Source organism: Penicillium daleae (genome assembly GCF_028827525.1).
Source record: "Penicillium daleae strain IBT 16125 chromosome Unknown utg000002l_segment0_segment0, whole genome shotgun sequence".
Taxonomy (NCBI): Eukaryota; Fungi; Ascomycota; class Eurotiomycetes; order Eurotiales; family Aspergillaceae; genus Penicillium; species Penicillium daleae.
The window spans coordinates 4,996,610-5,874,760 of record NW_026623150.1 but is presented as its reverse complement, the minus strand read 5'-3'; the positions used below and the strand labels follow the sequence as shown (position 1 = coordinate 5,874,760).

General features: G+C 48.9%; 280 protein-coding genes across 280 annotated transcripts, besides 4 other annotated features; 140 read left to right on the top strand and 140 right to left on the bottom strand.

Annotated features, from left to right (window-relative positions):
• Nucleotides 1–893: 893 nt before the first annotated feature.
• Nucleotides 894–1,208, top strand: N7458_002998 (uncharacterized protein; the record flags this gene model as incomplete). Its single annotated transcript, XM_056906381.1, has 1 exon — nt 894–1,208. The coding sequence occupies one exon, from the start codon at nt 894–896 to the stop codon at nt 1,206–1,208; it is 315 nt and encodes a 104-aa protein (XP_056770488.1).
• Nucleotides 1,209–5,639: 4,431 nt separating this feature from the next.
• On the bottom strand, nt 5,640–7,152 carry N7458_002997 (60S ribosomal protein uL4). The gene is made up of 3 exons (XM_056906380.1): nt 6,992–7,152; nt 6,827–6,921; nt 5,640–6,683 (listed from the first exon to the last, which is right to left on the bottom strand). Exons 1-3 carry the CDS (start codon nt 7,099–7,101, stop codon nt 5,770–5,772), a joined length of 1,119 nt encoding a protein of 372 aa, XP_056770487.1. The 5' UTR covers nt 7,102–7,152; the 3' UTR covers nt 5,640–5,769.
• Nucleotides 7,153–8,108: 956 nt separating this feature from the next.
• On the top strand, nt 8,109–11,636 carry N7458_002996 (DUF3433 domain-containing protein; the record flags this gene model as incomplete). The annotated part of the gene is made up of 1 exon (XM_056906379.1): nt 8,109–11,636. The coding sequence occupies one exon, from the start codon at nt 8,109–8,111 to the stop codon at nt 11,634–11,636; it is 3,528 nt and encodes a 1,175-aa protein (XP_056770486.1).
• An 840-nt stretch (nt 11,637–12,476) lies between these two features.
• N7458_002995 (lytic polysaccharide monooxygenase AA11 family protein) lies at nt 12,477–13,682 on the bottom strand (the record flags this gene model as incomplete). The annotated part of the gene is made up of 1 exon (XM_056906378.1): nt 12,477–13,682. The coding sequence occupies one exon, from the start codon at nt 13,680–13,682 to the stop codon at nt 12,477–12,479; it is 1,206 nt and encodes a 401-aa protein (XP_056770485.1).
• A 4,476-nt stretch (nt 13,683–18,158) lies between these two features.
• Nucleotides 18,159–19,352, bottom strand: N7458_002994 (uncharacterized protein; the record flags this gene model as incomplete). The annotated part of the gene is made up of 1 exon (XM_056906377.1): nt 18,159–19,352. The coding sequence occupies one exon, from the start codon at nt 19,350–19,352 to the stop codon at nt 18,159–18,161; it is 1,194 nt and encodes a 397-aa protein (XP_056770484.1).
• A 1,436-nt stretch (nt 19,353–20,788) lies between these two features.
• Nucleotides 20,789–21,823, bottom strand: N7458_002993 (IMPACT family protein; the record flags this gene model as incomplete). The annotated part of the gene is made up of 1 exon (XM_056906376.1): nt 20,789–21,823. The coding sequence occupies one exon, from the start codon at nt 21,821–21,823 to the stop codon at nt 20,789–20,791; it is 1,035 nt and encodes a 344-aa protein (XP_056770483.1).
• A 366-nt stretch (nt 21,824–22,189) lies between these two features.
• On the bottom strand, nt 22,190–24,095 carry N7458_002992 (putative aromatic amino acid aminotransferase; the record flags this gene model as incomplete). The annotated part of the gene is made up of 3 exons (XM_056906375.1): nt 22,190–23,255; nt 23,327–23,885; nt 23,960–24,095. 3 exons carry the CDS (start codon nt 24,093–24,095, stop codon nt 22,190–22,192), a joined length of 1,761 nt encoding a protein of 586 aa, XP_056770482.1.
• A 2,320-nt stretch (nt 24,096–26,415) lies between these two features.
• Nucleotides 26,416–28,560, top strand: N7458_002991 (LCCL domain-containing protein; the record flags this gene model as incomplete). Its single annotated transcript, XM_056906374.1, has 2 exons — nt 26,416–26,879; nt 26,943–28,560. 2 exons carry the CDS (start codon nt 26,416–26,418, stop codon nt 28,558–28,560), a joined length of 2,082 nt encoding a protein of 693 aa, XP_056770481.1.
• Nucleotides 28,561–29,035: 475 nt separating this feature from the next.
• Nucleotides 29,036–31,792, top strand: N7458_002990 (uncharacterized protein; the record flags this gene model as incomplete). Its single annotated transcript, XM_056906373.1, has 7 exons — nt 29,036–29,098; nt 29,311–29,432; nt 29,499–30,046; nt 30,098–30,396; nt 30,455–30,886; nt 30,947–31,188; nt 31,249–31,792. The coding sequence occupies 7 exons, from the start codon at nt 29,036–29,038 to the stop codon at nt 31,790–31,792; spliced, it is 2,250 nt and encodes a 749-aa protein (XP_056770480.1).
• A 1,015-nt stretch (nt 31,793–32,807) lies between these two features.
• N7458_002989 (putative lysophospholipase) lies at nt 32,808–34,650 on the top strand (the record flags this gene model as incomplete). The annotated part of the gene is made up of 3 exons (XM_056906372.1): nt 32,808–33,792; nt 33,864–34,228; nt 34,324–34,650. The coding sequence occupies 3 exons, from the start codon at nt 32,808–32,810 to the stop codon at nt 34,648–34,650; spliced, it is 1,677 nt and encodes a 558-aa protein (XP_056770479.1).
• A 3,406-nt stretch (nt 34,651–38,056) lies between these two features.
• N7458_002988 (NmrA family NAD(P)-binding protein) lies at nt 38,057–39,209 on the top strand (the record flags this gene model as incomplete). The annotated part of the gene is made up of 2 exons (XM_056906371.1): nt 38,057–38,700; nt 38,795–39,209. The coding sequence occupies 2 exons, from the start codon at nt 38,057–38,059 to the stop codon at nt 39,207–39,209; spliced, it is 1,059 nt and encodes a 352-aa protein (XP_056770478.1).
• A 2,063-nt stretch (nt 39,210–41,272) lies between these two features.
• On the top strand, nt 41,273–42,716 carry N7458_002987 (histone chaperone napB; the record flags this gene model as incomplete). Its single annotated transcript, XM_056906370.1, has 3 exons — nt 41,273–41,390; nt 41,666–42,541; nt 42,595–42,716. 3 exons carry the CDS (start codon nt 41,273–41,275, stop codon nt 42,714–42,716), a joined length of 1,116 nt encoding a protein of 371 aa, XP_056770477.1.
• A 106-nt stretch (nt 42,717–42,822) lies between these two features.
• Nucleotides 42,823–43,774, bottom strand: N7458_002986 (SNARE domain protein; the record flags this gene model as incomplete). The annotated part of the gene is made up of 3 exons (XM_056906369.1): nt 42,823–42,899; nt 43,057–43,664; nt 43,740–43,774. The coding sequence occupies 3 exons, from the start codon at nt 43,772–43,774 to the stop codon at nt 42,823–42,825; spliced, it is 720 nt and encodes a 239-aa protein (XP_056770476.1).
• A 431-nt stretch (nt 43,775–44,205) lies between these two features.
• On the top strand, nt 44,206–46,155 carry N7458_002985 (uncharacterized protein; the record flags this gene model as incomplete). Its single annotated transcript, XM_056906368.1, has 1 exon — nt 44,206–46,155. The coding sequence occupies one exon, from the start codon at nt 44,206–44,208 to the stop codon at nt 46,153–46,155; it is 1,950 nt and encodes a 649-aa protein (XP_056770475.1).
• A 402-nt stretch (nt 46,156–46,557) lies between these two features.
• On the top strand, nt 46,558–47,988 carry N7458_002984 (uncharacterized protein; the record flags this gene model as incomplete). Its single annotated transcript, XM_056906367.1, has 4 exons — nt 46,558–46,740; nt 46,796–47,109; nt 47,173–47,621; nt 47,675–47,988. The coding sequence occupies 4 exons, from the start codon at nt 46,558–46,560 to the stop codon at nt 47,986–47,988; spliced, it is 1,260 nt and encodes a 419-aa protein (XP_056770474.1).
• Nucleotides 47,989–48,656: 668 nt separating this feature from the next.
• On the top strand, nt 48,657–49,256 carry N7458_002983 (uncharacterized protein; the record flags this gene model as incomplete). Its single annotated transcript, XM_056906366.1, has 1 exon — nt 48,657–49,256. The coding sequence occupies one exon, from the start codon at nt 48,657–48,659 to the stop codon at nt 49,254–49,256; it is 600 nt and encodes a 199-aa protein (XP_056770473.1).
• A 1,316-nt stretch (nt 49,257–50,572) lies between these two features.
• On the bottom strand, nt 50,573–51,340 carry N7458_002982 (alpha/beta hydrolase; the record flags this gene model as incomplete). Its single annotated transcript, XM_056906365.1, has 1 exon — nt 50,573–51,340. The coding sequence occupies one exon, from the start codon at nt 51,338–51,340 to the stop codon at nt 50,573–50,575; it is 768 nt and encodes a 255-aa protein (XP_056770472.1).
• A 764-nt stretch (nt 51,341–52,104) lies between these two features.
• On the bottom strand, nt 52,105–54,140 carry N7458_002981 (Glucoamylase; the record flags this gene model as incomplete). The annotated part of the gene is made up of 4 exons (XM_056906364.1): nt 52,105–53,372; nt 53,428–53,524; nt 53,572–53,858; nt 53,915–54,140. The coding sequence occupies 4 exons, from the start codon at nt 54,138–54,140 to the stop codon at nt 52,105–52,107; spliced, it is 1,878 nt and encodes a 625-aa protein (XP_056770471.1).
• Nucleotides 54,141–58,572: 4,432 nt separating this feature from the next.
• N7458_002980 (DUF3759 domain-containing protein) lies at nt 58,573–59,205 on the top strand (the record flags this gene model as incomplete). Its single annotated transcript, XM_056906363.1, has 3 exons — nt 58,573–58,588; nt 58,758–58,889; nt 58,964–59,205. The coding sequence occupies 3 exons, from the start codon at nt 58,573–58,575 to the stop codon at nt 59,203–59,205; spliced, it is 390 nt and encodes a 129-aa protein (XP_056770470.1).
• A 1,319-nt stretch (nt 59,206–60,524) lies between these two features.
• On the top strand, nt 60,525–63,832 carry N7458_002979 (SPX and EXS domain-containing protein; the record flags this gene model as incomplete). The annotated part of the gene is made up of 7 exons (XM_056906362.1): nt 60,525–60,538; nt 60,613–60,667; nt 60,732–62,189; nt 62,255–62,398; nt 62,451–62,624; nt 62,679–62,771; nt 62,819–63,832. The coding sequence occupies 7 exons, from the start codon at nt 60,525–60,527 to the stop codon at nt 63,830–63,832; spliced, it is 2,952 nt and encodes a 983-aa protein (XP_056770469.1).
• An 835-nt stretch (nt 63,833–64,667) lies between these two features.
• On the top strand, nt 64,668–65,653 carry N7458_002978 (peroxidase family protein; the record flags this gene model as incomplete). The annotated part of the gene is made up of 3 exons (XM_056906361.1): nt 64,668–64,776; nt 64,827–65,067; nt 65,122–65,653. The coding sequence occupies 3 exons, from the start codon at nt 64,668–64,670 to the stop codon at nt 65,651–65,653; spliced, it is 882 nt and encodes a 293-aa protein (XP_056770468.1).
• Nucleotides 65,654–66,663: 1,010 nt separating this feature from the next.
• On the bottom strand, nt 66,664–67,626 carry N7458_002977 (Bax inhibitor-1 family protein; the record flags this gene model as incomplete). The annotated part of the gene is made up of 3 exons (XM_056906360.1): nt 66,664–67,258; nt 67,351–67,421; nt 67,480–67,626. 3 exons carry the CDS (start codon nt 67,624–67,626, stop codon nt 66,664–66,666), a joined length of 813 nt encoding a protein of 270 aa, XP_056770467.1.
• A 436-nt stretch (nt 67,627–68,062) lies between these two features.
• On the top strand, nt 68,063–69,172 carry N7458_002976 (intradiol ring-cleavage dioxygenase; the record flags this gene model as incomplete). Its single annotated transcript, XM_056906359.1, has 1 exon — nt 68,063–69,172. One exon carries the CDS (start codon nt 68,063–68,065, stop codon nt 69,170–69,172), a length of 1,110 nt encoding a protein of 369 aa, XP_056770466.1.
• Nucleotides 69,173–70,002: 830 nt separating this feature from the next.
• Nucleotides 70,003–70,713, top strand: N7458_002975 (uncharacterized protein; the record flags this gene model as incomplete). The annotated part of the gene is made up of 1 exon (XM_056906358.1): nt 70,003–70,713. The coding sequence occupies one exon, from the start codon at nt 70,003–70,005 to the stop codon at nt 70,711–70,713; it is 711 nt and encodes a 236-aa protein (XP_056770465.1).
• Nucleotides 70,714–71,295: 582 nt separating this feature from the next.
• Nucleotides 71,296–73,075, bottom strand: N7458_002974 (uncharacterized protein; the record flags this gene model as incomplete). Its single annotated transcript, XM_056906357.1, has 5 exons — nt 71,296–72,087; nt 72,152–72,380; nt 72,440–72,794; nt 72,860–72,942; nt 73,014–73,075. 5 exons carry the CDS (start codon nt 73,073–73,075, stop codon nt 71,296–71,298), a joined length of 1,521 nt encoding a protein of 506 aa, XP_056770464.1.
• Nucleotides 73,076–73,429: 354 nt separating this feature from the next.
• Nucleotides 73,430–74,534, bottom strand: N7458_002973 (uncharacterized protein; the record flags this gene model as incomplete). Its single annotated transcript, XM_056906356.1, has 2 exons — nt 73,430–74,421; nt 74,483–74,534. 2 exons carry the CDS (start codon nt 74,532–74,534, stop codon nt 73,430–73,432), a joined length of 1,044 nt encoding a protein of 347 aa, XP_056770463.1.
• A 1,367-nt stretch (nt 74,535–75,901) lies between these two features.
• Nucleotides 75,902–77,443, top strand: N7458_002972 (DUF1479 domain-containing protein; the record flags this gene model as incomplete). Its single annotated transcript, XM_056906355.1, has 2 exons — nt 75,902–76,168; nt 76,244–77,443. The coding sequence occupies 2 exons, from the start codon at nt 75,902–75,904 to the stop codon at nt 77,441–77,443; spliced, it is 1,467 nt and encodes a 488-aa protein (XP_056770462.1).
• A 170-nt stretch (nt 77,444–77,613) lies between these two features.
• Nucleotides 77,614–78,795, bottom strand: N7458_002971 (cytochrome P450; the record flags this gene model as incomplete). Its single annotated transcript, XM_056906354.1, has 1 exon — nt 77,614–78,795. One exon carries the CDS (start codon nt 78,793–78,795, stop codon nt 77,614–77,616), a length of 1,182 nt encoding a protein of 393 aa, XP_056770461.1.
• Nucleotides 78,796–81,680: 2,885 nt separating this feature from the next.
• Nucleotides 81,681–84,243, top strand: N7458_002970 (Chitin synthase C; the record flags this gene model as incomplete). Its single annotated transcript, XM_056906353.1, has 7 exons — nt 81,681–81,687; nt 81,749–81,921; nt 82,032–82,220; nt 82,287–83,133; nt 83,182–83,365; nt 83,423–84,059; nt 84,106–84,243. The coding sequence occupies 7 exons, from the start codon at nt 81,681–81,683 to the stop codon at nt 84,241–84,243; spliced, it is 2,175 nt and encodes a 724-aa protein (XP_056770460.1).
• A 605-nt stretch (nt 84,244–84,848) lies between these two features.
• Nucleotides 84,849–85,298, top strand: N7458_002969 (YjgH family protein; the record flags this gene model as incomplete). The annotated part of the gene is made up of 1 exon (XM_056906352.1): nt 84,849–85,298. One exon carries the CDS (start codon nt 84,849–84,851, stop codon nt 85,296–85,298), a length of 450 nt encoding a protein of 149 aa, XP_056770459.1.
• Nucleotides 85,299–85,655: 357 nt separating this feature from the next.
• N7458_002968 (uncharacterized protein) lies at nt 85,656–88,652 on the top strand (the record flags this gene model as incomplete). The annotated part of the gene is made up of 3 exons (XM_056906351.1): nt 85,656–86,200; nt 86,251–88,537; nt 88,611–88,652. 3 exons carry the CDS (start codon nt 85,656–85,658, stop codon nt 88,650–88,652), a joined length of 2,874 nt encoding a protein of 957 aa, XP_056770458.1.
• A 783-nt stretch (nt 88,653–89,435) lies between these two features.
• On the top strand, nt 89,436–92,748 carry N7458_002967 (uncharacterized protein; the record flags this gene model as incomplete). Its single annotated transcript, XM_056906350.1, has 13 exons — nt 89,436–89,664; nt 89,724–89,776; nt 89,831–90,426; nt 90,478–90,533; nt 90,590–90,768; nt 90,822–90,994; nt 91,052–91,078; nt 91,142–91,508; nt 91,555–91,779; nt 91,838–92,054; nt 92,106–92,223; nt 92,305–92,402; nt 92,471–92,748. Coding segments are annotated over 13 exons (2,616 nt in total), but the record flags the coding sequence as incomplete, so codon positions are not given.
• A 2,086-nt stretch (nt 92,749–94,834) lies between these two features.
• On the bottom strand, nt 94,835–95,881 carry N7458_002966 (sterol desaturase family protein; the record flags this gene model as incomplete). Its single annotated transcript, XM_056906349.1, has 1 exon — nt 94,835–95,881. One exon carries the CDS (start codon nt 95,879–95,881, stop codon nt 94,835–94,837), a length of 1,047 nt encoding a protein of 348 aa, XP_056770456.1.
• A 1,796-nt stretch (nt 95,882–97,677) lies between these two features.
• N7458_002965 (SEC14 family lipid-binding protein) lies at nt 97,678–99,262 on the bottom strand (the record flags this gene model as incomplete). Its single annotated transcript, XM_056906348.1, has 4 exons — nt 97,678–98,262; nt 98,325–98,699; nt 98,774–98,915; nt 98,988–99,262. The coding sequence occupies 4 exons, from the start codon at nt 99,260–99,262 to the stop codon at nt 97,678–97,680; spliced, it is 1,377 nt and encodes a 458-aa protein (XP_056770455.1).
• Nucleotides 99,263–100,491: 1,229 nt separating this feature from the next.
• On the bottom strand, nt 100,492–103,320 carry N7458_002964 (putative transcription factor (Snd1/p100); the record flags this gene model as incomplete). The annotated part of the gene is made up of 2 exons (XM_056906347.1): nt 100,492–103,014; nt 103,183–103,320. 2 exons carry the CDS (start codon nt 103,318–103,320, stop codon nt 100,492–100,494), a joined length of 2,661 nt encoding a protein of 886 aa, XP_056770454.1.
• A 442-nt stretch (nt 103,321–103,762) lies between these two features.
• On the bottom strand, nt 103,763–104,899 carry sod1 (superoxide dismutase SOD1; the record flags this gene model as incomplete). The annotated part of the gene is made up of 5 exons (XM_056906346.1): nt 103,763–103,785; nt 103,869–103,965; nt 104,026–104,177; nt 104,247–104,426; nt 104,887–104,899. 5 exons carry the CDS (start codon nt 104,897–104,899, stop codon nt 103,763–103,765), a joined length of 465 nt encoding a protein of 154 aa, XP_056770453.1.
• Nucleotides 104,900–106,016: 1,117 nt separating this feature from the next.
• On the bottom strand, nt 106,017–107,236 carry N7458_002962 (sedoheptulose-7-phosphate:D-glyceraldehyde-3-phosphate transaldolase TAL1; the record flags this gene model as incomplete). The annotated part of the gene is made up of 4 exons (XM_056906345.1): nt 106,017–106,637; nt 106,713–106,996; nt 107,102–107,113; nt 107,179–107,236. The coding sequence occupies 4 exons, from the start codon at nt 107,234–107,236 to the stop codon at nt 106,017–106,019; spliced, it is 975 nt and encodes a 324-aa protein (XP_056770452.1).
• Nucleotides 107,237–108,274: 1,038 nt separating this feature from the next.
• N7458_002961 (Beige/BEACH domain protein) lies at nt 108,275–116,229 on the bottom strand (the record flags this gene model as incomplete). Its single annotated transcript, XM_056906344.1, has 9 exons — nt 108,275–108,304; nt 108,376–108,753; nt 108,813–109,118; nt 109,175–109,329; nt 109,396–109,771; nt 109,833–112,762; nt 112,830–113,271; nt 113,323–113,687; nt 113,745–116,229. 9 exons carry the CDS (start codon nt 116,227–116,229, stop codon nt 108,275–108,277), a joined length of 7,467 nt encoding a protein of 2,488 aa, XP_056770451.1.
• Nucleotides 116,230–117,706: 1,477 nt separating this feature from the next.
• N7458_002960 (S8 family peptidase) lies at nt 117,707–119,358 on the top strand (the record flags this gene model as incomplete). The annotated part of the gene is made up of 3 exons (XM_056906343.1): nt 117,707–118,072; nt 118,155–119,093; nt 119,152–119,358. 3 exons carry the CDS (start codon nt 117,707–117,709, stop codon nt 119,356–119,358), a joined length of 1,512 nt encoding a protein of 503 aa, XP_056770450.1.
• A 3,209-nt stretch (nt 119,359–122,567) lies between these two features.
• Nucleotides 122,568–124,399, top strand: N7458_002959 (uncharacterized protein; the record flags this gene model as incomplete). The annotated part of the gene is made up of 5 exons (XM_056906342.1): nt 122,568–123,107; nt 123,169–123,298; nt 123,357–123,551; nt 123,606–123,988; nt 124,187–124,399. The coding sequence occupies 5 exons, from the start codon at nt 122,568–122,570 to the stop codon at nt 124,397–124,399; spliced, it is 1,461 nt and encodes a 486-aa protein (XP_056770449.1).
• Nucleotides 124,400–124,946: 547 nt separating this feature from the next.
• N7458_002958 (Lactose permease) lies at nt 124,947–126,810 on the bottom strand (the record flags this gene model as incomplete). Its single annotated transcript, XM_056906341.1, has 5 exons — nt 124,947–125,563; nt 125,622–125,816; nt 125,876–126,388; nt 126,461–126,582; nt 126,638–126,810. 5 exons carry the CDS (start codon nt 126,808–126,810, stop codon nt 124,947–124,949), a joined length of 1,620 nt encoding a protein of 539 aa, XP_056770448.1.
• A 2,541-nt stretch (nt 126,811–129,351) lies between these two features.
• Nucleotides 129,352–130,704, bottom strand: N7458_002957 (high-affinity glucose transporter; the record flags this gene model as incomplete). The annotated part of the gene is made up of 3 exons (XM_056906340.1): nt 129,352–130,324; nt 130,378–130,480; nt 130,530–130,704. 3 exons carry the CDS (start codon nt 130,702–130,704, stop codon nt 129,352–129,354), a joined length of 1,251 nt encoding a protein of 416 aa, XP_056770447.1.
• Nucleotides 130,705–131,478: 774 nt separating this feature from the next.
• Nucleotides 131,479–132,081, bottom strand: N7458_002956 (Mpv17/PMP22 family protein; the record flags this gene model as incomplete). The annotated part of the gene is made up of 1 exon (XM_056906339.1): nt 131,479–132,081. One exon carries the CDS (start codon nt 132,079–132,081, stop codon nt 131,479–131,481), a length of 603 nt encoding a protein of 200 aa, XP_056770446.1.
• Nucleotides 132,082–132,400: 319 nt separating this feature from the next.
• N7458_002955 (DUF1593 domain-containing protein) lies at nt 132,401–133,963 on the top strand (the record flags this gene model as incomplete). Its single annotated transcript, XM_056906338.1, has 2 exons — nt 132,401–133,220; nt 133,278–133,963. The coding sequence occupies 2 exons, from the start codon at nt 132,401–132,403 to the stop codon at nt 133,961–133,963; spliced, it is 1,506 nt and encodes a 501-aa protein (XP_056770445.1).
• A 682-nt stretch (nt 133,964–134,645) lies between these two features.
• N7458_002954 (uncharacterized protein) lies at nt 134,646–135,382 on the bottom strand (the record flags this gene model as incomplete). Its single annotated transcript, XM_056906337.1, has 2 exons — nt 134,646–134,919; nt 135,030–135,382. Coding segments are annotated over 2 exons (627 nt in total), but the record flags the coding sequence as incomplete, so codon positions are not given.
• A 633-nt stretch (nt 135,383–136,015) lies between these two features.
• Nucleotides 136,016–136,910, bottom strand: N7458_002953 (uncharacterized protein; the record flags this gene model as incomplete). Its single annotated transcript, XM_056906336.1, has 3 exons — nt 136,016–136,506; nt 136,656–136,782; nt 136,845–136,910. 3 exons carry the CDS (start codon nt 136,908–136,910, stop codon nt 136,016–136,018), a joined length of 684 nt encoding a protein of 227 aa, XP_056770443.1.
• Nucleotides 136,911–138,675: 1,765 nt separating this feature from the next.
• Nucleotides 138,676–143,781, top strand: N7458_002952 (uncharacterized protein; the record flags this gene model as incomplete). The annotated part of the gene is made up of 2 exons (XM_056906335.1): nt 138,676–138,740; nt 138,846–143,781. The coding sequence occupies 2 exons, from the start codon at nt 138,676–138,678 to the stop codon at nt 143,779–143,781; spliced, it is 5,001 nt and encodes a 1,666-aa protein (XP_056770442.1).
• A 7,310-nt stretch (nt 143,782–151,091) lies between these two features.
• On the bottom strand, nt 151,092–151,604 carry N7458_002951 (uncharacterized protein; the record flags this gene model as incomplete). Its single annotated transcript, XM_056906334.1, has 1 exon — nt 151,092–151,604. One exon carries the CDS (start codon nt 151,602–151,604, stop codon nt 151,092–151,094), a length of 513 nt encoding a protein of 170 aa, XP_056770441.1.
• A 1,148-nt stretch (nt 151,605–152,752) lies between these two features.
• N7458_002950 (uncharacterized protein) lies at nt 152,753–153,130 on the top strand (the record flags this gene model as incomplete). The annotated part of the gene is made up of 2 exons (XM_056906333.1): nt 152,753–152,942; nt 153,006–153,130. 2 exons carry the CDS (start codon nt 152,753–152,755, stop codon nt 153,128–153,130), a joined length of 315 nt encoding a protein of 104 aa, XP_056770440.1.
• Nucleotides 153,131–153,455: 325 nt separating this feature from the next.
• On the bottom strand, nt 153,456–154,979 carry N7458_002949 (putative neutral amino acid permease; the record flags this gene model as incomplete). Its single annotated transcript, XM_056906332.1, has 3 exons — nt 153,456–154,251; nt 154,306–154,735; nt 154,805–154,979. The coding sequence occupies 3 exons, from the start codon at nt 154,977–154,979 to the stop codon at nt 153,456–153,458; spliced, it is 1,401 nt and encodes a 466-aa protein (XP_056770439.1).
• A 725-nt stretch (nt 154,980–155,704) lies between these two features.
• On the bottom strand, nt 155,705–156,732 carry N7458_002948 (polysaccharide deacetylase family protein; the record flags this gene model as incomplete). Its single annotated transcript, XM_056906331.1, has 3 exons — nt 155,705–155,843; nt 155,897–156,578; nt 156,627–156,732. The coding sequence occupies 3 exons, from the start codon at nt 156,730–156,732 to the stop codon at nt 155,705–155,707; spliced, it is 927 nt and encodes a 308-aa protein (XP_056770438.1).
• A 523-nt stretch (nt 156,733–157,255) lies between these two features.
• N7458_002947 (putative amidase) lies at nt 157,256–158,982 on the top strand (the record flags this gene model as incomplete). Its single annotated transcript, XM_056906330.1, has 3 exons — nt 157,256–157,284; nt 157,355–157,977; nt 158,033–158,982. The coding sequence occupies 3 exons, from the start codon at nt 157,256–157,258 to the stop codon at nt 158,980–158,982; spliced, it is 1,602 nt and encodes a 533-aa protein (XP_056770437.1).
• Nucleotides 158,983–159,161: 179 nt separating this feature from the next.
• N7458_002946 (SDR family NAD(P)-dependent oxidoreductase) lies at nt 159,162–160,111 on the bottom strand (the record flags this gene model as incomplete). Its single annotated transcript, XM_056906329.1, has 3 exons — nt 159,162–159,457; nt 159,524–159,979; nt 160,045–160,111. 3 exons carry the CDS (start codon nt 160,109–160,111, stop codon nt 159,162–159,164), a joined length of 819 nt encoding a protein of 272 aa, XP_056770436.1.
• A 264-nt stretch (nt 160,112–160,375) lies between these two features.
• Nucleotides 160,376–163,124, top strand: N7458_002945 (uncharacterized protein; the record flags this gene model as incomplete). Its single annotated transcript, XM_056906328.1, has 6 exons — nt 160,376–160,487; nt 160,551–160,973; nt 161,026–161,307; nt 161,378–162,374; nt 162,432–162,847; nt 162,904–163,124. The coding sequence occupies 6 exons, from the start codon at nt 160,376–160,378 to the stop codon at nt 163,122–163,124; spliced, it is 2,451 nt and encodes an 816-aa protein (XP_056770435.1).
• A 308-nt stretch (nt 163,125–163,432) lies between these two features.
• N7458_002944 (uncharacterized protein) lies at nt 163,433–167,048 on the bottom strand (the record flags this gene model as incomplete). Its single annotated transcript, XM_056906327.1, has 5 exons — nt 163,433–163,982; nt 164,039–164,132; nt 164,248–166,280; nt 166,329–166,687; nt 166,752–167,048. The coding sequence occupies 5 exons, from the start codon at nt 167,046–167,048 to the stop codon at nt 163,433–163,435; spliced, it is 3,333 nt and encodes a 1,110-aa protein (XP_056770434.1).
• A 1,016-nt stretch (nt 167,049–168,064) lies between these two features.
• N7458_002943 (WD40 repeat domain-containing protein) lies at nt 168,065–170,024 on the top strand (the record flags this gene model as incomplete). Its single annotated transcript, XM_056906326.1, has 2 exons — nt 168,065–169,755; nt 169,805–170,024. The coding sequence occupies 2 exons, from the start codon at nt 168,065–168,067 to the stop codon at nt 170,022–170,024; spliced, it is 1,911 nt and encodes a 636-aa protein (XP_056770433.1).
• Nucleotides 170,025–170,317: 293 nt separating this feature from the next.
• N7458_002942 (uncharacterized protein) lies at nt 170,318–171,370 on the bottom strand (the record flags this gene model as incomplete). Its single annotated transcript, XM_056906325.1, has 1 exon — nt 170,318–171,370. One exon carries the CDS (start codon nt 171,368–171,370, stop codon nt 170,318–170,320), a length of 1,053 nt encoding a protein of 350 aa, XP_056770432.1.
• Nucleotides 171,371–171,664: 294 nt separating this feature from the next.
• N7458_002941 (PRP38 family protein) lies at nt 171,665–172,414 on the top strand (the record flags this gene model as incomplete). The annotated part of the gene is made up of 1 exon (XM_056906324.1): nt 171,665–172,414. One exon carries the CDS (start codon nt 171,665–171,667, stop codon nt 172,412–172,414), a length of 750 nt encoding a protein of 249 aa, XP_056770431.1.
• Nucleotides 172,415–172,836: 422 nt separating this feature from the next.
• Nucleotides 172,837–174,435, bottom strand: N7458_002940 (heme-dependent oxidative N-demethylase family protein; the record flags this gene model as incomplete). The annotated part of the gene is made up of 3 exons (XM_056906323.1): nt 172,837–173,317; nt 173,383–173,848; nt 173,907–174,435. The coding sequence occupies 3 exons, from the start codon at nt 174,433–174,435 to the stop codon at nt 172,837–172,839; spliced, it is 1,476 nt and encodes a 491-aa protein (XP_056770430.1).
• Nucleotides 174,436–175,291: 856 nt separating this feature from the next.
• On the bottom strand, nt 175,292–176,097 carry N7458_002939 (uncharacterized protein; the record flags this gene model as incomplete). Its single annotated transcript, XM_056906322.1, has 2 exons — nt 175,292–175,680; nt 176,043–176,097. 2 exons carry the CDS (start codon nt 176,095–176,097, stop codon nt 175,292–175,294), a joined length of 444 nt encoding a protein of 147 aa, XP_056770429.1.
• A 680-nt stretch (nt 176,098–176,777) lies between these two features.
• On the bottom strand, nt 176,778–177,970 carry N7458_002938 (Zn(II)2Cys6 transcription factor domain-containing protein; the record flags this gene model as incomplete). Its single annotated transcript, XM_056906321.1, has 2 exons — nt 176,778–177,854; nt 177,905–177,970. The coding sequence occupies 2 exons, from the start codon at nt 177,968–177,970 to the stop codon at nt 176,778–176,780; spliced, it is 1,143 nt and encodes a 380-aa protein (XP_056770428.1).
• Nucleotides 177,971–178,873: 903 nt separating this feature from the next.
• Nucleotides 178,874–179,780, top strand: N7458_002937 (RTA1 domain-containing protein; the record flags this gene model as incomplete). The annotated part of the gene is made up of 2 exons (XM_056906320.1): nt 178,874–179,045; nt 179,104–179,780. 2 exons carry the CDS (start codon nt 178,874–178,876, stop codon nt 179,778–179,780), a joined length of 849 nt encoding a protein of 282 aa, XP_056770427.1.
• Nucleotides 179,781–179,882: 102 nt separating this feature from the next.
• N7458_002936 (LysM peptidoglycan-binding domain-containing protein) lies at nt 179,883–180,575 on the bottom strand (the record flags this gene model as incomplete). Its single annotated transcript, XM_056906319.1, has 1 exon — nt 179,883–180,575. The coding sequence occupies one exon, from the start codon at nt 180,573–180,575 to the stop codon at nt 179,883–179,885; it is 693 nt and encodes a 230-aa protein (XP_056770426.1).
• A 1,366-nt stretch (nt 180,576–181,941) lies between these two features.
• N7458_002935 (sugar porter family MFS transporter) lies at nt 181,942–183,737 on the bottom strand (the record flags this gene model as incomplete). Its single annotated transcript, XM_056906318.1, has 2 exons — nt 181,942–182,342; nt 182,414–183,737. The coding sequence occupies 2 exons, from the start codon at nt 183,735–183,737 to the stop codon at nt 181,942–181,944; spliced, it is 1,725 nt and encodes a 574-aa protein (XP_056770425.1).
• Nucleotides 183,738–188,377: 4,640 nt separating this feature from the next.
• N7458_002934 (uncharacterized protein) lies at nt 188,378–188,991 on the bottom strand (the record flags this gene model as incomplete). The annotated part of the gene is made up of 3 exons (XM_056906317.1): nt 188,378–188,512; nt 188,565–188,926; nt 188,988–188,991. 3 exons carry the CDS (start codon nt 188,989–188,991, stop codon nt 188,378–188,380), a joined length of 501 nt encoding a protein of 166 aa, XP_056770424.1.
• A 2,455-nt stretch (nt 188,992–191,446) lies between these two features.
• On the bottom strand, nt 191,447–192,401 carry N7458_002933 (glycosyl hydrolase family 79 C-terminal domain-containing protein; the record flags this gene model as incomplete). The annotated part of the gene is made up of 3 exons (XM_056906316.1): nt 191,447–191,641; nt 191,677–192,220; nt 192,271–192,401. 3 exons carry the CDS (start codon nt 192,399–192,401, stop codon nt 191,447–191,449), a joined length of 870 nt encoding a protein of 289 aa, XP_056770423.1.
• Nucleotides 192,402–200,796: 8,395 nt separating this feature from the next.
• On the top strand, nt 200,797–201,108 carry N7458_002932 (uncharacterized protein; the record flags this gene model as incomplete). The annotated part of the gene is made up of 1 exon (XM_056906315.1): nt 200,797–201,108. One exon carries the CDS (start codon nt 200,797–200,799, stop codon nt 201,106–201,108), a length of 312 nt encoding a protein of 103 aa, XP_056770422.1.
• Nucleotides 201,109–203,182: 2,074 nt separating this feature from the next.
• N7458_002931 (uncharacterized protein) lies at nt 203,183–204,217 on the top strand (the record flags this gene model as incomplete). Its single annotated transcript, XM_056906314.1, has 1 exon — nt 203,183–204,217. The coding sequence occupies one exon, from the start codon at nt 203,183–203,185 to the stop codon at nt 204,215–204,217; it is 1,035 nt and encodes a 344-aa protein (XP_056770421.1).
• A 2,439-nt stretch (nt 204,218–206,656) lies between these two features.
• On the top strand, nt 206,657–206,893 carry N7458_002930 (ankyrin; the record flags this gene model as incomplete). Its single annotated transcript, XM_056906313.1, has 1 exon — nt 206,657–206,893. The coding sequence occupies one exon, from the start codon at nt 206,657–206,659 to the stop codon at nt 206,891–206,893; it is 237 nt and encodes a 78-aa protein (XP_056770420.1).
• A 323-nt stretch (nt 206,894–207,216) lies between these two features.
• Nucleotides 207,217–207,233: a sequence feature (Protein overlapping with rRNA (N7458_002929, KAJ5461377.1) was converted to a misc_feature.).
• Nucleotides 207,234–207,287: 54 nt separating this feature from the next.
• Nucleotides 207,288–207,537: a sequence feature (Protein overlapping with rRNA (N7458_002929, KAJ5461377.1) was converted to a misc_feature.).
• Nucleotides 207,538–214,270: 6,733 nt separating this feature from the next.
• On the top strand, nt 214,271–214,540 carry N7458_002928 (uncharacterized protein; the record flags this gene model as incomplete). Its single annotated transcript, XM_056906311.1, has 1 exon — nt 214,271–214,540. The coding sequence occupies one exon, from the start codon at nt 214,271–214,273 to the stop codon at nt 214,538–214,540; it is 270 nt and encodes an 89-aa protein (XP_056770418.1).
• A 3,292-nt stretch (nt 214,541–217,832) lies between these two features.
• On the top strand, nt 217,833–219,098 carry N7458_002927 (uncharacterized protein; the record flags this gene model as incomplete). Its single annotated transcript, XM_056906310.1, has 1 exon — nt 217,833–219,098. One exon carries the CDS (start codon nt 217,833–217,835, stop codon nt 219,096–219,098), a length of 1,266 nt encoding a protein of 421 aa, XP_056770417.1.
• An 856-nt stretch (nt 219,099–219,954) lies between these two features.
• N7458_002926 (uncharacterized protein) lies at nt 219,955–221,127 on the top strand (the record flags this gene model as incomplete). Its single annotated transcript, XM_056906309.1, has 1 exon — nt 219,955–221,127. The coding sequence occupies one exon, from the start codon at nt 219,955–219,957 to the stop codon at nt 221,125–221,127; it is 1,173 nt and encodes a 390-aa protein (XP_056770416.1).
• A 1,387-nt stretch (nt 221,128–222,514) lies between these two features.
• On the bottom strand, nt 222,515–223,810 carry N7458_002925 (uncharacterized protein; the record flags this gene model as incomplete). Its single annotated transcript, XM_056906308.1, is given in 5 exon segments — nt 222,515–222,532; nt 222,593–223,135; nt 223,147–223,203; nt 223,355–223,626; nt 223,696–223,810. 5 exon segments carry the CDS (start codon nt 223,808–223,810, stop codon nt 222,515–222,517), a joined length of 1,005 nt encoding a protein of 334 aa, XP_056770415.1.
• A 4,181-nt stretch (nt 223,811–227,991) lies between these two features.
• Nucleotides 227,992–230,178, bottom strand: N7458_002924 (uncharacterized protein; the record flags this gene model as incomplete). The annotated part of the gene is made up of 4 exons (XM_056906307.1): nt 227,992–228,192; nt 228,281–228,887; nt 228,939–229,026; nt 229,080–230,178. 4 exons carry the CDS (start codon nt 230,176–230,178, stop codon nt 227,992–227,994), a joined length of 1,995 nt encoding a protein of 664 aa, XP_056770414.1.
• A 1,294-nt stretch (nt 230,179–231,472) lies between these two features.
• N7458_002923 (DNA-directed DNA polymerase eta) lies at nt 231,473–233,458 on the bottom strand (the record flags this gene model as incomplete). Its single annotated transcript, XM_056906306.1, has 1 exon — nt 231,473–233,458. The coding sequence occupies one exon, from the start codon at nt 233,456–233,458 to the stop codon at nt 231,473–231,475; it is 1,986 nt and encodes a 661-aa protein (XP_056770413.1).
• A 2,332-nt stretch (nt 233,459–235,790) lies between these two features.
• Nucleotides 235,791–236,796, top strand: N7458_002922 (putative transcription factor RfeG; the record flags this gene model as incomplete). The annotated part of the gene is made up of 3 exons (XM_056906305.1): nt 235,791–235,910; nt 236,000–236,044; nt 236,140–236,796. The coding sequence occupies 3 exons, from the start codon at nt 235,791–235,793 to the stop codon at nt 236,794–236,796; spliced, it is 822 nt and encodes a 273-aa protein (XP_056770412.1).
• Nucleotides 236,797–238,654: 1,858 nt separating this feature from the next.
• N7458_002921 (NADH:ubiquinone oxidoreductase subunit NDUFA3) lies at nt 238,655–238,983 on the bottom strand (the record flags this gene model as incomplete). Its single annotated transcript, XM_056906304.1, has 2 exons — nt 238,655–238,698; nt 238,800–238,983. 2 exons carry the CDS (start codon nt 238,981–238,983, stop codon nt 238,655–238,657), a joined length of 228 nt encoding a protein of 75 aa, XP_056770411.1.
• Nucleotides 238,984–239,380: 397 nt separating this feature from the next.
• N7458_002920 (dolichyl-diphosphooligosaccharide-protein glycotransferase) lies at nt 239,381–240,927 on the top strand (the record flags this gene model as incomplete). Its single annotated transcript, XM_056906303.1, has 4 exons — nt 239,381–239,522; nt 239,574–239,684; nt 239,738–240,444; nt 240,508–240,927. 4 exons carry the CDS (start codon nt 239,381–239,383, stop codon nt 240,925–240,927), a joined length of 1,380 nt encoding a protein of 459 aa, XP_056770410.1.
• A 387-nt stretch (nt 240,928–241,314) lies between these two features.
• On the bottom strand, nt 241,315–241,877 carry N7458_002919 (PET191 family protein; the record flags this gene model as incomplete). Its single annotated transcript, XM_056906302.1, has 3 exons — nt 241,315–241,501; nt 241,601–241,742; nt 241,853–241,877. 3 exons carry the CDS (start codon nt 241,875–241,877, stop codon nt 241,315–241,317), a joined length of 354 nt encoding a protein of 117 aa, XP_056770409.1.
• A 284-nt stretch (nt 241,878–242,161) lies between these two features.
• Nucleotides 242,162–243,766, top strand: N7458_002918 (sterol esterase; the record flags this gene model as incomplete). The annotated part of the gene is made up of 3 exons (XM_056906301.1): nt 242,162–242,196; nt 242,264–242,343; nt 242,400–243,766. The coding sequence occupies 3 exons, from the start codon at nt 242,162–242,164 to the stop codon at nt 243,764–243,766; spliced, it is 1,482 nt and encodes a 493-aa protein (XP_056770408.1).
• A 3,146-nt stretch (nt 243,767–246,912) lies between these two features.
• N7458_002917 (uncharacterized protein) lies at nt 246,913–247,474 on the bottom strand (the record flags this gene model as incomplete). Its single annotated transcript, XM_056906300.1, has 2 exons — nt 246,913–247,350; nt 247,421–247,474. 2 exons carry the CDS (start codon nt 247,472–247,474, stop codon nt 246,913–246,915), a joined length of 492 nt encoding a protein of 163 aa, XP_056770407.1.
• Nucleotides 247,475–247,880: 406 nt separating this feature from the next.
• On the bottom strand, nt 247,881–248,814 carry N7458_002916 (uncharacterized protein; the record flags this gene model as incomplete). The annotated part of the gene is made up of 3 exons (XM_056906299.1): nt 247,881–248,222; nt 248,298–248,704; nt 248,775–248,814. 3 exons carry the CDS (start codon nt 248,812–248,814, stop codon nt 247,881–247,883), a joined length of 789 nt encoding a protein of 262 aa, XP_056770406.1.
• A 1,050-nt stretch (nt 248,815–249,864) lies between these two features.
• N7458_002915 (putative RSC complex subunit (Sth1)) lies at nt 249,865–254,373 on the bottom strand (the record flags this gene model as incomplete). Its single annotated transcript, XM_056906298.1, has 4 exons — nt 249,865–250,113; nt 250,174–253,895; nt 253,962–254,172; nt 254,281–254,373. The coding sequence occupies 4 exons, from the start codon at nt 254,371–254,373 to the stop codon at nt 249,865–249,867; spliced, it is 4,275 nt and encodes a 1,424-aa protein (XP_056770405.1).
• Nucleotides 254,374–255,534: 1,161 nt separating this feature from the next.
• On the bottom strand, nt 255,535–256,963 carry N7458_002914 (uncharacterized protein; the record flags this gene model as incomplete). The annotated part of the gene is made up of 3 exons (XM_056906297.1): nt 255,535–256,541; nt 256,606–256,773; nt 256,837–256,963. 3 exons carry the CDS (start codon nt 256,961–256,963, stop codon nt 255,535–255,537), a joined length of 1,302 nt encoding a protein of 433 aa, XP_056770404.1.
• A 1,508-nt stretch (nt 256,964–258,471) lies between these two features.
• On the bottom strand, nt 258,472–259,254 carry mpt (putative DNA repair and transcription factor Ada; the record flags this gene model as incomplete). Its single annotated transcript, XM_056906296.1, has 1 exon — nt 258,472–259,254. One exon carries the CDS (start codon nt 259,252–259,254, stop codon nt 258,472–258,474), a length of 783 nt encoding a protein of 260 aa, XP_056770403.1.
• Nucleotides 259,255–260,492: 1,238 nt separating this feature from the next.
• On the bottom strand, nt 260,493–261,489 carry N7458_002912 (60S ribosomal protein uL2; the record flags this gene model as incomplete). Its single annotated transcript, XM_056906295.1, has 3 exons — nt 260,493–260,630; nt 260,700–261,277; nt 261,441–261,489. 3 exons carry the CDS (start codon nt 261,487–261,489, stop codon nt 260,493–260,495), a joined length of 765 nt encoding a protein of 254 aa, XP_056770402.1.
• A 1,113-nt stretch (nt 261,490–262,602) lies between these two features.
• N7458_002911 (uncharacterized protein) lies at nt 262,603–264,808 on the top strand (the record flags this gene model as incomplete). Its single annotated transcript, XM_056906294.1, has 5 exons — nt 262,603–262,791; nt 262,904–263,106; nt 263,192–263,321; nt 263,388–263,756; nt 263,822–264,808. 5 exons carry the CDS (start codon nt 262,603–262,605, stop codon nt 264,806–264,808), a joined length of 1,878 nt encoding a protein of 625 aa, XP_056770401.1.
• A 458-nt stretch (nt 264,809–265,266) lies between these two features.
• On the bottom strand, nt 265,267–265,964 carry N7458_002910 (DUF1770 domain-containing protein; the record flags this gene model as incomplete). Its single annotated transcript, XM_056906293.1, has 2 exons — nt 265,267–265,317; nt 265,380–265,964. The coding sequence occupies 2 exons, from the start codon at nt 265,962–265,964 to the stop codon at nt 265,267–265,269; spliced, it is 636 nt and encodes a 211-aa protein (XP_056770400.1).
• Nucleotides 265,965–266,207: 243 nt separating this feature from the next.
• On the top strand, nt 266,208–267,614 carry N7458_002909 (adenosine kinase; the record flags this gene model as incomplete). The annotated part of the gene is made up of 7 exons (XM_056906292.1): nt 266,208–266,259; nt 266,322–266,337; nt 266,396–266,546; nt 266,606–266,947; nt 267,009–267,346; nt 267,405–267,518; nt 267,578–267,614. The coding sequence occupies 7 exons, from the start codon at nt 266,208–266,210 to the stop codon at nt 267,612–267,614; spliced, it is 1,050 nt and encodes a 349-aa protein (XP_056770399.1).
• A 1,298-nt stretch (nt 267,615–268,912) lies between these two features.
• Nucleotides 268,913–271,879, bottom strand: N7458_002908 (uncharacterized protein; the record flags this gene model as incomplete). Its single annotated transcript, XM_056906291.1, has 6 exons — nt 268,913–269,923; nt 269,977–271,124; nt 271,172–271,373; nt 271,438–271,564; nt 271,659–271,745; nt 271,851–271,879. The coding sequence occupies 6 exons, from the start codon at nt 271,877–271,879 to the stop codon at nt 268,913–268,915; spliced, it is 2,604 nt and encodes an 867-aa protein (XP_056770398.1).
• Nucleotides 271,880–272,532: 653 nt separating this feature from the next.
• N7458_002907 (uncharacterized protein) lies at nt 272,533–273,480 on the top strand (the record flags this gene model as incomplete). The annotated part of the gene is made up of 3 exons (XM_056906290.1): nt 272,533–272,910; nt 273,003–273,092; nt 273,169–273,480. 3 exons carry the CDS (start codon nt 272,533–272,535, stop codon nt 273,478–273,480), a joined length of 780 nt encoding a protein of 259 aa, XP_056770397.1.
• A 566-nt stretch (nt 273,481–274,046) lies between these two features.
• Nucleotides 274,047–276,860, bottom strand: N7458_002906 (C2H2-type zinc finger protein; the record flags this gene model as incomplete). Its single annotated transcript, XM_056906289.1, has 6 exons — nt 274,047–274,994; nt 275,102–275,815; nt 275,899–276,303; nt 276,342–276,516; nt 276,617–276,671; nt 276,737–276,860. 6 exons carry the CDS (start codon nt 276,858–276,860, stop codon nt 274,047–274,049), a joined length of 2,421 nt encoding a protein of 806 aa, XP_056770396.1.
• Nucleotides 276,861–277,909: 1,049 nt separating this feature from the next.
• Nucleotides 277,910–279,216, bottom strand: N7458_002905 (uncharacterized protein; the record flags this gene model as incomplete). The annotated part of the gene is made up of 2 exons (XM_056906288.1): nt 277,910–279,065; nt 279,110–279,216. 2 exons carry the CDS (start codon nt 279,214–279,216, stop codon nt 277,910–277,912), a joined length of 1,263 nt encoding a protein of 420 aa, XP_056770395.1.
• Nucleotides 279,217–279,671: 455 nt separating this feature from the next.
• Nucleotides 279,672–280,352, bottom strand: N7458_002904 (cysteine hydrolase family protein; the record flags this gene model as incomplete). The annotated part of the gene is made up of 2 exons (XM_056906287.1): nt 279,672–279,884; nt 279,942–280,352. The coding sequence occupies 2 exons, from the start codon at nt 280,350–280,352 to the stop codon at nt 279,672–279,674; spliced, it is 624 nt and encodes a 207-aa protein (XP_056770394.1).
• A 1,703-nt stretch (nt 280,353–282,055) lies between these two features.
• Nucleotides 282,056–282,531, bottom strand: N7458_002903 (uncharacterized protein; the record flags this gene model as incomplete). The annotated part of the gene is made up of 3 exons (XM_056906286.1): nt 282,056–282,075; nt 282,146–282,228; nt 282,296–282,531. The coding sequence occupies 3 exons, from the start codon at nt 282,529–282,531 to the stop codon at nt 282,056–282,058; spliced, it is 339 nt and encodes a 112-aa protein (XP_056770393.1).
• Nucleotides 282,532–283,789: 1,258 nt separating this feature from the next.
• On the bottom strand, nt 283,790–284,112 carry N7458_002902 (phospholipase C; the record flags this gene model as incomplete). Its single annotated transcript, XM_056906285.1, has 2 exons — nt 283,790–283,974; nt 284,088–284,112. 2 exons carry the CDS (start codon nt 284,110–284,112, stop codon nt 283,790–283,792), a joined length of 210 nt encoding a protein of 69 aa, XP_056770392.1.
• Nucleotides 284,113–285,455: 1,343 nt separating this feature from the next.
• N7458_002901 (uncharacterized protein) lies at nt 285,456–286,668 on the bottom strand (the record flags this gene model as incomplete). The annotated part of the gene is made up of 2 exons (XM_056906284.1): nt 285,456–285,769; nt 285,885–286,668. 2 exons carry the CDS (start codon nt 286,666–286,668, stop codon nt 285,456–285,458), a joined length of 1,098 nt encoding a protein of 365 aa, XP_056770391.1.
• A 3,293-nt stretch (nt 286,669–289,961) lies between these two features.
• Nucleotides 289,962–290,283, top strand: N7458_002900 (uncharacterized protein; the record flags this gene model as incomplete). Its single annotated transcript, XM_056906283.1, has 2 exons — nt 289,962–289,968; nt 290,021–290,283. 2 exons carry the CDS (start codon nt 289,962–289,964, stop codon nt 290,281–290,283), a joined length of 270 nt encoding a protein of 89 aa, XP_056770390.1.
• Nucleotides 290,284–291,053: 770 nt separating this feature from the next.
• N7458_002899 (uncharacterized protein) lies at nt 291,054–292,328 on the top strand (the record flags this gene model as incomplete). Its single annotated transcript, XM_056906282.1, has 1 exon — nt 291,054–292,328. One exon carries the CDS (start codon nt 291,054–291,056, stop codon nt 292,326–292,328), a length of 1,275 nt encoding a protein of 424 aa, XP_056770389.1.
• A 1,132-nt stretch (nt 292,329–293,460) lies between these two features.
• Nucleotides 293,461–295,092, bottom strand: N7458_002898 (putative MFS multidrug transporter; the record flags this gene model as incomplete). The annotated part of the gene is made up of 2 exons (XM_056906281.1): nt 293,461–294,842; nt 294,897–295,092. The coding sequence occupies 2 exons, from the start codon at nt 295,090–295,092 to the stop codon at nt 293,461–293,463; spliced, it is 1,578 nt and encodes a 525-aa protein (XP_056770388.1).
• Nucleotides 295,093–295,660: 568 nt separating this feature from the next.
• N7458_002897 (uncharacterized protein) lies at nt 295,661–296,394 on the bottom strand (the record flags this gene model as incomplete). Its single annotated transcript, XM_056906280.1, has 4 exons — nt 295,661–295,912; nt 295,965–296,038; nt 296,095–296,214; nt 296,274–296,394. The coding sequence occupies 4 exons, from the start codon at nt 296,392–296,394 to the stop codon at nt 295,661–295,663; spliced, it is 567 nt and encodes a 188-aa protein (XP_056770387.1).
• A 137-nt stretch (nt 296,395–296,531) lies between these two features.
• N7458_002896 (uncharacterized protein) lies at nt 296,532–296,894 on the top strand (the record flags this gene model as incomplete). The annotated part of the gene is made up of 1 exon (XM_056906279.1): nt 296,532–296,894. One exon carries the CDS (start codon nt 296,532–296,534, stop codon nt 296,892–296,894), a length of 363 nt encoding a protein of 120 aa, XP_056770386.1.
• Nucleotides 296,895–299,222: 2,328 nt separating this feature from the next.
• On the top strand, nt 299,223–300,137 carry N7458_002895 (uncharacterized protein; the record flags this gene model as incomplete). Its single annotated transcript, XM_056906278.1, has 2 exons — nt 299,223–299,728; nt 299,780–300,137. The coding sequence occupies 2 exons, from the start codon at nt 299,223–299,225 to the stop codon at nt 300,135–300,137; spliced, it is 864 nt and encodes a 287-aa protein (XP_056770385.1).
• Nucleotides 300,138–300,593: 456 nt separating this feature from the next.
• Nucleotides 300,594–300,869, bottom strand: N7458_002894 (uncharacterized protein; the record flags this gene model as incomplete). The annotated part of the gene is made up of 1 exon (XM_056906277.1): nt 300,594–300,869. The coding sequence occupies one exon, from the start codon at nt 300,867–300,869 to the stop codon at nt 300,594–300,596; it is 276 nt and encodes a 91-aa protein (XP_056770384.1).
• A 529-nt stretch (nt 300,870–301,398) lies between these two features.
• N7458_002893 (uncharacterized protein) lies at nt 301,399–304,883 on the top strand (the record flags this gene model as incomplete). The annotated part of the gene is made up of 8 exons (XM_056906276.1): nt 301,399–301,490; nt 301,552–301,768; nt 301,818–301,877; nt 301,930–302,244; nt 302,294–302,477; nt 302,525–302,614; nt 302,666–304,100; nt 304,151–304,883. The coding sequence occupies 8 exons, from the start codon at nt 301,399–301,401 to the stop codon at nt 304,881–304,883; spliced, it is 3,126 nt and encodes a 1,041-aa protein (XP_056770383.1).
• Nucleotides 304,884–305,193: 310 nt separating this feature from the next.
• On the bottom strand, nt 305,194–306,893 carry N7458_002892 (uncharacterized protein; the record flags this gene model as incomplete). Its single annotated transcript, XM_056906275.1, has 3 exons — nt 305,194–306,068; nt 306,154–306,816; nt 306,869–306,893. 3 exons carry the CDS (start codon nt 306,891–306,893, stop codon nt 305,194–305,196), a joined length of 1,563 nt encoding a protein of 520 aa, XP_056770382.1.
• A 3,706-nt stretch (nt 306,894–310,599) lies between these two features.
• Nucleotides 310,600–313,472, top strand: N7458_002891 (STE11 family mitogen-activated protein kinase kinase kinase; the record flags this gene model as incomplete). Its single annotated transcript, XM_056906274.1, has 4 exons — nt 310,600–310,784; nt 310,852–310,925; nt 310,984–311,135; nt 311,196–313,472. 4 exons carry the CDS (start codon nt 310,600–310,602, stop codon nt 313,470–313,472), a joined length of 2,688 nt encoding a protein of 895 aa, XP_056770381.1.
• A 514-nt stretch (nt 313,473–313,986) lies between these two features.
• On the bottom strand, nt 313,987–315,240 carry N7458_002890 (mitochondrial 54S ribosomal protein uL5m; the record flags this gene model as incomplete). Its single annotated transcript, XM_056906273.1, has 3 exons — nt 313,987–314,110; nt 314,189–314,881; nt 314,990–315,240. The coding sequence occupies 3 exons, from the start codon at nt 315,238–315,240 to the stop codon at nt 313,987–313,989; spliced, it is 1,068 nt and encodes a 355-aa protein (XP_056770380.1).
• An 891-nt stretch (nt 315,241–316,131) lies between these two features.
• N7458_002889 (ubiquitin C-terminal hydrolase family protein) lies at nt 316,132–318,735 on the top strand (the record flags this gene model as incomplete). The annotated part of the gene is made up of 5 exons (XM_056906272.1): nt 316,132–316,203; nt 316,287–316,373; nt 316,440–316,808; nt 316,886–317,540; nt 317,606–318,735. 5 exons carry the CDS (start codon nt 316,132–316,134, stop codon nt 318,733–318,735), a joined length of 2,313 nt encoding a protein of 770 aa, XP_056770379.1.
• A 1,466-nt stretch (nt 318,736–320,201) lies between these two features.
• Nucleotides 320,202–323,225, top strand: N7458_002888 (vacuolar protein sorting protein DigA; the record flags this gene model as incomplete). Its single annotated transcript, XM_056906271.1, has 3 exons — nt 320,202–320,415; nt 320,488–323,077; nt 323,141–323,225. The coding sequence occupies 3 exons, from the start codon at nt 320,202–320,204 to the stop codon at nt 323,223–323,225; spliced, it is 2,889 nt and encodes a 962-aa protein (XP_056770378.1).
• Nucleotides 323,226–330,708: 7,483 nt separating this feature from the next.
• Nucleotides 330,709–331,020, bottom strand: N7458_002887 (uncharacterized protein; the record flags this gene model as incomplete). Its single annotated transcript, XM_056906270.1, has 1 exon — nt 330,709–331,020. The coding sequence occupies one exon, from the start codon at nt 331,018–331,020 to the stop codon at nt 330,709–330,711; it is 312 nt and encodes a 103-aa protein (XP_056770377.1).
• A 2,220-nt stretch (nt 331,021–333,240) lies between these two features.
• N7458_002886 (putative serine/threonine protein kinase) lies at nt 333,241–335,200 on the top strand (the record flags this gene model as incomplete). The annotated part of the gene is made up of 2 exons (XM_056906269.1): nt 333,241–334,203; nt 334,262–335,200. 2 exons carry the CDS (start codon nt 333,241–333,243, stop codon nt 335,198–335,200), a joined length of 1,902 nt encoding a protein of 633 aa, XP_056770376.1.
• A 2,306-nt stretch (nt 335,201–337,506) lies between these two features.
• Nucleotides 337,507–338,541, top strand: N7458_002885 (uncharacterized protein; the record flags this gene model as incomplete). Its single annotated transcript, XM_056906268.1, has 1 exon — nt 337,507–338,541. One exon carries the CDS (start codon nt 337,507–337,509, stop codon nt 338,539–338,541), a length of 1,035 nt encoding a protein of 344 aa, XP_056770375.1.
• A 1,148-nt stretch (nt 338,542–339,689) lies between these two features.
• N7458_002884 (Sad1/UNC domain protein) lies at nt 339,690–342,293 on the top strand (the record flags this gene model as incomplete). Its single annotated transcript, XM_056906267.1, has 1 exon — nt 339,690–342,293. The coding sequence occupies one exon, from the start codon at nt 339,690–339,692 to the stop codon at nt 342,291–342,293; it is 2,604 nt and encodes an 867-aa protein (XP_056770374.1).
• Nucleotides 342,294–342,969: 676 nt separating this feature from the next.
• N7458_002883 (Spo12 family protein) lies at nt 342,970–343,512 on the top strand (the record flags this gene model as incomplete). Its single annotated transcript, XM_056906266.1, has 3 exons — nt 342,970–343,127; nt 343,257–343,346; nt 343,422–343,512. 3 exons carry the CDS (start codon nt 342,970–342,972, stop codon nt 343,510–343,512), a joined length of 339 nt encoding a protein of 112 aa, XP_056770373.1.
• An 872-nt stretch (nt 343,513–344,384) lies between these two features.
• Nucleotides 344,385–345,986, top strand: N7458_002882 (uncharacterized protein; the record flags this gene model as incomplete). The annotated part of the gene is made up of 4 exons (XM_056906265.1): nt 344,385–344,469; nt 344,575–344,820; nt 344,898–345,110; nt 345,180–345,986. The coding sequence occupies exons 1-4, from the start codon at nt 344,395–344,397 to the stop codon at nt 345,984–345,986; spliced, it is 1,341 nt and encodes a 446-aa protein (XP_056770372.1). The 5' UTR covers nt 344,385–344,394.
• A 397-nt stretch (nt 345,987–346,383) lies between these two features.
• Nucleotides 346,384–348,402, bottom strand: N7458_002881 (ribosome biogenesis GTPase LSG1; the record flags this gene model as incomplete). Its single annotated transcript, XM_056906264.1, has 1 exon — nt 346,384–348,402. The coding sequence occupies one exon, from the start codon at nt 348,400–348,402 to the stop codon at nt 346,384–346,386; it is 2,019 nt and encodes a 672-aa protein (XP_056770371.1).
• A 398-nt stretch (nt 348,403–348,800) lies between these two features.
• N7458_002880 (ribosome biogenesis protein LTV1) lies at nt 348,801–350,337 on the top strand (the record flags this gene model as incomplete). Its single annotated transcript, XM_056906263.1, has 2 exons — nt 348,801–348,820; nt 348,876–350,337. The coding sequence occupies 2 exons, from the start codon at nt 348,801–348,803 to the stop codon at nt 350,335–350,337; spliced, it is 1,482 nt and encodes a 493-aa protein (XP_056770370.1).
• A 172-nt stretch (nt 350,338–350,509) lies between these two features.
• Nucleotides 350,510–351,253, bottom strand: N7458_002879 (HAD family hydrolase; the record flags this gene model as incomplete). Its single annotated transcript, XM_056906262.1, has 1 exon — nt 350,510–351,253. One exon carries the CDS (start codon nt 351,251–351,253, stop codon nt 350,510–350,512), a length of 744 nt encoding a protein of 247 aa, XP_056770369.1.
• A 791-nt stretch (nt 351,254–352,044) lies between these two features.
• N7458_002878 (uncharacterized protein) lies at nt 352,045–352,888 on the top strand (the record flags this gene model as incomplete). The annotated part of the gene is made up of 2 exons (XM_056906261.1): nt 352,045–352,535; nt 352,867–352,888. 2 exons carry the CDS (start codon nt 352,045–352,047, stop codon nt 352,886–352,888), a joined length of 513 nt encoding a protein of 170 aa, XP_056770368.1.
• A 400-nt stretch (nt 352,889–353,288) lies between these two features.
• Nucleotides 353,289–355,004, bottom strand: N7458_002877 (CDP-diacylglycerol--glycerol-3-phosphate 3-phosphatidyltransferase; the record flags this gene model as incomplete). Its single annotated transcript, XM_056906260.1, has 3 exons — nt 353,289–354,291; nt 354,346–354,698; nt 354,765–355,004. 3 exons carry the CDS (start codon nt 355,002–355,004, stop codon nt 353,289–353,291), a joined length of 1,596 nt encoding a protein of 531 aa, XP_056770367.1.
• Nucleotides 355,005–355,149: 145 nt separating this feature from the next.
• N7458_002876 (complex I NDUFA12 subunit family protein) lies at nt 355,150–355,969 on the top strand (the record flags this gene model as incomplete). The annotated part of the gene is made up of 7 exons (XM_056906259.1): nt 355,150–355,200; nt 355,259–355,279; nt 355,368–355,374; nt 355,434–355,514; nt 355,584–355,653; nt 355,725–355,862; nt 355,921–355,969. The coding sequence occupies 7 exons, from the start codon at nt 355,150–355,152 to the stop codon at nt 355,967–355,969; spliced, it is 417 nt and encodes a 138-aa protein (XP_056770366.1).
• Nucleotides 355,970–356,323: 354 nt separating this feature from the next.
• On the bottom strand, nt 356,324–360,076 carry N7458_002875 (uncharacterized protein; the record flags this gene model as incomplete). The annotated part of the gene is made up of 5 exons (XM_056906258.1): nt 356,324–358,732; nt 358,792–359,405; nt 359,462–359,785; nt 359,851–359,974; nt 360,071–360,076. 5 exons carry the CDS (start codon nt 360,074–360,076, stop codon nt 356,324–356,326), a joined length of 3,477 nt encoding a protein of 1,158 aa, XP_056770365.1.
• A 327-nt stretch (nt 360,077–360,403) lies between these two features.
• On the top strand, nt 360,404–362,816 carry N7458_002874 (RIX1/PELP1 family protein; the record flags this gene model as incomplete). Its single annotated transcript, XM_056906257.1, has 2 exons — nt 360,404–360,736; nt 360,819–362,816. 2 exons carry the CDS (start codon nt 360,404–360,406, stop codon nt 362,814–362,816), a joined length of 2,331 nt encoding a protein of 776 aa, XP_056770364.1.
• A 129-nt stretch (nt 362,817–362,945) lies between these two features.
• Nucleotides 362,946–364,580, bottom strand: N7458_002873 (wax synthase family protein; the record flags this gene model as incomplete). Its single annotated transcript, XM_056906256.1, has 1 exon — nt 362,946–364,580. The coding sequence occupies one exon, from the start codon at nt 364,578–364,580 to the stop codon at nt 362,946–362,948; it is 1,635 nt and encodes a 544-aa protein (XP_056770363.1).
• An 896-nt stretch (nt 364,581–365,476) lies between these two features.
• On the top strand, nt 365,477–368,471 carry N7458_002872 (uncharacterized protein; the record flags this gene model as incomplete). Its single annotated transcript, XM_056906255.1, has 4 exons — nt 365,477–365,771; nt 365,854–366,041; nt 366,097–367,451; nt 367,508–368,471. 4 exons carry the CDS (start codon nt 365,477–365,479, stop codon nt 368,469–368,471), a joined length of 2,802 nt encoding a protein of 933 aa, XP_056770362.1.
• Nucleotides 368,472–368,714: 243 nt separating this feature from the next.
• Nucleotides 368,715–369,494, bottom strand: N7458_002871 (uncharacterized protein; the record flags this gene model as incomplete). The annotated part of the gene is made up of 1 exon (XM_056906254.1): nt 368,715–369,494. The coding sequence occupies one exon, from the start codon at nt 369,492–369,494 to the stop codon at nt 368,715–368,717; it is 780 nt and encodes a 259-aa protein (XP_056770361.1).
• A 326-nt stretch (nt 369,495–369,820) lies between these two features.
• Nucleotides 369,821–371,120, bottom strand: N7458_002870 (sialidase family protein; the record flags this gene model as incomplete). The annotated part of the gene is made up of 4 exons (XM_056906253.1): nt 369,821–370,252; nt 370,314–370,362; nt 370,416–370,532; nt 370,585–371,120. The coding sequence occupies 4 exons, from the start codon at nt 371,118–371,120 to the stop codon at nt 369,821–369,823; spliced, it is 1,134 nt and encodes a 377-aa protein (XP_056770360.1).
• A 634-nt stretch (nt 371,121–371,754) lies between these two features.
• On the bottom strand, nt 371,755–376,202 carry N7458_002869 (uncharacterized protein; the record flags this gene model as incomplete). The annotated part of the gene is made up of 7 exons (XM_056906252.1): nt 371,755–371,890; nt 371,954–373,160; nt 373,216–373,401; nt 373,457–374,886; nt 374,941–375,039; nt 375,101–375,956; nt 376,157–376,202. 7 exons carry the CDS (start codon nt 376,200–376,202, stop codon nt 371,755–371,757), a joined length of 3,960 nt encoding a protein of 1,319 aa, XP_056770359.1.
• Nucleotides 376,203–376,610: 408 nt separating this feature from the next.
• N7458_002868 (Major facilitator superfamily domaingeneral substrate transporter) lies at nt 376,611–378,158 on the top strand (the record flags this gene model as incomplete). The annotated part of the gene is made up of 1 exon (XM_056906251.1): nt 376,611–378,158. One exon carries the CDS (start codon nt 376,611–376,613, stop codon nt 378,156–378,158), a length of 1,548 nt encoding a protein of 515 aa, XP_056770358.1.
• Nucleotides 378,159–378,730: 572 nt separating this feature from the next.
• Nucleotides 378,731–380,029, top strand: N7458_002867 (NAD(P)/FAD-dependent oxidoreductase; the record flags this gene model as incomplete). The annotated part of the gene is made up of 1 exon (XM_056906250.1): nt 378,731–380,029. The coding sequence occupies one exon, from the start codon at nt 378,731–378,733 to the stop codon at nt 380,027–380,029; it is 1,299 nt and encodes a 432-aa protein (XP_056770357.1).
• Nucleotides 380,030–380,249: 220 nt separating this feature from the next.
• Nucleotides 380,250–381,738, bottom strand: N7458_002866 (fungal specific transcription factor domain-containing protein; the record flags this gene model as incomplete). Its single annotated transcript, XM_056906249.1, has 3 exons — nt 380,250–380,432; nt 380,491–381,201; nt 381,253–381,738. Coding segments are annotated over 3 exons (1,380 nt in total), but the record flags the coding sequence as incomplete, so codon positions are not given.
• Nucleotides 381,739–382,568: 830 nt separating this feature from the next.
• Nucleotides 382,569–388,597, bottom strand: N7458_002865 (putative SNF2 family helicase/ATPase; the record flags this gene model as incomplete). The annotated part of the gene is made up of 2 exons (XM_056906248.1): nt 382,569–385,581; nt 385,650–388,597. The coding sequence occupies 2 exons, from the start codon at nt 388,595–388,597 to the stop codon at nt 382,569–382,571; spliced, it is 5,961 nt and encodes a 1,986-aa protein (XP_056770355.1).
• Nucleotides 388,598–389,113: 516 nt separating this feature from the next.
• N7458_002864 (glutathione synthase) lies at nt 389,114–390,721 on the top strand (the record flags this gene model as incomplete). Its single annotated transcript, XM_056906247.1, has 2 exons — nt 389,114–389,415; nt 389,479–390,721. 2 exons carry the CDS (start codon nt 389,114–389,116, stop codon nt 390,719–390,721), a joined length of 1,545 nt encoding a protein of 514 aa, XP_056770354.1.
• A 1,660-nt stretch (nt 390,722–392,381) lies between these two features.
• On the top strand, nt 392,382–394,555 carry N7458_002863 (sugar porter family MFS transporter; the record flags this gene model as incomplete). Its single annotated transcript, XM_056906246.1, has 5 exons — nt 392,382–392,394; nt 392,494–392,811; nt 392,866–393,010; nt 393,081–393,730; nt 393,798–394,555. 5 exons carry the CDS (start codon nt 392,382–392,384, stop codon nt 394,553–394,555), a joined length of 1,884 nt encoding a protein of 627 aa, XP_056770353.1.
• Nucleotides 394,556–394,863: 308 nt separating this feature from the next.
• On the top strand, nt 394,864–395,344 carry N7458_002862 (DUF167 domain-containing protein; the record flags this gene model as incomplete). Its single annotated transcript, XM_056906245.1, has 2 exons — nt 394,864–395,082; nt 395,174–395,344. 2 exons carry the CDS (start codon nt 394,864–394,866, stop codon nt 395,342–395,344), a joined length of 390 nt encoding a protein of 129 aa, XP_056770352.1.
• A 174-nt stretch (nt 395,345–395,518) lies between these two features.
• On the top strand, nt 395,519–396,068 carry N7458_002861 (uncharacterized protein; the record flags this gene model as incomplete). Its single annotated transcript, XM_056906244.1, has 2 exons — nt 395,519–395,658; nt 395,726–396,068. The coding sequence occupies 2 exons, from the start codon at nt 395,519–395,521 to the stop codon at nt 396,066–396,068; spliced, it is 483 nt and encodes a 160-aa protein (XP_056770351.1).
• A 722-nt stretch (nt 396,069–396,790) lies between these two features.
• N7458_002860 (bestrophin family protein) lies at nt 396,791–398,684 on the bottom strand (the record flags this gene model as incomplete). Its single annotated transcript, XM_056906243.1, has 6 exons — nt 396,791–397,326; nt 397,382–397,731; nt 397,811–397,936; nt 398,009–398,093; nt 398,183–398,330; nt 398,424–398,684. 6 exons carry the CDS (start codon nt 398,682–398,684, stop codon nt 396,791–396,793), a joined length of 1,506 nt encoding a protein of 501 aa, XP_056770350.1.
• A 900-nt stretch (nt 398,685–399,584) lies between these two features.
• On the bottom strand, nt 399,585–401,317 carry N7458_002859 (MFS transporter; the record flags this gene model as incomplete). Its single annotated transcript, XM_056906242.1, has 2 exons — nt 399,585–400,766; nt 400,853–401,317. The coding sequence occupies 2 exons, from the start codon at nt 401,315–401,317 to the stop codon at nt 399,585–399,587; spliced, it is 1,647 nt and encodes a 548-aa protein (XP_056770349.1).
• Nucleotides 401,318–402,543: 1,226 nt separating this feature from the next.
• On the top strand, nt 402,544–403,195 carry N7458_002858 (guanylate kinase; the record flags this gene model as incomplete). Its single annotated transcript, XM_056906241.1, has 2 exons — nt 402,544–402,553; nt 402,588–403,195. 2 exons carry the CDS (start codon nt 402,544–402,546, stop codon nt 403,193–403,195), a joined length of 618 nt encoding a protein of 205 aa, XP_056770348.1.
• A 4,837-nt stretch (nt 403,196–408,032) lies between these two features.
• N7458_002857 (uncharacterized protein) lies at nt 408,033–409,414 on the top strand (the record flags this gene model as incomplete). Its single annotated transcript, XM_056906240.1, has 3 exons — nt 408,033–408,535; nt 408,596–408,920; nt 408,998–409,414. The coding sequence occupies 3 exons, from the start codon at nt 408,033–408,035 to the stop codon at nt 409,412–409,414; spliced, it is 1,245 nt and encodes a 414-aa protein (XP_056770347.1).
• Nucleotides 409,415–411,697: 2,283 nt separating this feature from the next.
• Nucleotides 411,698–413,326, top strand: gatA (4-aminobutyrate transaminase gatA; the record flags this gene model as incomplete). The annotated part of the gene is made up of 3 exons (XM_056906239.1): nt 411,698–411,948; nt 412,013–412,048; nt 412,117–413,326. The coding sequence occupies 3 exons, from the start codon at nt 411,698–411,700 to the stop codon at nt 413,324–413,326; spliced, it is 1,497 nt and encodes a 498-aa protein (XP_056770346.1).
• A 571-nt stretch (nt 413,327–413,897) lies between these two features.
• On the bottom strand, nt 413,898–414,471 carry spt4 (transcription elongation factor SPT4; the record flags this gene model as incomplete). The annotated part of the gene is made up of 4 exons (XM_056906238.1): nt 413,898–413,931; nt 414,009–414,061; nt 414,126–414,323; nt 414,394–414,471. 4 exons carry the CDS (start codon nt 414,469–414,471, stop codon nt 413,898–413,900), a joined length of 363 nt encoding a protein of 120 aa, XP_056770345.1.
• A 371-nt stretch (nt 414,472–414,842) lies between these two features.
• On the top strand, nt 414,843–416,634 carry ppt1 (protein serine/threonine phosphatase PPT1; the record flags this gene model as incomplete). The annotated part of the gene is made up of 5 exons (XM_056906237.1): nt 414,843–414,992; nt 415,105–415,185; nt 415,305–415,740; nt 415,802–416,532; nt 416,599–416,634. 5 exons carry the CDS (start codon nt 414,843–414,845, stop codon nt 416,632–416,634), a joined length of 1,434 nt encoding a protein of 477 aa, XP_056770344.1.
• A 427-nt stretch (nt 416,635–417,061) lies between these two features.
• On the top strand, nt 417,062–418,801 carry N7458_002853 (damage-control phosphatase ARMT1 family protein; the record flags this gene model as incomplete). Its single annotated transcript, XM_056906236.1, has 6 exons — nt 417,062–417,083; nt 417,133–417,203; nt 417,253–417,383; nt 417,461–417,573; nt 417,644–418,503; nt 418,571–418,801. The coding sequence occupies 6 exons, from the start codon at nt 417,062–417,064 to the stop codon at nt 418,799–418,801; spliced, it is 1,428 nt and encodes a 475-aa protein (XP_056770343.1).
• Nucleotides 418,802–419,260: 459 nt separating this feature from the next.
• On the bottom strand, nt 419,261–421,519 carry N7458_002852 (uncharacterized protein; the record flags this gene model as incomplete). The annotated part of the gene is made up of 2 exons (XM_056906235.1): nt 419,261–421,419; nt 421,480–421,519. 2 exons carry the CDS (start codon nt 421,517–421,519, stop codon nt 419,261–419,263), a joined length of 2,199 nt encoding a protein of 732 aa, XP_056770342.1.
• Nucleotides 421,520–421,905: 386 nt separating this feature from the next.
• On the top strand, nt 421,906–422,319 carry N7458_002851 (DUF4267 domain-containing protein; the record flags this gene model as incomplete). Its single annotated transcript, XM_056906234.1, has 1 exon — nt 421,906–422,319. One exon carries the CDS (start codon nt 421,906–421,908, stop codon nt 422,317–422,319), a length of 414 nt encoding a protein of 137 aa, XP_056770341.1.
• A 528-nt stretch (nt 422,320–422,847) lies between these two features.
• Nucleotides 422,848–427,902, top strand: cpcC (putative protein kinase (Gcn2); the record flags this gene model as incomplete). The annotated part of the gene is made up of 6 exons (XM_056906233.1): nt 422,848–423,042; nt 423,104–425,152; nt 425,205–425,534; nt 425,592–427,019; nt 427,085–427,523; nt 427,595–427,902. The coding sequence occupies 6 exons, from the start codon at nt 422,848–422,850 to the stop codon at nt 427,900–427,902; spliced, it is 4,749 nt and encodes a 1,582-aa protein (XP_056770340.1).
• Nucleotides 427,903–428,408: 506 nt separating this feature from the next.
• On the bottom strand, nt 428,409–429,928 carry cwc2 (active spliceosome conformation promoter CWC2; the record flags this gene model as incomplete). Its single annotated transcript, XM_056906232.1, has 6 exons — nt 428,409–428,924; nt 428,986–429,039; nt 429,099–429,158; nt 429,215–429,315; nt 429,363–429,397; nt 429,465–429,928. The coding sequence occupies 6 exons, from the start codon at nt 429,926–429,928 to the stop codon at nt 428,409–428,411; spliced, it is 1,230 nt and encodes a 409-aa protein (XP_056770339.1).
• A 338-nt stretch (nt 429,929–430,266) lies between these two features.
• Nucleotides 430,267–431,922, top strand: N7458_002848 (uncharacterized protein; the record flags this gene model as incomplete). The annotated part of the gene is made up of 9 exons (XM_056906231.1): nt 430,267–430,295; nt 430,355–430,387; nt 430,443–430,457; nt 430,511–430,919; nt 430,992–431,101; nt 431,158–431,303; nt 431,365–431,422; nt 431,486–431,650; nt 431,715–431,922. The coding sequence occupies 9 exons, from the start codon at nt 430,267–430,269 to the stop codon at nt 431,920–431,922; spliced, it is 1,173 nt and encodes a 390-aa protein (XP_056770338.1).
• A 227-nt stretch (nt 431,923–432,149) lies between these two features.
• Nucleotides 432,150–433,499, bottom strand: cpa1 (carbamoyl-phosphate synthase (glutamine-hydrolyzing) CPA1; the record flags this gene model as incomplete). The annotated part of the gene is made up of 1 exon (XM_056906230.1): nt 432,150–433,499. The coding sequence occupies one exon, from the start codon at nt 433,497–433,499 to the stop codon at nt 432,150–432,152; it is 1,350 nt and encodes a 449-aa protein (XP_056770337.1).
• Nucleotides 433,500–434,486: 987 nt separating this feature from the next.
• On the top strand, nt 434,487–435,356 carry N7458_002846 (uncharacterized protein; the record flags this gene model as incomplete). The annotated part of the gene is made up of 2 exons (XM_056906229.1): nt 434,487–435,009; nt 435,109–435,356. The coding sequence occupies 2 exons, from the start codon at nt 434,487–434,489 to the stop codon at nt 435,354–435,356; spliced, it is 771 nt and encodes a 256-aa protein (XP_056770336.1).
• Nucleotides 435,357–435,631: 275 nt separating this feature from the next.
• On the top strand, nt 435,632–436,807 carry N7458_002845 (uncharacterized protein; the record flags this gene model as incomplete). Its single annotated transcript, XM_056906228.1, has 1 exon — nt 435,632–436,807. The coding sequence occupies one exon, from the start codon at nt 435,632–435,634 to the stop codon at nt 436,805–436,807; it is 1,176 nt and encodes a 391-aa protein (XP_056770335.1).
• Nucleotides 436,808–436,917: 110 nt separating this feature from the next.
• On the top strand, nt 436,918–437,584 carry N7458_002844 (uncharacterized protein; the record flags this gene model as incomplete). Its single annotated transcript, XM_056906227.1, has 2 exons — nt 436,918–437,272; nt 437,310–437,584. 2 exons carry the CDS (start codon nt 436,918–436,920, stop codon nt 437,582–437,584), a joined length of 630 nt encoding a protein of 209 aa, XP_056770334.1.
• Nucleotides 437,585–437,824: 240 nt separating this feature from the next.
• Nucleotides 437,825–439,696, bottom strand: N7458_002843 (uncharacterized protein; the record flags this gene model as incomplete). The annotated part of the gene is made up of 5 exons (XM_056906226.1): nt 437,825–438,618; nt 438,689–439,088; nt 439,187–439,268; nt 439,332–439,474; nt 439,547–439,696. The coding sequence occupies 5 exons, from the start codon at nt 439,694–439,696 to the stop codon at nt 437,825–437,827; spliced, it is 1,569 nt and encodes a 522-aa protein (XP_056770333.1).
• Nucleotides 439,697–440,059: 363 nt separating this feature from the next.
• Nucleotides 440,060–441,322, bottom strand: N7458_002842 (putative DnaJ domain protein Psi; the record flags this gene model as incomplete). Its single annotated transcript, XM_056906225.1, has 3 exons — nt 440,060–440,356; nt 440,418–441,085; nt 441,175–441,322. The coding sequence occupies 3 exons, from the start codon at nt 441,320–441,322 to the stop codon at nt 440,060–440,062; spliced, it is 1,113 nt and encodes a 370-aa protein (XP_056770332.1).
• A 1,725-nt stretch (nt 441,323–443,047) lies between these two features.
• cp1 (putative carboxypeptidase S1) lies at nt 443,048–444,953 on the bottom strand (the record flags this gene model as incomplete). Its single annotated transcript, XM_056906224.1, has 2 exons — nt 443,048–444,736; nt 444,819–444,953. The coding sequence occupies 2 exons, from the start codon at nt 444,951–444,953 to the stop codon at nt 443,048–443,050; spliced, it is 1,824 nt and encodes a 607-aa protein (XP_056770331.1).
• Nucleotides 444,954–446,217: 1,264 nt separating this feature from the next.
• On the top strand, nt 446,218–447,198 carry N7458_002840 (alpha/beta hydrolase; the record flags this gene model as incomplete). Its single annotated transcript, XM_056906223.1, has 1 exon — nt 446,218–447,198. One exon carries the CDS (start codon nt 446,218–446,220, stop codon nt 447,196–447,198), a length of 981 nt encoding a protein of 326 aa, XP_056770330.1.
• Nucleotides 447,199–448,911: 1,713 nt separating this feature from the next.
• N7458_002839 (glycosyl hydrolase family 79 C-terminal domain-containing protein) lies at nt 448,912–450,643 on the top strand (the record flags this gene model as incomplete). Its single annotated transcript, XM_056906222.1, has 3 exons — nt 448,912–449,624; nt 449,678–449,811; nt 449,868–450,643. 3 exons carry the CDS (start codon nt 448,912–448,914, stop codon nt 450,641–450,643), a joined length of 1,623 nt encoding a protein of 540 aa, XP_056770329.1.
• A 185-nt stretch (nt 450,644–450,828) lies between these two features.
• On the bottom strand, nt 450,829–453,075 carry N7458_002838 (uncharacterized protein; the record flags this gene model as incomplete). The annotated part of the gene is made up of 15 exons (XM_056906221.1): nt 450,829–451,004; nt 451,064–451,183; nt 451,246–451,320; nt 451,379–451,518; nt 451,575–451,662; nt 451,729–451,782; nt 451,838–451,892; nt 451,951–452,120; nt 452,173–452,210; nt 452,259–452,324; nt 452,393–452,470; nt 452,522–452,568; nt 452,618–452,645; nt 452,699–452,792; nt 452,859–453,075. The coding sequence occupies 15 exons, from the start codon at nt 453,073–453,075 to the stop codon at nt 450,829–450,831; spliced, it is 1,446 nt and encodes a 481-aa protein (XP_056770328.1).
• A 557-nt stretch (nt 453,076–453,632) lies between these two features.
• Nucleotides 453,633–455,789, bottom strand: N7458_002837 (MonooxygenaseFAD-binding; the record flags this gene model as incomplete). Its single annotated transcript, XM_056906220.1, has 6 exons — nt 453,633–454,142; nt 454,214–454,547; nt 454,632–455,089; nt 455,164–455,274; nt 455,334–455,575; nt 455,663–455,789. 6 exons carry the CDS (start codon nt 455,787–455,789, stop codon nt 453,633–453,635), a joined length of 1,782 nt encoding a protein of 593 aa, XP_056770327.1.
• A 1,560-nt stretch (nt 455,790–457,349) lies between these two features.
• N7458_002836 (uncharacterized protein) lies at nt 457,350–457,979 on the bottom strand (the record flags this gene model as incomplete). The annotated part of the gene is made up of 1 exon (XM_056906219.1): nt 457,350–457,979. The coding sequence occupies one exon, from the start codon at nt 457,977–457,979 to the stop codon at nt 457,350–457,352; it is 630 nt and encodes a 209-aa protein (XP_056770326.1).
• A 1,364-nt stretch (nt 457,980–459,343) lies between these two features.
• On the bottom strand, nt 459,344–460,267 carry N7458_002835 (carbon-nitrogen hydrolase family protein; the record flags this gene model as incomplete). The annotated part of the gene is made up of 2 exons (XM_056906218.1): nt 459,344–460,159; nt 460,226–460,267. 2 exons carry the CDS (start codon nt 460,265–460,267, stop codon nt 459,344–459,346), a joined length of 858 nt encoding a protein of 285 aa, XP_056770325.1.
• A 543-nt stretch (nt 460,268–460,810) lies between these two features.
• On the bottom strand, nt 460,811–462,683 carry N7458_002834 (Major facilitator superfamily domaingeneral substrate transporter; the record flags this gene model as incomplete). Its single annotated transcript, XM_056906217.1, has 5 exons — nt 460,811–461,038; nt 461,092–462,277; nt 462,345–462,415; nt 462,474–462,547; nt 462,623–462,683. 5 exons carry the CDS (start codon nt 462,681–462,683, stop codon nt 460,811–460,813), a joined length of 1,620 nt encoding a protein of 539 aa, XP_056770324.1.
• Nucleotides 462,684–463,815: 1,132 nt separating this feature from the next.
• On the top strand, nt 463,816–465,429 carry N7458_002833 (amidohydrolase; the record flags this gene model as incomplete). The annotated part of the gene is made up of 1 exon (XM_056906216.1): nt 463,816–465,429. The coding sequence occupies one exon, from the start codon at nt 463,816–463,818 to the stop codon at nt 465,427–465,429; it is 1,614 nt and encodes a 537-aa protein (XP_056770323.1).
• Nucleotides 465,430–465,874: 445 nt separating this feature from the next.
• Nucleotides 465,875–466,305, bottom strand: N7458_002832 (uncharacterized protein; the record flags this gene model as incomplete). The annotated part of the gene is made up of 3 exons (XM_056906215.1): nt 465,875–465,927; nt 466,004–466,104; nt 466,166–466,305. 3 exons carry the CDS (start codon nt 466,303–466,305, stop codon nt 465,875–465,877), a joined length of 294 nt encoding a protein of 97 aa, XP_056770322.1.
• Nucleotides 466,306–466,721: 416 nt separating this feature from the next.
• N7458_002831 (alpha/beta hydrolase) lies at nt 466,722–467,805 on the bottom strand (the record flags this gene model as incomplete). The annotated part of the gene is made up of 2 exons (XM_056906214.1): nt 466,722–467,690; nt 467,746–467,805. The coding sequence occupies 2 exons, from the start codon at nt 467,803–467,805 to the stop codon at nt 466,722–466,724; spliced, it is 1,029 nt and encodes a 342-aa protein (XP_056770321.1).
• Nucleotides 467,806–468,278: 473 nt separating this feature from the next.
• On the bottom strand, nt 468,279–468,986 carry N7458_002830 (uncharacterized protein; the record flags this gene model as incomplete). Its single annotated transcript, XM_056906213.1, has 1 exon — nt 468,279–468,986. The coding sequence occupies one exon, from the start codon at nt 468,984–468,986 to the stop codon at nt 468,279–468,281; it is 708 nt and encodes a 235-aa protein (XP_056770320.1).
• Nucleotides 468,987–471,157: 2,171 nt separating this feature from the next.
• On the top strand, nt 471,158–472,755 carry N7458_002829 (uncharacterized protein; the record flags this gene model as incomplete). The annotated part of the gene is made up of 2 exons (XM_056906212.1): nt 471,158–471,206; nt 471,275–472,755. The coding sequence occupies 2 exons, from the start codon at nt 471,158–471,160 to the stop codon at nt 472,753–472,755; spliced, it is 1,530 nt and encodes a 509-aa protein (XP_056770319.1).
• Nucleotides 472,756–477,200: 4,445 nt separating this feature from the next.
• Nucleotides 477,201–479,590, top strand: steA (sexual development transcription factor SteA; the record flags this gene model as incomplete). The annotated part of the gene is made up of 5 exons (XM_056906211.1): nt 477,201–477,324; nt 477,384–477,483; nt 477,554–479,083; nt 479,194–479,277; nt 479,332–479,590. The coding sequence occupies 5 exons, from the start codon at nt 477,201–477,203 to the stop codon at nt 479,588–479,590; spliced, it is 2,097 nt and encodes a 698-aa protein (XP_056770318.1).
• Nucleotides 479,591–480,819: 1,229 nt separating this feature from the next.
• Nucleotides 480,820–482,939, top strand: N7458_002827 (putative sucrose transporter; the record flags this gene model as incomplete). The annotated part of the gene is made up of 4 exons (XM_056906210.1): nt 480,820–480,995; nt 481,087–481,126; nt 481,217–481,538; nt 481,594–482,939. 4 exons carry the CDS (start codon nt 480,820–480,822, stop codon nt 482,937–482,939), a joined length of 1,884 nt encoding a protein of 627 aa, XP_056770317.1.
• A 726-nt stretch (nt 482,940–483,665) lies between these two features.
• On the top strand, nt 483,666–486,113 carry N7458_002826 (bifunctional K:H/Na:H antiporter NHX1; the record flags this gene model as incomplete). The annotated part of the gene is made up of 5 exons (XM_056906209.1): nt 483,666–483,708; nt 483,791–483,820; nt 483,919–484,068; nt 484,164–484,823; nt 484,897–486,113. 5 exons carry the CDS (start codon nt 483,666–483,668, stop codon nt 486,111–486,113), a joined length of 2,100 nt encoding a protein of 699 aa, XP_056770316.1.
• Nucleotides 486,114–486,686: 573 nt separating this feature from the next.
• On the bottom strand, nt 486,687–487,781 carry N7458_002825 (Fic family protein; the record flags this gene model as incomplete). Its single annotated transcript, XM_056906208.1, has 1 exon — nt 486,687–487,781. One exon carries the CDS (start codon nt 487,779–487,781, stop codon nt 486,687–486,689), a length of 1,095 nt encoding a protein of 364 aa, XP_056770315.1.
• A 1,800-nt stretch (nt 487,782–489,581) lies between these two features.
• N7458_002824 (putative GABA permease) lies at nt 489,582–491,734 on the top strand (the record flags this gene model as incomplete). The annotated part of the gene is made up of 7 exons (XM_056906207.1): nt 489,582–489,681; nt 489,764–489,841; nt 490,026–490,292; nt 490,358–490,890; nt 490,953–491,039; nt 491,104–491,488; nt 491,559–491,734. 7 exons carry the CDS (start codon nt 489,582–489,584, stop codon nt 491,732–491,734), a joined length of 1,626 nt encoding a protein of 541 aa, XP_056770314.1.
• Nucleotides 491,735–491,970: 236 nt separating this feature from the next.
• Nucleotides 491,971–493,189, bottom strand: N7458_002823 (zinc-dependent alcohol dehydrogenase; the record flags this gene model as incomplete). Its single annotated transcript, XM_056906206.1, has 3 exons — nt 491,971–492,017; nt 492,120–492,474; nt 492,533–493,189. 3 exons carry the CDS (start codon nt 493,187–493,189, stop codon nt 491,971–491,973), a joined length of 1,059 nt encoding a protein of 352 aa, XP_056770313.1.
• Nucleotides 493,190–494,973: 1,784 nt separating this feature from the next.
• On the top strand, nt 494,974–496,011 carry N7458_002822 (uncharacterized protein; the record flags this gene model as incomplete). Its single annotated transcript, XM_056906205.1, has 1 exon — nt 494,974–496,011. The coding sequence occupies one exon, from the start codon at nt 494,974–494,976 to the stop codon at nt 496,009–496,011; it is 1,038 nt and encodes a 345-aa protein (XP_056770312.1).
• Nucleotides 496,012–497,993: 1,982 nt separating this feature from the next.
• Nucleotides 497,994–500,164, top strand: N7458_002821 (Tetratricopeptide-like helical; the record flags this gene model as incomplete). The annotated part of the gene is made up of 4 exons (XM_056906204.1): nt 497,994–498,308; nt 498,361–498,576; nt 498,635–499,237; nt 499,316–500,164. The coding sequence occupies 4 exons, from the start codon at nt 497,994–497,996 to the stop codon at nt 500,162–500,164; spliced, it is 1,983 nt and encodes a 660-aa protein (XP_056770311.1).
• A 1,914-nt stretch (nt 500,165–502,078) lies between these two features.
• ino80 (chromatin-remodeling ATPase INO80) lies at nt 502,079–507,311 on the top strand (the record flags this gene model as incomplete). The annotated part of the gene is made up of 4 exons (XM_056906203.1): nt 502,079–502,624; nt 502,704–503,177; nt 503,236–507,037; nt 507,103–507,311. 4 exons carry the CDS (start codon nt 502,079–502,081, stop codon nt 507,309–507,311), a joined length of 5,031 nt encoding a protein of 1,676 aa, XP_056770310.1.
• A 1,628-nt stretch (nt 507,312–508,939) lies between these two features.
• On the top strand, nt 508,940–511,020 carry hemA (5-aminolevulinic acid synthase HemA; the record flags this gene model as incomplete). Its single annotated transcript, XM_056906202.1, has 2 exons — nt 508,940–509,273; nt 509,339–511,020. The coding sequence occupies 2 exons, from the start codon at nt 508,940–508,942 to the stop codon at nt 511,018–511,020; spliced, it is 2,016 nt and encodes a 671-aa protein (XP_056770309.1).
• Nucleotides 511,021–511,608: 588 nt separating this feature from the next.
• On the top strand, nt 511,609–512,875 carry N7458_002818 (uncharacterized protein; the record flags this gene model as incomplete). The annotated part of the gene is made up of 2 exons (XM_056906201.1): nt 511,609–511,641; nt 511,700–512,875. 2 exons carry the CDS (start codon nt 511,609–511,611, stop codon nt 512,873–512,875), a joined length of 1,209 nt encoding a protein of 402 aa, XP_056770308.1.
• Nucleotides 512,876–513,535: 660 nt separating this feature from the next.
• Nucleotides 513,536–515,143, bottom strand: N7458_002817 (DNA-directed RNA polymerase I subunit RPA49; the record flags this gene model as incomplete). The annotated part of the gene is made up of 4 exons (XM_056906200.1): nt 513,536–513,738; nt 513,794–514,553; nt 514,614–514,939; nt 515,002–515,143. The coding sequence occupies 4 exons, from the start codon at nt 515,141–515,143 to the stop codon at nt 513,536–513,538; spliced, it is 1,431 nt and encodes a 476-aa protein (XP_056770307.1).
• Nucleotides 515,144–516,673: 1,530 nt separating this feature from the next.
• N7458_002816 (putative MFS transporter) lies at nt 516,674–518,646 on the bottom strand (the record flags this gene model as incomplete). The annotated part of the gene is made up of 8 exons (XM_056906199.1): nt 516,674–517,230; nt 517,293–517,340; nt 517,403–517,456; nt 517,513–517,869; nt 517,934–518,056; nt 518,126–518,286; nt 518,358–518,514; nt 518,634–518,646. 8 exons carry the CDS (start codon nt 518,644–518,646, stop codon nt 516,674–516,676), a joined length of 1,470 nt encoding a protein of 489 aa, XP_056770306.1.
• Nucleotides 518,647–520,588: 1,942 nt separating this feature from the next.
• Nucleotides 520,589–521,926, top strand: N7458_002815 (Rieske [2Fe-2S] domain protein; the record flags this gene model as incomplete). The annotated part of the gene is made up of 1 exon (XM_056906198.1): nt 520,589–521,926. One exon carries the CDS (start codon nt 520,589–520,591, stop codon nt 521,924–521,926), a length of 1,338 nt encoding a protein of 445 aa, XP_056770305.1.
• Nucleotides 521,927–522,070: 144 nt separating this feature from the next.
• On the bottom strand, nt 522,071–522,723 carry N7458_002814 (uncharacterized protein; the record flags this gene model as incomplete). Its single annotated transcript, XM_056906197.1, has 3 exons — nt 522,071–522,183; nt 522,258–522,362; nt 522,438–522,723. The coding sequence occupies 3 exons, from the start codon at nt 522,721–522,723 to the stop codon at nt 522,071–522,073; spliced, it is 504 nt and encodes a 167-aa protein (XP_056770304.1).
• A 799-nt stretch (nt 522,724–523,522) lies between these two features.
• On the bottom strand, nt 523,523–525,161 carry N7458_002813 (MFS transporter; the record flags this gene model as incomplete). Its single annotated transcript, XM_056906196.1, has 2 exons — nt 523,523–523,928; nt 523,987–525,161. The coding sequence occupies 2 exons, from the start codon at nt 525,159–525,161 to the stop codon at nt 523,523–523,525; spliced, it is 1,581 nt and encodes a 526-aa protein (XP_056770303.1).
• Nucleotides 525,162–527,202: 2,041 nt separating this feature from the next.
• Nucleotides 527,203–528,570, top strand: N7458_002812 (fatty acid desaturase; the record flags this gene model as incomplete). Its single annotated transcript, XM_056906195.1, has 3 exons — nt 527,203–527,290; nt 527,345–528,210; nt 528,262–528,570. 3 exons carry the CDS (start codon nt 527,203–527,205, stop codon nt 528,568–528,570), a joined length of 1,263 nt encoding a protein of 420 aa, XP_056770302.1.
• A 1,461-nt stretch (nt 528,571–530,031) lies between these two features.
• On the top strand, nt 530,032–531,426 carry N7458_002811 (uncharacterized protein; the record flags this gene model as incomplete). Its single annotated transcript, XM_056906194.1, has 1 exon — nt 530,032–531,426. One exon carries the CDS (start codon nt 530,032–530,034, stop codon nt 531,424–531,426), a length of 1,395 nt encoding a protein of 464 aa, XP_056770301.1.
• Nucleotides 531,427–531,600: 174 nt separating this feature from the next.
• N7458_002810 (DUF3632 domain-containing protein) lies at nt 531,601–532,574 on the bottom strand (the record flags this gene model as incomplete). Its single annotated transcript, XM_056906193.1, has 3 exons — nt 531,601–532,055; nt 532,114–532,171; nt 532,236–532,574. 3 exons carry the CDS (start codon nt 532,572–532,574, stop codon nt 531,601–531,603), a joined length of 852 nt encoding a protein of 283 aa, XP_056770300.1.
• A 902-nt stretch (nt 532,575–533,476) lies between these two features.
• On the top strand, nt 533,477–534,175 carry N7458_002809 (cysteine hydrolase family protein; the record flags this gene model as incomplete). Its single annotated transcript, XM_056906192.1, has 1 exon — nt 533,477–534,175. One exon carries the CDS (start codon nt 533,477–533,479, stop codon nt 534,173–534,175), a length of 699 nt encoding a protein of 232 aa, XP_056770299.1.
• Nucleotides 534,176–534,830: 655 nt separating this feature from the next.
• N7458_002808 (succinate--CoA ligase (GDP-forming) subunit alpha) lies at nt 534,831–536,220 on the bottom strand (the record flags this gene model as incomplete). Its single annotated transcript, XM_056906191.1, has 7 exons — nt 534,831–535,331; nt 535,392–535,474; nt 535,531–535,556; nt 535,650–535,712; nt 535,774–535,900; nt 535,956–535,984; nt 536,054–536,220. 7 exons carry the CDS (start codon nt 536,218–536,220, stop codon nt 534,831–534,833), a joined length of 996 nt encoding a protein of 331 aa, XP_056770298.1.
• Nucleotides 536,221–536,559: 339 nt separating this feature from the next.
• Nucleotides 536,560–538,342, top strand: N7458_002807 (Elongator subunit ELP3; the record flags this gene model as incomplete). The annotated part of the gene is made up of 2 exons (XM_056906190.1): nt 536,560–536,863; nt 536,919–538,342. The coding sequence occupies 2 exons, from the start codon at nt 536,560–536,562 to the stop codon at nt 538,340–538,342; spliced, it is 1,728 nt and encodes a 575-aa protein (XP_056770297.1).
• A 585-nt stretch (nt 538,343–538,927) lies between these two features.
• On the bottom strand, nt 538,928–539,477 carry N7458_002806 (uncharacterized protein; the record flags this gene model as incomplete). Its single annotated transcript, XM_056906189.1, has 4 exons — nt 538,928–539,005; nt 539,096–539,188; nt 539,296–539,353; nt 539,440–539,477. 4 exons carry the CDS (start codon nt 539,475–539,477, stop codon nt 538,928–538,930), a joined length of 267 nt encoding a protein of 88 aa, XP_056770296.1.
• A 425-nt stretch (nt 539,478–539,902) lies between these two features.
• On the bottom strand, nt 539,903–541,879 carry N7458_002805 (glycosyl hydrolase family 43 protein; the record flags this gene model as incomplete). The annotated part of the gene is made up of 9 exons (XM_056906188.1): nt 539,903–539,940; nt 540,017–540,431; nt 540,509–540,599; nt 540,674–540,809; nt 540,874–540,879; nt 540,942–541,086; nt 541,165–541,252; nt 541,318–541,748; nt 541,808–541,879. 9 exons carry the CDS (start codon nt 541,877–541,879, stop codon nt 539,903–539,905), a joined length of 1,422 nt encoding a protein of 473 aa, XP_056770295.1.
• A 926-nt stretch (nt 541,880–542,805) lies between these two features.
• N7458_002804 (uncharacterized protein) lies at nt 542,806–544,632 on the bottom strand (the record flags this gene model as incomplete). Its single annotated transcript, XM_056906187.1, has 1 exon — nt 542,806–544,632. The coding sequence occupies one exon, from the start codon at nt 544,630–544,632 to the stop codon at nt 542,806–542,808; it is 1,827 nt and encodes a 608-aa protein (XP_056770294.1).
• Nucleotides 544,633–547,215: 2,583 nt separating this feature from the next.
• axeA (putative acetyl xylan esterase) lies at nt 547,216–548,473 on the top strand (the record flags this gene model as incomplete). The annotated part of the gene is made up of 3 exons (XM_056906186.1): nt 547,216–547,432; nt 547,501–547,757; nt 547,823–548,473. The coding sequence occupies 3 exons, from the start codon at nt 547,216–547,218 to the stop codon at nt 548,471–548,473; spliced, it is 1,125 nt and encodes a 374-aa protein (XP_056770293.1).
• Nucleotides 548,474–549,391: 918 nt separating this feature from the next.
• N7458_002802 (1-(5-phosphoribosyl)-5- ((5-phosphoribosylamino)methylideneamino)imidazole-4-carboxamide isomerase HIS6) lies at nt 549,392–550,365 on the bottom strand (the record flags this gene model as incomplete). The annotated part of the gene is made up of 2 exons (XM_056906185.1): nt 549,392–549,675; nt 549,726–550,365. The coding sequence occupies 2 exons, from the start codon at nt 550,363–550,365 to the stop codon at nt 549,392–549,394; spliced, it is 924 nt and encodes a 307-aa protein (XP_056770292.1).
• A 188-nt stretch (nt 550,366–550,553) lies between these two features.
• Nucleotides 550,554–551,536, top strand: N7458_002801 (uncharacterized protein; the record flags this gene model as incomplete). The annotated part of the gene is made up of 2 exons (XM_056906184.1): nt 550,554–550,901; nt 550,958–551,536. 2 exons carry the CDS (start codon nt 550,554–550,556, stop codon nt 551,534–551,536), a joined length of 927 nt encoding a protein of 308 aa, XP_056770291.1.
• A 152-nt stretch (nt 551,537–551,688) lies between these two features.
• N7458_002800 (RidA family protein) lies at nt 551,689–552,158 on the bottom strand (the record flags this gene model as incomplete). The annotated part of the gene is made up of 2 exons (XM_056906183.1): nt 551,689–551,981; nt 552,047–552,158. The coding sequence occupies 2 exons, from the start codon at nt 552,156–552,158 to the stop codon at nt 551,689–551,691; spliced, it is 405 nt and encodes a 134-aa protein (XP_056770290.1).
• Nucleotides 552,159–557,176: 5,018 nt separating this feature from the next.
• On the top strand, nt 557,177–558,993 carry N7458_002799 (uncharacterized protein; the record flags this gene model as incomplete). The annotated part of the gene is made up of 5 exons (XM_056906182.1): nt 557,177–557,452; nt 557,521–557,761; nt 557,811–557,879; nt 557,937–558,383; nt 558,437–558,993. 5 exons carry the CDS (start codon nt 557,177–557,179, stop codon nt 558,991–558,993), a joined length of 1,590 nt encoding a protein of 529 aa, XP_056770289.1.
• A 1,253-nt stretch (nt 558,994–560,246) lies between these two features.
• Nucleotides 560,247–561,036, top strand: N7458_002798 (LITAF-like zinc ribbon domain-containing protein; the record flags this gene model as incomplete). Its single annotated transcript, XM_056906181.1, has 3 exons — nt 560,247–560,431; nt 560,482–560,730; nt 560,796–561,036. The coding sequence occupies 3 exons, from the start codon at nt 560,247–560,249 to the stop codon at nt 561,034–561,036; spliced, it is 675 nt and encodes a 224-aa protein (XP_056770288.1).
• Nucleotides 561,037–562,404: 1,368 nt separating this feature from the next.
• On the top strand, nt 562,405–563,346 carry N7458_002797 (ketoacyl-synt-domain-containing protein; the record flags this gene model as incomplete). The annotated part of the gene is made up of 1 exon (XM_056906180.1): nt 562,405–563,346. The coding sequence occupies one exon, from the start codon at nt 562,405–562,407 to the stop codon at nt 563,344–563,346; it is 942 nt and encodes a 313-aa protein (XP_056770287.1).
• A 1,625-nt stretch (nt 563,347–564,971) lies between these two features.
• Nucleotides 564,972–566,958, bottom strand: N7458_002796 (Dyp-type peroxidase; the record flags this gene model as incomplete). The annotated part of the gene is made up of 8 exons (XM_056906179.1): nt 564,972–565,264; nt 565,317–565,703; nt 565,768–565,874; nt 565,929–566,039; nt 566,108–566,206; nt 566,265–566,572; nt 566,628–566,850; nt 566,918–566,958. 8 exons carry the CDS (start codon nt 566,956–566,958, stop codon nt 564,972–564,974), a joined length of 1,569 nt encoding a protein of 522 aa, XP_056770286.1.
• A 2,104-nt stretch (nt 566,959–569,062) lies between these two features.
• On the bottom strand, nt 569,063–570,586 carry N7458_002795 (uncharacterized protein; the record flags this gene model as incomplete). Its single annotated transcript, XM_056906178.1, has 1 exon — nt 569,063–570,586. One exon carries the CDS (start codon nt 570,584–570,586, stop codon nt 569,063–569,065), a length of 1,524 nt encoding a protein of 507 aa, XP_056770285.1.
• Nucleotides 570,587–571,835: 1,249 nt separating this feature from the next.
• N7458_002794 (Dyp-type peroxidase) lies at nt 571,836–573,733 on the bottom strand (the record flags this gene model as incomplete). The annotated part of the gene is made up of 7 exons (XM_056906177.1): nt 571,836–572,416; nt 572,472–572,569; nt 572,628–572,738; nt 572,804–572,896; nt 572,948–573,330; nt 573,389–573,629; nt 573,690–573,733. The coding sequence occupies 7 exons, from the start codon at nt 573,731–573,733 to the stop codon at nt 571,836–571,838; spliced, it is 1,551 nt and encodes a 516-aa protein (XP_056770284.1).
• Nucleotides 573,734–575,254: 1,521 nt separating this feature from the next.
• N7458_002793 (putative galactose oxidase) lies at nt 575,255–577,408 on the top strand (the record flags this gene model as incomplete). The annotated part of the gene is made up of 1 exon (XM_056906176.1): nt 575,255–577,408. One exon carries the CDS (start codon nt 575,255–575,257, stop codon nt 577,406–577,408), a length of 2,154 nt encoding a protein of 717 aa, XP_056770283.1.
• Nucleotides 577,409–578,233: 825 nt separating this feature from the next.
• Nucleotides 578,234–578,740, top strand: N7458_002792 (uncharacterized protein; the record flags this gene model as incomplete). The annotated part of the gene is made up of 1 exon (XM_056906175.1): nt 578,234–578,740. The coding sequence occupies one exon, from the start codon at nt 578,234–578,236 to the stop codon at nt 578,738–578,740; it is 507 nt and encodes a 168-aa protein (XP_056770282.1).
• A 9,006-nt stretch (nt 578,741–587,746) lies between these two features.
• On the bottom strand, nt 587,747–589,193 carry N7458_002791 (uncharacterized protein; the record flags this gene model as incomplete). Its single annotated transcript, XM_056906174.1, has 3 exons — nt 587,747–588,453; nt 588,595–588,926; nt 589,120–589,193. The coding sequence occupies 3 exons, from the start codon at nt 589,191–589,193 to the stop codon at nt 587,747–587,749; spliced, it is 1,113 nt and encodes a 370-aa protein (XP_056770281.1).
• A 9,762-nt stretch (nt 589,194–598,955) lies between these two features.
• N7458_002790 (uncharacterized protein) lies at nt 598,956–600,548 on the bottom strand (the record flags this gene model as incomplete). Its single annotated transcript, XM_056906173.1, has 1 exon — nt 598,956–600,548. One exon carries the CDS (start codon nt 600,546–600,548, stop codon nt 598,956–598,958), a length of 1,593 nt encoding a protein of 530 aa, XP_056770280.1.
• A 1,532-nt stretch (nt 600,549–602,080) lies between these two features.
• N7458_002789 (uncharacterized protein) lies at nt 602,081–603,694 on the top strand (the record flags this gene model as incomplete). The annotated part of the gene is made up of 1 exon (XM_056906172.1): nt 602,081–603,694. The coding sequence occupies one exon, from the start codon at nt 602,081–602,083 to the stop codon at nt 603,692–603,694; it is 1,614 nt and encodes a 537-aa protein (XP_056770279.1).
• A 1,248-nt stretch (nt 603,695–604,942) lies between these two features.
• On the bottom strand, nt 604,943–606,576 carry N7458_002788 (fungal specific transcription factor domain-containing protein; the record flags this gene model as incomplete). The annotated part of the gene is made up of 2 exons (XM_056906171.1): nt 604,943–606,079; nt 606,133–606,576. The coding sequence occupies 2 exons, from the start codon at nt 606,574–606,576 to the stop codon at nt 604,943–604,945; spliced, it is 1,581 nt and encodes a 526-aa protein (XP_056770278.1).
• Nucleotides 606,577–607,804: 1,228 nt separating this feature from the next.
• On the bottom strand, nt 607,805–609,485 carry N7458_002787 (MFS transporter; the record flags this gene model as incomplete). Its single annotated transcript, XM_056906170.1, has 4 exons — nt 607,805–608,992; nt 609,058–609,172; nt 609,231–609,248; nt 609,367–609,485. 4 exons carry the CDS (start codon nt 609,483–609,485, stop codon nt 607,805–607,807), a joined length of 1,440 nt encoding a protein of 479 aa, XP_056770277.1.
• Nucleotides 609,486–611,357: 1,872 nt separating this feature from the next.
• On the top strand, nt 611,358–613,091 carry N7458_002786 (DUF890 domain protein; the record flags this gene model as incomplete). Its single annotated transcript, XM_056906169.1, has 7 exons — nt 611,358–611,437; nt 611,494–611,541; nt 611,597–611,896; nt 611,950–612,023; nt 612,070–612,199; nt 612,253–612,607; nt 612,663–613,091. The coding sequence occupies 7 exons, from the start codon at nt 611,358–611,360 to the stop codon at nt 613,089–613,091; spliced, it is 1,416 nt and encodes a 471-aa protein (XP_056770276.1).
• A 1,080-nt stretch (nt 613,092–614,171) lies between these two features.
• On the top strand, nt 614,172–615,182 carry N7458_002785 (uncharacterized protein; the record flags this gene model as incomplete). The annotated part of the gene is made up of 1 exon (XM_056906168.1): nt 614,172–615,182. One exon carries the CDS (start codon nt 614,172–614,174, stop codon nt 615,180–615,182), a length of 1,011 nt encoding a protein of 336 aa, XP_056770275.1.
• A 128-nt stretch (nt 615,183–615,310) lies between these two features.
• Nucleotides 615,311–618,109, bottom strand: N7458_002784 (tetratricopeptide repeat protein; the record flags this gene model as incomplete). The annotated part of the gene is made up of 1 exon (XM_056906167.1): nt 615,311–618,109. The coding sequence occupies one exon, from the start codon at nt 618,107–618,109 to the stop codon at nt 615,311–615,313; it is 2,799 nt and encodes a 932-aa protein (XP_056770274.1).
• Nucleotides 618,110–619,216: 1,107 nt separating this feature from the next.
• N7458_002783 (uncharacterized protein) lies at nt 619,217–619,483 on the top strand (the record flags this gene model as incomplete). The annotated part of the gene is made up of 1 exon (XM_056906166.1): nt 619,217–619,483. The coding sequence occupies one exon, from the start codon at nt 619,217–619,219 to the stop codon at nt 619,481–619,483; it is 267 nt and encodes an 88-aa protein (XP_056770273.1).
• A 944-nt stretch (nt 619,484–620,427) lies between these two features.
• On the bottom strand, nt 620,428–621,538 carry N7458_002782 (lipase family protein; the record flags this gene model as incomplete). Its single annotated transcript, XM_056906165.1, has 4 exons — nt 620,428–620,685; nt 620,715–620,795; nt 620,857–621,190; nt 621,252–621,538. 4 exons carry the CDS (start codon nt 621,536–621,538, stop codon nt 620,428–620,430), a joined length of 960 nt encoding a protein of 319 aa, XP_056770272.1.
• A 7,940-nt stretch (nt 621,539–629,478) lies between these two features.
• Nucleotides 629,479–630,054, bottom strand: N7458_002781 (uncharacterized protein; the record flags this gene model as incomplete). Its single annotated transcript, XM_056906164.1, has 1 exon — nt 629,479–630,054. One exon carries the CDS (start codon nt 630,052–630,054, stop codon nt 629,479–629,481), a length of 576 nt encoding a protein of 191 aa, XP_056770271.1.
• A 2,388-nt stretch (nt 630,055–632,442) lies between these two features.
• On the bottom strand, nt 632,443–634,031 carry N7458_002780 (glycoside hydrolase family 5 protein; the record flags this gene model as incomplete). The annotated part of the gene is made up of 5 exons (XM_056906163.1): nt 632,443–632,555; nt 632,615–633,107; nt 633,170–633,550; nt 633,614–633,878; nt 633,934–634,031. 5 exons carry the CDS (start codon nt 634,029–634,031, stop codon nt 632,443–632,445), a joined length of 1,350 nt encoding a protein of 449 aa, XP_056770270.1.
• Nucleotides 634,032–634,494: 463 nt separating this feature from the next.
• Nucleotides 634,495–637,194, bottom strand: N7458_002779 (putative APSES transcription factor (MbpA); the record flags this gene model as incomplete). Its single annotated transcript, XM_056906162.1, has 4 exons — nt 634,495–635,174; nt 635,233–635,533; nt 635,623–636,888; nt 636,952–637,194. 4 exons carry the CDS (start codon nt 637,192–637,194, stop codon nt 634,495–634,497), a joined length of 2,490 nt encoding a protein of 829 aa, XP_056770269.1.
• Nucleotides 637,195–637,591: 397 nt separating this feature from the next.
• N7458_002778 (uncharacterized protein) lies at nt 637,592–638,653 on the top strand (the record flags this gene model as incomplete). The annotated part of the gene is made up of 1 exon (XM_056906161.1): nt 637,592–638,653. The coding sequence occupies one exon, from the start codon at nt 637,592–637,594 to the stop codon at nt 638,651–638,653; it is 1,062 nt and encodes a 353-aa protein (XP_056770268.1).
• A 138-nt stretch (nt 638,654–638,791) lies between these two features.
• Nucleotides 638,792–638,847: a sequence feature (Protein overlapping with rRNA (N7458_002777, KAJ5461225.1) was converted to a misc_feature.).
• A 23-nt stretch (nt 638,848–638,870) lies between these two features.
• Nucleotides 638,871–639,099: a sequence feature (Protein overlapping with rRNA (N7458_002777, KAJ5461225.1) was converted to a misc_feature.).
• A 409-nt stretch (nt 639,100–639,508) lies between these two features.
• N7458_002776 (putative glutamine-serine rich protein MS8) lies at nt 639,509–640,399 on the bottom strand (the record flags this gene model as incomplete). The annotated part of the gene is made up of 3 exons (XM_056906159.1): nt 639,509–639,623; nt 639,704–640,131; nt 640,256–640,399. 3 exons carry the CDS (start codon nt 640,397–640,399, stop codon nt 639,509–639,511), a joined length of 687 nt encoding a protein of 228 aa, XP_056770266.1.
• Nucleotides 640,400–641,505: 1,106 nt separating this feature from the next.
• N7458_002775 (YbjQ family protein) lies at nt 641,506–641,895 on the top strand (the record flags this gene model as incomplete). Its single annotated transcript, XM_056906158.1, has 1 exon — nt 641,506–641,895. The coding sequence occupies one exon, from the start codon at nt 641,506–641,508 to the stop codon at nt 641,893–641,895; it is 390 nt and encodes a 129-aa protein (XP_056770265.1).
• A 3,879-nt stretch (nt 641,896–645,774) lies between these two features.
• N7458_002774 (uncharacterized protein) lies at nt 645,775–647,115 on the bottom strand (the record flags this gene model as incomplete). Its single annotated transcript, XM_056906157.1, has 1 exon — nt 645,775–647,115. The coding sequence occupies one exon, from the start codon at nt 647,113–647,115 to the stop codon at nt 645,775–645,777; it is 1,341 nt and encodes a 446-aa protein (XP_056770264.1).
• Nucleotides 647,116–652,694: 5,579 nt separating this feature from the next.
• N7458_002773 (sugar transporter family protein) lies at nt 652,695–654,355 on the top strand (the record flags this gene model as incomplete). The annotated part of the gene is made up of 3 exons (XM_056906156.1): nt 652,695–652,874; nt 652,963–653,637; nt 653,723–654,355. 3 exons carry the CDS (start codon nt 652,695–652,697, stop codon nt 654,353–654,355), a joined length of 1,488 nt encoding a protein of 495 aa, XP_056770263.1.
• Nucleotides 654,356–655,922: 1,567 nt separating this feature from the next.
• Nucleotides 655,923–657,742, top strand: N7458_002772 (general substrate transporter; the record flags this gene model as incomplete). Its single annotated transcript, XM_056906155.1, has 4 exons — nt 655,923–656,452; nt 656,540–656,588; nt 656,657–657,464; nt 657,546–657,742. 4 exons carry the CDS (start codon nt 655,923–655,925, stop codon nt 657,740–657,742), a joined length of 1,584 nt encoding a protein of 527 aa, XP_056770262.1.
• Nucleotides 657,743–658,293: 551 nt separating this feature from the next.
• On the bottom strand, nt 658,294–660,429 carry N7458_002771 (uncharacterized protein; the record flags this gene model as incomplete). Its single annotated transcript, XM_056906154.1, has 1 exon — nt 658,294–660,429. One exon carries the CDS (start codon nt 660,427–660,429, stop codon nt 658,294–658,296), a length of 2,136 nt encoding a protein of 711 aa, XP_056770261.1.
• Nucleotides 660,430–666,055: 5,626 nt separating this feature from the next.
• Nucleotides 666,056–666,362, top strand: N7458_002770 (glycoside hydrolase; the record flags this gene model as incomplete). Its single annotated transcript, XM_056906153.1, is given in 2 exon segments — nt 666,056–666,233; nt 666,250–666,362. The coding sequence occupies 2 exon segments, from the start codon at nt 666,056–666,058 to the stop codon at nt 666,360–666,362; spliced, it is 291 nt and encodes a 96-aa protein (XP_056770260.1).
• Nucleotides 666,363–667,300: 938 nt separating this feature from the next.
• N7458_002769 (Zn(II)2Cys6 transcription factor) lies at nt 667,301–670,582 on the top strand (the record flags this gene model as incomplete). The annotated part of the gene is made up of 4 exons (XM_056906152.1): nt 667,301–667,415; nt 667,496–669,081; nt 669,203–669,437; nt 669,486–670,582. The coding sequence occupies 4 exons, from the start codon at nt 667,301–667,303 to the stop codon at nt 670,580–670,582; spliced, it is 3,033 nt and encodes a 1,010-aa protein (XP_056770259.1).
• Nucleotides 670,583–672,108: 1,526 nt separating this feature from the next.
• On the bottom strand, nt 672,109–672,598 carry N7458_002768 (uncharacterized protein; the record flags this gene model as incomplete). Its single annotated transcript, XM_056906151.1, has 2 exons — nt 672,109–672,329; nt 672,436–672,598. 2 exons carry the CDS (start codon nt 672,596–672,598, stop codon nt 672,109–672,111), a joined length of 384 nt encoding a protein of 127 aa, XP_056770258.1.
• Nucleotides 672,599–672,719: 121 nt separating this feature from the next.
• N7458_002767 (uncharacterized protein) lies at nt 672,720–673,106 on the top strand (the record flags this gene model as incomplete). The annotated part of the gene is made up of 1 exon (XM_056906150.1): nt 672,720–673,106. One exon carries the CDS (start codon nt 672,720–672,722, stop codon nt 673,104–673,106), a length of 387 nt encoding a protein of 128 aa, XP_056770257.1.
• A 702-nt stretch (nt 673,107–673,808) lies between these two features.
• N7458_002766 (uncharacterized protein) lies at nt 673,809–674,260 on the bottom strand (the record flags this gene model as incomplete). The annotated part of the gene is made up of 2 exons (XM_056906149.1): nt 673,809–674,120; nt 674,213–674,260. The coding sequence occupies 2 exons, from the start codon at nt 674,258–674,260 to the stop codon at nt 673,809–673,811; spliced, it is 360 nt and encodes a 119-aa protein (XP_056770256.1).
• Nucleotides 674,261–674,695: 435 nt separating this feature from the next.
• Nucleotides 674,696–675,907, top strand: N7458_002765 (uncharacterized protein; the record flags this gene model as incomplete). Its single annotated transcript, XM_056906148.1, has 1 exon — nt 674,696–675,907. One exon carries the CDS (start codon nt 674,696–674,698, stop codon nt 675,905–675,907), a length of 1,212 nt encoding a protein of 403 aa, XP_056770255.1.
• Nucleotides 675,908–676,072: 165 nt separating this feature from the next.
• On the bottom strand, nt 676,073–677,278 carry N7458_002764 (uncharacterized protein; the record flags this gene model as incomplete). The annotated part of the gene is made up of 1 exon (XM_056906147.1): nt 676,073–677,278. One exon carries the CDS (start codon nt 677,276–677,278, stop codon nt 676,073–676,075), a length of 1,206 nt encoding a protein of 401 aa, XP_056770254.1.
• Nucleotides 677,279–678,121: 843 nt separating this feature from the next.
• N7458_002763 (glycoside hydrolase family 55 protein) lies at nt 678,122–683,097 on the top strand (the record flags this gene model as incomplete). The annotated part of the gene is made up of 13 exons (XM_056906146.1): nt 678,122–678,250; nt 678,307–678,367; nt 678,423–678,550; nt 678,602–678,793; nt 678,863–678,897; nt 678,953–680,045; nt 680,105–680,160; nt 680,220–680,341; nt 680,400–680,669; nt 680,727–680,872; nt 680,898–681,175; nt 681,235–681,506; nt 681,566–683,097. 13 exons carry the CDS (start codon nt 678,122–678,124, stop codon nt 683,095–683,097), a joined length of 4,314 nt encoding a protein of 1,437 aa, XP_056770253.1.
• A 14,967-nt stretch (nt 683,098–698,064) lies between these two features.
• On the bottom strand, nt 698,065–698,820 carry N7458_002762 (glycosyl hydrolase family 61-domain-containing protein; the record flags this gene model as incomplete). The annotated part of the gene is made up of 1 exon (XM_056906145.1): nt 698,065–698,820. The coding sequence occupies one exon, from the start codon at nt 698,818–698,820 to the stop codon at nt 698,065–698,067; it is 756 nt and encodes a 251-aa protein (XP_056770252.1).
• Nucleotides 698,821–701,656: 2,836 nt separating this feature from the next.
• On the top strand, nt 701,657–705,198 carry N7458_002761 (uncharacterized protein; the record flags this gene model as incomplete). Its single annotated transcript, XM_056906144.1, has 3 exons — nt 701,657–702,235; nt 702,319–704,682; nt 704,746–705,198. 3 exons carry the CDS (start codon nt 701,657–701,659, stop codon nt 705,196–705,198), a joined length of 3,396 nt encoding a protein of 1,131 aa, XP_056770251.1.
• A 979-nt stretch (nt 705,199–706,177) lies between these two features.
• Nucleotides 706,178–706,435, top strand: N7458_002760 (uncharacterized protein; the record flags this gene model as incomplete). The annotated part of the gene is made up of 1 exon (XM_056906143.1): nt 706,178–706,435. The coding sequence occupies one exon, from the start codon at nt 706,178–706,180 to the stop codon at nt 706,433–706,435; it is 258 nt and encodes an 85-aa protein (XP_056770250.1).
• Nucleotides 706,436–708,364: 1,929 nt separating this feature from the next.
• N7458_002759 (uncharacterized protein) lies at nt 708,365–709,166 on the top strand (the record flags this gene model as incomplete). Its single annotated transcript, XM_056906142.1, has 4 exons — nt 708,365–708,469; nt 708,527–708,604; nt 708,660–708,929; nt 708,981–709,166. The coding sequence occupies 4 exons, from the start codon at nt 708,365–708,367 to the stop codon at nt 709,164–709,166; spliced, it is 639 nt and encodes a 212-aa protein (XP_056770249.1).
• Nucleotides 709,167–722,145: 12,979 nt separating this feature from the next.
• N7458_002758 (putative translation elongation factor eEF-3) lies at nt 722,146–725,449 on the top strand (the record flags this gene model as incomplete). Its single annotated transcript, XM_056906141.1, has 4 exons — nt 722,146–722,262; nt 722,336–724,219; nt 724,264–725,266; nt 725,364–725,449. The coding sequence occupies 4 exons, from the start codon at nt 722,146–722,148 to the stop codon at nt 725,447–725,449; spliced, it is 3,090 nt and encodes a 1,029-aa protein (XP_056770248.1).
• Nucleotides 725,450–726,458: 1,009 nt separating this feature from the next.
• On the top strand, nt 726,459–727,871 carry N7458_002757 (uncharacterized protein; the record flags this gene model as incomplete). Its single annotated transcript, XM_056906140.1, is given in 3 exon segments — nt 726,459–726,646; nt 726,717–727,514; nt 727,526–727,871. 3 exon segments carry the CDS (start codon nt 726,459–726,461, stop codon nt 727,869–727,871), a joined length of 1,332 nt encoding a protein of 443 aa, XP_056770247.1.
• Nucleotides 727,872–728,941: 1,070 nt separating this feature from the next.
• On the top strand, nt 728,942–730,517 carry N7458_002756 (class I SAM-dependent methyltransferase; the record flags this gene model as incomplete). Its single annotated transcript, XM_056906139.1, has 6 exons — nt 728,942–729,178; nt 729,231–729,342; nt 729,453–729,693; nt 729,751–729,906; nt 729,969–730,430; nt 730,484–730,517. The coding sequence occupies 6 exons, from the start codon at nt 728,942–728,944 to the stop codon at nt 730,515–730,517; spliced, it is 1,242 nt and encodes a 413-aa protein (XP_056770246.1).
• A 311-nt stretch (nt 730,518–730,828) lies between these two features.
• On the bottom strand, nt 730,829–732,881 carry N7458_002755 (DEAD/DEAH box helicase; the record flags this gene model as incomplete). The annotated part of the gene is made up of 3 exons (XM_056906138.1): nt 730,829–732,529; nt 732,578–732,686; nt 732,736–732,881. 3 exons carry the CDS (start codon nt 732,879–732,881, stop codon nt 730,829–730,831), a joined length of 1,956 nt encoding a protein of 651 aa, XP_056770245.1.
• A 160-nt stretch (nt 732,882–733,041) lies between these two features.
• On the top strand, nt 733,042–734,922 carry N7458_002754 (uncharacterized protein; the record flags this gene model as incomplete). Its single annotated transcript, XM_056906137.1, has 1 exon — nt 733,042–734,922. One exon carries the CDS (start codon nt 733,042–733,044, stop codon nt 734,920–734,922), a length of 1,881 nt encoding a protein of 626 aa, XP_056770244.1.
• A 485-nt stretch (nt 734,923–735,407) lies between these two features.
• On the bottom strand, nt 735,408–737,566 carry rscE (uncharacterized protein; the record flags this gene model as incomplete). The annotated part of the gene is made up of 3 exons (XM_056906136.1): nt 735,408–736,784; nt 736,836–737,416; nt 737,476–737,566. 3 exons carry the CDS (start codon nt 737,564–737,566, stop codon nt 735,408–735,410), a joined length of 2,049 nt encoding a protein of 682 aa, XP_056770243.1.
• Nucleotides 737,567–738,185: 619 nt separating this feature from the next.
• N7458_002752 (glutathione S-transferase family protein) lies at nt 738,186–738,836 on the bottom strand (the record flags this gene model as incomplete). Its single annotated transcript, XM_056906135.1, has 1 exon — nt 738,186–738,836. The coding sequence occupies one exon, from the start codon at nt 738,834–738,836 to the stop codon at nt 738,186–738,188; it is 651 nt and encodes a 216-aa protein (XP_056770242.1).
• A 3,337-nt stretch (nt 738,837–742,173) lies between these two features.
• On the top strand, nt 742,174–742,410 carry N7458_002751 (uncharacterized protein; the record flags this gene model as incomplete). The annotated part of the gene is made up of 1 exon (XM_056906134.1): nt 742,174–742,410. The coding sequence occupies one exon, from the start codon at nt 742,174–742,176 to the stop codon at nt 742,408–742,410; it is 237 nt and encodes a 78-aa protein (XP_056770241.1).
• A 552-nt stretch (nt 742,411–742,962) lies between these two features.
• Nucleotides 742,963–746,241, bottom strand: N7458_002750 (putative sister chromatid cohesion factor (Chl12); the record flags this gene model as incomplete). The annotated part of the gene is made up of 3 exons (XM_056906133.1): nt 742,963–743,377; nt 743,435–745,961; nt 746,019–746,241. The coding sequence occupies 3 exons, from the start codon at nt 746,239–746,241 to the stop codon at nt 742,963–742,965; spliced, it is 3,165 nt and encodes a 1,054-aa protein (XP_056770240.1).
• Nucleotides 746,242–747,509: 1,268 nt separating this feature from the next.
• On the top strand, nt 747,510–749,847 carry N7458_002749 (uncharacterized protein; the record flags this gene model as incomplete). The annotated part of the gene is made up of 2 exons (XM_056906132.1): nt 747,510–748,637; nt 748,693–749,847. The coding sequence occupies 2 exons, from the start codon at nt 747,510–747,512 to the stop codon at nt 749,845–749,847; spliced, it is 2,283 nt and encodes a 760-aa protein (XP_056770239.1).
• Nucleotides 749,848–752,685: 2,838 nt separating this feature from the next.
• N7458_002748 (uncharacterized protein) lies at nt 752,686–753,105 on the top strand (the record flags this gene model as incomplete). The annotated part of the gene is made up of 1 exon (XM_056906131.1): nt 752,686–753,105. The coding sequence occupies one exon, from the start codon at nt 752,686–752,688 to the stop codon at nt 753,103–753,105; it is 420 nt and encodes a 139-aa protein (XP_056770238.1).
• Nucleotides 753,106–755,737: 2,632 nt separating this feature from the next.
• Nucleotides 755,738–757,013, top strand: N7458_002747 (uncharacterized protein; the record flags this gene model as incomplete). Its single annotated transcript, XM_056906130.1, has 6 exons — nt 755,738–755,896; nt 755,956–756,034; nt 756,092–756,235; nt 756,287–756,400; nt 756,454–756,648; nt 756,718–757,013. The coding sequence occupies 6 exons, from the start codon at nt 755,738–755,740 to the stop codon at nt 757,011–757,013; spliced, it is 987 nt and encodes a 328-aa protein (XP_056770237.1).
• Nucleotides 757,014–757,336: 323 nt separating this feature from the next.
• Nucleotides 757,337–758,538, bottom strand: N7458_002746 (electron transfer flavoprotein subunit alpha/FixB family protein; the record flags this gene model as incomplete). The annotated part of the gene is made up of 3 exons (XM_056906129.1): nt 757,337–757,914; nt 757,991–758,159; nt 758,233–758,538. The coding sequence occupies 3 exons, from the start codon at nt 758,536–758,538 to the stop codon at nt 757,337–757,339; spliced, it is 1,053 nt and encodes a 350-aa protein (XP_056770236.1).
• Nucleotides 758,539–758,946: 408 nt separating this feature from the next.
• Nucleotides 758,947–760,201, bottom strand: N7458_002745 (uncharacterized protein; the record flags this gene model as incomplete). Its single annotated transcript, XM_056906128.1, has 2 exons — nt 758,947–760,068; nt 760,133–760,201. 2 exons carry the CDS (start codon nt 760,199–760,201, stop codon nt 758,947–758,949), a joined length of 1,191 nt encoding a protein of 396 aa, XP_056770235.1.
• Nucleotides 760,202–762,819: 2,618 nt separating this feature from the next.
• N7458_002744 (uncharacterized protein) lies at nt 762,820–763,672 on the bottom strand (the record flags this gene model as incomplete). The annotated part of the gene is made up of 2 exons (XM_056906127.1): nt 762,820–763,002; nt 763,526–763,672. The coding sequence occupies 2 exons, from the start codon at nt 763,670–763,672 to the stop codon at nt 762,820–762,822; spliced, it is 330 nt and encodes a 109-aa protein (XP_056770234.1).
• Nucleotides 763,673–772,281: 8,609 nt separating this feature from the next.
• On the top strand, nt 772,282–773,667 carry sun1 (SUN family protein UTH1; the record flags this gene model as incomplete). Its single annotated transcript, XM_056906126.1, has 3 exons — nt 772,282–773,156; nt 773,197–773,536; nt 773,623–773,667. The coding sequence occupies 3 exons, from the start codon at nt 772,282–772,284 to the stop codon at nt 773,665–773,667; spliced, it is 1,260 nt and encodes a 419-aa protein (XP_056770233.1).
• Nucleotides 773,668–777,141: 3,474 nt separating this feature from the next.
• fhdA (putative transcription factor Tos4) lies at nt 777,142–778,711 on the top strand (the record flags this gene model as incomplete). Its single annotated transcript, XM_056906125.1, has 2 exons — nt 777,142–778,620; nt 778,685–778,711. 2 exons carry the CDS (start codon nt 777,142–777,144, stop codon nt 778,709–778,711), a joined length of 1,506 nt encoding a protein of 501 aa, XP_056770232.1.
• Nucleotides 778,712–780,194: 1,483 nt separating this feature from the next.
• On the top strand, nt 780,195–780,464 carry N7458_002741 (uncharacterized protein; the record flags this gene model as incomplete). The annotated part of the gene is made up of 1 exon (XM_056906124.1): nt 780,195–780,464. One exon carries the CDS (start codon nt 780,195–780,197, stop codon nt 780,462–780,464), a length of 270 nt encoding a protein of 89 aa, XP_056770231.1.
• A 573-nt stretch (nt 780,465–781,037) lies between these two features.
• N7458_002740 (regulator of nonsense transcripts 2) lies at nt 781,038–784,797 on the top strand (the record flags this gene model as incomplete). The annotated part of the gene is made up of 5 exons (XM_056906123.1): nt 781,038–781,056; nt 781,123–781,167; nt 781,252–784,067; nt 784,121–784,482; nt 784,542–784,797. 5 exons carry the CDS (start codon nt 781,038–781,040, stop codon nt 784,795–784,797), a joined length of 3,498 nt encoding a protein of 1,165 aa, XP_056770230.1.
• Nucleotides 784,798–787,113: 2,316 nt separating this feature from the next.
• N7458_002739 (uncharacterized protein) lies at nt 787,114–787,728 on the bottom strand (the record flags this gene model as incomplete). The annotated part of the gene is made up of 1 exon (XM_056906122.1): nt 787,114–787,728. The coding sequence occupies one exon, from the start codon at nt 787,726–787,728 to the stop codon at nt 787,114–787,116; it is 615 nt and encodes a 204-aa protein (XP_056770229.1).
• A 3,004-nt stretch (nt 787,729–790,732) lies between these two features.
• On the bottom strand, nt 790,733–791,160 carry N7458_002738 (uncharacterized protein; the record flags this gene model as incomplete). The annotated part of the gene is made up of 2 exons (XM_056906121.1): nt 790,733–791,101; nt 791,149–791,160. The coding sequence occupies 2 exons, from the start codon at nt 791,158–791,160 to the stop codon at nt 790,733–790,735; spliced, it is 381 nt and encodes a 126-aa protein (XP_056770228.1).
• Nucleotides 791,161–792,502: 1,342 nt separating this feature from the next.
• N7458_002737 (uncharacterized protein) lies at nt 792,503–793,339 on the bottom strand (the record flags this gene model as incomplete). The annotated part of the gene is made up of 1 exon (XM_056906120.1): nt 792,503–793,339. One exon carries the CDS (start codon nt 793,337–793,339, stop codon nt 792,503–792,505), a length of 837 nt encoding a protein of 278 aa, XP_056770227.1.
• A 954-nt stretch (nt 793,340–794,293) lies between these two features.
• Nucleotides 794,294–799,050, top strand: N7458_002736 (uncharacterized protein; the record flags this gene model as incomplete). The annotated part of the gene is made up of 6 exons (XM_056906119.1): nt 794,294–796,151; nt 796,241–796,515; nt 796,573–796,784; nt 796,839–797,078; nt 797,147–798,195; nt 798,263–799,050. The coding sequence occupies 6 exons, from the start codon at nt 794,294–794,296 to the stop codon at nt 799,048–799,050; spliced, it is 4,422 nt and encodes a 1,473-aa protein (XP_056770226.1).
• Nucleotides 799,051–804,300: 5,250 nt separating this feature from the next.
• Nucleotides 804,301–805,847, top strand: N7458_002735 (acyl transferase/acyl hydrolase/lysophospholipase; the record flags this gene model as incomplete). Its single annotated transcript, XM_056906118.1, has 5 exons — nt 804,301–804,494; nt 804,548–804,787; nt 804,842–804,922; nt 804,993–805,468; nt 805,567–805,847. 5 exons carry the CDS (start codon nt 804,301–804,303, stop codon nt 805,845–805,847), a joined length of 1,272 nt encoding a protein of 423 aa, XP_056770225.1.
• Nucleotides 805,848–810,632: 4,785 nt separating this feature from the next.
• On the top strand, nt 810,633–814,444 carry N7458_002734 (peroxidase/cytochrome P450 family protein; the record flags this gene model as incomplete). The annotated part of the gene is made up of 12 exons (XM_056906117.1): nt 810,633–810,799; nt 810,865–810,871; nt 810,927–811,091; nt 811,156–811,264; nt 811,323–811,761; nt 811,826–811,894; nt 811,960–812,344; nt 812,401–812,714; nt 812,764–813,083; nt 813,139–813,176; nt 813,231–813,821; nt 813,893–814,444. 12 exons carry the CDS (start codon nt 810,633–810,635, stop codon nt 814,442–814,444), a joined length of 3,156 nt encoding a protein of 1,051 aa, XP_056770224.1.
• A 1,472-nt stretch (nt 814,445–815,916) lies between these two features.
• N7458_002733 (uncharacterized protein) lies at nt 815,917–817,318 on the top strand (the record flags this gene model as incomplete). The annotated part of the gene is made up of 3 exons (XM_056906116.1): nt 815,917–816,359; nt 816,444–816,521; nt 816,583–817,318. 3 exons carry the CDS (start codon nt 815,917–815,919, stop codon nt 817,316–817,318), a joined length of 1,257 nt encoding a protein of 418 aa, XP_056770223.1.
• Nucleotides 817,319–817,956: 638 nt separating this feature from the next.
• Nucleotides 817,957–818,796, top strand: N7458_002732 (uncharacterized protein; the record flags this gene model as incomplete). The annotated part of the gene is made up of 1 exon (XM_056906115.1): nt 817,957–818,796. The coding sequence occupies one exon, from the start codon at nt 817,957–817,959 to the stop codon at nt 818,794–818,796; it is 840 nt and encodes a 279-aa protein (XP_056770222.1).
• Nucleotides 818,797–819,281: 485 nt separating this feature from the next.
• Nucleotides 819,282–820,175, bottom strand: N7458_002731 (uncharacterized protein; the record flags this gene model as incomplete). The annotated part of the gene is made up of 5 exons (XM_056906114.1): nt 819,282–819,393; nt 819,449–819,519; nt 819,578–819,672; nt 819,734–819,877; nt 819,941–820,175. The coding sequence occupies 5 exons, from the start codon at nt 820,173–820,175 to the stop codon at nt 819,282–819,284; spliced, it is 657 nt and encodes a 218-aa protein (XP_056770221.1).
• Nucleotides 820,176–820,762: 587 nt separating this feature from the next.
• N7458_002730 (uncharacterized protein) lies at nt 820,763–821,731 on the bottom strand (the record flags this gene model as incomplete). Its single annotated transcript, XM_056906113.1, has 1 exon — nt 820,763–821,731. One exon carries the CDS (start codon nt 821,729–821,731, stop codon nt 820,763–820,765), a length of 969 nt encoding a protein of 322 aa, XP_056770220.1.
• A 1,551-nt stretch (nt 821,732–823,282) lies between these two features.
• On the bottom strand, nt 823,283–823,918 carry N7458_002729 (uncharacterized protein; the record flags this gene model as incomplete). The annotated part of the gene is made up of 1 exon (XM_056906112.1): nt 823,283–823,918. The coding sequence occupies one exon, from the start codon at nt 823,916–823,918 to the stop codon at nt 823,283–823,285; it is 636 nt and encodes a 211-aa protein (XP_056770219.1).
• A 17,380-nt stretch (nt 823,919–841,298) lies between these two features.
• On the top strand, nt 841,299–842,832 carry N7458_002728 (protein kinase; the record flags this gene model as incomplete). The annotated part of the gene is made up of 5 exons (XM_056906111.1): nt 841,299–841,428; nt 841,502–841,638; nt 842,442–842,525; nt 842,561–842,597; nt 842,672–842,832. 5 exons carry the CDS (start codon nt 841,299–841,301, stop codon nt 842,830–842,832), a joined length of 549 nt encoding a protein of 182 aa, XP_056770218.1.
• Nucleotides 842,833–845,080: 2,248 nt separating this feature from the next.
• N7458_002727 (uncharacterized protein) lies at nt 845,081–846,109 on the bottom strand (the record flags this gene model as incomplete). The annotated part of the gene is made up of 1 exon (XM_056906110.1): nt 845,081–846,109. The coding sequence occupies one exon, from the start codon at nt 846,107–846,109 to the stop codon at nt 845,081–845,083; it is 1,029 nt and encodes a 342-aa protein (XP_056770217.1).
• A 1,525-nt stretch (nt 846,110–847,634) lies between these two features.
• N7458_002726 (sugar porter family MFS transporter) lies at nt 847,635–849,543 on the top strand (the record flags this gene model as incomplete). The annotated part of the gene is made up of 5 exons (XM_056906109.1): nt 847,635–847,733; nt 847,786–847,854; nt 847,904–849,129; nt 849,180–849,274; nt 849,329–849,543. 5 exons carry the CDS (start codon nt 847,635–847,637, stop codon nt 849,541–849,543), a joined length of 1,704 nt encoding a protein of 567 aa, XP_056770216.1.
• A 492-nt stretch (nt 849,544–850,035) lies between these two features.
• N7458_002725 (sugar phosphate isomerase/epimerase family protein) lies at nt 850,036–851,025 on the bottom strand (the record flags this gene model as incomplete). Its single annotated transcript, XM_056906108.1, has 1 exon — nt 850,036–851,025. One exon carries the CDS (start codon nt 851,023–851,025, stop codon nt 850,036–850,038), a length of 990 nt encoding a protein of 329 aa, XP_056770215.1.
• Nucleotides 851,026–852,459: 1,434 nt separating this feature from the next.
• On the bottom strand, nt 852,460–853,430 carry N7458_002724 (inositol oxygenase; the record flags this gene model as incomplete). The annotated part of the gene is made up of 2 exons (XM_056906107.1): nt 852,460–852,516; nt 852,579–853,430. The coding sequence occupies 2 exons, from the start codon at nt 853,428–853,430 to the stop codon at nt 852,460–852,462; spliced, it is 909 nt and encodes a 302-aa protein (XP_056770214.1).
• A 567-nt stretch (nt 853,431–853,997) lies between these two features.
• Nucleotides 853,998–855,171, bottom strand: N7458_002723 (NAD(P)-binding protein; the record flags this gene model as incomplete). Its single annotated transcript, XM_056906106.1, has 3 exons — nt 853,998–854,735; nt 854,796–855,064; nt 855,123–855,171. The coding sequence occupies 3 exons, from the start codon at nt 855,169–855,171 to the stop codon at nt 853,998–854,000; spliced, it is 1,056 nt and encodes a 351-aa protein (XP_056770213.1).
• Nucleotides 855,172–855,755: 584 nt separating this feature from the next.
• Nucleotides 855,756–856,328, bottom strand: N7458_002722 (uncharacterized protein; the record flags this gene model as incomplete). Its single annotated transcript, XM_056906105.1, has 1 exon — nt 855,756–856,328. The coding sequence occupies one exon, from the start codon at nt 856,326–856,328 to the stop codon at nt 855,756–855,758; it is 573 nt and encodes a 190-aa protein (XP_056770212.1).
• A 359-nt stretch (nt 856,329–856,687) lies between these two features.
• Nucleotides 856,688–859,610, top strand: N7458_002721 (uncharacterized protein; the record flags this gene model as incomplete). The annotated part of the gene is made up of 8 exons (XM_056906104.1): nt 856,688–856,765; nt 856,826–856,905; nt 856,968–857,942; nt 858,000–858,208; nt 858,266–858,398; nt 858,453–858,674; nt 858,729–858,884; nt 858,947–859,610. The coding sequence occupies 8 exons, from the start codon at nt 856,688–856,690 to the stop codon at nt 859,608–859,610; spliced, it is 2,517 nt and encodes an 838-aa protein (XP_056770211.1).
• A 2,269-nt stretch (nt 859,611–861,879) lies between these two features.
• Nucleotides 861,880–865,528, bottom strand: N7458_002720 (uncharacterized protein; the record flags this gene model as incomplete). The annotated part of the gene is made up of 7 exons (XM_056906103.1): nt 861,880–862,279; nt 862,341–862,706; nt 862,762–863,464; nt 863,523–863,562; nt 864,119–865,224; nt 865,281–865,418; nt 865,522–865,528. 7 exons carry the CDS (start codon nt 865,526–865,528, stop codon nt 861,880–861,882), a joined length of 2,760 nt encoding a protein of 919 aa, XP_056770210.1.
• Nucleotides 865,529–865,897: 369 nt separating this feature from the next.
• N7458_002719 (uncharacterized protein) lies at nt 865,898–867,109 on the bottom strand (the record flags this gene model as incomplete). The annotated part of the gene is made up of 1 exon (XM_056906102.1): nt 865,898–867,109. One exon carries the CDS (start codon nt 867,107–867,109, stop codon nt 865,898–865,900), a length of 1,212 nt encoding a protein of 403 aa, XP_056770209.1.
• Nucleotides 867,110–868,075: 966 nt separating this feature from the next.
• On the top strand, nt 868,076–869,237 carry N7458_002718 (uncharacterized protein; the record flags this gene model as incomplete). Its single annotated transcript, XM_056906101.1, is given in 4 exon segments — nt 868,076–868,153; nt 868,217–868,621; nt 868,678–868,937; nt 868,955–869,237. The coding sequence occupies 4 exon segments, from the start codon at nt 868,076–868,078 to the stop codon at nt 869,235–869,237; spliced, it is 1,026 nt and encodes a 341-aa protein (XP_056770208.1).
• Nucleotides 869,238–872,608: 3,371 nt separating this feature from the next.
• On the top strand, nt 872,609–873,935 carry N7458_002717 (right-handed parallel beta-helix repeat-containing protein; the record flags this gene model as incomplete). Its single annotated transcript, XM_056906100.1, has 4 exons — nt 872,609–872,957; nt 873,035–873,282; nt 873,335–873,673; nt 873,726–873,935. 4 exons carry the CDS (start codon nt 872,609–872,611, stop codon nt 873,933–873,935), a joined length of 1,146 nt encoding a protein of 381 aa, XP_056770207.1.
• Nucleotides 873,936–878,151: the final 4,216 nt, after the last annotated feature.

The window sequence follows — 878,151 nt, the reverse complement described above, 5'->3', positions numbered from 1 at the left end:
TGAAGCGCTTAAAACAGATTGATCGGTTGAAGGCAAGTCTATCGGCCGGAACCTCCGACACGATCATCTAAAGCACTTGATTTCAAAATTTTCCTTTGATTTCTCGAGGTTCGTATGTCTACCGCGGTGGATGAAAATAAGACAAGAGCTTGTTTTGGACCCGGAATGATGGCCGTAAATCCCCTCCAACAGTGGGTCGTTGGCGCCTTCGGCCGGTGGCGCGGGCGACTAGGTGCCTAGTTGGGCAAATCCTCCTGGATTCCGGTGTTGGGGCCGCAGGGCTTATCTCTCTTTTGGACAGACTCAATGCGAAGATCACTGGATCGAGTGGTGCGTTGGTGTGGACTGGGTGGGCTCCGATGGGTTCCAATTTTTGCGCAGGACCCTCGTTTGAATCTGGTTTGCGGTTTTTGACCTCGATTCTCCAGCTTCAGTTCCATATGGAGAACTTAATGCTTCTCGGACTCCGAATGGCTGTAAGCTGACTGGATGGGGCGTCAACGCCGAGACTCCCGTCGGCCTCGGTTGAACCTGAATGCCACACAAAGAATGAATGATACGGTAGACACCTCGGGCGTAAGGATTAGATTTTGCTGAATATCTGGTTCAAGGACGATATTATTATTATTAGTGAATGGTGGACAAGTTGTCCTCCACGCTGGCTACTTGTGGCCCCTTCAAAGCTCGGATTGGAATGCCTAGGTTGGCTGGCATGTGCAGATTCTGCGCATGCAAAAAGTGGAGAGAAAGAAATGCTGTTTACTGGAACTTCTTCGTATCCAAAGTCTCAACGATAATCGTGATCATATATGTTAGACATCTTAACCCTCATACGTACAGTACCAGCGTCATCATAATCGTCGTCTTCAAAAGAATAGACATGTAATACTACAATGCCGTCACAAAACAACACCTACGTTAATTGTATTGTTGACGAGGGGCGGTCATCAAGCCAAGCGCCCACGGAGCACTCGAGAAGATGCAACTTCTCACTACTCACCTTTCGACTCGTCGCAAGATCGTATAAAGAGGAGCCTCGTGCAGATGCTGCTCAGCGCGATCGAGTAGGACCTCCGATGACCAACGAAGCCACTTACAGGGAACCCTGGCCTTCCCATACGAAGCTCCGGTCCAATGGGCCCGGTGTGAGATACTCCACCGAGCCGACTGAACTTGCTGTTGCCAACGGCGATGCACTCCGGATTTGACCACGTATAGTGTCTCAAAAGCATGGCGATCAGATCTGCAAGCCGTCATTCGGGATCGCCGCCTACTGTATTTGGCCTCAGCCCCCCTTGGTGCGTTCTCGGTGCGTTTTCTGTTCCGGGTAACGCTGGAAGTGTAAAAGCAGGAGGGTAGCCGAAAAGGTGACATGAATAAAAGTATAATCTGGCTTGTATATTTTAAACTACGTACTCTCTCATTTTGATTCCTAGGATATCCTGATTCCTGAGACAGAAACCCGTCGGGATTTATCGAATGTTGGAGGTGCGCTGGGCCCTCTCATTCCGGCATTTCCCAAAAACCAAACCAGGTCCAACCCTCGCAGCAGCCCTCCATCTGGCATTTCCACCCGAGAAACTTGCAAGCGTGGCTCAGCGCAGTCAGAGACATGATCACGCCATTGGTCAATTCATCATCGGGACCCAATTTTTTTCCGAACAAATACCGAGTGCGATGCTGATTGAACGGATTATGACTTTGATGGAGATCACGGGCTTCGGGTGCGCATAAGATAGAGTAAAAATACAAGAGGCAGGCGTCCAGTGGAGGATACAGTATGTAATGAAAATCGATAGGTGGATAGATCGATGCGAGATGATGTCCGCCGAGACGCCAGACGTACCACCACATAAACTACTGCAACTGAGAAAGTAATATTAACAGAGTGCGCATATACTACTCTAAGACTCCGTCCAGTATATTCCGTACGTAGTCAAGAAGTAATCTCCAAAATGATCACCAATTACCATTCGTCCGATCCACTTGGTTTGGGCGGCGATTGATACTTCATTCAGGAGAACTAAGGTTTCTGTTCCGTGTCGCTTCTTTTGCTCCCGCGTCAGGTACCGATTGCAAATGATGAACTGGGTTTAGCTTGCATCCTTTACAACGCTCAATGGCGGAATTAATTCGGCTAAGATAGAGGATCCTATTTAGACAAGTGCCTAGTCGGAATCCTTCATATCATACCATAAACTCATGCGTCAACGATTGAGTCAAGAAGACCCAAAGGAGAGGTATTGTTGGATAGCAGATATGTAGCTAGTCAGCTTGTCTAATGAATTCGAAAAATAAAAAATAAAAAACGTATCAACTACGCATGGCACCAGGCTAGCGCTAGATACTCACTAACGCCCGGTTCCTGGACGGACCACCGTGCCATTGCTGAGACTTACTGTGCTGTGACTCTGCTACTGCATGCCGGGTGAACAGGTCTCGGTATGTTTTGCATCGCCCGTGCTTAATCCTCCAGTGCCTCCACAGGTCGACATTCTGGAGTAGCGTCGGGTTGACTACCGGTAGCGTAGAATCTTCTGTGCCGTGTTCATCTTTCTGTGCTCCAGCCTCCGCCGTCCACCCCCTAGGTCGGTTCGAGTTGGCAGGTGAGACAATAATAACAAATGCGCCGAAAGATGGCGCCGGTCCGGCATTGCCAAGTCTAATATTATATACTACGTACAGTACTCCGTATGTAGGCCATACTTCGTACTGAAAACAGTCTCCGACTGGACATGTAACTACTGTAATACTGCTATGTAGCTAAGTAAATCCCTCTCTGGCCTGACCAATTCTGGGTGATCTACGAATGGATACTTTTCCTTAACGGGGCCCACAATGAAGGATCTGTATTACTCCGTCCCTCGCGTGCCAAGTCCGATGTAATTGTATTGTACGGGGTATATTAATGTTATTATTTTAGATAGTCTTTAACTAATTTGTTGCTATTAGGTAAATTGAGGATCACGGTTCTTCACGTCAAGTTGCTCGTGCTCTCTTCACATTTCGGCCAATCCTACCGAGGAGCATCCCCTTGACAGCGCACTTCTAGTTAAACTACTTCAGTGCTTTGCATCGTGGATGTACATCACCATTGTCACCGCGCACTTATGAGCACTAGTCATCCTACCCACGATCGTGGGCTCGTGCCAGCTGTTCTTTACGATCAGATCCCTTGCGGTCTGACCACATATATGCTTACCCTCGAAAAGCCGTGGAAAGCGGCTCGATCGGAGAATTTTCCTACTCCGATGCGCCCCCCTTTCCCGCTCCTTTTGTGGCCAGGCCTCGCACGGCGTCATTCTTCGGTCCCAATGAATGTTCGCTTCTAAGAGGACCAAGACAAAAGGATCTCGGTTATACTCGAAGTCCCTGGTTCACGTTGCATCTGCCTCTCCCTGATCCCCATATACTTTGTCAACTTGTCAATTAACTTAATAGTGGGCTCGCTATAGCTGTGCTAGCTTACGTAGCGGGTGTGGCAAACAGGCCCTGTTGCAACTCTACAAGCTCAAAAGCTGGGCTAAGAAGCTTTTCGAACTTTCTCCTAGGTCGTACCGAGCTCTAGCCGAATGCACGACTACTAACCTGCATAGGCCCATCGTCGAGAATGCGCGGGATCGGTGTGTCATCGTACGTACATCAACGCCCAAACTCAATTCAACCGAAGGTTTGGTCTTCCGACCTCGCCTAAGTATCTCAAAAACCTTAGAACCCAGCCGCCCGCAACCTTCTTTTACGCTCTCTGCGAGGGTACAGTAAGTCCGGAGTACAACGGGAATTTCGCGTCGCCGAAGACAAACTGAAGTCTGACGTACATCCCCACCCCACTCCGATCGAATTGATGACTGCTACTTCGTTCTTAGTGTACTTTTGAAAAATATCCGACTATCACCCGTGGACCCTGACGGTTGTTCCCAGCGCCCCGAGTCGCAGCTCCTGATCTTCACCCTGTCCACTTCGTGTAAGCTCGCTTCGACATCGGCTGGTCGGTCGACTTTCCCGATACCAAGGATTCGTCCGCGTCTGTGCTGACCACTATTGCTAAGTTTTCCCTTTCTCTTTCCTTCGTGTGTCTCCGTTTCGCTTTGGTCGCTGTTGGACCTGTAGCTACGGGTCAGGGAGGCGTCGCCTTCGTAACTTCGTAAAACCCAAGCGCCCGGGATGCAAGATGTCATTGTCTACTTCTGCTAGGTCGATCCGCAAGATGAGGGTCTAGGATCCTGGGAACCGGCGGCTGCCGATGAAAGTTAAATATATTGAAGTTTTCTAGAAAACAGAGAATAAAAAAGCATTTAGCATGTGAAGCTAAGCAACAAGGCGCTTCTCTCGAAAAGAGTGGAGGCATGAAGGAGCTCCGTATGGCAAACATGTCTATCCCCGGTCACATCACTCGCTAGTTTGGTTAGACGGTTGCCTTGTCCGCTCTCCGCGTTTCAGGTTGAGTATGGTTCCAATGTTTGGACGCTTAACTTGCCCTTGTCAGCCTCAGTTTGGAGGTACGATCGCCGAATCAATCGGGGATCAACCTGATTGACAGGTCACGGCTTGCCTATTTGGGCAGAGCGTGGTCCTGTCATGAGCGCTTTAGGACTTCCACTAGTTCGTCGTCTCGTGCTGGCTGTTTCATCTTGATATCTTGAACTCTGCCATGGCTGTCGGTTCTATTGCTTGTTTGCAATAACCCTTATACACACTTCACATGTATAGTCTATTGAACTCAAGACATATTTATTACCTAGGTCCGACTCCTAAGAGCACATGTGATACCAAAACAATTCTCCTCCGTCAAGTTTTGAACTCAGCGCCCGTGAGCCCCAGGCCATCCGGTTAGCGAGGGAAAACACCGCATGAACACGTTGCTCGACGGGCATTTCCAAGGTCTTGCGATATTTGTTGGAAGCGAATCAATCGCTAGCAAGTATAGTACGGAGATCCTCGCTCTTAAACGTGCACAACGTTGCAAATTCTATTTCTATACTAATGGATTCCAGATAGGATCGTCGCTAATTTGGACTGGTCTGCAACTTGTCAAGGATGCTTCCTCGCTTATGCGGAGGGCAAGTAACCTAACTAATGGAGACAGATATCCCTGTTCATGCACGACGGGACTTCGTGAATTCACACCTATTAAGTAGGCCGACCCTTGTGGCTTCTCGCCAATAGAACCCTGGACATGGAATCCGCCGATAATATATATAATTATACATCCTTGAACAAGCTTCGAGCTTTATGCCGTAGACAACAAGGAATAGTTATGTTCTGCATGGCCGGGCAACGGTCTCGGAACTGGAACTTCAACCGTGAGAGTTTATTGTCGGATACAAACCACGGCAAATGACATTAATCTCCGCGGAATACTTGGAGATGGGTATTCGTTTCGCTTCCGAGGATACAACCAAGCATGCGCGCGCAAGGAGAGCCCTGGTTGTCTCTGAATTGCTGGGTTCGGGCTACGGTGGCCGCAAGACCAAGCCAAAGTTGACGACCTAACAAAGCCCAGGCGACCCATATGCGTGGTCGATGAAGAGATCGAACCTTGAACAATAATGACAGACGTGGACGAGGGCAAAGATAGGACCACAAACTACGAACCCCTTCTGTTAACTTACCACTAGGAAGCCAGAACAGCTGAACAATTGAGAGAACAAAACCGATCATATTATTACTCCGATAGACCCATGGGTATTGCAAAAAAAGTCATTGATTCATTTTTTGCTGCAAACTACCAATTTTCACCATATCCAAAGAAATGTTGGGAGAGCACATTTACTCCTCAGACAGAACCTTGGCGAAACCAGCGGAGGCACGCTCGGGCTTGCCAGCCTCGACCTTCTGCTGGCCAAGCTTCTGCTTGGAGTAGGCAGCGGCGTAGGGGTTAAGACGGAGCATAACCTGCTTGTTGCGCAGAGGGTTCTTCTTCTGGACGTTGACACGCTTGGTGCGGGCCTCACCCTTGGGAGCACGGACAACAGCCTGGATTTCAGAGGAGTTGATCAGGCGGGTCAGGTCGGCGTTGGCAACCATGGCGGAGGGCAGGAGGAAGTCCTTCTTGAGAGCCGAGGGGGTGGTGGTGGTGCCGTAGACCTGGTCGAGGGCCTCGAAGGCGGAGGAGGTCCAGACGATGAAGCGGCCGAGGTGACCACCGGGGGCGAGCTGGAGGAGGTTCAGGGAGAAGACGGAGGAAGTCTCAACACCGGGAACGTTGCGGAAGGCACGGACGAGCTCCTTGCCATCGACCTCGGGGTTGTAGACAACCAGAGGACCACGACGCTGGCGGAAGCGGCGGTTACGCAGCTTACCCTTACCGGCGCGGAGCTTGCGGGACTTCTGGACCTTGACGAGGTCCTCACCGGCACCAAGGGCCTGGAGGAGGGCAATGGCGGCCTTGGTCTTGGTCAGGGCAGCACCCTGGAAGGTCTTGGACTCGACAACGAGGGGAACCTCGGGGACCTTGGCGACACGGTGGCCACGGGCGAAGAGGAGGGCGGGGACGGAGGAAGCAGCCAGAGCAGAGGCGGTAGCGAAGCGCTTCTGGTTCAGGTTGAGCTTCTGGTGCCACTTGCGCCAGACCTTGGTGGGAGCGAACATGCGACCGGAACGGCACTGGTTACCGAAGGCAGCCTGACCGGCACGGTGAGTACCACCACCAGAGACACGGGGAATACGGGCGACAGCACGGCCTGTTGGATATCAAGAAATCATCTCGTCAGCTTCTATCCCGTAGCATACCAATTGGACCTCCCCCGCAAAGAAAAATTTGTTTCGTCACCCCTCTCCAGACAAAAAATTCCCTGCTCGATCTTGAAACTTCAATCCCACGTACCGGTACCCCAGGACTCAGCAGAGGTCTGCTCGCCAGCCTTCTCGCTCACAGCGTAGGGCTGTCTCTTGTTCTTGGCCATGCCGGTGTGCACCTGCCTGTAAAGCGAAATCCATCAGCATTTCCACCTTCAATCATCAATGTTCGAATTTTGCGGGCTCGACGTACTGGACGATATCCGGGCGGATGGGAGCACCGAAGACGGTGGGCAGGGGCTGGGTAGCCCCGGAGGGCTTACCCTCAGCCGTGGCGATGGAGACGGTCGGGCGGGAGGCCATTGTTGTCGGTCGATGTCGATGGTGAGGTTGAAGTCCAAAGGTTTCCCCAGTCAAGCCTCACCTGTGGATTTTTTCGCTTACTGAGCTTGGCCGGTCGTGGGTCGTGAAAACCCTAAGCCCTCATTCCTACTTTGGGCTAGTGTGAGCCACCTGCCAGTGATCCGTGCTTCTTTATGTCATCGGGTACCCCACCAACCACGTGACATTACTGGAAGTATACCGCAGTCGGTGTTTTCTAATTTTCTTTTATAAGTTGACGTTGAGATGACTGCTAAGTTCCGAGAAGGGTCTACTGTATAAATAGTCCACTATGTATCAGGTCAACGTATTAATATATGGTGTCGCTGTCGCAATGTGGCGCCTTCAAAGTGGTACTTGTTCACATTATGATCTTGCTAAGCCAGTTGCCGCCGCGAGGCATACTCCTGCTAATTTAAGCATTCCCTGTCTCTTTCTCCTACCCATGATATAAAATCAAGATCGGCGACGCAGCGACTTTTCTCAGTAAGATCACATCCAAGTTACCATCGTCCGAGGCTTCTGAAACCTCCAGGGCTTCACTTCATGCGGCTAAATGTCTTGGCCCTTCTAATCGTCTTAGGTAGTGAGCAGCTATGAACAGATAGCTAAGTAACTTCCCATATTCCAATTATCGCATACTCATGTTACTGGCAAGAAAGCTGATTCCTACGCGCCTTGAGGGCTTTTTTGGGTTTACGGTGTTTCAGGAACTCCTTAGGCTGAGTTGCTGCTGCCACCTGGGGCCGGCGCTTAAGGTGCTGCACGGGCCTTGAATGAGCAATGTTTGCGCGTTTACTCCCGCTCCAGATGGGATATATTCCTGGATTAAGAGTCTTGCTCCTCGATCTTTGGATCATTATATTTCATCCTCAATCCCATAGATATATGGCACGCAGAAATCATCACTATACCTCTCTCTTGTCGATGCCATAGCTTGCTGTGCCGAGGGCGCTATATATCGAGTCACCTCAACTTCCACCTTCGGCATGCTTTTTGACCTCATCGAAAAGCATTTTGGAGCTTCAGATGATTTAGAAAATAGTGGCTGGCGGCCATCGTACCTACGAAAGCGAATATTAGCTCTTTTTGTGTTCGCTTTCTCCGCAATCATTGCCGCACTCGAGGCCCTATACCAATCGTCCGAAGCTCATGACGGCATTGCCGCTTCAACCGAAGGTCGTCATTATCTTTGGACCTATGGACCGACCGCCATTCTCACTATTGTCGCAACTTTTTGGTCACGGGTTGAGTTTCAGTCGAAGCAAAATGCACCTTGGCAGTCGATGCTCGAAGCTCCTCAGCCAGCGGAGAAAAGTGTGCTCTTAGACTATATATCCGACATGCAGCCTGTAACCGTGTGGAAGGCCTTCAAGAACAAGCAAGTGATTGTGTTTTCGAGCGTGTCTTGTACTCTACTCGTGCAGCTGGTGATAATTCTTTCAACCGGTCTGTTCTCGCTCCAGGAGGTCCCAGTTCATCAGAACAACGTCACTATCCAGCTACATAATATATTCAGCTCTGAGAATTCGACATTAGAAGCTGTCGGCTCACAACCATACGACATAATCAACGGGATAGTCTTCGACAACTTGGCTTATCCGGGTGGTACGAATGTCGACTTAGCTTTTCAAGAATTCTCCGCTCTGAACGTCTCCTCTGCTGCTATCGTCACTGCTCCTATAGAAGGGCTCAAGGCGGACTTGAGCTGCGAAGATGCAATCAACGTTCATACCAAATCTTTATATTACATTGAATGGCTCAAGACCAACGGTAGTCAAGTCAACTTGGTGTACGATTTGCAGATAGTCACCCCAACGTGCAACATTTCCAATTACGACCAATTTGGGCTAGGCGCCATAGAATATACGCAACTTGGGCACTTTCAATGGACACAATGTGGGAATAAGACTGTGGACGACATGCGTGTTCTGGTCTTGTTGATCGAGATCGGCGACAAAAATGCAACTCGCACGAAAGCCTCGGCGTATCAGGGACCACCTGAATACGAAATCGTACAGCTCGAGTTGAAGCGCCACAAAATTATGATCTGCAAACCTACACTTTCTCGCGTGAAGCTACAAGCCCAAGGAAATGCCACCGATCTATCAAGTGACATTCGCCTTGAAACCATTGCCTCTGAGGAGACCACGCTCCAAGGTCTGACCGCAGAAGATATTGCCGATTATATCATGACAAATGCTAGTACTACCACGGGGTTCAGAGGCATTGAACTGTTTAATCCGTTCCCAGATGATGCACAGATTGATGAGGCGCTGAGGCTTGGATTACTCCTTGCGGAAGAAGAGGCTACTATTGAGAACTTCTGGCTGGGCGATGTGCTCCAAGACTCTGCATCCACATATTATCGTGCAATGACCGCCCAGCTTATGCATATGGGTCTCGTTCAAGAGAAGCAGTCGAGAACAATGGGCTCTGCTCTCGTGAACGAAAACCGTGTCATGATGATGGAGCTACCTCTCCGCAGTATCGAAGCATGTCTAGCAATAGTGACTTTGTTGGCAATCTTGATACTTGTGCATATTGCTCGCAAAAAGGCAACTAGCTCGAATCCAGCTTGCATTTCGGCCATTGCAGCCATTGCAGCAAACAGTGAAGGACTTCGGTCATCCCTTCGTGGACTTGGGGCAGTGTCAAATAAGGTACTACGTGAGCAACTGAGGGAACAACAATATTATTCACAATGCACCTCAAAGGGCACATCGATTGAGATCCACAAGAATGTGTCCAAGGAACCTCACTTCACTCAGAATACTGATCACCAGTATCGCAACTGGAAACCATTCCCTGGTCTTTTTGCCCGTATTACTATTTTCATGTTGGTTGCAGTGGCGATTGCGGTCTTAGAGGTGCTTTTACACCTTTCACAGGTCAACGAGGGACTCGGAAATGTCTCTTACGTCGATGAGTACATGCATTACGTGTGGACCATCATTCCTGGTGCCATCATGACCGGCTTTAGTCTTGCATTTGGCAGCATAGACTTCAACACCAGATGCCTTGCGCCTTACTCGCATCTCAAACGCTGCACGGGCGCTTCATTTTCCCAGTCCATGAACTTGAACTTTTTGGATGCCCAAGGCTTCACCAATAGTTATCGGTCCATTCGTTCAAAGCATTTGGCCGTACTAGCAACGACACTTGCTACAGGTGCAGGTTTTTTTCTGACTATTGTAATCAGCGGTCTCTACTCGGTAATTGAAGTCCCGTCCCGTGAAGTCGCCAACTTCACGCGGGTTGGTGGTTTTCCGGACCCAAGGACCATCGAAGGGGTCCAGCTGAATCTGGATGAAGCCGGCGAAGTCGCAGGAGTCCTGACCGCAGAATACATTCTTCAGTATAATTTCAGCTACCCTCGTTGGACATATGAAGAACTTGCTTTCGCGGAGATCTCGATGAATGATTCGTTGACCAAGATCGTGGGAAATGGCTCTTTTGTGGACATTCGAGTTCCAGCTTTAAGACCTACACTCGTTTGCAATGTTTTCACTGCCGATGACTTGAAGCCAAAGATCAGTCGCTATGTTCAAGAGAACACAACGGAGTACCAGCTCACCAGTATTCTGACAACTCCCGCCTGCCCAGGAAATGATACAGACTATGCTTTCAATGCCACGGTATTCACTGTGAAGGATCTCAAGGACGAACCATTTGGGTACTCGATACAATCTACCTGCTATGCTAGGGACTACGTTCCGTCTACTTACACCGAGAATTATGTTTGGGGACATGCGAAAGGCACCACTGTTGAATATATTATGTCAATGACATGTATGCAGTACGCCGAAAATATCGATGTCGACGCGAGATTCAAGTTGCCGGAACTGGAAATTGACCAAAGCCATCCACCAGTGCCGGTCGAATCGTCTGTGAGATTGGACAAGAACCTCTACACCCCGATACCTGAGTGGTGGACTTTGAACACGGGTGGTCAATATCCAACTCTCGATGGATTTTTCTATCTCCTTGTCACTGGGAAATACGCAATCCCTTCCGAAGACCTCACGCTCCCTGAAAAGAATCAAACAGTGATCGACGCGATCAAACGTCAACACAAAATAATCAACGCGCAACAGCTCAACAATTACACCCGTGGAACAGCGAATGACAGTATTCATCACGCACTACTCCAAGGAAACATCACAAATTCAAGTAGTCTGAGGCTGGTTCAAGATGCTACTTCGACGCGGATTTTGGAGGCGCTTTTGGGCACAATGCTCGCTCTGGGTATCCTTGGCTCCGTGCTTCTGAACACAGACCTTGTTTTGCCAAAGAATCCATGTAGCATTGCAGCGGTTGCTAGCCTTTTGGCAGATTCCCATTTGCTGGATCAATTTGCTGACGGAGTTTGGGACCCAAACGACAAGTCACTCGAGAACATCTTCGCCAAACGTCGGTTCTATCTTGGCTGGTGGGAGAACGGGTCTTCGGATGGGACAGAACCTGGAAAAGTCTTTACAATCGATCATACGTCCACCGAGAAGGATCAGCGATGACAGCCTGTGTTGAATCTGCTATGGGGCTGAAACTCACTTTTACTTAGAATATAATTTTCTTCCAATTAAAGGAGATCTTGAACGAATTAGATACTACAATTTCCCAAAAAAGTTGCAGGTCACTCCATGTTAAAATGTAATCCATTATTCATTGTTGCTGTTTCACAAGCTCTAATGGAATAAAGATTCATTGAGTCCAAACACCATCCATGGAAACAGTTAAGCTTCAATGTTCTCGGATTAGTACAACTCGGCAATTGAATTGCGGACTTTTGGATTATTCCATAGGGCTGATAATCCCTGCTAGCGTTTTATAGGTGATCAATTTATTCAAAGCTTACCCGCCTTAGCCTAATGCTCTTCACCAGCTTGCCAACACAGTGCCTAAGATAAGATATTGCTGGCTATCATTATACCGTTATATACGAAGAGTATATGATAACGTACAATTGGCCATAAATGGATGTATCCAGGATACATAGTCTCCAAGCTCACGCCCGAGAAATCTTAACAGGCTAGACTAACTCAGGCTTGATTTACGGTTGATATTCTACTACGTACACTTGCACTCCTTTACCTACTAAAGCCCCATAAAAATGCATGAGATATCCTGACTTAAACAAGTCTCATCCTAAGAATGTACATGACGGGAAGAACCGAGAAACATGATGCAGCGAAAAAAAGGGTCCGTCCCAGAGCCCATAATCCAGGAGCGAATACGAAAAGTAATGTGAATGAAGATCGATGTGAGAATGCAATCAAGAATTGAAGATCGGGGTACAACAGCCGCCTCAAGCGGTTATCGAAGGTGTGGACGTACGATGACGGAGCCGAGGACGCTTAGACATGGTGCGAGTCGCCGATGGTACGCTTGCGGAAGCGCATTGCGGAGATCTCGCGAGCAGCCTTGATGGCAGAAACAGAGAGGTCAGAGCTCATGCCGGCGGTGCACTGAGTGCCAGCGGCCATCTGCTGAGAGACAGTCCACTGCCCATTGGCACAGCGCTGGAAGGAGGTACCAGCGATGCAGTTCCAAGAACCCTCCGGGCTGCAGGATCCAGTTAGAGTGCCGGAGCTCGAAGAGCCAGAGGGAGAGGCCGGTGCAGTGGAAGAAACAACAGGCTGAGGGGCACTAGGAACACTGGTCTCGGCTGGGGCACTAGTCTCAGCTGGGGCACTCGTGGAGGATGGAGCGGGGGCGCCGGCTTGAGTTGAAGTCTCGATAGGAGAGCCTCCCGCCACAGTGGATGAGGCACTGGAGCCAGAGCCAGAGCCAGAAGAGCCCGAGCCCGAGCTTGAAGTGCCAGAGCCAGTGTCACCTGCGCCGCCGAAAGTAGGAGTGCCGGAACAAGCGGCCTCACCGGCGGGAGCCAGGTTGATAGGGTTACCATCATATTCGACAACACTGCCAGGCTGAGGGAAACGAATGTCGATGCCTTCCTTGGTCGTGCAGCCGTTGATGTTCGCAACGAACATAGGAGGGAAGCTGGAGGAGCGTTGCTCGATAACAGGGGCCTCCACGGAACGCTTGGATGAGCCACTTGTGACCGTAACCGGAGCACAGTTCATGTACATCTCGCGGTTTCCGATGCGGTTGAACCAGGTCCAGGCGAGAGTGTATTTGCCGGTAGCAATTCCGTCGGGAATGGTGAAGTTGAAGTGATAGGGATCTGCGGCACTAGCATCAGATCCCAGATTGCCGTCAACGTTCGCAGGGCAGCCTCCCTCAATGGACTTGATGACCTTCCAAGTAGACGATTTGGTCGGGGCCCGATCTTCAGTCAAGCTGATCTGGCACGAACCACCGCCGTGAGTGGCGCCTCCCTGGAACCGCAGTTGTTGGACTTCACCAATGGTCATCATGTTCTCTGTGGACACAGTGTAGGTACCGTCACGAAGCTTGCAGGGGAAGTCACCACCCTGAGCATCAAGCGGGGAGTTGGTGAGGCTATCCTTGCCGTAAGGGACGGGCTGGGTCATGATCATGTGGGCGTTGGCCACAGAGGCACCGAGAGCGGCAACCAAGAAGGTTTTGGCGAGCATCATGTTGATGAAGGGAACTTTTTTGATTGTTCGACAGGTAATCTTAAAAATGGAGATCCGATTCGTACCAGACGAAAGTGGTCAAACGGTAAAGGATTGGATGTTGGTAGTCGCGAGAGCAGAGCGGGTCAAGGCTTCCTGCGCCAGAAGAGTTAGTGGATGAGAAAGGGAAGAGGATGAGGATGATGACGGGGTATGGCTGTTTATAACGTGTTCCATGGAGAGAAGACTTCACAGAGAGGTGGGTGTATAGGCAGCGATGTAGGCTACCAAGAGAAGGAAAAGGCATTGTTGGATTGGTGCAGGCATCGCTCCAATATCAAGCATGGATGTTCTCGCATTCCATTTGGATGGGATGAGAGAGGCAGCAATGATACAATCAAACAATAGGATTATATCAAACACCAGGGGCACAAACACAACGAGACGGAAAGTTCCACAAGAATGCGATGCAATGCACAGTAATGGAGAGCTGCGTAGAATAATACCTTTGTCAGAGCTAAGAGCAGAGCTGTATCAAACAATCTCTGCTAAGCTTTTTTGGAAAGAAGGAGTCTCAGATAGACAATGACAATGTAGGACCCAATGTTATGGAATGTCTTGGAAGCGATGAGGTTCTAGAAGGAGTGTTGTAGTTCGCCACAGGCGATGACTACCAAGCAAAAAGAAGAAGAGAAAGGAAGACAGGACTGGCCTGTTGGAAGGTTTGTCGAACCGTGAAGGGAAGAAGGGAAAGGATGGAAATGCCCGACTAAAGGAAAAGAAAAGAAAAAGAAGAAGAAGATACAGCCATGACGTGGAAGGGTTTTATATCCAACTTGTCCTTCGACCTCCGCCTCCTCCTCCATCTCTTCCTCTACCATACTTCTCCTCTTCGCTTCCCGCCAGTATCAGTCAGGGAAACGGTACGACGTAGGGTCGTGCACCCATCAGCCCAGCAGCCAGCAGGTACGGAGTCGTGACGGACATCTCGGTCCCTGAATGGAGTCACAACGAGATCCGCTGGGGCAATACGCTAATCAATTAGATACTCCCCAAGTTTGATTTACTCCGCGGCCTGACCAATCCACCCTTCCGAATGGCCTGCTCGATGATGGCACGCGTCGTGAGAGTACAATAGAGACGACAGGGCGAGTGGAGATCCAGATTCTCGAAAAGCTGGGATGTTTCAAGTGGTGTGCCCTCCAAGCGTGCAATTGCCAGATCCGAACGGTGAGTGGTGGTGATGTGGCAGAGTCCCGTGGCCACTCAGAGGCTCGGAACGCGACCCCCGGACTGGGCAGATTGACCAGTCCCAGCGGCGAGGCGGCTGGTGAAGGAGCCAACCACCGCACAGACAAGACTCCTGTCGGGACAGAGCTGGCGCAAGGCACGACGGTTTTTCATCTACCCCTTCCGACAAGAAGCTCGGCCAATTGCCAAGCGTCTCACCATCAACTTGGGTCCCAAAGTCTCCATGTGCCTGGGCCTCGCGACCGGTGGATTGGTTGTGGAGAATCCCGATGGTTGACGCCTCTGTTTCCTGTCTGCGGGCCAGGGGCCGAATCAGGCTGCACAAGCAACTGATTGTACCACGCTGCACGACCATCTGGGAATTCGAATGTGTACCATTTGGACGTTGAAACTGGAGGTTGCAGTCGTGGTGAACGGAGGGCCTCGTTTGGCGGTTTCATGTGTCTCCCACGCTTTACTGGGACGGTGACAAGTCCACCCCAGGTCCCCTGTTAGCTGCAGGATGGGCCCCCCAGACGCTCGGCACTTTGCGTAGCCAACCGGCTGGTGCGCTTGCGATTTGCACCCTCGCTATCCTTGCGTGCTGCAAAAACTTTGGATCCCGATGACGCACTGCGCGAAGAAGAACAGGACTGCTGGAGAAGATCAGACATCCTCTATAGTTGGAAGCAGCCCTCGCGCCCGTGGCGCAGGTGTTTTGACCTGTTGATTTTGTGCCTGAACGTTTCCCGCGACAGACCTTACGGGAGAGAATCGCTAGTGGCCCACAATGCCCGGCACTGAGGCTGTCGATCACGAGTCTGGGATGCTCTTTGCCTTGAAAAAAAGACATTGTTCAGGGTCCTGATACATCCACCCGAGTTGTATGGCAGCCTCGGTTGAAACCCAAGAAGACGGGCTGGGATGGTGCGGCTTAGCGTGAAGATCGAGTGGATCTTGGGAAACTGAAGGTGTCAACCGAAGATGCCGCGAACCCTGTTGTTTCGAAAATAATATCGACACATTCAAGCATAGACCATAGACGTCACATGTACTGCTAGCCTGCTACTGTTGAGCATTTTGGACATGGGTGATGGAGGGGAAATGGACATATGCGATGTGACATATCCCTTTATCCTATTGTTCTTCTTTGTATGGCGGATGTTGATTCCGCATAGTACGATCTACAATCCATAATCAAACAAAGCCTATTCAAACTATCATGCCCACGGTTCAACATTATCTTCCGAGACCCAGCGATTTTGTAACGCCATGGAGCACCATGAGATCCATAGAAAGCCATCTGTCAGAGGCGTTTCAGATTGATAACATATCGCCATGACAGGTCCCGAGGAACGTCTTGCACGTCTTATACTTGGCAATCCTCTTGTCATATACAAAGTGCAACTTCTAATCTCACGAATCGCCCTCCCCACTGCCTAATCTCGGTTATGTCCGCCTTGTAAATAAAATGGATATGCTAGCGGGGGTTGTGGCGTAGGTTCGCAGCGGGCGTAGCATTGAATAAATCCACACTAGTAACGTTAATAAACTATGGAGTAGACCCTGGGATCCAGACCTGCAGTCGCAGAATCTCCCAAGCCCCTCATTTTGTTCACTAAGGTTCATCCACTCCGTCTTGTTCCATGGTACGGTGGTAGTTTGATCGATCTCGAGACTGTTCACCATGCACGCACTGGTTGTCGACCGGGAAAACCCCTCAAATATCCAGGCTTCGCGAACCTCTAACTGACTACTAGTTGATCGTTCGAACATGGATGCCTATTCATCGCAACCAAGTACCTCGAACACCACCTACAGCTCCTCTCACGAGGATTGGCTTGAGTATGGGCTTGGCGGTGACAATAGTATCAAACTTGAGCAGTCGCAAGGCTGTAGCATCGTCCATGCTACGGTAACGCGGGCCAGATATAGTCGATATGAGCTGAAAATGCCTCAAGGTATGTTACATGTGCTTGACTGGGGACTTTTTGTGACTCTGGCTGGTATATTGAGTCTTTCAGAATCAATTTTTGTCATGGATTCTGCCTAGCCCCATGGTCACATCAGCGATAGACCTGCAGATGGGCAGTATTACTGTGGATATAAATCAATATCTTTGAGATGACATGGAAATTGGCCCGGCCGGCTGGCGATTTGTTGGGACTTCAATCTTCCAAGATATTTCAGTCATGAGGTCTTGAAGAGAATGCGCTGCTCATGAAATCACCGGACTTGACACGATAACAGGGTCGGAAGATTTCCTTCGCCGCAGGGTGCAGATTGTCTCTCGAATCATTCACAGCACGCTGTCACCGGCCCAGCAAGACCTTGGTAGTCTTGGACACATTTCAAGTGTTCTATATAACACGATTACTGAGAAGACCTCATGGAATGGAGAGAGGGGCTGTGAACATTCAAATCGGTGCAGTGTTGCACACATAGACAGTCAAGAGGACAATATGACACCCATTCTTAGATCTGGACCGGCATAATATCGTGCCTAGGAAAAGCCAGGCAGAAAAGGGCTTTATTCCTTCGTAATTGACTTGAGTTCTGTTGAGAAGTTCTGTGTGTTAATCGCAGCTTGCCATTCTCTTTCTGGCGTATACCTACCAATTAGGCACTTTGAAGACACTACTGATAGAGACACATCGAAGATCTTTCTAAGATCAGATCAATTGGATAAATTCTCCTTTTCTAGTGTCAAGATGAATGACTTCGCCCAGAGCCCTGTTATTGCAAGTATCCTGCTTTCTCCAATAACAGCCCAGCGTCTTCGGTTCCAAAGCCTCCATTCACCTGTCTTGGCAAAGAAGTTGTCGGCAACGTCGGGATCCAAACAGGCTATGCCTACAGACTCATATTCCTTGGCTTTTTCTCGAACATTTTCGCCGAGGCCCTGTATGGGGCTCAACGACGTGACGTTGATTTTAGATTCCAGTTTTGTAGGACCATTCATTCGATGCTTTATTTGGATTTCAAATGAAGTATGATACTGTAAATAGTAGGTTTGTTTCAGTTTTGCTTATGTTAACTAACTACCTTAAGAATCATTGACTAAGTAATGGCCATACAATTAGATTACTGGGAACTGAGCCGAGAGACCTGTTTCCTAGATATTTCTTTGCGAACCGCTGTTCATTACTCAAATGCAAAGGTTTATAAAAGATATGTCATATTTTATTAGATTACTCTTTGAAGAATGTGTCCATGATAGCAGAATCTATATGATCTAGCCACAGACTTTCCACCGACAAGTTACACTTAACCAGCCTGGGTGTAAACAGTGGTGTCACTGATAGCCTCAGCTGGCAGCCACTGTCCAGCAATAGTGTTATTGTACGTGAGTTGAGCGAGTGTAAATGTGTGGAGCTCGGACACTAGGACCGTGGCATCCATTGGCAGGACACGGTGCACCATAGCGTTTTGAGTGAGCATCGAGATATACTCTTCGCCAGAAATTGTTGTGATGTCAGCGTCGAAAGTCACGCGGATCAGGGCATCGGGTGAATTGTTGCTGAGCAGCGACGTTGACAAGAGCCATAAGGCTGGGCCGCCGGCTACGCTCGACGCGTCAGCGATATGCAGTAGACCAGCGTTGGTACCAAGCATCGGGTGCTGGAGCTGGAAGAACTCCATCTCGCCAGTGGATCCGATATGGCCAAAGGTGCCGGTGCCACCAGTGGCATTGCCAGCGAGAGTGAACCATACACCATTCATGGGACCGTAGCCGGTGATCATTCCGACGGCGTTGTTGCCGACGCTGGGTGGGATTGGCAGCTGTGTCGTCTCGCCGCTGGTGACATTGATGCGCATTATGGACGAGTCGGTGTCTTGTGTGGCGTAGATCAAACCGGTGGTCGGCTCCTCCTTGATAAACACGGGGCTGTTGAGGCACGGGTATAGCGTCTGGTCTGTGTGGTTAGAGACATCGGCGGAGAATACATAGTACTGGCCCGTTTGCTCGGATGCCACCTTGAGGCCGGCCCAGACGCGGTTTCCAATTTCAAACACACAATGCGGGCCGTTTCCTGGTGCGGGGATATCGATGGTTTGTAGGATGGACGGCGGAGTCGAGAGGTTTTTACCAGGATCCACGAGTAGCAGCTGGTTGTCGGCCTGCAGGGTCAGCCACATCATGCCGGGGTAGAGCGTCGACGGCCACACGCCATGAAGCTGTGAACTGCTGTTCTTTCCCATGGGGAATGACTGGAAAGCAATAGGCTCCTCGGTGGTAGGATTCAGCTCAATCTTGATGAGCTGGCTGTCAGACATTTGCGAAAGCAGCACGAAATTCGAGTTCGGCACGCGCGCAAACTCATGCGTCTCACTAGCGACCGGCATCAAATACTCAGTGAGGCGACGGCTCACGAGAGAGGTGGCCGAATTCTGTGCCGACACGGCGTGAGCGCCGAACGCCAGTGCGACCACGAGCGACTTGAAAGCATGGTGCAGCATCTTGAAGTTGATGTTGTGTACATCAACGAGGTGATCCCGATTTTAACTGCCTATCAGTGCAAGCACTCCCGTGAGCAGGGGGTTCACGCCCAGAGCCTCGGGCCTTCTTAAAGATACCAATAAGGTAAATCACTTCCTGTTCTGTGTCGATGGGTCTTCAGCTGAGCTGTGGAGCGACAGTGAATCGCGAGAGATGGAAAAGAGAGCCGGAGAAATTGTAGATCTGTTTCCCGATACGTCCTAGACCAGCGCTATCCACGGTCCGAACCTCAGATTGTAGACCGAATCATAACAAGAATTGCTCGCCACATCTTGCACTATTGATTCAACTAGGGATGAAAATAGTTAGTAGTATAAATTTTTGATATAGACGTAGAATTTTAGGTCCAAAGAATGCTCTACTCCATAGATGGTTTCGTTTCCCGATACGTCCTAGACTAGCTCTATCCACGGTCCGAAACTTAGATTGTAGACCGAATCATAACAAGACTTGATCGCTATATCTTGCACTATTGATTTAACTAGGGATGAAAATAGTTAATAGTATAAATTTTTGATATAAACGTAGAATTTTAGGTCCAAAGAATGCTCTACTCCATAGATGGTTTCGTTTCCCGATACGTCCTAGACTAGCTCTATCCACGGTCCGAAACTTAGATTGTAGACCGAATCATAACAAGACTTGATCGCTATATCTTGCACTATTGATTTAACTAGGGATGAAAATAGTTAGTAGTATAAATTTTTGATATAGACGTAGAATTTTAGGTGATTGCCGATGTTACATCTACGCGAACCCGACTTTAACTAGTATATATAAGTAGCCGCTACGAAGGAAAGGTCCAAAGAATGCTCTACTCCATAGATGGTTTCGTTTCCCGATACGTCCTAGACTAGCTCTATCCACGGTCCGAAACTTAGATTGTAGACCGAATCATAACAAGAATTAATCGCTATATCTTGCACTATTGATTTAACTAGGGATGAAAACAGTTAGTAGTGTGAATTTTTGATATGGACGTAGAATTTTAGATCCAAAAGAATGCTCCACTCCACAGATGGTTTCTGGCAATTTCCACTCGGCCTCTGCCTGATTTCGGGATGTTCCTTAAAATATGATTGAAGATGCCTACTCTACTTACTCAGACGGCTATACCAAAGACTGTCAATAGCAGGTTGAGACGCGCAGCTAATCGCGCTGTTGGAATAGATAGCTCGTTTTTGTTGGAGATTTATTCGTCCGACTTGCGACATGCAAAGGAACTTGTATTCCTCTTTAGGTTTCAACCCCAAGTGACATATATATGTATATGTATACACAATAGAGACCTTTGGTCTCTCTGGCCGTGCCGTAATTCCAGCCTGATCCTGAAGGGCTGAATGTTCATTTGACGCTAGGTTGGGAGACGCGGGGTATATACCTGGCGATTGCTCTTTCATTTCTTCCCCTTCTTCTTGGCCTTGTCAGGACCAGCCGTATTATCCTCTCGGGTGAAACCACCCTTAACCAGAGCGTCCCGACCGACATCATTAATGAGTCTGAATCGCGCAGGTCCCAGATGAATCCCACCATACCATCGCGAGACCACAACGAGGACATTCCACACATCCATTAACTGCATCACATGAAGTAAACGGCCCCCGGCTGCCGTTTCTCCATCATCGTCGTAGTCCTGGATCACGGTCTCCGCCGTGTCAGAGTCGGTGCTCTTAGACTCCGTATCTTTCCTTTGTTTGATTCGCCAAGCGCTAATGTTGTGCGTCGCCACGGCGACTTTCTTATCCGTCGCTGTCAGGTGGTCCAAGAAGGTCTGCGCCTGCGCTAGACTCGTTACTCGGACTGCTCGGGCGAGAAAGACGGACTTTTTTTCCGTCACCACGTCGGAGAGGATCCAGTCTGGTGGACTATCAAGCCCGAAGGTATCTTGTAAAGAGAGAGATGCAAAATTCTCTGTTGCTTGTTGTGCGGCAGCTCCATTGGAGCTCGTCGTTTGGCTCGATGTATGGCCTGTCGTGAAAGAGGGTTCTGTCGTCTCGGTCTGCGGGTTGTCCTTCGCCCCGCCAATATTCAATTCTGGGAATACCTCCACCGCTTCACTGATCACATCGAACAAGCACACAGCGCCCGGTTGCCATGTCCGTTGTACAATATCTCCCAGAACGTCCACGGCAATTTTACCCTCTCCACGCGCCGCGGTCGAGGCCGTTCCAAGCACTAAAGGCTGAGTCTCGGGGTATGTGGCGCCAAACCCGATACGAAAGGAGAGATATGACTGTCCGGGGATTTGGAGTGTCACCGTCGTTTGCGCATCATCGCTACCTGACCCGGAATTTCCTAGATCGAGGGTACTGGTGGTGGATTGCGCTGTCGGTGCGCGGGTCACCGTGACGGTGTCGGGCTCGTAGATGGCATTGATAGCTTCAATTTCTTCGGCAAGCTCTCGGTTCGGCAGATCGTCCAGCTCCGACATTGTTTGTGTGACCAGCGAGATGAAGATTGCGATTCCCCCCTCCTCGTGCGGAGAAATTGGATCCCCACACTTGAATCCTCAGGCAGCCAGGCATCACATTGGGTGCCTTTTGGGTGCCTTAATGCATCGTTCATTTTATATCAAGCCAAGTATTGACGAAAAGTGGTTTGATCGTTTTCAATTTACCCGTTTCAATAAAAGTGGTAGGATAAATTCGAAGGTTCTCAAAGTGCATCATAACAAACTTTGTCATTGTAATCCATCATGGTTAGTTAAAAGTAGATTACCGCCGAAGGAACAGCTCTGTGCCCACTACTAGAATAAAAAAAGATAGCAAAGATAGGTATAAGAAGACCTTGGCTTCCATTAGCATCCAGGACCGATAAAGTTGATGATACCAGACTCCAATTGCATCGACTGCATCGCCAGAGTCTCATCATCGCCATCATCCAAGCCATCTAGATTCTCCCGCTTCCAGAATGACCGGAACCCTTCAACAAGCCTGCGAGTGAAAGGCGCGACATCCTCTAGGTCCATCGGCGCGAAAGCTACACGGATAAACCGGTGTTCCTTCTCGACAGACTTAGGCCCTGCCGCAAATAACTGGCCAGGCGTCACAAGACACAAATACGGCTTCTTCGTGAGATGGATCCAGAAAGCCTTGGATAATTTTCGCTCGCTGTATTTAGTTCGCAGTGGATGGTTATCAAGGCGGATCTCGACCCAGGCAAACATCCCGCCCTTGGGCCAGACAAAGTCGTACATCTGCACCCGATCGACTACCTCCCAGTCATTGACGTGGTTGGCAGTCGATGAGACTTCAGATTTCTCTGAGAACAGGAACTTGTTCTCTTCCAAGATGGTGCACATGTCATTCATGCGTCTCTCATACCCCCCACGCAGTCCTTCCAGCCAACGGACCCACCCATCCATGCGCCAGCTTGAGATATCTTCCTTCTTCAGAACACGTGCCCCATTATCCTTCAATTGTTCGCCGATAACTGTTTTGGCGATTATAGACTGCACGAATCCTGAGGGCTGCTGTGTCGTGACCTCGGTAATGCGAGTAATGCGCTCGATGACGGCAGGCTGCGCAGTGATCCAACCCAGGCGACTGCCGGGAGCAATAGTCTTCGAGAACGTGTCAAGTCGAACAACTCGTCCTTCGGTGTCAATTGATAAATAGGAAGGCAGCAGCGAGTCCAAAAACGCATACCCCGAAGACCTGCCCTCGGCATTATAGCTTCGATTGTAGGGTGTAGGCTCTGTGGAGGCCCCCCGATAACGGGCCTCTTTCTCGTATGCGGAGGGGAATTGCAAATTCCAGTATGGATCATCTTCCACAATAATCACGTCATATTTCTGGCAGAGTGCGTAGATTTCCTTCCGTCGCTCAATGGAAAGGTTTCCTCCTGTGGGGTTCTGGCCAATCCTGTCAAATGAATGTCGTTAGTACATTGAGTCATGAATTGCGAATACTACGCAACGAGAAGCGCAACTCACGTCACGGTATACATGAGATGGGGACGTCTTCCACGGCGGAAATCCCAGTTTTCCAAGACGTCCGCTAGGCCGCCTTTGCCAGAAGCTAGCATACCCTGGCCATCGACTGCCACGGCGACGGTGTTCAGGCCTCGCGGTTTGATGGTCTGAATGGCATTCATATAGGTAAACTCCTCACACAACACGCCCTCGCGCTGCTGAATCCAGTCCCGGTCGGGATTCCAGATATTAGTGAAAAGCTCAATGGCTTTGGAGAAACCGTCGGTATTGCCGCATGACATGATGATCTCCGGGCCTCCTTTGTACGGGACATTGGGATGGAGATGGTCGCGGACGAATTGTCGGAGGAACGAGACAAGCGGCGGATAGCCTTCGGCAAGGCCATACTGAAGAGCTGTGGTCAAGTCGATTTTCCGTGTAGGATCGGCAGTCTTAACTTCTTTGGGGATGACGACTCGATCGGCTTTGACGTCATCTTTGTTGGAGGGCTGCAGACGCTGAGGCCGGGCGACGGTCGCTTCGAGAGTGTCGTATGGGAAATATGAAGGGTGTGGTAAACCTAGCAAAGAGAGTATAGAAGATTAGCCGAGGCTATAGTTACACAGAGATGCAGGGAAGGGCATTGTCATATACCTCCGGCAAGATTGGCGATATTGGGGATTTGAAAGTACCTGTAGAGGCTCTTTATACTGCTCTGATCGCGATTCTTAGCCGCATAGGAGAAGTGGTGCGACAAGTCCAACGGTTGTGCAGATGTGACGGCCGTCATGACGATCGCTGCAGCTCAACGGGCGTGCATATGCTTACTTTTCAATGGGACGAGGGATGAAAACCAGAGAGAGACCAAAGCGAAAAAGCAAAACGGGATTTTCTCGAGGGAGGACATCAGTGAAATACCCGATTTCTAATCTCCGAGAAACCTGTTGGATCCCCCGCACGGTTTGGCCGTGGGTGTTGGGGTGCTTGATAAGCACCCTAACGGTGGGTCACGGAAGACGTAGCTCGGACGCCTGGAAGACCTCGCCTGAGGTTACCAGGATCCTCGAGAGCTATAGGACAGAGATAAGGGAGAAAGGGGCCTACAAGAGGTCTGATCAAAAGTATCACATGTATTAAAGTCAGCCTACAGCCTAGACTGATTGGTTGCATCCTTCCACGCTTCGTTCTCGTTTCTTTCTGAGTTCTTCCTATAAACGCTCTAGTCCACAATAGACCTAAATCGGAGTCGACTGTTAGCAAGCCCCAGAATATCTCATGATGATGCATCTATTCAATCGGAAAGGATATTGATCTCAATTTGTGGTCATGGATGAAGACGATATCACCAGCAATGCTCACAGGGTACAGGGTCTTGCTATTATTCCCAGCGCCATACCAGCTGAACAGTGACAAGCATACCATCGCCTCGAAGCTTTGTTGCCATTTGGAGTGTCTAATTGTGTCATGACTTCCTCTTCGAAAGTGACATTATTCAATCTTCCAGATGAGCTACTTTTGGAGATAATGCGCTACCTGCGTTATCCTTCCCAACTGTTTCTATCTCAGACGTGTTCATTCTTCAGAGCCAGGATGGATGCGACACCTCGAACGCAACACGAAAAATTGGCATATCTATGTGAAGTTGAGAAATGGCCAAGGGAAGCACCTTCCTCCAAGTTTCATCAAGAAGCACTTATTCTACCACCATAAATGGAATAAACAGCAGCTTACATCTCTAGATATGCTGGGCGCTTTTCTTGCTGTTTCTCTCTAAAGTTACGTCCTCGAAGAAGCATTGCCGACGAACAAATACTGCAACATCGTGGTAAGGGAGGAAGCAAGAGCGACCGCCGATTCTGCATTGAATGTGGACTCCAGAAAGAGATTTACCGGCAGTGCGCCATTATCCATGTAGATGGGCACGATTATTTTGTTTGTGGCTTATGCAATCAATTGTGCAGGTCAGGGTCCTATTATACCATTTGCGGTGCCTGTCAGAGTTGCTTTGAGACAGCGATTTGGCCCTGTCTTCGTACATCCTTTCCCCTATGGATTCCTCCAAGCCATGGGCGGCGAGAGATACGTGTCCACACTGTTTCATGTCTATTTCCAAAGTGCGATAGACCTCAGGGCTACTAGCTGTCATACCTATGCTTCAGAGCCTACCTATTTCTCCGAAAATAACCAATACCAGCGATTATTCAAGCAATACGAGTGGCTGAATGGATCTCTACGACTTTGCGGGCCCCGTTCTTCTTCGTCTGGCTGCCTTGCTACTTGGATTGTCAGCCGGAGGGCTGAAGATGTGCCTTCCCTGGTCCATACGACTCTGTATTCAGTCCAAACGGACCGGAATCTGTTCTAGGCATACAACATTGATGGTGAGATCCAGAAAGAGGCCTTGTGTAAAAGTGGTGACAATGTATCTGATTATATGATATATGTCTACGATCCCTGCATACTCCTGCAGTCTTCTTGATCTTCGCCACTGCCAGGTACCCGAGGACTGATCTTCAAAGTCGCGCTTGCGGGGAAATCCGAGATGATCACCCTGCAGTAGTTTTGGCCCAATGCTGATTTGACTTTTGACTTCCTGGAATGATGAAGTTGTATCGCCCCAATACTGCTATACACTTCTATCCTGTACGTTCCGCCTTTGAGGCATAACTGGACTAAAGTGAAAATTTGAATATGAACAATCCTCCTTTGGGGCCGCGTGCACTTCTCGCCACTGGGTCACAGGAACCACGCTGATTGGCTGCCACATAAGCATCACCGCCCTCCGTCGACCGCCCTTCCTTCAGGCTTCCTTCACTCTTCTTCTTTCACTCCCCACTTGCACTCTGTCCACTATTGTTGTCTTTCATACATCCTGGGACCTCATATATTTTATCCTTTTTTTCTATTCCACATTTGGATCCTTAAACCTCTGCCTCACGACGCCTGCTTCATGGCGAGGTGACCCTGCTGATCCTCCGCTTTGCGAATCCACTTTTTTGGAGATCTCCACTTGCGCCTAGCGCCGACCGCTCCAACACCGACATCATAGTCGTTCGTTCATTCCTTTCTCTCAACTTTTCAGTCGATCATTGTCCAGTCACCCTTCAGCCATGATAGGAGAGGGTCGCGAAGAGGCTGCTCGCCTTTATGTGCCCCCGCTACTTGACGATGTCGAGAACCCCATCAATCCCGACGCTTCCGAGGATTTCCCGCCGCCGGATGTCGAAGCAGGCAGCGCTCTACCTATCTGGTTGCAGGAGTCGTCCAAATCCTTTCACTGGAGATGGGTGCCATTACCGCTCAGAAAGGCAGGCCGCGCAACTGTGAATTGGATCAAGGGACCCGATCCCCCACATATGCTGTTACTGAAGCCGCTGTTCCCGCGTCTTCAAGAACTCCCAGTACAGTACCTGGAACACTTTTTCCCCAAGAGAAAGCAGAAACTCGCGCTTTTACTGCTGCTATACGCATCCTGGTTCCTACCCTGGTCCTTGGTTCTTTTACACTCGCGCTCCTCAGGATATATCGAAGGATATGGCCAGCTACAGACTCTCTCGTGTGCTACGAATTTCTGGTACGTGCCGACATGGCCACTCGTGCGAATTGAGATGCGCTAACACATTCATAACTGATATAGGGCAATCGACAATGGATGTGGTCTCAATGGAAATGATTGCCGTCCCTTCTCTGTCTCGACTGTGGCATTCCGGTGTCCCGCAAACTGCCGTGATACTAAGCTGCTGGAGCCACATGTCGTGGGGAACCAAACCTTCAACTACCAAGGCCTCGTTATTGGCGGCGCACTGCCCGGCTCTGGCGATCGTGCCATCTATCGCGCCGACAGTTTCGTCTGCCAAGCCGCTATTCACGCTGGAGTCATTTCGAACGATGGTGGCTGTGGTGTCGTGAAGCTCGAAGGCGCAGCGCACTCCTTTCCGTCTGTGAAACAGAATGGAATTCTATCAGAGGCCTTCCCATCAACATTCCCCAAGTCTTTCAGCTTTCCCGAACTATCCCCATCCCAGTCAAACTGCCCGGCTGATCCGCGCTGGTCGCTTCTCGGAGTAACTGCGGCGGCGGTCGGACTCCTGTGGCTCTTTTGTACTTCGCCGGCTGTCCTTTTCTTCAGTACATTTTTCATGGTCTTTTGCCATACAGGTCTGGTTGCTGATCCGCCATCGTATCCATACCTGTCCGACCTTGTTTCTACGCTGCTGTCTCGAATGTTGCCTGCATCGTTTGTGATTTACGTTTTATACAAATTTTGTGCAGCTCCACTTCTCCAGCCGATCAGGTCACCCATCTATCAACTGGAGAAGCTCCTTTTGTTCCCCCCGATGCTTTTCATTGGAGCCTTGAACAACTATACATTTGCGCGATTGATACCCCTTCAGCGTTTGACGCCAATGGATATTCAGCAACAACCCGGTGCAAAATTGGCCCTTGCTTTGGTCATTCCAACTGTGCTTACTATCGTTCTTAGCCAAGCATGGCAGATTCGGCAGGGTGGTTTGCTTCCACGCTACCTCAAGATCTACTGCACCATGGGACTGATCATCTTGATTCTGCTCCCGCTGCCTGGTCTCCGGCTTCGAATCCATCATTATATCCTCGCCATTCTGCTCATGCCGGGTACCGCCTTCCCCACACGCCCCTCGCTGGCTTACCAAGGGTTGCTCCTTGGTCTCTTCATCAACGGCGTTGCTCGCTGGGGATTTGCCTCCATCATCGAGACTCCCGCTGCTTTAGGGGAATTGGCCCCGGGGCGTGGATCTCACGGGTGGTGGGGTGCCACATATCCCAACGTCACGGCTTCGTCCGTTCAGATCGCGTTACCCGAGCCAGGATCTAAATTCACGCACCGCGGCAATGGTAACATCACATTTGCTCTGTGGGAACACGAGCGAATGACTGACCTTGCCGTGGACGGAGTTTCGGTACTGCTGAATGACGTGGAACGCTGGCGTGGTTATCTTGATGAGAATCAAGCAGGCGAATTCACCTGGAGCCGCCATGGGCATGACGGGCTGGAGCTGAGCAAGATGCCTGTTCTGGAGCCTCGTGAGGTCGACAGTCGTGAGTTTGAGGTACAGTCTCTCTTGCAGGTCGGTCATGATTCGGATGAAGACGATGAGCCCGAGGCACTCTTTTTCCGCTTTGCTTTCTTGCGCGGCGCTGAGGCTGGCATGTACGGCCCCGCTGGTGTTTGGAATAGCGACGGGGCATGGGTTCCACCGCCTTCTCCTAAACAATAGCTTGGTCGTTTGTATCCATTGGACAAGTTGTGGTTTTCTTTTTTTCCCTTCGTTGCTGGATAGATTATTTTATAACGGTGGTATGTGTGTGCCGGACGCGCTCTGCCCACGGGAGCGTAGACTCCCAGAACGTTTTGCTGGGCCACGTTCTTTGACGACCGCGTTACGCCGAATGAACATATCATGAATTTGGTCGATACATTTGATATTTAAGATCCACTGTATTTACCATAGAATTGCTCCCATTTATAGTAGACTCTTTGATATCTTCAACTCTTCGGAATTCCAGAAACAGTAATGGCCTGACATTTCCGTCCTCGACTCCGAGGACACGTGATCTTCTCCCTCTACCTACGCCCACCGTTCACCAGGCAGCCAGTTCCGCCCACGCAAGCTATAGCCGATGCCACTGACTCTAGCAACCCCCGAGTGACAGATACAATCCCACCCCTAGTGGCTCTAGTACGACGCTGTCATGGAGCCCGGGGGTTCCGACCGTGAGGAGCACGAGACGCCAGGCGCTTTGACCCGACGTGCGGTATGTACTCCACTTCCCAAAGGCCAAGGGGAATCTGAAAAGAAATAGAATCAGGCCATTGGCGCAAGAAATCGAGATGTTTTATGAAGATAACGGTCGCTTACCACTTTATACTGATTATAGTGTGATCAATGCCGTACTCGGAAGGTAAATATGCATCAATATGCATGAAGGTTGTCTGCATTTTGAATTGAAATTAACCTTCGTCTCAGATCCGATGTGACAAGCGTGTTCCATGCTCCAATTGTCATAGCTCGAACATTACTTGTCGTTCCACAGGAGAAGGTCAACGGCCATCCGAGCCCAGGCGTCGGGTGTTGATTTCCAGCCAGTAGTACGTCATTGATATCGATCAGGCAGCTCGCTAGGTTGATCGCTTGTCGCTAACAGGTCTCAATAGTGAGAAGAAGATTGATCTCATCGAAGAGCGCCTTGGTGGTGTCGAGGAGACATTACAACGCCTCGGAGGCATTGAGCAGGCATTGCGAGAGCTTTTGATCTCGTCTCGGCAGCAGGGCGTGAGCTCCACCACCAAGTTTTCAGCATCGTCTCTATCATCGCCTGATACTCTAGCTCGAACCCAATCCTCGGCGTCCAAACAAGATAACTCGGACTTAAAAGCCCCTGGGTACACGTCTAACCTTGCCATTGAGCAGCATGATTCGGGGTCTACATTTGAAGGAAATTCCTCTCTCGCGGCTCATTCCGCTTATGCGCAGGAATTTCTTGAAACTGCCGTGTCACACAGTACGCCAGAAATGTTCTCTAGTCCGAAGATCAGTGAGGCTCTTTCATCACTGAAGCAGATTGTTGAAATGCAAAGTAAACAGCGGGACGCTGGGACGCAGCGAGGTCAACTCTCTTCTCGCTTGGGCGCTCGCTGTGACATACGCGAGTTGGAGATGCCACCCCTACCGGTGGTGTTGACGGTACTGAAAAGGGCCAAAGGTATGACTGGAAGACCAATGCCAAGAAAGCTGGGATACTGACCAAACTCAGAAAATCCACCGGCCTCGTTCGGAGGCTATATTCCTTTCTTCACGGTGGATTATTTTATTTCAAGATGCCAGGAAGTTTACTTTGCCACCGAAGAGTACTCCGACGCGACGTTTATTATAGCCAACTTTGGCCTCTATGGTATATTTGTCGAATATGGGTTCTGCGAGAAGGAGCCTGTCTCGCGAGACGAATACCAGAAGTATGTCCAGGTATGCAAGGATAATCTGGAGACGGCATTGGCGAATTTGAACATTTTGATGCCAGTCAACATGGATTCTGTTGTGGCACTTGCTGTTGGTGTGGGTACCCTTATAGACGGCCCCAATACTAGCGCAGACCTGTCGCTGATGAACGCAGGCAATTCATGGAATCGAAATATCGAAGCCGTCCGTTAGCTGGACGCTCGCCTCCACAGCTATCCACATGTGCCAAACTTTGGGGTACAACCGCCTTTCTTCCATGGAGCATGACCCTCTTGAGCTGCAACATCGGAAACAGGACATTTTCTGGTCTGTGTACACCATTATGAACCTGATGTCGTTGCGCTTGGGACGTGCTTCAGTGGTACAAGCCTGCGACGTGGATATACCTTCGCCATTCGAATGCTTTCCAAACATGGGAGTATGGAGCATGGTCTGCAGTCTATGGGCGAGACAGGCCGTCATCCAGAACGACATATACACCAATTTGTATAGCCCAGCAGCATTGAATCAGCCAGAAAGTGAACGGGCGATGCATGCTCGGCGGTTGGCTGTTGAAATGAAGAGGGACGTCCTTGAGCCTTTTGATGTGAGCATGACCCAAACATTCCCGTTGTGTGCTTTGCTTTGATACTCATGTCCTGAACAGCGGATTTTGACTGCCGATTTGAACATGTCCGAAGTCGATGTTATCTATCTTCGCTCTGACGGGGTCAGTCGACTCGCAATTTTGACTTTGATATACCGTGCTATCCCCGTTGAACCTGGCTCGCCTAGCACGTTCATCCCGGAGTGTATCGAAACGGCCAGAGCATCGTTAGAGCTTCACCAAGTATGTATAGCCAGTCTTAAAGAAGCTTCCGAAAATCTACGGTGCTCTTACATGCATTGGTGAGTCAAAAAATAATCTCAGAGAAGCGATTCCATTGACTCATCAATCATCCCTGACAGGGCAATTTTCCTCTCCCCATTCGTTCCCTTCATCGTCATATTCTGTCACGTCATCACAACGTCCGACAGCCAAGATCTCACCCGCCTCGAGGACTTTGTCGCCTCTCTACGCCCGCTCTGCCGCTTCTCCCAGTCAATCGACCGCCTCCATAACCTCTGCTCAGTCCTCGGCACAGTCGCTCGCCTCTACGTCGAAGCCAAGTCACGAAAACAAGCCGGCGAGGACCAGAACATGGCATCCGTAGGCCAGGAATTCGACGCCTACTTGAGTGCGCTTGGATTAGCACCTGGAAACGCGGTGGCTAATAATCCATGGGGCGCTTTTCAGCCAGACGGTTCGTCGATGAACACCGGTGTGCCGGATGCATCGCTTCAGACATCTGAATTTGGGGGTCCGTCTGTGTCAGCTCCAGGCCAAACTCAAGGTCAGGATATGTCTATGGCGGAGATGTCTCAGGCGGCCCAATTGGGGAATTGGTTCTCTGGTAACCAGTACATGATGGGGTTGCTGGAGGAAGATATGTTTCAGTTCAATCCTACCTGACTCTAGTACAGCCGGACGTAAAGTATTTAGTAATACTAAAATAGATGTTTAATATCCATCGTCTCTATGATAATCTTATGTCTCTGTTGTATGCTGTCATGGTTGTTATACTCTTTGCCGAAGGGTCCGCCCGCGGACACCGTTCGCTCAAGAGGGGAGATCTGGCACAGGAGAAGGGTGAAGCCGTGGAATAAACGAACTGTAGCTATACATGAGGATGCTTCTTCTTATCCATGACTTACCAGAATTAAGTTTCCGCATTTCAAACGAGTTAGACCATCGATCCAGGCAAAGATAAGAGAAAAAGCAAATCCAGTCGCACGTGGCCTGCTGCCCTTCCTTCTTGTTTGATTGTCCCCAACTTGGACAATCTCTCTTCTTTTCTCTTCTTCTCACCTCCTTCTCTTTCTTCAATCTCAATCTCTTTCAATTCCCTCTTCATGGCCTGCCATCATCAAAATACCCCTCGAAGCCACGCCGCCAATTCCCAGCGATACCGTTGGCCCAACCAGCTCAGCAGTGGAGCCGCGTTTTAAAGTTGGCCCAGCCCGTGAAAATCTCTCTCCAATAAGATGCCCGTACGTAATACGATCGGAGTCGATTTGGGGTTTTCGGCCAAAAGACTCAATCACCATCTTCGTCTTGGAGAAGCCGTGCATGAGCGTGGATTTTTTATCTATTCGGTCTCACTTCTCGCCGGGTCTGTTATCGGACTTGCAGAAATTTACATACAGGAACAGGAAGTGAGAGGGTAAGAAAAATTCAAAACCCAACGTCATCTCCCCCGCAATTCACCGAGCAGCGATCGCGGAATTTTTCTCTTGTGAGGGGCCTGATTGGGGTTATCGTCGGCGTTGATTCGTGCCTGTCGCGTTCTGCGGGTGTTGTCTTTGAGGACCGCCTGAGAAGTTGAAAGGCTTCGGGTTTTGTGTTGACTTTGGCCTGACTTGCTTCAGCACTTTCAGCACTACTTGGCTCTTGCTTGCGGATTCATCATCCCTCAACGATATTCACAATGACCGCCACGAAGACAGCCTTCTCTAGCCCGGGGATTCAGAGCCCCCCGGAGCTCGCTATCCTGGAGTCGAGGGTGCTGATCATCATGACCGGAGGCACTATCTGCATGCAGCCGTCGCCTCATGGGTTCATCCCTGCTAGAGGGTTCCAGGAGAACTGCATGGCCCGGGTGCCATGCTTCAACGATGGTTCTGCCCCTGCTGAGATGGACGTGGTCACAAAAGGAGGCCGCGATATCACCGCACATCCCAGTCTACGCACTCCGGTCACCAGATACGGCCGCCAGGTGCGCTACACCGTCTACGAGTTCGAGGAGCTCCTGGACAGCAGCTCTATCAATGCCAAGGGCTGGGCGGAGATTGCGCAGACGATCTTCCAGAACTACACTTTCTTCGATGGGTTCGTCGTTCTGCACGGCACCGATAGCCTGGCATATAGTTGCTCGGCACTGAGCTTCATGCTGCAGAACCTGGGAAAGCCCGTGGTCCTCACGGGTTCTCAGGCGCCGATGCTTGAACTTCAGAACGATGCTACGGATAACTTACTCGGATCTCTAGTCGTGGCAGGCCATTTCATGATCCCCGAGGTCTGCTTGTACTTTAACAATAAGCTCTTCCGGGGAAACCGTTCCACCAAGGTGGCTGCCAGCGACTTTGCGGCCTTTGCTGCGCCCAATTGCCCGCCGCTGGCCGTGACCACTTCGATGCGAACGAATGTGAACTGGGACATGGTCCACCGGCCGACGACCTTGGAGCACTTCCGTATCCAGACGAATCTGGATACGGCCCATGTCGCGTGCCTTCGCATCTTCCCGGGTATCAAACCGGAGATGGTGGACGCCGTCTTGAAGCTGGATGAGCTACGTGGCTTGGTGTTGGAGACCTTTGGCGCAGGCAATGCTCCATCTGGTCAAGACAACGCCATGATCAACGTGCTGGCTGCTGCCATTCGACGGGGAATCGTGATTGTCAACGTGACTCAATGTGAGTTATATCCAGACCCTGACCTATATAAGAAAAGAGTACTGACTGGTGATGTCCTTACCCTTTTCCAGGCCTGACAGGTAGTGTTAGCCCTGTTTATGCCACTGGAATGAGTCTCTCCCGGGCCGGCGTCGTCGCAGGCCTCGACATGACGACAGAGGCAGCGTTGACGAAACTGGCGTACCTGCTCGCGTTACCAGACTCCACCCCGGAATCTGTGGCCAAGAACATGTCGGTATCGCTTCGGGGCGAGTTGACCGAGTCGTCGCTGCCCGTCTTCCGTCATCCAGACGGCGCACTGCCCGAGCGCGTGCAGACGCTGACGGTAATGGGGTACGCCATTGCGCAAGGCGATCTCGAACGGGTCAAGACGATCCTCAAGACCGAACACCACTGGCTGCTTAATGACGCAGATTATTCGGGAAACACACCTATCGTAAGTGAAGCATGATTTCTTTTTGGAGATGCAAAAATTGCGCCAGATTGCTTTTTGCTTGCATGCTGACTCTGGCTTTTTTTTTCTCTTGTTAGCACTTGGCGGCTACCTCCCCTGCCATTTCGATTCTCCACTTCCTGTTATCGCATGGTGGCTCGGTTCACTTGCGCAATCGCAACGGACGCACCCCGCTGTTCCTGGCGGCGAACGCGGGCCTATCAGAGCACGTCTCGCTGTTGCGGAAATCAGGTGCGCATCTGCACTCTGATGAGCGACCAGCGGCCGAGCTCCTGGCCCGCCGGCGGCCCGGAGTCTGGGGTCTAGCGGGCGTTGATCCACGTGAGAACAAGCAGCGCGAAATGGACGAGGATGACCAAAGCGCCGGGCGCAGTCGGATGTTGCTGTCCGGGTCAGCACCCTGAAAGGAAATAGAAAACACCATTCACCGCACCAAGGGAAATAGAGGGGTGAGAGGGGAAAGGGGAGGGGGAGGGGGAGACAGCAGCAACAGCCGCAACAGCAACCACGTAGCTCAGACCTCCCCGATTCGCGCGAATCGAGCTCGCATGTCTCTCTTCCCAATCTGTGACGACTTGAGGAGGGTGATTTCACGCCGGTCACATCATCGCGGGTAGTACAGCGTGTGCGGACGATATGCGATATGCTAAGCGCAATTGATCACGCCAGAAAGACATGGAACCATTGGATGTGTACTCTGTAGGATTTGCATGTCCGCGGAGATCGGGTCCTGCCGCTGGGGAGGGAGGGGGGGCCAGCCCAGAGTCCAAGTGGAGCATCAGCCAACACGAATTTCAGCAACCAGCGAGACTGCGAGAGTCACAGAGGGCTCAACGAAATTTTCTGGGGTTTGGGCTGATGAATGCTGCATTTGGTTGGCCCCCTCTTTTCTCTCTGCTCCGGGCTTTGCACACCAGATTTGGGTGTCCTTGGTTGCTCTAACTGATTAAGTTATACCCTTGTGTTTTTATTTGCCCCCTCCCAAATGATGATTCTTAGTGATTGCGTTTAGACATCATTGATAGATAACGAAGCAACGGTCCTCTCCTATTTTCTACTGGGCACTGGTTCTTCCTAGCTTCTTTCCATGGGTCCGGGGTCTAGGTTTCGGCGACTTCCACGACCTATTGGCCTCGGATGCCACCGTCCAGTCGTAGACGACCCCAAATCCAGAATCCAGCCCAGTCCAGCCCAGTCCTGCACGCCGCTGCCCGATAGAATTTTGCGGGGTTTGGCTTTGGCTTTGGCGTTGTTCGTCGTGCTGCTTTTTCAGCCGTGAACCTTCAGCCCAGTCACAATCGGGCCAAGGGCTGGGTCCGTTGTTCATGTACGGAGTACATACTGTACCTTCGGAACGTTAGCCGGGTGATATTAGTTGACTACATGACTAACTTTATGTGTTTTGGGGATAATCTACTCCGTAGTAGATAACGATTTGGTCGAGGACGTGTACTAGGGAAAGGGGGTAGGTACCTGGAATGTGTACAGGATGTTCATGCTCTATTTGCTGGATTTATTATTGTATGTCTCGTCGTATTGCCCTACACGATGCCTTTTTATTTCACAAACGATGAATATCATTATACTGACTACTACTACTATCATTTTCATAGGTATACGCCCAGTACTCTACGTACTATGATCAACCACGTAGCAACTAGCAACTGTGGAATGCAAAACATGAACCATAACCCGACCATCACTGCACTAAGCGATTGAGGCAGGTCACCCCTTCACCGTCGCCCCATCCACTTCCAGCCTCCGACCTTACTCCCGCGAGTTCAGCCATCCAGCCATCAGCCCTTTTCGGCTTCGCAGAAAGCGCAAAAGGGGTCAGGTGATGCGTTGGTCGTGTCCAGGTGATGCGCCAGAATTTCCTTTCGATCGACCCTCTTTTCTCCTTTCTTCCCACTTCTCCCCCAATCCCCCCTATCCAATCAGTTCCCTCAATCCACCCGGTTTGAGAGGAGAGAGGAGACAAAAAATGACACCAGGAACCCACAATCCTAGCACCACGTGAGCGCGCCCCTGGCAGTTGGTGGAACGAAGGCGAACACTCTTCGTAGTACTATCAGAAAAAAAAAATATGTACCGTTTTCGGTATGGATTATTGAGGGTGTTTGTTCTCGACGGTTCTACAGTACTGTACCTGGTGTGTCCTATCCACTTGCTGCTATTGCTGCCCACTTTTTTGGGGGCCCACGTCTTCGCGTCGGCGTGACTATGTACTCCCCACGTTTATTTTTTGCGCGATTTGTGTGCCCCGTGGCTAATCTTGTTGAACAATAGTTTGTACGGAGGGTCGTGTAGTGAAGCTGCTAGTCGAGTCACCTGGTTTAGTCTTCGTCCTCCAATTATTGCTCCTCTTAGAGGGCATTTCTTCGAGATCGCATCCTCATGGCTTGGCAGGAGCTTAAACCGGGGCGTGTACCCGTGCAGAGATACATCGTATAGTACATCCTCTGTATTACGTCGACTGACGGTGATTGACATGTCTGACTGTCGTACATGCAGCACGTTCCAACTTCCCATTTTCTCATGGGGGCCGAGCCTGGGTCCCGATGGCCGGTCTGGCAGGATCTTCCCGCCCAGTGGATGCTGCCGACGCCGCCGATTTACGTAATGGAAAAGGGACGTCGAGACCGCCCAGCCCAGGCGTGGGACACGATGGTGTCATCGGAGGAGGCTAAGAGAGAAAGAGAGAGAAAAAATGGGTGAGCAGCGAAAAAGGGCTGGAAGATGTTCTTGGAATAAGCAAAACACAGTAGTATATGGTGTAATAGTAGCATCTCAAGGACATCCTGTGCCCGCGTCGAATGGTTCGATAGATCATGCTCGGATACGATCGAAAGGGGCAGGTAGCCGGAGAAGTATAGTTCGTTATAGTCTCCTACGAGGAGTATGTATTGGATGTACTCCGTACAGTAGGACTAGCAGACTCTTGACTTGTTCTTTTTTTCTTTTCTTTTTTTTTTTTTACTTGTTTCTATATACTCCTCCGACTATCAGATCGTGATTTCTGGCCCCTATCATTTCATCCGACCATCGCACGGAGTCCTCCACTGGGACAAGATGACAAGACTCCAAATGTGTCATGACCTGCAGGAATAAGAATAATAATCCCCTCTTCCTATAAAGCAGCCCAACTCAGGACTGGATGATTTGACTCGGCTCTGCTTCCCGGTCTTAACCCCTCCTCTTCTTCTTCGGTTTATCTTATCCTTTCTATCTGTCTTTCCCCTCCTCCGCGTTTTATCGTCGGAATCGGAAATCAAACGCCTTCCCTCGAGCATTCCAAAACCTTGAATCTTTTTTGGGGAACCCAAAGAAAATTCCTTTTCTTCTCCCTTCTCGTGCTCGCTGCAGATCATCGGGCTGACTGTTTCCATCGCCTAATCTTATTCGGTCTCGAATCAGTTGGTCCCTTGGTGGAACCCCCCTCCGGTCTGATCGCGGGCTTTTTTAGTTCTCGTTACATACAACCTTTTCAACTTTTTTTGGGCTCTCCTCCCAAGGTACCCCACTATCGCAAAGCCCTCACCTCCATTTTTTCCTGGCCAAGGCGGTTTCTCCGGATTTTCTCTCTTCTTTCTTCCTGAGATCCTCTTGCGATCCTCTCTCCACTTCTCATTCACCCGCCTGATCTCAGCCTGTTATACACCCCCCCCCCCCTTGCTCTTCCTCATATTCACCCGGAACCTCTTCACTTCACTTCCTCCTCTCTCCTTATCTCCCACCACCCTCCGCCAATCCCCTCCTCAAACCACAACCACAACCAACCCCCCTCCCTCTCACACCCTCACAACCCGAATGACACAACCGCAGAAGACGATAGCCGTGGTCAACGCGGCCGGGCGACAAGCGGCGTCGCTAATCCGCGTCGCGTCCGCCGTCGGATATGCCGTGCGCGCGCAAATCCACTCCCTCAAGGGCCTCATCGCCGAAGAGCTCCAGACCCTCCCCAACGTCACTCTCCTGCAAGGCCCGCTCCTCAATAACCCCGCGCTCATGGACGCGCTCTTCCAAGGCGCCAACTACGCCTTCATCAACACCGTCTCCCAAGCCGGCGACGAGGTCGCCATCGGCCGCGCCCTAGCCGACGCTGCGAAGCGCGCCGGCTCCATCTCCCATTACATCTACAGCAGTATGCCGGATCACTCGGTGCATGGGCCGTGGCCGGCCGTTCCGCAGTGGGCGCCCAAGTTTACCGTGGAGAATTACGTGCGCCAGCTCGGGTTGCCGGCGACGTTCGTCTATGCGGGCATCTACAATAATAATTTCACCAGTCTGCCCTACCCGCTGTTCCAGATGGAGTTGCTCGACGATGGGAGTTTCGAGTGGCGCGCGCCGTTTGATCCCGAGACGCCGCTGCCCTGGCTGGACGCCGAGCACGACGTGGGACCGACGCTGTTGCAGATTTTCAAGGACGGACCCAAGAAATGGCATGGTCATCGGTGAGTGATCTGATTTGCGCATCTATCCGCAAGAAAGATGTGAGAACAAAAAAAAACGGCAAAGACAAAAGCTAACTCCAATTGCGCGCCCTAGTATCGCCCTCACATTCGAGACCCTCTCTCCAAACCAAGTCTGCGCCGCCTTCTCCCGCGCCCTCAATCGGCCCTGCCGCTACGTGCGCGTGCCCAAGATCGAAATCAAAGTCAAGATCCCCTCCGGATACCGGGAACAGCTGGAGTCGCTGGAGTTGCTGTTTGGCGAGTGCGATGCGCCGTATTTCCCGCAGCCGGAGTTCTCGCAGCCTGCGGCGGGATCGCCGAAGGGATTGGGTCCGGCGGGTGGAAAGGGTGCGGGTGCGGGAATGATGCAGGGTCCTGGTGGAGTGGTCTCGTTGCGGGTGACGGACGAGGCGCGGCATTTGTGGCAGGGATGGCGCGATATGGAGGAGTATGCGCGGGAGGTATTCCCTGTGGAGGAAGAGGCGAATGGACTGGATTGGATGCTTTGAAGGGAGAGAAGGAAGAGAGCATCTGATTTTTGTGTGTCTGATCATACCCTTTCTTCTCTGTCCTGCTTTTGCTACGCCTTGTCCCGAGTCGCTGATGACCATGCGATTTGGGGGTTGGAAGGTTGCTTTTGGCCTTCCCTCCCTTCCTTCTTTTCTGTTACGACTGTTTGATCCCCGGCAGACGTGCATGGTGATGTTGTCTGTGCATGTTAGAACCTGCCCTGCAGCCTGTTCTTGTTTCTGCGTTGTTTTCTTGTGTGGGTTACTGCCTTAATGGCTCTAATCATTGCATTGTTGGCGAATGGGCATGGGTATTATGGGATATTCTCGAATGGTTTTTTTTTGTTCGTGTCTGTGTCTGTTTTCTTTCTCAATCGGACAGATATGCCTGGGATGTAGGCATTGAGGGAATCGGCCTCTTGTTTTATCTCTCTTTCTCTGATTCCCCGAAAAAAGTTTGATTGTTTGCTTGTGGGTGTTTCTTTTCTATATTTCCTTTTCAGGGTCCATCCCCGCTGGGAATCGAAGATGATTCTACTTGGAAGGTGCCAAAGGGAAAAAAAAGATTTGAATTGATATATCACGATTTCCAGATTTTTCATATTTCTTCGCCACACAGTACGGGTATCTTTATCTTTTTGACTACGAGCTCGACCAGACAGAACCTGGTATCCAACCGGATCTCAATGCACATCTTGCTAGTAATTACATTCTCTACCAATGCAAACTTAACTAGCGGTCAACAAATCCAGAAACAATGTAACCCAGATCCGATCCAAACCTCGAAATATCCCCATCCATCCTCCTCTCAAGCACGCCATAAGAAACATCCCCAATAGGTACAACCCTTATCTAACCAATCACCCCGGCCAAAGACTGCACCTTTATCGCGCACACAGCAAAACCCAATAGAATCCCACCAGTCCATTCCAATGGATACAGTAGTGAGTACAGTACCGAGCCGCACGCGGTGGTTATCAGTAAGCAGCCTCTCACACCCAGCCCAGCCTAGCCAAGATAGTATCACTATAAAGTATAAACATCCGCATACGGTATTAGGTGGCATGTCTACAGCCATGGCAAGTCATATCTAGAGCAAGACCTGGGGTTGAAATAAACTACTGCCGCTATCAAGTGTATTTGCCTTTCTTCAGGGCCCGCTCTAGCGAGAAAGGTAAGAGGGGATGGGTCGGAAAAAGCAATGTGCTGGTCCTGCTGGGGGGATTCTTCCAATTGTGTGGGTGCGATAAGGATTGGGTGGTTGGTGCTTTGTTAGGATGGTAATGTGCGATAGGACGGGGGAGACATAGTTAGGGTACGGTATGCGAGTGTTTATAGTTCTGGGTGAGTTGTGCTTCTGGGGCTAGTTGTTGCTGTCAGACTGTAGCCGTAATGGAGTAATGGACAACTAGTCGCTGGGCGTGGACTGTGGAGGGGCTAGCCACGGTACGGAGCTTGAGAGCTTTGGAGCTGGGGCTGTAGCTTGGAATATGCGGTGTAGCTATACGATTCGCCGAAACTACGGAGTACTGTCTGTTCATAGTCATCGTCTCTGAACACTGTAGCATAAGCTCAAGCTACGCCAGGACCAGGACCACAAATGACGAAAATTCAAAATCCCTGACTCCTCCGGCCGCAGTGAAGAAACTGGTCCACTTGGTTGCCCATCGAGACCGCGTGGGGTACATTCTAACTACATCCGCAGTACCTCCCCGCCACGTGTAAACACCGGGCCAACCCAAGTATCGGCCCCGTAACCACCCAAGTACCACACCAGGACTCCCCTCTCCGCCCGCTCAAAGCGAAAGTTTCGACCGCGCGCATCGACAGCTCGCGCTGATCTGCCAGACTTTTTTGCCAGAAATTTTTTTTAGTGTTCCCCCTCCTTTCCCACTTCGGCTTTTCTTCTCTCTTCATCTCTCTCTGTCTCCCTCCCTTTTTCCCCTTTCTCTGTCACACACTCCTCTTTGAGAGATCCAGATCAGTCAGGATAATTCTTGATTGATACCTTTACTACTTAATACCTTCTCCATTCTTCTGCACCAAATACCCCCACCATCACAATGTCTGCCGAAGACAAGTCCCTCCTCGAGCGCATTGAGCTCCCCTCCATTCCTCGTGAGGCGCAGAGCAAGATCTCCCACGTTCAGGAGGAGCTGGAGCGTGCTGAGGTTGAGCAGAGTAAGTGATTTTCTCCCTCGTTGTCTACATTCCTTCGAGCGAAGGATCGCCGAGGGTCTTGCTTTCAATTCACTTTCCCCATACTTGGCCATCCATTGAGGCTCGAGTCCTGTCTCATTTGGGATGAGCGACAGTTCTGGTTGCTCTTGGCTGGAATGTGCCTGTGGATGCTATGCAAATGCAATGCGATGCGATGCGATGCTTCATTTCTATCTATGCTACAATGGATTCACACGCTAGATACAACTAGATTCGCTGACGCTTTCCTTCAATAGTGCGCAGGTCCGTCGCTCTCTTCGCCCCCATCTTCAAGAAGCGCGAGGAGATCATTTCTCTGCCCAGCGTGAAGCCCGACTTCTGGGCCCGCGTCTTCTCCAGCGCTCCCCCCGAGGTCGACGAGTATGTCCTGGACGATGATGCCGCGATCATTGGCGAGGGCCTCAAGGGCCTGACCGTCGAGCACTTTGAGGTTGACGCTCAGGGCAATGGCGAACCCCGCAGCCTGCGCTTCACCTTTGAGTTTGACCCCGAGGAGAACTCCTACTTTGACAACGCCAAGCTCGTCAAGGAGTTCTACTGGCGCAAGCAGGTCCTCAAGACTTCCAGCGGCAAGCGCCGTGTTTGGGAGGGTCTTGTGTCTGATCCCGTCCGCATCAACTGGAAGCAGGCTGAGCTTGACCCTACCAAGGGTCTGCTCGATGCCGCCTGCGATCTGTTCGATGCTGAGAAGAAGAAGAAGGGCGGTGACCGCAAGAAGCTGCCCGAGTATGCTTCTCTCGTCCAGAAGCTCGAGCTTCTTGAGGCTGAGGCTATGAAGGACGATGCGGACATGGAGGACGAAGATGCTGAGCTCCCCGAGGATGAGGACGAGAGCCCCGCTGGTGTCAGCTTCTTCTCCTTCTTCGGCTACCGCGGCCGCGACATCTCTGCCGAGCAGAACAAGCAGGCTGTCAAGGAAGATGAGGAGCGCTGGGTCAAAATCTCCAAGGGTGAGGAGGTCCCCGAGGATGCGGACGATGATGAGGACGATGAGGATGAGGACTTCGAGCTTCTGGCTGATGACCTCGAGGATGCTGAAATCTTCACCGACGGTGAAGAGCTCGCCATTGCCCTGGCCGAGGATCTTTGGGCCAATGCCCTGAAATATTACGGTATGTCAAACCCAGAAAGATATGGCTCTGAATAGCTTTCTGACTTTTCGCAGCTCAATCGTTCGAGACCAACTTTGACTTCGAGGACTTGGAAATGGAGGAGCTCGATGAGATGGACGAGGACGAGGAGGAGGAGGAGCAGGAAGAGCCCCCCGCCAAGAAGGCTCGCAACTAAAATCAGTCTTTGATTTCAATTGCCCTGCCCGCAGACCGTAAAAAACGCCAAGCTCCATGAGATGCTGGTGGTTGATCCGATTTGCCACGCCCGATATGATGTACTATCACAGGACGATAACGAGAATTAATAATAGCACGAGGGCGAAGATCAGCGCCGCGATGCAAAAGGATGACCATGTGTCTAAGGAGGAGAGGAAAAGTTAGCTTGCTGAATTTCATGATTCCCATTTGTTCCCAGACTGCGCAGTTCCAAGTCACGTAGACGAACAAACGCAACACCGTTCCAGACCAACAATCCGCGCTGCAAATAAGACACACCAGGCGAGAATACTGCTTACCCTCATTCTGGCGCACGATATGCCGTATCCGCGCCATCCCATTATTCAACTTCCCACCCACCCGATCCGCAAGCGTATCAACCTCCTCAATCATCACAGCCTGATCCTCCAACTCCCGCCCCATATCATTCGCCTGCTGTCTCAAGTTCCCCACCGTCCGAAACACCCCATCCAACTGCTCATCCTGCTCATGCATCAACTCCGTCTGCCGCTGCTGCTCCAACGACGCATAATAATCATCCCCCCCCTCCTCCTCATCCAACGCGGCATCAAATTCCGTCGGATTAGGCAGCTCCGCTGCCGGCGCTGCGGAAACGGCCTGCGCCAGCTCGGTGCGCATTTGCTCGATTTCCCCGCCCACATCGTCGACTAGTTTGCGCCGGCGCTGGACTTCGTCGAGTTCGAGGCCGAAGCGGTAGGGGTCTTGTTCGATGGCGCGGACGGATTCGACCAGGTCGTCGAGGTCGGCGGTTAGTTCGGTGAGGGTTGTTTCGAGCTCGTCGCGGGATTGGTTGAGTTCGGGGTTGTTGGGGGATTTGGCGAGGGAGCGGATGCGGAGGTATGAGGAGAAGAGTGGCCGGCTGGTTTGGAGGGTTGCGAGGACGTCCCTGGAGGAGAGGAGCGGGTGTTAGTTTCGGGAGAGGTTGATGGGTGGGTTGTAGAGATGGGAGGGGGTTACTCACGCTTGGACTTGGAGAAAGGGGTCTGTTGTCTCCATGGCTTTGTGATGTGGAATTGGATTGGGAGGTTGTTTGGGGGATGATGGCTGGGATGGGGAGCTGTCATCTCGGGGGAGAGCAAGATCACGTGTTTACAGATGCGGAATTAGTGAAGTAGTACATATAAAGAGGATGAATACCTTAAGAGGATGAATAAAAAAATATAGGAACAAGTCACTGGGCTTTAATCAACATCATTGGTGTTGATGATTTCGACTATATCTCTATGGTGTAGTATGTAATCCGAAGTGCTTGTCAATTCAACAACTATTGATCTCATACTTCCGATCCATAGTTCCCTGTTAGGGCCCGAATGCCAGGCTGGACCTGACTCAGCGGGTCGCCGATAAAAAAAAAAGATAACAATTCCCCGCGATATTCAATTTGCCTTTTTTCGCATTTTGCGCAAGACAACTCACAGCCTCTTCGCATGGCTCGCGATCGCTCCCTTCCACTCTCCGACGAGTGGGAGGACACAGACACCTACATTAAAGAGCTTCTCAACTTTGCGACGACCAATGTACTGTTCATGAACTTATGCGGTGGCGTGCACATCCTCGATTTCCTCACCCGCGAACCCGATCTATACACCACCCTGCTCCCAGAAGAATGGCGCGCATTCTTCGAGAACCATGACATCCACGATATACTACAATTGCTTCTGCGAGAAGATATTGAGCCATTGCGCGCGGACGCAACCAACGGAGGCGCCAGCGCAGATAATCGCACGTGGAAGGACGGCGCATTCCCTCCGCAGAGCTTGTTAGACTATATCCACGATGTTCGCGGACTCAGTCTTCGCCGAGATTTCAAGACTACTGTGCGGAATAAAACAAAACTACCGAGACATGTGGCAGTCGGTATGAAGACGAAAAAGGAGCACGAGGTCAAATACTTTTCCGGCTACGTCGCGACGTTAGCCGATACCGTGGGCGAGAGTCGCGGTGAGCCGGTGTCCCATATCGTGGACTTTGGTTCTGGACAGAATTATCTTGGGCGAACGCTGGCTAGCTCGCCCTATCATAAACATATTATCGCAATTGAGCGGAAGCACCAGTACATTGCCGGTGCCATGGGCATGGACGTCTCGGCCAAGTTGCGAGAGAAAGAAAAGTCCAAGACGGTATATATGCATAGCCGCAAGAAGTCTTGCAATGACTGCAATGGCGCACCGGAAGTGGCAGAATCTGATAATGCAGAGACACGATCAGAACTGGGAAAGTCGCAGGTTTCCGAGGATGTTCCACCTCAAGGAGAGATCGCGGACGACCAGGAGAGTGTCACCATGTTCAAAATGCTGGGCGAGATCACCCTTGAGCCTCACGAACTACTTGGATCGATGACCAAGGGAGGGCAGAAACAGAAACCTGATCACGAAATCGATACCCGAGGAACGATCAGCTATATCGAACACAACATCCAAGATGGATACCTCGAGCCTATTATTGACCATGTCGTCAATCCATCTACTCCGACGACCCCAAGTGAACCCGCCACAGACGAAATAACCACCTCCATAACAATCCAGCCAGACGAGCAGCAACCAAACAACGGTCGAGTAATGGTCGTCTCCCTTCATTCCTGCGGCAATCTCGTCCACCACGGCGTCCGCTCCTTAATCCTCAATCCCTCCGTGGTAGCAGTCGCCATGATCGGCTGCTGCTACAACCTCATGACCGAACGCCTGGGCCCAGCAACATACAAACTCCCCGTCCTCCGCTCCCTCCACCCCCGTCTCCAAGCAACTGGCAACTCATACGATCCCCACGGCTTCCCAATGTCCAAGTACTTTGAGACCTATCAAAGCCCCGGTGCAATCGGTATGAAATTCAACATTACGGCGCGCATGATGGCTGTCCAGGCACCATACAATTGGGGCCACGATGATAGCGAGCGCTTCTTTGCTCGGCATCACTTCCGTGCGCTCCTACAGCGCATTTTCGTTGACCGTGGTGTCGCACCTAAACCGGGGATTCCTGAGGACCTCTACGCCGAGGATGAGAGCGACGAATCGACGGCTGCTGTGATTATCGGATCACTTCCTAAGCGCGCATTCGAATCTTTCACTGCGTATGTCCGCGCCGCGACAGCCAGACTCCTACGTGATCCGAAACATGCCGCAAAGGTTCAAGAGCACATTGCTACCATGACAGACGAGGAGATCCAGCGCTACGAGGCGGAGTACTTCCCTACAAAGAAGCATCTTAGCGTCGTGTGGAGCTTGATGGCGTTTAGCGCGCAGGTTGTGGAGGCGGTTATTGTTGTGGATCGCTGGCAGTTCTTGCGGGAGCATGACTCCGTAAAGGAGTGTTGGGTTGAGCCTGTGTTTGAGTATAGCGAGAGCCCGCGGAATTTGGTTGTTATTGGTATTAAGAAGTGAGGGTTGCGTTTCTGGTTTCTTTTCATGTGATATGACCTTGCAAATGATTCGAACGGTTAGATGAGATGTACGGGGTGCATTGGGCGTATGTCTTTCGTTGCAGGAAGGCAAAAATAGAGGGCATGCATTGCTGGGTGTTGTTATAGATGGAAACTGCCATAGAAGACCATGTCAATAGAAGCATCCGGTGCTCGTCATTGACGCAATCCTTTTTTAAATGGGCCAAGAAAGAGCTTCCTGTCACAGCATCTACTCACTTGTGCCACCTTACGAATACGAATTGGAATTGTGTGACTTGAATCTCATCGTGTCACCAAAACCCAATCCTATAAGATCTTCTCTAGTCCCTATTCTTCCTTCCAATTTTCGGAAGTAAGCATTACGCAACGATCATTTTGAACCATGTCCTTTGAAATACCCAATATTGGAGATATAGAAGAACTGCTTGACCAGCTCTGCCGAGCAACTGGGAACTTCAAGCAAGACCACAATGACCTCGAACGCATCGCCGCCTTGAAAGCTGCTCGCAGATTGGTTCAGGCACTTGAAAAGCCATATGATATGGCATTGATGACGGGCTCTTCGGTGCATTGTTTTTTGAAAAATGGCACTTTGAAAATAGACCTGACTTCATGACCAGCCGGTTCAACCCCTCTGCGTCAGAATTGCCATAGACCTTGACATATTCAAGACCCTCACGGAAAGGGATGGGCTTGTCAACTTGAGGAACTGGCCGCGATCAAGAACGCGGACCCTATGTTCACAGGTGATTATGCTCCATCTCAACATAGTTGACTCATGTACACTCACGTCCACATTTCTCTGGATAGAGCGAGTATTGCGTATCCTCGCAGGGGCCGGCTACGTTGTTGAATATGACATCCGAGTATACGCTGCCAACGCAATGACCCGGTACATGAGTACCCCAGGTGCAGTCGCCGTGCTCAAATTCGGGTGCGTCCCATTATTCACTATCCACAGAGATCAAAGATTCTCATTGACATTTCTCTACACCAGGTTCGATGTTTGTATGCCGTTATATGCGAAGGCACCCGAATACTTTCGTGAAAATGGGTTTCAAACTCCACTCGAATCAAACAAAGGCCTTTTCCAATATGTCGAGAAAACCGAAGAGTCCATGTGGAGTCTGTTGTTCAAGAACCAGGAAAACATGGATGAGTTTTATGTCCATATGACAGGCAGGAAAGCCAATCGACCGACTTGGATTGACTGGTTTCCTGTACAAGAATGCATCATTGACGGGTTTGAGGACCAGGAGGGAGGTGTGCTCCTAGTCGACGTGGCTGGGGGACGAGGGTATGATTTGGAAATATTTCATGCAAAGTTCTCCGACGTACCAGGTCGTCTTATCGTTGAAGACCTACCACAGGTGCTCGAGGGGATGACTCTTAGTCCTGGGATTGAGTGCCAGCCGTTTGACCTCTTTGAGGCACAGCCTGTCAAAGGTGATACTCCCGCACCTCAATAGAAGTCTCAAGCCAAGCTAAAAGTGATTTAGGTGCCCGAGCATATTACATGAAGTTTGTATTGCACGATTGGGCAGATCGTCAATGTCACCAGATTCTGCAACAGTTCAAGGGGACTATGAAAAAGGGCTATTCGAAGCTTCTCATCGAGGAAGTCATTCTAGCTGACAAAGACGCCGAGCCTATTCCTTCCTTGGGAGATTGGATGATGTTAGCCGTTCACTGTGGTATGGAGCGCACTCGTTCTCATTGGGAGAGGCTGTTGACTGCGTCTGGATTCCAAGTGGTGAAGTTTTGGGATCCCCCATATCCAGGTCAAAGTATTATCGAGGCGGAGGTATCTTAGGCAAGTAAGGCATAAGTTTTACAACGCGCCCTTGGGTTATTCTTTCTGCGAATCATAATCTATCAAAGGCAATAATTTAAAATGTCAATGTTCTTGCAAATGGCCAGGATCTGGAAGAGGCGCATCCCCGGCACTCGGCACCGTCGGACGGAAATTGAAAAGCTTTCTGGCCCCCCATAACGCCAAGAGACACTAACATCCATGTAGGCTAGAGCCTCATAATAGCTCGCAAATGCCACCTGTAAACGCCCAGGATTTGGCGGTCTTATTTTGAACTAGCCAATCATTCCAAAGATGTGACCGAAGCGACTCTAGACCAGGGGCAAGCAGTGGGCCTCTGCGGCTCACTGCAGTCATGTTCAACCCCAGAACCCTGTAATGGCAGCCTCTGAATGCGACTCTGTAATTTCAAATTAGAAGCCTCCGGGGGTCTAGTAGAACTCTCCTGACTCATGCTTCAGCCGCTAGTTAACTAACTAACGAACGATTGGGGCTATGTCAATTTGTCTGTATAACTCCTGCTGATCCTCTCTTCTTCCCTTCCCTTCCCTCCCCAGATCTTCATATCAATCAGCCCTCCAAATCCCACCCCTGGGACTGTACGGACTACGGAGTACTCCACTCTCATCTCAAACCCAGATCAGCAAAATACTGTACAAACATCCACAATGCTCCTTAAATCAATGCTCACCACCGCCCTGCCTCTGCTCATGCTGGCAGGCAACGCCCTCGCCGTCGGCTGCTCCACCCACAGCTTCACCACCTGCGAAGACAAGATCGTCCACTGGTACGACCCCGATACCGGCGAGGTATGCGATCCGCTCGACTGCGGCGGTGGCCGCGCTCCACCCAAGACCGATGAGCCTGGATGCCCTGGATACACAGGCACCGAGGTCCGCACTACTTCCTACCTGTCCTGCTTCACGCCTTCCTCTGCGCTTGCAACTGCGACGACCACTTCGAAGAGCTCTTCTGCCGAGTCTACGTCTGCATCGGATATGACTACAAAGGAGACGAGTGTTGCTTCTTCAACTTCGGCGAGCAGTGCTACTGGAACTGGGTCATCGGGTAGTGGGACTACTACGCCCGCGACGACTGTGGCAGCGACTCTGTCGTCTAGCGGTCTCTCTTCCTCTGCTGCGTCCAATGGGACGGCTTCTTCCAGTGGCTCTGCGGCCCCCGCTGCTACCACCAATGCTGGTGATGCGCTGACCGGTTCGTTGATGGCTGTTGCTGGTGCTGCGATTGGTGCATTTGCTTTGCTTTGAGGGTGAGACGTATGATATACCTGCGAAGGCGTGCGGTCAAAGGAAAAAGATGCTGGCTCTGCGTCGGCTCTGCGTCGGCTCACCGTGTAATCTGTTATGTGATAATACGGATGGGCATTCGACGATGTACACTTAGTATATACACCTAATTCAAGAGACTATGCTCACTATATGATATGAGCGCCGGTCTTGTCCTATTCGCACTGATCAAGGTAGTATGTGTGAATGTCCACCATTATAGTAACGGTCAGTGGTGTTCCATATGTTTGAAACCCTCGGGAAGCTCAAAACCCTCGTCAGCCATACTTTAGAAGATAAATTGAGGTATACTGCCTGGGTTAGCTAGGAAGATGTTTCAAGAGTCATTGGGATTAATCCTGAAAGAAAAAGATTTTGAAATGTTTCAGCTGGACATTTTTCCTGTCACGCGGTGTACGATAAAACCATCGATCCGCAATTCGTCTTTTTTCCAACCGACCTTCAATACTTTATCGACTTTGAGCGCAATGATAAGCAGAAACGTAGTGCGGCTACCTCCGAGAGTTCAGCACGAAGTGTCCCGAGAGCATTGGACTACCGGAAACACCAGGAGGACACCAGAGTTATTCCAGAGTGTCCTAACGGCGGACTCTATCGAAGAGTATTCCTGGACCAGTTCCTACCGCCAGAGGTCGATTACTTGAAGCGATCCACACACAAGACATGACATGGAGAGCCAATGTTCGCGATCCGACGGGCGATCGCTTTACTAGGCACTGCTCAAGTTAGTTTACTCCCATCGGAAATACAAAATCAGCTACGTACACTCCATTCGCTGTGCTTTATTGATGATCCACAAGAATACCGTGATGAAGCTCTTTCCACCGCTATAAAGAAAGCCGATAGATCGCCAAGACCGACCGAGGACAATCACAGTGATACTCACAGCGCAAATGAACCTGGCTCACACGGCGATTTTGGCTCCCCGTCTAAACGCCGTGGCACGGATGCTCATAGTGATGACTGTAATATCTCATATAACTACCACTCAGTTTGAAGATTTGCTACAATGTGGCTATTCTGTTTGGTTATTGCCTATGGTCAAAGGCCCCTAAACTCCTGAATGTTCTATAGAATGGAATCAACGTCGAGATACTCTAATACCTAAACGAAGCGAAATCGAATACTAAAGAGAAGCAGAGTCGCCTCGCAGATGCCGAACTCAAGTCTGGCATGGGATGTTCCATAAAAGTAATATACAATCACACCTTCAAGAACTTTCTATAATTCATGATATTCATACATCGTAGACACAATTCTCAAAGCTTGAGAGGATATCACCCAATCTCAACACTCCCCTCCGGTACACCCTGTCGACTACGCAACCTCCTCGCAAAGAACTGCATCACAGGAAGCATCTCATCCCGATTCGAAGGCATTCCATCCCCTTTCCGCGCATACCGACTAACCTCCACGAATTCAAAGACATCCTTCGTCCTACGCACCGCCCCATCCGACACAGCCTCCGAGTCCCGTCCCGCAACAAGCAGCACTGGCGAGCGATTCTTCGCGCCAGAACGCGTGCCAGATAGTGCATATGGTGCCCCGATAGAAATCACGCCTGCGAGTGCCCCACTTATCCGGTCCTGATTCTCCTTTCCAGCTGCGCTGCCTAACTCCCGCGCCGCGGCTAGACCGACCATACCGCCCTGTCCAAATCCCAGGATCATGATCTCGCGTAGTTGGTAGCCGCATTTTTCAACGAGTACCTGGCGGATAATTTCATTCGTGAGGAGAGCTGTGCTCCGCGAGAATCCTGCGTCCATGTCTAGTGCGCCGGTTCGGCTGTCGAAGGATAGATCGTCGCCCCAGTGGAAGCCGCCAAGATCGAAGGGGAGCGGGGCTGGAGCTTGGATGGTGATGATAGTTGTTTCGGGGAGGCGTAGGGCGCGGCCGAATGATGTGAAGCCTGCGGCTGAGTCGCCAATGCCGTGTAGTAGGAGGAGGATGTTCGGGGTTGGTGTGGAGGTGGAAGAAGGAGGGAGGGTGATGGTGACGGTGAGATTGGAGGGGAAGTCGGACTGGGTGGGCGTTTTTGTCGGCATGGTGAATATATAAGAAAGGGCAATTTCTTCTTTTTGTCTTCTGCGGCCAATTCGGCCTGGCTGGAGCTTGACTGAAAGCTTCAGAGGAAAAGAGGGTCGCATGGAGGGGCTGGTTAAGGTTGTGGCTGTCTGTGGCTGTCTGTGGCTGTTGTTATCTTCGCGATAATCTAGTGTGGCTGAGAGACCAGAAGTTCGCCATTGGCACGAGCCACGATCATGAATGCAATCTATGGAGTTCTCGAGACAATGTAAATTATTACTGGGTTATCTAATGCATGAAATACTGGCAAAGGGAAAGTGACAATTGTGGGTGCTGTCACGTACGATTTACCGACCTTTGAGGATAAGGATCTGCCGAACTATATATTTAGTTCACTGGTGTCTGTCTCTGATGTGGATTTAATAGGCTAAACCAAGAGAATCCCATTCAACAAATTCAGGTCCACTTTGGTTCAGTGGATGTTCTTTCATCTGATAATCAATCTCGAGACTTTGAATTCCAGCCACCCAAGACCGTGTTGAGAAATCGCCAACTAGAATAATATTGAAAGATCCGTGGACGGCTGAGACTAGCAATGATGGAAAAGGTAACGTAATGAGTTACAAAATTTGTTCATTGAAGCTATAAATCGGAAATCAAGGCTGTTTAATACACTATCGTGCGCTTTCGTTTACATTTCTCCGTCTGATCATCACTTGTAGGATATCTCGCAGCGAATTTCCATATTGGATGTAGCCACAAGAACTTGTGATCTGCCTCTACTTTAACGCCATGTATCATTCTCAGTAGTCGTGGTGGTTCCACATGCCGCAGGCACAGTGTAAGAGCGGTTGGGGTCACTCTCCCATGTAATTGACCCGTCTGTCTCCTTCCGGATATACTTGTACTGGAACGTGGTGCCGGCGGGGAGATTGATAGTCACAAACCACAATGGGTTGCTAGAAGTGTACTGGCTGGCGCTTAGGAGGATGGCATTGGCGGTGTTCCAGCTACCCAGCTGCGAGATAGAACCGACGATGTAAACATTCTCGCCATAGGTGGTGGTGGCAAGCTCATCGAAGGTTACGGCAACGGAGGTTGGGGTAGTGCATGAGCCGGAGGAGGTAGAGGTAGAGGTAGAAGTGGTGGAAACTGGGGTACCGCTGGTCAGGGTGCTGGGCCAGGAGGTTGCGGTGGGAGTAGCGTAAGTGCCGGCAGCAGAGCCCATGGAGCAAGAAGAAGGGACGGTGTTGGCGGAACTAGCGCCCCACGAAGGAGGGACGACGCCGTTGCGGCGCATGTTCGCAGTGAGCAGTGCGGCATAAGACCAGGTGAGATCACGGGCAGAGAGAGAGAGCCCACTGCTCTTGTCGTATTGCTCTGAGAGAGAACCGTTGGTGAAGGCGTGAGCCTGTACGATGCTAACGTAACCATCGGCATAGGTCTTCACAGCGTTGATGATGGCTGTGAAGGTTGAGCTACCTGAAGCATAGGTGCCGACGGCAGAAGAACTGTAGACATCTTTGAAGAAGGCCAGAGAGGTGCTAGTGATAGTGATAGAACCAATCTTGTTCCATTGGTAGATCGCATCGTACAATTGCTCAGCGGCAGCCAGGTTTGACAAGAACCACGGGTTGCCGTTATAGTATGAGTCTTCGGGGTAGCGGCCAACAGCGACGGCAACACCCTCAGCGATGCCAGAGTTAAGTGAATAGATAGAACGGAACGAGTCGGTGTAGACCTTGTGGTTTGCAAGGGCACGAGAAGAGCATGGCTGGAAGGTGGTATCATCGCAGGTTGCCTCGGGGTCAAAGGTGTGAATGCTGGCGAGAACAGTGTTGGCATCCTTTCCGGAGCGACCACCGCCAGTGTTCGCATTGATATAGGAACCGGTCCAGAAGCTTTGCAAATAGCAGAGGATCTGGGGAGCCTGCGAGTCGCACCAAGAGCAAGAAGCTCCAACCCGGCTAGCAAAGGCGCTTCCCTCAACAAGAGAACGGTGCTGGTTAGCAACAGTGAAGAAGGACATGCTGTTGACTTCTTCCCAGAGATCTGAAGGAATATTAGTGAATCTTCGACGAGAATTGCTGTGGAGATTGGAACGCACCAAAGCCAGTTTGGCTCCAGTACTGAGCAACGTAAGACAGGTCGTTGCGGACAATTGGCCACACATTGTTGACAGCATAACTAGGGTATCCGTTATCCTAATACAGTCAGTATACTTTATCAATTTTCAGGTAGTGGAACATACGATCAGCCAGTTACCAAAGTCAATCAGTGCAATGGCGCGTAGAGCGGGGCCATCGCGTTGAGGACGGCCCCAGGCGCCAGTGAATGCGGACAGGTCCACGTTGAACTTGGGCTCACCGAGGCCAGCACCATTGGAGAGATCCCCAGAGGGGTTGGATACGGTCTGCAGATCAGCCTGTGCATTGATGTATTCCTCAATAATGGTCTGCAGGCCCAGGTTTCCATTACGGAAGAGATCAATGAGAACCTTCAAGGTGAGCGCAGAGTCTCGGGACCATGTATAGTAATCTAGACCTGTTAGGATCTGATGGAGAACAAAAAGGAGGACCGATTCAGTTGCTTACAGTTTGGGTTGCTGGTGCTAGGACTGGCAATCACAGCGCCGTTTTTGGCGCTCTGGGCATAAGCACCGCTGGCACCGATATTGTTTAGGATTCCGTTAAGGGCGAAAGTAGTCTCGGTGGCCAGCCAAGAATCCAAACTGGCAGTAGCACGAGGAGACAACTGGGGAGCCGCCAGCGCAGTTTGGCCCAAGGCCAGCGCACCAAGCGCGTAGAGAAGACGAGACATTGATATTAGACGAACTCGACGAGATAAAGCGCTGTTCAGTCGAGATAAAGAGATGCGAAGAGTCTGGTAAAAATGATGGCCCTGACGAGTAGATCTCCTCTTTATAGTTTCGATGCTGCGCAGCCAAACATGATCTCAGGACAATTTCGGTAAACAGACTTCACTCAACTCCGAACCGAATACTCGTTAGCGCTTCGAAGATGTGATGAATATTCCAGAAGTTCCCCATCCCTGCAGCGCTCCCCAGTCAAACCCGTAATGACGGGGGGTTTGCAGATTTCGGTCAATGCCGATAGGTCAAATGCTGCGGGGAAGGGCTTCTCGTCGTATTCGACGCCATCCGAGCACTTCTTCACAAAGATTTAAAAGTATTCTCGCAACATGACTGGCTACTCAGTCCGAAGCTAACCACCCCAATCAATGCCAGTACTGGCTGGTGCCTGATATCCCCAACCCCACAAGTCCCTTTCTTGTCCTGATCGGGCCGGTCCACCATCTTTTCCTTCGCATCCCGTCAAATTAGAGCATACGCGTGGCATGTTGCCCGGCCTGAGATTGCACTAAATGGGTTACTCCCTCTCGATCGGCCCCGCAGAATATCCGTCTTTTGCCCGTTGTGCGGCCCATGAACGGTCTTGGCCAGTGTTTATATTGGTGTCTATGAAGCCCCGAAAGCATCGCCTTCGGTTATCCCATGGTATTTCTGTCATCAAGGCCAGAATGTTAAGCCACACTTCGATACTTGGTCTGAAACGATCCACAGGCCAATATTCAGGCTATTCGGCTTTGCGGGAAACAAGTAGCTTGCTATCCGAATTGCGTGGAGCGAAGAGCCGAGGGAGGAGTCTTTGACCTCTGTAGTATGGACAGGCCTCAAAGGACGCTATAGAACACAGCACCTAAGCCTCTGCAGAATTGTTTGCAGGAGCTGAACACTCATAGACCCTGTTCTCGGTAAGAAAGTTCAACCAGTCCAGGATGTGAAGCAGCTATGGCGATATCGCCCAGAATTCGGACCCTGGACCCTCCTTGTAGAATCGTGTGGAGTTGAAGAGCCTATTCGGATGTGGCGATTTAGGGCCGGAGGGACCGCCGATTCGAGGCTAGCCTCGGCCTCGCAAGGTAACATTAAGATTTGCTAGCCAGGATGTTTCTTCTTTAGGAGAGCGAATGAGTTTCATGCTTGTCTGGCTGTTGTTTGCATGTGTTAATTTCAATTCGAACTTAGCCAGAAGCGATTGAAGGCGGCGCCCCCCTCGGGGTGTGGTTGTTGGTCGTTGGTCTAGCCGGGATTTTGGCATGTGCAGCCAGTGTGGGGCCCCGGGAAGAGCAAAGCTTGGGTAAAATGTTTGACAGACATGAGGTTTACACTTGGAAAATGTTCGCGACTGGAATGTCGCCGTAGCTAATATTAATGAGCGACTAATTTGGTCGCGGTGTGCCCCTTACGCATGCGGGGAATAATTGCATGCTTTGAGAATGCGATTTCCTTCATGAGACAACCGTGAATCGGAAGATGAGATTTTATACGGTATAATAATATATAGAGCCAGTTAGTATATCACAAAAACCACTGCTGAGAGCTCTTTGTATGTAACCGGAGTCGATTTGGATATAGATTTTCCTCGCTTTATAGATTGGTCCCACCTGGCGAGTCAATTTCTAAACAAACCGATATCACATTTCAGATCAGAAGGAATCTTAACAGTATAATCTGCATATCAGCATAGTCATATCCACTATCGACTAAGTTGGAGATACTTAACAGAAAGATCCATGGATGTTTTCGAAAGAGTAACAGAGTCCTCAAGATTAAGTAGCTAGAATGAGCAGCGTATGGATAACCACACTGGAGATTTGGTTTATTAGCCGGTCTCCAGTACATATTTTTGCTTACCTAAGGGTGCTGGTCTGCGACAACCATTGGTTTAGTGATATTTAAAGCGATAAATGCTTTGATCTGTCTTGCCAGCAGTGACTTATTGGTAGATATTTGCTATGCAATTGTCTGAAGCTGTTTGTTGAAGCTGGAAATTCACAAGCTCTGACGCTTTAGGTTAGCGACACCAAGATTTGAAGCTTTGGATCGCATCCAAACAAGATATGGCAAAATTCTATCTCCATTGCACTAATTCATGTGCATGTCAAGCTCGGGCTAATAGTATTCTCTATGATCGCAACATTTGTCCTGATCTCCTGTTCGTAAAAAGTATCTATTATGACGAGATAGGTCTGTTAGTGCCTAGTCTATGAGGCATCCTGCAGATATTCTTGCGTGTGTCTCTCAATCCCTCTCTTCTCGTGCCATGCTTGGTAATTACATTGGATACCACGGAATTTTCCAACATTTAAGACTAGACGTTGAGTTCTTTTCACTCGGTCCGAATTGTATTAGTTGTCTGCCAGCCTCCAGACAGTCAAGCCAGTTTGGAAACCCTCTGATAAAAATCCCCATTCTGAGGCTGATAACCACAACAGATTGAGTACTCTGGGGTACTTAGGTGTGGTTTCATCCTGCCTAGTGATTTAGGCTCGCTTTTGTTGTACGTATGCATGGAATCATGACCTGACCCAGTCATACCATCAACACTAGGTGATTGGCTCTCTTTGTGAAATTATTAATTAGTTGTATACTTCGGTTCAATGATATTGACAGTAACCACATCATTTCGTTCATTCCTTCAGATACTGAGGAGGTAACGTCTTCGAAAAATAGTGATCTGATTAACCATCGGGGCAGTTCTTCGCGGGATTGTCTTTGCTCAATCAATGGGTCCTTAGTTTCCCATCTGTCGAGCAGCTCGCATGCTATAATTAACATCCCTCCATACAATGACGACACAGGAGGCAAGGCTCAGGCCCCAGAAGACAACTGTGGCTGGGTCATGCGCCACACGGGGCGGTGCATGTACGTAATGCCAAGGCCGCTCATCACAATCCCCAACAGTCCACCATGCAACCGAGACCCAAATGAGCCATTTACCATTCTGTTGAGCTCCGTACCATCAATTATGTGTATGCCTAAAATCAACGCAGAGACGTGAATTGAGCTGGCGTATACTCACCGCCACTCCCTCCCATAGCCAATGCCAAGAATGAGAAGGAGACCTCCCGGCCTCGTAAGGCGCGGACAAACCTCGGACAAGAGAAGCTTAGCCCGGCAACACCGGCCTCATGTGCCGCCCAACTCGGACGGGGCCAAGAGATACAGTACCGTGATATAGTATCCGGAAGGGTGCGGATTGAACAACTAACACAGAAGCAGTAAAGCTTTACAATGGTCCAATGGGTCTTGGTTGTTTCATTTGTTGACTAGCGGCCAAAGTAGGGCTGACTGGATCCCGCTGGGTCCTGTTGATCGGCGCCTCATTGGATCCGGTGGGACACGTAGTCGCAACCCCCCGAGGCGACTCGTTTTGGGCCATGAAAGCTCCGGTTTAGGGGAAGTGCTGGATTGATTATGTCTCTACCCTTGAAGTCCCGCTTCTTGGCGAGAATAGAAGCGCTGGACAGGGTCACAATTGTATGATCTAGGGTTGCGATGAAATCTCGAAGTATGAATACAGTATTACTGTGTCCCGATTAGGTTTATGGATAGCATCAGACTGCGCCAGGAATAAAGCCCAGCTACAATCTGGACTCCTGGAGTGTTCTCCCGTATCAGGCCCAAATGATTTTGTTTCCCCTACAGATGTCGGTCCTCGCGGTCGGACAACGCAATGCCGCCGATAGTCTCACTGGGTCAGCTCTCCCCAGGTGCCACTCTTCTAGCGCCCCGGGTTATCTAGTGGCTGAAATGTGAGAAGGCGGTGCGATCTGGTATCTCCACTTACTCGATGGAGGGGCAAAGCACTTAATTAGTGGTCGCTGGTTCCGTGGCCGAGGGGTGTTTGGGAGGGGCCTGTCTCCATCTGCCTACGACCATCCTAAGAAAGTACAGTGGTGTTCCATAAGTTTGCAACACCCGCAAAAGTTCAAACCCATCTCATCAGCTATACTTTGAAAGACAAGTTAAAACACAGATGCCGGGAATATCTAGAAAGAGGGTTCAAAAGACATTCAGAAAGATCTGTTAAAAACATAAAATCGAGGCATATTTTGACGGCCTGTTTTCTTGGTCCCTGGTTTCCGACTTTTGAACTGCCACTGTACCCCTGTAAGACGCTGTCCTCAGCCACAGCGTCCACAGATTCGGTGGGGCTTTCGAGAGCTGAGACAAAGAGGGGTGCAATAGAGAGAGCTGCTCCTGAATATGCTGAGTGGAATACGTACCTATTATTCCGGTGGTTCTGGAGTATTCCGCTGTGATGGTCCCGGCTATAAGAATCCCCTCATAGCCCCGAGCTGAGCTATTTTGTTTTTGGCTAATTATCGCGCTTTTTGAGTACTATCTCTCTATACCTCCTTCCAACTACTTCTTATTACGTTCATAATGGCTTGGGGCTGGGGTAAGTCTGTCTGTCGTGTCTCCCTATGTACACATCTTCATCAGTCACATACACCCCGCACCCTCTGCAGGGAGTTTGCGTACATAATGCACGCCCAATACGCACCACCACACACCACGAGCTCCGGATGTATGTTTCAAATCGGAAGAATGCTGACCCATGACCATAGAAGAATCTGATGATGCTCACCGCCAGGTGTACGGTGAGCAGAACCACGAGAGCCACTTCAGCCACGAGCTGATCGCCGGTGCTGCTTCCTTCGCCGGAATGAAGGCTTGGGAGGACCACCAGCGCAAGGAGGGTATGTGTTCATGTCTATATAACCCATGAACGGTTGAGATAGGTTCCTGATGTCTAATGATATTTTATCAACAGGCAAGGTCGTCAAGCACGCCTTCGCCAAGGAGGCCCTTATGGGCCTTGTTGGCGCCGAGGTCGACAAGCTCGCCGAGACCAAGGGCATGGATGAGGTTGACCGTCTCCGCGCCCACGAGCACGCCAAGAAGAACGCCGAGCACCTGTACGACGAGCACTACGTTCGTGGCCACGGTGCTGACGAGTACGACCCCAACCGCTACGAGCGTCACGAGCGTTTCGAACGTCCTGGCCGCTGGTAAATGTGCCAGATATGAATGACATCGGGTAGCGGGGCTCCGGTAGCTTAAATGGACATACTGAGTGGCTTCCGGGGGATACCTGTGATTAGATGAAGATATGAACAATTTTTTGATAGGGCATTCTTGCCGATGGTGTATGTACTTTTGCACATATGTGTACCCGGGCAGGAAAGTCAAGCAATGATATGATATCCAATTACCAAATTCTCCCTACTTTCAAGGTGCCATCACATGCTAGCAACTCTTGATGTCACTGAGAGCATCATTTATCTTGCGAGGTCCCCGAGAAGGCACCTTCTTACATCGTGAGGCAAAGTTAATGAGTCTCTTGCCTGATTCATCACCAGATGAGGGCCGATCGATCAAGGAGGTGTGTGCTATCTCACTGGCATAGGGCGTAACGTTGCAGAGACAGATATTCTCCTAGCCAGTCATCACCATGAGAACCCGCCGAGCGCATTCCAGGGCTGCATTCCAGACCCGCACGCACTCTGTAGATCTTCACGATTGGTTGGAAGCAGTTACGCTCTCGTGGCTATACGAGAGTATCTCGTATCAAATGACGAGTGTATTGTCAAACAGACTGCATCTCTACCAGCGTGTGACAAAGTCCATGTGATATGCAGGGATCGGAGGAGCGATGGAGGCTCTCCTGACCTATAGTCCTCGAAAGAATAGAGTATCAAAGTTGGAATTCCAGAACGCCATTGGAATTTGGGCCGGTGGGGCCGTGAGCTGATCCAAGAACCAATCAGATTCTACGCTGACCAATTGGCGCGTTAAAGCCTGAACACTCAGGCATGATGGGGCAATTCCAGGCATCCTCAGGCACCTTCAGGCATCCAGCGGGAACCATGAGCGCATCATGAAGTCGCACGTGCTCGCATCAAGCTCTCTGATTGTTGCAAGATTCACCGGAAAATTTACTCGCCACCAGCTCCAAAAGAGGCGTCAACTTAGATCTCGCGGTACTTGAGACGCGCGCGAATCCCCGGCGTTTCTTTACCTTAACGCCGACCCGGCGACCTGAATCGACTTTTTTCCTGTTTTCTCTCGACCTCCGCTACGTTGTTGCGAATGTCCAACTTGGCTTAGTACCGGCTTGGCTGCCACCAATCACGCTTATCGGGGCGCCTCTGCTTCGTGCAGGCTTTTTGCGCTTCTCTCCGATCTGTGCTTTGAATTTTCGTTGGGATCTTCTTGCATCTTTTTGTGCACCGCCAGATTTATTCTCATTCGAATACTCGGCTCCCGCATTCCCCTTCCCCCCCCCTTCCCACCACCGCTAGGTATGCCATGACAGTCGTTTCGCCGCAAGGATGAAGTTCGCCAAGTGAGTCCCCCCCCCTCTGTCCCATGACGCATCCCAAGGAGACATTCCAGCGGTTAACCATAATTCCAACACAGAGAGCTGGAAAAAGAGTTGGTGCCGGAATGGCGGGTGATGTATCTTGACTATAAGGTAGGTGATTCTTCCTCTTCAAGGTATACGCCACTGGATCGCGACTAACGGCGGGGTTGTGTAGACAGGCAAGAAGAAGATCAAGGCCATCACTCGAGCACTTCGAACGGCAAACCGTACACCAGGACTCTCGGCTCGATCCCAACATATGCGATACCCATCCGCGTCTTCTCATATTTCGGCATTTGAATTCGATGCACCGGACCATAACGATTCTTTGACTGGACCAATTCCGACAACCGAGCATCAGCCATTGCAAACACCTGGGTCGCGATTTTCAGGGCCTGTGGGCAGTTACGGCAGTATCGTGGCATCCCCCCGACAATACCCTGCGGAAAGCCCGGACATTAGGTCGCTCAGGCTGCCGGATCCTGCTATCGATCCCAATCAAGATTATGTACCGCCGGGCGACAATTTAGGTCCTAGGGGACTCAAGAATTCGTCACCAGTTCTCACTCGACGGGTTGCCTCTGCTCCTCCAGAATCCAATTTGACCAAGGTCCCAACTAGACACAAATCTTCTCTCCATCGCGAGACCACCCCCGAGGACTCAATACCGCCTGAAGTAACCGGGGTCTCGCCCAACACGCTCGCGGTGAATCGTACTCCGCAATTCATTCGACGTGTCTTTTCTCATGTAGACGATCTTTCACCAGCGGATTCACGCCGAGAGGTCGAGAAACGCCATAGTGAATTCTTTGCCTGGCTGGATGAGGAGCTGAGCAAGATCGACAATTTCTACCGTAAGAAAGAGAAGGAAACCAAGGAGCGATACGATATACTTCATCATCAACTCCATGTCATGTCACGCAAGCGTCAAGGGGAAATGAAAGCTGCCGAGGGAAATGGCCATCATACGCCGCATCGACCGAAAGGACTTGCAGTGTTGAACGCTGCCCACTTGAAGGACACACTGAAAGAAACACTCACCGGGAAATCCATTCGCTTTGGCAGGAACTCAGAATCTCTGGCCCAGCTGGAGACCCCCGGCATTCGGCCCAGGGATCGCGAGTTCATGTTCGACCGAAGAGAACACATGCATCATGATGTTTCACCTACCAAAGACCCTGGGTATCGGACCGCCAAACATCAACTTAAAGTTGCCATGCAGGAGTTTTATCGTGGCATTGATTTGCTGCGAGGCTACGCCAATTTGAACCAAACGGCCTTTCGAAAGATCAACAAGAAGTTCGACAAGGCGGTCAATACGGAGAAGCCCCTTGAATATATGTCTGAGCGAGTCAACAAATCATACTTTGTCAAGAGTGGAGAAACAGCAGAGATGATGCGAAAGGTAGAAGATTGGTATGGGCGATATTTCGAGGCCGGCAACACCAAAATTGCCGCCACGAAACTCCGCAGCGCAACGCAGAAGCCCGGAGATTACTCTCCCAACACGTTCCGCGCGGGCCTTTTCCTCATGGCTGGGATTTTATTTTCTATTCAGGCGCTTGTGCATGCGTCAAAGCATTTGTTATACGGTGATCTCACCATCCAGGTTCATACGAGTTACTTGCTACAGGTTCGTGGTGTCTTTACCCCCACCTACTGTATAACTTACACAGAGCTGACTGACTCTTTGTCTAGATATACGCCGGGTACTTTCTGATCTCATTTCATGTATTGCTATTTTGCCTGGCTTGCATGGTTTGGACCAAGGCGAAGGTCAACTATAGATTCATTTTTGAATATAATACCAGGCACACTCTGGAGTGGCGCCAGTTGCTTGAGGTACGTTTCTATCATCGAATACTCACGGAGCTCCACTCTGACAGTAGTCTAGGTTTCATGTTTTTTTCTTTTTCTTCTGGGATTATTTATGTGGCTCAATTTCTCATGGGTTAATGAGATGTATATATACTGGCCCGTGGTGCTCATTGGCCTGTCCGTTATCATCATCTTTCTACCAGCCCCCGTGCTGTATCACCAGAGTCGGAAGTGGTGGGCTGCCACGAATGTAAGTCTTCGTCCGTTCTTGATGATTGTTTCGTTCCTCGACTAACGGGTTCAGTGGCGCTTGTGGTGCTCCGGGTTGTACAGAACTGTCGAGTTTCGGGATTTCTTCTTGGGAGATATGTACTGCTCTCATACGTATGCCATGGGGGTAAGTACTCGATATCAATGTCGTGAGACTTCGCTAATTATATGTAGAACATCGAACTCTTCTTCTGCCTGTATATCACGTACTGGTATGACCCAGTCAAGTGCAATTCATCACACTCAAGGGTAATGGGCGTTTTCACTTGTCTACCGTCATTCTGGCGTGCGTGCCAGTGTGTTCGCCGTTACGCCAATGACAAGAAGAAAAAGAAACTTTCGTTCCCACAGGATGCGTTCCCGCATCTGTTCAACTTGGCAAAGTACCTATGTGGTATTGGCTACTACATGACTCTGACCATGTGGCGCATCAACAGACAAACACGATTCCAAGCGTCGTTCCTCACTTTCGCTCTCCTGAACTCTCTTTACACCTCGATCTGGGACGTGGTCATGGATTGGAGTCTGGGAAACCCCTACGCCAAGCGCATTCTTTTGCGGGACGAACTAAGCTTCCGCTATGCGTGGGTCTACTATGCCGCAATTGTGTTGGATGTCGTGGTCCGATTCAATTGGATCTTTTATGCCATCTTCTCCAATGACATCCAACATTCGGCTTTCCTCAGTTTCTTTGTCTCACTATCCGAAGTCTTCCGCCGTGGTGTATGGTCAGTCTTCCGTGTGGAGAACGAACACTGCGCAAACGTGATGAAGTTCCACGCATCACGCGAGCCTACACTACCATACAAGTTCGATCCCACCCGGACATCTAGGGAGGGCTCCCGGGTCGACGATGTCCAGCTCCAGGACCAGCACACCCCATCACCGGTTGTTGACGTCGAAACCGGAGTCGGAAGTCCAGGAACCTCGAGTGTGCGCGCCGGCTTCCCCTCTGGCCACCCATCGGGAAGCCTTCGGCGCCTCAGCTTCAGGGCTGGAACCGCCCATACACAAGACTTTGAGCGGCGCGAGCTTCCTCCTATCTTTCAACTGCTACTGTGGCCCAACTGGGTCAAAGTTCGGAAGACGAGGAGACTGGTGATGATGGTGATTACACTGACAGCGAAGGGGTGGAGACTCCTCTGGATGAGCGAGAAGAAACCCAGTCATCATCGGCCAGTGCAATAATCCCAAAGGAAGAGGAAAGTTGAGGAGCTCAATTTCTGGTAATTTTGCATGACTAGCCATGACTTCTTTTATGATGAATGCACATAGACACGAATTTTATCGTACTGTATTTGTCAACTCTGTAAGTCCCTTTTTTGGGGCCAGCGCTAAAAGCGCGTCTAGCCCCTGTTAGGTAATTGAACGCCGAGAACCCGCATCCGTGGTGAATCGGCTGGCTCGCGATTGAAAAAGGAGGATTTGTCATTTGATGAAAGAAACAAAAAAGTTTAAGCAGGCTGGGCTAGGGCCACGGGTTGGTGTTGGTGCTGCGCCCAACGAGCTTAAGCTGAGTGCTGTTGGTGGCTTTAGATAGCTCAGCATGATCCCTGTATGCACGAAAACTGGAGAATGAAGAAAATCTCTACATCTCTACTCTTGCAATGCGAAAGTTCTCCTGGTACTAAGTAAATGTAGTATGTAAGTGATGCTGCATTTGACCAAGAAATGTAAATAAGCAACAGCATACAGGATTCATCATAGTTTGAACGACGGGAAAACTCGATGGCATGGCCAACTTGGAGTACTCCTATCGGCACAGTCCGTTTTCTTTGATCTCAATGTAGCCTAGAGCTGGTTTATTTTCCTGCTTATTGGCGTAGTGACTCCGCTGATCGACATCGGAACGTGTCGATCCCTCGAGGTGGGTTTGTACCTGTGTTCTTTCAATGAAATTATGACCCCAATTCGCACGGACTGTTGCGGATAAGCTTCTTTATTTTATAAATCTCCCATGAAGTACAATTCTAACGGTCCCTCACCATAACTTCTCAAGATTATTGATTTCAAAAGTTAAAATATGAAAACGATACTCATACTGTGCGCAGCCATTGGCGCGAGCGTATCTGCCTTTTCACTTCCACGAGGCCACCCTCTGGTCCAGTGGAAAACTGCTGGCCCAGGAGATGGTAAGCATCAAGTTCAATTGAGGTTTTAATTGATGCCTAATACTTCCTAGTTCGATCACCTTGTCCTATGTTGAACACTTTAGCAAACCATGGTTATCTTCCTCATAACGGCAAAAATATCACCGAAGAGCAAACGCTCAATGCCTTGAAGTCTGCCATCAATCTCAATGGAGACCTTGCCAAAATGCAATTCCAGGCGGCCTTGACAACAACCTTGGATCCCGATGCTACCACGTTTTCTCTCGACGACCTTACTCGCCACAATATCGTGGAGCATGATGCAAGCTTGAGGTATGTTGACTCGGCCCATTTCCAGGCAGATAGAAACTAAATGTTCTGGTGCAGCCGACAAGATTATTACTTCGGAGACGACCATAGTTTCAACCAAGCCATTTTCGACCAGACTCGGTCCTACTGGAAGGGACCTTTGATTGACGTGCATCAAGCGGCTCTTGCGCGCCAGGCTCGTGTTGATACATCGAATGCTACGAATCCGGAATTTGCGCTCTCGAAGGATGCTCTGCCAAATACTTACGGGGAGTCTGCGGCATACATTATTGTGTTTGGTGACAAAATTTCCGGGATTGTCAAAAAGTCTTGGGTTGAGTATTTCTTTGGTGAGTTTACTGCAGTACTAGAGGCTATTCTCGTACGCATTGCAGCCTTCTCGCTTACAAATTTTCATGGAACAGAGCATGAGCGACTCCCAACAGAACTTGGCTGGACGAAGAGTGAAGACGAAATCACAGCCTCAGACCAGAACAGCGTGGCTCAGAGAATAATTGACGCGACAAATGGATCTGGTGCTGAGAAGTGTGATGTCTCGAAACGGAGTGACCTTCACACAGGCCATAAGGCGAGGGGGCATCATCGTTGAGAATCCATTTCCCCCAAATTTGCCCCATGAACAGCGGTAGTTGTCATGCTACCGATACTCCTGATACGAAATGATTAAAATTAGAGCCTTAATTCTAGCATCTATGTACCTACAACATAATTTGCAACTTATGGAAATCGTTTTACAAGAGCATGGAGCAAAGATTGGAATGTTGCCACCAGAGCGCCCCAGAATTGAGATATACAATGTTTATAGTGAAGCCGCTTCCCTTTTTCTTTCCCTTCTACGCGCTAAGTATTGAGCCTAGCATACCAAATTTATGTACTACGTAGAGAGGGCGAGAACAAACTGCGATGACTGGCAGTTGTGGGACATAACCCTTCTCTTATGCCCACTCATGGACCATCTGCGCCTTGGTTTGGTCCTCCGCTGGTGGAGCTTTCCACTCCAATATACACCTGGAAGGAGGTTCCCTAAGGAATTAAATCTAGTTGACCGATACGTACGGTGCCCTCCCTTCCCTTCTACTTCCTGCTGGGCCACTTTTGAATAATTCCTGGGAGAATACGTTTCAGCGACCCAGTGGTGGAAGGAAAGTGCAGGCAAAAGAGACTCAATTACTAAATGGATCGATTGGGATTCGGTTCTCTAGCCTGAAGCTGGATTTGCGCATACGGCTGCAAGCATCACGCTGCGATGCGAGACCAGTGACGAGATGATAAACCACGCACGCAATGGGAAACGTCTAAACGAGTCTAGTATTTTGTGACCAATAGTTCCATCAATAAACCATATTATTTGCGAGTGGTGCTATCTGTCTGGACTGGAAGAACTAAACCCGAAGAAGACGAGAGGCAAAAGAGATAAGACTATGTACGACAGCCATAAGCTACCATCTTGAAGGAATGCAGAAACCTAATCACATATCCTGTGATACCAGCTTGGAGAAGCATCTGGAGGACCAGGCTTGCCAAAATAAGTCCGAACTGAATACTTGCTATGAAGCCCGAGAGATGGCTTTATATCCCTGCAAACCAACTACTGTCCGTTTAGTTGTTGTTCTGGCTGTTCAGGATGCGCAGAATCGACAGGAAGAGGTTCAGGATATCCAGGTACAGCGCAATGGCGGCGGCGATCTCCTCCTCAACGTGATAGTGGCGCATAACAAGCTGGGTGTCCACGAGGATATAACCGGAGAAGATCAAGGCACCCAGCACACCGTAGATGAGCTCGGCGGTGCTACCAAACGGCATAAACATGGCCACGAATCCGAAAAGGATCATGAACCACAGCGCGCCGAAGAGGTAGGGCATCCAGCTGGTAAAGTCATACTTAGTTTGGCATGCGAAGAGCGTGAGCGCGACAAAGATGCCCAATGTAAGGACCAGGGCCTGCACGACAACCCGCGATTCGTAGAACGAGGTCACAACGCTGATAGAGTACGCCTCCATCAGAGTGAAACCAGAGAGGAACAGCAGGTTTGCTGGGTATGACTTGCGCTTCCAGTAGGTTGCGAGCATGAAGCCAAGAGCGCCAAAGATGGAGATGATCATGAGCCAGAAGTTGCCTTGAATCCAGGTTCGGTATGACTCGTTGAAGAACGAAATCGAGCTGAGAACAGTAGTGAGGAGGATCTGGGCGGTCCTGTGGAGGTGAAACAAAATTAGTGGCATATTCAAAATAGCGATGAATACATCGCTCAGGTGTTCTCAAAGGGGAGGGGTAGCCTAACGTACAGAATAGAGTACACCTTACGAACGAACTGCATCCGAATGTCAATAGTTCCCTCCGCGACCATACCTCCGAACTGAGAATCAAGGTCAGTTGCTAAACATTCAAGGGTCTCTGGATAAATATCTACGTACCTTGAAGTCGTCAGGTAGATTGTCATCTTCGGTGCGTGGCTCCGGTTCAGTCGAGGTAGCCTGGTAAGATGGGGGTGCTTGAGTGTATGGCTCGTCCTCAAAGGAGTCCCGCTGAGGAGCGGGCTGATAGCGAGCGTTCGCAGCCATGATGTTGCTGGTTTATTGCGCTGCTTCGAACAACGTAAAGAACTGGCGAGGACCTAGAGAGATGTGTAGATGAGCAAGCGCTGAGGCTGAGAGGCGATGACCGCTCTTCTTTGGGGGCGCAGGGGCCATGTGACGTGAGATCACGTGGGATAGATCGTATCGATAAGACAACCAACTAGGCCTGTTTAAGACTAGCGTATTCTAAAGCTCTCGGCATGTGGAGTTCGGGTCAAGCGTTTCTATTGAGATTCAATTCATTTGCCTACCCTCATGTATGATTTCGAGGCGCTAACCTTTCCAGGGTGGGATGACGAATACAATGAATTTACAGGCGCATATATTCCAGCCCCGCCCATGATCACTACAAGCATGGCATCTTTTCCTTCTTACATGACTAAACTGCAGTGATTGACCTCTCCCACGATATCTTCCGACAATGTTTACTTTCTGCTTACTGGTTTTCCTGCAACTGTCAACGTTGACTACAGCTCATCCTGGCAGTCATGATGAAAGTGCTTACTTTCGGTCTCTTATTTCAAGTAGTCTCGTTCAAGAGGCAAGGCAAAAGCTGGCCCGATGTTCCGACCATATCAAGCGCAGTGGCATCGATACTCGCGCTGCTGCTCGCCGGAGAGCGATAGTGAATTCGTATCGCGGTATTTCTGATGCTGGAGGTCTCTTCAAGTCGATCCGCTCTTCCGTTTTCCAAGAAGTGCTATCCTCGTCTGAGAGCCCGCCTTGTCTGCTTACTCCCGAGGCCACAATTGGCCCTTTCTGGGTTGATGGCGAGCTGATCCGATCCAATGTCACTGACGGGGAGCCTGGAATTCCACTGGTCTTGGACGGTGAATTCATCGATATACACACATGTGAGCCTGTTGAGGACGTATATTGGGAAATATGGAACTGCAATGCCACCGGAAGCTACTCGGGTGTTGAAGACTTCGGCCACCACCACGATGGCCATGACTCTAATCTCGACAAGACATATCTTCGAGGCATACAGCGAACTGATAAAGACGGAGCTGCTCAGTTTATTACCGTATTTCCTGGTCACTACCCTGGTCGTGCAACGCATATTCATGTTCTAGCGCATGTTGGGGCCACTGTTCTGCCCAACAAGACTGTGACTGGAGGCCAAGTCGCTCATATCGGTCAGCTATTCTTTGACCAGAACTTGATCGCGGCTGTTGAGTCCACTGCTCATTATAAGACAAACAACGTCCGCATCACGCCAAATATCAAGGATGGCATCTTCAATGACGTGAACAGTGCTAGTGGCTATGACCCCATCTTGAGTTATACTCGCCTCGGCCACTCACTGGAGGATGGCATTCTGGCTTGGACTACCATGGGGATTGATTTATCAGCCAGCTACAAAGCGGAATCTGCTGCGACTCTCACAGATCATGGTGGTGTGGCTCATTTCCATGGCTGGCTTCCTCATCAGCCTGGCACAAGAGAGATCCTTGTGGGAGTGCTAGGCCTAGGCCTTGTTTTCTGGCTTGCTCGTTCATTCCGCCAATTCTGTGTGAGGTCCGCCTAGTTTCTCTACATCACTACGTTCTTTCTATATGTTTGATATACCTGAATCTTTTTCGACCTAACTTCAGGGTGTTCGTCTGCGCTACTATCTACGTAGAATACGAGAACATCGACATCCATCTCCAGATCATTCACCCCAGCGCCCAATGCATCCTCCTCAATCATCCCGAGCACGGTCTCGCCAGTGCCTTCAATAGTACCGCGAATGTCATAGCGTGTCTATACAGCATCGCCAAGCCTGCCGTCGTGGATAGCGCCCAGTGTCGCTCACCTAAGGCTCCACAAATGAGGGCCCATCTGTAAATTTTGAAATACAGTAGAGTTCTTCAGGTCTCACAATTCCTCCACACCTCGAGATATTTCCGTCACTTATTCTTTAGATGGTAATCTAACGAATAATGCCAGAGATTTCTTGAGAAACTACATGAAATATATTGAGGAAAGCAGGTGAAGAGAGGCAGACGAGCATACCTTGCAAACTCTTTTCTCCGATCTCTTCAGTCAAGCTATTGGACTGTGGCCTACTGATCTTGTTGCTTGGTGACATGAAGGAGCGATAGCTCAATGTTTTCCACTCGTTCATGCTCATTTCTCAAAGCGGAAGTTGAAAATTCTATGATCTCCTCCCTCTTACATCTCTCTCACTTCACACTGCTCTCGAGCGTTCGCACACCCTGTACCTCTCCGTGACGAATCTGTCTTCATCGACCCCGTCACCTGTTTCCGAACTTTCCTCATCCCACATATCGACTGACTACTTCGGTACTAGCAGCCTCCTTCAACAACCCTCACCTACCATCGAATTCACCAATCCTCCACGTCCTTACAATCATGGCTCCAAATCTCGCGAGCTTCAATGATTGGTTGAGCATGGCAAAGATGGTACCTGAATTACGAAGTCAGGCTGACTGGAACAAATGGAACAATGCCCTTCGCGTCGTCCTCAACGCCTGCGATCCCCGAATCTGGAACCTCATTGAGGGCCCCGCAGAACGGCCTACTGTGATCCTCAGCGAAGAAGAAATCAGTCAACACCTTGCTAGCAAAAAGCGCAAGCTGCCAGAAGCCGTTACCAAGGATGAGGTTTCCAGATACAAAACCACCGCCCAGAATGCCCACAACGCATGGAAAATGCTCGAAGCCCGCGGCCTTCTCCTGCTGTCGTCTACACTGGGACCCACACCCCGCAAGCTGATCTCAGGAATCACAAGCATCGCCGCCGCATACAGGGAGGTCCAGGACTGGTGCGATAGCCCGACCTGGTCACGTAACTGTTGGCTGTGGACCGAATGGACCTCGCTTTGGTTCGAAGAAAATGACAGCGCCGAGGAGTTTGTCGAACATTGGCAGATCTTCCTGGACGATCTTCAATTCGTTTCCGATGAAATCTCGCCCTTTGTCCAGTTTCACGTCTTTATGGAAGCGATCAGTCATCACCCAGGTACAGTAGATTTCCACGAGAATCTATCCTGGGAGAGCTATGATGATCTCCCCATGGCAATCGTTATTGGCAAATTCTTGACTTTCATGTCTGAGCGCTGATCCTGTTGTGGCACCTCGTGTGAACAGCACTCCTTGGAAGGCCGAGATTGAGCACTGCGAGTTCTGGAAGCATCAATGATGCTATTCTTTGCTAAGGATGAGATAAAGTTGAAATTTGCTTGAAAGCGTTGGGGGCCAGGATCGTTGGACTGGGAGCGAGAAAGATCCAGAAGTACCTTCTGAGCTGGCTGGGATGAGAATTGGGGTCATTTTATGATTACTAGCAACACATGCTATAGTGAAATCCCAGCGGTCGCCTTTGAAATGCAAAAAAAATCAATTTGTTCTGGTAGAATTATCAGAAGCAACGGGATTTAGAACACGAGGAGTACATGAAAGCCCCGAACGCCATTCATTAGATCGAACGAAGCGAAACCATAATGCCAGAACTGTGCAAGGAAAAAAGCGCTGAAGGAGCCAGTGAATATCCAGAAAAGAAGGAAGAAATCTAAGGAGTCTGTCAAGAAAGGAGAAAAGTCACAAGCATCGTTTCCTGTCGTATACAGCACACAGAACGTAGATGACCCAGCAACCCTGAGCCTGTCCAAGCGAGGTATATCGTAGCAATTAAGGGAAATTTGATCAATGCGATGCAATGAAGAATGTGTCCGTGATCAGGCACACAACCATGACCAGAACGCCGTACATAGCTAGGCCCAAACTTAGGCGTCGTAGCAAGGCTTTGCGCCAGTGACGAGTGTTGCGGAGCAACAGGCCGCTTTCAGTTAATGAGCGTGCCAGGGAGCCTTCGCCATCAGCATCGTCGTCGTCATCGTCATCAGATAGGCCGTCAACAGCTTCATCATCCTCTTTCAGTAAGCCACGATGGGTGGGCGAATCAGGAGAAGAGATCTTGTAGTAGAAGAGGCCCGGCAGAATGAAACTGATACTTGTGCTGCCGGTGCTTCCCACATATGCAAGAACAGCTTCGAGGGAAGATACCGTCATGGCGACGATGTAGCTCAGAATAAGGATAGTAGTGGTGATAACCGAAAAACGAAGGTCACTCATCGGCTCTGGTGTGCGGGTACCGCGCGGACCAAGCAGGGGATGACGGTGGGGAGAAGCCTCGGTGCCAGTAGGCTGTGACTTTGGACGCCATTTCAACACGGCGTCCACAGAGGCTCGGCATGGGTGGCATTGGAGTGGGTAGGAGAAAACAACAAGCATGACAATTGCAGCACGCCCGATTGTAGCGGCAACTCCAGGGGGATACATTCCAACGATGTTGCCACCAACTTTATTACCGAAAGACAGATAGCCCGTGATGGCGACTAGAATGTAGGTTGCAGCGGCGCTACCAGTGCTGGCAAGCACAACACCCGTTGTGCGGAAGTGGCTGTTATTCTTAATCTCATTGAGAATGGAGAACATCTAGGAGAAGATTATTAGCAAGTCTTCTTATCAAGGGCCAAAAGACATGGGACAGAGTCCATACATTTTGATGGCATGTAAAAGCGAAGACAATAACCGGAAGGCTGCTCAATGTCGGGACCGCGCCAGCCCAGTGAATAACGCGAACTGGGCCTCGTTCCGCCATGGTATCACCCTTAACAAAGTGGTAAACGACCAAGACGACCAAGTAGGCCATGGATACCAGGGCTGCAACACTGGTGTACTTGAGGGAGTCCAATCGGCGCAAGTAGGAAAGAGGAATCACAATCAACCTGCCAATCCAAAGATGTTAGTACGGCGCTGATTCGGGTCGCAGGCGTGGAAAACATACATGAATGCCGTCACCCAGAAATGGCGGTCGATCAGGAAGTCATAGACAGGTTCGCCTCCCACGAAGCCTTGTACGACTCCGGGCATGAGGTCGCCAATGATGATCAGATAGCTCACACCAACGCCGAAGCATTTAATCGCAATAGCAGCATCAAATACCACGGCGGCATTGGGGTATGTTAATTGCGACAGGGCAAAGAATGAAGCGCTGCCTCGGTCGAGATATTGGGCGCATCGAGATTGGAGATAGAGACCGAATCCTGCCGTCACTCCAGACCATAGAATCACCAAGACTCCTAGAACGATTCCCATATGCGAGATAGCGAGTGGCATCGCAAGTACACCGGCTCCGATAACTACAACGAGGAAGGATGATATTAGCGCCTGGTATCGCTCGAATCTCTTGACTGTCTTGACTCACTCGTGTTGACCAGATTGATCACGCTACTGGCCCAACTAGCCTCTCCACCAGCTCCAACGGCTCTTTTCCCTCGAGCAGTGCGCCTGTTCGGGTTTCCCATTAGCACCAACACAACCACACAGGCTTATAGAGACTGTGGGGTGTGAAGACATACCATCGCGCACCGTTCTGAGGCAAACCGGAAGGGCCAACCCCGACAGAGGCCTCCTCCTCCATGGTAAAGAGATGTTTCACACGTCTAAAGCGTCGATGAACCGGGATCTAGCATCAGCCCTGACAGCGACTACGGCCAGCGGAGCCGGACAGACTTGACGTGGTTGTGAATTCGAGGGGCGAAGTTGAGGAGAGAAGAAGCGGCGCCGTGCGTGGCCTGTCTTATCTCACGCCTGGCCCGATAACTCGGCGCCACCTGACTTGTCCGCTCTCCGCATGTCTGACACCATTTTACCTCCTCACTACGCAACTGAGACATTCCCTACGGGCCTAGTTTCGCTTGGACCAATGTATTACTAACATCATGATTCTCAGCGATATTGCAGATGATGTGATGGCGCGTCGCAATTGACTAAACTACAGCTTGGCCTGTCCCCATCCCTCCTCCAACAGAAGACGGAAACTTTCCTCCTCCACTGCTCCGTGGTCGGACGCCGTGTTGCCTGGCCGGTCTCCAGGGCCTGGATCGTTAAATACAGTGACTTCACGCACCGTCTTCGATACTTCGAGAATCGTTCCCCCTGCAACTTTATACTGTTGACCCTTGCCCGACCGATCGCCGATGATCTCGCTCACCTGGTCTTGCTGCACCAGCGCCAACATAACCTCTGCGACTTCTTCGGGCGTTACCCACTCATCTGCCTTGTCATCCACCATCTTCAATTTCTCAGGATGGTCGGTCCACAGCGGTGTCTTGATGACACCGGGTGCCAGGGCCGTAACGCGAATGCCAAGTCGGTCGAGCTTGCTTAGCGATCGGACCAGCCCGTTGATGGCATGTTTCGTGGCGACGTAGATCGGCGCTGCCATGGCGGGATTTTGGCCAGCGATACTGGAAATGTGGACGAGATGCTTGGGACGGCCATTGCCGCGGTGCTTCAAGAAGTGTGCAATTGCAAGCTGCGACGTGCGGATGGGATGTGTGATGTTGATATCGACCAGGGCATAACGGCCGCCATCACGCGCATCTTTGCTGGGCGCCGAGCCAGGTGGGCGCCAGAAGTTGCTCCAATGCTGTGTCATGCAGGGACAGCTAGTTAGCTGGGTGGTCTTTACTTCGTAGATTTGTAGTTCGTGGGTCGGTTCTCGTCCTTTGGTCACACTTACTGGTTCGTAAACTCCCGCACCAGGGCAGACAATATCGATTTCGCCGAATTCCTTCTCAGCTACCTGGAACATGCGCTCCAGCTGCAACCAGTCTCGCACGTCGGTCTCCTGGAAAACGGCTCGCGGCGACCCAGTGGAATATGTCTCGACCAAGCCCTTGGCCTCAGTTCGTAAAGCCAGGTCCGCAATTAGCACATTGCATCCATTTTGTAACAGTAACTTGGCGTAGGCAAAGTTGATTCCTAGGCAGTCATGAGCATTTGGTCTACGAGATGGAGTCTAGAAATCTACAGGCCGACATACCAGAGCCAGCGCCAGTGATAATGGCGGTTCGTTCTTTAACCGAGAGGGCCATTCTGCAAGTTGAGAGGTATTATGTAGCTTTTCGTGGCTCGGCTGGCTCCCTGCCGGGAAGATGCTGCTCTTATGTATGCACCACACGGCCTGTGGGACTTCGGGGTCCATTGGAGCGATCCATCATGGCGCGTAGCATAACCGTTTTGGAAGGAGAGGGGCTCCCAGCGGGGAATTTAGCCGTTCGGTTACCAGGCAAGTCGCCCGAGTCAGACCGGCGAGATGCCCGAGGATCTTCCTTTTGCAACTCGCCTGACCGCATGGATTTCTATCCTTGCTTTTAGTTGGTGTGCTCTCTCCTCCCCGAACCTTTGTTATAGATCAGCAGTGGAGCGAGAATGACCTTCGCCAGAATTTCCTCTTTCGTATTGCATACTTCGCGAATAGTAATAACCGAGTCTTCAACAAGCATTCGATCGAATAGATCCTACAGTAGCACTGCTGTAGAGTAAATTGAGTGCTATCCAAGCAGAATACTCGAATTAACCATCTCAACAGAGCGTCCGTAATGTTGAAAGCTAGGATTCTGCACTACTTGTCTATGATCTCATACCTTCCCCGCAATGCTGTGCATCACGGCGGGTAAAATTCCTAAAGAGGCCGAAGACTGGATGGCCCCAGAGCGTACATCGGCAATCGATATGTAGACTCTTTGACCTTGGACACATCTGATTCCCCATACGTGATTTAATTTTGATTGGTTCCTTTCGATTTTCAAAGTATCATTGTGTGGGTTACACAGCAGCTCATCAACAGGTTAGCAGGTAGACCTCTCTCAAGGCCCTCTGTGTACTCCTTACATCTATATTCTATTCAAGGCAAACTCACAGTACAAAAGTCAACCATATGGTGACTGGTCTGGAAGAGCATTTTCAATCTAATTTGTGTCCCAATTCCAAATCAAACTCAAGTTTATGCATATTTTGTGCCACAGAAGATTCTTCATACATATGAGTCTTTGCCGGCATAGCCATCCATGGATGTAGGTGTTTCTACATAAGCTAGATTCCTTGGAGTCTGGGGATTAGACTAGGACAAAAAGCTTGATCTATAGAGTGAAATAAGCCCCCTTTCATGTTATTGAGGAATTGAATCAACCAGATTTTCTTTTCAAGCACATTGAAGGGCCAACCCTCTTCGTGAAGAGTGAGGAATGGACTCGTCGAATCAGAAGGCGCGAATTGCGGAAAGATAATGAGGCTAAACTAATCCTGGAAATGCACCCGACATTGGGCGGGTGCCTTCCTAAAATAGTAATCTCCCGCCATTTCCATCATACAAGCCATGATGGCCCATCGGCATATATAAGTGGAGGGGAGTTAACGAAGGAGATCTCTACATCTCTGCGAAATCACCGGTCATTTAACAATGACGATGTCAAAGCTTCTCTCAAAAGCAGCTGCTCGTGCAGCATCTACATCCACTGCGACGCAGACAACCAAAGCCGCTGGTGACATCTCGTCGGTTTTTCCAAGTCTAAGACCGGACTATAAGCCAGAGCCTCTTCCCCCGCGGTTTCAAGACTTGAAGCGCAGGCTCTTTGAGAAGAATGAAAAGGCTTTGACCGAGAGCTGGAAGAGATTGCTACCCAGTTTGGAGGAAGAAGTAGACAAGATTCGGACAAAGGGCAGTGACGTATGTGTACATTCCATCTAATGCATGCCGCTCTATTGTGCTGTGAAAGATGGATATTGTATTGACTGCTTCTAGATTATTCCTTCTGTGGACTATGCTGATGTCGTCTCGGGAACAATTTCCGAATCGACAATGAAAGAGATCCGCCATCGCGGTACTGCCGTTATCCGAAATGTCATTCCTCGCGACAAGGCTTTGGATTATAAGCAGCGTATCCGTGATTACATCGCTACCAATAGAGAGCGGGTTAAGGCATTCCCGGCTGATTCACCAGCTGTCTATGAGCTCTACTGGACTCCAGGTCAAGCAGAAGCTCGTGCCCATCCTAACATGCTCACCACCCAGCGTTTCCTCCAACGCCTGTGGCACTCATCCGACCCAAAGACAAAGCTGTCAACGTCCAATCCGCTCACTTATGCGGATCGTCTGCGCATTAGAGATCCCGGTGATGCCAAGTTTGCCCTCGGACCACACGTTGATGGTGGCTCACTTGAGCGTTGGGAAGATCCCGAGTACTCGAGCGTGTACACCAAGATCCTGGAGGGCAACTGGGAACAATATGACCCGTGGGATGCAAAGCACCGCCTAAATGCCAAGATGGATCTGTACAACGGTGCTGGCGCCTGCTCCATGCTTCGCTTTTTCCAGGGCTGGATGTCCATGTCCGACACTGCCCCCGGCGAGGGCTCTCTGCGTGTGTGCCCTATGATTGTTCACAGCACCGCGTATACAATCCTCCGTCCTTTCTTCGATGTCCAGAGCCAACAACCCAGTTTGGATTCCACCTTCCCTGGTTCTGTTCCCGGTGCATGCCAGGAGTACAACCCGGTGACCCATCCACAGCTGGAGTTGGAGACGACCATGGTGTCGGTGCCGACGGTTGAACCCGGTGACTTTGTTGCATGGCATTGTGACATGCTCCATTCAGTCGATAAGGAGCACCGTGGCAAGGGTGATTCTAGCGTGCTCTATATCCCTGCCACTCCTGTGTGTGACATGAACATCGACTACCTTCTCAAGCAGCGTCAGGCTGCTATTGATTACTCACCCCCGTGGGATTTCCCTGGTGCTGGTGGCCCTGGCGAGTTTGGTTTCAATGGAGCTATGGATTGGTCCTCACTAAACGGTGATGGCCAGCGAGCAATGGGCCTGGGTAACACGCCTTGGGAGATTACCGAAGCTATGACCGAGGGCGAAAAGGGAGGCCGTGCGATCGGCCAACAGGGCTTGCTTTGGCCTGTAACAATATTTGTGCCATCATTGAAACGGAGTTAGGTTGTTCTTTTCGTGTTGTAAATAGCGAATATGTACAAGGAAACAAAATTGCATTGACTATCGTTTACCTAAGTATGGAGAAAGACGCAGTAGAGGAATACAGGATCTTAACAACAACAACAACAACAACAACAACAACAACAACAACAACAACAACAAGCTCAAGATACCTAGATTCTGCGCACAATGTCGCAGATCAAACCTTCCTGCTGCACAAACCAGACATTCTTCGTCTTCCACTCCCTCTCCGGATTGTGCAATTTAATCTCGAATTTACGCAATAACTCCGGTATCATCTTATGCATCTCCGTTAGGGAAATGTTCTTTCCCAGACAAGTCCGTGCTCCAGAGCCAAAGACGAAGAAGCTCTGCTCCATCTCCTTGAGCTTTTCGGGCGAGCTGTCCAGCCAGCGTTCTGGAATGAATGTGTCGGGCTCATCAAAAACCTCGGGATTTCTATGCACGACCCATGCATTGATGCCCACAACTGTTCCGGCGGGAATTGTCTTGCCGCAAATAACTGCACCTTCGCTTGGAACATGGCGCTCCATGATCAGTCCCGTAGATGGGTGAAGACGCATGGCCTCCTTGATAACAGCTCCTAGATATGGGAGATGGGTCATGGACTCGCGGTAAGAGATTGGATCGCTCAGCTTCCCTTCGCGTGTGGCGTTGTTAATCTCCTCAATAAGTTTGGCCATCACTGTTTGGTTGCGAAGAAGGAAATAGAAGACTGCACGGAGAGCGATAGCCGTGGTATCAGAGCCAGCGAAAACGTTTGCCGAGAGGTGAACCATCACATCTGTTGAAGTCATTTTCTCAGGGTTGAGTTGATGAACCATCATCCACTTGGACATCATGTCTTTCCCTGCTTCTAAATCCTCTTTCTCTAGCTCTCCATCACGCTTCAATGATAAACGTGAATTAATCGCCTTCAGGCTGAATGTCACCACCGAATTCCAGGTCTCCATCTGGGGCAGAAAGATTGGGAATAACGGATTGCCAAGCAAGACATGATGCATTTCTGGAACTTGACCGCAAAGGCTGGCATAAACGAGCATTCCTTGAATGGCCTGAATCATACCATCCACGTCTCGCCCTTCCTTAAGAAATCCAAGTTTCTTGGAGAAGACAAATTCTCCAACGACATCGAATGAGTAATACTGAAGCCATGCGCCCAAATCAACTGGCGTCTTCCGGTCCGCGAAATCACCAAGTTTGTCAAGGAAAATCCGAGTACATGAGTCGACCCCAGGCTCCATCTCAAGAAGAGAGCTCAAACTGTAGGCATTCGCAACTAAGCGCTTCTGTTCACGATGATGTTGTTCGTCGCGATCGGAAAAGAGGTTCATCTGAGGCTTTTTGTTCCGTGAGATACACTGGATAGGGTAGAAGGCTGTCTGGAAATTGATTCATGTATCAGTAACTTATGCTACTCATATACTTGCAAGACGGCCAAATACCTTAGTGAATCCTTTGTTCAAGCCATATATAATGGGAATGGCCTTGGGATCTCCAACTGAAATGTGCTTGGGTCCAATGCGGACGAGATTTCCATGTTTCCTATGCAAAGTAATTGCGGTATTCTGGTGGTCGCCTTTCCATACATTATGAAGCTTCCATAGCCGGGTATACTTGGCAACAGTAGGACCGGGAATATCTCTCAGACCTTTCCTGAAACGATTTCTGAGGAGGAGTATAAAAATAAATGCTGCAAGCAATGCAGAGGCGGGATAGACCTGGGCAGTGACATGGAACGCCATATTAATTGCTAAAATTTCTTGGACGACACTCGGAGCGAGGTTTATGAATCTTTCTCAATCAATCCTGTAGTCAGGGCAGAGGCTCTCTAGTTAAACACCCAGCCTCCATGAGAACAGACCCGCCTATTATCAGCCGAAGATCCACCGTGACCAATTTGGAGAGATCAGCTAGATATGACAACCTCCGAAAACCAAATAGGGAGACAATTAGGAAACAAGGGGCCAATACTTCTCAAGTCAATTACTCACCGCCTGCAGCTCAAAAGGGACTTGCAGGCGGGGTAAAGAATCTAGTCACTTAAAGGGGGCTCATGAAATATCAGTGGGCCGTGACAACGTGGACATGCATCCAAAATCACAGGCTAAAGCTCGAGCCTTTGGAGGCCTAAGAACGGTCTGAGGTGTGACTGGAGTGTTCAAACAACCTTTTCAGGGTTATCCGAGTATTTACGCGGAAGGGAATGAATGAATATTGCTAAAACGACACCCACGTTTCTAAATCAAGTTAAGCGCCATAATTGAATTACTATCTTCCAATACCTCCATTTGGAGATTCCAGGATTTCTACTACTACTACCACCTTTGTGTCGCATTCATAGGAGGAGGAGAGAGGTCGTAATTTCACGTACTTGGGCACGAGATAAAGCAGGGTATTTGGCAGGAGATTCTGTAGGAGAGTGATTGATTCCGGTAGGCCGTAAGTCAAATTAGCTCTCGCCGATATTAACCTAGTAGTAGAAACCCTGCAATCTCCAAAGGAAAGAAGGGGGGAGGAGGAGTATTGAAGATATTACTAAAGTTACATCGCTAGCGATGTCCAGAAATGGGGGTGTCAAATTAGCAATTCTCGAATGAATCAGTGCCCGAACTGGCTCCTGTGGTATCTTCCAAGGGCAAACGCATTGATCCAGAGTTAGCTACTTAGATACATGAATGTACCGATGTTCTAGATATCAGGATTCTCTTCCGGCTATGGCGAGCTCAGTAGATCGCATCCTGTCAGACACATGGTCTTATTTCACACAGGTCAATTAATCAGGGATTTGTTTGACCTGGGAAAGGCAAACGGGTCTGACAAAACCCAAGCTAAGTCGAAACTTCTATCATTTAGCTTGACGCCCTCGGATAGCTGCAGAAGTACCGCCAGTGAAGCTGGCAAAATCCGATGCTGAGAGCTTCCTTGCCCGTTTGCTAGGGCCTCTGGTGCTAGCCAATCATCAGGCCGAAGAGTACTTATCCACCCACTACACAGGAGAATTAAGCATAAGAAACTTAAAGTGGATGCATGAATTGCTTCAGAAAACTCAGCTCGTTAAACGAATGAATGGTAAGTAAGAATAAATGGTCAGCAGACAAGATTGAGGACGTGGCTTGTGAATGAAACCCTCGGCTCTCGCTCTGTGCTACAGACATAAGCGAGGAAAGGTACAAGAATAGATATTCTTCCCAGGTCCGATGGTTCGTACAACAAAGACACTTCAGCTTCACAAGGAGTTGACATGTGGCATGGTTACCATCAGTCACTTGGAGATTCCTGATCCTTTCCGTCGGCGTACAGAAACAGCCCAGTCTTAAACAAAGGCCGGTGGGGTTCGCCGATTTGAAATAGTCGGTCATTCCCGTCAATCGAAGACCTCGACTGATTGGTCAAGTATCGTCCGTTCATATTCTGATTTGATAGGTAAGGCCCAAGAAAAGGCCGATTGCAAATTACTTTGGATAGAGTCATCCAAGTGGAGTGTCAGGTCGCCTAGCTGCCTTAAATGATCTAGATATCCTATTTCCCGCTGACAAGTTGTTAGGCAACTTTTACCTCCTGGGCTCATCTAAACATTCATCAGTAACTCTAATATTCCTCTTATATACTCTACTCCTGCGCATCTCAATTCTGTGTGAATCAAAACTGACGGATGATGGATCCTCCTTCGGACCAGCATCACTCCTCTCTGCGACCACTTCATTCCGGCCAACGAGTCAGAGCAGCCCCACCACATCCTCCTGTAAGAAAATATCAGAGTGAAAATTGGCACGGATGATAATCTAATGTCTCTCATACTTGGCCAAAGACAAGCCCCGAAATCGATGAACAGGAACCCTTCATGCAGTCTCTACTTCCCCCGAGCCACTCTGATCACCCGTCCGATCCCAACTTGAGCAGCCAGAATCGATATCTTCCATCATATAGTGACACAACAAGCCGATCAACTGGCTCTTACTATGGAGGAATACATGGAGCACAGGACTCAGAGCCCTCTGAATCCATAAACCTTGATACAGATTCGACGAGCTCAAAACGATGGACTCAAAGGCAGACACCTGCACTGAGCACTCTACGTCGATACCCTACACGCCGAATCAAACTAGTCAAGGGAACTGTATTGAGCGTTGATTATCCCGTCCCAAGCGCAATACGAAATGCTATTGAGCCGAAATACCGTGACCTTGAAGAGGGGCAAAACGAAGAGTTCACCCATATGAGGTGTAAGTCGCTGTTATCGAGCTTTGATTTCAACGTGGGGGCGACACTGACGGGTGATAAAAGACACTGCTGCGACATGTGACCCTGACGAGTTTACGCTGCAACACGGATATAACTTACGCCCTTCTATGTACAACCGGCATACCGAGATGCTCATCGCAATTACATACTACAATGAGGACAAGGTTCTTACTGCAAGAACACTGCATGGAGTCATGCAGAATGTCCGTGATATTGTGAGTCTTTCCAGAGTTACTTTTTACCTAGGCCATCCCTATTTAAGAGGCTCGAGCATGATACTCTATGTCATCAATTGATAATTGACCTCACACTCACTCGGTGAAAGGTCAACCTCAAGAAAACCGAATTCTGGAACAAAGGAGGTCCAGCCTGGCAAAAGATTGTGGTCTGCCTCGTATTCGATGGGATCAAGCCGTGTGACAAGAATACACTTGATCTACTAGCGACTATTGGTATCTACCAAGATGGCGTGATGAAGCATGATCTTGATGGCAGAGAGACGGTGGCTCACATTGTGAGTATCTGATGCCCTGATCGTGAAAGATAACGCCCCACCTTCTGCATCACTAATTGCTGGCAGTTCGAATATACAACCCAGCTATCGGTGACTCCGACGCAACAATTGATTCGACCGTTCGAAGACGACCCTACAAATCTCCCACCAGTTCAAATGATCTTCTGTCTTAAACAAAAGAATAGCAAGAAGATTAATTCGCACCGGTGGCTGTTCAATGCATTTGGTCGCATCCTCAACCCAGAAGTGTGCATTCTTATTGATGCAGGGACGAAACCAGGTCATAAATCCTTGCTTACTTTATGGGAGGCATTCTACAACGAGAAGGATCTCGGTGGGGCTTGCGGCGAAATTCACGCCCTTCTTGGCCCCGGTTGGCGAAAAGTCTTGAACCCGATCGTTGCGGCGCAGAATTTCGAATACAAGATTTCTAACATTCTGGACAAGCCTTTGGAAAGCAGCTTCGGATATGTGAGCGTTCTGCCAGGGGCATTCTCGGCCTACCGGTATAGAGCGATTGTTGGGAGGCCACTGGAACAATATTTCCATGGCGACCATACCCTGTCTGGGAGGTTGGGAAAGAAGGGAATTGAGGGCATGAACATTTTCAAAAAGAACATGTTCTTGGCCGAGGATAGGATTTTGTGCTTCGAGTTGGTCGCCAAAGCGGGTTGTCGTTGGCGACTTACTTATGTCAAAGCATCGAAAGGAGAGACGGACGTGCCTGAGAGCCCTCCTGAATTTCTCTCGCAAAGACGACGCTGGCTCAACGGATCATTTGCAGCTGGTCTGTATTCAATGATGCATTTCAATCGTATCTACCAAAGTGGTCACAGTTTCCCCAGGCTATTTGTTCTTCACGTCCAATTTGTCTACAACGTGTGTCAGCTCATCATGACATGGTTCTCACTAGGTTTGTTTTGAGCAACGGCAGCCATATACACTATACTAACATTATTAGCATCTTACTGGCTTACCACCTCTGTCATCATGGATATCGTTGGTATTCGAAGTGCAGTGAACCACTATAAGTCCTGGCCATTCGGAAGCGAAATCTCACCGATCTTCAACACATTTCTTAAATTTGGGTATATCACATTTCTCATACTCCAATTTATTCTAGCTCTAGGCAATCGACCTAAAGGGTAAGTCCACGAAGGAGAAATGTGCAGTCGAACTTTTGCTCACAAGAGGTCGTCTAGGTCCCGAATACCGTACACGCTCTCGCTAATCTATTTTTCCATCGTTCAGTTCTATATTCTGGTGTTGTCATTCTACCTCGTCGCACAGGCACTGACTCCAGAAAACCTCAGCTTCAATCTCAAGGACGGCATTGGAGCATTTCTGAAACAATTTGTCTCTTCTACGGGTGGAGTTGTCCTGGTCGCGTTGGTGTCCACATACGGGATCTATTTCATCGCCAGCTTCCTCTATTGGGACCCGTGGCATATGTTCACATCCTCCTGGGCCTACTTCCTTGGCATGCCATCTTCAATCAACATCTTGATGGTCTACGCATTCTGCAACTGGCACGATGTCTCGTGGGGAACCAAGGGATCCGACAAAGCAGATGCCCTACCCTCCGCTCAGACAAAGCAGGATGCTCAAGTGCCATTCGTGGAGGAGCTTGACAAACCACAGGCTGATATCGATGTGCAATTCGAACAGACAGTCAAACGGGCACTTGCTCCGTGGCGTGAGCCGGAGGAAAAGGATGAAACAACCCTCGAGGACTCATACAAAGCATTCAGAACTAATCTCGTGCTGCTCTGGACATTCAGCAATGGGTTGCTGGCATTATGCATCAACAATGATGGAATCAAGAAGCTTTGTCTTACGGTACGTGATTGCTAGCGCATAGAGGAATGTAAGCTAATCCTCCTAGACAACTTCCACCCTCCGAACCGCGTGGTATTTCCGGGTCGTTCTCTGGGCCACCTCGGGTCTGTCCATTTTCAGGTTCATGGGCGCCTTGTGGTTCCTTGGCAAAGTTGGCATCTTGTGTTGCTTTTCCAGACGATAAGGGAAATCCGTGCTCTTTCGAGCCCCTTTGCTTCTGTATTTTTCTAGACTGTTCACTTTCACTTATATGATCTGTACCTAATCTGCGGTCAAATTTCAATTGATCAAAATATAAAGTGCACGTTCGGAAAATAACATTTCGGTTGGTAGAATATTGGTTCAAGATGTTCAGTTCCTAATTTTGGTGACCTGATGCTTAGCATACCGCATACGGGCATCAGGGGGAACTACATACAGCATGGCAGGCTGGCGAGGATGGTAGGCCAACAATAAAGTTTCTGAATGGCCCTTTGTGGAAAATGGTCCACTGAGCGCCACAAATTTGAAGGCTTTCGTGAATTATCCACGCAGTGAGTCATTTAGGAAGCTTCGGCTATACGAGGTCATTGGCGGGGCTACGGGGGGAGGTATAAAGCACATGAAGAAAGAGCTTTTCAAGGAGAGGGATTATATCAAAACTTCAATCTTCTACGTACCCTGGTATTAATTCAGGCAATTTTCCTGATTCAGGTACAGATAAGCTTCTTTTGACCTCGTGGCCATCTGTCAGCTGACCAAAGACTAATTAACGCCCCAAGCCTCGATCTGTCTCCAACCAAGCTCATCATGGCCTCGGAAACATCCTCTTCTCAAAAGCAGTTTTACAGTACCTCCTCTCCGTGGGAAGCCAAGTTCGGTTACTATCGCGCCGTGCGACATGGCCGCCACATCTTCGTGTCTGGCTCAACTGCGGCAGACCCAAACTCCCCGCCTGAGGCACCTCGAGTCCGTTTCCCTGGAGATGCGCGCCAGCAAACGCGGATCACGCTGGAAGAGATCATTCAAGCTATCCAGGCTGTAGGTGGCCGAGGTGCAGAAAGCGTAGTTCGGTGCCGGATGTTTGTGAGTCGGAAAGAAGATTGCGGCATCGTTGGAGAAGCCTTCCGGGAGGTTCTGGGCAAGCATAACGGGGGCCAAGTTGGCGCCGCCGCTACTATGATTGTGGTGGCCAACAGCTTCGTCGATGATGATATGCTGGTTGAAATTGAGGTTGATGCAATTACAGAGGAGGATTAATCCATAAAATCAAGTCCACCTACCTCGGGCTCATTTTAGCTGGAATTTAGGTCGCTTATGGACTGGGTGGCCAAGGGTAGAAAATATATAGCAAAGCACTAGTTTCAACAATGCCCCAGTCAAGTGAAACAAGAACGAACATTAAGTCAAGGAATAAAATAAAATGAATAACGCCTTGAAACTATAATCAATATGAAAGATTTTGGTCCCTTATGGATATTGTTCAAGCGGAGAGTGGAACGTGGTGACAGTCATCCATCCACGCAGCGTCCGGAGAGACCGCCCGCGCTCCACCCGAGCTCAACCCAACACATCCACATCTCCCACCTCGCCCTTCAATGCCCCGTTCATAGCACAATGCGGCTCCAGGCGGCGCTTTTCATCGCCGCGTGCTTGTCGCCCGCGGCGGCCATTTATCACGATGAGGTCAATCACATTGACTTCCACCATGCCCTCCTTGGCGCCCCCTCCCCCGATTCGACCTTCTTCCTGAAGCCTTCCTCCTCCTCGAACGCATCCCTCCTCTACACGATCTCCGAGAAGTCAATTATCGGCGCTGTGAACCCTCGCGATGGCTCGTTGATCTGGCGCCAGGATATCTCGCGCCCTGGATCTTCCACCAGCGGGGCAGGAATCCTGCGAGGTCTCGATGGCAACAACGCTGTTGTGGGTGCGACAGGTGGCTCCATCTCATCATGGAGCGCCCAGGACGGAAAATTGATTTGGGAGAATCACTTTGCCGATGGTGAGGTGGTAGATATCGAGCTGTTGGGACTGGAAGATGCCAGTACTACGCCTGCCTCGAGAGATACCATCGCACTTACATCTGGTGAGGGCGTTGGAGTTGTGAGGCGATTGGATGGTGATTCTGGAAAAGTTAAATGGGAGTACAAGGATAACAGGTTTGTATGCCGCGAGCTGTGATTGTGACTACGCTGACCATTAACTCCAGTGGTGATATTGCATTCCAGGTGTCCTCTTCGCCCACGGAGGTCTTCTACATCTCGCTCCAGTCTGCGATGTTGAAGGGCTACAGACTCAAGGTCACCTCACTGGATCCAATTACGGGTCGCCAGAGCCGTCATGTGGTCTTGAATTCCGAGAACGATATCACATCCCACGAGTCCATCATCTTTGTCGGCGCTAATACCGCGTCACCCTTGATCGTCTGGGCTGACAAGTCGCTCAAGTCCCTGAAGGTCAACGTTATCGGCACCAAGCAGATCAACACCATCGCCATCGACAACACCTCTGGCCAGGAAGTCCAACAAATCACAGTCCATGCCCCCCACAAGCTCAACTCGCTCGCACATTTCCTGATTCACTACAAGACTGAGACTGGAGCTTGGGCAGAGGTCTTCCATGTGGATCTCAAATCCTCCGTGGTCACTAAGGCCTACCAGTTGCCCTACTTGCAAGGTCAGTCTGTCGTGGCGGCCAACAACATTGACGCCAATGTGTACTTCACTCGGGTGACGGACTCGGAAGCCATTGTCGTCTCCTCGGCATCCCATGGAATTCTGGGCCGCTGGAACGCGGACGTGTCCTCCACCGATCGTGCAATCCATGCAGTAGCAGATGTTGTAACCAAGGGCAAGTCTGTCGCTGTCCGGTCCGCTATTCTCCGTGAGTCCGGCGACTGGTCATTGATCCGTAATGGCCAGACTGAGTGGACCCGTCCCGAGGCTCTGATCTATACCGTGGCTGCTGCTTGGGTGGAAGAGGAGGACCAAGAGGACTTGGTGCATGAATTGGAGGTTGAGGGCCACGAGAGCTTGATTGGTGCTTACATTCATCGTGTGAAGCGCCACCTCCGGGATCTCCAGCACCTGCCCGACTGGCTCAAGGAGCTGCCCAAGCGCATCGTCACCAGCATTCTGACTGACGAAGTCTCCAACCTCGATAGTTTCGGCGTTGCCAAGTCAATCATTGTGGCCACCGAGAAAGGACGCGTCTATGCCCTGGATACTGGTCGCCAGGGAACTATCAAGTGGAGCACCCAGGCCGAGACGACTTCGAACTGGGACATCAAGGCTATCTTGACTACCCCTGGATCCGCGGAAATCTCGATCGGCGATGGCAGCTCGGTACGTGTCAACAGCTCCACGGGAGAGATTATCTCACGCTCTGCACCCACCAATGTCAAGCTCCAGTCGATTGCCACCTTTGAGCAACAAGTAGGCTCGTCGGTGGTTAGAATTGGCTCCCTGGGCATTCAAGAGGATGGCTCTCCTGTCGCTCCGTTCGACGATATCAGTGGCTTCCTGGTCACCACCAGCAACGATGGTCGTGTTCTGGGATGGGCTGAGAAGGACAATAAGTCTCCTGTGTGGGAGTTTGTCCCCCCTGCAGGCCAAAAGGTCATCAAGGCTGTGGGTCGCCCTTCGCATGACCCCGTTGCCTCGATCGGAAAGGTGCTCGGCGATCGCTCCGTTCTGTACAAGTATTTGAACCCCAACTTGGTGCTAGTGACTGCCGTGAACGAGCAGGATCACACTGCTGGCTTCTATCTGCTCGACGGCGTTTCCGGCAAGGTCTTGTACTCTGTTAGCCGAGCCGGCGTTGACCCAACCCAGCCCATTGCGTCCGCTATCTCCGAGAACTGGTTTGCCTACTCGTTCTTCGGCGATGCCGTCGGCGAGTCCTCCGCCAAGGGCTACCAGCTCGTAGTCTCCGAGCTCTACGAATCTCCCATTGTGAATGACCGTGGCCCCTTGGACTCGGCCGGAAACTACTCCAGTCTTCACAGCGTCCATGGCGACAGCCTTCCGCTTCCACACGTTGTCTCCCAGTCCTTTGTTATTGCCGAGCCCATCTCCCATATGGCTGTCACTCAGACTCGCCAAGGCATCACTACCCGCCAGCTTCTCTGTGTTCTCCCGTCCTCGAATGCCATTGTTGGTATTCCCCGCCCTGTTTTGGACCCTCGCCGCCCCGTCGATCGGGATCCTACCTCCGCCGAAGCGGAAGAGGGCTTGTTCCGCTATGCCCCATTCCTGGATTTCGACGGCAAGTGGTACCTCACCCACTCCCGCGATGTCGCCGGCATCAAGACTGTCCTGTCTCGCCCGACTCTACTCGAGAGCACCAGCCTTATCTTTGCCTTTGGAGGCGATATCTATGGCACCCGCGCCACGCCTAGTCAGGCCTTTGATATTCTTGGCAAGAGCTTCTCCAAGTTGCAGCTTGTTCTGACCGTGGTGGCTTTGGCGGCTGGTGTCACTTTCTTGGCCCCGATGGTAAGACTTCCTCCTCAGTCGCTCACATTTATGGTGGTATTTGGGAAATTCATACTGACCCCTTTGACTTTAGGCTCGGAAAAAGCAGGTCAACATGTTGTGGAAAGCTACTTAGTCTATTCCCCAAGGTTGGGAGGTGCATATATTTGCGCTGATTTCTAAGTTTGTAATCTATATTTCTTCAACAAAGATAAACTTGGCTGTAACGACAAACAATTGGATCTCTTTATGGAATGCGTATGGATTCTCCGGCTGACATTCCCTGTTCAGTACTTCAGAGCGCTATTTCTTAGTCAAGTAGTCAAATAGCTGCCCTGTGACAACTCAACTTCACTTGTTTCTTTCATTGTCCTGACCTCCATTCACTCCCCCTTTTCTGGTCTTTCCCACACTTAGAACCCTTTTCGCATCAGTCATATCACCTGCCATAATACCATCATTCACTCTCTGGTTATCTCACCTGCCCAGGTGGCTTTGATCTACATTACCCCCTACGTTCTCGACTATCCACCTCCTCAGCAACTCTTGGAGATATCCAGACATTCGCCAGGGTCTCAATCACCAGTGCTCAACACCCAGGTTCGTTCCTTGCCTTTGAATTTCTATAAAGATTTCACAGCTCCACACCGCCCTTCATCGGGTGTCTTCAAGACGCCCTCCCTTCATTTTACTTTTCCATAGTTTTCTGTCGGGTCCTCAATCGAAATCGACACTTCAAGCTTGCTTACCAATTGCAGCCTCTGGAAAATTCCCACTTGCAACAAACCCGAACTCCGACAGACCATCCCATTCTATATCCCATCTACCATGGAACTAAAACAGGAAGTCACCCAGACTGACTTGGGTGGGAGCCCGACAAATCCAAATTCCCCCCCCTCCCGAAACTGACAAGCTCGACATGGAAGCGACGCAAGACAGGAATCAAGGAATCGACAATGGCCGGCTTCAGGATAGCCTGGCAGCTGTGATCAAGCAGCTCCAAGAGCTTGCCGCCATAATGGGACGCTCAGACCTTTCCAAAGATTCAAAAACCAATTTGCATCGACTACGCAGATACGTCCTCAAATTGAGCAAATTCGAATACCCAGAAACAAGGGTTGTCGGTCTCATTGGAAATACTGGCGTCGGTCTGTTTTCATTCTCGCCTTAATACTTTCAGCAAAGACATTCGCTAATACTGTAATAGGAAAAAGCTCCGTCATTAACTCAATCCTCGGTGGTAACAGTCTCGCACGCACGGTATTTCCCTGGAAATTCTAAGGGTATCTTGTAATTTACTAATCAAATGTTTAGAACGACGACATCGGAGCATGCACCTGCGTGATAGTTGAGTATCGTGCGTTGGATCATAGACACAATCAGCTGTACACCGTTGAAGTCGATTTCATGGATCGAAATGAAATGAAGGACTTCCTTCGAGATCACCTGCATAATTACAGGCAGTGGTATTTCAAGCTCGAGAAACCCAAAGTGCGACGTACCGCTGGTGCAGACTGGGAACGAGCTGGCAGTTCCGACATCTCCGATGAAGAAGATGATGCCGAGATTGCCGGGCAAGAAGCTGACAAGCTCCAACCGGATGAGATTGTGAAACTTCAGAAGGCCCAACAATCCGCGCGGGAGACGTTCAAGGCTCTGTTCAAAGGCCCCGATGCGCCGACTATGGAAGACCTTGTCCAGCAGAACAGCTTTGAGGCAGAGACTGCCATTCTCAACACATTGCTACAAAAGGCTATAGAGGGGCTGTCTAACCGCCCCGGCGGCAAAGAGGCTACTCAATATACTGGGGCTTCAGACGGTCTTGAAAGTTGTACAGAGTTGCTCGACCTTCTGACCACTGATTCTCAAGGCGACGCACCCTCAATTTGGCCTTTTGTCAAGTTGATCAGGTTTGTAGAAGCCACATCCAATGGTCATGGAACTTGCTAACTTGATTCGAGGGTATATCTGGATTCTCCCATCCTGAAGACCGGACTCGTGTTGGCAGACATGCCAGGTAGGCAATTTCTAATGTAATGTTACTCAGTCCAGGAAATTGCTGAGCGTCTTTAGGCCTACGAGACTTGAATTATGCAAGGCAAGAAGCAACCGAAAGGTACATCCAAAGACATTGTCACGTGCTCGGGTTTGTGACCAGAATATCTCGATGCCTTTCGGATGAGACAATTGAAGAAGTCAACTGGAAAACGTGGACCGAGATGCCAGCAATTGTCGTCGTCACGAGAGCAGATGTAAGTCTACTGATTTATGCTTAACATCTTGCATAATCTAACATTATCTGAAGGAGGTTGGAGGCACTGGAAATGACAGAGGTGACCGGCACGATGATCAAGTTTTGCGAGGTCTTGACGATAGCATCCGAAGCGTCAAGGATGAAGGGAAAAGGGTCAGTTCATCGATGAAAAACGCCGAGAGTTCTCAAAAAGAAGAGCTTGTCGCGAAGTGGATGGAATTGAGGTAGGTCGAATATACGATACTTTTGTCACGAAGTCTTACTAACCCGCAAAATCATAGTGAAGAGGAATCGAATCTGGCATTCGAGTGAGGAACTGATTTTGGAGATTTTGAACACGCCATAACATCAGCTAACAATTTGTGACCCAGAAAGAGAAAAATCCAGATCCAGCAGCGGAACAACAAGACAATAGCTAAAATGGCTTCAATGCCCTCGCGCAAGGACATGAAGGTCTTCTGCGTCGGCAACAATGATTATTTGGAGAACTGCAATGGCGACAGCGAGCGAGAGAAGGCATGTGTTGAACTCAGTGGAATCCCACAACTGCGTCGCTATTTTCAATCCATCCCTGCAGAAGCTCAAATGAGCCACGTCGCCAAGTTCATCCGAATCGCAATTCCGGCTGCTATTTCGTCCGTTGAGTTGTGGGCCGATGGGGCATTCAATGTCGATGAACAGGAGAAAGCCTCCGGCATCTCTGACGTTCTGAAAACGGTGCAAGATGGACTCATTTCGGTAAGCCTACTAGAAGGATTTCCTTTCTTTTGACCCCATCACCAAGATTATAAGATATACTGAATGCGGACAGGAATTCAAGCCTGGTCGCGGACTTGTTGCGAGCACTCGTGTCGATCTCGAGCACTTATTCAAACGTCGTATCCTCAGCGCAATTGGTGAGTTCTCACTTCTGAATTTTCCTTTTGTGGATGTATCTCACATGCTGCTAGATGAATACCGTGTTGAATGGGAAGATAGATGCGCTATGCTCTTTAGCGGGTGGAAACAAGTGAGTTGAATCCTTTTGAGAGCTCAATCGATTAGTCTCTAATTGTCATTTCGCGTAGTGGGCGCACGGGTCATTTGCAGCGGCGTGTCGCAAACATGGGATACATTCGACCCAAACCCTTGGCAACCACAACTGGAACACGGAGTTGATCAGTCCAACACGCGAAAAGATGACCAATTCATGGGAAGAATTCATGAATTGTTTGGGACAACAGTCGGATCGCCTTGCGAGTGAAATCACCGATCGGATCAATAATATCTGTGCACCATTTCAAGGTCAGTTTTCAAAAATCTGTTATAATCGATAGGGACTCAACTCAATTACAGTGGAAAATGGCTTGCCCCCTAATTCACGCAATGGCCTTGTCAACGGCATTCAATTCCGAAAGGCAGAGATAATCGAGCACTTCCAGCACACTTTCGAGAAAATCTTCAAAGAGTCAAAGTATGCACAGACGCTGATGTTTCATGAATATTTTGCGGCGACTTTTTGTTGAAGATCATTGCGAGACTAAGAAAGCTTCAGGATCATCAGGGAAAACATGACCAAGGGCAAAAAGACCAAAACCGCTTTCATCACGAAATACATGCTTCGCGCCTATCAATCTGCCAGTGCGCAGGGAGGTATGTTCTGGTATTCCTTCCGCCTACATCCTTAAACCATGGCTAACGGGATTTGTTGGTGAACTAAGGACCTGGAAGTGATGGGAGACGCAAAACGATCATGGAAGCACATATCACCAATCAGCAAGGCCTAAACGATGGTGGCGTCGTTGGTGGTTACTATTCCCTTTCTCAGAAAGCGTGGACTCAGGCTCTCAATCTACATTTCAAATCCCTTCAAAAAAGGGTAGGCGAGGTCGTGGACAGCGAGATCAATGATCTGCAAGCAGTGGCTGCTGCAGAAGGGAAGATGCCGGAAGCCGTCGATGATAGGGCAACTGCACGAGACGTCCTGGAACAGCTGAGGGTAATTCGAGGCTTGTTGAATCAAGCTCAAGCGGTTTTGCTGGAAATTGAAAGCAACGAGAAGTAAGGAAAAGAGGCCTCTTTCAAACCCTCTTTCAATGCCTCTTTCAATTCCTCTTTCAATGCCTGCTTTTCTACCTCTTTCGTTAATATCGACTTTAGCAACTTCTATCCGGTCCTATAATCGAATTATATCTAGTGACTTCTTTCTAATACCTTTATTTGTCTAAAAATAGAATCTAGTATAATTAAGTTCTTTCTGTAAATGCCGCCGAGACTAATACGTACAGGTTGAATAGAACGAATTCAATCGCCAATAATTTGATTAGTTCATCAGGAGATTTCTGACCACGTTCTACTGTATGCCCAAGTCGAGTACATCACCGTGCTGCTATGTATAGGACTCGACATTTGCTAAATTTGATTTGTTTCATATCTTCAAGCCATCTTCATGCTATATCTCATTATCACTTGGAGCATTAGGCCCGTCAAAATAGGGTATATGAAAAGGATCCTCCTTGTGCCACGTATCCAAATCATGCCTCCTCTTGCACCAAATACAACGAACATTTCCATTGCTCGGCGATCTCTTTCCACAAGGACACCAAAAACTAAACAGAACGATTTATCAGCACCTCGAACACTCCAATCTTAGTGAAAATAGCCTCATACATACCGCCCTATGAAGATCCGAATCCCCCAACCACAATCCCCGTGGAATCCTATTCCGGATCGTCTTCCCAAAGCTGTACAGTGCTAGTCTTGTAGTACTCCCTATCCTCTTCTTCCTCCTTCCACCGACACGTATGGCATATCCAACGGGTATACTGATCACAGTCACACGTCTCCGACAATCGTAGTGGGAGTGTGCTCTGTACTTTTTCGTCGCAGGTTGCGCAATAGCATAAGAGCGTGTGGCTTGCGAAGTCCTCGTCGAGATGGGGTCTGCGGCGGGAGTGGAATCTTGGTGCGTCTCTCACCCGTGGTACGTATCGACATTCCTGGAGGAGATTTAGTGGAAGGTCAGGCTGAGCACTGAATATGGATTGGGGGGGATTTACCTCGCAGACGTTGATCCCGCATTTAAGACACGGGAGAGCATCGTATGGGTCACATTTGATATTCCATAAATGGTCTTCGATTTCTTCTTCCCATCTCGGCCCGTCCGTCAGCTCATCCCAGAGATGGCGATAACAAGGTGTATGTATTCCGGTGAAATTGTGGCGCTGGCGCAAACCCCGGCCGTCGCAGATGGTGTGCTGCTTCCGCGTGTTAAATCCTGCTGGTGAGTTGAGTATGAGCGATTATAGTTCGTGGCATGTCAATGCGACATTGAACAGGTCTAGCGCAGATACATGTTGAGCCGTACGGATAAGCAGCTCATACTGTGAAAAGAGAAACCGGAGATTGTGCGTATGATCCGTAGTACAGGAACTGGGTTGTCTCTTTCCCGACTCCAAGTGTTTGAGATATGCTGTGAGGTAGCAGCAATTGAAGGTCGGAAGTATTCACGAGGCTGCTAATCGGGGAGTTTGGAGGGGCAACGTATGACAATCTATCTACCAGGGCTATCTTGCTTCGCCATTGCTGGTATAAAAGGTGAAGATCATCCGGTCTCGTTGGTTTTCGGGTCGAAAGTGCGGGGCGTTGTGATTGACAGTTTGTCCAGGCCCCCTATTTTCAGCCTCATGCTGCAGGGAACCATAGTAGGGGACTCAAAGGCCCTTGCACAAGACATAAGGCGACAGAAAATCCAGATACCGTCCTCCATAGGCTCCAACTCTAGGAGGTCGTCATGATAGGAACAGGCGAAGGAATGTTACACTACGCAAGAATCAACTACTACACACAGTCTGACCTCGAAACAGTTTCAATCATTCAATCATTGGCATGGGGCATATCTAGCATGGTATCAAATCGGCTATATGTAAAACAAAGAACACAGACCAACAAAAAAAGACAAATCCAACAAAAATCACTCCGCCCTGACCACATTTTTCAAGTCATAAACCTATTTACATCAGATAGAGAAACGTCGCAGAAGAAAGTACATCATCTATACAATCTAACGCCACACCCAGACCCCATCAATACAACGGCATGTGCGACTGATTCACATAATCCACGTTCGTCGGTACGGATTCAATCCGGTCACAGCAAGTGCCAAACACCCGGTCCCACAGACGAGTCTGCTTGCCGTAGTTGTGGCTCTTCTTCCAGCCCTTGCGGTGGTGCAAATCGTGGTCTTCAATGACGAGCTCGGCGTCAAACCAGCGGAGCAACCAACTCAGCGTGGAGGGCGGGGAAGCATGCAAACGTAGACCGGAGTGGCCGGCCAGCTCGGCGAAGACGACGTACTGGTGACAAATCCACCATTCGTAGAAGCCCATGGGCATGCCCATGAATTTCATGGTGAAGAAGGTCATCAGCGGGATACCGGCGATATCGAAGAATTCCTGCTCGGTGTCGGCGTACAGGGTGAGCAGTGGGTTAGGGTGCTTGGTGAGGTGGTGGGTGCGGTGGTATTTCCAGAGACCGTCGAAATCATGCATGATACGGTGGTACCAGTAGAACCAGAAGTCGAGGATGATGCCGTATAGGCCGATTTCAAGCGGCAGCCAGGCGAAGCTCATAGAGGAGGGCGCCTGGGCGGTGCGGTAGGCGAAAAAGACAGTGAACATAGGGCGGAAGGTGGAGGTGGAAATCAAGGAGCGGACGACCTTGGCGACGCCAATATCGGGAACCCCGTCACGGGAGTGTTTGTCGCCATCGAGGAAGCCGTAGATATGGCCAAGACGGCGGAGGACGTGGAGTTCGTGGATGGCGATGGCCTTGAAAGCGATGCTGTAGAGGATGAATGCGCCGATAGCGCCGATGTTGTGCCCCGTATATTGGACGTAGGCGTGTTGCAGGATAATAGGGATGAAGGAGTGGGTGAGGACCCAGCGGTGCATGGACCAGTCGGGAACGTATGGTACGGCATCCTCTTTCAAATGGACGGGGATGTTGGTATCGAGATGCTCTGGATGAACGCCAAGTACTTCGTAGAACCAGTGGAAAAGCGTCCACTCGGAGCGTGCCTGTCGCCGCCAGGTGGACTTCATGGAGTCCTTGGGATTGCGTTCAGCACTCATGACGGGCGTATAGTGGTGAACAGCAGTTCAACGATTTTTCTTTCTTTTTTTTCTTTCTTCAAACCAAAAACCCCAAACCCCAATCTGTGAGAGGGGTGGGCGGGTGGATTTAAACCCAAGAGTCCACCGTCGAAGCCCGGAGTCAAACTCACAAATTGAGTGGGCGAACATGTCGATCATTTCGCCGCGAATTCATCTCGGGCTTTCTCAGGAGTCCAGGACCCGGCACATGTGAATTCTCCACTTTTCCAAACCAAAAATGGGCCCCAGTGAGCCTCGGGGCTATCCGTATTTGGCTGAAAAGCACCGGAGCATGACGTCGATCGCGTCTGATTTGGACCTCATCCCAGTGCACATCTTCCCCAACAGTCAGACGTCGCTCATTTAGCGTGTGCGCTTAGACTGGAGTCGTTGCCTGACTCTGGGGGATTGCCATGCTTCCCCAGGGTCTGGGCCGATTTGGTGCTGGTGGAGGGGAAAAAGTGGGTATGGCGAGGGATGGGAGTTCGGGACTCCGGGGAGATGGAAAGGAGATCGAGGAGTAGTCTGTGCTTTGGCGTTTGGACCGGTCATCTGTAGAGAGACCAATGATTTATGAGATGAAATTTAAATTAAGGCACAACGTGCAGCAGGTCGTACAACAGATTGGAATCATTTGGATTATTCAATTCGTGCTTTTTAGTGGCTGTCTCAATTCCCCGAGAAATAGGGCACAGAGTCACCTGACTGGACCTCTGTCAGGTGACCGATGACCATGCTCGGGAAAGCATGGGCCCAACTACAGTAACTAACTATATACTCGGTTAGGTAGTTACAAGGGACTCCAAGTCATGATCAAGTAATCTGAGACTCTCTTCAGTACTTACTCCTAGTCTGAATTAAGCAAGTTTCTAATTCCTGCGTCACTATGATTTTACCCCGCCACCATTCACATTCTCTGACGATCCAGGATATCGATCTAACCGCTTCTAGTAACCAGTACGTCTCAATCATTATCACACCCCATGTGAAACGCAGACCAGCAAGGGATCGGCAGATGAAACCTGACTCTTCCGTATATACTTCGCTCATCGGTAATCCACAAATAGACACTCCTGTGTAGCTCTCTACTCTAAAGACAACTTTGATCTTATACTCGACAAATCATAAAACCTGTATATTCTATCGACAACCATACCGTCTCTACTCAATGTAAATCACAGAAAGACGCTCAGTGGGACAGACGGACCATTAAAATCCCACGGTCATAACAGCAACTTGCCTCGCCAATGGAAAACGGAATGAAGACGGAAATAACCAATAAAAAGAAGTATAAAGGACGAGAACGAGCCCCATATGAGTAACCACACACATGAAAAAGAACTTCGGCCGAAAACCGACCACCAAAGAAAAGAAAAAGAAGAGCCTAAAAAGACTTTTAGTCCCGAAAGAAAAGCGTTGGGGCGATTGATAAGAAAACAAAAAGAAAAAAAAAACCCGAGACTCTTCTCTATTTGACAATCACCAAATGCACATGCAAAAGTCTCGTGCAAAACAACACGGGAGAGGAAAAGAAGAATAATCAGGAAATTCCAAATGTCAAAGGACCCAGGCAGAGACGTTTAAACACGTTCATATGGGCCATGCAAAGTAGACAATGAACAACGAGTCAACATGACATATACCTCGGTTTATAGGATCTGCACCTGCATCTGCCTCTGCATCTCCGTCGTCGAGCTTGGTCATACTGTTGAACACGTTCTCTCAAACACACCAGAAGTAACAACACTCATCACGTCCTGCTTCCGTAAACAAGTCTATGCAGCAGCAGCCGTGGCCTGAGCCTCCGGGCTGGCGACCTGGTTGACGTTCACCGCCACATTATCCAGGCCAGTCTTCTCATTCTCGGCAACAGGGGCAGTCGTGGTCTCCACATCTCCATTCACAACAGTCTCGGTGGTCTCCTTGACCGGCTCTGCAGTACCATTGCCGTTGGCCTGGACCGTCTCGGCCTGCTCTGCCTGAGGCTGGACCTTGGCCTCCGGTACAGGGATGGTCTGCCGGCGTTCCTTGCCATCCTCTCTGCCCAGGACCTCGATCCTGTCACCCTTGAACAAGAGGGGACCCTTGATGATCTCCTTCCTCTCCTTGCCCTCTGCTATGGGCTGCTCCAGATTCTGGAGGAGTTCATGGGCCGGCTCGTCCAGGTTGGGCATGTCGCCCCATTGCCAGTCGAGTTCACCGCCGTACTGCTTGGGAATGGAGGTAGGTTCCATGAAAGAGTTAAGGGTGGGCGCCACCTCCGCGGCGGAGAGGATGAAGATCTTCGAGACAGTGACAGGGTCGAACCAGCGCTTGATCCAGCCCCAGACGGTAGGGAAGAAGCTAGGTGCGCCGATAATCTAATTGAAAGTTAGAATGCAGACTCGAAGAGGATATTGCGAAAGTTCGAGTCGCAACTCACGAAAATACGATCCAACGTCTCAGGATAGTGAGCCGTGGCCAAAACACTACCATCCTGCATATGGCCCTTCAAGTTCCAGAACTGCTTCAGCCCGACACCGCTTATATCAACGATATTGGTGGAGGCCACAATAGGAGTCTCGGGGTTAGGCCGGGCCAATGCCGAGCACACCGGCATGACAAAGTTCAGCAGGTGCTCGTACAAAGTAAACAAATGCAGTAGGCGCGCAGGAACGGTCGATGACTTGTGCGTCTCGGGCGTGCCCGTGGTCATGGTATTATGGTAGGCGGCCATCTCCTTGGAGTTCAAGTGGCGGATCTCGAAGACGTAGACGGGGATACCGCGGCGATCGCGACGACCGGTCCATTGCGGATACTATATCAGTTAGAGAAAAAAGTTAGTCCATGGTCTTTTCCAGGTTATATAGACCCAGTAGTAGGAGCACATACCATCCGCCGAGTAGTCTCGTACGAGGCCACGTTGATATTCGCATAAAGCTCTTCGAGGGCATTCTCCTTGCGCCAATCCTCAGTATCCTTGAATTGACCCCACGCCCCCTCAACATCAAACTTCCGCGCTCGCAAGAACCGCCTGCAAAACGCAAAATTAGCACCGCCCCATGCGTAACACACATGGCACTATTCCCCGGTCATACAAACGTACAGCATCGTCGCATCATCGTGGCTGGCCGGCGCGGCCTCAACGCCCTCCGCCGCCTCAACGGCCGGCGTGTAATACTCGCGCTCCGCACAAACATTCTTAAACTCGACAAACTTCTCCTCCTGCTCCGGCGTCAAGTGGTTCAAATGGCCCGCCAGCCACGCCGTGCTCGCGGCCTGAGTCGCCGCTGCGGATGGGTCATTCTTGGACGCTGACTCGGTGCGCGCGAGGTCCTGCTCCGAGGCCTGGCTGTGCTGGGACTTGGTCCGCCAGAGCATTTTTTTTTCGACGATTCTGAATGTCTTTTCTCCGGGACTCCTTTCTCGCTCGGCTCTATGGCGTGTACTGTACAAAAAGGATGGTAGCCCGAAGATCGACGTCAAGATCGGTGGTGGCGGAGATGTCGGGGCGAAAGAAGAGGCGGTCAGCAACAAATCTTCAATTTGCGGAGGGTTCTATCCGCGACAAGACTATGTACTGGACAGAGTATTGTCTATCCCCCTATTCGGTGAGGTAGTAGTCCCGGAAAATTACGACTTCAACAAAAGACTGCATTTAAGGAAATAATACTGATATTGTCGGCCGTGCTACTTGTGTTAAGCTCACCTAAGCTTAAGTAATACCTCGTACTCGTAGCGTAACAAAGAGATACGCTTCAACTCGCAGAAGAGAAGTAAATTTACATACTTTTCGATCTCAGGGATATGTAAAACCAAGTTTAGCTCGACTAAGCAGTCGATTAACCCCTATTTCTACCCCTTAGATGCAGAAAGGGTAGGTAGGTAGTGCCTTATTACTACTTTTAGGAGTACCTTATACTCGGTCCGCGTAGGAATGTGAAACTCTCGCGTAATTACCGAGAGATCAGGCTTTTTCGCGCATTTTGTGAGTTTGATAGCTTTAATAATACGAGATTAGATCTCTTCGTAAGATTTAGGTATAGTACTGGATGGCAGTAGGGGAAATAGAAGAAACTGGGGAGAAATTTTGTTACTCAGTCTTGTTACGGATCGTTCCATGGGTTCTCGGTGGTCCGAGAGGCTGAGACCCGCGCGGCGGGAGCGTATTCCGGTGGCTGAATGGTATAATTTTTTATGAAAAAAGTTAATGAACGAAATAATAGACTTCTCTCGTGGTCCTTTGTATAGAAATGGCCCGCATTCCAAGTCCGTTAGATTTGTCGCTGATTAGATGGCCAAATCGATGAATCTTATCAAACGAAAGTTAATCGACAATTATGCTTCGATCGACACTGTCAGGGCCGCACTCTGCAATACACAAACACCACTCATTCATGTGTAGATACAATCCTCAGTGCATCCAGTAGAACATGGTAAATCCATGAACATCAAGCAATCGATAACATGGCCTATAAGCCCAGCAAACATTTCATGCATATTACAGCACTTGCTATTTTGTGAGGGCCAATCCCTATATTTTATACAGACATCGAAATGCGCCGTAAATCCTCCCGCAAGCTAGATACAAATTATATGGGAAAAGTTTCTTAATCCTCAGTGAGATCACCGTACTCCCACATACCCAGACGACCAGCCTTAGCCTCGGTCTCCAGCTCTCGTAGGCTCTCCAGAGTCTCGGTGGAAGCGCGCTCCCATGCCTTCAGCTTGCGAGGAACCATGGCGAAACCCTCACGCACCACGTCGGCGTTGATGCTCTGGTCCAGGCTCTTGGAGACGGATGGGTCCAGCAGGGTAACGTGCAGGGTGCCGTCGGGCTCGACGTGGTCGACGTTAGCGACCAGCTGGCGGTCAAAGGTCTGGTCGCCCAAGAAAGCGACCGCGTCATCCAGGTAGTCCGCAGAGGTAGGGAACTGCAGAAGTGACAGGACGGCATCGACGGCCTGGGGACGCAGCTTTTGAGCAGAGAATTGGGGCTGGGTGAGAGGGCGCAGGCTCTTCCAGGGCAGAATCTCGGAGTTTCCGAAATCGATATAGACCACCTCGGCCTGCTCCTTCTCGCGGTCATTGCGGCGCACCTTGGCGCGGTACCAGTTGCCATCCTCAGTGAACTGCGCTGCGACCCAATCACCCGCCTTGGGGGCACCGGGCAGTGGGGTGTCATTGGCCTTGTTGATGTGGAAGGCGCGGAAGGCGCTCATCAGCTCGGTAAGCGCGCTAGTGCCAGTGCCGATCTGCTGCAGCTTAAGGCGACCAGTCTCTGGGTCAATGTGGGTGACCATCACATCACGGTAGTCCTTGCGACGAGACGCAGTAGCAGCCTCGCTCTCGTTGCCGGTGCCGTTGGCAACCTCGGACTCCTCAGCCTCAGCCTCAGCCTCCTTGCTGGGGTCCCAGTCGTGCCAGAGACCCTTGCGAGCGTCCTTGGCCCGCTGCTCGGCGGCGAAGTACTCGGTAGCGTGACCAGACTGCTCAGCCGAGTAGGCGTGCACTGTGGCGAAACCCTCTTCCAGTAGGACCTTGGTGAAGTTCTCCTTGTTCACGTATAGACTGCCGATGAAGCCACCCACCTTGTCGATGGTCTCGACGCCAATTTCGACATCACGCTGCATGCAGCGGCGGACGGCCAGCTCGTGGGCCTCCTGGCCAAAGGGCTCGCCAGCGTCATTGGGACCACGGGCAGAGCGAGGGGCACGGATACCGGACAGAACAAGCGTCAACTTGGCGTTTTCACGAGGGACCAGAACAGTGAAGCGAGAGCCGGACTTGACAAAGTCGACAACGGCGGGGATGCGCTTGGAACGTTGCAGAATGCCAACCTCCAACTTGGCCTTTTGAACGCTCTCAGAGTAGTCGGTGTACTGCTTAACCTTGGGCGGCTTGGGGGACCACATTCCGCGGCCGTCCTTCTGGGCCTCAGCCTCAGCCACAAGCAGAGTATCGTAATCGGGGGAACGATCATTGTCATCCATCCGGTGGCGGATCACAGAGGCATAACCAGCCTCAACCAGGGACAGGCCGATGTTGGTGTTGCCCTGTACGACAGTGGCGACCTCGCGCTCCTCATAGCCTTCCGTGGCAGGCTTCTTGCCGTTGACAGTGACCTTGACACCCTTACCGATCACCTTCTTGCGCAAGAACTCCTTGGCATCGTTAGCGAAGGGAGCCTGCTTGGGGTCAGAAGGCTTGGGCTGGCGAATGCTAGTCAGGCTAATCTTCTTCTCCTGGCCGGCCTTGTTTCGAAGGAAGATGGTGTCCGCATTCAAAACACGGCTGACAGTGTAATCAATAGCCGCAGCACCGGTGCCCTTGGGAGCGATGTGGCCGGTGAAGACTCCCTTGCGGGCGTTCTTTGCCGTGAGCTCAGCCTGGCGAAGGAGAGCCATATCTCCACCGAGCATAGTGGAGTGGTGATCTTGGCAGCGAGCCAGACCTTCCTCCAGAAGGAAGCGGGCAATGTTTCCGTTGGGGTGCAGAAGAGTAGCCACCAATTGGCCTTGGGGGGTGACACCCAGCAGAAAGACCTTGACCTTGCGCTGCAGCAGTCGAGACTCGACAAACTGTTGTGCTTCATCACCGAAGGGCTCAGCAGCCTGCTCCTTGCCCTCGGCGGTGGTTCGCTTGGCAGAAGGGGCGCGGACACCAGCAACGGCCACGACGGTCTGGACATGCTCCTGTGGTGAGAGAAGCAGACGCAGCACAACCCGGTCACCGTTGAGAACCTTCTCAACAATACCCTCCAACTGTTCCCCCTTGTGCTTGCTAACCAATTCCTGGCCATTGGCCAGTTCATAGCTCGTCTCAATCAGACCCTGGTTCGAAGAAGCCCAAACACCCTTGCTCTCATCCTGGGCGAGTGACTCCAAAGCCCGCAGCCGGTCCAGCAGCGCGAGAGTTTCTTCGGACTCATCACTTCGCTTGCCAGCCTCCTCGCGGACCTTGGTCCAGCCCTCTTGAACACTGATGTCGGGAAGCTGAGCGTCGAAGCCAGGTAGCTTGATGATACCATACTCGCGCTTGGCACCAGTGGGGATGGAGTAGACGACGTGGAATTGAATGACCTTGCCAACGAGCAATTCACGAAGGAATTCACGGGATTGGAAGGCGTAAGGCTGTGATGAGATGAATGTTAGTTTCCACTAAGTATTATCGGACGCCGTCTCTTGCCTGGAGCACACGACTGCATCACATGAGGGGGGTGACATGGAGGTTCGATAGAGGGGAAGCAAACGCGGCAAACGGAAACATAGAATCGCAATTGAGCTCGGCTCAGTACATACCTCATCACCTTCCCTCCTCAATCGAGGAGCCGAGACATAAGCCAGGGAGAGAATGCGTTCTTGTGTGGGATTGGTGACATGCGACAGCACAATCGTATCGCCCGACAGAACGGACTTAACACGGGCTTCGAAAGGCATGCTGAACAGGAACCGGGGCACCACAACCTCAGAGAAACACACTGAATGGTCGACGGAAGGGAACAGAACCGGAGAGGAAGAACAAAGGAAGACAAAGGGAAGGGGAGATTTGACAGGGGGACAATTGCGGCGAGATGAACAGCTTCGGAGGAGAAACGTGGCCGGTGTTTGTGGGGAAAGCGGTCTGGGCGGAGCTACGAGCTACGGGGCACGGGCCACGCATGGCTCAACCGCAGCAGCCAGGGAGTTATACTTAAGAGGAGAGCGTATGGAGCAGAACAAAGTAGATATTTACAATTGACAATTTGCAAAAAGTAAACGGCATTGGCATTCATTGCATCCTAGCCAGGGACTATCCTGAACTTTTCATCTTCATACACAAGGACTGAAGATGGCGGGGGGATATCAAAACCCAACTACATGAACAGGGGGTTGAGCTAATTTAAGCGGCAATACCAATGACACCTAGAAAATCGAGTCAGTCAAACCATGAACATCGCATATACCACAGAAGATATAGTGTCTCATGGAATGGGATATCAACTTACCGCAGGCAGGGCGGGGACCAGCGTTACCAGTCTTCTTGGACTCCTCGTTGCCACCCTTGCCGAGGTCATCAGTGCCGGCGTGGACGACCAGAGTGCGCTATTCAATGTTAGAGACGATCATGATGTAGATAGGTATACCACAGGGGGAAGAACTTACGCCAAGAACGCTCTCAGCACCAATCAGCTTCACAAGCTTGTCCTGCTTGGAGCCAACGGCGTTACCCTCGGCATCGGTCTTGAAGTTACCCAGGTCACCGACGTGACGCTCCTCATCCTCGGGGCCACCGTGGGTCTTGCCGAAGGGGTTGACTAGAGCATGGCACAAGTAGTGAGTATAAAGAATTTCTCAAGTATGAAGTGAGCAGTGGACATTCTTACAGTGGGGACCGGCAGAGGTGCAGCCGTTGGTGTTGTCACCGAACTGGTGGACGTGGAAACCACGCTGGGCGTTGGCGTCGTGGCCGGTGATGTTCCAGGAGATGGTGGTAGCGGCGCTCTCGTCAGCCTGCTCGAAGGTGACGGTGCCGGAGATCTTGGAGTCTCCGCGGATAACAGCAACTGGGAGAATGCATTAGCGGGGATATGTTCCCATAAGAAATGATGTGTATAAGGCTGGATGATGTGTATTCTAGAAGCTAGGTGCAGAAACAAGGATCGGCTCAAGGCGTGCCCAGACACAACAGCTTGGGGGATCCGAGTATAGCGGGCCGGGCCACCGGACTAGCTGGGCCAGTCCAGCATGGAGCAACGCCACTATAGCTGTAGCTTGGGGAAATAAGGCCGTAGCTAAGCTTCCTCGAGGACGTCAATGTCCACCAGGAACCCTGAGGGACCTTGAAGGACAGTGGAGAGCTGGATTGGACAGGGAGGACAGCCGATAGGTCTGTTGAAGCTCCAAAGGTGCTCAAATGTGCTCACCCAAGGTCCCCCTCGGCCGATCGCAGGATCCCATCCGGAGCCGGGGCAGAGAACTATATGGGACTTTTGGATAGCCCAAGCACCATGAGATGCGACTTACCAGCCTTGACCATTTTGACGGTTATGGGAATCGAAAGGGGTTTGAAATTGGGTATAGAGATGGAAAGAAGGGGGGATTTGTTAAATCTTGGGGAAAAAAAAGAGAAGAGCAGCAGGTGGAGGCGGGAGGGCGAGGAAGAATAATAAGTGGGTGATGTTGACGTGACTTGATAGTAAAGGGAGGGTACGTAAAAGAACAAATACACCGAATTACCAAGCAAAGTACCTCAGGTGGAGAGCTGTTTAGTAGGGGACTCCCGCGGAGATCGGTACCACTGGAAACGTAACGATACGGTGCCCAAACATCCCCCACCTGCCTAAGCGGGCGACGACGGGACGAGGGGAAATGACATAATTGCCGCCCTTTGCCTACCACCTCGGAATGCACCCACGAGCATATAGTGAATACCAGGTGATGTGCACTTGAATCTGGGATATTCTAGGAATTGCCACTGGAAGCATTAATAGATATTCTACTCATATTCAATTGTGCTTCAATATCTCCTTCAAAATACATGATCACTCTGGTGATACCTGTCTTACCAACCCCTCTCCACTCGCTGCGGGGTTCGTTGGGTGCGGGTGAATAAGCCGACCAGCCCAGATTCCCTCAAGCTGGGACCCTCGGAAGACTCGGCCTCGTGAGGACCCGACACCGGAGAAGGTACAAGAGTGCCTGTTTTGTTGGTAGAAAGGTCTCACAGTATATGGTGCTGATAAAACCGTATCTACTACTAGGCGTAAGGGATGTATTACACCCATGACTCGCATTCAATTGAATCAGTTGCAATCAAGACCTTACCAACAATGCACCTGGGGAGAATTGCTTGCAACATACAATTGCAACATACAATTGCGACATGCCAAGTTCCTCATATGATGAATCAAACCTATCCAAATACCTCACTGCCTCCTACCATACATGTACACCGACTAACAAGCAAACATGGAAAACGTAAAAAAGAAAAGAATGTTTTCATCAATTCGTATCTACCGATTCCAAAGCCATTTTGGGTGATCGCCAATTTACAAAACATATCCAAGTGCGACAGTTAAAATAAAAAACAAGAGAGCCAAAAAAAGAAAGAATTTAACATCTCAGCCTTAGTCCAGTCCCGCTGGTGTCCCAATCTAAGCCTGGATCTTAGCCTTGAGCAGACCCTTCAGAGTCTCCGCATCAGCCGCAAACTTGGAGATACCCTCACGCAGCTTCTCAACAGCCATCGCCTCCTCGTTGAGATCGAAGCGGAACGCAGCCTCGTTGGCGAGGTAGTTACGCTTGGGGATGTCCAGGGAGGCAGCAGCGGCAGCGTCGAGCTTCTTGGGGACGGCGGCGGTGGAGTTGTACAGGTCCTCCAGCAGGTTGGGGGAGATGGTCAGGTAGTCGCAGCCGGCCAGCTCGGTGATCTCACCGGTGTTGCGGAAGGAGGCGCCCATGACGATGGTCTTGTAGCCGTGCTTCTTGTAGTAGTTGTAGATGGCCTGGACGGACTTGACGCCGGGGTCCTCCTCGGCGGTGTAGTCGCGCTTGTGAGCGGCCTTGTACCAGTCGAGGATGCGGCCGACGAAGGGGGAGATCAGGAAGGCGCCGGCCTCGGCGGCGGCGATGGCCTGGACCAGGGAGAAGAGGAGGGTCAGGTTGCAGTTGATGCCGTGCTGGGACTGCAGGATGTGCGCGGCCTGGATACCCTCCCAGGTGGAGGCGACCTTGATCAGGACACGGTCCTTGGAGATACCGTTGTCGGCGTACAGCTGGAAAAAAAAAGAAGTGAGTCAGTATTGAAGATCATAGCGGGTAATTCACGTCAGGTTGTTTTTCAGCCATACCTTGATGATGGAGAGGGCCTTGTTGACGGAGCCCTGGGTGTCAAAGGACAGCTTGGCGTCGACCTCGGTGGAGACCTTGCCGGGAATGATCTTGAGGATCTCCTTGCCGAACTCAACGAGGAGACGGTCCAGGGTGGCATCGACCTGCTGGTCGATGGTGCCGCCCTGGGTCTTACCGTAGGCAACGGCAGAGTCGATGAGAGCTGCGTACTCGGGCTTCTTGGAAGCAGCCAGGATCAGGGAGGGGTTGGTGGTGGCATCCTGGGGCTTGTACTTGCCGATAGCTGTGTCAACGTTAGCAAACGCATCTAAATCGTCGCTCGAGAGAGCGGACGCCGCGGGTTTACAGCCTTGTAGGCTTCGTGGCATTGTCAATGGAGGTTACATACTGGCAAAATCACCTGGAAAAGCGCGCGTTAGTCAATTATTCCGCGTCAGCTGAGTGAGGGGTGAGCTTGGGTCTTACCAGAGTCGCAGACGACGGTGGTGCCGGTGGCCTTGAGCTGCTCGAGAGAGGAAGACATTGTGTAGATAGTGTGGGTGGACAGAGATTTCACGAGACAGATGAATATGAATTGCTCAAGAAGAGATCAAGAGAGAGAGATGCAAGGGGGAAGAAAGTGGCGAACAGGAGGTATTTAGAGGAGGGGCGTTGGGACCAGAAAGGCGATACTTGGCGGGCAGGTCAGGGTACATATGGATTGTATAGTACCACCATAGTCAATGTAGGTACCTGGTCTGTGCAGGGGCGGTGGTGGGATGTCCGAGTGGGGCAAAATGACGCTGCAGGAAATCGCCAGCGGACTGGGACTTTGCTGATCGAGTAATTTCCCCCTCCACGGAGATACATACTTCTTCCGCAATGTGGCCAGAGCACGATAATCACCACCACCACTTTCACTTCCCCCCAAACCCTCGATCCATTACCATACTCAATTCCTGTAGTTATTCACAATTGACTATCCCATTCTACACAATTGCTTCTTCACAACTTTTTTCTTCCGCGTGACCAAACCCAGGACTTCTCCCAACTCGGCGCAGTGTGCTCCGGCCCAGCCCAACCGGAGGATGGTCGACCGGCCAACGGCCCACTACTGCACCGAATGTGCAGTACGCTCACCGAGACCCGGTTAAATATCGCCAGTGACTCTGGGGCATTAAGCGCATGAGAGGGTGGGGGGTGCCAGGGGTTAAAGGGTCAAGGGTCAAGGACTCACGGGATCAGATGTGCCGATGCTGATTGCCTGTTGCTTATTCCCGCTATGGATGCATGCTAAACTAACTATATCCAGGCCCCCGGAAAACACGGGGGTGACAGGGTATGTGCGAATCAAAGAAACAGTGAAAGAGGAATAATCAACAAGAAGTTTCAAGAATACACAAAATGCAAAAAAAGGGAATACAATTCCACCTTCTGCCAAATTTAAACGCCAGTCAGTCTCTAAGGTTGTTTTGTACTTTTTTAAGTTGACTTTTGTCTTGGGTTTCCCGTGTAGAAAAAGCAACAGTGGCGCTCCGTTCAATACTAATGGCCACACGGCACGTGGTTTGAAGTGCGAGTATCAGCGCCGTTGGATACAGTTCCACTCGTACTATGGAGAGCAATATTAGCAAGCACGTTTCAGAACTAGCGGGCCCCAAAACAGGGAAGAAGAATACGCACCACTCGACCAGCCTCGTCCCCGGTATATACCACCTGCGGCAGGGCAAGGATACAACTGATGCCGGACTGGATGTTGGCCCCGTTGTCGCGACTGTTGTCGGTATGATGCAGTTGGCGGATGAGCTCCAGCTCGAACCCGCCATTGCGAATCACCTTGCTCCAGATATTCACCACACCCCGGCTGTGGCCGGTTAAAACTAGCTCGCGCTCGAGCCATTCGTTCTGCACCCCTTCGTAGAATACGCAGGATAGCACGTGGTCGTCGGGAGAGTCGCAGACGGGTTGGTCGACGAGTAACTCGCCGTTGAGGGTGTACATGGTGATGCGAGTGCCTCGGCACACAATGATATCCCCAGTAACGTCGTTGATGCGGGCGCACTATAGGTGAACCGGGTCAGTTACTGGCAGGCCAAGAATCAAAACGAGATCAAACTTACATCCACGACCCCGTCTGTTGGCAGCGTCCTCACAAAGTACCGGCGATTCAGATCCCAAAGCATGATATGGCCATCGGTGGACGCGGATAGCAGGGCACTGAATGAACGAGATACGGCAAGCACGGTCACTGGAGCACGGTGGCCAAAGAGCGATCCAATAGGTTGCAAGTCAACCGCTCTCGAGGTCGCAGTGACCGTCCACAAGGAAATGGTGCAATCAGTGCCACAGGTGATCAAGGTCCTTGAGTCAGCGAAACTGGCATGCGAGAGCTGCCCGACATGGAGATGCTCGAAATGACCTAGAAGCTGGAAGATGTTAGTTGATGGCAATCTAGAGTTATTGGAGTTGGAGGAGGGCATACCTTGCGACTGTCCGTCGAATAGAAGCGTACACTTCCATCGAAGAATCCCCATTCCATATAATGATCATAGGCTGGCGGGACGTTAAGTCGAAGTGCAGCAGTGCACAACAATCGATCCTGTTTCATAGACAGGGTCACGACACGTTCCTCGATATCTAGACAAGAGAGGAAAGCGGATTAGTTACGGTAGATATTGGAAATATAGTGATCATTTGACTTACCAAGAAGAGACAAGGGCATCTGGGTTAACGACTCGGCAAGGGTATCCAGCCGGGGCACACGGTACCGCTGATCTTCCCTCGGAGGATGGGTACGTTGGAAAATTTGCCCAGGTGTTTGTCCGAAGTTGTGAATGATACCAATAGTCGCCAACCGCTCCATCGGGTCATCAATGGCGTCCAGATCTTTGGCACCCTTGTATGAAAGATGATGGAATACATTGGCAGCTTCAACTGCAGCCTCGCCCTTTTGCTTGCTCCCAAAGACAAGGTCGATCCAATGATGCAGGTTCTCGGAGACGTAGGGACTCTCAAGGGCTTCTCGATGCTTTTCAATGAATATCTTTGGGTCCCCTCTTCGCCCATGGTGGAAGGTCGACTGAGTCAATCGCAGTATCCATGTTCTGCAGCAGACCAAAGTCGTACTTGTTGGAGTTTACCAGGAATTCGGGGAGGTAGAAGAACTCGGGGATCAACTCTCGAACATCGGTCATATTGCCGCGTGATGCGGACTCCCAGGTCTTTCGAATGGAGTAAAACAGTCGGTCTGCATGGTCAAACGTCCCGCCTTGCAAGAGCAGGTAGGACTTGACAAAGGGCTGCAGGCGGATCAGGTACGAACTGACAATCATCGCAGAGGAATAGTGGGTGCCATAGTGGAACGGCGGAGACTTGTCGTCGCCCATCTCGGCAAAGGCGTTGTAGCGCTCTCGGAAGGCTATCTCCCGATCTGGAGTTTGACAACCCATGGGTTTAGATAGATCACGGAATGTCTTGGGATTTGTCAAGTCAAGCTCCTCGCTGGTATAGTCTGCCAGGACCCATGGGAAAACGGGATACTGGGTCAAGTCGTTGAATGTCCGACCAGCGAGTGTATTGATCAGCATCAGATAGTGGAAGTTTGAAATCTCCCCGCGAACCCATTTCCGCGTGGCCGGGTTTGCTGGCAAGTGCCCAAAGACGCTGGCAAATTTAGAGCCAAGGGATTGCGGTGCATCTTCCTGGCTGCGAAGAGTCTCAAATCTCCAAATATCTTCTGGTCGCGAGTGTCCAGCACTCCCGGTAACTTGTGGGGCTTTATTTCCAAGTTGATTGCACAGGTTGTCTCGCACGGGCGCCGAGAAGAAAGTCAGCAGATAGCTGGTGCCATCTGTGAAGAAGATCTCCAAGGCAACATCACGGAAGAGGAATCGGCGCTTGGAAACACTGACAAGATCGGACCACTTCCAGCTTCGAGTCTCATGTTCTTGTGAACGGCGATCATTCGACTCTCGTCCCGCAATCATTCGCACGTATGGGTCACGTTCGTCGGGAGGGACTTGCCAGACGTTCACGATTTCACCATCGGCGCGCTGGAAGAAGTTGTCGAGGATGTAGATGCAGTCTTTTCCGAGAATCAATAGACCCTCTACGGCCTCCAGACCGATGATCCGGGACATGTTGCATACATTCTGAACCTGGTCGCCTCGATGGAGAGATCGCATGACTCTGCGGTTCTTATCTTCATAGTCTTCAATCTCCAGCTTCGGGTCGTCGATCATTTCGAAGTTTTCCTCTTCATTCCCGCTGCGATCGTCTGAGTTGTCTGCATCGCCACCTTGCTGCCTGGGCTCCACAGCTTCGGGCTCGGCTGTCATCACGGTAGGAGTAGAGGCCACTTCTCCTGCTGAGAGTGCACGCACCCGGGTATCAAGCTTTGGTGCGGGTGGTCCAGACGCCTTCCGCTTAGGTTGATAATCCTGTCGCTCCCCGGAATCATCAGGAACAACTCGCAGCCGCATGCGGCTACGGCCTTCAGTCTGATCGAGCCTGAATTTGCGATCCTTTTCTTCCGCGAGAAGACCACCAGGTCGATGCAGGTCTACCAGGAGATTGGAAAACGCAGACCACATGAAAGCAGAATTATCTTGAAGATCTTGGAGGAATCTCTGAGACTTCAGGAATTCCGATGCCGAGATGTTTGAAATCCAGTGCGGAAGAGTGGCATCGTGCTTTCGAATGACATCCTCGTCGTACTTTTCCAGCTGAGCCCACTGCTTCAGCTTGTCCTTGCGCTTGCTAATCCTGTTCTTGGCAGAGTCTTCACTCTTCACGTTTTCCTCCTGAACGAAAGACTCCCACTGCCGAGACAGGATGCCAAAGAAGAGCGCATCGAGGTCATCTCGTTGATCATCAATCCACTGCAAGAATGCGTCATCATCCAATCCTGCAAGAGCGTCGAAGCCTTCGGCGAGTCGGCGCTGGAGACTGGCAGGCCCGTGGCCTAGAAGAATGGTCACTTCATCGGGCTTTTGTACTAAGATGATTCGCCAGAGACTAGCAGCTGTCAGGCGAATGTCCTTTTCGGTGCTGATGAGCTTGGTGTACAGAAGATAGCAGAGGAGCTGGAGGTGCTTGGACTGTGTCTCCGCGGCAGCGAGAAGCACGACCTGCCAGTAATTCAGGCGCTTCAGGACAGGCAAAGTCTCGGAGTCATCTGCCTCTGACAACTTGAACAGAACGATCTTGTATAGCGTTGAATGCAGGGTGGACACAGCTTGGGTGCATAGACGAATGCTCTTCAGATGGGAGATGTCGGGGCGTTGCAGATACTCCAGGATCACGCCGAGGTATTCGAGGCTCGTAACTGCCCCATTGATAAACCACCCTTCGTAGACAGCCTCTGTCAGATGCGTGGCAAAACGCGCCAGATTGGTCAAGGTGCGAGGTTCATGCAGAAGCCGCGGTTGGGATGCGGGAACTTCCTTTAATCTGGTCATGAGGGAATCGAAGATCCACGAATTGAAGTAGGCCTGATGTTCGAGGAAACCGGGAGGAGTTTTCTGATACAATCCCAAGCCGGAGAAATCTTTTCGCTCTAAGAGCTGATCCTCGAAGACGTCAATCGTGAGGGCAGTAATAGCCTTGACAAGCGGATGACCCGTAGTTGCGCCCTCCCCTGAGAAAGTGAGGTTTACGACACGCCGAATCCGTGCCGTAGATGGTTGATGCTTCATTTTGTCTGAGGAGACGATGATAAAAGAGGACTTGCGTTGCAGAGATTCCGTGCTCTCTTCAGGGCTCTCGGTAGAGTCAATCATGCTTGATTGCAAGGCTGTTGAGGTATTGCCACGACTAGAGTGAGGTCGCAGAACCAGATTGCTGTCATCAAAGCTAAGGCCGTTGTATCGAGAGTTCATTTCAGTAGTTGGACTGATAGAATCCACGCCCACGACGGTGGGATAGAGAATGGCGAGCAGCTCCTGGACGAAGGTGGAGTGGATTGTAAAGTCCTGAAAGGTGGGTGATCGGGACGAAAGCCCTTTCAGAAAGTCGACAACCGACGACATAAGAGAAAAGTTATGCGCTGACCGGTCAGCTGCAGCAATATCTAGTGAAAGATAAAAGAGTTAGCCACAGAATTCGACCAAACTCATGTCGAAGTTTCGGAAACATACTATTCAAGCTATGCAATGACATCCGAGGCTTTGTTGAAATGGTCTCAGGTTTCAACGTGGATTGATCGCTTGTCTCACTTGCAAGAACAGAGCTCCTAAGTCCGCTCTTGAGCATACCCATAATAACTGGAAGCATTTCTGGAAAGGCGATTTGTAGATCCCCATCTGCCAGAAACATACAAATGAGTCTTGGCGCATCAAATGGTTGGTCAAGGTCCTTAAGGGCGATGTCCTGTCCAAAAAGAATGGAGAAGCAGGCGGGCCACAGAGCAGGGATGTTCCACCATCTTTTCAGGTGGTACTCGAGCACAGTATATCCTCCATTCTTGTCAGAGAATTTCTTACTGTAGCTACTTCCGTGGATGACCAGTAGTCGAGCCAAAATTTTGACTGCATGTACAACGACTTCCGGCTCGTCCTCGCAGGAAAGATATAGAAGCCACTGTGTTATGTTGTCAGCATAAGTGCATACATGCGATATTCTAAGACGAACCTTGTTTGTGACCGCCTTCGCGAACTTTCTTAGTGGTATCGGATCCAAGACATTACAGAGGATTGAAGAATAAAGCCGCAACATCTCTATGCCCAATGTGGCACTGGGTACGTGCTGGCTGGTGTCCGACTTTGAGGAGGGTGGTCGAGACGAGCTTGGGGCGAAACGGATACTCTTCTTCTTTTGGAGGGCAGTAAGTGGTTTCGGTCGATGGAGATTATACGTTATAGACAAGGCGAAAGAGCGAAGGAGATCGGGCGAGAGATTACTCTCCAGCAGAGCCCGGAAGGAGGCCATGCATGGCCCAACAGTCTCTTTGGTCAATTCGTCTCCTTTCAGAGTTTCGAGCAATTTCTTATTGACACCTGTTATCATTAGCAATGGCACTTCGCCATACATTGGTGGGATGGGATGGGACATACGCATGCGACCAAAGCGTCTGGCATTGAACCGACGGTAGTTACTGTCGGACACAAAGGTACAGAATTGCGAGTAATACAAGTCTTGCACCGGCGATTCTCCATAACACCAGATGTCCATATCGACGAGCAAGACCCGATAGGCCAATGGATTAGAGATGATGGAATGATTGGGTTTTATGAAGTCGTATCCCACAAACGCAAGTGTCAAGCGCAGAAGCTCAAGCATCAATGTGTTGAGCTCGTCATCCTTGGTGCTAATAGCCGTGGATCTACCTGCGGTTGGGCCGTTGCCAAGCTGGAACCCGAACTTCTCGCGCAGAAGAATTGCCAAGATACCGTAGCCATTTTCTCGTTCCATGGCTTCGCTATTTCTCCAGTTGTCCTGCACAGCTTCGTAGAGCGCCTCCACAGCCAGGCGAAGAGTCTCTGCGGTATTGGCAGCTTGGATCAGGCTAAGATGGACTGCGGCACAGCCGCCCAGGCACCAGCTCGCGTCATCCAATGACCAAGGAACTGCAACAACAGGATCTCCAGTCAGGACACCCACACCTTGCGGTTGCGTCAATCCGTCATTAATGGCTGGAGTACCTCCATTCACTGCGACTGCATTGCCTCCGGCCTTTGTCAGCTGTTGCAAGCTCTTGGCCGCCTGTCGCGAAAGGCACTTGATCAGCTGCGACTCATCCACATTGTTGCTATCGTCATCATCCAAAACTGCAACCGGGGACAAATTGATCAAGATTGAGCCCTCGCGAATCAGCATGCTGGCTCGCCTTCTAATAGCTGTAACAATGTCCGACTCCTCCTCTTTCCCGGGATGTAGATGTTCATTCCGCAAGTTGAGCGTGGCAGAGGCTTTGTACGTCTGGAAAGATCCCAGACAATCCTGGAAATTTCCAAAGTAACGAGGACCAAGATTGTAGAAGACCGCCACCAGGTCATCGCTGTATGCCTCGTCAAAGAGCATCCCGTTTGCAAGAGACCAGCGGGATGTCGACACGCCTTTACCAAGGCGCATAGCAAGATCTTGTGGGGTTCCAAAGAACGCCTGAATGCGGGGTGAACGGTGAGGATGATTGCTGGTTGGTACAGAGGGATATTCGATCTTCAACTGCTCCACGAACTCGCCATCGATGAAAAGTGAGGCACGTGAAGACGATGCAAGCTTTGGCTTTCTATGAATAATACAGATATGATACCAGCGGTTGGCTTCGAAAGTCGTTGACTTGAACCGGACACTGGGACGTGGCCCTCGAATTGATGTTTGAAGAATGAACTTGCGGGTGTCTTTCTCCACATACGCCAAAACGAAACAGGTCTGACTCGCGTCGAAGGCGCCGAATATGGTAGTATGCGTGTTAAGATCAAAGTCATCGAAGCGCACCCAGGCGGCCAGTGTATACCCAGCGGAGGCAGTAGGTGGGAATGGTCGGCCTAGTGTAGCGAACTCAACAGAGGAGAAGCCATGTGTAGAGAGGTCAAACTGTATTGAGGGGGGTTCTTTGGAGTACTTGAGAGCGGACAACAGAAACCCAAGGACTCGAGGGTTATCATGAGCACGACGGTATAAAGCAACGGCATCTTCCAGACTATTCATGCCTTGAACGCTGAGGTACCGGGCCAGGTCCTGATAGAGCTCTTTTTCGGTGTCGGACCGGCCGTCATCGAACAGGAGGGGTAGGATAGAGGTGAGCATCCCAGTAGCATGCAAAGCCACGACGTTCTTTCGGGATTGCGTAGCCAATTGACTCAGGCAAGCCGGAAGAGCTAGACGGAGAACTTCGTTTCCTGGTAAAGCAGAGTGTGTCACCCAAACACGGACCAACGGTCCCAAAAGTTCAGGTACCTCGACCGTCTCGGCAGATCCCATATACTTGTTGACAGCATCCCGGACGTCCCTGGGTGATGCGGAGGTGTTGTTCTGTGGGAATTTCGCACTCAAAGCTACGAATATCCCCGCAACGGTCTCCTGGCAGAGAGCCGCGGCCAGGATGGCACCGTACAGCTGCTGAGCATCGCATTCGGTCTGAGTTATCTTTCCAACCAAGACCGTCAAGCTCCGCTCCAACGCCGCAGTCCCGCCGCGAGCAATCCTCCGCGCAAAGTAGCGCTTGTTGGCAAAATGGTCCTTCAAACCCTCGGCCAGCGCTCCCAAGACATCTTTGTAGATCCCAATCACGCTTTTTCGGTCCTCTTTGGACAATATGGTGGTATCATAAAGCTCGGCGAGCTGGTCCGCAAGGTCCAGCAGGGCCTGGAACCCCGCCAGCTGACGGAATGCATCCTTCACTGCCCGTGGGTGTGCATCGTCAATAAACGTATGGCGGAGACGTAGTAGAGGTTCGGTGGCCGCTAGTGCCTGCGCAATGGCAAGTGGTTTCTCGGCTGCAAGTGTCTTGAGCTGGTCAACGGTGGGCGTCAGCTCCTCCGCTAGTCGCTCTGTCGATCCGGAGGGGGAGGCAGCGAGGAGGGGCGGCGGAGCCATAGCCGAATCTTATCCACGACCGGACCGATGGCGTGTGACCACCAGAGACCGTGAATGCGCGATTGGCGTGTCGAGGCAGGTGGTCTGCATTGGTATGTGCGGATGGGATGTTTAGCGGGTCCGGATGAGCCACTGCAGAGATGCCTTCCGAGGGGGAGACGTGGACGCAATGGGAGTCAAGCAGCCCCGCTGAGGTGATAAGCGACGAAGCTGCTCCCCAGAATAGATCGACGAGATTTTCCGCGGGGGGAGAGCAGCAAGTAATCAGGTGACCGAGGGGGTGCGTGCAGTTGGAGGTCCTGTTTCGAAACCCAGCTGGCGTTGGTCGACGAGAGTGGGCCTGATTCCTTCGACTTCCCACGTCAGACCTAGCGATCGTAGAGATAAGACACGATAAGCTGGATAAGATAGCCAGCCTCCACAAGAAACAGCTATGGATACGGGCGGGCCCCAAATGCGGCATAGCAGAGTATGGTGGGGTATAGATTACGGTACTATTGTCTACAACGCATCCTGTCTCGGTCCCCAGCCACTGATTACTTGTAGGCACTATGGACGTAGTGTACGGAGTCCTCCAGGAGGCAGCGGCAGTAGTAGGAAGTAACAGCCGCCCCAATGATTGCCCTAGACTCCGACTCCTCCGCTCCCAAAGAGTGCTTGACGGTCAATTGAGGGGGGTTCCTGAGCACCTCAGACAGGCGGGCGGTTGCGCCAGGGTCACAGTACCCTGGAGTCAAAGTATGGAGAGCAGTATGGAGTCGATCGCATCATCTGGACCGAAGCACGCGACGTCGGAGTTCAAGTTGCCTTGCGGATCATCGCGATCACATTGCTCCGCTGTGCTGCCAGGTACCCGGGGGCAAGACATCTCTTCATGATGGTCCCATAATAACCTTTATTGTTCCCATAAGCTCGGTATTCTGAGTCATCGAGTCATCCGGAATCCGTCGCAATAATAATCAGGCTTTGGGGCCAAGGCAAACAGGTGCACCGCCCCTGCTCGTGTGCTTGACTGGGCTCTACTCACCCTTAGGTAAGCAGTCTCCCTGGGATCTCGTGACCGTATCAAGGCGTATCGCCCCATCCCCCCGGCTTGAGGACTCCACCATGATCGACGGCCCACCACCAATCGTCCGCTTATCCGCCTGCGCCCACGTATGGTATTCCTCGTATCGTAGCGTATCTTGGCTGTATTCAGCAGTATCCTCCCCCGTCATCGCCCGCTTGCATCATGCTTTCTCCGCCTTCCCTTCGCCCTTAGATAAGGCCCATGGTCCAGTGACTCTGCACCTCCTCATCTCTCCTCATCTCCTCCTCCTCCTCCTCCTCCTCCTCCCTCTCTTCCCCCCAACATCCCATCGCTTTCCAATACTCTTTTCGACATCAACCAACCCCCATCGCTTACCTGCTCTATTGTTTATCCCTCCTGTATTGATTCCATATCCTTTACTGTCATCGTCCAAAGCCGACCGTCATCATGAAAGGCTTCCTCTGCCTAACACTGCTCCCGCTGCTGGCAGCTGCCTCTCCCACTTGGACGGGATCCATCCACAACGGGGCAGCTCCCATCCTTTCCTCCACAAGTGCTCAGGAGATCCCGGACTCCTATATCATCGTGTTTAAGAAGCATGTCGGTACTTCGGCTGCGGCCGCTCATCACAGCTGGGTGCAGGACATCCACTCCGACAATGTCCGTATGGAGCTGAAGAAGCGCTCCCTCTTCGGCTTCGATAACGATCCCTACTTGGGCCTGAAGCATACCTTCCACGTCGCTGGCTCGCTGATGGGTTATGCTGGTCACTTCCACGAAGATGTCATTGAGCAGGTTCGCCGGCATCCGGATGTAAGTAGCTTCTCCCTCGATCTGCCCATCTTCCCCCGATAAGAGATTCCCCAGCTGACTGAGTCCCGTTCTCGCCCCGCAGGTCGAGTATATCGAGAAGGACTCGGAGGTCCACCACTTCGAGAGCCCTACCATCGAGAAGAACGCTCCTTGGGGTCTGGCACGTATCTCTCACCGTGACAGCCTCTCCTTCGGTAGCTTTAACAAGTATCTGTATGCTGAGGATGGCGGTGAGGGTGTTGATGCCTACGTGATCGACACTGGCACCAACGTTGACCACGTCGACTTTGAGGGCCGTGCCAACTGGGGCAAGACCATCCCCCAGGGTGACCAGGATGAGGACGGCAACGGTCACGGTACTCACTGCTCTGGAACTATTGCCGGTAAGAAGTACGGTGTGGCCAAGAAGGCCAATGTCTACGCCGTCAAGGTTCTCCGCTCCAACGGCTCTGGCACCATGTCCGATGTCGTCAAGGGTGTTGAGTGGGCCGCCGAGGCTCACATCAAGAAGTCCAAGGATGCCAAGGCCGGTAAGGTCAAGGGCTTCAAGGGTAGCGTTGCCAACATGTCTCTGGGCGGTGGTAGCTCGCGCACTCTCGACCTCGCTGTGAATGCCGCTGTTGACGCTGGCATGCACTTCGCCGTCGCTGCTGGTAACGACAACGCTGATGCTTGCAACTACTCCCCCGCTGCCGCTGAGAAGGCCGTCACCGTCGGTGCCTCCACTCTGGCTGATGAGCGTGCCTACTTCTCCAACTTCGGCAAGTGCACTGACATCTTCGCCCCTGGCTTGAACATTCTGTCCACCTGGATTGGCAGCAAGTATGCCGTCAACACCATCTCCGGAACTTCCATGGCCTCTCCCCACATTGCCGGTCTGTTGGCCTACTACGTCTCTCTCCAGCCTTCTTCCGACTCTGCCTTCGCTGTTGAGGAGATCACCCCTAAGAAGCTCAAGAACGCTCTTATCACCGTCGCTACCTCGGGCGCTCTTACTGACATCCCTGCTGACACCCCTAACGTAAGTCAACTTGTTCAATAATCCCTATATTTGAGCTTCTTCGCTAACTTTATTCTAGCTCCTTGCCTGGAACGGTGGTGGTTCTTCCAACTACACCGAGATCCTCGCCAAGGGCGGCTACAAGGCTGCTGCTACCGGTACCGTCAAGGACCGTCTCGACGAGCTCGTCGGCCAGGTCGAGGAAGTCCTGGCCAAGGAGCAGAAGGTCCTGAGCCACGAGCTCGGTGCCATCTACAGCGAGATCAAGGACGCTGTCAGCGCTTAGAGTAGACACACTGATCGAGACCTGTCTGTGACGGGCCGGTTCTTATAGGCATTTTGGATGGACGGATTAACACTGGCGCAGATCACTTGTTCATTTTGGCTTTGACTTATTGTTGTTTCGTTCTTGTCTCCTTTTTTGGGTGGTCCATCCAACGCATTCGGGTTTTGAATCCCCCCACAGACTGTCCCTTGCCTCTGTCTCTCTCTCGTTTCCATTTTTATCGCTATTCGTAGTATCCTTTTTTGGTTTACAACAATACATTTAAATCCTGATCTAGAGTCTGTCTAGGGATCATACATCCACAGTGCCCATTATGCTTCTTCGTATGTATGTTGTAGTTCCGTAATGGTGGAGGAATGAAGATCCTTCGCGAGCCTTGCGTTACAGCGGGCATTCTTCAGTTTTAGTCTCCTGCCCACGCCCTTGTAGGGGCTAGCTTATCCGAGGTATACCAATTCAGACTGTCGAAACCTCAGTCGTTATTACATCATGCTTGACTGGTGAACAGCTGTCCCGTCCTCGCTTTCTCTAGGCACTAGTACATATGTATGCCTCCGACTCCAGACTGGGCGTTGAACATATCACACTAAACTAATTTCATAGCGTCATTGCAGAGTACTTTTCCGCTGTTACTGCTCTTCATTTCTTTTGCCGTTGTACTGCTCTAGCTATAGGCGCTAGTACATTAGTACACAGACTCCAGACTGGGCATAATATGTAGTCGGTCACACTAAGCTACAGTGCCGACCGTTATTGCCTTCCAATGTCGGAAACATACACTCTTTTAAACCGTAATCACATGATAAGCTAAACTTAATCTGACTGGCGCGTAAATGACCCGTTTTGTAAGGACCAGGTAATAATACCAGGCCTTCTATGATACCAGTATGAAAGATACAATAGTCTAAGCCTGGATGACAGGGCCAGAGTCACCCGGAGTGAGAGCGAAGTCTAGCCATACAAATCGGTTGGCCGATTTGACGATGGCTCCGTGGCGTCCCTTGAGGGTAGCGCCACGCGTTCTTCGGTGTAGGGCCTATGGCCACCATAGAGGTGAGAGATGGCTGGGCCTAGGTGAGACACCTAAGACCAAATCACACCACTTAGGTTTCGAACACGGAATCCACAGAAAGTATTTGCGTCACGATATTTATGTGGCTGAATTATGCCATATAATTTGACCTTAGGACTTGATCGACTTATTCGGAACAAGAACAGAGCCAAGGTTCCTGGTGTGCCTTGACTTTTTAATAGACAAGACCGTGGGGCACCTACTAAAATGACGAAGGATTTTCCATTTGGCGGAAGAAGAGGGGGAAGAGAATATATAGAGATATTTATTTTGCAAAACCTCTAACTTATAGATATTAACTTATTAACTCCGCACTATCCCGGAGAATAAGAACGCTAAATAACTACTTCTCTTATTCCCTCCTGCTTATCCAAAAAAAAGATCGACGTATAGCTTATTCATAATGGCCGAAAAGCTATCAAAACTGGAGGCTGATAGGGACAGAGACAGACAAACCGGAGCAGCTCCGGCCGACGGGACTAGTAATTGGGATAATAAGTAGGTGCTAACGAAGAAAAATTTGAATAATACCTATTCCTACTGAACCTGCTTATAACTTCACGATGTATTAGTGGAAAAGAAAAACCGGCCCCCCCGTCATCGGGCGCACCACCTCTGATTCAGTCGGTCTCGTCACCAGCATACCTCTATCACCAAACTCCTGTAACGGGAGTGACTTCGCAAGTGATACCTTTGGCTACCTTATCGACTTACCCTGCTATAATTGATTGCCCATATTGCCGTGTGCGGACGATGACTCGGACGAACTTGACTGCTGGACCGCGAGCTACGTAAATCACCCCTACGCTTTCCGATTTAGTAGTAGAATAACACTCTCCTGTAGTTGTTGGTCATGCGTATGCTGTCTTTTCTTTGGCCCTTTTGGGGCCATTTTACCCTGCATCCTGCCGAACTGCAAAGACTACGAACATTTTTGCGGGAATTGCAACAGGCTCCTCGCCGTGGTGGAACAAACGGGTGTAGTTCGCGTTATAGCCATTTAGGTAAGATGTTGAAAGCTATGTAACTAAGCCTTTATATTATAGGTTATCGACAAAAGTCCAGATTATTACTATTCAAATATACCTTGCAGACATCATACTAGAAGTTAAACACATCTATATATCTATACATATAGGTACGACCCGCGCGTACGAAGCTGTATAAATCAACCCTAAGCTTCTTAGGATAGTATCTGATGCTGAATAAGGATGGTAATACGCATAAGTCATCCTATAGAGAGACAGTAATATCTTTGAAATATAGGTTAGGCTTTTCGGTGAGACGGACACAAAGAGCGTCGTCTACCATGGCAGGAGTGATGAATGGTGGTCGGCTAGGAGAGAATAGGGGTGGGATCTGGGACTGCCAAACAAACCGCATATTCTTACTACATATCATATAGGCAATCATCTCCCGCTGCCAGAGATAGCTGTCTCTTGCCATTTTGTAAGTGGTTTGGAGTTTTACGGGTGCTTGAGTTGGGAGGAGTGCGTGCGGACGACGCAATGGTGGGCGGTCATGGTACATGGCTGTACAGCTTACTGATGTTTCATTCGTTTTGCATTCTTACCATTCAAACATGGAACGAATCTTTAAATACGGAAATAGCCATATCAGGATTAGCGTGTCATGTGATTATGGTTTGGAAGAGTGTCTCTGTTTCCCGACACGGAAGGCAATAACGGCTGCTGCTGTAAATTCAAACTATCTATGCAAAGTACTCTTCCGCTCTCGCCTCTCTCCGTCTCTATGTACCACGATGCTGCTCTCAGTAGGTCACTATGTGCACTAGTACATTAGGACATATCCGACCCCAGACTGGGCGTCAGGTACCTGACACACTAACCTAGATTCGTAACATCAATGCAAAGTTCTTTTCCTTTCTCAGCCCTCTTCATTGTTTGTACCATGGCGCTTCTGAGCCTCTCACAGGCACTAGTACATAAGTTCACATCCGAGTCTAGGTTGGGAGCCAAGTCATGTCATATCCTCATTCATAAGGTACCCTCGATACAAAGTCCATTCTTTTCCCACTCCTTTCCCTACATCTCTCACCTAACTCACAACTACTCTAACTACGCTAAAGTTAACAAGTTTGTTCAACTACTAATTCAGGCATAAACGCTTTGCCACAATGGCCGAGGAACAAGAATCAGCGCGAACGTTGTCAAAGACGACGTTCAAAGCGTTTTGCCGCCAACTCGAAAAAGCAATCAGAAGCGAGAATGCATCCGCATCATTCGCTTGTGGAGGCACTATCCCAATCAAGGGTACCAAAGCAACCGAACAGACCAAGAGCACCCAGGAAGCAAAAGCCCAAGACAATGGAGTGGCTCAGTTATCTGATCCTATCAACATCTTCTGGGATTGCAAAGATGCCACCGGGGGAGGAAAACGGACCCTTCCCTTTGACTGTTCTTCCGATGACTCTAATGCAAAACTTCATCTGTTTGTTGCCGAGTGTGAACCTGCTGGATTTGGTAGAGGTCAAGAAGCTGTCATGGACCCAAGTTATCGCCGGGCTGGGAAACTTGACACTGATCACTTTATGACCAGCTTTTATCCTTCGGACTTTGGCATTGTTGAGCGGATTCAGCAAGTGTTGACCCCTGATGCCGTAGATGATGAGCGACAAGAGTTTCGGCGGATCAGAATGGAACTCTACAAGTTGAATGTCTGTTTTCACTTTGTCATCTTTATACCTTCTCATGACTTATTCTAATGATGGCATGTAGGTGTATTCCGGTCCCTCCGGTCTCTTCCAGAGTCACGTTGATACTCCACGCTCTGAAAGCCAGATTGGATCCCTGGTCGTGTGCTTGCCATCGCCTTTCAAAGGAGGCAACTTGATGGTTCGACATGAGGGTAGGGAAGTTGACTTTGACTGGGGAGCATCAAAGTGCAGATACGATTCAGTGGGCAGCCTTTTACAGCGATTGCGAACATGAGATAAAGACGATTACTCATGGCGAACGCATTACACTGACGTATAATCTCTACATTACCACTGGCCCACTTGATACCGTGACCCCTTCTACCTCGATTCTAGATCCGAAGACGTTGCCATTATACCAAGAGATCAAGAATGTTCTGGAAATGCCCGGGTTTCTGAAGACAGGTACAATACAGCAAAACTTGGCTTTAGTGGATGCAGCGTTGCTAACTGACATAGGTGGGGTCCTCGGGACTTTCTGCACTCATGCTTATCCGCATACAGCAGACAACGCAACTACTCTGCTTCCGCGGGGCCTCAAAGGAGCAGACTTGGTACTCTATTCTGTCTTCGATTCGTTGGGTATCGAAGTCGAGATGCTACCCGTTATCATAGGTAGTGGTGAAAATGATTATTATTACGGTTCCTCCTCCGACGATTACGGTTCCTCCTCCGACGATTACGGTTCCTCCTCCAACGATTACAGTTCTTCCTCCAACGACAAACACGGCTCTGATGACGACTACTATACATACGCAAAGCTAGATGAAAAGGTCCATATAGGCCTTTGGCTAGAGCCTCACTTTTCTGTCGACAACTGGGAGGATGACCCAGTGTCTCAGGTGGGTCTATTTTCTCGGCCGTACGATCTACACGGCCAATGCCTATCAATATCAGGCTTACACATCAAGCACCTCTCAGCTGCCTTCCCTAACCTCCAGCCTGCTACCTCGTTCCACAACATGTTACATCGTTCTCGTGTTTTTCTATCCGCGCTTAATTTTGAATTGAGAGGAATTGTGTTCTGACTTGATAGTTAGGTCCTCGAAGAATATTGGTCAGAGACAACGTTCGAGAAGCCTGTCACATGGATCACATATCCAAGAGGTGCAAACTTGCAGGAAGCGATGGATTATAAGACGTACGGAAATGAACCCACTATGAGCACACTCTACTCGTACGCTGCTATCCTAGCAATCATACCCCCATGGGCGGAACGACAGAAAAGGGTTGGAAAAGATGAGAATGAGTGATTCTTGCGCGAGGGTTGGAAGTTTGCTAGCTTGCTTCTTTGCTTGAACATTGCTTTGAATGATGGTGACTTTATGTAGTTTGCTGGTTGGCACGGAGGCCCCATCTCTATCGAGAACAGAATGGTTCCATCACTATTAGATCCTCCGAAATTTGAGGTTAATTTGAGTAAAGTGTACTCGCCGACCTGAGTTATACCGTAGGACTTAAGTTCTTTACTCTGGGTTTGTAAATAGTAGTATAGTTTGTCATATAGGCTGGAAAGGATCTTGGCGTACCGGCTATGACGTTTTATAAAGATGTCTACCAAGCGGCTTGTAAAGAGGATCGCAATGGTTTTCAAGGACGCTCGTATTTACGTTGGGAATGAGACCAAGCATTTTTTAATACTATGCCCTTTAATACTCGATTTTGAACAGTGTCTATATGGATGAAGACCTAGTCAATGATATGGGACATCATGTCAAAGAAAACTCGTAAATAATATCAGAAGCCACAAGAGCCACTAGCTCGCATATACATGATTCAGACCGAAGATTTATAAAAGGCTTATGCCTCCAATCCGACAACGGCACCAGATTCATCAATCTCAACCTTCGTCCTCTTCATGCTGGCATTCCGTGGGTTCGGAGCATCAAAGATCTCCTTCAGCTCTTCCAAGGTCTTTCCAGCGGTTTCGACAAAGAAGAAATAAATAACGACCATCTCGATACCAATCCAAGCGATGTAGACCAGGTACAACTTCCAGCCGATCTTCTCGATACCCACCGAGATACCGTAGGTGTTGACAACCATGGCAACATTCAAGAACAAGAAGTTAAGACCAGATCCCTTGGCACGAGTTCGGTTCTCAAGACACTCCACTGCGTAGAGCGTCTGCAGCGGCGTGAAGCCCCATGCGAAAATGATGCCGAAGAGGTAGATTGAAACAATGACTCCGTAGCTGAGAGATGGATGATACTCGCTCTGCGCCGTGAAAGCAGTAAGCATGACATAGGCGACCAGACTTCCTGCAAGACCCCACAGTAGCATGGTACGGCGGCCCAATTTATCCAGGAGCGTAGCACCATAGATAGCGCCCAACATGCTAAAGATTGGGTTGATGGCGTTGATGAGCAGTTGCTTGTCCGGGCTGGTTATGCCGGCTTGGATGATCATTTGCGGCACTATGGAAAAATGCTCAGAATATAGAAAAGAAATAGCAGATGTAATGAATAAACTTACTAAAATAGCTCACAACATTGTTGCCACTCCATTGACCGAAGAAAGACATCGTAATGACCATGAACAAGCGATACCGTGCAGCACGGGTGTTGCCTAGCTCGCGGAAGTCCCACCAGGGGTTCTCGTCTCGGGTGGCGCTGAGCTGCTCGATGATTTCATGGTACTGAAGTTGAACAACAGGGTGATGGCGGTCCCCTAAGGTAATGAATTAGAAAATTAAGAGGTGACAATGGTTGAAAAGAGCGGGTACTCACCATCACCATGATACGTTGCAAGTATATCAAGTGCCTCCTCCCGGCGGTCCTGGGCGATGAGCCAACGAGGAGACTCCGGGAAGAATAGAATCAAAACCAGGACAACTCCTGGCAAACCGGCTTGAACAATGGTAGGGACTCTCCATGCCCAGGAATTGTTAAGGTGCAGGTTGCTGCCGTAGGTCGTCCATCCAGCAAGAATGTTGCCCAACCACCAGAAGTTATTATACATACCGGCCATCGTTCCACGGTATGCCGGATGGGCTAGCTCAACAGTATAAGCAGGTCCTGCAGCAGAAGCGAGGGCAGCACCAAATCCGAGGAGGAAACGACCTCCCATGAACATTCCCATACTCTTTGCGGGCGCTTGAACAGCGGTTCCGACCCAGACGATGAAGCATCCAACAAAGATGCAAACTTTACGACCATAACCATCGGCTAGGAGACCACAGAAAGGGAAGGCGGCGATTTGTCCCAGGTTATAAATAATGAAAATCAAACCGGTCGAGGAACCTGAAGGCGTTGCATTATTAGTGACTGTTTTGGCATGGGGGGAAGCTCAAGGCATGGATTGGTATTTATCACCTGCACCGGTGAGCCCAAACGACTCCTGGTATGGCTTCATAGCGTTGATAGCACCCATAAGCGACGAGTCAAACCCGTTCATGGTCGAAATCAAGTAACCAATACCCATGATCATGTACAGTCTATGGTTTAATTAGAAATTTGTAGATCTTCTTCGAGGCCAATCCGTTAACTCACTTTATCATATTCTTTGACAGTAACTTTGGTGGTTGAGCTGCAACAGCCGCAGAAAGAGCCACAGACGCAGTATTGATTGCTTTTATTGCACCCTGAGGCTCTTTATTCAGGGTTACATGGCCTACCATGTTCTCTTGGTGTTCGGCGGCACCGCCTTCTGATTTGGATTGCATGTTGACAGAGTCTTGACAAGAGACTAAGCGTAAAAGCAATTTGAAGTCGTAGACTTTCTCTCCCTTTTATACAGCTAGAGATGAGAAGACTTAATTTGTGGTTTGCGGACGTGGGGCCCTGGAACGAAGAGGGCTCGAAAGGAAGAGAGGGGTTATAAGCCGAACTTATACTCCCAGCCCCATGAAGAATGTTGACAACCCCCAGACCGGCTACTGCTTACCCCAGATTTGTTCCTCCACGTCGAAAATTATGCACGTGCAACCTTCTCGAGGACTCAAAGCGGGGCGGGAGCTATTTTGCTGGTTGGATCCTTGGGTCTAGAAATGGAGCCTTGTCGCTCGACCAAATACTCCACTTCTCTTTTAGCACACATTCCACCTGCAAAACTGGTTGTACTAAGATTATAGTGGCGCGGAAATGCAACCTGTTTGGGTAGAGGCTGCCGAGAAGCTACCGGAACACGCAGCGAGCTTATCCAGGACCATGCTAAGCGTTTAGATCTTGCGGTTGAACCATCCCGAATCTATCATGTTATCCATAGTATTCGATGCTTCAATAGGAACATTATGCCCCGCAATAGATCCGAGGTTGTAAGAGACTCCCCTGTAAGGAAGGTCACACGTTGCAATGAGGGGCCAAACTTGTTGTTTAAGCTGCCTCCTCTCTTGAGGCATTGAGCGCATCCCGATTGGCACACAACATGATCTGACCTGATCTTTCAGCAGAATAATCACAGGGGCTCTACTCTGTACATATGTAGTAACCTATTGACTAGCGTTGTTCACAGGCGATCCGCTTTCTCCCTTTTCCAAAGTCGTATATCCTCCTCGTTACCTATATCTCTTGAATCATCACACTCGAGGACTACCTTCGCGTTATTGATATCCTTCAGCCATCATTGCGCCTGTACGGCGCCACCACGCCAGGGTTTCCGAACATAGACTCAAGTACGACCTTGAAAGCCTGCCCTCCGTGGCGATGGATGCGGGTTGGCTGTGGAACTCTAATTTCTCCAACAGGCACGCCGTCCCGTCCACTAGCTAGCGCCTTAGCCTTGCCGACTGTCCCCCACGCGAACTGTGCTTTGACTCAGAAGAGTGCTATAGGACAAAACTAATTGCCTTTCGAATTTAAGAAAATGCCTATACCGATTTCCAGGAGAGTCAAGCGAGAAAAATCAGCAAGCATTTGATCACAGTCAGTGAGACAGACCTTAAGGTTTTTTAGTCTTTCGGAATAATTCTTGGTCGTGGCAAAACCTCGGAGAAATTAACTTCACTAAAATGCGGAGATGGCGTTTTCGCCGTCGGTTTATCGTGTCTCCTCTCTCGTGCTTACCTCGATTATGGAGAAAACTTGAAAGTCTTGAAACAGATTGGTGGTGGTTTACTAGTGTGAACGCCTCTTTGGAACTTGACCTCGCATGGCAGGCAGGAGCCGTCCTTGCTGACAGAACTTGTTAAAAGTAGAAGTAAAACTTCAAAAGAGGCCCTGATCGTCAGGCTTGTGGGGAGGGGCTTACCCCATCTTGTAGTGCCTCAGTCACCACGGATAACCCAATCGAGTGACCATCAGATGCCCCTCGGAGATGCGTACCTTCATGGTCGTCCTATTTTGTCTACCGGCCTGGTCGATGAGAAGCGGTTATACACCTCGGCCACCTTGTTATTTTTCGGCCCGGGTGGTGGAAGTCTTTGCAGAAAGTTCCTGAAGGAACTCCGAGGCTCGGTCTGGCCGCATAGTCTGCGATGTGGGGTGCATACGGACAGTGGGCTTGGCAATGTCCACCAGTCTGATGTGATCCAACTTGGTACTCGTTAGCTAGTCATGCGTTGCTGCTTTGTCCTCGCATATGAGAGGTAATCGAGCCAGGTCAGACAGAAAATGTGGCTGATCCCAACAACACAGTGAGCATGAGGATGTGTTGGTTCTGCTTGGCTTAACTGGAAGCAGCCGATGAACAAAAAGCGACCAGCCCTCTGCAACTGGGAAGGACTAGGCTAGAGCAAACAATAAAGTGGTCAAACCAATCAGGTTCTTGGGGGAGATGCCTTGAGGGTGTGCAAAAATCATATCTCAACTTTCCTAATTTGGGCTATGACGGCCCTTCCAAGGTCCCTCTGTATGGATCTGGTATGGATCTGGTCAATATGCACTGCAGAATTGTCGTGTAGACAAATTCACCTAAAGGTTAATTTCCAGTCTTCTATTAATGAAATCACGAAATCAATTCGAAGAAACTTGCGCAGTCATATTGTGTCGCCGTTCTATGGGTGGAGCTTCTAGACATTGGTTAAAGCCTTGGAAAAAAATCTTAGAAACATATTCTCCTACTCTAGCACACCCATCGACTTTAGGAAGTGGATAACTGTTCAGTAGCTGGTTTCAAGCAACTGTAATACTTTCGTTGACAGTATTCCAAGAGAGGGGTAATCAACGCTGGACTTCCATTCTCTGAGGTGTCACCATCATCACCATTATCACCATCAGCAGATTCCCACAAAAGCAAGACCAGTAGGCGAGGAGACCTCTACGAACCCTCATTCTATTTCTTCTTGAGTCGGCTTATCCTCCTTGCCACCATGCTCCAGCCGTGTAATTTCGGCGCCCATCCCGGTACAGACATAATTGTTGAACTTCCAAGTGGGCACATGCGCCTGGAACATCTCGTCGAGCTCTTCAAGAGACCTGCGACGTGTCTCAGGAACACACATCCAGACGAAGAGAATGGAGACAATAGAGAATGCGCCATATATGAATGTCACGCGGCCTCCAATGGCCTTCTGCACATAGGGGTTGACAAAATTAATCGGAACCGAAGTCAAAAAGCTGCCCATAGAAGCGAGGAAAATAGTTCGCTCACGAAGCTGACCGGTTCCAATTTCACCTGTGACAATCCAGCATCCTGGGCCCCAAGTAAATCCATAGATACAGTACCAGAGAATTAGCAATGCGGCACATGCGTTTTTAGCTTGGATTGATAGGTCTGCTACGGCATGGCCGGATTCTATCGCGCCGCCGGTACCCAGCATGGTAGCTGCCATTCCAATAGAGCCTATAAGGAGGGACCATCGTCTACCGAGCTTGTCGAAAGTAATAAAAGTCAAAACGTGACAAGCAAATGAACATCCTGTGACGAGCAGGTTGGTTCTGAGAGGGTCTGGGAATCCCAGCTGTTGCATGAACGTCACGATGAAGTTTTGTATGAAAGACACGCCTTGTGCCTGTTGAAAAATTTGAACGCCCATAGCTGCGACCGTGCGGCGAAGATTTGTGTCCTTGAAGCAGTCGAGTATGGATGTGGCCTTGTGAAGTTCACGTTGCTCCTCAATTTGCAACTTGAGGAGCTGGATCTCCTGTGAGATGGCCTCTCGATGGTTGGACAGACGTCTCATGACTTCTTCCGCCTCTGTGAACCGTCCACGGTATACTAGGTATCGAGGTGATTCGGGAAGGAAGGGATATGCAATTAAGTAGCCGACAGGCACGAATAACTGACAGCAAATCACAATACTAAATGCTCCAGTTAGTGGCTTCCCTCGTAACAACCAAAAGATTTTTCGTACAGATACTGCCACTTGTCGGTGCGGCTGCGGGACAAGTATACCACCAAGCTAGCGATGAAGACTCCCAGTGATGTGAAAAATGAATATAACGCGAGGAAAGCACCTAAAATGTCAGCAACCGACAGCAAATTTAGCATCAATCTAGGACTAACCTCGAACCCGCTGGGGTGCACATTCAGAAAGATAGGTCAGAACGACATTAGACGCCAGGCCGATGCCAGAATAAACAATGATTCTTCCAACGGCCAGCTGCCAAAACGATGTGATGGCACTCGCTTCCAAGATAACACCAACAATCATAAGTAATGACAAAACCTGGAAGCCCATCTTTCTCCCAAATCTGGAAGTAATAATGGGCGCAATGATGCAGCCCAAGATAATACCCGCGGAGCCAGTTCCAGTTCCGACAGAGGTTTTCTCAGAAGGCATGGCCCATTGACCAAGCTTCGCATCATACTCGCCCTACTTCATCTGGAATTGAGAGAGTCCCAAAGCTCCACCCCACCATCCGTTATCGAATCCGAAGCCCATGGCACCTAGTGAAGAGATCAACCCTATCAATACAAGGCGCCCATTGAGGTCCTGGAATAACGGGTGGTCTTCTAACGCAGACATGATTGAAGCCATAAACAAAAGCAAAATCTAAGTGCGAATTTTCAATGATTAGCTGGTCACAGGGGGAGTCTATTCATCCCATTTTAAAGGTTTCAACTGGATTCAGTATCTATATATACACGATGTTTTATCTTGCCATGATGCCCAGAAAAAGCGGAGCGATATGGAGATGCGGGGAAGGATTGCCCCGGAATCCAGAATAGCATGTGTAGCCACAACTGCCTGCTACGATCTCGGATACAGATGGGTTCGATGTTGGACGTGGGGGTTCACTCTTGGCATCCGATTGATCTCTAGGACTTGGCTTTTCACATCGACTCTATATTGTTTCTCTACCACGTTGAAGACAATCCCCAGTACACACCAAGTATAAGAGAAAAGAATGAAAATAACGAAGTTTACTTTGATTATTTGTAAACCCAGGGTATCTGAATATGACGCGGGAACGAGGCAAAAGCTCGGAGTGCCTTATCGACCTGCCTTACATTACTCCAGGAACTCTCTAGCTCGCAACAGGCCCAAAACAATATTCCATCCGAATCCCACAATAGAAGCAGCTGTCACTCTCCATTGCCAGGGAACCCAGATAAAGTTGATCAGCGCGACTGGGCCCCAAATCTTCCACCCGACCTTCAAAATCCCCACGATGCGCGCTTCAATCTCTCGAATGATCAACGTCACGCTCAGGAGTCTAGCCGCCGTCATACAAGTAAGGAAGATGACATTTGTGACGAACAGTCCAATAGTCTGATCGAGGAAAAGTTTCACGAAAACATTACCCCAGTTGACTTCTGGAGGCGAGTTCGTCGTTCGTTTAAAGGGCTTGGCGTGGGGTGGTTGTTTCGAGACTCTGGGGTGGGATGTTTGATGATCGACTTTGTGTTGCGTGGGGAACTTTTCCTCCAGTTTTTGCTGCCAAAGCGAGATGAGAGGTGCCGAGCTAACTCCGAAAAATGCAAATTCGAGCACTCGGGCCCAATCAAATGGGGTGTTTGTTTGTGATTTCCACGCAGCGAGGCTTTGAGCTGCGATATTGGCGGCTGCTTTGAGGAGCGCAGATTGGATAGTGACGGTGACAAGCGATGGCATGGCAGCTTGAGAGCTGGAAAGTCTAGCTCTATCTTGTGGCCTGAGATCTGTTTACGCATTGACTATGTCGAATTGGTCTTATATTCGCAGCCGCATATTTTGGCCCCCGTTTTCCAAAAGCGGAATCTTGAGCCACACTTGCCCCATTGAGTGTTAGCAGGCGTACATTTGGCTCCCCCTTCCAAAATGGAACTTTGAGCCTTTCTTACCTTATTGAGTGTCTCGGCCGATCTATCATTACCATCTAGCTATTTATCGCGTCGTGGCGGTCGAGACGTTCAGACCACGGACCTTTGAGATTGTCTAATGTACAGCCGCTATGTTTTACGGCTGGAACCTTGTTTGCACGCTCACGGTTCTCTGGGGCATTACCAGCGGTGTTTGGTCCACAGATATTGCGAAATGCCACCTAGATCCAAGTGCACCTCGCCGACTTTTCTTGTTGAGTGATATCGCAAATGAACCAGATGATGCGCAGTCTCTTGTCAGATTGCTGGTATATTCCAATGAATTCCATATCGAAGGACTGGTTGCTACGACAAGTTACTGGCTCAACGATACGACACGACCAGACGAAATGCGGGAAATTGTCAGTGCTTATGGCCAGTCTCAGGAAAATCTCCGGCAGCATGCGTCGGGTTGGCCCGAAACCGAGCATCTCTTGAATCTTATCAAGTCAGGATCAACAAAGTATGGGATGGATGGGGTTGGAGAAGGGCATGACAGCGAGGGTTCGTCTCTTCTGGTCAATGCTGTTGATTCATCATATGAGCCTCTTTGGATCCTTGTATGGGGTGGTGCCAATACCCTTGCACAGGCACTTTGGCATGTCAACGCAACAAGGTCGGAATCGGAAGTCGAGGCTTTTGTTTCCAAGTTGCGGGTCTACGCCATATCGGACCAGGATAATAGCGGCCCGTGGATTCGGCGAAACTGGCCTGGCTTGTTTTACATTGCTAGTGTGCACCATTTCAATCGATATGCTAGTGCGGCTTGGGGTGGAATATCTGGAGATGCCTACTATCATTTTCCGACTAACGCGGACAAAGAGCTGGTCTCGGCCTCTTGGATAAAGGAGAATATTCAGAATGTGGGACCCTTAGGCTCGAAATATCCAAGTGGAGAGTTTATTATCGAAGGTGATTGTTTTATTCTGTGGATAGCTGCTCTTTTGGGACTAACGGCCTGATCATTAGGTGACACCCCTTCTTTGCTTTACATGATTCCTAATGGATTATCAGACCCAGAGCATCCTGAATGGGGCTCTTGGGGAGGCCGCTACGGACCCGTCGTATGGGGCGAGGGCCACTTTGCCGACAGCATCGATACAATTGTTGATGATACCGGCCGCCACATTATGGGGTCTCATGTCACAGTATGGCGGTGGCGGAATGCCTTTCAAAACGACTTCAAGGCGCGGATGCAATGGACGACACAACCGAAATTTGACAAAGCCGACCACCCTCCCGTTGTCATTCTGAACGGGAGTTCAACGCGCGATGTTCTTCAATATACCGTGAAACCCGATGAAATAGTAGTCTTGGATGCATCAAAATCTTGTGATCCAGATGGTGATACTCTCTCCTTCAAATGGTGGCAATACTTGGAGCCGAGTTCCAATAACAATAGCCCGAGGCGGGACGTGACGGTCTTGTCCTTTGACAAACAGGATGATGCTGTCGTTACTGTTACCATTCCACCAGAAGCAGTTGTTAGGAAACCAGGACGCGGTGCTCATCCGAACGCGGATAAGCATTTGCATATCATATTGGAGGTATCGGATGGGGAGCTGGTGACTTATAGGCGCGTGATTTTGAATATAAAAGGCCTGGAAGGAAGCAACGAGGAAGAAACTTCATCAATCGAACATGATGAGCTATAGATCCTGATTCGTTTGGCCGGTGATGACGCAGGAGACGCAGGAAGTATATACGATTTCCCAGAGCTAGGGCTTAACATCAGCTAATGGTTCCCGTGGCTACTTGTCTTTTATTGCTCTTAAGTCAACGACAGTTCCAACTGAAATACGATATGATATCTCATACTTTTATTGGCAATCTAAGTAGATCTAGATCTTCTGCAATTAGGTAAACAAATTGAAACTACTAGAGTTCAGTGCGCTCAGGGTACCCAACTACAATACATCCTTAATGCAACGCACATCATCAACCTTCTCCAACCCTCGACACCACCGACTCGCCTTATCAGTCCTCTCTCGTCCCAAACCCGGCAAACACTGATCCACAAATTTCTCCGTCAACTAGGCATCCAACATAGGATGCTCCAAACTACCAACAGCATGCTCAACATGCACCGTTACCCTCCAATCCATCCATCGGTGCAGTCTTCCCCGTCAACTCAACAACAAGCGAATGAACCCTCACACCCACAGCTTTCACCTTGTCAATCAAAATCACCGCCCGCTCCAACTGCTCCTGCTCATGTAACCCTATACACCCATCAATAACAGGATGCACCACAATCCCACAAGGAAACGGTTTAATTGCATTCCACACAATCTCCAACCCTCCCTCCGCCCCCAGCGAAGGCATCCGCTCATCCAGTCAATGCTGGTGCTGGGAACTAACCACATTCGCCCAGCCGCGCTTCGCCTCCAGCGCAGAGGTGGAACTAGTGAAACCCTCCGCGGCGAGGACAGCAGCTAGAAGGCCGTTTTGCGCAGCTCGTCCCAGATGAAACGATTTTGTGTGCGAGCCGAACATCTCGCGGAGGCCGGTGACTTGTGTTGCGGCGAGACCTATGGCATGTGCGGTTTGGGGGCGGCGAGATTGAGGAGTTTGCTGACGGAGACTGCGGCGCCGATGGAGCCCGCTGTGCCTGTGATGTGCTTTGGATGTATCAGAATGGCCGGAATGAACTACTTGGGATATATATGTACAGAAGGGGTAGGTATGTGCAAGCAAGGCTCCTATCAGCCAACATCATACTGGCTCGGCCAAACCGCCAAACCAACCTTACACTCCGCCTCAATCCCCGCAACAAGCGCCGTCACAAACTCCTCCCCACTGACGGGTCTGTCCATTGTCTGCATCATCGCCAGCAACGCCGACGCCACGGCTCCCGTTGGGTGAATTATCGCGTCGAGGTGCGTGTCATCGGAGTCGTGTATATGCGACGCAATGCCATTGGGGAGCGCTGCGTGGCTGGCGTCTACTTCGATACTATTGGACCCGAGGAGTCTTGATGTGCCGGGGCCAGAGAATTGTGGTAGCGCTTTGTGGGCGATGCGCGTTGCAGGGTTAGTGCTGCCGAGGGCGGTGCAGCTGGTGTAGTTGTAGACGCTGCGGGTTGCGGCGTGGATTTACTTGTGGTGGGAGGGGGTTGAAGGGGGGGGGGGGGGATGTTAGGGAGACGGTCCAGTTTGCTAGTGTTTGGGTGGCCATTTTGGAGAGGCTTGAGGATTGGAATGTCATTATTTGGGGTGAGGGTTGAGGGTTGCTGATGGCGGATGTATTATTGTTTGGCGAAGATCCGATGTAGGAGGGGGACATACTTCGGAGATAAGAGCGAGTGGGGTTTGGATCTCCGAGTTGAGGATTTGCGATGAGAGGATGATGTTTGGTCCGAATGAGAAGTTCGGACTAAACTGTACGTTTGTTTTCTGCTTTCCCGCCTTTTGATCTCAATGAGGAGAATGTAGATGATATTGGTCTGAACTGAAGGGAGACAGTGCCCCTAAACACCTGATCTCATGAAATGCAGACACACCGAGAAATGAACCTAAACATGCTAAGGGCTAAGGGCGGAAAATAAAGAAAACAACAATGAAAATGCCCAAACCATGCCGATGCGCGCCACTAAATGCTATGCTATGCTAAGAAATGAAAAGAAAATGCGTGGCGAGAGAGAATGTCCCGCCCGAGAAAATGGTGGCTGCCGGCAGCATGGTTAGCGGTCAACGCTCACCGGAGGCTTACTCCTCATCCATATCCTGCTGCTCATCGTCGTCGTCCTCATCACTAGGCGAGGACTGATCCATATCAAGATCCTCGTCAGAATCACTGCCTCCAAACACATCGCTATCGACGTCCGAATCAGCCCAGAAATCAGGCTCCTCCTTTTCGACCTCCGGGACGGTCACCGCCTCACTGACCGGCATCACGAAGTCTGGGGGCATGTTGGTCTTGGATTTCTCCACCTGGGACTTCACGATAGCACAGTACTGGTCGTGATTGGTGCGGAACATCACCGCTGCGTCGACGTTGGCCGGGGAGGAGCATTCGGCGTCGTCGAGTAGCGAGAGGATGGAGATCAGGACGGACTCGACGCGTTGAGCGGGGGACCAGCGCTCCGCGGCAGATTCGCCGGACAGTGCGTCTTCGCCTGGAGCGTGCAAGATGGAGATGCAGAGGCGGCCATCGGTGTAGATGTTTGGGTGGTAGAGAGGCTGCAGGAAGCGGAACTCTGGGTGGAGAAGAGCAGGTGGGGTCAGTATGACAAGTGTAGTCAAGTTGAGTGGTGGCTTGGGAAGACCAGAGGGATGAGATGACGCGTGGGTGCGCGCAAGGTAGGAAGAAGGGAAGTGGGTATCCTTAGCAAAGCATAGTGCATACCTGGAGGCGCGTAAGGGTAGTTCTTGGGGAACGTCATTCGAGCCTTGAAATAGCCGCCGTAATAGACCGAGTCCTTGTTGAGCACGATTAAGGCAATATCCCACTTGAAGATGTCATCGTTGTGCAGCTGTAGCCATGGCCGTCTATTAGCAGGAAGTCATCTCAACCATCGGGCAACGTATGACCTACCTCGATGTTCACCCATTTCTCACGCGACAGGGTGCGGAACTCGTTCATTAGGATCCGCTCGGCCATGTTGGACTTGGGGTGGCTGGCAAGGGCGTTTGCTTGATGCTATCCAGGACGGCTGGAGGGAGCTGAGTGCGTGTGCCGAATAGTCGAGAGAAAGCGAGGAAGGAGAAAGGCGACGGCGAGGATGAAGCTCGGCTGAGAGAATGAGAGAAGGGGCGGAGCCGGGCAGCGGAAGCAGAGCGATGATGTGAGAGCGTCAGGGCCTGGTCCGCGTGGCAATTCTCTCACGTGGCAAAAGACCGCAAAACTTTTTTCAACGGGTTGTACGTTTTGTACTTTTTGAGGAGGGTTGCTGACGATTGCTGGGTATATAAAGGAATTCCCTGTTTAGGCTGCGATCGTGTCCAAGACCAGGCAGAATCTTCTATATCGAGTGGGAAACTCCACGGTCAGGCAAGATGCAAGATCAGGCTCCCCCATCCTGTCGACTGCAGCGATAAACAGTGGGGAACCCAGGCGGGCTGGCGAATGTTAGTGTTTGCTGATAAGAAGCGATCGGCACCTGCAGCGAGTTCATCCCGATACGTGCTTTGATCCGAACTCTGCAGGTGCCGTAGTTGGAGGTGGAAGGGAAACTCGAGTATCGATGATATACCAGCAGGAGTAAGTGATCTTCGACCGGATTCATATTGCAAACTCCTCGTAAAGATTGGCAAAGGGTGCTGAGTCGTCATGGGAATGATCTCAGCTAACTTATCTGGCGGGGTCCATAACTGTACTAGCACGCGCTTGACCAGCTTCGTAGTAGAACACGGGATCCTATCTCCTCCTCCATAAGATATACGAATGCTCCGTACTAACTATCACTCTCGAGCCCCCAACTACTAATCCATACGAGTGTGAGGGGAAGCCCCGGCGTCCCAAAAGAGGAAAACTCGTTCCTACGGGATACTCCACTGGATAAATGGGCTTGTTAAGCAGCCATGGGTGGTTGGCTCCATCAAGCAATTCCGTACTGCAGAGTCAAGTACATAAGTTACTTAATAGTCGTAGTTCTAGTGGTAGTAATACCTCTCTCTACGGAGAATCATACCAAGTCCATAACAGAACAGTGTACGGATATGGCTACAGGAAAACACTAACCAAATAAGCACGCCCATCACCACAATCAATATCTTCTCTTCATTATCATTAGCTAGTTTTTCCCCTCTGGTTTCGGGAGGCCAATGCCACCTCACTCCACTTGGTGGTGGCTCGGATTCCAAAGAGTCAGAGTGACCAAAGTGACTAACCCGGGCGGCTGGACCCTCCACCCAAAATCCGCCGCTTTTGGGGAGGAAGACCCCAAGCTGGCACACCGTCCCCTCCCAAACGGCGAAACTTCGTCAACCACCATCCTGGTCTTGCTTTCTTCACCGATTATTATATCTCGTGTCTCGCCTCTCGTTTTCGATCCCCATCCCTCCTTGTGAGAGAAATTCAACTTTTTCCCGTCCTACAGCTCTTCAGCTATTCAGACCCCAGGCCAGGCCAGGCATTCTAACGGCCCTCGGCATCGAGTTCCTCTCCTCACTCGCCAAAAAAAAAAAACCGTTGCACTGCCGCTTTCGCTCAACTTTGCAATGCCAGTCGAGTCCTGCATGCTCGTGGAAGATTGTTACTAATCTGCAGGGGAGGAGGTTTGACCGATCTTGAATTTTGATTTATTTGCCCGGTCGCATTGTCCATATCCTTTATCGCTGGTCGCCGCCACGAGTTGTCGATCGATTGTCTGTGACGTTGACTGGAAGCTCCCCCTCGCTGCGTGTACCGCTCCTCCCGGCAAATCATGCTCCCGCAATGCCAGGGTCCCGTTTGGGCCATCGACGACCTGTCGCATTGCTTCCAGCGCAAGTGAGTCCCATTTACCTTTCCTTTTTCAACCCGCCGTGCGACCTGCTACCCTGTCCGGCCGTAATCCCGGTCCCCAGTTTGCTGATCGTCCCAATTTGAATACAGCATCCTGCAAGTCTCGTTGCCGCTGACTGCGTGCGCCTTATCCCTGCTAACAATCGTCCTCCACCTCGCCTATCGCTACGCCACCGCTCGCAAGGGTGTCGCCTACAAGGTTCTCCCCAACGATGCCTCCGATGACGAAAATGTGTCTACCGCGGAAACCGAATCAGATCCAATGCTCCTGCAGGCCGTGCAGAGCGAGCAACTCGAACTCGAAGTGGACCGCCCTCGCGGTGAGATCGCCGTTGTCGCCCTTGAAATCGCTGCGCTCGTCGGCCAGATTGCTCTTTACGCCGTCGTTCTCACCACCCACGGCTGGGGCCGTCATGGAGCTCTCCCCACGACAGCCGGTCTGATCTCATGGGGGTATATACTTTTCTTGGTCTTGGTCCGGCTCCTCTTGTCCAGCATGGATCTTTTCTCCGCCCCCAGACTGTGGACGCATACGGCTATTCTATACGGTGCCCAGTGGCTCTTCAACGTCATGGTCTTCCGATCCGCGATCATCCACCCGATATCAAGACGTGCTTTGATTCTCAGCAGCATCCAGTTCGGCCTCAGCACTCTACTTATGTTGATCTCCCTCACTACTCGTCGCGGTAACAAGCCCGTACTGGTGGAGCGGGAAGATGGATTGGAGCCCCCACGTTACCCCATGGCCAGCTTGCTGTCTCTTGCGACTTTCTCATGGTTGGATCCACTGGTTTTGAAGGGCTACCGTCAACCTCTCGAACTTGAGGATGTGTGGAACCTGACTCCCACCCAAAAGGCCGCTGCGGTACTTACGGACTTTAGAAAACGACAGATGAAGGGTTCTTTGGCATGGAAGCTTATTCGCTTTTTCATTGGAACGATTTTGAAACAAGGTGCTTGGACTATCTTCGCCAACCTGTTCGTCTTCGTGCCGAGTCTCCTGCTCAAGGCTATTCTCGAATACGTCGAGAATCCCCGGTCAACCACCCCGAACGCTGCTTGGTTGTACGCGATCCTTCTTTTCTTCTCCTCCATCATTCAAGGCGTTGCAGACGGGCAGGCTCTGTTCATTGGCCGCAAGATGGGTGTTCGCATTCGCGCCATCATCATTGGTGAAATCTACGCAAAGGCCCTCCGACGCAAGGCAGGCGCTGCCACAGACGCGGCGAAGAAGGCTCTGGAGGAGTCAAATACCCCCAAAGATGTAAAACCAAAGAAGAGAAATCTACTCTCATTTGGCCGAAAGAAGAAGTCCACTGCCACCGAAGACGAAGCTGAAAATGGAACGGCCAAGCCTGCTCAATCAGATCTGGATGATACCGCTGCTCAGGCAAATGTTGGTACCATCATTAACCTGATGGCAATTGATTCTTTCAAGGTCAGTGAGGTTGGCGCCTACTTGCATTTCCTGTGGGCCAGTGTTCCCGTACAGATTATCATGGCCGTCACTTTGCTCTACAAGATCATGGGTTTCAGCTCCTTCGCCGGTATCGCATTGATGAGTTTGATGCTGCCCGTCAACCTCTTCATCGCCAGGCAATTCAACAAGGTCCAGAATGCCATTCTCAAGGGAACTGATGCACGTATCCACGCTACCAACGAAGTTCTGCAGAACATCCGTATCATCAAGTACTTTGCATGGGAACAGCGATTCCAAGACATAGTCAACGAAAAGCGCAAAGCAGAGCTCAAGTCGTTGCGTCGTCGTTACATCCTGTGGTCTTGCGCTGCGACAGTTTGGTATGGAACGCCAATTCTGATCACCTTCCTGTCGTTCTTCCTATATACTGTCGTCGAGAAGAAGCAACTGACCCCCTCGATTGCCTTCCCTGCCTTGTCAATGTTCTCTCTCCTGCGTGTTCCTCTAGATCAGCTGGCCGACATGGTGGCGCACGTGCAAGAGTCAAAGGTCTCCTTGGATCGTGTGGACAAATATTTGAACGAGGAAGAGACTGGGAAGTACGACCAGCTACGTGACACTAGCGCCGCAGGTGGACCGTCTCAAATCGGCCTGGAGCAGGCAACCTTGACCTGGGGCACTACTAGTCCTCACCCTCAAGCTCCTTCTTCCTCAGATAGCGGCGCCGATGCTTTCCGCCTCATCAATGTTAATGTCAATTTCCCTATCGGTCGTCTGAGCATTATCGCCGGGCCCACGGGCTCTGGAAAGACCTCTCTGCTCCTGGCTTTGCTCGGTGAAATGCGCCTTGTTGAGGGTCGTGTCCATCTCCCTGGAGGCTTGTCCAACCGTGCTGAACTCCCCGTTGACCCCGAGACTGGCCTCATTGACAGCGTCGCGTACTGTGCCCAGGAAGCTTGGCTGGTCAACGATACTGTCAAGGAGAATATCATCTTCGCGTCTCCGCCCGATGAGAAGCGCTACCGTGCCGTGCTTAAGGCTTGTGCCCTCGAGCGCGATATTGAGATCCTCGATGCTGGTGACCAGACCCTTGTCGGAGAGAAGGGCATCAGTTTGTCCGGTGGTCAGAAGCAGCGTATTTCCCTGGCTCGTGCTGTCTACAGTAGTGCCCGCCACTTGTTGCTGGACGACTGCCTGTCCGCTGTCGACTCACACACCGCCAAGCACATTTTCCGTCAAGCTTTGACTGGCCCACTCATGCTGAACCGCACATGTGTCCTGGTAACCCATAACGTTGTCCTTACCGTGCCCCAGGCAGATCACGTTGTCGTTCTCGAGAATGGAAAGGTTACTGCACAGGGTAAGCCTGAAGAAGTTGCATCTAGTGGCGCGCTTGGCGAGGAATTCTTCAAGTCTCGGCCTGGTTCCCGTGCCAGCTCGCGTGGTATATCCCGCGTGCCTTCGCAGCATGAAGATGACGTAGCGGATGAGAATTCCACTGCGGCTAATGCAAACGCCAACGGTACCGCCAACAAGACGCAGAAGGACGAGAAGTCACACATGACAGAAAGCAAGGCTACTGGTAGCATCAAGTGGTCGACTGTCATTATGTACTTGCGGTCTATGGGTTCCTGGCACTACTGGGTCCTGGCTGTTTCTGTATTCTGTATGCAACAGCTGGGTTCGGTCTCCACCAACATTTGGATTCGTCAGTGGGCCAATTCCTATCACACGTCCAAGGTTGGTGTCGAGGGTGATGTTGGTAGCTACGCCGCCGCAGCCCACCTCAAACCACCCAGCTTCAACGTGGGTAGCGTCTCGAAGATGAGCACCTGGGGTCCGCCTCAGCTTAGTTCGCGATCCATTGGCCCTATCACCGATGATGGAGAAGTCAATGTGGGATACTACCTGGGTGTTTATGCGCTCCTTGGTATCGCGTACATCCTCATCTCCTTGTCCCGCGAGGCCGTTCTGTTCTGGGGCTCGTTGCACGCATCCTGGAAGATCCATGACAATCTTCTGCGGGCCGTTATGCACGCCAAATTCCGATTCTTCGACTCGACACCTCTCGGTCAGATGATGAATCGCTTCTCCAAGGATGTTGAGTCGGTTGACCAGGAGGTTGCGCCCGTGGCTATTGGCATGCTTCACAGCTTGGCATCGGTGATCATGATTGTCATCCTAATTTCAGTTATCACGCCTGGTTTCTTGATTGCTGGTGTTTTCATTACTCTGGTGTACACCGCTCTCGGTGCCGTCTACCTGAACTCTTCTCGTGATCTCAAGCGTCTGGAGTCTGTGCAGCGCAGCCCATTGTACCAGCAATTCGGCGAGACCCTGAATGGTATTGTCACTATTCGTGCTTATGGCGATGGTCCTCGGTTTATTGTTGACAACCACCGCCGTATCAATGCTTACAACCGACCGCACCTTTACCTGTGGGCTAGCAACCGCTGGCTCGCTCTTCGTGTTGACTGGACGGGTGCTTTGGTTTCGTTCTTCTCTGCCACCTTTGTCTTGATCAACGTCGGCAAGATTGACGCTGGTGCTGCTGGTTTGTCTCTGACCTACGCCGTGACCTTTACCGAGAACGTCCTATGGCTTGTCCGCCTCTACTCGGAAGTTCAGCAGAACATGAACTCCGTTGAGCGTGTCCGCGAGTATCTCGAAGTTGACCAGGAAGCTGCTCCCGTCATTCCTGAGTCTCGACCGGAGCCCAACTGGCCTACCCAGGGTGCCGTCGAGTTCAAAGGCTATACTACACGCTATCGCCCTGATCTGGACCCCGTGTTAAAGGAGGTCTCCTTCTCCGTGAAGCCCGGCGAGAAGGTTGGTATTGTCGGCCGTACTGGTGCTGGCAAGAGTTCCCTCGCTTTGGCTCTCTTCCGCGGTCTGGAAGCCGGGAAGGGTCAGATCCTGATCGACGGCGTGGATATTGGATCTATCGGACTTCGGGATCTGCGTGAAGCTATCACGATCGTGCCTCAAGATCCCACTCTATTTACCGGCACTATTCGTAGCAATCTCGATCCCTTCGGCCTATTCAGTGACGAGGAGATCTTCACAGCCCTCCGTCGCGTTCATCTCATTGGGTCCAGTACATCCGGCACCGCAACCCCAATGACTACAAGCACGGCTGTTGAACCCAACGGTATGACCGGCAGCACCGCCTCCGTGGTCGACAACAAAAACGTCTTCCACAACTTGGACAGTCTGGTCTCCGAGTCCGGCTCCAACCTGTCCCAAGGTCAGCGACAGCTATTGTGCTTGGCGCGCGCGCTTCTCAAGAAACCCCGCGTCCTAATGATGGACGAAGCCACCGCCTCAATCGACTACACCACCGACGCCAAGATCCAAGAGACTCTGCGGGAACTGCACGACAGCACGATCATCACCATCGCGCATCGTCTGCAAACCATCATCGACTACGACAAGGTGTTAGTCTTGGACCACGGCCGCGTCATCGAATTCGATCACCCGTGGACTTTGATTAACAAGGAAGATGGCCAGTTCCGTAGTATGTGTGACAACAGCGGAAACATGGAGGTCCTCCTAGACGGTGCTAAGCGCGCCTGGTCTCAAAAGCGACTGGTGGATGAGTCGTGAACAAAACCCTCCCTCCCTCCCACCATCCATCCATCCACCTAAGCACCCGCGACAAACGCCAGTACATATTTATCTTTACCCCCGATTTCTTATCCCTGTGCATGCTTGTACCTCCTTCTCCTCGCTTTCGGTCGAGGAGACCCTGTCAAAAAGAGATTCGTGTTTGTACATTTTCCTTGTTTCCTTGTTTCCCGTTTTTTCATTCCTTTCCTTTATTGTCTGGGCGGCATCCGTGTACGATTCATTGTTATCTAGCTCATTTTTATCGTCTGCGGCGTCATGGCTTGCATTCTCCCGCAAATACACTTCCTTTTTGAGGCTTTGGTTTTCCTTCCTTACTTCTTTGTCTATCGTTCGGCTTTGAGACGTGGCTCGGAGATGCTTTCCTCTGCGCTGTTGAGGATTGGGGGTGTCTCTGCTGTGGATAGAAATGGAAAGTGATTGGTTGTCACTGTGATTGATGTTGTAGATTGTAGGCTTGTGGGCGGAGTCTCGCCGTTGAGTATCTAGCTGGTGCTGGTAAGTGCTTCGTGCTTAGTACAACAGTCGAATCCTAGATCTAGCAAGTATAATACTAAATCCATGTATCTTTCAAACATGACTTCTATATTTCTAATCATCTCACAAAAAAAGGTCAATGTCAATATATACATAGTCCGATCTCGCTTTATTACAATCACATCGACTCAGAAACCAGACAGAACGAAAACGCCTGACCAGCAGCACCGGAACTCGTCGTACACTTATGTTCGAAATTGGCTTCCATGTTTTACAAAGAGAAACTATCTCAAACCCTAACGCCAAGACCATGGTGAAACCTATCTGGGCTGGGTGCAGCTAGTCTGCATATCACCCCTGTTCGTAAAAATAGAAATGTAAAATGTTTGACAAGACAAAAACGGTTGGACCCTTGAATTACGCGCCTCGCGAATACGCGTTCTTTCACCTACTATCGTCTCCCTATCGCCCGCCTAAGTCCAACTTCTTGTGGCAACTTACACCACCTTGAACCCCCACCAGCAGACGAATACCCACGACGCAGAATGGCTCTAAACCGGCCCCTTGCTACTCGAGAGGTCATTCGCGATATCAAACTTGAGCATGGTGCCAACTTTCCCTAGACTAGTTTGGCCTCCTCTCTCAATGTGTAGCGCGGTAGCACGGTCAAGTCACCTGATGATGGGGGCTAAGATGGCCCTCGCGCGGTTGCGAGGCCTGTTCCAATCACCCTTCCTCAGGACGGATATAGCATCCTATGTGTTGCTTTTATAATGACATCGATCACATGTCCTGGCGTGAATAACGGGGTTCAGGTTGGGATTAATAACGGCCCGATTCATCTTCCTCCAGGTACCAGGGGCTGTTGGAACATGTGAAAGCCAAATTACCTACAGTAATAGTCGCTCCGTCCCAGAGCGACCCGAAGCCAGCACAGAGCCCCTATCGACTTTGTTAGTCGCGATGCCCTGCTTGGCCAAATTCAGAAGAAATCATCGTCCTGGGGCCCAGAATAGTTCTCGTTGGTCTCGGCGGCGTGGGGTCAGGTAACACGGATCCAAGCCGGTCTTTTCAAGGCTAACTATACAATAGGAAAACACGACTTGCCATCGAATACTGCCACCGAGTTCGACAGCAATCGAACGACACGTGGATCTTCTGGGTTCATGCGAGTAATTCGGCCTGTCACGAGAAAAATTGCGCAGTATACCTAAGCAACCTGAAACGCAAGATTTATATTGCGGTAATAAAACCATCACTCGATAATAATGACCGCCTCGCAGTGGTTGAAATTGACGAGCCTGCAGTTGCCTGAAATCCCTTATCGGCGGTTTCAGAGAAGTCTTCTTTAAGTGAAGGTTTGTTGCAGTGTTCGGTTTCCTGTTGCTGTATCCTAAGATTAACTTGTCAATTGATTTTATTTGTCCCGATAATAGGTATTTGGTTTCACGGCAAAGACTACAATAACATTAGCTTCTTTAGAAAGCATTCATAAATCTCCTTTGTTAGGGTAGAAGATTATTCGATCAGGTAAAGAGACAATAGCGAAGTGGATTCCGAAATATAGTATATCAAGTACATACCATACAAGAACTGAATCTTGAAGGATAATCTTAATAGTTTACGCCCTTTTTATAAGGAACAGTTCATAATAGACACCTGTAGGATTGCAAAGACAGGTCCCTTGTCGTACACCCCGTAGCTCAGATGCTGTACGGTAGCATTGCCTTCGCTGTAATTTCCCTTGCGAGACGTAAACTTTTCACAAAGGATTCGGTGAGGATTCATGATGTTATGCTGGGGGTTCAGTGCACACGGATGCAGTACACCAAGGTATACGAAGATGCGATGAATCCCTTACACATTTCCCTTACACGTTTCGGTGGCCTGTTCTAGATCCCCCCGAGGCTAATCTAACGTCATCTGCTCCGTAGAGCAACTAATACTGGAAAAGCTGGCTATTTCCGCGGAAGCTTGAATTCTAATTGGTACCGTGGGTCAGAGATCAGAGACAAGAGACTCTGGCCCGCCCTTCCCACTATGCATCCGAGTGGCTCATTCCACCTAAATATGCAACATATAATTAAGCATTTATAAGCAAACCTCTAGTTAGATGTGCCCGTTCATAGTGGCCAGATACGTTGTGGTCGTCCACCTAGGTCTCGACCTGGCTCTCAAGAAAGCCGTTCACTATTCCTAATTAGGACCTATTTGTCTTGTTTATCAAAGCTCAGGTGACCCGAGTCCCGCGTGTCCAACCTTCGGACCCTCAAATGATCGTCTCTACTAGGCGGTGGCTTGATGCTACCAAACAACCGTATATTGGATGAGATCTCAGGAATCAGTTAGGATGGCACGGTTGCCGCAGCCGGCAGCTTCTGCTATCTGTGGCGTGGATAACTTTCGTTGATGATCATGTCATGAATAAGCTGGTGTTTGGAAGCGGCTAGAATGGTGCCCATCCTGGGTTGGCCACTTGTGTTTGATTGTCCACGATCCTCGCACCAAGGGACGATAATTTTCAAGACCCTGGGGAAAGGGGGCATCGAGGTAACGAGTGTATTAATGATACAGGTGCTGTACATAGTATACGGCAAGCTGGAATTCTGAATACCAACTGTACTTCCCCAATACAACCCCCAACGACAAGGATTGCCCAAAAATCCCGATGCGGACTAGTGTGGCTTGGCAATTAGGATCGTGAAAGGGCGAAAGAGTATAGGTGGCGACGCCGGTTTCGGGAAGTAATGTGTTGTGTTCGAAACTGAAGTTCGAGACGTACTGTACCTGTGCGGGAAGGACTGTAACCGGAGAACGCGTGGGGATGGAATCTCAACAGCCGGGCCCTGATGGAGGTAAATAGACCTCTCCCAGACCTTCACGACCCTTACTCGACCCTCGACTCTCGCCGACCCTTATGCGGGTGACCCTCGGGGACCCTCATAGACCCTCATTTTCATAAAATGTCCACACTTTTCCTAATTTGGGTGGATAAAATGAAGAATTCATCCTATTTAACGCATATAGATCACGAGTTTCTACTGTTTGTGCTCTGGCTGCGGATAAGGTGGCCAGACCCCCGACCGGTCTGAGGGCTACCCGCGGGTGAGGGCGAGGTCTAGAGGCAAAGAGCCCTTCACCATCAATTTAATCATGTGAGAGTGCCAATATTTCGTCATTATAATATTTAACCTATCAATGGTGGCGAAAAATTATTCTCGAGAACGTTTCCTCTGTCATTGTTGAACACACCACGATCTTTATTTAACAGTCCAATAACTTGTGGGAGAAGTAGCTAGGAAGTCCAGTTTCAATAGCTGCTCTACAAAATGCACAGAAATTTCTAAACAAACCCAACGAAATGACCAAAGGCTTGTCATTATTATTATTGTTGGTGGTGATTGTGTCTGTGCTATCAATTTCCTCTTTCGGCGAATGTGACACTTGTGCCTCCTTGGTTACATCTTTACCACGGGGAATTGATGACAAACCTCTCCAGCAGAGAAGCGGGGACACATCTGCTGCCAGTGATCTCTACGGTATTGGTGTCCGAATCGGCATATATCTCCAAAGCGCCGGAATGCTCGTCGCCCTCTGGGAAGACTCAGGAAAGGGCTACAGAATTGCCGTTTCGGCGAACGTTATCGGTATTTTAGTCGCGTGGTCCATATTGATGGATCGAAACACATTCAGTTTCAGTGAAGCATATCTCGTCCTCTCAGAGATTAGCTGCTTTTTAATTCCTGGAGCTTTTCTTATTGTTGACATTACAACAGCCGCTGGCGAAATCGTGGGTTCGATTGGGGTGCTTGTCGCTGTCGCCTGGATGGACATTGGCTGGATGTGGCTGTTCACGACACATTATCGTCAACTCCCGTTACTTGGCACGTCAAATTCAGGGTGGTTCTTTGCTCGTGTCCGATTGGACGGATGGTATCGAGGATTTATAATAGCGTGTTATTCTATCTCGTGCCTTTTTGTTTTGGTCTTCACTTGTCTTGTTATATTGATCAACTGTTTTATTATCCTGAAATGTGGTGATGACGAAGAAAGAGTTGAGGAAGCTTTAAAGGAAGCAGGGAGGACACATTTCCATTTCCTCGATTTGGGCCCGGACAAAGTATGGGCATGGCTGGAGTTTGCTGCGAAATTTTTTAAACGTTTTGCCTGCATTCTGGGGGTATTTATGTGGGTCTTGTTGGTGGCTACTTGTGAGATGACTATTCAGTGGAATGGCCTTACTCCGGAAAACAGCCTTACCAAGCCTGGACAGACGATCCCTCTTTGCGTTGGGATTATAATCGCCGCGGACGGTATCTGCTCTATCCTGAAAATCGTTATTGCAGGAAAGGAACGGAGTACAAGTATGAGAAAAATGTTCAGTCACCTCCAACATCTGGAGCTCGATGACTCAGATCGAGGCTCTGAACATCATACGGATCTAGGTACTACTCCATGATCCTGAAAATCGTTATTGGAGGAAAGGAACGGAGTACAAGTATGAGAAAAATGTTTAGTCACCTCCAACATCTGGAGCTCGATGACTCAGATCGAGGCTCTGAACATCATACGGATCTAGGTACTACTCCATGACCCTGAAAATCGTTATTGGAGGAAAGGAACGGAGTACAAGTATGAGAAAAATGTTCAGTCACCTCCAGCATCTGGAGCTCGATGACTCAGATCGAGGCTCTGAACGTCATACGGATCTAGGTACTACTCCATACAACCATAATGTAATTCAAAAGCTATTGCGACGACATCTTCTCCCAATGAATGAGTTTGGTTTACAAGAATCAGTTCGTGATTCTCACTTGGACTTATAGTGAGTAGCTTCCTGCGTACCATCACTGTCTGAAATCCAGTGCGAGCTGCCTGCGGTTAACATTGAAAGTCGACCATTCTGGAATCTAATGGTCAATCTATCCCCTGCGCATCAAAACACGTCGCCTTGAAATCTGCGAAGTTCATGCCTTAAGCTACCAAACCAACTTACCTCAGAATATCCTCCCAGCGGTGAGATCCCTACTGGAGGATACTGATTCATCTCTTGAGGTGGAACCGCTGTTTTTGTCTTAGGCAAGGCACCATCTTGCCCGAGAATATCCTCCAGCATTTGTGCTTTCCAATGCCACTTCTATTCTACTGTAAACTCTCAAACTAGGGTTTTCCTGCTCTATGCTAACTTCATAGATTGGGATAGGAAATCCTTACGGTCATTATACAAGATATCGGCCCAGCAAAGTTTTAGTGAGCAACCTAGGTTGCTATAGGTACGATGGGACCCTCTACATTGACAGATCGGCGAAGGGAGATTTCCTTCGCTGGACAAGGGAGATTTTCTGGACGCATTTAGGACGAGGCCTTAGGAATCCCTATTTCATATTTAGACCTGCATCTAGGCAGATGACGTGAAATTCACACTAGCATACTGTACCTTTGGCTCCGGCATAACGTTATTTCCGGGGCTGATCATAAAGCAATCAAGTCGCGCTTTCACTTAATTTCATTATTAGCAATAAGTCATATCTATATTTCTATCGCAGTTGAAATCATTATTTCCCATTTGATTACTATTTCCTGTTTGCCTAGTCGTAACTTCGCCCGTGGATTATCCTTCACCAGGCCCCAAGCGAGTGGCTGATGAACGCTCATCCCCGCTGTACTATACCCTATGGAGACCAGGCTTTTCCAGCAGGTGATCACAGAGAGCCTCTAACATTGATAGGGAGATATTGTGCGGCCTGCCTGCTCGAATACGAGGAGCTCTAGTATCACCCGAATTTTGGTAGGTTACTGGGACTTGTGGTGGCAGAACGCGAGCTGCGTCCAGCGGCATCAGCAATCTGGGATGTAGTTAGTTATTTGCTCAAGGTCATATCGCGAATGAACTCTCAAGTAGCAGGGGGCAGATTTGGGGCCATTGCGTCGTGGGTATTCGTCTGCTGGTGGGTTGAGGGTGTGTACGTTGCAACAACTTGGACTCAGGCGGGCGATAGGGAGACGGTAGCAGGTGAAGGAACGCGTATTCGCGAGGCGCGTAATTCAAGGGTCCAACCGTTTTTGTCTTGTCAGACATTTTACATTTCTATTTTTACGAACAGGGGTGATATGCAGACTAGCTGCACCCAACCCAGATAGGTTTCACCATAGTCTTGGCGTTAGGGTTTGAGATAGTTTCTCTTTGTAAAACATGGAAGCCAATTTCGAACATGAGTATATCGCAGCGTTGGGGAAAATTTATAGTTTATAGTGCACGCCAAGCTCAAGCCACGGTCGCGTTTGAGGTTGGCGGAGACCAGTGACCAGTCCTTAAGGAATGGTGCAGTCGCGGACTAGCCAACCATTGACACACGGCCCCAAATCATAGGATCACGTTGCTGCTTGTTGCAGATGGTGCAACGTGAGAATGGAGAACGGGGGCGAACCCGACTTCGAGTTAAGGAACCCTGAGCATGGTTCAGGAGTGAATTAGGAAAGCCGATCAGTCGATTCGGTTGCGAACCGAGTTTTTTTCTTCCCCTTTCGACAGTAGCCAGTGTTGTCGTGGAAAGGTCGTCTCGTGTTGAGATAAATAGCGCTCTTTTGCTTTCCCGTGGCACGGTATACATACACGTGTTGTAGATAGGAGCATTGAGTCGTCGAACCGGGAGGGGAAGACCCGAAGGTTTAGCGCGGCGGGTGGGGAAAGGTTGAATCCTGATCTAAGAGCTTGGCAGAAGAAGGTGGGTTCGGCACTGCATAAAAGAGCAAGCCGAGCAAAAGAAGTTAGACCGAGGCTGGTCTGGTCCCGGTCCCTCCCACAGCTACATTCAGCGTTGAGCACGCAGACAACCCCTGATCACGGTGAGGATGGCGATGATCGAGCTTGCGATCACAAAGAAGCGTAGTGGCGGTAGTAGAGAGGGCAGCATTTCCCAGACGGACTGTGTAGCTTCCAAACGGTCCAACTCGGACATCAAGTCCCGAACGGGAATCATCCGTGCACGGGTGTCGATCCCTGCATCCGGAGATTCGATTGACTTTGAAGCAGTCTGGCCTCGCCCGCTGGTGACGAGGCCTGCTTCACGCAGTGCAGTTAGTCGGTCGGCGATTTCATCTTCGTCGAGAACGGTCTCGGGCAAGTAATAAGGGCTCCGTTTGTTGAGGTGATAGTGCTGTTCGTTGTATGATTGGGCCGCGGGCGCCCATGACGCGTCTCGGGATAACAATGATTCTGCGTCTATGCTAGGGCTGATTTTTTGAAGGGTTGGTGGTGATGGGAGCGCTGCTGCTGTGACGAGGCTGGTAAATGCCACAGCTAGAGAGAGTCGTGCGAGGAGCATGTTGCGTTTGTAAAGGTACGGCTGTAGGAGCAGTTTCACTGATAACGCAGACTGATAATGATAAGCTGATGAGGCAGTGTTACATCACTGGGCGAGAAATGGAAGTGGAATATATAGAGAAGGTCCCAAAGTTAGGGAAAGAGATGAAGAGAAAGAAAAGTGTTCAAGGTGAGACGTTGTTGGGGTTGAAATAGGAAGAGGAGTAAGCAAAAACCCAAAGATAAGGAACTCCAACCATCGGATCCGGCGGCACTCAAAACGGGCCCTGGCAGGCTTAGCGTGGGTCAGCCGGAGTTTACGAATACGCTAATCTCCAGAATCATATGGATGTTGATGATGGTGATCGATAGTCTTGTCTCACCCTAACAGCCTAGAGTTGAGAGCAGCACAATAATCAGGGGAAAGAATCACTGTCTCTAAGAGAATTGGCTGTCGACATCCACCAGCCCCAACGAGGCTTATGTGACTGCTTGCATAAACCCGATGTGGTTGAAACCATGCTTGAGTTTCAGGGCGAAACGCCTATGCAGTTACTAGTTATGAAGATCTTTTGATGATTGAGACTGGTTATTTAACATATGTACTACTGTAGCAGTAATGGCGTAGAATCATTGGCCAAGCAAAGCTGTCCTCCAGTACGGTAAGTATAAGATCTAACCAATCAGCACCAAGCCTGCGGGACTTTCTGGCTTCTAGGAGACAGCTAATCCATCCCTCGTTCCTTGGTCCCGAGTAATAACGAGCCATTAGAGATGATATTTTAAAGCCTTGTCCTAAACTGGGCTGCATCATCTGATGTGCCCGAGTTTAGCCACATGCGTCTAAAGAAGCTGAACGAGGCCCCACTGGAGCTTTCCAACCGCGGGGCTTCCACGATGTTCTCCACATATGATGCGTTCACTCTGCCATTGTTATTTGACTGGTGGTTGTGCTTCCATTTCTAACTATCTTATTGTATGTACCAGAGGGATAAGCGGAGTAATCACAAGAGCATACTACAAATCAGGACAAATGATGTCATCCTCTGGTAAGAACTATAAATGTGCAGAAAGGACTCATTAACTGACGAATTTATTGCCAGAGTTAATCTTCTCGAAACATCACCAAGTATCGTCGACTTGATTCATTGAAGATAAAAACAATTCACAATGTCGGACTTCTTCCGCAGAGCGTCTGATGCACTCCAGCATCGCCAGCGTCAAGACTCTGCTGACTCAACGAACGTACCCGATCCCTCCGACGCAGCAAAACAGCCCGAGCAACCGTCGCTCAATCAACAGGCCGGGTCTAATCAGCCTGCCACTCAGGCCACCGAGGGTCTCGCTGGTCAAGCAGCTGGTACAGTTTTACCTTCTGTGGTCCGGATATCTGGTCTCCAACATACTTAGATCATCCATGTAGGTGACGACGCTCATCCGAAACACCGTTTCTGGGTCTGGGGACACCACCAGGATAACAAACCCATGACAAAGCCGGAACCTAGCCAGGCCAAGAAAGATGACATTGATTGGGTTATTGGATCGTAATGGTATAACTGTGTTTAGAGGGGAGGGTGGTATCAGGTCTGAAGCAAAATAGCCGTTATTTGATATGAAGAGGAAATAGCCAAAATGATATGTGCTACGACAACGGTGGACTTCCAGGGGTGGCAGCTGCCACCAACGTGCTGTCTTTTGTAATCGTCCATAATTATCCCATCTATTTTCCCTAGCCAAGATTTTGTCCGGCAAACCAAACGTGAAAGCGCTCCGGTGATGTATAGCTCTGCATCTTTTTATTTGAATCCAGCAAAACTATACATTTGCTCAGTAGAATCACATTTTAATACGTGTATATTATACACCCATCTTTTCAGGATGAACCGCTATTGTCAGCACACGAAAAGGCTGACGAGATCTGTCCGTCGGCGTACGCCTGATTAATCTGAACAATAACCCCGTACGTTCCTCCCACAGCCATGAATGCCCCCAACAAGATAAGCAAGACATGGATAGCATACATAGCCTTCTGCAGGATATTCCCCTTCAGATACTCGCCATGAGTGTACAGCCATAACCATCCCGGAAGACTCATACCCAACGGTGCAAAGCACAACGCACCCACCAAGGCCAACACAAAGTTGAAAATCGGAATCGCACAGGCTAAGATAAATGATATTGCTGCCATTCCAATCGTGCAGCTAAGCCAAGTACCCCAGTGGACTACCGTGTTCGCCTGCAAATGACGGGAGTTGCGCAGGATTCGGACGAAGAGATACTTGGCCGCGACGTGTACGTATAAACAGCCACTGATAATCAAGCCCGGCAGTGCAATTCCATACGCGACGCGTTTGACGGTTGTTCCGGCACTGCCGAGGGAGGGCGAGGCGATCCATTTGCCGCACCAGGCATAGATCACCAGACTAAACGTCAGGTACGAGGCGGTTACTAGGCTCATGCTGAGATAGACGGCCTTGGGATAGTCCTTGGGCTTGCGCATCTCCGAGATAACGGGCAAGAACGCCGATGTTGCAGCACTCGAGACAAAGATCGTGGCTGCAGCGGTGATACCGGTTGTAAAACTGGGGTTACCGATCACCCTGTATCCAAAATCATAATCACCTGTTTGCGGTGCAGCCGCCGGGCGATCTCGAGTTGTCACGCCAATCCTGTGCAAGGTTAACTTATACATTTAGACAAAAATCGAGGAAAAAGGAACATACACGATAATAAACACGGCGATGTACACACTAGCAAAGCCAACCCAAGTCAGCCAGCCAATATGCGAGAATTTGCGTACACTCGCGCATCCGGCGATGATGACCGTTGCGATGAAACTAAACCAGACAGTGCAGACGGAATGCTGCGAGAGCGCATTGAACGCAGTCGAAACACCAATGATGCCTGATGCAGCAACGATCACGTAGCTGACTGTGAAAAGAAATCCGACCAGCTCCTTGACTATCGGGCCGCCCACTACTTGGGCCATATCCGCGATGGAGTGACAGCCGGGATAGCGGTTACGGAAGTTGCCCTGCACGATGGCACAATAGGTATTTAGAAGAGTCCATCCGATGACACTGACGGCGCCTGGAAAGGCCCCGAGCTCGTACATCAGTGATGGAATTGAGAGGACACCGGTAGCAAAGATGACTGTTTTCGATTATGAATCAATTGGACGGCTTTCAAAGTCACCTAGGTAATCAGAGAACGACGACGTACTTTTTAGGAAGATAATTCCTGCCCGGATCCAGCTCACAGTACGAAAATCGATCTGGCCTTCCCCTCTTTTGAAGACTTCAAGGTGATCTTCCACCTCCGCCTTTTCCGTCTCGGTATTAGGGGGGTCTACAGAGTAGCCAGGGGCCTCCTTGATATCATCATTCGAGGTCGACATAGCGAAGTGCTAGATGATAGCTAGCCAGCAGAAGCAGGACAGGTTTTGGAAGTGAGGAATTGAACCATCGACAGAAGCGTAGACCCTTCGGAAGGAATATATAGGAGAAATACAAGTATTCACTCGCGAGGCAGGTACTTATCTCGCGCACCCGGCCTCTTTCCGGCAGGACCTTGTCATTGTCTTTTTGGTCGGCGTTGGGTCTGGTTTCTGGGGTCTTGAGACGGGACTAGTAGCACGCGATAACGAGGCCAGATACAAGTGGGCTATTTCTCCATCTTCTGTTTCCCCACAAACTCAAACCTTCCTGATAACAGGGCTAAAACGCGGGTTGACTGGATGGACCGGGCGTATTGGACTCCCGCGACGTAGTTGTTGGGGTAGGATCCGACTGGAATGACTGAATGGGGTAAGAGATTGGGGTAGTCTTGGCTGGCGGCGAACAAGGATTTTTGGAGACTGCGAGATACAGTTGCTGGTCTTGAGATAAGATAGAGCGTGTCATACCGAATAGGAATTTATAATAGAGGGAGTAATCAGTTGGAGTAGGCGAGTTGGAGAAGCGTCTATAATCGCCGACATACTAGTGGTTGAGTTGGAGACAAGAGATTAGAGAGTAAGTAAGCGTTGATTGAGATTAGATGGAAATCGCAAATAAAGCAATGTTATTCTAGAAAATACGGATTCTAATCTCCTCACTAAGAAAGTAAATGATAAGGGTGCCTTCATTTCTTCAGCATTGATCCAACCGGAGCAGGCATCAGAGCTCCTGGTGGAACTGGGTTCTTCTTTTTGAACTCGTCACACATTTGCTCCATAGTCACAAATTCGACTCCTTCATGCTTCTTGAAGTGCTCGATCAGTCTGTTACAATCATATCAGTATCTAAATCTCTTTAGAAAGTCTGCGTAACTCACCGCTCGTGCATCATCAGGACATGCGGCCTTCCAGAAACATCCGGGTGAATAGTAATCGGAAAGATAAACTCATCGTATTCGCGATAGAAGTAATCAAAGTGATCGCGCCAAATATCTTCCACATCCCGGGCATTGACAAAACCATGACTGTTTGGTGCCTTCTTGATAAACATCATGGGCGGCAGATCGTCAATGTACCAGTTGGAAGGAATTTCAACAAGGCCGGTTTGCGTGCCGTGCTCAAGCGGCTTCATCCAGGTCTCAGCCTTCTGACTGTAGTCGATCTTGGTCCAAGAATCACCAATCCGAAGATAGTATGCTTGACAGTCTTCATGACTCATACTGTGGTCATATTCAATGCCGTAGTCCAGGAGCAGCTGGGCGCCTTCTTTACTGGTCTCCCACCAAGGGGCGACACTGCCTCGGGGGGGTTTGCCGGCGAACTCGGTTAGCATACGATAGGTTTTGTCGAGAACATCTCGCTGCTGATCAATGGTCATATCCGTTGGGTTTTCGTGTGAGTAGCCATGAAGCCCGATTTCATGGCCTGCATCACGGACTGCAGCCATGTCCTCGGGGAAGGTCTCCAAAGAGTGGCCGGGAATGAACCATGTTGTCTTGATGTTATACTTGTCGAAGAGCTTCAGCAGTCGTCGCGTTCCAACTGTACCCGCCCAGACGCCTATCCCTACATTAGTAGATTGCCTAAACTGGAGGAAAATTGGCGCACCTCGGCTGATATCGTTTGTCGAGTCTTCGCCTCCGTAGGAACCAAGCCATCCGGCTACAGCGTCAACGTCGACGCCGTACGTGATGAGAACTCTCTTAGGGCCCATTATCTCGTCAATTTTGAGTAATTGTAGGGTTGAAAGTTAGAACGGTCAGCCTAGTCGCTTTTGTACAGTGTCAACACATGCGGGGAAAGAGATAAGGCGATAGCCCAGCGATACACGAACCCCCCCGCTTCGGAGCTCGTCGGAGTCGCTGCCCAGCAAGCCCCCAAAGATCACCGGTCGGACGGTACGGCACTTGGTATCTCATGAAACTTGTAATCTCAAGCATTGAATTCATTTATCCTTCCATCGAAATCCGATATTGAGCCCTGCCTTCGTCCCCCGAGGATAGAGCGACACCTTGTGTGGGTCTACGAGGTTGGAGTCGTTTTGGGGTCAAATTACACACGACCTTAACTGCGATGGAGCCAGGCGCATGAGTCGTTCGTTGGTTTGCCGACGGTCTCCTCTCTTTGGAGATCAGCTCGGGAAAGGCCGATGGGTTACAAATCTTTCGACAAGCCAAAATCTCATAAACATTTCACAATATCCGGCTGCTGCTGTGTTAGTTCATCGTCAACACATCATGTCTGTTCTTTTCACTAGTATTTCCGAGTAAGTATTGCTTCCACAGGCCCCGTAGGGAGGTAATTAATCCAGGTGTTTACTAATGATCACTTTTTAGGAACAACCCGGTCAAACCTGGGGATGCGGAAGACCTCCTTAAGCCCTTCGGGCTAACGATAGATCCTTCCGAAGCAAGCGATTTTCATACACTCCTAGCAGCTGTTCACGACTGCGCTGAAGGTGTAGCTGCTCTTCCAGATTATCAACCGATCCCCGATCAAACAAAGTATCCTCGGGAAAACGTGCGCCGACCAGGAAAAGACGAGCAGGTTCTTGGACAAGCTTGGGCACACAAGTTCCTCATCAGAGGAAGCAAAGAAGGAGGTGTCCTGGCGGGGAAATCTGTCAGTCTCAAAGATGTCATCGCGGTGGCAGGTGTGCCGCAGTTGATGGGTAGCGACATTATCCCATCGTGGACCCCAACTACCGATGCCACGGTCTTGACACGCTTGTTAGAGGCTGGAGCCGATATCCATGGGACGTCGACTTGTGAGAATTTTTGTCATTCGACTTCTTCATTTACCAGTGCGCAGGGAACGGTGGAAAATCCCCATGCCGCTGGCTACTCCGCAGGTGGAAGTACTTCGGGAGGCACAGCCCTCGTCGCGGCGGGGTTGGTAGATATCACGATTGGAGGTGATCAGGGTGGAAGCATTCGAGTTCCGGCATCTTTCTGTGGATGTGAGTTCATCTAATACTTGGTTGTTATGAGACCATGTTGCCTGACAATCTCCAGGTGTCGGTCTCAAGCCAACCCACGGCCGGGTGCCGTTCACTGGTATCAGCAGCGGTGATGCTATGAACGACCATGCAGGGCCACTGACCAGGAATGTACTCGATGCTGCAACTTGTCTTGACGTGATCAGTGGTTACGATGGCATCGATGATCGCTCCTTGGGGAGTGGCAAGCCGGGTTCAACTAGTTTCGCCGCAAGCCTGAGCCAGGATTCTAAAAGACTAGAGGGCGTGCGAATTGGCATATTGAAAGAAGGATTTGAGCATAACGCTGTCAGTTCAAGTGTCAAACACTCAGTTTTGACGGCAGTGAAAAAGTTCAGAGATCTTGGCGCCACGATAGAAGAAGTGTCCCTTCCAGATCATCTGCATGGCCCAGCGATTTGGACTATCCAGCAACGAATCGCCGGCGCACAAACCTTGTTGGGGCAGAATACAGGTCGAAGAGGCCTGTATACAACTGAGATGGAACATGCGAGACTGCCATGGACTGACGAAGGATTCCAACGAGCATTCCCGTCAACTAAGAACGTTATAATCAACGGGCTTTATCTGATGTCTCGCTTCCCGGGTCTATATGGCAAGGCAGCTAATATTGGACGGCAATTGAGTGATAAGTACGAGGCACTCTTTGAGAAATACGACGTTCTAGTGATGCCTACCACTCCAGTTGTCGCCCCCAAGAACGAGAAACGCGGTCTTCCGTTGGAGTCGTTGAAACCCAGCATGGGGCTGACGATCAACACTGCCATCTTCAATGTGACTGGTCATCCGGCCATATCGATTCCTATTGGAACTGCTCCAGCAATGGACAACGTGGAGGTCATGCTTCCAGTCGGTATGCAGGTTGTTGGAGGATTATGGCAGGAAGAGAAGATTCTTCGAGTCACGCATGCGTGGGAGAGTCACTTCGATTGGAAGAAGATGCATTTCTCGACCAGCGAGAACTGATTAGAATAGACAGAGATGGAGTAATAAATTCGTTCTCAAGACCTTGAACATGCATACAGTTACCGCCGAGGATACCTGGGGAACTACCTTCGGACTTTTTCAAATAATTCACGGTACCGCCAAGACTATAAGAAAGTATTGATATTGAAGAAACTCCGGTGTTGAATTATTCTGCTGTCTTATACAGTGATGTATCCACCATCAACCAACATAGCATGGCCTTGAACAAACGACGCTTGGGTCGAACAAAGGAATAAGATTGCATCGGCAACTTCTTCTGGTTTACCCATTCTTTTCATCGGAGCTATCTCTGCTGCAGGTGTAATAGCTTCTCGAACTTCAGAGTTTTTCATGATCATTGGGGTTTCGATGACACCCGGGCATACACAGTTCACCCTAATGCTATCCTTGGAGTAGTCTATGGCATCCGCTCGAGTCATACCAATGACTGCAGACTTTGAAGCACAATATGCCGCTGCATCAAGCTATATGTCAGCTACCGAACTTGGAAACAATATGTGCATCATAGCATAGTACTTACGCGCACTCGGCCGACCGACAATCCCTAGCTGACTGGCCACATTCACTATCGCACCTCGCTGTGGAGGACGGCTAGGATCATGACTCGGCAAAGGATCTTGTCTAACCATTTGTTTTAGCTGTGCCCGAGATGACAGCCAACAGCCCCGATAATTGATATTGGTCACCCGGTCGAATTCCGCAAGACTGGTTTCCGCCGACCGTAGAGACTGCCCGAGCACGCCAGCGCAATTCACGGCATAATCGACGCGACCGAAATATTGGACGACTTTTTCAATGAATGCATCGGCAAAGTCATCGTCGGCCACGTTTCCAGGGTGGACTAGTAATTGCGTGTGAGGATATGCTGCGACAACTGCGTTTTTAGTCTGCTCCAGAGTGGTTTCGTTGAGATCGGTGATGGCTATGCGTTCGCATCCTGCAGCTGCAAATGCTTTTGCAACGGCAGCACCGATTCCTGTATAATATGAAGAGTGTTAGGTGAAACGTCATTGCTCCGCATTAAAGATAACCATAACCCACCAGTCCCACCAGCACCAGTCACCACGGCCACGCCAGGGAAGAGCGTTTTGGTGAGCATGGTGGTCATGAATTTGTTCGCCTTTGAATATCAGATTCGAAGATCGAAACTATCAATCAGTAGTCTTTCTAATCAACTATAGTCGTCGTTCCCCAGAGCCTATAGAGGCCTGATTATCACAAGCGGACAACCTCGCGATAAGAAAGGCCAAGTGGGTTGGAGTCACCGCTTGGCAGTTGGAGTAACCGCCCGCTCTCCGAAGTTGCTCCTCTTCAACTCCTCCCCAAATGTCCACTTTTTCCCTGCATTTCTCCAAAGGACTCGGAGTCACTGATGCCATCCCCATCGCCTCAGAAAGCAGGCCGCGGTGCAAAGGCGCGTATCTGTGTCCATTGCGGCCGGGCCTTTCGTCGTACGGAACATTTGGAGCGCCATGTGCGAACTCGTAAGCGCATCGTTGGGGTTGGAGTCATGAGGGGGAAACCAAATGACTGATCACATTTGCTAGACACCAAGGAGAAGCCCTTCATCTGCTTCTGTGGGGCGGCTTTTACTAGACGTGATCTATTGAAGCGTCATACACGCATTTCCCACCAGGATGGGTTGGTATCGCCCGACTCCCAGCCGGGGTCGATGGTGAAGCCGGTTCTCCAAGCACCCCCGCGCACGGCACCTGCAGCTGCAGCCATCCCACCGCAGTATGATGCAGCGGTTCGCCCGGTAGCTTCGATACCGGGGCAATCGCCCATGCATCAGTGGCCTGTTACGCAAACTGAACCCGCTCCGTATATACCTCAGAATCAAGCCAGTAGTATCGTGGCTGCCGGAGCTCCCAATCCCACTCCAATCCCAGGAGAGCATCCGGCAATGCATGATCCCGCCATGCTGCAGGCTGCGCAATTGCTTATTCCTGGCGACTATCAAGCCACCAGTAAGAACATCCATGTATAGAATGGGAAGCTTATTGTGACTGACGAATATAGCAATGCCCTATCTTCCGGAGGACCTCAACCACTTTCAAGAATTCACACATTTCTTGGATTCGATTGGGTTACCAGCAGAGTGGCTTCCTAGCGACGGAGAAGCAAATCAGATGCAGTCGGATATCGGCCTCGAAGATGTCCAAAAGCCTGTCCAATCATCGCAAGAGCAAACCAGGCCGCGACGTAGCCTGAGAGAGGAGTCGCGAGGAGACTCGCCTTTCCGCTCGTGGCTGCCATCGGTCCCAAGAGGTGACCAAAGTCTAGGTGCTCTTTCCGACTCAGGTATGTCGCTGGCACCGTGGTGCTTTTCTAGTGATTTTTGTATATCTTTCAAGGCGCTGACATCACGTAGAACCACCGCAGGACTCCTCCAAGTCTTCTAGGTTCAATATTTCGGAGGACCAACGCTTTCGACTTGCAGCAGCCCTGGAAGATTTTCGAAATGTCATCCCTGACTTTACCCTTCCATCCCGCCATACTCTGACTCGATACCTCACTTCCTACTTTGAAGGCTTTCACCCGCACATTCCATTTATACATATTCCAACATTCCGTTTCAATGAGTGCTCCGCAGAACTGATTCTTGCGATAATGACGATTGGGGCTCAGTATCGTTTCGAGCATCGAAACGCAGAAAGACTTTTCCACGTTTCCAAGGCCGTTCTATATGAGCGAATGTCTAGGGACTCTCGTATGGCGGGATTCTCAGCACCCCTTGCTGTTTCTCAATATTCCGGTGACGGGCAAGCGGCAAGCGGAGCAGCAATCAGCACCTCGAGACAGATGGAAGTGATTCGGTGTCTTCTTGTACTGATGAGTTATGCAACCTGGGAGCGAGCTGGACTCGTTCAGGAGGCCTTCCAAATTCAGTCCCAGCTGGTCCAACACATCCGCGACGCTGGGCTAACCGAGCCATACACCGACCCTCGTGCTACGTCGCAAGACTGGTACGAATGGGCCGATCAGGAGTCTGTACGACGGACCAAGCTTATTTCTTTCTGCTTCATTCACATACACAGCGTTGCTTACAATGTCTACCCCTCACTTCGGAGCAGCGAAATTCACATGCGCCTACCTTGCTCAACGAAGGAATGGACAGCGAACAACGCCGTTGAGTGGGAAGCCGCTCAACGAGACCGAGGGCCTCAGCAATTGTTCTTCCAAGATGCTTTGACTCTTCTACTTCAAAAGTCACGGTCAACGGTGCCGCTACAACCGATCCCAGCACCACTAGGCAACTACATGCTTCTTCATGGCCTGCTGCAGCGAATTCACATTGTTAGTGAACTCTCGTTGCCGAATGGAAGTCACTCAACCACTCTACCGACAGAAGAATTGAACAAAATAGAGTACGTTGCGCAATACCTCCTGCAGAAATTGGTCTCATAAGCTAACCACATCAACAGGCGAGCTCTTCGTTCGTGGACCTCCGTCTGGCAACAAGCTCCTGAATCAAGTCTCGACCCTCACAACGCTAATGGACCAATCCCATTTACATCAAGCGCCCTCCTAGGACTTGCCTACGTACGACTATCTCTGAATCTCGGACCATACCGCCGTCTCGAAACTCGTGAACCAGCAACTATAGCAGCTGCTCTGTGTCGGTCTCCCAAACCGGAGAGGAGCTACCGCCTCATTCCAGCTCTCATCTACTCTGCTCATGCACTCAGCATTCCCGTCCGTCTTGGAATCGACCATATCGCCCGGAGTCAAGCCTTCTTCTGGAGCGTAAGGCATTCGCTGGCGAGTCTTGAATGTGCTGTCTTGCTCAGCAAGTGGCTTTTCACACTCACAGAGGCGGCACCTGATCAAGCTTTGAGTGGTAGGTTTTCTTCCAGATATGTCACACCAGGTTCATTCTAATCAGTGGCTGTACAGAAAACGAGAGCCGGATTCTCCGCTGGACTCAATGCATTGTCGAAGAAGCGTACTCGTCAATCGACCTGGATGACGAATCGGAAGCTCCACCGAACCTCGAGCCTGCTGCACTGGGAATGGCAGTCCTCAGGCTTTGGGCACGATTGTTTAAGCGGAATACTCAGTGGCCTTTTATCAATGTCCTCGGACAAAGTCTTGAGCAGTACATGGCGATGATCTAATTTTGATGGCACCCCTGTATCTTTCTAGTTTGTACATACTATGACTGCATGCGCACATAATTGATGATAGATAATTGTACAAATTTGACTTGCACTTGTATTGATTATCTCTTGGTGGTTATCTTGCTCACTGTCAAGGGACTACGATGGATATTTTTCAGTAACTTGATTGACTAATCTATCTGACATAGACCAAATTGTCACTTCTAGATCACGTACTCGTCTCTGGTAAAGCCACATGGAAGAACGGCAAATATCTATGCAAGCATAGATCGCTCTCGAACAAAGGATATTCACATGAGCATCATTCAGTCCAGCAAATGTCTAACTAGAACAGGCTTATGAAGCTCAGGCTTTGATCCAGCCTGCGCTTTGTGCTGCACACCCTCCTTCACCATTGGCTTTAGGGTTGCCCCTTTGCATACTTCCACCCCTTCCTCAGCCGCATCCATCAAGTGGGTCTTCCTGACAGGAACTTCGCCCTCCTTATTCTTTGCCAGATCATTCAGCGCAAGGTTACTCTCGCGAGCACCTCCATTCGCGAACTTAGTCCATCTTTCTGTGGAAATTCTGGCCTTTGTTACCTTATCCACTGAAGTAGAATCATCGAGGGTGTCACCTTCTGAGAAGTTAATCAAAAGCCTGGCTTCTGGCTCCTCAGTAGATGAACGGGAATTCGGTGGAACTGGTGGACTGAAGATATTTCCTCGGTGCGATACAGCTGAGAGAGCGGGGATCGCGGAGCAGTCACACGAGTGGTAATGCGTTTCCTGGCATTTATACCCCGAGCATTGCTTGCCACAGCAAGGTTGCTTGTACTGGCATGGCTGAGTGCAAGTGACGCTGGAGTGAGGGAATCTATAATTTTGAAGATGTCAGTGTTAGATCTCGATTGATACTTGTGGGCAACTTACTGGTGGCATCTGTGGGGACATTTGTGTCTACAGTCCAGAATCGCTCCACACATCTCCTCGCAGCCGCCGTTTGTTTTGTGCCAGTCACGAATGGCTGGGATTGTGAGACACGATTATTAGTGAATGTCATAGGCATAGTGTGATTGTTCGTGGAAAGAAAAGGTAGTGTGAGTAGTCACTAAGGTACAGAGGAAGACGCGTAAACTCACAACTCATTGTCATTGTCTTGCCGTGTTTGCAAGTCACAGGAATTCCATTCCCGATTCGAGGAGCTCCCTGCTCACCCACTTCTAAAATGTATTTAATTTGTTTCCAGAGCTCACTTGCAGCTGCTAAATGCCGGGAGTTGCCGAAGATATAAAGTCCACGCCTGGCCCGTGAGAAAGCCACGCATACTCTGTTATCAACGGCAAGGAAGCCAATTCCATCGGACGGTCCGTCTCTGCTGCGCACCAGGGATAGAATCACGATGTCATTCTCTTCTCCTTGATACGAATCAACCGTGACGACTATGGGATCGTGACGTCGGGTGTTCTCATTGTCCATCAACATCTTGAGAATTTTCTTCCGCTGGCCATTGTAGAAGGTGAGAATGGTAATCTTGCTGCTTGGAACTCCATTCAAACACAAATAGCAGTAGAGTTCGCAAACCAGAAGAGCCTCGATTTCATTGACTTTTGAGGTGAGACTATCGTCAACTTCGGGCCAGGTGTGATCGCAGAAGAAGGATCTCAGGTCTCCCATTCCTGGAACTGGGTCAAACTTCGAGACTGATTCATGGTCTTCCAGCTCGTCATAGATCGGGTTTAATAGACGCCGTATCTCTGGAGCCATTCGGCGCTGTTCCTTCAACATCACAAATGGAAAGTTATTCTGAACAAGACGCTCAAACATCGACACATCCAAATTGTAAGGCTCGGCTGCCAGGTCATGTACAGCGCAGTGGCCTTTGAGCTGCTTGTGATCGCCCATGAGTATCAAATGTTGGAGAGATTCAAAACACGCAACAGCAACTGGTGCCTCAATAACCTCGGCGGCTTCTTCGATCATAACAACGTGAGGCTTCAAGGCAGAGACCAAGCCACGGTATTTGCTCAGCCCGGTAGTTGTCATTCCAATTAGCTTGGCTGTCTTCAGAGTCTCGTAGTCGCACTCAAATTTTCCGATCTGGAGAGTCCTGCTGTTAGACATGTAGAGCTTGGCTTTTTCCCGAAGCTCCTTCCGAACGATGCTGACGAGTCTGCGATGTAGCTCGTTGTAAACAGCACCACGATGCTCGCGTGGGATCTCCCATAAGTCACGGAACTTGAGGTATTCTTCGATGGCTTGAGCTGGAACATGTCTGGTCCTGAAGATACGGACTGGAAACGTTGCACGGAGGTCCACAGTTTTGCCCTTCAAGCACTCCCATTCATCGGCATTCGGGGCTTGCTCTGCTTCAACTTCCATGAGCATCTCATAATCTTGATCACAGTCGTCAATTTTGGCGTTGATCTCCTTGTCAGAGCAAAATTCTTCAAATCTCAGAGCCTGATCCCCAAGCCAGGCGACGAAAGGATCGGAGTGCCTCTGGCTAGTGAAAGTCACCCATTGGTTGCTGTCATCTTCCAAAATGTTGAGCTGTTCTTCGGTCAGTAGACCATGATGAACGAATGCACTTCCACTCCTATCACCACTCTGTTGATGGAAACCCTTGAGCGTGTTCTGGATGATATCAGTCACCAGCGCTGCATGTTGCTTCCGACCCTTCGATAGAAGACCATTTTGCAAATTAGTTGGCGGTTGACTGTCCTTAATCGCAAAGAGAGTTCGAGCATAGACTTTGAAATTCTTGCTTCTGCCTCCAAGACGGATATAATTCGGTTCGAACACCGCGATCTGGGTGAGCAGCTGATCCAAGGCATGGTTGGTGTGCGTGGCGATGATGATGGGAGGATCGCCGTGGCCCATCTGTGCCAGAAGGAGTCGGAGAACGGCGATAGAGACAAACGTCTTGCCTGTTCCTGGAGGTCCCTGAACAATCGCCAACTTGTTTGCCAACATGTGTTTCATAGCATTTTGCTGGTAGATATTCAATTGCTTCAAGGCGGCCTCGCGCGAGTCTCCGGTGCGATTGTAGCGAGATTCGACTCGAGAATCGGCCAGTGGGAAGGCTCGCAAATCCACGGCGGACCGGGATGCAATGTACTCTGGTACATCAATTTTTCTCTCCAGGCCACAAATATGATTGCTCAAAGGGAAGCTACGGAAGATTAGGCTGGTAATCGATCAAGAAGATATCTTTACTCACCTTTCTCTGGACAGCTTTTGAAGGGCAGTCATGGTGTATCTGTGAGCTTCGTAGTATCCTGAACGGGATTCAACCATGATCCATTCCTTGAGCGGGTCAAAATCCATATCTTCTGGATGGGCGAAGAAAAGATCAACCTCAGGAGGGTTTTTGGAGACGCCTTCAAGCGGCCTTGCTGCCACAACTGCCACCACACATTTGCTTGAAAACATGTCGTTGGCCGGCGACAAGGCGACAATATTTCCGGTAATAAGGCGGGGGGAATAGCCCCAGAGAATCCTTTTACCCGCACGTCTGGTGGAGAAGCAAGCTCGAAAGGCCATCCCTCGGTGCGCCATGATGATGTGGGTGAAGTAGACCTGTTCCCCGAGGACTTATACTCAGCCACACAAGACAATACATAGTTATCATACGCTAGCTTACCCGCTCATAGATAACGAAAGACTTGTTGTCAATTGTGCCGGGACGCTCGCAAAAAGAAGCAACCGCGTCACGTAGGTTAGCGACAGCATCCTCACGAAGGAGGCTGTAATGGGTTTTGAGGTACAGGTCGGTGGACGGCCACGAACCATCGATTTTATTTGTGACGAGGTTGAATTCTTTCCCCGGGTGCTCAGTTCCCATTATTTCATTGACTGTCGGCAGCTCTGGCTTTGTCTGCCATTCTGCGAGAGGGGCTTCGCCTGGGTCATCATCGTCGAAGTATTCACGAATAGCCATATTGGCCAAGGGCAACGAGATGCCTCCCCGCCCACGAGCTCGAGGCACATTGATACTAAGTAGACCTGACATGAACTGGATGATTTCGTTGATTTAAAGAACGGTTGAGAATATGGTTTGAGTAGGGAGATGTGTGCAGAGTATGAGAGGAATTTTCATGAATGAAAAAAAGGAAGGTCGTAAGCGGGTTCTGGCAGACCTTGAGCAGTATGACAACCGCCCCCTGTCATGGTATAAACAGGCGCATTTGAAAGCCTTTTAACAATCAACATCATTATGCTAGTTTATAATACCTAGCATCGCATCAACGGTATTGCAGACTATTTGAATAGGATGTAGCCAAGGTAGCAGAAATTCACCACTTAAGGCCATAATTTCTGCACACAAGTGATATACTTTGCAGCCAACTTGAAATTCAAATAGATCTCAGAGTTAGATCACTCATGAAGTATACTACGAGCATTATACAAACTTATAATGTATACTTTTGATGCTTTTCTCGTCCAAGTTGAAGGCAACGGCGGTTGAACTATGAACTCGGGCGCTGATTGGCCAGTGGCCTGTCCGCCGATTGTTGGAATTGTCTCCGAACGCCCTCCCGCTTTCCACGGCCCTCGCTTTGCCCTCTTCGCTCTGCTCCCCAGCCACGACGATCTTCTAGCCATTGACTACCCTGCTACCTGGCGCTTATTAGAGCCTTTCTGGGATTGGGGCTTGAACTAGCGCCACGGGAAGTCTGCGACAAGTGAACACCCCCCTTCGATCGCGCCAATTTACCCCGGAGTCCGTGAGCGGCCCGCGTGCCTGGCCCTGGATAGCTCTTTCTGAGGAAAGTGGACTTTCCCAGTAACTGCGACCATAGAATTGACCAGCGCTGAAAGCGGGCAATTACATTTCTCTGAGTATTCTCGCAACTATGGCATCGCTTGAGGACGATGAGGACCGCGACCTGGCAGGCAAGTCGCAACTTCCGCTGCAGACACCCCTCCCTTGCAAGCCACGCGCAGCAACCGCTAATGCGCTTTCTTTGTGTAGGCTCTCAGGATGGTAGCTCCGACAACGAGATGGAAGATGCTATGCGCGACATGGACGACGGAGATGGTGACAATGAGCCAGATGCGGATGCCGATGTCGACCAGGACCAGGACCAGGAACCAGAAAGCCCTTCAAATGCCAGCCAGGCTTCAGACGGAGCGGGCATGGCTTCTCAAACCAATCAAGACACAACCAACCTGACATCCCCCGGAAATGCGGAGAACTCCACGCTGGAGTCATTCTCTATCTACCATCCAAGCGTCCGCCCCGAGTGCCTCACAGCCAAAAACTACGACATCGTCCCTACCACTGCAGCGCCCCATAGTACGTCCATCAATGCCGTCACCGCGACCGCCGATATGCGCTGGGTATTCAGTGGAGGATCCGATGGATACGTGCGCAAGTTCAACTGGGCTGACTCAATCAACAGTAAGCTCATGTTGACCGTTGCGCAACGCCATCCCTTCGTGGATAGCGTTGTGAAAGCCGGCGTCTACATGACATACTGGGAGAACATGGATGGGAGCAATCTGTCGCCGGTCTACTCGTTGGCATGTCAAAGCGAAGGCATGTGGCTGTTGACGGGACTAGAGTCTGGAACCATCCGATTACAAACCCTCCGCCACGACGAAGGCAAAGATATAGCGCTACTTCGACAGCATACGTCGGCCGTGTCAGCATTAAACCTGACCTCTGACGAGCAATCTCTGTTGTCGGGGAGCTGGGATAAACGGGTCTTTGATTGGGACCTAAACACCGGGCAGGCTCGACGCGCATTTGGAGGAAGTGCTGGTCAGATCTGTACTGTACAAATTCGGCCAGAGTCAAGCCTGCCCGTTCCTTCAGATACAATTGATTACTCGCAACCAAACGGTACTTACTCGTCGAATTATGAAGCGAGTGGTACGGACAACTTCAATGCCATGGACACCACTCAAGATGCTGGGGACGCAGGAGCCGCTGAGAACCCGCAGGCGGGTTCCCCGGCAGACTCCTTATTTGGAGGAGCCGATTCCCTTTTCGGAGATGCAGATGGAGGGGCAGCAGATGGCAACGAACCGTCTGGAGGTGTATTTGGAGTTGACGAAGATGATGAGTTTGGCCGTGCTCTTGCGAATGGTGTCTTGGCCGATGCTGACGCATCTGGCGAAATGGATACCAATATGCCACAGGCCGATTCCACATCACAGGCACAGGCAGCTGCCACGGACACAAACTCCAACCTTGATGCATCTAGTGCGACACAAGGCGTGACGAGCAGTGATATTGCGCTAGCCACGTCCGAGCCCGTCGTCAACGGTCTTCCCACGGCCGAAGCCCTGGAAGCACATTCATCTGGCTATGATATCTCGCAGAGTATGCAGACAGAGCAGACGCCTGGGTCGGACACTACATTTTTGGCCGCTTCTATCGACGGTACAATTCGGATATGGGATCGACGACAGCCCGATCCAGTCGCGCGAATCACCCCTCGCAACGTTCCACCATGGTGTATGAATGCATGCTGGTCCCCAGACGGCAACTATATATATGCGGGGCGCAGAAACGGCACAGTCGAGGAATATAGCCTCCACAAAGGTCTTAGGGAATCTGAACGCACATTCAAGTTTCCGCAAGGAAGTGGTCCAGTCACAGCCCTCAAGGCGATGCCGAATGGCCGCCATCTCGTCTGGTAAGTTGCATATTTATTCTATAATAACTAGCAGTCTAATTCTTCCCAGTGCTTCCCACGATATCCTGCGTCTTTACGACCTGAGGCATGAGCAGTCTCGACACTCGACTGTGCCGTTCTTGATTATTCCGGGTCACCGTACCGGAACTATCTCGCAACTATATGTGGACAATGCCTGTCGCTATATGATCTCTACTAGTGGAAATCGTGGCTGGGAGGGAAATACCACTGAGGTTCTCCTGGGCTATGAGATCAGTGTTCCTCAATGACCTGGCCCAGCTCAGCCTTTCGACGCTGCCACTGGATGACCTCGGTATCGTCTACGACTTGTACGATTTGAACCTGAATAATAAACCACGCATATGTCAGGTCGACTGCTTCGGCGAACTATCAAATAGAAAAGATTCAATTGAAGTGACCTATGTGCATGGAAGTGTGTAAACCCTAGATGATACCTCAAATGAAAATGCATAGACTCAACGCCATAATCCAGACCGGTTCCCTGCATGTATAAGCAAACCCTTGTTGCTTCAAGCCCAAGTAGTCCCAAAGAAATCATTGCTCATGATAAAAAATCATCGTCAAAGTTTAGTCCTTTGCAGACTTCGTGTTGCTGTGCTCGCCAAGCTCCGAACAGCGGGTTCCCTGCCCATTTGACCTGCCCATCGCGGTCGTTCTCGAAATATACATATCCTGGCAGCTCACCCCCTTCATCGAAGTCGGCAGGCCCAATCACAAGATTGCCGAACCCAGGAAGATCAGCATTAGGCACATGGGTGCGAGTCTGGACACGTCCACCTTCGACATTGTTGACCGTGATCAAGTAGACAGGCGGCAAGTTCTCGTCACGGTCTGGACGGAGAGACATTGGTGTCCATGCCTCGTTTGCGTAAGACTCTGGGCGGCTCCAGTCGTGTATAAGTGGAAGTGGCCGAGACAACAGGATCTGGTCCAATTTTTCTGTATCCATAATCAAGCCTGGAGACTGTAGGTACAGCACGCTGTCATACTGCATGAACTGGATTTGTCCCAGACGCAGCAGTTTCGTGTCGGACATTGTGTATCCCTGACGAAGAGCGACGCTGATGTCAATTGGTAGAAGCCAGATACCATATTTGATACTGGCAGCGCGTAGAATGGACAAAGCCAGCGATCCCGCTTTCCCAAGTGTTGTTGCCGACATGCGATCCCACTCTTCGGGATACACGAACAGGCGATCCGGGATGGCGGAGCCATTAGTGGCGAGTTGTTTAAAGAAAAGAATGGCGGAACAGATATCAGAAGGGTCGGGCTGCGACAACAACTGCAAATATGCATAGTTGCCCTTTGACCTAGAGGGACTATCCCCACTCCCATGGAGGACTTCTTGATCATCCGCTAGTCCCAGATCCGAGTCTGATAGACCGCGTTTGTGCGCGGGCTTTTGGGATGTCGATCCAGGCGACCCGCGCCCAACAATTGGAGGGCCTTCGGGGGGCTTGTGCAGTGCATGCTGGATATTCTTCACCGAGTTTTGCTGTAAGACGTAGCCTGAAACAAATAGTAACAAAGTAAATATGCAGACTACTCCCATCGACACAATGGCGGAGACCGTTGAGGATGTGAGGAGCACCATTGTCGCGGGAAGGCAGGCGACATGGAAGGAATGAATGGAATTGGAATGTCAACCATGCATGACGAACCCGTAGATTCTTTTTCCTTTTCGATGTCTCACCAGCCAGCCTTGATCCTTGGATGTTGTGAGTGTTTCATGGCATCAGCCTTGTTTATGGGGTTGGCCGCGCGACTATCGATAAGCCCACCGCCGAGAGCTGGAAAAGTCTTGGCGCTCGGGCTTTTCAACTTCGTCGTCGTCCTCCACCCACGAGAGCAACTGCGACGGTAGCTACGACTGCGCACGACCTTCACTATGGCTACTCATCGTGCCGATGCCAGTAACTTTTTGGATAATCGGGGATACTCGGGCCCTCTAGTTCGTGGTGTCAATCCGGTCACCCTTTTTGAGAAGGCAGTTCGCGATCGCATCACAGACTCCTACTACTGGAAGGAGCAATGTTTCGGGTTGAATGCAGCGACCCTATGTGATCGCGCGGTGGAACTGAGCTTTGTCGGTGGTACATATGGTGTCTCTGAGAAACCTTCGCCTTTCCTTTGCCTCGCCTTCAAGCTTCTCCAGCTCAACCCCAGCCGCGACATCATCCTCGAATACCTGAATTTCTCCGACCCCGGCAGTGACGACGAGGACGAGAATCCCGAGAATGGTGTTGTGAAGGCGCGTGGGGACTTCAAGTATCTCCGAGCACTCGCGGCTTTCTATGTCCGACTTACCTTCGACGCTGTCGAGGTGTACAAAACGCTGGAGCCGTTGCTGCTCGACTACCGGAAAATCAAGCGCCGAGTTCGCGACGCCTATACTCTGACCTACGTTGATCAATTCGTCGATGACCTCCTTACCAAGGACCGTGTATGTGGTACGAGTTTGTGGAAGTTGCCTCCGCGGCAACAATTGGAAGATCTGGATATGCTGGACGAGCGGATAAGCCCACTGGCGGACGAACTGGAGGAACTTGACCGGGATAGCAACGACGGAGAAGAGGATGTCGATCGGGGTCGCGGTGATTCTGAATCCTCTCGTAGGAGTGATGAAGGCGAAGATTGAAGGCAGCAAGCGAGCGACTTACCCATCACGCTGCCGCATCCACCACCCTACCCACAGCTCATCAAGATCGGCTGAGGCCCAATCATCCGCGCTGGTGGCGCGCTTAAATCATGAATAGGTGCTCGGAATCAACATCCACCAGCTGGCGAATGCCACATTTGACGCACGCCCTTGAGGGAGACAATCCATCATAAAGGAACCTCCGCCTGTCGCAACCACTGTTGCTAGAATCACTCGACAGGTGCATGGGCTTCGTTGCGCACAATTCCTCGACTCTACTTGCCCTGGATATGTCATTGGCAATATTTGCAGGAAGATGCATAAAACGTATCGAAAGCCAGCCGCTCCGGGGCTGTTGAATATAATGAATGAAATGCTAAAATATCGAACATGAACATGAACAAAATCAAAGATATCCATCTTTAGAATCCTTGTTGACGGTGCCACTTCTCCTCCCATCCTTTATACCACGGACTGTCGTCTAGTGTAGCAACCTGCCAATTTTTGGGAACGAGTCCCTTCTCCTCCTGTTCCTGGGCCCACTCTTCCAACTTGGGCAGGATGACATGTTGAACGTGCCATACTCCCTTATACTCCATCAAGTTCTGCTTTCCTTCCGTCAGGACCTTCGAAACTAGCGCTGGTACGCCAGGTTCATCACGGAACTCCGTGATAGGAGCGAACAAGGCTTTGAAGTTGAAGACAACCGAAGCGGACAAGGGGAGGCGACGAAGAGTCTGCCAGTCCACTCGTAGGGTGCAGTCTTTGATATGCAAATCTGGATCTTGCAATTTTCGAAGAGCCTCGTGGGGGTCGCCTGGTGGCATGTACAAAGGCTCCCCAACTTCAAGGCCCCATGAGCCTCGCTGAATGGGCTTTTCAGTTGGCATTTTCGTGAAGAAGCTGTCATTTTACAGTGACTATATTAGCCAATCACCCAAACAAATGGTGTATTCAGATGAACATACCGATCCATTGAGAACTGCATCTTCTCCTTATAATCCGGGATTGGTTCATGAATCTGGTGCAACTGCTTCCCAATCTTCGAACCAACATTCCATCCCAGTGCCGAGCAGATCACCGCTGCTCGAAGGAAATAATATCCAGTCTGATCATCCCGTAGCATGAGTGCAAAGTCTTCAGGCACGTTGTCAAGAAGCACCTCAAGTGGAGGTTTAGCCCGAATATCTTGCTCGGTGCCGAGAATTTTGTTGTGCAAGATACGGTTATCAACAAGCGTGAAGTGTTGGGGATACCTTGCACAGATGAACTGCAGGACCATTTCCATGAGCTCCTTACAAGCTAGCTCAGAGCCTGGGAGCGCATCTAGGACTGCCTTGCCGTTCTTGGCGAACAGTTCTTTGCGCTGGGCGATGCGATCTTTGTAGGTGGTTTCGAGTTCAATCCACCAGTCGGTTTCAAGTTTGGTCAGTGCTAACCAGATTAGACGAATTATTAGCGCGTGCTTTGGCAAGCTTTGTACGCCACTTACACATAGTTTGATGGTAAGACCATCTGAAAGGCCTGTAAGGTCTAGGCTTGGCCTTCTCAATGTCGTGTTCCAGATACGGGTTGGGCAAGGGAACTCCACTGAGTGTTGCATAATCGGGGAAATCTCCCAGGGCTTTGATATCGTCTACCGAAAATCCAGTCGGAGTGTACAGGTTGCCTGGGCTAGTCTTATAGTCCGCGGTCATGGGCAAGATGTTTTGGCGCATCTCCGTTTCGTCAACTTCCCGCCAGCGTATAGCCTTTTCCTGTAGTTGTAGGAGTGCTTCCCTACGCTGGGGTGGTAAGGCATGATTGTAGCTCGCAGGGGATGTGGCGCTCTTGGGCTGATTTTCTTCCGGGGAGAATGACCGCGGTGGGGTTTTAGCTGTTGAGTTTCTTCGACCGCGTAGGGACACTCTGTTCAGAAAGGACTTCGTTGATGGTCGGTATAGAATCAGGTAAACGGCTGTGGCGGCTACCAGGATCACGCCGATCCTCAAGGCGCTCTCGGGGGTGTTGATGATATCCATGGCTGCTTATACCATGCGCATTGGGGCAAGTAGAGTGATTGGCTAGGCCGGGGTCGATATAAAATGGCTGTGTTGATTTACCATTCACATCGGCTCGATAATGGGGTGCCGAGTGGCCAGGGCTAATGGTGGATGGGCTTAAATACGGCACCAGGGGGAAGAATGATGTCTAATAAGTACCCCCATCAACTACAATCAGGGAGTCGCAAAAGTTACTTTGTGGTATTCGACGCGGGATCTTCGAAGCGGGGAAGCTCGCATCGATCCAAGATTAGGAGATACACGCATCGCATAGCTCCTTTGGTTGGTCGTAGTAACTCGATTCGTCCTTCCGTGTTTGGCGACAATACGCAGGACTTAAGCACTAGCTATGACGGCGTTGACTCTGATTGACAATATTTTGTTACGGTTTTAATTTGATTATACGTTCTTATCGATGCTTGTCATGAATGGGTCCACCCTATTGGCATCGCCAAAGTAGAGGCCGTCATTTGAATTATTCCACATTACTCACACGACTGACATCACACCTAGCTTTACCGGGGACTTTCAGTTCAAAGCCCAATCTCATATCATTGAAATCATATCGAACTGTGAAATTGCGCAGGAGAAAACTAAGAAAGATAAGGATGTCTGGACTGCATATACTAAATAGGAAGGTAGGCTCCGCTATACCCGAAAGGGTTAAAATGTCCAGGATCTTGGCAGTCATGATCAATGGCAGATCGTAGCAAATTGTCATGCATCCACTGTAAAAGTGACCAGGAGTTCAAATCCGAATAAATGTTCAAAATTCCAGGAGTCGGTTCTCAAGACGGGTAGTTTGTTTGGCTTCAGACGGATGTCTCCCATTTGCTCAGCCGTCAAATGTGTACCTAGGACGTTCATAATGAATGAATCGCTTGTAGACAGCTTCCATATCCTTGTCGTCTTTCATCTGATGCAATTTCAATGGAGACCATGGAGGACATGTAAGCAGGTCCTCGCATTCCGGGCGCCCTGGAATTGCGCTGAGAAACTGAATGAGCTCGAATCGAGTTTCAATGGGGCTGACAAGTGCTTGGTCAACTTTCACTTTGGCTTCCTTGAACCGGGAAACAAATTGCTCGCGGTCATCACGATTCGTTCCATCATAACGAAGAAACGTCCATTCGTTCCACCTCTCGTGTATATCGAGGTATCCGGTCGGGCCGTACCTTCCCTGTAACTGATCAAAGTAACCTGAGCAGTAGTCGGAATCAGGGTCTAAGTCGGGGTCCAGATCATATTCAATGTAATCGCTGATTGTTGATCTCAGGAGCTTACTGGCATCACCAGTCTTGTCCAACCATTCGTAGAAAGTCTTTCTTCAAAATGCTCGACAGCCTTGCGTACTGCACCCAAATCCGCGAGGTATCCATTCACATCTTGCTCATTGACGGCCTCAAGCGGAACCCCTCATTTTTCTGCAACAAAAAGCCGCTCAAAGTCTTCGCTTTTCAGAAATGAGAACACAGGGTCATTTCTAGGCTCGGGTTTCTGTCTGGTAATCAGGCGCCACGTTTCTGGGTCTGGGATTTCCAGGGCACGCTGCAGGCTTGCGATCCATGAACTATAGTTGCAGGTACCCCGGAGCTTGGTCACTTTGACACCATTGATGATGATAGTCTCCTCGTTCGCCATGGTTGCGGTTGGAATGATTGGTTGCAATGGATTGGGTATATCAGTGAGATAGAAAGGGATCATAGCCAGTGTAGTATATGGCTAGATTGAGGGCAAGAAGACAGCTGTCTGAGTACAGAGCAGCCAGATTCTTTCCTGGCCAGCTTTCTCAGACTTAGGCGGATCACGATCCAGGAAGGGATGGAGAATTGCCGGTTGGAATCCTCTGGATTTGTCAGTATCATATATGGTCACAGAACATGTGGATGGACACCTACCCGGAATGGGCAGTGTGAGAATGGTTGTTCAGATGATGAGAAAGTGAGTTGCGAGATCAGGGTGTATGGGGTGAAATAATTGGAACTGAGATGAAATGTAGATTTTTGAAATGGTCTCAATTCCGGTAGTGAGGTTGTGAGGAAGAGAGTATCAGATGACAAGGTCGGTTAAACGGTGGATAGGTGTGGAGGACGTGGAAAAGTGGAACTCCCGATCAACGCAGGATCCCGATGGATATCGTTAGGGTCGCAGTAAGAGAGATCGAAGGTTGTTTGGTCGTGTTGATGTTCATGAATAGCAAAGAAAAACGAGTCTTTGATGAGTTAATGTGATGCTATGAAATTTCGTGTTAGTGCGATGAATGAGATGAAATTGAATTCGAAGAGAGAGCGAGTTTGTATATTTGAGAGTTCCCTTGGAGGTCAGGTCAAGGCTTTCCATGGCCACTCGAGCCATTCACTCCAGGCATGTCCTAGATATTGGGTGACGGATTCTATCAGAAATTGGCCCCCGTCTTGAAACACCCAATGACCACGGCTTGGATGAACAAGCGCGCCGTAATATGCCAGAATCACCAAGGCTTCTCCTTGGCGAGAAGCTATCAAATCCACATATTTAGGGGATATCATGACAGGCCACGCCACCAACGCGTCCAAGCGTTCATATTTCGAATCGATTGCTGTCATTACCACCTGCAGGGCTTGAATAGTTTGACGATATATTTTCAGCCTAGCTTCATCTTTCTCAGCGCCCTGGATACGTTCGTATAAAGCTCCGCACACCGGTCCAAACCCAGAATCCATAGAAGGAAGCTTTTCGCCGAAAGTCAAAATTGGCTTGAGCTTCGTTTCCCGGAGGTACTCCCATCGTCCTTCGGCTGTGATTGTTCGTATTCCTTGATGAAGTCGAAGATACTGTACAAAACGGTCGAGAAAGCCCTCGAACGTACCCTCTCGGAAGACGATGGTATCGCAGAGCAAGTGTAGTCCCAGGATTGATGCGAAGAGAAACATTGGAATACAGGTGTCCTGGTCGAAATGGGGTGACAGACTATTGAAGTTGTTCAATGCGTGATTTTGAAGTTGGGTCGCATGGTGCCGGTAAAAGTCTCGACGGCCTCGCGTAGTGATGCTCAGATTCAAAGCACTTACGGCTAGCAACATGTTGAGGAGATAGGGTGCTTCGAGACCAATTTTCAGCATGTCGGGAAAGGACAGGCCAGACGACATCTCGCGGGCGTTAATCCATTTAGCACTTTCCAGAAGTACATTGTGAAGAAGCTCCACATGAAGCAAATTGACTGGAGAACCCTGGGCAAAGCCGGCCGGTGCAGATGTGACCTCTTGCGCGGGTGAGCTGGTGGCGGGAGATGCAGAAGCGAATTCATGACTTGTGCTCGGTGAAGCTCTTGCTGAGGAGACGGACGGAGCAGGTGCTACGAACTGGCACTGTCGTTCTGAAGAAACACAATTGGAGCAGATAGGTCGCCGCTCATCACACTAATCTAGTCAGCACGTCTCAATCAGGTCCACAAGTATTATCTTCATACCTTCACGTGACGGCGTTTGCATTCAACGCAGCCATTTCGAGACTTCTTGTGCGTCCTGCGCGGCATGTCGGCTTTACGCGGATAACCAATTTCAGAGAATTTGGCGTCGCGAAGGACAAGTCATGTACTCGTCCGAGCGCAAATTTTGCAGCCTATTTTCACACCACTCACACCTTTAGCTTCTTCGGCCTTTCAATAAGCGGTCCACCAGATCTGGCTCCAACCTCTGTGATGTATCATGGTCGAGTGGGCTGGGCCGACTATACGCGTATGCACAGACCAGTTGGTGACCCACTTTCGATATTTCTAGCTTGCAAGAATTGCCTCGGCCAATCAGATCTCCCTCGCTCTGTCCTGCGGAATCTGCCGTCTGAGAAGAACGAGAGAAGTTAGGCCTGGGTTTTGTAGACTCCAGGGTATAGGGTTGATCACAGCTATACTCACTTTGAATGCAATCCTTTTATGCTCAGGCCAGAAATTGTAATCCGGAATGTCTTTCCCTAAACTTTTTTTGTGCCTTGTAAGTTCTGCATATTTTGCTCACGAATGGGGCGGAAATTGTCCGAACACGGCTCTACGGCAAGTGCCATGTTCGATATCGAGATTGTTAGTTTATCTCCATTTACCTAGACCATGGTACTTAAACCCTCATGAACAATGAGGCTTCGAATTCGCGTATGAACGTGCCAAGGTGGCGCAGTAGACGCCAGGGTCTAAGTCTACAAGGCTCAACCACTCTATACGTGTATAAACGCACTCCACCAAACAAGATAAACGGACGGCAACATACAGGGGCTTGAAGAGTTCCAAAAGATATTTTTGATTAAGTTATATGGGGCAAAACTCTATTGCCTCGGGGCTGAATACATAAAGAATGGGCAAGGACCGCTGAAACACAGGAGCAACTTTTCGACACTTAAATTCCACGAGGTATCATTCACTTCCATCGCCACTGATTAGATCCCAACCATGGCAGTGCTCGAGCCTTATAAGTGCGGCTACTATCTTTGGAAGTATCTTCCTTCTATTGCGGCTGCCGTTATCTTCCTCCTGCTCTTCATCGTTGCGACGGGTTATCATTCATGGAGGCTCTATAAAACAAAAGCGCGCTTCTGCATTGCATTCGTGATTGGTGGAATCTGTAAGATACTCGGACTTGCGAGCTTTCCTGCTTCATATGACTAATTGTTGGTTTTCAGTTGAGATTATTGGATATATGGCTCGAGCGGCGGCACATAACAGGACAGGCTCGCTTATGCCCTACTCCCTGCAGAGCGTGTTCTTGCTGCTCGGTCCGACACTTTTTGCGGCATCAGTCTATATGGCCTTAGGTCGGATCATCCGCTGCGTGCACGCAGAGAAATATTCGCTCATACGAATCAATTGGCTCACTAAGGTCTTTGTCATGGGCGACGTCCTCTCGTTCGTGGTACAAGGTGGAGCCTCAGGGCTAATGGTGTCGGGCAACAATGCCAAGCTCGGCTCTGACATTGTTGTAGCCGGTCTCGTTATCCAGGTCCTTATGTTCTGCTTCTTCATTGTTACTTCGGTGGTGTTTCAAGTTCGCATGACTCGATGTCCAACTCCCGAGTCCTTTGATGAGCGGTTCAAATGGAAGAGCCACCTTCGAGTGCTTCATACCATCAGTTTATTGATTCTGATTCGAAGCCTTTTCCGTGTTGTCGAATATGTGCAGGGCAATGATGGATATCCATTGACCCATGAGTGGACCCTCTATGTATTTGATTCGACGCTAATGTTTGCGGTAATGGCTATCTGGGGGATTTGGTATCCGGGTGATCTACAAGGATTTCTCAAACAAAACAAGCCTCTGACGAGCTTGGACAGTTTCAGTCGTGATGTGGAGTCCAGGTAGAACTCGTAGGTAGTGCCTAATTAGTGGACCTTTTTTTACTGGATTATTTGGAAGCGGAAATAGATATTGCAAGTATATACCAGAATATAACTGCTTAATGCTCTAGATTTCCACAGTAACATTCAGGGCAAGATTTGCGCATCCCATCGGCACAGTGATCCAGGCCGCCTCGGCATCTGAGTGATCACTATAATTATAGCCACCATTGAAAGACATGATTTGTCCGACGGAGGTTCCAAATTTCTCTGCAAGGTCTTTGTAAACACCATAGGTAAAGTGAAACGGTGTAATCGTGCAGGCACTTGGCACACATTGGCGGATTTTGATGAAGGTTCCAGCAGGAATCTCCTCCGTCGCCGATGAAATTTCCACTTCGCTAGCTTCGCTCATAACGGTATCCACCGTGACATTCAATTTGTACAGGGCGATCTTCTCGATAGTGTCCCCGGCAATCGTCTTGTAGTCATGCGGTCCGCCCATCACGCATGTTGCGGTTGCATTCTGTCTGGTGAGGAGACAAGTGCTGCTATCTGGGTTGCAGACTTGGCCTGGAATGCGCAGTGTGAAGCCCGCGAAGAGATGTTCCGCGTCTATCATTCGATTGGCCCGAGCGATATCACAGGCACCGCGATTGAACTTTTTGGCAATGCTGAAAATTGTATCTTCCGATGTGGTTGTGTAGATGAATGAGGTACTGTTCAACGAGGACATATCACAACCACCTCGAGAGGTATGAGAGACCGCGAAAGCAGTTGTGGCAATATCAAATATTAATGGGATCAAAGCAAGTCTCATTTTGATCCTGGGAATGGGAGAATTGAATGAAATTCTTTGGTATTTGTCTTTATTTTCTTGCTTGCAATTGAATGAGCATCACGGCACAGAACCCGATCTTATAGCAATCGAATATGCAGCAATATGAATATCTAGAAAGGAAGTTTCTCCCGAGAATGCTTTGTCTCCTGTTTTGTTGAGATCTGCGACAATTACGCAGTTGTGGATATTGAATACATTCGAGTAGCGTGAAACTAATCATTCCCCCCCCGGCTCATCAGAAAGGTACATGAAGCTGTGGAGTATATGCGGGGGGCGGCACCGAAATCAGAAATGCTTCCGATTAGTTCCAGACAATAGGCCAGAGAACCGGAGCTAGTGGCATCGATTAAAGTACTGATGTCTAGTGGTTCTTCTACGGAACAGCTCTAAGCTGTTCCTGCATCCGTCACCATAGCATGGCACATAAATTGTGCGCGACCATAGTAGATACAGCTGGAAAATGGCATTCACCTTATTAAAAATCCTGTTTCACAAGGACACGATAGTTTGAAAGTCAGACTGTAATTCAGAAATCCGATGCAAGAAGCCTAGCCTGACTTTGCTTGTCTCGACATGAGCAGCTTTGTGGGGAACCTCCATGTCAAATCTCTAGAACAGTGCCGATCATCATTACAACCTGAAAATCTGCGGCTTTAAAAATCCTTGACTAATGGATGGATAAGATTTATTGCGCGTCCCTCAGCCGTGATGAGAAAACCTTTCTTTTTTCCCACTACGGAGTAGACATCACGCTTAAGTCCGTTACCACAACTGGCCCAGGTCATAGTGCGACCAAAGGCAGTCAAAATTCTCACTCTCGCCCATGAGAACCTCAAGAAAGCCACAAATTGACAATGCAAGTCAGATTTGGTCAGTATCGTCACGATCCACGCACTTCGATGATTTCTTGGCGCACGGTCGGAGGCTCGGGGTCGGTCCTTGATACCTAATTCGGAAAAGAATACGACGATGACCTCTTGATCCGGATTTATCTCGGATCCATGGACATGAGTACGTTTCTGTCGATGCGGGGAAGAAGAGGTCAGAGGGATTAAATTGCGATTTGTCTTTGAAACTTTGGCGAGTTGGGATCATGGATGCTTCGGTGCACTGTAATCGTGTATCAGTTAGCAGCGAATACGAATCTCGAGAGACTACCATAGCAACAGAACAAGGGACACGCAAACCATCGAAACCAGAAATTCATGTTTTTGAGCATGACATAATTATATCATATTCATAGCTATCCCAACTCATTCATTACATCACGAAGTAGTTAATTAACATCGTATCCCATTACCCATTCACCAACATTTCCACCACCTGGCATCAGTGCTTAAGAATCTCAAGCGTGGTGCTCCTCAACCTGCTCCGAAGCAACGTGCTTCTCGCCCTTGAGGTCCTCAATGGTCTCCACACCAGCCAGACCAAGGGTCTCGTAGATGCGCTCCATACGCTGGCGATCCACCTCGGCAATGCTATCCTTCGCACCGCCAAAGTAGATATCCAACTCCTCCAGAGTCTTGTCCTTGGTCTCAGGGGCGAATTGCCAGATGAACAAACCACCAAGACCACTGAAGATAGCGAAGAATATGTAGGTTCCGTACTTCATGGAGTTCAGCATATCCTTTGTGGTCAGACCGATGACGAAGTTGAACATCCAGTTGGTGGAGGCGACGATGGCGACACCGCGAGAACGCTGGCTGTTGGGGAAGATCTCCTGGGTCAGCACCCATGCGACGGGACCTGCGAAGAGAGCGAAAGTCAGTATTCTGTTGACAGTACAAAATGGAAGTGGGCCTGTAGCTTATACATACCCCAAGAGTAGGCAAAGTTAACGGCAAACAGCCAGATGAAAGCAATGGCGACCCAGCCTTGAGACACAGCAAGACCCTCGTTCAGGTCCCATTTGGGCTTAAAGATACCTTCAACAGTGGCAACAACGACGTGGCACATGAACATGCCAATCGCACCAACGATCAGGAAGGTCTTACGACCGAACTTATCCAGGAATGCAACAGAAGGGAGGGTGAAGATAATCTGCAGAATACCAGTCACACCAGTAGCCAAAAGAGTGGTCTTGGTGGACGAGAAACCGAAACTGCCGAAAATCTGAGGAGCATAGTACAGGACGGCGTTGATACCGGTGAACTGCTGGCAAATCATGGTTCCGCAACCGAGCACCAGACGCTTGAACATGTTGGGGGCGAACAGAGCCTTCCATGGGGCAAGAGCACCACCAGAACCGACGAGCTCACGCTCAGTCTCCTCGTCGAACATGACAGCGGCCTTGATCTCAAGGAACTCAGCCTGCAGCAGGGGATCGTGGGGTGCGAGACGGCGGAGCTTGGAGAGCGAGGCACGGGCTTCCTCCTCGCGGTGCTTCATCATCAACCAACGAGGAGAGAAGGGGAAGTAGAACATGCCGAAGAAAAGGATCCAAGCAGGGATGATCTGCAGAGCCAGGGGAAGACGCCATGCGATAGTCTTCTGGCCGAGACAGGTGTGGCCATGGTTCTGGGCGGAGTTGTAGCTTCCATCGGGAAGGTAAGGGTTGGCAATGCCTTCGGGGTTGCAAGTGGTGCCACCGACATACTGCATGCCGTAGTCGAGCCAGAAGGCAATGGTAGTACCGATAGTGATGGACAGCTGCTGGAGAGAGACAAGGGAACCACGCAGCTCGGGAGGAGCAATCTCAGCCTGGTAAAGCGGAATAACCATACTGAACATACCAATGCCCACACCACCGATGATTCGACCGGCAAAGAAGTAGCCGGGATTCTGGGCACCAGCCTGCAGACCGGTACCGAGAGTGAAGATGACGACAGCAACCATCATGGCGTACTTTCGGGAGATACGGTCAGCGAGGACACCGTTGATCAGAGCACCAGCCCAGGCACCGAGCTCCAAAGCAGCCACCAGCCAACCCTGAACAGTCGATCCATCGAAGTAGGGGAAGTGGTTCTTGAAGTTCTCCATGACAAGAATAGGACCCATTACACCCTGATCATAACCGTACATGATACAACCCAGGGAAGCGAACAGACAAGTCGCGAAGACATAAGGGTTCTGCAGCATACCCATAACACCATGGGCCTTCTCCGCGTTGGCACGACCAACGACAGACTGACTAACCGCCATCGTTGCGATAGGATGATCTGGTAGATCAAGATAGAGGCAAAAGAGACAACAGAGAAGTGATCAGCGAGCCTGGAAGTTCTGCGACATGGGCAGATCAGCTAGATTATATAGCTGTACATCCAATCTCCTCATAACACTCATTTTTCTCATATTTTTCTCTCCTCCTTTTTCCAAATTCTTTCCGCGGGGATTAGCGCGATTCTGACAGACACTTACCCTAGATCAGGGAGTGTCCTCCGCGGTATGCACATGCATTGCACCCAATTACATTGCTGAAGATGCCCTGAGAGGGGAACCGTGAGCCAACAGGATTGCCGGTGCCAGCATAGACTAACAGCACGCTAGAGATGTTGTTGGTTAGCCTCGGGGGGCGAACGTCAACTCGGTAATGGTTTGTCCCAGGCAAGTCAGGATGCGAAACAGAAACATATCAAAGTCGAAAGACGCTAGCGAGCGCCACCAAGCTTCGGTGGCCGTAAAAGAAGCACTCTTGTCCCACGCTTCGGCGTTAACTTGGCGCATGGGCGCCGTGAATCATTGCGAACGAGGCTTGGGTCCAAAAAGCTCCACCATCGGCTGGTTCATTGGTGATTTGGTATTCTAGTCTACGCCTGTCAGCATAATCCCTGCCTTTCCCCCCATGCCCCCTCATTATTCGGGGGGCTCTTTGGTCTTCCTGGGTCACGCTTAGTGCTGGCGGACCGGGCGCGGCCTGCGAGACCCCAAAAAACCCTATTCCCCTCCCCAGTTGGCCGATATTAGGCCGATGCTATGCTCAGGATCGGGATAGCATCTGTAACCACCATGAATATGAATGTCAAGTTAGTTGGTCCTGATTTGAGGGGTGTGTCTTTACGAGCATCGATTATATAAAAAGAGCGTCATAGAGAGTATGATTCAGGCCACGACCTCGCTGTCCTTGTGACAGAAAAGAAAATTTTCAGCCGTTCTGAGTGGATTCATCACGATGGTGTTAGTCACTGGCGGCGACCAGACGGGGAGGGCAATATGAATAGCGGAGACCGGACAATAATGCCCATTAACCTGATTAGGCATACTCTAGATCGAAATGGTCAGAGGAGATACTCAATCTAGGCCATGAGATCAAGTTCGACTCTGAGAAGTCAAGGTAGTACTGTAGGTTTATCTGACTCGTACAACCAGTTCCAAGCAAGATGTGCAGAGAGGGTAGCATTCTGGAACGCCCAACCGCCACAAGGCGTGGTGCTTCCGCGAAGGGACCCATAGGGTGCCATGGACGGAGGGAAATCCGGCCTATAGTCTTAGCCGTCGTTCTATACAAGCAAGCACGATCTGTATCAGCGGAAAGCCGGACGAGAGAGTTTCGGCATCTGGCAAGCCCCTCGGTCTGGCGCCAAGCCATTCGGGGAGCCGATGCTTTACGTGGGGACGCGTGGCACGACCACAGTTTGTCCCATGGGGTGCAAGAAACTCGGAGTCTGGAGAATCGACCCTTCATTTGCAGCACCATACCAGTTCCAGATGCCCGGTGAGATGCACAATGGACAGGTTGGGGAACACAAATCTGGGGTTTTTGAAGCGGTAGGCTTGAGAGCGCCCGGCCCCTTCCCCTCAATGCCCCATGCCCAGGTCCAACGGGCGGAGATGAGATGCAGCTAGGGTGGTGCTGTTGTTCTGGGGGGCCTTGTTTGTCTGGTAGACGTCGTACCCTCGTTGTACTCGTCGTACTCTCGGCCAACCCACGACGTGCACCTGCCGGGTGATCCGGCGACCTGCACCACCAACCTGCAAAAGACCACTTAACAACCACTGCCGACCAGTCAGCGCGGCGGTTGTGGAGCCTCATTCCAACGCCGTCAAACGACGCTTGTCTGGATGGGGGCTGACCTGTGGGCTACACAGCCAATGATGACTCCGAGATTCTCCCGCCCCTTGTTCGGGTCTAGCCGAAGATGAACCGAGAGATCATTAGCCAGCCAACGGAAGGCATCAGGAGGAACAAAAGAAGGCACCTATGTTCGATCTAATTCCCGATTTGAGTCGTCTGAGTGGCTTGGACCTCCTGATCCTGGTCTAGACGGAAATCGAAGTCCCAAGGAACACCGACCCTCGCTTCGCAATACAGCGCCCGACGGTGATGGTGACTGTTGACTGGACTCCTTTGTGATTAGTCCCATGCTCGCTACGCGCCCACAAGTGCGGGGGTTCGATTTGGGCCGAATGAAGAGTGGAGACAATTATACTGTAATACATAGTGGAAAGAAACAGGGAGGGCATGGAAAATGTATGTTCCGAGCATCTCGCAGAAAAGGGCAGAGCGAGTGCAAATTTTAATCATATAGTAGGCAGTCTGGCACAAAACCAGTGCAATAACTGTGTGAACCCCCAGAAAGCCTGTCTGTATCTCAGAAGAGACATATCAAAGCCAGAATCATTTTTGATAAGGAAGAGAAACAAGACCAGCGGGAGGGGATTGTCAAGCCATCAAAGTGAAACTCGACCGGGGTGGCGTTATTACTGAGGCTTATGTCAGGGATTAGTACTCCGTAGAAGCTCAAGGATTGTGGGTATGGTATCTTCAGGACCTTCTACAGTAGTTTCTATAACACACCGAGTCCTGAAAAGGCATTCCGAGGAATGGTGAAATCGCCATGCAGCCCAGCCTGCTTGTGGCATCATTTCAACCTAATGGTTCGGAACGACTTATCCTGCTGTGAGAAAATCCGAAAAATGACTAGCACGTATAGAAGCTCTACTTGGAAGAACTTGTGTTTCTCGGTAATGATGAATGTCGTGCCTCGGGTGCTCGGCGGTCTCTGAATGCTGTCCTCGGTGCAATATCGGGGTCCGCCATTGATACAAAGGAACAATCCAACTTTGTACACAGCTCTGGACTGAATGATAGACCAGCCTTGATCTGAGACTGAGTCGACATATCGATATCATCAAACTTAAAGAGATAGCTGAAGGGATTAAAGTTATTCTGTTCACTTCTTTGAGAACGGCCCCCTGCCCGTAATTATTTGTCTCACTACAGTACGGAGTATATTCGTAACATACCCTAGTAATCTCAGGACGGTTCTCTCTGCAGAATGTAGGAATGATCAGCAATCACTCGCAAGACTTGAAGATAATTGGTTCCTGAATCCTTCCAGAAGTCAATGCAGAATTCCTACGCATCGCAACATCAGCACATTTCGCCGCGGGAGGATCAACACCTTAGCGTCCACATTTACGTTTAGCTATTTGATCAATGTAGTATGTCCTTGTACAATGAAAAATCCCAATATAGATGACATGGTGGTCATGAATATTCTCGATACCATATCCAAACCAGCGCATGGTCTATATTGAATCTGACTTTCAAGAAAGCAGACTTTTCGCACAACAAATAAACAAAAAGGTCACCTCACCTGTTAAAGATAGGGCGGTATAGTAACATTCCAGTGGGGGTTTAAGCCTAAAGAATGGGGAGGAGAAATCGCAAGAGAATGAGGGAAGACGTAGAGAGGGAACCCGGGCAGTGTATGCCTAATTGTCGAAGCAGGCACATACTCATCCCATATATGAGCCTTCTCCAGCAGCCTCTAGGTTACTCAGGCCAACGCAGCTTCATACTCATATTCTAGGTAGTCAGTCATAAAAGTAATACAGGAACACCTACAATTCCTAGACTATAAGAGAGATGCTTATTGGGCGTGCGCGAGGTCCAGCTGAATCCATATACAATGGAAAGAAGAATGAAAGCGCAGATATACATATTCCGACTCGGGGTCTGAACGTCGGTCACTGGCTATGTTCTATGTCTTCTCTTGGCATTTCGTAAGCTTCCAGGGGCGCAGGGCGCAGAAAGGTCCTACGTCTCTAGTAAATTAGTCATAATGCTGCATAAGCAGCGCAACACACTCATACAATGATAAAGCTCGATAATAGGTCGGTGATCGGCAAGACCAGCGACCTCTGTGGCATGGATGCAATTCTGAGGTCACCGACAACTACCTAAACTATGGAATGGCATAAATTATCTAAACGGAAGCCGAGGCTCATCATAATATATTGACGCTGAAAATTTCCCCATACACGATTTTGTAAATCTATTCTCTTATGAGCCTTCCGTTATCACAGCCAGAGGCCCAACCATCTAATATTCGTGACTACAGCTAGACGAATCTTACATGAATTCACTCAATCTAACGGGCACTTAAAAATAAGAAACGCAAAAAAAACATACAACAGCCATACTATGGCGATGCTCACCTAGCGCCCATGGTTCGGTGCTGGGCGGCTCGCCGCTTTACGCAATCAATCAATCAATCAATCAACACTCTATTAACCTGGTGCAGCCAAACTAGTGGCGTAATGGCTATGCAGGCGCTTCCTCCGGCGGAAGCAAGAGTGATCCGAACGCCAGCCAAAACACATGAAACAGTAGATACAAAGGAAAACGGCGTATTGCCATATAAAATCAGCCCGAAAATCGCCCAAAACAGTACCGAAACGCCCGCAATGCATATCTCTCAATTCGCCCTTACAATGGCCTGCTGCTTTCCCTGCATCTCCATCTCCGCCTTCCTTTGGCATCCCCATCCTCCTGCTTCGTTCTCGATTGGTGGCGTTCGTCGTCAACTGACGTGTTGCATGTAGTCTTCCAAGACCTCTCAGTCGGCCGTGGGTTTGGCGTTCCTCCTACCCATCGTCTTCACCACCTGTGCCTGCCAGTCTTCCTGGCTCGTTGTTTTCGTCGCCTGTTGGTTCTGGTTCGATTTCGACGTGTCGGAATTGCCCCAGGAAGCCTGTTTGTAGCATGAATTCGGCCACGTAGCGGGTGGCCTGCGAGTGTCATACGATTGCATCGTAGTCGGTCGAATCCCCAAGGTCAGTCGATCTGATCTTGTCAAGGAAGGTCTTCCTCAGATCAGCGTACAACGGGCACTGGATTAAGACGTGTCTCGGTGTTTGAGGCCCCTCTCCACAGTAGCACTCATCTGATTCGACCGCCTTGATCTTGAACAGGAAATGATTCAGTGCAATACGCATTGATCTCATCTGAATCAGAATCGAGGTGTATGGCTTCGATAGAGATTCGAACAGCCGAAGCACCTTCTTGTCTGGGGCCTTCACCAATCGCTGGTTCGGCTTGCCTGTTGTCTCCTTTGCCCACTCTTGTGCCCAGCGAGAGCGTGTGCAATTACAGCGATATTGTTGATCTAGTTAATGACAGTCAGCAAGTGAGACTTTCACTGTAACGCTCTGAAACCCACGTCTCACCCATTTAGATCGAAAGACTCCACTCGTTTAAAGTCGTGCTCCTTGACCGGGGCAACTCCTTAGATCGTACATGCCCTAGACAGAAAGGTTGCCCAGAGATCTCTGCGACACTCCTCCGTCAAATTTGGATCCTTAACGTTTAAATGGATCCGGCTAAAAGGATTTCGTCGTCGAACAGCACACCCCGATTGGATGTCAAGAAAAGAACTCTCTAATAATATTCTAGCTTCCGAAGGAAAATAGTGACTAGGCGATTGTGGCTGTCGTTGAGCTCTGTACGACTTTCCATAAATACATCCGCTTCGTCTATCAGAAGTATAGGATTGAAGTACTTCGCAATTTTAAAAATGACTTTAAGTTGGGATTCAAGTGCATGGGAATCTCCATGCTCGACAATAAGCTCTCTGACTGATGTCAGCAAGAGCAAAGTAGGTTAATGAATAGTTTTTACCGAATAATTAGGGAGCTTGAAATGCTCTTATATTGCATCAACCGTGAAAGTTTGCCGACACCTGGCGACCCACTATCAGAAGTCAGAAACAAAGTCATGACATTACATACAATTGCGGACGTACTTAAAAAGGATGTTGAGCCCCTTCCCGTTAATACTATCGTCGAACGATTTCATCGGTATTCGGCCTCGGCGGGTTTCTCTAATGACAAGAGAAGTCTCTTAGTCTCTAGCTAAATATTTAGGCAATCGAAAGGCTCAGAGGACTAACTTACGTCCTTAAGTGCACTGACAGCAAACTCCACTAGGACTGCATTTAGATACTAACCTAGGACGATCATATGTCACATACAGAACATTTTCTTCTTAAAACTAAAACAGCAGACTATTAGGCAAGCGATCAAGAAATTAGCCTCCGTCAGCTCTTGCGCGTCTATGCTGCCTTTTTGCATCTTCTCCTTCTCACACTCACATTGGTCCGTGAGCAACACACCTATATCAATGACCGCAATGTTATTCCTGTCCTTTCCCTCTCTATCGCGTAGTCATGGTCTAGATTAATTTAGTTGTTTTCCATGAAAAATGTGGCATCCAGCGCCACTCGACTATCGATCATAACTTTGATAATATTCCTCTCCTTTACGAAGAATGCCCTGCCGTTACAGTGCTGCTTATACGTGCCGGCCAAACGTGCCGGCCAAATTGCGGACCTTTTGGCCTCCCTCGACAAGACTTTTCTGGACTTGTGCACGACATAGATATAGATATTAGCAGAGCGGAAAGGGCTCGAGAGTCTCGATCGGTCTGAACCCCCGGAACATTGCCCCACGCAGAAAAATGCCGGCCTCTCCAAACTTGACTCCGTCATAATCAAGGAACCGGCATTCAAGATTAAGCCACGTCTTATTGTTCTCTGTGATTTCCTCCCCAGCGTCAATATGACACAACGCGGCTCTTTCATGCCAAAGCATATAGTGTAGACATGTGAACCGGGCTTAAAAAGCGCCCAGAGAAGGTCATAGGTAATGTGGCCGTGCTACAACATTAACCTGAGTCGTTGTGAGATAGAGGCACAAGTAAGCTTAAGTTAGTCGGTAAGCAGAGGGGGATGCTCTCTATTACCGCACCAAAGAATTCCACAGCCCCTACAAAGAATATCCTAGGACGTCGGAAATTTCTCTGATGCAATCAAGTAGGAGACCCAACCTAGACCTCATATCGAACAACTAGAAACGCGGGTTCTCAGACTCGGCAAAGGTGGTCTAGCACGCCTATCCGATCTTGACAATCCCCAGGGTATAGAGAGGCTGAAATTTGTGTGGTCCTCTTGGACCAATGCCAAAATGAAGGGGCCTTCGCCACCGAAGAAAGCTTCAAGGGAAAGGGTTCACAGGCTTTATCTCCTAAAGTCATATGCGCACCCAACGATAACTAATTAGTATCAGAATCTAGGGAAGATAGGTCCGTATTTACCTTTCTCCTGCCTAAAGATAGCCGCTCTTTATTCGTCTGTTGCATCGTCCGGAGACTTCTGGGCATATTTGCTAGTAATATTCGTTTTTCGGAAGACTAGAGAAGACTAGAGTACCACCTACAGTATCCGGGTCGTATTGACGATCTGTGGCTAGTCTACTCGCAAGTCACTAGTACGCTGAACCAAATGCTAGTCTCAGAACCTAGTAGTCCTGCAAACGTCCGCCTTTAGTGGGAAATAATCTATAATGATGTTAGGACAGAGAGCTGCACCTCATAGAAAGTTTCTGTGAACGCCACTAAGCTCATAATACCGTTTGCGCCTCTCGTTTGTGTGGCTGCTCAGCAAGAGCAATATGTGTTGCATTAATCCTCTGAGAATGCAAAGAGGGCCTTTATCGAACTTTGCGAAGCTGACTGACAAGACGTTGAATTATCTTTGCTGTGATTTGTAACCGAATGTTGGCTGTACAGTGTGCAGATAACGCGCGACCTCGGAACAACAAGCAAGAGAAACTAGTCACATTTTATAGGTTCAAATCAAGTTCAAAATCGCAGCACTCGAGAACGGCACCTCCAGTTGCACAAACCCGTTAGAATCCGCGCTCACAGTCTCACCAATCGTGATATTCGACAAGCGAACGGGTTTGCCACCCTTCAATTCATAGTTGTATGACCAACCATCCCAAGTGATACCCGAGATAGCGTCGCTTCCATCTGCCAGCAGCCGCTGCAGCGAGAGGGATTTTTCGAAGTCTCGGACACAGAGAACTGATAAGTGGCGGATCCTCGAGATGGCTCTGTGGAATTATACTCCTGCATGGCAATGCGCGATAGCTGCCCGTTGACGTACGCAGCATAGGCAGCTTCGGTTTCTCCAGCCAGAGGGAGATTGACCACCTGAACGCTCTCGCCTCCCTTACCACTCAGCATTGCGGCCACCATGGCATTGCCGTAGTAGGGTGCCTTGGTACCGATGCTTGTACTGTTGGTTTCAATAGGTTCCCAAGATGCGTAGCGATAGTTGGTTCCCTGGTGCATGTGCGTGCGACGAATGTTTTGGGAGGCACAATAGAGGTTGAAGTCGACGCCCCATAGCGCGGCACCAGAGGAGTCCGATAGACCCGGGGCGCCCTGGTGGTAGAGAGAATTCATCTCACCCAGGATATAGGGGACTCCGGTAGTCAGTCCCTGGTCTTCTAACTTATTCAGAATATTAACGTGTTGCGTAACACTGTAGACGACCGCAGTATGGTTCATGAGAGTGTGAGCCAATGTAACACCTGGAGAAGTCGCGCCGCCCATATAGCTATCGAATGTCAGAGTAGGCGTAAAATATATAAATGCATTACAACTTACTTGTGCATAGAGTTCAGTCCAATATCCTTATCGGTATCAAGACTAGCTTGCCAGGTCTTCACAGCATCCAAACGATTCGCGGTACCCGCAAATGAAGGAGCAACATACTTATACGCGTCTTCAGTCACCATATTAGGGCAGGCCCTGGTCAGTTGGCGATTGATAATACGCGTCTTAGACAGCCATTCAGCAACATAATCGGGCTCTGTCCAATTCGCCGGACGAATTTTGGTGTTAGGTCGTACGGTAAGGTGCGAGAGTGCTATAGCTAGGGAGTCGAGAGCCGAGTTATAACCTGAGGCACGTTGATAGTAGGACTATACTGCTCGTTTATATTTTAGTAATTTTTTCTATTTATTCTTAAGCACTTTAAGAAAGACGGAGGAGGGGGAAAAGAGAGTAAAATTAGAAAAGGCATCAAAATTGGGGGTATTACTATACGGACCTCGCGGAACTCCTAGCTAGCAGTAGCCTATCTCTCGATTAGGGCTCGCCGGTAACGTAGCGTATCTGCGGGGGTTAACGTGGGCTAGGATTCTTCCTATAGAAAGTAAAATCAATTGTTAATGCTAACCTCACTATCGAAGAAGGGTATAGTCTTATAGACTACTATACCCGTACGAACAGTAACCACCCCTTAGCCTTATCCGTAAGCTCTTCAGAGTCTAAGTCGGTCGGATGTAGGCGGATCTCGGGAATGCCCGCTGGCCAAGACGCTTGTGATAGCGGCTGTGATATTCCTTTTTTTTTATTACTATTTTTGATTTGTAGTTATTGTGGGATTCGATTGCACGACTGTAAAGGGGAAAGCAGAGCGAGCGGAAACGAGTGAGGCGGGGCGTTCAGGTGAAGGGGCCTGAAGGGGCTGAAGAGTAAAGCGGCAAAGGAAGTCGTCCCAACGAATAACAAAAATGCATGATCAATGATTAAAAACAAAAACATACAACAACCAATAGTATAGCCGACCTCACCTAGCGCCCATCGTTCGGTCATGGGCGCCTCGCCTCTTTATTCAGGCGTGCTTCCGGCGGCTTCAGGCGGTAGTTCACCAACTGAATATTCTTCACCCGAAGACCACCGAATGTGCAGGGCACGTATGCAAAAGGACTATTTGCACATTTTGGCGTAGGGAAAGATATCGCGAGCGGCCGATGTAGACGGCGAAGGATGAATTAAAAAGACGCGCTAGGAGCGTCCAGCAGCGGTCTGTCACCACTTAGCCTCCCTACTTAGCCTCCCCGCTTACCTTGTACCCGCGGGCTAAATAATCAATATTCGCCCTCAAAATAACTAAAAGCAAGGATAGTGTGAGACAAGTCCCACGGGACTCCCACTATGGGACTTGGGACTTCCCGTCATCCATCGACGGGATTCAAAGGGGGACTCCCACGGGACTTATGGGACCCTCCACAGGACTATAAACAGTGTAAACAGCTAAAACTCGTGACTAGCATAAATTGTGCATTTTTCCTAGTAATTTTAGGTATTATACGTACAATATTCCTCTAGATAGCTCTAGTTAACATTAACTTATTAACATTCATTAACATTTATTAATATTATCTATTAACATTAATGTTGTGCTGCTCCAGGATTTACGGAAATCCCTACACGAGGAAATTCTTCAGACGATACTCGAATAGACATACCGATACTATTTTGATCCGTACTACTTTACCGTAGGCCCTCCAACCTTATTCCTAGCGGCCATTAGGGGTTACCTAGACTAACGATTAAACCATCTTAATCGCTTATAATCTCTATCCTTTTCGCGGTCTCTAGTCTCTGTCTCTCCAGAGATAACTAGATAGAACAAACAACCCGAATGAATAAGGCCACCCAACCAGGTCAAATACCAATTCACAATCTATCAATTCGATACTAAAAATAAGCATCATAATCCAGCCCTATCTAAATATCCTACAAACTCTCAAAATTTATCCTAGCATTCACGCTTTTATCAATCACCAGCTCCACCTCCTTCTCCAAACTCACCCCTTAAAACACATTCAAACTCGATTTCGGCACCTTAGACGTCGTATCTATAACAGGTAGCACATTAGAGAATACTACCCCATCCTTAAACGTAAAATCGACGCTATTAGCGGGGCTACTACTTAAAAGTCTTGCCTTCACAGTCGAGAGGTCTAGAGATTTACCGAGGAGGATAATATAAATATTTATAAGTTTCTAGCTTTTCTCTCCCGGTTAGAGTAGGATTATATAACTATCCAGTTTAATGCTAACGGTTAGTGAAGCTCCTACTTTACGTAGATCTTCGAGAACGGTAGGTTATAAGCGGAACGCGGAGTTAAGGAGTATCTTATTGACCGGTTAAGGAGGAAGGCCGAGCTATTTTTAATACAGAGTAGAGGAGAAACGAGCCTAGACGTTGAAATTAAGAAGTATATCCGCGACGCTTATCAGACCGCTTAGGTTAGTGGCGAGTAGGAACTCGAGAGTCCAGATTGTTTTCACGCCGCTTGCCTGGAACGGCATCCGAGTCGTCCCAGGAAGCCTATTTAATTGCGCGTCTATAGTGAAAATATTAAATTCTGATATTATAAGGCCGTCTTGCGGTTGAGTGGATATCATTATTAAACCGTCACTTACCGTGGGTAAGGAGAAACCGTCGTTACTAAGGAAACCTCTACGGGGAGAGCTTATCGATATCTAGGAAATAAAGGGTTACACGGCGACAAGAGGGTATAAGTATATTCCAGGGTATACGTTACGGATCGTTTGATCTGTTGTCTAGAAGCTACACTTACCCTTAGTTCGAAGCTCAGTGAACTTAAAAGGGAAGTCCTTCGCCAGCGAAATAGTACACTTAATCGGAAGCATTTCGGTCTAAGCTTATAGGTACTTTCCTTCAAGTAAAGCTAGATCGAGCTAAAGCTATTCGGTACTACTAGCTCCTTAGTCTTTACCGTTATAGTAGTTAAGTCTTATAACGCCCATCCGCGTACTTAGCTCGTAGGCCAGAGCATGCTCTGCTAGCCAACCAGTGCAAGAAGTAAGGTCCAAGTACTATCTCAAGATCCGCTAAAAGAAGGCTACCAGGTACAACCAAAATTCGGCATTAAGGAACCTAGACTATATGAAGTAGATAAGGTTCTAAGAGAGTGCCGTATCGGCATTAGCAATCTATTCATTAAGCTTTGTGATTTAGAGGCCTTTCTGTGCAGACGCTAATTACGCTCTAGCTATAGGCATATTTTGAGTTTCAAGAGCTTACAGCTACCCCTATCTAGCGTTCTAAGTATCCGCCATTCCACTTATGGTTATATAACTAACAACAAAGAATGCCGCAAATCTAGCAGTCATAGTGGCACTTCCACCTATCCCAAGAAAGCCTCCTATCGCGTGTCCTAAAATTCTAGCTTCCGTAGTAGTACTATTGATCAGGACTAACTAAGTATCATCCGGAAGGCCTTTCCAAATCTTGCTCAAGCCGTTAATATAATCACCAAGCTCGCTAAAGAAGCTATCATAGTTATCAATTTTAGCTCTCTTCGCCTTGATTACAGCCTAGACTTACTGAATTACGATACTAGCTTAATTGATTTAGTCTTATACGATAGCCTCTTAAAGCTAGCTAATACCCTATTGTGCTAAAGTATGCTAAAGTATGACAGTATTTTTGAAGGTCGCAATAGTAATATTCTCGAGTTGCTATATAGCATTAAGGAAATCTCCTTTAATCGACTTAGCGCTAGTAGCGAAGGCGTCTGTAGCAGTTTTCAGAGATAAGTACCTCAATACTAGAACACAGTCTCCGGCATATCCAAAGAAATTAAGATTCGCGTTGGTTTAAATAAATCCGCGTTAGGCCCTAGCTCGTTGAGATACTTTTGCTGGATTTATGTGCGCTAGGACACCGGGACCAATTTTAATAAAAGTATCCCACGTAGGATTAATTAGTAGAGTTAATCCGTGAAGAAAGCAGACACCTTTATAAAGCTCTCGAGCACGAGCGACATTCGTATCCTAATTAGTAGGGGCTAGGGGGCCAATATTCTAAAGCGAGGTAATAGTACGATCCATTGTCGAAATCATCAGGATAGCCGATTTCAGGATCCGTACCGACTATGTAATGCAGGTCACCTATATAGTACAGGGGAAACTCAAATTAAAAACCATCCTCTCCATAGATATATAGTCGATAAGGCTCGTTGTCCGAAATGCTAGCTTTTCCAACCAGGAAATTAATCAAACCACCAACGTGAAAGACTGCTTTCGGATAGTCACCGTTCCTATAGCTATCTACGCTATAAGCAAGGGATATATTACCTCGAAAACATATATAATACTACAGGCAACAGCTTGCTTGTTCATATCCGAATCGACCTATTCTCTCACTTCGACCCCCTATTAACTGTCCGTCAACCTAGTCTAGCTTAAGAGGTGAAACCTGAATCATTTGTATAAGTTTGAAAGGTCGTCGAAAGATTAGACTGTCTGGGAGCGCCGTTTTTAGAACAATCCTTTGATGTCTACGTCCTTGAGTAACTCATTTCTAACCATTTCAAGAAGAACGCCTTATAAGGATTCGAGTGTCTGCGATATGAGGGTATATTCCAACTAATCCAGGAACGTGTAGACTTTTCGCAGTTAATTATTGACTTTTAATACTTAAAGGTAGAATGCCGACTATACCTTCCACTAGAAGTTTGTTTTTCCAGCTACCCGGGTAGGGCGCGAATAATCATTAATATCCACAGAGAAGATATCTCGGACCATAAAATAGTTCTCGAAAGGAATAGGCTACTGCCATAAAAGCCATTTGTCGTACTAAAGGTAAAAGGGAGCCCTAGGTTTAAGAACCGCAGGGACGATGGGTTGCTAGAGAATACTCCGGACAGTAAGCTGATGTTAACCTCCACATTTGTGTTCGAGTTGTTCAAGTATGGGAAAACCTTGGGACTCCAAGGGGAAACCCCATACCAAGGCTGTTATAGCAACAGATACTTATATCGAAGGTCTTTGGTAAATTTGTTAGAATAGGACCTTTTATCAATTTCAGAATAATAGAAAGCCTTAATTATGATCAGGTCGGCTTTGGTGATCCTGGTATGGTACATGTTGCTGTCTGCGAAGCTCTTCCGGTACAATAGACCGCTATATGCACTCAAGTGTGTGTTTGCGCGGGAATAATCGATGAGTATGGCTGAAGCGTAGTAATACAGCTGTCGCGAATACTGTCAGGCCCTTTCTGGCAGTTATAACAATCACTGATTGGGGGCGGGCGTGGCGGTCTTGTTTCCCCTTATCGTCTGGACCATTTTGGCCATCTTAAGCCATCACCGAGGCACCTAGGGCTGTGAGTAGAAACACCGGTCTCATGTTGGCTGATTCGTAACGAAAATTGCCTCAGTCTATGTTAAATTGTACCTCCAACAGTCAAATATGTTCAGGATACACGAACCTTTATCGAAGGGGTAATCAATGTAATGGTTTTGGGGGGTTTAGTGGTGGAACAAGACAAAACTCAGACTGTCATTCCACGACAAATGTATATCGTGTCTCCTTAACATTCAGGGTAAGTAAGTTATGATGTAATATATTTCGAAGATGGTCGAGTTGAGGCAGGAGACTGAGGCTCCACCCCCGAAGCTACTGTTACGCCATTCCTCAAAAACCATACAGAGCAGCCATTTTAGACAGTAGAAGTTTTAGAGAAGTCTTGTGAAAGGATTGTTACTTAGCTGGGTAGTAATTACCACCCAAAAAACCGCGATCCATATTTCGTGGCAACCAAAATTATTAGGTTTTCCACCCAGTGATCTCTCTCCATTGGTTCATGGTGGAGAAGCAACCTTGAAGTAATGACTAGTTGAGCCACGGCACGTAAAGATTGACAAGGACACCTCATAGTCTTGTGAATTTGGCGAACTTGAAACCTCGTAGCCTGAGGCAGTATTATGGATCATGCCGACGCAACCAGAGCATTGCGTATGCCTTGGAGGTCTAGAGCCGGTCCCCAATAGGCTTCAAGGTGGGCCGTAAGAATAACTTTAAATTTACTCAATTTAAGTGGGGCCAAGCTCAAATTCGAGACGGCATAACCCTTGCTTTCCAACATTTCCATTGGCTGCCGAGGAATGCAACTTAAAATGTTACACAGCATGAGAGAGCGTCTGGTCGGTCTCTATCAGTCATTCTTCTTTATGGCTCAACCAATGGTCATTCAGACTGTTCAAGGCTTAGCACATTCCATTGGAGTGGCTGGATACATTCTGCGGGCCATGTCTCAACCATAGATATTCGAGGCCAGGCCGATGGATAATCATTCTACCTCCCTTTCCAAAATATCTTCTACTTTTCCTTCAATTATTCATGATTCATCTCTCAATTACGCAGGTCGACCTCAATGATAATGTTAGCGCGGTACTTCCGTCCCTCCTCGATGACTAATATCATCCTCAACCGCCTTCCATATTAGTAGTAATCCAATACCGCACATTTCAGCCCACTTCCTTGTCATATGCCTTAGTAAGTGGTAATATTGTGTATTATTGTGGTTTAATTTCATGAAGTCGTAATACAAGAGTGGCAGAATATTGGTCATGAAGTGGGGATAGAAGTACCACGCTAACATTATCATTGAGGTCGACCTGCTTAAATAACAGGTCCTGCAGGCAGCTGCAAATAACCCTTGGAAATCACTAGGGACACAACAGCTTTCACTACTGGCACAAAAAACTATGTAACCCTTTCTGACTCTTAGACTTTGCCATGTTCGCCAAGGACGTGTTATGTCTGATGTCCAAGATGGGGAAGTTTATTCAGGTAACAGTACCGCTTTCCAATGCGTAGACTTTCTCAAGAATACTATGAACTCGGTCCTTGACCGACAAAATAATAGCATGTCTTCTAATTGGACCGGCAGATTTCATTTTCGGTATGAACCCCATTCGTTGAGAATTCTTTCAGACACTCGTTCCCAAGTTTCGCTGGGCGCTACGACGAAGTCCTGCTCAGTTCCGTTTAGCTCAACCAGGTAATTGATTAGAGTGCTCCACGCATTGGTATAGCAGATATATTTCGTCGGTTGTTCTACACATCCGTGGTCCTATCCCCACCTAGCTATTGGGAGGAGTTCCAGTTGATCTGCTTATGTCAGGGGAGGTTTCCAACTGCGCTGATGCGAAGGCATTTTCCCTAGATTAAAAAATCTAACAAGGTAAACTGATCGAAGATCAGTCCACACGCACACGTAGATAATGTACTTTCTTTTCATCTCAATCACTTCTGCGCACTTACTAAGGGAAAAGACTCGGCATAGCCGAAAAGGGCACGGATCTAGCCCGTTATAGCTTAGGTCTCACTGAAGGTAAAAACCAGAGACGGGCCTGGGGAGTATGGCGTAGCAGGTGTACGATCAAAATTACTAGATGCGGAGCAACTATGTCTCTTCCTCCAAGAATCGATCGATAGGTATTATAGTATAAAATAAGCCTATTGTTTCGTATCGAGAACTTTTAGATGACCTCGAGCAACCTAGCAGATTGCTGTCAAGAGTGAGCCTCATGCCCAATAAAGCGTGCAGCAACACAGGATTAGCCAGAATGCCAACAAAAGCGGGGACCGCATGAGAACAACCTGTCGCAAATTGGCACTAGATAGAGTTCTTACTCTCCGCTGCAGCGGACCAGGACGTTACTAAGGACATATTGCCGTAATAGATGCTCGTGCTGTTTATCAAGTTTGCAAAAATCTTCGAGAAAACTTGGAATGTCGATACTAGCTTAGATGGGCTGTACCGAACCCGTAATAATTTGAATTTACACATATTACAATGCTCTCTCAGCATCGGTCAGCTACTCATACTGGAGGCTTGGTCGTAGGGCTAGAAATCAATTGGGCTGTCATGAGGTGGAACCTGATTTTGAAGGATATTGTAAATGATGGAATTCGGGTTGATTTTGGTTGAGTTGAATTGATGCGAGTTACGTACAAGCGGGTAGTTCCGTCGGACCGATGGCGGCCCGCATGCGGGCGCTCCCGAGCTCCATCAACGGAACAAGCAAGGAACGGCAACTGCCCATGCGCTGGAAAACAACGAAACAACGACCGCGCGCGCCTCGATCCAGAAGGTAGGCCCGCTTTAGCGATAACCCCACTACCACGTAGGGGTCGTCACGAATACAGATCCGTAGGATTTTGAGGTTGTTGAGATAAAATCCATAGACACTATTCAGGACTGTTGCACGAAAGCCCCTTACGTCGGGCCCACGATATTCCGTGCTGGACATCGCACACAAATATCGCCTGGCTTTCCCCTTTCTCGAAAATAATATCGCCATTTTGAGGGGGAGCCGGGCTCTTTCCGCGACGGTTCCTGTCAAAAGTTCCTCTTGTAATGGTGCGACCTAGCTCCGAGGCCCCCAATCCTACTCCTGGGGGACTGACCGCCCTGGGCTCGAGTCTATAACAACGAGATCCACTGGACAGAGCCTAACTGCGGCCGGTCGCAAGATTACCTTTGTGACGAAGTCACTCGAAGATGTTATGACAACCAGAATGACAACCAGCAGCCCGCCTTTGACCCCCGACCAGCGACATTTTGCCTCTGTGGTCCCCATCAGCGACTTCGCGTTGGCGTCGAGACCGAGTTTCACTGCTGCGGAGAGGGAGAAGAGGTCGTGGGCTCAGATCGTGTCGGCTATCAATGCTGCCCTGTTGATCAAACATTCAATGGCTGGTCTTGTGAGAAGGTCTGCAAGAATGGCAGACTTCTGGTGGATGGCGAGTGCGCACGTCCACCTGGTACGGTCGAATCGTTCGACGGAACTTGCGACACACGGGCCAAGCCTGACTGTTCATCTGGTTTAACAACTGGTAAGCAGCCCTTGTAGATTCAGCTACTTCCTGCAGTCATAAAGGTAAGCAAGGTAAATACTACGTATTTAAAGCTGAGAATGGCAATCAACTTGCCCACCACAACGACGGCAAGTACTATGCCGATGAGGCGTCGCACCAGCAGCATGGAAAGTTCCTCTGGAGCACTAAAAGATCCAGTCATCTGGCGCATATGGATCAAATAAAAACTCTCACTCCACGTAGGAAGGGAGCTGCCGGACGGGAATTTATCACCGACATATCTGATTCTAGTTAGAGAGTATTTAGGTTTCACTGTCGGAATTTGGATCTTACTGACATGGCCCAAGTGCCATTACCGGTTTCGATGTGCAGGATATGCTTTGTGCGCTTGGTCAGAGGGGCCGCATATGATATATTCCATGATCAATGGACATGTATGGGGTATCATACCATCGACGAGCCGCGGATCGGCGAAAGAAACAGCGGATTTGGATTATCTGGGTGGATAGCAAGAGCAACTTGGTGCCTAGAAGCAGTTGCCAGTGAAGAATGTGGGTGAGGGGAGGTGCCTAGACATACCCGGCTTCGTAACTTTCAAACTGTTGACCATCTGAGGGGATACTGCTGGACAATCTGTATTGGCAGACCCTTCTTATCGCCGCAACACGCCCCGCTGAAACTCGTTGTCTAGCCGGATTCACCTTAGCGCAATTGGAGTGGGGCGTTGGGAAAGAAAGCGCGTGTGTCTAGGGGTCTAGACATTGTGACACCGGCCAATTTTTACCAACCTGCTTCTGGGGTGGCCAGACCCTCCGCGGCGGAAGAATTCCCGAAAGGTAAATTGTTGGGGAACCGAAGGCGACGGCGGCTATCTTACAGTTCTTATCAACAAGAAGGTAGCCCTACCCTGGTAACTTTACCAGGCGCTGGCAGAGAGAGCCCAACGGGATGATTAATGGGGATTTGTGGGCTTGGAGGAAGCTGCGCGGACGGGGGATGGATAGCAGGAAGGGTAGCCTAGGCACTCAGCTTATGGGACACCTGAATCGCTTGAGACACGGAGGAGAGCCAACACGGCTCAAATGCTCTGCGTAAACAAGCGAATCGAGGCGAGGAAAAAGGCTCACGCCCAGAAATTCATAGGATCAGAGGTCTAAGAGCCGCTTATCGAAGCGGCACCAGACTTGCCTCAGACTTGCGGTCTGTCATAGCTTTAGGACTCGATGCGGACAATAAACTTGATTATTAATAATAATAAAAGGCCTATCGTGCCTCAGAAAACACGCAAATTAAAAAGTTCTGCACCCGACAATGCGCTCCGAGAGATCTGCATTTTCGATCACCTGCAGTAGAGGCAAGACAGACTGGCAACGAGAGTACGAATCTATGTCAGTCCTATTCTCAACCTGCCACGACCTGCACCATCGTAACCCTAGCCACCCTACATTATCATTATGAGATCATTCATGTGAGGAAATGGACTCTTTTCCTCGATCACTTACACCAAAAACCGTGACATAACCAAAACATCCACGCATCATAGACCTTCTAGCTACGTCAAGGACAGCATAGCTAAACAGTTTCGTCTCATTAATTCTGTAAATCTCAGAACACTCCTTACACATATTGAAGTCCCTGATCTAGCTCATGCCTATCAAATGGAGATACCTTTTGTTTGGAGATGTTGCACCCGCAGATGCCGCAATTCATGATGTAACTCATCCTACCGCGTCGTTTAATCCGGTCGACATGCAAAACGTTTGCAGCAAGAACGGTATTATCACGGTTCAGAGTATATAGTATGTATATTTTGTGTATGATGCGTATCATACGGTGGATATCGTTCCATCAGTCTAGACCTTGGAGACCCAGGCCGAGGAAGGGAGTTGGCTCAGCGTGGAAGAAAACCTATAAATATGGGTAGATGGAGCATCGGTATAAGACCGACCACTAAGCCTCTGTGAGATTCAGGTTTCGTACGATCTAGTAAAGTCATTGAACAAGTTGTGAATCAGATATCCCCCCAACTTCCAGTCTTGGATATCACATTGGCTTGAACTAGCTCTCTCTTACCTTTGCTTGAGACATGATTCTTTCCGCACCTGTTCTTCTGGTCCTCGGGCTCACAGCTGAGCTCGCAGCTGCAGATCCATCCATCAGCCAGGAAGACTGCGACAAGATGTGCCAGACAAAACTCAATGATCTCCACGCCGTCGGTCAGCTCTACGACATCCATAATGGCATGGGCTCGTGTGACGACTGCATTATCTGCATCGGCGAGGGCGGCAAGTACACAGACCCCAATACTGGGCGCCGACGCTGCTGCGACAAGAAGAATCAGGTCTTCCTGAATGGGCCTGCCGGCAGTAAACTGGGCAAGTGCTGCGACGCCAGCCAGGCCTACCTGGTCGACACCAGCGCCCAAAAAGGCGACTGCTGTCCCGCCACCAACCACGTCTACCTGTGGGATGCTAAGTCGCAATCGGGATCCTGCTGCCCCAGCGGGACGGCCTATTTCGATGGCCACAAGTGCCAGCCCGAAATAGTGCCAGAGCCAAAGCCCCACACCATCAACTGCTCCCCCCACAGTGTTTGTGCGTCGTCCTCCAAGACTACCGGCTTGAAGCAGGGCCACTGCTACCAGCTGATGGACACCAAGGGCCGCACCCTATCCCTTCACCGTGGCGCGACCGACTATATACTGCAGAACGAGTACGACGACCTCTACCACTTCAAGGTCTGCGCCAGCACGACCGACTGCAGCCCCAGCGACAAGGAAGTGACTGTGAACGACAAGTTCTTCCTCCAGGATGAGTTCGGACAGTGGAACCTGAACGGCGCTGGCTGGATCGACAACAGGTGCTCCGACCATCTATATTTCACGCAGGAAGCTAAAAGTGCCGGTGCGTTCCAGGCGGCGCCGTGGTGCGTGGACGGGAAATGTGGGATTTGTCTCAAGAGTGCAGTCGATGCCTGTCGGGGACTGGAGATCGTTTGCCCGGCAACCAACCCTGGGATCGGTCGGTATGTCAACTCCAACTATTGCTTGCCCATGTTTGTGAAAGAGGTGCCCTGTATGAGTGAGGTGTTTGGCGGGGAGGGTGTCAAGACCGAATTGTAAGGGGATTGTTGATCTAGCTGTCTTGAGGGGTTTCCAGCAGACGTGCTCTGAGGCCATTTTCAGCCTCTGTGTGCTTGGATCGCTCTTTATTAGCATGATTATTGGTTTGGGTGCAGTTGTTGACTTTGCAAAGACCAGTGTTTTTGGAGGAAAATGGAGTGCCAAAGAATAGTGATAGCTCGTGTATTCTGCTTGAGTTCTACAAATTCCACGTACTTCGTCCAATTGACATCAATCACTCTGGAAGATCCCCAATGTACCGTCTCAGCTGATGAAGATGGGGACTATCAGGTAGGCACAGCAGAAGCGAGCAGCGCTCAGCTGTTCTCCTCTCCACTCTATCAACAGGAGACTATACCCAAGAGCGGGGGTAGATATGGGAGTATCAGTCTTCCAGTCACAAATCACTGCTTCATTTACCTCTATATCTCCTTTGTTATCCAATCGGAACATAGAGAGTATGAAAGCAGATCAAATATTCGAATTTCAATACAGCAAGCGTTCGATTATACAGAGCAATAACTAAGGATAGTTAGTTATGTAAACGATTTCTTAGTCAACGTCGCAGTCTTGGAGAAAGCCCCTCCTTGCATTCTCAGAGGATGAATGCAGTAAATATTTCTCTTAACAGCCACACAAAAAGGGGGTCAAACGGCATTGTGGGCTGAGTGGCTCTCACAGAAACTCTCCATGGCGTGCAACCTCTTTCCCAATCTCATCATCGAGTACTTCCCACTGGAGGCAGACGTTTGCGGGACCTCTAGGTTCTGCAAGAGCATTTGGTTCAGCGTACCATTAACTTATGAGTAGTCTAACCACAGGTTGCTGATAGGACCGCGGACACCGTGGGTGGTACTCCAGTCTTTCGAAAACCGTATCTTACCAGCAAATATGCCTAGAAAGTTTCCGTCACGCACGGCGACGATAGAACGAACGAACAAAGAGCACTTCATAAGGCTTCCATCGTGACCAACTCTCCCTTATTCTGTACATTCCTGCTCACCAGCAGCCATGGTTACCCACTTATGTGCAATTCTTTTCACAACTGACTATCGTTGCCTACTGTTGTCCACTTCTGCCCTTTATCAGCCCCAGAAGGTACTTCGAAGCATTCGGCCATCAATACTTCCCCAAAGTTGCGTCTTGTCGTCCAATAGCCAACATCTTTACTATGGTGATTTTCTGCCTATAGATACCTCGTGGAAATTTTATTCAACCATGGTATAATAAGCGTCGTATCGCCTCACTGATTCTACGAACAACCTTTCCAAAACCTGTTGAACAGTGACTCAAACAGGTTATTGAAATCATTTGATGAGGCCCGCATGAGTTCACACGTAGGCTGCATCGTCATCTCGTACTGAATCGATGCGAGGTATTTGAACTACTGCACGTCTGTGGCCAGAGAGCTACCTCATGAAAGTGACCCGTATATCACACGATAAACCGTGACCACTAAGGCTACTACGACAGAGCAGCAGCATCTTATTCAAGCGTGAGTGGACACTTAACACTACCTCGAGAGCCTGCAGGACAACAGATCCCCGCCTGTGTTAGGACATTTACGCCACGCATTGTATATTGGTACCATGAGCTAATGGTGCAGATGATGATCCTGAGTTGCCCGGGAAGGCGGCTGCAGCGTTGTCCACGACAACAGTGAGTGGCGCAATATGTTGTCATTGACTTGGAGGATTGGAGGACGTGAATGGTTGTGCGCGCTCGTGCTCCGAACTAACGTCTGGGAATGCACGGCTTGGATATCCCGTAAAGGCGGGAAAATCAAGACTCCTGACTCGCTTCACTGCTGTCTACACATGACGCCTCCAGGCTTATGGCTACGCCTCAGTTGAGTCGATTCATATTCGCACCTTTCGATGCTATTCCATGTTTATTTACGTGGTCCTCCGGTTTCGAAGGTAGAAGTGGGCGCAGAGCTGCATGCTTTGACATGACGAGGGAATCAAAATTTGGAGATGATCGGAGCAATTCGAAGAAATTGTGGACGACTATGAAAGGAACGAGAGTAAGTCTATTTATGCCGACCCTTAGTGTGTTGACGTTTCTCTTCCTTTGTTTGCTAACGAATATATCATTGGGAACGAGACGGGAGAGGAAGGACCGATCCTGGCACGCAAACAAAGAACGCTTCCACATCTGGCTCACCAGGGGCTAATTCTGTAAGCCGATTGGATGTCAGAATTTGACTGGCTTGTCCAGACCCAGCCCGAAGCTGCTTTGTCCGTCCTTTGGACCTCGACCGCAATGGATCCAATCGAGAGGTTACGCCAATGGAGAAAGGGAACATTGCAATGATTAAAATTAAGTCAGGTAATTCAAGAGCTCAAATAATACGACTTCACGATCGGATCAACACAGTAGACTCTGCGCAATGCTCTCCAGGCGGCCTCAGAGGGAGGCCATCAACAGATTGTCAAAATGCTCTTGGACAAGGGAGCGGATGTCAATGCGCAGAGCGACCTCTACGGCAACGCTTTTTATGCCGCCTTGTTTGGAGGCCATCAAGAGATCGTCGAACTGCTCTTGGACAAAGGGAGCGGATATCAACGCGTAGGGCGGCCAATATGGCAATGCTCTCCAGGCTGCCTCGTTTGGAGGCCACCACGAGATTGTCAAACTGCTCAGAAGAAGGGGCGCTATTATATCGTCTTCTAAGCGGTCCGACTCTAGGACTCTAAACAATCCGGCGAGGAATTTTCGTCTCATGGACTCTGGACGTTTTGATCAAATTCAAAAATCCGTTCCGCACCGTCCCCCGTGGTGTCTAGCTACTACCTATGTCAGGCTTCATCGCTGTTATCACTTCGCAGATTCTAGGCGTGGATAGTTAAATTCACGACAACCTGTGAATACTACTAGCCACGGTGAATTTATTTTCCGTGGTCAGCTCCGATCAGGATCAGTTCAGGCCACCAAAAATTGGGACTGGACACAAGCGGGAAGGGGAATGGGAGGGAGGGAAAGTTTAGCCGAGGGCCATGTCAGCGCTTCAGGGGTATTCAGGGTATTCGGGTGAAGAATAGAGGGCCTTCAGGGCGTTCAGGTGAAGGGGCCTGAAGGGGCTGAAGAGGGAAGCGGCAAGGGCAGATGTCCCAACGAATGAAAAAACACAGATGATAAAAACATACAACAGCCAGGATTCGCATGTGGTCACCCACCATACTACTAACTGGCCGGCGTGTGGCTTAAGTACGGCTGAGCGGACGGGAAGCCCTGTTCTCCACACCCTATGGTCGTATGTGCTGATTACCAGCAGAAAACAAAATATATGCCCTAATACTCCTAATTATAATGCATAAAGCGTTGCATCAGCGTGAGAAGGGGTGAGTGCGCAATAGACAGGGTGAGAATCTGGGTGAGAGTGGGTGAGAATCACCCTCGGTCGCGCGACTGCCGCACTGACCCTCTCAGTTGAACTGAGATGTATAAGCCATTGGCCTGTATCCTCTCACCTGAAACGCTCGCCTTCTTGGCATCTGCACATCGCCGCCGTGTATGGACGAATACTACTGAGTACTGGTTTGCGGTTCAGAACCACCTCATTCAAAACATCGGTTCTTCATGTCTTCCCATGCAACGCAAGGCTACTTAAAGGAACAGTCCTCTCCCTCTCTAACAGGTCAACGGAGCAGCTAAGAATAACTATTCTGATTGCTTAGGAGCGTCAGAGCGAATATCGCCCGACTCCCTAATCCCTGAATTTAAATCTACGAGTGGCTATAAGATGCCGACAAGACATTTGGAAGGAGAGGTATGCTACAGCCAGAAAGAGATCAGGGGTCAAATTGTGCCATTTGACGAAAGTATCAAGACTAGAGAGAGAGAAGAAAGAGAAAACTATCTGGTGGGATGATGTTTGATATGTCCTCCGATAAGAAACGCCTTTTCTTATCTTCCCGATTCGGTCGTGTTTACTTCCATCGCCAAATCCTCAAACCAATCCCAATCGCGTCTAGATCGTCACAGGGAGCACGTTCCCTCAAAACCACACAGACCTCAGATAAACCTACCGATAGTGCTAAGAATGTGATGGATCCTGCAGCAGAGAGAACTACTTGACGAAATTTTCTGACATTCAACATTGCCGAGGCAGACAACTTCGATCGGATCTTCAATGTATCAGGGTAAATGGAAAATGGCAGGCGGTAAGACGCAATGTCTACCTTAGAGTTCGGCGGTCTTGAAGCTAACCTTATCGGTGAGGTACCAAACACTTCGGCGGGATGAGTACTTGTGAGTCAGAAGCTATATGAACACACAACTTATTATTGACGCAGTATCCCCTCCAATGACCAAGAGTTTGAAAGCTGTGATGCTGGGTATGTCTCTTTCTCTCGGCAGTAGGGGACTCCCCAACGATATGACACCTCACAAAAGTCAATTGATCATGGAATGCGCCGTATGCGGCCTCACTGACCAAGCGCACAGCACATCCTTGATATCGGAACCTCGCAGATGGCTAAGGCTGCTGAATGTAGTAAGCGTTCAATAAACAACATTAGCAACAACCTTCGCCGGTTCGGAAACGCTAGGCACCCCCGACTCGCGTCGGCCGAAGACGAAGCGTAACCCCTCTAATACTAAAGCCTTGTGTGATCATCTACTCGAAAAGCCCGGGCTATATGTGGACGAGATGGCAATATTTTGTGGGACGAGTTCTATGTGCAGGTCACAAATTCCAGTCTCAAGCGGGCTCTTGCTTCAGTCGGCTGGTCAAAAAAGGTGGCTCGATAGAGGGGCAAATGAGCAAAATGCCGATTTACGAGATTTTTATATGCATAATCTGTCGTACTTCCAATCGTATTACTCGGTCTATGTGGACGAGTCTGGATATGATAAGCGAATTAGGTTCAGACAGACTGGTTAGTCTCCGTTGGACGTTAATAGAAGTGGTTGTACTGTATAGCAGTTGAACAAAAGCTAACCTTAATCCGTGGGACAATACCCCACATCAACATCCCGAATCACAATCCGCAACGCGAATCCACTTCGTCCTAGTATACAAGCAAGCACTGTCTTGTGCTAACGCATCTCAACCCCTCTTCACTGAAGAAAATCTCTACGAACGCCTCCCGTTTTCCCTCTTCATCCGCGTTCATATAATGCTCGCAACAATCTTTGCGATAAGCACAACCAAAGTATCGAGATCGAGATCGACTTATTCTCCCAAATCACACATTCGTGCTACAGTTCCGTATTCTATACTATCAACCCCCTTTCGTGAAGGACTGTATCGTATTCAAGCGCTTTCTTATACACATCTAGTGCCTGCTGGAATATCTGCTCCGCCTGGTCCAGCTTGCCTCGGGCCTTATATAGAAGCCTAAGATTGTTAATAGTTTTAAGAGTCGACATATAGTCCGCACCGAGCACTTTCTTAGCTCTTTCTCGACTCCAGAATGCATGAACGGTATAGAGTCAGTCTACTACACAAGCATTTTTCGATAGAGACCAAACAGCGGCTTATGGACCTCCGAAACATCTACAGTATTTTGTTTGTGAAATTGCAACGACTACCATAATCTAAAAACTAACAGGATATATCCGGCGTTCAATCTAGTTAAGCAGCATTGTATTCCAGACACAGACTAGTAAAATAACACCAAAACCCAAGACAGGCGCTTTACATAGCCGTACGGCTTTATCGCTATAAAATTACTGGTGCTGGGGAGTGCAGTTACTAGGTGCCGGGTGTGGCTATCCTGGTGTTTAGGACACGGTTCCGGTAGAAACAAAAACGCCAGCTAAAACTATACCCTATATAACGTTGTATCCACGTTAAGGCAAAGATAAATCTTACTACCGTGGCGAAAATCGTTCTTCAGCTGCTTATACTGTACACTTAACACCTAAACCTGCTATTCCTATGTCTTCCACGCCTTTCGTTTCCTAGGTTCCTTAATTTCGACTTCGAGGCGACTTATTTGGATCTCCTTAGTCCTTCAATCGTCTTTATATACGCAATCTTCACATAAGGAATAGATATTAACACGTTTCTTCGGGCGTAAGAACTGAGATAGTAATGCGATATAGCTAGTTCTAAGGTCGCTAGTGGCTATACGCAGTTTTCCTTACTCGTGCTCCTCGCTCCTATAGCACACAGATTTCTATCTAATATATCCTCGTATACTATAGTGCACGATTAACACTTATAGGCCCGTTAAAGTCATATGTCAAATACGTACTTTCAAAATTAACGGTATTTTTAACTACTCTTATAGAGAGTTTAGGTAGGCGTATACAAGGATCCCGTAGGATAGTAGTAGCACAATAAGACGGCACCCTTATAGTGATCCTACCTCGGGAGGTATAGCCTCTTTATATCCACGCTCAAGACCGTCAAAAATACTGCCTTAATCGGCCGGCTACAACCGCACGTACCTATTAGCCGTTCTTTCTAAAGTAGTATGAATTTCCCGCAACGGTACGGATGTTCTAGCTTGGTATACAGAGACGAGAGATATTATTAGATATAACCATCTAGAAACACTCTAATCTACATATTAGCTAGCGGACTCCTTCTACGAGCAAGACTAGTATATGGAAGCCAGGCAGAAATTCCAGATTATTCTAGAAAGGGAGATCCAGGTATTAGGGCATAACCATGAATAAACACTCGCATCTAGGCACTAGCTAGGCCATTACCTATATAAAGCAGCCCATTACCGTGAGGCCGGAGCTATGTTCAGAGAAGCGCGACAATGGCAGATAACAGTGCTAAGCACTAAACACCTAGATATATTCTTATCTATATACTGGTTAGGCCTATATTACTACGAAGCAACATAAACGACGAGGCAGAGGCAATATTCAAAGAAGCTCTCTAGACGAGTAACGGTGCTAAATAGGGTCCGTGAGAGCAGAAGCAGTTCTTAAGATCGAGGTCGGCTACGTTATCTTTATATCGCAGGGATCCGTTTCAGCAGTGGCAGGGGTCCGTTTTAGTGGCAGGGGTCCGTTTTAGTAGTAGCAGGGATCCGTTTTGGGTATTACAGCACCCGTTTGTCTAGTAGAACTTCGTTAGGCGTATTTAGTTAACAAGATATCTGTTACGGTACTATAAAAAGAAATCCAGGCCTCTTATCCTAGGGATTAGCAACTGAAAAGTCACTCCGCTCTATAAATATCCTCAGTTCGATACGGCTCTAAAAATCGTTACCAGACCCTATTCTTCCCTATAATTATTCTAGTTATCTAACGATATATAATAAGATAATAGCTACGCTTAGTAGACTCGACTATTCCTTCGTGGTTAACCTTATACTAGTAGCTATCTTCTATCTAACGTTTATACTAAAGTAAATCAAATTCAGTGACCAGGATATCACTCTTATTAGAGGCATCGCGAACCGCACATATCTCCCAACAAGAGATATTACTCTTTCTAGGTACTCTGCCCTAGGACCTAATTATAAATATTTACAAATCAATGGAATATCAGGGGAAGCATATATAGGATAGGAGTTGTTTCTAAATTACGGGAACGGATCATAGGGTAATCCAGACTAGAGTAATATACAGGATACAATAGGCGAGATTGTAACCACGGGTAGTCAATTGTCTAGCTCGAATATAGGAGCGTAGAATAGAACGCTCCTTACGGTAACATTTTCGGATCGTGATACTAGCCTTTTCAACTTTTTCTTAGCACAAGTCGATATAAAGACACCTACGATTTACTAGAGTCGTAACAATACCTCTATCCAGGTGACTCGTTTTCCTCGTTGTCCCTAGTTTCTGGGACACGAGATATAAGGTGCCGACGTTTTCTAACCAAATTTGTTCTCTCAGACTTTATATATCTATTATATTTCCGATTTATTTGCTAAGAGATGTTAAACGTTTACGCGTTCTGTTGGAGAGTTTGCTTCGGTTACAGTACGTGCCTGCCGAATATGGTACAACTACCTATCCTTTTCGATTGACTCCCCTTTCCTTTACGCTAAGACACACTAGGTTGATAGAGTTTAAGATGCATAAAAATTTATCCTATACTATAAATCAGCGATTGAATATCATCTACGTCAAGTGTACGCTTCAGGACTGATATTAGTCCGACTGTGAGTATAACAAGGATACAATTTGAAACGCAAGAACCAGGGTGAATATTTGGAAAACCACTAATAGAGGATGGTTGGAGCGCCTGCCTACAGACCCTCGACGGCCATACTCGCTCGGTCAACTCGGTTATCTTCTCTCATGATTCTGAGTATCTCGTATTAGCTTCACACGATGGCACTATCAAGATTGGGATGCTAGCACCGGGGACTGCCTACAGTCTCTCGAGGACCATGGCTATTGGCCTGGAAACCGTGCACGTGACTAGGGCCCGTTAGACGAGGCACTACAACAATAAACGCAGAAAATCATTTTCTGGGAGGGTCGTTTATATTCAGTACATCCATAAGCAGACATTATGGGCCCACTTTTTTGTGCTGACGGTCCTTGCGGACATCCATCCACTCCCTCATAGGCTCCTACTTGCGACATATATGAGACTGTCCAACTCCAATACCAATCGGCACACCTTCAAAATGATACAAGGGGACTAGGGATAGGTCCCCCTGGCACTGAATAGCTTGCCGAAGCTGGTTAAGGTAATGATCAATGTGAATTCGATCCTAGTCTGTCGGGAAGTGGGTTGAATTATTTATTTCTTGATCTAAGTGGCTTGTCTCTTGCTTTGAATAGTAGTTACGGTCGCGCTCCTTCCGGATTGCGTTTAGACAGTAGAGCGAGTGAAACATATCTGGCCTAAGAAGAACATTAAATTTCGTTCGCAACAGAGCACCGCCGTTCTCTAGCGAAATTTACTTAAAGTAGTATTTATTTGAGTCGGGATCCCTGGTAAGCTCTGGTGTACAAGGTGCCGCTTCTTCGTTGGTTATTACTACGAATTCGCCTGTAGAGGAATTGACAGCCTGTTAGTGAACACGGGATATGTGCGGCCGAATAGTTTTGAGCGTAATCGGCTGGGGATGGTACCTCGGAGTAAATCAGCCCAAGCCGCATCAATTCCAGGATTTGGGGGTCCGAAATATTGAGGTTCGGACGGGTCAATGTCCCGATAGATCATGCCTGTATCCTCTCTATACCAAAGCCTTCCGGAGAACACACGCTCCTCGTAAGAGATGTATTGGTGTGCATCATGGAGATCGGTTTGAAAAGCTGGTGAACCAGATGCCAAACACTCGGACCAGGAATCGGTTTGCTGTTGAAAGAGCAAGTAGATGGAAATGAATGCCAGAGAAACTGTGGAAAATATCCATGGACCAACGAGGCGGAAATGCGATTTCTGGTAAGTATTGGACTGAATGAATCTAGAGGCATCAGGGGACTCCGATTCTATGTCTTCGTTGTGGACTGGTCGGTAAGGTTGTTCTTTGCAGATATCGGTTACTGCTATGATATGCCTGTCTCTGGATAGTTATGGAGAGAAATGATACCCTTTCCGGCATACTTTGGAGGTTTGGATTGGTGTGAAAGAAGGGTATGTGGAAAACTTGAACATAAGTTGATCCTTAGGGTCGAGGGGTTTAGACAAGGAGAACACATAATTATCGCCTGAGTTATGAAGGTTACATCAAACAAACCTAATTTTCCTTGGCTATATAGCCTCCCAAATTTAAGTATTCCTCGGCTCTCCCGATTCCAATTAGTTGGTCAACATATAAGGGGATCTCGTATGAGACGTCAATCTAGTGGTGAAAGAAAAAATGGGCTGAATTCTTCAAGTTATAAGACCAAAAATTCTTCCGGGGATCTTCTGTTTTATCCCCCTATAAGGGAGTTAGTTCTGCATGACGCCATCCAGGTTCCTGGAAATACCTTACGTGGGTATACGTGTAGCATTGCAAATTTGTCTAGGTGGGTATAAATATCTGTGGACGTCAAGCTATTTAGCACAGGTATATACTCAATCCCTCTACAAACAAGCTTAAAAACAAAATCACAATATTGGGTAAGCACAAGGTTTTGCTTCCGATATGTATATACTAACTGACATTATCTCTCCAGTTCACCTTTACAAAAATGAAGCTTTTCTTGATCACGCTTGCAACTGCCACTCTGGCTCTCGCCGCGCCCGCCATGAACGAGCGTGGCTTGAATGCCAGGGGTCTTGAGCTAATTGAAAACGAAAAGCGTAACCTGGCAGATATTGGCGACATCCTTCGAACTGAAAACGACAAGCGTGGCCTGGCAGATATTGGCGATATCCTTCGAACTGAAAACGACAAGCGTGGCCTGGTAGATATTGGCGACATCCTTCGAACTAAAACCGAAAAGCGTGAAGATCAGTGATTCTTGGGATATATTTGAAACATCGTATACAAGAGTTTTGCGCAAGAATCGTCGAGGAGTGTAGGTGGCGACACTAGTTTCAACCGCTCGCTTAATGTAGTGATACGGGCATGTCAATTATCCGAATTTTTAATAGTTAGACCTGCGTGCCGGAAATGGCCTCCGGCACTCTCTTCTTACCCCGATTTTGGTAATACGCCAATCGAGAAAGAAACCAGATCCTTGGTCCAGATCCTCTTCATAGTACCTCTAATTACGTCTAATAAAGTCTTTAATCTCAACACTAGTCTCTACCTGAACTTTGCTGTCTCTATCAATCAGAAGGAGGGCCAAATACATCTGTCGACGAGGCCGAGCTAGACCGATTTCTCGGTGAGTGGGATAATCTCACTCTATCTAAGAGAAGGACAGAGAGTGCTAGCAAGGACATAACTAAGTATACTGTAGTGAGTAGAGTAATCTTAATCAACTTAATAGCCGCTAAATTTGTGCTTTTTTGCTATAACACATAAAGCGTGGATCAATCAAATCCGAGTTCCTTCTGATCAGATAGACTATCGAAGCTACCCCGGGAATTGGCGTTTTGGAGAAGGGGGGGGGTTTGCTTCGTCGGGTTTCCTTTACTAGTATATACCTTGTATACGCTTATGTATTCCCGCAATTTGTCCAGAGTGCGGTAGTGACTTAGATCACTCTCGATCGTGACCCGCTTTAGTAGGTAATGAGCTAATCGAGTGTCTCCTCACTTCGGTCCGGCGCCTACTCGGCACTCGCTATTGGGTTTTGAATTTATTTGCCTTCTCGAGCTCTAACGTTAGTGAATTTATCCTCTTAAGAAATTTCGGCCCTACTAATAACGTTTAGTTAGATATAAATACGTAGGGAGGATCTAGACTAGAAGATAGTATTCGCGTTTACGATTAGAACCATGATTTCTACGTCGACTTTTATTTATAGATACTAATAGGTAAATTAAGTTACTCCTAATCTTTACTCGACTACTTATACCCTCTTATTCGTGTAGTTAAAGTATACCGCGAAGTTCTAGAGGCTAACGGAAGTATTATAAAGTATCTTAGCCTTTCTCTCTTTAGCAATAACCTTAAGTCTAAGGTCTGCGAATTATTTAGTAGCCTATTTCTATATATAGACGGGGTAAATAAACGTAGAGAAAGGCACGCCGATAGAGTAAGCTAGTTAGATTTAGTAAAAGCAGAAATTCCCGTAGAAAGGTTTACTTATATAGCTATACCTAGAGTATATTCTTATCGTATTAGTACTATTATAGTACGGATGCTAGAAGTAGATCGTGATCTAGTTTGTTCGGGTATTATTTCGAAGCTACTCTATTCTCGGCCAGATACCCTAGACATAGAGACAGAACAAATTACCAGGAGTTATCTAGCTACGGACCTGATTTCTTTATATAAAGAATCACGAAGAAGTAAGTACGGCACCTGCTTATCCTCGATGTCCCTAACGAATGATTACAGCCACGGAACATATTAAATCTATTATGTGTTGCTTAGACAGGAAATCTATAAATAGCCTAAAGAAATAAGTTCAACAGAATCGAATGCTTAACCGCCTAGAATTTACTTTATCGTAGGAACCCGAGCACTTCTCGGATAAGGAGTACTTTCCTACAGGGAATAAACGTAGCCCTTACAAAAGATCTAACTATTTACAATGTAACACTACGAAGAGAAACCTAGGTAAAAGACCGGGTCTAAAAAAACTAGTACGGCTAAAGCGAGGATCCTACCTTACGTGGAGTGGTAAGGAGAGGAAGATACTGCGTGATATAATGTCACAAAAGTTTTATCGATCTTAGCTGTAAGTGCGACGAGATTTTAATCGAATATCTACCAAGAGAAGAAGCACGAATTCGGTTAGAGGCTAATGTAATCAATTAGGCTTCAGTATTATTAGAATAAATACCCGATCATTTCAACCGCTATATCGACACTTTACCATAAAATACGGCGTAATTTGGATGTCTGAGGCATGAGTATACATATCTCTATCATTACTTAGAATAACTTTCCTGTACTGCACTAGCAGGCTATGGATACTACGTAAATTATCTATCTTTAATTTCTTATTCTAAAGCGACATATGGTATTAGTAGTTGGCGAGGGTGCTTAGTTCCTCGCCACATTGATACCAAATACTGAGGGCGGTGCGGCTGAAGTATCTCGAGAACTGACGAAGAATAGCCTATATAGTAGGGAAGATATTCCTATTCCTTGTCCGGATCGGTTAAATAGACTTCTGACTAGAAGTACGAGAAGCTTGTGTTAGTATCCCGAAGGACCTTAGTCATCGAGAGTTCCGAGGACTCTACACCCGGTGCAGGGACCAAAACCATCAGGGGGCGTAGGGCGCCGCGGCCCAAATAAATTTGATCTTCCAAAAATCGGGGCTGAGGAACTTCATTGGCTCATCAGATCCATCGCTCGAGAAAGCGGGGAGCCTTGTTCTAAGCGAGATGCGGAGGAGTAGCCCCAAGGAAGGGAGGCATTCAACCGGATACCCATTTTGTCTCTCTGACGTGAGGAGATTTCCAAAGCCTGCCATCCCTATGGTCGTATGTACTTGAAACTAGATAAAAACAAATTATAGGCTCTGAAGTTTTGTTCATGTCAATGCTCAATATTCAACCCATTCTAAGTTGCTTATTTTATCTGATTATTGTTACATTGGTATTCGGGGTAGATCGATATTCGCATGAGATGCTATAAACTTTCGGGATAACAACGCAAGGCAATAAGGGTGAATAGCTCGAGCTCGAAGTCGGGGTGAAAGGAATCAGCTTCTCGAAGACTTTAAGGCTCCCACTGATCATACACCCCCATGATTTATTTTGGTAACCTAATCTGAAAGATTTACTATTCATTTATATTTTGGACTCGGCACAATTGCCTTCAACCCGAATTGACATGAGTCTAGTTTTGTCATCTTCAAACTGACTGAAGGTTGTTGGTCCATATTTATTCACAAAGAAATGGGAAACAAAGAGCACTTATGCCAATGGGACAGTCTGGATGGTAGATGGCTAGACAATTGCATTGTTTCCTTACCTCGTTGTTCTCGTTGTTCTCATTGTTCTTTCTTTTCCCAATTTAGATATTCGACAATCAGGCACCTCACTCGATTCTACATAAGTAAGCTCGCCATCTACCGTATTTCGCTCTTTGAATTCAAGGACAAATTCAAGGTTGACTGTTCTTGCCAACTCGTTTAGTTCCTCCGACATAGATCTGATCAGATCATCCAAAGGGTATTCTATATGGGACATATCGACGGTTTGGTTCAGCCGGTTTGGCTCGGCCACCATACAACCGAGCAATTGCGCTCTCCTGTTTCACTTGGTATACTGCCTTGCGAGTTGGTCCTGGAAATTGCAGACTACTTGGAGATCGGATCTCTCAGCCGCTTGTCTCGTACCTGCAGAGGGTTACACAGGCTCCTCGATGCTGAAATCACAAAGCAGGCTCCACAATCCTCCCTAGCCCCTAGAAGCCACTACGAGGCGAGATTTGTCTATGACGATGATCACCAGCACGGGGTAGACTTTCCTTCCTTCAGGGTCCACTGGGGCCCAACATTCGATCATAGCGTAGCGTCTTGTCGCAGGTGGATTCCCCCTGCCTTTATCCCAACGAGATTCGAACCCTTCGGCCAAGCTATATATCGGGGCAACTTTGCTGCTGTGAAAAGTCTTCTCGAGCGAGGTGTGAATCCCAATTCATATCTTGTCAATGGTGCGACTATGCTCAGTATAGCTGTGGAATCGGGTAACATGGATATTGTGACATTACTCTTAAGACTTGGCGCTCGTCCATGTTTGAAAGATCCCGGGCTACATACGTCGCCCCTAGACCGAGCTGCTCGCAAGGGAGACCCCGACGTGTTGCATGCCCTGCTATTGACTGGCTGCAAGGTAAATTCATGTATCACCCTTCATGATGCTATCCTCTATCGAAAAGAAATTGTCGAGCTTCTCATTCCGCTAATGGACCGGAGCAGATTCAACCTCACAAATGCTGGAGGGCAGACCGCTTTACACGTAGCGATGAGAGACGCATATGTTGACACCGCAATGTATCTGATCGGGCTCCCAGATATCGACCTTGACATTCAGGATAGGCATGGATTGACTGCTTTGCATTTTGCACTCCATCGTCACATCCTGGTGCAGGCTCTTCTCGAAGCTGGTGCTGATATTAACATTACCATGCCACGCGGCGGCCAGAACGCATTGCATGTTGCTCTCAAAACTGTTGCTGCATCAGAACTACCACCTATACTTCGTGAGCTTCTCCAACATGGTGCTGATGTTAATTGCCTCTCATCATATGGGACTCCCATGCATTGTGCGGTTAGAACTAGGGCTAAATCTGTTGTGGAAGTCCTTCTCTATGATAGCCCAACCCCGCCAGATCTGACAATCACAGACAGCCATGGAAAAACACCAATTGATTTGGCTGTTGACATTGGCGGCTATGAGATTGGTTATTTGCTCAGGAAGGATCAATACCGCCTTTCTGTATGAGCGTAGAAAAAAGGGCTCGAATTTTGAGAAATCGTCACCCAGAGAGCCATTAGACACTTTGTCTGGTTTTAACTTCATTATTCGTAGCAATGAAATTGCCCTTTTGTTACACATTTTTTATACACTGACACATTTCCTCCGGCCCCAGTAGGCCCAAGATGTAATTGTAGGTCCGTTTATAACAGAGAGATAATCTTAGATCAAGCTGTCCACGCTCTATACCCTCCATTTCAGATTCGCCAAACGAGCCATCTGCCCTGATTCAACAATCCGACGTTGTCAGCCCATTACAGACTTCAGTCTTACACTTTAGAAATGACAATATTCTCTCTGGCTCAGTCTTTCACAATAACACCATTTTTCAACTGGAAATGGCATTTTTGAACGTATGTGAATCCAAAACTCTCTCTAGGAAATATCATGGACATATGTAAATTCCAGCCCTCGAAGCTCGACTGCACTTCCCTTCTACCTACCCTACGAACTCTTTCACTTTGCTGACAGCTGGACGCCAACAGTATAGTTCTTTCAGCTTTCTATGTCAAACAGCTGGCAACAACAAAGAACAAAGAACAATTCAACGGGATCCCGCTTACTTCGCTGAGAATTCTTTCAAAGCAAATCAATGAAATCCTTTGTAGTTGTCATGACTATACAATGTCTTTGTGTATGGAACCAGAGAGAGATTCAGGCAAGTCGTGCCTTGAACTGATTTATCTACATAAACATTGGATACCATGCTTCCTGCCTCTACAAACGATTTATCCAAGTTTATCTTCTCACACGATCCACAAAACACAATCATCCCAACGCTTAAATTTTGTCTGAACCGACGTGGTTCTTGATAATTTCTAGAATGACAGAAGACAATTACCACACAACAACCACCAACCTTGGCGATTTGCCCCCAGAAATAGTCCTGCAAATCGCGCAAATTCTAGACAAGCAGTCATTACTCAGGCTCGCGCAAACCTGCCGGGCTCTATACTGGCTTCTAACACCAGAAATCAAGGAAAGAGCCCAGACCGCAGCCTTCGCGCCCTTGACCCTCTACGAGGAAAACTTCATATACGATTATGGACAGCGACACGGCATCGATGAACCGGTATTTAGCTTACACGCCTCGTACGGTGTTCCCGCAGGCGATTTCGGTGCTACGCACTTTGACGTTCTGGGGAGGGCCGTGGAAACAGGTGAGTTTGATGTTGTGCGGGGCCTTCTCAACCACGATGTGAACCCTAACTCATACGTCGTTTCGGGAGAGAGGTTGCTTAGTTTAGCTGTTCAGTCTCGACGCGTAGATATAGTCCCGTTGCTTCTGGAGTTTGGCGCGGACGCATCGAGACCGGATCTGATCACGAATATGAGTCCGCTTGTACACGCGGCACGAGGCCAGAAGGATGAGATTGTTCGCCTTCTAATTGAGGCTTCGGGTGATTTGAATGCGGACGGGGTTATGCAGTCGATCGCAGCTTATTGCAACCTTGAGACGATGAAAATGGCCATCGCGTACGGCGGAAACCCGGCAGCTATTTCACGACGTGGATTGACTGTGCTGCATAGCATTGCGAATCGCAATGATGCGCAGCTCTTCGATTTAGTGAAGGACGAGCTCCCCGCTACCATCCTTAATGCTAAGAACGACGTGGGTCATACAGCATTGCACATAGCCTTAGTAGGTGGAAACTCACCTCTAGCCATGCCTTTGGCTTGCCATCCAAAGGTGAACATTGATATCCAAGATATATGGGGCTTTACGGCATTGCATTTGGCTATCAGGAACAGACGGTTTGACGTGGCGCATATCCTTATTAACAGGGGCGCCAACTTCAATCTCTTAACGGTCCATGGAGAGAATTGTCTACATCTAGCTGTTGAATCTGGGTCGGTGCCCATCACCCGTATGTTACTTGAGCGCGGTGCCGACGGAATTAGCGATGCAACCGAGTTTGGGTCGATATTCTTCTGGGCGACTCGACATGGTGATCCGGAGATGGTAAACCTCTTCCGGCAAGTCCTCTCTGAATAATAAGAGTTTGACTCTGGAGTAAGCTTGGCCTGCTCGTTGTGAGGCGAATGCTCTTCCGGTTGGTACTAGACTTCCTATATGAGTTATGCCATTGTAATCTTTTGAATTTCTCTTGGAGCTCATGCCAGGGCACCACATTTGCCCACAACACTAAGACTCGAAGAAATATAATTTAGTACTTTGATCTACCTGGAACTGATTGAGGAATCGTATGTTGTAACACTACCTTAGTGTCTTCCAACACTAGTAAAAATTGCTCATTGAAATTGAATTCGTCTTCCCTTGTCTAGTTTAGGGCCTTGCTCGGAGGATGGTGAGTGGGCTAACGACGTACCTTGAATTGACCAGCTTTGATATCTCAAGGACTACTGTTTGAGCCTTTTTCGAACAATATCTTCACCACGGAATGAGCCAGACCGATTCCAAAGGATGGCTTAGGCATGACGTGTTGCGTTTCAAATTAAGCAGCAGCGGGCCGTCTTGACAAACCTCGGTACCAAAGCTGTGACACTATCCATACAAGCGAAGCCGTTGATCGAACGAATACCGAACACTATCAGACACCACCTCTCTACGCTCTTGCACAATTACTAGGCTAGCAACATACTTTGTCAAGGCTTCATCAAGCATATCTGCTCGATAAACGTGTAGGTACATTGACCATGGATGTATCACTCTAAACACAGGACGGGTTTCCTAACGCCATAGTAAACCCCAAGAAAGCGAAAACAAAATCCACGTGGATTGTGAAAAGAGACACAACAGGCTGGATAATACAGAAGTAAGAAATCAGGATTAGAGGAGAACATTAGGGAGAAGACGAAATCGAGAAGGACCGGGGAACATGCGTGTCCGTGTGTGAGATGGAAAGGAAATGTGATGTGGAGAACGGAAATCTGTATGTACTCTGGAAATCGCATGGGCCGGCGCCGTTCACCCATGAGAGGGTATGTATGCAAGGTATGTATGTTTGGAAATATGGCTCGTGGACTCGTTTCGACGGCGGCTCATTGCCTCCAACGGTGGTAGTTGGAGGCTAGATTCCCGCGATGCCTTTTTGTTTCTCGATTTCGATTTTATCTTCTCATTCTTCTCAGATCGCACATTCATCTTCTGTTCACTGGGAGACGTCGAAAGGTGGGGGCAGAGGGGTATTGATGGGGAAGTCGAGGGTGAACTTGAGGATTCACTTCTGGTCGGATATTACTTTTGAGTGGCTTCTTCTCGACCAACACCTCCAGCGTAGAGAAAAGGAAAGAATCCAGGTGACAATTGGGTATCATAACAAAGCTGTTTTGGGCGAAGTCGCACAGAATTAATGAAGAGGGGAATGTTGCTGAAGGTGTTGGTGAGAGATGAAGCGCGAGTGCGGATGTCCGAAAGAAGTTTAGTCGGGGTTAGTGAGCTGAGAGGCATGTTAGCAGATTCTTCTTGATAAATCAATTCTGGTTCCAGTATGACTTACCCGAAGCACAGGGCGCGAGTAGTCTTCATTATCCTGAAGTGACACACTACTATCCCGCGGACCGTTGGGGTAGATGTCGGTCTTCAGCCGATTGTCGGTGAAGGTGTGTTTGCGTCCCAGGCTCGAAGATCCCGACAAGTCGTGAGAATGACCTTGCGGGAAAACACCACGGGCGAAGCTCGAGGCTTGGCTGGTTCGGTTCTCGGTCATATCCCCGTTGCTAGGGATGGGGCTAGCGGAGCGAGCACGCTTGCGGTAGAAGAAGACCAGGAAGATCAGTGCACCCACGAGGGCGAGACCACCGATCACACCGATCACGATACCAGCGATGGAGCCGCCGCTGAGCTTGTTGCTCGCTGCCGCGGTATTGGCCGAGGAGGAATCCTGGGCGCCAGTCTGACTGGGGGCAGAAACAGTGATAGTCTTCACTTGGCCAGCCGAGGTAGTCTCCTTGACAATGTTTCCACTGGTAGTGGTCGAGTCGGATGCAGTGGACTGGGACGGCATGTTAGCAAATTCGGACCAATTCAATATCTTTGGTGTCTAGATAATACAGTTTGTGTGGAGTTTGTGGATGTTCCTGTCGATGATGAAGTGCTGCTAGTGCTCTCCTGTGCCACAAATGAGAAAAACAATTTCATGGAACAGCAAAGCACTCAAGCCCAAGCATGAAAGACGGTCCAGAACACGACCAACAATATAGAGGGCTTCGACCAGGAGGCCGATGAGGGACTCATGTATAAAGGAGAAGGGTCAACTTACCGAAGTCGAAGAAGTGGTGGAGCTACCTCCGCTCTCCGTGCTGCTGACCGAATTGCCAGTAATCTTCACATATGCGTAAACGCCCTTGGAGGCACTACCGCAACTATCATCTGGGTAGCCGGGGCAGCCAGTTGAGCACTCCGAAGTGCTTTTACGAGAGGACTCGGCAGGTGCCACGTTGGAGCACCAACATTTCTTTCCCTGCAAGATACCCAGGGCGTAGTCGGCGCAAGTCTGCTCGCAAGCTCCATTAGACTGATAGGTGTCGCTAACTAAAGAGTTGAGAAAGAGCAAGATCAGCATGGACTTTCAGTCAAGTAAACCCTTCATTTTGTACATACCAGCCGAGAAGGAGGATCCAGTATTGTCAGTTGCGCAGTATGCGAGACTGCTGGCAGCTTCAGCGAAGGGCCGGGCCAGCAGAGCCAGAGCCGGGAGTAGCAAGGAGAGCTTCATGTTGTCAAGAGGTCTCCGACCGACGCCGCAACTAGGGACCGCGATGCCCGATTGTGTTCTTATGCCGACCCAATTCCACCCAACTTCGGGCGGGTTTTGCAGAGGGAGGTGTCGCAGTACGATTGAAATTCAAAATCCGCTGTGTGGGTGCTGCGCCGACCGGTGGTTGTGGTGCCGATCACCCATACGATGGAAAGTTTGGGGAGAGACAGGAACAGGAAGACGGTTGGTGGTCGGAGAAGCGGCGATTGACCTACTTCCCCACCAAAGCTGAACGTGACACGCCGCGAGATTCCTTTTTAGAAGGACAATCGCATCGTTTCACCCCAGGCAGATGTCGGAGGCGGCGTGGGAGGGATAGGTAGGAGGAGGCGGCGGCGGAGGGGGAAAGAGGTGGTCGGAAATGGATGAAAGTGAGGATGAGAGTGGAAGTGGAGGTGTCAGGTGTCTGGAATAGTCAAGGCACGAAAGAGAGAGGAGAGACAGTCACGGGGCAGCCGTTACGATGTTACGATCGGAGGACGGAGGACGGAGTATGTTAGCATCATAATATTCTTAGCATGCAACTAGCTTGTTGAGTGTCCGGCATTGCCGCTAGCTGAGTGGATCACTGGATACAGTCAACAGTGATTGTCGTGCACGTCCTTGCTGGTATTGCCGTAACAGTAAACGGACTAGTATACAGCAGTACGATCTAGAAAAGGCAACTCTACAGAGTGGCCGATGATGTCTTGCCTGTCTGATGGGCACATGCAAAGTGCAACCTTATGGTGGTACGCCCCGGTGAACTCGTCAATCGCTACGGAGGAGTCCAGGAGTGGTTTATAAGCCAGGATTCAGGGAGTACAGTGCAAAGTCTATCCATCTATCATGAGAAAATTGGTACTTTTTGCACGGTCTTGAGAGGTATACGCGGGCAATCCACTTGTCATGGCCGTGCTATCGTGGATTCTCAGCCCATTGCGTGTTGCATTGTTTGTTTTCGTTTACCCTCCCGCGGCTCAGGCACTAAGAAATCACACAGAAAGCACATCGGATTATGTTCGTTACTGGGTCTTACCTTAGTCAGGCAATTGCAGCTATTCCATTGGCGGCTCATAGTAAACCGAATACCAGTTTCGTGCTCGTCGACTCCACCCAGCCTCGTTCGCATTGGCTGCCGTGGCTGAGGACAAAAAGCTCCGGAGCCCTTCGAATTCCTCGGGCCAACATTCTTAAGGAGGCCCTTCATACTTGCACTCTTTGTTCTCGTGTTGCTATTACTAAGCTTCTGTCATTCAGTGGTAATAGCTGAAAGGGCGTTCATGGAGTCTCCGCTGGGTATACCTCTTGAGACGTGTAGATGCAGAACCTCTCGAGTGTTAAAAACAACTCGATAACAGCCCATCGTCACCTTTAGTCTGTGTGACCAGAAGAGGGGCTGATGGTGCAAACTAAAGCACGGCATACGTAATGTGTGGATAAGCCCAAGTCGTTGGCCTGTCTCAGAGCTGCAGCGCAAAACAAGCCACACTCAGCTCTCCCGCACGCCACATGAGAACATCAACACCCCCAGCAACGCTCGACGTTCATGTGGACTGGAGGGCGACTGCGATATCACTGTATGTAAGTATGTATAGATTCCAAGTCTCCATGTTCAAATCTACGCTAGCTCAACCAATGCCGCTAATTATTCTTCTTCCCCTGTCGGCACTGGCATGCAGAGTCCCAAAAGATACTTGCCGATCGAATCATACCATAGAGTCATAGACGATATGTAATTTTACGGGGGAATTCTGTTTTCCAGTCAAATTGTGCACAGTTAGCACTTATATGATCGATGACTCTTAAACTTCGTCGATGTTCCAGGAGAACCAGAGATTGTCCTCTTCTCGGCAAATCTTGGCCCTCGCATTGTTTTACCATCTCATGGAGTCCTTATCTGGGAACAAACCCTGTCCCCAATCCCCCTCCAATTGGCCGATCTCCCACTCCCCGACGACATTCACGCTGGCTCTGATTGCATGAGAAATCAGGGTCATAGACGCCAGAAACCGACGATCAGTATCTTGTTCAACCACCCACCAGGCAAGCGAATCCCGGGTTGCGACGGTCAATGCATAATGCCCCTGTGCCGCGGTCCATGGCTCCGCCCTCGGGCCTGACTTGGCCAAGTTTATTCGCAGACCCTGCGCGAGGTTATTTCAGAGTTGGCTTATCCTTTGTATCCTAGGGTTCGTTTTGCTCCCTTTGCTTTCCTTTTTTCTGCCTTTACCCCTATCTGATATCAGATCCCGGTGAAATCTTGGATGGACCAGACGGATCGGCTTTGTGGCAACGGATCCGGTGAAAATAGTGGATCGGCGCTGGATTGGCCCACCAACGCAAATTGAAGGCAGACTATGTAAAGTAATTGTGTACAACTCTGTAACTGTGTAATAATACGGAATTTTGGCCGCAATGACATTATCCATCACACTGATCGATCGATTCTAGGTGCTGACACTTACTCTACATTAAAAGTATTAGTTAGTTCTGATTTACAGGTCATGGGCTTCTTTCAAGATCATCTCATTGTCCAAGTTTAGAGTACTTTGCAAAATCTACTGTAAAGGCTCCGTAAAGGCTCAATCGATACAGGATACGCTCAATTGGGCCTGTCAAATCTACTGGTCTGAAGGACCCGTTAGTCTTTGCGAGTATGGATGGAGTATGTGGTACTATGGAGACATTTATGTCCAATGCAATCTCTCGACTTCACATCTATGCGTCCTTCTTCAATGGTGTTTTTCAAGAGATTAAATAGCTCAATAGTCTCAATTCCGAGAAGACAATAAAGCTCTCTGTCCATTCATTTGGCCTCAAGTATTCCGATAAACCTCTACCTACCCACCCATCTTGCTGGATGTCTCGGACCTAACATCCCACTAAACTTCTACAGTAACTACTGTACTTCAGCGAAAAGTTTTCATTATGATCTTCTCCTAAACCCCCATAATACACATCATTCTGAGATCACGAAGCCTCCCAAACAGCCCCATCAGTAGACTCCATCGTCTCCAGTACAGTACATGTCCTACTGTAACTACCAATAACCTCCACTCCCAATAACTCCTCCAGACGCTGTACACCCACACCAAACTACATGTACCAATTGCATCGCCATCGTACCTGTGCCTGACAGGCTGGCACCACCAGTCCTCCCCACTACACCTCTCCACAATACCCATTCATATACCTGAGACATCGCACATCTACCAGCATCCCGGGTGGCGACAGGGTGTATGTGTAATCTGCGTCTACAGTACGTTGGGTTGCACCCGGGGGATGGGAAGCATCGAGGCTTGCCCCATGATCGCCCGTCAGAATTACATGGCTATTCTCTTGCCAAGTGCCCGGGACGCGTTTGTGGGCGTCTGGTCTGACTAGATTTGAATGATAGCTGGTCACCACTGTGTGAAGAACAGTAAATTGTTTATCGGACAAAAGTACCATGCTGCTACTGTAGTCCGGGTCGTGGGTGCAGTGCACTCAGGTGGCTTGCTGTATGTCTTAGCTCGGACGCTAAGCATGACTTGATGTCATGGCTATGGCGTTCGCCAGAGGCCGAGGGGAGCAGAGGCGTGATGCTTCTACATCAACTTGGAGTCGTCCATCAAGCATTGTTTGCGATTGGATTAGGGGGCGAAAGAATACTCAGTCATTCTCGTTGTAGGCTACGTACTGACTCCGAACGACTTCTGCTTGTCCTTCTATATCCATGGACAAAATCACCGCTTCCTCATAGACACAGATAGATAGGCTCTTGAAATTCTAAAGAATATCACCAATTGACCAAACTAGGCCATCGCACCGAGCTTGTTTGAGCATTCGGCATTGGCGACCCTGTTGTTCATATACAGATTAGCAAAAAGGCAAGTTTGCGGATCAGTTAAGCGACATGGATGTATTCATTTTTGCTAACATAGAGAGCGATCCTGAGAAGGAAGGAAGATCACACCAGCCGCAGATAGACTCAAGTGAGATGGGCATTGTCTGCTACATGCGAACACCATACTAGCTTGTCTCCAAGTACCACAAGTCGTTAATCAATTTATTTGAAAAAGAAACCGTAAATCGAGCTGAATTTCAAAAAGGCTATGACCATGCAAATGTCAATCGTAAATCATTACTGAACTCGAACCACACATCAACCTCGCAAATCATCGCATCCGCTCATCAACAATCCACTCCCGCTCTCGTATATGCCTCTTCCCAATCATCCGCGGACGAGGAGGCATCCTATCCACGAGGGAGATAGGTCGGGGTGGCTTTTCAGCACGCTCGCGTTCCATCTCTCTAATCCGGCGACGTCTCGCGTACCGAATGTCATCGGACAGGTTGACAAGTTCGTCGATATCAGCCTGGCAATTTACAACATCAGCGATTTACAACGTCAGCGATGCCTCTTGTGACTGATATTCAGCAGGCAGAATGGGCCGATAGACTTACCGGTTCGAGAAATGAGAAAATATAATAATATGCCCTTGTCTCCTCAAATTCATAACCAAGTCGTTCGATGGCTTCGCGGATGACTAGATCCTTGGTAATTTCTGTCCAGCGCTCATTGCGGCGCTCTTTCACGACCTGCTGCTTGAGGCGTCCTTGGACTTCGAGCTCTTCTTCTACGGCGCCCTTGGGTGCGACTTCGACGACTTCGAGGGCTCCAGACATTTCGGGTACGTCTTCTTTTGAGGGTGCATGGACGACAGACCACTCGTCGGTGGTTTCTTTGGTAATCTTTTCGAGAGGCGAGCGGTGTTTGGATTTCCTCTTGTGAATCTTGATCTCCTCCTCTATTTCATCTTCTTCGATTTCAAGGCGTCGGGATAGATCCCGACGCGAGGGAACATGCGAGCTTCCTGCGACTGATGACGCGCTATCGTCGTCGTCCAGTGATCTCGACTTACGGTTACGACGTGAAGGTAGACGGTCCGGTTTCCAGGGCTCATTGAACTCGAGAGATGGGCTACTGGTTGGTGACACAGATTCTCCCTTGTCGCGATGTTTGAAGACGATTTCTTCCTCTGACTTGCGGCCTCGATTTCCCTTTTTGCTACTACGCGGACAATCAGCGATGGAACCGCAATGTATGCTTTGATATGCTCACCGATGGCGGATGTCTATTTCGTCAAAGCTGCTTCGCGAAGAAGGTGCCTCTTGACTGGGAGCCCGCGGTGGACGAGATGTGTCAAACCCTTGGATACCGTTAGCACAATCCAGTAGCTGGAGTACAATCAATCACCCTCACCGTGATCAATATGACGATGATGTGTGATAACGTCCTGGTGAATTGGAGGAGCCCGGATAGGCTCCGGAGACGAGGACGGTTCTCGCGGTGGTGACCTCCGTTTGCTCTTTCGAATGCGTATCTCATCACTCTCAGCACTATCCCTACCACGCTCCCGATCTCGCTCCTCTCGACGGATAATAAGATCCTCTTCGTCCTCAATCTCCCGACGCCGTGGCCTCGAGCGTCTCCGCTCTCGAATACGGACTTCCTCCTCTTCATCCTCCCTCTCAGCAGGCCAATCGCCAGGCGATTCTCGTGGTGGAGGTCCCCGCACATATCTTGGCTCCGGCTGGCTAGGTCGTCGCCGTCGTCTCGTTTCCCGTAGCCGTATTTCTTCCTCTTCTTCCAGTTCTCGTCGCGTTGGTCTATCCTTCCATTGCATAACCAATTCTTCTTCGAATGTCGGCTCTGCGCGGCGGCGTGGTCCCCGCGGCCGTTCTTGTTCTCTGTCGTCAATAATCCGTTCTTCAAATTCAACCTCGCGGCGCGACGGTCTGCGCCGAGGTCTGGATGAGGATCTGAAGTAGACTTCTTCCCGCTCGTCTTCGTACACCTTCTCCATGGGTCTCAAGTCCCCTTCGCTAGCTCGCTCCCTATGGCGGATAACCATATCCTCTTCTTCCAGGTCACGCGGTCTCCGATATCGTCGGTTGCCGCGTCTTTCGCGTTCCCTGATTATCAGCTCAGATTCCTCTTCCTCGACGACTTCCCGGGGCCGGTGACTTTGACTACCATGCCGTCGTGATGGGCGCAGCTGTACATCCTCTGGGTCGGGTCCTGGTAGCGCCTCGTCCAGATCATCTCTTCCTCTTCTTATCATGGGGCCCCGGTCTCTTGACGGGGCAAAGCTCTCTCGGACGAGGTCGCGGGGTGGACGATCTCGAAGATGCATGCGCTCTAGATCTTCGACGGGCGGCATTGATCTGCGTCGGCGATACTCGATATCCTCATCAAACTCACGCTCTCGTCTGCGTGACCGTGGATATCGATCTCGCTCCCGTTCGACCTCGAATTCCTCCTCCTCGTAGTACTCGCGAGGTGGGTTCCGCCGAGACATGGCTGAAATTGAGCGAACAGTGAAGTGGCAAGAATAGAATTATACCGCTGAGTGAGTATGCGCATCAGTTTGCAATCTGTGAGGCCCTCGTTCTGCGAGCTGGAGTGTTGATCAGGCAAGGAAGGGGGCTTTCAAGATCGGCGGGGCGAGACAGCGTTTGCGGGGGGTTTAACACGTCGTAGCCTACGCCGGGAGGACCCAGGTCTTGCATAAGTCCCAAACCTCATGGACAACGTATAATTAGGAAATTGAGGCCAGATTCAGGGAGAAATGAGGCAAGTCAATCTTGTTGAAAAGGCAGTGAAGCGTCGTGGGGGCTGAGCACATGCGACATCAGCCAGCGTCCGATGAGCCCGCGACCCGCTGATGTCACACCCACGCGGCACTGACAGTCACGATTGTTAACGGCGCAAAGGGGGCTACTCTGTAGATAGTATTATTCAAGGCATCGAGTCACGAGCTGGTAAGGCTGATCGGATCTGAGAGCTCTCCATATGTCTGTTTATTCCCAACTAGATTTGGCTTGTCCCCCCATCCATGGGTCCTGGTCAGCCTCTGAATGGTTGAACCACAAATGAGATTTGGACTGTCGGGGATCCAATGACGTAGATTTCAGCCAGCAAAGAGCCTTTCTCCAGGCCTGCATCGATGTACTTGTACTTGTATATACTGAAATCAAGTATTCTCAACCAATGTTCGCCCCTCATATGAGATATCAAGGAATATACGGGCCAGTCATCACAGGGGCATACGCTCGTTCTAAGAAGCTCTAGTTGTTTTTTTCGATAATCTCAAGGTAGATGTGATACAAAGACTTTACTACGGTTTTCTTCTCGTTCACCTGTAGCCCTCTTCCTGTTGCATTCCCGCCGCGCAAATTCCTCCAACGATCGTACGTGACCATTTTCCTATGATTCACGACTAGATTCGTGTCATTGGTATGACAAGACTGATTCAAGTTCTCTAGATGAATCCCCCGAGCAGCTCTCTCGGAGAGGCCCTCATCATGCCAGTGCGCTGCCTGCCAAACTGGGTATCTTTGCCAGTAGCAAAAGGAATCACCTGCGTAGTGACAACGACATCCCCAAGGCGAACGATGTGTGTCTCGTTGATCCCAGTTTAGAAACAGGATGATTGTAATGCATCGAAGTATGCATGGTAGTTTTGAACTATGTGCTAGGTACAGTTGAAGTCTTGGCAATTGAAACAGATTAATCGGTATATGTATAAATCTCTCGCTAGAAACTCTACCAATGCCATGATTCAACAAAGAAAGACAATCGTGCCTGGTTCGTCACTGAAAGGCCAGTCGCATTTGCCCTCTCTCAGGTTTGCCTCGACTACCACGACCACCTTTGCCCCGAGTACCCGATCCTCGAGAAGAACTTGAACTCGCCGCTGGACGAGATTGTTGCTGCGCATCCCTCGCCTCTTGACGCTCCTGGAGTTCTAGGTCTTTGGCAAAGTGCCAATCATCGTGCTCTTCTCTTTCATGCTCGGGTATGGGTCGGGAACAGCGGTCACAGGTATATTGTGGCATTGTATTGCCATCAGCCTCTAATTCAGAGGCTTCCACAGGAAGACCGGTATCATCCTGATCTTCCTTGGGCTGAGGATTTTCCTGATCAGTCACGGGATTATCACCGGAGAGCGGCTGGGCAAAAAACCGTTTGATGCCACTATCATCGATCCTGCGTTTCTTTTCTGGCGGCAGTGGTTCATTTGGAGACACATCCGCATCTCGAGGCCGGGACCCCTGGTGCAACGACTTTGCCTGGTCACCTCGAAGCAAGAAGCCTTCAATTGCCTTGTTCTTGCTTACACCGTCCTCGAAACTACTAACGCTCAGGGACAGGTTGGAACACGGCCAGGGCTGTCCATCTGTCATGACTTGCCGCATTAACGTCTTCGCCAACTCGAACAGGAGATTCTCATCGATGGTATTTGCTGCTGGAATAGGGATCTGGCGGGAGCGGGTCTGTGCGGTCCGGTGGTGCAGAGTAATCACTCTCGGACGACGTCTGTTCTCAAGCACGCCGTCCTCAACGAGACGACCGTAGATATCTGCTGCAAAGATGCGCAGCCATTTCTCGGCTTGCTCTAGTGAATTGATACTAGGCCGGAATGATTTGGCTGAGAGCATCGACTTGATTTGCGTTCGAGGGTTAACCTCGGATCGGTCGTCACCACGGATGATCCCATACAGCCAGGACGCGGTGTGATCATCCAGTTTTGCACGGAATTGCTCAAGAGTCACATTGAGCAAGTCGCTCACTTTCTCCGTCCCAAAGAAGGTTGTGATCTGATCTCCGAGCTTACCGCCCAACATACGGATCTGGGTGAATTTGTAGCCCCCCAGAAAATGCTGGACGGCACGATTCCGTACCACGGTTTGCTTATCGGGCTTGTTGCAGGCACTGCCCAGCTTCGCAAGCATTTTGTTTCGAGCAAGACCGGCTGAACAGGTGTAGCTAAGATTGTCCCAGACTGCACGACGTACAGCTCGAACAATCTCCGCACCAATGAGCATGACAATGTCGTCCCAGTCGGGGTCATCTTCCTCCCGTTCGTGTAGGTCGAGGTCTATCAGGCAATCTTCTGGATGCCATTGTACCGCGGTAGTGGGCGGAGGAGGAAGCTCCGCATCACGGTCGCCATCCTGCGAACCTGGCCGTAGTTCCGGATATCTCTGGAGCAAGACGATGTAGACAAGTGGCGACAAGTCAATAAAGACTTCATCGATACTCGCCTTTTCCAGTGCCGCAGAGAGTCCATGTGTGAAGCGATGGATTTCACCATCGGATTCATTCGTGGACCACCGCTCCAATGCCTCCTTCATCGTTTTAAGAATCTTCCTCGACTCCGCCCGATACGGGTCCAGAGACACTTTATCGGTCTTGATGTTCTTGAACGAGTCGTCCCGATACGCCCACCGACCACCCTCCCCTTCTCGAAACGTCGCTACATGCTGTAGAATAATATTGGGACAAGCTTTGCGAGCTTCAGCCGCCGTCATCATCCGTGAAATCCCAAACGGCCGCGCGGCATAATTGATCGCGATCAGGGATTCCCATTGACGTACTGCGAGCGGTGTATCGCGGGGCGTCCCCAGACGCACCATTTCACATTGTGCGTAAAATGCATCGAGATCGATGTGCGCAATTGCGCGGAGCGGGGTGGCCGTTGAGCCCTGGCGTAGTAGGTGGAGTTGGCGATGGGTATAGCGGGAGCGTTTCACGGCATCGTTGGGCGACGCGTTGGGCGGGTCTTCAGACGACATGCTCGGGGCTGCAGCATTGCGACGCAGGGATTGTTGAATCGCGGAACAGCTGTGTGTCCACGGTGAGAGCTATCTCAACACGAGTTTGGGCATTGAGAAGCATCGGGCGTGGCTTGGAGGAGCTCCCAAAAAGGGTTAGTGTCATCACGTGTATTTAGAGCCTCAGATTCTAGGTGTCCATGATTCCACGGTGAGGCGATGGGAGGAGCCGCGTCGGATCCAATCATCAGGAGAGTTACGAGGCTGACTGTTTGGGACACCTTTCGGGAAGTATACCCAGGGGTATCTACAGTATCACGGACTTGGTTCTTAGGGCTACATCTCATCGTGATATCTGCACAGCTTGATGCCCAGTTCACATTAAGATCATGGCTGGCATGTATTTATATGGACCTGCCATTCTCTCCCCATGAGGACGAAGGCCACATTCCTTTTTCCCACATGGTCCAAAGTCAAATTGTTCGTCCGGTTGCCTTCATTTTTCCCTTTCGAACGACCACCTTCATCGACATGCAGAGAATGCTTGGGGCGCACCGAACCTGTTCGAGACCACACCACCTTGGTCAAGGCATATAAAAATTTTCATTCTGAAGCTATGACGATGGGCTCTGCGATTCAAAGTCAGCATGCTGACATAGCCGATCGCAGAGTGGCGCCGTCCGTCGGGAGGGTGCGATGCCCAAAACACGCATTCGTGCCCAACGCCCAACCCGCGCCAACGCCTCCTGGTGGCAACGTCTTCTGGCCGCAGCTCGAGCTGGACGGAGATTGGCCAGCAGATATCTTGCAGTGTGAGTGGGGGGAGGATCATCCACCCGTTCCCAAGCCCCTGCTCAGGGATGATTCGTCCAGCCTGCGGCCTCGCACACGAGCCTGTCCATGCTGAAGAGATCCAGCACAACCTGGTCTGCAGATTCGAAACGGGGGGTCCTGAGATGGTGATGGTCTGATATTTAGTATTGACCGCTCTGTTCTCTGGTTCTCTGGTTTCCTTGTGGGATCCACTCAAGGTCCCAGTGGAGATCGACGTGCCATTCAGCCCAAGGGCACAGACTGAGTAGCAATCCAAGCTGTGATGGGGGATCGGCCTGACCCTGGTTCTCTTTGTAATTTGCATCCATGGTAGTGCTATGAGCTGTAGAGCGTATCGTATCCGATGGAGTCAGAAGGAATTTTTTGATTCAAGGCTCTGGTGCCTGACCAAAGGGGGAGAGAGGTCCGAGGTGGAAACTGCATCGACTCAGGCGGCTACCAGCAGTCGAGCATCAGGAGCGACAGAAACACCACAGGGCCGACAGGGTCGCACAGGGCTGTCTAAGCCAGATTCGACCATGCATGCCTCCTTTGGACTGATTGCCTGGCGGATATTGGCTAGAGCAAAGCTGCTGGATGAGGTGGTCGGGGGTGGGGAGTCGTGGCACCAGCCCAAGGGCCCAAAACGAAGCAGACGGCCCAACCGCGCCAGACCAGAAGACTCGGCCTGTTTAGTGTTGGCCCTTTTCTGCCCACTTTAGTTCGCCCCTCTTCCCCCCCCCGTCTCTTCTTAGTTCCTTCTCTCCTTCTTCCCTCCTCTACTCTTCAACTGTCGCATCTCATCCCATCTCATCCGACCCTCCTCCCCCTCCCCTCCTCCTCCTCTCTCCCTTCCTCCTGGTCTCTGAGAAAATAGGAATTAAAGTGGACTTGACAGTGTGCCCGCACTGAATATCAATCCCAGAGGATCTCCAACCCCCCTCCTCTACTCTCCGGTCCCGTCTCCTCCCGAAGCCGTCTCCTCTACCACCTCTCCTCTCTTGATCACCTCAGCCTCGCAAGACTTGATTCAGTCGCTTGGCTCATAGTGAACTTCCACGGATTCTTTTCGATTTTGCCCAGGATATAATCTCTTTTGCCAGATTAACCAGAAACCCAAGGATCTCCAGGATTGTACCGGACGTGTTTTTTTGCCTTATCCAGTGGACACCATTTACTCTCCCGACCAGGACTATCAGGACTGCTCCCAGGACTTTGATACTCTACTGGCCATTATTCTCGGACCCCCCAGACTCATCAGGAACCCACAACCCCCTTATTCATCTGAAGTGGTGAAGGATTTCGATCTTGGATTCTGTTTTCTTGCCGGTCGCCTCATAGAACACCCTGTACTTTGCAATATAAGCCACGGTCAAAACACACAGCACCATCCGTCGTTGCCTTTTGTCATCTTTCCAAAGGACTCTTTTTTCAGCACTGCCCGGATTCTTTTCATTTTTCTTCTTCTCTTGGCCCGTCGGAACTATAAACCCACCATCTGAGGAACCTTTCATCTGGACATTATCCTCAGGATCCCATAATGACTGGCCGTCAAAATGAATACTTCATTCCGGGCGATGGAATCAGCCGCGAAGTGATCCAAGCAGATATCTGCCGCTACCTTGGAAACGATGCGCTCGTGAGACCTGGCAACCATAGTGTCCGTCTCCCACCCTTTTTTTCTATTTTTGGCTTCTTGTGTTGATTGTATACTGTAATCCCGAGCGTGGTAACTGACTCATCCCACAGGGCCGCCAAGGATTCTTCATCCGTGCTTATCGGAATCTCACATCGGTAAGTAGAGACTATTCGACATCAGAACCATATGGATTCGCTGGAGAGAGAGAATTGAGAACAAACCATCTGACCAGAGGACCGGATTTCTATAGGAGATGATTGCTGATCTGAAAGCTGACTCCGCCCGTTGGGAAGCGGATGTCTCGCGTCGGGCTGACCTAGGCTATCCGAGAGGTAGTTACATTCAAGATGTGAACCCATCTCATACCCCTAACACTGTCTCAGCAAACTATGCTACCTCGGCCATCCACGAGGTTCGCCAACAACAGGGGCCTTCCCCTGCCGCATACAGTGCTGCTCCCGCACAGCCTTACATGGACCCTTACTCCCAAAGTCCGTACAGCGGATCCCAAAGTGCTCCTTACCCCAACCCTTCCTACACATCCACACATTCCCCCTACGGACAAGGCCAAGCTCCGTACCCTCCACCCCAGGTCACCTACTCTGGCTCCCAGCAACCGGTCGTGACCACGGCGGACATCCACCCGTCTTCTTACACCTACTCGGCAACTGGCCCAACCTATGGTGGTTTCGAAGGCGGTCCCCGCAATGCTCCCAGATACCCGGGACCCGGTTATGAGGCCGATTCGGACTATTCTCCCGTGACCTCGGGGATAGCATATCCTGCTTCAACTTCTGCCGCGGATTCCCGGATGACAGGTTCAATGGAACCCAGATATACCCCGGAGTACGAGCGCAGTAGGCCACAGCCAACCCGGGAGAGGGATCCGCATCGTGGACGGCGGTAAAGCCCCCCCCCCGAATCAAGAAAGATGGCAAGTCTTGCGCATGCATGATATGATGACCTTTCTTTTCTTGCATTCTCCCAACAAAATCCTCTCCGTGGTGCTCCATTTTCCATTGTGGCTCCCTCTCGATGAAATTCCTCCTTATCTCCCAATTGGACCAAGCCCAAGATGTATCCTGGGACAATAATGATGTCGGCGAAATAAAACAACCCCTGAAAAATATCTTCCTGGACAATTCCCCTCCGCTTTTCCACCTACGTCGGCCATGTCATTGTCGTGTCTCTTTCTCCAGCCCAGTGAAATGCCGTTTTCCCCCTTCCACAAATCCAGGGAACCACCAGATTGGGCCACAGGTCATCCATGAAGTCCATGATCCAAGGGCTCCATTGGGAGTATCATCCCATAATCCGTCGGACATAAACTCGATTTCTGCCCACTCACGGACCGGATCTGCATCTCCCTTTGTTGGAAAACATATCGGGTCTCGGCCTTTCGCGGGCATTTTCATCGAAGCCTCGGGAACTTTTCTCTTTTAATTACCTTGCACTATCGTGCAACTGGCTGGTTAGGAGTAGGAGCATTGTGCGTTGAATTGGGGTTTCAACAACGAAAACGGCGGTCTATTTTGGATTTGGGCTTCTTCTTCTCCCAGCTCTAATGATATTTCCAGATACACGCCGTCTTCGGAGGTTCCATGTTTCTTTTTTGCCTTGGGATTTGCCTTATATGTGAAACGGTGTACAGGATTATGTGTGTTTAGCATTTGTTTTTTGAGTCCTTTGATTTCTCTCTCCTGTCTCTTCTTCTTTTCTCCTTTCTCCTTTCTCAATCCTCTCCTCTTCTTTTTCTGATCTGGATTACCCCCGGTCGAGGCACTGGGGTTGTTTATCTCATGTTTGCTTTTTCATTTCTTTTTTTTCGTCTTCCGCTGGCTTGTTGGGCGAGACTGCTTTGATAAAGCGATGCTGATGAACTACATGTAGATATGAGCATATATGGCGTTATTCCGTCTTGTGGTTGACGCTTTTGGCTTTTTTGGATGATCGGTTTCTATCATCTTAATGGAACCACGCCTTGGAGTATTCCTTTTGCTCTGTCCATGTCTTTGGGGAATCTAGTGTAGATTGGCTTTATCCTGATCCAAACCATAATATACTTGAGTCAACCGCGTGCAAGGCCAGATTTTAGCTCTGACTGTATTCTTCAAGTCCTATTTGAACAAACGTTATCGTTCTGCCTGTCTATTTTCTGAAGGCTGCCAATGATAGTCCCATAGCCTGACTTGTTAGACAGTTGTTACATTCTTAATCATGAAGTATCCCAAAATTTGCGCACAATCTATGTCTTCCCCATGAACCCGTCTCTCCGAGCATCAGACCTCGTCCAGGAACTTGGGCATGACACATCTTCAATGCCTTTGCCCATCACGCCGTTCAAGTTGAAAATAATGTGCCAAGAGGATGTCTACATCCCGGACTGTACATTACCCTACGAAAACGCAAATTGAACACAGGAAAGCGACTCGGCATTGGCTATACGGCCACTCTCTCAAAATAGTAAATACACTGCAGTGCGACTCGACACCCGACCATGCCAAGTCTGCACGCAAACAAAGATTGGTATCAAATCGCCTCTTCACAGAGAGAAACGACCAGCATGGAATCGCTCCTCGTCAATGGCAGAGGATTGGCAAACCCCCCCTGCCGAAGATTTCCCCATTGTGCAGGCGGCATCGCTAAAGTTTCCATTTTCTCCCCACGTCGGTTGAATCGTTCATTCCTCCCAAGGCAGATAATCCGAGAACGGCCCTCTATATTATCATGTGGCTCGTTTGTCGCTCAGTTCGGTTGCTTTTCGCTTAGTCCTCATAGCCCTTGGGGGTCACGCGCGGACCCTTCGGGACTGTTCGTGATGGATTGTGGTTAGTCTCCAGAAGCCAATTGGTGATCCAGCAATTCAATTCATCTCTCACAGATGAGAAAATGGGGGGGGTTCATGCTTACTGGGATATGACATGGGGATAGGCTCGGGGTCAACGTCACCAAGAGCCCGGCGGAGCGGGGGTAGAGTGACGAGGGCGACGGGTCCCATAGAGCCGATCAGCAGGGAGTACAGGATCGCAGGCTTCTCGTGAGAGGCCCAGCGGATGTACCGCAGGGGAGTCGACCAGAATTGAGGGGTGGACATAGTGATAGACCGGGTCGGAGGTCGACGGCGGTTCGGGAGGAGTTTTTCGAGTTGGGATGCGGTTTAAGAAGCCCAAAGGCAACAGACGACACGATTCTTGAAGAGTCGAGTTGATAACAATGAGAACCACCTGGTTATTTGTTGGTGGTCGAGGGTGAGCGGCGGGGGAGGTTCAAAATCGGGAGGCCGTGGGGAAGAAGTGAAGTTCGACGTTTCGGAGATGCGATGGACCCAGCGAGTCTTGGCACCGTTCCCATTAACACGTCGCCCTTTCGGGTGATCTATACACCTCCCGCCTACGTCCCCTCTTCAACCACCTTCTCTTTTCCTTTTTTTCTTTGCCCTCTCCAATTTTTTATAGCTGGGCATCCGATCCGCTGTGCGGAATCTTTCCAAAATGCGGTGGTGCCTTGCCTTGCTTCTCAGCTGTCTCTTGGCTGCCGTAAATGCTCTGAGCAGCTCCGGCAGCCGCCTGTTGGTTGTCCTCGACGAGTCTACAGAGAAGAGCGCCTACTCGACGTTGTGGTCGGATCTGGAAGGTAAACATATCTTTGTTTAATCCATCTAAAACTATCTGACCGGTCAATTAGGTCGCGGATACGATGTGTCTTTCGAATCACCCAAGAGCGACAAGCTGTCCCTCTTCCAGCATGGCGAAAGAGCTTACGACCACCTCCTGATCCTTCCTCCCAAGTCCAAGGGTGAGCACCCAGCTGTTTGAGCGGTATAGGTAGCAATTGACTAACCGATACAGGACTCGGCCCCAACTTGACCCCGAAGAGCATCCTGGAATTCCTGAACAAGGATGGCAACATCCTCCTCGCCCTCTCCGGCAAGGCCTCCACCTCCAGCGCCGTCAGCTCCCTCCTCCTCGAAATTGATATCCACCTCTCGAACGACCGCTCATCCGTCGTTGTTGACCACTTCAACTACGACACTGTCTCAGCCGCCGAGAAGCACGATGTCCTCCTCCTCCAGCGACCTGGACCGCTGCGCCCCGATGTCAAGGCCTTCTTCGACGGCGAGGGAATCCTTGCCCTGCCCCGTGTAGCTCCCCAGACCCTCGGCAGTGACAGTGCTCTCGTTGCACCTATCCTGCGCGCCCCGGCTACCGCCTACGCCTACAACCCCAAGGAGGAGATGCCCTCAGCTGAGGATATTGAGGGGACGGGTTCCCAGTTGAACGTGGTTTCCGCCATGCAAGCTCGTAACTCCGCCCGCTTCACTGTTCTCGGCTCCGTCGAGGCGCTGGAGGACCAGTGGTTCTCGGCTTCGGTTAAGGCTCCCGGCGGCAAGAAGACTCCTACTGTCAACCGCGAGTTCGCCAAGCAATTGACTGCTTGGACGTTCAAGGAGACCGGCGTCCTCAAGGTTGGGAAGATTGAGCATCACTTGGCCACCGAGGGCGAGGTCGCCACCGAGGATCTGAACCCTAAGATCTACCGCATCAAGAACGAGACCGTACGTAATTCTGATTCTCAATCTCATGCATGTTCGATAACTAATTGCTCTGTCTGAAAATAGGTCTTCAGCATTGAGGTCTCCGAGTACGCCTACGACAAGTGGGTTCCCTTCGAGGTCCCCGGCGAGGACGAGTTGCAGCTAGAGTTCACCATGCTGTCTCCCTTCCACCGCCTGGCTCTCGAGCCCACCGGCCGCACGGAGACGAGCACCGTGTATAGGGCTCAGTTCGTCACGCCAGACCAGCACGGCATCTTCTCCTTCCGCGTCAACTACAAGCGGCCTTTCCTGACCAACATCGAGGAGAAGCACGAGGTGACCGTGCGCCACTTTGCGCACGATGAGTACCCGCGCAGCTGGGCTATCACCGGTGGTTGGGTGTGGATCGCCGGTCTGTGGTCGGTGATTGCGGGTTTCCTGGCTTTTGTTCTTGTCTGGCTTTACTCGGCCCCTGTTGCTGATAAGGTTAAGAAGACGCAGTAGATCTGTATTACAATTGTACTGTCAATGATGAAGTGGATTTATTTGTTCTTTGTCTGATCTGTTTGCTGTGTACGTACCCAAAAGGGTTGTATAGACTCGATGCACCCTCAATGGGCCAGCTAACTTTGATGCGTCCTAGGCGCTTTTTTACTGTAATTTGGATCTCTTTGCATAAATGTTCGGCACGCAAGTATGTACCTATCGTCTTATATCAGATTGGAGATTGCGCCATAATGTAAAAAACAGAACTCCAGACCATGCCAGCATGTATCGAATCATCCTCTCCTGGTAGAATACAACGCAATGGAGGTGCCTGCTCTCCACGATTGCAAGCCATGCATATCTTCTTCTTCTTCCGAGTGTCCTCGGGAGCACCCTTTATGCGTCTCACAGACCACGAGTCTTCTCCGGGTCCATTTGCACCTCGTCACCACTGAGTTCCTTGACGGATGTGTAGGCTGGCCGTCCAGCGTACAGCTGCCCTGACGAGCTCGACTTCTTCTCGTCCATTTCCTTTGATACCGAGATAGGGTGGTTTCCACGGAATCGCTTGCGCATATCGATCATGCCACGCCTATTTCCATCAGGAGATTCTCAGTCAGCAATTATCATATTCGCTAGTTTTCTAGCCATCTCCTCCCACGGCCTGGTGTCACGGAAACGATCCACTCACTTGCACTCGCTGAACCCTTTGCGCAGCTGCTGACACTTCATAGGCAACTCCTCGGCAAGTGGCGACGCTAGACATTCACGTGGCGTATGCCGCTGGACCATAATACAGTCCGACTCCTGCAGGCATTGAGCCAGCGCTTCTCCTGTTCGATCGCGGCACGCGGTTAGCTCATATGATCCAATGGCCATGGGCACAGCGTGGGTGGTACAGGGCTCCCTTTCGCCTCGTAACACCGAGAGCAGTTTGACTTACTGATATCCTGACACGAACTGGGCATGGCGATCTCGCAAATGCAAAATGTCCAGATGGCCAGCGCAAATGCAATCGGCAGACTGACTTTCCGGCAAATTCGGGCGATCATTCGAGGCGCCGCTGATTGGCCGGAGGCCGCAATCTCCCCGGATGAGGTAAGCACTACTTTCACATGAACATGACGTCGCGGGCGCAAGTTCACGGCTTGTGATTCTCCTCCTGCTCTGCGTCTGCTCTAGATAAGAACATTTGTGCCAGACAGACCTGAAGCGACCATATGCATAGCCTCTGGGCGTGTCGGTTCTCATCATGGCGCGTGTTCCCCTGATTGGGAGACTCTTTTGGTATGTCCCGCTCTCGAACGTACCCGGTAAACTCAACACTTCGTGGTGAACTAAACGTGAGCTACAGGTTCGAATACCTAGCGCTTTTCGCGTCCTTGATACTTGTTCTACTCGAATCCATTATTCATGTAATTACTTTTTGCCTTCGTGAGTGGATATCCTCGCAATGCTTGTACGAGGGCACACTACTGACCTGCCTCCAGCGACGCCGATTATCAGTTTCTGCTACGAACAGTCAAAGTCGATCTTCAACAAATTCATCTCCACGGAGCCGCGCGAAAAACGAACAAAGGAGGAAATCCTTGCGGCCTCGATTGCAGAGGCCTCGGATTTTACTGAGATGTGCTCCCTTTTCGGATATGAAGCTGAGGAGCATATTGTCCAAACAGGCGATGGTTATCTTCTCGGACTACACCGATTGGCCTATCGGAAGGGCGAGGAGAGCATACGGGTCAATCAAGGTGCTGGTGGGCTCAGCAAGAAAGTCGTCTACCTCCATCACGGTCTTCTCATGTGCAGCGAGGTGTGGGTTGCCTTGACCGATGAGCAGCGGTGTCTGCCATTCCAGTTGGTCGAGAAGGGCTATGATGTGTGGCTTGGGAACAACCGCGGGAACAAATATGCAAAGAAATGTATACGGTTCTCACCTGGATCAAACGAGTTCTGGGACTTTTCGATTGATCAGTTCGCCTTCCACGATATTCCTGACAGCATCGAGTATATCCTCGGAGTCACCTGCCAGCCGTCGTTGTCTTATATCGGGTTCTCGCAAGGCACAGCACAAGCTTTTGCTACGCTAGCAATTCATCCCCTGCTGAACCAAAAGGTCGATGTTTTCGTGGCGCTGGCACCTGCGATGGCTCCCTCCGGGCTACGAAACCGCATCGTGGACTCTCTCATGAAGGCATCGCCCGACTTCTTATTCCTACTGTTCGGCCGACGCAGTATATTATCATCAACAACAATGTGGCAAACAATCCTATACCCACCGATCTACGTCCGCATCATCGACATGGCACTTTCAGCCCTCTTCAACTGGAAGTGCCGCAACATCACCCGGACTCAGAAACTTGCCGCCTACCTCCACCTATTCTCCTTCACCAGCACAAAGTCTGTCGTACATTGGTTCCAAATCATCCGCAACAAGAACTTCCAATTCTTCGACGATGAAACTCACGCCCCATTCAGCGTCGTCGCAAGTGAGCGCTTCTACAAACCTGTCAAATATCCGACCCGCAATATCAAGACTCCAATCGTGCTCTTGTACGGCGGCAGTGACAGTCTCGTCGATATCAACGTCATGCTCCAGGGTTTGCCGCGTGGTACAGTCGCCAAGGCAATCCCTACGTATGAGCACCTTGACTTCCTGTGGGCTTCGGATGTGGATCGCCAGGTATTTGGTCATGTTTTCGATGCCCTCGAGACGTATGGCCGAAATGCAGTTGACCCTACCGAACCTGCACTGCTTGATGCCCGTCAGGATGGTAGGATTCTCGTTGACGGACGTTCTTCCAATACTTCGGCTCCACGCATCCGTTTCAAGGAGACGATGTCTGCTGGTGCTTCGTGAACTTAACCTATATAGATTGATCTTGATTACTGTGTTCCTTCCGTTAGGTTGAATTGTGTGTTACTTTGCGCATACCCTATTCTGTACACTATATTGATTCGTTATTTGAACTAGAACAATCCCATGCATGGATCTGCAGATACAGTGGTGTTCCATAAGTTTGCAGCACCCGAAAAGGTTCAAACCCATCTCATCAGCTATACTTTGAAAGACAAGTTGAAACACAGATGCCGGGAATATCTAGAAAGAGTGTTCAAAAGACATTCAGAAAGATCGGTTAAAAACATAAAATCGAGGCATTTTTTGACGGCCTCTTTTCTTGGTCCCTGGTTTCTGACTTTTGAACTGCCACTGTATCAGTGCCTTACTGCCCACCCAAACCGCTTCCCGGTTTGGGTGCGCCCGCAATCCTGACCTTTCCGCAATCCTGACCTTTTTCCTACCAGTAGTCTTCTACTAGCCAATTCAACCACGAAAGATGCCTAAATCTACTACTTTTGATGAATCTCGCATAGCCGAGGCCTGCCAAATGGTTTTATCTCAAAGAAAGCCGAATATCACTAAGATTGCGCGCGAATTTGGCATAGATCGCAAGACGTTGACCAGACGCGTCGAAATGGCAAAATCGCCCATTACACCTACCAAATCGCTTAAAAATATCCTGGAGCCACATCAGGAGAAAGCCTTGGTCAGCTGGATAGTTCAAATGCACGGCTGGAACCTACCACCTACCGCAGCGGTAGTAGGTGCATGGGCAAATCGCGTACTGGCGCGATCGGGCCAGCCGGATAGGCAGGTTGGTAAAAACTGGGCGTATAGCTTTATAAAGCGTCTACCAAAAGACCTTGGCCTAGGCCCTGTGAAGCAAAAGACTAAGGAACTAAGGCGAATCCAAGCGGAGGATGCAGGCCTTCTTCAACACTGGTACGACTAGCTAGAAATAGTCCTCCATGACGTTCCTGCTCGGCTAGTATACAACTTCGATGAATGCGGGTTTCAACCTGGTCAAGGGCGAGCACGAAACGTTATTGGGGCTAAATCATCTTGCCCTGATCTCGCTGAGACTAAGAGAGGCGAAAATATCACTGCACTAGAGTGTATTGCTGCGGACGGCTGGCAGATGGACCTGCTCTTTATATTCAAGGGAACTGGCCGAAATCTTATGGAGGCCTGGTTCTACGGTAGCGAAAACCTCTCACCAGACACGATGACGGCTATATCTCCTAATGGCTGGATTTCTGATAAATTAGCCCTAGCCTGGCTAGGTTATTTTATTCAATTGACTGCTCATCGTGTGAATCGGGGTGAAAAGCGCGTTCTTATATTCGACGGCCATGGCGCGCATCTTACACTCGAATTTCTTCAACTCTGCGAGGATAATGCGATTATCCCCTTTGTATTTATACCGCATTCAACGCATATTTGCCAGCCACTTGATGGAAAGCCCTTCTTGAATTATAAGCAGCAATTTCGGTTGATAAATAATGAGCTGGCTTTCTGGGGTGGCCAGCCGTATGGGAAATTAGATTTCCTCGCGATTATCGGGCCAATTCGCAAGAAGGCGTTTACACAGCGAATTATCCGCGAATCCTTCAGAGATCGTGGAATCTATCCAGTTGATGGTAGTAAGGTTGTTGATGATCTTGCTAAGGAATTAGTGATTCCTGATCTATACGCACCAGATCTTCGCTTATAGGGCTCGCATACACTATCACCACCACCACCCAATCTCTCGTCTTCTAGTGTTGAAAATAGCCCTCCGAAATCTATCGAAGCACTATGTAAGAATCAGGCGAAGGTTACTAAACACCTCGAGGATCTATCAGATAAGATGCAGCGAAATCTATCGAGGTTGATGGCGCACCAGCGGGAGATGGCGGAGGAGCTTTCGATGACGCGGGATACAATTCAGCGTATAAGGGTCGCGCAGGCCCCAGTACGTCGAAAATACACCAAGCGGCAGGTTAAACCACTTAGCCAGACTGGTATATTAACTACACGCGATGCGAATCGATCGATTAAGACCAGGAAGGAGGAGGAATTGGCCAAGGAGGAAAGGAAGCTAGCTAAGCAGTTCAAGAAAATATATGGCTACGAACCCACACAGCGATCGGAGGAATCTATTCAGCGGGCAATTGCTAATGAGGAAGCGGCTAGGCAGGCAGGAGAGGTTTTTTTTGTTGATAATTAGCTAGTTGGTTGGTAAATTTGACGATTTCTCTACAAAAAGGTCAGGATTGCGGAAAGGTCAGGATTGCGGGCGCACCCAAAGCGGGAAGCGCTTTGGGTGGGCAGAAAGGCACGGATACGTATCATTTCGACTCGTTTCTATATGAATACAAGCGGCCTGCGAAGGACTCTTGTCGAGTGAAACAACAACATTATCAAAGTAGAGAAAGTAATTAGTCATTCATTTGTCATGGTGCCCTTTTACCTTCAAGTTGAGATATAAATGATAAAGGCCTAGATGGAACCACAAAATTCTGGGACTCTGTGGGCTCAACCAAATCCATAGATTGGCAGGAGGATGGACAGAAGTCGGCTGGAAACCTGTTGAGATTCGAACCATACGAAAACGGGGCTATGCATTGTGGGCCTACAATTAAACTCTACTCGTGGTTCTGTAGCCAAAAATTGATGGTATTCTTTTCAATCTGACATCAAGTAGCTTTGGTAAAACATTTCCGCGCATGGCAGCGCTGACAGCTAATCAGATGTGACTTCTGTCCACCAAATTCACGATGTTTCATATTTCAGGGTCCATTTTACAAGTACGAACCCCAATGATCTTTTTGTGTTTCTCATTTCGCGTAACGGAACTCTCTGATAGAATTAGTATCACACGACTCAACTCGATGCCACGCGAAAAGGCACTTCTTCGAGAGAGATGACTCCTACAATGACATCTCAATCGCCGGTGAGACTGTGATATTCTGTGACGCATCCCGCTCTAGACTTTTGATCATCCTATGAAGATAAATTGGATTCAATCCATCAACATTATCAGACAGATATACCTTTCAAGACGTGTCAGCTACCATCTTCTCCTAGATATTTCATGACAATTTCAAAGCGAAACAATCCATCCACGCATATTGCTCCACCAATATTGCGGCTTTGCGATAGTGTCGCTCTCTGGTCCAAAATTAGCCGATCTTGAATCCACAAAACCCATAATCCAAAAAATAAACATTCGCCATCCTCAATAAACACGCCGGGTTGTCGCTCTGAAGAAGGCCACGAAGCCGTTTTGCAAATTCTTCTTTGTCTTTCGCCGAGGGCTCCATGTCTCGATAAGTGCAACAGCAAGCGCACTCCTCAGTGCAGTGCCCAATGCCTTTCTTGCGCCCCGAATCCAAATGACGCTGGCGACAACATCCACATTTTCGACTGCAGCAACCTCCGCGAACCACACAGTCTGCAACAAGCTCCTTTCGCATGTACCACGCAGCGTTGTGTCTTAGCGAATCGTAGTTTTGTTTCAAAGGCCGCTCGGGGATCATCGTCTCATGTTCATAGAGCTCCAATTCTTGTTTCCAGCAGTTTTCCTGAAGACACTTCAGCTCTTCCTCCAGGTCGGTAACCTGGGTCTCTTTTTTCCGATAATTTCAAATTTTTCGAGAGCTTTTATCTCCCCCTTGATCTTTTCCACACGTTGGTCAGTGGCTCGTAGATTATACTCGGCACAGATAACTTCAACAAATACATCGCGATGGTATTTGTGATTGCGTCCTAGTTGAATTCGAAACCAGTCTTCTTTGGGTTTATTTCTCCTATTATGATTAAATTGAGGTGGGCATGCGTAGTCGGCTACTGGGCTGAATTCCTGACGAAATATTCCGAATATGTCAAGAGTTGCAAATATCGAATACATGTCGGCACGTCCACGGAGGCCCCTTCGCTCGATGTGTGATTAGGAAGAATGTGTTATTAGGAAGATGATTCAACAAGATCTTGAGGTTGATAAGAATTAAGGTTATAAAGGAAGACACCAGGTAACAATAATATTAGACTATGACTGACCAATTACGCTTAGACATGCTACTCACATTCTCAGTCACACATAACCAGATAAAAAAGTACCGACACCTTATTCTCCATCGGAAACACAATTTTAATTCATAAATGCACCCCCAGAAACATGGAATGTCTGACCAGTCAACCACTGCGAGTCCCGACTAGCAATCAAAGCCGCCACGCCCGCAACATCCTCCGGAAGCCCTACACGACCCAAAGGCGACCACTTGGAAAGCAAATCCTCAATCTGCTTCGGAGTCATGTTCTCTCCGCCGGGAATATACTTTGGCGCATTATGGTCGTACATGTCACTCTTGACTCCGCCCGCCGCAATAACATTCACGGTGATATTGCGTGGGCCAAAGTCCACTGCTAGACACTTGGCCATGCCGAGAATCGCTGCTTTGGACGAGGCGTAAACTGCGTGTCCGGGGACGCCCTGCAAACGAGTCAGAAACAGATGTCAGATGTCCCTTCATCTATATAGAGGGGATACGGATGCACAGTTTCTCACCTTAACCGCCGAAATAGAAGACGTCAACATGACCCGCCCAAAGTCCTCCATATACTTATACGCCTCCTGAGCAACAAAATACTGACCCTTGACATTAACCGCGTAAATGCGATCAATATCATCCCCAGTGACTTCTCCCAGCGCCCCGAAATGTTCAATCCCCGAGTTACTCACGACGATATCCAGACGGCCGAATTCGCGCTTGACAGCTGCGAACATAGCGCTTACTTCCGCCTGGTTGGAGACATCGGCTTTCACTGTGATAACACGGACTCCGAGGGCGCGGACTTCGTTTGCGATGGAGTCAGCTGCGGTGGATGAGAAGACGTAATTGATGGCTACGTCTGCTCCACGCTGGGCGAACTTGAGTGCTATTGCTGCGCCGATTCCGCGGCTGGCGCCCGTCACTGGAGAGTGGAGGCGAACTGGATTAGCTAGTTGACTCTAGTTGCCTAAAGCAGAAGGGGTCATCTATACCAAGTGCGACTTTGCCGGCTAGTTCTTTGTTCTCGGACATTTGGACAGGTTGAGTGGATTGTTGTCCATCAAGGAGGGGTAATGCGTAGTGCAGAGGAGCCGTCGTAAATATACAGTTTACGAGGGTCCTCCGCTGTCGGTGCAGGTAGAACTATCGGTGAGAAGGAGCTGCAGAACTCAATAGCCTACCATCTCCAGCCATTTTTCTGCTGCATAACTACCGCGCAAGGGCGCAAATGGGTGGCCTAACGAGCTTCGAGGACCTACAGTAATCCGATTGGCGTTGCCTAGCTATCTAGTCTGTCAGCCTACTGTCTTCTTAAGATAAATCAAGGCCAACTACACTACGGATCTGTAGAACCCAAGCTTTGACATAACTTTAAAACGGTTTGTTTACTCACGAATGGAATGATGACTAGAAAAAGACCTAAGCTATGAAGGAGAAAGATCTTGAAAGACAAAAAGTACAATCATATCTGGTTGGTCTGTCTTTCTGGCTTTAGGATTCAAGATTTTTAACTACCAGTGTACTACACCTTCGCCTCTTTGTTTACCTTGCAGCTTACGATCTCCTCACTATCTAGATGGACCAAGTACGATCAGCGCCACTACTCAACCCCAATCACCTTCGATAATACAAATTACAAACAAAATCCTGCATATGCCGATTCATTCAATTCGAATCCAATCCATAACTTCAAAACGTACATACTGAGAACATAAACCGGGGATTCCTTTCTGCCACTTCTAGTAGGAATCACCCAAAAACAGCCAGAAACGGCGAAAAGAGGGCCCGTGACAAAATAGTAAATCGCTCATCAGAGAATAGAGAAAAGAGAAGCAAAACAAACACAGGCACAGTGCCCATTCCCGGACACCCGTTACCCCCGACCTAACCAACCCCCTGGGTAAAGAAACACACACAAGTCACTATGAAACGCCCTTCCCCGGGTGACCACTTCGTAGAACGGCAGGGGAAGAAAACAAATTTTTCTGGTTACATGGAGCAGAATTACAGAAGCACGGGCATGTGAGGAGGGCCAAAAATGTATCAATAAATCAAGAGGGAGGAGAATGCAAGGCGAGTTCTTCAGTCTTCATCAGCGTCTGCACCGTTCACTGTGCTTGTGGCGGCGCTGGTGGCACTTTCAGCGGCGTTAGGATTATTGAATGTAAGCTTCAATCTGGGCTGTCCAGGGGTGCCGGCAGTCTGGGGAGTTGCGGTGCCAGAGGGAGCACCTGTTGACAGGCCATCGCCAACAACGGAGTCGGAAACGTCGAAGTTGGCGAATTGGGGATGATCCGCGGTCAGCTTCTTCAATTCGCTCACGCATTTAGCCTATTCGTATGTTAGTCAGAGACTGCATTGAAAATAAATAGCGATATTGCAAACACATACCTCAATGTCATTGGCATCCTGGAAGAGCAAGCTTCCATCCTCGTTGAATGTCCGAGCATTCTGGCAAAGTAGGTGAATGTCGTCCCGGAACTCCTTCAAGCCCTGGTAGTCGTCACGCTTAATTTTCCTCTCGATCATCTCCACCGCAATAGGATTATGGATGATTTTATAATAGTCGGGATACTGGGAGCGAGGAGGAGGCTTCATGAACGGTTCAATGATCGAACGCAGAACCGTGCCACCCTCCTCGCCGTCAGACTCATCCAGCTCCACCTCTTCGGTCATGTCTTTCAATGACTGCATCACACTGTTGACAATACTGTTCAAGATGGACCGGTCGGAGCTACTCAGAGTATCCGGAATCTTGGGTTGACGACCCCTCTTGCGCTTGGGCTGTGGCGTCTCCTCTGCGACTTCTTCGGCCTTGCGTTTGGAGGGAGCAGGACCACGGCGACGTTTCCGTGGAGGTGTCTCATCGTTTTCGACGGGTTCGGGTTCGGGCGAGGACTCAACCACACCTTGCGCCTTGAGCTTCCTCTTCTCCTTTCTGATCTTGCGATCTTCTCGTTCTTGCAAGTACTGCTCGACCACATCATCAATTGACGCGCCAGTTTCCTCGCATTCGGCCACGAGCTTGGTCCACTCCTCGAGCGGGATGTCATCATCATATCGCTTGACCTTGCGTTCACGAGCACCACGACCGTAAACCTCGGTCACAGGCTCCTCGGCAATCGGAGCGTCTTCTTGAACGTAGATATCGGGCAACTCCTCATCACACATCAAACGAGGGTAACGACGGCCAGGACCATATTCATCATTCTTCTCACGCTCTCTGTCCATCTGCTGGAAGAGCACAAGCTCCTCTTCCGAACGAGCCATGATCTCGTTCAGGTCATCATCCTCCATCTCCTCCTGGTCACCAAGCTGCTCCGTATCTTCCGTAGACTCCAAAAGGTTGCGGAGGAATTTGTCACGCTCTTCGTTGGTGGACTTGTTATCGAACTTTCCGGCCTGAATGACCTTACCGTCCATGTCAAGCTTGAACTGGGCACGTTCCAAAATCTTCTCCTCGACCGAGTTGGAACTGATCAGCCGCAAAATGCGGACCTCATTCTTCTGTCCAATACGATGGGCACGATCCTGGGCTTGCAAATCCTGGTGAGGATTCCAATCCGAATCGTAAATGATGACAGTATCGGCAGTCTGCAAGTTCAGACCCAGACCACCAGCACGGGTTGAAAGCAAGAAACAGAAATAATCAGAACCGGGTTCATTGAAGATCTTGAGAAGGTCCGAACGATCGTCCGACTTGGTAGAACCGTCCAGACGGAGATACTTGAGGCCTCGCATGCGAAGGAAATCTTCCATGATGTTCATGATCTGAGTCATCTGGAAGAACATCAAGACACGATGGCCAGTGGCACGGAACTTGGGCAAGACTCGGTCAAGCAGCTCGAACTTTCCGGCCGTTCGCCAAAGAAGGTCGTTGGTCATGCGGCTGGGGTTCATTTGATCCTCAACGGGCTCGAAAACGAACGGATGATTGCAAAGCTTACGCAGCTGCATGAGCATGTTGCTGAGACCACGCACATTGGTCTTACCACCCTTGCCGTCACTAACGGCCATCTTATTGTGGGTGACCAATTGCTTGTAGAGGCGGGTCTGCAGGGCAGAGAAGCGGCACTTGACGACGCGCTCTTGCTTGTCGGGAAGATCCTTCTCGACATCCTTCTTCAGACGACGGAGCAAGAATGGACGGAGAACCTTATGCAGACGACGGATAACGAGCAGCTGCTCTTCTTCGGTTAGGTCCATGCGATCTTGACCACCAGTGTTGGCGAACGGCGTGTTAAACCATTCATCAAACGACTTGACGGACTTGAAGATGTTCGGCAGGACGAAGTTGAGAAGCGCCCACAATTCGGGCAAGTTGTTCTGCAGCGGGGTACCAGTCAGAATCAAGCGGTACCGAGTGTGGTAGTATGTCGACAAGGTGCTGCTCAGCTTGGAGCTGGCGTTCTTCATACGATGACCCTCATCGACAATCATGTGTGCCCACTTGATCTTGGAGAGAATGGGACGATCCTTGATAATATACTCGTAAGTGGTCAGGAGAACCTGGAAGTTGCCCCAGCGAATTTGCTGTTGCTGCTGCTTGCGAGCATTGGGCGGACCCTTGTAGACCACCTTCGTGACGGATGGTGCCCACTTCTCAAACTCCAAGTTCCAGTTGGTCAGCGTACTGAGAGGCACAATGACCAGGAAGGGTCCGTTATTCCTCTTCTTCTCAATGATGTGAGTGATCAGACTGATGGTCTGAATGGTCTTTCCAAGACCCATTTCATCTGCAAGAATACCGTTCAGGTTGTTGTTGTAGAGCGAGATCATCCACTGCAGACCCTTCAACTGGTACTCTTTGAGGGTACCACCAACAAGGATTGACGGCTGCTCCGTGACCGTCTCTTGGATACGATGAGCCACAGCATAGTAGTCGACCTTCTTCTTTCCAGAGGTGCCATCATCATCTTCGTCGCTGTCGGCGATCTCTTCATCCTCGTCCTCGAAGTCTTCATGATCGCCGTAGCGCTCAGCTTGATTGCGCTGTTGCTGTCTGACGGAGTTGGCAAGCTCTTTCAAGAACTTATCGGTCTGTCCAAGCAAGTGGGAAATACGCGAATCCTTGGCTTGTCCCAAGAGTTTCAGGTAGGTCTCCTCGTCGTTGGCCTTCAGAGCTTGCAGACGTTGCTTGGCGGTACGCTCAACACGCTTCTGCTCCTCGCGCTCCATGTGCTGGTGATGCTGGATCATCATACGGCCAAGCTTGGTGACACGACCGCGGTTTGCATGGGAAGCAGAGAAAAGTTCAGCGCCGTGAGTGAGGATGGCCTGAAGCTGATCGTACTGCTTCTTCTTCTCCCGCGTCTCGCGAGCATCACGTTGCTGCTTCTCGAGCTTCTCGGTGATTCGTGCCTCGCGTAGCGAGGGGCGCTTCATACGACGATGAACGGCACGATTCGTCTGATTCGTCTCGCTAGCGTCGAATCCGGTGCGGCGAACCTTCTCACGCAGCGCCTGCTGCTTGGCCCGCAGACCCAACGACTTGAGCTCAATGAGAGCCTTCAGCTTCAAGGAATCGTCGCCTGTGGGTGCGTCACTTTTGCTGGTATCCCAGACACCAATGTTGGCCGAAAGCTGCTCGAGCTCCTTCATGCGAGCTGACATGCGGTTGTAAACAAGGGCTTCGCGGTTCTCTCGGAGCTGGCGCCAGTCAATACCGCTGCATTCGAAAGCAGGGATGCGGGGGCGATTGATGCGGTGCTTGTGGCCCTCGAAGTTGATGAGCTTGTGGAGGGCAGTCTCGTCAAGCTGATATCTGCTGTAGGAGTCCTTGCCGGGAATAACTCCGTCGACTTCGGTAGTCGGCCCAGTAGCATTCTTGTCAGACCCATCCACGACCTTCTCTGCTGCTGAAATTTTGTCCGCAATGGTGGGTGTCTGTGGTTTCTTCGCCGGGAAAAGTTGCTGGTGGAGAGCCGGTGCGATACGCTGGTTTTTGGAGAGCGTCTTGAAAGCCATTATTTGGTTTCGAAGTGTAGCCAGCTGCTCTGGTGAGAAGCTTCCACTACCGACTGTTGCACCCTTCCGGTTCGCGTTCGACTGGGGGGTACCAGTTTGTGTGTCGTGGGTGGCTCCAGACATCGACGAGGTCGAAGCATTCCGGGCTTTGAAAAGAAAATAACTGTCAGTACAGATGCATTCGAGATATGTTAAATCATAAAAAGGCTTACCGTGTACTCCATTGGTGGCGGCATCAGGGCCGGCACCATTCTGGTTAACATTCACCGGGTGGGCAACCTGCTGCTGGGCTTGTTGAGCCTGCTGCTGGCGCTGCTTCTGTTTCATCAATTGCTGGCGCTGAATAGTCGCAAGAAGCTGGTGGGCCTTGATATATTCAGGGTCATTAGGGTTGACACCTTGCTCCTGCATCTGCTTGAATTTCTGTGGCGAGGTCAGACGAGACGGTCAATTATAAGCAATCAAATCGCGACAGTAAAGCAAACGAGTTGACAAATAATTAGGGTTTCGCAAAGATTATCGACTACTAACCTGCAGAACCTCCTGGACATGCTGCTGGGTCAAGTTCGCAGGCAAGGCATAATTGCCAGGCGCCATAGTAGGCGCCGACTGCAAAGAAGCCATGATGGTGCGCGTATTTCCTCAATTCAGAGATTGCCCAAGGGCGCGATGGGCAATCAATGCGACGAAGAACGAAGCGGAAGTGGACTGAATGTCCGGGGCTCCGCTTTGTTACTACGCCAGGTCGCGCCCGGCAGCGAAGGGAGGAATGGGAAGCGCGACCGGGGGGTGCTGAGGAGCGTGATGGGGGAGGTCTGGGGATGGTTTGGGGAAGGCGAAAGGGTCTGTCGATACTCTTGGCGATGAGAAAGAAGATGTTTGGGCTGGTGGTCGGAGCTTCGGGGATGCGATCGATGGAAAATGGGGTTGGGGGGGGGGGGAGGTGAGCGGGTACTTTGGGTTAACAAAAGGGGAGTGTAAGAAAGCGAGTAATTTGGCGGCGGCGCGACAGCCTGATGGGAAGGGGAGGCGAAAAGCAAAGGTGCGCTGGGGATGGCGCGTGGCAGCGTGGATGGATGGAAAATGGAGATGGAGGGGACCGAGTTGCGCGACTCGCTCGGGGAAACCTGGTGCTTCTCGCTGGAGTAGGCGACAGGGCGACTAACAACAGGAGGGCGGCGAGAGGAGATTTCGTGTGCTGGTCACGGGTGGTCACGGGAGCTGGGCACCCGGGCTGACTCAGCATGGCGTTCTGGAGACTGCGCAGGGCCTGAGGCAGGTTTCATCCCGTGATCTAGCTGCCTGTGGTTCAAGGCAGAAATTATGACCAGGCAACAAGGCAGACATTTCTCTATGACAGACTGACTATGAAGTAACTATCCCATCAACCAAACAATAATCTACTGATCGCCCACAAGGGCAGAGGGGGCAATTTAGCGAAATGCACACTAGCTGACACAACCAGTAAAGTCTGTTTGTCTCCACCAATAGACGAAATAGGTGAGAAAAGAAAACACGAACGACAACCTCAAATCAAGTCCAATTCACAAAGTGCCCCTTCGTAGAATATGAGAAATGCTAAACAAGAAGTCAAGGTGCAAAAAGAAAAGGATTGAACAATTCCAAATTGCATTCAAGAACCCATCGCTTTGAAGATAAGAATAAAAGCTACCAATCCATCGCCCGATTCAATCGTGATACTATCCAAGAACTCCAATCCCCATGTGCCCAGTGCAACCGAAAGCTTGCAGCATAGATCATCAGCCAGTCCCTTGATGCTCCCCTTTACACATCCGTCACCGTGACCAGAGATCGCTTCATTGGCGGTGGTGGAGGAGGTGGCTTCTTTGCCCGTGATGGGGGTGGAGGTGGAGGTGCCTTCTTAGTCAAACCAGAGTTCAGGGCAGTAGCGCTAGGCCGACGAGAGGCTACACTGCCATGAGAGGTAGCTGGTGAGCTTGATCGACCACCATACATGCGCTCGGGGCTAGAACGACCATAAGAGCTAGCTTCGGAGTCTGCATAGGGATCGACCGGGAATCTGCCACCGAGAGGCTGTACACTATTACGACGGTTGGTCAAGTTTTCGCTGGTGGTTCTCTGGATCCACTGAGTGGCTACTGGAGATTGGTCTTGACGCAGTTGAGTCGGACCTTCGAAAGTAGGCGTCCGGCTGAGACCTGGTCGCGCAAAGCCATTGCTAACCGGGTAGGCGTCTCGTGCAGGAGAGTCGGCCATGTAGGTTGACACCGTTCGGTTTGACCGGATAGTCGGTCGGCTCTCCGTGACAACCGTCAACTCCTCCTGCAGAGGCTCATACCGTTCTTGGTACGAGTGAGCAGTGTTGGACCGGGCTCTTGCCGGACGGCGCGGTAGAGCTGGCCCCTGGCCGGATCCGCCAGGCCATTCACTCTTGAGTTGCAGAAGCACCTCGCGGCATCGTTCATGATACTCCAGCTGGGCGTCCAAAAAGGTTCCCAGATCTATCACGCTGTCCACCTCTGCGTCCTTGATATCTTGCATGCGGCGGAGCACGTCGTCATTGGCTTCTTCGTACTTGACCTTTTGACTGCGCAGCTCTTCTTCCACTCGGAAATCTTCTCTCTTCGCCTTCTCCATCTTTGATAACGAAGTGTCATATGCCAGCCTCCGGCTATCAAGCTTCTTCCGCGCCTGCTGGTAATCCTTCATCTGGGTCAGAGATCTCTCCAGGGATTCGAGCCAGCTCGAAGTCACCTGGGTAATGTAGCTCTCTTGAATGCGCGCAATGCGCTCTTCAGTCCGTCCGAACACTAGAAGAATTGAGTTAGTTATCAATACATCAGAGATATAACTAGCACATTTGCGGGTACTTACTGGTCAAGCACTGTCCATATTCAGAGTTTCCATCAAAGTCGTCTCCATGGCTAACCATGCTGGTTCCCAAGTGGGCAATCGGAAGGGTCTTCTCCTTATCATCGCCCTCGCTGCGCTTGGAGACGGCTTTGACGTATGCGGTCATAGACTTGTGAATGCGGTCGACACCTAGACAAGAGCGCATGAGTAACAGATCTCAAGTCACAGAAAGTCAGGACAACATTGGCTCACCTTCATGTCGCACTCCCATTTCTGTCTCCATTGCCTTGAAATCATCCGACTGGCAAGTCTTCACTTCTCCACCCATTCGCTCGCCCGCCCATTGCTTCAGGCGGCCGATTCTCTTATTCATATGCATGGTGATTGTTGGTCGCTCTGAGGTTGAGATGGGACAAAATAAATCTCGAGAGGGGGTTCGCAGGATATACTCGATCGACAACTGCGCGCAGCACAGCGTAAGAGACGGGATAGAATCCGAAAGACGATAGTCGAGTCAAGCGATCGTGAGATGACCTGAACCGTGAATGGGCAGGTCGATGATAAAAGTGACAAGTGGCAGAAAGAGAGTCAGTCCCAAAAAGAGGCGGGAGGGGAAATGTAACAGAGTCCAAAAGGCCCAAGTCAAAAGGGTGGAAGATGGGGAGAAAGAGTGTAGTAAAGGGGAGAGGTTGGGAAGGAAGACAAGGAGGGGGAGGCCAAGGGGAGGAGGACAAATTAATTCAATTCAAAAGCATGCCCTGGGCCCTATCATACCCCAAGTTCCTACTCTAAAATGTCCCAGTGTTCCACCCCCTCATTAATCCCTATTTATTCTTGACTCTTTTTTTTAAAATTAGTACGTGCGCCACCAAAAAAGGTTCTGGAAATTCCCCTCAAAAATCCCAATGCGCTGCACCGCATGCAGATAACAATGGGGATGTTGATCGGTGGGGAATGTAAGCGAAACCATTATTCTGATCCCATCCAGATCACTCAGCAGAAACACGCCAGCCGCCGACAGATCAGACCGACTCCTTTTATCCACTCAATTAGGTCCCTATCAGAGCAAAGAAAAGCCTGATGTCTTGTTCGCCCGAGACAAGGGTGTTCAAACGCAATTCGAACGGTCCAGTCTCGATGGCGGCAACTGTGACACGCGTTGGTGGGCCGACGGTGGGGGGGGGCCCCAAAGACCAATGGATCATTGGATTCCAATTGGAACGCCAGGAACCGGGCCCGGATCACCGTTGGGGACTTGGTTGCTTAATTACTATAATTATCCTTGACACTTGTCTCTGATACATCTCCCAGACTTGCCACCCGCAAGGAACAGGGGTCCAGCCTGTGGCCCAGCTTGCAATTCCTTGATAAGATGGTTCTCATGTACTGTACAGTGTACATCATATACTATGTCTTGTACTCGATACGAAATACAGCCACGTAGACTCAATCTTCGATACCCCGAGTACGTAATATCGTGCACGGAGCTCCTGGGCCTTGGCCAAAAAGGTTTCGTCTGTGTTTCAGGGCTTTCCTTGCCGATTGCCACGGTGGTGGCGATGAGCATCCCCGCCTATCTTACCAAATTACTCCGTACAGTACTATCACTAGCCCTTTTGGTAACACCCTGGGGCATATGGCCATATCGTGACCATTGACAGGGCTCGAGGGTTGGATGATCCTGTCTCTTCCGGGCATGTCAACGGGACAAACGCCAAGACCACCTTTAATTATTGTCTGTACTCCGTATATACTTTATTATTAACAAATATCCTGATTGGGCTGCTCATTGAGATTTGTAATTGAGCAAGATTCGTGCCTCATGTACTCATTATCATACAAATTGATTGGCTGGAACTCAGTCATCAACCAAAGTATGCCCTGCCATCACTTCCCCGATGCTGCAACCAATGTCACCTGGGGGTCAACAACGAGCGGCGAATCCTCTATGGACGAGATATGCCCAGGCTCAGCCGCCAAAAACGCATCAAAGTCATTCCAAACAGCATCCATAATGACCGGCGGTTCGTCCCCAACGACCGAAAAGCCGTCCCCAGGCCACAAAGCACTCAAAAGACTTCCACCCGCTTCTAAATTGAGAACCCCCTTCCCACTCTCATCCAAAAAGTCCAAAGACGGTGTTTCACCCTCCGACAACGTAGTCTCAGGAGTGCAATACTCCGACGAAGACCACGTATCCCCTTGGACGAGACCACTCGCATACTGACCCGGCGTAACGCCCACCCGTTTCTTGAACACGCGATGGAAATGGCTGGGCGTCAAGCCAGCTTGAGCCGCCAGATCTTGCAATCGCGGCTTCAGCCCTACCGCTACCTCTGCCTGGATTGTTTCGCATGCCTTTGCCACGATCGCGGTTTGTGGATGGTTCGCAAGCGCTGTGCCTCCCGCTTGGGGCCGGCAGCGCTTGCAGGCTCGGAATCCGGCTTCCTCGGCTTGAGAGGGGGTGTCGTAGAATTGGACGTTGGCGCGGCGTGCCAGGCGAGCGGCACAGGATGGGCGGCAGTAGATCTTGGTTGTCAGTACTCCGTAGACGAAGCTGTTGATGGTTGGGTCGCGATTGGTGATGGCTTGCCATCGCTGCGACGAGGTGAGAGTATCGGTGGACGGTGTGAGGCGGGGGATCTTCTGTGGAGTGTGCTTAGATGTCATCGTGGCTGAAGTTCGTTCAGATATTTCCATGTAGGTTGAGTCCAAGAAAAGAACTGCATGGTCCTGGGTTCTTGCTGGGCGGAGGGAACACTTTAATGCTTCGAGTCCACTACGTAAGGTGGTTCTTTGGCTGGGACGAGCCGCTGATTGGTCACTTTGAGATCAACGCCAATCTGGTGGTCAATTCTTACGGCGACGGCCAACGGTTACGTCAAACACTGGAGCTAAATGCGAGCGAAGAGGTTGGGAGTTTTTATTCTTCTTCAGTTATTATTAAATAATTTTTGTTTATCGCTACATCGTCGCTGAGGTTCAAATAATGTTTTTGGAGTTACAGGCCACGAGCGCTATCTCAAATATATATCACATCACGCACAGACTGAAGCACTTCCTTACAGTACCCGACCTCAATACAGGTATGATCAAGTCAAAAGAAGATAATAGTTGATTGTTACCTACAAAATACAATATAGAATTAATTGATTACTACCAACCTGGAATCTTCGAATGGATTGTACTTGGTATATAACCTCTCACCGGGAACTGACGCAGGCTGCCGTCAAGGGTGTTGTATAGTCGACTTATGGACCGGCACATGTATCACAGCGGCGTATTCTAATGAATCGAATAGACCGGGCTACAGTACAGACTCTTCGGATCTATATTTTGGCAGGTTCGATGCTGGACGGGCAATTCGGAGAAGGCTCGTGATGCTTCCAGCTGTAGAAGGAAGCCCCGCAGATAGGGCCAAGCATAGATAAGCCCACAGTTCACTGGATAGGAAAGACTAGGCCCATGCCTCAGACTGGATCGGCAAGAGAGACCCGTTGGAGAACTCACGTAGATGGTGTCGAAGGATGTACGGTTAAGCTCCGCAACCAAGGGGGCTCTATTACTTCTACTACAATATCGGGACAAAAATGATAACCCCCAATATCTACATCTCAATCTACAGGGTGGACAGCACAGAACGGATTTGAAGATTTGAAAGGTGTATCATTTCAAGAGCCCCCGCGGGCCTTTTTTGACTTTTCCGTTCTGCCGTGACATGAGGCCAGCCCCGGACCCCATCCCCATCACCCTTTTGAGTTTGCTCGAACAGTAAGAAGGATGGTGGCCACAACCTTAATTCGCTAAGGGCGCATGGGACGCCTATCCGCAGTCGCCTAGATACATATGTCTCATTGCAGAAGTCCATTTTCAACCCGTCACAAGAAAAACTCCACGTAACATCACGCTTAATCCTTGGTCTTCTGGGTACCGCGGAGCAGACCAGTTCTGCGGGCGGCAATGAGACCGGCCTTCTGACCCTGGGCAGCGTAGCGGGAGATGGTCGAGGCCTTACCGATGTGCTGGTGGTTACCACCACCGTGAGGCTGTAGGAGAAGAAAGTGGTTAGGTATGTGGTCTCACCGGACTCGGGGTTGAAATGGGACAAAACTTACGTGATCGACGGGGTTCATGGCAACACCACGAGTCTTGGGCCAAGAGTTGCGCTTGACAGCGAACTTGTGCTTGGCACGAGAAGCCTTGAGCAGGGGCTTGTCGGTACGGCCACCACCGGCGACGATACCAACCATACCACGGGCGGTGTTCTTGATGACCTTCTTGGCACCGGAGGGGAGCTTGACACGGGTCTTGCCATCCTCGGGGTTGTGGCCAATAACGGTAACGTAGTTACCGGAGGTACGGCCAAGAGCACCACGGTCACCGGCCTTCTCCTCGACGTTGGAGATGACGGTACCCTCGGGCATGGAGGCGAGGGGAAGGACGTTGCCGACGGTCAGGGCAGCGTTCTTACCGGCGTAGATGAACTGGCCGGTGTACATGCCCTCGTTGGCGATGAAGGTCTCGGTGACCATCTTGAACTTGTAGGGGTGGCGGAACTGGACCTTGGCGAGGGGAGCACCACGGCCGGCATCGTGGATGATCTCCTTCACGACACCACGGGTGTATCCATGACGCTCAGCGTAGTCAAGGGTACGGAACTGGGCCGGGGCCTTGTTGAGACGGGTGTTGGCCGCTGTACAGAGAAGAAAATGATCATCAGTATTCCAATTCCAAAGCCCATGTCAGGTCGCCCGTTTCCTCCAGTCTGTGGGATTTTTTTTCGTTGCGGTCGTGCGTTCGCGCGGACGAAAAGAATCGGGGGCGAGGATGGGAAATTTTGATGCGATCGCACTCACTGAAAATGGAGCCACGGCCCTTCCTCTGGTTGCGGATAACGCGACCCATGGCGACTGTCTAAAGGAGTACCTGTGTTAGTATTTGCGAAGGACAGGCAGTCGATTGCCGGCGAAGACAGAGTCGAGTGGGAAGGGAAAAGGTCGTACCTCGAATTGAAGATGGGACTTGTCGTTGAAGAGGATGAGAAATGCTCGGGGACGGGACTGTGTGGGCTTTAGGGTGCGGTCGCTAACCTAGCCAAATCGGTGCTAGCGCAACCACGGATTAGGTCAGCACATACAACCAGAACAGACCAGTTGGACGGGGTTTCACACGAAAGCTCTACTGATTGAGGAGTGACATGGAAATAGAAAATGGAATACACAATACGGAATGGACCCAGATACTACAATTTCCCTTTCTATACATCACTACCCTCGATGATTGATACCTTCTAGCCTAACCCTCTCCACAACGAGTCCGCCTTCGCCTGGGTTACATAACCAACCACGTGACCAACACGATAGCCCTGACGCCAGAGCGCTAGGCCGCTCTGTCCTTTCGACTGCGGAGAGCGACCAAGTTTGGTGACTGACTGGTTGCCCATCCAGCTGCAACAGAATCTGGTCCGTAGTCATTATTCCCCCTCTTTCCTGGCCCGCCAGCATTCGAGTTTATCTTCGCCCTTTCCTATTCCTCACAGTTCATGCCCCTTGACGGCGTACTTTACCATTGGATATCAAGCTAAGTGATACGCTGCTAAATGACGAACTGCTAGACGCGAGCATATCATACTGGTCAACATACATAGTCAAAGCAATTACCATTATCTTTGAGAGAGACCTTAAATCCTCTTTCATAATATACATACCTGAATTCTACTAGAGCGACATCTCCAAGAGATCTATACTACTCGTCGTTGCTCATCTATATACCTATAGTCCTTGACTCTTCCAAATTTGAATAGCTATAGATCGTTCCTTTTAGTGAATACAAGACATTGTACAGTACAGCACTACGTTTGAATGAATCTGCGCAAATCAAATGGCTTCTGTCGCGTAAGGGATCTCCCTTAAATAATCGCCCTGCGGGCGCAAGTGCCATTACCGACGTGACGCTTCCTGAGCCGGCTCCAAACTCTTGTCCTTCTCTCATCACCTTCCCCCCACCATCACATCTATCATGGCACACTCAGACTCGGATCTTTCCTCACTTTCATCAGCTCCACCGACTGATGACGAAGCAGCCATGGCCATCGACGAGCCACTTGGTATTGCAAAGTACTTCAAGAAGGAGTCGGAGACTCCGCCGCCAAAGCGGGAACCATCACCGCCGCATGAATACGTTCTGGCTGATAACCCGAACATCGCGGTAAGTTATTGTCCCATTGAATGGCTCCTATCCATTTCTGCACATATGGCTATCTCTATGACGCGTCAATTCTACTCAAAGACACGTTCGCTGACTTGTCGCAATGGCCTAGTTCATCGTCACGTTCCGCGCGCGTTTCCACGAAGCTTTCCCTCGAAGCCTGCCACACTTCGGACCGCAAGACATTGAGAAAGGAGTTGAGGACTTGGTCCCTGGAGAATACATTGAGCGCCTACTATGCGCGCTGCTAGGACTTGTTTTGAATCGCAAGAAGGATGTTGAGTATGGTCGCCACCCAATACCCGGTCCCCCGCGGTGTGCTAGCATAGCGCGCGCCCTTGGCCCCTATCTCTCAATGGCTTCCCAAATTATGCGCTGACATGGGCTCTCATTTTATCAGACGAAATCACTATACGCGACCGCTAGAGGAGGCGATTCAAGTTCATCAATCGCAGTGGCCAAAGGCATGGGAGGGCAAGAACCCTCTGCATGGTGGTCGCACTTTTGCGACCATGTCGCCCGCAGAACGGGTACGCTTTCAAACAACATGATTACCCGCGCAAGGCCGCTGATCCATTTTATTTTAATATCAATAGCTCGAACTCCTACGCGCTTTGATCCTCTGGTCCCTCTCGTCATCCGATGCAATTCAGGCAAAGATCAAGGAATCGTATAAGCAGTCGCGCCATGATGATGACTTGAACCAGCCCCTATCCGTTCAGCCCTGGGGTAAGGATAGCCTGAAACGTCGATATTGGCTTATCGAAGGTCAAGATGATACGCACTTCCGGTTATACCGTGAGAGCAACCCTGCTCTCAAGACCATTACCTGGTGGAGTGTTGCTGGTGATATTCCAGAAATACAGGCTATCGCCGGTAAATTGCAGGAGGAGAAGGGTACGAATTCGAAGAAACTTAGCGAACGGATCAGAGCCGCCATCCCTCGGTTTGAAGCTTCAGAAGAGGTAAGTTCTTCGATGATACGGAGGGTGGGAAATGCATGGAGGCCGGTGGCTAACAAACGGTACAGAAGCGCAAGCGTCGCGACTACCGTCTTGCACGCAAGGCTGCATTTGCTCGCCCGGAGCCCGGCTTCTCCTTGTATGAGGGCCGCACCCGTGGCAAGAAGCTGAAATACACCTACGACGATGACGAGGACTTCTTCTCAGATGACCAGCCCGCTAGACGATCAGCCCGGAATTCATCCGGCGTGACACCGGCTGAACCCTCGCGTCCTCGATTCACTGCAAGTGGCCGCCAAGTTAGGTCTCGGGCAGGCGGCGCATACGGTGAATCATTGCTCAGTGGCCAGCGGGAAGATTCCGAATATGAGGAAGAAGATGGTTCAAGACCGCAACGGAACCGGACATCAACTCATCCCAACGGCTACTCTGGTTATGGTCTCGATGAGGACGATGAGTCCGAAGCTCGCTCCAATGACAGTGGGAATGAATGGGACGGTGGGGATGAGGATGAAAATGATTTTGAGGGCGATGACGAAGGGGATGATGCGAGTGGCGATGAATCTATCATCAACGGGGAGCCCAGAAGTCTCGTGGTTCAGCTTCGATACGGTAAGGGCGGTGCGCCCGGTGGGCCCAAAGATCCTGACGAGCCTCCTCCAAAGGATGCTTCGATGGAAGATGCTGGACAAGCTGGCGTGCCTAATGAAGCGTACGTTCCTAAAGACACACCGCAGCCACCCCCGGCAACAGGGCCTGCAGCAGCTCCATCTGCGACCGCATCGGCTTTCGCCTCGGCTCCAGCACCTCAGGTTCCTACCCAGCCAGCAGTTCCAAAGGTGACTGGATTACCAATGTCTGCACTCTTGAACACCCCCGAGCCCGCTGTTCAGGTATCGACCGACGTGTCTCACCCTGTCTCCGCGCCATCAGAAGCACCGAGAACTAACCAGCCGGTCTCGTTAAACGGCTGGAATGGGTCTCATCAGGGTACTGAGAATCGACCCAGCTCCGAGCTGCCTCGTGCGCAGGCGCCACCGCCACCGACAGGCTGAGAGGCTATTCATTATTCTTACTTTGTCTTTGTCAGATAGGCTGACAGATGTCTAATGTTTTTCACTTTTGGCCAATGATTGAGGAGTCTTACGCCATTTGCTTAGAATTGGGGTGTCACACTTGGCTTCACTCGCCTTCAGTCATTCCAAGCGCCGTAGATAGAAACAGATACGGAAATTTTGACAATAAGCTCGAGGTCCGAGCTGAAACAATGTATCTGATATACAAGTTGTATCTTGAAAGATGCCGTGGTATGTACTGATTTGAGATAGAGAACGTAATGGAGGTACATGACTTTTGCCGACAGAAAGATAGAACACTCTAAGATGTTGGGATATATAACAAGAAGGTAAAAAATCCAACAAAACGCCAGGATTCCAACGCCACTGATGCTAGCAAGACAATATATAATTCCTCAAAGCCACTGAGACAATCCAGGTCTCAGCACCATGAGGACTCAGTCAGAACCAGCGTTGGAAAACTGGGCTTCGTAGAACTGCAAAAACTCCTGAGCCGTCAGCCACATACGTTCACTTGATATCTTCTTGTTCATTGGAATGAATGACTCACATCTTCGACCCGCGAGGCCAGCTTAGGATCCTTGGTCCAGCCCACCGGCGGCAACTTCCAGTTGTTGACTCCGTACCACCACCTGCGGATTCTGCTTCCCAGTGTATGTCCGCTAAGCGAGGCATTGCGGTTCCAGAAGCGCCACCCAGACAGCGCGAGTGTCCAGACTGTGCCTTGGATAAGAGGGAGAAGGACCTGGAGCAAGAAACAATCATCGTTAGCCATGCGAATTTCACTATGCGGTTCATCCGATATAGGTTCCCCGGTTCCCCGTACCTGGTCCCTGATGGTAATCCACGCTACCCGTCCCCAGGTGTCGGCTCCTTTCAAACTAGCCAGATAGCTCTGCTCGAAGCGCAAGTCCGGCAGAGGAGGAAGTGTCTGGCGCCGACGAATAGGGCGAATGACTCGGCTTGGATCAACAATGTCCGAAGACAGACTGCCAGCATCGGAAGCCGGGGCTACAACAACGGGCTGCTTTTCCGAGGCCGCGGTGGACGGGTTGAGATCGTGGGTGGCAGACGGGTGCGAGACAATAGAGGCTGTTTGGATGGTCTCGGCGACCTCCAGAATATGGTCAGTCATTGTGAATGGCGTGGGGTGGAATCGCTTTTTCGCAAGGTGTTTGTATCCTGGAGAAGGCGAGTTCAAGGTCCCGGCGTGTGGAGCTTCAGGCGGGCCACCTTTTTGGGGGAACCTTCCGCCCGGCTTCTTTTCTGCCGGACCCCTCCATCCTCCTCCCACCTTTTCTTCTGCGCTGGCCTTTACTTTTCTTCCCCTTAGACATCCCCTCAACTTCATTTCTCTCCAATTGATCATATTTGCAAAATGGCCGCTCCTCAAGGATACCCTCTGCTGTGCCTGGAGAACCCTCTCCTTGGTTTGTTTACCCTTGATTTTTCTGAATAGATTTGGTATACTAGAGTGCTGACACCCCGCTAGACATCCAGGCTCGCGGGTACGAATTGATTTCCTTATCGGGCTATAGTATCCAATCCACTGACAATTCTCTCAAGTGATGCCGCCCTTCTCGAGAAGTACGACCTGAAGGATAACGATGCTATCCTTGCCGAGGAGCAGCACATGGGTATCTACGAGGATCTCCTTGCTCGGGATGCTAAGCTGATCCCCGGTGGTGCTGCTCAGAACACTGCCCGTGGTGCCCAGGTAAGAAAATATCATCGAGATGAATAGAGTAGGATCTCAGTTCTGACTGTTTTCCAAAGTATATGCTCCCCGAGAACTCGGTCGTCTACATTGGCTGCGTTGGCAAGGACAAGTACGGTGACATCCTGAAGAAGACCTGCGAGGAGGCTGGTGTCCACACTGAGTACCGTGTCGACGAGACTCAGCCCACTGGCAAATGCGGTGTCGTTATCACTGGCCACAACCGTAGCATGTGCACTCACCTCGCTGCTGCCAACGAGTACAAGATTGAGCACCTGAAGCAGCCCCACGTCTGGTCCCTGGTCGAGAAGGCTCAGTTCTACTACGTCGGTGGCTACCACCTGACTGTCTGTGTTCCCGCCATCCAGGCCCTCGGCGAGGAGGCTGCCGCGAAGAACAAGGTTAGTAAACTCCTGCTTGAATCCAGAAAATATCATCTGCTCACATGCTTGCAACCTCCAGATCTTCATGCTCTCTCTGTCTGCTCCCTTCATTCCCCAGTTCTTCAAGGAGCAGCTCGACAGCGTCCTCCCCTACACCGACTACACTTTCTGTAACGAGACCGAGGCTCGTGCTTATGCCGCCAGCCACGAGTGGGGCACTGAGGACGTCGTTGAGATCGCCAAGAAGCTCGCCCTGCTGCCCAAGAAGAACACCCAGCGCCCCCGCGTCGCTATCGTCACCCAGGGTACTCTTCCTACCGTTGTCGGTGTTGCCTCCGCCGACGGCACCGTCGAGATCAAGGAGTTCAAGGTTCACGAAATCTCCAAGGATGCTATCAACGACACCAACGGTGCCGGGTAAGTTTTAGCCGGGTACCCTGTCCTACTACGGTGTACTAACTTTTCAATTTAACAGTGATGCCTTCGCCGGTGGCTTCTGCGCTGGTGTTGTCTCTGGCAAGTCTCTTGATGACAGCATTGACATGGGCCAGTGGCTCGCCAGCAAGAGCATCCAGGAGCTTGGACCTTCGTAAGTGTTCCCTCGAAGTGTCCCAAAATATCTGTCAAAGACTAACATGTCATCTCCAGCTTCCCCTCCCCCAAGCAGACCTACTCCCGCTCTTAAGCGGTCCATCTTATCACAAAGATAACCGAATAGAAATAACACCTTTCAACACAGAGCCTTTCTGATGAAGGTCTCGGTGCATCAACCTCATTGACTGACGACGATGCACCACGCAACCCTTGGATGATTCAACCCTCTATACCCAAATTTTCATTTATGTCATATTTCCTTATTTCCAATCTATCTACCTCACCACCTGCCTCGACTTAACGTCGAGCAATGCAACGAAAGGGACTTACCTGTCCCTGATGAAATGATCTTGCTTCCATTCACCTTCTCTCCATGTCATTGCTGATTCCAGTTGGACTGACCACACGGTCCTGTGTCTAGAAATGGTATGGCCATATGTGAGATGTGATACAAAAGGGGGGCAAAAGCAGACAAAAAATTCTGGGGAATTACGCGCTGAAGCGAGAGTGCCCCGTTTTCAACAACGATTTAATGACTAGATAAACATCAATAAACCGTACATCTCTGTGAACACTCTTAATCATATCTGGTACCTGATGGTATAAAATTCTTGCGAAGAGGGAGTACATGAAAACGTGAATTGCTTTTTACCGGCTCTAGCAGTCCATTCGAGACAATCCTGAATCCTGGCCGTGGCAAGGTATCAAGTTCATAAAGTAGACACCCCTGTTCCACCACTAGAACCCTTCACCTTCAACTTAGCTCCCCTCCCTCCACTCAAAGATAAAAACAGACTGGGCTAACAAGAAAAGAATTTCAATCACGGATTGTTTCGATTTGCGTGAAACTGGAAGAAAGAAAAAGGGGATAACTTAAGAATATCGCTAACGTATCCATCCTCCTCAAAAAATAAAACCGGGGCGAAAGATACCCGCAGACAACCCTTTACTCGGGCATTGATTCCTCTGTGTTGCGTGTTGAACGCACAGTGCCAATCACCGCAGTCCTTCAAACAGGGTGGAGTATTAGGGAAATTGCCACAGGGGAATCAAAGTGCTAGGATCCATCGAGACACGAACTCTAGGGGGATTTTGTTGGATCTCAGGGCCGGAATGAGGAATATTCTCGGGCTACTGGGGAACAAACCGGGTGATTATCGAGATCTGCACAGCTGGAGTTGACCTAGATGCATCTAGATAATTATGGATACCACATTCCATGTGTAGATCGATGGTCCCCGGCCATAGGAAACAACGCACTCCATGCTAGTACCGAGATAACTGAGCATGGATTCGTGCTTGCAGTCCATGGTCTCGCTCAGTCGCCAGATTGGGTATGTTCGTCACACGTGCAATTGATACTGATAGATAAGCCGCAGAAGGCCATTATCAACCGCCCTGCCCACAAGGTGGGGTTTGACCAATAGCGCCAAGCTGAGTGGTCGATTTGCGATGGCCGTTGAATCCCGAGTTGAAGGCCCCGGTACCTGAAGCCAGACTGCTAGCGATGAAGGCATCGTTAGCCCACGACTGGGTTGGTAATCCGCTCGACATTGGCTGGCTAGGAACGTTGTAGGATAATCTGCGCGGATCCGGGCCCCAATTGTTTGCGGGCTGTGCATTGGATTGGAAAACCCATGATGGCATGGAGCTTGACATCTCCAGGGAGCTGGAATTCTGTGCCTGGGCCATTAGTTGATGTCGAAGCAGTTCATTTGCGATCTGGTCTTGCGATGGGGACCCGGTAGCGTGAGGATTTACTGAACCCATTGGATTCATGGAGGAGGGCTGGCTGAGACCTGGTGGTGTGCATGGAGAGGCACCGTCCCGCAGAGGTGCGGGCGATGAAGTATTCCAGATGCTGGGGATGCTGGGGAGCCCAACGAGTGGAGTGTAAGATTGAGATACCGATGGACGGACGGTCTCTGCTGTGTTGACGACAGGTGGAACTAGGCCAGGAGGAGCCCTTGGAGTGCTAAGCCGCTGTGCGATTTGCTCGCTAAAGGGGAAGGCAGAGAGATTTGCCGCCATTCGAGCCGAAGGAGTGGGCATCTCCCTGGAATCATGCAGGAAGGCGAACTGATCAGGGACATTGGGCGCATTCTCATATGTATCGGACTCGACCAAGCGCTCCATATCCTCGACGATGCGATGCATGTTGGCCGACATCGATGCGGAGGCCGAGGCCGAGGCAGACTGCGAGTCGCCGTACATGCTGCGAGCCTCGGTGCCAGAGGCTGAATCTTGATCTGCTGGTGGGATATCCTCTCGTTCAATAATCGGTGTCGTGAGGGTATTCTGGCGACCATGGGGGCTTGAGAAGAACTGCGAAGGTAATCCATCCTCCTGGTAGATGAAAGTCTTCTTGTCCTCTTCATCCACAAGGGCAAGAGGAATTTTCTAGAAGATGGTCAGAAATTTGAATAAAAACCTTATCAAACAGTGCAACGTACGTTTCTCACGACCAAATCCAAACCATCAATCACGAACTCGCGGATCCGGTAGAGCATCTCTATGTTTGGATGGCTTCTTTCAACACCGGGATCGTTCATCCTAGGTTTAAGCTTATCACCTAAACCGACATAACGGCGAGAAGTCGCAGCCTGGTCTAGTGGCGCAAAGCCGAGGCTTTCTTCATCCTCTTCCAAAAGATAATCGACCTCTGGAAGATGGACGACATCAAAGGTGGATGCCAACAGGGTCAGGGTGCCTGCGTAAATCTTCCAGAACTCTTGAATCTGGATCGTCAGAGACGAGTCCTGCTCTTCCTTGGGCGAGATGAGAAAGTCACTGGTGGTCAGAAGCCAAGAGCTGTAATGTCGCAAAGCGGGCAGGATTCGTCGAGCAACGACAGTGACCTTGTCGGGACCATTCTTCGAGTCTTTGCTGCTGGTGCTTGAATCTTCACCAGCAAACCGCTCTAGCTCAACCAACAGGATCTGCAATAATGTGAAAAAGGTCTTCACATTAATGCGCTGGAAGAACATCCGCGCATTTGAGACAGATTCCGCGGTGGACCGAGTTCGGGCAAAGTCCTCTGCAGCAATGTTGACCAGACAGAACTTTTGAAGCGTTCCTTCATGTGAGCGCTCCCTGATGTCAACTGCCAGTTGGCTCATCACCTCGCTCTCAAGCTCATCGTGCTCGGGAAAGTCGTTGCCCTTGTAACATTGTGCATGGAGATAGACAAACCACGGTGCCAATGCTTTGCCCGGAATTCCTTGATCCTCTGGCCTAATCAATTCTCGCTTGACCCAGAGGTTCATGACCTTTTTGAATTCGATTTCCAGATTTCCCTTTGCAGAGGGATGCGGGTTGTGGGCGGACAATGCTCGGTAGAGGTGATATGTAGCTCGGAAGTGATTGCCATCGGCCAGCGCGATTACTGCCAGCTGGTTATGGGATGCCCCCGATGCAGGGTAGATCACCGAGGCCAGGTCGTAGTACCCAATGGCCGGGCCCCAATTGCGTTTGTTGCTGGCAAGTTCGGTTTCCCGATACCGAGAGAGATCACCCAGTCGAATGAGAGTCGCATGGCAGGACTGAAGGATGCGCAAGCGCAACTCAGGCGTAATCGAAGATGGAGGGGTAGCCGACAGGTCTAAAGAAGAAAAGAAAGCAAAAATTTGTAAGTATTCTGTAGATCACACACAAGAGGAATAGGACGCTGCGCACTCTCGACATTGAACTTGCGCGCCACTTTCTCCAATTCCACGATGCCTCCGAAATGTGAGGATAGGTGCTGGATATATCCCCGATAGAATCGCTGGCTTGATTTGATAAAATCAAGGTAATGCTTTTCGAGCTTCCGTTTCTCGACGGGTCTCTTCTTCGTGTTCTCCTCGCGATACTATTCAAACCGCACATGTTAGCCCAAACACCGCAGATACTTCCCCAGCCAGCCCTCTACTCACACGAGCGAGTAACTTGCGGAACCGAGTGTTGAGTTTTAGGTGCGCATCCCATAGGCGACCCTCCACATCGGTTGCACGAGCGGTATCGAAATCGAGAAGGATCGCATTCTGGCAAGCGGTGCGGAATCTGGGACAAATGTGACGCGAATGTTAGATGGGGGTATCTCTGAGAAGCGCGCAAAGTGTGTAATAGCCACATGGATCGCGAAATGGGGACGTACTCGGACAGAAGTTGTGAGATCTCGGCAAAGGTCGGCTCCTTCTCAACGAGGCAGCGCAACAATTCGCGTTCGACATCGAGCGCAGTCCTGCACGACGGGAGGTCAGTTTTTTAGATTTCCAATTTCGCCTTGGCTGGCATATTTGGAGAATGAAGAGAAACATAAACAGAGACAGAGAGGGAGTAGACTCACTGCCACGCATCCTGAAACGAGGACGCCATGCTTGGGTTGGGACGTGCGGATTGCCCACCCCACCGTAGACCGTCGCCCGTCAGATGGCTATGGCTGGATGGACGTCTGCGGGCGAAGGCAGCGGTGAACAAGCCATCAGATCGGGACCAGAGGCGAGAATGGAGCGGGGAGTTGGAAGGAGGACAAAGGATGGGAAGGTTGAAGGGGACGGGGAATTGAAGGATTGGAAAAAGCGTGGAGACGAGTCGAGGGCGTGGAGTACTCCCGCGGAATCTCGTGTGGCTGCGCCAGTCACTGTGGCTGGTGAATATTTCGAAGGATACTGGATACTGATAAAATACAGTTGAACTATCGTGTGAATGAAGTTGTAGAGGGTATTATTACTCAATGCATGCAAAAAAGATAATGGTCCTGGCATAGGGTTATCGCCCATATTGTCCTCGGTCGCAGAGCCCAGCAGCCCTACTTTCTCTATACTCCAGACCTTCTCAACTCTCAACTCTCAACTTCCACCTTCCCAGCACTTCCCCTCCCACTATGCCTGCCATCGTCTGCCTCCACTAAACCCGCTACTGCACCAGACATGCACCAAGGCCCCGCCGCAGTCCGATCAGTCACAAGAAACTGCCCAGCACCCAGTGCCCAGTGACCCCCCTCCGGGGTCCAACCCTCGGCCACCAAAATGGCCAAACGCTCACGTTCACGCTCCCAAAGCCGCTCGCGGAGTCCCTCCCTCAATCCGGACTCACCCTCCAGGAGTAGCTCCCCATCCTCCTCAACCCCCAGCACGGCCACGTTACCACCCGATCGTAGCAAAATCCTCCACCGGGACACCGACACCGTCCCGTTCGTCGAGGTCATGCATTGCGCTTTACCGCCGCACCGCGAGACGCTCGCGTTCGCCTCGTACGAGGACTACGAGGTGCATTACCAGCAGGCGCATGTTAATCGGTGTTCGCTGTGTAGCAAGAATTTTCCCACGGCACATTTCTTGAATCTTCATATCGAGGAGAATCATGATTCGCTTGTGGCGGCGATGAGGGCGAGGGGGGAGAAGACTGTAAGTACTGATTAAACTGATTAACCGTTTTAATCAGGATATACTTCTTCCGAGTATTCAGCCTGCTAACCTGGATTGGTGACCTGGGATAGTATGGCTGCTTCATTGAAGACTGCGAGCGTAAATGCTCTTCGCCACAGAAACGGCGGCTCCATTTGATAGACAAGCACATGTTTCCACGAGTACGTCTTCACTCCTTTTGTCTTTTGCCTTCCAAAAGTATTGACTGAGATATACATTTTACTAACCCCGTCTCAGACTTACAACTTCTACATCATCAACGACGGCATCGACAAACAAACCTCACTACTAAGACCCCTAAACAAAAGCCACAGACGCCGCATTTCCTCAGCGTCCATCTCTTCCATCCAAGAGGGTCGACTGCGGCGTCGTAGCTCGGTATCTCAACCGACTGTTCCGCAAAGAGCGGAACCTCAGTCCCCTGGTCGAGCAGCGGATACGGCGGATGACATGGAAATAGATGGGCTGGCCCAGTCCATGTCTGCGTTGCGTTTCGTGCCTGCGAGTGTGATGAGGAATCGAGGTAGAGTGCCACAGAAGAAGCCTTGATTAGGTACCACACTGTCATTTGTGGGCAGGCTTTTTCTGCTTGCGTGGAAGGGATTTGGAAGGGGTGAGATGTTATGACTTGATGAAAGTAATAAAAATTGCCCTTAATGAACAGGGTAGACTGGACCGAATAGCATCATATTATGGGATATCAAATGCGTTGATTAGATCAGCCAAGGCCAAATCATTTTTAAAAACGAAAAAGAAAAGCAAGAACCAACTAGGGCCAAACAAAATCATCATTCCAAGTCCTAGCTAAGAAACGCGCGCATCACCGGGTATAGACAGCAATCACAAGGGCTGAAAATCATAATACATACAGAAACCATGAGAGCAGGCCGTCAAAAAAAAAAATGAAGAACAGTATTCCAAAGTGATCAATCCCAGAACCTCAAACCTCGCATATACAAAACTCCGCTGAATAGTCGTGTTCATCAAATCAAACAAAAAAGCAAAATAGTCAAGGAAAAAAAAGGGTCATTAAAGTGGCTGCGCCATTGATCAAGACGTGGTCGTGCAGAGATGGGTTCATTCGCAGCCGCCTGTTTTCACCTCTCAACCTCTCCTTAGGAGGCCGTCCAGCTTTCCAGGAGATCAGCATAAGCATCCAAACTGGACCCAACCAAATCCACAATCGCCCAGCTGGTATTCCCCTTGAACGTGCGCGCCCACACGCGGACAATCGCAACGCTCAGCTGCCGGACCTTATACGGATTCGCCATGAACTCCAGGTCCGGCGCTCCGGGCGGATCAACAGCCATATCGGTTTCATCCATCATGCTCTTGATCCACAGGAGGAGTTTCCGCTCGTGCTCCGAGAGTCGCTGCTCGGACTGGGTCGCGGGGATGGCGAGGAGCCAGCGGCTGAGGAGGAATGCGCATTCCAGGCTGCACAGTGAGTGCTGGATACTCCAGAAGAAGGAGTGTGTGCGAGCGACGAAGTCGATGCCCAGTCGCACTGGGATTGAGAGGGCGTGTGCGGAGTGCAGGAGTGCCATTATCAGTCTTGGGCTGCGGACGAGAGGTGGGGATTCGCCGAGAGCTCCGGCGATTTGGTGTGGATCTTGGGTGATAAGGTGGCGACAGGGTCCTAGGTCGACGTGCAGTCGAATATATGCGAGGCCTAGCAAAGCAGTCGAGGTGAAAGCGATGGGGCCGGCAGGGTTTTGGGGGTCGATGCTGGATTCAGGCGTGCGTTTCCACAGGGCCTTCCAGGCGCTCAACGAGTTATCCAACACGTTGAGATCTTCCTGTCGCAGGCTGGTCCCATGCATGTTCGGGGCAGATAGACAGAGTTGCCGAGCAAAGAAGATTTGCTGTATAATGGCATGGATCAGGATATAGTTACCCAAGGGCGATATAGGAGCTGAAGGGAAAGAGGTCGAGGATTTCATGAAGAGTCGGGCAAATGCATCTTGGAAAGGGACATCCGAGCCCTGTCGGACACGTTGAAGGCGCCGCCATTGAGCGGCATTGTTGGCCTTCCAGAGGTCATGGGAGCAGGGCATGTTCAACTTCAGCTCCCCGTTTAGAATCAGGGGGGAATGTTGTACATTATAGAGTGGAGATTGAAGAAGCAGTAGACAATCAGCTTCGTCCTTCTGTTACCCTCTCTACGAACCCACTCTTCCCAACTGATGGGCTCGGGGGGAGGAGGGAGCTCTGCCAAGCCGTGTTCTCGAACGAGTCGTGCCAACGTGCTTTGCAATGAGAGGATCTCCCGTAGTAGTTCCGGGTGTCTCTCCCAGGACGCAAACACAGTCAGCAGCAGAAAAGTCCTTATCACTTCCATATGTGCGTCGGAGTCATCGAGGGTATAGATAGAAGGGTTCACAGGCGGATTAGGCATATGCTGACTCTGGAACGGGCTGCTCGCTGTGTTCGAGATCATCGACGAACCCCGCGAATTATGGAAGCCCGACGGAGGAGAGATATAATTCCAGGATGGATGAGGCACTTGTCGGCTGTCCCTCCGGCGAAGCCGCTCTAAGAGAATTGCTTTGGCCGCATGGAAGAGATCATTTCCTCGGCCATTTTCAAAGCGATAATGTGATCCGGCGGCTGCCGTGGCCAAAGTGAGCTCCGGAGAGCACTTCGCAATTGACAAGGTCGGCACGTGCACGAAGGGAAGATGCTCATTCAAGCCATTGATATAGCCAGCGAAGAAGCGAGATAGGGTATGACGTGACGGGGGAACAAATCCCTTCGGCAGGACAAATGAGAACTCCTCCAATTTCTGAACAAAGACTTGTCGATCGGCATTGGTTATATCCCATGCGGGTCGGGAGCCCTCATCGGAGAGTCCAATGCGATCCTCAATGTCGTGAGACTCGGGCTGTAGAGACGGTAACCTGGATCCGAAATTTGAGAAGGAGGGCTGTTCGTCTGCCGGCCCGCGTGGATCGCTCATTAGGTCACCCCTAACCTCGTCGATGCGGCGGCCTCGCGAATTTGCGGCTTGGAGTCCATTGATAGACTTGGCGGTAACATGGGTTCTTCGACCGAGGAGAAGACTCCAGAGTCCCAGTCGGATGACAAGCCTACACTCTCGAGAAAGACAGTAAAGTCTTGGACCGGGTCACCCAGGTCCGTGAGGTCAAGAATTGACGGTTCTACACCATAATTATCGGTAATTCCTCTCTCCGGAACCGGTGGTAGGGATTGGGATGGCGTGCCGATCGCATGGGATGTTTTCCGAATGGACTCCAGATTCTCCTGCTGTCCTTCCAATGCGACATGACTTGCAGCGTGCGACAGTAGATTCAGGTCGTAGCCCCAGGAAGGATTGAAGTGGGTGGTCTCGACGATCGGGGGTGGTTGGACCTGCACTTCGGGGGGGGAGGGGGTACTTGGGTATGGACCGGGATGGCATCGGCCAGCTCTAGCATGCGGGATTCATGGTGGGCAGCGGGTTGAATTATCGTCGACTGGATTGAAATCTCGTGGTGATGGTTATCGCCGTTATGGGCACGGTGTTCTCGACCGGCCGCACTTTCGGCAGGGTGCACCAATCGCTCATGTCGCACCAGCAGGTCACTGTGAATCCCCGATATAAGCAATTGGGGGTGGGCATTGGGGGCTGGGGGAGGGGACGCAAGAGGAGCAAGGGGAAACCCAGGAAACGTCATGGACTTACCTCCGCGCGAAGGACTTGGAGCAAATGTCACATGAGAAGGGCTTTTCTTTGGTATCTGTTGTCCGACGTTAGGGAGGAGTCGACAGGACTCGTGGAGTCGAAGGAGGGGGGTTACTCAACGGGTGCGGAGATGGCGTTGGAGATGTTCCAAGCGAGCGAACGAGCGACTGCAATATTCACATGACAAGGACTTGCGGTGAGTGGCACTCTTCTTCTTGACTTTCGCAGACTTGTCGTCTTCCATGGTATATTTTGTCTGGATTGGGGAGAGGAGATAGGGTTGGGGTTTCTGCGGGATTTGGGGGGAAGAAGAGGGGAAAGAATTTGAGGTCCGTTAGGAACTGAGCGGGGAAAAAAGAATTGTGGGGTTTTGGTTTTTTCTGGGATTTTGGGGGGAGGGGACTTCGGGACGGGATTTGGGTCTGGTTAGGGTGGTCTGGTCTTTTTTTGGGATTTTTGGCACGTTCACAGGCCAAGTGAGGAGACGATGGTCACGTGGGATTTCTGAAAGATATGTCTAGCATCGGAGGTTGGTAGGACAAGTCAATGCTGAGCAGGTACAGGGGGGATCGTAGGTAGAATTGGGTCTCAATTGTGTACAGGGCATGCATGGTGGTGGCTGAGGGGAAGGATGGCTGAAGCGTACGGTCATACTATAGATAGCCTAGTAATATCTTAGTAGGAGAAGGACTAAATAACTATAGGATACCTACCTACAGCTATGAACATATGAAGATATACTCCAGACCTTATGAAATCCGGCGATGCGGAAGAAATGCACAGGCTCCACTAGTGCGGAGAGCCCGAGGGGATACGGAAAGTACCAGCGAATAGTTGCCTCGTACTTCACAGCTATAGTTGGCATGGTAGATAACTAAGTGTATATGATAAAGAAGAGAAGCTTGGAAAGAGAACAAATACAATCAGTGTCTCTCTATGAAATTGCATAGCTATCTATAGTACTAACTTGGCCTTAGTAGGTCGGCCGGAACAACAGTACAATCGAATTACCGCGGAAGAGCCGCGTTTTCCTGTTGCCCGACGTGGCTCCGCGGCAGTTGAGTGGCGGAGATGTTATTATTATTCTTATTAACCCAGGGTTTGCTTTATTTATACTATTCCCGGAGATTATTCACCCCAAATCATTATGTTGTACATTTATACTTGCGACGAATACTGCCAAGTCATGGCGAAAAACACATATCATACACATTGCCTCTCATAGTCAAGTGGGACTCGTCACATTACACAATCATAATTCAGTGGGCAATCGACAGCCACAAGATAATTGAATTACCCTGCATGTGTACACACGGTAACTGCATACAGCATCGTCCCAAATTCATCGACATCCTCAAGCCACCGATCTACCCTGGACCGCCGTTTCGCAATGCTCAAATCGTCCATGTCTTCAGGAATCGGCCACATCTCATCAATTGTGGGACCTAATTCACTCCACTCCGCAAGGAACATATTGTACTTTCTCTCCCAGTCCCCACGATCCGTCGCTTCCCATAGATCTTTACTAGCTGCCGCGGGAAGACCGTGCAATTCGGTGCCAAGGAAAATCGACAGGTTATCTCGTGAGGCTAGGATACTGTCAAAGAGATACATCACGTAGAGAGTTCGTCGTTTAGCCTCGGCCACAATCCACTCCTCCCACCTTGGACGTGCCCTCTGTTGATCGGCCACGCATGTTAGTCCTTGTCGGCAAGCGTAGTGTGCGATGGTCTGTAGGTTGATTAGGGCTTGGCGAGTGAAATCGTCGGTCTCTGAACGCAGGCGATGCAGACTCTCGCCGAGACGGAAATACAACACCAAAAGGTAAATGAGATAGGCTTGAAACTCGGAAAGTATAGTCAGATCATTCTTGTACAGGCTGTGTTGCTCAATGATATTTCTCATCTCGCGCTGGAGAACCGTCGTGGCAGCTTGTTCACTCCCAGGCAGTGGATTTTCACAGATACGGATCAAACTCAAACATGTTGATAACGGTGAGTTTGCCTGCTGATTGGTCATCTGTGTATGGTGAATAAATGACAGTCTTCGGCCACGGGTTGCTGCACCAGCAAATGCCTTCAACATCTTGGTCATGAACTCAATCACCCCAGGAGGATAGGTCTTGATTTTCTGCCCGGGAATTGGGATATATGAGTTCATCCAGCGGGTGATTATTTCATCCACATTGATAGGACAGCAAAGATTCAACCCTGAAAAGTCAAGACAGTCAGGCGTGACACCCTGGGGGCTTGAATTGCGGCCCTCCGAGGAAGATAGAGCTATAGGCATGGGATCATCCAAAAGTTCTCGCGTTGTATGTGAGGAGTTGTGTGAGGTTAGAGGGGTAGGTAACACTAAATTCCAGTTCTCCGTGTTGCCCTCATGGAGACTCGGCACCAAGTCATCAGACACGGAAACTGGACTGGGCCTTTCTTGCTCATCGTTGGCGCTGGATAACGTGTAGTCCTCCGAGGATCCTGCCCGACGATAGACGCAGAGGAGACCGCGTTGTCTGCATCTAGTACACCCGGAGCTTTGGCGATCACATTTTGCCTTGGAATTCGAGCATTGTTGGCATGCCTTTTGGCGCGAAGTCGCATATCTAGATGTTCTCATGGCAAACCCACAATTCAGAAGGCTTGCTTGATTCACCGGAATGGTAAGGCCAAATTACGCTAGACAAGCAATTGCGGGAATGTAGTCGGGAGCAAGTGTTCCTGGTAATTTGATTCTGGAATCCAACTCAGAATTGTCCTTGTCAGCCTATTAGGGCTGGTGGCGCTCTCGAAGCTGACCCGATCTCCGGAGTTGAGAAACTCAGATCCGGTCAAGTCCGCAGGCCACGGTGGGGCCTGCGCGGGTGCCACATTGTACTGTATGTACGCTTTGCAGGTACGTACCTAAAGCAATACCCTCCTTTTTCAAGCAAATTTTTTTATTTTTTGGCCATTTCATCTAATATGTGCAAGGCAAGTCAAGTCTAACGTAATTACATCATGATAAACCCAAAGCCTCTGCGGAGCTATACTCACAACGAGCCCTCGGAATGTCCCATTCATGCCTCGTTCAATGCCTCCAGAGCTTGCTCTAGTGAGATAACTTTCTGGTTCATCTTAGGCAGAAGTTCTTCAAGCATCACCTTTTGAAACATTGTATGCTGGTCTGGCGGAAGCTCCAGAACATTGTCCCCAATGACAATGATATTGTAGTCCAGATCGAATAAGCGGTAGACGGTAGCCATCACCACACCCGAAAGAGTGAGACCAGACTATATCAATCCGAGTTAAGACAATCATAGAAATTGGCTCCATTGTGCGATACTTACAATAACAACGGTATCAATACCCTGTGCTCTCAGGATCTGCTCCAGATTGTTGCCCGTAGTAGCAGACCATCTAGTCTTTCGAAGAACAATATCCTGTTCATCCAATTCGAACCGCTGATCAATCTCCGCGCTAGGAGTGCCGACTTCAAACGTTCCAAACGACTCGATTAATCGAGCAAATGGTTTTTTCGCTTCCAATTCAGGCTGGCCACGGTTAAACGCCAGAGTTGTGTAGATGGTGAGTGGGCGGTCGCTCTTTTGATGAACTGCTTCGTGCCATTTGGAGAGGTTTTCCACCACTGTCCTGCCTTGCGGCGTCCCTTCAGCCGCAGTTAACAGCACGGTCATCCAATCCAGGTTGAGGATGGCATAGCGCTTTCCAAAGCTCACGGGGGTACCGGGAAAAGACATTGTAGATGGATTTTTGTCGTACTTGTCAATTTTTAGAATAACATGATGAATATGGGTATGTGTGAGTATAAATTCAAGTCTCTCCCAGCTCTAGGTCGGACTGCATCGTTATTTTGGTACTATGCTCGGACTTGACCCACCTGAACTCCGGGATACAGCATACTCTGAGTACCGACAGCCGATAGCAAGGTCCTATCTGCCTCGTTTTGAAAATGTCAAGGGGCTAGTAGGCAAATCAGTGAGAATGTTTCTCGGGCCTGATCTCTGCGATCGGAGTCGATAACAGTGAGGGGAAATGAGTCGAGCATTCCGCATAGTCTATTCCATAAATCGATACTCTACTACACCACAACGCTAGGTAACGGTAAATTCGGCGCCGAAAACGGCTACTCTTGAGGCCATTTCAAGCGGCCTTTTTACCAGAATCTTAGTCATCGAACTCACACGTGATTTGTTTTGGCCAACTATTTCCGTATGCTCCCTGAGCACTCGTGGTTGCTCAGGGATCTGCTCACCCTTCACTCAGGGCACTCAGAGGAGACAATCAGGGATGTCGTCATGTCTCGTCTTTTGTGTTATCCCATTGTAACCGACAATTGCAAAATAGGAAAGGTTCTTCTGTTAGCCGCTGGACCATACTCAAGTCAGCTTTTCTAATTCTTAAAGAGATCCTGCCCCCCGTCAACCGTAGCTCCTGTTCAGCGCACTTCGTCCAAGAGCCGTCAAGCGCTTCGTCTCTTTAGATCACAAGATTTTTTCTGGGCGTCAGTCCTTACCGCTTCGTTTTTGTTCTTTTCCTTTTATATGACATCGGTTTCTCATTCTCTCGGTCTGCTTAACAGGACTGCGCTTCGAGGCCATGTCTATTCCTGATTTATTTACGAATAGAAAAAAGCAACCCAATAGTCCCGAGATTTATCGGCGACGACGTTGACAACTGGAGAAAGGTGTGACGGCTGTGACTCCTAAGCCTGGGAATAACTTCATTCTGCGGGACTGGTGCTTGAGGTATCTGTTTGGAAGTTTGGGAGGTTTGCCTTTTGGCTGGGTACTTGAGCCCTCTCTTTCTGGCTGACCTTCTTTTTCTTCTCTTTCCTCTTCAGCTTCGATACTCTCGTCCGTAGGTACCGAATTCATCTTGTTCTTTTGGATTGACCCGTAAAAGAAAGGCATTGCTCAGAAGCGATATATCGTTTCGACTAAGAACAACAAAAATAAAGGGAGGGTGGATAAGGTAATATCTATCTTTATTGTTGAGACTGAATTAGGACTGATTAAATAGCCACTATAGTAGCCGGGTGGATTGAGAAGTAGGATGCTGCATCTCTTCAGTGACCAGTTAGTTCTATTGGAAATCTCCCTGATACAAAGATTGAAACATTTTCTCAAGTTGCCCACTAGGCTTACCGTAATCATGTGATAATATCACAGAACGGAAATAGTATTTATATTTCATTGGCGCAGTCGAGCACTGTCTATAGGTAGCGGGTCACTTGCCACGTGACCTGCTGGCGACGTTAAATAATAATCAAATCAAATCAAATCAAATCAAATCAAATCAAGCATAGAAAAATACTTATAAAGTACTACAGGTGAAGGCACTAATACAGCAAATAATACGGTAGAATAGCGATACAAAGCGGTTGAAGGTCAGCTCCGTAGCTAATCCAGATCCGGAGACTTTCTGTAGAAAGGCAGGCCAACTAGCAAGCGGGCAAGTCACCTATAGAAGGACGCACTAGTTAGACATGCAACGCCCTTTGAATTCATAAGGATGGAATCCATAGACTTACTAGACCACGTAACATATTTACCGTTGGCAAGAGCCACCCAGTAGTTTGCGAGATTTGCGGGTTGAGTTATCTGGGCCCAGCCGCTGCGGTCTTGTTAGACATTTAAGACTTCAAGTCAAGATATAACCTGCGAAGGAAAGGGCCACTTACTAGTCGCCATCTACCTCGGTTGTTCCTGTTCTGGTGTAGCAATATAGATATAGAACAGTCCCCGCGTCAAGTCGACCCATAAGATCGCATGATGTGTTCGGGCAATGTCTATAGGCGAGGCCATCGACTTCGGTATAGGCGTAAGTGTCTCGCTTCTCGAGACCATGACGAGTGTCCGCTCCGGCCAAGGAAGCCACAGGGAGCATAATAGCAAGAGCAAGAGAAACAAACTTCATGGTGATAGGATTAAAAATGTTTTTCCTAAGGTTGAAGAATCCGATGAGATTATTTTATTGCTTGTAGGCTGAAGCAACCATCGATTTATATATCTGTCAAGTTGCGTTTTCCAAGAAAATATCAGATGTTGACTAATGCTTTTCGTCGGAGATCAGACTCGTATTCTCGAACTTAATATCCAGTCAGTCTTCGGGCATACGATTATATTATCTCGCATCTGTGCCTTGGCATTAGCCAGACTGTTACATTAAAAACACACGATACAAATCGGTCAATTGCAGAAAGGAAGGCTAAGGAAGCTGTCGCCGACAAGAAGCGCCTGGATAAGGAGTATAAGAGCCTGTACAGCCACACGCCACACCTTGAGATATACAGGAGAGCGAAGTATTGATCGAAGCAGCAATGGCAGCGCAAGAGAGAGCGGATGTAATTTTTTCTTTTTTTGGATAACCACACTTTCCATTGATAAATCGTGTAAATAGTCTGAAATTGATCAAATTGGAAGGTACGATGGGGAAAGAAAGTAAGGTGGGGCGCAGCCGTACCGAGAGGGATGGCACAGTACTGAAATGAAGACTTGGGAGCTCCTTGGCCTGTCGGAATCGTCGACTCGGACATTAGGCTGGATCGAAGTGGAGATTCCTGCGTAGATCAATGGCAGTCGGACAAGACTGGCGCTCCTCTCCCCGGGTCAAAAAGCCCCTAAATAAGCTTTCCTTTAAATCAGCCTTCTACGCCAAACTGGTTAGAATATGAGCGGCCATCACAGATTGTATCTTTCATCCAAGTCTTATAAGTGCGGTATATTATCTTGTATGTTTAAATGCACAGAAGCGAGCGTGGTGAGAGAAAGGGAACTAATAAACTCGGATTCACATGCACGTTCTGCGAAAATTCTTGGCTGTAGATCTGCGTATAGGGTGTCCTGCTACGCGCTTCGCTTATTGGCTCCTGGTCTTGCCCTTATTTCGCTCCCTTTGGACTGGTCTGTCCTGGTTTTAAGGCTAGGCGTATCTTTCTGTATCTGTATACGGAGTACACCTTCTCTGTTTGACTTCTCGACTGGACTCGGTCGACCTGCGTTCTGTAATCATATTTCGTTTTATACTCCTTGTCTATCCTTCTCCCGCGACCGCGCTGTTGCTTCCGCTAGCTTGTGTCTACCCTACGTTTCGCTCCTCACCATCCTTCGTGTGCCGCGTCTAGAATATTAATTATCGCGCTTGTTATGATTGCGGTCACCGGGTGCGTCTATTTTTAAAAATACAACCGCCGCGATGCCCCACTCCGATTCGAATGAGGCAGCGCAGCTTTCCATAGGCTCTCCCCACAGGCCCAATTGGGGTTGGTGTATTTGTTTTCGTAGTCAACTTTGCGCAGGTTATTGAAGTCGGGGTGATCGTCCACGTAACCGGCAATGTTGTTAAAGGAGTGATTTCTAACTAGGGTGAGGTAGATAACATGCTTGATCAAGAAGAGTCGTTTTGAGATTGGTTGTTTTGATCCTAACTCTCACTTGAAGGGAAATATTGTGAAGTACTAAGAGCTCACTCACATGTACCCCTGTTGGCGAATAGCATGTTTGCCTCCTGTACTAGGCTCGCCCATACTTGCGCTGCTGCCGTGTCCCAATCCCTGCATGCATGTCCAATCTTCCCTGTGCGAGTTATCAAATTGCTTGATGAGCGCCTCCTTAAACTAACTAGTTGGCTAATTCCATCTTATTCCTCATATTATAATTGTGGCAAGTCATTCTCTGCTCGCACTGGCGCGGTCCGTTGTTTCAACTGTAGGTCGAGGTGAGAAAGCATTATAGAACAGCCCGTGGGTTTCGGTCTCTCATATACAACCTCCTTCCACCCCTTCGTTAATTCATTCGCGGCGCCAAATCCCCCTCAATAAACATGTAAGGGGCCCCCCTCCTTCGCGGACAAACGGCACGGTGTCTGACAGTGTGTCCGTCGCTATTAATCAAGCTATTATCTTTCTCCACCAAGAACATGGATCTCGTGTGGACGCTTCGAACGTCTTTCCCTTCAAATATCTCCCGGTCCAGGTGGTGGAGACGATGGGTATTAGACCTCGTATACTGAGACAAACGAAGATCGGAATGCGCTCCTCCGCGGTACGGTCATCCAACAATTCGCAGAGAACGGGGCTGACCCGACCGAAGCACGATTTAACCTGAACGCTTCTCTTCATATGACAGCTAGTTGGGGGGATGCAAGAAATATTATGACTCATTGATAAATCCGGAGCGCATATTTGCTCGATGACGAGGGACGGTATGATCGCCTGCTTCTGCACTCCGCCGCGATAGGGGGAAGCGTGAAGATCCTACGGTTCTTAATTGAAGAGAAAGAATTGGATGTTCACGCCCCGATACGACAGGATTAACTCCCCTCCATCTTGCGGCGGGACAAGGGCATGGGGCCACGATTCGACTTCTGGCTGAGCATAGTGCTCATATTAACGCACTCGATAAGGATTCTTGGACACCACTTCATTATCTCAAAATTGAAAGGAAAGATTTGCGTTATGCTCATGTCCGCTCGCTTTTCTAGCTCGGTGCTCATCGAAGGAAGGGGACAGGTGAGGATGAGAAGACTGCCCTGCATTTGGCGATTATCGACTATACATGACCGAGATATGGCTATATATACTTTATTTGAGAGTGGTACGGATATTGAAGCCCGTACTATCTATGGAGAAACACCGTTATACGTTTCCGCTCGGAAGGGAATGGTACAGACCATGGAAATGGCGGTTGACCGCCGTGCAGACATCAATACACGGAATAATGAGAGGCCGACGCTGATGTATGCTGCTGTTGCAGGAGAGCAGAACCATAGCACGATACCGATGCTCTTGAAAAGCTTTACTGTTCATTCGGACCTTTGGGAATGGAAGGACTCCTCAGAGCTCATTTTGGAACCCGGGCGGTCAAGAGTGGTTCGACCATCTCGGCCGCATCAGTGACAGCGACGCCTGGCATGATATCAAGACGTGTCCTCCGTTGGGCGGCTGCTGGGCCTGGTCCACACAAATACACGCTCCACACCGAGATAAGTTGCACCTTTGTCAATACATTCCAGACATCAGCAACTCCAAAATTACCAGTGTCCAGGACCAAAACCACTGCATTTCGCAATTCGGATGACACGCCTCTTGTGAGTGGTGCAAGCTTTGCGACCCCGTAATCAGGCGTTGAGAGGAACCGGAAAGGGATCACACAAACTGCACGGATGGAATGGTCAGTCTATTCTGTATAAAGTCGCATCCGGCTTGATGCAAGACGAGTCAATATATACCTACCATCATCTAGACTAGGTGAAGAATATGCTCTGCCTACCCCAAAGGATTGGCACCCGAGTCAACTGAAAGATTCTTCTCGCGATTTGCTCTGTTTCCTTCTCCGTCACCGGCAGGTATTGGGCCCCTTCCAACTCATATGTGTACGTATGCAGCCAATCACATTTGGAGACCATTTTCATGTATGATCTATGATCAGGAGCTTGTCTTCCCCAAACGTATAGAGTTGGAAGCTGCTGCAAGCCGAGAACGTCTATCCACCCTTTCTTTTGCTCCGTGAGCATAATTGGCGGCCATACTCCACTGATAATAATTCCGAACTGCAGATTCTTCAGAGCTCTGAATTTCTCGCCGTTTTCTATCCGATCGCCCTCGCGACAGATCAAACCACCCGCTAATCTGGCGCCTTGACCAAGGCCTAGGATACCCCAAATCCTATCCGGTCTGCCCTCGAACATTATTGCTTGGTTTAGGACTCTGTCAATGCTGTCGATTTCCTCTTGAGGAAGGTCTTCCTTTTCTGACTCTGAAGTCGGCATGTCTTTTACCCAGCTGTAGAATGACTCAGCTGATTCAAAGGCAGGGAGGACCTTTGGGTCTGGATTCGAGGGAAATGGACCATTGACATATACAAAACGGAACCTATTACCAAGTTCCTGTTCCATATTCCGGAGTTGAGATTGGAAGATTGTTGCGGAGGAACCACTGTCATGGAGGCAAAGGATAACTGGGAGGAAGAAGTCCTCAATATTCGATGACGTAACCAATGCCTTGGGTTGGGAATCCTCAGCGCCGAGGGAGAGTTGGCGGGGAGAAGACGCCATTGATTGTTGAAGATTGTGAAAGACTGAAAGGCCTTCAAACATTTTAAGTGTGGAGGAAGTGCGGAATTTTGTATTGGCGGGGTTAGCAGGGGCCCTGTTCTCGAAGAAGGGACCCCACTTGATATAAAAGTGAAATGGACATAATTCCCTTTGCAAAATCTCGGCGGTGGGAATTGCATTTGGAAAATACTGGTGCAGTCATCTCCCGTTTCAGGCAGATTCAGGTGTCGTACATAATTATTTAGATTGGCACCAAATTTGGATAGCTGGACCCGCTTTTCTGTTTTAAGGGAAAGAGCCTCCAGGATCACACAGGCACCTATCCTCTGGCCATTGTCGTCAACAAGCAGCTGTCCCCATGGAAAAACGGGAAAGCGGGGATGAGAAAGAGCAACAAGGCCATTGAAGGCCATTGAGTCTTAACACATGAGCTGAATCCTACTCCGTAGAAAGGGTCCTGATCACGAACTTAGGCTCCACCAGGGATTGCGGATCGTCATACTTCCACTCCGTAATAGGAACGATCTCTTCCCGTATCTACGGTCGTATTCGGAGGATACCAGCGAGTTTTTTTTTTTGGTTTGATTTCATGCGCCTTTTCGCAGACTATGACATGATGGAAGAGACCAGCAACAAGATTGAGCGGAGTTAGGTTACATTCATGACAACGATTCTTGCTCGATTCTTTCTATGTCTCCTCCTTAGTTATATAGGAGTTGCCCCTAATCGCACTTTATTCTTCAAAAAAGCCCCTAGACCCGATTTTTTTCTGGAACCGTTTATGGCCTTCTCGGGAGATTTTCACCTTGTTATCGAAGAGATAGCTCGTCGCGGTACTACCACTCGTCGTGCCCGTACTCGCTAGAATCGTGCAACCCTCACGTAGCCGCTTCGCGCGAAATTCTTTTGGTATATAAACTGCCTACGGACTTCGGTAAGGAAGTTCGATCCTACGGCAGATATCGAGCCTCAAGGGGTGGAGTGTGTGCTAGAGGCCACATCTTCGATACTATATCGACAGTGTTACTCTAGGGGGTTCGGCACGTGTCCTTGCGAGTCCCTTCCTAACATTTCTCGCATTCATGCATAGTTACTTAATAAAGTAGCCGGCGACGGGAGTCCTCGGTGATGCTTCCGATCTTAGTGTTCTGCTAGAGTAGACAAAGACGTTCCGGCCAAGCGAGACAGAGGCTAATGCCAGGATCGACAGGTAGCCACAGGGCGTTCTCTAGGGATTGCGGAGGCTTTAGAGGACCTTACGAAGTGTGACGACTGGACGACTGTGACTTCGAAGTCTGGGAATAGCTTCATTCCACGGGATTGGTGCCTGAGGTATCTGGTTCGGGGTTTGGGATGTTTGCCTGTTTGCTGTGTACTGAAGTCCTCACCTTCTGAGATACCTTTGTTTCTTCCTTTTCCTCTCTAGCTTCGATACTCTCGTCAAACGGCACAAGATTGATCCTGAATCTCTTCCTAGTCGTAACACGAAGCCCTTTAATGCGATGGAGCAGGCTTATCGCAAGTTCGATAGCTTAACGGGGAATAAGAGCAAGACGAAGGTGTATCATCTTAGTCGTGGCTCGTGTAGCATTCGGCCTCTTCTAACCTAGGAATCCCTAGGCTATTAGCGCCGACTACTACGCGTTTCTTGCGGGTCGTCGTTAGAAGTTATCAGCGATCGTTCCGCCGGGCTTAGGAGCTACCCAGCCTACCCTTCAGCTAGGACCTGATATTTATGATCTGCGATCTCTGAAAAGCTGAGGCTAATTAGGCGGTCAGGCCTACTAGTCAAGAAGATCCGAAGGCGAACCGCTTTTGCCTTCTATGGAGGTAGAAATCGAATTATGTTTCGGACATCTTAATCATGTTTATATTCGTCTACGGCGTCGATTACTATCAAAGTAATTCGAGGTTGTCGGCCGACTTAGTTAAGATAAAGTAGCGGTTAACGGAGTAGTTTTGTAAACTGCCCCTTTAGTGATTTTGACGCAATGTTAGGGTCATTATCGAGTACCTTTTGCACTGTTATGATATACCAACCTGTCATGAGGTTATTCCTATGTTGGTGCCTTAAGCTTTTAAGGCCTGAGATGGCTGGCAGAACGGCAGCTCTCCGGCGGTGAACCGCCAACCTTTCGTTATCTACACGACAGAGAGCCTCTGCAGAGAAGGACCCTGTATAGGGTTACACCATCTCTCGTGTTTTCTCCTTATCTCGCGTTTACCCCTCCTTCCTGTTTTAGAAGAAGACTGTACATAAATTGGGCCATGAGGGGGAGGTTTCTACCTCCCCAAGAAACAGTCTTTGAACAATCTGACTTGGTACCTTTCTTCTACCTGATCGACAGGCCTCTACCCTGACTCGTAGAGTATCTCTTTACATGGACGCTAAGCCTTAGCTCAGAAATCATAAGCATCAGTTGCCTAATTAAGATTAGGAAGAACTTCTTCGCGTTCCCTCTATCCCCTTTACCCGTCTTGAAGAAAAGCTAGCGCCTAGATAGTTAGTGTCCTTGAACGTCCTTACTATAGTCCGAGATATTGTGGATTTTCCTGTCCTAGCTATTCCCTTTAACCAGAAAAAGCATTTTTCGGACGGTGATATAGCCCATTCCATTATCTACTAGAGGAGCTCGGTCCTAGTGCCTGAGACATTGGACTTCGTCTCGATCGGAGAATAACTCAAACCCTGCCTCTATCGCGCCTTCTAACTTCCTATTATCTATATTTTGAACAATGCGATCGGTATTCTGGGCCACGCCGACTATTAGAGAACTATGCAGTTATTTAGTTAGTTATACAGAGTCGTAATATCGTGTTCGATAAACGTACGTCTGGTCCACCTGTGATGATAAGAATGAAGATTTATGTTTCTCGAGGTTCTGAATAACCCTAACTGTGCGAGTTTCAGGGGTCATTTTAAGGCCCGTAAACCTGCTTTCCTCATCAGCTTCTTTCCCTTCCCTGGACCAAGTTTCACTTCTAAGGCTCGCAGGTCGGAGAGGCAATCGGTAATACTGCTGACTAGCCGTGAGGAGGTGGGTCAATACGAGTAGCACAAGGACCACGTGTTTGTTACTTCAGTTCAGTTCCCGAAACCTTCATTCTTCGTATTGAACACGTCGAATGATGTCAAAAGTGCCGCAAATCCATTCTGCCTGTTACAGGCACCACGATTACCGTCGAGGGATAAATCTCCGCTCGGTGCACGGATTTATAGTACCCAAAGAGGCTCAAAACCCAGACTTTGATCAGCACATAAGCAAGAACTTTCACTTGTCAGCCAAGCAACCATGAGTGGTACGTTGCTTCTAGCTTGGTATGCCTACCCAGCTAACACGGCCTATGGCAGCTCTCGCCAAATGGCTTTGCGGGTCTGCACCCGTTGAACACAAGGTTCTCCTGATAGGGGATTATGAATGTGGCAAAACCACGTTTCTCGATCGCCTGAAGTTCGAGCAGGTCCGAGAGCACCCGAATCATACCGTCAACGTCAATGTCGAGACGGTGGAGTACCCAAAAGGCTACAATTGGCATATCTGGGAGATAGGAGGTATGGTTTCATACCCCTTTATGATCATTTACACGGTCCCTGGAAAAGATTTAGTACGCTGACATCCTGGCCCAAAAAGGTGATCAAAAATCTCGCCAGCTGGCGTGGCACCACCTCTCTCCAGCCACATTGGTCATCTATCTTCATGACTGTGGAAATCCTGCCGATCGAGTGCCAGTATCCTTTTCTCCTTTACTGCAGGATATGGCCAATATCGGGGCAAAGTATATCTGGATTGCCTTCAACAAGCAAGCTGACTGGGGATTTAAGCGAGCCAGAATCAATACTCTTCGCCAAGAATATGAGAAGGAGCTTGAAAACTATAGAGGCAGAATTTCCGGAAAGGTACTCACTCACAGGCTGGACGCAAAGTCCGCGGAAGGGACATTTAACGTACTAGAAGACATGTTCGCTACAATGAGAGGCCCCAGAGACAATTCCCCTCGACTACCAGCATCTGGGCCTCCAAAGAAGGATCTCGCTCTACAGAGGCTCGTTGAAAGGGAAATTGCTCAGGACGATATGGATCCTGAGGTCTTTTGGGAATACTTACAAAAAGGTGTTTTTATTGAGTGGAGTCATTATAATCTTATAAAAGCTCTCTGCATGGTCGTATTGCAATCAGTGGAAGAACACGCGATCAGCCCATTACCATCCGTGGGAACTAGAGAAACTTGCTTTGATATCGCAAGTACCTTTGACAGGTATATGAACGGCCTGAGCAGGACGTCACCTCGATGGTTTGAAAAAACGCGACACAAGTAAGCAAAAAAAAAAAAAAAACTCCACTGCTCGACAAGCATTGAAAGAAAATCTGACTGGCTCCAGGACCATGGTCCTATTCTGGATTCTACAAACACAATATGCCATTCAAGATTATCGGAAGCAGAAGGGGATGCAAGACTTTCCAGGCTTGAGGGGCTTTTATGGGGTTCTACGCCACTCTCCCACACTCATGGATTCCGAACTTTGGAAAGGGTATTATTGGAGTAGCGAATTCTGGTCCAGCCATGCCACAAAGAACTGGTTACCCCCGACCTCGAAGCCTCTCCCGTGGGTATCATTCATGCCTGATCAGTCAACTGATCTGTCCGCGGTTCAAGAGGACCCAGATCGACTGCTGCGATACGCCTTTGGGATTCTCCAGTACGTCTACAAGAAGGATTTACACAGAATCGGCGTCACAGCGCGGGCACTTCTCGCACTTGAGAGGAGCACGATGCGCCTACGGAAAAGTTACCCTTCCATATCTCCGTACTCCAAAACAAGAGCATATTTCTGGATTCAGGTTGTGCAGATTGCCCTACAATCTCTATATGTGATCAATCCGCAATCAGAAAAGGAGGGGATGGGCTGCAGAAGTCCAGCCTCTCGTCTTCCGTTTAGCGGCTTCAAGGACCTGGTCGAAATTGATAGTGAAAGCTGGAAACGGTGCTATTCTCGAAAGGTTTGGTACAGCATGGAAGCTCGTTCGCAATATATCCCCCCCGATATTCGGCCTCTGAACTCATTGATTAAGAAATCTTGGATTTCAAATGACAATCCAATCTTTGTGCAACGAATGAAATTTTTTCTTACGGAAATCGACTCCCTCGAACCTTCAGTCGAAGAGCTTTCCTTTCGCGCGACGTTAGTTCTGGATTGGTCGCGGGAGCTTAATGCAAGAAATCCGGTGATTCAAGGTCATAAACACCTGCTGCTCTTCTTGTATATAAATCTCGTTACCGACGTAAAGTCCCAAGATTCAGAGGAAGCGTCCTCGCTCCGGATTCAACGTGCAACGGAGCTCTTCTCAGAAGTATCAGGTCTTCTGGTTGACGCACTCACCCACAAGCACTTCTGGTTTCAACAATTCTTGGCAGCTCTCGACCTTGCAGAAAGTCGGAAATCAGAAAAGGACGCAAGCTCGGATTTTTCGACGTTTGCGGGTTTCATTATGAACAGCCTGGAGCTCGTCAACGAGGACCTCCCGATTCAGTTCTATAACCCGGAGATCTGGCACAGCGAAAAGGCAAGGCAAACGATCGTCGCCCCGGACAAGAGGGAAATGGCGAATATTTTAGAACTGGGTGCTACAAGTGAGATGAGCGACTGGGTTGAGGTTTGAGTTGTTCTGGAATGCGATGAAAGCACCTGTCATATAGGCCCTAGTCGATTAATTAAAGCAATGCAACCATCTCCGCCTCAAGAAGGCCCTGGGTTCGCAGGTCAAGTTCTACAATTCAAAACATGAGCCCCAAGAGTACAAATTCCGCGATCTCGTCCTTCTTTCTACAAAAACCTCAAGCTCAAACTACCCTCCAAGAAGTTAATCCCACGATTCATTGGGCCTTTCCGGGTCCTTCAACGTATTGGACAATAAGCCGACCTCCTTGCCCTCCGCGAACAATATTCCAGAAATTCACAACGTGTTCTATATCTCTCTATTAGAACTCTAAAATGGAAAGAAAGGCGATACGAATAATATGCCGATACCCAAACTTAAAGAAGATATAAAGTAGGAAGTCGAAGAGGTTAAGGAAGAAAAATCAATTCACAAAACGATATACGTTCTAGTCAAATAGAAAAAGTAGCCCTCCGAGTATAACTAGTAGATCCCAGAGGAAGATATAGAAAACGCAAAAGGAGTAATTGCGAAATTCAGAAAAGTAAAGACAACAAGAAAACTATAGCAAAACGATTATGTTATGGTGTGGTATGATCAGGGGAAACAACAGGCACTGCGTAATCAAAGTAGAGTTCGATAAACCAGTGAAAGTTGGGTTCTTCGTCCGTGTTAACAGTCTCTTTATTGAATGGCATGCGTCAAATAGGTACAAGACTGGATCTTGGAAAGAGTCAGAACATCCAACAGGCTGGGGGGGTTCTTATCCCCCAGATTTCCCCGTGCTTCGCAGCAGGTTCGGCTGCTCAGGGCGGCGGGGTGACTAGCTCACCCTATTCTCCGCGAGCCGATCACTTCCCGAGGCGGCAGTATTACCATCACCTAGATTACATTAGAAATATCCCTAATTTAGCACTAACCAGGAAGCTGTTACGCACAGGATGAGTCCTAATGAATGATTAAATTATGATTCAGAAATAGAGATAAAATAGAGATAAAAGGAGTGAGATATTATCCCCAGCGTCATAGCATAGACTCTGGGTGTTTGCTTCGACTGAAATTATTCTAATAGTACAGGTAGTGCTCGCGCTCTAGACACCTCTGGATGCATAACAATAACTCTCTTCCACGTATTTCACGCCTGCAATTGAGCCTGGCTTTGCTCGTTCTTTTCCTCGGCGGCTCTCCTCCATGAACCAGCAAATCTCCATTGAATGAGAGGCCCGACCAATGACACAAACTGCACAGCCGCACAGATCGTGAAAGTAGCGCCAGCTCCAACAGCATTGATCAAAGGCATGACAAAACTGGTACCACCGGCAGCAAATAAGCACCGAGCTAAGTTGATGCTAGCACTGGCAGCCGCACTTCTTTCATGGAAGATATCTATGAGATAGGTCATAATGACGGACTGCATAGACACAACAGTCCAGCCAGTGATAAAAGTCGAGATGATAGGGACCGCAATGTGGACTGTGTATTGAATAGTCCAACCAAAGAGGATCAATGACAAGCACTGAAGGCATGCGAAAATAGGGACTAGCCGGAGGCGGGCTTTTTCCAGCGGGAAATCCTTCTCTTCCATAACTCTGCCAGTACTCTCGGGATCAGATTGTGCCTCGAATTTTGCCCTGACTTTGCGGTAGTCGATGTCAAGAATTTTGCCCGTAATCAATGTTCCCATCATGGACCCAACACCATTGGCGATGAACGTCAGGCCGATTTGAATCTCACTGAGTCCATAGTTTTGCTTGAATAGAGAAGACATTGCAGTGATACTCATCTGCCATACTGCATAATATATGGCAAGGAACATGATAATCGGAGCAGCGTGCTTGCTCACAAGAATGCGGAAAGGCCCCGTCAGGTCAATGTGTTTTCTGGAAGCTTGTGGCGGCGTATCTTTCGGGTCCCATTCAACCATGGTGAACTTTTGATACACCGTCAATGGGTATTTAGCCATTAAATTCGATGCTGAAGGTACTCGACTTCCATTCGCGACCAACGATCGCAGGGTCTCCGGTAACAGGACAAGCATCGCAATGAGAAAAGCCCCGCTATAGGCAGTTAATACCCAAAAGATAGCCCGCCAGCCCAGAGTACCAGCAACGGCACCTCCAATAACGGGACCAATGGCCACTGGGACAAGCAGGCCAGCTTGAAAGATACCCATGAACCCACCACGCTCGGCACGCGTGGTAATATCCCCAATCACCCCCGATCCGATGGCAATCGTGCTTGCGCTACCGGTACTTTGAAGACACCGGAGAACGATGAGGGTGGCATAATTTTTGGTCTCTGCCAGGCCGATACATGCGCCCATAAATACCAAGAACGTGAGAAGGTATGCAATTCGGCGACCCTTTACATCAGAAACGGGTCCCCAAAGGCTAGGAGCAAGACCTTGGAAAATGAGGTACGAGGTCACGGTTAAATCGACGAGTTCCAGAGATACGCTTAAATCGGATGCGATAGTGGGAAGTGCTGGAAAGTAGATGTTCGATGCGAAACCGGAGACTATAGTGGATTAGCGAAATCATCATGACCAGGCCGTTCGGAACTAGAACTTACATGTTGCTGCGGTCGAGACTATGGTCACAATGAGCCATTTTTGCCGTCGGTCGAAGATGCTAAATGGGGCTTCTATAGTAGCTGCCTCTGGTTGCTCTGGGGGCTTGATTGTCGTTGATGGCGGTAGAGAAATCACTGGAGCCCCAACGGGTGGCTGCTCCTTCTGGAGGTCCTCGGAGGGGGTGTCAGTTGCCATGGATAGGTGAGGAAGAAAGAACGCGGAGCTAGTTGGAAGACTCAATTTTCGAAAAGGGAGGGTAGAAGATAATCAATCTGCACTATGCTTGCTCAAGTCGTGCGATTTGTCCATCTTTTTAAACGTGGCATCACTGAATTCCCCCTGGAGGAACTACAACAGTTGAGTTTGATCGCGGAGCTGCGTTCGGGGCTCGGTCCGGAGTTGAGGTGGCCATCATCGGAGTTGAGTGCCACCCGTTCTGGTGGGTCAATCACCAGCAGTCATGTACCGATGGTTTGATTGGAATCAAGCATTGTTCTGAAATGGAGATACTTAAAGGTGTCAATCTATATTGTCGCGAGGACCGAGTGATTGGCGATAAATCTGGCAGGCAAAACAGCTAAAGACTGCAGTATCTCCGTACTGACTGGCCACCGAAAGGCGCCAAGGCAGGATATCGGCCTTTCTGGCCCGAGGCATCGAATCAACATGGGAGTAGCCTCACATTCAGAGGTTGGAAAATGTATTCGAAATCTCCGTTATAAAACTTGACCGGCCATAGATAGATAGTCTCTGTATAGTGGGCCTACAACTTGGTGGCCCAGTTGACCAAAAGAGGCGGCGGCCGCCTGGCCTCCGGGAACGTCGCTTCCCATGCCGACATTACTAGAAAAATCTTTTCCTCCTCGCCATTCCGTGCCAGTACTTCCATTCCAAAAGGTCTTCCATTGTAAGTAGAGAAGCCGAGTGGGACACTGCCGATGGGATAGCCTGCACAAGCCGCAGTACTAGGAACCAGTGTTTCCCCAGATGCCATGATAACATCCGCATTGGACTCCTCCAAACACAGCTGGACAGCATGCCGAACACTTTGCCGAAGGTGCACGCACCAATCCACTGTGATATTGCACATCGGTCATAGTATCGTTCAAGCCATTTTCCAGCACTTGCTGGCTGGGTTGATCTGTACCATTGTCTAAAGAAAGTATTGGAGGCACATGAATCTGGAATAGCTCATACCTGGTGGAAGGTTTTCAGCTGCGTGTTCTTTATTAAATATCACCAGATCCTGGAATGTCCGTAATTTGGGGTTATTGAATAAGCCTAAAAATCTTTGAATGACGAATGCAAGCTGGTGTCCTGGAATGGGGTCAATTATTTCTGGATCCAAGGGTTAAAGGGACATTTAAGTAACTTACTTCCGATATCTCCCATCGCGACGGTTTTGTAATTCTCGGTGATTTCAGGAAGGCTCATGAGGGGGGCGTTGTAGGTGACCTGCGGTCCAAGAGATTCGACTTTCTTGAGAGCCTCCAGCATTTCTGTCCTAATATATGCTGCTATGCGGGAGTACTATCAGGCTTGCCGACAGGAACAGAGTCCCCGTTACTCAGGGGGTAAGTCTTGTTGGGAACCAGGCGACTACTCCCTTCGTCGCTGGCTGCATTGCTCTCTTGATGGAGGCTCGTGGCAAGGGCAAGGTGACTCCTGCTGAGATCAAGTCTCTGTTGTCGACCACTGCCAACCCCAACGTCTTCCATGATGGCGTCACCGCGTCGCCCTTCCTGGGATCTATTGCGCAGAGGGGTAGAGGCCTCATCGATGCTTACAAGCTTATGCACACTACCACTAAGTTCAACGTAAGCACTATCTCGTTTAATAACACCGAGCACATTGCCCCTGCCTATATTCAGATCAACAACACCGGTTCCCTGCCGCGTGTTTATACCGTTGGCCACGTTGGTGCCGCGACTGTCTACACGCTTCCGAAAAACAGCTCTATCCCCCAGAGGAACAATCTCGGTGATTTTGTGGCCTAGCGGTTCTACCATGCTTAAGGTTACTACCACTCCCCCTAGGGGCCTTATCACCCGCCGTATCCCAGTCTATAGCGCGTATATTACCTTTAACGGAATGAGCTCGGATAACTCCTTCTTAGTTCCTTACCTAGGAGTTACTACCGCTATACGTAATATAACTATTCTAGACACTAAAGAAGGTAGCAACTACCTCGTTAACAGCGCTACTAACGGGTATGTTTAGGCTAACTAGCAATTCGTTCTTCCTAACGAAAATACTCCTATCGACCAAGCGAATACTAGCTACCCTATCTTTAACACCAAGCTATCTATAGGCATAGATCTGCTTCTCGTCGGCATCAAGGCTACTAACGGCAGCGCTATCTTCCCCGTGGCTGACCCGAAGACTCCCCTTCCTCGCACTATCGAGGGTCTTACTAATATCCAAGCCACTTCTTTCACCGGTCAGCTAGCGAATGGCTTATACGTTCCAGTTGGCAACTACTCACTTGTTGTGCGCGCGCTCAAGATCTTTGGCAATCGTGCCAACCCGAGGGATTATGATACTGTGAAGACTGTCAACTTTGGAATCACATACGCACCTGCCCCTGCTAATTAATGCTTGAGGTGAAGCGCGCTTTCACAGGCATTCAAGTGCTGAAGATTCCTTTTGCATCACTGCACTTTTCTTCTAATTTCCGAACTATTCTTCTTGATCTTCTCTGCAGGATTAAAGACAAACATTTTACAATTCAATCTAATAGAATACTGTTACTCTACGTTCGCATCTATCGAACTCCAATTTAAGTCGAGAAATGCGTTTTAAACGCCCACTTGTCATGCAATATTAGATTTGTGTTCAGAGAAAACTTGCCAAGCTTTGGGTGCAGTGCTTTGGAAGCCCCAGTCTGCCCTAATCAAGAGAGTGGGTATATGGCTAAGTAAACGACCCGCGAGGCTTCTCAAGAACCCTATACTTTCGCGGAGGCGGAAGGTTCCCCGAATGGCTACCTGACGATGACCTTCTTGAGCCGCAAACATGTTGCCACATTTACACCTAGTGGATCAATATATCTCCGATGTTTTGCACCAACCCCTAACGGGAGGAAGTACATGATATTGGATTTGTACTGTATAAAGCCCCAAAAAACAGACCACGTGGAAGACAAGACTACGGCTGAACTGGGGATAAACACCTCTAAATTCCTTCGTGTTTGCATGTTTGCAGCAGATAGGGCCACTAGCCATCAAACAAGCTAGATCTCATCACCAGTTCAGTGTCAACACTCCGTTCAAGGTCCGTACGGGAGCCCACGTCTCATTTCCAAGCCGAGGACGATCCATTGACGTGTCGACGCAGGATAGGTCTGCATGGACTTGCTCGGCGTGTCGTCAATATACCAATGGCAGAATTCCCTCATATATGTCTAGGGTCTCTTATCTTATGTCATGGCATCCTTTAGCTCCGAACACTCCTGTATACTAGTCTTGGATAGGGAATAATTATTATACTGACAATCAGACGCTCAGGTTCTTCGACTTTAGGAGGCAGAAAATCAGCCCTCTTTACCCTCAGGGCCCCAACCCCGCAAATAATGGGAAGGTTGCGGGTCGCCCCGCAGGTAATGGCAAAGTCTATGGTTCCGAATCCACCTAATCTCAGATGTTAGCTGTCAGCATCAGCCGTCAGAGGAACCATATTTCCTACTTACGCCTTGGACAGCAAACCTTGGGCTAGAGGCGGCTCAAAAATACTCCTGAACTACATGGATACGTAGATAACACTGGACGTCTTACAGGAACATGCGTAGCTACCAAGCATTTAGCCAGTAAGCATAACATGTGTTGCAATACCACCTATATTTCTATCCAAATGGCTGTCTATTATCCTTGCTATCTCTATACATTCATTCGTGGAAGATTTGCTCATCTGCATAGATAGCTCGTTGACTCGCATGAGGAACAGATCCAAAAGGGGTATCGATAGATTGACCGCTCTACACAAGGAAATACGGTGCCTACACAGCACATGTAACGAATTGGTGTGTTATTAGGCTCAATCCTCACATCTTAGCGAGGATTATTGGAATGGAATTCAATATATAGAACCTGTCGTACCTTGCTTGTTAGGATGACCGCCCATTGAAATAACAAACGAGTTGAAATCCAGAATACTTGGCCTTTGTAATTCGCGTGTCAGATAAAAACCACTAAATCTTCCCTACCCCCCGAATCGGCCTTCATGTTCCTCATGTGACTCTCAGGCAAGAGTTAGTCCGTCTTCAGCATGAGGCTTTCTAATTCTACAAATGCGTACACATTCCCTCACAAAATTTGTTAGACGCTACCATGGACATCTCAGCCGAGCTATGTTTTTGCACCAAAGATGAACCTATTCATAAGGTAGAAATTCCGTACCTTCTGACGTACTCACTTGAGGGCGTCACGAAATCCAACCTTGCATTCGAGGCTGTTGACAACATCCCCGTCTTGGATGTGCGAAAACATTCGCTTACTTACGAAGACCATGGCATCCAGCTTGAGCACATAGACTCTAAGATGATGTACGACGACTGGCAAGACTCGCAGAAAATTGAGAAAGTCTTCCTTAGGGAAGCGCGAGACACTATTCGCAAAGTTGTGGGCCATCATGAGGTATACATATTCGAATACAGGGTCCGCCGGCGACCAAAATCGTTCCCGTATCTCGCTGGACAGGTGGTTGATCCGAATGCACCGGTTCCAGTTCTTGGTGCTCACATTGATTATTGCGAGAGCGATAGTGTTGATCGTATCGAAGTGATTTTCAAAGAGCGTGCGCCCAAAATGCTAGCACGATCCTATCAATTTCTCAAGTATGGCATCATCAACCTTCACCCGCAAACAAAAGATTAATAAAGTTCTAGTTTGTGGAAACCCTTAAGGGGTCCAGTGAAAGATTGCCCTCTCGCCCTTTGCGATCCCAAGTCAGTGGACTTCCAGAATGACACCATGCTCGTCCAGTCAGTGAATACGACCTCGGTCGGCGAGTTTCTGAGTCTTCACTATAACACTAGCCAGCGCTGGTATTATGTCAGTGAGCAGATGCCGTGGGAAGCGCTTGTTTTTCATGGCTACGATAGCCGGACGCCAAAAGCACCGGGTGTTCCTCACGCGGCTTTTGTACAGGATCATACTGTGCCAGAGGATCAGGCGCGAGAGAGTATCGAGATAAGAGCTGTAGTTTTTCTCGATGAGGATGCAAATGAGTCACTTGAAGTCTAAGCTAGTTTATCTATTATCTTGCGCGAAGATGTGTTTTTTTGAATTTGTCGGTTGTTATTTGTCTTTCAGTCGGTTTGATAGCTTCGCACAAGTGGGATCATACTGCCAATACGCTGCCAAGTTCTGAAATCCATCTAAATACAGTACCCAGACAAATGATCCTCCGAGATGAAACTCATACAACAGTAAGCGACAGGGAGCATATGCTACAGAGTCAGAACGCCGCAGACAACATGGTTGGTTATGCGATTTTAAGCACGTAGGGGACTTATGAAGGAGCGTAGGTTTCCAAGATACGCAATTCATGTTCATTATGCTAAGAAAAGGCACAAACTACAGCCGCGACAGCTGTACTCACAGATAAATCGATAATGAACGCAGCTTGGAAATATCATCTAGCTTCAGCTGGCGACGAAGGTAGGTAAAAACAAGCTATGGAAAACAACATCCACAGGCTCATGTCTCAGCAGGCCGCTGTTCGGCCTTTTCTTCTTTCTTCATTTCCGGTTCATCATCATCGATCTTGTAAAGCTTGAGCCTGTTCTTGCCAACCCCACCACCTTGAGCGCTCTTCAGTAGTAAAGAAGCGCGATCGAGCTCAGCCCCTGGCTGGTGAACTTCAGATTCGACCAAATCTTCTTTGCTGGGTGGCCAGTGAGACTTCCATGGCTGGACTCGCGTATCGCCACGGCGATTCTTTGGTTGCACCAAAGAAAAGTCACTGCAATCCATGATAATATGATGTTGCCGATTCTGAAGAATGTAGTTCCGATTAGCACAGGCAAGGCTTCAATCTGGAACAAACTTACCAAGGTGGAGGCGTAAGGGTTTCTTCGGATGTTGGAAGACACGTTTATCAACTGATTTCCAAAGGCTCAGGCTATGCAGCGTCGGACAACAAATTAATGCTCGTTTGCTTCCATAAAGAGATTATCTTATTGTGCAGGATTGAGGGGTTGGGCTACTTTGCCCAACAGTTCTCATGACCATGCGCACGACCCATCTTTGTGACTGGCCTTTCCCGCCAATCTATGCATCATGCATCTCGACCAGTAAGAAAACTGAGCCAGACAAGGGTTAGGACTGACCCCGCTCACCTGTTCTGCATATTCACGAATGTGGTAGCGTTGTTCTTAGGCCATCACTCCCAAACACGCCGTCATAATCCAGTCTATGGTGCGCTTTTTGTCGAGTTGCCTCAACTTCAGTTGATCAGTACCGTGTTCAACCCTTCACCTATCGAGACATAGCCATCTCGAGGATGTCTGATCCACTAGCTCAGGAGCCCTACGAAGCCAACCTCATCAGGCTTTACAAGGGTCCAAAGAACCGCAAAGGACGTTATGTGCTGAAGTGAGTCTATTTGAGGTGCTCGTTTTGAGTAATGGCAATTTGATTCTAACAAAGTAGAAAGTGTCATCTTAGTGCCCGAAGCCCGCTCCGATGTTGGCCTAGACTGGGCCGCAAATAATGGGGAACCATGGCCTAGCACGTTCTTCAAGTCTGTGACGGAGCACATTCAAATTTTTGAATTCGCCTATAACGCAGACCTTCGATCAAGGTTCTCATGGACGACGTTCCTGGATCTCGGAAGTTCTTTCGTTGATTGTATTACTGCGTCGAATGAGCAGGTGTGTTTTTCAATTGGGCTCCAGATTGTAACCACTGACAAACTTCAAGCTTGATGAAAGCGCATTTGTTATAGTCGGCCACGGTCTTGGAGGGCTCATAGTCAAACAGGTGATTACAAGTACCGGACGTCCTAGTCGAGCGTGGCTCACATCTTCTACAGGTCCTCGTGTTACTAGAAGATCGATTGTACAATCCAGCATTGGCTCGCCTGAACGATCTCTTATTTGGGATCATTCTACTTGGTACACCGCATCCCAAACATGGCGAGAGTGCAGATAAGATGGACGCTCTTCTCAGCTCTATTCAGCCGCTTCATAAGAAACGCCTCGAGAAGATCCGGGAAGAATTTGCAGCAGCGTGCGCACTTTCACTTAAATTCGACGGCCTCGCCACAGGTCGCCCGGTATGGATTTTGTCAGAATCAAAGCCTACGAAATATTCCTCGCAGGGAATTTTCAAGGCCAAGTCCAAAGTAGTGAGTTTGCGAAGTTCAGTGAGGAACAAATACATTGCTAATCCTTTAGATCGTGGATGCAGCATCTTCTGCGACCGCATTGGGAACAGACAGAGCCTTCCAACTCGAAGTCAATGCTAATCATCAGACCATTTGCAAACTATGGCCTAATATGCCTTTACTTGACCATATACGCGAAACACTCCGGTCTTCATTGACTAATTTCGAAGTTAGCTCCGCACTAATGTCAGATGGTAAGGACATTTCTATATTCTTAAGCTACTCGTCTAATGGATTCCAGACTTGACGAACAGTAGAAGGGCAAGGCGGCTCTTCGGGAGTGTGACCACTGGCACAGCTCTTGCCAAGTCAGTGTCTGGCGAGACTTCTGGTACGTATAGCGAACCCTTTTCTGGCGCGAAGCATCTAACCCATTCAAAAGAAATCACGCGCAATAGAAGCCCTGCTATAGCGACCGCAGGATCTAAGGACATCACAACATACGATGTAATATCAAATCCTTCCGACGCCGGCCCAGTTAGCTTTCTCCCAGGCGTGAAACTGCCTTGCCATATGCTAGGACCTCCGACGCAAGACTGCTTTGGACGCGACCGTGTACTTGGACTCTTGGCGGAACATCTCCTGCCTTCAAAAAAGGATGCTCAAAGAGCTTCCGAACTTCGGTCATTTGCCATTTGTGGTCCAGGTGGTGTAGGAAAAACCACAATTGCGAAGGCCTTCATTGACAAACATAAGCAAGACTTCGATGCCATCTTCTGGGTTGGATCTGAAACTGAAGGCAAGTTGTCATCAGCATTCAACTCCATAGCTGCTGCACTCGGTCTTCTAGAGCCAGTCGACTTTGGCAATTCCGTTATCAGTAGAAACAGATTGCTAGATTGGCTCTCTAATCCACTGAAGCAATCCCGTGGGACGGAAGAAACAGAAGACTTGCCACCAAGCTTAGAGTCGATGGCCAATTGGCTCCTCGTTTTTGACAACGCCGATGATCTCGTGACATTGACCGAGTATTGGCCCATCAACGGAGTGGGCTCCTTACTTATCACCAGTCGAGATCCATTGGCAAAAAGACATATGTACTCGGGTGACGGAATCGATCTCGAAGGCTTCGATTCTGAAAATGCCGCTGCGTTCTTACAACATCTTGCTAAAGGGAAGTTCGAACTCAATCATAACGATATAGTCCGCCTGGCAAATCGTATCCAGGGTCTACCAGTCCTGCTCGTCGCGATTACATCTATGATGGAAGCGCTAGAGCTTTCCGCACAGGAGTTTCTCGAGTATTACGAAGAACGACAGTTTCAGTCTGATATTTACAAACTCAAAATTGAAGAAAGTGACAAAGGCCTGCAGCGGAGTTTCTTTGATATCCTAGCCTTTGAAAATTTCGATGTGCAGGCGCTGCGTTTGCTGGAAATGCTGTCTTTGCTAGACCCTGACAGCATCCCGGAGTTCCTACTTTTACCGCAGAAAGAGGACATTGAGTTGCCTGACCAATACCCAAGGACCAAGACAACTTACGAAGCTGCGCGAAACTATCTTCAAAGACGTTCGCTCATCAGTCGAAATATGGACAAACAAGAATTGACCATCCATCGGGTCATTCAAGAGTCTGTTCGGGCGCGGATGTCAGACAAGGACTTGCATGACACACTGCAAGGAGCCATCAATCTTGTAACTCTAGCTTGGTCGCCTACTTCCGGTAGATGGGACTATGTGATGGATAGGTGGTCACAGTGTGGAATCATTTTCCCACACATCGAAGCACTACGGGATGAGTTCCTGAAATTTCCGGACGAGCTATTCGGTCGAGATGAGAGACTGAAGGTTGCCAAATTGTTGATTGAAGCTGGATGGTATGTTCATTCATTCTGACTTAGTATAGGCGAGTCTAACCTGCCCACAGGTACCACTTCGAGAAAGGCAACATCGAAGAGATTATTCCATTCATTGACCCGACGTTCAATCTCATCGAGAACGATGATGAGGAAAGAGCTCAAACATTAGGCGATGCACACTTTTGCCTTTCATCCGCCTACCTCTGGCTCAGAGACATTGAAAAGCAGCACTTCCACGCTGAGAAATGCTGGGAGCTGCGCAAGGTTCTAGCACCCAATGGCGTCGATGATCTTCCGCCATTAGGTGTCTCTCATCCTTTGTGCATCGCATATGACGAGACTGCACGGTACTATTACGACCGAAGGGAGCTGGAAACTGGGCTTGCAATCACAGCAAATTCTGTCAAAATGAACGAGATTCACGAGGCGGGGCGTGGGGAGCCTCATGAAATCGCGATCGGGACGTACATTGGAACATGGCCGCGGTACACGTCTGCACTTGCTTTATACCTTTTGAACCGACTTGATGAGGCCGAGGCCATGATCATGTCACTCTACCGCAAGCATGAGAAGTTCTATGGGCTCTTAAACACCCGCATTTTCAAAACGGGCGTCTCGCTATCCGCACTCAGCTTGATTAGGGCCGCCCAAGGACGATGGGACGAAAGCTTCGACCTTGCTCAGAAAACGCTTCAGCAGTACAAACAGACGATCGGCGACAACCATTTCTATACTGCAAGCGCTCAAGTTAAAGTAGGAGAGCATTATACCAGGTTGGGTGATTTGGGACAAGCTTGGTGAATAGCCCCTAAACCAATTTCATCTTATCCCGCTAATCAATTGCAGTAAACATCTTGAAGAAGCGAGTCGAGTCTTTAGCCTTAGACCATGCTTTGCACCGGACTTGGCACGAGCGCAGCAGAGGCTCTCGGTCGTGCACAGCTTACTTGGCAATCAGCTTAAAGCAAAGGGCCTAGAACTAAAGGCGCAAAGCTTGCTAAGGAATTTTGCACGCGAACATAACATTCCCATATCTGGAGATATTTCCAGCAAAGATTACGATAGGGCTGTACAATTCTTTTTACTGTGAAATTGCACTAATCACTACATACTACAATACAAAACCTTGGCTCCGTTCCAGCTTCTGCAAATATTTGAAACCCATCCAAGCGAGGAACAAAGATGGCACAGCAATGACAAAAAACAGCCAGAGGCTGAGTTTTGGTCCTTTGCTATCCTGTATCTCTTTGAAATTCATTCCAAAAAATGAGGTGATGAGGGTTAAAGGTATGAAATAGAACGCCAACAGCGTCAAGTTGGCCGTATTTTGCGCCTGTATAATGCCGTGCTTTGTATCATTGACAACGACGCGATTCATGAGAAACAGCGAATCGTCGGCGCACTGCTTTGACAGGAGGTTTATCCGGTAAGCCAGTTGTTCAAAATCTGCCTTGAGCGCAGTGATCGTTGCTTCGACAACGGCACGATGCCCTGGCTCTGTCGCGCGAGGCCACGTTGGTCCACCGCCAGCAATGAGGCACGAGATAATGACCTTGAGTCGCTCCGCGTGAGAGTCTAGGATACGTTTATAGTACGTAAGATTTGACAGAATCTTCGCTAGCTGTTCAAGGGGCTGGTTGCGTTGCTGCTCCAGTGTATGAGAGATGAGGTTGATGAACTGCGATTCGGAGAATGCACAAAAGCGGAAAATCTCGGAGAGGGCGTAGAGAGCGTCTGCTTGTGCGACATCGTGGTTTAGACTGTCTCCATGGCGGAGGGGAAGAAGCGATGCACTCTGGAAGGTGTTGGCCATGTCGGGATGATCGAACCCTGTCTCTATAGCGCCAACGTGCTGAACAAACATTTTGCGTTGGTATTGAAAGACGGGTAAGATGCTGATGCGAGAGATGTTTCTGGAGTTGCACGGTGACCAGACTTGTGTGTCATCACCAGACAAGTTGCGACCACTATCCGACCAGATCACCACTGTATTGATTCGTTAAGCAATAGTCATGGATTGGGATGTGAGAAGAAAGGGGGGGGATTATACCTGCCCAGCTTCTATCCTTACTCTCATGTACGTGCACAGAAAGCTGCTGCTCAATAGCAAAGTACTTTTCGTCCAACATTAGATACTCTCGCACGATTGATGATCCAACTCCAGATCGAGGTGGGTTCCTGAAGGAATGTGTATGTATATCGCCTTTACTTGTTTCCCTCCGCACGTCATCCATGTCCGATGCAGATATGGCATTGCTCCAAATCCCGATAGAGATCAGCGGAATCGAGATAATGTGAATGCTAGTTGATTGTAGGCTCGGTAGATCGAAGTACAGTGGCGCTTGCTTGATGTCCAAATGTCGTCTAAACGCCTCAGCGTCGACTCTGTACTTTGCACCCACGGCGTTCAGCCACTGTGGAGATGCATAACCACGTAAGAAGACCACGTCACCGGGCTTAGGCGTCGAGTTGCGAAATTCCCCTAAGCCTTGGTCGCCGCAGTCGAAAGAGAGTGTCTCCCGCGTGCGGTGAGAGTTGTATCGCGAGATGATTACATGGGAGAACGGTGTCGACGATGTCGACGTTGTGGATATTAGCTTAGAACCACCCCAAGGGTACGGCCTGCACAATAAATCCCTTAGGTAGCGGTAATTATCTCCAGGATAGAGTGTCGTTGTCTTATTTCGGCGAAAGTACGCATCCACAGCCCGAGCATAGAGCTCTTCCGGGATGACTTGCTCGTCAGCTTTGGAACTTGTACTGTTTGGTCTCTCTGCAGCACTCACCATCAGAGCCACTGTTACTGTTCATCGCTTCAGTGATACCCGGCGGCGACAGATTGCGAGCTATAGAGGTCTCGGTTCAGGTGCCGTTAGGCCAAGGGAATCACCTTCAAGATAATGGCGAAGGCATAGGAGGTCATATATACGACACCATTAACCATTTGGAATTTTGTCGCAGCACCAGCCTCTTTTGCAGCACCTTACAGTGAGGCCAACGACCCACTTTTCCTCCTGGTAGGGCGTGGATTGCGGTTACGACGCTCGAAGCAATGGCTGAGAAGTACTCAGTCCAGCAGGTATCACCTAGTTACGTGAGTCTGGGGTTGAACCAGGGTAATAAGGGACTGACCTGCGATAACCCGGGTTCCTGGATTATCCCCTGAAACTCCACCCGGTTATGCAGTATCACTCAAAGGGTTTGCGTAGATATGCCTAGTGTAAGCGCTAGGGCTTTGCATTGGGTACTAATGCATGGGAAGAAAACTGTCACCTGCAGTTCGCTAACCGTCTGGGGAATCACTAACCGCCTCAAGAATGGCTTCCCATACGAAGTGGACGCTTGTCAGCTTACAGCATCCCAGGTCACGTTATCCGCCCCTCTTGAGTCTGCTCTTTGGCCTACCTAGTTTCTCGAGCACCACATAGTCTCTGCCACATTCTGCGACATTCTGCGGTGTCCTACGAGGGGAGGTTAACGTGCCATATTTTATCTTCGTAACGTAAATCGACACAAGACCACAGTTTTTTTCAGCGAAAATTACGTCCTTCTTTTCGTATCGAAGGCTCACATATTCAGCTTTTCTCAATCGGATTTTTAGCCCGTCTCTCGAAGCCATTTGCCCAAACAAAAGTCTGCGTCACACATCCTACTACTGTATATCTACCGGCTTTTTTATCGGATTGACGGCCTTGCTTTTGGCGCAATTCCCGTAAGAAATTATACCTTCGAATTCCCATGCTCCAGCCTTGTTCTGCTGACTATGTTGTTCTTCGAGCCACACCTGCTTCGCCGTAATTGGTTAAAGGATTGTTGTCTAGTTTACTGCGTTTTAAAATTTAACAGCAGTTCAGGCAGAATAGGCAAAGTTTACCCGCTATACGAAATCTTCAAGCAGCGACAGACATTTTCAATTCTACTCAGCTTGAGTAAAACAACCTTAGACTCATTTGCCCCATGATGGGTTGGAGTGTAATTCGATTGTGGTGTTTAATTACGTTGATTCTATGTTGTCCTAGCTCAATTCCATAGCCAATTGTTGGCTTAGAATAAACAAAAGACTTCGCTGCCAAAATAATATTCGGACGGGGAAGTTCAACACGCTGCTTACTCCTCCATTTAATTTGCCTCCTTTGTTGTGAGTTTTGTTTCATACACTCAGAGGCCTGTTACCCAAAATCTTCTCCAGAGACTGTCGAAGCTCGCAGTAGGAAAAGAGAGAATGCTCCTAGGAGCATTAAATCTACGATAAGTGCAATTGGCCACTTGAACGATATTCAGTAATACATCCTGCTTGCAATGGGGAAGATCGCCAAAGAAGTGGCAAATTTACGACGGCCACCCTTTGTTGGTGGGAAAGGAGATGTTCTCTAAAAGGGAAAAGCCGTACGGGGGGGACCAGGTTAGCGTGTCGCGTTTTATTAGGCCTGCTTGCTAGATCGCCTCTCGTTGGAGGAGATTAGTAAGCAAACCGGGATGCTCGAGTCAGTGATCAGATCAAATTGGTCATGGCAGGCTCAGTGAGCGAATCAGTGTGCTTACATAATGATCACTGAGCGGCTCAGGCAGATCAGGGACGTGCTCAATTCTACGCAGTGAGCAAAAGCGGCGAGCGGGTGAGCACTAGAACGGAAGGGGAACGCCAAGCCTTGCCGGACAAAATCCGGTGTATATGTATTCGTATGGTTGACCTTATTGACTGTCACTTTCCAGCTACCTCATTTGCTGATAGAGCTCTCATTAATAGGGACGATCAAGATTGTAGATCTCTCAGGGCAAAGTGATACCTACCTTCAAAAATCCAACTATGTGCTTATTATCCTACACGTACTAGCCAGGTAGACCTTCTACTATGACCAGTAGTATATGTCACACGCTGTACGCCTACGAGTGCCGACTCGGCTGGTATTGCCTCGTTTGCCCTGCTTTTCTGCTTCTTTTGCTTCACTTGGTATTCATCGTCAGCACTGATTATCATCGGTACCTGAGCAATCTTACCGGACCAGTGGTCATCGGTTTCCCTCTGGGTACCTGTTAGATGCTATTGTAGCTTCAACCCTTTTAAGTTGTCGTCGTCTCGTTAGAGCTAAATCCGGCCTGGCCCTATTCTTTGCGCTAAGTAAAGCAGTTATTTTGCCAGTTCAACATCGTTTCCTATTATCGTGTTGTTGATCCTTAGTATAGTAGCAATCTTGTTAATTCGTCGTCGTTGTGACATTCTAAGTCTGGGAATACCTTCATTCTGCAGGGTTGGTGCCTGAGAAATCTGTTTAGGGGTTTAGGCTGTATACTTAGTACTTTGAGTTCTCTCGTTCTGGCTGATTCCTTTTCTTCTCTTTCTTTTCCTGTTAGCACCAAATTAATCTGTTTCTTTCGATTAGCCCGTGCCAGTTGCGTCCTCACATCCACCAAAGTAAGTGGTTAATATAGACAGATTAGATATCAACAAGACGATTGTGACCGGGGTGAACTGACCTCTCTAACTTAGGTACGATAAGTCATCGAGCATTAACTCATTCACTAACAGCAATCGTAGATTAACTGGCTCAATGCCTCTCTCTAGCAGCAGACACAGGAGATCGCCTAGATCACGAGCCAGCACACGCAGTCACAGGCCATTAAGCCTAGGTACTATGATCAGACCTAGAACCCAGAGAGACAGTACTATGAATAGCTACGGTGTACCCCCAAAGGATGAAACATGATCCTCCCATGGTTAAGCACCCTAAAACCTTTCCAGTCGTGCACTGGCGCAGGGTTGAGTGTTCAGTGTTTAGGCCTGAAACGAGTGGGGGGAATGCTGAAATCGACCCCTTGATCCACCATGTCCGATACACTGACTTGGACATCCTGTCGGCCCGTCCTTCCTCCTGCTACAAAACCATCCTCTCCTGTTGATTCATCCCTTTCTTCATCTGATCTGTCACTTCTTTGCCATCCGTTCTCGACTAGGAACTACTTTTTCCTTGTGGTTCGGGAGTGGAGATTCCACCCAGTACGGTACCTTGTGCCTATCTCGATAACGCCCGATCTCGACCCTCCCCAAAAAGCTCAGACACCCGGTAGCTGGCACCGCAGTTCTTCCCCTCATTCCAATCCAGCCTGACGGGGGATTGAACACCGGGGGTACAGTACCAGGACCTCTATTGTGCTACACGGTCAGTCATCCTGCATCGACAAGTTCCTCGACTATTATTAAGGTCGTGGGACTTCCCCGACTTGCCCCTCTCAGCCCTGTCCGGGACTGCTCCCCCATCTCCGGCGCGACGAGCGACCAAGCTAGCGACCACAATCAAAGAAATTTCACCGGCACCGGTTACTGAACAAGTACCAGGGACTTCCGAGACTATGTGTTGAACGATCCCCCGCACCCCTTCGATAGCTCTCCGATCGGTCGACCCTGGTGTGAAGAGAGGACAAGGACAGGCGGAGGAAAGGGCGTGATCGCAACCCATTCGCAGAAGGGATTCCCAGGAGACAACGACGAAGCCAACGGCAACGCGCGACGACTTCAATCATGTTGGCTTCCAAGCCTCAATACTCCGCTCCGCTGGGCTCGTCCAACTCCCAGAATTCCGCGACGGCCTACCATGCGAGCCCACAGCGTCCGCTGACGGCCACAAAAGTACAAGATGGAGTTGGATACAGCAGCCCGACCAAGTCGGAATTCTCCGAGGGCCAGGACGAACTCTCGGCTGTTCGGTAAGGGCGTCACCCAAGGTGGGGATATGCGGACAGGATTTGTAGGATGCTGATGATATGAATCCAGGGCTTGGGATGAGAAGAAGGTGGTCGCGTGGCTGCATAGTATCAAATGCGGCCAATATGAGTCGATCTTCAGAGGTGATTACATCTCCCTGGCTTTGGGTATGGAGTGTTGATGGACGCTGACATCGCGCAGCCAATAATTTCAATGGAGACAACCTCATCGATTGCGACCAGAAGATCTTGCAGGAAATGGGGATCAAGAAAGTCGGCGACCGAGTACGCATCTTTGTGGCCATCAAGCAGCTGCGGAATAAGGCCATGATCAACCCAAGGCAAAAGAACATGGTTCGTTCGCCAAACCCCCTCCTCGGCCTCCCTGACAATCACTAATGCTGCTCACTGTAGAATACCCTTGCTGCGCTAGAAGCAGCCGCCTTATCCACTGATCACTCACGCCTATCGTCGATCCGTCTTCCCAACAGGCGTATGTCCCAGCTGATGGAGGATGGTCTTGGCTATTCGGGTAAATCACCAACTCAGCCGGCATCTCCCCCAGGGGGCGACTGGCGCAAGGATACTTATTTCAACCATCCGTCCTCTGGTGGCTCGGGATCCGGCCGTAACCCCAGTACGCCCAGTGATGGCGGCCGGGGGAGCTCACATCCGCGCAATCCTAGCATCGATGGCCTTACCATGGGGCCTCTCCCACCTAATTCTCCTGTGATCCGCGTCATCTACACTGGTGGCCAGACCAAAGTTCTCGATATTCGGCACTGCAAGACTCCGGACGAAGTGATTCTCTGTGTCCTCAAGAAGTTGCAGCTCCCAGAACACCAATATCGAAACTACTGCTTCTATGTCCTGGATGGCCTGGACCCGGATCTGTCAAACTGCAGGCGGTTGACGGAGACCGAGCTCATGGAGATCTGCGACGGCCATAATAAATCCGAGCGGGGACGCTTGATCTTGCGAAAGATTCATGCTGGCGAACCAGACGTTGATGAGCTTCGCCGCGCATCCCAGCTCGCTTTCGACGAGAGTCAGGTCACGCATCAGAATGCTCTGAATAAATCCAATCCTCGCCAGAAGCACAAGATTCAACAGCTTACTGGCGAGTCCTGGAATGTCATTAATACTAAACAGCCGCTGTCCCCAGTGGGCCCTCGCCATCGTCCATCCGTTTCAAGCGATCAAGATCAGCCATCGCCTGATCCTGATCGCAGCCATGTTGCTACTAAGCTTCGGTCTTTCTTCGGACAGAGACCTCCAAGCGAGATGATTATCCACGAGCTCCAGTCTTTCTTCCCCAGTCACGACAGGGAAGATATCGCAAAGACGATGCGGAGATCTCAACGTCTCAGTCGTGCCGCCAGCCGCCTCAGTGTTGTTAGTAACTACAGTGTCGCGTCAAGTCTGAAAGATGCTCCTCCTCTCCCCCCATTGCCTCCCATTCCTCCGATGCCCAACATTGCCGATACTTGGTTCCAACCGCAAGGTGGAGCACAGGCTGCCCGTGCTTCACGGCCACTTTCTATTTCCAAATTCAACTTGCCTCAAGCTTCGTATCGGGATTCAATTGCGTCGAGCTCTCTCCAACCGCTGCAGGAAGAGTCTCCCACCGAGCCCAACCGCAAGTCTTATGTCTCCTTTGACAGTGGCTCGGACGAACCGAATCTGTCGCGTCAGAGTATGATTGATGAAAGCGTCAGTGTCATTGCTACCGACGGTGGTTCCTCCAATGATCGACTTAGTGTGCTTGTTGCGGACGAAGGCGAAGAAGACGACGCAAACCTGATGAGCGACTTCCTGGCTGGTAACAACTTTGCACCAAAGAACTGGATGAAGGGATCTCTCATCGGCGAGGGTTCCTTTGGCAGCGTCTTCCTGGCTCTCCACGCCATCACTGGCGAGCTCATGGCCGTGAAGCAGGTCGAGATTCCATCGGCCACGAAGGGCACGGAATTCGACCAGCGCAAGAACAACATGGTTACTGCACTGAAGCACGAGATTGAGCTCCTGCAGGGAATGCACCACCCTAACATCGTGCAGTACCTCGGCACATCGACTGATGACCAGTATCTGAACATTTTCCTCGAGTACGTCCCCGGTGGCTCCATCGCTACCATGCTCAAGCAGTACAACACCTTCCAAGAACCGCTGGTCAAGAACTTTGTCCGGCAAATCCTGGCAGGTCTCTCCTACTTGCACAGCCAAGACATCATCCACCGCGACATCAAGGGCGCCAACATCCTCGTCGACAACAAGGGCGGCGTCAAAATCTCCGATTTCGGTATCTCCAAGCGCGTCGAAGCCTCCACCGTCCTCGGCTCCCGCGCCAGCAGTGGTGGCGGCGGCCACCTGCACCGTCCCTCTCTCCAAGGCAGTGTCTACTGGATGGCTCCCGAAGTCGTCCGACAAACCGCACACACGAAGAAGGCCGATATCTGGAGTTTGGGCTGTTTGGTCGTGGAGATGTTCATCGGCGCCCACCCCTTCCCAGACTGCAGTCAATTGCAGGCTATTTTTGCTATTGGTAGTAACCAGGCTCGTCCACCTGCGCCGGAACATGCCAGTCCCGAAGCAGTCGAGTTCCTCGATATGACCTTCCAGCTTGACTATGAGAAGCGGCCTACTGCAGATGAGTTGCTGAAGTGCAAGTTCCTGGCTGCGCCTATCGCGTAGACGGATGCACGTGGTATAGCCTGCTGCGCTTTTGTTTCTATTCTGGAGTCTGTATAATGATTCTACTCATGTATTATGTGATGTGTTTTGGGGGTTGAGTGTGGTACGGGTGTTTTTACCTGGCTATTCACCTCCTTTTTCGGTAATGATGCGACAGTTTTTGATATCGGCGCCTTTCCTTGGGGTTACAACTTACGATCCACTTTAGAAACAAAATGAATGGGGCTCACGAGTCATGTACCGAGACTACCACAACATCTCATTGTAAACCGTGCTTTATCTAGATAGTATGATATCTTGGTCTTGCACTTTTGGCCATGTTTTTTTTGTAGAATTGATTCGCTCGAAATAGAATGATAGTAAATGGAGATAATACACATGTTTGGTGAATCGCAGTGACCACTATGCTGGTCACCTCTAAAGTTACAGGTTGTATAGGGACACAACGCCCTGGGGTTGGTATAAGTTGAGAAACCGAGCCAACATTAGAAGGATACAGTCCCCGTACTTGCGCTTAGTGCACGATCTTTCCGTAGAAAGGAATGCCCATAGCGCTGAGCAGGAGACGGGCATCCTTGTCGGACTTGGCGGTGGTGTGGAGGGTGATGTGGCAACCAGGGATCATCTTGGGAGGGTACCTTTTCAAATCGCATTAGAACCAAGACACTCCATGATGATAGCGTATCAAAAGTGTCAAAATAAGGGCCGCAACTCACATATCATAGTTGACCTCAATCTCAGGGAACAAGGCAACATGCTCCGGTTCCAGACCGAAGGTGATATTACCACTGCTATCACCACTGCTCCCCTTGACACCAGGCCAATCCTTGATGCGAGGCAAAACCACGTCAATCAACTTGCCAAGGAAGTGATACATAGTCTCACCATGCATCTCCGCCTTGACAGCAACCGTATCACGGCCAGGAGCAATACTCCACGTAGCAACGCTAGCCTTGGACTTGAACGTCTCAACACGCACATTCGAGACAGCCTGCACCGCCATACCAGCCACATGCAGCCAGCCAGAGTTCTCCTGCGCGGCACCCTTCACATAACTGTGGACCGTGATGCGCTCAATCTCGGGGATGTTATTGAACTTGATCGGCTTGCGGAGCAGTCGCAGGACGTCGCCGCCACGGGGTCCGCGAAGGGGTCGGTTCTTGTGGTATGGGGAGCTGTCATCCCACTCGCGCAGACGGGGTGCCTTGGACGGTGGCTTGAAGCCTGGCGGTGTGTGCACGTAGCATAGGGTGAGGATGTCGGATGCGACGGTTGAGTTGTAGGTTTGCTGGGCGCGCGGGAGGGAGAAGGGGCCTGGGACGAAGAGGCGCGAGGACGGGTCGGAAGGGGGAGGAGGCTGGTGAGGGTGGAGAGGACCGCGGTCGTACTTAGGAGAACGGAACTGGTATCTAGGATAGAGATGGCGGCGTCAATTGCTCGTTCTTTTGCGGTGGAGTCTCCGCCGTCTATTGTGCACGACAAGGCACGCCGACGAAGAGTTAGACGAGATGACCTACCGAGAGCGAGGGAGCTGAGTCTTGCGACCCTTGGCCCGGGTCACGGGGTCGAAGGCTTTGGCGGCAGCCTCCGGCACAGGGGTGGTCAAGGACGACGCGGTTTCCAGCTCGTCCAGCTGGTCCGACAGACGCCTGGATGGAGCCTCATCGGAGGCATTGCGGCGGCCCAAAAAGGCCTGCTGGCGAGCGGAAGGCACAAAGGCCCTGGGCACTGCCCGTGCCAGGTATCTTGATGATTCCCTGACAGCCATTCTGCAAGCAATGGCAATGTGGTAGAGTTCGGGATCGGAGTTTATCCAACTGTACAGCGGCCGAAAATTGTTTGCAACGGAGCGGAGGGTCACGTGGTAATGCTGTTGCCCGAATATTCAGGCGACAAGGCACCCGCGGACTCAAACTATATCCTTCTGCAAGTAGACTTGTCAACCATCAAACCCACGATACACCCACCATGATGTCCTGGACTACTGATTTTCGAATACGAATGCATTCTATATCCTAAGAGAATCTCAATTGAATATGAAATATGGTCCATGACCCCGCCGGATGGTTTTTCGATCTGCCATCCTCAAGTATTCTCGACAATATTGAATGCAAGTTAATAAGGGAGACTACAAGCAACTTATAGGCAGGCCCTACTACTTTTCTATCTTCTGAATTGTCTATTAGATCCCTTTACTGCCTGCAAGATGGCCCCACGCTCGATACTTGCCATTGAGTCATGTTTGGGGGATCAAGGTCACGTGCAGTATATAGCCGCCTTACAACCCTGGCGACCAACTCTGTCGCCTTATAGATCAGGCGACAATTTCCAGCGGCCAAGACCAATGCCCCGCGGAGAGCGATAAAGTAAGAGATCAACAGATTAGCTTCATCTCGATCAATGTCGCTCTTTTTCCTGTTTACCACTCTCTCATTCCCTGGCTGCTTCTCCTTGAACACTCCATCACAGTTGCACCTTGCCTCGTGCTACCATCAGCAGTCTATCCTTCAAGCAGATGACATGCCCATGTGCTTTTCTGAAATCCTGCAGCCTCAACTAAGCTCTCAGACCTAGAGCTCCTTTTCCCCCGCATGCTTCCCTTCGTTCGGACACCCACTCCCCAGATCAACTCCCCCTTTCCACTGCACATTATTCAACCATGAGCGGTATTCATCGCTTCCTTACCCGCCGTGACCGGCCGAAAGGTGCTGGCCGACATGCCAGAGACGAGGTATGTGTCCCTTCATCTCTTACATCCCCGCCGGTCTCTTTTTTGGCTTCGGGGTTGAGTTTACTCATTCGCATACGTTACAGAACCCGACTGGCCCTGTGCTACCTCTGCTACGAGGCTTCTTCGTTTCGCAGCCGAATAAAGAAGATAGCATAGACCATGAAAAGAAGGTATGTCTGCTGGTCTCACGGTCGCTGAATGAAAAGTAGACACTGACAGACTTGATATATTCTTAGGTCAAACTGGTTGAAGCCCACCTTCGCTCCCTCGGTTACAGTACACTAGAGGAGGAGCATGTTAGACATGCCCTAAAGAATGCCAAGGACGATGTCGAGAAGGCAATCAGCCTCCTGCTCTTGCTCGAAGACTCGGTTGAGGGAATCATTCGACCTTACACGCCCAAAATCAAGTTACTTGGCGCTGAGAACCGGCAGGGTGTCACCTGTTTTCTGGACTCGTTACTCTTCGCCATGTTCGCACGTCTCGACTGCTTTGAAGCGATGTTGTATAAATCGTTCAATGATGAACCCCGCAGAAAACTGGCTATCCTGCTGAGATTCTGGGTCAATCTTCTTCGAGCCGGGAAGTTGATCACCACCGATATCGTAAGTATTCTCTTACATTCAAGAGCCTTTGAGCTACTTATCAATGTCATGAACTTGAACTAAATGAAGTACAACAGACCCAGCATGTTCAGGAAGCCCTGGCAGAATGTGGATGGGAAGATGCAGCCAGAGTGCAACAGCAAGATGCCTCCGAGGCATTTACTTTCATCACCGGCACACTTGAGCTACCCCTTCTCACCCTCAAGATGGACATCTATCATACCGGCAAAGAAGACGTGAGTGACGACCACAAATTCATCAACGAGCGACTTCTCGAGGTGGGTATTCCGCCCGAGCCAGCGGATGGCCATACCATCACTCTCGAAGATTGCCTGGAAGCCTACTTCAACAATCGCATTGAAGTAAAGCGATATCTAGAGAGGCGCAACACAATGAGCTCCTCCAGATCTCGATCTGTCGATTCGCTTTCCATCTCCAAGGGCTTCACTGCACATGTCGAAGAAGTCGAGACAACCCCGGTACAGTCCCCGGCCCAGTACACCTCGCCTTTTACCGAGAAGTCAAACCCATGGTCATCAATCTCGGGACCGGCCGATCTCCAGGGCTCACGAATGCCCGGCCGGCGTGACAGCATTGTCCGTGAAAGGTTCATCCCGGATACAAGCGACGAGCAGACGGGTGGTGGAGATTTTTCTACAAAAGAGCAACCACGGAGGGGCGTCCTTAGGAAGGAAGTGATGATGCCCGCGTGGCAATTCTTCAGCCTCATCCGTAAGTTCCCGTGAACCATTTCCAAATATGTTTTGATTCGGCTAACAACCAATTTTCCCCTACAGCTTGGTTCACCGAGAACACACCCACGAATGACGCGCAAGTGGCAGCGCATTTCTCGTCACAACGGCCTATCCTCGGTGTGTGCCTGAAGCGTTACTCCTTCACACCGAGTGGGAAAGCTGTCCGTCTCAACACATACATCGATATCCCTATTGAGATCGGACTCCCGCATTTCATCCAAGATGATAATATGGATGCAAATGCTCCCCTGTTTGGGAGTTTCAAGCTTTCCTTACAGGCCGTGGTCTGTCACCGTGGAACCTCGGTGGATTCGGGCCACTACATTGCCCTGGTTCGTGGCACCAGCCCCAACGCCGCCCCGCCCAGCTCTGGGGGCCTCAGCACCGAGACCCCTAAGCACTGGATGCGGTTTGACGACCTTGCTTCTGAGAGAATAACTCTCATCGATATCGAGGACGCGCTGAGAACAGAGTCACCTTATCTCTTGTTCTATCAGATCCTCCCGATTGACCAGGATGCCTCCCTGGCCAACATCTCGAAGAAGCCGTCATCTCTCGCATCCGATACCACACTCGACGTCGATATGGGCGATGTGTATCGAAAGCTGTCTGGCCTAGCGGTTGACACGGATGGTAGCACCACCGAAGATGTCACCTCAGCTAGGCCTAGCTTCGAGATCACTAGCCCGGACAACACCACTCAGCCACTTGTGAACACTGAGCGACGTTTGAGCGTGGTATTCTCAGATCCACCCCTCACTGGGCCTCCCCGTTCAATGCCGTCAATGTCACCACGCTTGATGCCCATGGAAGGAGAGGGTACCAGGGGGTCATTCAGTTTCTCTCGGCGTGGTTCTCGTACCACCAAGAGCAATTCTGGTAGTCGCGCAGGAAGTCAGCCCGGCGACAACCGAATTAGCTCAACCTTCTCTCGCTTCACTGGTCGTCTGAGCCGAGACAAGATGACAAGTGATGGAGAAAGTGAGGCGGGTGAGTCCGCCATTGAAACTGATGATGTCGGGGCCGACGACATCAACCTGGGGCCGGCCAGGTTGGAGTCGAAGGACAAACCCGGCAGGGCTCGCGGGCAAAGGGGCAGGTCGATGGGGAAGTCCAAGGAGAAATCCAAGGACAAGGGTCGAAAGCCGGACCGGGAATGTATTGTGATGTAATCACAACTGAGGATGGGACCCGTGGCCGAAGGAGGACGGAGGGAGGGAGAGGGAGAGAGGGGGGGGGGGGGGGGGGGGGGGTCCTTTTTTTACACCGCGCTTTGTGGAGTTTCGAGATACCCATGAAAGTCCTACAGGACTTCCATTTTTTTCACTTTATTTGTATGTTTCTCCCGGTTTCGGGCTTCATGTTTCATGACGAATGATACCCCCACCATGCATGAAGCGCAATGACAATTTCTCTCTTTTCCGTCACGAAAACATCACATTCATACCAATATCTCGTCGATCTATGCCCGGTGAGAGAGTCTAGTCCCTGGGGCCGAGTACCACCTCTGCGGCTGATACATAGGATCCTTCCTCTTCGATCTTCCCGTCAAGAACCGCTTCAGACGACTTGGTTCGAAGGGAAATGGAAGAAATCGGGTCATATCTTCGTATCCATCCTGCTTGCACTGTGGACACGGTCCATCGACACGCTTCTTCCCGCCCTTCTTTATAAACCGCCATATATCGCCGGGACTTGAAGTCTTTGGGTTAAGTGCCCCTAGCTGGTAGCCTCCGCAGGGCACTTGGTTAGAGCGTTTGAGGCCTTCGACACATCTCTCGAGCTTGGTAAGGAAGACATGGCCGCAGCTGAGACGGCCGGTATACTGATCGGCTTCGTATTTGCACATCGGTGGACTTGCCGCTTTATTTTCTCGATAGTTTGGTGATCTAAGTAGATGGAATATTGTGTCCAAGAGGAGTATTTTGTCTCGAGTTAATCTAGATGATGGGCAGGAATAGAAAGGTTGATGGTAGAGAGAGACGGAATCTGTCAAGAAGAGAGGCTTCTTATAAATTATGGTTGAAAGAGATAGTAAGTTCTTTAGTCATTTGTTAGTATACAAGCAGATAGCTACTCTCTTTGGCTCTGGCTATTGCGAAACCATCTCTCTGGCAGGAGTATCAGCCATGGTTATTTGTCTCTCTATTCGGCTATGTCAATATTGATAAAACGAAAAAGAACTGACACAGCTTTAGAGAAGCTATCGCACTGCCTAAAGTATGAAAGACTCGTAATGGCAATAGTAGGTAGATAGTAAAGCTCCATTGTCCATTGTTTTGAGTTGTACTCCATATCGTTTTTGTGAGCCTAGGTCATTCATCCCTTTCATCTACTACAGCTCTGCATGAGAAACCCCTAAATTTCACCCGCCATATATCTCAAATGAACAAAAATAGTTGAAAGAGACAACATCAACTATGCTCATAATTCTTATTTGAAGAGTCGAATTAACGCTTGGCCCAACACTGATATATGGCCCCTGCCTCGTTGCTGCCTCAGGCAGCGAAGCTCTCCGCATTCCCAGGCAGCTCCACGTCCCCCCTCCGTTGGTTGCTCTTCAAGCTCCTGAAAGCTCCGCCAACTCTGCCCTGAAGCCCAAGACGGTCGGCATGAGATAGCGACCAGTTTGCGCATCATGGCGCTGGACGGATCCAGCAGTTATGTGGCTCCGAACAATCTAACAGAGCCTTCGGACTCCCTGCCCATCTTCGATGTTCAGCGGGTGCAGCTCCAATTCCCGATCGCGGCGGACTTTGTAGCCGCTCAAGTCGCGAACAACGTGCTTATCTTGGCCTTGTCGACAGGCCGGATACTACGGATTGACCTTGATACCCCTGAAGACATTGATGGTACGGATACAATTCAAGCTATCCCCCGCCCGCACTGTTCGGAGCTGAGCTAATCGCGTCCATGTGCTGTAGATATCGACCTTCCAAAGAAGTCCTCGGAGATTGGTCTGATTCGACGCATGTTCCTTGACCCCTCTGCATCCCATCTGATCATCACCACCACTCTTGGCGAGAACTACTACCTCCATGCCCAGTCGCGCCAACCCAAGGTTTTGTCCCGATTGAAGGGCGTCTCCATCGAGAGTGTCGCTTGGAACCCGTCTCTCCCGACTGCATCGACACGCGAGATTCTTCTGGGTACAACCGATGGAAATGTGTATGAGACCTACATCGAACCGTCTACGGAGTTCTATCGGCGCGAGGAGAAGTATGTCACTGCAGTGTACAAGGTGCCGGACGCCTCTCCAGTCACAGGCGTCTGTGCCGATTTAGTCCCGTCGCGGCCTGATCAAAGACGGATTCTCGTTGCCACACACGCCAAATTGATACATTTCCTGGGTCGCACGGGGAGCGCCACCAAGCATGGACGAGATGGCGGTGGCTCCATTTATGCAGATCTTTTCCAACGTGAGACAGCCCTGATTCATGATATTTCCCATCCTTCAGGCTCCGCACCATCTGCCCTGGTGGTATCCTCCTCGAATGTGGGAGGACACCAGACAGAAGTTCTCACAGAGAAGGAATTTGCATGGCTGAGCGCCGAGGGTATTTACCATGGCCAGCTCTCATCCGAAAGCCCGTTCGACCACGCGAATATGCTTCCTCGCACAAAATTCCCCGCGTCCCAATCCGCACGAGGAGGGAAGAAGTTGATACAGGATCCGATTTCTGCGATGACTCTGACTCACTGGCATGTTCTGGCACTAGTCGATGGACGAGTGGTTGCCGTCAACCGCCTGAACGGAGAAGTTGTATATGATCAGGCTGTGTTGGAGCCTCGGCAAAGTTCGTTGGGTCTATTGACTGACCTCACGCAAAACACCTACTGGCTTTTCACCAGCAAAGGAATTTTCGAAGTTGTTGCCAATGATGAGGATCGAGATGTATGGAAGGTCTTCCTGAAAGAAAAGAAATTTGACGAAGCGCTTCAATTCTCTCACGGTCATGCGCAACGCGATGCTGTCTTGACGGCTTCGGGTGACTTTTTGGCTGAAAAGGGTAATTACCTCGAGGCTGCCAAAGTTTGGGGGAAGAGCAGTAAAGGCTTTGAGGAGGTCTGCCTGACAATGGTAGATAACAAGGAGTACGATGCTCTCCGAAAGTATCTTCTTTCTCAGCTTTCCACTTATAAGAAAGCATCCGTCATGCAACGGATCATGGTGGCTAGTTGGCTTGTGGAGCTCTTCATGTCTAAGCTGAACGCCCTGGACGACAGCATCGCGACCAAAGCAGAATTGACCGAGGGCGCCACTGAAGGCCAGGTACAGGACCAACTGGGTGACATGCGAGCCGAGTTTCAAGAATTTGTCTCCAGGCACAAGGCAGATCTGGACAAGAAGACGGTCTACGACATTATCAGCAGCCATGGCCGTGAACAAGAGTTACTCTTCTTTGCAACTGCTACCAACGACCACAACTACGTTTTGTCCTATTGGATTCAACGAGAGAAATGGTCGGAGGCACTGAACGTACTCCAGCGTCAGAGCGAGCCTGATGTATTCTACAAATACAGCAGCGTACTTATGACCCACGCGGCTACTGGGTTGGTTGAAATTCTGATGCGACAGACAAACCTTGATCCCGAACGGCTTATCCCTGCATTGTTGAATTATAACAAGACTGCCAGCGTCTCCCTCAACCAGAACCAAGCTGTTCGCTACCTTAACTTCATCATCGTCAACCATCCCAAACCCTCGGCAGCAGTTCATAATACACTCATCTCAATTCATGCCTCTAGCCCGTCAACCTCTGAAGCGGGGCTTCTCACTTATCTCCAATCGCAGCCCTCAACCCCTCCTCCATATGACGCGGACTTTGCTCTCCGACTCTGTATTCAGCACAAGCGGGTCCAGTCCTGCATCCACATTTACAGTGCCATGGGCCAGTACCTGCAAGCAGTCGAACTCGCCCTGGAGCACAACGACATCGAGCTCGCCGCTATCGTCGCAGATCGCCCCGAGGGTAACGACAAGCTTCGCAAGAAGCTGTGGCTCCTAGTAGCGGAGAAAAAGATCCGGCAGCCCGGCACAGGCATCAAGGATGCAATCGAGTTTCTCCGGCGTTGCGAGCTCCTTCACATTGAAGATCTCATTCCGTTCTTCCCGGACTTTGTCGTTATTGATGACTTCAAAGACGAAATTTGCACCGCTCTCGAGATCTACTCGCGCCACATTGATGAACTACGTCAGGAGATGGATAACTCGGCACAAACAGCCCACCAGATTCGGTCTGAGATCGCAGGTCTAGACACACGCTATGCGATTGTGGAGCCGGGCGAGAAATGCTGGATCTGCTCGCTGCCTCTGCTGAGCCGTCAGTTCTTTGTTTTCCCTTGTCAGCATGCCTTTCACAGTGACTGTCTGGGGAAAGAGGTGCTGGAAGGTGCGGGAGGCAAGAAGAAGTATATCCGAGATTTGCAGGCACAGATGGGCAATGGAGATATCTCTTCTGCGCGGAGGGAAGAGATTGTCAAGGAATTGGATGCGCTGGTTGCTGAAGCTTGGTATGTACTATTTTTCACAGTGTTTAGTCTGATACCCGCTTCCTGGTACTAATTCTCTTATAGCATCTTATGTGGTGATCATGCCATTAAACAGATCGACAAGCCATTCATCGCCGCCACGGAGACTACAGATGAGTGGGCTCTCTAATTACAGACATTGCCATTTGGGGATCTGTGTCAAGTTCTTACTGCGTTTCCGGTGTTATGTGCTACTATTAGCATATTGAGTTGATTCAGCATGCGTTGTCTCAATCTTGGGGAAGGCCACTCGTTGTTAATATTTGCAATACCCTTTTCTTTTCTCTTGTATGCTCGTCTACTCACAGCGATCAAGCTACGTAAATAGCAATGGTTTTAGAAGATCTTAGTTCTGAACCTCTTTCTCACTTGTAAGATGAAGTATGGTTGAGTAGTCGATACATTTTCGTTGAACGAAGCGAGGTCTACTAGATCGCTAGACCACCAAGTTACCGGGATGGCATGATACGCTTTTACCTCATTCTAATAGATTTCCCTATCCCCGCGTGTAGTGATCAGATCTACTTTCAATCTGTACTGTGGCCCTGCAACCTATCGGCTAAGGCCCTGAAGGTAGTTAAAGTAGCTAAGGCTCCGTTTGCGGAAATATTTGTCTGCTCAGGCTGTCTAGACATCTAGACTCGTATTAATTAGACCAAGCTAGCTCCTTTGCTACCAACGGTAACCTATCTTGCTAACTTTAACTGAGGTTATCATGGCTTTAAGTGCCTTTTATTGAAAACGCTTCCACTTGCGTCAGGCAGTATTATGAAATATATGATGGCATCTTGTGAAGAATCTATTAAGAGCTTACCCCTCTGGAAAGTTCTATTTAGTAGCCGCAATTCCCAGTTCCAAGTTCTTACTACCCAGGTCTGGTCAGATTCTCTAAAGCCAGCCTGAAAGATGCGGCCTATCATGACTGCAATGTATAACCAAACCGTTGGGCAAAAAGTCGAAATTCCAAGGGCTTTAGCAGTTGCTTCCAACTACATGGCACATGTTTAGCGAAACCTCGGACGGGATATATACCTACAGTAGCACGTCTCAATGAACATGATTCTCCTACCGTAAGTACAAGGGAATTGCCACAATTATCCACGAGGTTTACAATCCCTCTGTATTATTGAGAATCTGTTTGCCTATTGCCTTAACCTAGGAACCCCACATTTCTGAAATACTGACATGACCAAATGGACACAGTACCCGCACTCGACCCACGATCCACTGTAATACTTGTCGCTCTGCATGCAGTACATCGAAGACCAAAAAATAGCTCTGCGTAGCTCCAATCACAAGTGCAACGAGGTAACCCAAGTTCCAGTCGGTAGGCTTTTCGCTATAACTGCTAATCGTACGGAGTAAGTAGAAACAACTGGCGCCGGAACCCCACATCCTCTCTTCTCGTTGGCTGCCGCCCGTTTCAAAGCCGTCTCAACATCATTCCACGTATGCTGCTGGTGTACGTACTGTAGTTAGAACAGCCCACCGCTGCCATCATACTTGTGGTCCACTGCGCGAGAATAATGAATTACAAATGAAACACAGAGAGTAGCCCCCTAGCACCCGCCATCGGCTCCGTCATTCTGATACTGGATGTACTACTACAGGCCACAGAATGACGTTGACGGGGCAGGGGGAGGGGAATGTGGTGGGCGAGTATGGAGCATGCAACTGTATCCCAGCCGGTGGCAAATCGCGCTGCAGACGGTAACCGCCGGCCCCGGAAGAGAGCACGACAGAGAGTAGTCAGGAGTGGTTGACAGTACTTTTTTGTATGCTTTTGTATGTCTGCGTATGAGTACACTATGTATGTATGCATAGAAATGGCTGCTGTGGTACACTCTGGAGGAATAGTTAACTATGAGACGAGGTACATAGATTTGAAGGGTTGATTCCGTTGGGATGGCGACGAGTCGCAGGGTACTACATACTACAGTTGCTATAGTATGTAGCATACACTGTACCTCACGTGCTCTCGACAATGTGTGTTCGGAGTACTCCGTATCCTCTTTTCAAGATCGAGGGGTCATGCCACTGCTTGCAGATTTGTTGCCGTGTTGACTTGGCAACCGTTAAAACACAAACCCGACCTATCATACAGTAACATGAGGCAGAGAGTTCTCGGATCGTGCAAGGGTCTGGAAAAACAATCTTTCTCTGCTTTTCTGTCGCGAGTTGCTAAGGACTCTTGTGGCCACGCGCCGACTTGCCTTGGATAATTTACGTGCTTCTCTACTCTAGCGGGACTGTACGACCACAACAGGTTGAAACCTCAGGCAAGTAATTATGTATTCTTGGTTTCTCAAAGAGGTGTTGCATATGATGTAAATTCCAGCGGCTATTGCGATCTTTTCTTAGTCTCTACATGGTATATTTAGTTACCCCGGTCTATAACTGCTAGAGTTATACATCTGGTAGAGAGTCATCCATCTAACGTGTGTACAGCCTCAGCACTCCAGACCAAAGCCAAGCGTAAACTGTCCAAGCAACGCTCTGATCTCTTCGGCTAGAATCAGCTAGAATCTCCACAACCGTCACACCCATATGGATGTCATGATCTATCAACTCTCCACCAACGGGCGCCAGCGACGGTGAAATTGAGCCACCGAGGTCTACCTCAGAACTTCCAGGTCTCCACCCATAATATAATTCATCCTGCTGCCGAGCTGGAAATTGGAAAGATTTTATGATAGATTGGGGGTTATTTGGGGGGATAAGACCGTCCTGGTATCTCTCAGTGCCCTCTACTAGATTGACAATGAGAACATAAAGTAGAGAGTCATGGAGAGAGAGATTGTTGAGACTCAAGAGAGTAAACAAAGAAGTAACCATAGAGGCAATAAACTAACCATGCATGAACCAACCACGCACTACAACACTAAGCGGCAATCCCTCCGTCTTACTGCACTACTGTATATACTGTACAGCACCTCCATCAACCTTCTTTGCCACTCTACTCTATAGAATGAGACTCTCGAGTCAGGGACCAACCTTCCCCTGGCCTGAGGCCACCACGATCTCCCTTGCGTTAATTTCGATTCCAACTCAGCCTGCAGTGACGGGTTTGAATCCGGAGAAAAAAAGTGACCTACGGGAGACAGGATTCATGGCATACATTGTCCTACCTTCGTACGACGTACATACCTATCGACATGGTACATAGACCTGCTTACGGTACTGGACAGATGGTACATGCTGCAGTATGCACAGCTGCTGGACGTATCTTGCGTCTTGCATTCCCCCGGCAGTCAACACAAACTCGGTTCAAGCCAGGCAGGTCCTGCCTCGCCCAGCTCAACATCAACCATTCCCACTTTCGGAGCTGTACGTCAACCAGGTTCGCATCGTGCACCAATAGACCTGTGCCCCAGCCAGCCATCTTACCCGTCATCCAGCCCCCCGGTAGATGGAATATTGCCGGGAAATTACTCGTTAGACTGTCTGATCTCTCCTTACTGATCAACAGAGACCCAGCGAAGGCCATGGAAACACCTTCTCCGTATCAAGGCTGGGGCACGGGGCACGAGACCCTGGCAACGGCCCTCCAAAAATGAACAGGACGGGGATTTCAGCCCCTCCGCCGCCCCCTGGATAAACACTCCATCATTGTGACCATCCACATCAGACACGTATAGTAGAACGAGAAGGGGGGATGGTGGGAGATCGCTACTGCCATAACCGTTGGGGGAAACCACCAAACCAATAGTGTCGCTAGGGAATTTCCCAAAAACCGAAGCCCCAAAAAGCCAATTCTCAAGATGAACCCCGCATATCAATCACCAGACCGATCATCCCCCTAAATTCCTGTTGAATTGATTGTTGTCATGACCATTATCAACGTTATTGTTTACCAGTTTACCCCGTACTCTGTCAAGGGGGTGGTCGGTCGAACCAAAAATCTGGGGAAACGCGGCCCCAGTCAGCTGGTTAGACCCAATGATGGCATATGTGGATATGTGGTTAACTCGTTTAGTGCAAGAATACGCCAGGCTAGACTCGATAGAGATGGGTTCTCCTCCCATTCTACCATAATACCATGCCCGAGTTGGATCTGATGCGGGGGTCAGAGCGACGCACGCGACCAGTAGGGACTGCGCCCGATCTCGCTTGGCTCGAGCGGTTGGGGAGGAAAAAGGGGGCTAGTGAGTTTGTACGAACATGGTTAATTAGGAAGAGAGAACAGATAAGCTGGTGATCTCATACTTATCTCGAGGTGCAGATGGTGATATCTTGTCAGCTCCTCCGGTAGAATTCTGACTAACCGGTCCAATAGTAATATGCCCCTAACAATTCAACCCGAGTCGATACGAATGATACGACGTATCTCTCCTCGAGAGCGGAATTTGTACCACTACTACAGTACTATAACTAACTACATGTCCCCCTCTTACCAACCTTCCTTCTGTCCCCCTTATCATTGGCCTGTCTCAACAGACTTCCCATTATCGGCAACCACCCGTGGCTCTGGCACATACCGACCGAGCCAGCCCTCCTCTCGCCCCCTTGCCATGATTCACGGACTCGACTGGTTTTTAGGGCATTCGTCCATACCATCATTGAAAAAAAAGACACCCAGACGGCATGGCGATCGTGCGGGGTAGCCCTGATAGGCCCAATATTGGGTGATAAGGACGCGTCCACGGTTGACGCGACCCGAGAGCTTGCCAGACTTGGCTCACTAATAGCAGTGTCCCATGCGGATAAGACTGCCTGGAACGGCAGAGGACTCGCAAGTCACGTAGAAGATAGAGTTTTGCCAATACAAATTAAAGTGGTTGATGTGATTTAGTTATCGATCATCGACTTATCCGATCCTATCAGGCCTGTTATCTCGGGCCTACCGGATCCGAGGGGCTTATCGTGAGTGGCAACTGGCAACTGGCCAGTTGGTATGTTTATGTGGTGATTCTTTCGTACGGGAAGGATCGAATGTACTGTACGGAGTACTGTCGAAGACAACGGACCAGGATAGCCCCGGAGTCTATTTCCACGGGCCATCCTGGATATACTCTGATGGTCTGATAAGAGGGCTGATTATCAGGACGGGATCCACGCTTTCCCGCTGTAGCAGGTAGATCGATTGCCTTGACGGGGGATACTACGGAATGTACGGAGTTATATTGTGAGTAACTAATGGTGCTACTACAGCACTACGGAGTATAATGGCCCCCAGTGAGCATCCATTGGCGTTGAATAACGTCCCAAACTGTCGGGAACTAGGACACGAAGGGGCCAAATAGGAAGTGTTTATGAAGAACATGCTGTGGTAAATATGGGGACACGTTGCACCTTGCTATCTCATACGATGATCAGGATCATCATGAGGGCAGAGAGGCATTACGTTTACCATATTTACCAAAAATTAGCTATATTTTTTTTATCATGAGTAGGCCCAATCAATCATCTTCAACAATATGATATGATTGTGTGGCCTAGATACGCCATCGGAGGACGACGTTGCAGTTCGTCTATCCTGAACTTTTGCTGGTCGCAGGCAACAGCTACGAGTTCGGCAGTTCACCCAAGGTTCAGAATTGGGCGGATATTCGGGTATCCTACCGTGTCCGGCGTTGTGCAGGAGATGCAAATGGTTATACATAGTTATGTATCCCTTATGACGAAACATTGCAGCCATGGATTCGCTCGTCTTCATCCGTGTATATCCTTACTACGATACACAGTAGAAGGAACAATGAACGAATAGATTATTGATCCGATACATGAGACCTACCTACAATACAGTAAGAACTAACGGCGAACAGCCGACAACATAGAGGGGAAGGAGGACCAGATCAAAAGCTGAGCCGTGCACGATGAGGGCATATCCCTCCATCCCTGCAATATATTGCGTGGGATCTGCCGTCATAATGCACGGAAACAGCCATGATGGTGTGCGACACGGGAAAGCATACGTGGGAAGGGTGGGAAGGCGACATGAGAGATCGTCTCAGAGGTGCGAATAGCATCGTGTTTCCTGGGGGTGTGCGTGGACTACTGTACTGTGCTCCTACTTGGGTGCAGTGAGATGTTGACGTCCTTCTCCTTACGGGATTTGAAAGTACATATAGTATGACACTCTTTTTAGTAGTTATATTGTCGGTAGTTGTTAACCACTAACTGTTTCGCGAATAGTATACTCCATTCTACTACTAGAATGGTCGAGTACTTCGTAGTTAGTAGTTTTCCCAAGTTAACCTCCCTCAAACACACCCAAATCCAGGAATATCATCGCGTGATGCCCGTGAAACCCAAAAAAGCCCGCACCACACCACCCCTTCTACAGTACAGAATACATAGTTCCACGTCATTCCCAAATGCCGTGCCACTCGGGGCAAAAAAATGGCAGTTGAATCATGTAGAAGTATATTCCTCGATAAGACCACGATACCCTAACACCAGTCCCCAAGTACATACTACTGCACCTACCTACATTTCCCTTTTCTACCAACCTTCAAACCTAGAGTACATACATATTGGTGCTACTTCCTACTCTGTACCTTGACACACGCCTAAGTTCCTAGTCCTTACCCTCGATCGGCTCGGCTCATGCAAGGACAAACCTTGCGTGGCACCTCGCAGGAGGCGGTCAGCCCTGAAGCCCAGAGACGAGCCCGTGTGGACGTGCAAGCCCTTCACCGCTGAATGCCAGATGCTGGACGTTGGGGGACGTGCTGCGTGGGTGTCTAATTCCTTGGAATGTGTCCTCCTATAGGAAAGCACCCCCCCCCCCTGCGGGAGATGAGACACATCCATGACTCGAGGTTTACTATGGAGGACGGGTAGGCGAATCAATAGACACGGGCGCGGTGGTTGGGTGTGCAGATGACGGTTTGGAGTACACTCCACTGCTGATTTACGTGTCGTGCTGCTGGTCGAGGGTGCTATTGCTATAACAATTCTATTGCATGTTTGGAGGTGACAAAGAAAAGTGTTGTTGTTCCACTAGATCGGATCCTCATTATAATCTACTGTACTACTGTATGTACGGAGTACAGTTGGAAATCCTTCCACGCTGTCCACCCCCTGATAGACCGATCGCCATGCCCGTTTCAGGTAACACCCGCAAATTGTCTCTTTGCCCAGGACGGCTCCTGTCTCAGCTATCCCGCGCGCCAAAAGGGCCCTTTAACTCTATGGCGTTGAAGGCGTGTGACCGGGGTGTGTTTGGGGAGGAGGGGGTCAGCGCTGTTGTCTACATGTATAATGTATACGGGATAGTAGGAATAGATGAACTGGTTAATGGAGAATATGGACAGTGCTAAGATTGGCAACCGATTGCTATCTATGGTATCGGGCGCGTAGATAGCATCGCAGAGCGAGTCCTCGCAGCCCTGGGGACGGGCTAATCCAGGTCAGGATCTGACTGGGGCCGAAATCCTGCACGATGGGCGGCACAGGCCAGGACGGGGGACTTGCTGCGATGTACCTTTTTTTTTTTTTTTTTTTTTATTCCTGCGAGGTTAGGCATCGCATGTAATTCCTCCGTACTTGCATATCTCTGTTGGCGGTCGGGTACATCAAGGTACCTGAGTGCTGAGCCAGCAACTACTGCATCAAGCATAAAAGAGAAACTCCGGGGCCTGCAGGAGGAAACCCACGGGAGTTACCAATCAGAATGGATCACGCCATGCCCCATCCATGGCGTCATGCACGCTGGAAATAGTGTCCAACTCGTGGGGGCTGATTGGATTGTTGCCCCAGACTTCTGCTGCGCAATCCACCGGGTTGGGCTTAGCGCGCCACCTTGATCCGCCCTCGGCCGTGACTCGCTGGTCGTGCTTGTTGGGTGTCTGGTTTTCGGACTGGCAAGGTTTGGGGCCGTGGGCGGTTGGCTTCTGGCCTTGAGGGGTCTCTGGGTCTCTGGGTCTCCTGAGTACTCGGAACTCTCCAGTACTGCAGGTCCCGTCCACCTGCCACGCCATCAAGAACTATACTGTTCCCCCCTAAACTAGCCTTGGGGGTTAGGGTCAATCCAGGAGATTGTCTGCCTTCGGCCAGTCTGGGATGGGTCTGCAGATCAACCCAATTGGGTTGCCGAAATGTCCAAACTTCAGACCATATGTATGTAACTCCGTATGTAAAATGGAATGATGGATGATTCCACCTTCCCCATAGTTGGTTGTTTGGTTGCCCAGCCCATAGCATGGAGGGGGAGCAAGACAATGGCGAATTCTCCGTGTTGACCGGGGATTGGCGGACTTGGCCCCTGGTCTCGACGGTGACGCCTTCCTAGGGTCATGGAATGTCTGGAAGGTTCATGAGCAGCGCAGAACCGTAACGAAGGACGGAGAGTCAGTCCTGCGTGGCGGAGAGTCATCGTCACGTTACTGGTAATAATGGTACTGGTGAGGGTAATTATTGAAATATTACAGCTTCCGTACGTAGCCTGAGGGGATGCACCCGGCAATCAAGGCACACCGGTTCCGTTCTGCCGTGTCCACTGATTACGCCATTTGGTATGACCCGTGTATGGGACGTAATGAGTCCGGACTGTGACTCGCTCTGGTCCTGTCTATTGACTTGACCCTGCCACGGTCTCTTGTTGATTGCCCACGAGGTTCCGTATCGTCACGCCCCCCATCTTTTCCGTCTCTCTCTCTCTCTCCACCCCGTGACTCCCGTGACTCCTCGATCCACCCTCTCTCTCCTCTCCTCCCCCCCCATCTCATCATCTCATCTCCTCCTCTCCTGATCTCATCTTCCCTTTCTTCTCTCCATCTTTCCCTTCGTTCCTCCCCTTCGCTCTACCCTTCTCCTTCTTCACTTCTCCCGTCACCTCCCATCTGCCCTACCATCGCCGACGCCTCTCATCTCCTGTCCTCTCCCTCCCGTCTCCTCCTCTTACCCCGGACCGGCGGCACTCTTCCCATTGCGATCATCACCTCCCAACGTATCGCTGCGGACTATCTTCCTCCAAGAGTGCTTCTCCCGCTCCGTCCTCCTCTTCCTCCTCCCTCGATCGATCAAATCTTTCCGTTTCTCTTTGCTTCGCCCAGAGATCCACCGAGTCCTACTTGACTCATACTTCCAAGCGGTCCATACCGGCTCCACCCGTGACGATATCGAGCTCCCCTTGGATACAACTATATCTGTCGTCTTCGTCCCGTCAATTCACCAGGAAAGACAACTTTATTTCTGCTGTCAATCTTCTCTTACCTGCCTGCGAGCATTGCTACCTGAGCGTCCCGGGAGTGATACGGCTACAACGGGAACCTGGCTTTGAGTACTCCGACTCTTCCGACCCCTGGGTTTGAAAGGTGCTCCTCCAGGATCCCAACAACTCCCTCCTCCATTTGAGAATCAAGTTGCCTTTCTCAACTTGATCCTCATTCACCTTGACGACTTCCTTCTCGTCTTGTCCCTGCTCTTCTGCCTACCGGTTTACTTCATGACTCATTAATCCCGCCAATTTTCTATACTTGAGTCACGGCCGACCTCGACCTTGAACCCGGTGTTCACAGGCTCTTTCTTGTCTACGTTTCTTCTTTGAATTTCTCTTCCACAATTTTTGTCACGATCTTACGCAGCGCAACTCTCTCGTCCTTTTCTCCAACATTCGCCACCCTCAGGCCGACTCTCTCAACAACCATTGTCCATCCCTTCCTGCCTTCCTTTTTGTCTTTCCACCCCAGGCTCAACGCCATCTCACCACAACGAAATACAAAATCGACACCAACCCAATGAGCACATAACGGTCTTTTACACATTTTCCTTAAGCGTCCATACACCCTGTCGGGTCTCCTGCCGCGCACTCCTCTCGCGTCCTATCGTCTCTTTTTTCCCCTTGTTCATCACTTTACCTTTCTGCCGATATATTTTTACGACATCTGGATCCTATTCAGACCATCGCAAACCCCGCTCTCTGATTTCCTATATCCACTGATTCGGTGGTCCTTTATCATTGGGATTCCAGGCCTGATCGTCTTCTCTTCTTGACTATTAATCACCACTCTCTCCATTAGCCTGGTTGCTGCTGTTTCACGTGTCTTTTTTCTCTTCACGTGCAAAGTGTTTTGAAGCGGTTCATAGATTGTTTCCGGTCTTCGTTGTTGGAGCTCTTGACTCAGATCATTCTCGTCTTCCGCCTTTGCATCTCATCTTCGCCTCCCATCACCATTCGGGTACCAACACCTCACATCATCATGTCCACATCAACCACCATGGAGTGCCTCAAGGATAACTTCGTCAAGGGTCGCCTTCTGGACGGTCGCTTCCGGACTGTGGCTCCCCTCAACCATGGATCCTTTGGCATGGTGTTCCTTGCAACCGACATCACAACTGGAAATGACGTCGCCATCAAGTGCCTGACCAAGTCGACTTCCACCGACTCGTCAGTTCCGGAAGACCGGTTTGAGGAATTGGAGTGCCACCAGCGCTTCGGCTTCCACTCAAACTTGGTCAACTTGATTCACAACTTTGAGACGGAACACCATACTTATCTTGTTTTGGAGTACTGTGCCAATGGAGATCTCTATGAAGCTATCCGCCTGAATCGCGGCCCACTTGAGACTGAGCATGTCCGTGACTTTATGTTCCAGTTGATCAGTGCTATCGAGTTTATGCATGCCAACGGTATCTATCATCGTGACATCAAGCCAGAGAACATCTTCTTGACCCACGATGGTGATATGAAACTTGGTGACTTTGGTCTTGCTACTCGAGAGCCATGGTGCTATGAGGCCTGCGTTGGCAGCGACCGCTATATGGCTCCTGAGCAGTACGAGCCTGGTGCTTCCGGCTACTCCCCCGCTCAGGCTGACATTTGGTCTGTGGGTATCTGTTTGTTGAACATTCTGTTTGCTCGCAACCCCTTCGTTTCACCTACCGAGTCTGATGTGCTCTTTGCGGATTATGTGCGTGACCGTCAGTCACTGTTTGACATTTTCCCCAACATGTCTCAGGATACCTTTGAGATCCTGACTCATTGCTTGGCCATTGACCCCAGCAAGCGCTCGTTGGCTGAGGTCCGTCAGTGCATCTTGCGTGCAATTTCCTTTACTACTGATGATGAGTCACTGGATGAGTTCTGTACCGAGGACCGTGAGGTGGTTGCTGCCACCGTCAACCGCGAGCCTCTCCGTACTCCCTCTATCCAGAGCCCGCATGTCAACCAGGGCGATTCTTTCCCTTGGGCCAAGGCCCTGCAGTCCAGCCCCCCCTCAGGCTATCCGCCAGCTGTCTGCTATTCCCGACAACGAGAGCTATTCCGAAGACCTGTTCCCTCCATCGGAGGTTGCCGGAACCTCGTGGTTCTCTGTCCGTGCAGACACCTCGTCGATGGCCTCAGTGCTGGACTCCGCCATGGGCGAGTCATTCCGCTCCCTCCACCTTGGCCGAAAGCACGAATCTCCAAAGCTTCCTCGCTCGGATCCGGTCCCAATCACTGGATCCCTCCCCAGCCATGCTTCTAAACCCCTGCCATCCCTGTCGATGGTGTTTGGCAAGCATGCGAATGATCAAATTTCCAAGAGCTGGAGTGATCTCTGGGACGAGGAAGAGTCGGAGAATGAAGAATCCGCACTTCAGCTGCGCCGTGAGCAGAACTCTCGTAGCTGGAGCCAGGAAAGCCAGACGACCCACCTCCCGGATCCTCTGGCGGGATTGCGCGAGCCGGACTCCGCTTCCCCTACCCAACAAATCCATCTCTCGGATAATCAGCCGACCGCCCCCCGTGCCATCCGCGCCAAGTCTATCGATGTCGACAGTGATGCTGGGACTTCCAACAGCACTCCTCGTCCATTCCATCAGCCATCCTCGCCTCCCAAGAAGGTCTCCCCCAACGTTGACAAGTGGGCTGCCTTGGGAGACAAGCGCCGCAACTTCAAGACCCGCGAGCTCTTTGGTCCACAGAGAGCTTCTAACAATTGGCGCCGCGATTGGGGTCTTGGATCTTCGGGATTCGATCATGGATCCCGGACCAAGCCCGAGTCTCCTCAGTCCGAGCGTCGCCGTCGTTTCTTCCTTGAGAAGGATTGGCGTCGCGAGGGCGGGGATGCTCACAAGCATTCACCCCATCATTCGCCTTTGAAGTTCTCGGCCTATGATGGAAGTATCGACGAGGACCTCGATCTTATCGGCGGATGGCACGACCTCCACCTGTAGCACTACTATATGCCACTGCTTTGAACCATGTTCGAGTCCATGTCAAGCATACATCCTCGGTATTCTTTTCTTCTCGCAGTCGTTGCGATGTCCTCTTTGGGTCCGTTTTTTTTTTTCTGAAATTGAGCTGGGAAAAAAAAGTTCAAAAACCACCAACGATAAACTAATTACCGTTTTCATTGTCTCATCCTTTTGTCTTTCTTGTTCTTCATGTTGGAGTGTTTGCCGATGCCTTCCTCGCCTGCTCTCAACCTTGACCGTGCCGCTTCGAGGCACCCCCGTCAATTGCCTGCCCGCAGCATATCTTTTTCACTTCTTCTTCCCTTCTTCACTTTTGTACTACTATATGTGGCTGCGGGCAGCAGAGCTTTTGGCAGAAAGGGCATCGAGCACCAAAAAGACTAGAAGGCGGAGGGGAATTGTCTTGGAAGGTTGTGTGTTTTTTTTTTTGTCTCTCTGTTTCTCTTTCTTCCATTTTTTATCACCCTTTGCATACGGACTTTTAACGACTCGGGGAGAAAACGAATATGTGGATGTGTGAAGGATGACGGGCTTCGATTGGGGATTTGTGAGGTGGAAGGTGGACTAGACTGCCTGCATTCTGCGGCGTCTTTTTTCCCTTTTTGACTGTGTACTGAACCCTGATTATGTGTATGTAACTAGCTTGTGGGACTGTCAAAAGGAAAATTGAACCATCCGTGAAAGAAGAATGATTTTGTGTTCATTGTAAATGTAGTAAGTTAAGTAACCTTTCGAACCTTTTGCAAGCTCCTTGATATACTGTTGCACTGGCAGTCTGATTCCTTGTTGGTGAGGGGAGATATTACCCCAAGTCGGACCTTAAAATTTGTGACGCCTGGGATTCGCTCAAAAAAACATTAATTCTATTCTAATTAGTTACATTTCCCAGCCGTACTTGAATCGCTACTCACCCGTTCCCTTCGTGTACTCACGAACCACTTCTAGAGTGCGTAATTCATTCTCATCATGTTGCGATACTGTAAATAGGTCAGGCTGATAACCATCGAAACCGACCTCCCCAGGAGTGAGCCTTTTAAAGAAAGAAAGAAAGCAAAAAAGATGTCGGTCTATACTTATGTCTCATGCGCGCATGGTCCTTACAGACATTCCTTATTCTAATCTTATCGATGCAGCATTAGTGTGTCGCTGTTCGTGTCGGACCTAAGGTCTCCCGACTCGACGTGCGCTTCTCCGGGCATGACGGGTGTTGAATAAGCAGTATACTTATAACTAGTAGCCTCCCCCTGAGACAACGAAATTTGCAGTGTGATTTCCTCTGACCTTGAGAATACACAAGTACGTAGAATAATTCGTGATGCAATCCATTGTGCGGGACCACCCTTTGGGATCAAAGGACTTTGTGGTTTAGCCGGGCTGCTGACTGAGATATCTATTGTGGGATTTTTTTTGAAGTTAGATTGGTTCTTTGAGAATGCCGAGAAGAAATGAGATCGAATTTACCTAATAAACATATCACTATCGCCTGCAAGAGCTTTACTGAAACCCGGTTGAGAGCTTGAAGCCTTTTCCTTTCGTTACTTTCTCTGGCCACAGACTACCCGATATCTCCACCGTGCACTAGCGCTGCATAATTGAGAAATTTTTGAAGGCTAACGGTATTTAACAACGGTTTTACTATGCACTATAGACTGGTAAGATTGATCTGGAAACCTAGATACATACAAGTGGGTCAAAAGTGCACTATCGATTTCATCGGGCAAATCTGTTGTCAGACAGTGTACATGCGGAGGATTGTGGCATAATTACAGTGCAGGCAACTCGATAGGCTTGATTTAGTTTTTCTATCAAAAGAAAGCATGGCTGATTAGGCTTTACAATCCTTATTTTGAGCTGCACCACTTACCACCACCTCTCCAGAGCGAAGTATCAAGGTTGAATGTCTTGAATGTTCAAGCCGACTGAACCGTGCCCCTTGCAGAAGCACTCGTATACGCGCCTGAGAGGGGTTCAGTAGGCTGGTATGGCAGCTTTGGTATTCCTGAACACCTCACCGCTACTCTACTTTGTCAGGTAGAGTGTCTGCGTCATATTGAATAACTAACCATGGGGCAAGTTGGAAATTAGAAGGTATTCTGAAGGAAAGTATATAATAACCCCGAGAGAAAGTATAACAATAACAACGACGAATCTCTCGAACCGGGTCTGGCTCTACTGTATACATCCAACTTGATAAATCTCCCAGAATCCCTAATCTCGTTTTTACAACTCTATTCCCCATTGAAACCCTCTTGACTTCTCTGATGCATCCGCCCAAAATGCCCACAATGCCAGGAGATCTGGAAATCCTGTCACCAGATCGACTTTTCATTTTCAGCTCCCCCCGAACTGCTTCCAACCTGTTCATGCGAATTTTGGCCAGACCAGACCAGCCCAAAGTCTTCCTTGGTGATCCTGCAGACGAGCTTGTCTTCCTTCACCCAGTAGTTCACCTAAGAGATACTGGACTTATGCAAAAGCCCTACGATGACTGGACCGATAATGAGAAAGCAGAGCTTAAGGACAAATTCCAACATGCCTTCAACAAGTTACATAATCATATGGAGACCGCGCGAGCAGCGGGGAAGGTCACTGTGGTCAAAGAGCACGCGTCCTTTTTGAGCGAACCCCTCGGGCGAGAGAAGCTTATCAACGGGAATGGGGCCTGCACAGGAGATCTTCCATGGAATGTGCAGCTGCCAGAAGAATACAACTCGATGCCACCGAATCTAGCCCCGAACGAAACGGTCCTTCCCAGCGAATTCCTTCTCACCTGTTTCCCAACTTTCCTCATCCGCCATCCAATGCTTGCTTTCCCGTCCTATTACAGGGCATTCAATGGTGTTAAAGAAAGGGATACAATACAGATAGAGGATATTCAAAGCCACCTCAAGTGGACCATGACATTCAAATGGACACGGAATCTGTACGATTGGTACACAGATGTGTGGGCCAAATACGGGGCAGCCCTCAATCGGCCGAAGCCCGTTATCCTGGAAGCAGACGATATTATGGGCACTGAAGTCATTGTTAATTATTGCAAGCTCGTCGGACTGGATCCGAGGAAGTTGAAGTATACCTGGGAGCCAGTTCGTGCCTCTGAGCTGGCTCCTCTGAGCAAACAAATGCGGCGAATGAAAGACACGCTCCATGCATCGACTGGGATACTCAAGGAGAAGATATCGCAGGATCTTACTTTGGAGGAAGAAGTTTCCAAATGGAAGGCTGAATTTGGAGAGAGCCAAGCTAGTCAGCTTGAAGAGTGGGTCAAGGCCGCTATGCCTGACTATGAATATTTGTGGGGGAATCGACTTACATTGTAGATGAAACATGGTTTAGCGTTAAACGAAGGTTAATATTTTGAGGTGACAGCAGCATACAAGCTTTCGTCTCTTATGGTATATAGCCACAACCATAGAGCCATGGAACCAAATCGTAATTGGACTAAGCAATAGATAGGTACTTATAAGGTCGAGGTCTTTCTACACGGATTTCCTTGACAGTGTTCAGTCATCATCCTGGACACAGGATTTCTCAACTAGGCTCTTGGCACAAGGTCTTATTAGGCAGCCGAAGAGACGTTTAAGATTTGCTATCTGTTGAGTGCTCATATTCAAAATTGAGAGAATCATGCTCTAGGCTATTGATAGCCTCCGGAAGTTTGACGAAATTGAAAACTAAAGGATTTCTGACCATTCATCGCCATACAGTCGTTAGTTGTGCCGCCTTGGCGGTTGAAGTGGGTATCTCAAGTATTGTGCTGATTGGTAGAGAAACTTAGTTAGCGTGGGTCCTTGGACTGGCTTGAAATGCCGCCATCTTCTCTTCTTAGGTCGAATGCATAATGCGCGGAACCAGCTTACTCAACGTACTTCTGGCAGCCAAGTTCATCGCAACTTATATAAATTCTGGCTCTAGCTGAGGCTTCCTCTCAGCCATCATTCAAATGAAAGACATACTATATAGTTGCCCAGCGGAAAGCGGTGTGAATGGACTGATAAGTACAAGGTCCAAGCGGCGGTGAAGAGGGCGGTGACCCCAGTCTGTCAACGGGTGAGATGCCACCGATCCACTTTCGTTGCGAGCTCAGTCGACTCGCTTGTTAGTGCTTTAAAAAGCCCCATTCATCTCCTCCTGGGCCCCCGAATTCGCTGGCGCCATCACCGCAACTCTGCGCCCAACGCACTATCTTAAATGTCGTCCCGCGACTGATCTCACCGACCACATCCTTCGAATTCCCTAGACGCACCGATACCGCTCGGCGGACCTCCAGATTTCTCGTCCTTTGGTCGACGACAATGCCTTTATCATAAATACCGGCTAAATTGGAGCGAAGACCCAAGCAGGCTCGTTGGATTAGCCTGTGCTCACCCGTGGTTACTGGTAGGGGTGTTCAACGGGGGCTAGGAAGCCAAAGAGTCATTGCAAGACCTGCGGCAAGCCCTCGGCTTATCGCTCACAAAGCGACAAGATGGTGGCTGCTCGGCGGTCGTGGCCTACATGGTTACGATATGCATCAGTGATACTGGCGCTTTCTGCTCCCATATGCGGAAATGGAGTCCAGAACTCTACACAACCGGCTGATCGGGCGATCGTTTTGCATACGTGTCCGGCTCGGAATGTGTGGGAGGTAGAGGCAGAGCTATTCCAGGAACCGATTTGCTGGGAAACTCGTTGGGGTCAGGGGAAAGAACAGGAACAAACAGCTTCTACTCAGTCCAGTGAGCCTGGTAGATATAGCACCTCGACGATACCCTTAACTGCCGCGGTGGGCGGAACACCACCGGCTGTTGCAGCGCAGGATCCAGATCACGAAGCGGATGCAGACTCTTTACTCGACAGCTCGAGCTTTCTTTCATTCGAGGATTGGAAGAAACAGAATTTGGCCAAGGTCGGGCAATCAGCCGAAAATGTTGGAGGCAGCAGGCGTGCTGCGGCAGCTGGCAAGGAAGGCCGGCGGCAACCGGGTATTAACAATGCCCTGGATTCTCTAGGAGATGATGGCGAGATTGAATTGGATTTTGGCGGGTTCGGCGCTGAAACGCCCGAGGCCAGTCCGACGGCCTGGGCAACCCCAATCCCGTCCCAATATGCCGACCAGTTGGATGACGAGGAGAATGGTGGTGCCCATACCCAGACTGCGCCCCAGCCAGATGTCTCCCGGCGCAAGGATGCTGGCACAACTTGCAAAGAGCGGTTCAACTATGCATCTTTTGACTGCGCAGCGACGGTGCTGAAGACAAATCCCGAATGCAAGGGCTCGTCAGCGGTGCTCGTTGAGAATAAGGATAGTTACATGCTGAACGAGTGTCGCGCCAACAACAAGTTCCTGATTCTGGAGCTATGCGACGATATCCTAGTGGATACGGTCGTTCTCGCGAACTACGAGTTCTTCAGCTCGATCTTCCATACATTCCGCGTGAGTGTCTCGGATCGCTACCCTGCGAAACCGGACCAGTGGAAGGAATTGGGAGTCTTTGAAGCGAGAAATACTCGCGAGGTGCAAGCCTTTGCGGTCGAGAACTCGCTGATCTGGGCTCGTTACTTGCGGGTTGAGTTTTTGACCCACTACGGCCACGAGTTTTACTGTCCCCTCAGTCTGATCCGGGTTCATGGAACTACGATGATGGAGGAGTATAAGCATGATGAGAGTGTTAATCGTGCGGAGCCGGAGGTTGTGGAAACGGTGGAGACTGCCGAGGTCTCTGACGAGGCCGAGGCTCAGCAGTTTGAAGCCCGTATTGAAGAGATTGCGATTGAGAGCGAGGAGTATGAACAGATTCATGAGATGTGTCCCAACCCTCTCATGGAAGTTGAATCGCTTCTCTTGGGAGGGTCTCTCTTTCTGTCTGATCTTTGCAGACCTGATGAAGAGACTGCCACTGCGAACAGGCCCGAGAAGATTGTCCCGCCGGCCAAGACCAAACTACCATCGCACATCAACTCGACGGTCACACCGGGAGATGCAGCTTCTACCTCTCAATCCGGAACTGTCGTTCCACCCAAAGTCCCGGAAGATGCTCGAAAGACTGGTGATTCGGCCAAACCTGTACCTGCGACCCCTGATACCCCAGTTGCCGTCACAGATGCGTCCCAACAGAACGTTACCGTTGAAAGCACGGTGAAGACCACCACCAATCCTAAAGAAGAGCAGCAAAACAGTCCACCACAAGAGTCTACTCGACCAACCTCTACCCAACCTCCATCCCCCAATCCGCCTACGCAGGAATCCTTCTTTAAATCCGTCCATAAGCGGCTGCAAATGCTGGAATCCAACTCCACGCTATCCCTGCTCTACATCGAAGAGCAATCTCGAATCCTCCGTGATGCATTTAACAAAGTCGAGAAACGTCAACTCGCAAAGACATCTACCTTCCTCGAAAACCTGAACATCACGGTACTCAACGAACTCAAAGAGTTCCGCGAACAATACGACCATGTCTGGAAATCCGTCGCCTTTGAATTCGAGCACCAGCGTGTGCGGTACCACCAAGAAGTGCATTCTCTCAGTGCCCAACTCGGCGTTCTCGCCGATGAGCTGGTCTTCCAGAAACGAGTCACCATGATCCAAAGTATCATGGTGCTTTGCTGCTTCGCGGTAGTCCTATTCTCGCGAGGATCCGTCGGCACTTACATGGAATTCCCTCGCGTCCAACGCATGGTGGCTCGGTCTTACAGCCTGCGCTCCTCTTCCCCTCCTTTCGAATCACCGTCTGCCAGCCCAGGGTCTACACGGCCGACATCCTCGTACCAAGAGCACTCCGCCCATCGGCGGAACCTGTCGGATAGTTCCTCGTCGCAGGATAGCCCCAATAGCCCCGAGGTGGCGTACATACCGCCCACGCCAACTTCAGACGTCTCTCGGGAATTCGACGAAGAGGAGAAGCACCCACAATCCCCGTCTCCCGATTCGATATCGTTGCCTACGCTGGGCACGCCGCAGCTCCGGTCGCATAGCACGCCGCCCGTGCTGAATGCTCACCTATCGGAATTGGATCTGAATGGCGACGGCGAGGATACTATCCTTGCACCTTCGGTCTCGACTCCATCAGAGGAACCTCGTCGGTTGTCATGAGACTGGTTGCAGGTAGGATCTTTGTGCGTTGATCATGATCCGCCCGGCGATTGCCCAAGCATCCCATTGCATCATGTTTCATCCTTTCTTTTCGTCTTTTGGGGGGGGGGGTTCCCTTAATGTCTGTTTATGACTTTTTGCATGGCGTTCCGGGCATAGTCCTTGATCTCTGATCTGGCAAGTGTATGTTTGTATGACTGGTCTACGAAATGATTCCCATTGTTGTTATTTGTGCTTTGATACAGTCACCCTCGACTTTGTAAACTTGAATACAATTCCTGTCAGATTCCCCAGTCACGGACCACAAACAAATAAACCCATCGTAATAATAAAAAATTCGCTCTCAAAGAAGACTAACGTAAAACCCAATCCTGGAATGTCCGACATCCGTGCGTCATATTCAAGCCCGCCCTGGAGCAGGCAATTGAATTGAGTCATGGGCCGGGTTGCCCTGCCAACAATCGAAAACGGCATTTTTCTTCGCCTGCACCAACAACACGTTTTTTCTCTTATCCGATCCACGATCTCCGAAGACTGCTTCTCTTGCCTCCGCATTTATTGCTCTGCACTCGTGAACGATTATACAAATCACTTGTTCCATTAAAGGTCTCGAGTTTTCATCTACTCCCATCCACAGCTATATACGCACATTCATCCACACACCCACACGTTCACAATGGACTCCACAACACACGCGCAGCCTCTCGCGGACCGCCCGACTAACACGCACCTCGCCAATGCTTCCTCGGGCGACAAGTCCGATCTCAAGGCTGATCTTTCGTCGATGGACTACCACCGGCAGATGCTGCAGGGGAAATTGGAGAGTGGCGAGAAGTAAGTGTGCCCCAGCGCATGATCTTGCAACCAGACGAGCACCCAGATGAGCACCCAGATCCAGAACAATGCCAGACTGGATGCATCATGTTTGATTCTTTGAGACTTGAGACTAATCCACTATGCTAGACAACCGACTGCCTACGTCTCCCCGTCCGACGACATTATGAGCCCGTGCACGAAGAAGTTGAGCGATATCAAGGGCAAGCGGTTTAAGAAGTAGGTAGTCTCGCTGCAGATTGCAAGATCCTTCTCTGGAAGGAGAATACGGGTGCTAATCACTTATTCTCACAGTGCCGGAAAGCCTCAGTCGCTGTTCGCGAAGCTCGGCAAGAAGAGCTATGAGCAATCTTCGTCTGCCGGGCAACCCCAGGCGACCGAATAAACCCCGAGAGGTTTAACTCAGTTCTTGCTGCGTGTCAGTGTGTCTTTGGACTTGGGATTATACTCTGTCGCTGGATTCCAGATGACTCGGATGGTTGGGGGTGCTGGTCGTCCTAGCCACTTGGGAGTTTTTCTACTAGGAAACAGGAATGGTTGGATCATTTCTGTTTCCTGGTAGATTGGATCGATCGAGTATGCGTCCCATCCTGGACTGTATACTGCCTCGCTCACTTCTGCCCTTTTTCTTCTATTTTTTTTTTCCTTTGTGATGACCCGCAATGCCTTCTTCCGTTCTTTTTCTTTTCTTCTCTTGTTTTACTGGTTCTGTGCTTGGGGGGTTTGGACTCTTCTGTTTTCTGTCTCTTTGGCTTCTCGGGGTAATTTGTGCTTAGATATGGTACAATGGGAACTTGGAAAGGATCAATTGGAAAATCGGTGATCTTTTCACTTGACAAAATCGAGTAAATGGAGTAGCTCGATCGTAAATGTGGCGTGGTCGTATACACCGGGGAACTGGCCGAGGCTGAGAAGAACACCGTAGCCGGCTGGATTCAACCCCCTCAATCGTACGTTTTCACTACCAACTTGACAGTAAAGATACCCGGGAGTTGATTTATAATCAGCCCAAACTGAGTTCAGATTGGTTACATTCAGCATGGTCTGTAGTATTCTGGACGTTGAGCTAATAAAACCGCGTATTTAAAGTAGGAGGTACTCTCTGCAGGTCTGCTAGTTAAGCGCACTTGGGCCGAGGCAAAGTCCGCTACGCTCGGCTTCTCCACAGCGCTTCTCCGCAGTCTCTCAATGGGCTTGGCTTTATATTCAGCTTCGCTGCTCCTCCTCTCTTTCTTGACTACATTCCCCCTCCCCCTCATCACACATCATGTCTGCTTCTACTCGTATCCCCCCAATCGCTCAGCCCTTCGTCAGCGATCGGGCTAAGAAGACTCTCGACTTGGTAATGCTCCCCCTTGGCACCCCACGCTGCTTACCCCATACCTGATCCCCTAGCATGACCCCCGATATCCGAGGTTCATTGGGCTAATACGTCGGCATCTACTAGGTCGAGGAGTTCGTCGAGAAGGACTGCGTTCCCGCCGATGCCGTCTTCTCCGCCCAGCTGGGCGAGGGTGAGAAGCGATGGCAGACTACCCCCGCCATCATGGAGGAGCTAAAGGCCAAGGCCAAGAAGCTCGGTCTGTGGAACATGTTCCTGCCCAAGAACCACTTCAAGCAGGGTGCGGGCTTCAGCAATGTTGAGTACGGTCTGATGGCCGAGCTGCTGGGCAAGAGCAAGATTGCCTCGGAGGTGAGTTCCACCCCAACTTGGGAAAGGAGAGATACTTTGGACACAGAGGAGCTAACGTGGTCGTTTCTGTTTGATAGGCTACGAACAATGCTGCCCCCGATACTGGCAACATGGAGGTGCTGGCCAAGTACGGCAACGAGGCACAGAAGCAGCAGTGGCTGGTTCCCTTGTTGGAGGGCAAGATTCGCTCTGCTTTCCTGATGACCGAGCCCGATGTTGCGTCGAGTGATGCCACCAACATTGAGCTGGACATCCGCCGTGAGGGCAACGAATACGTTCTAAATGGCTCCGTAAGCACCACTCCATTCTCCATACATACCTTGATACCTATCTTGTATCTCGATTCTAACACCCTCCAGAAATGGTGGTCCTCCGGCGCCGGTGACCCCCGCTGCAAGATCTACCTGGTCATGGGCAAGTCTGACCCCAACAACCGTGACACCTACCGCCAGCAATCTGTCGTCCTTGTCGCCGCCGACACCCCCGGCGTAACCATCCACCGCATGCTCCACGTCTACGGCTACGACGACGCCCCCCACGGCCACGGCCACATCAGCTTCAAGAACGTCCGCATCCCCATCTCCAACATGGTCCTCGGCGAGGGCCGCGGTTTCGAGATCATCCAGGGCCGTCTGGGCCCCGGCCGCATCCACCACGCCATGCGCACCATCGGCGCCGCCGAGAAGGCTCTCGAGTGGCTGATCGCCCGCGTCAACGACGACCGCAAGCAGACCTTCGGCAAGCCTCTGTCCGCACACGGCGTTATCCTCGAGTGGATCGCCAAGTCGCGGATTGAGGTTGATGCCGCTCGTCTCATCGTGCTGAACGCCGCGATTAAGATTGACCAGGGCGATGCCAAGTCCGCACTGAAGGAGATTGCTCAGGCGAAGGTTCTTGTGCCGCAGACGGCGCTGACGATTATCGATCGTGCGGTGCAGGCGTACGGTGCTGCGGGTGTTTGCCAGGATACCCCGCTCGCGTATCTGTGGGCTGGTATTCGGACGCTGCGTATTGCGGACGGTCCTGATGAGGTTCACTTGCAGCAGCTGGGTCGGCGGGAGAACAATGCCCGCAAGGAGGCTGTTACTGCTAAGCTGAAGTGGCAGCAGGCGGAGTCGGATCGTTTGTTGATTGCCTCTGGGTTCAAGGCCAAGAGCCACCTGTAGAAAGAATATTACTGCCCAACTTATATAGTTTATATGTTTGATATGAAAACAGAATGACAATTCTAATATTCTGCATTGACTATGGAGGGTCTACGACTAGTAGTTTTGATTGTAGTTCTGTGGACAGGTGAAATGTGGTATAAGTGCATTGAATATATGCTAAGTACTCCCCAAACGCCTGCAAATGTCTATCCAAGATACTGGGTCCAACATGATATGCACATTCCGTATCACCATCACCATCACCACCATCTCCAGCAAGCTCCTCCAAATATCCAAAAGTAGTGTCTGGCACATAGGGAAAACATCTCAAACGGAAATCCGAGGCATAAACCGTCCATCTCGACTCGCCGGCCGAGGTAAAACAAGAACCAACCGCACAAAAAAATTGTCACTTTTAGTAGAAGTCCTCCGTCTCCTCGCCGTTGTTACGCTTGGCCTTGGCCCGGCGCTTGTTACCCTTGAAGTGCTTCTTGGACCCGGCGGCCGAATCCCGAACCTCGGAGACATCCACGCCGCGTTCGAGAGCGATCATCATGCGCTCTTTCCGGCCGGTGAGATTCTGACGAATCTGTTGACCTTGCTCGGTGTACTTGTGGTTAAAGGGCATGCTGATACGACCGGCAGAGGGACCGGTCCCGGTGCCGAAGAAGCCGCTGTCGAGGTTGCGAGACCGTAGGCCTGGCTGGTTGTCGGCAGGCTTGGACAGGAAAGAAGAGATATCAGGTTCAGCACCGGCTTCGGCGTCGCCATCGGCACCGGTCTCCACGTCCACGATCGTCTTCGCGAGGAGCGCCTGGCGCCTTGCGGGGAGATGGGCAATGTCGTACAGCTCCTGGTTGAACACGTGCGGGTCGATGGGCTCTTCGCCTTCGGGTACGGGGGGTGGGTGCACGAAGAGAAGCTTGCCGTTTACGTAGTCCTTCAGGACGTATCGGGCAGCACGGGACTCGTCGGGCTGGCCCAGACCCTGGGTCGAGAAGCCACGAGCGCGAGCATAGGCACGCAGGAGCTCGCTGGCAGTGGGAATACCAGTACCGCCCTCCTCCAGAGGACGGGTTCGGATCTTCACACCATAGACGTTCTCCACGAAATGCTTGGGAATGCGCTGTGCCACAATGCCGGAAGGACCGGTGAACTCACGCTGCTGGTCGATGGGCAGCACACCGTTCACGACCAGGTCGGCCTTGGTAGTGGCGAAGTTGGGGAACACCAGACCGGGACAATCGCAGAGCATGATCTCCGGGGAGAGGTACAATGTCTGGAAATGCTTGGTCTTACCAGGAGTGGCAGAGACGGAGACCTTCTTCGCACCGAGGAGGGCGTTGATGGTACTGGACTTACCCACGTTGGGGTAACCGACCAGACCAATGGTGGTCTTGTGCTTAGTAGGAGCATCGGAGCCCTCGCTCTGTGGGAGAGTCTCTGGAGAATTGGCCAAGAAGAGTTCTTCCAGTTCATCAACATCGAGAATATGAGGTCCCAAGGATTGGTCTGGGTCGGCGGCGAGCTTGGCAGCAACATCGTCTTCTTCCTCTTCCTCCTCCTGATCCTCATCTTCATCTTGCACGTTCATCTTTTTAGTCGACTCTGCCAGTTCGTCATCTTCTTGGGACTCGTTAAGCATCTCGGCCTCCATCTTTTCCTTGGCCAGTTGAGCCGAGAAGAAACGGAAGTTAATGTTGTTCTCCTCAAAGTACTCAGCCCAAGCCTCTCGCTGCTTCAGAGTCAACATATCGGCCTTGTTAACCAACAGCAAGTTCTTCTTGTTGGAATCAATCTCCTTCACATAGTTCTCCAGGTCCTCGGAGCGGAACTGGAGGGGGTTGCGGGCATCGACAATCTGCACCACGAGATCGGATCGCTCAATAACACGCCACAACTGGCGCCAGACCTCCAAGTTACGCTCAAACGGAGTCATGAGAAGATCATGATTCTCCTGCAGCTCTGCAAGCCCTCGACGCCAGTCCAACAGACTCTCACGCTCCATCATCTCCAATTGTTGCGGTGTCGTTGACGAGTCCCACTTCGGCCGTCTCGGCACAGTCAACCGACCCCTATTCTTCTGGTGTTTCTTGACGGCCTTCTTCTCTTCGGAGGCAGAGAGAAGGTATGGGTTCTTCTGATCGGAGTGGATGATCTTAACGTTGTTGATTTTCTCGGCGGTAAAGTCGGTACCAGCCAGCTCGGCGGTGGTGAGGAACTCATCGAGCGCGGCTTGTTCGGTAATAGAGCGCATCTTCACCCAGGATGCCTCCGGGGCTTCGTTGGTGATGTAGGTTTCACCCATCATATTCTTGCGCGCAATGGCATTGTGCGACGCCTTCTTCTGGTTCGAGGCTTTTCCCTTGCCGAAACGATCGTTCATGAGGCTGTTGCCCAGCCCCACGGAGTTCTTAGATTTAGCCAACACCATGATGACGGTTGTACTGGTGCTGCTGTGATGTCTTGATGTTGGAGAAAGAGAATCTGTCCGACCCCGCCTGAAAATGGGAAATCTTTTGGATTATTCAGACGGATAAGATAACGCTGACTCAGCGGGGCTCCGAGGGGGAAAATCTCGAAATCTCAGAATCCCGACTGTTTTTAGCGGTGGAAAATGTCGTTCTAGTATCTTATTTGCGATCAATATTGATTCTTGGTCTATATCATAGCTTTACGCTTTTACTCCTCGCTAAATTCGTTGTCATTTCAGGCCGCCACTGTATGAGGACCTGAGGGGCTCAGGCATCGATAAGGCCCACGTGACCCTATCTATCCCACTTTTTTCGCTTTTTTTGAGCGCATCTCTTTTGACAAACACCAAACGCCAAAATGCCGCCCCGCCAGTGGATGTAAGTGTAACTGTGAACCAGCGTAGTATAAGTGCTATCACTGACTCCCCTATAGTGACAAGAAAAATGCGAGCACTTTCCAGCTCTTCCACCGTTCTCAACAAGACCCGTTGATCCATGACCCCGAAGCCGAGGACCGAGTCCTGCACCAAGTCAGCGGTCCTGCTCCTCCACCCTCGTCTGCATCAACATCCTCGCAAAAGCCTATCCGGAACCTTTCCGAGCTCCAGTCCGAATTCCAAAGCCAAGCGATCCGCCGTAACGAGGGCGAAGCCGCCAACTATGGCGTCTACTACGACGACTCCCGGTATGACTATATGCAGCATTTGCGCGAACTGGGCACTGGCGGTGGTGATTCCCACTTTGTGGAGGCCAAGGCTGAGAAGGGCAAGGGCAAGGGGAAGGCTATGAAGTTGGAGGATGCCCTGCGCCAAGTCTCCCTGGATGATTCGCAAAGCGCGTACGGGTCGCAATTTGGCGACATGCGCTCGACTGCGTCGTCATATATTCGCAAGCCGACGTACCAAGATCAGCAGAATGTTCCCGATGTGATTGCTGGTTTCCAGCCAGATATGGACCCCCGTCTACGAGAGGCTTTGGAGGCACTGGAAGATGAAGCATATGTTGATGATGACAACGATGATGATCTTTTCGGCGAGTTGACGAAGGGTGGAGAGGAATTGGATCAGGGTGATTGGGAGGATACTCTGTTTGACCACGATGAGTATGATGAGGGATGGGAGTCGGACGCTACTGAGAAAGCGCCCGTGCAGACAGATAGGACTGATGCGCTGCGACACACGGAGGACGTGCCATCAGAGGAGAGCCACGCCAGGGATCTTGAGCCCGGTGAAATTCCTGAGCATAACGAACCTGCTCCGGATATGCACCCTGAGGATCAAGGATGGATGAACGAGTTTGCCAAATTCAAGAAGGACGCCAAGGCCGGTAAGGCTGCCGCGCCAGCTGCACCCACGGTTGCGCCGTCCGAACAACGTACCGTTGCTTCGACCGCGTTCACAGCTGGTGGTACTCCAATCCGCCGAAAGAAGCGTAAGGGTGCTTTGACCAACCCGTCCGCTTATTCAATGACTTCGTCTGCGCTGGCTCGTACCGAGGGCCACCGGCTCTTGGATGACCGATTTGAAAAGATTGAGGCTCTGTACTCTCTTGACGAGGAGGATGAATATGATGACAGCATGTCTATGGTCAGTGGTATGACCGGGGCTACCGGTATGACAGGCATGTCCACCGCATCGTCAATTGCACCCAGTCTTGTCGACGGAAACGGCGCCGCAGTCTCACGTAGCGATTTCCACAACGTCATGGATGACTTCCTTGCCAGCTGGGACGACAACACCAGTGCGCAAGCTAAGCGCAAGGGCACCAAGCACAAGCGTGGAAAGAACGGCAACGAGGCTATCGGCATCCGCATGCTTGATGAAGTGCGCTCCGGTCTCGGTCCCGCTCGCTTGTCGGCTGGTGCTAATGGCCGTAAGGTCCCTGGGCAAGCTTAGAGGGATGCGAGATTTGCATGCATGATACGACACTGAAATGGAATTACCCAATCATGATACGGAGTTTCGGATTTTGGCTCTCTCTTTTTAATATTTCTTTCCCTCTATTTGCATATGCGCTAGGACTGATACAATGGCTAAACAAAAGTAACATTGATTTTCGATACATGGTTTATTTCGCATCCTGGAGTATACTCCGCAAGGTGTGCCAAGAAACTATTTTCAAATTACCAGGACTGGTTAGTTGACTCTTCTGTTTCTGATCGTATAATATAGCCAGAATACCCTCTTTTTGCGCTGCCTGCACATCGCGGACCTCGTTATCACCAAAGCAAGCCATGTCCTCGGGGCAAATGCTATACTTGTTCAAGACCGCCCCAAAAAGCCCATCAACTTTTGATTTCCCAGCTTCGTTCGTTGTCACAAGAACATCGACATATGGCCAAAGACTCAATTCTCGAACAGTCCATTCCTGTGCATCAGCTGGACCCTCGGTGATAATCATCACTTTCTTATGCAGTTGCCGTAAAGTCTGAAGTAGCTGCAATGCGCCCGCTTTCAGAGTCAAGTGGGATCGTAGTGAGGTCTGATAAATTTCAAGCAGATAGTGGATGTCCTCGCTTTCATCGATTCCATGGGCCTGAAGGAGCAGGGTAAACCGTTCTCGGCGATATTCAGTCGATGTTCTTCCATCGGTGAAGGCATGGGCGGTTGATACTTTCAGAATGTCTTGATATGTAGATCTCAATTCATCAAGATCTTCTCCATATTTGGCACTGATGGCTTGGAATACGCTAAGTGAAGCTTGGCCTGATGCTTTGCGAAATTCATGCAAAGTGTCATCAAGGTCGAAAGCAAACCATACTTTGGAGGATAGGGCTGATCGTAGATCGAATTCAGACTCGATCATGTCCATTATCAATGAGTTCTTTCAGGATTTGCCGTTCCAAAAAAGATAGCTATGCTTGATAAAGAGTTCATGGACAAGCAGCGTGTACTATTATCGCGTCATATTACGATATTGCCTCGCCATTTTGACAGAGACCGAGGGGTTGATGATTGTGACTCACGTGTGGTGGGGCAAGCATAGCTCCAGGCTACCTACCACAACCCATGTAGAATAATGCGACTAATAATTAGTATATATCTAGAGCTAAGGTCAGTATAAGGTCCAGTGAGTGTTTGGCAAGCAGCAAATCTGCTAGGGTTCTAAATCCATTCTTGCAAAGCTACCACCTAATAGTTATAGACTATTCAGATCCTTTATAATCTTTCTCCTAATAATAAAGGTCGTAGGATGCTAGGATGAATGAAAGCTAAATTGTATAAATGCCATTTCACCTGTAGCCAGCAAAATGAAAATATAGCAAAGAATATCCAAGTGCCTGGGCAGTCTTTTGGGATGTATTGATTGAGAGTCTACAACGAGAGCATGATCTCATTGTCTAGTCACTTCTTTGTCTATACAGCTCTATCTTACATCAAAGATTGGTCAGTGCTTCTTTCTTTCAAGCTTGATATCCAACCTTGAAAGAGAGTATTTAATCTCTATCGGGTCTTCACTGCCGAGCTCTCCACCTTCTTCAAACTCCCAAAATCACAACCTTTATCGACGCCCACAAAACTTTCAAAACAATTGAGCCACTAACACTTTCCCTGAAACTTTCTAACCCATTCATCAGCGCTTTCCTCACTGAGATCTCCACCATGAGTTCAGATAATATCCTCTCTTTGCCAAACCAAGGGCTATGGCGGTACGGCGACTTGCAGAGGGCCGGTTTCCAATGGGAACAAATGATTGACAAAGGCCGAGTTTCTTGCCATATCGGTGCTGTTCTATTGACTTGGGACTGCTTGGAGATAGAATATCATCCATCAGTATTGCTTCCAAACGAGACGGCAGGAACTATATGGCTCGGGCATCAACTTCACAGCAAGCACATCCCATGGGCTACAGAGGTCGGCCTTCCTCTCGAGAGGTATAGGCCGGATGGAGAGTCTGTGTACCATTACTTCAAGTTTTGGAGAGTTGTGCACGACTCTCAAGAACCACAGGAAGACAAAGCCTGTTCTGGAGTTGTGGGACCAGGCTCTCTGTGGATCGAGTATGTCGAAGGATTTACTGACCCTAACGACTGGTACATCTCTGAAGTCGTCGGTGCCGCATACGAGAAACAGTATGAGCTTACGTCCATGAAGTATGTCTTTGTAGAAAATATTGTCGATAAAGAAACCCAAGAGTTTTGTCTAACCCAGCTTTTCACTGATCGCAATGGTCTTTCATGGCCACCTCTGGAAAACAGAGCTTTTGTCTCCAATCACTCATCGGCTGAATTTCAGCTTTGTTGGGGACTCCCATTGGCACGGTAGTTGCAATTCTTGTTCTTGCTGCATATGGTCAAGGTGTTCGGCGGATTGCCTCGATCGTTGTCTTTCGGACTGGATTCATGGTTCCGCATTGGAATATGCGCTTCGATCTTGAAGATATTCGGAAATAATTGGACTTTACTAACAACTAACGACTAACAGGGCTGTCGATGAAGGCATCTAAGGTCTATTCATCCTAGGAATCCACGATATCATATTGAAAAATGTCCTGCTTTTCGATGGGGGCTTGTCTTGACAGCGTTGAAGTAGCTAAGACTAAATGAAGACCAATACCACATGGGAGAAAAACAGGTTTGTTGAGTATCTATAACAGGAGACATTTAGTAAGTTAATGTAGACCAAGATGTGCAGTATTCAGACTGATAATCAAAACCACATTGATTTCTATTTAACCCATCTTCGAGACCAGAAAAGTTGTAAAACGGGACGCTGAGAGGAAGGATACCTTTATGATAATCTTCAGGATACGGAGGCCAGTATGACAATATGATCAAAATGCTATGGTATAAGCTGGGTCAACCCTCGGGCGGAAGTTTAAATGGACAAAAATTACTTAGTAGGTATCACAGAGCTCCTCCAACCTTCTCGACAATCCACATGGCGAGACGCACATTCCAGCTAACACGCCTCTCACTACGCATTAAGTCCTCTCTTGAAACCTGTTTTGAGTGCTCCTGAAGCCATTGAGTCTCTTTGCCGAGCTTTTGCTTCAAGTCTTGGTCATTCGTGACAACAAGAGCGCCGACTTCAAGGTCCAGACTGTAGCTTCGCTTTGTGTAGTTACTGCTACCAACAAAGGTAAGACTTGGGTGTTCTTCGCGTGGAAGAGTGACCCAGAGACCCTTGGCATGGTATGTCCATCCACCCGGCGTGTTGACAGTGCCGCGGCGCCACTCCTTGAGCTGAATTGAATTGGTGGCTTGGGCGGCGGCAACACGGTCGAGGAAGCGTGCCGAAAGGTGGGTGTATGCAGCAGGGAGCATGCCAGAGATGCCCGGGGAGCCATAGAATCCATTGGCCCATGGAGAAGCGGTCAGAACTGTCCCTTGCGTTGTGGAAGGCTTCTCAGAAGCAGTGGATGTGCTAGAAATCAAGAGGGAGGACAAAACAGGATGGATGTTGAAGTAGCCGGCGGTGAAGAGCCAGCGAGCCCCTGCAAAAGCAGGTGCTTCAGATAAGAGGCGCAAGATGCTTGTGACCGCGGGAAATTCGGTGGATGTGTCAGGTTTCAACAGGGGCGTAAATTGGGCCACGGGGTATACGAAAGTTTGGCTTGTAGATGAAGGGGATAGAGCGGGCTTGTTGTCGGACGCTTGGATGAGTGGACTGAGCACATTTGAAGCATATGCAATGAAATCCTGAGGGCTATCTAATGGTGAGGGAGCGCCGTTAGAGGTAGGCCAGTCCAGAAGGTAGCCTGAGTGATTATAAGAATCAGGCAAGACCTGGAAACTCAAGCTGCAGACCACATGGTGGATGCGCGCATAGTAATCCGTCAACGCCTTGGAATCGAAGACGTGATATCGGTCCAGTCGATTTGTGAAGTAGTCCTCAGAGAGGTTTGCACTGAACCAGTCATCAGCTCCAACCCTCTTCAAGCATACTTTCAAAGGCACTTACCCCGAGATGATGATCTCATCGTCAACGCCGTACAGTTTCATATGTTGCAAGCCCCAGCCCTCATTGATACGCTTAGGGATCCATTTCTTCCTCAGACCGGTCAAGTTGGGAGTATGGAACATCCGAATCTCTACCCGCTCCGGTCCGTAAGCTGACACCAGGGAACAAAGCAGCGACGCGCAGGACGGATTGGGGGCTTCTCGGGTGCCTCGCAGAGCATCGGTGAGTATAGATACTTTGAGATCTGGGTTATCGCGCAAGGCCTGGGATATCGTCTCAATAAGCTCGAATTCGGTCTTGCCGATGTACAATGTGGAAAGGTAAATGCGCCGCTTCGCGTTCCGGATTTTGTTCTGCGAAGTCGCGAGTCAGTTTTCACTTGGGAGGCAAGACATGAATACTCATAGCAGAAGATATACCTTCAAGGTCGAATAGAAATTGGCCGGTGAATCTAGAATCGTAATCTGGGAAGCCGGGATCTCGAATCGGGGTGCTATGCGATCTAGCTCAACTGTGATGGCCCCGAGCGGCGAAGGAGCAGACGCAGCAGTGGTATTCGCACCAGTCTGCGCAGAGAACCGCCGATCGCACACTTTTCTGCGCGCAATTGGGCGACGAGCCGCGCAGCGCAGCGACTGGCCTCCAATGCGCCCGAACATGGTAAGCTGCGTAGATGCGCTTCCAGAAGAATTTCTGAATCGGGAGTGACAAGAGTCGATTGCAAACATTGCAAACACACCGACTTCAGACCTCACCTTCCACACGCTCTGCCCTGACCTCATCCTTGCCCATTGCACCGCAAAGATGTCGACCGTTCTGAGGACACTGCGCAATCTGCGCCGAATTGGCTTCAAGGTTTGCCAGACGCTCAATTTTGACTGCGATGAGCCGGGTTACTAACACCTTTTTACAGGACTTTGGCCACCAGATGCAGGTACGATTCTCGCCGCGGATACAGGAGATGGGGTAAATTGAGGATGCTAGTGACTAACCTAATGCTTTTCTCTGTTTTCCCCCTCTAGAACATCGGTATGTTGTGCCTCTATCCAATTGACCCTGTGCGGTAGACTGACCCGGTGCGATTATAGGTGATACCAAGGTCGGAACCCTGATCGGAGTTGATCGCTTCGGCAACAAGTACTACGAGAACATGGAAGAGGAGCTGCCGCGTAAGACAATCCTTACAGCAGGATGAATGCGACGGCAAAACACCGATACTAAGCGCCTTTTGTTTACAGTCCGGACACGATGGGTCGACTACAAGGTCAACTGGCCCGAGTTCCAGCCCGACCAGATTGAGCCTGGCTGGTAAGTGTCTCCCGCGGGTGCTCTCGGGAAACGAATGGGGATCAGTTTGGATGTTGATATTTGAACTATAGGCACGCCTGGATCTCCTACATGGTTGATACTCCCCCCACTGGCGACAAGATCCTCCAGCCCGGCCAGCGTACCTGGGAGATTCCCGAGCACCGCCCCAACCCTACCTTCAGCCGTGCTGCCTTCAAGACCTACTCCACGTATGTACACCACACTCATGAGTTTATCCTTCGCTTGTCGTATCTAACCCTTTTACAGCACCCGGCCTAAGTACTCCGCCTGGACTCCTGTCGCTGCCCCGCGGTAAAGCAGTTGGCTTTTGCTAGCAAAATGAATCCAACTTATGCACTTTGACTTGTTTTGGTTTTTTTTCCCTTGCCTTTTAATTCCAATCTCGAACTGCCCCAGTCAGGTTGCTTCGAAAGATGTACATAAAGTTGTGCCACTAGTGGTCTCGTGAGAACGTTTAGTTCAGAAACTTCAAAATTTTCCATTTCCATATACTTAAATTCTAGTAACCCTCGAACCGCAAGTGGTGAAAATGGTATCTCAAGCGAGGGAAGATGAAGGAATAAGGGGGGCGAGCACAATTATGATCAGTCAAAATAAATACAAGAAGATGTTAAAATCAACCTCCATTTTCTGCCCTTAGATTTTGTTTTCAAAGAACATACAACCCAGATCCAATGTTAGACCAATGCCGAATGGGCCGGCGGTCCTCAAGCTCAATACACCACCACAGAACATCCTTAAGCTTGTCGATCTGATCACCCGCTTCATATGCCCGTGACAAGGCATACCAGGCCTCCGAGTTGTCCCACGAGCTGCCAAGCTTGGTCAGCGACGAGAGCAGACCGTAAGCGCGATCTCGGGCTGCCAAGCGGTGCAGGTGCTTTGGATCAACATCATGCGGCGACGAGGATGCCTCAGCCGTGGGTAGAGTCTCAGCATCAGGTCCCTTCAACTCATCGATTGAGATAGCATTTGCCACCTTCGGCTTAGGGAGGTTAGACAAGAGTGACAGTCGTGATACGTTGAGATCAACGTCAGCATTCGAGGGCTCCAACGGCAGCTTCTGGTCCCAGACATCCAAAAGCAAGTTGGCCAGCGCAATCGTTGCTGTCGGATGATCGGGGCATCGGAGAAGGGCATCTTCGAAGTGCTTCATGGCCTGATGAGGGTTTGACTGGCTCAGTGCCAACAGGCCTTGCTCAGCATAGACATCAGCCCACAGCTCTTCGGAGCTCTTAGTATTATCCCAACCACGCTTGCTAAAAGCTCGAGCCGATGACTCGAAAGATGCCGTCAGTGTTTCCACACGCGAGGTCTGCTTCCAGGCCTCTTGGCATGCCTCCCGAGCGTCGTCAAATAAGGATGCTCGGCGGTATAGACCAGCGATAATTAGCCAGATCTTGACAAGCAACCCAAGAGCATGCTTCTGAGACTGGGCGTATGAGAACTTTGTCGTGGCAAGCGTGGGAGAATCAAAGCGGTGCGGGGGTGGAAGTCGAGTGTCTTGCATTGGTGGGTTGTGTTCATGACCAGCCGGGGCTGGTTGTTGTCTATGATGGATATTATGTGCGATCGGCTGCAATGGCTGTCTGCCACTTGCGGCATGAAATGTCGCCTTGGGGGATGGGTTTTCAGAAACCGCAATTCCCACTGTTTCAGGAGACTCTGTCCCATTTGGCAGTGGAGGCTCCTCAATTCGGGGTCTCTCGTGTTTATGGAAGCTGCTGCTGCGCTTCTTCAGTCTCTTGGAGTCAGACCTTCCGAGAGACGAAGGGCTTTGATGGCCCCCTCGGTCTTCATCCGTAATCTGAATAGCCGGTGCTTCGGCTCCACCGGTGTTGCCATTTGGAAGGGGCGGCACAGCTGGAATAGAACCCGTAGAGTAGTTGGTTCGACGGTCTGGTAGGTGAGAGGTTCGACTACGGCTAAATATGCTGCCACGGAAGCTCCGAGCTGTGCCAGCGGAGCTCTTGGGTGGTACCAAGTGTTCGGTCTTAGGTTTAGTGCCTTCGCTGTCGAGATTGAGGTCACTGAATAGTGTGGCGAAAAGGCTCAGCAATTGCCCACTCTGGTTGACGGCAGCCTCGGGGCCCTCGATCACTTCAACGAAAGCAAGTTGTGTGATGCGAGTTTGGAGGATGCGCTCCTTCTCTCGGCCATGCAATCGACTCACGAGAGATCGCTTGGAGCTGGATTCCCGTTCCTTAGAGTGCGACGAATACCTTGATGAACGTCGCTCGGCTCGTTTGTCAATGTGGCTCTTGCCAAATACCTCCGGAGGGAACTGCTCGAATGCTGCTTCGCAAGAACGTTCGGCGATATCAAACTCATTCTTCGCACTGAGCAGCAGAGCAAGCAAGTGCCACATGGGGACGAGGTCTCGTTCTCTTGAAAGGTCCTCGGACATATCAGAGCAACCATGAGAAGTCAATGCAGATTTGACATACTCAATCGCAGTGTCTAGGTCACGATTTTCTGCGAGAACAAGAGACAAGGTGTACAGAGTTGAGTAGCTCATTTGTTTGCCCAGCGAAGGGGATGCACTCTTCAGCAGGTAATCCACAGCATCCCCACGGATCTCATCTCGTGCTTCATTTTGAGGGGTAAAGCTTGCCCAATTCGCGAGACCAACCCCAACTGCCCTGTAAGCAGTGGCCAGAACAGCGGGGGAGATCTCAGGGGATGTGGTAGAGCCCGGGCCTTGGGTAAGCAGTAGTTTGCCATTGGCTTTCCCATCTGGTATGCTTGCCCCCTGCTTGTCCAGATGGGTTCTAATCAATTCGGTCAAATTCTTGGCCTTTTCGGCCTCGTCGAAGGAACCGAGGCAGCTCAACAAAGTGACACCTTCGGAGAGAGTCTGTAAGAAGATTTCAGCCTTCTCTAGCTCGCCATACTCAGCACCCTTCTCAGCCCTCTCCTTGGCACCAGTGACGATCTCGATATAGGAATCGAGAGCCTGAAAGGCAAGGTCAAAGTCCGCCAAGGCGGAATGAACATGAAACAGACGCCGCAAAATCAGGTGGGAATGGTATGTTTTGGTTGCCGCACGATAGAGGATCTGGAATTCGTGATTCTGTCAGTGTGATGACTCTGATGTATCAATTTGATTGCACTTACATCCAAAACATTGCGCCCCACAGTGTTTTGTCCGCCTTCGCCCAGATCTTGATCCTGCCAATGGGGTCCACAGAGAACTTCCCAGTTACCGATGACTCGTTCCACCCATTCTTCAACCTCGAAGTTATCGGAACTGGCAGTTGGGAATTTGACCTCTCGAAGAAGATTGTTCTCACAAATCGATTCTATGCGACGGAGTTCACTGGCTAGTTGGGGGCGTTCCGGACCATCATTAGGAGCAGTGTAGACCAATCCACCCTGTAGCACAGTCGTGAGGAATCCATAATACGCCTTCCAAATAGAGGTTCGGGAGAGCGAGGTGGATACGTCAAGGTGGGAAGGCTTGGGAGCAGTCAACCCTTGCTTCACTGCGGGGAGAGCTGCCCAAAGTCGGAACAGCCGAAGCGCAATCTCCACATGTCTGGGGTCGGAGTATGGGGAACTGTTACGTGCCTCCTCGCTGGCCAGTATAGCACCTTTGCATAGTAAAGTCTCGGTCCAGCTTAGGAATTGAGCGTTATTCGAGCTCAATTTCCCGCTGCTTAGCCAGGGTATCAAGGAAGCAAAAGTCTCCAGTGTTTCATCTATTCCAGCAACCGTAGCTTGCGCAGCCCCTGTAAATTATCAGTGAAAATGTCTTCGCAGCATCCGTACTGTGTTTATAATGTACCCTTGATATAGCATCCCTTGACCAGGCAGACTTCCGTCCATGCAGAGCGCGTCTGCCCTCCGGCGGCCATTTCATCCACGGTTGTCGCAAAGTCCTTCGGTAAGCGTCCTGCAGCCAGCGCTGGCTCACTCAATGCCCAATGGATCCATCCTAGGCATACCTGCGCCTGGACGATCTCTTCCGGCGTTCCGTCATTAATCTCAATGGTGGTCAAGAGCGCGGGGATCAGCTCAGGAAGGTTAGGCGTCGACGCCGACTCGGAGGATTTCTTCTGCTGGAGGTAGGTTACAACTCGAGATTCGGCCGTTGCAGTCTGAATAACGCCTTTGGTTGCAAGGATATCCGTTAGCGTCAACTTGGAACACGGCACGGTAGTGGCGCGCGCTTACAAGTGCGATGCGGTGCGTGCTTCGTCACTTTCCGGATCAATTCAGGTACTTCATCCCATTTGCCTTGGGCCCGCGCCTGGTCCAAGGACGCGATGTATCGCTGTCCCTTCTCAGGGTTGCCTCCCTAGCCCGCACATGTTAGCTGTTTACAGTCCTCGTTTGACAGGCGCAGCAGCTGTAAACGATGCCAACGCCAAGGTCAGAGATACAAGACACCTACCGCCATGGTTTCCGGAGGGTTGCAAAGGAAGCGCGGAGAGAGATGAAGGAGGACAGTGAGGCATGCGTCGACCAGCGCAACTTCGCCAGGCCCCGAGATGATCGCCCAGGGGTGGAGGGAGGGTCACGTATCGCCGTGACCGTAATTCCCGTAATTTACCGAGGCTTCATGTGGCCCGAGCTTGTTCCCTATCCCCAAAAAAAAAAAATTACCGATAACTTAGTTTAAGACCTTTCCTTCTTCTACAACGATCTTCTTCACGCTTGGAGCCTGGAGCCCGTGTCAATTGAGGTCGCCGAGGCCCTTTCCAGTGTTTGCTGCGTGCTTATCGCTATGGCCTCCACCACTTTGCGTGCTGTCACGCATCGCTTGACAACTACTCCGGTTGACCAACTCCCCTCGATTGCTGCATTCCTCGCGGCCTCGCTGAGCGATTGTGCCGAGCTCCTCTCGGCGCCACAAGCCCAAAAACCGGGCAAGGGGGACTCCGACCATGCCGTTCAAATTCACAAACTGAAAACTCGTCTGGCCAGTCTGCTGCAGGACCGCACCATTGAGGGACGCTGGACTGCCGTGGTTCTAGTCAAGGCCACTGTCGAAGCAGGACAATGGGAGATCTTGCGGGGTTACGAGCCGATCGTTCGCGGTCTGATTGCTATTCTGGCGGTAGGGAGCTCTCTCCGTGCATACTGCAGCTGGCAATAAGATTTTTGTCGGCTCAATTGACTAATTCCTCTGAATTTTCTAGAAACCCGACCCGGTCTCCACTCGAAAGATGTGTATTATCACTTTGACTCGCATTTTCCACCTAACATACCAGTACCCGACATTGGTCCGCGAAATTACCACTCCGCATCTGCCAGGTTTCGTTACTGCGGCCCTGAACCTGGTCTCGACGTTGGTCAAGACTCCTTCGGGGTCAAACCGGAAGCCGAAACCCAACACGCCTTTCATGGAGATTGTCCTTCATGCCATTCTTGAATTGATTCCTCGCCATCCCACAATTTTCCGTCCTTTTGGAACCCAGCTCTGGTCTCTGCTTGGGGACATTCTTAGCTCATCCTCGCAAGTGTACTATCCCGAGCCAGTGTTGGATGTGGCAGAGCAGTTGTTCGCTTCACTTTACAGATGTGCGCCGAAAGACAAGTCGGGCCTGAGTTGGACCGACGAGTGCAAGTCGACCATTTTGTCTGCACATCGAGCCGCCGACCATGTATTCCGGGCTATCGCAGAGCAATGGGAGTCGGTGGATCCGACCTTGGTTCACACAAAGCAGAACTACAGCAAAGAATTGGCGGACCCGAGCGCTGATGCCCTTGGATTCCCAAGCTGGACAGGGATTCATCGCGGAACCGACAGGCTGGTTATACTTCTGCGTATTCTCTCTGAGATTGTTTCCCTGCCTTCAGCTGCCACCGTCGCCATACCCCTTGGCTCGATTCTCGACTTGACTTCTCGGCTTACCGCCGTGACTATCCCGCCGAATGGCGAAGCTTCCCAGAATGGCGTTCAATTCAATCCTCAGATCAGCCGGGATGAGCGGGAGCTGTTGTGGGCGGAGCTGCCTCGCATTCATATCGCTTGTATGGACCTGCTTGCCCATGTAGTCGGTGTGCTGGAGACTAGCACGGCTCCAATTTCGCAGAATATCCTGGAGCAAGTGACCTGGGTCTTTAAGAACGAGAAGTTCTGCAGAGACGTTCGCTTGGCTTCTTATGACTTGCTATCATCTCTGTTGAAATTGACTGGGCCTGCGATGACGAAGCAAAGCGTAGCCTCCGCCGTGAACGTTCTTCGGGTCTGCTGCAATGACCTGCTTCCGCAGTTCGAAGACGCTGCTGCGGCAGGCAAGTCGCAGACTGATTCCAAGTCGAAGTCGAAGAGTGGTCAAGGCACAGCAAATGCAGACTCGTTCTTGGACCCCGAGCTTCGGAAGAAGCAGCAATTGAAAGCTGGCCCACAGTTCCCCGAACTTCAAAGAGCCGCATCGGGGCTGTTGCACAGCGCATTGACGTATACTCCGGCTGGCCTCTTGGTGCCTTCGGTTCGCGCGGAAATTGATCGCACGATCATCCTCACTTCGAACAAGGATGCCATGCTTGCTAGTGTCCTGAATCCGATTCCGGCCGCCAAGGGTCGTGGAGCTGGGTCCAGTCTCATTCCGTTCTTGGTCCGGGGCTACTCTGATCAAATGGAGGTCGAAGCTTTGGTTCGTCCTAGAATGCCCGTTCTGATGACTGCACCGGAGCTAGATGCCTATGCCGAGATGGAAGAGGAGGAGGAAGCTGATGAGATGGCTGATGTACAATCCAACACGAATTTCAGACCTGCTAGCTTCCTGACAGAGCCGGCTGCTACCCCTGTTGAGGTCCAGAAGACCGAGACTTCCGCGGCACCGCTGCACAAGCGGACTTATTTTGAAGAGACCAGCGCTGAATCTCACGCTTCCCCGGCATCGGAAAATAAGCCTGTGCAGATCAAGAAAGCTCGTTTCGAAGAAAAGACCGAAGCAGCTACCTCTGTCCCCGCATATCAACCTACTAAGGTTGAAGCCTCGATGGTCCCCAAACAAGTTCCGGCTACTTCGCAGGTGCCAGTAACCCAAGCAACATCGCAAATCACCGCAGGAGCGCCATTGCCCGTGGATGATAGTGATGACGAGCTGCCCACTTTGAACATCGACCCTGACACCGATGATGATGATGACGATGAGGAGGGCGATGATGATGTAGCAATGGAAGGATAAACCTCCATTACCTCAAAAACATAGCGGTTGGATTTCTTTCATGAAGGAATATATAATTCGAATATTTATACGAATATCTACCCGAAATTCAAGATACATGTATAGGTCTATATGCAGAGTCTATCCCATTTAGATGACCCGTATCCCACTCCCCCAGTATGTCCCATCGCTCCAGTAACGGAACCACGGCTTGTCCCAGCACCGCCACCCTTTATCATATGCAAGCCCCAGACCACGGAGCGGACTAATAGGCACTGGCTCCATTAGCCACAATCCACCTCGAGCAAGGTCATCTGCAATGAAGGCCCCTGAATAGAGCAACCAACAGAAAACAAAGACTGCGTTCGCCGTCCGGCGTAACCATCGCGGGGTGTTTGTAAGGGGTAGTCTAAGGAAGATAACTGTCTTGAAGATGTTCTCGAGAATGATCGCAAGGGCTTGGAGGGAAAAGAACAAGAATGGCCCAGATAAGGGATGAGTGTTTGCGAACTGTGTGTGGCTGCCACACGCATGTATGAATCCGCTGATCGTGAAAGCAACCAGAATATGGGTGATTCGTTTGACTCGGGAATCGGCCGACCACCTAGTTGGAAGTAGTGATAGAATCCAGCGCGCAGTCGCCATGAAGCCATAGCGAAACAGCTGATGCCACCATCGGCCCCAGCACCCGGCTAGGCCGTGGTCAAGGACAGAGGAGATGAAGGGCCCGAAACTATCGGCATAAAGCCAAGATGCATCGAGGGGTGCAGCTGTCAGTTTTCGAGCGGCATTAGGGAAAGCCATAGACAGGCCGAGGAAGCATATGGGATTGAGCGAGGTGACGAAAATCAGTGCAACATAAACGCCCATAGAGCTGATAAAGCAATGGTAGAATCGTATGAGGAGCGGAATAGAAGAAAGGTAAGAAAACGGGAATGGAGGCGGCATGTCACTTGTCACAAGTCCTCGGAAGTATGCATCCCGCATCATGAAGACTTTGAGACAGTCTAGCAAAAGGTATCCTTGGAGGAACTTCCACAGGGCCGCTCGAAGACGGTTCTTCGAAGTGATGTATGTAGCGTCATCATGCGCCTGAACCTTTTCGGCTGCAAATCCTGCACACAATTGCGTGTGAACAGATCGAGGCAGAGGACCTAGATGCGGAGCACGCCAATTCCATTCGGGACCCCTGAGATTGAAGAGAACTCCCGCACACCATTCAAGCCGGTGTGTCAGTTTTCGAGGATAGGCCTGCCAGTGGAACGTTTCAGGCTCGTGGCCCTCGGTGCTAGTCATATAAACGTCTGGTCTGTTTGATTGCGAGGCGACTGCGGGTTTGGAATCGGCTGTATTGCATTTGCCGTTGAGCGAGTGACTCTGCAGAGCATCTCGACCCGCTTGTTCGTCCATCGATTCACCAGCCGTAGCTCCTCGTTCAATACGTCGAAAGTCTTTCTCAACGTCCAAAAACACAAAGAGCGCCGCACTCCATAGGAGCCACCACGTCGTCATCAGGCCAATCATATACCCATTCCCACCGAGCATCGCTCGGCGGCGGCTGAGCACCTCGACCGCAATCGCCAGGCTGAGGGCGAAGATTGCAGGTCGGACATATCGAGTTGCTCCGTGGCGCGGTATGACCAAGCCAATGAGAGGCAGAATGTTGAAGATCACAATGTGGTAGAGAAAAACTGGCTGGTAGACTCCCTGTTCTAGTAGGATATCTAGAGCATCTTGGTGGCTTTGCACAAGATCCTTGTAAGAACCTTGGCGGGGATCGGCCATGCGGATTCGTCGAACGCCACTAATCCGGGAGCTTGTCTGTCTGGGGCTGCGCTAAGGAATGGGGTTGAAAGCCGTAGTGGGGAATTCCAGTGAGTACCGCTTGCCAAGAGTGGCATGAACGAATTCTATAAGTAAATCCCTAGACTTGGTTCGGGGGTAGTTCCAACAGTGCTTTGGATTGGCCGCATTGTTAAAGAGATACGAAGGACAGCTTCCAAGGAAATCAGGTCCATTGAATATATCACGTGACATATATTGGGCAACTTAAAGTCTTTGATGCGAGTCCGGCAATACCCATGGAAATTCACATGGAATTGAGAGGCACGGGTAGATGATGGACTTGCAGTTTCGTATCTGAAAGCATCCTCAAGCTCGTTGTTTACTGCCATGCTTTTGAAATGCTTTTGAATGTCTCCGGTAGTAGGAGGCAATATATAGCGTGTTCTTCATGCTAGGTAAGAGAAGAAACCACCTTGGAATATAGCCTCGAACTCGAATCATCCATTCCAAAGAGTGTGCAATATGAAAACTCAAATTATCTCTTTTAATCGTGAGATTGGAGCATCAATACCTCGATAGAACTTATCGGTGTCGACTCCAAGCCTGTCGTTTGTTTAATGTCACGTGACAACGCGTCCAACGCGGTTCGTGTTACTTGGCAGTCTTTCCTCCTTAGGAATAGCGTGTGCCGTCATCCAGTCCCCTGGTCATTTCGATAGTCGCGATAGTTCGCGGTTGTCTTGATATCAAGTGTCCGAAGCTTTGAGGCAAGTCCCGTTACAGAAAACACTTGATTGACTCTGTACTGGATACCCAAAACACTTCATCCTTCTTTGACCACCCTCTGTGCCCGTCTTACTCCCAATCTCTTGATTGTGGGGGTAAGATCCAGCGCCATGCCCCGGTATCCTGGAAAACGAAAGTCCGATGCAGTCACCTCGGATACGAATAGCCACGATAATGGGGACTTTCGTGCATCTAAGATCAGTCGGACCACTGTACCTGATCTACCAGTGACCACTCCTGGTCAAAGACTTGGTGAAACTGCCGACTACATCCCGCTTGAGAGAGCCGATTACATCCCACTGACCCAGGTCTCTGGAGCTGATGAGGATGATGCTCAGGCCGAAGATCTCGTCCAGGGAACTCAAGGTGCGGATGAATCTTCAGTTTCCAGCGCGACACTTTACGGTAAAATCCCTCTCTCAAACCCTCTCAACCTTCCATCTCAGCAGCTGGTTCTGGACGAAGAGTGTCTGACTCTGTACCATAGGAAGAATTGAGGGGAAGATTGTGGGAGTCCGCTATTACAGAGGATATGCTACTCCTGGTGAACATGTTGTGTTGAAAAGAGAGCCCACAAATCAATACGATCGCAATGCGATTCGTGTCGATAATGTCATGGGCGCCCAAATTGGACACATTCCACGAAACCTGGCTGCAAAGTTGGCACCTTACATGGTACGTAACTCCTAACTATCAAGCTTATAATCGCTTCTAACGAACTTGTCTCTAGGATTCTCATGACCTCTCTGTGGAAGGTGTTCTAACGGGCAGGATTGGAGCGTTCGACTGCCCCGTGCAGCTGAGACTTTATGGCACGAATGATCCCGCTTTGAAAGATAACTTGAAGAAGCGAATGCAGCAGGATAAACTACCAGTGAAAGAGTTCATTGAAGCAGAGCGGGAGCAACGGCGGCAGGAGAAGGAGCGCGAACAAGAACGCAAGGCGGCTGAGAAGAACGCGCGTGCTATGGCTCTCGGTAAAGCTGCCCAGCAATGGCAGCAGAATGAGGATCCGACGTATGCAAACCTTTCATCCGCAACCGGGCTGGGCGAAAACGAGAGTTTGGAGGAACTCCTTCAACAGAGCAGCTATTTCAATCCCCGGGATATTGGCAAAGTTGTCGAAACCTTTGGACAGAAGGAAGCCGATTTGGAAAAGATGCCCATGGTTCCCTCCCCTCCAGGTCTATCTACGGAGCTTCTACCATACCAGCGACAAGGCCTTGCGTGGATGATCAATCGAGAATCTCCTTCCCTCCCAGCCCCGGGTTCCGATGCAATCGTTCAACTGTGGAAGCGCGACGGGGCAAAATTTACCAACATCGCAACCAACTATTCCACGGCAACTGAGCCGCCGCTTGCGAGTGGTGGCATTCTTGCGGATGACATGGGCCTTGGCAAAACCATCCAGATCATATCCTTGATCATGGCGAACCCTACTCCTCGGACATCGGCATCTAGCAAGACGACCCTCATTCTTGCCCCAGTCGGTGTTATGAGCAATTGGAGAAATCAAATTCAAGATCACACTCATAGTGAGACTCGGCCGCGAGTCTTGATCTATCATGGTTCCGGTAAAAAAGAAAAGGCCAACCTGGCAGAATACGACGTGGTGATCTCAAGCTACGGTGCTCTCGCGATGGAATTTGAGCCAAATGCAAAGAAACCGCCTGCGAAGGGTATTTTCTCTGTTCACTGGCGCCGTGTGGTTCTAGATGAGGGTCACACCATTCGTAACCCTCGCTCTAAGGGCTCTCTTGCGGCCAGTGCCTTGCGAGCTGATTCTCGCTGGACTTTGACCGGAACGCCAATCATCAACACTCTCAAGGACCTCTACTCTCAAGTCCGCTTCCTGCAGATGTCTGGTGGCCTGGAAGACCTGAGTGTGTTCAATAGCGTCCTGATTCGCCCACTTACAAGTGGGGATCCCGAGGCTCGCTTGCTTCTCGAGGCTCTCATGGGAACCATCTGCCTACGCCGAAGAAAAGATATGAACTTTATCAATTTGCGACTGCCCGAAATGACCTCACGGGTTCTTCGCGTCAAGTTCCATCCCCATGAGCTGGAGAAGTACAGCGCTTTCCAGTATGTCTTTCTTGTATTGGCTGTTTGTCTAGTGCGTATTGTTAACGTCTTCCCAGGAATGAGGCGAAAGGTGCTCTTCTCAATCTCAAGGACAAAGAGGGCAGCTACTCCACTCTGTTGGAGGTCATTCTACGCCTTCGCCAAGTCTGTAACCACTGGGCTCTTTGCAAAAACCGCATTGATAAGCTCATGGGAGATCTTGAGAAACATAAAGTTGTCCCTCTCACACCCGAGAACATGAAGGCTCTCCAGGACATGTTGCAGATTCAGATTGAGAGCCAGGAGTCCTGTGCTATTTGTCTTGATAACCTTGAACTTCCAGTTATTACTGCTTGTGCTCATGCCTTCTGCCGCGGTTGTATTGAGCAAGTCATTGAGCGGCAACACAAGTGTCCGCTCTGCCGCGCGGAAATCAAGGACAATTCCAGTCTTGTATCTCCCGCAGTTGAGATGGGCGAGGACGCCGAGACGGGTGTTGCAGACCCAAATAACCCGAGTAGCAAGATCGAAGCGCTCATGAAGGTTCTCACAGCACAGGGCCAAGCACCTGGCACCAAGACGGTGTTATTCAGCCAATGGACCTCTTTCCTCGATCTCGTCGAGCCCCATCTGGAACAGCGTGGTATCAAGTTCGTGCGCATTGATGGCAAGATGCAATCTGTGAAGCGCGACAATTCCATCAACGCCTTCACTCACGAGCCAGATTGTACTGTTCTACTCGCCAGTCTTAGCGTCTGCAGTGTCGGTCTCAACCTCGTGGCAGCAAATCAGGTCATCCTGGCTGATAGCTGGTGGGCACCTGCCATTGAAGACCAGGCAGTTGACCGTGTTTATCGTCTTGGTCAGAAACGTGAGACTACTGTGTGGCGCTTGGTCATGGTGAACAGTATTGAAGAGCGTGTGCTCGACATCCAAGAGCGGAAACGCAAACTCATGCTTGCTGCGTTCCGTGAGACAGCCAAAAAGAAGGCCGAAAGCACTGCTACTCGGATTGCCGACTTTGAGACTCTTCTGGGCTAAGCTTGATGGCTATTCGCTACGGGTTGCTCATGGCCTGCTGCTCTTTCCAACTTTCCTTTCGTGTAGATTCTACCCAATTTCGGCTTGTAACATATCTTTTACTTTCTTCCGTATGATTAGATTTGAATCGATTGTTTGTGTATGAATATTAGCTCTGCTTTGCATTCCTTTGGCCATACGTAAAATGCTTGTACGCGATACTATACCGGAGGAATGCTAGCTCAATCCCGAACATTCCAGCTGTTAGTGTGACTGCACAAACGTTGCCAACCGTGATAACACCGCAATCTCTAGCTTAAGCTTGACCGTGTAGAAGAAGCATTTGAGAACCGTCTGCGTAATGTACAATCCCGTATACTCCAAAGCCAATAATGATATATCCATCATGATAATGATGAAGTTGATTGCCAGCAATTGGTACAGAATATTCGCCCTGCGAGTGCTCTGTGTTGGATATAGGCGCATCAACCGTGTGGTTTGCACGATGAAAAATGTCGATATGATGATCTCTTGCACGAAGAACACCGTCAATTGTACCTTTTCCCACTTGTTGAAGAAGGTTTGAAAATTTCGGTCGCAAACGTAGACTGCACCGTATGAAGCAATGATCTGAGGGATTTGCAGCAGAATCACGTCGAATATGATCATGCCCAGTATGAAGTGAAGGATTCTTCTGTCGAGTAGAACGAAATGAAGTCGGGAATACAGCACCAGAGACTGGCCCGTCACCATAATGGCCCATCCGGCAGTCGATAATGTGACGGGAATCCAAATGGGCGCGAGCTCGAAATACTTCAGGAGAAGCCCGAGCGCGTCGGGAATGACCCCGAGCGAGGCCGACACCAGCAGACTCCAAAAGTAAAGACCATGATACTTTTGGAATATGGTAAAGACTAAGACGATTAACTCGAGAGCGCTGTACAGAGCACAGCCTAGCAAGCTGGCGATCGTGGCTTGCAGGGCGAAGCTGTTGCCCGTGTATGCCCCGACGATGCCTTGGACCGGGGCTTCGCAGACGACCATTCTGCGCCCATATTCTAGGACAGGCTTAGGCAATATTCGAATTGCTTTGAGGAAATGAAATGATTGAGATGTGAAAAAGAAGAAAAAAAGCGTCACCACTGAGATATTGTGGGGATGGCATGTGACTTGCCACCCATGGCTCGAGGCGGAGTAGACAGTCTAACTCTATTTTGTTCCTTAACTTTGGGCCCTTTGCATCCAGAGCTTTATCAAGATAGATCGATATAAAGCGGTTTGTATTGTAGGCATCTAGAGTCAGAAAGGTAGAGAAACGACACTAAAGTCTTTAAAGTTCGGCTAGAACACAGAGCAAAGTATGAACTCGTCTACAATGACTCCTTCAGATCCATCACAGTTACAGTTACCTTGTTAGTAGTTCCACCCAGCACTCCAGCGCCGTTGACCAGCAGGTATCTTCCGTTGCCCTCGGAAAGCACCCGCAATGAGCGAGTATAGCTGTGCGATTCGGGTGACTCGATCTCGGTCCACTCACCCTGGCCCAGAGCCTGGTTGATGAACAAGGTGCTTTGTGTCCCCGAGCTGGCAATGATGGTACCGTTCTTGCCACCGTAGGGAGTCCAGACAACATATGGGGAGGAGGTCGGCTTAGTTCCGCTCGAAACAACCAGCTTGTGATGCTCAACAGAGGCGAAGTCTTCAGGGTTCGAGGACAAACGGTAGTAGAGTGGGAAGGAGTAGCTGGAGGTGTTGAAGAAGGATCCGTATTCGTAGATGTAAATGTATTGACCATTGGGCAGCTGCAAGTTGCGACTATTAGCTCTATGCAGGTGCGTAGACAAATTAGAGGTGTTTTCTCACCTTGGTAACAATGGGCATTCCAGGTCTGTCGGTATACGTGGGGTAAGCGCTGGAAGGCTGTTAGTATCACATCTGGTGTATCAGGGACGGACATCGCCATACACATCGTCAACAACAGGCCCCCACTTCTTCAGGTCAGTAGAGACCTGATGCACCAGCTTCTGGCCGTGGGTGGTATTGGCGCGCTGGTCCGAGTAGTAGCAGATCAACTTGCCATTGCTGTTTGGATATTAGCTAGGTGTCCATTACAAACAGCGCCAATTCGACCTACTGAGCAAGCAAGTAAGGCTCCCACACGGGAGTCAAGCCATTGTCAGGCACAGCCTCTCCACCAGCGGCGATATGACTCAAGAATTCCCACGTCACACCATCATCCTGTGACGCATAAAGATCGAGCTGGGTGGTCGATAGATCCGTCGGGATACTATTCCCTGCCAGCAACAGGGTTCCAGCCTTGAACGAGCCAATGCGCTCGGGCAGGTGATACAAGAATGGTTGATAGCGCAACCCAAGGCCATTCGCCGTATCTTGGACTTTGGAAATCTCCGACCATGTCTTTCCCAGGTTCTTGGAACGGTAGATGGGGAAGTACACTAGTGGTGGCTCGGGAGAGTAGTTCTCCCATGTCGCAAGGAGATCGCCATTGGGAAGCTGTTCATTGCGAGCATAAAGTGTTCGAGGAATGTTATAGTCAGAAGGAGGAGAGAAGATGGTGATGTTTGTGAGTGGAGCAGGCGACTTGGCCGAGATACTCGCTGCGGTAGCTGCCCCAGCGAAGGTAAGGAGATGGGGAATCGTGAACTTCATTGTTGATGGAAAGTGCCTGTAACCCAACAAAAAGAAATTGATCTACATCATGCAATGCAGAAATAATACCTGCTTTATACTGACGATGCTATTAAGCGGCTGCAAAGGTTAATTGTGTTGATTAGCATGCCCTGGAGCTCATCCCGCCGGAGTTTGTCCTCGTTCTGGTCTTGCGGGGGAATTTCCATCAATCGCGGGGTTTCGCGCCCGCCGCCGCCGGTACTCTAAACAAAAAATGGTATAGTCTCCCTCAAGATCCAGATGAAGATTACTCTTTATGTCCTAGGGTCAAAGCATAGTACATATGGCACCATCTCGGCTACGTAAACGCCGAGAGACGAGATGCTATGGATTCGATGTACTAAATTCTCGGCAATTATAGCCTAGGCAACAATTATCCGAAGCGAAAACATCGAAGTTTCATCAATTCATGTCGAGTTGTCGGCTACTTTTGACCAAGAAAGATAGTTCACTCAGGACAGCAAAGACAAGTTTCAAGGAAGCTTAAGATAATTCAAGTGTAATTCTGTAGCATACATTGATGTTAGAAAAGCAATTACCAGACATTCAATAAGTTAGATACGCAAACATGATGAGACCTCAACCAAAGCTCGAAACTTTATCTGAAATCTTCTCATAAGGCAGCTTCTGCGGTTTGGCTGAAAGTATAAACACTGCCTCTTGCCTGGAAAGTTGAGGCACTTCCAAGATGCCGAGTGGAGTCTGACTCTTTCTCCTCCGACGGGGTGCCCCAGCCACCACCTCCTGGTCTTAAAATCAAATTAGAATTCCCATCCAGTGAACGATGCTCAGAAATTGAGGGGAAAACTTACGTATGAATGAGAATTCTCTCTCCCGGCTGTACCTCAAGCTCCATCTTACCACCAATGTTGATCATTCTTTCCGTACCATCCAGCTCTTTCTTGACATACAGATTCAGACCCGCCTGGCCAGACCCACCTCCTCCCAAGCCGTACGGCCGGTAGACTCGTCGCTCACTAAGCATCGAAACAGAAAGCGGCATACGGAACTCCAGCTCGCGGATGACGCCGTCGCCGCCACGGAAGCGTCCCACTCCACCAGATCCCCCACGGATCGAGAATTGACGGAGAATCACGGGGTATCTCAGCTCATAGACCTCAGCATCGGTGATGCGTGTATTGGTCATATGGACGTGAACGCCTGAAGTGCCATGCCAGGACGCACCAGCGCCAGAGCCACCACAGATAGTCTCTCCTACCCCGAATCCAGGAATCTCAACGCCTGTCTTCGGATCAACTCCACCCATGCCGAAGGAGATGATGTTACAGCAACCTTGAGAGGCAGCACAGGCCCCAAAGGCCCCTAGTACAACATCCGTAATGCGCTGTGAGGTGATTGGATTTCCTGCGCAGACAGCGGCATGCCCGGATGGGTTGAGAAGTGTCCCTGGCGGGATGATCACATTGACGGGTGCAAGGCAACCTTGGTTAAGGGGAATGTCCACGTCAATTAGAGCGCGCAAGCTATATATAATAGCTGAGTGAGCAATAGCCTTGGGTGCGTTGAGACAGTTGAACGTCTCACGACCAGTTCCGGTGAAATCGAAATCGGCTGATCCAGTTTCAGCATCAATGCGGATCTCAAGTCTAATCTCAGTACCATCATCCATGAAATCGGAGAATTTCAAAGATTGACCGGGATTCTCGCGGCCAATCGACTTCAAAAGCTCGCGGACAGCGACCTCAGCGTTACGCTTGATTGCATCCATATAGAAGTGGACAACCTTCAAGCTGTTCTCAGCCACGAGACCCTCAAGCAGCTGCGCACCCTTGTGATTTGCCGCGATAGCTGCTTTCAAGTCAGAGACGTTGTCATTGTAAGTTCGTGTCCCGCTGCAGCCCGGATATGAGGCGGGCTCATTGTAGAGGAATTTGCGAACCACGGCTTCGTCAAAGCGGCCTTCTGAGACAACCTTGAAGCCCATCGTCATCGCACCTTCTTCGTATAGCATTTTACTGTTGGAAGGCATAGACCCAGGAGCAATGCCACCAATCTCAGCTGCTTCTTGTGAGCAAGGGTCAAATAGTGGAAGGAGTTCTGCTCTTAAGCTTACCATGGTGACCACGAGAAGCAACGTAGAAGATGATATTTTTGCCTTCACTGTCCCAGACTGGCGTTATAATGGTGATATCAGGGAGATGAGTGCCTCCAGCAAGAGGATGGTTTGTCAAAATATGGTCTCCAGGCTTCAAGTCGCTGCCATATTGCTCGTGCTGGTACCGAACGGCATACTCCATACCTGATTCAGGATTAGTATCAGACATCAATGTTTCGAAGATTCCGGAGAAACTCACTTCCCAAGTGCACTGGTACATTGGGTGCGTTTGCGACTAGCTTTCCGTCAGGCGAGAACACTGCGCACGAGAAATCCAACCGCTCCTTGATATTTGTTGACACAGATGTCTTCTGGAACATGCGGCTCATCTGATCAGCCACCGACATGAAACGATGGCCAAAGATGGACAGCTTAATTGGATCCACGACCGTAGCGTCGTCGATTTGCTTCTTCGAAGACTTGACATCCAGAATGACATGTCGAGACAAGATTTTTGCGGTCGCATTTGGTTCGACCACAATGGTTTGGGTGTTATCGATGATCATCGCTGGACCTTGGATGAAGGTTCCTGGCTGCAGATTGTTCAGGAAGAAGACCGGCGTGTTCATTTGACCCACACCAGCGAAGTAGACGGATGAAGAGTCATCTTGCCTTTCAGAGCCGACAGGGATGCTTGCGGTTGAATTGAGTTCCTTTTGGGGAGCCTCCGGAGTAAATGAGGTGGCCTTTCCAACTCCGCGGACACGAATATCTTCTACCAATATGTTGCGACCTGGAAAAGTGAATGAAAACTCCCGCTGGTGCTCCTTCACAAACTCTGCAATGAAATCTCCATTCTCGGGCTCTAGGACCATAAGAGTGTTGTCAGTGCCCTGGTAGCGTAGGTTAAGATAGATTTCGTGCTGAATCTGAGTCTCATCGATTCCATCGGAGCTCAATGCGGTAGTCACTTTAGATCTCAGTGCAGTTACACGTTGGGTAATGGTTTGCATTGCTGCTGAGTCTAAAACACCGGAGGCTGGTTCTTGGGCTTCGTGGACCACGTCCGCAAGAGCCATTCCGTACGCTGACAAGATAGACGAATATCTGTGTATGATAACCGTTCCAATAGATAGAGATGAGGCAATGGCACACGCATGCTGTCCACCTGCACCTCCAAAGCATGCAAGATTATGTGCTGAAGTGTCATATCCACGAGCCTCTGTCAGCGCACGAATGGGCTTCGCCATAGATTCGTTGGCGACTTGAATGAAGCCGAGCGCAATCTCCTCAGGTGTCTTTTTCTGGCCGGTCTCTGCATTGATCTGATCTGCCAGCTCAGTGAACTTTTGCCGGGTTACCTCAACATCAAGAGGCTCATTCTCGTTGGGGCCAAATATCTTGGGGAAGTATTCCGGCAGAAGACGGCCAAGGAAGAGATTGGCATCCGTCACTGTTAGTGGTCCACCTTTGCGGTAGCAAGCTGGTCCAGGATGAGCACCTGCTGACTCGGGGCCAACAACAAAGAGTCCATGGCGCCAAAATAGAATGCTACCACCACCAGCGGCGACTGTGTTGATATCTAGCTGAGGCGCCATCACTGTGACACCAGATATGGTGTTCTCGAAGGTATGCTCCAGCTTTCCGTCATACCGGGAGACGTCAGTGCTGGTTCCACCCATATCAAAACTGGATATTCTAGTCAGCTCTGCAATGGAAGGAATTTCGAAATGTCTCGCTCACCCAATAACAGGCTTTCGGTCCGTCTCGTCAAAAGATGTCCCTGCATATCCCACAACACCACCAGCAGGGCCTGACAAGATTGCTCGAAGACCGGTAAATCTGTGGTTGTATGTTAGCGAAAAAAGAATAGACTTGTATCCCTCGTGTTCCATCGACATACTTTTCAAAATTAGCCAAGCCGCCATCACTTTGCATAAACTCGCAGCGTGTGTTTTCTGAGCGCAGTCCATCTTTGAACCCAGATCGGAACCCTTCAATATATCGTTGAATGACAGGTGTCAGGTAGGCATCTGCAGTAGCAGAGGCACCTCGAGAGGTCATCTTGATCATAGGAAGCAGCTGGCTGGACAATGATATCTGCGTAAATCCGACCTCACTCGCAATGCGCTCAATTGAAAGCTCATGCTCTTGGAAGGTATATGAATGGACTAGGCAGACTGCAATTGAGCGGTAGCCCTTTGCATACAGCTGTTCAAGACTCTTTCTTGTGCAAGACTCATCAAGCGGCTCTAGGATACGAACCACTTCACCGCTGACACCGCGCCTCAAGCAAGGGTCAGACCCCAGAGCCTTCTCAAGGCTTTCCTTGTTGGGTGTAGGATTTTGCTGGTAGTCCTCAATGGTGACTCGTTCTTGAACTTCAACAACGTCCTCATATAGCACATCCGGTCTTTGGATGTTCAGAGCAAAGAGTTTTGGGCGCGATTGAGTTCCGATGACCAGAGCATCTTTGAAGCCCTTAGTGATCAAGAGGGCATGACGTTCTCCCTTTCGTTCGAGCAGCGCATTCGTGGCAACCGTTGTTCCCATGCGGATGCTGACATTGGAGAAGTCTCCAGTGGTGAGTTTTTGATCACGAGGAAATGTCTTGCCTGTAGCCTGCTCAAGAATACGGCGAATGCCCTCAATTGGAGCGTCTGCATAATTGGCTGGGTCTTGGGAGAGCAGCTTGACAACAATCTCCTCTTCCTGACCATCGACAATACCTAAGCAGTCGGTGAAAGTGCCACCGCGATCTGAAAAACCCGATGGTTAGCATCGAAGAACAAAGGATGAAAAGCGTTGTGACAAAAGAGTCAATGGATTTCATTGTGTATTTTTGTTCGCGCAGAACACCGAGTTCAGGGGATACAAGACAAAGAACAACCGAAGCAGTCCGAGGCATGGTTCCTTGTATATGTGGTCTGCATTTCAAGTCCACATTCATTAGACTTACCGATGGCAATCTTGATACTCGGACCATCCAGCTTGTGAGGAGACATAATAAAGTTCGATGCGGTCGATGCTGCATCAAGAAGCGCGGACCAAGGCTGCCTTTTATGGTGACTCCGTGGGTATCATGTAGCAGGTCGGAACGAGAGCCAGCAGCCTTCCCTTTGGATCAAGTCTCGATATACCCGGTTTAGCGAGAGTTCAACTGGCTCTCCGAATGGATGAGGGGAAATTGTGGAGAAGGCGCCTTATCTCGTTCTGACCTTCCCTCGGCGCAAACCCTAAATTGGCGATAACCAAACGGTCGGATTGGCCTGGCTCGCATCTCGGAATTTCTATAAGACGATCAGACACAGACAGGTTTATTGTACCAACTGGTCCATCTCTATCTATACTATCTTGTCCATTACTATTTCCCAAAGGATTACTCGCTCCTCTTGACATTGAGGTCTCTCGACATGTCGGACGACAAAGGTGCTACTTTGCCCGATGCCCAGCTGGCCCCAGAGCACGAAAGCTACAAAACTGGAGATATCATCGAACCACGAAGCCGAGACGGTGGCAAAGATGTTGCTGCGCTGTTCCTCGCCCAGTTAGATCCAGCCATCGCAGCCGAGCCCATCTCCAAGCACGAAGCCCGACGCGTGTTATGGAAGATCGATCTGATTCTCATCCCCCTCATCATGGTGACGGTAGTTCTGGCTGCCATTGATAAAGTCATCATTTCCAATGCTGCCATCTATGGGATGAAAAAGGATACTCATTTGAAGGGCAATCAGTACTCATGGGTGGGCTCGATCTTCTATTTCGGCTACCTCGCGTTCGAATACCCTGCCGCCCTTCTCATTCAACGGCTTCCAGTCGCCAAACTCTACGCGGGAATGGTAGCAGGATGGGCGGTCATGATGCTCTGTACAGCTGCAACACACAACTTTGCCGGTTTGGCGACCGTGCGGTTCCTCATGGGTATGCTGGAAGCCTCTGTGTTTCCCATCTCGAGTATCTTGACTGTGATGTGGTGGAAGACAAGCGAGCAGCCACTCCGAGTCGCCTTCTGGTTTAACCAGCTATCGTCTGTGTTTTCTGGTCTTGTCAGTTACGGCATTGGCCAGACGAACACGGCTCTGGCCCCTTGGCGGCTCCTTTTTCTGGTACTGGGAGGATTTTCCCTCTTCTGGGCAGTCGTTTTGTACTTTTTCTTGCCCGACTCTCCAGTGCAATGCTGGTACTTCTCTGATCGCGAGAAGTTTGTTTGCCTTGAGCGTGTTAAGGATAACAACACTGGCATGGAAGACAAAACCATCAAGTGGTATCAAGTGCGCGAATGTCTCCTTGATCCCAAGACGTGGTTACTGGCATTGTTCTCGTTGGCACAGAACATTCCGAACGGCGGTTTGGTCACCTTCTCAGCAATTATCGTGACGGGACTGGGATATTCGCCACTGGTCACTACTGTGCTTGGAATTCCAACGGGCGTGCTTGCAACAGTCTGGCAAATCATACTTGGATTCATCGCTGCCAATGTGAAAAATTCTCGGTGCGCTATCATTGCCACTGCTAACCTGGTGCCCATGATATGTGCCATTCTCATGTGGAAGTTACCACGTGAGAACCAGCATGGACTTTTAGCTGCATACTACGTCTTCTATACTTACTGGGCTCCCTACGTCCTGTCTACCTCGCTCCCGATGGCCAACACGAGCGGTCACTCCAAGAAACTGACCATGAACGCCATCTTCTTCCTGGCTTATTGCACGGGAAACATCATTGGCCCGCAGGTATTCCGGTCTGATGATGCTCCGTCTTATTCGAGGGGATACGAAGGTCTTCTCGGATGTCTCGTTGTGGCCATAGCCTCTATCATTGCCTACGGAGTTCTTTGTCGTTGGGAGAACCACCGCCGTGATCAGAAGGAGGGTCCACAATTGGATGCGGAGCCCTCTGAGGCGGCTGCATTTTCGGATTTGACAGACCACGAGAAGCGAGCGTTCAGATATACATATTAGTGAACCTTAGCGTCGATAGGAGTGAGAGTATGAGCTATATTCGATCGGGTTTTCTAGTTTACGTGGATCCTAATGGAAATTCTTTCTGCACTGGTCTTCAAAATCTTTCTTGGTAGTATTGCGTGTACTAAAAGGGTATCGGCTAAACGGCTTTCATGACACTTGGTTGTCACTTTGAGTTCTTAGATGAGCCATAACTGAGCAGTAGCATATGTCTCTGAAAATACTAACGCCCCATGGCTTATCAGAGTCACGAGGCTGAATGCGGGGAACCGAATACTTTCCGACTGGAAGGTCGGAACGAGCTCCACTTCGGAGGATTGCCGATGGCTTATCCGGGCTATCGCAAGAAGCTCCAGAAGGTCGGAACGAAGTCACCGCGGAGTTCCAAGAATAATCATTTCCACTGCTCGAGAAGGGCATCGAACACCATCGCAACTCTCTCATCTGTACGCAGGGAAGCTCAGAGCGAGATGTGGGCCAATAACTCCCGCAATAAATAATGACGGCGCTGGCCCAATAGTCTGAGGAAGAACAGGAAGAGAGAGCAACTCAAACTCTCAGATACGACAATGGACAAAGACACAAGAATTCTTATTATCGGAGCCGGCTGCTTCGGCACTTCGACCGCATATCATCTCGCACAGCGTGGCTACACTTCTATTCGTGTCTTGGACCGATATCCCCCGCCCTCGTGTGAAGCTGCCGCGACGGATATCAGCAAGGTCATTCGCAGCGATTACAATGAGCCCTTGTACGCCAGACTCGGTATTGAGTCCATTGCTGCGTGGCGGTCTTGGCCCTTGTTCAGTGGGCTCTATCATATTCCTGGATGGATTCTAAGTGCCGCTAATTTGTCGAAGCCCTTCGTTGAGGGATCTATTGAGACGTGCCAAAAGCTTGGAGTGAAAGGCATCGAACGACTTACTCCCGAGAAGATTCGGTCTCGCTTCCCTGTGGTTACCGGCAAACTTGATGGATGGAATATCAGCGTCTGGAATCCGACGGCTGGGTGGGCAGCTGCTGGCCAGGCTCTGGAGCGAATGGCCAATGCTACAAAGGAGAAAGGTGTCCAGTATATTTCCGGAGAAACAGAAGGATATGTGCGGCAATTGTTATTCGACGAGTCAACCGATCAATGCAAAGGTGTTCTCACTGCGGACGGTACCAAACACGAGGCCGATTTGGTGATTCTCGCTGCTGGGGCATGGACGCCGTCTCTACTAGATATGCAGGGCCAATTGACTGCCAAGGGCCATGCTGTTGCGCATATCCAGCTCACTCCTGCTGAGACAAAGCACTATTCCTCTTTACCAATCATGGACAACCTTGAGCTTGGCTACTTCTTCCCTCCGCAAGAAGACGGGATCTTCAAGATGGCTCATAGTCAGTTCATTACCAACACACGAACTGACAAAAACTCGAACATCACCACTTCCATCCCACATACCTTTGTTCAAGCACCAAAAGACGGCCTCCCGCTTGAAATTGAAGCCCAGATGCGTCGTAACTTACGACGGGTCTTACCCGAGCTGGCGGATAGACCGTTCTGTTACACTCGTCTGTGCTGGGACGCTGACACAGCTGACCGACATTTCCTCGTCGCTCCCCATCCGAGCCATAGAGGACTATTCCTCGCTACGGGCGGCTCAGCTCATGGATTTAAATTCCTCCCAGTCATTGGAAAGTACGTGGCAGACTTGCTTGAGGGAACGCTGGATCGAGATATTGTGAGCAAGTGGCAGTGGCGCGCTGGGCAGAAGGTTGAGGCCAAGAATCTAGCACACATGGACCCTGAGCTAGAATTGAAAGATCTTACGGGTTGGAGAGGACGACAGGCTCGTGAAAGAAGTCAGGCTTCTAGACTATGATCTCGGTACTGAGTTCCTCGCAAGATGGGCTCGCTGAACTTTGCATCCTGTGCCTGGTGAGGAGCCAAGCACGGTTAGAACTGTTAAGCTATGTTATTGTGGCAGCACTAGGCTAGAGGGTCTTTTCAGTATTGGATTTCTTGTATTTAAGACTTGCTCAAGACCACCATGATTTAGATTCCAAGCTTGCCATGGCGTGATAGGTTATTTGTACACACAATTACGTCAAGCTTAATTTCCAGTCTCCCAGCATTACCATCGCATGTTCCCAGGCAAACCGGGCCCCTTGCAGAGCATCCTTTCTGGGTTGAGCTTCGCCTCTCCGGCGCTTTCCCTCATCTTCTGCATATAAATCTCGCTGTCGCCATACCATTTCAACCACCTCCTTGGCGGGGGCAATATTCTGTTTCACGATTTGTTAGTCAGTCACATTTGCAGCGTGAAAGTCAAGAGGACCTTACCCCAAATCGACGGATACCATTCAGTTCCTCGAATAGTCGCAGCACAGTCACCCTTTCCTCATCTTCGCGAGCACAGCAGCCTGCCAAAAACAAGGGCCACAGTGGCAATACTGCGGTGCGCATCATATTGGCCTTCTTTTCCAAAATGAGATTCAATATCTGGCCAACAAAGCGGCTCTTTTCTTCTGGATTGAACGCTGGAAGACCAGACTTGCTAGCAGACACTGGTTTCGATGAACAGGTCTCATGCAAGAGGAGAAGTGCTCCGAGCCTATTCGCCTCTGCGATCGCAGCGCATTCCGTAGTCGGGTCAATCTGTCCGGTCGGAAGTCTTTGCTGAATTTCTTCAAGGTTCCTTTTCAATTGATAAACTGTTGACGGAGATATCTCATTCTGGTCATCCTCTTTCATCCAAGCAAGCTCAGTGACCTGGTTGATGAGCAGCAAAAGAGCTTGGCTGAAACCCATGTATGGATCAATGCGATCTGGGGATTCAACTAAGGAGTTCGGTGATATTGGTAATTTGTACGTTGCTCCTTCAACTCGAAATGCTGTACGAGCAAGGACGAGATGAAAGGCAAAGTAGCGGTTGAAGAAACCCGATAGCTCCTGGCTGTGGAGGGAGCGACCCGGTCGTTCTTGTCGCGTACGGATCAAGTCTTGAAACCCGTTGAGATGAGTGACCCATGATGGTCGACTATTATCCGAAATCTAGATTCATCAGTATAGCGACCAAAAAGATGTTAAAAATAGAATAATCACATCGAACCAACAGAGCATGAGAACAAGTCCCAGCATCTCATCCAGCTCTTTCTCTCCCCATGTATCATGACCTAGCAACTCTCTGAGATGACTTAATGCATGATGATGATGTTCAAGCGCGGGCAGCCGATATCTCGAATCAGAAAGTCGCAGGGTGTTGGCGGCAATGGCGAGCGTCGCATGGTAAAGACCTTCAGACTCCAGCGCCATGGGCAGTATAAGATATCGATAAGGATTATAATGAGCATTATCGACAAGCGTGGCACTGCTGCAAATAATATTCTCGAAATATGACATGAGCGCTGGATCGCATTCTGATCTCCTGCCGCGGTTCGGAAAGATGCTCAAGCATGGGGACAAGGATCCGGACTCTGACAGTGTCCTGTGAAACCTAGCTTTCCGCGCCAATGTGTCGTCAAAATGAATCTCCAAGTCGTTGAATGTCGTGTTGAGAAATATCCAGCTCTGATTGGAATATTCCAACGGCTCTGTGTGTCGCGTTGATCTGCATCTCGGATTAAACCCCGGTCGCGATTTCCCTTTGGTCTGTCCTTGGTCGGTATCGCCTCGCTTTGACCAGACCCCTGCTCGTCCATGACACACTCCACGAGCAATTGACTCCTCATGCCATGTTAGACGTATTCCGTATCCACAGGGGCTGTTGTTGCGCTCGCACCGACGGCAGATTGGATGGGTTTCTGGGCATCTCTGGTCAGGAATGTATCCAAAGGACTCAACGAAAGCCAGATCAACAATACCGTCGCACTTCACCCGTCGCGCACGACAATTCCAACAACCAGTCCGCGCTCTTGATATGGCAGCCATAGGCGGGCGCTATGGACAGTAAGAAACTGGATGAGCGTAGAGTCTCGGAAGTCTGGGCGGCGTCTGAGATAGAGTCCGCGGAAGATAAGCTGGTGGATTTATTTGCGGGGAAGATAAGTGACTCCACTTCGCGCGTGTATGGAGTGGCTCATGTCCCCCGCTTATTGTCTTCTGTTTATTGATTAACAAGACTGCAGTGGATGAGTTATGAGGGAAGAACGAAATGATATGTCACTGCTGTTCGAAATCGATACGCATTGAAAATGCAAAATACGTGAATAATAATGTCATTGTTGATATCTAGATCCATCGCGTAGGCAAGATCTGGTCCTTATTGATCACGTTCAAGCACCGCAGATTCTCACAATAAAAACAAAATCGCAATAAGGGGTATCACTCATACAAAATAATGAAACAGAGAAAAGAGATAGGTACATAAGGGGTAATTTGGCAGGTTCCACGAACGAAGAACGAGCATCCTGCCAAATCATTTATGGGCCATCGCTGATGTCCATCGCCTCGGATTGGCTGGAGGCGATGGGGATAGCCACTGCGACGTCAAGAGAGGCACCGAGAGCCACCGGCTTAGATGCGGAGTCATCACGAAGGTCCATGGGTTCAGCTTGACTGGTACCGATTGGATTTGTCGCAGGTTTTTCGAGAGCTGTGCCGTTATCTGCCTCCTGGGACGGGTTTGCCTCGGGATCCACAATGCCATTACTGTCGACATTTGAAGACTTGTCTTGGTCAGTAACTGCTGGGTCAGTGACCTGGTCGCAACCACTCTCAACGGCATTCTTCTTGGTCAAATCGACGGAGCCATCGCCGCCCAGGGCCGGGGTCGGACTTGGTGTGTGTTTTGCAGACCCCTGGAGCTTGTCATCTTGCTTGGCCGTTGTAGGCTCGGGCCGGTGCAGATCCGCAGATGTTGGCTGGTTGTGGTTCTCCTGGGTGACGTCGCCTCGCATGAGTGGAGTCGGCGAAAGGGGAGGATTATCCGTAGGAGAAAGTGCTGCGAGCGGATGGGAGGGATCCACGGGGACCTTGACAGGCGACGAATCTGCTGAATCATCTTCAATCACAATGACATCGTTATCGGCTGGCACCACAATGGCTGGTTGAGATTCTCCGCAGCCGGCTTGTCGGAGTGAAGACGAACTCGGCACGTACACAGAAGGAGACACTGGTTGTGCAGGTAAGCCCGCCGGCTGGAACGACGAGGAGCTTGGCTGATAGACCTTGGGCTGCATCCAATCTCCTATTTTCAGACCTTGAGCCTTGGCAACAGATTCGCAGGAAGCATACTGCGTTACGCCTTTGTCATCGACAAACGTAGGCCAATCTGGTGGATACAGCGTTCGTACATCAAACCCGCGAGACTTGGCGCCCGACAAGAAAGGAGCAGACTGCGTTGCGCCTCTGTTATTGACAGACAGGGGCGATTTGCCCACCTTGGACATTGGGATCGGGCCTTGGCTCAGAGAAGTAAGGGACTCCATCATGAAATCCTGCCTCCCAGCTTCAGTCATCGTCGACGGTTTGCACTCTTGTACCGATTTTTCAAAGCGCTGTCTAGTAGCTTCGTGATCTGCTTGTTCTGCATCCTCCTGCTGCTGTCCGGCTTGGTTCATCTGCAACGACCTCTGTTGCACTTGTGCCGGCTCAAATTGTCGATTGACTACTAGGCGAGCTGCCTCTTGTTGGCGTGCTTTTTCTGCATCCTCCCGTCTCTTCATCTCAGCGTGATAAGCCGCTGGATCCACTCGCTTCATTCGTTCGTCTGCAAGCCAACGATCCACCTGGCGGCTCTCCTCCTCAGTGAGATGATCATTCTCATCATTTTGAATGTGAGACAAGGTCGCCTTCAGAACGATCTCACTGTATTCTCCTCGGAGTATCTCATCAAGGACATCTGGATCCCGTCCAAGAGCAGGATAGTGCTCATCCTTTTTCACATTCTTCACATAATGAAGATATGTTGAGGACTTCCTCAAGCTTTCACGCACAACCGTCTTCTTGTCCACTACGCGAACAGCAAGTTGTCTCTTGAAGACTGCGTTGTTGTAGATAAGCTCCTCGAAAGTACCACCGGCAAGGAAGCGATAGACGTAGACGGGCTTCTTTTGTCCAAGACGATATGCACGTCCGACGGCCTGTTCCTCCCACATAGGATTGAAGAGGAAATCAAAGATGACCACTCGATTAGCACCGAACATGTTGAGACCCACACCACCAGCCCGAGTCGAGATCAGGAGAATATGTTCTCTATTGTCAGAATTGAACCGTTTCGTTACGATTTGGCGATCAGCTCCGGGAGTGCTGCCATCGATGCGTTGATATCTTCGTCCACGTCTGCTCAACATGAGATCAAGGTAGTTCATGGTCGGGATGCTTTGAGTGAAGATGAGGACCTTGTCCCGAGCTTGGATTGACAGATCAAGGATTTTATCAAGCAGGATGGCACGATTGGACAGGTCGATGTCTTGAAGATCCCCGTGCTTGGAGAAAAGCTCCTCCATTTTGGAGACAAGGTCGCTTGGAAGCCCGGCATCTTGAATAGAACCTGACAGAATGGACTGCCCTTCATTATCCTCCTGCTTTTTAAATCGATCGGCGAGCTTTTCACGGAACGGGAAGGGGTGGTTGCAACACAGTTGCATGACAGCCAGCCATGACCAAAGCCTCGGGTTTGCATCAGAATCGCCGGATTTAGCACAGTCCACAAAGGTATCGTAGGCTTTTCTCTGCATTTCAGTCAGTGGTACTGTGAGAACGAACTCGGTTTTTGGTGGCAGATCAGCAGCGAGCACAGAGGTATCAGCTCGGAGGACCTTAGGGGCCAAGATGCCATTGAGAAGCTGCAAGGTTATCAAGCTCTCCCTCTGTTCCGCCCGAGTGCTATCAATGTAAGATCCAGCCTGAATCGGATCCATGAATTTTTTCTTGAACGTAGCCGGATCCTCCAGGTAGCCAGGGGCGACCCACTCAACCATTTGGTAGTACTCGAAAAGCTGGTTTGACAACGGGGAGCCAGTCATAGCAATGCGACTCGTCGACTTGAAACGAGATGCGACTTGGGAAATGGCGGATTTTCCACTCCTCAGTTTGTGAGCTTCGTCTGCGACGATAATGTTGGGCCCCTCCAGGAGACATCTTTTGACAAGGTCATGCTCCTCTTCATTGAGTCTGGCCGGCTTGTTCGCGATGAGAATACGAAGCATCTCATAGCTCATAATCAGGACACCGCCCTTCCTGTTCCAGTCCCGGATCGTCTTCAGCCTCTCGGCCATTTCGAGATTCCTTCCACGAGGAGTGATCTCCCGAATTGACCCAAGATCATGGTCAATGGGTGTCCAGATAGCGAACTCGTCTACCCAATTCTGCACGACAGAAGAAGGACACAGGACAAGAGTCTGTGAGCGATGAAAGCGTTGTGGGATTTGGTCTCTGATTTCGGGATTGTCCGAGGTAGCAGCGGCAGCAATAGTGACCAAAAGGGAGATCCTGGTGAGTAGTTAGCCTTGCCCAAAAAGGTTTATGATATCAGGGAGATAAAAACGAGAGAAACTTACACCTGCATCGACTTTCCCAGTCCCATGACATGAGCAAGCAAACAGCCTTGCTGGTTGTCTGCTTCAATCAACTCTCGCCACATGAATTGAATGCCAGTCAATTGATGGGGTTTGACGTATCGTCCCAGATGAGGGTGCAAGTAGATGACTGGTTCTTTGAAAGTCACGGCTTGTCCTTCTGGATCACTGTTGCTCAGGCCCTTGCTTTCACGTGCCATCCTAAGGCGTTCGCGGTCTTTGTCCTGTTTCGCTTGTCGTGCTTGTGCATCTCTCTGCATGGTGCTCAGCGGCCGTGGTCCAAACGGTTTCGAACGACTCTTCTTCTTCCTTCTATGTGGGTTGCTATCAGAACCCGCAGACTCGGAATATGTGCTGTGTCCGCTTTTTCGAAACGGCTGTCGTGATAGCCAGGCTCTGTACGACGCGTAGAGCTTCTTCAGCCGATGGAAGAAAGCAAGGAACATGGACATATCGTCGTCATCTTCAAGGGCTTCAAGGGCTTCTTGGATCGGCTCTTTACCCATACCCCGGGCAGTCAGCATCTTGCAGCTATGCCAGGATACAAAGTAGGCGCCCAGTCGCATTGCAGGCTGACTCTGTTCCTCAGTTCTGCCCGCTAGATGGCACTGATTTTTGAGCATCGCTTGCAGCGCTAAGGTAACTTCTTCCATGTAGACAGGGTCCATAAGTTCTTCCATGTAAGGTCCGAAGTACTTGTTCTCCTCTGATGGCAAGCCTGTCAGGTATTTGGCCAACAGCCAGATGCGATTCTTTTCCGCTTCAACATCTCGCGAGTTCATGAGAACCACCATGTCGAATACGTCAATATCATCCATATTGGGGCTGGTAATGTCACTGCTGTCTTTCTCGAGAGACACTGACCGCGAAGGAGTTTTGAAGGGCTGAGGGCGTAAGACAAGGTCACCGTTGTTCCCCGAGGGCTGTTCAGGCGAGAGCAGGCTAAGCTTGAGCGTCGTATTTGGCTGAGGCAGATTGGTCGGGTTGAGCGGAGGTGTCTTCACCAGCAGATCATCATCCATCTCGAAATCTTGAGGGGAGGAAGCTGGCAAGGTCGGGTTGAGAGGTGGTGTCTCAATCAACATTTCGTCTGCCATATCAGACCTGCGTAATGCCTGCGGGGATGAGTCAAGGAGAAGTGCGCCGGAGGGCGAAAATTGATCCGTGCCGGAAGGAGGATATGATTCTTCATCTTCAATTTCCGCAAAGGGACCAAGCTTGCTGAGGCTGATAAGTCTCTCGGCATCGGTGTGGTCTTGACTTCCCATCAATCGTCGTCTTTTGTTGGCAACAAAGTCTTCCTCGCTGCTATCGGATCTCAGGGTGACCAAGGGCTTTGTTCTCGGAGCGGACCATGGCAGTTCTCTCTGGGGACGGGCTGGAATGTCACCTCCCGATTCCGATTCCGATTCCGATTCATCAGCAGAAGCTTCATTGCCAGAAGCCTCGTCATCGGATGCAATTTCCGTGTCGGATCCCAGAGACTCTTCGTCTACTTCGATCATGCGGTGTTTCCGAGGTCGAAAAACTCTCGGTGGTGGGGGAACAAATGGCGGACACTTCTCCAACTCAATCGTTTCCAGCCTCCATTCCTCGAAGCAAATTTGATCGAGGGTAGTGTCCATGACCCTGCATGCAGCGTGGAAAGCGGTCTTTGATCGGTACTTGACCTTGATAAGGGCGTCCCTCTGCGACTTTAACCGTAGACGAAATCTTGCAAGATTTTTCGACACGTCAGACTTGTAGGCCTTTCCTGTGCGAGCATCTCGAGCCTGTTGCCACACCACTTGAGCGTATTGCCGGTGTTTTGGCAGGTGGTGTTCCTTCCAGGCCCTCTCATGCGCGGCAATGAATTCAGAGACAATAGCTTCACACTCAGACCATGAAAGACCAGCCATTGAGTCCAGTTCATCTTCGTCAATTTCTTTCAGAGTTTCTTCATCGTACTCGGCATCCGATTCACCATACAGGGGAAGGATTTCATCTTCCTGTCCCCCAGAAGGGTGCTTCGCGAGCAACTGTTCGAAGAAATCGTCCGCCTTTTTCAGTCTAAGTGATTTGTCCGCAGAAAGCTGTAGTTCCAAGGCCATGGTGCTTGAACCGACAAGGTTGGCACCAGAAAGTGAGACCTTCGGTCTTCCGCCATCGTCACCAACAGCCTCTGTAGAACTGTTTTCCATGCTTTCAACGATAGGTTGCGGTGAGAGATCCGTCGCTTGATTGTGAAGTGACGCCTGCCCTGTCGGAACAATTCCATCCCCCACTCTCTGTCCGTTAGAATCAATCACCTGCGTAGGTGCGATCCGGCGTTTGACCTTCATGACTGCGGCTGTGGGCGCCAGCGTCATTTCAGGAAGCACAGACGAATTGGCACTGGGTGGTTCCATGAACGTTGTAGGTGGGGAGTTGACGGAAGATGATATTTTTCCAGTCGACTGAGGTTGGTTGAAGGAAGGGAAGTTCTGCTTTACCATTTGGCGATTTCCGGTCGTATCTGACGCAACGGGCGCCGGCGGGATATCAGGAGGTAAAGATGGTATGTGACTAGGTGGTTCCACAGATGCATTGATAACCGGAGAGTTGACGGAAGACAAGATGTGTTCAGTTGAGAGTTTGTTGGTGGAAGGCAAGTTTAGCTTTGACGTTTGATATTTTGGGGATCGAACGCGAAGCCAATCAATAGCTCGTAAGACACTGCTGCGGTGACCCAGAGCTTTGATGCCTAGATCATCCCTAAGGGCCTCCCGATCGACGTCATGAAGTAGCGCTTCTCCGTTTATCTCGTTGTCACGAAGTGCAGTCCCGAGTGCAGTGAGGTTTGGGCGTGAAGAAGTGGCAGAGTCCGCCCATGGAGCTTCTTGTGGATTGCACAGGAATTTGACCACCTGGTCAACTCCCCAGTCAACCGGGTCAGAGTTTTGGGTATCCATGCTGTCTTCATGGGGGGCCTATTATCACACGGGTCAGAGCAGTGTCCAACAGAGTGGTTCGAAGCATGGCGTCTAACTTACCAGGGTATTGGCCCCCAGGACGTAGCTCGATGTGTAAGGCAGTCCACGGGAAACGAATTTCGATGGCGGTTTCTCGCGGGGCTCGGTGGTACAGGAATCAAAACAAAGCAGGAAAAGACGCGGCGCGAAGACGAGTGGTAAATCGCGGTGGAGAAAGATATTGGCTCTATTTAGGAAGGAGCTATTCTGCCCATCAATCCACAAAGCCGCCTTCGTATAGCTAGGCGGTATAGAGGACGGTATAGATACTGCCGTGGATCTTGAAGAAGCCGAGCGTTGAGGCGAGAATGGTAGGCGGTGTCTAGGGCGGTGAAGGTGGTCGAGTGGGGTGATTCTGCTGATAAATCACGAGGGTGCGGGGAGCTTCGATGAAGGAAACAGCGCGCGGCGATTCTTTCCCATTTTCTTGGGCTTTATCGCACCAAGTCAGAGACCATGGCCGACTCGATTTACACCAATTATCCCCCGTCTCTTTCCCCCGCGCAGCAAGAGTACCTGGTCACCACGACTAAAGACTGGGCAATCCAAAATGGCCTCGCAGTGCGGCCGAATCCATCCACCCTTCCCGAAGGTGCCGACTCGAACCGAGTGTTAGCAACAAACGCTCCAGTCACACTCTTTCCTAGTCCGTTCCCGAAAGTATGCTTTGAAGAAGCTCAGGCTCTGCAAACTGTCTACAATGAACTATATGCGGCGATTACTTGCAACGAGGAATGGCTGGGGAAGGTTATGGAAGAGTAAGCAGACTATTTTGATCAGTAATGGCGTGTGCATCAGCTGAAAGCATACTCTTTGTACAGGCTAATTGATGTGGATGATTTTGTTGCAAACCTCTGGAAGACTCACGTGGCGGTTAAAAAGGAAGGATATGTCCAGAATCTGTCATTGGGACTCTACCGCTCCGACTACATGGCTGATGTTACACCCAACCGAGCTCCGGCCTTGAAGCAAGTCGAGTTTAACACTATCTCCTCGTCGTTTGGTGGACTATCAGCTCTCGTAAGATCATTACACACCGAGCTTCTTACATCACCCCCGGGCACTCCCATCAGCTACCCACCTCACCCTCTCCTGCAATCCGGTGTGCCTCCCGAAAATCCTTCCGTTGAAACCCTGGCAGGAGGGTTGGCTACGGCACACAAGGCTTACGGGCCTTCAAAGTCTACGCCTGAGCTCCCGTTATGTGTTGTTTTCATCGTTCAGGATGGAGAACGGAATGTCTTCGATCAGCATGCCCTGTCTAAGCGGCTGACGGGATCCCATAAAATCCCTGTCTTCCGTGTTCCCAGCAGCAAGATCGTTGATCAAACATCAGTATCCGCCTCCAATCCTTCTCGACCATTGGTCTACCACCCTCCTCACTCTCCATCGTCTGCATTCGAAGTGACCACCGTCTATCTCCGAGCTTACTATTCACCTGATGAATATACATCTAGTCGGGACTGGGATGCCCGAGTCCATCTGGAACGTTCTGCCGCGATCAAGTGCCCCACCGTGCTGAACCAACTGGCTGGTTGCAAGAAGGTCCAACAAGTCCTCGCAGAGCCGACAGGCCCTGATCATCTGTCAAGCTTCCTCAAAGGCACTAACCCTGCAGTGATTGCAAGACTTCGTGAGACATTTGCCCCACAATATGATCTTTCGGCAAATGGACAGGGTCGCGATCTGGCTCTCAACCCCGAGACAGCTATGAAGCATGTACTCAAGCCCCAGCGTGAAGGTGGCGGCAACAACATTTATAAAGCCGAAATTCCAGGCTTCCTTCGCTCCATCCCTGAGAGCGATTGGAAGGGATGGGTACTGATGGAGCTCATCAATCCCGCACCCGATGCGGAGAATGTCGCTCTGCGGAACGACGGAGAAGTCCTTCGTGGCAACGTGATCTCCGAGCTTGGTGTCTATGGTACTATCTTGTGGGATAACACGGGCAAGGTCCACCATAATGATCAAGGTGGCTGGTTGCTGAGAACCAAAGGAAAAGAAGTCAACGAGGGTGGTGTTGCTGCTGGGTTCTCTAGTTTGGATAGTGTGCTACTCTTCTAGAGTGTAGATCATAGAGCAATAAATTCCATGCAATGTTTAGATTAATCTTGCAATCTGTGGCTATGCATTAAAACTGCAGTTGTCATTTGAAGATCTTGTGTTACGCTGAAATAGAGTTTCGTGTTCTGAGATCGCAGGGCTTGAAGGGCGTCGACGCTCCCGTCGGGCTTATTTTGGGTGGGTCTGCCCTAAGGTTTGTGGTTTCGTGGGCTTCCTAACTATTGCTCCTTGATTGTTATCCCTTTCGGGGCTTTTGATTGAGAGAAAGCTTACTGAGGTCGGTCTACCCTAGTAGATCCATGCGTCTCAATTATCTAATCAAGTCTCCTAGAAGATTCCATACTATCTTCCGCATCCTATGACTCCCGGTACATGTGGCCCCCTCGTTTAGTTGTTTACATTTCCAAGAAAACTGACTCTTTCATTGTTCTTCCCAAATCCTGGAGCATCCAATCTTGGAATATCCTCACTGCATCCCTTGATCACATGTGACATGTCACTCTCCGCTACACAGGAAAGACCAACTACCGAGAGCTTCCAGAGTTGGAACAGCGTTCATACCTCCAAGGGAGAATCTAGGTTCACGAGGCGTCACATCCTCTTTCGAGAGGGGCAACTTGGGGGCACCTTGAGGCTTGACGCCATTTCTTTTCCTTCAGCCTAGCCGTCTCCCCCCCCCCCCCCCCCCCAGGCCGCCTTTTATACTTCCACCCTTCGGTCTCTCTCATTGGGCAGGCCCCTGCTGACGGGCTCGTATTGGCCCAGCACTCGACGCTAAGAGCCTCCATGCAGCAGCCCAGCCAACAAGACGAAGGACCCTGGTGCCCGATAACTACCAACTTGGGATTGGCGAAGGGCCTCCGCGGGATGTGGGATCATTACAGACTTTCACAGGCGCCATCGGCTTCCCCGCTCTCTCCAAAATGGCTAAAAAATTAAGCCACACGCTAGTCTTGTCAGATGATCCTATTGCGGGGCAGTCTTTGATGACCGAATTGTATACACATCTGATGGTATACAATGCGTCGAAAGGGGTGTGGTACACCGCAACCCTGGTCGAGTCTGTCCGTTGGTATCGCTTTCTAATGCTGACTGCGTCGCCTGGTCTTATCTGGCGATCAGCCACCGCACTGGACTTCGCTAGGGTTCGTACCGTGTTTTCTTTTTCATATGCACAATGAACTTTTAGTCGAATTCACTTTAGCCCGACCAATCGTTGTTAGCTTCGTCACATTTGAGCTCATAAGACCGAGGGATTTTTGACGTAGCGACGGGCTGAGGAGCTGCTCATCCTTGCAGATGGCTTGACTCGTAGTGACGGGCTGCACGCACTAGAAGTAGGCCCAAAAGTACATTTCTCTGACAAACACGAGCTCTGCCTCGCTGGTCAGCTCACGCCGTAGGTTTGCTCCAACGGGGACTTTCTCTATTTACGACGACGCGTGCCTACTTTTTTTTCTCTCGTGGTGGTCGTATCTTCTCTCTATTTCCTTCTCGTCGCCTGTTTTCCTTTCTCTCTTTCTCTGTATCCTCCCCAAACTTCAACCTTTTTTCTTTCGCATTTCTAACTACTTCCCTACCACTTCTCCTCAGGAACAAATAACATCTAAATTGTGTTTCAACTCTGCTGTGCCCAGCATGGCTTCACAGACCCATCGTGATGTGGTCGGAGGGTATGTCTTGAAATCACTGATTCGACTCGAACCAATACTAACCGGATATGACAACAACACAGAATGACCGAAAACCTCACTGGAGAGTTCGTAATATAGTATCTACCTTTACGAATAAAGCTTACCTTGACTATAGAATCAAAAATCCCTTAGAGGGTCTCTCCCACGACGAGCTCATGGCTAATGTGGAGAGCTACGCCTCTGAGCATGACCTAACTGACATCCTTCCTCTCTTGAAGAAGGGAGCTCTCGCGGGTCAGAAGCCAGCAGAGGCTGGATCTATCCCCGAGCTTGACGAGCAAGATCGCCACGTCCTTCGTGAGGAGATCACTCGTCGCTGGCATCATCCTTGGGCGTTGTATTACACAATCATTCTCAACTCGATTGCGGCTGCTATCCAGGGCTGGGATCAGACTGGTATGTCTTATACGAGCTTCTATGGCTCACTAAGCTGACTGTATGTCTTTACAGGTTCAAATGGTGCAAACTTGACCTTCGATGCTCAGTTCGGTATCCCAAATAATTTCCCCGACTGCAAGGATCAGGCTACCTGCGATCGCAACCAGTGGATTGTGGGATTTGTGAACGCCACGCCCTATATCACTATCTGTCTTCTGTAAGAGATACCCCTTTTCTCTGACCTTTGTCTAGAAGCAAGTTTTTAATCATTTTCTTTAACACTATAGCGCTGGCTGGCTGTCGGACCCAATCAACCACCTCATTGGCCGTAAGGGAACTATCTTCATTGCTGCCATCTTCAGTCTGCTTGCGCCTATTGGATCCGCCTTCACCCAACACTGGGGCCAGCTCGTTGCATGCCGTGTCCTTCTCGGAATTGGAATGGGACTTAAAGAAGTTACAGTTCCAGTTTATTCTGCCGAAAATGCTCCTACAAACATCCGAGGTGGGCTGGTCATGAGTTGGCAAGTTTGGACAGCATTCGGCATCTTCCTAGGCACATGTGCCAATCTTATTGTAGCTAATGTCGGTCCAATTGCCTGGCGTCTACAGCTTGGGTCAGCTTTCATCCCTGCTGTGCCATTGCTTCTCGGAGTTTACTTCTGCCCTGAGTCTCCTCGATGGCTAATCATCAAGGGAAAGCATCGCAAGGCATATGAGTCTCTCCTTCGCCTGCGCAACAGTCCATTACAGGCTGCTCGAGATCTGTACATGATTCATGCTACCATTGTTGAGGAGAAAAACATGATAGATGCCTCTGGATTTGCAAAGACGGATAACTTCTTTGTCCGGTTCTTTGAGCTTTTTACCGTGCCTCGTCTTCGCCGTGCAACTCAGGCATCTGGCATTGTGATGATTGCTCAACAGATGTGTGGAAGTAAGTTCACCATTCTTATATTCATTTTTAGCCTGATCAAGTTTCTAACGACCTGCAATCTACACAGTCAACATCATTGCTTTCTACTCATCAACAATCTTCTCATTGGCGGGAGCAGACAATATTCATGCACTTCTGGCATCTTTCGGGTTCGGGCTCATCAATTTCGTCTTTGCTTGGCCAGCTGTATGGACCATTGATACCTACGGCCGACGGGCCCTCCTGCTGTTCACATTCCCGAACATGTGTTGGACACTGCTCTGCGCAGGCTTCTGCTTCTGGGTTCCTGGAAAGACAGGCCATCTAGGCGCAATTGCCTTCTTCATCTACCTCTTCGATGCCTTCTATTCTCCCGGTGAAGGGCCCGTCCCTTTCACCTATTCAGCCGAGGTCTTCCCACTTTCGCACCGTGAAGTCGGCATGGCATGGGCCGTTGCAACAAACAACTTCTGGGCAGCAATTCTGTCTCTGACATTCCCATACATGTTGCGAGCGTTCACCCCTCAGGGTGCCTTTGGATTCTATGCCGGACTGAATCTCATTGCCTTCGTCTTGATCTTCTTGTTCCTGCCGGAAACAAAGCAGCGATCCCTGGAAGAGCTCGACTACGTGTTTGGTGTGCCTACTCGTACTCATGCCAAGTTCCAGCTCACTCAGGTCCTTCCATGGTGGATCCGACGATACATTTTCCGCCGAAAAGGTGTGGCATGTCCCGAGCTGTACAAAGTCAGTGAGACGACCGAGTCGCAGAGCGACGAAGTTCAGGATCTTGGTGAGGTTCTTAGTGTCTCGGCAGCCAAAGACAAGGACAAGGAGGCTGCTTGAATTGGTAGAATGAAATGCAGCCTGGTCGAGCTCATTTATGGTTCTTCCATGTTGCCCAATGCTCGTTTTGTATGCTCCCAATCGTTGGCTATGTCAAACCTACATGCCTCCATCTGGATAAGCATATGCAGTGGACTTTAATTTTTGCTGATTTTTTGAGGATACTTGGTCTTTACACCTCTATCCATAATTGATATGATCTTTATGCTTGCTTCCTCACCTTGTAGAATCGGGTAGTCTTTCTTATACTGTAGATCTTCTTTCTGGTTCCCCACAATCTACTTCTCCTTCACAACCACCCCAAAACAATGAGCTGCCCTTCTTCGATTCTGCGCTTGATAGCAAATAATACCAAAGACTCTGCCAAAAGAACGTACAATCTCCACATCCCCTGCTATGTGAAACCCAACGCGTCTACTCGGCGAACAGGCATCACAGCAGTGGGAACTACCCGAGTTGACGTCTCCGTGGCCGCAGTTCCCCGCGACGGAGCTGCCAACCTGGCCGTTTCGCAGGTCATTGCAGAGGTATGAGGAATAGCCTTGTATTTGGCTCTCGAGCGATCTTCAATTATGGAGCTCTAACTTGCTGGCATAATTCTAATCTGCATCTTTCTAGGTCTTCAAAGTCCCGAAATCCACAGTCGCAGTCATCCGCGGAGCCAAGGCTCGCGAAAAGACCTTATGCATTGCAGATCTAGTCATTGGCGATGAGAGCGAGGAAGTATTCCTCCAGCGGTCAATGCAAAGACTAATCGATGCGACTGAAAGCAAAATCCATTCAAAGTAAATACAAAATAAGGTAGGCGTGGCTTCAATTTCTGAAAATGCTCGTCGTTGACTGTTCAAGCTCCAGCTCCGAATCCCGTGACGTAAAATTCCGCCTTTCTGCAGCTCCGACAGCTCGATAGCTCGACAACTTTCTCCGCTACACGTCCTACATCAACCAGCCTTACTCCTCAAGATGGCAGACGTACAAAACAAAGAAACAGTACATAATGCACCTTCGTCGTCAGCGCCGAAACGCAAAGCGCCAGACTCTACTCCCACCACTATTAACTTCACATCGCGCAATCCGCCTTGGACCTATCTCAAACTCCAGCTGTAAGGAGCTTCTTTTCTACACTATCTACCACTCTACCAGATCTAACAATCTCCCCTCCCCTACCAGCATCCCCCAACCAGACACACCACCCCTCCAACCCCTCGACGCCCTCTCCGCCCGCACATACCTCTCCTCCGCACTCTCGCAATTCCTAGGCGTAACAGGAACCGCGATCCCCATCGATATCCTCAAAGTTGAACCCAAGGGGACCAAATCAAATGGCCTGACAAAATACGGCGCTGTCTGGGTTCGTGTTCCCCGCGACGATGGGGCTGCTGTCGTTGCTGCGATTAGTTCATGGATTGGGGGCAGTGGGAGCGGGTCGGGTGCTGCGTGGAGAGTCTGTGCCAAGGGGAATTATCTAGGCGCGTTGGTGTCTGGATCTGGGAGTGATTTGTTCGTTCCTTGATTGGGTGCCTTGATCTTGTTGGGTCATATCCTTTTTTTTCTTGCTTGGAGCGGATATTCCGGTCTGAGCTCGTCTTTGCCAGGCGGGTTATCTATCTATCTTCGACCCTGTCCTACGGGCATCGGGTTGGTGCAGGTTAGAGCCGCGATACCTGCGCTACTTTGCGGCTGGGGCAACCCGGAGGCCTGTCTGATTCGGATTCGCAGGCGCACGATGGCTATATGCGAATCATGATAGACCTGCCTGGTGGCTTAAGGCTTCGTCTAAACGCCATAGCGACTGTCGCGAGAATACTGAAGCATATAGGAAGTGCTATGCCCAGTCATGACATCTGGCTTTGTACTAAACATGAACATGCCCGTTGACTCTCGAGACAACGAGACTACCTCCTTGTGGTGGGGAAGTATCTACCATGAGCACTTTACCATTTACACGCGCCAAACCCAAACTCTGGAAATGCAATAATATTCACAAAAGCGAAAGAAAATCAGTCTCTAATGCAACCTGAAAATCTGAAATTATTTTTTTCAATCGGGGTTTCTTGGTGAAGCAAGGCTGCCCTAATGCAAAAAGCAAAACGCCGTAACTCTCACGCTGCGGAAGACAAAGGTCCAAATTCCAAATCAATCTGGTTTTCGCTCAATCGCTCGCAGAAAATGCCCTTATCCACTGCACACCCATTTTACAACTCACCACATAACGTGGCGAAGTTTCACACAATCTCAAACAGACTGCTTAGTCTGGTTGGTGATACGAGTTATCAGGGTGGAAGCATCAGACCCGTCCACAGCAGAGCTCAGACCTGGGCTGGAGGTCACCTTTGCCCGAAGCGCAGCACGGATATCCTCCTTGCTGCGGGCCTTCCAGTCGTCATAGCTGTTCTCGCTGAGTGGGAAGAAAACAAGGTTCTCAGGACGAGTCATGAAGTCGTCGACCTTGGGGGGTGGTGTAGCCGTGATAATGTCTAGCTCCACGGCGATCTGGCGACAGTACGTGTCGAGGGGGAGATCATTAACGTCCTGGCCGAATGGGTTCTCGATTTCACTGCCGATGGTGGCGAGTCCGATGATGATGTATGCAGCGACCATGGCGGCAGGGATGGTAACCCATTTCAGGGAATTCCACAGTTGGAAGGGGAGGACCATTACGTAGATCCACGAGATTTGGGAGATGGCGATGGTATATGCTGCGGGCAGAGGGGTTTCCAGCACCCGCTCTGTTCCGGTGAGGACCTCGTTCAGCGTGGAGATCATGGTGACTACACACTTGTTAGCATGATGCTAGCTCATTGGGGGGGTTTGTTGATGACTTACTGGCCTGGCTTTGGTGCAGTCCAGAGGTTAGGGTACCGTTGGCGACGATCGAATCAATGTATGCAGACAGGTGGTTAAGAATCTCGAGGGGAAGGTGACCCAGTGGCTTCTTGGACCGCTTGATCAGCTTCCGGGGGTTGGACTCGGCAAAGGAAACACCCAGATACTCTCCAGTCGATTTCCAGAAAGACTTGTGGTGGGGGTTGAGGACATTGCGGTCGTGTGCCTCGCGGGCAAAAGTGTCCAGGTGGCCGACGAGACCGGCAATGTCCTCGTATGCGACGTCCGGTTCAAAGCGGAGCTTGTGCTTAAGGGCAACGGCGAATGCGAGGATGAGGTTCATGGCAGAACTGGGATTGAGATCAGTCAATGATCCTGTTTCGGTATACCTGGAAGATGCAAGATCGACAAGGGAAGGCATTCACATACACCTTACGAAGAATATCCACCTTGCCATTCTCGCCCTCACGTTCGCTGGCGTTGACCCAGATTGTGCGGGCAAGATTGCGAGAAGTCTGGACGAGTTGAGCCCAGGACTTGCGACCATCCGCCCATCTGTATTCAAGTCGGGTCCGTTAGCCTCCTATCTCATGCAATCGTCGAGTGTGACACAGAGAATCTTCTTACCTCTCGTACGCAGTCGAACTGCGGAACGACAATGCCAAACCCACCACGAAACCCAGCACGGTGAGCAGGATATTGTTGACACCAACTGCTTCGCCCAAACGGGCATTCGTTAGCCAATCTATCTCGATACATTTCCGGATGAATAATCTATCAAATGGAGAAAGAGGCACTTACTATTCCAAACAAATTGGCAAATGCAAGTAATGGCAGTGGCCCAAACGCCAACGATTAAAAGGGGCAGGATCATCTTGGGGGTAACACTGCCGTGCATTCGCATGAAGATGGGCCATTTCGAGTGCTTGTCCATATCACGGGGACCGTGCTAATAGCATTGAGAAATATATTAGCCCACTTCCACGTTTCATGCTGGTCATTCTTCCTGCTATTCTTGGGTGGGGAAATTCAATCCACCTACAAAGTACCGCTCCAGCTCACTCGATTCACGACGATTGAGATGGAACTGGGCATCCCGGGAGTTCACCAGATGATCCATGAATGTTGGCCGAGGCGTGAGTCGCCCTACGGAGTCCTGCTCCTTCTCAATGTGCGGCTGGGCCTGGTCATGATGGTTGTCGGCATGATGGCGAGTATCAACGGCCACGGGGGCCGCACCGGTGCTGTCGCCAGCAACGGCAGCCGATGTATCGACAACGGGGGCATCGTGGCCTTCGGACATGGTGAAACAAAGAGAAAGAAGTGAATGGAGAGAAAGGAAACAATATTCAACGGATGGAGTGCGGGTTGGTCGGTTCGATAATCAATGAGAGTTAGTAGCGAATAGAGCAATCAACAAATAGACAAGAAGGGAATAAGAAAGAAAGAACTAGAGCGAGAGTCGAACAGTGTAAAGAGAGAACGAAAGATAGGAAATAGAGACAAAACGAAGGAGAGAAGGACGAAAAACCGGAAGAAAAAGTCGAAGTCTGGGGGGAGTCAGACTCCACACGCAAAAAACCCGAAACCAAGCCATGCAGTTGGGCGGCCCCTGTGCCTGTTTCACATTGGGCCCGATGGTCTAGATGCGCTGTTTACGAGGCGGATGGCGTGGATGGGCTTCAACGGTAGGATGCGCTGTCATCCCAAGTGGAGCATATCCTGCAGAGCCACGATGGCTGTGGAATAATGTGGACCCTTTGTGCTGGTCGGGATTCGTAGCTGAACCGTGAAAGGGGCCGAATTATATTTAGAAAAGCCTCCTTTTATTTCAGGGGAGTGTTCAGCTGAAAGAAAGTAGCAATTGGTCAATGCAATTCTATGTGTTGTGCTCTGTAAAAGACTCATCCCAAGTGAAGAGAGTCCATAGGATATACATAGTCTGGACACATTAATTCTTGGAGTACGTACTTCTACGAAAAGGGCAAGTGAGAAAATGCCAAAAACGGCTGGAGGCCTGATTGGTCACGAGACTTCGGGTGTCGGCTCCGCAGGCCCGGCTCGACCCGTTGCGCGCGATCTTTTTGGCTTCTTCGGACTGGGAGCTGGCCCAGTCGGGTCCTCGTCAGCACTTCCTCTTTTCGATGCTGACGCTGGACGGATCTGACGGATCTGACGGATCTGACTGCCTCCTCCAGTTCGTTCAACTATCCAAATTGACCGGGAATCTCTCCCGAATGCGCTGCCCATATCTTGAAAACCCGATCGGCACGGGCACAAATGCCAGCGCAATGAATCCCAGCAGTGAATTGCCCCAGCCGAGACCGAGAGACGAGAACAATTTCGGTCCAGCCAAGGGAAGCACGGCACCCACCAGGGATCGAGTGGCCGTGAGACTTGCGTTGGCCGACGCGGCATAATTCTGGTAACTGTCGATGATGTACGTCGAGATTGGGAGATAGACCCCCATCATCCCCAAGCCAAACGGCATCATACCGATGATTGGTACAATCCAATGCACGTCTTTGTCGACTGTCCAGCCGTACCAGAAGAAACTGATGGGCAGGAAGCATGCAAAGATGATCATCGCGGGGAGACGCATCTCCGGCTCATATTTGCCGCCATTGCGTTGGGTGAGCTTCAAGACGACCCGGTCGTTGGTCATGCCGTACAGGACCAGTCCGGCGATGAAGCCAAGTCCGATGCCCAGATAGGCCAGTCCGGACAGACCGGTGGAAAACCCATACTGGTTTTCAAAGACACTTGGGATGGTCGTGAAGAACAGGTAGAGCAGACCGTAGACCACGGCCATATACAAGGCGAGGAGCAGGACGATGGGCGATTTGACGAGCAGAAGAATCGGACGTTTCAAGCCCACTTTCATAGCAGAGGTGACGGACACGCGCTCCAGATTCGGCTCATAGGCGCTGCGAAGATCACTGCGACCCAGTTCCTTCGACAGGCGCGCGGTCTTGCGGCGAATCAACACGGCCGCATAGGTCTCACGGTTCAGGATCTCAATGCCAAATGACACCACACCCGACGCGATCATGACCACCCAAAAGACCCAGCGCCAGCCGATCGTCTCGCCGATGAAACCTCCAGCAATGGGTCCAGCAACGGGGCCGATCAAGGGACCACAACTCCACAAGGCCGTGGCCATACCTCGTTGCTCAATGGGGAATAGGTCGGCAATCAGCCCCGCGCCGAGGGTGAGACAACCGGCGCCCCCCATGCCAGCGAACAGGCGGCTGATAATAAGAGTCTCGATGTTCGGAGCCAAGGCACAGCCAATCTGCCACACCACGAAGAACCAATTTGCACAGCTGAGTACTATCCGACGGCCGTAGATCTCGCTCAGAGGGGCGAGCACGAGTGGTCCAACCTATATCGCGTATGATTGTCATGGGTCAGTCAAGTCTAGAGATGACAGGTAATACGACAGAAGATGAGGTCATAGCAGCAACTTACAGCATACCCGAGCAAGAAGATGCTGACACTGAACGAAAGCACAGTCTCATTGGTTACATGCAGATCGATAGCGACGTAACTCACAGCCGGCGAGAACATACTCGATGCCAGCGGTGACACGAAGGTGATAGCACTCATCAACGCCAGCAGACCCCATTTCCGACTCATAGCGAAATTCTGGGGATTCTCGGGGTCATCTTGGCTGTCCCAGCCGACGATACCTCGATCTAGGTCGGTGACGGGGAATTGCTTTGTTGTGATGGATCTCTGTACGTTCGCTTCGACGTCGCCTGTATCAGCAGTGGCATCGACTGCGACTTCGACTGACGATCTCTGCCTGGTATCAACTGGCTCATCTGTTTCCTTCTTGGAGTTATTGTCCGAGATGTTGGATTCGCCCGAGTGGCCCGAAGCGACGGACTCTGCGATGGTCTTTTCCGAGAGGTCACGATTGGCGGATGCCATAGTCGAATCAAGGACCACAAGCCAAGACTGGGTAATGAAGCTCTTAGTCTTTGCAGAATTATCCTGATAAAATGAAGTCGATCGTTCGAAAATGAAACATCAACGCGAGACAGGAAGTCAAAAAAATGCAAGAAAAGAGCGACACAGCAAAATTAAAGCTATCTTTAAGACATATTCAACAGGCGAAAGAAAAAATTCCTACACTTGGGCGACAGTTAGCATGGAAACGCATCTAACGCCATCTCGCTGGTCATTCCGCGCCAGGGCGTTGTTTATTGCTAAGAGGCCCCTTCATAAGGTGGGTGATTTTGCATAAGGTTCGGGCATAGCGGAGCATAATTTGTCCATAACGGACATAACTCCCCCAATAACTGAGTATAGAGGGAAAGCAAAGTTATGCCATGCGGGAGAGTGGTGGGTCCCTAGCAAATTGGGTGGACCCCGTATTTCGTATTTCAAATGATCTAAATACCCCTAGATCAAAGGATTAAAAAGAAGTTTGTGTATGTGCATTTTTGGAGGACGGGTTCGCTCAATCATGGGTTGGGTGGGATGGGTTTCACGGGCGCATATTTGCAGGATATAGATCGTGGAGGCACGTGAACATCACCTAGCCCTGTATTGCCAGATAAAAGCAAGGAAAACTAAGTTAATCCGTATTAGATATCGAATAGCTATTGGTTTGGTGTTTGCTCTCGTTCGTCGTGGAACGGCTAAGAAGAATGTCGTGTTATGGGTTCTCTCTTTTGTTGAGGTTTAATGCATAAATAGCATAAAATGTGCGTTTATATTATGACGCGTAGCTATAGTAATGGATAATAGATTGGCTATGAATTTACGTCACGCACGCAAACCTCTAAATTGTCTATTTACCAGCCCTGGCGGAATATTACGCCTAGAAATAAGACCAGCGTCGCTAATATGGCAATCCAAAGTCGACTTGAACTACAATCCTTGGTGCTTTTCTTTCATAGTGTGTTTCAGAGGATGTAAAGGGTGTACATTTGCGTCGATGAGCTTGGAAGTTTGCTGGCATGTCATTAGCGCTGCGGCAAGCTGACCGCCGCCCCTTGACTCATTCGACCCCTCAGGCAGATAGTTAACTAGAGATACATGACACTGCCTAATCTCAAAGCACTGATATCAGGAGAAGTCGCACTTCGCGTTACATCAAAAGCTATCTTTCACAAACCAAGGCTCCAGGTCAAAGCAAATTATCAATCGTGATGACACCCAGTACGCCAAGATCTTCCTTGGCCATGTTATCAAGAGCCAGCCGCTGACCCTGCAGCCCCTGCAGCACCCCTCGATCGCAGACCGATCATCATATCCGGACCCTCTGGGGTCGGCAAAGGAACGCTAGCCCAAAAGCTAATCGACAAGTATCCCCAGACATTCGCACTAAGCGTATCTCATACTACCCGAAGCCCACGCGCTGGCGAGATAGACGGCAAAAGCTATCATTTCGTCACTCCGGCTACATTCTCCACACTGATCTCTCAAGATACATTCGTGGAATACACTACTTTCAATGGCCATCAATACGGCACCAGCAAGATCACGATCGCCGAAATAATGGGCAAGGGAATGATTCCTGTCTTAGATATAGAGATTGATGGGGTGCAGCAGATCCGGGAGAGATCTAGTATCGATGCGCGCTATGTTTTCATTAAACCGCCTAATCTAGAAGCTCTCGGTGCGCGACTACGAAGTCGTGGGACGGAGAGCGAGGATGATGTGTTGTCAAGGCTGGCCCGGGCTCGGGAGGAGATTGAGTTTGCTGAAACGAGAGGGTTTTATGATAAGATCATTGTTAATGGTGATTTGGAGAGAGCGTTTGGAGAGCTGGAAGAATTTTTGCTTCGATCGTCTGAGTGAGATGCCAGAGCTATTGAGCTTCATGGGACAGTCTAATCAGCCGACGAGCTCTAAATGCCTACCTCCACGCAACGATATCCAAGCTGAACCGGTGAAGGCAGAGGCAATCTCCCTTCCAAGAAATCTTCCTTGACACAATGACTTTCCACAACCCCGAAATTTTTAAATCATCATATCAGTCACTGTTGAAATAGATCAGGATGTGGCTGACACCTGGATCATCAAGATATTGAACTTCCATTCAGAGAGATCTTCCAAGAAGACCAAGTACAAGGGCATCTATTTCTCCTTTCTCTGTTCTCTAGTAGTACCCAGTGGATCAATATCCAGCAGAGCATAATAGAATGGGTCTGAAAAAATGACAAAAAAAGACTTGCAGGGCCCGAACCGCGATTCGAACGCGGGGCCTCTCGCAGTTGAGTTTTATCCCACTTTTGTTGTGGTTAGTTGAAGTTTAGGCGATAAGAGGAAAGAGCGTCCTTACAAGCGAGAATCATACTGTTTTGTATTAGTGATAACGCTTAACTCGTATCGGACAAGATGATACTAACCCACTAGACCATCCGGGCAATTCAGTTAATTCCTGCTCTCCTAGTGCCGGGACAATCCGCCTAGTCATAGGAAGTCTAGGGTGCGTGGATCTACTGTTGTTTTTCAAAGTCTTGAGCAATCGGGCTAGTAATAAACAGTTAACAATGGGATACTCTGCTACCAAGTTAAATGGTACGTAAATTTCTTAGAATTTAAGCAATTCTAAACTATGCAATGTTCCTCCTTTCATGAACTAACAGCTTCAGCTCTAAAGAATCCCTAAAGCCGTCTATGAGATAGCTATTGTATCTAGCATTGTTGTTGCTGAAGTCAAAAGTCGGTGTATAGGTGCAGCAGTCTTGATTTACTCTCAACACCATTAATCTGGAGATATTCAAGAGCTTCATAATCCCCTCACAAGAGTTATTTTTATCCGTGCACTCAATAAAGCCTGTATTGTAGGACTTTTTGCATCCTCGCTATATACCGAGCAACATCGGCAGTTCTTGAGAAGCTTCGGCGTCTATACGAAATGTCTACTTCCTTTTAAGGTCAAGCAAAAAGTGAAAAGTGCGCTCAGACTGTACATTCGGCTACACTAACCTCGTAGACCTACTGCACGGCAAACATCACATGAAACACCCATGCCTTATGGCGTTTGGCTTTAGCGAATATCCCCTGTCTTGTAGCTTCTTCTCATTTTTTTTTTGCCAATTTGTTTTATTTTCGCTGACATGAAAGCAGCTCCTAGAAATAGCAAGAGTTTTTTTTATAATAGATAGAGCATGTCTGGGAATGAGCTCGAGAATACTTGGGTATAATGCTGAAACTACACGGGCCCTTGTCGCAGAATCCTGTCGATCAGGTTCGTGTAGAGCCTGCTGCACATTAGAATATCTTTTTCTTTACTGTGATGGTTTAACATTCGGCAATAACGATGCTACCCCGGGTATGTCGCAAACAGTGACCAGGATTGAACCAGGGATACGAGTCATATCACCTGCAGGTATCCGTTAAGCCCCCACATGCCTTCTTCTAGATTGAACTCACGTCTCGCGTCTGAAAACAATATCAACTTGTGTGGGATGATTAGTGGCGCTGACTAGTCTGTCATGAAGTAGTCGCCGACTCATCGTGCTGTGGCAGTAGTTATTCTATACGCGACACCAAAAAGTTGCAACGATCTTCTGAGCCGCCGCTCAAAGACCAACTCTATGAGGATGAGTGAAACAAGTAGTTTAAATTGGTCTTATTGATGACCATCTATAAGAATCATTGAGAGAGAAGTATTCATGATTGGGCATAACAATGGCCGGCCGTAGCAGATTTCCATTTTTCCGCATCGAGTCACATGCAAACCCAAAGTCAACCAGCAATGGCATATCCATGGATCCTCGGCATCCCAAATTTGAGCGTCATCTTTATTCAGTGAATTTATTTAGATGGGACTGTCTGATTGTTCAGATATCTCAAATTTGCTCAAATATTGAAGGTTGGTGTTTAAAAATGGCATGGATGTATTCAGAATCTGCGGTTCTACGACGCTTATACCCTCAAACGGCGCTGAAGTGAATGTCCTGTTCAATTCTATCCGGGCGCTGAGAATCATCTACCCCGTACCCCTATATCTAGAATATGCGAATCCAACCTAGAGGGATTGGTTTAAAGTATTGTGTACCGGATAATAGCTACCATCTGCTCAGATATTCCAATATTTCGGCCTGGTTGCCGATTGCCGTGCAAGTTAGACACCTGCAACCTGGAAGTTTCCAAAAGCCCGACTGTTAGGCCTATCAAAGCCATAATAGCGGTTAATACTGTCCGATCTGGAATTCAAGCCAAAGCTCGATTCATCGATCGAGATCTTGCTTTGTGAATTGATTCAGCCCTAATAAGTGGAGAGAGAAAGTCAATAGTGCGTGCAGATCATCCGGCTCTTATTCCAGACCTGATGCATGCCTCTACTACCTACGAAGTCATTCTTTCTGTTTGCTTTCTCGAATCGCGGTGTGGGTCATCTAGAGTCGGCCAGATGTCCGCCTCCGATCGTCGATTCGTTCGTGCAAGGTACACTAGTCACGAATGAAACTGCGATCGCCGATCAACCTCACTCGAGGTCGCATTTCATGAGGCCCGGCCGAGTCAGATGAGTTTCGACTCAGTCCCATGGTCTGCAGATCAGTGTCGATACGGTCACAGGCCGTACGTAACCTAGTAGCCGACCAAGGTTCATCGACTGCTCTCAAGAGGGACCTATGAGGCATTCATTAGTCCCAGAGGTTCAGACTCTTTTCCATACAGTCACAGACAAGACTTAGCGAATAAAATAGTGGATTCGAACTTGAAGTAGACAAATACCACGCTGTTTCCACAGGCTCCTCCGCTTGGTAGCCCAAAAGTGGACCAGAAGTCCATGACACGGTAGACAAACGGGTTAAGAAAGAAGAGGTTGGATGTCTCAAGAGCAAACGGATAGAGAGAGTCAGTGGCTAAAAAGGCTAAACACTGTAGTTGCTTCAACCCATGCAGGCTTATGGAATGTTCCTAGCAACTACTATTTACAGTAATAGGTTTTTAATGCTTTTTGCATTCACAGCTGACTGCATTTTATCTCTACTTACCGAGGATCTGAGCCATGCCACCGGGTCTGTGCCATTTGATTACAGTCAATGCGTTCAATGTCCATGGAATTGGTCTTTTCATAATCTTGCGTGAGTTTCTGTGTGGTCGAGAGGGGTAACTAAATAATCCGAAGAGGCTAGAAGTGTGGGCTGGCTGTCAGCACCCACGACGCCAGGCCTCGGATGGACCAGGCGGGTGGAGAACCAGACCCAGTGTCCCCGCACAGTTTCTTCATACAAGAATACGAGGCTGTAGAATTATTACCTATCATTGGGTCTGTGTGCTTGAATGTGATCGGAAAATCTCGATTGTTGGAATAGGTGGTATTCGGGGATTCTATAGTGCCGTCTTAAATCTGGTCCAATGCAAAACCAAGGTGGCGTGCCTGCATATTGGAGTTTTCGTGTTTTAGTCTTTTTCATAGTCCGCACTGACTGCATGAAGTACCTGCCCTCGGCTCCCGCCGCGCAGCATTTTCTTCGAGAGTTGCCACTCTCCGCCACCTCTTCTTAGCTCGTTTTATTTGTTCTAAGTTCTAACGCAGACAATAATGAACAGGGGTCGGACAAATAAAAGTGTAAGAATATGCAGCGACAGGGATCCTCATGCGCAATGTCCGACACCCCGTGTCGAATCAGCCAACCATGGTTAAGAGAGCCGTCCCTGAAGGAAAAACTCGCGAAGCCAGAGAAGCCAAACGGAATAGGAATAGCCGGGGGGCCTCGTGTGGTACCTTTTTCATATCTTTTCTTTTCACAGGCATTGGCCTCTCATAGTCCGTCCAGTGCATCACATCAGATCAGTTTCGCCCTCGGTGGATCTCATTCCTCGTCCGATTTGAACTATGGGGCTCTGCTTTTGCCTACCGCGCTCCACCAGTTGCCTCCTGTCCCCGCTAGTCCTCGGTGCTGATACTCTTTTGGGGTACTCGCATCCAAAGATGGTGGGCAAGTGGATTTAATTCGCGACGATGGTCCAGGGCTCATCACCGTCGAATTTATGGGAGAACCTATGGTGCGCTAAAATGGAGTGTCGCGGGCGCTGAATTGTCGGCACTGGCCACCGTAAGAGTGTAAACCACGAATCAACGTCTGTCCCTAGCCGTCCTGAGGTTTAATCCATGTCCCACGGTCCGTGGGTCTCGACCCGTCCTAGTCTCTTGCTTCATTGCTACTCTTAATATAATTGATTCTAAGGTCCCTTCGCTTGCCACGGCACTCCGTAGTATGAACACTGCTGTCCATTTCGGCTCGCGTGGACCACATATTTTCCCCCAGCAGACAATATAATTATCGATTCCCCGGATCACTCGCGGGGGTGGGTGGCTACTTACGCGTGTTTTATTTCCCTTCTTCCTTCTCTACTCATATGCTACAAGTCTCCATTCACTTCTACTATTGGCCTTCTCTTCTGTGGATCGGAAAATGGGCCCTTGAGATCGCAACGTCTTGCACCCTACATTCCTTAACATTCCTGTCTCTCAACATCTACATTCGCCCCTTGACTTGGCAGAGACATTGCGCCGTCCCTTTTCTTAACTCAGAAATAAGACCTCTGCAGTATATGCACCATTGATGATCCATGACTCTTTTATCTATCGGACCCCCATTCCCATCGAGATACCCCCCGCTTCTTCGATAAAAGCACCATATAACTATAACGTGGTGACGGCACCTTCGACATCATGCAACTTCCCCCGCTCGCCGTAATGGCGACCTGGCCCACGCCAAACTACATCGACCCTCCAACCCGCGGCCACGGCGTTCTCATTGTGAATGTCGTCTGTATTGCCCTGGCATTCTTCGTGGTCATACTCCGTCTATACACTCGATTCCGGATTACCTGCAGTGCCGGCGCTGACGACGTTCTCATCGTATTCGGTCTTGCTTTCGCCATTGCCATGGTGGCTGTGACGTCGCTGGCTTCAGAGAATTGGGGCTGGAATCGCCATGTTTGGGATGTGCCAGAAACGTGGCTCACGACTGTGCAGAAACTCAACATCGTCTTCCAAATCTTGTTCTCTTGGTCATCGAGTCTCACGAAAATCTCGCTGCTGTGGTTCTGTCGCCGGCTACTCGGCCCTGGAAAGGGCAATTTTAAGTGGTTCAACTGGGCTTTTATTGGAGCTATGCTCTTTGTCGGAGTGTCTTGCCTCATGTTCACATTCATCAGTATCTTCCAGTGCTCGTGAGTCACCCGAATATCAAGCCGTGATCATTGAGCAGCCATACTGACTTTTATGTACAGACCCGTCAAGGCGTACTGGGATGTCAGCCCTACATATCCACACAAATGCCTGAATGGAGGAAGCCTCGTCTTCGCTGCCAGTGTCATCAACATCTTCACCGATTTCCTCGTCACGGCCCTGCCTATGCCACTAATTTGGAGTCTCAAGCTGCCTGCCCGTCAACGTCTGGCAGTTATCTCCATCTTCGGGCTAGGAATCATCGTCAACGTTGCCGGCTCCGTACGCACCGTATACGTCTGGCGAAGCATGGTTGTCGGCTACGATACAACCTGGGTCGGCTGGCCGGTTCTGATCGCCGCCGCGGTAGAGATCAATCTCGGTCTGGTACGTCCCAACTCCTGAAGCCAACATCCTAACAGCATATAGTTATTTAAAATCAGAAACTAACAAGAACCCATTAGATCTGCTCCTCTGCTCCCGCGCTACGCCCACTCATCGCAACCTTCCTCCCCCGTCTCCTCAACTCCACACGTAACATCGGCTATTCCTACAACCAGCGCAGTCGATCCCAAAAACTCTTTTCCACAACTGGCCGCTCCGGACACTCCCACATTCCCGCGACCCAAACCTCCCGCAAGGGCGACTTCGAAAACGACCGCTTCGAAATCATGCGCACAGTCGAGATGGAGACGTGGACTGAGGCTCGAATCGCACATCATGATACGATCGGCCATACGTATGATATTGGTACTGAGAACCGTGCTGATTCGCCTGAGAGTATTGAGATGAAGAACGGTCCTTTGGTGTTCTCGTCTGCGGCTAGTGAGAAGTCGTCTAGTTCGTTGACGAGGGATGAGGCATACTATGGACGGCGATGATTTAACGTGTTCGCTTCTTTTCTATTAATGTCCATTTGTCTATGTAAATTTACATTTAAACCGTGTATATATGGTTTGCGCTTTAATTTCTGGGGTCCCGGCTTTGGGGTTGCATCAGGTTGCCCGGGGTAGGATTGTGTTGTGATGAAAAGCGTCTTGTATACTCGATGTTCTTCACGATGATTGGCTTACGGCTTTGACACCCATGATACCTTGTACTTGGAGTTTCATTTTTCTTTTTTTTCCTGCATGTACATTAATCAATCCTATCTCTTTTCTACCGTCTCGGTGTAGGAATGAAGAATATTATGCGAGACCCGTCTCACGCATCAGCTTATGGTATGCAGGGGGCCTTACAATTAATTTCTAATGCTAGCTTAATTTGCAGAGGGGCTCGCCTTGTGGGTGAGATCGGCGGGTGGGATTTAGTGAAACACTTTCAGCTGAGTCGAGCTTCAACGTCCTCCAGTAGAAGTGGCCAAGCCGCATGATTCATTGCCAGACACGGCAGAGGTGGTAGGCAGCGCAGCCATAGGGCCAGGTATGGTACCATGCCTATCAGAGCAATTGGTCGACAGATAACCCAGAATGAAATTAGCAAGCCGATCGGAATCACAGGAAATTAGAAAGATCGAGGGTTCGAGCTTAATGGAACAAAAAGAAAAGCGAAAGGAAAAGGAAAATGAAAAAAAGAAGTGGTCCCAGAGGGGGTCGAACCCTCGACTTTGGCGTTATTAGCACCACACTCTAACCAACTGAGTTATGGAACCCGTGTTCTTGCTGAAGGACAGCAAATTAATGACCTATAACCCAGCTTTGTAGTCTCCCACATTCTGCCGTTCACTCCCGCCCAAAAACAAAAACCTCATCTTCACAGCCGTTGGCTTTGATTCCTCATTCCACCACCACGAAGCATAGATAAAATAAAATGCAAAAAGAGCTGGACTCGCGGGGAATCGAACCCCGGACCACTCCCATGCTAAGGGAGTATTATACCACTAAACCACAAGCCCGCTTGTGTGAGAGACGGCTCTATTTGTGCCTACTTGAGACTGAACCAGTGGTGTGTGCGGATACCATCGGGGACCCACTCGGCGGCTTGGACTCGGCAACGAGAGAGGAAGGTTTGGGAAGGGCGTTCCGACGGAGTCGGTTGCCATTGGCTTAATTGGGGATGATTTTCCGTTGGATATGTTATCTTGGAGGGTACAGAGACGAAGGTGACTTATATTTGCTTTGCGTTATCGATAGGTGTTGCCATCTAATGAGGACGTATACCTAATATATACTGTTGCGCTTAATATTGCAGGGGCAGATTCTCACTGGGACTAGTTGCCAGTTGGGTTGCAGACATGGACATATATCACCCAGTCAAGATGAACATTGGGGGCATGTGTGACCTTCCATTCTAACGATGAAACCACCGGAGAAATTTCACAATAGGATAGATCGATACTAAGCTTAATTCTGGGGCTCCAGGATCTCATGCCTTTGCCAGTAATTAGTACATAATTATTCAATATGCATTTCGAGGTAGATGAAGTAGTCGGAATTCGGCCGGGTCCATGCTTTGATAGTCGCGGGGCTGGCTTATCGGCGTCGTGATAAACTGATAGTGGCGGCTTATCCGAAGGAGCCACGGCCAGACCGCCTCAGGCTGGGTTGGCTCACGTGAGTTGTCGATGACCAAACGATGATGATCCTTCGGCAATGAAAGGCACCACGTGACCACATCTACTGTATTCAAAGAATAATTACCAATCCATTCCGGTAAATCTCAAGCAGAACCCGAGTGCCGACTAATGAAAAAGATCCCAATCGAGCACCTGACACATATTTATTGAGGGAACCAGCTTACCCCTCCACGTTTTGCGCAAGATGACTACCAAAAGATTAATCCACCGCTGCGTAGACTTTCTTAATTCGTCGACTTCCATTTTCGGGGTGCATCGGGGTTTCGCGGCCAATCCAGCACGTTGATTGGTCCGCGCCGCCGAGATCCAATGGCATTGACGCGGGGAACGAAGCTCTCGAGAGCTCCACGGCCGATAACGAACAGTGTCGCCCTCGTCTGATATAAATCCCTTGCCCCAGGACTCCTTGGGAATTCTTCTCTCAATCTTCTATCCTGCCCCCCCCTGCTCTATCACCGAGACCCATTGAACCCAGGTCCGGGAATCGCTTGTGCAACTGAAGAGCCTTGTCGCTGTTCTTCCCCGCATTTCACCCTCTTCCATTTTATCTCCAACTCGGTCGGTGAGCGATCTCACTTTATAATTCACAATGGCCTCCGTCCTCCGTTCCAGCTCCAAGCTGCGCACTGCGGCTCGCATGCCCGCTGCTCGTGCTCTCTCGACCACTGCTCGTCTTCGTGCGGCCGAGAAGCCCTACTTCCCCAACGAGCCTACTGCTCCCTCCGTCTCGACTGCTATCCCCGGCCCCAAGAACAAGGCCGCCGCCGCCGAGCTCGATGAGGTCTTTGATGTTCGCTCTTTGAACATGCTCGCTGACTACAACAACTCCGTTGGCAACTAGTACGACCACCTTGTCCCCTGGATAGAGTGAAGAACGATGGCTAACCCGGTTCCTGTCTTGTAGTATCGCTGATCTCGATGGCAACAAGCTCCTCGATGTGTAAGTCAATTCCTCAATCGATCATGTTTGAATGTATAGAAGCTCTAGTTACTAACATTCATATACAGCTACGCTCAGATCGCCTCCATCCCGGTTGGGTACAACAACCCCCACCTCAAGGAGGTGGCCCAGTCCCCCGAGATGATCACCTCTCTGATCAATCGCCCGGCTCTGGGTAACTTCCCCTCCGCCGACTGGTCCCACATCCTGAAGACCGGTATCCTTCGGGCTGCCCCCAAGGGCCTGAACCAGGTCTTCACTGCCATGGCTGGCTCCGATGCCAACGAGACTGCCTACAAGGCCGCCTTCATGTACTACCGCCAGCTCCAGCGTGGTGGCCCCGAGGTCGAGTTCACTGCTGAGGAGATCGAGTCGTCCATGAACAACAAGGGCCCCGGCTCGCCCCAGCTCTCCATCCTGTCCTTCAAGTCTGCCTTCCACGGCCGTCTCTTCGGTTCCCTGTCCACCACCCGCTCCAAGCCCATCCACAAGCTGGACATCCCCGCCTTTGACTGGCCCCAGGCTACCTTCCCCCAGCTGAAGTACCCTCTGGAGGAGCACGTCCAGGAGAACGCCGCCGAGGAGAAGCGCTGCCTCGAGGAGGTCGAGCGTCTCATCAAGGAGTTCCACAACCCCGTGGCCGCCGTCATGGTCGAGCCCATCCAGTCCGAGGGTGGTGACAACCACGCCTCGCCCGCCTTCTTCCAGGGCCTGCGTGACATCACCAAGCGCAACAAGGTGCTCTTCATCGTCGACGAGGTGCAGACCGGTGTCGGTGCTACCGGCAAGTTCTGGGCCCACGACCACTGGAACCTGTCCACCCCTCCCGACATGGTCACCTTCTCCAAGAAGGCCCAGACCGCTGGATACTACTTCGGCAACCCGGCTCTCCGCCCCAACAAGCCTTACCGTCAGTTCAACACCTGGATGGGTGACCCATCCCGTGCCCTGATCTTCCGCGGTATCATCGAGGAGGTCGAGCGCCTTAACCTCGTCGAGAACACCCGCATCACCGGTGACTACCTGTACGCCGGCATCGAGCGCCTGGCTCAGAAGTACCCCGAGCACTTCCAGAACCTGCGTGGCAAGAACCAGGGTACCTTCATTGCCTGGGACACCCCCAAGCGTGACGAGTTCCTGGTCAAGGCCAAGACCGTCGGTGTGAATATCGGTGGCAGCGGTGCCCAGGCTGTCCGCCTGCGCCCCATGCTGGTCTTCCAGAAGCACCACGCTGACATTCTGCTCGAGAGCATCGAGAAGATCATCAAGCTGCTTTAGATGACTGACACTTGATTTTTCTCTCCCTTTTTTACTAAAGCAAAGAAAGACGAAGCACCGGGGCTATTGATACCAACGGAATTTGCCTGAGTCTTTTTCTTTGCCTCTTTCTCCTGGATTTAATGAGCGACTTTGTTTTTCCCTGTTTCCTTTTGACAGTTTTCGTTTTCCTTGCTTCGAGTCATGCCACCAAAAATTTGGGACTGTACATCCATAGACACTTCATGTCATTGTCAATTGAATGACTTTACTTCACACACACACTGTCTTTGATCTTGAGTAATCGTATTGTTTTATGTTGTAAACGTATCAAGTAAGGGGTCCAACTCCCAGCTTTCTGTATTCCGTAACCAAATGCTCGACAGAAATGAGACGACAAAAGCAGCGCAATGCTTCCAACCTATAACTCCAATTAACCAGCAAAATTTGTTGTAGTACTTCCATCCCGACCGGCAGACTCTGCCTTGAATTTTGTAGAGGGTATCGTGAATCAAGACTGTGATGAACAGACATGGTGATGTGCTTTGGTGAGGGTGGGAATAGATGGAAGGGCGTGGTGTGGTCGACCACCCTAGGATTCTTCTTCGCCTGTGCTTCCGTCGCGACTAGGGTATCGCAAAGGTTAGTGTTAGACTCAGGAGAGTTGATGGTAGAGCGCTGGCTCCGCGAGAAGGAAACGTACGGGACGTATTTGATGCCAGAGTCCTCCAAGCTGCCAATAATGTATTCGGGAAGCTGCACGATCAGACCGATTAGCCAGATGTCACATTTGGCCAGGAATCGCAACGAGCGCACTCACCGATCCTGTCACTTTGGTCGCATATGTCCCTGCCACGTAGTTGTCCAAGCGCTGCCACCGAGCCACCCAGCTGGCGGCTGGATCGCGCACCGAAATCAGACCCTCAAAGACCTGGGAGGTGCATTCCTGGATGGCATCGTTGTTTCCACGGAGCTGGAGAACGGTTTCGCAATTGGGACAGCCGTCGCGCATGAATTTCTGGAGCACAGCGCCGGGTGGTCAGCCTCTCAGCCTCGGAGGTAGCGGGGTTTCCAATATAAGCTCTTACATTGTGCAGTTGGACGACGGAGCAGACCATGCAAGCTCGCAAGGAGCGTTGCTGGTTTGGCGGGGTATAGAACGACATTGGATGTTGCGAGTTGGGGAGAGTATTGAGGGTAAAGGAAGAAGCGGAGGGAGGGCTCGGGGTCCGCGATCGAGGGTTCTGGAAAGATGCCAAGACCCGTTGTGATCGGAGAAAAAAGACCACGGAAAGACCATCGTCAGGAACCACCAGGAATCCCGTGCCCTTTTTCTCCCCTTCTTTTCGCCTCCGTCTTTCTCGCCCCGTTTTTTTTCTTCTCTACATTCTTTCCATTCACTTGAAGAATTGGGCCTTTCTTTCCCCTTTCTGCTTCGACTAGTCCCTCGTCTTAGCAGTTATCCTCGCCCCGCGCCCTCTAGGACCTTCTCCGATCGTCGCGGTCTCGTGCCCCTCGATAACTTTCTCCGCTCCCCATGGCTTCGGCACAAGACGAGGCCAACGCCTTGAAGGTGCAGGGCAACAAGGCCTTTGCCCAGCATGACTGGCCTACGGCAGTCGATTTCTACAACCAGGCTATCGAGAAATACGACAAGGAACCCTCGTTCTTCTCCAACCGGGCTCAGGTATGTCGGACTCCGACAAGGGCTACGCCTCTCCCGAGGCGAATCGCCGCGGCGAGTTTGAGGAAAGTGTGAACATGGGGCTGATATGGAGACTATCGTCTCTTACCAATAGGCTCAGATCAAACTCGAGGCATTTGGATTCGCCGTCGCCGACGCTACTGCGGCTTTGGAATTGGACCCGAACTATGTCAAGGTCAGTCGCTATTGAGAACGAGAAGCCCCGGTTTCATGGCACGAAGGCAATCCTTAGCATGCACGTTGAGTGGGGTTGCCCCGTTTTAAGCTCGATATTGACATTTACTCTGTTCCCAGGCATACTGGAGGCGTGCCCTCGCCAAAACTGCTATTCTCGACTATAAGGGAGCGCTTCGGGACTTCAAGGCCGTGGTCAAGCGTGAACCGGGCAACCAAAATGCGAAGCTTAAGTTGGCGGATTGCGAGAAACTGGTCCGTCGTATGGAGTTCGAGAAGGCTATTGAAGTTTCGGACCCGCCGTCCGCGTTCGAGGGCTTGGATATCGATGCTATTAAGGTGGAGGATGACTATGACGGTGTGCGCATCGAGAATGAGATGACACAGGAGTTCATTGATGATATGATTCAACGGTTTAAGGATGGCAAGAAGATTCACCGCAAGTATGTCTTCCAGATTGTCAAGGCTGTGAAGGATATTGTCTACAATGAGCCGACGATGGTGGAAATTGGTGTTGATGCGGGCAAGAAGTTGACGGTCTGTGGTGATACTCACGGTATGCATGTCCCTGGAATTCAACCAAGCCCAGGAAAAGATCAACAACTAATGATGGATAGGCCAATTCTTTGACCTGCTGGAGATCTTCCGCCGAAATGGTAGCCCATCCGACTCCCATGCCTATCTCTTCAACGGCGACTTTGTTGACCGTGGCTCGTGGTCTTGCGAGATTGCCCTGCTTCTATACGCGTACAAGTGGCTGCGGCCGAACGGACTGTTCCTCAACCGTGGTAACCACGAGACGGATGATATGAACAAGGTCTACGGCTTCGAGGGCGAGTGCAAGGCCAAGTATACCGAGCGCGTCTTCAAGGTGTTCTCCGAGTCCTTCTCGGCATTGCCGTTGGCCACTCTTATCGGCGAGAAATATCTTGTCCTGCATGGCGGTCTCTTCTCAGACGATAAGATCACGTTGAACGATATCCGGAAACTTAACCGTCACAACCAACGGCAGCCCGGTCAACAGGGCTTGATGATGGAGATGCTGTGGACCGACCCGCAGCCCCAGCCCGGCCGTGGACCCAGCAAGCGTGGTGTCGGTCTGCAGTTCGGTCCGGATATCACTAAGCGCTTCTGTGAGAACAACGGCCTCGATGCTATTATCCGGTCTCACGAGGTCCGTATGGAGGGTTACGAAGTTGAGCACGACGGCCGCTGTATCACCGTCTTCTCGGCGCCCAAGTACTGCGATTCTACGGAGAACAAGGGCGCTTATATCAACATTGGACCTGACTACAAGCTCAACTATGAAGTGTTCGAGGCTGTGCCCCACCCTGATATCAAGCCGATGGTAAGCCAGATATCTCCAGTATCACTGTTTCTTCGAAAAGAGGTTTGAGCTAACTTCTACACACAGGCCTACGCGCAGAACTCGATCCTGTCGATGATGTGATGAACCCAGATGATTTGCAGAGCGGGCGTTGTCTTCCAAAGAGCTTAGAGAGATATACTGTTGTACTAACGAGCATCTGAATCCTACTTCTACTTGGCTTACGCCCTCTGGCGGCTCACTGTTGTCCGATATAGAGTCTGGTGTTCTCAAATTCACGTACTAAACTTAGGATACACGACGAATTGATGGATTGATGACATATTTGTGCCTTGTTATTGTATTGTATAGAATATATACTTCTGGGTTGGATTTAATTAGCCAATCACACGGAATGATTAGATCACCGCATTTATTAGAGCAATATCAATGGCCCAGACTCGCAGCTACAGTAGACTAATCTTCGACAAGCTCACCGCTTTCACTGCCCCGCGATTCTCCTCCCTGGACAACGTCGGCTTCCCCAACTTTCGTCAAATCCACAGACAAGATGGAATTTGATCCAAAGACGCGTGAGTTGATTATCCATGGGTGGATAAGCATGTGACTGACTCGTAGCAGCTCAATTCCTCACCTCGGACCCGTCGAGCTTCGCCTCGGTCTCGGCGGATGACCGATGGCCCGTCATCATTGTACGCCTCTTTATACTACTAGGCGATTGCTTAATGCTGACCGCTGCAGACTGGCGCTATTGATGACCTAGCCCGCACGGTAAACACAGTCACCGACGAGGAGAAAGCCAGGGAGGGAAAGAGCATCATCGAGAAGCTTGGGACGTTGAAGTATGAATTGCAGCATGACCGGCAATTGAGGTTAGTGGAACCCCATGGGTTTGGGTATTTGCAGAAAATTGGCCAAGAAAGTCGCTGATATCTTGGATATCTATTAGCCCCCTCGATGACGACGGCGAGTCCGATATTGCTTCGTATAACGAGGAACTCAAGCAGCGCGGAAACCCCAAATGGCACGATGCACCCTGGTTGTACTCCGAGTGCTACCTCTGTATGTCTATTCTACCTCAGCTCTCTCGCCCCGAATATACAGCGGTGCTAATATGGCGGGCATTCAATAGACCGCCGCATGGAGACATTCTTCTTCCGATCAAAGCACTGGAAGGGCTACGACGTCTTTGCGCGCCAGAAGATGTCCACCTTCAAGTCCTCCCGGCCCGCCGTGCTAGAACTCGCCGCGCGGTATCGTGAACTGGCTCACGAGGCCGAGAGCGGTAAGGGGCATGACGGAATGTCCGCAGAACAGATTGAGGAGGCTGAGAAATTGCTATTCACGGAGATGTGCGAGATCTGCCTGTGGGGAAATGCCACTGATCTCTCGCTCCTAACCTCCCTCACCTACGAGGATATCCAGAAACTGCAGGGCTCGCAGGCGCGCCAGGCATCGCAGAAGAACATCATCGTCAACGACCTCGAAGCCGCGTTCAACGTGATGCAAAAGGCTCGCGTGGAGAAAAAGGACGGCGATCGCCGCGTCGATATCGTCCTCGACAACTCCGGTTTCGAGCTCTTCGTCGATCTAATCCTGGCCGGGTACCTGCTCTCAGCGGGTCTGGCGACGACAGTCGTACTACACCCGAAGCGTCTGCCTTGGTTCGTGTCCGACGTTACGCCGAGGGACTTCTCGGACCTGCTCAACTCCATGGTTGACCCGCAGGCATTCTATACTGCGCCCGATGACACGGGCAAGACATACCCGGCGCTCTCGGCCAAGGAAGTTGAAGACGTGCAATTCTTGTTCCAGCAGTGGAGCGAGTTCCACCAGGACGGGAAGTTGATCGTGCGTCCGCACTCGTTCTGGACTACTCAGGGCTGTTACTGGCGTATGCCGCACGTTGCGCCGGAATTGTTCGAGGATCTGAAGGAAAGTGAGCTTGTTCTGTTCAAGGGTGACTTGAACTACCGCAAGCTCGTCAACGACGTACGTATTTGATCAGTATTTATCCTGCTACTCTCGTCAATTTCCAATGCTGACTTGTACCCCCCAGGCCCAATGGGACCCTACAACCCCCTTCACAACCGCCATCGGCCCCATGGGTCCGAAGTCCGGAATCCGCGTCCTGGCCTTCCGCACTTGCAAGGCGGATGTTGTCGTCGGTCTGCCGGCCGGCGAGGATGAGAAGCTCCGCCAGCTTCCTGGTGGCGGCGGCAGTGAGTCACGGAAGTGGGCGTGGACTGGAAAATGGGCTGTTGTGTCGTTCTCTGACGGCAAGGTCTAAGGTTTATTGCAACCCGGTTGATGTGGCGGGATGGATACTAATAGAAACTGGTTTGGATGGATATAGGACGGATTGTCATGGATTTGTGAGGGTCTTTGGTTTCACAATAGACTCGGATGTCCATTGCTTGGGGCCTTGTCCTTGTTGCTAGATGTAATAGATCAGGAAATGGTCATAGATTAGGTATCTTGTAAGTACAATACGAAATATTGTTTATAGAGCTGCAATTCTCCTAGGTTCAAGGTGTGAATTCGAAAGAACAAACAAGCAAATACCTCCAAGATATGAGACTCCAGCTTAGCCCTATACTTCAGATCCTATGAACTTCCATACTCGCCCCTTCAAGTAACAAAAGAAGCAGTAGAGGGAAAAAAAAACACCATCACACCTCTCTCGCATCCCAATGTAGAAAAAAGAACAAAAGCAACTCCCAACCTGCACAGTATCGCTAACAACAAATCAACCCAATAATTCCCCACCACTATTCTCCTTCCCCAGCGCCTTAACCTTCCGACTATCCTGCTTTAGCTTCAACCTCGACTTAGCCGCAGCCACACGCTCCGGCGACAATACATCCCCTCTCATATCAGCCAAACCGGTCCGTCGAAGACCACGCTCGCCGGCAGTGATAGTATACCCGGCATATGTAGGGCGTGAGGAAGGGAGCGCCGACATCGAGTCTAGAGCGGACTTGATATGCGTGCGCGGACGGTGGGTGAGGTTTCCGTAGCGGTGGTCGGAGGAATCTGTCGTATCACGTCGGTAGAGAGAGCGGTAGCTGCGCTGCTTCTCGCCCGTGTTGAGGTACTTCTGATGGTTACGGTCGAGTGTTTTCAATGCTGAAATGTCTGGTGGAGAGGATGGGGGTACTGTCGTTTGGTTGGTACGTGTGAGGTGTGGCTTTGGGAGGATTTCGTTTAGATAGTGTGTCACTTCGTCGTCGTCGGCTGCGATATCTCGCGCCGTGCGTTTGAGATCGATGGTGCCCGTTGTTGCGTTGCGGGTGTGATGGCGCTGTTCGCGAGCCTTGGAGCGCGGGCTGGGACTTGGTGGTGCGTCTAGGTCTTCTGTGGCGTCTTCGTCTGGTATGGGGTGATCCTGTGCGGCGAAATCGTGCACATGCACGCCGTCGTATGCCTTGCGCGGACTGAGGGAATGTCGTTGTTGGGGTCGTAGAGTTGGGATGCTACGGTCAGATGCAGACGTTCTGATCTTTAATAGATCGATTTGGTTCTGCATGCGGCGACGCTCCTCCTCGAAGCTGGCCCGCAGCTTCTCTTCTGACTCACGGTGCTCTTGCGTGATCGTCTTGAATCGATCGCGATACTCCTGTATACGTGCCTCGAGCTTGGACTCTCTTTGCTTAAGCCTAGTCTCCTTCTCCTTTCGACGGCCCTCGTATCGCGACATTTCTTGTTTGACACGCGCCAAGGTTTGCTTGAGTGTAGTATTCTCCTTTTCAAGCTCCTGCGCTTTCTTTTCGGAACTTTGCGCGAGGCTCTGGAGCTTGCTTAGATCCGGATTCTGGCGCGTCAGCTCTTCAATCTTGGTGTTCGCTTGTTTTAGCTCCTCCTGTGCTTTGCGTAGCTCTTCTGAAGAGGCTGAGGAGCTTCGTGATGATAGCTCATCCTTGATCGATTCCGTGGTCTTCACCACTCCATCCTGGATGACACCTTGTTGTTCAAGCGTGTTGCGTAATGAAGTAACTTGCTGTTTGTACTGCAGCGCCAGAGTGGTCTGCTTAGTCAAGTCTTGAATCAATTGCTCCTTGTCTGCCTTGGACCCTTCCCCAACAATCGCGGCAGCAAGTCGTGATACTTGACGCTCCATGTCTGCAACTTTCTCTTCTTCTTCTCGAAGTTTGTCTGCCAGGCGCAACGCCTCGGAGTCCTTCTTTCGAGCATAGGATTTGGCGATCGATCGGTAGTGAATGAGCTTCTTGATTTCGCGATTGGTGCGTACACGATAGTTGTCAAATTCTGTCTTCCAATATTTACCAGATTCCGACCGTGGTTCGTCTAAATTGATGGTAATATCCTCTATGGCTGCTGGATCATCCTGTGGCAGAGCGTGCGCAGCCGGTTTGGACTCGGGCGGATTATCTTGGCTGGATTTGGCCGACTCGGCGTTCTTCGACGTGTTCTCGCGAGCATCGAGCAGTGTTTGGGTCAGCTTGCTCGGTGGCTTGCCATTAGCCGAGCCTGACATCCATTGTGCTGTAATTCCTGATGGATTCGGAGGTGTCTTCGGGGCTCGGCTGGCCTGACCGTCGCGTTTTCCTTCATTGTCAACCACACCCTCGCCAAAGGAGACTGTTTTGCGACGGTTTGCAATGGTTCCGGGCGTGACGAGAATGCTTTTGGTTGGTGATCCCGAGGGATTGAACGTAGAATTGATGTCTGTTTTCACGGGCTCCTTCTCAATAGTAATAGGCTTCGTGGTATTGCTCTTGCTGCGCTGGTGAGCCGACGGCTTCGATTGCAAGGTGCACTCCTTGTCTTCCATATTCTCTTTTTCCTCCTCCTCGGCACCAGGCGTGCCAAACAAGGCGCTCTTGAAGGCGCGCATCGCAAACACGGGCGCTGGCGTCTCGGGGGGCTCCAGCACCTTGGAAGTGTCTAAGCGAAGGATAATTGTTAGTATCTGAAATTCAAATGCGACCAATTTGCAAAACCTACCTGCAACCCCAGCCTCATTCCCCTTCATCCAGTCCAACATTGTTGGGTGCTGAGATCCGATGGGGATGGAGGAGGTTTGTTTACCGACGCGCGGGAGCTAAAAGGCTGAGGTCAGCGCTTATCGATAAGCGGCCCGCCCGGACGCCGAACACGAGGAAAAGGATCCTTGGAAGGAAGCCAAATGCTCGTGGGAGCCTAGCCAAGAGGACGATCAAGATATCGAGTCGACTTGGGGGCTAACTAGTGAGTCAGAAGTGAAAAGGAATTGATGATGAAAGAGATATAAAGCTGGAGGAGAGGGCATGATCAGATCATGCTGACCTCCTCGCATACTTTGCTTCTTCTCTTTGTGACCACCAGTCTGCAACGTGACCTACATATACCAATTACAATTCTCTCTCTCCCTACTACCACTACTTCTTCATTATGTCTCTCTCACAGTCTGCAGTCATTCGCATGATTGCCACTGGCCTGGCTATACCCTTCATCGGATTCGGCATTAACGCGATCTTCAACCCTGATCGTGCTCTAGCCATCTTCGAGCTCCCGTCTCCACCGGCGGACCGTGTCTTGGTAGACAGTCTGATGGCGGTGTATGGGATTCGCAACATTTTCATCGGGTTTGCCGTCTATGCAGCTTCATTCTTGGGCACCTCTCGCTCCTTGGGCTGGACGTTGATCGGTGCTAGCGCCGTGGCATTTGGAGACGGGGCCATTTGCTGGACGCATGGACACGGCCAATGGGGACACTGGCAGTATGCGCCCATGTTCACCTTGCTTGGGAGTGTGATTCTGGGGGTGTTTGATGGGCCCTGGGCCTTCTTGATGGGGAAGAAATAAGAGTTCCGAGTGGAGATTGATTGATGGTGGCACAATTGCTGCAGTGCCAATCGAGTCGAGTTTAGCTGGAGGACAACGCAGACGGCCCCAGAAGACCCGAAATACCCACTTTTAGGCATGTGGTTATGTACCTTGGCTGTTTGCTATGGACTTTTAGATTCTTTGGATATTGAATATGGTGATTTGTAAGAGACTTGAGGAACTTCAAAAGCAATCGAAATGTTTTTCTTCCCCTGGGTATCCTCGAAGTATACAGTCGAAGTATAAAAAGTGCAAACGAGACAAACTCCGTTACGCTTCTGAGCTTATCGATAGGGAGATAAGCCCGATAAGCCACGCCCTTCGCATTTGCTGACCGCCTGTTTTGTCCCTCGCCGCAAAAAAAGACCCCTCCTCGTACGTCGTCTCCGAACGTGATTCCCTCTTGGACCTTAATTTCTACCCTACAACTAGATTCCAGAAACCTCTCCATGTCGTACCTCCAATCCCGGATGTAGGGCGACTTCGCGCCACGCCCCCGTGCCCGCGATGTCTCCCAAACAAAGGAAGAAAGCTCCCCGTGTGAAAAAGCAAACATCTTCAGCCTCCGATTCCTCTTCCGTGACGTCCCCCGTAATAGCAACAACCAATTACCGTGAAATCCACCTGAACGAGGTCGAAGCCCTCCGTTCAATCTATGGCGATGACTATGAAGAGGTCGAGACTCGCCGCTCAGCATGGCAGGTGAGTGGAATAATTGACTTCATCGAGCGCTCGAGCCTCTCTCTGACCTGTGATCCTCTAGCAATCCTCCAACGTAACGTTTAAGCTCCACCTTCGAGCCTCCTCAAATCCAGACGTTTGTCTCGTGCTTCTTGTCGAACTACCAGCGACCTACCCTAAAACTGTCCCGAATCTGTCGCTGGAAAACCTCGACGACCTTCGCGAGAATGCCCGATCTAGGATTCGCAAAATTGTTCGGGAGAAACCGAGGACCCTTCTCGGCAGTGAAATGATCTATGAGCTAGCAGTGTCTATTCAAGATGTATTGGAAGATGTTGCGCAAGCTCGAGAACAGGACAAAGATCTACCCAGCCTCGAGGAAGAGCGCATGGAACAAAAGGCGGCTGCTATCCACCGCGCAGAGCTTGAAAAGCAAGAAGAACTGCGGAAACAAGAGGCCGCACACGTGGAAGAGGCACGTGCGCTTCAACTGATGCTTGAAGACAGGGCCCGTCAACGAAACAAGGCTCAGATCTTGCGGCGCAAGAGTCGGACTGGTGGAGTCGATTCGAGTGAGGTAGAAGATCTCGTGGAGAACACCCCAGGCGCAATATCATTCGACCCACCTTTATCGGTCAACGACACCGATGAACAGCTGTTATTGTTCCGTGCAGTGCATGGAAAGACTTTGCTGCAATGCAAACTGGGCAAGAAAACGTTCACCGTGAGACCCGTCGTTTCCGAGGGCAGGTGCCACGTGCCTCTTCTTGTTCTCAAAGAGATTCTTCTCAATGAGAAAGGCTCTGAATCATTCACATTTCGAGAGCAGATGCGATCTAGCGAGGATCGTCTGGAAGGCTTGAAACGACTTCGACACCCGAACCTAGTCGAATTTGTCGGCTTCAAGATCATTCGTCCACTAAGTCACCTTGACTCCCCCGATAATACATGGACCATCCTTGCTCTTCTGGAGTTTGCGAACAAGGGTTCGCTGTCCGAGCTTCTCGATATCGTAGGGACTGTCGCTGTTGAGACCCTTCGAGGGTGGATGATACAGCTGCTTGAAGCGTTGGAGTTCTACCATCGCAGCGGATTTGTCCATGGAAACATCCACTGCGGTCGAATAATGTTATGCAGGAACACTTCTGGTGGGACCATGGTCAAACTTGAAGCTAGCGTTGAAGAGGCCCTGCCAGATTCACCTGGTGGAAAGCGGTCTCTAACCACGTCCAAGTCCCCGCTCTGGTTGCCTCCGGAACTGACACAGGAGGGTGCCACTCCGACTATGAAGACTGATGTCTGGGACCTTGGCATCATCCTGTTACAGATGGCCTTTGGAAAAGATGTCCTTCTGCGATATACCTCGGCCAATCAGTTGATGGTCTCGCTAGGCCTTTCCCCTCCGCTGCAAGATCTACTTCGAGAGTTCTTCCGACCAGACCCTAGGAAGCGACCGACTGCCTTCCAACTTCTGCCGTCGGAGTTTTTCCGGGTAGATGCGCCTTTGACCATGCGTGATAGGCCTTCCAACTCAGTATCACTTCAACGACGACCACGACTTGACTCCTTTGGGGCCATGCCAGCCTTCTCACGATATCACCAAGACTTTGATGAGGCTGGTCACTTAGGCCGCGGTGGGTTTGGGCAAGTTGTCAAAGCCAGGAACAAACTGGATGGCCGTTTCTATGCCGTCAAGAAGATATCTCAGACTTCAGCAGCGGCACTGAAAGACACACTTTCGGAAATCATGCTTCTTTCGCGACTAAATCATCCATATGTTGTGCGGTACTATACTGCATGGCTGGAGGAAGACTTCAATCACATCGAAGAGGAAGCGATTTCATCGACTGAAGGCGATCCGTTCGCCAGTCAAGACCACCGTGGATTTAGCACCGGCGGTCTGGACTTCATCAGCTCCAGCGGGTATCCAAAAATCGAATTCGCCGCTTCGGACAGCGATGAGGAAAACGAGGGAACAATTTCGAATCAAGGACATCGTGATACTCCAGAGACCTTTGAGACGGGCACTGGCACCGAACGCAGTGGTGAACTGAGCCACGCACAGTCAGGCTCATACGGTCGACCTATCATGACTACGCTTTACATTCAAATGGAGTATTGCGAGAAACACGTGAGTTAGAAAAGCACATATATTGGTATCTCAATGTTGACTATGTACACAGACACTGCGTGATTTGATCAAAAACGGCTTGTACGATGACATAGATCGGTCTTGGCGCCTGTTCCGACAAATCCTCGATGGCTTGAGCCACATTCACAGCCATGGCATTATTCATAGAGATTTGAAGCCCGACAATATTTTCATCGATGTCGCTAATAACCCCCGTATCGGAGACTTTGGTCTTGCCACTAGTGGGCAGTTCATGACTGCTGTACGCTCGTCAGCAGCAGCGGACTTTGAAGGAGACTTCACTCGCAGTCTAGGAACAACGTACTATGTTGCACCAGAGATGAAGTCAGGGTTACCGGGGCACTACAACGAGAAAGTTGATGTGAGTATCACTTACTATAGCTAAGCCCTTGCCCAATTCCATGCTGATCTTTTCTAGATGTTCTCCCTCGGTGTTATTTTCTTTGAGATGTGTCACCCTCTTTCGACTGGTATGGAACGGGATCAAACCTTACGAGCGATCAGAGAAAAGTACCATACTCTGCCGCCTACATTCCAACAGTCTGAGAAGGTCGTACAGGGGCAGATCATCGAATCACTGCTGAGCCACAGCCCGGCTGAGCGTCCTACAGCTTCTGAGCTCCTTTCTAGCGGTCGAATTCCTCTCCAAGTTGAAGAAGAGACATTCCGACGGGCTATTGTTCACTTGCTGTCCGATCCAAATTCCCCAGACTACAAGAAGATCCTTTCTGCGATATTTTCTCAATCCCTGAAGAAATTCGAGGATATCGCCTGGGATATGGACTCGCAAACAACACCGGCAGCCAATGAGCTTCTCGTCCAGGGACTCGTCAAGAAGCGGCTGACTTCCATTTTCCGCAGGCACGGTGCCGTAGAATCGCCAAGACAGATGCTCTTCCCACGGTCTCAGCACTATTCTTCTGGTGCCGTGCGCTTGCTGGATGCCTCGGGAAACCTGCTGCAATTACCTTTTGATCTTACGGTCCCGAATGCACGAGCGATTCCCCGTCAAGATCCTTCCCTAGAGAAGACTTTTGCCTTTGGAACTGTTTACAGAGAGTCTACTCACGGCAGTGAACCTCGCACACATCAGGAAGTCGACTTTGACATCGTCTCTTACAACACATTAGACCTGGCTCTGAAGGAAGCAGAAGTGATTAAAGTCCTCGACGAGATCATTGACGAGTTCCCGCCTCTTCGGTCCGCCACAATGTGCTTCCTGGTCAATCATTCCGATCTCCTGCAGCTCATCATGGAATTCTGCCGCATCACTCCTTCACAAATACCACTCGTCAAGGACGTCATCAGTAAGCTGAATGTCGGCAAATGGACTATGCAAAAGATCCGAAGCGAGCTTCGGTCCCCGTCTATCGGAGTCGCGTCAACATCATTGGATGATCTTGCAAGGTTCGATTTCAGAGACTCTCCAAAAGAGACCCTCCGCAGGCTACAAACCATTATGGAAGGCACTGAATTTGCGGAGCGAATTCCTCCCATCTTTGCTCGCTTAAATGTCCTTATGAGCTACTTGCAGAGCTTTGGTGTCAAGCGCAAAGTCTACATTAATCCGCTCAGCAGCTTGCATGACAAGTTCTACCGGGGCAGCATATTGTTCCAATGTGTTTTCGATACTAAGCGGCGTGATGTCTTCGCTGCGGGCGGGCGTTATGATCGCTTGATCCAGGAATTCGCACCAAAGGTCTTGTCAAGTAGACCGCAGGCTCATGCAGTTGGGTTTAACCTCAGCTCGGATAGACTGGGCTCCTCAATGGCCGAATACCTGAAGTCCCGGGCACCATCGAAGGATATCGAGTCTGGGGCTGAGCTGTATTGGACAACTCGAAGAGTAAGTCATGCCATTCTAATTGGCCCGCGAATTTGAAGTCGTCAACTAATGCCACATTTAAATAGTGTGATGTCCTCGTGGCAAGTTTCGATGCAACTGTCCTCCGCACAATGGGCGTCAAAATAATCGAAGACCTCTGGACCAACGGCATCAGTGCCGAACTTGCAGTAGACGCCTCATCACTCGAAGAGCTAATGGCCAAGTACCGAGAACACAATCACCGCTGGATCGTGATCGCCAAGCAAGATAGCAAAGAGCGGGGCTACAAAGTGCGAAACCTCGTCCGCAAAGAGGAGTTTGATATTCGTAGCTCCGAACTCGTCCCGTGGCTTCGAGCAGAAGTGCAAGCCCGCCACCAGCGGGAGGGCACTTCTGATCCGCGCCAGGCACGTCAACCTGGCCAGCAAGATGCTCTCTTGTCGAATGAGAAAGCGAATGATGTGCGTATTCTTGTTCCTCAACATCGGAGCAAGAAGACCAATCGCAGGAATATTGTTGAGTCAGGTATGTTTTCCTTGACTATTGATCTCTAACAACTACCATCAAGAAACATATTACTGACATATAGCATTAAGCTCTCCTACGCTCTCGCGAAGTCGCCGAGAACGCTCGTAACGGCCCCGTGGCCGCAATCGATACCCGCGACGACGTCCTCGACTCCATCCGCGACACTAGACTCTCCGACCCAGACAGCTGGCGCACAGTCATCCAGAATGCGCCGTTGACAGAACGGAAATACCTAAGCCAAGTTTACGAATTGCTGAGTGATTTGGCCTCGGAGAATCGCATCGATGATAGCAACGAGAGCTACACGAATGCGTTTATCTACAATTATCGAACGGGCTCGTGTGTGTATTATGATCTTGGTCCTTGTGACAAGTGAACGAATGAATGATTTAGGATAGAATGTGGAGGTTTGAGGAGTTCATGTTTATGTCTGTTCATGTCTGATTTGCTTTTTTTGGGGTTGGTTTGGTGCTTGCGACGACCTGCATGGATATGGGTGAACATTATTGCATTTACATCATCTGGGCGGAAGTTTTGATTCTTTGGTTATTGTTTACCCTCAACTCTTGTTATGAATCCCCTCTCATCTTTCAACACCTACATCGTCTGCTAGTCCTGTTTTTAGCGAAATCCCCGGGATGATACCCCGTGATGAATCACGCTGATCAATATATTATCTCCTACAATCCTAGGGAGCAGATTTAACATGACCATACTGTCTACTTATAGGTCTCTCGAAAGGGGCCTGGTGTCTATTGTAGATCAAAAAAGAAATCTTTCCTTTTGGACTCAAGAGGTATCGATGCTATTATACATGAAGAGATCGCAAATGTCCTAGTCAGGTTGAGAGGCCCGAGTACGAACTAACTGCAGCTGCGAAGTCTAGTCACTCTCGTCATCACTTCCATAAGCTACCAGCGGCCCACCAGAGCTCTTCGGTGCAGCCTGCGTCGTCACATTACTTCCAGACATACCCCGAAGAGCCGCCAACGTAGCACTCGAGAAAATACCGCCCTGTGCGTCCGGCTCTGCCTCTGGCTGGGCTTGGCCGCCCGCTGCTCCCTCCTCGAGCATAAATGGCTGCTCAGGTGCCTCAAGCTGTCCAGTTGCTGGTGCATCCTCGAGCTGCCGCGTGCGTGCATGCCAAACGTCATCCGGTACATCGTAACCTTGTAGTCCAAATGTGCCCTCGATCTTCTTTCTCTTCTTAGCTTCGGGATCGCGTCCTTCGATCTCCGCCACGAACGCGGCGGGGAGAGCTCTCCGGACTGCTTCCGCAGCTTGCTCTTCCAATCTTCGTGCCTCACGCTTTTGAGATAGGGGGTTCGGGTCGACAGTTGCCCATCTTACGTTCAAGATTTCGTCATGGTCTAGGCTTTGATGTGACATTGCTTGCATCTGTGGTGGAGTCAGTGCTGGATACTTGAGATAAGCTAGTGCACGGTTGGGGGATACTCACGGCGAACTGCGCATTAGCTTCGTTCGAATACGTAACGAAAGCCACACCCTTTCCCTGTTGAAATTGTAAGCTGACGGTCAAGAAGAGATAATTGGAGCTGTATTCCAACTTACCGTTAGAACGCGAATTCGCTCAATTTGCCCCCATTCCGCAAAGTGGCGAGCGACTACTTCCTGCGCCTGAGTTAGTGACTTCGACTCAAACAAGACATAGTCGATAAACAACTCACTTCAATGTCGTCTGTAACGTGAATGCGTCCGACGTAAAGAGTACGATTAACTGGAGTAGAGATAGAGTTAGTGACCGAGCCATCGCCAAGTCTACCATCAGCTATAGCTGGGTAGCGAGAAAGTGGTATCCGGTTTGAATATACGAACCTCGGGTAAACGCGCCAACACCGCTCATATCGTCTCTAGAAATATAGTATTTAGAATCTGAACAAACAATAGCGATCCAAGATACCTGGGCGGATAGCTTACCGATAATCCTGGTGCTTGTCACGACCAAACGCATCCACACTGGGATTGAAAAGGTCATGAATCGTCGGAATGCGATGTAAATACTCGCAAGCCGGACCCTTCCAACACTGACCCTTACTAAAGTATAGGCAAAAGTATGATCCGGGAATTTGATCGGCCTTGGTGTATCCCGAATCCGCCGCGACGTTGCATCGGGATGGCGCAGGTTGATCCAGCCCATGTTTATCATGTGAGTCACCTCCACTCCATTTGCTGTACCAAATGTTCCAGAGCTCGCCTGTTTGAGCCGGAGGTTCGCTCTTAACAGTCGAGGGATCGACTTGCACGCGAGCGGGCTTCTTGCGGCGCCGGATGATCTTTTTAGTCTTTTTCACCGGTTGGAGAGCTTGTTCGTCTCCCTCCGTGTGCGCTTTGGTATTGTCGAGTTCGGCGACAGCATTGCTGGGCTCGGTCGTTGTGTCCATTGTTGTGTGTAAAGTGAATGGCAACGGGCTGATCGCGATGAGGTTGATAGAAGGAAAGAAGGTGAAACCGGAAGGGCGGTGAAGGGAGCGGTGAAACAATATTGCCCCGCTTGGTGGAATCGAGCACCCGCTATTTTTGGCTTACATAAGGTTTTTGGCGGGCGAACAACTTTCTCGCTGGCTTTGATATTCGCGAGACTCGTACGATTCGGGGCTTTGAGAGCAGATAAGACAGTGTTTACGGTAACTTTCTTGTCTAGTAAGCCTGGCAAGGCGAGGAAAACAAACAAAACAGGTCTTCAGAGTCGTTCAGGCGTAGAGCCTCATCAACCGACAAGATGGTGAACATCACGGAAAAGATTAAGGAGTACGAACTCCCTTGAAACAGGCATATGGATTATACAATGCTGATTGTGTTGTCTACAGGATTGAGGATGAGATGCGCCGGACGCAGAGTAAGTTGCTTCATCCCAAAATCCCTAGTTATCAATCACCCCGCTAACATGCCCCGCAGAGAACAAGGCGACAGGTTGGTCTCCTGAATTCCCTGGAAAACGGACTTGGAGAACTAATATCTTGCAGAATATCATTTGGGTCTATTGAAAGGGTTCACAATCTCCCAATTCCAGAGATTCTCCCGCAGAATGACCAGCTAACTTCAATCCACAGAAAACTCGCTCGTCTACGAGCCCAGCTTCTCGAGCCCACTGGCGGTGCCGGCTCCGGTGGTGGCTCCGGCTTCGACGTGAGCAAGAGCGGAGATGCGCGTGTAGCCCTGGTCGGATTCCCATCCGTCGGAAAGTCTACTTTCCTCTCTAAAATCACGAAAACCAAGAGTGAGGCTGCATCGTACAGCTTCACCACGCTGACTGCTATCCCCGGTGTCCTGGAGTATGGCGGTGCTGAGATTCAGATTCTGGATTTGCCCGGTATTATCGAGGGTGCCTCGGAGGGTAAGGGTCGTGGTCGTCAGGTTATTTCTGCAGCGAAGGTATGTCTTACTCATGTGATGGTTGAGTGTTTGGCTGGTGGATGGGACGCAAAATGTTGACTGGATATCTAGACCAGTGATTTGATTCTCATGATCCTTGATGCTACGAAGCGTGCCGAGCAGCGTGCGCTGCTGGAGGCTGAATTGGATGCTGTGGGCATTCGATTGAACAAGGAACCACCGTGAGTGATCGTGAATCTGGATACACTTGATCCACCGACTTACATAGATATCACAGAAACATCTACCTCAAGGTCAAAAAGGCCGGTGGCATGAAGATCACCTTCCAGACACCACCCAAGAACTTGGATGAGAAGATCATTTACAACGTCCTTCGCGACTACAAGATGCTCAACTGTGAGGTATTGGTACGAGACGAGAACGGTACAACCCCCAAATCTGCGAATTGCCCGAAGTATCTACTGACAGCCATCTTTTATTCTAGCAACGATTGATGACTTCATTGACGTGATCATGAAAGACCACCGCAAGTACATTCGTTGGTAGGTTACTTCCTTCATCGTGACGGTCTACATCAAAGTCCTCTTCCCTAACATTCCACTCAGCTTGTACGTCTACAACAAGATCGACAGCGTCAGCCTCGAGTTCCTGGACCAGCTGGCCCGCGAGCCTCACACAGCCGTCATGTCTTGCGAGCTCGATCTCGGAGTGCAGGAGGTGATTGAACGGATTTGGACGGAACTGCGTCTGATGCGCCTGTACACCAAGCGGTAAGAGCCACTCGCTGTTTTCAAGTCTCGTATAAATTTAAATGTCTAACTTGCTGGCTTGCAGAAAGGGAGAAGAGCCCGATTTCAGCGAGGCTCTCATCGTGCGCCGAGATTCGACCATCGAGGATGTTTGCGACCAGATTCACCGCACACTCAAGGAAACTTTCAAGTATGCCATGGTTTGGGGTGCGAGCGCGAGACATGTGCCGCAGCGCGTAGGATTAGGGCATATGGTTGCAGATGAGGATGTGGTATCTATAGTCGCGAAATAGAATAGAACAGAACGTTGAGAGGCACAATTTACTTGAACAATATTTTCATGTATACGGCAAGAATGAAAAGAGATATGTGTGTATGTTTTGATGATTGTATTTCAGATTGAATATGACATGAAATAAGAAGTATGAACAGAACTAGACTATGAACCCCGAGAAAAGACCAAATTTCCAAAGACACAACCGATTAAACCAAGCCGAACTCCCACCCGACATAAGAACATTTATGCCACGGCGGCGGCAGCGGCAGCGGCAGCAATGTTCTGCATGCCAACGGTGGGCTGGACGCCCACACGCTCGTTACCCAGAAGATCCACCAGCAGGGGGCTGGGGCGGCTGTCACGGTGAGGGTAAAGACCGGCCTGGCTCTTCTTGTACTTCTGGACGCTGTCCAGGTAGATATCGAAGAGGTAGGACGAGTCAAGGGGACCGCCCTTGGCCTCGGGGTGGAACTGGGTGCTGAAGATGGGGCGGGATTTGTGGATCATGCCCTCGTTGCTCTGGTCGTTGAGGTTCACGAAGTAGGGCTTCCACTCAGGGGACAGGGTGGAAGCATCAACGGCGTAACCGTGGTTCTGGCTGGTGATGTGGCAGCGACCAGTGCTCAGGTCCAGAGCCGGGATGTTGTGGGCCCGGTTACCGTACTTGAGCTTGATGGTGCGAGCACCGGTAGCCAGAGCGAGCAGCTGGTGACCCAGGCAGATACCGAAGATGGGGACCTGGGAAGTCTCCATCAAACGCTTCAGGTGGAAAACGGTGTCCTGGCAGTGGGTGGGGTCACCGGGGCCGTTGGAGATGAAGACACCATCAAAGTGGTGGGCCACCTTGTGGATGGGGTAGTCGAAGGGGAAAACAGTGACGCTAGAGCCACGGTTCACCAGACTGCGCAGGATGTTCTCCTTCACACCGCAGTCGAGGACAGCGACGTGCGAGTGAGGGTCAGCAGCGCTGATGTGGAAAGGCTGCTTGGTGCTGACCTGACGCACCAAGTGAATCTGTTCCGGGTCGGTGAAGGCCTCGTCCTCGTTGGCATCGTACTCCTCGCCAACCGTGATCTTAGCGAGGGAGGAACCCTGCTCACGGAGATAGGTGACGATAGCACGAGTGTCAACTCCAGAGATGGCCGGAACACCTTCCCGCGCACACCACTCGCCCAAGCTCTCCACGGCAGTCCAGTGGCTGTACTGCTCAGCAACATCGGCTACGACCACACCGGCCGCCTGCAGGTTGGGGGACTCGAAGTACTTGAGAAGACCGTTGGGGTCCTTCTCGGCGGAGGGCACACCGTAGTTTCCAATCAGGGGCTGAGTGAAAACCAGGATCTGACCGCGGTAGGAGGGGTCGGTCAGGGACTCAGGGTACCCGACCAGGGAGGTAGTGAAGACCGCCTCGCCAGAGATGTTGGAGCGAGCGCCAAAGGACTTGCCGGTGAACATGGGACCGTCACGGATGGTGAAGGTGGCGGGTTCCAGCGCGGCACGCTGACGAACGGTAGCCATGAAGCGGGCTTGGGGCTTCACGGTGGCGAAGGCCTGAGCCCGAGCGGGCATGGCCTTGAACAGATTCATGAACATTTTGTTTTGAGGAATGAGAAGACTGAACGGAAGATGGGTAGGTCGATTCAGTTAATACGGGCTTTCCAAAGATGGTCTGCAAGGGATAGTTAGTATCGCGGAGAATGCAATGGGGCCTCAATGCAAGGCCGTTGGAATGATTCGAAGCATACCCGAGATATAGTCCTAGAGAGAAAGGCATTAGCATGGGTTGTTGTCACTGTAATAGAAAGCCATTGATAAACTCCAGGGATCGTGAGCCGGCGAGTAACATACCTGGGAAGTGAAGATAGATGGTGCCAAACACATAAGCGCGACTGAAGATGTAGCAGTCAAAGAAAAAGAAGAAAAGAAGAGATGCGTTTAGCACGACATAGGTAGATTGGATGTGGAGGTGTAGCTGTGGGTGGGAAGAACTGGAGGAGGAGGAGAAGAGGAAGAGGAAGAGGAAGAGGTTTTCGTTGAGTCAGTGGGGGCACGTGCTTCGGGCCTCACCGACCACCGGCGTGGCCAATCAGGTGCCCGGGCCCGACATCGGCTGAGCGGGCTGTCGATAGCTGACTCATCCGTCAGAAATGCCTGTCATATGATTGGCCAATTGGGCAGGCTTATCACGACGCCCTGCCAAGAATATTTGCACACCGCTACCAAGTAGTAGTCAAAGACAAATTGCCCAGGTGCCTGAGTGGACTCAGTTGCTTTGGTGGCGCTAAGACTGGTCAAAAGCGGCGGGGCCAGTCTGGGACAAAGGACGTCGCGATTTCTCGGTGAATTTCCTCTTGTGTCACTCGATTGACAGAGAGCCTTGTCCAGGGTAGTATATGTCACCAGCAAGGTAAATTGGTAACGTTTGCGGATCATTTTGACCGGTCAATATACACATTAAACGGTTGCAAGGCACCAAGTAGTATAAAAGAAGAAAGATGCGATGAAGAGAGTGTCGATACACATCATCCAGTAGCTATCGAAGCTGTCAGCTTTCAATAACCTTCCCTGGGTATTAGCACGATGATTATCCTGCAATATCTTACCGCCGCCCTGACGATCAATTGGGTCCCAGCTACCCTCGGCAGCATCATTAGAGCCAGCTCACAACAGCCTCTTCCCCTCGAGGACCCCAGATGTGGCGGAACAGGCCTAGCCGACCCTGATGGGAACTGCAATGGCGATGGGATCATTCACGATCCAAGTCCCCGCGAGCGAGAAGGATTCCAGTTTGAGAATCCCTCCACCGACTGTGAATATGTATCGCAGATGCATATTTGGGACTCGTTTAAAGACCTAGAGAAGGATATGACCAAGTTGTTCACACTGATCAATAAGGATGTCAATTTTACCGTTGTCGGCCACCATCCAATTGCCGGACGATATCATGATCTCCTACACTTTTACGTCAATGCCCTGCGTCGTGTGAGCGTGCTGTTTATGGACCATGCCGATAAATTCGAGATTCACCCGCAAGCAATTCATGGGGGATGCAATAGTCGGTGGTCGGTGCAGGAGGTCAATTTCAAGGGCATTATGAATTCTGGTAAGAAGATTGCTAAGAAGAGAAGATGGATACTCGATTCTATATCTCATTGACCTATTAAATACGAGCAACCAAGATCTCCACCTAACAAAGTGACAGGTGAAGCATTCGATATTGTCAATGTCTGGGTAACTCGCTGGCATCCCCAGACGAAGCAAATGGTCGAGATACGAACCTACATTGATGCACCGCGCATTATGGATGCGTTACACAAGAACGAGCTGTGGTGGAACGGGACCACTTTCCGTGATAACTTCCAGTACATGCCAGGGCCAGCGGGACTGCCCGATCTCAAGCAACTGGAGGGTTTGATGGGCTACCCGGACGGAAGAAAGTACGAGAATTAAAGGACTCCACAGTAAAGACAAGCTTGTAGTCACATTAATATCAAACCCCAAGATACGTACTGGAGATTATTTGAATGGCATTATTCTTCCAAACTTTGCAAATGCAGTTTAAATATTGTTACCCCAGACACCAAAGTCAATGCGAATGCGGGCTCTGGCCTCTCGCGCTTGGCGCCCCGAACCTAAATACCCCATCCCGCAACTGCAAGTACTTTTGAACTCTCCACGAATGACTCCACGTCCAACGCTCTCTTAAGTCCTCAGGTCCCACCTCGATGACCGAGTCAACACCCCGTAAGCGCTCCCGCGCGGCCTGTCTATCATGCCAATCCCGCAAACGCAAATGTTCCGGCGAACAGCCCTGCAGCACCTGCGCCCAGGCCGGCGTCGCCTGCGTGTTCAGCGACTTGCCGCGCAAGAAGCGCGCCCGATCCGGGAGTATGTACCGGGCCTCTATGTCAGGATTAGACGAGCGACAGCGTCTTCCTCCTTCGGATGGATGGGCTCAACCAGTCCCGCTGGCTAAGCCGGCCAGTAGCGCTGCGGGCAGCGCTGCTTCGCCGGGATCGTACCCTCGTGTGAAAGATGCGCGTCGCATGAGCCATTCGCTGGAGGCGAACTCTGGCGCTGCGTTTGTGCGCAAGCTTGGGCTTAGGATTGATCCTGCGCGTGCGCCGCGATTGCATCTTTTTGCATGGAATGTTGGTGAGAGGCGTCTGTCACCAGAGACCTCGGTGTATCCTGTAACGCCCGGCCCTATCACTAAGATGATATCCGAGGACGAGATGCGCCGGCTAGCAGGGATTTACTTTGAAAAAGTTCATCCATGCTATGCATTCCTCGACAGGAAAACGGTTCTTACACATATTACACAACGCTGGTCAGCGTCTTCTATATCTGTCGCCGAACCAGCAGAGCGAACATACGATGTTGTACTTCTCGGCGTCGCAGCCTTTGGACATTTATTTTCGCGGCGCGAGATGTCATCCATAGAACTATGCATCGTGGATGCAGCGCGAGCGCTTCTAGAAAAGAGCATTCTCGGCCCAGACACGCCCACTATCGACACAGTGACAGGCTGGGTCCTCCGCGCGGCCTACCTACGGATGACAGCCTCACCACACGCCGCATGGATGGCCAGCTGTACACTGATGCACCTCGTCGAAGCCGCCGGCCTACACATCGAAACTCCAGACCCCGAAGCAACGGGCCTCATCCAAGCAGCAACCTCAGACTCCCAAGTCCCCAACGGATCCAACACCACCACACAACCACCCAACGACACCAACCTCCGCCGCCGCCTCTTCGGCATGGCCCGCCACCTCAACACCTGGATCTCCTTCGATCTAGGCCGCTCCCGCGTCGTCCTGCACGGCGCAACATCCCACACCCCCCAACGCCAGCCACCCACACAGATCTATATCATCTCCTCCCTCTCTCCGAAAGCCTAGACCCAACAGGCCCAACACCCCAAGACCTCCCCGACCTCGAAGCCGCCCTCACAGCAGTCCTAGACCTAATCTACACCGAACCCTCCCTCATCCTCGTCCAATGCAACCTAATGCTCTGCATCTACCGGCGCGTCCGCGCGCTAAACGCCCACGCACCACTCCCCGGCCGCGCGCTGGACCGTATCCTCGCGCTAGCGAGTCGAGGTCTCCGCGCAGCCCGCGCCATGGTAGCTGCTACCTGTGCGTGGCACCAGGTGGCGAACGTGCCGTTCCAGGTTGTTTGTACGTTGTTGGCGATTGACAATCGGGCAGCGCTGGCGCTGTTGCCGGATGCGATGGCTACGCTGAGGGAGGTTTTGGCGGCGTATGATACGGCTGTTATGCGGGAGGCGTATTCGACGGCGTACTTGCTTATTGCGTTGCATCAGAGGAGGAAGGAGGATGATACGAGGGCTTTGGGGGGAGGTGTTGAGGGCTAATGCGGCTGCTGCGGTGCCGCCAGTATCGGTGCCGGTTCCTGTGTCGGAGGTGCAGCAGTCTAAAGGGGATGCGCGGTCCGATGAGCTTGGGTTGGGGAGGGATGAAGATGTGCAAGCAACTGTGCAGACTCAGGTTCAGACGCAGGCTCGGGCGCAGGATGTGCTGGGTCCTGTGTCTGATGCGGAACTTTCGTGGTTGGGAGATTTGATGATTGATATGCCCAGCTTGCAGAACTTTGATCTTGACCAGTTTCTTATGACGGATGTGCCGTGGCCGCTGCCGGAGATGGGAATTTAAGGAAGCCTGGTCAAGATTGAATCATCGTGAGTCTGTGGATAGGATGGAAGTGGACTGGACCGGAGGTCACTGGTTGATTCTCACTGTCTATGGAAGGATGGTGGATGAGAGGCCCAAAACGCCATGTCGTAACTATGCATGCAACGAGAATAATACTGAGATACCCGCAACGCCAATGGAAACACAATACCAACTATACACCCTGCAATATGCCTTGCACTCTCAGTCTCAGCCTCATTCTCATTCCTTCTTCTCATGTCGCTGCTCTCGGTCCTGCCCAGACCGTGACAACGCAACCTGAACTAGCCGCCAAAGCACCCACAAGAACCCAAGCAAGATAACCACCGACGTCCCCAACTCAATATTCTGCGCCCGGAACAGACCCTCGCCCTCCTTCAGCTTCAGAACAGGAACCTCAATGCCCTCTACAAGCCGACCAGACTGAGGATGAAGCTGATAAAACATCGTCTTCGGACCAAACAGCCCATCCCAGCCCAGATTCGTACGGTCAAAGGGATTTACACCCATCTTCGTTCCATCATCAGCTGTACACGCCCAGAAAACAACGGGCCACGGTACCTCCGCAGTTCTATACCCCGTTTCCGAGGGAGGAAGGTATCGCAGGTGGAGCGGGATAGTCGCGGTCCAATTCGATGTCTTGTCAAAGTCATGTGTGTTTGGCGTGGCTAGCTCGAAGAGCCATGTTGAGCCCAAGCGCTGTACAGCCCAGTCTGGTGCTTCGAGGTCCATCTCGCCGGCGTGCGCGTGGAGCGCAGCTAGGTTATGTGATTGGAGGAAGAGAGGGTCTGTCGTGCCGAGTTGGTACTGGTCTCCGAAGACGGAGGATGGAAGCGTGAGGTATGTGTGGAGGGCGCAGGTTGCGTCTTCGGGGGCCGGTGGGCGTTCGAGAGAGGGGCGTTGTAGGGTGATGGACATTGTTGGGTGGAGGCCGGTTGGTTTGTTGAAGGAGATGGAGTAAGTGGCGTCGGTGGGGAGAGGATGGTGTCGAGATGGGAAGGAGAACATTGTTGGTTCTGGACTTGGTCAGAATGATTGTATCTGGGACTTGTATAATGCATGTAAGAGATGATGTTGAGAACATACTCATCTTCTTGTCTTCCCCCACCACGGCTAGCAACCCTCCCATCTTGAGCTCCTCGGGCTCAATGCCCTGCTCTGCACCCAGAAGACCAAACTCGACTTGATCTGATTTGGAAGAAGGTTTAGAAATTTCCTCAGTCCATCCACTACTGGGCGAACTAGCCCAGACACCGGAGATAGTCAATGCGTGCGAGATACTATCGTAGTCAACATCGACCGTATCGGCCGTCAGTAGCGAATCGGTACGATCATGACACTCAGTGCCGCCAACCTGACACTGAGGACACACCGTACGTCGGATAAACGCGACCAGCGACTGTAGACTTGGAAGCTGCGTATAGTATTGGAGGGAGGCCGAGGCCGCGAATCTGGTGGATAGGAGTGGGGGTGTGATGAAGGAGTCCTGTACAGAGCATGCGAGTTAGGCGACTCAATTCCCCATAACGATGCCTTATAACAGGAATTCCCATCATGTTTGTCCAGGTACGAGTTCCAATTTACCTCTGGTGTTGTGCAATCTACCACAGCCTGTCCGTCCTCGCGATTCCCGAATACCGTGCGCAGCAGCGAGCATAGCGCCTCCCTACGAGACCCCAATTAGAGATGACCAGAGCGCAAGCAATGAGATCCCAAAATGCCCACTTACGATGACTGCTCAGCTGCTAGCGGAGTATAATGCACATGCAAACCAGGCGAGATCCTGCTCGCAAAGGGCGCAATAGCATCGAAAGAGCGCTCGGTCGCCCATCGGACGCGGAGCTCATGAGACTGCTCGAGGACTGCGCGAAGCTGCACGGGCACAGGAAACAGTTAGCTCATCATGCAAATTGATCTTCAGATTCGGTAGAAGGTCTCTCTTACCTCCGCGGGGAGATCCTCCAGGCCGAAGGTAATGCGGTCCTCGCGCGCGGCGTCCAGGTCGCGGATCGATACGGCGGAGGAGCTTAGGGAGGCCTGGTGTGGCTCGAAGGGGGTTTCGGGACGCTGGACGTAGGTAACCCTGCGCTTCATGATGGAGGTTGTCCCTTGATTCGGGAAGAGGAGGGGATCTGGCAAGAATAGACGTGGAGATAAGGACCGTTATGTTGATTTCTCCGAGTTGAGGATGCTTCTCCGCATTCCCCGATCGGGTTTAGCTTCGCCTATGTACATATGTGCCAGCACACTAACTCTACCCAAGGGCTCGAGTAGCTGACTAGCAAAGGCTCAACTCTCACAAAATAGACAAGGCAAATGAATAGAATAATCCGCTACAATGCACAAGAAAATTAGGAAACAGGTATGTCACCGTTGTCATTATATTACCACCCTATGGATTGAAAAAGAACGCTCACACCAACGCCGAGACCCAATGCTAATCAATACGTAACAGGTTCAAGGGAGAAGATCCTTAAGGGCCTTTTTTGTCTCGGCGCTTAGAGTCTTGGGGAATGTGACCTTTACGCGAACGACGAGGTCACCCCGTTCATTGGGCTTCTTGTAACTCGGCATGCCCCAGCCTGGGTAGTGTTCCTCATGGCCGGGCTGTGTGGGACCAGGCTTTGTGACGCGGATGGATTTGCCGTCGATGGTACGGACGATGCGCTCCCAGCCGGTCAGAGCTTCCTTGAGGCTGAGGTCGACGGTTGTAACAAGGTTGTCACGCTCAACCTTGAAGTCTGGGTGGTCAAGCTGTAAGAGTTGTTAGCAGATGCTCATGGACAGAATGGTGGGGTCGGAGGGTTTCACTTACGTATTTCACAATCAGGTGCATATCCTGTCGGCCACCTTCTTCTCCATCTCCAATATTTCGGTACTTGATCTTGGTACCGGGCCGCATGCCAGGCTTGATGACAGCTTCCAGCGGCACATCCTTAACAGTGCGCTTCCCACTAGCATCAAACGACTTGCTCTTGGCAATCACAGTCTTGGTCGTTCCCTTAAAAACCTCATCTAGCGTCAGCGGCAGGTCCTTCTCGATGATAGTCGGCTCTGGCGAAGGGGCACGGTTCGCCTTGGAAGACGGAAAGCTTGTTCCTGCGCCTGGACGACTGCGGAAGCTACCACCACCGCCGCCTCCCATGCCACCAAGCATGGAAAAGATGTCATCATCGAGTCCACCACCACCTCCGCCGCCAGCCTTTGTGAATTCTCGGAAGATGTCGTCTGCATTGCTGAATCTGAAGCCGTGGGTGCCACCGCCAGTACCAGTTGAGAAGTGGAATGTGCGAGTGCCGCCGCCGCTAGGCGTGCCGCCAAAATTGAATCCTCCTGGCATGCCACCAGCACCAGCACCGGGGCCACCAGCACCACCGCCGGGCGACGGGGCGGGACCGCCGCGGAGTAGGTATTCAAGGCCAAATTGATCGTAAACTTTGCGCTTTTCCGGGTCAGATAGGACTTCGTAGGCTTGGGAGACCTCTGTTAGGGAGGGGTTAGTATTGGCGACTTGTAAATAATGCAGGATAGCGAGGTAACCTGAATTGGTAAGAGTCGGTGTGCAGACATACCTTTGAACTTCTCGGCTGATTTGGGGTCATCTTTGTTCTTGTCTGGGTGATGTTTCAAGGCAGCCTTGCGATAGGCCTTCTTGATCTCGTCCTGGGAGGCATCAGGCTTGATGCTCAGGGCATCATAGAGCTTTGTTTCGGCCACCATGGTTGTGCGGGGTTGAATTGAGTTTGTGTATCGAGAGGCGAATCAAGTCAGCGCGGGCGTAGAGGGTAAGACGCGCTTAAGAGAGCGAGGATCCTCGGGGTGGGAACAGGGTGGTCGGATCCCTCGATGGAGGAGAGAATGTACTGGGTGCTTCTCGAATGAAGAGGAAGCTTCCGCGGGAATCAAGCGGCTCTACTGTGGGAGACAAATAGAGAAAGTTCCGTTCCTTCAACGCTGAGTGCTGAGCAGCCTGAAATCAACTGAGGAATCAGCATGTGCAGTGAGAATGTTCGATAGAGGAGGAAATTGCGGGGATGAGCTGAAAACTTGATGACTGCAAGTGGATTATCGACAGTTGCTCGAGCGGGTCTCCAGTGAATGACGTGTGACGTCGCGGGACCGAAGCTTCGAGAAGCTTCGATGGTCTCCTCAGGCACTTCCGCCTTTTGCCCGGTCATTTGATCGTCGTATGATGTTCTAGACTGAATTTCTGCTCGAAAGTAATGATTTTTGCTCTATGCTTAACCATATTAATGCGTCTTTGATGTATCCTCATCGGCGTGACCTTCACGATCCATAACATCATCGATGGCCCCGGCCCCACATGGTTAGTCAGGCATTATGTCAGTGGCATTTTTGGTTGGGTCCCAGCAGATCGATACAAGACCCGCAACTTAATTTGACGACTTTTGATAGTGTCTACAGAAAGACTAGGGCCCAGGGTGTGTGGTTGAATTAAGCTTAAAGAGATAGGCACGGGAAATGAGCGGAGGTATATAAATAGATTGAATTATATTTGATGAAACTCAAGAATCACAAGTCACAAAATAATCAACACCGGATCAGAGTACACTAGACACCACAAGGTAGAAGTAAAATAACGGGAACTGAGACAAGTGGACAGAAGGACTGGACAAGAATCAGGAATAATAGCAGGAGTAGAGCTAGGGAAGTCGGCCTTGTCATTGGTCTCTCAGGATACTCGAGACCTCTAGGACCATGAATGACAGCAACAGACAAACCAGAAACCCAACAAAGATAGCAAGAAGAGGGGAAGCGAGGAAGGACAATTCAAGACAGAAGCAAAGCAGTGTAAATGATTAAGGCACTCTCAGTTGGAAGTAATCGAATCCAGGAAACCCCGTCATTGGCCCTTACGCACACCCACCCAGTGGGATCAACGCCGAACCCAACCACCAGGCCGACGAAGTCCAAAGAGCAAGCGGTAAGTAGTGCCTCTGGGATATATTGGTCCAAGCATCTTCTTCATCATCGGTGCAGAAAGAGAACCATCAGGGTTTACCTCATAAATCTGAAGCCAACAAAGCTCACTCGAGGCATCTCCACCCGACACAAGAGGGACTGAACCCGAGATAATGGTGGTGCCTTGGGTGTGTCTTGAACGGCGAAGAGAGACCTGGGAGAGGAAAGGAGAAAGAAGAAGAAGAGAGGGCGGGTGAGGGAGGAAGTATTTAAAGGCGTCCTGGAGGAGTCTGGATCTCCCGATTAGGAAGGCGTGTACAAGCCTCGATTCGCCAATCTAAGTGAGGCACGTGTTTGCCATTTTGAGATGGAGATAGTATACTACTTGGAGGGCAAATATTTCAAGGAAAGCATAAGAGAGATGACAGAAAATTCCAATGAATTATATTTCAAGGATCATGTATAGGGGGATACACAGATATGCACTGTCAGGGCTGTACGTACACAACACATCCGCCACCATCACCCCACAACAACATAATCCTTAATCACCGCCGTCCCATTCACCACACTGGCAATCTGATCATCCGTACACGTCGACTCCAACGCCAAAATATAACACACCGGCTCAGGACTCTCAGGCACCTGATTCTTAAACTGCCACGTCGAAGCCGGTCCCTTGGTCGAGTACGACCCATCCCGCGCAGTATCAATCTTGCCCGTCGCAAGATCACGATTAAACAAAGCCCGGTGGAAAATCTCATACGCCGTCTGCGGCTGATAAGCCGGTACTTCATGGCCCGCTTCATACACACGCGTGAACGAGAAGTTGCCATGCTGCCGAACCTGGCCGCCCACGTATGAGGCATTCGTACGTAGGGGCGCGTACCCTGCTGCTCGGAAGGCATCAGCTTCAGCATGCTGGATGCGTAGACTGACGTCTTCGCCGCCGATCCAGTCGCAGGCGTAGTCACGGTCTCCGTAGACAAGGGCTACTTTAATACCCGAGTCTAGCACGTAGGCTATGTCGTCGAGGTATCCGCGGACGTCGGCGCGGGCATAGTCGCCTGTGGACTGGAAGCCTTGGTAGACGCTGTCGATGGACTCGGTGAAGTTGATGGGTACGCCAAGTGCGCCCTGTACCCAGTGCTGGTTCAGGAAGCCCAGGAAGTAGTTTGGCGGGAACGGGTCTGGATTCTTGTGTGTGATATCGTAGTAGCCTCGATCTGCGTAGTTGATGTATGCGCCCTCGACGTTGTTGCTGCAGAAATCGCCGGCTTTCTGGCAGACTTTGTTCACTGTCTCGTTGTTGCCGTGCATCTGGGGGTCTCCTTCAGCGGCGAGGGCCCGGCAGTGCTTGATTTGATCTTTGCAGCCGCCTGGTCGGCTCCAGGCGTGCATGGCTTCTGTGTAGACGGTTTTGTTGATTGTCTGTAGATCATAGGTGTTGTTGTAGGCCATTTTGGGGTATGAAGGAGCTTGGACGAGGAGATCAACACAACCGTTGATGATACCCAGTGTGTCGAGATGAATGTAGTGTGACTCGCCCGCAGCAGTGAGCGTGTCATTCTTAATCTTCTCGTTTTGCTCTTGGAAGAACGCAGTGAATGACGGCCCGTAGCGACCGCCATATGACTCCGTCCAGATGCTCACGCGATCATCGTTAGGCTTGTATTCAGGGAACTCGGAGAACCAAGTCTGCGCAAAATGCCACAATGACCGTGCAGCATTCTCCGTACCATTAGCAGCCGCCGAGGGCTTCCCGCTGGTGGTCGTGCCGACGTAAAAGGTATTGTTCTGCTCTGGCACGCCGTGCTTCCAGTTGGAAACATTCCACGCTTGGGCGATCTGATCGAAGGTGCCATTGGTCGCTACATCGTAGCTAAATCCGACCTGATTGGGCTGATCAATGTACAGCATGTTGACGTAGTTGTTCCAGGACCAGGGGTTCAGCTCGGTCGAGTTACTATCTGCATTCACAACACACGGGCCGTTCTCTTGCATGAGACCGATCATGGACGAACTGCCGGGCCCGCCGTTCATCCAGATGGATAGAGGGGCGTTCTTCGGGTCATGCCGGGCTTCGAAGAACCAGAAAAATGTGTTGATGGGATACTTTTGAGATACGCCCACATCGTTCAGGGTTCCTGGGGGCAAGTGCACGTAACCAGAGTACGACTTGACGCCCGGTGTGGTTTCGCAGATCCCCGGCTGTGATCGGAATTTAGTACTAGTTCATGTGACCCAGTATTGGGATATCGCAGATCGCTCAAGGAAAAAATGAAAAGCCTACCTGCTTGTAGGAGATCTTCACTCCTTTCTCATGTTTCGAGTCTACCACTGTCAATCCTTCGGGAGCAGGTGGGAAGTATTGTGCTGCAGCTGTGCCGACCAGCGAGACGGCTGCAAGCCAAGTCGTGAGGCCCATCGTGGCTAACTAGCGGGGAAGACCGAGAGCGAGACTAGGAACCACGAGGAACGTTTCTTTCAACTCTGGGATCTCGCGCCTTTATGAATCAGTGAAAGCCAAGGCCAAATTGATAGTCAGTGGAGCAACAAAGCGACTCATTTGCTCATCCACTCGGCGAGATCGGCGGTCGAGCGATTGGATGCAACGATAAACCCGAAGGCGCTGGGGAAAAGACGAGGAAAAGTGGGGAAATGGCGCCGTGAATGGGAACCACAAACCATTCGTGATGCATCGCAGGGCTCGAATCCCCGTGCCTACCAACAATTGTCACTAGGCTGCCATTTAGATACGGGATTCCCGTTTATACTCCCCGATCGCAGTCCCGAGGTTGAGTCCATTCAACGGCCTTTGAAGACTGCGGAGCCCAACGGACATCCGGCTTGGCCGAGGGTGCCAGTGGGGACCGGCCGATCAGGGAACCTCATAGCTTCTGGCAACACGAGAGAAATTGAAGGGTTGTATCGTTTGTCATTTCAGAAGATATTCGCGGTCACTCCGGCGAGCCCGATTATTGAAGACAGTGGGACGCTCTAGGCAGCTTAGTTGCAAGAGGCCGGCTAGACGGTAACTACAGCACATAAAATCACAGGGCGATACTGAAGTGCGACCTAACTCTGTGACATAGAAAGGAAGAGACGGAATCTGTAAAACTCAAGCGTGAATGACACGTTTACGGGCCAGGTTTTACATGTAGATGCTCGTTAGGCTGGATGCACCTCAAGCAATCGATGTCAATTAGACATTAGCATAGAATGACCAAGCAACCTTGATTCACGCTCAAGGTCCATTATGCCTCATGAATTAGTGCATGAGGCACTAGAGAATGCACCATAACTATAGAAATCGAGTTCCTGGCAAATCAGACCAGATAGAATACCAGTGAATGCTCTCGCCTATTTATGCTCGATCCCAGACCAATAGCCCTAAGCCGAAAGTAGTTTAGCGTCTGACAGCCTTGCTTACCAATGTTGTCTGTTATCTAGTTAACTCCAGATATCAACCTGGTGTCAACGCTGACGAGTCCCTATAGAAGACACTTAAATACCTGGAGTTTGTTTTTATCTTGATCGAGTACAAACTTGCATCCAGCCCAACAAATTATAGTATCTTGGTAGGATGGTACCTTCGAAATCCATGGAATTTAATGCTGATTTGCTGGTTAGATCATACCCCTCTTAGTGGATATATTCAAAACATCCGCGATCTCACTTTGGTCTCTGAAATGTCCAGCACTATGATCGTGCTGCCTCGTCCTGGAACCAAGCCCAGCGCTGCGCTCCAACCTATTCGAGCACCATCCCAGGCCGATTTTGTTGCAACCTTCGGCCAGCTGCTACCACAAGCGTCATATTTGCAAACACCGCACGGTAGAGCTGCCTATTACGAGCTACCAGCCTCATCTCCAGCAACCCCCGACACCTCCAACACAATTTCACGCGTTCTCTTCGTTCACGGGATTCAGACCTGCGCGATCGGGCTACAACCATTAGCAAGCGCACTATCTTCTCGTTTCCCACACGCCCAATGTGTCCTCGTTGACCAGTGGGGCCACGGGTTAACAGACACACCGGTCATCCCACACGAACCCGCACTCTTCCATGCACTCTTGGAAGCTCTGATGGTACATCTTGGGTGGAAAGATGCCCATTTTATTGGGTATTCGTTTGGCGGAGCAACGACAGCAACCTTTGCAGTCTCGCATCCCGAGCGTGTCGCGTCTATGGTTCTTGTCGCGCCTGCGGGTCTACTGCACACGAGCGACTTTAGTGAGGAGCAGAATAGTTACATTCGCGGTGGTGAGGGATTGGAGGAGCGCGCGCGAGCCTGGGTTCTCGAGTTCCTAGAGGGAGGACAGTTAGTGGTTCCTGCGAATTGGAAGGAGAGGGTTGCGAGGGGCGAAGTGGTTGCCGAGGCAGTCCGCGAGTGGGAAATGAAGGAGCATGAAGGTCACGCTGCAAGTGTGGTAGCTGTCTTTAGGGATGGCGGGGTTTTCGATAAAGATCCTGAATTTGCTAAAGCGGCAAAAAGTGGAATTCCGAATCTGAGTGTTTTGGGAGAGCTTGATGATGTGTGTAGTGTGGAAAAGCTTGAGAATGTTGGCATGCGGAATATTGCTGTGGTACCGCAGGTTGGACATGGAGTTGTAAGGGAAAGGGTTCCTGAGGTTGCTGGACTAATCGAGGATTTCTGGAAAGGACTCTAGCCTCGGTATGAGAAAGGATGGACGGGGGTACTCGACGAATATACACGTTATGATCAAAGGCAGCTTCCTTTTCACTACTTGAGAGATCCCAGACCTCGGAAATTAGACAGAATCTACATGTCCTTTCTCATACAATGCTTTGGGCCAAAGGAAATTTTGTACTCGAGCAATAATTTGTTTACATCAGTGAATAGGACTAACATGATTCGGCCTTGATCAAATTAGTGCCAGGCCTGATGACCCGTACATATTCTAAATCGAGGCTGAGCATGAAAATGCATTGATTACGAGGGAAATGTTCACTGGTGTGATTTAAACCACAACTATTGAACAGGAACATCTCCAAGGTCGCCGAGCTGAGTGTCGTCGTTTTGGGGCCGGGGCCGAAACTGAGAAAGGAGATACCGAACAGCCTTGTGTTATTTGCAATATATTTATATCTGCTATTTCCCAATATAATCACTCTGAGACAAAATTTGATGAGTGTCCAGACTCTACGAAAAAATCTTGTTTGTTTTCATGCCGCCAGAACCTAATACGGGCATATGTTGTATTCCACGCCCAGCTGGTTAAGCTGTGAACATAGCGAGAGAGTGCACATGGCTTCTAAGCTGGGGCACTGGACGCCTAGAATCCACAACAGATTAAACCATGTTCAGTGATTTCAACGAATTAGGACACAAGATGCTAGCTAGATTCTCCTAAACATTTAGAGATACATTCTTGATGAGGGTAGTCTCTCAGAATTCGTAGTTCCATTGATAGGCATTCCAACACCCATATGGCTAAAAAGAGGTTCCCTTTTTACGAGGGCGGGAACTCTTGAACTTAAGTTATTTAAATAACGAGCCATACAGCCAACATACAAGCGAGAAATCTGTTGTGTTCACTGGGGTAAGGTCTTTGTTTGCTCGTGTTACGCTCTTTGGCCCCTCCATTGGCCGCCCCCACACGTTCGTCGGGCCGAGTCAAAAATAGATCTCATCGTATTTTCTCGAACTCTCGCTGAATGGATTATCAGGCAAATCCTATGCTGATACCTCTATTGGCTCGATTGACGAGGCTATGTGCCTGGTAAACCCCTGTACACCACATTTGGACCCTGGATAATCCACTACAGCGAATTATAGAGCCTCTCGACACTGGGGCGGCAGACAGGGTAAAAGCTTGGCTACCGCGAGTGCCTGTAGCCCTTTGTTATAGAGGGATCCTTTTGTTATCTGAAACCTTCATTGTAGCCCCCGTTTAATCATTTCTTACCAACAAAGCTCCAAAATTTAGAGCAGTCCCTGCATACAATGAATCCAGCAAGGCTTGGCCCCAGGATACAGGGTCCAGGGGCCGGGCAGTGAAAATATCTGTGGGTTGGAATGACTAAATCGAAGTGCATGTAATATCCTCCATTATCAAGTGACATTTGAAGATACATATCAAGTCCAGCCCGACGACCTCTGTATCCAACAGCGTCTGTTGACTTTAGCTTCGAAGCAAGATTTGGACATCTTGACTGGATTGGACAGTATTTAGACGTTGAAGGCTCCCATAGAGCGCTAGAGAGTTTCGTGGAACCGAGCCGCAAAGGATCTTTTCATAGAAACAAGGCTCAGACCCTTGGGGTCGGGGCCAAAGGATCAGCCATCGGCATATAAGACTCTTTGTATTCTTCCGTGATGTGTACGGTCCCTCATAGATCAAAACACCAAATACTCCGCAATGCTTCCCTTGCTGGCTGGCACTTTCCTCACAATGGGAGCCACTTTTGCTAAGCCCGTGCCCTCGACCTGCGTAGGATGTACAGACGTCACGATTCCTATTCCTGCATCGACTGGGGCTGTCGCTGTACCAGCTGATTTCTTTGGCTTTGGGTTCGAGTCTGGACTACTTCCCCATTACGATAATGATTTCTCCGTCAACGTGGTGCACTCTATTCAATCCCGTATGAGCAAGCCGCTGGTCATTCGTGTGGGTGGCACAAGCGGTGATCATATCACTTTCAAGCCTGAGCAAACCAAAGTCGCTGCCGATTGCCATTCGAGCAAGAAATTTTGCAACAGCCTGGACGATTATACCGTCGGGCCAGACTATTTCGATGCTTTGAAACGCTTCGAGGATTCACACTGGACTCTTCAAGCTCCTATGGGAGATGAGATGAAGCTTGAAGCTTCGATGGCTTTCCTGCAGCAGGCATGGGGCGCCGCCACCAACAAAGGAGCGAACAAGGAGAGAGTGGCGGCGATTGCCCTCGGCAATGAGCCAAACTGGTACAAAGCATATGGTGTTGATGGATATATTCAGCGATCACAAAAGATTCAAGAGCAAGTCGTCAAGGATTTCAAATTGCAAGGAGATGAGGCTCGGATCTTCCAGACGGGAGAGATTGCGGCCGAAGTGGCAAGCAAGGCGGACTCACCTAGCAAGTTCACACTGTAAGTTCCTCAAGACCTACACCATTATCTCAATCAAGCTAACTGGCCCGAAGCATGGATCTACTAAAGCCCCTCTTTAAGGGAACGTCTACACAGCAGAAAGAAATCAAGTATGCCGCTGAACACTACTACCAGGTGATTGGCGCAAATGACGGTGGCCACGAATACACTGCCGCAGACCTGAAAGGTGAGTGCCTCATCACCAGTGAAGCGGAATATCGCGCTAACTTACATTAAATTTAGACACTTTGATGAACCACAAAGCTATCACTAATAAACTTGCTCCCTATGCCGCGGCTGTTAAATCTTTAAATGGCATCGACAAGTCTGTGCCTCTTGTCATTTCAGAAGCTGGATCCGCCATCGGAAATACTGCAGTCGAATTCGCAGGCGGCTTTGGCGCGGCCATCTGGGCAGTGGATTTCCATCTGGCTGCTATGTGGCACGGCATTCAGCGAGTCTGCAATACGCATGGTCCAGATGCTACACACGCTTGGTGGCTGCCTGATGATACGAGCGCCCATGCGAAGACACGCGCTGTCCAGGGCATCTTCCCGGCGGCGCCGTTCATTGCTGACTTCATTGGCAATGATAAACTTGGAAAGATTAAAGAGATCGACCTGAAGAATGACTTCCTCAGCGCTTATGCAATGTTTGATCAGAAGACCGACAAGTTGTCGCGCATTGCGATAATAAACATGCGCCAATGGGAGTATGGCCCGGCCGTTCGTCCAAGATACGTTGCTCAGATTGACATTGGCAAAGATGTGAAGTCGGCCGTTGTTCAGCGCATGCAGTCTGAGCATGGTGCTGCTGCTCTCGGATTTGACCTTGGTGGTCCACAGCAAAACGTGACTTGGAATGGTGAGCAGTGGAGCTGGAAGCTTAGTAAGGGTCTTGGTCGTAAGGTTGCGGGATACGAGGAGGAGAAGTTGGTTATCAACAAGGATAAGAACATGAACGGACACATCTCTGTCAATGTTTGGGATACGGAGGCAGTGATTGTACAACTTTCCTGATCACAATATATGTTTGATTAGCTTTATAGACCTTGACATTGCATCTTCTCTTCTTTGACTTTATTCGGCTTCAAGCTAAGTCAAGCTCGCTATCAACCTATTCAGCCCGTATTATTTTTAACAAGGTCCACCCTGAGCATAGGTCATATTTGTCCCCGCGAGTGCCGCACTTCAGCTTTGATGCCTTACTTGGTGACCTCATTTGCATCGACCACTAAACTGGCCTTGGCAATCTCCTTGTCACTTTTCTGAGGGAGTGGTTGCTCCTCATCTTGAGTTGAATTCCAAGTGTCCTCACTCTTGACATGCTCGACAGGTGTATGATTCCTCACAACAAGCCACGTAGGCAGTACGGCAAGGCCTTGTCGAAAAATGCATTAGTACCTCCTTGCCGAAGAATAGAATGTTCCTGTCACTCACCAAGCAGAATTGTGTTTACCGCCAGAGGAACTCGACCACCATACCACTCCCGAGTGTTGAGGCCATATGAAACTGCCTGGGCGAAACTTTCTTGGCCACGCAGGACACCTGATAAACGAGCTATTATTATTGGTTAGCAAAGTATAAAACAGAGCTACGCATTCGCATATCTTGAAACATACAAAGTTCAGAAATGTTGTCGGTCATAGTTGAAAGAAGATAATAGAGCCAGTTTTGCAGAGCTTGCTGAGAGAATTCTAGAACGACACAATAAGCAAGTAGGTCAATATCAAGGAGAGAAAAAAGGGTTCTTACGCCAGAGAATGATAACAAACATTCCTTTAGCAAAGCCTTTGTCAGACCAGTCGTAGGACGGAGGGTTGGCCGTATACTGCTCCTGAACTACCCAGCCATAGACCCAGGCAAGGATATGGAGAGCAATGACGTAGAAGAAGCTGGATATTCAGATATTAGTCTATATCCGAGAGCTCGTCAATATGTGAGGACTCACCTGTATGTGATGCGAAGTTTCACGCTTAGACCTTTATAGTCCAGGAAGCGACTGACAAGCCATGACGAAAGAAGAGCAGCGAGATAAGCTGAAAAATAAGACGTTAGTTTCCGCACTCTGAATTGGCAACTTGATGCATGAATTTAAAACCTACCAACAAGTCCAATCAAAGCTCGGGCGCGAACTCCGAAATAATACGTCTCAAAGTCTAGAAATTTCAATCAGACCAAGTTTACCATATGAAAGGCATCCACTGGACTTACTCCCATTATACTGATTGAAGTAAGCCGCCCAGAACACGGGCAGTAATAACAGAATCTGGAGATTCGTTTATATGAGCTTAGCTTTCACATCATAGATTCAGGCGAAAACGTACCTCCTTACGAGCAGAAACTCGCCAAAGCTCAACAAATTCTGCTTTCCAAGAATCCTGTGCAATAACCTTGACTTTGCTTCCGTCACTACGCTGGACCTTCTCCGGGCGTGTGAGGAAGTATGCTAGTGGGACCGCCAGACATTGCAATGCGACAAAAATGAGATAGGTCTCTGTGAAGTTCTTTTAGCAACAAGTCCTCAGATTAAAGAAAGTGTAACGTACCGGATCCGACTTTGCCCTTTTTCTTGGCAGCGGAAGAGCTATATCACAGTGAGCGGAAACCCTTCCCTTCTTAGGAACCGACTTACTGGTTCAATCCAAGGACAATAGCACTTCCGAGTAAAGGCCCGCCCGTCCGAAACCAAAGCCAGATACTATTGATTGATGAGCATGATGTCTCATCCCCAAGAGATCAGTATGTTCAGGATGTCAGGTCACTCACTTCATATATTGGCCTCGCTTTGCTGGCTCAGGATACCCAAGTGCCACCGCACCCTCGGAGGCCCAGAATAAACCGGCCCTGATTTGGTTAGCTGCTTCAGTCAATCACAAGTCTGTATTTCGAACTCACGATAATCCACAGGCCACTGCTCCCAGCAACACAAACCATTCATTGCCCTTCAAATTGTTAGTAATTTCAAAATTTGCTGCAAAACTTGGCACTCACATAACGATTGTTCGTATACAGTGCAGCCCTTGATCTTGCGTTAGATTATTGATCTCCTGTAGTGTCTTCAGGCCAACTTACGAGTATATCGGATAGCCAGCTGCACCCAACAGCAGGGTCCGGTTCATTCCAATACGGTTGGCAATTGGACCACCAAAGACGCACAAAAAGCCCACTAGCAACCAGAAGATATCATCAGTGACAAAATTCCCACACGACTCGACTGAAGTCAGAGACATACTCAGTCCGAAAACTAAGGCATTGGCCGCGTTGATCAGGTACGGTGATTCAGCACCGCCTGCTCCAAGGGAGTTCATTGCATTCCACAGCCCAGGAGCCAGGAATCCAACGCCTCCGATGATGAAGGCATTGAAAAGTGTGCTGCGATGCCAAACCCTTTTCTCAGGGAAAGTCGAAACCTCCTCGTCGGACGGTGATTTTGCGCTTGAGTCGGCCATCTCGCTTACTGTGAACAATCCCTTCCGTTCGTCTGTTGTCTACACAGAAAAGATGCAGCACAGGGCGGACCTTCCTAGTATCTATATTTCTACACTTACTCTTTCGGTCTGCCGGCTTTTACATAAGGCCATTGATGCCACCGATGGCGTGCTAAGGGACTGTGCCGACTCTTCACAACTGATCCACAAAATAGGGATTAGACCAACCAGTCTTGTTTCTGAGTAAGAGCTAAGTTGCGCCGGCCGTCCATTAGTTTGCCTTGGCACCTTTAGCATTGGATTTCTCCACTCATTTTGTTGAGTCTAGAATTTCTGTGTGGGGGTTTTGAAGAAAAAAGTGGGGGCTTTTAGGGATTATATCGCTACAGCGGCGAGTGACCGACGCAAAGCGCTCATTTGAGTGTCTATCCGAAAATATCCCCAGCATGTCATATGTGACCAAAAGATCGATTGGTTCTGAAAGTAATGCTTGCGGTTGCTGTCGTGCTTGAAAAATTGAAAAAGTGCGATCAAGTTATTGGCGTCCCGAATGAGTTGAGTGATCTGTGTCTATTCTTCTATACTTTTAAATGGCTATCCAACACCGAGATAATTTCTTCACTGCTTTTAAGAGAAGTAATCCTCATAAGAATGTGTTGATCGGGTCGAATTAAAAGCCCTCCACGGCGGATCTCTGAAGCGAACCACGACTGTCTCACCACGCTGAGATCTTGGCCAAGACGCCACACGTTAAGAGGGATATCTTTGTCTTCAAAGTGCTTCTCGACCTTGGAGAATCGGGTATGTCCTTGATTGTCTTGTTCGCCCAAGATCAACGTAAAAGAATCTGGGTTGCACAAATCCAGTGTACTCCACTGACATTGGCTGATCTGAGCTGCACTGAGCTCCTTGACGTAGGAGACGTCTATCGGCTCTAGGCGCATGGTGGATGCCTGAATTCGAGCTGAGGGTGTGAATGAAATCCAGGCATGGGGTAACCGAGCTCCTGCAATGAATTTGGGGTGGTAATACGAGGCGTGAGTAGGGGGCTTATCTGATCCATACACATATCCAATGTGATGCTCGAGCTAAATGGCAGTGATAGCGCTCGTCAGCTTCTAGTGATCTCTAGATCGATAGCAAGATCCAATCGACTCACATTGTCAAAGTGTTCCCTCTGTTCCTCAATTCCCTCATCAACTTTCTCCCGCTGCCGAGGATCCTTCAAAGCCTCATGGAGGTTCTTGCGAGCTTCTTCAATATCTGTGACACCTGCCATGTTTAAGCTCTTGACCAACTTGAAGATCTTGTCTCCATTTTTGACGCTTTGCTTGGAGTAATTGTCTGCTATACTTCGACGCTCAGGTGTGTATGTCGAGAGGATAGATGCGCCTGCCACCTTGTGGTGAATCATGGCAATCTTGTAGGCAAGATTGTGCACATCTGCAATGCCACAATTCAGCCCCAAGCCACCAGTGGGGGAAACGAGTGAGCTGCATCTCCAGCGCTGTATTGTAGAATTCATTAGCAATTGACGGTGAATCTCAAGAGAGAGCGTGAAAAATGACGGTACTCACAGGAGTATATTGCCCTTCTGAAAGGTTTTCGCAATCTGTCGCCGGAATACCCACGGCCTAAAACTCAAGATATCGAACGAAACATCCTGGCCAATGGCCGCACGAACTTTGGCCCGACACATCTCTTCCGTCCATGATTCCACAGGGTACTCGGCTGTATCGACCTCGCTGATATGTACTTGTGTCTCGCCTAGATCATAGCCAATAATGAAGCCTGCCGCAATTGGGTCCATTATCCAGTACAGCATACCAACGCGGTCGCCGACGACAGGTCGTAAGTTGGCGCTGAAGTGGATGGTCATCATTGTTTGGTCCGAGCCCTCGCCCTCTGAAGGAATTTCAAGAAGTTCGCGTACTCTGCTCTTACGCCCGTCACAGGCTATAAGATGCCGAGCAGTGACCTTATAGAGATTTTCACCTCGAGTCTGTTTGATAGTTGCGGTAACCTCGTCCTCACCCTGTAGAAAGTATCAATATGTATCAAAATATTCAATAGGGAAAGTTGAGGAAGAATCGCAGGAGTAGAGGGTACCTGGAGCACAGAATGAATACTGTAGCCTTTCTTGAGGGCAATATTGGGATCTTGCTCAATCAATTTCGTGAGCTCCTCTTCCAAGACCGGTTGCGAGATGTTGTGTATCATCTGGTTTTCCGCGTTAGACGCGACTGTTGTAGAGGTGTGCTTTCTGCAGGGTGAAATACTTCTGGGGTGTCATCTAGCACGGCCACATCCATACGTTCATAAGGAAGTCTGCCAACCGCTTCGCCAGACAGGCTGGTCACAAAGTTGACCCAGTGTCCATCGGCACGAGCCGTACCAAGACTACGAATCCGCTTCTCGCCGAGGCCATATTGTCGTAGGATCTCCAAAGATCGCGGGTTAATTGCATGCGCTTTGGGTGCTCCCAGGCGCTCGGGATAGCGTTCGACAATCAGCGAGCGGACTGCAAAAAGAATTAGCACGTACTATTGCAATGGATATCTTTGAACCGAAACGATGGTTAACAATTTCCGGAGGAGGGAAATCTCACCATTAAGTCGCGACAATAACAGTGCTTGCAAGAGACCGACAGGACCTCCACCGACGATGAGGACAGGCACAGAGCCCGGAATATCACCGTCGTTGGAGGTCATGGGTGCAGATCCAGAATCTCCCATGTTGAATCTCTCGCAACTGATATTGTTGGACGAATCTTGCTTAACCAGAAGGCTCTCGCCGGTGATTGCTCTTTCTCGACAATCCTCGAAGTGAGTGAAGTTCAAATCGAAGGCAAATGGCTTCAACTAATGTATAATATGCTTTTTATCTCTTAGAATGCGGACACAAACATCCGGATATAGAGATTCGGATATAGACGCGTCTCTTTTACTAGGGGCATTGCGGGGTGCGGGGTACCAGGAGGGTCTCCTGATGGCCATGGCCGTGGAATAAGACACAAAAGGCACTGGGAACGTGTCAAGTTGCCTTCTCACTGTGATAAGTTGGGGCTGCTATTGGTGGGATTTCCTGACCAGCAATTTCCACGCATATCAACTGTTTCTGCCAAACAGGCAACCGTCTGTTGACCCCTGCATAGCGTGATTTTAAACAGACCGGGGCTTATGTCGACCAAAGTGCCAAATATCACCGGCTCAAATCTTCGGCAGATTCACGATGCAGGGGGTGATAGCTGATGTCGGTTTGTGGGGCCGAAATACCTCAAGGAAGTGTACGCTGGCTATCCGTATCCTCAGAATCAAAGACGAAGCCCCTTCAGGTTATCACCCGTTGATATACTACAGAATGCCATCTGCGACGGGATTTCCACTGAATTGATAGCATGGCTCGATAATACAATATCTCAAAATGTGACGGGTTTATCTTATATTTCAGCGCTGCCTCTGGAATCGTGAATAGGTTTGCTGATGTTGCCCAACAGGCCGTTTCTCTAACGAAGCCTTCAACGGAACTATCGAAGACGAGGGAATCTCCATAACATACTCGTACTTCAGCCACTGCCACTGACCTGAATAAATCCTTCCGCTGGTCCGCCAACGAGGATCACCTTTGTCAGTGGCTGTTGTGTTTGTATACATGAGTATCGTGAAATCGCTAATCCCGGATAGGAATGATTCAGCACAGCCGTCTTAGGTCTTCGGTATAACTATACGGCAGTTACCGTATGCCAAGGGAGCTTCTTCGATCAACCCAGTTAAGAATCATGTCTGCAAGCTACTTTGCAGTCCAATATGGCCATCGCCCTGTGCATTTGATCTTTATTCCTCCTGTGGTTATCGCATCCACTCATCGAGCCTCCGCATTAAACAGAAATCCTGAATTTAGAAACACATCATTGATAAGAACATTACCCGGGTCAGTATCATAGCATGAATAAAGACTGTCGGCATCAATATGGTGTTATATCTTGTTAGCATAATTTTCTACTCCAAATGGACGCAAGAATAGCGGGAGGTGGCTACACCGCAAGGATTTCTTCCAAGTCAGGGAGCTGGCATAAAGCTTCCCGAGCAGGGCAATAATATTGTTGGATTAAAGATTGAGATGTTTTTGATTCTCAGTGAGAAAGATCGTGATTACGTAGGAGTTATTGTGTTGCCATCAGAAAGCATTCGTCATGAACAGCAGTAAAATCATTTATGGATTTGAGAAAAGAGCCCCCAAAGCACGTCCACAATGCCTCTAACCGAGCGCCTTTTGTGCATCCCTCAGAGTACATCTTACAGAGCAAAGGCAAGACCTAGGACACCAGCCGCGCCAGCCAGGCTGATAGCAAGGCCACCAGTAGCAGCTGGGGCACCCCCAGTAGAGGTAGAAGTTCCAGAACCGGAAGCAGAGCTTGAAGAAGAGCCACTGCCGGAGGCCGTCTTGGTCTGGGTGGCAGTGGAGGTCAAAGTCAGGCGAGTAGAGGCGGAAGTCGAGCTGTGGCCGGTGGAGAGAGGAGTGGACGAGGCGTGAGAGCTGCTACCGGCGGAGCCGGAGCCCGAAGTGGGAGTAACAGTGGGCATGCCGCTGAAGTAGCTGGAGAGAGCCGAGAACTCGGCCTCACCCTCGGCGGTGGCCCATGACTTGACGCTGTTGGGCAGACTGTTGTACCAAGCTGGATAGGTGCTGTGGAGGATGTCGTTGAGCACGGAAGACTGGAAGGCGGAGTCGGTCTCGAGGGCCTGGTACCAGGTGCTGGGGATGGCGGTCTCAATGACGGACAGGATACCGCTGGGGATGGTTTCGGTCATGATGGGCATGGTGATATCATCCAGCAAGTCGTCGGGGCTGATGGTGGTATCAGAAGCCGGGACAGCGAGAGCTGCAGTGGCGAAGAGCAGAGTGGCAAGGGCCTTGTACTGCATGGTGATGATTTTTGTTCAGAGATCGATGGTGGTAAGGGTAGGATTGTATCTGATGAGCTTCTGGTAGAGAAACCTTGTGGGATGAGCAGGGAAGGTGTCAAGGGTAGAAATTATGAGAAGCAGCAAGCGGGAGGTATATAGGGCAGCGACTAACGAGGCTTAAATCCGCCCCCCTCGGCAGCCTTAGCCTGGACCAAGTTTACAACCCCCAGTTGTCGCCTAAAATAAACCGCACCACTGAACACACCCTTGGAGGCTCATCCGACATGTCTGATCTTCATCCTTTTGTCCTCACCAGGGTCACCCATGTGGACCCCCAAGCTCAGCCCGATGGGGTTATATTTTTTTTTTCTCAAGCTATGGTTTGTGAACTCTGCTTGGCATCCAATCGCAATCCACCCGCCCCCAAGAGAAACCCCCCAAGGCCTAGCGCTGAAACAGGAAAGGCACCGTGAGTCCCAGCCAATTGCTCTTCGGCATGAATCGGTCCCTTTTCTTTGCGTCATGGACTCATGGCGGTGCAGGCTCCAGCTGTTGTCCAACACACTTGCCGTTTGGAAGAGGCTGAAACTCTCCACGGCCAAGACCGCCCTGATCCAGAGTTTCCTCTCAACGGGTCGAAAATATCTCGGTCTGGGCTTGATATCTTGCGGTCCATTGTTTTGTTCGGCCGCGACAATTCGGGCACGGGTTTTACTAGGAAATCCGATCTCCAAAAGACTGGCAACGGAAAATCGCGCCCTGTGTGTCGCCACACTCTCGCCATCTTGCACCTACTTTTGTCCTCTCTGCCTTGGAGTGTTACGCATACCTTTTTCCACGATTACAGTTTCATTGGACTTGGGATCCTGCTGATTCTGCATGACATCACGGGTCGGGGTAATGATCTACAATCTCCCAAATTTTCGCTGCTGCCTTTACAAATTATTTAGTTTGTCAACTTCGGGGGCGATGGCCCCACGAATCTTGATCCAAGGTGATTTGCTGATAACAATAGGGCCTTTGCTTCTACTGGCTGCTCTGTACTTTGCTTGCGTCGCCCCATCAGCGACCGACCGATTTAGACAGCGGCTTGGCAGTTTTTGCTTCATGCTGTCGGAAAAGATGCCTTGCCGGTGTTATTTCTTTTATGTAAGAAATCTACAGTCGATATCTTGGCATGTCAAGCTTTATGCAATCATTCGAGAATGCTTTCCGCTTTTCAGCTTCAGCCATGTTGGATTACGTGGACATACTATGTGGCTTCCTTAGAGAGCAGTTGAATCATGATGATGGTAGGTTCCAGGCATTATTCCTTGCGGAGGACCAGCACAACAAATTCTATGTCCTAATATGTCATCCCATAGGCAGGTTGCTAGGCACTGTCATTGGCGATAACCGTAATGCCAATCCGGTGTAGCAAGATCCTGCCGCACTTTGTATTCCCCTTCAGCCTCTTCCAGAACATCCATATCAATCTCAACAATCTTCATGCCTTCGTCACTATTTTCAAACCTTTCAACCCGACCGAGAAACGGCAATGCAACCTGAGAGAGTCCAGCAAACCCCGCCTCTGCCGGACCACCAACATTGCAAAACACCACCGCACAAGTATTTTCAAAAGCCCGACTAACAACAGCGGCATCGACAAAATCCCCCTCCGATTTAGGATTGCGCTTGATGCCAACGTCCCCCGCATCGGTATATCTCCAGAATGCTGGCACGATAATCATCTTCGCGCCCTGCATAATCAGCTCTCGGAACGCTTCCGGGAACGCCAAGTCCCAACAGATCAGTAAGCCAACTTTTCCGAGCGGCGTGTCAAAGGCAACATGACGACTGTCATTTCCCGAGCCCTTGACAAAGGGTCTCTCGGGGTGCCAGAGATTCTTTTTCTCGTATCTGCCCCTGATAGCACCGGTATTATCGATAAAGTATGCCGCATTGACGATCGTGCCGTCAGAGTGCAATTCCCCAAGGGATCCAGGGACGATGCAAATATTGCACTCTTTGGCTAAAGCGCAATATGCATCCAGATAACTTTCCCAGTTGGCACATTGCTTGCGAATTTCAGGATCGTGACCGGGGGCAAAATCGGCCAGATGGTATTCTGGAAGGACCGCTAAGTGTGCCCCAGCGCTGGCTGCATCCCTAATAAATGATACAGCCCGCCGATGATTGGACTCAATCTCATTAGGAGTCTGGTAGTGATCACGTCAACACGTGTTGTAGGGATGATTAGAGCCTCATGAGCATTCCGAGCTTACCTTCGGGCTTAGCTGAATAACAGCGATCTTGTGAATTGGCATTTTTGCAAGAAATCACAGAACAGGGAATTTAAAAACTTTCAAAATCTGAGCTATTCAATGACTCTGGAATGCAGGCAGAGATGGGGAACAGCTTACTGACTTTATAGTGCGGAATATCGGATCCAAAGTACTCTCCTATCAACATTCCCCGCATCCGATAGATTCCAACATTTCATTCGCTATCATACACCTCACCTCGGCAATTCAAATTGCAACCTTCAATCAAGCTGATCTTTTGGTTGGTTCATCTTGCCGAGATCTCGTGGACTGAACAGAATTTGTGGCTTGCTTTTTACGGGTTTTAGTGTGCAGTCAAATCCCGTTCTGATGCACACATCTACTTCGACTGCGCCATTGTTGTCAACCAGGCTCAGAGTCCTAAATTATGTTGATACTTGGACACTTTCTTTGTGTATTGAATTGTAATTCCCCTGCTTAGTTGATTCAACTAATTAGTTATTAAGAGTGCGTGCTATCAAAAGGCTACAGTTATGAGCTAAATTATCTGAATGATTCTTGATCAACCTTTCATGCTGCTCCGATTCAGTGCGCACTGAAATAGCGATATTTCCTTGCACTACGAACTCTGAATGACTTTCCAAAATAGATGAATATAATGTTCCCGAGCATGATGAATGTGGTGATCAAGCCAAAGGTCACATAGAACCATGTCAATCCAACCCGGTCGACCCACGGTGCCAGAGCAAAGACAAAGATTGTAGAGATCAAGTTACGGATGAAGGTGAGCCCAACAATAGAGTCGGCGATGATCTAGAATAAATGATTAGAAATGAGTCGCTTCTTTTAACTGGCATAAGACTTACATCTGTGTATGCATCGGTGAGGTATGTGAGCGCAGCACTGCTGGCAGGAACCACGCCAAACGCATTAATACCCAATCCAAATGCTGGAAGAAGCCAATGAGAGCCATTATTCAGACCAATTCCAAACATGAAGAGGCCTGCTGGAACGAGTGGCAGGAATATTAGGCACAGCCAGAGACGCATTTCGGGCTCAAACACGCCGCCATTTCTCTTCGCCAGTCGAAGCGCAATGGAGTCACTCAATGGGCCACATATGATAGTTGCCAGGCTAGCGCCGATAAACGGGGGAAGCCCCATCAAGCCAATTTGGGCCGCGCCGAAATTGTACGGCGGGAGAGTCATGACTGATGAGAGAGTTGTGACTGGCACTGTTGTGCAAGCAGTCATGATTCCGTATTCTAGGGCCATGAAGAAGACCGCTGGAATACTGAACATGATCAAGAACGGCTGATAGCTGTGCTTCAATAACTCGATGAAAGACATGGGAGAATTGGTCCATAATGCCAACTTCTTCAAGTAGGGCTTCTTTGGAATCGAGTAATCAATCTGGACGGGTTCAACTTGTGTGGTGTGCGGAACCAGGCCTTGTTCATCTCGCTTTGAGTCAGATGCCTCGAACCCCTGCTTCTCAGAGGTTGGCTCCGGTCCCATCTTATCAGCAACGGGGACCCCATCGATGGATGGCACACAGAACATCGTCTCTTCATAGAAGAAAACAAAGGCAACCAATCCAACTCCAAACAAAATGGCCATCCACCACCACACCCAACGCCAGCCCTGGCCAAGAGTGATATACCCACCAGCCAGCGGGGCCAGGGTGACACCCACAGTCGTCACCCAATAGTACAACGTGTTCATGAGGCCTCTTTCGTGCACGAAGAACATATCCGCCACTGTCATTTGGACAAGGACTTCTGCCAGAGCGCCGACGATGCAACTCAATACGTTGACCAGCATTAGGTCTGCCACGGTTTGCATCCGGGCAGACCAAATACTGATGCCACATTGGACGGCCGTGCTGAAAACGTATATGGGTCGTCGTCCGAACTTAAGAGCGAAAGGGACAAGTATCACGGCTCCAATGCACAGCGCTCCACAACCGGCGGCGTAACTGTCGTTGAGCAAAACGAAGCTAAAGCCCAGTTCGGCATTCACTGGTCCCCATGTGACAGTCGCGACGTCAATGCTGGTAACGTTCAGTATTCAATCAAAACCATTAATACCGGCAAGGCAAAGGAGAAGGAAAGACTCACAGCGCAAGCACCATCATGACATAGTAAGAAACGAACGCAAAATTCACGTATTTTCTCCATTGCGGCCAATTCTAAGAGGCAAAAAAGTCAGAGCTCGTCGAGAGAAATGACAGAAGTCGAAATACTGACCAACGGATCATTTGGGTCGCTGGATGGCTTTGGCTCGAAGATTACTTCCGCTCCTTCAGTTGAAGGAGAGATGTCTATCAAAAAGCTTTGTCAGTGACAAGTCCACCTGGGCAGAGTCTTCGGGGGAAAACAAATAGATCGTTTCTTACCTTCAAGTCCCACGGTGCCTGGAGGCCAAGCCGGGTCGATGTCATAATTGCCCGCTGACATACTTGTGGAATATACAGGTCGGCTTTCAGGGGTAGCGGAAGGTCTGCTTTAGACCTTGCGATGAAGGGCGGAGAATTTGCAATGTTCACGGAGGACGGGGACCTTTTATCATTTTCGTTCTGCTCGGTCGTGAGGATCAAGCCTGCACTCTTGCTTGCCTTATCGTCATGAGGTATGAAGGCTGATATCCCGTAGCCATTCACAACGCAGGCATCGGCCGCCCAGTTGTATGGAGCCTTTCTCAAAAGGGGAAGGTTGGGGCATGGCCAATAAGATGAAGAGGTTGAATGAAGCCCGTATCGTCTCCCCAGGTGTTGATGCGGGGAAATATCTTCATAATAGCCCGGGCGGTGGCGGGGATTGGGTTTAAGTGGCATATCTAACCCACCGTCGGCTACGAGATGCCGTACTAAGTTATCATAAAGATGAACTAATGATGACTGCTAAAGGAGTCTGACGTTCGTTCTCGAGGAGGGATCGATTTAAGATCTGAGGGCCCACGGACCGTCCAGATCTGCTTCCTACCAGGGTCGGCAAACGAGCAACCATGATATGTTGAGATACATACAAAGATAAGCAAGTAATCTTCAAAGATAACAAAGGTCCTTGACTAAAAGTATCATCCAATCAATCTCGCCTCGAAGGCGCTTGTTAGTTTCATATATAGAATCATCTTCTTATTATCTTCTTGTCAACTCGTCCCATCTTCGTCTTCATCTTCTACAAGGGTATCCACTCCTCCCAGAGACCCCATCACAAACTGACCAATTGCGTCAAATTGCGCGGATAAGGAAAATACAACATCGACTAGCTGCTTTTAGCCAGTCGACCCGAGATCCGTCCACTGCTACAGCACTAGCAATTGCCGCGGCGCAAGTCCGACCGTCGCCGATCTAATCCCTCCGCCTGAGCACCCGCATCCCACAATGCAAGAGCGGCATTTCTCCACTTCACGTATCAAAGTGCACCTTCTCGACGGACCATCAGCCTTCTGGACCTACGAAAGGAAAGTCCTAGAGATACAGGGTATCTAGAACAGATCCCGATTACCCCGCGCCTTTCGTTAAATAGCTTCTGCCATCGAAGGATATTTCCATTGCGATCAAAATTAACTTCTCGCGATCACTTAATCATGACTTCCGTCTTCCGAAATGGTCGCATTCTTGTGCCCTCCTCACCCTCGACCAAGGGTGCCAATGAGTTTGCCGAGGGCATGATTATCAATAATGATCGCATCTCTTACGTTGGCTCGCTAGACGATGCCCAGATCCCTGCGGACGCCAATATTGTCGATCTGGACAACCGCGTTGTGGTCCCTGGCTTCATTGATGCCCACGTACACATCTTGCATTTCGGCCATTCTTTGCAAAAGGTCGACCTCATCGAATGCACATCTCTCGAACAGATCCGCGCAACAATCAAAGCCTACGCTGAGGCTAACCCGTCCGTGCCGCAAATATTTTGCCGAGGATGGATTCAATTATCGACGAAAGGCGTTGCGCTAGCAAGCATGCTTGATGATCTTGACCCGCGGCCTATTTTCATTGATTCCTTCGATCTGCACTCCATGTGGTGCAACTCGGCTGCTCTGGAAGGAATGGGGGCCTATACCGCCCCCGATCTTCCGGGTGGCTGTATTCATCGTGATGAGAACGGAAGACCTTCCGGTCTTCTAGATGAGTCTGCTGCACTAAACATGGCCTGGCCCTATGTGGAGAAACTCTACTCCAAAGAAGACAAGCTTGCTGCATTGGACAAAGCTATTCACGCCTACACTGCCGCTGGCTATACCGGCGTTGTGGATATGGCCATGGATGAAGCCACCTGGGAGATTCTGAACGAGTATCGCCGCGATAAGCATATTCCGTTCCATATTGCTGCCCATTGGCTTGTACCATATACCGATGATCAGAAAGTCAACTTCACCTACGTCGATCGCGCAGTTGAGTTGCGAAAGCAGTACACGGAGCCGGATTTCTGTATCGCTGGAATCAAGCTCATTTGCGACGGAGTTGTTGATGGATGCACTGCTGCTCTGCTTCAGCCGTACACCGGAAAATCTGATCCAGTTGAGCCCATTTGGCCTGAGCATCAGCTGCGTGAAGTTGTCCAGCGAGCCGATTCAGCTGGACTACAGTGTGCAATTCATGCTATTGGCGATCGCGCCGTTCGCCAATCTATTGACGTTCTCTCACAAGTCGGAACCCCCGGTCGGAGGCACAGAATCGAACATTTAGAAATGACGACTTCCGAGGACGCGAAGCGTCTTGGTGAACTAGGAATCACAGCCTCGGTCCAACCCGTCCATTCTGACCCAGCACTATTCAAAGCATGGCCCAGTCTTGTCGGACCCGATCGATGCAAGCGCGCCTTTGCATACAAAGAGTTCATGGACGGGGGTGCACCTATTGCAATTGGAACTGACGCGCCAACTGCGCGTAATCTGCCTTTCCCCAACCTCTACAATGCGACTACTAGGCGATCGGCACTTGAGCCTGAATCGACAGCGACTGTTAACGCTCACTTCGGCATAACTTTGGCTGAAGCTGCGACTGCTGCAACTGCTGGAGCAGCATATGCACGCTTTGCGGAATCCTGGACTGGAAGTTTGCGAGAGGGCCTGTATGCCGATTTTTTGATAGTCGATGCGCATTGGACTCCCGAGAAGCTTCTTGAGGCAAAGGTGTGCCAGACTTGGTATCGGGGGAAGAAGGCATACGACTCAACTGAAGCTACAAGTGCCTAGCAATACCATGTTTGCAGGTATAATACGATAGATAGAATGAGCATGCAAGTGTATCATATTGAATTGGACAAATTGGAAACGAAAGTCGTAGTCGCGAATTACTACTTTCATTTAGCCAAGCCGCCAAGATGGCCCATTAAGAAGTGCGGTGATGTATCGGTACGCGAAGAAAATAAGCCCTTAGTTTTGATGATACTGTTTGAGATTTGCAGTGTCGATTCAGCATGTCAAATAAAGTTAGGGGAGGATCATCACTATGACATCACCAGTATACTCGGCTTCGCCTAGAAGGTCAACCTCACAGGCGTAGTAAATCATATCAGTTCATTTTGCGTATCATCACATTGACTTCAGCATTAATTTTTACAAGATACTTCGAAAGAAATGCCCTAGGATTATTACTTGCCCAACTGAGAGAAGTTGAGGTCAAAAAGATTCCACAATACTACTCATCGGGTTTACGAGGCTCAGACTGAGTGGCATGGTCGGCGTAGTTTACTGTGAAAAACGGATCTTTGTCTATGCAACTAATTAGTCCAATAAGCGAATAAAAAGAAAATTCTTTCTCACATACCCCTCACTGGGTCACTCGGGTCAGAGGTGTGTTCAGTAATCTTATGGAGGTCCTCCAGCGCGTGGTCATGGGCAAGTTCGGCACACATTGCTTGAGGAGAGCTGTGAATAAATGTGAGAAGCGGCGCGAGTGAGGTAAAAATGAAGAGGTTATTCAACACACGGTGCGACATTTCTGTCAACTATCATCTGCAGATCGTTGAGCCTGTGAGCCTGACTAGCTGCTTGTCCATTGTCGCCTAGCGACTTTCGAGTCTGCATCGAGTCCGGAACCAGAGGGTTGTTGTCAATAGTTGAAACCATGATCAGAGGATTACTATTAGTATGAAAGATATGGGTGATGAAGAGTTTCTCGAATGATCCTTTTACACAGCGGGAGAGTCGTCGGCTTAAATTTAGTGGAAGTGCGGGGAGGTTCGCCGGGACATCATACCAAAAGTGGCAAACCTATGATATAAAGACTATTTTGTGCCACCAACCAATGAAGATTAGTCACTAATTTAGGCCTTGCGATAAACCGCTGCCTCTTACACTGATAGCTCCTCGCCTATAGCTATCCTGATCAATGCTCTTTTCATCGCCATTCATATGGGCAATATCCAGTGCTTCTTCAGTTGCTGCAATAAGCTTCTCGCAATAAATCGACGTAGAGCTTTGGATCCCCAACATTTTTTGCCTCAAGTTTCGATTTAGATGCTGATCCCAGGCATAACAGACCTCTAACTCTTGGTGTATCCATCAAGGAGCCATTTGATCCCGTCGATGAAATCCGAAGCAGCCTTTTTACTCTGCTTGAGCATTGGGAAAGTACCCCAGAAAATATGAGGCATGCCAGGATAGAGATCCAACTTCGTCTCCACGGCATTTTCTGCCAAGGACTGCTCGTAAATGAGATCCTCGTCGCGAAGAATATCCATTCCACAAACTTGAAAATAAGTCCTTGGAAGTCCTCGGTGCCCCGTTGGCCAAATATACGGCACGAACATCGGTGACTGCTCGTCACCCTTTGCAGAGTCGTGGAAGATCTTTTCGAGAGCCGGTGAGAGAACCGGGTCGTACTTACATGCCTCTTGAGTGCAAGAGACGTACATATCTTTGTATCTATCCGGCAACATCACATTGGTCCCAGGCGGTAAAATCATTGGGGCCAAGAGAAAGACCCCAGTGACTCTTGGAGATAAGCTTTCATCGCGTGCAAGATGAGCAAGGACTGCCGACATGTTCCCTCCTGCAGAAGAGCCGCCAATGATGAAACCACTTGACAAAGGTACGCCCAGCTCGGCTTCGGCGTTTGCTGCAATCCACTTCAATCCATCCCACGCATCATTTATTCCGGCTGGAAACGGATCTTCAGGCCCTTGTCGGTAGGCAGGTGCAATACAAGTGACGCCGAGCAATTCAACCATCCTTCGGCAGGGCGTTGCTGTATCTTCAGGAGACCCAATAGTCCATCCTCCGCCGTGGAAGTAGACAACCAGAGACATTTGGTTTGCAGGAACCTCCGCAGGTGCAAAGACATGAGCGCGTAATTGGATCCCGTCACGGTTGGAAAAGTACACGTCGCGCTCAATGACATTGCTTTCGGGGCTCGGCGGTTTGTATTGGCTTTTCATGTATATCCTCAGACCTGCAATGACCTTGGCGGGGTCGGCTGTATCTATTTGGGGCAGCGGGTTTGTCTTTAAGAACTGCGGAGTGTCCAGCGTGTCAGAAAAGTAACTTCCGTGTAAGTGAGCGATTCACCTCAGCTAGCTCCTCGTCCATCACTGCCAGGCTGAGCCGATCTTCAAGAGCCAGAGACATGTTGTGAGTTATCTTGGCCTGCATCAATTCTATGGAAGCGCGTCAAGACTGAGATCCGAGGACAGATTGAATTCAACCACTGGCAAAGTATTCAAGTATCGCTTGGATCTTTTCAAAACTATATAGAGCTTCTTATAGTAATTAAATACGAGTATCTTGTATAAGGCCCCTGGTCCGGAGATACCGCCTCTAATCTCCGCCACTTCTCTATTTCAATGATCATAAACTGCAGAGAGTCCCCCGTAGATATATGTGGTTCCAGAGGCGCTTGCCCATACTAGTTTCAAAGTATCGTCTTTTCAGCCGAAGCGAGACAGGCGTATCAAACATGGATCGCCGTAGGGCAGAGTATACCTACAGCATGGCTGGGGGGATCATAGCAGTCTTAGACATCGCTCCAGGGAGCTTTCACAGGAGTGCTAATTCCGAGATTATCTCCGCTGACCGAGGGATTGATATAATAATCAAACAATTTATGACGAGCAGTCGCCATCATCCCCCTCAATATGCAGTCCATACCGATCCCCTTTGGCACGTCGTTCCCTTTGTCGAGATTTGGCTTGAGCCTTGTTTGGGCGCCTCTGCTGACCAGTCGATTGCTCCAAATCTTTGAGATCTCCAATATCACGATGTGTAACATTGACATATAGCTTCCAGCACCGAGACAGGTCATCCTCGTGTTTGAACAAAGTCAGTCTTCGGGCGAGTTCCTCGACAAACGCAACGCTCCGGTGACGGCCTTCTTCGCAACATATTGTCACAACAACATCGATGTCCGGGTCTTCCAGAGTGGCCTCTTCACTGGCATGGGCATTTCTATCGGAGTTCTCGTGAACCTCTTTAGATTGTTGTGCAGTTTGCTCACTTGAGCACAAAAGTTGGTCACGTTCTGTCTTGACTGCATCTAGAAGTTCACTTTGGACCTTTATCAAGAATGCCTCGACGCTATCATTTTGCAAAAACTCCTTCTGAAGCCGCCGGGACAGACCGGTTGCATTAGCTCGGAGATGACGCGGCGGGTTTGGCAAGTGACGAATATTATAAGACAAATTTTTGTGACAGCGCGCTTGGCTATGTTGTTGCACAATTGGTCCGTTGGCATGGCCATATGAAAAAAGTGAAACTCTGACTGATGGCAGCCATGTTGATGAAGAGGCCACAGTCAAGCTTTCAACCGACATACTGACAATACTGAAGATCTGGGACTAAGTGAAGTTAGTGAATAGCCACGATGAGCAAATATAAGGCTTGATAGTAGGTTATGCCTCTGATTTCTGGAAGGTTGTGTTAGAGTTGGTGGAACATGCACGTACGTAGTTGACTAAATCCAATGACCGCGATTTTCTTGTGCCCTTGAATATTGTTGCTTTGCTTCGAAGAGGCTCATGCGCAAAGACAAGTAAGCTGGTAGCTGTCCAACTTAGGCAGGTCGGAGTAGATTGGGAAGAGCGGGACTGTTTGGTCTGAGTCAGGCGCGTGAGGAAGCACTTGGCATAGTGCCTCAGGCTTCATAGTTAACCAATTGGTCACATGATGCATCGAAGCATAGATGGAGAAAGACTATCAGAGCGCACTGGCCCATATGAATCGAACCTCCCATTACTTGATTCGGCCAAGATTTGGGAGAAACTTCTTGGTGAACCTCTCCCAGTCACTTCGATTCTGAGAGCCATGCGCTAGAAATGGCGTTATGATTTTGGTATTGATGATTAGCTCACTACGCCTATCATTGATCCTGATCGGGTTGCTACAACAATATCTCATATGCTATGTCCGGTGAAATGCTCCAAAGCAAAAAGAAAGCTCCAAAGCAAATAAAATCCCCTCAAAAACTACCGCGAGACATGTTTTATTTGGGAGTTCCCTCTTTCCAGGTACCCAACCTCCAGTGGTCCAGTGGTTCGTCCGCACAGTGGCTGCTGCCGTAATTGGAAACGGTCTATGACGGTTATGCAAAAATCGTGAACCGGTGCGTATTGGAGCATCTGGCGATGAGCAAGTACGTCTAGAGGGGCGAGGGTGGGCGGGTGGGAGCGTCCCTTCGAGGGCGGGTCAAACAAACTTTTTGTAGATTTTTGATAATGTTATTACACCACTGTTATCCTTAAGCTTAGTTAAATCTATTTTCAGTCTTTTTGAACATCTTTAAGGCCGTGGGTGGAGTGAAAAGTGGTTTTTTATGTTGGAAGTAGACCGGGTAGTGCTTGAGATGAGGTACCTGGGCATTTTGGAGGGTCACTTGAGCATCATGGATGGAGTGTATGGGGAACGAGAAGTCGATGGTTCAACTCGGCGTTAGCGCGTTGAATACTTTAATACATGCGATGGCCCATTCGAATATGCTCAAGAAATTTGAGGTTCTCCCAGCTAGTTTTGCATCAGATAAGATGAAATGACCTATTGGAGGGTTTTATCTCATTAAATGAATATCAACTTTCCGGCCATCACAGCTTTATGGCCTTTGATTTATCTATTCCATCCATTAGCTATCGCAACTGACATTTACCTATCATTCCATTAGGCTATTAGTCGCGTCGGAAATGAAGCGATCTCGGTAACCTGTCTGGATATATAAAACCTAAGGGTTCGGCACTTGCCGCCATCCGGAAATATTGCCGAAACGACCAGACCCTTGGAAGAATAGACTAAATTACTACAAAAACAAGTACATAGCTCTAAAAATGTCTGTTTACCCCGACCGCTAGGCTGAGAATCAAAAAACATGACCAACACACCTTTCGTACCACCCGGCATGCATGCTGAGGCTGCATGATGCGCATCAAGCATTGGACAAGATAATCTCGAACCACGTTCAAAGACCGCAAAATGCGGAGTTGCGGGGTGCAGCAGGGAAACTTTTAGCAAATCAATTCTTCTAAGAATAATATAGATGATCGACTAGCGACCGTGCCACCGGCGAACCAGACCTGTTGCGTTGCGATTTCTTCCAGGGCCCAGCCGCGCTAGTCCCAAAACAGTCACTATCTGGAGAGGCGAGGCGGATGTGGATTCTAGAACCGCAAATTCATACTGCCGATGGGGGTCACGGTTCTTGCGACAAGATGATGACGGGAAAATTTTTTTTTCACTTCTCGTGCTTGTATATATAAGTTGGTTCTCGTGCACAGTCTGGTCTGGGAATGGAATACTAGAAGACCTCGTGGTGACCTGCTGCTAAACTTTGATCTATGTGAGATCATTGGTCCCCACAAAACCGGAGACGTGAAGTCATCTACTGGAACTCTCCATACCGCCAAAGTTGTGGCAGTCCAGGAAACGTCGAGTTATCTGATTGTGAGGTGACTGTCGTGGGGATCTCCAGGAGTCTCTGCGACAGTCTAAACGGAGAGACATGGTCTTCGCACGTGGCGATGTCTCCGGCCACGATGATCAAGCCATAGGTATGGCTCAAAATCAACTTAAATCTGTTAAGTCCGATATTTGCAGACTGACTGATCCTCATCTTTAGACCACAATGATCCGGGCAGTAACATAGAGATCGTGTCCTGGAACGGACTAAACGATCCAGATAACCCATACAACTGGCCGCTCCGCCAAAAATGGACATTGACGCTGCTAGCGGCATTTGCCACGTTCATTACCATGATGAACGGCACTATTATCACAGTGGCACATGCCACAATCAATGAGGAGTTTGGCATCTCCGACGCCAACTTCCCTCACTCGTACTGGCCAGTAACATCCTGGGCCGTGGGCGGCGGCTGCTTCTCCCTCCTCATTTTGCCTCTCATGGAGGAGTTTGGTGTGAGATGGGTGTTCTTGTTGGCTTATGTAGCCTTCTTCTGCTTTGTGATTCCGCAAGGACTGGCACAGAATTTTGCCACATTGATCGTGACTCGATTTTTCGCTGGCGGGTGTGTCTCTATCCTGGCGAATACCTCTGCCACGGTCATTGGAAACGTCTGGGACACTGAGAAGGCACGCAATATCCCCGTCAGTCTCTATATCGTGACATACCTGGTCGGAGCTAGCATTGGACCCGTCATCGGTGCACCAATCTATGAGTTCCTCTCGTGGAGGTGGATCAGCTATCTCCAGCTGATCTGGCTCGGTGCCTTCTTCCCGTTATATTTCTTCCTCTTCAAAGAGTGTCGTGGTATTGCCATTCTGGGACAACGAGCGAAGGTATTGCGGAAGGAAGGCAAGCTGGCATATACGCAGCATGAAATCGACAGCGAGGGGACATCGATGATGAGGATCGTGGCTCGCAGCGCAACACGACCTCTCCTCCTGTTCTTCACCGAGTCAGTCGTCTTTGTCTCATTCATGTGGTCTGCCTTCACGGTAGGAACCTTGTATCTTTTCACACAGTCCGTCGAGCAGGTCTTCGTCGGCCTGTATGACTGGACCCCCTCCCAGGCTGGCTATATTCAAGCCGCCATCGTCGTCGGCGAAATCCTAGGCTGGGTAGGGACCTTGTTCTCCGGTAAGATCTACTTCGACTCTGCTGCGCGGAACACGGAGGTCCCTGGCACTCCTATCCCTGAGGCACGACTCTACCTGGCTATCGTGGGTGGCGTGCTCGGAATATCTGGAGGCATGTTCACCTATGCGTGGACCTCGTATCCCAACTTCCCATGGATCGCACCGGCAGTCGGTCTCGCCATGGTGGGAGCAGGTAGTGTGATCGTTGTGACTGGGATCTCCGACTACGTCGTGGATGCCTATGCCAAGTATGCCGCGAGCGCCGTCGGGATCATCGTCACGGGCGAGAACACCTTCTCAGCGTTTTTGCCCCTGGCCGCGATGAGCATGTACAACACACTCGGGTTTCAGTGGGCGAGTACAGTACTTGCGTTTATCTCTCTAGCGCTATCATTCGCGCCCATCCTGTTTGTCGTTTATGGAAAGCAGATCCGAGAACGGAGTCCCTTCATGAAAGAAGCCATGCTTGAGAAGAGGAGGAAAAGCTTTGACTCCTCGGTTTAGCTAACATCTACTACTCTGTACCTATTTTTGCCTCTGGGCTTGTACATACATGCAATAGTCCGTCTAATTGAAATGCCGAACGAACTCCTCCGTCTGGGATACGCATGACCCTGCTTCAAATTCTTTGAATAATTCTCCTCTACTGGCTATGTTTCTCAGGCATCCACCCACTCTCTCGACTCCTATATCCACATTTGACTCCGATAGATTGAAAAATTACATTGATAAACAGAAGAACGAACCGACGAGGTCACCGGGCGTTGCAAGAGTGGGCCACACTCGAAAAGAAGACTCTCAATTGAGGCTCCCCAGGAAAGAATTTTGACTTTGGTTGACTGTGGATACTATAGAGTAACTACTGTATGCACTAGGCTTGTTGTTGCATTGGGGACTGTTCCTGAAACAAAGGCACCTCCATAAAAAACACGCGGGATGGAACCTTGATGCCATTCCATTCCCACGAACGGGGTCGCGCGCATGACTCGTGTTTTTCGGGTCAAGGATACGGAGTACGAATTCGATTGTCGGCACCGTTGACCTCATTGCATTCGTGAAAGAGGGGCAAGAACATGGTGGGACATTCGGTAAGAAGCAACATGGTTTTTCGCTACAGGAGAAATGCACGAGCCGGACGGAGGTTTTCCAGAATAGGGCTTAGAACGGGCTCGCATCCGCTAGCCCCAGTCGGCGGGTCGGCACCAACTGGATGTCGTTCCTGGACACAGTTCCAACCACGCTGGCTGTCGGCATCTGGACATCGTAGTTGATTTTGCAGAAAGTTCAACTTTTGCGAAAGTTGAATAGACTCTGGAGGGTTTGTGAGCTTGTTAAGCGAAGATGGGCGATCATCCCCCTTTCTCAGTCGGAACCCGTCGGCCAGCGAAAGTTTGGACTCCATAGAGCCGCGGCTTGCATATCAGACTTTCGCTTGCAAACCCGACTTCCAAGAAGTAGTACAGACATCCGTTCTGCAGAGAGTCTGAATATGTATACGATAGCCGAAGATCGTCTCTCAACAGGGAAGGGAGTTCCCACGCATTGCATTCAGAGAAGCAACAGGGGATAGTTGAGTTTGACGGACTCGGCCATGGAAATGGCATACATCTAGAGTACTACGTATGCCGTCATCTTCACTTTCCTCATGCGGCATGCTGCATCATCTTTGTTAGATTCTCAGCCACGGAATTTTGATACGGAGAAAATCAAAGCTCCACGGCCACCAACGAGGCTAGAATGCTACACCTTCTAGATCGTTTCAAGCTGGACGATCAAACGGACACGCCTCACCATGTGACCTGTGCGGTCCACCCGCTCGAGAGTCAGTCGGGTCTAGTCCAGGGGAAAAAAGCCAGAATGCTCGCAGAAGCTGAAACCTCCACCAAGAGTCTATCGTCCAGCCAGCACATGCTGCCTGCAGTTGTATGGACTACGTTGTCGGTAGGTTGTCTAGCACTATAGCAAGTAGTACTGTAAATACACTCGGTCGTCCATCAGGCTAGCATGCCCCCCGCTCTTTCCAGCCTTCCCGTTGACTCTTGCTTGATCGGGTAATAGCATGCTTTTTATTAACTAGTTCGCCAATCGATGATGTTGATGAGCTAATAGTAAGACATTCCTTTGGACTAGACTTTCGCTTGTCCTTCCTTCACACTCTCGACAGCGGTCGACTGGATCTTGCCCGCATGTTCGAGGGTAAGACACGATGTTACAACCGGCAACTTTAAACAGCGGGTTTCACGGCATCAAGATCTGCGATGTGGGATGGAGATTTTACAGTAAGATACTAAAAAAAGCTGGAAGAAAAAGAAAAGTCCCGCGAGACTCATTGTTGGGGCTGTTGGGCGTAGGACTCTTTTTTGGGTTGTTTTCGGATAGTTTCTTAGTTTGTTAACTAGTTGCATATCGACGATGACGATAGGTGATACCTAAAGTCTGGTTACGCTGGGCCCTACCCGCAAAAATTTTCTCCGATACAGTAGCTTGGATGGGGTCGCCATGTGCTTTTTTTTTCTTTTGCCTATGTGCATTGTAGTTGGTCCTTTGAACGGGCTATTCCGCGTGTCCAGGGGCGGTGCCAAGCTTTTGATTTGAACTTGGTTTTCAGCCTCGCGAGTCACGCCTGCGGGAGGTAGCCGGACCTTTGAGCGAGGACTGGGACGAGTTCCGTATACCTGTCCTGGTCGGGAATGTGTTGATTTTTATATATGACCTAAACGTGGATCAGGTACCCGGGAGTAGTATCCATGGTTAAGCCCGTGGCGAAATGGACAGAGGGAATCGGACAAGTCAGAAGAGTGCTGGAAATTGACCCGGAGCCCTAATGCATGCACTCCAGACAGCAAGGTCGCGGAGTCAGGCACAGTTTCCTCAACGGGGGAATCTCGGGGCCCGCCACTCCGTCTAGGCTACGGGAGTTGCTACAGTACGGAGTATTAACCGCATTGCAGTATAGAGCATGGGTTGTAGTGGTGCTAAGTCGAGAGTTGTGAGGCAGGGGGAATGCGTAGACCACACTAAAGAGAAGGGAGCTAGTTGACATGGCAGTCAGGGCTCATGCCATGTCATGTCATTGCTCCTTTGACATGCATGATTCGTTCCGGCCGATCTCAACCTCTATTTTGGACTTGTTCGTTTTGATGTATCGTGCGTTGCGCACAACCAAATGCAACGGTCGGGAGACCCGGAGAGCGATCAGTTCCAGCCACAGCCGTCTGTCCACAGGCTCAAGGTATCGGAGATATATCAGAAACGGGGAGCGTCCACTGGAGACCTGGAAAGCATGTCGGGACAAAGACCCAGTCGTGGATAAGGGGCCAGTAGGGCTAGCGTGTTGAGCACTGGAGGAGTGGAGTGGGACGGACCAGGGAGGAAAGTCTGTGAGGATTCGTTTCAGTGGCTGCATGTAAGCGCCCACTGACTCTGAAACAACCCGAGGGCGGGTGCTTCAGATTCTCCAGTCAGGTCCCAGCGCCAGTTTGACCTCGCTCGCAGGGCTTGGCATGGCCCAATGGGAAGGTCCACTGGTGGGTTCTCGTTGGCTGTCGCCCAGCCTCGATCCCCTGTCACGAAGGACCTCTCAAATGATCCCTTGGCCTTGGACAATGGATGGAGTACGGAGTACAGGATGCACAGACATTCTGCAGTCCAGTCACCCAGCGGACGAGGGATGTGTCGAATCACCGTTGAAGTGCCGATCGGTCGATTTCTGCAAGGCACGACTAGTGGTCAGTTGGACGGGGGGAAACCAGGAAGCAGACAAGAGGAAAAAGGAGGAGGGGGTCTGCAAAAATAGCTTCGCATTGTTTGTCTCTTTTTTTTTTGTTCAACAAAGGCCCAAAGACTCGACCTCGAGGAGGGCGACAAGGAGACTGGAGTTGTTGTTGACCAGACCGCAAAGCACAACTCACAAATCGGAAATCCGAATGGGCCCTGGCCACCAGGGACGAGTGGGTCATGTGTAACGGAGGTATGGCGGACCGTACCATACGGGGTAATATTGGAATTTTACCAAGACTCAATATAATTCAGTAGGCTAATTGACAGCCTCACCTCCATACCATACCTGTCATAACTCGTCACCCACCTGGATTTCTGGCGCCAGACAGTCGTCTGTTCAGTCTGATGCGGTCGATATATTATGATTATGATTATGATTATGATTTTATTCGGATTTTTTCTATTTTTATTATTATTATTATTATTATTATTATTATTATTAGAAGAAGACTGGTGGCTCCCTCCTCAGTACTCAGTACTTGTACCAACGTACTCCGTCGTCACTGGCCACTGACGTTGTGTATCTTTCCCCCCTTCTTCTTCTCTTCTTCTCCTCCCCCCAATCCTTCAGTCGATCATCTCTCTCACCCTCCCACCCTCTTACCCTCTCAGCATTCACTTTCCACTCTTCACCTTCGTTTCTTTTCTTCCGCTGTGCGAGGAATTCCCACAGAGTTCGGTACCGGCTGGTCCAGTTCATTCTCTGTCATCTCTCTTTATTGTTGTCTTTCTCTTTGTCGTCCCGACAAGTCTCCCTCCCCAAAAAACACAAGAGGCCGGCTCCTCTAATCCCACCACTTCGACCCGGTAATCACGTATGTATGCACCTTTATTGCCGTCGGTCGTGTGAAAAGGTCTTTGTCAACCTATATATACACATCCACTCGATATCCCAAATTACAGCAACGCAATCGCGCCCCGTTTATCTGGTGATCGCCTCGCGACGTTGATCCGACCCCATTGCGCCTCGTTGATCAGACCCGCCTTGCCGAATCATCTCCAACGGTGAGTCTTTCACATTCGGACACAGTCTCAAACAGAGAATAAAAGTCGTCAGCATTGCGGTCTAGTCCACCCCTTGCTGGCGTTCTTCTTTGTTCGCGGCCACCTTTATCTATAGCTGCTCCTTCCCGGTCGGCGCTGATGGTTTCTTGCAGAGCGCGTGGACCATGTATCCTCATCCAGGTGCCCCGATGGCACCTCCCCAGAAGCCAGAGACGTTCATGCTATCAACGGAAGCCCAACAAAGCCTCCCCCACGATGCACAAGTCGCCCTGCAGCAAGTGGACAATCGTACGTGGTTGGACTCGGGATCTGCATTGCATGGCCTGTCCTGCTGACTAGCACCTCAGTGAAATACTTCCTCCTCTCGGCCCCTGTCGATTGGCAGCCCGACCAATTGATTCGCCGCTTCCTCCTGCCCACCGGAGACTATGTGTCTTGCGTTCTCTGGTTAGTGCCCAGTGCCGACGACACCGAACCCACGCGCGAGGCCGACCGCTAACACACGTCCTCGTTCTAGGAGCAACCTCTTCCACATCTCGGGAACCGATATCGTGCGCTGCCTCGCCTTCCGGTTCCAAGCCTTCGGCCGCCCTGTCAAGAACTCCAAGAAATTCGAGGAGGGCATCTTCTCCGATCTGCGAAATCTCAAGGCTGGGACCGATGCGACCCTTGAGGAGCCCAAGAGCGCATTCTTGGATTTCCTGTACAAGAACAACTGCATCCGTACCCAGAAGAAGCAGAAGGTGTTTTACTGGTACAGCGTGCCCCACGACCGATTGTTCCTGGACGCGCTCGAGCGAGACCTCAAGCGCGAGAAGATGAACCAGGAGGCCACCACGGTCGCCGTCAGCGAGCCGGCCTTGTCGTTTGAATTCGACTCGTCCCAGTCCTTGTATGAGCAGTTGACCAAGGTGCAACAAGCGAACACATCCTCGTTTGCTGCCCCCGCCCACGCAAGTACGACATATGGCCAGCCCACCTCCCCCGTGGTTCGGACCGTTGACGCAATGCCTCCTCCCCAGATGGCTCCCCCAGCGATCCCGCTCCTTCAGGACGACCATGGCAATCCGACGATGTACGGCAATCCCCAGATGCCGATTTCGAACAATCTAGTCCAGAGCATCATTAAGCGCGAGCAGGACTACGGCGCCATTCAGTACGACCGCAATGGAATGCCCCTCGCCCGCATCCACCAGCGCCATTCCTCCATGCCTACCTTCTACGAGTACTCGCCCGCCCCGTCTTTCGTTTCGTCTCAGTACGAGGATTACAGCAACCGCGGTCTATCCTTTGAACCGGTGACCCCACCGCAACATTCGGTCGGACTAGGCGCTGAGCCTGCGTACATCGCCAACGAGGATACGGGTCTGTACACTGCGATTCCGGATCTCTCCAACGCGGCGCCATATAATCCCATGATGCAGCTTCCGCCATCCAACTTTGCTGGTGGTCACTACCCTAGTGCTTCTCGGTCCTTCTCATCCAATGCCTATTCTGTCATCGAAGGCTCTCCAACTTACAAGCAGCGGAGACGGCGACCCTCTGTCACCCCGGGTCCCGCTAATGGCAACCCGGGAGCTGCTAATGGGTCTCAGGTTGCCCCCTCCTCCCAACCTCCGCCTTACGCGGCGCACCGCCCGAGCGATCTTCGGCGCTCCGTATCTAGCTCGGTGGCGCCAGTTGCAGAGGGTGAGGAGTCCGGTCATGATCTACCTCGGACCTATCCAAGCGCCATGCTTCCTCAGAAGGACCTGTTGCAGGAAATCTCACGTCATGGGACCCCGCTTCAGCACCTGGAGGAGACCGTTAATCAGCATGCGGTGCCAATTAGCAATTCCCCAGATGATCTGGCGGCGCTCCCCACTAGTGCAGCTATTGAAACAACGGCTCAGAACAGCACTAGTCGGTCGGACCGTGCGGGCCCTGGTCCTGCACGTCGCGCCCGAAGTGCGACCATGATGGAGCTTGGACCGTATCCTCAGAAGTCTCACTCTTGCCCAATCCCGTCCTGTGGACGACTCTTCAAGAGATTAGAGCACCTCAAGAGGTAAGCCTCATTTCTATTTTTGCGTACCCTGCCGTCTCCGGTGGGGCTGACATCTGCACAATGACCCGGTGTGATGGTTTCGATAGCCGCCGACTAACCTGGGCGCTTAGGCATGTGCGTACCCACACGCAAGAGCGACCTTACCCCTGTCCATACTGCAGCAAAGCCTTCTCGCGTTCCGACAACCTTGCACAGTAAGCTAACCCTGCGTGATTCCCCCGATGAGCTCATACTCATGTCGCTTCTAGGCACCGTCGCATCCATGAGGCCCAACAAGATGGCCAAGCACCTATTACCAACGAGGATGACCTGGAGAATGATGGCAACGACTTTGAGTCTGCGGGTGAGGACTCGTCGCCGCCTGCACACCATGCCCCGCATACCATGGTCCAGATGCCTACGATGACCTCGATGCCGACATCCATGAGCATGGCATCGGGGATTCCCACTATGGTCCCTGCCTCGCATCAGATGATAGCTCCGCAGCTTCTCCAGCAGCAAATGTGAACTGCTAAAAGGCTTGAGCATCCTTGGTGTAACTTCGTCGATCGGGTCTGTGGACGCATATAGGCGTCTTGACTCTGGTGTTTAATTCCTCGTTTTCATTCCTTTTTGACACCGTGACTACTCCACTAGGGATATTCCATCCCATCATTTCTTGTTCACTCTGGGATGTGTGGCTGGTGATGTTGTTGGACCCATCTCCATCTACCCATCCCGTCTGCATGGCATGCTTGTTGAATTTTTTTTGTTGCTACTCTGTTATTTGTCCATCTTGGGACTTACAGCTGGCTGCGCTGTGATATGGTTTTGGAAGTTACTGCTCTTGTATTATCGTCTTGCGCTTTTTGGCCTGACACCCTCGGCACAGAACATTAGACCCTGGCCTGGCGGGTACGGGCACGGGCAACTTGTGGGCGTGTGACTTTTCTCAACGACTTCTGGAGGATCTAAGGGAAGATTTTAAGTATGGCTTTTCTGGAATATCGGGTATCTTCTAGTGAAAGTGGGAATTCTTTATTCTTGTCCGTATTGTGTGTGATTGTGATTATCTTGTGGTTGTCGATCAGTGTCCTCGTTGCGGCTGGTTTATACTATAGACTTTTAACGAATTGACTTGAATACAAAAATGGGCATCAAGAGATATCATTACCGGCTTCTGTTTCTGATTAGCCGTTACCATGTTCACTGTATAGGAAGACAAACTCATTGATTAATATTTATCTATAAATAGGTAACATCTTCACGATATTTCACATTCGGCCCCAGCCAAGACATCTGAAAATCACGTGCACTGACGTCTTCACCCCTACCGCGAAGCTGAGATTCGATCACAGATAAACATCTTCTTTCCCCGAGGACTTCACGGGTACCTATACAAATACCTCAATACTCTATTCGATTCAGAAACCAGGTAGCCCGACCTGGATACTTCATCATACAACTCGACTACCCAACTATCCGACTACGCGACACCTTCTGCCCACCAGCATCCGCCCCCAATCCTCGATACCTCACCGTGCAATTGACCACCAATGTCCCGTTAACACCGAACCAAGACCCCAACGTACCTACCTCTGCCCCCAGATACCTTCACCATTCTATCTACGCCCTCTCCACGCCTCCTAATAGCTCGCATGCCGTATCTCCGCTCTCCGTAAACCGTCCGTGGGGTATCACAGTGGGTCAACTTTCTTATCGGCCATCGCCAAACGGTTAGGTTAGGTAGTCGCCCCATGGTACAGGCACAGTCGCCTGGAGCGACTGTCCACGAAAATTCGCCTCTGATGGAGTCGCGGCGGGGAAATGACTCTGAAGCCGAGTTTGTGGAGGGTCATGTTGAGGGGAAGAATTTGGATGATTCGTCCAAGAGTGGATGGTATTTGTTTTTGTTGACTATTTCGATTGGAGGGTGAGTCTTATCCTGTGCTGTGATTTGTCCGGGTTGTCTTTGGTATTGTGAGATGGTGTTTCAAAGGAGTCTGACTGTGGTTATGGGATAGGTTGCAGGTTGTTTGGTCTGTGGAGTTGTCTAATGGATCGGTACGTTCTTGTCTTTCCATTGGATCATTGAATTCTCTTGTTCTTTGCGGATAAGGGACTTGACCGACCAGTTTACTGATTACTTTATAGCCATATCTGCTCTCTCTTGGCATGAGCAAGGCCCTTCTCGCATTTGTGTGGATTGCCGGACCTGTGACTGGTACCCTGGTACAACCGTACATCGGTATTCGAAGCGACAATTGCCGGCATCCATGGGGCAAGAGGAAACCATTTATGGTTGGCGGTGCGGTGGCACTGATCATCTCTTTACTTGCCCTATCTTGGGTGCAGGAGATTATGGGCGGGTTTCTGTCGATATTTGGCGTCGATCGAAAGTCCCACGGAGCCAAGATAACTAATATCGTTGTTGCAACGATATTGATGTATTGTCTTGATTTTGCAATCAACACTGGTAGGTCCAGCAACTACGAGCTAACGGTTGACCGAGCTAAAACTACGTTTTGCAGTCCAAGCCGCAATTCGAGCATTCATTGTCGATAATTGTCCCGCCCACCAGCAGGAAGTCGCCAATGCGTGGGCTAGTCGAGTGACTGGCGTCGGGAATATCTGCGGCTTCATCTTTGGATATCTCGATCTACCCAAGATCCTGCCTTTCCTGGGAAAGACTCAATTCCAAGTTCTCTGTGCTTTGGCTTCTATATCCCTCACCGTCACACTACTCGCCAGCTGTCTCTACATCCAAGAGCGAGATCCCAGACTGGATGGACCGCCTCCTTCGGATGGTCTCGGTCTTGTCTCGTTCTTCCGTCAAGTTTTCAAGTCTATTAAAAACTTACCGCCACAGATTGCGCGGGTCTGCGAGGTACAGCTCGCTGCGTGGGCTGGATGGTTCCCATTCTTGTACTACGCGACTACTTATGTTGGGCAGCTTTATGTGAACCCGATCTTTGCGGATCACCCAAATATGTCCGAGGATCAGATCGATCGGACCTGGGAGGATGCCACTCGAATTGGTACATCGGCACTTCTTGCCTATGCCGTTATCTCTTTCGTGGCTAATATTGTTCTCCCGCTCTTTGTGATCCCCACGTCCGGCCAAGTCTCCGAGACTACGGTCCATCATGATCGGCTTGTTTATCCTGAGGAAGAGGATGGATGTGACGCTGGACAATCTTATGAGCCGCTTCTCGATGGAACACCGCATAAGGTTGTTGAAGAGAAACCGACTTGGCTTTCCCGGTTGCAGATTCCCGGGTTGACACTCCGCCGCACATGGCTCCTCTCGCATGTGCTATTTGCAGTATGCATGTTCAGTACATTTTTCATTTCATCTTATCCCGCTGGGTCGGTGGTCATTGGCTTTGTCGGTATCTCCTGGGCATTGACCTTGTGGGCACCTTTTGCCCTGATCTCCGCCGAGGTAGCTCGTGCCGATGTCACACGGCGCTCACATCGTCGCGAAACAGGAGGCGTCGGCTCTGCGACGGAGCCCGGGAGGGCACATACTACCGCCTCCGGGTCTTATGCACCTATATCTGGCGAGGATGAGCATGAAGACGGGGATCGTGACGATGCTGAGGACCATGATTTGGGGAATGGTGATCAAAAGCCAACTCCCATTAGCGAGGAAGAGAATCTTGCACAGGCGGGCATTGTGCTAGGTCTACATAATGTGGCCGTTTCATTCCCGCAGATATTTTCTAGTCTGATCTGCAGTGCTATCTTCAAGGCTGCTCAGAAGCCGCGCGGCGAGCCGTGGGATGATAGTGTGGGATGGGTGCTTCGCTTTGGTGGATGCGCTGCATTGGTTGCGGCGTGGCTTACGAAGAGGTTGGCTGAGGGCTCGCATTAAAGCTGAAGATCTCATCGCTCAACCTTGTCACCTGGATGCCGCTCAGTCTTCGGGATCATCCCTAGGGTCATTACAGTCCTGTAAGGGCATGCCGATGATGTAGTTAGTAGAAGGGAAGTGGGTCAGCCCTGGACGATGATCACATCGTCCGAATGTAAGGGTTGTGATATGACAAGATATGACACCATATAGCTCTGTATCAAGATATGACACCATATAGCTCTGTATCAAGATATTGAATACAACGCACTTGTAGACTTAATAATGATAGCTCTTTGGATAGAAGATGTTCCCCCTAATTTGTTGTCCTCTGCCAGCCTGTTTCTTGGCAATTGCGCGGCACTCCAAAGAGGCCCACGTGTCAGATTTTCGGTAAAACGGGCACCTTACAATACCGAAACATTCTTACATGCAGGAACAACCAAGTCTTCAAGCACATCACTCGTCCGTGTATGTAATACAGTACTTCATATACCATACCGCTCCCCCCGATCAGTCCCTCCGCTCGGCGGATGCAACTTAACTCAGAACTCCAGGCCCGGCCACTTTAAACCCGAAGGCCTACTTGTTTCTGATCGCGCCACTGCTTACTTCTTCCCATATCCTGCTCCTCCTGGCCTGCGGAGTATGCGCGCCTGTTCTTGCCCTGTCTGACTCGCCGCGCGGGAGTTCTAACTGCCAGGTGTCATCCGCGCCGGACCCTCACAGGTTCGTGATCGAGTCGCAATGGCCACTCAAGTGATGGGCGAAGCCCTCCACGCTCTGCTTCGTATGTGACCCCCAACAGCTTCGGTTCTTTCGCTTGCCTTTGATCTCCTGGATATGGAGCTAACCTTTGATTATTATCGCAGGGCGAGCGGCGGAAGATACAGATCCCGATGGTACGCGTGCACAAGCTTCCGAGCCCCTCTCCCTCGATTGATGCCGATAACTTTTGCACATGGAGTATAATGATCTGACAATGTGTTTGGGATTTTAGATTCCCCCGAGGCAGGCTCCAAGGAGATTACCAGCTCCTGGGCGCTGTTTATCATGATTATGCTCCTGATGTTCGCCTTGTTCACAAGTTACATCCTCCAGCAGAGGAAGATCCAAGCTGTCCACGAAACAGTACTATCAATTTTCGCGGGTACGTCAACTTAGAAAATGATACGGAATTCTCTTTCACCGCGTGGCAAATGGACTACAGGAATCGCCCGACCAGTGTTGCTGACCAGTTGACAGGGATGTTTGTCGGGCTCATCATCCGTCTATCGTCCAAATCCAACCTCCAGGACAGCGTCGCCTTCGACTACCAATTCTTCTTTAACCTCCTCCTCCCTCCCATCATCCTCGCTTCCGGATACGAGCTTCATCAAGCCAATTTCTTCCGGCATATCGGTACAATTCTTACCTTTGCGTTCGCCGGCACTTTTATTTCGGCCATCGTCCTCGGCCTGGTATTGTACCTCTGGACACGGATCCCGCTGGACGGGCTCAACATTTCCTTTGTCGAAGCAATCTCCGTCGGTGCGACATTATCCGCTACGGATCCTGTTACCATTCTCGCCATCTTCAATCTTTACAAGGTCGAGCCGAAGCTGTACACGGTCATTTTTGGTGAGGCGCTTTTGAACGATGCTATTGCTATTGTCCTTTTCGAGACTGCGCAGAAGTATGCGGAGAGTGAGGCTGGCTCTTTGACATTTTTGAATCTGTTTGAAGCTGCTGGGTTCTTCTTGCTTGTCTTCTTTGGTAGCATGTTGGTTGGTATTGTTGTTGGTATCGCTACTGCACTGGGACTCAAGTATACTTTAGTCCGGCGGATGCCCAAGATTGAGAGTTGTTTGATTGTCTTGATTGCTTACGCCAGCTACTTCTTCTCTAATGGCGTTCATTTTTCTGGTGAGTATTTGACTGATGGGTTGCATTCGGCTCCAATGCTATGTCACTTCAGGGCTAACCTATCTTCATACAGGCATCGTATCCCTCTTGTTCTGTGGTATCACATTGAAGCATTACGCCTACTATAACATGTCTCGCCGCACCCAGTTAACGACGAAGTACCTGTTCCAGGTGATGGCGCAGTTGTCGGAGAATTTTATCTTCATCTACCTTGGACTGGACCTGTTCGTCGAGTCGAACCTGCATTTCAACCCGCTGTTCATCCTGGTGTCGGTCTTTGGCATTTGCCTTGCCCGGTACCTTGCTGTGTTCCCTCTTTCAAAGGCCATCAATTGGTTCATTCGCTACCGAGCTCGTCGTCGGGGGATAGAAGTTGCGGACGAATTGCCATTCGCATATCAAGCGATGCTTTTCTGGGCTGGTCTGCGTGGTGCTGTCGGCGTTGCGCTAGCAGCGGGTCTTTCTGGCGTTAACGCGCCCACTCTACGGGCCACAGTTCTTGTCGTTGTCGTGTTGACTGTGATCATCTTTGGAGGCACGACGGCACGCATGTTGGAGATTCTGGGTATTCGAACCGGAGTCGTCGAGGAGATTGACTCAGATGACGAGTTTGACATCGAAGTCACTCATGGTGGTACCTACTATAAACGCTCCGATACTGCTCTGGGGTACACGCCCCGACGCACTGATATCCCTCTCGATGGAGTTAACCAACCAACTCGCGCCGGTGTCGATCGAGCAGATAGCTACTCGACCGGTAGCACCCGTCGCCCTAGCCCCCCTCAGGGTCATACCCGGATGTACTCGGCAGCCTACACCCCCAGGGACGCCCAATCCCGACGTGATCACTCATCGGCGGCAACCCTCCTGAATGGCGGTCCTGGACCAAGCAGTAGAAGCATCAGCAGCGGCGGCAGTGACGACGAATTTGGTCTCCCGCCTGCAGGCAAGAATGCCGTCAAAGTCGCCCACCCTGACGAGTTCGACCTCGATCTGGATGGCCTCTCAGACGACGACCTCCCACCCGCTGCGAGCAGTGCATCGCGCCTCCGCCGCGCATCTTCCCACCCCTCACCAGGCACGCATACGCCATCACCCAACGCCGTATCGGCCAGCGTCTCACCCGCCAGACAACCACCAGGCCTTAGCGCACGCGAAGCCCTACGAGACCTCTGGCAGGGCGGTGCCTCAGGCGACCACGCCGCCTGGTTCCGACAACTCGACGAAGACTATATCAAGCCGAAACTACTGCTTGACCAGTCGAATCACAAGGGACCCGGTGCGGTCTAATGCTTGAGAACTTTTTTCTTTCTATTTTGGTTTGGTTTGGTCGGTTTTGATACCTTGGGATAAGTGGGCGGATACACAGATAGGCTCGTCCATTTCTCCTTTTCCCCGTTGCATTGGCTCGTCTGTGTGCCTACAATATGAATGTATATTTAGCCTGTCTGTTTGTGCTTGGGTTTGCATTGTCGTATTAAGAATTCTTGGTTTTTCTTCGAGTGTAGCTTCTCTTGTTGATGGCTGGACTGGATTTGTCCTGGCCCTGGTGGCTGTGGTTGATCGGTCCGTTACATTTCGTTTAGACTTGAGATTTGAATACTGGCCAAAGTACTCTAGGTCATGCAGGTGCGCTGTGATTCCTGCAGTCTCTTCGTCGAGATAAAGAAACCTTTTCAAAATACGGTCAGGACATCTTTTGATCTCTCTTTCAGAACGTCTTTCCAAGTGTTTCTGGACTGCTTCTCCAACTCTTCTTTTACAGACCTCCCTCTAGATAGACTTCTAACGTTCACTATGCGCAAAGAGGACTTTCCTATGTCAAGTGCCAACTGGATTTATTTTCTGGTATGCTCAGGCTCACTAAATAGCAGCCTTTAAAGCCTTGCCCATCTGATACGCAGAACACTTCAAAATGAAGCTCGCCAACTCTTTATAAGCCACCGGTTTCTCTTCCTCTTCACGACCATTATAAATATCCTCCATCTGCGACGCAGACGACGCAACTTCCTTATAGAGACGACAAGCACTCTCCGTCTTGCCGAGAGAGATATTGGGAATCCCGAGCTTCAGCAGGATAGAGTTCAAAATCAAACGAGACATACGGGCATTCCCATCTAAGAAGGGGTGAATGTTGACAAAGATATGCGAGTATTTGGCCGCAAGCATGCTAGGGTCTATAATCCCCGTCTTGACCACATCACCGATCTCTGAATCATATTGGTGAATCATATCCTTCATTTTACCGGGAATTTTCTCGGGACTGGCGAACGTGTGGAAACCCGCGCTCACGTCGTCTGTGCGATATACACCGCTATACTCTGACCAAGATGCACTTTCGGCGCCGACCTTATACGTGACTATACGATAGGTCTCGAGAATGATATTCTCTGTGGGATTCTCGCCGTCGATGCAGAGCTTATTAATTATATAAACTGCTGCTTTGGCATGTTGAACTATCTCACGATGACTGCGCAAGATATCTATATGACACGAAGGAAGATTGGCGTCTAGACGCTGCTTCTGGATACGCGTGTAGTATTTGTCGCTTTTTTGGAGGTCGTTTTCGAAGGTATCATCGCCCCGGAATACCTTCAAGCAGAGTGGACGTTTGTGTTTGAGATCTGCGCCTGCGTTTTCGATCTTGTTGGAACCGTAGATCATGTCAGAGAGGAGCTTCAGGATTCTATTTTCGAGAAAAGTGTCTTTAGTGGTGCCGTGAAAGTGTAGAATCGTCGCGAGTCGGTCTATATCATTGACAAGGTGGTGGAAAGTTAGGGCTAGATTGAATCCTACGTGCGCTATTTCGTAGCTGTATGCTTCACCTTGAGTGATGAAAAGGGTTGTCTTGAGACCGTTTATAGGAACAGTTATGATTCCAATGTCAAGATTGGGTGTGGTTTTGATGTGTCTCAGGATATTTCTACCTAGACTGATGGGATCAGAGACGTCGTTCATAGTCTCGTCGCCTTCGTGTGTAATCCCGAGGCAAGGGCTTTTCGGCTATTGTGACAGATGACATGCCATAGTGGCTGTCGTATTGAAAGGTAGATTCCTAGGCAGTAATTGCGTGATTTTCCACATTCTGGCAATAGTATTTGGCTTTGTCATGTGGCTGTTCTTCGAACAGGTTGACTAGAAAATTTGCGGGATATTTGAAATAGTAGACTGATCTTTGGTCAGATTTTCGGCATAAGAAGAAAGATAAGAAGGTCAGGAGGAAGAGGAGGAAGAGAAATGACTCTAAGCATACTACAAAAGTAGGCGGCTCCTGAGAGTGGTTTTCCGGAATAGGCTTGGTTTGTACACTTTAATACCAACTAATACTGATTAGGGTCAGCAAGTCGTCACAATGTGCTTCTTGAATTAAAGTTCAAGTAGGGGTTAGCTCTTCTGAATAAAATTTGATCAAGGGCTCAATCATCCTTGGAGCATTGGATGGCTGGCTGATGTTCGAATCTGCAATGATCGTGACAATCTATCGCCATGACATGACTTTGCCGTCATCGCAACCATAACCCCAAATAGATAGTCCTAGGTTAGAATAGAACTCGTCTTCATCTGGAATAACAATAATAACAGTCCGATAGGGTGTTGTTTTCTTGTGGATGAACATGTCTGCCTAGTCTTGGTCCCCTCTCTAAGCGTCGGATGCTTATGGGCTGGCGTTGCTCCTATAGTAGATGCTTAAATCATATTGACGATGACTATTACGAGAGAAAAGGAGCGATACCACAGCCTATACGAGTATCTTATGCAAAATTGTACATACACATAGTACTATCTCACCGGCGTTAACGCAATCACTGCGCTCTAATTGCGTCAACTGCTGGACTAGCCCTGGAAAGTTAAAGTACAGCGCACTGTAGCCCGCACCCACTTGACAACCCCACTTGAATGAAGTTAAAAGCTCCGAGTTTCCTGGGGTAAGCTCCACCTATCCAAAGCGAACAGATAAGCAAAGCCTCGCCAGAATTAACAGGATACGCATTTCCAAGAAATTTCCTATTTAGGTTAGAAAAGAGAGAAAAAACAATAAACAAACACGAGCCAATAATTCTAATCGTGAGATAAAACTTACTTCAAAGCACGACCAAGCAGCTTATCTACCAACCGGAACACGCGCCACGGACTGTTATCTCAAACACGACAGAACCGTCCAGGCGGGTATCGCATGAATCTGGCCATGACACCAACGACGCCAAACTCAATCCAGGCATGATTACCCTCATATTGCGACGTTTCCTCCAGCCACTCAAACCCTACTCGCCCGCTCTCTCCCTCGCGTCCCCGCTTCGCTTGTGTATCTGTACTCCGTACGGACTATCCTATTCACCTGCTCCAACCATCGTACAGCCTAGGTAATAGGGTTATCGGCTACACCGGAGGGAGGGGGTGTTGATGATGAGCGCGGGCTGAGCAGACGCAGGTTTTTGCGCGAGGGTCTATGCTTTTCTGGAAAGATAGTCTTGAGATATTCTCGTGTTTGATTCTTTTTTAAAGGACGTGGGATCGCCCATCGTGGAATGTGATCGTTTTACTTTTCGGCTGGCGGCCTTGTATGCAGCTTTGAATTATAGTAGCCTTTTGCTATTATTTTCTTTTTCTGGCTCACCCCTTGCGTGTAACACGACCTCGAAGGTTACCATTTTGTTTTCAATCCCTTTGACGTTGTCTGAGTGCCATTCTATCTATCTCATCTGGATCTTGTCATCTTGATCAAATCATCTCGCTGTATATAACTTGATCTTAATCGCGATGGCGGACGAGGTGAAACCATCGCTCTCGCGCGATGCGAAATCGGCACATGCAATTGACCATGACACCCCCGCAGAGGTCGGGGATACGGAGCTGCTGGGTAAGTGACGTCCTGTCATGTTCTAACCCATAGTATGAGAAGGGTACAGGGTTTCCAAACCAGATAGACTGACTATGGATAGCGACCCTGGGCTACAAGCAGGAACTGCGGCGGCACTATTCCACCGTCCAGATCTTCGCGGTTGCTTTTAGTATCATGGGTCTTTTGCCGTCGATTGCATCAACCTTGTCATTTTCGATGCCAGCTGGACCAGTGGGCATGGTTTGGGTAATTCTATCCCTGGATTGAACCATTGATTGGGACGGAAAAGCTAACATGTCTTTAGGGTATGGAACGATTCCATCCAGACATTACATACTAGTATCATTGACAATAACTCCTAGGATGGCTGTGTGCCAGTTTCTTCATCTTTATTGTCAGTCTGGCTATGGTAAGCTCAAGCACACCCAATGTAACCTACATCCACTACAAGAACTACCGACTGATCACTATCTACCGACAGGCTGATATGGCATCCGCCATGCCCACTGCTGGCGGTCTATACTTCTGGACCCACTACTTCGCCGCCGAAAAGTGGAAGAACCCACTGAGCTTCGTTGTCGGATACAGCAATACCATCGGTCTCATTGGAGGTATCTGCTCAATTGACTGTACGTTGTAGATCACTCGCTATCATTCCATTTCCCAAAAACTCCATTGACCATTTCCCATCCAGACGGCTTCGCCAACATGCTCCTCTCAATGGTCTCCATCGCCCGCGACGGCAACTGGACCGCAACACGACCCATCATCTACGGCACCTACGTCGCAACCGTCGTCTCCCACGGCCTCATCGCCACATTTGGCGGACGAATTATGCCGCGAATCCAATCCCTCTGCATCTTCCTCAACATCGGCCTCGTCGTAGCAACAGCCATCGCCTTGCCAGTGGGCAAAGCCAAAAATGCTCCCCCAGTTAACTCGGGTTCCTACGTCTTCGGTGATGTCGAGAACTTTACGACTTGGCCGACCGGCTGGGCGTTTATCATGGCGTGGTTGTCGCCTATTTGGACGATTGGTGCGTTTGATTCGTGCGTGCATATGAGTGAGGAGGCTACTCATGCGGCGCGGGCGGTTCCCTTGGGGATTATTACTTCGACGGGGATGTGTGGGATTTTGGGGTTCTTGTCTATGGCTGTTATTGCGGCTGGGATGAGCCAGGATATTGAGGGGATTTTGAATTCGGATTTTGGGCAGCCGATGGCTCAGGTATGTTGACCCGACGTGGATGGTTTTGTCTTTGATTAGGTGGAGGCTAATATCCAGGACAGATTTACTATGATGCGCTGGGTAAGAACGGTGCCCTCGGCTTTATGGCGGTAGTCATGACCGTTCAATACTTTATGGGATTGAGTATCGTGAGTGTATATCTTACCCAATGATCAATTTCCCCCTCTAACAGATCCTTCCAGGTCCTCGCAGCATCCCGCCAAAGCTGGGCCTTCTCCCGCGACGGCGCCCTCCCCCTTCTCCTCCTTCTTCCGCAAAGTCAGTCAAAGCAGCCTAACCCGCTACCAACCCGTCCGCATGGTGTGCGGTGTAATCGGCGCCTCTGCAATTATCGGCCTCCTCTCACTGATTGACAACGCCGCCGCAAATGCACTGTTCTCTCTCGCCGTGGCCGGAAACGACCTCGCATGGCTAACGCCTATCCTGGCCCGTCTACTCTGGGGCCAGGACAAATTTGTGCCGGGAGAGTTTTATACGGGCAAGTATCTGAGTAAGCCGATTGCGTGGACGGCTGTTATTTATATGTTTTTTGCGATTGTGTTGTGCATGATTCCTAATGGGGGGCCGAGTCCGTCTGGTAAGTGACTTTTTTTCTGATTGAGTAGTGGAGGAAGATGGGTATTTGCTGACATTGAGGATTATTACAGCTGGGAATATGAACTATACTGTTGTTATCAATGGTGCTCTATGGTTGGGAGCTGTGTTCTATTACTATGTTCATGCGAGGAAAACGTTCAAGGGCCCGCAGACTACTGTTTCGCCGGAGGATGAAGGGAAGCAGTTGGAGGCGGAAGCTGTTGCAGCAGACTCGGAGAAGAGTTAGTGCAGTAGTTACTAAGGCTTTTGGGTATATGCACAGAGTATTTTAGTGTTTTAGATATGTTTGGAATGGAATTTTTGATTCAAGTTTCGTTTCTCATTAGATATCGATATCGCTAGGCTGAAGCGAAGTGTCTTTGCGTAACACCAGCTCTTGCTCGCAGGTTGATGAATAAATGTGCTCTTCACTAAAACATGCTCATTGATATGTTGTTAGGGCACCATCATCGGTTGTTCCATCTACTCTGGCACCTGAAGAACGTAACGGCCAGCAATCTTCCCTTGATCTGTGACAAACGTATTAGTAACTTGGAAGGCAAAAATCTCAGTTGGCAAAAATCTCAGTTGGCAAAAATCTCAGTTGGCAAAAATCTCAGTTGGTAACTTACCCATCAGCTCGAACACCTTGGGGAGATCCTCAAGAGGAACAGTCTTGAATGGTGCCTTGATCAAGCCACGAGCATAGAAATCGACCGCCTCGGCAGCATCCTGGCGGTTACCAACGTAGCTGCCCTTGATGGAAATCATCTTGACAACAGTCTCGAAGACGGGTGCCTTCAGGAATGCGTTGGCAGGCATACCGATAGCGACGATTGTACCCCGGGGACGAGCGTATTCAACGGCCTGCTGAAAGGGCTTCTCGGAGACGGCAAGCAGGAGCACAGCGTGTGCACCCAGGCCATCAGGTGTGGCAGCCTTGACATCGGAGATGAAGTCCTTGGACTTGGTGAAGTCGATGTAGGCCTAATAATGTCAGTTCGATCTACGAAAAAAAATAAAAATAAAATGGGGTGTGAATTACCTCCGAGCCAAGCTTCTTGCACAAATCACGTTTCTCATCGCCACCATCGATAGCAACAACGCGCAATCCCATCGCCTTCGCATATTGCAGGGCCATAACACCAAGACCACCACCAGCACCAACAATCGCAACAGTCTGACCAGGACGAGCATTGGACTCCTTCAGTCCCTTGTACACCGTAAGTCCAGCGCAGAGAATCGGCGCGATCCCATCCAGAGCTATATCCTTCGGCAGGATCGTAACGTGGGCAGCTTTACCAATCGCGTACTGCTGGAATGTGCCGTCGACGGTGTAACCCGAGAGCTGGGGTGTAGCGCAAAGCGGTTCATCCGCGGTCTTGCAGTACTCGCAGGCCAGGCATGATCCGTTCAACCACTTGATACCGGCATGGTCACCGATCTCGACGCCCTCGGCCAGTTCACCCTTGGCAACGATGATACCGGCACCTTCGTGGCCGCCGACCAGAGGCATCTTGACGGGAAGAGGCCAGTCGCCTTTCATAGCGTGGAGATCGGTATGGCAGACGCCGGAGTACTTGATCTTCACCAGAACTTCATCGGGGCCAGGCTTGGGGACGGGGATTTGCTTGTAGATGGGTGGACCGCCTTTCTTTTCGACGACTTGCGCCCATTGCTTCTCAGGAATTTGAGGAGCCATGGTGGTGGGTGAGGATGAGGTGTGTTGTGTTGTGGTATGGAGATGGGGAGGGTGGAGAGTGGGGAAAAATGTGGAGGAAGAGCAGATAAAATGAACCGGAGGGACAATCGAGAAGGAATCTCTCAATTATGAAGGGGAAAATGTACAAAGACCGCGTTGGAGGTGGTGCCACATGCGGCGATGTCGATGATGGCAACAAGCAAGCAACCCGGCTTGGCGGGATTCGCCTCGGAGAGTGTCTGCTCGGAGTGAGATGATGGCTCGTTGACGGCCAGCTAGCCACTGCTTGGTCCATTCATATCCACCGATCTCTCCGGTTTATCCAATGGTTCCTGATCTATGGGTGGTGGCCGGTAGAAGATCACATCTCACGATCGAAGCTGCCTTCCGCTTCCGTGACACAACAAGACCCTACTCGTCATACGGTCATATACCTATGCCCAATGTAGAAGAAGCGACCGGGTCATAACTCGAGTCAGATTTATGTCATGATCCGTCGCTTGAGAAAGCATTCGACTCGAATATCTCTATCATCTCACATCCCGGTCGCATTGGGAGCGATTTCGGCCGAAACTAAAGACATCGCCATGCGCCGACCGTAAGGAGTTTTCTCCGAGAAAGGCAAGACATTGATTTTGAAATCATGGTCAGATCATCATACGTCAGGGACTGACTCGTCATGTCGACGAAGCTACAGGGCACTATAGCGCTGGAACACCTGGAATTGGGGGGAGCATTGGGGATTGGCATCGAGTGGTGATGGGAGTGGAGGACGTCACCATCGGCCAGCTTATCCGCAGATGGAGCTCCCCGGAAATCAGGCCATATAATTGATTAACCTAAGGAGAGTAACGGATATGAAAGTGTATCTTAGCCAACTATTACAGTGCCGGCCGTTATTGCCTTCCATGTCGCGAAACAGAAACATTGTTTCAACACCTAGTCACATGATTAGCTAATCCCGAAATGGATAGATCCGTATTTATTGCTTGGTTTTCCGTTTTAATAGTAATAACACAAAACGAGTAAACATGAGTAAGCTGTATATCCATGTCTTGTTACAGACAGAAAATCGCTGTCTCCACAGTTGGTTGCTCTGGCTCCTCCCATGTTCCTCAAAACCTCATCCGCTGCAAAAACGCGAAATACATCGATTCTTGGCAGCGAGAAGATCATTGTCCAAATAATACAGTACATTCCGTAACTGCTTTTATCACGCCTCTCTTTAATGGTTTCTTGAACTGTAACATAAAGATCCTCTACTCTACACTGGGTTGACTTTGGAATAGCAACATGCATGGCTTAAGGCTATAAAACCCATGGTTACAGAGTATCAGATGAAAAACTAAGCTAGAAAAAGAGCCGGAGTAGACGTCAAGGGATTGGCAAGCTGTCACTTGACTCACTTCCTGCCGCTGAACTCCGGCGAGTATTTAATTGACAGTCAAGGTGCTTAGAACTAGAAAGCATGAAGTGCGGTTTACGGACAAGAAATATTACCTAGAGGTCTAGAACCCCCCGTTGTGGGGATTTGGGCAAAATAGACTCTATATGCACCACGCCATATTGTCGACAGATCGAATATCCGCAAGCGGAAAAGGGCATTCAATGTCAAGCAACTCTTTGTTGGGTTGATCAACTGACTTCACTTAGGGTGTGCCTAAGTGCAAAGTCTTGACGTCCGACCAGATTAAAACTCGAACCTCTTGAATTAAAGGGTGTCACTGCATGTGTTGACATGAACTCGCTATTTTACCTCTCTTCAACTTCATCCAAGCATAGCAATGCTCAACGTCGCCGCCATAGTTGTCTCTATAATCTCCTTAGTCACGTCAATAGGTGTGGCTGGACTGGGTGCGTGGTTCACGTATAGAACTGATGAACGCAAAGCCATCCGTGAGGCTGAAAGCCTCCTTCGCAAATACCGTGAACCGCTTCTGCTAGCTGCCCAAGATCTCCAGTCCCGGCTGTTCAATATGCTTGACAGAACGCACCCGGACAGAAACGTCCTCTCTTTCGCTAGACTGTCAGAAGTGTACCAAGATGCAATGTTTGTCTATACTGCCTTCTTGGTCGGCCAGTATCTTGCGTGGACGAATATACTACGGCGACAAGCACAGTTCACTGCATTCACCACCGAGGAGAAGCAGCCCAGCCGCACCAAGAAGTTCATCGGGGTACTGGACAGTATTACAGACGTCCTGAACACGGGCTGGCACCCGGAAGCGGAAAACGCGCAGTTCTGGGAGCGCTGGGCGCACCCGGAGCCTGACGTCCCCCTCTTCATACTATTCAAAGGCCACCAGAGAGCCATAGGCGAGATCATGACTGTCAGGGAAGACGGTAAGGATGGCGAGTTACTCTGCATGGGCTACTCCGAGTTCTCCAAAAAATGGAAGAAGGCCGAGGACATTACCAGCAGATACGGATCCGCAATTTCAAGAAATGCGCGGGATCATCCGGAAGATGCAGAAATACTTACATGGTTCCTTCCTGTTACCCATGGCATTCTTGCGCTTGTTGGCGCGCATCGTAACCGCAGGCCAGAAGGGGTCGCTGAAAATACCCTCCGAGTGCTGCAACACCTCCTTGTCGACTTGGTTCAGATATTAGACCCAAAAGGGTTACGACCAGGTTCACAGAGAGAGAGAAAGAAGGCAGGGTTTCCTACGCGCGCATTGGGTTGTTGGTGCGAGAGCTGTCGTCTTCCACAGCAGGAAATATGGAGCTTCTCTTCTTGGCTGGGGAATATCAAGGGAAAAAAATGCAAGGATCAAAAGTCACAAGGGGAAGACCGGAATGGAGCCCGGGTTATTGTGTAGCGGGAGATGGCTGGCCAAATTCGTACTTATTCACAATGCATAGTTCCAACATTCGGACAGTACTAAAACAATCAAGCAATTGGACAGTAACTTCCAGCGAAACTCGTCACTTTTGCTGACGAAGGAACTCTTAGCTGCCCGAAATGAAAGCCCAAGGTATGCAGAGTATGCAGGATCGAATCAACCACCAGTACCACTATTACCCTGACCACTATTGCCACCTGATTGATATGGTCCGGTACAAGCAACCAAAGGCAGGAACTACAGTCGTTAGTGCGTTGATAATGTAAGTTCAGGTTGAAAGTAACTCACACACCAGGAAATAGTCAGCTATACACTCCACTCACACTTGCCGCCGCACACAGAGCTCGTGTGGAGCCACATTGCCAATTCTTGTCCTATGGGTCGACCATTTGGGGTTGATAAGCATCGATCATCATGGGAATCTTTAGGTGAGGGGCAAAATCTGTAAGGGGTTAGACCGGATCTCCGATGCCCAATAAGACCAGTCGCTGCCACATGGTGATAAGTGGTATAATCAAATCTCACTATCCAGCCTTGCCTATCAACTTGACCCGAAATGGGACACCCAGGGACGCGCCAGGCCTCCTGCAGTGAAGCAACCGAGAGACGGAGGAGAGAACTTGCCAAATACTAGTTTGCTCAGTTTGCACGGAACCTTCTAGACTTCTAGTCAATCCAGGCCTCTGATTCTAGACCCTTGTATCTTTCATATAGGTATTGTACAGGAGCAAGTATTATTACCTCGTAAATACAAAATCGATAATTACAACCAGATCTTTTTTGGTCTAGCGCTTTGTGATTAGGGTATGAAAGAGTACAGTATATGTTTCCAAACATGGAAGGCAATAACAGTCGCTACTGTAGACTGACTCAAAGTTTGAATAGCAACTTTAAGACTTGTCTCAGGGACCGTGCACCTTGGGGGAATCATGTCTGCACAATATGTACTTGAATCCATACACCGTCATTTTCGTCCTTTTGCACGTTTCCACTAATCAACCACCGAAAGCCATTAATCAGTTGATGGGACTTGATGATGAATCTGTTTCAAATAAACATGTTCTTAAGAAGAATGATTCTTTCGGCTCCAGTACTGGTGGATATAAGACCAATCCCTGCCCCTCGATACTTGCATACGCTGTCATCCGAACCCACGCTCTTTTCTAACCAGAAGAAAATTAACAAAAGAACCTACTCAAGAGGCTTGACTTATACTTCCATCTTGTGTGTTACTATCATGGTATAGTGATACTTCTCTATCAGCATGGCACCGCTCTTCATCTAGAAAGCTGACCTGCCCCTGTGTTGTATGTTTCGATGCTCTGGGCACAATGACAAACCTGTCTTTATCATATGATCGCTTGACGAGCTTATTCTTCACAGAACAGGCCCCGATTTAAGAAATAAATGTCCTGTAATATGATCAGCGTAGCACGAAGAAGCTGTACAACAGTAGAAGCCTCAGGCTTCAAGGCCTCAACAAGCTTTGTCAGGATTGGCGGTCATAACGTGGTACGGAATGTCCCGGCCCAAAGCATAAAGTTATGACTATAAGCTTCCTCATAGCCTCATAGTTAACTATCTTCAACACCTAAGAGCTTCCAAACCTATGCCCCGTCTCCATCACACGGCATACATCACGCATACCTGCTCTTAATTGCAGCTCAGTCTGTGTCCTGGACTTGTTGGGTTGTATATAAGACCTGGGCAGGAATTTTGGTGCCTGATTCCGAGCCTCCTCAATGAGGTTGCGGCAGCCGGTTTCAAACCTCCACCCTGGGGACCAAAGTTGGGTAAAAAGTTATTGGCGCCGCTGTCCATGAACGTAAGATGGTAGGATTCTGTGGACAGCACATGATGGCGGCTCTGATCGTATCAGGTGACATGCTGAGGGGGCTTGTTTTCAGCCGCGGGACACTCGCCAGACCAACGTGTGAATTGTTCACCACACGGGTGAAATGGCGCGAGTCTCAGACTTGATTCTTGATTCAAAGCTCGGCGCTAATTTCCTCCCAGACTGTACAGTTCACACCTTTCAAGAATCCGACCCGAATTCCCGGCAACGTCTCGTAACCCGAACGGAGCACTGGCGCCGACAAAGGAAGATCGGTGGTGGGGGGTTCGGTACCGTCTGGCTAGAGACATGTACTCGGGGGTCGCGGACGGGTCCTGCTGCTGTGCGTGCAGTCAAGCAGATTGATCTGGACTCGCGGCTCGGCAAGATTGATTATAATCGTGAGCTGGAGGCTATTGCCAAGTTCTCGCATGCTCGTGTTGGTGTCCATTGAGAACTTCTCTTACAATGAGATATACTAATTTGCGCAGTACAAACGATGCTTTGTCAAGTCCTTTGGTTGGTACGAGGGACCTAGCCAGCTCTTCATAGCAATGGAATATCTCGAAATCGGCGATCTGTTTACCTATCTTCATCAAACCCCTCCCCTTCCAGAGACCGAGGCGAAGGATATTGCATACCAGATTCTAGATGGTCTCGGTATGATGCATCAAAACAGTTTTGCGCATCGAGATCTAAAACCGCAAGTAAGTTTACTCTTTCTACATAGAGATAACAAGTACATATCACTAAGGATATTTCTAGAACATCCTCATCAAATCACATTCTCCACACGAGAGGTGGATCAAGCTCGCAGACTTCGGTATCACCAAACGCATCGAGGAAGGCCGCGGACAATCAACAACGATAAAGGGTACCCCGAGATACTTTGCCCCTGAGGTCTGGGGATTCGTCAAGCGAGATACTGCATATGCCACAGATATCTGGGCTCTAGGAGAGATCATTTTTGAAATCCTTACAAAGAGACCTACATTTGCCAATCTCGGATCGCTCGCGGGCTATAAACGTCCGGAGCAGTTTCCAATCAATCTACTTACCGATGCCAATGTGAGCCGCGAAGGCATTGACTTTGTGATTTCGCTTATGCATCCTGATCCTAAGGATCGGATAACGGCGGTATCAGCTTTGTCGGACATATGGATAAATTCGCTGGTAGCCGGTTCATCCTCTGCGTTTACGGAACGACAGAAAAACAAGCCCCAATTTTCTCAATCCCCTTCCGTTGCAGAGTCGACTGAGGACTTTGCGTCATGGAACACACGGTATTCTTCGGATGAGGAGAGGACTGCTGTTATCACTCCCCCTTCTTCGATACCACAAGATGCGATAGAAGCCACCCAAAAACCGGTAACTGTGGCAGAGAAAAAGTGAACGAGGTCCTCTTCGGAGACTAGTGTACCAGGGGCGACTCAAGGCCAAGCTCAGACCGCGAATCCCAGCCCTGCAAAACTCAAGGAGCAATTTGAAATGGCTCGCACCCTTTGTGAGAACGATCAGTTCCAAGAAGCAGAGACCATGTTTCGCCAAATTCATGCAATGCAAGAGAAAGTGCTTGGACAATATCATCTAAACACACTCGGATCTTTGTACTGGATTGGTCAGTGTCTTTATCGTCAGCAGCGGTACGACGACGGAGAGGCCGTAGCTCGGCAAGTTTTGCAAAAGACGGAGAAAGCGCGAGGCCCAAAGAGTCTCCCGATGGTAGAGGCTCTGAGCTTGCTTGGTAGATGTCTCTATTTTCAGCGTCGGTACAACGAAACAGAGTCTCTCTATCGACGAGCTCATTCGGAGATCGAGAAAGAGTTTGGTCCCGATCACGAAGAGACACCGATTCTTCTGGCGTGGATTGGTAAAGCACTCTATCACCAGTATCTGTTCAGCGAGGCAGAGACTCTATTTCGCCAAGCTGTTCAGAGGGGAAAGAAAATACTAGATTCTGGGGATCCCCTAAACTTGGACACGCCATTCTTTCTTGGCCAATCTGTTTATCGTCAGCGTCGCTATAAAGAGGCCGAGACTATCTTTGGCCAAATTATGCTGAGGCTGCAGGATGTGCTTGGCCCCGATCACGAAGAGACTTTGGACAATATGCAGTGGCTTGGTAAGTCACTCTATCATCAGCGTCGGTATGGCGAGGCAGATATAATCTTTCAGGAAACTCTCGAGCGACAAGAGAGGGTTCTGGGCAAGGATCATGAGAAGACCTGTCAAACAAGGAATCTTGCAGAGAAAGCCCATCGAAAGGTAATGGGTCTTGCTGAGGGTCGTCCTTAGTCGGAGGGAGAGACGCCAAACAGATCCAGTCCTTGATCAGTCAATTTATGCCTGGTCATTGTTTCTCAAAATGAACGAGGGTGACTATCGGTCCCAGGCAACGGCTACTATGGGATGAATAGTACTGTCGTTTCATGGCTTCTTCCTTAGTACTTGGTGTAATCCAAGGTATCGTAGCCAAAAATCCTGGAATTAAAATGTTGTGTCCATGAAAGGCACCGTCCAGCAGTTTTAAGATGTCATCGCAGATGCTCCCAGACAAGTGCCACCAAACCCTCGCCAAGCGTCTGTAATCACTAGGAAGAGATCGGCTTTTCTTGTCTGATTGAATGGTTCTTTAGCAGTCATAAGAATATAGTCGGAAGTCGGTAAACTCTAGACGAATTGATACCAGGATGCCTATGTGGCTGTGTGGCTATGCGGCTATGCGGCTATGCGGCTATGCTCTCTCCGGTGATCATCGCCAGTTTACACCGACGACTCGATAGTTCTGGGGATTCTCGAGTACCAAGCCGTCAAATCAGGGATAGCAGCTCAAAAGTTCAGCAGATACAGAAGGTTGAATATAGTCATGGCCTGGGCTGCTACGATTCCATGTTGAGTGGGGTTTGGTGAGGGTGTCCAGTCGAAGGACGTGCAGCGCATGGATCGGCCTTGGCGGCCCGCAATCGCCGACTTTAATGGCCATGGATACGGACACAGATGACCAGGTCGCTAGACGGAGCTGGTGGCGCTAATTCACGCAGAGTCTGGTTTGAAGGGAAACTTGGCAACATGAATAGTTTACTCACATGCACATAGGGGGAAAAAACCCCATCCATCTCGGACCTAGAGGAGGGATAGCCATCCGAATCGCATACTCGGGTCCTTTCGTGGAAAGGGATCAGACGGGATCGGCCGCGATGAAAAGCTTTCGGATGGACAGGAACTTCAGCCGGAGGGTCGGACGAGAGGAGGACGAAGAGAGGAGAACAGGAGAACAGAAACTAGATCGAGAGATGTTATATAACGTCAATTGAGATACGACTATCGTATCATCTATGCTCGTTTGGTCCTGCTATACCCGATCACGTCCCAACTCCCCTCGTCCTCTCCACGCCCGTTTGTCTGGACACGCCTCGCACGGCGGCACCCAAACCCAGTTAGCCACCTCAGCACATCGGAGGCTTCGCGCAGGATTCAGAGTCCATTTCAGTCAAGATAATCTAGTGAGAGTTTCTCGAGAATAGATCACCTCTTGAATCCACGCAGTCCGAAGACCCTCCCGAGGTGGATGGACCGTAGAAACAACCATCGGACGAAAGACGCATTTCACGTCGAAGGGAATCCCCCTTTCTCTTTCAGCTCGTCACGCTTCCAGCTGGTTGCCCGCCTTCTCCTCCCACTTCCTCCCACTTCGTGCCAACTCTGCTTTCATCCTCCTCATCTTCCGCAACCCTCCCTCCTCTTCACCTTCATCCACGCTATCCCACTACAATCCACCCCAGACATCACCGTCGGTCCGGCTCACCTCCCCTGCATCCTCGCCTAGCCTACCCCCAGCCGCGCATTCTCTGCTTGGGTCGCCGCGGCCACAAAGATCCTTCCTGCATCTTCCCTCCACCAAACGAATTCATCATCCCAACTGGGTATCATCCTCCCCCCTTCCATCTCCTTAGTTTCCCAACTTCATCCTCCCATTCTGCCTCTACGCCTTCGGTGTTTCTTTCCTATCGCCAACCCTACTCGGCTGACGTTGACGTCGCGTTCCGTGCCAGATCTCTGCGAGAAAGAACCCCCCCCCCCCTTGACACCTGTCTCATGGGCAACACCGTCGGTGTCTGACTCCCTCCTCGCCCAATTCATCTCGTTTCATCTCCTCCCTCCATCCATTAGTCCTTGCTGCGCTTGTCCAGCGCCGGGGACGCGGCCATCATGACGGGCGCTCCGCCATACAACGCCCAGTCCCCGACTCAGCAGCACCGGTTCGCTGCCTACGACTCCCCGACCAAGAACCGGCCTTTCTTCCCCAACAATGACCAGCCCCAGGGACAGCAGCCGCAACAACAATTCCCCCAGCACCCGCCCCAGACACCTCCGGCCTTCGGTCCATCCTCCGTTCCGCGGAGTCCGCGCTTTTCGCACGCGTCGCCGCCGTTACCTTCCACCCTGCCACCGCCCTTGAATGGGACCGCTCCACCTCCACACTCGTCGCACACAGAGACTTCATCCCAATACCCTGGTCCTTCGGCAAGTGCGAATCCAGGGCTGCCAATTCCGCGTCCCTTCTCGAGCTCCGTGATGTCTGGCAACGGCACTTCGCCGTATGGGCCCTCAACACCGCATGGGCATCCTTCGAGTCGTCCGGATAGCCATTCGCAGTCTCCCACTCGTGAGTCAGAATCACCATATCGCGTGAGAGGCAATGGCGTTGCATACGGATCCTCGACACCAAAGCCAGCATCTCCTCCTCGGGAGTCGGTATGTCTCCAACCCATCACCCTTGGTTGCAAAATCAACCACCAAAGACAACTACTAACCGTGTTTTGTCCGAACATAGAAGCCTGCGCGTGCAGCTGATCCCATGTCCTTTGCGAGCATCCTCTCTGGGCCCACCGAAGAACAGCCGGCAAGGAAATCGACTCCTCCACCCTCCGCTACCACGCCCACCCCCCAGATCCAAGAAAAGTCAGAGAGCCGTCCATCCGAAACTGGCCCAGTTCCAGGCACATTCTACCATAAATCGGACAAGGGGCCAGCCACCGAAAAACCCCACGCGGAGCCACCAAAGGGTATCTTCACTCCTAATGGGTTATCCAAGCCAGCGCCAGAGCTGGCGGCACACCCGCCCCAGAAGAAGTCCTTGCCCCCTGGCGTTGATGTCGAGCAAGTCAACCGGGCCATGGTCGACATTGACAATGGCGAGAAGAGTGACCTTGAGGGTCCTGGCTTCGAGGAAGATCAGAAACTCTACCTAGAGAAGGGTCGCAAGCGATTGATGGATAGCTATCGGGCTGAGCAAGTAGCTCGCAAGGTAAAGTCCAACCCGTGCCTTGATTCACAGGTTTGCAAAAATACTAACTCTGGTTCAGCGTCGTCGCAAGTATGCACTCAATGAATTGGCCCGGTCATTTGAGAAGCACGCTATTTTAGGCACAGAGCGGTTCCGGATCAATAACGAAAGTTCCGTCATCGCCGAAGTCCAGCAGAAAGAGATCCAGGACGAAAAGGAGCGCAAGAAGGACATGCAACGGAAACGCCGCCGCGAGAACACTGTGCGCTTGGAGATGCAGAAGAAGCTGGAGGCGGAACGCAAGGCCGACAAGGCTCAGGACTCCGCAGAGAAGGCCAAGTTCCTGCGCGAGGCGGAGCGTGCTCAGAAGAAGATTCGGTCGACCAAGCGGGCCCTCGAGGGTGGGAATGGCCAGGACGAGCTTGGGGAGGTCACTCCCTTGGCACCCAACCTGGAGGGCGGCACCACGAGCTCATTCCATATTGGTCGGGGTTCACCCTCGCGTCGCCGGTCTGGACGTGGTGGTCCCGTTACTCGGCCCAAGAAATCCAAGGAGCAGAAGCAGGCTGAGAAGGACGCTGCAGAGAATGCCTACTTGGCCGGATTGGACGACGAATCCATCTACCTCACTCCTCGCGATGCGAAGAAAGACGTCAGATCCAAGGAGGGTACTCCGATGCTTCATTTGCACTATGACAGCAAGGGCTACAACCAGATCTACGAGCAAATTTGGCGTGACATTGCCCGCAAGGACATTCCCAAAGTTTACCGCATCAAGACCACGTCGCTCTCTACCCGTCAAGAAAATCTGCGCAAGACCGCCCAGCTGGCGAGCAAGCAGTCACGGAAGTGGCAAGAGCGGACGAATAAAAGCACCAAGGACACCCAGGCTCGTGCCAAGCGTACCATGCGTGAGATGATGTCCTTCTGGAAGCGCAATGAGCGTGAGGAGCGTGATTTGCGCCGTTTGGCAGAGAAGCAGGAGCTCGAGTCGGCTAAGAAGGCTGAGGCCGAACGTGAAGCCAACCGACAGAAGCGCAAGCTGAACTTCCTTATCTCCCAGACTGAGCTGTACTCTCACTTCATTGGTCGCAAGATCAAGACTGCTGAGGCTGAAGCAAGTGGTGACGGAACCGTTGCTGGTAGCAACAAGACTATCCAGCCTGGCAAGGCGGCACACACGGTTAACCTTCCCGACAGCGTTGCCAACCCCAATGCCAAGGTCACCAACTTTGAGGATCTGGACTTTGATGCCGAAGACGAGACTGTTTTGCAGCAAGCTGCCATGGCTAATGCTCAGAACGCTGTGCAGCAGGCTCAGGACCGTGCTCGTGCCTTTAACCAACAAGGTGGTGAAGATCAGATGGCAGCCTTCGATGAAGGGGAGATGAACTTCCAGAACCCAACCAGTTTGGGTGACATTGAAATTTCCCAACCGACTATGTTGACTGCCAAACTCAAGGAGTATCAGCTGAAGGGATTGAACTGGCTTGTCAACCTGTACGAACAGGGTATCAACGGTATCCTTGCAGACGAGATGGGTCTCGGAAAGACCATTCAATCGATCTCCGTCATGGCCTATCTGGCCGAGTTCCACAACATTTGGGGACCTTTCCTGGTCATCGCGCCCGCATCGACCCTGCATAATTGGCAGCAGGAAATTGCCAGATTCGTTCCGAACATCAAGGTCTTGCCGTATTGGGGCAATGCTAAGGATCGTAAGATTCTTCGCAAGTTCTGGGACCGCAAGCATATCACCTACACTCGCGACTCTGAGTTCCATGTCCTGGTCACCTCTTATCAGCTGGTCGTCCTTGATGCCCAGTATTTCCAGAAAGTGAAGTGGCAGTACATGATTCTGGACGAAGCTCAAGCTATCAAGTCCTCTCAAAGTTCGCGTTGGAAGAATTTGCTGGGCTTTTCCTGCCGTAATCGTCTCTTGCTGACCGGCACGCCCATTCAAAACAACATGCAAGAGCTTTGGGCGTTGCTGCATTTCATTATGCCCACTTTGTTCGATTCCCATGACGAGTTCAGTGAATGGTTCTCAAAGGATATCGAGTCTCATGCTCAGAGTAACACCAAACTGAACGAGGATCAGCTCAAGCGTCTGCATATGATCTTGAAGCCATTCATGCTTCGTCGTGTCAAGAAGCATGTGCAACAAGAGCTGGGCGACAAGATGGAGAAGGACATCTTCTGTGACCTCACCTACCGCCAGCGTGCTCTGTATGCCAACCTGCGGAACCGTGTTAGCATCATCGACCTCATTGAGAAGGCGGCCGTTGGTGACGACACTGATAGCACGACCCTCATGAACTTGGTTATGCAGTTCCGTAAGGTCTGCAACCATCCCGATCTGTTTGAACGCGCCGAGACCCGATCACCCTTCTCCGTGGGAGCCTTTGCGGAGTGTGCTTCCTTTGTGCGTGAAGGATACTTTGTCGACCTCCGATACTCCACCAGGAACCGGATTGAGTACCCGGTTCCTCGATTACTGTGCAGCTCTGAGGCTCGTTTGGATGTACCGGGTCCCGGCAATGCTCGTGCTGGGTTCCGAGGAAAGTATCTGTCTAACTTGATGAACATTTGGAACGCTGAAAACGTTCATGAAAGCTCTCGTGAGAACGGGGCCTTTTCATTCCTGCGATTTGTCGATACATCTGCTGGAGAAGCTAGTGAATATTCCCGTCTTGGTGTTTTCGAGCGCGCGACTCGACGCCGCGAATCACCTAACAGACTTTCTCGTCTGAATGTCGTCTATGATGACAAGGAAAATGAGTCTGTTGGCAAGTCGGTATGGGCTCAGTCCATGTTGAACATTGTGGACAGGAACAATCGCCAGGCGCTACATGAGATTACCCTTGAGGGCCGGATGCGCAATTTGATGAATGTTTCGCGTTCGGCGTTCGAGGATCAAGGCCTCAACCTGATTGAACCCTGCGCATCCCCTGCTGCCTCGGCGCCTCCCATTACACTCTCCTGCTCGGGTCAAGAGGCCGGCCGTGAAACCCAACGTACTCTTTTCAACCCAATTGTTCGGTCGGCATTGTACGGCACCTCTACCCGGCAGGTTGAGGAGCAAATCTTGACACACAAGTTGGATCCTACTCCCTACTCAAAGGCGCCAATGCTCCCAGGTCCACTGTCGCTCAAGGCTCGCTACACTCACATCGAGGTTCCGTCCATGCGGCGCTTCGTTACGGACTCGGGCAAGCTGGCCAAACTGGATGAGCTATTACGGGAGCTCAAGGCTGGTGACCATCGTGTCCTGCTGTACTTCCAGATGACACGCATGATCGACTTGATGGAAGAGTACCTGACCTACAGAAACTACAAGTACTGCCGGCTGGATGGAAGCACGAAGCTGGAGGATCGTCGCGATACTGTCGCCGACTTCCAGTCCAACCCCGAAATCTTCGTATTCCTACTGTCTACCCGTGCCGGTGGTCTTGGTATCAACTTGACAGCTGCCGATACGGTTATCTTCTACGATTCTGATTGGAACCCTACTATCGATTCCCAGGCCATGGACAGAGCTCATCGTCTCGGTCAGACTCGCCAGGTCACTGTCTACCGTCTTATCACTCGCGGTACCATCGAAGAACGGATTCGCAAGCGCGCCCTGCAGAAAGAGGAGGTGCAGCGTGTGGTTATTTCTGGTGGTGCTGCTGGTGGTGTCGACTTCAACACTCGTGCCCGTGAGAACCGCACCAAGGATATCGCCATGTGGCTTGCAGACGATGATGAGGCGGAGCTCATTGAGCAGAAGGAGAAGGAGGCGCTGGAGCGTGGTGAAGCCTTTGGTGCAGCCAAGGGTGCTAAGAAGGCCACGCAGAAGCGGAAGCGTGAGCTCACGATGGATGATATGTATCATGAAGGTAAGCAACTCGCCCACATTTGATCTCGTTTTACTTGACATGGTCGACTAACTCTCTTGTCACAGGCGAGGGCAACTTTGACGATGCCAGCGCCAAGCCGTCGGGCACTGCGACCCCGATGTCGGGAGACTTGGACACTCCACCCGCCGATATATCCGTCACCCCAGCGAAGCGCGGTCGTGGTCGTGGCGGGGGCAAAGCAGGCTCATCCAAACGCGCAAAGACCATGAAAGAACGGCTTCGGTTAATTGACGGCGATGGCGGACTCACTTGAAAAAATTCGGGATAACTTGTTTCAAATACTGCAATACTGCAAATGGGCCACGGCGTTGTGATGATTTTTCTTCTTCTTCCATGGTGCTTGTGTGGTAAACTTTCCCGCGCATGTGTTTTTCCCCCATTTATTCTTATTCTTGTTTTTCTTTTTGTTCTTTCCCTCCCTTCTGTTATGTATTACCATACGACTACTTGATCGACCTAAACTCTTTACACTTTGATCTATCTGCCCCCCGCGTTGGGAGACCTCCTTGGAAGAGATGAAGATGAACAGACGGGCAGAGAGAGAAACGATTGGCGTTTGTGACACATGTCCTTTACGCGAGTAATTTTGGAACATCCCGTGCCGGGTTCTGCTGTATGCATTGGGGTGATTGGGAGTGGGTAAGGTGGTGGGGGAATTGAAAAGATGACTGGTGATAGATTTGAAAAACTTGATTCTTTCTTTTTGCGTCTACCTTTGGAAATTTGTTTCTTTTTGGCATGAGGGTGTGTTTGTAGGTCGCTTGCTTTGGTGTATAGGTGTTGGTAGGATAATGGTATGACTTGGACCATATCTAGAAGCAGTAGTCTACCGCCGTAAAGGCAGATGTGGATATGACTTCTTTATTTAGAACTTTGTCAAGAGCTAGTAGACACATCATACTCTCTTGAAAGAAAATCGTCTCCGTATTATCTCAGACCATTCACGATTCGTCGGAGCCTCCGACAGGAAGCATCTTCAGCGCCACAGTAAGCGATCTGATGGCAACTGGGGAATGATGTCATCTCTTGGATTCATATACAGTCGCACTTGAGTAAGACTACGTACTAACGACAGTACTTCTGGAAGGACTCCAGTCAAGCCAGAGATCGTGTCTCTGTCTCAATTCTCTCGAATGGGGTTAAACGACCGTAAACAGGGGGAAACGATAGCGAAAAGTCAAAATTCGGCGATTTTCTTGGGATGGTTCAAGGCTCCAAGGCAGAAAGTCGTATTTGGGAGGTGGCGGGCCGAGATTTCCGAGTGGCCGCATGTGTCAGGACTCGTGGACTCATGGGCTTGGTTGGAGGCTCCCCGGGATTTGCGCGGAGACTGGCGTCCACTGACTATCTACTCTGTACTGTAAATAGATCTCGAGAGTATTCTACTGGATAGTCCATTGAGAACTATTGGATGTACCCAAGTTATATGGTATTACAAGATAGTCATACCCAATCGGGAAGTTAGTTCATGCAGCCAGTCTCTCGAATGTTGCAATTTTCTCCGTCTACAGCGGAGACAGAGTTCAGCCACGAGAATCTTCATTTCCCGGTACAGACGCTTCGAGAAGTCTTTCCAGGCCTGTACAAGTGAAATAACCGACTTTGGGCCGATTTCACCGCGAGGGCAATGACTAATCCATACCACGCCTCTCACATGTCCCGATTGGGCCAAATCGCCCGGCCGCGGCCCGTGCCCGCCAATCAGAGGCCGTTCGTTGTCAGCTCAGGATGAGTCAGCCAGGGCTCCCCGCCCCAAATCGATTTTCACCGGCACCCCCCGTACTCCCCATTTATCGTGGAACATCTTCAATTCTTCTCACTCTCACTCTACACCTCCCCGACAATCACAATCGTCTTGCTGGGGTCCCAATTTTCATCACCATGGAGGCAATGCTTCAGCAGTCCCGGGCTATGTGCCCCTTCCTCAAGCGCACCGCTCCCACCACCCTGCGCACTCTCTCGACCGCTACTCGTCCCAGCACCGGGGGAGGTACCATGTCCAACCTCCAGGTCCTGGCTCGCCGCTGCCCTGTCATGAGCAAGGCTCTGGCTGTGCAGTCTGCCCGTATGAGCAGCACCAAACGTTTCACCTCCAGCGCCGCTGGCATTGCCGCCGTGAAGCCTTTGCGCCCTCCTACCGGCAAGCGTGCGTTGCACACGACCGGGGGTCATCCCGCCAGCCTTGCCCCCGGCACCTATGAGAAGAACGAGCAAGGTAACACAAGATCGGCAATTGGAAATAACCATAATCCAGCGTATACTGACGGGGCTTTGCTGTAGTTCATCCCAACATTGCCAACACTCTTCGTCCCACTCCCGCCACCGAAGCCGCGGTCCGCGGCCCTCGCCCGGCTGCTCCGATCACTTCCCGCTTCGACTACGATGCTTTCTACAATGGTGAACTGGAGAAGAAGCACAAGGACAAGTCGTACCGCTACTTCAACAACATCAACCGTCTGGCCAAGGAGTTCCCCCGTGCCCACACGGCCTCGGCCGAGGAGCGTGTGACCGTCTGGTGCTCCAATGACTACCTCGGCATGGGTCGCAACCCGCAGGTCCTGGAATCGATGCACCGCACTCTTGACACCTATGGTGCCGGGGCTGGTGGTACTCGTAACATTTCCGGCCACAACAAGCACGCCGTCGCGCTGGAGGATACTCTGGCCACGTTGCACGGAAAGGAGGCCGCATTGGTCTTTAGTTCGTGCTTCGTTGCTAACGATGCTACTCTCGCGACTCTGGGAAGCAAGATGCCCGACTGTGTGATTCTGTCGGACAGTCTGAACCATGCTTCTATGATCCAGGGTATTCGTCACTCCGGTGCGAAGAAGATGGTCTTCAAGCATAATGACCTGCAAGACCTGGAAGCTAAGCTGGCCTCCCTCCCTCTTCATGTTCCCAAGATTATCGCATTCGAGTCTGTTTATAGCATGTGTGGATCCATCGCCCCCATTGAAGCCATCTGTGATCTGGCTGATAAGTACGGTGCCATCACTTTCTTGGACGAAGTCCACGCCGTCGGCATGTACGGTCCCCACGGTGCTGGTGTCGCCGAGCACCTCGACTACGATGCCTATGCCTCGCAGGACACGGCCAACCCGAAGAGCACCAAGGGCACCGTCATGGACCGTATTGATATCATCACTGGTACCCTGGGCAAGGCGTATGGCTGCGTTGGTGGCTACATTGCCGCTTCCGCCAACATGGTGGACACTATCCGCTCTCTGGCACCTGGTTTCATTTTCACCACTTCTCTACCCCCTGCGACCATGGCCGGCGCCGACACTGCCATTCAGTACCAGGCGCAGCACCCCCGTGACCGCGTCCTTCAGCAGCTGCACACCCGTGCTGTCAAGTCTGCTCTGAAGGAGCTGGATATTCCCGTCATCCCCAACCCCTCGCACATCGTGCCCCTCCTGGTTGGCGATGCCGAGCTGGCTAAGCGCGCTTCGGACAAGCTCCTCGAGGAACACGGCATCTACGTGCAGGCCATCAACTACCCCACCGTTCCCCGCGGCGAGGAGCGTCTGCGTATTACTCCTACCCCTGGCCACGTCAAGCCGCTCCGTGACCACCTCGTCCAGGCCGTGCAGGCCGTCTGGAACGACCTGGGCATTAAGCGCGCCAGCGACTGGCAGGCCATCGGCGGCTTCGTCGGCGTCGGCGTCGAAGGAGCCGAGGCTGCTAACGAGCCCATCTGGGAGAACACCCAGCTTGGCTTGGATGCTTCCGAGCCTCTCGAGTCTTCTATTGCTCGCGAATTGAGCGCCGAGACCGCCGAGAAGGCTGCTTTCCCGGCCATGAAGACTGCTACCCCCTGGGCAGCAACGCGCACTCTGCGATCGCCTCTACCCCCGTCGGCGTTGCCGCTTAAGCTCTGCTTTTTGAGTACTCTTTTCGGGTTTGGGGCGATCGACTTGTTGTGGTTGCCTGTCCACTCTTTTGATAATATCATAACATAACATAACATAAACGCAGGGGATGGTTTGCATCTTCCGGCATATTTCAGTTTTTTTTCTTTTTTGGTTCTCCCTTGACCACCTTCTTTAAAGTCTTGTCTTGTCTTGGCATGTCATGTCTTTGTTCCTTGTGTTTGACTTGATTGATACTGTGTTGGCATCTTCGAGTCTATGCATAGGGACAGAACTGCTGTTGATGTGCATTTTATGCCCTTATTGTTAGGGATAATTTTGTGGTTATGTACACAGATTGCGTGTCGTGATTGGTATGGCAGTGATAAGCCTTGGCAATATAAATGGGTTCTTGGGGATGCATACTTCATTTCTTCTTTGTAGGACTGTAGGCATGTTAGACTCTTGTCTTGTGTCTGTCGGCTGGAGCGAAGGCATGAATAATTGTGTTCTATGAGATTGGGTGTATTCATGTTGACTGAATGAGGATCCCAAACACGAGCTGCGGGGAATCGACCAGTCCCGCAGTTGACTCGACATGGACATTGGAATATGAGTCATGAAGAATCACCAAAACGAGTCTATAAAAACAAGAGATACTCTTCCCCTACTCTGTGGGATCACAGACCTCTCTGCAAAATGACTGAACTCGCCCCCTTTGCGCTCCCAAAGGTACATCGATCAGAACCCTACGACTCCTAAGTAATCTACACAGCTAACACAATCCCAGTGGATCAAGTCCAACAAAGACAATATCACGCTCCCACTAGCCGGCAGCGCAACCCCAGGCCTCTCAATCCAAGATCTAATCGATCTCTCCACCGACAAGCAAACAACCACCGCCAACCTCTCCTTCCAGACCCTCAAACTAAACCTCGGCCCATTCGCAGGCAGCGAACCACTCCGCAAGCAAATCGCCGCCTTATACGATGAAACCATCACCGCAGAGCACATCTTCCCAACGCACGGCACAACCGGTGCCAACGCTCTAGTCTTCCAGAACCTATTAAGTGCCGGAGATCACGTCATCGCCATGTACCCCTGCTACACGCAGCTCATCTCCCTCCCCAAATCCGTCCCGGGGGTAGAAGTCTCCTACTGGACGCTCGATCTGCAGAACCAAGCACAGCCCGATATCCAAGCCCTAAAAGACGCGATCAAACCAACGACTAAAATGATCATCTTGAATAACCCCAATAATCCACTTGGAACTATCCTCCCGCTCAAAACGCAATCCGAAATCGTGGCTTTAGCCCGTCAACACGGTCTCACGCTCCTGGTAGACGAAATCTTCCGCCCGCTCTTCCACGATAATACCCACCAGACACAGATACCACCCTCATTCATCGACCTGTCAACCGCGTCAGATAAAATCGTCGTCACAAGCTCCATGAGCAAAGCGTGGGGTCTATCAGGGACCCGGATCGGCTGGCTCGCGACCAAAAACGCAGCCATTCTCTCTCAATGCTTTGATCGTGGTTTATACACGATCATGGCACTGAGTTCCATTGACTCTGCCATCGCGGCAGAGGCGCTGAGTGATAGATGTCGCCCGCAGATTCGCTCCAAGCATTTGGATATTGCAGGGAGGAATATCGCGTTGCTGGATAGCTTTGTGAGTAGACACGCGGGATTGTGTAGCTGGGTTAAGCCGCAGGGTGGCGGGACGGGGTTTGTGAGGTTTTTTGATAGAATGGGGGTGCCGGTTGATGATGTTGAGTTTTGTAGGGCTGTTAAGGTCGCGAAGGGGGTTTTGTTAGCGCCGGGGAGTCTTTGCTTTGGGACTCGTGGTGCAGGGGAGGCGGATTTTCGGGGGTATGTGAGGGTGCATGTTACTGTTGATCCTGAGGTGATGGAGAGGGCGTTGGTGGCTATTGGGGAGTTTTTGGGTGAGTATATAGGATGATTGGGGGTTGGATGGTGGGATATATGGAGTTGGTTCTATGTGATATATTGAGGGAGAGGCATTGACTGAGCTATAGGTATTGATTCTAGTACTTGATTTTTGAGTAATGCTATGCAATCGATTCGTGGATATTCGGGCGAAGAGCAAGTTTGCACGGCAGCTTGAGGCGGATCGTATGAGACATGGTCACCAGGTCGTTGAGCGAGTCGGGTGGGTGTGGATGAGGATCCGTTTGTCTAGATAGTCATATGTTGGGATAATGTGTTTTCAGACTAGGGTAATTTGCATCGCGAGCCAATTCAACGGATGATATGTTTGTTCGAGATTATCCTGTACCATTCAGTACTTTTAAGTTTAGTACAAACCTCACAAGCAATGACGGGTTTGTGATAACATGTGAAACTATCGAGATACAAGACCAGGCGAGTTTTGGAGAATCCCGTAGGCTTGGACAAAGGGCCAGACGCGAAGGCTGAACTAAAAATCCGACTGCAAGATGCAACAAGTGTCATTTATATGAAAATATTTTGAAAAATATGACACATTTAGAAGTAAAAACGCCGGATATACCACACAACGACATGAGAATTTTAGCCACCGACTTACAAGTCGAGGCGAACCGCTGCAACGAACAAATCAAACACCCCCAACCCAAGACATCTACTTGCGACCGCCACGGCTAACCTTAGGGAACTCAAGAGGAACGCGTAGACGAGCAATACGACGCGCAGCAGCCTCAGCCTTTCCGCCCTTGATATTCCACTTGCTGAACTCCGACTCACGGGGCTTGTCGATCCGGCAACCCAACTCGCGGAAGTATTGCTGGATAGTGTTCGAGTCAAGACGCAGATCATCACGCAGATCTGAGGGGGTCGGTAGCCAGCTCGTTCGGCGAGTTGCCGCCCAGAGAGCTGGAACCGCCGTCCTTGGCGGGCTGCGGGGGGATGTGGAAGGTGAGAGCGCAGATGGTGGTGTGGAGGAGGGTTAGGTCGTGTTTGGAGAGGAAACCACCCTGAGGAGCGAAGCGGCGGCGCACGGCATCAACGACGGAGTCGGGCAGGAGTGCTATGTTAGAATCTTCCTCGTCCTTGCCGGGTTTGGATGCGCCAGATGTGCTGGAGAGGATCTTGCGGAGATCGTCGCGAGGAGGGAGCTTCTTGCTACCCGGGCCAGCGCCCTTGTCACGGCCCATGCCCTTGAGAGAACGGGTAAACTCGAGCAATAGCTGAATGAAGCGGAGGACTTGGATTTGCGTGGGGTTTCCGGACTGTGCAACGGCGACGACACGATTGGAGACATATCGGGAACCAGTGACAACGCCGAGCCCAGCCTCGACTTGCTCCTTCCATTCGTCGATGCCGGTCAATTGACGGAGAGTAGAGTGACCACCAGGAACCAGGGTCTCGATCGAGTAAACATCCGAGGGGTGAGCGGCGTTGAGATCGGGTGTAGGCAAGGGCTTGGCTGCTTGCACCTCGGCCTGAACGTTGGTGGCTTTGGCCAATCCGGATGCCACATTTGCGGGGAGTGAGGAAATGAGGGCAGCGCCGGCCTCGTTGAGAGTGCCGGCAGGGGCGCTGGAGAGCTGGGCATTCTCGGCCATGGACTGAACCGCCTTGCGGGATTGCTTGGTACCGAAGGTGTTGGTAAGGTTGGTGCGTTGGGCGCGCATGGTGTTCTATAGTCCCGTTAGTATATACCATCTGACCACTTTATACACCGAATTATAGACGCATACCATCTCCTCATCAGACTCCTCCTCATCCTCCTCAGGCTTCCTGCTCCGGACAGCGCCGCGAACAGTGACTCGTCGTGCTTCGATAATTTGCCATGTCTTGCGCTCCGGGTCGACGACAGCGACGTAGTGCTTCAACTGGGAGTCCGCATCTTCACCAGTTCCCTCCCGACCAACAAAGTCCATCTTCTGGTGTTCAGATGACTGCAGCAGCATCTCAGTAGAAACAATGCCAGGGTTTCGAGTAGCATTCCGCCCGCCATCCTGGCGGGTCTTGATGTATGGGTTGAAGCTGAGGCCTTTTGAGTTGAGGACGCCGGGTGTAGTAGCTGCCGTACAGGAAAAAGATTAGCAATTGAAGGGAATCACTCTCGCAAGTATTTTCACCTACCAATTACCGGCGCCAGCTCGCTCTTGTCCTCGACAACACTAGCTGCGAGTGTCGGCAGCGTCTGCAGAGCAGGTTGTTTGGTCGGCCGCTCATGGCGATCGGATGCGCGCTTGCGCTTTTTGTCAATTTTGTCTGATGGCATTGCGACCGAGGACTTCAGGGCAGAACTACTCGGAAATCTCCGTGGTGCAGCTCGAATGATCGGCCGTTGAATCTCGATGAAATAAATGTCCAAGTCGGTGGCAGAAAAATCTCCTAGAGGTCTAGATGTGGAAGGCGGTGAGAAGATATCCGCACAAATCGAAATTGGCACAGGAAATCGGAAATGACAAGAATTAAGCTACGAAGCTATGCATGTTTACAGGAAAGCTATTCGAGTTGACAGGGAAACAAGTACTTTTCAGATCATCGATTCATGGCTATTATGGCTATTGAACCGATCGTTCAGTAATTTTTTAAACTCTCGGTAAAAACCTCTCCATAGCTCCCGACCCTTGGAACAAGTTCCAAGTGCCGTATGTGGAAACAAATGAGCAGGATCTTGACCAGAACCCCAGTGCCGAGCTCACGAGACCAGTAGGTGATAACTAGTCCTCCAACCCTCGACCAAACAGAGGGAGCCTCTCCAAGCAAAACATCCAAGCGGGGGCCACTTGAAAAACCATGTCCGGCATGCGTTCGACCGACGTTAAAACGAATCCGATGAGTTGATAGTGTGGGAAGACGGAAATTGTTTGAACGGCGGATTCCATCGGGCAAACGGTGATCTCTTCAACAGGATAGGACGGAGATCATATCCGAGCAGGCAGCTTGTTGGGTGAAAGGCGTGTAACGATAAAAAAACGAGGAAGTCGTGATATCGATTCATCAATTGTCGTGTTCAGCGTTCAAACATGAGCCTCGACCTGAGGAGCTGAGATGGAGGGGGCGAGTAGTTTATTTCCTGGCGAGGCCGTTAGTATCAAAATTTCCATCGCCAATTGCACAATGCCACCAAAGCAAGCTCCAAGCAAGCTCAGTGTCGGCTGCGGGGAAGGACTCACGATCTGGCGCGCATCTTTCTGCGCTTGCGCTTGAGACGACGGACGCGCTTCTTTCTCCACTTAGCTCTCATCTTCGTAGATGGTCTGGTGAGGGTGGCGAGGTTAGTAACTGGTTCTCCAGGCCGAAGGACATTTTTTTGGAGAGGGGCAGGAGACTCACAATTCTGCGAGGATGAGGAGAGATGGTTGAAGAAAGACAAAAGTAAGGCGATCCCGCGAGGCATTTGTGTAGTGGGCAGCTTACTCAGCTAAGCGAGCCGCTAGCCGAATTTGGCGCATTCCTATGGTTGACCACGTGACCCATTGCATCACACAGAACGATTTGGGGAAATAAAGTGGAAATAGGGTTTCCATCGTGGATGGTCATGGAACTAGCAAGAAAGGCACAGCCTGTGGAATCATGAAAATATATTGCATTATTTCAGGACAATGGGGACAAAAAATCACAGTTTATTATGTAGGTAAGGCTTATTTATATTATGTATGTTCAAGGCATTCTTGATTGAAGCTTCGTAGCTCATATATCAGAGAAAGGCAATAATGCCCCAGTCTTGCCACAGAATCGGGAAGGTTCGCATCGACCGTGGGAAGGCCGTGGACCAGCATCTGTCCCGAATCAATGACATCGACTAGAGCTGGTACCGGAAGGTCGGGGCCAAGTCACCGAGGTACTCGTCTTCCTCCGACGAAGGCGGCTGTGTCTCCACGGGCGTGTTCTGACGCTTCCGGTTCTCATACACCAGTGCGATCGCATAAAGAATGCATGCCAGGATAGACAGACAGCAGAAAGAGATGCAGATGCTGAATCCTGGCTTGTAGAGCGGCGCATCCTTGGCCAGGAAAGAGTAAGTCGCAATGATACCACCAATGTTACCGAACCCAATCTGCCAGGCCGAGCCCACACTGCGTCGGTGGTGACCACCAAGGTTCATCGCAAACCAACAGACCACGACTGGCATAGCACCGTAGGTACCGCAAGTGACCAGGAACAGTGCGCCGTACTCGACTGAGCGGTGCGCCACGCCGTGGATGTTGAACAGCATGGCGAAACCGGCAATCGCGCAACAAATCGGAATGATGGTGAATGCAAAGCGGAAATTCATGCGATCGGAGAACCATGCGATAACCAGGGAGAATGCGAATGACGCTGCCCAAGGTGGGATAGAGTACAACTGCGTTTTCACCGCTGGAACAGACGAGGGTTAGCAGAGGTAGATATTGATTGACAAAGGAACACCATGCGCTTACCGGAAAATCCATAGCTTTGGATGATCGAGGGTGCAAATAAAGCATAGCCTGTGTCGATAAAGTCAGATCCTCATAAACAAGTCATCGGAATTTCATCAAGGACCACCAACTGTATGCGGGGACGATGAGACCAAAGTACATAAAGCCTCCAATGATAACCTTGTCTGTATCCCAACGGTCAGTATCTCGCGCAATACCAAACGGCCAAAATTGCACCTACAATCCTTGAGAACAGCCCAGATCTCAGGCCAACCCGTCTTGACGTGGTGAGCGGACTTGCCGACGTCCTTGGCCAGCTTCACGCGCACATACTCGCGCTCCTCATCAGTCAGCCACTTGACATCCTCAGGGAAGTCGGGCAGCACGAAGAACCAGACGATTGCAAACACGCAGGTGATCAGGCCCTCGATGATAAACACCCAGCGCCAGCCCATATAGCCACGAACACCATTCATATGTCCCAGACCGTATGCCAGCAGACCACCGAAAGCGCCTGCAAGGGAAGTGGAGCTGAAGAAGAAGCTGAAACGCTTCTGGGCTTCACTTCGCTTATACCACATGCCCAGCAGGTAGAAGCCTGTTCAATCTAGGTCAGTACCTCTGCGCAGTGCAAACAATGTTCCAGAGATCTGAAAACTCACAGCCTGGGAACATGCCGGTCTCGAACACTCCCAAGAAGAATCGAGTTGTCATCAATCCACCCCAGGTCGAAACCAGACCCTGGCAGATCAGCACCAAACCAAAGCCAAACATGCAAATCGACACTACATCAAAGTTAAGTCAATGGCCTGTCCGTTATCTGTGTCAATTGCACTAGGGTCCGACAAACGTACACCAAACATGGGGCTTGAACTTCTTGAGCAGAATGTTAGACGGAATTTCGAGAAGGATGTACGGCACGAAGAAAATCGTCAATGCGGTGTTATATTTCGTTCCGGTAACCAAGTCCAGCTCAGTCTTCAGGCCAAGAATAGCGGCATTACCGATGTTCACACTGTGCGACGAAAGTTCAAAGGTCAGCGCGTCGCGTCGCAAAACATGGGATGAAGAGCGCATGATCCATACCGGTCCAAAAAGGCAAGAAGATACAAGACACACAAGCCTGGCAAGATGTGCCAGTCAATCTTGGCCATCAACTTGCGCTCGGTGGTGTTGGTGAGCGGCGGCAGGTCTTGATCGTACTCTTGAGGAGCATCGACGACCTGCTTCTCCGAGTTCAAATCTGCGATAGGGCACACGAGAAAAGTCAGTCGTGATCAATGCAAGCCTAACAACGGACAGCATTGCGCGTGCCATGGAACAGACAAGCGCAGGGGATCTCTGCGATCGGAGGGAACTCACTGAGGAAGCCCATGGTGTATGCAATGCAATAGTCACCTTTGTAAGGCACTTTTGGGGCGGGGCCGGGGGGGGGGGGGATGTCAAGACTCTGACAAGGAGGGGATGGATTATTATTATAATTCGGGCCTGCGGACTCGCAAGGAGCGAAATGCAGATCAGCGCGGACTGCAGGGATGGGCTACTACGACGCTAAGTCCGAGGATCTGGGGCCACCCCGATTATTATATATGCACGAGTCACCAACGAACAGAAACGAGGATCAGGGAAAAAAAAAAGTCAGCGAAGCCAAGAGTGACCAGCGCGAAAAACGAAAAAAATTTATAATAATAATAATAAGTAAACTTTTTGAGTCACTCTCGGCCGTTAGTTAGTAGCTCCAGAACTTGACTGTATTGCTACCTCTCCTTTGGTAGATCCACTTGTATACGCTTAGGGCCCGATCTCGGCTCGTTCTGGGAGAAGATCGACCAGGCGTCCATCTGCCAGCCGGCCATGTCAGTCCCATGCATGCGTTAGCTCAGCACGGGAGATAGTCTCTCGTGCTTCTGTCTATTCGCTGATGCGTCTGGTCGTTATTATTCGCATCGATATACATCGTTGAGCGCCTCAGGAGAGTCAAAACTCAATGCGAACATGAGATCTTCGGGGAAGTTCCGCCCTCGGTTTCCCCGCAAACCCACGGCTCCGCTAGTCCGCTGGACTTAGAAAGGGGTGCCGCCCAGCTGAAAGGCTCTTTACTAACCCTCGGCTAGCCATTCGCTTGGCCCGAGGCTGGAGAGTTGGAGAAGAGGAACATCATATGTAGTGTCAAATATATACTGTATGTAACTTACTTCAGGAGGCTCGGGCTGCATAATCAGGCCTCCTACCGAGCGAAGTTTGAAAGTACCTAGCGGGCTAAGCTTTTTGTTTTCGGCGTCCAGGTTCAACATTCGGCGCTCCTCCGATCATCGCAGGTCATTATGCTATTACTGTAATGGACGTTGATCCATGTTCGTGGAACCATCCTTAATGGTCCACGATGGATACATCCACTTTCGAGGGGCTGCGGCTGATTATCCTCATGGATCAATTGCAAGTCCTGGTCAAGCGCGTTAGTTGTATCATGTAAGACATCCATGTTTCTTGCACAGACCTCCCTAAATAGGGAGTCGTGACCAACACGTGACTCTACATACATCAAACACGGGAGTTCTAATCACATTGGCTGGCCGATAGTTAACTAGTATATATTTTTCTGCGTCAGCTAAGCTGAGAATAACTAGTGATTACTTACCGGAATTAAGCACCTTCCATTCCGATTCCAAGCACCACCGCTATAAGCTGAATTTGTCCATATACCTAAACGGGCCAAGTCTTTGCCTCTGCAACCAGTGGATCCATGGATTGACAACTTTAATCTGCACAGGCACCGAACCTGCTATCATCCTGGTCCTTGGTGCTTCCGGAAAGACAGGCTGACCACATCGGTATTCCAACAATATGTATTGAATGTTCTCTGTAGATATGGAAGAGGGCGAGCAACTGCAACAGCCATGCAGGCAACATGCTAGCATTATGTTTGTTCACCGTACCTGCTTGATCCACAAAACGGGATACATATCTTTGGCGGAAATTGAACAAGTTGCCTAATGACTCTCAAATCAAGACTTGAAACAGTGCAACCTTAGATGCAAACTTGGAAGGACTCCAGTTGACCATAAGCGACGTTTTATACGATCGGAGGTAATTTTTAATCTTACTTCAGATTTAACCTGGCCTTTGATCTCCGTTTCAGTCTCTTCCTCATCAACCACGGATCGGCAAACTCGATTTTGCGCTTTGGCCCTCTGGCGGGACGAGGCACCTGCTTATCAACACGTGATCTTCAAAAATTGTCCGATAGAGGCATCGAGCGGCAACTTTCGAATTCAAACAGCTCGTCTATGATCTATCCCGTGCCACAGAGACCCAATATGCTTATCAACTGTGGCTCCCTGTCAGAGTTTACTCGGACACGATATGTGATCCACCTATCCACTGGGAAGCGACTGGTCTTATTTCGCTTACCCTCTATCGACCCGTCTGGCTCAAAATCCAATGAGACCCAAGGATGGTCATACTACGCTATGGAGGCCGAGTGCCCCCACGCTGGCGGTCCCATGGCCGACTCACAGGTCGACATTGAAGATTCAGCATACGTCGTATCCTGTCCCTGGCACGCATATGATTTCAACGTCGAAACGGGAGAGTCGAGTGTGGGCATCAAAGCCTGCACATTTCCTGTCGACGTGCGCGATGGATCTGTGACGATAGATTTTCCAGTCGAAGACGGTGTTTCCGTCGGCCTGGGTAAGGTCGAACCTGTCAGCGAGAAAGTGAAGCTAAAGCACCCGCGACCCTCTGACAAGCCTGCACCTGCACCTAAGCAAGAAGATCCTGGCATGGCGCGCTATCTTAGTAACGACGCGACATTGTGTGATTGGGCTGTTCATATTTTGAGCACTGCTAATCCAGAGCACAAGATTGAACTGACCACTCACCTGTACAACATTTTCACATCCAGAGAAGGAACTTCCTCACCTATGGACATTGGAAGGGGTACAGTGACCGCCCCAGACCAACCCCCGCGTGAGAATATGGTTGAAGTGAAGCCAGGCGCCATGCCTAAAACTGGGAAGGGCGGGTCTCTAAAAAGCAGAATCGCAATGCTCCATGCACTAGCCAACATCGAGCTATGGGCCATCGATCTAGCAATCGACATTTGCGTTCGATTTTCGACATTCAAGACAACCGAAGAGTCTCCCCAAGAGCTACCCCGGGCATATTTCCATGACTGGCTGAAGGTCGCAAGCGACGAGGCCAAGCACTTTTCTCTCCTACGTACCAGGATCGAGGAAATGGGATCTCATTTTGGCGAGTTGCCTGTACACCACGGTCTCTGGCAGTCTGCAACGGAAACGGCACACGATCTCAGATCTAGAATTAGTATCATCGCCTTGGTTCACGAAGCTCGAGGCCTTGATGTCAATCCCATGACGATTCAAAAGTTCCGCAACGCTGGAGATCATGAGAGCGTTGAGGCGTTGGAGGTTATTCATAACGATGAGATCACGCACGTTACAACGGGCCATCGATGGTTGACCTGGATATGTGCCCAGGAGGGCACAGACCCGGTACAAGTCTTCCGTGACAACGTTTCAAAACATTTCCGGGGGAGCATTCAGGGACCGTTCAACGAGGAAGCTCGCTTGCAGGCAGGCATGGATCGTCGTTACTACGGGACTACTCCGACTCCGGTTGCAGCTTCATAAAGATACCTGCTTCCTTTGACGATGTATGAAAAGTGTCAAGATATCATGTTCATTAACTATCCTCTAAGCGGGCCAATATTAGACATCTGTGACCAACTCATCAGATCCCCCTTCCAGGAGTTCAGTCTCGTTGGTGCAGCCAATCTAGTTGATGTAGATGGCATTGAGCTGTGCCGTGCTGCAGCTGGAAGGAATTGTCGGCTGATAGTAGCGGTTCAAGTAGAACAGCTGAGGTGCGTTGTGGGACCAGTCACACACTGTGTTGAGAGTACTTGTCAGTTTATCGATGCTATTCACAGACATCAAGATGACTGATCCGGTCATTGCTCACCGAGCCAACCACCAAAGCCGTCAGCTTCAGACCACACAAAGTTGCCGTTGTCGATGGAGAATCCACTAGATCCCTCACCAGCGTTGATCTCAATTGGCTCCCACGCTACGAGTATGAACCTCATCATTAGCCAACAAGTTTCACAAACTTGACACGAGACCATCGATCGGATACACTTACAGGCATAATTTGTGTCACCGTTAGCACTCATACCCCAAGGAAATTCAGTCCCCAGAGTAGCCAAGGCTGAGGTGCCATTGAGGTAGAACGGGGCGGCGTTGGTGTCGTCCTTGTCTAGCACAGCATCATTGAGTCCCGCGCCGGTGTGATAAGCGTAGACATAGAGATCGTTGTGAAGTGCGTTTGTAGCGCCAGCGGTCTTCAAGTGGAATTGGTTAGTATCTCTTGTGACAGGGTTGGCCATGACCGCCGTGGTCAGGACTGCGAGACTGGCTAGAAACTTCATGGTTGCAGTTTCGAGTGGTTTGTGGATGACGAAATGTTTGCAGTCGGTCGAGGTTAGGAGATCTGCTTTATATGTTTGCCTAGAGCAATAGTCTTATATAAATCTCACCAGCTCAGCGTAGTATCGTCCCCTTTTCAATCTGGAGTCTTGAGCAGCAGGTGTTGGATCTTGCATGCGACTTTGTTCCCCCACGCAAACCAGGTGTGATGTGGGGAATAGTAACCTGAAAGACCTAATATCAGGACTCGATTGTGAGACATAAGCGACAGGATCGATCCTATTTATGCAGCTAGTAGTGGCAATTTGGAAGGTGCTGATCATGATCACCGTGACTCGCGCCACTCATGTGTGATGTTGACGCAGATCTCCCCCACATTCGGCATGGAAGGAGGCGGACACTCTGCGGTGGACTGAGGGGATGTGAGACATTTTTTCAATATGATTTCTCATACTACATAGTATAAACTTCCATGTCTATATTTCCCATGCCTTTAATATCCCCTATTTGATACCCACCTCCAAGTAATAATCCTTTTGATAGTGCGTGGGCCATGCAGGCGGCCACGAGTACCGCGGGATGATATCAGTTCTGCGAGATTCTTTAGCCAGTAATATATATGTGTATCTTCTCGAAGATTGGATTGCCAAGATGAACGGGGTGGTTGACGGGTTCTAATTTCTAATCTAAAACAGTTCATATGACTCTAGCTTGAAAGGCTCTTTGATTTCATTTGTTATGTTCTTTCTTCAAACATCTGGTAATGTTCACATCCTGCTCTATGACTCGAATACCGCTGTTCTACTGCGTCGCTGAGACACTGCTGACAAGCCCGTTCCCTAGGCCACGCTCTTCGTCCTTGTTTTCTTCCAATGGCTGTTCTTTGTTGCTAGTCGGGGCAAATTTGCTCCGCAATCTGATGTGTTTCCCATACTTATAGAAGAGAAAAGGGATAGCGGCTAATAGGGTAGCAACGCCCGCGATCAAGCTGCCTCCCCCTCCCACGCCTAACGCCGTGAACATCTGAGATGTGAAAAGAGGGGCTGCCGCTCCGCAAGCAGAACGAGCGATTGTATTCGCAGCAATGGCAGATGCAGCATACATCTGATAAACATCCACGAGGTAGTTCAGGAACCCGACGAAGATGAGCAACAGGGCACTCGACAGGAAAACTCCTGCAAGGGTGGGTACAATCCAGTGGACAGAGCTATATTAAGGTCAGCTTGCTGTAGCCATAGTTCGTTCCGGACCTGGGGCCCACTAACTTGAATTCAGCCGACCATGCAAACCAGAACATGGTCACGGCGAAGGCAACACCTCCACCCATCGCCAGCGGTAGGCGGTCTTCCGGTATCGCATCCTCCATTGTCGTTGTGCCGTTGTTGATGCGCTTCTGGCGCATCCGAGTGTCTGCTAAAACAACGGCACCTCCGAATACAGCACCAACAACGGTGCCCAGTAACGGCAGCTCTCCAACACCAGAGTTCCAGCCTCGTTTTTCTTGAAACACAATGGGGTATATGGTGAACAACATGTACAACAGGGTATAGACGAACGCCATGTAAATCGCGCACAGCAATGAGATCGGGTCGAACAGAATGATCCACGGCCGAGTGAGAGCGACCTTATAGATGCCCACAAGCGTCCGGTCACTGTCCTCAACCGGTGCCTTCACATTCTCATACCCGGGCATCTGTGCGTTGCGAATCCGTCGAGCCTTGTCGTACAGAATGATTGGTGCGTAAGTCTCGGGAATTGTCAACATTATGACGGCCGATGCTGCGCCTAGCCAGAGAAGCACATAGAAGCTCCATCGCCAATCCTCTTTCAACTCCAGGAAACCTGCGACCACAGGCCCCAGTGCAGGCCCGATCCAGACCATGGCAGAGAACCCAGCCATAGCGTTGGCACGCTCGAGCGGATTCCATACATCAGCCAGAACACCAGGGCAGTTGCTCAAGGGAGCCGACACAAATGTTCCTGTCAAGAATCTTCCGACCAGCAAGCTTGCAAAATTCGGCGGGAATGCACACAAAAAGTTGAAGGCGAGGTAGAGCAAAAAGGTAATATAGAAGATCCATCGGCGACCGTAAAACTCACTCAGCGGGGCAAAGATCAAGGGCCCAGCACAATACCCTAGCAGGAACAGGGTTATTGTCAGCCCTGCAACTTCAGTGGAGACACCGAAATGCTTTGAGATGGATGGGAAACATCCACTCGGCGAACTTGAAGCGAATGTGGCATTGACAACCAAAAGCACCGCCGCCATTGTCACACCAGCTCGGCGGCGCATCGACCAATTCCGAGGATTCTCGATGTCCCCCGGACCAAAGCAGACATATCCATTTTCGTCAAGAGTAGGTGGTATTTCATCGCTGAGATCTTTCGTTCGATATGGTTTATTGACCGCACGGGACAATATGCGCGAGATGGGTGTCATCGCGAAGAATTGGAAAGAATGAAGAACTTCATGCCCGCAGATTCAGTGAGGGGGAAAACATGGGGCCAAGAATATGGGTGCAATATTCACCGTTTCCTTATGACAGGACAAACGTGCATGGGGAGAATTAATCAGACTACGATGTACCTAAATCGTGGGGGCCCCGCGCTCGGCAAATAATGGATGTCGCTTTAAGACCGGCGTTTATCTCCGCACCCGTGCCGAGTCCCGAAATGAGCTCATCCAAACACGAACTCGAGGTGGCGGTGACTGGTAAACAGGGAAAAGTACCGATAAGTCGATTGATCAGACCGTGGTCCGATGCCTAAGACGCTAAGCGGTTTATGTAGGCGGATACCTGAGGAGATAACGGGTCGTCTGTCTACCTTGATGTCACCCCTAGCAGTGTAATAGCATGCTTGGAATACCAGCGGCTGGTTCTGCTCTTGTCGTAGTCATCATGATCTCAGATTTCAACAGCCAGAGATATTGAATTATCGTGGAGCAATGTATCGACAAGACTTGCAAGGCTGATGGTATTTTTTCTGCGCTTGACTCAGAGTATTACCTAGGGCATCCTGGCTACCATGCATAAGCCTGTGAATTTCAATATACAGATTGAGTAACGGGAGAACTAATTTAGGATCATTCATACTATAACGAGCCTTGTAGCACTAGGTCATTTACCGAACATATATTTCAAATAGAGTAGGTTCTACCAGGACAGAGCCGCTCCGTCTTACTTCCAAACTCGAACTCCCGCCGAAAACTATATCAGAAACAAAGCGAGGCATTCAGGTTGGCATTTGAAAGTTGAGAGAGATTGCCATCAAGTGACTTGCTAATTTTGGCTTCACGTGCGAGTTATTTTATGTAGACACAACTCTCGTCTCTTGTGGTTATAGTTCACATACATGTAGAAGTGTGTGCATTTTTGCACAGCATATAAGCGAACTAGCATATAAGCTTAAAAGCGATTAAATCCATGTTGAAATATTTCCATGCAGCCGTCCTCGTTCCTCGACCAGCTCTCTATGTGACTCAATATAGAGTCTATGCGTTTCAATTTTTGATATGGTATCGAATAAAGATAGATGATCTAAGGCTATCCTCGCCAACATCAGCTTGCGGCCTGTGTATTGATCGTGCACTGATTATTCTATCGGTCAACGTGCAGAACGAGAGCTTTACAGATCAGGCCAATAGAGCAAACCATGTCGATTGGTGAGCTGGTTACTATATTCGGCTTAGTGAGAAGGCCCCTGCTCGTAAAGTACAGTACGTACGTATTGTGAGGTCATGTTTTAAGGCAGGGATGTGCAATCGCAGAAAGCATTACAGTATTTTGCATGAAGAACCTATGATTCGTAGAAAATCAGCGGTGTTTGGGACCTTCCATTGGTGCTTGTATTGTAGAAATTAGAAGATCCCTTTCCAATACTCAAAAAACCGAATAAACGCAAAACAATGCTTGATTAGATGTCTTGTAAACATCTGACTGTGGATTTTGTTTATTGTGGCAGCCTAGGGATGTTCAGGGGGACGACATTTCCGTCGAGCTCCCATTCCGACCGCGGAGTAGCTCCCAAGGAACCCCTTAATGCAGGCGATTTACCGTGTTATAGACAGAGACAAGACCTAGCGACCATATAGCTTTTTAATTTTTGATTATTGTCTCTATGTTAGCGATTTGTATTAAATATGACCTAAATTGAATTGATATACACAGTCAAGCCCCCGCAAGCTCACTCGGATTGTTAAAGTGTTAGCTTATTCGGACCCACACTGAGCACGGGAAAACTCTTCCCACCCCTGGCCACGCGTTGTCCTCGAGGAGAGTACAAGTCGGAAGTTGAATTGCTCAGCCCATTAATTAGTTATCTTTCTTCTCTCCGATCTACATCACTCTGTCAAAAATTCCGAGTGACTTCAATGGAATAGCGCGTTTCCGAAGCTTCCGCTTATCGTCGTGAGTGTGTGCCAACCCTGCAGTTGCGATCCAAATAATAATGCTAAGATCCCATCGTTTCAGTCGCCCAGCATGGATCCCGCTACATACGTGGATCCTGAGCTTACCATCGCAGATCATCTGGTCCTCGACACACTCGTTGATAAACCAGGATCAAATGGTAAGTGCCTCCAAGGTCGCTTACTGATAGGTTACCCCACTGACAACAAACAAGGGGAGACAAAATCGTCATCATCACAACCAAAACCTAGTGATGAAGATGTCATCCAAAAACTTCAGGACATGAATGATGCATCGCATCCTGATTTTGATCCTACTATCTTCCAGTTTTGGGATACCCCTGTGCTTCGGGCTAAGCTGCCTGCGGCTCTTCAGCGCTATGTCTTGCAGCCCTATCAAAAATGGGCCCAGAGAGTCGTACGCGTTCCCACCGATGTTGTCATGTTGACACATCTCTTGCTATATTTCACTACTATTGTTCCCAGTGGCATCTTCTTATATTATCGCTTTTCCTGGGTACATGGCATTCTGCATTGGGTCATGCAATTATGGTACTGTGGAGCATTCACCTTGATGAAACACCAACACATTCATATGAACGGTGTCCTGGCTCCACAATATTGGATTTTTGACACGCTCTTCCCCTACGTGTTAGACCCAATGCTAGGACACACGTGGAATTCTTATTACTACCACCATATCAAGCACCATCATGTTGAGGGCAATGGCGAGGAGGATCTGAGCACAACCATGTTCTACGACCGTGACAGTGGTTTTGACTTTGCTTGTTACGTTGGGCGATTCATCTTCTTCATTTGGATGGAACTTCCTCTCTACTTTTGGAGGAAGGGCCAGGTCAAATATGCTTGCAGGGCTGCATTCTGGGAGCTTGGCAACTACGCAGCCATCTACCTTCTCTACAACTACGTCAATGCTCGCGCGACACTTTTCGTGCTCATTCTACCACTCACAGTCATGAGATGTGGCCTCATGGTAGGAAATTGGGGCCAGCACGCTTTCGTTGACCCCATTGACCCCGACTCGGACTACCGCTCGAGTATTACTCTAATTGATGTTCCGGTAAGCTTTGCCATCGTCTCTTGTTGATTTTTCGTGCTTACATAGATTCAGAGCAACCGATACTCCTTTAACGATGGGTACCACACTTCTCACCACTTGAACCCTCGTCGCCACTGGAGAGATCACCCTGTAGCATTTGTCAAGGGCAAAGACCGCTATGCAGAGGAAAGGGCTTTGATCTTCCGAAACATCGACTACATCTTCATTACTGTGTACCTGTTACGCAAAGACTATAACCACCTGGCGAAGTGCCTTATCCCGATAGGTGACCAGGTTAACATGACTCTGGAGCAACGAGCAGAAATGCTGCGCAGCAGGACTCGACGATTCCCGCATCCCAACGCGAAGAAACATCGCTAGACCCATCGAATAAGGATGTCACCGCCCGAAGGGTCTCAAGAGGGCTATTTTCGATTACCTAGATTTATTGATAGACTGTAATAAATAGATCTTACAACTCATGCAGGAATATTGCTTCAGGGGACAGATCGCCATGCAAACCAACTTTCACACACGAAGCCCTCAACCATAATTCAGACACACCATAGTGATTTTTGCTCATCGATTACCATATATGAGCTTCTCAAGCCATCTGTGTAGACCTCCTTTCTTTTTACTCTGATCGTTTGCATCTATGGCCAAGATTGATAAGCTCCCTTTCTTCGAGTGATACGGGGAGTTGGTTAATGGGCGGCTTCAACTTCTCCGCCAGAGAGTGAAGATCCTTGGTGATTTCCAATAGAGAGGCTCTGTCATCATCTGCATTACTGGGGCCTGGAAACTAGTATAGCTGCAAATTGTTGAAGGACAATCCAGCAGCATAGAATATGCCATTAGATTTGGTGGCTATAGGAAACTCGCAGAAAGCTTAGAGATTAAAGTGCTGAGATGAACCCACTCTGCATTGGAAGGGAGGGCATACTGTAGAAGCTAAACTAGACCATTCTGGGCTGGACTGGCATATGACTAATAATAAGCCCATTTAACTTAGTTAGTTAACTTAGCCCTGCCTACGACACCCAGCCTCCGAAGGTAATTTATTGACTTCCAGGAAAACGGTAACTACCTCGAGGCTGCTTATCTCTGAGCTCGACACCTCAGGCAGCAAAATGTTTAAGATATGCATTCCATCTCCATCTTATTCCCTTTTGCACACTTCTTGCTAGCACATGGCTAGTTACAGGTCCTGAATTAGGTAATGATTTGACACGTCAAAATAATTTGAAACTCATTCTTCCGGTACCTAGTATTATTGTGCATGTGTTGCGTTTCGCTTGCAATATTAGGCACGGAGTCCAAAAGTCCGCTCAGGTGGCACCATCTTGGTATGGCATTTCCAAATGATTTGGAATAGATTGTCCTCCGATGTGATGTCTGGTGATGATCCCAAAACGATTACTGGAAGCTCACGGGATGAGAACGACTACCAGATGATGGCTAAGTCTGCATCCCGGGGGAACATGTACCTCCAGACCCCTCGCAGTTTTATGCGCCCCCTGCCTTGGCGCTAAGACCGCGTGGGCCAAGCCAAGATCTCTCACTCTGAGGAAATATGATGATTGGATGCCTTATCACCTGATTCCGGTCGCGCTGCATGGAATAACAGGATGTGGGGAAAAACGTAACCTTTGTGTCTGTTGATGCAGTTGACAAAGCAATCAAAGGGGTAAATCCGACGTCAAGGCACAGGAGACCTTCGATACATGCTACAGGTATAAAAACGGCACCCCTTAGACCTTGATCCAAGTGTCCCCTGTCTTTAGTGCATTGCAGCCACCGAAAGCTGGACCCTACAGCGAAGGAGCCACTATCCTCTCCGTAATGCGTTTGTGGCTACCATTGACATTGGCCAGTTTGGCAGCAGGCTATGTTGTCAACAAAGACAAGACTTGCACACTATACCCGGAATCACTCAAACACGATGGTCAGCCAGTCGACGATGCGCCTTCAATTCAAAAGGCCTTCGAGCTCTGCGGCACCGATGGCAGGGTCATTTTCGCGGCGAACCATACATTCAATGTCAATTCTGTCATGAACACGACCAACTTGGTGAACTGTGACGTGTCTCTACGGGGCGAGCTCCGCTTCTCGACAGACATTCCATATTGGCTTTCCCACTCCTACTCTGTGGTCTTCCAAAATCAATCTACCGCGTGGCTGTTCGGTGGTACGAATGTCACTTTTCGAGGCGAAGAGGGTGGCTGGTATAACGGCCAGGGTCAAGCCTGGTACACGCAAAACCGTAATCAAAGCAACCAACCCGGTCGACCGATTAGTATCACATTCTACAATTCGACAAACCTGCTGGTGGATGGATTGACCATTATTCAACCCCAATTCTGGGCAACGTTCGTCTGGCAAAGCAAGAATGTCTCTATTACGAACTTTTTCGTCAATGCCACCAGCGACGATGAGTGGGGTACCGTGAACACCGACGGGTACGACTCTTGGAATAGCGACATGTTACTTGTTGAGAATGCCGTTGTCACAAATACCGATGATTGCATTGCTGTGAAGGGAAACACCACAAATCTTGTTGTCAGAAATGTTACCTGTCACTGGGGCTTTGGCATGGCAATCGGGTCTGTTGGACAATATCCCACAATGCCTGACTATGTGGAGAATATCACATTCGAAGATGTGAAATGCTACAATTGCATGGAAGCAGCGTTTATCAAAACATGGCAGGGAGTTCCCGAAGATAACAGCTCGAATGGCGATGGAGGTGGAGGTGGCAGTGGGCTTATCAAGAATGTGGTGTTCCGCAACTTCGAACTGACGAATGTCGCCTTGCCTATTCAGATATCTCAGTGTATCTACACAGAGAATGGGCAGAACTGCAACACGTCGAAGATGGCAATCGAGGATATCACATGGTCCAACATCAAAGGCACCTCGCGGTATAACATCGCTGCCTCGCTCTACTGTTCAGACGTGCACCCTTGCCCAGGTATCAAGTTTGAAGATATCGAGATTCAATCGGTTAACCATACTTTGGGGTTGCCCATGTCTGACACGACATTGCAAGATGAGGTGTACCAGTGTACAAATTTGGTTGACAGTTCGGGCGTACCGTGCAATCGTGCTGCGCCTAGCAATTATGGACAGGTCGTGACTTCGAACGTGAAAGATGATGGGAGTAGCGTAGGATATTTGGGAGATCCGATAGTGGCAGCTAATAAGGAGGAGCAGGAGAAACTTGCGTATCAACACTGATGCTGGCACAACAAATCCCTAAATTCCAGTATTACTGGAGCTATCTTGCAATACCAACCCAAATGCACGTGCATCTTTCTTCTATCTGGAACTAAGTGTGTATGAGCAACAAGAATAACAACATCCAACGCCTGGCACGCCTGCTCAAAGATCAGGAATCCCTATAGTCCTCGTCTAAAACATCATATGCTTTTCAAATAAATCCATCATCGCCATGGCTCTAGCAGATACCCCCTTGCACTCATCAGTAACCTCACAGTCCTGGCAGACCTCCCCGAACCGCCGCTTCCAAAACTGCCACCTTTCAAGAGACAGACCAGTAGCGCCACGGTAGAGAGCACCAGCATCCCAAGCCCCCCGATCCGGCCAAGTCTCATATGTGACATCATAGAGAGCTGGCTCTAGTATGAGATTAAATATACTCTGTCCATTCCATAGAATCCACTGCGATGCTCCCAGAACCCAAGAGCTGCGCACTTCCTTCGCTTCATGGCTTCTGTCGTCTTCAAAGGCGGCACGCATAGCCCACAGAGCATATGTAGGATCAGTCGGAAAGATGCGATGTTCATATAAGTGAGCCAGGAATGAATTGTAGTTGACGTATCTTTCGGGGTTTTCGCTGTCAGGACCTGATACCTTTGGTCAGCGTTGTTGAAGCAAGTCTTGAATCGGAGTTTAGTGAATTACCCGCGCAGAAGTCTTCCATTGAATGTTTGAGCAGATTGAAACGCCACACTCTACCATTCTGAAAAATTCGAGTCTTGTCAGCGGTGTTCAAAGGTGGGCTCAAAAACTTCTTAACTTCTTACCTCTTGGGTCAGGAATGTGAAGTGACTCGAAAGACCGAGGGCCTCGAGCAATTGGGCCAATCGTGAATGTGTGGAAGTCTTATATGAAGCCATCTCAGCAAGCTCAAAGCAGTCTTCTCCAAATCTGCAAATCTCCTCGGAATCAGGGGCATCTATAGGCAAGAGCTTCAATAGATACTCTACAGCCAGATCGAGTGGCAATGGGCTTTCGGGCCCCAGGTAATCGTTCAGCACAGCGAACACTTTCTCTTGCGTAAAATCCGGATTTGAAGCCGCTTTCTTCACTTCTCGGCCCCTTTCAGCAGGCTTTCGGCATAGTTGAGACAGATGGAGGCCCATGTTGTGTACCTCGGTAGGGTTTGGTTTGTGGTACTTTGATCAGTGCTTGGGGATATTGAAAATTTGACCGTTGAGATGGTGAAAAAGAATAAGAATCCATCACACAAAGCTGCTTTTTAAGTACCTGTCTTCTTCGTATCTAGGAAAAGTTGTGCCTGGAAATAGAATTGAAGCCTGCCGTCAAGCGCTGGTCAAGCGCTGGTCAAGCGCTGTTCAAGCGCTTTTTTAAGAAAATCATCACGGGCGCTATGGATTTGCATTGGCTGAACCATTAAATTGTTAGCGCCGGTTTCAGGATTTTTTTATGCGACATAACTAGGGACTTTGGAGCTCTTCATTCAAGTAGTCTCTATTCTATCATCTCAGACCATGAGATTTGAAGATGTCCGAGGGGTGAACCTAACAGAAGTGAAGTAGCTCCCAGGTCTGATCAATTGGTGTAGGAACAACACGCAATTTGTGAATATTTTCCCCTCCCACAAGTGATCCAACCTTAATGATCGACATTATTCCCATCTTGAAACACTAGTTCCGGCATAACAGTTCCGAGTCTCGACATTTAAGCGCTCAGCTGAAGGCGAGCTAAGAAGGGTAAATAATTGTGTCTTGGCAGGGGAGAAACCAACTTGTCGTATACTAGAAGCACAGGGTCATCAAACTCGCATCGCCTGAACTTGCGTTATTGATCTCTTGATCATTGGACTCCCAGTATTCTGTCATATAAAGATGGGTTGTAAATGGTATACGAGAAGCTTGAAGCTTCTATTGGCTTGAGGAGTCCGACAATTAGTGAGCAAGGTGACTCACGGATCGAATCAAGCGCCATAAAAATGGAGAACCCGTTCTAATTCACACCTCCTCAATCAATCAGGAAAATCGTCCTCAAATAACCCTCTCGAAAAATGGCACCACAAATCGACCTGAATCTGCCCACAGCTCTAATTCTCATCGACAACCAATCGGCCTTTACCCACCCACAGACCGTTTCCCACTGGGGCGCCTCACGCTCCAATCCTCACTATGAAGCCAATCTCCAATCGCTTCTCTCCACTTTTCGAGATGCACAAGCTTCGTCGTCGACGCCTCTTGAGGTGATTCACGTTTTTCACTCGTCTGACTCGTCTTCGTCCCCTCTTCACGCTTCACATCCAGCGGGTGGGATACGACCGCTGGAGTTTGCGGTCCCAGTAGCGGATGGGTCGGAGCCTGTCTTTTGGAAGAACGTCAACTCTTCATTCATTGGTACCAATCTGGAGTCATATTTGCGAGAAAGGGCCATCAGGCAGATCATTTGTGCTGGTCTGACTACGGATCACTGTGTCTCAACGACAGTTCGCATGGCCGCGAACTTGGGCGTTGTTGATCGCTTGTTGGACGATGGACCTGTCCGATTTAGGCCCGATGGTTCTCGTGAGAATGAAGTGCGTGTTGAAAAGGGGCGCATTTTTCTCGTTTCTGATGCAACAGCAACATTTAGTAAGGGTGATTTTGACGCAGAGACAGTTCATCAAGTCTCTGTTGCCAGTCTTGATGGCGAGTTTGCCGATGTAATTGGGACGGAAGAGGTGGTGAGGGCTCTGAAGGATATCAAGAAGACTTGAACTGCTCTAAATCATGATTATCAATCTGGACATAAAATCGGAAAGGGGTTTCTCCGTGCTAGTGGCACTGAGCAACATGCCGATTCAAGAACAGCCAGATGTTATATCTATACTTCATCTCATACTTCACAATCATTTCAACTTCCTCGGCCCGTTTCAAACTCACTGTAGAGTCAAGATCCATGACAAGGGATAGTGTTTTTCCCTTATATCCGTAGGTAAACTGCAGACAAGAAGAAACTAAGTTTTAGTCACTGCTAACCTCAGGTCAAATGGGATGATGGAATGAGGAACTCATTATGCGTTTTCCGTTCAGGCAATTGAAGTTTTTACAGCGACCATGGGTACGAGGACTTGCTTGTCGCCATTCAAGCATGGCAAGTCCGCAAGTCGTCGCAGTAAAATGGGCCAAACCACCTATAGAGGCACATCTACCATATGCACAATCAATAAAGTAAAAGTTACACGAAACTAATTACTTAAGGGTCTCTAACACAAAGGAGAAAAAAAGAATACAGACGCGGCTTAATAATATGAACCGCAGATGACCATTTGGACAGATGGTGAATATACCTCCGAACCCCCAGTCTTGCAACAAAGAACCAGGACACCAAGAGAGCACAAAACGTCAAAAGCAGAGCTTCAGACAGGGAATTTAGACGAGATCACGCTTGACGAACTCGGCAAGCAGGGCCTTGCCCAGAGAGGCAGGGCTGCGCTCGACGATGACACCAGCATCCTGGAGAGCAGCAATCTTGGAGTCGGCACCACCCTTACCACCGCTGACGATGGCACCGGCGTGACCCATGCGGCGGCCGGGGGGAGCGCTGATACCAGCAATGAAGGAAACGGCGGGCTTGTTGTGGATGTTGTTGGCCTTGAAGAACTCGGCGGCGTCCTCCTCAGCAGAACCACCGATCTCACCGATCATGATGATACCGTCGGTCTCGGGGTCCTCGAGGAAGATCTTCAGGCAGTCGATGAAGTTGGTGCCGGAGAAGGGGTCACCGCCGATACCGACGACGAGAGACTGACCAAGACCGGCCTGGGTGGTCTGGTTGACTGCCTCGTAGGTCAGGGTACCGGAACGAGAGACGATACCGACACGGCCGCGCTTGTGGATGAAACCGGGCATGATACCGATCTTGCATTGTCCCTAAAGAAGCGAAATTTATGAGAATGTGACGTGAAGCTGTCGGCGAGGATCGACACTTACGGGAGCGATGATGCCGGGGCAGTTCGGGCCGACCAGGCGGGTCTTGTTCTGGGTCTTGAGCATGTCGGTGATGCGGACCATGTCTATGGAGTATATATTAGATCGGGTTCCACTCGGAGGCAATGGACTCGTTTCGTACCGTGCTGGGGGATACCCTCAGTAATGCTGTGGTGCAAACAGGCCGGTTAGCTCGGGCTCAAAAAAAGTGTACTTTCAAAGGGGAGCTTCCTAGGAGCTCGGGGGCCCAGAAACACTCACCAAACGACAAGGGGCATCTCAGCAGCGATGGCCTCCTCAATACCGGCAGCAGCAAGAGGAGGGCTGATTGTGATCAGTTAGTTGCGTTCTGTGACCGTCCGGGGTAAAACAGCGGGTATCATACGGGACGAAGATAGCGGAAGCAGTAGCACCGGTCTCCTTCCTGGCCTCCGCAACGCCAGCGAAGACGGGGCGGTCGAGGTGAGTGGTGCCGGCCTTCTTGGGGTTGGTACCACCGACGACATTGGTGCCTGTTATGTATGAGTTCGAAAGGTCTTTTTGCGATCGCGACGAGGGGAGAAATACCGTAGGCGATGGCCTGCTCGGCGTGGAAACTGTTCAAGAACTCGCCCGTCAGCGCCCGGCGCATGGAATCAGGTATGACACGGATCATTGATACTCACGTTCCCTGCTTGCCAGTGAAGCCCTGGAAGAGCACCTTGGTATCCTTGTTGATCCGCAGGTTGTTCACAGTGTCGGCATAGGCAGAGGTGGCCTTAAGGTAGCTCCGGCGCTGCTGACCAGCGACATTGCGAACGGCCGAAAAGGTGTTACGGCGGAAGGCCTGCATGACTGGCAAGAAGGCAATTGAAAAGGGGGTGGAGGGGAGAGGGGAGAGGAGAAGATTGGAGAGGAAAGAGGTTGACTCGGGGAAGAGATGGGAGCAAAGGATTCGGGATGCGCGCCCGGGAGTTTTCGTTCGGGACAAATCTTTACTTAAGCGGACCCGAGTTGAGTTCGGATCGCTGCCTCGGCCACTAACTTTTTTTCGATCTAATCGCTTCAACAACCCCACCACCACTGCTTCGCCGGCTTCTAGCTCGATCGCTTCTACAGTCGCGTATATTCTCCTGTCTTCTGCCTCGAGGCAACCCAGTCGCCGCTGCGCGGTGACAGACACTCCTGCACCATGGCCACCATGACCATGACCACGCCGGTCAACAAGAAGACGGCCAAGAAGAACAACAAGCTGATTCCAGAGAACGAGCGATACATGCGAGCATGCTCCGATATTGCGAATGCGCTCATCCAAGAGTATGAGTCGCAGAAAGACATCTCAGCGCCGCGGAAAGACATCAACCTCAACAAGCTGCGGGGCATGATTGCGAAGAAGCACTCGCTCGCAACTCAACCGCCACTGACGGCTATCATTGCTGCTGTGCCGGAACATTATAAGAAATATATCCTCCCGAAGTTGATCGCGAAGCCCATCCGTAAGTCGATTCTCCTCGAACCTGGCTAGGCCTCGAAACTAATCCCGCCACATAGGAACTTCCTCTGGTATCGCAGTTGTCGCTGTGATGTGCAAGCCTCACCGATGCCCTCATATCGCGTACACCGGCAACATTTGCGTTTACTGCCCCGGTGGTCCCGATTCCGATTTCGAGTACTCTACACAATCCTATACCGGATACGAGCCGACGTCGATGCGTGCGATCCGCGCTCGGTACGATCCGTTCGAGCAGGCCAGAGGACGAGTGGATCAGATCAAGTCTCTGGGCCACAGTGTGGACAAAGTGGAATACATTATCATGGGTGGAACATTCATGTCATTGCCGGAGGATTATCGCGACACCTTCATCTCTCAACTTCACAATGCTCTTAGCGGATACCAAACGGACAACGTGGACGAGGCCGTGCTGGCTGGTGAAATGAGTAATACCAAATGTGTCGGTATCACGATCGAGACCCGTCCAGATTACTGTCTGGACACTCATTTGAGCAGCATGCTTCGCTACGGTTGCACCCGACTGGAGATCGGTGTGCAGAGTCTGTACGAGGATGTTGCGCGGGACACGAATCGTGGCCACACCGTTGCAGCGGTTGCTGAGACCTTCAAGCTCGCCAAGGAGGCCGGTTTCAAGGTTGTCAGCCACATGATGCCCGATCTGCCCAACGTTGGCATGGAGCGCGACCTGTTCCAGTTCCAGGAATATTTCGAGAACCCTGACTTCCGCACAGACGGCCTCAAGATCTACCCTACTCTCGTCATCCGTGGAACCGGTCTCTACGAGCTGTGGCGGACTGGTCGGTACAAGAACTACACTCCTAATGCCTTGATTGATCTCGTTGCTCGTATCCTGGCGTTGGTCCCCCCATGGACTCGAATCTACCGTGTTCAGCGTGATATCCCCATGCCCCTGGTCACTTCCGGTGTCGAAAACGGCAACCTGCGCGAGTTGGCTCTAGCTCGAATGAAGGACTTTGGAACGACATGCCGTGACGTTCGGACACGAGAGGTCGGCATCAACGAGGTCAAGAACAAGATCCGCCCATCGCAGGTGGAGCTCATTCGTCGCGACTACACTGCCAACGGCGGCTGGGAGACCTTCTTGGCCTATGAAGATCCCAAGCAAGACATTCTCATCGGCCTGCTTCGTCTGCGCAAGTGCAGCGACACTCACACCTTCCGCCCCGAGTTTACCGGTCAGCAGACTAGTATCGTTCGCGAGCTGCACGTCTATGGTTCTGCCGTGCCGCTTCACGGGCGCGATGCTCGCAAGTTCCAACACCGTGGCTTCGGAACATTGCTCATGGAAGAGGCTGAGCGCATCGCCCGTGAGGAGCACGGCAGCACCAAGATTAGTGTCATTTCAGGTGTCGGAGTGCGTAGCTATTACGCTCGCTTGGGATACACCCTGGATGGCCCTTACATGTCAAAGATGTTGGACCCGTACGAGGATGAAGAATAGACCAAGGTGTTCTGTTCTAGGGTAGAAGGTTATATCGGTCGATTTTGCATATACCAGGCGTTAGGGGAGCACGCTCCAAAAGTGGTTTCCTGTGACATAATGATGAACAATGATGAAATGTCTATACTTGATTGCGACACATAGCAAAAGTATTCCTGCTAAAATCAAAAGATAAGATCTGGTAAAGATAACAATTCCGAGCCGCTATGTACATATCGCGCAGAAACGGCTGTCCGCAAGTGCATACTCCACCAACGAGAAGACCGGGAGACCTGCCCAGCAAATGTCTTCCCTAAGAAGAGAGCAAACCGCAGCCTTATCCTCGCATACCGACGGACTCCGATGGCCACACGAGCGGAGGACAGCGAGTAATCAAAAGCGCCTGGATGATTGGAAACCGCTGATCCGTTTCAAATCCTTCCCCGCCCTCTCGGACCCTGGTCACCCATGATTCCCTAAAGACAGACCGAAAGCTAACCCCCCAATGGATGAAAATGATAAAAAGACCGATCCGACACCGAGAGATAAGATGTGTTATTGTAAGAGTTGTAGTTGTAGTGATTGGGTTTCGTTTGAGCTCTGGTTTTAACGAAGTGATATAGCACCGCCTCGGTTGTCTCGCATGTGGAGGTAAGCTTGGAAGCCACAGAAAACGAAGAATCCCTATTGACGGTAAAGAAGAAGATTAGCAATAGTTCTCCTCGGCGGTATTATCTTGAACTCAGGGCAGTGTTCGGATGCCAGATGACGTACCGCATAGACAATCACAGCCGCATAGATGGAGGCAGCAACTGCAGGGCCATCTTCGGGATCTCCTTCCGAGCCGGTAAAAGAGTGGTTATTGCTCTGGAGAGGAAGCAGAGGTGTCAGCATTTCATTGTAGGGAAACCGAGTAGTAGTCGATGGCTAGGCGCAAGACGGGGCCAGGCTGAACGGGGGGCTAGTGAACGTACGCCGTATAACGAGCCGAGGACGGACAGAATGACGATTGCGAAGATGGAAATAACGACACTATCGTTTAGAAAGGTTGTTAGAAGCTGTGAATATCCAAGGACAAAGTCCCTCTTCTGGAATGGGAGGAGGGGGGGGAGCATTACCAAGACCATGCGTTCAACGCCGACACAACGGGCTTCATTTTGGCGTCGGCAGGGGGGGGGGAGGGTATGCGATCTGATAGGTTTTTGGATAGTGCTGGGGATAATAAAGTGCTTCAGCACGATTGAGAGGTCTTGAGTCGCAAGAAAAGGCCGAGGGAGAGCAGAGCTGATGACGGGGGAGCAAGTGATCGAAGATACGGAGGTTGGCGGGCGGAGCTCGTCGTGGCCCTAAGCCGTTTTCGGAACAGGCACCACGAGGCATTTGGGCCGGCCGCTTTGAATCATTTTACACTTACGATAGAATAGAGTGTATATATAGCATGGAACCCTTTCTGTCAATGTGTGGATGCATAAAATATACCCAAGTAGTATCCATATGCACTCTCATCATTCCCATGCCCACGATAGATGGTAGACGGTGAACACCGCGCAGGGAAACCACAACTACGTCTCCATTGCCCAACTAGAGCTCTGGAACCAACAAGCGATCGACATCCGGACCTGGAAGAAACAATTCAATTAGCTCTCCAATTCGACTCATACTATCTTACTACCAAAAGTGTTTAACATCACTTACCCCATCCCCCCTCATACCCGCTGATAGTAATAACATTCGCAGCCCCCGCGTTCAGCTCAACATTCAGTGTAGACGAGAATGGTGTAATCCCATTTGTCGAAGGAATGAAAGACAGAATCTGCGAGTTCCCATTCACCGTCACGGTAGCGTATCGCTGGGTTGAATCCCCATTCTCGTATCTCACCTGGACGGTGGTCTTGGTGGTAGCATTGCTAGTGATACCATTGAACTGGAGGGCGCCATCGCTGGAACCTCCGATGTATCCTACGGACTTGCTACCTGAACAGCCACTGCAAGAGAGAGTAACGGCGCCGTTGGATAAGGTGTTAGAGGAGGATTCGGCTTCGGGGGCGGTTTGTGTCGGCGAGGTTGTCCAGGCCTCCTGCTGGGAGATGACCCAACTATCTTCATTTGTCTATAAGTGTTGAGACAGTTAACAGGGATTCTTTGAGCTCAGCTGATATGAAGAGAAGAGAGAGAGAGGAGACGTACAAGGTTGGCGCTCGTCCCGGACAGGGTCAATGGAAGCCATATGTAAGTTGATGCCATGAGGTTGCTGGAGAGCCATCGGTCGCCCATGTACCTGATGAGGTCAGTCAAGAAATCAAACAAGAAACGAACCAGTTCTCATAGATTTTTCTCTGTCGTAGGACATACATCACATTTGGTCCTACTCCCAAGATGAATGCAGTCTGGGAATTGTAGGTGTTCGTGCCTGTGGGAGCAAAATTTGCCCAAGAACTCCAAGGGCCACTCAGACTTGTGGCAGCGCTGTACTTGTTGTCATTTGTAGCTGCAAGAATTTTTTAGTCCCATACAGAATCCAGAATGGCTCATCTGCAAATAGACAAACATACCCCATCCTATAACGGAGTCATGGTCAGCTCAGCTGGGGGTTAAGATGGTGGAAGTATCAAGCACTGACCTGTTAACTGAGACCCAAACATGAAATACACGCCATCTTGCTTGTAAATAGCTGGAGCTTCAATATGCTCACTCCACAGGTAAGTATTGGAAGTAACGTTAGTGTAGTCATCAGTCAACCGGTCAATTCTCAGACCGTTCGGGCGCTGGTAAGAGCTGTTAGAACTGTACAATTGCTCTACGGCAAATCATGGAAGACACTGAGGACTAATCAATATACTCACATCCTCTGATAAAAGATATGCCGACCCATCATCATCTTTGAAAAGACCCATATCGCGTGACTGGAAGCCCAAGGGCTGAAATGAACCTCTAGAGGCAACCAAGTCAGCTCGAGATTTGTTGCTGGGCAACGGATAACTTTTTGCTGGTCTTACAAATAGTTATACTTGCCACAAACACTGGAACCTGTTGCAACGCCAGTCTTTGCTTCCCCGTAACTGCTGTTGTCAATGTGCATCCACATCACATACGTGGATGTGGCCTCGTTGTAAATGACCTTGGGACGCTCGACGATTCGATTCGGGCCAAGGTCTCCACTGCTCTCAAGGGAGAGCAGCTCTCCGACAAAAGTCCATTCTACCAAGTTGGTGCTGGAATAACAATTGACGGATTGGAAGGAACTTCCGTTCAACTTGTTCTCGCCAATCCAGTAGTAGACGGAATCAATTTCGATTATGCCTAGAGGAAGAGATGTGAGCTCGAAGATACAGCTGACACAACGGATACTTTGGTCCATATCCATACCTCCGCCATGAGCCTGGACGTGTTGGTTTGTACCAGATGCTGTCCACGACCCGCCAGGGACCTGACCATATTAGCAAATTTTGTTCGGCTATCATATTCACTAATCAAGAATTGGCACACAATTTGCAAGGAAGCAAGGCTTCTCTGTGCCAAAGCTAAGCCAGCAACGACCAAAGTTTTCTTTAGAAGCATATTTGAAACGGTAGATTTTCACTTAATAAGAGAATAGGACATTCGCGAAAAACCAAACCTCCAAAAAATCAGGGAGGGAGAAAATTAAATACCTCTAAAACTTCCCATCGAACAATACGATTATCATCATACACGATGGTCGTCTTCCCCGCAAGTCGACATGGGATCGCTCGGGTGACTGCCCAATGCCGCTCATGTAACGGAGATTCCCCCTTCATGTGGATGGAATAATTTGACGATTCTTTGCATTCGTTCATACCGATTGCTCCCCCTCGCCCCCGCCGGAGTTTGAGGTGCATCGTGCAGAGTGCGGGGGATCGACGACCGATTGTGAACAACTTCCCGGAGTACCGGAGGGGAATTCCCCGGGGAATGCCTTGCAGATTCGCCCCGCTACGTTGGTCTTGCAGATGGCCCTGAAGAAATGATGGTTGTCCTGTTTCTGAACTCAGTGAACTGCTTACTTCCTAAAGGGAAAGAATCGGGAACCGGGAAAAGTCTCGGGCTTCTGATCTACTTCTATACGAAGTGGGGATATTATTTTAGCAGTCCTGACTGTGCCCCTCTCTTAATACATCAATTTTGTCACATCGCGCAGGCTAGCATCGAAGAGGGGGAGCATCTACAGTCTGAACAAGAGTTTTGAGAATTTTCCTGTAATTGACGTTCTAGCTTACCTTCGCTGCATCCTTGCCAAGGAATGCATCTTCATTCCATACAAGGAGGACAAATTGAGTGTATCTATGACTTTGTGCTCTTTAAACATGACGGAGAAAGAGAGAATATAGAGTGAGACCAACAGTGCATTGGAAGGTTATAACCTCAAACCACAGTTATGCCGTAATCTAGATGAGAGAAGTACAATAAGATGTTCTGGAAGTATAAAGATAAACCACACCCAATCCGACCACCAGAGGCCCCTATATTTAGAGGCCGTGTGAGTGGAAGAAGTCAATGAAGTCAAAGAAAGAGCGCTTGAAGTACCGCTCCTGGGTAGTTTGATTGACAACTTGCATGCCAAAGTGCTGAGCAAATGATCCAAACTCCCAGTTATCAAGCATACTCCACCCGACAGCACCAATGATGTTAATGCCATCCTCGTGAATACAGTTCAGGATCTCAGTGAGGAATGCTTCATAGTACAAGGAGCGGGGCAGGTCGTTCAGTTGCGACGCCAGGTCGGCCTCGGCTTCGGCGAAGACAGGGAAACCAAATTCAGAAACCATGATGGCTTTCGGCTGGTATGTCTCCCAAATATAGTTCATGAAAGCACGGAAATACTTCGGGGTCATATAGGGGTAGGAGTTGGAGTAGAAACCAATTTCCCATCCGTTAGAGCTAACAGATGTGGTGTTCACGCAGTTCGGCCACAGGGAATGGCTGGGGTCCTTGGCACAGGCTTCGACTCCGTCATCTGGTGGGAAAACAAAGGTTGCTGTGTAGGGGTCGACCGCGAAGAAGTCGGACTTGCCCTTGTATCGAGCCAGAGTCTCGGGAGAAAGGGGGCGAGACTCATTGGTGCAGGTCGACGTCACGCTCTCAGGAACGTCCTTGCCCAACCAGGTCGGGTTGGACATGATACCCAGAAGATAGTCCTGGTACCGATTGGTAGCAGCAATATCTTCCTGGCTGTTAGGATCCAGAGGAACACCGAAGTTGTCGGCATTCTTGTACGACATCATTCCCTTGCCGCCCATTGACTTGTACAAATCATACACCTGGGTGTGTGCCTCCAGGAAATTGTACATGCCCTGGAGATTGCCAGATTCATAGTAGGGCTCGTTGATAGTAATCCAGATAGGCACGCGGTCGCCGAACTCGGCGAACAAGATCCTGGAGTAGTAGACAAAAGAGTCGACAAATGTACCATTCGCAGCCCCGGAATTAAGGGAGAGATAGGACGTCGTTACATTTCCACCTTCCATCACGAACTCGTACGGCTCGTCAGCATGCACGATAGTAACCATGGGCTTCACACCGTATTCGAGGCAGGTGTTGATGAGGTCGTTGTAGTGGTCAATACCCTCCTTGTTGACAGGGGTACCAGCACCAGCAAAGGGGAGAATTCGAGTCCACGAGATAGAGAAAGAGTAGTATGGGATTCCCATAGCAGCAATGCGGGCAATGTCCTGCTTGTAGAGATAGTAGTTCCAGTCGGTGATATAGTCCGGCGACTGGTCCGCATTGAAGTTGAAGTAATCCAGGACACTAGGTGTGCGGCCCTCATCCTGGATAGCGCCTTCAATCTGACCAGCCGAGGAAGCCACGCCAACAATGAAGTCCTTGGGAAAGGTATAATCCTTTGCATTTGGTGCATCACTGTAACTGAAACCGGCTGGTGGGGGCATGACGAGAGAGGAAGACGGTACTGGAGTAGCCTGAACGGTAGTCGAGATGCTGAAAGTTGAAATGGAAACATTCGGCATAAACGTAGCCCAGCGACGATTCCATTCCGCTTGGCCATAGGGATTGTCCCAGTCGGAGGCACTCGCTTCATTCTTGTTCCACGTGGTGGTCTTGACCCCCGATGGCATGATGGCCTTCATGGAGGCTGCAGGCATGTACGTCGTCACTGGCGACGATGTTGGCAGAGGAGTCGCATAACGCGTCGAGGTCATGGAAGAGAAGCTGTAGCTGCTGGGCTTGGAGCCGTGCCGCTTCACAACTTGGCCAGCTTCAACTGGCGGGGCAGCGCTGACCAGCGGTACACACGCAGCAGCGATGGCCGCAATAGTCGCAGTTTCGAACCGCATGACTATAGTTTCGGGACTAAAGCAAGAGGATGAGGTCCACAAGACGATTGAAGGTGCATGAGTCGAGGGCTCACCATAGCTACTTATATACTGGATTTGGAGGCCCCGATATTTCACCGTCCTAGTCACTCCAGCAGCATGTCACAATTTCCCCGCAAACATGCATATAACCCTCATTTCCCCTTGAGCAATCCATCTTTGCGGGGTCAAGTGGAACCACATCCATACAGAAGCCTAGGAGATTTAGAAAGCTTAGTATTGCTTTCCCTCGTGGCGTAATTGCCCAATACCAACGCACAGCGCCAGGGGACACGAAACTCAACAAGATATGTGCAGAATGATGGGTCGATGGGCAGTCCAAGCTCAAAGGGAGTCAAGTTACGGTGTAACCGGGCAACTTCGATGTTTCGAAAGAAAGCCCCTGTCACATCAATGCCAGACCGGGCTTAATTGGCTCCACTCTAATTTGATAGTCGGGGAAATGCATCACAGTCATTTCCCCACACTTCGATAATTTCCCGAAAAACATGGGTATTCCCCCGACCCCACAATCTTCCAGAAACTCGGTATGTCTAATTAGAACATTAGTCAGGCAAAAGACATCGCTCTCAAAATGCTTTAAGCTGCACACGCACGGCACTCTATACACTAGGACTGCCAAATTCCCCGTGCTTTCCTCATTTTCGAGACCGACCGGTTAGTCATGTCATGGCCCACAGGATTGCTGTACCATATATACTAGGCGTTTTAGCCTCTCTTTCTCTCTTTACAATCCATTCACAGCATCAATGCAGGCCAAAGATGTAATCTACCGCAATCGAGAGACGCAAATTGCATAATAACGGGGTCCAAGGGTCAGACTCTATGCATGATTGTATCTTTCCCTCAAGGCGCTGCGACTTGGGGCTACAAGTCTTTCTTGAAAGGCATCCAAACGGTCTACGAGAATTCTTTATAATATTTTCTGGTCGGGACTTTTAATAGAGAGAATTTGAGAATTTCGTTCTAATACCTACGGGAAATTCTTATAATAACAGTTTATGCATCGTACAGACGATACTGACGAGGGGAGAGATGCATATCCTTGCTACTGTTACACAACTCGATTAAACGAAGGTCAGTTCACTGAACTAGCCTCACACATCAATTGACTGATACTAAGGGCTGCCGCTTTGTTAGAGATATGGTAAAGCGCTTTGCCCACGGACGAGCCAGAGCCTTGGAGCTACTATCGGCCCAGATAAGGCATCGATTGCCGTTCGCTCGATTCGAAATCTTTTCTAGGCTCGTCCAAACAAACATTCTAATTCAACTCAGTAATTATGTGCCTTAATATTAGCTAAAACTGGGTTCGTCCATCAGAAAGAGGCGCTTTTGTTATTGTGACGTTAGCGCTCATCTCCTCATGGATGCTAAACCCCTCCAGTTCCTTCATCACTACACTGCGGCTAGACTAGTATTACCTAACGAGTGGAGGCCAGTAGTGGGGGTAAACGAAGCTGAGTCTTAGAAGAGGTTTATGACAAACATGCTCAGTTTGTTTCCTGGGGCATCTTGAAAATGTATACAATAATTTACGATATGTTTCGTGGTCATCCAGACTTGGAGCTATTGCCAAATTTATCCATGCATCTATCTGGTTTGTCGAACCAAACCTTGAACGTGATGAAAGTCCAGGATTTCCAGAAAATAGTATCCAGTATGTATTCTGCTATTACTATAAAGTGCAGGAAATGGGTTTTCCTTAATCGTGCTTTGTACCTCTCAGCAGTCGGTCGTAAAATATTGAGCCTGTAAGTGAATCTGGGGGCATGAAAGCAGTTCGACGTTGAATAGCCAGGCGTTGATGTGAACCTAAATGTGGCTTGATGACTGCTAAATCACGAATTGCTGGTCACGCCAGAAGCTTCTTCTGTTCTGATTCGGCTCCATCCTTATCGTTTTCGCCAACGACTGTCTCCAAAGCTCCGCTCCGCCGACAAAGCTGACTGATTCCATGCCTGTCATCATTAGCGCAAACACGAAGAGAAGTCGGCTGCATACGAGTTTCTCTCTCCAGATTGCCTAAATAAACATTATTTGTGGAACTATCTAGGTTAACTTTAGACACCTATCCACATTAGGAAAGGAGCACGGCCCGAACAGACCGACTCGCGGATCTCAACCATCTCAAAACAGCTATGATGGATAAATTGTGGGGTTTCGTCACGGTGTGCGATCTCCGGATCGTGCAGATTACGGTCTACATATGTTGCCAATGCGGGGGAAATCTGCCCCCTGGCGGTTTCAGCTACCTTAATTTAGCCTGGGAACACTTGCGGATGAGATACGAGTGAGAAAATGCAACCATTTCGCTTCCATTCGTCCGAGGATGCTAAGCAACCCAAGCATTCAGCCAAAATGCGAAGATAGTTCGAATGTCGCGGAATAATCAAGGATCTATTTGATGTTAGGGAAATTTTAGAGGCAGGATACACTCAGCAAGTTTAAGATGATAAAGAGCTAAGAATGTCCCTCTGTTGATGGCCCAATGCTCCTTGGATTTAGTGCAGCAACAGCGACTCATAAAAATTTCTGACCATCATGAAGAATATATCTTTCTCTTTTCTTGCTACCTTGTTCCTTTATCTGACATTGTCCTCTGCCAGAACACTGGGCAAGGATGTCAGCAAGCGAGTCACCGCTGGCTCCCTTCAACAAGTGACCAGCTTCGGAAGCAATCCCTCTGGCACTTTGATGTACATCTATGTTCCAAATAAGTTGGCTACCAACCCCGGAATTATCGTCGCAATTCATTACTGCAAGTGGAGATATTCCTTCCTGGATCGCTCTTATGTTTGGGCGATGCATTAACAACGAATGATCCAGGCACTGGAACCGCCCAAGCATACTACACCGGATCTCCCTATGCACAGCTGGCAGAGGAGTATGGCTTCATTGTCATCTACCCTCAAAGCCCTTATAGTGGAACCTGCTGGGATGTCAGCTCTCAGTCTGCTCTGACCCATAATGGCGGCGGTGACAGCAACTCGATCGCCAACATGGTGACCTGGACTATCAGTCAATACAATGCGAATACCAGCAAAGTATTCGTGACGGGATCCAGTTCTGGAGCCATGATGACGGTAATTGCTCATTGTCTTCTTGATGTGTCGCTCCACAATATCCCGGCTGACTGGTATCAACGCAGAACGTCATGGCAGCCACTTACCCTGAGCTCTTCGCTGCGGCGACAGTCTACTCCGGCGTTGGTGCGGGTTGTTTCTACTCTTCCAGCAACCAAGTCGATGCGTGGAACAGCAGCTGTGCCCTAGGCGATGTCATCAGCACTCCCGCCGTCTGGGGCGGCATCGCCGAAGGCATGTACTCCGGGTACTCTGGTTCACGACCCCGAATGCAAATCTACCACGGCAGCGCCGACACGACTCTTTACCCACAGAACTACTACGAGACTTGTAAGCAGTGGGCCGGCGTCTTCGGATATAACTATGACTCTCCCCAGTCGACCCTCGCCAACACCCCGGATGCCAACTACCAGACCACCAACTGGGGCCCTAATCTTCAGGGTATCTATGCCACAGGCGTAGGTCATACAGTCCCCATCCATGGAGCGCAGGACATGGAATGGTTTGGCTTTTCGGGTAGTGGTTCGTCGTCTACCACGACTGCGTCGGCGACCAAGACCAGCACGACGACGACTTCTACTTCAAGCACCTCGACTTCCACCGGTGTAGCGGCGCATTGGGGCCAGTGTGGAGGCTCTGGATGGACAGGTCCTACTGTGTGTGCAACCGGATATACTTGCACTCTCGTCAATGCGTGGTATTCCCAGTGCCTGTAAATGAGTTCCTTGCCGTGGCATCACATCAAGAAATCGAGAAGTTTTGTCTAGTTCGAGGTCCATTTGACCCAACCCTTCCCACAAATAGTAACAAAATACTTGACGTATATCTATTGATGACAAAGAATAGCTGGTTCAGCCAGTCATGGGAAATGTGTATATGCTCTGCACGCAAGGCTTGCTCTTGAAAACGCAATAACTCAGACCGAACCCTCTTGAGAAATATGATGGAGTTACTATTGGTTGACTATATACCAGACGTCACATAATCCGAAATAAAAATCTCCTCTTCCATGAATCGAACCCCCAATTTTCTCATTCTCTATGTACTTCACCCCGATGCTCTGTCGCAATCCCACGATGCCGAAGTACATCGCCTCGAGTAACTCCATGCCACACTCAATATACGATATCCCCTCTACGTCCTCACAACACTATTAAAAAGGCCCTGTCAAAGAATAAAATTAATACACTAGAATCTAAAGGCTTTATAAAAAGGTTTATACCAAAAAAGAATATAAGAAGGATCTTTACCGCGAGGAGGTGCTGCCACCACCTCGCATGCCCACCCGCCCACTCTCCCCGCCTAGGAATGTGCCCGACCATCCGTGGAGTTATACTCAACACTGGAGGCCGTACCTATTCCTATCACATGTTTGCCCTTTTCAGAGCACACCCATAGGTCAATCCCTTGCGGGAGACCACTAGGCCATATGAGGGGGAGAGTGCTTGTTGTAACTGGGAGGGACCCTTGACATGTCCCAGCGGTCCATCTGATAATACGACATGCTGTCATGTAAGGTGTCTACTAGATTAAAACAACATGAACCAGATACTGATCACTTTATTGATGTATAAAATAAATTCATATTCATCATTCCCTTCGCCAGGGTCGTCTATTTTAGTTTGGTCTCATCATCAATGACTCTTGTTCCACTCGACACACTCATCAAATGTCACTCCGGAGCCGCCAAAAATATCCAAAGCACTTCCAATAGTTAAGTCCACCTTTCCCTTGCTGCTGACATGAACTTTCTCCAGATCCTGCAGGCTTCGGGCACCACCAGCGTAGGTGATGGGGATGGTACACCATTCAGCCAGTTTGGATACCAATTCCTCGTCGACGCCTTGCTGCAGACCCTCCACATCAGCAGCATGAATCAAGAATTCGGAACAGTAGGGCTCCAGAAGGGCGATGGATTCTGTAGAGAGTTAGTTTGAAATGTCTGTCGGATGGACTTGGTCATCGTACCTTGGTTGATTTCCATCTCTGTGATGGTCTGCCATCGGTCCATTGCCACGAACCAGGTATTGTCCTTTCTCCGGCAGCTCAAATCCAAGACCAGCTTCGACTTATCGCCACCAAGAGCTGCAAGTACCAACTCAAGACGCTCAAGCGAGAACTTGCCCGAGGGGAATAGGAATGAAGTGATGATCACCTGTTGTTTCACATTCCATTGATTAGCGTCATTGATCAAGATAATGAAAACAATGCCGAAACATAATTCGGCCCTCCTAACAAAGAGTCCTCGAATTTCTGTCCGACGACAGAGCCAAATGGAAGAGCCCAAAGCTTGGGCCAGAGCACTCACCTTCTCGGCACCATGATCAATCCAGTATTGCGCGTTCTTATCCGTGATTCCTCCAGCCACTTGCAACCCATTAGGCCAAGCCTGAATCGCCTCTAATGCTGCCTCTTCATTTCCTGGTCCAAGCTTCACCACGTGCCCGCCGCGCAAGTTGCGCTTCCGGTACAGCTCCGCATAGTGACTGGCGGGGAGCTTTGAGACGTAGTTAGTCTTCAGGTCTTCGGCGACATTGCTGAGAGTGCCGCCCACAATCTGCTTGACCTGCCCCGAGTGGAGGTCAATGCAGGGCCGGAATTGGGTCATTTTCCCCAGCAAGTTGCAAGTCTTCGAGGGAAAGAATGACACCAAAGGTCCTCCGCCGCACCTCCGATATCGAAGCCCCTCTATCGTTATCGCACGTGACCTGAAGCTTGGTCCCCAAAAAAACTTCGGGGAGCGTCGCCAACTGACCAACAAGTTTCTGCTCGTCTTTTTCTTAATTCACATACATCATGACCGGAAAACGGAAGAGAGAGACTGCCATTGTCTCTCGGTCTACCAAAACCAAAGAGACAAGCCCTCCACCTGCGAGCGACGCCCAGGACATTTTCCGCAAATATTTCGAGGCGCAATTCGAACCAATCGAAGACGACGTACCTTCCAAGCGCGATGCTGAGGAATCAGACTCTGGTGACGAGGACAACTTTGAAGATGACGACGATATTTCGGAGCCAGACTCTGATTGGGATGGGCTCTCTGGGGAGAGCGACGAAGAACACGTGGTGGAGGTTGTTGAACACAAGGATGCCAGTCTCGGAGCAAAGGACTTGATGGACAAGAAAGCGCGCAAGGCATTCATGGTATATTGTCACAACTTTTAATCATCCGATCCACAAGCTAATTATCGATATGACAGAGTGCGAAACCCCCATCTTCCGCGGATGAGAAGAAGAAGACTACCAAGGCAACGAAGAAGGATGACTCGGATGACGACGCCAATGATGCCCAAAATCTGAAACACGACCTTGATTTGCAACGACTACTTCGAGAATCGCATCTCCTCGACTCAGCCTCAGAACTCGCGCCGACCGGCAAGAACCGACTGAAGGCTTTGGATCTACGCATGCAAGACCTCGGAGCCAAGGAATCGCTCTACAAACAGAAGAACATGCCCGATGCCTTCCGACAAGGTATCAAAGCGAAAGCTATTTCAAGGGATGAGAAGCGACGACGGGAGGCGAAGGAGAATGGCATCATTCTTGAGAAACCCTCCAAGATCGCCAAGACAGACAACAAGCGAAGAGAGCGTGGCATTGGAGGATCTTCTATCGGCAAATTCTCCGGAGGTACATTAAATCTGAGCAAGGAAGATTTACATTCTATGCAAAGTTCTCGGGGGCGCAGTAGCCGCGGTGGTCGCGGTGGGCGTGGTGGACGTGGTGGGCGTGGTGGGCGTGGTGGAAGAGGCGGGAAGGCCACAAGAGGTCGCTTCTGAGACAAGCATCTCGCCATGAGATATCGTTCTTGCCTCTTCGTCTACCTGCGCTTCATGCAAATGCAGCTATGACCCATACAATGCTGCCTTGGCAGCTCTTCTCCTCGGGATCTCGGAGACCTGCAGCATAACCCTCCATCCACCCAGGGCTCTTAAGGAACATGAGCCACCACCTCGATCTCCACTCGCATAGCGTCCTGGCCGAGTTTCGGCACTCCAACACAGGTCCAGATAGGCTGATGTCCCGGCATCCACTTCTTGAAGTTGCGCACCATGGCCCCAAGTGCCTCGTTATCCAACGGGATGTGGTATGAGTTGACCCGGAACACCTGCTCCCAGCCCTTGCCGCCGGCGTTCTTCAGGTTGAGCTCGACGTTCTCAAAGGCCTGGTCAATCTCAGCATTGATTTCTTGGTGGATCTCTCCGGTCTTAGGATCCCAGCCACCTGTCATTAGAACATGTCAGTCCCTTGGCTTTGTATAGAATAAGAGAAACAAAGAACAAGCGCACCTTGACCTGCGCATTCGATACGATCACCAATTCGGACAGCTTGGCTGTACCAGTAGTTTTCCTTATTCTGCTCGCCGACACCCTCATAGTTGTAGTATTGTAGATGGGACATTTTGTTAAGTGAATTCACCAAGCAACAAACTGATGGCTATGGTGAGATTGGCTATGCTACAACATCAAACAGCGGGCGCCGTACCCTTTTTATAGATAGACCAGCTATACTATGGTATTATTATGGGCCTAACGAGATTAGTCTATCGGCCAGCGAGAGCTTTCTATTTGTTGCCAGAATTTTCAAAACGTGAGGGGGAAGGCGGAATATGCATTCCGGTGGAGTGCACCGTCAATGCTAGAGGTCATTCCCAACGGTGCTTCTTGCGGGGAGGTCGTACAGAGGATTTCAAATCTGGCTAGGTACAGATTACCTGTATGGCGATTGTTCTTGTGCATGTGCCTCGAATATGCCGGATCAAATAGGAACTGCTCATCTTGTATTCAAGACAGAGCCTCCATCGAATCGTGAAACCACTCAGGATATCCACGGCTTTAGTCACCCAAAAGACATAGTGATTCGATATCTTGAGGTTAATGGCAATCAATCTGACTAGCTGCAGGAACCTCGAAGTTCATGTTCTCTCTGTGGCTGCCTGGAAACTGCTGGTTAGACGCCTAATGGCGTCGAAAGAGTGTGTTGCTCTCTGCCAAACCTACCAGTCAGAACGTTTGAGGCTGCAAGGGTTCTCCGACGAAGCTGCATACAAGTACATGAATTCTGATCCTGTTGCCTTCTGGCATTTGTTCACCGACTATTCCTTTGCGTCAAAGACCCCTTTATGCCTCGTGCAGTGTGGCAATTGTTCATCGTGCACTCCGCAAATGTGGACTTTTGAAAAACGCGAAATAAGTCAACCTTATTGCATGTGTATTGGATACTCTTCCACGCCATCTTATATTTTGCCAAGGTTCCCTAAACCGGCCTCGGGCGGTTCCACTGCAGTGCAGATGTCGTGCGCGTCGCGGGTATTCATCCGAGGACACCGAGATCACCTGTTCTTCAATTAGAGGCATTGTCAATATCCAGTTGATAATGGCACTGACCATGGGCATATTGTCACTTCTGCCGGATTAGTACCGCATTAGTACCGCATTAGCATCTTTCTCGGTCCTACATTAGCGGCGGATAGATAACCATCATCCAGAATAGGCAACCAGCTGCCCAGCCAAAGGTCCGCCATGCAAGCAGATGCCAAGAAACGAAGAACCATAGCTCCGCTATCCAACAGCGGACGAGATGTGATCGTCGTGCGTGAGTTCGAGCCTAATAAAAATCACTTGGCAAGTTGTCAATTTTGATCAAGGGGGAGGTAGCCAGGAGTGATCGCCACTTCTCCATACTAGTAGCGTCATGAAATTCCCCAGCATTCCCCAGCTATCCTGTCAAAATTCTATCGTTAAGGATCATCAGGAGACTCCTGGGAGCTCTTCCAGGCCAATACTCGCATGTTTCTCTAGTGGTGACGTCTCCAGGGTCATCTGTGGTGTCTCCCATTTGGAAAACATTCCAATGATCACACCATCGGCCCGGCCCACTAGTGATCGTCATGGAGGATGATCAGGGGGGTTCCGAGAGATTCGTAGGGCATCCAGTAGCATCCAGCAGACCCAGAAGATCCAAAGGGCCCCTTTCTCTTAGGTCTCGTATGAGTGGAATTGTTCACATGGATAAATCCACCTGTTGAGCGGAGTAGTCCAGCTCTGGAGTAAGAATGAGTCTTTAGATGCCAAGGTGGGCTCTTGATAACTAGCTCTGAAACTTGTAGATAGTTAACCTTCCTTCAGTCAAGAAGTCAGCAGCGCTCATTCTGCTCTGCCCAGTCTGCCGTCTTGCTTGGCGTCATAGAATTGAGGAAAGCCTCGAGTGGTATGCATAGCACAGCTTTGTGGGTTGCCACTATGGACATTGGCGACATCGAGGATGTTCTTCATGTTATGGGAGATTCTGGGAACTCATGCATCATCATTTCACATTTGTATCTTCTCCGACCGTTTTGGTTTTCTCAATCTCCATACTCCGTGCATAGAGAACTGCCGTGATGATTCTTAAGGGGTTGAGCAGTATATGTCCCAAGGCCATCACGGGTAGTGGGTTTCAGCTCAAAGGGGGCTGTGCTAGATCTGTGAAGAACATGGCTAGTGCGTTTTATTGAAACAGAAAGCATCGATCGACCAGGCTTTCTTCTGGATTCTAGGCAAGCCTGCAAATGAGAGTATATGTCATATTCGGTTGGACTACTGTTGAAGACTCCTGGTTTAGATTCTGTATTATTTAGTAACTATCCCCGCAATGGGTAGGTTTGGGAACTTGTCAAAGATGGGCGTCTTCTGTCGCCTCTACCAATTCTTCCCCCGTTCAGTATCTGACTTCAGATAGCGGAGATATCTCTCGGGGAGGAAAGCATATTATGCCAAGGAGTCTCTCGTGAGGGACGCTAAGCAGGCCGTGAAGCAAGTCGACTAACTACTATGTATGTATCCCTACTAGTGTCTCGCCAATACGCAGAACATTTTCTAGCTTCGATGACGAATTGGCTTTCTGCAGCCGACCTTGAAGAATCCCATCAAGGACGAGGAAGTGAGTTAGTTGTCGATGAATGGGATAGGAAGGGCAAGTTCGGCACGAAGGAACGTTTTGCGGGAGTTGAAACAGGATGTCATGCATTTTTTGTGTCATTGGACTCAATTGTTTACCTTGAATAAACAACGTGGGCAGGAGTCCATTCATGAGAGGATGACTTACTAGATTCATGCCGGGGCCGCCACCGTAGATCTCGGAGACCGGAGTAGCGGGTGGAGATTTTTGGAGAACCCAGCACGGGTTCTTTTCCCTTTCTAACATCTGATGAAGTCAATACCACCTGGCTCGGCGATTTATAATCTTGAGTATGTTGTCAATCTGCCGGCCGAAGGAGATCTCCAAGCGCTATCTCGTCTTCAAGGTCATGGTGTAACCCTACGCCAACCAATGCATTCAGGAAAATCACGATTAACGGTGATCCCGGGTGGAGATATCGGGTATTAATCAAGCTGATGATATCTATAGGCCAATAGAGTGGCGCTGGCATCATTCACCATGCATGAGGGCATGAGGGGGTTGCAGTCGGCTACCCGACTCGGGATCCTCTCGGCGGAGGGTCGCGACCACAAAGATCGGGCACCGGCGGAGAAAGAGGCTGGGCGCAAGTATCGGGGACGTCTTGGCTAGGACTGAAAAATCGGATGCCTGAAAATGGCTGCATAGGCGGCTTGTCAGCCAAGATAAGAGCCCTACCAGCCTTTGGGAATATACCCTCAACGGTAGCGACGCCTGCCCGAGGTAGCAAAACAGAAATCCTCCGACGAGATGTTTGGTATCAACAAATGGCATCAGCCGAGGTTTTCCGGCGGGCGATCATCCGGCAGACAAGGAACAGCTCTTAGCTGCTCCACAGGGATTTCCAAGCAGCTTCGTACATCGTTCCATGACCCTTGGTGAGAGCCGCCAATGGTTGGAGGGGAGCTTGCCTGATAAACTTTGGAACATTATGCAGCATCCAGCAACGATATAAGCACAATTGGGACTTGGATTTGTACAGCACCCCCCTGTCCGGTGCAGTAGTGCCAAGGGGGAAGAGGAAAGTGAGGTCAGTGGGGCTGATCGACGGGAGAGGATTGGTACCATTGCCCACCGGCGAGATAGGGGCCGTTCGGTTGTCGATCATAGCCGGCTAGCGTGAACCTAGTCTTAGGTCGAGAGGCGCATTCCTGACCCTTGGCACTCCACCAACGATGTCTGGATTCAATGAATTGCAGATGCATTGGTTGTGTTAGCGGGCGGAAACAGCCTCGTACGCTTATCTGGCCTTGGGTGCATCATCATTGGACTATCTCGAGGCCCTGAATCCTTAGGGTCTTTTTCTGGACCCAACATCATGGTGATCAGTGCCTAAGCAGCAAGGGCAGTAACACATCCCCTATATAGATGCTCTTCAAAAGCAATAACAACAAATAACAAATCCATAATAGGAGAAGGTCTACGTAAGCTAAGCAATCAGTAGATAGCTTGTGGAACGGACGATTTCTTTTGTCTTTGTTCCCCCTGAAACACGGTATGCCGTTGGAGGACCATTCTTGGCATTTACTTGACGTCTCTAAATCGTCACAGGTGAAAAGCATCAAGCCTATCCGGTGGAATTTCTCCCACCATGTGCAAGATGCTGGTCTTGCCAAGACCGGCATAGTCCTTCACGATTGGCTTTCTGCCTCTACCACGCTGTTATCGTGCGGATTCGAGACCTGCATGACAACGGGACAAATAGAGCAAGAGTACGGCGAGATCAGGATGTGAATTGTCGGAGAATAATATCTCTCTCGTAACAAATTCTTCAATAATTCACAAGTGTGTGGCGCACATGCTATGCAGATCTTCTCGTAGTCGATACATAGGACACGCGGCGATGACCCTAGAAAGAATTCACTGCGGGTAATGGCATTTCAGCCACGAAGCTTGTCAGTTGAGATTATGGCGCTTTCCAAGACACCGTGCTGAAACGAATATTTAGATTCTTTGTATTTGTATCCAAGAAAAGGCCGCTGGTTGTTGTGGGCTATTGGGGAATAGAGGTGTGGCACGTTTTGAAGCAACTAGTTTCAAATCACCAGGGTCCTTTGTGGAGCATACGTACAAGTAAACTAGAAGCATTCAGTCTAGAATTTGAACCCGCTGATCAGCATCTATCTGTCATATACCGCAGCGTCCGGCATTACCGTCTTCGTCCGATCCTTGCCACCATCTACTAATTGCCAAGGGGATGAGGGAGGGTGGTCTCCTGGGCAAAATCCACAGTGGAGTACATGGCCTTGATTCTTCTCAGATACATAGGCTTGTCTGATATTTTCGGACTTCTGCTACCAGGGGGACTCAGGACTGACGTCTGAGTACAAAAGGGCCCATTCCATTCCAATCTTGAGACACAAGCCAGATACATCCTTCAAACCAACGGAGCAGAAACTCTACTTTTATCTGTCTATATTGATCATTATTCTTCCGAGTCATGCTGCCATAGTCTTGTTTTTATCAATCTTTTCTTCAAAATGTCACAAATCAAATTCTCAGGTACTCTGAAAGAGCCCCAGGTCACAGAAAGCTCTGTTGCCTCTAGCCCTAGCCTTTCGGTTCAGGATGAGAAACAGCTCGCAACTCCATCTTCAGATTCGATCAACCTTGAGAGCCAAATCCCCTCACCACCACCGTACCATGTTTTCAGTCGGTCTCGCAAATTGCAGATGGTCTACATTGTTTCCCTCGCCGCCATCTTTTCCCCTCTATCTTCTAATATCTATTTCCCCGCCCTTGGACTTATTTCGAAGGTGATTAGTTACTCCATTCCCAGAAACAACAGCGTCCATTGAACTGATTCATACCCTCTAATGAGCAGGAGTTGAATGTCTCTATCTCTCTTACTACCCTGACCGTCACGGTTTATATGATCGTTCAGGGCCTAGCACCTAGCTTCTGGGGCTCTTTTTCCGACGTCATTGGCCGCCGTGTGATCTTTATCGGAACTTTTGTCGTTTACATCATTTCGAACATTGCGCTTGGAGTCTCAAACAACTATGGAGAGCTCATGGCTTTCCGCGCTTTGCAAGCAGCCGGTAGCGCAGCAACTATCTCAATCGGTACTGTCTCTTTTCCCTTCCCTTCTAATGTGTTGACTAACCAGTGTAGGTGCTGGCGTAATCGGAGACATTACCACATCAGCTGAGAGAGGAAGCTTGGTTGGTGTCTTCGGCGGAGGTAAGTCATCCACGAATAGTCAGCAGAACCAGATCCATAATACTAACATCTCTCAAGTCCGGATGCTTGGTCAAGGAATTGGTCCCGTCTTCGGAGGCATTCTATCTGAGTATTTGGGCTATAGGTCCATATTTTGGTTCCTTACTATTCTATCTGGATTCAGTCTATTCTCGATTCTCTTCTTCCTCCCCGAAACCTTGCGTACCGTCGCCGGAAATGGCACCGTCCCTCTTCATGGAATTTACAAACCCTGGATTTATTGTATCACTGGCCAGGAGCATGCTAAGAAAGGCGCCGTACCATCGGCAGAAAAGAAAAAAATTACGGTCAAGACTGTGGTAGCCCCTCTCGGCTTCTTGGGTGAGAAGGACGTCTTTATTACATTGTTCTTTGGTGCGATCGTGTATACGGTGTGGTCGATGGTGACCTCGTCGACATCGGATCTGTTCGAATCTAACTACGGTCTTAATACACTGGAGGTTGGTCTTACATTCTTGGGTAATGGTAAGTAACTCTTTGATACATCACTTCAAAGCTCGTCTGACGATCTCTTCTAGGCTTTGGCTGCATGTCTGGATCGTACGCTATCGGCTACCTGATGGACTTCAATCACAAGTGGACTGAGCGTGAATACTGCGCTAAACACAACCTTCCTCTCAATACACGCATCACATCCAAGTCTCATCCTGACTTCCCAATCGAATACGCGCGCATGCGCAACACCTGGTGGATCACCGTCCTCTTCATTGTGTGCACGGCCATGTATGGAGCATCCCTTCGAACTCATCTGGCGGTTCCCGTTATTCTACAGTATATTATTGCTTATTGTGCCACTGCCATCTTCACTATCAACAGCGCTCTTGTCATCGATCTATACCCTGGAGCTAGTGCCAGTGCGACGGCAGTCAACAATCTAATGCGGTGCTTGGTTGGTGCAGCTGGTGTCGCTGCTATTCAGCCCATGATCGACGCTTTAACAGCACAGTGGGCTTTCTTGCTGCTGGCTGGTATCACGCTGCTCATGTTTCCCTTGCTAGCGGTTGAGATGCGATGGGGCGCAGGATGGCGACAGGAACGCACAGAGCGCCTAAAAAGAAAAGCTGCTTCTACCTGAGCAGCCGATCGACAGGGACGACCGAAACTATCTTCAAGAGTAACTCGGCTCGATGCTTGAGTTTTGTCTCGGAGAATCTTTCTCTTCAACAGGAGAACGGGATTGGACTGTGAGCGATAGTCTAAATAGAGTGGGCACTGGGGCGGGTTTCACGACATAATGATTTGGATTCAGCGTGTCTTCGAGGTACATATTTAGATTTTTGCTTCTCTGATAATTACATTTCTTGGATTGTGCTTGTCCTTTTGCAAGTTGCATATTGTATACCTAGATTTGGAGAGAAAATTGTTACCTGAGGAGGTGCTGGACACATCAATAATGTGGCAAATAGTCTTTTGGCTCTTCTTACAAAATAGTGTTTCAATTTTCCATCGTCTAGCAAGCTGGCGCATAGGAAGCGCGTCGGGCTCATAACCCGAAGGTACCTGGATCGAAACCAGGGTTTGCTATCTTTTTTTTCCTGCCAAAATCCACCCCAAATCAACATTTTCCTCCCACAAATACCTTCACTGGTCTTTTTTTTTTCATTTGTTATTTATTCTCGATATTTCCTCGATACTTTTTATCACTGTAACCGAGCTGCCGTATTCGCGATCGTTTATAAACTAACTCATAGCTAGGAGGAGTGTCGTGGCCGACCGAGAGATATATTTAGATATTGAGATGTACACCAACCTTAGTTGTACCCATCGAGTGAACGGACCTTCGCTACTGGACGTTCAAATGGGTTCGAGGTACTTCGCAGACTTGTACTTAATATCTCACAGTGGTCCAGAAGATGACACTCGACGTAGGTAGATATTTGGACGGGTACATGGTGAGTCTACGTGTGCCCAAAAGCCAAAATCCCATAGGGTGATGGGAATAACTGGAGGTAAATTTTAGATCCAAAGGGCAATGCGAGACGAGAACTGCCTTGAACCTTGACCAGATAGCTTGCGGCTCAGCCACTCAAGGAGAACTCGTCATCGTATAAAATTCTCGTGTTGTCGCCTCGCTTATTCGCTAGCACTCGATGGGAGGCTCTTTGGGCGGCCCCGAAGCCCGCAGGGGGCCATGCGCCCGTGTTTTGACTCGATCAACGGGCTTAGCTTCCAGATTGGGACTGGGGTTGGGGCCGAATGTTAATTCCTTTGATCGCCATGCAATTTGTTTGACTTTTAGAAGAGAGCCTCCCCCTCGTCAACCTTGTTATTTCCTTTCTTCCCCAAACAATCAACCTTCCGCGCCTACTCACGCGTCCAATTCCCATCATGGAGCACAACAAAGACTCAACCACGGTCAGCCCGGTAGCTGATGCTACTGAGACCTCTCGCAATTTTAGCCTTGCGACACCCACAGAGACAACTGCGAACAACATCAACACCAGCACCACCCATCCCGCAGGCGAATCGGCACCGGAGATCACCACCGAAGCTTCGCCTCCGAGTTATGAACAGTATGCCTCCAAACGTGATATTGATGATATCTGCTGACTCCTCTCTATAGACACGACAAGGAAGTCATGCCAGCATCAGTACCAGCCGTTGCTTCCACTGCCCCGACCTCTCCTCCGCTTGAAAAGACCGCATGGCAATCTGCCACACAGACCCCAGCTGCCCAGCCAGGCCAAGGCCTGATTGCCCAGAGAACAGCCGACCTGAACCAACTCGGTGAAGAGCCGCGCCTGGTCAACTGCCCCTTCTGCCACCACCAGGTCATGACACGAGTCCAGAAAGAAAGCACCAGTGCCACAGGGTAAGTTCGAGTCCATAACAAACTGATATAAATCTCGAGATCCTTTCGAAACTAACTTCCTGCAGAATGGCAGCTGTGGGCTGTTGTCTCTTCGGCGGCATTATCTGCGCCTTCCTCCCCTACTGCATGGAAATGTGCCACGATAGCCACCACTTCTGCACAAACTGTGGGCAGAAAGTAGCCATTCGGCCACACGATGGCCAAGTGCAGGTGTTTTTGCCGCAGAACCCTGTGGTCACAGCGCCTGGGCAGGTCCAGCCCCCGCAAGCAGTCGCAATGACTCACGAGAACATGGGCAAGAACTAGTTAATGGCCGTCGATGTAATACCCGTTCAATAATGTCTCACTTTTTTTTCTCTTGTCCTTGGCCCCCTCTTTTAGTGGCCTATCAGCGTTCAGATATCCCTGTGACTTGTTAACGACTCATGGGCCCCACTTGGCGTGAGGCTCAAGCGAATTCAATTAAATTGTCCCCATATTTTGCCGACCGAGTAGTTAGAGGCTGTGCACCTTGAAATGTGTTCTTACTCTCTGCTATAGTTGATGATTCACATTGCCAATAAGAAATTGCGTCCATAGTTGTATCCTCAATCGTATTCCTGGTTTCGCATGAACGATATCTGTCATCATTTCTATTCGCGGAATGCATTCGCGCCTTGACCCACATAGCAACTGTAGTTTATGTATCGCTGTACTTGTACTCCGTAGTCTCAGGCCCTAGAGTAGTAAATTTTCAATAAATCATTTTGTGATGTGTGATCAAAGCGCTGGATAACTAAAGTGGTAATTTTAACCTTTGATCGACATCATGGCAACGACCCAGTCAGATATGCTTAGTTTCATCTCTTTTCGCACATAATGCACAAGTTCCCGGAAACTCGTCTCAGATATTTTCTCAAGAAAAGGTTCATGTAATGTCAGAATGGAGACAATGTCCTGCCCTGGTTTTGGCAGCTCTTTCACCGTGGATCGCTCGACGGAGCAGCCCGCCTCTCTCAGCTTGCTCTCTATCTCATCGACAAGTGGGAATTTGCAGGAATCACTGCACAACAGCGATATGGCCTTCGAAGGGTTGTTGTCCTCGACAAGCCTGGGAGAGGCGATAATGAGGGCATTGGCCTGGTATGGAGCCTCATCATCATAAACAACCGTAGGTTTGCGGAATCCCACTGCTATCAGCTCTTGTGCCCATCTCCTGGGTGATACATATGGCTCCGAGGCACGGCCATCTTCTTCATCGAACTACTATCCAGCAAGAGTACCTATTGTATAGTTCAACCACCTAAAAGTGGAGCACAACTCATTGAGGAATAGACGGCCATCAGGCCGAAGAAGTTTTTTCACATTGGCAAGCGTTTCACTGAGCTTTGGGATCGCATGGAGGACACTTGTTACGATTATTATGCCGTAGGAGTTGGGCTCAAAGCTTTGGTTGGCGGGATCCTTCGTGATAACCAAGACTGGATACTTGACGTTGGAATAATTGGAAAACCGATCCCTAGCTTCGGCGAAGAAACCCGCAGAAACATCAGTATACGAATACAAGCTGTACAGTCGTTCACTGTGAGAAGAAAGACTGTACAAAACGGTTGCAGTGGCGCCACCGTTACGAGCACCAATCTCCAGAACCCTCAGCCAGGGGTTTGCATGACAGTATGCTTTTGCAAAGCACACATGATCCCGGCGGTCTCCCAAGTTATACAACTGGGTGAGGGTGTTGTCCGCAAAGTACCAGTTCCAAGAATCAGCTTTGCCTTCGAATATGTCCCCATTGGCATCGAATATTTTCCTAGGAGCTTTCCTCTCCATTTTGAGTCGAGATCTGGACCGCTCAAATGTGGCGATCTTCACGCGATCTTCACGCCTGACAACAGAGACTCGTGGACCGAGGCAAGGCAGACGCTCCAGGAGCTCGATCGCGACAATGCTGTTAGCATCGCCACTATCGAAACCTTGGCTTTAATAGTCGCTTTGGATGAAGCGCCACCTCTGACTGCAACCGAGCCCGTAAGCCAGTTCCACTATGGAGGTAAAAACGATGCGGCAAACCGTTGGCAAGACAAGTCAATTCAGTTCGTGATCTGCAGCAAGGGTATTTCCGGTATTGTTGGCGAACACACAATGCTGGATGCTCTGACTTTAGATGAGCTCATGGGTGATCAATTTACAGCCACCCACGCTTCACGCTCGCGCCATGCCGCGCACGACGGCCTCATCCCTGTTTACATGCCTCTCAAGACAGACACGGCACTTGACACTCGCATGATCAAAGTCCAAGGCGAGTACACGGCAAGCATGGCAAGCATGGCAGGCTCTGAGCACGTAAACATGCTCTCCGGTGGCTACGGCGCAGCCTTTTTGCGGGCCCAGAAGTTGTCCCCTAAGAGCGTCTTCCAAATGGTCGTCCAGCTTGCCGCCCTCGCCACGTTTAGCTACATCCCCCCATGTTGGGAGACGGTCAATCAAGCACACTGCCATCTCGGCCGCGTCGACATCATCCAGGTCGTCGTGCCCGCCGTCGTCACCTTCGTGCAGGCTGCCGCGGACTCTCCGGTCCCAATGTCACAACGCCGCGCTCTTCTCGTCAACGCGACTCACGCCCACTCACGACCATGAACAGATCAGCAAGAAATCTTGAGTAGGAGCGCGCTATGGCTGCACTGAGGGAGCTGGCAGAGACGCCAGAGGAGCTGCCTACGCTATTCCATGACCCGGTTAATCCCAGAGTGCAGCCTGTGCTTCTGACAAGTAACTGCTTCGAGGTGGGGATGATGGAAAAGGGAATTTTTTGGAGAGATCCTGAGTTAATCTGGTTGCACTACGAAATGATTAGAGTCGAGCACGCAGAAACGTCTACTGGTGTGGCGATCAAATGCTAACCGATCGGGGCAGTGGGTTCATCTAGATCGTCACTTTGGAAGCTCATCGTGCGAATCGCTTCCGTGAGAATGTGAAGGAGGCAGTTGCGCTGGCCAAACAAATCGTTCTTGCGTAGTTAGTTCCATTCTGTCACGACTCGAACCCTTTGCCTGTCATCTCGACGATCTGTTCACTGGTTTCCCGAATAGGAAAGGTGGCGTTGGGGATTTGTTGATATCTTGAAGACCATCTTGTGTCTTTGCTGTCTTCTTCCCGAAATAAATGTATTCGGGGCCAACGGAGGCGTGGAGGTATGTACAGCATTCCGTAGAATCTGGTCTTGGCAAACTGGCGGGGACTTGCCTTGATTTCCGAGGGCGCTAGTATATTTCTAGTTTAGCGCCAGGGGGCTTTTACTGATATCCAAACGTGGACTGCATAATAATTCACGGGGAACCACATTCGAAATCTTCCCTTCCCCCTGTGGGGCAGGGTCTGAATATCTTTGGGTAAACTTGTCCGCCTTCTGAGCACCGTCTCGGAGATCTCCCGATCCCCCAGATTATGGCAGTTGACAAGGCCCCAGAACTCGACAGCCCCTACAACCACTACCACGTTCATGCTGGTGCCTTGTGTATCAGGCCTCTCGCCCTACCACCTGCCCAAATAGGAAATACACGTGCAGCTCAAATTTATTGCAGAAATCGACAAATTCCCCCACGAAATCATCTTCGCCCTACGAATAACTTCTTGCTGCTGATCACCATCATCGTCCTTCATTTTCCTGCTACTGATCCTCTTCACGACTTTACACACTGCCACCCATCAACCGTCTCCGTGGCGCAATCGGCTAGCGCGTCTGACTGTTAATCAGGAGGTTGGAAGTTCGAGCCTTCCCGGGGACGCTTTAATTTCTTTTTTGCCACACTTGAAGTGGGTACAAGGCGGAGTTTTTTTGATGACTGGGTCCTCGATCTATATACAGAAGACAACAGGTCTCGCCCTCCAACACCTCAGCAGAAAATTACGCATTATCTTCCTGAGTATGCACGGGTAGACGCCAGACGTCGCACTGTCACTAGACACTTACGCGAATATGAGAATGGTGGATTCCAGCTAATTCAGGGTTAAGATAGGCTGATTTAGGCGAAAATTGCTGCGGATTACTATTGAACTCAAGAAACTTCGAATGTTTCCTAGCGCTGGGGTTTAGCTAATGTAATTCCATTGATGTCTTCGCTTTCTTATATATAGTAAGCCCTACGATCTTTTCCAAAAATCCTGTGTAATTTCAAAGCAAAAGTGGACGGACCCGAAAATAATGTAAATTGGCTGGGGGCTACATATAGCACAAGGCTGGTTCATATAGTCGACGATTCCTTCTAGGCCTTACACAGATGGTCTTGAATACCCGAAATTGAAGGGGTGAAGAAGTACTCGCCTCCATGAGGAATTACCCATCTTTGGATAGGGACAGTCCGTTCGTTAATCTCTGGTGGAGGAACTCGAGGGTCCGGCAGGTTCACAGCAGGGACGGGGGCATTGTAGATGACAGGGTCTTCATCATGACGACAATGAGGAGCAACCTGGCCAATGATTGGGTCAATTCCCTGAGGTGCTTTACCTCCACATTGGTCTGTTTTGTCGTCGGGGCCCTCAGCAGTGTTTGCCCATTCTGGCAATTGGTGTTAGTGTCAAATTGCTTGTATGGAAAAGGGGGGACACACCTTTCTGCACGGTGTGAAATCCATTTTTAATGTTGCTCTGGTACGAAACGAACAATAAACCGCGCTCAGTCTGCGACACACCACCAGCCTTTTCATTGTTGGTGGTCAGCGGGCCGTACGGAATGCCTCTGCGGAGCATAAGATGTTTCGTATAGAAGGGGTGATCATCTCGAGGCCCGCACTTGCGAATGTGCGACGCAAAGGGACAGCGCGTTTGGTCATCGGCATTGTAGTTGAAGTTATCAGTATGATTCGTCGCCTCCTGTTCCTTGTACTTCCTATCAAAGTCGTCGCCCCATTCTTTCTTTAGCAGTTCGTAGTTCTCATGAGGATCAGCGCTCAGGATGTGGCTAGGATCGCTATCAGGGTAGAGTTCCAAAGGAGCTCCTGTTACGATGAGATTAGGTCTGTTCTATATTTCTCACTTAAGGCGGTTAGTTCTTTGACTCACCATCAGGCCATCGCCCCATAACGCGCGACGAGAAGAGGCGGAGTTCCTTCTTTGCGGTCTCTGAAAAACCCTCCGTTTGCACAGATGGGGTATTCGCGCCACACCACCTAGAATAGAACGTTATTTTAAACCTCTGTAACGGAAAGGAATCATCTACTTACATGACAAATTCTGGAGTCCTCTGCTCGTAAACGCGGTAAACCATAAAGCTACCTTCCTTAGCCCATCCTGGGTACTTGGTCTTGTCCTCGTCACATCCAACAAGAATAGTACTAGAGATTGGCTCGTCAGATGATCAACGTAACCTATGGTGTATTGTAACGATAGGAATTTTTCTTACCCAGCTGGGATTGGTTTCAAGCCATTAGGTGACTTGGCCTTGGTCAGGTCGTCCAAGCCAATAACCACGGGTTGGGAAATACCATCAACCCATCCGAAACTGTGGAAACAATGTTAATCAAGTTCAAAGGCGGTCCAGTGGTAGTAGTCAAACTGACTGTTCTCTGTCATCAGGTAGAACATTGCCACTTTGCGAGAAGATTCTCTGAAGGCTTTGCCCAGCAACACCAACATTAAAAATCTTCTCAATCAGGCTCTCAATCGTTTTCTTCACAGTCTGGTCGGAGTCACCAGCCACAATGAAGACACCATCAACAGAGCCATTTCTTGGCTTAAACTGATGGTACCAATCCTGTTGGTCATCGAGACCTTGATGCTTCTTAGGATCTTCGCCAGTGCCTGGGTGGGTCATATCTTGCCATTGGCCATTGTTAAAAAGGTCATCGGCAAAGCCCTCAGCTCCAAGCTATGTAAAGTTAAATTTGAATGTATCATAAAACGAATAGCACAGAAATATTTACCTTAGCCAACCCCTTAGATGAAAATGCAACGTTGATAGCGGATAGCTTAATAAGACCTTTCAGAGTGCCGGCTTCCTTCTTCCTGTAAATGTCTTCTCTCATTCGCTGAGCATCCTCAGCCGTGGTGAGCAAGGGAGCCAGTTGAGATAAATGTGTTTTGAACACTTCAGGTTTTGTGATTCGAAAAAAATAGAATGTTTCCGCTTTTTTAGGAAGGCGGGGCCTAGATAGGGCAGTAAGAATTCCGAGTATCGTCCGTACTAGGTTGGGGTTAAATGAAATTGACAGACCAGATATCCCCTTGAATGTTCTTCTTGTTAGGTGGTGGCATCCTGTGAAAAGTAATGGATTATCTAAGCTGTTTGTAAATAGAGAATAATGCTTAGAGCGAGGTGACAGATGCGGCTGGGTGGTAGGGAGCTTTATAGCTGCGCAAACATATCCTCAGTGACATGTGATAATTTCCGCTACCTGTCAGGTTTCGTGTGATCGAATGTTAGCTCCAAGTACAAGAGTCGATGAGTCTTGGAGCGGGGTGGTATTGACAACATTCTCGACAGTGTAACATATGTTGCAGACGAAATACCAGCTGAAAAGACACATCACCTCACGTAAGGCAAGGATGATGCGGAAGCAATGTTGTGCAACCTGTGAGATGCATACGGAGTTTGCTGCCCCACACCTTATCTGCACATCGACGGTCAACCCAGGTAAACACCAATTAGCGATAGGATAATTATGAATTCACATTCGTGGGCAGTCTGCCTGCCTCTAAATGTGGCAGCTAGTTAGTCAACCTCTCCCTCATCCTTTCCCTCCACTTCCTCCTGTAGTTACACATAATATAGGCATCTATATTATCTAAGTATAAAAGCCACGCATGCTGCAGCCACTATCGTGTATGCATCGTCACTGCCCAACAAATATGCCCGTTTGCGATTAGCAGCGCAAAATACAAGGAAAAGTGAGTGCATCTGACCTGCTCATGAGGCATTTTCAATATTAATTAGAGGTCAAAAGAGGGAGGCACTCATATACTGGCAAGACATTCTTAGCGCAAATGGATTAAATGCTATTAGAGAACGGCGCAAACCAGTTCAGAGAACTAGGAAGTATGCGAAACAAGGCGAATAGCTAATCATCGGATCTAACGAGCATAAGAAGTAGTAATATGTGCGACACCCATGACTACGCTAACTCACACCATTCTTATTGCTAGTAGGGCATCTCTCGATCTGAAGTTTGCAGAAGTTTCTCCAGAAAAGACGCCGATCATGACGTGAACGTGCGACGCTGGAGCAATCCTCGATAGGCAGGCCCACGAATAGCCGATAAGGTTTTCATGGTCATGACCCTGATTCGGCCTCATTTGCATAGCTGAGCCTGCCTTTCTCAAAAGTACGTTCCAGGAGGTTACTTGATTAGACGTCATCTACCACACTGTATGATGAGTGTAGAACCTAGAGAAATTCTCCTATGTTTCCTGAATAGTGATAATGTGATCCACGGCCGATTGATTTGCATACGCTACAACATCACTATATCTTTGAGTCAGTTCCCGTCATATTGGTAAATTATGAGCTATTGACTCATGAAGTATGGGTTTAGGCATTGATTTTCTGTTACATTTTGATATTGTTTTATGTAAAATTCGGCCAAAATAAACTGAGCAAGATAGAGGCCTTCTTTGTTTGCTTGTATCAGGGTTTCCTACTTGAAAATTGCGACAAAATGGAAGAGCTAGGTACTATGTGAATATCCAGCATGACTCGTAAGATAATATCAGATAATATAAGAATTTGGTTCCGTATGACTGAAGGGTGTGTTAAAGGTTGCTATACCACGTATGATTGGTGGATTTGTCACCAGCCGACCTGGTTTCTATAGCTTCTCAGTCAGTCAGGCCAGGCGCTCTGGTGAGTTCAGTACGGCGAATACAGAAGCAATTATCGAGATCCGTCGATCTTCACAGCTTAAGCGCCAGTCAGGGGCTAAAAGGAGGAGAGTGCCTCACGGCAAATACTTTCCACTATTAGCGACAAGTTTGAAATGAGATAGCCTAGCCTCAATTTATTGGATGGCACTCAAATTTGGGGTGACGTAGATTTATTGGGTAAAATACTGGTGGAGTCATGATCCAAGCAGAGACAAAGAGGAATCAGAACCCTGACGTACTTGGCCAACAAGTCACATTCACATGGATCTTTACGAAGAGACAAAAACGAAACTTCAAACCCCAAAAGGAACAAACTAGTAATATTTGAGAAATTCGACCAGCACATCCGACCAGCCCTGCCGAAAAGATAGTCGGCGCCTCTGTAAATCAGCAGCAACTTTTTACCTGAGAAAGAATGTCATGTCAACTCAGGTAATTGATTTTGAATCGACGCTGTCTGGCGAACTCTGCTTCGGCCCGTAGCATAAAGCTCGGAGACTCACACAGGGACAAAAGCCCAGTCACGATCTCCGTAACTCGGGCCACTCCTGCCCAGCATAGATTCAATGTTTCTATTTTGAAGTTGGCATTCACCAACTGTGGCAGTACCACCCACATAATAAACGCTCACGCATGTGGAATCAAGGGCGCAGATCAGGAGACACTCCGACTTCGTGAGGCCTGGTTGCACCACCCTGCTCAAAGGCATCCGGTTCTTGGCCAAAGAGACGGGACACTTCTGCTTGAAAGACCGGTTCCCAATATTGATGATCTGGTCAGAGCCACCATATTTGCAGTCCTTTATTTGGGGAAGCTGGGTGCTAGTCGCAGCATCAGTTCTGCATCGTTGTAGATCATTTTGGCACTGCTGCAACTGCTGAGAACTTTTTGTAGCATCATCCTGGCACTGCTGCAACTGTTGACTGCTGATCACACCATCAGTCTTGCATTTCTGCAACTGCTGAGTGTTGCTCACAGCGTCACTCCTACATTGCTGTAACTGTTGAGCGCCAGTTGCGGCATTGCTATTACACTGCTGCAACTGCTGGGCACTGGAGGCAGTGTCTTGGTGGCATTGCTGTAATTGCTGAGTCAAATCGGTAATATATTCATTTTCGACTTCGCATTTTTGTGCCTTCACCAGCTGTCGTTGAAGATCAGCTTTCTCCGTCTCGCAGTCTTTGCATTTTCCAACTTTCTCCTCAAGATCTGTCTGTGTGGCCTCGAGCTGGTCTTTGTAGTCGAGACACGATTGAATTTCATCTTGTAGCTGAAGCTCCGACTCCTTGAGCTTTGCCTCCGATGCCTCGCAGTCTTTAAGCTCGGACTCCACGTGGGTACAATCATTGCCTGTGATCTCACGACGTAGGAACACGGCAGTGCGTCGGGGTTGATATTCATCCCCATTCGTGTACAGCTGGCAGGACCCAAATGTGTGGATCCAAGTGCTTCCTTTGCACTTTTCATTAGCGGCGCATAGAGCAGCACACTCGTCGATAGTCTCGGCCTCCAAGACAGGCTCGATCAAGTTGGCAGCAACACCAGCCTGTCTGCACACATATTTGAACTTCTCTCCGTTGTCGAGGGTTGTGAATTCTCCATCTAGATTATCACAGACAGCTTCAAATTGGGCTTTTGGGTTGACAGGAGTTTCTGAGCCTCGAATTGGCGAGTCACGGCGCAGAAAGACTCCTATGCGGCGGGATTGAAGATCGTCCGCACTGGTGAAAAGCTGACATGATTGGAAGGTGTGAATCCATGTGCTTCCTTTGCAATCGTCCCGAAAGGCGCAAAATGCGGCACACTCATCAATTGTTTCCGCAGTTAAAGTAGGTTCGATCGAGTTGGCAGAGGCTCCGGTTTGCTTGCAGATATACTGGAATTTGTACCCATTGTCCAGGGTCTTGAATTCTCTGTCTTGGGAGGGTTCGGAGGCGCATATTGCATCAAATTCGTCTTTCGGACTCTGTGCCTCAATTGTCTTGAGAAGACACAGGGCATGAACAAGATACTGAACCCTCATAGCTGAGTTGCTGAAGAAAGCAGAAAGAAGGTTACAGAATGGACTGATAGGACGGGTGTTTTCAAGCAAAACTAACCCCGTAATATAGTCCACTTCTAACAACTAAGTGGGTCGAAAGGAGACCTCGATTTTGCTGCATTCTTGGAATGTACGTAGTATGCAGGTTCTCAATGATCGGCAGCTGGCTGCATGCATCTTGATGTGAGGATCACAATAAGAAAAAGGAAGGCCTAGGCCTAACGATCCTTGGATAATAATTTATCCGTCATAGTTGTGTATCGTCGAACCAAGTAACGAAGAGATGGAGATAGCAGAATGCAGACTCATTACATCATGCTATAGATCATAGCATCATTAAAGTCCAATCCCATCTTGATAGTGGCCACTTCCCCAAAGTGCAATGTTTCAAACTCTGATCCAATGTTCCAGGACTCCATATGCAACCAGGTTACACTTAGCTGAATGTTGCACAACAATGCAAGGTGCCGTCATATACTAGTTACTAGCGGGGATGTCTCTAGTGATGATGAATTCCTTTGACTAAGGTAGTTCGCCCTCAATATGTGCTGCCTTCGGGAGCGCTACTCGGCCAGCCGTCAGCTCTCAGGTGGGTAACAGCCAACTAATTGTCGATTTCGTGGGCCTGCAGGGCAGGCTATTGATTGATCGACCTGAAATTTGTGTAACCGAAGGAAACAACAATAAGGAGACATTGTTAACTAGTAAAAGTTTCAGACGAACGTTACCCCTGGCTCTTTCTATAACCCAGGAGTATCCTTTTCTCTTTGACCTACTTCCCTAGCGCTGTGCAGAATGTAGGCTACTAATTATCCGCTATTCAACAAGTAAATACAGTAGATCCAGCACCGCACTGGTATCTGTCAGGCGGTATCCTTCATGCAGGAAGTTGGGATACAGCCATAGAACGAGGAACCAAGAAGGCGAATTGGCATCATTAATGATCGGTAACGGGAGCTACCTCATTAATAGCGATATCTTTTCGTGGATTTGAAAAGACTTACGCTTTTCCAATTAATAACGAACCAGAAACTCTTTTTGAAAGCCTCGTCATGAAGTCGTCCAGTTGGCTAGCGGCTACTTACTGGCTGAAGGGAGACCTGACAGCACTCATGTATAGTAGCATGTATCTCAAGCCAGCTACATCAGCGAAAGAAATCTATCATCATCATAATTTTCTTTTTCAATTTTTGTTCCACTACCCGAAATATGAAGTGTTATAGTGATATCCTCACGGAGTTGTAAAGGCTGGTGGATAATCAGAGGCAGATGTCAGATACCCCTTCAGGGCATTAATTGACGGCGAGAAGAAATATTCACCACCTTTGTGAATAACCCAGCGATCGAGATCTAGACGAGCCTCAGTAGGGTCCTTACCATCAGGCAGGCCAATAGAGCGAGGCGGGTGATGATCAAGTTTCTGACCCACGATAGCATCAATACCAGGGCCGTGATCATCGATAAAATTCGACTTCCGATCGGGGAAGTAGTGGTTACTCGCCCAGCGGGTGGTTAAGAAGTTGAAACCGTTGCGGATATCACTCTGATAACAAACAAACAGGAGACCACGCTCATTCTCATCATCGGATTTCTGCACAGCCTTCTCCTCGGGACTCACTTCTCCTCCATAGGGAATGCCACGACGGATGATAACTGCATGGTCATGATCTAGGTCTCCGCGGGGTCGCATCTTGCGGATATGGGCCGCAAAAGGACATTTATCGTGCTTGTTGACAGGTTGAAAATCGAAGTTGTTGGATCTGAAGAGGCTGGGGTCCGTGTCATCGTGAGGATTTTCATCGACAGGGGTTCCTTAAATGTTCATTATTAAAATAGGTATACAATCCGAGGCATGGGTAACACATACCGTTCCTCCATCTACCCATTAGGTATGCAGCAAGTTTCTCTTTCGGATTATTAGAGGACTCAGCAAACGGCGCTTTGTGCTTATTGTCCTCTAACCATCTTAAGTTTGACCCCGTGAGTACATATTGTCATAGAACAAAGGTACAGGTCAACTTACTTTTCAAACTCAGGGACAAGCTGCTGTAGGTCTCGGAAAACAAGGAAACTACCGTCCTCCGCCCAGTCTGGTTGCCCCATATCATCACCGTCGTGTTTTGCGAAGATCATTCTAACATCCAGAACATCCCAAATTAGTTAAATGAGGCAATGGAGATAGGCTGGTAAAATACTGACCCCGACTTCACCGGCTTGGGATCCTTGTCCTTGATATTGACGTCGTCTAAGCCTTCTAGGAGCGGTTGGCTGATTCCATCCTCGAAACCAAAGCTACAAGTTATAAGCGTATTTCCGACTAATTATGAGATGTGGTATACTTACTGCTCCTTGCCCTTGTCTGGACGAGTACGACCTTGTCTGATAAGCGGAAATTCGAGAACTGGATCATTGCTGACACGGTAGGTATCGACCTCTCCATAGCCTGGCTCCTTGAGGAAGTGCTCCTTGATACTGTTAACCTTACGAGCGAGGTCGTCTTCACGACTCGCTGTAACTAGAAAGACTCCATCAATTTGCCGCTGGTTCCTTTCACCCGATGGATGATATTCCTTTCGTAGTTCTTGTGGGTCATCCCAACCCTCGCCAACCAGATCGGAAAACATGCCCTTTCCAAATAGGCCACCACGCAGCTGATTGTTTCTAAAAACTTTGGAAAGCGCTCTGTCTTTTTTAACACCTGCCTCATCGAAGACAAACTTTCCGATCTGATGGAGTCAGTTAGCAAATATTCCGTGACCTTCAGGAGATTTGGTCTTATCCTACTGCTCCTAATCCGGTTGAAGTAAAGGCAATGTTGACCCCTGCCAATGACTGAATTTTGGCTGGTCGGCAATGCTGGATAGCTTGCGGTTTTGCCTCGAGGATCTTCTTCTTCATATCAAGCGCGTCCTGCGCAGTCGTTATTCCGCCCACCTCCACAAAAGACCTGAGGCGCGTCTTGAATTCATCTCCCTTTCTAATCTTGAAGAATAGGAAGGTCTGACATCTCTTCGGTAGGCCGGGCCTGAGAAGATGGATGAGCACATGAGCGTGTTATATGCGTTTGCCTGATCCTGGACCTTACCAGATATCGCCCTGGATGTTGGCCTTTCTAGCAACCCAATTCATGGTTTTCAAGTGCGACTTCGTCGCTATCTAGCCACAGGAGGCAAGATTGAAAATGTTTGAGAGATCGATTTAAGGCAGACAGTTATGGTGGGGGCTGTTTGTGAATTTAACAATTGCTCGAGCGTCCATGCAATTATCGTAGGAGAGAAGGCGTGGGCGGGCTTGCGGGACGGGACGGGACGGCCCAGTCCTGAAGTCCATGCGTATTCCCACTGCCCGCGGGCGCTTAGAACAACGGAAGTCTTTGTGATGGGCTTACCCCGGCAGCTTTATCCCATCATGCATCGATATCATTCGTCACCTCATCGCTTCAATACTTCGGATGCGCAGGAATTGATCATCGCTATGCTGCTGGGTGCCCGCATTACGGCCCGCATGCAGGGGCATGCATAGATCGGCTCGCGTTGCACTGTCTTCTGCGGGATTGAAGACAAAACAAGAAAAAGAAAGTATAATTGAACAGACATCATTGGCGAGATTTCAGGCGAAAATTGCAATTCTGTTTGTCCATTATCGCCGTCGACCTGAGACGGGGCCGACAGCGTCTTCGAAATTGTCTCCCTGCCACCGTTTTGCCACGCATACCCTCCCCAACTTAAATCGGGATCAATGAACGTGTAGCTGTTTGATGAGAAGCTACATCCTCTAATTTCTTGATCGTCTTGCCTGTTCATGGTTCAAAAATGCCAGCGTTGTTCACCTACCCTAGGTGCTGCAACATGCCAATACTACCGTATTGGACTAGTAGCTGTTCTAGATCCCAGTCTCGTTGAGAGTTCTTCAATAAATCACATTAATTAGTACCCTCAACAGTAGTGTGTACGCGTATCGTCCCTATTGTGCGATCCAGCATTATCTGCCACCGGTTACACAAAAAAGCAAGGAATGTACTTGCCCCACCGTTTGGCTAGCTGAAAAATCTTCGGCCTCGAATACTGGATACCAGATCAGCCGGTCAGAATTTCCCCAGTGTCTCACAGAATATGCAACGCAGATCTCATTATGCAATTGACAGATAGTGGGTTACACCTGGCAAAGGTCTACTGTAGTCTATTGCGTAATGTCTTTTGTCTATCCCAAGGATCATATAGACCTGTCGTGTTGAGAGACGGAAACCCCGCAAGCCTTCAACCAATCAACAAAATATAAATCAAGCTACTCATCAGAGAAACTGGAAAATGGGTTGCAAAAGGTAAGTTCGCTTATTTTCGTCTTCATTGGAAGCCGATCCTGTCTCGATAAGACTGTTTGTTCCAAGCTTCCATCCGTATTTGCAGCTATTTTAGCCCCTAGAACTGCTGCTTCACAGGGTGCCGAATGCCATACTGCATACATAATTGTGTGTTGTTCACCTAAGACACGGTATTGTGGACTCCAAGCACTGCTGCTGTCAAGCAGGCTCTGATTTTCCCACTTATATTATATAGGGATTTCCCGCCTTGTTCATCAGGCTTCTTTGTACTCTTAGACCAACGGGGTTGCCTCTTTCCTCTTGTTTCTTGAGTTCACTCAACCATCAACATGAAGTTACAATGGGTTAAACTTCTGCTTGCGGTCTCTCTTGAAGGTGTCAATGCTGTGAGCACATTCATGCAGGAGGCGATGTACGGAGAGCGCGTCTCTGGTTATGGCCCTCTTGACGAGCCCTCGTGGGTACCATCATTCTACGACGAATCGCCTCCATATCAGGGTATTCGGATTGCTCGCACAGATTGGAGCTTGACATGCAGCAGCTCTAAAAGCCAATACCCATGCGAGAATATCATCGACGGCGCTAATACCAGTTCGTGGCGAAGCAACCCCGATCCAAAGGGACATAGCACCATCGTCGACCTGAAAAGGCACTACACCGTCAGCGCCCTTGTTGTTTTGCCTCCAATTGACACAGGAACCCAAGGATTAATTACCCAACACGAAATCTATGTCAGCACCAACAATGCAGACTGGAAGGGTCCAGTCGCATACGGAATGTGGCCTACAACGAACAGACCGCGATTGGCTGCTTTTGAGCCCATTACTGCCCGCTATGTGAAGCTCAACACTAGCTCCGAGGCCACAGAGTCATCTTGGATCGGGATATCCGAACTTAACATTTACGCGACGCAATACACTATACCCCAAGACCCGAAACTTGGTGTCTGGGGTCCAACCCTCAATTTTCCGATCGTGCCCGTGTCTGGTGCTCAAGAGGCCTCCGGCAACATTCTGCTGTGGTCATCGTGGGACGATGACCAATTCCATTCCACTCCAGGGGGCAAAACAGTGATGACTCAGTGGAACCCTTTGAGAGATGAGGTGTCCAAACGCATCGTTTCCAATACCCAGCATGACATGTTCTGCCCTGGTATTTCCATCGATGGTACTGGCATGATCATTGTGACCGGAGGCAACGACGCATCCCAGACTAGTCTTTACGATCAGGCCAACGACGAGTGGGTGCAAGGCCCAGAAATGGAGCTTCGACGTGGATATCAGGCATCTGCAACTCTCTCCGATGGGCGCGTTTTTGTCATCGGTGGCTCTTGGGCTGGAGGATCAAACTTTCCAAAGGATGGAGAGGTCTACGACCCTCTCTCCAGGAACTGGACCCTCCTCCCCGGTGCTAAAGTCAAGTCCATGCTGACGCAAGATATGGAGGGACCATGGAGGGCTGATAACCACGGCTGGCTCTTCGGCTGGAAAAAGCAAAGCGTCTTCCAAGCCGGCCCTAGCAAGCAAATGAATTGGTACTTCATGAGTGGGGATGGCAGTGTCAAGGGGGCTGGAAACCGGTTGAATGATGATGACTCCATGTCTGGAAACGCCGTTATGTTTGATGCTGTGGCGGGCAAAATCCTTACCGTCGGGGGCTCAGAGGACTATGACAAGTCCTGGGCCACGAACCACGCGCACATCATTACCCTCGGCGAGCCGGGCGCTGCCCCGGACGTGAAACCTGCCGGAGAGGTTGGAACCATGCATAGGGAGCGTGTCTTCCATACGTCTGTCGTTCTCCCGGACGGAAAGGTCTTCATTGCGGGAGGGCAGACTTTTGGCGTTGCTTTCAATGAGGAAAACGTGCAGTTTGCTCCAGAGCTGTACGATCCGGAAACCAACACATTCACCGAGTTAACCGAGAATAACATCGTTCGCGTCTACCATACTGTATCACTTCTGCTCCCTGACGGTCGGGTCCTCACTGGCGGCGGGGGACTTTGCGGCAACTGCTCTGCCAATCACTATGATGGCCAGATCTTCACGCCGCCATATCTTCTTACCGAGAATGGTGAGCTTCGGCCTCGTCCCGAAATCACAGAGCGACTACCACGCTCTATCCTGGTTGGTAAGAATGTCTTCTTCTCTGCCAACGGTGATATTCGGTCTGCATCCCTGGTCCGCCTCGGCAGTGCAACCCACACTGTCAACACTGATCAACGCCGTGTTCCTCTGGTTCTTAAACGCAACACATTCCTCCGAAAGTGGTCGGTCGCCATCCCCAAGGATCCAGGTATTGTTATCCCTGGATATTGGATGCTGTTTGTAATGGATGCAAATGGAACGCCTAGTGTTGCAAAGACGATCTTGATTACATCAGATGAAAAGGCCCTTGAGGAGAGTGAATGTGAGCAAGGATTCCTTAGACTGATTTGGGAAAGTTGGAAGCCAACACTGACTTGGCAGCTTCGTCGTGGATAATGCGGTTCGAGTTGGTTAAACGCTTTTTCAGGGTGTGAGATGAGGACGGTCGTTGGGAAAATGTTCTGATATTACTCTAGTGTTACACTATCGCTAATACCGAGGAACGAATCGCATTGAGACCTACTAGTATCGTGTGAGAGGCATACTTCTAAATGATTGGCATGCTAGAGTGACAGGGAATTTTTATTCAGTACCTAGCATGCCTAGGCATTTATACACCACGTCTCAAAACTTAGTGCCAGCAGTTGTACACTCAGTTCTTCGGTTATTGTCGAGTTCTGGTTATTAAGAGACGCTAGCACCACGGCTGAGCCTCCACCCCGAAGCGAACCAACACTTACGCACTGCTTCCGATTGGGCCAGAAATTCCTGAGCTGTCTAAGCGACAATGCTTAGCCTGTCCGCAATGCTCACGGACCCTTGGGGGAAAGAGGCGTTGCGTAGATTATAGATCCATTGGTCAATCTATTTATGAGCCTCCGTTCCCACTGCGTACTAGTTAATTCATTCTTGTCAGGCGTTCCGGACTACCGATGGTTACATAAAGGAGGGTTTACCCCTTGAAATGGGAGCCTCATTTGCTGACTTTTCGTGGAACCACTGCAACGATCGTCTTTGGAGTCAAGCATACCAACGCAAGTCATCTGAGTAGCTCCAAGATGTATTTCCCGCCCTTGGCTCTCTTTTTCTCGGCGATAGCCTTGGCTGTTCCCGCCGATGCAACAGACCTGGATACACCCGTTGTGAAAACGATAACCTCTCTCGTGTCCGTAACTGGGACTACTGGTTGTAACAAAAACCGCATCTCCCAAGGAAGAGGCCATGTCTATTGTGCAATCTGAAGTGGCAGCTCTCGAGCCCACTTATCCGAGCTGGGTAAAATCAGTCCTCGAAACCGCCATACCGACTACTTGGGAGGAGGAACTGGTGAACAACCCTGTGTTTGCTAATTCCGAGATGAATGCAGAGAAATCGGGTATTATGCCGGGATGGTATTCCAGTTTGCCCAGTGATGTGAAGTACATCCTGACCAGCGATGAAGCGGTATTCGCCTCTGAGATGGCCACAATCAAGTGGCCTTCCGTCGCTACCTCTACATTCACAGCCACAGCTGGCTCAGCGACTCAAACCACCGGTTCATCCATCACATCATCATCGTCGTCGTCGTCGACTATTAGCACTACTGCATCCGGGTCTACTGCCACTAAATCGACGACCCCTGAAACTTCTACTTCTACTTCTACTGGTGGCGCACCCGCCGCTACTAGGGGCTTTGTCATGGGTATCGTGGGTGCTGCTGGTATCCTTGGCCTTACGGCTCTTCTGTAAAAGGCTTGGGAAATGGCGCGCGACAACATGGTGGATAAAGGCGTGGATATGTTAAGTATAAGATCCATCGTTCAGATCACGGGTGAAAGAAGAATGCAAAAGAAGAAAAAGAAAAACATATAACAGCGAGGATTCGTATATAGTTACCCAGAAATACTACGAACTAGCCGGCGTGTGGCTTATACGGGTAATAGTCGGGTAGGTGCCGCCTGGGTGAGAAATAGGGCACTATACCTACCACATTTCCTCTGCCAAGTAGGGCTTTCCTATCTTAGCCACCGCTGCTTTTATGAAGGCGCTCAGAGTCAGGCTCACTAACTAAATTCCAGTCTGGCTTCAGACTCACCGAGCTACGTAGTCCTATCACGTGATTATCAATAAGGTCTAATAAGCGCTTAGGGAGTGCTTCGTGATAGCTCAGTAGCTGTGATTGGTTGCTTACTGATCTATCACTGATTACTCAGAGCGTGATCAAAGGGGTCAACCTAGAACCACTACAGGATTTCCCTCCGGCCACTACAGAGCTTATATAATATACATCATATAACCCCTGAACGCCAACATCGTTCGTCTACTATTGATTCACCACTATTGATTTAGGATAGAACACAATCGGCTGATTAGACAGAAGAATTAAGCAGTGGAAGTTTAATTCGGATGGTCTACTATACCTGGTAATTCTACCCGTGATAAAATAGATGTTAAACTTGCTTAATTTAGATAGGGAATAAGGCAGAATTTATAACATAAGGTACACGGTAAATATCACATAAAGAAATCAAAAACATCCGAGGTCATTTTGGAGTATTGAGTATTCTCTAGCCTAGAAGGTGTTGGCAAAAGCGATGCGTCTGGTGCATTAAACCGTAGAAAAGAAATCGTTCGTGCGCACTAATCTTAGCGCCACGATTATGGAAGAGAGACGAATCAAGATAGAACACGATCGGCTGATCAGACAGAAGAATCAAGCAGTGGAAGGTTGATTCAGATGGTCTACTATGCCCGGTAATTCTTCCTGAGATAAAAGAGATGTCAAACTTGTTCAATTTAGATAGTAAATAAGGCAGTATTTATAACATGGGGTACATAGCAAATATCACATGGAGAAATCAAGAACATCCGAGGTCATTTTGGAGTGCTGTGCTTTCTCCAGCCTAGATAGGCAATGTTGACGAGATCGTTGAAGATCAAATTGATAGATCAGAGGGGGGTAAACAAGATAGGGGTTGGGCACCTAGCTCAGCGGGACCTAAAAAAGTTCAACGGGACCCAAAAAGTTCTGACTAATTTTGGGTCCCGCTAAGGTGCTGGATCTTACCGGGACCCAAACCTCTATATTACATAATATTTTTTAATGCCAAAAAATTTTTAGAGACCTTTATTTACCCCTTTTCAAGGTTATTACAAGGTTTCGAAATCTACAAGATGTTAGCGTCTTGGTTCGTACTACTACTATTCGAGGATACTAGTCCTGAGGTTATCTCTATGCGATCTACTACTAGTGCTGTATTAGAGATTAATCGAATTCTTTATAATCTTCTATCTGTGAGTGATCCTTTTATTTGTTATAATATATACGAAACTTATATTTAATATTAGTAATAAAGATCGGTCTCTAAAGCTTTAGTGTTCCAAGATTGCTTCGATATATATAAATCGTCTAATATCGATCTTGATAAGAATGATAAGGAAAATATTAGCTCCTTAGATTCTAGAGCTCTAACGCAACTAAGCTAAATAGGTATAGAAACAGACGGGACTAAAGTAAGCGGTAGCTCTAGAGATACTGTGATCGCCTATAAAGTCTAGGAGTACCTTCTTCTTCTAGAGTATCCCGATATAGATAAGACTGGTATTCTATATATTATTTACGCCGCTAAAAATCTACTTTAAACTATTAAAGACACTACTCCTAGTATTAACTAAGTTACTTTATAACTAATATTATCGGTACGTTCTAAATATTTTTAGTATATCTCTAATATATCTCTAGTATATATCCTATAACTAATTATCCTAGGTTTAATTCTCGACTAAATATCTTAAATCGGCAAAGAAAGTCTATACAAAACTTCTCTAAAAAGACTCTAAAGATAAAGAATTAAGATTATAGTATCGATCCTTTTAATATATAGGGATTTAATATTACTACTAAGCCTATCCTGATATTATTACCCTGTTAGAAAGATATAATCGTGTTAAACTAACACTTTTCTATAAACTTTAGTCTCTTGCTATAAAGCCTGTATATTATACTATTGCCTAGGAAATCTAAGAGCGAACTAGAGAGTAAGATATATCCTTCTCTATCTCTAACCTCTATTAAGCTTACGCTAAATATAGATTTTACTTCGGATTTCTCGAAATATAGGCTATAGAAGGGCTATATAAATATAGACCTAGTAAGTAGATATATTAAGGTCAAAAGCTATAAGTATAGTCCCGAGACGGAGTAAGTCTATATTTTAATGATATACTAAATATATGTTAACTATAAGTAGTTCACCTTTATTAGATATCCGAATGCGTAGGTCGGATCCTAGCGTTAGTACTACTGTTAGAACGTATCACGAAGTACTATAAGGATAGACCCTACGTTTTTAAAGCTTCTTTATAATAAAGATAGCTTACGAGGCTCTACTTACGGAACTTAGAATTGCTATTTTATGGAGTATTGTGATCTTGGTAGAGCATGTTTTGTTATATTCGTAAGGAAATAGGTCTAAATGAGTGTAATCCGGTAGATACCGGCAGAATTCTGGGTGCCCGGGCCGTACGGATGATATAATCAGGCTACACGTAGCCGTTAGGATCACATCCTCCCCTACTAGACGGAAGCTCGCCCACGAGCTTTTCGCTTACCCTAAAGGGCCTGATAGCTTGCGAATATAGCCACCTGTTAGGCACACGTCGCAGAGGAGCCGTACGCACGTATCTATAAGCGGAAACATAAAGAAAGAATAAGAAAAGAGTGTAGCTGATTGCTTGTAGTAGGGTTCGAACCTATAACCTACAGGGCTGAAAGCCTAAGGTAGGATTTTCCGAATAGCTTTAATAAAGCCTAAAACGGCAGTTTCCTCAGAGCCTAGTCGCAGCGGGTATAAAATCCCCCCTTCTACCTACTACTTCTCACTTCCCCCCTTCGCTATCTCTAACCTCTCCCTATCGGCCTGTTCTATCAGCCTATAGCGCATTTTCATCCCCTTCTAGGCGCAAAAGCTCCCTGTTATACCCTAGAACCTCTGATTCTATCCTTCCGCCTATAAGTAAGTTTCCTAGCGCGTTGTTTTCGATAAAATCGGTCGAGATTTAATAAAGTAGGTATACTAACGCTAACTATAGCAGACCCCGATAACGAGCTTTTCGTCCCTCTTTCGCCTACTATAGACTAGAATACTTAATACCTAGCCTAAACCTCTCTTAGTAGCCCTGCCGTGACTGCAAAGGTTAACCTAGACCCTTATAGTAACCCCCTAATAGACCGTTTTATAACCGAACGGGACCGTCGACTAGTATCTTTACTTCCTATCACAGACGTAGACTAGCGTAGTAACAAGGCTAAGGATTGCAAGGGTATAGGCTAGCTTCGGGCTGCTTAGGTCTAGCAGGTCGGTTCTATTACTCCCGATAGCTACGCGTATATATCCTACGGCAAGGGCTTCGGTCTATTTATAATCTATCGCGTCCTCGTCTTAGATAGAGAGCTATAGTTTTCGGGCGCTTACGCTAACTACTCCTTTAACGTAGGCGGTAAAGGCTGTTCCTTCTATAAGTATCCTTCAATCCTAATCCTTCTACCCGCTTTTGCTAACCCTAGTTGTTAACGTAGGTTCTAAGGCCGACCTATTGCCCGAGTAGATCCGTTCGGAGCTTGCCGAGCAGAATCCTAACTATCCGTTCCTCCGTAAGCTAACCGAGGCTAATACCCCCCGTTCGGGCAAACGTTAGGCTCCTAGCGCTCCCTCTAGCTCCCCTATAGTTAATACCCTCGCCCGATTAGCTAAGAAGGCCAAGACGCAGGAGGCTATCGTAGTTAAAGGAGAGGAAGAGAAGGAGGAGAAGGAAGAGGAGGCTGTCGGACCGGATAAGGTCGAATTCCCCTTAGTCGACGCTCCTATCGGCCGCTATTCTAACGAGTAGTACGCTTCTCCTCTAGATAATAAGCGTTTCGGCAAGAAGAAGACTAATTAGGATATTATCCGTAAGGCCCTTAGCGTCCTGCCGGAGACTGCTACTCGCGTTATAGCTAACTACTAGTCGCTATACGTATATACTCGTGATAATAGTAAGCTTCCGGATAAGTCGGAAGAGGAAGTGGAGGAGGAGGACTCCGATAACCCTTTCTACGGTATATACTAGTAGATAAGGTCCGTTCTTCCCTAGTAGTAGCTAAAAGGCCCTAATAGAGTATCTATCGCCCGTCCTTATTTGTTTATTTTAGCCTAAGAGGCCCTAACAGATACATTTTCCTGTCCTTACTTATCTAGTCTATAGGCTATAGAAATATAACCTTTTGTGACTATCTTCTTCCTAGTAGATTAATTCGTAGACTTCTTCGTAGTCGTAGACCTTCCTAAGGGGACTACAATAGCTAGTAGCCTGTTAAATAGTGTACTTTCGTAGGCGTTAGCGTCCTGCGGCTCTTTCGTACCTTGCTAAGGAACGTCTTCTTCAGCTATACTCTGATTACCCTAATTAGAGTCTTCCTAAGAGCTTTCGGATAGGCTTGCTGCCGAATCCCCTGTGCCTCTCTCTACGGCTATATCCTTTCGCCTTCGCTTAGCCCGATTTCTTACGATTCTCTTAGCGATAACATAGTTAGCGATCGCTTCCTCCCCTACTAGCTCGTGGCGCGTACTATTATGCCTAAAGTCGGCCTATTCTTCTCGAGTAAACGTAGATAATTCCGAGTAATCGGGGATACTAGTCTTATCCTCGAGTACCTTCCGTACTTCTTCCGGTCTTCGTAGGCGTAGGCCTATCCTCTAGAGGGCAGCTTTTACGGCCGAAGACGCCTATAGCTTTGTTAGATTAGCTATATTTGCTTCTAATAGCCGGGATCTGTTAATAAGATTCCTAAGTACGCGGCTAGACGGCTCCTCGAGAGTATATATTCCGAGTAGATAGGAAGATAGGACTCTATAGGGCCCGAACTACTTACTCTCGAACTTCTTCCTACTTTCGTTTCGAACTAATACCTAATCGCCCTTTTTAAAGCTCGTTTTCGTGACCGCACTATCACGGATACGCTTCGTTCGAATCGCTCTCGCGAGTAAAAGCTTATTTGCTTTCGTCCGAGCATCCGCTATATTCTAGAGCTCTTCGGTTCTCTCGCAGAAGGGCAATACTTTCGTAGACAATTCGTCTCCTAGGAGGTATAGTTAGATTCTATACACAAGGTAAAACAGGCTATAGCCTATTATAGTATACTTATAGAACCTCGTAGCGACTATCGCTTACGTAAGATAGAGATCCTACGCCCTAGTCGGTTTCCCTATAAGGTATTTCGTGAGCATTCGGCCTAGTAGTCTATTCAAATTCTCAACTTTCCCGTTCGTTCGCGGGTGATATAGTGTTATTATACAGTGCTTCGTCCTTATAAGCTATAGATAGAACCGGATAGCCCTAGATAGAAGGTTCGGGCCGTTATCTAAGAGTAGTTCTATTAGGGCTCTATAATTTACGAAGATCTAATCGTGCAAGAATTGACCTAATTCTTCCTCGGTTGCTTCCTAGAGGGCTTTCGCGACCGGCCAGCCGGTAGCATAGTTAATTATAGTAACTATCTACTTATTACTATTCGGCGTCTTTAGTAATAGTCCGATTAGGTCAATTCTCTATCGCTAGAAAGGGCGGATACCGGCTATAACTATATATTAGGCTGGTTCCCTCTCTAGATTCGTACGCGAACCCTGCGAAATTTAGTAATTCGGGCACGAACGTGCTAGATCTTCAATATTATACCGTAGTTAGGGCCACTACGCTCGCGGACGGAGTATACCTATTAGGCCGGGATAGCCAAGATAACTAAATTCCTTATATAGGCAGTTCAAGAAGTCTCTACAGAAGATCGGCTCTAAATACGGGGCGTAGAGCCCGTCTTCGTAGACGAAGATAAGCTTTTAGTCTCCTAGGCTACCCTCGTTATCCCGTAAGCTTAGCTTTAGTACAAATCGCTTAATAGCTGCTACCACAGAGGGATCCACTAGTAGTTCCTAAGTCTCTAAGAACTAGCGGATTACGGATAACTACTTATCTTCGGGAACTTTTATAACCGTATAGCTAATTACTTAGGCGATAGCTAGAGAAAAGTTCTATATTAGTCGGGATTTCGATATATTAGCAGGCCTATCCTCTACGAAATCGGGCCTACGGCTTAACGTATCAGGGACTACTACGTCCGATCCCTTCCGATACTAGATACGCAAGTTATATTCCTGAAATTCAGCTACCTAGCAAGCTAAACGCTTACTATAGGTCTTAGTAGATATTAGGTACTATAGACTCGCGTGATTAGTGACGATCGTCGTCTACGTGCCGTTCTTAATATAGCGATCCTATAGACGTAGGGCCTCCTTAATCGCTAGAAGCTCCTTCTCCTAAACAGGGTAGTTTAGCTTAGCCCCTAAAAGCTTCCGGCCGTCGTATACGATTAGATACAACTTTCCGTCTACTCCTATCTGAAGTAGGACTATCCTAATCGCCTATTCTAACGCGTCTATCTTAATCACAAACGGTTTCGATAGGTCCGGTTATACTATAACTAGAGCGTTTATAAGCTTCTATTTAAGAGTACTAAAGGTACTCTCGCACGCTATCGTCTACCGAAGAGGGTAGAACTTATCTCGTCGAAGTTCCTTGTTAGTTTCTTTAAATAATTCGTGTAAAGGGACGTAGATTTAGGCGAATCCCTTAATAAATCTACGGTAGTACGTAGTAAGGCCGACAAATTAACGTAGTTCGTGTACGTTTTAAGGTTTCGGCTATGTACGGATCACGTCTACCTTTGCTAGTAGTAGCCGAATACGACTAGAACCTACGATATAGCTATAAAACTCTAACTCCCTCGCCGTAATAACGTATTTACTTGGTTACGCGATTAATTAGCTATTGTCAAAGCGGAGAAATCTAGTATGAGATTGTATGCCTAGTGGGGAGGAAAACAGCCAACGGAATCAGATGAATTCGATCGATTGATTAGACCAAAAGGAAAACAAGCAAAAGAGGAAAAATAGGGGCAGGTTGAGCTGTCCCCAGGCGGGGTAGCCGAGTACTCCGGTGACTTGACCGGTGTCTGCGAAATACCCGCAAATACTAGCAAAGTACATACAAAAAAGGCGGTAGGGATTCGACCAATCCCGAGTCACCGTAATAAAAGAGAGTCCACATTCTTGACACACCCCCTCAGCGAAATTCCTTTAGGAGTTTAGGAGTTTCGCTGGATGAGCTCAATTACTCATTCAGCATGTGCGCGATATCCTCCATGCCTAATTGCCTGATAAATCTGGCAAATTTTTGACGAGGAAGAAGCTTGGTGAGCCCATCAGCTGCCATCTCATCGGTTGGAACCTATTTGACCGGTATTCTTCCTGCTTGCACTTCTTGGCGGAGCCAATGCTGATGAATATCAATATGTCGCAACTTTGTTCGAAGATAAGGCGCTTCCTTAGTTAAAAGCTGTATAGTCTGCTGATTGTCACACTGAATTGCGACAGGGTGACCTAGATCGAACATGATTTGGTTGAAGATCCGAATCCACATACACATCGATTTGCCTGCTTCAGAAATAGCGAGCAATTCGGCTTCGGTTGTGCTAGTGGTAATCGTTCTCTGCTTGGCGGCCTTCCAGTCAACTAGGCCCCCAAACAGTTTGCACAAATAGGCACCTGAACTTTTCCGATCGTGATTATCACCGTATAAGGTATCGCTACAGAATTCAACACTAGGCAAATTGCTAGTGTTGCGATGGTAGCAGATAGCTCTGTACCGTGTTTAGTACAAGTATGCAATAATCAGTCCAATTGCATGCAGATGATCGGGAGAAGGATTTGACAGAAATTGGCCTAAATGCGAAGTTGCCTTAGCCACGTCAGGCCTGGTAATCGTAGTTGCATACTGCGCAGAGCCTACTTTAGAGGAATACTCCAAGCGGTTTTCATCCGAAGCATTACCATCAAAAGGGCGCAAATCTGCTATGGAAACTGGAGGAACTTCGAGCTTTCGCACTTCGGTAAGATGGAACTTGTGCGCCATTGCATTGATGTAGGCATCTTGGCACAGCCAAATCGCACCTTTCTCCCTATTACGGAGAATGCGGATGCCCAGAAACCACTATGCTTCGCCCATTTCGCGAAGTTCCTATGCCTTATTAAGCCTTTTCCGTACATCCTCGGCTTCTTCCCTCTGGCTGATGTGATTGAATAGGATTAAATCATCAACATAAAAGATGATAATAAGCCCTTCTCTGACGAAAAGGCAGAGATCTTCCTGAACAACTTTGAAACTAATCGAAATAAGCACCCTGGAGGCTTCCTGCTGCCATAATCGTGGCGATTTGCGAAGCCTATATAGAGCTCTAAGCAGCTTCCAGCACCTTAAGCCCTTGCTTTTAGGGAATAGCCCAGGAGGCAGTTCCACATACAATTCGTCAGGCAACGGGCTGTTCAGAAATGCGTTGACCGCATCCCATTAAGTAGTTTCCAAGTCGAATTGAGCAGCTAATGCGAATACGAATCGCGTAGTTCGGATTGCAAGAGTAGCCGAATATTTTTCATCTAATATAACCTTCTGGAGGTCGCCTCTCACACATATTCGGGCTTTGTGCTTGACCAATAGCCTATTGCTATCAAATTTGTATGTGAAGACCTATTTCAATGGCAAGATTTGCAATGATTGGTCCGTTGGCCTGTCGGTTTCGACGAAAGCTCCCTTTTGTCTCAAGGTGTTGACCTCCAATTCGGCTGCTTTGGTAAAACCTTCGCAATGCGGATGGTGGAGCATCTCCTTCTAGGTCTGCGGCGGTGGAGGGAGGTCGTCACGCATAGGTCGATCTTGGGAGCTTGAGAAGTTCATTGCTGCGTGAAACGCTAGCAAAATGCCTTCGTGGTTATCCTCATCTTGCCCCCCATGAATCACTACATTCATAGCTGCGTGGTGCTGGCTTCTCTTCCGGGTACGCTTGCCCGTTAGAATATTACCTTCCGAGAGGTCTGCTGTGATATCCCTTGGTGCAATTGTACCTCTCTCTCGATAGCCCTCTGGCAAATCGGATGAAATCATCTCATGTAGCTCGCTTTGCAGCTGATCTCCAGGTTCGAAATTCTCCTGGCGAATACCCACCCCCTCAGCTGGAACGGGAGCAGTACGCTCTTGAGTAACACGGCCATCATATCTCCCTTCCGGGAACGCCCCGGGGACCTCTCCTATAGTTTCTCGGCTTGAAACAGGCGGAATATCGCGTGAAGGAGTAGGCGAAGGTGTCGGGAGAAGTGTATCTTTAATTCGAAGTATAGAGAGCGGCTTTGAAATGTTGAGTTCTGGTTCGTCGTCGCGAACGGGCATTTCTTCTTCATCCGAGCTTTCCGTCTCAATCTGGCCTCCCATCCCAATTCCCCAGGGGTCTATGGCAGGGATTGTAGCTAATTGAGATGAATCCTCTTGATTACTATCAAATCTAATGGCCTCATCGAAGATTACATCTCTCTCATCACGAACTGCACCCGTAGCAGGAAACCAGATTTTCCAAATATTACTAGCCACGTAGCCAACCAGATAGCCCAATTAAGCCCTTGGAGCCATCTTATCCTTCTTAGCTAGGCCCTGGGTTCGAACCCATGCTCCGCAGCCAAAGATACGAAGATTAGAGAGGTTAGGACGAATAGGGCCTTGTGCCTTAGCTGACATAGCCTCCACCCATAGGATCACAGTACGACCGTCTTGTAGCATAGTTAGTGTCCGGTTGATGATATATCCTGCTGCTTTTACGGCCAAAGGCCATAGTGTTTTCGGCAGGTTTGAGTCAAGTAGTAACCCGCGGGCGACTTTGATAATAACACCACCAGCTCTCTCGATGAAGCCGTTCTGTTCGGGTATACCCACTACGCTAGTTTCCCATACAATCCCTTCCTCCTCGATCCATCTCATGAACGAATCTCCAAGGGTTGGTTCTCGATCGCTCTTGAAGACCCTAACATCAATGCCAAATTAGTTCCTGCATAGTGCAATTGCACTAATAATCGCCTTTACGCATCCATTTTTCTTGGCATGCGTTTCAGTCAAATAAAACCGGATACCCTCGAGATAGAGATAGGTAATCCACTGATAGCCATTAAACCCAGGGTCCAATTGCATAAGATCGCAGTGAATACGGCCAAATTTACCATAGACACGAGATCTTTCCGCTAGGCGCCGCGAAATCTGCCGCTGCGCTTTTGCCTTCTGACATGTAGCACATTGTTCAGGGTTTGACTAAGGAGTTTCTCTATTAATCGGCTTCAATTCAATGCCGTCAACCATTTCGGCGAGCCGCTCGATTCGACGATCGGCAATGTGGCCCAATCGGCGGTGCCAGGTTTCGGCGGTTGCAGGTTTAGATGAAAGACCCGTTGCATAGGCAACCCTTTGAGGGCTATCTACCCCTTTTGCCTCAAGAAGGTAAAGGTGCATAAACTGAATACAAATGGCAACAGTTTTTCCTTCTTTAACTACTCCTGGAATAGCACTGTTGAAATGGAAGCCCCTGCTTGCGATGTCGGATAAGGATACCAAATTAGTAGTAAATTCGGACGAGTACCAGGTCTCTGGTAATATCCCCCATGTCGACTTGCCTCTTGCATCAGTCAGCCGAACTCTAGCTTTGCCTACCCTAGTGGCAATTGCTGTTCCCATTCCAAGGCTGATCTCCCTTGTGGCTGGCCTGAAGGTCAAGAACCTCGAGCGATCATTGCACACGTTCACATTGGTCCCAGAATCAAGAAGCCAACAATGCTTGAGAGGATACGCAACTGCTGCGTTTGCCACTGCATTAGGAACCGCAGCAGCATAGAAGGAGATAGATTCGGTAGGAACATCAAGATCATTAATAATAGAGAGATAAGCAGTTAATACTTTTTCCAGTTCCGAGGCTCTTTTCTGAAGCTTTCTTAGCAACTCTTCCTGCTGATCTTCAGGAAGCTTCTTGATTCGCTCTTTAATCTAATCAATTACCTTTTGCTTCATTAGAAACCGCCATCTTTTAGTGATTCGGCCGCAATTCCTCCAATTATGGCCTGATTTCTCGCATATAATACACGTTTTGGTCTGATTATGCGAGTATAGAACCAATTAGCTAGCAGATTGGTTAGAAGATTGGCCCTGATCAATCTGATTAGCTGATTTTCCATTCAAAGTTGCGTTGAAGGAGACTCGATCTACCGAGCTTTAGATTGCTTTTGTTTCAGGTCGATGCTTTCGGTACGCCTCAATTGTTTCTTCGAAAGTAACTTCAAACTCGGAATCGGACAGTTTATTCTTCCAGAGGTCGTAAAAGAAGGGCTCTTCATCCTTAATTGTGGTCAGAAAGTCCCAAATCGGTGCTCGATCCTTCTTCCGCAGCGTATCCGAGAAGCAAACGTCCGGTACTCCGCCTTCTTTTAACTCATGATACAACGATATCCAGGTAGAGAGCTATTTTTCTTGATCAATGTTGCCCTTCGGATTGGTGCACATTAACCTCCACGTTTCTCTTAGGCGTAGCCAACGATCTTCTTCGCCAGTGCCGAATTTGCCCTTTAGCTTTAGCAACTGGTCACGCGGAGATTCTAGGCCAAGAATCAGATAATCTTCCGTCCGATCAATTCGCTGTATAATCAGCTGTGCGAGCGTATAGAGCTTTCCTTTTATCTCTTTTGCCCTTTTCATCTCTTCCTTATAGTCAGATTTTAGCTGATTCAGGTAATCTCTCTCATCTTTCGATAGTTCCAGCCAATGAGAGGCCGATTCGCGAACTGTTTGGTGATCTGGAGGATTCGTAGCTAATAGGATAGGCTTGATTTGATCGTTGGAGAGATCGGGATTGACGTATTCCCATATTTCAGCGCCCTTAGCTGCAGATTTGATGTGCCCCAGCCAAATTCTCCACTAGTCTTGGTGACGGAGTTTTAGGTCCCATCCTGACCCAGTTGACGATAGCTTTTTCTCGTTTTCTCCCATATTTGTAGTACAATTCAGAGGTAGTTCGAACAATTGATGGGTTAAATCCGGGTCAAGCGGTGCGGCCGACGAATAACTATAGTATACCCAAGGGGTTATTCGAATTGAAGATTTCAATGGCTTTAGTAGCAAGCGAAGGAAGCGTAGATTAGCCCAATCTTGCGATCGGGCTCATAACTATCAAAGCGGAGAAATCTAGTATGAGATTGTATACCTAGTAGGGAGGAAAACAGCCAACGGAATCAGATGAATTCGATCGATTGATTAGACCAAAAGGAAAACAAGCAAAAGAGGAAAAATAGGGGCAGGTTGAGCTGTCCCCAGGCGGGGTAGCCGAGTACTCCGGTGACTTGACCGGTGTCTGCGAAATACCCGCAAATACTAGCAAAGTACATACAAAAAAGGCGGTAGGGATTCGACCAATCCCGAGTCACCGTAATAAAAGAGAGTCCACATTCTTGACAGCTATTCTAGAGCGTAGAGAGCACCTTCTCTAGGTAGTCGTAGTAGTCTTCTATCGAATCAGAGTAAATAAGGATATTATCAAGGTAGACGACGACGAAAGTCCCTAAAAATAGCCGTAAGACCTTATTTATAACCGTCTGGAAGATTACAGGCGCGTTATAGAGTCTAAAAGGCATTGCTAGCTATTCGTATTTACCCTAAATCGTATTAAAAGTAGTCTTCTTAATCGACTTCTTTTCTATACAGATCTGCTAGTAGCTAGAAGTAAGGTTAATCTTCGTCAAGACCTTTGCTTAGCCGATACGGTCTAATAGCTCGTAGATCTGTAGTAGGGGATATCTGTTCTTAGCCGTAAGCTAGTTCAGAGCCCTATAGTCGATACACATTCGCCACGTCCTATTAGCCTTCTTCACGAAGATAACCGGGAAGCCCTATCCGCTAGCGGACGGTCGAATTAAGCCCTTCTATAAGAGTATCTCAACCTACTATATCTATTCGCGGAGCTTCTCGTCCGATATCGGGTACGAATTAATATTAACTAGAGCAGCGTCGCCCGTATTAATCTTATAAGAGGTAGTTCGTTTAGGTAGAAGCGTCTCCGGTAGTAAATCCCTAAATACCTCTAGGAAACGCTTTAAAATCTATCCGATTATCTCGTCCTCGTATCTAGGTAGCGCGTATTCGCTTCCTTTCTCGGCCTATTATAGTATAAAGAGTATTCCCTCGGTATTTCTCTTCCGTATTACCCTAGTAGCTTACCTCGCGCTTAGAAGGTTAAGCTTCCTTTCGGCTAAAGCCTGCTCGTTACTCCCGGGTAATAGTTCGATTCGGTACGTTTTAAAGCGATCTCGTAGCCTTATAACTAATATAACCTAATTAATCCGAGGGTTTTAGGACCGGAGAAAATCGCGGCCGAGGATAAACTCGTATCCCGGAAGCTCTAGAATCTATACTTCTACGTATCTACGCTAAGAGGCAAGGGTTATAGGGACCCGAATAGATATATTTGTGTATAGTTCGTTCCCGTCGGGTATCCTAATAGCGAGGGGCTTACTATAGCGTTGTACTACTAGCCTATCTAGTCGTTTAGTAACGGTAGAGGATATAAACGTGTATAATGCTCTATAATCTAATAGGGCGCGAATAGTCACGTTTATCCGTAGTAGGCCTAAGATAGCGCTATAAAATAGTAAGGCCTTACTAACCGTGAGTAATAAGGCGTGCTTTAGCGTAGGTTCGTTATCTTTTAGGTCTAGTCGGTCCTTAGGTAGAATCTCCGCAACTTATAAAGCTTTTCGGAGGTAGCTAGCGATTACTTCGATATCAGCTAGGCCCTCTAGTTTCCCGATTCCTCTAATTACTTCCGATTACCTCGTTCCCTCCTTAGTTTCGGATAGTTCCTCCTAATATACCTAATCTTATTGTAGTTAAAGCATTTCCTTCTCTCCTAATATATTAGTTTAGCTAGCATCGCGGACAAATCTATCGTATTACTATTATTCGGAGCTTATCTCGAGTAGAAGCTCGCGAGAGTAGCTCCCTCTTCGTAACTCTTAAAGCGCTCTATAATATCGCGGAGATTAGTCGGGGGATTTCGCTCCTCTACCTACCGACGCTATAGGTATATTTAGGCGCTATCTCGTAAGAATTTAATAAAGATCGGGTCCGGAATAATCTGTTCGTATTTAATCGCGGCCTGTTAGAGCCGAGTAGCGTACTCTATAAACGGCTGCCTTTCTCCCTGTCGGAGCGTTTTAAACCGATTCTACCTCTTTGTAGCACTAAGGTATTCCGAAAACTCACGATTAATCTAGTCCTTATAGCCCTGCTAGGTCGAAATAGTAGTTTCGTATCCTTCTACGATCTAGCGCTCGTAGCTACGCTAGCTCCTTAGAGCTTTCTCTATTAGTACACCGCTAGCGTATATGATCTTCTCTCGATCGACTAGAGCCGAAGCCGAGAATTCGGCTACTTGCTAGAAGTAACGCTCGCAATCGTAGAGATACTTGCGCGCGGCGTCTCCTTGAATCTTCCCTATGTAATCTCTAATCTTAGGGATTGTCTTAAGAAGAGCCTATTTCTTATCTGCTTCCGCACGATCGTTTCTAGCCGGGGTAGCCGTCAGCGTAGGCTACGTAGCTATAGCTCTCGTATTCGCTTCTACGAGCTATATAAAGTAGACGGTTTCTCTAATAAGGCGCGCGGTAGTATCTCGATCCGGTGCGGTCCGCTATAGGTAGAGATACTATTAGCCTATCTCGTACGGTAGTAGAAGCAACGCTACCGTTGTTAGAGGATCCGGTAGATCCTGGGCGTGAGGATTCGGGTCCGGCTAGTTAGGACCTTAGGCGTTCGGGTCCTACGGTTTATAGGCCTAGGCGGCCTGCTTATCGGTTAGTGCGTATAGGAAGTGTTCTATAACGATTGACTGTTTAATTAGAGGGTAAAAGGAGGTTTCTCGCTGATTTCTTCTGCTCGAAGCGTTCTAGTTAAAGCGTTCCTTTCTAATACTCTCGTAGTTTTACTTTAGCTCGCTTACGGCCCTAACTCTAGCCGTGTACGAGCAGAAGGATGCCCTACCGGAGGAATCGTGCGTAATTAGGTCGCTTAAGCCCCTTTTTGCTACGTTACGCGCCTCGGGAAGGGAAAGCCTACACTACGGTGAGGGTTTAAGGTCACTATAATGTTGTTCGAAGCCTTCTCTCCTGACGCTTTCGCTCGCAATAAGGCCTATCTAGCGATCCTTCTACTACGCGATCCTCTCCGTTGATCGTGAGTTTAGATCTTCTAGGGAGGCCTCTCGTCTCTATTCGAGAGCGATCTCCCCCGGGCGGCCGTAGAAGGTCGCCCGTTTTTAAGGGTTTGCTACTATATGTGATCTTGGTAGAGCATGTTTTGTTATATTCGTAAGGAAATAGGTCTAAATGAGTATAATCCGGTAGATACCGGCAGAATTCTGGGTACCTGGGCCGTACGGATGATGTAATCAGGCCACACGTGGCCGTCAGGATCATAGTATCGTTTAGCTAGGCGTCGCTACTATAGTATATATATATGTTTTATATACTAAATATATACTTACTCTATCCTAGACTTAATCTATATAGATAGTGTTAGTTAACTAATATAGAGTACTTGCTCTATTAAGTTTAACCTTTATATCCCCTGCTTATAGGATCGTTTTCCTTTTTTCCTTCTTGTTTATCGAGGATCTTATTTATATACCCTACTACTACCTATAAAGCTACTATATAATATTAGTTAGGAAATTATAGATATAATTAGTACGTAGGATATCCTAGGATTAACTATACGTAAATTAATAGTTTCGCCTCTTTTTGCGAAGATCTTACGTTAATATAGTGATTCTACGCTTCGATATATCTATAAGAGCTTATATATTAAGGATAGAGTAACTACTTTAATTTATAAGTAGAGACTACTATACTATCTAGAAGGGATAAGTCTTGCTAGGATATAGCGTGAATACTAGTTCGATCTGATAAAAAATATCGATAATTAATAGATTCGTGAAGTCTATTTCTTTAACAAGAACCGGGAATAATATCTGATTATATGCTATATATACGAATAAGCTAAGCTTTTCTAGAGTGTACGATATCTTGAAATAGATCTCGCTTTTAAGATAGTTTAGGGATAAACTAAGGTTTTCTTAATCTCGGGGTAGAATAAACGGGTAAAAAGTAAGGTTTTGTCCGGTGCTCTAAATATGCTAAATATATACTAACTATATACTAATACTAGGATTGAATACCTATATCTATGCCTTTATGAACCTTAAAACTCGAAATACTTACCGAGTACTTTTTGAGAAAATCTTCAAGATTCTTGGGGATATTAGACGAAAGCCGGTTAGATAGGTATATTAGCTTAGAAGAGATGATTCTTGCAAGGGAATTCGGATAGTTACTATTAATATATATAAAAAGTAAGTACCTAGTAGGCTACTTATATACTTAATATATACTTAATATATATCTAAACTATACTAATATTCTTTCTCCGTCTAGGGCTTAGAGATTACCTTGTTAGCCTAGACCCTCGTTGGATATAGTTAGAATATCTTTAATATATACTAATCCTATACTAAACGTACGTGAAGCGAGCCTTTCTTAAGAAGTTTCCTAGTTATAAAGCTACTGCGTCTATTAATATAATCTAGAATGTAAATTTAAAGGTAGAAGTTATTCGAATTATGGATGAAGTTATAGAAAAGTAGCTAGAGACCGAAAAATAGTTTTAGAACAAAAAGGTTAATTAGATTCTTACTAGAATAACCCTAGAGGTATCTAAGATTCCTATTAAATAGTGGATTAATACTCTATACTATACTAGAATTAGTGAAAGTAGTTATTTCCACGATAACGAGGTAGTAGGCCGAAAGTAAGCTTTATTAATAGCAATCCTACGGTATTTAATCCTCTTTATTATATATAAAGTATATCACTAATCTATGAATAATAGATACAAAAGATATATATAAGAGATAATCTAAAAGAACAAACTTATAGAAGAGCAAGGTCTTTTCCTGACTTAGCGATCTTAGAACCCCGTGTATCGTATTGCTAAACAAATTCGCAAAAAGGGTTTATATATATAATTAATATATATTTAATATATACTAACTTTATACTAGATAAGCGCTATAAAAAATCTGCTAATCGTCGTATTAGTAATTCGCACCTGCCTTAGAACCTAGTTAATCCCTATAATATCCTTAACCCGACAATATAACTACCAGAGCTTCTAGATATTTCAGATACGGCTTCTATACCTGCTTCGGAGATAACTAACGTAAGCTTAGTATATAGTTAATCTATATCTATATCGCTATCTACCCCTTAGGGTAGTTTAGTTTTTAATAGATCGTCTAGAATAGGGCCGTAGGATAGTATATCCTAGTAGTTAGGTTATACTTAGGGATTCGATAATGAAGAGGCACGGCTATAGTAAGAAGTTACGGAACTTAAGAGAAAGTAAAGGATCTTAGCCCTTCGAAGGAAGAAGGAAGAATTATTACGGAGTATAGAGTTAGGTAAATCTTTAGTATAAGTTAAGAATATCTTGAATTTACTTTTAGTATAAGTTTAATATATATTAAATCTACTTTTAGTATCTAGTTTATATATATTCTATATAGATAAATAATAGAAAATTTATATAAGGAGACCTACGCCTAACTAAAGGGACTTAAAAGTATTAGAGGATAAGTCCTCTATCTCTACCTCCTCCTTATCCTTATTCTCCTCCTCCTTATTATCGTCCTTATTATCTTCCTGCTCGTCCTCCTCTTTATCCCTATCCTTATCCGGGTCTAGTATATAGGGAGCAGGTAGGCTACCTCCTCTATTACTATTACCTCTATTACTAGTAGTAGGGCTAAAACCCGCGAAGGGAATAGGATTCCTAGAGACGCTAGGTCTATACTATATACTATTAGTATATACTTAATATATTATTTCTATATATATAATATAGACTTACCCGGCGGCTACGATAACTAGAACTCGGGGTTGCTAGGGCCTGCTAGTAGTAGAAACGAGTACCGTATTATACGGCAAACTGTGTATTAGTAGCTCTATATAGATTATTAGTATACGTTAAATATATAAGAGTTATATATAATAAGTATATTAATCTTATATAAAACGTAGAGTACCTAGAGTACTTACGTAATTCGCTCTAGAGCAGAGGCCTAGTATCTAATCTATCTATTGTTAGGGCTGCGTCTAGGCTTATAGAGGTAGCTAGTATCCTGCTAGCTACCCTATAGGACCCAACGCTTAATAGCGTTTTAGCCCGTAATAATCTCTAACTAGGTCTTTACTCGGCGGTTAGGGTTAACGACTATATCGTAGTTATATTGTTAGTATATATTTAATATATCTAACGAATAGATACTTGCTAGCTCCGGAATATTCATTACGGATATATCGACGTAGAGTAGGTCCCTCCGAGAAGACTAGACCGTATATTTAGGACGGAGGGTTAACGATAATATTATAGCTATTCCTCTTAGTGTTAGTATACGATAACTATACCCTTAGTATATTTAGATACTACGTATACTCCTGTGTTCTCTTTATTAAGAACCTTAGCCGGATTTAGAGGCAGGATTACCGCGATATCTACTACTTTGATATTATAATAGCGAGCGCCTATAGCTAGAGCTACCGTATATATAGCTAGCTTCTAGCTAGGATTATTATCAGGAATAGGCCCTATATATAGTTAGCATATTAACAGCATATACCTCTAGGCGATATACTATACGTATATCCTAGGAGAGGGTCAGGGTTAGTAGCGTTTAAGACGGTAGTGTTGTTAAATTCGGCCCGGGTTAGACCTAGGCTAGGGAAGAGTCCAAGATTCGACATATTAATAAGCTAGAAGTATTTAGTATATACAAAATATATAGAGAAACGCGTTAGGGAGTAGAGTAAACAGATATTCTAACCTTTAGTAAACAAAGTAGGTAGTAAGGGAAGAAGAAGAAGGTGGTAGTGTTGTGTTTGTGTTAAAGATATATCTCTTATTTCTTTATTAACACTTTTTACTTAGAACCCTACAAAATCTATATTTTTCTTTCAAACCTGGTAATTTATTAATAGCAAGGCTATTTCTTTTATAAGTTTATAAATAATTAATTCAAAGAGCCTTTATAATTATCATATAATATAGTATACAGAGTTGTATTGAGTTGTATAGAGATATAGTATATTTTAGTAAGGAGAAGGTTCAACTTTAGTTAAACCCTGCATAAAATATATAAAAGTAAGCATAATAACTCATCGGGACCCAAAATATTTTGGGTCCCGGTGAGATCCGGCACCTTATCGGGACCTAAGATTAGTCAGAAAATTTTTGGGTCCCGTTGAACTTTTTTAGGTCCCGCTGAGCTAGAACCCGATAGGGGTTTCTCCGCGGTAAAACCAGGAAGATTGCTTAGTAAGCAGGAAGAATTCAAATTAGCAATCTGGACCCACAGGCCACATATGCCGACAAGTCCCTATATATTAATCCGCTAGTTAGACGAAAGGATTAGTTACTAGACTAGATAATTAAGAAGATCTTCTAATTCTAATATAAATCTTTATCTCCATTTAAGTATTTATATAAAAAAGCTATTAGAAGATACTAATTAGATAAATTTGATTAGCTAGATATTAATAATCCTAGCTAATTAGATCTAGCTAGAAAGTAAGATACCTTTTTAGCCTTTATACCGAAGAAGGATGCTAATAACCTCTTTTAAGAAGATAATAACCTCTTTTGAGAAGATAATAGGATAGCTATAAGTATAATTAGAATCTCTACTAAGTAAAGTAATACCTAGTACTATAATACTAGAGCCTCTATTTATATTATAAATAACAGAAGTCTACTATAAGATTTTGACAATAATGTAATTAAATATTAAGCAGTCGTCTAGGAAGCACGTGCGTCTATCCCCCGTTTAAGCCGCGAGGATCGTGGCTCTCTAGCATTTAGGGAAGTCGTTTGTGTGTTTGATGAACTTGGGTGGTGATAGATATCCGAATCATTCATTTCTAAGGATCTTTCTCGGCGTCTTATTTTGGGTGTAACTCATCATAGAGATAACCCACAAAAAAATCCGGAGCAGAAAAGGAAATTGGGCCAGCTGTGATACAAGGTCGTTCAAGTCCTCACGTGAAAGCTTATCTTCAACCGGCTCTAATATTGTCTCTGACGCGGGCATCTCTTCGACTTGGGATCTCTCTGCCATATTTTTGTGATTCTCGTTCTGCAATTTGAATGTAGTTTCCTTGTATCTTGTATGCCTTTGTTCAGATGGATTTCGAAAGGATGAATGATCAGACCTGTTCCGCGCTGAATATGACGTAACGCAGTTTCCAGTCTTCAGCGGTTTTTCATTTATTGTAGCCTCCCCTGCTGTAGTTTCTTCTGCTTGGGGGAAGGATGAGATCCGCTCCGATACTCGGGTGTTGGGAAATCTCGCGTTCGCCATATGGTCGGTTGCAGAGAGGCCAGTATTGTTCTCTTCCACAGCCGTGGACGTGGTCGCACTGTCGTCTCGCGAAAAGGGAGTCGTGTCCTGGAAAGATATTGGGAGCATTGTAGGTAGTTGTGGCGGAACAGCTTCCAAATTGAGACGTTCCATGTCAAAGGGTATGCCTTGTACAATAGCATCCAGTCTTCTTGTGGCTTTCTCCCGTCGTGGATTGACCATCGTCAGCGAGACTCCTTGGCCCTTGCTGAGATCACTTGGAAATTTCAATAGTCGCTTCACATGGTCTTTCATGCGGTCATGCTTGCTTTCAAGCTTCCCCTGGATTTCAATTCGAATGATGAATGGTTTCTCGTTATGTTCAAGTGTGAAGGCTGTCTGGATGGTGTTGCAGTGGGTAGTCTGGGGTTGGAATTCATCCTCGGAGAGCTCCCATTTGAGCGTGCGATACACAATATCTGCGGGATTCTTTCTAAGCTTTGAGCCTTGAAGAATGCTTCCAGTAAAAGTCCATCGACTATTTTGCTCAATGCTTTGTTCGTCGTCCCAACCTAAACCTCCGCCCCCGTTCCCAAGCACCTTGACCTCGGGGGTTAGATGCCTGGTCCTTTTAGTTGTCACTTTGGTAGGCTCTCCTGTTAGCTGCCGGGGGCCAAAGTCGTGGGTCAATCGGGGAAGGCACATGGAGCGCAAGGCCTGGTATTCTTCATTCTCATGGCGCATGGTCATTGACCGTTCTGTTTCATGAGATTTCGGTGCCAATCCGGATCTCGATCTGCCTTTGTAGGCCGGAATCTCGACTGTTGATACGAGCAGTGTAGGCATTGCGTCGGATTTAATTGTATCTTTGACACCAGCAGGATCTTCAAGGCTCACCCACACAGATGCACTGGATAACCGGCAGTGCTTTGATTGTGAGAAACTGAAATCCATGTATAAAATGCCGGCCTGGTTCTCAGCAGGGCCCAACACGCCCCACTTCGTTTTCGAAAGCCGAAATCGACAGTCAATTTCGACCCGGCGCAGTTTCTGTGAGCATAAACTCACATTGGCCAGATGGTCGAAGGAGCTGAAAGTCGAGCCATACCGGCGAGCGAATCGAGCCGTGGGCCGACGGGTGGATTGAAGTGGGATGTCGGACATGGCAAGCTACCTGTTGAGTCGGGTAGCAACAAAGAATAGTCGAAGATAGAGAACTTCCAGCGTCCAGGAGAGGCTTGAGGGTCTGAAATAATCATAGGAGGATGAATCGCCCAAATAACTCTCCACGCTCGCCCACAAAGTAGGCGTCGCAATACAATGAATAGTGATTGGTTGCTGGACAGCGCGACCCTCGCTCTCACAGCCTCACTGCGGGTAGAGACCACGCGCAATATCCCTGCATGGCCAAATTGAGGCGGTTCGGGCTGTCTGTTGGTTGGTCAAGGATGAGGGGCAACCTGCAAGGCTGTCACTGCTATTTGCTTAGCGCCCCCAAAATGTGCATGGTTGGCTTTTCACGACCCGTTGGCAGCCCCACGACTCTCCTGCCTGCCCAGAAGCTGTAATGGAGTTTAAGAATTCCACACAAATACACCACATCGTTCCGAAGCTGACCATGAAGCTCTTCTCTTAAACGCTGTGTTTGTCTGCGTCCCAGTATGTCAACTCGAAACGTGCCCAAACGCTCAAAAAAGCTTGATATAGAAAAACCCCCTCCCAGCAGTCGCCTGGACAAATTCTCAGGGGCTGCATGGGTGCACGAACATCCCTCCCGAATGCCTCTGGTCCAAAGATCCCCGACATTGGACGGGGTACGTCGACCTCCTAATAGCACTTCGCCGGACAAGAAGCCAAGGGAGATGGTTAGTGGGAGGGCCCAATTCTATTCACATTCTTCGTCGTCTTCTTCATCGGATTCTGATTCTGATTCTGGTAAACCTGGTCATGTAAACGTGGCTCTTCCCTTCAATAACATCACGTTTACTCATGAGAATCCAAATGACAACACTATACATTTCTCGCTTGATGTTGCAGATGACATTGAAAGTCACCTCGAAGAAGTGTCGCGCTTGAAACGATGGGGGTACTTCAATGAGGCAATCAAGTATTTTATGGCAAACCTCGAGCATCACTTGGATCTACCTCTGGTTGCCCTTCAATATTCCGACTTGCTCCTTGAGCAAGGGTCTTACCAAGAATGGTCAGGTTCGAGCATGAATTGGCGGTGGGATGATGGCAAGAAGATGAAATGCCTTCCAATCGGGGGCGATCAACACGGTCCGAATCTTTATCAGCTACACTCTGACGTGTTAAGGCTGAAATCAAAGCTGTTCTGTACGGGCTTTTCAGTGGAAGATTTGAACCGCTTACAGATCTACACATTTTTTGAATACATGGACAAACGGGTCGCTTCTAGACATGAGGCTGACTCCACACACGGTATTGTGATACCATTTGATTCAACGGAGGTACTGCTACATACCTCGAGAAATCGGCAATTCTCCCACTGACAAGGCTGATGGTTAATGATTTAGGTCCAAATCATATGCAATCAGCTCCTCATTGGAAGTGAAATCGAGAGCCAGGCTGAGACTGATAGATTCTCAGCCGTTAGCACGCGCTGTTGGCCTCTACTCTATAACGACCTTCTCATGGATGGCCGTATTTGGGAGCTGAGCGATCTTTTGCTCGCTATGTTCAGATTTTTCGGCTTTAGGGGGACGTTGGAACGGCTCTTCGATCAGAAGAAAGAGAAAGAGAGCAGAAAGTCTCAGATAATCCACTGCTTAGAACGGCTTTTGAAAGATTGGTCCATCGATGAATATGATGAATCCACCGAGTTGGCCATTCTGACCATTCTAGTGGCGATGTTGTACACCCTCAACAATGGCCAATCATCCTCCATGCTACCACAAGACCGCAACTTGAATTTGGCGCGCTGCGTACAACAAGCCAACCAATGTGCTGCCGATATCAAAGCTCACAGCCCACATCTGGCAAAGTCTCGTCCCTATCTGCAATGGCTATTGGCAAAAGAACATTTCAATGGTCAAGGAAATCCGAATATACTATTTTCTGAACGGTGGGAAATCCAATTCCTGCGATTCCCGGGACTAGCCCTCGAAAGAAATTCCTTGCCGAGCTACATACCTCTGGCGATTGAGAACCCAGGATGGCCGGTTCCAGATCCCAAATTTTCACCTAGTGAGAACTTACAGTGGGCACTGGAGGCATCCAAGGAGCTTCTAGATTACCGCACTCAGGCGATGTTACTCAAAGAGATTATTTGTCGCGTGGAAGATCCCCGTCTCTCGTTCGAGGAGTTGGACAAGCTGTCCGGACTTGTTCAAGGAGACCTTGTTCAGCTCTATGAGTCTTGCCTCTCACAGTATTTACTTACTACGGACAAAATCTCTTGTCAAGAGCTTCTCAAGAGACTAAGATCTATAGCTTCCCAATTCCAGACCGCGCCTGACGACGACGTTTGTGTGGCAACCCACTGGGAGGGTCTCATGGTGCAAAATGCTCTGGCTAAATTAGTCTTCGAGAATGCAGAGCTCATTGGCGAAAATGCCCGTCTAGCACAAAAGATCTGCAAAAATCTTCCCTTTTCTCAAACAATAATCGACAAATTTTCGCAGTCAATTTCTGCGGATGAAGGTCCGCCAAGCGATGGGTGGATGCAGAGGGCAGATATTCTTAAGTTGCGACAAAGGAATCGCGATTTAGAAAGGGAGCTTCACGACATGAAGCTACGCCGTGAATTCAACAGCTTTGAAGACGCGGAAAGGCCGAAGGCTGGAGAAGAAGACAATTGCAAGAAGCTGCTTGGAAAGACTTCGAACAGCTGCCGAGGCCGGCTAAATGATGCACCATCAGGTGCCCCGGACTCATCGCCGAACCAAGAACCAACCCTAGCTGAAAATACTGAGCCTAAGAGCAGGAAAATGGATGAAAAGGGGCAATCGGAGAACAAAGCTACTGAGGATTTAAATCCCATGACGAATGAACCAGACAACATTGATTGTGATACACATATTGGTGAGGAAAAGAAGCCCCAGGCACTTGAAAAGCCTCACAATTTTGCAACTGTCACAAACGCTCACGATGAGCCAACAAGGTTCGCAAAGCCTAGCCAGTACCCAGCCAATCTTTGTCAATATGAAAAAAGGACCCATTTGAAGTCTCGAGCCGAGACCGCACAGCCTTCGGGAACCTTTGAGTCTGATCAGCTCGCTCTTGAGAAGAACATCGGCGAAGAGAGTGGGAGTTCAAGACCTGCCTCTCCGGCGCCGTCATCAGGATGAGACTCCAGACTCCCAGGGGTTGGAGTATCATCTAGCCTGTATTAATGTGTTGATTGGTTTATTCGTATACTGTCCAAGCTGGCCAATAGCTAGCAGCTATGCCGCGTATAATTCTAAATACAAGTGTTCCTGGTGGCCCACTCGGGTGGGTGGCTCGCTTGGGTGGGAATTACGTTATCATTGTTCACCTAGTGTTTAGTCGTAAAAATACTCATCACCCGCGTCGGCATATTTTCTAAAGAAAAAGTTATATCCCGTTTGTTCAAAATATCCATGTCCTAGGGGAACAGGCTTGGTTTCGATCGTTCTGTTCTCCCTTTTGTATCTGTGCTGTAGTAACTTGGTCGTGAGTTACAATGCCTTCGTCGCCGATGAGTTAGTTCCCTTGCGTTAGAGCATGGAGATAGCCAGCAATTGCGTCAAAATATTAGAAGGTGCTTTTAATTAGGTCGGTACTGATAGACTACTTTTGAAGGTCCCAACAGATGGTTCACTTGACTTTTTTTCTGTAGAGATTAATCATCTCCTGATGGTGCAGAAATAAGATATAATGTTATGCTCAAATTTTCAGTCGATTTTTGAGGAGGAACTTCTAGAAAGGAAGCAGTCCTTTTTCTTTCATTTTTCTAGAACTAACTTCCGTTATTATCTACTAATATATGTTCCCGCGCCTCTTCCTATTCTAGGCTGGCTACTAAGGTGGTGTTATGATATTCTGCCATGAGGCTATTCACAGATTAGTGCCCTAGGCCCCAGAAGTCCCAAGGACCCCGCCAAGGCGGCGACCCTTCAGCGGTCAGTCGGCACACATTCCGTTGACATAGCTGAAGGGCAACCCCGTATGCAGGCCACGTTAACTGGTTACCCAGCCTCTCAGCTCAGGCGTCCCATCCTCTTGTTGACCCTCATTGTATTTCTGTTTGTGTGAAGAAGACTGTATATAAATTGGTACTGTGAGGAGTGGGTTTCGAATTCCTCAAGAAACAGAAACAGTCTTGCCACGAATTTGACTTGGTGCTTTTCGACCTTACCTGATCAACAGGCCTTCTACCCTGCAAGTAGATCTTTCTTAACAGGTGGTAACTGATTTGGTTCCAGAATTCGTATCGAAATTTTGCGAAGACTATTACAGAACTACAAACAGAACTATTTCTATACGGATTATAATCAAGGGTGGTTCGGTATTAAATTACTATATGACGTGATCAACTTCGTTCCAACCTCGGAAAAACTGACAACTTTGTACAATCAGAAATTACTAACATCCATATTGAACCAATCAGTAAAGTCCTGCCATGCAAGACCATCGTCGAAAGCCAAATGATCCAGACCAGGCTGGCTTACTCGAGCGAACGGTAAATGCATGCTGGACTCGAATGTTGAGAAAGAAGGGGCAAGATCGGGATTTTTCGATACTGACTTCGCGGATTCAATGTCAGTACCTGAGGAAGAGGATGCGGCTGGAAACAGAACCTGCTCCGAATAACCGATTTTGGTACGGGACTCTCTGGCCTTGTCTCGCAAAAGATTCAAGGCTGTCCAAACACAGCTCGTCCTACCCTTCATCTCGGCAGCCTCTTCAAAATCGGCAAGGCAAGTGAAATAATTTTCCACCGCAAACCAGGCCTTATCCGCTTCTGCTCTTCCAGGAGAGACGTGTAGTGTGCGCAGAACAAGAAATAATGCGTATAATTGAGGGTGTTGTTGAAAAAACCATGCGAAATTTGGGAAGAGATTGCCGGATTGGAGGAGGTATCCATCCTCGAGCAATTTGATAGCGGTTGCAAAAATTGACTGCGGGAGTAGACTGTATTGACAGCCACCCACGACGCCCTCTGAAAGCCATTTTTGTAGTGTAGAGATAAACTGTGCCTTCAGAACTGATATGCGAAGCAAGGCATCGGCAGCACGACATATTGGCCGGTTCATATCCGCGAATCGTGATAATTGCTGACTCATTATGTGTTCAGTTTCTTCAATCAGGCTCACTCGCACACTAAAGTCACTGGTACTGTTGGTCGCCACCGCAGATCTCAACCGCCGAGATAGGTCCAGATTCAAAATAGAAAAGTATGTTTCAGTCCACCCTTCATTCTTTGTCGCATGCTCCACCATTTGGGGGCTGATTTCCTCGTCATTTATGTTGTTTGGCAATGGAAATTCGTGGTTATGTGGTGTAAATGTTGCGTTGAAACCATGGTTCTCTGGAGCAGAAGCCTCAAGCGCAGTCAAATGCCACCAAAGGCGTCGCCTCATCTCAGTATCAAATGGACTTAACTGAAGACGAGCACCATCTTCATGGATGCCAAGCGATTCAGCGATGCGTTTGGCGAGGCCCGTGAGAATCCAAACCGTTCGGGTAGCATCATGTGTCTTCAACGCCGTCTGGTTTCGTCAGGCCTAAACAAAGCATCTAAGGAAAAAAGAATCGAACATACCAGATAGATGACAAGAGCCGTAAGAGTTAGGGTGTTGGGACGTAGTATCAATTGTGCTTTCATGAACCTGCTGTCCATCTCTTGCATGAAATGACGGAGGATAATTGACTTCCCATGGATAAATCGTTGCACTACTTGGGCCTTTGTGATAGTGGAGACTGCTGCAAAACAAACAGCACAAAGTAACGCCATTGTCGTGTCGTCTGCTTTATCAATGTTGGTAGAGGCCTTTGCTAGGACTGGCTGGATCGTGGGTATGTGCAAGATCTTGACCAGTGGGTCGAAATTTTGCATGTAGATCTCCCATAAATTCGAATATGTTTCTGATGCGATTTCAAGGTTATCCACTGGGGGTCCAAAGACGTCGGTGACGACTATGCCATAATTTGTGGGTGGACGCGCGGTCCGGGTGTTTGCGACACTACTTGTTGAGTGGGTGCTCATGGAAGCTTGTTGTGAAGTACCCTGGTACGGTTAGCGCCAGTCAGGCAAAGAAGAAAAATTTCTTACGTCCAATAATAGGCCCATAAAAACGGAGTTATCAACATAATTGCCTCTAACTTGATGGTCCACTGGCTCTTCAGAAGACTGAGTGGGCGGTACGAGAACAGGCGCTAGAGGAGACTGGCTCTGTTCAACTGCGCTTGTTATCGATTGGCTTGAAGGTAGCGATCTGCGGATATCAGAAAGAAGCACCTCGATGCTGTTTAATCTGTCGAGAACATCTTGGTTGGATGGCGTCCCTTGGACTGGCGATACAGGTAATACAGGTGTAACGGATTCCTGTGATATAGGCTGGGGCCCTGGCCCTGGCCTGAGTGGCGCACGTCGTTTTCGTGTTTCATAGATGCAAGAAAGCTGCAGACGGGAGCATTGCGAGCACGGTATGCCTCTGCTGCAACGGACTTTACGTTGCCGACAAGGCTCACAGGTTGGACGACCTCGGGAAACGGAGAACTTTAACCGATCATTCGATTCCATACCACTCGTACCCTTTCAAGTTGTGGGAGAGAAGTCTCGGTGGTTGGATTAGGCTCGCGGCTGGCGGGGTTTCGAATTCGGCAAAGACACCTTCGAGCGGAACCTGCGGCTTCGCCAGACACGATATTGGTTAGTCATCTTCACTTCTTCAGGTCCACTGCGAACTTAGTAGAGGATGCGATCGCATATATTCTGAACATTGTGTCACTATTGGAAAATCTGCATGCAAAACTCCATATTTCGTGAATTTTCGAGGCCTCAGATACTCGTCGTGTGAAATGGCCCACTGAGAGTCAAATAGAGGGGCAGTTCAAAAAGTAGAATCCAGGGAGCGAAGAGAGGGTCCAGCAGATATGCTTTGCTTTGTTGATTAAGAAAGGTCGTTGGAAATTATTCAGTATTGTCTCTATATACGGCTCATGGTTTATCTCGATGTATCATCTCAATTGTGACAAATAAGGCGTTTTGAGAGTTCTGTTGGGCTTCAGCAGGCACTGACTACTACGACAGTGCTTCAAATTTACCTACTTGAATACAAAAGTTAATCCATAGAGCAAAATTTCAAACCCTTGAAGGTAGAGAGCACCCTAAAATTGAGATCCATGTCGGAAAACATTCCCTACGGTAGGACTGAAACACATTCCGAGTCTCTCACTCTGGAAAAGCAAGGGTCTACAAGATATTGATGGCTTTATTCTATAGACAAAGGATGCCGCAGTCTCAAACTTTCCCCAAATCGATAGACAATCGTGGTCAGGGCAAGCATGATCAAGCTAATAAATCCAAGCAATGAGTTGCCCCAGCCCAAACCGAGTGTTTCGTAAAGACTTGGTGCAACCAAAGGCACGAAAGCTCCAAACAGACACCTGACCGAAGTAACGCAGGCAACTGCAGACGCTGCATAGGGTCCAGCCGCATCAATCAGATATGCCTGAGCGCTTGCGGTCAATCCTACTTGGGCAAAGCCAAAAGGTGCGAGCCCGATTAAAGGAACGATCCAATGTGCATGCACGTAAGTCGACCAGCCATACCAGAAAAAGCTCACTGGGATAAGAAGCGCGGGTACAAATGCTGTCACGATGCGCATCTCCGGCTCGAAGGTATTGTTGTTTGCCTTGGTCAAGCGCGAGACAATGATATCGGAAGTTTTGGCGAATAGAATGAGACCGACTAAACTACCGAACCCCAGGCCGAGGTAGGCAAGCCCTGCGGCTTCCAATGACCAAGAATAGTCGTCTTGGAAGATGGAGGAGGTAGTAGTCAAAAGGGTGTAAAGAAGAGCTGACACCAGACCAACGATCAAGCAGAGAACCAGAAGCAATGGTGAACGGAAGAACATCTTCCAGGGGCGAGAGACTGCGCAGGTTAGGGAGCCCCAAGGCCGTCTGAAGCTGATCAAGTCTTTCTCGGAGTCATAACCGCTCTGTAAATCTTGTATACCCAGTTGCTCTCTCATCTTCAATGTCTTGCGACGAATGATGACAGATGCATTCGTTTCTGGTGCGAAAATCGCCATTAAGGTCGCCATCACTGCACATGAAACCAGGAGTACCCAGAATATCCATCTCCAGCCAATGTTTTGTGTTATGATGCCGCCAAAAAGTGGTCCTAACACGGGCCCAAAGACCGATCCCGTCGCGACTAGGGCATTCGCGACGCCACGCTGTTCAATAGCGAAAAGGTCTGCGACAATGCCTCCTCCCACTGACAGACTTACTGAGCCACCAAATCCTGACAATATGCGGAAGGTAAGGAATGCCCCGACATCAGGAGCAAGAGCGCAGCCAATATGGGAAAGTGTGAAGAGGGCATGGGCAGAGTTTAGAATTATTCGCCGTCCGTATAGTTCGCTTAGAGGAGATAGGACTAAGGGCCCGAACTGAGAGTATTGAATGCTGTCAGAAACAAGATGACATATTTCGCTATTGATTTGTCTCGACTGACCAGATAAGCAAACACAAATATGGTAGTGATCATGGATGAAAGTATGTTTGAATTAACATGAAATTCATCCGTAATGGTTGAAGCTGCCGGAGTCACAATTGTCGATGTGAGGAAGCTGTTCAAAGAGATTAGTCTTTGAGTTGACGTAGGTAGACTTGCGATTTATGACAAACCTAAGCACTATCATACCACTGAGTAAAATCATAGTAGTCCATTTCTTTGCGGATGAGAAGTTCCTATTCAAAACTCAACGAGGGTTCCAGATACTACTGGCATGGTATGCATTCTTTCCCTCGCGTTTGGTCTTACCTGGGATTTTGTAGATCATTTTGACCATCCCAAGCCACGATACCTCTGCTTAGATCCGACTCTAAGAAGAGATCAGGCATCTCGAGCCTTCTTTCGAGATCCTTGTCAGCTGTCGCCATGTGGTGAATTTTTTAATTGCAATCTGAAAGACCTGTGCCTTTTTTTTAACGAAAAAGCCCGCCCTTCGCTCTACAAATAAATAGGTCCCCGGTCGGCCGATCGGCAGATCGGCCGACTATGGGAGTCATACATACTAGATCAACTTGATCCCCCTAGAGAATGGAATGGTTAATGTATTTCTGTAGTCGAAACCGAGAGCATCATTTCTCAGTTTCAAATCCTCGATTTCTTGTTTTCTCAGTGGAAAATCGCAAGATGCCGCTTTCTCTTGGGTGCGATCCTAAAGATCTCCAAGTTGAGCTTGCTGCCCCACCAGGTTGGCACTATACTGCCGGTGATACTGTGATCGGTCACGTCACTCGCTCAGCACCAATTGTCTCGCCTGATGCTTGCGTCAGATTGAGTCTCGTAGGGCGATTGAAAACAAAATTTTACAGAGAAAGCAGCGTCTTGAAAGGCAGTCAAAAGTTCAGAAGTCTGTGGCACCTGTGGACTCCTAAGCCTCAAATCCTTTTTCGGGGACCGTTACACCTACCAAAATCAAAAAATGTTACCCAATATACTTCTTGGGACTTTCAAATTACTATTCCCATGTGCCCCGATTCGTCGGTTGCAGATAGCCATCTCAGGGAAGAAAGCTTTGTATCCTTGAATGCGGAGTGCGCTAGGAATCATCCTTTGCCTGGTTCATATCGTTCCCGTTATGACGGACTTGGTACCTGCTACGAAGCCTTTGTGGAATACTGCCTTGATGTCGAGATGAGTTATATCTCTAGAGGTACCAAGCATTCAGTTCATGCCACACGTCTCATTATAATCGATCACCCTGTCCCTCAAATCCAGAGTCGATGTGACCTGATACGGCAATACAGGGTTGGAAGGGCTTTGCAGAGCGAGCTATTGTCTTCCAATACTAGAGAGAGCAAAAACGCACTTAGAAAGAAAGCACAGGGATTGCTTGGTCTGAAGAATAATCCCAAAGGAGCTTGCATCGTTCAAGTTTCAAGTCCACGTGGTATACAACTTAATGACCCGGCGCCTTTTCAGTTCGTGATCACTATCCTCCCTGAGGTAGATCGGACTAGCACAAGGCTCAAATGTGAGCTAGACGACATCAGAGTCAACTGGGTCAGCTTGTCACTTCACTCCCAGGTGACTTTCTGCGCAAATTCTAGCTCTGGCCCGCAAGCTTCCGACCATTACTTCGTCCAGGACCTTCAGTTGGCGAAAGCATTTCGAAGCCTGAATGAACCAATTATGTTGTCTCCACATTCGAAGTGCCAAGAAGTTGACATCGGGAGCATCTTTCACCTCAGGCTTACCCCTGGCGGTTTATTTGTCCGGGGACGTTTGCACCAGATATCACCGCCAGAAATTCATCCTGATTTTGTCACGTACAATATCAAGCATGCTAACTCACTTCATTGGAAGCTATCGATTACAATGGGCAAACAGACTTACGTCTTGCAAGATTGTTACCCTCTCAGGATTTTGGCGCCGTTTCGAATGTAGACCCTGACAGGACAGATCAGACTAAGATGAGCAATCGATTAATTTTTGATCTATGAGCGGGATATCATCTTTTTTTGAGTAACAAAAAACATAAATAAAGCTTCTTGGGGAAAAATTTACGCGTAAAAATTTCTCCTACATTCAATCTTTTGTGGATGGTGGTTCTGGCGATGACGTTCAACAATAGTTTGCATTTCTGCCTCAGGCATCAACAGCCAAGTCTTCTCGGATCTCCGCCGAGACGACATACAACTGCCCTTCTGCATTCACTACTCCGTGGACGACTTCTTGTCGAATCGAAATTAACAGGTAGCCTCTTGTGTTTCCTACTGGTGATCTCACTTCCTTGAACGGGAGCCATGGAGCCTGCTCGAAATCTCTACAAAAGTGACATCGACTTTGCAGCTCTCGCGTTGCAGTCGCGAGACTTTGCCAAACAGTACGTGGATTTCAGCCGCTGGCACAAATAGGAATTTGAATCTGACGGATATGCAGCCTGCGATTCAACGGACAGTTGGACTTTCACGATGAAGCTGCCGTCAGGTGAGTTTGGACGCGAACAGCCTCCACCCTGACCGCGACACGCTAACGAGTGTAGACAATTGACGATCAGCCTGTTACAGCATGACTTCGGGCTCAAAGTCGAGATTCCCTCTGATCGGTTGTGCCCCCCAGTAAGCGTCTTTGTAGTCAAGCTTCAACTTACCGGGCTGAGGCTGACTCACACTACAGGTTCCAAACAGGTTTGTGGATACTTCACCTCAGACAAAGTTCAGAATTCTTATATCTCACGGCATAGACTGAATTACATTATATGGGTGCAAGACCTTCTTGACTCAACAACTGGATCAGTCCACGACACGTATGACGCAGACCGAGAAGTCGTCGGACTTGATGTGTATGTCACCACCAAAGCAAGCCCTGCAAATCCGGAGACTAACGAACGTGCAGCGGAACAGGATGCTGTAGCATTTACCCCCTGCTGGGTTGTATGACTCGTCCTCGATGGAAATTTGTCGCTACCGGTATGTCTTCCACCAGTCTCGTCACGACCAATCTAACTGCTCTCAGATGTCGATGAGCAAAACGCGCGAACCGCGCGAGAGAACGTCGCCCTGAACGAACTTCAGTCACGCATACAAATCATCAGGACTGACCCAGAAGGTCCCTTATTCCCCCTTGAAAAGCTCGACCACAAAACGTAAGCACCTTCAGACTTCCTAAGATAGCTCAACACTAACACCGCCAACCCAGCCTCGACTTCACCATGTGCAACCCCCCGTTCTACGCATCACAAGAAGAGATGTTAAACTCCGCAGAGACAAAATCACACGTCCCATTTTCCGCTTGCACCGGCGCAGCAGTGGAAATGATCGCTCCCGGCGGTGAAGTCGAGTTCGTGATTCGCATGATTAACGAGAGCTTGCAACTGCGAGACCGGATTCAATGGTACACATCCATGCTCGGGAAACTGAGTAGCGTTACCACGTTAGTCGAACGGTTGACTGAGCATAATAATAATAACTACGCCGTCACCGAGTTTGTACAAGGTAACAAAACGAAGCGGTGGGCTGTGGCTTGGTCGTGGGGGGATCGGCGACCTGCGATGGTAAGAGTTACCTACACCCATCCTACATATATGGACTCGTGCTAATGGATTTCAGTCCGTGGCGCGGAATATTCCAGGGTTCCCGAAACATTTGCTCCCTTTCCCGGCTGATTACAGCTTCACACTTCCCACTGAGACGAACATCGATTCTGCTATCAGCACAATGAAGTCTAACCTCGGTTCACTGTCTTGGTACTGGAACTGGGATAAGAGTACCAGTGCAGGAGTGGGATTCGCGTCTGAAAATGTGTGGTCTAGACAAGCTCGAAGGAAAATGAAGTTTGCGAAACAAGCAGGGATGGGACATTTAGATGTTATCCCACAGGAAGTTGCGCTGGGCGTTCGAGTCCAACTGAAGCTACTCCAATGGAAGGAGCTGGAATCAAAAGAGGTGCAAGTTTTGGTACGTTGGATTCAAGGGACGGATAGTGTGCTCTTCGAGAGCTTTTGTGGTATGTTGAAGCGGAAAATGGAAGATAAATGAGAAACAAAGATGCTTGCTTCATTGTGCCGCCTCCGGTGCTTCAGGGATTTCATGCCCGGATAATGGACGCGAAAGAGATGCAGGCAGGAGGTCATAGCCAATTTGGGACTGAAAAACCCGTCGGTGTGGAATTGAGTCCGTCTCGGAGCCTCAAATCTTCCGAAGATGAAATAGAAAATAAATCAAACCAGAAGTATGGTAACTATTCCGTATTACAGTAACATCATGGATAAGCCATGGACGCCTCAGTTACTCATGCCGTTACTTACTTATGTAAAAAAAAACTCTCAAATAGGAAATTTGTGCAATAACTACGCGTTAAAGCGCGTCTACGGCTCTGATATAGCAGTTGGGTCTTCTATTCGCTCGTAAAAGGTAAGTGTTGGGTTTGGTCGAAGCGTGTTTAGGTAGAATGTAATTTTTGTAATTATCTAGTAAGTTACCTGACAGTACAGTAATATCGTATAGGATACATCAGTTTGAGGTCTCGTGAGTTGTCACCCCTGATCACATCTGCGTCTTACCAGGTTCTTCCAGCGCTTTTCTGCTCCTAGTCAATAAACGAAGAGAGCATACTCGTCCACTTCGCAGGCCATGAGCTTCTCCATCCACGGCACACCACATCTACTTGCCAGTTTTTCTCTGCTTATTGCCACCATCAGCATCATCATCAAACCCACCGGACGGCAAACTTTTTTGGAAGATGTCAAGTTTAGTATACTATTCTTCTCCCCATTCCGATCTCCACGAATCGTCTTAAGCCTCGTCATTTACTTGATTCACCTGCGACTCTTGAACATTGCGGATATACAGAGTAGCCTGAAGTTTCTTTCTCATCTTGAATTTCCATCGAGATCATCAGACCTTAACAGGGTTTGGCCGCAATTTGCGAGGCGGCTTCTCCTCGTCGGGGGAACGCTTCCGCTGTATGCTGTGCTGTTAGCGTCGACAACTTGTCGGTGGTTGCATATCTTCGTGACCTTCTTAGTCGCGGAATCTGTGCTGGTTGAATTACTATGGTTCTCTAGAGACTCTTCACCTGATGGGTTCATCGTCCGCAGAGGCTGGCCTGGTCGGACTATGCTGCTAGTGAAACCACTGGCCTCACCAGACATTCTCTCGAGTGATCATGCCAATAATGAAGGCAGCACAAATGAAACCGAAGGAGAAAAGGAGGATGGACACGATTCCCCGCCATCTGCTCAAAAAGACAATCTCTGCGATCGTATCCAGCAGCTCTGGCCCAAAGCGACCGACCCCGTTATCGACTTTACCGTGTCCGCCTTGCCTCCGAAGTACGCTCCGAGGCTAGAACGAATATTCTCATCCAATATACGTGCCTCTCAGTGGACGTGTGGGCACTGGCGCTGTTTTGTCTATGTGATTTCCCGTGTCGTCCTCAGGACCACCTCTTTTGCTTGGTACATCGAGCAAGCATTCATCACCTGGCTACTCTACGATGTCCTACGCCCAGTGACGCTCCAAGTTTCCGATACGTTACTAAAGATCAATATCGTTGGAGATCTTCTTCAACATGTGTACCAAATATCTCGCCTGTTGGCTTTGAGCGCCTCGGCTCACCTTTTCACGAAGTTGATTATTATCCTTCTGCGCAGACAACAGAGGATAAGGCGAGCATCCCAAGACCTTGCCGAGTTTGCACCGATCACTTCCAAGGGGATCCAGATTCTTGTCCAAGTGGTGATGCCCAATATTCTGTTCCTGCTTTTGGTTCCTGGTGCTACTTCTTCAAATCCACCGCTGACAAGACAAATACTCTCATATGCCACTGAAACCATAGTGATTGTCGTTATCTGGATAACTGGGTATCGAATCCTCCTTAGCTCGCCAAACGTTTCCACGCTTGACTCTGGATCCTCGTTGGAATTGAATGCAGCTCCTAGAAATGACTCCTCGGATACCCGGAATTTGGCAGCGTCAGCGTCGCGTCTGACGTTATTCAATGACAAGCAAGGAGTGTCTCGGGGTGGATCTGAGAACCCGCGTATTCCTGCTGGTTCTCGCTTCCAGATATTCCGATTAGCAATTTCGATTCCTATCCTGATAGTTTGGGGTTTTCTTCATTATTAGAGAGATGTGCTGGTGCCATGTTATGCCCCCCAAAATGAGCAACTGCAGCTGCAAGATACTCCCTACTGTCTTCAGGAGATCACAAACATAAATTTTATATTCATCAAAGCTATACAAGGATGTATATACTAGTTTCCAGTGACCTCAGTCTGCAACTCCTTAAGCAGCTCCCAACCCTCCGAATCCTCCCAGAACTCCTTACCCTTACCCATAATTCCACGAACAGCACTCCGGGCCTTGAACCGCCAGTCGCGCATGACCATATCCGCCTCAGCGTCGCCCTCGGCCTTCTGCTCTTCGTGGTCCATGGGTCCGTACCGCGCATATCCATCGCGCACCAGCTTCTCCGTAGCCCGGACAACGGCCATCCAAGGCTTCTCATCCCCCATCTGGAACGCACCCTGCGCAGAGGCAGCGATGGTAGCGCGCCATGCCTTCTCATGGGCATCTAGCGCACGGCTGGGGCGATTGCGGAACATCTCCACGCGAGCGACGAGGAGCCACAGAGCAGATGAGTGGGTAATGAGAGGGACGACGTTGTTGTCCACCAGGGAAATGATTTGGCCTGGGATGGTGCCGGTGCGGACGACCGGGCCATCGTCGGTCTGGATGCGGAGGGATTCGTACTCGAAGGCCGTGACGAGGAAGTCCACGAGCACGCTAAGAATAGGAAGATCAATGCACTTTTCGCCCTTCTTCTCGCCGACGAGCTCAATAACTCGCTTCTGGGCGGTGACCACGTCGCGGAAGGGAGTTGCTGGTGGTGGAATGGAGGCTGCTACCGTAAGCACATTGTCCCAAATACGGACTTCAGTGTGCTTAAGTTGAGCAGCGCGTAGGAGGGCCGCCAGGGCGTCTCGCTTGCGCTTGTGTGGATCAACCTCCTTGACTATCTTCTCGCCCGTGCTTTCATCGATTTCTTCATCCTGGGACGGCTCGGGGTCTTTTGAGCGTAGCGTGGCAACGGCCAAGTTACTCCATCCCTCCGCATCGGTATCATCTAATTGCACGGTACGGGTGAAAGACTCCATGGCATCCTCAAACCGCTGAAGCTCGAGTTGCACGCATCCCAGAGCAAACCAGGAACTCTCGTTCAGGCGGTTGACGTGCAGACCCCTACGGTAGGCAGCCTCAGCTTTCTCCAGTTCAGGCGGCGTGAGACCCAAGTAGTGTCGAGCGAGAGAGCGCTGGGCCCGAGCATATCGTTGTCCTGAGATATCCCAGGCACGCTCGTACAACTTCTCGTCCTTCTCAATATCTCCGAGAATACAGAAGAGTCGGGGCGCATCTGCCGGCAATGTAGATCGCTCCGGGCCTTCAAACAGCTCATTCTCATCATCTTCGTTAGGACCCTTAGCCTCGTACAGCTGCCGGCGAACCACAGATCGAGCTTTGGCTTCGCGCTCGGTAGCTGCATAGCAAAGCGCCGCTTCAGCCCACATCTGCAAGCGCTCGTAGATTTCAAGAGCAGTACGGAGACCACCCAGCTCGACCCAGCGCTTGGCCAATTCGGCCTCCAGGCTCCACCGGGTGGAGAAGTTCATCAACCAAATGTATTCCAATCGATCGGCAGCAGGGGCCGACTCGGATTTCTCCGGCCGTGGCAGGAATGTGGTAGGGTCAGAAGAGGGCTGCTGAGCTGCGGAGTCATCTGTGGCGGTATCCGCAATGACTTGGTCAACAAGTGCCTGCATCTGCAGAACAGATCTCTCTACGGTACGCGAGCGGAACCCTTCCACGCGACTGCGGACGAGCAGTGCTTCTGTATAGATCTGCCAGTTCGAGCTGCCGCCCTCCAAAACACGGGCGGCATAAGGTTGAGTCTCCTCTCGGGTCAAACCGTTCTCCGGGGAAGTGTTGGTGATAGCAGACGCCATAGCCAGCAAGATGGCCGAGTCCACGGGGTTGAGAATGGGTTGATCATTAGGATCAATAGACTGCAGGCCCGCGGGAAGCTCGTCCGACACCGTCGTTAACTTCTTATCCGCAAATGAAATGGCTTCTAGGAGTGTATCGTCATTAAGGTCCAGGTTCTTAGGACCGGACGGGTCCGTCGACTTGGGCGTTTCGTCAGCACTTTTAGCCAAAACTACAAGCTGACTGATATCGCGATCTTGGAACTTCGTCCGCTTTCCCAGCTTTCCGGTCAATGCAAACTCGAAGTTTCGGATCTGGGATGCCTGATCTAGATCCGCACGGGCTTTTCCATCGAATCCATGATGTGTGTTGATAATAGCCCGTTCTAGCAAAAAGTGACTTCTCTCTTCAGTATCGAGGTCTGCCTTGGCCAACCCATCCAAATCCTTGTAAATTTCGTCCTGCAAGGTACTCGTAACTTCGGAGAGCATCTTCTGATGGAGGAAATTGACACGCACGCGCGCCGTCTTTGCCGGAACTGCGCCCTCATTACTCGCGTCAACGAGCAGAGCCTTGGCGATCGAGAAGAGTTCAGGGTTGGGTGTGAGTTTGTAAGCCGCTTCTCCATCAACAGAAAGATCACGGATGATCTTGGCCCGCACAGCTCGAAGCGTAGCAATATCGCTTCGCAGAGAAGGAGTAAAAACCACATCTGCCGAGTTAAAGTGTAGGGGTGGCCCGGTAACGTTTGACTGTAGGAAACTGAACAGCGCTGCGAGACCAATGTGCAGGAGCTGCGATTGCATTTGCTCCGATGTCAAGTCATCGCGCGGGGTTTGAAGGGCAGCGCGGGCCTGGTCGGCAACGAAGGAGGTATAGGAAATCTCGGACTTGGAGATCTTCGCAAGAGCTTCGCTATCAGAAGCATCGTGGCCGAGGAGTTTGCGTGCGAGGGGTAGCTCGAAAATGGGAACAATGTGGTCGGAGGTCAAGCGAACGGGGTCATATCGGGCGTTGAGGGGGGCATCGAAAACGCCATTGAGCGTGGGAGGGTAGATGGATTCGGCCATGTCGACTGAATGTGTCGAGTCTTTCGTACCAGAGGGCCGAACTGCGTCGCTTGACTCCACGAAGCCTCAATTGGTGAAGTGCGAAACCCCGCGGTCTTTTCGATTTTTCTGCTTATCGATAGTGTGTGGATAGCGGAGATGGCGTGGCGATAACAATACACATCTAAAGTCTGTTATTTGCTGGCTTTATTACCACGCACATCTAAAGACCCCTCCGTTGGATTTGTCGTGTTTGCACACATTCAAAGACTAGGTAGGGTAGGCAAAATGAAATTTCAAAATTTCGAAATTACTGAAATTTGGCTGCTTGAAATGTAATTTGAAATGGGCCTTGAAATCTTGAAATGGCGCTAGTCTGAAATAGGTAAGGACATGATCAGCTGACCAATCAAGACAAACTAGCTTGTTTGAGTCGGGACGGTGGGCAATCAAACCTGATCTTGGTCAAGAGACAAGTGAATGATGACTCATCAATGCCAAGAAATATTGAAATGTAATTGAAACGAACAAAAAAGGTGAAATTTCAATATTTCGTAATGGGTTGGCCAATTTTGTAATTACACCATCACTAACCAAGACATGATGATTATTGGTAAGCCGTCGAGTGGTTCTGGTGTAAGTCCGAGTTAAATCTTAAAACTTTTTCCGCAAACGAAAGTAACGCGTCAAATATGAATTAAAAAGATATTCGGCCCTATGATCAGGCGACGTCAGTTCTATGATCTAAACCTTACAGTAATAGGATACTCCAAGAAGAAAATAAAGTTTTGTTAAACCTGAAATGACGCCAACGACTGGATGCAGATTGAGCGGTACCCTGTCGGCCCGTCCGGGATACCCTGTAGGCCTCATCTATACTGTATTCCCCACCGCTTCTTTGGTTCTGTGAGCCCCGGCGAGCACTCTGCAGTGCTCCGCCTTATCCTTGGGTCTGTCTATGCCTAGCCAGTATTGGCTATATTTCTCTTTCAAGGGAGGAATAAAATTATAAAGTCGACCCTCTGCCCCGTAAAGCAACTTACGGAGTCCGACATAAGCTACACGGCTGGTAGAAATTAAAAACTTTCCGTTCCAAAGCAATTAACTATCGTCTTCTCTATCTCCATCATGAAGCTTCTACCTAGTTTGATTATGTTTACTGCGGCTGTCTCTGCCTGCAGCGATCCTGCCTTGCGGTGCAAGAATCCCGAGGGAAGCAAAGCGGGCGACTATTCTAAAACTGTCGAGATCTGCGCTGAAGTAGGCAATGGCGCAAGTATGTGCTATTGCTGGGGGGCTGGTGAGGATTATTGCTACCTTGTCAATGGCAACAACCAGGAAGAGTTTGCAAGTTCCTGCACAGCGGAGCCTGCATGGTATACTGAGAGCTGTTAAAGCTATGTCTATTTGAAGTCTCTGTAGGAAATGGTCGGTAATAAAGGCCATATTACCTGTTTTAAGACTGCTAATTGCATTTACCAGGAATGACAGAGCCGATATCGTTGTCGCCTTAACGCGAATACTTCTCGTATTCTTCCACGAATGAGGAAGCCATCAACCTGTCCTACTTCCCTATTTCCTTGTTATTGTTGCTAGTTAAATGTTTTTGCGATTTCACGGTCTTTATTCCTTTGACCGTCCTAGTGTTTCGTGCTTTAATGGCTTGTTGTTTTATTTGTTGCTCGCCGTCTCTATGATGTAATGTGTCCTACCAATCAAGAAGTATATGAAACTCCTATGCATAACCAAGCCGCCGCGCAGCATCGGGCGGTGTCAAGGCTGATTGGACGAGCATAGGTATAGAAATATAAGGGTAAAGTTAAAAACAATTAAAAGACTTAAGTCTCCTCAGTATCGTGCTACGAGAACTTAGCAAGCAAATATGGGAATTTCCGCGGCAGGAGACAGGCAATAGTACTGTTCTCGCGGTCCTGGATGCGAGATACGTTGCAAAAATGGATCTAGGAACGACAAGAAGGCAATTATATCAGAGACTGGGACGTCAGAAAACCTCTCACTGTAAGAGACCAGGATCCCCTGGCCTGGAGAAGAAGTAACAAGTACAAATAGTACGCAAGAAGCCGAAGAAGGCAGAGGAGAAGACAAATGAGAGCAATTCTTGGCAGGAAAGCGGGCGAACCAGCGTCGAGGTGCGCGCCGAGTTTGATAGTGGGAGCAGAGCAAAGCTCCGCGGGGAGGTCGCGCAGGGTAGTAAACCCTTTCACTACGTTACTTCGTTTCAGAGTAAAGAGGGCGAAAAGTAAAGACGAAATGCAAAGAGTTGAGTGACAAAAACCAAAGCTGAACGCTTAGATCTGGCAAGGCGCTGGATCAAGTCATCAGAGGTCACACCAACCCTTCCCAGAACCTTTGCTGGCACCATCCCGAGAACAGCCCGTCATGTTTCCGATATACCAATTGTGCGCTGTGATATCACAGCCGGTCTGTCCAAGGTTCCCTGTCTTGTTGTCAATGCCCTCGATAACTTCGACGTCAGCAGGTGTAGGTTTCACGGTATTATTTGAAGTGATCCAGTATTCAGGGGAGGATTGGCTGTATTGCCATTTTTTTTGACACGTTTGGAAGTTGCCAAAACTCTGGGGACTGGATCGTCTGAATGAGTTACTCGATAGTTCAAACCCATTGTTGTGTTGGTAATAACCTCTGCAACACTATAGTTTCCAATTTGAGGACTGCCAAATGTAAACTATTTATAATCAGTTAGCACTTTTATTGTTTCCTCTGGCTTGGACTAAATTATTCCTCACAAGATCAATCGTCCGGTTTGCTTTTCTCAGGTACGTTGCACCAACTGTGGACAGTGCACCCCCAAGACTATGCCCAGTGAAAGCAACAGTGAAGTGGGGGAAAACCTTCACGGCGCAATCCAATGTCGGCATTATGAAACTCGAAGCACTGTTCCAAGCACTAAGGAACCCTCCATGCATTAAACAGTCCGGGCAAATTTCAGGTACGGCAATTTGGGTGTAGTTGCCGTCGGTTTTGAAGTTTCCGGAGTATTCACTTCCGCGGAAGGAAAGAATAATACGTTGATGAGTTCTGTCGATTGCAATGAAGCCCGTTGTATTGCCAGGGTTTATTCTGCACAGAATCTTAGTCACTGACTGATATTTCCATCATTTTCCATGAAGCTGAGAGTTACCCTTGGAAGGAGCCTATAATTTCTGTATCAGAGAATTCAATAATTGGACATTTTCCCGGGTCACAAGTGACTTTTGCGCCTGCAGTCGCATTGAAGTTATTTATACAAGTTGCTGCAGCAGAATATTCAGAAAAAACACTCAATGTTCGCAGAACTGGCGCTGTGACATCTTGTGGTAACCCTATGAGAGGCTTTTCTTGAACTGGATAGTTGTGGCTTGTTGAAAATACCGTAGACTGCAACGACAGGGAAAAGGGCCATAGCAAGACAGAGAGTGCTGGTAACATTGTTGCCTTACCCCTCAAGTCTTTTAGTGATGTAGGTAAAAGATGGCTTAGGCTTTAGAAGCAAGAAGAAAAGAGTAGGGAATCATATCAAGTCGTTATATAGGAATCCTAAAGCTTTTCAGTAACTATTGTTGGAACATGCATATCAGCTATGCAATTCTGGCAAACCATTATACTATCAAAAATTCATGACGCGAACATGTCAGGCGACACGGGTTCATGATGTTTTTGACAAAACAAAAAACAAGTAATATTCACCGATGATACTTATATCAAGGATAAAAAACAAGAAAATAATGCATCTAGGCAAGTCTACAAAGGCCTTGATTCAAATTGCTTTGAAATCACGTTCTTCTGACTTCCGCTTGACTTCCGATCACTTCTGAATGAACTATGAAATACTGCATTCGAAACGTTACATTGGGACCTCACTGACATCACTCAGGCATACAATAGTGCGAAATATATGTCATGCATATTGCCTAATTCAGTGAGCATCAGTCGGGAATTGCATACAAATCTCGTCCGAACGCCCGCCCTCCTACTGTTCTAGTCCGGAGGGTCCGGATGGTGAACACCATCAGAAGCCGTGGAGTCCCTATATAATTAAAGTTACAGTAAACTCCCGTTTTCGGCACGGGCCTCCGTGCCACAGAATTTCGGTGTGCCTAATGAAAGTGTGCCGCTAGTACTGCACTAATCCTAATATAGTGAACACTAGTCTGCTTTTGGTCTAGAGTAGTCATCCAACTTCCTGTTTCCTCCCATCAAAATGTGGCGGACCGAATATATATATATATTTGTCCTGGTCATCCTTACTCTCCTGCTCACTACTATCGACACCTATCGAGATAGTCGCATGGTTGATATCACGTCCCAAATTGAGACGAAACCACTAACCAGATATTCTCTAAGTAGATTTAGGGTATGGCCCCAATGAATAGATACATAGTGCTTTTTTCTGAGCGTTAGATATGCCTTTGTTGGGTTGTTTTGGGATGAGGTAGCTTGGCAGGCATGGCGCACCGAAGAGGCAGAATCTTGTATTCTGATTGGTCTATTTATATGACTAAGCAGGATTTGAAAGGAAATTTATGTGCCAGATAAAAGTGTGCCAGATGACGTTCTTATATATGAGAAAACCCAAAAAGGTGGGTCCATCTAACAGATTTTGGTGCCGAATGAAAATGTGTGCCTAACCTGGGCGTGCCGAAAACGGGAGTTTACTGTACCTGTCTCGTTGTCCGTCTGATTTGCGAAATATACCTCAGGCTTTGCTATGCTGTCATTCCAATGGTACCGTACGGGAAAATCACCAGACGTACCTGTCCAGGGGGGGTAGGGAAGTTCCTTGGAATAGGACCCGTGCACAAAGCATACCGGACTGCTTTCGCTGAAAGGACCTGCAACGATCTTTAGCTAGAAAATACCAGGTGGACAGGACGAGGTATTTATAGGTTCGAGGCTTGCTTGATCTTGGTGGTTTACAAGTGTATCATCGGTTTTGAGCAAGTTTATGGAAAAGTGAATGGGTAGAACACAGCATACCCGCGCAAAAAAGAGGAGGCTTCGAGGTTTATTACACATTTATAACGATGTTATTTTCCTTACCATCGGTTGAAACTTGCAAAAGATACTCCATGATCTTGCCCATATACTTCACCGTCGTGCTTTCGCAAAAACAGACTTGTCCCGCATCAAATTGAACGCCAGGTAAATCGATTGACTCGTCCTCGTCAGCCTCAAAGAGTTGAGCAACTGTGACAAAACCGTTTCGTATACATCTCAAACATATATTTTATTCTAGCACTGGCTCCTATTGCCTTTACTTGAGTCATATTAATATCAACGATCGGTATTGTCTGTGTCATCCTTTGAGTTGCCGTAGTAAATGACCCATTTTTTCGAACCAGTCATTTTCGAGTAGGCCTACTTTAACGGTAAAGACTTTCTTCATACCGGAACAATTTTATGGGACTGGTGATCATAGACATACAATGTTTATGTCCTCTAACCGCGGGCCGATCCAGCTACGGTCCTCCCCACCCCGCTTAAGGGTGTCCAACATCCCGCATAAGATATTAAAATCTCCTACTCAAATCAACTGTACGTTGAATGAATTTGACGAACGCCCGTCATACCACAAAGTTCGCGATTGCAGCTGACCACCACCGTACTTGTTCCATCATCTCAGCGAAAAAGTCCTCGTAATCCGTTAAGGTCCTTGCAATCCTGGTCATATATCCTTCTGAACGATGAAATACTTTAGACTATTTATACCTACGATAGAGAATGAATAACGCAAAGGGAATGGCTTGATACAGTAAATCTGGAATGTCCGGAATCTTCCGTTTCTCTCTACAAGATAGCATTTTCCTGTGCCAAATGTCTTTCGTCATCCTGAATCATCTTCCTTAGTTTGAAGAACTTGAAAAATACTAGCAAGGCCAAGAAAGTACAGAATATCAAGCTAGTAGTAACAGTTGTAATAATTGACATTACAGACCATTGACTACCCCGGGATGTATATATGTTGATAAGTGTAATGAGTAGCCCCGCTGCTGCGTTTAGTATTGCTGGCCTTCCTATTGTAAGCGTGGGACGTTTCATTAAGTTGAATTTCCAGACCACTCACGTGAACAATTTATTAATAAGCCATGTGTAAGTTCTTTGTAATTTGCGAACTTGTAGTAACTGTAGAATACCTGTGATTACACCCACAAAGAACAGAAAGGCAATAGCGAGTAGAGGAGGGTTTTGTATAGTGCTTAAAACTGCTTAACCAGCCTTATTGCTGCTAAGGGTCTTCTCGACTTGACTAGATTTTTGCAACGAAGTAAAAGTATTTGGTATAACGAGATATCCGGCTAATAGAACCCAATTTGCCGCAATAACGGCGATGTTGTATTTCATTTCTGTCTGGGCTTTGTCCCTGGGTATTTTTGCGTAGGCCGTTTTATTGACCCTATATGTGGTGGATTCGAATGTCTTCATAGAACTTATATCATCCTAAGACTCTGCGGTCCAATTTTGTAAGTGTCCTTTGTGGAGCTGGGTAGACTGTTCTCGAATATTCTTATCATGATTTTTGCTGAGTAGGTTCGATATTGGCATTTTGCGATGCCGTAAGCTCAAGTAGATTCTCGAGACAAGTATACCCTATTTATAACAGTGATTAATTACCTAGATCGACAATCCATTGAACGGCCTTTGACATTGGCAATGAATTTCATGTCTGGGTAAGCTTAGCATATAAGAGCACTTTCAATTATATGAGGAGAGGGTTAATAGATACACGGGTGTCTGAGGCACTTGGCTTCTACGAGAAGTAATGCGATACCGATTCCAAGCCTCATTTAACGGAATTTTCAGCAGGAGATACAAAGATGAGTGCCAATTATTGCAAGAAACGGCTCATATTCTGCTAAGGACGCAACGCATTTTACCGTGCGCGCTTGAGAGAATCTGCATGTTGGCAAAGGGTTTAGGTCTGGCCTTTCTGGGCTCCTACGTTTAGAGCCCTCATCAATATCCTGTCAATATGCATTGGTTTTGACTTTCAAGCAAATAGGACTGTAATGCTTCTCACTTCGTTCGTTTCAGGGCACAGCAGCTCTCGTAGAGAGCGAGTGATTAGTAAGGGAATCAAGTCGATCGTCGTCTTGGCAATCGGATATGCCTGTTCGCCAGTTATCTTACTCGCCTTGTAACACTGACTCATTGTCACTGGAATTAATCAAGCAAAACCCCTCATCTTGAGTGGTTAGTCAGAAGTTATTCCTGAATAATTTGTAGGTGCTTACCATTTTTAATTAGGGTAACAAAACCTAACCCAACGTTGCCGCTAGTGTAGGGGATCAATTACCTATCGGGACGTCTATCGTTATAATCAAGGACAAACTGTTTATACATTCACTAGAGATAATTTTCTTTTTTTTTGCCCTACCTATCTAGGACAAGCCATTCCTTATCCAGTTCATTTCTGGAATAGCCGTTTAATTCCACGGACAAAAAGGCATCATTAAAATATGCTGCAGCTATGGTGGATTGCATTTTTTCCTAGTATTGTAAGGGCTTGATGAGAATGTTGGTGAATAAGTCGCTGGTGTCTAGACTTCGCAGATACTACTAAGATCATTACGGACTCATATCTTCGACTCTATCACGGTGCGTGGCTGCGGTGCCTGGCCGTCCTCTGCACGTGACCCACTCTGTTTACACCTCATCTCGAATTCTTGCCCTGTTGATAGCTATTCGAGCTACGTCTTGTCTATGTACCTGTGTATAGCCTGACCGTAGACTGTCTATTACGTTAACTCCTAATATACCTGTTACCGGACCTGCACCCTGACAGACTCTGTATTTTTTGGATCATACAGTCAACTCTCGCTTATAGCACGCCCTGCCATCCAACAGAAAATATGTGCTATAAGTGAATGGTGCAAGAAGTGGTCTGATGACTAATATCCCTGTCACTCAAATTAACTATCTAGAAACTGAGAACAGCTGGTTTCGAACCCATGTTGCTCAAAAAAAAGGGGTTACCAGCTAGGCCAAAAAGCACCACATTGCTTTATAGAACTGTCTAAAAGTCACTATCTGACCCCTACTACTTCGTAAAGCCCATCTCTTTAAGTGTCTTCTGTTTCCTCCCATCCACCTGTAGCCTAGTAAATAGACCTATTAAGCCTTCTATCTGACGAATATTCTCCTCAGTAGCGCTCTCTTGGTGCTGAGCCCACAGAAGCGCATCCTGCATGCTGTTGATAACCGTAGCGCTAGATGGTAGATCTGGTGGCGGCCCAAATATATCTTCGCTATCCTGGCTATCATCGTCACCACCGCTTGATAAACCGAGGATTATATTAGATAAATCAGGCTCATCGGCGTAGTTTTCGTCCGACGGATCTAGGAAATCATCTAAAGACATAACTTCCTGAGCGTCTTTAGTAAGCCTCTCGGTTAAGGTCTGATATAGATCATCCAATTGAAGAGCTTCTAGCGACTCTTCTTTCTGATCAGCACGACCAGTGACAGTACTCTTAATGAAGCAGTTCTGTATAGTTTGGTCAAGCACATTATTACGCCATGCCTGGGTGATCCAACGCAAGGTATAATTAAGGCTTATTCTCTCTCTCGGATCAATATTCCGATCAAGCATATTAATCATCTAAAGCATCCACTTCTTCCGATAATGATGCTTTAGGTTCTGGATGATTCCCTGGTCTAGCGGTTGATAGACCGACGTCGCATTTGACGGGAAAAATAGCACTCTAATATTAGGCGGTGGTGGTGCATCTTCAAGTGCGCAGAGATGCGCCGAGAAATTATGAAGCAAAAGCAGGACTCGTCTTTGCTTGCTAATATGCCTATAAAACGAGCGGAACTACTCTCCTATAATTCCACTGCGTATCCACGCCTTCTTATTCCAGCGCCAGACATACCCGATTACTCGCATATTCACTCCCCGAAGGGCGCGCGGTGTCTTTGCTGTCCCAATTAACCATAGAGGTAGTCGGTCTGAACCAGTAGCATTCGTAGCCACTGCGATAGAGATTCGGGTCTTATCCTTCTTCTGACCGGCATGACTATTAGTTGATAGACCACCGTTTGGCATACGACGCCAGTAAAGCCCAGTTTCATCCATATTATAGATATCCTAAGGCTGATATTGGTCGCAGATCGCTTGGATAGGTTTCATTTCATCGTGTATCGAGGCTGGAACCGACGCAGATTCGCCATAGAAGGAATGATATCGGAGAGAATGACGTGTTTTAAACCGGGTAAGCCAACCATCAGAGAAGACAGGCACTGGAAGCTCAGCATATTCCGGTATTTTCCTCCAATATTCGATAGCTTTAAGCCGTAGTAGTGGTCCTGTCATCGGAAAGCCAGCATCCTGATGTCGTTGCTGCCATTCGAAAAGCTTCTCGTCCAATATAGGCCAATGCGATGATGATGTACGCATATTCAGACCAGCTGGACCAGTATCAAGATGCTGGTATTTAGAGGATAGGATCCTCGAGACGGTGGCCCGATCAATAAGGCGACCAAATTGAGACCGAAACCATTCGACACAGGCTCTCTGGGAAGGTGTTGGTTGCCTTTCGGATGCATAGACGCGTAGAGCCTGTTTCTGGGCGTCAGATATGCCCTTCTTAGCACGCCTGGTAGGGGGCATCTTCGCCGAAAGGGCAACTGAATTCTGCATTGTGATTGGTCGATTCTGAATGACTAAGTAGATATGTGAGGAACAAATGTGTGCAATAACTGAGTGTGCCATAAGTGGTCTTTTTATATGGTAAAAAGTGGAAAAGTGGGTCCATCCACGAAAATTCTGTGCTATAACCGGATGTGTGCTATTTCCGGGCGTGCTATAAGCGAGAGTTGACTGTAACGTCATAATGATCATTGCTTAACTACATCCATTATGATATTGTCACCGGTTTCCTGTAAGGTAGCTTAAGGTTAAGACAGAATATATTACGGTAGCAGTTGACGTCACTAATACTGGATTGCATAAGGTTATATTTAACGTTTTGCAATTTAAGTTTAAACGTAAGTAGCAAATCATGAAATATCCGTACATACTAGACTGAGGGAACCATTCAGAAGGTGTTAATCGAAGAACTATCACGGATATCGCTGTTTAGAGCGTTCCTTGGCCTAGAGGTAGTATTGGCAGTTAAAACACGGGGTGGCGCGGGTATTCAGAATTGACACGATTGACCCTACAAAATATAAGGGAGATTATGACAACGCTGAATTAGCCTGTTCTTAGCAGTAAGTATCTTGACAATTAAGTTATCGTCTTGAGAAACGCCATCGCGGAATAACCGCATATAGATCCCGTGGCGTTCGGGCTCCGGAAGGGGGGTCTGTGTGGTACTGCAAATTCTGTTCCCATTGTTTCGAACTTCCGCTCCTATCCAGACTCAATCGAAGAATGTAAGAGTCAAACATACTAATCTAGGGCCGCCGTGCGCCTTAAGGTTTATATCACGGTGGCCTGCCCTATCATCCTTGTTCGATCAAGCCACATCTGTATTCCTTACACCTTCTTTTGGACTATAAGCCCCGGCTCGTACTCCGTAGTATTCCGTCTTATTGTACCTATCCATACTTTGCTAGTATAGATTTTATTGCTCTTTTATGAGAAGGATAAACTATAAAGTCGGCCACCTGTCCCGTGAAGCAACCTACGGAGCCCAACACAGGCCACACCGCAGATTAACATTATAATATTCTCCTTCCAAAGCAACCAGCTATCCTCTTCACTATCTCGATCATGAAGCTTCTACCTAGCTCAGTTATGTTTGCTGCTGCTGTCTCTGCCTGCAGTGACCCTGCCTTACGGTGCAAGAACCCCCAGGGAACTAAAGCTGGCGACTTTTCTAGAACTGCTGAAATCTGCGCAGAAATAGGTAATGGCGCAAGTATGTGCTATTGCTATGGCGCAGCTGAGGATTACTGCTACCTTCAGAATGGTGCGAATGTGCAAGAATTTCTTGATTACTGCAAATCGGTTGATCCATGGTATTCTACGGCCTGTTGAAACGATATTCTGTCAGAAATGAGGTTGAGGATCATGTTTGTCCTGTTTGCGGACAATGTTTGTTCTAGGGATGGCAAAATGAAATTTCAAAATTTCGAAATTTCTGAAATTTGGCTGCTTGAAATGTAATTTGAAATGGGCCTTGAAATCTTGAAATTGAGCTAGTCCCAAAACGGTAATGATTATCTTCTATTCTACCAATCAAAAGCTTCGAACGGGAAGCGATGGAGTAGGGACATCGACATCAGGTGCTATCTATCCCCGCCGCCGCCGGGTTGGCCGCTCGGAATCACCTGGAGCTCCTTGAGACCGTTCAGAGACACGCTTCGACCTCGTCCGTATAAGATGAGCTGAACCTAAATCTGTTGTGGGTTTCGTTGAAGGACTAAGGGGAGACTCCGAAGTTGGCTTCCAACAATGAGTTAAGCCTCGAATTCAACGCAGAAATGAGGGCAGGATTCGTTGATGCTGAAGCTGAAGTCAATGCTGAATTCCATGCTGAAACTAGGACAGATGTTGGTGATTGCTCTGGTGGTTGCTCTGGTGATTGCTCTGGTGATTGCTCTGGTGGTTGCTCTGGTGGTTGCTCTGGTGGTTGCTCTGGTGGTTGCTCTGATGGTTGCTCTGATGGTTGCTCTGATGGTTGCTCTGATGGTTGCTCTGGTGGTTGCTCTAGTGGTTGCTCTAGTGGTTGCTCTGGCGGTTGCTCTGGCGGTTGCTCTTGATGTTGCTCTTGATGTTGGTCTTGATGTTGGTCTGATCCCTCTGATAGATCGTTTAGCACTTGGTTTCGCTGCAAAACCCTCTCTATCTCGTCATCCTCTTCTTGAAGTAGTGATTCTTGCGCGACTTCGGGAGGCCGTTCCGCCCGGAATTGTCGTTTATTTATCTGCACGAAGAGCAATTTCTCAACGCGGTGAGGCTCGAGTCTATTTCGGACTTTTGTATGCTGAAGGTTCATCTGTGAAAAGACTCTCTCCGCTGCCGCCGAATTCGCTACAGTATTGCAAAGACGACGAGCAAAGGGTGCAAGAAGCGGAGCAAAGTCCTCCTGTATAAGAATATCGTAAGTAAGGTCTTGGTTTTGATCGTGGATAGTATAACGTACTGCCTTAAGCCAAAAGAGAGATGGGCTCTGGGCCTTCCAACAGGAGGCATTATAAAAAGCGCCCGTTCTCTGCCTGAATGACAGAAATTCGTACTAAGCGGAAGAGCTTTTGTCGTTATTCTGTAGAGGCCGCAGGACACCTTCGATATAATTTCGAGAGCTCTAATCAACCTTCCTAGGGACTCTGGCGGGGTCAAGATGATAAGCTACCTAGTGGATAGGCTCTAATTGACGCAGAATCCGACTTTTCTAGCCTGTGCTATCCAAATAGGACAAGAAGTCATCCTTAAGCGATATTTGGGAGGCTAACGTTCGTAGACTTTTATAGAGATCTAGCCACCGCTGCGTTACCTCTATAATCGACGAGTTCCGAGCTTCGGACTCTTTTTGGGTAATATATAGAGGCTTAAGGATTTTAATTAACTCCTTTAGTTGCTACTAGAATAAATAAGAGTTAGCTATGCGGATAATCTCCCTTCCTCTAGCAGTCGAGGTAGCAGGAGTAATAAGTGTCTACTTATAGATAGCTTCTTAGCAGTCGTGAAGCGAGGATAGTATATTATATTGCGTTCCCTATCTAGTAACGACCGACGCAATTAAAGCCTTCCTATAGTCCTACTTCTTAATCTGCTTTGCTTATATACTTGCGTACTCGAGTAGCGAGTAGTAGAAGAAGATAACTATTTCAAGAGCCGACTTGAATATCTCCCCTACTCGTGGAACCTTTAAGCTCTTTAGGTCAACGATATCCTTTATAATCAACTGTAGTCCGTGAGAGTCACAGGGAATCATAAAGTAGTGTCTGAGTTCTAGTGTTTGCTTAAGTGTTATGATATTTTGCACTATGAGGCTATTCCTATGTTGAGGCCTTAGGCTTCAGGCCTCCAAGGATCACCAACCATGAATATATTGGTTCGGTGATCTACCATCACCCTTTCCCCGCTGCTCCTACGGAGGATAGTCATCCGCTTCCCTGCATGTCTACCCCTCCTTCGAAAGAGGGGCTTACTGTATATAAGGCCCAGCGGTAAACGGGGTAAAGGGGCCCTCTAAGAAACAGTCTCTGTTACAATCTGACTTAGTGCTTTGCTCTCCTACCTAGTTGACAGGCTTTCTACCCTGCAAGTAGACTATATCTTTACATTAAGCTTCTCCTAGACCGACTTCATGATAGAATATATGTCCATCGAGATAGAATTAATTCTCTTCTAGTCAGCTATTTTATCTAGCTGTAATAGAAGATATTGGAGCCTGTTTAAGATCTAGCTACTAATAGCAGGAGTATTAAGTATCTTATCTTCTATGTCTTTTAGGTGGATAAACTATGACTTTATTAGCGTTGTTATAGTTATCACAATTACCCGCTAGGATCGGATATTGGTTATCTTATCTACTGTTATATTCAAGAACTCGGTTCTCCGTAGTTCCTTCAGTACCTCCTCCCGTAGTCTAGTATATGCTTTATCTAGGAGATTATCGGCGATTCGGTGGCGGGAAGGGATTTAGTACGTTAGGCTTAATGCATAGATAAGGTCGCGTATCTCTTGCTGTTCGAAGAGGTTGAAGGGCCTAGCTCCGGTAAAGCAGACCTAGGCTATTAACTGATTAATACTTCGAGATGGCCGAGAAGCAGAGAAACTTAGCAGTCTCTGTTTCTTGCCCGTGGTAGTCTCGGGATCTATTAGAGCCTGTGCTTTCGTGTATTTATTAATATGCTCGCTCTGACGCGTCGTGTTTTTGGCGCGAATCTTCAAGCACCCGAGGCATTTTGCTTAAGGCACCTAGCCGAAATTAGGGGAGTACAGAATATGCTCGTGGATCAAGTATTACCTTTTTATCGCCCTGTATGATTTCAAAACACCTCTAAAGCTCGAGCTCGGTGTAGGAAGACTTTCCGGAAGACTGATTAGCCATTTCCAAGCGCTTAGGCGTGTAGCTACGAAGGGATAGGAGCATCCTAAACATATCAAAGATATATATTCCAATACCTGTTGCCATGAGCGACAACGTATTCAGGATATTCAGCAGAACGATGACATGTTGGCTCCTATTGGCTGCAATATTTTACCGCCCTTGATTACTCAGCAACTACCAGCCCCTTGAAATGTAATTGAAACGAGAAAAAAAAGTGAAATTTCAATATTTCGTAATCAGTTGGCCAATTTTGTAATTACACCATCACTACAAAGACCCATTTATATAGACAAGACCAATCTATGATTTCCACTAAGCTCATCTATCTCACTTTGATGCTCGGGCATGATCCTTCAGAATCTGATTCAACCCTTCACGCTGCACACATTCATCAAAATGGAAGCTCCTCGCAAGCTCCTCAAGCTCCTTCTCATGGATCCCTGGAACAGTGCAGCAAACTCATCCACAAAAGACGCCGCCAGGAAAGTGTAGAAAACACTGCGCATCACATGCAACTCCGTATTCCAGGAGGTTGGGTACGTCAACTTGGCCGTCGGGCTAACACGATCAATCCAGTCCAGCAAAGGTCGCAGTGCAGCTTCTGGTTCCGAAGCAGGTCGCCGCCCCCATTTGTCCAGCCAGAACATGCGCTTCTTTTCAAGGAGTGGCTGAATGGTTTTGTTCCATTTACTCTGTGGGTTGGTATAGAGCATGCCCTGCAGGCCGATATCCTTGTAGAGCCAGATTGACCAGCTAATGTTGTACTTATCGTAGATCCGTAGCTGCTCACCGAGCAGGTTGTATCGGTCTTGATTAATGGTTTCTGCGTCAGCATCAAGAGCTGGGTCTGCGTAGACGGGACCGAATTCGCCATTCCAGATGGCAGTGTCATTTTGGACCATGAATTCCGCTTTGCGGAGGTACTGTCGTTCGAGAGATTCCTTTTGTTCTGGAGTACCCTTGTAGGAATCACCAGTGGGGAAGCCCATTGTCTAAACAATCATCAGTTGGGATTTGGAACCTCTCTCTAGCGCTCCGGGTCTTGCAAACCTACCGAGTAATCATGCATGGCGTAAACACAATTCGGCAGCACCTTATCGAACCCCTTCCACTCAATGGCAAAGGTATTCCCATCCAACCAGAGTATATGATGAGGATCAACTGAACGAATTTCCTTTTCAATTCGCTCATAGAACGCGGGAAGTCGCACATGCTCAGGATCACATGGCTCGTTGAGAGGGTTATACCCAGCGACCCAAGGATTATCCTTATACCGAGCCGCAATCTGCTGCCAGAGCCACACCGTCCGATCCTGATGATCCTTGTAGTCCCAGAACGCTGCATAGCTCGTGGGATTGTCCGAATGCCAATCTGGATTCTGACCACCGGGGACGGCATGCATATCCAAGATGGTGTAAATACCGCGTGCAGCGCACTACATATACCCCAGGATCAGTCCCAATAATTGAAGGTGTAAGCGAGTATGGAATAAACCGACCAAATCAATCACCCGATCAAGATGCTTGAAACCAGCGGGCTTGAGGACCCGCGGCGCCATATCATCTTCAAAGTGGCGATAATTAAACGGAATCCGGAGACAATTGAGACCCAGACTTGAAAAGAACTTTGCGTCCGCATCAGTGAAGAAGTTCTCCAGCCACTTGTCGAAGAAAAACTCGTATTTCTGGGTGCCAAGGACTCGGCGCATGGCCGCTCGGTGCTGTGATTCCTGACCAGGGAATCCGGTGATGAAGTTCTCCATGCTAGGATCGTTCAGTATTATAGCTCATCCAGCAACTGAAAGGGGATCTGGCATACTTCATCCATCCTCCAATCGCTGCTCCGCGCAGAACCACTTGCTGACCATTGCCGTCGACGACAGTGTTGTCCTTCACGCAAAGAATTCCAGTGGCCATGGTTCCGAGGTCCAACAGGTCTGGTGAGATTAAAGAGGGGTTCTATTGTCCGAGCGGAAAGGGGACAGGTCGACCTCCTTTTATGAATAATGGCCAGCCCGTTCACCCGGACTTTTACCGGCTTTCAATTCCCATGGCCCTCAGGAATGGAGCTCAATGCGGGGAATTGGAGTAACAGTCATCTTGGTGTTGGCAAAAGACTAAGCTGGCTTGGCCAACTACCAGTCCCACGCACCGGCTAATCTACTCAGCGCATTTAGGCTGTTACCCCCACGCTAACCATATATAACGAGCATTCAAGTCGAACAAGAGTGCATGATGTATTAAGACAATAGATACAAGACATGCGAAATTGACATTGAGGTAGGCCACCCGGGTATTCGAATCGTAGAATAATGCAACAAACAACGCCGTTCCACAAAGACGCCCGAACGCTCAGAGTATAATCATAACAATTAGACAACTACCAGTCCTGTCCACGGTCCCGCATGAGAATCTCGATAGCCTCGTCCTCGGGGACAGGGTTATCATTCAACTCTTTGACACATTGTGTCAAGCCCTCGGCAGCCTCATCCACTTGCTCAGCAGACCAGCCCGTGCATGCCATCACCATGCGACGATAGTTCTGCCCGAGAACCGCATTCTTAGCCTTCAGAGCGTCGACTTCAGCTGTGATGCCAGTATTCAGCTCTTGGTAGTATCGGATGCGATGTTTCAGCGTATCCGGTGAAGGAAGCGTAGCCAGGAAAGCAACTTGCTGGGCAGAGAACCCAGCAGAGGGATCAAATGTCTCCCCGAACACGGCTTCAAATGTGACAGGATCCACACCAGAGGTTTTATCGGCATCACCAATAACGGCAATCCGAGAGAAGTCGATTCCTGGCGTATTTTTCAAAGTGCCGAGCAAGCCCTCGGAAGACCGCTCCAGGTTCTTGATACGCCGATCAATCTCAAGTCGCTCTGAAGACTTTTGCTTCAACGCATCCAGCTGCTTCTGTTCAATCTGGCGGGCTTTGGCCGCCTCACGAATTTTGGAGTGCCAGTGGTCAAACTTTTCTTGCTTCTGAGTGATGCTGGACGCAAGGTCTCGGTCAATACCACCGAGAGCCTCTTCGACAATCGTATTAATTTGCGACAATGCGGCTAGGGCGAAGTTAGTATCGAATGATCAAAGGTGATTGAGTGATGAATAGGTTCTTACCATTGAGAATCTCCTTCTTGGACTTTGCAAGCTGGTCAATGAAAGTGTCATTTCGACCACCGGCTTGCTGTGATTGGCCATTGCCATCCACCATATCAACACCGACTCCATAATCAGCAGGCCGAAGTCCAGTGTGATTTGGAATGTGAGGATCTGCGCCCACTTCTAGTAGCTGAGGCACAAGCACTGATCGTGCCCGCCCAGCAAGGTTCAGAGCAGTATCCCCTTGCTCATCACGCAAGTTAACGATCTCTGAGATGAATCGGCCCAGGGAGATAACCTCACTCCCTTGTGACCCATTCTGCATCTGATCACCATTGGCACTAGAGGAAATCCCGCCATGACGGACGATGAACTCAAAAGGGATTCAAGGTAATGCTTTGCAGAGACATGCCCACCTCCACCGGTGGCTGCCATCATCGCGATGTGGTGCAGAATAGTCCGCCCACTGTAGTCAACCATATCGATAATCGGCGCAAGCACCCGGAGTAGACGGGGAAAGCTTCGATAGTCGAGATTGTTGCGGGTCCCAACCGCCTTTTGTAAAGCAGTCTCGCCTGCGGCGTTGACTCGGGTGATGCTCGCACCTCTCCCTACGAGAGCGTGGACTAGCGGCATTCGCGCCAGCATCGCAGCCCAATGAAGGGCATTGTTTCGGTATTCGTCAAGAGGAAGCTCAAGATCTTCACCGGTCAACTGCATGAGAGCAGGGTGGTTGGAAAAGTCCTTGATTCGTTTGTCAAGGAACAGGGTCATAATCAGCTTCTGCTTTTGGAAGCCCTCGGGATCGGAAGCAGGTGGTATAGCCTCGGCACCCCGCTTGTGTCCATCATCCATTGGCGGCGGTGGAAGATCAAGGTCTTGATAAAAAGATTCATTAGGTTCGGTAGGTGTAGGTTCATGCATGGATAAGTTAGATGGCTCTCTGTGCAACCCAATTGGTGGGCCATGGTGCGATGAAGAGCGAACACGTTTGCGCGGAGGTTCCACGAATTCTTCGTGGTCGTCATGTGGCTGGAAGCGATTTTGGAGACTGCTGAACCCACTGTCAGACATGTTGTACATGCTCTGCTGGCTGCTGAACGCCATTTGAGATTCTTGGCTGCTCATCTGCTGTGATGGCTTGCGAATGACACTTGATCGTCGGCTGTTTCCACTGGGCGAGTCGAAGCGGGCTTTGCTAATAGCATTGACGGCAGTCGCGGCCGTGCGGGAAATATTTTGGAAAAAAGTTCCTTGCTGGGGCTGCGACATGCTGCGGTTTTCTGCACCACTGTAGAGACGCTTGCGCTGGGCTGCCATGGCCTGCTCTTTCGTAGGGGTATCAAGGGTACTCTGGGAAGGAGCGCCCGAGCCGCCGGGGCTCATATCATATTCCAGTAATGGTCGCAGCATTTCCTCCACATGGTACTCGCGGCACAGATCAACACCTCGCTGGTAGTTTACCCAGGTACCTTGGTACTTTCCGTAACCACCTTGAACCTTCTCATGCTCGCCGGCAGCGATTTCCTTCTCTAGGGTCTTCGTGCGTCGAGCCTTCACCACTCCAGCCACTTTCAGAATTTGAGTTGCATTCAACCAGGAGTCGGATCGACGTTTCATGACCGCGACCCCATTGACCTCCATCTCGTAGACGGAGACATTCGAGTATACCGCCTGCATGGACAAGATATCTCATTAGTATTTCAAGACCACCGCTTTAGCAGCGACATGACGAACACGATAGATCTGCGGCTTAAACTCCTCCTGGTAGGTCATCATAGACCCGTAATCATTTCCACCATCATAACTGCCGTTAAAGCTGCCACGAGAGGCGCCGTTGGAGACCCCAAACGAGGACATTTGCAATCCTTTCGGCGGCGGCGGAGTTGCTCGAGGGGTGGACGAGAGGGATTGTGAATTGTTGAGAATATTATAGGCCAAACCGTTTGCTGATCCTGTGCTCCTCTGTGAGTAGGACATGCTGCAGGAGCCCTTTTAGCACAGTCAGCAGACAGCCAGCTAAAAAATGGCGGCCAGAGTAGGAAATATTAGGGAGGTGGAGATCGTTACCGGATGGCGGGAAGACGCGAGCAAAAGGAGGCGCGTGGCTACCACCCCTTCAGTAGGGACAGCGGCAACAAGCGATCACAAGAACCATAAACGGAAGGACCAGAAAGGATCTGGATTAAAGAGGAATGTGTCCGAATAAGATCTGAGATCGGGATCCGAGGCGCAATGCAAGGCGAGGGCAAGTCGCGGGGTTTGGAGTGTGGAAAGAGTGGAAAGAGGCGCGTCCGTCCCGTGACACGCTCTGCCGCCAAGGTTTTCGCGTTTTCGCCGTTTTGGGGTGGTTTGGGGGTCTCGTCCACTTCTTACTATGGCGTCTGCACGATTATCTCGGCCACTCCAGACCCCAGATCCTACATTATGGCGGTCGCTATTTCGGGCTACTCTGCGAGAATGCACGTATCTCCCTGATCCCATTGCTCGGGATTACATGCGTGAACATGTCGTGCGTCGCTATCGCCGATCTCAAAAATCCCACCGCTCTGACCCCGATCTAGCTCGGTCGGCCAAACATGGTCTCTCTGTGCTTCAAAGGGCGAACCAGGGTTATCAGCGACCACTCGAAAGAGTGCTGTTCATGTCATATGGCCGTATAGGAAAACGACGACATGATTTACTGGCCGAGTTGATGAAGCCCCAAGTCCCCAGGGACACCAAGGCCGTGAAAGAACTCATTGCTCAACCCATCCAGTTCGAAGATGGCTGGGAACCACCAGAGACTATTATGAGTCTTGCCAAATCTCAAATGCACAATGGTGTCTTGTCTTCATCACGGATTCGTCCTGTGTTGAAGAACCTGAACCCACCAATTCCCGAGACGAACAGCTGGGGTAAACCCGTGCCCCAAGTCCGTCGAGTCAACATCCGAAAAAGGTGGTACGGTAATATGCTGGAATCTCTTCTACCACCACTACCAGACTCAGAGCTCCGAATTCTAGACGGATTGATTCAAGGAACCGTGGACTGGGCTCCACGGCGGCGAAAGCCAGTCGAAGTTATCACATCCCATAGCGAGGATGAGGATAACGACCCTTTACTGGACTTTCTGACCAGAGGCCCTCAGAAAGGTCATACTTTCCGTGACTTTGCGAATGGCCGGCCACACGAAATCACCGACCGTTTCATGCGTCGTCTATGGAGGCGAATCTCGTCCCTCGTTCCGCGGATGCAGTACAGCGTCACGACGAATAAGTGGTTCTTCATCTGGGACACCCCCAAGACAATGCCTCAACTGGCCTTTGAGGTTGACACCGAGGCAGATTTGGACCATATCTTTGGTGAGGCTGATACGAAAGGCAAGGCCAGGACTGAGAGCAAGCCCGAGACTCAGCCGGAGACATTGGATACTTCCAGCGAGGAGCCAAAGGTCTAGTGCTGTATCATCATGATAGATCGTTGGAACTGTCAAGACCTCTTTGTAGCGCTTACTGTACTATATTCCATATACCCCAAGAATTCATGAAGAAATCCTCCTTCGAGATCGAAGTCTCTGTCACGCCGTATAATCGCCATGGTTGGCGTGACTAGACGGAAGAAGAGTATCTTTCGAAACATTCATAGCATATAGTTTAGTTTGATGGTCAATCTAGCACATACGACCATAGGGTGTGGAGAACAGGGCTTCCCGTCCGCTCAGCCGTACTTAAGCCACACGCCGGCCAGTTAGTAGTATGGTGGGTGACCACATGCGAATCCTGGCTGTTGTATGTTTTTTGCATTTCTTATTTTGTCATGGAGATTCAATCAACCAGGGCGGTGCAGGCATCCAACATTCATATCTACCTTATTCCACCACCAAGCTTTGCAAAATCCTATTGAGCTCGAACCCGCATCTCACCTATATAAGACCACTACATACTACTCTGCGGGCCTCAGTTGAGAGGAGAGAAGCATTGACATGAATAGGGATTGGTTCATAAACGCATAGCACAACAGACGCAATGAAAGCGACCAGAGTCATCCCTCAAGCAGCATAACGGAGGACCGTTGCACTCAGGAAAGGGGGGTAAGAATATCACAAGTCGCCATCATCAGACCAGTCAAGTCAAGCATCACAGGTAATCATGAATCCTCAGTTATCATCTCGACCAGGCAGCGCCGAGCTCGTGCAGCCCAGCACCCACCATCTTCAACCGTTCTCCCAGGCTCAATGGTGAACCAAGCAAGAAAAAGAAAAACGCAGCGGAAGACTGATCCTAGCAACGGAAACGGGGCACCGCTGCCAAGCCTAATTACTCGAAGAGCTGGACGAGCTGGAGCTAGAACTGGAGCTCGAGCGGCGTCTGTGGTGGTGCTTATCCTTCTTATGTTTCTTCTCCTTCTTTTCCTTCTTGTGCTTCTTGCTGTAGCAGAAAGTAATTGTCAGCATCAAATTTAAACGAACAAGCCTCATAAAACCAGGTACTGTAACCAGTCAACTTACACCTCATGAGTGGCCATATTCATTCCCACCGCACCCAAAACCGCACCACCCGCAGTCCCCAAGAACCCACCGCCCATCTTGTGGCCCGCAAATCCACCCGCAGCGCCACCAATAAGCGTGGATCCAAGACCCCTCTCACCTTCCGGGACTCCCGGGCCAGGCGCGTACCCCTGCTGGTGCTGAGGCGCGTCGGCGCCGTAGTATGCAGCACTTGCGCCGGCCTGTTGATGCTGAGGAGGAGGGTAGGGCGAGTGACCGCGATCCTGGGGAGGTATTTGCTGGTTGTGTCCGTAAGGACCACCGCCGGGGTACGGGCCCTGTTGATGCTGCTCGTATGGTGGGGGAGCATAGCCTTGCTGGGGTTGGCCGTATTGAGCGGGGGGCTGGCCGCCGTATTGGGGCTGGCCGTACTGCTGCTGCTGCTGTTGCTGATGAGAGATGTCTGTTAGCGCTGGATCTGTTTATGGAAGGTACGAAAGCGGATGGCTATCAAGCTGCGCAACTCATTGCATTGCAGATAGTATGTATGCGCTGTCAAGATGATCAACTCACCTCAGGAGGATAGTAGCCCTGAGGCGGGGGACCACCCTGGCCATGCTGAGGTGGATAGTAACCCTGGCCCTGTTGTTGCTGCTGGCCATAGTAGTCACCACCACCGTACTGGTTGTTGGGAGGAGGACCGCCGTAATGCGACATGATGAGTGTAGATGTGATTATAGAAGGAAAGGATGAGATGAGAAGAAGTGTGAGGGAGGGTGAGGAGGTTGAGAAGACGAAACGAAAGTAAGCGACGCGAATGGCAGGAGCGACACGGCGCAATTTAACTCAGCATGGTCGTAGCGGGGCTGGGGAGGGGAATCGAGCACCGCCTCACATCCCAGCTTTGGCTCGGTCCAGGGGCCTCGTGGATCGACTGCACAGCCTCGTCTCAAGCCTCATTTGACTCTGAAAACTACCAAGGTGTGGCGCGGATGAGCCACAGCGGAGAGTTTTCTCGATTAAGTATGGAGGATGCTAGTATCTATTGATAAAAGTCGACGTTTTGGTATCAAATGTACTGCATACTGTACTCCATACTGTAAATGCATACAAGAACCCGAAGTTTTAACTGCAGCGGATCGCCCCACACTTGACTCATAGCCTTAACCTTCCCCGCGGAACGTGCAGGAAGAAGGAACACCAGACGAGGTCTTGGAATATTTCAAGAAGCCAGAGGAGTGCCAAGTTTTGCAAGCCTCAGCCAATGTATATAGTATTCTTCCTTCCATACTTATTCTCGATTTCCCCCGCTAGCCTGGTAGTATCTTGACAACTCCTGGCAATCAATACCATGTATAGTGCCACGCTATTCCAACAACCTCGGACTCTTTTCAGAAAGGAAGTATCACATGATGAGACGACAAATAGAGTAGAATACGTGCATAAGATCTCTTCCACCGTGAAGAACGTTCTTGCGATGTCCACATTAGCTCGCCCGAATACGAGATTACTTCATTGGGCTACTGCCCAGCAACCACAAACCTCGAAAATGCCGCATCGGCGGGTATGACGGCATAATACGAGGATCACAGATCACCATTTATAGAGAGCGCAAAACCGCCTCATTCCTCTCTTCTCTTTCTAAGATACTCATAACTTCACACACTCGAGGCAACCACTAATTGAACCAAGTGTAAGCTATTCCTTACCTTACATATTACAAACCTGAACCTAACTAACACAAATCAAGCTACCAACACGAGACACACTCCCACAATATACAATTCTTTGCGACAACTATTACCAGACCTACTTCCAACAACATGGCAGGCTCCTCCAAAAAAGACGACAAAGACGTCCCCTCCTGCTTCACTGACACCCACGGCGTCATCACATCAACCATGAACGACCTGCCAGGTTACAAAGTCACCAAAATCCTCGGCACAGTCTACGGCATCACCGTACGAGCGCGCAACTGGGGCGCAGATATTGGCGGTGGCCTCCGTACAGCAGTCGGGGGCGAGATTCGCATTTTTACAAATCTCATGTATACATCTCGTGAGGAGGCTATGGAGCGGTTGGTCGGAGAGTGTATGAGTCGGGGTGGGAATGCGATTATTGCGCTAAGGTTCGATATTGCTACTTTTGGGTCTTGTTCGCAGATTTGTGCATATGGGACTGCTTGTTTGGTTGAGAAGCTTGAGGAGAGGTGAGAATGAGTAGGGTTGATGGGATATTTCGAGTCGGGATTTCCTTTCTTTTTGTGTCCTGGCATGACCATAATTATTTAAAGGGTTGACGTATATGTTATAATAATGATTTACAACTTTAATTACACCCCAACGCTAGGTAACGGTAAATATGGCGCCGAAAATGGATACTTGCCGCCATTTTATGCGTCCTTTTTTACCAGAATATTAGTAATCAAACTCGCACGTGATGTGATTCGGCCCACTATTTTTTTTTCCGTATGCTTGTCGGAGCAGCAGGATAGGTGGATACCCGGAGACAGGAGATTCTGTATGTCCGGCATGATACGCTGCCCTGATCTATTCAATGTGCTCTAGGTTGCATGCAAAGCCGACCTACTGTTGCATAGTTTGTCTGTTTTCCGTTCTTGACCCCTGGTGAGCTATCTTGAACACTGTGCTGATCGTGTGGAAGATGCCTATTAGCTCCACTACATGGACCGACCCGCGGTCCATCGGTCCTGCCTGATTCTGTTGGTATTCGACCACCTCTATGTTGTCGCCAAGTGCTACTATAGCCATCCATCGCTAGATGGCCGTCACATCTAAAGGGCTCTAAATCGACGACAATGTCCGACGTCGAGCGGACCACACAGTAAGAGGCGGCTCTAACCCGCCACAAGTATAAGGACATTGAAATTCATAATTGCACGGAGATTTCGGGTTTATACATTTCTATTGACGGCCCGGAGAAAGAGTATTTTGTTCTTTGTTCCATAAATATACATACATAAGCCTTGCCAAAATTAAAGCATCCGAGTATTCGATTCCATAATACTACGCATCAGGCATAATAAGAAGCGTGATCTAAGGGTGATACTGAGCTCGAAATCTCTTCCACCCTATAACTATTAGATAAACGAGAAATGACTCAGTAAATAGAAGTAACTATATTCTCTATGTCTTAATTGCGCTAAAGCCATAGCGGTAGGTCCAGGAAAAAGTTAACTAGTTACTCTGTGTGTATTGAGTCATTACCGGTATTGGCTTGACCAATACACACTTGATCTCTCTTTTCGGGCCCTACCATTAAGGTCCTGGCGCAAATCAGTTTTTGAGCTGGCCGCGTCAAATTGAAGGCCGAATAAAATGTAATTTATATGTTACAACTGCCTAAGTAATATCACTCTAGGCGTACGAAGAGTCCGTGGAGTCCCATGGAAACCTCACGGTAGATCTCTGCGCGCTGAAGACTACGAACCTAGAGAGACTAACCGATCTGGAAACTATCGACCCACAACCACTGCCACCGTGGCCTACTTTGAACTTGAGAAAGGCGATATATGCTATATATATGCTGTTTACTATAGAGTAACCAGGTTGAGAATCCTAGGGACGAGCGTCGTGGTATTCGCGGCCCTATCGAGAATCTTTAGCTAACCTACTTGCACGCTACCGGGATCCTGAACTAGAGACGAGTTTCACAACCTGATAATTCTATAAATATGCTTCTTTAATACGAAATCTTCCATGAAAATGATAGGATAGAGCCTTTCCTCTCGTGGAGAATGACAGTCAGGGCCACTAAGGCCATTATGTTATTCGAAGTTATTGCCCGCGCGGTCCCTCAGCAGGAGCAATATTTCCTGCATTTGTTGTCCGATAGAGCAAAATATGGGTTTTAATTTCTGAGAATTTCCCAGCTAGCTGAATGGACTATTGAGTTTACACAAATTATGCGTCGTGTAATATTCAACTGGAAAAATAAGAAAAGTAGCATATAACGCGGCGATTCTTTCGTTGTTTGATCTCTCTTCAATCGTGAGGCTAATGAAAATTGAATATACAGGATGTTTTCTGTCTATTATATAGGTGAACTCTATAGAACAAGTTTCGACAATGAATGTGTAGAAAGGGTTGACGAAGAAAAAAAAATGAACTACACAGACCTTTGGGCCAAACCCCAATGTTAGCTTTTCGGGAAACAAAAAATATTAGGAAAAATTACAATTCCAGCGGGCGACGCGCTTAGCTGTCTGCATGAACCTATAAAGGACCGAGGCCCTGAGTTCTGCACGATTCAGCGCCCACCCGCATGGGACAGCAAGGGGTCATGGCCCTCTCTTCTCGATGCTATCTCTCATATCCTCCCTTAAACCACTTTCATTCAAGCTTTCTGCCTACCCCTCAACTCGTATATTATCCTTGGATAATATGCCATTGTATAAGTGTATCGCAAGGATTTCTCTTCAAAGGCTTCTCCGTAGAAACATCATTACGGTTATGATTAGCAACCTTCCCGGTTAAGAAGTGCTTTCAGTTGACACTCACTTGACAATAAGCTTTAAGCTTCCAGTGGCGTTCGAATAACTATTCAAGCATTCTGCTGACCCCAAATTTTGGAGGCGTCCACATGGACAGATCAGACAACTCTTGCATTCTTGCATTGGGGTAGTCTAGGTCCAGTTAGCTCTGTGCATGGGTAACTATCCAATCGGCATTCTGAAAAGACCCAGATGCTGATGAGCCCGAGATCAAAACCAACCGATACCTTCCCCGTTTCCTTTTTCTCTTTTCTGCAATCACACTGACCTTTATATTTATACAGCCCGCATTCCTCTGAGAACTCTTCCCATAAGCCTTGATCCGGAACGAAGGCCCATCGTTCCGGCTTCAGCCCACACCAGATCCAGAAGTCAACGGCTCGTTCGGATTTTAAGGAGCCGATCCACCCATTATCCTCAGCGAGTGCGAGTATCTCCCACATTCTCCTTATTCTGGCTTCGGATATATCACGAGGGGGTGAACCTTTCAAAATGGCTTCGAACCGGAGGTATTCAAGAACTGGATTAAGCTCTAGTCCAATAACAAGTCAGCGAACCTCCATTGATGATGTCACTAGGGAATCAATACCAACTTCTGCTCGAGTCGCGTAAAATTCTGCGACTACGCTGGAATTCTGAGCCCCTGTCATATGTGAACCGACTTGCATTGCTTTTGCCGTCTCTCCCGAGGACTGTTTGAGACCTCGTACCTGTTTCACCATGCTCAACCAATTGGAGAAACACATTGCTACTCGCCGGAAGCCTGCACCCAAGGTACTGTCAGTACAGAAGTCTGACAATTTCTAGGGAATTCAAAAAATCTGCTGCCCGAGAGAAGAGAAATGCCGCCTTTTATTTCATTGACAGAAGTACGACTGAGTGACAGGCTACCCAGCCAAAGTTACGCGCCTGTTTTTTTGCCAGAATGCGCTTGTATCAGTCTCATTAATAAACGCGTCGTGGCAATTCCAATTTGAGAACTTTGCTTGCCTGAGCCTCATCCTCTCTTATACTCGAACAAGAAATACTCGGCTGCCAATTATCGCTCCAGCCTCCAGTCTTGCAGGCGACTAACATCTGACAGGGTGACGATAGATCTCAATGATTTCAAGTGTTACTCATTTCCATTGACCTGTCGATTTTGCTTTTTTTTGCTTTTTCCTGGACACACAATGACCGTGTTGAGCCACGCGTGAGGTAACTCACATGACTCACCCGCCCGCCTGAAATCGACAGGTCGACAAGCAAGCTGTCATGTGATGGGGGTTAAAAATAGGGGATATGTGTGATGAACGGACCTCCTTAACTTAGTGTCCCTGAGACTTACCAATCCTTCCGTGTATCTTTGTGCATCTTAATTTCCATTAATTGGAATACGAAGATAGCCATGAAAATTTCTAGCGTATTAATGAGCATATATTTCGAAGCAAAAACTGAAAATTAACGACGAGACCAGATAACAGGAGTAACATAACTTTTTAGGGGTTGAAAACACCGCAATGATATCACTCTCGCTCAGCAACACAAACTTTAGGAAGCTTATCTTCCGTCCTTCATTCCCTGGTTGTCAACCTCAAACTCACACTGAAGCGCGACCCAGGGCCCGACCCAGTGGCCCAAGGGCATTTTCCAGCTCATCCTTTTCTCGTGGGATATCTCTAACTACCCCTTGATTCGACATCGTGAAAGCCAACATGATTGGTCGGTCGGGATTTCTGCTAAACCAATCCCACAGTCTGTTCAGTTTACCAATCTCATCGTTTGTCAACGAGTCTCCTTCTCCGATGAAGTTTTGCCGGGCCCCGTTTCCAAGCCAAAGGATGCCCTGTCGAAGGGTCTTTTGGTCTTCAAAACGCGTGAACAAACGCTGCCATTCAAGGGTCGGCAGAAAGAGACGATTCATCCAGATGAAGGTGCTCAGAATCACCTGGATCTTGTAGGCATGTTCTTCATGGCTGTTGGGGACTTGGAAAGCATGCGCGTTATTCTTTTCGCGTTTCAGGACTGTGCGGTCGATGAGATAAATAATGAGGTTCAATTCGATGCCGGCATATTTCTTTGCGATACTCGAGTATTCATCCAGCGCGCCATCACCAAAGTGTTCTTGGAGCAACTGATTTAGAGACTCGGGAGTTCTCCATTCCCGAGCATCCAAAAATTTTGTCAAAGCTGTGGCAGATCCTGTCGTTTTGGCTTCATCTTTTGCCCAGTCCGCAGCATGCTTGAGAATCCACTTCTCTAGATGACGGCCGACGTGTTTGGCATTGGTGAACTTTTGCTTGTGCTTTGCATCTTGTCTTGTCTTCTCTTCCCTGGTTTGCCGAGCAAGTTTTTCTTGAAGATGGAGCACCTGAAGACGGATATCGAGATTGTTGTTCAACGCTCGAGTAGGGTCTACGGGTGTCTTATACCGAGTATCATGTTCATCATTGGCCCATTGCGCCATGTACAAGAAATGAACCTGGATTTCAACCAGCGGCCTCATTTCCGTCATATGGGGACCACGCAGGTACCCGCCTTGCTTCATGTACACCCGATAATGCACTGCTTCGTATCCACTTTCTTCTTTCTTATATTCCTCCTTCTGAACCTCGAAAATTTCGTATATAATGCCTTTGACAAGATCACGATCTTCCCACCTCTCGAGAATAATGCGAGCCCCGGCAAGATCGACGATGTCGTTATGGATATGCTTTAGAGTTTTGTATGGACCGTTCTTGCGCTCGCGTTGCTCGAGCTTCTTGCGGAGGCTTTCGGGATTCTTCGCGCGGCTCCTGGTTTGATGGGGTATGTCCTTCTCCGAAAGGGCCCGTTCGCATGAATCTGCAGCTCTCTTCGCCAGATCTGCGTACTCATTTTGCCTATATTGGTCTATGAATGTAGAAATCACAGATTCCTTGATGAGGCTTTCTATGGCCATATTTTCCAGCTGCTTGAAGAAGGAATCGGGGGAACTTGAACATCTGAGTGCAGAAAGATTTAAAAATGGAGGTGAGACTTAATGAAGAGCAAAAAGAACATGAGGGCAGCGGGGAGCAGCCGGGGTATTTATCTTCACTAATTTCTGCAAAAATTGTGCTCAGCGTCCAGGAGACAAGTGCGATTTCTACCTTACAACACTCTCACAAAATCGACACCCAGGCGAAAAGTCAGTGCATCACCAGATTGACCAACAACAATTTTTTTTTCATGTACGAAGCCATTGCTGATGGTGTGTAGAGAACCGGGGTTATCGGGAGATCGGTGAAGAGCGTAAAGAATGATTGGTTGCAACTTGTTAGACACGAACCGTCCACCTGCAAGTCAGCCTTAATGCATGGCAGATTTGGGGACTAAAGGCCACCATCTTTGTTGGAACAATGCGTGCATGCTGGAAGATGTGAGATTTCTCTCTAGCCTCTACTTTCCATACGTTACCCGATTAGTGCGATGCAGTTTTCCCAACACCTGTAGTGGCCCAACCCTTGAACAACCCTTGTTTGTACCCGATACAAGGGTGGTTGCGATCAAACTGCAGTTTGATACGCATATTTGCGAACAGTTTCCTCGAGCAGCTTGTTAATCCCACACGGCACATCACACAGTGAAGCACCGTGCTGGAACAAAACATCCAAACTTCTGCTCGGCTCGTATTTGCGAAACGTTTCCTTGAGCAAATCTCCATATTGAACGTGCTTGAATGATGCCCCATTTTGGGTCGGAATGTCGAAGTCGTATACCTCGTTCCAGGAAAAGTGGCAGAGTAATAGATAAGAGCGAGAAACAAGGTATATTTTCTGGACGTGCCCATCACGAATCGTAACATTGTTGTAGCCCGGGAAACACGTACCGCCGAACTTCAAGAGGTCGACATGTTCCGCAAGATCAGTAACTTCACTTGGAAGTCTGAAGAGCGCTAACGGGTACGAGAAATATTTGCATGCGGGTTGTGCGATGACTTTTATAAAGCCTGGCATGGGTGGGATAACTGTACGTTTTATAGCTGCCACAAAGGCGACTGGGACAGACTCTGAATAAATCAATCAATCGATCAACCAGGAGAGCAACGCCTGGTCTACAGTATGGGTCATCTAGGCAATCACAAATGATGTTCATTCACAGGAGTTGGTGGAAATCTGGAAACAAGACAGCCAGGCTCCAGGAGGACAGACACCGTCCTCAGGAACACGGCCTGGGCTCCTGGAAGCTCATTATGAAGCCCCCAGGAACAAGAACCCTGCTTCTGGGGACTGGAGCCACTCTTATAACGGTGGAATTGAAGGAAATCACTCAAAGGTATATGTCAGGCATACTGGAGTTTGGCTAACGTCCCTACGTTCAGCACGTTCAGCACGCTTATTTTAATAATAGACCGGGATTTAGAACTAATTAAAAAGCACCTTTACGGGGGACTCGGTGTTAGCTACCAGAACTTTTGATGATTTAGGGTTAATTCAGTAAAAGCGAGGCATTTTAATCAGCAGAGAGTTAAAGTAGGAGAAATTGAGGTTAGTCTAGACTAGATGTAGGAAAGAAACCGCAAGGAAAGGGACCCTTAGGCTGCTTATATTTCAGGCCTCAGTACCTCTTTCGGCCATCGCATTATAAGGCAGAAGGTAAGAAAACGCGATAAGGTTCGGATCTATAGTCAACACAACTCGTAATATGATCAAATATGTAATCGGCACAGCTTCTCGACTATCGACCCTCTGGTGTAGCCAATTAAAGACTGGTCAAGCTTGTAGGTAGACTGAAGGAAGCGTTCACAGGAATTTGAGATTAATATATATCGCGTACGGACTTCTTGTATCTATGCCTTCTGCCCACCAAAACCGTTTCGTTGGTGTGGGTGGGCAAAAAGGCACAGGTAACATTCGGACAGAGTTTATGTCTACCTTTGCCTAGCACAGCGTATCGACGCAGTAAAGGCTTCTCGTGGGGCACGCAAGGATATTTGCCTGATAGCGGTAGTGTATAACGGTTCTAGGATCAAGCGAGCCCCAAATTTGCTAAGCTTAATAGAACCGACAGCGCAACGAAACCTGCATTTTGAAGGAATAAATGGTGCAGCGTAGAGACTGAAATTCTCACGAGAGATGAAAGTCAGATTGAGGCCTGTGCTCTGGGGAGCCGATCACTCCCCGAGGTGGCAGGTTTACCGTCACCTAGATTACAGTTGAAAACAGTCTGGATTGAATTTTGTAGCTAAACACTTTCCTTCTTCTCGTCGAAAGTTACCGCCTTCTTCGGACCCCTCGACAATGCAAAGCTGGTTAAAGCACTCGAACCCGATTTGTGCTCAACTGCCTCTTTTGTGGCATTCTGAACTTTATCTGCACCAGACTTGATAGCTGTTTTGGCCGAATTCGATACGGGCAGTTTTTGAGTTGTTCTTTGGTTTTCCTTGACTCGGTCTTTCACTTGACCATTTATTTCTTTTACAGTCTGATCGTCAGGCCGGCTAAATGGATCACTTTTCTCCGCCAGTACCCACTATCAACCCGGTTAAAGTTGAAACCCACAACATCGGAAATATTTTTGATATGAGCCATTGCTTTCTCACACTATTAACCAAGCTAATTAAGTTGTTCCTTGGCCTTGTCCTATGACGCTTACAAATTCACTTTCATGAGAATTCTAACGATATCGATCGACGTACGCAATACGCAGACAACAAGGCTGGAATTATTCGAAGAATGGACTTTTGAAGCTGCCCTACGCTACGCCTGCAAATATGCACTAGCTCGCAGTAGTTACGATTTCACTTGAAAAAGTTGTTATTCATTCGGGAATCCAAAGTACACTCCGAGCTACAATCGCGTCATCGCCACACTCGACGCGCAGCATGCGTATCGAGAAGAATATGAATCATTGCCTGAAGCTGAATTTCAGGCGCGGAGAGGAGCTTCTTGGAAGGGATGAAGGTGCGTCAAGGTCAGCTTTTGCATGATATGAAAGAATCACAAGGGTAAGCTGCAGCTCACCGATGACACTTTCTCTAATCAATACGAAAAAACAACAAAATGCAGTTTAGGGGGATCATGGACTTGAAGTGAAATGAAGGGTAAAATCAGACTGTGTCCTCACTTCATTGACCTTTCAGTATCGCCTCAAACGTAATCGATGACTGTCACCTTCTTTCCATAGCAGTGCCCTCCCAAAAGTGAAGGGTCTCTCTAGACGACTCGCTATCCCAAGCAACAATTTTCTATTCGGGTAACTATAGCAATAGCAAAACCTTCCAAATTCCACAAAAATCTCTCCCCATGTCTCAACGATTTAAACGAAGCGAGGCTCGAGCAACATCACTACCATATCCAATACTTCAACCCGCCTCCGTGGGGTGTCATCGGCGACTAATCAACCACCCAACACGATCAATATCTATGAGGCATAAAAAGACACATCCCAACCAACCCTTGCCTACCCCGGAATTCCCCGTTCCCCCCAGTCCAAGACTCCACACCTCCAATACTCACGCCTAGCACTCATCACGCTGAGTCTAGGCCCTGCCATAGCTCCCTACAGTCCTGTCTATCCGTTCCAGAGCAGAGACAGAGCTCTAACTAGCTCGCACAGTGGAGAACCATATCGAAATAAGTTACGAAGAGGACGTACTGGACAGGAACTAGAGTAAAACGTAAATTAATGCGGCGAAGACATCCAATTGGATTAATCGCGATTAAAGCGGTATCGGGCTGTTGGAATCTGGCTGAAGGTTTGATAGCGATTTTTAGGGTCGAGAAGGTGCAATTGGCCAATAGGAGTGAACTCAGGGCTGCTTGCTCGGGGGCTGTCGTAGGTTTTGGGGGGTGATGGGGGTTGCTACATTGATGTTTCGGTATGGCGTATGTGCGATTGATGCTGGCCTGGGGGCATCGGTGGGTCTAGCCAATCCGGGGTATGTATTTGATGTGCGGGTGGATGAGGGATAAAGTTATCGGGAATTATTGGGATGGAATAGACTACTGTGAAATTACTGGAATGGTAGCGTGTGGCTATGTACCCCGGTGATTTGCGAGTACGGGGCATGGAATATACGGCAGAGCACAGGGCGATAACCCGCACACCCCAAACTCGCCAAGCTTCGCCCCCGGCCCGCCGAGTCTCGGAGCGAAAAAGGCTAAGCTGCGAGGGTCGGTCAGTGCCTGAGCACTACCCGTGCCGTGGCCGTCCCCGGAAATGGAGAGTGGGTCGCGGGGGCCCCAGGGGGGTTTCCCAAGCATCGCTGGGCAAGAGCTTGTCCTCTCAACCACCCCCACCCCACGCCCACCACGTCCCCGTTATTCTCGAGTCCCTCGGAGGTTGTCCGGCCTTAACTTTCCCCTCCAAACTCTCTTTCACACGCAGTCATTCCAGCCCTTGACTTTCCCTCCACAGTCTCTTTCACACGCCCTCATTCCAGCCTTTGATGTGAAATGCGTGATGAGCTATCACTCCCGATTTCATCCGGGTCAGACTCTCTTCACTATTGATCTGCTTATACGGCCGTGTGGATTGAGGATTGTGGTGAGGAACCCCGGGGACTAGTCCTGAAGGAGACGAGGAGTGCGGAGGCGCTGCGGGAGACACTCCCTACGGCATGCCAAGTGCATCCGAACGACTCGGCATCATCGCAGACGTGTGCACAGGGCCGCTTCTCATCACACCGGATCCGGGATCCTACGCGTCTGACATGGTCCCGGCGACGAGAGCCAATCTGCATCGTGTTGGCCACGAGGCAAATTGACTCTCTTAGTGAACTCTCGCGATGGAGATACGATACCGGGGATGCGCATGCTCATCGAACGAAGCCGCTCCTCTCATTCGTCATGGTGGCCCCGTGTTGTCTTGGCTCGCGGATTGGGTCCGAAACGCTTGATGTCGTGCCAGACTTGGACGAAGAGTGGATGGGGACGTGGAGCTGCACAAAGATGAAGACTGGTAATGGCTGGAAAATCAAGAAAAGTCGAGTTATGATGGCGCCGACCTAACGCAGCTTCTTCCTTCCGTGGGGGGAGGACCATGCTCCACTGACTTCCCCAGAAAGTGCATTGATCGGCGGCGGAGGCAAATCATGAGTCTGGAGAAGTTCTGCCCGTCCGCACGAAGGATGTGACTGGACCGCATCCCTTTTGATCCCGGAGCGGGGTTGGAGTGTTCCACCGTTGGAACTGGTTGGTTGTGGGTACGGAGTACGGTTCTTCGGATGCTCGTAAACAGACGCGGGCCATGCGACCTGGAAGTCACGCTGGAAATAGTGGGATTTTTGTTTGCTTGTCTTTCCTGTTTGGCGTGTCGTGGGGTAGTATTTAGAGTCAGCTCCATCCTCCCCAGTCCCTTCTGGTCTCATCCCTTTCCTCCATCCTTCTCTGCCAACGTCCAACGTCCAGACGCCTCGCAGGGTCTCCCTTCTGGGTATCGGCCTTTGAAACCCCCCCCCCAAAACTGCGTTCGGCTCAATTTCTGCAAACCTTCTTTTTCCTCGGCTCTCAAATTTACTCGCCGAGTAGCCAGCCCCCTCCGGTGCTTGGCGCAGCCATGGGTGAAACACACGACCATCCTGCGCACGCGCAGTCCTCGCCCGATGTGGAGGAGGATATGAGTGTCGGTCAATACATCGCGACGCGCATCCCATCGCTGGTGCCGCCGATGAACCCGGCCCCGAATCCGTTCAAGGCCCTGACTCTGTTGAACCGACAACAATGGATGTTCTTCCTGGTGCGTCTCTATAGAGCGCTTGATTCCAAGCATCTACAAACATGAAAAGCGGGAAAAAAAATAATCAGTAGACTAATCACCTCTATAGGTCGCCTTCTGTGGCTGGTCCTGGGATGCCTTTGACTTCTTCACCGTCTCCTTGACCACCACTCAGCTCGCCGAGACCTTTGACGTATCTATCACAGACATCACCTGGGGTATCACCCTAGTGCTGATGCTCCGATCCGTCGGTGCCATCACCTTCGGTATTGCCTCGGATCGCTACGGCCGGAAATGGCCCTTCGTCGTCAACCAGCTGCTTTTCGTCGTGATCGAGCTGGGCTGTGGTTTCTGCCAGACGTACAAGCAGTTCCTGGCCTGCCGTGCCCTCTTCGGTATCGCCATGGGCGGTCTGTACGGTAACGCTGCCGCGACTGCCCTCGAGGACTGCCCTCCCGAGGCTCGCGGTATCGTCTCTGGTCTGCTGCAGCAGGGTTATGCGTTTGGGTATCTGCTCGCGACCGCGTTCGCGCGTGGTCTGGTCGATACTACCTCCCACGGCTGGCGCCCACTGTACTGGTTCGCCGCGTGCCCTCCCATCTTGATCATTGCGTTCCGTCTGTGTCTCCCGGAGACGGAGACGTTCCGTCGTCGTCAGGAGGCGCGTGCCGAGATGCGTGGTGGTGTTGCGGCATCCTTTGTCTCAGAGGGTAAGGTTGCGCTCAAGCGGCACTGGCTGCTGCTGGTCTACCTTGTTCTGTTGATGGCCGGTTTCAACTTCATGGTAAGTACTCCTAACCGCTACGAACGGAGTCTCTATCGTATACGTCTATATACGTTTATCTAACACCGTCCTCCCTCCTTTCCAGTCCCACGGCTCCCAAGATCTCTACCCCACCATGCTCAGCAACCAATTCAAACTCTCCAAGAACGGCGTCACAATCACCCAAGTCGTCGCCAACCTCGGCGCCCTCACCGGCGGCACCCTCTGCGGCTGGGCCAGTCAAATCTTCGGCCGCCGCTTCTCCATAATCATCATCTGCATCGTCGGCGGCGCCCTCCTCTACCCCTACACCTTCGTCAAAAACGAAACCGTCATGGCCGCCGCCTTCTTCGAGCAGTTCATGGTACAAGGCGCCTGGGGCGTAATCCCCATTCACCTCATGGAACTCTCGCCCGGTTCCATCCGCACCTTTGTCGTCGGTACCGCCTACCAGCTGGGTAACCTGGTCTCCTCGGCGAGTTCGACCATCGAGTCGACTATCGGCGAGCGCTTCCCGCTGCCGCCGACCAAGGCGGCGCCCCACCGCTACGATTACGGCAAGGTCATTTGCATTTTCATGGGGTGCGTCTTTGCGTATACGATTCTGTTGACGCTCGCTGGTCCTGAGCGTCTGGGTCGGAACTTTGATGCGGAACATGATGCCGATTTGGCTGTTGTCGCGGCTGATCGCGGGTATGAGAGTGATCCTGAGAAGGCGACTGCTGTGCAGCGGGAGTGAAAGTCTGAACTTGAATCTGAACTTGGGAACTGTGATTAAGATTTGAGATGTCTCTCCGTGGACGGAGATGGGTGTATTGTGCCGCCACGCCCCTGGGAATGTATTGAGCGTGCTTTGCTCTCTGCGACTGGCTTATGATTTGTGATGTGATGTGATGCGATGCGATGATATGAGATGATTGGAAATGGTAATAGGATAATCATAGCAGTTTCCATACCTATGTTGCTAGATTTAATCCGATAATGAACCTTTTTCGCTATATTCACAACCTATATATCTCCTCTCCTCTCCTATCCCGGTCCCAATACCTTGATCCCTTCTTACCACTATTCCGAACTAACCCGTTCCCATCCATAAGTCCAGCCTACCTACCCATCGAAGATGAAATCCTCACACGGTATACCTAAACCAACTAAATCATCAGCAAACATCCCACAACACAACACAATCGTACTGTGGATCATGCGGAATATGTTATGTATGGGAGGATGAAAATGAAATTGAGTTTATGGAGTGGAGTGGAGTGGACCCGATCCGAATCTGCTTAATTTTGTTTTTGCGATGCTCAAACCGGTGGATCCCGGTCGCAAGGTTGAATGTTTGTTTCTTCATGTGGGTTTCCACGAGAATGAGTGTTATGGAATATGGAACATTGAACATCAGGAGGGGGGGGGGGAAGGGGAGGGAAGGGGTAAGGGGTAAAGGGATACATACCTAGGCAGTGGTTGAGGTGGAAGATGGTGAGATGTAAGATAGATGGGGATGCAGGGGATAGTAAACCCTTTTATAGAGGAGGGAGGAGTGCGGGGAGTCGATCTTTTTACTGTTATGCTTGTGGGATTGACTAGCCGTGTCTGTACAGTACCTTGTACGAGCTTACCTACAGACATGTGACCTACTCCGACTACGCTTGTAGTTTTTCTACGCCCTTCCTGAGTGGTCGGTGTTTAGAGAACACAGTTTCTGCTATTTCGCGGATTGAAGACCCAAAACGATGTAGTACTAAAACCTCGGGCTAGAGAAGATCCACAATTCTAGTAGAGAATCCTTTAGGATTAGTATTCCACTGCTATATGGATTTAACTGCAAAATTGTGGCAGGGCAGACTGCAGATGCTGAAGCACGTGATGTCATGCCATACATAGCTGGTGATGTGAACTTGAGACTTAAACGAAGCACTTGCATAACTCTTGCGGATTTGGCATCAGAAACTTCAGAAGCCCCCTTACTGCTAGCTACACCACCCCCACCGGAGACTCGGTAGGGCCAGGTCCTGTCCGGAGCTACCAGTCTCATGAGACGGTGAGATGGTGTAGTGCCTGTCGTCTGCCATCTCCCCCCACATCCAAAATCCGGCCTCCACATCGCTGAATCCGGGGTCTGGGGTATACTTGCACGGACATGGCTTGGTCCTCATCTCATGGATACGAGGGCAGGCATGTTTAATAAATAAGGCTGTCGATCTCATTCTCCAACACGCATCATCCATCATCCTATCCCTCTTCAAACCGCCTCTCTTACGACCGGGAACATCAATAATCGATCCACATCTCATCTGGTGTTCACGATGGAAGACCAAACGGAAAAGCTTCACGTGGAACACGAGGAGAAGATCGACTCCGACTACGGCAAATCTAATGCCGACATCACTCTCGGCACGAGAGGTGTCTGGGAGGGGACACTCGCAGAAGCCCAGGCCGCCAATGCCCACGAACACTCCCTGACCGTACGCCAAGCTCTCAAGTCGTACCCATGGGCAGTCATGTGGGCGTTCACCATCTCCATGTCCATCATCATGGAGGGCTACGACACAATCCTCATCGGGTCGCTGTACGCATATCCTAGCTATGCCCGCGAGTTTGGCACCGTCGATGAGAGCACTGGTCTGTATCAAATCCCCGCAGCGTGGCAGAGTGCCATGGGAAGTGGGCCACAGGCCGGTGCCATCATTGGCGCTCTGGTCAACGGCTTCGTGATTGCGCGTTTTGGTTACCGACCGGCTTTCATCAGTGGCTTGACACTGATGGCCGCGTTTGTTTTCGTCTCTTTCTTTGGCTTCTCGGTCCGGCTCCAGGCCGTGGGACAGATCTTATGCGGGTAGGCCAAGCCCTCCAGTATCGCTGGAATTGGGTTGTAACCCGGCGTGGTAAGGTGGATATCAGGCTGATCTCGAAACTTTTCTAGTATCCCTTGGGGTATCTTTGCCACGATTGGTCCCGCGTACGCATCCGAGGTCTGCCCCCTGCCCCTCTCAGAGGATACCTCACGGCATACACAAATATGTGCTTTGCAACTGGTCAGTTTATCGGGGCTGGCGTTCTCCAGAGCTTTATCAACCGGCGAGACGACTGGGCGTGGCGTATCCCATTCGCCCTGCAATGGCTGTGGATCCCTCTCCTAGCCGTCGCAGCTTTCTTTATGCCCGAGTCTCCGTGGTACCTCGTCCGACAGGGAAAGTACGCCGAGGCCGAAAAGAGTGTGCTCCGTTTGATGGCGGATCATGAAAAGCCCCAAGCGAGATCCCTGGTAGCGCTGATGATTCACACCAACGACCTCGAGCGTGACATCTCCGCTGGCACATCATACTTGGACTGCTTCAAGTCTACGGACCTACGGCGAACGGAGATTGCTTGCGTCGCCTTCCTCGGCCAGATCACCTGCGGCGCCCAATTCGCCTACTCCGCTACATACTTCTTCCAGCAAGCCGGTCTGAGCTCCAACGACTCTTACAAATTGAACCTCGGAGGTACTGGTATCGCTTTCGTCGGTACCATTGCTTCGTGGTTCCTGATGAAGCGTTTCGGCCGTCGAACGCTTTATCTGACTGGCATGGGCGGCATGTGCCTTTGGTTGTTCATCATCGGCGGCCTGGCTATTGACACGATCAATCAATCTGTCAAATGGGTTCAGTCGGCGCTCTGCATTATCTGGCTGTTGACATTCTCCCTTACGGTTGGACCAGTTGGCTGGGCCATCCCCGCCGAGATGTCATCTACCCGTCTGCGATCCAAGACTATTGTGCTTGCCCGAAACACCTACTATCTCGGACAAATCGTCGCCAACGTCATCCAGCCCTACATGATGAATCCCGAGGCGTGGGATTGGAAAGGTGTGTTATATACCGTATTACACTCGGCGTTTTCCCTAAATAAAACATGTATTGCTCTTACTGATATCTGTTCTAAAAAAGGAAAAACTGGTTTCTTCTGGTTCGGGTTTGGATTTCTCACACTGGTTTGGGCTTTCTTCCGCCTGCCCGAAACGAAGGGCCGAAGCTACGAGGAACTCGATCTCATGTTTGAAGCCAGACTCGCCACCAGGAAGTTCAAGAAGTACCATGTGGATGCGTATGACAGCAACAGGGAGAATCGTGTGCAAGAAGTCTGACGAATATCGTATTTCGATAATGTTGCGGTAAATGCTAGAGACGCATCGAACAGGTATCTCTGGTTGAAGAAACATTCGAAAAACGCTCAGTTTCATGACCGTTGAGCAAAGAGTGTAATACCCCATCAACAAGATGCTCGATAAATACGGGGCCAACCTTCCGTTCTTGCAGCAAGTTTTCTGATTGTATTATTGTATTTACCATCAAAATGATAATTTTCATATCCCATTTCGTTGTTGGAAGGATGCCTGTAGATTCTCGATCTATCGCGCCAGTTCAGCTCGCATGGTAGGAAATTTAGGTTGGTCAGCTTAGTCAATTTGCCACAAGTAACTAGTTAACTAGTTAACTAACTTTCATACAAGCTGCCTCAAATGTTCGATCGGTACTAATAATGGCGTAAGCTGGTCAGAGCGCCGGGATTCAGCCCGCCGGTTAGAGCGCTAGCTTACTCTATTTCTAGATTGATATCGACGTTAGTATTGACATCAAATTAGTCAACGCGTTAAGTCGTTCACCCCCTACCTTGGGTATCTTGATAGGGATGCCTTCACGCCTCTGTGATGCGGAAGAGTCGTGCACACATGGTCTTCGGAAGCGTCACGTCCAAAACACCATCATCTGAGCACCACTTAGTGTCCACAGAGCCACTGCGAGGGAACAGAAGCACCGCCGAGGCGGACCTCCCCTTCAAGTCTAAAATGGGTAATCTATAGGTCTGAGGCCCGCGGCGACGCCAAACTGCCAGGTACCTGGAGGAACCATCCTCCGAAACCATGCCGAGCGAAAGCCATTCATCGTCCCATCCAGGAAAACCCAAGGGCCAAAACGCTTGAGCCCGCGGGAGTTCATCGCGGAAAGATTTGTACACCCGAATCGACTCAGCGATCAGCTCCAGCTGATGTTCGTTGAGTCCCGGTATGTTACCGCTGAGGTACATCCTTCCGAGCATGCTGTTTACAAGCGTCAAGGCATTGAGTTCGTCATCGTACTCGGGCTGGGGATACGACCAGATACCACTTTGCTCCGGCGTCACGGCTGTCGGGATGGCAGCGGAGATGGCGGAGTAGAGTACCGGATCCTCTTGGTCACTGGTAGACTGTAGCGAGTGTGTGGCCAGCATGGCATAATCCATGCGCTGTGCGCCGCTAGAACAGCTCTCGATGATGAGATCAGGATAGCGATCGTACAGCTCGTTTACCCAGAGGATATACGCCCGGTTGTGACTTAGCTGGCCCGCGCCCGTACTGAATGCGTCTATATCTGTTCCTTGGGTGACTTCGATGTTGTAGTCGAACTTGAAATAGCCCACGCCGTAGTCTATAACCAACTTCCGGATTACTTCGTGCATCCGTTCTCTAACCACAGGGTGGCGGTAATCCAACTGATACCGACCCTTCTCTTCGACTCGGGCTCCACACTCGTGGAAGAAGCACTCTTCCGGCAATTCTCTGGCGAGCTTGTTCCGAACACCGATAACTTCGGGCTCTACCCAGACACCAGGAACGATTCCTTTGGCCCGGATAGCGTCCAATAGCGCCTTGAAGCCCGAAGGAAAGCGTTTCTTAGATGGTTCCCACTCTCCAACGTCGTCCCACCAGTTGGAGTCGTCTGCATACCAGCCGGCATCGATGACAAAGTATTCAACGCCCAACTTCGAGACTGGTTCCAGTAGAGCCAGGACTTTTTCTTCCGTTGGGTCGCCCATGAGACAGTTCATGTAATCATTGAAGATGACATGAAGCTTCTGATTGTCCTCGTGGGTCCTACGGATCTTGCGTCGGTAGCTGGTTAGAGCTGCAAAGGCTGATTGGATACCATCTAGAACGTGGCAAACAGAGACAGGAACCGAGGTGAAGGATTCTCCGGACGCAAGCTTTGTTCTCCAGTTATGATTCCGCGCGGTAGGACCAGAAGCTGCGAGGTATATGCTGTCATGGTAGTCACCAATCTCCCACCTCCATGAGCCATTGGTTTCAATCTGCCAGAGCCAGGTCTCCGGGGAAGCAGAATCCTTTCTCGACAAAAGTCCCATGGGGAGGAAGCTACCGGTGGAGAACGATCCCGTGTTGGACAGAGAAAACTGAGCAAGCGTACCGTGGTGACCTTCGTTCAACTTCATCACCCCACTCCCTCCGATGCCGACACTGGCTAGAGTTCGGGTCGTCCACTGGGCCTCTCTAAACCATGAGTTGTTGGCAAAGAGAACTTCGTAGTCTTGCTCCCATGACTCGGCTCTAGCAGTCAGGCCGCCGATGACTGCAGACGATATTTGAGACACGATCACATCTGAGCCGGATCGGTTGACAACCGTCGCAACCGTTCGGATAACCGGTAAGCCGACGAAGGCCGAAAGGCGGACGGTAACTTCGAGGTTCGTGATAGGGTCGCAAACTACCACATCGAGGGCCTTCTGGCCAGCGCCCTCGGATTCCTGGTGCGACTGATACTTGAGTCGACGTGATATTTTACTGCCAATCAGGGACTTTGAGGTCTTGATCATCTCATTCCCCTCACCGGTGATCCTGACCTCAACGAGGGGAAGATAAAGATCGATGGAGAGCTGAGAAAGCGGCTTGGTGGGAGTAGCTCCGTTCTGCAGAAGATCCTTGAGCCGGACGACTCCATCGTCGTCCACAATAAGATGGACTTGCACGGCGTCTGTATTGAAGCGAATTTCTCGCATGTTTGCCACGGCTAGCTTTCTGAGATCTCTGGCTTGAATCTTTGCTGGTTTCGTAACTTCAGCGGAATAGAATTATAAACGCAATGAGGCCTTCAATGTGGTCAAGTCTGGCACAAGTGGGTTGCTTTTAACTAAGGTGGCTCGTAGTATGGAAACCCCCACGCGATTCCGGGAGGAGCACAAGGATGTTGTCAACTTGTCTCACCACAGTCCCAATTTCACAGCGCACTGGCTATCGAAACGCCACCGGAGAATTCCCGACCTTGGGCAGTGCAGCAACGAAACGGTGGCATCCACTCGGATTACCGCCTTTCTTCCAGCCATCTCGACTCCAGCGCTGGCATGATGCAGCTATTACCCAATAATCTTCAACCGGAGTTTGATGGCCACTATCCACATGGTAACGGCCTTGCAACCAAACGTATTTCCGGTATAGTGACATGGCGGCAGTGGCACCGGAATTTGGGGTGGTACCCACACCCTCCCCGCTTTGCGAGGGGTGTGCACCATCCAGTAATCGCCGTTTCCCAGGACACTAATACACGCACTCACCATGCCAACCCCCACTTGATCTATCAAATCTGCCATCGAAGAGACTACAGAAGCTGACTAGTGCGAAAGGAGACCGAATACATTAAGGATTACATTGCTATATCGTTTCCAGGCTCATCTCGAGTATCTTGGTTAGGTATAGGCCGGCCTCCTAAATGACTAAGGAACTAAAGCAAATTTCAGTCCAGGATGTTCATTCCCTTGATTAATAGTAAGGTCGATTTAGAACGGTTGTTGGTTCAAATTTTTCTTCCCTTAAACTCGTGAGGCTATACTAGGCGGATCTATCACTACATTCGAATATATTACAGTGGTCTAGTAGACAGATCCTCTTTGTATATCGAAACGTAACGAAACTTGTGTAGACAGCTAGTTCGACAGTAGTGAATATCTACCACGAAAGAAGCTTATTATAATGTCCCCGAATAGCTAGATCTCTAATTAAATCAGAAACTGAATAGCTTGATTATTTTACAGAGGCTACTAGTTGTGACGGTCGTACTACAAGGAACAAGAAACCTGTCCATGTATTCGAAGGTTATGGAGTACAGCTTATTCTCGAGTTTCTCAGAAATACGAATATAATCGGATTATACTCTTTAGATTTCTACCTTATTCGACCTATCTTTGCTACGTGCTTGATATCACTCCTGCTAGAAATTACATGTGTGGATGCCTGAAGCCTGCTGCCGCAGACATTCAACGTTTATTCAGACCTCTCCTCTCAGCTGCCCTCATGCTTTGCTTCCCCATGCTTTAGAAACCTCGTTTAATACTACTACATTATTTGATCTTCTTCCTTTCGGAAGTGGGCTTAACAAGAAGCAGTAATTTCGAAGTGTCAATAACGAGCTATCTTATGGATCTACTCATGATGTAGATCAGTTAATGGTAGCAAAGAAGGCAGAGGGTGCTGCTAAAGAACAGAGACGTCTTGCTAAAGATGGCTTATAGTTTCAGGCCACCGCCAGCAAATCTACAGCAGAGCGAGGTTTCGACCTGCTCAAGCCTATAGGGAGCTTTTCTATGTTGATACAGGGCTAATGCGTTGACAATCTGTGTAGGTGGTCGAAACTAACGAAAACGGCGATTACGCTAGAGGGTGCAGCGGGAACCCCTATGGGGGCATTAACTGCAGTAGCAAAGGGTACAACAGGGTTGTTGGGTTGAGGGCGGCGTAGCGTAACATGCGCGTAGAGAAGAGCCACTGGCAAACCACGCGGAAATTGACCGTGGGGGCTGACGAAGTTTAGGAACACAGTGTCGAGCGGCACAAAGCCCTGGGATATGGAATTGGAAATCCATTGACGACGATGGGGGTGTTAACAGGGACGAGGACGCGGCTATGGGTCAACAGAGCCGTATCCTCCTTCGTAATTGCGTAGATGCTCATTATCATCCATCGCTCAGACCAAAGATCCCCTGGATTTTGACTCTAAGACCCCGGTTGTTGTGGAAAGCAAGGCGTCTGTAATCTTGACGTTTTCCATATCAACTCTGAAGCTCCAGCCAACATGCTCGACCCTTTTCTTGCCCTGCTGGCTGTAACGGTCGTTGCCTCTCCCCTTGCGAAGAAAGATCAAGGACCGTGACCGGATTAGCCAACATTTACCTCGGCGACAATACTAGAAACGCCGTTTATCGGGCTTCCGTTATCTTGTATAGTGTTCCTGATGCCCCTGGTTAGATTCCAGACTATTTCTACACAGATATGGCTGTCTGGAACAATCAAGCTGGAGGCTCGCGTTTGCTAGAGTCGTCTAGAGGCTGGATCTTTGGCGAAGCTGAGTTCTATGGGCGATATTAGTTAGGTCCGAATATCGAAACGTACGCAAGTATGGTGCAGACTTCTAGGTACTTTTTGCCGACCTATACGACTTCGACTTTACCTATCCCGCCAATATGTCTGTCCCCGGTGACAAAGGTGACTAGCGCTCGATGGATCAGTTCTTCAAAGTTCTCCTGAGCCAGATGAGCTATGCTAGCTAATCGGAATTCATGATTATACCCGGATCTTTACTTTCTCCAAGCCCGTCCCCTTAACCAATTGGAGGGCGATTTTCTTTGTCTTCCCTCGTGAGGGAAATCAGGGATTAGACCAAGCTTAGTTAAGTTGACAATTCTGCCGGACTTTCTGCCTTGGAAAATAGGGTTTGAGCTGGTGTCCTTAATCGGCCGCTATACCCCCGAGGCACGGGGACGTGCTAAGCTAAGGGACTACATAACTACATGAAAATCCTCCCGCCGCCCGCCTATTAGCGAGTGGCCTTCGTAAATTCCGATTTCAGAAAGCACTGACTACTGCCGCCGAGAAGAGTCAGGTGGTACTATGTCGCAACTATCAACTGCACTGGGGCTTGGATGAGCCATAATGCGCGGATCCACAATTTATATTCTAGTTAGAGCGTGATGACCTCAAGGGTTCCTTAATTATCCAGGTATGGTATTTACCAACCCGCCATTTGCAAAGACGCCTAGTTGACTAGAATGTGGGAGCCCTGGTTGTTCTGAACTATATTTGTCGAAGTCGAGTACGAATTCCAACGTCACACAAATTTGAGACTGCTTAGCGAAACCATTTATTGATCGCCGAGCCCCTTCGGTTGGCTACCTAGCAGACTTTACATTTCCTGCATTGTGGATAGTTACCTATCTATAGGAACCATGATGCGCTTGCGAGATTTGATCAAAGAGTTGACCCGATACCCTAGCCGACTTCTTGGAGACAGATTGGAAGATGATGTCTCAGTGACGAGCATCGGGGACGCAAACCTCGAGGCCAAAACGAAGAACGACGTTCAGAGAGAAAACCAAAGGCTCTGGAACTTCAGCAGCAAAATAACCCTCACAGGCACTTTCGCTCCTCAGAAGCCTGGGCGTGAGCGTAGATGTGACATTTGCTCGTTTGATGAGAGCATCTTTGCCGAAATATTCGAAAATCTTGGCCTGGTCGATCAAGTTTGTTTCGCTCTCACCTGCAAAACTCTCTTTACGAAATATAAGGGGATTGTCAAAGATAAAGCAGTACTTCAGCCACAGCCGACTGTACATCATCTTCCTCTCTCATTTGTCAACAGCGATGATAAGCTACGACTTAAACACCTTGTGCAGCTTGAGAATTCCCGTTGGGCATATTGCGCCGATGTTTTCTGCTCAAGCCTCGAGGGATGTTTGCGCCAGATGCGCTCGCCGTCTTGCCTCTGAAGAGACGTTGTACGCGCTACGATGGGGTCATAAAACTGTGCCCATGTCTTCATTTTACTCGTCGAGATCGAAACCATGTGCGGGTTCTTCTCCTGTCCTCCCCTACGCCCCCTCTGACCAATTATGGCTGTTTTGGGATTCATTCTGACGGATGGAGACCCGAAAATCATGTCTGCCCATTTCACTCAAATCACAATGGACAGGTGCAGATTTCTGTGGCAATATCTATTTGTAGCACGGGCTGGATCGCTTTGTATGTTTGGCACTCCCTTCATCTGCCAGTATCTTCTGGGGATCAGCCCAGCCTAGCCGACCCTATCGTCACATGTCCTCACCTGAATCTCTTGGACTTGGTGTACACGACTGGAAATTCGACTAACTGCCGACTTTGTGGGGCTGATGTTTGGAGAGGACCAGAATCACAAGAAGACACTGGTACAGTGACTTTTACCACACGCCTCCTTCTTGGGTATGCCGATGAATCAGATGACCCACTTTGGCGTTTTTACTGTTATAACCCCAAGGGTGACACCCAGTATGTTGCTCTTAGCCTGCATCTATATTTGAACTGCCACGCTGACCATTTTCAGTTGGGTATCTCTTGATCTGAGGAGTGGATCAAAGATTTGGCACCGTTGGGAGAGCGAACCACCATGGACTCCTGAGCCAATCGCACCAATAGTTGTACAAGGCGCTTTGCGTTAATCGTAGTATACGTTCCAGTCTATCGAATTAGATACTCCTGCCGTGATCGCTCAGTACTGAACTTCTTCCTATAAATTGCTGCTTGCGTATCTTGCCAGTCTTGCGGCTATTTTAGTGGCTTATGCAGGATGGATTTACAGACTATCCGGACAGTCGGCCTTTAGAATATAACGGATTTTGTTCCTTTCTGATGGAGATTCTACTGGGAACCTCGATCCATGGGTTTTTCCTTGTAGGGAATCGCTAGGCTAAGTGTGTTTGATAGCTGTATGTAGGACTATATAGTCCTTGCTACCATCCTCTCTCTTCTTTCTTCTTAAATAGTTCTCTGAGATAGTTCCATGAAGATTGATTCCAGGTTTCCTGCTTTCTTTTGTAGTCGGCCACTTCCCATCAAATTCAAACACGAATAATTCTTACTAAGTCAAATACACGTGATACCTCTCGACCCTCCATATCTCGGGATCCTATAGTTTCCCTGGACTAATTTCCCTACTCGGGCAAGGGCCATAATGTCCTTCCTGTGCGCATCCAGAGGAGCTCAGGGTCTTATTTCGCAAGGGCGAACAGAGATAAGCGTAAAGAAGCTATCAGAGAGATTAACGGCGAGAGATTGCCGGGGGCAAAATCTGTTATTTCATGCGGCTGTTTCAAAGCAGCCTGCATTGCCCAATTCGGAGTAGCGGCCCTAAGAGGAAAGCATTGGGCAAGGACAGTTGAACAGGCGATAGTCTAACCAAACATGGGTCAGCTCAACCTGCTCCATTACAGTCAGATTGTTTCTTTTTCAATCAATCAAATCTTTCTGCTGATTCCGGCACATATCCAATTGGCCCTCCTGCCATACAATCCCGATACCGTACCTCGTTCTTTGAGCCTGCTCAAAATTAAGTCTTTATAATTACGATGCACTCGCATCGTTAGATCTTTAACAGGAATAGCTTTCCCAACGCCCATATTATTGGTCCATCGTATGGCCGTCTCCCCGAATTCGCTGGCGATGTATTAGATTGGTTTACCGAATGGGCCTCATTTATCGCGGCGAACAACAGCGTGCCAGATGCGATCTCGATGTTTTTCCTCTACGATGACGGTGACTTTGCAACCTCCATCAGCAGCATGCAAGGCATCCTGAAGGACACAGGCATTGACTCACCCACCGTTCATGATCAATGAGTATGGTGCTCTTGACCAAGAGGCGCCCGCGGGTATCCTGTGGCAAATCTCTCAGTTCGAGCGCAATGAAGGTACTCGTGCTGCAAGTGGCCCTTGGAACATTGTCGTTAACAACATGGAGGCTCTGGGTTTTGCCTCTGACCGTAACGCATACCTATTACTTCATTGTATATACGGAGGTAGATTGGGCGGTCGATCAAGGCCTTATCACCTATTTATTTACCAACAGCAGTCTGAATATCACAATTCCCAAGGCGGATCCTAGCGGCGCCTTTGCTTTTGAATTCAGTTACTAAAAGAGCATACAGCCTTCCACGCCCTAGAGTTCTTCAGAGGTAGGAGAGTGTGCATCTGGCTAAACCCCGCACAGCTTCTGATAACTCTCTGTGGGCTCCATTACAAGGATGCCGAAGACGTAGCTGTTGGGGGACCACTCACGACGGAGAGCGACAACTTGGGTTTCGGGTTAGGAAGATTTCTTCCCTCGTTCTCCCCGAAGCATCTTCTATTGTGTTCGAATCAATCATCCTATTCGTCTAATCGTAGTTTTGTTTGATCTTATTTATCAATATGCCTACTAGTTTACTAGTCTATGCTGTATCGGTTTGCTCTTGTGACAGGGGGACCCGCCAGCTACTACCGTACCTGGTACAGGGGCAGTTCAAAAGTCTGAAACAAGAGACCAAGCGAAAAGACCATCTAAATATGCTTCGACTTTACATTTTTATCAGCTCTTTCTGAATATCTTTTGAACACTCTTTCTAGATATTCCCGGCAGTTTTATTCAACTTGCCTTTTAAAGTATAGCTGATGAGAGGGGGTTGAACCTTCCTGGGAGTTGCAAACTTATGGAACGCCACTGCACAATTTCAATAGGCCTCCATCGAATCGATGATCATTGGGCGCCTCAACCACCTACAGTATATTGGCCATCCGTCGTGATTCGCTCGCTTAAAGGCTATGCCTGGGTCTGCTTCCGAGTGTGGGGTTCATCGTGAACTCCAGCGCGGGGAAGATGGCGTCCGTTCTGCAATATTCCCTTCCTGCATAAAGTAAAGTTAAACCAAATAACATAACTCAAAATGAAATTCTTGTATAAAGTAGCTCAACCCAGCCCAGCGGGTCTAGGCGGGTTCGTTATCATGCCCATCAGCATGGACAATAATCAGGTCGCGAACGAGGACAGCAGCCCTCCAGGCGGTGCTGCCACCAGTACGCTTCGGCTCTGCCCAATATGCGGGCGCAGCTTTTCAAGGTCAGAGCATCTCCGGCGGCATCAGCTAACGCATTCGAAAGCCGCGAACGCGCATGCGTGCCGCATATGCCACAGGCAATTCTCTCGAAGGCAAGTATATCTCCTAGTCCGCGTCGCTACTTTTTTGATTCCAACGTCTCCCCCTCTGACCCTGTTATCTTGCTCTCTCCAGAGACGCACTTCTTCGCCACGAGGCAGGTCATGTTACGCCCAATGCTGCGCCAGCTGTCCTGAATAGCCCGAGGCGCACCCACGCCTGCTTGGAGTGCGCAAAAGCCCGCACGCGGTGCTCAGGAGAATCACCATGTCAACGGTGTGTAAAGAAGAACCTCATGTGCGAGCATCGTCTACGTAAGCGCCGTGAGACACAGTATACGCAGGTGGCCAATGCTGGTGACCAGCAGCGAGGGGCGACCGAGATTCAGGACGTGGCGATTGCACCGCCATCGAGCCTGAGCTCCAAGTCGCCGGCAGTTGAGTATGACCAGGTGCAACCCCAAGTCAGTCCATGGCTGTCGCAGGTGGTACCTGGAAGCTCTTCTGAGGGTCACTGGCCCCGCGAAGACCAGGACGCTGGTAGCCTCAGAATTGTCGACCTTGGCATGGCGGACAGCGCTGTATCCTCCATAGGCCACAATTATGGACCCATGGGCAGTCTCTCACAAGTATATCCGAACTGGCTTCCCTTCAACATGATGGACGAATCGCTTGCCTTCGAGCTGGAAGGCCCCATATCCACCTTCTCGACGGTTCCGCAACGGACCGCAGCTGACGAACCTCTAAACGAGATACTCTCATCAGCGACCGACCAAATCTTTCTAAACCCAATTCCATCCGGCAGTGCCATAGAAGTTAATATGTATCCAGATCATACTAACTGTTCGGTCTCACGCTCATCTCACATGGAAAGCACGTTGTCACCTTGTAGCACTGGCACCGGAGAAGATACTATAGCTGAGCTCAAGTCTGACCCGCGCTACGTCGGCTACGCCGTCGGTCTTGGGGCCCGAAACACGCGATACGACGGGAAAACGAAAAGAATAATGCGCCACCGCTTACGGTCAGAGTCACAGTTGAGAAGGACTGCGGCGTCTATCAGTTCCAAATCGCCAAAGCAGCTGGCGAGTCGCGAGAGTGAGCTCGCGTGCCGCCTCGACGCAACGAGTGCAAAAACGTACATGACTGACCACCAGTACGAGACCTCTCTGAAATACTACGAAGAAGCCAGAAGCAGCCGTACACTCTCCAAGTTGTTGCAATCTACACCGCAACCATTCCCACCCCTACGTCTGCTAAATTGGCAGATTTATCTCTATCTGTGTCATTTTCATCCAGACTATCCATTTCTTGACTCGCAGAAGCTAGATCGCCATGAGATAGACTGGCCGCTTCTGATCGCCCTTGCAGCCATCGGATCCATATATGCTCCTCCCAAATCAGCACGGGGTCATGGGGAATTGCTCCATGCCTTTCTCTACACCCATCTGACAAATATTCACAGCGACGGCGGGTTAGATGAATCGTTGGAATACGTTCAGACCAAGGCTCTAAACATTGTTGGGTTGTGTCAAACCTCAAAAACGGCACTCGTTGAACGGGGATACAAGGAGAGGGACCTTTTGTCTGGTTCATGCTTCCGTCTGGCCCTTCTCAAGCACAGGAATCAACCTGCACTCCCACATGATGGGCCACTATCTGGGGTGAACTGGAGGGCTTGGCGCGAACGTGAGGAATACTTGAGGACGGGGCTTTTCGTCTGGGTTCGTTAATTTCTGGGCCCTTTCCGCTGCAGCGCCTACTCTGACACGCCTTGTGCCTGCACGTCCTTTGCATCTAGCTTCACTTGTTCGCCCTAACTAATGTGTTTTTATTGTCTTGTAGATGCTAGACTGCATTCTGGCGTATACATCCGACTTTCATGCACGGTTTCAGCTTGACGATCTTCAGCTTGAACTACCTTGCGAGGAAGCATTATGGCAGACGGACAAATTTGATGAATGGACATATTTACATGCCAAGCGGCAAGGTTGGTCGTCACGGTTTCTCCAGTATTCATATTTATTGCAATTGCAATCTCATCTGTCTCCGGACCCGAGATCGTGGATGAAGACCTCAGGTGGGAGACGATGACAGGCACACGAACAGTACTGATGAATTTTGTTAGACACTCAAACGGTTCGCGACGCACTTGAAGAGCTTCACGTACGGAGTTATATCCGACCATCAGTCTCCAACTTTGGACGAATAATCATCATACATTCTCTATTTGAGTGGAATTGGCAAGTTCAGCGCTTTTACACCAACAAACTCTCACAGTGGACTCCGACTGCAGCACGGAAGCCTCCCAGCAGCGTTGGCAAAGCCACATCCATAGTACCTTATCCAGCCTCCATTCCGCAGATCTCAGCATGGAGAAACAGTGCCTGTGACTGCCTCGACGTGCTGCATTGGGAAGCCCTCAGCGTTTCGTCCAAGACAGGAGGCATAGAAAGCCCGCTATTCCTGGTCCTGCACCTAGCGCGCCTCATCCTACTCACCCCCGTATCCCATCTTAGAACCCTGGCAGAATACCGCCGCAATCATGGTGCCAGTGGCACGGGTGATCCCCAGACCTGGCCGAGTGAGTATGAGTTGGTGGTGCGTTGCTGGTTCACCAGTGACAAGTACAAATGTCGCCTGGCCGTGTTGCACGCGGGCGCCATTTATTGGCACATCCGACGTTATTCCTCCGACGCCATTCTCCAACCATTCGCGGCATTTCTAGCAACGTTGGTCCTCTGGGCGTACGCCACCTACTCTTCCGCGGCAGCGTCTGGCCCCGAGATATCCTCGGCTAACCTCGAGGGCGGCACGAACCCGAATCCCGGATCGGTCGCCAGGAACGGGGCTATTGACAGCAATGCCACCACGATGGGAAATCCCCCTGACTGGACCGGCGCTGACCCCATAGCCGATGAAATGGATGAAGTTTCGCCATGGTCGGATAGTGAAACATCTACCTATTCAACTTCTCAGCCTCGGGCACCAAGCTTCATGCACCTTGATCGGCCCTTTGATGACGAGCTCGCGCAGCATTTTATTCGCTCGGCGGACACTATGCGAGCCTTCGTTGACGGAGTTGGAGACCTCTGCACAACCGTTCCAGCAAATGTTCTCCAAGAGGGGGTCCGTCTCCTTCGGGAGAAATGTCGCAAATGGGAGATATCTAAGATATATTCTTATACCCTGGAAGATCTCATGCTGCACAGCCCATTAAGCTAACTGTGCTTGGATTTTCTTTCATGGACGCCCTTTATTTACTTGGGGGCTTGATTCAGGTTGAGTAATTTTCAACATTGAAATTATGGAATGTGATTCAGTAAAACTGAAGAGAATGCAAGAGAAACGAGCTACACAAAAAAAGCCAAAGCGCCTAAATGCAAAGTTTGTGGTGTACACGGCTGACACGATGCGAGGGAAATCAGCTGATAAACTTAACGCTTACGCTTCGATTCCGCCTGAGCGATACGCTTCTGAATCTCCTCTTTGGTCAAGACTTTGACTGCGTTGTTAGAGAAGACGTAGCTCATGCCGGACCAGATGGTGGTGGCCGCGACCAAATACCTACAAAACTCGGGTCGGTGAGATGATACCATCAAAAAGAAAAGAAAAAGAACATGGAAAAACAAAAACAAAAACATACAACAGCCAGGATTCGCATGTGGTCACCCACCGTACTAACTGGCCAGCGTGTGGCTTATCTGCGGCAGATAGTCGGGTGGCTGCCGCCCGGGTGAGAAGTGGCTGAGCGCCGCTTTAAGGTCGCGCGACCGGGGTGAGGCAGGGTGAGTTCGCAATAGACAAGGTGAAAAGCTGGGTGAGACCAGGTGAGAATCGCCCTCCGTCGCGCGACCACCGCACTGACCCTCTCGGATCTGGGCTCAGATACAGCGTTATTGGGTCGCCGTGGTCTGGCTGAAACTGTGGTCTCTTGGCATCTGCATACATCATCGAATCCTAGCCCAGGATTGGCCAAATCAACGGCAAGGCTGAATGGAAATGTCGCCTTGGGCCATCAATACCCTGTTTGAGCTAGAGCACTGTGCTGGATCGTGTGCCCATGGTCAATCATGGTTATACAATGGCTAGCTCATGGTTAACGCAGAAAAGTTGAGAGATACCCCACGACTGCTGATAGCTTATCAATAACACGTGTGACTCTCTAACTCCCACTCTTCTCGCATAAAAAAGCGCGCCTTGAAGTTTTTGTCGACCTCTCACGTCTCCCATAGCAGCTGAAATTACTCCGCCTGGAAGCATGTTCTTAAGTCTTCTCTCTCACCATAACCCTCAGAAGAAAAGCTGTCGTGTATGTCCTCTCCAAAGTTATGACCTCAATCAAGGCATGACATGCGACAAGCAGTAGAGACAAGTTGGAACAACGGGCCAGAACATACAAAGCTTCATATATATTCATGGCAACATTCATTCACCACGGCCCATTTTAATGGTCATTATGGTTGGAAAGGGATTCACTGTGGATAGGCGGAAGCCACATTCAACGAGTGGTCATGAAGTGCAGCCAGACTACTGGTGATCATCGTGCCATGCCTGATTAGGTAGTAGAAGCCATAACTGACTTGTCCCTACAGCTTAACATATGAGTTGGGCTGATTTGGTTTGCGAATTCTAGTTGTTTAAACCAAGGTCGCTGCCTCCATTCCCGACCCACCCTACCGTTCAACATCTCGAAGCAATGGTTGTCGTCGTATCCTTTCCGCGAAGGTCAAGCTGGGCTTGCCCTCAACTTACACGTAGTCTTCCTCGCAAAAGTCATCAAAAATCCAATTCTCTTGAATTCTTATTCTCTCCCCCTCTGTTTTAGCTGCACCGAGCGTGTCCGCTTTCAAATTTCTCTCGTACGCTTTTGCCTTATTGTATTGCTCGATAGGCACCCAACCCTCATATCCAACTCCAATCGTATCCTGGCAAGCCTGCAGTTGTTCATATGCTTCTGATTGTGCGCATGCTAGTCGCATACATTCAGTCAATTCGTCATCTGCAAACGGAATTGCTAAACTCTCACCATTTCCTTGTTAGAGTAACCAAATTGGTTTTCAAGGTTATATTGTCACCCTCCCAAGGTTCACTGGCATGGTGAAACAGCCGCCGCTTCAGTGTACTGAAATCGTACGTCAAGGCATCGTAATGCTCAACATTCATGTCTGCCGTCATCTTAACATAGAGATAGTGGAGTTCGCGCCTGCGGAAGAGATCCGCTTGCTGGAATTTTTGCATTTCTTCCAGTTCGTCGAAGTTGCTTGGCAAACTGGGAATTTGCAATGATTCCGAGATTTTGTGGCCATAGTTTTGTAGACTGTTTGGAATACCACATTGTAGAAATCAGGTGGGAATATCTATGGCAGCGGCCCTGAACGCTCTGGACGGGATCGGTACCCATACCGATCATGTGCTCATCGTTACTACGAACATCAAACCAGCCCTTGATCCCGCTCTGACTCGTCCCGGCCGAATTGACAACGAGTATGAATTTCTCAATCCCGACACATCGACTATAGAATCATACCTCCGTTTCTTCTTTGAGGCGGAGTGTCCTAGCCCGGATTCGACAAAGAGGCTTCATGAACTGGCCGTGAGGTTTGCTGAAGCAATTCCTCATAGGTCGCTGGCTCCAGCTGTAATTCAAGTCTACAGCTTTCAATACAACGAAATCCTGGAGGCAGTCGTTGCCAATGTGGCCAAGCTGGTGCCAAGTCAAAAGGATATGCATAGAAAGACGTTCTGATCCGGTGCAGTAGACAGGCTACCTGGACTAGCTACCCAATTTTCCAAGGTAGCTCCACCCAAGACAAACTCTCCTCTTTCACTACTTGGGTATTGATAGAGTATGGATCTGTTGTGGCAGTTACAAATGTAGGCAATCCGGTGTCTAGTGGCCTATCTTTTTATCCTGGTCAAATTCGAATCGAATTTATTTTCCATTCGAGATAGCTACAGTAATTCCATTAAAGTACATACGTCGCAATCTGTATAGCGAACAAATAATGCTCGTTTCACAGACACTTCTAAACTCCCTGTAGTCATCGACGCTTACCACGAAGTGAAGGGTAACCTGGATTGGTCCTAAATCTGGCCCGCACAATCTAGGGTAGGTTGTATCCCATCAACAACTGATATTTACTAAACGCAGCTTTGCAGTCGTGGCAGATGTCATAATTTAGAAATAGCTCGATCTTAGACAGACTATATCACATACATCTTTCCAGTTGACTCGTTATAGATAAGCTTCGAGGCAGTAGCTATACAAGGCTGGAAGCCACACTCCGAAAGCTGTCTGGTTAACTAGTTAACGTTTAGATACTATAGTTGATAGCACGCGATAGACTTACTCGTAGACCTGGCGGAACTATTTGCGAATAGCATCGCGCTGTTTTAGATTAAGAGTCTAAAAGTGTTCCTCCGACAACGAAACGCCTGGAACTTTCTCCTAGACAATCGAGGTAGCGAAAACTCCAGGAACGATACTATCATTTCCCTGCAAGTCTTCTTGGTAGCCTAAAAGCTGAGGAATGACAGGACATACTTGTTCCAATAGAGATTTGAAGGCCGTTAACTCCTTAATATTTATGTGCGGGACTGCCTGAGCGGCTCGGACACTAGAGGCTAACCACTCAGTGCCAGAAGTTGGGATCTGACGATAGATTCGCATAAATGCCAGCTCCTTAGCTGGGTCGTCCTTTAGGTAGTAGAGGAACTTTGCAGCAGCAAATCCAGGCTTATAACTATAGTCGATGTCCTGCTGTATCATAAAAAGGAGATCTCTTTAAGCTTTTCGTCGATTATCCATGTTTTGAGTGGTAACTGAAGATCGGGCTTTGCCTTAGTAATAACCTTAGTACTAGCAAGGCCGACAAGGAAGGAACTTGCACCACTATACATATTGCTGTTTGTAAAAGCTCCGAGAGAACGTTCGTGTAAGGAGGTATAAGATACCAGAAGTTAGTTGAGAAGTTGACGCGAATGTGACGTTCGGGCCTTACGAATAAACAAGGTTAAAGTTATCGCAGTGCATTGTAGGTAATGATATTTATCATAATACAGACTGAGCCTGACTACCGCGAAAAGGTACACTCAGGTTCCATTATTAGTGTATCAGTAGCTAGGACACAAGATAATTTTTCAAGGAAGTTATGACCTCTAGATTGAGTTTCACCATTCAGATCGAGATGTAATCCGATCAAAGCTTAGGAATAGCGGAGAGTAATAGCTAGCGGGGCCGTGTGGCCTAGGTGGCTATGACTTCCGCTACGGCCCTCTGGTTTGTTGGGTTCTTTCCTTCTCTTGAACCCCGTAAATCATTGGATATATATCGAGATGGAGGTACTGCCCTTCGAGATCCTCCTGGACATTCTTTCCCGTATCGACGACCCCACATCCCTTTACAACCTTCTTCTCGCATCTCCCGCGGCATCCCGTGTGTTCGACCACGATGGCCTTCAGCTTACCCGCGCCCTGTTCACCAAAGACAACACGTGTGATCAAAGTTGGGAAACAATTTCACTCATGGCCATGATTGATTCCTGCACTCTCCCATATCCAAATCTAGATGCCTTTGTCGCTGGCTTCATTCATGATACGATCAGACAGTTACGCCTCCCACGAATAGGCGAACCCCTTTCGACAAGCCGACCCCTTCCGCACGGGTTGCCTGATAACGCGCCTGTCTCGACAATCCGCCGGGTTCTATCTATACACGCACAAATCAGTCATTTGACTGTAGCGTGTCTAGAGCACTATTTGGAAATATTTAATGCTCTTCGACCGGAAAATGCAGCTGATCCCGAGGTTCGGTATTCAACACATCCCAAGTCGACTCAACCGTGGAGGCAAAGATTCGAAGGTGTCAAAGCCCCCGTCAGCAATTACGGCTCACCAACCTGGGAAGAGGAGCAGCGTGTCTCCCGTGCCTTGTGGAGAATTCAATCATTCTATGATCTTTGTACCGCCGCTAGTCAGTCTCGGCTCGGCTGGCCCGCGGAAGACGTGGTGCGTTTGCAAGGTATGAAGGCGCGCGACCTATTCGTCAAGTGGGACCTACAGTACGAGGCAGAAGAAATCCAGACCGTTACGGAGTATCTCGACTATACACGAGCAACAAAGCTCGTCATCCCTTATGACTCCTATGACAGCAGCAGTGCAAGCAAACCTCGGCGACTGCCATGGCTCCGGCACCCAGTCGAACAATGGTGGCCAACGCGGCGAAGGCCTGATCCACACCCAATAACTCAATTGTACGAAATTGACTACGCTACATTCGGCCTGCGACAAATACAGTTGCTGGCAGAATGGAGAGCCTCGCCCTTGCGCACAGTTAAGTTCGACTCCTATCGCCGGCTAGGGTTTGCCCTATGGTGCCACAAGAGAGTCCAAGCGATTGGGTTAGCCCCTCTAAATCTCAATCTTCCTGGGGGCATCAATCTATCATTATGGCATTTTGCGTGGCGAAGCATCTTGGATCCGCGAGAGGTAGAGGAAGTGGAGACAAGATTACAAAAGGAGTGGGAAGAGCGAGAGCTCAAGGGATAGAATCATTTCTAACCATTCCTATTTAACACCTCTACCCTACCTATTTCTAGCACCCCTCGTATGGTCGCTCAGCCAAAATGAAGTATTCCCATCTCTTGATCTTTCTTCTTGCTTCGCTTATTTACTCGCTCATTACAGCAGCCTCTCCTGGCCGTGCTTGATCGATCACACATCAATCGTATCTACCACAGTTTCCATCGTGAAGACTAGGTTCAGATTCTGTCCCAGTGTACCGATTGGCGACGTAAGAGTGAAGGGTGTACTCCCGCTCACCCAAATACTAACTGATGTCAACTGCTTGATTCCAAATTGTCCCTTGTGCTGCGCCAACAGGTATGCACAGCCCGCCCCGTTGGGGCTACCCAGGATAGCAGCAAAGAAGTCCCCATCATCTGCACGTGTCAGCGTGAGCTGATTGTTCGCATCCCACGTTGGGATTTCAGTCACTGTGCCCTTGTTCTGAAGCGCCTGGATGACGAACTGCTGTGTCGCAGCGTTGGTGATACCAGCATATAATGTTATATTAACTTTATCATTAGTATGTCTAAATTCAATCCGATTCAATGGCGTGGATTCCACGGCATCGGCAGCAAGCCATTGAATATATACGGCGTCAGACCACTGTCGTATAGGGCAGAAAGTGTTTATCACAGCTGCCGGGTAATTCATGTTCAATGGGCTCCGGTTCAGATCGGCGACGATGGTGCCGGAATTGATATCTATCATGTTGCCAAATATCCCCTCGGAGGCCTGATCATTGTCATCATTGATGGCTTCAATCAATAATGCTTTTTTTAGGGCGGAATCAGTCAGAGTGTAATATTGACTCACCACGCATGGGAATTCATTATAGTCACTGTCGTAATATGCTCCTTGAACTGTGTTCATTAAATACTGAGCACTAGAGCCGTCAAAGGCAATCCCCATCGACGAGAAGAATGCATCCAACTTATTACCATAAGCAGGTAATTCGATAGTCAAGTCTTCGTATGTGAAGGTTCCCAGATTCATTGGTCTCCATCCTTGCATTACAAGCCAATCCGATGCCAGCCACGTTGACTGGATATTTCCTGCTAGGTTGAGAGTTGCTGCTTTGGCGATCGTGGACTCCATAAGGCATATGAGGCCTCTTCCCTTTTGAACGGCTGCGGCATATGTGGTTGTGGCTCGCTCTTGCAGACTGTAATTCAGGGCATCACTTTTGTGCTTGGAAGTGTGCTTGTGGTGATGGGAATGGCCATGGCCTTGACTGTAGCCATTACTGACATGGTGGGGTAATTTGGCGCTCAAGGAAAGAGAAGCAAAGAGAAAGGTGACAAAAAGTGATAATAGCAGTCGCTTGAGCGAGCTGTTACGCTTCACGCTCGCCATAGTGATGATGCGGATGGAGGGTGTGAAGTAAGTCGATTCTTCATCCAGGAGTATTAGAAAACTTGACAAGTAAAGGGCATTGTCCCAGAAAATGATCGGGGTGCATGGCATGCCCCGGTCAGCAATACGAATGGAGGATCATGATGCACCATGCTGCAAAGATCACGGAACGCTCGGTCGAGGCTGAGCAGAACTAAGGCCATAAGCGAAATTGAGCATGCACACCCATAAGCAGCTGATACTTTGTAGTGCTTTATCATCGTAAACGCTTAAGAAGCCGATAGGCTCGCAACAGCCGGGCCCAAAAGCTTAGCATGGCAAGCAATCTAAAAATGCCGAGCATCCCGAGGGGTTTAGTCTCTTTTGAACAAAGAGCAACTTTTTGCGATTATCCGAACCCCTCAATGTAACCATTGTTCATTATCCCGGGTTCCTGCAGGTACCCGCGTATGCCAGGGGTTCCAAATTGGGTCGTTTCCTCCGTTCATGGGTTCAAGAGCTGAATTGGCGTTGTAAACGAACTACTAGGCAGAGCTGCTAGCGTGGGGGCACGGACATGAGTCCTTGAACAACAGTGTCTTCGGATAATTCTTTTGTGATCACACCTTCCACTATTTTTACCGAAGTAGCATTGCATGAAAAAGAAAATTCTTTGATACACAGTTTCTAGGCGAGATATGCCTCAGGCAGCTGAGTAGGGTCAAAAAGCAGAGAACTTTGGATTCCAGACCTCTCCCAAGTTTAGCGTGACCCCGTTCCCCAGGGTGCATGCCCTCCTTTGACCGTCATTTCCTCTTCTTGTTCCGATAACTTGTTTCTTTCGTCTACCATTGATCCAGAACGATGAGGTTGGTGAGCATTCTGGCTGCTGCTGCTGCTGCTGCTGCTGCGGTCGCAGCAGCAGATCATCTAGTTCTACCGCCACTGCCTTCTGGCTACAGTTCCCCCGCGCTGCCAATTGGCCCTCCACAGGTTGGTTAGGTTTTCATCTGAGATCTCAGAAGTTTGCTTATCATGGAATATTCAAGGCCCCTCCGGCGTACATGGTCAACAATCAAGGAAACACTCACGGAGTGGCTCCTGATGCTGGTATGATGCAGTTCCACCGAGTTTCAGATATGGTCGTAACTGGTCAAATCTCCAGGGACCATGAACGGACCAATTCTGACCGACAAGCAAATGGAAAATGTGGTCAAGGTTGAGAATTCAACCCAACACCCTTCTAAGCGCGCAACAAGTACATTCTGGATGGACGGTATAACCCATGGCGAGGTAGGATTGTATACAAGCAGAGTGTTCCGAAACTTAGCTGACTTCATGCAGATGCCGCTCGCTGGAGATGGATATCAGTTCTACCGTAATGTTCAGGACTTTGGCGCCATGGGAGATGGTGTGACGGACGACACTGAAGCGATTAACCGTGCGGTTTCGTATTCCAGCTCGTCTAATTCGACTGAAAGGTGTGGTCAGTCTTGCGGCTCGACTTCAGTCTATGGTGCCCTTGTTTTCTTCCCAGTAAGTTCTCATGGTCTTCTTTCTTCCTATAAGATTCAGTCATATCGCTAATCTGGAAATTGGCAACAGCCAGGAACCTACCTCATCAGCACTCCAATTATTCAGTACGTATCTGTTTTCCAAGACTGCCCACGATCGCCGCTCACACGAACTGTACAGGTATTACTACACGCAGTTTGTAGGAGATGCGACGGACAGACCAACCATTAAGGGAAGTGCCAATTTCACAGGCATTGCTCTTATCGACACCGACCCCTATATTCCAGGCGGAAACGGTGCAGAGTGGTACATTAATCAGAACCAGTTCTTCCGTCAAATCCGCAACTTCATCTTCGACATGACCTCCATGGCCTTTACCAATTATGATGGAGACCAGGAATATAATGCCACCGGTCTACATTGGCAAGTGGCGCAGGCTACATCCCTGCAGAACCTAGACTTCCAAATGAGTGTCTCTACCGCAACAAACACAACGACCATGGTGGGTATCTTCATGGAAAATGGATCAGGTGGCTTCCTCAGCGACTTGACTTTCTTTGGAGGCAATATCGGGTTCCGTGCGGGAAACCAGCAGTATACTGCCCGAAATCTGCAGTTCACATCTTGTTTGACGGCCATTTCCATGATCTGGGACTGGGGCTTCACCTGGCAAAACATCTATGTCTACTCTTGTTGGGTCGCAATAGATTGTACCAGCATTGGTGGTATTGATTCCCAGGGCACTGGCTCCATCAGCGTTCTAGATTCTCATTTCAACGGCGTGCCGTATCCGATTACTCTGCGCAATGGAGGGCCATACCCCAACATCATTCTCGACAATCTGCTGGTCGAGAACTCTGCGGATGTTGTGCTCGTTTCGGGAGGCGAGATAATTGTCGCTGGATCTACTGATGCTCTTTACTTCACTTCTTGGAACATGGGGCGTCTCTACGATTCCTTGAGTGGTGATGGCCAGGACCACACTGGGTTTTTGAGTCCCACCCCAAACAAGCCCGCTAGTCTCCTCGACAGTTCCGGCCAATATTTTTCGCAGTCAAGACCTCAGTATGAGACATATTTCAGCAGCGACTTTGTCGTGGCCACTTCAAATGGCATCTCAAATGACGGGACTGGAGATCAGACTGGTGCAATCAATACCCTTCTTTCCAGCTCGGTTGGCAAGCCTGTTTTCTTCCCTGCTGGAATTTATCAGGTCGAGTCGACAGTCAAAGTTCCAGTTGGCTCGATCATCGTTGGCGAGGGATGGTCTCAAGTACGTATTTGCCGTTGTCTCTTCAAATCCAGAATTGTTACTCATTATGGGATCTTTAGATTATGGGGACAGGATCATATTTCGAGGATGCTTCAAATCCGCAGGTCATGGTTCAGTATGTCATCTACACATTCAGATCTCTTCGTTTTATTGGGAGTACTCACGTCTATGCAGAGTCGGTAAGGTTGGAGACTCTGGAGTAATTCAAATCTCCGATATGCTGTTCACTGTAAAGGGTGCTACCGCGGGATGCATCCTTATGGAATGGAATGTGCACGAAAGCACACAGGGCAGCGGTCAGTCAATCTCGACCATCAAAGTCGACCGGAATCTAATATTTCTCTCTACCTCTAGCTGCCATGTGGGACTCCCACTTCCGCGTGGGAGGAGCGGCAGGGTCCAACCTCCAGATGGGAAACTGTCCAAAGGGTTCAGACATCAACATCGATTGCATTGCGGCAAGCATGCTCCTCCATCTCACTGAAAAATCATCGGGCTACTTTGAGAATCTTTGGGTCTGGACGGCAGACCACGATTTGGACGAGCCGGTAGGAAGCGCCAACACGACAACTGCGTCACAGCTCAATATTTTCACTGGTCGTGGTGTCCTCGTCGAATCACAAGGTATGATATTCATAGATGTATCTTTCTCTTCGGATGATATCTAAGCACTGATGACAGGACCAACTTGGTTTTACGGCACCTCTGTGGAGCACAGCGTGCTGTATCAGCTCACCCTGTCGGGCGCAGAGGACATCTTCATTACCCATGTTCAGACCGAGACACCCTATTTCCAACCAAACCCAGATGCATCACAGCCCTTTGATGTAGGCTTTTGGGACTCTGACCCAGATTTCTCGGAGTTGTGTCTCCGGTTCCAACTGTGAAGACGCGTGGGCTTTCCGCGTGCTCGATTCATCGGATATCCTGGTATACACTGCAGGGTTTTACAGTTTCTTCAACGCCTTTGAGCAAACCTGTCTAAATGACGAGTCGTGTCAGGAAAGACTTGTGGAGACCAGTTTCACGCAAGGGTTCTGGCTGTATAACATTTTCACGATCGGCGCTGCGGAGGTCGTGAGCCCCATGGGAGGCATTCCACCCACCTTGCAGAGTGACGATAACCAAAAGCAAGCTTTCCTACATCTAATTGTCAAGTGCTTTCTAACTTTTGTCTCTCATTTTCCAGTGGCTATTCCACCGAAATCAGTGCTTGGCTTGTTCTTGCCGAGGATGGTGGTGATCTCGGCGTTTCATCTGGAATCGATGGAGATACCGTCATTGTATACATCGGTGACTTGGTTTGGGTTGAACCCAGCCCCATTCTCCAGTGCTCCCCTCCATGCATTATGGTGCTTCCCCCGTCGCCAGTACCCGCGCCCACTCCCGTCAATTTCAGCCCCATTCCTACATCGATCAATCTCGGGGGAACTGTCATCTCTGTAGTGACTCCATCACCTGGTAAGTCGACCCAATATCACAGTGTCCGTGGTAGGCCAGCTCGACTCATACATGATTAGTGACTCCTTCCGAAATTGGGTTCTTCCCTGTTACCATTCCGTCAGGTGTATATAGCTCGGCCTTCAGTATAGACTCGAGTCTTACACCGGGGCCCGTGGTGATCAGCGGAGGAGGAACCACACAAAGCATCACCTTCGACCCCACAACAGGCGCTGGGGGCGTATCGGCTAATGCTTCACTTGTGTACTACTCGCTTCCGACGACAATATATACATCTAACGGAGTGACCCAAACCTTCTCCGAGGCTCAATTCACAGAGTGGGCGACCTTGCCAACAACTACTACCATCACCACCTCGCTCAGCACGCGGGCTTCTACATCATCAGGCTCATCTTCTTCGACGACAACTACAACTCTCTTGCCAGTGTGGATCAATATTGGTGGCTTCTACTGGTCTCCAATACCCCTGCCTGGACCAACTCCTTTCCCGATTCCACGGCTCCCCGAGTTGCCCGAGATCCCAGACCTGCCATGTTTCAAGCTCTTCGACATATTCTCGATCGACTGTCCTCCAGACAAAGGCAAACCCACAACGACATACACTTCCGGTCCAGCCTCGCCAAGCTGCACCAAGTCCTGCGGAACATACCGCACGAGTGACTCGACCTCTTCAAGCACGTCATCATGCACCACAACAACCTCAATCGAATGCACATCCACGACAATTTGCAACACGTACATTGGATGCGAGTGTCAAACCAAGACCGTGACCGACTATTGGGTATCCTGTGCCACGGAGAGCTGCACCACTACAAGTTCAAGCATCGTAAGCGGCTGCGATGTGACAGCCACGACCACGACCACGGGCATCGCCTGCTTGACGGTAAGCTTGAATCCGGACACCGACGACGAAGGTGATGACGCCTATTTTCCTGCCGTTGCCTCGGCGGTCATTGTAACAAACCCCGAGTTTGTCTCGGTCGGCAGTTCATCCTACGCAGTCTCTGGTGGAGAGATAATCGTGGGCGGAGGAGCCTACTCTGTTCTATCTGTTACCGAAGCCGTGACCACGGAGATTGATGGAACTTCCGCTGTCATCTACCCATCTTCAACTGGAACGTCTTATGATGTGGCTGTGCCTGGTCTACTCGCTACCGGATCGTCTGCAAGCTCAGCCTCCACAACTGCCCCAATAACAACGACGACGTCAACATCCGAGCCGTCCGCAACACGAATCGCAGCATTCATGGTCTTCCAAGAGGACGTCAATGGCGAAGGCATCTTCCAATGGTGGGTTGTAGACGAGTACACAAACAGCGTTACGGACGTCTGCGACGCGTCCGCTGACATCGAGGTTGACTCGGACTCGGCACCTGGAGTTGACTTCATTTACCCAGACACCACGATCGGGCCTTTCACTAGCCATGGCATTGAAGGCTGTGTGTATGTGGGTACCACTGATGGGGCTACAGTCGGCATGATGACTTGTCCCGGGGTGGACTCGATTGTTTGTGAGAAGGATCCCCAGTATAATACGGACTTTGAATGTTCGGGCACGGTTTTGACATCTTGTGTGCGCTGTATATTCTGATTTGGGGCACATCATGGATAGACTGTCTATATGGATAGCACGGTGGCCTTATCATAGTAGAGAATCATACGATTTAGAGGTTCTATATTTCAGCATGCAGTTTTTGCGTCGCCTTCATGCCATCCACTACTTGAACCCGGTCAAAATCATCTTATCTGGCATGGGTTGGAATACCTAGAACTACTTCTCAAATAGAGAATGGCAGTAGGTAGGAATGCAAAGTTGAAGCACAGGCCCTTTGCCATGCAGCTGAAGTTTTTCTAGATCTCTACCATTTCTACCTCCATAGACTCGGATATTTGCAACCTTATCTCTAGTAGGTTTTGTTATAGCCTTATTCTTGCTTAGTATCTGATTAAGCTAGTATATAGACTTTGATGGTGTCTGTGGTATAGAGAAGGCTTGATCTCTAGCAAGACGCTCCTGGTATAGAAGTAATGCTGACTGGAATGATTTGCGGTATGCATTGCGCTACTTTGGCTCCTAGTTATCTGTCTGGAAGAACTGGAACTTGTTATCTGGTGTAAGCATAGTACTAATTGCAAAGATATGTCCTTTAACACTATCTATTTGCGAGTAGTATTTATCAAGCTTTGATCGGCTAGCTTTAAGTGATTGGAGCATCTGCTATTTCTATGGTATACGCTTCTTCTTTAGCTAGTTAATTAACTGCTCAAGATACTCAAAGAGTGTATTATAGAGCTTAAAAACTAGATATATAGTGATATCCTGTCAACTTATGTGGGTCTTCCCGCAGATGACTAATCTTCCCACGGATGACTAAGCCGCCACCATCTTTTCCCCGGAAGAACATCTTCATGTCCACCACATTGATTTATATTGATCCTCAACGATCTCGCATTGAACTGCCTATATTGGCCGGAGACTACTCAACACTCCAAGATAACCTCGGATGTTCTTGATTTCTTCATGTGATATTTACTATGTACCTTGTGTTATAAATTATGCCTGCTTTCCTATCTAAAATAAACAAGTTTGACATCTCTTTTAACTCATGAGTAGATTTCTTTGGCATACCTGATCATACTCCTTTTTTGATCTAATAAGCCGACCTCTATTTCTCTCATGATAGTCTCTCTTCACCTGCTTCAGACACACATATCCTTTTGTGTGCAATCGGATTTTATGATCACTACCTAAAATCCAACATATCCTTTATCTTTGATAGTAATGTAGTATAGAAGAAAAATAGCTGTGTAATATAGAGGAGATAGTCGATTTGACGCTATTCTTTATTATTAAGTAATATCTCTTTATAATTATACTACTTATAGAATAGTCTAAAATAGCTTCGTAGCCGTCTTGTACGTCGAAGTATCAAAAATGTTAAGTTCTATCGAGTTCTTATATCTTGAATAAGTACTAGCTTAGGCTCTTAGACCTAAAGCTAGAGGAATATTTCCTAGCGTTATAGACTTATATAGATATAAATTATAAGATAGCGAACTTTATTAAGTATACCTAATATCTCGCGCTTCTATTATCTTATATTAGCTTTCGCTACTAATAATTATCTATTAGTCTATCGTATCTCTATAGTGTTATTCTAGGGGATAGCTTTAAGACGATTAAGTAGCTAGTTCAAGTAAAGCTAGATTATATAGGTAAGATAAGGAATTCGAATAAGAGTAGTGTGATCCTAAGGGTAGATAGGGGCATGCCCTTCTAAGTATGGTAAAGGAGAGACTATATACACATACGCGGCCGGACGGGGCCTCACGTGATCAGAGATAGAATGGGGCCTCACGTGACCGAAAGTAGCCGGAAGGGGTCAGTAGGTCAGGCCTACTAAAAGGGAGCCTAAGGCAGAAAATGCTCCTAGGATCTTATCCTCCCCCACTAAATCTGATCTCGACCCGAGATTATTATATACAGGCATAAAAGGGTATATATATAACTAAAGAAGGGCAAAAATGGAATAAAGGAGATATACGGGGTTTGAACCTATAACTATAAACAAAGGAAAGTCGAAATCTATAGGTAGATTTCCGAGGACGAATTTAGAAGGAACCGAAAGTGGCTCTTTCCTCTAGAAAGGTATTATTCAAAGGAAATCAATAAATAAAGAATTCGTCAACATAAATACGCGCTTCTTCTTCTACCCTCTCTAATATAACTCTCCTTCCTATATACTCTTCGTATTCGCGTGTATACGTAAATTTTCCTACTTCTAATTACCTTCGATCACTCTTGATTACTTTTAGTATAGGTAAGCTAGCTTCTAGATCGGAAATAAAGTAAAAGGAACCGGATTAACGCGAATAATAGTACGCCTTCGCTCTTATAGGGCGGTCGATAATCCGCCGAGGAGTTCCTCTATAGAAGGCTCCGACGGCGCGCTTTTCGTCCCCTAAAGCAACGACGACAAGGAGTCTTCTTTCGTAGCCTCTAGCAGCGAAAAGGAAGCTCCTAATATCTCTAACCTAATCCTGCCGACTACTAAAATATCCTTCCGGGCCCTAAACGCCCTAGTTTCGGGCTTTCCCTTCCGGCAGGCCCCTTTCCTTAGAGGCCCAGGAACCGACGGACCCTTCCTTTCTAACGACTTAAAGGGTAATATCCGCAAGTAATTCCGGGCTAGCGGCGACGAAAGAAAGGGTAAGCAGTTAATAAGGCGGAAGTTCCTTTCTAGCTTCTTTATAGGAGGAGACGGTAGAGGAGGTTCTTCCGAAGAAGAAGAAGAAGTTATTAGGGCTAACAAGAGGAAAGACAAGGACACTACTAGTCCCTTTCGGCCTATTAGTAAAGGAAAAGAAAAGGCTCTAGTCCGGGAGGAGTCTTCCGAAGATAAGTTAGGTAGCCCTGCCCTATTTAACCCGAATACTAAACAGAAGCGCTATATAAACGAAGGTAAGACCTATTCTCTCCCTTTCTATTATAAATACTAACTTCCGTAGCTCTAGATAGTCTTAATTAGTTTAGCGACCCTATTCTAAAGTTTTTCTCTACTCCTATTAAGAAAAAGATCCTAGCGGCTAAGCGCGTCCGTTATATAGACTAGCAAGAGGGCGAGGCTAAGGCTATCAAGACTAGCGTTTAACGTCGCGTAGCTTACGTCTAACAAGCTAGGACTACCGCCCCCTTAGGGGCTAATTATGCGAACTACGGGAATCTAAAGGGTCCTTTTACCTCCTATCGGGTTTTAGTAGTTAGAGGAGATCCTTACTTCTAGGGTTCCTATAGAAATTGCTCGTTCAATTCCGGAAGTAATACCTGCTTGCTACGGCTAGGCGGCGATCAAGAAGGGCTAGCTCCCTAGGTAAAGGTAATCCTAGCAGCCTAGAATCCTAGCTATTCCCTCGTCCGTAGGACTCCTACCGCCGTAAGTGAATATCTTTCCCTGCTTAAGTTAGCTTTTATTAACAAAGATTTCTAGAAGCGGGCTAGAAGCGCTACTTCGCCTACTCCTAAGCGCCTACGTAAGGAGGACGAGGATTCGCCTACCCCTACCTAAAAGAAGCTAAAGGGTACTCCTAAGAAGGATACCGCCTAGAAGAGCACTTCGAAGAGGGATACTACCTAGAAGGGTACTCCTAAGGGAGATACCGCTACTAAGAAGGGTCCTATCGCTACTCCTAAGAGTAGCAAGAAGGGTAAGGATACGGCCGAGAAGGAGCTTCTACCTCCTTTTAAAAATAAGTAGTATAGCTCCCCCCTCGACGACCCGGATATTTAGAACCTAGAGGAGGATCCGGTAGCCGCTATCGAGGCCTACCGAGCCCTTTCGGGGACTAAGGACCGTCTAGAATACGACTAGAAGATCCTAAAGCAGGCTCTCGTTGCTTAAGGAGCTATCAAGGATTCTAACACGGAGGATAAGGAGTCTAAGGAGGAGCCCGCGGTTAAAAAGAACCCTTTTTTATCCTTTACGAAGGCTATAAAGGAGAAATAAAATTCTCTAGGAGTGTATATCCTATTTCGGGGTCTTCGGCAAGGGAAATTAAGCTTTTGGTTACGTATAAACTAAAAGCTAGTAAGGAGGAAAGGAAATCGGTGGTTTTCAGGCTTCGTAGTTAGATTTCTTTATTAGATCTTTGTTAAATTTAATCTGTATAAGTAATAACTTCCCTTCTTCTAATTATAGGTAGAGAAGCCTTCTCTACTAGGGTATTACAATAGCTAATAGCCCGTCGAATAGTATCCTTTCGTGAGTATTAGCGTCCCGAGGCCTACTAATTATAGTATAAGGAACGTCTTCTATCGTACTATCCTGCTCGCTCTTGTTGCTAGAAGCTTCTAAAGAAGAAGAAGACGGAAGTTCTTGCTAGTCCCTCGTCTTCTTGCCCTTCTTCTTATTACTCACGGTAATTCTCCTTTAGCAACGATCGAGCACGTTCTCCGTAATTGCGCTCTCTCCTACCTACTTTAGGCTAGTACCTACGGCCTGATCTACCCTAAAAGCTTCCTATTCCTCGCGAGTAAATATAGATAGATCTTGGTAAGTAGACGGAGAGTCGTCCCGAGCAAGGACTCTCTAGAGCTCTTCTAGCTTCTTTAGCCGCAAACCCTTCTACCGAAGGGCGCTCTATATAGCTAGGGACGCCTATAAGGATTTAGGGTCCGTTATATTTGCTTTAATAAGCCGAGATCCGTTAACAAGGTTACGGAGCACGCGGCCGTTCGGCTCCGCTAGCGTATAAGTACTAAGTAGATAGGATTGCAAGACTCTAAAAGGTCTAAACTACTTGCTTTCGTACTTTTGCGGCGATTTGTTACGAATAAGTACCTAGTCGTTAACCTTAAAGCTAGTTTTCGTGATAAGGCTATTACAGATACGATTTATCTTAATAGTACGCGCCAGGAGTAATTCGTTAGCTTTCGTTCGTGTATTATTAAGATTTTGTAGCTTATTAGCCTATTCCGTATAGGGCAGAGTATCTCTAGACAAGTCGTTACTAGGTAGTCGCGGGTGAATTCCGTAGACAAGGTAGAAGGGGCTATAGCTAGTCGTAGTATATTCTCGGATCCTTATAGTAATAATCGCTTGCGTAAGGTAGAGATCCTACGCTTTTATTAGCTTACCTATTAGGTATTTCGTTAATATACGACCTAATAGTCTATTTAGATTTTCTACCTTTCCGTTCGTTCGGGGGTAGTAAGGCGTAGTAAGTCGGTGTTTCGTCTTCAAGAGCTTAAGATAGTAGTCGATAGCTCCTAAAAGGAGGTTTTAGCTATTATCCGAGATAAGTTCTATAGGTACTCTATAGTTTATAAAGATCTATTCGTGCAGGAAACGACCTAATTCCTCCTCGGTCGCTCTAGGGACGGCTTTTATAACTAGCTAGCTGGTAGTATAATCGATCGCTATAATAATCTATCTATTTCTATTCGGGGTCGTTAGTAAGATTCTAATTAAATCGATCCCCTATCTTTAGAACGGACGGAGTCCGGAAGTAACTATATATTAAGGAGGCTCCCTTTCGAGGGATTTCTTCGAACCTTGCAAAACTTGATAATTCGGGCATGTATATATAGCGCCTTTAATATCCTTTCGTATCTATAGCTACTATGCTCTTAGTCGAATAACCCTATTCAGGCTAGGCTAGCCTAAATAGCTAAAATCTTCGTGTATACGGTTCACGAGGTCTCTACGAAAAATAGGCTCGAGGTATAGTGCTAAGAGCCTATCATCGTAGGTGAAAACGAGTAGCCGGTCTATCGCGCCCTTATTAATTTAGTCGCGTAAGCTCAAGCTCGCGGCGTACTTCTTAACGGACTTCGTAATAGTTTTATCAGTTAGTATCTCCCCGGTATCGAGGAAATGAACGGTCGTAGCTAACTACTTGCTTTCGGGGACTTTTATAACAGTCGGTGAAGCTACCTAAATTGTAGTAAGAGAGACGTCCTAAATCGGCCGGGATAGGGATACGTTCGTAGGGCCTTCTCTAATAAAATCAGGCCTACGGCTAAGCGTATCCGGGACTATAGCGTCCGATCCCTTCCGATACTATATAGCTAGGTTATACTCTTGAAATTTATATACCTATCTAGCAAGTTGCTTACTATAGGTCACCGTCGTCTGCAAGTATTATAAGCTTATATAATTAGTAATAACTATAGTCTAAGTTCCGTTCTCGATATAGCGATCCTAGAGGCGTAAGGCCTCTTTAATTGCTAGAAGTTCCTTCTCGTGAACAGGATAATTTAACTTAGCCCCTGTTAGCTTTCTTCCGTTAAACGTAACGGGGTAAAGTTTTCCGTTAGGGCTAATCTACAGGAGAACTATACTAATTGCCTATTCGGAGGCGTCCGTTTCGATAACGAATAGCTTAGTACGGTTAGGTTATAATAGCACCGGAGCAGCCGTTAGTAATTCTTTAATCTTACGAAAAGCGCTCTCGCAAGCTACCGTCTAACGAATCGGGCGAAACTTCTACTTCCGTAAGTCTATATCCGACTCCTTAAAAAGTTTATAGAGAGGGACGTAGATCTTCGAGAAGCCGCGAATAAACCGTCTATAATATATAGCAAGGCTAACGAACTAGTATACCTCGTAGACGTTCTTTAGCCTTAGCTAATTCTTAATAATATCGACCTTAGCTAGTATCGGGCGGATTTACCTATTTCTAATAATATACCTATAGAAGTCTAATTCCGTCGTCGTAAACATATATTTATCGGGTTATATAATCAGTTTTTCTCTTTCTAATACTTCGAGCACCTAGCGGAGATAATTGTAATACTCCTCCTTAGTTTTAGAAAAAATCAGAATATCGTCGAGGTAAATAACCACGAATTTGCCTAGAAAGGGTCTTAGGGCCTCGTTTATAATCGTTTAGAAGGTCGCGGGCGTATTATAGAGGCCGAATAGTATAGCGAGCTACTTATACTTGCCCTATATCGTGTTAAACGCCGTTTTCGGAATCGAGCGTTCGTTTACACGAACCTACTAGAACCTAGACGCTAGGTCGATTTTCGAAAGGACCCGAGCGTCTCCGACATAATCTAGAAGCTCCTAAATCCTCGGTAAAGGGTAACCGTTCTTAGTAGTTAACTAGTTTAACGCGCGATAATTAATATATATTCGCTACTTCCTACTCGGCTTCTTGACAAAAATAACTAGAAATCTCTACGGGCTAGCTAACGGACGGATTAGGCCTTTCTTAAGGAGAAGATTAACCTGAACTATCTGCTCGCGAAGCTTCTTGTCCGAAAGGGGGTAGGAGTTAACGTTAACAGGACGAGCGTCTCCGGTATCGATGTTATATTCGATATTTCTCTCTGGAGGGAGGCTTTTAGGTAATTCGTCCTTAAAAACATTACTATAACGTTATAAAATCCCACGAATCTTTAGATTATTGTGGTAAGGTAGTACTACTACTAGCTTAGATCTAGGGCTCTTAGGTTCTCTAATAGCTAACAAAAAACCTAAAGCTCCCTTTTTCTTTAGTACGTGGCGAATATTCCTTCTGCTTAAAAGGTTGACCTAAGCTTCCTCTAGCTCTTTGTCTTCTAATAGGCTTAGGGGTTCTACCTAATACGAGCGTTTGTGGTCTCGTAGGGTTAGTACTAACGTTGCCTAGTTAATATAGGGGTTTTTAGTAGTAAGGAAATCTTTACCTAGAATAAATTCGAATTCTAGAAGGTTAAGGATCTAGGCTTACGTATAACCCCTCTAAGTTCTAATACTAATTAGTAGCCGTACGGACGAATTCGTGAAGATCGTATATCTGTCTAGTATTCTAATACGGAGAATAGAAGACTTCCGAGGAGCTAGGAGCTTCGACTCGAATTTCTTTACGGTAGTAGCAGAAATAAAAGTATAGGAGGCACCGTAATCTAAGAGGGCCCGAATATTCATATTCTTATCCGGATGCCTAATAGAGAGCTTATAGAATAACAGCGAGCTTCCTATTACGTAAAGAGAAGCCTCGATTACCCTTAGTTCCCCTTATATCGGGTCTAGAGGATCAAGATCGGGTAACTATAGTACCTCTAATGCTATCTTTATACGGTCGACGAGCGTATCTAGTTCGTCCGACTGTCTCCGTTTTTTGACTTCTGATTATTTCTATTCTTTCTCGGATCTCCTCGTCTATCACCCTTCTAGTAACAATCCCTATAGATATAACTAAAACGGCTATATCCGAAGCACCTTAGACCTTTTCTATTATTACCTCGCCGGCTATCGCCCTTTTAGAAGCTAGGTTTCTAGCCCGGTATAGTACTTAAGTCTATATTTATGTCGCTATCTTAGTCTTTCGCTTAGCGTTCGACGTACCTAGCGATTATCGCCCTACGCTCGTATTAGATAAAGCGTATAATAGTTTCGTCGAGGGTGGTAGGTTATCGGGGATCCTTCGCCTATTCCTTCTAAAGTTTAACCTTAGCGCTCTTCCGGAGACGTTATATTAGAATTTCTTCGGAAAGTTTAGTTTCGGTATCGATCGCGGCCTACCGGAGATTCGTGGTATACTCTATAAAGGTTTAATAGATACCCTGTTTAGCTTCGAAAAACTTGTCCTAGCGCTTTTCGCTACCTAAATATTCTAAAAACTTATAGTTGATCTAATTCTAGTACTTCTACTAGGTCTTAATAGGTTCTATATTACCTACTTACACTCTCTATTTATATATAAGCTATTTCCTTTAGGCTTTATCGGCGAGGGCTCCACGAGCTAATAAGACCTTAGTTCGTTCGTCTACAGGCGTAAGCGAGAGATTAGTGATATCTTTAAAAAATCGTTCGTAATCGCGTAGATACTCTCGAGCTATATTATCCTTAATTTAGCTAGAGTATTCGCAGATCTCTCGGACTTTTTTTAGAAGGGTTCTTCTAAGATATTTAGCCCTGAAATCCTTCCTTCCCTAGGCCGTCCGGTCACTTTCAGGCGTAGAGGGGAACGAGGTTAATAGGGTCTAGATATTTAGAGGTATCGAGATATTACCCTGCTGCTACGACTAATAGAGGATTCTAGTCGGCTATAGAACTTCCTAGTACTAGTTTCGCGCGTTCTACTCCGCGAGGGAACTTACGTATCGTTTAACTATCTAGATAAGCGGAATTAGCTCTATCGCAGACTAGATAGCCGCGCGTATTTCGTTAGCTTAGGGTCCTAGGAAAGTTAGGGCACGTTCGGTCTCGGGCGTAATAGCACGCGGGGGAGCTTACGTAGGCTGAGGATCCGGATTTAGACCTACTAGTCCTTATAAAGGCTCCGACCGCTCGTCTATTAGTTGGTTTTCTATAGTAGAGGTTATTAGAAAGAGATATATTATTGCGATTAAGGCGTATTTCCGACTTCTTAGTCAAAACAAGTTACCGAATAGTAGAAGCTCGTTCTTATCGTGAATTTCGACGGCCTTTTAAGCTTCTAATCGCTTCTATTCGCTGCTAGATTTTTACTTCCGCCGACTAGAGATAACGTGTAGTCGTATACACGCGTTTCTCGGCCTTTCTAGCTAGAAGAATACCCCGCGGGTCTAACTGCTTTATCGGTAGTCTACGAGAGTCGGCGATCAGTGTCTTCCTATTAGATTCTAAGGAGACGGGATAATCTCTGTCTGTAGACACGAAGTGCAGATATAATAGAGAAAGGTTCCCCTCTTCCGAGATCGTAGTATAGCTGTAGCGGTTTCTTAGGGTTAAACCTGTCTCCTACTTCTTGTAGAGGTTTTCCGAGAGCTTTCGCGAGCTCTGTATACGAGATCTCTTCGCTTCTCGTAGCGTATATAGATTAAAAGGGCGCTTCTAGGTACCCTTAGATCAGAAGGGATCGTTCGTGGCGTTAGGAGAGGATTAGATTATATTAATAAATCGACTCTCCTAGTAGGTAGCCGTAAAAGGTCACCTTTTAGAGGGTTTGCTACTAGATATAATCCTAAGGGTAGATAGGGGTATACCCTTCTAAGTATAGTAAAGGAGAGACTATATACATATACGCGGCCGGACGGGGCCTCACGTAATCAGAGACAGAATAGGGCCTTACGTGACCGAAAGTGGCCGGAAGGGGTCAGTAGGTCAGGCCCACTGAAAGGGAGCCTAAGGCAGAAAATGCTCCCGGGATCTTAGTAGTATTACTTAGAAGTGCTTACTAAATTATCTTAACTAATATTTTGTTATTTATCGTATTATCCGTTATAATCCTGAATACCCGGTCTTAGATATTATAGTTAATTAATATCTTAAGAAGAACTATACTTAGATTTATATCTATATACGAGCTATATAATAGCTTAAATCTAAGAAGAACCTCTTAATAAACCTAATTAGCGTTAATAAAATAACCTATAATCGCTATAAAGGCTTGATTATATAGGGATATCTAGCAATCTAGAGTAATTAATATCTTTAAGCTAGGTAGAAGTATTTAAAGGGTAGAGCGTTATACCTCTTAGATAATATCCCGTAATCGTCGCTAAATCGTAGTTATAGATAGTATTACTAGAGAAGTAGGGGCTAAATACGCTAATTGAATAAGGGTATAGAAGGATAGATACTTAATAAGATAGAATAGTAGATAGTTTAAAGTAAGGAACTATAGAAGCTAAGCGTTCTAAACTACTTATAAGAAGGACTCTATTATAGCTATTTAGTCCTAATATTAATATTAGTTAGTATTAGATAGATAAGACTTAATAGAATAAATTACTATTTTTAGAAACCGAGAGATATCCTCTTTACTACTCGTTTTAGCCCTCTAGTAACCTACTATTTTAAGATACTTATTTAAGGTTGATATATGTGAGATATAGGGCAAGATGCCTAAACCGTCATGCAACAGTCATGCAGCGTATCAAGCTAGATTCATAAGGCCTATACAAGATGGCTGAATCTCTATAAGCTTTATGCTATACCATCATCACTACGGTCAATGACATCGTACAAGACGTATACAATAGTATACGATCTACATCATCACTACGGTCAATGACATCGTACAATCAAGCAACCACCGATCAAACAGCTACTGCATGAGATCACTATGCATCTAGATCTGTCTGCATGAGATCATCATGCATCTAGATCCTAGATCTAGATGGATCACATGCGAAAGAGGTTTGATAAGTTTGCAGAAAAGATTGATTATAAATATGCCCTATTTTCTCTACCAAGATATCAATCATACAGAGAAAAAAAGTAAGATTCAATACAATCAACCAAGCTTCAGTCCTACCTTACTTTTCTCTCATCTTTATGATTCTAAGCCGAATTGATTTTATCCTTCCTATTCAATCTAAGGAAGAAGATCAATTAATCTTTCTTCCTCTCTACCTAACCTGCGCAGCATCGCTTGCTCACAATATACTATATAGACTCTTCCTATTTAGTAAGGGTAACGCTGTTAGCACTACCCCAAAATGCTGGCTGCACTACCTTTGGCCTGATTTCTGCCTGATTTCTGCTAAGCCCGTCATACCTTTCAATTACCAATTCAACCACCCTCTTCCTTCTTATACACACGCATTCTTTCCTTCTTCTCTTCTATCTTCTACTACTAGGCCTATTATATGACCTCCTACTAGCCCTACTAAAATCACATAACTAACATATACTAATTTAATTTAAAATCTATCTACTAGTTAACTAGTTAGCTAATTCGCTACTTACTAATCTACCTTGCCCTTCTTATTAATTCCTTCTCCGCTATTACTAATTTCTTGGCCTTCCGACCGCGGCTAGCCCTAAGCCCTTGCCGAAGTTTTGTCTCCTAGTTTGATGGTATTCGCCTTGTCGATGTATCGGTTCTCTTTGAAGGTAGTAGTACTATGTGAGATATAGGGCAAGATGCCTAAACCGTCATGCAACAGTCATGCAGCATATCAAGCTAGATTCATAAGGCCTATACAAGATGGCTGAATCTCTATAAGCTTTATGCTATACCATCATCACTACGGTCAATGACATCGCTATACCATCATCACTACGGTCAATGATATCGTAGAAGACGTATACTATTGTATACGATCTACATCATCACTACGATCTACATCATCACTACGATCTACATCATCACTACGATCTACATCATCACTACGATCTACATCATCACTACGATCTACATCATCACTACGATCAATGACATCGTACAGTCAAGCAACCACCAATCAAACAGCTACTGCATGAGATCACTATGCATCTAGATCTGTCTGTATGAGATCATCATGCATCTAGATCCTAGATCTAGATGGATCACATGCGAAAGAGGTTTGATAAGTTTGCATAAAAGATTGATTATAAATATACCCTGTTTTATCTACCAAGATATCAATCATACAGATCAGCAGATTCAATACAATCAACCAAGCTTCAGTCCTACCTCACTTTTCTCTTACCTTTATAATCCTAAGCCGAATTGAACTTATCCTTCCTATTCAAACAAGAGGAAGAAAGATCAATCGATCTTATTTAATCATCTTTAATTTATCTTCCTCTTTACCAACCTGCGCAGCATCTCTTGCTCACACTATATTAGAATCATGAATGATTATATTTAGGTTTATTATTTATTAGCTTAGACTGATATTTCCTCCCAAAACTTTAAAGTTCTCCTAGTAAATGTATTAACCACAAAAGATTTTCTTATTATATATCTACTACGCCTGCGGAGATATATATCTTTATTAATCAAAACTACTTTAACTTATATATTTCACATTTTTCGTACCACTACTATCTAAAAATGTAATACTAATCTAAAATTAACAAAGAAATAAGTACGAAAATTCGTTTATTAGTTATAAAAAGCAGATTTCTAGTAGAGATCATAGTTAGAAGACAATATATTATCGAACAAGAGAAAACAGGTCAAAATTACACTTTAGAAATCTACTAAGTAAGCAAAATTATATATACCAAGCCCTAGATTTATGCAAGATATAGGGTTTTTTGGACCTATATAGGTACCTATCAAAAACCCATAGGTAACCTATGGGTTAGGTCCTCGACTTTCAAAAAACCTATAACCTATATAGGTTTGCCGATAGGTCCAAAAGTTGGACCTATCGATAGGTCGTGCCGAAGTCTAGTACCTACCCTAGCACCCGACCTAGCGAAAAGTATAAGGGTACTCCCTATTTATATACGTGCTCTCTCGTGCTTATAATTATACTAGTTATTACCGAAAAGGCCGCGGAGAAGGTAGTCGATATCCTTTACTATAACTATAAAGCACTCTCGTGGCTTAGTAGGTAGTTTATATTTAAGTATAAGATCCTATCTAATATACTTTAAGTTATTAGAATAAATAATACGGACTAGATTAAGGTAGACTTACGTTTAGAATATCATCCTTAATATACTTCGGCAGAGATCGATAAGTCTCTCGTTCCTATCTCGAAGCAAAGTTAATAAAATTCTAATATATAGACTTCTATAAGGGCAAATTTTTTCTCATTATAATATAGTCTTCCGTAAAAGATTTTAGAAGTTAGGGGGTTAGATTAGGTTTAACTTTAGAAAAATAGGTATTAGTCGCCTCCTCACGAGAAAGTCTCTATCTACTAAAATAAGTAATATAACCTATACCTATTAAGAGTATAACTTATAATACCTAATTTACTACTACGTCTTTATACCTCTCTAGAGTAGCCGGAGCAAGCTTTTTAAGGTATATAGAGTTATCCTCGTTTTCCCGTTTATTCTAATATTCACGGGTAAAGCCACGTAACGTAGCACGTGCAATTCTCTCCTCCAGTTTCTTTTAGACGTCTTTTAGGAGCATGTTCTTCGAATAGGTAAGTATTAAAAGAAAGAAACGGGAAATCGTATATACGCTATAGAGGCTTATATTTATAGCCCTAAGTCAAGTGAAAAGCGGAAAGTGGGTGCCCTAGGTGATCTAGGTGATATAGGTGAGAATCCTCGTATATTCTCACCCGCTCTTACCCCATTCTCACCTATATCACCCTAGTCTAGAAAGTTCTCACCTATATCACCTACACTCACCCTAAGATCAAATCTAACGCTATTTTAGAGCTCAGGGCGTATTGAGAATTGACCGCGTACTATAATGGGCTTAAGTACGGCTGAGCGGACGGGAAGCCCTGTTCTCTATACCCTATGGTCGTATGTACCAACTCCGACCGGTAAGTGGGTTATACCGCGACCACACACACCATTCATCTTCAAACAAATACAAAACCAGGGGCAACGACGGGGACAACGAAGAATAAGCATGAACTGGGGCATAATGTACTGAAATCCAGTCATGGCCTCACTCAAATGCCAAGCACTAATGATTGCCTCAGGCACCACAGGCAGGCCGATCGCCGTCCCGACCAGAACCAATTGCAAGGCAGTGTTGAGTGTGATGTACATGTACGTATATATACTAATGAGGTTCACATATAGTAGGATAGGGCCCGACTCATACTTTCAATAAGCCGAAGGAACACTGTAGGGGTATTCCGAATTACGATGTGGAGGAGGAGGAGGAGAATTTCATACTCGGATCTGTCAAGCGGCAACCCGATTTACCAGCAGGACATTATCCGCGCCCTACCGAAGGTACGGCCACAACTAGAAGCGGCGTGGGTGGGCCCAAGGGCATAGATAGTGTGTAATTTCGTGTTCTCCCTCCACTAGACGCTGCCAGGAGCAAACGCACATGAGGTACCGGGGGCAATCACCTGATATAATTCCTCGTCAAGGCGCGTGGGGAGATTAGGTTCTAGGATAAACAACGAACTAGCGGGACGGACAGGAAATCCAATGGATTTCGCGATACGTATTACCACGTAGGGGCTGTTCAAGATGGAGATAGTTGTCAAAAGGGGGTGCAAATAATCAAGATTGGCACAACACGAGCTATAACGAATGTATGTGATGGTCATCTTGCAAAGAAAAGTAATAAATATTGTACACAACGGTTGAATGAGCTAAGGGCAGATTCCACCAACGATTCATGTAATAGTATAGAGTTAGTTCCAAGTTACTCAGGAACGGTATGCCGACATTCGATGGACACTTCATACAATAGTCTGAGATGCTAGAAGCGTGATTAATTAATTGCCTGTTGCAAAGACGGTGACTGTGGCTGTAGTCGTGATTTTATCAGGAACACAAGCGCTCTCCATTGTGGCAAGAGAATCTTCAGGAATGGTGGTGGTGGTCGTGGTAGTAACCGTGACTGTCTCGCAATCATTATCGGTGATTTGATCTGAGGAGCTCAGGATAGATGTGGTCTCGGCTGCGGCCTCGGATGTCACCACGGACATGGTGGGAACATTGCTAGAGGGGTATTGGACTTTGTGTGACGCGGCCAACAGGGTAGAGTATCTAGACACTTCGCTGCTAGATATGGCCGTTGTGGACCCAATCATAGGAGTCACAGCTGGCGCCGACCAAGTGCCCGTGGGGGTGCCAGTTACACCCTCGGCGTAGATGGAGTTACCGATACTGAGCGGCCAGACTTTGGGGCTAGGCATGGTATAGTTCCTCCAGTAGTGGCGGTAAATGTAAAACGAAATACCAGGCTCATATCCAGTACAAACACCAGGAATTTTAACGACTGGCCCCGGAGTTTCCTTACTGTCACTCTCGACCTCGATCTGTGCGCAGTTGAAGTAAAACTCGGCACCGCCGAAGTCCCCAGCTCCATGAAGCGCAATGTGTTCAATCCGAACGAGATATTGACCGGCAGGAGCCTCCTTTGGTAGAATGAAGGTGAAGTTCGCTCTATTAGTTACGCCCCATTGAATGCCGTCGCTACCGAAAGATGTCGGGCCGAGTTCCCAAATCTTGAGTGTAATCCCGAACATCTCCCGGAGCCTTCGACATATACACTTGCATCGGCCCAGGGTGTCCGATCAAAGCGCCGAAGTCTGTGCCGAACCCGATCTGGGCGCCTGCTTTGACTTTATTGATGTCCGTCTGCTGAGCTTACTGGAAAGAACCCGTGTTGCAGCGAAAATCATCGCTGTTGTAGTTGCCTTTCCAGGGCATGTAATTCTGCGTGTCTTCGCGGGCATACTCGTAGTACTCGGTGAAATTGCTGTTGTGGATAAAGTACGGGAAAAAAAATAGTGACCGAAGGTACCTGGGATGGAGGTCAAGGCGAAGACGCCCGCAAGGTGCATTCGGAAATGCATTGCGAAGGTTTGGTGAAACTTAATCAAGAAAAAAGGATCCTGTCAAGCGCCAGCGTTGACACAAATGCTGAATGAATGAATGAAATGAGTGACTATACAACAAGTAGAATGGGTGAAAAACTTGTATCTCCTATGTCCCGGGTGTGACGCACTGATATGTAACACCCCGATGCATCTGAGTTGGAGACAGAGCTTTTTAGGGTCAGCTTGAATCATACAGATTAAACTACGGGTTTTCCCATATTGATGCACCCATCATTATGTTCGTTTAGACACAAGGACTTAGGATGAAAACACCCAAGGTATCAGTTACAAGTCGTGGCACTTGGCAATGGCGAGCTGGGCAGAGAAGCACAGTTGACTGGCTCCGTCATTACGGGTCAATTCCTTCGTTTAACCGAGTTCCACAAGAACTATAGAACTTAGCCGATATATTACCGAAAGTTTTAGAGAGCCAATGAAAATTTGTGTGTTACTTAGTCAGATCGTCAGCTGAAAATATCAAGATAAGGGATCTGATGTACATACTGATACTAGAGTACTAAACATATCTAATAGAATCACTAGTTAATTGATTAATCATTATGAAACTAACTAGCTAACTAACTAACTAACCTAGTAGTTAGTTAACTTAGTTAACTTAGTTACATTATCACGTCGCTTACTAACTCCTCCATCGTCCTTACCTTCCTCCTCACCGCTTTTCTCCATCAACCCCCCCCCCCCCCCCCCCCCAAATCACCAAACCTCTTATCGCCCCTAGGCGGCCTTGGAGATCTCGTGCGCATGGAGGTGTCGACAAAGCCACCAGTAACGCCAAAAGTGGTCGTTGGTATGGGCGCGGCCGTGGCCGTTGCTGTAGATGCGGTGCAGAGGAAGTGGAGGAAGCTTATGTAGAAGATTTGGAGGATTTGGCTAGCGAGGATTTTGAAATTAGCCAATTAGAGAGCCAGAAGAGTATGTAGGATTTAGCATGAAGCTAAATACGAATCTAGTAAGTTTTATGCGTATGTGTAATAGTGTTAAATTTTGTATGTAAACCAGGAAGTAGACTGTAGAGACCAGAGTGGTACAGTGGCAGTTCAAAAGTCTGAAACCAGGGACCAAGAAAACAGGCCGTCAAAATATGCCTCGATTTTATGTTTTTAACAGATCTTTCTGAAAGTCTTTTGAACCCTCTTTCAAGGTATTCCCGGCATCTGTGTTTTAACTTGTTTTTCAAAGTATAGCTGATGAGATGGGTTTGAACTTTTTCGGGTGTTGCAAACGTATGGAACACCACTGTAGAAATAGTGGCAGAAGAAAAAAGTTTGCTTAGGGTGCCTGATGTTTGCATAGATGCCTGAACTTTTGGGCAAAAGTAGGCTGGGTCGTTACATATAGGCAGAGGGGGAGTCATGTTTTAATAATCCCCTAAATAGATCGTCCGAGGTCTAGCTGAACCATTCTTCAATTTGAGGAAGCAAATAGCCTAACCTAGGTCAAGCTTGAGCTTGATTTCTTGGCTGAGATGGGGCTGTAAGCACGTACGCGTCCTGGCATGACTGGGAAATATGGTTGCCTGCGGTGGTAGATATGGTGGGAGAACACAAAGATGTACTTGGCTATCTTTGCCATTGTATTATTTAAGTTGATGGAATATGGTGTATATGATATACTTGTCATAGATCTTCGTGTAAACTTGTTGATCTACTTTTAAACTACGATGGGAACTGCCAGCTTACTGCTCTGATGTACCAATGAATGTCTCAGTGGCTGGTGCTTGGCTATAGAAAAGTATGTACATAGTATAGCAGGCATCTAATGTACTTATCTCGCTACTGAACTCCCAGAATCTACTCTACCTACAGCTATAGATAATGTTCTACTGGAGTATAGGTGTGGTCCCTGGAGCTGCCAAGCCTGGGAATGCCAATTCCGTCCAAAAGTCCTGCCAGAGCTACATAACTAGTGTGGTCTAGTGGTCATCGACCAGCTACGATGGTGGTATCACCTTTTACCCCTCTATCACAGACAATTGTCTACTACATCTGTCTCATTAATCTTTCCTAAGTCCTTCCTAACTCTACAATTATACATCTCGAAGAGTCCAAGTCCACGTTGTGGAGTAGAGCCCCAGGCACGTCAGGGACCTCTTTTTTTTTTTCTTGTCTTGGCCAGCCAACCAGCGCGCGGTGAAACCCACACCAAGCCCGATCGCCCAAACCTCCTGGCACTTCCTGCTTTGCCGTGCTTGTGCCGTGCTCTGCTCGGCTTTGCTCCTCTGCACTGCTCTGCTCTGCGTCGGCTCTCCTCGCATTCCAACCCTCCCCTCTCCTCTCCTCTCCTCTCCTCCCACCCTATCCCTTTCTCCCTTTCACTTACGATTGGGTCCTGGGAGGCCGACAAGCAACCCGAAGAAGACCCTTCCCCCCCCCCCCGTTGCCAAGATCCACCCCCCAATTCCATCCCTCGACTGTCCTGCTGTGTCGCCGGTGCTGAATGAGTCTCGACTCCGCCTCCTCCAATGCACAGACGCTCGTCTGGCTCCCCGGTCGCGGACGACTCTGACGATTCTCCCGTGCGCTTCTCCGACGATCATGGGAATGGCCCCGGCCCCGGCAATGCTATTGATCCTTCCAACGATAAATCGCGGTCGCAGATAGCCCGTCACGGCACCAGTTTCGATCTTCGCCGTGACAACGGCCGCTCGACGCCGCGCTCGCGGAACTCGAGCCTGTGGCGCACCCCGTCTACTCAACCTTCCAACGATACGAAAACCATGCCATTGGGCTCGCCGCGGCTTCCGATGGAGGCCCCATCCCCGGATGGCCGCCGTGCGCGTCAGTCGAGCCTGCGCAGCCCGTGGTCCTGCTCGATCCTGACGGGCTTGACCACCTTGTTCGCCGTGGCGTTCTTGTTCTTCACTGTGCGGTCGTTTACGAGTCGTCAGATCGGTGGAGAGGGATGTGGTGTGCCTATGATGAGTCCGACGTTTATTCGGATGCTGGAGTTTGATACGGAGCATACGCGGTTCGCGAGCAAGTACAACCTGTTTCTATATCGGGAGGAAGGCGTGGATCCGTACACCCAGGACAATATTGGGGTAAGCCTGAGATAGTTGTGTTGTAGGCGCAGGACTAGTTGGGTGGGTGACTTGTTACTGACAGTTTTCTTGCACTTTTCCAGTTGAACGGCGTCCCCGTACTCTTTCTCCCCGGAAATGCTGGCAGCTACCGGCAGGTCCGGTCTCTGGCGGCAGAGGCCTCGAGACACTATTATGATGTGGTTCGACATGACGAGGAGCGACACGCTGCCGGAACACGCAGTCTGGACTTTTTCATGGTGGATTTCAATGAGGATATGGCAGCCTTCCATGGACAGACCTTGTTGGATCAGGCAGAATACGTGAACGAGGCAATCTCCTACATTCTCTCGCTGTATCACGACCCTCGCCGAACTCGCCGAGATTCCAGCCTTCCCGACCCGAGCGCGGTGATCTTGATCGGACACTCCATGGGCGGTATTGTGGCCCGCACTGTACTGACCATGGCGAATTACCAGGCGAACTCGGTCAATTCGATCATCACCATGTCGGCACCGCACGCGAAACCCCCCGTCTCGTTCGACTCGGATATTGTTCATACCTATAAGCAGATCAACGACTACTGGCGGGAGGCATATTCACAAACCTGGGCCAACAACAACCCACTTTGGCATGTCACACTGATTTCGATTGCGGGTGGTGCACGGGATACCGTGGTTCCGTCTGATTATACTAGTATCTCGTCTCTCGTTCCCGAGACGCATGGGTTCACCGTGTTCACCTCGTCCATACCGAACGTGTGGATCGGCATGGACCATTTATCGATCACCTGGTGCGACCAATTCCGCAAGGCGATCATCAAATCGCTGTTTGACATCATCGACGCTCGACGCCCTTCCCAGACCAAGCCACGGGCAGAGCGTATGCAGGCTCTTAAGCAGTGGTATTTGACTGGACTGGAGTCGGTCTCTGAGCGGACGCTCTCTCAAAAGGAGCCGAATACTCTGTTGACACTCGAGGATAATGCCAATACGATTCTTGCACAGGGCCAGCGGCTAGTTCTTCGCCAGCTTGGGCAGCAGCATGGCCCTGATGTTCGCCTTTTGCCTATCCCACCGCAGGGCGTCTCCGGCAAAAAGTTTACGCTTCTCACGGATCAGACCCTGGACAAAACTGGCAACATTGAGGTGCTCTTCTGCAGCGTGTTCCCGTTGAACAATGGCCGGTCAGCCATCTTCTCCATGAACTTGGACTTCTCAGGCGGTACTGTTGGCTCGACTCGGTTGGCTTGTAAGAGTGCAGCAGAGGATGTCATCTATCTGCCATCATCGACGCGGACCTCGAAGAATGCATATGACCGCGTGCCTCCGTTTTCTTACCTACAGTATGATCTGGAGAACCTAGCCGAGCATCAATTTGTGGCAGTCGTGGACAAGGCCAATGTTGCCACTTCGGGCTTCTTGGTGGCCGAGTTCTCGGATAGCTCTGATTCCATGATCCGCGCCAAGGTTGGCTTGGGTAGTTTGCTGAGTGCCGGTCTCAAGATGCGATTGCCCGCCAATCGGCCCATGCTTACTGAAGTGACGATCCCAGCGTTGCACTCCAGTCTTCTCAACTACAAGCTGAAAATTACCCGGCATCCACAGAAGGCCGAGCTCTTTGCTCCGCTGCTGCGTCAGTCCATTCCGGATCCGCACGAGTCCAAGTTCTTTGTGAACGTGAATGATGTCAACGTCAACTTGCATGGTGTTGCGCCGTTCATGCCGTCTCCTGTTCGTGACTCGGCGTCCTCGGGCGGTGTCTCGTTCCAGCTTTGGACTGACCCCAGCCCTGGTGAGACTGTGGATATCTCGCTGAAGATTGACATCACCGGTAGTCTGGGCGAGTTGGTGATGCGGTATCGTACTGTCTTTGCGGCGTTCCCGCTCCTTGTCGTGGCCCTTGTACTGCGCAAGCAGTTCCAGGTCTACGATCAGACAGGCTACTTTATTCCCTTCACCGATGGTCTTGACCGGGCTCTGCGATCCTCTCTCCCGCTTTTGCTGGTGGCCATGTCCCTTCTGGCCACTTCCCTAGCTACCACCAAGGCTCTGCCTCAGTCTGATGATCCCTTCCACTGGCGGACCAACTCCACCGAGACACCGCTCGATTTTACAAAGAACGACTTGTTGCTTGGCTCGCAGGATGCCTTCTTCTGGTTCCTAGTCCCGGTCTTTGGTCTCATCAGTGTCGGCGTCTGCGTTTTGGTCAATTACATCGCCCTCTTCCTCGTCAACATCTTCTCTCTGGTTTACGGTGCTATCAACAGCAAATCGGGTTACATTCGCCGCGAGGACAGAGGCAACTTGCCCATCTTTAGCGCTCCCACCCCTCGCCGTCGCGTTATTCATACCGCGATTCTGCTTCTTCTCGTCTCTACTATCATCCCTTACCAGTTCGCCTACATGGTAGCCTGTATCGTGCAACTAGCAACCACCGTGCGAAGTCAATGGCACGCCAAGGAAACCGTATGTTCCAATCAACCCCCCTTGCCCTCCTTGTAATCCCCACTCCTATTAACACCCTCGCAGAGATCAACCTCCCATCTCAACTTCAGCAACTACGCCCACTCCATCCTAATTCTAATGCTCTGGGTCCTACCAATCAACGTGCTCGTCCTCCTCGTCTGGGCCCACAACCTAGTCGTCCACTGGTTCATGCCCTTCTCTTCGCACCACAACGTCCTCTCCGTCATGCCCTTCCTCCTCCTCGTCGAAACCATGACCTCGGGCGCTATGATCCCCCGCATCACCACCCGCTTCCGCCACGTAACCTCCATGCTCTTCTTCGCCATCGCCATGTACTCTGCCGTCTACGGCGTGACATACGCCTACCTGCTGCACCACCTGGCCAACTTGCTGGCGGCATGGTTCGTCGCCATTTACCTGGTTGGCAGTGGTTTTTCGCCACTGAGGTTGTGGCGGATTATTGATGGTGATGAAATGCCCGAGGATGGCGGGAGACATGTTAAGAAGAAACCATGAGGAGTGATATGCATTCTTTGTTTATTGTTTGGAATCAATTATGTTTTTTCTCTTTTCTTATATTGTTTGTTTTGCCGTTTCGGATTGTTGTATTGCAGAAATGACTGCCGTGGTGTTGCGCATGGGAATGGAGTTTGAGCGTTTCTTCACACCCCTCGTCTTGTTCTTTTCTTTGATTGTACAGATCCCATTGATTTGTCTTCAATACCTATCTTTCCTTCTACACCCTCTGTTCCTTCATCAGATCACGGATTCCAGGGCCTGGACACCTTTCCCCCTGTTCTGGTCCGACCCGGAAGGGGTCATATCCATATCTCTTCCGTCTTCGTGGCTTCGACTAAACCACTTTTTCCTTATCATACGCCCAGCAGAGATCTCTGTATATACCTCGGGCGATGGTTCTCTCTGTGTCCCCCGTGTTTTCGACATCTTTCTTTAATTATTCGTGTTCTTCTGTTCCATGTACCGTACTCTGGATATAGACTTTTTTGGTTACTGGGGTTGGGTTGAGGCTTGGTTTGTGGCTTTTCTACTTGGTGGGTTGACTCGATGGTGCGCTTGCGTTGAGGCGTGATACTTTCCTACTGATAGATCAGATTTTTGAATACTACTAATTCCGCACCTGGTATCTTCTGGAATAGCCGAACTAGGGTGTGTATATCTATCTCTTTCATGCTTTAAGATGCATTATTCCGTGGCAGTGGGATTAGATACAGATGCGCTCTTGTAATTATATAGACGGACACGGTCTTTCCCGGATAGATACTTCAAAGCCAATTCACCAAGAACGTTTACTCTACCGTATGTCCCTCCCCAGTGAAACCTATCCATCTCTCCATCTCCATCTCCATCTCCATCTCACTCCTTCTATATCCAAGATCCATGGATACCTACACATCCCAATCCAACCCAACTTCCAGGTCTACACCCTCATCTCCTCCACCATCCACCCTCACCACATCCAAATCAACCATCTACCATGTCCACCATGTCCACCCTCTTCCAAAACACCCACCGCCTCTTCCGCTTCCTCTCCTACACAGCAATAACCTTCTGGTTCATTCTAATCGTCTTCATAATCCCGCTCTTCCAGGTCCTGGACTGGGTGTACCGTGAACCACATGATACGCGGATGCATCAGCTTGCGCTCCGCAGGCTGGATCATATGAGGCGGGTGGGGAATTATTCGGAGGAGTTTTTGGGGTGGATGGATGATGTGTTGTGGAGGGGTGGGTAATACCATGGAGGATTGTTTCTCTGGATGTTAGGGGGTTTAAGTTCGCGGTTTTCTTCCGTGTTGTGCGAGATGATCGTGGTATTTGGAAGACTAATTTGTATCTTTAGTTCAAGATTGAGTTTAGAATGACTGTCGATGGTGGTGTTTATGTTTGAATTTAATCTGACTCATTACCTTTGATCTAACTAGTGTAATAGGGGAACCACTGACGGGTGCTTGGTAGCCCGATTTCTTAGGCGGAACTTGCTTTGTTGATTTGATCGTGTTGTTCTCTTGTTTGGCCTGGTTTGTATCGGTTGATTAGTTTGACTTGTTGATGTAGGCTATGCCATGCCGGGGGATTAGCAGGTGCGTACCCCAGAAGCACGATATTGGATCCTGGAAAGCTATCAGCCCCAGGAACGATCAACTGATACTGGGATCCATAACGGCAAGCCGTAGAGTTTGAGCACTTGGCGAACGTTGCAAGTAGGCTTCGTTCCCTGCGATTGCAAGTCGAAATGTGCGGATGGAGCTTCGCTTCACCGTTGCAAAACTGTCCCGGGTTCCAGCCCCACTCCCCAGACCAGTCTGTGCTCGCCCTCCCTTCTTTTCACCAACCTCAGCGATTATTTGCTGCCGACCAGGGTGCTTCAACGGGGTTGTTCCTAGAGATACGAGCCTCTGGGCCCGTCAGCCCACCCAAATTCTGAGTCATTCTCCTGTTTGATCTTGGTGGGTTCGCTAGTGCTTATGGCGGGTGCGTGGAAAGAAATGGGAGAGGTAATTTTTGCTGAACGTAGCTATCTGCCTACTCCCACCAACCCTAAGTAGCGGTCGATGAGGACAGACTTAGGTCAATATTTATAGACTCAAAACATTGACCAAGTATAGCGGACAGATTGAACACATGCACTATGCGACTGGAGGTATACTAACGAGCCCAAAGCGGTTATAGCATAGCCGTGTTTGTATTTGAGACAGAGGTAGCGAACAACAGGGTGACGTGAGTTGCTTAAGCCCCACTGGTTGTATCCTTGAAGTTTGATTAGAGTTTGACTAGAGTTTGACTAGAGTTAAGGTGGGATTTGAACGGGGTAACGCCTGCTGTCGCTTGAGTCAGTTTGTGGCCAGTAATTCTCAATTCTAAGAAAATGTTTATATTCATACAGACGTGATTTGCCGGAGAAGTAGCGTAAGGTGTCGATCGGTCATTTGCCAAGATTAGAATAGATGAAAACAATACCTAGCACTCTGGATAGACATTGGTAGGAGGGAGGCGTGCTCATATAATGTAGGCCTCTATAAACAGAGGTCGCGCTCTGCAGCCTCGCGATGGTCGCAAAATAATGGGGCTACCGGCAAGGCATAATGCCTAGTTTAGCCCCATTATCATATGCCACAGGGGAGAGAGGACCTCCGAAAAAGCTTATGCTCCATTTCAACCTCAAAAAAACTATAAATGGAAAGGAAAGGAAGAAACATCATCAGTGAGGCCTTGAATAATTTAGTCCTCTGGCAATGCATGCGATACTAGGCCCCTTAATTTAGGGCGACCAGCTCAATGAATGATTTGCGCTAAGGCCTTGGCGGTGGGGCCAAGCCCCGGGGTGTACCGAGAGTAACACAAAGAGCCTTAGTTAAGTACGTAAAGACATGAATAGTCAACATAAAGTACTATCAACGTGAAAGAAATTATCTCGCTAATTTTAGCCCGAGTGTATCGGCCGGGAAATGTTTTACCTGATATTGCATGATGAGTGAGTCACACTAAACCATCCAATCCAGGGGCCGACTACTGACTAACACGAACTTAGCTCTATTTTGGATACGACCTTAACAGGGGTGCCCAATAACAGCTTCATGGGTCTATAGGTTATGGCTGACTTTAAATATGAACCACATTCTTCCTCATCAGAGCAAAATACTCTCTCGTTCATCTGCCCAAAAATGGCTAAATACCGCATTTATAACCGCCGTCAGCAGGGTCTCGCCGAGACAGCCCGGTTGATCCTTGAGATCAGCGGTGCGGAGTACGAGAATGTCTACCCTAAGGTGAGTGCTGGAGTCGGGGTTCGTTACTGCTATTATGTATCTAACTTAGCACTGTAGGACTGGGACAAAGAAAAAGGATCCACTCCGCTTGGACAATTACCAGTTCTTCATGTTCAGGAGACTACTGGAGATTGGGTACAGAGACCTAGCCTATTGCAGTGAACAAACAACTACTGATCGCCCGAAATAGGTATCTATTGCTGAAAGTCACACCGTGGAGCGTTTCCTCGCCGCAGATCTTGGCCTCCTCGGATCAAACCCGATAGAAGCAGCTGTGTTAGACATGTATCATGCAGCTTGGTGCGATATGATTGCTATGTTTATGTGGAAGGTTTGGCGGGTAAACGATGAGGATTCAAAGAAACGCGGCGCCGCAGAATTCTGGGATTCCTTTCCTAAGTTCCTTGATACGCACGAAAACATACTGGCAAGTAGGGGTCCGTTCTATGGAGGGGAAAAGGTTTGTTGCAATTTTCTATGTGAAATTGATTAGGTACTGATGTATCTCTAGGCCTCATTACCCGACATTTACGCCTTTACCTGGCTGAATCGTTTCATATCTAAGTGGGTTCCGTCTCCTCCTGGCTCTCTGACTGAAGAGAAGTATCCGCGGTTGTGGGCACTTTGGAGAAGTATAAGGGAAAATGATAGGATCAAAAGTTATATCGAGAGTGGGCGGTGGCAGCTCAAAGAGTAAATTACATGGTTTTGGATCCTTTCGTCTGTGGGTATTTCTGAAACAGAAAATTCAATTCCTAGCTTATATGAATTGCACAATGACTGATTATCCTGTATCATTAAAGGAGAGGGCCATTTATAGCTGTATATGTTAAAAAGCAAGTGTCCTCGGTAGCACTTAGCGGCTGTATTAGCATCCTTGTTTCGGTAGTTAGAGGTGATAGGAGTTATCTCTACGGGGGTAGTAACACCGCCTAGCTCTGCAGAAAGCAGGAAATATTCTCCCACAAAAATAGTAGGTCCTCGATTAGATTCTGGGCGTTATCCTGTCCAAGAACTCTTATTAGGATAACAGCTATTGTGTGACAGATATTTAGATAAACGAAGAGATATACTAGTAAGTAATAGTAGATAAGAAGGCTCTATGTCCTAAGGCGTGTAGAATTAGAGACTCTATACAGTATAAGGATTCGCTAGAAGAGAAAACAGTTTAAAGCATAGTGTAAAAAGAGATCTTTCTACATGCCTTTTGGGATGGTTTGGTTCTGTATGGGGAACATCAAAACTACCGCTTTCCGGCAACGCTTCGGGCCATTGTTTAGGCCCTTGCTAAGTATGTCATATAAACCTTGCTTTCTTTGATGATGGGCTCGCACCGTAATGGGCCCTTCTGGAAGGTTTCTACTTGACAGGTGACATATGTATACTACGTCATGTAGTAGAGAGGCTTGAGGATAAAAGGCTCATGTAATGGGGCCCTTTAGAAGATCCTCAAGAATCAATTGATGTTTTGACTTGCATGGAAAAAGAGATTGATTCGTAGCCGAACCGTTGCCCTAACAATCATCTTTGTTTATTTTGATTCAACCATCTTCTACCTGGTGTGACGATCGTCAGCAGGATTGATGCCTGGTTCCTGAGGTATCTATCTACTATTTTAGATAGCTCTCTCGCCGTTCTGCCTTCTTTCCTTCTCTCATGCTTAGTTGTTTTGGTCAAATGCTACCATGTTGATTGATCGATATCTCTCTCGTGCTTGAGCGTAACTGTTATGATATTTCCCACCATGAGGCTATTCACACTTTTCGGCCTTGGGATTCAGGCTACCCGGGGAGATCATCTATAGAGATCAACCATGGAGCACCCCTTCAGGGTGGCCTATCCCTGCCTTCTCACCGCTGTTCCCACGGAGGAGAGTCATCCGCCGATCTGCATACAGCTCATGCAAGCCAACGTGGTTACCCCTCTCGTGGTAGGGTTTACTGTATATAAGATCAGTGGGGGGACGGGAAAGAGGGCCCCCCAAGAAACAGTCTCTGTTACAATCGGACTTAGTGCTTTGCTCTCCTACCTAGTTAACAGGCTTTCTACCCTGCAAGTAGACTATCTTTACAATTCTGTTTCTTCTTCTTCAGCTACCTAGGAGAGATAGCACCAAGAACTCGCTCAACACCCTCTACAGAAGAGGCACCGAACCCCTCCCGTAACGTTGACGAACCAACAACTATAGAGTCCGAAACCCTCTATACCAGCCAGACGACTGCGTCGGATCTCGACCTAAACCTTACAGCTACCCAAGCTACTATCGAAAAGCTACAACGCCTAAAGGACCTGCAAGATCAAGCCGAACGCCTAAGATCTAAGATTATAGGACGAAACCTAAACGATTTCCTGCCGAACCCCTACCAGGAACCCTGCTCCTCGTCAGGAAAGGACCAGGAGATCGAGCTCAAAAATCTACCTATCTTCACGCTAGACTATATACTCCAAAAACGTTAGGAATAGCTCCTCGACCTACAACAGATATTCGAGGGCGTACCTTAGCAATATTATGATAATCGTACTAAAATCCTTGGAGCTATTAGCTATATAAACTAAACCTATCGGCAGAGATAGTACCGACACGCTAAGGAAAAGGGATCGACTACCCCTCGAAACCTTAAGGAGGATTAGCCCTATTTCAGGGACTAGACCCTAACCCTTATTAAGAATACAGCTAGTCTCGAATCCGATATAATAGGGCAGCTCGAGAGAACCTACTAATACCGAGACGAGGACCCTCGCGAGTTCTATACGCGCCTCGATACGCTAGAATAGTACTTCCCACGGTCGGCCGAGAAGGAGAGAGCCCTATCCTACTTTGCGAAGCTCTAGTATCCGCTCTAGAACACTATTCGCCGCTATATAATTAAATTACTAGAAACCCGCGAAGACATAATCGATATCGCTTACTACTTCTAGGATATAAACAAAACAGAGGAGGATCGCAAGCGAAAACGCAACGGAAGGTCACCGGAACCCTCTCGGAAGAAAATCCAAAGGGAATTCCCTCAGAATCCTACAGGAGAACAAGGAAGATTCCCGTACCCTAGGAGGGATAGCTATAGAGGTCAATACGGAGGTAGCTACCGAGGAGGTAGCCGCCGGAAAAGCAATAACAATAATCTAACGGCCCACGAAATACCCACGAAGGACTATCGGAACCCTACCGAAGAGGGCTAGAAACGAAATATATACTTTTAGTACGGTAGCCTAGATCACTACGCTAACACCTACCCGAAGCGCTTAAGCGAAAAACCTACTACTATGTAGAGCGCCCGATAGGGAAACAGTAGCGAGACGGAGTAAACCCTACACCTTCGTCTTTCCCCGTAGTAGGGACACGGACTCGGTTCTATATACCGATCACTATACGAAATAATCTCGAAACCTACGCGGATCTTGATAGTAGGGCTAAGATCGACCTTATTAGCTTCGAATTCGTTAAGACCTATAAGTTCTAACAAGCAAAGCTTTCAGGACCTTTTATCTACGCTATAAACTAACGACTAACACTAATATACGGAGTTTGGACTATCCTAGTAGAGGCTACCGATTCCCGGGGAATTACCCGTCGATTTACCCGCTCTTACGTTGTAATTAACCGGGATCCCCGGCTCTATAGAAGCCTAGTACTCCTCTCTATAACTACGATCCACGACCTCGATATATATATCTCTAGATAAAGCAGCTATTAGTAGTTTAGAACACCTACGATCGAAATCCTACCACTAAAGAAGTTTGCGAAATAGGCCCGAAACCACGTATATATCTTTACCGTAGTACGCCTACCCGAAGAAGTATAGTTACCGATCGATAGAGAACCCACCGAAGGACTACTAGATCTTAGCCGACTACTACCCGAACTTGCAGAGGTCTACGACGCCTTTATATCCTAAATCACTAATATCCTACCTTCGTCTACCGAATACGACTATACGATTAACCTACTCCCCGGTACAAAGGTGCCCTACGGTCTGATTTACCCCCTCTCCTAGAAAGAGCTAGCCGAACTACGCCGATACCTCGACGAGAATCTTAAGAACAGCTATATACGCGAATCCAAGAGCCTAGCAGGGGCCCTAATCCTCTTCGTGCTAAAATCGGATAGGAGCCTACGCCTCTACATCGACTACTAAGGACTCAACAAGGTTTCGGTCAAGAATCGGTACCCTTTACCCCTTATTTTAGAGATTTTAGACTAGTTATTAGGTGCTAAGGTCTTTAGCAAGATTAATATCCAAGACGCGTACTACCGAATTCGTATCAAGGAAGGAGATAAGTAGAAGACAGCTTTCCGAACGCGTTACGGGCACTTCGAATACACTATTATACCCTTTAGCCTCACGAACGTACCCGCAACTTTTCAAAACTATATATATACTACGCTCTACGACGTACTCGACGTCTTTATAGTAGCGTATCTTGACGATATCCTAGTCTTTTCGTTAGACCAAGAGTCTTATACAGACTACCTTCTCCAGGTACTCCGCTGACTACAATCGGTAGGCCTATATATAAAGCAAAGTAAGTACTTATTCTACCAAGACCAGGTTAAATTCCTTAGTTTCGTGATCTCCCCGAAGGGTATTTCGATAGACCCTCGGCGGGTTTCCGATATCGCTTCGTGGGAGATACCTAAGACATACCGGGATATCTAGGTATTCCTAGGATTCTATAATTTCTACCGTAGATTCATCCGAAATTACTCTCGGGTTACACTCCTACTTACAGGGCTGCTAAAAGGAAGCAAGAACAGGCGTAAGCTAGGCCAGGTCAACCTAGCCCCTCACGAAAGGCTCGCGTTTTGCCGCCTAACCCTTACCTTCTAATCAGCACCCCTATTAAGACACTTTAACCTATCTAGACCGATTCGGCTAGAAACCGACGCATCTAATAGCGCGATAGCAGGTATACTATCCTAACTAGACGAGAAGAACGTTTAGCACCTAGTAGCGTACTAGTCACGGAAGTTCTCTAGTACGGAGGTCCTATATAGGACACCGGATCAGGAACTATTCGCTATCGTATACTTATTTAAACACTAGCGATACTACCTAGAAGGAAGTACGTACCCTATTAAAGTATTCTCGGACTATTTGAACTTGCAAACGTTTATAAAGCAGCTAAAGCTTAATAGCAGGCAAGCTAGATAGTATTTATCTCTTACACCTTTTGATTTTGTAATAAAGTATCGCGCTAGGACAAAGAATCCCGCGGATAGACCCTCTCGGCGATAGCTACCGAGTAACCCGGAGGTTAACCTGATTTCGCTATTAAGCCGTCGAATAGCTAGCGAATTATAGACGACTAATCACTGTTCTATTATAGTCCAGTCGCTGACTATAAGAGCGCTTACCTCGTAAATTCTATACTTCAAAGAAGATAAAGATAGTAATAAATCAACCGGGAAGGTTAACTAGGAAGAGCTTAGCCGAAGTTGCCGCCTCCCTAAAGCACGGGTATAGCCTACTTATACCTCCGAACAGGCCTACTCTAAAGAGACGAGTAAGGACCTTAAGGAGTTAATTAGACAACTTCAAGAAGAAGACCTAGAGACCTAGCGCCGAAAGACTGCTATAAAGCAGGTAAACCCCGGGTTTAAGGGCTAGAGTCTAAGTCCCGAGGGACTTTTAAAATTCAAAGAACGTATATATGTTCCTATAGGAAGCAACCTCAGAACTAAATTATTAAGCATTCATCATAATAACCCCCTTACTAGCTATTTCGGCCGATCTAGGACGCTTAAGCTAATAAAAAGGAAATATTACTAGCCGAATCTAGACCGAGACGTTACCGAATACGTACAGGATTACCAGACCTGCTAGGGAGTTACTACGAGAAGACATAAACTATATAGAGAACTCTAGTTACTACCTATACCCTCTCGACCCTTCACGGAACTCTCGATGGATTTCGTTACTAGCCTACCGCTAGCAATTTATCAAAACAAAGAAGTAGACGCAATCCTGGTCATTATCGATAGGTTCACGAAATAGTCCCTATTCTTCGCCGTTTCTACAACAATTACAGCCGTAGATCTTACCGAGCTATTCCACAACCAAGTCGAATTGCGTTTTAGGCTACCGGACGGCATTATCTCTGATCGTAGCCCTATATTTATAAGCAAATTCTAGTCAAGCCTCTATTATATCTCTAAAATACGCCTTAGGCTCTTAACTACGTTTTACCCCTAGATAGATAGCTAGACGGAACGGGTTAACTAAGTCCTAGAACACTACCTACGCTACTTTGTTACCGACGATTAGATAATATAGCTAAACCTACTACGGTTAGCAGAATTTGTATATAATAACGCAATTAATACTACTATAAAGACTTCTCCCTTCTAGGCCTTACTAGGCTATTCACTATTATTCTAATACCGATTCGAGGACAAATCGGCTTTCGGGGAGGTCCTAGCAGCATCCGCACGAATTAGAAAACTTGAAACCCTTTGCTAAAGATTAAAGGAGAACTAGCGAACCGCGAACGAAACTATAGCGAAATACTATAACAAAGACTATAAACCGATATATTTTAGGCGGGGCGATCTTGTAGGACTATTAATAAAGAACTTGAAGTTAAAAGGAAATAGAAAACTAGCCCCCCGCTTTATTAGACCCTTCCGGATATTACAACCTATTAGCCCCTAAGCTTACTGCCTAAGCTTACCTTAGCAATATAACCGAATTCACAACGTCTTCTATATTTCTCTCCTCGAACCCTAGCAGAAACCTAATAAAGACGATAACGAATCACTACTACTACCCGATCTCGAAGAAAATAACGAATATAAGGTTAAGGAAGTACGTAACGAAAGGAAGATTAGTAGCAAAGCCTATTTTCTAGTCAAATAGAAGGGTTAGCCCTCTGAATATAACTAATAGGTTCCGTAAGAAGATATAGCGAACGCTATAGAATCTATCTAAGCCTACCGGAAGCGACGAAAAGGGAAAAACTTCGGTTACTAAAACAGCGAAAAGTCCCCGAAGCAGAAACGAAAGCAAGACGATTCTTAATAAAAGCAAAGCCTAAAAGGCAGCTACCTAGCTAGGTTCTACCGGAAAAGCATTAGCACCTATAGCAAGCAACGAATACCCTACGGAAAACCGCCGAAACTAAAACGAAAGAAACTATAAGCGCAAATAGAAGATCAACTTAATCGGTTGCAGACTACCGGCGTTAAGGAACCCTCCACGAAAATAAGACGAACAGGCGCCGAAACCCTAACTAGGCTAGATAGAAAGGTCAACCTATTAGATCTCCTCTAGAATAATTAGGAAGTTAGCCAACGTCTACTAAACTAATACCTTAGGATCTATAAGGGCAGGGTTATTAGAATCACCCTCCTCCTCACTCCCGGCCTTATCTAATAGGTCCTACTAGGTATCGCGAATATATGCCGAAACGGTGTCGATAAAGGCGATTTTCCTGCTAGCCCAGGCAACGAAACCCTCGTCTCTAGGGAGTAGACGCAAAAACATTTAGGATCGGTACTTCTTCTACTTCGAAGCCCGCCCGCTCCGAGGGAGAAGAATATAGGCTAAGTTAGCACGGCGAGCCGCAATAGCCGCACGAAGGGCGCCGGCGTTTTCCTGTCGAATCCCTAGTTAACCGGTACCGAAGATAAGGAGAGTAGATATACCTTATTCGTCCCTTTATTTCCTATCTACTAGTACTCCTTGCGAGAGGCCTACTTAGCGTTGTCGAAACACTTACAAAGAGCTATCAAAGCCTTGAGGACCTCCTCCCGAACCGCCTTAGGATAAGGCCACTCTAACAGGGCGCCCTCATCCTTAGGATCTTCTATCCCCTCCTAGAAAACCTTATTTACCTACGCGATAATCGACGACAGATCGTAGGCGTCCCCTAGTATTAGCGTAGTAGCCTACTAAGGGGTTAGCGGGAACTCGAAACCGTATAACTTAACGAAACCTACAGGAATACATATCGTAGACCTATAGGAATACTAGCGATACGCAACGGAAACCTTAGCGTCTAATATATAGTCGATTTCAAAGGGGTCGTCCTTCGTTGTCTTGAACACTCTTACCGAAGTACGTAGACAGTGCATATACTAGAAGTGTTTCGGTCTCTAGGCAACCGTATAAGTCGCCCGAGTCCGAGGCGCTCTTCGGCTAGGCATCGCGACGTGTTCGGTGTAGTTTCGGTAGGTAAACAGTAAGGAAACTCGCGGTATATACGTGGGAACGAATAGCGCGGGGTTTCGAGATAATATCGAGGGCGTTTCGATGAGTCTTCGATGTAGGATAGATAGAGAAAACGCGCTCGAAAGAGTAGGAGATACAGGAAGAAGAGGAAGGGTAACGAGGGAAAAGAGATAGGGAGGATGATACTAACAAAGAAGGAAGGTACTCTTTGTTTACCCTAGTCGCTATAGCGAATCCTTATTTGCCCTTCAGATCTTACTACCTTTTTCTGCCAGTTTACCTGTTTGCTTATATCTTTAGTTACACCTTTGTTTACACTATATTCCTTCGCTTGGGGCAAGCGAAATTGGAGGGGGATAATTGTTATAATATTTCCTACCATGAGGCTATTCACACTTTTCGGCCTTGGGATTCAGGCCACCCGGGGAGATCATCCATGGAGATCAACCATAGAGCACCCCTTCAGGGTGGCCTATCCCTGCCTTCTCACCGCTGTTCCCACGGAGGAGAGTCATCCGCCGATCTACATATAGCTCATGCAAGCCAACGTGGTTACCCCTCTCGTGGTAGGGTTTACTGTATATAAGATCAGTAGGGGGACGGGAAAGAGGGCCCCCCAAGAAACAGTCTCTGTTACAATCGGACTTAGTGCTTTGCTCTCCTACCTAGTTGACAGGCTTTCTACCCTGCAAGTAGACTATCTTTACAGTAACACCTGGCCTATTACCCCTCTATCCTTACAAGTAGACTATCTGAATTAACCTTCTACTACTTAATTCTTCTATCTAATTAGCTAATTATATTCTATCCTAATTAGTCTCTCTTCTATAATTATAGTACTAAGATTAGTATACACGAACGATTTCTATTACGGTTTTATATACTAGACGTATTACTAATAAAATATTATACTAAAACTAGCTACTAAATTTAAGAGTATTCCTATATCTAAAATACTTAAAATACTAGTAAAATAATATATAAGTTATATAGTCACGGGGTTAAGCGCTATTTACACTATTTAGCAGAGTTTAGGGGCCTATATAGGCCCTATACATAGAGAAGGCCTAAAGCCTATCATTTGATTTGGCCTTCTGTGTATCTTCTTCGGCTATGCCAAGGGTGTTTTTCACCACCCTAATCTCCTCATAATCGCCCACTTCTCTCGCGTCTCGACCTGTCTGTTCCGCCCAGACTGCCATTGCGCACCCCCTCGTTTACTAGTTATTTACACGATTGAATGATTTTCTGACTCTGCATCTGCTGTTGGTTTGCTCATTTGGTGGGATACTTGATCTCTAGCATTCGCGGTCAGAACTTCCTTTCTATCAAGAATAGAATTGGAACGGTCGTCACTGGAATCCGTATCCTCTTCATTCTGAGCCTATACAGCCCTTGCCTGAGTTCTTTGGCTATCTTGTCTCACCATGGACGTGGCCGTTATCATATAAACTGGGTGAGCGCCTATTTTGTCGCTTGTGGTCCCTGACTCCTCGGACATCTATGTTAAATGGACGAAGGAAGTGAACACACTCTATAATAACCTGACGGGGATCTCTAATCCAGACTCTCTTAGTGTGGCATCCGAACAGCAACCCCCTATACTTCCAGCTATGTAGCGGTGAGAAGAAGACGGGGCAAGACTTGCCTTGAAAACATGACACAAGGCGAATCAAGGAATTCGAGATGGGTAGCACTCTACCTACAGTACCACGAAGCTTCCCCTACTCCATATCTATATTCATGAAATACTCACCAAGCACGGCCTCTCGTATGCACCATGATGCCCTCGTCCAGGCCAGCCCTGTCCGATCCAACCAAGCTCCTCCTCCAGAAAATAGATCTTCAGGGGCCACCCGCGTGCAAAATTCCCCAACACGGCAAAGCCCAAACCTACAACAGGGATACCATCAGAAAAGCGACCAAACACATCCTCGCAACCCAATCCCAGCCGCAGCCAGATCGGTGTCACCAGCCAGATCCATCTCAGGCACCGTACGACCCTCCCGAACCCCTCGCCCAAGCGAAATCCAGCAATAGGCTGGCTGGCACTGTATGAGCCGCCCCTTTTTTTTCAGATCAATCTACGTGTACAAGACTACAGGTCCAGGGGTGATAGGTCGCCTCAATCCAGGATGTCGTCGGGCTATGTATCAGGGCATAGGTCTGAGCGTCGTGGCAGGACAGGGGGGCAGACAATAATGAATGCATCAACACGAAGGCGGAAAAAAGGGGGCGCGGAAAGTACGAGCTGATTGATGATGGACAGGGGGGTTTGTTTATGGTAGGTGGAAAGGGGGCGGGAGACAAAAAAAGAACAGCGAAACAAAGCATAGCATAGCATAGGATGTTTTCTGTGGTTTTGATTTGCGCTGCTAGGAGCGGTTGGTGGTTTGGTGTATCCCTTGGTGCAGGACAGACGGTCAACCTTTGGGTATTCCTAATTTCTTATATGGCTGCGCCTACGGGGTGACCGGCCTAGTAGTATACATACGTTATTCTATGGCGTGGGTCTCTACCCCGGATTCGCTGCAGGATACAAAGAACAAGACTGACTATATAATAATACTATGGAGACAGAAAAAAAAAAACAAACCAGGTGGATACTGTTCGGGCCGGCGAGTATTCCCCAGAAGAAAGTGGGCAAGAAGGATGAAAAGGGGGGCGATAAGGCCAGGAGGGCCCCATACAAATCGACTGGGGCGCATCAAGATGATCCACCCCCAGACTCCTAATTTCAACTCCAGAACAAGAGCCAGACCTAAGGTTCTCCTAAATAAAACCAGCACAGTACTCAGAACCAAGAGCTTACCGTTTACGCACCACCAAGGGTACCACCAAGAGAAACCACAAACGATAACTCGATAAAAATCTCGATGACCTCGTCGCGACGTCAACGACACCTCCCGTTCCAACTAGTGGCCACACTCCGAAAAAAAAAAAAACGCCACCGGCAACAAAAAAGGGCAAGAATTCGACAAATTAGAGACCCCGCCAAACTCTGTTTTAAAAATTTGTCTCGCTTCCAGAAGGGCCGCATGGCCCAAAGCATGCAGACTATCGCCGGGCGAATCTCCGGGAATCTCGGATGCGCCAAATGCAAATGCAAATGCAAATGCGTAAAGTTTAGTAGACTTTCTTTCCCGCTGCTGGCGAGTCGAATTGGATCAAATCAATCACGGAGCGTCCGATGTCTGCGGCTACGGCTACGGCTACGGCAGGTCCGGGCTCGGGACTGTAGGTACGGAGTAGTGTAAGGGGGAAATTTACGGCGGTAGGGAAATAGGGAGTTGAGCCGTGGACTATCGCTATTGACCATTGAAACGAGGCCCAAGTTCGGCACGGAGATGACTTTTTTTTTTCTTTCGCTAGGTACTTCGTACAGATAGGTCTACCGTTATGATAATGTACCCCCAGTAGCTCCATTTCGAGGACCATCTCCGACTCGACACAGAAACAAACCCCGAAACCAGACAGCAAGGGCCCGAATCCTGGGACGCTATTACTTCATACTCCTACTGTACGTAGGTGGTCAGTAGTAATAATCTTGCGTTCGCAGGAATTTCCAGACCTACCTTTTTGACTTTTCCCGACCCGCTGGCACACGCTGGTCCTTCGACCCGATCGATTTTCGCCACCGGGTACTTTTCGCGGGGGATAAGGGTAAGGAATGATAATGAGATTATCGGACTGGATGATTTTGGACTTTTCAGGTCGATGGTCCCGGGTTTACTTCGGACGGACTCGGTCGGGAGAGAACAAGATTTATTTTCCATCTATAGTTAGCAGTGTAAATGGTCCATTGTCGCAAGGTTTCTTGCAGGAAGATAAAGGGAAAAAAAAAAATCCCCTTTTTTTTTCTGGATGTAACTGTCCAACCCGCGATAAGCGATAAGCAGGAAGCGGTGAGCAGCCGTCAACTGGCGGTGTTGGAAGTATACCGGGGCATCTCTGGCTAGGACTGCTGTATACTCGGTATATGTTGGAATGATATACGGGACACTGACTTCTTGTTGCCATAACCATTGGCAGTACGTATATACCCCTGGATACCAGTCTTTAGTTGATCCAGAGTACATACCTCGGCATGTCCCTGTGCTGATGATCGAGATCCATCACCCCTGAAATCACGATGTACATTCTTCTGATCTGGGAGTGCAGATTCCGCTACCCGCACTCCTTTTATCGATAATACAGTATTAAATTATTATCTTTATATGATTACTTATGTCAGAGATCCGATGCTGACTTGGAGTCTTGGACCCGTAACTCTAGCTGACCACCTACCCATCCGGGGATCGGAATCATCATTTCGATCGCAGCGGATCCAAAACGAGAATCATAGTACATACATAGTCAGCCCTTTCGGGACATGTAGGCAATGTGGTTCTACGCAACTCTAAAAATAATATGTTCAGCCTGCCCTGCTTCTTACATTTTTGTGTTTTCTCTTTTTGTTCTCGAAAAAAGAAAACTCTCGATCTCGGGATGGGTTGATTGGATGCTCCAACGGCCGGGAAAAGGGCTGCGCCACCGGGTCATGAGAGTGGCGACTGGCACGCCTCAAGACTCTCTCGCGTTAGGAATACTGTAGTACCCCGTAAGAACTAACTAACTATAGGGCGATGGACTGGTGGGTAATCATAGAAAATACAATAGTAGTCTACTGACTATACTCCAGATTGTAATTGCCGTTTCATCACCCCGGATTTGTCCACCCCCCCTAGCACAATCTAGGCTGATGCTGCATGTGCTGCGGTCCTGCGGACTGCACCTCGAGCCGTCTGAGAGCCGCCCTGAAAGAAAAATTTTTTGGATGATCTCCGATAGTCACTATAGTAACAAGTTCACCCCAGCAGCAAAAAAAAAAAAAAAGTTCAGTCTGGACGATCATAGTGATAAGGGACGTCATACTCCTCCCAGGCAGGAATTGATGCCTTGGAGAGTCTCCTCAGGCAGCCCTTCCAGCCTGGTCAGTCTTGCTGAGTTTCGCTGTCCGTAGACTTTTTGGTGATTTTTCGTGATTTTTTTTTTGTTTGATTGTCCCAGCCAAGGCAGCCCACCAATGACCAGGCCGGGATTCGGGAGGCCGCCCTGGCTGGACCAATGAGATCCCCCCATTTGAGACGGCAGTACTCCATCAATTGCACTGCACCCGAAACGAACTAGCGTGACCGCAACAGCAAAAAAAAAAATTTCTGCGGTTGGGCGGCGAGGGGCCACACGATAAATATCTCGCCCCCCCTTCTAATCGTCTGCCCCTCCTCCTTCTCCCATCCTCTCTCCCCCATCTTTTTTCTTGGGTTCCTTTCTTTCCTGTTTTCTCTTTTCTGCCTTTAGACAGAAAAGAACCAAAAGTTTAGACTCGCTCTCTCTGCAAAGAGCGTTTGCTGCGTCCTGGACAGCCGACGCAGTTTGGGCCACCCACAGCTCACCCGAGATACCCCCATAGAAAAATCTCTTTCTTTACTCTAATTTCCCCCAACCGCCAAAATTTCCTCCAAAATGCCTGCCGTCGACGTTTCCTCCGTTCCTGCCGTCTCCGGCAAGGAGATCGCTCAGTCGATCGCCGTCCTCGAGGACCTCATCAAGAACCTCAACATCTCCACCTCTGCCGACGAGGTTAACGCCGCCGGCAACAACCTGGCCACTCTCTTCAGCGGTCCCATCGCGGAGCAGGCCCCTTCCCCTGAAGGCCGTCGAGACCTTCAAGAAGCAGCTCTCCAACAAGAAGGATGCCGTGGCCCGCGAGCGTGCCTGCGAGGGCATCCGCGCCATCGCCTCCCACACCACCATCGCTCCCGGTGTTGAGCCCCACCTTGTGTCTCTCCTTGGCCCCGTTCTGAACGCCGTCGGTGACAAGATGGTCCCCGTCAAGGAGGCCGCTCAGTCTGCCGCCGCTGCCATCGTTCAGGCTGTCACCGGCAACGCCGTCAAGGCCGTTGTCACCCCTATCCTCGACTCTCTCCAGAATGCCCAGAAGTGGCCCGAAAAGATGGCCGCTCTCAAGTGCCTGGATGCCCTCGTTGAGACTGCCCCCGCCCAGCTGTCCTTCCAGGTGCCCCGTCTGATCCCCGTCGTCTCCGAGGCCATGTGGGACACCAAGGCCGACATCAAGAAGGCCGCCTACTCCACCATGGAGAAGGTTTGCGGCCTGATCGTCAACAAGGATATCGAGCGTTTCATTCCCGAGCTCATCAAGTGTATCGCCAAGCCTGAGAACGTCCCCGAGACCGTTCACTTGCTCGGTGCCACCACTTTCGTTTCCGACGTGACCAGCCCTACCCTGGCCATCATGGTCCCCCTGCTGGACCGTGGTCTGGTTGAGCGCGAGACTGCCATCAAGCGTAAGTCCGCCGTCATCGTCGACAACATGTGTAAGCTCGTGGAGGACCCCCAGCTGGTCGCTCCCTTCTTGCCCAAGATGTTGCCCGCTCTGAACAAGAACTTTGAGATTCTCGCCGACCCCGAGGCCCGTGAGAAGACCAAGCAGGCCCTGGACACCCTCACCCGTGTCGGTGATGTCAAGGACGGCAAGATCCCCGAGGTCTCCACCGCCGGTGACATCCAGACCGTCGCTGGTATCCTCAAGGATATCCTCAAGGAGAACAAGTTCGAGGACCGCATCGCCTCCTCCGAGGCTGTCATCAACTACGTTGGTGCCATCGCCGGTCAGCTCGTTGACGAGAAGGACGCCGACAACACCACCTGGACTCAGAACGCCGTCCCTTACATCGTCGCCATCGTCGGTGAGGAGGCCGCCAAGCCCATTGCCGAGACCCTCCGCAAGCGTGCCTCTCCCGATGCCGCCGCTGCCGATGAGGTCCCCTCCGACGAGGAGGAGGGTGAGGATCTGTGCAACTGCACCTTCTCCCTGGCCTACGGTGCCAAGATTCTGCTGAACCAGACCCACCTGCGCCTCAAGCGTGGTCAGCGTTATGGTCTCCTCGGCCCCAACGGTTCCGGCAAGACCACCCTCATGCGCGCCATCAACAACGAGCAGCTCGAGGGTTTCCCCAAGAAGGATGAGGTCAAGACCGTCTACGTCGAGCACGACTTGGACGCTGCCGATACCGAGCTGACTGTCATTGGCTGGACCGTCAAGAAGCTGAACGAGGTTGGCCTGAACCCCGTCGACGCCGACGTCCGTGACAAGCTCGTCAATGAGTTCGGTTTCCTCGAGACCCAGCTCGATGGCTCCATCGGTGCCCTGTCCGGTGGTTGGAAGATGAAGCTCGCCCTGTGCCGTGCCGTCTTCGAGAACCCCGATATCCTGCTGCTCGACGAGCCCACCAACCACTTGGACGTCAAGAACGTTGAGTGGCTCGAGAACTACCTCAAGTCCTCCCCTTGCACTTCCATCATGGTCTCTCACGACTCCGGTTTCCTGGACCGTGTCATCCAGCACGTTGTCCACTACGAGCGCTTCAAGCTGAAGCGTTACCGTGGTACCCTCTCCGAGTTCGTCAAGCGCGTGCCTTCTGCCCGCTCCTACTACGAGCTCGGTGCCTCCGAGATGGAGTTCAAGTTCCCCGAGCCCGGTTTCCTTGAGGGTGTCAAGACCAAGTCCAAGGCCATCGTCCGTGTCAGCAACATGTCCTTCCAGTACCCCAACACCCCCAGCCCCAGATTCGCGACGTCACTTTCCAGGTCTCCCTGGGCTCCCGTATCGCCGTTATCGGTCCCAACGGTGCTGGCAAGTCTACTCTCGTTAACGTCCTGACTGGCGAGCTTATCCCTACCGCCGGTGATGTTTACCAGCACGAGAACATCCGTATTGCCTACATTAAGCAGCACGCCTTCGCTCATATCGATAACCACCTCGACTCCACTCCCTCCGAGTACATCCAGTGGCGTTTCCAGACCGGTGAGGACCGTGAGACCATGGACCGCGCCAACAAGATCGTCACCGAGGATGACGAGAAGGCCATGGACAAGATCTACAAGGTCGAGGGTACCCTCCGTCGCGTCGTCGGCATCCACTCTCGTCGCAAGTTCAAGAACACCTACGAGTACGAAATCTCTTGGGCTCTTGGTGACAACGTCGGCATGAAGTCCGAGAAGTGGACTCCCATGATGTCCAACGACAACACCTGGTTGCCTCGCTCTGAGATTATCTCGTCTCACTCCAAGCAGGTCGCCGAGGTTGACCAGAAGGAGGCCCTCGCCTCCGGTCAGTTCCGCCCTCTCGTCCGTAAGGAGATTGAGCAGCACTGCGCCAACTTCGGTCTCGATGCCGAGCTGGTCTCTCACTCCCGCATGCGCGGTCTGTCCGGTGGTCAGCGTGTCAAGGTCGTCCTGGCCGCTTGCTCTTGGCAGCGCCCCCACGTCATCGTCCTTGACGAGCCCACCAACTACCTCGACCGTGACTCCCTCGGTGCCCTCTCCAAGGCCATCAAGTCCTTCGAGGGTGGTGTTGTCATCATTACTCACTCTCGTGAGTTCACTGAGCACCTCACTGAGGAAGTCTGGGCCGTCAACCACGGTATCATGACTCCCTCCGGTCACAACTGGGTTCAGGGCCAGGGCTCCGGTCCCCGTCTCGACCAGAAGGGTGATGATGAGGAGGACAAGTTCGACGCCATGGGTAACAAGATTGTCGTCGAGAAGAAGAAGAAGCTTACTGGTAAGTTGTCAATCCCATCCCATCTCAAAAGACAGTTTCCATTCTATTCGTCTTGAATTTCAGATTAACTAACATGTCTTTTTTCCCTTTTTTACAGGCTCTGAGCTCCGCAAGAAGAAGAAGGAGCGTGCTGCCCGCCGTAAGCGTGGTGAGGAGGTCTTCTCTGATGAGGATGACTTCTAGGTCCGATAGACTGGGATGGGTTACTCTCATTATGGAGTTTTTGATGATTATGAATTTTCTTAGTGTAGTTCTTTGCTGAGGACAAAATACATTCAAAGCTGTTCAGAACAAATCGGTTTTTTGGTGTTGATTGTAGATGGAGATTGTTCATCGTGGACTTGTCGGTAGAGCTTGTGTAGAGCTGATGACTGCGTCTCACATTGGAGGAATATTGGACCTGAAGAATTCTCGTAGTGGATGGACTATGCGGTTTACTTGTATCCTCTCCTTAACGATTTATCTTAGCTAGGTCTTTTTTGGTCGTGTACTACGTTCCGTACTATTGAAGCTACCAGCTCTCCAGTCAGCCATGCAACCACGTTCCTCATGATAAAGTGTAACAGGGCTAGTCTGGAGCCTAGTCTTTTGAGAGACACTACTCGAAAAGCCCTTTGTAATGCGATGGTATTCCCTGTTTATCTTCCTATTCATTTCTTTCCTGGATCGCTTTTAATTCATGAGATGGGGCTTACCGCTGTATACCTCTGCTAGTCTAACCCTCAACCTTGAGTGTGCCATCTACAGGTGTTCGGCTCATGATGAATCCAGGGAAACGTTGACCCGAGGCAACGGGCATTGGAATGAGCTTAATAGCTTATAACTCCCAAACACCTGGGTTCCGGTTCCAGGGGAAGTTCCACCCAAAACCGGGGGGTATGAGTGTCAATCAACCAGGTACACAGTGTAGGTCATCCACCATATTTGTAGCAATGGTTCTAACTTCGATATCTTCAAGGGACGAAATTATGTAAAACTGTTCACTAACTATCCTAACGGAGTTCACGAGTTATCATAAGGGGGCTTACGGCTGACAAGCAGAACCGGAGGACGCCGATGGGGGTTGCTCTGATAGTGGGGTCAGTTGTTGGGGTCAGTTGGAGGTCCATTTCTTAACTACTTGTCGCCGTTCTCTGAAGCTGAAGCTCGGGTATCCTGATTTATACGGGTTCAACCTCGGGAGGAATACCGGATGATTGAAGAATCCGGTGTGTTTGAGTCTGGCTTGCGAACCGCTGACAGCCGCGCGATGGCTGCACGAACGGGTAAATCCTCCACAACAGACGACACAGGTTTACCCCCAGAAGAAGGCTTTCAAGGGTGGTCCTGTGTCGGCGGCGCCTTTCTCGGCCTCTTCTGTACATTTGGATTCCTCAATGCGTGAGCCATAACCAACAAAAGCACCAACCCCCTCCAAATCACTAAACTAATGCACCCTCCGTCCCCCCAGCATCGGCGTATTCCAAACTATCTATCAAAAGACCACACTCGCCAGTTACTCTTCATCAGCCATATCCTGGATCTTCGCCGTCCAAATATGCTTGATGTGGGCCTTAGGCCCGCTCTACGGCCGCATCCTGGATACCTACGGCCCGGCCCCAGTCCTCTACCCCTGCAGCGTCCTCTGCGTCTTCTCGCTCTGCATGACCAGCCTTACGGACAAGTACTATCAAATATTCCTAGCGCAGGGCCTGGGCTTCGGCATCGGCGCGGGTGGAGTGTTTACGTCGGCGATGGTATGTGTTGGACAGTGGTTTGGGCGGAGACGCGGGTTGGCACTTGGGATTTCGAGTTGTGGTGCTAGTGTGGGCGGCGTTGTGTTTCCTGTGTTTTTTGACAGGATTATCCAGATTGAGAGTGTGGGCTTTTATGGGGCTATCAGGTATACGGCGTTGTTGGTGGGTGTGCTCCTGGCAGGGGCTTGTTGGTTGATTAAATCAAGGTTGCCCAGGAAGAAGTGGAATCGGGAGGTGGCTTGGTTTGATGCGAAGTTGTTTAAGGAGAAGCAATTTGCGTTTTATACTTTTGGGTCGTATATGGTTATGTTCGTCTCGCTCTTTTTCTATTCTGATATCCTGGATCTGGGGGTTGGGAAACACGAGGAAAGAGTGACAAAAAAAAGCAAGATTTTGCGGCTGACGCTTTTGCACAGGTGGGGTCTTTGGGGACCGTTTGATTTCCTTTCCAGCATGGCTGAAGCTAAAGGGTTCTCGTCGAATCTGGCCCTGTATTTGATATCGATCATCAAGTACGTTCGAGGCCTGAGCTGTCGTCCATCATTGTTTGTGAAAGATCTTCGCTCATCAACTTGTTTAGTGCGACTTCCATCTTTGGTCGGATCATCCCAGCACACGTCGCCGATCATATCGGCCATTTCAACGTGTTTACCACCTGCTCGCTGTTTACTGGAGGCTCCATGCTTTGTCTCTGGCTTCCATTCAACTACCACCCCTCCCATGCAGGGATCATTGTGTTCGCGCTCGTGTACGGCTTCGTCAGCGGTGCAGTGGTATCTTTGGTCATGCCATGTGTAGCAAAGACTGGGAGTCTAGACACACTCGGCCAGCGATTTGGAACGTTCCAAATAGTGATATCAGTCAGGTAGGTTGTTTTATTCCATCGTCGTTTTTATCTCTCCGAATATCTGGCTGCATGACTCGTCCCTTTTTTCTACTTTCTTTTTTTTCCCGGCTGAAACTGTGCTTTAGTTGCCTCACTGGCCTACCCATCATGGGAGACATCTTAACCCGACAATCTGGGACGAACTTTTCAGGGCTACAAATCTTTTCCGCGGTGACTGCGTTGTTCGGCGCGGGTTGTCTGATGGTTTCGACATACCTCCTGTCTCGATCGCACGGGACGTGGAAAGTGTGAAGGGGAAGAGGGAAGAGAGGGCCGATCCGTTCTCCCGGGCCTATTTAGTGCTGATACGGTCCTCGTGGAGGGACAAGAAAGATGGCGATTTCCCACTTCACCCTCACACCCGACGACCACTTTTTATATTGGCCAATAGGATGTGGTCTAAGCGCTGTGTTTCTGGGGCTATTGCTCCTAGTTCCCGTGTGGACATGCAACTCGAGCATTTCTTGGGAATTGGAAATGTTGCGCCTTCCTTGCCGAGGGGCATATCGGCCAATCTCTGTTGTACTACAAGCTGTGTGCAGTGTTCCAAGCTTCCTCCACAAAAGGTAGCCAGGTACATCCCTGTAGAATAGTTGGGGCGGAGAGATTTAGGTAGAAATTGGGTGCGGCTAGGGTAGCCATATCTACCTCTAGTTTCGATTCTAGTTGGATAGGAATTGTTTAACTTTTGCCTAGCTTCAAGTCGAACCACCACATAGTTTGCACACGGACAATTCGGCAGTTGTCTAGCCCCTCCGTAGCTCCGTAGTGAAGTGAACTCGGCCCTATGCAGCCCCTCCCCGCAAAGACGTTGTTTAAAAACCCCTAAACTGCAAGCCATACGACTGCGATACTATCTGCAAATGGATGCGTGCAGTTTTGCAACTCTTTCCTCGACCTGTCACAGTCAACAAAAGTACCAAAATTACCACCACGTTCACGGGGTTCCGGAGTATAAATTCGGATTGCCACCCCCAAGATATCTCCTTCATTGCTTGCCTAGGTCTCTTGGGTTTGTCTACGTTTGACCTTGGTTTGAGCTGAAGTGCCATCATGGCCCCGTCTACTCTTGTAGAGAATCCGAGGCCGGACCCTCTCAATTCAGAGCATGTCAATGCAGAACCTGTCCATGCAGAGCATGCCAACGGGAGCCTTGACAACTCGGAGCCTGCAAATCCAGAACCTACTAACGATGAGCCTGCGCGACCACTTGGTGCCACAACGCAGTCGGCAGAGGCTGCTGAAGCGCCGCAAAACACAATGGCACCCATCCAAGTTGACGACGTCAGCGTATGATTTATGATCGTCATTGCTTGTTTCATAATACTGAGTGTCTGAGCAGACCGACGGCAGTGACTTTGAAAGTGACTTTTCCGACCTGACTTCGTTGTCTTCGAGTGTTCTGGACTACGAGTATGAGAATGGTCGGCGGTACTCGAGCAATCGACACGTAAGTATTTGTGTGCGTTGGTTCCATAGCCGAGTCTAATACTACCCATCCAATTAGACCCAGAATATGTATGATCTACACTCGACTCGACGGTGAGAGGCCTCCCGCTAATAGACTATAGTATGCCAAATGATGAACAGGAACTAGACCGCCTGGATTTGGTATGGCTTTCGACTTCTGAGAAATTTGACCAAAATTCTAACTTTTATATAGTGCCACCACATGTTAAGAAAACAGATTCATCTAGTTGGCTCATGTTGCTGAAAGGAGAACCTTTCAAAGCGCCCGTCAAGAATCCGCAAAAGATTTTGGATCTCGGCACAGGAACTGGAATTTGGGCCATGGATTGCGCAGAGTAAGCATTCCATCCTGAATAGAAAGCCATCTAGCAGTAATACTGATGCTTTTGAAGGAAATATCCAGAAGCCCATATCATTGGCAACGACATCAGTGCTATCCAGCCGAACTGGGTTTGCCCAAACGTAGAATTCATCGTGGAAGACTACGAGGCAGAATGGCTGTACAAAGCTGAAAGCTTCGACCTTATCCACGCACGGTTGTTGGCAGGGTATGTATTTCTCCTTCCTTGTAAGTCTTGTAAGTCTTCGGTCCATACTTACTTCCCTGTAGGTGTGTTGCAAACTGGCCCCAGCTCCTGCGGCGTTGCTACGATGCCCTCAAGCCAGGCAGCTACAGCGAACTCCACGAAAGCGCTTTCTGGGCCTACAGCGATGACGGGACCTGTCCCGACGATTCCCCTCTCAACCAATACCTAAGCGCACTCATCACAGCATCAGCCGCGAGTGGAAAACCGTACAATATCCAAGCATTTTTGAAAGGCTGGCTCATTGACGCTGGTTTCGAGGATGTCACACAACTCACGTATTTCCTGCCGTACTCGCCCTGGCCAAAAGATCCTTATCTCAAGGAGCTTGGAAAGTATCAGCAGGTGATGTCGCAGCAAGCTGTCGAGGCTTATGGTCTCAGGCTGTGCACTCAGGTTTTGGGTTGGGGTGTGGATGTTTCGAAGATTTTCCAGGCTCAGTGCAGAAAGCAGATTGGAGATAGGAATGTGCATGCTTACGTGAAAGAGTAAGTTGATTCTTCAGGTATATTTTGGGTACCGTGCGCTAACTGGTTATCAGGTACGTCTTTTATGGGAGGAAGCCTTTCCGGTGAATGCTAGGGCTGAGGTGGTCGACGGAGGATTTTTTTTTCCTATTCTTTTGACTTTGACTGTTATGTGACAATTTCTTTTCGGGGCCACAAGGTTAGTCTCAATAGCCTAATTTCAAACGTTACAAGCCTTTTGTAGTAGTGTACTCACAGAATTCAAGAAGATATCTTTGTCGATAGATAGCAGATAAGCAGTTACTTCGTCATCAAAAATTCCCCGTAAAATAATGTATTGAGTATGAAATCAAAGAGATTAGATCTTTGAATGGTAGTATTGTACAATTTGGCCATGTTGGCCTACTCTCCTCGGTTAATCAGCCCTCCACAGGCCCAACCTTGACATTAGTCCTCCTGTGCAGCTCTTCAAACTCAGTGATAGCCTTTTCTCTCCGCTCAGCCTTGCGCTGTTGAACTTCAATGCTCTTGAACCGCTTCTTGCCCCCAAACTTCAGCTTTGTGATCATATCAGCCGCTTGACCCCTCGTCAGGTCCTGGGGCCGTAATTTGCCCTCCCGTATGCGAGCTTTGTTCAACAACTGAATCTGTCCAGGAGTGGCCGGATTCTGCCTCCAGGGCTTCCATGATGCAATGTATCGCTCGTCAAACTTGCTGCTGGCGTAGGTGTCTGCGGCGCGGACGGCTGTTTCTAGGTCGGTGCCTGATGCGATTCGTCGGGGTCGTGTGAATTGTGGTGTTTCAGTCATTGGATTGGTGAATTTCATCACGTGATATACGTTGTACATATCTTTTTCTTTCTCCAGGGTCAGCCAGCCTGATGATTCCGACAGTAGGTACTTTTCATCGCCGACTCGAACCCAGGAATTTGGACTAAGAGAACGGATGTGTTTCTCAGAGCGTGTGTCGTCCAATAGATCGTAGATACTGTCGTATTTGGTGAATTGTAGATTGACGTCACCGTCTTGAGCTGCCTCTGGATCTTCTGATGACTTTGGCAGGTTATCTTCTGCGCGGCCTTCCCGTATATCTTTCACCGACGATTCGTTCAAGACTTCGTCTGGGTGAAGGCCGAACAATGTTGGCGTTGACAAAACACCCGTTGCCAATGATGCAACCATGTCAATGATATGACAGTCCTCTTTCCCGGGAAACAGGCGCAGTCCACGTCCGATCATCTGGATAAGCAGGTTTCTGGATCTGGTCGGACGCGCCAAGAGCACGCAATCAATGTTGGGAATATCAGTGCCCTCGGTAAACAGACCACAATTCAACAGAACCGGGAATTCTTGGTTCTTGAAAGCCTCTAATTGCTCTGAGCGCACATTCTTATGAGTGGTGGCAGTTATGTACCGAGCATCAACGCCGTGTTCCCGAAACGTCGCTGTGAGCTGTTTGGCATGCTCGACATCCACGCAAAAGACGAGAGTGGATTTCCGGTCTTTCGCATTGGCCATCCAGGCACGCACTGTAATGTTGTTGGTGTTCGTCGTGTTAACCGCCTCTGAAAGCGAACTCAGCGCAAAATCGCCAAACTTGTCCTTTTTGACATTGGACAGATTGGCTTCTGATTTCACGGTCGTAAATACTGCATTGGCAAGCCATTTCTCGCCAATCATATCCACATAGTCTTTATGGTAGACAATATGATCAATTGCGGCGCCGAGTTTCAGCCCGTCAAATCGCGCAAAGGTAGCCGAGACACCAACGAGCACCGGTGCATTTGGGGATGGATCGTTGAGACGAAAATGCCCCAAGGCTTCACGGTATGATCTTGCTACAATATGATGCGCCTCATCCACAAGGATCAACTTGAAGAGCTTCGGGTCGAACTTGTGAATGCGTCCACGAGCAAGAGTCTGCACGGATGCAATGATGATATCCCCATGTCCTGTCGCAACATTGTTTCCCATCTCGATCTCCACAATCTTGTCCGGATATGCAAGGCGGCAATGCTTCGCTGCTTGTTCGACGAGTTCGCGTCGGTGGACGATGATCATCGTCTTCGTAGCTTCCGCATCGCGTGGTGGGATTCGGCTGATAAGCTGTGTGAAGATAACCTGCGGAGGTTAGCAGATATTCGGACCTATCCGTATACACAAGCATACTGTCTTTCCAGCTCCAGTTGCTAAGGATATTCCTAGCCTCCGGTGGCCCTCGTCCAGGTAGTTGAGCACTGATTGAATGCATTCTTCTTGGTAATCGCGCAGCACAATACTGGAAGAGCCGGGCAATGGCGGTACTGTAGAGTTGAGACGAGCATTACGCCAGCCATGCGACGCTAATAGTCTCCTCGGAGGCCTCCTCCAAGAGTGCGAAATCGCCAACAACCCAAATCTGCGAACGAACTCCATACTCTAAAGAAGAGAGCAGCTCGGCGGACTGAAAAGCGGCCACAAACAGTGCAAACATTCTTATCGGCCGCGCGATAACGTCGGTCAGTCTGACCTGAAGAGCTCAGCTTTTTTTATTGCTCTCTCTTTCTTCAAATACCTTCTCAACTCACAGGCGCAGCTGTGATGTCCTCGCCTTCGGTCTCTCCGAATGCGCTGGCAGTCTGCAAGCCTGCATGATGAGCAGTTCCGAGTCGTCCTTTGCGCCTGACGAAAATTCCGACTCCGACTCCGAGTTTAGTCTCGATGAACAACCCGAGCAGACGCGTAGTCGGCGCTCTTCTTCACGAATCGAAGTGGTGGATAACTCATCAGACGATGGTGATAAAGATGGAGATGAAGATCTGAACTCCGACTTAGAGTCAGGCGCAGACTTGAACGTCCGCGATAACCAATTCGAAATTCTTTATGCTCGCATTCAGCATCTGTCGCCGGAAATCCTCGACGCCTACTCTTCGCTCGTAACGGAGGTCGAAAACGATATCATTTTATCGGCAACTCGAGAAGATGAGGAGATTCATAACGTCCATCAACATGGAGCGGTGATTTGGACTGCAACCGAAAAGGAAATTTTATACAATGTGCTTGACAGGAAAGGCAGGAATGGCATCAAAGAGATTGCCTCTGCCATTGGAACCAAGTCGGAACTCGAAGTCATGGATCATCTCCGGCTCCTCCATCGCGGTTTGGAGAGCCAGCATCTCCTTGAGCGGCACATCAAAACGATCATCATGGGTGACGTTCCCGCAGCCGCCGAGATCAGCGAGCAATGTTGCGCCAAGTTAGACGAGTATGCCCGGGGTCTGAGAGCCAAAGAAGATCTCGCTGCCGTACCGGCTGCACGGATGCGATACGGTGATAATTGGACTGTCAGTAGTACCCAGGCGCAACAACTACTAGCGGCTGAAATGGATGTTCCGTTACGTGGTGACATTCACCTTCCTGCCAACCTGCTCAACATTTCAACATGGATCGAGCTCGAACAACGGTTTTTCATGAATTTCGGGGGCTCGCAAGCGGAGGATAACTGGGTGAATATCGCCCAGTCGAAAAACGAGTCTCCCTCCATCAGCGGCGATGCGCTGATGGACTTTTACGCTTTGACTGTTAGCATCACACGTCGCTTGATACAGTCGACTCAATTCGTAGCCATGAGCAGAATACGAAGTCAGCGCCTGTACGGCCGTGAGCGCGCTAATGCCGTTCGCAGGAAAGATGTCAAGGCCGCTGTCAACATTCTGAACATGAAGCCAAAGCGAACGGACTTCCTGCTCAGACTTGCCCGCCGAAACGAACTAGTTATCGAAGACAGACACAAAAGAAAGGGCTGGAAGACCCGAACATTCGACTATGACGAGGCGGAGAAGATTCTCAACGGGGAAGCAGATTACTTCAAACGCGTCAGGGACGCAACCGTCACCAACACAGCAGATGCCGACGATGAAGTCGAAGAAGAAGATGAGAACGACCTCGACAATTTCGACGGCGAAGACTCACGTCATCCTTCAAGAATGACCTCCCAGCAACCGACCGAACATTCTACTTCCCCCGCATCTTCAGACGAAGAGCAAGACCCCCTTGACTCAGAAGAAGAACACGCCAACGCCGTCGACCTCGAACATAATCGTCACGAAGAACTCGCTCTATGGCGCCTCCTTGAAAACCCCGCACCACCACACCTCGAACCCCCCATCCGAACAGAACAAGACGACAAAGATGTCTCGCGCAAACCACCCGCGGAGCGCAAAGCGCCCCAAGACATGGTCGAATGGCGCGATCGAGTCCTCTACCGCGGTGAATGGGAGGAATACGGTTATAACATTGGCGATGTGGAGGAGGCGGTGGTTGAGAACCGGCGGAAAAGGCGCCGTATTGATGAGCCTTTATCTGCTTCTGTGGTTAACAGTGAGGATGATGCGGAGGAGGAGGAAGGGCCACAGCTTGGCGCGGAGGAACATACGCGAGTTGAGCCTCCCAGGTATGGTTCAGCTGGTTGGGATGCCTTTTTGCAATCGTTTTTGACGACGGGGCAAGGCCAACCCGGTGAGAGGAATTCCTAGACCTCGAGGCGCCGGCGATCATGGGAGCTGGTTGGCTTTTGTCTACCTTGATGTAAAGAAACTACAAGATACCATAAAACAATTCAAAGATTTACTCAAAATGTTGATTCTGGAGGTCTACCAAACTCATAAAACACGAAAGATTCCATCACGAACATTTGATTAGAAAAAAAAAGGATAAACACATCCAAAAGAAGTTAGAAAATGAACAGAAAGCATCCAAGCCCCCTGATTTCATCCCCAATCACCAAAATAAGATCACTCGATGAGGATCTTCTCCAGGGACGAAATCGAAATCGACTCAAACTCCCAAGGGATAATCAAGATACTGCGCCTTTTCCTAACCAAGCAGATAGACAAGTTCAAACAAGAAAATTCATAACACCACCAGAATCCGGCAGTCTCCAATCACCATCACCGCTCGGCCTTCTTGCCTCCTTCAAAACATCCATGGGATATCATACACATATAGGCGAAAGCTCAGCTCACAGGTCGAGCGACTTGAAATCGGCACCGGCCTCAGCGCTCAAGGGCTGAGCACCCGGTTGAGTCTCGCCAGCTTGAGGCTGGAAGCCGTAGTTGTTGCCGATACCAGCCGTGGCGGCACTGGCGAGCATGGCGTTGGTGTGCTCGTTGGGACCCTGGTCGCTGACAACCTTCAGGGCTTCCTGGGCTTCCATGACACGCTTCTTGAAAGCCATCCGGTCCAGGAAGAGCTGTCGGCGGGCCTGCTCAAGTTCCCGGCGCTCGGCTTCAATGATCTCCTCCATCTCGTTGAACTGCTGTAGCTTGATCTCAAACTTTTGCAGAGTCACGTTGACAGCAGCGCCAACCAGACGAGTCATTTCACGCTCTTCGTGAGAGGCAAGAGCTCCTGCGCGTGCTGCTGAAGCCGCCAAGGCAACGGTTGACAGGGACTCCTTGGGCTTCTGGGTCTGCTGCTCACCCTCGCGAACGGTATCAACATCCATGGAATCCTCTGCCTTGACAGCCTCCTTGCTCTTACCATCACCCTTCTCCAGTTGGCTGCGGAGCTCTTTCCGGATCTCCTCAACAGAGCGACCTGCGGCGGCTGCGGCTACTGACGGCTCGGCCATCTGGGCAAGGAAAGCAACCACAGACAGGACGGGGTTCTCTGACTGGCTGATGGGATCGCGTGCAGCGCCAGACCGCAGCTCAGGGATATCCTCAACATATTTATCCTCAATCTCTAGAGACAAGAACTTCATCACACACTCTTCGCGTGTCCGCGTGCCGACGTGGTTCGCGATCTGTTCCCAGTTGTCATCAAAGTTCTCCAACCCCTCCAGAAGTAGGACAAGCTCTGAATCGGACCACGGGGCGTCCTTGTCGGGCACATGAGAGTGGCTCTTGTCTTCAAGCTTCACAAAGTCCGAAGCGTTGTGGCTAGAAGGCATGCGACCCTGGAGGAAGCAGTTCGGGCACAGGTCGTACTTGGTGTCAGGGGTGTTGGCGTTGGCTGATGTGGGGGCCGATTTGGCGTAGTGGAAACGAAGGCGTGTGCAGTCGATACCACAGGAGAAGCAGTGCGACTTTTTCTTGGGCTCTGAGGGCTCAATGCCGTTTGTGGCTTCGCCATTGGTATGCTTCTCCTTATCCTCGGCCGGTGTTACGTCCTTGCCCTTCTCGTCATAGATGTTGCGGCGCAGTTCGAGGTTGACATCACCCTTTGCGGGGGTCGCCGAGGCAGCACGGTCGGTGGAGGGAAGAGACTTGCCAGAGGTAACTGTGGGGTGCGGTCCGGGCTGGAAGGGCTGCAGGCCTCGCGGGGTATCGGCAATAACTCGGAAGTGGCCAGTGAAGGGAGGCCCAATGTTGGAGGGTCGGGATTGGGGGTCAACCTGAAAGGGTTAATTCGGATACATGGCCAAAGCCTTATCGTCTGGACTCACCTGGTAGTTGATCAAGCCCCACTGCTCAAGGAAAGAGTGAATACGCATGATGGCACAAACATCGCCAGCCAGATTGCGACGGCAAGCAGTGACGGTTAGGTATTCGATGGGGTTCAGGCGGTAGGTGTTGATCATGAAATCGCGGTAGTCCTTGTAGGTGGCCGGGGTCTTGCTGCGATTGCGGCCGTTGAAGAACTCCGCCAGAGCCTTTTTTTCGATGGCATTGATGGTATTCATGTCGAACCAGGTGGCGTAGCTAGGGAGGATGATTGCGTGGGTTTGAGTGACGAGTTGGTCGCGTGCTTTGCCTTCCAAAGCCGACTTGCTCGGTGCTGGCTGATCCTCTCCGACTGCATCCTCCAGACCTTCCGTAGCCGTCTCGGGGGGCTGTGACTCCCCAACTGCATCCTCCAGACCCTCAGTATCAGGCTTGGCATCGGTCTCAGTACCACCCATCTCCTCGTCTTCCGGTTCGGCATCACCAATCTGGCGCTTGGGGGAGGCAGGTGCATCAAGAGGGTTATCTAACCCGGCAGAAGACTCTGCCTTCTTCTCGGGCGACTCCTGGCGCGATTGCGCCGCTGTTCGTCAGGTCAGCATTGACGTGACTGGGTAGATAAGGTGGCTGGAGCGGACGTACCTGAAGTGTTGGCTGCATCCGCAGCACCCTCTGTGCCAGTCATGGTATGCAAGTTGTCTGCGGCAGCTGGATTGACGGAGTTTCCATCCATGATGTTTTAGCCGAAGGAAAGCTGCTGTCGCGGGCGACAGAAGATCGACTCCTTGCCCTGTCGTTTGTTTCCTGAACCTTGCGCAGCGCAATTGATTACGCGCTATAAGAGCGAAATATCAGACGAGATGAGTTAGACAAGGCGAAAGATGGCCCACTTCGATGAGAATCTAGGCTAGGGAGGGATGATTGGACGGGTGCTTGATCAATGGGGGGAGGTGGATGTCGCGACACGGAAAACTCGCGGTCGCTGCGCCAAGACTGTAATCGACGCTAGTCCAAAAACGGGCTAGCGTTCTCTAGCAGCAGTCAACTGTCGAACTGCATCAACTTCTGTAAAGAATCTATGGATTGTTGTCTTGTCGCTATTACAACGACCTTTTATAGACTGTCACCAGGAGACAGTCTGTTTTCTAGGAATTTCTCTAGACTGATGGCAAGCATTATTCATGATTGGACTCCGAGACTATCTTCTCAAGATCTTACAATGGGCCATCTTTCCAGGATTGCACATCAAAATCATATATTTTTGGAGTTTTCCCTTTCTGAACAACCAGGTACACATTAACAGAGCAGCTATTTGGTTCAAAAACAACTCATCACATCAACAAGGCCCCAATTTAGTGTGCCGCGATGGCTTCACTGCGAAGCTTCAAGGCCTTCTCAACAGCCGGACGAGCCTTCTGGCGTTTCAACCACGAATCAACATTAGGGAATTCCTTGGCCAGATCAACATCAAACATAGTAACAACACCAAACCAAGGAATAAAAGCCAGATCAACATAGCTGAGCTTATCACCAACAAGATACTCTTTATCAGCCAAGAATTTGTCCAGCACGCCCGAAACACGGCGAATCTCCTTCACGTAGCGCTCCTTGGCGCTCTCAATCTTCTCCGGATGGGAGCGGGTGAACCACACAGCCTGGCCGAAGTAAGGACCCTGGCCGGACATCTGATAGTGCAGCCATTGTTTGGCAAGGAAGTAGTCCTTAGACCCGGCATCAAAGCTGATGGTATGGTCCTTGTCGTAGGTCTCGACCAGATACTCGAGGATAGCGCCGGACTCCCACAGCGTAATGCCGGTGTTTGGGTCTTCGATAGCGGGGACGCGGCCATTCGGATTGACAGATACATAAGGTTCTTTCTTCATATCCGCAAAGTCAACCACGGTGTTGACGTAGGGGATGTTGAGCTCCTCGAAGACCATGACGACCTTCCAGGGATTAGGGCCGGGGCCGTGGCCGTAGAGCTTGATTGGCTTAAGCGACATCTTTGTATGTTTGTTTAAGATTGAACCTTAGAATAAGGATGTAAGAACCAAGAGTTGATGCAAAGCCGGTTGGTTGAAAATGGCACAATTTGCAGATATCAAGACGAACTCTGGATATCCGTTACTTCTTTAAATACACCATACCTTCCATTCAACCAAATACAAGGCGCTAATTCTCCCAACATTTTGCGTGTCATTCAAATCCGTTCGGCATCGGCGTCTTGATTACCCCTTGCCGAGTCGCTGACAAATTGCCCAAATGCAAGCTTGACGCGTTCGTGAAATCCTGATATACGCGTTGTTTACCCACCATTGGCTATATCTAGGAATCAGCTGGTGAATTTCCCATGGATATATATCTCGTATAGTGGTATGACCTCATTGGCGACTCGTATCTGCACGGTTTGTGATGTTGAGTTCAAGCTTGGTCCCGCGAAGCTGGGATTTCTTCGGCATTGTTTAGTAATCAGGCTAATATCCCGTCATTGATAGGTCAGATCGATAGAGATGTTTTTGTAATGATGCTCAATACGAATTTTTGCCTATGAGGCGGTGCTAAGGGGGACCAGGGCAGTTGAGCAAAGCTCCAAGTTGGAGTGTGAGGTTGAGGTGTTTGTCAGCAAAAGGTTGGGATAAGCTTAGATACAGTGGCAGTTCAAAAGTCTGAAACAAGAGACCAAGCGAAAAGACCATCTAAATATGCTTCGACTTTACATTTTTATCAGATCTTTCTGAATATCTTTTGAACCCTCTTTCTAGATATTCCCGGCAGTTTTATTCAACTTGCCTTTTAAAGTATAGCTGATGAGAGGGGGTTGAACTTTCCCGGGTGTTGCAAACTTATGGAACGCCACTGTATAGAGCAGTCGTATGTCTGGGACACAAAGTTGACAAAGTACCGAGGAGGACCATTTTGCCTTTGACGGGCGAATAACAACATGCTTCACTCACTGAAGGTAATTAAGCACGTCCATTCCCCGGATTCAAGGAGGAACTGGTTATTTCAATCTCCTCGCTTAACAATAGTTCCCTAGACTGCAGGCTGTCACAGGGAATGACTCTCGCCTCTGAGCAAAAAAGGTATCTAGTACCGACGCCCTTGCCAGCGCACATTCGAGTCATTGGCACGGTATTATAAAGCATCTTCGTGAAAACGGGCACATAGTGGAGATGGACATGATCCAAGACTGAAGGGCGCAGTCTAGTAATGAACAATGGTGCCGCGGTATCGGACCGCGTTGGGGCTCGTATTTGAGGGAAATAAACTTGTTTGATGAGATGGGCAAAGAGAAGGCTCATTGATGGTGGAGAGATCACTCGGTGAAGATGATATATACTTTATGTTTGATATCTGATGAGACCAGGGCGACATAAGCCAATCCCATCGCCCATAGTATGAGCCTATCGTGCGGAGGAGTATTCCTGGATTAGCAGTCGAGTGCGAGTCCTCGGAGTAGACGATTTCCAGGCTCGCAGCAGCATAACAAATGCCTCGCATCAATAATATTCTGGAATGAAAAGATCCATCAAAATGTCTCCTCGGACTAAAAAAATTCTTATATCCTATTCGCCTCAATCAAGTAGTATCGCTAATTCACCTCTGAGGGTCCTCGGACTAAGGCTCGGAGTAAAATTTCATTCGTCGGACTAACACCTACCAGGTTCGGATTAAATCTGACTAGAAGCACCAGGAACCACCATTTAACCGCCATCACGCCATCTTTTCGTTCAAAAGAATGAAGAGAGATCTTGAAACAAGATTATAGAAGAAACATCATTGATGGGATTTCAAAGCAAAGTACATGTGCTCGGCTACGCCCTTGGATGATGCTTTTCCATGATTTAGTTGAATTGATTGGCTTATTCGACCCCGCATTGACTCGTATTGAGTCACCTTCAAGCCACACTTCGTACGGCGCGACCATGAACCAAACAAAATGGAGAAAGAGCTTGGTTTGCTTGGAAATCAAACATCGCGTCAATCAAACAATACGATCAAGAGTTCCTTCGTATGTGCTGGTTTCATTGGCTGAGATTCATTTAGAAAGACATGCTTGGTTTGCACGATTTGCACATTTGAACTTGTCTTAGAACATATGCATGTTAGTCTTGCTAGAGATCGCCGCTGATAGCCGTAAGGCTCTACTCCGTAGCCAGTTTCGCGGCCTCGCCAGGTCGAAATGCTCCATTTGACTCCGTTTCGGGACCCCGAGCCCGCTAAGAATACAAAAAATGGCGGCGGGAAGTGGAGCCATTCGGATGTGGGTGTTCTGGGTAAATTCGGTCCCGCGACTTGAAGGTCTGATTTGATGGACACTGGACAGCATCATAGCCATACCCGAGCCTTGCTGTAGTGTCGATAGATACTCATTTCAGCGTTTCGGGCATCCAGTCGTCAAGGCAGCAACGAGGTCTAGATTGGGCCTCAGGCCGTGACTCAGGCTCAGATGGATGCGGATGCAGAGCCGTATACGAACGAGTTCCAACATTTGATGAGGAAGCCTTGATCATCCACACGCCCTGTCGTACTTGGCTATCCCGCATCCAGGAAAGTCGGGGGTCCAGATCCACAGAGACACAAAGGAGACGGTCAAGATCCGAAAGTTACGCGTTAGGATAGACTTGGATCCCTTTGGAATAGAAGCCCATTAAGGCATAGGCTGCGAGATGTCTTGTCGGCATCATGATTATCTGATACACGCGACGTGTCAGCGGATGCGCCCTTTAATCGGGGCGTTGACATGTGCTCGTGTATATTGGTCATCTGCGATCCACTGCCAGGGTTGGCACTGGCTGTGTTTAGCGTCTATTTGAACTCCGATGGCTACTCCGAACACCGCGGCGGAGTACTTTTCAGCCTAGTCGAGACCCACAAGAGGCATCTGGCTCTGACGTATTTTTTTCTGTTGCGACACACTCGTTACTGTAGTTTATTCGAGCCTCGACTCATTTTTCATGGCTGAGTGGTGGGGCAATGGCTTTGAGAATTCTATTTTTTTCTAGATTTTAATAGATTTTTTTCTTGTATCGGAGTGAGAACGGATTGACATTTTGGATGTACTTCGCGCTGGAACCAAGTATATAAGACCCTGGGAATCCCCGTGTGAAAAGATCATTCTCAATTCCATTGCATTCAAACAAATCAATCTACATTGCAAAGAACCTTCAAGACATTCTTCCAATCAACCGAAAGACAAGAACATTCCTCATCTTCTCATCAATACTTTCCATCTCATCAACATCACCATCAACCACTATACTTGACCAGCCCAACCACCAGTCAACCACCACTATAACCACCAACACTCAAACCACCATTACAAACACTCCATCCAAAATGTCCAGCTTCACCTCCTCCAAGAGCTCTTCCAAGACCATGTCCTCTGACGCCGCCTCCACACATTCCACCGTCTCCACCGCAACAACGCTAAAGGGCACCGACTCCCCCATCAAGAAGAAGTGGTACTCCCTGAGCTCCAAGTCTGAGCCTCAGCACGTCAACAAGTCGGACGCTTTCTATGCCAAGCAAGCTATTCACAATGAGGCTGTTGCTAGCTACTTCAGCATGCGGTAGACAGGCATACGAACATACTGGATGTAACGACACCAGCCAAGGACTGAATCAATTGGACATAACATGTCGCAATTGATTTAACTATGCTTGTTTCTGTGGTTTTCTCGCTTGTTTTTGTTTTTGTTCTTCTTTGGGCTTGCTTGATTTGATACCACTGCCTTTTCGATGAAGCCGCTCTTGCGACGATGGAATGACCCTGGATACCATTACTTTTTTCTAATACTCACCTCGATGTCTAGCTTTGTGGCTGGATTTTTGTTTCTTTATGTTCTAATTGCGTTGTTTACTTGTGCGTGGAGTTTATTGATTGTTGAACTAGATTGTTCTGTTTTCTGTTGTCTTTAGAATATACGGATTGGCCTCCATTTCATTGCAATGAAAGTTAATTGATCAAACATGATGTGATTCTTCGTACGAGTACGGTATACTTGCATGTAGTATTAACAAGAGCTAGATTCTAGGTAATCATGACATGGATATATGCTCAATGTGCAACGAGAATAAAACAACAAACGAAAATATGATGACGCTTAAAAATGCCTTGTGATTTCATCACAGCCCTGCCAACAACTCCCCCAGAGAGATAGGCTTGCGAACCGCATTTGAGAACCCTTCGTGATAAGTCACCCACACCTTCCGGCCAGCTTTGGAAGTCTCGTCCGAGTGGTTACCGCTCTCGGTTTCCTTGGTCTCCCCGATAGGCTCTTGAATGACCCGTCCAAAGAAATCCCGTTTAAGAGCGGCATCGCCAGTGACTTTATGACTAGCACCACCTTGCTGCTCTTTTACGGATTGACCATTAAGAGACTTACCGCTGGCGGCATTCTTGGCATCAGATTGCTTGCGCATCATCTCCTTGCGATACTCCTGGTCAAGAACTTGACGGACTGCATAACGAACAGGCGCAGAGCCCGATGCTGAAGAACTCCCTGTCATCTTGGAGAAAGCCACCAGCGAATCGAGTGACCTGTGGGGCATTAGTTCTCATTCGTCAAACGCACCAGAGAATAAGGGTCTCACTTACGGCTCCATTCTGTAGGCCCAGCCACCGTGACTTCCGCCTTCATGCTCTACTCGGACTTTCTCAAACGTAACACCCATACCAGACATGACCCGCACGGCCGACTGGACGAGGGCACGCTCGCTTTCTTTGCGAACGCTGGCTGTACTCCTCTGCTCACCGCCGCCACGCACAATGACGGGTTTAACGTCAGGGGACAGCATTCGAATCAAATGCGGAATAAGATCCGTGACAACGCTATCGGCGGACCTGAACATGCGAATCATGGGTGCCGGTAAAGATGACTGGAATCCGTTCAAGATAGAGCGGTTCTCCTTTTGTGCTTCGAATACAAGGAAGTCTGCTTTGGGTCCTGAGAAAGGATGCTCGTCCTCGGCGTTCTCATCCTCGTTGTCGCGATCATTCATCTCAACCTTGCCAGCAGCCGAGGCGAAAAGATGATGGAATGCAAGCGTGGACTGGCTCAGATACGCGCCCAATTCCCACTCCTGAGACTGATGTACTCTCGAGGAGATCGAGTCATGGAAATGAAGCCAGTCGTAAGCGGCAGTGGGCTTTGAGAGGAAATTGTCATCCCGGTATTGCTGGTTCGGGTATGCAGCAAAACAGTCGGTGACACACCGGTCATGCTCACCACTAGCATCTATCATCTCCCGTAGGCGATTGATAGCGTGTCGTTTGCGCAAGTCTGCTACTCCCACTGGAACACGGCTATTAGAGCTGTCGAATTTGCCCTGGAAAGACATGCCAGCTGGAGCATCAGTGAACCCCGCCCCTTCGCTGAAAACCCGATTCACAATCTCACGGACACCGCCACGGCTCATCTCTTTGAAAAAGGAGCCGCCTTCAGTGGACGTGCCGAGCACTCGTGACTCCAACCAGTTTCGAGTCAGTCTCAAAGACGAAGAGCCTTCATTTCGAAGCTTATGTGCTACCCACTCAGCAGCAACAAGCACGCTTCGGATATCACCCTCGGCGGACCCGTTATTCTTAGAACCCCGTTTCCTTCGAGGTTCTAATCCCCAAGCCGCTTCGCATAGCCTTCGGGCTCCATCACCATCACATGGAATACCTTCTCTGCTGAAAATGTTCTTCACACGCTGGATCACATTCTCCAATGGCGCTTGTCGAACGTGAATCATCTCTGCAATCGTAGAGGCTCGCAGAGGGCGAAGACTGGGGTGATACAGATCATTGCATACCAGGATCAACGGCCGCAGGAAGCGGAAGTTATCACCCTTGCGCTTCTTGCCGGATTTGCCGCCATGCTCAGCGACATAACGCGCATTGCGTTGATCGAGCATAACCAAATCAATCAAGGCTTTCATGAAACCACCTTCACCACCGCTGCCAGCTCCTCCGACAACGCCGTCAACCTCGTCAACAACGACACATACTGGCCTGGCAGCCCGACGGACCTTGTTCTCACCAATCTCAACGTTGGCACCTTTGACATTCTCCGTCCCTAGCGCATCACGGATGCGGCCCTTAACCACATCTCTGCTGCGCTCATCACTGGCATTGATTTCGAGGACCTCGTAACCGGCCTGTTTGGCACATACATGTGCCAACGTAGTTTTGCCAAGACCAGGGGGGCCACTTAGCAGAAGCACCTTGCGATGCATCCGCTCCTCATCCTCATCACCCTGACCGGCTTTCTTTGATCGAGAAGACTTGACCAAGCCGGGGAAGACAATTGGCTCCCACCCCTTCAACCAGCGAAGCACCGCACGGTGTGTACGCTCATCGCCAATGAGGTCGGTGAATTTGCGAGCACGGTACTTTTCTGTCCACATCATCGAGTCAATCTTCTTCTGCTTTGGGTCTCCTTCTATCCGTTCGATGGACTCTTGCACCGCAGGTCGGGGTGCTGCCTTGGTGGCTTTTGCCTCCTTTGCAGCCTCGTCCAGCAATTTGTGAATCTCAATTCCATAGTAACTCCTTTTGGCTCGTCCGGCCTCGGTCTCAGATCGGCTTGCGATCATACGCTCGTAAGAAACGGGAGCACTGGTCTTGCGAAGCGGGATATGGTGTGTTTTGCCGCTGCACGTTTTGATCTGGATCTTGTTCGGTGGGATTGGAGCATGTCGAGATGCAATTGTGGTTTGTATTCTTGAGATCGTAGGCGTGTCTTCATTTTGTGGAGTGGAAAATGCGTTGTTCTGCGGTTCTTCCAGAATGCTAGGGAGGTTTGACGGTACTGATTCGGGATTCTCTTGTAGCTCGAATTGGCTCTTGAGCTGCTCGTCTTGCAGTGCAGCGACTTCATCGTCTTCTTCGTCATCGTCGTCGTCAACAAATCCTCCGAGGAACTTCTGTCGCTTAGGTTCGGCCTGCGAGGAGTTCTCTTCAACATCGGTGGCCTTGCGCTTCTGCACATTACCATCAGAGTCGCCGAGCACTGCTGCCCCTGGTTGTGCTATGAATGGCATATCTGAGATCGGAGGTGAGGACGGAAGAAAAGATAGATATTGTGCCCGAGTCAGCGCGTTTTGACGCGGTGTATCGGTGTAGTCCTTCGTCGGGGTGTCTGCATTGAAAATTAAAATTAGGGTCGAGACAGAGCAGATATGCGCAAGGGTCTAACCTGGTCTTATATCGTCGTCACTGCGAAAGACATCAGACAAATTCCAGGCTCGGTGTTGAATCACAACTTTATTGCGGGTTTGTTCGAGGCGATGCAGGTGGATTGCCTCGATGTCGTCGGAGAAGGACTCGGAAGGGAGGTTGGGGGCGTTGGTAGGATCTTCGGAATGGAGATGGAGGGCCGGATCGAATGATGAGAGGAAATTGGGCGACGACGGAATCATTCAAGCGTCTCGGTCATATCAATGTCAATGATCGGTCTTTGGACAATTGGGCGGAGGTTCCCCTCTGACTGGGAGACGCGCCGACGCGTGCGGGTAAACGCGCTAGTCCCGTTTTGGTAATCTACTTTCACATAGTCTGGATAAGTCATGGGCTTGCATCGTGTTGTATAGATAATATGCGATATAACCTCTAGAAGAATGAAAACTGACGAAAGATTTTCAGTTGATTCTTGGTCATATCTACTTTTAAATGAAATGAAGATTCACCAATATTCTATTCTGTCAGTGCCAGTACAAACCGTCTACTTCAAGTATTCGGAAATTAATGAAGAGCAAGCCGTGCTAGTCACCTCAAATTCCAGATAATTTCCTAGAGAAGGAATATATGGGAGACTTGCTTGATTGTGAAAATAAATTCGATAACAACTCTCGATCATGGACACCACACACTATAGTACGGAGTACTCCGGACTGTATATGCCACGAAGGAGCTATGTTTGAGTATCCCCGTGGCTCATACTATTAGCCCAACAGAGCTGTGCCAAAGGAGGAAGAATACGATGAGAATCTAATTTTGCACATTCAGCATAAACTTTCCCAATGTTTTGCTATGACTCGCGCTATATAGTTGGAGGCGAACGAGGGCCCAAGTGATGAGGTGAATGTAGCCGAGCGGCAAGACAAGCCTTCCCGCCCCCCCCGGCGGCACTGGAAGAGAAAAAAGCAGAGCTCACTGCTTGTCTACTATTACGGAGACCCCGAACCCCTTTGATCCCCTTCTTCCGAAAATTGACATCCTTTTAGGCCGATCTAAGCGAACCTAATGGAGGCTCTTCCTGGTTTGCCACTGGTTCCTGGCCCTGGAGAGCGAGTTCCTGGGACCTGGGCCCAGGGTCTCCATAGTGCCACTTTAATAGTGCGCGCCACCCCATCGCCTCTTGTGGCTGCTTTTGGGACGAACGACTCGAAGCTTGACTATACGCAGACTAGGTTCCACCAGAGGATGACCGTTTCGCTTATGGCCTAAGTCAGGGCCTATGGCATTCCCTCGCCAGCTCGCTTTGAGATGTATCTTTTGAAAGAGTTCTCCCGAAACTGCACTTTTCGGGAATTTTGGCCGCCATGCTTACGCACATCGAGCCCCACGAGGCCCCAGAAGGCCTCGCGCTGGTCAATAATATGAATATAAAGCCATCTCTCGAACAACACGGGTCCGGATTTACCAGACACTGCCTTCGTCACGTCTTGTCAAATTGTGAGGGCTCGCCATGATGTGGAAGTTATCATTGTGGTTGGCGTTCGCATACGCTGCCACCACTTCAGCTCTGCCTTCTCCCCAACCTTCGGAGAATCATGGTGATTCTTGTCCCGTCAACCACGACTCGTCACCCAATTGGCATGAGGGGCCTTTCAAAGAAATCATTCGTTTGATTGAAGGGTGCCCCGATGGCCGTCCTTTCTGTCGCGACCTCATTCACAAGTCCTATGACATTATCACCAAGACCAAGACGGTGACTCCAGTGCCAACTACCGTCAAGGTCACTGAAACTATCACCGATCATCTTCGTCAAGTCACAAGGACCACCACACAGGACGTCACCTCGACACTTGTGAACTCTCCGTTGACCACCACTCTTTATGCAACTTCGACTTTGACCCAGACCGTGCCCTTGACTATCACGGATGTATCCACCTTTACCACTCTGGATGTTTCCACCGTCTTCCTGACGTCGCCGGACTATGAAACCATCACAAGGCCGGTGACTAGCTTCATCACGAACACGGCCACGCAGGTTATCACTGATGATTCGACCACCACCCTCACTGAGTATTTCACGGACACGTCTACTCAAACATTCACCAATACTATCACAGACTATGCGACAGTCTTCGTTACATCATTTATCACAGACTATGCGACCAACTACGTCACCAATCTTTACACGGATATTCAAACCGATACAATCACAAACTATCACACCGAGACCACCACTATTTCCTTTACTGATACCGCCACTGTAACGACCACTCAGACAATCCCATCTACTACCACTCAGGAACTGGACGTCACTACGACTGATACTCAGTATCTGACTACTATCCAGACTGATTTCATTACCTCTACCAACACACTCTCTGCCACAGAGACCGACTATACTACGGCCACAATCACTTCCGTCCAAACTGACGGCATAACCGTCACTACGAGCGTGGTGACCACTGTGGCTCCGGCCAAGAGGGACTCGATCAATGAGCTCAATGGACGTGCTGCACTCCCCACTCCATCCGCTTTGAGAGGCATTCACGACACTCATCTGTCCAGCGCATGCTCTATCCTCTGGACTGAGAAGTGGGTCTCAACGACGTATACCACCACGACAGTCCCCAAGCCTACAGTACGCTCTATGCCGATGGAAAAACATGAAGACCATATACTAATGGATCGAATAGGTTACTAAGACCATCACCACTCACACAATGGCCCCTGGCATCAATACTATCTACGTGACCAAGCTTACGACCGAGTTTGTGACCAGCACGCCCAGTCTCTTCACTACAATTTTGACAAACACCGTCACTACCGATATCACAAGCACTTTGACTATTGAAGAAACATCAACCGCCACGTCCTCGTCTACTACGACTGCCACCGATATTGACACATTGTTTGTGACATTGGATATTCCAACCACCGAGACCGACCTCGTCACTGCCACGTTGACGACCGACTTGACATTCTCGACAACCTTGGATATTACATCGCAAGAAACTGCCTCGGTGACAGATATCGTCACGGCAGACGAGACCAACACTGCAACGACTGATCTCACAACGATTCAAACCAACACGGAGACGATTGATATCACATCCAGCCAGACAGTCACCCAAACTGCGGATATTACTGCCACCGAAACGGCCTCTCTAACAACCACGGAGACGGCAACAACGACTATTGATATTACTGAAGTTGCAACGATAACCTCAACTTCTTTCTTTGGCGTCACCACCTCTGTCCCAGTCACGCTCCAAAGCACAGTTGTTAATTCAGTCGATATCACCAACACTGAATTTACTACTTCAACCATCGATATAACGATCACGAATACAGTCTCAACGACCACAACTACCACAATCTTTTCAACAGTCACCAGCTCCCCGACCTGCGGGGTGAACCGCGTCTCGAACCCCACCTTCGACGGCCCTTCTCTCCCTCCCTGGACATGGACCGGCATCGGTAGCGGATTCTACAGATATGTCCCCGGGACAGGCAGCACCTACGCACTTGGTCTCTACACAAACACTGGCGGCTTAAGCCAATCTTACATCAAACAGTCGCTCGCCACTACCGCTGGGCAAACGTACACGGTCTCATTCTCCTATTTTGCATTGAATGGAAACGGCGCAACCTACTTGCAGTGCTCATTCGACAACAGCGCTGGAACATCATACAATATCAATTACAATGGAATCACAAGGGGCGTTTGGAAGACTTTCCAGAATACTTTCGTGGCGAGCTCATCATCTACCATGATCACCTTGAAGCTGGTTACTTCGACTGTCGCGTCGGCTTATCTTGATCAGATTTCGGTTGTCACACCGTGTTAATCGAGGGAAGGGCTATGCTTTTTGCTAGGCTCTTGCTTTGCTTTTTGTTGTTTTGTACATAATTAATTTGAATTGATTATTCTTGAATGAAGCTTTCTTCATGTCACCTAGTGGTTTCAATTAATAAGACATGAGTGGAACTATAATGAGAAAGCAGGCCATGATGTATCGTATAGGCAAGCAGAGGAGTCAACATGAAAGAATAGAGTAATTGGACAACAACATTCGGTGGCCATCCACTGGTAGAATCTTGCCCTACGTTCAACTCCTCGATGAACTTATGTCTGGACCTTTCTGGCTTCTTCCTGATGAATCTCTATAGGATGCCGTCTTTGTTCGATGGCTTATATAGGCCTTGCTTTCCTTCCCGGCTTTATGTTTTCCTTCTTTTTCTTAGCTAGAGCTAGATTCCTATAATGCTAGAGATTGGCAGATTTCCTCTCCAGAGCTGCTTCCTTTCCTTTCTGTGTGCGACGTAGATAGACCTCTGCAGATGCCAGACATGCTGAGGGTCATCATCTTCTGCTGTATGCCAGAACTTGGGCATCTTGATGTGAAACCCTCTTGGAAGGAATTTCGCAGTCTCAACTTTATCAATGGTGAAATCTTCCGGCAACCCCACTTGAAGGCCTTTATGTTCTATTGTGGCGTGCCTATAGCTACCTTGGAAGTTTACTCGGTCTGCCTCCTTAAGTATTGGATGTCTAGCATTATAAATATCACCCTCGCTCTTCTTATAAATTAGTTCTTTCGGTTCTTCCCTCTTCACCTTTTTGTGCTTTCCCTCTCCATCACCACGACATTTCACTCCATCACCCTAAAGTCCGTAAATTGGAACTGAACTGAGAGCGACCTCACAAGTTTCATACTGGAGCTTCTTTGGGCTCATATCTCTCTAGCGAACCGATCTCACCATAAAGTGAGAGAAGTCATGCTTTACGCCGATGAATATGAGGACCCCGATTCTCCGGAAGACATGGGGGGTCAGATGTTGGTCAACGACGGCGCGGGTTGGGAGATTCTTGGTGATGACAATGCGTAAACATTTGACGGGTATCGAGATGGCTCTGGCGATGAGACTCGAGTTTCTTGATCTTATCGTTCACTTTTGCCATCTCTGCACGAATATCACGCATTTCCGCAAGAAAGCAGAAGCCCCGCAACAGATTGGCATTCCTAGCGGTGACCCCTGTCACTCATGCAGGGTGGGCTCCAGTGACCCTCTGCATGACATCTGGGCCCCTTTGAGTGGTCTTTTTTTATCGTTCGCAATGTCATTGATCATGGAGGAAGCTATCAATGTCGACGACCCCCTTCAACCTTGAATCTGCCCCAGGCTTGGTGGTATATCATCAATCGCAAAAGAGGAGACTATTGGAATCAATTATCGATCAACTACTTGCCCAAATCAACCATCGGGTATCTCTAAAGGATACGGGCCGAGTGGCTGTGATGAACTTTGACGAGAGAATTTGCCAGATAGTCTATCCCTACAGAAAGATTCATGCAACAAAATGATATCCGTGCCTTTCTGCCCACCCAAAGCGCTTCCCGCTTTGGGTGCGCCCGGTGTTATGGCCAATTTTCATAGAAATCGTCAAATTTACCACCCAACTAGCTAATTATCAATAAAAAAAAGCTCTCCCGCCCGTCTAGCCGCTTCCTCATTAGCAATTGCCCGCTGGATAGATTCCTCCGATCGCTGTGTGGGCTCGTAGCCATAAATCTTCTTGAACTGCTTGGCTAGCTTCCTTTCCTGCTTGGCCAATTCCTCCTTCTTCCTAGTATCAATCGATCGATTCGCATCGCGTGTAGTTAATATACCAGTCTGGCTAAGTGGCTTAACCTGTCGCTTGGTGTATTTTCGACGTACTGGGGCCTGCGCGGCCCTAATACGCTGAATTGTATCCCGCGTCATCGAAAGCTCCTCCGCTATCTCCCGCTGGTGCGCTATCAACCTCGATAGATTTCGCTGCATCTTATCTAATAGATCCTCGAGGTGTTTGGTAATCTTCGCCTGGTTCTTATATAGTGCTTCAATAGATTTTGGAGGGCTATTTTCAACACTAGAAGACGAGAGATTAGGTGGTGGTGGTGATGGTGTATGCGAGCCCTATGAGCGAAGATCTGGTGCGTATAGATCAGGAATCACTAGTTCTTTAGCAAGATCGTCAACAACCTTAGTACTATTAACTGGATAGATTCCGCGATCACTAAAGGATTCGCGGATAATTCGCTGCGTAAACGCCTTCTTGCGAATTGGCCCGATAATCGCGAGGAAATCTGATTTCCCATATAGCTGGCTACCCCAGAAAGCTAGTTCATTATTTATTAAGCGAAATTGCTGCTTATAATTCAAGAAGGGCTTTCCGTCAAGTGGCTGGCAAAGATGGGTTGAATGCGGTACGAATGCAAAAGGGATAATCGCATTATCCTCGCAAAGTTGAAGAAATTCGAGTGTAAGATACGCGCTATAGCCATCGAATATAAGAACGCGCTTTTCGCCCCGTTTCACACGATAAGCTGTCAATTGAATAAAATAGCCTAGCCAGGCTAGGGCTAATTTATCAGAAATCCAGCTATTACAGTAAAACCTGGTTATAACGAACCTCTATATAACGAATTCCTGGGTTAACGAATCGAAAACCCGTGCAGAATTAGATTTCCCATACACATAACGAATTCCCGGCTTACTACGAATTCGTTAGGTTTCTGGCCAAAATTCGTTATATTACTAAGCATACTAAGCCTAATTAGGAAGTAGGCTAGCCTATATAGGTAATTATATCACGTGTGGTAGTCTCATGCTAAAGCTCTCCAGTCGCAAGAATTCGCTACATGCCTATCTCGCATACCAATCTTTATACTAATCTTTATACCAATCTTGCTGCCAATCTTGCTGCTAATCTTGCTGCCAATATGCCTCCCTCTCGCACTCGCACCAGTGTCCCTATCGATCGCAAGAAGGCCCTCCGCCAATTCAAGTGTACCAATCCTACAATCAGCAATCTCGCTATACGCGAATGGTTCAAAACCACCTACCAGCAAGATCTTGCGCCCTCTACCGTATCTGAGATATTATCAAAGCGATATGCCTACCTTGACGATGCCTATCACCAATCTCTCGCGAATCAGCAGCGTAGCCGCTCTGAGCGGTGGCCAGAGCTTGAATCTGCCCTATTCCAGTGGATACAACGCGCTGAATCGCAGATTCCTATTACTAGGGCTGTCCTGCGTGAGAAAGCCGATTTCTTCTAGCGATCGCTGCTAGCCTACCAAAGCTAGAAGGTTCCTACCTTTAGTAACGGCTGGCTACAGGGCTTCCAAGCCCGCCATCAAATTAAAAGCCGCTACAAATATGGCGAACTAGCTAGCGCGGCTAGTAGCGAGGACGAAATACGTATAATTCAGCAAGCTATCGCTGCCTATCCGCCGCAGGATATCTTTAATTGCGATGAGACTGGTCTATTTTGGAAGCATACGCCAGAGCGAGGTCTTGCTACCCGCAACGTTCCTAGGCGTAAGATAGAGAAGGCTAGGGTTATATTCTATTTCTGCGCAAACTCCGATAGGTCTGAGAAGCTACTAATATGGGTTATTAGCGTAGTAGCTAAGCCTAGATGCTTTGTAAGGGCTAATATCAATCTTGCTGCCCTCGATATCTACTAGCGCTATAATAAGACGGCTTGGATAACGGCTCTAATCTTCGAGGATTAGGTACGCTGGTTTGATTATCGAATAGCTGGGCGAAAGGTAGTGCTTTTGATAGATAACTTCTCTGCGCATAAAGCTGCCATTAAGACTATCAAGAAATCTTGCTATCTACTACAAAATACTATGATTATCTGGCTGCCAGCGAATACAACTAGCAAATTTCAACCGCTTGACCAAGGGATTATTAATACTTGGAAGGTTTACTAGCGCTATCAGTGGATTCGCTATATACTATAGGAATTTGATACTGGTAGAGACCTATTGAAAACAGTGGATATCTTGAAGGCTATACGATAGGGTTTAAAAGCCTGGGAATTTGATCTATCTACATCGGTAATAACTAATTGCTTCCGCAAAGGGTTATATCATAAATCGTTGAATCAATCGGCCGAAGCAGATCCTATAGCTACACTACGCAGAGATATATCTCTACAGATTAAGCGGCTACCAATTCGCGAAGCAATAGATATTGATCAATTCCTAAATCCTGCTACCGAAGAGGTTACTGATTCATTCGATTCAATCGATTCTATCGTGCTATCTCAGTTCCCAGGCCCTACAGCAGATTGCGATGAGATCGATGAGATCGAGGACGATTTAGTAGAGGAGGAGATATAGCCGCTGATTAAGCCGACCGAGGCTATTCACCACACACAAGGGCTTCTAGCCTATTTGGAGCAGCAGGAATCGATCGATCTCGCTTTTATTAAGCGGCTGCGGCAGGAAGAGATAAATATACAGAGGAATGAGGTGAATAATAGGCGCCAGAGCGATATTCGTGGCTATTTTGGGGGGAATTAGGGGGTTATTGGATATAGCGAATTTCACTTTATAACGAATTGGGTAGCTGAAAACAATAGTTCGTTATAACCAGGTTTTACTGTAGGAGAAATAGCCGTCATCGTGTCTGGTAAGAGGGTTTCGCTACCGTAGAACTAGGCCTCTATAAGATTTTTGCCAGTTCCCTTGAATATAAAGAGAGGGTCCATCTGCTAGCCGTCCGCAGCAATATACTCTAATGCAGCAATATTTTCGCCTTTCTCGGTCTTAGCAAGGCCAGGGCAAGATGATTTAGCACCAATAACGTTTCGTGATCGCCCTTGACCAGGTTGAAACCCGTATTTATCGAAGTTGTATACTAGCCGGGCAGGGACGTTATGGAGGACCCGTTCTAGCTGGTCGTGCTGAAGAAGGCCTGCATCTTCCGATTGGATTCGCTTTAGTTCCTTGGTCTTTTGCTTCACAGGGCCTAGGCCAAGGTTTTTTGGTAGGCGCTTTATAAAGCCGTACGCCCAGTTTTTACCAACCTGCCTATCTGGCTGATCTGTTCGCGCCAGTGCGCGATTTGCCTATGCACCTACTACCGCAGGGGTAGGTGGGAGATTCCAGCCATGCATTTGGACTATCCAGCTAATCAAGGCTTTCTCCTGGTATGGCTCTAGGGCGTTTCTCAGCGATTTGGTAGGTGTAGTAGGCGATTTAGCTATTTCGACGCGATCGGCCAAGGTCTTGCGAGCCACGCCGAATTCACGCGCAATCTTAGAAAAATTCGGTTTTTTGCTGGATAAGGCCACTTGGCAGGCCTCGACCAGGCGAGATTCATCAAAATTGATAGATTTAGGCATCGTTGGTGGTTGAATTAGCTAGTAGAAGGCTACTGGTAGAAAATTGGCCATAACACCGGAATGGCCATAACACCGGGCGCACCCAAACCGGGAAGCGGTTTGGGTGGGCAGTAAGGCACGGATACTGCTTTTTTATTACAATTATCCCAGTCGAGTATTAATTCGCTGATCATCGAATGTGATTGCAACGCTCCAGGCCCTCGAACACAGGCGCTCGGAATGTTGCATCGTCGAGTAGAATGGCTCGCACAGCTGTATAGCCACTCTGTCCTCATGCTCTGCCCCTCCCCCAATTACATCACTTACAATATTCAGGAATTGATGCAATTGGACCCGGCGGCTAATCTCTTTCCAACCAGTTGCTGAAGAGGGGTCTCCAATGTCATACGGTCGGAGTTAACGGCGTCAAGATAGAAGGACCCGCTCTGCAGTCAGCCAGAAGCATAATGTCCGTCCCATACATCTCGTATAAAGGCAGCCTACCAACACCATTCCATTAGAGAAACATTCACAAAATAACTCAAATTCGAATATACGAATCGACAGCAAAAATGGTCAAGACGCTTCCGTTTGGTGATCTCCAAGTTCCATCGCCTGGTTTCGGCGCGATGGGCTTGAGCTTCGGTTTGGGAAGTAATTTGAATCTTGAGGAGGCGGAGCCGGTCTTGTTGAAGGCCATTGAGCTTGGTTGTACTTTCTGGGACACTGCCGTGAGTTGACACACGTTGATTGAATCTAATGCTACAAGTTTCTAACATTTGATACAAAGGTCATCTATCAAGCTGGCGTAAATGAGAAGCTTCTCGGCGACTTTATTCGGAAGCACAATGTTCGCGACAAAATTTTCAGTCAGTCACAGTCATCTCATATATCGATATGTCCTTGAAGCTGACAGTTCACTACAGTTGCTTCGAAATGTGGCATAGTCGCCTTCGGAGGTGAGCGGGGAGTTACCAATTCCGCCTCGCATATCAAGGAGTATATCGAAGGCACGATTGAGCGACTCGGTTTTACTCCCGATTTGTATTATCTTCATCGGATTGACCCCAGTATGTCTGAAGCAAAAGACTCCCAGTGAGTAGCCGCTCATTCTCTTACAGATACCCCTCTCGAGGAGTCTATCCCTGCCCTTGATGAAATCCGCCAGGCCGGCAAGACCAAGTACATCGGTCTATCAGAGTGCTCTGCCGCAACATTGCGCAAGGCCAACTCCAGTAGGTTTTTTCCATCTCCACTGACTGTTGTCATTCTCGCTGACAATAGGTAGTTGCCAAGATCGATGCCCTTCAGGCAGAGTACTCAGCCTTCGAGACGCTCCACGAGACAGACGGCTTGATCGAAACGGCAAAGGAATTGGGCGTCGCCTATGTCGCTTATAGTCCTCTGGGCCACGGTTGGCTAGTAGATAACTTTGACTACAAGACGCCCGATGATTTTGCGCCGGATGATTTCCGTCGCAGCTGTAAGTTTTCATCAATATGATCAGCATTTGAGAGTGGTATCATATACTAACGCGTTTTCCTTCACACAGCGCCGAAATTCCAGGGTGAGAACTTCTTCAAGAACAAGGCTATTGTTGAGGAGATTAAGAAGCTGGCTGTTCGTAAGGGTTGCACTATCAGTCAGATCGCACTCGCTTGGGTTGCCGCCCAGGGTATGATTGCTATTCCTGGTACGACTAAGGTGAAGCGGCTGGAGGAGAACTGGACATCCCGAGATATTGACTTGACGGAAGAGGAGAAGAAAGAGTTCCGCAAGATTATTGACGCTGCTAAGCCCCATGGCAACAGGTACTCTCCTGCGCATCAGACGATGGTTGGGCACTAGCATAGTAGCTTGATAGCCAATCAATTTGTCTGGGACTTGCCCTACTCCAGCTGTTCAGAGTCCACTCGGAATCTACATACTCGGAGAGACATAACTCTTGTCTTATGATAATTTGCAGAGAGTAAGAATGCAGTTATGGAAGATGTTATATTGCAAAGTGAACGGGCCGGAATCCGGACTCCAATCCTCTAATCAGTGGTATACTGTACGGTTCATGTGACACAAAGAAGAAAAACAAGCTCGCAACCTGCTCAATAGGTCGTCGCAAAAGAAAATGACAAAAAAATACACCTCGCGGCCGGCCACCCTCAATCTCTTTTTATTTAAGCGCTCTTCAGCTTCTCAGTCAGCTCGGGCACCTTCTCGAACAGATCACCAACGAGACCGACATCCGCGATCTGGAAGATGGGGGCCTCGGGGTCCTTGTTAATGGCAGCAATGACCTTGCTATCCTTCATACCAGCCAAGTGCTGGATAGCACCGGAGATACCAGCGCAGAGGTAAAGCTGAGGAGCCACGTTCTTACCAGTCTGGCCAACCTGCAGACTGTTATCGGCGAAGCCGCTGTCAACAGCGGCACGGGAGGCACCAATGGCAGCGCCGAGGGAGTCAGCAAGAGGCTGCATAATGCGGTCAAAGTCCTCCTTGGACTTCAGACCACGGCCACCGGAAACAACACGGGTAGCGGTTGCGAGGTCGGGGCGCTCAGACTTGGCGAGCTCCTCGGACACCCACTCGGTCTGGGCCGGGGCGTTGGAGTCCACGCCGTCGACAATCTCGGCGGAGCCGCCCTCGGTCTCGATACCCTGGAAGGCGGTGCCTCGCACGGTGATAACCTTGATGTTGTCGGTCGACTGGACGGTCAGGATGGCGTTACCGGCGTAGATGGGGCGCACAAAAGCTAGAAAGCGAGTTAGTTAGGTCGGTCGGTTGTCGGTCACATGTCAATTTTCCACCACGCTCGGTTTTGCACGTACTGTCTTCGCTTTCGATGCCGGTGATATCGGAGACCTGCTGCACATCCAGGAGAGCAGCGACGCGGGGCAGAAGACTCTTGCCAAAGGCCGAGTGGCCGGCAATGATGTGAGTGTATTCGCCCTTCTTGATGTTCTCGACGAGGAGAGGGGCGTAGTTCTCGGGAAGGCCCTAGATGAATAGAATCGAGAAATGTCAGCCATTTTCTGCGGATTACAAAGGGAACTCAGGGTCTCATGTGTACCTTCTCGTAGGCATCGCTCTCCACGGCAACGACCTTGTCAAGGCCCTTGATCTTCGCCGCCTCGGCGGCGGAGGTACCCTTGACACCAGTACCAGCCAAAAAGGCCGTTACTGGGCCACCGAGCTTCTGAGCCGCAGCGATTGCGGAGAGGGAAGAGTTCTGCAGCTTGCCATCGCGCTGCTCGAGAACGGCAAGGGTCGAGAGAAGACGGGCGAGCGCCGAGGAAGTGGGAGACGTCACAGTGCGGGCAGTGTAGATCTGCGAGCGGGCAGCCCTCAGGACGGAGGACCGGGCGATTGGGATCATGGCGACTGTTCGTGATGAAGTGAATTGGTGATGTTGCTTCTCCCACGAGGACCTGGAGGGGGAGAGTTCAAAGTTGAAGCTCGGCGATCGGCGGTGATGTGAAGATGTGGTTATCGTCGGGATGCCAAGACCCGCCCGCCCGAGGTCGGACTCGGCTAATGCAGGCATTATAAAGGCTGATTCTTTTCAGGCCGACTTATGACGCGACAATAGACGGTGTTTCTGGTTTTGAAGGGCATTGATGGTCTATGTACTACTATTCCATCTCAAGCAAGCTCGCACCAAGTATGTAGCTTTTAAAATGTAGATAATCCATATATTGACGAAAGAAAATGACACACGTGATATTTTGTACGCCGAGAATACCTTTACATGCAGAACATTATAACGAGGCAAAACTGAACCCGACTATGAAGTCGACTTTCTCTTCTTCTTGCCCGCCTTCGGGGCTTCGGTCACCACGGCCTCACCATCCTCGAGAGCCTTGGCCTTCTGCTTCTGGAGCTTCTCTTTCCTGGCCGCAGCAGACTCGTCCTCGTCCTCGTCCTCGGCAGACTTGGTCTTCTTGGTCTTCTTGCCCTCCAACAGCTTCTCATCACCAATAGACTTGCGCTTCTTGCCGGCCTTGGCGCCGTCTTCGATAGCCGCAGTCTGATCCTTCTCCACCACGTCGGCGTCTTCCACCCACAGCTCATTGGCCAGCCAAATAGGGAGAGCCATGGTGTTCGCGCCCTTGACGTGGACTGCCTTGATGTTCCTCCAGCCCTTGTTGATAAACTTCTCAGCCATCCCGTTGACAACAGCAGCGATGTTCTCGGACAACTGCTCGGCGGTGAAATTGGACGAGCCGACTCGGACAGCGGACGAGGTAGAGGGTGCCAGATGGATAGCGGCACAGTTCAGGGTGCGCTCAATCTCCTTGGCACAGATCAGAGGTGCAGCGAAAGATGCGCTCTTCTCCTCCTTAGAGGGCTTCTTCTTGGGGTCTTTCTTGACACGCTTACCATCCACCTTCTCAATCTCTGCGATGCGAATAGGGATGGGGCGCTTGCTCGACTTGTAGAAAATCTTTCCAAGGGTAGGAATCAGGCGAGTGATGATCCGGTCATCGGCCAGGAAGACGTCATGCTCGGAGAACAATTGGCGACGGCTCTCGAAACTCTGGTAGCGGGCCTTCAGCTTGGAGAAGCCAATGACCTTCTCAATGCGCGAGGAAAGTTCTTGGGGGAAAGCGGGGTCGGCGACGACATCCTTGAAGCCGCGCTGGGGGTCGGCAGTGATCACGCAGATGCTGAGCGAGGGCGACGAGTTGAGAGAGTGCGGGACAGTGATCTTGCCGGGCTTCAGGCGGTTCTTATCCACGACGTGCTTCTTGGTGGTGAGGAGCAACCACACGGCCTCGTTGTTGAGAGGAGTGTCCTCGTCATCGGAGTCATTGTCACCGATCAGGGTCTTCTTGGTCGCCGACTTTTCCTTCTCTTGCTGGGCAGACTTGATATGGCGCAGCAGGGCGGTGGAAGCTTTGACAACCTGCGCGAAAATGAGATTAGTATGCGCGGTGGAATATTTTCATACTGTAGACAGCGTTACATACCTGAGGGTTGTCCAGCTGGTATGGTGAGCCAGAGGCCACCTTGGTTGTAAGAGTAGTAGAAGACGGCATTTTGGCGAATTGCGGTCTCAAACTCGACTCCAATTTTTCGGCGATGATATCGAGATAAAAAAAAATTCTCGGGGTCGGAAGGCGGTGGCAGTTTGTCCGGGCTTGGCAGACCAACCCCAGAATCTCGATGCCTGAGGCATTCACTCTTATCATGGAAGCTTGTACCCTAAGACGGAGGTCGTTGGTGTTATTCACATACGATATTAATTATGATGAATTAATTGAGGATTGTAGGCTCATTTGAAGACTGCTTTTTCCAACGAATTGCCCTTGTCCGAGATAGTGGGATTGAATGAACCTCCATGAATCCGCTACCCATCTATTTTTTCAGGTGTTGTACACATTGTTCTGCACCAAATTGGTATCTCATATTGCACGAGGCGGCCTTGTTCCAATTTCGTTTCAGTCTCGGGCTTCATGCATATTGGATTTGTACATAGTTATCGTGTCCTCCGGCGTTAGAAATTGGGAGGCTTCTAGTCCGTCAATAGACTGGTTTTACTGAATGCACAGATATATATCATACGAAGCTGTGTATATTCGCAGTCGACATCCGCCCGAATAATGGTCCAGAGACATAATCTTCTAAAAATGAAACCAAAAAATCATGAACACGATAATCATCGATTCGGGCTTAATTCAAATATCTAGCGACCTTTAAACCTCTATGATAGCATAGATATGGACTCGATGACTGCACTTCTCATTCCCGAACGTGAAGTGCGGGATGGCCTCCGCCCGCCCCTAGGTACCTCCACTTTGCCTACACTGACCACATCGTAGGCGTTTCAGATACCCAGCCGCCAGCACAAGCTCAAGTACCACCGTCTGAAAATGTCTCGGACCCTTAAAAATAGCCATCCTCGCCTCCTGGCCCCAGCATGGTGACGGGTTCTCTCTAGGCGACGAGGCGGCCAAGAAAGTAGCGCTACGCTTAGCGTACTATGAATAGTACGACAGTGCTTTTCGAAGTCGGAGCATCCACTGGCTGAGAACTCCCTCGGCTTGTCTTATTGGAGCAGACAGCGATACTTTAATTCAGTAGGCCAAGCCTTAAGGACGTCATGGAAGATACAGTATCGACGGGATAAAGTGACCGTGTACGGAGAGTACTGTATGTATGTAAGGAAAGACTGTTTTGTTTGTTTGTTTTGTGAAGACTTTACGCTGCATACGCACGTAGAGCTCCTGCAATGTACAAGACAGCGGTGAAAGCACTCTGCCGATCGCCTACGCGTCATTCGATATGGAAAGCCTCGGAAAAAGCAGAGGGAAGTGAAGGAAAAGGGAGGAGTAGCTCATTGAGATCGTGAGTTGTGACTACTGTATTGCGCACTAAACACGTGCCAGTCAGGGGTGACTTCGGACCTGGATCCGATTGTACCGCTACTCCAGTTCCAAGTGATAGTGATCAGATAGGCGCTCTCTCCAGAGTGCCACGGCGACGTTAGAGGTAATACTACCAGACAATGCCTTACACTACATCGTCCTCCGTATGCAGTCAGCAAAAGGAGATAGGGTGCGTCAACTACCGCTAGTATAGTACGCCGCGCAAGCAGGTGGTCTCCACGGCCCCGGATAGGAACCCCAAGGAGTTCGAGCAGTGTTTGGTTTAGGGGCTCGCGCCAGGTCTGTGGATAATGGATATCGGTGGAGGTTAAGTATCGCCTGGTTGTACGAAATGCACATGTGCTCTATATGTTCCAAGTGTTGGATTGTCATGTCTGGCAGTGTAGTCTGAGTCAGGATTCAGGAGTAGGAACCAATCACCATCTATTTCCCCTCATATGTATTGTAGGGCTGACAGGAACATGATGACACCAGAGGCTTAGAGAATAAAACAAAGGTCGTACTGTAAGTCAGGAGTAGGGATTAATGTCCTCGCACTGGAGGTACGAAGGCTACAAGATTAATATTCGAAACACTGCAAGTCAGAAGGTCATGACGCGGACGACTCAGATAGCAGCGGATCGACCAGCCTAGCGCCTATCGCTATTGGGAAGGCGACAGCACTTGAATTCGATCAGCAAACAGCAACCACAGTAGCAACCAAGACTTGGTTGTCCACTTGGCCATGCAAGTCCTTTGCATGCGCAGGAGGAGTGACCAGGCTGGGCAAGGGGTTCTGGAGAAAGCACGGGCAGATTTAATTAAACAGTCGTTCGAACTCGTCATCCTGTGGACCGCTACATGGTTGCTGTATGGGATGATTGGGAGCAGAGTTAGCAGCAGCCGAATCAAGCGCAATATCCGATTTCCCGGCTGCAATTGGTCGAGCAGTGGAGGAGGTAATTAACCAATTCCAAGTTGACAAATCAAAAGAGAAGAGTTTCATTAGCTAGTTAGCTATGTACAGTAAAACCTGGTTATAACGAACTATTGTTTTCAGCTACCCAATTCGTTATAAAGTGAAATTCGCTATATCCAATAACCCCCTAATTCCCCCCAAAATAGCCACGAATATCGCTCTGGCGCCTATTATTCACCTCATTCCTCTGTATATTTATCTCTTCCTGCCGCAGCCGCTTAATAAAAGCGAGATCGATCGATTCCTGCTGCTCCAAATAGGCTAGAAGCCCTTGTGTGTGGTGAATAGCCTCGGTCGGCTTAATCAGCGGCTATATCTCCTCCTCTACTAAATCGTCCTCGATCTCATCGATCTCATCGCAATCTGCTGTAGGGCCTGGGAACTGAGATAGCACGATAGAATCGATTGAATCGAATGAATCAGTAACCTCTTCGGTAGCAGGATTTAGGAATTGATCAATATCTATTGCTTCGCGAATTGGTAGCCGCTTAATCTGTAGAGATATATCTCTGCGTAGTGTAGCTATAGGATCTGCTTCGGCCGATTGATTCAACGATTTATGATATAACCCTTTGCGGAAGCAATTAGTTATTACCGATGTAGATAGATCAAATTCCCAGGCTTTTGTGACGAACGTGACGAACGAGGACGGACTGGAGCAGAAGGGTCGAGTAGCGAACTGACCAACTGGTGTTTGGAGTTTGATGGAAGGTTCCTTTAGCCTACAACAAAAAGGCTTCCACGCGATAGATAGAACTTCTTCTTCTTTTCTCCTCTAGATTTAGTTGCTTCGTTGAATGCACCGATTTGAACCCCTTTATCTCGCCTGGCTGTAACATACAACTAAATCTCTTCATCTTTATCTCTTTCTAGTTGACTGGCCGAGCGAGGAAACGCGTACATACGCGATCTCCTGCTACCCGGCAACTCCCTTTTCAACCAGAACCGATTTGACAAACCGATCGACCCTGAAGAATCCGAACCGACAGAAGCAAGATGTCGCCGACTAAACGTACCGGCTCCCGCCGGCGAAGAGAAACTAAACGACGAACCTCCTTGACAATCCCTGCACAGGAAGGTGTGGCAGAGGATATTGAAATCGAAACCGTGGACCAGCTGATTGAGTGGATCCGCGCCGAACCAGAGACTGCATAGCGAATCATCACGAAGCGTCAAGCTACTATTAAAGAGCTAAAGACCACGATCGAGAACCTGCGTGTCGAATACGCTGATAAAGTGATCCGTTTGAAGGAATAGGCAACTACCGCCCTTAAACGCGAAACACCGTCTACCTATAACCAGCAGATGGAGGAAGAATACGCCCGCCTTCGCGAAGAGCTGAATAAGACTCGTCGTGAGAGAGATAGACTCGTTATCGCGATACGCCTAGTAGGACCTACTTCTACTCGAGAATCCCCAGCCCTATTAGTCACTAGCAAGAAATCGACTAAGATGCCTGATCCTCACCTGCTTAGTGATAGTAAGCTAGTCAAGTTTAAGGACTAGAGGACTAAGATAAAGCAGAAGCTCCTTTTAAACGAAGACTATTACCCGACTGCTATATATCAGCTTGCGTATATAAGCGACTGCTATAAAGGAAAGGCTCTAAGACATATCAATCCCCGGATGTAGGAGGACGCAACTAACGCCTATTAGACAGTACAGGATATCTTTAACTATCTATAGACCATTTTCCACGACCCGAATCACTAGCAGGTCTCTCGAGATAAGTACCTCACTCTTAAAATAGACCTAAAGCAGGATTTTAGTGATTTTCTCGCAGAATTCACTTACCTTATAGAGGAATCGGACTAGCTAGCTAATCTTAGGAAGCGCGATCTATATCGAAAGCTCCCTTCCCTACTCTAGAACCAAGTAATGATTAACGCGGGTAATAAAGCAGTATCCCTAGACTAATTCGTTCGCAGATACCAGATCGCCGCCTGCTTGATCTCACAGCAGATTACTAATCGATCCCGTAACTCGAACCCGAACCGAACTAGTATAAATACCCCGAACAAGAATAAGAATAGCTCGCAGACCCCGAATATCTCGAACCATCCTGACGATATAGAGAAGACAGCCTTACTAAAGGAAGGCTATTACTTCGTATACCGCGAGCAAGGTTATATATCTCGCAACTATCTAACTAAGAACCAGACGACCGCTACCGCCGCTATAACCGAACCCACCAACAAGGATCGGAAGAGGAAGCGTAAGGAGGATCTCTCGGCCGTAGAGGAAAGCGATTCGGGAAAAGAATAAACCTAGGCTAAGTCTCCTTCCTAGGTTCGATAGTATCAAAGGTGGATTTACGGAAGCTATTATCCTCCGCCAAGGATAGCTTGACTTTTAGAGCTAGAGTAGCTATCAATAGACGAACAGTAGATATTTCTTGCCTTACGGATACCGGAGTAGATAGATATATTTTTGTGGATTATAATCTCGTAAGCGCGATGATTAGAGGCCTAGGCCTATAAACGAGAAGACTCCCCCGGGAGTACCCGATCACTAGGTTCGACGGAGCTTTACGAGACCTAATCACCTATATAGTAAAGCTCACGCTTATAATCAACGAACGCGTACAGCAGCGATAGCCTATACTAGTGACGGAGCTAGGGAACCATGACCTAATACTTAGAAGAATATAGTTTAAAGCCTATAGGGTCCTTCCAGATTGCAAAAATCGGAGACTCCTATAGCTAGATCAACCCTCTCTACGAGAAGAAGTCTAGATCGATATAGTCAAGCCGATCCCCCGAAAAATCCTAAAACTACCGAAAGCAGACGAATCCTACTAGAAAGACGCGGATCGCCGAGACTAGTTAATAGCGTAGTAAGACGCGCGTAAGAAGAAGATCCGGAAGGTATACAGTCACTCTTATTAGGGGGATACGATAGACAAGATAAGCCGATCCCTACAAGATGAACTAATTCCGCTACCGCGCGAGAAGAAGGCGAGTATTACTAACGATCTACCACGAAAAAGTATCAAGATCGCCGCGGTTAGTAGCGTTAGCTTCTATCGGCATATAATACGAGAAGGAACAGAAACTTTCGTGACCTTGCTAGCACAGATCGACCGAATCCTGGAAGAAATACATAGTCCGGAGCACTCGTTTAAGGCTAGAGAGATACGCGCTCGAATTCCTAAAGCTTACCACTAGTTCGTCGACGTATTCTCGAAGATTGATTCGAATACGCTTCCGCTACTAAGGGGAGTACCCGATTATCGGATTAAGCTAGACGGAGCCGTGCGCTTAGGCTACTACCCGCTATACAAAATAAGTAAAGAGGAATTGCGTTTTACGAAGGACTATATTATACAAAATTTAGCGAAAGGTTTTATTATTCCGTCGACCGCTCCCTATGCCTCACCGATCCTAATAGCCGCGAAACTAGGCGGAGGTTTACGATTCTGCGTGGATTACTAGAAGTTAAACGAATTAACGAAGAAAGACTGTTACCCGATCCCTCTAATTAATAAGCTACTATAGAGAGTTAGCAAAGCAAAGTTCTTCACGAAGCTCGATATCCAACAAGGATTCTATAGGATCCGAATATACCCTGATTCTAAGGATTTAACGACCTTCCGCACGCGATATAGAGCATACAAGTATAAGGTAATGCCCTTTAGGCTAACGAATAGACCTGCAACCTTTCAGCGCTACATAAACTATGCTCTCGGAGACTATCTAGACGATTTCTGTATAGTATTTATTAACGATATCCTGATCTACACGGACGGCGACGAGAGATAGTATATAGACTATATTAAGAAGGTTCTTACAAGATTACGAGCTGCCGGCTTACAGGTTACGGTTTAGAAATACGAATTCTATATAACCGAGACGAAATTCCTTAGATTCATAATCGGCACTAAGGGCATTCGCGTCGATCCGGCAAAGATCGAAGTAATCGAAGTATAGCAGCAGCCGAATATAGTAAGAGGGATACAATCGTTCCTAGGTATATACAATTTTTACCGCCGATTTATTAAGAACTACAGCAAGATCGCGAAGCCGCTATACTACCTCACGCGAAAGGAGGTACCCTTTAAATAGGATAAACAATACGAACAGTCATTCTAGGAGCTAAAGCGAAGATTAACGAGTACACCCGTCCTAGCCTATTATAACCCTACCGCTTTAACGCAGATCGAGACCGATACCTCCGACGGCTACTTAGGAGCTATACTATCGTAAATAGGCCCGGATAGACAATTCTACCTAGTAGTATTCTTCTCGAAGATGATAAATCTAGCGGAGCAAGGTTATTATACCCACGATAAGGAGATACTAGCGATTATACGTGCCTTAGAGGAGTAGCAGGCAGAACTAGAAGGCCTCTAACGAATAGATCGAATTGATATCTAGACTAACTATTATTTATTACAATACTTCATAACTAGCCGAATCCTGAATACCTGCTAAGCCTGCTAGGGAGAGTTTCTTTCTCGATTTTGCTTCCGGATCCGCTATCGTCCAGGTCGACGGAACGCGGTAGCTAACGCACTCTCACGAAAGGAGAAGCCTAAGAACTAACGAAACGAGCAGACCCTCCTATCCCGAGAGGTGCTAGAGCACGGAACCTACCCAGAAGACCCAGAACCCGACCGAATAGATACGATCGCTCTTTCACCTATCTCCGTTTCGCAGATTATCGACCGAGCGATATCCGTAAATCGTACAAGCAAAAGCCTACAGGAACAGCGAGAGCAGGCCACGATAGATCAAGACCTAGTCAAGTAGACGATTAAGGATAGACTGCTTTTATACGAGGGAAGATTAGTAGTACCGAATAACGGGGACCTTCGGGCAAGATTGCTCGACGAAATTCATCGACAACCCTCTATAGCTCACCTAGGCTAGGAAAAGACGAAGCGAATACTTATATCCAGGTACTATTAGCCAGGACTAGCGAACGATATAAGGCGGTACGTAGATAACTACTAGATTTATAAGCGTACTAAGGCATAGAGAGATCGCGTGCTAGGTCTCCTCTAGCCGCTACCGATCCCGGACCGACTATAGTAGCATATTACGATAGACTTCCGCTCGTTCCCGAGAGACCGTTATAGGTTCGACGTAGTATACGTATTTGTTAATAGGCTAACAAAACGGCTAGTCTCGGTACCTTATCACAAAGAAATCGATACGAAAGGAACCGCCCGGTTATTCGTGGACCACGTCTATTGCTAGGTAGGACTACCCGAATCGATTGTGTTAGACCGAGGGCTATAGTTCGTGTCAAGTTTTTAGAAGGAGTTCTATCGAATCCTCGACGTCGACCGGAAGCTTTCGACTACGTACCATCCTTAGACCGACGGCCAAAGTGAGATTATAAATCAATATATAGCGCAGAGATTAAGGCCTTTCGTGAGTTACTACCAGGACGATTAGTTAGAGTATCTCGCGATAGTAGATTTCGCATTCGTAGCTTTGCCGTATAAAGTAACAGGACTTTCACCCTTCTTCGTAGAACGAGGATACGAACCGCGTATATTATTCGACTAGAAACCGACGGAAGTATCTAACTAGGTAAGCCGAATCACCCCGAAGCCGAGCGAGGAGATATTACCAGGAACCGAGGAGGCGCGCGCCTATATAAGCGAATTGCAGCAGATTTAGGAGGAAGCGTAGCGGAACGCCACGAAAGCTCAAGAAAGGCAGCGCTAGCAGGCCGATCGCCACCGGAGAGAAGAGGATTTCGACGTAGGCGATCAAGTATACGTAACAACAAGGAATTAGAAGACGGATCGACCAGGAAGGAAGCTTACGGACTAGGCAAGCAGGCCCTACAAGATTATTAAGAAGATTAGCTATACATATAAGCTAGACTTGCCCGGTTCAATTCGAGTACACCTAGTGTTTTCAGTAGAAAAGTTACGATTAGCTACACGAACCGAACCCCTACGTAGATAGATAGCGGATCCTCCGCCGCTAATGATAGTAAACGAGGAACAGGAATAGGAGGTAGAAGAAGTCATCGCTACAAGGCTACACTACCGGAAGCTTCAATACTGCGTGAAATAGGCCGGGCAGGGCGATGAGATTAACGAAACGTGGTACCCAGCGAGGAATCTTAAGAATACGCCCGAAAAGCTACTACGATTTTACCGAACGAACCCGAATCAGCCAGGACCACCGAAGCGATTAGATATCTGGGCAGAAGCAGCGCTTTTAGACCGTTTTAAGCCCGATCACCTAGATGATAATCAAGCGCTCTGATTAGCCAGATCAAAATTCAAGATTTGATACAGCAGACCTGGTGGGCCAGGTCCTTTTAAAGAAGGGGGCAATATAACGAACGTGACGAACGAGGACGGACTGGAGCAGAAGGGTCGAGTAGCGAACTGACTAACTAGTGTTTGGAGTTTGATAGAAGGTTCCTTTAGCCTACAACAAAAAGGCTTCCACGCGATAGATAGAACTTCTTCTTCTTTTCTCCTCTAGATTTAGTTGCTTCGTTGAATGCACCGATTTGAACCCCTTCATCTCGCCTGGCTGTAACAGCTTTTAAACCCTATCGTATAGCCTTCAAGATATCCACTGTTTTCAATAGGTCTCTACTAGTATCAAATTCCTATAGTATATAGCGAATCCACTAATAGCGCCAGTAAACCTTCCAAGTATTAATAATCCCTTGGTCAAGCGGTTGAAATTTGCTAGTTGTATTCGCTGGCAGCCAGATAATCATAGTATTTTACAGTAGATAGCAAGATTTCTTGATAGTCTCAATAGCAGCTTTGTGCGCAGAGAAGTTATCTATTAAAAGCACTACCTTTCGCCTAGCCATTCGATAATCAAACCAGCGTACCCAATCCTCGAAGATTAGAGCCGTTATCCAAGCCGTCTTATTATAGCGCTAGTAGATATCGAGGGCAGCAAGATTGATATTAGCCCTTACAAAGCATCTAGGCTTAGCTACTACGCTAATAACCTATATTAGTAGCTTCTCAGACCTATCGGAGTTTGCGCAGAAATAGAATGTAACCCTAGCCTTCTCTATCTTACGCCTAGGAACGTTGCGGGTAGCAAGACCTCGCTCTAGCGTACGCTTCCAAAATAGACCAGTCTCATCGCAATTAAAGATATCCTACGGCGGATAGGCAGCGATAGCTTGCTGAATTATACGCATTTCGTCCTCGCTACTAGCCGCGCTAGCTAGTTCGCTATATTTGTAGCAGCTTTTAATTTGATAGCAGGCTTGGAAGCCCTGTAGCCAGCCGTTACTAAAGGTAGGAACCTTCTAGCTTTAGTAGGCTAGCAGCGATCGCCAGAAGAAATCGGCTTTCTCACGCAGGACAGCCCCAGTAATAGGAATCTGCGATTCAGCGCGTTGTATCCACTAGAATAGGGCAGATTCAAGCTCTGGCCACCGCTCAGAGCGGCTACGCTGCTGATTCGCGAGAGATTGGTGATAGGCATCGTCAAGGTAGGCATATCGCTTTGATAATATCTCAGATACGGTAGAGGGCGCAAGATCTTGCTGGTAGGTGGTTTTGAACTATTCGCGTATAGCGAGATTGCTGATTGTAGGATTGGTACACTTGAATTGGCGGAGGGCCTTCTTGCAATCGATAGGGACACTGGTGCGAGTGCGAGAGGGAGGTATATTGGCAGCAAGATTAGCAGCAAGATTGGCAGCAAGATTGGTATAAAGATTAGTATAAAGATTGGTATGCGAGATAGGCATGTAGCGAATTCTTGCGACTGGAGAGCTTTGGCATGAGACTGCCACACGTGATATAATTACCTATATAGGCTAGCCTACTTCCTAATTAGGCTTAGTATGCTTAGTAATATAACGAATTTTGGCCAGAAACCTAACGAATTCGTAGTAAGCCGGGAATTCGTTATGTGTATGGGAAATCTAATTCTGCACGGGTTTTCGATTCGTTAACCCAGGAATTCGTTATATAGAGGTTCGTTATAACCAGGTTTTACTGTATGTACATGTTGGCCTGGCCCCAAGAGTTGCCCGGTCCGTTGAAATTTGGGACTGGAAATTGGGCGGATTTATAGAGTCATTTATACTGTACTCCACACATACGGGCTTGAGGTTGCGCACCGTGCCATACACAGCCTCAAGCCCTCGGTAGTTTAATCATTAGTTCATTTGTACGGAGTACATGATCATTCGAAGGAGGACTATGCGAGCATGCTGGACTCAATCTTCCAAGCCTTCTAGACCATGTATGTAGGGCATCTGTTTGCATCTCATCCCCTGCGGCAGATCACAGGTCGGGGCCACCTTCCAGGGGGAAGATCGCAGTGATCATCATGCAGAGGATTAAGAGAGTGTCCGTCCTGTTAGCGCCCCTGGCGTGCGATGATCACGAGTGCAGGATTAACCTTGCGGAGCATTAATTAGGGAGGACTTGGGGGGGGAGACACTCCGTAACGGTTTCCCCCTTGGCATGACTGGACCGCGATCGGCATCGGAAGCAGACCAAGTCACCGTTCGGAAAACCCAGTAGTCAGGACTCACGGCTGGTAAGGTTCAAATAATATATGGAGTACTGTCCATTCGTAACTCCATAAGGCCATAGCCAAGGCCTTGGGGGCTTGGGGGAGGCTGCTGGCGTGGCAAATCTCCCTTCTGTAGCCATGCGAGATGAGAAAGTGACCAAAGTCGGGAAGAAAAGGGAAAATACCAGACAGTACCCATGGATACGAGAGGCATTTCGGCAGCCTCGGCGGGATCTGATTGGTGTGCCTGGCCAAGTATGGAGCCTTATCCCCTGGCAGCCGTGCCATGGAGTGTGCTGATTGGACACCCCCTGGCGCATGGTCATTTCGTTTGGGCGCCAAGCTCTAATGAACAAAAAAAAGGTAAACAGAGGATGAAAAAAATCCATTTGAGGACCCACGGTGGGCGATCGATAGCGTGGAGGACGCGGCGAGGCCCAATTGCCAAGAGGGACGGAGGCAGTCGAGGCTTGAAGAGAATTGGAAAGAATGGAGTTCATGGAGTTCATGGAGGATGAGAGAGAGGACGAGGCTGAAGGGGTGAAACAGAAATCGCGGTAACTGACTGAGTGGCGTACAGCCAAAATGGTTTAAGGAGGATTGAGTCGACGCTGTGGTACTCAATACGGTCAGATAATACGGGACAAGGTGTGACTGCCCCCTTTTTTCTCCTCGTTGCCTGGTTTGGTCTGGTATTGGCCTTACCAGCCTGGCCCAGTCAAACCGACCCCCCCTCCTTTCCCAAGCCGCCCCTGTTTGTCCTCCTTCCTCTTTCTTCTCCCTTTCACTTCTTCCTTCCCCAGCCTCAGTCTCTTCGAGTTTTCCCATCCGACCAGAGGGATTCGTTCTCTCTACCACGTTCATTTAGGAAAACCTGTCACTCTCTCGACTTCCCAACCGATTCGATTTCCCACCCCCCTTTGTGTACAGCCCTCTACGAAAGCGCGCGACTGGCTTGCCGTTGATGTACGTGAGAGAATGCGCTCGAATGGATTGCGAAAGGCGTCTCTGGTTACAAGTGCTGGTGAACCTGATTCATGGCGAGAAGCGGTCCGGAGATCCTTCAGCGCGTTGTCCTCAATGACTCGAACCAACTCGAGTCGTTATGCGATGGTGCGATCAAAGCCTCCTGAGACTGGTTCGGCGCAGACACACCATATGAATCAGGGTCATCCTTCACTAGACCAAAGACGCCTTGCCTCCCTGAACGAAAGATACTGCCAAAACCCGAACATGATTAACTGACATCTTCTGTCCCCTCCAACTACAGATCCGCAATTTGAATTCCTGAAATCGCAATGAAGTTCTCCAACTCCGTTGCCGTGACTCTCGCCACGGCGGGCTCCCTGGTGGCCGCCCACGGCCACGGCCACGCTCACTTCCACCAGCGCGCCGTCGAGACTGAGACCGAGACTGCCGTCACCCCCGGTCCTACCGTCTACGACTTCGTTGTCCTGGATCCCAGCAAGTCTGGATCCCCTGAGTCCATCAGCGAGGAGGAGGCCTGCGCCCTTCTGGCCAAGCACGAGCTCGAGTGGCTGGGTTCCGCTATCCCCAATGCTTGCCCGTCCAGCACCAGCACCAGCACCCCCGTGAGCACTTCGACTCCCGCTCCCACCACTTCCACCGTCCCTGCCCAGGTCCTCCTGGAGACCTCCGCTACCATCATCCCCAGCACCTCCAGCAGCACCACGGTCCCCACCACCAGCGCTGTCAGCTCTACCAACTCCGCCGCTGCTCCTGGCTCCTCCAGCACTGCCACTGGTATCGACGCTGAGTTCCCCGACGGACAGATCGACTGTGGTACCTTCCCCTCAGACTACGGTGCCGTCGCCCTCAACTACCTCGGTCTCGGCGGTTACTCCGGTATCCAGTACGTCACCATCGCTGAGGCTGTGGTCAGCGAGATCGTGACCGCCGTCACCGGTGATGCCTGCACCAGCGGTGCCATGTGCTCGTACGCTTGCCCTGCCGGTTACCAGAAGTCCCAGTGGCCCGACACCCAGGGCGCCACTGGCCAGTCTGTCGGTGGTCTTGAGTGCAAGAACGGCAAGCTCTACCTCACCAACTCCGAGTACAAGACTCTCTGCATTGCCGGTACTGGTGGTGTCAACGTCCGCAACCAGCTCGACGACCAGGTCGCCGTTTGCCGTACCGACTACCCCGGTACCGAGTCCGAGACTATTCCCCTCGCCGCTCTGGCTGGTGCGGAGCACCCTGACCTGCCCCAACGGTGCCACCTACTTCAAATGGGAGGGCAAGACCACCTCCGCTCAGTACTACGTCAACAACAAGGGCGTTTCCACCGAGAAGGGTTGCCAGTGGGGTGATGGCTCCGAGCCCATCGGTAACTTCGCCCCCATGAATCTCGGTGTTGGCTACTCTTCCGGCGCCACCTGGTTGTCCATGTTCAAGAACGAGCCTACCACTAGTGCCAACCTTGACTTCAAGATCAAGCTTATCGGTGATGACCTGAGCGACAACTGCCGCTATGACGGAGCCGGAAACTTCTACAACAACGCCGGCCTGATCACCTCCGGCAACGGCTGCACTGTAAGTTTTAGCTGCCCTCTCAAATCTCCCCCAGTATTCGAGGCAAGACGATCCACAGTGTACTAACCATAATGCACTCTATGTAGGCCAGCTCCTCCTCCGGCAACGCCTACTTCGTCTTCTACGAATAAGCGCCTCCCCAAACCCACTGGGTCCCGTTCCGAACCTCGACCCAAGAAAATACAAAGCCCAACGGTCTTGGATGATGCTTAGTTTTTCATTTTGTTTTTCACCTTCTATCTCAACCATGCTAGCAGTGGATTGGCCAAAGGGGATAGGGTGGGGTTCGGGTCGTTCCCAGTCCATCTTGTTCCTTTTTCTCTTTCCACTACCAGTGCTTCTGTCCATATCACGGTTTGTTACTTGAGGGGTAGTCTTATTCTGTGTATCTTAACTTTTTTATGTGTTTGATCAGGGCCTTTGTGGAGGGCAATTCAATCTTTGTTATTTTTTTCCCTTTCAAATGCCGTTGAGCGTCTTGTATGCGCTATATACGAATGGACCTACTGGCGCTCATGGTTTACCCATAGACTTACCTCAGTTCCTCATGTACAGCCAATTTTGACCTCTACCTAAACCCACTGGATATTGAATATCTGGACCTTGTCTTTCAATATCGATTGGTCAGCTGCATTCCCCTGAATTCTCGTCATCACAGCACACTGGCGTGAGGGTGGCTTCATGCAGCTCATGGACATGCATGTACAGCTACGTACATCATATCAAAATTACCAGATCTGCTCTGTTCGGTATATCCTCATTGAATGAGAAAATGCTTCTTACATTTCAATGACCTATACATACCCTACTTCCCTGCAATACTGAGTCCGACCAAATCCTGAAATGTAGAATGAACTCGGACCTGGAGAGCAGAGCTTATCGCGGATTTCCATTCCTGTGGCGCAACAGGGCTTCCTTCCAATCAATCCATTGGAACCTGAGTGAGACATTCCTGCATCGTTGCACCCGGAAGTAATTCGAAGGATTTCCAAGATTTTGGTCTGTTCTGCTGTTTGTAACTTGATTTCTTATTCACAGGCTTGGATGCAGAGTTATGAGGGTGGATATTTCGTGTATAGGGCTGTTATTGAGGACTACGGTATTGCAGACTACAGATGTTCTCATGACAGAATTCCCACGACTATCTTGCAGGTGCTTCCCATTTTTTGCCTATTCAGATGGGCTAAAGGGTAATTGGTATTTACTCATTGAAGAGCCTCAGACCGCGCGGTCTTCGAACTGGGCGTTGACCATGTACACAACCCAGGATCTAATAGTGGTTCACAGATAAGCCAGAGCCAGAGCTATAGCTTGGGATATAAGTAAAGATATCCCCTTTACGCTCCAAGCTCGATGTCATGTGCTCACGACATAACCAAGAGATCAAGATCACTCTCGTATCAGAAGTATGCTATTTGCTGCTATCAGAGGCTGTATACAGTGTTGGTATGCGGTATATTGTGAAATAATAGGGTAATGGTAGTTGCGAGTATTCGTTATCTCCAAGGTAACCACGTTTCCTCAGATCCTTGGAATGTGAGCTATACTTACTACTTTGGTCAGTTGGAGGGAGCCTCCACATGCCAATGGTATAGGGCGTTATGACATCATTTTTCCTTAAGATGCTTGATTAGGTATATGGTAGGGTGGAGTTTTGATCTTTTGGCTGACATATACAGTAGTAATGATAGTGATACCCTAGAAAACGAATTCCAGCGTGAGTAGTGTAGTGATGCTGTACCTAATCGAGAAGTTCTCATTAATGCGATGCAAAATGATCTCGAAATTGAGATTGACTGCCGACTTGATACGACCTAACCATGCTACCATAAGGAGCGACGCAAATATATAGTGCTCGGGTGAGAACATGTGGTAGATATTGGGCTGATTTGCGATATTCTTCAATTACGATGGTCGTGGGCAGAATGGCAACCTTCCCAGGGCTTATGCATCGGAAGAGGGAAAATGACGAGAAACTGCCAAACCAAGGATATGAAACAAGCTTTGCTATTTCTCCTCGTAAGGCGATAACCATTGTCATTGAGATATCCAAAGCCTTTCGGTCAAAGGTAATGCTGAACTCTTGAGCTAGGGCCTGCTGGAATTGCTTGCTGGTTTCATCTCCCCTAGGACCTTGGATATAATCGGGCATCAAGTATGGATTGGATTCGTCTATTACACTGGTAGACCTGCTCTGAGATGAATGGGCGTTGTTCCTTTTGGGTTTGGTTGTTGATGTTCAACCTTTTGCATCTATGTCCTGCAAAGGTTTTAGTAAAAGAATATAGATTGAGTGATGAGGTTCATTGATAGGCAACGTTGGACTGCATTGCTCTTTACTTAGCTCTATAAGTTCTTGTTAGGGGCTCCTAGCCATGGGAAGGTCAAGGGGAGTGATCACTTTTTCTAAGCACTGAAATCGGGGTCGTGATGCAAGCCAGTTGGCGTGCACCACTTAGCTAGCGATCTTCAATATGCTTTGATTGGTTCTACCCGATTGATTCCTCAGCGTCAAATATTTTACAATAAAGCATGTTCTAGAAAGTAAATTGAAAGCTGGAAGTCTTAGTGAAGCCCATTGCATTAGTTCGAGGCCTAGAATGGAGTCGACATCCCGCTTCGGCTGGAGGGGCTGGTTGTACGTACAGTAACGGTATTCACGCGCCACGAAACCCCCGCGAAGCAGAATTTTCCTAGAACCCCGCGTCTGAATCGCTTCCAGATGGATAATTATTGAGGTGTTTTTGACCTGATTGTATGTCGCTTTCTATGAAATCTAATAAGGGTCAAATCCTGATAGATACTCATTACATGTCTGAGCCGATGCCTTGGCATTGTCCGGTATAGATGGTAGCCTCTGAGTTCATACGTTCACACATACTTAAGAGAGGCACTCAATTCAACGATAACTTCATTCCCAGGTCATCTAAATGCCATTCACCGCTACCGAAGCATACCTTGAAGAGTCCGTCATACTGCATACTCCGACTCGCGTGCCTGTCACGATCCACTCTTGGGACCACACGTGACTTCAGACGCGACCGCGATTTGCAGTAGACCAGTCCATTGTATAGAGCTGTAGATCTACAGAGCACCAACTAGCTTCCAGACAAAACATACCTGGGTCATTCGCATAATCGTGATTTTTCTTTACTACCTTGACCATTTTTCCCACTATCAAGGGCTGGGAAAGGGTGAATTAACGGTGTGAAAGGATAGTGGAGCCCCATGAACCCTCGTCGGCGCCTATCGAACGCGTCTCGGACTGTAAGCGTGCTTTTCCGCGAAGGGCGAAAGAGACTCCGCCCCAGGACATTCCTCCACCACCACACTCTTCACCTTTTTCTCCCCAAGGCCACTCCCTCCCTTCCTCTTGGCCAATTCCCCTCCTCTCTTCGTATCCGTTCCATTTTGAGAGCCCTAGTTCATCTTCCACCTCTATCCATCTTTCCTTCACATCTACCCTTTTGTCCCATAGCCAAACGCGGTGACGCGAGTCCCTCGAGCCCGACTCCGTTCCTACTTACAACTTCACAGCAAAGGGAGAGCTCGCGTGGGTTCAGCACCTGGAGGGCATCATGGATTCCTCTCCAACTAGAGTCAGTATGGCTCCTGCAGCGGGCGTGAAGCGTCCTGCAGCGCTGCTACCTGCTTTCGAGCCATTGAGCTCGTCCCCCTCCCTTCCGAGGCCTACCAAGCGTGTTGCACGCGAACCCGCTTATCCTACCCCCGTGCCAACCTCTTCAACTCACATTATGTCGTCTTCGCCGCCTGGTATCTCCACCGCCGCTCGTTCTTCCGCGCGTCGGACCTTCTCCGCCGCCGTCGAGCGGTCTCCCTTGTCCGCGGTCCCGACCATTATGCTGCCCGAAAATGGCGAGCCTATGCTTATGGGTCGGTCAAGTGCTTCCTGCCATCACCAGCTAGCTGCAAGCCGCATGATTTCACGTATCCATGTCAAGGCTACCTACAAGCCGGCGCCGAACCCCTTCGACCGCGACAGGGTTGAGATTATGTGCATGGGCTGGAATGGGATCAAGATTCATTGCCAGGGAAAGAAGTATGATTTGGCCAAGGGAAAGACTTTTACGTCGGATATCAAGGATGCGGACATCATGATTGATGTTCATGAGGCACGTGTCTTGGTGCAGTGGCCACGGAATGAAAATGATAGAAAGGATTGCCCATCGACCGATTCGGAACAAACTTGGGATGAACGAACCCCGACCCAGAAGAATCCCCGCCGCTTGCTCCCGGACAGTCCATTTGTCGAGAATCAGCGTTTGGGTTCCCCTGTCTCGCCCTCGCCTGCCGTGCAAAATGTCATCCCTCCGTCGTCGCCAATCTTCACGCCCTCTCGCGCACGTGGTTCAGTTGTGGTGTACGAAGATGAGCCTTCTCCTTTGAAGCGTCATAATACAGTTGGTGGGATTACGTCTCACAGTGCTCGTCGTGCCAGTGAGATGCTGCAGATCTCGCAGTCTAGTGATATCAGCAGACCGGAGGACGAGTCTGATAATGACGAGGAAAACGACCCTATTGTCCACTCATTTGGTCCATTTGGCGAGAACCTGCTTCCTCGGATGGCCTCATTCCACACTGGAGAGTCTCCTAGTCGCCCCGCGCTGTCGCCTCTCAACCTGCTGCCTCCCCAGCCTCCCCAGCATCTCAAGTCTCACAAGCACCCGTACGCCAATGAGCCAAAGGAAGATACCGAGGTCAGGCAGAAGACCAAGGAAGAGGAGGAGAGCTTCGAAAGAGTCCGCAACCACACTGTGAATCAGCTTGCTTTCTCCCGTCTATCATCTACTCCTTTCTCCACTATTCTGAACAGTCTCCCTCCTTCATACTGGAAGTCGAACGCGAGCAACACTTCTGGTCCATCTCGCGCCGACATTCGCGCCATCCTGGAAACCACCAAGTGCATTGGCAAGGTTGCACGTGAAGGGAAAGATGCCGCTGGCCAGCCCCTGGAAAGCGAGTTCTACTACATCCCCGACTTCGATGAAGATGTTGGTCGCCGTGAGACTGTGGTGAACAACCTCCGGAAGCCTGGACTCCGCAACTGCCGCAAGCAGCACAAGGTTGGTGACCCCAATACTGCAATTGATTGCCGATTTTTGAATATAGTAACTAACGTTTCTTAAGCAATACTTCTGGAAGAAGCCGAAATAATCGAACACCTCACGGATCCGATTCCCCGCTCTTTCCCTCTCTCGAATTCGGATCGGCACCTCTCAGTACATATTTGCAGTGTTCTTGGCCACCTAGATACCTCTAGGTGTTTCGCATAGCGTGGCGTGTGGCATACCCTGATTTAATATTGTTTGATGTTTTACCCCTTGTTTTGTGTTTACGCCTTTGCTTTTCCCTTTCATATTTCCTGCTTCCGTTCCAGCATGGTGGTGTACGATGTGTGGTACTTTTCGCAGCGCGCTGTGTCTCGTTCTTTTGTCCCCAGTGGGACTTGTCCAGTGTTTTCCCCTGATGCGTGATGGTTTCCCCGAACTCGACGGCCGCTTATGTTCTGCTTTTCTTTTTGTGTTTCCTTTTGCTCTGACCTCCGATCTGCTCGGACTCGATTATCTCTGTTCGATTATACTGCCTGCTTGATATGGTTTCGGCTTCAGTTGTGAAGTGTCTTTCGCAATTCTGGTGGAATGTCGCATGATACATCATGGACCGTGCTGTGTTCGAAGTGTTTTTGCGTTTCATCCGTTCCACTCGGCCTTGCTTCCTTCGGAGTGCAAGATGCCGTCACGATTTGTATGGTTAGCTCGTCGGTTTTCAAAAAAAAAGGGTTATTTAATCATTCGGTGTTCCGTGTAGCTAATGATGTGTAATCATTGCCAGTAAGTGCCCGCCATTGGTAGAATAACTATTAAGACTAGTATTTGACACTCCTCTTGCTTGGCATACTGCTAGTCTTTCTTGCTGGAGACTGCGGGCAAGTCTGACGACACATCCAAGAACAGAATGGACTCGCTATACCATGAGCCTCTCGGCCGTCAGTACTAAGTGTTTGGATGTGGGCCAAATGCGAAAATCAGACTTAGAGTTGGCTCGTTTTGTATAAAGTCATTATTGTGGAGAAGTAGTGACCTTCCCCGAGTGTCTAGCCATCTCTACCTCATCCTGCAGGGAGTCGACCTGCGCTTTCGCCACCTTTGCGTCACCCAAGCTTCTCCCATCAAGCAATCCTGATAGCCTGTGCGTATCCAACGAAAGGCTATCTAGCTGGCTAATATCGTGTACCTACAATAATTGGGAGATTAAAAAGATGAGAGACTCTGTGGCTAGGGCCTGGACAACTAGACAGGGCTGTATGTTTACTATATAGCTCTTTTCCAGTCTCTGGTTCATAATCGACGAGTCATATAGCAAAGCCAACCCTACAAACCCAAAGCTGTTCCACTGATTTGACCCGATCATGCAATGCATAACATTGCCACCCTTGTCCTGGTGGCCACTGAGCGAACTCCCAAGAACCGCCTCTTAAGCAATCGACCCCGCATCTAGACCATCATCATCATCATCAAGCCCCCGATTTCTTCTACAAAAGCGTCCTCTCATCCTACCAGTCCTCATTGAATACAACAGAGAAGCCCGATACCCATCGTTTGATAGTGCTACAGCTCCCACTCGAATCTAACTCATCATGCAATCCTCCATTCAACAGAACCCCATCCCAGACCGAGCCAGAGAACCTATGGCACCTGCAACACAGCCACGGGATTTCTCCTCTAGTGACTGCCACCAACTACCGGATCCCAATCCGGATACAGCGTCTGGCCAGCCCTGGCAACCAAAAGTCAATCGTCGCCAAAGCTGGAGCCAGGAGGACCAGAAACACCAGCAGCAGGAACGACTGCTAGATATCGAGCAAGGTCGGGAGACCGGGTTTACGGAGACGGGACTGGATCATTGAATCAGGTCGAAAAAATCGCTGCAGCTTGTGGTTTCTGGCTAGTCTTTGACTCTTTTGTTCACTTGATAATGATCTTGGCCTGTTCTAGTGGGGAAAAGCCCAGCGAGTGATCTTCTAGAAAGAGTGGGGTTCTCGGGGATTGCTGTATGCGCGGTGACATGCCTGCAATGGGTGCTGTTGTTCGCTTAAATAGTCACATAAATCAAATTGTGTGGGGAATTTTCCATCTTTGACAACTGTAGACAGTATGCAGATCGATCGAAGATCAGATAAATAAGAGATAAGAGATAACTAAGAGAGGAAGATATCAAAAGGTTGGTTCCAGACGATCGTCCAGGCTTTCCAACCTCCGCACCGCCTTACAAACCAGCCCGCCTTCTCTCCTCCGCCATCGCCATCCGCCCGCACGACCACCGCAAGGAGCTTCCCACAACGACGAGCTTCTATCTAGCTCCCAGCCATTTTGGATCGCCTACACCTCCCCAATGTGGCATTCAAGTCACTCCTGCATTCTCCTTTCGGACGTTCAGAGAGGACCCCGCGATTGAATCGGCTCCGAACGCACACACAGCCATGGATCGCCAGAAGAAAAGTACGCGCCAGCCAGACCACACTTGCCTCTCGCTAATCCCCTCAACTGACCTCATTCTCAATACAGGAGAGCTCCGCGATCTGAACGAGAGGGCCTGGGAAGGCGAAACCGGTACGTCAAAACTCCCCCTTCGAAACAACTACTGCCAATGATAAGGCCCGCTCTTGGATTCTGACCGACCACCTACCCACACAGACGTATTCCCTGTCAGCAAATCCCTCGACTCAGCCCTCAAGAAAAACACGGCTTTCATCAAGCGTCTGCGAACTGGAATCAGTGCTTCCGCCCTGTCTACCTTCCTGTCCGATATCCGCACCCTCTCGCTCCACAAGTACCTATCCGAGATCATCTCCGCCTGCTATGAGGGGCTGTGCAAGCTCAAGTCGCCCGGGGAGATTGCTGCCGGCGTGGAGATTATCTGCGCTTTGCACCAGCGCTTCGGCCCCGCGGAGTTTACTAGGCAGATTGGATGGCTTCTTGGCCGGGGCATGAGCTCCATGGACAAGGCCTCATTGAAGGCTTTGCCACAGGAGATGCGCGAGCGGGAGGAAAAGGAACGCTTGTCGCGACACCGGGTCCTTCTTCGCGTTGTCACCGAGCTGTGGCTCGTTGGTGCTCTTAGGACTTTGGATGATACGGAGCGGCCGGAGGATGCGAGGAAGGATGCTACCACGGGCAAGCTGCCTGACCTGGTTCCGATGAGGGCGACAAAGTCCGCCGCTGCGCTGAAGGAATTGGAGAAACAAGCTGAGCCGTTTCCTCTGGAAGTACTCAAGGATTTACTGGGACATGACCGCGACCATACCAACTTGCCGCTTGCTGTCTTATTCGTGAAGAGCTTTAGCTGGGATATTCTTGGGACAAAGCTTGTGGAAGAGGGCCGGAAGACTGTGGAAGCGGATGGCGCGACGTCAAAGACAACCGTCACGGACCAGGAGAATACAGAAGGCAACGCAGACGCTACAGTCGAGGCAGACCCGCCATTGGTCCCGGAGAAGACTCAGCAGCGATTCAGAAACATCTTGACTCGCTACCTGGATGACGTCAAGGCACATGTGGTTCGTGATCAGAAGGCGCTGGCATCGCAGAGCCGTCGCAACGCCGAGGCCTATGTGAAGAGCGGTGAGATCTTCGAGGACCGCCAATCGAATTTCGAGAAGCAGTCGAAGACCCTAGAGAAGCTCGTGGCCAATACGCAGGTTCTGTGCGAGGCTTTGGGTGCGGAGATGCCTGATCTGGTCGAGAAGGAGACCGCCGATGCTGGAGGCAGCAGTGGCATTGGCCTAGTGAAAACCACAGATTATCTACGTGGCCAAGGCGACGGTGCTGGTATCTGGGAGGACGAAGAGGAGAGACGCTTCTACGAGAACTTGGTTGATTTAAAGGGTAAAGTGCCCGCGGTGCTTCTTGAAGACGGCAAGAAAAAGAAAACCGAGGGTGAAGAAACTGGGAAGAAGAAGACCGAGGGGGACGAGACCGCCGCAGAGAAGCCCGAGCCGTCCGAGGATAGAGCTGCAGCGGATGCGGATGATCAGTCAATGGCAATTGCTAGCAAGACTGTCGGTGCCCAGGTAGATGCTCTACTTGGTAAGCTCCCTGAACTGCAGACCAAGGACCAGGTCGACCAGTTTGCTCTTGATTTCTGCTTCGTCAACTCGAAGGCCTCTCGGAACAGATTGGTGAAAGCTGTCTCGGACATCCCGAAAGGTCGAGTCGACCTTCTGCCTCTGTACTCGCGCTTGGTGGCTACCCTTGGACAGTATCTGCCCGATATTCCACAAGGCTTGACCACGTATCTTGATGAAGAGTTCCGAAGCCTGCAACGCCGCAAATCGAAGGAATTCCTTGGCCAGGTCCGTATGAGCAATGTACGGTATTTGGCCGAGTTGACCAAATTCGGCGTGGTTCCTGAGCACATCATCTTCCATTGCTTCAAAGTTTCGCTCGATGACTTCTCCCGCATGAATATAGAGATTATCGGTAACCTCTTGGAAAACTGTGGTCGCTATTTGCTTCGCAACCCGGAGACATCGCCCCGAATGGCGTCCTTTTTGGAGACTTTGAGCCGGAAGAAGACTGTGCAGCACTTGGCTCAGCAAGAACGGATGGTTATTGAGAATGCCATCTACTACGTCGATCCGCCTCCAAGACCTGCCATCCAGCAGAAAGAGCGTACTCCCGTGGAACAGTACATTCGACGACTGATCTATCTCGATATGAACAAGCGCAATTACACCAAGATTCTGAAGACTATCCGCAAACTACACTGGGAGGAGCAGGAAATCGTTGATATTCTGGAGCGTGTGTTCAGCAAGCCAGTCAAAGTCAAGTACGGCAGTATTCATCTTCTGGCTATCCTCGTCAGTGCTCTGTACCGCTACCACCAGGGATTCGTCATCGGCATTGTCGACAATGTTCTGGAGCAGATCACGCTGGGCCTGGAACTGAATGACTTCAAGTTCAACCAGAAGCGGATCGCCGAAGTCAAGTACCTGGGCGAGCTCTACAACTATAAGATGATCGACTCGCCCGTCATCTTCGACACGCTGTACCGCATCGTCACATTCGGTCACGAAGGCGGCACTCCCGTCCCTGGAAAGATCAGTTCTTTGGACGCGCCGGATGACTTTTTCCGACTTCGATTGGCGTGCACGCTTCTCGACACGTGTGGTCACTGCTTTGATCGAGGTTCTGCGAAGAAGAAGCTGGATTTCTTCCTGACTTTCTTCCAATATTACCTGTTCACCAAGGATCCGTTGCCTATGGATGTCGATTTCCTGGTCCAGGACACGTACTCTAGTTTGCGGCCGCAGTGGAAGTTGGCTACGGACCCGGAAGAGGCTACTCGTATTTTTAGCGAGGCAGTTGCACAGAATTACAATGTTCAGGACTCCGAGAGACCTGTTGAGCTTGACGAAGAGGATGCGGAGAGCAGTTCGTCCGATGAGGGTCTGGAGGACGACGTCATTCCAGAGATTGAAGATGAGCAGGAATCTAGCGATGAAGCCGAGGTATGTCTTTTTCTACCTGACCTTTCCCACGCGCACCTTTCTGACGTTTACAGGCATCCGGTCCGAACCCCGAAGCGAACGACGAAAGCGATTTCGAGGACGAGCATATTGTCGTCACGCGCCAAGAAGAGGAGCGTGATCCAGAAGTCGAGGCCGACTTCGATCGTGAATTTGAGAAAATGATGGCCGAGAGCATGGACTCCAGGCGCTTTGAGCGTAAGGGGGTATTCGATATCCCCCTGCCCATGAAGCGAGTCCCTCGTGAGAATCCTCCAACCGAGTCTTCGACTGAATCGGCCACGCCGGAGCCAATGCCCACCAAGACCGTGGCATTCTCGCTGATGACGAAGAAGGGCAATAAGCAGCAGGTCAGAACCACTTTCCCCAGTGATAGATGTAATACCATGCTGATGCTGTTTAGACCCGCACCATCGATCTTCCATCTGATTCTAGCTTTGCTGTTGCTATGCGCAGTCAGCAACAAGCTGATCGGGAAGAACAGCAACGTATCAAGAACTTGGTTCTGAATTACGAGGCTGCGAACGAACCCGAGGCTGCAGAGAGTAAGTCTATCCCCGTTCTGGGGGTCAATTTTTGGAACATGGATACTGATACTTTGAATTTAGACTTTGAGAAGCGCATCCCTGCGAATCAGCGGGTGGATAAATCTGGCGCTAATCGCTCGGCCTTCCGCTCTCGTAAGCTCCAGCTTAGCGACGTGAACTGGTAATGAGGGCTTTGGACTATGAAAAGACTTTCATAAACTCCTGGCCCTGTCTGGCCATGTGAAACACGTGCAGCTATACCAACGAGCCTTGGTCCGTCTATCTGCCTGAGTGCAGCCCTGACCCGTCGAGCCTGGCATTCCTTCGATGAAGCTAAGACGTTTCCACTTGGAGATCGGTCTTTCATGTCTTGACCAGGTTCTTGACGTAGGTTCAACTCAACGGGTGCGCTATCGATGCTACGTGCGATATTTTCGTATCTTTTAACCCGATGCGCGATGGCCCCTACCATCCAGGAGCTCAGCACCCCTTGGCGGGCTACATGCTTTCGCCGGTAGCATCGGCTACCCAGAGACAGGGGACTAGTCAAGGGAGTTTGGAGGAGACCATGGGAATGAGATATCAATATGAAACCCATCTAGTCCCGTTGGATGGCTTTCCCTGAAATTTCTGCCGTTGGGATGCTGATCACAATATCCCGTATTCTCGTTCCATTATTTACACCCTCCATCCAGCAAGAAGAATATTATGATCTATTTACCAAATCTGATAGTAAAATCTCTAGCCAGTCAGGTTTTTTGCTCGTGAATAGGGAGAGTTGGGGACGCTGTAGAGCAAATCAGTCGCTCAATGTGGGCTTCTTCTTTTATCGGCCCTGATGTGCAAGCATGCGTCGCGCTGTCTGTGAATTGTTCTCGTGTCACTCGGCACTCAAAATTGCATCCTCCGTTACAGGCATAAAACTCAAGCCGCGCATGATCCAAGTCAAGTGTAGCTCTGGTATACTTTCACACATGAAAGTACCGAAAGTTGATTGCTCTCTATATTATCCGGTCATAGTTGTCGTATGAATATTTACCTATGCAGTCTCGGGCTCAGTAAGCCGTCCAAGGGCGTTATCTTACTTAAACCCCGAGGTTGCCTAAGAGAATATGCGAACTTGACTTTCTACACAATTAAGGGGGAGACGAGATCTAATCGACTCCCCCACGCGCATATTGCGCGTTTCATACGATTGTCTTTCTCATGCCCGACCTCGCGTACCACCAGGATGAAAGTCCTCCTCACCAACGCTATTTTACTGACTTTGGCGGGATCTGCCTATTCAAATCATCAGTCCAGGAACGTGAAACCTCCGGCTATTAACTTGAAGACTTTTCGTTTGGCCTCAAGGGCGAAGTATGATAGAGGTGTATGGTATACGTCCTAAAGCGGTGAAATCGCAGATATAAGAGAAATAACATAAATAAAGAGATTAAATAGTGATCTTATTAAGTAATAACCATAATGAAGTTATTAATAGCATAGTAATGTTGGCAACAGCATACCGGCTTAAGGGCCGGTGGAACGAGGCCGGTGGGACGAGGCCGAGCAGCTCTTCGGGAAGGTGATGGAGACTCGCAAGATGAAGCTCGGCGAGGATCATTCCGACACTCTGACGAGTATAGCCAATCTCGCTTTCACTTGGAAATATTCAGGTCACGTTGCTGAAACCATCAGTTTGCTACGAGATTGTTTTGTCAGGAAGGAAAAGGTACTAGGGCCGAACCACCCTTCCACTCTATCCGGTTCCACAACTTTGCTAGAATGAGAAGCGGAGGGCCTCAGCAATGCCTAGATCGGCTTTTTGACTTTAAACATATTCATTTTTCAGTTGCACATTCTCCTCTTTTAATGTATCCGAAAAATTCCCCAGAGTTATACTGCTGTACTGTGCTGAGGGAATTGACTTTACCCCTTTAGTGAACGTTCCTGCCGAGAGTCCTGGATAATAATACCGGAAACATATCGGATTGATAGTAAGAGTATTTCAAGTACTCTATCTGGTCTGTATCACATGACTCTATCTTTCGATACGATTCACTCCTTGAAAGAAGGCTAGGCGAAATAAATATTAGCGTATTATACGTAAGGTTCAGGCAAGAATTCATGCAAGTAAAGTGGTGAAACTGATTTCAATCCATCCCGTAGTGTAACGAAGGAGAAAGGTCCGTGATGCGGGTGGTTAGTCAATGCTACGGGTAAAATGTAAGTAAAATTTGCTTTACCTATGAGAGGTAAATTTATGTCTCTTACAATGGAGCAAGTCACATGCACCTTAAGTACCAATACCATCCTATTGCTGCAAAAGACATCAAGTTTATACGGCCCCGCTTTGCCTTTCAGCCTAAACTAAAAGGCTACACAGAAATAACGCTTATATTGCTATAGACTTGTCTGCTTGTAGTTTTCTTTCGGGTTCAAATATGCACAGAAACTTCCATGAAAAACATAGCTAAGCAAACTCTTGGAATCGTCACTTAATCTTGCCCAAGCAATATCTACTGAGTCCAAAACTCGACGTTACTCCAGGTGACGGTGATGGCGCCTGAGCCGCTATCGCTCGTGTAGGCACCGCACTTGTCATAAAAGCTGCCGCCAGGGGCACTTGTCGTGAACGACTCGTTGCCGTTCACGTAAACAACATACGTTTGCTTGTTGGCATCGTGCACAGTGTTGATTTGCACTGTAGAGCCGACCTTTGCGACGCCGCTGGCAATGGTTGCGCCACCCTCTACATCGTAGATGTCGCCAGTGCTCTTAATACCCATGATGAAATACGGTCCAGTGCTACCGTTAAAGGTCTGCTTAAGCGCGATGCGGTCACCGGTCAGGGAGGTGATCGTGAACTCGCCTCCAAACTGGTGAATTCCAGAGGTGTAGTCGTTGTTATAGCGACGCTCGGCGCGCAAGTGGCCGTTGGAGCAGCCTGCTCCGCTAGTACTGCCATTGGGAGATGTTGGGAGAGTAAAAGTATCTCCAGACACACTGCCTCCAGCACATTCCTGGACACTGAAGCTAGGGCTGACCGAAGTCCAGGTACCGCTCCCAACTGGGCTGAGAGCAAGAGTAAAGGTTGACGAAGCAATGGCGAGGAATATTTTCTTAGCAATCATTTTTGCCTTTTGAGTGCAACGAAAGTTTTGTATGGTTTCAAGGTTTGTGACGTGAAGTTGAGTGATAGTTGAGTGAACCCATCAACACATTTATATCTCTTTTCTGCTAGATGATGCTGCATGGAGTAGTCTGTGAAATTCCACCTATCAGACGGTTGAGACACAGATAGTCGCCCTGACTTCTGCACTGTGCACGGAAGCAAACCTACGAGGTTACACTTCGAGGTTACACTTCGTGACGAACTTAGTGCTAGTTATGAACAACACTACTATTGACCCCCCTAGAGACAATTGAAACAGTTGTAGGGGATCCAATGCCTAGTCGTTGTCAGTGTAGGTAAGGAGAAACTAGCCTCCTATGCCCCCGGATCGACGAGCTGATCACTGGGCTCGGATGACCGGGGCAACAAAAAAGCGCGCTTCCAATACACAATGAGAAATTGGCTCGCTAGGATGCCGTTGCTCATCCAATCACAGTCCAAATTATAGGTTTCAAATTAGGCTTCCGGGTAACGGCATAATCCACACCGGGATGCGGGGCTGGGGTAATGCGCCGGGAACGGGCGTCGGGGGAAGGGCCTGTCCGGTTGGAGACCAATTCGCTGGCATCCCTATATTGCAGACAATATTCTTCCTCTCTAAGTTTCATCATCCCTCGGAAATTTGGAGGATTTCTTGCAGCTATAGAGATACCTATTTTTACAATTTTCCACCAGTCTCTGGAGGATATCGAACTATCGCACAAGGATCTACTGCTGCCACACTGAATCATACTGTTGAAGACTATAGCCATCCTACACAATCTACAACAGGTTCCCCCTGGGCAGCGCTTCGATGCGGCGATTGATGATAGCACGAACACGGTTTTTGTGACATTTGGCGACGATCTGGCTATAAATGAAGAGCCAGTGGATTCCATCACACGGGCATTCCAAGTCGACCGCGATGATGATCGGCCGGCGAAACACAAACAGACTTGAAAAATGTATGATTCTTGAGATTTTGATCCAAATATTTGTGCCTCATATAGACTACAGTCAGCGGACTTGTGACCGTTATGGTTATTCATCTATACAGGCCGCCAGTAAACAGATTGAAGGCCTCAGTAGACCTAGAGCTGGGGACGTACAGTGGTGTTCCATAAGTTTGCAACACCCGAAAAAGTTCAAACCCATCTCATCAGCTATACTTTGAAAGACAAGTTAAAACACAGATGCCGGGAATATCTAGAAAGAGTGTTCAAAAGACATTCAGAAAGATCTGTTAAAAACATAAAATCGAGGCATATTTTGACGGCCTGTTTTCTTGGTCCCTGGTTTCAGACTTTTGAACTGCCACTGTACGTCCAAAGTGGATCCACGTCGGCAGCCTCCAGGGGTGTTTCATGTGGGGATAGATTATCCAATGATTTACACTCTGCTTAAGCTGAGAGGGTCAGTGCATGACCGTCGCGCGACGGAGGGTGATTCTCACCCTGATTCTCACCCTGATTCTCACCCTGTCTATTGCGCACTCACCTCTTCTCACTCACGCTGATGCAGCGCTTTATACATTGTAATTAGGAGTATTAGGGCATATATTATGTTTTGAGTTGGTTTCTAGTACATACGACCATAGGGTATGGAGAACAGGGCTTCCCGTCCGCTCAGCCGTACTTAAGCCATATATAGTGCACGGCTAATTCTCAATGCGCCCTGAGCTTTAAAATAGCGTCGGATTTGATCTTAGGGTAAGTATAGGTGATATAGGTAAGAAGTCTAGAGAGCGGGGTGATAGAGGTAAGAATAGGGTAAGAACAGGGTAAGAGCGGGTAAGAACAGGGTAGGTATTCTCACCTAGATTACCCACTCTCCTACTTTTACTTAAACCGGGACTATAAATATAAGCCCTAGGGCGCTAGTCTAGTTTGCTGTTCTCAATCTTTAGTTACCTTGCTATTAAATAGAAGATACTCCTAAAGGACCTCTAAAGGAAACTAGATAAAAGGATTATACGTGCTACGTCACGTAGTTTTACCCTTGAATACTAGAATAAGCGGGAACAAGAAGAGAACTCTATATACCTTAAGGAGCTAGCCCCGGCAACGCTCGAGAAGTATAAGAATATAGTATTAAATTAGGCGTTATAAATTATATTATTAATAGATATAGACTATAATACTTATCTCGGTAGATAGAGACTTTCTCGTAACGAAGCGCCTAGTGCTAATTTTTCTAAAGACGAACCTAATCTAACCCTATAACTTCTAAAATCTTTTACGGAAGACTATATCGTAACAAGAAAAAATTTACCCTTATAGAAGTCTACGTGTTAGAATCTTATTAGTTTTATAAACTACTAACGAAGCCACGAGAACGCTTTAAGGTTACGGTAAAAGACATTAATTACCTTCTTCGCGGCCTTTTCGGCGATAATTCGCACAATTATAAGCATAAAAGAGCACGAGTATATACTAGAAGTGCCCTTATATTATTTTCTAGCTCGGGTACAAAGGTAGGTACTATAGTAGAGTTAAATACCTACCGCGAATCTAACGAATATCTATATTATAGGGTCGGTTCTCATCTTAAGCCTCCCCTCTTCCGCGCTTTAGGGACCGTTAAGCTAATAAGAGTTTAATAGTATCTTACTTTTAATATGAAATAGAGTACTAATAGTCAGCTAAAACGTTAGGTGACAATTGATCCCGAATTTTTGAAAGGATAGCGCTATCGTGACGATAAAGACTTATAAGTCTATAGATTAGCTACTACAGGGTTTAAATGCTAACTCGGAGAATCAAAGACCAAAGAACTAGTTTAGAGAACATCCAATTCTCGGAATAAGCTTTATTTTTTGGGTAATAGTGCATAGCGTAGCCGACGGCGCTTTCGGCTCAGTACGGTGGCCGATATTCTCGCCGTGAGACCTCCGAAGGGGAGAGAATCATATACGCTTAAATAGAACGAGAATGAAAAGTGTGGATAATGCATCAGGAGATCTTCGTATTCCACTCTGGCTTGCTCTAGCTCAGCGCAATGACACCAGCGGGATGTTCGAGTCCACCTTGTTTGTCACTTATGCTGTCCCCTTCGACTTTGGGCTCATCCTCCTGAGACTCAGCTTGCTTGAGAAGAATATTGAAAATGGTTTCGTACGAAATGCGGTCCTTATTGTCCAATAGTCTCTGCTGTTTCACGAGATAATCGGTCACCGTCCCAAGCTTCTGACTTAATTCGTAGAGAAGTTCGGCCACCCTCGCAGTTTCTTCCAGATCCTTTGTGGTCTTTTCCAGGGTATGGCGTGTCCTGGCGAGCTCCTGTTTGTATTCCACAACACTTCGTTCAACATGGGCCGTCCGTGCTTCTTGTGACACGATAATCCTAAGAATTTCCTATGGCCAATCAGTGAACGCTTCCATCTTACAGAGCGAAGTCATACCGTGGCATCCATTGTGACGGGCAATGAGCAGCTTCATCCGAGACTGAATCTGAATGAATGGGATGCAAGACAGTGGTGCGCAATGTCCTCCGGCAGGGTGCCGATTTATAGCCATTAACCCTGGTTTGATGTTTATTTGTGGACGTGAAGAGATCCAGCGGGAATGCTGTTTTGATAATGAGGTTGATCTACAGAACAGTGTGAGAGATTTTTTGAACCATCGATCAGTGACAAAAGTTAGTGTCAATCTCGAATAAGCTTGCGTTGAAAAACGGATCGCGTATAACTGTATAGATTGAGTTTAGCAAGATTGATAGGCATCGAACATGCCGTTCCTCAGCTGCAGAGTAAACAAAATGACTGTCTATTCGCATTTAAATGGGAGAGAGACTGCTACTCGGGAAATTGAGATATTCTTGAGCCTCACAATTATGAAATTTGGTATCAAGGACCCGGTGCTTTACCAAGAGAAACTGTCGGAACATATCCTCATGTCAGGGCAGGCAAAGACAACATACTTTTGCTCGGTGTATGTAATCTTGCGCCGCCGTATGGGACTCAAAGACCTGGATCAATATGAATCAATTTACCTTTCTGCTTGTGAAACAAATATGCTGTCCACTTAGCTGTGTACATACTGCCATATTCGAATTCAGATTCCCCCGCGTCCACTCAGAAAGTAATTCTCTAACCCTATCCCAAATCGCGCTAGGCTACGTTCGGATTAGCTGCGGATTGTGGCTTGTATACAATACAGTCACTGTTCATTAGTGTTTAAAACATGGTACTTCAGTCCACGGGCATAAAGATTGTTGGGGTAGGTACTATGTTCCAAACAAATACGAATGGTGACTGTATTATACACACGCCACGATCTGCAGCTAACCTGAATATTCACTAGCGCTTCTTAGGATAGGGCTGGAGAATGATTTTCTGAGTGGACGAAGGGGAATCTGATTTCGAACACGGCAGAACAAAATCGTATGTTGGACAGAAGATGGGGCGGACACCGCCTTCGGCAGAAAGTTCCCCATCCGGGCCTTTCTGCCCACCCAAACCTAAAAGCAATCGATCAGCATGTATATCAGGACCAAGTATACGCCATCATATTCCGATAATCTCACCTCTATCCACGTGATGTCTCCTACACGCGTCCGATAATATGAACGCACAGCAGTGCTCTCAATACAATATCATTGCTATCATTTGCCCTCCATTTTGCGGCATATTGAAATTCATATGCCGAGTACGAAAATAGTAGTCGTGTAGGAATTCATGAGGAGATAGTGAGATGATCTACATAAACAACAAGCAATTGCGGCTCCTCTTGAGGGGTCAAATGTCAGGACCACTTTCACACATTAACCAAATATCCGCTTCCTCCATCGTAAACCGGGATCATATCAGCAGGGGTCACATTAGGACACATCTCCTGCACCGTGGAGAGACACAACTGAACCGCTGCCTCCCAAATATCGTCAAGTTCAACGCGCATGTACCCTTGGTACCCAGGCGTGTCATAGCTCTCCCCCGGTTCAAAAGTAGGGTCGACCATCACCACAAACGGCTTCAACATGATATACCCACCCTTCTCGATCACAAACCCTCTCTGAGGCCCTCCCCAATTTGCACTCTCCTCCGGATCTTCGAAGGCACTTACAATCGAGTTCAAGCATGATTCGTCTATAACGAGACAGGCCTGCGACCATGGAATATGCGACCCATCTTCCATCCCAAGAGACTCTGAATATTGTTTGAAATCCGCACGGATCTGTTCAAGGGACGCCCCCTCCCATCGCTCTCGATCCGCGAAAACAAGATTCTTGTAGGTTTCCTGCACAAACTTCTCGGGAAAAGGGTCGCTGTCCGGATATCTCTTTTCGTAGAAATTTCCAATACTCCAGTGCACGTAACGGTCGATTTTGGCGAGGCAGGAAGACCAGAGCCGGTCGGATTCCGCCGTGTAAACAGTACGGTAGATCACAAAGCCCCAGGGTAAACAACTAAGCCATTTGATAAACCTAACAGAACGGCGGGTGTTATGTTTATACCAGGGCTGCTCGCACCAGCGCTTCCGGAGGTCTCGAAGGGGACCGGTAAATTCCGGATGTGACCAGCGTTCAGGCCATGATGGGTGATGGAGATTGCCTTCTTGGAGAGCGTCAGAGCTATATCCCTCTTGTTGAGTCATTCTGATAGGGAGTCTGAAGGCAATAGCAACCCCGGAAGACGGAAGGTGTGTATTCCGGCCTGCCGATGGCTTACTGAAACTTGAACCCGGATTAATTCCCACGGAAATTAGCTATGATTCTAAGGTTGAGACTTTCGGAAAGGCGAAACCTGCGCTTACTCAGCGGACCAAGATCTCGTTTTCCAAGCCTTTTTAACAGAGCAAGCTGATACAGGATAGACTAGTATTCATATTGGCGAATGAGATCAAGTGGAAGATGGTTCATTGAATGAAAGTAGAAGATGCCCCGGGTGAGGTTTGAAATGCCCCCTGAACGGCTCTGTTACTCGGGGTTACGACTCCCGGTTTGCCGGAGAATCCAAATTACCTTACAAAACAAGGAATATACTGTACATACAGTGGCACCGCAAAAGTCTGAGATCACCCTTATTCACCGCTATTTTCTGCCATGATTCTGCCGCAACAAAATACTCCATGTGGACCCTAATTTTACAGCGGGAACCAGAGTACCAGCCTATTTTAAGAAGGCGGAGATGAGAGCGGTGAACAAGGGGGATCTCAGACTTTTGCGGTGCCACTGTAGATCAATCATTATTAATCTGATCATAGCGGTAAGTTACCACTCCATTTCTTTGACACTTTTACGGCATTTCATTTCAAGAACGGCAACCCAAGGACAGAAAAGATTAGATCTGCAGCAGCACCGCAACCCATACATTCCGGATATAATACAGATGTAGAAGCAGCTGGTTGTCGTTGTAATTTCTATAATTATTTAGAGACGGCCCTTTACCCCAAATCAGGTGCATCTTTACCATTGGCATATTACTTGGGTTGGAATTTGCTCCTTGTTCGTTTGCCATTTTTCTCTCTTGCATCACGCGCTGCTGTCGACGTCCTGACCCACAAAACGTGACACATCGCATCTACAGTGACTGCTGCACATTGCCTATCATGCCGCTCGTAGCCGCCGACACCTTGGAGGATGACGACCGTTCTGCGCAGGTGATGGGGAGCCGGATATTCGATGATCGTCTATCATCGTACAAGGATGGTTCTGATAGCAGCAGGGGACAATCTTCTATAACAGGGGTAGCTGGAGTCGAAGTTGCCCACTCGAGGGATGGCATTGAGGACCCAACGCGGAGGGCAAGCCGGGTCCAAGAACTCGCTCGCGCTTTCACTTCAGAGTCACGTAACAACCAGGAAGGAAGCTTGTTCATGGCTGAGGACGATCTCAACTCCTGCTTGAATCCTAATGGCCCTAACTTTAATTCTCGTGCATGGGCCCTCGCTATGGTGGACAAAATTGCATCCAGTGGCGGCTCCTTCAGGACCAGTGGTGTTTGCTTCCAGGATATGCGGGTTTCCGGCTACAGCACTGGCACACGGCATCAGAATAACGTTGCGAATCTGTGGCTCGAGGCCGTAGGACTTGTTCGCAAGACGCTTGGCCACAGGAAGAACCGTACTGCAATTCTGCACCAATTCGACGGCGTCGTGCAAAAAGGAGAAATGCTAGTGGTTTTGGGGCCTCTCGGTTCTGGTTGCAGTACCTTCCTCAAAACCTTGTCTGGGGAGACAAATGGCCTCTTTGTCGACGATCAGTCGTATTTTAACTATAAAGGTATAACCGCTCGGGAAATGCACAGCCAGCACCGTGGTGATACCATTTACACCGCTGAGGTTGACGTTCATTTTCCTATGCTCTCTGTTGGAGAAACTCTGACCTTTGCTTCTCGCGCCCGCGCGCCACGGCATTTACCTTCCGGTGTCACTCACTCTATGTTCTCCGATCATCTAAGAGATGTGGTGATGGCAATGTTTGGTATCCACCATACTAAGAACACGCGCGTTGGCAACGAGTACATTCGTGGCATTTCAGGCGGAGAGAGGAAGCGTGTGACGATCTCTGAGGCTGCTCTTTCTGGCGCCCCATTTCAATGCTGGGATAATTCGACACGAGGATTGGATAGCGCGAATGCTATTGAATTCTGCAAGACGCTGAAGCTGCAGACCGAAATCTTTCAAACTGCCTGTGCAGTCTCCATTTACCAAGCGCCGCAAAGCGCTTACGATCTCTTTGACAAAGCCTTGGTCCTTTACGAAGGTCGACAAATCTTCTTCGGGCGGGCGGACCAAGCTCGCCAGTATTTTATAAATATGGGCTTTGAGTGTCCAGAACGTCAAACGACCCCCGACTTTTTAACTTCAATGACCAGTCCACAGGAACGTCTCGTCCGTGCTGGATTTGAAAACAAGGTCCCCAGGACTCCAGATGAATTTGCTGCATTCTGGCGCAACAGTGAGGCTTTCCAGTTGTTGAAGGCCGAGATTGAGACATACAAGGTCGACCACCCGATTGATGGGCCTGATGCTCAGAGATTCCGTGACCTGAAACGAGAGCATCAAGCAAGTGGACAGCGGTCAAAATCCCCGTATACTTTATCCTACAGGCAACAGGTTGGCCTATGCTTATGGCGAGCATATCGACGCTTTGTTGGCGATCCCTCTGTCACAGTTGGTCAGCTGGGTGCGAACATTGTCATGGGGTTAATTGTCTCCTCTATATACTACAACTTGAAACTTACCACAGAAAGCTTCTTTCAGCGTTCTGCACTGCTGTTCTTTGCAGTCCTGATGAATGCTTTTAGCTCTGCTTTAGAAATCCTGACACTTTATGCTCAGCGCGGAATTGTTGAGAAGCAAGATCGATATGCTTTCTATCACCCTTCCGCGGAAGCTGTTGCATCAGCTTTGATGGATATGCCTTATAAGGTTACAAACACCATCATCTTCAATGTTATCATTTGTATGTCCTCTCTATGCGTCTCATGCTGTTTTGTGTCTGCCATCCTGAGCCCAGGAGGAGGAAATGGAAGATCTCGCTGACACATGCAGATTTTATGAGCAATCTTCGCCGTGAGCCTGGCGCATTCTTCTTCTACCTGCTCACGTCTTTCCTTGCTGTATTAGCAATGTCTGGTATTTTCCGTACGATTGCTTCTGCCTCCCGAACCTTATCACAGGCCATGGTACCAGCCGCCGTTCTCATCCTAGCCCTCGTCATGTTCACTGGGTTCGTCATTCCCATCAACTATATGCTGGGCTGGTCTAGGTGGATTAACTACGTTGACCCGATGGCATACATTTTCGAATCCCTCATGATTAACGAGGTTTGCTCCCTTTGGATATTTTTTGGTGTGTCCATCTTGAGGCCTAACTGGAAATAGTTTGCGGGTCGTCAATACCTCTGCACATCATTTATCCCCAGCAATACTGTTTCAGGATATGAAGCCATCAGCAACGATAATCGTATATGCTCGGCAGTTGGTTCTGTTGCAGGAAGCGAGTATGTCCAAGGAACAGACTACATCAAGGCATCCTTTCAGTATGACCCTAGCCATAAATGGCGGAACATTGGGATTGTAATTGGGTTTATCATGTATTTGATTTTTCTCCTATCAAGGTGGTGCTCTCGTATACTAACTGAGATTAGATTCTTCCACGCTCTGTATATGATGTTCACTGAGCTTGTCACAGCCAGGAAATCGGAAGGTGAAGTCCTCGTCTTCCGTCGAGGTCATCAACCTTCACAGTTGAAGGAGACTAAAGGGGATGTCGAGATGGAAATGACTTCTCCTTCAGCTCTCATCGCTGTAGCCGAACAGACTGACGGAAGTATGTCTGATCAGGAGTCTGGTGGCATTCAACAAACAAGAAGCGTCTTCCATTGGAGGTAAGCTAGTTAATGCTCCGCCTTACTCCTATCACGGTACCACGAGATTGCTTAATTATTCTCCACAGCAATGTCTGTTATGACGTCAATATCAAAGGAACAACTCGCCGCATCTTGGATCATGTCGACGGCTGGGTAAAGCCAGGAACTCTCACGGCATTAATGGGTGTATCGGGCGCTGGCAAAACAACCCTTCTTGACTGCTTGGCCGATAGAGTGTCAACGGGAGTTATCACAGGTGATATGCTAGTTGACGGTCATCCCCGCACTGCATCATTCCAGCGAAAAACTGGTTATGTACAGCAGCAAGACCTACATCTGGAAACCACAACGGTTCGAGAAGCTCTTAATTTCAGTGCACTCTTACGTCAGCCAGCACATGCTTCTCGGGAAGAAAAGCTTGCCTATGTGGATGAAGTGATCAAGCTCCTGGGTATGGAAGAGTACGCTGATGCTGTTGTTGGTATTCCGGGGGAAGGTCTCAATGTCGAACAGCGCAAGAGACTGACCATTGGTGTTGAGCTTGCAGCTAAGCCCCCATTGCTGGTCTTTGTTGATGAGCCTACATCCGGCCTCGACAGCCAGACTTCCTGGGCTATTCTTGATCTGCTCCAAAAGCTCACACAAAGTGGACAGGCCATCCTCTGTACCATCCATCAGCCTTCATCTATGCTCTTTCAGCGCTTCGACCGGCTGCTGTTGCTGGCCAGTGGTGGAAGAACTGTTTACTTTGGTGACATTGGCAAGAACTCTAAGCACATGATATCATACTTTGAACGGATGGGCGCACCTCCTTGCCCGCCCGGCGCCAACCCCGCAGAATGGATGCTGGAAGCAATTGGAGCCGTTCCTGGCTCAGCCAGTAAGATTGACTGGCATGCGGCCTGGCGTGAGAGTTCAGAATTTCAGGCCGTCCAAAATGAGCTCCAACAGTTGCAAACCAACAGAAGAGGCGCTCAGGATCCAGTTGAAACCCATGAAAGTTTAACTGAATTTGCGGCTCCATTCGGCTTGCAACTTTCAGAGGTCACCCATCGGGTTTTCCAACAATACTGGCGTACTCCCTCTTACATATACTCGAAGGCCTCCCTCGTCACTTTGGTATCTGCCTTCATAGGTAAGTGCTAATTATGGTCCAGCATCCTTCCATACCAAATGCAACATGCTAAAGAAATCATGTGCAGGGTTCTCATTTTTCAAGGCCCCTAATACCGTCCAAGGGCATCAAAATCAGATGTTTGCTATTTTCAATCTCCTTACAATATTCGGCCAACTTGTGCAACAGACAATGCCATATTTCGTCATCCAAAGGTCGCTCTATGAGGTCCGTGAGCGTCCCTCTAAGGTTTATTCCTGGAAGGCTTTCATGTTTTCTCAAATACTCGTGGAAATTCCCTGGAATACATTGATGGCAGTGATCATGTTCGTTTGCTTCTACTACCCAATCGGGCTCAACCAAAATGCCGAACCAGCTCATCAGACCACGGAGCGAGGTGGACTGTTCTTCCTCTTCCTTTGGGCATTCATGATGTTTACTTGCACATTCACCGACTTTATCATCGCTGGCCTCGAAACCGCAGAGGCTGGTGGCAATGTGGCCAACTTACTGTTCATGCTTTGTCTGATCTTTTGTGGCGTCCTAGCTAGCCCGAGCACTTTCCCGCACTTCTGGATCTTCATGTACCGCGTGTCACCATTCACGTATATGGTCCAAGGGATGATGACGACCGCGGTCGCGAATACGGATGTTGTTTGTGCCTCTAATGAGCTACTGCATTTTGCACCACCTACAGGACAGACTTACGGCCAGTATATGCAAGACTATATCAATGCTGCAGGCGGATATTTGCAGGACTATGATGCGCGAGATGAATGCACATACTGCACTATTGGACAGACCAATCTCTACCTGAAGAGTGTTAATGCTTTCTATGATCAACGGTGGAGAAACTTTGGTATCTTCATCGTTTAAATTGCTGTCAACATCGGTGGGGCGCTATTCATGTATTGGTTGACCAGGGTGCCAAAGAAACCATTCCATGCAAAAAAGACAAAATAGCGTTCTGAAGGGAGGTGCGGGAAGGGAGGGAGGTATAATACCTTAGCTAAGCGAGAGTTCAGGGAGACCGGTTTTTGAACACGAATCTTTTTTGAACTCACACCACCGTCGGGTTGTGACCATTTCCTGATTCCTCGGACAACTGTGAAGCTATGCAATTACAGTATGGGCTTGTACGCATTGATGGAGCCTAGATAAGCAAGGGGAACCAATCCTGTTGAGATGACTGAATTGATTGAAGAAAGAAAGATAAGATAGGCGTGGGGCAGGTACAAAATACCGAGGCGATCAATGAAGAGGAGGTGGAACAACGAGCTAGAAACATGTTACGGTGGCTATCAATAGAGGGTAGCTCACGCTGGCTAGTCATCCTTGACAATATCGATCAATACTCTCCCGGCAATAGCGTGGCTGGTGATGGATATGATATCAATAAAATTCCGTATTCGGAGGCTGAATGAGTAGATGCGAAACAATCATATAATGATGTCCGGTTTTCGTTGTGATGTAAGATGAAGTCCAGTAAGAGCCAATTTGGGTTACTTGTGAGGAGGTCACATTTAGCAGGACAGGGAGCGCAGGCTAAAGTTTTGTCAAGAAAATAGGTCCACTGGTATTGTCCAGCTAGTAACTAGCCAGATTTGGTTAGATTCCTCTCACTTCACACCGCCTCACACACCTTCATGTGTCCCCTTTCCTATGTTAGATAACCACCACCAATTTACACATCTTCGATCCTATTCGCTCTGTCGCATACTAGTCTATACTGTTTTAGCTTGCTCTGACAAGTTTGTTAGCTGTGTAAGGCTGACGTAATGCAGACAATCTTACATCTTCCACATCTTCTGGCAGCAGAGCATCCGGTGAGAATATAAAACCTCGGTTTGTATGGCCTTGGCAAACGAAGGCAAACGAGAAAAACAGAAGCGTAATCAATAAAAACATTTTCCTCTGCCACTGTTTGTGGTGGTTCAACTATATTAGCTCGATGCTTTTTCCAGGAAAGAGGATCAGCGACAATAAAATATTATATGCAGTTTGTAGGACAGTTGCCCGCCGGAAGGTCGCGGATGAATCCCCTGATAATGTGGCATAAGTTATCCCCTTCACCGTCACGGGAAGCCATTTTAGCGCATACCAGTTAGTGTATTATACTAACCAATCAACTAGCAGGATATAATATACGATCCTTCATTGGTTATAATAGCTCCACTACCTACCACGCGTGTTTCTCACCACGCGTTTCTACCCCTCAAAACAAGAAGCCCTCACCAATTCACCAATCCAACCACTAATCACACTATCTATCTATCTATCTATCTATCTATCTACTATGGCAAAGAAGAAATCGACTACATCTATACCTAAGCGTAAGCTTGACGAGATTCTCGCTGAATTACCTACCAAAGACGAGCTCTCTAGCCGGCTACAGCTACTAGTCCCAACCTCCCAACCTCCACGCCTACAGCTACCTGATGGGCTAGACCTAGAGAGTCCATACGCAATCTTTACACTCTTTATTAGCGAAGAGATCTTTGAATATTTCAGCCATTCTACCAATCAATACGCACAGCCAGCCAGAGATTCAACCGATTCAACTACTACCGGCCGCTCTTGGAAGGACACTACACCGGCCGAGATTAAGGTCTTCTTTGGTATCCTTATCTATATGGGTATCAACCAATCAACTAGTGTTGATCAGTATTGGAAGCGGAACCTACAAGAAGGACCAGTACATACACCTTCGCTCTATATGGCCCTTACGCGATTTGAACAGATCAAACGTTATCTACACGTCAACCGACCAGATAATCCAATGGCTACTAAGCAGTGGTGGTATAAGATCGAGCCATTAGCTTCATCCTTCGAGAAGGCAAGCCAACGGTACTATCGACCAGGTTCTAATATCTCTATTGATGAGACGATGATTCGTTGCTTTGGAAGAACAAATCATAGTGTCAAGATGCCAAATAAGCCAATTGAGAAAGGATATAAGATCTTTGTCCTTGCAGAGCATGGCTATATATGGACGTTCACCTGGACTAGCCGTATATGGGGGATTGCGGATCTATTCAAAGTTAATGGGCTTAGCCCTACTGGATCGATGGTTTTACAGATGATCAAGAGGCTTCCTGGCCTAGCCAATTCGATGGCTAATCAACCTGGCCATCAACCTGGCCATCAACCTGGCAATCAACCTGGCAATCAACCTGGCCATCAACCTGGCCATTAACCTAGCGATCCTCTAGCTAATTCAACCGGCGATCTTATAGCTAATTCAACGGCTAGCACGCCAGCAGAGTATATTGTCTATATGGATAATTACTTCACGTCGGTCGCCCTTTTTAAAGAGCTTAGAGATCTACAGTGTGGCGCTTGTGGTACTACACGCCCTCAGAATGGGATACCTTCTCAGCTTATTGAGCTAAAGGACTATATAAAGGTAATCCAATGGGGTACTTTATATAGATCTGAAGCTCAGGGAGTTCTCTGTCTTGCATGGCAGGATAATAATATAGTATTACTACTATCTACTATCCATTCGCCAGAGCTATTCATCCCTACTAAGCGGAAGCGGCCATCAACAACCTCTACCAACGCAAAAGTTGCGCGTCTTCCTTTTGGCGATGAGATTCTAAAGGAGCTCTAGATTCCTATTTCTATCAACGACTACAATCACTATATGGGTGGCGTAGATATTGCAAATCAATACCGAGCTACCTATGAGACTCATCAACGAAGCGAGCGTAATTGGTTACCTCTTCTATTCTTCTTTATTGACGCTGCGATTGTTAATGCGTGGCGTCTTCAATATCTCTATAAGAAGCAGGAAGGTAGTAGGCTACCTACCCACATAGGTTTCCGCCAGAAGCTCTATCAAGAGCTCTTTACCTTTGGTCTACCACCAAAACCATCGCCCAAACCAGGTATAAATCACCGGCGAGTTCAATTAGCACGAAGGGCTTGTATTTGGTGTCAGTATAATAGAGAGAAGGGCAAAGGGGGTCAACAGGCTAAGCGAACAACCTCTGGTTGCCTACATTGTGACGTGGCTCTATGTATAAAAGGGCCTTGTTGGGATGAATTTCATAGTCCCTAATTAGGTTATATTAATACACTAGATTCTGATTACCGGATCGTTACCACAGCTAGCCAATTATAACGCGTTAATACAATATATCGGTAAAGTGCGCTAAAATGGCTTCCCGTGACGGTGAAGGGGATAGGCTCGATTTGAGATATGTCAAAGCGAGCTGAATCGGTATAGACTAGTATGCATATGGACGAATGAGAACTACCGGAACCATCAGAAAAGAGTGATTGATTAAAAGAAGGAAACTATTCAAACGAATGGGAAAAGGGGCAGGTTGAGCTGCCCCATGGCGGTGTAACCGAGTATTCGAGTGACAATACCGATGTCGAGGTGTTACCCGCATATTACATACAAACACACAGGAAATACAGTGGCACCGCAAAAGTTTCCGACAACCCTTTACTTACATAACATTCTGCCGTCTATAAACAATTCCAGATTTCCAACATTATCCCCAAGTTTGAGGCAAAACAATTGCTGATCTCTAATTGTACATTTCATCTGGGAGGATTAAAGGTAAAAGAAAGGAATTCTACCTTTCCCATTAGTGTTTATCATAGCTAGTAATTTCTACTGAAGGCGGTGTAGGTCAGGCGGTGAACGGGGGTGGCCGGAAACTTTTGCGGTGCCACTGTATGGGCTAGTTATGGACCAATCCCAGGTCACTGTAATAAATCTCTCCACTTTTCCACGACATTATATTAGGCGTATGAAAAGAGAGCCGATGGAATTCCATGGAACTCTATGGTGGATCTCTGCAAATTATGTGGAAGGCCACCTGGCACAACGTAACTTATGATCTGCTGGGAGCCTCCTTTTGTGCGGCGTGTGCTTGTCATCACTTGCGAGGGTGTCTCTTTGGCCCAGAGAACCTCAACAAGTGATACAGTATTAGCGGCCAACGACCATCCTGACCAGTTGGCAGTTGTTTGCAGGCGAACAACACCCTCAACGGCTCTTGATGGTGTAAGCCTCAACTAACAATCACTAACCCTTAGTCGTTACAGTAGGCCCAAAAAATGACACCCAGTTCTCTCGTTAGCCATGATAAATATGGCGTTCAACAAAGCATGGCGCTTGACCCCATGAGGCGATATATCCACTATATACACCAACACCTAGCAACTTACATTGGTCACCCGCCTCCCCGTCCAACATAAGCTGCACCAATATCGATCCCATCTTCCCTATCGGATTACGCCCCTCCACACAAACTGCTTCGCAAAAGAATAGTGTTCCGTTACTCCAGTTCGGTGACTGGGAGGAAGGTCGAACATATGAGGATTGACCGAGTGGAAGGTCACTCTCAATAACAGGACGGTGGCGAAAGGTACAGGACAAGATCTGGTTCTAGCCCCTCGATTTCACTGGAGGCTCTTTTTGCATCCAAAGCTCATTAAGCTAGTTAACTATACGAAAGTACCCACATCGAAAACTTGAATCGGATGACACGTCTGTTGTCGTATCCGCCATTTGGCAGAAGCGCCTCACTCTAAGGTTTGATGGAACCGACATTGATTGGACCTCTATAGAAAAGCAGCTCCCCGTTACATGACCCTTAGTCTCCCCTGGTAGGTGAAGTCATCCATACCTTTTATATTCCTATGAAAATCTAGACCGTTTCAATGCAAAAACCAATAAATGCCATTACGAGAGTCTTTAACCTAGGTACTATCGGGATGGAGACCGTCTAGATTTCATCAAAATTTAAATGCCTGAGGCAGTGGCGAAGATCAGAGACAATGACGTTGGGTTTTGACGTTTGCGGTATCGAAGGGCTTCGAAGCTGACACGCCTACCAGATGAACCCGATGACCAACGTCAAGACGTCAATCCCGGTGAAACTAATTAAATATAAAATTCTTGATTCTAAAGAGTCTAGATATTGAAGCTAGTGTATATCAAGTCTGATCATTTTTATTATTAGGCCTTTTCACTAATCCTCAAGTCTCGCATTAGCCTCTCTCCACTTCTCTCCCGCTTTTCAACGATATAGGAGACATATCTTTCCGACGTATTCTCATTTGATCCTTCGCAACCCAGAGAGTTCCTCACGAAAATTAGCAACCATGACGTCCTCTAGCACCGAACAAGCGCCGGTCAAACTTCTTTCGATAGATGGCGGGGGGGTTCGGGGGCTTTCTGCCTTGGTACTCTTGGAGCAGCTGATGGATTTATCAAATAACGAGCGAGAAAAACGGAACCTCCGGCCTCAGGAACCATGGGAGATGTTTGATATGATTGGGGGTACTAGCACAGGAGGGTTAGTTTCCCTTGTGTAGCTTCTCCACTGGAGCAGAACTAAATAGCCTTCAGCCTAATTGCGGTTATGCTTGGACGATTGCGAATGTCCATCAAAGACTGCAAGGACGCATACGTGAATCTCGCAGAACGTGCCTTCACAGAGATGAATTTTATAGATCGAGTGAAGGGTACTATCAATGTCGGACCTCGATTTGAAACTCAGCCTCTGGAGGATGCTATCAAAGGAATTATTGGTGACAAATGGGCAACAAGCCTCCTTAAAGAAGATCCCAAGAACATTGACTGTCGAGTGTAAGCTGTTTGCCAGTTTATTTCGAAAAGGCTACCAGTACTAACGACCTATAGCTTTGTCGTAGCTCACCTTCAACAAACCAATGAAGTGGCCATATTGAGAAGCTACCGAAACTTGCTTCGACCGAAGGCTGAGTAAGAAATACTCCCAGCTCTTTAAATTTGTTGTCTATCGCGGCAATGCTGATCATTGTTATGTGCTCAGGCTCGAAACAATGCATATCTGGCAAGCCTGCCGGGCGACATCAGCAGCGCTAACCTACTTTGAGCCGATCGAGGTCGATGGCACCACATACTCTGATGGTGGCCTTCTATATAATAACCCTGTCCAACTTGTTCATATTGAGGCAGGTGAAGTGTTTGAGGGAAGAGACCAACTCATCGTCAGTGTGGGCACTGGCCTTGAGAAAATTATGAAATTCCAACCGTCTCTTGCCACGGTCGCCACAGACTTAGCACGTCTCGCATCGGAAACAGAAAGAACTGCCGATGATTTCTTCCGGAAGGATGGGGCAAAGGCTGCGGAGGCTGGCAGGTATTTTCGTTTCGATGTACCTGGGCTTGGCGATATAGGACTCGAGGAGTCCAAGAAGCTGCGTGACATAAAGAGGCTGACCGAGCGCTATATAAACTATGGGGAAGTGGGGCGTAAGATCTATCGGTGTGCTAAGGAAGTCGCAGGTGCGTATGCTCTGTTTAAAGTTCCCATGGTCCCTAAAGCCTCCACAAATAAAGATTCAAGCTCTCAGGACGAGATTCTGAATGAACGATTTCGGAAGTTGAAAGCTCCTCCCCCGATGTCGAGCCGAATCCAGACCCGAACACCGACCCGGGATACGTCTCCGTTCTCTACGGCGGTTTCCGAGGGCGCGCAGGCTCTTTCCGGATGTCGCTAGCGGACATCGAAAGTGACAAGCAGCTCTTCCTTCAGATGCGTGCAGCATATGCCAAGCGGCAGCACCGCCTGTGGAGGAGAGACTTGCCACATCCATGGACGATGGCTTGGCTCTCTTGGTTCGATGTGAAGCGACTTGAATTCGTCGAGGTAGTTCAGCGCTAGTCCAGATCCGTTCTGGAGATACTAACGCATATAGTATACCATTCACCGCGATTCAATAGTATCTATCCTACGGACCTACAAACGATTTGCCAATTCCTAGGCTACTCTCGAATGATGTACGATTATTCGCCTGGCACCACCCATCGGAAACCGACTCCACAAGATGCGTCTCAGAGCTACGTGCTGTCCTTGCTAGGAGGCCACACTGGGGCATACTCATAGTTGAGGAGGTCGATATAATCAAATTCTCATTCAGCATGATAATAACCATAGGACTTTCGTGCTTGGTCGGCATGGTCGCTGATGAGTGTGGACGCACGACTGGCGGGTCGCTTCGAGCAAGCTTTATCGTTATGTTTGCGTCAGTGCTATTGCTTGGAGTGGCTCCCCATCCGGCCATGACAGACGTGATACGAGATACGTTAACAACGGGGAGGATATTGGTTTTCGTTTTCGGTGTCTTAGCCACCGCGATGACGGATGCGCTTGCGTTCACCGATACGATAAGTGAATCGCGGCGGCGAAGCTTGACTGCCTTAACTGCCATTTCGCTTTTCGTTGGATTATTCTATGAACCACTGAGACTTTGGCAAGTTGTTCAGAGGCTTTTAAGGCCGCAGCCGAGTGCCGGATACAGGTGACTGGAGTGGCGATGTGTAAGAAAATTCTTGATCACTCCTCATCTTCATGAATTAATATACTTAGACATGCGGGGATCTTCTCTACGGCGACTTTAAGGAAACAACGCCTGGATCGATTGATAGACTAGCGGCAAGGTTAAGCGAGCACTCTGGACGAGAGTCGCAGCGTGCAGCGTCAACATCACGACAAACCTCAACAAAAGCGCATTCGAGACTTACCCCTTCGCTCGTGGGCTGGAACTTGCCACAAAGTGGCAGGAATAGTGACTCGAATGACCCAGAAAACCGTGCGACAACCGGGGATCCTTCCGCTTCCAACTCTCCACAGCGACAAGCTCTTCAGCTCTGCATAGAGACTGCAAAATTCACATTAGAGCTGAGCGAACTTGATTTAGACCAACCCATTAGTGACGGACTGCTGTTCGAAAAGATCCGGGAAAAGTACGAGCGTGCCCGCCATTCACTGTTCCCAATGCGATTGCGGTTCAGAAAACCTGAGAAGGCGATATTTATGAAGGCAAGTTGCATAAGCTTAACATACCCTCGAGTTCAATTATCTCTCAATCTGACTTTTTTTACACAGTTCCGGCTCGGAAAAAGACCACTTGTTTCGTCAATCGCCGGCTCAATAGACACGCCTTCCATTGGCTTCTGCTTTACTATGTTATGCTATCAATATAATTTTTGTATCACATAACCTGCCTCGCCGTGGAGATTATATTACTGAATTGAGTGTCATTTCTTGAATCGATGAAGCCAGCCAGAACTAAATGAAGGTTCAGGAAGATATTTATATTATGGAAAGGATCACCAGGTTTCATGGGCTTTCTCGACCCCTTCGTCACCATACCCCTAGCTTCAAGCTCTTGCCAAGTGCCACCTCGCTTTCGATATGACGTGGTCGTGGTTGTGGAAGGTTCCGTGGCTCATCATGGTGTTTGAATCGATCACAGAGAGATTCAGAGACGGTAGATTGGCTGATGTGATGGTGGAATTGGTTGTTGATCTTAGGGATCTTCTGTCAGGAGTTTCCTACTTTGGATGAACTATGGCGATACGGATCATCGGACATGATTGTGCAGGATTGGGTATGGATACCCCGCCGATTGGGCATCGATTTGGCACTACTTTTGCTATATCAAGCGGGGACATCCTGTATCTACTTCTGATACCTCAAGGATCAGTCTTGTATCCAATCTAGTCAGCATCCTTGGTCCTATCTCTGCCATCATTCGGTTACCCCCCTTACCTAGTCGACAAGCTGATATGCCCTGTTCCATATATCGTAACAAGATCAGCTATAAGGAAAGACACACATGAGTTTGCAGTATTATAGAATTATCCGCGTATCCTGTCCATTGTCTGCTTCTGAATGGTAGCTGTGAAAGTCGTGATGTTATGCTTGTTTTGACTAAGCAGTCTCCACATTGTTCGAGAGGACTGAGAAAATAGAGCCGTTTCCCCCAAACCACAGACGATGATTATTTGTGATATCTAAGACCGATATCAGTGATCAAGAAATTCACGAAATATTATGATAGGATGGAGGATGTAACAAGGGTGGTACGGATAGATCCAAATGCATTATCGTGATACCACAGTGCAAGCCAATTAGATTGCATCGCTGGCGTTTACTGATGTAATGGCTAGCCACGGAGCGTTCTGGGCTCGGCACTTTCGAGATATGCATAAAGTCGTTCGATTACAGTTTTCCATGGTTTTCCAGAGGCCCGATTTGGCTTTTGGCAGAGATTACCACGCCACGCAATTCGTATATATTGAATAGGAGTTTAAGGTTCATTGCGAAGTTTGGTTGTCCCAGAACCAAAATTCTACATGGCCGAGACCAGAACCGTACCAATAAAAATAGGTTCAAAGGTACTGCCAAGCTGCCAAGGCGATCTTCACAATTATGGATCTAAGAAATGCCTATGGATTAATCTGACCTAGGTTGGGCTTCTCCGCCCCGCCTCCTCCGTGGAACTCTCGGCATAAATCCAGTAATAGACCATGCTATGTTCGTGTTTAGCAGCATCATATGATAGGACATCTCACAGCCGGCTTAATGATGCAGAAAGAAAGAATTGTGATGGTTTTCTTTCTACTGTTGGATGGTAACTTTGCAGCGATGGAACTATTTTTCGTAAAGATGTTTAGCACTATGCATGCAAATCAGTAGAGGCGGATTACCCTCACACGATAGTGAGGCACATGCCTACCCTTCAGGGTAACAAGAGGAACAGATACTGCTGAGACTTCCGCATGCGGCTACAACATAAGTCATGTGAGTGATATAAAATTAAAGAACGGGGGGGTTGAAAACACCTGTCATTCGTCGGAGTGTAGGTTGACGTAACGACTGCGCTTTTAGTTATCTTGCTCTCTTTGCCGCATTAGGTGGTCTTCTGCCACAGAACTGCCGCAGGTTAATGCGAATGGTGATTTAACACGGAGCTATCTACTCATCTTCTGGTAGAGCAGAGACCACCAAGTTGATCAATAAAAGGCCAAGAGGAGCGCTGAGAAAGAGAATAGAGAAAGAGTATAAGCAAGTAGCTGTGAGTCTGAAGGGACAGCGGATGTTGAAGAATGCATTTAGCGTGAAGGTACCCGCAAATGTTGAAATGGGCAAAACTATATCTGCTACATATAGGAGAGCCTCTTTCTCCCCTTTTTCCACTCATTGTTTGACAGTTGAGTATCCTGGGGAGCGTGTAGCGGCTGAGCGACGTGTGGCGTCCGAGTCAACCCATATGACTCAGTATTTGTTAACATTTGCGAAGAGTGAGTTCTGTTTTCAAATTCTGCAAACAGTTGGAAAGATGATGTGTAATCTGGAATTGAAAGAAAAGTGGTCCTTAATTAAGCTGAGCAAATTAGGTCAATTTCAGAGCAGTCTAGAACTTAGTAGTTTATGATGACGAAACAGAACCAGTTGACATTGGAAAGATACGGCTAGAATCCAGACAAGGTTAGAGGTTACGCTAAAAGTATACTTCCATTTCCTACATAGAATGCCTAGAATACCATATTTTTGTTCAACCAACGCTTTACGACAGGTGTGAGTTGAGTTTATTGACCTCCATATTCAGCTGATAACCTTATTAGAATTCTTGGCCCAATTGAGATGATGTCATCCAACTTCTAACTCGGCTTGTTGACTCTTGACAGATGCCTGATGCTCCGCTGACGTACGTTGCTTCTGTGACCTACTAAGCTGAATGACATATGTCAAGGCTTGCCATTTTTCACCACTGAGATATGTACATTTAAATATGGTCGCAATTTTCTCATCTCTCATATTGTGATGTTTTCCATTCTACGTCGAATCATTACCAGGGGATTCGAAGATACCACTCGTCATCACTGATACAGACTAGGCTCGGTTCGCAACTGTCTTTCTGCCCGCCAAGGGTCAGCTTGCGCGTAGGTCACAATTCCCCCTAGTGATTTCTACTCGGACAATTGGTGTCAATATTTTATCAACCGATCAAGCAGCCTCTTTACCTCTTTCGCATGTGCGGAAGGTGGCCTGGCTGCCATGGTCTAATTGCACTTCTCCTAGGCTGAATGCCGGAAGCGGAATTCTCTCATCCAATGGCAGGCGGGGTAAAAAGTTTGTATACTGCGGAAGTTAAGTTGGCATGGGAATCTAGAATGAACACTAACAGAACCCAAAATATGATTCTCGTTGACCCAAGGAGGAGTATAAATCAGCCAGCTCCACCTTTCCTCAGTAACGGCTCTGCATGAGGACATGCAAAAGTTGTTCTTGCCTACTAATTATATTACTAAGAAGTAGGATGGTTGGCCCTTGGTATTTTAATTCAAAAATTACATACTCCACCGACTGGTTAAGATCACGTCCCGAGGGCAGCGAAATAATTTACGTCATAATTAACAAGTACAATCCCTAGAATTAAAATCTAGACCTTCACATGATTGTTCGTCGAACTCAGTCCGAGTGGCTCTCAAATGGATGTCACCTAATTGGCGCTGCTGAGCTCTGTCACTGAATATATGTGGCTTGCTGACGCGGGAACTGTGAGCAAAAGAGAATTATATCTCTCTCAGACAAAGGAGATTTTTGGTCACACTTTCACTTTATATTGCTATAGCGTGCAGCAATACAATACCAGTCATTATGTCTCTCAGATCCAACGGTGAGAGCGATGAGGTTACCGCTCAACAGACAATCCAAGGCTGGCTCGAAGATATCGGAAGTCAACTCGGTCGCATTCCCGAGGATATAAGCGTGCTGCAAGGCCTCGTAGGGGCTACATTGACCCGTGGGACGGTCGATGACCGAAAGTGAGTGCTACTATTGAGCCCGAAATTCGACAATGGATGTTACAAACGCTGACGCACTTGGATAGATACTTAGTATGTGTCCTCGCCGTTCACGTCTCCGTCACCGGCTGATCTTATTGCCTTGTAGCTAGAAAAGATTATCCAGCTCGCCTGCTCGTTGCCGCACGGATCCCCGGGCGAGAAGAAACTGACAGGAGAATTACTCGATAATCTCTGGAATAATCTAAGGCACCCGCCTCTTTCGTATATGGGTGATGACTGGAGGTATCGTACTGCCGATGGATCAAACAATGTAGGGCCATCTCCAGAAGCTCCCCAGTTTGGTAGCTATGTATCTCACCGCCATCTCCCTTTAGAACATTCTATACCCAGACTTGGGCAAGGCAGGATCTGCATATGCCCGAAGCGTTGTGCCGCAGCATGCTCCACCAGCCGCCCTTCCAGATCCAGCCTCCATCTTTGATGGTATGAAACTTGAAAACTCTGTTTCGTTATGGCTATACAAGTGCTAAGACTTTCCCAGCTCTATTTGCTCGGAAAGGACCTGCTCGTGAGCACCCAGCGAAGTTCTCAAGTTTGGCAATTGCCCTAGCGACGATTATCATACATGATATCTTCCGCACGGATGATGTGGACCCTAGCAAGCATGCTTCCTCGGCCTATCTGGATCTCGGCCCTCTTTACGGCCACAATGCTGAGCAACAGAAGACCATCCGTACGTTTCAGGATGGCAAGATCAAGCCCGATGCATTCGCAGAACCTCGACTTTTGGGACAGCCGCCAGGGGTTTGTGCTCTCATCGTCTCCTTCAATCGATTCCACAATTATGTGGTCCAGCAACTGGCGTTGATAAATGAAGCTGGAAGATTTAGTATTCCGGTGACCGTTGACCCTCAGAATATAACCACATATGAGAAGGCCTTGGCAAAACGTGATAACGATCTTTTCCAAACCGGAAGGCTGTAGGTTCTCATTCTCTCTGGAGTTATTTTCCAGAATGAACAATGCTGATACCAGTTTTTATAGTGTTACTTGTGGACTCTACGTCAATATAATTCTCCACGATTATGTGAGAGTTATTCTCAATTTGAACAGGTTGGTGGACAAGGCGAGGTACCGTGGTTGGCGGAAACTGTACTAACTTTCCACGTTTTCAACAGATCAACTACTCAGTGGAACCTTGATCCTCGTGTTGACTCGGTCAATATTTTTGACCCCGAAGGCACCCCGAAGGGTGTTGGCAATCAGGTCAGCATTGAGTTTAATCTGATATATCGATGGCATGCTACCGTCAGCGATAAAAATGCGAAATGGGTTGAACGTTTCTTCGATAAAGTGTTCCCAGGCATTGACCCGGAGACGATGACGCAGGCGGAGCTCCTGAATGGCCTAAAAGCCTGGGGCCATGGCATTGATTCCGACCCAGGTAAATGGACATTTGGTGGGTTGCAGCGTACAGCTACTGGTGATTTTGATGACGGTAGCCTCGTCAAACTATTGACAGAGGAGACCGAGGATGTGGCCGGCGCATTCGGCGCCCGAAACGTAAGTTAAACGCCCAGGAATCGACTAGATATTCTCTTAACTGATTTCTTTTATAGGTTCCTGCCATTCTGAAGGCTGTCGATGTGCTTGGTATTAACCAAGGCCGCGCCTGGGGAGCAGCAAGCCTGAATGAAGTGCGCAAATTTTTCAACCTCAAGCCCCATGAAACGTTCTTGGAGATCAACCCCGACCCCGATGTGGCCGCCTCATTGGAAGCCCTTTATTCGCATCCGGACAATGTTGAGCTGTATCCTGGGGTTTCAGTAGAGGATACCAAGCCTCCGCTGGTTCCGGGGTCTGGGCTTTGCAGCGGCTTGACCATTGCCAAGGCCATCCTTTCGGATGCTGTTGCCTTGGTTCGGGGTGACAGGCGAGTTCAACATGCCCAAATGTTATGGCAATCGCTAATTCTGTCACAGATTCTATTCGGTAGACAACAGTCCGGCGAATCTCACCGCATTTGGATCGGCCCTGGTTGCCTCCGATCTCGATGTAGGTGCTGGGACGGTCATTTACAAACTTTTCATGCATGCCTACCCAGGATGGTACCGCGGTGATTCCGTGTATTCCCTGTTCCCATTAACTATCCCCAGTGAAAACCGGAAGATTGCGAAGGACCTGGGTAGGGAGAGTTACTATACCTACGATCCGCCCAGCTTTGCGCCTCAACCAATACCCGTGAGGACTTGGCAAGGCGTGGTTGATATCCTCAAGGATCAGGTGAACTATAAGGTCCCTTGTATGTTTTGAGAACCCCTGTAACTGTCTTTCACAACGTCGCTAAACAAACAAAGGGAGACCCCACGTTTACGAACTGATCCATCACGATTGGGTAGGACAGCCCGGTCCGAAATTTCCAATCTTGAACTAATTTGATTCTCTCCAGATGCTCAGCGGAGACAAACCATGGAATGCGGAGCAGAAGAGCTACTGCCAGCATGCCCTTTACGGACCCTCCAAAGGGCTCGACCAGATTCGTGACTATTATAGAATTGTGACCGAAAAGCTTATCCGCGAAAAGAGCAACAAGATGCGCAATACCTACCAGCTCGACGCTGTCCGTGATGTCGGAAATCTGTCGCACTCTATCGTTGTCGCACGGATCTTCAATATCCCAATTAAAGAAAATGGCGGCGTGGGCACCGTGACGGCCAGGCAACTTTATGACGCGATGGCGGCGGTCTTTGCATATACCTTCCTCGATATCGATCCGGCAAAAACTCAACAGCTCAAGGTTGCTGCCAAAACAGCCACCACGATTTTGCAAAATCTCATCACGCCGGCAGTTGAGGCTGTGAAAACCGAACGGTTCCACATGTTGAAAGACATAATCGGGATCAATGCAGACGAATCGACGCTGCCCGACTATGGCACCCACTTGGTCCAACGGTTGTTCGAGGGCGGCATGAGCCTCGACGAGCTTATCTGGACGATTGTTCCAACGGCATCTGCCGCAAGCCCAATTCAAAGCCAAGCGGTAAGTCTGTATTACCAAGTCTCTTGGTTCGATCGACGAATGTTCAGGCTTCTGACGGATGAATGAAACAGTTCGCGCGCCTCCTGGACTTTTATCTGTCGGAGAACAAAGGCCATTGGGCAGAGATTCAAAAGATTGCCCACCAGGATACCCCGGAGGCATTCGAGAAGCTGCGTAAGTACGCTCTAGAAGGCTTGCGCCTAGCCACGCCTGCATTCGGAGTTCTTCGAGCCGTGAACATTGAGAACGCCATGGTCGTCGATGGGGAGAGGCAAATTCCAGTGAAAAGGGGCGATACTATTTTTGCCGACTTCGTCACCGCCAATGTAGACGCAAAAGCCTTCCCAGACCCGCTGGAGATAAAACTTGACCGCCCTGATAGCGCCTACATTCACCAAGGATATGGTGGACACACGTGCCTCGGTCGACCTATCGTCATGATTTCTATGGCAGTGCAATTGGGTGCCTTTGCCAGGCTGAAGAACTTACGTCGCGCTCCAGGGCCCGCTGGACAACTGAAGGCTACAACTGTCAACGGGGCCTTCCAGGTATACATGAATGAGGACTGGTCGAATTGGACGCCCTTCCCTGCCAATATGAATGTTCAATTCGACGGATTTTAAGGGGGCCGTTGGCTCATGCGATGATATTTAGCTGTTGTCCGAACTGAAGGGAGATGGGTTGACTAAGCGAAAGGCCATTGAGAAGGGAATTGATAGGGACACCACAAATTGAGAAGCACATGATTTCTTATGTAACCAGACTGCTCATCTAACTAATTAGTTAGTTAACTATGGTAAAATATTGACTTTTGTGTGGGAATTCGTTTAGTCAAACCAAGCATGCTCAGTTCTGACAATAGTTATTCGTGTTTAAGTTTTAGTTCAAACTCTAGTTCAAACCCGCGCTTCACGTCCGGCGGGTCAACCATTCACCCGCCGGGGTAAGGTGACTGTTTGGTATAACATACCCATGGGAATCGGGATGAGATCCCGTCCCGTTCGAAATAGGGATATAATTTAGCATTTCTATGGGAATAGGAATGGCATGGGAACGCCAAGATTTTCCCAATGGGATCCCGATTCTAGGCTTCTAACTGCATCCCAGAAAAGGGAAACTCCGACATTCCCGTCCTTATGGGATAATCCCAGATGGTAAGTCGGGAGCCGAACGGGACAAAGAAATGATAAAGGTGAGACTAGGAGACGATAATGTGAGTCTTGGCCCTTCAGTGCAAGGCTTTCACTTGTGGGATAGATCTATGATCGCATCCAAAAGAACCGTCATGCAGAAGGCCGGGATGCCTGCTGCTTCCATAACTGAAATTTAAACTTGCCTTCAAAACATCACACCAGTTTACGTTTGAAGTTGGGACCCAGCTGGGTTCACCAATCAATCGAGACTGGGGTGACCCTGTGGTAAGAATCGGAGGTTTGGGACAAGAGGAAGCGTTCCAGATCACAGCCTCCAAGTGGTTAGTGGACAGTGGAAGTGGCGAAAATCAGATCTCCAAGACCGCGAGTGACCTTATCAGATAGTGCCAATACTTCATTGGGTAGGCCGATTGTAGAAGACTTTCGACGGTTGCCAGACAAATCGATCTGAGATCGCTTCTGGACAGTCCGAAACACGTCATAGACCAGATCTTTGAAAAGTCAGTAGTAAATAGGTCCGGTATGTGAGTTAGGTGAACAGTCTTTCAGGTTTTCCTGGACCGCCTTTGTCCCGTGTTTGAACCCGATGAACCTCAAAGTTTTGGAGTGGGACTCATAATGTCCAAAACCAGATTTTTGGGGTGAGCATGTTCCCAGCACATGTGACTTGTCTACCAGATATAGAGAAATGGAGGATAATCAGGCGAATAGGTCGCGTCATCGACATACCCACCGCAACTCGCGTAAATCGGACAGGTTTAAAAGGAACTCAGAACAGGGTCTCTTCGCATTGGAGACTTTAGCTTGCTCCGCGATCTGGAGTTACATTTCCACTACTTCATTGCACGCGTCAAAACCTTGTCGAATTCCTACATTCCGCTGGAATGAAACACTCGCCACTACAATGATCATACAATTTTCATAGTTGCACTTCTCAAATCATGGCTCTCCAATTCCGGCCCTCTCAGATTGGTGGTGAAAATTTACCACTCCCCTATACCGCCTCTCCAATCAGCCTGCTATGGGATGACTTCCGTCTCATCCTTCGCTCCCTTGTGTATGTCCCTGGGATTTTCCTCCCGCTGAGACCATTGCGGTCGAGCGCCCTGGACGAGCTCAGGCTTACGCCTAAGAATCGTACTATACTGGTTACCCACGGAGCACTCATTATCGGCCAGCTTGGGTTCATTATCTCGCTTCCGTTTTGTATTATGTTGCCGATTATGTCCTTTATCGTTTATTTCATGGGGGTCATACTGGTAAATTTTGCGATCTGCAGCTACCTGAATGGGTGGAACAGGCTTCTCACCTCCAGGGAAACGGTCATACCTCCGTCGGCCCCTCAGGATGAATACTGGGTCTTTATTAATGGGGTGGCTGCTGGGTGAGTTGGACATCAATCACAATCTCTCCGGCCAATCCAATTCCCCTTTGAGATATTTTGCCTAATAAGTAACTTTCCCGGTAGGCACCTTTGGCTTCAGGATAACATCGACCGACTGGCTCAAGCGTTTGGCCGAAAGGTCGTAGGCGTTCACAATCCTACGTGAGCTCTCTGCATCTGGTACAGATGAACCCCTATCGACTAATTTTGTCTCTATTGGCAGCTGGGGAATCGTGTTTGATTTGATCCAGTGTTTGGTCGAGCGCGACTTCACTTATCCCGTGCAAGATGTTCGAGATGCCTACCCAGTGATCAAACAGGCCCTATTAGAGGACAAATATAAGAAAGTGGTCCTCGTTCTACATAGCCAAGGAGGCATCGAGGGTGGGCTAATTATCGACTGGCTTCTCGACGAGGTACCGCAGGACCTGCTAGATCAACTGGAAGTATACACATTTGCTAGTGCAGCAAACCACTTCAACAACCCGTACACTCAGGCATCTCATCTTAAATCCGCGCACACCCAAGGAGGGTCATCCCGGAACAGCAAGGTGATACGGTACATCGAACACTATGCGAATAGCGACGACTTCGTGAGCCGATTTGGAGTGCTCAACTTCGCTTATGTCAGGAACCGGTACATGGGCCGACTCTTCGTGCAGGATGCGAGCGGCCACATGCTCAACCAGCATTATCTGGATACCATGTTCGCCTCAGATGCAGATGGAAGGACGCTAGATGAAAATGACTTTATGGACTCCGAGGTCCGATTTCCGATCGAGCATCTGGGGGAGAGAGGAAACGAGGAGGGAGTTATATCCACAATCCGTTGCAGCCATGGTAGGTCGGAGGATGATATTCGTGACAACTACGGTTGTGATAAGCGGCCGATAAAGGTGAAAGATCTGAGTCGCTTGTGGTTGTATAGGAACGGCATGTCTCCACCAGCAGAGCAATGATGGATGGTGAGGTTTGAGACGAAGAATGGCCGTATGGTGTGTAAGCACTAAAGTAGTCAAAATTGAGAGACGTTAACTTCGATTTATTGGTGACCTCACGCAGTCAAGAGAAGCAGGAAGAGTATAGTTTGGCCATAACAGGTCACCTGTCGCTGCGGTAGTAGACCGTAGCGTCAGATAGGGCCCAAATGACCCGGGCCAAACTAGGATGGTAGAGGGGACGGTGGGGAACCAACAGAGACAGCGGCGCCGGTGAGCCTGTCTAGAACTGGTGGTTGAGCTTGTACAGAACGGACGCGTTCGTCGTAAAAGACACCCTGAATACCTCCAAGGTCCATCTTCCTAGCATCTGGTTTCTTTTGGAGTACGTGTGTACAACCCGACCTAATATAATAGGTGGAATCGCGTTAATATGTGTGCCTTGCTGGTTCTTGCGCTGGCCACCCAAATGGCCTCTTCAGTATATTGACGATCAACACATTGGTTTGCGGCTGAGACACGGCCACGTTGAAAGAGCAGTCAAGCCTGGTCTCTCATGCGTAAACCCGGTGTTTTCCAAACTTATACGTCTCGACACACGATACGGAACTCTCGAAGTTGATAAGACGGACTGTTTGATTTCAAACGGGAGGGCGACTATGGCAGCAACAGTTTGTTATAGGATTACCAGGCCCCTTGCCGTTTATCAAAATATCACAGAAGTTGAGGACTTTATACTATTCTCATTGATGAATTCACTGGAGGAAGAGTTGACTGCGGTGGATAAAGACTGTGCCTTGGGTCTGCTCGACAAAGAGGCAGAACCGGTGCCAATCGAACCAAAGCTCCCGCGACAAAACCCTGAAGAGGAAGATATTCCGCTTGACGTCTTTCTACATGTTCCAAAGAACGTTTTAAAAGCTCTGTCGAGTGAAAAGTTGAACAAAGTGCCAACTACCGTGCTCAGAAATGTGCCCATCCATGTGCTGGAGCAGGTCCCAGTGGATGTTCTATCTGTGGCACCAGCCTCGAAATTATTAGAACTGGGTGACATACCATCGTACGTGCTGCAGTCAGCGCCGGCAAAAGTCCTGCAGACCTTGCCACTGGCAAGGTTGAAAGTGCTGAATGGCGTACCTTGTTCTGTGCTTCAGTCGGCTCCGACGAAAGAGTTAGAGGACATACCAGTGACAAGATTAAAAATGCTGGACGGCGTACCCTCTGCTGTGCTTCAGTCCGCTCTGATAAACGTATTGAGGAAGGTACCAGTGACAAGGCTCATAATTTTGAGCGGTGTGCAATCTTCTGTGCTCCAGTCAGCATCGAGAATCGTTCTCGAGAAGGTTCCCGTGGCACGGCTCAGGCAATTTGCTGTTGTGCCGCCGATTGTCCTGCAACGCGCACCCTTTGATGTGCTTTACAACCCGCCAAACGATGTTCCTGTCCATGTGCTGGAGCACACGCCAGTGGAAGTTCTACTCGCGCTTCGGATTAGTTGACGATAACCTGGAATAACCTATTATGCACGCATGACTTGCTCTCGTTCAGAGGAACCTACAGATAACAGAACGGAAACGCCCGCCCACGCTAGCCCTGCATGCATAGGATCAAGCGCCGCCCCACTGTTTCCTAAATTCCGAACCACTGAGACAACTTTAACAATGCGATCGATCTGCTCGCGAATCCTAATGTTCGTCCCAGCCAGTTTCATCTTCCACTGTCTCGACTTCATTTGCTCGAGCCTCTGATTGATGACTGCAAGCATTTGCTGATCGCGACAGGCACGCTCGGGCGTGTCTATGCCCCTCAGTACGCGCGCGTAGCTCTCGAACAGTTCACGATCGCCATGACGAAGGTTCTCGATAGCCTGGTCCCAAAGTTGGACATCTTCCTCTGACGTTTATTTAGAACGGCGATCTGAGTTAAAACAGCCCTAAGAAGACCAATGAACAAAAAAAAATCATTTCATCATTGAAAAATAAATTTAGTCATCGTCAAAGATCTGAAAGGTGTTGTTGAGGATCGTCTCGATGATGCGGATCTGCCAGACGGCGTCCGTGATGTTGCCCCCGGAGTGGGCGCTCATGAGGGTTGGTCTGCGTGGCATGGATTAGCGAGATTAGGAAGAAAAGGGAGGATATAAAAATATACCCCAAGAAAATGGCTAAATCCCTTGCGCCCATACCGTTCTGGGCGTAGCGTTCCTGGACCTTATTAAGATGCTGAGATATAGTTAACATTGTATTGGATCGCATAGGAAAAGGCGATTTTAAGACGTACAAGGATAATAGCACGGAGAGTAGCGTAGTGGGTATCGGGCAAGATGTTGATAAGGCCATGTAAAGAGTCTCGGCGTTCAATATCATCACTAAGACCTAAGGAAATTCTTGGTTAGCGTCTCGATAATAAGTATAGGATACATAGTTTAGTCCTTACGGGCAGCTTCAATGAATTGGGAATAGAGCTTTGAAGTAAAGAGGGGGCTAGGCAAATCCCTGAAGAACTGCTTCACTAGCCCAGCAACGCTATTAATATCATAATAGAAGCTCTCGGGGTTGGTAAAGTCGATAGAAGGCGTGTCTGGGCGGTGAAAAATACCTTAGATGCTTCACACTATTCAAGGAGAGTTGGGGTCAAGCTCACTATTGTCGAATAGAGCCTTTAGATAGCTGACATAGTTGGCGCGGCCGGAGACTCGATAAATACCCTTTACATTTAGACCAAACAGCTCGATAGCTTGGAAGCACTGATATAAGAGGGATGGTACAGCAGTCCCATCTCGGTCGTACAGGTCGTCCAGAGACACGCCAAACACTGGTTTTAAAAGAGGAGGCAGGTTCGACTGGAAGTCCTTCTTCATCGAAACTTGGCCAGCCATTGGTGAACGGGTCATCTGTGGGGACCGCCGAGGAGGACGAGTGGAAGGCGGCGAAACGGAGCCAGACAGTGGAGGTAGAAGAGGGCCAGTCCTTCCAGAGGGTAAAGGAGGTGGAGATAGTGGAGGTAATGGGGGTGTAAGAGGCCTTCGTTTATTGACCATCTTTTGGACGTTCAACGTGACTCTGCTGTCCATACTAACAACTCGTTGGATTATTGACATCGCTGATTCTCGATTGTTGTAATGCCTGTAGATTTTGCTCCCCTGGATCAACTGTCAGCGGATCGTATTCAATGCAATGCTAGGCCCCATTCTCTAGCCTTGGACACCTAATCAATCAGCCCCGTAAAAGGTAAAATTGACACCGTCAGCAGTCAACGAAACATTTCTGTGTGAAGTCAAGAAAGGGTCATTTATTGGTTGCGTGGACTCGACACCATTCGGGGCAAGATATATCAAAGTGATGTCTCCTGTCGCTTTAGTCGTATTGAGCTGTGGAATCGGTGTCCAAGTATTGGCCTCGCCCGCATTCGCAAAAATAGCGCTGGCAACAGTTAGCACCAGGCTTCAGTAAATTACTCTGATGCTCACTTCAAGTCATATCCACCGCCGAAGGTTGATTCAATTTCATGATATTGGAATGTCCATTGCGAAGTACCAGAAATGGGGCCGTAGAAATATTGATAGATAGGCCCAGCGCTGGTATTTGTCAATCCATACCGGCCGCGTTTAATGACAGAGCATGTGGCAACCCGGTGATACTTTACTCTGTCTTCTGGAGGCGCATTGATGCCCAAATCTTCATGGGAATCAATAAAACCAGTGTTCAACTCTAACGCCGCGCTGTCATTATACCAGCACCAACCATCAGCAAACGGACAATTCGCGTCAGTCCTGGATGAGAAAGGGATTTGTTGCTTGATGAAACTTTTGCACCGCGGGTCATTTGTATTGGATCCATAGCATAGTCCAGCATAACTGGCAGCTGAAATAGAGTCCGAGAGAAGCTTAAAACCGAAATGCGGAATAGAGACATTGCTAACACTTGGGATCTCCCATGTGCCACAGTTGTAGGATCGAATTAAAGTGTCTGTTCCAGCAGATTTTGAAGCCTCAGATGACAGTATGCCAGCTGCTGTCCAGCCAATGAAGACTAGAAGACCCCAAACAGACAAGCTCCAACATCGAAATAGAATATTCAAGATGAAATGTTTTGGCGGTGTCTGGAAGTGTCGTCCTACAGGACCATCGGCAGGTCTCTTAACCCACGCGCAAGGTAGCATAAAGAACTCCCAGAAACTTGCCCAAGGACTCTGAGAATTGCGTAAGATCACCTGGTGTTGAAGATGTAGGCCATCGACCGGTTTTTTTGTAGCTCCGATTTCGAAAAGGATGAAGGAGAAAATCGTCCAGAAGCCACCGCCTACAAAGACAATGAAAATGCCGAGAAAAGCTGTTAGGAAACCTCCACCACTCTCAGTTAGAGTTAAAGTAGCACCGAGGACACTGTTCCGATCATAGTTAATCCATGGACCGGTAAAGGTATAGGAAGACATCGTGTGAAGAAGACAAGGGTAATAATTTGCGCGTTTTACCGCTATCAAGACCCGAGGCCAATGATTCTCTCATAGTCGCCGATGAAGGGATTTATATGTACGGATCAGTGTATTATCCAGTCGTGACGAAATACATAGAAATCCATACGTGTGATTGTCAGGTAAACTCTTTGGCGACATATCATACTTCCAGGGAAGGGCAAAGTATGGTAAAGGGAATGGTGGCTCAACACTATAAATACATGTGATGAAGTATAATAGTCTGATGTTCTAGACACAGAGGTCCCAATGAAGTAATAAAGAGTATCTGGACAACGTCACAGCTATGTACCTTTGCTCATATTGTGCGTCACCTTGAAGGGACCCCAGAGGTATGGTACCGTATCTCAAGGCTTGGAAATTTTCGTGTAAATACAGTATAATATTCTGACATTCTAGACGCATAAAATGGAATGGATGAACACTGTAATGTTAATTTAAGAACATACATATCTGAGTCATCCACTACATAATGAAATAAAAGGCTAAAGGACAGCCAAATCTGATATATACACGCTAATCTGGGCTCAGGTAAGGGAGTGGTATTGCCAAAGTCAAGTAATGGCCTACCTTAGAGATACTCAAATGTGCGACAAGCCTTAGGCGCTTATAATAATATCTATCGTTTTGTGGTACACGAAACCGTATTCAGGGAAGTTATGGTTAAAACAATGCTACTGGTACTCCCATGGTTGACGCATAACTTCGTTGTAAACGTCGAGGGCTAATAGGCCAGGATAGCTTCATTGTAGTTCCTATGACCAGTTTTAGGTACTCTGGTTCATTTAGGGTTAGGGTTCGTTTCCCCACACGTCCTTTCGCCATGGTTATACCAGAAGTATTTTTATAAATTTAACTCTGGTATAAATTGTCGAGACATGGAACGGCGATTTACCGCTAAGAGAGGAATTTCCTGAATGACACTCTTCCCTGTCTGTTCATATAATAATTTGGTATTCTTATCATTACGGTTGTCATAAAACCACATAGCTGAGCCATCCTTGGGGTATTTCAACCTGCCCCATAATATTCATTCTTTCTTTTCAATCAATCATCCTTTTGGTACAAGGTTGGTTCGTTTTGACCTTACCCTCTATCTCATTCGCATCTCTAGGCTACTAGTACATATTGTCGTAGCTTGCTTCAACATAAATCAATAATCATACATTAACACCTAGCAGAATTTATTCCGCTCGTCTATCTGTTAACTACACCAACGTCCTTACTTGAAGAATACTGGAACTCGAGTCAAAGATAAAAGACGCTAGACATTGAAACAACCTATAATGGCACTAAAATACAATTTCGTCGTTGATAAGTCAAAAATCACGGCGGATTATTTCAAACACGTCGGAGACATAGTATGGCTTGTACCAAGAGCAACAAATACACAGGCAAGGAGATAAGTGTTCTTTTTCAATGGAGACCTTACAAGAAGTAGCTATGGAGTTGCCGGAAGTAGCGCTGCAGCAACGCTTCTCAAAATCACATTTGGGCCCCCTCATACATTATCTAACTGCAAGGCCCTTTTGGTGCAGTCACGCACTTTCCCAGGAGCTGGCCCAGCATGTATGGCTCATTTCCGGTGCCAAGAACATACTCAGGCGGAAGAATGGGTACGAATGAGGTACCATTTGGTGGGAAAATGACGGGTTGGCTGAAGCTTGCGATATAGGTGGAATGGGTACCATGCTGAACAGCCAGCCAGTTAATGAGTTCTGAAACCTCAGCTGTCTGTGTATATCCAGATAATTCAAGAAAATCACCTGTCAAACTGGTTTCTAGATAAAGGGCTTCGTTCAGGAATTCCGTAGCATTCGCAGGGGTGAGACTTGTGAAGTTGCACTTGGGAGATTTGAAACCCGTGATGTTAGAGCCAACTATCTCGACGAGCAGAGCACCCCTGTAGTTCTGTTGTGCCATACGCTGGATGTTGATAAAATAATTTGCATTAGAGCTGTTTGAGGCACTGGAGAAGAAAGTTTGATTCAATGGGATGGAGGAGTATAAGAGGTAACTGTATGCCTGGATAGCCGAGGCGTATTGGACAACTTGGATGTCGGTAGAATTCGAGCAGTTACTGTTAGATACGGCAATGCTGGTCGATACGCCGCTGAGGAAGAAAGTCGCGAAACGTAAGAAGTGCATAATTGATTTGACATATGGGTTGACCGTACTATAGTGGCTGTACTCCAGTATAACGGTATCTGCAACATCGAAAGTAATTGTATGTTAGCACCAGAGAAGCCCTTCTATTTTATAGTACTCCATCCCCTTTCTTGCAATTTCGAAAAATGCCGCCTCAAAAGTTGAGTCAATGTTCTAGATTCTGGTGTATGTTGTTTAGACCTGAACATAACGGTCCGACGTAAAAGCATGGCAAAGCTGCTGCAGGATTGCCTCAACGATGCCATCATTATCATTCTAGTCAGATGTTCATTAGATAAACTTCAAGAGTTTAAGCAGGATAGCGCGATTATTTTGGGAAAGTGAGCGGAGTTGGGGGGATTTCTTGGGACACTGAGGCTGGGGCATGATGTCATACCGTACCGATCCCGCAACGGAAATTTCAGCCGCCTCATCGTAGGGAATTGTGAATGGTTAAAAGCAGCCACAAAGTTAGCCGGAAAAAGCTATAATACATGTACAGTGCGAACAGTAGAAACGTGCCGTACAAACCTTTGTTCTAGAAATGTCTGTGCCCCAGATAAAAAGTCTCTTTCAGACCGTCAAGTGGAATTTTTACATTCCATACATGCTAACAATGGTTGAGACGGCGTTCTCAATGTAGTAATTAGGCGGATAAACCGGTTTCTAATCTTGCCGTGGTTCTGGTGGCTCTAGTGACACTGTAGTCTGAGAGGAATCCAAATAGCGGTGAAGAACACTAGCTCCCAAAATTTTAGTGTTCCACCAATTAATAGACCCTCAAAGTTCTCGGGGTCTATCTGGAAACCCGGAAACTTTTTGTGAACTGATTAAGCATTATCCTGTTCCGTGGTTCATAGTTCGACGATAAGGTTTGACAATGCTACAGGTGCAGCGTCTATGAAGGCCTATAGCAACCTACCAGCCTATGACTGGTATGCTATTGTGCTAATGGTTCGAAATGTTGTAGACAGGACTCGTGGGCAGGTCTAGATCGTGGTGAAGGGAGTGAGATCATTTTGGTGACATGTCCTCATCACGCGTCCCCCCTTCTACGAAGCTTTCTGCGCCGAAAGCTGAAGAGTAGCATCTTTAGCCCTGCAATTGAAACCCAAGACCTACTTGTACAGCAGTGGGAGCCGAAAACAGCGAAGGCCCATAGGCAGCCTTGGGACTTATCAGGCATATCTCACAGGTCGCAAAGCAGCTCAAGCTCATGACTTGATTAAGGTCACTAGGATGATTTTACCGTCCAGTGGTCTTGGACAAGATAAGCTAGAAGCACCCTGAGCAAAGTATATTTAACCAAATATATCGGGTAACAGCAACACGTATTACATCATCTTAACAAGTGGCAATCTTCAGTAAAAGGCATACCACCTATAGCCGAAGGCTCGTTAAGGTAGTCGATTTTATGATATTTGGTCGGACTCTATTGTATCTGTTGGGCTATCTAGATGTGGCTGGGGCGGAGATCTCCGGCGTTTTCGTCAGGAGGGGCTTGTCTGCTGGAACGAATCAACAGACGGGTCAAAGGGATCCTTCGCAAGTGGCGGAAACCAATGGGGGTTTGTATAGCCACTGATCTCCTAGACCTGCAGTCGAAACAACGTATTACACCAGCTCAAGCAGGGAAAGGATTCACACAGTCATAGCAAGGGGAATAAGGGGGATCAGAAGCACGCGCAACTTCATACCCCGCTGTGCGAGGAGCAGATGAGTCTGCAGGGATTGGAATATAGCGGTGCAAGTAGGGACGTGTTTCGAGCGCAGGGAGTAAATATGCGAGTCGACAGGCGGGACCGCGGCGGCTGAATAGGTATAGATAAACGCACTTGCGGGCCGTAATTATGGAAGGACCGATGACAAACATTGCGGAAAAGAAACAGGAGGATGCTTGGGGGAGAAAGGTCGCGAAGGATAAAATGACTGGAGACATTAGTGGTAATACTAGACAGAGCGTCGTAGTTAAAGGAGGGGCGACACGCAGGATATGAATCAATCAAGAAAGGAGAACTTGCCGATAGATGCAGAAGAAGCCCTAGAACCCTAAAGCCAAGACAGGCCAGTCCGAGGACGATTAGAACTATGCAGGAACAGGAGCGAACTAGGGCGAATGGGCGGAGAGCGTGGCAGAACAGTCCATATAGAGTCAAATACGTCTTTTTGCAACATCTCGCGCACACGCACATCCATGTTTACTAAACTGGGGGGCGCGCGCTGACGCACGCTGTAAGCCCTGAAACGACGTGGCACGTGGCAATTGTGGAAAAGGAGGAAAGTCGTGGTAGTATTAAGCACTGCGTGCATGCATTATGAAACCAAACCAGACAAATCAGATTGAACACCCCAGGCAGCGAGTGTTTTTGCTTGTAGATCGCGCAACCTCTCCATCTCCACCAGCAGATCTGGGTCGGGCGAAAAGCGAAGATCGTCAGTCGTGATCTTTTGGAGTAAATAGAGGCCTCGAAAAGATCACAGTCTGGAAAGCTGAACGTAAAGCGAGCAGTACTTCCGATAAGAATCTTACCCTCGCCGGGTAGTATCGTTCTTTAGAACCAGGATTACTGTAGAAAGAGTTGAACCTTACACTTAATAATCGGTGAGGTAAAATGCTGGGTAAATTGGTATTTACCTCCTCCGCACTGATAAGCCCTTAACGGAGATAGAACGGTCTATAGGAAATATCGGTATTAGGGAAGTTAGAAGTTAATCAAAGTTAGTTACGAATGGTTTATCTGGTTTGAATAGAACAGAAGTAGGCGGTCTAGTGAGATCCCCGGAGCGGATCATGGTATATAAACCGCGTACAAGACTTCTGAGTATTCAGAAGCCTTGGTGGACCTTTTGGTCTAGTGGGACTTGCCTTCCTTGCCTTTTGCTGATTGGTCTATGATTCCCCTGGTTCACGCGGACCTGGGATCTCACTAGTGTAGAATATATATAGGTTATCTATATCGAAGAGTTTAGCTATAAGAATTAGCTAGTTATATATTTTTGAAGTTAAGGTGAAGACTTTCTAGTAGGGTCTAGAATAACGCCTACTATAGTGCCTATCTATAAGATATCTTGAGATCAAACAAAAGAAACAATCAACATAAACAATCAACATAAACAATCAATCAATACAAACAAATACTACATAGCTGTTGATCTTCTATGGTTAAAATAAGGTTATACTGGAATGTAGACCTAATCCGTCATATTTACATACATCCGAATCCGGTAGGTCTATACATCACTACTTATATATATCATTACCTATATTAATACCTCATATAACCTAATAATACTACTATATAATACTACCATATTATACTACTATCTAATACTACTGTCGGCATATGTGGGCCTTAGGCTCAGATTGCCATTTTGAATTCTGCCTGCTTACCAAGCAACCCTCTGGTTTTACCGAAAAGAAGTACGATCTTGCATCCTCCTTACCATGCACCTTTTCTGCACCTTTTCTGCACCTTTTCTGCTGTGAAACACCATCTTGTTTACCGCTCCCTGATATATCAGATTAGTCTTCAACGACTGCATCAACATTGCCTATCTAGGCAGGAGACTACGCAACACTCCAGAATGACCTCGAATGTTCTTGATTTCCTCATATGATATTTGCCATGTACCTCATGATATAAATTACACTCTGTTTCCTAGTTAGAATGAATAAGTTTGACATCTCTTTTATCTCAGGAAGAATTACCGGGCATAGTAGACCATGCTTTTCAACGGATAAACCGGCTTCTTTGTATCAACCTGATTGGTTCATATAGTCATTATATCATGACTCTAACATATATATTATATGAGTGATTTTAATCACTTTTCATCAATTGGTCCTTCGGCTCAAACGGTTTCTTTGAGTTCTGAATACGATATGATATCGTATGATTATTGATTATGTTTGGTTGTGGTTTACAATAAGGTTTCCGGGGTAATCCGTGTGAAGGGCTGAAGCAGAATTGATTCAATTGTACTAGGCCGTCATGCTGTTTACAACAATCTTGAGGAGGGAAAGAGACTGGGCTCTGTCTCCTAGGGGAAAAGAGGGCGAAAGGGCTGTGTCTATACCCCGCTCTGCGATGCTGCCCGATCGTTCTGGTCCTCTGTCTGTCTATTCCTAAGGACATGCAAGGCCATGACATATGGTTTATCACCGGGCCCTGGCCCGTTACAATCCGGGGAACTTTGTTATGACCACATGGTATCATATAGATCATATAGATTTGATGAATCAATCTATATGATTAGATTATATCTTATAATATGATTTCATTGATTTCATATCATGATCTCATGGCTATTTTAGCTTATATGGTATTGGTAGGATCTTCATGGAGATTATTTGCATGGCTTTCATGTAGATGTTATTGGCTGGTATTCGCCATATCATCACAAATACTATTAAATTATGGCATAAAAGACTAGGCTATATTAATATAATACTACTAAAGAGAATTCTTAATAATTCTAGTATTAAGATATCCTTATATGAATTAGAAGATTTACGCGCGGGGCATAAATCGATTGCTCACACGAGGGAATGTGCCACAATGGTGCGAATCGTGCGTACTAGTAAAAGCACCACGATTGTGAAGGGTGAAGAGAGACTGGATCAAGATAGGGTGAAATGGCATAGAATATGGCAATGTCAAAAGAAGAAGATGTAGATGGCCAAGTATGCTCGAGAGGTCTATCCTTGATCAGAAGAGATGTCAAACTTGTTCATTTCAACTAGGAAATATAGCAGTATTTATAACATAAGGAACATGATAAACGATCACATGGAAAATCAGGAACATAACCGAGATAATTGGAGTGTTATGTAGTCTCCAGCCTAGATAGGCGATTCGGTGAGATCGTTGAGGATCAATCTGATAGATCTAATAATGAGATCTAGTTGAAGGTAGTTAAGATTGGATGACAGAGCGGGGAAGTATGGATTCCTCTCGATAGGTCAGGTGATCATGGAGGGGTAATAAAGCGGGGTACTGCCCATACACATAGGCTGACAGGTGGTAGTTTCAGCTTGATCTTTATGTCTTGTATAATCTACTAGAGGGGTGGTTAGAACTCCTTCCTGATATTTTATGGCTGATATACCTCTCTCATTATTATAGATGTCTCTTTTAGGTCTTTGTGCCCGCGATAAAAAGCTATTCTAGCCTCGAAGTTTCCCCGAAATCCATCGACAGTTACGACAGTACGCTTTAACGTGATACGGCCTTTTATTCCACGTGCTATAAACTCCATAAAGGCCTTAAAAAGGTTTAAATATCGGGCGGACTTACTGCTTTCGGGTGTAGTAAGACGAATCTGATAGAACTAATTAGAGACCTATAAAGCTAGCCACCCGAAGGCGAGGTATTATCAAGAGGCACTAACTTGTCAAAGATACAAAGTGCACGCTAGTAGTCTCCCTTGGTCCTCGGGGGGACTGCACGTAAGATCTCTAAGTTATCATGCTTACTGAAATCCACGATAGAGTGAAATCCACGATAGAAGTAAAATTAGCGGCTTAATCCTTACTCTTCGTTATTTTGAGGGTGAATATTGATTGTTTGACTGGCGGGTACGACGTCGAGGTGAGCGGGGAGGTTGAATGATGAGAGACCGCTGCTGGACGCTCCTAGCGCGTCTTTTAATTCATCTTTCGTCTCTGTCCACATCAGCCACTCGCGAAATCTTTCCCTTCATCAAAATGTGCAAAAGCATGTTTGGGGGCAGGGCTTTACCCATCTGGGTGAAGAATATTCAGGTGGGTGAACTGCCGCCTGAAGCCCGCCTGAATAAAGCGGCGAGGCGCCCAGCGCCGAACGATGGGCGCTAGGTGAGCCCGGCCATACTTTTGGCTGTTGTATGTTTTTGCTATTTTATTTTATTTACTTTATCTCATTCGAGGGTTATAGGAAGGTCAATGTATTAGCATCGTACGAAGCGACTAATCAGGAAGGGCAAGCATGAAAGGAGGAGTTATAACGAGATGAGATCAAAAACACATGGGAGGATAACTACGATAGCTATGAACGCTAACCTTTTAAGCTAGAGTTACTAGGATAGAAAACGATTTCTAAGCTACTTAAATCATTACGAATGGAATGCTAGTCTCCAAGGCTCTGGAGGCGGAAAGTGTCGCATAAGACGCTAACCCGTAGGTAGTGTATTTCGTTATTTAGCAAAGTCAAGTGTAAGCTGATTGACTAGGCTAACCTCTAAATTTAACAAAGAGAACCCTGTGCTACTTCAGAAATACTGCCCTTAATATATGTAAGTTGGATATACGACTCATTATTTAAGGTCGCGTACCCTATTTAGCAAAATTACAAACAGAGGAATACTGCTTATAGAAATTTCGAGAATAATGTAATTCTGTAAAGATGAACCGGTCTAATTTATTATCTAAACTTAATATATTGCGATTAGTAATAAGAAAGGAGGTCGGGAAGGCGTTCTATGATGTATCTATTTAGCTTGAATGCAAGGGAAGATACAAAGAAGCTATCTCTGCTTAGGGAAGTATGATCGAGGTAGTAACGGATTTTGCAAAGTCGTTTTAGAGATTGAAAAGCTACGCACCGAAAAAGTAGTAGCTTAGAGTACCTCTAAAGAAACACAATAGAGCCCCGAAGACGCCTAACAGCGTACGACGCTCTTCACAAGGATAACGACATAGGTAAGAATAGATATATAGAGAACAAGAATCAAGAAAGCTAACTATATATCCTGGCAAGGCGCATGAACTCGTCGTTAGGAAATAGGCTATCGTACTATAGTGATTATCTTGATTAATAGTTGTTGAACAAGCTTGGAGCAATATATATAGATATAAAAAGAGTAGTAGGTTAGGTATATAAGATATACAGACTAGATTTTTGGTATTATTAGATACTTCGAGAGTAACAAACCTCGGATACGGACGGATTATAAATTATATACACAAATAGCTGATTATATATACTAAAGGAGTCAGATAGACACATATACAAACGTACGTACGTATGTAATATCGGTAGAACAAAAATAGGGTACATTTAGTATTGATTAGCTATATAGAGTATATATTTTATAGAAGGAGGGAAAGAACGTAGAATAATTAGGATCATAGCAACGTAGCAAGTATTAGACTAGTAGTGGCCAGGATACTACAAGTAAGGCTTCTAGATATACCTGCAGATACAGCTAATAATAACGAGGGGGTAGCCGGATTTGTAGGAGAGGACGCAGAGGCCGATATTCTAGTAGTAGTAATATGCGATAAGCTTAGGGATATAGTAGACTAGGGAGTTAATAGGCTTGCCGACGATATTATATTCGCCTTCGCTTCCTCTTTAAAGGAGCTGTGATCTTGGTAGAGCATGTTTTGTTATATTCGTAAGGAAATAGGTCTAAATAAGTGTAATCCGGTAGATACCGGCAGAATTCTGGGTGCCCGGGCCGTACGGATGATGTAATCAGGCCACACGTGGCCGTCAGGATCACATCCTCCCCTACTAGACGGAAGCTCGCCCACGAGCTTTTCCCTTACCCTGAAGGGCCCGGTAGCTTGCGAATATAGCCACCCGTCAGGTATACATCGCAGAGGAGCCGTACGTACGTATCCATAAGCGGAAACATAAAGAAAGAATAAGAAGAGAGTACGGCTGATTGCTTGTAGTAGGGTTCGAACCTATAACCTGCAGGGCTAAAAGCCTGAGGTAGAACTTTCCGAATAGCTTCAACAAAGCCTAAAACGGCAGTTTCCTCAGAGCCTGGTCGCAGCGGGTATAAAATCCCCCCTTCTGCCTACTACTTCTCACTTCCCCCCTTCGCTATCTCTAACCTCTCCCTGTCGGCCTGTTCTATCAGCCTATAGCGCATTTTCATCACCTTCTAGGCGCAATAGCTCCCTGTTGTGCCCTAAAACCTCTAATTCTATCCTTCTGCCTATAAGTGAGTTTCCCCGCGCGTTGTTTTCGATGAAATTAGTCGAGATTTGATAAAGTTGGTATGCTAACGCTAACTGTAGCAGACCCCGATAACGAGCTTTTCGTCCCCCTTTCGCCTACTATAGACTAGAACGCTCAACACCTAGCCTAAACCTCTCTTAGTAGCCCTACCGTAACCGCAAAGGTTAACCTGGACCCTTATAGCAACCCCCTAATAGACCGTTTCACAACCGAACGGGACCGTCGACTGGTATCTTTACTTCCTATCACGGACGTGGACTAGCGTGGTAATAAGGCTAAGGATTGTAAGGGTGTAGGCTAGCTTCGGGCCGCTTAGGTCTAGCGGGTCGGTTCTATTACTCCCGATAGCTACGCGTACGTATCCTACGGCAAGGGCTTCGGTCTATTTACAACCTATCGCGTCCTTATCTTAGACGGAGAGCCGTGGTTTTCGGGCGCTTACGCTAACTACTCCTTTAACGCAGGCGGTAAAGGCTGTTCCTTCCGTAAGTGTCCTTTAATCCTAATCCTTCTACTTACTTTTGCTAACCCCTGGTCGTTAACGTAGGTTCCAAGACTGCCCTGTTACCTAAGTAGATCCGTTTAGAGCTAGAAGAGCAGAATCCTAACTATCCGTTCCTTCGTAAGCTAACTAAGGCTAGTACCCCCTATTCGGGCAAACGTTAGGCTCCTAGCGCTCCCTCTAGCTCCCCTACGGGTAATACCCTCGCCTGTTCGGCTAAGAAGGCTAAGACATAGGAGGTTATCGAGGCTAAAGAGGAAGAAGAGGAGGCTATCGGACCCGATAAGGTCGAATTCCCCTTGGTCGACGCTCCTATCGGCCGCTATTCTAATAAGTAGTACGCTTCTCCTCTAGATGACAAGCGTTTCGGCAAGAAGAAGACCGATTAGGACGTTGTCCGTGAGGCCCTTAGCATCCTACCGGAGACTGCTGCTCGCGTTATAGCTAACTACTAGTCGCTATACGCGTACGCTCGTGATAATAGCGAGCTTCCGGATGAGTCGGAGGAGGAAGTAGAGGAAGGGGTAGACTCCGACAACCCTTTCTACGGTATATACTAGTAGATAAGGTCCGTTCTCCCCTAGTAGTAGCCAAAAGGCCCTGACGGAGTATCTATTACCCGTCCTTGCTCGTTTGTTTTAGCCTAAGAGGCCCTAACGGATGCATTTTCCCGTCCTTACTTGTCTAGTCCGTAGGCTATAGAGATAAGACCTTTCGTGACTATCTTCTTCCTAGTAGATCAATTCGTAGACTTCTTCGTAGTCGTAGACCTTCCTAAGGGGACTATAATAGCTAGTAGCCTGTTAAATAGTGTGCTTTTATAGGCGTTAGCGTCCTGCGGCCCTTTTATACCTTGCTAAGGAACGTCTTCTTTAGCTCCGTTATCCTGATTAGATTCTTCATAAGAACTTTCGGACAGGCCTATTACCGAATCCTCCGCGTCTCTCTTTACGGCTATATCCTTTCGCCTTTACTTAGCTCGATTTCTTGCGATTCTCTTAGCGATAACACGATTAGCGATCGCTTCCTCCCCTACTAGCTCGTGGCGCGTACCGTTACGCCTAAAATCGGCCTATTCTTCTCGAGTAAATATAGCTAATTCCGAGTAATCAGGGATCTTATACTTATCCTCTAGTACCTTTCGTACTTCTTCCGGCCTTTATAGTCGTAGCCCTGCCCTCCGCAAGGCAGCTTTCGCGGCCGACGATATCTATAGTATTATCGGATTAGCTATATTTGCCTCTAATAGCTGGGATCTGTTGATAAGACTTCTAAGCACGCGGCTAGACGGCTCCTCGAGAGTATATATACTGAGTAGATAGGAAGATAGGACCCTATAGGGCCCGAACTACTTGCTCTCGAACTTCTTCCTACTTTCGTTTCGAACTAATACCTAATCGCCCTTTTTAAAGCTCGTTTTCGTGACTGTACTATCACGGATACGCTTTATTCGAATCGCTCTCGCGAGCAAAAGCTTATTTGCCTTCGTCCGAGTATCCGCTATATTCTAGAGCTCTTCGGTTCTCTCGTAGAAGGGTAATACTTTCGTAGATAATTCGTCTCCTAGGAGGCGTGGTTGGATTCTATACACAAGGTAAAACAGGCTATAGCCTGTTACCGTATACTTATAGAACCTCGTAGCGACTATCGCTTACGTAAGGTAGAGATCCTACGCCCTAGTCGGTTTCCCTATAAGGTATTTCGTGAGTATTCGGCCTAGCAGTCTATTTAAATTCTCAACTTTTCCGTTCGTTCGCGGGTGATATAGTATTGTTATATAGTACTTTATCCTTATAAGCTATAGATAGAACTAGACGGCCCCGGATAGAAGGTTCGGGCCGTTATCTAATAGTAGTTCTATTAGGGCTCTATAATTTACAAAGATCTAATCGTGCAAGAATTGACCTAATTCCTCCTCGGTTGCTTCCTAGAGGGCTTTCGCGACCGGCCAGCCGGTAGCATAGTTAATTGTAGTAACTATCTACTTATTACTATTCGGCGTCTTTAGTAATAGTCCGATTAGGTTAATTCCCTATCGCTAGAAAGGGCGGATACCGGCCGTAACTATATATTAGGCTAGTTCCCTCTCTAGGTTCGTGCACGAACCCTACGAAATTTAGTAATTCGGGCACGAACGTACTAGATCTTTAATATTATACTATAGTTAGGGCTACTACGCTCGCGGACGGAGTATACCTATTAGGCCGGGATAGCTAAGATAACTAAATTCCTTGTATAGGCGGTTTAAAAGGTCTCTACGGAAGATCGGCTCTAAATACGGGGCGCAGAGCCTATCTTTATAGGCGAAGATAAGCTTTTAGTCTCCTAGGCTACCCTCGTTATCCCGTAAGCTTAGCTTCGGTGCAAATCGCTTAACGGCCGCTACTATAGGGGGATCCACGGGTAGTTCCTAAGTCTCTAAGAACTAGCGGGTTGCGGATAACTACTTATCTTCGGGAACTTTCATAACCGTGCGGCTAATTGCTTAGGCGATAGCTAGAGAAAAGTTCTATATCGGTCAGGATTTTGATATATTAGTAGGCCTATCCTCTACGAAATCGGGCCTACGGCTTAACGTATTAGGGACTACTACGTCCGATCCCTTCCGATACTAGATACGTAAGTTATATTCCTGAAATTCAGCCACCTAGCGAGCTAAACGCTTGCTATAGGTCTTAGTAGATGTTAGGTACTATAGACTCGCGTGATCGGTGACGATCGTCGTCTACGTACCGTTCTTAATATAGCGATCCTATAGGCGCAGGGCCTTCTTAATCGCTAGAAGCTCCTTCTCCTAAATAGGGTAGTTCAGCTCAGCCCCCGAAAGCTTCCGGCCGTCGTATACGATTAGATACAACTTTCCGTCTGCTCCTATCTAAAGCAGGACTATCCTAATCGCCTATTCTAACGCGTCTGTCTTAATCACAAACGGTTTCGATAGGTCCGGTTACGCTATAACTAGAGCGTTTATAAGCTTCCGTTTAAGAGTACTAAAGACACTCTCGTATACTATCGTCTACCGAAGAGGGCGGAACTTATCTCGTCGAAGTTCCTCGTTAGTTTCTTTAAATAATTCGTGTAAAGAGACGCAGATTTAGGCGAATCCCTTAATAAATCTACGGTAGTACGTAGCAAGGCCTACGAACTAGCGCAATTCGTGTATATTCCTTAGTTTCGGCTACGTACGGATCACGTCTACCTTTGCTAGTAGTGGCCGAATACAACTAGAACCCACGATATAGCTACAAAACTCTAACTCCCTTACCGCAATAACGTATTTGCTCGGTTACGCGATTAGTTAGCTATTCTAGAGCATAGAAAGTACCTTCTCTAGGTAGTCGTAGTAGTCTTCTATCGAATCGGAGTAAATAAGGATATCGTTAAGGTAGACGACGACGAAAGTCCCTAAAAATAGCCGTAAGACCTTATTCATGACTATCTAGAAGGTTGCGGGCGCGTTACAGAGTCTAAAAGGTATTACTAGCTATTCGTATTTACCCTAAATCGTATTAAAAGTAGTCTTCTTAATCGACTTCTTTTCTATACGGATCTACTAGTAGCTAGAAGCAAGGTCAATCTTCGTCAAGACCTTTGCTTAGCCGATACGGTCTAATAGCTCGTAGATCCGTAGTAGGGGGTATCCGTTCTTAGCCGTAAGCTAGTTCAGAGCCCTATAATTAATATATATTCGCCACGTCCTATTAGCCTTCTTCACGAAGATAACCGGGAAGCCCTATCCGCTAGCGGACGGTCGAATTAAGCCCTTCTATAAGAGCATCTCAACCTACCGTATCTATTCGCGGAGCTTCTCGTCCGATATCGGGTACGAATTAATGTTAACTAGAGCGGCGTCGCCCGTTTTGATCTTATAAGAGGTAGTTCGTTTAGGTAGGAGCGCCTCCGGTAGCGAATCCCTAAATACCTCTAGGAAACGCCTTAAAGTCTGTCCGATTATCTCGTCCTCGTGCCTAGGTAGCGCGTATTCGCCTCTTTTCTCGGCCTATCGTAGTACTAAGAGTGTTCCCTTAGTATTTCTCTTCCGTATTACCCTAGTAGCTTACCTCGCGCTTAGAAGGTTAAGCTTCCTTTCGGTTAAAGCCTGCTCGTTACTCCCGGGTAATAGTTCGATTTAGTACGTTTTAAAGCGATCTCGTAGCCTTATAACCGATATAACCTAATTAATCCGAGGGTTTTAGGACTAGAGAAAATCGCGGCTAAGGATAAAGTCGTATCCCGGAAGCTCTAGAATCTATACTTCTACGTATCTACGCTAAGAGCTAAGGGTTATAGGGACCCGAATAGACGTATTTGTGTACAGTTCGTTCCCGTCGGGTATCCTAACAGCGAGGGGCTTGCTATAGCGTTGTACTACTAGCCTATCTAGTTGTTTAGTAATAGTAGAGGATATAAACGTGTATAATACTCTATAATCTAATAGGGCGCGAATAGTCACGTTTGTCCGCGTTAGGCCTAGGATAGCGCTATAAAATAGTAAGGCCTTACTAACCGTGAGTAATAAGGCGTTCTTTAGCGTAGGTTCGTTATCTTTCGGGTCTAGTCGGTCCTTAAGTAGAATCTCCGTAACTTGTGAAGCTTTTCGGAGGTAGCTAGCAATTGCTTCGATATCGGCTAGGCCCTCTAGTTTCCCGATTCCTCTAATTACTTCCGATTACCTCGTTCCCTTCTTGGTTTCGGATAGTTCCTCCCGATATACCTAATCTTATTGTAGTTAAAGCATTTCCTTCTCTCCTGATATATCGGTTTAGCTAGTATCGCGGATAAATCTATCGTATCGCTATTATTCGGAGCTTATCTCGAGTAGAAGCTCGCGAGAGTAGCTCCCTCTTTGTAACTCTTGAAGCGCTTGATAATATCGCGGAGATCGGTCGGGGGATTTCGCTCCTCTGCCTACCTACGCTATAGGTACGTTTAGGCGCTATCTCGTAAGAATTCAACAAAGATCGGGTCCGGAATAGTCTATTCGTATTTAATCGCGGCCTGTCGGAGCCGAGTTGCGTACTCTATAAACGGCTGCCTTTCTCCCTACCGGAGCGTTTTAAACCGATTCTACCTCTTTGTAGCGCTAAGATATTCCGAAAACTCACGATTAATCTAGTCCTTATAGCCCTGCTAGGTCAAAATAGCTATTTCGTATCCTTCTACTACCTAGCGCTCGTGGCTACGCTAGCTCCTTAGAGCTTTCTCTATTAGTACACCGCTAGCGTATATAATCTTCTCTCGATCGACTAGAGCCGAAGCCGAGAATTCGGCTACTTGCTAGAAGTAACGCTCGCAATTATAGAGATACTCGCGCGCGGTATCTCCTTGAATCTTCTCTGTGTAATCCCTGATCTTAGGGATCGTCTTGAGAAGAGCCTGTTTCTTGTCCGCTTCCGCACAATTGTTTCTAGCCGGGGTAGCTATCGGCGTAGGCTACGTAGCTATAGCTCTCGTATTTACTTCTACGAGCTATATAAAGCGGACGGTTTCTCTAATAAGGCGCGCGGTAGTATCTCGATCTAGTACGGTCTGCTATAGGTCGAGATACTATTAGCCTATCTCGTACGGTAGTAGAAGTAGCGCTGCTGTTGTTAGAGGATTAGGCGTATCCTAGCCTTGAGAATTTAGGCCCGGTCGGTCCTGTTCGTAGGTAGTCGGGCCTTGCGGTTCCTGGCCTAGGGCCTGCTCGTCGGTTAATATATACGGAAAGTAGTCTATTTCGGCTAAAGAAGGGTTATCGAGTTGTTCGAGGGGAGGGTAGGTGATCCGTGAGGTCGAAGGTTTCTTGTTCGAAAGTTGACCTTCTCTCCCTGTTCCCCTCTGTAGCTTTTACTTCCGCTCGCTTACGGCCCTAACGGTCGACCGTGTGCGCCCCGGAAGGATGCCCTACCGAGAGATTCGCTCGTAATTAGGTTATTTTTGCCTGCCTTTCGCTTCTAGCTAAGCGAGTTAGAGGGAGAATCCGCACTATAATGAGTTTTTAGGGTTACTGTAATGTTTTTCGTAATCCCCCCCCTTTTTGGGCGCTTTTGCTGTAATAAGGCTTCTTTTAGTTAGCTCCCTAACCCGTACGGCTGTCTCTTTAGATCGTGAGTTTCAGGATCTTATAGGGAGACTTTTGCCTATTTTTGTGGCCAATCTCCCCCGGGTGGCCACGGAGGGTTACCCGTTTTTAAGGGTTTGCTACTATATGTGATCTTGGTAGAGTATGTTTTGTTATATTCGTAAGGAAATGGGTCTAAATAAGTGTAATCCGGTAGATACCGGCAGAATTCTGGGTGCCCGGGCCGTACGGATGATGTAATCAGGCCACACGTGGCCGTCAGGATCACAGAGCTAATGATTAACTAATAGACTCTCTCCTCTTGTAAGATAATGCTTACGACGGTAGTAGGAACGGGCGTAAGCTAGGTAGGAAGTGAGTTAATATCAATACCTCTATATCTAGAATAATATAGCGAAGATGTAACGGATACTGGAAAGGAATCTACAGCCGATAAAAACTAAGTATTTGTACTAGAATAGGCAGGGTTCCTCTTAAAGCTTGAATATACCGATATAAGCGCTAGGTTTAGCAAATCCGCTATTTTTGTAGATAATTCGCCTTATAGTAGATATCCTACCCTAATTAATATTAGCTTACGTATACTAATTCTTTTAATAAAAGGCAAACTGTACCTAGTAGTAGTTTGTGTATATATAGACACAAAGATAGTAAATAGAATTATCGTAGTAAACACTTAGTTCCTTATATTATTAGATTAGATATATCTTATTAATCGAAAGAAGGCGGATACTAACGGATTAGTGTATAAGCCACGTATTTAAGGACAGGTTAGCTAAATATATAAGATGATGGATTTTAAATGGTGATCATAAAATCCGATTGCACACAAGAGGATATGTGTGTCATAAGCAGGTGAAGAAAGACTATCATGAGAGAAATAGAGGTCGGCTTATTAGACCAAAAGAGGAGTATGATCAGGTATGCCAAAGAAATCTACTCATGAGTTAAAAGAGACGTCCGACTTGTTCAATTTAGATAGGAAAGCAGGCAGAATTTATAACACGAGGTACATCGTAAATATCACATGAAGAAATCAAGAATATCCGAGGTTATCTTGGAGTGTTGAGTAGTCTCCGGCCAATATAGGCAGTTCAATGCGAGATCGTTGAGGATCAATATAAATCAATGTGGTGGACATGGAGGTGTTTCTTCCGGGGAAGAGATGGTGGCGGCTTAGTCATCTGCGGGAAGATCCCACATAAGTTGACATAAGATTTAATATTAAGCCCGGGGGCGGTTACCCCGATTATATAGTGACTAGTTAAACCCCTATCAGAAATAAGCGTACGGAAGAGGAAAGCTTCCTCCTTATTTCTTTAATTCTATTAGCAAGCTAATTGATTTATTACGTCCTAATCGCCTTACTTTACGTTATATTAACAAGAGGCTATATTATTAGGTATATACTATCCTGCAATAGGCAATATCTTTTTCGTTTCTTTATGTTTAGTTAGCTAGCTACTTAATTAACCTATATATATTAACCTATTTTACGGAGTATATTATAATAAACAGAGACTCTCGGGCGCACTCCGGTTAAATATATTAGGATTAAGTCTAGTAAGTAGCTAGTACCTTAACTCGACGAATTCAAAGGTACCGCTAAACCTAGCACTACTAAAAGAATTTTCCCTAGAACTACTTGAAGTAATACCTAGAAGACTCCTTATAACGTAGGAGGCTGGTATAGTTGTTAGTTAGTTAGCTAGATTCAATTCCTCTAATTGCTTAGAACTAAGTTATTTATAAGCTAACGAAGTAAAGGAGGCTAAGCCTATCTCTAAGTAGTCTAAACCAACCGTAGAATGGTTTAGAATAAGCTACTAGTACTAGAAGTATATAGTACGATACAAGGTCTTTATTGTTTAGCCCCTAGAGGACCTATATATCGCCTCTAGATCACATAAATAATATAGCTATCCGAGCGGCCGGTCGTCTAAGTAACCTACAATCCCCTCTTTAGTTATAGTTTATTACCCTAGACCCTATAAACCTAGCCTAATCATGATATAACGCCTCACGCATCGACTAAAGTAGTCTATCTTTAGGCGACCGCCTTCTCTAGTCAGGAAATTTTCTAGCCTAGGCATTTTTCTCGATCTAAACGAGAAACTAGAGGAGGAAATACTACGAGGGTACTCTTTAGACTATTTCTACCCTATAAAGGTCGGTGATATATTTCGGTTAAGGTACTAGGTAGTTAGTAAACTTGGCTATAGGGGCTATTCTACAGTGTAGCTGTAAAGATAGTCTACTTGCAGGGTAGAAAGCCTGTCAACTAGGTAGGAGAGCAAAGCACTAAGTCCGATTGTAACAGAGACTGTTTCTTGGGGGGCCCTCTTTCCCGTCCCCCCACTGATCTTATATACAGTAAACCCTACCACGAGAGGGGTAACCACGTTGGCTTGCATGAGCTGTATGCAGATCGGCGGATGACTCTCCTCCGTGGGAACAGCGGTGAGAAGGCAGGGATAGGCCACCCTGAAGGGGTGCTCCATGGTTGATCTCCATGGATGATCTCCCCGGGTGGCCTGAATCCCAAGGCCGAAAAGTGTGAATAGCCTCATGGTGGGAAATATCATAACAGTAGCTCTATAGAGACCTATAGTAAGTTATAATACTAGCGATATTAAGTCTCAAGACTAAAAAGTAGTAGGCAGTATACTTATATTATATTAAAAATATACGAATATAACTCTAGCTATAGAAGAAGAGAGAAGGGAAGTGTATAAGCATCTTAGAAACGTTAAATCTAGCCGTACGGGCTCTATACTCGTGCGATACGCTATCGATGACTTTTAAGTCAGTTCTACGGATAACACCTACTCTTATTAGTGCCTCGTGAATCCTCCTTTAGCTATGAGTCTATCCGAGCTAAGCTATAGGACTGTAGAAAAGGTGCTTCCGGAAGACTTACTTAAGCTATCTTTGATCTACATACTTCTTGCTCTCGACTTTCTTTATATAGAAGCCAAGATTGTTTATACTAGTATATTATTCCTAATTCTATAAAATCGCGCATATTATTAGACTCTATTACTAACTTATCTTAGATATATAAGAAAATAACATTATGCTTAGCATAGAGGATAAGTTAATTCTCGTCGAATTTGAAGAAGTAGAGAGATCTAGCCCTAGCTCTTATAAAATCATTAGAAATCAGGTAATCTATTCCTCCCGTGACCTAGAGATCCTAAAGGTTTATAGCCGTCCGATTTTATCGGACTTTGGAGAGGCTCGCTTTAGCTTAAGCTTAGGAAAGTAGTCGGAGGATATCTGTGAGATATAGGGCAAGATGCCTAAACCGTCATGCAGCATATCAAGCCAGATTCATAAGGCCTATACAAGATGGCTGAATCTCTATAAGCTTTATGCTATACCATCATCACTGCGGTCAATGACATCAAGTAAGACGTATACAACTGTATACGATCTACATCATCACTACGGTCAATGACACGATCTACATCATCACTACAGTCAATGACATCGTACAATCAAGCAACCACCGATCAAACAGCTACTGCATGAGATCACTATGCATCTAGATCTATCTGCATGAGATCATCATGCATCATCTAGAACGATCACATGCAAGAGACAAGTTGATTATAAATATGCCCTGCTTTCTCTACCAAGATAATAATTATGTTCAGAACATACAAGCAAGATTCAATACAATCAACCAAGCTTCAGTCCTACTTTACTTTTCTCTCATCTTATGATTCTAAGCCGAATTGAACTTATCCTTCCTATTCAATCAAGAGGAAGAAAGATTAATCGATCTTATTTAATCATCTTTAATTTATCTTCCTCTTTACCAACCTGCGCAGCATCGCTTGCTCACAATATCCAACCTTTAGTTTACCGGGTTCTAGAGGTTATATTACGGATGCTATAGAATGAAAAGATTGATATTTAGAACGTAGGGGTTCTTATATATATCTATTATAGGACACAACACTCGGTTTACCAAGAAACTGACTATTCCGATAGGCTTAGGGTCTTTTTGAGCGAAAGCATCTCCTCTACGCCCGTAATTCAAACAGGAAAATTTCAGACAGCCACCACCTCGCTAGGATAATAGTAATTATAGGCGCTCTACTAAAAGAATACATCAGAATAGCGAGTATACGATAAAGTTCTTCGATCGTGACGGTACGGTTATAATATATATCCTTTTCCTTTATTACACCGTATAGACGACTGATGGTTCAAACTTAGGTAATTAGATATATACCGGGGAAAATCCTTCTATATGTTTAGAGAAGCTAGAAGGCAATTTGCGAGGTACACGATAAAGTTTATTTCTCTGTTTTATGCGGAAGATGCTCTGGTAGCAACCGGAAAATCGAGCGTCTGCGAAGGAGTTACTAGCAGACCCTTGGCTTAAGTCAACTTAGTCTAAAGTAGGATTCGAATTATCGTATTTAGTATCATTCTGGTGAACTCGCTTTATATGCGATTTAGAAGTGAAAAGAAAGGAAGAGTCAAGTGGCCCACTAGCTACTGTATTGGATTTGTTCTTCACACGTTATAGTTGAACCCTCTACACACGGTACCCTATCCAGCAGTCTATATTTGGCGTAGGGTGCAAATGGACAAATATTCATTATATGAAGTCAATCACTTGCCATCACTACACAGTATGGAAATTCACAAATGTGCCCTATATAAAGATATGGTAGATTTTCCTCCACCCTGCCATCCAAGGAAAAACATGGCGTAAGCATCGCCCCATCTTCATTATGTTCCATAAACCATCATACAAATCTCAAGAACTAGAATTTCCTCCGCTCTTCTATTCTCCAAACCAGCGAGTAACATATTACGTCTTTAGCTGCCTCTAATAGCGAAATGAATAACGGTCTAGTCTTACCTACCTATAGATTCATCTTGATGAACGTGGATTCGATCAATGGTTTGCTCATCCTCATTCTTTAGACGAACCGAAAGCACGTCCTCTAGATCACTAGGATCGTCATGAGAAGGGTAGGGCGAAGATTCTCTGCAACATAAGTCAGCTTCTTACGAGCGGGCAGTCTGAATATTTACTAGATCCAGCATAATACCTAATCTCTGCAAAACTGAAATTCGGATTCTGTTGCGTCTATCAGATACATAACTAATCAACTTATATCATTAGATGACTTACAGCTTGTTTCTCCTGTTTTAGAACGCGATCTATAGGACCTTGCCATAAGGGTAGAAGATCCTCTAACTTGGTTTTCCCAAGCAACTTATAGAATCGCTGTGTCGTTTACTTGATCATCACGAGCACAGTAGCCAATTACTCATAAGATATTTATAGTCTCGACTTAAAAAGACGAAAAGTGTTAAGAATCAAATGACTATTACTAGAATAAGAGTTTCCATGGGCTCAGGGTGGATATCATGGGGTTCTATATCAGAAAGAAAGAACCGCCTCCCCGAGGCCGTCATTTAATAACCGAGAATAATCTCAGATTTTAAATATATGTGTTTCTATTTTTGCACATAGAGCCTCCACCCCATGTTGAGTTGTCAATGAAACTTGTTAAGGGGTCACTTTTGCATAGCCATTACGCCACTAGTTAGGCTGCATCGGGTTAATAGAGTGTTGATTGAATGATTGATTGATTGAGGGGTCACTTTTTCATTAATTTTTAGGCATGGTACTCAAGATTATCAGCTGTAAGCGCCTGTAGATGCCTAGATAAGCACTACAAGTTCAGGACGCTAAGTAATACTTCCAGTCGGCGTGCATGATTGTACGGTCTGCTGTTTCGTTCATTCGAGAGCTAAGCGTCCTAGTGGATACAGGTAATTCACATGAGTAGCCTACAGAAAGTGTTACTACTCTTGTCTGGTCTTCATTAATCAATCACATTTCCCATACTAATTAAAGGACACACCAAGGTACAGGAAACCTCATTAAATGGAAAGGATCAAGACATGAGTTTCCTTACCGCCGTGAAGTTTGGTGCACGGGATATTACATGTCTATCTCGTGGAGCTGACGGGTCGGGCCGAGGACAACTAGGGCAGTGGAGCTCAATATCCAGGTTGCTGTACAGTAATATGCATATGAATTCATAGTGGCTCAGCCAGGCTACCCGAGTTCAAAAGAAATCCAGTTGATTGGCGACGCTCACCTAGGACAGGGTCAGTGCGGCGGTTGCGAAACGGAGGGCTTGTCTCACCTATGATCTTATTTTTCTTCTTATCAAATCCACTAGATTAGTAGTCTGTATAGAATGATAAGGAAGGTTTTATGTAGTATATTTGGTGTTTTTATAGCTTAATTTGATGTTCAATCTAGTACATACGACCATAGGGTGTGGAGAACAAGGCTTCCCATCCGCTCAGCCGTACTCAAGCCACATGCCAAATGGCCACGCCAACCAGTCGTTTGGCCTAGCCTTGTGGGGTAAGAAACGATTGCTGTATTGCGGTCATGCGACTGACGGTCGGAAGGGCGAGTGCGCAATAGGCAGGGTGAGAAGCCAGATCTGAATCCAGTGTTTGATTTTCCCCCCGGATCCCAATATTGGATGCGAATTGGTCTCATCCGCATATCGGTACGAACACCAAATTGCTGTAAGGAAGATATAGCGCAGAATTTACCGTGAAAACCTTATCCATATGAAAAGCCGAATCCATCAATGTATTTGAAAGTCTTTGTGCTGTGCCCTGTGCCCTTTATACAGGGATCTTCCGCTGTGCGACATGCTACCTGTTAGATCCAACCCATCCAAGTACGTATCTGCGTTATGTACTTCGGAGACGGATCTGGCGTTATTTGACGTCATTTGTGAGCATGTCGGATCAGATGCCGCAAGTCTTTGGCCGTTTTGTGGATCACACCAAGCACTGAGATCAGTCTGGATACGCTCGGGATGACCGGCCTCCACAATGGTAGTTAACTTGCCAAGTACAGCAAATTCAAGCTTGAGCTTGATGCTGTAAATAGCATCCTTTAACAAGACTTGTATATAATAGAAGCCGATGAATTCGATCACGACAACGACAGCGTCCATGATGATGATAAGGATATTAATGGCCAACAGCTGGTACATGATGTTCTTTCGACGATTGTTATCCGAAGGTCTAAGCTGGAGTAGCTTGACAGTCTCATGGATGTAGAGCATGGAGATAGCGAATTCTTGCACACAGAACCAGGTCACCTGCAGCCGCTCCACGACAGTATAACCGGCATTCCAAGGACCTGTCTGCAGGAAGGCTGAGCCGAATGACATAACAGTCACGAGAACGGCGAAGACGATACCATTGAAGATCACTGCACGGAGTATAAAATGTAGGAGACGCGGATTGAAAAGGATCAAATGTAGTCTCGAGTATAGAACCACGGATTGAGCCGGAACCAGGAAGTAGAATCCGATATTAGATAGTGCTAGGGCCAAACTCAACGGCCCAATGTCGAAGAAGTGTAGGAGATTGCCGACGCCACTGGCTATCAGCCCAACAGTCGCGGAAAGCGCCAAAGACCAAAAGTAGAGACTCTGGTAGCGACGAAAGGTCATAGGGATGAGAACTGTGAGTTCGATTGCATTATACAACACGATAGCGATCAGGACACCCATGATAACCTTGACAGCGGTGCTGTTCCCTTGATAGCCCCCGACAAGGCCCTCTGGTTCCTGAGTCAAGGAGGAAGGTTGTGGGGTCATTGCACAGCCTTTTCATTCCTCGTGGCCAGTGACGAATATTACCAATAGAGGACTATGACCTGAGTCATCTAGTGCTGTTGACCAGGACACCTCTAGAAACTCTTACGTGATGGAGAGACCATCATCGCTGTCTTGACACCAAATTGGGGATAGTGACTTTTTGTTGGGAGGGTTGAGTTTCATAAGACAAGGAATTCCGATTGTTTTTGGAAGTAAGAGTTCGATGGATGTAGGTTCAAAGAGCAGACTTCGAAAGAGCAGAGAAATATCATTCGTGGGGAGCTAAATCTAGGACGGGCTTGGCGTAGTGAGGGTGCACTTTCAGAGAGGACCACGAGTCAAGCAAGTAGTATGACCCAAGAGAATAGGGGAAAGCCAGAGCCTTATATATAGATGCCAAGCTCCAGTAGCGTTTTCGCTAGACTTGGGTCTTTACGCAAATCCTGGTTCCTGAGGTCTGAATATTGCGATGATTATTTATGGGAGACCAGGGTTCGAACAATCCGGCTGGCCCCAACCATATGTATGACATTGAACTGCTCTCCATTTATGCTCCTTCTCTGGGGTAATCCGGGATACCCCGCAAAGCGAGGTTTGAGTTCTAGCATGGCGACCTTCCGATCTCGCAGCGTGGAAAGAAAATCGCCACCCCCCCAGACTTTGATTTGGGCGGCCCACCAATCAGCGCAGCCCTGAGGCCGCCACGTCAACGAACATGCGTTACGGACCACCAGCTCAGTGGTTGACTATGTTAATATTGGCGATCTATTACTTAAGAACCAAAATGCTTTTGTGTGGACGTTCGCTTAGTCTACTCTACGTCAACATACGGTCTCTCGTTTTTCGGGTCGCCAGCCAATTAATCATGGACTGCGGAGCAACTCCCGGACTCTGATCTTTTGCCTCGAGGGGCCAGCATGAAGAGCCAGTCCACGCATAAGAGGCGTATCACGTGATGTCGGAATTACATCCCCGAAATTGCGTCAGCAAACCCGGTCGTACAAGTTTCCGGGCTGGAATTACGGCCGATTGGCGCTTCCAGGAAACATTAATTCTTTGGCAAGCTCCACATTCGCGGGGTAGCGTCAAACCCCAGATTTGGGATCTCCGTCTTGCCTCATTTTTGCAGTCTGCTGGGGCTGCTCATTATAGAGGAGGTAGATTTGTTCCTAAAGGAGTTGCACAGAACTTACAAAGTACGACTCCCCGCTCGACAGTCTCCAGCCCTGACCTAAAGCTTTACAGTGTCGCGCTCCCTAAAACACCTATCTTTAAGAGTTGTCAAAGAGATCAAGGTTTACCAGGACAATCAGTTAAACCGGTAAACTTTATCTGGGTGGCTGGTAGGGTCAAACTTGCAACTACCGCCTTAGACGACGCAATCGGCACTTATTTTCCGCGACAGGACATCTCCCAAGAGGATTCACAGGTTTCCAGAATCTCAAGTATATAAATTGATGATGTCCTCGTCCCCATCATCATCCCATCCATATTTGGTCTAAACAATCAGCTCGGCTTCTTCAATATGATATCTCACATCGAGACCGCCCCGGCGGATGAGGCACCAAAGACAGACTGTGTGTCGCAAAACTGGATTGCCCAAGTCGAACAACGCCACCTCATCGTATGTCCTCGACCTTTAGCTCAGCGCGGGATGGTACTAATGAGCGTTCCAGGATGAGCATGTTATTCAAGCTGAAAATGAAGACAAGATGACCCCTTACCTGTTCTTCTTGATCGCTTCGGTTAGATACGACGCGCACCAGCCTTTGAGAATCGACTGACAAATCCTAGGCGGCCCTTGGTGGATTCCTATACGGTTACGACACTGGCATTGTTGGTGTTGCACTTCCTTATATTGGGACCGATTTTGGTTATGCACTCTCCTACCTTCAACAGGAGGTTGCCACAGCGGCCACCACCGTCGGCTCCATCTTCGGGGCTGCTATCTTGGGCATGTTCGCCGACAGATGGGGTCGAAAGCTCTGCTTACTGATATCTGACCTATTCTTTACCGCCGGTGCTATCGTCATCGCGTCGAGTTTTTCTCTCGGACAGCTCGTCGCTGGTCGTCTTATCCTTGGCGTCGGAGTGGGTGGCGCGGCTGTCATCTGTCCACTTTACATAACCGAGCTGGCTCCCACTGCCGTTCGTGGACGGTGTGTCGGCACAAATGGCTTCTGCATTCCGTTCGGCCAGACAGTCGCTGTTGCCATTGGTGCCGGCATGCAGCACGTTAAGGGCAACTGGCGGATCCTGTTTGGTCTTGGCGTTGTGCCCTCGCTTCTGCAGCTTGTCCTCATGCATAAGTTACCAGAGTCGCCTCGTGTTCTTATCCTTCGTGGCCAGGACGACAAGGCTCGAGAAGTACTCAAGACAATCTACAAGTTCGCCTCACCTGAGGTTATTGAGCTGAAGTTGCGCATCGTCAAGGATCACATTGCCGCCACCACGGCTATGCAACGCTCAACCACCTTTTGGCAACGCTCCAAGAAGCTATGGACTCACAAGCCGTACCGCCGTTCAATTTTCACCGTCAGCTTTATCCAGGTTTTTGGTCAATTCACCGGATATAATACCCTTCTCTACTACGCTGGAACGCTATTCGGACTCTTGGGCCTTTCCAATCCGTCTGTTGGAGGCTTAATCCCCTCGATCACCAACACTTTCTTCCTTCTTTGCGGCATGGTTATGGTGGACCGGATCGGTCGCCGTGGGCTGCTGATGAAATTCGGTCCTGTCATGGTCATCGGTCTCACTTGGTGTCTCGTCGCTTTCTACTACATGTGTAAGCCTACAGGGCACGTCCTAGTTGACGGCTACGCTTATCCCCAGAAGGATGTTGGCCTGGTTATTGCCGGAATCGTCATCTTCGTCGCCGGCTTTGGCTCCACCTACGCACACCTTTGTTGGTACCAGTCTGAGTACCTTGCTCTCGAGATTCGTGCAGCGGGTAGTGCTATCAGCACGACCGCAAGCTTTTCAGCAAATTTGGTGGTCGCCGTGTCCTTCCTCACCGAGTTCGTCTCTCCTGTTGCGGCATTGGGAGATTTGGCTGACCCGATTACAGACTCGAACAGATGACTCCCAGCGGGACATACGGTCTATACCTTGGCTTCATCATCATCGGCCTTGTGCTTGCCTATTTCTGCTATCCAGAAACTAGTAAGCAATGACCCTTTGTCGAGACACGGTGCGTTGCTAATATGCTTTTTCTAGAGGGCCTATCGGTTGACGAAGCCTTCACCCTCTTCGACGAGGGCTTCGGTGTCAAGAAATCAAAGGTGATGCGACGAGAGAAGATTCAAATGCTACATAGCTACAACTCCGAGGGCCTTCATGTGGCTGTAACCGAGGGAGTAAGCAGAAGCGAAGCCTCTGAGAAGGAGAATGTGGACCCCATCAAATATATTGGAAAAGAAGGTAGTGAATAAAGGGATAAATTGCATTTATTTGTGTGGTACTACTGAATGAAGAACGATTGAATACTACAACTAGGTACACACATCGCCCTCTATGGATGCGCTTAGCTTAGAACATCGTCGGACTAATTGAATTGGTTGGTTCGAATTTAGGTAATGGTAATCGGTTCCAAGGAGAGAACCTATATCTCGGTGAGAATTTCAATCTGCAGCTGCGGGGACTGGGTTCCAAGCTAGATTAACGGTGAACCGACCGAGGTGTCGCCCCTGAAATCCCCTACCCGCAAAGGGCAGATCTGTGGTCTTTCTTCCGCTCAATCAATATCATTTGTGGAAGATAAAGGCATAGGGCATACAATATCTAATAAGCAGAGCAATAAAATCGCAGAAATCTAGAAGCAAGAGGATTGACCTTTATCACTTCAATTCCACAAAGTTAAATTACAATGTCCCTGTTAACGATTTTCAAAACTTAAATGCCCGCATATTTTCAATGTTTCTAAGCTATTCGCAATTCTCCAACTCCCTTTGAAGAGTTTTCCATGACTCAATCCCTCTAAAGGCAGCGGTCTCTGGTCGACTGTCCTTGCTTTTCATACCTCGGTCAAAGATCTCCATGGAAACCCAGCCTTTGAACCCGATGTCAACGATCCAGGCCTTGGCGATATCGGTGATAGGAAGGTATGCACCGAGGTCATGCTCGTATGGAAATGGACGTGCATGCTTGGACCAAGTGAATTCAGGCGCTTCACCCTCCACATACCACGGATGGTCTTTGGAGAAAGGAGGATCAATTCTTTCGGCGTCGGATAGCTGCAGGAAGAAGATCTTGTCCACGGGAATTTCGGCAGTAAATCGACTCAGTGAGTCCTTGAGTACCGCATCCGAGTCAGGGAACCTCCCTGATGGAGCAAAAAGGTCGCCCCAAAGTTTTGTGCCAATATGAAAAGTATCCAAACAGAGTCCGAAGTTCGGTCGATTAACCGCATTCACATATTGCAGGGCGGTCTCCCATGTGGAACAATGGGTTCCCCAGGATAAAAATTCATATGCGATCGAGACACGGGGCTGCTTGGCATCTCCGATAGCCGCCAGATGCTGGAGGTCTGAGATAATAACATCCTCATCGCCAATCGCGTCTGATTTATAGTTGGAGGGGATTTGCAAATATGGCGCCCGAAGAGTTCTCGCTATCTCAATCCAATGAGTAGCCTTTTCCAATCTGTCACTCAAAGGCGATCGATCTCCTTCGTAGTTCTCAAACGGGGCCAGGGAGAGTATCTCCAAGTTGACACTTTGACACAGGTTTCTGATTCTCTCGGCTCCCTCCAACATAGACAGCTTGTGTGACTTGGAATACGCTTGCAAATCAGAGTATACAATCTCTATGCCTGCGTATCCAGCTTGGGCAGCCGCCTCGATTTTGTGCTCGAGTGAATGGGAGGGGTGTTGGCCCAAGGATAGGCCTGCGATAGCCAATTTGTTGGAAAGCATTGCAATAGAAAATAATTTCTTCGAGGAATGGGTACAATAAGTTGGAAAACTTACTCAAAAGTATTTAAGCATCAAAGCGCGAGCGAAGCTATTCACTTGAGGAATACCTTCACGTGAGTCGGGTCTCAATTCCCGATCTCCAAAAGAATAGGAAGATTAAAACCGAGCCCGAGCCGATGCTAACTGTTGCTTACAACACGAAAAGGTAACTTTTAGATAGGACGTCATAGATATTACCACAGACTAGAATCCACAATTCACTTATTTTTTAACTATACTCATCTTCTCTCGCCTAACCCAGTGTAGCAGCCTATGCAAATTCTCTACTGTAATGGGAACCTGTTTGCAATTCGCAGCCGCATCACTACCAGCAAATTCTGTCCACCGACTCTACTTACTTACCACCATGAGGGTGTTTTCACTTGACTGAGAATATACGAACTACAGTTAACTAGTGTCATCTTGGCTATCGCTCGTATTAGGGGCACACGTGATTGTGAACAGAATGAAAGAGGAGTGAATTACAAGTTTTGAATCAATGATGGATTTGCTTTCGACCAACTTTCCTGCTATCCCTCGAATTCCTATATGGGGGCCAGCTATGCCAAAGAATGAATCTACGAAGACATCGGATATTAAAGCCCCTTCCTATTACAAAAAGAGGGCTCTGAACCTTAAAATTGCACCCTGGTTTATTTGACGCGGGGTTCCCGGTGAAACTTCCGATGGATGGATGTCCGTTCGGAGATCCCGCCACTTGAAGGACTTCCGGGATTCGATCTCCGCAAATTATGAAACGCGGAGATGTGATTGAATCCAATGACGTTTCATTTGAATGCTCTGTTTACTATAACATTTTATCCCCCTTACTACACCAGGCTACTTCAGGGCGTTTCTTGGGCATTTAGAAATAAGCTATTTCCAACAGATATGATAAGTAATGGTGCGTTGCCCTTTCCACCTGTTCCCATAACGAAATTCATAACATCATATTTGAAGGCATAGCGGTGAAGATAGCGTTTCAGATCTCTAGTTGCTGATATACTGCTACTGATTACAATGATTGTACCTTGGTTACCCGATCACTGTAGAATAAATTACAGTCTGAAAGCTATTAGTAGGGAATGGTGTCGGTCACTTTGAGGGCTAACTACGATGTATATTGTTCCTATCCTACTATTTTAGAGACTTATCATCCTGTCTCACTTTTCTGCAAAGAGTATCAGATATATTTGGTTTACAATTCATTGTTGTCGTCTGTATGGCTACAAATCAATGATAGCTATTGAACAATCCATTTCTAATACCAAAGAGAGAATATGAAGGTTATTCTGGAACAATTTGTTTACAAAGGGTGAAAGACAGTCAAGAGATCTTCCATCTGTCCTTGTGTTGCTTTAGGAGCAAACATAGTGAAAAGCTAGGACAGGCAGATTACCACCGTAGAACCTTTGTTGGGAAGTACTCATCAATGAGCTCCAGGTAGTAGGGCTAGTACAGATATTGTTAGTAAAATATAGATTGAAAGTGTTAGAGCACCAACAGGATCTCACCTTCAACTTCTCGGGGTCTGGGACCTCATCACTCTTGCTATAGAGATCATACGGGTTGAAGGCACGCACCGCCTTCAGCATCTTTTTGTCATGTTCGTTCATCAACTCGTGATAGGCGTCCTCGCGATGCCAGGGATAGAACGAGTGGTAGCGAATCATGGCAAGACCTTCATCTGGAATAGTTGACTGGTCCCTGACAATGTGGTAAAGATATTCATCATGACCCCAAGAGAGCATGACGTTATCTAATCCACAGCCTGGGGAATAGATACCAAACTTGGTGCTGTATATCGGGTTGTTGAAGTCCTCGTTCTTCTTAAAAGACTCTGTGCCAAAGATAATTCTATCGTCGAAGGCACATCCAACAGGGAACGTATCACCGACAACATCCCACTGTCCCTGTGCCCCGAAGAAGAAAAGAAGTTTACCCAGATCGTGGATCAGCCCGACAAGCTGCATCCATCTCGGCTTTCCCTCCTTCCGGATCGCTTCGGCAGATTGAAGCAGATGGGTCATCTGGGACTCCTGGGTATCGGGGTCACACTCGTCGATAAAGGTATTGAGCTTCTCCATAGCTTCCCAGACGGTCATGTGGGCACGAGACTTATTATGAAAGTCATTCCGAGCCTTCAGATTGTAGGCCACGGTTTGTAAGGTGTGCTGCTGAGCGTAAAAGTTCTTGACACGGTCACAAGCATCATTGAATTGGCGGAAGGTGGTTTTGTCTTTGGCTTGGTCAAATTCAGATTTGTCATGAAGACCCTTGCTCGTCTTCAGAACGTTAACCGCGTCAACGCTGTCGGATGTTGCCTCAATGCTTGTAGGCATGGGTTGAAGAACGGTGGCTACCATGGTGAATCAATTGCGAGTAAGGACAAGTCTTTTGGTAGGAAAAAGTTATTCAGAAAAGGTTCACCAGGAAATGAGTCTGGAGGGGTTTTTAAAACTTTGTACGGGGAATGCATCTGATGTTGCTTGACCGGAGACAGTTATCCGTGTCGTCATCTGCTGGAGTACAGAGGTGAATCTCGTATGAATCGGTTTGCGACTTCCGTCGGACTTAGGAAACCGACGATTCTTAAAAATCATAACCATCCCTAATGATGGAAATTTGTTTCCGTATTGAGCTGCATCGTCACGATCCACTGGCGTTAATTAACCAGGTCGAGGAGATGACACAGTTGAAAACGATGCCATGTTACAGAAATCCCATAAAAGTAAGTGTGCACTCCTGAAATGAAAACCTCAAAGAAGCTTCACTTTCTTCTATTTCTCAGCCAGACAGGTTTTTCAATGTTGTGAATCAGGTATACAGTACATTGGTTAAATTAGAGTACTCTTCATTCTGGAACCTCTAGTCTATCTTAAATCAGACACTGAACAACAACGATAAGATTGAACTAGTATCTTAAGTCTTGACTAGTTCTTGACACTCCTTTCATCGAAGAAGATCTTCTCACCACTGATCATACTTCGTTGCAATGCCTGCCCAATAGCGACTGCCTTGACTGAGCTTTGGAGGGTAATCGGCGGGGTGGTGTTTTCTAAGCAGCACTCAGTGAATTCATGGGCCTCGGTAACAAAAGCTTCCCTGAAGCGCTCATAGTAATGCTGTGGAAGCTGACGCCTAGCACCAAGTGAGTCATGGATTTCAACATGATTCTTCCTCGGCTGTGAATTGACCTTCACCATGCCTCTCTCACAAATAAGTTCAGTAATGTCTTCCTGTCCCGCCGCCATCATACGAGAGCAGTACAGAGCAGCAATCTTTCCACCCTCGAACTCAACGGTTGCGAGTGCGTTATCTCGGTCATTGCTCGCCTGGAGATCTGGGTGAACGGCAGTGACGCCCACCGATTGCAAACTTTTGATCTTGGTATCTTCTCCAAAGAACCACAACATGAGATCAATGTCGTGGATAGAACAATCGACGAAGATTCCGCCACTGGTTTTGGCATATTCCACGAAGAACCCCGATGAGTCGTATAGATCAGCAGTTTGGGAGCGGAAGATGATAGGCAGACCAAATTCGTTGTTGGCGATCCTTGCATGGGCTTCACGGTACGAAGCATCGAAACGACGAGAGAACCCACACATGACTTTTTGGCTAGGATGAGTCTGTAGGGATTTCTCATAGGCATCAACAACAGATTGGGCCTGTTAATGTAAAGTGGTGAGTATACTGAGAACACAGAGGTCAATTGATCGGAGTCCTACAATTTCAATGTCGATGCTCAGAGGCTTTTCGCAGAGGACATGATAGCCCTTGTTGATTGCCTTGATTGCTTGCTCTGCATGTACGGCAGTTATGCTAGCAACTACCACAGCATCCAACTCTTCGTTGAGCATCTCGTCATAGTCTCTATAGATCTTCACCCCCTCGAGATGTTCGGCTGCCCATTTGCGTTCCTCCTCATCCGGTGTACACGCAGCAACTACATGCGCACGGGCTGTCAGCTGGTGAAAATTCACGGCGTGACGCTTGCCTGTTAACCTGGTTAGCAGACTCTGGCAACGTGCGACTTGTCCGCAGCAGAAGCGTACCCATACGGCCAAGGCCCGCAATTCCGACGCGAAGCTTTGATCGAGACATTCCGAAAGGACCAAATGATTAAAATGGAGATTCTGAGATCAGGAACTGAGCTCGGATTGACGCAATTTAAATGGGAAATTTTGCCCCTCTCGGCCAAATGGGAGCGGAAGTCGGTTTTCAGAGATTCACCGGTACGTTCGGGGTTGGAATTCCGAATCCAAATTTTGAGGATAGATTGATCTACAAGACGCGAATGAATACAGAAGATCCAGACTTCAGGTCAAAATTGAGTAATTCCCATTCGACAGCCTCGGGTGTCTTTAAATTAAATATTCTGCTGGATGCAAGGCAGCCCTTGATCTATATGAGATCTACATTTTGCCCTTGTGAGGCACGAAGCGATGTCCAAGACTCAAAGAACAAGACCAGAAGAGGAATAAAGCTAGAGAAAAAAGAATTATAACAAGGCAATCTTAATATTTCAATCTAAGTGGTTCCTGATCTATCTAGGTCTATGGAGCACTGGAAACATAGAAGTTTAGGACGCGCAGGTGGCCCAGCCGTTCAAAGAGCTAGAGGATTCATCAGGCCCTGGGCTAGGCAATTCTGCAATTTACCAATGCTGGAATCTGTTGAAATTTCCGTCATGCTACAACTTCACAGTGCTCGGAATTTCCGTGGTCTTTTTCCAGGTGGATGCTCAATCCAACTCCCCGTTCCTTATGGGCTAGCCTGGTAGCTTCAGACCAACTCATGTCGTTTCCACCTTCATTTTTGATTTCAAACAGACGGTCGACCTGTTCCAAAGAGAGATTCGCAGTCTCAATATAGAACCACCAGATGACGGGGATGAAGCAAAAGTTGAAAATGGCATAAAGCATGTAGTACTTCCACTGGATGTTGGCGATGGCGGTAGGAGTGGCGACGACAACCACGTAGACGAAAAGCCAGTTGACAGTTGTAGCAAAGGATGTGCCGATGTTGCGCATTTTCTGGGAGTTGATTCCCGCTGGATACATATAAGGGATTGAGAGGAGGGACATACCGTAGAAGACGTAATACACGAAAATGAAGACGACAGCGAGAATCGACATTCCTTTATTGTCTGGTCCACCATAGCGAAGGCCAGCAGCGACGAGGGCGAAACAGACACTGCCAAGGCTAACACTTTGTGGCTCCGGGGAGAGGCATTTGTGGAGGGCGCCTCGTCTCCGCATTCCCCGGGTCGGTGACAATTTGCCGGAAGGTTGGACTCGGCTGGAAATCACGGCTTTATGGCCGATTGGCGGGCTCAGCCAACCTAGTCAACCTCCAACTAGACATAATTTAGTTAGGCCGAAACCTAAACCACGCACGTCATCCAATGAGCAAACCCCGGATTCGCTGACCCTTGGCATCTTCCCCCGCAATCGGACGGGTTGTGATGTACACCCCTCCAACCCCACGAGGATCCCCCGCCACCCCGAATACAGCAAGTTCCCCGATTCCCGGGTTTTATTTTTTTACAACAATCTTCTTCCATGCATTGCAATGAACAACAACTGCTGATCATCTCTTGACGGGTACAACGCTGACGATGCGGCCGATCAGGCTTCCAGTCAAGAGGAAGCATGCCACGATGGCATGTGTCTCCTGCCGTGAGAGCAAAGTCAAGGTAGCATTGCACCTAGTGCATGGTCCATCGGCTTGAGATCCGGATGCTAACTAATGTTAGTGTGATGGAATGGAGCCAGCGTGTTCCACATGCGTGAACAGAAACCGGGAATGCCGTTACCTGGCTATTGACAAACGAAAGTAAGCAAGTTTGAGGCAATCAAGATCGAATCGTTACTGAACGGGTCATTTGCATCGTCTAGGCTACCATTACGGGTTGCCATTGAGCTCTTGACCAACAGAGTTGACCAGCTATGTCAGTTTATAACTGAAAATGGACTACAACCTCCGCAACTGCCGCTCGAGAAGGATCAAGCGTTGAAGAAGATATTGGAAAGTCTTGGACTTAATGACGAGACAAAGTCCATGCCATCGCTCCCAAACGAGCCAGAGGCCAATAAAGGTTCCAAAATGCCTGGGGATAGTGATAGGTGTTTACCTGACGTGTCGCAGAATCTCGTGGCAGCCACAACTTCCGGGTCAGTAGATTCTAGCACTGATACATTTCCCGAGGGAGGACTCGAGGCAGATGTTCACACCGTATCCAACACCCTATCACCCACCCAGAATATGCCTTTCAATTTTTTATTCAGTGAGGATGCACAAAATATTGTCCAGGACAGCCCAAAAAGCATTCTCAGCTCTTTGGACTTGGATCTTGGATTTATGACATGCATCAACCCTACCGCCATTGGTGCGCAACATCTCTTTGGCTGGTCCCAGGGTGCAAGTGGTATTGAACAGGAAGAATTCGTCAACTTCCCCGATCCAATAGCGCACGATGACGATGAGACGCTCGTGGAGGAAACGGGAAGCACAGGGGATATTGAAAGTCTTATTGACGAGATCTCCGACCGAGTGGGTACCCTCAGAATCGGACCTGGGGGCAAAACGCATTTCTGTGGCCCAACATCAACATTCAACTTGACGGGGGTGCTAGAATCAGAAGAGCCAGAGTCACGACCCATCAACGAACTTTACCCCTTGGAGTACCATGATCGTTCAGGGTCCGACCCTGACATACCATCAGCATTGGAGGAGCATCTCATCAATCTCTATTTTTGCTGGCAAGATCCATTTTGCCATGTCGTCGATCGAACTATGTATGCAGAGGCCAAAAGGAAATGGCAGGAAATGGAGGACACACCGTTCTATTCAGAAGCCCTACGGTATGCGATGTAAGTGCCAAGTAGACTCATTAAACAACTTTGAAATGAGCTGACTATATTGTGTAGGTGTGCTATTGGCAGCGCCTTCGAATCTCGTTTTCACCCGGCTCTCGTCACATTCCCAAAATCTCTGATAGACTTCCTCGGGGCTCGAGTGAAGTCGCTATTGGAGCTCGAATTAGATAACCCTTGCGTGGCAACCGTCCAGGCATTGGTAATTCTCAGTCATCATGAGATAGGAAATGGAAAAGACACCAGAGGGTGGTTATTTAGTGGTGAGTTTGAACTTCCTTATTCCCAATACAGCTGGTTCCACTAACAATGCTGGAAAGGAATGGCAATACGACTCGCGTTTGACCTTGCTTTGCATATCGACATGTCAGAGTATGTTTCTAGACGGGACATCACCTCTGCAGACGCAGAGCTTCGTCGAACGGTGTTTTGGGCTGCATATACTGTTGATCAGTAAGTGTTATATACGTGCTCGTTCCTGCAAAAGTGAGACTGACGGCCTTGTAGTCAGTTAGGGTTTCATCTTGGCAGACCCTCTCGTACCAGCATGGAGGACGTGACCGTCCGTAAGCCACAAGGTCAAGTGGGTCAATCTGGGAAGTACAGGTGGGCGCCATATGAAATGCAAAATTCCGCCAATTCGACGGCCGGCTTGCTAGACTGTACCGAAGCAGTGAGCCAGCAGATGGTCTCTCTTTGTGAACTTATGGCCCCATGTGGCTATATATTGTGAGTTTCAAACAAAGTTCCAGGAATAAGACAACAGCTAAGAATTCCAAATAGATATGGCACATCAAGGATATCAAAGCCAGTGCTACAAGAACTTAACGCAAAAATTGTCGCCGAACTGAGCAGGTGGAAAGCCAACCTCCCACCTTTCCTCCAGATCAACCTTGACGACTACACTTCGCCATATCTACCGCATGTATTGCTACTGCAGTAAGTCAAATAAATTCAACTCCGGCTATGAGCTAGCGGCTAACTGATTCTATGACGTGAAGCATGCAATACCATCAAAACATCATATACGCTCACAGACCATGGATGTCCAAAAATGGTTTACAACCAGACCCGCCCAAGGGACCAGGTTATCTCCATGCTCGTGAGATGTGCATAAGCTCCGCCATTGCCATTTCGAAGATACTCGTTCTCTATGAAACACGATATACACTGCGCCGGATCAATGTCAAGGCAGTCTCAATAACTTCTTCAGCCATCCTCTTACTTCTTTTCGCCGCCGTGACCAAGTACCCAACCCATTCACAAGGTGACATCAAAATGTACTTGAGCTCCTGCTTCCGAGCACTGGATGAGTTTGCGCTCTCCTGGCAGAGTGCTCGGCGCGCCAAAGACCTCCTTGTCAATTTACAACGGCAATGGGAGCTTCGAACAAGGTTTAGGAAAGACATAAGCAACCCTGAGAGGAGTACTTATTTACCTCGAAAGCGTTCCCGAGGTTTGAGTACGATCTATCGAGTGACGCCCATCGGACGAGAAGCATTTACTCGTCGCGGATGTGAGCCGCAATTGGACTTCAACGTAGAATCGGAGTCAGGCTGGATGCCCATGGACGATGCGCGATCGGTAATTGACAATTGCAACAAAGACCCTTTCGAAATTGTGTCCGACTCTGGGTTTGATGCACCTCAAATACCTCGAACTTAGACATATCGTAATCAACCGTTCTTGACCGGGTGGAATCAGACTAATTTCAATGGGATAGAGGCAGGTTGAAATCACATGTTCGCAGTTCCGGAACTTGTATGGAATATAATCGAGCTATCCAAATGAGTTGACGAGGTGTACAGCACTAGCAGTCCCACTTCGGGATAAGTACCTTTTCAAATCCTTTCTATTTACTCCGTACAATTTTTCGGATATACACACCCGTGCCTGATAAGAATATCTTCCGCTCAAGCCACATCAAGTAAGTTGAACCACTAGGACTAGCCAGATTCCAGTGACAGGCCTGCATCAACATTTTCCGAACTCTGTCCACGCCTTGGCGAAGTATAAGGTTGTCAAATGTTTAGTAGGCTTTTGAGGTACGCCCAGGAGAAGTTGACTTGAAGACGATATTCTACTGTACAACCCAACCCGTATGAGTATAATGTCAACAAGGAAGAGGGAATTACAAAATTAGGGTTAGAAATCTGCAAGTAGTCAATCAATTGCATTCATGGCACACTATAAATAGCTCAGTCTTAGTCCGACTTTCGAAGATCCCTCCAGCTGGGTGATTCCCACCCTCTCCGATGTTGTCGTGACAGGCAAACAGAGATGGTCTATCCCAATGCTAGCAATCGAGGTTTGACATTACACATCGTGACATATACTGTCATGGCATACTTTTGCCGCATATCACCGCCTCTTAAGTAATTGGTGCTTCTATGACCGTGGAAAGATGAACTAAACGGCGGTCTCGCTGCATTATGAAGTTTATCGTCATATATGTACTCACCAATCAGAGGACAGCAATAGCCGCCTAGGAAAAGCGGCGCGGGTGCTGGTATCACATGGTTAAGTAAAGTAGCCAGCGATAATACCTAGATCGGCTTTGGGAAGGCATGGTAAGTGAACGATCAACAGAAGTCCATATCAACTGGAGCCGTTGGACAGAATAAGGTGTCCCTTCCTACCTTGCTTATCATTGTGAGTAAAGGTAGCACGCGTGCTGCCCGGTTTGTCGTGTTTGCACAAAAAGGATCTTCAAGATCCGATCTTGAATGAGGCCTCGAGGAATAGTTCTGGGTAGGGGTAGGTAGGGCGATTATGTAAGGCACTGTAACTGTATTAGCTGATTGGCCCGAATTTTGAGTAGAAGAAAATAGTTGTTTATTTTACTGAGATCCGCGGAGCGGATCATTAGTATATAAACCGCGTACAAGACTTCTGAGTATTCAGAAGTCTTGGTGGACCTTTTGGCCTAGTGGGACTTGCCTTCCTTGCCCTTTTGCTGATTGGTCTATGATTCCCCTGGTTGACGCGGACCTGGGATCTCATCGGCGTATCCTCTTTATATTTATTCCCTTCTCTTCCTTAATATTAAAGAGGTAGAAGCTTAGATTATTCCTAAGATAGATCTCTAAACTTCTAGAGCGGCTATGGGCTAATAATAGCCTATATCTATAATAGTATAGCAAACATTCTCTAGGAGCTAGCCCTTAGGCTATGCTTATCGTCTAGTCCTTCTTTATAATTATTTATCGGCGTTCGAATCGGGTTCCGTACTACTTAGTATACCAAAGATAAGTAAGTCTTATATAATTAAAAATAGAGCGTAGGAAACCTGTATATAAGACCTTATTTATTTAAATCCGCGTCGTTTTTTATAGTCTAAGAGGAGCCCGTTTTTATAGCTATACTAGATAATTATATCTATGCTATTATCTCTCTATCTAGGAGGTATTTAAGTATATCTTCTTTCCCTAGAAATAAGTATATCGATATTATAGAATAGCTACTATAAGACCGCTATCTTCTAAATTCGAAGAAGGCGGAAAGAGACTACGACCGGTTTGCTTCTAAGTCTAAATATTTATATAACTTAGTCGTGGTATATAACTACGGAGAGAGGAAGTAGGACGTACAACAATATTATTAAGAGCAACATAAAGCTTTCTCTACTATAGCCTCCGTCCCGCCAGAGACCTTAGGCTAAGTAATCTTTATCCGTAGCTTGATATCACCCGTCTTAGGTGTCGGTACTTAGGAGTAAATATAATATCGATCCGGAATTCTTTAGGCAACATATAGATTTCCTATCTACTAATGACGGTAGGCACGCTTACAGGCAAGTGCCTTCAACCGTCTAAAACGTAAACTTATTTCCCTCAAGACAATACGCTCGATCGCAGAATGCACTCCCCAATGCCACAACCATCATACTGCTAGCAATACAGGATCTCAAATTGTTCGCGATGGGAACAATTTTTCAGGCCAGGTTTTCTTCTTGCTCAACCGTGGGCTTTTCTGAGACTGCGAGGCCGTGATGGGCTGAATCCTCAACTTCGGCCAATTGAGCACCGAAGCCACTTGTCTGGTACGAGCGAAATCGCCAGACTGATACATTGTTTTGGAACAACTCATCAAGCTCCTCCAGGCTACGAAAGCCAGTCTCCGGATAAAAAAAGTAGGCCCATACAGCAGCGAAAAAGGAAAAGCCACCGTAGAAGAAGCCAATCTTCGATCCCAGGTTGCCGTAACCAGAATCCTGGATGAAAGGAGTAAGGAAAGTTATCAATATCGAGACACAAAACCCGATAAAGCTGGCTATCGTGATCGTCTTCTCCCTGAGCTGCAGGGTCGGCACCTCAGCTGTCACAATCCACACGCTTGGAGCCAGTCAGCAACATGTCTTGGCTTTCATTAACCTATCTCAAGTGATGGGCTCACCAGCTACTCCACCCGATCGACATCGCGGCCTCCCAGATGAATATGAACGCGGTAGCGGTCCTTTGACCGCTCTTGTGGCTCGAGAGGCCAGAAGCCTCGATTCCTGAAATTGTGTACATGCCGACAAACAAGGTCAATGCGGTAATGATTAGCAGCCAGCGTCGACCAAAACGATCAGGGATGTAGAAGCCAAAGCCGCAGGCACCGGCCATGGTGAGGGACTTGAAAATCTGAATCTTGTAAACGTCCTGGATGCCGAGCAATTTGAGGAAAACCACGGAATAGGTGGCCATGAACGAATTCCCCTGCGCTTGCTGCAGGCACTGAACACCGGTAGCGATCAAGGTGCGACGCAGATTGGGTCCTCTATAACCTAGTTCTCAGTATTACTCAATAGGGCTGTTCGAATAGAAAAACAAACTTGAAGCATTCGATCCAGGATTGGTCAAATTGACTCTTGTTCTCTTCTTCCGCTGCCATGATCAGTTGGATCTCTTGTTCGATGACCTCTGGCGACGTGTCTGTGCGAAGAGTTCTCAAAGATCCAGCTGCATCCGTATCGCGACCTTTCCCAATCAACCAACGAGGGCTTTCGGGAACGAAGAAAGATCCGATTACGAAGACGACGGGCACAATCAGTTGAAGAAGGAGGACCAACCGGTATGCCCACTGGTCTGTCCGTTGGTGCATACCCCAGTTTGTCGTGTTGACCAGAATCGCGCCGATGGAGATGGAAAACTGGTAGCAGTTGACCAGCGTCCCGCGGATGGAGAGGGGTGAGACCTCGGCAAGGTATGCAGGTACCGTGTTCGCAAGGATGCCCAGTGCTAATGAGTTGATGATGCGCCCGACCATAATCTGCCAGTAAGAACCCATAGATGCGCACTGGATGACGATACCCACGATAGAGATCACAGAGGAAAGGCGAAATGTTTTCAAGCGACCGAGAATATTGCCGACCATTCCAGCGACAAGGGCGCCTACGGCAAGGCCGGCAATTGGAGGCCCGCTGCCTGCAGATTGCCAGGTCGAGGGGATGCCCCAGCTTTGGGTCTTGACGTCGTAGACGCCAAAGTCCCTAAGGAACTGAGGCATCGCCAACATTCCCGACCAATAACCGTAATCTATATGCAGTCAGCAAGTGTTGTACGTAAAAATGCACTTGAAGACAGTGACCCTCACCGATCCCAAAACCAATGCCACCAAGCTGTGCCGTTTTTTCCTGTCAGATCGATGCACGGGAACTATACAACTTTCTTGTTTTCAATATCCTTGGGGTCTCCGAGATCACCTACAGTGCAATACAGGGAAACAAAGAAGGTAGGGAGCGTCATATCTTTGACGACGCTCGTGTGAAGGACATTTGTTCTCAAGTTCATGTTGATGGTATCATGGGACAGTCAATTCTCAATCTCAAAAGGTGTGTGGTCCCTCGAAAGAAAGAGTATTCTCATATATATAGTGTAGATCTTTCCCCCGCTTTTTGAGACTGAGAAGTCGGAATCTTCCCGGCGTTGATTTCCCAAGAGTTCGGAATCTGGGATTGAGCATGACCATACAAACTGTGGAGCTCTTTGGCCATCATGTGGATGTGGTCGGCTATTTAGTTTGGTTATTTAGCGACCGGCTATTCCATGCTGTTTGTCACTGAGCCATATCTTCGACTAACCAAATTCATTTCATTCGAAAGCCCGGAAAATAGAGAAAAAAAACCCGTATTTAATGTAATTGGCTGGGCTAACCTAGAGTCCTAATTTCAGATTCGCCAACCGTCTCACCTCCTTCTGCCCAGGAGTCAACCCCTCTTCGTCCTCGTTGAAGCGTAGCATTCCCATCGCCTTCAGACCAGCCTCACTCAAAATGTTTTCTCTCTGGGCCCCATGGTCTTCATGCTCATATTCCCTTTCATTATTACCCTGCCCCCGCATGAAATCCACGGGCACATCCACCTTCGCGAATGCCGCACGGGTACCAATGAGGGAGTCCGCGTTGTGGGGAGTCAGGGGATTGCAAGCATTGTAGGAAACACTAGAATCATTCTTGCCTTGGTTGAGCTGATCAACGCCGTGGACCAGGTCGCAATGCCAGAAGACGTAATCCCCTGGCCGCACAGGCGGAATGCCAACTATCGCCTTCTCAATTTCCAGGTGAGGATGGTGTTCCGGTGTAGGGAAGAATTGAGTGCGCCCAGGGGTGGAGCCCGGGAAAGTAGGCAATGAGTCGTTGTACTCTCCAGTGTGGAAAAGCGGACGCAACATGATATAGGCAACAGAAGTTTTCAAGCTCGGCAGGAGGCGTAAAGTTCCTTCGCCTGTGTTCGTATGAGAGAGCGAGAGCCAGCCCTGAAGGCTGCGCCAAGTCGAGCACGATATTCCGGTTTGATAAAGATCGGTCTTCGCCGCGCCGCGGAAGTCAGCTGCCCAGCCATCCCAGTCCTCCCATTTGCCCTCGAAAATAGCGGCAAAATTCTTGCGGTTTTCCTCGTCCTCCCATCGCTCGATTGCACCACTGTCAAGGTGCGAGGGTAACGGGAATTGGTCGGCGTCGTCACTGGGGTAGCGGATTCGAAATCGATCGGGGTAGACCACCTGGCTATCAAAATCAATGGGGGTCGATGGATCGGCTGCATGCCAGAGCCGGGAGACGGCGCTCATAGCCTCCATTACTGCTGGGTGCGAGCGAATCTGCACTTGTGCGGGGGTCCAGAAGGTATTCCAGGCCGCCGGCCTTTTAGCAGGATGACCACCGACACCGGGATGGCGATGCACATAATCCCTCAGCGACGCCTCCCAAGCTATGGCCTGCTCCTCGTTCACGACATTCCGTAGAATGACGCAGCCCCGGTCCCGTACAATATTGGCGAATGCCTCAGGAAGACGACCGTCTAAGATTGGTTATTTACCTGTCACATTATCCGGACCGGACAGGGAGAACACCCACCGTTTTCGCAAATATCATTGAAGTCGATTTCTGGAACAAAAGAAGGACCAGATTTCTCAATTAGCGCAATCTCGCTCTCCAAAACCTTAAGAAGTCTGTCATAAGACTCAATCACCCTCTGCTTGTTTTCGGGCTTAACTAGCGATTGTTTTAAGACAGAAAATCGCTTGTCCAGCAGCGGAGCACTTACAAAAGCGGTATTAGCGGAGAGAAGCGTTGTCGTTTGCTGCACTGTACTTACTGGACATGCTGATGGGTCTGCTCTTGTAGGGTGGAATTCATAGCCAGTTGTTGACAGTGAGGTTTTCTTTGGCGATACTAGACAGCACGATAACCAAAGTACAAAGCTAGGTTCCTTGTCTCGTATGCTTTTCATGTATGTCTTTTTCCCATCGGAAACTTGGGCGTTGATAGGCATGAAATACCGAAATTTTTGGGATGTGTTAGAATTCTTCACCGGGGAGTTTAAATTTCCTTCGAGAATTTGCTCGTCTTGCAATATCAAGAATAGCCGGTCGCTAAATTCAGGCGTTCTTGGTAAATTTCCGGAATCTGCATCATCACGCCAAGACAGCTAGCCTCTTGATTCATTTCTACACCATACCGTTCCAGGGGGCTCAGATCACAAATGGATCAATCCCGCTATGTCTGAGCAGTTCCGAATACCTAAGGCGCCTTTCATGTAGATTTTTCTGGGGAAATGCAGTATGGAGAGCTTCATGGGCCCTGCGTAAGTTCTCGCCTGCCTTCCTAAGAACTTCAAATCGCTCCAGAACCCAAGCCCGATGAATCATGTCATCGGACTCAAGCGCCACCACGAACAGAGGCCAGGCTATTCGCCGCATGGCCTGATCCCCTTGATCACTATAAGTACGGAAGGCGAGGGTCATTATCTCTCGCAATGACGCGGTTTGCTTGGTACTTAACGCCGTCGACGAATTGACGAGGCTGTAAAAGCAGAGGACAACCGCATGGTAGAACGGAACAATGATCCGGACATTCAGCACATATGTCCTCTGTGGGCCATCTTTCGGTAGTTCTATTAACCTTGCGGCCATAAGGACGTCTTTATACCTCAGTCCAACGTCTTCTATGGCGTACGCCAAAGTCTCCTTGTCAAAACCTAGGCTCGAGTCGGAATTTTGGTCAACAGGGGCAAGTTTAGAGAGCATGTAGCGAAGCTGGCCTGCTTCCGCTTGGAGGCAGAAAATTTGACTGCACTGTAGGTCTTCAATGAGCTCGTGTTGAGGATAACTCGCGCCCCAAACTTCACGGTATACCATAATTGCGTGCTTTTGAAGAATATTAAATCCCCTGAGTCGCGACATGGCTTCATTCTCGGCAAGGGCCGACATAGTTTCACCAAGTAGGTCGTTGAGGGCAGCCTCAATCCCATGGAGAGCTGCACCGCCATCTGTCAGGGAGATCCAGATGAGCATCTGGCTTGAAAGGCAAGTGATGTGCCACGGTTCTTCTTCGGAACGAGACTGCATGACTTCAGCCCCTTGCGCGTCAAATGGAGGGCCATTCTCGGCGACGATGTTTCGGAGGTTTCTTAGTCTTCCTTGGAGTAACAAAGCAGCGCCTTGTAGGTGAGTCGAGAGACCCGCTCCAGTGCCATCGCCGTATGTCCGCTCCAATGAAATCATGAGCCAGAGAGTAGCAAGAATGAAGTCCAAATCAGACATCTGCTTAAGATCTCGGATGGCGGTCGACAAGAGCCGAAGCCCCGCGCTGTAATGCTCAACCGCCTCTAATTTGCGGCGGTGGGCCGTTAAAGGATGCGAGCTTTCCTGACACAGTCGTAGCGACCCCAAGGCACAAGCCATATGGAGAACCATGGGACTTCTTTGGCCCAAAGTCCATATCAAAGCTGGCCCACTAAACTCCGGCGTTTTTGTGTCTACACTAGGCGAGATGACAAAGCGAAGACAGTGGATTGCCTCATAGTCGGATTCTGACAAAAGAACGGTGCAGGCTGGTGAACGCGAGATCCTGGAAGATGATGTAGGACAATACGGGGGTGAATCTAGCTCATGCGCGGGAATATGGTGCGACTCGGCGGTTATTGATTTCGGAGAGACAGTCCAGTCTTCTGTAATCGGGCCCCTGGGTTGCGACACAGGCAGAGGAGTAGCAGAGTCAGCAGGTGGTGCCTCGCTATTTTGCTCCGCCGCTGTGTGAGAGCCAGCGCGTTGTCTGGCCGGTAAGGCCAAAGTAGGTCGCCTGGTGTACGCCTTTCGTGGCCTCGGCGTGTAGTCACAGTGCCGATTCAAGCGATTGCACCTTGCGCATGTTGGACGTCCTTCGTCGCACTTGACCTTCTTGTCACGACAGGTTTGGCATCCTCGACGCGAGCGCGACCTGCCGGAGCCAGAAGGCGGATCACTCAGCCGGCTCCCAACCAAGGAATAAGGCGAGGGGGCATTGGGAGCGTCATACACCAAGGATTGCGAGGATCAACGGATGGTGAATTAACCGAGTCCACTCGAAGATCAAAAGATAAGATTACTCTCACGTGTCCACCCGCATCCCCTCTTGGGGTACGGCGTTTGACCTATCGGCAATTGTGGTGTAGCAAGTTATCTCCGCTCGGGAATTTGGTGAAGAGCCGAGCAGTGCCAGGCGAAGGGTGTGGGGGATCTTCACGCAAACCCCCACGACAAGCACCATTCCTTTATCATGGGCGCTCAAGCCACCGGCGACACCGTCACGCTTCGGAAGAGCAGCAGGTCGGGAAAGGCCCTGCAACAAACTCTAGTCGTTCCATCCCAAATTCCCCCGACACTACCAACATGGTGCTCGCAACAGCGTCAATCGATGATCCCGAAACATGGCATCTGTTTGCCAACCTCGACCCCGAGTTCTCGAAGGTAATCCTTTCGCTGCTTTGACGCTGTCCTCAATTGATGCATTGCGTACTAAACCGGAAGCAGATGGTGGAGGATGGCGTGAAGTCGAGGTTCCACTATGAGGGTCCGCCCTTGAGTTTGCCCGAGACGCGCGCGAGATGGAATAAGATGTTCAGAAAGGACGCAGACCTTCTTCTAGAAGCGACGAACGGGGAGGTGTCAGAGGAAGAAATTTCCATCCCTGTCCGGGATGGTAGCACAGTACGTGCGCTTGTATATCGCCGCACATGCACTCCCGCGCAAAAAGGGCCGCTGGTCATTATCCTCCATGGCGGAGGATTTCGTATAGGCAACGCGGAAATGGAAGCGTCCGCATGTACCGGTGCCACACAGACCTACGGCGCGATCTCTGTTAGCCTGGAGTACCGGCTATCTCCCGAGAACAAATTTCCAGTCGCTTATGAGGACGCCTGGGACGCGCTGTTATGGGTGAGAGATTGTTCCTAACGTGGGTGTGTGGGCTGGTTGATGTTAATCAAGAATAGCTATCCAGAAACGCCTCTGCCCTGGGTGCCGATCTTTCGCAAGGCTTTGTGTTCGGAGGCTCATCGGCCGGAGCTCATATCGTAAACCCGCTCGTCCATCGCGCACGCGACGAGAAGCTCGAGCCTCCGCTGACCGGCGTCTACCTAAGTGTCCTGCCATCTTTGGCGCCACAAAACCTGACCGACGAGTACAAGGATTTGTATCGAAGCAGAGAGGCGCTTAAGGATGGATTTACACTGACCTCCAAGTCCATCGCGTTGTATGATCGAGATGTAGACCCCGACATGACTTCTCCTCTGTGGAGTCCGCTTCTTTGGCCGACTGGACATGCCAATTTGCCGCCTACTTTTTCCAAATCTGCGGTGCCGATCTCTTGAGAGACGAAGGCTTGATTTATGAGCGGGAATTGAGGCTGAACTATGGCGGCAGGACCAGGGTAGTTGTTTACAATGGCCTGCCACATGTCTTTTGGTACACCCATCCATCTCACTCCGCCACCGAGGAATTTACTAAAGACACAGTCCTTGGCTTGGGCTGGCTCCTTGGGAAAGAAGTCTAGCCTTCATTATGGAAGTCACAAAGTACAGACAGACCCAGCGACAACCCGCGGATGAGTAATATCTTGTGACTCAGTTATTCTTCTCCGATAACTAGTTAGTTAACTAGGTACCTACTTACGAATAATACGGTAATACTTATTGAAGTGGGGAAGCTCAAGGCAGCCTGGTCGGCACAGGCAGGTCGAGGCGCGAGAGAGAGAAAGACGGAGTCGTAGGCAGAGGCAGAACAAACCCCCAACAGCGAAGCTGCAGTAAGAGAGGCAACAAGAAGATAGGATTTTACAGTTAGTAATCGCCCTACCAACAATAGATCCAGCTGCCTTGGTAAAAGAATTGAAAGAACGTCATGCTCTGTGAGAAAAGCTAGAAAAACGAGAAGAAAAGCTCCATTAAGAAGGCGTCTAATACCTCTTCACTCCTGTCGTACGTGTTGTATATATCTTCACTTCCCTGATCCAAAGCATACGATTTCCGCTGAATTCAACCAAAACAAGCCGGACAAACAGACCACAAAACAGAAACGACTAGGCTAAGTAATGTCACTGGATCCCCCACTACACTATTTGTAGTAGTGACTCCCCGGCGTTTATCCAGTGCAGAGGTTGCACTGGTGATCGGGTTGATCTCGGGTCTCACATCCATGATTGAGGAAACTAAGACATTCTATGAGGCCGTGAAGGACAAAGGCGGTCTACCTGGGCCGTTTCGCGACTTGGCTGCTCGTCTCACTATGGCGAACGACAAGCTCGAAGCGATTAAGATATTTGTCCAGGAATAATCCCGCCACTGGAGGCTCAGCTGGCGTAAAATTTACCATTAGAGCCTGGGAGGTCAGAGCAAATCAAGTGAAGTAGATTCACGCGGCGATATTCCAAAAAGTAGCCTCACCGAAGTCAACATGTGTGCGGAGCGATACCTCAAGACCTTCCGGGCGATTCATAAGGGAGTACGTGTCGAGTTGCTGATAAAAGCGATATTTAAAGACTTGCAGCTGGCTGCGGCCACCATTTGATCCATTCTTCTACCGCGGAGCGCATATGGCTATTGCCACCGCTGTTGAGGGAATATCCATCACGTTCGCTGATATTGTCAGTAGTAACTAGGATAATACCGGGTATATTTTTAATGCCACCAGAGAGAAAATCAACACAATTTAGGTAATGGCAATCAGTGCCAGGTGAGAACATGTATATCGACGAGATTTTCAATCAGCGGCCACACGGGGCTGGTTTCCAAGCTAGATTAAAGGTGAACCGACCGAGGTGTCTCCCTTGAAATCCACTACCTGCAATCGGGTCCTCGCTTTGATCCTTTTTCAGCTAAGGGCTAGTTATTAGATCATTAACTAGGAGGAAGCAAAAACAACCACCGTACGCCAGTAGCCGCCTAAGGGAAAGAATGGCCCTTTAAGGGCGCGAAAGCCAAAGGCTAGCATGAATTCAACATGAGTCTTCACTTCAATAGATGCGATGATATCAATAGTCAAAGAAAGAACACGATGAATAGAAGTCGCAAAATTGTCTCGAGAGTGTCTGTTCACTCCTTTTATGTTCCTTCCTCCCTTCATCCCTTATATACCACAAGCCTCACGAGTTAAACAAGACAGAGAGTGTAAACAAATCAAATGCTACAAGAACTAAATTCTTTAAGTAGATTTAGGGTCAATCTTAGACCCATTGAGATAACTACATAGTGCTTTTTACTAAGCGTCGGATTTGCCTTTATTAGGTTAGTTATTTTGTTGCCGGGTTAGCTAACAGGGCCGCTGATGATGGCGTAGAAGGTATAGAATCCTGCATTCTTATTGGCTATATTGATATGATTAAGCAATAAATGAAGAGAATTTGTGTGCGAGACGAAAATAGTGCCAGATGATCTTCTTATGTATGGGAAACCCTAAAAGTGGGTGGTCTGTTCCTGAGATTTTGGTGCCTAGTTAAAATGTGTGCTGAACCTGGGACTGCCGAAAATGGAAGAAACTGTAGTACTCAGGGAACCAATTGAACGAGCTTATTGAAACTATCGTACTGGATTTCTTCGCCGCGGACCCGGTGTTATTCATACTAGATATTCTGTTAACTAGTAAAACGTGCGGTGTTCGTAACAATTCCCGTTGTGGGGTCCAAACTTTTTTGTAGTCACTGTACGGAGTACTCCGTACAGTATAATTCGGCGGTGCAAACACCATATTCCTAATATGGTAAAGATACCGCTTCCCTAGCGGTAGCTAATCACTTGGAGGTCTGCGCACCATGCCGTCAATGTTTGTCCAATAACATGTCCTACCCTGGAGTTGGTTTTCTCCACAAAAGCTTGCTATATAGATGGACGTACTGGAGAAAAATTTCGTTATTGTGAAACTTCCATATTATTGACTATAAAGGATAGTGGTCGTATCGGTAGTTTGACGTACGAGCTCGTACTGACACAAGTGTGGACACCCCCTCTGCTACCGCCTTCGTAATTATCTCTACCGACCGGTATCCTCGGCCTTTGATTAGTGAAGACCCAACTGGCAGAATTTAGGTGTTCAAACCTTTCTGCCCACTGTATTGAGAATATCTAGGCGAGGATGGTAATTTGATGTCTGTATGATGGTTGAGACCTATTGGGACATCTCCCTGTAAACTCGCTGGTGGTATATTACCACACCATACTTCCGTTTATACCCACCTTTACATACAAAAACGCTGGCGGATCGAGTATGTGCAGAACATCCCTGTCCCGCTCAACAAATGAATTGACCATCGGACATTTTGCCGAATTCTGGTCCTCCCGAGATGAAGATTGAGCAATAATAACAAAATAATGCTTAGTTAGTTGCAATCTTCGGGTTCATTTACCGGCGGGATCAAGTTTCCTCAGAATCCGGATTCCCTCTTTTTGCTCCATGAGATGTTCTCGGGTTTCTATAGGTCCATAGAACGTTGGGGCTAAAATTTAACACCGACTATGGACCTATATTACCTTGGTAATTAAGTTAAACTCGTGATTGCCGAGTTAGATGCCAATTTCCTAGATGGATCAGAGAATAGGCTCCTGTTTTCAGCATTAGAGTGTCTTGAGTAACATTGATATGTTGCATTGCGATGAATTATTTGCTAGGGAGTACGTATACTGATAGCAATTGGGTAGGATCTTGACCCATTTTACCCATATGCAAGCCCTTATGTTTCAGCTTCTAATCTGGCAAATGTAGCCTTTGAACCCCAAATTTAACCATCAGGACAAAGGGTTAGAATAGTTACGGAACTAGAGTATAAATAGGCTGTTGCAACCGCCCAAGCCGAGCCGAACTTGAAATCTAACCCCACACATTATTGAAGCATCAATTGTGACTTTATCTTTAGTGTTCTTTTGTCCAATCAAAATGCATCGACTCCTCGTAACTCTTATTCTTGCTTCAGGCACTTATGCGGCATGCATCTCATCTGGGGACCAAACCAATATCAACAACGCATTCAGCTCCGGGGGTACTGGCACAGTCGTTCAGCTCTGTGCTAATGCGGTACTTTCAATAACCGACTCCGTCAAGTTTACGGCTGCAAACCAGGAAATTTCCACAAAAGGGTATCCTACTGGCAATACACGTGCTACCCTCCAGGTCGCTAAGGGAAGTAGTGTGTCTACTTTGATTTCGGGGGCAGGTTACGACGGTGTCAAAGTTAGAAACATTCAAGTTGATGGGAACCGGCCAAATGCTGGCTACTTGCACAATGGTAAGATTAACCAGTATTTATGGCACGGAGAAAGGAAGGTCTATTGGTGGAAAGATGATATACTAAAAGCTTTGCAGGAGGAGCGAACATCGAGTTAGGAGGTACTAGCAATGGTCAAATAATTGATCATGTCGCCTCCCGCAATCCTCGTGGCTGGAGCTGCTTGCATGTCACCGAGAGTGGTGACAGTGGCTGCCGGAACGCTACTGTCACCAACAATGATATTGGTCCATGCGGTCATTCTGGTACCAATTCAGCTGGCCAGGGTCAGTGGGCAGATGGGATCTCATTTGCTTGCACCGCCTCAGAGGTTTCTGGCAATACTGTTCGTCTACCTAGTCTCCTACCTAATCTACACATCTAATATGATTTACTAGATTGACTCTCCTACGGATGGTGGTATTGTCATCTTTGGGGCCCCTGGCACAACCGTCACTAGGAACACAATTATCTCATCCGAGACTGATCTGAGTTTCGGTGCTATCAATCTCGTGGATGACACATACGATGGAAACTATGCCAATGTAAAAGTGACCGACAACACAATTCAGGGCCGCAAGTTGTTTGGATCTGGTATAGCCATTGGCGCTTGTACTTGGTCGGGTCCTTGCAGAAGCCCTTACTTTTACAAGGGCCCTACCACAGTCACTGGCAACAAGCTTTCTGGAAACATTGCATTCGCGATCCCCATAAATGGATGGTCCAACGGCCTCACGGTATGTTTTATGATCTTTTATTCTTCAAGCACTCAACTGATGATACCTTTAGGTTACCGGGAATGATGCCTCAGGAGTTAACAAACCTGTGTCTTCATACGCTACAGACAACACATGCACCAGTGCAGTCAAGACACTTTTTGAGAGCAGTGCTATTTTGAATTATTACCCCAATGGTATCCAGGGCACAAAAGATCTTCAGAGCGACTTCGTTTCATCTTCTAGCAACGGCACAAACTTCATCTGTGCAGAGCCAAAATGAAGACCGGGTCAATCATTGTGTGCCTATGAAACAATCTAGGTTGATTCTAGGCGGCAGTAGTGACAAGGCAGATCGAGAGCATTTAAAGAGTGACCAGTACTTTAGTTAACAATATACTCCGGACCTGTGGCAATGCGTGTGTATAAACCAATAGATAATTGAACTGTATAAAAAGCATGACCATGAAATTATGTCGAGGAATCAGGCTTAATCGCTGCTCTGGCGAAGTACCTCTATATCTAATTTAGGACTGTTCCATATTGCTTTTGTATGGCAAATAGTCGCATTCGTGGAGGGGGTAAAGTATTCATCCGTTTAGGGGTTTCTTTGAGACCCCAAGTTCAATTATCTCATTTAGGATGTCTAATATCAAAGATACACGTAAGTATAATTAATATAATAATAAGAACAAGGTCAATTCCCGATAGACTTGCATAGCCTCGGATCAAAAACCAAGGTCATTTGGGTTTAACTGAGAGTCGTTCCTCCGTAGATATGGAAGAAAGGATGATTTACGCCAGTATTTTAGGCAGCTTCATTGTTTGATAATTTTCCGAAACGGAAATTTTGATTGAACAAAGAAATGGGTCTTTGGTCTGAGTGAAATTGATTGTTTAGCGGGTTACGACCCCGCATTTGTCCAGCATTGCTAGTACTCTTACTAGCGGGTATAACACCGAAACTGGGATTCTTATTTAGTCCATGAGGCAAATATCCCTCATGATTACCAATGCGTACGGAATACCACTGATTCAATGTAACATAGCTTCATAATGCCACCCTTCAGTCCAAGAACCCCACTAGGTCATAGTTCAAAGATTAACGTAATTCACAAGCGAACCGGCCACACAAGCGAGCCGGCCACCCCACCTGAAATTACTCATTCCTACCTACATGACTAATTCAACCAACTACCATGCCACCAATTCGCACTGAATCTTCGCAGAAATCAGCCAATCAGGAGGGCAGGATCCTATTAGCCCTTGACGATATCAAAAATGGCCGTATCAAATCTATTCGCGCAGCAGCGAAGCTATACGGTCTACCTCGTTCTACCCTAGGCGATCGCGCTCAGGGTGTGATTGCACGCGTTGATACACGCGCAAATTCACATAAATTGACTCAATTAGAAGAGGATTCGCTGGTTTAATGGATCTTCTCTATGGATTCGCGTGGTACAGCGCCTAGGCGTGCTACTGTACGAGAAATGGCCGATATTCTTCTTGCAGCGCGTGGAATCACCCCTCCGCCGACTGTTGGTATTAATTGGGTGTTAAATTTTATTAATCGACGTAATGAGCTTCGAACACGCTTCTCTAGACGATATGACTATTAGCGCGCTCTTAATGAGGATCTAAAGGCTATAAAGGGGTGGTTTTTGACAGTACAACGCGCAATTGATAAGAACGGTATCTAACCTAAGGATATTTATAACTTTAATAAGACTGGATTCGCAATAGGCCTTATATCAGCGTAGAAGGTAGTTACGCGAGCAGAATACTATAGTCGGCGATCGATTCTATAACTAGGAAATCGCGAATAGGTCACTATAATCGAAACGATATACGCTAATAGCTATTCGCTACTGCTATATATTATATTTAAGGGCTAGGTTTATATTACTAGTTAGTTTAAATTAAATCTCCCTAGGGATTAGCGGATCGAAATATCGAATAATAGCTAGACTACCGATGAAATTAGCCTACGCTAGCTATAAAAGATCTTTATTCTATGTACTGCTTCGCGCGTACGAGGGCGATTTCGTCTATTAATCCTCGACGGGTATAGTAGCTACCTTATACCTTAATTCGATCGAACCTACGCTAAAAACGATATTATACTACTCTATATACCTTCGTATTCTTTATATCTACTACAACTGCTTAATATTAGGTATTTTGCTATTTTAAAGCGTACGTACAGTCGCTTCGTGAGCGATTTAGCCCGAATAGGCTATAATTATATCGATAAGCTTGATTTTCTAGTAGATTATCCTCGTGCACGGCTAGAAGCTTTCTAGCCGAATATCGTTTAAAGTAGCTTCGTAGCTACTAGCATCGTACTAGTTAATACCGATAGAGTGCTTTCTAAGCTTAATATCTCTCTCCGAACGCCTTTACCACTATTAAGCCGACTAAGCAGCAGATCTAGCTAATTCATACCGAAAATACCTAGAACGGTAGCTCAGCTACAAAAGCAGGCTAAAATAATAAGAGATCTAATAGATCAGCGGTCAAAAAGCCTACTAAGCCCGTTGAAATTAGTGGTTGATCAGATTCTTAAGGGCCATGAAATTGCGCTATATAACACTGCACTACTAGTGAAGGAGAACGCCGATCTACGCGCAGCGAATAAAAAGAAACGTCAAAAGCGCACTCGATCAACTAGGCAGATTGCACACGAAGGGGGCCTATCGATCGAAGAGGGCCTACAGCTAGCTTAGCAGCCAATTCAGCAAATGCAAGCTGATGAGGTAGTATCGCATGAATAGGTCGATCTGCCTAATCAGCCGATTCAACCGGCTAGGAGGGCTCCGCCTACCTGTAGTAGATGTGGAAGAATTGGCCACAGGATTACTTCATGTAAAAATCGTATTATCTAGTTGAATTAATAGGTGTTGGTTGCGATATCCTGTTCAAAAATTTTGTAATGGGGGTGGGTGGCCGGCTCGCTTGTGTGGCCGGTTCGCTTGTGAATTACGTTATTCTAGGCCTTAGCATTAGATAGCAATTGAAATGTCCTAGTTGTAATGTGAGACTTCATGTCCATAACCTACATATTGATGATCTGCATCTGGACCCATTTTCCTTATTCGTAAAACCTATTGGTATTATACCCTGTTATTTAGCCGTGACTTTGGTTATTCCTCGGGAAATCATTCCATCTCTACGTACTATGGTAAAATGCGAATGATTTGGTTCAGTAGTAGAGGGGTAGATGGACCTTGAATAAAGATATCGGTCTCTGATAGTCGCTCGAACGGGTCAGTGAAGACGTCATCCGCCATTCGCCTTGCTGCAGCGGGCATGTCCATAATTGTCGGCATCCACTATCCACATATACAGACACACCAGCAACATGGTTGTGAAGAGGCTCAAAGCCCCTCAAGGACTCCAGTAACTTGCCACACTACTATGAGAGGCTCCGATATCAAGTCGGAGGGACTGAAGCTGTGCAACTAGGATGAAGTTATAACGAATACTGAATGATTTATGAAATTCTGCTCTTGCATGGCGTATCCCTGGTATACTTGCCCGGGCTCTGGAACCGACCAATAGCGACCTCGTCCGTAGGAATATGTGCAGAGTTCATTCATTGAGCTGATGGTATAATCTTTCATGATTCGGGACTTAAGGAGCACTTACAACGGTGAATCATGTGATCAATAGTCCATGGTTGGTTGATAATATAGATATTCGATAGACGTGCCGGCACCTGCCTGTTGCCTGGACACGTAGGGGAAGATTATCCCGTCCACCATCCTCTTTCCTGCTGCAAGTGGCTCGTCCATCCTAAATTGGGAGAACCTCACATCCCTTTATGTAGATAGACCAAAGCATATGGAAGGATAAATTAGCTCAAAGACATCTTGATAACTTCAAACTTGCCACCCTACAGTGAGTTGCTCCGAATAAATCCACGCTGTTAAAGCCTAGCAATTAATCTTGGGTTAATCATGACTGTCACATTGAATAGGCACAGAATAGTCTCACTGGATTTTTATCTTTTCGGGTGATATTCATGGTGTCTGACAACAAGCACACCACTTTGGCCCAAGGCGCCATTCAAGTCAGCCTTGCCGTTGATTTGGCCAATCCGTGGTTAAATTTCGATGGGATATAAAAGTGCCAAGAGACCACGGTTTTAGCCAGATTGAAGTGAACCAATAACGATTTATCTGAGCTCAGGTGAGAGGGTCAGTGCGGTGGTCACACGATGGAGGGTGAGAATCACTCGCTCTCACCCTGATTCTCACCCTGTCTATTGCGCACTCAACCCTTCTCACTCACGCTGATGCAGCGCTTTATACATTGTATTAAGAGTATTGGGGCATATATTTTGTCTAGAGTTGGTTTCTAGTACATACGACCATAGGGTGTGGAGAACAGGGCTTCCCGTCCGCTCAGCCGTACTTAAGCCACACGCCGGCCAGTTAGTAGTATGGTGGGTGACCACATGCGAATCCTGGCTGTTGTATGTTTTTGTTCTCCCGTTT

What these genes read in the sequence shown, in the direction of transcription:
- N7458_002997 (XM_056906380.1), bottom strand. Translation starts at nt 7,101, where the DNA reads ATGGCCTCCCGCCCGACCGTCTCCATCGCCACGGCTGAGGGTAAGCCC. An exon ending in ATCCGCCCGGATATCGTCCA is followed by an intron (nt 6,922 to 6,991) that starts GTACGTCGAGCC and finishes TTCGCTTTACAG; the next exon opens with GCAGGTGCACACCGGCATGG. An exon ending in TGCTGAGTCCTGGGGTACCG is followed by an intron (nt 6,684 to 6,826) that starts GTACGTGGGATT and finishes GATATCCAACAG; the next exon opens with GCCGTGCTGTCGCCCGTATT.